We start from the raw sequence: 1,153,433 nt of genomic DNA on the forward strand, positions 1-1,153,433 counted from the left end.
GGTAAATAGGTGGCATCCATTGCTGTTCTATCAGCTGCATCATTACCCAGCGCTATTTGGTCATTCAGGTTAGTGTGAGTGGTACATTTGATAATGGCTACCTCTGCCGGCATTGTTAGCACTCTAATTAATCTGGACAGCAATGCAGCATGCTGGACAGGGGTCCCATCCAATCTTCTAAACCCTCTCCTATGCCATCTCAACAACCCTGAATGCACAGTGGAGCTGTCATATGCAGAGTCAGAGTGAGTGGTGACTGCCGTCCCCTTACTCAACTCTAGCGCCTCTTTGAGAGCTACCAATTCCGCTGCCTGTGCAGGATCATACAAAAGCAATTGCATCCTCATCCTGTGTTGGTATTCACCATCCACGAGGCCCACAACTGCCACACCCATATGCCTTTCTCCAGTGTCTTGATCAATTGTCGAGGAACCTTCAACAAAGAGTACCTCTCCCCCCTCTCCAGTAGTCTTCAAACTTTTTTTGCCCCCCCCCCTGAGCAATGTTTGGGCAGGCCGGGCCCCCCCAAAAGTGCCAGATGGACAGTATGTAGAAATCGCTATGAACTTTTGCGTGTCGTCACTGCACCCTACTCCCAGTACAGACCCTGGCCTCTCCCCACCCTACTCCCACCACTATCCCAGTGCTGCCGCCAATCCTGCTCCCACCACAGTCCCATAACACAAGCATACACACATCCATACACATTTGAATAAAAAATAAATTGCCATAAACGTACCTTCTGCAGGGACATGCGCGAGGTTGCTAAAATGCCCCGCTCCAGGTTTGCTCTGCCCGTATGTGCGAGGAGGCGCAGGAGCACCCCCTCACGCATTTCCAATGAGCTATGCAAAGCTGGTGAAGCAAAACACCCCCAGTGTTGCATGGGTCAGTGATCATGTGCGGCTGGGGAAATAAACTGTCAAAGGCAAACAGTGTTTCCCTTTGACAGTTCAGCCAGCCGAGGAGCACTCCTTCAGCTGGAAAAAGCAGCTGAGGGAGTGCTCAGTGTTTCACTGGGCTGGCTCCTCGGCTCCTACATAATGGGTGAGGTGGCCAGTGGGTGGACGCCCCCTCACCCATTATGGATGAGCCGGCAGGCTTGGACTGGCCTATAGGGCAATAGGGCGATGACCGTACCAAAAATGCAAAATGCTAGTGTAGGCCAGTCAAAATGGGCCACTTTTTTGGCCAATGTGGGCCAGTTTGAGGAGTTACTTCAATATGCAGCTAGTAGTTTTGACCATTGTTGCTGAATAAATATTCTTTAAATATCACAATTTGTTTACACTTGAACAAAAAACAACCCCTTGGGTACTATTCAAACAGTCTGTGACAAAAGGACTGAATATCCATTTGCAACTGCTGGCCATTTTTTCATTGATGCCTAAGACCGTTGCATGGTCCAGTCTGACCTTGTGAGCTGCCCCTTCCCATTTCCTCCAATCTCATGCTGGGCTCTGGCACCCCCCACCCCTGTGATACGGCTGCGCCCCCCTGATCCATCATAGGTCGCACAATCATGTACGACATCATCAGGTTTCACCGGCTCAACTACAAATGTTGCTGTATTGACTATGTGACACCTCACTGAATAAATAGATGCATTTGATAAAAATGACCTCATATCCAGGACTTTTCCAAAATTGCAAAAAACTTCATATTCGACATACAATGTCATGAGGCAGCTCATAGTAATAGACAAAGACCTTTGAATAGTAAAAGCCTTTGCCCAAGAGCTTCTTTGCATGGGAAATAACCCTGCATGACTGGATCTCAAAGTCCGCTATAATAAGCAAGAGGTTTATGGTCCAACAATGTTCTCTGGGTGAGTACTGCTGTAAACACCTGCCCATTTAAATGGGTAAACAAATAAAATGCCTTCTTGTAGTCTGGAGTCACCAGGACTGGAGCAGTACTGATTGCAGCCTGAAGCTGCAGGAAACAAGTTGCCATCTCTTCCAGCCACTAAATCAGACTGTTTACTTTCTGTGCTTCCTTGAGTCCTTGCAATAGGGGCCTTGCGTAATTAGAGTAGTCAAAAATCTGTGAGTGATAGCACTTTCCCCACATACACTACACTCTATTTGGCAATACTGTAATTTCTCCTTGTCCACCTTATACCACTTCTCTGCGAGCAGGGTGAGAAGCAATATTGAATCTCCTTGACACTGTTCCTCTGAAGTGCTGCAGACTAGCAAATCGTCCACATACTGAATCACTGTACTATGCACATGTAAATTCCCCAAATCCATCTGAACTACCCAATTAAAAATACTCTGGGATTCACAATAACATTGGTTCGCTCATATCATGCCCATGTCTACCTACCCACTTAAGAATCTTTGGGGAATTCACTATGGATTGTACTGCATTTGGTAACATAATAATATTCGCCCTATTATTAGACTGCTAAATTGCCCATCGTTATTGTTCTGAATTGATAACATAACAATACATGCCTGATTGCTTAACTGTTTATCGCCAATCGCACGAGTGAACACGCCTACTGTAACGTGACAGCACTGCCTCTGGATACAGCTTTTACTGCTTTTATTTTATTGTTCTCACTATGCTGCAAACTACTTGTCTGTTTTTGATGAGCGTTGTGATCATGTAACCAGGGGTACACCATTGCCAACAAAAGTAAATCTAGTAGCAGACTATGGACCTACCTGTTCCGCTACTAATACTCAGATTAACCAACCTGCCTCACCTATCTAAAACTAGTCATGCACCAACTTATCGAACTCAGCCTGGCAGTATCAATTATATGCAATAACGCAGCTCCGGTACCACAGCTTCTGGCAAAGATAATGACTCAGATTACAATGAGACAACCACTTTAAAGCATCATAGCTTCACCTTATCCATGGCCACACTACTACCCCACTCTAACAAAGTTAAGACTACAACCTTCCTACTGCAACTAAACCGAACAATCACCAATCCTAAGAATTCTACCTTACACGCGCATATGAATGTCCAATTACCCACTCCTGAGCAATGGATACAATTATTTGCATCTAGACCTATACCAAACCAACCATATCCCACTACTATTAGAAACCTCAGACTAGGATACAGATTCACCTCAGACAGGCACTCACCTACCAAAGGGTCTCACAAAAACTATAGAGCAGAAACCAGTTTACACAACTAACAAGCCATTAGACAAAATGGCTCACCCACACAAGAACACTCAGATGAATAAACTAGCCCTAGAGAGCAAAACCTCCTTCATCAAAGGGGGATTAATCAATGCCAGATCATTAACAGCCCATGCCTTAGAAAATAATTACCTCATAACCATCAACGACCTAGATGTCTTAGCCATATCGGAGACGTGGCTCCAAAGCACATCCGGACCACTGCTCTCACTAGCTATCCCAGATACATACACCATTATCAGACAGGATAGAACATCTACAAAAGGTGGAGGTGTTGCCTTCATTGATAAAATGTTGCTAGGTCTTAGGCTGGGCCCTACCCAAACCGTCCCTTCTGGAGAACTCTTAACAATGAAACTACCTATGTCTCCTACGTGAACTATAACGGTACACCTTATGTACAGACCACCAGGCCCTCTATCCTCCTTCGAGGAAGATATTACATTTCTCCTCACAGCTAACTCTAAGCCAGGCTCTCAAGTTATGCTCCTAGAAGACCTTAACTTAGGACTACATGACCCCAAAGACGCCAATGCAGCGGCTGTCGCTAATAGTATTGCACAGAAATGGGCTTCTCACAATGAGTTTCCCACCGTACCCATAATAAAGGTAGAGTATTAGATTGGATAACCGACATTAATTGTGATGTTAATATCCTATCCAACTAGCTTTGTGCATGGTCTGACCATCACATTATTCTCTTCAAAGTACAGGACGCCAATCAATCCAACCTGGACAAACTGGTGGCTCCTCCTAGACTCTCCAGAAATATGCATAATGTAACAGTGCAAAAGATACTCCCGTTACTCCAACCCATTATCAACTCTTGTACCTCAAATGATGACCCAACCTCTCTAGTTGTCCTGTACAATACAATGATACTCAACGCAATCAATAAAATTGCCCCCCAAAAAATGTGAAAATCTAAACCTCGATCACACCTAGTTTACCCCTCTTCTAAGAACCCTGCACAAGAATAAAAGAGCTACTGAAACCATATGGAAAAACCTCCCATCAACAGCCAATAAAAATAATTTCACAATAGCCTCAGCCACCTATAAAACAGCAATAATCCAAGCTAAATATTAATCCTACAATAACAGGATCTCCAAAGCCAAATCGAATAAGAACAAATTATTCAGCATACTCAAAGAGCTAGAATCCTTGACTGCACCAGCTGTCTCTTGCATAAAAGACATCTCTTGGTGCACTAATATTCAAAAAGCTCTCTCTGACAAAATAGAACTCCTTCAAACTAAAATAGAGATAATAAAAACAAGTTTAGCAAATAATACACCCCAGGGTGCAATTCAATCACCCCTATCAGACCAATACGACCTGTACAAATTCTCCCCCCTCACAACCAAGGTTGTCGAGGACATAATTCTGAGCTTGAAACCTTCTAGATGCCTGGGTGATGTTTGCCCAGCAACAATCATAAAAGAGACTGCAAAGGAATTGTCTCCCTTTGTCACGTCCTTAATAAATGCTTCCTTTGCAATCAACACAGTACCTAACAACCTGAAGGACGCCTGGGTATTACCTCTCTTAAAGAAACCCACCCTTGAACCAAATACCCCAACAAACTACAGACCTATCACCACTGTACCTTTCCTCTTAGAGTTCTGGACAGGGCTGCCTACATACAGATCGAGCAACACCTGGAAAATAAAAACCTACTAGGACTTCGCCAATCTGGTTTCCGGCCTAGACATGGCACAGAAACAGCTCTGATAGATCTAGTAACACAAATGAAGACCATAAAAGATAAAGGTAACACAGCCCTCCTGCTGTTATTAGATCTATCAGCAGCCTTTGTGGATCATAAAACGCTTTGTAACCACCTTTCATCTGCGGCTCATTTCTCCAAGGATGCCACCTTGTGGATTCAGTCCTTCCTCTACAATAGACCTACAAGAATGTTTGCTTCTGCAGCATCGGCCACACCTGTACCAGTCACTTACGGGATCCCTTAAGGCTTGTGTGTCCCTCCGACCCATTATAACATATTTACTAAGCCCCTCTTTGATGAACTAGATCATTTGGGTGTCTCCTACACTAATTACGCAGATGACACCCAAATCCTGAACCCCATCACAGGAGATTATAACATAGACTCTAAACATTTAAATGACATCTACCTAATCATCCAAGCATGGATGGCTAAACACGGACTCTGTCTTAACGACGATAAGACGGAGTTGCTTCTGGTAGGAACCCAAGCCAGACTCAACAGACTGGACGCTCAATTCAATGTCTTCAATATCGACAGCAATAACATCAAGGTTTCCAAAGTTGTAAAAACCCTAAGTATCTAGATCAACTCCTCACTTTCATTGTCGAGACAAATCACTGCTACCGCTGCCACAACGGCATATGCCTGTAAGTTTATTCATGCCTGCAGACCATTTTTGACAACAGACAAATGCATTACTCTATCTAGGGCATTAGTGCTATCCAATCTAGACTATTGTAATGCCATATACTTAGGTACCAACCAACGCAACCTAAAAAAGTTACAAATGTTCCAGAATAATGTGCTCAGGTCAGCAACTAACTTACCAAGAACACTTCACATCTCAGAAATGAGACGCAGTGTACACTGGTTATCTATCAATCATACAATTAGACTTAAAACTCTATCACTCACTTTAAAAAGTATAAACAAGCTAGCACCAGAGTACCTATGCAACAAATTCAAACGCAACTCCTCTGATCGACCAACCAGATCCCTCCAAGCTAACTGCCTCACTGTCCCTAGGTTTAAGCTCCAAAGGGCAGGAGGCAGCAGCTTTCCGGGTTTAGCAGCCAAAATATGGAACTCATTACCTACAATCATCAGAGCTGAGCCTTCCTTCCACAAATTTAGAAACAACGTAAAAACATGGCTCATTCAGAATGAATGTTAACAATGTACCACCAATTATTTCACAGATTTCTAATGTAATTAATGATTTGATGCTACCGTATAGCTTATTGTATATCTGCTGCAAAGTCTAAGTATATACTGTAAAATTCTGTTCGATGCCCATTGTAATAATGACTTGATGGAACTGTAAATATATTGCCTGTTTAAATGTAAATACTTTTGTCATGCAACTGTAAGAAATGTGCCCAGATGCCTCAGGGCTTGGCGCGCTATAGAAATAAAATACTATACAATACAATACAATAACCCTGTGGTAATCTTGTGTGCTGAAATCTTTGGCCACAATATGTAAACGCACTAAGGTACTGAGAATCAGGGTGCATGGGAACCGAGTAAAATACATTCTTCAGATCAATTACATTAAAATGGGTAGAATCAGTGGAGTTGTTACAGAGAATGGTAGCAGGATTCTGAACCACTGGAAACTCAACCTCAACAAAATTTGTCAAAGGATGCAAATCCTGCATCATTCTCCAACTGGACCCTTTCACCTTCTTCACAGTATAGATAGCCATGTCGCATAGGGTCACGGAAGGCTGTATTATACTTTGCTTCCACAATGCCATAATGGTCTCATAGATCCCCTCATCTGACTCCCTAGACATGGGGTACTGTCTTACATGTGGCAATATTGCACCAGGTCTACAACTTTATCCGTACTGCTCCTATGTTTATCAGCAACCCCACATCATGAGGATTACTAGTCCACAAGTGCCTAGGGACCTTCTACAAATCTTCCTTCCAAAATGGCAATGTAGTTCTGACAATAGACATAATCTGAGGTATCTCTCTATGCTCTATCATCATCTGGCAAGGTATACCAATCTCAAAAACCATCTCTACTGTGTCCTCAGCATCGTCGAACAAGTGTTCATCAGACACCCCCTCCCTTAGCAATAGTGTCAGATCGATGCACAGAACTGTACGCCACTCCTCTTCTTCCTCACCAGTGCCTGTGAGAACCACTTTATCCTTTTTGATGACTGCCACTTCTAGAAGTATGGTAACTATGGTGCCTGGTGCAACCACTTGTGGAACTGTGGGACAAAAAGAAAACTGAGCTGATACCCATGCTCTGTTTCAAATCCCAGCACCACCATCCATCCGTAGAGGGACAAATCTGAATGTACGGGCACCCCCTTGTCGCTCTGTCACTATAAAATGCTCTCAAAAACACAATTGTCCTGGCTAGATACAAACCTGGAGTTAAGCATACAATACCTTCTTCTGTGAATGGGATTGTCATATTCAGCTTGCTCGAAAAATCACTGCCCAAGAGATTCACTGGGGTATCTGTACAATACATCAAATGAGCTGATAAATCCTGTGTACCTACCTTCATAGGTAAATCCTCCATGTAGGGAACCAACAGGGTAGCCCCCAAGAATCCCTCTGTTTCCATCATTTTTCCTGAACGGACAAACTTACCTTCATTGATGCAAGATTTAGTTGCCTCTGTATTGACCATGAATGAAAACGTTTGGTCACCTATCATCACACCTACCTGGGGTTCCTCTTCCAGATTGGTGCTAACAGACAGGACTGGACATGTCAGCACTCTCTGGGGGCTGTCCTAGTCAGGATATGTGCTTGTACCCGGGAGCAGGAAAGGGCTTACTCCTAAAATGCATGCTGCAGTATAATGTGTGACTGTATCCTGTAGGCAAAGGATTCCTATAACTGTGCTGCCACAACTGACTGTGGCACATAGTTCTGTGCAGCCTCAGACTCCGGGTTCTGTCCTACCTGTGCTTGATGTAGCTGGACAGAACCTCTGCATTTGGCATGCTCGGAGTTTGCATCTGTTGCAAGGGATACCCCGCAAACCTACTTGCTGGTCCATTGGGATTGACACATGAGTCATAATAATATGATGGACTAACTCTACAATCTTGTGACAAATGTCCCATCCTCCCACAGGATCAACACTGGACTCCATATGGTCCCCCAATCTGGATCCCCATCTGCATGCGAAACATAGGCCTCATTCCCCCAAATCCACCAAATGCACCTCATCCCCCTCTTGGGAAGCCTTCTCTGCCCCTCAGAAAACCTCCCATTTCCCTCAGATCAGGAGTATACCACTCCACCCATCCTGGTGCAAAACTTGAATCAAATGGTCCCTGTTGGCCCTGCTGTCCTTCGGTGGGGCATGTGATTATTGCCCCTTATAAACTTTTTTAGCCACTTTCATTTGAACCAGCTTTGCTTTGTCTCTCTGCTCCTGCTCTGGTGCCTACTTTTCCTTCTTCTCCCTCCTTCTACAATGATGCACTATATGTGCTTGAATTTCAGGCAAACCCTTTGCTCCAATCCCCATGACTTTGTCCAAATCATGTTTTACCTCCTTGGGGAGTCCCTTCTTTAGCATATGTTAAAATATGGCCACATTTTTATCCTATACCTCCCCCGTCTCCACTCTCCACATCTCCTGATAAAGTTGTATTTATGTGGCAGGATCATCATCCGCCTTCATGGTTTTAGCCATAATTGAATTAATATCTGGCGTATTGGGATACATGACTCCCAAAGCTGCCCACACGTTTGCACTGCAATTATTTAAAGATGATCCATCATGATTATTAGTGTCTAGCTGTACCCCTCGATACCCTTCTTTTTTCTAAATTTCATCTGCTCTTATTCCCCAACAAGAGCAGTAAACACATTTTTCATATCTCTGATGGCCACCATAAAATCTGCTGTTTGTTTTTCTAATGCATAAATCCACTTGCCTGCCACTGCAGTGAACAAGGGTAGTGATTTCATTAGAATATTCCAGCCCATATGTGACCATGGGACATGATGTCCTCTCCTCAACCCCTTCTGAACTAACGGGAATTACATCCCTTTTACCCTTGTCGGGATCTTTCCCCTTTTCCCCTTACACTTTAGTTACTGCTGCATGACCACCATGGCGCATCCTAAGACCCCATGGTGTGATTTCCCTAATGGCTGGTTCTGGCATTACTCCCTGTTCTCCATCCGTTTCTCATTCTTCCTCGTCTTCTACATCTACTACATCCCTTACCCTTTCTGAACATACTGAATTATTGCCTACGTTACCATGGAGCACCAGTTCTCTTGCTGGTTGTTCAAGTTCTGCTTTCAAGGCAACACCCCCCTCTGCAAGGTCCACCTTGATATCTTTGCACTATGTACTTTAAAACTAAACTGTCCCGACTTCCAATGTTCCAACCTTGTCTCTGCTACTTGTTCGTTACCTTATTCCTGCTCCTCTCTTCTTTGCTGCCTTACTTGTGCCAATACTTCCTCAGCTTTCTGAAGTGCTTCCTCTAAACTTCTACGAGCTTCGTATTCTACCTTCATTCTCAACCGTTCCTCTAACCTGGTCCGTTGGAGGCATTATTCTATCTTCTGCTTACATTATTAACTGTTATGCTAGCCTATCAATCGGGGTTGTTGTTCTTTTCCTACTCACAACTGCAGAGGTGGAGGATTGAGAATATGGAGACTCATACTGGGGATTAGTTTATTCAGCAGTGGGTGATAAAGGAAAACACCCATAAGGTGACAGGTGGTAGGGGTCTCCAAACCTCCCTGCTTCTACCCTACTTCCCCACCCTTATCGTAAGGGGCCTTCCATGCCTCCTTGGACATCCTTCACAGCTCTATGATGCCCTGCCTTTTATCCAAAATATTTCCCTTGTACCTTGTTGATAAAAAGGTATACATACTGTCCAACACCCCTTTAACATACATCCCCACTTTGGCCAAAATCTGAACATCCTACCTTTAGTCTCTTGTACCCACTGTTTGTGGTACTTCAGAATCTCTTCCTTGTACTTCGGAAGCATATGATCCAGTGGAGTCTCCATACTCGAAAACAACCTTTATCTAACAATACCAAAAAAAAAACATTAACAGAAAGAGATCCTGCTGCCCCCCAAAAAATACTAGAATTACAGAACAAAGGTCAATGCTTTCCCTCAATAATGACTCAGCTCATTCTCACTCACACCACAATCACCTTACTGAAAACGAATCTTTATAAACACTTTTACACATAAGACAGCCGCTTAATATCAATAAAACACCATTCCATTGTTCCTTATTAATATATCTCCTTCACTCAAGCACAAAGGAGTGTGATGTTTTCCACTACAACACCACTCCCTCTCTCTCTCTTCTTTATCACTAGTACAGCACTTTTTATTACAACACTGCCTTTTCACAACTACAGGAAAATCTCCTCTCACTACTTTGACTACCAAAAATAATAAATAAAGTAAAACATTGCATTGAAAAAAGGACAAATCTCATATAAGACTTCACCATAGCATCACAATCATAAGTCAAATCTCTCACTTTCATTCGAGTTCAATTAACCTCCTGACTCCAAACAAAACTCAACAACCTCTCTGAATCCATATACCTCTTGCACAATCACAGAAATGAAATAGGAACGTTTTCTCTCTACCCCCCTTGGATTTCTCTACAAAGTGCAAAGTGCACTTACATAATGTATGCATCCTCTGAAGCTCTCCGAAGATGTGTCCCTTCAAATGACCTGCACAACTGGGCCACGGCATCTTGCTTCATTGAACAGTAAGGTCTTTACTAAACCTGGTGCCTGCATGCCATTCTTGATGTGCACGGAAACTGATTACTGCAGACAGGCGCCGCAGCCAAGCGTGCGGTAAGGAAACCTCCCAGCTCAGAGAGTCTGGAAATCACATTGTGGGTCACCAAATGTAGGAATGTGACTCCAAAATCCAATGCAAAAATACAGCTCCAATAGAGAGCAAACACACTTTGTCAGAAGAGCAAATGTATTGCATGCTGTCCCCGGAAGGGGTCAGTCAGCCCCGTGAAGCTGAAAACTAACAGTTCCTTCCAGTGCTCAACAAAGTTGCAGCTGTTATACACTTTTGAACAATTTGCATAATCACACACATTTTGTTCCAAAGTCATCCCTTAAAATCCCATTGGCTAACTGGGAACAATGAAATCTAATCCCCCTACGTGCTCAAACCCTTTGAACACATTGACAAAACACAATCCCCTTACCCACATGCTTTCTTTTCGTAATCAGTCATGACATTCTAAACATAGACTCCCTATTATCTAATAACAATTCAGTTTATGACTTGTCCCATTTGGTAGGAAATCTACCCAGTATGTGATGTGCAAGACTTTTACAAGAACACTTCAAACAAGAGGAGGGGGAGAAACAAACATCCAGGTTTTTGATAAATCAATAAACATTTCATTGTCCCAGATGTACTGGCGTCCCATGTTTACTCCTTCTGCATTCCTGCACATTACCTTATTTGCAACTACCATCTCGGATCATACAGCCTCCTGCACACATCCTGCTTATCTTCCTAAGATCTCAAACGAAACCCATAAAATACAGGCAAAATCTGCCCTCCAGCAACCCTTCCATGTGTTTTATTAATTAACTCCCATTTGACTCACTATTTGGCCAGACTTAATAACAATAATGTGTGCTCCCAGAAAGATCTGTTCCCCATATCCACAAACCCATCTAATGGTAAACCCACAACCTGATGGCACTTGATTTAATCTTCGCCTCAACTAACCATTTGATGCTATCACCAGATGCTGAAATGTGGTTTGCTTCATTCCTCCTTCCTTGACCTGGTCATTCAGCCCTTCAGACCATGCAAAGTTCACCTCTGCAAACCAAACTCTCTGCAGCCTCTACAAAACCCAGATATGGGGGAACAGTGCTCTGCAACATTTTCATGTACTCGCAATGAACCCCATATTCCCCTAATTTTCCAGAACACGTGGCAGTTGCATTCTTCAACCCATAGGGCATTATCGTGAACTGGTAAAGTCCCTCAGGGGTTGGGAATGCTGTCTTTTCCTTGGCATTTCTTGTCAGATATTTGCCAATACCGTGCAGTGATGTCAAAGGCGATAAGGTCCTTGGCAGAACATAGCGTGTCCACCAACTCTGGGGATGAACCTTTGTCTTGGTGACAACATTAAGAGCTCTGTAGGCAACACACAGAATCTCAGATCAGACTGAAGTGGGAGAATGGAACAAAAGGCTCCCACCAATCCCCTCTCACCCCTGGCCTAGAGGATCACGGCCCAGGCACCCGCCACGAGAGGAGTTTGCCCATCTACCAGACGACCAAATACCCTGGTACAGGAACATACGGACGTGCCCACCCGCGTGCCCACCAGCCCGCTCTGCCCATGCCGAAACCTGCGGCATGGATGGACTCGACTGAACCATCCAGCACTAAATCAACACACTAAATCAACACATCGTTAGAGATGCCATGACGACCTAGCCAACGATCAGCACACCCGCGCAAACATGCACACCGGACACTCCCACACCAACCCACACGAAGAACATACTCAGTGCTATGACGTAGGTGACGGACACACCCACGGACATGCATCTTTATTATTTTCATATAGGCTTTTTAAAATGCAGAAACGCATGACGCACAATGAACTCATCTAAAAAGCTTGCTCAAGCTTCTCCTAAACCCATGCGCCATAATGAGAAATATACCGAAGACACGATACTGGGGATAAAACAATATGATACCATAACCTAAAGCGCCTGTGTATCAAACGGCTCCACCTATGCACCAGACCCAAGTAGGCCGCAAGCAAGAGCTTCCATGAACATTGAATGAGCAAGAGTTCGGTTGCTGACCCTGCAGAATGAGCCCGGCGAAAGCAGACAGCCAAGGGCACAATGTTGCAAACTCGCATTCCGAAAGCAGACAGCCAAGGGCACAATGTTGCAATCTCGCATGCCGCAAGCCGACGTCAAGGTCACACCTGCAAATTAAGCCAGGCACACAGTGGAAAATGCAATATTAATTGTGCAGAATTCTGCCTCAACCACGGTCCCACCTCACGTGACCAAGCCGAACCTGACAGGGTGCCAAGCCCAGGAGGAGGGAGGCGCCTGGATCCCCCGGTTCAAGACACAGGCAGATACAATTAAGCGACTTAATGGACATCTGCGGCGGTGGGAGTAGTCGGCCTTCCAGCATATGAATAAATCCTCACATTGTCTGCACATACCCATAGTGAAACATTGTTGCAAATGACAGGTGCACCGCGAGCTGGGAACGGCGATGGTCCCAGACTGGGGGGCTCGCGAGTGGACCAATCAGAACATGGGGCTTTTATCACTGACGCCATTAACATTGACCAATCCTCAGGGGTCTTCATGTAACAATTTTCATGTATCAAATTGAAGGGACAACCCAAGTATACCACCTGACTAACCCTTGACCACTAATAGTGCTATCTATACGTATGCTATACTAACCCTACCACTCGAGGAACCAATCCAGAGTGGCAATAGGTTTTTTGCTAACTTTCCCAAGTGACGCAAGTAGCGCGTCATACTGAGGTAAAAAGGGCCTGCGAGCCCCACGATTGAGAGAGAGTGTCAGGACGGACGCGTACGATCCTTGACCCATCCCTGCCGTTTTGTTTAATAACCACCTTGCTTCTTGCGTGTGTCCCATACTCTGTTTTTTTGGGATATACGGGAGGAGTTGGGGCCTCCCTGCCCGGAGGTCCGCGGACGGCCCAGCCGACCCCGGGAGAATTTCCCCCCGACAAGTTGGAGGCACTGCTGAGATCTGTTTAAGGTCTGCTTTTATTTTATTTTTCCGAGTACTCCCGTTGCGAGGAGGCCCGGCGGCACGGCCCCCTCTGCCGCTGCCCCCTTTTGAGGACTACAGGACCATCGCAGAACTGCGAGACGACCGGACAGCGCAATCCGGATATTGGCCTTCGGGAGCCGGTTGAGAAGTATCCCGCCCGCGGTTGGCGAGTGTCCAGACGTGATCCAGACGAGGGGAGGTGGCGAGCCGCTTGGAGGGGTGCACGCAGTCGAGCGGCCCCGCATCAAGAGAACTTGGTGAGTATGCCACGCCCAACAAGCAATGTGAAATTGTGAGGGAGGGGGGAGGAATTGAATACGGGAGGTGGGAGGTGTTGCACAGGTGCGCGGCGAAGGTTTGATAATTTAGTGTTGGCCATGGAATGAATGGTAGCCGGACGAGTGCGTGAGCAGTCCGCTACGTTACGGGAAAGAAGGGGGCGGAGCACGAAAACATCACGTGTGGCCGCTCGTATACACTGATTGACCTAGGTCGCGACCACGTGTAAGGGTGTGTGTGTGTGCGGTTTCCTACGATTTGGTAATTATTGATCAATGAGTAGATGAGGATCCCTATTGATCGAGCAGGAAACTCGATAGATAGATGACGTTTCCCTGTAGGCGGTAGCTAGCTGGTTGCCCAATACGGAAGATAATTGGCTGGTTAAGCCCTCCTGTCGAGGGGCGTATCACACGCGAGGCGACGCAGCGTGCGCAGTCCGATTATATTATTGATTACCTTGTTCCAGGCGTGACAGGAAGACAGCTGTGGGGTTAACGGGGGTAGATTGCAAGTGTATTTTGAACTTTAAAAACATATGAAGAACTTACAAGTAGTTTGAAGAGATCGGTGACGTCACCAGTAGGGCTTTCATAGGATATCTCGAGCACAAGGCATCTTTATTTTTTTTTGAGTGTGGTGGGGAGGAGAGCTGTGTTAAGGGAGTGGAAACGGAGGTAAACGGTAATGAGTTGATCGGGGGGAAGGCGAAAAGGGGGACGTGGCTGCGCACGGAGAACGCCGGCCACGGCAAGTGTAGAAGTGGGAGGAGGAGCAAGTGAAAGTAGGACGGCTGTATAAGAACGTCACAAGGGGCACGCAGCCGCAGGGGGCTACGTGCGCCTCGGCCGCAGGGGGCCGTAAGGGTGATATGTAAAGGAAGAAAAGAAAGAAAAGAATATACAAATGTAAATACTATATTTTACTAATTTTCCTTAAGCGGACTATCGCAAGTCCCCAAACTTACGGGGCCAGGTAAAAGTATAAGGCTGTATATTGTAAACTGTAGTAAGATAACCGCTACCAAATAGGGGAAGGATAACAAGTGGAGCGCTACTATGTCATACGGGGCAGGATCGGGAGGGTGGGGGAACACCCTCACTACCCCGCTACAACACATATGTAAAACACTGTCACCCCATAGGGAGAAACTGATCAAGTATAGCATAGAATGGACACAGGGGACGGACAACAAAATGACGACACCATGGCCGCCTAATGGTAGCTTCGATCCATATACCCAACATTCACTATTAAACCATCTGCATAACACATACAAGGGGAAGAAGTTGACACACCACGTGGAGGTGTTTAACTTATGGAGGATGTTCCAAGGGTCCCGACCAGGACCAAACGGAATGTTCATTGTGGGGGAAACAACGGAAGAAAAGGAGATTAAGGAGGAAGGAGAGAATGGGGAAAAAGAGAGTGAAGGCACACAGAACACGGGGAACGGACAAGAGGGAGGAGAAAGTAACAACTCAAAAGAAAATGAAATAAAAAAGGAACAGAGCGACGATATACCCCTAGCGAAGGTAGTGAAAACAGAGGGAGGGGGGTTGTATCCTTTGAGAGAACTAGGAGAAATAGCAAGAGAACAATTAAGGGCGGCTGAGGGGTACTCGAACCCGGCATACAGCCCGCCACCATATACAGCTACAGGTGACCACAGGGGAGGGGAGCGGACTAGTACGACGGGACCAGCTCATGGGAAGATGCCAGTAGGGGAGGGGAGGACTGGAGAAGAGCAGACTGCGGAAATAGGACATGATGAGTGGGTGGCTGCGCAGGTACTATTAAAACTACGAGGTTCATTAACAGGAGAAGAGAAGGAGGTAGTAAGGAAAAGGGACGAGGATAATAGCAGGGAGAGTGAAATGAAAGGGGAAGAGGGGATGAGGGGAAAAGAAAAGGGGATGAGCTGTTACGACAAAAGGAAGAGATTTTGGAGGAACGATTAGCAGAACTAAGGGATGAGCAGAATGCACTGATCAAGCAGCTCGAGAGGGAGGAAAGAGGGAGAGCCCGGGAAAGGAAAGAAAGTAAGAATGAGTTGGAAAAAATGAGGGAACGAACTGAGGAGCAAAAGAGAGAAGCCGAAAGGGTAAAGGCAGTAGCAGAAAGGGTATCAAGAGCAGCACTGCGTGAGAGGAAAAGGGAGGAAGAAGAGAAAGAAAAAGAAATGGCAATATGGAAGAGGAGATTACTATCAGAATCGACAAGGAAATACGAAGAAGGGAGGATGATAGAGAGTATATTAGAGCGGGAGAGGGCGAGATGGGAAAGGAAGAAAGAAGATGAAAGGATACTGGAAAAGATGAGTAGTGAAGTAATGGAGGAATTAAAAAAGAAAAGAGAGGAAATTGGTAGAGAAATAGCGGAGAGAACTGAAGGGGAAAGAGAAGATAGGAGAGGGGAGAGTGAAGTAAGGAGGTATGTATATAGAGACACAGAAGTAGCAACAACATCAGCACAAAGGGGAGCGATTGGTAAAGGAGAAAAGGGAGAAACGGACCTAATAGATTTAAAAACAGTAACGATTAGGGGGAAAAAGACAGATTGGGGGTTGCCATTTACGAATGACTTTTGTAGTGAGGAAGAAGAAGGAATGGAGAAGGAAGGAAGAAATAGTGAAAGGGAAAGCCTAGATAAATTATACACCAGCCGGACAAATAGAGACTCACCATGGATCTGCAGGAGAAAGGAAGAACTGGAGAGAAGTGAGGAGGAAGAGCAAGGAATAGCGGAAAGGCAGACACGTGAAGCCACACCATCACCATCCAGTCCTACATGCTCCACCACCCCACGCTCATTAGGTACAACATGCCCACCTAAACTCGCGCCCTTCCCAAACGAACTGACACCCTATGCAGGTAGGCTTAGAGACCTCCCTGGACGCAGGCAGGGAGAACGAATACACACGCCCACATTAAATAAAGGAAATGATGAAAGAAGGGGAAGAGATAGAGGAGAAAGAATTAAGAGCAGGGGAAATATGGACGAAATTGACGATGTAGTAGACACGGAAGAAGAGGAGGGGTGCGCGGACTCAATTTTGTGGAACCCAAGGGGTCAAACGGGCCACAACTTAATGCCACTTCTGGAGAGGGGAGGGGTTAGACCACAATACGTCCCTTGGAAGCATAGAGACAAAGAAAATATAAAGTGCAGGCTCCCATCATTAAGTGGAGGTGCGGGTAAATGGATATATGAAATGGAAAAACACACCGCAGGACAGAAATTGGCAGTAGGGGATGTAAAAGGCCTTCTAATATCAATATTAGGGGATGCAGCGGATGACATTTGGAAGAGAGCGGGCTTCCCCGGGGTCACAATAACAAACACATCACACGATGGGGCACCGTTCGCAAACTGCAGACATGCATTATGGCAGGCACTGAGGGTACAGTATCCAGACACATCAGACATAGGAGCAATTACCTCGCGCAAGATGCGTGAGAACGAAGATCCTGTTGATTATATCCAGGAAATTCAAGAGAAGTGGCGCATGGAAACTAGAGAACAATGGGACAAGACACCAGCAATATTCTACCATATACTAGTACAAGGGCTCCCAGAAGCAGTTCAGAAACAACTGAAGAAAGTAGTGGGGATGGAAGCAAAAGCATGGCCAGAAATACAACTGACAATAGTGCATCATTGTAGGACATGGCAAGAAAAAATGAAAAAAAAGGAAGAGGATAGGAAAACGGAAGAGGCTAAACTAGTACAGAAAAAACTTACTAAATACACGATGGAAGGCGCACTAATAACTACACCTACAACAATGACTCAAAGCCCCACACAAGTAGTGGCTGCTCAAGATCCCTCCCAAATACAATCCTCGCAGACTGTAACACAACAGATGCCGCCACTCCAACCATACACGACTAACATGGGAGGAGGATACTCAACGTCAGGAGCTGGGTATTATAATTACAACAGGGGAAGGGGAGGAATAATGAGAGGGAGAGGATACGGATATAACACACAACAGTAGGTGGGAGGACTTAGAAATTCCTACCCCACCGGGCAACCAGTATACCAGGACAACACAGGAAGCTTTCCATGGCAGAACAGGGAACCACCGGTGTGTTGGATTTGTGGATTAGTAGGGCACATGTCACGCACGTGTAGAGTGAGACCAGGCACACCATCATGGAATGAACAGGGACAACAAAGACCCACACAGGAACAGCAGGGCATCCAGCAACAGCAGACGTTGCAACAGGGAAATGAACAGCGACAACTAGTAACACAACAACAGCCACAGACATATTCACTGCCACAACAACAGGTAGCGATAACACAACAACACCAAACACAGCAAGTACAGCAACCTGCCCAAATTCAAGAACATAACATAACCTCTACCAATACACAACTACAGCAAACACAACTGGGTAGGGTGACGGTCCTGGGACACAACCCTTACACAGGAAGTGGTCAATCATTATACCCTCAATAGGACAGCCCACAGACGGCCTTGGTGTGTCCCATCCTGTCGGTAACACCTAATAGTGCGGAGGAACCACGCATAGAGGTAACGATAGGTGACAAAAAATTATCATTCCTTGTTGATACCGGGGCAACCCGGTCTTGCATAAGGGAAGGTAAATTTAAGATGTCAGGTGAAGCCATGAACACCCAAGGATTCTCTGGGGCTAGGGGGTTGGTTCCCTTTACTGATAACATTCCCTTATCAATAGGGGATTATGACATGTCAGCCCCACTTTTATATTCTAGGGCCTCACCAGTAAATATACTGGGGAGAGACATAATGAGCAGGTTGAATATGACGATCTCCTTTACGGAGGACGGCATAATTTGCTCCACTCCAGGAATTAACATGCTCACTGCACGACAAATTATGCAAGCATACTATGGACAGACAGTGATTAGGGCTGAGCCAGTAGATGGTGAACTGTTCCAGTATGGGACAGACATGGCATTTGCATGGATGCCAGGGATAGAAGGAAAGATGTGGAGGAGGCCAACAGCCTATTTGTTTAGACCAGAAACACCAGCCAATGAACCAGAAGGAAAGGTGATTTCAGTGAACATAGAGAGCATTATAGCAACCGCTGATTACATTGCAGTACATGCCCAAGACAGAGAAGGAAGAGCATGGAGGGCAGTGATAGCACTAGCAGAGGGATGTAGACTCACCCAGGTGTCAGATGAGGAGCTCTTCTCAGAAGAAAAGGAAGAAGGTGAAATGGTGTTTATGATGAGTGTGGAAATATGGCTAAGAGTGACGTACAAACAAGTGGCACAGAAAATTGCTATGGCACTTGAGGCACCTACATCCACCCCGGTTCCCTTCTTTGAGGAGGATATGGCAAAAGTACCCACATCATTATGGACTACTAGCCCCTATGACGTGGGGTGCATAAAAAGCATAGGGGGAGTAAGAATAAAATTGAAAAAGGTGCAATACTCCCCAGAGTGAAACAGTACCCACTATCAAAAGAGGCAGATGAGGGCATATATGAAACAATAACGGCCCTTATAAATAATGGCATATTGGTCCCATAAGAATCACCATGCAACACTGCTGTATACCCAGTGCGCAAGGCTAAAGGGGGGTCTTGGCGCTTCATACAGGACCTCAGGCCTTTGAACAACATAATGGAAGCAGAATACCCCATAGCAGCAAACCCGGCCACAATATTGTGCGGCATTCCAGCAGAGGCATCACGATTTACAGTGATCGACCTTAAAAATGCTTTTTTCTCAATACCACTGCACCCAGACTCACAAGATCTGACAAGCTTCACTTACAGAAACACAAAGTGGAAACACACCAGATTGCCACAAGGGTACTGCGAGTCACCCTCAATCTTCAACAGAGTAATTCAGATGGATTTGGGTAACATTGAAGTGGAAAGCACAGTGTTGCAGTATGTTGATGACATAATAATTTGCAGCACAAACAAAAGAAGATGCAGAAAGGACTCATTAAAGATGCTGACAATATTGGCTGAAAAAGGTTACAAGGTAGACAAGGAAAAGTTACAGTACTGTCAGGAACAGGTACTTTACATTGGTCAGCTCATATCCCAATATGGAAGAAAGATTGCACCACAAAGAGCACAGGCCATTTCAAAAACGCCATTGCCACAAACAGTGAGGGAACTGCAGCAGTTCCTGGGTCTGTGCAACTACTGCAGGGCGTGGGTATTTGATTACAGCTCATACATAGGACCCCTACTTGAGGCGTTAAAAGAAGCTAACAAAGGGGAGAAAAAGTTGGGGTGGACAATGGAAATGAAAGAGGCTTTTGATGAACTGAAAGATGCAATATCAACTGCTCCGGTGCTGGCCACCCCAGATTATGAACGACAATTCTTTATATTTTCACATTGCGACTCAGCAGTAATGAAAGCAGTGTTGGCTCAAAAAACAAGCATGGGCTACAAACCAGTAGCGTTTTACAGCGGCCACTTGGATCCTGTGATGTTAGGCCATTTCCCTTGCGAACAAGGTCTCGCCGCAGCTGCCTTTGCGGTAGAGAAAGCATCGGCAATCACCATGGGGTGTCCAACCACACTATTTGTGGAACATGCACTATTTGCAATATTGAATAAGCCTAAGTCCACACTAACCACGCAGAGGGCGTCAGGTTATGAGATCATCTTATCTAGAGCTGAACTATCAATTGTTAGATGCAGCACGGTCAACCCTGCAAGGTTTATAGCAGAATTAATTGAGGAAGGAGAGTATTCACACGATTGTACGCAGACTACTGAAATGTACTCATGTACTAGAAAGGTTGAAGAGAACGCACTAGATGGAGGTGAGCTCCTGTTCATTGATGGGTCATCAACAATAGACCAAAGTGATGGGATGAGGAGAACTGGGGCAGCAGTGGTAAAAATGACGGAGGTACCGGTGTGTGTGGCGATGAAATGCGTACAATTACCACAGCATTACTCTGCTCAGGCAGCCGAATTGGTTGCACTGATCTTGGCGTTGAAGGAAAGCTTTGACAAACGAGTGACCATATATTCTGACAGCGCATATGTCACGTCTACTGTCCACTCAGGGTTGTCCAAATGGAGGAGAAGAGGGTTTAGGAGAGCTGACGGCACTCCAGTGCAACATGCTCTCTTATTGGCTGAACTAATTGAAGTAATAAATGACCCCCAAGAATTAGCATTGGTCAAATGTACCGCACACACTAATGGAGAAGATCATATCTCAAGAGGGAATGCAGCAGCAGACGCACACGCGAAGTATGCTGCATACTTTGGTGAGATATGGAACCCCCCAGAGTCAGAGAGAGGGAGAGGGAGGGGAATAGCTAAGGAGATGTTGATAAGAGAAGGGTACACCCATCTCCCAGCCACACAGATAATGGAGCTACAAGCGGCTGCACCAATGGCAGAAAAAGATATATGGGTAAAAAGAGGATGTACAATGTCACCAACTGACGCACTATGGCGCCAGGGTAACACTGGAAAGATGGTAATGCCATTGGCACTATTGAACACCGCCCTGAGCCAACTACACCACCCAGCCCACACAGGCAAGGAAGTTATTGCAGCACGAATTAGGGAAGATTGGTTCTGTCCCGAGTTAAATTCCCATGTGACAAATTTTATCAGCAATTGTCTCACATGTCAACAGTTCACGGCCGGTCACACGCTGAAGGTGATAAAAGGTACCATACCCCGGCCAGAGGGACCCTTCCGACACATCCATATTGACTATGTTGACATGATCAACGTGTGTCAAGGAAATAGGTATATGATTGTAGTAGTATGCCCATTCTCGAGGTGGATTGAGGCAGGGCCCTGCTCACACCCAGATGCATTCAGAGCAGCTAAATTCCTAGTGAGGGAGGTCTTCCCCAGGTGAGGAGTGTGCGAGGTACTGCGGTCAGATAATGGCCCGCATTTCACCAATGAAATGTTCCAGCACATCACATCCTTACTGAACATCAAGCATAAATTTGCATGTGCATATCACCCACAGGCCAACGGTATATGCGAACGCCTGAATGGCCTACTGAAGGAGGCAATTGCAAAAATACAGCAAACAACTAAGAAGAGTTGGTTGTATTGCCTTCCGCTAGCCCTATTTGAGCTAAGGAATAGACCAGGCTCCGACCACCACCTCACCCCTCACGAGGTGGTGACCGGACGTCAAATGCGCCTTCCTCTGACGCCAACATCAAGAGCATTCACTGATTATCAAAACACTGCAACTGTTCTTGGTGATGAAATGTACCAATATGTGTCTTCTTTGATTACTAGTGTAATATTTGTGTCTCAACAGCTCGAGCGCACGCGGGGCGGGTCTAAGAGTGATCAACAAGAAGACGCGGATAAAGAATTGGAAAAGGAAAAACTGTACAAAATTGCTAAAGGTGACCACGTACTACTCCGCAATTTCAACAGAAAGTGGAACAGCCCACGCTTCACTGGCCCCCACCTGGTAGAGGAAGTATCAACGAGAGCAGTAAAGCTACAGGACAAACGTGCCTGGAATCACCTACACGACGTAAAGATCTGCAAACTCCAGACCCGCCCTAGCGTCACCGACAGGGCCATTGGAAGAACAGCAACAGTGTCACCAACGGAGGAAGAGGCCTCTACCACAGCTAACGGCCTAAGTGTCTCCATACCCTGCCACCCCCCAGATTCCCCAGAGACAACTACTGAAATAGAAAGGGGTAACTCCCATACCGCCCACCCCATGGTCACACGATCAAAGAGTAAAGAGACTTCCGCCAGTTGAGCCCCAAACCCTCTGCCCATCGACCCCCTACCCACTACAGTAACCACCCAATTGAAGGACATTGTCTTGCACATATACACATGTAAACACTTGAATGTTCTCTTTTTTCTTTCTCGCACATGCAGGTACCGTGTATTATTGTGTTGCTAAGAAAACAGATAACTAACAAAGTTCACTGCCCAGGAGCAGATGGTGCCCTCAGACGATAACTACCCTGAAGAATTATCACACCAATTTGTCTATCACATAAAAAGGCCAAAGTACCTGAAAAGAAGGAGGGTACGTGTCTACTACATAGCATTTCTCTTGGCCATAGAACAATCAATGCCCCACCTCCACCCATACTTGCCTGTCCTAAGAGACAGATCGCTTAGATTGGCGTGGGAACAGCTCTTCGCCTGGGCACTGAACGACTACTTGATAGGGAGAGCTTGAAAACAACAACTAACACTAATAACAAGCATATTGAGAATTTTCAGGCGGGCAACTTTAACGTCGCAAGAATTAGCTGCCGGACTGCAGCAAGGTAAGAGCAAAATGCCGGTGAGATTAGCCTCTGTAATCAAGATGATAGGGATTTTGATGATCACCGGGTTCTTGGCTGCCTCTGTATGGCAGAACAGCTATGCTATCAATATTTTTGCTGTACCCAAACCTAATATACCTCCACCCCCGGCTGCAACAGGTGTTACGTCAGGTGGTACTAGCAAAATTCCACACAAGGGAAATAGAGTTAAACGCAGCACATACTCTGACAATAAAGGTATTGACAACTACATACAAGATTCAGCACACGTCTCGAACAACATGTGGTACCAACACATGACCCAAATAGGTAAGCAGACAACAGAAGACAGCTGCTACGTTTGCTCATTGATCCCGTACGCCATGAGCGCTTCTCGAACATTCGTTGCCACGGAAATAGATGAAAAGACAGCACGATGTATAATATACCTGGCACTGTTCCAAACGAAAGGGAGATTTCAAAGGACGGTGGTGAAACTGGTGTGGAAAACACGAGACACATATCCATACGAAAACAACTTCCTCAAGACTTATTTGAGTTACCACAAGAGCTTTTTGCATGATGAGGCATTCAGATACATGACAAGTGGTCCTGAAAAGGGAGAAACAAAGAAAGTAACACTACAATACCTACCATGTGACTGGTACGCCACTGAAGTTCCTGGTAAACAAGGATGTTGGGAAAGACCACTGGTAACAATAACAGGGAAGGTGTACATGGACAACAAATGGGACATAGGAGTGGTTGGCAGCAACATGGTAACACGAGAAAATACTACAACTATTGCTGAACACAACAACAGATGTTGGACGATTTGGGTCAAGTACGTACCCATGCTAACGTGGATAGAGAAGGATGAAGACCCAATAACAATACTGCCGCTGACTGCGCCTAAGGTATGCTACCAACATAAAGGAGAGGTGGACGTGGGATACAACACCAACTGTGCAAGCGTGACGGAGTTACCTGAGGGGGGAGCAGGAACAGCAGTGGTAATGGACCATTACTGGGCCTGCGGAGACAAGGCATACCACACACTGCCCCCTCTATGGAATGGTATATGCACAATGGTACACGTTAATGTACCATCTCTAGTAGTGCCCCAGAAACACGTGAATGTGGCGAACTTCCCCAAAATGGATGAAGGAAACAAGAGGAAGAAGAGATCTGTACAACTTCAGAAGGGGCCAGAGAACAAAAACAACGGCAACAACACTGTCCTGAATAGAAGGAAAAGACAAGGAGAACCTCTGACAGGAAATTACCTGTGGGGAAGGTCGGAAACAGCACTCACTTCAATTCCGCCAGAACACAGACTATTCAGCAGAGCAGCAATGTTCTTCTCCTCAATAATACATCCGGGACTACAGGCTTACGCAAACGCAAAATGGCTCCAGATAACTAGATGGGAACTAATGATGACAATTAATTCTACAGTAAATGGATTCAACGCAATAAAAGAAGAACTGCGAGCAGTGAGGATGGTAGCACTACAGAACAGATATGTACTGGACCTCCTCACAGCAATGGAAGGAGGAGTTTGCGCAAAGATAGGACAATCATGCTGCACATTCATCCCTGCTAACGATGCTGACAATGGTACACTGACAGAAGCAGTGTCACAATTGGCCCAGATGCACTCCAAAATGATGGATGAAAGTAAAGCTGTGAAAAAGGATGAGAGCTGGTTTTCAATATTATGGTCATGGATGCCATCTTGGCTGTCAGATGGACTGAAGATTATAGTTGGATGCACTATTTTGGCTGGAGCTGCACTGATCATAATAAGATTTTGGAAGGCCCGGAAGGCACGCACCACAGATGAGATGATCGAAATGGTTGGTATGCACCCTTTGATGCCAGAAGATGACGGCCAACACACAGGCACAATAATAAAAGAGAGAGAGAAGTTGCGCAACCAGATCATCACCAACCACATGGACCCACCATCTGTGAAGCTCGAAAACCCAAGAAACCCGAGGAGCTACATAGGGAAATGGGTATACTGCACACCTGGAGGAACCTGTGTATATATGTATTGGTCATTTGAAGACCATGTTAACCACTATGGACATTTGGGAGGAGTAACTAAAATATGGAGAGTGAGAGGAGATAAGGAAAAGGATATGTTTGTGGTCGACAAGTCGACCAGAGGGGGGACTGAAGTGGGAGAATGGAACAAAAGGCTCCCACCAATCCCCTCTCACCCCTGGCCTAGAGGATCACGGCCCAGGCACCCGCCACGAGAGGAGTTTGCCCATCTACCAGACGACCAAATACCCTGGTACAGGAACATACGGATGTGCCCACCCGCCTGCCCACCAGCCCGCTCTGCCCATGCCGACACCTGCGGCATGGATGGACTCGACTGAACCATCCAGCACTAAATCAACACACTAAATCAACACATCGTTAGAGATGCCATGACGACCTAGCCAACGATCAGCACACCCGCGCAAACATGCACACTGGACACTCCCACACCAACCCACACGAAGAACATACTCAGTGCTATGACGTAGGTGACGGACACACCCACGGACGTGCATCTTTATTATTTTCACATAGGCTTTTTAAAATGCAGAAACGCAAGACGCACAATGAACTCATCTAAAAAGCTTGCTCACGCTTCTCCTAAACCCATGCGCCATAATGAGAAATATACCGAAGACACGATACTGGGGATAAAACAATATGATACCATAACCTAAAGCGCCTGTGTATCAAACGGCTCCACCTATGCACCAGACCCAAGTAGGCCGCAAGCAAGAGCTACCATGAACATTGAATGAGCAAGAGTTCGGTTGCTGACCCTGCAGAATGAGCCCGGCGAAAGCAGACAGCCAAGGGCACAATGTTGCAAACTCGCATTCCGAAAGCAGACAGCCAAGGGCACAATGTTGCAATCTCGCATGCCGCAAGCCGACGTCAAGGTCACACCTGCAAATTAAGCCAGGCACACAGTGGAAAATGCAATATTAATTGTGCAGAATTCTGCCTCAACCACGGTCCCACCTCACGTGACCAAGCCGAACCTGACAGGGTGCCAAGCCCAGGAGGAGGGAGGCGCCTGGATCCCCCGGTTCAAGACACAGGCAGATACAATTAAGCGACTTAATGGACATCTGCGGTGGTGGGAGTAGTCGGCCTTCCAGCATATGAATAAATCCTCACATTGTCTGCACATACCCATAGTGAAACATTGTTGCAAATGACAGGTGCACCGCAAGCTGGGAACGGCGATGGTCCCAGACTGGGGGGCTCGCGAGTGGACCAATCAGAACATGGGGCTTTTATCACTGACGCCATTAACATTGACCAATCCTCAGGGGTCTTCATGTAACAATTTTCATGTATCAAATTGAAGGGACAACCCAAGTATACCACCTGACTAACCCTTGACCACTAATAGTGCTATCTATACGTATGCTATACTAACCCTACCACTCGAGAAACCAATCCAGAGTGGCAAACTACTTTTTGCTAACTTTCCCAAGTGACGCAAGTAGCGCGTCATACTGAGGTAAAAAGGGCCTGCGAGCCCCACGATTGAGAGAGAGTGTCAGGACGGACGCGTACGATCCTTGACCCATCCCTGCCGTTTTGTTTAATAAACAGCAGAACCACCTTGCTTCTTGCGTGTGTCTCATACTCTGTTTTTTTGGGATATATGGGAGGAGTTGGGGCCTCCCTGCCCGGAGGTCCGCGGACGGCCCAGCCGACCCCGGGAGAATTTCCCCCCGACAAGTCATACCTACTTTTGGCAACAGAACCGCAGGGCCAAGGACTACCATATGGCTCTATTACTCCTCGATCCAACGTTTTGTTGACTTCAATCATAATGTAAGACCGTACTTGGTCTGAACAACTGCACCTCCTAAACCTGGTAGGCCCACCAACTCCAATGAAAAAGTCCTGCTCACAATAAGGTGTTAAGTTTATAATTAGTGACAACAAGGGGGAATATTGCCTCAGCAAAGTTTTCACCACACCTTGCTGTAGTAGAGTCAGTTGAGGGGACGCTAGGCCACCCTCAATGAGGCCATACAAAGGGCTGCCCTGTAACAGGTCAGGGAGATTCTCAGATCTATCTGTCTTCCTTTCTGAAACCTAGAGCAGGGGTCCCATTTCAGCCCTCAGGACAAAATCCTCCAACCTATTCATAGAAAACTCAATGTTAGCCTTTCTAGGTCTTCCAAGGTTCACTGAATAGTTTACCTTATTGAGTCTTTCAACTTTGTAATGCCCATACCATGAACGCATGATCAGGGTTTTCAAAAACATGTATGATAGAAGAAGGTCCCACTGCCTTCTTTGGGACTTCCTAAGGGCTCCAATCATACTTTTGAGCGTTCCGGAAAATCTCTCTCTCAGACCAACTGATTGTGGGGAGATAGGGATGACAAATGATAAGTCCCCTCATCTAGATTCCACAAGGCCTGGCTATACCTGGACGTGAAGCTGCTGCTTGAGTCGGCACAACGTCTTCAGGGAAGCTACCCCTCATAAAAATATCCAGTAAATCTATAATGACTGGCTTGGCAGTCATTGTCTGTTGTGGGTTGGCATCAGGATATCTGGTGGTCTGATCAGCAACCATCAAGTTAAACCTGTTGCCTGATGATGTAAACAGATTCAGAGGTCTAACAAAGTTAGGTTGTGTCTCTTCAAAAGCTGCACCCACTACTGGTAGTGGAGCTTGTGGATTTTGAATCCCTGTTACACTTTTTGTCAGATTGCTGACAGAAAGTGTAAAATGTGTGCATTGGTTTTCTACTGGGACCCCCATCATGGGCAGCAGGATTGAATGGGTAACCACACTTGAGTTTTCCTTATGATAGGAGTAACTGCCAGGGGACCTTCGTGCACCAACTGCAGGAGGAAGGGTCACACATCCTGAGGAACCATCAGTCTCTTATAGTCTCTTGTGGTGGGCTCGGTGGGCTTCTATAGTAGTAACCCACCTTCCTCTTGTATTATTTGCTTCACAGGAGGCTCATCCTCCAATTGAAAGCAGACCTTTTTCCATAGACTGTTAGTTATGGACTTTCTGTTGGCCTTTACTAATTCCATCCTTAGGGTGCTCCTCTTCTGCAAGTAAGCTTGGCAGTGCAAGAAGCCCATTGGGAATTAAGAAATTCTGGCAAACCCTCTTCCTCTTCGGGTTCAGGGATTTGGCCAATTACCTCAACCTCAGTTGTAGGTAGTGCAGGGGAAATATTATCCTTCCGTCTTCCTTTCTGTTTTTTCTCTCCTTAAGCGTAAGGTTTCCCCTTTGACTAAGGCTTTCCCTTAGACTTGGCTAAGGCAGCTGGATTTTGACACCTAATGCTTGAAGGGTCTGCAGAGTGTCTCTCAGGACCTAAGTCTTGGAGCCTTATCTCTGGCAGAACTCTTCTAGGATCTCTTCTACTCACAATGATAGATGACATAGCCACTTCACTAGCCACAGCTACAATGAGAGGCATTACTGGGAAGTTGAGAGAGGGCACTACAGTCAGCTGAGTAGTCTCTAGAGGAGCTCTGCCAAGAGCCTCTGGGTTGACCAATGTGGAATCTACCACAATTGGACTGGGCCCAGTGTTCCTAATAGTAGAGACACCTACACCTTCTACCAGTACACTATGCCCAGAAAAGGTAATTTTGGGGATGATCAGGTATGGGAGCAGAGGCTCGAGCAATGCTAGGTTGGAAGGAAACTAACTCTACTTCAGATCCTTCACTATTGGGCAATGTATCTAAAGAGAAGGTTAGCCCTGTGATTATCTCATCTTCTTCATGAGAAAATGCCAGATTCACAGAGTGGGCCCCAATTTCTTACCCTTACATTTGGGCCCCCCTTCATGTGCCCACTTGCTCCACAGGTTACACAAGATCCATTGGATCTGTGTATGTAGAAGGGGCTTAAAGTGTACATTAACATGCTTGGAATAGTTAGTCCCACTACCCTGTCCATGCTCCTGTGACTTATTCTCCCTATGAAACATTGTGTGGGCTTTATGGGAAGATGTTTTATAAGTAGACCCACCCTCTTTCTCTTTTTGGTTTTTTTCCCCCTCCTCATGCTCACCTGAAGCATGCTTGTCCTTATGAGACACTCTATGGGAAACGCAAATATCAGCACCAATGGCAGCTTCTTTGGAACTAATGCCTTCAAATCTGCCAAATGCTACTCAGATGAACAAGAGGCGAGAATGTGCTCCAGAATAACCAGGTTGATAAGGCCTTCAGAAGTGGTTACTTTATGTGCTTTTACCCAGCCATCCAAGTTTTTCAAGAAATCTGTAACAAAAGACACGCTAGTATTATTATATTTTGTGCTGTACTCTCTGAACCTCTTTAAGTATTGGGCAGGAGTTTTCCAAAACTTCAACAGGAGAGCCTGCTTCAATTTGTCAAAGTCCTTTCTGTCCACTGTTGACAAATCCATAATAGCACTGCAGCCAGAATGGGGTAGTTTGCTAAGCAACTAAACGATCTTGTCACGCTCACCTACTTCTTGCACCTTACAAGCATGCTCAAACATTGTAAGCCAATCTATGATTTAGTTATTTTCATCATACATACTGGGCAGATCCTTGGGAAATCTATGATGTGAAGAGGATCCAGAATCACTCCCAGAACCTCTGGAGGAGCCTTGAGACCCTCATAGTCTGGCCAGCTCCAACGGGTGATCCCTATCATTTTGTTTCTCAATTCTGTCAAACTCCAGCTTAACCATGTTAAAATCCAACTCTTTCTGGCTGCGCCTCGGCTTCTCTTTCTGAAGCTCCCACATGATCTCAGTGTCTGAAGTTGACAGTGAAACAATCAATGACTCCTCTTCATGTGCACTCTCAATAATGGCAGTTACCATAAGTCCATTGCTACAGCTGAGTCCTGCCCCAGCATACACTGCATCACCATTAACTAGCTAAGGAGCAATCCTAGACTCCTGGTCATCTAACAATGTCTGTATTAAATCAACTTTGTTCTCAGAGGATGGCAATCCTCTGTCTACACACAATTTGTGTAAGATCTCTGCTTTAAGTGCAGCAAGAGTAGACATAGTGAATGTTTCCATATTTTAAAAAGGAGTAGACAACTGTTATACGACTAAGTTCAAATCACAGTGTTCTGTGTAAATAGAATTATGATACCACACCAGTGGCCAACACTGGGGTACCCAAGACCTTATCCTCACTGCTGTAACACTAACTGGTTAATATGGATTTCTAGAATCTGGCCTGGTGGACAGATTTTAGGAGGCCACCTTAGTTATCCCATGTTCCTATCAACCCTTGCAGCCAAGGGTTGTGTTACAATCATGGGTGTTAGAAACTAGAGATACATGCATGCCCCTAGTCTGACATCTATCCTCATGCATCCACTAAACGCCTTCCACCTTGGGACTTAATATCCCACAGGCCTATTATCTCCACTACTAGTGCCCACAGCCACACAACTGAGGAGCCCAACCACGGGCAAAACAATTCCAGTGGCGCAGTGTAGGCATATATAGGCACGCAGACAGCACCATTTACGATCCTTGGCCAACACCACAGCTCCCACGATCCCAAACAGGGTAGATCGTCTGCCGTTGATGCCGATGCCACGTAAGGTGGTTACGGTCTATACACATAATGATAATACCACCTAATAATTATTCAGATAATCGAATGACCCTACAACAACAAATAAACTGGACCCAGTTAACACACACCTTGCCAGTGTCATCTGACAATAACTCAGATAGCTGGACGACCTTACCCTCCGGGGGCCTTCGTCCACTGTGGAACTTTGATAACACAACATTAGCACGACACCATGCCGCCATGGCACACAGTGTCATGCACAAACGGCAGTACCATGCCGCATGCGTGTTCACCATGGTTACCACACATAAACAGTCCACTACGACATGCGCATCTCCCTCAATCCTTTCCAGCATGGATGGAATGCCGGCTGCTGCAGACACACGCAACTGAGACGTGGTCAGGTAAGGGCTATCTGCGTGCAGCAGGACTTGGGATACATCCCCAGGGCAGCCCCATAGTCTGCATGCCTCGGCCCATACACGGCTCAAATGGCAGTGCTCCCTCACATAGCCTTAGTTATCCAGACAAACAGAAACGCATCTGATGGATGCAGGTGGTTCCCACAACTGGCAGATGATACATAAAGTTACTGACGTCCACGGTGCCCCTGGAGCCCACATAGACAAGCTCGCACTCACTGCCCATATCTGATTGCCTGAACATATACGTCGGACATGACCTGACTTGAATATAGCACAGAAACGTTTTGCCCCCACGATGGAGGCAGCCAAGGCTTCCCACTAACTATGGCGCCTGGTTTTGCTTTCCCCTACAGGAGAAGGGAGATGCGTAGTCCTCGGAGCAGGAATTGCCCCCCCTTAAGACACACCGGAGAATGTCCATGCCCGGAGTGAAGATCTGCAGGTAATGTGGATCTATGCCCCCAATATGATGTATGAGGTTGCCAATATGTGCGGTACTCTGCCGCAACACCTGGTGGTTTTGTCCAACCAAGTTCCTGTTGACTGTTATACTTCACCTTGATCCCTTTATGTATGTGCCCATATTTATCCACAGGATTGAATACAGATATTATCTCCCCTTCCAGACGCCTTGACAAACTGCATCTACAGGCCCCTTACCAGTGACCATTTGGTAGTCCACACCTAACCACTCAACACAGCTACCACCACAGTCCACTGTGATGCGTTCTATCGATGATCAGACTCGAGAATTGGGATTCAAGCCCCGGTAGGTAAGTCTACAAACGGTGCCCTGAAAATTACTAAACCGGTTTTTGTGCCTAGTATTTACAGGCATTCCATGAAACATCCCACTCATAATCCACATTTGTCCTTCACCACAGGGTCCTCAACTTGGAGCCCTGATCAAAGCAGCATCTGCATAGTTTGTGCCCGCCGAAAAGTGAAGAACATGAAGAACATAGGGAACCACTCTATAGGACAGGCCCCCTGTCTTGAGATTTTGCCAAACAAATTCTTTCGACATAGGCAAAGATATCTTTAACCATAAGACCCTGAAATAATATTCTGTTTTTTTTTAAATCTTGTTCTTATTAAGGGTACCATTGAGACCCCCATTGTCCCAGTGCTAAACTGATATATTGACCATCAGCCTGCATCTGAGTTAGAAAAATTTCATAAGAAATAAATAACATGCTTCTGGGACGAAATGATTGTCCAAAGAAGAAAAAAATATTTTCTTTAATCTGCACTGTCTATCATTCATAGTATGAAGTTTATGGATTCGTTACAGTTCACACTGTACAATGTACATCACCATTTTTAGTTTGTTTCAAATGATATAAATCAATTGATGATTATTAATGAACTGTAATTGATATTTTCATGTTTTTCCCTTATGCTGCTATTCTCTGAAATTGTTTATTGGTTTCGTTTACACAGAGTAAAACAAATGTATTGACTAATTTTTCATTTTTTTTTATGTTTCTTTGATGGATTTTTGGAATGTTTGCTGAAACTGTGGATGGGTATTCATAGATTCAACTGCATGGATCTCCAACTATGGAGACCTGACAACACACAATTAGGATAGCCCAAATAATTGAATCTATCCATGAAACTTATCGCCTTCTCTTTTAGAGAACACAGGGGTACACGTACTTGTTGACACCTTAGTTATAGTGAACAGGGGAAGTCTGAGAGGTTAGCCAAACCATGCAGCATAAGCATGGAGATTGGTCAAGGCATAGTCTCGGGAGAAAGTGAGTGGGGTAAGGGGTACACAATGTGTCCACACAGTGAAGCACACAATAATTCAATTTAGGCAGGTAAATACAAAAATACTCTATTTATTATAGGCCCAAAAACACAGACGAGAAAAATGAACCAAACATATATATCCATTCACCTTTAGGTTTGTAGGAATGCATACAATAACTTAGACTATAAAGAATGTAAGTAGTAATGCAGTAGAAAGAAACCAGTTCACAAGAATAATGCCCTAACTTTATAAGTCCAATCCCTATGATGTATGGGGCTTTGTGCCCAAAAGTCACACAGCTTCTTCTTAGGAGAGGGGATAGATGCAGGAAGATTTCTTGTGGTGGCGAAAATGTTCCAGATGATACTTCAACAATGTTACAGGTCAGTATAATTATTTTCCTATCTTTGGGTATAGCTTTTAGATCAAACAGCGATGGAATGGAATAAACAAAGTTTATTCTAACATTTCTTATAGGGGACACAGGGCGGCTGAATGCTTTGTGATTAATCACCCACCTGACTGATTTTCCCAGTTGACTTGGTGGGTTGAATGGGGGTCTCTGGTTGTCAGTTTTCCCGATGTTTGTTCCAGTTCAGGATGTCCACGGGATGTGGGTCCGAGGATTTCTCTGGTCGGCTGCTGGCACAGGATGCAACCCCTGGCAAAGCAGGCAAGCAGCATTCACCACTGCAGGACTCTTCTGGACACCTCACAGGACACAGGGAAGCAGCTTCTACCAACGGTCACCTCACAGCGACGATAGCAGGCGTCCCTCCAGTCACGGTTGAAGAAGACCTTGCAGAGCAGAATGCCTTGATGCTAGGAAACTGAAAGTCACAGGATGGTCACTTGTGGCATGAGCTGATGACTACCGAAGTCCCAGACAAAAATGCAGAACTGCGATGATTCTACTGAGGTAGCCCACTGGAGAGCTGGTCAGTCCACTGGGTGGTCCGGGGACACTTCCAAAGGCACAGGACAGCTGGATCCTTGAAAATGCGTTGGGACTGGTTGGTCCCACTAGTCCATGGTAGAAGCACCACAGAGGGCCTTCATAGATCAGGTAGTCCAGCAGGGCTTCACCGGGCCAAACGCAGGAAGGGATACCATTCCTCTTCAGGAGTTGTCCACGGATCTTCAGTTGGCTACTCTTCTACACAGAATACTTGGCTCCAAAGCTAATCTGAAGAAATGGCTGCAGGAGCCCTCTTATCCTAAATCCTGGCTGGAAGCAAGTCCAAGCCCACCAGTGGTAAGGATCTGCACCATTCAAACAGCCAGCAGTGGTCCAATCAGGGACCACTTTGAGTTTCACTCATGTGCCACACCTAAACTTTCAGGTGTCTCAGATGTGGACTGGGGCCAGACAGTCCCACCCACTTCCTGGGTTCACACACAAATGGCATACAGTATCCTGCAAAAGTAGCGGCTTTCCTGGGAAAATGCATGGCAATATATGGGATTTCCTGACCTGACAAGGCAGGAAGAAGGCCAAAAAATAATATGGTCAAAGGACAAGTGAAAAATCTTTTGGCACGGCCATTTTAAGGCACTAGCCATGTTTAGTAGCCATGTGTGGTAAACATGAATTGCACACTAAAAATAACACAAAAATTGTAAAGATATATCTGCTACCACCAGCTTGTCTTTAGGCAAATATAAAAGTAACCATAAATCCCAAGTATAAAAGACTAGGGTGATACAAAAGTATCCCTGCGGCACTGCAAGATGCTCTAAGCACTGTTAAAAAGTTACCCAAACTGGTAAAAAGTAAAAAGACAAAAGGGAAACATAGTTTGCCATTACTGATAGTCTGAAGGACTGATCAGTTTCCCTGTGAAGAAATCAGCAAACGGCCAGGTTGGTGCTTCACAGAATATAAAGGGAAAGTTGTAAAAAGAGAAATCTTTCCTAACAATATTGATGTATATTATAATATAATAGAGAATTCTTAACCATCTTCTTATGGTATGGTTTAACCTGAAGAACACCATTGTGATGATACACAGTGATGTCCAATAAATTCACTTCCAGGTTGCTCAATGTGTGTGTAAATCTGAGGTATCTATTCTGATGATTAATCTAATCAAAAAAACTCAGTACTTCTTCCTGGGAGCCTTGCCAGATAACAAATATATTGTCAATGTTGAAATATGTTGTTTAAAGGGATTTGTCTCCATGTCAATCACCTATTTTTAGAACATATTGACATATAGATTGGCCAAAGTAGGCGCCATTGCTGAGCCCTTGGTGGTACCTTCAGTCTGCAAATGAAATTGACCCTGGAATTGAAAAATAAAATTGTAAGAGCTATCTCAATGCACCACAAAATAAAGCCATTGGTCACAGGATGATCGTCTGTACTTTGGAGCAAAATGTCTTATTTGACCTCAAGGGTAGCCCTTTGTGAATGTGTGTGTAAAAGGATTTAATATCTGAGCATAACAATACATGAGTGTCTGAATCAAATGCCAAGCCTTTGATTTTATTAATGGTGTAACAGTTTATTGAGAGCCCACCCACCCTCAACACAGGGAGTTCCTTCCCTCTCCACACAAGGTGGCATACAACAAACTGTTTAATGGATTCTTTTATTCAGCCCTATCTCCAATTGATCTAATACCCCCTGGATCCCTCCACCTGAGCTATAAATGAGCCAAGAACCAATCCAGTGTACAGGAAATATATGTATGTTTATTTGAATTAGATGTTAACAAAAATCACACAAACTACACCCGCCACCGTCTTTGTGGCTCACAATCAACTTCTTGTTACATAAATAAATCACACAAATTGATTGGGGAAACACACAAATCACAGTACTTTGTCTCAATTTAAATTCAGGAAATAATTAGCGCTGGTCAGTGAACACAAATAATTACAAATCTAGTGCAATGGAATTTTGATTTTCCTGCGCGCTTAAAAAGCTAGCAGTTAGTTTTACAAATTTGGGCAAATGCATATGGCAATGATTTCACCCAGACTTTCACTTTAAAATAAACATGGGGTGATTTAGCTGTTTGTTTTTCAGAGCTCCCCCCTACCTTGGTCTGGGTTGGGGAAGGCTGACAGAAATATTCAGATGATTTAAGAATTTTGGATTTTAGACCCCCCTCCACTGAAAGGCCTGTGTTGGGGAAGCTGGATAGCAAAGTTGGGATGATTGGAAAATTTTGGATTTCAGAACCCCCTCCACTGAAAGGCCTGTGTTGGGGACAGTTGAACAAAACAATTGGACTGATTTAAGAACAAAGACACCCCTCTTCCTTAAAGAAGTCGGGGTCAACAGGACAAAAAGGATTAACCAATTAAATTATAGGCTATAGTTTTTCAGCGCACACTGGGAAGTGAGCTTTGTTCATTTCGAATTTTAACAAAAATCACCTGAAGTGTTCTGCCAAAGGGAATTAATGAAATAATATTTTTAGTTAAATAGGCTAAGGATCTACATGGTTTTGTCCCGCCCCCACCTGCTTTAAAGGGAAAGGATTTAAGGGCAGCAGATTCCATCACCTTTTGGTTGCAAAGGGTTCACTTCTACTTACATAGAAAACCTCTGTTTAAAATTCAGGAGAGCCAGCTGCTTTTCAGGACCTTCTGGAAAGTTAGGCAGGGGTCTGTTCACTTCACTTTCAAGAGGGCCCGCAGCACTCCACCATAGGACCCAGTCAGTTTAGGCCTACCCAGAAATAGACAGCTCTACCCAGATGCGCTCTCACCAATCTCCTGTGGCGTTTCCTTGCAGCTGTCAGATGGTAAGTTTCAGCAGCTCTCTTGATGGTAATTTTAGCAGCTCTCTCTCTAATTGTTCAGCAGCTCTCCTCCTTCCTCATAGTGCATCCCCTTAATATAGCAGTGATGACACTGCCAAGTGTACAATCCTGTAGAGTACCCTGGAAGAGGTCTCATCAATAGGATTGGACAGTCACCTTTCTCTCTCCTCCCAACTACCACCTCTCTCTACAGATTGGTTTAAGAGTATGAAAAATACATATGGCAACTTCCATTTGCAATCCCCTTTGTTTTCATGTCAAATTTTGGCAAACATCTAGTTATGTGTCTAAGCTTTGTGATTTACTACTAACTGCCATAATATATATATATTTTCAGATTCAGCTAATCATGGGGAATTAAAATGACAGTCAGGTCAGCACCATTTTGCATGACCATTTTTGCAGTTTTCCACCATTTTCACAGAAAGCATAACAGTTATGAACATGTAATTTACTCTCCACATTCATAATTCCACCCTTCACCACTTTGCCAACTCTTAAATTCGGGACATTTTCAGATCAGCCAGGAAACTAGTTTAACTACCCATTACAGTTCCCTAAGTCGCAGGTGGATGAATTTTATATCACCAAAATTGCCTGGAAATTATCTAGAATAATGACACATAAATAAAGAAAAAACAACTTATGGTTGCTGAGAAAAATGCCTAAATGATAATAGGCCTTTAAACAAAGGGAATCTTCATCTGTGGAAATATGAGCTTCCCTTCCTCCGCGCCATTTGCCTCTCTGGGCCAGCCTGTAACCAGAGTTTTTATTAGTCTCTTTGTGTTTGGAGTTTGCTGTTTGAAGTTGGAGTTTTAGGCAACATTTATTGTAGCCCCTGTTTTCACACCTCCTTCTTACTTTCTGGTCATGGATCAGCCAAAAGAGTTGGCCTGCATATAACTGCCTTTAGAGACAGCAGGTCTAAAAGACACTTGGTTTCCACACCTTTCAGGCAGGCCAGAGACTTTTCTATATGGGGTAAGCATTATACTGACATGGCTACCTGACCTGGTAGGAAATATTGTGAGGATATCTGATGAGTTTTTATTTAGACCACAAATACCTATGGCTGACGAAGGTGGACTATTCGCATAGAGCTGGAGGCAGCTATAGTACGAAAAGAAATGGCAATGCTCGAAGGGGTAGATGATTAGGGTAGACCATGGAGAACAGTGATAGCTCCTGAGGGGGGTTCAGATTGACTGACATAACTGATGATGATATGTTCGGAAAGGACCGAAGTGATGATGAAGTAGTGTTCTTCATGAGCATTATGTACTGGATAAGGATAGAGAAAAGGGAAGTTCCACAAAGAATGGTGATAATGCAGCAACGACCAGCATTCTTACAGGAGGATCTTGAAAAGGTGCCAAGTGCCCTATGGACCACAGGCCCTTATGACATAGGTTTATTGAAGGGGATAGGGGAGGTTAAAATAAAGATTAAGCCAGGAGCACTTTTACCTCGAGCGAAACAAAAAGCTGATGAGGGTATATTTCAGACTATCTCAGGACTAATGAATCAGGGGATTCAGGTGCCATCAGAGTCATTGTGTAATACCACAGTGTATCCGATTAAAAAATCTAAAGGAGGGTCGTGGCGAGTTATCAAGGATTTGAGCCCTCTTAACCAGATTGTAGATGCTGAGTTTCCTTTAGTTCCTAATCCGGTGACAATATTGTGTAGTATCCCAATAGAAGCTCGATACTTTACAGTGATCATTTTGAAAAATGTGTTTTTCTCAATCCTGTTGCATAAAGACTCCCAAGACTTGTCCTCATTTACGTTTCACCAAAAGAGACTAAAACATACTAGGATGCCTCAAGGGTACTGGGAGTCTCCATCGATCTTTAACAGAGTCCTAAATAGGGAAATAGGCAATATCGATCTCGAAAGTGCTGTGATACAATACGTAGATTACCTGCTGATTTGCAGTAAAACGGACGATGAGTGTAGACGGGACTCTATCCGATTAATGACTATTCTAGCAGACAAGGGATATAAGGTGGACAAAGAAAAGTTACAATAATACCAAGAGGAAGTGTTATACATAGGTCAGTTGATTTCGCATGAAGGAAAGAAAGTGACACCTGAAAGAGCTGAGGCAATCATGAAAACATCAAAACCAAACACAGTTTTTTAAAAATGTATTTATTTGTATTTAGAGGGCTCACACAGCCCGGGGGCATCGAGGCGCTGTTACAGGAATATGTTTTAGTTGCATATTTATAACGCGCTTAATACCCAGAGCTTTCTAAGCACGGACCTCGGGATCGAACCTGTGTTGCTTTGTGTCGTCTTGTTTCCAAGGCAAGCACGTTGCTGCTGACCTATCCTCCCGGGATAAGTGAGACAGATGCAACAATTTTTGGGTTTGTGCAATTATGTTAGAGCCTGGGTGTTTGATTATAGTATGTACACAAAGCCACTTCTGCAAGCATTTAAAAAAGCACAAGTTGGTAAAATAAAACTAGAATGGACCAAACAAATGGAGGAAGGATTTGAAGAATTGAAAAAAGAAATTTGTAGAGCCCCAGTTTTAGGAATAGGGCCACATTTTGTTAATGAGCTATTCGAACAAATAGGGCTTTCCATTAAGTATGAAGCACAAGTAAGGTATATCAAAGGCAATATCCCGCAACCAACAAAGGACGGGAACCCATTACCCAGAGCAAGCACATGAAGACATGCAGCGAATGTGATAGCACTCCGGAACTCATGGATACATAAGTTAACGGGTGCGGCGGCCCAATGGGCGGTCTGGTTGGCACGGGAAATAGGACAGAACAACCGTGCAGTGCTGCCTAAATGTTCAAAGGTTGAAAGTTCACAGGGGATCTACACTGTCCAGTTGGGGGGATGGTGAGGGTGGAGGAGGGGAGGGAGTTGGGCCAGTTGCCCTTTGGTTGGAAGGGGAGAGCCACTGTACGAAAAGAGGCTCCAAAACAGACGGGATGGAACGGGATATGAACCTACACGGAAGAGGGGAAAGAATGACATAAATAAAAACACTGACGGACATGATGCACATGGAAAGGGGAGAACAGAGCACGAAATACACCTGCGACAACATCAATATGGCCACCAAAAATGCAAGACATTAAACTGCTTACATGGAATATACAGGGAATGGTACACCCGATAAAAGCTAGGGAGGTAATTTCATATGCAAATCGTCACAAGATAGACGTACTTCTATTGCAAGAGGCTCATGCCACGAAGAAAGTCACTGAGGCATTCGCACACAATTGGGGACCCATAAAAATAGCCACAAATTACTCCTCGATGGCCAGGGGGGTGATAACGGTGTTACACAAGCGGGTCAACTTCCAAATGTTCAAATCACTGGTAGACGAGGATGGCCACTTTGCAATTATCTGGGGGCAACTGTACAATAGGGAAGTCATTCTGTTTAACACATATGGCCCAAATATAGACAGTCCAGAATTTTATTTACGCATAGTGGAACTCTTTGACCCCTGGGGACGGCAGTGATAATATGGGGAGGTGACCTCAATCTGATATTAGACCCAGAACTGGACCGATCACGGGAGGCTGCAGGCAAAGTACCAGAGCAGCACTGGTACTGAAACAGGCAATGGTTACCCTATCCCTGAAAGACGTGTGTAGAGAACTACATTCCCGCAGGAGGGAATACACATTCTACTCGGGGGTTCACGGGTCCAGCTCCTGTATAGACTACTGGCTATGTTCCCCCGGATTGATGGCAGAAGCTGAACAATGTTTAATCCACCCGTGTACGCTGTCGGATCACTCCCCTGTCCTCCTGAAGCTGCTCCTTAAAGATATGGAGCGCACCACTCGTACATGGCGTATGCCACCAAAACTACTGAAAGATGAATCGGTGCCTGAGCCACTAAGAATTGAAATAGAGGAATTCTTTGAGCGGAATACAGGAACAGTGCCGACTCAGAGAACACTTTGGGAAACTTTCAAAGTATGGCTGCGAGGCCAACTGATGGGGACAACATATGGGGCCCTGAGAGATATCAGAAGAGACCTATGCCAGACTGAACGAGAGCCCAGGGACCTTGAGACCCAACAGCCCGTGGCCACAGAGAAGGCACACTTACAAAGGATACAAGTACAATTGGGAAAATTCCTGACCTTGGCGGAAAAAGAGCTGTACTATATAACCCAACCAATGAAGGCGAGGAAATATGGGGAGGGAAACAAAGCGAGTAAGGCAATGACGACGCTAATCAAGGCAGAACAGGGATTGAGACATATTACTAGTGTCCACGGTTCAGACAGAACAGTGCAGATGACCCCAAAGGCAATCAATGAGATGTTTAAGCAGTTCTATGCTAGACACTACACCATTGTAGACACAGTGACCCTGGGAGAACTACAAACTTACATGGATTCATTTCCTGTGCCTATTCTGGGGGAAACCAAAAGGTCCCTGCTTGAGCTCCTATTGACAACAGAAGAAATTGAACAAGCAATCTCGGACCTACACGCAGGTAAAACCCCTGGATCAGACGGTGTCCCGCTCGATTTTTACAAAACATTCAAAGCGGAGACAGCCCCGAAACTACTGGAGGTGTGGGAAGAGGTACTTGAAAGGGGTGAGTTACCTAGCACTATGAGAGAGGCGATAATAACAGTCCTGCTAAAGCCCCACAAACCGCCTCAGGACCATGCACCCATACCGCCCACTGTCACTGATCAACTCAGATGCCAAAATCTATGCCAAAGCAATGGCGAACCATCTGATCCCACACATGAATAAATTAATCCACAAAGACCAAATGGGATTTATCCCTGCCAGATCAACTGCACTGAACTTGAGGAGATTTTTCGCGATCACATCGCAAATGGACCCAAATGCTAAGGTGGCGGCAATTACTCTAGACGCTGAAAAAGCATTTGACTCTGTCTCATGGAACTATATGTTCGCAATGCTGAGTAAATTGAGGTTTGGCCCAATGTTTCTTGGGTACATCCGGCTGCTATATTCGAGCCCAGTAGCAATGCTAAGGACCAAAAATACCCTATCATCACCCTTCAAGTTAGGAAGGGGCACCCGACAAGGCTGCCCTCTATCCCCACTTATTTTTGCACTCACGATAGAAGGCCTGGCTGCTAAGGTCAGACACAAACACATGTGGTGGGGAATTTTCATCAGAGCGGCTCCCCAACTCCTCTCACTATATGCAGACGACACTATGTTTTATGTAAGAAGTCCAGAAACTCACTCACCCCCAATAATGCAGGAAATAATACCTTCTCTAAGTACTCTAGATATAAAATTAACCAGTCCAAGTCAGAAATAATCCCACTGACACTGTCCACAGTACAGTCACGGGCTAACGCAGAGTTCAGATGGTCCCCAGTGACTGCGCGATATCTGGGAATACTAATGGCCACTGATAGGCAGACCCTATCCACAAATAACTATGAACCCTACCTGCAACTCCTGGAGCATAAATTAGCTGTGTGGGGAAAACTCCCAATATCCATGTACAGGCGTGTGGCCTTGCTTAAAATGGTGGTGTGCCCAAGTTGTTATATATGCTTTGTGGTATTCCTATATGACATGGCAGGGAATTCTTTCAGAGATTACAAGAGCTAGCAGTAACTTTTGTATGCTATGGGAAAATGGTTCAACTTAAGTGGTCCAAGATGTGCGAAAGATATGAAACAGGCAGATTGGCAGCCCCAGACTTCGTGCTATATTACCATGCAGCTCAAGCACACTTTTCAAAATACTGGGGAGACACAGCAGAAAAACACATGCACGTGCGGGCAGAGAAATGTGCAGTGGCCCCAGCTAATATTCAAGCGATGCCATTTGCCAAAAGTAAAGTGCCAATCAGAGAGGTAGACCCTGTGAATTCAACAGTATGTGCCTGGGCAGCATTATTTGCAAGGGTGGGTTGTACAAACCCATATTGGCTGAATACCCCCTTATGGCACTATCCCGATCTGGAACCTACATTTGACACGGCCTTACAATGCAAATGGGACCCGGACAAGGAAATGGGAATAGGAGATTTATACCAGATGGTAAATTTGCATCACTTGCAATTGTGCACGATAAAGTAGGACCGGGCCTAATCACTACACTGCAGTACCACCGTATGAAAGCAGCCTGTAAGAAGAAGTGGCCATCATTCCCCGCGGCCCCCGCAATACACAAATTCATGTCCGAGGATATGACACAGGAGGGTTTCACGGGGTCGATATCAAGTCTGTATAGGGCAGCTCAGAAACACACCCCATCTGGGAATACTATGAAAATTAAATGGGAACGGGACCAGGGTCGCACCATAGAGGATGCCCAACGGGCTAGATACTGTCAGCACTCTAAGTCCATCTTGATGAACTCTAACTTTAGACTAATGCAGTTTAAAATCCTAAATCATCTGCACATGACCCCGAAGACGATCTCTAACTTCAAATCCACCAACCAGGTAACCTGTCCCAAATGCAACGCCCATAATGCAAACTCGATGCATATGTACTGGGAATGTCCCCCAATTAACGCCTATTGGGGGGAAGTGGCCAGGAGTATAAGTGACATTACAGGACAGCAAATCCTGGCTATCCCACGTAAATACCTTTTGGGAAACATAGGGAAGGCATCAGTTAAAACTCGTAGATTTGTGGCAATTGCAGGTGCAGTGGCCAAAAGAAATATATTACAGTTATGTAAATCCCAAAAAGCCCCCACTCACAAAGCATGGCTACAGGATTTAATATATGTCCAGGAGTGCGAGGAACAATATGTTAACCGTGTCAAGTCCACCAACAGACCAAAAGACATTTGGGCTCCCTTGCGATCTTACCACAGAGACAATGATGAAGGTAGCTCAGTTGACTCCCCGTGAAAAAGTGCAAAGACTACTGTGAGCACTGGTAGATGTGCAACTAAGTAAAGAAAACTGTTTTTTTTTCTGCCTGTATAACTGTAAAATTCAATCCCAAAATCTATAGGGTTGTATTATGTCTGTCAGAATAAAATAAAGGTTTTTTTAAAAAAAGTATGAAGCACAAGTTCCCTTCTGCATATCACCAGCAAGCAAACAGACCATGTGAGACTCTCAACGGCCTCCACAAGGAAATGATTGCCAAGATTAAATTGACTATGAAGAAGGGATGGCTGTATTGCCAACCCCTGGTCTTATATGCCTTCGGAATCAGCCAGGATCAGACCACCACCTCACCCTGCATGTGCTAGTAACAGGGCATTGAATGAGAATGCCCCTTACAGCTCTGTCTAGAATTAGGAGTGATGCCCAGAGTGTAGCCAAAACTTTAGGTGATGAGATGCATGATTATTTGACATGTATGACTACCAGTATTTCTTTCTTTTCAAGTCAAGCGTTAGGTTGGTCGGTCTAAGAACACAGAAGAAGATAATTCGGCAACCAATCAAAGTGAACTATTACTACCACCTAAGTTATATGTTGGCGACCTAGTATTGATTAAGAATTTCACCAGTAAGTGGCATGAGCCACGTTTCCATGGGCCATTTTTCCAATAAGGTACAAAGAAGAAGAGCTTGGTTGCATCTAAGCAACGTGAAAGTTTATAAAGGCGAGACCTTCCCTCCCACTGTTGCTGATACAGAAGCAAGACAAGAAGAAGAATTTCCACATGTGCAGACCCGATCGCTGACTAAGAAGAAGGACAACAAAGCCACAAGTGATTAACACATACTTTATTTGGACTGGAATTCAATAGACACTACTTATATATATTTTAGAAGAGAGTGCAAGGACTTGCAGAGAATTCCAGGAATTTTTTTAATTAACTTTTAGAAATATATATATATTTTTTTTTTCCTATGTAAACCCTAATAAAATGTTTATTTGAAAAAATATATATATTGAAGCAGAGAATAATGCATCAGAGTTATGCCTAAATGTCAGTTCTTGATCAGAAATTGGAAATGAGATCAGTACCCAGATTCATTTCATGGAGAATATTTGTTTTAAATGATAAAAACACATGGTACCTGCTGACAGTGACGTTCATTGGCTTGTGGTTGTTTTCTATCTGTTCATACTACAGTCATACCCTACTCTTGTTAGAAGAGACATTTATATTCACACTTTCTTACAGGATCCTAAAAAGGGTGCAGTGATAAGAAGACTCCTTATTGCTATAATTGAACAAATTATACGGTTGCAGACATAAAAGAAATGTGATGATTTGATGATTGTATTAAAAATGATTAATGAAGAAGGTGGCATGATCATAGAAGGTGAACAAGTTCAGCAAGTAGTAAGATGGCGCGAGAAATGGTTGCCCAGATTTTTATGCATGATATATATTTGCATGATTGTTCTCGTTGTCTTTCTGTTCCTCCTTTTTCACAGTCTCCATCATTTTCATGTTTCTACCAAAGAAGGAGCTCTTATGGCTCTCCACACTATGAAAGCAAATAATGATAAATTCCTTGACCTCTATAAGTTTATTGGGAGACATAAAAGAGATGCAGATGAAGATAATGAAGGGGTAAATGCATATCTAGATAATGCAGCTCATCTGGGGACTAACATGTGGTATCAACACATGAAAAAGGTAGGGGAAAGAGCATCTGATGAGAGTTGCTATGTCTACTCTCTCATCCCCTATGCCATGAATACAGTAAGGACTTTCATTTCGAAGGAGGTATCAGAACACGATGCAAAGTGCCTCAGCCATCTTGCAGCATGTACTACTCGAGGACAGTTCAAGGAAGTTGGGCGACCTTGCAATGGAGATCAAAATGGTTGTTTCCATACCAGAATGACTATATCAAGACCACACAAATGGAGAAGGATGGAAAAGCAAGATGCTTGTATATCCTGCTGCAGGACAGGATGGGGTGATCATTGAAGAAATTAAGAGAATTAATTGTCCTGATGTGACAGAAATAGCAGGATGTTGGGATCAAACTCAAATGTTGATATATGGACGAGTGCAGAAAGTGAATGATCGCTGAGAGAAATCAAGCCATTGATTTTCGTTGTAACTGCCTGTTTTAGATAATTGTCAATAAAACAGTACTCTGCCATCTTCCTGAATTCATTCAGTGATTTGGGCTTGGAGTTATTCTGTGTGAACCCATCCATTGCATGCACGTTCCCAAAGGGCCCTAAACTCAGTCTAAGATGTATACATTAAGTACAGTATGACTAAGGATTAGTCCAAAGATTGTTGACTAGATGAGATTGTATGAATCAATTTATATTCTAATTTGTGTGATGTTAATCTCCTACACATATATATATATATATATATATATGTATATGTGGTAGTAAGTGGTTGTCAGGTTTATCCTGTCAAATTAATGTTTTTGTGAATTTTGTGTTTTGCAGTTACTCTGTGCTTTCCATGTATTCACATCATTTGTATTTCTTGTAAATTGTTATATTTATGTACGTTTTTATAAACAAGGTTTTGGGAAAAATAAGAAGGTATATTTTGCAAATAGCAATTGAGCAGTAATGACATTAGATTCTCTCTATTCATCCCTTCCTCTGGTACTTGTTTTTGTTTATCACAAAGATTAAATCAATCGACCGTGATCTTTAATTGAACACATCCCAAGGATCCAAGGATTCAAATAAATCTAAAGTGAAAAGTAGATTTGTTCCATGTGGAAAAATACTCAACACAAAGCAAGAGAATTAAGCAAATAATATTGAAACATTGGAACATTTTTGAATCACACTCAAAGTTACACACATTATTAAAATATCCTTTGACCTTTGCATTTAAGAGCCATATGAATTTGAGACAAATGTGTGTTCCCAGAAGTAGAAATCTTAACAGAGCCCAGGGGTGTTGCTAAATCTGGAAGAGATCCGGGGCTATGCTAATATCAGGGCTGTTGGGACTCGGGGTTAGCTAGCCTTTTGGCTGTAGCCCCTGAGCTCCTATCCGGGGCTACAACCAAAAGACCAGGGGCTATAGCCCCCTCAGCCCCCACCCTAGCAACGCCTCTGACAGAGCCCAACAAACGTTATGTCCTACAAAAAAAGATACTTAGTCATATACACACAATTCAGTACTTCTATTAACATCATAAAGGTGTTGCTGGAAAGAACGTGTAATTGCAGGACTTGCCAACACGTGACAATAAAAGTGTGATATTTAAAATCAAGTTTCTGAGTCACAAGTATTATGTAGGGCAGACCATGTGATGAGCGAAGGATCGATGGAATGAGCATAAACCCAAAGAAAGATTAAATAATACCAGATGCACTGTAGCTACGTATTTTAATGAAGCAAAACACCAGATAAACCTAATGAGATTGCAAATTGTGGAGGTTGTGAAAAAACCCAATCGAGGAAGAGATTTACAAAATATATTACTTCGAGGAGAAGCCTTGTGGGTAGATTTCTTTTACAATCGGTTATACCTCATGCAATGAATGAAGAAATAACTTGCAATGCCACATATGGTTCCATTAAAACTAGCATATCTTCCTTAGAGGATTCTTAAACCTCTACTGATACCACTCTGGCGTTATACAAAGTAGCATAAAAGGTACTCTAACATGTGTTTCCGACCATATTAGCCAAATGGGCAGCGTGGAAATGTGTAATTAAGATTGGAATAATTATTAATCACATGAATAACATTGTGTGCAGATGGTGGAACAAATACACATTGGCTAATTTGCAAAACTGATGTGGATTGAACGTTTAGAAGACGGACAATCCAGGCCGAATAAATAAGTGTGTAACCACAATGGTAAATGAAAAAAAGAGACTTTGCAAAATAACAATTGTGTAAGTACCTGACATTGACCATAAAGTCTCATGATAAGAGCTGAAATGTCGAGCTATTTGCATGTGTTATGTAGTAGTGGTAAGCACAAAACGAACTCTGCGCATTGAATGCCTATTCATATTTGGGGGGGTGAGAGACACTAAGGGCAAGCTGGGTATTTCAGAATGAAATACAATGTATTTATTAGGTTTTGATAATAGCTTCTTGTTATGTTTCTGTTTAGATTCTACTATTATTGTCCTGTTGAAGATGGTCCATATCGAGACTGAACCGCATTTAGGAAAAGAGTGCCCTCAATGTAACAACACTCAAATTAAGGACATTTTAATATTCCTTTGAAATTAAATTAGCATGGTGGATCAGTTACATCCGATTACATTTGGAAATTAACTGTAGGGAATAAGATCATTTCCGATGCAGAGGGCAAGTTTGTAGCTTATATAGATGCTGGCATTGTGGAAAATTGTGCCCAGATACATGTCTGCATGCCACAGTAAAGTACACATTCATAATGCCTCTGTCCTCAGCATTTGTAAAACACTTGCCTATGCTGGCTGTGGACCGTGAACTTGGCGGGCTTTTCAGCGTTTCATTTAAACATGTCTTTCTTGGGTTACCAGAGCGTAAAGGTAAAGTGGTTGAGTTTTTTGTTTACTTACTTTACGACAAAACATGGGGCCTGATTTACCAAAGAGTTTTACAATGGTGCAATCCCACTGAAAAATGCTTTGTAAATCAGGCTGATAGTGTGTGGAAATAAGTACTAGCATTGTTTCCGGTGTTAGCTCCAGTTATAACATCATTAAGGGAGTATTGAAAGTGTTAAAATGTTACATAGAAAGTTCATTTTAAGATGAGATGAATACTGATTGGTCAATATGTTTTTAACAGAACAAATCATAATTATATGGTGTTCGTATTGACGGTGATATAAGAATTTGTTCAAACAGGTGACAGAATAAAATAAAAATGCGCATCCTGCATATTCATGGAATGTTCTGTGCAATGTAACCGTGTACGCAAATTGCGGCCGGAACGCCCCCGTCATGCGCCCATGCAAAGCAAAAAAAGCCAGAACAGCTACCTTTGCCCCTTGGGTGTGAATACATGCACCCTTCAAACAGTACGTGGGGTCCCCAGCTGGGGTCCCCCTTAACTGGTACCGGCACCCCGACAACATGCGTACGATTTACTGTAACTCAGGTAAAACTCCAAAATGTGCATGCAAACGCTGTAATCCATTCCTGCACCACACTACACTGTGTACATGCAACCCAAGTCCAATCGGATCCCTGCCTGCCTACATGCACCCCTAAATCTGTCATGCAACCCCACCTCCGCGCTGTGATTCCTATGCGCAAGTGTCTTTACACCTGCCTTCGGGTGGCGGAGAGTTCGAGGGATTTGCAGGGCATTTCGCAGGCGAAAGGTTGCGCGATCATATCTATGAATACGCTTTGTCATGCGCATTTGTGGGCGTGCTATGGACTGCCTGCGGCCCGTCCCTCGAAACGCACACTTTTCCCCTTGTTCTTCCGCATTTTCCTTGTTCCACCCACTACTCCACCATCTGCGCAGGCCACTGCCACGCTCTATCTGGTGGCTCGCGGCGCTCGTCCACTCGCAGAGACATGCCAGGCCTGCGCGGAATCATTGCAACTCCTGGAAAAGTCGTGCGCATTCGGTTCCATGAATCGCTGAACGGGGATTTGCACGCCGATTGGCATGCAAATCCCTCATTTTCCATGCAAATATTTCCATGAATCGGACACAGAATGTTCAGAATGCAGTAAATATCAGTAGTTATTGACTGCAGTGCAAATATTCTGATTGCCTGAGAGGAGGTCAGCAACGATCTCCGTGTGCTAATATTTAGTGTTAATAGTTTTGGCATAAACAAAAGTGGTCAAAGTGTTAGCAACAATGGTAGTAATAATCATAGTATAAGTACCAATATTAACAGTAGCCATTTAGATAACACTAGTTGAACAAACTTTGAAGTATTGGTAGTAGCAATAATAGTGGTAGCAGGGTCATTAGTAGTGGTGGCAGTAGCAGCAACATTATTAGTATCAGTGGTAGTATAAGAAGAAGTACTTGTAGTGGAAGCAGTCATGTGTGCAGCTGTAGTACTATAGTTTTACTAATGGTAGTAATACTGCTGATGCTACAAAGACCAAAAGAAATAGTACTAATAGATACTAAAGTAAAAGTGTTGCTTGTCATGGTAGTGGCGGGATTCGTACTGCGTGGTTGAGTTCATACATCATTGTTTAAAGGATTAAATGAACAGGTAATGAAATGGAATGTTTAATTACAATCAACCATGCAAAGTGATGACGGAGCGTGACCTAAAATATATTGCTTTGCTACAAACTGCCACCAAGAGCATCCATCGGTACTCGAGCTGACCAGGACCCTTCTTCCTGTGCACATTATTAGAGCGAGAGCCCGAGTGCTACCGATAAAGCATTTTAAATTAAACAATGCGATGAGGAAGGTGCTAGGCAGGGATCTCTGGTCCCTGTCATTAAGTTGGGGTTGGACTGCTCCCACAGGTGGCAGGACCGCGATTGATTTGCAAATGGCTGGTCCTCCCCCGCCGCCTGTAATGACGCAGGTGGGTTAGAATAATGAAATGGCCGGTGACTACAGCAATGCCTGTGGTTATGATTAATGTAGATGGATCTATGATGCGGCACTCTTGTGTATCTATAGTGGAAGTATATTGGCGCAATACTGATGGGGCTCGATTGCTGGCGCAACATCTGCCTGAATGATCCATAATCACTAGCCCACCGGCTATTAGATGGGGAATAACATCTGGCCAGGAGCTGTCCCAAGAAGTACACGATTACTGATACACTAATCGCCGTGCCGAGCACGAGGACTGCCACATTACACTAAGAGCACGACCACCCACTCTGCGACCCTGGAATAGGCCCTTCTGGGCGCGACGTGGACAGTCAGTCTTTGTGGAGGTATGACACCCCCAGTGATGAATTGGGCTATCACGTCAATGGCTGTCCAGGACAGGTGTTTCTCTTGCCCACCTTTGTTGAATGTCGACAAATGTACAAGTGCAACTGCACAACTCATTATTTCATGTATGCCGAACAAAGAATACAAAGTGACGTCGGTCCTTTGACAGGAGCACAGCAGGTTTTTAAAATAGCATGACAGAAGAGGTTTGTGAAACGAACGTGATAGTGTGTAAATGCAGAAGCGAGAGATGTGTGCTGCTTATGTGTGGGCTCAGCAGCCCTGCCGCCGATGCGGTCATCTCGGTAAGGCGTGGACTGGCAGGGGCCGCTGCTATGAAATGAGCAGTGGGCTAGCCTTTATTAACGCGCTCACTATTGATGGGAATTTAGCCATGCATTGGGATGAAGCGACCCCGCCCCCAGGGTCACACAACGAACCCAGGAATGGAGCTCTAGTTTTGGGTTCAACAGTGATCAACTCTATACCCCCACCGCAGGGACGTCATTTCACCAAAATGCCAGGGGTAGCGGAAGTGACATCACACAACCCTTGGCCTCTGATGATATCACAGGAAGTGATGTCATTCGACCTGGCCCGAAGTGAGATCAAAGGAAGTGTTGGCACATGACCTTTATCCCTTGACAAAGCAGGAAGTGCTATCACAGAACATCATGGTTATAATATACATTTCCTACTAGAATGGATGTATCGCTAATATCAGTGTGTATAGCCCCATATTACCAAATTACTGTGAATGGAAGCCGACCTCCATCATAGGAACCTGGACTATCGTACATCACTCAGGCTGAACTGTAACCAGACAGAGCATCTTGAAGAGGCCTAAACTCCAAAGCACAGACATCCAGTGCTTGCCAAGTGTCGGGCTACAGACTGGAAACAGCACCTGACCAACACAAGTCCAAATAGAAAAACAATGGTCTGGAGGGTTGCCCAGACGTGGGCTAGTGGTTATGAATGATTTGAAACATTCCAGCCATTACCTTTCTGTTTTGCTTATTTGGTAAGTAACCCACTGTTTTTTTTTGTTAGATGGGAAATAGAGGGGAAGGATGTGTTGCAGGTCACAGTAATTATAGGGTTTTTTTTAAATGTTAAATGTTAACAGCAGCAGCAGCTCCATGACATCACCCCCAAAAAGGCCCATTTTATTATTTTCTTTGGTCCTTTATATCTTACTAAATGCCAGCCTCCTCCAGCCTCTAAGCTCTAGAACATAAACTGAACCCATGTTGCACTGCATTCTCTTGTTCTCAAGGGGAGTTGCCCCTGAGCTATCCTTCCAAATATATGTATGTTTTGCTTGAGGAAGCAACAGATGGTTTACTTCAAAGGCAGAGGGAAACTTCATGTAAATACATGATCTCACCTTGTGCCTATCTACAGTGTGTCTGGTATGCAGGTCTGGCATATCTGGGTCAGGTCACACAGTGTCCAAGCAGGATTGGTGGCAGAAGCCACTGGAGCACACCCCTCTCATCACAGGCCCAGTGGCTCACTGGATGTGCAAAGCAGATAACGAGAAACACTGATGAGATTTGCGTTCATGCTGTGCTGTTACTGAGCACTGCAGGCTGCTCTTACCCGTTCCCAGCTAGCTAGACCTTGCCCCCATATGCTTCCTGTTGCTACAGTACTGAGTATGAGCTGTACAGACAACCCCAACTTTGAACCAAACCATTCAGGCATTCTTCCCTAATAGACTGCCAACCTGTTAGTGATGGCGGCTTCATGGTTTTTCCTGCATCCCTGTTATTTCTCCAGCTAACGAGATCTAGATTCCAGGTGAAAAAAGCTGTGGCACATTTAGCTACATTTATAACTGCCTTTTTCAGATGAAACACAGATATCTGCTCTTGGCACTGCCTCTTTGCCCAGTGTCCTAGGGGTCGCAAGGACAGGTCTAGGGGTAGCAGAGTGGGAGCCAGGGGTAGCAGCTGCTACCCCTGGCAACCCCCACATGACATCCCTGCCCGACCGCATCTCTGTCCGTGACCTCGGCAGGCTGCAGCCCTCTCTTCCAGCACTCAGAGTCCGAACCTTGCCAGAGGACCTTGGTAGCCCCAGCCCCGCTGTGCTGGACTTTCATGCGGTTAGCACTTCTCGTGTTTCTTGGGACATGTGCTTCTAGCGTGGTCCTGAGTTGGGTCGGGTCCGGCTGCGCACCTTTTTCTGGAGTAAACTGTATCTGATCTTCTGTTACACTGCTGAATACTGCATTTGTTACTGTGTTATGTTTAAAAACAGAGGATGGTAGGCTCCAGGTCGTGAAACTGTTGAGTGGAATAGCCGGAAATAATCTAGATGTTGGAATGGCTTGGAAAGCATAGGCAATGATCCATTTTAACAGGTTATTGTGCTCTGTGAGCCCAATAAAAGCCATCAAGGCATTGAGTACTCGCATAACCTCATGATCCTGTGCCCCTTTAGCACCAAGGGACATATCGACTGGGCTGTGGACGATTTTACGACTGTGGTCAGGAGGCAATTGAACACAGTGTCCCAAAGCAGAAACCGTAACGCTGCTCGATCTGCGACTTACCAAGAGGCATCAAGCAACCAATTGGTGAGAAGAACCGGGCTCTGCGGACATGGCAGAAACACTGCAAACCTGATCTGCTACAGAAGTACAACACGCTCCCAAGGCTTCTACGAGAGCAAATCAGAGAGCACCGGGTGATAAATGGGAAGCCGCAACAGCCAACTTGAAAGACTCTAGCAACTCTATTTGGAGGATGAATTGTCGCTTGACCTGGAAGAAGGAACCAAGCCCACCTATCCAGGTCCGGACCCACCTTCTATGCAGCAACAAAGATGCAGCAGAGTTGCTGGCGGATACACTCGGTGCTTTGTTTATGCAAAACAAAGCCAGTAGGCTAACGCTCCAAGTGCAAACAGAAGTCAACAAATATTTCTCTGAATGCCCAGCTGAGATGGGAGTTGAGAGCATTGAGGGATGCACATGCTCTGAAGTAACAGGAACAGGACTTGCTGAGAAGTTTGCAAAGCACCAGGGAGCGACAGAATAACCAACTTGACCATCAACATGCTCCTGCCTGCAGAAACATAATGCCTTGTGGAAATCTTCAATGCATGTGACTTCAACACTTCCCTAAATCCTGGAAAGAAGCCATTGGGGCTAATTTCACGTTTGGTGGTATCTAGGCGGTAAATCTGCAGAGATACCACCAAACTGTATTACTGTTACTGCCTCTTGGTCTTGTGGCATTAACGCTAGATTACAAGTGGAGGTAGGGGGTGTTAGTCCCCAGAAAATGGAGTCCATTGGACGCCATGGGGGATTGTTGGTGGAATTACTGCAGCAGTAATGCTGCCACGGTAATTCTGCAGGAATTTGGCAGAAAGCTGGAAGATTTACCTCCAGCTCATAGCAGGAGGTGAATCCTCCAACTTTTTTGGCAAAGTTATAGTTGGACGATGCAGTAATGCGGCAGTATACAGTAATACTGCTACATTTTTCCTGTATCCCCAACTTATAATGAGCCCCATTGTGGTCCCAAAGCCTGGGAAATCAATGAGAGATCCCGAAAACTGCCGCCCTATCAGCCTGCTCTCCGGACTGTCTAAGCTTTTGGGAAGGGCCCTTCTCGCCCGCCTCAGCCACTTTGCCTCTGAAAGGATTCTTTTCCTCCACTAACAATTTGGATTTCGTAAAGAGCATGCGATGAACCATCAGCTACTGCGAGTGGTGGCCAAAATTACCCATCGATTCAACATCCACAAATGTACCGGAATTGTCTTCTTGGACATGGACAAAACCTTTGATCGTGTATGGCCAAAGGACTCCTGCACAAGATTATAAACCTAGGATTTCCAAACTATTTGGTGAACTTAATCGCAAGTTACTTTGGCAACCGCTCTTTCCACGTGACCATGTGGGCAGAGCTCTCAACAACATGCGTTATCCAAGCAGGCGTGCCACAGGGATCAATCCATGAACCGTTCCAGTTCAACAAATTCATCAACGACATCCGTATGGATCTTCACAAAGCAGACCTGGCACTGTATGCAGATGATGTCACAGTCATCTCACAGTCTTTCAGGCAAAAGGAAGTGGCAAAGAACCTACCAAAATCCTTGGACAGGATGCCGACATGATGCAGCGAGTGGCAGACTGCACTAAACACCAGCAAGACTACTGCTTTGCTGCTCCCGAAAAAGAGCCCCACTTTTTACTAGAACAGGGAGTTGGGCATTGAGATGTTGGACGACCATCTAGCGAAGCTAAACAAGAATTTCTGCCAAGGATTGGATCAGGTTTAACAGAAGGGAAATCCCTCTATATTAGGACCTAGGGTAACGGCGGGCGAACGCGCCAGGAAAGCTGGCATGGCGGGCGCCGCCCCTTAGTGGGGGCGGTCCAGGCCGCACTTCCCCCTCCCCCCCACGCCCGTAAGAGATAACGCGCCGGGGGGGCGGGAGGATGACGTAATACAAGGTCCATCCCCCCCTGAAGGGCGCGAAAGCGGAGGCGCAGGGCGGGAAATCGGGGAGAAGCCGGCCATAAAAGCCCGGATTTGTATGAGCAATCACACATCCTCCATCGGTTTCCCGTCTCGCCGGAGCAGCGTTCGTTTTAGGGGGCTTGGGAGACAATTCCAAGACCCAAATTGCGGGGGGGGGAGGGAACGAACAACAAACTAAAAAAGGGCAGCAAGTGAAGCTGGTTGGGGGGGAACAAGAGGAGAATACGGGGGGTTATGCTACCGGGACAAAAATACAGCAGGGGGAAGTCGTCACGAAGGGGGGGGGCAAGAGGGGGCAGCTGGAGGAGGGAGTAAGAAAGGTAGGAACATCGGGGGGGGGGAGCTCGGACAAGGAGGGCCAGCAAGGACAGGAAAGAGGGGGCCTGGCGGGGCGCAGCATAAGGGGACCGAGGGGAATGGGGGAGACAGTTGGGAAAGGAAGATAGTACGAGGGACAGGGAATCCGGAAGAGATATGACACCAGCTAAGGGGGGGTGACACCTGCTAAGGCTGCATTTGGAGGGGGGGGGGGCCTTTAGTGAGTGGGACCTGCGAAGTTTCTGGGGGCTCGGGGACACAGGAGGGAGACCTGGGGGGGGGTTTGCATAGTGGGGGTAGGACTGGGATGCCAATAACCGGAACAACGCGAAGGCGTAGGGGGGGCTGAGTAAAGTTTGGTAAGAAAAGGTTAGATGGACGTCGCAAGCGACGACCAACTAGGCAGGCAGAAAGTGGGGGACGGCATCGGAGGGCGGTGCCGGCCCAAATACGGATACGTAAATAAATTGTAAGGGCACTTGTGGTGGTGCCGGTATAGGAAATTGTAAGGGCACTTGTGGTGGTGCCGGTATAGGAACCTGAACATTAGTGAGGCACCGCGTGGCTGCCGGTTTTAGCTAGAGCCCGATTAGGACACGGGGTAAGTGTGCGGGGGGGTCGGGCATCCGCAACAAAGACCTAGAAAAATGGGGGGCAGGGGGAAATGGGGGCAAAATTGACATCACCAACGGCCGGGGTAGAGAGTGGTGGATAGCCAGGGCTGGGCTCAATCCGAGGCGTCCACCGGACGAGGACGATGGGGAGGGGGAGGGGGGGGGGATAAGCCCTAGGTAGCCGCACTTGAAATAGTATATCAGTGACGGTGAATTACGGATCGCCTGTAAGATAACTCCAAGACTTTATGCAAATAAAGCTGCTGAGGCATGTTAACCTTCCAATCATAAACTGGTGTTGTGTCAATTTTTTGCTTCCGCCTGCATGGGATGACTGATGCAGAGAGGGGGGGTGAGGGGGGTAGTAGGGATGGGGGGGGGGGGCAGAAGGGCCGGATAAAGCGGGGGGGGAAGGCAAGGCACTGAGTGCCCACGCTAAAATACTATGGACATAGATGGGCAGGCTGACAATGGATGGAGGGATGGATGGATGTCTTCACCATGGATCATTGTATGGAGCGCATCCCAAAGCCACAATCCCTACACTTTAAAGGGCGCTCTCCCCCTTTCCAGCTTCACGGGCTGGGGGTGGGCAGTGGGCTAAGGAGAAGAGTTTTTGGGATGATCTCGGAGACCTTCCAGAGACGCAACTTGAAAGCACACACAGCAACTTTTTAGAGCTGCAGGGAGGGTCGTGTATTGCTCAAACACAGTCTAAGGCGTGATATTCCCTAGACATGGAATAGTACTCGCAATAAATGAATACATATTTTAAGCGGGTCACAGAAGAAAAGCCGTCTATTTGTGTATCATTGGCTGGGCGATGCTGGACTCGTGCCCCGCATTCTTGTACCCGCGGATATTGATATTCGGATAACGTACGTCAGCGGATCTCCCGATCTGACCCGTATGTTAAATCCTGCTGCCAGAGCGAGCCTGCTGCCCTTGAACACAGGATGGCACCCGCCCGATCACGGGGGGTGAGTGGCACTGAAGCAGAGAGGAGGACATCAGTCGGTCGTCCTGCCGTTCCCGGATCGGATGCTCCTCGCCTCCCAGGGATGCTGGACCCGCCCCTGTCTAAGGGCGCCGCCTCCCCTCCCCCTCCTATCAAAGGGGATCTCTGAACACGGGCGGCTTGCAAAGTGCAGGAGGAGAGGAGCCGGGGCAGCCGCGAACAAGCTGCTCTCTGCACGGAGATACAGGAAGCGGGACCCTGACCTAGAGAGAGCCTGGGAGAGCGAAGGAGAGAGCCTGGGAGAGAGAAAGCGGGACCTGGAGCAAGAGACGCAGGCTTCAAAGAGGGAAGCCCGGAGACTGGCAGGGAGACACCGAGAGCCAGGCACCGGCAGTTAGAGACAGCCTGCAAAGAGACGCACAACAAACGGTCACAGTGAAGAGACGCGGGCAGCCTACCCTGCGTTCACAGAGAGACTGGAACACGCAAGGAGCCTGGCAGTGCGGCACGGGCTCCCGCAAGCCCCGTGCGGGCTGGCACTGCCAGGTTAAGAGCGGAGTTGCGCTCACTCGGGGGCACGCCGCCTGGCAAGAGGTGCGGGTTCGGGCACGCGGCACCCCTCTGAGGCAGAAAGGACCAGGAGGACGCTGCGCGGAGCGTCTGCTCTACACGCGACCTACACCACCGAATTCTAGAATAAGACCAACCCCCGTCAGGGAGCCAGATGGAAACGTTTCTAGTGGGTGCCCTCCCCCCGGCAGAGTGACCCTCCTTCGCCCTACCCAGGGCCCAGAGCTGGAGTGATGTTTGCACTCATGGTAATGTCGGCGTTGCGCCCAGGCGGCCCGTGCCCACGCCCTGCCAGGTACTGACTGCGCGCAGGAGGAGGATTGTGTGTGGAATGACCGTTTAGCAACAAGGGTCGAGGAGTACAAGCCCATCCAACAGACCGAAAAAACCGTGCACGTCTGGGTCGGGGGAGACTTGAACATGCCGTCGCCCTACGTCCGGCTGGTCCAGTGGCTGCTGCCCGCCCTCATCCTGCACGGTAAGTCTGCTCGGGCTTTCTCCGTTTGCTGTGCCCCCTTAATGACCTACCCCGACTCCCGGGGATGCGGGGTGTCATTCCGTCTTCAAAATGACTCCCTTTCAACCTTTTGTGTTTAAAAGTATGTACATATTGAATTTTAAAATGAAATGCCCCATCACCAACGAGGAAAACATGCAATTAAAATAAATGCCGGTATAGTGGGTGCGTTTGAGGTTCAGGTGGTAGTGTCGCGGACAGCCTCGGAGTTACCAAGACCCCGACCGCGGTGCATGGTTCAAAGTCCAAATTAAGCTTTCCTTGTACAATCGCGCACCCCGACCCTGGCGGGTGACGTCGCACCCCCACCATGGGTGGGTACAGATACCCTCGAACAGGACGGACTGGCACCAGTCAGACCCGGTACTCAGTCTATAGACACTCCCGGTATCAAACCTACATATTGACATTAGGTCGCTGAAGCGGGTGCATGAACGGACTGAGCTATCCCATATGTTTGCCGTGGTGTGAACCAGAGGACAATCCAATACAGCCAAAAGCGCCATAGACCAGACTTTAAAGTTTAATTTGAATGCCCCAAAGCCTTTTCGTTGGGGGAGGATGAGGCATTTGGGGGGGGGGGGCGGGGGGGTGTATGTGGATGACTATGTATTGAGCTGCTGCCTGTCTCCTCAGCCGGGGTGTTGGTAACTTGACCATGCACTGTGCGCTGATGTGGGTCCCCTGCACATAGCGCCTTGGTCCTGGTACGAACATGCCCGGCGCTGTGTTGTCGTCACTGGGTACCATTGCAGCAGCTAACTCTCTGTACAGAGGCAGCGGTATGACCCCGGGTACGAGGGTGACACTCGAAGCCTAGGAATGCCACGACCAGCCCGCTTCCCGCAGCACCGAGGCGCCCTACCCCGGCAGGACTTTCAGAAGTGACACTCATTCTCAAGTGTCTTTTCTCGGGTGCAGGAATGTGCTTTGAACATTTCAAAGGAAAAACACCATTTCACTCTGCGCAAGTAAGCGCCCAGCGGTGATTAGGCCAAGTTTGCGAAATCTCCACAACAACAAGTAAATATGCGCACAATGCGCACTCCCGTCGCTGCCTACAGAGATGCGGCCGCGATGGCGGGGCGCTGGTTCTTTGATCAGCGCCCTGAAGCGTCTGGCGGCGAAAACCGACGCCCTGCAACACACCAGAGACAAACATACTGATAAAAACAAACTGCCCTAGGATATTTCGTAGTCAATGAACTGGGGGTGGGGGGGCGGTGGATGCCCGATTTAGTAGCCAATGCGCAGAACCTACCAAACATGAAATAATGCTGGCGGGTGAGAAACATGCCAACACTTTCGCTTCGTGGAGTAAACTATGTCGAAGAAAGCACCAGTCGGCATTTTACTCCCACATCTTGGCATAGGAAAATACTGGGCAGGTGCTTATTTCGCCCCACGCACCTGCACGAGCCTGGGAAGACGGCTGTAGTGCCAGTTTACTATATTTTGCCCTGTTACGAACTGCTTGCTTGAATACTGGACCTGGCACTGCAACGCAAAGCACGTGCAGGCCTGTAAGGAGTAGCTCAGCGAGTTAATCCCACTGATGCAGAAATGGAGATGTTCATTTGTTATTTGTACTTTAACGGTCTCGCCAGTTATGCATGTGGTTTTACCAACTGGTGGGCGCAGGATCACACACAGTGGGATTGGGTGGAGAACCCGCGATTCGCATTTAATCATCCCACAGCAATTAACCAGAGTGGTGCATCTTTGTTCGTAGCAAAAAGAGCAGCGTGGAGATGTTATCTTGGTACCTGCTGTTTGCAATGGCGAGAAGCCGCCTGTAGCAGGCGCCATATAGCTAGCACGTGTATTGTACTAATATTAATTCAAAGCGGGTCTCTGTTGTGCAGACTTGCAAAACGCTGGTTTATCCTTTAATACCCACCAGCAAAAAAAGCCTGAAACTAACGACGAGCATCCCCCCTCCTCCGCCCCCACCCTGCTCCAGGAAGCCTCGCGAAAAGCAAATCCCCAGACACAACCAATTTTCAAGCAGCCGTGCGGGCCCTTGAACCTGAGCGCATTCGCGACAGGAAGTCCCTCCCACTGACCCCTAGGCACCCAGCTGAAAAAGACACGCCAGGCCGCCCGCCAGAATGAAAGAAGCCACCCTCGGGGGTCACACCTCCCCCGTGGTCTTCTTTCATCGGAGAGAGTCAGGCTCACAGGGAACGGCTTCGGTGCACAACAACACAAAACGTGCGCAGGTTCCGTGCCCCCCCACCCACGCCATCTGAACTCCAGGCGTCCAGTGTAAAAGACCCCCCCTCCCCCGTTGAATGTGGGCGGGCTCCTGAGCCATCGCATTCCCAATTGTAATGTCACCCATACATCAACGTCTCTGTAAAGTGCCTACCTTACTCCACACCCTATGGCGCCCGCTGCCAACCAAGACTGGGTAGCAGCCATGTGCCCACCCCACAGCTGGCACTTCTTGGTAGTTTTGGGGAAACAGCAATGTTTTGCTCGTAGCATATCGCTTTAGGCACCGATTTCCGAAATCATGCAGTCGGCCTGCACGCCTCGGGTGGGACTTGTAACACTGCATCGATAAATTTGTACGCAGAACTAAGTGGGCAAGGGGGGATCTGGAGAGCCCGTGAGCAGAGTGTAGGTTGATGCATTCAGTGGTTTATGGGACACAACTGTGTCTCATTTATGGCATTTTTAGCGCAGTACAAAGGGACTTTGCACTGCAAAAATTCACTTTGCACCGCTCTGTGCATCAGGGTGTTGGCTAAAAATTCCACGAATCAGGCCCATTCTTTTTGGCTTACTGCACAAAAACCCAGACTCATTCAAAAGTGGAAAAGGTTGCTTTAATGTGACAGGCCAATGCTTACAATCAAAACGCTTAACTGGCTCCATAGCCTAACAAACTAAAGAAATATTTTAACAACCAATTAAATAAATTAAACATTTTCATTTTCCCCCAACAATTAAATAATTAAATAACCCATTTCCTCCCTAATTATCCCTTGGACCCTACCGTCTCCTTGCCCCTTTTCCAGGCGTCCCGCTTTCTCCCAGGGGCCATGCCCCTCCAGGCTCAATACCTGTTCCCCTGGGGTGACCTGCTTGTGCAAACAGCGCCACCCCATCCTTTCCAGTGTCATTCCCCCATTGTGCTTCCCTCCCCCCACATCAAAAGGGGCCATGCCCCCGGCGCCCGACCCAGTTCAACACCCTTCAAACTCCCCTCTACACCAAACTCCCCCTTCCTATGACCTGCAGCCAGCCTGACCTGCCACATCAGCAATATATATTACACACAAACTTTCACAATGCCCTGACCTGTCACACAAAACTACCAACCCCTACCATCCTAACAGACCCCAAAACTCATAAAAAACTCGCCATGTCATCTAAAACCCCCCGCACAATCCCATGAACAATGGACCCCCCATATTCCATAACCAGACACCAGCCTAAAACCAAAATGACGGGGTGGGAGGGCGGGTCAATCACCAAGTCCTAACCTTCGCCTGCCTCCCGAAACCTTCCCTGAGCCCTTAAATACCCCCGGGAGGGCTCTGCCCCCCACGGCCACTCGCTGGCGGTGTGCAGCACCAAAAACTCCCCGGGGGGAAACGCTTCGCGTTCCCCCCGGGGCCCCCCTTTTGGCTTACTGCACAAAAACCCAGACTCATTTAAAAGTGGAAAAGGTTGCTTTAATGTGACAGGCCAAAGCTTACAATCAAAACGCTTAACTGGCTCCATAGCCTAACAAACTAAAGAAATATTTTAACAACCAATTAAATAAATTAAACATTTTCATTTTCCCCCAACAATTAAATAATTAAATAACCCATTTCCTCCCTAATTATCCCTTGGACCCTACCGTCTCCTTGCCCCTTTTCCAGGCGTCCCGCTTTCTCCCAGGGGCCATGCCCCTCCAGGCTCAATACCTGTTCCCCCGGGGTGACCTGCTTGTGCAAACAGCGCCACCCCATCCTTTCCTGTGTCATTCCCCCATTGTGCTTCCCTCCCCCCACATCAAAAGGGGCCATGCCCCCGGCACCAGAAAAACCCTCCCCCGAGGAGTTCTTTCTGCCCCACCCCCCCAACTTTTTATCTCCAACTTTTTACCCAGTCTCCCAGCCAAGAACCCAAGTCCGCCAGGTAGTTATTATTCCCATACACGGACAAGTGTACCCCCTCCTCTCTAAAGATAAGGAGACCCTCATATGCTATTTCCTTATGGTCCATGACCTGCACTGCCAACGAGGCACAAAATTTTACCATTTCTCTGTTTATCCCCTTCCTGGCCCGCTCTATTGCTCCCCCACTTCTCACTCCCCTCCACACTCATTGCAGCAACAACTTAGTCCATACCACCACTGCTTGAGGCCACATTTCCCGCACCCACACTAAGTCCCTCTTCATTTTCCTTAGCAGAGCCAACCCCGTATCTCTCACCAGGTCATTCTCCCCTGCATGCATAATCACCACCTCAGGAACCCCAAGCGTTCCCTCCTCCCTGCCAATATAGGAAGCAGCTGATCCCACCGCAGGCCCCCCAACCCGTGCCATCTCACCACCACTTCCTTGTAACTGCACCCCCGTTACCTTCCAAACACCCTTTTCTCCACCTCTTTCCCAGCCCACTTAACAATTGAATGGCCAACAAATCAAAACTTGCGCCAACTCCCCCTTCTTTCGCGCAGCATCTGAAAAAGAAATTATAAAATCACTGACAAGTCAAAAATATTTCAACAACAGTTGGCCCACAAAGTCCTACTCCACCTTTTCAACAGTCCCCATTATCAAACTCCCTGCCGTACCCCTTGTATTTCCCAGACCTCCAACGCCCCAATCTTTTCACCTTGTCTTCTGAAAAAACCCACCTGTTACACTCAGATGCTGCGCCCATCCAAAAGGAATGAGTCCCAAAATCCTCTGCCTTTTCTCCCACTGCCACCAGCGCCTTCCGCAATACCCTTAGCACCTGGAACTGGGCATAAGACCTTGCTCCCTCGACCCGGCCGAACCCAAGAGCCCCTTCCCTTCTGATCCGTCTTAGACCTTTTAATCTTGATGTCTAAACCTTCTTCTGTAATTTGAAGATCTTCCCATTGCAGTCCCCCTACCCCCCCTTTTCCCCCGACCAACTCAGAAACCCTAAAAGCCCCCAAACAATAACCACGTAAAACAAGTCGCAAACAGCTCCCCTACAAGCAAAAACCATTTGTTCCACTTGTTGTGCCCAGTTTATTGCTTTACAGTCCTGCGTTGTCCCCCCTGCACCGGGGGCCCACGTGCACCCCCGTCCATGCAGGCCCTTTACTTTATTACTCCTCTCGCCACTGCACCAGGGGCCAAACCTGCGCCCCCGTCCATGCAGTCCCTTCCATATCACAATGTTCAAGCTCCTTGCGTCCATTACCACCCGTTTCCCCCCTGCACCAGGGGCCCTAGTGCACCCCCATCCATGCAGGCCCCTTTTCTTCCTTACTCCACTCCACCGCTGCACCAGGGGCCAAACATGCGCCCCCGTCCATGCAGATCCTTCCATATCACCATCTTCAAGCTACTTGCGTCCATTACCACCTGTTTCCCACCTGCACCAGGGGGCCTAGTGCACCCCCGTCCATGCAGGCCCTTTAGTTTATTACTCCTCTTGCCACTGCACCAGGGGCCAAACCTGAACCCCCGTCCATGCAGTCCCTTCCATATAACTAATCCTCAAGCTCCTTGCATCCATTACCACCTGTTTCCCACCTGCACCAGGGGCCCTAGTGCACCCCCGTCCATGCAGGCCCCTTTTCTGCCTTACTCCTCTCCACCGCTGCACCAGGGGCCAAACCTGTGCCCCGTCCATGCAGTCCATTCCACATAAATTCCTCTTCCAGCACCTTGCTTCGCTGCTCCACTTTTTTCCCCCAGCTGCACCAGGGGCCCTAGTGCACCCCCCGTCCATGCAGACCCATCTCATCACTTCCCCTTGCTGCACCAGAGGCGCTCCCGTACCTCCGTCCATGCAGCCTGAAACCTACTCACCTTGTCGTGCGGCAAGCGTGAGGGCTTCACCACCGTCGTCCATGCCCTCCAAATGACAGCTACCACCCCTTAACAATTTCCACCGTTACATCCCCCCTGCGCCCCTCCCCTACCTACGCGTCTTCCTCCTCACCCTTCTCCTACCCCCTTTAAGTTGCCCCCAAAAACCTTTCATCAAACCTTGCGTCCCCCCCTCCTTTTACGATAAACTGAGCCCGACCTACCAGCACACCCCAATTTACCTGGCATGCAGTCCTTCCCCCCCACCTACTTGCCCCCCTCCTCGCCGTGACCCACTGTCCCCTGCCTGAAAACAATCTGTAACCGGATGCCGACCCGCACACCTGCTGCACTCGTGTTTAAATTTGCACACCCATCTCGTGCAGCCTTCTTTATTGAACGCCCAACATGCTGTCTAGGGCTGCCGTCTACCTCCTCCCCCCGCGTTCCCCCCGGGGCCCCCCATCTGGGAATGGGTTCAGTGTGGGTTGCTCACCTGGCATGGGGATGTCGATTCGGCATAGGCATCCGGCCCTCAACTCTTAATGGCAGGAAAGAGAAGGGGGGGGTCTACCACCCGGATGTGCAGAGCCAACCCACCCAACTGTCAGCAGTTAATTTACCACCTAACTCACAGACTCTCGCTTTCTTCCCCAAAAACCAGCCCCCTCTAAAGGGGCACCCATTCCCCTTTTTGTACGGCGGGCTTGGCACTTGCAACGTTATTATAAGATCAGGGTTTTATGTAGCACTTTGTGCCACATTCCTCCCGGTGGCAAGCACTGAGATATTCGCTATTCTTATTAACCAACTTGAGCTTGTAGTGCAGCTACCATCAGGCAATTACATCAGCTGCACACATAACTGGTGCACCCACAAACCCTACGACACTTACTCTCTCCACTGACCTGGACTGCAGTCTCTAAGGGCGTTCAACCTACCAGCGCTTTGAGGTCATACCAATGATATATAGAGCGCTATATAAATGCCAAATAACATAACATAACCTGTGTTGGATGCACCATTGTCAATTGTTGACTTAGGGCGAGGGGGATTTTCACAGAAATGACTCACAATAGCGCATGTACAGAGGGTGGAGGCATGCCCACAAAGAGTGCCTGTGCAATAGCACTCAGAAGAGAACACGTGGCAAGCCAGTTGATGAGAGTGTAAAGAAGTGGGATATATAAAAGGGACAAAACAAATATGAGAAAACAGGTGATTTACAAAGGTGACATTAATCTTAGGGGCCAAGTGCTTCAAAATGAACAGGAGTACTATATAGTTATACAAAGGTGCATTATAATGCGTCCTTGGAGGCAGTGGTGTGGTTGGGTGAGGATGATGAGGCACCGGGTAAGGGGAGCTCACTGTTTAGCAAGTAAGTGAACTTTAAGCAGAGCTCTGAAGAGGTCCATAGTGGGGCTGTCAATGATTGTGATGGACAGTGCACTCCAGTGGAGCAGGCCGACTAGGGAGAACTAGCAGAAGCGAGAGGAGGCACAGGGCGGGAATGGGACAGTGAGGTTGAGTGCAGAGGAGGATTGGAGGGAACGAAGTACAACCGAACAGGTACTGCCGAGCAAAGCCATTGATACCTCTGTATAATAGGAGAAGGAACTTGAAAAGCGAGCGGCTGTGCATGCCGAGCCAAATTGCATGTGGTCGTAGAAGTGGGGCAGGCTGTGAGTAGGTTGTAGACAGTACGTGCAGCAAAGTTGAGGACTTTGTCTAGAGGGAGGAAAGAGTAGAGAGGAAGGCCAAGGAGTAGGCTTGAGCAGTAGTCTAGTTTGATGAGCACAAGAGCGGAGATTATGGTTTTTGTAGAGTGGTTAGTAAGAAAAGGACTTTTTCAGAATGTCAAGGAGGTTAATACTGCAATGCAGAGTGTGAAGATCTTCTGTGGTCAGGGATCCATCAATGATGCCCATCCAGGTGTTCAGACTATCCATAACAAGTATTTGTCATGCATTTCACAGAGACGACGAGCACTCCAGGTGCTGTCACTAACAGCCCTTATTATGATGGTGTGTTGTTGTGGGACCTTGTACAGCTGGTGCAGTGAACTGAACCACCGCTAGGCCCTCTTTAAGAGGTGAAAGGCGGTCTTGGTAGTGTTGCCCTCAAACGAATGAGACTCTGCCTCAAACCCCTGACCAGAAGGTTCCACACCTAAATCAGAATTAGGCGCTAAACCCACTGAGCTATCTTTACTGTCTGTGGCTTCATGGGTGCCAACTTTTGATTGTCGTTCCAGGGACAACAATTCCCACACTACGAGAAGCGACCTAGCGTAACAAGTCGAAACAACGCATTTTAGAGTACATTTTGCAGCAAGGAATAGAGAAACCCCTAGCGCCTAATCCACAAAGCTTTTTTATTGGGATTTTCCCTTTGAAAAACACTTTTGTAAATTAGGCCCAAAGGCATTGAAGGTAGGTCTAAACATATAACATCTCAGCATCCGTCGCCTAACCTGCTGAGCTGCCTGCAGCATTTTGCTTTAGGATACACCTGTACCCACCAACCACCTTTGGCCAGTTTCTCCCCCCTCCAATCAAGGATCAGCGGGTACATTGACGAGGCAGGCTTCCCACTTTGAAGTGAGCAGCTCGTGCTAATTTTGCAAGATGCATGCCATCACTTCACCAATCCTGAGCCCAGCAGGAGGGGGTCCAGAAGCCCTGCCTCTGCCAGTACTATAGATGAGCCCAGCACGCAATACATATGTTTTTGTGTGTTCCTTTTTAGTCGCCCATTCAAATACGTGCAGAATCTCCACGGTGGTAAACTCAGATTCTTGCTCTGTAGAATGACGCTTCTGCCCTTTGGTTAAAGGAGAATGGGGGAAACTGCCCCCTCTGCCCCGTGCACTCTGTATGTGTGGTATTTATTTATTTATTTGAATTTATATGGCGCCTTTGCAGCCCTTAGGCATCGAGGCGTTACTACCACAATGATAAGCCATCCTTGTAGTAGCCCTGGAAGGATGGAGCAAAGAAGTCTTTGAACGTGTGGACTCCAGATAGCACAGCCCTCTGGTTAAGCACACGGGGCGACACAACTGCTGTTAATGGTGGGTGAGTGAGGAATTCCTAAAGATGGGGGGTACATTGAGTAAATTGGGTGCATGTCAGGAGCACAATTGCATTTTGGTTCTTACGTGGATTTCCCCAGTCAGAGAAAAGGAAGTGACCCCTTAAAACGGATCTCAAATGAGAGGGTGTCTGACTGCTTGTCTTCCATAGGAGCTGAGCCTTCCAGAGTTCCACTCTTTCCTGTGACCCCCAGAAAGCAGTCTAGTAGCAACGCCATTTCTTCCTCCTTTTGCAGCCCTCTTTATTCAGTACCCTCGGCTAAATGTGCAGCTTCTACTCGTGGGGTAGTTTGTCCACGTGCTCCCACGTTCTGCAAATATGAGAACTGATGTGATTTGCACAGGATCACACAGTTAGGTTAAGCAGAGTAGCTGAGATCACGCCCAGTCTTCCACTTTTGACAATAAAGTAGAGGGCAACTGAGCTACATCTGCTTCAATCAACCCCTGGTCAATTTGGGAGACATTTCTGATTTCCTGGGGCACCCATTCGGTAGAGACGATTTGGGGGCTTTTGATAAAAGCAGCGATACGTGGTAAGTCTGGCAAGCGCAGTAATGGAAGCATGGCGAGTTGGTAAGTGGGCGTGCACAGGTGTGGAAGCAAAGACTCTGGGGAGAGCAGGCGTGCGTTCAGTCCCCTGCAAGGAGCATAAGTTGCCCTCTGGTGCAGAAGGCAAGTGGGAGACAGACTACTGTGCTGTTAGGTCATGTATGGCCTGGGAAAACCTGCACAAAGAATCCTGTTTATGCCAAACCTTCTAATCTTGCAAGGCGCGTGTGCCTCCGACGGGTGGACATTTTAAACGGTCAAAGGCTACATACGCCTTCTTGTTATTTATTGTCATTAGCGTTTAAAACAGCCTGGTAACATATGTTCAGGCACTGCAAAGCATACATGCCAACATTATCCATTCCTTTCAGTTAACTCAAGTCCAGCCTAGTTTTAACTTTGCCTTCTGGGACTTGTAGTTCTGTATTTACAATGAGGCAATCCAGGATTAAATGTGACATTTCACCTTTAGTTCGTCATTTTTTGCCAGGTTTTATGGTGTAGTGGTGAAGTGCCTGACCTGTGAACCACTTTCGAAAATCACCATGTCTTGCTTAAAATCCGAATTTAAAAAAAGGCAGTCAAAGTCTCTTCTTTTACACATGGCCTCTAAAACACCCTAGGGGACAGTATCCGCCTCTGAAAAAAGTGTGTGGGGGGGGGGTTTGGGGGGTGCGCTGTCCACCCGGGTGTACCCTCGACTTGAGCCCTGATGCCCCTCCTCCCCTCCCACCAACATTATTCAGAGGGGCTGGGCTTGCTCCCTACATTGCACGAACAGTAACATTTGGGACCACTTTGAAAACGCTTCCCATGGTCACTTGTGGTTCCCAGTCACCCGCGTGTGCAAGTTAGCCCTCCATGTAAATGCATACCGTCTGGGCCTGATTTGCGAAAACCCTTTTGAATGGGAAAACCCCATTGAAAAAGGCTTGTTAAATCAGCCCCTTTGTGTGCTAACAGACAGTGGACTAGGTAGCAGGCCTCTCGACTTGAGGAAGTGGCAAAACCTTGTTGAGTGGTTTTAATCAGTGATCGAAGTGAGCGGGAACGGTCGGGAGCGTTTTTATTTTGTTCTGTTTACCATTCCTCTACTTTTTATGACCTTATTCACCATTCTATATAGAGGATTTGTCCATTCATGTCCCTGTTCAAGTGTAAAGTTGTAATAGGAGCCTCGGTTACTAGTCACTTAGACTATTGCAATGGCCGGCCGCAACACCTTGTCACATGTTGCACTATGCTAACGCCTACCCTCTCCACAGTTCCACTACTTTTTTTGGTACACTTCTACCACTGGTTTTAATCAACTTTGCACACAGGCCTGCCTGTTGTATTAGTACATCCTACCAACAGAAATATACTGTGGAGTGGGAAAGTGTCACTGCATTAACATTTAACCGGTATCGGTTTAACTGTTGCTTTTAAAAGTAATATTTACACGCTAAAAGTGTCTGAAAAGACTGCGCGGGTTCCATAGACACCGTGACTGATTTACACAGCCATTTTATATGGCACAATCCCATTGAAAAATGCTTTGCAAATCAAATCTAGTCCTACTCATAGCCCCGAGCTTGGGTGATCGAGCAAGCCCAGAAAGGGCACCATCTCGCCACCTTCTCCCCCAAACCTTCACAACCTGCACCCAAAGGGAATGTGAAGAGTGTTGGCCTGCTGGGCCCAAGAAATGCAGAGGCCGAGCCCCGGGGCGAAGGCCTGAAGCAGGGGCCAGCTGACAAGGGAGGCAAAGGGGAAACTGCCCCCCAGACTGGCTGTGTTGTTACCCCATGGGCCAGAGCTCCTAATGTAAACAAAATAATTGAAAAAGTCGAAATCCTTCAGAATCTAGCCTGCCACGGAACAACAGAGTGTTGCAAAGGCTGCTCAGATTTTGTGTGAATGGGGTGAGGCGCTGCTTTGGATTTCAGCAATGTTGTAGATGTCCCTGGGGGACCCCCCAGACATGGACCTCCCCAGTGAGTGCACGGGAGAGGCGTCTAGGCTGCAGTGACAGGTTCACACAGACCAGTGCCGATGTATGCATTTAAATAACAGATCCTGTGACCGTGGATGGTAATGTTGGCATGACTGCTCCCAATACACGATTGGTCTGTTACAATCCACAGCATCTTATCACGACTCCTACTTGCCATGGAAGTAAGGGTCCGTATCTTATTGGAGTTTGTCCCCATTGTGATTCTGTACAAATGCTTCCCCTATGCTCTGGTGATTGTCTTGATCACCAGTCTGTTGATTCTAGAAGAGTTTAATAGCACCCTTAATGGAACCCATGGATGTTACTCCTATCGTGGTTATAGAAATTGCTGCTAGACTGTGGTACTTCCCTTTGGACACAGTTGAAAAACGCACATAGAAAGATGTAATATTCAGGTATTAATTATTAGAAGAGTACTAACTGAGGGGGCCATTCAGTGTTGGACGTTCAAGAAAGTTACCAGCTCCGCCCGTGGTATTTCTGAAAACCCACCCTTCTCAAAGTTTACCACCAGTAGAGATAGTATTTCTAGGATACCTCCAGTGCTATTTCAGAAATACCACCTCTGATGACGATAAGCCATTTTCAGCATCAACGTGAAGGGAGGATAGCTCGGGGCCATGTGCTCGCCTTCGAAGCAAGACGAAATGGAACAACACAGGTTCGGTCCCCGGGTCCGTGCTTAGAAACCTCTGGGTATTAAGCGCGTTATAAATAACCTATCATATCAAGGGAGAAATGGAGCATGTACAGTATGTACAGTAGAGGCTCATATCACTACTTTTGATTTTCTTTATCCACAAAAGGGTCAATCAATTCTGGTACTTGTCTGCATTATATGGGTAATGTAGTGCAAGGAGACAGAGATGCCCATCTAATGAAGGGAAGCGCCTGTGCTTCTGTCTGTACAGTAAAAAGAAAGATTTAAAAAATATTGGGCAAGTTTAGATTTTTTTCCTCCACCTTACGGGCCCATATCTTATTGCAGTTTGTCCTCGGTGTGATTCTGTACGGTGTGAAATATTACCACCCAACTCTGAATGAGCCCCTAAATCTGTGATTGATTTTTAATTATTGTCATTTCAGAACACTCTTCTCTTAAGTGACCAACAAAATACACACATGCAAATCACGAGATTCAGTTATACAGATACATATATGATATGATATTATGGTCTATTTATATAGCGCCTACACACAATGTGTTTCAAAGTGCTTCAAGGCAAGGGAGGGAACAAGGGAAAATACAATGACATTCTAACAGGCCAGTAAAGATGTGAGATTAACTATTGTACTCGGCCTGACGACAATTGTACAGATTACATAGTCACATGAACACAGCTATATGCTTCCACCCATACTTAACACTGTCACAAATACAGTCAACGCATTACCTCATTCACAGAAACTTGAACACACTCACACACACACAACGCCACCTTATTCAAAAGCACACAATATGGTAAGCCACTCTTGCTCACTCTCCACCCCCAGGTCAGGGTGTATTCCCCTTGCAGTTCTCTCTGCTTCAGTGAGTTGAAATAGCCAGCCGACATTCCAAGAAAGTGTAACTGGGGAGCACAAAAAAAGACACACGCCCCTTTGCTGTCTTTCACGTCTTTCCAAGTGCAGACCCCAAAGCCACAATTACCAGCAAGATCGCAATCACGGTTTCTAGTCGTGTCTGGCAGAGGCTGACTGGCAAATTAAGGTGGTCTACTGTCTAACTGTAAGCCAGGGCAACAGAAGGTGCTGAGGGGCAAGGAATGGGCTTGGTGTGATGGGCAATTAAATGGCGTGAATGGCAAGGACCTGGTGACTGAGCAATGTGGGCAAGGGACGTAGGTGCGTGCAACATAAGGGAGGGGGATTGAGTTCATGGGTGAAGGATGGAGCACAAAGGGAGCAGAGGTCTAAAAGGTAACTGTAAGAAACAGGGTGCATTGAGAATGTGGTGCAAGGAAAGAACATCAGAGGATGATGGGTAAGGAAATAGGGTAAAAGAGAGGGAGGTACACATCTGGAGCAGTAGGTCAGCAGGTTGACTGTTGTTGAGATATATGTTGGACCTGCATAACACTGCACCCGATTGTGAGACTGGCTTGACCCCGTTTCTTTTTTCTGACTAAGTAATGCATACTTTATGAACATATGTTTCAATTACTACTTTTCTTATATTGTGTGAGGTTGTGTTATCATGTGACTTGGTACTTTGAAAATTCACACACTGGTACATATTAGATTATTATAGTAGGTTGTAGGTACGTCACTCCCCAAGTGACAGCAAAAGGCTATCGACACAACATGTATGTAGCCACAGACCAGAGATAGTAGAACAACATATGTTAATGGTATGCATATTCATACTGAAAACATTTTTTTTTTAAATCAAATAAAAACCGTTTGCAGAAGATGTTATTGGTTGCATTTATAGAACAAAGTAATATGTAAACATATAATATGAGTACACAGACATTCAACTGTTCATTCAGTTGTGTGTGATGTTAGTAACACAAGTGACTCTTTTAACCCACGTATAGATTTCCATTAAACATGGAGCGTCAAATGACAAACTGTAAGCCATTGGAAACTGGGTCCAAAGCCAAGCTTTCCCATTTCACCATTTATATTATCATGGTGAAATCATTTTACTAAGTTTGGTAAGTGGGAGGATTTCTAGAGGTCTGAGTCTCTAAGAAACCAGAAACATAACTAAAAAATATGTAACATAAAAGGAAAGTAATGTCAATAATATCTACCATATATACTTGAGAACGTATAGGAAGGGTACAGGTTGGTATTTTTTGGGTATACTTGTTCTGGAAGTTGGGGCAGCTGCACTGTGGGCTTGGCTTGGGCCATCTCACTAGGGGCCAAAAAAGTAAACTTGCCCCCCAGGCCAAATGTTGCCAGTCCTCCCCTGGCCTGAAGTTTAAGGGCGCAGAGGAGCTGGGGGAGAGAGAGAGAGGGAGAAGGTGTAATTATAGTGGCTCGCCCGGGCACATCTGCTCCGGATTACAGGGCGACCGGGCTGCCTTCATCACGGCGCAGACAATAAACTCAACTGCCAGGGGGGACAGAAACAAATGTGCCAGGGCGGACAGAAACAAATGGGTAACGCTCCCACCTTGGACGCGTGACTGTGTCACGAGGGACACGAGATGAAAACGGCTGTGTAAGAGGACTTGTCTGCACACGGCCCGCGCATCCTGACTCTGCAGACAACCGATGCGCCTTCACTACCTCTGTAAACATCTCCACCGCCAGCCACATCGCCAGCCAAGAATGAAACCCGTTCAATGTTTGCAGCTGGAAATGGTCCATTATCCGCGCCGCTTTCTGTTCTCGACAAGAAAGACACGTGATATGGATCTCAAAGGTCAAATGTCACCATAGGGATCGGCTCAACCATGGAACACAGGCTTCGCATGTGCGCACAAAACGTGAGTGGGTATACAGATAGCCAGACAACTGTCCAGGGGCAGGGGTGTAATTGGCAACCCTTCAGCCCCTGCGGTGCAAGCCCCTCCTGACCACCACCAATATTCATGGCCCAAGGCCCAGGGCTATTCATTATGTGGCACTCCAGATATTTTGGACTGCACGTCCCATGGTGCTTCACCGTTGACTTTGCTGGCTAGGAATCATGGGAGTGGAAGTCGAAAACATCTGGGAGGCAACATAACGAGTACCCATGCTCTCTCTAGGCGGTGGGAATTTCAGGGAGTCATCAGCACAGCTTGCAGAGGGGCCCTCTGCATGTGGCAAGCTGCTACCCATTACTATTTCGACCACTAGTTTTACAAAACCAAATTCAGTGAAAATATTTCATGGAATCTTTCCATGCCGTAAAAGAGACTTGAACTGTTAGAGGGGTCTGCAACCTTTGGCTGTCCAGATGCTTTAAACTAGAATGCCCCACCTCCCCGCTCTTGAAAGCATAGTCAATGGTGAGGGATCATGGGTGTAGTAGTCCAAAACGTCTGGATACTAGAGCGTGGGTTAAATTGCACCACTGGAGAAAAATGGAAATGCCTTTGTGTTGTTTGGCTGGTCGATAACTCGTTGGATATATGGGCTGGTCATTACTCTGATGGACGCTTAGCAAAGATTGTTTGCTAGCCAGTTGCCAGTCAAATGTCACTTCCTCTTTCTTAAAGCTTGTGATGTGCAAGGTAGGGTGGTACATATGTCCCTATGCTGGTGAATTTGCGTGATTCACACAGCCCTGGAGAGTAGCAGAGGACTGAGCAAGCCCCTACCCCAGGCTTCAGACAGGCCTACCTTACAGATGGCAAAGGGGTACGATCAGTTGAGGGGGGCAAACCAACTGCAGAGTGGGGGCAGATTGGGTGAGGCTTGGCAAGAGCAGGGCCTCCAGTTCATTTGTGAAGTGCACCGGAGAGGATAGTTTGGGATGGGTTTGGTTGGTGTCCAAAGCTGGAAATCTTGCAATATACACATAACAGATAAATGTCCACCTTTGGGATGTGACTTTTTTTACTTGACACTTTTGCTTATATCCCTTTCTATGGAACTCAGTGGAAAACGCTGGTGTGTGCAGGGAGGGCAGGCCTTTAATTAGGCAATAAGCCCTAAGCCGAGGGGGTGGGGGCATTACTGCATCAGGGAATGCCCCTGGGGCCCATAGTTACAGGCCTGAGTGTAGCGCCATTAGTACCCTGGACCATTAGAGCGGGGGGAGGGGGGGTACTAATGGTGTACTCCCTTTCCGTGGCAGCCATGGTAAACAAAAAAATGGCCACCATGGAACGGGAGAAGGAACTACGTGTAGTTTGCAGCATGAAACCAAGGGGCTTCATGCTGCTTGATGACTTAACTCGAAAACAAAAGAAGAGCTGGGCAGTCCAGCTCTCCTCCTGTTTCTGAGTACAGAGGCATCAGCAGTAGGGTGACCTTTCATTCATGGAGCCGGTGGTTAAAGTGTTGCCTACCACTGGCTCCTTGGATGAAAGGACTGCCTGCTGTGTGTGAGCTGGGGCCCACTGGTGTCACAACTTCGGTGCGCCCAGCCTCTTCTTTTGTTTGTGGTGGCTCTCTCCCTAGGGGGCGTGGCCTAGGTGCCCCTACTTAAGGAGAGACCCCCCTCGGTTTCTAATCCCACTGAAAGCACTGTGTGTCTCTCTGTTTTGCAATGTGGACGTGCATCACTAATGCCATAACTACGTCCACATTTCTAGATTATTGCAGGGGTTTATCTAAAAATATACTCCAAAGTATCTTGGTGCGCAAAGTTTCCCCAGGAGATATATTACATGAAGATTATTAACTCCACTACACTTCTCTGGAGTATTATTACTCCATGTGAAGCAGAGAAACTCCATCACTACTCCCTCTGAGGCAAACCCATCTTTCATGCCACAGAATTTGGTTGACAGCACTTGGTACTGACTTATTATGTCCTGAGGGCATAGTACCATAGTGTCCTCTTTGATCTTCCAAGCACAGTGTGTACTTCAGAATATTGAGCCCGAACCACCCAATGAGTCTGATGTGCATGGCCAAAAGCCCTACCTAGATGAGCCGGCTTTAGGCATGGGGGACCGGGGAGGTCGCCCGGGGCGCCACAATATACCCCTGCCGGGCCAGCTTGGGAAGTCTTTCAAGGGCTCTCCCAGCCTGGTGTGGTGAAGGCGCCCTATTAAAATGAAAAGCAGCATGCTCTCTCCTGCACAAGAACGGGACGCTTTCCATTTCAATAGAGCACGGCTGCTACACCAGTAGGGGGCAGGCTTCTGCCCCTGCTGGTGTGGCAGCGGCACCAGCGCAGCACTAAATTTGCCCCCGCAGCCCACCCGGCTGCCTTGACCTGTGGGAGGTGCCAAATTTAGTTTTGCTCTGGGCGCTGCTAGGGCTAAGGCCGGCCCTGCCACCTTTGGAGGTGTGGCCCTGGCCTCTGAACTTGGCCAAGGATGGATGACCTAGGCACCAAAGGTAGCCACTGGCCATGGCCGCCACTGGTGAGATATTGAAAGTGTCCACTTCCAAGACGGGGTTGAATTAAAAGTCAGGGAGGGATAATGCACAAACAGGAGGATACTAGGCAGATAGTAGGCAAGCAGCCAGACGCTTTCCCACACAGAGACTGCAAAGCAGCCAGCACTAACTGCAAGCAAGGGTTACAGACAGCAACTACCAACAGCCGCTCACGAAGAAAAGAACTTGCCAGTAACTGGCGAAACATGAAAAGTCAGCTGCTTACTCTGGCCTCAGGTATACTGAAATGGTTGACCCGCTAAATCCAGCGGCCCCCATGCTTTGGGTGCGTAGTGCTTTGCACGTCATTAAACATGGCCGTGGCGCCAAGTCACAGGCCTTGGTCTCTCTCCGTGCGCCGCAGGGGCCTCAACTTTGTGATAGCAGCACTCGTTCCTTTGAAGACGGCTTTGGCTTATTCTAGTACAATTACCCTGACAGTAAAACGCCATTTTGCTTTGAGGCATTTTAGGAAGTAAAGAGGGTGGGATTTTATGGCCATGTAGCGTTCCCTTTCCTCAGCCTCCAGCGTTCTTTCCCCTTGTGTGTAGTGGGGGAGAGGAAGGGGGGGGGGGGGGGGTGGAATAGGAAACGCGGTTCAAGGGCGGGGGAGATCTATACCTGGGCTCTAATTGCAAACCCCGCCAACATTAATTTATAGGTTTTTTAATATCAAAATGTTAAAAAAAAGTCAAACTGTGATTATTTTTTCTTCGAAAATGAACGTTTGAAATATGTATTGTCTGTAGGCTTCACTATATACAGGTAAACATACACGTTTGAAAACTTTGTTTTTCTGGGTGCATTTCGTTTGGTAATGTTACGCTTGAACACCCCTTTTTAACACACCCCTCTTAATTTCTAACTCATGTTTCCTACCCTGTTGTCATGCATTTTTGTCTAACAGTATAACGTGTGGGGCACCCCTTTGCCGTCCTTTGACCCCCCTCTGCCTCCTTTCCCTGAAACCATCAGCCACTTCGTCATTTTAAATAACGTGTTTCTTTTAATATTAAAATGAGGGCAGAGTCTCTTTACTCTTTAGGGGTTCTATTTGATTTTGTCAAACCGATTTAATCGAATTCAATCTCATTTTTTTGTGGTAGGTTTTGCCACAAATATGGGCGGGGTAGGTGCCCCTGGCCTGCTCCCCACAAGCCCATTATGTCATTTGTTCACCTAAACCTACCCCCACATATATTTCAGCAAAATTCGTAAAAATAAATTCGATTAAATCTGCCACTTAAGAGTTCCCAACCGACCCCCCACACCCTTCCCCTTCCCTCCATGCAACCACCTGGCTGGTTGCTTTTGGTTACATTTAGAGTTTTCTTCTATTTTGAGAAACTTATAGTCACCTTTTTTCACTTTTGGGCTTTGAGGCTTTAGTGCTGACCATTCTTTTTTTATTCAAACTTAAACCTTACAATCTTTTCAAGAATTTAAAACATGATGCTGATCATCAAAGTCTAGTCTACTTTTCAAATGATCCACAAGCGATATGCATGAGAACATTAATGTGAAATGAATTTCAGCAGAGGTTATTTGACGCAACTTTAGCTTGCCATTAGTTGGGTCAATGTCCCCAGTCTTGCATTAATGGGCTTCATTACAAGTCTGCGGGTCTGGAAATAAGGCTGTCAGTAGCAACGTACGGGCACCCTGTCCGGACCAGCAAACTACAACTGTGCTTTCCTGAGCATGTGTGCCCGGCAGGTTTGGCCTGCTGGGCGCAACGGCCCTGGAAAGCAGAGTTGTCACTGAAGAACTGGCACCGTTAGCAACAGTGCAGGTGCTTCCATGTTTCCACTCACATGGAGACCTATGGGGCTCCATGGGAATGGCGACTAAAATGTTCCTCCAGCTGATATCCCGGGCCACCGGGACTTGTAATGTCCGGGATCTCAGGCTGCGGAAACGGTGTTACCTCGTAATGAGGCCCAATGTTGTGTTTTCCAAGAAGGCAGGTGGTAGAGGCATGCATTAGCTGCAGAACAAGAGTTAATTTCCTAAACACACAGAGCTTCTGGACACAGGGTTTCTGCCTTCTGCCTCCATTGCCTGGTCTGATGCACTTTGCTTTTCCCCTGCAGGGCTAGGAGAGGGCTCTGCGCTCCTGCATCCAGACAGCAGGGCCCACCAGCGGTCCATGGAGAAGAGCGCCTGGAGGGCTTTCAAAGAGTCGCAGTGCCACCACATGCTCAAGCACCTTCACAACGGAGCCAGGATCACTGTGCAGATGCCGCCCAACATCGCGGGCCACTGGGTGTCCACGGGGTAAGAGTCATCAGCCTTCACTGGCCAGTGCAGGGGTGGAAAATGCGGTTCTACATTGAAATGCTGAAAAAAAACAAAGAGGACCAAAACACTACATTTTTTTTGGTCGAATTTCTAAAATGTTTTTTCAGGTTTTTGCCCCCTTTTTCTCTTCAACCCCCCAGCCCCCGCGCCCCCACCTTTTTTTATATACACTATCCCATCCCCACATCTATTGTTTTAAAAAGTTGCTCAAAAATCGAAAAATTCGACCAAAAAGAAAAACCGCTATTTTCGTCCTGGTTGTTTTGGTATTTATTTCTGAGGAGGATTACCAAAAATGCCTACTCTAGGGGCTGTGTCTATCCGTGGTCTTCAGACTGTGGGGCTGGCACCCATAGGGGGGCATGGAGGATGGCCAAGGGGGCCCAAATCTCTTCAAAAAGGGATTTTGGTAACTTCTTTCAATAGAAAATATAAGCAGAAACGACATTTTGGGGGGGGCCCGGCAACACTATTTTTGCTGAAACGGGGACGAGGGGGGGGCTCAACAACAATATGTTTACTGAAAGTGGACTCGGCATAAAAAAGTTTGAATAACACTGGATCCTCAAGGGACCTGTGGCTCTCCCGATGTGTTGGACTCTAATTCCCATGATCCTCCTCTTTTGACTACATTGGCTAAGGCTGCAGGGAGTTGTAGCCCAAAGCACCAGGAGAGTTAATGACTGAGGACCTTGTGCGATTTAGTGCATTCTCTTAAAATCGCTTTGAAAACAAAGCCTCTTTTCTACGCATGCCCTACAATACCAATACGATGTTGCAATGCCCCACTACATCCAAAACACCAATACATCCTTTAGGCAGTTCAACACCCAGAAAAGGCCAAATAACTTTTTAATATATGAGGCCGAAAGTCAAATATATCGCCAAATAGCAGTGTGTTAAAAATGTGACCTCCAGTTGCAGACCCTTAGAAGTATTCAACGCCTGATTCTGGCAGTGGCTGGTGGCCAGTTCCTTTCCTTGATTATCTCCCAGGGTTCCTCTTCTTACTCCATGTGCCCAGACTGACTGAAAGCCAGAAGGCAGGAGGATTGTGAGAGATCCATCATCTAATGCAGTGGTCTGCAACCTATGGGTCTCTATATGTTGTGGACTGCAACTCCCATGATTCCTCACCATTCACTATACTGGCTAAAGCTGATGGAAGTTGTAGTCCAATATATCTGGCGATCCAAAGGTTGCAGACCCATGATCTAATGCATAGATGTGGTCTGTTTCGTGGTCCTATTGTTGTCATCATTCAAAGGTCCCAATTTCCGCAAATCATTGCGAAACTGCTGCAAAACCGCAGCTACGATTTCTCATTTTGCAAGACCTGAAACCCAACTTTTCCCTCTTTTTTTATGAAAGGTGAAGGTGGTGGGATGTTTTCGAACGAAAATAGGTCAGGGGCAACCTCCCAAAAACTGCTATTCTCTGGAAAAGGACCGTTCATATAAAGACATTAGGCAAAGTTCCTATCAATTTATTTTGCTACAAATTGACATATGGAATGATTTGATTGGTTATTTATAACGTGCTTAATACCCAGAGGTTTCCAAGCGCGTTCCCGGGGATTGAACCTGTGTTGCTCCGTGTCGTCTTGTTTCCAAAGCGAGCACGTTGCCGCTGAGCTATCCTCCCGAGACATTCCATATTCAAATTCAGCAAAACAATGTAGGCATACAAACTTCATCATGCAAGAATATAAGCATTATGGCATGCACTCAGAGTATCAAGCAGGCTCTCTTCCCCAATAGCAGGATTGCAAGTGCTGTATATCATTCCTTCTTTCTACCCTTCCCTGGCCACGAGCCTTTGCCAGCGGGAGAACCCCGTCCTTCATCCTTTTACTGATGTACTAGCTGTGTGAACCTAGCCCTGATGAACTAACATAGGATCCTCGTGCATGCCAACACTATGCATTCCACTCGGGAGACACATGTCCAGTCCTCGGTTTCAATTTGCATTCTGGGACTTGTAGTTCTGGATTTGTAATGGGGAAATCCAGGACAACTTATCCCGCAATGCAACGTTTAAACCAGGACTAGATTACTGTCTCCCAAATGGAATGGATAATGTTGGCATGTATGGATCCTGCCTTTGATCTCCTCCACTGACAAGTCTCTAATGGCTTACTGCATTTCCAAACAACGGTTTTCATAGTGGGAGGAGGGTCAGCGTTTGAAGTATGCTGAGGGGAATTCCCAGAGAGGCTGTATCGCCCTACCCCGGTCACTGAGTTTTAGGTTGCAATGCTTTGCCAGACTTTGGAACACAATTCCCGCCAAACTCTGGTCCGAAGATTCCTTTTGGACCTTCCATAAACAGCTGAAATCCTAGCTCTTCACTCATGAAACACGCTGGTAATTCATAGCATACCGAACTGCATGTATATAACTATGCATCTATGTATCAATATATATCGCGCACTTGTGCTAACATGTAACCAACTGTACTAACCATTGTCAAGAACAGCGCCCAGATGCCTCAGGGTTCGGCGCGTTATAGACATTGCAAAAGAATGAATAAATAAATGCTCGTGTCTAACTTCCTTCTCCTTGATAATAGTACTCCTGCTTACAAACTAACACTAGTTATTGACAAGGTCCATCGGGTCACACCGCCACAACTCTGCACAGCAGCCTTGGCATCAATAATGTGCCCAATGCAGGCAGCTGCAACCCCTCCCTGGGTGGAGGCAGATCTACCCCTGCCCAGAATACCACCTTCAGACATGATTGTTGCAATACCTGTCCTGCTCTGAACTGTGCCAAATATTCGTATGTACCGCCCCCCACCCCTCACGTATGGGGGTGCCCATATTCAAGAACTCTTCAATGTGGAACTAATTGGCAAAGACCCAGAAGGGATGAATTCTCTAAGAAATACATTTGTGTGTGCAAATTGCGTCAGGGACAAAATGCCAATGCAACCACCCGCCCGTTGCACGGGCAGGGGGATTCTAGAAGAATCGCATTCGTAGACATCATGTGCAATTTGCGCCTGCCACACATGATATGAAATGGCATTCATAACGCGCCTATACACAAGTGTTTCAAGGCGCGGCGAGGCAGGGGAAACAGAGGGAAGACAGAGACAACGATCTTACTAGGCCAGGTGACATTGAGATCGCGATCCCTCGGGCAAATGGACTTGAGTCACAATGAAGGAGCACATTAACAGGCGCAAGTCCCTAGAAAAGGGGTCTGCAACCTTTAGAGCTCCAGATCTTTTGGACCGCACCTACCATCAGCCCTAGCCAGCACAGTCAATGGGGATGGATCATGGAAGTCAATGTCCAAAACATCTTCAGAGCCACAGGTGGCAGACCCCTGCCCGCAAAGCACAAATGAACATTGGAACACAAAAAGTGATGCAAAACTGTGGGTGAAGGGATCCATTTTCAGTGAGAAAGGTTCATACAAAAGTGACATTTGTTGCTAGTGTTTGTTTGAGCCACGACAAGAGCCATAACAAAGGTCTTGCCCGGCGCCCCCTCCCAAGCAAGCTTCCTTCATCGCGCTTCCTTGCAGGCTATTTACAGCTTTGCATTGTTCCGGGTGGAAAAATTGAGCAGAATCCAGATTTTCCATGAGGAATTTTCTGGCTGCTTCCAAATGCAATTTTCCGCCCAGTGCTAATCCTTAGCTCTTCTTGTCAATGAACCTTGGAATGCACCAATCACTTGCCATGTGGCTTTTATCTGAGTGGTTACACAATAGCAACTGTAATCTTTGCACAAAGGCATCACAGAGCAAGTAGCTGTCAAACTGTGTACAGCAGCAGTGAAGGGCGCGGGCAGCTGCTTTGAAACACAATATTTGGTGGCGCCTGGGGGCCCTCGCCTGTGGCTCTTGGCCTTGTGTGGTCGCATGCATCTCAGAGCGGTCCTTCGACCCGCGAAATCTGTGCGACATCACACGGAATCTATCCTGAATGAACATCTGAAACCTATTCATGTATCCGCTCTTGATGTCAGACTTTGTGGTCTTTCTTCTGCTTTGCAAAGTATGCATTTTTTCACAGTCTTTGATGGTGAAATGGGAAAAAACGTAGTGATGGGGCCGCGCCCTGGTCCAATGATGCGATGCTATGGTGCAGTAACACACAGAGCTATTGAATGCCTCCTTGTTTCTTGAGTTATGTGGTGTGTAGAAGTTACATGGAGCATTTCATTTGCAAGGCAAATTAGAGGGCTTTGTTTCACCCACCGATTGAGTACAACTGGTGGCCTGTACCCACCACGCCGACGTCGATCGGAATTCGTGACCAGATCGTATCATGTTTGCGTGCTGGATACTGATCAGTTGCTACATCTTTAGTAGGATGCATATTCCTCTGCCTTTAATGGAATGCCTTTTTCCCTTAAGCGCAGAATCCATTGAAGTGGGGGAACGATGCGTTAGCATAATGGTCCATTGCGTCATTGGATCTTCAGAGTTTTCCGAAGGATCTGCAGGCCGAAACACCCATTTTAGGTGCAGAGAATAATTATATACATTTGTCCGTTCAAAGAGCATGCACCAAACATAATATGTAGATGCCGATAGCAGCAGTTGTCAATATCTCATCATCATTTGTATAGCGCCTTTCACCATCGGTATGGTCCCAATGCACTGTAGGTTCAACTCCCTCGGAGGACCGGAGTCCGGGTATGGAAAAGTTCACCAAAGGAGTTTAGAATGCGTGTGTGCATTTTAGCCAAAGCGAAGTTGGGTGGTGTCGGCCAGGTCCCTACTGGCTACACATATTAAGCAGGCTCGTGGATGGGTGCTTTGAAAGTGATACAAGGGTCTGCGAGAGTAGTAGAAGTCAAGATGCATTATGTGTCCAGTTATACCAAATTTTTGTTGTGGGAGATAGCTTCATTCTAATGTTGTGCAGTGTGTTGTTGGGTAAAGGCGAACTGATGCATATGTGTGCGGGTGAGTAACCTTGCCTTTGGCTAAGTTCAATAAGTATGGAGTGCAATACGTACCCGTCTGCTGTTGCTGGCTTCTTGGCTTGTATCTGCGGCTTGGATTCCCTCCTGTTTTCTACTGGGTATGGTTAATCGGGTTAGTTACCGCACAAAACAATATACCTTTCAGTCGACTGTTTACTTGATTGTTAAATTCTCACTACCAATGGGCCTCATTACGAGTTGGCGCAAAGGGATACCGGGCCCCGGTAAGGACACTGGTGCCGGTAATCCCTTTGCACCCTATTCCGAGTTCCCTTAGCAGGTCCCTTCCTTAACGCCCTGGCTTTACCAGGCATTAAGGACGGGACCTGTTAAGGGACTTCAGAGCTAATAACGGTACCGCAATTTGCGGTATCGTTATTAACGCCTTCCCCCTTCCCATTGAGCCCTATGGGGGCTCAAATGGGAATGGGGAATGGGTTTTTCAATGGGGACTTACCGATCCCGCAAAGGTTGGAATAGACCGGTAAGTCCCCATTGAACGAGGGCGGACTCGGTACCGGTATTGGAGGTAGTCATGGCGTTGATAGCGCCATGGTTACCTCCAAACCCGGAATGAGGGCCAATGTTTTGATCTACAATCTGTACCGCGCTCCATTACTCCTGACCTAGGTTTGTACTGTTAATATATATAATAATAATAATAATAATAATAATAATAATAAAAAGTGTTCTTGGTCGCGCCAGGATTCTAGACGATCCTCTGCAGGTCACGTGCAGATCTCTGAAATGGGTGCACCACGTATTTCACTTTCACTGGCTCAGTCTAGGGCAGATTCTAGTTTATTTTACACATACTCAAGGTTGGGGTTTCTGAACTTTAAATATAGCATGTACATGCACACATTAAACAGTGTTCCAAATAGCAGTGTCAGCATCAAAACAAGCGAAGTGCACAGGTGGCACCAATTGTTGTAAATGACTTCACCAAGTTGTTCCCGACTTCTCTGACTATGTTTTGATTTCTTCTTCAGCTGCGAAGTTCGATCGGGCCCAGAGTTCATCACCAGGTCATATCAGTTTTACCACAACAACACGTTCAAAGCCTACCAGTTCTACTATGGCAGCAACCACTGCACCCATCCCACCTACACCTTGGTGATCCGTGGCAAGGTCCGCCTCCGCCAAGCATCGTGGATCATTCGAGGGGGCACCGAGGCAGACTATCAGCTCCACTACGTGAAAGTAATTTTCCACAGCGAGGGTGTTGCGGACAAAATGATGCATCTCGTCAACCGCACATGCCCTGGTTTTGTGCCGGCTGGAAGCCTGTGGGAGCCCGATACGGCCTATGACTTGTGGAGGGAAGAAAACGGCTGTGAGTGTGCCAGGGCTGTGAATTTTGCCATGCACGAACTTCAACTCTTCCGGTTGGAGAAGCAGTATCTGCACCATAACTTGGATCATCTGGTGGAGGAACTCTTCCTCGGAGACATACACACCGAAGCCGCACAGAGGATGTACTATCGGCCATCAAGTTACCAGCCTCCACTGCAGAATGCTAAGGTACGGTGCTGCTGTTGGGTGCATGTGAAAATATAATAGGTTGGGGGGCTTGCATGGTGCACTGTGGTGAATCAACCCCTCTCTATGCACTTCCTGTCTACAAAGGGCAAGAAGATGGAGAATTGAGCGGATATCAATAGGTTTTTATGCACGTGCGTGGGCTCTCACTATATAGTAGAAATAGGGTGTTCTCAGTCTGAGGACCAGAAGCAATATGTTTCATAGAGCCCACATTCATGTATAATTGAACAAGAATGGCACTGTTAGTGTATTATACCGGGGAATTTCATATTGATAGCAAAATGTCCCATCTGGCCAATGAGGCTAAGCTCAAATTAGATTGAACATGGTTTGGACACCGCACTGCACGTGCGTCTGATCTTCAGAGAGGTGGAGCTATAAGACCAGAGGGCTCTATCATGAAGGTATTTAGGGCGAAAGAGTTGGATGTAGCGCGGACCCAGGCCCCAGAAAGCCTTGTGGGTGATGCATAGGGTCTTGAACTTGATAAGATATTATTGCAATACATCAATCATGGTTTTTGCAGCGGTAGTAGAGTAGAGGTCACGATACACATTTTTTGATGTCTCCGCTTGCAATTCAGATTACTAACTGGCTCTTACTGGTGCTCACCAACATATTTGACACCTAGGTTAATGACAGAAACGTGTGAGTTTGTATTCTTTTAATGCAAGGCAAAAAAAAGTTGCCCATTTGGCAGCCATATGGTCACAAGACACCACTGCGTCTTCCCACAGGCACGTCGGCCAATGAGGGCTTTGTGTGGCCAATAAATCCAATAACTCCATGTGTGTCACAGAGAGAACTTGCCACGTGTGCGTGCTGATGTCGAGACACGCTTTGTGCTTGGAGGTTGTTGCATATGCTTTGGGTAAGTGAAAGACCAATCCGACACACTAGCCCGTTACTGGCCGTAGAGCTGTATCAAGTGTGTTAGGGTGGTTTGCGTAGCTTGCGTGGTGGTTGGTTTGGGTCGACTGCTACAAAGTCATTTGTGCACAGAGGCAGTGCATGCCAGTGGCAGCGCTGTAATTTCCACTGCGGCGGGGTGGGCCCACCGCGGTGTTGAGCCGCCGTGTAGAGTAGCCGTAGAAAACCATGACCAGTGGTCTTCAATGATTTGGGAGTCATGTACTTGACTGATGGCACATGGTTCAGGGTATCAAGTATAGACGTAGATAGAGATCTGACAGATCAAATATACATACAGTAATTAGAAAAAATAACCCTAAGAAAAAGTCAATAAGCTGCAGTATAAAAAGAAATGCGGTTTTGTTTGGTGTCAACCTGTACCAAAATAACAGCCCTGTTGTCCAGACACATAGTAGAATGTATAGACACATTTAATAGTGACTTGTTCGAAAGAGTGCAGTAAACAATCTACTTAGTTCCAAAGAGGGGGGCCACATCTGCTAGCTTCAAGGCATAGGATATCAGTATATGCCGGGTTCAGTTATTTTGCACCTGTTCTGTGCTGCAGAAATACCGATTTCTGTTATCTCTCTGGTTTAAAGCAGTGGTATTCAGATCAGGGGCCAGCCCCCCTAATAAAAATAATAATTTTGCATTTATATAGCGCTACAAACCCTCAGGTATCTGAGCACTGCTTATTATTACCCACGGTGTGTGGTGCTCATTTATCGACCTCTGAAGTATGAAAGACTGAGTTTGGCCCTGCCGGGATTCGAACCTGTGTCAGCAGACTCTGCACTTGCTGTGCTATCGGACTGGCTAATGGCCCCTGGAGGCTATCGAGTCCAAGGGGGATGCAAGGCTCTTTCAAATGACAAGGCACATAATGGGTTTAATAGAAAATATAATTAGTTCTGACTTTTGGGGGTGGGGTGGTGACAACAGTACTTTTGTTAAAGCAGGGCTCAGCATAAAAGGTTTGAAAACCACTGGTTTAAAGTTATGTTAATTTGAAGTAATTATAATGTTCCTTTTATAATGCACTTAATACCAGTGAGTTGCTTCTAAGCATATGATCGGGATTCGAACCCGTGTTGCGCTGCGTTGTCTTGTTTCCAAGACAAACATGTTGACCCTGAGCTATCCTTCCTCCCCACGCATTGCATACGAAATATAGGAATATAGCATATTGAATCACATTGTTATGTTAGGATTCTTATTGCATATCGCCATCTTGTCCACAACCTGAGAAGACGAATGGGCATTATGTGAAAACGTTTATTTTTGGTTAGACGATACTGTGAGCCCCTGCGTTAGGTTCTAATAAATATGGGATACTGCAGGGGTCACGTGATTTGAACTACAACTTCCATCAGCCCTATCCAGAATAGTGAATGGTGAGGCCTCATGGAAGACGTACTCCCTAACATCTGGACCGCCACAGGTGTGCCCCTGGGGTGGTGGCTCTGTTGCAGGCTTTGCAAGCTGGAGACCCTGGAAGAGGTTCTAACCCTGGCTTTGCTAACTCAGCAGATGTTGCAATCAGGAGGATATGTCTGGGGCTGTGCCGGAAACGGGGGCTGGAATTCCAGCTGTATAAAAACATTGGAGTGAGCATAATATCTATCTTTTTGTAAACACACATTGCCTCTCTTAATTGTGAATGACAGCGGAGTGCTGTATAAATCCTGACAACATAACATAGTTGAGTGCGTGTCTTAGAAGCCATAAGCTTAGGGCCAACATAGGTTACTGAACAGCATTGCACAGTGGCTTTACGGCACGCACAATGTCGTTATCTGAAGCCTGCATGCAGGGTATGCAATGGGCCGGAACAAGATGGGGCAGAGCCTCGGAAAAGTTTGTCTTGTTGGGGCGCTGCTAGAACTATCCTGGGGCAGAGGGCTTGGCTAGGAAACTCCCAGGTATGGCTTCCAGCCAACGCCTCACATGCAACTGTCCAAACTGGTATTTATGGCTGGCAATTTGCTGATTATTTTTTTTTTTAGGGTGGGTATTGTGACTAATGAAAGGAGCAGAGACCAACTTCCATTACTCTGTGGGGTACGACTAACCAAACCCACTAAAAAACTCATCCCTCTGCTTACACCTCTCAAACTCTAGACTAAAAACAGCCATACCTCTACAGCACAACAAACCGCAAGCACTGCACTGCAGCGCAACAAGAAAACAAACCACACATAACCGCACAACAGCATATGACAACTACTGACCGAAAATGTACACCTGCGCTCAGCAAATGCTTTAAATCGAACTGAAGCTGCCAACAGCACATCCCAGCTCTCTTGGGCTTGTTTCCTGCTCAGTCCTTCTAACTTAGCCCCCATACCTAACCCTCTTGCTTTTGGGATCCGCCAGAGGACCACTCAGTCGGTGACAGTGCGCTGTAAAAATAACCTTCAACAGAACATAACTCTCTCGAAAGTGTTTCTTACTGAATCCTCTCTCAGTCGTGTTTCAAATTTGAAATTGTGCCCATTCTTATGTTCCCATAATGCTCTTTGCTTTTATGCAAACGGCCAAGCATGGGTTCTATGAAGAGATACCCCTCAGCCCCAACCCCCAAGGAGGAGAGGGTTCCCCAATAGCCTTTTTCTTTTTCCAGCACTGGCTGCCTGCATGGACACTCTGGTGTATTCCGGGTTTCTATACTCTCCACCACATAAATTCTGGGGTGCAATGATCCATCAATACCATTTATGGGGACCAATCACAATTCAAGGAAAGAGGCCGTGAGCCAATGAACGATCAGTTGGGCTCTTGCCGCTAGATCTGCTGCCAAGATCAAAAATTAGGGAGTTAGGGGCTGCAATAACTTTGTTTTGAACGATTGGCAAAATATATATGTTCTTTTTAAATTTGTCAAACTCGAAGTCTAGTATCAAACATGGAGCTTAATCTTCTTGCATGTCAAATAACCCGAGTGTTGTCTGTTGAAAGCTTTTCTTCAGGTAGTTCTGATACAGTTACAGATCACCTGATTGTAAGGCTGCAGTGTCCTGATTCTGCCCCTTTATTGGATGGCATGAATGGCAATAGCAACATGGCAGAATAAAGCAGTGGTTGAGAAAACCAGGCACACAAATAGAGCCCAGGTGGAAAAGGTGCACGAGCGAGGCCTGACATCAGGGAGCAAATACAGCAAAAGTGAACCATTGAAGCAACATTTCTGGTTTTCACCGAAATCTAGTCCCATCGTCAACGAGGAAGAACATTAATTACTTGCGCTACTTTTCACTCTGCCTGCAACAAGAGCCTGGCAAAGTCACTGGCCTGCATGTCTTCCCAGGTGCAACGTTTTAAGGCAAATGGTCCCCGGCGTTTGTACCTTTAAAAAGTTGTAACAACTTGCAGAATGACTATGACAACACCACTGGGTAGTCATTCCATTAATTGACCATTTAAGAAATAATGGTCAGTGCTGACTTTTTAGTTAGGGGGATGAGTGATTTAGCACCCCTTTGCGCGTGTCCAGCAGCATTACTGCCCAATCAAAAGGGCTAACTTTGGAACAAGGGACGTGGGAGGCAGGCGCCTTCAACCTCCCATACAGGATGGCGCTAGAAAGGAAAGGGTATGCATTGCTTTAACTGATCCCTCTGGCCGATGCCTACAGAGCAAAGCGTTGGTCTCTGACAGAGGCGCGCACTTCACAAGTTCAAATCACACAGCAGGGCCGAAGTAGCCTTTCATCCTCTGAAGTCGATAAATCAAGTACGATTAAATGGGGCGATAATAACACATTTATATATAGTGCTTAGAAGCTGACAGTCTGGCATGAAGTGCTATATAAGAAATTCTTATTATGCGTGTATGTACTACAGTAGATGCACTAAGCTAACACTATGTGCCCACATTTAAGTGAGTAGTGTCAGGAGGCACAGAACACACATTCATTCCACACGTGTCTATTTGGCCAGATACTGTGAAGGAGGGAGTTGAAACTCTATCCACACTATGTGTGCAGGAATAATGACAAAGCCATCCTTTTCAGATGAATGCTATTATTTTAAAATGCTATTGGTTTGCAGTGATTACTTCCACTGTTTTCCATTAATTTATGTCATCGTTATGCCATAATCGCGAAAGAAGGCAGCCATTTTGTCAAGATGAACTGGTGCCCATCTGTTGATAATGAAGTAATCAATTAAGAGTCTGTTTGCGGAAACCTACCACCCCTCTGCACCCCCTAAAAAGCGAACCCATTATTAAGGCTGCCCAATTCCATTAGGTGGGAAGAATGTGTGCAGGAGAGGCTCTTCCATGGAGCGCTCGCGGCCCTTTCGCTTTCACCGCCCTGACTTGCCTAATTGCCGGCCCCTGTGGGATCCGCTGGAAATTAGTTGAAATACCAAATGAAGACTGAAACCCCTAGTTGTGGACTTCTTGGGAAACTTGACACCATGCATAAACAGCAACATTAAATAAGCGTGCTTCCCTAAGCTCCCAGCGCTCACACCGGGTGGATAGGTGGTGGGATGGGTAGCAGGTCCGACAGGGGGCGTTAGGTGCACACCGTGCAATCTTTCTTTCGTATTTATTGAGACAAGACTAGACAAGTGGTCTCTAGTAAGAGACTAAGGCATGATTGCTGGGTTGAATTTAAAATTAAGCCATGATAAATATGTTACTTTCCTCTTCACCTATCCCTCGCCCCTCCCCGACCTCCCCTCGCCCCCCCGCCGCACCCAAGAGCACATACTGTACTCTATCCGAAAATCTGGATGTGTTGGCCGTATTCATTCCGCGCAAGATATAATTGAACTGTAATTAAAAGCAAATGATAGCTGGATGGCTGAGCGAAGCCAAAGCCGCAGAACCAGACTTAAAAGAAAATGGAGTTGGTCTGCTTCCAAACTGCTGCCGTGATGTGGCCACGAGATTGCAAATCACATGTGGTGTCTACAAATAATCCCCACGCACGTTGTGCTGAGCCGCGATACAAGTCTGAATGTTTGTGCAGACTCTGCCTGCCTCTGAAATGTGTGGGAGATCAAAGCATTGCCATTTTATTTTTGAAGCATCATAATTACACTCGAAGAATTACAGGAATACCCCACGATCGACCGATTCAGAGAACAGATATTCCCAATTGAGAAATGAATTGAGAAATACGACCATGCCTATGACCTGGGCCCATCACGCCTTCCCTCCAATGTGTCGGGGAGGTGGCGGGGGACGGCGGTGGCCATTGGCAACATATTTGAATTGGGCCGGCGGCATGAAATGAATCACGCCACTCCGCCTCTCTAGATGGGACTCGTGCCCTGTCCTGTTTCATCTCAAACCTCCTCGCCCAAGCGTTCTACAGACTTTGAAGACTCGCACTCCCTTAAGAGCTTTCCGGCTACTATCATGGGACAAATCAAATTGCGTTTCTAGCACCGTATTGGTCGAACCATGAGAGCGGAGTCCCCCGAGTGTTACTGTCCGCAGTGCTAATCAAGCTTTCTACATCCAGTCCGAGGGCTGTATTGAATATTTTGGGCCCTGAACACAGAGTTAAAGGCAAGTTAACATTTAACGAGGCATGAGGGACCAACCCCCCTCCCCCGTACGGCCTGATATATTATTATCCCCACTGCTCTTTCACAAGGAAGAAAAAAGCATCAAAGGGGCATGGCTTTGTGGTGCAAGTAATGCCTTGATATGCCTGCATAGCAGGCATGCTAGCATTCTCTACTTGTGGCTAAACCCTCCCCGCTTCTGGTAATAACTTTCTTTAGCATGCACAGGCCTGTTGGTAGTATATGTTAATGTTAATGTTAAAGGATATTTGTACCACGCACTATCACCACCGGAGTGGTCTCCTGGCGCACTGGCAGCTCTGAAAAAGAGAGGGGGAGTGAGTTAGTAGGAATGAGCTTGAAAAGTGCAAGATAGCAGTGATGTGCTGTTGGCAGCCTCAGCCCGGTGGGTTCGTTGGCTGGGCTTGGGGTGTTTTACGGTCGGTAGTTGTTGTGTGCTGTTGTGCAAGACTATGCGACTCATTACAACTCCGGCAGCAGCCGCGCCCTTATTAAGGGCACGGCCGCCGCCGGAGTCGCATTTTTTCCGGCACCCGCGAATGGGCAAAAACCGGGTCACGCGAAGCTCGCGGACCTGGTAATTGCACATCCACGGGCGCCGGAATCAAGGGCCTCCCGATCCCCATTCCGCCTGGTCGGATGCACCAGCACATACAGAGTATATATATCCCCCTGGACAATTGTGTGGAATTGGCTCCACGTACACTCCACGTCGCGGGTACACCATGAATGTGGTGCATGCTGAACAATCCTTGTGCCATACTGGTTCGTATTGCACACAGATTGTCCAATGGGAACCCTTTACGAATGTTCCAAGGGTTATAATTAAGCTTTAGTACCCGGCGACAGTCAAGCAGAATGCAACACGCATTCTGATTGGCTCTCGCCGGGTCGTTACCCAGCCGAGAATCCCTCAATTCTCGGCTGGGATTCCAGCCTCCTTGTCCATGGCAGGGGGTGTGGCAGCCCCTCAGCCAATGAGGAAGCTTGAAGCAGGGCCATCCCCGCTCCGAGCCTCCCCACGGCTAAGAGGCTACCTTCGCCCCCCGCCGGGGACACAGGTAAGGTTTTTTTTTTCCCCTCCCCTTTCCTCCCTCCTCCCTGCCCTCCCCACCCCACTTACCTTCTTGCTCCTTTGCCCCCGGTGGGGGACGATGGCAGCCTCCAGCCGTGTGGAGACTCGGAGCGAGGCCATCCCAGCTCCGTGCCTCCACGCGGCTGGAGGCTTCCATCGTCACCCTGCCGGGGACGGAGGTACGTTTTTTTTGTTTCTTTCCCCTTCCACCCTCCGAACCCCACTTACCTTCTTCTATTTTTTTCGGGAGTGGACACGCTGGAAACACTTCTGTTCCCAGCGCGTCCGCTCCCGATGTCCGCCATGGAAAGGGAAAACGGACTCCGTTTTCCCTTTCCGGGCGGCCATTTTCTTGGTCTTTTTTTTTTCTTTCTGTCCCGAAACTTTTCAGGACAGAAAAAAATGCTTTTAGTGCCCCGGTCACGCAAATCTTGCGGGCCGGTACTAAAAGCAATATGACCTGAGCGGCGGGGGCTTAATTAAATGCTCGCTCCAAGGACCGTATCGGCCTGTATGGGCCATTAAGAGTCATACGCAGTTAAGTTAAAGACTTGAGCGCATCAATGGTCTTTAACAAAGCTTATGGGCCCAAAACACCATTTACGGCCTGAGGGTACTGTCTAGAAAACTACTATAATCCCCTTAACTCTTTCATGAGAAAGAAACATGTGTCAAAAGGGTGCAAATGGTGCATACAAGTAATGCCTTGAGATTCAGGCAGGACAGCGTTCACTACTTCCTGGGGGCATTGCCCACTCCCCTTTTAGTATTTACAATAAAATGGGTATGAAGGAGCCTGTTAATAATATAGAAATCTGCCATGGCAGCCACTGTGAATTTCCTGCAGCTACGCTCCTCACTGCCGATAGGCTAGGAAAGTAGCCTGAAAAATCTGCAGGCTACATTCGTGCATATGTTATGTTGTTTCATATTTGTATAGCACCTACTGCCATTGTTATGGCTTGGAAGCGCTGTGGGGTGGAAGGCCCTTCAGAAGACTATAGTCTGTGCAAATATGGAAATAAAAGAGAATTACATTGCATGCAAATAATAATTAGAATTAGGTGACTATTCAATCGCTAGCAGAGATGACTATTTTAAACATTATAAAAATCATGCAGGGTATTGTGTTCATCCACAGAGATGACTGCTATGTCAGTGAATATGGGACAGCTGGACCGAATTTTTCGGGGCACTCAGATGTATTCTATGGTTTGAAGTGCAACTGGGGGAATGGGTATTATACATTGGTTATAAACCCCTAGGGCAACTGTTACAGTTGAAGACTATGCTATACTTTACATGAAGAACGCATGCACACTGAACAGCATGCAGTCAAGGCAAAAAACCTGCAAACCTGCTTTGCCGCCACTTGTTTCTTGCATACAGGCCCCATTTCAGTAGCTCACACTGCCCTTCTAATCCCTCTCTCTTTCTGTTTATCTCTCTCGTTACATAGCCCACAGATTGTCAAATGATAAAATTAAATAAGGATTATAATAAAGCGTCAACCCCCATTCCAAGGGCAGGAACTGGGGCGTAACAGGCCGGCAGCCCAAGTTATCGGCCCAGTCACAGCTGCAGTGGTCTGATTAGCAGGGAAGGGAAAGTGGGAAAGAGGTAGAGAAGAGCAGAGTTTTGAGCAGTTTCCAGAACTTAAGGAGGTCCGGCTCATGTCTGAAACGGGCAGGGAGACTGTTCCAAAGGGAGGCGCCAGCTGAGCCGAGAGACATGCCCCCCACGCTCTACTTGGAGAAGCGTTTGATAGTCAGAGAGTTGGAGTTAGAGGAGCATATGCTCTAGCAGGGGAGGATTTGGGGAGGGAATGTTGGAGATAGCGGGGTCCCAGGCCTCACAAGACCTTGCGGATCATGCAGAGGGTCTTGAATTTGATCCTTGGAACCAGTGGGGGGGGATTTTAGGGCTGGGGAGATACAGTCCCTGGGCTTGAGGCCATCAATGATAACTACATAATATATAACCAAGTGCTTGAGCCAGTAGACAGAATGCCCCATGGACTTGGACCAGCTAAACAGAGCACAGACAAAATGAGCGCCTTTGTGTAACAGCACTGAAACTCTGGTAGACATTCTGTGAAATCTGGGTCTATGGTCATCCTGGACTCCTGGTACTGGAAGGGCCAATGCCCTCCAGCCCTACTTAACTTCAGATCTCCATCCCTATGAATACGAAGCCTTGCAATTATGGGCCAGGTAGGCTGTCCAAGGTTCCAGGAAGTCAAAGGGATCTTTGAGCTCTCTCAGTAAGATGTTACAGTGAAAAAGGATGGTCACAGAGTATCCCCCCATAGAAGGTTCTTGACTCCTATCACTAATATGGAAAATAATGCCAATTCGGCAATCCCCAGTATCCTGATATCATTGTTACGTGATTTGACTCCAAGGTCTTCATTCTTTCCTTAGAATCCTATCACATGATGAATCTGGATCTTCCATCGAGACCTCCTTGCTCCCCACTATATTCAAGTGCACAGGTTCTCCTCTCCACCACCGTGATCCACCCACTCTCTTTATCTATTTTGGTCTGCATGTTATTGAGCTTGAACATCAGGATACCAAGTTTAAGGTTCACCCAATCGCACACAGAATTCTTCTCAGAAAGTAGCATAGGCAAGATCGAAGTTGGTGCAAAACCACTATCATGGTGCAGAGCGGGGGAATCTCTGAGATAACTCACCTGCTGACACTCAGTGGCCATTTTCTTTGGAAGGTCAAGGCAAGCCTGCCTCTCACCATTCAGTATAAGGAGTTTGGGAGCTGGAGCAAAGATGTGTCTCAAACAAGCCTCTTTACACTCCTGCCGACCAGTATGAAAGCAGGGCCAAGCGTGTACTGGGTGGGGGAGAAAGACCAGGACATAGGAGATGTACAGGGCACCCAACATGCAACCAGAAAACAACAAAAAGGAGGTGAGCTCGGCCTGCCTAGGCTCAGGCTGCGGGCCATTAGCGGCCATCTACCCCCTCTCCACCCTCAACGCTGGGTTGATAGCTATAATATAAGCATGCATTGCAGGATAGCTGATTGCTCCACATCCACGCACCAGGCTCTGGTATGCTATCATCCACCTACACCCCTCCATTAGCCTGCCTGCTCCTCCTCCAAACCCCACACTCCTTACTCCCTCAATTTACCTGCTGCCCATTAGTTTACATTCATTTCCAGCCTTAAGCAGTACTGGCGCTCTCCAGGTTTTAGTATTTGTAACGGAAGGTGAGCCTTCCATTACCTGCTGCCCCAGTCCAATCCTCGCAAAGTGAGTGGGGATTCACTCCCAAGCCACACTCACTTGCTATGGCAGCCATCTTTGAATGGGCTTCTCTTCCCTGTGATGAATGAGCGCTGCACCGCACCTGCGCATTCATCAACAGGAACCTTTTTTATACCAAGCTTTTATCACCTTGAAGTTATAGCACACTCTGGGCCAGAGCAACCTAGGCTCAGGCTAGCAGGCCGTTACCGCCTAAACTTGCCCCAAAAGTGTGGCTTAACACTATGATATAAAGAGATTAAAACAGAGAAATTATGGCAGTACTATGTTAGCACTGACATTACAACACCCATTATTCCGGCCGCAGAATCAATGTAGCTGGAACTAAACTAACTAGTAACTAGCTACTATTCTTACGGCTAGACTGTGTCCAAAGTGTGTTTTCTGATTTTCTCTCAATTTATTTTTCTTCAAAAAGGATCATTAAAGGAGCTGGAAATAAATCACCCCCAATGTCTTACCCTTGCCCCCACTGCCCTTCCCTAATCATTAAGTATGTTATCAATTCCTCATATGTTTTTCTTGGAGCCTGCAGACATTACAAGACAGGATACTGATCACTGTAGCCTACAGCTCATCCGTTAAATACTATGATATGATACGATTAGTCATTTATAAAGCGCCTGTAGACAAGTATTTCTAGGCGCGAGAGGAATCTACTCTTCTACTGATATGATATGTTATGATATAATCTGAGACTCTTCTACTGGAAGTCAGTTGCACGGGGGCCATACGTGAAAAGTTAGTCATTTGGGTTTTTGGCAGGGGATGCTCTTTTGTTCTGATGGCCATGGCCTGCAATTTCTACCAGCGTTTTGCAGCGTCAAAGCAAACAGATAAAAGGAGTGGATTAACGCCCCAACCAGTGGGTGCTGCTTGTATGACCCTGAGAAGAATTTAAAGGCTTAGCAGGCGTTTCAGATTATACAGAGCTCACAGGAGCAGTTCACTTCCCAACTGAGCTACCTTTGTAAGGCCATTTTAGGAAGGTTCAAAAGAAGGAAAAAACGGAGGCCCACACCTTTGTCCCAGTGTCAAAACAATGTATTCAAATCCCTGCTTTTCGGTTTTTCTCTTCTTCTTACGGGATCTTTTGTACAGAAAGTGCTAAGTGCTGAAGTAGAGCTTCAGAAAGCAGCCTATGGCTCAACATTTCCCAAAGTGACAATGTGCTCGTAAACAATGTTAAAGTGCAACAATAGAAAGGATTGTTGCTGTGCAATTTGGCAAAATACCTGGTCCATAAATTACTACATTAACTTAATTTCGCTTGATGGAGCTTCCATCAGATTTGAAGTTTCAAAATAGATCCCTTTTTAGGCAAGCGGGCAATGAAAACCCACAAAATGTGGATAATTATCCCAATAACTCGAACAAGTAATGTAAACACTTCGCTTATCGGGTACCAGCCCTTTGTCAGGTAACCAGCCAACAAAAAATCCAAAGTTGTAGTGGTTAATCCTGAAAGAACTTTATTAGAAAGGTGCCAAGGGAAGCTCAATCCCCATCAGCCGTCACAAAATATGAGGTATCCGGGTATTACCATTTCCGCGTCACCTCACCCACATCTACATATATGTGTGGTGGAAGTGCACATCCAACACAATTTAGCTCTTTTACTTTTTCTTGTTTCAGGGTTGTCCAACTCCAGGCCTCGAAGGCCTGGTCCATGTAGGATTTTAAGAATACCCCTTAATAATATTTATGAGATAAATTTGCATACAATGATTCTAAATGTATGCAAATGTATTCTCATGAATATTAATGAGGGATATCCTCAAGGCCTGGAGTTGGACAATCCTGCCTGTCCAGATGTGGGTGAGGAAGGCATTGGTATTACGGTTGCCTTAAACGCTGTTAAAAGCCCATGGCCTTTTCTCCCGGCCTTCCTCTTGCGGGACACACTGACTTAAGTATTAACAAGATTTTAAATCCCCCATAGGGGAGGAGGAGGAGCATGCTTGAAAAGTCACTGAGAAACACAGGCAGCAAATTGCTATCTTGTATCCGCCCCCACGCCTATAGTAGACGGCCACTTAAAGGGGCAGGAGGACCAGACGGAAAGAAGATGTCAGCCGGCTTAAAAGCTTTGCCAGCCATAAATATGGTATATATATCTCAGCCTTTTCCACTATTGCACAAACTTCTAAAAACTTTTTGTGGGTAGCGTGCTACAGTCGGGGAAGAGGGAGAGGGTGCGATCGGGGCATTCGACATTTTAAGCAATCTGTCCTCTTTAACTGTATTTTGCTTAAAGCAGATATACTCTCTCTCTTTCTGAAAGATAAGTTAGATATTCACATTTTGCCAGTTTGTGGTGCTGTTCTTCAGAGCGCCTTGGGAGTGAAATGGAAGAACACCCAAGAAGTGCAGACCACACCAACAGGCTGATTTCATGGCTGCTCTGGAATGAAGCGCTCTTTGGCCCAGGACCAACATGAGGAAAGGCGCACAACTGTCACTTCTAAAAGAAAACAGAGAAAGCAATCAGAATAATTTGGCACTGGTGCAAGGGTAGATGAAATTTCATTACGTTTTGGAGTAATGTATGTCCTCTGTTGTTGTATTTATTGCAGATAGCTGCAAGAAGTTTCACCGGTGACGCATCTAAGTCTGTCAGAGGGCAGGATAATACTTTTTATTTATTTTTTAGAAAAAGCATCAAACACAGAATAAGGGTATAAACTAAAAGCATGCCCCAGTCGTTTTCCTTTGAAGATTGTGACTCAGTTGTGCACATGCCAGTCTTTAATTTCGTGCTTTCTTCACCTTAAACAAGGGCCTCATCACAAGGTTGGCAGTCCGTAAAGGAAGGTGGCGCTAGCAACATACCGGCACCCTTTCTGGACGCCAAACTATAAGGATGCTGGTAGGGGGCACTGAACTACCAGCGGGCCTGACCTGCCAGGAGTTCAGGCCGCTGCCGGCATGTTTTTTCAGTGAAGCACTGGCACTGTTAACAGGTTTGCCATTCCCATGGAGGGAATGGGTAATAACCATACTGCCGCCGCCTGTGATATCCCGGTAGCATCGGGATGTCAGGCGGTGGTAACAGTGTTACATGGTTGCCGGTAACCCGTCCTCTACCCGCAGGTTTTACCGTCAACCTCGTAATGAGGCCCCTTGTTTGAAGGTCCAGATTGATTTTGAATTTTCTTGTCAGTCCAAACTAATTTGCGCTTGCTTGAACTGTGCCAGTTGCGTTCTCCACATTATGACGTACACCTGACTACATCGAAAAGTTGAAACATGCTGCTCCAACACACTTTTTTTTTATTTAAATGGGGAAGCAATAACATAGGACTAAATATTAGTTACTGTTTTACTGCTATATAATTGCCCTACTGTGAAATGTGTTTACTCTGCAATGGATTTTAAAACATCAGGTAAACCTGACATTTAAATAAATAAATGTCCAATTGCTTGCCTCTATAGGGCGTTCTGGAAAAAATACTGGTAAAAATTGCCGATAATTCTGGCACCAAATTTTTGTCCGAACGGGGAAACACAAGTTTGCCGGTGGGGGCCACAGATCTACATCCAGGTCTGACCTGCCGGTGGATCAGGCTCCCCCAAAAAAATGCTCCAATTACCAGTAATTGAGGCATTCCCGTCAATGGGGAGTTAACGGTATTCCCGCCGCCTGTCACATCCCGGTAATACCGGGACATCAGGCGGCGGGAATGCTAATTCCGTTTTGGTGGCATTTGTGTCCACTATGTGAGTACATTTTTAACACATACACATAAAACACAATAAAATCACGAGAAATTGAATTTGTTGCAGTATTTTTCCCACACAACAGACTTTTCCAATCCCATAAGGCTTCATCTAGCTAGTGTGGTCCCATTGTACACAGACAGGGACATGTTGTTGTGCTCCTTTTCACACATACTTTGTGTTTATAAAATACTGTATTTTCCCTTGAAGACCAAAGTAGTCAGGAAAGGTCTTTGGAGGGGAGGTGCCAAAGGACCAGGCTTGGTGCGTGAACAGGGTGGGTATTCCCTTAATGCCACGCGTTGTTAGTGCGGCAAAAATAGATATAAAAACCCAGTACCTGAGAAGGGGAGAATGTTGTAAATGTGGGATAAGGATTCCCTTCTTCTTTTCCTAAGGGGATGGGACCTGGGGCATGTTGGCAAAGCAGAGAGCGGGAAGCTACTGCTGCCTTGGCTCTCCCTCAAAAGTGGGATTGGTCGTGTAAACTCACATATAATTCTCACACACCATTTTGGTTTTGACCATTTGGCATCATGAGGGTATCTTATGGAATCTATTTTTCCCTCGAAGTGAAGTTGGTTAATTTCAACCAAATTGCACATTTCGGTTGACACATTAACACCAACACGTTTGCCCTTTTCACTCACAAAGTTTCAGAAATGAATCAATATGAGCTACCTTTTAATATTATCTGCTCAATATCCCCCTTCTGCAGACCACCGTCCAGAGAACATTATCGATTATCAGAGGATGAGATGGCAAAATTACACATCGACTCAGGATCGAAGGCGACTTTCATAGGTGTGCGGTCATATGCTGTGGGTCTCACTGACGCTGAGAAAACACTCTAGTATTATTGGGGAAAGGATTAAACCTATTCCAAGCAGACTAACTACTGTTTCATGAAAGACCCCTCCACCGTATATAAATTCTGTGCATGCAACGAAAAACACAGTTTGGGAGCATGCTATGGGGAAGCATGCCGTGGAGTCACTTCAGTAGATAGCGGAGGCCATTCTGGGTGGGGACGTGCTATGGGGAAGCATGCCATGGAGTCACTTGAGTACATAGCGGAGGCCATTCCTGGTGGGAGCGTGCTATGGGGAGGCATGCTGTGGAGTCACTTGAGTAGATAGCGGAGGCCATTCCTGTGGGAGCGTGCTATGGGGAGGCATGCCGTGGAGTCACCTGAGTAGATAGCGGAGGCCATTGCTGGTGGGAGCGTGCTATGGGGAAGCATGCCGCGGAGTCACTTGAGTAGATAGCAGGAGCCTTTCTGGGTGGGAGCGTGCTATGGAGAGGCATGCAGTGGGGTCACTTGAGTAGATAGCGGAGGCCATTCCTGGTGGGAGCGTGCTATGGGGTGTCATGCCGTGGAGTCACTTGAGTACATAGCGGAGGCCATTCCTGGTGTCATGCCGTGGAGTCACTTGAGTACATAGCGGAGGCCATTCCTGTTGGGAGCGTGCTATGTGGTCCTGTACATTTAAGAGAAAAATAATAAAAAGTGGGCCCGCATTTCCAAACCCGGTGTGAAAATAACAAGGGGCCAAAAGGCTAGATTATTAGGAGAAAAAATTATTTTGCCAGTTTTTTTCTTATACCGTTTTGCTTATACCAACCAGGTTGGATCTGCAACCTAACACTTGCTAGAGGCGTCGAACTACGACTCCAATACCATTGACTAAGTTGGCTTTGGCTGATGGGAGCTGTAGTCCAAAACATCTGGAGACACAATGGCTGCATACTCCAGAACTATTATTTCTCTCTGAATGCAGGCCTCATGGAGCCAATCCTATGCCACATTTCTTTTGATAGCCAAACAAAATACATTTATATATGAGTGAATCTAAATTGTGAGTCATTAACATAACATACGCCCTGAAAAGCTGGTGTATTTGTGGGCTGTAAAGAAACGGACATGATGACCCAAAATGTAATGCATTACTGTGCAGTGTGTCACAGGCTCCAGATCAGTGGCGTGCCCAAGAAGTGTCCTGGGATGCCACGTGATACCCCTGGAATCTGATTGGCCACCCCAGGTGCCACCCAATTATCCTAAACTATGATTATTATGTGTGAGTGCACTTGTACTTCATGCCACCCCTGCTTAAGTTAGTCGGTCACCCCAGTCAAAAGAGTCTGGACACGCCACTGCTTCAGATAGGCTCAATGATCTTTGGACAGTAATCATCAAAGTTTGAGGAATTGAACATGTTACTGGGACGATAATCATACCTTTACAAAAGTGTGGGATAGAAAAATACTGACCTTTTTAACACAATGATGAAAAATAAAAAAGTTATTCAAATATAAATGCTTGCGTTACTGAATTCACTGAAAAACGGAAGACATACCTCTCACCTCACACGCTTTAGGCGGGTATCTCCGACCTTGGAATACATTAATTCATTCACCGCCCAAGCCCCCTGCCCATTCATTCATTTCAATGGGCTGTCACCTGCCCAAAACAAAATGTCTCCCCTTTTCACCCGCCCTGGGAAGAGAGAACTGCACTGGTCATCACAATGCAACTGTAACCACCACAAAGTGGGGGAAGAAGTGGGAGAAATAGACACACACATCTCACAAAACACATCAATGAGATAGCTACAATCGCTCGTTTCACGTGCCTTTACCCCTAACGAGTTTTTACGTTTAAAGTGCATCACATAAGAGCACAATATTTTCAAGATATACAAACTTCTCACAGTCCAACGTGTTTATTGCAGAACTTCATCCGCTTCTTAATGAGTTTCAGTGACACTAACAGACAACAGCTAGACACAGACACAGACCTGCGCGTTGTCGGGGCTTTTCCCGTTCTCAGATATCGCGAGGTTACAACCAATGCCGGATTATTCGCAACCGCCGTAAATCCTCCTGAGGTCATCAGCGTGGGCTCTCTTCTCAAAACTCCTTCCCAGTGAAAGGGGGCGAACATTAAGCAGGCCAGCGCCATGAATCCCGCCCTGGGGAGTGCTGATGAAACCAAGCTGTGCATGCCAGGGTGGGAAAGCGAGCACAGCCTGCCGGATTTGCAGCAGCGCTGCAGAGGGAGAGCTGCCATAAGTACTACATATTGTCTTTGTTCTACTATATGCCAGTCTATAGGCCTAACTATCTCCAAATGTTTAGCCGCACTTCAAGCCAAGAGTTGCAAAATGCCGGCGAGCTCTTCATTACAACTTACAAAGAGTTACATTACAACATAGCTCTCAACCATTTGTGCTGCAAAGGCGGGTGAAATCACCCGATTTTGTTTTTGGCGGGTGAGAAGCCCATTGGAATCAATGGGCGTGCAGGAGGCTTGGCGGGTGAGTCAGCCCTTTACAAGGCGGGTGACACCCGCCAAAAGCGTGTGAGTTGAGAGCTATGTTACAAAGAGTTCCTGGTTCTGATGTGTTCCCACTATTAGTGAGCCTGTGCGTAGGGCCAAGGGCCTGTTCTGTGAAGCTTCAGAGGCCGTTAGCTGGGGAGGCACGCATGGGTTTAAAAAGCATTGCATACTTACAGTCAGGACTCGAGTCCTAAATAAAAAGTGGGAGACTGTGACGCACGCATTGGGAAGTGAGGTCACAGAAAGTGAACATAAGGGACATTGGGCCTCATTCCGAGTCGGGTGGTAGGGGATACCGGGCACCTTACGGGTCCCGTTAGGGGACCAGGGCGCAAATAACGGGCTTGCCATTCGCGAGCCCGTTATTTGCACCCTCCCCATTCCCCCATGACTGTGCGAGGCCGACGCAAGGAGACTGAATGATAACAAGCTCAAGGGATTTACCCGGGACTTATGGAAAAAGACGGAATATGATGTGTACCCTGTCAATGCCCTATTTTATTTGAGAAAGGCTCTTGAGTAGCCGTAACACGTGTAAACAAGTAATAAAGGGCTTTCTTTTGAGGTTTGTACCAGACAAGTGTGGTGCAATTCTTGAGTGGTTACTCATCTCATTCTTGTGACCAACCAAGGAGGTAGGGGATTGGTTCCTCCAACAAGTGCCACACAGGATGCGACACGGCTGAACAGCCAACAAAAGTTAATCTAGATCGCCAACAGAAGAGGTTGTACCGACAAATATCCCGAAATGACAATCTGTACTTACAGTCAGGACTCGAGTCCTAAATAAAAAGTGGGAGACTGTGACGCACGCATTGGGAAGTGAGGTCACAGAAAGTGAACATAAGAGACATTGGGCCTCATTCCGAGTCGGGCGGTAGGGGATAGCGGGCACCTTACGGGTCCCGTTAGGGGACCAGGGCGCAAATAACGGGCTTGCCATTCGCGAGCCTGTTATTTGTACCCTCCCCATTCCCATTGAGCCCTACGGGGGCTCAAATGGGAACGGGGAATGGTTTGATCAACAGGGACTTACCGGTCCCTCCAAGGTCGGAATGGACCGGTAAGTCCCCATTGACAAACGCAGGTGCCGGACCCGTTATTGGTGGCAGTCATGGCGCAAATAGCGCCATGACTACCATCATTCTCGTAATGACCCCCATTGTATTCGATTGTGATACAGACTTCATCTTGTCTTGTGGCTAAGTGTGTTGCCTTTGAACCCCCCGACTGTGGGGTTCGAGTCCCGACTGTGGAACTAGTGTGTGAATGAACTGTTTATGTATTTTTTAAATTCCTTAAAAACACAAGAAGGGGCAACGTCTGAACTCTCAAAAAAGAGGGCGGACGCCGTCAACCCGCGACGTTGACTTGTGCCTGCTTACAATGCCTTCAGTGGAATAAGAAAGAGAGGTCGAGTTTAAGTCGTTTTTGGTCTGGCCTAGAAATCACAAGTAGCTAAGGAACCTTTAAAAAGTGTGCATAAGTAACTAACGGAGTGGCCTAACAGATGCAGTGACGTTTTTGTACCTGGCATGGAAAAATGTAACATCAATTTTAAAGGCTGTGTTAAATATAACATTATTTAGTAGTCAAAAAATCGACTAACATGATAATATTCAAATATACAAAACCCAATAAAAATAGGACAATGCAGGTTCCAACCACTCATCTCTCTTGAAGAAAACCCAGGACGGTTATGTATTCATTTTATTAAATCATTCTAATGACAACACTTCAATATGATGACATGTTGCACAAAAGCAAACAATTTATTTTTTGTATGGCATTTTCTCTTTAGAGCATTACAAATCAAATCATGTAACTTCCAATGTCTGAATCAGGTGTCGTTTTTAAGCATTGGTAATAGCGGCATCTACTGGGGAAAAGCAGTACTGTCATGCTTCACCTTTTCATTGACTTTTAGCGGAGGCTAATAAGGTCAGGGAGCCTCGGCTCAAAAGTAGTTTTTGGACCCCTATCTGGGCTTACATCCTGTCCTACTTAAAGATAGCTCAGTGGCAATGTGCTCGCCTTGGAAGCAAGACGACACGGAGCAACACAGGTTTGATCCCCGGGTCTGCGCTTAGAAACCTCTGGGTATTAAATGTGTTATAAATAACCTATCATATCTTATCTACATATTTAACAGTTGCATTATGCAGCGTATACAATCTGCCCATTATCAGCTACAAAAATTAGTAAAATTAGATGATTCATGTAAGTAATGGCTGTGTCCGTATTTCTTTTGAGGAGTTGATCTTGTCCCTTTGGCTGTTTAGGTTTCAATTTCCTCACCTTTGAAGATCGCTTTAGTCTGGACCGTCTAGTGACTCTCTCTTCACTGTTCTCTTAGAGCAAACCCTAGTGTGCCAAGCTCTTTCTATGTCTGTTGTGAGCTGTCGTCAGATGCAAGGCTTGTAAACATGACATTCCTACGTGTCCTTTGCTCGCCGTGCCTCCACTTCTCTGCCTTTACTTTACCTCCTTTTCTCGATGAACTCTTCTTTGCAAGTCCAATTCTTGGCACCGACACACCCGTCGGCTTGCTTGACAAAACCAGTTCTCTTCCTGGATACAGGGAGAGTCTTATTACAAACGAATATCGTGAACGCCTCCACACCACAAGGGCACAGTTGAGCACATCTCAATCCCCCGCCGCACGCCAACTGCATCTAGTAACATGCATTGGGGGGATGAGCTCTTGCCATCAAAGTCAATCCCTCACTCAGAGCAGAAACTAACACTGCTGAAACGATCACATGCTTACTTACTAATCACAGATAAACACGCATCCCTACAACCAGAACCATATTACCCCCCTCAGCCTGTGTGTTTGCTCCCTTTACTGAATTGATCCGTCCATTGGTTAATCCACCCCTTTCTATTTCCCACCCTCCCCAACCATCTTCCCGTCTACACACAGACTTGGCGGGGTTACAGCACGCCATCTTCCCAGGCTAGGTCAGGTGCCGTCAGACTACTACGGTGGTGATGGGAGAGGTAGAAATAGTGATAACATAACAGTTAAAAGTATATCAAAAGCCCTCTAGCATATAGAAGGAATGCCAGATTACAACAGAGGAACTTCAAAAGTAGCAAATAAATCAAGGATAAACAAGATAAAGATTCCTTTCAGTGGATTGCGGCTACTACTCTCCTATCGTAGATAAAGTTCTGTTACCAGAAACCTCTGCTGATGCACAGAAAGCTCAGATCCAGGTCCACTTGCCACCTGCTCCACTCCACCCTTCTCTCATCTCAGCCGTCACCTGCCTCAGTCTTTCTTTTGGGAGGTTAGCCCAAACCCTCAGTCTAGCCTTCATGTCACCCATTTCCCAACTCCCAACCCTCCCCTGAGCTCACCCCCCTTCCCAATATCTTGCACACCAGTCCCTGGACCATCGATGTACATGTAGAGGCCGCGGGAGAAGGTTGGCACGCACAATGCCGGAGAAATCTTACGTGACGTTCTTCTCCCAGCAGCCCGTGCATGGCTGACCCTGCACATCAGTCCCTGGACCATCGATGTACATGTAGAGGCCGCGGGAGAAGGTTGGCACGCACAATGCCGGAGAAATCTTATGTGACGTTCTTCTCCCAGCAGCCCGTGCATGGCTGACCCTGCACATCAGTCCCTGGACCATCGATGTACATGTAAAGGCCGCGGGAGAAGGTTGGCATGCACAATGCCGGAGAAATCTTACGTGACGTTCTTCTCCCATCAGCCCGTGCATGGCTGACCCTGCACATCAGTCCCTGGACCATCGATGTACATGTAGAGGCCGTGGGAGAAGGTTGGCATGCACAATGCCGGAGAAATCTTACGTGACGTTCTTCTCCCAGCAGCCCGTGCATGGCTGACCCTGCACATCAGTCCCTGGACCATCGATGTACATGTAAAGGCCGCGGGAGAAGGTTGGCATGCACAATGCCGGAGAAATCTTACGTGACGTTCTTCTCCCATCAGCCCGTGCATGGCTGACCCTGCACATCAGTCCCTGGACCATCGATGTACATGTAGAGGCCGTGGGAGAAGGTTGGCATGCACAATGCCGGAGAAATCTTACGTGACGTTCTTCTCCCAGCAGCCCGTGCATGCTTGACCCTGCACATCAGTCCCTGGACCATCGATGTACATGTAAAGGCCGCGGGAGAAGGTTGGCATGCACAATGCCGGAGAAATCTTACGTGACGTTCTTCTCCCAGCAGCCTGTGCATGGCTGACCCTGCACACCAGTCCCTGGACCATCAATGTAAATGAAGAGGCCGCGGGAGAAGGTTGGCCCGCACAATGCCGGAGAAATCTTACGTGACGTTCTTCTCCCAGCAGCCCGTGCATGGCTGACCCTGCACACCAGTCCTTGGACCATCAATGTAAATGAAGAGGCCGCGGGAGAAGGTTGGCCCGCACAATGCCAGAGAAATCTTACGTGGCGTTCTTCTCCCAGCAGCCCGTGCATGGCTGACCCTGCACACCAGTCCCTGGATCATCAATGTAAATGTAGAGGCCGTGGGTGAAGGTTGGCCCGCACAATGCCAGAGAAATCTTACGTGACGTTCTTCTCCCAGCAGCCTCGGCATGGTTATTAAAATGCTCCTCTAGCCAAATTAAAATGACCCATTGTGGATAACACTTCCCCATCATAGATAAAGCTCCTTGCAAAATCGTCCTTGTCACAGATGAATCTCCCTTGCTATAGATAAAGGTCCCCAATGTAAATGTCTGCTAACGTGGATGCAGCCCTCCTATCCTAGCTAAAGATTCCCTATTGTAGATGACATTCCCATGTCATGAGTAGAGCTCCGCTATCATACATCTCTGCTAACGAAGATAAGACCCTCCTATCCAAGCTAAAGATTCCCTATTGTAGATGATGTTCCCCTGTCACGGAGAGAGCTCTGCTATCATACATCTCTGCTAACGAAGATAAGACCCTCTTACCCAAGCTAAAGATTCCCTATTGTAGAGGGCATTACCCTATCACGGAGAGAGCTCTGCTTTCATACATTTCTGCTAACGTAGATGCAGCCCTCCTATCCTAACTAAAGTTTCCCTAGTGTAGATGACATTCCCATGTCACGAGTAGAGCTCTATCATACATCTCTGCTAACGAAGATAAGACCCTCCTATCCAAGCTAAAGATTCCCTATTGTAGATGGCATTCCTTTCTGCTAACGTAGCTAAAGCCCTCCTATCCAAGCTAAAGATTCCCTATTGTAGATAGCATTCCTTTCTGCTAACGTAGCTAAGGCCCTCCTATCCAAGCTAAAGATTCCCTATTGTTATTGTTATTGTTATTTTGCATTTGTATAGCGCCTTATATACCATTGGTATGGTCTGAAGGCGCTGGTAGGTTGAACGCCCTTGGGAACCGAGGTTCGAGTCAGTAGAGAGGGTGAGGAGAGTCAAAAGGTGCGTGTGCGCACAGGTATGTGTGCAGCTGGTGCGGGTTGATGTGGTAGCTGCTTCTTAGCGGTAGGTGTGGTGGTTGAGAGTCAGGAGAATGTGTACGCTCTGGCAGAATTTTCCCGCTCTAGAGTGGCTGCGTTAGGCCTGAGGAGAAGCGCCAGGCTGGGGGTGTTAAACCAGCGGTGGTTAATTAGAGTGCTGGGGAGTGAGCGGTGGATGTTGATATGAGAACAGTTATACCGAATGGTGTCATAGTATCCCTGTGTTCTATTTGAGTGGTGGTGTAAAGAGGAGAGTAGGCGTGGGGTGGGTATGATATATGTTCATTCAAATTTACGCATATCAATCCATATTATGTACGTCATGCAATTTAAGCAGTCAGGAACACATTCGCGCGTGCATAGTTCGTCTTGCGTGCTCTAGTCAATCCCTCATTTTCAGTGTGCTTCGTGCATGCTCTCATGTATTCCAAATGCATGCACTCCCGTCGTCCCCGCGAATGCACTCCAGTCTGTCTATGCGTTCATCAGGTCTGCACGCTCGTCCGGTCTGCACTACACAGGCGTCGGCTTCACGCAGGCATCTGCTCTACACAGGCATCCGCTCTACACAGGCATCCGCACCACACAGGCATCCGCATCACACTGCTATCTGCTCCACACCGGCATCCGCATCAGTTGGTTGGGTTTTAGGGAAAGAGCCAGGTTTTCAGTAGTTTGCGGAAGGCCGTTAAGTCCTGAGTTAGGCGGATGTGGGGTGGGAGCGAGTTCCACAGGGTTGGGGCCAGGGCTGAGAAAGATGCTCCGCCTAACCTGACTGAGTTTGTTTTAGGAATTACTAGGAGGCCGGCTGAGCTTGATCTGAGGGTGCGGGTAGGGTGATAGGGTATTAGCTTTTTTTGAAGATAATGGGGTCCAGTTTTATGTAGAGCTCGATGGGTGAGGCATAGGGTTTTGAAAGCCACCCTGCGGGCTACCGGAAGCCAGTGCAGTGTCTTAAGGGCTGGGGATACGTGGTCCTTTGGACCGAGCGCAAGAAGCACTTTGGCTGCTGCGTTTTGTGCTCTTTGTAGTTTATTCAGTTGGTAGGCATGAATTCCGAGGTACAGGGGGTTACCATAGTCCAGTCGTGATATGACGATTGATTGGACCGCGGAGACTCTGTTAGGGAATGAGAGATATGGAAAGATGCGCCTAAGGTTTTTGAGGTGGTAGTGGCAGGACTTTGAGACATTGTTGACTTGGCGCGAGAGTGTTAGGTCGGAGTCCAGGGTGCACCCAAGATTTTTTACTGTGTTAGAGGGGGTCGGTGAGTTGCCCATGGTGGGTGGCCAGGGTAGTGGGTGCGGAAGAAAATCTGAGTTGCCGCAGACCATGATTTCTGTTTTGGAGGGGTTTAACAGGAGGTGGCTTTGGGTCATCCAGCGTTCGATGTTAAGGAGGCAAGAGGTCAGGTCGGGTTGGGAGTTGGGTTTCGCGTTCAGGAACTTTAGAATTAGTTGAGTGTCATCTGCGTAATTGTAACACAGGATGTTGTGAGCACGAATTATTGGTGGGAGGGTGATCAGGTAGAGATTGAAGAGGAGGGCGGATAGACATGCTCCTTGTGGGACTCCTGTGTCAACTGGTCGGGCTTGTGATGTAAAGTTGGAGAGTGTCGTTATTTGGTGCCTGTCTTTGAGGAATGAGGCTATCCATTTATGGGCGGTTCCACGGATTCCTAGGGAGTGGAGGCGGTCAAGGAGTATTGAGTGATTGATCGTGTCAAAGGCGGCTGATAGATCGAGAAGGATTAGTGCGGCGCATCCTGCAGAGTCGGCAGTCATTTTTAGGTCATCCCAGATCGAGGTTAGGGTGGTTTCAGTTCCGTGGCAAGACCTGAATCCTGATTGGGCGGGGTCTAGGAGGTTGTTGGCTTCTACAAAGGCATTTAGTTGGGAGTAGGCTGTTCGGTCAATGAGTTTGGCGAGGAGCCTGGTGTTAGAGATGGGGCGGTAGTTTTTTGGCTCGAGAGGGTCGAGTGAGGGTTTTTTAATCAGAGGTTTGACGTGCACCAATTTGAATGCATCTGGAAAGATACCGGAGGAAAGGGAGGTGTTTATGATAGATCTTGCGTGTTCTCCTGCGCAGGTGGAGGCAAAGATTTCTTTAAGGATTGTGGCTGGGCAAAGGTCCAGTGGTGATCCAGATGGTTTGCGGTCGGATAGGAGTTTGAGAAATTGTTCTGGTGATATTGGACTGAAGGACTCGAAAATTGGTTGTGTAGTGGTTGCAGTTGGTGGGCTGGCTGGTACTGGCTGAGGTTTGCCTGGTGGTTGTAAGAGAGCCTGTTTGGTGGTCAGAGTTTTTGTCCTTTCAATGGCCGTGGCGTAGAAGTGGAGGGAGAGCGAGTCACATAGTGATTGTGACGCGGTCGGGATGGTTGTGTTACATGCCGGTTTGGTGAATTCGGAGATAATTTTGTGAAGTTCTTTGCATGGGTTTTTGCAGTTTAGGATTCGTGAGTTGTAATGGGCTTTTTTCGCTTTCCGGATTTCGGCTTTGTACCGGTACAGGTGTCGTGCTAAGGTGGTCCTGCTGTCGTGGGTTTTCTCTTTATGCCATTTGCGTTCTAGGTATTTGTAATGTCGTTTAGTGTTCTTTAACTCAGGAGTGAACCATCTGGGGAAGGGGCCAAGTCGGGTTGATGGTTTGCACGTGGGGGTCAGGCGCATAAGGGATGGGTTGAGCCATGAGTCAAAGGCCTCGGGGGTTAGTTGATTGTTGTGATGGTAGGTAGGTTGTGGAGACTGGAGGAGTGCTTCGGCTAGGTCCGGGGAGATTATTAGTTTCTTCCAGCTTTTGCGAATGTTCGGAGGTTCAGAGACGAGTATGGGAAGGGGTTCAGGTGAGTGGATGGTGAACGAGAGAATGAAGTGGTCGGACCAGATGATAGGTGTGGGCTGCATTAGATGAATCAGGGTGTTGGAGCTGAAGATGGCATCAAGAGTGTGTCCTTTATGATGGGTCGGGCCGTTTATGTGGGGTTGGAGATTAATTGCATCTAAACCGTCGATCAGGGAGTATGTCATGGGGTTGGTGGGGATGTCAAGCCATATGTTGAAGTCTCCAAGAAGGGTGAGGTTAGGATGGTTTAGTTGGAGGGTGGAGATGGAGTCGCAAAGGTTGTTTGCGAAGTGTCTATCATAGCCAGGGGGTCTGTATATTATTAGGAAGCTGTACGAGAGTGAAGGGGGGAGGGATAGTTTAACAAGGAGCGATTCGCAGGATGGAATGGAGGGTTGGTTGTCGATGATTGAGGCGCGGAAGATGGATTTGAAGACGAATGCTACCCCTCCCCCTCTGGATGTGCGGTTCAGTGGGATGAGGGGGTAGTCCGGAGGAAAAGCTTCATTAGCGATTGGGCCGAAGTCTTCAGAGAACCAGGTTTCAGTGATGAAAACTAGGTCTGGTGTGGTAGAGGTGAGGAGGTCAAAGATGGAATGTCTGTTTTTTGCTACTGACCGGGCGTTAAATAGGATGCAGTTCACATCGGCAGCTAAGGATAGTCTCGGTGCTTGTGCGGGACGGGGCGGTGGTGGGGGGTGTGGACGGATAGGGGTAGGGAGGGTGATGGTAGATGGGAACAGTGGGCGAGCGGTGAGATTGGCAGGGTTCTGGTGGGGTTGGGAGGCTGTGTGTGATAGGATGGACGGGTTTTGGTTAGGGGGTTTGAAAGAGGGATGTTGGGGGTTAGGAGTTTCAGTAGGAGTTGGTGAGAAATCGAGGGAGAGGGGTTTCAGGCAGGGAGAAGCGACGGGGGAAGGAGGGGATTGCGGGATAGAGGAGATGGGTCGAGACAGGGGAGGCGAGGAGTGCTGGGAGATTGAGGGGGACCAGGAACGTTTCCTCTTTAGTTTCTTTGCTGCGACTGGTGTGTGGGAGAGAGTAGGAGGGTCAGAGGGTGAGCAGGAGGCAGCTTCGGTTCTTGCTAGGGCTAGGCGTGCAGTTTTTAGGGAGGGGAAAGGGTGTGGTCGGGGGGAGGGTGGCAGGGGTATGAGGGGAGGGCGGGAGGTGGGTGGTTGCAGGGTGGGGTGTGCTAGGTATGATAGTGAGGGGAGCGGGTATGGGAAATGCTGGAGGGTCGGGGGTGGGGTTCAGGGGAAGAGTGGTTTTAGGGTTGGTGGTTGGAGGGTGGGGTGTGCTAGGTATGATAGTGAGGGGAGCGGGTATGGGAAGTGGTGGAGGGTCGGGGGTGGGGTTCAAGGGAAGAGCGGTTTTGGGGTGGGTGGTTCGCCATCGTGCTCCCCTGGCTTGGTGTTTGGAGAGGGGAAAGGCAGGGATTGAGGGAGAGGGTGTGTGGGTTTGGGGGGGGCGGGATGGGAAGGAAGGCTGACCGGAGGAAGGGGCTGGTTCATGGGAGATGTTTCTGACTGATTCTGGTGGAGTGGGTGCGCTCATGATTGGTGTAAGCTTAAAGGATGGTTTAGGGGGGTTTTCTGATTGTAGTTCTATGATCGGTGATGACACGCTTTTAGGTACACTTTAAGGTTCAACTGCTCAAAGATGGTAATTAGGTTTAATTGGTGCTTTTCTAGTTACAGTTGTAGATAGATAGTAGGTCGGCCTCTAGATTCTGTTTGCTTAGAGGGGTGTTAGATTATTAGTCATGGTTTTAGCTTCTATAATATACAGTGGTACTGTTGGTTATACTTATAGGATTGAGTAGGTCCAATTCGCCTTTGTACAGGGACGGTGTTTTGCGTGGAACTAAATCAACTTTGTGGTCACCATTTAGATTCTACATTGTGCAGTTATACTGTTAGTTATTTCTAGGTTAGATTTGCGTAGAAGGTTGTTTGGCGCACTACTAGATTCACAGTTTAGCCTGTTGTTAGTGATTCACAATTTTAGGCTGTTGGGTACACTTCTAGATGCAGATTTTAAATGCGTTTGTAGATGGCATTCCTTTCTGCTAACGTAGCTAAGGCCCTCCTATCCAAGCTAAAGATTCCCTATTGTAGATGGCATTCCCCTATCACGAATAGAGCTCTGCTATCATAAATCTCTGCTAATGTAGCTAAAGATTCCCTGTTGTCGATCACGTGCCGATGTCACGAGTAGAGCTCCGCTATCATACATTTCTGCTAACGTAGATAAAACCCTCCTATCCTAGCTAAAGACTCCCTATTGTAGATGACGGTCCTATATCACGGATAGAGCTCTGCTATCTTAAATCTTTACTAGTGTGGACAAGCTCTCCTTACAGAGACGTAGCTTTGCTAACGGATAACATAGCTAAAGTTCCTCTATCCTAGATAAGGCTCCCATTAATACTTCCCTATGATCAAGTTCCACTGTCAAAGATAAAGCTCTTTGCTAACTTAGCTAAAGCTAGTTAAGGCTACCCCATAGTGGAGCACACTCCCTTCTGATAGACCCTCACCCAAAGGTTCTAATGCTAAAAGAGGAGGCTGCACTTGGCCTATTATGGCAGTACCTGGGCATGTGAGGCTGAGTTGGGCAAATTATGAAACGTAATGTAGTGGTGTTTAGCACAACGTCTGCCCTTTTGGCAGCCTCTCAGTGCTAAATGCAGCCTATACATGGCGCGTCAGATAGAGCGCCGCAGCTTGATCTGTAGCGATGCCGTGCTACAGATCAAGGTCAACTTCCACAAATAAAGAGTCTTGATCTTGGCTAAGAATTCACTCTTTAGATGGAGAGTCCACCCCGTAGATGATGATTCACCCTTAACCCCCCCTCCCCCCATAAACAACAGTGCACCCTCTCTTGTGCATCTAGATTACCTCCCATAGGGTGTAGCGACTCGGCATTTTGGATACTTATAAACATGGACGGGAAATCCATGATATTTTCACATGCAGCAAAGGGGTCTGAGACCCGCTTGGCCACTGGAGATTCTTTGGCCCTGATTCACAGAGCGTTTTCCAATGGGATTTTGCCATTATAAAACACTTCTGTGAATAAGGCCCTTTGTGTGGTATACAGTAATAAAATTGCGGCAAAAATGTCACCTGTACAAAAAATCGTGGCAAAAATGCTGTGGTTTGAACCGGTAAAGGTGTACCCCATTATACCATTTGAGGGGAGTGGGCAGTTGCAGGGGTGTCCCACGCTCCCATTAAATGGTATAATGGGTGGGCGTTGCAGGGGTGTCCTTTACATGGATTACGGCGGTAAAACCACAGCCTTTTGCCGCGTTTTTTCGTGTAAACAGCCATTTATGCCGTGATTTTAACACTTGGAACCCCTTGTGTGCACTCAATGATATGGTGCACTGCAATGCAACGTGACATGGTCCAGTATAGCGCAACCTCTGGCATGTTGATGTCTCTTAGTGCTGCATGGCTATCGAGCTTCCGTAGGGTACACAAGGGAGCCAAGATGAGGGGGTACGGCAAGACGAGGTGCCTGCCTTCTTGAAAACTTCCTGGAGGTCCACTGCACTATGGGAGGCTATCATTTATTGGTGTCAATACATCCAAAAACCTGAACACTCTACATTTTGGACGACGCGTAAGACACATCTGTTCATGTAACCAGTCATCTATACAGTTCCACACATAGACATTGGCAGCTTTCAAGCGCTTGGAATGATTAACGTGCATTACAAACTTCTCATTCATCCTTCTCGCTCAGACATCACCTTAAGTGCACCTCTTTCCCATGCAAATATAGGGGCCTGTGAACTCTCGGCTTCTACCAGCACCACTACCAGCATGTGGGGCTTGTATTTACCCCTTTCCCCAGTAGGATGTCAGCAAACCCTTAGGGAGAGAATAAGGGAGATACATGGAAAACAGACTAAAAAGTATACATTCTTCGCTTTGGTCTCACGGGCCATGTAATCCTTTCATGTGCAAGACGGCCTTTTATGGCAACCACACAACGCAAAAATACAATTGTGCCAATCCAGGGCGCCAAGTACACAGGTGCTCCGGGACCCCCACCGCCTAGGAAAGGCCATCTGCATACCGGGAAGGGCCATCTGCGTAAGAGTCCCTATGCTCTCAATGAAACATTTTGTTTTGGGGGGGGGCTAAGTCGGCGCTCCCGGTGCCAATAAAGTGAACCCTGAAGGAAAGAGCTAGACACTTCGGTTTCGACCGAAACTAGCCACAGGTGGCTGCACAGGTGGCAAGTTCACCCAAGTGCTCCCTCTTGCCTCACCCAAAAAAGCCCAGCCTGCGCTCTAGCGACACCAAGATTCAGCAGGAGGAGCGAGTTTCACCGTCATCACCCCCACTCTCTGGAATGCGCTCCCGCCTTGTATCTCACAAGATGCCTCCTACCCGATCTTTCGTTAAAAAAAAGTTAAAACTATTATTTAACATTTATTTAACAAATACACCTAAATAACTGCTGCGGTGCTGCCTTGTCTTGCGTGTAATGTAACCTATTCTAATCACAATGTAACCCTTCCATTGACAATGTATTCACCATAGCGTAACCCACTCTAGCGCCACGCTACTTACTGGTCTCAGCGCTATCAACAAATGAAATGAGTAAGTGCTTGGCTCCTGTTGTTTCTGCTATGGTGGCAATCACTACAGGGAGTCGAGCAGTTCTTGGTGCCGGAAAGATGAGCGCCCTGCCCGTATTGGCTGGCTTTTCATTTGCAGGCAACGGTGAACCACTTCTGCAGCCAATGTGACCAACATCCCCGGTGTGCGACACTTGCAGACACAGAGCTCTCAATTGCCCCGTTCCTTTCTCTCCAGTTCTAAGTGTGTTGGGACTCGGGGGGGTGCACAGGGGCGCGCCTCGCCCCCGTCTGAATACAGTATCGCTTTCATGTTGCAGATGAGTGTAGGCAAACAGCGCTCCGCAGTGAATAGCAAACACAGAGCAGGCTTTCGTATTGTGGCGCAGGGCTCTGCTTTCATCCCACCCGGCCACGTTCATGCCGTTTGATCCCATTGTGGGCAGCGGCGCACGCGAGGGGCACTGAATACATTAGCGCTCCACAATCAGGCGCCTGACAACAGTGGTGACAATTGAGGGACACTTGCTTTTTCCCCCCGACTGGGCCGGTGTTTGGTGTTTCCTAATATGCCAACAGCTCCTTTGTCCAATCATAAACTAGAGCGCGCTACCGGATCAGAGTGAATTCCTTCCGGTTAGGAGAGAGTTGTGTGGCACTTGTGTCAGTCACGGCGATTGTGGCAACACATTACTGGATGAGATTCTTGCCTGATGGGCGTAATGGGGTGAGAGGGCTAGCGCACTAAGCTGGATTTTAGTGCTAAGTATGTTATCTCTCATATATAGATTAATATATTTCACAGACCGACCAGATGGCAAAGAAGTCTATAGCAGGTCATGTATGGAATGGAAGGATCGAAATAACTGGGGGATATTTGGCTTCTGGTTGTAGTTTTCAAGAGCCTGGTTACCTTATTTATTTAGCTTTGCATGTATTAAGCGTGCAACACCCAAAGGCAAAGAGGCACTGCTACAACCAGGTTCTCATGTCTTGGCAGGATAGCTCAGTGGCAACGTGCTCGCCTTGGAAGCAATATGACACGGAGCAACACAGGTTTCGATCCCTGTGTCCGCGCTTAGAAACCTCTGGGTATTAAGCACGTTATAAATTACCTATCATATCACATCACAGTCACGTGCAGGTGAAGACGGCACCAAAGTACGCATTAGGTGTTTTCAAGGCTTTTCTGAAGGCCCTATACTATTTTTCGGCACTTACGTAAGATGGGAGCGCATTCCATTGAAGAGCGGCAACTGTGGGAGACTGGCGCCTCCACTTTTGGCTCGCTTATATCTGGGTATGATAAGTTTGTGTAAGTCGGCTCTCCTGGTGGGTCTAGTTGCCTTGGTTCTGACACAGCTTTGCAATAGATAAGGAGGTGCCGCGTTGGAGAGGCATCGGTGCGTGATAGAGAGTGTTTTGAATATAATCCTCTGCATGATAGGTAGCCAGTGGGTATTCCTTCATGCCTCGGTTATGTGGTCCATTTTAGGGATGTTGAGGGCTGCTTGGTTGGCATTTTTCTGAATGACTTGTAGTTTGTGGATGTTTTGAGCAGAGGTGCCGACGAAGAGGACATTGCAATAATCCTATTGTGAGGCCGTTGTCGGGGGCATGGAAAGGTCTTGCAATGTTGATCAACTTTGTGGTTTAAGCGGCTGATGAAGCCATGACATTGATCTGTCGTGTCATAGAGAATGAGGAGTCAAGGTAGACCCTGAGGGTCTTTATTGAGGTGGCGACTGATATCATGAGGTTGTCAATGTTAAAGATTCTATATTGGGGGGCAAGGTTGTTTAGAACCGAGTGGGGTCTGACCATGAGGATCTCTGACTTTTCGTCGTTGAGGTATAGGCCGTTAAATGCCATCCAGGCCTGGATAACTGAGTAGATTGAGATGAGGGCGAGCAAGTCTTCCAAGTAGTTGCCAGAAAGGGGTACTACTATGTGTGTATCATCGGCATAGTTCGTGTAGGAGATGCCGATGGAGTCCAGGAGATTGAAGAGGGGTTTGGTAAAGCCTTAGCACAGACTTCTAACTGGAGCTCCTTTTAACTCGGTATAGGCCGTTAAATGCCATCCAGGCCTGGATAACTGAGTAGATTGAGTTGAGGGCGAGCAAGTCTTCCAAGTAGTTGCCAGAAAGGGGTACTACTATGTGTGTATCATCGGCATAGTTCGTGTAGGAGATGCCGATGGAGTCCAGGAGATTGAAGAGGGGTTTGGTAAAGCCTTAGCACAGACTTCTAACTGGAGCTCCTTTTAACTCCACGACAACTGGTGCCTACAAATGTAACCATGTGACATTCCACCTGCATTAGCCATTTAGGATTCCCACATACATTATTTATTTTATTGTATTTATTTTTGGGATATTTGTAATGCGCCTATACAACAAATGAAGTTTCAAGGCACCACAAGACAAATAAAGAGGGTGGGGGACAAGGGAGAAACATAACAATGACAGTCCTACTAGGACTTGTGACATACGGATCGTGCAAGTACAGTAACAAGAAGTGTGAGCAGGGGGAGGGGGTGCCAGTCAGCGCAAAATGTGAAGTGCTAGGGTGGGAAAGGAAGTGCAGAATAAAGAGGAGATAATGCAAGTGAAATGGGGGGCGGGAGGATGCCGTCAGCGAAACATTCCCATAGCCAATTCTCTGCAATTACCCAGGCAGATTTGTATACTAAAGGCCCGTGCACAGATGCCCTCAGCCAATTCCCCATGATTGCCCCCGCAGACTTAGCTATTATGAACTGGCCCCTGCTCGTTATATTACTGTAAATACCAAAAGCCCCGTGGGCATTATCCTTAGGAAGTAGAGAATGCTAAATTTCTGGTCATACATACATATAAAAGCATTACTTGTATCCGCCAAGTCCTTATGACACTTTCTTTCACTTGAAAGAGCAACACTGCTTATAATAGGCCCGGCCCTTGGGCTGTATTGGGTGCTATGGGCCTATACGCCTTGATAAATGTCCTTGCTGGCCTCAGTCTTCAACTCCATCTTAATGGCCCATAACAGAGCCCCTGCTTACGAGCAGCCTATTTCAATACCACGGATGCCATGCCTCTATCACTACACACACACCTGGAACGATTTGACAGAGGCTGGACTTGTCAATCCAGCAGAGGGACAAATCCATCCGGGTTCTCTGAATGAACAAGTATGCAAATGCCTCTCATGCATAGTCTTTGTGGATACCCTGAAACCATGACTGGATTGTACTATTTGTTGGATAGATGATTCCCTCGCTCATTGTGAATTGTTTGTCCAACACCCTGCAAAGCGTTTCCCCATTGCAACGCAACACAGCAAATTTGGCTTTGTGCAACCAAAACACATTGCACAGACTGTCTATATGTTCACCCTACACAATAATGCATATGTTGGGTGTGAAACAGTTCAGCATTGTGTGAGCTGTTTTTTTACCATGATTTCCTGCAGACCTGATGGTTCATTTGCAAAAGTAAGTCCCAGCCTTCCGCAAAGCCTGGCTAGCAACCTAGGTACTTTACTTCGAGCCCATCCAACGCACACGTATACCAGTTTTAAGGCACAGATATGAAACGGAGAGATGCAGAAGCAATTACTCTCGGGTCTTTAAATTAAATTAAGCCCTCTGGTGTCACCATTAGTACTGTCTGAGTGGTTGGAGGGAAGGGGAAAATGCTGTAACTCCTGACACCACAGAGTCCTTAGTGTTCTATATTGGTGCTAAATTTGATGATCAGAGTTAATTACAAGTATCCCTCCAAATCAGGATGCCCAGAGTGGGCTGAGGAAAGGGACTGCACATACTTTCTTTTAAGGAGGTTTCCCTTCCGGTGCTTGGTCAGCTCGAGGCAAAGGAGCCAACTATAGTTTCCTGTTGACAACCGGATGCCCACTGAGAAACCTTCTATTCACAATGTATGCATACAGCACCGAACACAGCACTCTAGAGACTTATAAGTGGCAGATTAGAGTGGATAGCATGATTAGAGGTCAAAGGACAAAAACAGCCTTGCACATGTCAGGGACATGGAAACAGCAGACCGCCAGATGTTTTGTACTACATCCTCCCATGATCTTTCCCCATTGATTGTGCTGGCTAGGGCTGGAGGGAATTCTAGTCCAGACATTTGGCGAGCCAAGGCTTGAAGGTATCTGGGTTGAAAGGAAGACCAGGTCTGCACTTGCCTGCACTAAGGAAATTGATCAGTCAGGAGTCATAGCTCAGAGTGCAGAGTTGCAAGGATGTCAACAAAGAATCGAATAAGATCTTCAAAACGCGAGTCTTGGGCTGTTGCGGACGGGCTTAGCGCCTCAATACTGGGAGGCATTGGAATGTAGAAGGAGGCGAGTCAATAAATGAATACTTTAGGTGCCTGTGTAGTCCCTGACGGGTTAACACATCCGGTTGGTTCCTCGTGCATTTTCCAGGTATTGAAGGACATGCCAGGGCGGCATGGGGAAACCTGCGGGTGTTTATGTGCCCTAGTGCGACACTGCATCAAGCCACCCAAGATTAAACCCTGCATGGGGTCCATTTCTGCCCAATTAAAGCTCTAGTTGTATACTTGATCGGAACAAATTTACAAAGCTGCAATGACACAATCGTGTGTAGGCATAGGAAGACTCTGGAAACAATCTCCAATATAATCAAAGAAACATCTATACTAGCTCTGCAGTGCATTGCAACTCTCTGCGGGGTGATATGTACCTAGCAGGGTCACAATGTGACCGATTCTGCAGAGCCAAAAATAAAGAAAATATGCCCATAAAGTTATCGGTACAACAAGTTGACCCCTTACATTGTCATCGCCCCAAACCACCTGTACAGCCGAACATAAGAAAGGCACCAACACCGTTCTGACCACGGCAACGGCCATGCAGATAGCAATGAGACCCACCTCTACGTCACTGAAATCAAAGCAGAACATCCGCCCTATACAAGACGAGCAAACATGGGAGTAGTAATGTTAACCGTAGAACCTCAATCATCATGGCCAGCACAAAAGCCCACATCAGGTGAACAGGCAGGAATATCCCAAGCAACAAACATCCTGCAAAAGGCTGTGCAGCTTTCTATGATGATTGCCACTAAAGTACACAGAACCCACTCCCAACACCAACACTGTGGCCCACTCATCGCAGCAACTTACCCAATCAGACAGCATGGCACATGTCCGTTCTCTGTGATTCGACCGAATCATACCTAATCGAATCACCAACCCTCCATTACCCACCCACCAAACCCCTCTCCGGCGCTTCCAACGGCTTAATCCCTTAACCTCGAAACCCCTATCCTCCCGCGTGGTGTTCTCGGCAGAGGGGGGTTTCTAATACCTCCATCCCCTACCTCCTCCCTTACAGGGAGCCCCTGTGCAATTCCAGTCCAATGGCTGCACATCTTCTGAAGCGGCCATATGTGGCGTTGCTCTCTTGCCATGACCAGCCAAGTCGCGAGCTTTGAACTCTGTGTTTGCCAACATACCTTGCTTGGCTCGGTCACCACAGCTCTGACCTAGATGATGAAGAGGCGAGAGCTCAGTCACTGAGATGTCTTGTCACTGGCAGATTCTATGGCCTGCAGTTAAACACCCCTGAACCAGGTGACAGCGGCCAAAGACACCAGGATATGCCCCCTCATCTCCTCTGCAACAGCCAACATGGAGGACACCTGTTCCACTGCTGTGGTGCCTACACTCTGCTGACTGCATCCGGTTCAGCTCTGTTGTCACTTCCTGCACTGTATCCAATGCATAGAAAGGACTTCATCACATCCTGACAAGGGCAAACACTTGCCTCTGACTCTGTCCCCACATCAACTCCAGAAATTCCTGTTGCCAGTGGAACCAAAGCTCTGTGCCACAAGTCTGCCATCCCTGCATGGGCATCTCTCAAGTGGCGCATGACCAGCCCCTGGAGAACACTCATGTTGTGAAGAGCATGCCACAACTGCTAGGGGAGACATGTTGAAACCAGATAATTTACCTTTAACTTGCACCAACGCGTTTCATAATACCTCTGTGCACATTTCTTTATTCAAGTGAATACTCCTTCACCGCGCATTCTTGTCTTGTTGTCCACCTTTTCCCCTCCCGCGAGGCCACCTTAACTGCTTTACCTCTGCTACTACTAGATGAGCCACAAAAAACTTGCAGAACTTTTTGGCCGAGTTTAGAAAGGTGCCCCCAAAGCCCTAAATCACAGTTGGCAGAATTTGCCCCCATGCCCAGGAAGCCTTTTTTAAGAAAAGTATCGTTAGAGCCTAAAAAAGGCTTCATGGTGTCGGGCATTTAAAAGCAGGGTAGGAATTATCAGTCTTCATCAGGGCATACCAGTGGCATCGATGACCTCCTTCGGGCTATGCACTTTCTATGCAAATCCGTGTAGGATATGTATTGAAGTAGGAGAGACTGGAAACGCCTAGAGTACACCGTGAGTGGACGAGATGACCATATGGGAGGGGTTCCACACAGAACTCCCAACTATCAAGCGAATGTTCTGAAATGTGACTGTTATTGCACCCTGGGCCCTTGTTACCAAGTGGTGTTTCACCGTGCTACTACGGTAGCAAGAATGAGCTGACCCCGGCACCCCAAACACCATTATTGATGGAAGTGCAAACAACCAAAAATGACTGTTTTGGACACAAAGATACATCCAACTGGCCATGTAATATAACTGAGACTGTCCGTCAAAGTGCTGAATTTACAGTCCCATGCCTCGGATTTCTTGATGCCACACACACTCTGCTTATTTCTCTCCTTCAATAGACATTGTAGAAAGACTCATCTCTGACCTGGTATACTGACTCTGGGTATGTTTGATTTTGACATTATTCTGAGATTTTGGGGTTTTACCTGAAATCATTATTTTTTAAAAAGAAAAGTGATTATTTGTTGAAAATGTGTACACCCACAGCTTGCTTTGAATCCAGGGTGAATTGAAGAGTTGTGGTGAGGGCCTAGGTGGCTGTGTTATTTGTAGGTCTCTGTGGAGAATGTGTCTTCTGTTAAATACTTTACAGTTGTTTTTTTGTTCCTCATGTTCATTGACATTGTTGTTTTTTTCCCCCTAGAATCACGACCACAGCTGCATTGCCTGCAGGATAATCTACCGCTCTGATGAGCATCACCCGCCAATCCTGCCGCCGAAAGCCGACCTGACCATAGGGCTGCACGGCGAGTGGGTGAGCCAGCGCTGTGAAGTCCGCCCCGAGGTGCTCTTCCTGACCCGGCATTTCATCTTCCATGACAATAACAACACCTGGGAGGGTCACTATTATCACTATTCGGACCCCATCTGCAAGCATCCCACCTTTACCATCTACGCCAAGGGCCGCTACAGCAGAGGCGTGCACTCGTCCAAAGTGATGGGCGGTACTGAATTTGTTTTCAAAGGTGAGAAAAGTACTCTTTACAACTCGAATCAAACCAAACTATTTAGCTTTTTTGTATATGGAAAGGGCCAACAGTTAATTTAAATACATTCCTTTGTTTGTGTGCATTCAATCACTAATTTACATGTATTTAATTTTTCTGACCTGTTCTTCCTGCTTGTACAATTCTGTAAATTGAGTAGTGCTACATAACTGGAGAAATAATGACACTTGCCCACTGCATGCAGGCCTTAATTATTGCGAAGTGCCCACAAGCCCGTTACCTCGTATGTCTCAATTCTGCTGCTTCAACATTTTGGAGTTGGAGGCTACTGCGCCTATGTCTGTGAGCGTGGAGCCACATAGACGACCACTAGTCACCACACTATTGCGCCTGTGTCTGGGAGCGTGCAGCCACATAGACTACCACTAGGTAACATGCTATTGCACCTATGTCTGTGAACGTGGACGTGGAGCCACATAGACTGTCATTAAGTACCACGCTATTGCACCGATGTCTGTAAGGATGGGGCCACATGGACTACAACTGGGCACCACACCATTGCGCCTATGCCTGTGAGCGTGCAGCCACATAGACTACCACTAGGCACCACACTATTGCGCCTGTGTCTGGGAGCGTGCAGCCACATAGACTACCACTAGGTACTATGCTATTGCACCTATGTCTGTGAACGTGGACGTGGAGCCACATAGACTGTCATTAGGTACCACGCTATTGCACCGATGTCTGTAAGGATGGAGCCACATGGACTACAACTGGGCACCACACCATTGCGCCTATGCCTGTGGAGCCACATAGACTACCACTAGGCACTACGCTAGTGTGCCTATGTCTGTGAGCACAGGGCCACAAAGACTACCACTTGGCACCACACTATTGCGCCTATGTCTATGAGCGCAGAGCCAATTAGACTACCAATAGACGCCACGCTATTACACCTATGTCTGTGAGCACCGAGCCACATAGACTACCACTGGGCACCACGCTATTGCGCGTATGTCTATGAGTGCGGAGCCACATAGACTACCACTGGGCACCACGCTATTGCGCGTATGTCTATGAGTGCGGAGCCACATAGACTACCACTAGGCAACACGCTATTGCGCCTATGTCTGTGAGTGCAGAACCACATAGACTAACACTAGGCACCACGCTATTGCACCTATGTCTGTGAGGACGGACCCACATAGACTACAACTAGGCACCACACTATTGCGCCTATGTCTGTGAGCATGGAGCCACATAGACTACCACTAGGCACCACACTATTGCGCATATGTCTTTGAGCGTCGAGCCACATAGACTACCACTAGACACCACGCTATTGCGCCTATGTGTGTGAGTGCGTAGCCACACAGACTACCACTAGGCTCCACGCTATTGCCCCTATGTCTGTCAGCACAGAACCACATAGACTTCCACTAGGCACCACGCTATTGCTCCTATGTAGAAATCATGCTCCCCCTGTACGCTTCTATGTGATTTGGTTGAAAAGATGACATCAATTTTTCTGTGATAGATTTTGCCACAAATATATGTGGGGGGAGACCCCCTGTTGCTATCCCTTAACCCCCACACATTAGTTATTGGACTATACCCAACCCCACATATACTTGGTCCAAAAGTCGTTTAAAATGTTTTCTGATGAATTTCGAATTCAATGTAATCTCCTATTTCAAAACCGCCCTATCGCCCCTGTACGCAAGCTGCACCTTAGAAATGTATTTGTAGTGGTCAGGGAACACTTTGCTTTAAAAAAAAAATGATTTCTTTTCTATAAACTTTATTTAACTTTTCTGCAATTACAATATGTCATCAAAGGAAGCGTACAGCAAATTAATAATCAGAGCACCAATAGAGCATAACAGTACAGTATAAACAAAACTCAGATGAAAATATAACAAAGTGATTAAAGTATTACCAACAACAGTCTGATTATCAAACCGTGTACATTATGTCAATGTTAGTATATACATTACATACAAATACAAAAGACACTAGACAGTACTAACATCCCTCCCCCGACCAAACCTCCCATCCCAAATTGAAACATAAAATGCAATTAAAACCTGCCCTGTCAAAGTGCAAGCATAAACCTAATTAAAAACACTGCATTGTTCTTTATAAGATTCTTCTCTATGCAATGTATAAAATTAAATTTTTTTCAAAACGTGAAAGAAGCTGCACCTTCACTAGCCATTCTTCTACACATGGCTTTTGTCTCCTTTTCCAGAGACGCAGAATTTGTCAGGTCGCCACCAAAAGGACTTTATTAACCCAACATAACGTTGCATAGCTTAAGTGGCGAGTACCGCTCGGAGATTTCAATAGCACAGCTAAAGGTGTTCTTGGGAAAGTCGTATTCCAGACTATATCAACCCTATGTAGAATGTCACTCCAAAAACCCTTAACACTTATACAATCCCACGGCATATGTAGCATAGTGCCCTTTTCCTTGGCACTTCCCCAGCTTTTATCATCAACACTTAATCCGAGTCTACAAATCTTATCAGGAGTCCAAAACAAACGCCCCAAGATCCTTTGCTGAATATAGCGCAGATTCCCAATCCTTCATTGAAATTACCATTCCTAATTCTTCGGACCAAGCAATTCTCAATTTATCCCAAGACACTTTTGCGCTATTCTCAGCCAGGAAGAGCTTCATAAAACCTGACACCACAGATGGAGCAACCTTAAGAAAGTCATATCTCTCAGGCCTCTCCAGTAGAGGTATATCAAGCATTTGTCGTCTCTCAGACATCAGGCTCTTTAACAAATTATATCTCCTTCGCTCCCGTCTATGTAATGCAAATTTTCTCTGTAAAAATTCAAAGGAAAACATTTCTTCCTCGCACCAAATATCTCTCATTAGCAATAGCCCTTTGTTGATCCAACTTCTCCAACACAGCATCCTAGTGTCAATCTGTAATCCGGGATTTTGCCGGAAGGAGGCCTCCTTATACATATAAAGGCCTTCCCCACCCCCAAAGTCATTGAGGTGATAGCGTCTTTAGTAGCAAGCACTGTTTGTAGTTTAGTCACTGATCGTGGTTGTTTGCTTTTAAGTTTTTGAGTCTCTAATCTTGGAAAATGTGATTGTTCTGGAGGAATTCAGATCACATGTGGCTCTGGAATTCTTGCTAGCAGGTTGGTCTGGGCAACTAAAAAGCAGGAATGGCTTCTCTGTCACTGCTAACCGAGTCATTAAATAAGCTGGCAACACCGGCCTCTGGCCCTTCTCGCTTTCTGCTTTCAGAAGTCTTTGATGAAAACAGCCCCTATGTTCCACCTTTCCCTACAGTTGTTCTTCCGGTCTCATTAGCGTCAGGGATTGTATGGTAAACGTGCCATTCTTTCAGAAAGAAGTTAAAATTAAAGGAATGCCTAGGACTTTCTAAAAGGGTTGCCTGGCTTCAACCCCACGGCGAGATCATGTTGCCTGATTCTAAGGCGACCTCAATGTGGGCACCGGGGCCACCACATATGTCCCACAGTCAGCGCATGCAGTTCAGCCTGTTGCACTAGGCACTGGGGGCACTGCATATGTCCCACAGTCGGCGCATAAAGTTCTGCCTGTTGCACTAGGCACTGGGGGCACCACATATGTTCCACAGTCGGCGCATGCAGTTCAGCCTGTTGCACCGGGGGCACCACATATGTCCCACAGTCGGCGCATGCAGTTCAGCCTGTTGCACCAGGCACCGGGGGCACCGCATATGTCCCAAAGTCGGCGCATGCAGTTCAGCCTGTTGCACCGGGGGCACCACATATGTCCCACAGTCGGCGCATGCAGTTCAGCCTGTTGCACCAGGCACCGGGGGCACCGCATATGTCCCAAAGTCAGCGCATGCAGTTCAGCCTGTTGCACCAGGCACCGGGGGCACTGGTATGCTTGAACGCGTCTTATGTGCGTGTTGTCCAACAACAAAGCATATACACTGATTTCGTGTTGTTTTGCCAAATCTTCAAAGTAAAAATCTAAAAAGATGTTTAGCCTTGTGTGTGAATTTTTTAGAAGGCCATCCTCGGGGAATGCTTTTTGCTTTTCACAAAAAATAATTAAATTTTTGTTGTAAATTCTGCAGATAAAAATGCTCTTCTACATTTACACCGTACATTTCCATTCAGCGTTCATTCATACCCCATTTCTCCTGCCTTTAAGCGCTGTAATTAGGTGTTAATATTCCCCCCTTATGGGTATTCACTTTATCATCTTTGGAAGGATGGAAGCCTAAATTGGCTCTGCCGGGATTCGAACTTGTGAAGAGGAGGCTGCTGCGCTGTCATAGGAGCGCGCGTAACTCGTGATCTAATCCATCAAGTTGTCAGAAAGGTAATGACACGCTTTGAAGTGATTTTTCAGAGGCCAAAAACACTTCCACAGAAACATAGCAGACATGTTTTTATCCAGCGCGGTCATAAGGCAAGTCTCGGCTTGAACTGGGCTCCAGACTTATACCTGGAAACTGCGGAAGTGGAATGTCACATAAGGAACATGCAATTCTCCTTGGAAACTGTGGGTAGAAGAGCAGCAGAAAATGCTTCAACAAAGAGCATAATGTCAAGAGATGGGCGCTCCATTCGGAAAACCTGGGGACAGTGATACAACGGATAGGAAAGAGGTTCATGGGTGACATGTTTGCATCAGGCAGACTGTGAATGTAGCCTTTGTCTCCAAAGGAACATTTCAACTATGAGAAATATTAATACACGTCTTTCTCAAGCTTCAGGTTCTGCATTGGAAACCATCTGAGAATACATTCGCAGTCGGATGGCAGAAACATAGACTGCTATCTACTTTCTCTGGCATTGGGAGAGGTTTTTTGCACGGGTCTGAAAAGCATTTGTTCTGCCTATTGCTATTAGCCCCAGCCAGGCTTTCAGTATAACTGCGCAGTGATTGTGCATGAGGAAACATTTTACATAATGAATTTCAGTGGTGCTTACACATTTCTGACGTGACAATTTCACTTTTCAATTGGTCGGCAATTCCACCCCTGTTTTATAATACGCTAGCAAAAAAAAGTACCCAGAATCAGTACAGGTTCTGTAGAGAGACATGGTAAGACTCTAATCAATTGTTGAAATTCAATGATCCTGTAGGTCGCTGTTCCGAGTCGCTTGTCGCTTGATGTGATATGCACTCTGCAGTAAAGTGCACTGGGAATGGGCGTGTGTGGCGGACTGACATACCCTGGAGGAGACGTGGAGGGGAGGCGAGATTTGGCGTGCAGCAGCATACTGGGACCTTCTGTGAGCTCTCCCCACCTGTCGCCTCACCCTGGCAAATATCTCAGAAACGGTGCATCCTAGGGCCTTCAAATTTGGTTTTCGAGGCCTTCGGGTCTTGTTCCTCATGTCAAGATGCTTAAGATGAGCTTTGTCCGGTCCTTCTAAGACCACATTGCTGTGTTGCCGATTTCAGGTAACCGTCTCATGTGTAAAGCGACTGAAATCCAGGGAAAGGAGTGGGTTGTTTAGAACCGAGGGGGATCCAAATGTCATGTAGCCAGTAATGTCCGGAGGGCCCCTTACAGGTAGCTATATATATATTTATAGAGAGAGAGATAGATATAACAAAAGATGGCATTAATAGGGAGTTTATACGATAAAAACAATTACAATGTTGTCATGCAAATCATTGATTGAATTGTGTAACAGGATTTTACACTTTTGGTGATATGGCCAACGACAATCCTCTATATTAGAAATAATGTTCCACTTGATTGCTAGCAGTGAGATGGGCAGAGTCATCTAAAAAAAACTTTGTGTTTATTTATCCAGGAATAGCAGATCCGCACTGCATTTAGCACAGTTGGATACTGTACTAAATGTGGCCACTCTTTCCTTGTTGGGAAGGTTATGGCTATATTTTCCTTTACACAAACATCCTGCAGATGCATCAGGGTTCCAAGGCCCTGGTGCTTCTTCTTTCATCACTGCTCAATCAGGCTTCCTCTCTGCTGCTGCTGGAGAGAGGACTAGCAGCACAATAAAACAACCAATCCCAAAACACAATTGTCTCAAAACATGCTGTTCTGTGGCGCTGGCGGCGCAACAACAGAGTGACGTTGAACTCATTCCAAGAAACGCATTTCAAATTATACTGTGATAAAAAATATGCAAACCAATAAAAATAGCCGGGGCGACATCAACGGTAATGATTGGTGTGAAAAGATGGCTTGGCATGGTGCTTGACTTAAATAATATCCCTAACAGGTGGGAGGATTTAGGCTTTTAAGTACCTACACTATTTTTATATGAGTACCAGCACTTAACAGCAGGCTTTGAAATACTTTTGCTGGAAGATCATCAGTATTTCTCAGCAGACTTAGCAATACTGGAAGAATACCAGCATTCCTCAACAGGCTTTCCAATACTTTTACTGTGTGAGTACCAGAATGTCTCAGTAGGCTTTGCAATACTTTAATTACTGGAAGAGTACCAGAACGCCTCAGAAGGCTCATCAATACTTTTACTGCAAGAGTACCAGAACTTTGCATTCCTTTTACTCAAAAAGTACCAGCATTTCTCAGCAGGCTGTGCAGTACTTCAATTACTGGACGAGTACAAGAACTTCTCAGCAATTACTGGACGAGTACAAGAACTTCTCAGCAGGATCTGCAATACCTTTACTGGCTGCATACCAGAATTTCTCAGTAGGCTTTGCAATACTTCGCTTACTGCAAGAGTACAAGGACTTCTCAGTAGGATTTGCAATACTTTTACGGGCTGCGTACCAGAACTTCTCAGTAGGCTTTGCAATACTTCAATTACTGGAAGAGTTCGAGAACTTCTCTGTAGGATTTGCAATACTTTTACTGGCTGCCTACCAGAAATTCTCAGTAGGCTTTTCAATACTTCAATTACTGGAAGCATAGGAGAACTTCTCAGTAGGATTTGCAATACTTTACTGGTGATGTACCAGAACCTTTCTGCAGGCTTTACACTATATTTACTGGCAGAGTACCAACACTCCTTAGCTAAAAGCAGTTAATATGGGATAGTGAATACCTGCAAACTCATTTGACGGACGAGAATGAGGCTTTGTCAAAAAAAGCATGCACACGCTTCTTTTTTTGTTTACAGAATGTTCGTGACGGTCCATCCTGGGGGTCAAAAGTTAGAGGAGTCCAAAAAGTTGCCTTCGCCATTCAAACTGTGGAAGTTTTTCTCGCATCTATGAAAAATGCACTGAGCAGATTTCCACCAAATGTTTATGACTTGCTGGCATGTATGAGCCAACTGGAGTGTTTTGCTCAGTTTGGTGGAGATCTGTCCACCAGTTTTTGGAGAAAAAAACACACAAATTCTTCAGTATTTTTACTCATGTATATTTTGACACATTAATTTGCAGATCAACAGTTTTGATCTGAAAAGCTCTGATATAATTGGCCGAAGACAAAATAATGCAGTTAGGATCCGTTTCTAAAGCAACTACAACTGTGCCACCTCCATCATAAAACAATCATAACTTGGTCAGCACCATGCACTGATTATGTACTGATTAAGATTCTGCATTTGCAAACACATATGAAATGTACATAATCAAACTGTGAACCTGATTTCAAAAACAAATTGGACACAATTTAAAAAGGCGAATGGTTTGATTATGTTTCATGTGATGCCAAGAAGAAAATAACTTTTATGGTTTCTCACGATTGCGGGACAACACAAAAAGCAGCAACTGTGAAAAAGTAAATAGAAGACTCAATTTCCCACGGGACCTATCATATGGGCAGATGGCTCCAGTGCATGGTGGTAACCGCGTAAAATTTTGGGTATATATACAGGTCTGTTGTTTGCTATATGTACACAAAAAAAACTATAAAGTTATGGAGGGTTTGAACAGGCTTGAAAAAAAAAATCTTTCACCTGAACTGTGAAAGAAGGATAATCCATGTGTGCCAAGTCACACATTCCACAACACCACCTAGTAGCCATCGCTGGAAGTTCACCTCCATTCAGAGCCACATAGGCAAGGCATTGTGGGTATGAACATTACCTCAAATGCAAGCCTTTTTTCTCCAGGAAATTGTTTTTATCTTAGAGGGCAGTGCTACTTTATACATAGCTTAAATAACCCAAGACATTTTGCAAGACAACTACATAGCTGGTTTCACACTTATTAGTGATCATCAGTGCAGTATAGTCTGGACAGCCTTGTGGTTGGATCATTGGGGCATGTATACAAAACGCCATTAAAGTTATGGGGAGTTGAAAAAGCTTGAAAAAAGTCTCTTTCACCTGAAATGTGAAAGTAGAAAAATGCTTGTATTTGAGCTAATTTGCATGCCCACAATGCCTTGCTGATGTGGCTCTGAACTGGAGGTGAATTTAAAGAAGCTGCACACTTTCTTTGTAAGAAAGGACAGGTCTCTGGTTTGCTGGTCATGTGATTCTTTGGTTCTGGCTTTTTAATTAGTGCCTGCACTGCCAGCCATGAATGTAATAGTCATGTGCCTATGCATCTGCGGCCTTTCTATTCCCTTAATTGGGCACAATAGATTACCATCCTCTTGCTCTCCAAAGCTATGAGAAATATGTGAAGGGGAAAATGGCATTAGACCAAAGGGATATAGGACTCCATATCTGAGGTCTGTATGCAGACCCCTTGACCGTAAACAGCTTGGTCATGACTTCTGTTTCCAGCTACTCGCTCACACACATAGTCAAGGAGATTACCATTTGCATGTTACTCGACCTTGCTGGCGAGTATCGGGTTGTTTGGAACTTTTATTTGATATTTACTGCAAACAAATTCTGCATTTGTGTCAACATGTCTGTGGATTGCGTTTGCTAGCCTTTCCTATTCATTTGAAACCACATTTGTCTGAGAACATGCTGGTTATGTGGCAGAGTTGCTGATCTCTACCCACGATGATGATGGCAACCCTCCCAAGATGAGCTTGCAATGGTCCTCTACCCGCCCGCCACATGCAAGCCGTTCACTCGCCTTAGGCTCGAGTTCAGGGGAATGTTGCTGTACAAATCAGCAGAAGAAAACGGATGTTTCTTCACATGTGCACTGGGGCACCCTTACACACCCCTAAAAATGAAATGAGATCTCATCGGCTCCACTTGCAAGTTGAAATCATAATTTGCATCATAAGCAATTCCATTTACATCTTAATTACCACTGAAATAGCTGAGTGTATGCAGCAGATATTTTTAATCTCGACAGGGCTGACTCAACCTTTTATCAATCCAAAGTCAATAAATGGGTGTGAGTTGACCAATAACAGAACCTATTATTTTAACCGCAGTGTATAATTCAGTTTGTGGCGTTCATTGGGTACATTTTTATTCGGACCATGAATTGTAAAATGTATATTCGCACCCGGGAAAGGCAGATTGACCAATTACAATCCGCCTATTCCCAGGCACGATTGTGCCTTCATCGCCTGCTACAGGTGAAGAAAAAAAACTGTAAACAAAAATGTCTGCCGCCATAAAAACAGGAAAGGGACTAGGTCCCTTTTCGGATAACAGCAACCATTTTTTAACATGTTTTCTATGGCTGCCGACATCCGAAAGGGGGCCTAGTCCCCTTTTCTATGTTTATTGCAGCAGCCATTTTTTTACAACTTTTTTATTTTCATTCCGACAGGAGATCTGCTTGCACTGAGCAAATATCCTGTAGGAATAAAAAAAAAAGAAAAGTATCCGCAGTCCAGGAAATCCCAGGGTGCGAATAACTTTCACACACCACCGCCTGGGAGGACATGTTGTTTAATGGCCCGCAGCCCACACTGAAGCCCTAGCTTCACTCAGGCCTACCAAAGCTTGGGCTGGCCATTAAACACCATGTCCGCCCCGGCGGCGGGGCTTGAAAGTTATATTAAACGCTGTCCTCACTGGCTGTAAGACTGAATTTGGTGATTCCTGGAGTTGAAATAACACGTGGTTACAGGTTTTTCTGTCTTTCTTTCCTTTCTAGTCAACCACATGAAGGTCACGCCTATGGATCTGGCTACTGCTTCTCTGCTGAACGTCTTCAACGGGAATGAGTGTGGGGAAGAGGGCTCGTGGCAGGTGGGAGTGGAGCAGGACGTCACCCACACCAACGGCTGTGTGGCGCTGGGCATCCGGCTGCCTCACATGGAATATGAGCTCTTCAAGATGGAGCAGGATGCCAGGGGCCGATATCTGCTGTACAACGGCCAGCGGCCCAGCGATGGCTCCAGCCCTGACCGGCCTGAGAAAAGGGCCACATCTTATCAAATGGCCCTCGTACAGTGCGCTTCGTCAGCGCCGAGAGTCGCAGAGTCCCTGGAAGAGCACCAGAGAGGCTCCAACAGGAGCAGCGCGTCCTACAGCCCATGCAGTTTCCTCTTCCTTAGCGCCATGACAGTGTTTATTTGCTCTTTTTCACATTGGAACATTCTCAGCTAAAAGAAGAGAAGGAAGAAAAAAAATAAGACTGGTCGTGACTTGACTATACAAATGGGACTCCGCCTGATGGACTGATGGAGGCTTCTCTCTCTGCGAGGAAAGAGGGTTTATTTACTTGATGCACTTGGACGCCTGGAAGCTGTGGCCTCTTTTGGCATTCCTCCCTACCATCTGCACCCCCTACCCGCCCCCAATTTGAGGTGTCTGCTTTGAACTTCGCCCGCTCGATCGCAGCCTGACATGACTGCACAGCAGTAATTGCACTTTACGACTGCAGACAGAACTTTTTGTGTATTATTGTTAATGTTATATTTTTAGGGTAACACATTTCTAAAGAAAATGCCCGCATGAACTTCACCGTTTTGTTCCCACAATCCCCTCTCAATATTGTTTACCCTCCCCTAACCCCGCCCAGTAGTACTCTTTGGATCTGGGTCGACTGATCAGTCATTGTTTTGTAAAATTGCATTCCTTACACAGGACTGTGCTGTATATATGTATATATCAAAGACAGAAGGATTTATCGAGATATGGCCTTCGGGTATGAAACCAAAGAGAGAAAAAAACAAAATATACCTTCTTTGCTATGGAAATGCTCAGCGGGAAATATCTAAATTAAAAATGTAAATTAATTTAAAACTTTTTTTAAACAATTTGTTTTATAAGCTTGTTAAAATGTAAAGATTTAGTGGAGCTAGCTGCCCATTAAAAAAAAAATAATAAGCTGTGTCTGTTGCTTTAATTTTGAAACGCCTCTATGGCTTTTTTGTATGTCTGTCAAAGAGGAACAATTATCCACGTGACTTCATGAGCATAGAAGATGTGCTAATTAACACTTCAGGGCACCTGTGTGGGGAAATCATGGGTTGTCCTCTACAGCAGTTTTTTGAATTGGTCTTAAAACATGCCTTAACTCGGTAGTCTTCCCCATGGACTGTTGCTCCTTCTCGGAAAGGTGTATTCATTTCTGTGTGTGCCGTATGGTGGCATAGCTGGAGGGGCGGAGGGGTGACCCCCAGTTCTTTGCACCCCTATCCGGGATCCTGGTGCCCCCTTTCAAGCTCGTGGAATATGACACAGTGCCCAACGAGGAACCGTTCGCCCCCCTCTCTAGCACTAAGCCTGCCACTGCCATTGGCTTACAGTCCCAAGGTCAGGGGTCTTAATGCCAGAGTCCAGCATGCTTTGCAGCAGTTCATCCAGGTATGCTGGTACTACAGGTTCACACCTGTTGCCTATTCCTGAGAGCACAAGAATGGGCCTGCGTGTAAAGCGCCTATGCTGATTGGCTTCTAAGCACTTGCCGGGCCATTGAACAGAGTGAAAGTATCAGATGAGACAGTAGAAGAACCCAAAACCCGCAAATGACAAGAAAATAAATGGGACGCTCTTTTGAGACACGTGTTTAGGAATAGTCTATGGCGCGTATGGTGGCGTTAAATGTGAGCACCTCTGTCCTCCTGCTGACACGTTTTGTGATCTTATGCAATAATTGGGAACACCTTAATGGAAGGTCTGTGGCCCCAGCTCTCTGTGTTATCCACGCAGCTCAAATGAATCGCCCCCGTGCGCAGCTCTCTGTGTTATCCACACAGCTCAAATGAATCTCCCCAGAAGTGTTTGGCGGTAAAGACCCATATTGGGATCCTGTGTTTCTCTCTCATCACTGCCAATGTTAATAAGTTATTTCAGTCTGCCGTGCTTTTCTTTCCTCCACAACGCCCTCATACTCTCTCAGCATGGCCTCTGCCCATTCACCAGAGCAGAGATGAGCCCTGACTCAGCTGCTCTATAAACCCTCGTTAACTGCTCTCATCCAGTCATGGGTTCTCATGTCGCAGTTTTCATGTCCAGAAGGTAGTGTTGCTAGTTACAAAGTCCGGACTGCACATGGGTGTTCATAGTGCCATGGAACCAGTTGACAACTGTGTAATTGTGCAGGGAAAAGGAGGGGGATCTAATTGCATAATATGACCACATTGCATTTAAATTTGTAATTTTTCTGAATCCAAATTCATATTTTCTTTAGTTAGATTACCGTAGACGGATGTTTTAGGTCTTGGACTACATCTCCCATGATCCTTTACCATTTACTATGCTGGTCAGGGCTGATGGGAGTTTTAGCCTACAACATCCGGCGATCCCAAGGTTGCAGACCCCTGTCTTAAACAGATGCCACTGGTTAAAGCGATTGGTGTCCTCACAGACAATCCTGAAATATAATTCGCCTGCAGCAACTTGGAAATGTCCCTGAATCCCGCTGTATGTGGGTGCCCGACAAAGTCAAAAAGTGGCTTGCACCTACGGTACTACCCATAGGGCGCAACATATTTCCAAGCTTCCCAATGTAATAGTAGTTGCCTTCACCAAAAATATGCATGCTGGGACTTGTAATGCTTATAGTGTTGGAAAAGGTGAACCTACAAGTACCAGAATGCAGAGTTGTTTGCTTATACAGTCAGAAATGGATAAAGGTGTAAAGATGGATTTTGGCATTGGCACTGCGCGGCAGTGCTCAGCAGTACTTATTGACAGCACTGTGTGTGCCGTTTCAAATGAAAAAAGAGGAACTTAGTTTCGCTGGTAAAACAAGCACGTTCCCATTAAGAATTGTACTTTTTTCTGGTATAGTTCCAAATAAAATAAACAGTCATTTCCATGACTATTGTATCACACAGATTTCATGATATTTCACTGAATGTATAGGACAGAAACGGTGCACTCATTCGCACTCTTTTCCATGCGGTCTTCTTTAAAAATGTAATATTGTTGGGGAAGATCGAAATGCTGTGCAAATGCAAATGACGTGAGTCGCGGCATCCCGCTACTGTGTGTGCCAGCCTAACATGTCAGCCAAACTGCAGAGAGCCTCTCAGAATTTCCCTCCAAGCACATTCGCCACACTTTGCTTTGGCAGATACTCCCGCCACTGCCGTCGAGCCTGGGAATTAGGAAGTTACATTACCCTTCTGAAAGGCCCAGAAGGCCGAGAGATTAGTGGGGGGGGGGGGGGGGGGGTTGGGTCGTATATTTCCCCCTGGCAGGGGTGGACTGGCCCATAGGGAACTCTGGAGATTTCCCAGTGGGCCTCTGCACCCTGGGCCTCTTTTGTGTGGCATTTCCAAATGTTCTCATAGGAAAAGCATTGGGCTTGCTGAAAATGTGTCATCTGGGGCCACTTTGAACATTATTTCCAGGGCCTCTTTTGGTCCCCAGTAATTATTTCCAGGGCCTCTTTTAGTTCCCAGTCCACCCCTGCCCCCTGGCCGTGGACTTTGGCATATGTTTCCTGTTTCAGTGGTGCAGCACCCTGGGGCTAGTGGGAGGGTCCACCGTCACATTCCTTTTTAGCGGCGGTGTACATTGCACCTGCGGGGCTCTGGTGCAGAAAGGGAAAAAACAGGTGCCTTCGGTTGGGGAGGCTGTGCTCTCAGGTCACGCGCGCCAACGTATAATGAAAATATGCTGCCCCAGAAGCAATAACAAGGCCGCGAAAGCAACGCCTCCATGAACTATGCGTCCAGTGATCCCCTTCCTGTGTTTCCCAACTCGCCAGCGCGCGCCACTGGGGGTTAGACCAACAGGGCCAGGATTAGGGAAACATACATTCCATACGGTCATTGCTGGATTATACCTGTCTGAAGCCAAGAATTCCTTTTCGTATATGTTATTTTTATACTAAAGGGAAACAACCCTTCCCAAGTTGTTGTCTTAAAGTTAAATCACCTGAGACGTCCGAGCGACTCATAAGCAATGTTTTAAATAAAGCACTAAATCTCCTTTGTAACCTGTGGCTTTTGATCGTCTTTTCTTGACCGCTTGCACCGAGGAGTGAATAAACTACAAAGAACGAGATCATGTGATTTGTTCTAGACTGTTCTGGCAGGTTGGCCTGCCCTGTGCTCTTTCCCCAATCCTTTGCAAAGAGTTGATGTCCAGACGGCCCAGCCATGATATGTTGTGCTGCAGGGGTGTTGCTAGGTCTGGAAAAGATCCGGGGCTACGCTAATGTCGGGACTGTCAGGACTCAGGGCTAGCTAGCATTTTGGTTGTAATCCCTGGGCTTCTATCTGGGGCTACAACCAAAATACTATAGCTCCCTCAGCCCCCCACCCCCTTGCTGCTGTGCTGCAAAGATCCAGGTCTTCCTCTAAAGTCTGTCTACATCGAAGCACGTGTTATTTTTGCTCCTCATAACGAGAGATTTTGCCAAATTACAGATCAGGAGAGGGGGGCTGCAACAGGTTTCATTGGCCCTCACCAGAGTTTTGGCCCCGAGATGAAGGCCATGGGAGTATAACGATGGAAAGCGACATAAAACGCGTTGCAGACCTCCACAGCACTCCACTGAGCTGGAATGTTATGTTATGTTATTGGTACTTGTATAGCGCACTGTCACCAACGGAATTGGTCCCCAGGCGCTCTGACGGATCTGTAAACAGGAAGGGTGGGGGTAGGGTTAGTTGGGAGGAGGGGAGAAGGAGAGTGGGAGATATGGTGTACTGTTGGTATACACCAAGTGCTGGGCTTTGGTGCTAGTATCGTATCGGATGAAGGCCTCGAGTGCTATGTGGGTGAAGTTTATGTGTTGTTGATGCAGTGTGGTAAAGTGTGTGTGGATTGCAGGGAGAGAGATGATTGTGTGCTTATGTGTGGGTTTAACTAAGCAGAAGATTGAGGGTTGGGTTAGTGGGGTCTGTATCTAGGTTCAGGTACTTACGATTCCGTTAGAGTTGTATACCTGTGGGTTCGGATGTTGCTGTGGGTTCAGATGTTGCTGGTTCCTGGTGGCTGACTCGATTTGGTGGTGTTCCGCTGGTCCAACTGTATCCTATTGAGTATATTATGGATTGGTGGGTGCGTCTGAACCTAATCTTCAGGTGTGGGACTGGGTGGGTGATATCTATTCTTAGGTGATCTAGTGTGACCTTGGTCGGTTAAGGCTTTGAGTGGTTCAGGGTTGCGGTCATGTTGATGTGTTGTCCTAGTGGATCCGTCTTGGTGAGCGTGTGTATTCAGACGTTCGTATCCTTCTGTCGTGACTGATTCTTTGATTTCCGTGGGGTGAACATCCTTGAGACTGTTGTTTAGTTGTAGTTTGTGTGGTGGGGCATTGTGCTTCCTGCTTTGTATTGGTGGGCCGTGTGTAGTGATGAAACATTCTGTTTCTCACCCATTGCCTTGGGCCCGTGATGTACTGCTTCCTTTCCCTCTCTATGATTTGTTCTAAGGGCTGATGGGGAAGGTCATAGTTAGGTCCATGTCCTCTTGATGATTCGTTCTAATTTTTCTGTCTTAGTTTGCTATGTTTATTGTCTTTGGTCATATTGCAACTGTCTCCCGTTTGGTCCTTTAGTATGGCGTGGGATATTTACCTCAGCTTTTCCCATTGATTGATCGGTGCGTATCGCGGTCGCTCTACATTCGTTGTTTTTTTGTTTGGTATGTCCGTGCACCTCTGGCCAGTCTTTCTAGTTATGACGTGAAGAGCCAGGTTTTGAGTAATTTCCTGAATAATAGGTGGTTTCTAGTGTCACGTATGTACTTTGGAAGGTCGTTCCAGGTTTTCGGGGCTTGGTGAGAGAAGGAGGATCCTCCAAGTTTTCTTTTGTTGTAGGGCTTCGGTTCCAGGCGGATGTCCATGCTTGATCTGAGCTTTCTTGTTGGTCGATGTATGTGTAGTTTGTCTCTTAGGAACTCAGCGCCTTCGTTGTGTACTGCTCTGTGCGTAATGCACATTGTTTTGAATTTTATTCGTTGTTTTATTGGTAGCCAGTGTAGTGTTTTCAGCGCTGGTGCAGTGTGTTCTCTTCGGGGTAGTTTCAGAAGTAGTCTGGCTGCCGCGTTTTGAATGCGTTGTAGTTTTTTAGGAGTCGTTCAGGCATGCCTAGGTATAGGCTATTGGTCTAGTCTACTTTGGACATGATGAGGGCGATGATGGTGGTCGTTTTGTTGGCGAACGATAGGAACGGTAAGATTCTCTTTGTCGCTCACAGGAGGAAGAAGCGTTTCTTGAGGAGAGCGTTTACTTGTGGCTCTAGCTTGAGATTATTGTCCATCAGAACCCCCAGGTTTTTTACAATCGCTGAGGGTGCTGGGGTAGTCCCGAGTTCCCTTGGCCAAGGGATGAATTGGTTTTCTCCTCCATTTTTTGTGACAATCATTATTTCAGTTTTGCCTGGGTTGATTTTGAGGGAATTGGAGTTCATCCAGAAGAATACTTCGCGGAGGCAGTTTTGTAGCGTTGAGTTTCTTTCCGGGTTGTCTTGTATTTTGAAGATTATTTGTGTATCGTCAGCGTAGTTGTAGCAGGTGAGGCCGTGGCTTTTGATGATTCTGATAAGTAGATACAGGTAGATGTTGAATAATAGCGAGGAGAAGGATGATCCTTGTGGTACTCCACAGGTGGAATCTCTTGGGCTGAATTTGAAGGGTTTCATCCATACAGTTTCCATTCTGTTTGTTAGGAAAGATTTGATCCATAGTAGGGCGGTGTCTGTTATTCCAAGTGCTTCTAATCTCGTTATGAGGGTGTCATTGTCGACTGTGTCAAATGCTGCTGATAGGTCTAGGAGTATCAAAAGCAGTGCTGTTGTCCGAGTCTGCGTTGGTTTTTAGATTGTTCCATATTGAGAGTAGAGCTGATTTCGTTCCTCTCAGTGGTCTGAAGCCAACTTGTGCCTGGTCTAGTAGGCCGTGCTCTTCTATAAACTCTTGGGTCATTTTGTATATGTATGTTTCGAGCAGCTTGGCTGTATACGGGATGTTGGAGATAGGTCTGTAGTTGGAGAGGTCCTCTACGTTTCCCGCTGTATCTGTGAGTAGTGGCCTGATGTATGCAGTTTTGAAGGCTTGTGGCAGTTTCCCAGTTGCGATAGAATGGTTGAGGACGTTCCTGTGATATTCCATGGGCGTTCCTTGTTTAAGAATTGATTTGTATATGTCTGGTGGGCATGGGTCATCGGGGGACCCTGAGTTGTTGCTTTCATTCACCAGTTTGACGAATATCTCCACTGATATTTCTGGAAAGCTTTGTAGTTTGTTTGGGTGCTCCTCCCAGGTGTAGGTTGGGTTTGTGGTCAGATCAGACGGTCTGCTTTGAATGGTTTGTTGGATGTTAGTGATTTTGTTTTTGAAGTGGTCCGCGAGGTCCTTGCAGAGTTTCGTGGATGGAGTTGGTGTGTTGTTACATCCTGGAGGGTTTTTGATTTCGTTTATGATTTTGAAGAGCTCTTTTTGGGTGTTTGGTGCTTCGAAGATTCGGTTGTCGTAGTGTTTCCTCTTTGCTTTTTGTATTTCCTTTTTGTAAGCCCGGTTGTGTTGTAGGAATTTCAGTTTGTTCGCTGCATCGTTTTGTTTTCTCCAATCAAGTTCTAGTCTTCGTTTTTTTCTTTTCATGGTGCACAGTAGTGGGGTGAACCATTTTGCCACAGACCGTTTATTAGAAGAAGCGAAGGGTTTTTCTTTGGTGATGTTGTCTATAGTAGTTATAATCCAGGAATGCAGCAGGGTTACCATTTTGTCCAGGTCATCTTCTTCCATGAATGTTGGGTGTGGTTTGTTTAGCTCCAGGAGTTCATGCAGGTTGACGTTTTTGATGGTTCTCCAATTTCTTCTCATGGTTTTTGTTGTTTTGTCCAGTTGATTGTTTGTTGGCCTGGTCATTTTGATTACGAAGCGGATGATGAGGTGGTCGCTCCAGGGTATTTGAATTGGGGGTGCCGTAGTGAGGAGTAGTTTGTTGGCGAAGATTGCGTCAAGTGTATGCCCTGCCGAGTGGGTTGCTCCTTTGACTAGTTGTTGTAGGTTCATTGCTGCTAGTTGGCGGGTTAGCAATTTTTGTATGGTTGTGCTTTCTCCTTCAAACCAGATGTTGAAATCTCCTAGGACTATGAGGTGATTGTGTTTGATGGCTAGGACGGTGATTGCTTCTGTGAAGGAGTCTATGAAGGTTGCATCGTCGGTTGGTGGTCTATATATTAGTACGAATTTCAAGTTTGTACGTGGATATTACAGCTAGACGTATGATTAGGGATTTCCATTTATCGATGATTAGTGGGTCTTCCAGTTTGATATCCAGGTGTTCTTTGTGAAAGATTTCCAGCCCTTCCCCCTCTTTTGGTTTTTCTGTTTGATTGGACGCATTTGAAGTATTCAGGTAAGCAGTTGTTTAGTGTGATCTTGTAATTGTCGTCTAGCCAGGTTTCTGTTACAAATAGGATGTCGATCCCTCCGTCGCAGAGCAGATCGTATATCTCAGTGGCATGTTTCGACATTGATCTTGCATTGATGAGGTTGCAGTGGATCTTGTTGGTGTGGTTTTGCTTGTTGGTTGTACCTTGTTTTGGTTTGTGGGTGTTTGGTTGCGGTGCATCATTGTTGGCGTTGATTGGGGTGGATGAGGATCAGCAAAGGTTGTATCATCAATGTAGGAGGGCGTATGAGGATCAGCGGAGGCTGCATCTTCATTGAGGCGGTCTGCTAGATTGAAAGCTTGGCTGTTCAGTGGTGTTGCTTCTACGTTTGTGCTGGTTTGGTGAAGGTCCATGAAGGCTTCTTCTTCGTTGAATTGGTCAGTTAGGTTCATGTTTGGGTTGTTGGTTATAAGATCTTCGTCGTCGTTATGTCCAGTATGGCGCGGGTTTTGGGGTGTCCTTCTGTTCTTGTGATGTATGGGGTGATGGGGTCGAACTCTGGCCACCTTCTTCCTGGGTGTTCCCGTCTTTTTTCCAGTTGTCTCAGGATTTTCTTTGTCTTGATGTCTCTGTGTCTTTGGGGTATCCTGGTTCTGGGGTTGTTGCAAGGTATGGTGTGAGATATAGGGAGTTTTCCCTTTGGAGTTTTGCCACTGTAATCTCGCAAAATCACAAAAACAGGGTGAAAACAAGAATCACTTGAAAAGGTGCTTGGAACCTTGAAAGGTGACTGCTGGCAAAGGAGACCTAGCATTGATGCAGAAATTTGAGCGAGAAACAGTAGGCTACGTTACAGTGGTCAAGACCCTCTGGACACCCGTTGTTCAAACTTGCATGCCAACATGCCAATATTACAATTCATGGTCTACAGTAATATTGGTGCTTTCTAAAGAGCTGGGTGGACCAGCTCCACAGAAGAAGTTAGTACATGGCCTTTCAGTGCTGAATGTGAGTAATTTCCAGGCATGCAGATGTTATATTTGTTGCGTCGACCCAAACAATTTAACATTGAGAAAGACCCCATGCAGCACGCAGCTCTCTCACTCAACCTTCCTTACAGATTTGATGTCATCTCAGACCAGACCTATTGTCAGCATGTGAAAAGCTACCCACACATTGAGGGTCCCTTTCGCCACTCGTACCTTAGCAATAATATCCTGTGCCTCCCACACATGTTGATCGTCTCTGCACACCCACCACTATGCCAGATCCCCATCCTGCATCCAAATCACACAGGGCCTTTCTTCATGGGAATCCCAGGTTACTTCACCTCCCGGCATGTGTAGTGCTCGCTACTCTGTGCCTCTCACAAGACATTTCAATTTCACAGTCATCCTGCTCCCTTTGCTCCACAATGTTATTCGATTTGCAATTTTGGATAGCGCTGTGAAAGTTTCGGACAACTCCAAGTCTTCTGACCAGCCACTGTGTGCATGCCACAGTCTCCTTGGATGCATCCCGCCTCTGGTACATGCCTACACCTTGGATGGGTTACTTCCAGTTGCCTGATCATTTGGATATCTTCTCTCAGGAGTCACCTTTACTTAAAAATTGACTCTCCTTGGTTTCCCGTAGCATCCATTGAGGCCAATGGCCCACCCAACCATTGACAATCCTCCAGGCACTGGCATAACACAACACCACATAGTGGATAAAACTCACAAAAACGTCCCTTTACCTGTTTAATCATTTTTAATCAAAGGAAACAAATTATTACTATGCAAAATTATTCAACAAGAACATAAACCGCATGAAGTAACAGCCAAGCAACATCAACTTGAAATAGCGAAAGGGGAGGGAAAGGAAAATAAAAAAGAGAAAAAAGGCAGACAGGGGAGAACACATCAAACATACAAATTGTTAAACTGCCCCAAATGTCATCATATCTAAGTTGTTTGGCTGCATCGTTTGACGCTTCTACCCAATAGAAGGTCATTCCGATTCAATCATCCATGATGGTGGTTACTCAGTTTACACTGCAAAGTGCAACAGGAACGTGTACAGACAATTTTGACTGCTTTTGACACCTACCCATTGCACTTTGTAGCGCATATGACAAAAATTGCACCAAGAGAACCGATTTGCCCTGGGCATGCATTGCAGGTGCAGGCATAAGCTTCTGCGTGTGCTAGTCGGCATAGCCCAGGTAACTCTTGAGCGGTTAAGGTGTGATCTATTGATCACTTTCAGAGAGGTTGCAAGACTTGGAAGCCCATCATGTGGTATGAGTGGTCCCATATTGAGGACAATCATTTGTCCGTCTCCTGGCATGTTAAGCACTTACAATAAATGATAAGCATGTTGTGAATTCATTAGATCAAGATAATCCAATTTATGAATGAATTAATAAATAAATAGGGCTATCCTTTCCCCTGTGAAGCAGAATGGACAACCCGCTAATGGAAAAATTACCTTTGGGGGAAATGTTTATATTATCAGATATGGTGTTTTGTAGCGCACTATCTCTCGGCACAGCTGCCGACTAAAGGAGAATGTGAAAGGGGAGGCAGCAATAGCCACATAAGGAGTTACGGTAAAAACACATCTTCAGAGCCTTGCCATATGATACGAAGAAACTAAAGACGTGTAAGGAGATAAGTGGCACACCTCAAGAACAATACCAAGAAGGAACTGCCTCCCCTTCACTAGAGGTACAAGTGGAAACTGTTCAGGAGTTTTGGTGATGGATAGCAACCTTTCCCAGAAGGAGAACAGGGTAGCCGTTTCTCGGGGATGGAGGGAGGTCCATGGCCCAATGGACCATAGGGGCATAATTCCTATCGTTGATATGGACTGAAAGCCAAGGGGAAAGTAGTCACTCTTGCAGACATGAAGGTGAATGCCCCACACAGTATTTTAAGGGACTAGTGCCAGGTGCAAAAACTGCCATGCTACAATCTTTTATGTCACCTTGAAAATCTTCCTACCCACCTCCGATGCGGTTGTAAAGTAGAATTGTCCTGTGAAAAATGGAAGCACAAGCACTTCTCTTTAATTAAGCAAGAGGTCAAGAAATGGCCCGAGTTACAGGATCGAGTGAAGTGACTGCTGTTTCTCAACTTAAAAAAAACTACAAAACAAAATGTCTGCCAATGACATAGGAACATGTAGTCCCTTCTCCTGTTCCATGGCAGCCATTGCCTCTGATGGGAAGGAGGGGGCGAGGGACTGCAAGCATTTGTGCAGCTGACAAGGGGTGAGGCAGCCAAAAGTAAGTGGGGAAAGGGTCGGGGTGGTAGGAGGTGGAGGTGAGGGTGGTGTAAATGGTGGGGAGAAGGGGTGCCCGGGGCCGTGAGGGCTTACTTGCCCGGGAGGGAAGATGGCTGTCTCTGCTTTGGAGGTGGCTTGAAAGACAGGTAATATACCATGAGGTATCGCCCGCCATTCGAGCTTCTGATTGTCTGAAAGGCTCCATGGCCCTCCCTCTGGGGTGCTAATGCAGGTGAACACGTTTTAAATGGAGACAATCAAAAACAGTGTTTTTTCTGGAATACCACTGGCAGTATTCAAGAAATGATTGTACAGAGTGAGAGCCCAATGTTAAGGGAGATGTCATAGTCCAGATGGGAAGGGTTAGGGGCAGAAACGACCTTGGGTGAAGTTTGGCAGGAGGATATTCGCTTGAGATGGGAAAGGCAGGAGCCTGCCTCCCTGCCAATCATTGGGGCAATAGTTGGACTTGCTAACAGAACCATGGGAATAGCATGGGTGCCCATGCTGTAACGCCAGAAGGCAGGGTTCAACATCTCTGGCCTCCAGCCACTTCCAGCACCCCAGTGCGACCCATGTTCATTTTGAGCCAGTGTCCATTCATCCAGTTACCAATGGCTTGCATGCAGTCTGGAAACAGAAAGATGAGCATCCTGACCCGCGTCCAGCTGAAGCAGAATCTGCTTATTGCCTACATAGGAGAAGTGCAAGGAAAAATGTACGTATTTGGGACTTTTCAAACCACTATTCTACACTATCAATTTTATCCCAGAGTGACATACCGCTGCCACTGTTACAATGCTAAAGCTATAATAGGGCATATTTTCAGGAATCCCCCCAGCAATAATGTAAAGTGCTCTTGTATAAGGCAGCCCAGCCACTTCGTTGGCTTTACTGAGCATAGTTTTGCAAGAAAGGGAAGGGAGGTGAGGTTGTTAGTGGAACAGAGGGAAAGTCAGGTGTGAATCTTTTGGCGTTGATGCTAGCATGCCAGAAGTACCTGCATGCCGAGGGTCGGGGTCCCCCTACGTGTGTGATGGCCTGGACAAAGACCTTCTGTGGGTGTTTCATGTAGAAGGTTGAGCCCAAGACTGATATGTCAATTAGTGCTGAGAAGACCTGCGTAAGATAGGGCTAGAGGTTTGAGTGGTGTTGTGGCTCCATTAGTGTGGTGTGGCTTGCTGCTGCTTGTGCGGGTGGTTGTGTGAGTAGTTTAAAGGTAAATATGCAAGTAGGCTGTAAGGGGTTTGGGTGGTTGGAAGGTAGGAAAGTGGTGCTAGTTTTTCCAGTATGTGAGTATTTACCTGTGCCCTACACAGGCAATGCATCTCTCTGTTCTTGTTTTAGTTAAAGGGTGCAGTGCAGACCCTGACCTCCCATGCTCCACTGACAGAATTCCATCCAAAATGTATGTAGCATCCTTGTATTGCAGTTTTATGCATTTTGGTTGCCCTGTGGAAGAAGAGGCAGGTGAGCGCTATCCGGGGGATAGAGGGAGAGGGAGGCGAGATGCCTGTGGTGTTGATTTGTGCAGGCCAGAAGTACGTGGATGCCACTCTGATTGTATGGTTTTTGTGGTGACACTTCATTTTTTGTTTACTGTGACGATTCAGAAGTCGCTACCCAATAGTCCACCTAGTGGTGGTTTAATGCTGGAGTACCTTATGCGGAAGGACTCTGGCTCTGGGGATAAGGATGATCACCTGGGGTAGAGCCCAATGAATGTTGCCACTCGCCAACATTCCGTAGCCCTCCCTAATGTCCAAAGCCACTACATTGAGAACAAGCCTATGTATTGTTGCAACATAGGGCCGAAGACCAAAAGTACTAGGACGAGGAAGAACACAGGAGACATAAAGATCATGAACTGTGCTGATTGCCCAGTCCAAATAGGTGGGGGAGTAGCCATCCTGTTCCATAAACAGCTTAACCTACATGTTATACCCATGAATCTTCTGAAGGCTGTGAAAGCCTTCAGGCTAAAATAAAAATGAATGAAAAATATTTCTAACCATCCTTGTGATCTATTGACCCCCACAAGAGATATGCCCTTCGTTGAGGAACAATTCCTCAGTCTGCTTAATAACAGCACAAAAGCAAACTACCCTGTGATTGTTCTGGAAGACTTCAATCTCTGGGCCAATGATCCACAGGGTAAGCAAGCTGTGTCCCTTCTCACCACTCTGGGCACCATCGAATTCTCAAAAAGGGTTAGTCACCCCACCCACATAGGGGGGCATACAATCAACTGGGTGCTGACACACCATCTTTCGGTCATAAATACCACTGTCTCGCAATGTCTGTGGTCCGATCACCCGGTAGTAAACACTGTTGTACTTCCCCCAGCACCCCCTGAGACAGGATGCTGTGCCAAGAGAGTTCAAAATGACCAGAAACATCAAAAACATTATGTCACAGAAACTGTCCGCTGCACTTTTGGCTAGGTTATCTCCACTTGAATCCCTTAGTAATTCCGACGATCTTGTCCTACATCTTACTATGACCATAAACTGTACCATTGAGGCTCTCGCCCCAGGAAAATCTAAACTGGAGAAACCCGAATCGAATAGAAACTCCTGATTCAATGAAAACGTTCTGCTACTCAGACAGGCAAATAGGACCGCAGAGGGGGTCTGGCCGAAACACCCCTGCCCTCATACCCTTTTCCTATATAAAAAAAAGTTAATAAAATTCAATTTGGCAATTGTTGAGGCAAAATCAACCAGCTTTAACAGCAGGATTGCTCTTGCTAAATCCAGCTCTAGGGAGCGGTTTTCAATCTTGAAGGAATTTGAGGGCAAATCCATAAGTAAATCAGCACCCAACAAAGATTCTGTGTGGTGCCAGATGGTCCATGACACATTTTCCACCAAAACTACTGGCCATCAACAAACAATCCTTGCCCAGAAAGGGACACTTCTTAATACTGGGAACTGCCTTCACCCCCTCTTGGCTCCAGAGGTATCCAAAATAATAAATCCTGTGTAACATTTTAATTTAAACACTGCACTGAAGCAAACATGTGCAAGATCGTAGCTGGAATGAAACCAGCCTCTTGGCTGAGGGACAGTTTCCCCTCCAGCATTTTCAAGGATTGTATGGGTAGTCTGGCCTCTTGGGTAACCAAATTGATCAACCTTTCCTTCACTGAAGGTAATGTCCCCCACCTACTAAAGGACGCTTGGATTACCCCACTACTGAAGTAGAACAATCTTGATCCCTCAATAGCCAAACATTACTGCCCAATAAAAAACGTTCCCTTTCTACTGAAGATCATGGACCGCGTGGTATACATCCAACTACAGAAGTTCATTGAAAGCAATGATATCCTCGGTCCTCTGCATTCAGGCTTTAAAACAAGACATGACACTGAGACTGCCATGTTGAACCTCAAATCCAATCTCGCCAGTATTGTGGACAAACGTCAGCCAGCCCTCCTTATGCTATTGTACCTCTCAGCGGCCTATGGCCTGGCCGACCACTCTTTGTTGGTGACCAGGGTAAAAGAGCAGACACATTGTACCGGCATGGCCACACAATATCATCTTTCCTGGAACTCTGGAATGCTACAGTGGCTATGGAAGGCACCAGCTGACATTACCTGTGGGGTCCCGCAGGGGTCATGCATTTCTACTGTGCTGTTTAACATTTACGTCACGCTCCTCCTCTCTCTCCTGGATGACCTGGGTGTTCGGTATACCAACTATGCTGACGACACTCAGGTCATATTTGAGTTGTCAGGCATCTATGCCCAGGACGCCCTGGCCATTTACTTAATCTACGAGTCAATCCAGGCATGGATGTTAAGCAATTCTCTTGCCCCCAATACGGACAAAATGGAGTTACTTATCATTGCCACAGGGCAAAGACTCAAAAAACTCCACCGTGTCTATGAGAGTTTCACCTTCTCGGGCAGCAGAATTATAGTGGCTAGAAGTGTTAAGACACTGGTTGTCATCCTTAACGCCAAGCTCACAATCAGACCACAGGTCGCTCATATTCGGCCTACCTGTGGGTACACCACAAAACTCCTAAACTACATTTGCCCCTACATCTTTTTCAGCAAAAGATCTTTGCTTGCTATGGTCTTGGCAAATTCTCACCTAGACTGCTACAATAGCTTGCTGCTAGGCACATCGCAAGTCAACATGAAGACACTTCAAGTCACCCAAAATGGTGCCATTCGGGCGGTCCATGGACTATCTCTGGGAGTCCACATTACCAATGCCAGGAGGGAGCTTCACTGGCTCCCCATAACATATTTAATCACCCACAAACTCCTCTCCCTGACTTACAAGTGTCAGAATAACAAGGCACCTCAATACCTTACAGATGGCCGCAAAGTTTCCCAATCTATGGTCTCAAGAACCACATAAATTGGTGCAACCCAGGTTTAAGCTGGCTAGATTTGGTGGCACCATCTTTGATGTCCAGGCTCCCTCAGCCTGGAATGATCTTCTACCGGAGTTGAGATCTGCAAACACCCTAAACGAATGTAAGAAGATGACCAAGTCCCACCTGTTCAATCTCAAACAAGGCTCAAAACTCCATCACTTGAGCCTCCTGTTTTCTCCTGACAACCTCCCTTCTCTGTGTCGTCAGTCTTGTCCCTGTTTTTTGTGCGCCCTGAGGCCCATGGGCAAGTGGAGCATTATAACAATTAAAATAAATAAATAAACAATGGCACGAGGTGGCCGCAGGGAGGCATGAATATTAAGCGGACAAAGAAGAAGGGCTTGTGTAATTTGCATGGGAAGAATGGGATACAAAGTATAAAAATGAACAAAAGACTGTTAGATCAGAAAAGCCTGGCTGCGGAGCCAAACACAGCCATAACAAAAATCACAGTGGTGGCAGGACCAACAGTAAACAGTCCTGTTGGGGAAAGCTGCCAGCACCCAAAGTCACCAGCACAAGAGATTCAAATGCCGACCGACAGCTGTGCAGAAGTGGAGAGCGGCAAGAGGATGCCAAGGAAGTTCTCCACCTGCTGATTGAACACAGACCGCATCCTGAAACCAGGAATATGCAGTGAAGCTACAAGTGCAGAGGTGAGAAGCCCACAGAGCCAGGGGAGTATGCCCTGGCCACAGGAAGTCTGAACAAGGTACCAAAGCCCGTTGAGAGGTAAGGGCAGGTACATGCAAACCATAGGGGATCCAGGGGTTGACACAGAGGCTGAGGGTTTTTTTTCCCAGCCCAGTATTAGCAAGGACGTTAATGTGCATAATGAAAGCAGTGAGAGGGCTAGCATCCGAGACAATCTTCTTCGGAGCAGTGGTAATGAGGAAACCACTGACCACCAGAGAAGGGTCTAGGCCCCGGAGAGTAAGAAGAAAACCATCAGAAGAAGTCTTCCTCGGCACAGTGGTAGTCAGGAAACCACTGACCACCAGACAAGGGTCTGGTACCCCAAGAGTGAGAAGGCGAACATTCAAGGAAATCTTCCTTGGAACAGTGGTAATGAGGAAACCACTGACCACCAGAGAAGGGTGTGGGACCCCAACAATAAGGAGAAAAGCATCAGAGGAAATGTTTCCCTGCACAGTGGGAACAAAGAAACCACTGGCCTCTATTCAAGGGTTTGGAACCCCAACAGTGAGAAACAAGTGTATCTAACAATACCAGGAGAAGGGAGTCATTCTCCTGTTATCGGACAAAGAGCTGTGATACAGACACCAGGGGAAGGGAGTCATTCCTGCTGGCCATATTGTGAATCGAATAAAACACAAGGAGAAGGGAGCTATTCTCCTAGTGCAGGCCCAGAATTTGTGTTAAAGACTCCAGAGGAAGGGAATCATTCCCCCTGTCCTTGTGATGAACTGTATAAAGTAACGCCAGGATAATGGAGGTAGTCTCTTGGCACTGGGCTGAGAGTGCTATTGGAGACACCAGGGAAAGGGCATCATTCCCCCTGGTTCTATTGGGAACTTCAAATGCTTATATCAGGACAAGGGAGTCATTCTCCTGGACATTGGCTAAAGACTAGGTGAAGCCAGTGCTTTAAGTGGGCTGGGGCCTGCCGGGGCCGGGCCCCGGCAATCTCCAGAAAGTGGGGCTGAGCCGGGGCCCCCCGTCCCACACAACATTGGCGGGACTCATTATCCCGCCGCAACCACGACGGGAGAGGCGCCCGCCATTATGTCAGGCAAGCTGACAGAAGTGTCAGCCAGCCACAGCGACGCTGAGGCTGGCTGGCACTTCTGTCAGTCAGTGTAACTTCCTCTGATGACCCTCATGAGGGTCATCAGAGGAAGTTACTGTCCCTTTGTTTGCCCTGCCCAGCAGGTCACTGACCCTTAGGAACCTGCAGGCTCCAGGATCTAATATGCAGATAAGATCACGGAGCCCGCGGGTTCGCAGAGGCTGAAAGGCACCTCGGGCTCAGTGATCTTTGCTCAGCGCAGATAGATCACAAAGCCCGAGGCGTCTATCTCCGTTGGCAAAGCTTTATAAAAGATGCCTTAACTTGTGTACCTTTCAATCCATCTTTTATAAACATAGAAATATTTATATGTTTATAAAAGACGGCTTGAAACGTATACAATTGAAGGCATCTTTCATAAAGCATTGTCGACGGACAAAGCCACCATGGGTTTTGTCCGTCATCAACTCTTTAAAAAAGATGCCTTGAATTGTTTACGTGTCAAAACATCTTTTAGAAACATAGAAACATGTTACAAATATCTATGTTTTATAAAAGGTGGCTTGAAAAGTACACAAACCACTTGTGCATAACTTACTATGGTTTGTGCACTTTTCAAGCCACCTTTTTATAAACATAGAAATATGTAACATTGCTACGTTTATAAAAGATGGCTTGAAAAGTACACAAACCATAGTAGTACGCATACAAACATATAAATGCTCACATACATTTCTATATTTGTTTGCACACCTTACTATGATTTGTGCACTTTTAGGCCACGCCCACAATGAAAGCCACACCCCCAAACAAGGGCCCCCCCCCCTCAATTTCTTACCCCACTTAAAGCACTGGGTGAAGCCTGTAAGCAAGGGGAAGAGAGTCATTCCCCCTGGTATTTTCTGTTGAAAGAGAACATTTGTTGGACACTGTTCAAGAAGCAAGAGAAGGGAGCCATTCCCCTGAAGGAGGAACATTCTGTTTGTTTATTCTTTAGTTATATAGTGTGAGAGTTGGGGCAGGATTTGAACAGGGCGGTGGAACTTTGATTTGACGGCCATTCTGCCAATTCCTTTAGTTTTAGTTCAAGGCAGGGAAACCCCTCTTAGAGATAGGGACAGTGAGGTATTTTTTGACAAATAAAGGTTTATAACCAAAACCATGACTCCTTTGTGTCAGCATCCTTCTTCAACGCCCTTACATTACGCAGATGACAAACAGCAAGATCTGATAAAAAAAAGCTCTTTAGGTCTGGGTTAGCTGCTGATGTCTGGTTAGTGATAGAGCTAAAGAGGCGAGCTTTGTCATAGCCCCATTCATCTTGGGGTGGTAACAGTTGAGTCTTTTAATCAGGGAGACAATAGGAGTAGGAAAATGAGTGTGCATGTAGTGGGAAGCATGAATGCATTTGGTGCCATCTGGTGGCCTATAGTTGGGCACCACCCAGAGACATAATCAAAGTGGTCTGTTATATGTTTGCTAGAGTATTGTTTCATTAGGTTTGGTGGAGCCCAGCCCAAATGAGTCAATTTTCCAGTAGTCACTTGCCAGCGAGTCATTATGGAGGTCTGTGGTATGTTCGTAAAACATTTTACATTGATTCCATTATGGTTGCGTGGAGCCTGCCCAGAATGTTTCTATTCTCCAATAGTCCTTTGCTGACGAGTTGTGTGCGGGTTTGAGGGATTTGTTTTGTAATTTAGGAAAGGAGGCTTCTCTTAGGGGAAGTTATCGCAAGTGGGTGTGTGTTGGTCGAAGCTGTAGTGCTGGTTTCCCGCTGCTGTAAGTTTCAAAGCCAGGCTGTTAGCTGTTTTGTGAAGGCCAAGGGGTTTCCTGTCTGGAGTTCTTTTGGGCAGAGAGTTCTTTAGTTTGTTTGAAAGGAAGTGGAAGGAAGATCCTCAGTGGCATTTCTGGTTGAATCTTGGCACTGTTGCTACACCATTGTTGCTGGATCAAAGTGCTTGTGATGATTGGTATCAGATGACTTTCCTTGTGATGGATTCTGGTCCCCTGCCAAGGAAGGCATGGTGTACCATTTATGGTCATTGCATCGAATTCCTTGCTTCTAAATGGATTTGCATCGAATTTAATGCATTTTTTAATTCTTTTTTTTGGGGGGGTGGAGACCCCCATTAACCCCTGTTTTCTACCCTTTAAAATCATCCTGAACAAAAAAATTAACCCTTTACCCCCCAAAAATATGCATTCGATGCACATTTTTTAGATGGAAGAAATTTGATGGAATGGCATTTGATGGAATGGCATTAGATGCAAGGACCAGATACCATGGTGCACGATCCACAGAGTTCTGAAGTTAATCGACCTTTTGATCAGGAGCCAGTGGAGTGTTTGGAGGCCTGAGGTGATGTGTTTAAATCTTTGAAATGAAAGAAGGAGTTTGGCTGCCATGGTCTGGACTCGTTGTAGGTTCTTGAGAAGGTCTCCGGGAGCCCACCATGAAAGACGTTAGAGTAATCTAGTCTTGAAAGAACAAGTGCAATGGCTGCCATGGTTCTGCGCATGACGCTCATGTAGGGCATGATGATTCCTATGGCCTGGAGCTGGAAGAAAGAAACACCTCACAATGTCTTCAACCAGTGAATACAGTGTAAGTTTGTTTTCCATTACAGGTCCAAGATTTCTAACAGTTGCTAAAGCCAGTGGGCATAGTGCCATATTTCCGGATTAGAGGATTGGTGTGGGATTTGGTGGTGTGGTACCACAAATAAGCACGGTTTTATATGGGTTGAATTTCAGTCTGCTTTTATTCATGCAAGAGACCATGTGTGTGAATCACATTATGAGAACCAATGTGTTTGTTGAAGTCATTTGGGAGCTTGTAGAGGATTTGGGTGTCAGACTTCAACTATGCAAATGACAGCCCCAAGTTGTTAATATGTTCCAGGAGCTGGATCCTTGGTATACACCTTATGTCATCTTGTGGGGACACAACCTGAAAGGGGCCAAATGTGTTTTTCCAGTTCCCTCAGTCAGGAATGACGTGAAGCAGCACAGAGTGTTTCCTTTTAAACTACTGTCCTCCAGATGTTTTAATGTTGAAAGTAGTGGAGATGTTCAGCATTAAAAGTGCACCAAGGCAAGTTGGCACCTGTGCTGTTTTTTCCCCGAATGTGCCATATTGAGCATAGTGTGGATTCTGTTCCTCTCGCTGTTCTGAACTTATGTTGGGACTCACAAGGAGGCTGCTAAAACAAATTCTCATAGCTGTTGGTAGATACATCTCTCAAGGAGTTTGGCGATGAACAGTGTGTTGGAGATTGGTGGGTAGTTTGCTGGGTCATTGGGGTCAGCTGTGAGTTGAGAAGAGGCTTGATGAAAGCTGTTATGATGTCATGAGGGATGACTGGCTTGCTTTGTGGAAGAATTGAGGAGGACTAGAAATGCAGGTGGTAGGTGGGGGTTGCTTAGTTATTACATTGCAGACATTGGAAGGAAGGGTCCTCTGGTGAGCCTGCTGGGTTGGTCACATTCACTGCGGTGAGGAAGTCCTGGTTGGAGGAGGGAGAGAAATCTCAGTGTTGGGATATGATGGGTTCACTGGTACTGTTTTACCTGTTAATGGTGGAGTTGTTGCTTTCCTGTGCAGTTGGTATTGGATTCAAAGAATTTTGTTGCTAAAGTGTATTACAGGCTGGAGGGTTCTTTCGATTTGTGGATTATTGTTAAAGACGTCCTTCTAGCTGTGTTGTGTGGACGCAATTGTGTGTGTGTATTCGGCCTGTTTGGATGACATGGTTTCTAACCAAAGAGCTTCATTTAATAGGGAACAGGCCAAGGAGGGGCGGGTTAGAGACAGTGTGGAAACAAGCAGGGGAAGCACAGATGCCCGCAGCATTAACTGCAGCACTTGTTCCCGGGGAAGGAAGATGGAGAGAAGGGGAAAACATATATTCGCACGTGGGAAAGGCGGTCTAACCAATCCCAATCCACCTTTCCCGGGTGCGATTCTGCATTCATGGCTGGGAAAAAAAAACATCAACAAAAATCAAAAAAGGACTGTGCTCCTTTTTTCGGATGACAGAGGCAATTTCTTAGGCCATTTTTTTAGCATGTTTTTAATGGCCGCTGTCATCTGAAAAAGGAACGAGTTTATGGTGGCCATTTTTTAAAACTTTTTTTTAAATTCCGACAGTACATGTGCTTGCGTAATCTCCCAATGGAATAAAAAAAGAAAATTATCCGCACCACAGGATTTCCTGGGGTGCAAATCGCTTTCACGCCCGGCCACCGGGGCGGACATGGCGTTTAACGGGCCGCGGCCCGAGCGGAGACTCGAGCTTTGCTATAAAGCTCCCCCTCTCTATCTGTTCCATTCACTCCAACCCAACTTTCCGCACCTCTCTAAAATCTTATCTCTTCCACTCACCTCCCTAACCCTTCCACTCTACTCCCTCCTACCCTACTTCCAGCATCCCTAATTCTTATCTCCTCCATTCTTCACCCTTTCACTCTTTGCTTCCTCTTTTACTTCTGCTTTTACCACTACTCCTACCTCTTATTCCCTCTCACACCTTGATCCCTCTTCTCTCTCACCAATCCTCGTCTATAATGTAAATTGCTTCTTGTACTGTTTTCTGGTTTGATTCAATTTGGTATCTCATGCTTGTTGTATATAATGTTTGTTGTATCTTGCTTGTTCCTTTTTATTTTTTTTAAAGCTAAGACCAGGCACCCCTTTTCCAAAAAGCACTTCAAGGAACAGATAGCAGAAGAAATAAAGTAAATGAAAAAAAAAAGGCAAAATGAGAATAAGCTTCAAGACTGAGCAATGCAGGCCAGGCAACCCAAAATGAGAAGTTACTAAATACAAGAAATTAAATAGTTAAAAGTGATGCGTCAAGGAATCACTCAAGCTTTCCATCCATCTTTTGTCAGCACAATGTTGGACGGCTCATGCGGCCTGCTCACACAGGACAAGCATGACTTTACTTAATGTAAGCGGCAAGCAAGACAGCATTATATCGTAACCACCACAGGAAGTGGTGTACCGTTGCTCCAAGAGCAAAATAAAATCTAAGCCAAATAAAATCATTTTTTAAAAGCTGAAGCCAGACAACTTTGTGGAGACAGCAGGCACAGCAAGGAACAGAAAGCAGTTGAAATAAAGTAAATGATTCTAAAATGAAAGCAAGATTAAAATAACAAGTTAAAGAAATGTAAAAATTGCAAGGCAGGCAACCCAAAAATAATTACAAGGAATCAAATAAAATTTTAAAAAAGAATTACAAATGTATCTATGAGCCGCTGTCAATTATCAGCAGGATGCTGGGTCTTAAAACCCTGAAAAATCCTACGTAATAAGGAAACAATTGGTTTCAATTGTCCAGGTCAACTTAGACTAATGCAGTCTAAGGGGGTTGGGCTCAGGGCACTGTGCCTAAATTCATTTAGTACGTGGCCGAACAAAAACACAAAATCCTGGTGTGGGGCAGTTTTTTGGTCAAAGTGGGCCACTTTCTTGGACAATGTGGACCAATTTCATGAGTTACTTCACTATGTGGCTAATAGTTTTGACCAGTGTGGCTGACTAAATATTCTTTAAAATGCACAATTTGCATCACATTTCATCAAAAAACTCCCCCTTAGCTGCTACTCAAACTGTCTGTCACAAAAGGAATGAATTGCCATTTAAAACTGTGGCCCGCTTTTTCATTGGTGCCCGAAACAATTGTATGGCCCGGTCCGACCCTGAGTGTAAGGAAAATGAAACACAATCTGCCACGGCAACAGACTTTTGAGGGGAGCATAAAGGTCATTTTAAATACTGACAGGAGTATATTTAGGCAAGTAAACATAAATATGAATTTTAAAAAACGTTACCTGTACGTCATACTTTCTCTGTAGCTTGCAATCCATGCTAGCCATTTTCATACAAAGCTACTGGGGCACGCTAATACTGATACCCTCGATTTGAACATATCTGAACTATTGTTCAGGTGAAAGCGGGGCAGTTACAACTCAAACTGTTTCCCTTTTCCCAACCCCGGTCCCATGTCCTGCCCCCTCCCTATCCCAATGTCACTTCCTCCATGTCCCGGCCCAAACGTGGGCCATCCCACATGACGATGCAGGAGGGTGCTGAGCCCTCCACAGTCCACAACATGACATCTATCCCCTTTTTAACATGTCAGATCACTTACGGTTTCACCCCATTTCTTTGATCAGTCTCTGGGGCTTTATGCAACATCGTTGAGGTCTCATGGGGAAGTGGAGTGTCTGTAGGGGTGACCGTCCTCCGTAGCTGACTTCCTCTTCAGATTGCTTGCCATCCACTTGTTAGGAGTCGTCCGAGAGTGGGTCATTTTGACTGACGCATGATTGTCCCCACAGCGGGGGCATGGTGCCCGCAAGCTTCTTTAAGTGGGAGGAATTCCTCATTATGGATTGCTGCTGTTCTCCGCTTGCTGTTATTATGGTACCCTTTTTGCTGGTTACGACCGGCCGCCCTGGTGCAAATGTGGGGTCCTCCTTTCTTACTTTCGGTTGACGTATCAACACATGGTCTCCCGGTTCTATGTCGCATTCCTTTGCTCCTCGTCAGGAGTCTGCTCTGTCTTTCATGTTTTCCTTCCCTTCCTGGTCTTGAGTCCTAGCCTGTTGTTCTAGTTGTGCTGTCTGTGCTTGCGTGTGGCCTTCGGGCAATCTTGTTCTTATGGTTCAGCGAAACATGAGGTCCGATGGGCAGACTCCTGTTGTGCTATGCGGAGTGTGGCAATATTCGCGCAGGATTTGATATAGAGCCTGCTCAAATGGCTTGTTGACTATGTTGGCTATCTGTAGGGTTCTTTTGATTTTTGCCATGAATCATTCGATGATGCCATTGGCTTGGGGCCAATGCAGGGATATCTTTTTGTGCTGGAACCCCATGTAGTGTGCAAAATTCTCAAAGTTGGGGATGGTGAATGGCAGACTGTTGTCAGATTTTATTATCTTTGGTGCCGTGGCAAGCGTGTTGTAGGCCTCTCTGCTAATTATGTTGACTGTCACCCCGATGTCTATAAGGAATTGTCGTTGATGTAGAGCGTGAGAACCGGACTGTGTTGAGTCACTGTGCTGTTGTTTAGGGCCCACACGTATCCCTTTTTGCGCCAACCTTCACCCGACAAGGCTGAGTCACTGCTTGAGGGTGATCTCATTTTGATGTTTCGGATGTAGCAACTGCGTCCACTGCATCTGGAGCTTTCCAGAGGTCGGTATTCTTCCCGAGTGTATTCGTGCTCGTTGTGCCGCAGCCACCTTGATTCACTGTCTGGTCCACCTTCGTGTTGGCTTGACAGTGTCGTCTTCCGTCGTTCCCAGTGTGCTCTCCCTGACTGGTTGGGTGTGTGGGTGCATTTTTGCAGATGGCTCAGAAGTGATCATCGCTGCCACATGCAGCACATGTTTGGCCCAGGGTTGGGCATTCACCTGTATGAGGGTATTCGTATCTGCACCTGAAACATGTGGCCTCCGTGCATCTACTTGGCTGGTTTGGTATGGTGTATAGTTTGTCAACAGCGTCAAGGTTCAGGGGCCCTGGGTTGTATAGTGACCTTGCCCAGGTTATCTAGCTGGGATTCTACAGCCGATTCTATGCAAGCTAGGGCTAGGACCTCTTCCAGTGACCTCTGCTTCTGCCGAGTTTCTTACGGAAGGCTTGAGAGTCACAGCCCGCTATCACCTGGGATCTTAGGGCCTCGTCGTTTGTGTATCAATGGAATTCACAGTGCTTCAATCTTATTCTTAGTGTCGTAACAAAATTATCGAGAGTTTCTCCTTTGTCTTGGCGTGTCGTATGAAAGATATTTCTTTCATAGTCGACGTTGGTGTGGGGGCAAAGTATTCTGATAGTTTGGTGTGCAGGTACTGGTAAGACGCTGTTTTGAGGTTGAGTAATTCAACAGCAATATCGCTAACCGCCGGTCCCCCTGCCATGGACAGCGTGTTTTTGAGTCTTTCATCGTCATTGAGCCCTATGGCTCCTACGTAAAATTTAAAGTCTTGTTGCCCGGTTGTCCATCGTGGTCCCAGGTTGTTGGTGTCACGTAGGTCGAATGCGTGGGGTAGGTGCAGTACTTGAGATCCTCCACCTGAAGGGAGGATGTGCCCTGAGGCTCCACTGCTTGATGTGGATGACGTGGTGTGTGTGTTCTGTGGCTCTCTGGGTGTTGGTTACTGTTCAGAGGAGGGGTGTGGTAGCCCTGTCTTTATCCAGTGGGTCCTTCCTGGGTTCCTGGGCTGTGTCCCTCTTGGCTCCTCTTGTCCTAGTGGTGTGAGCTTTTGGTGGCCCCTCTTGGCCTTTCCTGCCCCTTTGGTGTGTGCCTTTGCTGGCTGGGGGTGCACATGTAGACTTGGAGGTTTGCGTGCTCTATGCGCTCCTGTTGGTTGTGCAGGGACGCTGACAGTTTCTCCCTCCCCCTCTGTACCTCAGAGTGGCGACGTTGACTTTGCTGTTCTGCTGCTGGAGGCACGCCGATGCGCATGGCTCATGCCCAATGGCACCCTCCGGTGGTGCGCAGTTGCATACAGCGTTGCACAGTTACAGGCACCCCCGCCCGCTCACTAGGACCATGTGCGTGCTGTGTGTGTGCTCACAATGTATGATGCGATGAGTTATGTGGGCATGGGTTCCAACCTGACCTTCGTTGCCAGTGTGAAGTCGAACGGTCCTCGCTCGACTAGGGGGCCGCCCTTCCGGGGAGGCCTGCAGTAAATAATATGGACAAGTCACGGGCAGTAGAATATCAAGGTCTTTATTCTACGCTGTTACAACTCAAACTGTTTCCCCTTTCCTAACCCCAGTCCCATGACCCTCCCCCTCCCTATCCCAATGTCACTTCTTCCATGTCCTAGCCCAAACGTGGGCCATCCCACATAACAATGGGGGAGAGTGCTGATCCCCCACAGTCCATAACATAACAGGGCCCTTAATCATAAGGTTGCATTGTTTTACTTTTTTGGGGAGGGCCTCTTTACAAGTTGGGCGGTATCCTGGCAGTAAATCCACTGGAATACCGCCCAACTGAATTCAGCATTATTTCAGAGTCCATTGGACTCAATGGGGATTTTTTGGCAGAATTAGCACTGCGGTAATTCCGCCAATTCTGCTGATTTTTTTTCGGCTTTGAGTGGGAAGATTTACCTACAGGGTTTTGCTGTAGGTAAGTCCTCCACTCAAAACCAAAAATCCTAATTTGACCTAGTGGTATAGTTGGCGGTAACTCAGTTACCGCCAATCTTACCACTTACTGCCTAACGCCCAAGATCTTGAATTCAATCTGTTTTTTCCTCAATGTGGGTTTTTCATGGCTAGTCTGTTGTATTGCCCTGCTTTTTCAGGCCTAGGATGAGGTAGGAAGCATGATTTTGTGCCCTGTGGAAATTCTGTTGCATTTTAGTACTGCCCCAGTGTAGATACCATTACGGTAAGCAAAATGGCACATGATCTCTGCTGGACAAGTGAGATTCTCTGTGGAGCATAAAAGAAGGGGAGGATATCATGTAGGAGTCTCAGGTGGTAGATGGAGGAATTGCTAAGAGCATTTATTAGAGGTACAAAGCACAGTCCAGAATCTAGAATTGCTCGCAGTTTGTGGACTTCAGCCTTTTGTCTCGGGGATGGGCCCACAGAAGGAGCGCCAAGACACTGGCAGTACATTAGGGTCTACTAGCCCTCAATGCATTCATTTAGCCTTGCAGCAATTTAGGAATAGGTGGTTGTAGTCCATCCAGGCATGTATACGCATCAGGAAATCCAATACTGTTTAACAGATTCTACGTGTTTCCATAGCCTTCTTTTTTAAAGTCTGCAATTTGTTTGTGCTGTTTGGTCCCCACATACCTCTCCCGCCCACCAACCATTCAATCATCCACTCCCTACTCCCATACCCCACATACACATATACGTGTATATGTAATTGGTCGCATTCGACCGAAACTGCACGAATGAAGAAGTCTAAGTATTGCGGCCTAACGGCTTCCAGAATTCAGTTGCATTCTGTGATGCAGCTGAATATCATCTGCTTACACCTAGCAACAAGCCCTGTCCAATGACATTGCCAGATGCAGATGGCTTTCATATAAAAACACAGTTCCAAATATTTGAAGTTACGTTTTTGGTGGACATGTGGTATGTCCCTAAAAAAAAGATCCCCACATATCCGTCATCTCACTCATCCATGTATTTACCAACAAGCTCCTCTATTGATTTTCTAAATAAGACATTGGGGGTCATTCTGAGTTTGGAGGTAGCCATGGTCCTAGTAGCACCATGGCTGCCTCCAAACCCGGGTCTGGGTTCGGTGTCTCTGAATGGTGACTTACCGGGTCATTCCAACCTTGGAGGACACATTAAGTCCCCATTCAGGAAACCATTCCCCATTCCCATTGAACCCGTACAGGGCTCAAAGGGAATGGGGAAGGAGCTAATAACGGGCCCGCAAATTGCGGGCCCGTTATTAGCTCCATGGTCCCTTAACGGGTCCCGCTAAGGACGGCTGGTCAAACCAGCCGTTCCTGGTGGGACCCGCTAAGGGACCTCGGAATGTGGCGGTAGGGTTTAACGGTACAGACATCCTTACCGGTGCCGTTAACCCCCTACCGCCAGGGTCGGAATGACCCCCATTGACTTATCTATAGTAAAAATAGTATTTATTTTAGGCATTTGAACCAATTTCGCAACTCATTAAAATACATCATGTACATCGTAATATTCTCGACGCAACATATATACTTTATCTCTTCGCAGTAATCACAATCCTATTGTTTGTGCACTTCTACACATGCCAGGTCCCAGTCATAGCACCCTTGGTTTGTCATAAATCCTAGACAAGGCAAACAAATTGTCATCACAGTCATGGTTTCAGTTTGTTTTTTGTTCAAAAGGTTAGCTCAGCCCTTTTGGCGGCAGAGGATTTTTTTCTGAGTTTGAAGAATAAATTACTCAAGCAATAGGTATATCACTGGATGATAATTTATTAATTTAAAATCGCCTCCACAAACCTCATACTTACCAAAAAATCATCATTATATGTTCAGAATTATTACCATGGTCAGAAGTTCAGATCAGTAAACTGCTGAATGGTCATTCATTTTTTTGGGTACTCGTACACCAGTTAGATTTTTCTAGTTTACAAAATGTATGGGAAACCCTAAGGTAATTTATGAAAACAATTAGAAATGATAAAATGTATGTTATGACACCGAAAAGCAGGAACTACTCCAGAGTTCTTCGAGTGATAATTACAAATTCAGAGAGGGATGGAGCTTTATATAAAACAAATGCTTCACAGATTGGATTGTGTGGAACATTGATATTGGATACATTTGTAAAATGTATCTGAAAGAGCTAAACGAATAGGATGCAGTCTTTTCAGACAGTACCATCAAACATGCTAAAAGGAGTTTGTAAGTAGGTGACAACGAATTTGAGTAATTCAAAAAGTACACTTTATAAAAGAAAATTTACAAATTCACAAAAGACTTACAAAATGATGATGAGGAAAAAGTTTATGTTTACCACAAACCGTTTAGTATTGATATAATCAAGATCGTGGAGATATCCAGTCAAGAGGAGTGTACAACAGCTATCAAAGAGGCCAAAGGAGAGACTGAGGATATAGAAAACAAGCAACATACTTTGTAATGTTCTCAGGGAGCTTTGGAAACATGAGCTATGATAGCAGGGATCCACGTGCAAGCCTCTCTACAAATGCGCATGTCAATGGCTATACTACATGAGGCCAATATACACCATGCTTTTCCCACAGAGGAGTCTGACGAGCCTGCAATAATGGTCCAAGGCATTTGTGATAGATCAGACTCAGGAGACGGACAGGGTGGAATTTTGGCTGAATGTTTCTTTATTATCAATCATACAACCTAAGCTTTCTCTAAGTCTACATTTCTCTACCCTACTCTATACAGGAAAACATGAAAGGGTGTTTGTCAGGATGTCTTACAAAACAAGAAAAGTCTTCTGTCCAGAATCATATGCTAACCTGGGTTCTGCCCCTACCACTACTATGCAGCCATGGATCACATTTAGATGGAATTGTTAAGATTAACCATGTGTCACATTTAGATAGATTTGTGCAGATTAGCCATGCATCACATTTGAACAGATTTGTGAAGATTAACCTTGCCTCACATTTACATAGATTTGTGAAGATTAGCCATGCATCACATTTAGATAGATGTGTGAAGATTAGCTGTGTGTCACATTTAGATAGAATTGTGAGCATTAGCCATGCGTCACATTTTGATAGATTTGTGAAGATCAGCCACCAAGAAGAACTTTGAGAGTACCCAATATACTAACCACCCCGCTCCTGCTCCCCTCCTACACACATCACTTGTACTACACATGCCCATTGGCTAGCCAAACTAAACACACCCAGCATAACTAACACTTGCATACAACAACAATCCCAGGCACTAGACCATACCCCTACGGACACAACACGCCAGTGCGCTGAACCACAACCTTACAAACTATCCAATTTACACATGAAAAACACAAACACCCCTAATATAACAAACATCCACCTACAACAAACAACCCAGGCATTGGGCCTCACCCTTACAGATACAACAAGCCAGTGCATGCAATCAACCCATCTGCAATCCAACACACACAGATGTCAGTTTCTCCAGGTTCTGGACCTATCCTATCCCTCTACCCTCACTAAACAACCCTGTCCTCTTTCTCGCAGAGCCACGTGAACGCCTGGAGACTGCCCCTGGGTGGTAGCGGTGCGCGGTATAAGTGAACTTAACATAACTACAAAAGAAAAACATAAATTCAACAAAGGTACGCTTAGGGTCCTGGCTCAAGCAAAAGAATAGTGGATGGTTTCTGACCCCTGCCCTGGTGTATCTGAATCAAGGCACAGTCCAAGCAAGGACACTGAATGTCTCTTCAATCTTTCTCTCCTCGGCACAGTTCAAGCAAGCTTAAAACAGGTCTCTTGTTCTCCCTCACTTGGGGACCCCTATCTTATGTCCCCACTGTTCTTCTTGTGTTCCTTACCAAGAAGACCCCTGGCATTCTCTCCACCTGGGCACTTCCTGGTACTCACCCCACCTTGGGGTTTCGTTCCTCGCACCCCACCTTGGAGTCTGGTTTTTCTCACCCTGCCTTTGGGTCTAGTTTTTATCACCATGCCTTGGGGTCTTGTTTTTTCTAATTTTTCTCATCCTGCCTTGGGGTCTGGTCTCTCTCACCCTGCCGTGGAGTGTCAATTTTATCACTCCAGCCCCCCCTAATTGGGGTCTCACATCTCTCACCCTGCCTTGGGGTCTGGTTTCTCTCACTCCACCTTGGGTTCTGATGTCTCGCACCTAGCTTTGGAGCCTGGTTTCTCTCATCCCACCTTGGGGTCTGGTTTCTCTCACCCTCCCTTGGGGTCTTGTTTTCCTCACCCCGCCTTGGGTTCCATTTTCTCTCACCCCGCTTTGGGGTCAAGTTTCTCTCAGCCCTCCTTGGAGTCTTGTTGGGCCTCGCCGCCCTCCACCTGGTTCCCCAGAGCCATTGCATACCGCCAGGCGGTGTTCTTCAGGAGATTCAGTGAGTTTGGCCAAAGCAGCACCACTTCCTACGCTTCCTCACTGTGTTCCGCGTCGGGCGGAGCTTGCTCTTTCCTCCAGCTGGCTTCCAGCGCCGGCTTCTCGGGACAACAGTTGTCTGCTTCTTGGGTGGCGTTCACTCCTTGAAACTCCTCTGGGCTGGTTGCGTCTGGGTCCTGGCCTGGAAGAAGCTGTCAGGTGTTCTGTGGGCTCAGCCGTAGCTGGGTTCACCACACCTGGTGTACGCTCTCTTCTCCCTGCCACGCCACCCAGGTGTAGATCTCCGGCCTTCTCCACCTGCACAGATTATTTTCAGTTCTGATTGGCAATTTATCTCTCGCACGGCTAGGGGGTAGGATTATCCACTGCTCTCTCATTCCAGGCGAGAAAGGTGAGTACAAAGTGAGTTCAGAAAACATGGCATCCATTGACACATGAAGTATCAAGTTATCATACAGTTTAACTTCAATATATCCAACAGAAATATTGGGATCTTGTGATACAGGAGGATAACACATCCCTGTCTGGTGATTTCCTGTCCTCGAAGGTGGGGTCAGCCCCAGTGGGATCCCAGTTGCCCTGGCCCCTAGGGATGTTAAGCTTGGCGAGCTCACATCCCTAGTCCCAAAGGAGGTGGCTTCCCCCTGGTGAGTGGGGATGAATTTACTGGACACATTATAACCAGCATACCATCCAATCCAGGAGGGAGAGCGTGCGGAACTAGACCTACGGCAAGGAATTCACAAACACAAAGTTAGGGTAGGGAATGGTAATTCCAGATACCTAATTCATTGTGTGTCCTTAGTAGGACTTTGTAAATCCTTCCTTAAGGGTGTTATGGAAGCAAGTTAGTTCTCTAAAGGTTTGAGGCATATCCCTACGAACAATGTAAGATCATTTTTAGATAAGAATTGAATTAATTACATTTTTCTGGTCTTTCAGAAAAAATGAGTTCTTTCAAGATAAACCCATAAAAACACAATAAGATGGAACAGGATCTAATTCTTGGCATAGTAATTCAATACTAGGTTTGCAGATATAAACCTTTGAAAAAAGTATACTGCAAGACCTTGCCAACATGGAAGAGTCACATTGAATACACAACCTCAACATGACAAGGATGGATAATAGGGCGTTGAAAACCTTGGCTGATGACCCAGATATAATAATAAAGCCTGCAGACAAGGTGGAGGTATAGTGACTTTAGATCAAGTGCAATAGGATGCTGGAGTTACCCATCAGTTGAGCAATACAGAACATTACGTACAACAGAGTAGTGATACCAAATTAACTATTGCTAAACTGATGAAGGAGAAGATAGAAGGTTTTGAAGCAGGGTGGCTGACAAATAAGTTCGTATTTTTGAAAAAAAAATATTGATGAATTGGCTGAACACTGTTAGACTTCCATAAAAAAATGAATGTATCAAATATTATTTAAATATTTCATTTGAAATCATCATAATCAATTACAAAAGATACTTATATTCATGAGACAATCTCTAAAAACAGTTTAGAAAAAATAATGTTCATATCATCTATGTACAATCTGTAAAAATAAACTATTCTCTTCAAAGGGTTTAATTTCTCTTAGATTTGAATCAGTCCTGCAACGCTGAAAAGTTTTAATAAAGTGATTGACAAAGACTTTATGTGACCACTTACAGCTCTATCCCAAAACGTGTTGGTTGCTAGCCATGATCATGTACATATTGGGAGAACAACTTAATCCTAGCACTCTGAAGTGCTAGACATTCGGATGCTATATGTTCTCTGGACTGAATAGTGTCATACACTTGGCACAAAGCACATTCTTTAACAGCCAAAGATTTATCCGAGCGAACATGAGCAATTTCTCACGTTTGCATCAAATTCATCCTAAACCCGAGTAACTGCATCCTGCAATATGTATTGGGAAATTTCATCAAATATTTGGGCAACGTTCTCAGGGGTTTATCCCAGTCAGTCACGCTCCTATATAACACATGAGATCTCATTTTAAAGATTGTGGACATCTAATTTGCTTCAAATAAGGTTCTTTTGGCCTTAACCGGGTGTAAGACCAGGATTTCAGAATTTAAGTTACTGGCTGCCAAGATGGATTCAACATATATACAAAGGCGACTGATAGGGTTCATAACCTCTTTTTGTGAGTCGGCAAAAGGGGACCCTGTTGCAGGAGATAAGAAATTTCTATACAATGATAATATCTTCCAATTACACCATCCCTTTATGGATGCAAGACCAAGTTCAAAATGCAGAGCTGCTATAGGAATACAGTTCAGCAATTTTAATGTTTTCTTCCAAACAATTGACTCCAGGATATCCTAATCTAGTTCTGGGCAAGGTGGTTCACTTCCTGGCCATACAATAAGAAGGAACGACGTTAAGCTTATAATATTTTATTAATGGATTAATAGTGAATCGACAGTATCTTATCTATTACTCAGCCATTTCAACTGTGCCGCACCTTGAGTTGCTTTGTCTTTCAATCAATTTAGTAATGCTAGCTTAGTAGGCAGAGAATCAATAATAAGACCTACATATCTAATTTCATTTGTTGGAATAACTAGAGTTGCAAGTAGTGACCAAGTTAATGTGTACGGCTTTCTATTGTTCCTACACAGTCAAATGATATTGGTCTATTTTCTTATTAGCACCAGTGGAGAGGCACTGACCAATCAGGCGTCTCAGAATAAGGGTGGAATCTCGCAGTTTCTGCCTACATGTCTTGTTGGCCTCATGCGCCTCTGCCCTGGCCACCATTTGTGTCCCCTCTCACCAGTGCCACTGGCTGCATTTCTCACCTCTACATCCCCCAACTGGAGTACTTCACGATGCACCCCTACGGACATCAGCCCTCTCTCTGCTTTCACCCCACTTCCCTCTATGTATCCCACCATGTCCAAGCTGCCCCCACAAGTCCCAGTCTTGGAAAGACTAAAGGGGCAACACCCCTTTACTATGTCAGGCTTGAGTGATGCAAAACTTGCTTCCCCCCAAAACAAATGAAACAAAATGTAAATAACAAAAACCATAAACACCCTGGATGAAACCTTCAGGCTGTTATAGCAATGCTGATAACCCCCTCATTAGGGGACAGACATCAAGGTCGCTAACTGCTCTTTGATCGAGGGGGGTAGTCACTATAAGCACAGAAATCCAAATATACTATCTATGTTCTGCTGAAAGTACATAACTCACTGGGATGAGTCATAGTGATGGGGATAAGATCGAATTTGGAGCCTGCTCCTATTCATGGCAACATATTCTTAAAACCACATGTACTAAAGCAAGATCATAGTGTGAAGATTCTATAAGATCAATCAAATGACTAACAAGGATTCATGACCTTCTCTTGCAAAGGATTCCCTAGATCCTGTAAATAAAATGTGAAAGTTTATTAAACAGAAGAACATTTAGGAGGGGTGTAAGACTGTGCAATGCTTCAAACAACTAGGGTACAGAAGAACCTTCATTCCAACAAAGGGTATCCTTTCTTTAACAGGCACGCAGTGAGAAAAGCCATTGGATTGTTGCTGCGTGAAATATGGAGAATATTTCAGAGCATAGGCTAGCTATGTTGACATGTAATTTGACAATCCCAGACGAAATAGCCCTTGGATGATTTTATTTAACAAGAGAGACAGCGGAGCAGACTACTCAGCACGAACAGAACATCTTTGAAAGCAAAAAATATGAGGAATAAATAGGAAAGTTGGTAAAGAGCAGAGACATTGGCCCTCATCCGGAGGTTGGAGGTAACCATGCCGCTTTTAGCGGCATGGTTGCCTCCTTACCACAATCCGGGCCGGGTCCCTCGAATGAGGACTTACCGGGCAATCGCAACCTTGGGGGACCCGGTAATTCCCCGTCCAATGAACCTGGACCCGGTCCATCCCCATTCCCATTCGAGCCCCCATATGGCTCAATGGGGATGGAGCTAACAACAGGCCCGTTAATAACGGGCCCGTTTGTTAGCTCCCTGGTGTCCTCGCGGGACCCGGTATGGACGCCTAGTTTTTCCAGGCGCCCATTGCGGGTCCTGCGAGGAGACGTCGTGGTAGGGCGGAATGGGTTTACCGCTAGCGGCACCTTTACCAGTGCCGCTAAACCCATTCTGCCAACCTTATGATGAGGGCCATTGCCTCTTTTGCATGATTACGAACCTAATGCACTAGGCTCAAGTCCATTAGTCCACAATAAATCTAAGGGAAAATATTGTGGCAAGGTCTTTAATAGATCTTAACTATTGCAAGCCTCTAATATTATTAATAACCTCTCTTGACACACTGTATGAATCCTTCAATCCAACAAGAGGTCAATTGCCATGCGACCATGACCGCACAGAAAAAAGGTACTATCCAAAAGTAGTATTCTGTTGGGTCATATCATATCCTGTCAAATATATAGTTTGCTTATTTACTACCAGGACACGTACAAGGAACAAGAAATCGAGGCATTCGATGAAAAGAGAAAGCTGGCAGCCCATATCCCACTGCAACAACGAAACCAAAGAGGCATAATGAAACAAAAACACAAAGGGGGGAGGTGATCGGTAGAAAGGGAAGATTTGGTTAAGATCTTTAAAGCAGACTGTTCTTAGGTCGACGGCTTCCATTACCTTTGGATAGAACATCAACTGAGTTCATAGTACTCTATATAGGGCATAAAAAACTGGGTATGGTTCAGTAAAAGGCAAGAATGACACCTTTAGCGCAGGCCGCACACAACAAGAGATAATTGCTACAGTCCAATGACTGGTAGGTTCAGCCTTCTTGAGAGGTCGCTCATGTTACAAAGGTAAATTACAACTGCAAGAAAGGATTTTTCACTGTTAGAAGAGACTTTGAAAATTAGGATTTATTGTTGTATTAATCATTCAAGATAAATTAATTAGAAAATAATTCTATCAATGGCACATGAGTATTACTTGTATACATTGCCTTAAAACTCTGAGTACTACATGAAGTAAATGACACTGCCCACAGCGACAGTGAACATCCCTTTCTTGATTCTATCGTTGGAGCCTGAAGGTTGTTACCAGTTATAGGCTGACAATGTCTATATGGCTTACTGAACAGATGCTACTATTGCCCTCATTCATGATACCCATTCTATCAGCCCAGTAAGGCTCAGACAATCACAGCAGGATTGCACATGACAATGATGCTTGGAGTGAGGGAATCAATCTGCTGAACTACATTGGCCACAATGGTGTATGCTATGCACTTGCATGTCAATTATTTAGGTACCAGACGACTACCAAATGTAAGCTCAGTTGGGGGGTACACAATATCCTTCCTTACTCCTGCGACAGAAGATCTGATCCATGGGAAGGACAGGGTTGGTGCAGGAGCAGAAAAGCTAAGAACCACAACTGGTAAACCCAGGGAGAGATCAGAGTGCAATCTTTACCCTTGACAAACTCCTAATTACCCTGTGAACAATGATGTGCAGGGGAAGGCACATGTCTTTCTCTTGACCAGTTGAGGGAGGGGGATCCCCCAGTGGGTGCTTTACTTTTCTAATACAGAAAGCACACACAGTTGGTTATTCAGGTTTATTGTAACAATTATGATGTAAGGGAAGTGGGCTACTACTGTAGATTAGGTTCAGACTAAATTGCTCAGTGATCTCTGAAATACATACCTGATGTCAATGACACTAATTCCAAGCAGCCAAGGTATGATTGAAAGCAAATTTTTATATTTTCCATGAATGAACCAATACATTGCAATTAATAAATACATGCATTGCATAGCATACAACAAGCTACCACACAACACCAGATACTCAAACTACTGTCATTCACTAGATTATACAAGGAGCCCTTAATTCTAAAATGCACCAGAAAAAGATTCCTAGTATCTTATAAATTCAGTACAAATTAAGTGCTATATACCTATGGAGGGATCAATTTAGCAGAATAATGCCTGCCCCCAAGTTAATGTCCGTTGGATGTGAGCCCCATACAACATGACACTTATGCTGAGTGATAATGAAGCCCACCTCCCCCATTGTTTTTAAGGATATTAGCACTTAACTTGTGTAGGACAAACGATGGTCAAAGAGTGAATCTCTCCCAGGCCAAAATAGCTGCAATCAGCATCTGGGAAGGGACAACAAAAACCTTTTTCACTTTTTGTTATTGAAGTGAAAAAAAAACTCTCAGCAGATGTAAATGGCCGCTAATGAAAAGGAACAAGCTGCAGTGTGAAGTGGATCTGAAGGACAGTGAGTGGCACAAGGAGTTGCAAGGTACATTGCAGCATGCACTTAGGCTGGGATAGGCAGATCCACAGTGAGGAGAGTGACGTTGGAAAGGAAGTTAAGGCAAACAAGGGAGACGGTGGCAAGTAGATAAGGCAAGCTGAGTCAAAAGGCTCAGAAAGCTGTGGGTGATAACGAATGTTGTACGCTAAAGGTGTTTATACTAATATTACACTACACTAGGATCCCCTTCTCCTTAAACACACTAATATCCAAGGTCCTGGATGGACCATGCCAACATCTGTGGCTACACAAAGTTGGACCCTTCATAATTTCAGAATCTGACCCCTTGGCTTCATCTAGTCAACCAAAACAGGAAACTTAAGTAGCTATTTTTTTCAAAAATAAATTCCTGTTTCTTTTCAGTGACATGTATTTTCAGTAAAAACCATACATTCGTGGAAATCCCCAAACAATAAAATCCAAATAAACTCAATTTAAAGAGATATTACAAGTAAATATTTATACAACTAGACTGTGTGAACCCATCAAGCTATTAGGGGCCTGATTCATGGACGTGTTTTCTAATGGTGCAATCCCATAGGAAAGCGTTCCATGAATCAGGCCCTAAATATCTAAAGAAATCCAACTGCGCTCAACAATTTACACAATTAGATCATTTCCCATAAAGGAACTTTACAGTAAGGAAAATAACCTGGTGAGATAATGGGGCTCTGTGTTATATCACTGCAGTTCAAATATCCCATCCTTAGTAATCGTTTCTCCAATCTCTTAAAAAGTCAAAGCTTGATGCGGATTGGACCGACCCAATTTGTAGCCTATGTTACATCGACCACAACCAACTCAGTAAATCTCATGGCTAGACAGCCATGCATCATTCTTCCAGACAGCCACTACCTTGCAACTTAGCATGACATCTGGGCTCAGTGGAGTGTGCCATTCATGAGCAGAAATATTAGAAGCCGTACCTATTAATGGTACAAGAGTACACACAAAATCGGGTATTGCGAAGAATGTCTGCAGTGGGGCGGTTGTATTTCTAGCCTGTGCCTCCTAGGTTCTCAAAAGTGCATATATTACCCCGAGGAAGAAGGCTTAGGAGGACACAGATAGTGGCTGCATATAAGCACTGATTTACAGAAACTATTGCATATCATTAATGGGAAATAGCGGTTCAGAAATGATGCAATATTATCTTCATGTTTACCTAGACTCTTTTAATCCTTGCTTGTTCTTTCACTAGATGGATGAAATGCTTGCTTCAAGCAGGCCAGACCAGGTATCTACTGTTAATTTAAAACAAACTCTTGGACCTATAGAAAACGTCTGTGTGCTACGCCCGGCTTACTGCCTAACCATAGCATTGCCAACCATCACTTCGATTGGTACACCAAATCAAATGAGAACCAATTTATCCCAGTGTGGAAGGAGGGAGAACAAGTACTAAAAGAACCAGATTCTCCAGAAATATTTCGCTACACTATCATCTGCTCCTACCCAAACTAGTCGGGCGGATTTTGCAGACGAATCCATTGGGAGTTGAAAACACTGTATTCAGAAGCAAGGGACATAAGAGCGGAAAGAAACATGTCCACTGGAGGAAACACATGGAGGTAATGTGTACAAAAAGCATGATGGGTTGTCCAGGTGGCAGGCGTGCAAACATAGTAAATGGGCACATGCTTCAAGAAGTCAGCCATGTTGCCTTAACTCTGGTGGAATGAGTTGGAGGTAGCTCCGAAATCGCAATCCTTTTACAACTGCAACAAATGCAGAAAACGGTTCAATGAGTTAAGTTTGCTATGGATACTTTGATGCCAGAGGTCAAACAAAACAATGTTCAGATTTACCAGAAAGTTCCTTTCGCTCAATATAGAACTTAATGTCACTTTCAACATTTAGCTATGCAAACCTACCCAGCTGAAGAAGAAAGAGGACTTGGTTGAAAAAGGGGAATGCAAGTTTATAGTTTTAAATGAAAGTTAGGTATGACTTTTGGCATGCAGAAGGCATGGTGTTAAGAACACCTTTATTCTTAAGAAAAAAAGCATATGGTTTCTTAGAAGATAAAGCCTGTAGTTCCTTAGTTATACTGATAGGTATGATGAACGCTAAAATGGCTGACTTAAAAGACAATGGGCAGCTCAACATACTCCATAGTATTAATGGGATTGCAAATGGTGGCCCAAGACCAAGTTCGAATCCCACTGAGAAGAGGTATTGGTTATGGGAGGTTATAGATGCAATGAGACATCAAAATATATTTTCTTGCTATATTTTAAGAAAACTATGCTGCTTGGCCTGTTGACAGGCGCTGCTATGACGGACAAATAATTCTTGCCAGAGTCTATCTTAATGAAAGTACTGTTAAAATGCAAGCTGAAGTGGTACATGTAAAGTCTCTGCTGGTTGCCCACGAATTCTGATGTTGTCTTCATGAAGGTTCATGGATATAAATGTCTTCAGGTGGCATGTTTTTAAGCGTGTTGATGAGAGGGAAAGTGGCGAACTAATATGTTTTGTTTACAGAGAAGCTCATGACTCTTGAGAAGATCTCTAACCAAGCTCGAGCAAACCATGATATCTTAGAACCAGAACTGGTGATGTCACTTTGGAAACCATAATTAGGGTTACAGCAGAACTCTTCTGCCAGGTTTGTATTGCTTAGTGTGCCATCAGAATGGAGAGGAAGGCATAGACTCCTTGACCAGTGTATCAAAAAAGCATCTCCAAAGAGAATGTGTACCCTTCCCACCCAAGTGGGTAACTGGGGGTAACGTTCTGTGATGGCCCACGGGTATATCTGGGAAAATCCCCAACTTTTTCAAATGAGCTATCGAGTTAAAAGGTGAGCTCCCAGGGGACTCAAAGGCACATGACTGAATCGATTTCTTTTATGTTGTTTATTCGTTGCAGGTAAAGGGCAAATAAAAACATGTTATAGGACAGGGTATTGCCAACCAGCTACAAGTGATGAGTGACAACCGTCCAGTTTGAAGAGGTGAAGCATTAATGTTGCATTGTTGTGTTCATAGCCCGGAACAACTCTACTGTTTATCGACAAAAATGTTGTGAGCACGAAATAATTGACTTCAGTTCTAGGAGATTTATGGTCAACTTGCTTTACCCAACATATCATTGAGCGATTAAGTGCTCACTCTCTAACTCTCGCTCACTCTTACTCTCTCTGTGCTCTCTTTCTCTCTGTCCCACTTTATGGGCCTCATTACGAGTTTTGTGGATTGGTAAAAACCGGTGGTAATGCAGTGGACACCAGGTTACCAGTGCATTACCGTCTCAGTTCCCCACAGCGCCTAACTACAGGTTTGGAGATAGGGCAGAGGAAAGCAGAAGAAATTCCTCTGCCTTACCACCCAACAAAAGCCAAATTGGTGGTATTAGTGCGAGTGGTAATTCTGCAGGTGGTAATACTGCTGAAATTGTCATGAACACACAGTCTAGGAAGAGGTCCCTGTGGTCTAGATAGAGGCTTCCCTCTCTTCGCATTACTGCAGCACTCCATTCCAAGATGGCGCTACCTTTTAGCACAAATCTTAATGATATTTCAGGACCAACCTGGCACTGTGCTGTGAGCACTGGACCTGTGTAGTTTCCAAAGCCAATATCTGATCGCTGCAGCGACAGCTCGGCGCATCTCACTGCTAAGGTAACTCTGCCCTAACTCCTTGTGTTGTTCTGTTATTTTTTCTGGCTCCTCCTGGCCATTTGTGCCTCCAACTTCTCACCCCCTTTGCCTTCTCTTGCCTTCCTCTTTCCAGCCAGTCTTGGTTTTGCTCTGGTTCCTGCAATCTGTCCTTTGGATATCTAATTGTTGCCTGTGGTTCAACACTGTTACTGAACACCTGTGCTTCCATACTTACCTGGATTAGGTTTTTCCCCTTTCCAAGGGTATTTCCTAATTTGCGGCTGGCTCGGGCTGCCCCCCTGTCCAGTGTCGCATTCATCAGGTATGGTGGCGTCTAGGGAAAGCCACCTCTTTCTCCACAACTCCCCCTCTAATCAAAGGAAACGCTGCAACAAGAGTTCCGTCACCACCTCAGACAACAAGGCACAGGTGAGACCTTAACCTTTAACCTGGCCTCCCGATTGCTCATCCTGTCACACACCTACCACTAAATCAAATCCTGACAGAACTCCCCGTAGAGTCCTGACTCCAATTAATGGGGACTAACATTGCCTACCACCACTTCTAATCCGGTGGTAATACCGCTGGACCAGGTGGTGCTAATGGTAATACCGTTTAGTGGTATCTCAGTGGTATTATCGTGGAGATACCACCAAACTCGTAATGAGGCTGTATGTCTACGCCTCTTTTTATGTGACTTAGAGTCGCATTGTCAGGCGTGCGTTTGCTAAAGCCACTGCAAACATTGCTGACAGCTGCACCACCAGAGGAAAATAAAAAGATATTTTTTTTTTATTTATTGAACCAGTGTGTTACAGTTACTCAGTACATTTTCCACACTGTGTGGTTATATACCACATAGAAAATTAGTAGCACAATACAACATTATCAACGTGATATTTCATGAATTTGTTCCATAACATGATTCCACAATAAGAACAGTGCATTTGGTAAAACTCAAGACCTGCCAGACAAACAGAATCCCCGGAATTCATTTCGGGTCACATTCTGGATAAAATGTATAAAGTTACTCAGGCATTTGTTGTATATGGATATTAATGCAGGGCATTGAGTAGGTAGGTGACCCGTTGTCTCTAAATTGGATGATCCACATAATCTGCAAAATCTCTCCTGCCTGAGGAAATGAATTCTGGGTCCAGCCACCATTAGCGCAGGGAGTTGAACAGGCTGATAAAGTGACGCAAACTGCAAATGCTGGTCAAGAAGGTCTGTGGGCGCGTACAAGGGACATCTTGTATTGCAAATTCTACCCGAGTGGTTTTAGTAGTTACGTAGTGTTGGGAGGATAGCTCAGGGGCAACGTGCTCATCTTGGAAGCAAGACGACATGGAGCAACAAAAGTTAGATTCCCCAGCTCCGTGCTTAGAAACCTCTGGGTATTAAGCGCGTTATAAATATCATATCATATCTGAATTAGAGCTGCAATCTGAATTTAACGCCTTTTTTAATCATTACAGGTTTCATTAATGGCAGCTGTTCCAAAGGATCAATTTGGAGCCCTATTTCAGTGTGAAAATCTGAACGAAGTTTACCAGATAAGTTGAGAGCCTTATTTTTGCAAATAGATTAATATTCGTTAAAAACCCATCAGAAAAATCTGTTGATGAAATTACAAAGAACCATTAGAACTATTAACATGTACAAGACGTTGCCCTTTAATATACCAACTTTGAGATGTGTTATCTGTAGATTTCCCAAAGGACATAACATTTTTTTGAAAGTTGATAGGTAAATGGTGGTTAGCTACAGAGTAAATTGAGAGAGCATCTAAGGAGAATTACAAACCAATCGCTGTATGGTCGATCAAAACAATATCGCCTGCATATCCTATCTATCCAATATGGGTTTCTCCCAATTTGTAGCCAAAGCGTCTTTTTGTAAATCTGTGCCATATAAGTTAAACAACAGGGGTGCGAGTGCACACCCCTGCTTCAAGCCTTTGTTAGCAGTTATTGGGCTCAACAGAGCCTTATCCCAACAGTAGTGTCAGAATAGAGTTGGCACAATAGATCCAATATTCCTTAGGGTGTGCACCATTCATGTCGTTTAGCCGAAAGCAAACCACGGCCTACCAAATCTAAGGCAGCTGAGTAGTCCACAAAGGCAAGATGCAGAGTATTGTCTGGAGGTAACCTCCTACGGTATTAATAATGGCAATGTAAAACTATTGGAAATCTCATGGCCAGCGCAAACAGCTGTGTCAAACATGTGCAATAAAAGAACGATGTGTCCACCCACAAACTGAGTTACTTGAGGACAATTTTGCAAAGGCATCTAACATGGCCAAAAGTCGACCATTTCCTGGTTCGGAACGAGAGCCTTTTTTAAACACAGGGATAATAATGTACTTTTCCCATGAGGGCGGGATCTGCATAGAAGCAGTTTCTTTCTGGGCGAGAGTTTTCAATAGTGGGACCCACCACCAGGGATCCCTTGTAAACTCTGTTTGCAAATCCGCCTGGTCCCGCAGCACGAGACGCATTGCTTTGCATAATCGGATAGAGTTTATCTTCAAGGAGCAGTAAAATTAGTTTTGATGAATCCAATCCAGCAGTCTTCAGGGATTATCTTGAGAGGCCGGGGGTTGTGCTGTTTTTTTTTGCAAAATCAGCTATTAATAAAGGACATTATTTAATTGGACTAACGTTTGTAACATGTCTCTTTAAAAAAAAAGTCAATGTTCATTTGTAATGTTCACTTCCTATGTAATGTAACACTCATTTTAGCCTAGCACATTACCGAAAACGAGATTAACCATATGGATTATTTTCTGGCAGAAGGTTATCATTCCGGGATGGTCAGTCTAGACTCATTTGAAATAACACTATGAAAGGGGCGAATGGGGTGGATAACACCAGTGAGGATTCCCGCCTTCCTTGCATGCAACCGAAGAGCATTTTGGGAACATAAAATGACCCCATACCTTTATATTTGACAAATATATCTGTGATGAAAGGGTTATATGCATAAATGACTGAGTGCATACTGAGCTTAGTGCTCATATCATTTTTCACAACACTTGACATAATATTAAAATGTCTGCAACACTGAACCATATATCTTTCATTTACAAAAAAAACATGTATAGGTGTTTACATAGTGCTTTTAACCTAAGCACTTTAGAATGAAATACATAAAGTACACACATGTTTGGGTGCACATGCCAAACCCACAATGATTTAATACAAACGCATTCAGTTAATTAGGCTAGAAAAGTAATACATGCTGTTTTAAGCATTTCTTAAACACATGTTACCTTCAGCACACTGGAACCTGATCACACAGCTTATTCAAACAAATATAGGCTATGTCAAGTCTAATAAATGACATGTATCCAACATTTAAAATATCATATTTTAATTCATTTGCTAAACAGCACAAGTATCAAAAACATTTTTCTAAAAAATGCGTTTACACCACATAAAAAATTATACAATGTTTTAAAAGTGGTGGTTTCACCACACACTCAAGTTATACAAATATTTGAAAACACTCCACAGTAGCTAACTCAATTTTTCTTATTTCCTACTGTGTACAACAACTTAGCCCAACTTATATGAGTTTCTGTCCTGGATGTTACTATTAACTGGACATTCTTCAGGGGCAGAAAATTGTCTTGTGCTTCCTGTAGACTACCACATTGTGGTTGCATATACCTGATTTGGGTTCGAGGAAATCCTATGTACCTTGCCTACAAGAGAGAGTAAGCAGTATTGGAACTGAGCTATAGAAACCGGAACCATAGAGAGAAGTCTACAGGAAGCACAAGACAATTTTCTGCCCCTGAAGAATGTCCAGTTAATAGTAACATCCAGGACAGAAATTTATATAAGTCGGGCTAAGTTGTTGTACACAGTAGGAAATAAGAAAAATTGAGTTAGCTACTGTGGAGTGTTTTCAAGTATTTGTATAACTTGAGTCTGCGGTGAAATCACCACTTTTAAAACATTGTATAATTTTTTATGTGGTGTAAATGCATTTTTTTAGAAAAATGTTTTTTGATACTTGTGCTGTTTTGCAAATGAATTAAAATATGATATTTTAAATGTTGGATACATGTCATTTATTAGACTTTGCATAGCCTATATTTGTTCCAGTGTGCTGAGGGTAACATGTTGTGTTAAAGAAATATGTATATGTCCCTTCTTTTGATTAAACAGATAGTATATCCCCACTTGGTAGGAGGGATTATCACCGCAGTGTGGGGCAACTCGCAAATGAATTAATGCTTAAGCATTTCTTAAACATGAGCAGTGTAGGAGAGAGACACATGTCTAAAGTAAGAGCATAACATCATTTGGGGGCCAAAAGTTGGAGGAATGAAAACGGGAAGGCACACAAGGCAGGAAAGGAGTGTTAAAGAGAACTTGAGAAGCAGAACGAAGAGAAAGTGAAGTTTGATACAGAGAAATAAGGGGCCTGATTCATGGATTATTTGCACCAAAAAAAACGGTATTTGTGTGCCATTCTGCCCGCAAATCCCCATTAGTTAAACAGGGATTTGCAGGCAGAATGGCGCACAAATCCCGTTTTTTTGGCGCAAATAATCCATGAATTAGGAGCAAGATCGGAAAGATAATTAGGAGCAAGAGCATGAAGACATTTAAAGACAAGACATAGAAAATGAAACTGAAAACAAGCAGCAATCGGAATCTAATGAGGTTGAGCTAAATAAGAAGAAATATTAACAAAATAGCTCAAGTTAAATACGATAACAACACATTCTACATAATGTAGAATAGAATGACAAGGCATACGAGCATAGTTTGGTAGCCCAACATAGAGTGAACAGCAGTAATTCAAATAGGAAAGAACAAACGTTTAAAGTAAGAGTTTAGTAGAAAAAAGGTCTGAAAAGCTGAAAACGACAGGTGCGTACAACAGAACAAATGCTCTCAGCATACGAGAGAGCAGAATGAATAATACAACCGAGATAACGTGCACAGGAAGTGAAGTAAAAGACTAGATACAGCAGGATACACCAAGGTGGAAATGGAAAACCAAATTCTATGCAGAAGAGAACTGAATCAGTTCAAAGGCCTGCAAGGTAGATTGAATGGGAAAGGGGTATGGCACCTGGCTCTGTGCACCGCAACCGGCAGCCTTCCACACCAAAGTCTCAGAGCAGGAGCAGGTCAAGGGAAGAGTTTATCGATTTTCTTTGATAACTTCCTTTTTTCTGACGTAATCATGTTTAAAATTGCTGAGCCAGAGAAAGAAATGCATCCTTCCCATCGGGTTGGAGAGACGCAGCAGTTCCAGCTCTGGACTGATTCAGTGCTGAGAATCAACTCTACTACCGAGTGCTCGCCTCTAAGAAAGCAGCCAGCAGCAGGGCTGCTCAGTAATGCTTTCATCTAAGATTCGGAACCATTTCTGCAAACGCCAAAAATGTACCTCATGCGTGCAGTGAAAGGGCACCCACGGCATCCACTCACCAGCACACCCATGACTTGACAGCACCATTATTGCCAGGGGTTTGGGCCCAGCAAAACGGCCTCCTTGAAAAGGCTTGCTGGTCAGCCCACATCAACTCGTGTATGCTCGGCGAGAGTGGAGAATGCTGAAGTGCTGATTACAATTCCCGAAAGCCCTCAGTATTACATTGCCTGGGGACTGCCTACATCCTCTCGGGACAACCAGTGACACTCCTCTTTGCGTGTGCGTTCGACCTACTTCCTTGTTGTTCAATGTGCTTCATGTACCAAGTTTGCCTTTGTGGAGGAAACATGTACTTTAAAATAAAGTTGGGAATGTAATTGCAAGTCAATACAATGTAATTAACAAGTGTGTTTCGTTTAAAAACGAGGCCACGAATCAGTCGAGAAATGCAAAACATCTTGAATGATATGTAGTCAAGCATAACAGACATGAAAAGTTTTGAAAATAATGATGCATTTACTCACACATTTGCATTTGCTGTAACAGCACCCTTATTTAAAGGGACACTTGCTCTGCCAATATTATATTAAGGAACATTGATAAGCTGCTCTCATGCAACCACAATGTGCAATGCTTAGTTGCAGTCATTGCTAGCAGATGCAGAGTTAACTTGCTTAGATGCCCTGGGGTTTCTGGGATGGCCTGGCTTCACAGAAAAAGGCATTGTGCTTATTTAGACCAGCCATTCCCACTGACATCATACTACTAGTATGCTTTCTGTATTCAATCTAATAGAGCACCAATGGTATACATGGGGGCTCTTATAGGTAAGGCAGGGCATGATTTAAAATTGTGTAGAGATTTGTGGTCACTGTTCAGTTTTCCAGCCTATATTCAGCAAATCTATAATCAATCAATCCCAGCATTTTGTTTTTCACCACAATATGGTGCTGTGGGGGCATTTGGCAAGGAAGTCACCCCGGAAAGATTGTAGTCAAGCTCTTCAGTACCATCCCAAAGGGTCCATGAGAAAAGGTAAGACAACTTTGTCTTAATTAGGAACTCACTGAGGAGAGCGTCTCTGGTCTCCTTGGTCCATTGGAGGATGAGCCATTTCATGTGTGTCATTTTCTTTGGGCCAGGACTTTCCATTTACTGAGTCAGGTTATGCTACCTATTATCGTACCTACTCTGTATGTGGAAGCCCAGTTTACATCTGGCTTCCTTTGATTTAGGAGGGTACCTGCTATATGGGCTATTTAGTACCCGGCGAGAGTCAAGCAGAATGCGACACGCACGCATTCTCATTGGCTCTCGCTGGGTTGTTACCTGGCCAAGCATCCCTCGATTCTCAGCTGGGATTCCAGCCTCCTTCTCCACAGGGAGTGGGGGGGTGGCAGCCCCTCAGCCAATGATGAGGCTCGAAGCGGGGCCATCCCCGCTCCGACCCTCCCCATGGCTGAGAGGCTGACTTCGCCCCCGCCGGGGACTCAGGTAAGGTTTTTTTTTCTTTCCCTCCCCTTTCCTCCCTCCTCCCCACCCCACTTACCTTCTTGCTCCTTTGTCCCCAGTGGGGGACGATGGCAGCCTCCAGGAGATATGTTATTTTTTTTAAAAAAAATTCTCTCCCTCCCTCCCTTATACTCTCCCTTCCTCCCAACCCCACTTACCTTCTTCTCCTTTTTTTCGGGAGCGGACGCCCTGGGAACACTTCTGTTTCCAGCGCGTCCGCTCCCGATGGCCGCCATGAAAGGGAAAACAGACTCCATTTTCCCTTTCCCGGCAGCCATTTTCTTGGTCGTTTTATTTTTTTCTGTCCCGAATCGTTTCTGGACAGAAAAAAATGCTTTTAGTGCCCCGGTCATACAAATCTTGCGGGCCGGGGTACTAAAAGCAATATGACCCTCATGGCGGGGGCATTACCTGAGTCGGTAATGCCCCACCGCGCGGGTCATATTGCTTAATTACTACCTGCTTTTAGGAACTTTACCAATTTACCATCTCCTCCTAGATAAATAAGAAAATCAGGCTGGGAGAAATGTGCAGAGGACAAGTGTTAGCAGATACTTGGAGTAGGCATTCAAACTGAATTGTAATAACATTCTTAAATTCACACTGTTGTTGGTGAAAGTAGTTAAGGGCACATCAGATTCTCTATCACTGATAACCCATGAACCGGTGGCTTTGCACACTATGGTATTGCAGAACCGTATGGCCATGGGCATGACAGGCTTCAAATGGAGGAGTGTGCGCTTCGGTGGGATCCAAATGCTGCACATTTATTCATAGTTATGCTAGCAATATCAATGATATAATCATACTTAGTAGTAAATCGGCTGCTATTCTACATAAACATAATTTCTACACTGTATAGTCACTGTGGTCATGGTTTACTGAGTCAATCATATCATTGGGAGATTTCATAATCCATGGAATTCTACTATTGGTTACTATATTCGTAGGGGTGTATGGTGTGTATTCACTGATCAAATGTACTCCCAATTGCATTGGTAAAAACACTGTGAACACTCAGAGGATTCAGGAATGGTTGATGAAAGTATCAGAGAACCTTTTTGATAAGGGCAATTGTTTTGATAAGGGCAATTATTACTTAGAATTAACGCTTCAGAATATGTTCATTAGAAGAGAACATGAGACTAGTTGAAGACAACCTCACAGGGTGTAATTGTGTGCAAGAAAATGTACATTAAAATGTCGATAGGAATATAATTGTACGTCAACATCATGTAAGGAGTGTGATGTTTGTTTAAAATCTAGGCATCCAATCAGTTGCGAAACTGCAACCATCTTAGATAATGGGCCTCGTTACGACCCAGGCGGTAAGTTACCGCCTGGGTCGTACCTTTACCACCATGGCGTAAACTATGTTTACGCCATGGTGGTTGGCGGACTTACCGCCCCATTCCGAGGTTGGCGGGGCGGTAAGTCCCCAATCCCCATTTACCCTTCCCCATTCCCATTTTTGCCCCATAGGGCATGATGGGAGTGGGGAAGGCGTTAATTACGCCGATAGGAAAGCATGCCGGCACCGTAGTTCCCAGACCGCCATACTATGAGCTCTGCTCACGGGTGCCGTCTCACCCGCCAGGTTTTTCCTGGCGGGTGTAATGGCACCCGCAAGCAGAGCACGTCAGATGCACCGACACAACTCTGAATGTGCCGCTGCATCCGACGTCCCCATCCCCATTCAGCCCTATGGGGAAGAATGGGGATCGGGAGGCCCTTGATTCCAGGTCCCGCAAATGGGCAATTACTGGGTCCGCCGAGCTCGGCATGACACGGTTTTTGCCCATTGACGGGTGCCAGAAAAAATGCAACTCCGGCGGCAGCCGTATTACTGAACCTTTTAGCGATAAGGTTCAGTAATATGTACATTATGTATTAGCACCCTTGACTGGAGAGCCAGTCAATCAGCAGGGTAGGAACGCAGGCTGAATCTCCCGATGCTAGCCAGCGTTCCAAGTCACATGATGGCCACTTCCCCCGCCATACATCTTCCTACCTGACCCTTTTTTAAATTATCCCCCCTCCTCACTTACCTCATTGCGGCGGAGGCACTCACCACCGCCTCAACTGCTTCCTTCTTCCTCTTTCCATAGGCATGAGGCCCTCATGTAAAGGTAAGTAGGGTTCCATGTGGAGCCCCACTTCCCTTTCCATGGGGCCCCCTTTGAACAGTCTTTTTGCTCCATGACGACGGAAGGCGATCCATTCACTGAATGAAAATTCTTTAAATTAGCCCCATCCCAGCCCATGGGACGGGTGCTAATGGCGTTAAGCACCCGTTCCAAGGGCTGGAACGGCTGGTAACGTCCCTGTGTCCTCGTTAAATGCCCTTGCTTCTCTCAGGCCTTTAACTTCGGCCGCTGGGCCATTACCACCTATTCCAGCCCTTGGAGCGGATGCTTAACACCATATTGTGTGATGTTTTTAAGTCTCTAATGAACAAAATATATGTCACAAATCAAATACGTAAAAATAGACTTTAATTGCTACCAAAACGAAAAGAGTTTAGAAACACATATATATGGTTTTGTTGTTCTTCTGTCCAACAGGGCATCATTTGGAGTCTCGCGTGATTCCACAGAGTGAAGAGACACACGAACAAAGAAGGGACACTGTTAGATTACATATTGTACCACTTATAATAACTTGCACCACAACTTCCTGGCTAAAATGTAAGTCCAGTCCAGCTTTCTTTCAGAAATACTATTTATAAAGGGACATAATCACAGTATACATTGCATGAAAATCACCCTTCATTGAACAAAAATAATCATAAGGACGGGCTAAGAAAAATAAAACATATAATCCCACAGTCCCAAGCAGAACAAATGTGCAACTTTAAATCTAACTACACACTATTTCCATCCAATACAATGGGCCTCATTACGACCCTGGCGGTAAGTTACCGCCAGGGCCGTGACTTTACCGCCATGGTGCTAACTACGTTAACGCCATGGCGGTAAGGGGATTTACCGCCCCATTCCGACCTTGGCGGGGCGGTAAATCCCCAATCCCCATTTACCCTTCCCCATTCCCATTTTTGCCCCATAGGGCATAATGGGAGTGGGGAAGGCGTTAATTACGCCACCGTAAATTACGGTGGCGTAATTAACACCAAGTTCCCTTACCGCCATGGTTTTTTACACCCGCTAAAAGCAGGTGTAAAAACCGCCATGGCGGAAAGGGAACTCGTAATTGGCGGTAAGGGGTCGGCGCAGCTAACGCTGGCGCTAACCCCTTACCGCCAGGGTCGTAATGAGGCCCAATATTGGTACACAAATAAAATTCCAATGTGTCTTTAGTGCAAACACCAATAGCTGCTCTGAGATTCCCAATTCATCATGTACATTAAATATGGGGATCAGGAGCTTCTTTCTTATCTTTCTAGGCCAAGTGCAGAATATAACATAAACAATGGCCCCAGGAAAAGTCAAACTGCATTCACACGTGCCAAATGTGGAAGGCCCTTATTCCCACCTTCTTGGACGTAGCTTTGTAGTTAACATCCTGTCTGCTTGGGAGGGAACCGTGTCTAGCAATGACTCTGCATGGTCCGATGAAACAAACAGCAAATATGCTTTCCTTGCCTTTCAAAAACTCTCTTTCACTCGGAATCCTGCATGGGAAGGAAATCTATCAGCTCTGCGCAATCAGTTGCAATAAGTTGCAATAGCTGAAAGTCCCCAGTTGGCGACTGATGTAGCGAGCCCTCGGGACTGCATACCACAGGGTGACCACATTTTCAAAATAAAAAAATGGACGGCCACAAACATAAAAGAAGGACTGCCATGGCAGACCCCCCTTCTTCCCGTATGTTCATGCAATATTTCCAGGACTGAACTGCTATCCTGTGCGGTTTTGATTTTTAATGTAACCATGTCATTAACAAAAGAGCTTTTGCTCTGATCCCATGCTTTCCTATCTATGTATTACTTCCCTGCCAGTCTGTGTGGCTCAAACGGGTAATGCTATGGTGGGCAAGTGAAAGGTTGGGGGTTCAAACCCAACCTGGGAATTCAGAAGGGCTCAATGTAAAAGGTTATTCCGATGTTTGCTTGGTTTATAATTGTTGGCCACCATCAATATCCAACCATTTCATACTGGTAACCGTCCCTTTCCCGAAAACCGGGACGTGGTTATTATATTAAAAACACCCTTGTGACAGGGGATAGAAGGCCTCATTCCAGGACTGTCCTGGCAAAACTGGGACATCTGGTCACACTAGCAAACCATCCACAGGTGCTCACCACACCTTCTATCAGTGTATCAGTTGGTGGTTAGCTACGGTAGCAACAAGTCCCTCAGGCTCGGCCTGCCCTCACAGGTTCTTTATTTTCTTTGCTTGCAGGCACATCAGGTCTTTTTTCGCTGCTTAGCATTTCGAGTGAACCAATTGGCTGGTTCTAAGGCTTATTGACTTCCATTGAAAGACCCTGCTATCCTGAAGCCGTACGGTGGCTTTTTAGCCTTTTTATCCTTTATTTCATTTAATTATACTTGAGTTTCTGTTTATTTAATGTCCTTTTACAGGTCTTGGCTTCCCACTGCCTGGGTATTTGACTGGACGCCCGTTTTTCATTGTATTAAACACAGCTTACGTGTTTCTTTTCTTTAGTATTTTAGTTTTCCTGATTTAATTCTTTTATTTCCTTGTAAGCCATCCTGATTTGGCCGAGGTTGCCTGGCCTTAGTTACACCCCTCAGGGTCTCGTGCCGGCTAGCCTGCCCTCACAGTTTCTTTATGTTCTTGGCTTACATACAGAGTGAGTCTTTTCTCGCTGCTTAGCCTTTCGAGTGAGCTGATTGGCTCCTGCTAATATTATGTGCGGCTTTAAGCATGGTGCTAGCCATCAGAGCAGTGAACGAGCACAGCAGAAGCGCCTCCTACGCACAGACGTTGCGCCAAAGTCCAGCCCATCTGCGTCCATCCGCACTCCAAACAGGCTTTGGACTTTGGGCTGCCTCTCTAATCTGTTAACATACTCAAATGACACTTTACTTCATTTTGCACCTTGGGCTACAGCCACGCCCCCTCGCTTGTCTAGTATGCTGACGCCCCCGATTGAAGCCCCCACGGGGTCGTTTGCTCAGGTGAAGTGCTTATTGCTCAATGCTCGTTCACTGAGGGCACATGCTTTGGCTTTCTATGAATTGTTGCAGTAGCACTCGCCTGACCTGGTGTTCATCACTGAGACATGGTTAAATGAAGCTTCTGGGACTTGTCTGGCGCTTGTGCTCCCAACAGACTATAGTATTTTGAGTTTGGATAGACACCCCTCCAAGTTGGTAGGGGAGTGGCATTGAATTACTACTCTCACTTTTCCTGCTCTGCTCTTCCTTTTACTCATGATCTTAAAATGGAGGCCCTTTTCTTGCAGATTGCCATCTCCTCCGCTAGAGTAATACATTTCTATTTGGTATACCGCCCCTCTTCTTTTGTTTCTATATTCTCGATGGCCCTTGTAGAGTCTATGATGCATATTAACTTGCGCATTTCTGACCTGATAATTCTTGGTGACTTTAACATGAATCCCAATTACCCTTGGGATTTTCAGGCAGGGCAGTAGATTTCTGCCCTATTTGATGTTGATCTGACTCAATTTTTGGATGGTCCTACCCTCGAGCAGGGTAACACCCTGGGCCTGCTGTTTGCCTCACCTGGTTTGGTGACTGTCTTTCCTATCTGCCCAGTCCTTTGGACTGATCATTATGTCACACCTTTTGCTATTAATACTTCTCCCACTTCGGTTGTTCCTACTCTTTGTCGCCCACCCTACTGCAAATGGGGGTCTGTTGGCTCCTCAGCTGATACAGTTGATCTGGCTTCTCTTGCCACAGCTTTCTCTTCGACAGCTGATCTGCTAGCCCCTTTGAAGAAAGCTAAACCTCGCAGGCTCCCTTCTGAGCCTTGTTTTTTTGGTCGAATTAGCTGGCCTTCGGCTCCTATGTAGGCAGGTGGAACACAAATGGCGTTCCTCTTATAGCCTTGCAAACCACCTGGAGCTACATAAGGCAGCAGCTGCATTGCAGGCTGCTGTATTTGAGGCTAAACATTCTTTCTTCTCCTCACGCCTGGTGTGGGCTGTCAACCAGCCTAGGGAGACGTTTAGGCTCGTTCAGTCTCTATCATCATGCAACTCGACTAATTCCATTGTGCCTTCTCAAGTCTTGTGTGAATCCCTTTCTGAGTTTTTTTCTGGATAAGATTGCCACCATTCGCCAGAAAATTGATGACACAAATGGCTTTAAATCAGCTTCTCCTTCTGATCCTATAGAGTTGTCCCTCTTGCAAAGGATCCTTCCTCTGATTGGCCCTTGGGTGTCATCTGCAGTCTTTTTCTGATTGCTTTATTCCTTCTGTTGTTAAACACGCTATGGAGACCCTCACTTAAAAAAGCCTTCTTTGGATTCTTCTTTTCTTTCTAATTTCTCTTTTTCCTTTTTTAATGAAATTGTTTGAATCTTTGGTGATGCCTTTATTTCGTTCTTTCTTGGAAGATTCTGCATTTCTAGACCCATTTCAATCAGGCTTTCTGCCCAGGCGAGGTACAGAGTTGGTGTTGGTGTCTGCTGTGGACGACCTGGCCCATCTTGTAGATCAGGGTGGTGTCGGGGCACTGATTTTGTTAGATCTTCTAGCTGCTTTCAACACCATCGATCATTCCATTCTGACGGACAGGCTGTCCTCAGCGGGCATCACCAGTTCGGTCCTCACAAGCTTCTGCTCTTTTCTGTCTGGTCATTCACAATCACTTTTTCTTTCCCCTTTTCTCTTGGCTCCCGCTTCTATTTCTTGCAGGGTCCCACAAGGCTTTGTCCTTTCTCCTCTTCTTTTCAATATCTATATTCAACCTTTGGTCAAACATTTTCACTCTTTCGGGTTTAGGTGTTATTCTTATGCAGATGACACCCAAATACTAGTTCACCTGGATCTTACGCCGCAGGTGACAGCCTTGCGCTGTCAGGCTTATCTTCTCTCGATTATCGCCTGGATGAGTGATAACTGCCTTCTTCTTAATGGCAATAAGACAAGGGGCCTCATTACGAGGTAGGAGGTAGCCATGGTGCTATTAGCACCATGGCTACCCCCTTACCGCATTCAGGGTCTGGGTTCTCGAAATAGGGACTTTCCGGGTCATTCCAACCTTGGAGGACCCGGTAAGTCCCCATTCCGAGAACCATTCCCCATTCCCATTCGAGCCCCCATAGGGCTCAATGGGAATGGGGATGGAGATAATAACGGGCTTATAGCGGGTCCGTTATTAGCTCCCTGGACCCTTAGCGGCTCCTGCTAAGGGCGCCTGGTAAAACCAGGCGCCCATAGCGGGACCCACTAAGGGACCTACGAATAGGGCGGTAAGGGTTTACCGGCACCGGTCTCCTTACTGGTGCACGTTAACCCTTAGCGCCCACCTCGTAATGAAGGCCAAGATTTTGGTGGTAAACCCACCATCGGCTCTGATCTATGGACTTCAAACTTCTGGTCTCCTGCCCTCGGCCCTTTGCCAAAGCCAATTCAGGTAGTGAAGAATCTGGGCATCAAATTATCCTCCACATTGCCCCTTGAGCCTCAGGTTAGCCGTGTTTGTCAGTCAGGCTATTTCCCCATTCTTGCTTCATTGCACTAGCTCACTGCTTCCAAGAGTATTGAATTCAAAGCATTATTCATCGTGCACTGGGGCGGCCCTGAGTTCTTGCAAGAAAAATGTCTTCCCTATATACCTTATTTTCCAGCCCATTAGTCTTCCCTGCCCGTTATTCAGATTCCTAGCTTTAGTCATTCCAGAACCAGGGGCCGCTCCTCTTCAGTGGCGGCAGCCCAGATATGAAACTCCCTTACGTTGGCCTTGCACTCCCACGCAGGATCATCTTCTCTTTCGCCACGCATTGAAGAACTTTCTATTTTTGGGCTCTGGTTACGTATTTCTTTCTGTCACCTTATTTCCCTCAGTTAGCACCATGATGCCCTTGTTGGTGAAGGTGTGCTTAAAAAAACAAATAAATAAAATAAACTTAACCTCCTTCCATGCACTTTCCCCTTTTCCCATGCACTTGCACGTTCTCAATGTCACTGGGCCTAGTAAGATCGCTGTTTTTGTTTCTCCCTTGGTCCCCTCCCTTTGCCTGGTCGCGCTCTGAAATACTTGTGTACAAGCGTGATATAAATGAAATATTTCATTTAATTTCATTTAACCCAATACAGTAATGGCCTTTAATGGAGTCCTCAATTGGAATAATACCTAGTTTCTAATTGGTTTCATTAGGAGTTTGGTGGTATCTCGGTGGTAATACCACCAGGATACCACCAAACGGTGGTACTGTTACCACCACTTGGTCTGGTGGTATTACCAACAGCAGTATTACCACTGGATTGCAAGTGGAGGTTTAATTTCCCATTAATTAGAGTCCATACGACTCCATGGGGATTTCAGCAGTATTCCCACTGGCAGTATTACCACTGGCAGTAATACTGCCGATTTGGCCATTTTTGGGCGGCAGGGTGGAGGAATTCTGCCTTATGTCCAAACCTGTGGTTTGGCGGTGGGGTAATGTGGCGGTAATGCAGTGGTAACTCAACTGAATTAGCAACATTTTTAACCACACCACCAAACTCGTAATGAGGCCCAATGTAGGCGCTCTCCTGTTCTGTCCTGTGGCACACCCGGTAAGGGAAGAAACATAATTTCTAATATAGAGAGCCTTACCAACAGCAATATAAAATCACAGCGCTGGATTTTGATTTATAAGAAATTAGTTACATGAAATTCTATGATCATTGACTTTCATAAAATTCTCTGGCTAATAACGTTTGACTTGTTGAACACATCAGCGTGACACTTCCCACAAAGCTTTTTGGGTCAGGGGCAAAAAACCTGGAAAGTGGGGTGCAAATTCGTCCATGGTTTACAAGTTACAAAGGATCAAAAAAGTTGTTTTTTATTTTTAGTTTTGGTTTTCTCATAAAGAAAACATATTTTAACAGCCAAAACTGCTGGATGTATTTTCACCAAATTTGTTTTTAAAGTGCCATGAAGCACAGGAAAGCATTCTTTTGTTGGTTTGGCACAAAAATGTCCAGCAGTTTCTTTTTTTAAATAGGTACTGAGTTGGGTTCTCCTGCCCCGACAATATGTTATATGTCACCCATCATGCATTGGAGTAGAAGTTTAGCATTTTAATAATTCGCCCTTTAGTATTGCTATATTATTCCTCTTTGCAAGATAAAAAAAACACTGCAATGTTTTTTTTAAAAAAAACATGCTTAAAACTACAGGGGTTTCCGCTGCTATGTTTGAAGTTAGCGTCGACATGGAGACTTCTAGTGAAGATCCAGACTTTATGAATGCCCGAGAAACCCTATTTTATCTGAGCGTTTTTATGACATTGCAGTGTCTTCTAAAAGAAAAGCATTAAAATAGAGAAAAAATGAAATTTGAGGAGTGGTAATAAAGGAAGCGCCCAGTGGGTGGGAAATAAATATTGTAAAAACATTTAGAAATGGTTCCCACGTTTGGAAACAAAATGAGAGATTGATTTCCATATAGAAATAAAAAATAATGTGCTTCGGTTTTGCCAAGGATTGAGGTCACCAAAAAAGGAAAACTGGAGGTAACTGAAATCACACTTTGCCACAAGACAGAATCACATTCAGAGTGTCATTTTGCAATGTGCTGGAGCGTAAAAATAAAGTTTAAAATGCTATTATACTTCACTTTTATGCTCCAGGACATTTTGCTGCGGTTCCAAGACGCAGAGGGGCAGCAAAGGAGAGCTAGCATCTCTGCTTTGCTTTCCTCCTCAGTCTCAAAGAGATTTTCATGCAGGAGTGAAACGAATGGTTTCCAGAGGAATACGCCTCTCATTAGCACCTGCTAATGTGCAGGCGAATTCCATTGGAGTCCATTAAAAAGTGCCACCTGCAAAGCGTATTTCCAGGCAGTGTTTTATTTCTCTCAAAGTGGAGAACAAGAGTGAAGAGTAAAGGTGATTTCGCCTTCATTTAGCTTTGGGAGCGTTTGAAACTGCATGCAGGCGACCAGCAACAAGTAAGTGTAAGCATTGGAGGTCCCCAGCATGCAATCACCATATGTTGCTAAAGGACCCTGTCAGTGTCTGTATTCATTATACGTAATTTGCAATGTTACATTACCTCCATGTCCACTTTTCCTCGTCCCAGTACTTACCACACGAGGCACCCGCCTCCGACACAGGACCTTCTTCTATTTCTTCTTATTTCTATAACTCCTCCCCCACACCCACGTCACTTGGTTTAATTTTTCCTGCCTCTGGCAGGTTGGGCTTGTTTTTTTCTTCCCGGCGCGGGGCGCTGGGGAGCTCCGAATGCTGGCCCCTTGGTGGGGCTGTGTGGCGGGGCCTTCGGCTCCTTCAGGTGTGGCAAGACTCCTGGGTTCCCTGCGGGGCTTGCGACCCGGTTGAGTCAGGCTGCCTTGCCTGGCTTCTGCTGGGCTTTGGCCAGCGCAGGGCATCGTGGCCCGGGTTCTGGGAGAACGGACCCGGGTTAAGGTAAGGAGAAGGGGGGGCATGTTTTTCCTGTTGCATGGCCATGCTGCATGGGCGGCCGTGCACGGATTGGCGGCTCCTTTTTCTTGTTTGAGCCACGTGCTCCGGAGGAGGGTGGGCTCCTCCTCTGGTGCTGCAGGCATGTTGCCATTGATGTTGTTCCTATTGGTTGTTGTTCTTTCTGGCCTCTATTTGAATGTGGGAGAGGCACGTTAGCAATTGTTTGTATGTGGAGCCTTGATTCGGTGTACAGGGGTCTTTGGTGAAGCAGGCTTCCTTGGTCACTGTTTTTGAGCTTACTCAACATGGGAAAACATTCTGCAAAGAGCAGGCATCTGGTCCTGTCTTCTTCTTCTTCGTCTTCCTCTTCTGATTTACAAAGAAACAGAAAGAAGAAGGCTAAGCATTTTTCCCTGGCCAGAAAGGAGTTGAAGAAACTGCTTAAGCATCGTAGAGGGAGTTGCACACGTGCTCATGGACACAAGCGCAGGCGTCTGGCTTACTCATCCTCCTCTTCTTCTGGCGCTGAGTCATCAGCCTCTTCTTGTTCCTCTTCGGCTGATGCTGAAGGGAAGTATCTGGACAGAGAGGGAGTGGAGGAGGTGCTGGCTCAAGTTGAGGATTGCATGGGATTTTCAGAGCCCTTGCTGCCAGTGGAGGGGGCCGACCCTTCTATTCGCCAGTATAGGCATAAACCTAGGAAGGGGTTGCCATTGGTTTCCGATATCCGGGAAAAAAATCCTCCGGGAATGGCATGACCCGGAGAAGATTGCAATGCCCCGCTTCATGTCCAAACTTTACCCTTTGAAGGGCGAGACATTGCTGTCTGATCCAGTTGAGGTCGACGATATCCTCGCCAGCCTGGTGGGTCGCTCCTCTATGTCGGCCAAGGAGGCGGCCGTCCGGGATCCAGTGGACCGCCAAGTTAATTCCGGCCTTAAGAAGGTTCATGCAGGGGCGCATCTGGCCCTTCGAGCAAATATCTATGGTTCCTACACAGCTGAAACAGTGTTGAATGGTTTCAGGGAGTTGAAAAAGGCTGTCAATGAAGGCTCTGATTGTGCCCCTTTACTTGCAGACATGCAGAGACAGGTTATGTTTTTGGCCGATCTGGCTTTTGATGGGGTGCGTGGTTCAGCCATGGCCATGGGGGCTGGTATATCTGCCCGGAGGCATTTGCACCTAAGGGACTGGAAGACTGATGGGTCTCAGAAGGCGGCTGCCCTGAAACTTCCTTTCACTGGGTCCAGGCTTTTTGGTGATTGCCTTGAGGATAAGGTGCACAAAGTTTTTAGGGCGGACAAACATGCTGACAAACTTCGACGCAAGCCTCCCTCAACGGCCAAGAAATCTTCCTCTGGGGCTGGTCCAGTGACCAGCAGGTCTTTTCCTGGCTCCTCATCACATTCTTTTCGGAGAGCTAGGGGGGCTCGGGGTCCTCCACGCTCTTCACGTCCTGGGCCGGCACCTAAGTCCTGACGGTTTGGAATTGCCGGTGGGCGGGCGGCTCTGGCAGTTTTTTCCAGTATGGGAAAGGTGGTGTTCCGACTCATGGGTTCTGGACACAGTACAATGGGGGTATCGAGTGCATTTCCTGTCTCCTCCTGTCCAGCATTGCATGGTTCGGACTGTGGTTCCCAGGTCTCGGCTCAAGAGGTTGGCCATGGACGCCACGCTCTCCGAATTAGTGTTGAAGGCGGCCATCATGCCCGTTCCTCTCCCTGTGCAGAGTCAGGGGTTCTACTCACGGGTGTTCCTGGTCCCCAAACCTTCGGGGAAGTACCGTCTAATTCTGGTCCTCAAAGCCTTGAACTGCTTCGTCCAAAAGGAACACTTCAAGATGGAGACTTTACAGAACATTCTTCCGATGTTATTAAAGGGGGATTGGATGACATCTCTGGATCTCCAGGACGCTTATTACCATGTGGCTCTCCGTCCCTGGCACATGCAGTTCTTCCGCTTTTCAGTGGGATCCCGACATTTTCAGTTCAGGGTGCTCCCGTTCGGACTGCGATCTCCCCCCAGAGTTTTCACCAAGCTGGTGGCTCCCCTGGTGGCGCACTTACATCTGCGGGGCATTCAGATATTTCCCTACCTGGACGATTGGTTGATCAAAGCGTCCTGCCGGCAGGCTGTCATTTCTCATCTCCGATTGGTCTGCCAGGCATTGCAGGACTGGGGTTTCCTGGTGAACTGGCAGAAGTCCCAACTGGAGGCTTCTCAGGGTCTAGTTTTCATTGGTGCACAGGTTTGAACCAGGATGGGGAAGGTGTTCCTGTCCCTGGAGAGGGTCCGTCGCTTGCTGACTGTTCTGGGCAGGGTTCTCGGGAGGCAGTATGTCCCGGCCCGCCTATTGCTGAAATTGCAGGGGCACATGGCTTCTTGCGTGTTTATAGTTCCCTGGGCCCGTCTTCACCTACGCCCTCTGGTGTCCTACCTTCTCTCCCACTGGCTCCCTTCATCTCAAGCTTTCGAGGCTTTGATTCCGGTGTCTCTGGCACTGCAGGTCTCCCTGCAGTGGTGGTTGAGGGTTCTGAAACTACAGGCTGGGGTGTCCCTGATCATTCCTCCTGTGACCACACTTACTACCGACGCCAGTGGAAGGGGCTGGGGAGCTACGTTGGGAGTCCTCTCTGCTCAGGGGTTGTGGGATCCGGAAGAGAGCCATCGGACATCCAATTGGCAAGAGTTGTGTGCCATTCTCCAGGCTCTGGTGTACTTCAGGAGGTTGCTGATGGGCCGGGCAGTTTTGGTCTGGACGGACAATACGACAGCTTTGGCTTACGTCAACCGCCAAGGGGGTTCCGGCCGCTCCTTGAATGCCCTGGCAGCTCAGATAGGTGCTTGGGGGGAATCACATCTGGTGTCCCTGGTGGCTTCACATATCAGGGGGGTGGACAATGTCTGGGCGGATCTACTCAGCCGCCGGTTTCCCTCCTCAGTGGAACTGGTCCTCTCGACCCAGGTTTTTGCAGAGATCTCTGTCAGGTTCGGGACCCCTATTCTGGACCTGTTTGCGTCTCCAGCCTCAGCAAAAGTTCCCCTCTTCTGCTCTCGTTTTCAGACAGAGGGTGGTGGGGGGTGGACGCCCTCTCTGTGCAGTGGCCTCAGGGTCTCCTTTATGCTTTTCCACCTATTCCTCTTCTGCCTCGGGTGGTTCAGCGCATCAGTATATCCAGGGTGACTGTATTGTTGTTCGCTCCGTACTGGCCCCGCTGGAGTTGGTTCCCCTCTCTGTTGGAGCTTCGGTGCCAGGAGCCTTGGCTGGTTCCGAAGTGGCCTTGTCCCCTTCTGGGGGAGCTACGGTTGGGGGTCTGCCAGATACAATGGGCAGTGTGGATATTGCACGGGCTAGGCTATCTCAGGGGTTTTCTGGTCCCGTGGTGGATTCCATAATGAATGCTCTTAGACCCTCCACTCTGAAGGCTTACGGCAGACATTGGATCCATTTCCGGGACTGGTGTGGGCGGTCTGGGATTCCCCCCCTGCGTTCTGGCCTCCCCGCTATCCTTCAATTCCTCCGGGATGGGTTTGACAAGGGCCTGGCGGTTTCCACGCTTCGCTCTCAGTGGGCCTCCATAAAATTCCTTTTGGGGGACTTTGATGGGCACTTGGATGGGGAGGTGTTGGTGGGGAAGTTGCTCAGGGGTTTTTCTTCTTCCCGTCCTTGTACTTATAAGGGGCTTCCTCCTTGGGATCTCCTCTTGTCTTAAAGTTTCTTCAAGGGCCTCCCTTTGAGCCGTTTCCGAAATTGATATGAAACATCTGATGCTGAAGACTGCCTTTCTGATTGCCATAACTTCTACCCGTAGGCTTGGGGAGATTGGGGCTCTGTTATGTCACCCCCCTTTCTTGAGGGTTCTGCCACACTCGGTGGTGCTGAGGTGTGATCCGAAGTTTCTCCCTAAAGTTGTTTCTCGTTTTCACACCTCTCAGGAGCTTGTTCTCCCTGCCTTTTTTCAAAATCCGCAAACGCCAGAGGAAGTGGCTTGGCATAACATTGATGTGCGGCGGGCGGTGTTGGAGTACTTGGCTAGAACTGCCCCTTTCCGCCGCTCTGACAGTCTTCTGATTACTTTTGGCCCGGATGGGGCTGGGCGTAAGGCATCTGTAGTGTCCATTAGCCGATGGATCCGTCTTGTGGTCTCCATGGCCTATGTGGCTTCGGGCCTGCCTGTGCCTGCGCACGTTCAGGGGCGGTCCACCAGAGGTTTGGCGGCCTCATGGGCCAATGCTAGGGGGGTTTCTCTACAGGAGATATGTAGAGCTGCCACTTGGGCTGATCAGAGCACCTTCATCAACCACTATAGGTTGAATGTCTCCCACTCGGGGGTTGGTTCCTTCGGGGTTGGAGTTTTGTCTGTGGGGATGTAAAATTGGAGTTATTAAAGGTGTGTGTTTCTGCACTGTTTTGACTTTGTGTCTCATTGGAACCTTTTTCCCCGTTTGTTGCTTTGGTATACCTCATGAGGTAAGTACTGGGACGAGGAAGAGTTGACGTGGAGGTAATGTTCTGATTACTTACCGGTAATCTTCATTACTCCTAGTCCTACCCTTCCTCGTCACAGTACTGACGACCCTCCTCACCCTCCCTGCGGGGAAGGTCCCATGCTACGGCTTGGTAATATGAAACTAAGTGACGTGGGTGTGGGGGAGGAGTTATAGAAATAAGAAGAAATAGAAGAAGGTCCTGTGTCGGAAGCGGGTGCCTCATGAGGTAAGTACTGTGACGAGGAAGAGTAGGACTAGGAGTAATGAAGATTACCGGTAAGTAATCAGAACATCAGCAGGCATGAGGAAAAAAAAAGTGATGTCCTCCAGGGTGTAAACATAACGATGTGACTTTGCAATATTTACAAATATGACATGTGTGAAAACACATCTACAAAGGGCTAGTTTAGACTTAATTGGGTTGAAGGGAGGAGTGAGGCGGGACAAAGGATCTTAACTGAGAAGGTTTGGTATATATAGTGTCGGCACAGCGATAATTTCAGACTATTTGAGCGAACATCCCAATGTTTCAGCAGAGAATTGAGGTGGTTTGCCTATAATGTGCACATAAAGAAGGCAACTAATGAGTGCCTGGAAACTGCCCCCAGGTGCTAGCGGTGCACAGTATGAATCAACATAACATAGAACATTATGGAGCTTTTCAGAGATTTGGGGTAGAAAGGGGAGGTGTGAGAAGCATGTGGTACAACAGAAGTATGCTAAGTTTTTTGTGGATTGTGGACCATTTTCCTAAACAACGTGGTGTAGGAAAACACTGCAATTTTTTCTTCCAAGTATGTTTTTTAAAATGGGTGTATGTGTTAAATGGCATTGGTAGGTACCTTTGTTTGCTACAGAAGTGTTCAGCATGAAAGAGAATGTTAATAAGAACGTTTTTTTACAAAAGTGATATAGCTCTCTGAGACTTGACAGAACATTCGTTGCATTGCTCTGTATTACATTTCAAACTGCTATACTGGCAAGTTTGCATTATAAAGTTAAGATTTGTAGGTGCAGAAGAGCAAACAGCATTGATATGGGTAGAGGGAGAAAAGAAATGTGAATGTGTAGTGTGATGAATCCGATGGAGTCATCACTTCTCTTCCTGTGGTAGCCTCTCCCCATTTTGCCAGGGGACGGCAGTCGCTACCTGATCCTGACCATGGGGGTGGCTATGTTCATATGGGGGTAGGCACCCCTTGGGAGGGTGCCATGACTTAATCGGATGATGCATCTCTGACGTCTCTAAAACGTCACACTACCAGCTGCACCTCCTCAGAGGTATTCTTCCTTTCCTCTCCTTCCCCCAATAGCTCATTGTCTCCAGAGCTCTGGTTCTCTCTAGGCTGGACTACTGCAACAGCCTCTTTCTAAATCTGCCTGCCTCCACTCACCGACATCTACAACTCATCCAGAACTGGACTGGAAGACTTGTCCTCGGCCTTAAGCCCAGGGATCATATCTCTCCAGGACTGAAATCTCTGCACTGGCTCCCAGTGGCTGCGAGGATTAAGTTCAAAACCCTCTGCATTGTCCACAAGGCCTTCTGGGGCCTGGGTCCTCAATACCTTCCACTCTCTCTGACTAAATATCTTCCTTCTCGAGCTCTTCACTCATCCGCCTCCAACTCCCTCGGGGTCAGTCGTTTCTCTAAGCAACAAATTGGTGGTAGATCTCTTTCTTCGGCTGGGACCTCCCTCTGGAACAGCCTCCCTGCCTCTCAGAAAATTGAGAACCATCTTTGGTTCCAGAAGCACCTCAAGACCTTCCTCTTTGCCTCTGCTTTCTCTCCCCTGCTGAACTCCTGGCTGAAACTGAAACTGCACTAGTTACCTGGCTACCCTCTGTTCTTGGGCCCAGGTCCCCTTCCTGCCAGTTGCACACTCACCTGCACTGCCCCCCTGGCAACCCTTGCACTCTGGGGCTGTTCTGTATCCCACAGTCCCTACTAGCACTTGACACGTGATGTCTGCACTTACCCTTGCACCTGCCACCAGCTGGCCGCACTTCTTATTATCGTTCCCATTTATTGTTCTAGTTATTACTGTTATCCTATGTTCTGCACTTCCCCTCCCTCTACCCCCTCGCACTTCTCCCCTTCCCCACCTCCCCTGCACTTGCGCAATCTCAATGTCACCTGGCCTAGTAAGATCGTTGTCTCGGTCTTCCCTCTGTTCCCCTCCTTTGCCTCGTCGCGCCTTGAAACACTTGTGTCAAGGTGCGTTATAAATGCCATATCATATCATACATGTTATCCCCCAGTTCCTTTGGAGTAGACCTAAGCCATTTCCCATACAGTCATGACTTGTTGTCATATCTCCCCTCACCCTCCTAGAAAAGACATTGAGGACATTCTCCTTGACTCTGTACATTCATCAATTGTGCATGGACCTTTTAACACCATTAAAACCACTCGGCCAAACTTTAATTCCAATTTGTCAAGACCAAACTACCAGTAAGTACAGAGTAATGAGAATTACGGAGAACCCAAAGCACATGCTGTGTTCTAGTGTTTGGGAAAGTCAATCCGCAGCTGGGAGATTTAAACCGGCAAAACAGCTGAGAAGGGGTCAACCTCGCTGGTTGGAGAACGCAACCTCTTTCGATTTGAAGCGAGAGACTGGAGGATGGCAACGGTATCCGTGAAGCGAAGAGTCTTTCCAGGAAGAAGAAGGAAAGCAGACCGCAGGCAGACACACAAAGCGAGGACGCCAGAAGCAGATGAAGAGCTTTGAGGTGTAGGCCAGTGTTTCAAAGCAGACTCCACTGAACCGAAGCCTGGAGAACCATTAAACCACAAGGCGGGAGCCGCAGGAAGCCATGAACCAGTGCAGAGGTGGCAAGAGAAGGCAGGGAACCGCACAACACCCACAGGCTTATGGCAGGAGAACCGACATGCGCCAGCCTAAGCCGGTGAGTACACCCAAGGGACACAGGCACCCCGAGCATGGGGGAAAGCATGACAAAGTACAACCAACATAATTAAAGCAATTGAGAAAGAACGAATAAGGGAAATACTCATAAAGAGGCATAACAAAGTATGCAGAAGAAGTTATCACGTTTGTGAATGTATGCATTACTTATGAGTGAGAGGTCCTGGCAAAATAGTACACCAGGCAAGTTAAGGGAAACAAGTATAAGAGACTGACTCGTTTACAAATGTGCACAGAGTACACATGAGCGAAAGCCCTGGCAGGAGAGTATACCAGGCAAATTAAGAGACACTTTAGTATACAGGAGCAAAAGTCCTGGCAGGAGAGTATACCAGGTGAATGCAAATTGCAAGTGGGTTCTAATCAGAAAGCCCTGGTCTGAAAGTATACCAGGCAGTGTTAAGTTGAACAGTATATATTACACAAACAGCCAAGCAGGTCCTGAGAAGGATATATATATATATATATATATATTCACTCAAAAAAAACTTTGTTAAGGGGACGTTATGGTTAAGTTGCATTACTAAAAACCTATGCAATTCACAAAAAACACTTTACAAACGTGCCACTATGGTTCAAAGTAAAACCGAAAAACTCCTGAAATTTGCCAGTTATGTTAGGCTAAGCAACCATAACTCGCGCCACCACCTTGCACTGCTAAGACTAACACCCAGGACATCAAAGATGACATCACAAATATCATTGATATTTTCTGCAGCTCATCCTCTTTTTAGTTTGGTGAACAGACCCTTGGGATACACTTATGGCACCCATGGGTGGGGGTACAACCCTGTACCCCTAGGGTATGTTTTGGGCACCTGTGTGTGGCCCACAGAGCAGGGTATGGGCTGGTGGCAGCTCCATACTGAATTTGACAGGTTCTCTGAGTATCCTCCATTTTGGGATACCCAGGCCCTGTCATTGGAATCAGTTGATTCCCGATAGGAGACAAGTTGGCCCTTGTGGCCTCTTGCTTACTATTGCCTGTTACCTTGTTTTCCCAAAGTCCTGGGAAGCCCTTACTCTGTCCCTTCCACTGATTGGCTGTTGGGTGGAAGTTCCATATATGGTATTGTGGGGAAGGCCAGGCCAAACTGACTGGAGCCTTCCCAATGACTGTATGTTGTGGGTACACCCTTGGGGTGGGACCTGGGTGAATGGAGTGTGTGTCCGATATACATTTCATGTTATGGGTGTCTGGTGTCTGGTGTGTGACACAATGACTGAGACAGCCCTGCCCGAAACTGGCATAAATGCAGTTTGGAGTGCTGAATGGATGAGTGTGTGTCCCAATACACATTCCTTGTTGTGAGTGTCTGCATGGAGAGGAATGGTCTGAATGCACTGTGAGGCTGATTGGCTGCCTGCCTGCATGAATGCCCTTCTGAATGATTAGCTGTCTGAGCCTGGCTCAGCAGTGTGAATGAGAGACAGAAGAGTATATCTGGGGACCTCTCACTTACTGGAATTGTTCAGAAGCTGAAGTCGAAACTTGATGCTTACTCTTGAAGCCGAGCCGGAAGAAGAAGAATTGCTGCTGCTTTCCTTCAACCCAATCTGAAAGCTGTTGTCGCTTCGAGTACTGATCCAAGAGAGGACCTGGCTAGGAGACCTCTTCCCGAGCTACAAGAGAACGTCATGACCAGCTAACCCCCACCAAGGCTCCCTGGAAGTCAGTCATCGAAAGGCTGCCGACCGGAGACGGGGACAGCTGAGGAATTTGAAGTGAAGCGCCCAGACATTGAAGTCCTTCGCCATCAACGACCATCATCGTCGACCGGAGCCGCAACGCTCCATTGCCTAAGATATTTGAATCAAAGACTCCCTTGCTCATCTCCATCAACTGCTTTGGCCTCCCCGGAGAAAGTCAAGGTCGCTGCCGAACCGAGCAGAATCCACTTGTGGGTTTCCCACCACCCGAAGTCCACAAAGACGCAGCTAAAGGTCTGAAAGCCAGCCGTGGTCGAGTCCTGATCGCCAACGCCAACCGCCAACGACCCGACGCCTGACGCCCTTGCTGGGCCTACGTTCTTCATTGAATCTTTGCGGCAACTAAATATTGTCGTCCAAGTGGACTGCGTGCCTCATCTTCGCTTCACGTCCACAACCAATCACCGACGAGCACTGCAAGGACTGAAGCTGCCACCTCAACAACATTGTTCACCCCTTTCTTTGAGGAATCTCAAAGATCTGTGGCTCCTGACTTAAGGGGAGTGCACTCAAGAAGGATCCGTCGACGACCCATCTTTGAACTCTGCTAAACAAGGTACATTGGGGTAGTAGAACATTTGTAGAAGGAACCAAGACTATATTAAACAATATATGGACTGGGCTTGTCAATATACTTTAATTTTCATGTTGCCTAGGTGGGGGGATCCTCACACAGAACTGTGTCTAGGTAACGGTGCCCAGTATTCTGCCAATTGTCTAACCAACTTGTTTTCCTCCCAAGTCCATTGTTGATACCTTTTGCTATTGATTTGTATGCCATTTGAAACTGTCAGCAGTTGGTGCATTTTAATGGAATCAAGAGTAATTGTGGTACCACATAGAGACTGTATGTATTTATCATTATAGTATTTATAGTATTGCCTGAGCACAGAGTGTGTTATTGTGATTGTGTATATAACCTGAACCTTATTTATTTAAAGAAGCTGTGCTATCATATAACATAGTGTGTGGACATTCCTTTGTGAGGGCATGGGGACTACACTGTACTTAAGAATCAGCCTGCATCACCTCCTGAGAGCATAAGCCTTGATTGCTTGTCTATCGCTACCCTATAGAGAATCTTGGCTGGGGTGCCCTGTGCTTCTACTCAGCCATATAGAGGGCATGAGTACAGAAACCCCTCCAGTCTTCACGGCAATGGCTATAGAGACAGCCCAAAACCATGCAAAAGCCAATATGCATTTAAAAATCCTACACCGGAGTGAAGAACCCAGGAATGATCAAAAGGGAGTTTCCTGTTCCCCTTTCCCTGCAAAAGACAGGAGCCAAGATAGTTTCCATAAACCAATATTCAAAGACCTAGGAAGAGGAGAAAGAAAATCCATGGCAGTCCAAGGCAGAGGGGGACAAAAATCAGAGTAGGGGCGGTTCCTTAAACCAATCTTCATTGTATGTTTTTCTTGTGGACAGTCAGGACATTTGGCAAGGCACCGTCCATCAAATAAAAAAGAAGAACCCATGGAGACTGGATATATGACAGGAAGGGAATGGGAGGAATGTAGCCTTCATGAAGAGAAATGTATTGAAACAGCCAGAAGTTTTTTCTGTGGGCTCATGCCATTTAAGACACATGATTCCGCAATCTCGGGAGGATAGCTCAAGGGCAATGCGCTCGCCTTGGAAGCAAGACGACACGGAGAAACACAGGTTTGATACCCGGGTCCGCACTTAGAAACTTCTGGGTATTAAGCATGTTATAAATAACCTATCATATCAATAGTAAATGGGATACCAGTCAAAGCCTGAATTGATACAGGCAGTAAACAAACAGAGGTGAGAGCTGGTCAAAATCACCTGTGTCCATGGGGATGAAGTGGTATATCATAAAACCCCATTTACCGTCCAAGTCCAGGGGAAATTAACGCAAATAATTGCCGCCATTATTCCGGGATTGCCGGAAGTAACTATAATTGGCACTGACTTTCCAAGTTTTGAAACCCTGCAGAAAAATGATAACCAGTCCTACCTTTCATATTCCCCATTTGATTCCTGGGAAGAATATGGGTTTGTACCTGAACGCCTTGTCTGCAGATGGGATAGCAAGGGTGAAAACAAAAATCTTTACCCGGGGCAAATCACACGCCAACCCAGAAAGGGTAGCCCTTGGGAGGGAAGATGATACATGGTATCCCCCAGTTCCTTTGGAGTATACCCAAGCCATTCCCCATAGAGTGATGGCTTGTTGTCATATCTCCCCTCACCTTCCTAGGAAAGACATTGAGGACATTCTCTTTGACTCTGTAAATTCATCAAATGTGGATGGGCCTTTTAACACCCTTAGAAACACTCTGTCAAACTTTAATTACAATTTTACAAGAGTACCAGTACCATATACCCAAAAGTACTGGGACTAAAAAGATGCACTGAGTAATTAGGATTACTGAGTACCCAAAGAACACGCTTCGCTCTAGTGTTTGGGAAAGTCAACCTGAAGCTGGGAGATTTAAACCGACGAAACAGCTGAGAAGGGGTCAACCCCGTTGGCTGGAGAACACAAACCCTCTCTATGCGGAGCGATAGACCGCAGGACGGTAACGTTGTCCATGCAGCCAAGAGGCTTTCCTGGAAGGAGAAGGAAGGCAGACTGCAGGCAGATGCATGTGGCCAGGACGAGAAGCTGTGAAGCAGTGCAGAGGCAGCGAGAGAAGGCAGAGAGCCGCACAACCGCCCCATGCTTATGGCAGGAGAACCGACATACACCTGCCAAAGCTGGTGAGTCCACCAAGGGGCATGTCGCAAAGCACAACCAACATAATTAAAGCAATTGGGAAAGAATGAACGGGGGAAACACTCAAAGAAGGCATAACGAAGTATGCAAAAGAAGCTAAAGTATAAAAAATAAATATACCTTTGTCTAATTGTGGGTTTTTTGTAGGAATTACTGTGCGAAGCAGGAATACAACTGCTAATATATGTATAATTTGGATCAGGAACACTTTTAAGAAGGGCTTTTTATCCACGATAATAGCACCCTTTGGAGTGCCAGCACACATGTATTAGCAATACAAGCCGTGCAACATTCATGGCGGTGGCGCTCAAAATTGATTGACATTTTGTAGATCATACACTACAAATGAATAAGTGCACTGTCATGACTTCATCACCCTGAGCAGGCAAGGCAGTATTGTAGGGAACATCTACGAACTAAGGTTTGAAAGGGCAATGGTTCCACGCATTCTGCTCTTGCTGGACTTCTACGGTCAGAGTTGTAATAACTTCATTTTGCAGCAGAAGGAGCACATCCCCATCTAGTGGAAACAAGAAGTAGCACTGGACTTCGTTTTAAATTCTAACCTGGCTTGAGTTGTCCAGCCTATCGTTGTTGTTTAGCCCATTACATACATCTTAGCGCTGGGACAACATACCGGAGCGCCACACTGTTGTGACAGGACCACACTACATAACGATTTAGAGCAGGGCAAAAAACGGACCCAACCTTTACTCCCGCCTTTAACATTTAAAAGGAGAAACGCATGTTTGCAGTGGTGTAAATAGAAACTGTGTAAAGGCGGATACCACAAGGGCCGCGGTGGGGGTGGAGTTTGGAGGTAGGGACGGAGTGCCGAGGGGGCAGAGGTCCGAGGAGGCAGAGCTGGCAATCGGACTCCACACAAAGGAAATGTTCAAAATAATAGTAAAACATTGTGCAATTTCTTTCATGCTGCTTCTTTCCAAAATCCACACTGTACATCAATTCCACTTTAAATCACTTCCATGCCAGTTGTGCACCCAAAATAATGTTGGTAATGCAATGCTTTTTAGCACATTAAGGGGTCCATAGACACGCTCTACAGTAGAAGGGTACCAGGGTAGCTCAGCAGGTTGAGAGACCATTGCTGGGATGTTATATATTTAAAACTGGTTGTTTATTTCAATTCCTTATAATAAAAATAAACCTGTGCTATAAAATGTGTTTGGCCAGGGGATGGATTGGGCTGGTCACTTGCTTATATTGAGAGCAGAGGTGGGGGTATGTCTGCCCCTGTAGTGAAAATCAAAAGTTGGTACCCATGAACCCACAGTTTAATTTCTTAAAAACTGCTGTCAGCACAACAAAAGCAATTTGTGATTAACGAGTTTGACAAGCATATAACATCTTTATAGGCTGCATGACTGAGCATCATTGCCCAGCTGTTGCCAAACACCGCCAGACAGAGGTCCTGACTCGGTGGCAGACCTCTGCCATATAAAGGTGCTCATGTGGTGGACCTGCCGAAAGGAGGACGCCCACAGTGGAGTCGCGGAGGAGGCCACAGACGTAAAAGTGCAGGGACCTGTGGACACATCCATGACCGTAAGTGGACACAATGTGGGACAACGCCTCAGCAGAGGTGGAGGACGGGCTGTCTTCCTCTGATGCAGATGACAGATCAAGGGTTCTGGTGCATGAGCCAGGGACAGCTGTTAGCCAGCAAGAACAAGTCAATTCCACAGCTGACGGTACCTGAATTTGAGATGGCGGGCCCTGGTGCGTCCCTGGGCTGCGGTGGCTACTATGGAAGGAGCGATGGAGATGTTCTTCAACGCTGCAGACATTGAAGATGGCGACAAGGAGAAATTGATGATGTTCTTCTACGCAGGGAGTGAGGTGCACAAGTTGAAAAAAAAACCTCCAGCGAATGAATGGGTCATACCACAATGGATTATGAGAAATGTCAGATGTGCCAGGCGACGAAGGACCCAAAGAGTCACTGGATGGCTTTTACACGTGGCTTAGACATGGGCATTCCCAGATGAGGAGGGTGAGCAGAGGGGCCACATCATCCAGAAGTGTTCATATAACCAGCTCAGCCAACAAATTCTGCAGGAACCATGGATCCCGCTTATTTGCATACTGGAACTAGCAAGGGCGCAGGAATTGGCCATGACACGAGTCACACATATGTAGGATGCCATGAAAGGTCTGAAGCTGGAAATTGCGCAGGCGGTAAGCTCAGTCCCTCACAACACCAATCATGAAGGGGCAGAGGGAGAGGCACAGGAATGCCAAGAGGATATGCTGGGGACATAGTACACGGCCCGTGCAAGCTTTGTGGCAGAGCATTGCCTCCTGCACAAGAGTGTCCTGCAGTCCTGGAGGACTCATGGGCAATACCAATGTTCACCACCTGCACTGGCTCATTCGGGTACAAAGGTTGAACTGCGGGGTGCCATCGGCGGTGAGGTATTCCAGAACACGGTGCAGGGAGTGCTGGCTGGACTGAAATGGGTGATAAACGTCAGCGACGACGTCAGAATCTGCTCCAAGGTCGAGCAGGAACATATAGCGCTGGTGGAAGCAGTGTTTCGGCATTTGCAGGAAAAAGGTATGATGCTGCACAAAGACAAGTGCCAATTCCTAAAGGCCAGAGTCCACCTTTTTGGATTTGTCTTACAAGGTGAAAGCATCTCAGAAGACCCCCAAACGGTGGTGCCAATAAAGCACTTTCTACCCTCTGGCAATCCATCAGAGATATGTAGTTTCTTAGGTATGATCTATCTCTCCGGCAGGTTCAAACCCAATCTGGCCACCACCACAGAACCTCTGCGAGCGCTCATCAAACGGGATGCTGACCGGGTGTGGAGACCAGAGGCGCAGAAGGCGTTTGCTCATGCCAAAGCCACCACCATGGTGGAAGCTACCATGGCGTTCTTCGATCTGGGGATTTAGTTGGACATCCTGGTGGATGCCAGCCCGGTGTGCTTAGAGGCTGTACTGATCAAATCAGACAAGCATGGGTTGAAGACACCTATCAATTTAGGGAGCAAAGCTCTGACGGCGACAGAGGGAAGATATTCCCAAATTGAGCAGGAGGCATTGGCGGTGCTGTGGGGGTGCAAGCATTTCCATCTGTACACATTTGGTTATCCCCTGATGGTGGTAACAAACCACAAGCCGCTGCTGCCCATCCTGCAAGGCTCTGCGTTACAAACTCCCCTGAAGTTGGAAAGGTGGATGCTACAATTGCAAGACTATGGGGTTACGCTTCAGTTCAGGGCGGGTGCAGGGAATCCAGCTGATTATCTGTCCCAACATTCGTTGGAAATGGCACAAGGTATGCAAGGGCGGGAGTGTGATGCAGAGGAGGTGGTGAACATGATCACTCATCTGGCAGTCCCCAGGTCCATGCCTCTATGTGAGGTAGCTGAAGCAATTGTTAGCCACAGTGAGCTACAGTGGGTCATGGATCAGCTGCACGGTGGAAGTCATTCCTGGCCGAGCAGGCGCAATACATGGCGGATACGAAGTCTTTTCTTCAGAGGCTCTACAGAGTTAGGGAAGAGCTATTGGCAGGAGTGGAAGGGGTGATCTTAAGAGGCTCCAGAATTGTGATACCTCCAGAGCTGAGTGAGTGGGTGAGTGGGACAGCCCATACCGGACCCCAAGGGGCTATGAAAACAAAAACCCGGCTGCGGGAAAAAGTATGGCTCCCTGACTTGGAGAGAAGGGTGTAGATGTTGCTGTAAAGCTGCAGGTAGTGCCTGGCGTCCGGAAGTATTGTACTCCCATATCTTCCAAGAATCATTTGCAGGCATTTGGTAGGTTATAACGACAACCTTTATTTTCTCATTATGATACAGGTGTTACAGTTACATCCTCCTCCTCTCCCAACAATCTCCTTTCTCCCAGTCCATTCCATTCTAGAAAAGAATGTCCTGAGGGACCATCCCAAATCCATGACAACAAGGTTATAACACATCCTCCCCCTTATATATCTCAGCTTAATCTTGCACATTTTGCAACCCTATTCAGGTTCCACCAACGCCCGTCCAGTGTCCTAACACTAGTCCTTGTCACTTTATCCACTCTTATGGGTGATCCATATCCAGATCACCCACTTGCACACCAATATACCCCACACCATTCCTCCTATAGTATTGATCCTTCATTCTACTCCCTATTACCATATACTCATCCACATTTTGTATCAACTACCCTTCTGTTCCACTTCAAAATGTCTTCAAACCAACCTGGACATCTTGCATTCATGTGACATCTACCTCTCATTAGTTCAAAAGGTCATCTGTTATTTGATGCATGCTTTTTCACCGTGTAGGTATATACATGCAAGTAATCCTTTCCTCCAACTCCAATCCTGCAGCCCTACTCAATTGTACAGTCTCTTTAATCATCTGATTAAAACGTTTGACAAGCCAGTAACCTTTTGGTGTTACAACAGTGTGGTGATGTGCTTAATACCAGTCTCCCTCACAAATGTAGTCATCTACTCTGACACAAATTGTGTTCCATTGTCTAACTATTTAGCGAGGTACACCCTCGCTACTGAATATGGCCACTAGAAATGTTTATAACTACATCTGTTGTGACCTCCCTGACAAACTGGACTTCCAACCAATGCGTATATTAATCTATCACTACCAAATCATACTTCTTTCCAGACCTGCTTCCATGAATTTGCCCTATAATGTTAATCACTACTTTATTCCATGGTTCCTTTTGTATTTCCACCACTGTCAAAGGTGGTGTCCTGGTAATTAATATGTTGTAACTCATACTGCATTTCACACACTCTCTAACATATCTGTCAATCTCTCTATCCATTCCTGGCCACCAGAAATTCTCTCTAACCATAACCTTTATGCAGTCATGCCTGAATGTCTAATATGTGCATTATACATTATTTGCACCCGAACATCCTTAGGATGTATCACCTTTTCTCCCCTTCTCAATATTCCTACCTCTAACGGTAGCTCTTCTACTATACCAAATGGTTTTATGTATCCTGGTTAATTTCTAGGAAGTGGGCCTCCTTCAACTAGGTATTTACATATTTCCTGTAGCTCCATATCATCATTCTGTGCCATCGCCCAGATTTCTTTGGTTATAGCACTTCCAGCCAACACGCACATTCTGCCATTGCCAATTCTGCATTGTTCATCATGCTATGCTTATCACTTGGTTTCACTTGTACTGGTATTCTGGATAGACACTCTGCCACTTTATTATGTTGTCCCTCCCTGAATTATTATGTTGTCCCTCCCTGAATTATTATGTTGTCCCTCCCTGAATTCAATTTTGTAGTTATAGACTACTAGTCTTGACACTATTCTAAACAACCATGGCAATGCTTTCCACCCTCCCGCCACACTCAGTATACAGAGTAGAGTCTTGTGGTCAGCTCTCACAATAAAAGGTGCACCCCATATAAATTCCCTATAATGTTGCACACCCATGGCACATGCTAATGCCTCTCTTGCTTTAGGACAGAATACATCTGTACAGTTCTTGACAATGTTCTGAAAGCAAATCTGACTCTTACTTCTCCCAATTTTTCATCTTTCTATGTGAGTACGGCCCCCAATGCGTTGTTGTTGGCATCGACTGTAATTCAAGTTTCATTTCTCGTATCAAATGGTTTGAGTGTGGGCACCTTCAATATGCAGTTCTTTGCCCTCTCAAATGCAGTCTGTTGGTCCTCCTTCCATTCAAACCTAGCTCCTTTCCTTAATAGCTCTCTGAGTGGCCCAACACTTTCTACATTTTCATGAATTTGGTGTAAAACTCACACATTCCTAAGAATTACATCAGTTCAGTTTTATCTTTAAGCGCTGGTGCAGCTATAATGCTCTTTACTAGTGATTCCTTTGGTCGGGTGCCGCCATCCTTCGATAATGTCTATCCCACATACTCTACCTTTGTTTGATACAGCTTGCACTTTTATTTTACCATCATACCCCATTCCTTATTACTTCCTTGAGTTTCTTTGTATGATCCGCCTGTTCTTTACTGTATATCAGTATGTCATCATAGAAGTAAATTATTTTGGGAGTATCTTTAAACAATTTCCCTTTACATTTTTGAATACAGAGGCTGCACAGGCTAGCCTAAATGGCATCCTGTTGAAATGAAACAAACCACATTGTGTGATGAACGTTTTTAGATGCTTACTCTCCTTCTTTAATTGAACTTGATGGTAGGCACTTCTCAAGTATAAGGCTGAAAAGATGATGGCATCCTGTACACTATGTATCATCTCAGTTATATTTGGTAGCCGATGAGTTTCTACCAAAATGTTGTCATTGAGCCCTCTGAGATCTATGCCTAACTTTATACTGCCATTTGGCTTCATTACTAGTATGATGGGTGCCACCTATTATGCACCTTCAGCCTCCTTGACAATCCCTTGTCTTTCCATATCTTGGAGCAATACTTGTAGGGGTCCTAATAGTCTCATGGGCACTTTCCTGACCCTACCTTGAAATGGTTGTGCTCCCTCCTTTAGTCTAATATGGTGTTGATATCCATTCAAGGTCCCCATTTTCTCTGAACAGACTTCAGGGAATTGTGAAACAATGTCCTGCTCCATACAGTTTTGTTCTGTGACCAATATTTGGTGTATCTGCACCTGGCTTCAACTCCATACTGAACTCTGCCTGGTGTCAACAGCTCAGAATGGTTGCCCCCTTATCCACCACATTTATCTTGCTGACAATCTCCCTATCTTTGAATTTGAGTTTCTCCACAAACCAACCAAGCATACCTATTAGGTGCCCTGGGTACACGCACAGCAGCTTAGTAATAAGGTTCTGTGTTTTCACTCACCCATGTCATTCTTCTTTATACATACTGTGTGGGATAATAGTATGTAATGTCCCGAATATGTCATCAATTCCATTGCCACCCCTCCAATCTCAATTGTGCAGGTGGGCTGTCATGACCGCAGCCTCCAAGGAGTCAGGTTTAGCCCAACTGCCTCGGAAGCTGGGTCACAACTTCATTTCCAGGCACCCATCGGCTCCCATAGGGGCCTTATGGACCTTGTCCTGGCGCCAGTGGCGCCAGGCTCATAAGGGGACCCAGTCCCGGCACAGGACGTGCCGGGTTCATGATGTAAGGAATGGTGCTTGGGTGGACCTACCTGCTGCAGACCATGCTGCTCACTCACCTGCAGGATGAAATCCTCATCCATCCATGGCTGGAACTACTTTACCTTCTGGGTGTGGCCAGCACACTCCAGTAAGCTATTTAAACCACGCCCGATCAGAGCAACGTGCTTCGCGTTATTCTGCAATAGAAGCAGGACGCTCACCGTGTCAGCTCCAGAGAATCTTCAACTTCTGCATCTGGGGAAGAGAAATCCGCAATCTTACCTTCTGAAATACCATCTTCGTCTTCAGCAGCATCTGAAAAGGGAAAAGAACACCAGGTTAGCACGAGATAAAAACCAGCGCAGCACTTACCCAGTCCATCGGTGCATCTCAAGCCACGGGCTGCAGCTTTCCATTTTTCCGGCACCCTGTGGAAGCAAAGACATTGGTTAGTAAACCTCCGTGAAACTTTCTTTACCTGCGCTGCATTCTTCTCGCCTCCACCGACGCTGCTACTCGCATCTGCAAAACAAAAGGACATCATTAAGAAATACAAAACTCCATCTATACGCACGTGTTTTGGGCAGCGCTCATCTTTCTCACTCCTCGGCGCATTCCTCGACATCCATTTTTCTACCCAGCTGCTTCTGCGACCTGAAAAAGGAAAAGAGACATTAAGAAGTGCTTTTAACTTCGAATTGACATTTTCTACTTACTTGCCTGCAATACCTTCGCCATTCCATCGCTCTCCGGACCTCCATATTCAAGCAACCGCCGTTTGTGCTGCTAACAACGGCCTAGCTCCAAATCTTCATCCTCTGCAACCAAGAGGCTGGACAATTAACCAGTGAAGTAACTGGCTTCGGCGCCCCTGCACAGACGCAGGATGGAGAGCTCCGCTTTCACCTACATATGGTGAGCACATTTAGCCTACAAACTACTTGGGAGTACCAGGAAGGGGAGGCAGCTTACCCAGTCAGGCTTATATATCCATATTAACCCCTTGCTCTCAAAACTGCAGACACCTCACCCTTCAGATCAAGATCTCAGTGAGGAAAGGGCCTTTCCAGGGTGGCATTCGAGGCCTGCGCGTGACCCTAGAAGACTCCGAGATCCCCCAGCCCAGACCTGCGCCTCCGAGGGATTCAGGTGAGCGTTACATGGGCTTAACAATGTTGGAGAATCCTCTGGTTTCTTCAGCTGGACCCCACAACATTAACACATCCTTTTAATGTGTAATTAATACTTTCTCCTTTCTATCCCCCCTCGATCATGTTTCATGAGGGGTTCACTTATGAGTGCTACCCCTTTTCTGTCTCTTATGGATAGATTTCTGAAGTTCCAATTTCTGCATGCTTTCCCGATGTGTCCCATTCTTCCACATACAATGCAGATCTTTCCTAAAATGGGACAATGTTTTGAAGTTGCAAGTTTGGCTAGTGCCTTCCTGCACCCCCCAAGCGCTTTACAAATGAGTCAAGACTTCTAAGCACTCTAGCACTGGGAAAGATTTTTTCATGCAAACATAATCAGACACAGTCATGGCCAGTCATTAAATATAGATAGGTAGTATTTAAAATATAATGTACAAATAAATTAGTTGAAAAATGTGTAAATGTTATTCTGTGTAGTTTTAAAAATCAAATGTCAAAGCACACGGTAAAGTCAAGCTGTGCTAAATATAAACTAGGCAGGCAGGGGAGCACAAAGTGGTTGGGCAACTGTTCCTGTCAATCACAGGCCAATGGAGACTAAGATTCAACACGACATAGGGCCTCATTACACGGAAGGCGGTGAGCCATGGCGCTATTAGCGCCATGGCTCATGCCGGTAAAATACCGGCACCGCCTTGGCGGAAAGGGGATTTACCGCCCCATTCCAAGGTTGGTGGGGCGGTAAATCCCCCTTCCGCCATTGCCCTTCCCCATTCCCATTTCTGCCCCATAGGGCTCTATGGGAATGGGGAAGGCGCTAATTACGCCACCGCAATTTTGCGGTGCCCTAATTAGCTCCGAGGTCCCTTAGCGGGTTGGTTTTTAATGCCTGCAAAAAGCAGGCGTTGAAGCACCAACCCGCTAAGGGACCTCGTAGTAAGGCGGTAGGGATTTACCGGTACCGGTATTTTACCGGTACCGGTAAATCCCTACCGCCATCCGTGTAATGAGGCCCTATAGTATTAGAAAAGTGTTTTTCTGTAGAAGTTATTGGACCATATCAAATATAGTTTAATGGAGTTAATGTTGAGAAAATGGCGGGAAGATGTGTTTATGTATGAATGTTTATAACATAGTAAATAACGCTAAACAAGAGCGACAACGTTTTCCTGCTAATACAGCATTAATGGTAAGTAGGGAACATGACCATGCAACACTGGAGCCTCCGCAGCATCCCTTGTATGGCAAGAAAGACAAGTTTGGAGGAGCTCTGCTGGTATCCAGTGACCAAGTCAAGAGTATTTAAGCACCAGGCACAGCACCAGTATTCAGGACCTGGGAGTCAGCGAAGGATGACGACAGAATGCTGTCTGAAATGGCAGAGCCCTCTGTCATTTCCCAATCCTGATGATCTGTAAAGATTAAAGTCTCGTCATCACCTGCAAGACAGAATCATGGCTTTTATTTCCCTATAGGGTTGCATTTTACTCTGGTTTATGGTGATTATGGGTCCCCTGAATTTAAGGGGTGCTGCTGTAAATTGGGGTTCGCTTTCACTTGTCCCTCCTGGTATTCACAGAACAGTTCTGTATGTGATCATTGGTTTTCTCTTTAGCAATCTTTTAACAAGCCTCAGAAAACCTTTCTATGCTCTTGGCTATTTTATATCACCTCACCAAGAGACATTTCTAATTCTTCCCATATCCTTTCCCTAATCTGGTCATTAGTAGTGTGCACCATCCATTGATCCATCAGTACTTCATTTAAGAATTGCCCGGAATTACACCTTGTTGCAATAACTATGAGCTCAGGTAAGAATTAATCAATGGATTCTCCAGGGAGTTGATTCCTAGCATATAATGTGCGTCCTTCCAGAATTATGCTACGCTTTTTTTGTACTGTTTTTCCATTATGACAACAACCTACTCATATACTTTCAAATACTCACCTTCATGGGCTTCCAACACTAGAGGAGGTGTTCTGCATACGTCTTGACCTTCCTGACCCAAGTTGTGCATAAGAATTGCTTTCTTCCCACAAGCAGACAAGCTGTTCCCATTGATAGATTCCAAATAAATGTAAAATTCAGCCTTCCGTCGACACCACGGTATTGGAGGCTTGCCAGGGTTTAGTAAAAATGTTGGGGTAGGTCGAGATGTTGCATCGCCATGAGTCGTACTATACAATATTATCGTGATGCTTTACGGTTACCTTGTCTGTAAATGTTTTATGGTCGAGTGTTATTCATGCACACAGTTGACAACAAATGTGGCTCATTATTGCCACGTTGTACTGCCGTTATGGCCATGCCTTGAGTAAGCAGCAGCACTCCTTTAAATGAAACATCCAGCACTGCTGCACAGCCCTCACACGATGTTGGCAATGGGCTTGTAGGCCGTGTTGCTAAGGATGCCAGAAGAAAGCCTTGGACGTTCTTAGGTCCTTTTTTCAAATAGAGCTCACGCTCTGGCTTCAGGCGCGTATGTAATGTTTAACTGCTGCACAGTATAAGAGACAAAATACTTTCTTTGACCACCTTAGCATACACCTCTATGATAAGGTTTGGGAAGCCTTAACAAGAACTGACATCTTGTCCTCACATCCGCACGTATGGGTCCATTGGAGGACCGGTTCGGCACCAAACCTCTGCTCAGCTGGTGGCAGACCAGGATGTCGCTGTAGGAGTCAGTGGAGCTTGTCGCCACTTATTGTAGTCACGTATTGGCCAGGAATCATTTGCAGTCAATTGGTAGGTTGTAACGACAACCTTTATTTTCTTGTTATGACAGGAGCTGCAGCCTCCTCCTCTCCCAATCAACTCCTTTCTCCCAGTCCACTTCTCTCTAGAATAGAATGTCCCGAGGATTCATCCCCACTCTATGACAACAAGATCACAACAGGAATGCTGCAGAAACATACCCAATAGAGTCACTGGAGAGAGCGCGAGCCCAGTTGCATCAGTCCATGCTAGCCTAGGGCCAATGGGGATGTGGAGCACTTCATGCACACTTTAAATAAGGAGTTTCAGATATCACTGGAGCAGGGCACTCGTAACGTTCCTGACAGCATACCACACCACCCCGCACATGGTAACAGGAGGTGCCCTGGCAATGGTACTAATGATAAGGAAGATTCAGTTGTTGGTGCCGCAGCATGAGGTGGGTGAACATTGATGCCGACAAATTTCAAGAGAAACAACAGCTGCATTATGAGCAGGAATCTGTTAGGAGAGGCACTGAGCTGTCACTGATTCAAGTAGGAGACATGGCATTGATCCAGAACCACAAGCCTACGCATAAGCTGTGCCTTCCATACAAGCCGGAGGCCTGGATGATGATGCACCAAAAGGGATCCATGATCACGGCCAGGAGAGGTAACGCATAACTGTTGCTGGTTTAGGAATATTTCCACTAATGAAGGTTAGGAGGACCAGCCTAAATGGAGGTCAGCACAAGAGGGTGGAAGTGAACAGGATCAGCAGATGGACTTCTCAGATGGATAGGTGGCCGTGAGCTCCCAACTACTCCTATCGATGACAGTGGAGTGCAGGGTTTGGACACAGGGGATATGGGGGACTCCACTAAGATACCCACACAGGAAACAGAAACAAAGACCGGCTAAGTTGCAGGAATATGTGCTTGATTCTCCGGATGGGTGAGATGGATATCCAGAGATCGTATGAAGGTGCGAGCCAAGAGACAGGAGAGTTTGGGTTGGAGGCTGCTATGGGGTTACCCTGCGGGGGTATGTTATGTTGCTTGTCTAAAGGTGGTTATAAAAGTGATGTGGTGACGTGTGTCCGGCGACGGCAGTGTGCCTGGACACTTCACACGACGAAGTAAATGAAGGAAGGAACTCTTCCATGCAGAAAGCAGATCCTCACCTACCACGACTGTGTCTGGGTGGTTTATTGGTGCCCAGTGAGGCCCCCACTTCACATCGCGGTTCCCCACCGGGACCACATAATACCTTTCATTGCTGAATATGCTGCAACCACATGCATGTGCATAGATTGCACACAAGGTTTCACTGTCGGTGGAACGCATTCCATTTCCATCACTGACATGCAAACAGTTGTGTGCTGCCAGCTAAAACCAGATGAAATCTGATGCTATTCATCGGTGAGGGGAGAAGAGTAAAAAAACAGTCTGCCATTGCACACCTGTGCCATTCACATGCTTAGGGTATTATGAGGCACACAGAGGTAATGAGGATTTGCAATGGGTCTCACCAAAAGCCTCTGAGATATTCTGGCCAGCTTTTTGTTCTTTAGGGATATAATGCTGAGCTCACTTCCAGGGACATGGGGGCCACTTCCTTCAGGGGAAGACATCTGCCAAGTGTTCAGCTAATTTGGAAGCAGTCTCAGGGTTCCTAGCGTCTCAGCTTTCTCAGGCCTGGGTGTTTCTCTAACGAACGCCCATTAAGTCCTTCAGGTAGGCCTGGGGGAATGCACACCGTGGCTAAGTCTCCTGGTTCATGCATTCTCTGCCCTACTCTTCCCATTTCCTCTGGGTAACTGCCATCCTTGGGCTGAGTTCCACATGCCTTTTGTAGACCTTTCTCCCAGTTGTCCTGTTTCAAATAGCCTGTGTTTGGGTAGTTTCTTCTATCTTGTTTACAACATCGAATAGACGGGAACATTAGTTCACCTTATTCCTCTCACCTGCTGTCCCTCAGTAGTCCATCAAAGATTCAAAAGCCCTTGTGGCCATCTTGAGATCAGACAGGACCAACCTTCCACTCTGGTTTGAGTGCAAGCTCCTTGTGATGTGGTCTTCTCTGCTCAGGAGCTTCAACAACTCGGACGCTTGCGGAAACATCTCTAGTAAGGTACCACTTTGAGTACAGGATCTTGGATTTATTTATGTTTGGCAAAGATCAGTTCAGCGAATCCATCTTCACCGAACCCACAACCACCAACTGTCCTGCACAGCGAACACAAGACCAGCAACATTGCCCACTTGCTATGTCCAGTGTTGGCTGCGCAGAGCCAGGATGTGGAGCACTGTGCAGCGAGGATGAACATGTAAGGAGACCATGAGGGAGTGGGAAGAGGGTCCATGTACGGTGGGCAGGATCTCAGGGCAGTGTGGTTGCGGTGAAACCACCCATTAGCAAAGAGTTGGGGTTCAACGAACTGATTCAGCAGGGACCACAGGGAGGGCTCCAGGAGGCAGGATTTTTGATGGGTGGGGAGGCGCTCTTCAGTGGAAGCACAAAGATCTGGGATCCCAATGAAGGCCAGCAAACCCCCCCTCCTGACCTTCCCAAAGAACTCATTGGCTTTGAGCAAGTCTCTGCATGATTCCAATCGGGCATAGGACCACTCTGTGAGGGGTGACAGGCTGTATTAGTTCTTGTAAACATTTAGATCTCTTGCTCTACATGTTTGAATTCCCACAAGGGTTCCTGCTGCCATAGGAGGCCCCATTGCACAGGGTGATATTTGGTATTGTATTTGTGACTGGCCTTTGTGCTAGTAGAACAGGCCCAGTCCCTGTGCTACACGTGTACCAATGGCATACACCTAGAGTCTACTTTCCTTGACACAGGATCCCTGTCACTCACTTCATACACATCAGGGGTATTGGATGTAAGGAGAAGGGATAACGATCACTATTATAGCCAGTATCTTCCTGGGTAGTTTTTCCTAACTTGGAGAGGGGGCATGGACTAAGAGGAGCATCCAGTGAATCACACTTTTGACTGCATCCAGGTGGTGCTCGACTGTAGCACAAAGGCCCTGGTAGGCCAGTGTCCCTGGTCCACAGAACACTCTCCATGCCTCATGCGTACGTACTCTGACTACATAGGACAGAGCAATATAAGTGGCAGTGAACCCCAAACTATAAGCAGGGATTGTCAAACAAACTAAATCACCAGGAAACCTATGTAGCTCGAACAGTACAGACGCACGTATGATGTAAGAGGTAACAAACTGGGTCCATTTAAAAGAGGAAAGGGGTGGGGTTACAAATGTCTCTGTATAATAGGAAGGTGGCAAGGGGGGGTGGATGTAGTAAGAAAAGTAACTTGGTGTTGAAAGGAATCAGTGTGAAATAGGCAGGCAAGGATATTTTCCAATGTTTCATATATTTTCTTACACGTGGACAGGGTTACAGAGGATGTGTGGGTGGAGTGGAATAAAGAAGCAGTTTGAGTTGTATGGGACGACGGATTCTTCTAGGTTCTGGGAGCATTGGTTGGGCGAGAAGAGGGCCCAGAAGTTATAGTCTACAAAGATTTGGGAACAACTTTTAGATGTTGCAGTTTTGATAGGGGAAACGGTTCCCATTATTGTTGATATGCTCACTAGAATGGAGGGCAGAGGTCCTAGAATACGTGTGTTGGAAAGTGACTGGGCTGAGGGAAAAAATAAAGTTGGGTCGTTCTTCCAATTCATATGAGACCCCCATCGACAATTCGTGCTTCTGCAGGAGACACCCAACAGACACCACATGTAGGCTCCTGGAAAGGGTCCTGAACGGCAAAGCTATGGATGGACGGTTTACGAGGGGTTCTAGAGGGATGACCATCTCTTATTAAAACATCCCCTCAAATACTCAGTAGGAACACTGATGAAAAAGGGGGGAAAGCCAATGGTAGGAGCAGCTTTGAGTGTTCAGTGTGCATGCGCTACATTCACACTAGAGCACCATACTGGAATCTAGTCACCGAGTCTGGGGGCACATCACTGAGATTAATGCAAGCAGGACAACAACTGGAAGGTGGACCATGCTCTACAAGGGCTAATGTTTGGCACCAGAGAGACTGGAAATCCATCAAGATGGCAGCATTTGTAGATGCCATGGACTGGTGGATGTGTGATAAGGTGGGTCTCGGGTGAAAGTAATTTTTTCTCAGTGCATATGCATTCATTTTTGGTGTAGATTATTTCCTCGTCCACAGAAATGACTTTAGCAGTTTAAGGAGAGTGCATGTCCTGGCAACAGGATGCACCATTCATGCACTCTGGATATCTGTTCAGAGAGGGAGTCCCAGGGTATTAGAAATGTGGAGACGTAATGCTTCTCGCTCACTGAGCAAGGTTGTAGGGCCATCAGTGGAATTGTACAAAGGAATACTTTAGCATACGTCTCCCTCACTTTCAAAGCGGCAAGTGGAGTAAACAACTACTTGTCAGTGTGGTGGTACAGTTTGAACCCAAACAAAACAGATTAGCAATATCTTTATCTCCACAACTTCAAATATAAAAACCACTTCAAGGGAAACAAGAACCACACTGATGCGGTTGTTTACACTCCTGTGGTTGCCACATTCTTTGCAAATTATGCTCCACCCCCTCTGAACGTCTTCCCTCAGAAGGGGAGCCATCCTGCCACTCTGGTCTAACCAACTGCTGATAAGGTTTCTGCTTCAATTTCACACTTCTTTGGCTTTGCCAATGTTGGTTTAAGTCCTTCTCTCTTAGGACCTCCTTCGCATATGGACAATAATTATTATCAACATTGAAAACACCAACTGTCTCCTTTTGGCTTTGGCAATTATGGTTCTTTGTTAATTGCTTTGCTATATTTCTCTTTTGGCTTTGCCAATGAGTGTTTATCTTTTCTAGCATAGATATTGCACCTTTTTCGTTGCTGACTCTTTTTATGCCCCACAATGTCACAATCACACGCGTCTGTTATGGCAATCAGATTCTTATGCTGCCATCTGTGCCCTTTTAAATCAGTTTGGTTGTTAAAATTGGTTTGGTATTCAAAACGATTCTTTTTGCACTTGTTTTACTTCGCTTATAACTTTACTATGGTTGAAGCCCCTGGACTTGACCAGCAGGTAGATACAGAGTGCTCCGGGGTCACTAACAGTGAACTCACCGGTCTGGAGTACGCGTCCATTCGCCTTGCTGCCTCCAGGTCCTCGGCTTCACTTCCCCCACGCGGTCCAGAAAATCTCTTCTCCACGGTCCTGCGTGGCTCACGTCTATGACCAGAAGCACTTTCCTGGATCCCACAACACATTGGTACTCACCTACCAATGGTGCTTGTAACACAAGGAGTAAAGTTATCAATAGGTGCGCTTTCCGCTGCACAACCTCTGCAGTTGCGTGCCTCAAAGGGAAAGTCATTTCTCCCAGCACTTCCCGCTAAGCTAGCTCTGCAATTACAGTCTAGAGCAATCAAGACCCTCTCAGGACCGGCATTGACCTTACATGCTAATGTTGTCCCGGCATCTGTGCTCCCACACAACCTCTGCTTCTGCTGCTGCCACATGGAGGTAGGAAAACTACCCCACCTTCTACTGCTGCTCTTTCCTATGGCCTGCACCTGAGAGGGCTTTTTATTCCTCCAAGTTCTCAGGTGTGGGTAAAAGTTCCTAATTGACTGCGACCTGCCGTCCAGTGCCTCTGCAGTCGTCTGCTTAGTCGTCCTAGTACTTAGGGATTCATGGGACGTTTTGTACATCACATCAACATTGACTAGGCTATTAACAGGTTGGGATCTTGGGGAAAATTATACAAGGCGGTATTCGATTCTTCCTGGCCTGAATCCCCCCGCTCCCCTATGTGATCCTCTTGCAGAACACCAACCCCAGGGTTAGGATCAGAAAGTGTGTGCCTTTCCCTGGCCTCATGAGACGGGTCCCAGGTGAGGTTTGCTGGGTGAATCATCTCTGATTCAGCACAGTTTGCTTGACGAGAAATGATGTGCCAGATTGATATTCAAGATGACGCAAAGACAGCCCAATATTTTTCATTGAAGTATAATGCATACAGAACAGAGGCAGCCCGCACCGTAACGGGCCACATGTACCTGAGGAGGCACTTTTGGACTCACCACAGAGGTGCCGAGGCCCCCCTGGCAGAAGAGGCCATTCAGCAGCAAGAGGCGTGGGTGCAGGGCCCCCTCGTACATCACGCAGGAGTGGGGGTGCAGTCCATCACACCCCTCCTCCCCCTCGGTGACAGCCCCAGAGACCTGAAAATTTGAAACCCCAGACTTCAACAAGGGCAGGGATAAGGGCCCTCAGTTGAGTGATGAAGACCTGCTGGGGCACAAAAGCCAAGCCAGACAACCGGAGGACAAGGCCTGACGACCATGACTATCCAGGAGGGTGCTCCGATGGTCGCAATATTTACCAAAAAACCATGGGCCATCCCCTTTGAACTGCCCAATGCATGCCAGGGGGCAAGAACAGGAACACCTTCTCCAAACGGATCCCGTCAAACAAGCCTCAGGAAGGCACACTACAGCAGTGTTGGTCCAAGGAACCAACATCTACTTCCCTAGCTCCCCCCCCGGATCAGGCGGGGGACACAATGCAGGCCAACAGTCGAGCTCCAGCCATGACCATGAGTAAACAAGATCTTGAAGCTTGCTTCAATGAATTTCAGCACAAATTGACATCCTTATTTCAAACTCAGTTCTTCCTATTATCAACAGAGCTAAAACAGACAATTCAGGACTTGGGGAGGGGGGGACATGTGGCAACATTGGCAGAACGGACCACAGAGAGAGCTCTCCAGGAGCTGGCCGAAGATTACAGAAAAGCAGAAGAAACGCTCAAGGACATCGCTAGGATCTCCCACAACCTGCAGTCACAATGGAAAGACCTCGAAAATAGGCCCTGGAGATCCAATATTCGCATACGGAACATGCCGGCGGAAGTAGTGGGCAGGGACGTTGGAGAATCAGCCCAACAGGTCTTTGCAAGCTTGCTAGGGGTTGAGAAAGAGGAAGAGATCGCATTGACATGATTCACAGGACTGGCCCAAAAAGAACAAAACCAGGTGCACGCCCAAAGACATTGTGGCAGCGATAACATATTACCACCAAAAGGAACTTATCCTCTGAGAAGCTTACTGTGCAGGCCCCATCACTTTCAATGGGTCCGAAATACAACTGTTCCAAGACCTGGCCTATTCCACCTTAAAGAAATGCAGGGAGATGGGGCCAGTGGTAAGTGCATTGACTGCTAAACGGATCAGATATAAGTGGACCTTCCCTTTCGGCCTATTGTTTTCATGGGATGGGCGGCAACATAGAGTTACCACCTGCAATGAAGGAGCACAGATATTACAACTCAGCGATGAAGAAGCAAGGGCTAACACAGCTAGAAGGGATAACATTCCATCTAGAGAGAAATCATGGGATGGGTCACGAGTGTCCAGAGGGAAAAGGGGAAGCCGGTGCCCAACCACAAGCCACATAGATAAAGAGGTGGGCAGAAGACCATCACCTATGTCGAAGTGACAGAGGGAATACATTTATATAATGAACAGTGTAGTACAATGGGCGCCACAAAGTGGGGGTGCCTAATAAGGGAAGGCACGCTCTCCGGGCACCATTTGGAATCACAGGTTGGGTTTGAGGATACCCCACCAGTTGTCTCTGGAACCAGTCGCGGGATAATTCCGAGGGTACGTGTCCCAAGGGCTCCATAGGAATTTTGGCTCGCCCCAGGGAGTTGAGGGTGGGGGGGGAGGATGAATCAAACCATTTCTACAAAACACAAAACCAGATATCATTGCCCTGCAAGAAAGTCACATTCGGAGACAAGACATACTTGGATTCAAACTAAAATAATATACCCACATTTGCCAAGCAAACGCTTCCAGGAAAGTGGCTTGGGTTCTTACTGCACTTCGTCTGAAACCGACTATTCGAATCCTGGGCTTGCTGGTGGATTAAGAAGGGAGCTATTTGTTCTTCACACTCCAGGTGGGGGTCTCTAAATTTGCAGTCTCTACCATTTATGCCCCCCAACACGGGACAAGATGGGTTTATTAGGGCAACTCTTACAAGAAAGGGGAGCTCATTCTACTGGGAGACTTTAATTTAGCCTGGGACCCACAGAGGGACAGAAGTGCTAAGACCTACCATGGGCAGGTTTCCCCTTCACAGGCTCTCATAATGAAAATGGACCACTTGACCCTGAAGGTCATCTCGACAGTTGTTAGGGGCGGCAGAGAAAGGCTACACTTTCTACTCATATGCACATCAATCTTTCTCCTGAATCGACTATGTCCGGACCTCAGGTTCTATCATAGACAAAATAAATAAGGTGGATATAGGTACAATATGCTTATCTGACCACATCCGCTGTCGATTCTACCGAATCTACCTAAAGAAAAATGCGGGCTATGGAACTGGTCCTTCCCTCTAGAACTTTTAAAAGATAAAGTGCTCTTAGGTGATATTGAGGACAAAATTAGGGACTTGTATGTACTTAATAAATCTTCAGAAGTGACGGAGCGGTGCCTAAGGGACACCTTCAAAGCAGTGCTCCGGGAGGTACTAATAGTTATGAAGGCCACTAAAGAGAAGCAGAAAGCACAGCTCGAAGCACATCTAGAACAGGAACTCAAAGAGGTAATGCATCAGATGGAAACCGACTCAGGGGCAAAAATGTGCAAGATCTGTAGGAAAATCAAGGACAAACTAGAGCTGTTCCAAATTAAAAGAGCAGAAAAGGGGCTTATATATATGCGACAGAAGTATTGAATAAAAGAGAATAAGGCAAATAGACTCCTAGCTAGGCAACTAAAACAAAAGGCCACGGCACAAACTATTTTGGGGATTAAATTCCCACAGGGGAACATGGTGACTAAGACACAGGACATACTCGAAGAATTTTCAGAATCTTACTGTATTGTATCGTATTGTATTTATTTATATAGCTCGCCGAGCACTGAGGCAACAAAGCACATTTCTTAGTACACATTTACTGTTACAGGCACAGTAATTCACATAATCAACAGACACACGATCACATAATATACAATCAAGGGAATGGTCAATTTAAGTTACACAGAGCACAGAGTATATACAGTATGTATAGTTAGGGTTGAGCAAATTCACAGAGGGACAGATGTGAGAGGATCGGCATAGATGTGGGTTAGTTTTCATTCAGGGAGAGCCAGGATTTGGCCTCATTGCGGAATTTGTGGATGGATGGTTCTAGCCTGATGTTAGGCGGTAGTACATTGCAGGTTTTAGCAGCGAGGACTGGGAAGCATTCCAAGGTACAAATTCCAATTTGTACCTTGGAATGATGAGGTAATTAGAGTGGGAAGACCTGGTTTGTCTTGGTGAGGTGTGGAGTTTGAATTTGTCACAGAGGTATTTAGGTGCCTGATTGTGTATGCATTTGTGTATGAGGGAGAAAGTCTTGAATTTGATTATTTGGTTAATAGAGAGCCAGTGAACGCTGCATCTCAACTCAGAGATGTGCAGTTTTCTAGGGATGGTGGCAGCTGCTCTTAATGCATTGTTTTGATAGATCTGTAGTTTGGCTACTGCCTAGGTAAAGTGCATTGCAATAGTCTAGCTTGGTTTGTGCAAGCGCCCTGCCCAGGGTTATGCAATTTTCATTTGTCAGGAAAGGTCTGCAAGCATTGATGAGCTTGCATGTATAATCAGTGGTGGAAGCTGTAGTATTTATTTGTTTATCTAGCGAGATGATGGAGTCAATGTACATGCCTAGTGTTTTGACGCCTTTTGATACTTTGATGTTGTTGCCGTCAATGTTGAAAGTGGTGAATTTGTCATCCAATTTGTTAAGTCTGGCTTGGGTTCCCACTAGGAGAAGCTCAGTCTTGTCGTCGTTGAGGCAGAGCCCGTGTTGGGCCATCCATGCTTGGATGATGAGGTAAATGTTGTTGAGTCGTTGTGAGTCTGTATCCTGGTTGCCTGTGAGGTGTATGAGAATTTGTGTGTCATCTGCGTAGTTGGTGTGTGAGATGCCCAGATGGTCAAGTTTGTCAAAGAGAGGTTTTGTGAATATATTGTTTAGTGTGGGGGGGACACAGGAGCCTTGGGGGACCCCGCATGTGACCGTCTCTGGTGGTGCAGATACTGAAGGTGAAAATACTCTAGTTGTTCTGTTGTTTAGAAATGTCTGGATCCAAGAGGTGGCGTCATTGGAAAAGTGGGCTGCTGAGGTGAGGTGGTTGCAGAGGGTTTTGTGGTCGACCAAGTCAAATGCAGCTGATAAATCTAGTAAGAGAAGGATGGCAAGGTTGCCTGAGTCCTTGATATTCTCAATTTGGGTTACTAGATCAATCAGGGCTGTGTTGGTGCCGTGTCTGGGTCAGAATCCGGATTGGCATAGCCCTAAGAGGTTCTTGCTTTCCAGGTGGTGCTGGATCTGCAGATAGGCTGCTCTATCGATGATCTTCAGGAGGAAAGGTACGGTGGTGATAGGTCTGTAGTTAGAAAGGTTATTGGGATTAAAGGATGGTTTCTTGAGAAGTGGCATAACCCATGCTTCCTTGAGGTTTGTAGGGATGGTATTGGACTTGAAGGAAGCGTTCATTCTGAAGGCGATAAACGGGGTGATTTCCTTTGCTGTTTCTTTTATGATAGGTGCAGGGCAGATGTCACCTATGCATCTGGAGGTTTTTAGGCTGAGTATTATTTCTCCTACATCTTTGCCACTGAGTGAGGTGAATTTGAATAGGTCGCGTTCATCAGGGAGTGGTATGCTTATTGTAGGTGCAGGAAGGTTGTTTGATAAGTTTGCTTTTTTAATTTCAATTTTCTTTTGTAGGAGCTTAATTTTGTCTGGATGTTCTGACACCAGGTGGTGTCCTTAGAGCAGGTAGATGGGGGAGGTGTGGGTGATTCTAATTCTCTGAGAATATTGAAAAATTCTTTGATATTCAATTTTGCATTTTGAATACGGTCTTTGTAGGAATTAGATTTGGCTAGGAAAATTGCAGATTTATAGGTCACAGAGGCTGCTAGAAAGTTCTCTTTAATAGGGGCTGATGGGGTATTTTTCCAACTGGTTTCAGCTGTTCTTTTATTTTTGCGCAGTGTTTTTAGTTGTGGGGTGAACCAAGTATTTAGGTGGGCAGTGGGTTTGGCTTTACGAAGCTTCAGAGGTGCTATTTTGTTAATAGCGTTCAGTAGGGTGGTATTATAGAGGTTAACCAGATGACTAGGGTCCTCGTTAGGCTCGAGGGTAATGTCCGCCTGCAGGAGTGGTTGTAGAAGTGGCAGTAGGTTGATGGATGTTATATTTCATGTATTTCTTGCTAGTCCGGTGGGGGGGCTAGGGTTTTCTCCTGGTTGGGATTGATTCTGGGAATGGAGAAGAGAATAGCATGATGGTCAGTCCGGGCGAGAGGGTGGTTAGACGTGATAGGAGTGTTGCAGTTACAATCAGTGATCCAGTCTAGGCGTCGCCCTTTGGAGTGCGCAGATTGTACAAGTCATTGGGTGAAGCCAAGATTGGATATGCTGTTGGTGATCTCAATTTCGTTCTTGTCTTTGATGTCATGAAGCCCAAGGTATAAGTCTCTGAGGAGGAGGAGGGTTTGTGTGCTGGGTTTGGCCTTATTGGATAAAAGTGATAAATCTTCTTTGAAGGAGCAGAGGGGTCCGGGGGGGTCTGTAAATCAATTGGGCTGTGATGGTTTGTGAGGGTGAGGGGGGCAGTTTGAAGGACAGGTTTTCGGTGGATAGGAGTGTTTGGCTTGGGATCTGTCTGATGCCGATGGCGGATTTCACGATGATAGCGACACCGCTGCCTTTGGAGAAGTTCTATCTTGCCTAATAATTGTGTATTGATCTGGGATGGCTAGTGATAGGAGGGGACCTGAGGCGGGGCGGAGACACGTCTCCATGATGGCTAGGATGTCTAGGTCATTGGATATTATGAGGTCATTGATATCAAGCGCGTGGGCTGTTAGTGACCTAGCGTTGATGAAACATCCTTTCAGTGTGGATGCAGGATTGGTCTGTGAGGGCTGACGGTTAGTATTTTTGGTTGGAGTATTAGGGATGGGGTGTATGTTATTTGAAGTACTGGGTTTGTTCGGGTCCGCTTTGTGGAGATTTGATGGTGAGAGGTTGGGCGTAGATTTGAGATGTTTTTCAGTAAATCTGTAACCTAGTCTGGCGTTTCTAGTGGAGGTAGGGCATGGTATATTAGGTGTAGGTTTCCGTGCAAATATGTTTATCCATTGTTCAGGTGTGAAGTTTTGTCTTTGGCAGAAGGTGTTAGTTCTCAGTTTTGTATTGGGTTGTTCGATGGCTGGTAGGAGGACAGTGGGTTTAATGTAGGTCAGGCAAGGCAAAGTAGAGGCCATAGTGAGGGTCAGGTTGCCTTCTGTTTCCTTCAATAGGCTGCTGTCTTTGTCATAATCCCTTACACTTTACACGTCAGATTGCCCTCTGCATGCCCTACAGGAAAATGATCTAACTCTAAGCCACGCCATTGGAACGGGAACGTCTCAAGGCTGATATCACCATTGACGAAGTACTGGGGGTGATCTCCCGTTTAATAAATCTCCAGGCCCGGGCAGCTACCTGGTCATATTCTATAAAACCTTCTGAGTGCTGCTTCCCCCCAAGCTAACTAAACATTTTAACTCAATCGGCAATCTTGACCCGATTACTCCCACAACGGAGGAAACCAAACCAGCCAAAGATCCGTCCCAGTATGGGTCTTTCAGACCCATTGCCCTCAAAAACAGACACAAATATTTTCACAAAAATATTGGCAAATAGAATAGAAGATATCTTTCATAAACTGATCAACCCGAACCAGTCGGGGTACATCAAGCAGACACACATTTGATAACATCCACAGGGGCTGTCACCTGATAGAAAAACATTTACCAAAAATGTCCCCCCAGCAATACTTCTTTGCTTGATGCTGAGAAAGAATTTAACTGCAATTCAGCACATCCTTCTTACAGAAAGACCAGGCCAATTACAGCAACCCAACAGTCAGATTACTGATACAGAGTCAGCTCTCCCAGACGATTCCATAGCGGAAAGGTACCAAACAAGGGTGTCCTTTAGCTCCTATTTTATACACAATTTACCAGAAACCCTTCCTCAGCCGAGTTAGGTCTTGGAGGTGCAATTAAGGGTGTCCAATTTGGGGCGTGGGGGGAGATCAAAAAGTGATGGCATTCGCCAACGACCTGCTTCTTTCACTTACGGATCCTGTGCACTATTTGCCAGAGGTCATACGAGAAATAGGGTTGTTTGTCACCATTGCAGGTTTTTTTTTTTTAATTAAAAGTTGTTTATAGTTTACATTTTATAATAAACTTTTCACAACAAAATTCTCACGACTATAGTTTTTTAAAAATTGAAAGACAGAAAGAAAAATTTACATTTACATAAAGACTAACAAAAGTGAATAGCATATACCATAAGATATACAAATCATGTTTCGTAACATTATTTACATTTGAGAACATCTTAGTTACTTACATACAATCGTCATTTGCATGTGTGCCTTGTTTTCAATATAGAAATATATTAATTTCATTCCCAAACAAAGCCATAGATACAGACAATAAAATTCATTAATACCATAAAATTCATACCATATAGAAACAACACTTAAAGATATTTACAAAAGAATCCAGATAATATCATAGCTGCATAGTTTAGTCACAAATTAGGATTTTAATTTCCAGTTGTTCGTTTATTTTGTATAAAAGTCTGGTTAAGGCAAGGGTCATACGCATGCTATCACCCTGCATGCAGCGTTCCCAAAAAGACACCCTTGCAATTAGAGTAAGATTAGGAGCATATTCGCCCAACGTGGAATATCTAAGTTGTTCAAAATATTGACACTAGACCAAGATATGTTTAATAGTCTCCCTCTGAGTTATATTTTTGCAGTAACGACAATTTAAGGTTAAATATCGATGCCTTATATAGTCCCATTTCTGCATGCGTTCGAGAGTCGACAACTGATTTAATCTAAATCTTAAGTAAATGTTTCTGGCTTTGTTACAGGGACATAACTTAAGATAATGAGGGCAATTGCCCAACTTTCGAGGTCTTGAAGCATATTCAGTATAGAGGGTGTATTGTTTATTTTGATCTAAGGTTAGCATCCAATCCCACTCATATAACTTGCGTTTGTTTTTTGGCAAGCCTAATATAAGTTCTTCATTAGTAACATCAATGGCTTCTAATATCAAGTTCACTTCACTTTTAAATGATTCTAAGGAAGGAACAAGTCCTTTCATTAATAGAGTGTTTAGGTCCTGATAGAGTGTATTTTTTGGGGGCAGTAACATTTTTGTATAACAAGAGAGTTTACGCCATTTCCATTTTGTCGCTAAAGACGAAAGACCTAGTTCCTGTCGAATAATGGAATTCAGTAAGGCCAATGATAGACCTAGTGTTTTTTTCCAAAGAATACCTGAATTTTATTTAGAATCACATCAACATTCATCAAGCATATATCGAGACCATATAGCATGATGGGTTCAACTTTTAGTAGATAAAATTCGATGAGAGGTAGTAATGAAAACATACAGTATCTTCTAAATATAATCTTCATCATCGATTGAAGCAAACGTGCTTTTGAGGATAAGAGCTCTTGCCAAGATTTAAGCGAGTAATTATTGGCTAAGGAGTATCCTAGATACTTTAGGGAATTGACCGTTTTCAGTCTACCTCGATTTAATGTCCAGAAATATGCTTTTCTTTTTTTTCCCCGTTATAGAAAATAATAATGTGTGATTTGTTTGTGTTTGCAACAAGATTATTTTTCTGCGCATACTGTTGGAAGGAATCTAGCTTCAGTTGAAGACCAGAAGGTGTCTTATCAAGTAAGACAATGTCGTCAGCAAAACATAGATAGTTTATTTTTAAACTATCTAGTCTAGGTGGAAACATACCCTCATCAAACCAGAGTGTATCCATATCACTCAGGTACAAGTTAAACAGGGTTGCAGCCAAGTTGCACCCCTGTTTAACACCATCTCAGTAGGAATACGGGGGGTTAAGAAGCCTGCCCTGTGTATTCTAATCTGGAAAGAGGTGTTAGTATGTAACATAGCTATGAGATGAATACGTTTTTTAGGAAAGCCCAACGTAAGTAGTTTGGTCCATAATAGTTTGCGTATCACACAATCAAAAGCATTTGTTAAGTCCAAGGAGGCAATATATATTGATCCAGTGTCTGGTATTTTTGATTTAGCAAACACATGTGCAAGTATAGTTGCGTTAAGAGAAGTTCCGATATTTTGTCTGAACCCAATTTGGTATTTCGAATAAATGTGATTATCATCAATAAAGGTATGCAGTTTCTTTGCCAGTAAAATAGCAAAAACTTTTGTGGAGGCGTCCATAAGGGCGATCGGCCGAAAATTAGCCGGGTCGTTGAAATCGCCTTTTTTATAAATTGGTATGATAATCGCATTTCGCCAAGAGGGAGGAATTGAATTGGTATCAATAATCGTCTTAAATTTAGTGTGAAGGGTTGTTGCCCAGAAGATCGGATCATCTTTTAAAACGCATGGAGGTACTCCATCGGGCCCTGCCGCTTTTGATGGTTTCAAGGTTTTAATAGCGTCCACTATTTCCTCCATAGTAAAGCACAACTTATCGGAAATTGTTTCATTAAGAATACCCAATGTAACTTCACGAAATTTTAAAGGTAGTTTAATCTTGTTTGAGATGTATGAGATCCAAGCGTCTGCAGACACAGATGTATTTAATTCGCCTTGGTCCATTTTCTTTGTATTATTAATTATAGACCATAGTCGGCGTGTGTCTTTAACAAATAATGCTTTTAATATCCTTTGATTATCACTTAGTTTCAATTTGTATCTTATATATTTTATCATGTTTTTATATTTCTGTGAGATCTTATTTTTACATTGCAAGTAACTCTCACAATTTACAGAAGTTTTTCTCAATTTTCTCAAACAAGCGTTTTTTTCTTGCTTTAACCTAGTTATTTCACGATCAAACAAGTGCGAGTGTTGAGATTGAGCAGATTGTACAGTGTTAATTACAGTCGTGAGATGATTATTTATTATCAAGGTGTTCCAGGCTTCCCGTAATTGTGCATTGTAGGAGGAATCACCACCCACAGGAATTTTTCAGGTTTGAAGCTAATATAACCAAATCTGAAATCCTCAATTTATCAGTGTAGGCGGAGTTATTAGCACTGGCAAGACAATGCACTCCCTTCCGATGGGCTCAAGGGACCATAAGACTACTATGGGTGACTATTACAAAAACACTAGCAGAGATATATGGGGAAAATTACTAACCACTACTAGACACCATCAAAGCTCAACTGTGCAAGTGAGGAATGCTATCTCGTGGCCAGAGAGAATAAATATTGTCAAAATGGTAGTTCTGCCTAAAATATTGTACTATTTTCAAGAGCACCCAGTGGTAGTTCCTCAGACATTCTTCAAATCACTCAACAAATTACTTGCAGCGTTCATCTGGAATAACAAAACCATGTGGGTAGCGATGATACCACTAATGGCCCCGGTACACAAAGGGGGGCTGGTCCTCCCAAATGTTCAATTTTACTATGGGGCGATCCAATTGAGGATAATTAAGGAATGGCTTACAGGGCAATCTGAGAAAATCTGGACAAGAAAGGACTGGGCAGTGAAAGGGGCACCTTTGGAAGAGGTCTGCTAGCTAAACAAAGCTGAAAGACCCCAAAATATGCATCACAATAACTGAACTGGTAGAATACCCTTGGGGCCACTGGGTGGACTCACACGGGATCACCTCCTTCACCTCCTTCCCCTCCCAATTTACTCCCCTGTTCTATAATCCACAATTTGCCCCAGGTATGGGGAAAGGGGGCTTTGCATGTTGGAAAATGGCAGGGTGCCTGAAACTTAGAGTTACGTTCATTGGGCAGGAGATAAAAACGTTTGAATTGTGTACAGCCGAAATGGGACTTAATGAAAGAGACAGTCTGCAATATCTTCAGCTCAGGCTTTGGTTAGCGGAACCTACAAACAAAGAGGCGGCCACTCGAACCCTTACACAGTTCAAAAAATACCTGGTCACTAACTCGAGGGATGGGAATCCCATCTCTGCGATCTACAAATGCACCACAGACAGCACCCCTCAGATAAAGAAGGCTTACATGAATGGATGGAAAACCACAATAAGGGGGGGACATTTTGCAGGAAGACTGGGATAGGCTTAGGGGACATATATGGTGGAGTTGTCTGATTCTAACTGGGTTCTGGTGAATGGTGAACAACAAAATGAAGCAGATATTTGGCACTCGGATTAAAAGAGACACCACGGAATGCTTTTTGGTATTGTATGTTAAGTTTGATATATTACTGTTCCAAAAAATCAATAAACATATTTTTAAAAAAATGCATGCCCTATCCATTGGGCCAATAAAATTCCTAAAATAACTTCCCCTTTAAGTGCTCATAATAGACATGGGGTCATGCTTGCACATAGTAAGTTTGATTCCTGCTGCAGAGCCAACTAAGCCCTCCATCCTTCTAACGTCAATAGACTACTGTTAATCTGGGAAATAGTAACACCTATTTCAGTGGATAGAAGAAAGAGGAATGTTGTATGAACTGCTATATGTGAACATAAATTATTTCAAAGTTTACCAAGCCCTAAGGCCCTTAAAACTGGGCTCTGGGGCAGCTCACACAACCTCTTACTCCCTCAGGTACTTTTAACTCATTTAAACAATGTCATTTTAGTACCTCTTCAACAATCTTCTTCTTTCTGCCCTCATAGCTCTTAAAGAGGTTCATCAGATGATGTAAGCCTCCATGATGGTGTTAAGGGAACATGATGAGGGTAGGATCTCACTTGTCTCAATGTATTATAGAGTCTGGGGCTGCAAGGAACAAGTGGAAAACAAAAATCGGCATCTCAGAAACACACTGAGACACAAATAGGTGCACTCTAAACACAATAAATATTGCTAAATAATTCCTAAACTCCTTACTCATAAACTAATTTCACACTCGTAACGCAAAAAGTTCAAAATAAAACTTTTATGTTATTTTAACAAGTCAGTAATAATTCATAACATAGTCTACCAATTCATTTGGTCATTACAAGTCCATATCATCACAATATTGTTTCAAAAAACAAATTCACAAAACAATAATGAAATTCACATAATGTAATTTATTTGCAATAGCAATTCACTGCATACATTCACAGAATCAAAATCCACTGAATTTCTTTTCGTTAACTAAACTCTATGTTCATGATACGATATTTTGACCAAGGGTCCGATGCCGGTGTTATATTTGACCACCTCCACTCAATCTAATACTACGCGTTTCGGGCAAGGTGCCCTTCTTCAGGTATAATATCATGTCAATTTCCTAAAAATAAATAAAATCAAGATCTATTTATTAAGTTGATAACATTAATTGATTTACTTAAAAATATGCTAAGGATTTACACAGATACTGAGAGATTTACCAAAGGGAATATGCTAACAGACACAGGCTCAACACAGATTCTTCTATGAGAGGTGACTGAATTACACTGGTAATTTGGGGCTTTCAATGGGGTTTCATGCTACATAATGGAAGGGCTCATGCAATTTAGGCCTGGGGTATTTGTTTGCTTACAAAGTATGCCTTGTTTTGGGATTCTGGAAAGTCAGCTGGTTCTCAGGACACTCTGGACACCTAGGCAAGGGGTTGGGTCACTGCGCTCTTACTTGGTTTGGTCAAGCCCCCTTTTCTCCATCCTCCTTCTCCTGTCTCCCCAGATTTTTTTTTGTGTCTTGACCTGGTACAGTCCCCCTTTTACAGCACAAATGACATCACTCACTTTACAATTTAGGGGGAGCAATCTGTAATCACCCCTATGGCTCGGAGAGGACAGTTTACCATTTCTCTCTCTGCCCTCTGGTTTAATAGGTTCAAGGGAAGAGCGCGCCATCTGTCCATCTGTCTGTTTGCATTTATTATTATCCTTTGTCCTCCTTGCCACTTTTTGACAATAACCAGTTATGTCTCCTAACTTCATAATTCTACTAGCCCCTGACATATGAACTAGATATGTGGTTTAGTGGGTCATAAGGAAGTAGGTAAGCCAATCACCAACTCTGCAGGATGTAGCATGGCCTGGTGGCACCTTGTTGTCCTTTTCACAAAATATATAACAGTTATAACTCTGCAAATGATCAAGCATGTTCATAATTTAATGTTCCATCTTTCCACCAATTGTCATATTTGTCCCATTTTTAGATCAGTCAGAAAACTACCAAAGTCCTAGGAAAAATCACTTTATCTCTTAAAAACCACCTGGAAATTACATAACAACATAACATAAAATGAAATTATTTCTCATTCTGATTGCTGTGAAAATGCCTAAAAACGAAATCAGTCATTTAATGTCAATTGAGAGGATCTGTACCCCTCTGTGGGAGGGGCGCTTCCTCCCCCACAGCCAACTGTCTTTCCCTGGCTCAGCCGTTGACCAGAGACTTTTATGATCCCCCTTTGAAGTTGTCAATTTGCTCTTTGTAGTGGGTGCAGGAAGGAGTCACACCCCCTAGTCAACCTTTAGCCACACTTGCTTTCTTTGAAATCCCTGAGCCCCTGCCTTCAAGTCTGGCAGAGCAGGGAATTATGACGCCCTCAGTAACCTCACATTTGACTGCAGAATGGTTCACTGGTAGGTGTGACGTCCGGTGGAAGCGGGGCTTTTAATTGTGAAATGTCCTGCCTTAGCCCCAAACTGGTTTTTCCGGTATTGTGGGCCTCTTCAAAGGTGACTGAAGTCATGTGGGTGGAAATATAATGTACATTACTTTAGTCAACCCCCACAGCATATTTCCCTGACATAGGATTAGATACAGAAGATGTCATCAGTGCGCAGATACCAAAATTCCAATTGTAGAGTCCATAAAACTTAATACAGAAATAGGTTCAAAATCCAATGTATTGTTCACTGAACAGCCGACACGTGTTTCGACCTATTCAGGTCGTTCCCAAGGCTGTACATTTGTACACAAAATAAAAGTAAGCATGTATAAAGATAATCAAACCATGAAGATTCAAACATGATGACACAAATAGAAAAAGAAATTCACATACCAGTATTTCAATGTATGGATGTAGCCAATGTAAACAAAAGAATGCCCCAAGGTAAAATAAAATGAAATAAAAATTAGGGCCTGCTAATTTAGCATGAGAAAAAAGCATAAATCATTGCAGTACACAATATGTATTTGGGAAGTTGCAACATACCGTGATACCAAAGAAATATTGATCAGGGTAATGTGTTGAACAGCACAATTGCTACCTATAATAATGATAAAGTAACCAATTAAGAGATAAGTCTCTACTGTCTGTAAACTAATGATGAGCAAATATACAAATTAATCAATAAAGAAAGGTAACTTACCATCAATGGGTATATGACTCAGTGCAAGAAACGATATGTCTACAATATAAGGAAATTGTGTAAAATCTCTGCAGAGTGTTTGGAAACAATTAGTAACAAACCAATATCCAAAGAGATGCCTATAACTATACCTGATGCTGGTAGTTCAATGTAGTAACGGGGTCAAATCCCCCTCTCCAAATCTTTAATAGAAGTATTCGCACTGGCACCGTGCGGCAAGCTCAGTGTAAGTAGATCTAGCAAAGTGAAAATGAGGCTGCGTGCGCAATGTCACGCGCACGTTTTGCGAGTGACGTCACGCGCGCATGCACCGCAGTGACGTTATCCCGCGTAATTATTGCGGTTCAAAGAGTAAACTGTACCTGATACCGAAAGCTAACAGTAATAACAGGGTCAAAACCCTATCAAGTATATTAACATTGGCAACGAGCGCCAGACTCAGTCTGAAATGGCAATCCAAAGTAAGAGTAAGGCCATGCGCGTGTCGTCATGCGCCCGTTTTGCGTGCGACGTAATACGCGTGCATGCCGCAAAAACATCAATCCGCCTCATTGATGCAGTTCAGATGCGGCTGATTATAGTGTTGGTATGTTGCTGTGATTGAAAATATAAGTAATGAAGTTGAATGTAAGCTTTCCGAAAGGCAGTGTGCAAGTTCCCATAACATATCGCATCTGTGCCCACAAAGACAATATTTAGAGTTGATTACCCGCAGGGTAAGCAGGGATAAGCAAGTAGTAAAATATACAATTGAGCATTTACGCAATTCAAAATGGTCACAGTTCAATCACATACCTTATATGTGGCTTAAAGCCAAATGTGCCATGGTACATTGAAGCAGCAACAAGATGACAAAGTGTGGGACAATAGTAAGGATATTAGATCGCCAAAAATTAGTGGCAATTAGAGTAAAGGCATCCATTGGCAAGGCAAGCATAATGTAAATAGAGAAAATAAAACATTATAGGAAAACATGCATTTCATGGTCTGAGTTGAGTCCAAGTGAAGTACATCTAAAATGACAAATGAGTTTACATTCTAGTCTCCTTAATTTCACACAAAGATCACCACCACGTTTACCAGTAGATGCCCTGGCCAGACCCAAAAACCGTATGTCTGATTTATTGGCTAACTGGTGTTCTGTTTGCCAATGTAAGGCTAAAGGCAGGTTAGCACTGGTTTTGTTAAGACTTGACAGATGTTCCCTTATGCGTATTCTCAATTGCCTGATCGTGCTTCCTATATATAATTTATTGCAAACACACATGATTGCATAGACTACAAATCTGGTTTTACAGTTGATAAAATCCCTAATTGTAATTTGAATATCATTGCAATCTACAAATGTCTGACAACTTTGGTATGCATATTGACACTGATTACAATTGCTGCATTTGTAAAAACCTTTTTTGTTCTGCAACCAGGTTGTTTGTCTTTCAGTATCAGGTAAATCCAGAAATGAAGGACTAAGTTTACTGCGGAAAGTATTAGCCTTAGTGAAAATAAAATTGGGTCTGTCTGAGACATATTGTGTAAGATCTGTGTCCAGTTTAAGCAAATGCCAATGCTTGGAAGCTAGCTTGTATAAAGTTGAAGAATCACTAGTGTACTGCGTGATTAAAGAAACAGGTCTCTGTTGACTATCTGAATAGGTTTTAGTGCTTAACATGTCCATCTGTTTCACAGATTGATATTTATGTGATGCTTTAGATATTACTGAAGGAGGATAACCTTGTTGCTTGAAGCGATTGTTAAGCTGTGTACATTCTGTTTGAAAATCTATATCTTTAGAACAGTCTCTTCTCGCCCTATAGAACTCACCACAGGGAATATTATGTATGGTAGTTCTCTGATGATAGCTATTAGCATGCAATATGGCATTAACAGAGGTAGGTTTACGAAAGGTTCTAGTATGCACTGTGTTGTTTTCAATAAAGATTTCTAAGTCAAGAAAAGTAATGTTGGTGGGACTTGAGTGACCAGACAAAGTAATTCCAAAATTCTTGGCATTAACATGAGTAACAAAATCATCAAAATAATCAGTGGTGCCTTGCCAAATTATAAAAACACCATCTATGTACCTTTTCCAACACACCAGTACATTGTCATATTCTAGTTTGTTCAGAACATGGGTTTCTTCACAGAAGGACATAAACAAATTAGCCAGAGATGGTGCAAATTTGGCGCCCATGGCAACTCCTTTTGACTGTAAATAGTACACATTGTTAAAAATACACACATTATTGGTAAGCGCAAATTACAAGAATGCTATAACCATTTGTATATGACCATAGTAGGATGCAGATGAATTGCGAAAAATGTATTTAATTGACTGAACAGCTAAGTCATGTTTGATATTGGAATATAAAGCTGAAACATCAAGGGTGGCCAGATGAAAGGTGGGTTGCCATTTGACAGTTTGCAAATATTGTAACATTTGAGTGCTGTCCCTAATGTAGGTACTCATTTTCACAACAAAAGGGTGAAATATTTCATCTAGATACTGTGAAATGGCTTCCGTAACCCACCCTATGCCGCTCATAATTGGCCTCACTTCTGGCAGAGTATCAAAGTGCTTGTGTATTTTGGGCAAAAAATACAGAGTTGGCATAGTTGGGTCAGTAATGGTAAGAAATTTCTTTTCGTCATCAGTCAGGAATCCTAATGTATACCATTGTTCGATCAAGGTTCGGAGATCTGATACAATTTGATTAATAGGATTTTTGCTGAGTTTGATGTAACAGCCTGGTGTTTGTAAGTGCTTTAATCCCATCTGAATATAGTCATGTGTGTTAAGTAACACAATGTTGCCACCTTTATCGGCTTCCTTGATGATAATAGCGGGATTGTCCTCTAGTTGTTTTAGGGCTGATAGCGCCAGTATATCCAAATTATGATATTCGTTCTTTTTTGATGGTTTGTCCAGAAGGAAATTTATATCTTTAATCATAGCTTTATGAAAAGTATCAATGATGTTATCACTTGTAAAGGTTGGTGTAAATTTGGATGCTGGTTTCAACTCCATAATGTTTAAGTGCCTAGTTTGAACATGCAAGTCTGACATGATTTGATCTTTTGTAGGTGGTGTGTCTGTAGTAAGAGATACCAATGTCACGATATGATCAATGTCTGTCAACGTATGGTCACTGAGTGGAGGTACTGGTGGTTTGGGATGATACATTTTGACCTGAGTGGCAAAGAATTTCTTTAATTTCAATTTCCTGGTAAATTTAAACAGATCAATCTGAAATTGAACAAAATCCGTGGGTTTGGAAGGAGCAAAAGAGAGTCCCTTGTTAAGGACCCTTGTTTGATCTGTTGTCAGAATATGGTCAGACAAATTGACAACCAAATTAACTTGAGTCACCTGTTCATTTGTTTCCTGGCATTGGCTCTTGTGAGAATTCCTGTTCGTCCGGATTCTAGGTTTGCGTTTGCCTCCCCTGCTGCCCCTGGCATGGAAATAGGTGTTGGCATATTTTGCACTGGGGGATTTCGGAATCTTACTTGTTTGTAGCTGGTAGTAGACTGGCTGCCCTTTTTGTAGCATCTTATTTGTTCTAAAAAACCCTGTTCTGTTGGTATCAGTATCAGATTTAGCAGTATCTGTTTTGGGTGTTTCAGAGGTAGATGCCAAAGCCTCTGTGTCGGAATCAGGATCAGAAATGGTAGGACCAGTATTAGCTGTGCTCCCTCGTGATCTTAATGGGACTATATCGTATTTGGTTTGGAATGTATAAACACGATCTTGTCTGTAATCTTGGTCATCTCTAAAGTATTTACAAAATTTTCTAAGTTTAATCTCATCTTGGTAGTCTCTTAAAATTTCGTTCATAATGTCAATTTCTTTTGTTTTAGTAGCCTCAGGATTAGGCATAGCTTTAATCTCTTCTTTAAGAGCATCTATTGCTGCAATAACTCGAGTGTGCTCCCTTTGGGCATGCATGATAAGTATTTCAATCATAGTTTGTGAACTTTGAGTGATATTTGCTTCCCATTTGTCCGCCAGGTCGGCGTCTTCATCATTGGTGAAGTTGGGAAAAATAAGAATACGTAGACCTCTTGGTGTTTTATCATTTTTTAAGTAATTGGCTAGGGAAGCTTGCTCCCAATATTTATTAATTTCTTTTTTTGATAGTCGTTCCAATTTGATAAATTTCTGCCTGAGGGTTTCTATTGAGCTAAGATTGCTCCTGAATGAGTTTGCAGTACTTCCTCTAGGCGCAAAAAGAGCAGCCTGATCATGTTCCCTATTGAGTAAATAATCAACCAGTGTTTCAAAACAAAACTAGTATGGTTAATATGGTTATCAGCAGCACCAGCATAAAACGAAAAGTTACAGATACTTACGACCCCCAGTCTGTCTCATATCTATTTCCCTGACACGTTTCTTGTGCGAGCAGTGCTATCTTTTCACTATGGCTTTTTAAAGTAATTTCTTCTTTTTCACACATGTACAAGACGTTTTTGCATTTAATGTTTGAAATCTTGTCTTGTAGTTCATGGGATTCTTTAATTTCTCCTTGAGTGAGTTTGCATTTGCTGTTAGTCCATTGACAATGAGGGGTAAACTCCCTTCCACATGGTTCTTTGATTTGACTTGAACAGGAAAAAAAGCTTTTCGTTTGCAGTGTGTGAAAAGTTGCTGTTCAAGTGAAAGGGAAAGCAAAATAAGTTTCCATTTGTAGTGTTGAAATTATTGCCCCTCATGTGAATTAAAAGTAAAACAAGACTGTTTTTGAATGCAATGCAGAACTCTTGTCATTCAGGTGAAGTAAAGCACAGCAGGGCTGTTTTTGGGTTGCAGTGTTGAAATGCTTGTCACTCATGTAAAATACTTGCAAAGCAGGTCGCTTTTGGATGCAGTGTATAACTTCTTGTCATTCAGGTGAAATGAAAGCAAAGCAGGGCAGTTTTTGGATGCAGTGTTCAAATGCTTGCCACTCATGTGACAGGGAAAGCAAAGCACAGCCGTTTTTGGTGGCAATGTTTAAATGCAGTTTTTCAGGTGGAAGGGATTTCTGTTTAGGGCCTTTAAATACACCCCACAAACCCCTCTAAGCAAAGAGTGGGAGGCCTACCAAGGAGAGAGTCAGTCCTACCCCAGGACTTGGACAGTGGCAGCGGAGACAATTCCAATTTCTGCCCCCCCCTTGTGTGCTAATCTGTATCAGTGCATAACCATGCTTCCAGCCTTGCCTCCAAGTGTGTATACTCGCCGGTGTTCTCTTTCACTTGCATATGCAGACACAGAAGCAAGAAGAGAATCCAGTAAACCCAAGAAGAGACAACCACAAGAACAGAGCTCCAGTGGCGCAGACAATCGATCACTGCTGTGGGGCAGCTGGAAAGAGATACTGACTGCAGCCACGCAGTGAGTAGGGCCACCAAAGCTCACAGGTAATCCTCCAAGTTAGGACAATATGCTAGACCATTAAGGATTCAAAAGGGCAAGGTTCCTCATACTTGCCCAACAGGACCCAAAATACAAAATACAAATTCAATGCAGTTTTTGCAGCGCTGCCAAATCTCCCAGGTCACAAGCCTGTCCAGAGGAAGTAGGCGGGGCTAAAACCTTTTAAAAATAAATGTATTTTTTTTACTCCCGATGTCAATCTCAAAAGTAGAATAGGTTATATTTCAACAAGGTATAACCGCTACCATAACTTCTTACATTTGTAATCAACCCTCTTTCAGACCTGGTGTACTTTGTGAAAGAGATTATTTTGCAAAGAAAGTTAATAGGGGATGTGTTTACTATTCCGTTGGGCCACACTGTTCCCCTGTTTGTGGAATTACCAGGTGATGTGTAACATTTAGACCAACTTCTCAAGCCACCTAATGCTGATCACCACGTGTAGAGCAGAACCAAAACCATCCCCATATCCTTTGTGTCCTCATGTGACCAAAATGTCAACTTTTCCATCAAATAAAGTTGTTTTGGCCTTTCTCAGCCATTCAGTTTTGGATGGGTGGATTGCTTTTTTCCAAAACTGGGCCAGACATTAACTAACCGCTAAAAGTAAATGTGCCATGTATGTGAATTCCTGACAGTATCTCCCTCCTTGTGGAGACAGAATAACATGGGATCACTATGTCTTTCAGTTCCTCACACCCCTGGAAGTCAGAAGAGCAGCTCAGTCCAATACACTTGGTTGTCTTTATAGGACCACCACATATGAAAAAAGGTGCCCCTCTCCCCACACTCCCTACAACAATCATCTCTAGTCCTTGGGTACATTTTAGAAAGCGTATCTGGAAGTAACGGCCATGTTTGTAGCAGTTTAATGCTGTGTGTTTAAATTGCTTAGACTGCAAAACCCTACATGACTTAGTGCAAATTCTCATCCATAAATTATTTGAAATGTGAGTTTCCAGGTCCCTCTCCCATTTTTCTTTGAGGTCTCCAGATTCTGGCGCTATTAGTTCTTGGTTAGATTTACACAGCACCAAGATGAAGCATGTATTACTGTGATAGGTGTCAAGAACATTTTCAATCACCGTCAGGGATCTAGACACCAAGATTTTACATTTGCTCTGAGTTAGTAGGCCTCAAACTTGTAAATCATTTGAGTTTCGTAATTTACCTATATTTAAACCCCACCCAAGAGATGCTATGTCTGCAAATCTCCACTCTGACCACAGTTGCCACACCCTTTCTTGGCACGCTTCCAACCACATTTTACGTCATTGGAGTTGGGTAAAACCTCTATAAAGAGAGGAGCTCAGAGGGGATATCCATGTAGTGAGGTACAATGCCCTAACTTTCTTTCACCATATTTCCCTGTATGTCGTGTTTTCACTGCCGGCTGATTCCACGTTTGCCTTTTAAACAGGAAATATATGTCTTGTGTGTTTGGGGGAGGGGTTGGGGGTGGCAGGGTGAGGATGGGATGGATGGGGGATTCGGAGGAACCCCCCCCCCAAACAAAAAAAAAACAAAAAAAAAATCAAAGAAATTGACAGGGGGAAACCCCACATTTAAAAGGCAAACAGCGGCAAGAATATATGGACCCGTATTTCCAGTCTGGCCTTTAGAACTGGGTATTCCCTGACTTTCCTTGGGATGGAAAGGGCCTGGACCTACAACCGTATTACGTCTTAAGCAGTCATTTCCTAAACAGACCCATTGTTTCTCATTCTTAGGTCTTAAGTGGTCATACAAGACACAGAGTTAAATATCCCTCTATATCTCGAAATCCCACTCCCGAGCACTCCACCCATCCCCAAACTCTGGTGGTAAAATCAATCTCCTGTATGGGATCCTCATTGGAATCAGAGCAGGGTTAATCTTACTTCTGCCAGGAACTGTTTGGGGATATCTACCAGGAGCATGGTAAGCAAAACAAGATACACAGTAGAATATTCTTTTAAAATGCATTCAACCTTCCAAGCCAACCCAAATTCAGCCCCTTCCATCTTTCAAGATCTAACCATAGTTTGCCCCAGCGAGGGAAAATTAATCTGGAAGAGATCCCCTGAAATCAAACCCCTACATATTTCAATTTAGAAACACAAATCTGAAAAGGGGAGATCAGCAACATGCTGCGCCAAGTTCTGGGGTCTTGGTCCCATCAGGAGTATCTCAGATGTATCTGCATTCACCTTATTTCCTGATAATGTTATGTAATCTTGTAACACATTGAAAATTACCTTTGATGATTGCTTGGGGTGCATAAGGAAGAGGTCATCAGCAAGCAAACCTCACTTTCACTCCCCATCTTCTAGCTGAATGACCCTTATCCCTTCACTCCATTGAATAATTTCCACCAAAGGTTAAATGACCACAGCACATAGCAAAGGGGACAAGGGGCATCCCTGTTGAGTGCTACTTTGTAGTGTAAAAGCCTCGGAGGAGGTCCCATAAACTCTATAGCTCTGTGCTGCAGAGGTCACAGAGTAGATTTCCTTCCTCCATCGTAGCCAATGCAGGGCTAAATCCAAATTTCTTTAGTATCCCCATCTTCTAACTCCTTTAGGTCTGAAGCCCCATAATTTTCTTGGTCTACAGTGCACCCACTACTTGCTGTTCTCTTAACTGGGTTTCTAGCTTATATAATTCATCTCAAAATTTAGATTCCCTTAGTAACTGGTCTTATTTCCTCCTAGCTCCCTCCCTAATCAATAAACCATGAAATGTTGCCTTGGCCCCATCCCAAGCCATCCCTGGCTTTACTCCTTTACCTTCATTTTCTTCAAAGATTAGCTCCATCTCAGTCTCTAATTCCTCCCTAAATTTGTGATCTTTCACTAATGTCTCTTTACACTGACATTTTCCAGTTCATTCCAGGCTCCTTCCCTGGGAGGTCAAGCTCTGCTAGCAACATTTCATGATCTGACCATACTGGTGGCACAACCATCAGCTTACGAAATCCCTGCTCTTGGTGTTGCTCAACCAATTTGTAGTCCAATCTAGAGTAACTCATGTGCACCCGGGAAATGAAAGTATATGCCCGGAGCTGCAGATTAGCCCATCTCCGCAACGTAAAAAGCCAAGACCATCTGGATTTCTCCAATTATCACCTTGCGCAATAAGAGTCTACCATCTAATAATCTCAAACTTTCGATTTTTAGAATTCCATGAAAGCAATAGGTGCAATCCAATTTTTTTATTTTCATGCATTAATTCAGGCACGAAACAACTGCCCTATACACCCAAACTTGAACTCTTCTCCTTTGCTGTAGTGCTCTCCTGTACCACCAAGTCTTTTTTTAAAACTATTTACCCAACAAAGAGCGTTTATAAGGCAAGTTCAGCCCTTTAATGTGCAACGTGGCCACCCTCCATCGCTTTCCTTCATGTCTTCGTACTGTCATTCCACGTTTGCTTCCCATTCATAGAGCACTTTGTTTACTTATATTGCGCGCCAGACCATAGGGTATCAGGGCGCATAGGAAACAGGAAGTCTTTCAGCTTAAGTTACACATTGGCAAATGAAGTACAAATCAATAAAATACAAATACATTATGTATTAATGAAGGTAGATACAAGCAATCAATAAAAGGACTATACAGACAGGAGCATAATTAACAGAACATTCTGAAATCTATTTACAGTACAGTGGTGTGTGGGACAGAGGCATTACTGGTCATTATCTTTAAGCCAGTTGATGAAATTCTGTCTGAAGTTTATGTATGTTTGATCCACTCACAAGGAGGGAGGCAGGGAATTCCAGAGCTGCGCTGCCTTGACTGGAAAGCTGCAACCCCCGACCTTAGAGAGTTTAAATCTTGGGACAGTGAGGCAGTTAGTATTTGCTGTTCTAGTGGGCCTAGTTAAAGATGTTCTAGTGAATCTCCCAGTGAGGTAGTAAGGCGCAGCATTGTTCAGTCATTTGTAAGTGAGTGAGGCAGTTTTCAGCCGGATTTTATTGCAGGTAGATAGCCAATTGCTTTATCTCCTAATCTCAGAGATGTGCTCTCTCCTTGCTATTCAGAGGGCAGCTCACAGGGCATTGTTCTGGAGAGTTTGAATTCTCTTGATAATGTGCTTATTGGCCCCATTGTAGAGAGAGTTACCGTAGTCCAGTTTGGACAAAATGAGAGCTCTGACGGGGATAATACAAGAATGGTTTACCAGCTCTGATTAATTTGCAAGTATATGCAGTGGCGGAAGCCATGGAATTTACTTGTTTGGTAAATGAGAGGGTCGAATCGAGGTAGAAGCCAAGAGTTTTTACCTCTTTGGCTACTTTGATAGGGTTATCGTCGATAATGAAGGTGATATATTTAGGGCCACGTTTTTTGAGGTTCGAGGTGGTGCCCAGGATGATGAACTCAGTTTTGTCATCATTAAGGCATAGACCGTGTGCAGCCATCCATGCCTGGATGATGAGATATACCCTATTCACCAAGGACAAATCCTTTTCGTAATACCCAGTGAGTGGTAGGAGAATCTGGGTATCATCTGCATAGTTAGTGTAGGTGATACCAAGATTGTCCAGATCATCGACAAAAGGGGCTTGGTAAATCTATTGTATAATGTAGGTGAGACACATGATCCCTGGGGCACTCCACAAGTGATAGGGATGGGATCTGTGGCTGCCGAGGTTGAGAAGACTCTCATAGTCTTGTTACTTAACCTTAGTACCTCGAATACTTAAGAATGATTGTATCCAGACTATAGCCTCCTTAGAGAAGTGCACTGCTGAGTTCAGATGGCTGCATAACACCTTGTGGTCGACAAGGTCAAATGCAGCTGAAAGATCAAGGAGGAGATGTAGGGCTGATTTTGCTTTGTCCCTGAGCTCGTCGATTTGGGCCTTAAGGTCAATTAATGCCGATTCCGTACCATGTTGTGGCCGAAAACCTGATTGGCGAGCTCCTAGTAGTTGGTTGGTCACCAAATACTTCTGTATTTGTAGATAAGCCACCTAATCTATAATTTTAAGAAGAAAGGGCACTGTTGTGATGGACCAGTAGTTATTGGTTATTAACGGGTCTAATGTCTGTTTTTTAAAGGAGAGGGAGTACCAAGGATTGTTTAAGGTTACTTGGGGTGGTGCCCGAAGAGAATGAGGCATTAACTATCTTCGATATAAAAGGTGCAAGATCTCTCGCTGCATCCTTAATGAGTTGGGCTGGACATTGATCACCCTGGCAAGTCGAAGGTTTGAGAGAGAGTATAACTTTTTCAGCCTTGAGAATAGAGATTTTAGAGAAGCTAAAGCGGAGTGGAGAATTGTGATAGGCGCAGGGGAGTTGTTCAATGAAGTTATGGTAGTTAAAGAGACTTTATTTTTGCGATTTTATCTTGAAGGGTGGTAACTTTATTGGCTAGTACTTACTGAATATTGGAACACCAGGATTTGTCCTTCATGCAGTTTTCTTGCACTGTGATAGGTGCTTCTAATTCATTGAAAATTACAAATAGTTCCTTCTTGCTTGAGTTGGATTGCGAGATTCTAGTGTTATATGTTTCTCGTTTGGCCAGAAGTATTTCTCTCTTGTAAAGAGATGATATATTGCAGAGGTTGGTTTTGTTTTCAGTAGATGGTAGTAACCTCCATGAGGCCTTGCATCGTCTTTTTTCAGTTTGCAGTGTTTTCAAATGTGGGTGAACCAGGAGTTAAGGTGGACTTTGGGCTTGCTTTGTCTCATTTTTAGGGGGGCAATGGAATCAAGTGTTACGGTCATAATTTTGTTGTACTCGTCTACTAACATATTAGCCTCCATACTCTCCGGTAGAGAATTGAGGGTAGGAAGTAAATGAGGGGTAGTAGTTTATCGGCTGTGGTATTCTTTTTGTTCCTTGTTACAGTGGGAGGAGCGGAAGGAGTGTATTTGGAAGTGGGCCTTTTGGTTGCTAATGTGAATGACAGAAGATGGTGGTCTGTCCAGACTTGGGGGGTTATAGATGAAATCGATGCATTGCAGTTGTAGTCTGCCACCCAATCGAGTTTTCTCCCTTTGTTGTGTGTGGGTAGGTTCACTCTCTGGGTGAGGCCAAGTTCAGTTGGAGTGTTAGCAACGCTGGTTGCATGCATGTTGGTCTTTAGGGTCATTGAAACCCAAGTTAAGATCCCCTAACAGTAGAACTTGCAAGGTGCTTTTCAAGTTGTCTGAAAGAATGGTGGAGATGTCCTCCTCAAATGAACCAATGGGACCTCGAGGTCTATATATGAGGTGGATGGCGAGTGTCTGGGAGTTAGCAATAGGTACATTTGACAGTGAGGGTTTCACAGGATTGAATGTCAAGGGACGGGGCTAGTCTCAGAGATAAGTTAGATTTGGCAATGATAGCTATACCTCCTCTACGTGCCTCGAATCTGTCTGCTCTCAGAATGGTGTAGTCATTAGGAATAGCTAACATAAGGGCAGGACCTGATGCGGCGTGTAGCCAGGATTCTGTGATGGCCAGAAAGTTGTAGTTTTCTGCCAAGATAAGGTTAGATATCTCTGTTGCATGTGCAACTAGAGATCTGGTGTTTATTAAGGCTCCCTTAAGGTCTGGGGTGGAGCTGTCTGGTATTGGGGGGGAGTAAGGGACTAGTAATAGTTCCAGTGGGGTGTAAGGCGATGTGAGGTTAGTCAGGGTTTTGTAGGAGAGGGGTTATGCAAAGTATGAGAGGGCAGGGAGATAAGCAGGAGTTTTTCTCTGATAGTGGCGTGTGTGTTATGTAGGCTTTTTCTCAAAAAGTCTGGGTTAGTCGTGGAGCTGGCCAGTGGTTCAAATAATTTGGCTATCCTAGCGCGGAGCCTTATGTTACTTAACAATTGTCCATAGGCTAAGTTGTTGGGGTGGGATAATGTGGACGTAGTAACCAAAATCGTTGCCATGTTCATTATGAACTTACAATTAGGTACTAGTAAAATAGAAAGTCTCATGGAGCAAGCTGATGAACCTAGTGCTAGTAGGGGGACGAGGGAGACTAGGATTAACACAGTAGTGTACATATTGCTCTGATGTCCGATACAGCACAGTATTGCGCTATCGCTAGATAGAGTCACAGTAAGTTGTACAATATGATAGCAACTGAATGAGAACAGGTTCAGGTTGCAGGGTCTAGGCGAGTGTACTTGTTATGGGAGCGCTAGACAATCATCATTACATTGGAACATGCCTACAGCAATTGCATTGGGATACTGACATGGAATACAATCAATTTCGAGTGTCACAGATAAGGCAATACATCATCTTATGTAGCTTTCACAGTATTCGAGGTACTAAGGTTATAGCAGATCAAGTCGAATCACGATAAATACAATAATCGGGCCACTGCTACCTGGTGTAGTAGGTCAGGATGTGGGCAGACTCAAGTGCTAGCAGTAAAGGTAGGTGCAGATTTGTAGCAACTGCTATAATAAGCTCGTTCAAATTACATTCATTTGTGCAGGCCGATGCGCGATACTGCTAAATATGCCAACAACAGCGGTCGTTGTGACACAGTTAATTTAGCTTCGTAATATGAACATGATTATGGTATCGACACTGGTGATAGGCAGAGTTTGAGGTTGGCTGAACAGCCAGATCAACTAATATGTGCAGAAGCCTATTCGCGGAATCGGAAGGGGAAGCCAGTACTAGTTAGCTTACCTCGGCATTTGTAATAATGGTCAATGTCAATAATTTCAATAATGTTCAGCTGTTGCGTATTACCTGCATGCTGAAGCGATGTCAGACAGCCGGTGAGTGTCTCGGCGCAGAGTATGGTGAAAGGCTCCTGGCGCTCTGTGGCGAACAGGGGCAAGCAGGGCTTTGCCTATCACAGGCCTTTCCACGAGAGGGCCAGCTTCCACCTGCCGGCGGATGTTATCTACACAAGTAGAGCACGTTGCTAGGCAACGTATCAACAAAATAACGATGCAGCCATTTTGGGGAGGCTGCTGCTTGTAGGCAGTGCGGCTTGACAACGGAGGGACCAGATGAGGCTAGTAGAGCCTCATACGGCAATATCTAGTCAGTAGAGAAGGCACAGGCATGTATTGCACGAGATACGTGCTCACCTGCAGCACGATGAATCCGCGCAGTGTAGAAGGGTTCTGCTGGGTGGGAAATGCTGCTGCGTGTCTCGTAGTTGCTGGATAGGAGGGAGAAGGGCTCCTGCCCTCTTCTGAGGTCCGGGTTATGTAGTGGCCACAGGGGCAAACAGGGCCTTGCCTCTCGCGGACCTTCCCACGAGAAGGCCGGCTTCTGCCTGCCCGCGGATGTTCTCTACACAAGAAGAGCACGTTGCTAGGCAACGTATTAACAAAATAACGATGCAGCCATTTTGGGGAGGCTGCCGCTTGTAGGCAGTGCGGCTCAACAACAGAGGGCCTAGACGAGGCTAGTAGAGCCTTGTACAGAGATCTCTAGGCAGTGAAGGCACAGGCATATACTGCACGAGATTCGTGCTAACCTGCAGAACAATGAAGCGGTGCAGCATAGATGGGTTCTGCAGGGCAGGAAATGCTGCTGCGTGTCTCGTAGTTGCTGAATATGAGGGAGAAGGGCTCCTGCCCTCTCCTGAGGTCCGGGTGACTTCAACTCTGAGTTTAGCATCCCCAATTCTACTTGTGACTAATGGATCTGCATATAATGATGTGTCTCTCAAAACAAATTATTTGATAACTTTCCTTCTTTCAGGTCTGAATTTGCTTTAATCGTCCACCCTCCTCCCCGTCTCCTTTGATAAGCATTTGTGAGTATACATGGCAAAAGACAGCCTTGCATCCTGTGATATCATAAAATCAATATCACCCTATTCTAGTCCCTCATCTCAAAAAACTAGCTGTAAATCAGTCACTTCTTGAGCCACCATTGTGTTGAAACACCACACTGGTCACCAGTATTTTATCCCCACCCTCCTCCTCATTGACTCCGTGCAACAATGCTCTACTTGCCCCCCATTCTCAAATTCTTCTCACGTTCCAAAACGTTTACTCACTCCCATAGCAGATTATCTGTTTGTCACAAATGCACAGCTCTTGTTACTCTCTCTGAGGATCTCTGTCCTCTACATAAACCAGCAACCTTCACAGTTGCACTTAAGTGACTGGGCGTTCAATCTTCAAAAATTGTCTGGATCCATGGATCTTTTCTCTGTGCCACTCTCCCATCTCCCTTCCTTTTGGCACGATTAATTCATCTTCTTTAGCTCTTGTGTCCACTTATTCTGTTCGCACTAGCTCCCAAATGACTTGTTGGATATCTACTATTTGAGAAAGTGTATCAGACGTCCCATTGAGCTCCAAAACCAGTGTAAAAGCATAGGTCCAAATTCCTTTTTGGACAGCATTCCTTCCTTTTTGTTATGGTCAACACTGATAGTTCCTGAAATTTCTCTAGATGCATGTTCTATGGGGTGACTAGTTCGGAAGTGCGCTGAGACTCTGATAATGTGGTAATATTTAGTTATCAACTAACCCAAAGTTTTTCCTAAACAGAGGACAGCTGCAAGTAACATGGAACTGAGAGCATACCCCATTCTCAAACTATTTGAACAACAAGGCAATTGTTCCACAAGTACGCGCTGTACATTGAAAGTAATAGTTCAAACAATAACAGACTCCAATATAAAACACTTTTAATGTGTTCTAGCCAAAAGGATTAGCATTAATGATGCATATAATGCTGGGCATTTCTCCAATCAGAGCACAAACAAGTTATAGAAGGTGCCAAAATAAAAATAAAATGTTTGCCAGTGAAGTGCCAACACGTGTTTCGACCTGGTAAGTCTTCTTCAGGGAACCAAAAAATGTTCTTAATTAAACCTCAACAGAAACATTACATTTGTAAAGCTCTATTTAATATAGCAACTGAAAATGATAAATAAGGGGAGACAAGGCATATTCAAAGGAAAGTAGAAGAAGAAAAAGGGAGAGAGAAGAAACAAAAGTTATCATTAGTAAATATCCATTGACAGTTATTGTGTTCACAAAATACAAATTTGGTATCAATTCCAACACTACAGGTTCTACCTAGTTAGTGTAAACAACACTCATTGGTGCTCAAAGTTAATCTTCTTGGTATGTATTTTTAAACTTATTGTCTCTAAGATATTAAAATGTCTCATGAAACAATACATACAGGGGCTTCAAATATAAATGAAGATTCTGCCGGCTTGGGGAATGCAGGGCACCATGTTAGCCTCCGATAGTAGTAAAATTAGTCAATTATAAATAAACTGGTTTCCCAAACCATTAGAACCAAGCTATATTAGTAGCTAGACAGCAAAAACCAAATTGTGACCATTATTTCAGGCAAGCCTCAGATTATCTCAATGTTCGTAGTTCACAGAGCCAAAATACCTTATTAGTATAATTTGCTGAAACTGGTCCGATTTGTTGAAGGTAGCACGGGTCCATGCAATCACGTCAGGACCCAAAATTGATTGAGAGGGAACCTGGCATTACTGATGTAGACTTATGATTAGTCACTGCTCCAATTAGGTTATACGTAGTGTTTTCTGAAAAAGAGTATTAAAAGCACAGAATGTCCGTATGTGAATATTCCTAAGAACTAATACACATATAATAGCATTTATTTTAAACACATTTACATCCTTACCACTATTTGGTGAGGGAGTTTGTTATAACAGGTCCAATTATTAATTGAGTTCTGGCAAAGCGCGACCGACGTCTGCGTCTCTTGGGATCTAATTATTAACCTGTAGCTAAATTGAAATGTTCAAGGTGTTTTTTTTTTCATGGTGCGCTTCCTCCATTGGCTGTAATGGGAAAGATAAGAGTTTGGTCTTCTTCGTTTCGCAAACTGGTCCCGTGAACCCACACGCCCCCAACATTCTCGGTGCATGTAAACTATAAACTTAAAATATAATCTTACCATTGTTTGTAAACAAGAAGATATGAGAATTCCGATTACTAGGGAGTTGTACATCCTTACAAGTCATATCTCACGTCTATGTCTCTTTAAGGAAAAATGTCATACTGTTGTTATAGCGATGTGTTCAACACAACGGTTTGATATTGCGATCAATGGTTATCTGAAATGGAAACCATAAAATGTTGTATGTGTCAAGATGTACGTTTTCGGAAACTAAATCGATAGTCCCATGCATCCCTAGTGTTACAAATGCACAGTTCTTACCCGTATTATTCGAATCCCAGAGTCAAAATATGCCATAGGAAGCTGGCAATGTCCCGGTGTAAATCCCTGAAGTACTGCTTCCCCGGCCACAGTGGCACATTGAAAAACATGTACAGTAGTTTGGGAACAAAGACAATTTTGACCATCGCCAGTCGCCCAGCCAGAGACATCAGCAGTTTGGACCATAGCTCAATTTTCACATGTGTACACCTAGCCCCAGCCACAAAATTGTTAGTTATCATTGTGTCTTTGTTTCTGGATATAATAACGCCTATGTATTTGAACCTGTCAAGCGACCACTGTAAGAGCCCCTCGAGGATGGGGGTGTACTGTCAGTTAGACGGAACACCTCCGACTTCCCATAATTCACTGTGAATCCAGAGTATTGACCAACCCGGGTGACATCCTCCATTCTGGGGTCTAAGTTGACGCGAGGATCCCATACATATAAAATCACATCGTCTGCATATAAAGAGATGATCGCAGGTCAGCCCACTAAGCGAACCCCCAGTTCCCATAGCGATACCGTATCTGGTTTGCCATTGGCTCAATTGCCAAGGCAAAAAGTATAGTCGACAGTGGGCAGCCTTGGCATGCCTCTCTGCCCAGTGTGAGTAGCCTAGAGTATCCCGTTAACGCATATGGTGGCTGTCGGAGACGTGTCAAGCAGCTGGATACAGTGAATAAGGTATTCGCCAAGATTACACTTGTGTAGCACCTCAAACAAGAACAACCAGGACACCATATCAACACTTTTTGGGCATCTAAAGCGACCCCCACTACTTACGAGACATGACATTAAATAGCCGCCTGAGATTCAAAGATGTGGATCTACCTGGGGAAAACCCGGCCTGGCCAGGATGCATCAGTGCCGGCATCAGGGGTAGATGCCTATTCACAATTATTTTAGCAGAGATTTTAGTATCCACGTTGATGAGTTAGCAGCCTATATGAGCTGCACTCCTCCCTAGGTTTGCCAGGTTTCAATTATACTATAATTGTGGCCTCCTGGAGAGACTTTTTGTGGCACCCAGTCAGCAGCGATTCCTCCCACACTTTCAGCAGGTAGGGGGCTAGAAGGGCCTTGTATTCCATATAGAATTCAGCAGTCAAACCGTCCAGGCCAGGGGATTTATTTCTCAGCAAGTCCTGCACTACTTGTAAAATGTCCTCCTCTGTGAAGGGAGTGTTTATCTGCCCTTTGGCACCATGTGAGAAGAGTGACATTGGAATGGAATCCAGCAGGGTCTGTAGGCCCTAGTCATCTTCCTGGCATCGTGCCCTGTACAGTGATTCATAGAACTGCAGAAACACATAATTGACACACAGTCTGAATAAAGCATCTGTCCAGACTCATCCCAAACACCCAGTATGTGATTTGGCCCCCTCTTCACCCTGATCGCATTGGTCAACAGCCTGCCTGGCAGTTACCACCTTCATTTCCTGGCCGCGGTGGGTATGACAAAGTATTTGACCTCGCAGTCCACATGTCGCTTTAACTCCTCAAACTGGGATTGTTTATCGGCCAAAGAGGCTTGATTGGGTGTTACCACATATTGTCCCTCCAGGGCTTTAAGCTTCCTCTCGCTATTGGCTATATCCCTACGGATAGTTTTGAGCATGCCAAATTCCTTAGACATGGCCATGCCCCTTACGTATACTTTAAATGCCTGCCAGACCGCGCATTGTGCCACAGCATTGTCGTCATTTGTTTGTAAAAAGGTGTCGATATCGTCCTCTATAATGCTCCTAAAGTCCAGAGCTGCTAGAGCCAGGACTTAAATTACCATGTAGTGCCATCCCAAAGGGCTACCCCCCCAGTTCAAGGAAAGCACTATAGGGTAGTGATCTGATTATGTGTGCGGGAGTGTGTTGGCCATCACCATCTGTCTTACCAGGCAGTCAAAGACTAAAAAGAGATCTATCCTGGAAAACATGTCATGCAGAGGAGAGTAATAGGTGTACCCCGGGTAGCCGGGTTTAGGGTGCGCCATATGTCACACAGATTAAGTTCTGTTGTTCGCTGCAGAATGCATTGGGCTGCCTTTGCCAGGGCGATCCAGGTCCACGTTCATGATGGAATTCATCCCCCCCCCAGATAATTGGTGAGAATGGGTAAGTCATGAGAACTTCCGTCAATCCCCTGAAGAAAGCAGGGTCATCTATGTTGGGTCCATAGGAGTTCACCAAGAGCACTTTCTTACCCGTCAATTTAGAATGCACTATTACGTAGCAACCCTCCGGGTCTATATGTGTGTAGGCATTCAGACTTTACCCCCTTGTGTATCAGGGTCCGCACTCCTCTGGATTACGTTGAGTAGTCAGTGTGGAATCGACTGGTCCCCCATCCCTTGGCGTAGGTAATGTTCCCTCTGCCCCAAGCATGTGTTTCTTGCAAAATCATAACCTGGACCCCATGTCAGGCAATGTAGGATGTTAAGCATCCCCGGGTCTAGGGTGAGTTGAATGGTACTGCTACACTATGTTTACTGTGTTGCAACCAAGTAGGAAAAATATGAACACTGATGATCTGCACTGCGTGCTTGCCAAAACATGTTTTAACCCTTTTCACCCAACGGCCTCCCCCCTCTCATCGCCCGCCCCCCAATTAGGGTCAATTCAAACCTCCCCTTACCTCCTCCCTAGTCCCAACCACAACACCGGCATACCAGCAAACTTGCAAAGGGGGATAACAGCTTCTACTTTTACCAACCACCATTACTATCCTGCCATATTAAGGATATGTATTCAGTGAAAAGGCACACCTGCATTAACCACTAACGAGTAAACACAGCCATAGCCAAATAAGATCTGCACCGCCAGGTCCCAAGTCATATTGAAGAGGACGCCATTTCAGTCTCATCGTTGGATGTTTTCTGAGTATGTATCAGTATATTGGCCTCGATAAAGGCGACCACCTCTTACAGGATTGTGAAGAATAAAGTCATACAGAATAAAGTCTTACAGAATAAAGTCTTACCCCGGTGGTGCATATACAGGCTTGCCGGGAAGAGCATGGCATAGGGGGTGGCCCTCTTTCGCAGCGTGCACTTGACACCCAGAAACAACTTCCGCTTCAGCTGGATGGCAGTGGAAAAATCACAGTATATATGTACTTTAGCATTCTCATAGTGTAGTGGGCCCCTCTCTCGGACTAGGCGTAGAACAGTGTCTCAGTAAAGGAGGATCTTTGCTATGACCGCTCTGGTGGGAGCTCCCGGGTTTGGCCTCATTGTTGGCGTTCTGTGAGCTCGTTCAATTGCAAACGTGGAGGAGAAGTCCTGTTCACCAAGCAATTCCTGGAGTAGGTTCTCAACCGCCACTTCCATTGGGCTGCGCCGAAACCCCTCTGGGAGGCCAACTATGCGTATATTGCTCCTCCTTGACTGCGACTTCAAATCGTCAGACTTTGATAGGGCTCTCTTTGGATCCTTAGCCATGTCTGCCACTTGGGCCTTGAGAGCGTGGACATCATCTTCAGTTGTCCTGATCCGAGTCTCAGTCTCAGTCACCCGTGCACATACCCATTTTATCTTGCCATTAAGGGTGTTGATGTTGGTCGTGATTCCGTCCAGTTTATCCATCATTTTGGAGAAGCCCGCCTGCATGCTCTCCATCAGGCCTGAGGCTTGGGCCTCAGGAATCATCTCTTCAGGGCTTGGTGCTACCTGGTCATCAGAAGCTGTCTCAGCACGGGCCTGTTAGACTGCCGTGCAAATGCTTCAATTGTGTTTTGCTTCCTCTGCCCACCCACACCTATGGTCATGTCAGCCGGTCCAAGTAATCTGTCCCCCAAACTCAGTCACGTAGTGGGGTCACAGGTCAACCAGGGAGGCCTCCGTTGCAATGTGTCAGGGGGTTGCACAGATCTGGTCCCCTGCCTTGTTTATACGCTCCATTGCAGACCAAGTATTGCACCCCTCGCATTGATAGCATCGTGGGGAACCATGATGTGGAGCTGGTGTTTATGCTGTGGTGTGATTCAGTCCTTCCTCCCAGTGGGTTGTGGGTAATACAATGCTGTGTTTCCCAGATGCATCATTATGGGTTAAATGACAACTCTGTTTTTTTGATGAACAAGAGTTGGTCTTATAAAGACTCTCCGCTTCCTTTATTGCAGGAGATCACTATGTTCGTGTATTCGCTGATGCTTGCATCTCAAAAGACCGACTCAATGTTCATTAGCAGTAATACTGGGTGATGAAACATCTCTTGTCCTATGTCGTGTCCCATCTCTTGTCAATGCTATTTGTCTTCTATGTTTCCTTTGCAGACCTGTCGTGCTGGGGCGAACAAGACTTTTAGATGGTCCCCATCTGACAAGCTGGGGAACCTATTAAGGTTCGCTGTAGTGTGAAGAGCCCGTTATCCCACGGGGCTAAGCACAGGCCGGTAATGCAAAACACAGCTGTGCAGGAGTCCGTTCAGCCTCATTAGTGGCGTGGGCTGGTGGCAGGATCCTTCCCTTAAGGAGTTCTCAGTACGGGCTTTGGAGGGAAGGTGGCTGTAGGTGTGGTCGGTCTGTAGAGTTCAGTAACTGCATGGGCTTAGGGACTGCCGGTACAAGCACAGCTTTAAGCGGCGTCCCTCACCGGGCTGTGTCAGGTCAAGCGTTCCAGCACCTGCCTGCCTTCCTTCCAGCCCGGTATCCAAAGCCCATGGGGCTGATACCTTGCACTTGTTGCAAGTCTTCTAGTACGTTCGCTGCATCTGCCAGGATCAGCGGGTGTCACTCACCCAGCGGGACTTCCACTCTCCGCCGCAGGGGACCCGGCCAGCTCCGTAATGGCACACACATCGGTTGGCGCTCCAGAGCCATCCGCTCAGCGCCCACCACCAAGGAGGAGCCGTTGGACCATTGCACACCACTGTTGGCGGCCTGTCCCGCTTCCAAGCTCCTAGCCTACCAGGCCATGCCACACCGGCACCAGGGCACGAGGCAGCAGCAGACTTGCTTGTGGACATAAAACATTGACGTTGTGTTGTCAGTGTAGATTCGTACCACCTTTCCCCTTAGGAGGGGACGAAAGACTTTAGGGCCCAAAAGATTGCTCGTAGCTCCAGCAGGTTCATGTGCTGGCTCTTTCTTTTCCTCCTCTGACCAAAGGCCCTGGGTGTGTTGGTCTTGACCCAGCCCTCCAGGGAGGCATCCATCATGACAGTGACCTGATGGTATAGCAACTTGAAGGGGGCGCCCTGCACCAGGTGTTCCATCACTGACCACCAGCGAAGGCTCAGTTTGAAAACCGGTGTTAGAGCAATGCGGTTGTCCCAGGACCCTGAGGCTTGGATCCAGCGGGCATCCAGGAATTCTTGCACCAGTCTCAAGTGCAACTGGCAGTTGGCGATCAACAGGATACATGATAACATCCCCAGCAGGGATTTGTAGTTGCGAACTGGAGTTATCCGGGTGATGCTGAGACAGCGCACCTAGTTTAGAAGAGCTGCCATGCTTTCATCAGAGGGTCTGGCAGCGCAGGTATGGGTGTCCAGCCTTTCTTGGAGATAGAGTGCCTGTTGAGATGGAACCAGGCACGACTTTGGGACATTGGAGAAACCCAGTCGCTGTAGACAGAGTATGGTGGTGGCAGTGTTGGTTTCTGCCAGCTGAAAAGAGGGGGCTCTTACCAACCAGGTGTCCAGATACGGGTAGACGTGAACATTCCCCCGCTGCAGGTGAGCAGCCACTGACGCCAGGCACTTGGTGAACACTCGCGCAGACCGCAGGCCAAATGGAAGGGCATTGAACTGATAATGTACTCCTGATACCACAAAGCAGGTGGTGCGGGTGTAAGAGGTGAATAGGGATGTGAATGTAGGCATCCTCAAGGTTGAGGGTCGCCAAGAAATCTCCTTGTTGCAGCTGGGACAACACCTGCTGTAGCGTGACCATGCAAAACATTTGCGCCTTTGGGAAATTGTTGAGCACCCTCAGATCTAATAAGGGCCTCCAACCCCCTGACTTGTTGTGCAGTGACTTTTTCCTTACCAGAAAGTAGCGGGAGTATACTCCTGGGCCCAGCTTGTCCTTGTGGACCTCTTCCACTGCGCCCTTCACCTGCAGAGCTTACACTTCCTGAAGCAAGAGGTGTTGTAACTTCTCTGTTTTGTGAGTTGGCAGAACGTATGGTGGATCGTCCACAAACTCCAGCGAGCTTCCCTGCTGGAGGAGGGATAGTACCCATTCGTCGGTCGTGATGTGTGTCCATTCTTCGACAAACCTTGACAGTCGTCCACCCACCGGGGTGCTGAAGTGGGAGGACCTGGCCCTGGGCTGGTCATGCTTGTTTGCCAGACTGGGAGGAGCCACAGCATTGTTGCAAGCCCCGATAGGACTGGGACATTTTCATGTACTGGTCCCCTGAAGATTACAGGGTTTTGTAAGAGGAGGAAGACTGGTACGTGTTGCGGTTATCCCGCAAAGTCCTGCCATCTTTATTTATATAGCGCTTCACACCCTTAGATATATGGGCGCATTTCTTACAGTTACACATTTTACGCATTTACATAAAGTTGAGACAATACAAGGATTTATTAAAGTGCATCACATCTAGGTACAGAGATGAGCAAGGAAGTAGGCCATACAACATTATTGTGTCTCATGCAGGAGAAGCCACATTTTTACATTTTTCCTGAAGTTGAAGTAAGAAGCTTCTGCTCTTAAGGTTAACGACTGCGTGTTCCACAGTTTTGTTGCAAAAACCGGGAAACTGCTGACCCCTGCCTTCTGAAGCTTAAACCTAGGGATTGTGTTGTGAGGACCTTGTTGGTCGGTCTGAGATGTTTCGTGAAAATTTGTCAATCATGTATTTAGGCGGTAGATTAGAGACATTTGTGAGTGAGTGACAAGGTTTTGAACGCAATTCTATTATTGACTGATAGCCAGTGCGCACTGCGTCTCAACTCCAATATATGGTGAGATCTGGGGATATTCATCGAAGATCTAAGCGCATTGTTTTGGAGTATTTGCAACTTTTTTAGGTTGCGCTGGTTAGTTCCTAATTACATGGCATTGAATAGTCTAATTTGGATAGAATGTGCGCCCTAGTTATAGCGGTGCATTTAGCTGTGAACAAAAAAGGTCTACATGCATTAATTAGTTTACAGGTGACGTCTGTGGCAGAGGCTGTCGCATTGACTTGTCTTCTCAGTGTCAATGAAGGGTTGTGGTAAATGGCTAGCGTTTTCACATCCTTGGAGACATTTATGTTGTTGCTGTCAATATTAAAAGAGTTAAACTGTCTATCTAATCTATTAAGTCTCGTCTGGGATCCTTTGAGGAGTAGCTCTGTCTTATCGTCATTAAGACAGAGTCCATGTTTTGCCATCCAAGCTTGTCTGATTAGGTATATATTGTTTAATAGTTTTGAGTCAGTGTTATAGTCGCCAGTGATGGGGATGAGAATTTGTGTGTCATCCGCATAGTTAGATCATTTGGGTGTCACCTACACTAAGTCATCGAAGAAAGGCTTCGTGAACATATTGCAGAGCGTTAGAGAGGGGGGAACTCCACATGTGACTGGTGCTGGCTCAGCAGACGCAGTAGGTGCAAACACTCTCATGGTTCTTTTATCCAGGAATGACTGGATCCCAGCGGTAGCTTTGTCGGAGAAGTGGGCTGCAGTCAAGGGGTGGTTCCATAAGACTTTACGATTTACTAAATCAAAGGCAACCGATAAGTCTAGTAGCAGTAGGAGGGCTAGATTACCTTTATTGTTTATGTCATCCATTTGTGTTTTTAAAACTATCAGAGCTGTTTCGGTGCCTTGTCTAGGTCTAAAGCCTGAATGTCAAACGCCAAGGAGGTTATTACTTTCAAGATGTTCCTGAATATGAAGGAAAGCTGCCCTGTCAAAAATTTTCAAGACGAACGGTACTGTGGTGATCGGTCTATAATTTGCGAGGATGTTAGGATCGAGGGTGGGTTGCTTTAGTAAAGGGAGGAGCCAGGCATCTTTCAGATTGGTAGGGACTATGCTAGTTTCAAATTAGGCGTTAATTATTGTAGCAATGAAAGGTGCAAGATCCCTTGTTGCCTCTTTAATGATAGCTCCTGGGCAGACGTCCCCCTGGCATCTTGATGGTTTCAGAATCATTATTATGCCAACGTCCTTAGTGAAGAGAGGTGAGAACTTGAATAGATTGTGTGGATTGGGTGAAGATGCGGAAGGCAAGAGTCGGGATGTATCAGAGGTGAGGCTGAGTTTTTTAAATTCAATTTTGGCTTGTAGAAGCTCTATCTTGTCCATTAGCGCTTTCTGTATGTTGGTACAGAACATACCTGTACTAGATTCTTTAGTACAAGTGTCTGGTAGAGGTGTAGGAGATTCCAACTCTCTAAGGATGCTGAATAATTCTTTAGTACTTGATTTAGCTTTAATGATTCTATCATTATAGGTGTCACACTTTTGGTCTGGTGAATGGCAGCTTTGTAGTTGAAGGAGGCTTTTAAGAATTTGTCTTTGTTGGGTGCTGAGGGAAGACTCTTCAATAATGTTTCAGGATTTCTTTTGTTTTTGCTTAAGGTTCTAAGGTGAGGGGTGAACCATGTATTTATGTGAGCACAGGGTTTGGCTTTATGCATTTTCAAAGGTGCTACTGTATTAATGATGTTGAGTAGTGTACAGTTGTACAAATCCACTAAAGAGGAGGGGGTCAGTGTTGGGTATAGGGTGGTTGATAATAGGTTGTAACAAGGGGAGTAGTTTCTCTACTGTTATGTTACGGTTGGTCCTAGTATGTGTAGGTGGTGCTGGTGGATTGCAATGGTTGGACAGCTGCTGTCCTGTATGGTGAATGAGATGATATGGTGGTCAGACCAGGCACATGGTGTGTTAGAGAGGATATTAATCTTGCAGTGGAGGTCTGCGATTCACTCTAGTGTTCTCCCTTTGTTGTGGGTAGGCTTAGTAATACAATGTGTGAAGTATAGCTCTGATATGGTGTTAGTGAGAGCTAGAGCATTGTCGTCTTTGGAGTCATGAAGGCCTAAATTGAGGTCTCTGAACAACATGATTTGAGATCCTGGTTTAGTGTTTGCTGTAGGAAGTAGTATGATGTCTTCCTCGAAGGAGGATAGAGGTCCTGGTGGGCTATACATAAGGTGCATGGTTATTGTTTGAGATGCCGTGAAAGGTAACTTGATGGACACTAGTTCTCCTGAAGGGAATGTTTGGTTCGGTATGGACCTAAGGCCTAGTAGGGTTTATAAAGGCAACGCAGCCGCCTTTAGAGGATTCTCTATCTTGCCTAATGATAGTGTACTCGTCCAGTGTGGCAAATGAGAGTGAAGACCCTGTCACAGCATGAAGCCTAGTCTCAGTTATGGCTAAGAAGTCAAGGTCATTCATGGTTATACGGTCAGCAATATCTAGTGCAGGAGCTGTCAGGGATATAGCGTTTATGAGCACTCCCTTAATAAGCGTGGTAGTACTGTCCAAATTATTGTTTGTAGTGGTAGTGTTTTCTCGGTAGGAGGGAGCATTATTTACTTTGATGTTGAGGGGATTGGCTACCTTTAATCTTGTAGTTGAGAACTTAGTTTTACTTCTACCGTTGATTAACAGAGGAATGGCTGTCATGAATGTAGAACCTAGTCTAGAATTCCTGATTTTCGTTGTGCAAGGTTGGTTAGGAGTAGGTCTTGTGGCGAAGAGCTTGATTGATTGGGCTGGTGCGAGTGGCTGAGAATTACTTAGAGCTGTCTGGGCAGTAAGGTTGAGTTTGGTTACCTCTTGGTGGAAGGAGGGTAGAAATTTCCTTGGTCTGACACTGTCAGACGGTGGTAGTCTCGAGGACATAGATAAGGAGATGCTAAGTGTCCTAGGCGAAGCGTAATGGGCTATAGTTAGTGCCTGAAAGTCATTACTTTTGCCATTTGCAATGGTGACTAATGTGTATGATGCCATTGTGGGCAATAGCAAAGGGGTAAATGTAATTAGAATGCACGCTATAATTAGAGTGAGCATGTACATGACTAAGCGAACTAGGATAGGTTAGGTGTCACGTATCAGGATCTGTAGCTAGTAGTGATGTATGTGAGGAGCAATAGTTAGCATAGTGCATATAGCATAAATGGTTAGTATGCTATATAATGCGCAGATAAAGGCTAACAGAGAATTTGACATAAATCAATGACTAGCAAGCAGTGATGGGCTCTGATGAGATGCTAAAAATGAAGCAGTTTATTAGAAGTGTGGTGACAAGGAGGCTAGCGGTCGGTACATGTAGGCAATAACTATGCTAAGGGTGAGGCCGCTTATCAAGATTTGCTAATTATAAGAGGCTACAGTAGGAGCATGTAATGCTATGCGCTATATAGGCTGAAACAAAGCACTTTGTCTGGCTATAATTACTAGCAGGCTACAGTATACATAAGAACGGTTGTACGTAAGAATCAAAATGCGGCATTGAGGCGCGAAGTCGGGATCAAATCAGTTAGCATCAGGCACTTAGAGTGGGATCAGAGAATGTATGTTAGTGAGATATTCGCATTAGAGAATATCGGCAAGCATAAATCAGATACGAATTGACATACAATTGGATATTCGCATAGGAGGATATAGGCGAGCATAAATCAGATACACAATGATACACGGGTGCGCAGTGAGAATGTGGATGTAATGGTTAAGAGTCTAACATGAGAATGTTACACTTCAGCAAAGGAGCACACAGGTGGGGAGCATTATCACTTTAGATGGGAAGTAACGCTCGGCCAAGGCAGCTACCTGCTTTCGAGTGGGTCAGTACTTACAGTGACGTTTTTGTTCAAGATAAGATGACACTTAGAACTGAGAACATTAGCCTGCGCCGCATCTAGATAGGATTGTGAATGTTAGCATGTGCCACACTTAGAATTTAGAACATTAGCCTGCGGCGTATCTAGACAGGATTGTGAATGATACCAGGCGCTACACTTAGATGGAAGTACGAAGCCTAGTCAATGACACACTTAGATTAGATGGAATTCTCAATCTTAGCATGTGGCACACTTAAATGAAATTGTGAACATTAGCCTGCGCCGTATCTAGATAATATTGTGAAGGTTAGCGCGTGCCACACTTAGACAGAACTATGGCGGTCAGCAAGTGCTACATTTAGACAGAACTGTGAATGTCAGCATGTTAAATGTCATATAACCCACTAACCAATATAAGCTCAAACTCTCTGCATACTTATCTCACTCAAAAAACTCACACAACCATCTCTCACACAACAAGCCACACGCACTTCACCACACCAACACATAAGCCACACCATCAGCACACGCGGACTGACACCGATCCAATACTCGCACAAAACCTCAGCACCCAGTGTCTACCAAGTTGAAGCTGCCAACAGTATACCACTCCTTTCAGTATTCTACTCCCTCTTCACCTTACTAACCCATCCCACATTCTCGTTTACAGATCCGCCAGAGCGCCTGGGGACCAATTCTGTTGGTGACAGTGAGCTATATAAATACCATTAACATAACATGAGTAAATGTAGACTGGATACAAGTCACAATTGTACGTCATGGCAATATGTGGCTAGCAGGCATTCAAGGCGCCTGTGATATTAGCCAGTCTCGGGTCTCGTCTTGCAATGATGCGAGTATAAAAAGGCCTTATGCATCTAGTGTAACTGAGGAAAGGCACAGATTATGTAGCATCGGGATGCGCTTTAGCAGAATGCAGTATTCAGGGTTTTGGCTGCTAGGCAATCAGTTTTGTATCAGGGCCAATGCAGACAAGGTTTTGTTATCGCGATACCGGATGTGGTGAGCGAAGGCATAGTCTGGCGTCTGGCTGGAGATCGCTATGGTGTCGTAGTTTGGCAAGCATTGGTGGGGTGGATGAGACAAAAGAGTGACAAAAGGTAGAGGAGAAAAGGGCCGGGCAGCGTAACCTGCCACGAGACCCGGCCAGGCACAGACAGGCCTTGTAACACAGGCCTTAGAACATGGGCCGGCTCCCGCCTACTGGGCAAACTAGTTGGCTGATAACTGAGATATAGCCTATCCAATCAGTGGATACAGCCGTGTATCCCTGAAGCTACTCGATGCTTGATAAGAATGTGGTGGCCATGTTCAAGGGAGAAATGCACACAGGAAATGTGCAGATTGATTATGAAAAAATGCTGCTTCGAGGCTTCAGGATCCTTGTGGTGGGTTTATATTTCACAAATATCTCTAATTCTGACAGTAAATGATATTTGTATTTGCATTGACAAAATTAGTGCATGTCGAGTCAAGCGCTCCTCGGACTCACCAGAAATGATGCCGGTGATCGGGGTTGTGTTGCTGGTGCTGCTGTGGGCACAGTCCTGGTGGAGAGGACTGTGTGGGGCATCGCGTCCTTTTCCTGAACAAAAGGACTGGCGCCTGTGCTGTAGCGTGCCCAAGGTGCAAGTGGTTTCCGTGTCCATTTTCATGTACTAAGGACTCATCCACCTTCTTCCCAAAAAGGGCAGATCCTTCAAAGGGCATATCCACAGCCCTGAACTGGACCTCAGGTCAGATTTATGATGCCTCAAGCCAACCCTGCCTTTGTAGGAATGCTCCACTCCGTAGCTGGAGAAAACCAGTGTCCGAAATGTCCACAGAGACCGTAATGGCATGGTCTGACACCAACTCGCCTTCATGGAAGACATCCAAGGCCACATGCTTTTTGTCATCTGGTAGGAACCCCACAAATAACCCAACTTGTACCACAGCTTGCGATCATAAAGTGCGAGTACGGCCATTACATTAGCCGCCTTATTGGTCATGGCTGCAATAGTAATGATCTTCTTACCTAAGGCATTTCCCTTCTTCGTCATCTTGCTCTGTTACCCCAGACAAAGGATTAGCTGGCAGCTGCCGAAACGACTGAGTCTGATGTGGGGGGTGGGAGGGGAGTGTGGAGGCAGGCGGCAGCGCTCTCTGGAGCTCTATATTTATTGTCGAACTGGTCTTTTTTACCTGGGGAAGCTGCGGATTGCGCCAAGGTGATGAAGCCCTCCTCCCTGAAGTCTTCCAACAGCAAGACAGACATGACAGATTTCCTGCACAGCTCTCTGCGCTGGTACAGCGCGCTCCTTTTGCTGCTCCTCTGGTGCAAGGCCGAACAGCGTGGCCGCCATGAACATGAGCGCATGGAAGGCCTCTACTTCATTGGGGCGAGTGTCTGAGTGGAATGTCACCTATCTCCCCATCAGCTGTGATGAAATCATCAAATTCATCCATTTTGGTAGCCTGTGTGCAGACCCTCTAGTCGGGATCTGTGTTTGTTCCAGTATCCAACAACCCTTGTGGTACGGACCAATGCTTACTCCTTCTGGGGGGACAAGGGATGTTATCCCTTTCGTTGGAAGATCCGGGGGCATCCAAGCAAGGTCGCCTGCTAGATTTAGAAACTGGGCTGGAGCGGGCAGCCTCTGTTGCAAGGTTGCCACCAGAGAGGCTAGAGTAGATAATATATCTAGTGACCTGTCTCTTGCAGAGGCAGTAATGGTGGCAGATCAGTGGCTGGAGGTGAATGTAGAGGGGGTAAATGTGGTAGCCTGATTAGGCTTGCCTCACACCATGCAGAACTTCTCTGAGGCGATGTCCTGCATGCTGGTGACAACGACAGTGACATAATGGCCCCCTCCTCTACTTCCTCCGCATCTGATTGTGATAGACTTGGCTCTGACACCACAATACCACCAGGGAGCAAGTCCACTGCAAGGTTTGGGAATGATGTCTGTGGACAGCCAGACACTGTGCTGGTGTGGGTGTCTTGAGACGCCAGTGACAAAGGCAGTGGCAACAATCGCATAGGTAGAGCCACTTTTGGTCATCAATGGTGCCGTCAATGAGGGTTTCACAGCTGTGGACGTTGATGACGTTGACTAGATTATTGTGGTCACGGTCATTGATGTTTTCGTCGATGGTGCTGTAGCGTGGTCGGTGACGAGGTAGTCATGGTCATTGATAATGTGGTAGTCGTGGCCATAGACAGCTTCCTCAACGTGTGCTGTCGATAGCATTGGTGTAGACCTGGAGTGATGCTTGGACTTCAATGTTACCGATTTCAACGATGAGCCTGTTTTCGACCTTTAAGGAGAAGAGTGGCCACTAAACCTCTATGTGGACTTAGACGACGTCGCCTCCCTGGGATGATGGAAAAGGCCTTGGCCCTCTTCCTCCATCGACACCCCTTGGGCATTACCTTTGGTGAAGACCAGTCCTTGTGAAAAGATATGGGCTCGTCGCCAGGGGTATATTTATGCCTCCTTGCTGTAGGCCTGGACTTCATGCAACCCAGACCTCTTACTAGAGGTGGATCGCTGGGCCATCCTGCCCACCCTAACGAGGCATGACTCTGTACAGAAGCAGAGTCAGAGGCCCTGCCGGCGACCTGGAGCCACGCAAAGAGATGACAGTGGCGACCCCTCAGCATCTTGTTGGAGAATGACTGGCAGATTTTGCAGTCCTGGATGACGGACATGATTTGGACAAAGGCAGTAGAGGCAGTCGTCGTGGTGATCCTCCATTTAGATATTCTTCCACCCACAGCGGGAACAGTCCCTGAACAGGCTTTTCTTGTGGATTCTGCCATGACGTAGGCCCAACTGCGCAGACAAAGGTTCAAAGATTAGTGGTGGCGGGAATGGTCCACAGGGGTATTGTTATTGCTGCTAACACTGGTTGTCGAGTAGACGTCGAAAAATATATTTTTCATCAAAAAGTTGTTCAATTCCAATTTTATTCATACACATGTTGAAGAGATGATTTTTGAGGACCCCCTACATTAACGTGTCGTAAAGGATCTGACGATGGCTGACAGGGGAGGCGCTAAGAGAGGTGTCCTAAAGGCTGAGTATAAAAGAGACTGAAAGATTAAGTTTAAGATGCTCTATGTTGCCGAGGATTCCCAGCCTGACAACAGGGAATATTCACAGCATGTGAATCTATGAAAGATCCAATGCTGGAGAAGAATGGCAATACGTGTGTTAGTATTTGTTAGGGTGTATTATTAAGGAAGGGAAAGACCTCTGAATAGTGAGTGGCATAATCACCACAATGTAGCGATTGCCAAGCTTGGATGTTTGTAATGGACCCACTATATCAATCGCTATCCTTGAAAATGGGACTTCAATGATGGACAAAGGATGTAATGGAACAGGTGGTATAGGAGTGGTTGCTGTTTTCTGAAAGATCTCATACGTCAGAACAAAGTTTTTAATATCAGGCTAATAATATTTTGGAATTATTTGGCTTTGAGTTTTTCCTTTTCACTGGTGTCTGGCTGCTAAATGGGAGTGTACAGGTTCGAGAACTATTTGCCCATGACTCGATGGGAAAACAAACTGCTTAAGCCATACATCCTCATGGTAATGTCCCCTCGATAAAGCAACTTTTAAAACAAATTTATAATTTTTTTAGAATTAAAGGATTAGATGGACTTCGTCCCTTCTCTCCGGTAATGGCCTAACTAAAAGACTCTGTGAAAATTGGGGGCATTTCTTTGAGCAAAGGCTAGGTCAGATAAGGGAGGGGGTCGGGGGGGTCTGTCTCCCTCTCCAAGAATGTTCTCTACTCAAAGTCTGCCTCCCCAAACCGTTTTGTTCCCTGCTCTGTTTGGGTTTGTTCTATTACCCCCTGGGGTACCAGGAATAAGGTCTTCTCAAGAACCCCATGGCCACCAGCTCTCCCTCTTTTATAGTATACACCTTATTGCTGTGGTTATAGAAGAGGATTTCGACATTTCCATGTAAGTCTGGATCAATGACTCTCACAATGACATCTAACCCACATTTCCATGCTAAGCCGGACTCAGAGGCTAGTCCAATATAGGTTCCATTTTTAGGGTTTAAGGTCAATCCCGTGGGGATTAGTTGTCTTTCGCCTGGTAGTATGCGCTCCGCAGTAATATATAAATCAAATCTATGTTTTCAGCTGTGGATACAGTAGGGGCTTTGGGACACAAACTGGCAAACAATATGGGTACCCCAACTTTTATCAATTGGAAAACAACCCACTTCTGACACCAAATGTGGAGAATCAGATCAGAAAGCAGACACTGGCAAGACATTTTTACCATATAGTTCAAAGTAAAATAAGGCTTACCTTTCCCTATGCCTATGGGGTGTTGCCTACATATTTTACTACGGTGCTCGTCAGAGTGAATGTCCAAACCAAGTCTGTCCAAATCTAACTTGATACTACCAATGGTATAACTAAGGACAGAAGGACTCCCTTCCCCTGGGTGCTGTGTTTCTTCACTGGGGTTTTCGTGATTATATTGCTGTACTCAATAGACCATATGTAAATACTTTATGCTTATCCTTTGGACTAAATTCTGCAGTTCTTTTAGGGGACTGGTAGTTTCTTTGTCTTCCTCCTTCGAGATTAGCTATGTTCTGCTCAAGCTTCTGCTCCCTCTTGTAGGACTCCAGACAGCCTCAGACAGCCTTGTGTATGGTTCGTCTTTTGGGAATTTTGGTTGCTCTACTCCAAAATTACAGTTCACCTCTTCCTAGGGTGCTTTTTCATATATCATATTCATCTTCCCGACCTCACGGGTCTTAACCCGAAATGTCTCTTTGGTTTCTGTCCTAATTGTCAGGATATAGGTTGACCTTTCCCTTTTCCCAAGGCAATACATTTCCAACTCTACTTCTCTCCCCCCTCTGTCATTTGTGTGTTTCTCTTTATCTTATTGATTTTTCAAATTCATGTGCTTACTTCCAATTATTTTCCCCATTAGTACTGGGACAAGTTGTGTTTAACTTATACTCAGTCCCTTTTAACTTTCCAGGATTCCCTTTCCCCTCATTACCTGCTGTCTTTAGGGGAAACGTTGCCGGTACCTTTAGGACTTTTGACTCACGGCTTCTTGGTAGCTATGCGGTTCCCTTTCTGCAACGTCTGTTTTATATGCGTCCTGCTCTCGCCTTATGGCTACACCTGTTGCAGGGGCTCACTTGGGGAGTTTTCCTCTGCTGGTGGTGTCGTTGTGCAGGCCAGCTGCCCACCACAATTGCTGTGTGGTCACGCCACCACCAAACTCTCATTTCCAACTTGTTTGGATTTCCTATGTTCTCACACACCAGTCTCCAAGCATTTCTCATTCCATGCTGGTGCTCTATGGCATTCACAGTCTCCACATTCTGCCACAGCTCTGCCTCCTTCTGCTCTGTTACATACAGGGGGCTTTCCTGTGATATTCACAGCTATCCGCTTCTTCTTGCCGGCTCTTTGGATTGTCATCCCTTTTCAGCATCCGCAGTACAGTGCACTGGAGACGGATTTATAAGGGATATCCCTCAGTTTCTTGTTCATAATATAGGTTCACTTTACCTTCATGAAAAGGATAACATTCTGATGGATTAGGTAAGTCCATACATATAAGCCATCACTTGGAGGCCATCAGGGAGTACCTTATGGAAATGGGAGTTGTCCCAAATGGGGAGTCTCTCCCGGTGACGTTCCACTTGCCTAAATCCCTAGGGAGGGTGTTGCAGAGAGGGATCACCCCCCCCCTAGCCTTACAGCGACATGGGGGATTCACTGTTGGGGTTAGGGGACAAATATCCTCAATTCATAACACTGTCTAACCACTCCATTGAATAGTTCTCGATCCTTTGCCAACTGAGTGTCAGAGCGGTCCTTCTTTAGGGCCCTGCTGCACTGACACTAAATCCATCCTTTGTTCATATCAACAGTGTGTCCTCAACCAAACGTTCATGCAACATGGACCGTGGGAATGGATTCCCACTGTTACCATCCAGCTTATCCATCTGTCTTTGTCAGTCCCCTCTTACAAGTTCTTCTATAGCTCCTCCCCACTAACCAGAACAGCTACCTCACATCACTCTGCAGTCCCCATTCTCACTCATTAGTTGAACATCTGGAATCTATGGGTCTGCTCTAGCGGATATCCCAGCCCTCCGTCACTCTGCTGCCTTGTTTGTTTCCAGGTATCGCAGCCATCTCCCCGACACCATTGGTGGACTTCGCTGATTGGGAAAATTCAAACACCCACTGCAGACCCATAGTTTCTTTAGGCCTGTTCACAGCCAAGCTTTTGATCTTGGTCCGCTGCCTCTTTACTCCAGAATGCCAAACGGTGCAGACTGCCCACTTGTCACCCCTCGTCCCTTCTATCAGGACCAGGGAAGGTCCAAAGCAGCTGTATTTTATTGCCACTACCCGCATAGAAAGCCAGGAATACCCCATATCCTAGTTGGGACTGCAGAGAAGGAGCTAAGTACTCCCACCTCTATCATCTCACCCACAACACCTGTATGTTGGATGCTGGAGCGTGAACCAAGTGCAGTACCAGTGAAAATATTGATACCTGGGAGAATGTGGGAGGCAAGGTTCCCATTGAAGAAACCATACTTGCATACAAGATAATATGATGGTCGTCTGAATGAAATTCCAGAAGAAACAGGACTGTTGAATGACGAAGATGAATGGTGATGTCATCACTGTCATGTAGAGCAAGGTTGACGCATAAGGGAAGAGATGCAGAGACTAGAGAATGTAGATAATTCTATAAGGCATCAAGAAAGTATCAAGATAAATGACATCTTGGGATCAAGATGAAGGATCTTATGCTGCAGACATAATGAAGAGATCAAACTATTTTACACGTATGTACATGCAAAGAAACGCAAGCAGATGAAGTATTCTTAAAGGCTGGCTTTTAGTGAATAGATTGCAGCATGTGCCAACATGAACACACACACATATATATATATATATATATAGATATATATATATATATATTACACGGCCCACGGTAGTGGGCGTGTAGTTATGGTTAAATTGCTAATCCCATAGGAAGAGCACTTTTGGGTGGTTTATAACTTCGCTCTCCCTGGACGAATGCAGCGTGTTCGCCGATTGGCTGGGTTGAAGCGTGAGGTGCGTTGTATTGTTTTGATGCATCCGCCATCTTGGATCCGCGGACATCCACGGACAGCGCAGCGACGAACAGGGGAAAAATACAACTTTGGGGAGTGTGTTGGTGTGTAAGAGTGCTTGGGGAGGGTGGGGGAGTTATAGATGGGTCAAATGCTGGATTTGTTTAGGTAGCAGGTGCCCCTGATATGTTCGCCATGTCTGCGGTCACCGTGGCTGTCCGCAGACTTATAAAATGCTCTTCTGGCTATTTTACTTTTGTATGATATTGGTTTTGGGTTTTTAGTAAGTGTTGATTGCATTTAATATTCTGTATAAGTAGCCAATATAGAACAGTTAAAATGTTTGATTCTATTGGTGTGTTATGCTGCAGTGGTTGTGGCCAGGGCCTAGAGGTAGCCAACATAGAACAGTTAAAATGTTTGATTCTATGGGTGTGTTATGCTGCGGTGGTTGTAGCCAGGTCCTAGAGTCTTAGGTGCATGGCCGAAGGCCATAAGCGATGCACCCAAGCCTCTAGGCCCTGGCCACAACCACTGCAGCATAACACACCCATAGAATCAAACATCCATCAAATATCCACAAATCTACAGTTTGTGTACTGTTTGATTTGTATACTTTGTATGTGAAGTTTTGGCTACGTCATGCAATTAAGATTGTAGAGCTTGGTAACAAGCACTGCAGTATAACATATCCATGGAAGTAAACATTTTGGATTGTGGTGTATGGTTAGAATTTTTGCTTCAATGGTTGTGTTATGGAGCAGTATTTGTGAGTTGAATTATTATATACTTACTGTTTGATTTTTTGTGATTGCATATATTTTTTTCATGACTTGGGTAACTGGAGCAGATATTCTTTTTCAATTTCTGTGATAAAAGAAAAGATCATGTTGGTGTAGGTAGTTCATAATGAGTTATTGCATTGCATAATAGACATTTCTGCATTATTTCAACCCTCATATTTAGTAGTTTACAAACCAGTGTACTGTGCAATTTGCTCAGTTTCTGCGTTTGTTTAATAAATCATTGGATCTGTGGAAAGAAAATCCATGCTGGAATTTTAAAAAAATATATTTGTTTTGTTATGGTACAATATATTTCTTTCTTTGTTTTCAGTGTTTATTTGTTGTTTCTGGCTAATGTTCTATCTGATGGCTTGTTGCAGATTGTTTGGGGGCAGTTAGATACCTGTTGGCGTATTCTGACTTGTTATAGTTTTTTTTGTTTATATTTTCAAGTTACTCATCCATCTGTTGGGTTGTTGCAGATTTCTGGTGCAGTTAGATATCTGTTGGTGTATTCTAACTGTTTATAGTTTTCTAATTGAAGTTTTGTTAATGTTTATACACAGTTTAGTTATCAAATTTTGGTTTTAAGAATATTAAATAAGCTTTTATAAGATTTGCTGGTAATCCCTGCTTTAGAGTAATGGTACTATCATTACATTCGAACCATCCACAATTATTTATTATATATGCAATGTAGTGACCTGCATTGGTTATGGCTCCTGCGTGGTAGATTATACCTATTGTTGTGAAGGTTTTCTTCCAAAGTGATACTTGACCATGTGTGAATCCAGTCAGCCGGCAGTTGTTTTTGGTACCATCTGCATTGTAACGTAAAAGCATTAGAATTACGTATTTACTATGTGTTTGTATTTGTAAGGTGGAGCTATTATCTGAATTGCAGGTAGTAAATAATCTGCCATGGTTTGCATTTTGCACAAGTTGCTGAAATGGAATGTATTCACAGTTAGGTATTGATACATACACAGAGCATTCCTTAGGGATCTGTTCCTGTGCCACATGGTTGCAGAGAGTGCATGTATGTTTCCACATGTATGATATCTGGAAGATTTCATTTATAGGTATGTTTTTGTTTTCCAGTACTTGTAGTAAGTACATTAGAAATTCTTGTGGATCTTCTTGTGAGTTTATAGTGAATCTCACCATTCCAGCACAGTAGTCCAATTCTTGTCTTATTCAATGAACACTGTATGTGTTGCCAGGATTGTTGGTTGCATTTCTATGAAGGACTAACATTTTCAAACACAATTGGTCTGTATTGGGTAAGTAAATGATGTCAATACTTGGGGGCAACTGGAATAAAATATTTATTGCTACATTTGCGTAGCAATTTACACCAGTTATATTTGAAAATGTGAATGGACCTGATAGTTCTGTGTCCAAGTCATTTCTTCGGAGTGTGTGTTGCTTCTTTGAAGAAGTACCTGAGTTACTTTGAGTAGTAGATTCTTCATTGGGTGTAGTAATTGATGAGGTATTAGCTTCTTTTACTCTCTTTGGAGGATTTGCAGTGAGATCCCTTTGCATTTCTGTTTGAAGTAGTTTTCTTTTACAACGTTTTGCTTTTTGTGAAACAGGATAAGTTTTTAGATGGGGTGTACAGTGAACGTAGTCTATTGTATTTTAAAATTCAAGGAATATCAGCATTTACTTTACTTGCATCAAAGTTGATTAGAAATAGACCGTCCAGTGTACGTAAGCGTGATAGTGCTACGTAGTTCATGCCTTCTTTAAAGACTGTGTTCCCAATATCTATCAATGCTTTATCTAGGAAAAGACCTTGTGATTTGTGAATGGTGACTGCGTATGCTAGAGTTAGAGAAAATTGTTCTCTGCGTACATACATGTTTTTGAAAAGAAGGAATCGGGCTGTTGAGCGTCCTATCCTTTTAACTTCTGATAGTTTGTCAATGAGAATATTGACAAACTGAATGTTGTCATGTGGGTATGTCTGAAAGCCAACAACTTCACCAAGTGCTCCATTAACTACTCCTTGCTCCACGTCAAGGTTACGTTTAAGCATTACTCTACAGTTTAAAGATAATTTTAATATTTTCTCCAAACCAGCTGTGTTGGAAATAGAGTTTCCTAAGGTATTTAGTCTTGTTGAGGCTCGCTGACACATGGGTAGTGTCATACCATGTACTTCCAGTTTGTCTGTGGAGCAAATTTCAATTATTGGTTGCATTTCTTTTTTCAACATTATTTCATTGAATTTTGAACAGCTTGCAAGTGTTGGCATCAAGGGCATACAATTGACATTTTTGTGTGCTAATTTTTCCATGACATCAGTAGCACATGAGTTATGGCCATAGAGTGCATGGATGTGGCTGGTTTTTAATATTGATTGTGCTTCTTGAGATAGTACACCAACTCTAATAGTTTTTAAAATGTTGGCGTATGTGAGGTCTGCAGACTGCCGCATGTTTTCTGTTAATTCTCTGTATTGGAAATGTTGCCAAAGGTTGACATTTCCTATGCTGCCAACAGTTATACGGCAGAGTTTGTGCCCTAAGGTTTTAAAAATAGGTTCACCTTTCACTGGCATCAATTGAAGAAGATCTCCGAAAACAATAATGTGTTTTCCTCCAAAGAGCTCTTCGTAGTTTGTTTTGAGTACTTCTTGTAATCTGAGGTGAATCAAAGCCAACATTAGGTTGGAGACCATGCTCACTTCATCTATTAGTAGCCTTTGTCATTTGTTTCAAAACTCTGCGTAGTTCCATTGCAGCTTCTGTAGAAAGTTTGTAATAATCTAATTTGTTTTGGTGTTCTACTGGAAGGAGTTGTAATCAGTGTAAAGTGACACCGCCTATGTTGTAGGCAGCTAAACCTGTGGGGCATTTACAACAGCTGACAGCTTGTTGTTTGGTATTTGTTGAAGGAACTTGCAGATGATTTTGATTAAGAATGTTTTTCCTGAACCAGCTTGACCACTGACGTATAGTAGTATAGGTTTGTAACTTTGGCAGGTACACTTTTTATTTTCATGTTGTACAATATGTGCAGTTTCTTTTGTTACTTCTTGAAAATGCTACGCTGCTCATTGTTCAGTTTTGATTTCAGTACAGTTAAGACTTCTGTATCTTCTTCAAAGTGACACATGGTGTTCTCTACTTCTGTCATAGCTAATTCTGCCTCATTTGCTATTAGCGGTTGTCCCAGTGGTTTTTGGCTTCCTGTTACAGAAGGTTGACTACTGTCGGGAGTGTCCTTATCTAGATGAGCCTGGAGTTCTTTGTGTTGCTGTTCATTGTGCAACATTGTTTTGTAGTGTGTAAAGTTTACATCTGTTATAGTGCTTTCATTTGCTTTGAAAGCATCTTCATAGGAGTCATAGATATCTAGTAACTTTTCTTCTTTTCTCCATGATTTATAAAGTTGTAGTAGGGACATGTAATATAGTTATTTATGTTGAAGAGTTTTTAATGACAATTTGATATGATTAATTAAGCTTCGTTTGGTAAGTTTCACTAAGCTGCCTTCACAATTTGTCACTCTTCATCTACCTTTATTTTCATCTTGTTTTATATTATTTTTGTATGTGAAGTTTTGGGTTATGTGGTATAGACACATAGTTTCCAAAGTGGTACTCCTGTTTGAGTCCTATGTGTCTAGTAAATTGTTTTTCAAAATGTCTTGGCTGTTGGGATCATTTTTGGCTATTGTTTCTATGTCCTCATATGAGTTGAGAACTCTTTTTCTAGATTTAACAGGACCAAGACTTAACCATATTATATTTTCAGATTTTCCATACAAAGCAGTACCAGTTGAATGGTCTGCAGCTTCATAGCAGCCGCATTCGCTATGAGAAAGCATGTTTATGCCTAAGCTGTACAATTTCTGAGACAGTGTTTTGTCCGATGATAGGTCATTGCAGAGCTCTTGAAGCTCTGTTTTTTTCTGCTTTGGTTAAGTAGACCTTAACATATCGTGCAACTGCAGTGGAATTGTCTGCAATGTACTGCACATCTATGTTTGCATTCCATAAGAGGGCAATGATTGCATTGTAATCATTGATATATTTTGCTTCTTCTGTTCTCTTTCTGTAATATGTGTTCTTAGGTGATTTACCTTTAACACTATGTCTAACTGAATACATGAAGTTGTTTACTTGACCTTTTGCTGTAACTGGTCTAGGGAAACCAAAGCGGCATTTGGTGTAGTATTTCCCTTTGTTTTTGTATTTGCAATGACAATATTTCCCACATGTGTGTCTTTGAAATTGTAAAATGTGTACATGAAGATCACTATTTGTTGTTTGTGAAGGAAATTCCCAAGTGACATATTTTTGTACTTTAAAATGTTAGTATTTCTTTTTTGTATGTGTGTAGTAGAAGGTTGCCATTTGTAGAAATGTTCCTAGTCTGTTGTAAAGCTATTGCATTTTGTAAGTGGCTTTCAGTTCCAAAATATTTTCTCTGGATATGCTCTATTTCTTCTAGTAGGTCTTTGGCTGTACCATGTAGAATATTGTTATTTAAATTACCTAATGCTAAAGCTGGACTTTTAGCATAGTACAGTTTATTGACTAGATTTCTTATAGTTGAATGATGTGTTGATATCACTTTGATATGATGGAAGCTGCTTTTGCAAATAGGTCCTGAAATGCAGGCTAATTAATGTCCTTTTAGTCCTGTGTATTTGCGCACTGGACAGATATCCATATTTTGTAATAGTTTCATTTTGATTTTGTCTTTGCCTTTCACCTACTGATTAAGGAACTGGCATGAAGATGTGAAAGATTTTTGGCAATGTTACACATTGACGTGCTCGGCCATTTGTACACTGGACTTTCTGGTTCAGTCGAATGGAGAGGTGATACTGAGTTTTCTGGGGATATTTTTGTAAGCAGTATTTCTTGTTCCATTATGGTATTATTAAGTTTTTCATACCGTAGTCCATTGCTATGTATGGCAACTGTGTTTGTTTGTTTTTGTTTGTATGCTTCTTCATTAAAATATGGTTGTGTGCTCATGGTGTGACTCCATTCACCTCCACAGATATTTAAGAAGTTATTTTTGTTGACATTCTGTTTATTGAGAAGACATTTTTGAAGTTTAGTAGTTAGTTCTGTTAGTGGTTTCATTCTGTTTAACACTAAAATAAATAACTTCCTTTGGAGAAGGATTGCACTGTCTATGAGAGCTTCTAAGATTAATTTTCTATGGTAGGTTTTAAGGGTTGTGCATGATTTCTCTCCTGTTTTTATAAAATTCTGAAGAACTCTGTGGCAGAACATTTCTTGTAAAATACTTATTTTGGTATGGTTACTTGCCACTACATCAAGATTCATAGGAGCAGTGTTAGCAGTAGTGGTAGTCGAATTCGTGTTAATTACTTTCTGTATCATTTTACATTTTGAAAGAGGAGGCAGTTTTTGTACTGGAAGCTTGTTTTGTTTCGCTTAATGACTCTAGTAGATCTTTTGTTTGAACTTTTTGTACGAATTCTGCTAGAGATGGATGCTTATTTTGGACATTTTTATTTTCATTTGCTCTACTTCTGCGATGCTTTCTACAGACTTGCTTTTTGGTAGGCATTATTTGGGGTCTGTTGAAAAAAAAAGAAGGTATGGGTTGGGCTGTTCTGCAATGTATGTGTGCTGTGTACATGAGTGTCTGAGTATGATGGTAATGATGTATGTGGAGGTGTGTGATTGTGTAATGGGCAGCTACAACTAGTTGGGAAGGCTATACTTGTATTTGTGTGTTACTATACTGGCAGTATTGTGTGTTCAGATGACAGTACAAAGTAAGCTAGTGGCGAGGAGAAGCACCAATACTAAATCTAATGGTATAAAATTAAAACAGTTCTTTGTTCTGCAATACTAACATTCTAGGGGCTGATTTATGGAATTTGTGTGCCGAAAAACAGGGATGTGTGTGCCATTCTGCCCGCAAATCCCTGTTTAACAAATGGGGATTTGTGGGCAGAATGGCGCACAAATCCCCGTTTTTCGGCGCACAAATTCCATGAATCAACCCCACAGTGTGTTTGAGTAACAGGACATTATGGTAGTATTGTACTTACTTTTTTTGTCTGGAATGAGCAGGTTTCTTCTGAGTTGTTGTTTGTACTTCAGATGCTGCTGCTTATCAGGAGAGTGGTCTTTACTGCAATTGTAAAAGAGAGAAGTTAGTCATTTTGTGTGTTTATAGCACTGTTGTTAATTTAGACGTTGATTTTTATGTTTTTAGTAGTAGTATTGTTGTTTGATAACTGAACGTAGTGTGTGCATGCAGTTTCCTTTGACTATGTGCAGCCTTTATATTTTACTTACAATCTGTTAGTTAACATGCTTTGCAAATGAGTATAATACTAAGCGTATGAAACTCACTTGGTTTCTTAAGGCTGTGTTATTAGATGTTAGGAGATAGAAGAAATAATGATATACTTATTTTGCTATTTTTATAGGGTAAATGGCAGAAACTGTATAGAAAAGCATGGAATGTATGCATTTTTGAAGGTGTGGGTAATAAAGCAGAAGGATGTGATGTACAGGCAGTGGTGTTATTTCAGCTGGAAGCTTTTCAATGATAGTGTCTATCTGTGTGAGTGTATAAAGATGCATGAACTTATCCTGGCTCTGTGTAATTCTATAATACACTACTGTTTTTCTACAATTATACTGTTATTTCTCCCATCGTTTAATATTAAATTAGACTTTTTTAGATAGCTCTGTGTGTAAAAAAAGAATTTAGATAAGAGACAGGTTTGGAAGTGACAGTTGTTTATAGCAGATGGGAAAATAATAGCAAGTTCATTTTATAGGTTATACAGGTTAAGTGGCAGTTACTCTGTTTATATGCACTGTGCATAAAATATGCATACTGTCATGATGCCTACCCCTGGGCATCCGGATCGAGTCCATCAGCCCCGGGAGCAGGCATCCAGATACTCATTAAAACCCCAACTGCCCCGGCTGGGGGCTGTTTGGATTCAGTCCTGGCGCCGTAGGTGCCAGGCTCATCATAGAAATCAGTCCTGGCGCCATAGGCGCCAGGCTCATAGACTTTACTTACCTTATGCAGACCATGCTGCAAATGAGTCCAAGCCATCGTGAGGCCTGGATGGGACTATTTTATTACAGGGACTATTTTTCACTCGGGTGTGGTTCTGGGGAACTTCTTACCTGGGACTACTTTGCAGGCTATTTAAACCACGCCCGAACAGCAGCCCATGCTTTGCGTTATTCTGCATCCAGCAGCATGACGCTCACTGTGTCTGCAAGTCAGCATCGAGTCTACTGTCACGCCCGCCTCGAATCCTGAGCTCCTAGACAAAAGGCAAAGAACGGAGAAGAGGTTAGATCACAGACATTATTTGATTCCTTACCTGATTCCGGACCCAGCACATCTCCGAGCCTGGAAAGGACATTATTTCAGCATGCGTTGCTTCGCCAGCAGCAGCGCCGCGTTATACTCACCAGTCCACCGCATCTTTCGACTCAGCGCTGCCTCCATCATTTTCTTCGTCGAAACCCAGCACCTGGGGGGAAAACAAAAGGAATAACAAGGTGAGCCGAGAAAACCAACAAGGACAATCTCTTTGCCAATATAGACTTACCTCCTTTACCACCAGAGGTATTATTCTTTAATTCGCTGCATCTTCCTATGCCGCACCTATAAAGGGAGAGAAAATAGCAAGTTAAACTCATGCAACATTTACCGGACAGTGTTTGGTAATACAGACTCTTACCTGAACGCCATCAGCTGCCTCCAGGCAATATTCTTTTGGACCCAGCTGCAACCTAACGAGGGAATGGAACAAGAGTGAACATCGGACATATTGAACTCTTTGAACTTTATAGACACTGGAGTCAATATTCCTCCGGAACGCCTCCAGTACCTTCAACCCAGTGAAGTAACTGGTATCTACGCGCCCCTGCATGCCATGCAGGATGGAGAGCTCATCATTTAAAAACATAAGGTGAGGTTACCAAAAGTAAATATTGGAGGTGATTAGTGGGGAGAACGAGAACTGTTGGGGGGCCATCACTAAAGTCCACGGGTGGCTAAAACCCTTTCTCCACTTGCAGGAGAATACTTCTACGAGTCCAGCAGACAAGATTAGGCGGGCCAGTCCAGACTGTCATCTCTTCACCACGCATCACGTTGGTGGAGACCGCAGCTGTCCAGGTCCGATCGACGCCCCTGTGGGAACCAGGTGAGCGTAACAGAACGCAAAGCCTATCTACAAATCCCCACCCGGGCATAATGGAGACCTCAGAAACCGACCAACTATCCCAATTGTTAGGAGAACTTAGGGCAGAAGTGCACTCAGCGCACCAAGAAACTAATGCCCTCAGGAGAGAACTGATTGTTTCAAAGGAGCGCACTGATGATCTTGCCAGACAACTGCTGCAAAACCCAGCCGGGCAAACACCACTACCTGGACTTGGGGGGAATTCAACCCCTGTTTCATCAAGCAGCCCTGTACAAGTGGTTCTACCAGGGAGCATTCCTTTAGCTCCATCTGAACGCTTTGCTGGGGACCCGAAAAGGTTCGCCGTGTTCATGAACCAATGCCACTTTCACTTTTTATGCAGACCAGGAGCTTTTCCAAACGACCAAGCCAAAGTAGCCTTTGTACTGTCATACCTTAGTGGCAGCGCAGCGGATTGGTCAATTCCATTAGTCAACCAGGATGACCCTCTTCTTCGGGATTTTCAGGGTTTTCAATTGAGCATGGAAAGATTATTCGCCAGACATCCACAGGGACAGGCCCTGGATAACTAACTTCTATCCCTACGACAAGGAAACCAGGACCTGCTAACTTATATCGCAACCTTCAATGGGTTGGTGGTGGAAACCGGATGGCCAGAGGTAAAGCGAATTACATTATTTCATCGTGGACTTCGGGGTGAACTCAAAGATGTTTTGGCCCAAGTTGTGAACCCACCTCAGGATTGCGCAGAATATATAGACTTAGTGGTTCAGCTAGACCACCGACTTCAGAATAGAAAAGCTGATCAAGCTAAGTTCGAGAATCGGGTATTGGTTAAACCCAATGTTACTCCCAAAGGAACAGATGCATCAGAACCAATGCAGATCGGGGGGGGGTTAAGGGACCCTTAACTCAAAAAGAAAGAGAAAGGAGACGACAGATGCAGTTGTGTCTGTACTGTGGGGCCTCATGACATTTTCTACGGGATTGCCCTATAAAACCATCCAGGAAAGTAGTCGGAGTTGCTGATAGAAATCAAACAGAGCCTGATTTGGGAAACGACCACGCCCGACAAGCGTAGAGGTCAGCTTGCCGAGCTTAAAGAAGGACACTCAGACCTCGCACCTAATCATACCAATGGTCCTTATCGATCCAAGGCAGCCATCACGTGTGCACGCAGTTAGGGCATACATTGATAGCGGGCCGTAGGAAACTATGTGGACCACAAATTGGCTTCTAGGATGAATCTACCTCTCTCCAAAAAGACCACTTCGGATGTTATCACCACAGTCGATGGAACTGAAATTGCCTCTGGGCCTGTAACTCATTCCACCACAGAGATGACACTGTTGGGTCAAGATGGGCATCGAGAGACTATTGTGTTTGACTTAATCAAAGCCCCGCAGTTCCAAATAATACTGGGGATACCTTGGTTGGAAACACATAATCCTTGTATTGATTGGCGAGAGAAGAGGGTAACCTTCCCGGAGTGTGCACACACCTGTTACCCGGAAAAAACCTTGAACAAAAGCCTGGCCACAGTCGCTAATCCAGTCATGCAGTTACCTCAGGAATATCAAGAATTCCAGGATGTTTTCCAAAAACAACAGGCAAACACCTTACCACCTCATAGATCATACGATTGTCAAATTGACCTCATAACCGGTGCACAACCTTCATGCAGTAGAATCTACGCCCTTACGGAACCCGAAAACCGTCACCTACGACAATACTCGGACCAATACCTTGCTAATGGCTTCATTCGTCCATCTAAGTCCCCTGCATCTTCAGCTTTATTCTTCGTGCCCAAAAAGGAAGGTGACCTCAGAATGTGCATAGACTACCGCGCATTAAACCAGATCACGGTGAAGAACCGATATCCATTGCCTCTGATCCCCAAACTACTAGACCAAGTAAAGGATGCTTGCATCTACACTAAATTAGATCTCCGAGGGGCATATCATCTGGTACGTGTAAAGAAGGGCGACAAATGGAAGACTGCTTTTCGCACCAAGTACGGATTATTCGAATATCAGGTGATGCCCTTCGGGTTGTGCAATGCACCAGCAGCCTTCCAGTATTTTATGAACAATGTCCTTCGTGAACTCATTGACGTCTGTGTTGTCGTATACATAGACGATATTCTAGTGTACTCCTCCTCAGAATCAGACCATGTTAAGCACGTTCGTGCAGTCCTTGAGAAACTACGCCAGTACAAGTTATATGCAAAATTGGAAAAATGTGTTTTTCATGCTACAGAAGTTGAATTCCTTGGATTTATCCTGACTCCAAAAGGAGTCCGAATGGACTCTCGAAAGGTGGACGCAATTCTCAAGTGGCCATCACCCAGTTCAGTTAAAGGGGTGCAAAGCATGCTTGGATTTGCTAATTTCTACCGCACATTTATTCCTGACTTCTCATATGTTGTACACCCCATCACAGCACTTTTGCGAAAAAACAAACGCTTCTTGTAGACCGAAGAGGCTGAAAAAGCCTTCCAAGAACTGAAATTGAAATTCACGTCGGCACCTGTCTTAAAGCATCCACGCCCGAGCTCCCATACATAGTTGAAACCGATGCATCCAGTTTAGCCACGGGGGCTGTCCTGTCCCAGAAGGATCCAGAAACCGGTCAACTTCATCCAGTAGCATTTTGGTCCAGAAAATTCTCGGCCCCCGAATTACACTATGCGGTTACCGATAAAAAGTTGTTAGCCATCAAATCCACCTTCAAGGCTTGGCGGCATTATCTTCTCGGTGCCAGGCATACCATTACTGTAATCACCGATCACAGAAACTTGCAGTATTTAAAAACAGCCAAGGCCCAATCATCGCGTCAACTTCGATGGGCCTTATTCCTTGCCGAATTCAATTTTGTGACCACTTACCGACCAGGTTGTAAGAATGGTAAGGCAGACGCTTTATCCCGAATCGGGATGGGAGAAGCATATTCGAACCCGGAACCGGTGCCTATAATTCCTGAACAAAGAATTCTTGGGATAACTACTCTACAGACCTTAGAAGATATTCATTTAAAGATCCAACAACTTTTCGATTCAGCAGCCCTGCAGGACTGGGTTAAAAAGGGCCAAGATTATTCAGTTGTCAATGACCTACCTTACTGTCAAGGGCGTCTATTTCTACCACACAAGGAACTACAAGAGCAAGTCATCTCCAATTACCATGAAGCTCTGATGGAAGGGCACCCAGGTATTGCAAAAACTTAAGCTAAAATTAAAAGACAATTCTGGTGGCCCACCTGGCAAAAAGATGTAAAGTCATTTGTACTGTCTTGTGGCATCTGCGCCCAGAACAAAAGCCAAAAGAAGAAACCAGCTGGTCTTTTACAACCTTTAGATATTCCACCCACATCAGGAGATATTCCACCCACACCATGGCACACTTTGTCTTTAGACTTCATTACAGATCTACCGCCATGTAATGGATTCAACACCATTCTAGTTATTGTGGATCTTTTTTCCAAGATGGCCCACTTTATTCCTTTAAAAGGATTACCTTTTGCTTCAATCTTGGCCAAGGAATTTCTCAAAAATATTGTTTGAATACATGGATTTCCTTCCGTATTGATTTCTGACCGAGGTAGTCAGTTCATTTCACAATTTTGGCAGAAGTGTTGTCAATTGGCACAAATCGACGTAAGGTTATCAACCAGTCACCATCCCCAAACCGATGGTCAGACTGAGAGAACCAACCAGACTCTTGAACAATACCTATGTTGTATGCTCCACTAAACCGAACGTAATTGGAAGGACATTTTATGGATTTCTGAATACGCATACAATAACTCTGTACATTCAGGAACCGGACAAAGCCCCTTTTATACCATATATGGACATCATCCTCAAACCTCAGAACTCGATTCGCCCCAGCATTTAGAAATGCCGGCAGTAACTCATCTGCATTCTACTATTACACAAGCCTTTAAAGAGGCAACAAAACATTTGAAACAAGCAAAAGAGAAATACAAGAAAAATGCTGATCAACATAGAAGTGAGACCCCACTATATCGAATCGGAGACCAAGTTTGGCTGGCTATAAGACATATTCCTCTGAAAGGAACTCAGACTTTTAATCCTAGATATTTGGGACCTTACACCATTAAAGCCATTATCAACCCGGTGGCTGTCAAATTAGAATTACCCTCTAATATGCGGATTCATCCTGTCTTTCATGTTTCACTTCCAAAACCAGTTCAACCCGGGACAAGATTAACCAAACCACCTGACCCCATCCTAATAGATGGAGCGATTGGTGAAAAAATTCCATCGGGACTTCCCAGACAAGCCAGAGCCAAGGGGAAGAACAACTTTAGGAGGGGCCTTGGGGGGGGGAGTGCTGTCATGATGCCTACCCCCGGGCATCCGGATCGAATCCATCAGCCCCGGGAGCAGGCAGCCAGATAATCATTAAAACCCCAACAGCCCCGGATGGGGGCTGTTTCGATTCAGTCCTGGCGCCTTAGGCGCCAGGCTCATCATAGAAATCCGTCCTGGCGCCATAGGCGCCAGGCTCATAGACTTTACTTACCTTATGCAGACCATGCTGCAAATGAGTCCAAGCCAACGTGAGGCCTGGATGGGACTTTTTTATTACAGGGACTATTTTTCACTCGGGTGTGGTTCTGCGGAACTTCTTGCCTGGGACTATTTTGCAGGCTATTTAAACCACGCACGAACAGCAGCCCATGCTTTGCGTTATTCTGCATCCACCAGCGTGACGCTCGCCGTGTCTGCAAGTTAGCATCCAGTCTTCTGCCACGCCCACCTCAAATCCGGAGCTCCTAGACAAAAGGCAAAGAAAGGAGAAGAGGTTAGATCACAGACATTATTTGATTCCTTACCTGATTCCGGACCCAGCACATCTCTGAGCCTGGAAAGGACATTATTTCAGCACGCGTCGCTTCACCAGCAGCAGCGCCGCGTTATACTCACCAGTCCACCGCATCTTTCGACTCGCCGCTGCCTCCATCATTTTCTTCGTCGAAACCCTGCACCTGGGGGGAAAACAAAAGGAATAACAGGGTGAGTCAAGAAAACCAACTAGGACAATCTCTTTGCCCCCATAGGCTTACCTGCTTTACCACCGGAGGTATTATTCTTTAATTCACAGCATCTTCCTATGCCGCACCTATAAAGGGAGAGAAAACAGCAAGTTAAGCTCATGCAACTTTTACCGGACAGTGTTTGGTAATACAGACTCTTACCTGGACGCCATCAGCTGCCTCCAGGCAATATTCTTTTGGACCCACCTGCAAACTAACGAGGGAATGGAACAAGAGTGAGCATCGAACATATTTAACTCTTTGAACTTTATAGACACTGGAGTCAATATTCCTCCGGAACTCCTCCAGTACCTTCAACCCAGTGAAGTAACTGGTATCTACACGCCCCTGCATGCCATGCAGGATGGAGAGCTCATCATTTAAAAACATAAGGTGAGGTTACCAAAAGGGAATATCGGAGGTGATTAGTGGGGAGAACGAGAACTGTTGGGGGGCCATCACTAAAGTCCACGGGTGGCTAAATCCCTTTCTCCACTTGCAGGAGAATACTTCTACGAGTCCAGCAGACAAGATTAGGCGGGCCAGTCCAGACTGTCATCTCTTCACTATGCATCACGTTGGTGGAGACCGCAGCTGTCCAGGTCCGATCGACGCCCCTGTGGGAACCAGGTGAGCGTAACACATACATGTAGTTTGTATTCATGCATGTAGATATGCATGCAGCTGCAAGTAGAAATCTTGGAGACTTGTACAGTAGATTTTGTAGTAGGTGCTTTCCAATGATATGAGACTTGTACTCAGAGTGATCAATAGTACATTTGAAGTGCTGAACTATGAGGATGGAGTTAGATGTAGAGGTCTTGCATGTGATTGGTGGATGGTTGTGTGACTGCTTAGCTGTATCGAATGAGGGAATGGCACAGAGAGTGAAGTGAAATGGTAGAAGGGCTGTCTAAGAGTTACGGACTCTGCGGACACCACTGCTTTCCGCGGACAGGGCATGCCACATGTGGGGTTTTCCAGAAAATCCAGCATGGAAAGAGGACTGTAGGGATTAGCCAATCAGGTGTTGATGTTATGGATTTGTGTTGAAAGAGGCTGAGGTGGAGAAAGTCAGGGTGTTGGTGGTTGGAGATATGTTTGTGCATGGTTTACAGCAGTATGCTCAATGCAGGAATGTGGCAAACCATTTTGATGTTTAAGGAGTGGAGGTGGTGTGGAGCACTGTGCCTGATTGCAATGTACAGTGAATTGTACAAGTTTGTGAAGATATGGGCAGGATGAACAGTCCCCATGTGGTAGTTTTGCACTGTGGTGCTTTGCATTTGGGCTATGTCAGTGCCCCTACTTTGTGGGCAGATTTGGAACACTTGGTTCAAGCAGTAATGAATGTCCTTCCAAATGCCAAAGTTATTTTTTCGGGTTTAGTACCTAGGTCAATATGGGACAATAGTTCTGTTTTTTGTCCTCAGCAAAACATTGCTAGGTGTGCAATAAACCGAGGCATGTTTGCTTTCATGCTTAGAGCTGGTATGTTCTTCTGTAATAATGAGAATATTGATTCCAGTAATGCTGTTGATTTTAAAGAAGATGGCATTTCTTTATCTTTTATGGGAAATGCCATGCTGTTTTGGAACGTAAGGGTTGCTTTGGAGAAGCTTATGAGAAGATTTTAGGAGTAAAGTAAGAAAAGAAAAGAAAAATACAAAATAACAGGTGTCTGCCAAGCATCTGCAAAAAAAAAACAAAAAAACGACTCGTTTCAGAGCCAACCTCATAGGGGAAATGTGGTACATTATTTCAATTTAAATTCATCACGCTCAGATTTTCGATATGTCCGCGGACATGGCGGTTGTCCGCGGACACCGCCTATTACATACAGGCATTTTGGGGTGGAGAGGCATGCAAATGAGAATGAGTAGAGCAAGGGATTGGTCAATAAAGTTTACTGGGTGTGTTGTGCAAGGCGAGAGTTTGTCAGAAAGTCTTTTTCCTGAGAGAAGAACTGATAGCTATGGCTGTGTGTTTCAGAAAACAGATTATCTGGATTTTGGGAGACGAACAAGTTACTTTCTTATCTGGTAACGTTCTTTTGATGGTATGTTCCGACGACGTATTCCACATCTATGACAGGTAATCACCACAGCTGTGCTGCTTTGGAACATTTTCGGCATCTTTGTTGATGACGTCGATACGCTGTCCTCGAGGGCCTCTGTCGAGCCAACGTCACTGGATGTTATAAGTAGGACGCATGACGCCCGTAGCCTCCGTTGTAGTTTTTTACCAGAACGTGTGGCACCAATCTTCTGCCAGAATGACTACAGAAAGCCTTGCTGACACATAAGCTGCAATCGCATAAGAAATTCTGTAGAAGGGCAGACTGGGAAGGTTCGATGTGGAATACGCCATCAGAACATCCCATCGAAAGAACGTTACCAGGTAAGAAAGTAATTTGTTCTTCGAGGGGATTGGTTCCTCTGACGTATTCCACATCTATGACAGACTCCCAAAGCAGTACCAACGCATGGAGGTGGGAAAAGAATTTAGATTTTTAGAATGCCCAATCAAATTGCAGAATAGAGGACCACCTTACCAAAGTCTAAGTCTTGCCCAGGGATAGAATCCAGAGAGTAGTGTTTTACAAAAGTATGGACAGAGACCCATGTGGCTGCTTCACAAATGTTACGAATGGGAACACCCCTCTGCAAAGCAGTGGAGGCAACCACACCCCTTGTAGAATGGGCCCGCAAGCCTAGGTCCTTACCCGCCAGACGGTAGCATTCCGAGATTGTCAAGATAATCCATCTGGACAAGGTCTGCTTAGTAACAGCTTGACCCAAATGCCTTCAAGCGTATCCTACAAAGAGCTGATCGTCCACTCTGACCCGGGACATGCGCGAGATGTAGAAGCTTAACGCTCTCCTAGGATCCAACCTATGGAGCCTCTCCTCTTCCTTTCCAGGATGTGGAGTAGGATAGAACGCTGGAAGAATTACCTTCTGGCTCAGATGAGATTCCGACACAACCTTCGGAAGAAAAGAAGGACGAACCCTAAGGACAACCCTGTCCTTATGGAACACTGTGAAGGGTGGCTTGGTGGATAGTGCCTGCAACTCACTCACTCTTCAAGTCGAAGTAACCGCAACTAAAAATACAGTTTTAAAGGTCAGTGTCAAAGGACAAGAATGTAAAGGCTCAAAGGGAGCAGCCATTAGGGATTTTAGAACCAGGTTCAACCTGGAAAGGTGACGGTGGGAACACATTAGTGAGCCCTTTCAGAAACTGAGAAATCAAAGGAATCTTAAAATAAGAAAACTCCTCAGACGAGCGCTTAAATATGGACAGCACCGCTAGGTAACCTTTAATGGTACCCACTTGCAAGCCCATGCCGGAGCAAGGAGTATCATTCGGGAACCGAACCTCCGTAACCTCCGCAGCACTTGCAGAATGATGGGGACTGGAGGAAATGCGTACAGCAGTGGGAAGGACCACTCCACTATGAACGCGTCCCGTAAGGTTCCTCTTGGAGGAAATTCCTGTGAGCAGAATCTTTTTCACTTCTGGTTGACTCTGGTGGCGAAGAGATCCACTTGTGGGGTCCCCCAAAGGGCGAAGATCTCCAGGAGAATCTCCTTAGCCAGCTCCCACTCGTGAGAGACCGTGCTCTGCCTGCTCAGAGCATCTGCCGCCTCGTTTTCGTCTCCGGCCAGATGAACTGCTGAGATTGAAATTTCCTGCTGGATGGCCCAGAACCAGAGCTGCATCGCCTCCCTACACAGAGGGAGAGACCCTGCCCACCCTGCCCGGAGCCTCGAGAGAGTCCCTCGACGGACATGGCGCTGATGGCATCGACGTCTTCTTAGAAGAACTCACAGGCTCCAACGATCTCGAGGGCATCGAGGACCGGGACCTGGAGCGGGCATAGCTATAGTGATCTACCTTGTCCGATCGGGACCTCGACGGCTCCCAATGATCACGCCGACCGCCCGATCCCGAAGGCATGCCAACGGTGGCCCTTGCGCATTCCTTGCTGGCTTCTCTCGAAGGCATGGACGCAACGGAGCCCTGCGATTCGAAAATCGCCATAATTTCCTTACGAAATGCGTCCCATTCCGCAAGAGAGGAATGCTTGGTAGGACAAGCTACCTGCCGTCTAGCGGAGTCCTCGGACGAGGACGGGGAAAGCGACCAGTGACGGCGCTTTCGGGAGTGCCTAGAAGAGGTAGAGGAATGGCAGGAACCACTCCGGGACCGAGACCCCTGGACTTACGCCGACGCGGAGAGTCGCCCCTCGAATCATCGGTCAAAAGCCCCGCGGATTTCGACTTTTGGGGTTTGGAAACCATACCTACAGATAGCTTCTTCTTCCGCAAGGCCTTTGACGTCAAAGACTGGCTATCATTACAGTCATCAGTGGCGTGGTCCTCGCTGAGGCACCAGAGGCAGACATTGTGCGGGTCCGTAAGCGACATCTTGGAACCACAGCCCGACACTTCTTTTTAAAAAAAATATGTTCATTTTAAACCAAGGCAAGGTAACAAGTTTACAGCAAATGCAACGCATAGCATAACATGTATTTCTTCCCTATAATGTCCCCCCTCCCGAAACCTTCCCCTGCCCAAAATACTGTTGAGTTTCCCACACTTGTGCTTCAGACTGTCCGCCTCGTTTTGTGTCTCTCCTTTCAAGTGGGGTTGTGGTCCCCCAGGACTCGCCGGGTGCCAGTGGGCTTAAAAGGTCAGAGCAGGGAATCTCTGGTCATATTCCAGCATTGGGGCCCAGATTCTGAAAGCGATGGAGGATTCCGGCTTTTGCCGCTGTCACCTTTTCGGCAAGCAGGATGTCCCATAATTTTCCCCACCATTGGATCATCGAGGGGCCCTCCAGAAGCGGGTGATCACTATTTTCCCTGCCAGGAGACATTGGGTTAGTAGTTTAGCTTTGTTTCCCGAGCACGGGTATATTCCTGGCCTCGGGGTCCCCAGGAGAGCTAGTTGTGCTGCTGCCCTATAGGCCTGCAGGTCGGGGACCCCCAGGCCCCCAAGTCTTGCGTCCCCGGATAGTGTCTTTCGGGGGATTCTGGCTTTTTTGCCTTTCCAGATGAACCGGAGCATCTTCTTCTGCAGCTTATTTAGGTCAGATGTTGGGATTGCCACCGGGAGGGATGAACAGGCGTAGAGGAATCTTGGTAAGAGGTTCATTTTGCAGGCCGAGATTTCCTGGGATGCCCAGCGTTTCAAGTCGTCCTCAAAATCATTGAAAAGCTTGGGGAAATTGGCTTGAAATGTATCCTTCGGGTTTGCTGGAATCTGGACCCCTAGGTAGGGGATGGACTTTCTCTTCCATGTAATCGGGCACATTGGAGTCAGGGCTTCCCGCTCCTCCATGGGAGACCTATGCTTAGGGCCATTGATTTGGAGAAGTTAATGGCGAAGCCAGTGACCTTGCCATGGCTAGCTTTTTCAGCTAGGGCATGTTGTAATGATGTGCCAGGTTCCGAGATTGTGAGCAGCACATCATCTGCATATAGGGCGATTTTGTGCTACGACCGACTGGATTGAAGGCCCTTGATATGGGTGTTCTGTCTGATCCTTTGGGCGAATGGCTCCATAATGAGCGCAAACAATAATGGGAATAGGGGGCAGCCCTGTCTGGTCCCGCAGGTCAGGGAGATCGGAGCAGAGAAGGAACCATTGATCCTAAGGAGGGTTTTTGGTGCTTTGTAGTTAGCCAGGACCATTGTCTGAAATGTCAGGCTAAATCCAAAGGCCTCCAATGTAAGCTGCATGAAGGACCAGTCCACCTTGTCAAAGGCTTTGGTGGCGTCAAGAGCCATCAGCGCCAGCCCTTGGGAGTTGCGCGTGGCTAGGTCAACCAGGTTCAAGGTTCTGCGCACATTGTCGCCTGCAGATTTAGTCAGGATAAAACCTTTTTGGTCTGTGTGAATCAGCTCAGGTAGTACGCGGGCAAGGTGGTTAGCCAGGATTTTGGAATTTAGATTGCCATCGATATTTAGGAGGGCTATCGGCCCATAGGAGGCCGGGTCTCTCGGGTCTTTCCCTGGCTTAGGCAGAAGGATCGTGGTGGATTCTTGCATTGAAGAGGTGACTGTCCCCGTTTCCCTGAAAGAATTGAAGAGTGCTACCAAGGGGGGATCAGTTGGGGTTTAAAGATTTTGTAAAATCTTGTGGAGAGGCCGTCGGGGCCTGGGGCCTGGGATCTGGGATTTGAGGGACTTAATAGCTTCATCAACCTCCTCATCTGTAATCGGGGCCTCCAGGCTTTCTCTAGGCGAGTCGTGCAGGTGAGGGAGGGCCACCTTCCGTAAGCACTCCCTTTGTTTGCTCCGGCTCCGGGGGGGGGGGTGCCGCCATTACCTGGGACAGGTGTTCTGCTGCCACGCATAGTTTTTCGGTTCCGCATATTGAATTGTCCCCTGTGTGTCTCGGAGGCCAACAATGGTGCTGGTACATTTTGCTTTAGCTAGTTTGGCTACCAACAGCTTGTTAGCCTTGTTGTTCTTGGTGTAGTAAAATTGTTTAGCTTTGGCCATAAGGTGGGCTGTATGCTCGGCGTAGTGAGCCTCTAGTTTTTTCCTGGCAATGCGGATGGCTCGCTGTGTCCTGGGGGACCAGCCTTTCTCCTTATGAGTCTCTTCCGCTAATCTGAGTTCTTCTTCCAAAGCTAGGCGGGCCTGACGTCTATTGCGATGAAATGCCACCCCTTGTGCAATTAGTTCACCCTTGGTCACCGCCTTTAGGGCGTCCCAGATGTTCGCGAGGGAGGTGTCTTCAACCGGGTTCTCCTTAAGAAAGTTTGATTGCTTTAGCGATCGTGTCCCTGAGCGGCATTTCGTTAAGTATTGGGTCATATAATGCCCATTTGGGGGGAGAATTGAGCTTTGGAATGTGTGCTCGGATTTCCATGGTTACTGGGGCGTGGTCTGCCAGGATCCGGGGGCCGATGGATACCTCTACGGTGAAGGTGAGTACCTGAGCAGAGGTCAAGAGGAGGTCTATCCTCGAGAAGGTCCGATGGACATAGGAATAGAAGGAGTAATCTTTTTCAGAGGGATGGAGGACCCACCATGAGTCCACCACTTCGAGTATTCTAAACAGGCGCAGGAGGCTGAAAGTCTCCAGGAGTAGGGGGATGTGATCTGTCCCTCGTGGGGTCCGGCACTCCGTTGAAGTCTCCCCCGATTATAGTTTGGCCTTCTATGAAGGGAGATAAGGTGGCGCCCACCGTGTCGTAGAAAGCCGCTTGTCTGGTGTTGGGGGCGTATATTGAGACAAAGGAGCAGACATCTCCCAGAAGTTGACACTTGACTGCCATGAATCGGGCATGACTTGGTATCCAGGATTTGAGGGTTCCGTCCCTTTCTGAAAAGAATTGCCGTGCCACTTTTCTTGGAGTTCCCTGAAGCGAAGAACTGTAGGGGGAACCACCCAGAGCGGAGCCGTCCCCAGTCTTCAGGAAGTAAGTGGGTCTCTTGTATCAGAGCTACTGCTGCGTCCTCGTCCTGGAGCTTTTTTCAGGATAGATTTCCGCTTAGCGGGAGAGTTCAATCCATTAACGTTTAGCGTAAGGAATTTTAGGGTCTGGTGTCCTTGTGCTTGGTCCGCCCCTGCTGTTATGTTTGGGGGGGTAGGGCTGGGGAGGGATTGATTAGCCAACATCCCGGAGGAATGTAAACCCCAAGTCACCTTGCTCTTGGGGTTTTAACACGTGCCCCCAACGGAGGAGCATAACTTTAACTGGTGGAGGGGCCAATTTTGTGAATGTGGTCATTCTCCTGGCCAACAGGGCCAATTGTTGAGATACAAAAGTTCTGGGGTTCCAAGGACTCAGGAGATGGAATGTACCTTGGAACTCAGCATGGGCCGTAGGCAGGGCCCGCTGAGTCGATCGAGATCATCTGCAGCTGTGTCAAGGACGGCGAGGCATCTCTGCAACAGTGTTTGGTGGACAGCCCCGGGGAGGGGAGTGGCGACCCTCCAGCCGTGATTCCATCTCCACTCTATTTTCTCCTGCTGGTTCGCAGGGTTTTGGACCAAGAGGAAAGTCTAGGCTTTGGGAGAGCCTCCATTTCCTGGCCTCCCGGGTCCCTCGATCCCGGTGAAGAGTTCTCCGCAGGTGCGGAGGGTCATTTGATCTTGCTGGCGTCTTCAAGCTGGCTGATTTTGCATAGCATGCCGTTGAATAAGAATTGCAGGGTGGTTGGGAACAGCCATCTGTACCGAATCTTCTGCTCCTGAAGGAAGAGCACCAGGAGCCGGAGGGCCCTCCTCTTCTGGAGGGTGAGTAGGGAGAGGTCTTGGTATATTTGGAGGGGTGACCGCTGAAAGGAGAGTTGGTCTTGGGTACGGCTGATGGCTGAGATTGCCTACATGGTAAAGAAATGTACCCTTGTTATTACATCTGGAGGAAGGTCCGAGTCCACCCCTCGCCGTGGGTGCGGTCCAAGAGGAGTTGTGGTTTATCAAGGTGCGGAAACAGAGCTTGGAAGAAGTCTCCCATGTACTGAGCTAGGTCTTTGTCTGGTACAGAGGATGGAACCCCCGGATTCGGAGGGTGTTGTGCCGGGCTCTGTTTTCCAAATTCTATTGATGAACTTGAGGATTTCGTACTTGTCCTGTAGGGATCGTATCAAACCTTGGATTTCCCCCAGCGCGACTGCCTGGTCCTGAGAGCAGTCGTCGAACTCTCCCAGCCTTTGCTCCAACTCGTTCACCCATTGATCCATATGTTCTAGCTTGGTGGTAAGCTCCGTCATGCAGGATCTGATTTCGGATTTAATGTCGGCCATGAAGGGCAGTATGTCCCCTTTAGTAGCTAGGGATCCTCGGTCTGCCTGAGCTTTTGTTGGGGTGGCTTTCAGGGGGTCGGGCTTCTTCCCTTTGCCCGATGTCGAGAACATGGCTACGATGTCTGAGTTCTTGCCCGTCTTCGATTGTTTCGACATCGTTACAGGTCTGGATCCTCAAGTGGACTCGAGGACCCTCCGAAGCATGGGCGGGGGTGTCGAGGCGGGTAGAGCGGGACTGCCGCTGATGTTTGGCAGACTCACTGGTTCCGTAGATTGTGGTCCGCTGCCTTGGAACACCGATTCCTGTGGTTATGTTGTGGCGATGATAGGGGCAGCAGGGTGGGCCGCGGTACCCCAGGAGGAGGGGGCCGCAGAGTGGGACGAGCTGGGGGGGCACTGGTGACCCTCAGCATTCAGTTTGGGTGCAAAGGCTGTCCGTGGTTTAATCTAGGTAGGAGGATATGGGCCCCTTGATCTAGTTGGCTTCGCTTAATGTGTGAGGGATATTGCTGCCTCCCCGTAGTCAATCCTCGCCAGGGCGGGGTGGTCCATGAGCCGAGGGCCCCAACGCTCAGTAGCGGCAGTGAGGGGAGGCAGAGTGGGCAGGGCGCCCCTGGAGGGAAATAGCCACCAACAGGGGGGCAGGGCCGCTTCTGAAGGTCCCAGCTCCCAGCGGGGGTGATCCGGTAGGGCCAGCCAAGTCTGAAGTTTGACAGGCAGAGTCCGGCTCCTGGGGGAGGAGCACTGCCCTCCACGGAGTGAATCCTTATGGTGGTGGCCAGTTGTAAGCCCCTCTATATTATAGTAGAGGGGTTCCAGGGTGATATTAGGAGGGGGGCACACCTGCCACGCTGAGGGGCCCCTCCCAGGGTCTGAGGTGGCCGGTTCGAGAGGCCTAGTCCCTCAGGCTCATAGCCCGCTGTGAGGGCACAGTGCCCGCCTCAGAACTCTGCAGAGTACGCACCCGGGAGCAAGCCTCCAAGCATCCGGGAGGCCGCCGAGGACAAAGGGACTCCCCTCTGCAAACGCTGTCATCTGCCCACGGGGCCCGCACTGGCAGGCACACTCAGGAGTCCTCTCGGAGCTCATGGAGCGGGGGTGGAGCTGCTGACAGGCACCGGAGCGAGTGCGGGTGCCGCGTCAGGATCAGTGGGCCTCAGGAAGGTGCCATGCTGTCAAGCCTGCATGTGGGGGCCCCCCGGCCAGGTCCGACTGCCCCTATCGCTGGTTAGACGATCGCCGAGGGCTGTATCCCCCACCCGCCAGGCCTTCGCGCTCCGCCCGCCATTTTGGATTCAGGCGGCGGAGGGGCTGCTGCTCTCAGAGCTCCGGGGGCCGGCTTCCCAGACTCGAGCAGCTCCGGAATTGAGGTTGCCGTGGGCAGCAGGGGTTCAGACACCCCCAGGTGAAATTTGGGGGTTTGTCTCGCCGTCAGAACATATGGAATCATCAACACCGCGGGCCTGTCACGGCGGGCTCTTAAAGGAGCATCCGAATCGTCGGCGCTCCAGGCCACACCCCCGCCCCGACACTTCTTGAAACCCGACCGCGGGGTAGAAGAAGACAAAGACATGATATCTTCACAAGCAACCAAGTTTGAAGAACCGATAGAAATCAGAAGAACCGAGGCGCATCGAGATCCCCAATGCGAACAAGTTTGCGGAAAAAACGGAACTGAGGCTACGGGCGTCGTGCATCCTACTTATAACATCCGGTGACGTCAGCTCAACGGAGGCCCTCGAGGACAGCGTATCGACGTCATTGACGCAGGACGCAGAACATTTTCCAAAGCAGCACAGCTGTGGTGATTACCTGTCATAGATGTGGAATACGTCGGAGGAACCAATCCCCTTGAATCATGGATACATTGGTTGGAGGTGCATGCAGAACGCTGTGGAGTAGCTGCACATCTTGGATTCCCTCATGTGGAAGTGCACTGGCATGTTGTGCGTGGAATGAAGTGGCTGGACTTGGTACCTCTCTGTGCTACTTTGGAGACACAGCATCATCCAGACATCTCGAGAGACTATGGCTCAAAACTCCCTCCCTTTCTAACAAAACCTCCTACTTCTCTTACCACTCCATCTACGACTCTTGTTTGACCTCTGCTAAATCCTCCTACTACTCCAATCTACTCCAATCTCAAACCACTCATCCCCGCCGTATCTTCCAAACTCTCTATCGACTCCTCTCTCCCCCTACTCCTAATCCCTTCTCCAATTCCTCTCTCTCCCTCTGACTTCGCTAACTTCTTCTCTTCTAAGATTGTTTCCCTTCTGCAAAAAATACACACCCCTCCCTCTAATTTCCCTTCTTCTCCAGACCCCCACCCTCCTTCCTGCTTGACCATCTTCTCTCCCGTCTCCCCATCTGAAGTTTCCACCCTCTTATCTAAAGCCCACCCCACGTCTGACCCTACTGACCCTCTCCCTTCCCTTCTCATCCCTAAGATTTACCCTCTTCTTATCCCCTACCTCACCTCCTTCTTCAACATCTGTCTCTCTTCAGCTACCTTTCCCACTGCCTTTAAACATGCCACTATCATCCCCATTCTAAAGAAACCTTCTGCTGACCCACGTCTCACCTCCAATTTCAGACCTATCTCTCTTCTCCCATTCCTCTCCAAGCTTCTCGAACGCCTTGCCTACTCTCAACTTTCATCCTTTGTCACTAATTCCTCTCTCTTACCACCCTTCCAATCAGGCTTTCGTCCCAAACACTCAACTGAAACTGCTCTCACCTCTATTCTTAACTCCCTTCTTACTGCTCGCCATGCCAAACAATCCTCTATCCTCATTCTCCTTGATATCTCTGCAGCCTTTGACACTGTTGATCACCCCCTTCTCCTTCATACTCTATCCTCCTTTGGCTTCAAAGGCTCCGTTCTCAACTGGTTATCCTCCTACCTCTCTTCCCGCTCCTTTACAGTCTCCTGGGGTGGCTGGTCCTCTCCCAACTATCCTCTTGAATATGGCGTACCCCAAGGCTCTGTACTAGGCCCTTTCCTCTTCTCTCTCTACACCTCCCTCATTGCTCCTGTTATCTCCTCGTTTGGCATCTCCCACCGCTTCTACGCCGACGACACTCAACACTTCCTCTCTTTCTCCTCCTTCTCTACTGACCTCCACCTACAACTCTCTTCCAGCCTTACTGCCATTAAGAACTGGAAGTCTTCCCGCTTTCTCTCTCTCAATACAGACAAGACAGAAGTGCTATTCTTTCCCTCTAACTCTCTTCCCCCTCCTTTCATTCACTTCCCTCCCTCCAACCTTCCTATCTCTCTTCAAGCTCGTAACTTAGGCGTCCTCTTCGACTCCTCCCTCTCCTTCTCCCAGCACATCTCCCTCACTTCTCGCACCTGTCATTTCCACCTCTTCAACATTCGCAAAATCCGTCCCACTCTCACTTTCCACGCCACTAAACTCTTAATCGCCTCCCTTATCTTCTCCCGCCTTTTCTACTGCTCTTCCTTACTCTTTGGATTTCCCTCTTCTCACCTTGCCCCTCTTAAATCCATCTACCACTCTGCTGTTCGCACCCTCTGTCTCCTCACCCCCCGTGACTCCATCTCTACCTCTCTCTCCTACCTTGGCTGGCTTCCCTTTCACTCCCAACTTAAATTCCAATTCCTATGCCTTGTCTTCCAATCTCTCCATGGTCTTGCCCCCCTTATCTCTCCTCCCTTCTCTCCTTCTACTCCCCCTCCCGTTCCCTTCGTTCCGCTGACCATTTCCTCCTCACTTCACCCCCAACCCCCTGTGCCTCCTCCCGTTTTCGCTCCTTCCAGCTCTTAGCACCCCTACATTGGAACTGCCTTCCTCTTGATATCCGTTCTTCCCCCACCTTCACCTCATTCCGCACTTCCCTTAAATCTCTCCTTCTCCATTTCCCGCCTTGAAATCCCTCCCCCTTCCACCTCCCCCCTTTCCCACTCTTATCCCCAACTTTACCCCCTCCCTTCTCCTACCTCCCTCCTCCACCCTTCCCCTTCCTCCTCCTTCCCTCTTCTTCCACTCCCCCCTACCCTGTCCCTCTCCCCGTCCTCCCTATCCCACTCAGTTAATTGCCCTTCACACTGTTTTATTGCTTGATCGATTCATATTGTAATTGCTTCACTGTTATATCGTTCATGTTTTATGTATTGTTGTTCCATGTACAGCGCTTCGGCGTAAGGCGCTTTATAAATAAACACATACAAATACAAATAATTATAATTCATTGTGGAGGGAACAGTTTAGGACATGTGTCTGGAATTCCTTTGCAATTTGCAATGAAAGAAGGACTTGGGAAGGTTATGGACATGTTTCCAAATTCCCAAGTAATTTTTTCTCGTATTGCGCAGAGACAAATGTGGCTGTGTTCTTCTTCATTTGGTCCACAAATGGAGAAAGCGAGGCGCAATGTCAATAAGGCTGTTTGTGCCTTTTTAAGAGATGTTGGCATGTCCTCTTTTCACAATGAAAATATGTTTCGTAGCACATACATTTTTCGCAGAGATGGAATCCATCTTACTTATGCTGGCAATCAGATTTTTATGAAAAATGTACAAAATGCATTGCGACCTTTTCTGGAATTACAGCAATCCATTTTGCAGTAGGTGTTGACCATTTGAATTATGAAACAAAAACAAAAAAACACCACCAAAGGGCTCTTTACAGAGTCACCACTTCCTCCTAGAGAAAAGTGCAATGATTTTGATAGGGCAGCACCCCAAAATGTTATATGTCTGCGAACTGTCCGCGGACTTCTAAAAATGCACAGGGCCCTGCTCCATTTATTTGCCCCTTCTATTTTTAAACTGTGAAAGGCGCTCTGAAAAGAGCCTTTTTTTTTTTGGTTTTTGTTTTATATATATTTTTTTTTTTTTAACACGACACACAAGGAAAGGAAGATGTAGGGTGGGCCTTATTTAAGTAGGTAGCAGACCTTCTCATGCTCCGTGACAACAGTCTCAAAAGCACTCTTTTGTAGTGTAGGTGATCCTGTGTATCACCTACACTCTACAATGTATTCACTAAGCCCCTCTTCGATGAAATTGATCATTTGGGTATCGCCTAGACTAACTATGCAGACGATACCCAAATCCTCCTTCCGCTTTCAGGAGATTACGCCTTGGATCTGGCTCTGGTGAATAGAATTTACAGTATCGTTCAGGCATGGATGGCCACCCATGGACTATGTTTGAACAACGACAAAACTGAGCTTATTATCCTAGTGTCACAACAAAACCTCTGCGATGTCTATGGGTACCTCCGTCCCCAAGTACCAGCGAAGGAAAGAATAATATACTCCTTCACCAGTTATTGAGGCCACAGGTGCAAATGGTCAGGAACACGGGTACCAGGTGATGTAAGGGAAGAGCAGGTAAGTGTGAGTATAAAGCAATAACCTGGGGATGACCAATAATCAAGAAAATGGAGTGGGACCTACCTAGCATGGGAGAGGAACCAGGATGGGGAGGTATCCGGGGGCGCTGGGGCCAGACCCCCTTTACTTGGGGCTTGACGTGGTGCTTAGCCGAAGTCCAAAACAACCTTGAGCCAAACGGGAGTTCCAGAAGCAGTTCCAAAATGTCCAAAGCAAAAAGTGTCCAAGATCCGAGGAAGACAAAATTCTAAAGTTCCAGAAGCCAAGTCTGAAATCCGTAGGAAGCAGGTCCAATGGTGCAAGCCAGAAAGTCCAAAATCCACAAGGCAAAATCCGGGCAACCAAATCCAAGGAGCAGGCAAGACAGTCCACAATCACCAGAAACCAGGGTCCAAAAAGCCGGAAGGTCAAGATCCAGGAAAAACACAACGCCACTCGAAATGCTGAAAACAGCTGAGAAGCGCAGAAGCTCGGCTTCAGTGTGCCTTTGAGCCGGTGCTTGGGTCACGTGATCGCTTCCCCATTGCGTATCACGTGACCCTTGCAACCGGGAAGCGGCAACAGGATTGGCTGGGCGGGCCGCCCCCCCTTCAGCATCACGTGAGCGTTGCCGAGGTGGTGAAGACCGATCCCCCCCAGCGCCATCGCGGCCACAGTTTCCATGACGCCGCGCGCCGCCTCCCCCATGCGGGGACCCCAGCGCTACAGCTTCTGAAAGGGTGCGCCCTGGAAGGACCACCGCTGCAAGTAGGGTGTCGCTGGGAGGCGGGCGGTGTTATGCGCTGGGAGGTGGGCGGTGTTGTGCGACTCGTGACAGAACCCCCACTCAAAGGCCCACATCCACGTGGGCAGGACGGATGCTCCTGATGGAATCGTGACACTAAAAGGGGGGCATGAACATTAGATGCAGGCTCCCATGACCTCTCTTCCGGGCCAAAGCCGGCCCAATCGATCAGGTAATACAAGACCCCATTACGAAGACGCGATCCCAATATGTCCCTCACCTCATACTCATCTGAGGACCCTTGCACAAGAGGAGCCGGCGGCAGAAGTGGCCCCGTGAGGGGCCGACAAGGTTTTAACAGGGAAGTATGGAACACTGGGTGTATGCGCCATGAGGAGGGTATGGTTAGACGGAAGGCCACTTGGTTAATGACCCTCGAAATTCGGTACGGGCCAACAAAACGGGGAAGGAGCTTACGGCAGCCTGGTATCCATAGGTGGCGAGTGGATAACCAGACCTTATCCCCAACCGAGTAGCAAGGGGCCGGGGCACGATGTCTATTGGCCGCACGGCACATGGCGGTCTGGGCTTCCTTCAAATGCACCACGGTCTGAGCATGTATGCCCTTCAGATCCCTAATGCAGCCGGCTGCTGCAGGAGTTAATGCAGTGGAGAAGTCAGGGATGGGAAAGACTCTGGGATGTTGTCCATACATGGAATAAAATGGAGAGAACCTGGTGGCAGAATGAGGTGCGTTGTTATATGCGAATTCTGCAAGGTGCAGTACTCGGAACCAGGTATATTGGTGTTGAAGAGAGAGACAGCCAAGATACTGTTCTAGTGTCTGGTTGACACGTTCGGTCTGGCCATCAGTCTCGGGGTGATATGAAGACGAGAAACGAGCACCTATGCCCAGGAGACGAGTGAGGAAGCGCCAAAATCTAGAGGTGAACTGGGAACCCCTATCGGATATAGCCACCAAAGGTAATCCGAAAAGACAGAATACAGACTGGAAAAACAATCTGGCTAGTGTCGGTGCTGAGGGAATGCCGATGCATGGGACGAAGCGTGCCACCTTGGTGAATGCGTCCACCACGACACATATGGTATCATAACCCTGGACCTTCGGCAAATCGGTTATAAAGTCCATTGTTACCGTGTGCCAGGGACGGGGGGGAATCGGTAGCGGTTGAAGCAGACCCAACGGACGCCCCTTAGTATTTTTACATTGAGCACAGATGGGGCAGTTTGAAATATAGTTAGTTACATCTCTGCGCATGGACGGCCACCAACACCATGGGCCTCATTACGAGTCCGGCGGTAACCGAGGTGGTAAAACCACCTGGTTACCGCCGGACTCGTATTACCATTCCGCCTCCGTGATTCCCGGAATTATGGGGCATTACAACCCCGGTTTTCCAGGAATCACGGAGGCGGAATGGTGTTAATCCCCATTCCCATTGAGTCCTATCGGACTCAATGGGAATGGGGATCATGGAAACACCGGCAGCATCTCGTAATGCTGCCAGTGTTTCCTCGTCCGCCTGCAGGCGGGCGGTGTTAAACCTGCCAGGTCAGACCTGGCGGGAACATCACCTCCCGCATGCAGGAGTTGTGATCGCCCGGCATGGAAACAACAGTGACGGCGGGTTTACCGCCACCGTTGTTTCCATACCGGGCAATTTGTAATGAGGCCCCATCTCTTTAATAATGAAAGGGTTTTTTGTTGCCCCGGATGCCCGTTAATTGGAGCGTCATGAGACCACTCGAGAGCCTGAATGCGCGTGTCCGTGGTGGGGAGGAACAGTAGGCCCTGCATAAAGGGTAATCCCTCGTGATACACTAAATCCCATTCGCTCATGTCATTGGAATGTGTAGAAGCCCAACTGCGGACAGAACTGACCAGGTCGGTTGAAGGAGTGCATAGACAAATAATATGATTTTTGCCCAGGTGGTGTTCAGGGAACACAGGAAGGGATTCTCCTCCCTGTAAACTTGAAAGAGCATCTGCTTTGCCATGACCGGTGCCAGGACAATGTCGTATGACAAAGTCATAGGTGGAGAAGAACAGGTGCCAACGGACTTGTCGACTGTTTATGCATTTCAGGTTCGCCAGGTCTTATAGGTTACAGTGGTCAGAATAAACGACGATTTGATTCTTTGCTCCCAACAAGTGGTGTCTCCAAACCTGAAATGCGTCCTTAACAGCGAGCAACTCCTTTTCGGTTACAGTATAGTGTTGTTCTGCAGTGGTGAACTTGCGGGAATGATAGGCGACGGGGTGTAGCATCCCTGAGGCAGGACAATGTTGCGATAATACTGCCCCTAATGCAAATGATGAGGCATCTGCTTCCACTATAAAAGGCAAATCAGGGTTTGGGTGTTGCAGAATAGGAGCAGAAGTGAAGGCCGCCTTTAATATCTCGAAACCCAGATCCTGTGCTTTCGTCCAAACATATGGTTCTCGGGGCTGGTCAGGCGAGTAAGCGGTGCAGCTATAGAGGAAAAACCTGCAATAAACCTTCTATAGAAATTTGCAAACCTGAGAAATGATTGCAAAGCCTTAACTGTCATGGGTACTGGCCAGTTCAGAACAACATCAACCTTGGCCGCATTCATGGACAGACCTTTAGGAGTGATGTGAAACCCCAAGAAATCCACCTTTGTAACATGAAAGAGGCATTTTTCAGGCTTGGCAAACAGGGCGTTGGTCCTAAGCCTGTGGAGCACCTCTTTAACATGGGTTACGTGTGACGAGAATGAAGGGGAATATATCAGAATATCATCTAGACGAATATATCTAGGATATCATGGAAGATGTCATTCATGAATCTCTGAAATGTTGCTGGGGCATTGCAGAGTCCGAAGGGCATGACGGTGTATTCAAAAAGTCCATGTCGGGTACAGAAGGCGGTCTTCCACTCATCCCCTTGTCTTATTCGAATAAGATTGTAGGCCCCCCTGAGGTCAAGTTTAGTAAAAAAGTACAGCATGAGTAAGATTGTCTAGAAGGGGATTTATTAAGGGAATCGGGTATCGGTTCTTTATGGTGATTTGGTTGAGACGGCGGTAGTCTACACAGGGACGTAAGTCTCCTTCCCTTTTGGGGACGAAAAAGATGGGAGTGGCAGCAGGGGACTGTGATGGGCGAATGTGGCCTATTCCTAAGGCGGTCTGAAGGTAGTCCTTGAGGGCCTGATCTTCCGTGGGAGACAAGGAATATATCTGACCACAAGGGATTACGGCGTCAGGGACAAGGTCGATAGGGCAGTCATAAGGTCTGTGTGGTGGGAGATCTTCAGCCTTTCTATTGTCAAAAACATCCAGGTAATCCCTGTATTCTGCAGGTATGCCAGAAGCGGTGACTCCCACGACGTGGTTAGGAGGGTCAGACTCCATATCATGCTCATCTGTGAGCTGCAAATGGGCCAAAGCGCCCAACACTTGAGAAGGGGAGGTCACCGGCTCAGGGTATACCAGGCAATGATTTTGACAATAGGGGGATTCAAATAACACCTTACTCTGGGCCCAATCAACAACTGGATTGTGGTGTCGTGATAAGATCAAATGAAAGGGTTTCTTTGGGCCTCATTACACGTTGTGCGGTAAAAACCGCAAATTAGCGGCATGGCGCTATTAACGTGTATGCCCTCGCAAGAAGGCGCTAATAGCGCACAAGTACGCGGACACGAGCATAGCACCATGCCGTTAATGACCCTACCGCCATGCCGGTAAAGTCCCCTAAAAGTCCCTTACCGGCTTCCACGATAGTGCAGATAGCACTTCCGCCCTCGCGCTACATGCAAACAGCGGCCACCGCTATTAGCGGTGACCGTTAAATTGCAGAACCGGAAATAGTGTCATCGCACAGGAACGGGAAAGAGCACGGCGGCCATCTCTAAAAACACAATCCATTGCCATCCTCTGCCGCCAGGACCTGTTTCGAGTTGTGAGCAGTGCAAAATCATCTGGGACACCTGCATCATGCCCAAGGCACTAAAGAAAACCTCCGACAGGCAGCGCAATGAGAAATATACGCCAGAGGAACTGAACATGCTAACACAGACCCTGGCTGAGAATGCCGAGGTAGTGTTTGCTAATGACATGCGCCGGCCAACCTTATTGAAAAAAAAGCCATCTGGGAGGAGGTAGCTGTCAAAGTCAGTGCTGTGGGCACCAGCACGCGCACTGTGCGCGAATGCAGGAAGAGGTGGGACGACCTCAGACTGCGGGTGAGGGGCATCCTGGCTGAAAACCATTGCATTGCAAGTGCCGGTGGAGATGGTTCACCTATCCGAATGAAGGAATGGGAGGAGACATGTTCCAACCTGATTGCCGTTGAATCCATTGAAGGAGTGGGCAGCATGGAGTTCGGCGTGGGTACCACTTCAGATGGAGGTGAGTGTACACATGACAGGATGCAATGTGAATGTACTGTCCCCCCCATATGTGAGCACAGACTCCTCTCATGCATGGACACACTTCCACACATGCATCCATCCCTCACCAGGTCAGTGTCAGACCCAAACACACACACATGCACACATCACCAGAGACAAGTTCCAAACACAACCATGCATGGATGAGGCACTGAACTGGCACATCACCTGCATCCACAACTACTAAGTCCCAATGGCCACAACTGCATTATTTACGTAATCTGCATTAAGTATATTGAAACGCAACCAATGCCATCCCCCTTCTCGTCCCTAACAAGCTCACATACAGATGGTGAGGATGCCACTGATGCATCCCAGGCACCAGCTACGTGCAAGAGGCCAAGGGCACAGGAGCCGGAGGACACCCCAACAACATCCAGGGGCAAGGGGGGAAGGCCACACCTGACGAGCAGAAAACATCGCCACAGTGCCACTGCCAGGGCAGTAGTAGCTGCACCAGAAACTGCAGCCCCACCACCGGTGGAGAACCCACTTGCACCAATGCCTGCCACCGAGGGCCCAACATCAGCTGCGGCTAGCCCCGCTGGTGAGGCAGCCGCCACTGCCCCCTATCCGATCCGGAGGACACCCTAGTGGAGCCTATGGTGATGCACACCCCAAGCCCCCCTAGAACCCCAGAGCCAGCCCCAACCCAGACCCCTGGGTCTGATGTGACTGTTGAGGACAACTACCCAGCAATTATGTCCCCCATGTTACCTTCACCTGCTGCAGTGGGTGCATCAGAGGGCACAGCATCCAGTGCACGGTCACCCAGCACTGCCCCCCAACTGACCACCATCCTGGAGCGACAACATGAGCTGACTGTGCTGGTTGGCCAGCATGTCGAGGAGGCTGCCCGTCACCGGGAGAACATTGTGGAGACGGTGAGGCACTCCACTGAGAGAATGGATGCTAACACCGACAGGCTATGCAACAAGATAGCGATGCTCAGGGAGGTCCTTGTTCACAAGGCCGACACCATGGACCGCCACTTTTCACAGCCAGCCCAGTCTGCCCCATCATCATCTTCGGGGTCGAGACAGACAAGCCCCCTCCGGCGTTCTACACGCACCACCAGGCGCACGACTGACCGTCCCCAAGATGCTGCCAAAGACAATGGCAAATAGGGTGCCAATGGAGATTCATCTGTGTGCATTGGCCAGGGCAAACATGCCAGTCACATGAGAGACTGTTGGTGGGGTGTGGGGGGTAGGGTGTTATGGGTCTGTTCTGGGGGGTGGGGGGTAGGGTGTTATGGGCCTGTTGTGAGGGGTGGGGGGTATGGTGTTATGGGTCTGTTGTGGGGGGTGGGGTGTTATGGGCCTGTTGTGAGGGGTGGGGGGTAGGGTGTTATGGGCCTGTTGTGAGGGGTGGGGGGTAGGGTGATATGGGTCTGTTCGGGGGGGGTGGGGGTAGGGTGTTATGAGTCTGTTGTGGGGGTGGGGGGTAGGGTGTTATGAGTCTGTTGTGGGGGTGGGCGGTAGGGTGGTGGGATGTTTTGTTACTTGCACTTCTACACCTTTCTGTTTCTCAATACACTGGTTTATGATCAAAACACAGGCTTAGATATCTTCATTGTGTATGTGTACTTTATCGGCGACAGGGTCCATTGCGTGCTCCCAAACATACAGTGCATTGATACCCATATCCATGTGACAGTACGTAAACATGTCCCTCAGAATATTTGGTTGATCAGATGCTGTCTCACAGCACGTCCCTCCTGCCCATCCCCTCTTGCAAGACCTGCATTTCCTTCACCTCCATCCTCATCACCATCATCATCCTCATCAGGTGCTTCCATTTCAACCTCAGGGGGCAGTGGCACATTCCGTCTGATACACATATTGTGCAGCATGACACATACCGTGGTGATCTTGCCCACCTTCTCATGTCCATACAGGAGAGCACCGCCAGACCTGCTAATGCACCTAAACCGTGACTTCAAAAGGCCAAATGTCTGCTCGATCACGATGCGGGTACGGGTACGTGCACGATTGTATTCGTGCCTGTTATGTGGGTTCCGTACAGGTGTGAGGAGCCAGGTCTTCAGGGGATAGCCCGCATCACCTGTGTGGGGGAAGGAACAGGGTCCTGTTCCTGTTCACCTCAAGAGCGGCCTGTTCATATCACACAAATTGATATTGCATTGTGATTCAAGTACACAATTGACAGCATACATGCAGATGTTCTGGGTGACAGCAACGTGCAAGGGGGAGGTTGACCCTGCAAGTAGACATGCCACATTGGCGCCTCAAACAGTAATTGACATGTCCTGGGTGATGCGAGGTCTTCGGTGTCCCTGGGCCCAGGCAGTTATGTTTCCACACTGCTGGTGTACTGCCATTCCAACATTGATGTTGCCATGCAGAGAGGCATCTCTTCAGTGGTGGAATAGGTGCGTGGGGAAATGCTATGGCTAGTGGCGATCCCTTTGCATGCATCATAGGGCACATTGCATTATTGATGTTGTGCTGGACTAATTCAGGATGCAATCTTGATGGCATGTGTGGAATTTTTGTATTTTGTGGCGTGGAATGTTGTGCAATTTGTATGTGGATGGATGTTTAATGTTACTAGACCTGGAATGTCATCTGTGTTGTGTAGCCTATACTTGCATGTCGGTTCATCTCAAGTACGTTGCCACCTTCCCAGATGGACATTGCCGTACATCTGTATGTGCATTTTGCCAACATACGACAGGCTACACCCAGTTGGAGTACGTATTTCTCCCCCCTTCACACCCAGTTGGAGTACGTATCTCTCCCCCCCTTCACACCCAGTTGGAGTACGTATCTCTCCCCCCCTTCACACCCAGTTGGAGTATGTATCACCCCCCCTTGACACCCAGTTGGAGTACGTATCTCTACCCCCCCCTTCACACCCAGTTGGAGTACGTATCTCCCCCCCAGTCACATTGCCATGTACTTGCCCTGCTACTCACCAAGTAGCCACGAACGTGAAATTGTGCACAGCAATGTGTGATTATCTTGTTGGCGTCACATACCATTTGGACATTGATAGAGTGGAATTGCTTCCTGTTTCGGTAGACTACTTCATTGTGATGTGGGACCACCAATTCCACATGGGTACAGTCGATGGCCCCGATGCAACCTGGGATGCATGCCAGTGAATAGAAGCCAACTTTTGTGTTTGCAATCTCCTGGGCAGTCCGTGGTATGGATATGTGTTCAGGTGCATGCTTCAGGAGGGCATCGAGTACCTGGTTCAGCGTGTGGGAGAATACTGGTTGTGAGATGCCATGCATCTGTCCCACTTTATGCTGGTAGGTGCCTGTGGCCAGGAAGTGCAGCACACTCACCATCTTCAGTAGCGGGGGGATGGAAGTTCTGATGTCTATGAGGCTCACAATGTCGTCGTGGTTCATGTCCACGATGCTGGTGATGGTAGCCCTGTCCAGATGGTACAGGGTGTGTATCTGCTCAGGGGTTAGGTTAAATGGACTGGCTCTGATCCTGGGGATTGGTGGGTGCCTCTGTGGTATGATTGGGTGCCGTGGTGGTGCTTGCTGTGCCTGTCTTGCCGTCCTCCTCCTCCTCCTCCTCCTCCTGTGTCTCCTTTGTGCTGCCTGTTGTTGTTGCAGCTGCACTGCAATGTGGTCCTCCAGGCCATGTAATGCTGCCAATATTGGAACCATCTTGGTGTGGGAAGGGGTGTGGTGTGCTCCTTTTGAGCTGCCACAGTCTCCATTGCCTCCACCTGTGCTGATTTTCTCCACCTGTGGCAGGTGGGAACACTGCTCAGTTCTCTTAACGGGTCGTTCGCGATGGCGGTATTAGCACCATGGCGGTAAGGGGTTTTAGGTGCTTTACCATGCCGCTATTAGCATGGCCGCTTGACTCGTGATAGTGTGCTATTGGCGGCATGGTGCTATTTACGGGATGGTGGGTCGCGCTCACGCGGACTGCCCGCTATTAGTGGCAGCCTACTTAGCGGTGCCGCTAGTAGCGGTGAGCCGGGTCGTGATCTGCATGGGGATTTAACGTTACTGGTATTCCATTACCGGTAACGTTAAATCCCTACCGCCTACCGTGTAATGAGGCCCTTTGTGTTTTTCGTGGATGACAAGGGTCAATGGTGTTGTCTGCTGCTTGATTGGGCCTGAGACGAGCAATGAACCGTCAACAGCTTGCACAGGTTCCGGTCATCGTTTGTTCAAAACGGGTACGTTAAGTGAGGTGGCTAACGCTATGTCGACATATTTCCCCGTGGCCCCTAAATCAATCGCTAAGTGAACCTAATGTAGAGTGTTGTCGGGGGAAACTAGAAGGGCCTGAATGTGCATGGGTCCCGATAATGTTGAAGGTGAGGAGGAAGAAAAGGGAGGACCCGTCCGAACCCCCTCACTTAGGGACGGGCTTTCCGAAAAACCTCCGCTTTAGGTTTAAGGCGTCGAGGACATTCCCGGACGTAATGGCCGTTCAACCCGCAGTAAAAGAATGCGTTGGAGGTTCTACGGCATTCCCTTTCGGTAGCTGTAATAGGGCTACGGACCCTGCCGATTTGCATAGGCTCGCTAGTGGAGTCGTTGATGCTTGGGTTCGAAAAAGGAACAGATTTCTTAGCCTCAACTCTTCTCTCAGCCCTTCGGGCATCGACCTGTAGTGACAGATCTACAAGTTCGGGATATTGTGCCGGCAGCGAAGGTACAACTGCCAGTGCATCTTTCATAGCTTCATTAAGACCACGATAAAACACCACAGCCTTTTTATTCTCCGGCCATGCTGTCTCCACTGACAATTGGTTAAAGCGAGTAATGTAATCGACCAGTGGACTCTTACCTTGAGCCAATTCTAACAACTCTAGATCCCGTGTCTGTGATTTGTGTCTGGTATCAAACACTCTCGTCATTTCCACGATTAGCAAATCGAAATCGTATAGAACGGAGCTGTTTGTTTCTAGCAATGGGTTGGCCCAGGTGGCTACTATGCCTCCCAGGTGTGAAAGTGTGAATGACGCCTTCGTTGTAGAATCAGGAAAAGCTAGGGGGCGGCATAAAAAATGAAGTTTGCACTGATTAATGAAAGTGCGAAATTTGCTAGGATCTCCCTGAAACTTTTCGGGAGGGGCCAGAGGGAACAGCGTGGGAACGTAGACCGGGGCAGGAGTCGGAACAGGAGCCAGTGTGTTCATCTGGGGAGAGCTATCCCTGAACTCAGGAAGGAGTGCGTGGCGTTCGCTCTGTATAGTGTCAAGTCGCTGATGGATAGCGGCCGTGGCAGCAGACATATCAGCTCTGAGAACCGTAATGGCCTGGACTAAAGCAGCCACCTGGTCCCCGGCGGTGGCATCCATAGCCAAGGCAGAGAAGGCTTCTCAGTCTGTCACAACGAAACCTCTGCGATGTCTATGGGTACCTCCGTCCCCAAGCACCAGCGAAGGAAAGAATGATATACTCCTTCACCAGTTATTGAGGCCACAGGTGCAAAGGGTCAGGAACACGGGTACCAGGTGCTGTAAGGAAAGAGCAGGTAAGTGTGAGTATAAAGCAATAACCTGGGGATGACCAATAATCAAGAAATTGTAGTGGGACCTACCTAGCATGGGAGAGGAACCAGGATGGGGAGGTATCCGGGGGCACTGGGTCCGGACCCCCTTTACTTGGGGCTTGACGTGGTGCTTAGCCGAAGTCCAAAACAACCTTGAGCCAAAGGGGAGTTCCAGAAGCAGTTCCAAAATGTCCAAAGCAAGAAGTGTCCAAGATCCGAGGAAGACAAAATTCTAAAGTTCCAGAAGCCAAGTCCGAAATCCGTAGGAAGCAGGTCCAATGGTGCAAGCCAGAAAATCCAAAATCCACAAGGCAAAGACCGGGCAACCAAATCCAAGGAGCAGGCAAGACAGTCCACAATCACCAGAAACCAGGGTCCAAAAAGCCAGAAGGTCAAGATCCAGGAAAAACACAACGCCACTCGAAATGCTGAAAACAGCTGAGAAGCGCGGAAGCTCGGCTTCAGTGTGCCTTTGAGCCGGTGCTTGGGTCACGTGATCGCTTCCTCATTGGGTTGCGTGAGTGGCGTTGCGTATCACGTGACCCTTGCAACCGGTAAGCGGCAACAGGATTGGCTGGGCGGGCCGCCCCTTCAGCATCACATGAGCATTGCCCACGTGATCAGGAAGCCGGGGTGGTGAAGACCGATCCCCCCAGCGCCATCGCGGCCACAGTTTCCATGACGCCGCGCGCCGCCTCCCCCATGACCCCGGCGCTACGGCTTCTGAAGGGGTGCGCCCGGGAAGGACCACCGCCACAGGTAGGGTGTCGCTGGGAGGCGGGCGGTGTTATGCGCTGGGAGGTGGGCGGTGTTGTGCGACTCATGACACCTAGGCACCCCGACCCACATATCCAAACTTAGCTCAGATTATGTCAACTTCACCATTGATGGCAACAATATAAAAGTAGCAAAGGAAGTGAAGACCCTAGGCTTTTACCTAGATGCCACCCTGAACTTCTCTAAACACGTCAACTCCCTAGTCTCTGCTAGCGCATCACATGCAAACTTATTAGAGCCAGTAAACAATTCCTCTCTACTGACAGCTGCCTCACGTTCGCCAGAGCCCTCATACTTTCCAAATTGGATTACTGTAACGCGCTTTACATTGGAGCGAAATAAACAGACTATCCATAAAATACAGGTTCTCCAGAACAATGCCCTGAGAGCTGCACTCAAGATCAATAGAAATGAGCATATTTCCTCTACAAGAAGAGAGCACAAATGGCTATCCACCTTTGATAAAATCAAACTCAAGATTGCCTCCCTCACCCACAAGTGCCTTAACAATAATGCACCTCCTTACCTTATGGACAGAATCTGTAAAAAATATCGTCCAGACCGACGAGAACAGCCAATTCAAACTGCCTCCATGTACCACAATTCAAACTCTCTACTATTGGAGGACACAGCTTCCCAGTTAAGGCGGCACAACTATGGAACTCCCTACCTCCTGGCATCAGAGAACCCCAGCCCTTCTCCAAATGTATACAGAATCTGACCATCTGGCTCAAAGATAATGATTAATAATCAGTCTGACTAACCCTCTCTTGACGACCCTCACCCACGTCCTTCCTCTGTTTGCAGACACGCTTACTATGCACTAGACCACTTGAACACCCTTCCCGTCGTACTGCGTTCATTCTGAACCTGCTATACAACCACGTACTGTATTTACTGATGTGCTATTGTATACTTCGTCCTGCACCTCAGTCCTTTGCTATATAACCATGTAAGCTACTCGGCATATACTTTTATGCTATTGTATATTTCGTCCTGCACTCCAGGTACCCATGTAATCTCACTGTAACCTATGTGATCATGTAATTTACACTGTATATATTGTTGTGATACTGTACATTTCGTCCTGCATTTCATGTACCTATGTACCTTGTAACCAAGCTGAACATAACCTTATCTTCTGCGCCCTAATGCCCCTGGGTCTGGTGCGCATTATAAATAAACCAAACTAAACTCCGAAGATTATCCACCCTGCAGACTACTGCGTCGCAGTACATACACATTATTGTGACCCTCGAAAGGTAAGGGCCAACAGCATCATGAATGGCCTGTGAGGCAGCTGGAGGGATGTGCTGTCCCACAGGAGTTTCTCTTGTGGTGACAGGAGCAGAAACTGAGGATGTTGTAGAGGAACTCCATCTACGTTTATCAGAAAATACAACCTTGCGAATAGCCCCACTGTGGAACGACCTTAAGTGTCGCTTCATTGATGTCGTACCAAAGCTGTATGAACCAGGCCTTCCACGACTCAGCACCATGTGGCACTGATTGCAGGTGACCTTATTCGCACATGCTTTTGGAACTCCACCAAGAGTGTTAAACAACCGCCACACCCAAGACTCACGGCAAGTGCTGGTAGTAGGGACTTCCACTACCTCATCCTCTTCATCCGACTCCTCTACATCCTCACGCCTGTTCCCCTCTACAGGCCCTTGGGGAGGTGGTGGTGGTGGAGGGGTCGGGGGTGGTGCTGAGACAGAAGTAGCACCAACAGGAGCAGCAGCAGCCATGGATGCCATCAGGTTTGATGAGGCAATCGCAGCAAGAGCAGCAAAGGCAGCCAAAGCAGGTAAATCTTCAATAGTAGAAAGACAAAAAAAGCTCTGGGGTGTGTCCTTTTATAGGGGTGCTGGTGCATGCTTCGCGGACAGCCATGATGTCTGTGGACACATCGAACACCCAAAAAAGGCTCAAAAAGGTCAAAAAAGTATGTAGATCCCCGGGGACATTGTCTGGGACATGTGCAATGGTGACCCTTTACTGTAAAATACTTTGGATTGTCCAAAAAAGTCCTTTTAAAATGTTCGGGGACCCGGACAGTGTCCACAAATCAGGACACACGCTCAGCGTGGGTGCAGTCACATGATGACATTGCGGACACATTCGCGAATGGGACGGCTGTCCGCAGGACACCAATGTGCAGGAACGGTTGTGCAAATGCGCGCGAGTGTTCTACGGACAGTGTTCGGGTCCTCAAACTAATTAAAAGTGCAACACACGTGCGACGGACAGTTACGGACACGCGCGATGTTCGTAGGACCTATGGGTGTGGTGCGCATGTGCGTAGATGTTCTACGGACAGTACGCACACTCCCATTTTAATTACGAACAGTACAAACAGGTATTGTGTCCTTAGGACACCTCCATTTTGGTTAATTACAGACATCCCGGACGTCGAGTGTGTTCTAAGAACAGTTCCATTTTGCTTGCAGACAGTACGGACAGGTATAGTGTCCATAGAACACATCCATTTGGGTTAATTGCGGACATTCCGGACACGGAGTGTGTTCTAACAACAGTTTCATCTTGATTGCGCACAGTACGAACAGGTATAGTGTCCTTAGGACACCTCCATTTTGGTTACTTGTGGACATCCCAGACACCGGATGTGTTCTAAGAACAGTTCCATTTTGATTACAGACAGTACGGACAGGAATAGTGTTCTTAGCACACCCCTATTTTGGTTAATTGCAGAGATTCCAGACACCCGCGCTGTCCGCGGACACCTCATCTGCCTTTTTAAAAAAAATAAGACACAAAGGACTGAATTAAAACACACATAATAATTTTTTTTATATACAAATATAACATTTATGAAAGAGAGGGGGAAGCAGAAACTGACACAAATACAGGGAAATTTGGGGTTTGGAGAGGATGGATGGGAGGTGATGAAGGGATGGAATTCTCAACATAACATTTTTCTAGGTACTGAGGGTTTGGGGATAGTTGACTGGGACATGGAGAGGGGGAACAGGTGCATGTGGGACAATGATATTTAATTTTTTCTTTTATGTGGTCCTCCGCAAAATGTTTTAAAAGATTGAAATTTTCCATAAGCATATCCATTTTCTGTTCCATGTGCTGCAGAGCATTTTCTAATGTATCTTTTGCTGTATTATTTTCACTGTTTGTATGGTCTGTTAAAAAAAAATGTGTTAAGTACACATAAAGTATTTGCTTATATAGAGAAGTGTCCACCATTAGTATCATTGTCTTCACTCATTTCATCACGTGGGGAAATTGTCTTCAAGCCATTCCAAAGTACTGGACATTTCTGTGTTAAAAAATATATATTACTTTTAGTGTACCTAATACAGAAAGTTTAGAAACATATAAGAAAAATGAAGTTTACTTACTAGTTTCTGGTAAATTTTGTTGTTACTGTTGTTGTTACGCTCACCTGGCTCCCACAGGGGCGTCGGTCGGATCCGGACGGCTGCGGTATCCACCAACATGATGCGTAGTGCAGAGATGACTGACTGAACTGGCCCTCCTAATCTTGTCTACTTGACCCGTAGAAGTATTCTCCTGCAAGTGGAGGGATGGATTTAGCCACCCGTGGATTTAAGTGATGGCACCCCCCACAGTCCTCCCAACTAATCACCTCCGAAGTGCCCTCTCAGCAATCTCACCTTATATTCTTGGACTGCATGGGTGCGTTGATGCCAGTTACTTAACTGGTTTGAAGGCGTGGGAGAGTTCCGGAGAGTATTGACTCTGAGGTTCCTGGCAAGGTCCAGTAAGTATCAAGTTCATAGAGTTCAATATGTCCGCTGTTTCACTCTTGTCCCCCCTTCCTTCCTTGTCTTGCAGCTGAGATCGTGAGAAGATGCTCTCGTGGCAGCTGGTGGCACTCAGGTAGGAGTCTGTATTACCCGACGCTGTCCGGTAAATGTTGCACGTGTTTAACATTTTATTTTCTCTCTCTTTGCAGGTGCAGCACATGAGGATGTGGAGAGTTATAGAATAATGCCTCCGGTGGTAAATCAGGTAAGTCTATGGTGATCAGAATTATATTTGTTGGTTTTCTCGGCTCACCTTGTTGTTTTCTTTTGTCCCCCAGGTGCCGGAGTTCGGCGAAGAAATGATGGAGGCAGCGCCGAATCGAAAGATGCTGCGAGGACTGGTGAGTATGGCGTGGCGCTGCAGCTGGAGATGCGATGTGTACAGAAAAGATGTTCTTTCCAGGTCCGGAGGCAAGATTTTTGTTTTAGGAGCTCCAGATTCGAGGCGGGCGTGGCAGAAGACTGGATGCAGACTGCAGGCACGGTGAGCGTTACGCTGCTGGATGCAGAATAACGCGAAGCGTGTGCTGTTGTTCGGGCGTGGTTTAAATAGCCTCCAAAGTAGTTCCAGGTAAGAAGTTCCCTAGAACCACGCCCGAGTAAAAAATAGTCCCTGTAATAAAATAGTCCCATCCAGGCATCACGTTGGCTTGGACTCACTAGCAGCATGGTCTGCATCAGGTAAGTAAAGTCTATGAGCCTGGCGCCTATGGCGCCAGGACTGATTTCTATGATGAGCCTGGCACCTAAGGCGCCAGGACTGAACCCAAACAGTCCCCAGCCAGGGCTGTTGGGGTTTTAATAACTATTTGGATGCCTGCTCCCGGAGCTGATGGGCTTGGTCCTGATGCCCGGGGGTAGGCATCATGACAGTTGTGTAGGTCTGCTGTTGCTTCTTGCTGTGCAGTTTCTGTGAGGTAATTATGTTGGAGGCATATCTTTTTTGTTTTGGTATATTCCATTTTAGTACATATGCTATTTAAATGGACGGTTGATGTGTTACATATATAGGTTATGTTATGTTAGCGGTACTTGTATAGCGCACCGTCACCAACGGAATTGGTCCCCAGGCGCTCTGGTGGATATGTAAACAGGAAGGGTGGGTAGCGTTAGTCGGGAGGAGGGGAGAAGGAGAGTGGGAGAAGTGGTGTGCTGTTGGCAGCTTCAGCTCGGTATACACCGAGTGCTGGGTTTTGGTGCTAGTATCGGATGGGATGAAGGCCTCGAGTGCTGTGGGTGAAGTTTATGTGTTGTTGATGCGGTGTGGTAAAGTGTGTGCGGATTGCTGGGAGAGAGATGGTTGTGTGGTTTTGTGTAGGTTTAAGTATGCAGAAGATTGAGGGTTGGGTTAGTGGGGTCTGTCTCCTGGTTCATCTACTTATGAGTCCGTTAGAGTTGCAAATCTGTGGGTTCAGATGTTGCTGGTTCTTCATGGTCCGACTTGTTTTGGTGGTGATGCGCTGATCCACCTGTATCCTATTGAGTATAGTTTGGATTGGTGGGTGCGTCTGAACCTAATCTTCAGGTGTGGGGGTGGGTGGGTGATATTTGTTCTCAGGTGATCTAGTGTGACCCTGGTCGGTTAAGGCTATGAATGGTTCAGGGTCGGGGTCGTGTTGCAGTGTTGTCCTTCTGTCCTGACCGGTTCTTTGATTTTCGTGGGGCGAACATCCTTGGGACTATTGTTTAGTTGTAGTTTTGTGTGGTGGGGCATTATGCTTCCGGCTTTGTATTGGTGGGCAGTGTGTAGTGATGAAACATTCTGTTTCTCACCCATTGTTATGGGGCCCGTGATGCAGAGCTTCCTTTCTCTCTCTATGTTTTGTTCTTATGACTGTTGGGTAAGGTCATAGTTAAGGTCATGGTCCTCTTGATGATTCGTTCTAGTCTTTCTGTCTTAGTTTGCTATGTTTACTGTCTTTGGTCGTATTGCGACTGTATCCCATTTGGTCCTTTAGTATGTCTTGGGATATTTACCTCAGTTTTTCCGATTGATCGGTGTGTATCGCGGTCGCTTTACGTTCATTGAAATAGGAAAAGAAGGCTCCACTTCTTATTTATTATTACATATAATGTGTTCATTTGCTGCTTTTTGAACGTGTTCAGTGTTTATATGACATGATAGAACAATCTAAGATACCCCCTGAGTTTTTGAGTAGTGTTGATGTTGTCCACGTCCGTCCGCGGACATACGCACAGTCCGCGGACATCAACATCACTAGCAGGGGGTTCAGTGTATTCTATGTTACATGTATATTAAGTAAGGGAATCCTAGTAAACATCTATCAAATTCACACTATGTATATGTATATTCTGTAAAAAAAAAGACTTTGATAAAGGGAGGTCATGGTTAAGTTGTGCTATTAAAAACCTATGAAAGTCAGTAATAAAAACATTGTTAAAGGGACGTTATGGTTCCAAGTAAAACCGAAACCCCCCTGAAATACGCTAGTTATGGTAAGCAACCATAACTCGCGCCACCACTGTGCATTGCTAAGACTAACACCCAGGACATCAAAGATGACATCACAATTGTCATTGATGACATCACTGATGACATCCCATGTGCATTTACTTTTCATGAAAAGTCTGTACAAGAGATTATTATAATGTTGACAAAAAAAAAGTCAAAGATCATTGGAATAGATGTCATGAGCTATGTAGTGCATTAAACAATGCATTGATATAAATAGCATTGTATTATGAAGTTATTTACAGTATTATAAGCTACTAATGTATAAACATAAGTATTGTGTGCAGCATATATGATGGCGGTGCAATATTCATAATCTTCCCATGTTGAATAGTGAAATGATAAATGCTTTCTTATTAGAGTTTTGTGTACTGTGCAACATGTAATAAGTAGCTAATAAAACCCACTTACTATATAATTTCATTATTACATACAAAACACAAAGACACAACAACACATACAAATATGAGTATATACAGGGAAAGTGAAGCACGCAAAAAAGCAGTAGTAGAACCAGAAAGTGTTCATAACCTAACTGATTATCTTTATGCACAGAAATTATTGTTCTGCTTCAAACCTACTACTTCCCTATGTGTAACTATCACATGATGTGACTGCACTCTAAAGAAAGTAATGCGAATACAAATATGAGCATATCCAGAGAAAGTACAGTAATAAAAAAACAGCAGAACAATAAGAAAGTGTTGATAAACATATTGATTGTCTTCATACACAGAAAGCATTGCTATCTTTCAAGTGTGTATTCTCTCTATGTATATGTTTCATATGCTGTGAGTGAACCCCAAATGAATTACTGTAAGAACGTATTTGAAGTATAAGTCTATAAATATAGTACTTTTTGATTTTTATGTTCTTAAGTATTACTGGCCAAGATATATCATTAAAGGAAAAAAGAGGAAGCCAGACATGTGATGTCAGCATTGATGTCACAATGACATTTGTGATGTCATCTTTGATGTCCTGGGTGTTAGTCTTAGCAATGCACGGTGGTGGCGTGAGTTATGGTTGCTTAGCTTACCATAACTAGTGAATTTCAGGGGGTTTTCGGTTTTACTTAGAACCATAACGTCCCTTTAACAAAGTTTTTTTACTGAATATATATATGCATTTTCTGCTACCCTCCTGTCCATGGATATATGATGGATTTATGAAAAATAAAAGGACTGTTTTGCAGCAGATTTTCCCATCTGGGATTTGCCTTGGTGTCATCTTTCATTGCCTGAGTGCTGCTGCTATTTTTGGACTGTCAGTCAGTCCGCCCTGCTTATCAATATATATATGCATATATATAAATATATATATGTACATATATGAGGCAGATAGGGAAAGTAATTACTTTCTCTCCCAGAGGGGATGGCACACAATAGAATCCAGTTGAATGCCAGCAGATGGCTCCTTTTTAAAGAATCAACAAAAACACAGATGTATAGTCTTTAAAGTGTCCAGTTTATTCAGCATGTTTAAGATAAAAAAAACATGGTACAATGCATTTCACAGCACCCTTGCTGCTTGATCACATACAAAAAAGTGCATTAGAGGATTCAAACATATATACAGACAATCACAGTCTCTATGGTAGTAGTTTCAGCATATTGTCCTTTTTTGCTTTTTTGCTTTTGGTCCACGGAATTCACAGTGCATCAGCGCAGTGCAAAGGCTGTGGCCATTTTGGGGTGTAGTTGAACCAACACATATTCCTAAGCATTCAATTGTGACACTTATCTTGCAACTCATGCCTTTCACTTAATGTGAATGAATATTTCATGAAAAAAGTGCGATGTGCTTACATCTTTGCGTTAATCTCGAGCCATGCGTTGCATCAGGGAAAGAGTATTATTTATCAACATTTTAATAAAGTGCATAGTGCATACTTTTATATTATAAACAATCAGATAGTGCATGTTTCTAACTGCAAACAATAAGGTCACACAAGACCTATTTTTAAGGTGCATAGTGCAGCTAACACATTTAAAATTTCCTTGGCTATAAGACTTGGAATTTTGACATCCATTTTAACCCCTGACTTTTAAAGCTTGAGATACTTTGGCACTTCATAGGACATTTATAACATTAATGACTATTAAAGAATTAAAAGCAATATGCTGAAATAACAATAAAAGATAGAGACTGTGCAAACATTCTAAAATAGTGAGTGTAAACACTATATACTGAGAGACAAGTACTACACATTGACGATCAGACATATCATCTTAGGTTGAACCAACAATTTTAAAGATGTTCATATATTGATAAACTTGTAAAGTCAAAAAAAGAGCAAAGAGAGAGCAAAAGGAGAGACATCAGATTAAATTAGAAAAGGGAGATCAGACTAGATTATTCAGGTACCTATAAATGTGTATAACTCTTCATCAAGGTTATGTCCCTTTGGTTTTTTAGTTTAAAAAAACGTGTCTCCATTTGGCCCAGTTCAAGTTCACAATTGCCCCCACGAGGATTGGCTTTAATGTGGTGTAACCCAAAAAAGTTAAAGCTTGCAAGTTTGCTCTGATGTACATCCTTCAAATGAACCGCCATAGGATAGACGATTGAAGTTTTTTATAGCTCTCATGTGTTGTAAAATTCTCAGTTTGAGCTTCCCTGTGGTGCTACCAATGTACCAGAGGTTGCAAGAACACAAGAGAGCATATACGACAAACTCAGTGTTGCATGTAATTTGACTTTTTAGTTCTACTTAGAGGCCTAATACAGGATGTATATGGCTGGTTCTATTCAGGGCATATTTGCATGCTTTGCATTTTGTATATTTGGTAAAACCACTAGTTTTGTCATGAAGCCAATTAATCTTGTTCACGGTTTTAATTTCAGGGGGCAAGAAACTGCTAACCAATGAGTCTTTCAGGGAGACAGATTTCCCAAAAGTAATGTTGACACGTTCAAGGAATGAAGATTCATCGGACTGTAGTACATGCCAATGACGCTGCAGTATTCTTCTTACAATGTTAGCATGTGTGCCATATGTGACAATGAGTCTGATTTTGTCATTTTCTCTTATATCCTATTAGTTGAGATTAGACCAGTTCGATTTAAGTCACAAGCTTTCAAATATGCTCTCTCCAAAAGCTATAGGATATCTTTGTTGGACGAATTTTGTAGCTGTATATTTACACTCTTGATCAAAGCGTTCTAGTTTGCTACAATTACGTCTTATTCTCACAAATTCTCCATATGGTATGCTCCACTTCAGTGATGTAGGATGATTGCTGCTAGCGAAAAGTGGCATGTCAGAGCTGGCTGGCTTAGGATATAGTTCAGTAATGATTTCCCCTTTGTCTATTTTTACTGAGACGTCTAAAAAGATTATTTGTTCCCGACTGTGCGTAAATTTCAAGTTGAGGTCATTAACATTCAGTATTTTCACAAAGTTCAGCCAATCCTGTGCTTTAACATTCCAAAGAACAAATACATCATCAATACACCTCAACCATAGGACAACCTGATTAGTGTATTGGCTATTGCTTTCTGTCCATACAACAAACTTCTCCCACCACCACATTGTTAAGTTTGCATAAGAGTGAGCGAAGCTTGTGCCCACTGCAGTACTTCTTACTTGGTTATAATAATCATTTTCGAACAAGAAAATATTATTAGTGAGAGACATATCTATCATCTCGATGATCATCTGCCTACGAGTTAAATAATTGAGCGATCTGCTGTCGAGAGTACATTTGCAGGCTCTCTTCCCATTACGATGTTGAATGGAGGTATAAAGAGAGACTACATCTAGGGTAGCAAACATAGTCCTTCTCCCAAGCAATTCCTTCAATCTTGCTAAAAAGAATCTTTAGTGTCGCGCAAGTATGAGGGTAGAGTAAAGACCAAAGGTAAAAGAGTTTGATCTACATGCTTAGACATGCTTTCCAACAAGGCTCCATTGAGTAACAATGGGACGGCCTGGCAGGTGGGTTGAGTTTTTATAGAATTTGGGAAGAAAATAAATGGTAGGTATAGTGGGAAATGTGTTAGATAGGAACTTATCATCAAGAATACCCAGATCAAGCCATTTCTTCACAAAACACTCCACCTTTTGTTTAATTAATTTTGTTGGATTGTTCTCCAATTTTTCATAACAGCTTGTGTCCAATAATTGCCTATTGGCCTCCATCACATAGTCAGTCCTATTCTGGATAACAACATTAGTACCCTTATCCGAGGCTTTTATGACGATGTTGTTGAATTCTTGCAGTTCTTTTAATATTGGCCTCTCTTTAAATTCGATTTTATTTAATTCTTCTGGGATCTTACTTTTTAGAGATCGTGGATAACTAGATCCTGAAATGCTTCTATTTTGCCACCTGGTTGAAACAGGTGATTAAATTTAGACTTAGCCTTCAATATGCTGGTTATATACCAATCAGTGTCGATATTGAGAGTGTCAAGGGAAATCATTTCCTCAGAATCTCCACCTGATTCTAGTTCTGCTAGATCTAGTAATGCATCCAGATCTCCAATAGTTACCGCTGTTTTACCTGGTGGAGCCAGTTTGATCTTTTCTTTCGGTGGATTAAGAATGAAGAATGTTTTTAAATCAGATTTTTCACATGTATTTGTGGAAGTCAACTCTTGTTTCGGCATAGTCATATGAGAAAGTTGGGCAGAAGTTGAATCCATACTGCAGAACTTTAATCTGTTCATCCTTTAATATATAATCTGAAAGGTTGATAATGCTGTGTTCAATACTGTGATGGCTTACTTCACTGTCTTCTTCCCAGAGCGAGTTCTTGAATTTCCGTCTAACTCTGAGCTGCTTGTTCCTTTGTCTCCCCCTTGTTTTCTTTTTCCTCATTGTCCTTGAGTTTTGCCACGTCCTCTGCCTGCATATTTTTTTTTATTGTTTCAACCATCTAGCCCCAGCATCATCATTTTGTCTAGAAAATTGGTCTTTTTGGGGGTTTCTCGCTTTCACTATTCGCTGTATCAGAATCTGATGTTGCTACCTCACTCGAGGTGGGTGTGGCTTCTTTGCTCTGGACATTTTTGTTTAAGATATCTTTCCTCAAGTGATCGAAGCGACATGAGAAGGTATAGACTCTGCCTTTTTCGTAGTCATCTTTGTCTTGAGGAAATTTTCTTTGCGTAATTTGATATCCTCGTCATATAGCTTTAAGCTTTCTTCAATACTTGTTCTTAGCATCTTTCCTTCCTCACTTACTGGTATTAGGGAGAGTTGATTTCTTCCATTTTATATATATGTATATTCAAGTCAGTAAAGGATGGATGTTGCCACTATGTATGATAGCAGTGCTGAGCAAAAGCAGGAAGGCTGCTTTTCCCAGTTTCCAAGTATGGCGCAGTTAGAAAAACAAGTGAATTAACAAGGGTGAAACTCAGAAAGACCAGGTTGATGAGCCAAGAAGCCAAGGCCATATCAGACTGGGGTGAGCTGCAATCGGATACAAAATCTTGAGAATGAACAAAGCTCCTGTTCAGAAGGCATGACAAAAGCAAGAAGACGTCAGAGGTCTATTAAAGTGTTTTAATACACTGAAAGCTCATTTTTGTGGTCTCTAATCACGGGGGAAAAAGTTGGACGAGCATGATGGTCACACCTATGCACGAGGGTAGAGCGTGCCTTCACTCCCCTGAATTCCCCCCGAGCAAAGAACATGTTCAAGGCCGAGTTCAAAGACCTAATTGACAGTGGACCACTGAGGTGATGATGGATGGATATGCTAATTGGTGGGAAGCTAGGATTAAGGCGAGCTCATCTGCACTTGGACTTTCAGCCTGCATACCGCCAACGTAGGTTGGGAGGATACTGACAGAGGTTAGAAAGTAACCAATGAAAGAGGACCGCATGATCAAGGGTGCTATAGTTGTATAGCCAATTAGACGTTGTATATTTAGTGACGTTTATAGCGACATATTTTTAGGGAAGGGCTTAGTTGCCCCACCTGCTGTTAAGAAGCCTATCATTTTTTTCCACTGCCCTAAAGGAGTATGGATCATATACCTAGACGATCCTTGTAGAACCTATTACACTCACCATTAGGTTTTTTTAGTTTTCCACGTAGGATGACGTTAGTAATACACAGGTTAAACGTCACCTATGATGATTTTTTACTATAAGAATGTAATATTTTATGAACTGCTTTGAGAAGTCTCGAGAGAGATCATGATGAGGGATTTCTGTTGATATCCTTAGTACTCCCTGTTTTAGATAATTGACATTAAAACCTATATTTTGTCAACTAACTGAGTTGTTTCTATTATTGATGTTTGAGTAAACTCTTCGTACATCTCTAAGGTATTGCTAACCCATCTTAAAGGGCTGAGAAGAAACCTCAGTTCAGGACAGCTGGAGCTCTAATGGGCAGCTTCAATGCAACCCTTAGGTATCTCTCCCTATGCCCTATTTTTAAGCCTTTAGCTACACATACATGCCTGGGGAGAGAAAGGAGAGGAACAACTGGCCAACCCTCACCAAGAGAAGGTTATAGAAAAGGTAGGAAACAGGAAGTATGGCTATATCTAGTGAGGTCAGAGAAGGTTGATGACAACCAAGAAACCAGCAGGAGGGAGTGGCAGCTTGGGGAGAAGAGTTTTCGAATTGGCAAAGGAGTGATAATGTATGGTGTGAATGTGCAAAGACTGGTACATTGTAACGCTCACCTGGTTCCCACGGAGGCGCAGATCCTGGCTGGACAGTTACTGTGTCTTCAATTGAGAAGCGCAGGACTCGGATGGTTCTCTGGACCGGACCTCCTCTTATGGAATGTCTGACTTGTAGAGTAAGGTGTCTGCAGGCGGAAGAAAAAGGGATTAATGGCCGGTTGTTGGTTGGGCTTCTCCTCCTTATTCGTTTCTTCCCTGAGGCCGCCCAAACTCTGAATGAGCTCTCACCTTAGATATGTAAATGCTGGGCTCTCCATCCTGCGACTGATGCAGGGGCGCTGGGTTCCAGTTACTTCACTGGGATTGCTTTAAGTCTCTTGTAGCCTCAGAGGGTTTAAAGCTGCTGAAGAAGCGATGCCGTCGTTTTCTGCACGAGCGGATGCTGGTCGGTTTGTAAAGTTCGAGAGCACCTTTTAATGAAGTCTTTACCTTTGTTTCTTAGGTGCCGAAATGCTATATGCTGAGCATACGGATGCACGTAAGTATGAAGGTCCGTGCACGTGGAGGAGCACGTAAGTAATATGCTTGCTGACAGGTTTATTCGCACCTCTTAATGTCTTTTTCTTGATTTGCAGGTGCGGAGATGCAGCAGAAGAGGAGATGGCGAGGAGCGCACAGCTCCTGTAAGTGAAAATATAATTGCGTCCAATTTCCCCCTTTTTTGCACTAACCGGAGTTCTTTGTCTTGCAGGTAGAGGCCGCGGGATTCGGAAGATGCCGTGGGTTCAGGTAAGTAAGCGCGGCTGCTAAAACGTTGACCAGAGTTCTTTGTCTTGCAGGTAAAGGCCGCGGGATTCGGAAAATGCCGTGGTTTCAGGTAAGTAAGCGCGGCTGCTAAAGCGTTGCCTTTTGCTAACCTGATGTTCCTTTGCTGGCAGGTGCAGCCGGAGACTGGATCCCTGGATGGTAAGTGAAGATCTGACTTGTTTTCACAGGCTGGAGCAGAAGATATCACTAGAAGACTGGAGCTGACTCGGTGAGCGTCCTGCTGCAGATGCAGAATAACGCGAAGCACATTCTTCCAATCGGGTGTGGTTTAAATAGTGTTGAGGTGATTAGGTGTCTTCCTCCTCAGCCTCGCCCAAGAGAAAAAGAGTTCCTGTGTTCCAGAGTCAAGGAGTGATGCCAGCCCCACCCAGGTAAGAAAGTAGTTCCAGATTCGGAAAAATAGTCCCACCCAGCAGAAGGCTGGGGCTTCATTTTGCCAGGACTTGTGAAGGTGAGTATGCAGCATGGTCTGCTACAGGTAAGTCCACCCAAGCACCTTTATCCAAAGTATGAGCCCGGCACCTCTGGCGCCGGGACTGGTGATTCTTATGAGCCTGGCGCCAACGGCGCCAGGACATGGTCCAGAGGGCCCCGATAGGGGTCGGTTGGGACCAGGGGTGGGGGTTGTGAGCCTGCTTCCGGGGATGTTGGGCTTGTCCTGACTCCTTGGAAACAGTGCTCATGACATACATGGCACAAGGTGGGTGATTGCGGGCGATGGGAGAGGAAGGTGGCCAGAGGCCAAAGAGGAAGAGGAAGGTGGCCAGAGGCCAAAGAGGAAGAGGAAGGTGGTCAGAGGCCAGAGAAAAAGGAGGCAGCCGAGGCCCAACAACAAGGAGGAGGCCGAGGCCAGAGAACAAGGAGGAGGCAGAGGCCAGAGAACAAAGGAGGCGGCTGACGCCAGAGAACAAGGAGGCGGCCGAGGCCGGAGAACAAGGAGGTGGGTCAGAAGAGGAGTGGAGTAGAGAACATCAAATGATGGAGGCAGGAGAGAGGAAGAGTGAAACATCTGGGGGAAAGAGGATCGGCAGGGAGGAGCCCAGGGAGAAGCATGCAGAATAGAAGAGTAAGGTAAAGGTGGTTGTGAATGTAGGAAGCCTTATGCAGGAGTCCCGTTCTCATTATGCCAAACTTTACTAAAGAATTGATCTTGCAAACTAATGCCTCAAGTAGCAGATAGAGGAGGGGGGCTGGAGGGAGAGTATTGTCCCAGGCGTACAATAGAGAGGACAAGCCAGTCATTTATATCAGGTAGCCGTTACAATCCAGAGAAATTAAGGTTTTCAGTATTATGGTATTAATTGAGCACAGACCAAGCTTTGATTGTAAAGTGATCTGTTGTTTACCATAGACCAATGTCGAACTAAAGTCTCAAGTGATCAAGTGGGCCTTACACAGCCTTGGTTACTATTTAACCAGACGGAAATTCAAACAAACTAGTCACGGACCACTCACTATTGGTCTGGATGGCCAGGATCAGACAAACCTAGAGTCTGAAAGTTAGTTCCTGGCCTTACATTTCTCATTCACAGTGGGACACAGATCTGGTAGTAAACAAATCAAGGTATATTTCTGATCATGTTACCCAAAGCAAGACAGCTCGCAGGGAGAACAACGAGAAGAGGAATACTCAGAAGAAAAGGTGGCAGTGTGGCACAAGACCAATAACTGGGTATTAAGAAAGAGGGGGTCAGAAACCCCTATCAGCCGAGGGTGAACAGCCTACCAGGGAGGGATCCAGAGCCAATACTACACCTGAGGTGGACAGTGGCTGCGAGCCCAGATTCCTGTCCCACCCACCCCATTTTGTGCCAACCTGTATCAGCGCAGAACCAGGTCTCCAGCCTTGCCTCTAAATGTGTATACTTGCCAGTTTTCTCTACCCCAGCAGAAACAGACTGAAGAGAAGCCGGGAAACCCAAGAAAAGTCAACTATACAAACAGGACTGCAGTACTCATCACCGCTACACAGCAGCTGCTAAGAGAGAGAGTTGCATCGACTGCAGCCATGCAGAAGCACAGAGTAGTCGTATGCCGAGTCAGACCAGCAAAGATTGTTGATAATCCTGCAACCAAGGACAATCCACTGGAACACCATGGACTCAAAAGATTAAAGTTCCCTCATACTTACACAAGGGGTACCTGCCAATAGGACACAGAAAACCACCTGCAGTGCAGTTTTTTCAACACCCCCAAATCTCACTGGTGGAAAGCTCATGCGGCAGAAGTGGGGTGGGCCAAGCCCCATTTGAAAGCCTTTTGCTATACATAAACTCCCGGGGAGGGAAAGGAAGATAAGAGACAGCTGGTTTACCCTCAACAATGGAGATATATATAACAGACAGAAAGTGGGGGTGTATCAGGTGAGGTCATGGGAGGAGGTGGACAGCAACAAGAGACTAGCAAGAGGGAGGAGCAGCTTGTGAAGAAGTGCTTTGGATCAAGTGAGGCATTGGCTTAGGTGTGATACCGGTTCTACAGTGCAGGAGACGTGTACATTGAGAGGGTAGTGTAAGGTGTGAATGAAGACTGATACAGGATTCAAGCAGGGTGATTGAGTGTGGGAAGAAAATTGGTGTGTTTCATTCTGTATTTCAGGGTGTAGCATGGAATAACTATCTAGAGCAGATTTGAATAGCGGCAGATCAAGAAGTGAAGGACTTCTATACATGGAGACGGTAGGGTGCGGGTGGGAGGGGAGAAAAGGACATGGATTGATCACTTTTTTTGTCTCTGAAGATCTGGGACATCTCTGTGATCCAAGATCAAAAAAAGGACAGACACAGTAATGATCATCTCCTCCTAAGTCTGCCGATCAGACCTCCATTGACAATCACATACAACATGAAACTGCCTTCATTTCACTGGACAGAAGGGGGTGGACGGTGAAGTGGAATGCAAGTTCATACAGGACTTTTAGTACTTTGTGCAAAAAAGATGTTAAAAATGGAGTTGGGAAGGCAGTGTCTGAGAGTTAATAGCTACTCATTATCCTGTTGAACTGCCTAAAGTCTCTAACCAACAGGCAACTGGCAAAACAGGCAAAGAAGGCAGCTATCAGAACCTTTTCTAAAACAGCTTTTGATAATTCAGCCTTAAGGGTAGAAAAGAAAAGTGGGTCTTCATAAAATTGCGCTCAGACGAATAGGCAGGGAAAGATGGATTGATCATAACCAAAACCTGTTCAAGACTCTTATCCAGAAAGATACGTTCACCTTCTGGAAAACCTTGGGAGGTGTAACGAAAGGTGCGTACAACTCCTTGGCTTGTAACATCAGTGCACAGGCATGGGAAGCTTACATCACTAAGAAATATGATAAGCCCCCTGAAGAGGAGATTCTTTCTAACATCATCTGATGAACTCAGCACAGGGAGCCTTGCAGTGGCAGAGTGAGGATATCCTGTGGGCAATTTATAGGGCTAAGTCTTCAAGGGCCCCTGGCCCTGATAATATACCGCCAGCATTTATCAAATCAAATCCAGAATTATGGGCCACCCCTTGAGAGACTTGTTCAATTGTGTGAGCAAAACCCCCATAGTCTCTGCCACATGTAAAATTATTTCCATACACAAATAGGGGGATAGGGCAAATCTGAGTAATTTTAGACCGATAGCTTTGCTGGATTGTTCCAGTAAGATCTGGGGAACGCTTTTATTAAGAGAGCTCAAGCGACACACAACATCTAAGGGCTTGTATTCTTGGTACCAGATTAGCTTTCGCTCTGGTATGGGAACCTCCTTGAATACCTTTGCTATTTCTCATCTTCTAGCAGCGGTCAAAAAATCTAAGATAGGGACAGTCTATATGGCATCGATAGACCCGTCTAGCGCCTTCGACATAGTTTGCAGAGCTAGACGCTGGAAGAAACTACTGGACATCAATCTCCCTTTAACATTGGTGCGGTTGCTGGCTCTGCTGCACACTGACATGATGGTCAGAGTGAGGTTGACGGGGGAGGGAACCACGACAGACCCCATTTCTATGCACTTTGATTTGCGGCAGTGGTGCGTGGTGGCCCCCTCCCTATTCAACCTCTACCTTGCTGACTTACCCTGTGTCTGGGAGGGAGGGAACAACCAACCATGTGAAGCTGGACTCAGTGTCATTAGACTCCATTATCTTTGCTGATGTAGTCTTGTTCAATCTGACCCCGATTGGGCGTCAGAGGAAACTCACATTGTTCTTTGAATATGCGGTAGAGAACAACCTCAGAGTAAATGGCGAGAAATCAAAGGTAATTTTCTTTATGAACAAGAGATCCCCGAAAACCATGACATGGAGAGTGGGGAGGTAATTCCCTAATCAGAGTGGAATCCATTAGTTATCTCAGGTACCATGTTACCAACACTAATGTTAAGTAGAGCTGGAAACTCCTGGTCAGGGGCAAAACCATGCCATTGTTGGCAAAAATGTAGAGGGTTTACAGACAATCGTGTCACTTCTCTTTAAGTCCTCTTTTGCAATACTATCTTCCCACCATGGAGCCTACTTTACTCTGTTTGGATTGGTGTCTTTTGAACTGGGGGGGGGGGATTTCCTTAACACCATTCAGGGAACGTTGTTTAAGAAAACCCTAGGCTTGTCTATTGCCATTCCTAATGTCATCATAAGGCAAGAATTCGGGTTGATCTCATTGGGGATGAGAGCATAATGGAGACAGTTGGCGAAATACGCAAAATTACTAAATCCACTTGCTATGTCTCTTTATCAGAGCTGGGGGGCAGAGCAAACCAGAGCATCTGGCACCACTAACACAAAATTCAAGGAGGAAATGGTCGAACTTCTTACCTTGATAGGATCATCCAAAGGAGCTCTTTGTTATAGCCTGGGCACTGTTAAGAACAAGCTGCCCAAAGATGACTGGGCGATCTCTTCCGAACAGGTGGGGAATAACAGTCTGTATGCTGAATATAGCAAATTCCTCACTAAAAGAGAGGTGCTTCCGAAGTAAGTCTACATCTTCCCTTGTCCTAAACGTAGGACAACTTACCTACGCTTTAGGTTAAATAAAATTCCGACTTTGGAAAGGACGTGCAAATAGGAGCCGGCTACGACTGAGCAGAGCTGTAGATTTTTTAAGAACTCAGCTACTAGGGAAACCATTAAAGGAATGGTTTGGTTAAAATATATTATTGTCCCTATGGGTCGGCTATGTGCTTTTAACCATAATTCGATCGATCGTACAAACATTTCCTATGCACCTTATCCGAGTTTTCTTCTCTTGAACACAAGCAAAATCAGGCAGCAGGGCGCTGCCATTTTGTGATAATCCTATCACTTGCCGCATCGCGCTGGGTGACTTGCGTTTGCGGCACTAAATCATATCCCCCGCCCCTGAGCCTGACATCACTAGACGCGTATCGCCCATTTCACAACACCAAAACACGTCTTGTGTCAACATTCTCTGTGCCTCAGCTAATGACGTGTCGCCATGGAAACGGCAGGAAGCCTCTTTCCTCGACAAGTATAAACAGAGCGTTTCACAACACACAACAGCAGATTTTCTTTTAAATTCCTCTCGCTGTATTCTGTGACTCGTTTCTGTGCTCTGATCAGCTACCTTCGTTGCTTGTAGCCCGTGTGAACAGATAACAGTACAACCGCTATAAATTATTTTTGTTTCTTTACCACACAATGGCAACAATAATGCCCTACCTGTAAGAGCCTGAGTATGCCAAGGAGGAATTACTGGAAAGAGCAAGCTCTGTAGACAATGGGGATTTGGACAACAGTTGGGCGGATGTTTCAACAGATGAAGAGCCTGGGCTTAGTCGCATGGACGGTGTTTCCACCTGGTGTACCTGCAATCGGTGCACGCTAATGCCAACCGAGGTGGAGAACTGCTGCTGCCGAGAAAACTCTGGATGCTTGTCCTACATATCGCAAGGCGATCCACAGCCGCAATGCGTTACCGAGCTGCCAGACTTCACGGCAGTCTGTCTCACACTGTCCGTGTTGAGGATTTTGATGGTACTTATGCACAAACTTCACGCAACAGTTCACCCTCGTAATCCAAGTAACCAGTAAGTGTAGTCTGGTTGTGATGTCAGTTAGTCCACTACTATTTCTTGGTTGTCCCCCATATTCTCGTAACTTCAAGATATCCGTTTAGTCTTGCAATTCTCTAGTAATAGTCGCATAAAAGTCGTTCAATATTGTGCAGTGTGTAGTTAGCATTTTTCATGGCAAAAATGCCATTGCATACAAGAATTGTGATTGACAACTAAGGTTTAATAACACTTATCTTGGTAATTTAAAAACAGATTTTATCTTTCTCTTTCATAGGTGGTACCGGCTGGTGGCCTATCGTTCATACACACGGTGGCTTCTTGGGAGGCTTGGACACCGCGTTGGATGAGTAATACCCGCCTGTGTCGTTGGCGCCATTAGACAAACTTTCCCCAGCTGTAACAAGGGGGTTGTCCTCCCCTCTGTGAGTCTAAGGGGTGTACGTAACTAGTTAAAAGTACACTCATTTTTATTAACCCAAATGGGAGCACATGTCATTCTAGGCGACCATTTAAGCAAAATAACATGATAGCTGGTACTAAACACAAAACTTTAACAGTATATACAACAAACATTTTTTTTTTTTTTTTTTTTTAATTTTTCAATTTTTCATTTAGCTTGTTATTATAAACTGTTTGTTTACTTTTTTTATGCAGTAGTTAAAAGGTTACATTGCATAATTTTTACATTACAAACCTACAAACCATAATGTCCGAAAATCATGTACATAATTAGACATTCACTGGCCAATAGTATTTGTGACCTGGGATGTGGGTTAGTAATTTGTGCACGTGAACACTATCTAAAAAGTACAATGCCCCATGTCAATGAAAAGAAAAAGAACAAACACACTGTGAAAGTGTGAGTAAAAGAGACAGTATATCTTGGTCTCTTATGCCCGGCTGTAGTCTGACCTTATATTCGGTCTACGTCTAGGAATAATGTTAGCAATTCAAAGGGCAACACAACATGACAACTACCCATAACAACTCTGGGTTTAGTGTGTTGCGGACGTTTCGGCAGTATAGTAAGTAGCCTTCTTCTTGGGCCAGAAAAAGTCAGAGGACTCTGTAAGGAGAGAGAAAAAAATCAAAAAAGAATCATATATGAAAAGAGAGAACTGAAAAAGCGTGTTAGAAATCAGCAACATGGTGCTGGAGTGGGTCGATACATGGTATCCAATGCTAAAAGCACAACTCCTCAGAAAGGTTCCTAAATGAGGGATCCACTCACCACTGTTCGTGCTTCCAGTGAGGAGGGATGGGTGTGTGGGCATCCAGAACTGTGCAAGTGGAGGCGCAGAATGGTGTTGCCAGGTCAAGGTCGGGGGCCGAGTTGGTGGTAGGCACCTCTGGTATGGAATGGATCCAGAGCCCCTGGGTCAATTGTACGGGGTCCGTGGAGGTTCACTGGGAGCGTCACATTAGGGTGACTGGGAAGTGAAAAGGAAGGAAAAGGGGGGGGGGGGGAGGGGAAGAGAGATAGGGAGGCGCAAGCATCAGTTTGCGGGGCTGTATTTGATGTAAAGCCCACTGGCAATTTTGAAAAATTGTAGAGACCAATGTTAAAGCAAAAGACGGAAATTATATTACCTGTGCCTGGATATTAAAGCACATAGTGCACTGGCTGGAGGGTCCACGTTGGAAAGCAGCCTGGAGCTCGAGTCTTCAAGGCTGAGGAATTGAGGAGGACACGTGAGCCTACTTAAACACTATATGTAAAAGTACATAGTTGGGTAAAAACGAAGCGAGGGGGAAAAATGAGGAATGGAGGCGAGCCCGACTATAGGCACGGACTGAGCACTAAGTGAAGGGAAGGAGGGAACAACTAGAGGCGGAGTGCACAGTGCTCCGGGGGGGAAAAGAAGAGACCCGGTGGGCGCTAACCTGATGAGCAACTTGACGTGCAGTCTCAAGGAGTAGGCGTCGCGAAATGGTGCCTGTGATATCACTGAGGAGAGGGGAGTATAAATAGCGCGGCAGCGCATGTGTTGGAGATTAGTGTCTCACATTGTGGTGGAAATATAGAGAAAAGCGCATGCGTACGAGAAAAGTGTCTCGGAGCGCAGAGCCGACATTATATGCGCAATGAGGTTACCGGGGAAGGCGCATGTGTGGGAGATAAGTGTCTCCATGAGCAGTGCTAAATGAGTATGCACATTGGAAAAAGCCTAACTAGGGTAAAGATCGGCCAAATGAAAGAGAACGAAAGATATATGCGCCGTGAGGTGGCCTAGGGCGGCGCATGCATTCGGAGTTAGTGTCACAGGACGCAATATCAAATAGATCTGCGCAGTGAGGATGTCTGACTGGATCATGAAGATGAAGCACACAGTAGCTGTAGAGGAGTTATAGGGAGTGAAGTAAATTGGAGAAAAGGGCAAGGTGTATTGCTGGTGAGTCTGCTGAATGGATGTTCAGGGAAAGGACACCTGTGCTGGAACAGTGCATCGTGCTGCATATGTGTGTGAGGGCAACAATCAATAAGGCATCTCAAACACGCAAAGCTACTAATCAAAAAGGGTCGAATACAAGACAACATATTTGGAAAACGGGAGAATCTCATGCAAGCAAAACATATTTCCCACCGAGATTGGGCTTACACAAATGTGCAGTCGGCATTGTACATATCTGCACATGGTTAGTCATTAGCAGTGCAATAAACATTGGGGGCAAACTTAGAATAAATGAGTCATGTACAGCCTGGTGGTGTCGGCAGGGTCTTTCTAGGTTTCAGTAAGGATAAAGGTAAGATCGATCTGTCTTGGGTCAATGTATTACATGAAAAGTAGTCCTGGTGGGGCTTCGTTGAGGCCAGTGGTAGTGGATTTCAGTTTATGCATCCACCAACTTTCTTTAAAGTTCAAGGAGTTGGCAATGTTGTTCCTATCAAGGACTTTATCCACAACCCACGATACAAAAGACTCTGGACTGTGGTGTGATTCCGTAAAATGATGGACCAGCGGGGCAGTTAGAGTTTTACAACGTATCCTTGATCTGTGTTCGCTAATGCGCTTGTGCACTGGTCTTGAAGTCTGACCTACATATCTGAGGCCACATGGGCATTGGATCACGTAAATCACGTTGGTAGATTTACAATTGGAAAAGTGTCTAAGTTTCCACTCTTTACCGTCGATCATGAAGGAGTTAAGTTTCTTAGTTTGCCTACATCCCGTGCATTGGCCACACGGATGATGTCCCACGATTTCTCTCATGGCCCACAATGTAGACCGGCCCGTATTTTTGTTGGTTTTAGCACTGGTGAGAAATTCTTTAAGATTTTTGGACCTTTTGAGTGCCATTCGTGGTCTTGGTTCATCTGGAAGGTTGAGTTGCACCAGGGGCCAGAATTTCTTAATGAGGCTTTTGAGTTTGGTAGTAGTAGGGCTAAATGTGGTGACGCAAGTCAGAATATCCTTGGGGGGAATGGTTTTGTCTTTGGGTGTTAGGAGGGTCTCCCTTGGCGTGAATCTTGCTCTTTTCTGAGTGTTTTTAATCAGTTTTTTGGGGTATCCTCTGGCCGTCAGTTTCACCTGTAACTCACTAGAGTATTTCTGAAAGTCATCCATTTGGGTGCAGTTGCGGCGGATCCTCAAAAATTGACCATAGGGGAGGTTGTCTCGTAGGCTCTTTGGATGATGGCTGTTGTAATGCAGGACCGTGTTGCGGTCAGTGATTTTTTAAAAAATTGAACATTCGAGTTTGTTGTTCCTGGGTGTGATCGTGAGATCCAGGAAGTTCATTTTTTGTTTACTCTTATTCATGGTGAATTGGATTTCTGTGGTACATGAATTGAGCCATTGAAAAAATTCCATCAAGGTATTATCTTCTCCTTTCCAAAGGAAGATGATGTCGTCGATATATCGAAACCATAGGGTCACGGAGTTCAGGTATGGGTTGGATATGTTGAGAATATAGCCCAGTTCGAATTCAGACATGAAAATAATGGCCATACTTGGAGCAAACACGGCTCCCATTGCAGTGCCGCAGATCTGTAAATAAAAGGTGTTGTTGTACTCGAAAAAATTGTTGGTGAGTGCTATCTCCAGAAGTTCGATAATGAAGTTGATGGGCACTCGTTTTTGTGTCATATGATGAGTTAAGTGGTGTCTAATGCACTCCAGTGCTTGTTGTTGTGGAATGGAAGTGTAGAGACTTTTGATGTCCAATGTCACAAGAACATCTTCGGACGAGTGGAATGGTTCATTTTCAAATTTTGTAATGGTGTCCATGGTGTCCCTGAGGTAAGTCGGGGTCTGTTGACTCAAAGGTTTCAGGAAATGATCGATGAAGGTTCCCACCGGCTCCAGAATGGAGCCACACCCTGAGACAATGGGTCTGCCGGGAGGAGTCTGGCTGTCTTTGTGTATTTTGGGGAGGGCATAGAGGACTGGGGTCCTGCCTTCTGATGTATTGAGGAAGGTTTCTTCCTTATCAGTGATCCAGTTGTGTTCCAATGCATATCTTGTTACTTCTTGGATCTTGATTTTTATATCTGTTGTTGGATCCTTTTTCAGTTTCTTGTAATTGCCCTCCTCTTCGAGGAGGGACATCACCATAGTGTCATATTGAATGGTATTTTGTATCACGATTCCCCCTCCTTTATCCGCTGGTTTGATGACAAGCGATTTGTTTGTACTGAGTGCGGTTAAGGCTTTCCTTTCTCCGGAGGTAAGGTTCTGTCTATGATGGTCGGAGATGGAATGCAATTTGCCAATTTCTTGTCGTATACATTTTTCGAACGAAAGGATGGAGGCAGGTACCTCCGAATCTCTCGGTTGAAACGCAGATCTTGTTCTCAGACCAGTGTCCTCTGGTTCTGTAGGAATATCTTTATCACGGAAATAGACTTTTCTTCTGATACTGCAGAAAAAATTGGAAAGTTCAAGATCCAACTTGAACCAATCTGTATGATTAGTAGGCACAAAGGATAGTCCCTTGGCTAATAGTGAGTTCTCTTCTTTGGATAATGGCAAGCCTGATAGATTAAAGATCGGAGTGATCGTTAGCGGTTCCGGTTGTTCCTGCGGCGTCTGCTGGGGTACCCCCATTGGGGGAAGTTGTAGAGGGGAAACTGGGGAGGATAATGCGGGCCCCAGAATCCTCCTCTGGGACCCCCTTGGCCTAAAAAAGGCAAGCTGGGTGGTTGTGAAAATGGATGGTTGTGGCCCAAGTTTGTGGGGCGTCCTCTGGGCTGTTGTTGATCGTCGTTCGAGGCGCCTGAACTTGAAGTGTCGGAGAAAGACACCCCCCTACGTCTGTTTCTGAAAGCTCCGCCTTGTTTCGCTAAGCGTTCTTTATCCTTGGTATCCTTATAGTCTGCTGACAAATAAGGATACATGTGTTCTATCTTAAAGTTCTTGATGTCCTTTGTCAGTTTCTTGTGCTTTTTTTCTAGGGTGGCTGCCATGAAAATGTCCAGTTGTTTATCGATCTCTTTCAGTTTTTCACGAGCATTGTTTAGAGTTTCATCGTTAAGAAATTTTTCTTCTTCTGTTTTTACGTCGTCGAGAATATGAGCATGGATTCTCTGAGCAGTGGTGATAGTGAGAGCCATGAGGTCTCGACTGCATTTGGTTGCTACTTTACTAAATGATTGTAAGTATTCTTGGTCATCCAGGAATAATGCTGGTTCATTCCGCACTAGGAGACCAAGGGGGATCATGTTGACACGGAGGTATTCCCGTAGAAAGTGTCCGTGCACCTCAGTGCGGAAGCAACGTTTCTTAAGGTTCAGAAGATCGTCACCAGTGGCCGTAGAGGCTAAGTGTTGTTGTGCCCCCTCCATGTTGAACATGGAAGGGCCCTGTATAATGTCATTGATCTCAGTTTCCGAAAAGCTGAAGGTCTGTTCCATATTAGTCAAGAAAAAGAGGGGGAAAGGAAGAAGGGGAGCACGAGGAGTGGAGGGCCGGAACGCCCAAACCAGGAGCCTAAAGGAAAGGAGATGTGCACGCCCAATCTGAATGGGGGGCCCGTCTAGGGGACCTTTTGCACAAAGAGGTAATTTTTAAGGCCTCTATTATAGCTAGTGCTATATCAAAACAAAATATAACGAAAAGAGACTGCCCTGAGGCGGGAAGGACTGGCGGGCTGGCAAAGCTGTAACAAGGGGGTTGTCCTCCCCTCTGTGAGTCTAAGGGGTGTACGTAACTAGTTAAAAGTACACTAATTTTTATTAACCCAAATGGGAGCACATGTCATTCTAGGCGACCATTTAAGCAAAATAACATGATAGCTGGTACTAAACACAAAACTCTAACAGTATATACAACAAACATTTTTTTTTTTTTTTTTTTTTAATTTTTCAATTTTTCATTTAGCTTGTTATTATAAGCTGTTTGTTTACTTTTTTTATGCAGTAGTTAAAAGGTTACATTGCATAATTTTTACATTACAAACCTACAAACCATAATGTCCGAAAATCATGTACATAATTAGACATTCACTGGCCAATAGTATTTGTGACCTGGGATGTGGGTTAGTAATTTGTGCACGTGAACACTATCTAAAAAGTACAATGCCCCATGTCAATGAAAAGAAAAAGAACAAACACACTGTGAAAGTGTGAGTAAAAGAGACAGTATATCTTGGTCTCTTATGCCCGGCTGTAGTCTGACCTTATATTCGGTCTACGTCTAGGAATAATGTTAGCAATTCAAAGGGCAACACAACATGACAACTACCCATAACAACTCTGGGTTTAGTGTGTTGCGGACGTTTCGGCAGTATAGTAAGTAGCCTTCTTCTTGGGCCAGAAAAAGTCAGAGGACTCTGTAAGGAGAGAGAAAAAAATCAAAAAAGAATCATATATGAAAAGAGAGAACTGAAAAAGCGTGTTAGAAATCAGCAACATGGTGCTGGAGTGGGTCGATACATGGTATCCAATGCTAAAAGCACAACTCCTCAGAAAGGTTCCTAAATGAGGGATCCACTCACCACTGTTCGTGCTTCCAGTGAGGAGATATGGGTGTGTGGGCATCCAGAACTGTGCAAGTGGAGGCGCAGAATGGTGTTGCCAGGTCAAGGTCGGGGGCCGAGTTGGTGGTAGGCACCTCTGGTATGGAATGGATCCAGAGCCCCTGGGTCAATTGTACGGGGTCCGTGGAGGTTCACTGGGAGCGTCACATTAGGGTGACTGGGAAGTGAAAAGGAAGGAAAGGGGGGGGGGAAGGGGAAGAGAGATAGGGAGGCGCAAGCATCAGTTTGCGGGGCTGTATTTGATGTAAAGCCCACTGGCAATTTTGAAAAATTGTAGAGACCAATGTTAAAGCAAAAGACGGAAATTATATTACCTGTGCCTGGATATTAAAGCACATAGTGCACTGGCTGGAGGGTCCACGTTGGAAAGCAGCCTGGAGCTCGAGTCTTCAAGGCTGAGGAATTGAGGAGGACACGTGAGCCTACTTAAACACTATATGTAAAAGTACATAGTTGGGTAAAAACGAAGCGAGGGGGAAAAATGAGGAATGGAGGCGAGCCCGACTATAGGCACGGACTGAGCACTAAGTGAAGGGAAGGAGGGAACAACTAGAGGCGGAGTGCACAGTGCTCCGGGGGGGGAAAAGAAGAGACCCGGTGGGCGCTAACCTGATGAGCAACTTGACGTGCAGTCTCAAGGAGTAGGCGTCGCGAAATGGTGCCTGTGATATCACTGAGGAGAGGGGAGTATAAATAGCGCGGCAGCGCATGTGTTGGAGATTAGTGTCTCACATTGTGGTGGAAATATAGAGAAAAGCGCATGCGTACGAGAAAAGTGTCTCGGAGCGCAGAGCCGACATTATATGCGCAATGAGGTTACCGGGGAAGGCGCATGTGTGGGAGATAAGTGTCTCCATGAGCAGTGCTAAATGAGTATGCACATTGGAAAAAGCCTAACTAGGGTAAAGATCGGCCAAATGAAAGAGAACGAAAGATATATGCGCCGTGAGGTGGCCTAGGGCGGCGCATGCATTCGGAGTTAGTGTCACAGGACGCAATATCAAATAGATCTGCGCAGTGAGGATGTCTGACTGGATCATGAAGATGAAGCACACAGTAGCTGTAGAGGAGTTATAGGGAGTGAAGTAAATTGGAGAAAAGGGCAAGGTGTATTGCTGGTGAGTCTGCTGAATGGATGTTCAGGGAAAGGACACCTGTGCTTGAACAGTGCATCGTGCTGCATATGTGTGTGAGGGCAACAATCAATAAGGCATCTCAAGCACGCAAAGCTACTAATCAAAAAGGGTCGAATACAAGACAACATATTTGGAAAACGGGAGAATCTCATGCAAGCAAAACATATTTCCCACCGAGATTGGGCTTACACAAATGTGCAGTCGGCATTGTACATATCTGCACATGGTTAGTCATTAGCAGTGCAATAAACATTGGGGGCAAACTTAGAATAAATGAGTCATGTACAGCCTGGTGGTGTCGGCAGGGTCTTTCTAGGTTTCAGTAAGGATAAAGGTAAGATCGATCTGTCTTGGGTCAATGTATTACATGAAAAGTAGTCCTGGTGGGGCTTCGTTGAGGCCAGTGGTAGTGGATTTCAGTTTATGCATCCACCAACTTTCTTTAAAGTTCAAGGAGTTGGCAATGTTGTTCCTATCAAGGACTTTATCCACAACCCACCATACAAAAGACTCTGGACTGTGGTGTGATTCCGTAAAATGATGGACCAGCGGGGCAGTTAGAGTTTTACAACGTATCCTTGATCTGTGTTCGCTAATGCGCTTGTGCACTGGTCTTCAAGTCTGACCTACATATCTGAGGCCACATGGGCATTGGATCACGTAAATCACGTTGGTAGATTTACAATTGGAAAAGTGTCTAAGTTTCCACTCTTTCCCCAGCGACAGTGGTCAGTACAGGAGATTTTCCCTCGCTGAGCTGCAACCAGACCTTTACAATATCTAGTATTATTGTGCCATCAAAATAAGAAACCAAATAAAACGCAACATATTTTTTATCAAAGGTTGAATCAGTTTTTAAGTGAATCAAGTGTGTCTCCATTCAGCGGTGTTCCGGTGCCTTGTCTGCACGCCTCCCGGTCCATCCATCCCACCCCTCACTATCAAAAGGCAGTTCGCACCAGTGGATGTGCGCTGCCATGGGGTGCAGTCAGGGGCGCGAACGGCCAAGGTTCCAAACAACATGTACACTTCAAAAGGTATCCTACGCCCAGGGGCCATTGTTAACATGGCCTCCTCAGACCCCGTGTCTCCAGGCAGGCCTTCCCTGAAGCAGACCGTGCCCCTGCAATCCACATAGTACCACGACATATACATGTCATTCATTAACAAACACACCCCTTTTTGTTATTCTTTATAAACCACTGGATATTTACCATGAGAACATCTTTGAGCACTGCAAGTCCACTCGTGAACGTGCTACTCTGTGACCGCTTCGAGTGAACTCGTGAATTTCTCCCTGTTCCCTGCCACTAATTACTCTGCTTGCTGAATCCAACTGTTTGTTGGTCAAGGCAAGGGTATGTATCGTAATCATATCTCCTTCATTTGTAAATTTATATCTGTTCCGAAGTATCTAACTCCGTACTGCTATGTTAATTTGTATCATTGCTATTGAATTGAGTTTCTTTTGTTATGTTATCGATATATCAATTTTTATCAGTGTCAATTGGCATCGTATTGCATCCTTTGCAGACGGTGTCTATAGTATAAGTATGTTTCCTTTTCATGCATGATGGAACATTCAAGGGACGAGTAACATGTTCTGATTTTCAACACATCAATGAATCTTTTGTGATATTTATCCTATAATACAGCCGCACACGCTGCACTGGTTTTGCTGTGATGCCCAAAAGAAAGCATGCAATGAACATTGTATGGTCCAATTCTATGCAAAATATATTTTTAATAATGTTGACCTTTATTTTGCAGAATTTACAACAATGCATGTTCTATTTTCAGTTGCCCTTTGAAGACCCCATGACAAATCCGAAGGCATTACAATGCATGTATTCCCTAAGACTGTTGATCGAATAAGAGAATGGGTCAGACGTTGCGGATATCCACCGGAAGAGCTTGAAAGTAGAGTCAAACAAGTCTTTGAGGACAAGAGGGGTGCTCAATACTGCATCTGCAGCCTGCACTTCTCCCCGGATATGTACAACACATCCTTGTACACAAAGAGGAATCAACTGAGAACAACTCGGAAATTGCTCCCAAACGCTATTCCGACTTTACTCGTGAAAATGCCACCACAGGTGAGTCACGCTTCCGGATTTAGCTTTACGCCTGTATTTTCGGGGTAAATGCCACTTATAGTACTTTCCATATTTATGTGATTGAATAGCTGTTGGAATAATGACTTTTTTGCTAAACATCAGTCCTTGTTTTGTAGAACCCACATAGAAAAATGATTTACGGGGACAGATAACTATGCTATATTATACATTTCAATAAGTGTAATTTTCTCGTATTCAGTCTCCTTACATGCCATTTTGTAATGTTGGAATTTCTAAATCGAATAATACTTATTATCTTTACCACTCCATGACTATCCACTGAATATGAAGGAACAAGATTCAACATCCATGTCTTGCCTGGAGTCATCAACCACTTTGAGCGCGTATCAGGTAATGTTACCTAGCTATTCTGTTCCAGACTGGTTTTATGCACGGAATTCTAGATAATGTGATCCTATTTTTGCAACGTATCATTGCATTGCACAATGTTTCTTTACTACTTTACTGTTGATATGTACCTTTGTCGTCTTTCCAAATTGTGTGTCCCGTTTCCAATCTTTTCGACCTTACTAATGCAAGTACTGTGTTTCAGGGAGATGCTGAAGCGTCCACTACATTCCGAACACCCCTCGTAGTAGATCCGGTGTCAGAGGTATGGGTCTTCATAGCTCAATAGGACGAGATAATCTGATCATATTTTCATGTCGTGTAACAGTTTTACACAATGTTTCATTCCTTCCTTTGTCGTCTTTCCAAATTGTGTGTCCCGTTTACAATCTTTTCGTCCTTACTAATGCAAGTACTGTGTTTCAAGGAGATGCTGCAGCGTCCTCTACAATTACATTATCCATTGTGGTTGTTCCGGAACCAGACCTTACAGTTGATCTGGACCCAGAGGTATGCGCACTGACAGTACCATTGAATGAAAGAAAGTCTAATTAGATGTGTAATGCCAATGACTTATTTTAAATGGATACTATTTTTTGTAGGGATGTATATAAGATCTGTATATTGAACCGGAGGAACGTGTATCTGAGTCGGTGCGCCAGTTTGCTGATTTTAGTGTAAAGAAGGTTTTAAAGAAAAGAAATAAAATTAAGGTTAGTTATAAACACTTTTTATTGTTGGCAATAGTTTTGTGCTAAGGCTTTCATTATATGCTTTTTTAAATGTCAATTGTACAACACTGTATGTTGGATTTACACTGAACATCCCTTTTCCTATCTGTCCTGTAGTTGCCCGATGGAGTACGGACTATGCAGACACAGACAGCGATACAAATGACAGATGCTGCTTGCCAAACTGTTTTCACCATGGAAGAACTATTCATTGAGGCGCATCGTGTTCACACTTGAGATGCCTATGTCCAATGGCCAGAAAATGAATTTAATAAGACCGGTGATTCCAGCAAAGTGTTCTTGGACCATTGCTACAATGCGCCTGCTCGGCCAGAGGAAGGTGACATTGAATTTATAGATGATAGTTTAACATTACTAGATGAGCACTTGACACAATCGGCACCCGCCCAAAAAATGCCCCCAAAAAACAGTCCACATTGATCTTTTCTCCTATCCATCGTCAAGTAACAGATGTTGAAATGACAGAAACTGAAGCATCAACACTACTGACCGACGAAACAGACAAAGATATCGACTATAGTATGTCTGGTTTGGCTGATATGTCCACAACGGTTCAGTCCGAAACCACAGTGTTGCCAGATGACAGTATAATAAAAGAGGCCAAATACATAGTATTCGACAGCAGCTTGATGGAGATTATACAGATGCTGAAATGTGTGCATTCAGTGGGAGGGGAAGTATGTGGAAAGCCATTGGTGAGTGTGACTCGTCTAACACAAGGCAGTAACCTCAAAATACATGCCAACTGTGAAAAGTCACATAAAGCATTTTCATGGTCCTCTCAACCGATGCTGGGGAAACTGCCAGCTGGAAATCTACTGTGTGCAGCAGCTTTACTTTTCAGTGGCTGTAGTTTCATGAAGTTATCCAGTTTCTTTCAGTTTGTGGGACTCCATTTCATTTCTAAAACGCAATACTACAAATACCAACGTGATTATCTATTCCCTGCCATTAGTGATGCTTGGAGAATTGAACAATTGGCTATTCAAAGTACATTCCCCGACAAACGATTCAGGCTAGCCGGCGATTGACAGTGTGACAGCCGTGGATTTTCTGATAAGTACTGCACCTACCATCTTCAGGACATGGAAAGTAAGAAAATTGTGAGTTCGGTGGTCGTGCAGGTGTCCCAATGTAAATCCTCGGTAGCCATGGAGAAACTTGGTTTTATAAAATCACTGGAAGATCTACAATCGAGGGGAATGCAAAGCGACCTCATAGCCACGGACAGACACGTTTCAATAGCCAAGACAATGAGAGAGCAGTATCCAAATATTAAACATCAATTTGATGTATGACATGTTGCCAAATCAATCAATAAAAAAATCTCAGCTGCAGGGAAAAAAAAAAAAAGGTTTGGAAGGTATTTCAGCAACCATCTTTGGTGGAGCTCAAAAACATGTGATGGGTCTGTGGAAATTCTACTGGAAAAATGGCGGTCACTAATGCATCACTGTTCCAACGTTCACCGCTGGACAGAAAACCAACATTTCCACCAATGTGAACATGGCCCTTTGTCCCCAGAGCAGGCACGGAAGAAGAAGTGGTTGATCCCATCTTCACCTCCACACAAAGCCCTTGAGAAGATTATGTTTGATAAAACTCTATCAAGAGATCTTAAGGGATTCACAAAATTCTGTCACACAGGAGATTTGGAGGTGTTCCACAATATGTGCCTAAAGTACAGGCCAAAGAGATTGCATTTTGGCATCCAGGGGATGAAATGTCGGACTTTACTTGCAGTATTAGCGCATAACGAGAATGTGGGCCGGGAACAATCTAGGACTGCAGGAAACTTAGGGATGCTTCGCTACACTATGGCCTTTACGAAAAGAAGCAAAAAATGGGTTGTCAAACCAATATATGAGAAAATGGAACTTGATTTTGTGAAAGATCTTATTGTTAATGTCGTCAAGATGCATACTCATGGAATCGCGCACAAATCTGTTCAGAGCACACATACATTGCCACAAAACATTGCCAGCGTGCCATGACCACCCAAAGCAAATGTTTCTATAAACTGTACAAATAAAGTATGCATTTTGTCTTTTGAAATCATCCCCTCAGTCTTTTTCTTAAAAATATATTACAATTATTACGATTGCTTTCACATTTCACAGTTTAGTTGAGATACTGTGGGACCTTCATTTTTCATGTTAATGACCAATGGGTAATAGTGTGTAAGAATATTTGGGTTTTGGTAGTTGACTTGCAATAAAGTTCCGCAAAAAGCTGAATAACTGCTGGACCTACAAAAGGGATTAGACCTAGGCCACAAAACATTATAGGCACGCAAGAAGTACTGACTGTGAAAACATGCCATGGGGTAGGAGGCCATGAGATAAGCAGAGGTGGCCCTATTATTAGACACATTTTGACTCAGTTTTAGCGTTACACCGACTATAATTTGGGAATAGGGGGCATTCTGTCATTGGCAAATTTCACCTACAGCTGAGCAGCGCCACAAACAACAAGCAGTGATAGCCCCCAATTTCCTGTGCCCATGCTTCAAAATTCATGTTCTCATGGATGCATTGACACAGGATGTTGCAAAGTAAGAATGTATGTTCATTTTGAGTAAAGGTCACCAGCTTTGAATTTTTGCTTGGGAGCTGGGAGGCCCACGCGTCTCGCGCACAGTATAAGTTTCTATTGTTTTTTGACCTTGAGAGGCAGGGACCATTCCGAAAGGGATTGAATTGAAGGTGGGTGTAATAACGTATGATATGATAAGGTTGCCCATTACGAAACTGCACCTAGTTACATATATGTTCAGTTTATGAGAAAACGTCGACACGAACGGAGGAGTCTGCATTACACCTAGAGAATGGAAATGCTGAATATAATTTAAGTTTCTCTTTAGACGATTTCATGCCAGAACTAATCGAAATACGAATAGCTGACCGTTACTGCTGGGTCACATTGTACTTGTTCGTTCTGTTTGGCATATTGCAATGAAGTGCTAGTACAACCTTTGTGTGCAGGGATATCTACTGGGCACATGGGCAGGCCAGCATTGAGACGCATGTAGACCACCACTCGTTTCTCCCTGGCTCTACGCTAATAAATCATTACATTGGTTTTGCACCTCAAATACTTGCCCCATTTTACGCATTATATTTAGAGCTCAACATTCTCATTCGCACTATCCTCGGAAGCAAATAGCAGAGTACTTTGACATTCCACGTAGTATTCTCTCGGTTCAGATATTGTCACCTCTGCGCTAATAAAGGAAATAATTAATTGTAATAAAGATCGGCTACTGAGGCACTTTTTGGCTACTGATTTTTATCTTTTGCACACAGGTACATCGTGCCGTTCTGCGATTGTCATCTATTCCAGACCCCGACCGATGGCTTCTTCAACCACCAGCTGCAGCTACATGTCAATCACTGGATCTACTTGACCGTATTTTGGGACAACAGACAAGGGCCAATATGTCCGTATCCGGTACCGGCGATTAGGAGCAACATAACCTTTACGGTGGTCTAGTGCCAAGTTGAAGCACCAGCCTTGCAATTCACTGTGTGACCGAAGTGCTTCGTTTACCCAAAACGAACACCCTGTGTACCCAAAAAGAAAAGCGTGTGACTTACGATAAACATTTGCGGATTTATGAAACAAGAGCAAAGAAAAAAAGTTCCATTTTAATTGATTTGGTCACACGCCGAATGTTATCGAAACATTTAATGTGAAATAAATGTACTTTACCAATTGTACAGTCTTGTTTCCTTATAAAGTACAGTTTCATATTCCTAATTGTGACGTGCCGCGCTGTGAGACGATGTGTGTTGTTTTACGGGTTCCACATCTAGCCACGTAGGTGACGACTGGGTGCGTTTGGCCACGGTGCCCAGCAACATCACGGAGAGAGGCAGAGAATATAAATGATTTGGTGATGTCAGGCTCAGGGGCGGGGGATATGATTTAGTGCCGCTAACGCAGGTCACCCAGGGCGATGCGGCAAGTGATAAGATTATCATAAGATGGCTGCGCCGTGCTGCCTGATTTTGCTTGTGTTCATGAGACAAAAACTCGGGTAAGGTGCATATGAAATGTTTGTACGATCGATCGAATTATGGTTAAAAGCAGATGGCCGAAACATAGGGACAATAATATTTCTGACCAAACCATTCCTTTAAGCATCTGGTGGCCGACTGCCTGGCTGTACAAATCGAAAGGGATACACACTTGGGGATGAAAACATAGTACGTGAATTTGTGTGGTCCAGCCTGCTGGTTGGACAGGGACAGACCAGGATATTGTCTTTAACTGGTTTTCTTGATCAGATATAAAAAAAAAAAATAGAGTTATGATGAAGCACACTGGCCGACTTTCCTGATTTTCCTGAAGTGACGTTTGAAGTCAATTGTTTTATGTAATTTGTTTGAATATTTAATATTTGCTTTGCTAACTTGTTTTTTTTTGTTGTCATGTTTTTGTATCAAGTGAAAGTTTTATACTTTTGTCTGAACCACAACACTTAAATAAAAAAATAAAAACAATTGTGTGAGAGAAGTAGCAGCAGTGTGGGAGGAGTATTAGTGTGGGAATAGAAGTAGTGCGAGAGGAGGAGTAGTTATGGTGGATCGAAGGAGCAGTAGCAGTGGAGTCAGAGGAATGTTGACTTCAAATGATGGCAGTAGGAGAGAGGACATCAGATGGAGAGAATAGCAGCAGGAAGGAGCCAGGGCAGAAGCAGCAAGAATAGAAGCATAAGGTAAAGGCGGCCATGAGTGAAGCCACGTCATTCCTTGAGCAACTGCAAAGCAAAACGCTGAGCGAGTCCATGAGCCTTCTTTTGGGAAAATATCCCTCTAAGCTAGACCTTCGACGGTAAGGAGCAACTATCGGGAGCACCAACTGTGGTTACGGGTGCCTGGGTTAAGGAGGTGGTTGTGTGAGATACAGTGCTGAAAACAAACATTGTGGGATAAACAAGATTTGTTTTCAGCCACTAAACACCCATCCCAACGTATTATATGACTGGTGCAATTATATAAAACTCCAGCACTAGAATATGTGGGGAATGTGTTGGATAGTGCCTGGAAAACAAAATAACAAAGTTACTCACCGTAGTGACTACCTTACTCCTAGTCCATAGTCCCCTTTCCTCTATACTTTTGGGACATTCCATCCTGTGGGTCGGGACCAGAGCACTTTTTGTAAAAAAAAGCATCAAAATGAAAAATGTGTCTCTCTATTTGTGAGCTAGAGGTCGGCTCAATCTAAAGGGGCCCAGAGAGGGGGGCCGTGAAAGAAGGTATAATTCATGCCTTTAGCTGTCTATTTCTACAGTTTCTGCCGTTTCAGCGAGACCTACTGGCACTTGCTTGGTGATTAAATGCCTTTCTGTTTACTTTCAAGGACTTGTGAAAGAGGGAAACAGTGTATTTCTGTCTGGGCTAGTCTCTCAACATGTAACTTGTGGCCTCGCTCTGTGCAGGGGCAGAATGAAATAGAATCCATTTTAGCAAAGCGTTTGAACAGAAAAGCAAGAGAAAACAAAACTGGCAAAAATGGCGAATTCTGTTGGTACAAAATGGACGCTCTATGGTTATGCCGACGGTTCTGTACTGGTGATGCTGAGCATATGATGCGGTTGGTTTTCGGCCAACATAATATACCATCCATGCTATGGTAGGGTATTTTTCTAGACTAACAGCTCTGGTGAAGCAGGTCGGGAATCAGCGGAAGCCTGATCGGTGAGCCGACTGACAGATGCTGAAGTTATGAAAACCAGAATCTGGCTGGCCACCATGGGGCTATGAACAGGAGAGTACAATTCGTTGTGTACCTGAGCTTGCATAGCGCCCAGTGAATCAGAGGAAGAGGCGGGAAGGCGTAGGCCCTCATGTTGTGCCACAGAATCTTGAGAGCATCCCCCAGGGAAGAAGCCCCAAGCCCATTCCTGGGAGCATAAAGAGGATGTTTCCTGTTTGATGACGTCGCAAAGAGGTACACTTCTGGAGTACCCCAATGGTGAAAAAGTTCGGAGAGGATCTCCGTGTTCAGTTCCCACTCGCAGCTGACCGAAGCTGGTCGGCTGAGAGAGTCTGCATTCACATTCAGCTGGCCCGGAATGTGCTCAGCCAGCAGCCAAACCCTGTGCTGAATGGCCTATTCCCAAATCTGAATAGCTAGATCTACAAGGGTAGGTGACCTGGTACCCCCCTGCTTGTTGATGTAAAACATGGATACTGCATTGTCTGTGCGGATGCGGACCACTTTGTTCACAATCCCCGGCTTGAAAGCTTTGAGCACCAGGAAAATCACCAGAAGCTCCAGATAATTTATGTGAACTTTTCTGTCCTGTGGCGACTATAGGTTGAAAACCTGAAGATGATCCATCGTCGCGCTCCACCCAATAAGAGAGGAGTCCATCGTAATGGTTGTTTGAGGGGAGGGCTCCTGAACAGGAGCACCCACTGACAGATTGCTGGAAGATGACCATCATAGGAGATCTGGCATCATGCAGACTGGAACCGGGATCATTTTGGTGTCTGGGTCCACTGCCTGAAGCCAGGAACTCTGAAGAGTCATCTGCGTAAGTCGCATCTTGAGACTTGCAAGGGGAAGAGCAAGCACGCACAAGGCCATGAGGCCTAGAAGCCTCTGGAACCACCAGGCCAACATGCTCTGACTTAATGAAAACTTGATACGTGGTTAACAGATCCACCATCCTGTCCAGTCAGGTACACTCTGTAGTCGTAGTGTTCCAACGGAAACCCAGGAATATCAGATCCTGAGAGATCATCATGGAGGATTTCTGCCAGTTCACCGACAGCGCAAGCCCGAACAGGAGCCGAAGGAGAGACTGAAGATTGCTCGAGGCTTTCACTGGACAAGGACTGCGCAGAAACCAGTCGTCCAAATATATAAACATGAATACCCTGTAGCTGAAGAAAAGCCGCGATGACCGACATCTTCGTGAAGACACGCGGCGCTAAGCTAAGGTCAAAAGGGAGCACTCGGAATTGGAAGTGCTTCTCTCCAAGGGAGAACAGCAGATATTTACGATGCGGGCTCCAGATCAGGATAAGCATATACGCATCCTGAAGGCCCACAATGCTGAGCCAGTCGCCCTTCTGAAGAGAGGACTTTATTTGGCAGGGCGTGAATATCTTTAGTTCCTCTTGGGGAAGAGAAAAGTTAAACTGGGAAAGGTCTAGAATGGTGCACAGGCCAGCCTGGTTGGGTTTTGGGCACCGTAAACTAACAAGAGTAGAAGCCCTCCCCTCATTCCACTAGGGGAACGGGTTCCACTGCCTTGAGGTCTAGAAGCTTCTGGACCTCGGCTCTGAGGGAGGGCATCCCCGACTGCTGAAAGGGAGGATTGAAGGGTAGGGTAGGGTAGGGGTGAGGGGAAGCGGAAGCCCACCCGAGCGATGGACAAAACCACTGGTCTTCATTGATGGTTTGCCACGCCTCCAGATGAGATAAGCTTCGTCCTCCCACTAGAGTCTCGTGCGAGCGCCAAAATAATATCATTTTGCAGACTTTTCGGCGGAGGGACTACTGATGTCCCTGATGAGGAGGCTGAAGACCGAGAGAAAAATCGACCCCGTCGCTGTTTCCAATGGGAGCTACCTGCCGGGTCAGTTCTGCGTGACCTGTGGTCCTGGAACCCTCTGAGCCTGAGGAGGACAGAGACTGAGCTTTGACTGGGGGCTTCACCAGCACCGACAGAGACTTGGCAGTTTGCGTGCTTGCCTTAGTTTGTGTAAGCCCGTCATCCGTTGAAGAATGAAACAACTCTTTGCCGTCAAAAGGCAGGTCCAGAACTTTATCTTGGCCTCCTTCGAAGATTTTGTTGCATGAAGCCAAGCTTGATGAGGGGTTCACCCCCGAACTGTCATGAATCGGCGATGTCGACCCTTCTGGTCTGCCTCGTCCCTCAGTCAATAACCACATACTCCGTTCACTTTCAACATAGCTGACGCCAGGATTCGGCACGGTCTAGTCTTCCGTATTGATGTACATGTTTCCTTGAAAACAGACACGCCCTGCGCTTCCGCACGTCTCAACGCTTCGCTTGCCTGCACCTCGCCCGGCAAGTTGTGTTCTAAGTTTTCAGCCCTTTCCCTTTTCCTTTGTGAATCCTGCTGCCCAGCCTCCTTTCCTTCCCAGTCTCCCTTCCACTTCCCCATATTCGGAGCCTCGTTACCTTGTTCCTTCCAGTCCTGGTTCCATCCCGAACCCTTCCTGGAACATTGAACATCTTCCTAGCCCCGGAGCCGCGGCGACCGGAAGTCAGTGACCAGCGTGCTTACCGTAGCCCAGCAGACTGGATGCAGAGGATTCTAGACCTTACCTCTACAAGGCACGCTCGTCCAGGAAAAAGAAACCCGTGAACTCCAAGAAGAGATCCACAAGAAACAAACAGGTGAGTCACGAATCCATAGACTTGGATTCTGACACCAACATGAGGCCTTGAGCTGAGGTGTCGACATGGTGCGCAGCAGCCTCCAACATATCCTGCGCCAATACTCTGGCGTCTGACAAACCGCCCTTAAAGTATTCCAGCCTGTCCACAGGAATGAACTCCTGGAAGTCCGCCAAATCCCTCCACAATTTCATATTGGCCGCCGCCAAAATGAGATCTGCATTAGCCTGACGCAATTGCAGCGCTGAGTTGGCAAAGACTTTCTTGGCCAAGGAGTCGAGCAACTTGTCTTCCTTGGCCAGAACTTGAGCTGTGGCAGCAGAGGTCTGATTGGATTGCAGAGTGGCGGCCGCAACCACCGTTGAGGAAGGGAGCGGACATGACGCTAAGGCTACTTCCTCGGAGGTGTGAAGCCTGTAAAGGGCATCAATTCTCTTATTTATATGTAGCCCAGTGTGGGGTTTATCCCAGACTTTGCAGGCCTTGGCCAGAACGTCCTTCTGAAGGAACAGGCCGGTGCGCTCATGTGGAGACAAGGTGAGCGCCCCCAAAAGCACCCCTTCCTGCGGAGCGGGTGCCTCAGGTACTGGTATGTCAAGGAGTGACATGTCCAGAACCCGTTCGTGGAATGCTCCTACAGAGCTTGGCTGATCCTCACTATCCTGGTCTGCATGAGGGTCGTCCAGAACGTCAGGATCTGCCGGTTTCGATTCAACCAGTGTCAAATTGACATCTCGCTCTGCTGGAGTCTTGTCAACTGGAGACAATGGAGGCAGAGGCGGAAGAGGTGGGCTGGGAGGTAGAGGTGGTACTGCTGCCGGAGCGACACGTGGCATGACTGGAACTGCCAGGAGAGGATGTGGCACCAGAGGGCAGATCTCCCTAAAAAGGCCTCTAAAGTACTCCCTCATGGGATCAGTGTTCATAAGACTCTGAAACTTCCCAAAAAAGGCATCCTCTGCCGAGACTTTAGGAACCGAGATGGGCAGAGGCCGCCCACGAACGTAGTGAGGAAGGCCGCCAAGAGGGCCCGCCACCAACAGGGTCTACATAGACCAGTGGGGCAGAAGCAGGAGGAAGCGAGACTGTATGCGGTAGTGTCAGCCGAGCGTGCCAGTCATAGGAAGGGCGGAACGGATTTCCACTGTCAAGTGGACAAGGTGGTCCACCAAAAAAAGGCTCCCAGCACCCGTCGTCGATAGCTTGGGTGTGAGGGAAGAATCCAAAATGGCCATCGTAGACCATGCGGGATAGCCCGCCATTTTGTGAGCATCTGAGGAGAACTGCATCACATGTGTGGATGAGGCAGGTGACTCCACAGACTGGTCAGGGGACTTGATCGAAATTTTAGCCTTAACACAAGGATCCTCGGTAGAGCCGGTACTATGGGGCCTGGGATGTTTGCTGGAAATCGTGTCGTGACCCTTTGAGTTAGCCTCCAAGAGAGGAACCTCGGCTAAGCCGGTAAAAGAGGAGAAACGGTCAGGGGCCTTTCCCTGTGCCCTCTCAACAGAACCGGTAACACCTCAAGCGTGGGAAAGTTGAGGAATCCACCTTACAGACACAACCTTAACAGGTCTCTCAGTTCTGTCGGTACGCACCTTAGCCTAGACAAGAGGAACCTCGGAATGGAGTCCGGTCTTTATAACTCCCCCGAGAGGGGCCTCGAACTGTGGTTCGGTACAGAAAGCCTCAACGTGTCTGTGTGGGAAGCTCCAGACAAGGAGACCTCGGAGCGAACTCCGGTACCCAATGCCTCAGCATGACTAGGCTGGCTGTTACCACCTGATTGGTGAACCTTGCATCGTGATCCGGTATCGGCAGGCTCCTTGCGGGAACCCTTGGAGAAAGCCCTGGTAGCCTGCGAGGCACCTCAGCAGAAACCCTGGTAGCAGAGCTTTTGAAGCCCGTCCCGGACCTGGATGACCCCGGGAAGGAGTACCCTGGTCGGGATGCCCTGAAAAGTAAGGAACTTACCGGGCTTCTCTTCTTTCCGTCAAAGAGTTGAAAATGCGGTAGAGGATCTCTCTGGAAAATCTCCTCCCACCAACAAAGACGCCGCTGAAGTGCTCGGACCGAAAGGGAGTCACAGAAGAAACACGAGTCCCAACGGTGATCCGGTCCCAGACACTACAAACAGAGAGAATGGGGATCCGTCCTAGCGAAGTGACGTTCAAGAGGAACAAGCAACAAATCCCAAACGATCCGGCATAGACGAGGACTACGTGACAGCAGAACCGGAGCAGGAGAGAAAGACAACGGGAAAAGAAAAAAATCTTCCCAGTGATGCAAATGTGTCCAGCCCCAACCGCACAGAGAAAAGGATTGAAGGGCGATGCGCAGGACGGAGTTAAGGAGGGCGGGGTTACGGCCGCGTGCAGAACCCCACATAAAAAGAGAAGAACAGATTTTTCAATTTGATGCTTTTTTACAAAAAGTGCTCCGTTTCCGTCCCACAGGACAGAATGTCCCAAAAGTATGGAGGAAAGGGGACGGGACGTAGGAGTATATTGTTTACCCAACAATGCTTGTTTTCAGCACTGAAATCACTGGATACTGGAGGTGGTTGGTAGGGATGGGAGAAAGGGATAGCCATAATCCCCACAAAGAATTCAATGAAGACCCTTGAACTTTTCTTTGAGCAGTTTGTGCCATCTGTGACAATGGGCCCTCCAGATCCCATGGTACTGCCCCAATGTATGCCTTTGTACTCTGCTTGAATACAAAAATTGAATATGTGAGGGAAAATGCAGCTCCGATAATGGCCTAAAATAAAGTGACCAGACAAAAGCTTCTCTGAATGAGCAAGAGGTGCTATTTACAACAGTATACTTCCTGTTGGATTGCACATCTTACTTGCTGTCGTGGTAAAAAGGATGTCTGTTCAAAGTGTGAGGTGTGAACAAATGCACGTCCCCAACAACATTTTAATAGTGTTAAAGTGACTTTTGGGTTGCAATAATTTACGAGGCCTGAATTCATACTTTAAAGACAACTGGAAATTGCATTCCCCAACTATTGCCAGAATCAATATTACAAACATGTGGAAAAGAAAAGGGCCAGACATTTACATCCCAAAATAATGCAGTAGGCCTAACTGCACATGTTTAGGGATTAAAACCTCAATAGGAATTAATTTGGGTTACCAAACATGTCACATTTTACAAATGATCATATTTTCAAGTTTCTTTTTAACTAAAATGTAAAAAGTCATACAGAAGAAGCAGCATTTAAATGCCCTATTGTATTGTGCGTTGTATGCATTTCACTTGGAATCACAAAAATTCCTCACAACAGAAACCCCAGTTGAGAAATGCAGTATCACAACATATGAGCACACACAGAACCACTGATCTATTGGCCTGAAAGCGATTTCTAAGGACACCCCACTCCAATAAATCCAGATGCTGGCTAATGGGATTGGGGCTTCCGAGAGACTCGTCACCATTTGTCAACACACAGGCTTCATAAAAATCTGTTTGCTGAATCCACGTGGTTGAGTCTACGATCTTCAGTTGAGGCCAAAGAAATACTGTCTGAAAAGGAGTATGCAGGAGATGTAGCAATGGCGCCCTATTTAGGATGAAGCCAACATTTCTTCACTTCTAAACTGGATAGCAAAATACAGGTAACCTGTTAAACTCAAAAACGTATTTTATAGAAAATGAACTCATTTCTGAGGCAAGGCCTGAGCAAAATAAATTGCATCTTGTATCTAGAAATGATACCTACAAAATCACGTAAAAGGATTAGGAGATATTTAAAGGGATGGTCTAGTAAAAATTTTTATTTAAAAAATAGATAGGCAACATAAAAAAAAAATACTAGCATTCTCCGTTTTAAAACTTCCTATGTAAAATTTTGAGCTATTCAAGCTCAAAATTTGCAAAAGCAAGCACATGGGTGCATCCATTTTGTTAAATGGAGGCCCTCCTGTGCTGGCTTTTGCTTTTGCGGCACTAGTGAAGGAAAAGCCAGCCAGCTGTAGTAAACAAAGGCTACCGCTGGGAGGCTTTCCCTTTATTAGTGCTGTAGGCAGAGGACGGGGACCGGAGACCAGAGCAGGAAAGCTGCAGCTGAATCTCGGTAAGTGCTATTTATTTTTTTTAAAAAAATAAGCACCAGCTGCGGTTTTTTTTCTAAGTTTTCCGGGCTTAGAAATAAGCTTTTGAAGCGACCGCAAACATAAATGCAACGTTATTTTGTTGGAAAACGCTGCGGTTTTTCTTTCCAAGTTTCTCAGGCTCCTCCGGCCCGGAGGAGCCTGAGAAACTCGGAAAGAAAAACCGCAGCGTTTTCCAACACAACCGCGTTGTTTCTGCCTGAATCTGCTTTACCATTTGGGGCTCTCGGGCTCCCCACAGGCTCCCCACGGGGAGCCCGAGAGCCCCAAATGGTAAAGCAGATTCAGGCAGAAACAACGCGGCATTGCGGAAAACAACCGTGGGGAGCCCGAGAGCCCCAAATGGGAAAGCAGATTTAGGCAGACAACGCAGCATTTAGCATTTCCCATTTGGGTCTCTCGGGCTCCCCACGGGGAGCCCGAGAGCCCCAAATGGGAAATCAGCTGCAGGTAGAAACACTACGCGGCATGTAAACATAAAGCCACCCAGCGGTAGCCTTTGTTTACTACAGCTGGATGGCTTTTCCTTCATTAGTGCCGCAAAAGCAAAAGCCAGCACAGGAGGGCCTCCATTTCACAAAATGTATGCGCCCATGTGCTTGCTTTTGCGAATTTTGAGCTTGAATAGCTCAAAATTTTACATAGGAAGTTTTAAAACGGAGAATGCTAGTATTTTTTTTTTTATGTTGCCTATCTATTTTTTAAATAAAAATGTTTACTAGACCATCCCTTTAAGAAAAATTATCATCTCCTCCAGTGTTTACAAACGCAAGGCAAAAACTGTCCCTAAACCCAAGTGTGTCTGCCCTAAACTATAAAAGAAAAATGGTGCCGGTCAGGATAGCTTACAAACAAGGAATGTCCTCGGCCCAGAATCACATGCTAACTCGAGTTCTGTCTCTACCACTACAAAAGAAAGAAAAACTGAAATCCAACTAAGGTATACATAGGACCCATGCCCAAAGGAACAGTGGCTGGTTTCTAACCCTCACACTGGTATCTCTCCATCCCAAGGGGACTCCCTAGCCAGATGCACAGTTTCACCAAATCCACTGAATGACTCTTCAATCTTTCACTCCTCTGGTTATAGTCAATGGGCCTCATTACAACCCTGGCGTTAAGGGGTTAACGGCGCCGCAAAAGGTGGCGGCGCCGTTAACCCCTTAACGCCCGATTATGAGGTCCCTTTGCGGGTTGGCGATTTTAATGCCTGCTTTTTGCAGGCGTTAAAATCCAACGCGCAAAGGGACCTTGGTGCTAAGTACGGTGCCGCAATTTGCGGCACCGTACTTGGCGCCTTCCCCATTCCCATTGAGCCCTCTGGGGCAAAAATGGGAATGGGGAAGGGCCCATGGTGAATGGGGAATTACCGCCCCGCCAACCTTGGAATGGGGCGGTAATTCCGCCATTCACCATGGCGGACCCCGGCATGGACCATGGTACTAATAGCACCATGGTTTAGCGCCGGGGTCGTAATGAGGCCCAATGTATGGTTAACCTCCCTTTGCTCTGGTCTACCAGGGTTTAATTTTAGTCTCTTGGCCCTTTTCCCACTTTGGAATCCCAGTGGTCATGTCCCCAATCTGGGCTTTCTCCTCGTATACCCATCAAGGGCATTCCTGGTGCTCTCTCCAGTTGGGTTCTTTGGAGGGTTTAGCCCACCTTCGGCGTGGTCTACTCTCACCCCACCAAGGGGGGGAATCTCATGGTTCTCGCCCCACATCAGAGTCTCTTTGGGTCACCACACTCCTCCCAGTTGCCCAGAGCCACCATGTACATCTGGTTTCCAGGTGGTGCTCCTCACAAAGGCCGGTGTGTTGGTTCAACATGGCGCTGCTTCTACCACTTCTAGGTGGTGTTTCATGTCAGGCGCAGCTTGCGCTCTCCTCCTGCTAGCTTCCAGCAGTACTTCAGCAACAGCTTCCCTGTATGCCAGTTATCCACTTTTCAGGAGGCATTTGTTCCTCTGTACTCTTTGGGCCAGGCACTCCAGACTCCTGGCCCAACAGTGTTTGCGAGCATTCCACAGGATCACTTGCTCCAGGGTCCACCACACTTGGCATACGCTCCCCTCTGTTCTGTCACACCTCCCAGGGGAAGAAGTCTCTGCGCTCTTCCAGCTCTTTGGAGCTCCTGCTTTGCAGTCACAAGTAGCTCTTTATCTCCCACCTACCCAGGGGTGGGATTATGCACTGTTCCCTAGACTCAAAGGCAGTGGCTCCCCGCTGGGGAGAGTGGGTGAATTCCCTGGATTTCCAAACCACACACTTGTGTTCAGAACCGAGTTAATAAATCCCCAAGAATATTACTTTCCTAATTCAAACCTGCAGGAGCCAGATGCAAGCTGACCACTGTCTACATTTAAATGACCTGACCTGCATTAAGGCTATACATTCACTACCTCAATGTACATGTGTTGATAAATAGATGTTCAAATAATGTTTTGCCAATACCATACTTGTTTTTATACTAGCGAAAACTACATTATGAAGAGGTTAAAATATGCAAACACACTAGCCAAAAAGCCACAATGTTATCATTGAAATAGAGTTTGTTTATATGCAAGCAATACCAATGTTTAGAATGTCTAGTATCCTTTAGAAATATATATATATATATATATATATATATATATATATATATATATATACATATATATATATATATATATATACAGTGTTATGACGTTGCTTCATATTTTGTATTTTGTTCATGCGCCACAATGGCACATGAACAAAATATGAAGCAACATAATACCACTATTCTTTGTTAAAATGAGTAGAGGGACCTATTTCTCTGTTTTTGCCTTTCATACTCATGCGACACTATTTGCTTTGAACCGGATTTAACTTTAGGGCGCTGAGGTCCACCTGTTAGTATCCCCAACAAAAGGTTCCTCACAAGATTCCAGTATATGTATATGAAGTTGCTTTGAATGCTTGTGCAAGAGCCAGTAGCAAGATTCTTACAGGCAGGTAACATTTGTTTGAATGACAAAATGTAATTGAGCCAGTAACATTGTGGCGATCTGCAGGCTGCAAAGCTGGCGACCACCTTAGTTGAAGTTCTTTAGTCTTTTAAATACAATTCGAATTTGGAGATACACAGTGTTCTTTCATGTGCAGAATTGTGGGCTGGGATTGTACATCAATACAATTAAGCTTCGACATTTCTTTTCCAAAGATAGCAAGGAGAGAAACTATCCGTGTATACTTAATATAATTCGGCTTTGATGGCATTTTCTAAACTAATTGTGCTGGCACAGCAGAACTCAATTACTATTTGTCTTCACATTCTTTTTTCCATGTTAAATGAGCACCAGCCAAGATAATTTTCATGCTTACTTCTAATGATATCACATTACATTTCAAGTTACTTTTTTAGTTCTACTTCGAGTTACAATTCTTCTCTAACAATAATTATAGGCATGACAGCCTTTCAAGGGCAGAAAGACTACGGTATCCCCCATTAAATACCATGCTATAGTTTCAGATTCACGAGAAATAGATGTGGAAGCTCTGCCCCCATGTCCCGTCCCCCTCTACAAGGTTTGAGGCTATCTTAACTGGTGTGGGACTGAAAAACCTCTGCTTAATGTTTCTAAACTAACCCACAAAATACAATTAATCTTCCTATGCTAAACAAACACATGAACTATGCAGCTTTCCTAAATTCCTAAAGATTTTACTAGAATATAATTTCTATAGTCTTTTCTAAATCCACAATGCTTAAAGCAAACACTGTGCTAAGATTCAGGGCCTGATTCACAGAGCATTTTCCAATGGGGGTGCACCATTATAAATTACTTCTGTTAATCAGCCCCTAAGAGTGTATGATGAAAATAGAGCAAACGGTACCAACTCGCCCTAGCTATAACAAACTAAGGGGGTAATTCATAGAATCCAGCGCACAAGTGGCGCACGCGGCTGGCGCACCGTGTGCGCGTGCGAATCCCTGCGCCAGCCGCGTGCGCTAAAATCCATTTCCGCACACAGCGTATTCATGGATTCTAGCCACCAAAACCAGCCGTGGCGCACAGTGGCGCAGCGACCCCGCAGCAGCGCCAGTTACGCCCCCAAGAACCCTCTCGCGCAGGGAAAAGCCATCAATATACCCAATCCAGCGCAAAGGGCTGCGCTAACCCTGTACCAGCACAGCAAGCGGGCTACGTGTATCACTGGGGTGCGCGGGAAGTACCTCACGCGATTGGCCCCATGCAAGCAGGGTACGCGTATTTCAGGGGTGCGCGGGAAGTTCCACACGCGATTTCATCATGGTACGTGTATTTCAGGGGTGCGCGGGAATTACCACACGCGAATGGGCCCATGCGAGCAGGGTACGCATATCTCAGGGGTGCGCGGGAAGTTCCACACGCGATTCCATCAGAGTACGTGTATGTCGAGGTGCGCGTGAAGTTCCATACGCGATATCAGCAGGGTACGTGTATTTCAGGGTGCAGGGGAAGTTACACACGCGATTTCCGCAGGGTACGTGTATATCAGGGGTGCGAGTGAAGTTCCACATGCGATATCAGCAGGGCACGTGTATTTCAGGTTGCAGGGGAAGTTACACACACGATTTCTGCAGGGTACGTGTATTTCAGGGGTGCGCGGGAATTTCCACACGCGATTGGGCCCGTGCGAGCAGGGTACGCGTATCTCAGGGGTGCGCAGGAAGTTCCACACGCGATTCCATCAGGGTACGTGTATTTCGGGGTGTGGGGGAAGTTCCACACGCGAAATCATCAGGGTACGTGTATTCCAGGGGTGCGCGGGAAGTCCCGCACGCGATTCCATCAGGGTACGTGTATTACAGGGGTGCGCAGGAATTTCCACACGCGACTGGGCCTGTGCGAGCAGGGTACGCGTATCTCAGGGGTGCGCGGGAAGTTCCACACGCGATTCCATCAGGGTACGTGTATTTCGGGGTGCGTGTGAAGTTCCACACGCGATATCAGCAGGGTACGTGTATTTCAGGGTGCAGGGGAAGTTACACACGCGATTTCCGCAGGGTACGTGTATTTCAGGGGTGCACGTGAAGTTCCACACGCGATATCAGCAGGGTATGTGTATTTCAGGGTGCAGGGGAAGTTACACACGCGATTACAGCAGGGTATGTGTATTTCAGGGGTGCGCGGGAATTTCCACACGCGATTGGGCCCGTGCGAGCAGGGTACGCGTATCTCAGGGGTGCGCGGGAAGTTCCACAAGCGATTCCATCAGGGTACGTGTATTTCGGGGTGCGCGGCAAGTCCCACACGCGATTCCATCAGGGTACGTGTATTCCAGGGGTGCGCGGGGAGCACCACACGTGAATTGCACGTGTGGGTCCTCCCAGGTGTTCCCTCTACACCCTCCACGGCCCCTGCAGGTGGCTCACACCACAGGGGCCTACCCTGCACATGTCCTGCAGGCACACCATCCACCATGGCCATGACCCCCAGCCAACCCACATGTCAACTTGCACTACTGCCCACCAACGCATGGCCCCCTGCACCCCCAGCCACCAGGGGCACCCTTCACCAGGCCCCACCCATGTCTCCCACCACCCCCACCCCCCAGCAGTGCAGGGGCACCCACCACGAGGCCCCCACCCATGTCTCCCACCACCCCCACCCCCCAGCCACCAGGAGCAGCCTCCACCAGGCCCCCACCCTTGTCTCCCACCACCCCCACCCCCCCAGTCACCAGGGGCAGCCTCCACCAGGCCCCCACCCATGTCTCCCACCACCCCCACCCCCCAGCAGTGCAGGGGCACCCACCACCAGGCCCCCACCCATGTCTCCCACCAGCCCCAGCCCGCAGCAGTGCAGGGGCAGCCTCCACCAGGCCCCCACCCATGTCTCCCACCACCCCAACCCCCCGTCACCAGGGGCACCTGCCAGCAGGCCCCCACCCATGTCCAACTCATGTTCCCCACCACCCCCACCCCCCAGCCACCAGGGGCAGCCTCCACCAGGCCCCCACCCATGTCTCCCACCACCCCCACCCCCCCAGTCACCAGGGGCAGCCTCCACCAGGCCCCCACCCATGTCTCCCACCACCCCCACCCCCCAGCAGTGCAGGGGCACCCACCACCAGGCACCCACCCATGTCTCCCACCACCCCCACCCCCCAGCACTGTGGGGCACCTGCCAGCAGGCCCCCACCCATGTGCAACTCATGTTCCCCAGCCAACATGTCATCACAATCTAGATCCCTGGTCCCTATGGTCAGCCTCCAAATGCAAAACACCCACCCGAGTATTGCATCCACCCACTCATAATTTGCAATTACATCACAGAACACCAATTGCAAGTTCCGAAACAAACACATTTCCCTCACATACACCGAATGGGTGTCAGTGAATCTCAAAACACATATCATGAAATGCATGAAACCAATGAGATACCACACATTGAAGTTCACCAAAAATAATATGTATTAAAGGAAACATCAATAGAATAAAAAATGAAGAAACAGAAACGTGAATGTACAAAAATGAAAAGAAGCATGTCCGTCAAAAAAAGCAAAACCAAAAATAAAAATCCAAAGTAATGTCCAAAGTCAATGTCCACAAAACAAAATCCAATGGGAAATAAAAAAGAAAGACATTGCTCCATGGTTAAAAATAGAAAAAAAAATACAATCCAACTGTCAACTATGTACATGGGAACAATCCAGGGTCCATTATCCCAACAAAATAAAGGAAACCTATCTAACTACACTAACTAATAAAATAAACTATATACAAAAATGTGGCCAATGTCCGAAAGGTCCAAATAAAATAAAAACAAAAATGAAACCTAACACTACCTAGAAACTATGTACAAGGGCAGCGGGCTAGTTTCACGGCTCACTCGTGGATGTTCCGGGCCAGGGCATCATCGAACTCCTCCTCAATGTCCCGGAGGCGGTCCTCCTCCATGGCCCCGAGGGTCCGCAGGGCCGTCGACGTCTCCACCTCCAAACCCCTGCGGATTGCCTCCAGGCACTCGGCCCGCCTCAGGGCCCTCTGCATGGAGTTCTCCGCCCTGACCATTGTGAGCCGTGCTTCTTCCGCCCGCTGCCGCTCCGCATCTATGGCGTGGCCCAACCGCTGCCACACGGAAGACACTCTCTGTCCTGGGTCCTCCTGCCCTCCGGCCGATGCCTGCCCCTCCGATGTCGAAGGCCCCGAGCCTTCATGGCTCCCACCACGTTGCTGCTGCTGCTGTGCCTCTGCCCGTGCACTGCCTCCTGCTGCCTGCACATCCTCCGCCGGCTGGGGTGCAGTCGTAGATGTGGCCACCCCTGCTGTACGTCCGACTCCCGACTGTGGCAGGGATGCCTCCTCCACCAGCCTGGCCGCACCGTCAGAGGCAGCTCCACAGGGCACCCAGGTGACTGATGGGTGGGAAGATGGCACAGAGGACGACTGGCGCGTAGGGGGTCCAGTTGAGGAGGGGGTCGGAGCAAGCCCCATCAGATGGAGGAATCCGGCCTGGGTGACCTGTCCCAGCAGGCTGACGTGGTCAACGAGCCATTCGAGATGACGTGCAGTCTCTCCATGAAAAGACTGCAGGTCACCTCGCATGGCCCGTTGACGCAACGCCACACCAGCCAGGACAGGCTCAACCCGGACCTGGATAGCCACGTCCGCAGGCAGAGGAAGGCCAGTTGACGTGAGCTCATCCCCTGCCTGAAAACGGGTCTGGACGTAGGCATCCCTGCTGGTGCAAGATGATGCAGGGACAGGATCGGGGACAGGTTTGCACACAGGCACCTCCGCGGCGGCCTGTGCTGCCTCCTGTCCCTGGTCCTGCACTGCACCACTAGCACCAGTGGGATCCCCACCTCCAGACCCCGTCTCTGGTGCTTTCACGGCCTCCTCCTCCACCAAACCCCCCACCAACCTGGATGACTCCGTGCCATCTTCCCCTTTTGGGCCCTGTGGGGTCCCAACTGCCCCTTCTGCTGCCGGGGAGTCCAACTCCAACCTCTGCCTCTTGGACCTTCCCCCGGCAGCCGCGGCCTGGGACGCGGCACCGGACTCCTCACTCCCCGACGAGATGACAACCTGGGAGGGGAGCCGGGCCTTGCGTCTCCGGCTGGCGGTCGGATCCCCGCCGCTGTGCTCCACAGCACCTTCTCCGCCCTCTTCATCAGTTGACTCTGCAGACAGGGAGAAACAAAACACAGGCATTAGGGCACTGTACAATGGACACATACACACATGACAGTTGTACATGAGTGGCATTGGCAAACCTCAGACATGTCATCACAATCCCCAACACACATGTCATTACAACTCGCACACATGAGCCATACCACAGCCATATCGCAACTGCCACCACCATTCATACACATACAACAGCATGAGCAGCCAAAGGTGAGCCAGACATCACATGCAACGCAGGAAGTGCACCACACATGTACACACACCACCACACTTGCATGCATGTGTACACCTCTGCCAAGTGTCGCACTGTTCAGACGGGCATCCATGTCACATCTGCCAATCAGGCTTCCACATACCGCTGTCACATGCATCCATGTTGCATCACTGTTGCACCCTTGTCAAATACACACACATGCACATGTACACAGTGCTGATACATGCAGCCAAAAACAACATACATGCGTGATATCACGGACATGTCTACTTACATACACATTCATCCAAACATGTGTGCCCACACAACTGCATTTGGCATGCAAGCCTACACACACAAGCACCATCCACATCTCACACATTACAGCCCTCGCATGTGTCAGCCCCACGGCCCTGTACACCCCCACCCATACTCGACCCCATACAAACAGATGTGCAACCTGCACACTACTGAATAATCACCACACGCACTGCTCACAATCAGGATGCATGTACACTCACTGCTCGACTCCAGACGGGTCTGCTCCTCAAGGACCTGGACGTGGAGTGCTGGGGATATGCGTTCCAGGACCCTCATCTGTTCTTCCGACAAGTGGCCCCGGCGCCCCTTGGCATCCGCTGCCTTCAAGAGGCGCCGGGCCTTGTTCAGGGTCTTGGACCTGAAGTCCTCCCAGCGCTTCCTGACATGTTGTAAGTCGCGGATTGCCACCCCCTCCGCGTTGATGGCAGTCACGATGTCAGTCCAGATCCGAGTCCGTCCTTCCTTGTCGGCGCGGGAACTTCCGAAGAGGGCATCATACTGCCCCAGGACTTGCTCCACCAGAACACCAACTTCGGTGGCACTGAAGCTGGTGCCCCTCTGGCCGGGGGTTGTCAGTGGTCACAGATGGTGTTTGCCCCGACATGACAACCCCAGAGGCAGGAGTGGGTGGGCAACTGGGTCCTGGGGCTGGGCTGTGGAGCGATGGAATCCCAGTCGGGAGTCTTCGGTTCCAGCAGGGGTGGTCACAGCAACAGCACCCCTGGCTGATGTGCAGGCAGCAAATGGCAGGGCACGTGGGCAGCAGGCAGTCAGGCAGCAGCAGATGGTAGGTGGGAGCGTGCTCGGGGCTCTGGGGGGCAGTAGTTCGGCCTTCTGGGCAGGAGCGTGGTCTTCCGTGTGCTTACGCGTGGCCAGCTTGATACGGAGTGATTTGGCACGTGAAAAATCTGCACGTCAGCGTGTAATTCGAGGAAAGGCCCTTAGCGCGTAAGCGCATCTGCACGCATACGCATTTTCATTGGACAGAAGGCCCCTCAAGCGCAAGCGCCCCTGTGACGTGACGCGTACAGACGTGCATGGGCATTTCAGCGCGCGTGAAAAACTGCACGTCAGCGTGTAATACGAGGAAAGGGCCATGCGCGTAAGCGCGCGTGGAAAACTGCACATCCGCGTGTAATACGAGGAAAGGGCCATGCGCGTAAGCGCACGTGGAAACTGCACATCCGCGTGTAATACGAGGAAAGGGCCCATGCGCGTAAGCACGCGTGAAAAACTGCACGTCCGCATGTAATACAAGGAAAGGGCCCATGCGCGTAAGTGACGTGACGCGCGTGTGCGTTTCCCTCAGCACGGGTTAAAGGTGAGCGGGCCCAGCAGTTCGCTGTACGTGCCTTTCATGGAGACCGACGTGTGTTGCTGCTTCCTGTTGTTTCGCGCGCCATCACAACTTCACAGCTATCAAGGACGTATCTCTTCTTTTGGCAGGGGTATTGGCTACGCGTGTTTTTCTGCATCGCGCTAGTCAGACGGTGAGTCGCACATGCTCTTTTTCCCACTGCGGGTGCCCCTGTGTATCGCACCCATTTTCGATGTCATAGTAGCCTGCGTGTCCCACGCATACGCGTTATTCGTGTTACTGGGTGCCACCGCGTACTGCAGGAGGTTGAATCCACGCACGTAGGCTGCAGGGTTGCGTGCACGGTTTTACTGCAGTTTTGGGGTGCCTGAGCGTTGCGTGACCCGTCACCACATCACCGGGGTCACATACAGCCTTGCAGGTGCAGGGGGGCTGTTAACATCTTGCTTCCCACCCCCTTCACCCCAATTGCCCAGGTCAATTGTGGTGTACACCTCCCATTGGCACCACTCCATCTGTGCCGGCACTACTACATCTGTGCCATGGTTGGGAGGCCACCAAAGGTGAGGGGCGCCTCAGCTGGGCGTACTCCTCGTGGCGGGCGTGGTCGGGTACGTGGCTGTGGTGACCAGGGAGTAGGGGGACTCCAGTGTGTCCAGGGCAGTCACAGAGGGGGAAGAGGCAGGGGTGCGCCACTTGAGCACAATGTTGTGCCATGTGTCGGTGCAGCCAGGCCACCACCCCCTGTGGTTCCGGGGTATGCAGCTCCTGCATCTGGCACTGGCACCCATATGACCCGGGAGTCCGTTCCATCGACTGCCATGGGCCCAAGGGTAGTGGTAGCTGCAGGTGCAGCTGTGGACACCGCCACCCAGGTTCAGGGTCTGCCAGCGCAGGCTGCGTTGGCACTTGAAGAGCCCTTGGTAGATCTCCAACAGGCCAGGGGGGGAAACCATAGGGGCAGGCCGGGCTGCTCAGACCAAGACACGTGTCCCTGGGGCAGTCATGTCATCTGCTGCCCCGAACAGCCGGGTGTTGGCAAGTGCAGGGGCAGATGCACCCAACAGCACCCCGGTTGTGAGTCTGCCAACCAGGACTGTTGCGGCCAACGACCCTGCCACAGCTGATGTTGCTGCGCAGGGTCCATTAGTGGGCACCCAGCTGCCACTGACACAAGTCAGGCCTTTGGTCATCCCTCCACCTGCCACTCCCTTGGCTCAATCCACCGAACCCACTGGCCATACTGGTCAGGGCGGCATTAGCCAGCCAGGGTCTGCGCCACAGTCCAAGAGGAGGAAGGTTGCAACTGCAGCACAGGCTGGGACCCCACACACAGCCATGAGCTCCTGCACGTCGAGGAAGAAGCCTTTCTATAAGCAGGAACTGGACTTCCTCGTGGACTACGTGTGGGGCCACAGCCGTGACATGCTAGTGGGTGCCAATAGTCAGACCAGGGCTGCCCAACGTGACACCCACTGGAAGCATGTTGCGGAACATGTCAGTTCATTCGGCCATGAGGTGCGCACGGCGCAGGAGTGCAAAAAGCGTTGGAATGACATCAAGCGCAGCACTAAGGCCAAGCGTGCCTCAAATTACAACTTGATTCTGGTGACTGGCGGTGGGCCTGCACCAGAGGAGGAAGAACTCACTCCGCATGAGGCTCTTGTTGCGGAGTTCATACCACCTGAATTGGTCGAAGGAGTGGGAGAGAAGCTGGACTTTGATGCCCAGTCCAGTGAGTGTTGATTCGTGTTTGTTGAGGACGTGTGTGTTTCACTTGTGGGATGTGTTGTGCATGATTGCTGCTACATGTGACGTGTACATGGTTCTGATGTGTAAGTAATGCAATGCTACCGTCATGCATGTCTCCTCTGCCTGCATGCGGGACTCCATGTAGGCATGCTCCCTTGCCCCTCCTCCGCCACTCTGCACCCCAGTTCCACCTTTGCACTGGTCTGCTTCAATCTTGCCAATGTGTACTTTCTTGTTCATGTGTCCTGTGTAGATGCTAACTTCCAGCGTAGAATCTGCCAGACATATGCCGTGTGGTACAGCCTTAGTACTCGATGCAGGGTATCTCACTTGTACTGTGTATGGGTCAGATGTCCCGCAGGGACATGAGTGCCCATTCATGCTCCATGTGCATTGCACGCATGCCCCTATGTGTCCTTGACTGGATGATCACTGTAATATAAGTCCTTGGTTACATACATTGCCTGCCATCTCATCAGCCTTCCCATGTCAACTGTGGCTCAGTCCTGCGTTGCACACATGTTTAGGCTCTGACAATCTGAGTGGCTCACAGGCCTCAGTCTGTTCAATGGCCAATGACTCTGTCCAACTCTTGTGTCTTCTTCACACGTGGGCGGCCTACGGAGTTTCCATCATGTGTCCTGCCCACTGTCCCAGCATCATTTGCAGTGTTGTAATTTGAATCACATTAAGCTGTTGATGCCAGTCAACACTGCCTGTCAATACACAGGTGTATGGTCAGCCTTTTGATACCATGCTAGGCATCCCTGCTTTGGTACTGGGGTGGAGGGGTGCTTGGCTTCTAGACATGGTACACATTGAATGCACAATGCACGTGATGTCTGAATTTGACATTGCACTGCCTTCACATTTCCTGGCACACACCATGTAGTGCCTGTACATGTAGGTAGTGAGTGGCGTACACATTTTCTGCACTGCATAGACACACTTCCATGGAAACTGCCACCTTTCAACAGGTCTGATCACAGAAGCTATTCAAAGTATACCCAGCATGCATGCCAGGTCATATGTTGTGTGTCACATGTCTGCCGGATGCCTTTGCTGTCAGTGTGTGTGTGTGTCGCGTGCTTCTGACATGTGTATTGACCTTTTTCTCTCTATTTTTCAGGTGATGACGCAATGGAGGCAGAGGATGGTGTTGTCATGCCAGACACAGGGTTGGTAACGCCACATCAACCCGGCACTAGTGGGGGTCGTGGGGTGGTAGGCCACGAAAACCCCCAAGTGCTGCAGTCCATCTTGTCTCTGGCTGCCTATGAGTCCAGCCTTGATGACGACTCTGACGTCCATGTTGAGTTGGATGAGCATCAAGTCCATGTGTCAGGGGTGAGTGATTCTGATGTGGACACTCCTCTGTCTGCGACACCTGCACTGAGGGATCAGACAGTCTTGGTTCCTCCGCCCGTGGTGGATCGGGACGCAGGGTCACCCTCCACACCAGTCACAGATGTGCCTGGGACATCACGTCGATGGGGGCATGTAGTCGTGCAGCCGCAGGCGGTGCCAACACAGCGAGGACCCCCGGTCCTTGGGTCCCGCAGGGGTCAAGCCCGGCAGCGCGGTCGCCGCGCGCAACCGCTGTATACTGAGTGGGAGCAAGACATGACTGCCAATTCTGAACGGCAGGGGGCAGCAATGGAGAACATCGCTGAGAGCATGGAGGGTGTGGCCCGATCTGTGCTCCCCACTGCTAGGCAGGTGCTTCTCCAGCAGCAGGCGGCACGGTCCACGGCCCGCTCGCTCAGGCTGGGCATGGCGGCCTCAGACAGGGCACGCCAGGCTGAAATGTCATCTCTGCGTCAAGCAATTGCTGCTCACGCAGAGGCGCACATGGATACCTTGAGGGAGGAGTATGCTTCCCTCAGATCCACTCTGGGTGACCTTATGATGTCCCAGAGGCAGCAGGCAGAGGAGAGGTTTGCACAGCTTGAGCGTACCATCTCGGCTGAGCTACAGGCTTGCCGGGAGGTGCAGCAGTTGTCCAGCCAGGCCTTGCAGGAGGAACTCCGTGTTACAGGTGCTACCTTGCAAGAGGAAGCACGTGTATCACGGGAGGTTCTGCATGCAGACCTACGTCACATCGCCACACAGAACCAGGCTCACCCGTCCGGCAGACTTGCTGCCGACGAGGGGCAAGCTGCGGCTAGGCGTGGCCAGGCTACTGTACCACGTCCTCCTTTCCAGGATGAGCCAGACTCGGACGACCATCTATCTCCCACATAGGTCGTGCTGTGCAGGCGTTGAGCCCATGGAGGATTTTTTTTTGGCTCAGCATCATCGCATGTGGATGTTGAGCAGCACCCTGTACCTCCCCCCTCCTGGGTGCCTCCCCTCCCCCCCGGGTCGTATGTGGCCATTTTTGATTTTTCTTTTAGTTTAGTTAGTTAAGTTTCTGTTTGATAGTTAGTTTAAATAGGTAATGTAGGTTTTCCATAGTTAGTGTAATTAGTTAATAGTTGATTTAGTTTAAAATTGCTAGTCTATTGTGCTTTCATGTGACGGTGCGGTGCTTTGTGGCTTTTGAAGGCATCCACTGTCTGTTCCAGCTGGGCCCTTCATGGTTGTCTTGTGTATGTGTTTGCTGCTTGGGTTCCTTGACTCACATATGCCACTCCTGCCTCCCTTATCCATGGGCTCGCAAGGATGGTTCGGTGTTACAGCATTTTACACAAGGGCTTTGGACTGACATATCTGTGGCATGTCTGGTGCTGTGTGACTTGTGTTGACACCCCTAGTGGGGATGATTTAGGTGTCATTGTCCACTGTTCAGCTTTTGCTAGATGGGGTGTGTCATGATTAATGTGGACATTGATTGCTATGCATTGTGTAGTATGTTTCATATCTTTCCTGTACATGTGCTTGTTGCAATTCATGCTGTAGATAGTGTTCCACACTTTGGAGGTGAAAAACGGACTGATGGTGTGATTTGTGATGTGACTCTCTGACATGGTCAAGTAATGAGATGCCTGATGAGACACACACAGATGACTTTGAAGCATTAATCATGTGTTTCATGCCCTTTCTGCAGGGGGATGAGCCTCCAGAGCACCTTTGCCAGCAGACATGGCCCATTGGACGACGGAATTCTGGACCCGTTTGTTGGTGCCCACATGCACATGTGTGCAGAGGCACAGTGATTGCAGAACCACATCCTAGAACTGCTGACATGTTCCAAGGAACTCCAGGCAAGGTGAGCATCACAGGAGTTCACAGCAACTTGCACCAGGCGAGTTGCACATGCAGGCTTAGTCACAGCACTGAGGGTGAGCTTAGACGAATATTGGTGTTGAAGCACACAATGCAGCTCAGATGTGTTTGTGGACTGATGGCTGCTGATAGTAGGGTTGTCTGGGACACATGCAGGGGCAGTGGCACATACCCTCCGGTACACCAAGGTCCATTGAGCCACTTGTATCAACCATGTAGCCTTCCGAGACATGGAAAGGGGCAGCTCACAGGGACATACAGCCAGGGACATACTTGGGTGCAGTGCATGTCTATTCCACGTACTTCATGATAAATGCACTGCCAACTTTGTTTCGGTCATGGTGGTACGCAACTTGCTCTGTAGTCATGGCTTGCTATATGGGTCTGTCTGCTTACCCAGGGAACATTGCATGTTGTGTGAATTGTGACACATTGGTGTTCCATTTGCCACGCACCCAGCAGCGGCTGCCTTACTGCATTGTCTGTGTATGACCCGTCACAGGGGTGATGTTATATATGGGTACGAAGCATCAACCACAGATTGTCTGTTTGTAGAGTAGTCTGTTGCTATGGGGCATGTTTGGTGTTGTGTTTTTGTGCAATTGGCACGTACAGGTTGTTGACTGTGTCTCTCTTTGCAGCATTGCAGTGCTCCTGTAACCGGACCTCAGAGTGCGCAGGCAGGAGGCCAGCACTCAAAACCAGAGCTAAGTGTCTTGTTGTTTTTCTTACGAACTGCTCTGCATAGGCTTGCTGGGGAGTGTACTGATGCATGGATGGATGTGTGGTTCAATTTGGTATGTTTTTTTCTCCCTAATCACCCGTGATCCTATGCAATTTTGAAACCTGTACCCTCTACCCGGTGTTCCTGCTTCCTGTGCCTATCCAAGCAACGTTCCCTGACCCTCTTTCCCCACTGGGGTTGCGGATGCCTGTGTAAGCCCCGAACTTGCAGGCGCCAAAACCCTAGAGGGGGTGGTTGGTTTGTACCACTCCTGAGCCTGGACTACAGAAGGCCATGACAATGATGTCCAAGTTTGTTTGGATTGTGTATGTGTTCATGCAGGTTGTACATTTTCGTGCATTCCCGAGTTTCATGCGTCATTCCTCCTCCCCTCTCCTGCCGCTCATTCCAGTCATCCAGTGTGTCAACACCTGTCCCGACTGCATATCCCTGAAACTCATTCCCCACCAGGGTCTCAGGGGCCTGTCTGAGTTTGACCTTGCAGGCACCCAGGACCTGGTGGGGGTGGTTGTTTTGTGACACTCCCGCGCCTGTACAGGGGACCTGTGACAGTACACATCCATTCATGGTGCATCATCCTATGTCATGTACCACACATGTCTCACATCCTGTCGTGACATTGTTTTGCTGTGCTACCTTGGTTGTTGCATCATTGTGGTAGTACTTGGCCTTTGTGAGGTACTGCTACGTCAAGTCATCTACTGAAGGGTGTTCGGGTTCGTTTTTATGCCTTCGATTTTGTGATTTTGGAAATGAGTGTGGATTCTGAGGGTTCAGGCATCTTTTTACACACAAGGTGGGAGATGGTGACGAAGGGTAAGGGAGTAGTTTCTTACCTGTAACTCCATTTCTCCAGCGTTGGTATCTTTCATGGATTCACATGCTTAGAATATTCCCCGTCGTCAGACTGGGAACCCTCGGTACACATATATAGTCGTTTCCTATAGGAAAAAACTTCCGACACTTGTGTGTCCTATCCACATCTACGTCCTCTCTGGGGCCGTTCACGCATGCCCCGTAGGACGTAGCGGTATAAAAGCCCCGCCCCCACGGGTCCCGTCAGATTTCGGCCCCTCCAAAGTAGAAAGGGGGGACCTGCTTATGCACATATCTTGCACATTGCATTTCGGGGAGGCTGGTGGGCGCATGTGAATCCATGAAAGATACCAACGCTGGAGAAATGGAGTTACAGGTAAGAAACTACTCCCTTCTACAGCATTGGATCTTTCATGGATTCACATGCTTAGAATAGATTGTATAGCAGTATCCTAAAAGAAGGAGGTGAGAATGCAATGTAACATACACCACAAAAAACACCCCAAAACCTAATATATATAGGCACGTAGGCAGCAACATATTTTCCGATATATACATATTCATAATACATACAAATATATACCTATATTGCTGAAAACAGACACACTAACGAACCAGAATAGGCAAGGCAAAAGACAAAAGCCTAACCGTTTTTGGCTTACCTCATTGAAACAGATGGTGCAGAACCGCCCTTCCCATCTGTACCTCATCCGGGTGCTGCCTTTCCAGGCAGTAATGGCGTGTAAACGTGTGTGGGACAGACCATGCCGCCGCCTGGCAGATGTCTGTCAGAGGAATTCCTGCCCATAGAGCCGCGGAGGAGGCTGTCGATCTTGTGGAATGGGCTCTAGGGCGTCCTTGTAGGGGTCTCCCAGCCTTGGAGTGACTAAAAGTAATTGTCGAAGAGACCCAACGAGCCAGGCCTTGCTTGGAGATTGCCCTTCCTCTCGCCGACGGACCGTAGGCAATGAACAACTGTCTGGTAGTTCGGATATCTTGCGTCCTTTGCAGGTAAAATTTTAACACCCTTTTGACGTCCAGAATATGAAGGGCTTTTTCCGCCGCCGACGACAGGGACGCAAAGAAAGTAGGAAGGACCAGGGTCGAGTGCTTGTGATAGACTGTCGGTACTTTCGGGATGAAAGTAGGGTTAGTTGATAAAATTACTTTGTCCTTAAAGAATCTCATATATGGAGGATCTATGACCAATGCCTGTAATTCCGACATTCTTCTAGCCGATGTAAAGGCAATTAAGAAAGCCAGTTTCCAAGATAGGAACTGCATGGATGAAGAGGACATTGGCTCAAATGGAGGCTTCATTAAGGCAGCCAACACCACATTTAAACTCCACGACGGTGGGAACCATTTCGTAGGGGGGAAAGTTCTAAAGAGACCCCTCATGAAATGTTTCACCAGTCTGTTACTGAATAATGGTGAAGACTGTCTCCTCCTCGTAAACCTTGAAATGGCCGCCAAGTGCACTTTGATGGACGACGATGACAGCCCACTCTCAGCTAGGTGAAGAAGATATGGAAGAATTTGCTCAGGGGTTACTTCTAAAGGCTGAATTTCGTGCTGTGTTTGACACCACGTACAGAACCTTCGCCATTTGCATATGTATTATTTGTTAGTCGAAGGGGCCCTAGCCGCCTGCAGAATTCTCCGGCAATCCGACGAGACTTTCAAGCTGCCGAACTCTGAAAAGTCAGGAGCCATGCTATTAAGTTGAGGCTGTCCGGATTGTGGTGCCACACCGTTCCCTTGTCCCTGGACAGTAGGTTCGGCACTTTCTGGAGAGTTATAGGCTGTTCCAACGACAGATGTAGGAGGTCGGAAAACCATGGTTGTCTCGGCCAATACGGTGCCACTAGAATGACCCGGCATTTGTACCTGCGAATCCCCTGGATTGTCCTCCGTATAAGGGGGAGCGGAGGGAAAGCGTACAGGAATTTGTCCGTCCAAGGAAACGAGAACGCTTCCCCCAGGGATCCTTTTTGAGGCCATCTGCTCGCGAACTGTTCGCATTTCCTGTTTTCTTTCGTTGTGAATAGGTCGATTGGTGGGGTCCCCCACCTTTCGAAGATTATTTGTAGCTGACCGGTGTCCAGCTCCCACTTGTGTATTTGAGCCATTGTCCTGCTCAGGGAATCCGCTTGCACATTCTTCACACCCGGGAGATGGTAAGCCACTAAGGATATGTCGTGTTTCAACGCCCAGTGCCAGATCTTTTGAGCTTCCGCTGAAAGGGTCCTGGATCTGGTGCCGCCTTGCTTTATCAAGTAGAACATGGCTGTCGTGTTGTCTGTCAGCACTCTTACTTTTGATCCTTTGATATGTGGAAGGAATGATTTCAAGGCCCATCTCAATGCCCTCAGTTCCAGCATGTTGATGTGTAGGTGCGATTCGGTCGAAGACCACCTGCCCTGGGTTTGATGATCGTTCATGTGTGCTCCCCAGCCCGTCAGGGAGGCGTCCGTGATGATGGTGTTCTGAAATTCCGGCTCTTGTAGAGGAACCCCTCTGTCCAGGTTGTGAAAGATTTTCCACCATTGGAGGGATCTGATGACACCCTCGTCGTCGACGGTTATCCTGTCTGACCACCGGCCCGTGGCCTGCTTACATCTGACCGACAGGAACTCCTGTAGAGGCCTCATGAACAATCGGCAGTTTGCTACTAGGTGGATGCACGAAGCCATGGAACCCAGGATTGCCACATATTTTCTCACGGAAAATGTGCTCTGTAGGCGAAGTCGACTCGTCAGTTGTTCGATCTTCAATATTCTGTCTACGGACGGTTTCACTATTCCCGAGTGGGTTTCGAATTGAGCTCCCAAGAACTGCAAGCTCCTTGAGGGCTTTAGAGAAGACTTTTTGAAGTTCACTGCGAACCCCAGTCGTTGCAGAAGATGTAAGGTGGCTTGTACGCTGTCGTTGGTCGACGCTGGGGAGGATCCCCTCACAAGCCAGTCGTCGAGGTACGGGTATACATGATGCCCTCCCTTTCGCAGCCAGGCTGCCACAGGTGCCAAACATTTTGTAAACGTTCTTGGGGAGGACTTTAGACCAAATGGGAGCACTGCAAATTGGTAGTGTGTCTGACCTACCATGAACCTCAGAAGCCTCCTGTGTTTTTGACACACCGGGATGTGGAAGTACGTGTCCTGTAGATCTAGTGACGCCAAAAAATCGTCCCTTTGGACGGATCTGATCACCTCCTGCAGTGTAAGCATTTTGAATTTTTGACTCTGTCGGGTCTTGTTGAGGTCTCGCAGGTCGAGAATAGGGCGCCATTTTCCGTTTGGTTTCTTTACCACAAAACACCGTGAGTATACCCCTAGGCCTTTCTGCGATGCAGGGACTAATTCGATGGCACCTTTTTGTAACATGAGTGTTACTTCCTGCCGCAAGATGTTTAGATGTGGCTGGGATAGGTGTATTGGTGGACATTTTGGAGGTTTGCATTTGAACAGTAGGGAATGTCCGTACCTCACAGTGTCCAAAACCCGCTGATCTGTTGTGATGGTCTCCCATTCCTTGATGCAGCTTGACACTCTTCCTCCCAGAACGGTACGCTTCCCGTCATTGTTGGTCTTTCGGTTTGCTCGTCGACGATGAATAAGTTGGTTGTCTCTTGGAAGACTGGAAGTTTCTGCGCCGGCTTGAGGTCTGAGAGGCGCGTCTATATCCTTGGGAAGGATACGCTGATCTACCAAAAGATCTATCCCTGGTTGCTGAGAATCTTGAGTTTCCAGATGCTCCTCTAAAGGGACGAAAAGAACGAAAGGGCTTACCACTCTGGAGAGCACCCAACAAGCGTGCTGTATCTGAGTCCTCCTTCTTACCCTTCAAGGCCTCGTCCACCTTTTCTCCGAAAAGAAGATCACCTTTGAAGGGCATGTCCAAAACTTTATACTGTACTTCGGGTCTGAAGTTGGTGCACTTAAGCCAAGCCTGGCGTCTTAGAACAACTCCGTTATTTATTTGTTTAAAACCCGAATCTGCCAGGTCCACCGCTATGTTAATAGCATGATTAGATGCTTCTTCGCCTTCTCGAACCAGGGACATCGCCGTTCTTCTATGTTCTTCCGGGAGGTGGTCCAGAATAGGTGCCAGTCTGTGCCACATCTCCCTGTCATATCTGGCCACAATCGCCAGGGAGTTAGCTGCTTTCACCGTTGAGGCCCCCACAGAAAGAACCTTCTTACCAAACATGTCTTGGCGCCTCGCCTCATTATCTGGAGGGGTAGAGCATTTATGTTGGGCCTTTGCTTTTCTCGTCGCCGACGACGACACCACCGAGTCCGGTGTAGGCTGAGCCAAAAGACACTTCGGTGTAGAGTCTGGTACTTTAAATTTCTTTTCAATGCGGCCTTTGACAGCAGGCTCAGAAAATGGGTGACGCATGGTTTGAACACCTTCTTTCCAGACATGGTCTAAAATGGGTATTGAGAATATTGAGCGTCTACTCTTGCCCATATGGTCAAAAAGAAAACAGTCCTTTTTCTCCTCCTGTTGGACCAGGCCAAACTCCTTGCACGCTTTTTCCATCATGGAATGAAAGGCACCTATTTCGTCCAGCGATTTCAGCAGCGAGTGTAAGGAGGACAGTACCTCCCTGGACAGGGTCGCCTGAGAGCTTGGAGGTTGGGTAAACACCGGAGAGCAGGTTGCTCCTGATGGAAACCTGGCTCGTAGACCGAGGTCCTCCAGGCTCACAATTCTGAAGCCGTCGTCTTCTTTCGAGGCAATTGACGCTGCCTGTTCCTGTAGCAATGTGTCAGGCAACCCCATATCGAATACTTCTGGTCTCCAGGCCAGAACTTCCGTCGACAAGGACATCGTCGCCGAGGTCGTCGCTGGGTTGATGACTGGTGAAATCGACTGCGTCAGAGGCAGTGAGGACACCGACTGGTTCGTCGTCGTCGACGTTGGGCCTGCAGGTGGTTTAGGCGGTCCCGCCTTCACAGCGCTCTCCCTGCGTTTATCCGAATCTCTACTCGTGGCTGATCTGAGTTGATCGCCCGAGGAGGATTTAGGCCTTTCCTTTCCTTTCTTCGACGAAGTTGACGAAGATGTCTTTCTTGCAGAGTCTTTAGAAGAGTCCTTAGAAGAGTGACTTCGTGGAACGTCTTTTTCCACAGGTCGCGACTTCTTAGCCGGAGGTTCCGACGAAGCTGGGCGTCGAGGGGCTCCTGATGTTTTCGCAGAGGCCACGCTGCGCACAGAGCCCACCTCTGACTGAGGGTACGCTCCCGCACCGTCATTTAACCAGGATACCAGCCTTCGATTTCGATCCTTCAGGGTTTTCTGGGAAAAACCTTTACATATTTCACACTGGTCTGCCGAGTGGTGAGGGTGGAGGCAATAAATACAGTCTAAATGGCCGTCCCCCTCGTAAACCTTCTTCAATCCACACATGGCACACGGGCGAAATAGAGGTTTTCCCGACATTCTGAAAAAATTAACAAACTCACAGGAGTTCGACAATTCGAAAAATCTAGCAGTAGAGACTACGCGAGGAGATCCCACTATCTTTGGAGGCGGTTGAAATCTGACGGGGCCCGCGGGGGCGGGGCTTTTATACCGCTACGTCCTACGGGGCATGCGTGAACTGCCCCAGAGAGGACGTAGATGTGGATAGGACACACAAGTGTCGGAAGTTTTTTCCTATAGGAAACGACTATATATGTGTACCGAGGGTTCCCAGTCTGACGACGGGGAATATTCTAAGCATGTGAATCCATGAAAGATCCAATGCTGGAGAAAGGTGATCCTGTGGCCAGGTGGAATTGAGGTTTGGAGGCTCCATGACCCAGGTGCAGTTGTTCAGTGGGTCATGGTCATTTGTGAGGGAGGGGGGGGGTTGTTGTTGATAGTTGCCTTGCCTTGCAGTGTGATGGGAACTCTGACATAGTAATAGTGGTATCCTATGTACATGTTGTGTTCTGCTGATCAATGTCTGTTCATGTGTTGTGTTTTCCTTTCAGGTGCGAGGGGATAGTTGTGGTTTGACATGCTGGGGTGTACACATGGTGGATGTTCACATGTGATGTGTAGGGAACACTGATGGTCACTTGAGTGCACATGCATATGTGGAGTGCATGTCCTTGCAGAACCACACACTTGCACTCTGATGCACTACATGTACTCCCACCGTTGCATATCCACGTGTACACTGTTTGCCTTCTGGTGCCCACTGTGTTCCGGCAGCACATGTTCTGTGACCGATCATGGATCCAGTACATGCCTAATTTGATGTTTGACGTGGTCTGTCACTTAGATGTAATGCTCAGGGTGTGCATCACACACAATGGCTGTTCACTGTGCTGTGCGCTGAGCAGTGTGATGCAGGAGTAGGACACTGCACACATGAGCTGCAGTGTTGATTTTGCAATGCATAATGTGCATGTAGACAGGCATTCATTGTGATGTTACGTCTACGACTGTTGTAATGCATTTGGAAATGACTTATTTTGGGTGGGAGGTTGTTGGTCTGTCATTTCATCTGATTCCGGGTCAGGCAGCAGTGTCCGATGCCACTGTGCATTTAGGACATGGCAATGTGTACCTTATCGTTACTGCATTGGTGTATGGGTATTGCGTGCCATGTCATGTTGATGTTTGGGAGGGTTTGAGTGACATGACAGTGATGGCCATGGCCTGGTTTGCAGGTGTGTGTGTGATGCACACCTTGCATGTCCGTGTCATCTGCTTCTCAGAGCAACTAGCTGGGGGTAGATTTCTCTCCGCAGCAGGGCCCTCCCCCTGGAACAGACTTCAGGCCTGACTTGAACTTGAGGGGAATCATCTCCAGTTCTGGAAGCACCTCAAGACCTTCCTCTTTGCTTCTGCTTACTGTCTGCCTCTCCCTTGCAGAATTCTCCACTGGAACTGCACAGGAGCTGCAACTGGGCCACTCTCACCGACCTCGGTCCCTGGCCCAGCCACTCTCCACTTGCACTGCCTCCCTGGCAACCCATGCACTGCAGTACTGTCTCTCTATCCCTACAGCCCTCCCTTCCCAGCACTTGTCTGCACTTACCTTTGTAGTTGCCACCAGGCGACCTATGTATTATTTTTTTGGGCTACTTCCCCTGTACTGGACTCCCCCCCACCCTTCCCCTTGCACTTTTCCCATTCCCCCTACCCCTGCACTTGCACGATCCCAATGACACCTGGCCTAGTAGTACCGTTCTCTGTGTTCCCTTGTTCCCCCCTCCCTGCCTCATTGCGCCTTGGAATACTTGTGTATGGCCCATATCATGTCATATGTGTGCCTTTTGGTCACACAGGATAGCTTGTGTTTAAGTAGCTAGGGATGCAGACGATGTGGCACTTCCATGGCAACTTTCTCAGGATGGTAGGGTTGTGACAGTTAACTGTCTCTTTGTCATCATCGATTGTCACCTGGTATGTGCCAGGCCTGTGTGCACTCTGCAGGGGTGGGAGTTTAGGTGAAAAATGTGGCCACAAACTGGGTCCGGGCTTCCTCGCCACGTGCCCTGTCCCCTCCCATGGGCAGCGCCTGTGCCTGTGGTTGGGGATGTGGGGGCACCACCATGTCCACCGGGACGCCCTGCCGTGTTGCAACATTGTGCAGGACACATGCTGCCACAATGATCCTGCACACTACTGGTGGTGCATAGAGTAGTTGCCCACCAGAGCGGTCAAGGGAGCAGAAACGTGACTTGAGCACTCCGAATGTGCGCTCCACTATGCCCCTGGTTGCAATATGGGCGGCGTTGTATCTTACCTGGGGTGGTGTGGTGGGGTTCCGGATTGGCGTCATCATGTGGTTGCTCAGAGGGTAGGCACTGTCCCCTGGGGAGGTGATAATAGTTGAGATTATTAGGGTTTGGATATTTGTCTGTGTGTGACTTGCATGCATGTGCAAGGGAATTTGTACCGACCTAGGAGCCATGTGTCGCTATGCTGCCCAGCTTCTAGGGCCCGGCTCAGGGCGGACATTCTGTATATGAAACTGTCATGGGTGGAGCCAGGGTAGTTTGCATAGACAGAGGTGATGATTCCCTTTGCATCACATACCACCTGTACATTGATGGAATGCCAGTGCTTGCGGTTTCGGTAGATGTGCTCAATGGCCCTAGGTGGACGTAGGGCCACATGGGTGCAATCTATGGCACCGAGCACTTTGGGGAAGTGTGCCACCCTGAAAAAATCCAGGACAACGGCCTGCCTTTCTGCGGGTGTTCTGGGCATGTATATGTGCCTGCGGACTGAGGGGCGCGCTGTCATGATTGCCAGTACCTGGTGTAGGCAGCGTGACTGCATGGCCTGTGAGACCCCCCCCCACTATGGCAGTGGTCCGCTGAAATGACCCAGTGGCCAAAAAATGCAGGACATTGAGCAGCTTCCCCAAGGGGCTCAATGCTTGGGAGCAAAGGGTGGGGGATGTGAGGTCATCTTCCCACTCCCTGACCAGGTCTAGGATGATATGGGGTGGAAACCTATACCTGCCATAGACCTGGTCGTCAGGCATCCCAAAAAGGCTTGTCCGTGGTGCGAAAATGCGTGCCCTGGTTATTCTCCTCCTCCTGCGGTGTCCCACGATCAGTGCAGCGACAAATGGGGCATTCATCGTAGCTGTATATACGCGTTTGTTGTTTGCGCGCACTTTTATGCTGTGCGCGGGGACGCTTCCGCCTGCCTTCTTGTGGCAGACGCGTTGACGCCTGTGCACGTCTTTTGCCGTGCGCGGGTTTCCCGTATTCGGATACGGTCCGAGTGTCATCGCGTGTGATCGGAGGGGAGTGAGCGTACACGCAACTGGCCTGGGTACGTGTGTTTCGGGGTGCGCGGGAAGTTCCACACGCGATTAGCCTGGGTACGTGTGTTCCGGGGTGCCGGGAACTTTCACACGCGATTGGTGGAAATCCACGTGTGTTCTGTCATCACGTGCAATGAGGGAAACACCTGCGCGCGTCACGTCACAGACGCGCTCACGCGCTAAGGGCCTTTGGTCCAATGAAATCGCATATGCGTGCTGCCGTGCATACGCGGTAAGGGCCTTTCCTCGCATTACACGCGGACGTGCAGTTTTTCACGCGCGCTGAAATGCCCATGCACGTCTGTACGCGTCACGTCACAGGGGCGCTTGCGCTTGAGGGGCCTTCTGTCCAATGAAAATGCATGCCGACGCGCTTACGCGCTAAGGGCCTTTCCTCGAATTACACGCTGACGTGCAGATTTTTCATGTGCCAAATCACTCCGTATCAAGCTGGCCACGCGTAAGCACACGGAAGACCACGCTCCTGCCCAGAAGGCCGAACTACTGCCCCCCAGAGCCCCGAGCACGCTCCCACCTGCCATCTGCTGCTGCCTGACTGCCTGCTGCCCACGTGCACTGCCATTTGCTGCCTGCACATCAGCCAAGGGTGCTGTTGCTGTGACCACCCCTGCTGGAACCGAAGACTCCCGACTGGGATTCCATCGCTCCACAGCCCAGCCCCAGGACCCAGTTGCCCACCCACTCCTGCCTCTGGGGTTGTCATGTCGGGGCAAACACCATCTGTGACCACTGACAACCCCCGGCCAGAGAGGCAGAGGGGCACCAGCTTCAGTGCCACTGAAGTTGGTGTCCTGGTGGAGCAAGTCCTGGGGCAGTCTGATGCCCTCTTCGGAAGTTCCCGCGCCGACGAGGAAGGACGGACTCGGATCTGGACTGACATCGTGACTGCCATCAACGCGGAGGGGGTGGCAGTCCGCGACTTATAACATGTCAGGAAGCGCTGGGAGGACTTCAGGTCCAGGACCCAGAACAAGGCCCGGCGCCTCTTGAAGGCAGCGGATGCCAAGGGGCGCCAGGGCCACTTGTCGGAAGAACAGATGAGGGTCCTGGAACGCATATCCCCAGCGCTCCACGTCCAGATCCTTGAGAAGCAGACCCGTCTGGAGTTGAGCGGTGAGTGTACATGCATCCTGATTGTGAGCAGTGCGTGTGGTGATTATTCAGTAGTGTGCAGGTTGCACATCTGTTTGTATGGGGTCGAGTATGGGTGGGGGTTTACAGGGCCGTGGGGCTGACACATGCGAGGGCTGTAATGTGTGAGACATGGATGGTGCTTGTGTGTGTAGGCTTGCATGCCAAATGCAGTTGTGTGGGCACACATGTTTGGATGAATGTGTATGTAAGTAGACATGTCCGTGATATCACGCATGTATGTTGTTTTTGGCTGCATGTATCAGCACTGTGTACATGTGCAGGTGTGTGTATTTGACAAGGGTGCAACAGTGATGCAACATGGATGCATGTGACAGCGGTATGTGGAAGCCTGATTGGCAGATGTGACATGGATGCCCGTCTGAACAGTGCGACACTTGGCAGAGGTGTACACATGCATGCAAGTGTGGTGGTGTGTGTACATGTGTGGTGCACTTCCTGTGTTGCATGTGATGTCTGGCTCACCTTTGGCTGCTCATGCTGTTGTATGTGTATGGATGGTGGTGGCAGTTGCGATATGGCTGTGGTATGGCTCATGTGTGCGAGTTATAATGACATGTGTGTTGGGGATTGTGATGACATGTCTGAGGTTTGCCAATGCCACTCATGTACAACTGTCATGTGTGTATGTGTCCATTGTACAGTGCCCTGATGCCTGTGTTTTGTTTCTCCCTGTCTGCAGCGTCAACTGATGAAGAGTGCGGAGAAGGTGCTGTGGAGCATAGCGGCGGGGATCCGACCGCCAGCCGGAGACGCAAGGCCCGGCTCCCCTCCCAGGTTGTCATCTCGTCGGGGAGTGAGGAGTCCGGTGCCGCGTCCCAGGCCGCAGCTGCCGGGGGGAGGTCCAAGAGGCGGAGGTTGGAGTTGGACTCCTCGGCAGCAGAAGGGGCAGCTGGGACCCCACAGGGCCCAACAGGGGAAGATCCAGGTTGGTGGGGGGTTTGGTGGAGGAGGAGGCCGTGCAAGCACCAGAGACTGGAGGTGGGGATCCCACTGGTGCTAGTGGTGCAGTGCAGGACCAGGGACAGGAGGCAGCACAGGCCACCGCGGAGGTGCCTGTGTGCAATCCTGTCCCCGATCCTGTCCCTGCATCATCTTGCACCAGCAGGGATACCTACGTCCAGACCCGTTTTCAGGCAGGGGATGAGCTCACGTCAACTGGCCTTCCTCTGCCTGCGGACGTGGCTATCCAGGTCCGGGTTGAGCCTGTCCTGGCTGGTGTGGCGTTGCGTCAACGGGCCATGCGAGGTGACCTGCAGTCTTTTCATGGAGAGACTCCACGTCATCTCGAATGGCTCGTTGACCACGTCAGCCTGCTGGAACAGGTCACCCAGGCCGGATTCCTCCGTCTGATGGGGCTTGCTCCGACCCCTTCCTCAACTGGACCCCCTACGCGCCAGTCGTCCTCTGTGCCATCTTCCCACCCATCAGGCACCCAGGTTGCCCTGTGGAGCTGCCTCCGACGGTGCGGCCAGGCTGGTGGAGGAGGCATCCCTGCCACAGTCGGGAGTCGGATGTCGGATTTTTTTCTATTTTTAACCATGGAGCAATGGCTTTCTTTTTTATTTCCCATTGGATTTTGTTTTGTGGACATTGACTGTGGACATTACTTGGATTTTTATTTTTGGTTTTGCTTTTTTTGACGGACATGCTTCTTTTCATTTTTGTACATTCACATTTCTGTTTCTTCATTTTTTATTCTATTGAGGTTTCCTTTAATACATATTATTTTTGGTGAACTTCAATGTGTGGTATCTCATTGGTTTCATGCATTTCATGATATGTGTTTTGAGATTCACTGACACCCATTGGGTGTATTTGAGGGAAATGTGTTTGTTTCTGAACTTGCAATTGGTGTTCTGTGATGTAATTGCAAATTATGAGTGGGTGGATGCAATACTCGGGTGGGTGTTTTGCATTTGGAGGCTGACCATAGGGACCAGGGATCTAGATTGTGATGACATGTTGGCTGGGGAACATGAGTTGCACATGGGTGGGGGCCTGCTGGCAGGTGCCCCACAGTGCTGGGGGGGGTGGGGGTGGTGGGAGATATGGGTGGGGCCTGGTGGAGGCTGCCCCTGCACTGCTGGGGGGTGGGAAACATGAGTTGGACATGGGTGGGGGCTGCTGGCAGGTGCCCCACAGTGCTGGGGGGTGGTGTGAGACATGGGTGGGGGCCTGGTGGAGGCTGCCCCTGCACTGCTGGGGGGTGGGGGTGGTGGGAGACATGGGTGGGGGCCTGGTGGAGGCTGCCCCTGGTGACTGGGGGGGTGGGAGACATGGGTGGGGGCCTGGTGGAGGCTGCCCCTGGTGGCTGGGGGGTGGGGGTGGTGGCGAACATGAGTTGGACATGGGTGGGGGCCTGCTGGCAGGTGCCCCACAGTGCTGGGGGGTGGGGGTGGTGGGGAACATGAGTTGGACATGGGTGGGGGCCTGCTGGCAGGTGCCCCTGGAGACGTGGGGGTGGTGGGAGACATGGGTGGGGGCCTGGTAGAGGCTGCCCCTGCACTGCTGGGGGGTGGGGGTGGTGGTCGACATGGGTGGGGGCCTGGTGGTGGGTGCCCCTGCACTGCTGGGGGGTGGGGGTGCTGGGAGACATGGGTGGGGGCCTGGTGGAGGCTGCCCCTGGTGGCTGGGGGGTGGGGGTGGTGGCGAACATGAGTTGGACATGGGTGGGGGCCTGCTGGCAGGTGCCCCACAGTGCTGGGGGGTGGGGGTGGTGGGGAACATGAGTTGGACATGGGTGGGGGCCTGCTGGCAGGTGCCCCTGGAGACTGGGGGGTGGGGGTGGTGGGAGACATGGGTGGGGGCCTGGTGGAGGCTGCCCCTGCACTGGTGGGGGTGGTGGGAGACATGGGTGGGGGCCTGGTGGAGGCTGCACCTGGTGGCTGGGGGGTGGGGGAGACATGGGTGGGGGCCTGGTGGAGGCTGCCCCTGCACTGCTGGGGGGTGGGGTGCTGGGAGACATGGGTGGGGGCCTGGTGGTGGGTGCCCCTGCACTGCTGGGGGGTGGGGGCCTGGTGGAGGCTGCCCCTGGTGACTGGGGGGGTGGGGTGGTGGGAGACATGGGTGGGGGCCTGCTGGCACGTGCCCCTGGTGACTGGGGGGTGGGGGTGGTGGGAGACATGGGTGGGGGCCTGGTGGAGGCTGCCCCTGCACTGCTGGGGGGTGGGGGTGGTGGGAGACATGGGTGGGGGCCTGGTGGAGGCTGCCCCTGTTTTTGACATGGGTGGGGGCCTGGTGGAGGCTGCCCCTGGTGACTGGGGGGTGGGGGTGGTGGGAGACATGGGTGGGGGCCTGGTGGAGGCTGCCCCTGGTGGCTGGGGGGTGGGGGTGGTGGGAGACATGGGTGGGGGCCTGGTGGAGGCTGCCCCTGCACTGCTGGGGGGTGGGGGTGCTGGGAGACATGGGTGGGGGCCTGGTGGTGGGTGCCCCTGCACTGCTGGGGGGTGGGGGTGGTGGGAGACATGGGTGGGGGCCTGGTGGAGGCTGCCCCTGGTGACTGGGGGGTGGGGGTGGTGGGAGACATGGGTGGGGGCCTGGTGGAGGCTGCCCCTGCACTGCTGGGGGGTGGGGGTGGTGGGAGACATGGGTGGGGGCCTGGTGGAGGCTGCCCCTGTTGGGTGGGGGTGGTGGGAGACATGGGTGGGGGCCTGGTGGAGGCTGCCCCTGGTGACTGGTGACTGGGGGGTGGGGGGAGACATGGGTGGGGGCCTGGTGGCAGGTGCCCCACAGTGCTGGGGGGTGGGGGTGGTGGGAGACATGGGTGGGGGCCTGGTGGAGGCTGCCCCTGCACTGCTGGGGGGTGGAGGTGGTGGGAGACATGGGTGGGGGCCTGGTGGAGGCTGCCCCTGGTGACTGGGGGGTGGGGGTGGTGGGAGACATGGGTGGGGGCCTGGTGGAGGCTGCCCCTGCACTGCTGGGGGGTGGGGGTGGTGGGAGACATGGGTGGGGGCCTGGTGGTGGGTGCCCCTGCACTGCTGGGGGGGTGGGAGACATGGGTGGGGGCCTGGTGGTGGGTGCCCCTGCACTGCTGGGGGGTGGGGGTGGTGGGAGACATGGGTGGGGGCCTGGTGGAGGCTGCCCCTGGTGACTGGGGGGTGGGGGTGGTGGGAGACATGGGTGGGGGCCTGGTGGAGGCTGCCCCTGGTGACTGGGGGGGTGGGGTGAGACATGGGTGGGGGCCTGGCGGAGGCTGCCCCTGCACTGCTGGGGGTGGGGGTGGTGGGAGACATGGGTGGGGGCCTGGTGGAGGCTGCCCCTGCACTGCTGGGGGGGTGGTGGGAGACATGGGTGAGGCCTGCTGGCAGGTGCCCCACAGTGCTGGGGGATGGGGGTGGTGGGGAACATGAGTTGGACATGGGTGGGGCCTGCTGGCAGGTGCCCCACAGTGCTGGGGGGGTGGGGGTGGTGGGGAACATGGTTGGACATGGGTGGGGGCCTGCTGGCAGGTGACCCACAGTGCTGGGGGGTGGGGGTGGTGGGAGACATGGGTGGGGGCCTGGTGGAGACTGCCCCTGGTGGCTGGGGGGGTGGTGTGAGACATGGGTGGGGGCCTGGTGGAGGCTGCCCCTGCACTGCTGGGGGGTGGGGGTGGTGTGAGACATGGGTGGGGGCCTGGTGGAGGCTGCCCCTGCACTGCTGGGGGGTGGGGTGGTGGGAGACATGGGTGTGGCCTGCTGGCAGGTGCCCCACAGTGCTGGGGGGTGGGGGTGGTGGGGAACATGAGTTGGACATGGGTGGGGGCCTGCTGGCAGGTGCCCCACAGTGCTGGGGGTGGGGGTGGTGGGGAACATGGTTGGACATGGGTGGGGGCCTGCTGGCAGGTGACCCACAGTGCTGGGGGGTGGGGGTGGTGGGAGACATGGGTGGGGGCCTGGTGGAGGCTGCCCCTGCACTGCTGGGGGGTGGGGGTGGTGGGGAACATGAGTTGGACATGGGTGGGGGCCTGCTGGCAGGTGCCCCACAGTGCTGGGGGGTGGGGGGTGGTGGGAGACATGGGTGGGGGCCTGGTGGTGGGTGCCCCTGCACTGCTGGGGGGTGGGGTGGTGGGAGGCATGGGTAGGGGCCTGGTGGAGGCTGCCCCTGGTGACTGGGGAGGTGTGGGTGGTGGGAGACATGGGTGGGGGCCTGGTGGAGGCTGCCCCTGGTGACTGGGGGGGTGGGGTGGTGGGAGACATGGGTGGGGGCCTGGTGTAGACTGCCCCTGCACTCCTGGGGGGTGGGGGTGGTGGGAGACATGGGTGGGGGCCTGGTGGAGGCTGCCCCTGCACTGCTGGGGGGTGGGGGTGGTGGGAGACATGAGTGGGGGCCTGGTGGAGGCTGCCCCTGGTGACTGGGGGGGTGGTGGGAGACATGGGTGGGGGCCTGGTGGAGGGTGCCCCTGGCGGCTGCGGGTGCAGGGGGACATGCGTTGGTGGGCAGTAGTGCAAGTTGACATGTGGGTTGGCTGGTGGGCATGGCCATGGTGGATGGGGTGCCTGCATGACATGTGCTGGGTAGGCCCCTGTGGTGTGAGCCACCTGCAGGGGCCGTGGAGGGTGTAGAGGGAACACCTGGGAGGACCCACACGTGCAATTCACGTGTGCTGCTCCCCGCGCACCCCTGTAATACACGTACCCTGATGGAATTGCGTGTGGAACTTCCCGCGCACCCCTGGAATACACGTACCCTGCTGATGTTGCGTGGGATACTTCCCCCGCACCCTGAAAATACACATACCCTGATGAGATCGCGTGTGTGACTTCCCGCGCACCCCAGAAATACACGTACCCCGCTCAATCGCGTGTGTAACTTCCCGCGCACCCCCGAAATACACGTACCCCGCTCAATCGCGTGTGTAACTTCCCGCGTGCCCCTGAAATACACGTACCCCGCTCGATCGCGTGTGTCGCTTCCCGTGTGCCCCCGAAATACACGTACCCCGCTCGATCGCGTGTGTCGCTTCCCGCGTGCCCCCGAAATACACGTACCCCGCTCGATCGCGTGTAACTTCCCACGCACCCCCGAAATACACGTACCCCGCTCAATTGCGTGTGTAACTACCCGCGCACCCCCGATATACACGTACCCCACTCAATCGCGTGTGTAACTTCCCACGCACCCCCGAAATACATGTACCCCGCTCAATCGCGTGTGTCACTTCCCGCGCGCCCCTGAAATACACGTACCCCGCTCGATCGCGTGTCACTTCCCGCGCGCCCCCGAAATACACGTACCCCGCTCGATCACATGTGTTGCTTCCTGTGCACCCCCGAAATACACGTACCCCGCTCAATCGCGTGTCTAACTTCCCGTGCACCCCCGAAATACACGTATCCTGCTCAATCGCGTGTGTAACTACCCGCGCACCCCCGATATACACGTACCCCGCTCAATCGCGTGTGTAACTTCCCGCGCACCCGCGAAATACACGTACCCCGCTCAATCGCGTGTGTCAGTTCCCGCGCGCCCCCGAAATACACGTACCCCGCTCAATCGCGTGTGTCACTTCACGCGCACCCCCGAAATACATGTACCCCGCTCAATCGCGTGTTGCTTCCCGCGCACCCCCGCAATACACGTGCCCCGCTCGCACAGGCCCAATTGCTGTATGTTGCCACTTTTGTGATGCGCTGGGACTCTACCGCCTGCCTTCGTGTGGCGGACGTGTTTCAGCTTGTGCGTGTCTTTGGCTGTGCGTGGCTTTGCCCTATTCGATTCCATGAATACGTGTGGTTAGAGTGCGTGTGGGCGTTCCGTCTGCTTCCCTGCAGTACATCCCCAGTTACGCCCTTATTTTCGCGCGTTGTTCCCCATTCCGCGTGTTACGCCCCGTGTCCCGCCCACTTTCTGGTGTATGCGCCGAGGTTGTGCGCTTTCACTGTGCGCGTCGCGCACGCCTTTCGGGATGTTGCAGTGACTTGTGCGCCATGCACGGGTTTGGCGCACATCCCGAGGTGAACACGCGCAGGGACTTCCATGAATCGCATGCGTGCGCGTGCGCCTGTTTCTTTGCGCTTGCGCAACGATTTTCGGCGCACGTTTGTTCCATGAATCGGCCCCTAAATCTAAAGTGGCACCCCAAACCCTTTGGAGTTTACTTTGAGAGGATTGGTAATACAGTTCAGGATTTCTTTTTTATCTGCCCAGGATACATTTTCCCCTCATGCGCCCAACAAGGTATGCACACTAACATCCGTGCAACTTATCTTTGGTTCATCACATCACATGAAGATGTGCAGGAGAGGATCCTTTGATGAACTTTCCATTCCAGGATCAACACAAGTATATGAGGCAGCCCATTAGCTGACAAAGCACAGTCTGGAGGCAAGCACGGAAAGGCGTTTAATAGCACACTTGGAAACTGCTCATTAGTTCACCTGCTTGAAAGCATCATCATCATGCTGCTTGTGAGGAGTCAGGAATGAAACTCAGACACAAGTTTGCCATGTTTGTGGTTAAATACTTATATTAATAATAGAGCAGGGTCATAGAGGCCTTTTCCCTAGCCCTTCTAAGAGGAATTTCCCTACCAAAGCCAACGATCCGTCTATCAGGATGTCAAAAACAAAAATGTCCTGTGTCCAAAGTTCTATTCTGACACTCACACTATAAACTGAACTCTAAGGTGAAATGTCTAACCTTGTAAGGTTCTTGAAAAGTGTTCATAAAGGAAGAATAAATGGTTCAAACAAAAAGTTCATCAAGTAAGAAAGCCTTGGCTCCAGAGGGTAGTTCCCTTCCCCTGGAATCTTTACAACTTGAGAATGTTATACACAACAGTTATTTGGGTGTCTCTTGGCCAACTAGCACAATTGCACACAAAAGCTGTCTGGCTTTACAATCTCGGTTTTCTCTCAAGACACCTGGTATTCCTCCCTCTCACGTGGTGTAGCTTTCTTCTTGTTTAGCAAAATACATTTTAATTGCCTGGTATACTCTCCTACCAGGGCTTCTGGTTTTCGCACACTTGTGACTGCCCGCTATACTCTCCTGCCAGGATTTCTGTTCTTTCAGGATCTTTACTCATTCCAAAAGCTGCGATATATGATGCTGGATAATTTCTCTCTTTGATTTGTTATTCTCTCTCTGCTATTCCAGTATTTGCACTGTGTACGTTCACACTTTAGAACATGAGTGGTTTCTGATTTAAACTCCTTCCCCTTCCCCCTTTCCCCCCCAAGGTTGCCACATGTTCGCACCCGGTGTGCTTGCTGATATGCCCAAGTGTCCTCACTGCTTCTGGGTGAAATCACCAGTCTTCCTTGGGGTTGGTCAGTTCGCTCGCAGTCTGCAGAAGGAGGATTCCCATCTGCCTCCTCCTCGTGGCTGCCTTTGCTTCGTCTGCTTCCAGTGGACATGCCTGCTTTCTTCTTGGCTTTGGTAAGTGGGACACTGCTTTCGTTAGTATGTAAATGCCAAGGGGTCCCTCACCAAGTCCTGGCGTTCCCACAGCTTCTTTCTGCTCAACAGCTTCTTGCTTCTACTTCAGTGAGCCACCTGGCTCCACCACACCGGTTATTTGCTCTTCATAGAGGGATGCAGTTCTTTCGCCAGTCGCCACAACAGCTGTCCTTGATTCTTGGTTTGGGCTGCTTACATTTCCCAGGCACAGGTGTGTGCCAGGAAACACTAGAGCACTTGCTGAGCTTGCATGCTCTTTCGCTCCACATTGCTCAATCGCTCTTCCTCGTCCCAGTATTTCAGGGATTCTGGGAACCGAAGTTTTGTGACAATTGACTTGTGGAAATGAAATAAGCATTTTTAAAAAGGTTTTAATGGCAAGTTAGTTCTGATTGATGGACAAGTGGAACTGAAAAAGGCGATTCCATCAGATTGGTTCATAGATATGGTGAAAGGGGTTTCCCTGTTCTTCATAGGAAAAGTAGTAGTTGCATGACAATAGGCCATGAGGGTTTCAGAAGGGAAAATGGGAGATACCTTGTCTCACCGGATGAAGCCATGAAGTGTCCCCAGAGGCTGTCTCCTCCCATGTCATCATTACTCATATAGCCGCCCGCAGGGACAGGATTAGGTAGCATGGGAGATGGTTATCGCCAGGGCATTGGTGAGGACGCCACTGGACTCATCACATCCTCTTTTCACCAAACAGCACACAGTCATCTTTTAATTGTAACCATGAAAGTTCCAATGCTGGAGAAGAGGCCATTCAATGTCCTTCCGACAATCTAAATGATTACAGAATAATCCAAAAAAAAACCATCTTCATCTGGCCCGCTTTACTCTTCCCGACTCATCATGTGTTTTTACACAAGTCATTGCTGGGAATCTGCTTGCACACAGTGAGCAGCCTTATGCATTTCAAGGCAAAGTCCTAGTATGCTTCTGCAAGGCATAAGCAATGTCGCATAGCAATTTGCCATGTAATTGTGTAGGTTTGCTAAATTGACACTTGTGTAGCACAGCTGGAGATTTGAATTAGCCTGATCAATGAAAATACAACTCACCCTGCATTCCTCTCATGCCTACAGAGCTCTCCCCATCCTCTTTTCTCTGTTAACTGCAAAGTCAAAGTAACTTAAGACAAGAATGCAACAGTAATCCTCTCCTCCACTTGAAAGGCCTGTGCGCTAGCCAGAAAATGTTATTTTGTTTTTTCAAATAATTGCAAACCAGAATAAATTCAGGACAATTATTAAGGCAACTATACTGTTTGGCAAATGCCAGTATGTGTTAACTGTTCCTTTTTTTTAAAGCCAGCCCCGCAATTCCATTTAAGTTGTTACTTAATCCATGACATCATTTTTACTGTAAAACACTATTGTCACTATGTTTTTCAGTAAAGTTTAGGTTAGTGTATCAATCTCTGGGTCAACTATATTTCATTTTGTTGGGAAGGAAGAATCATATTGAGAAATAAACGCTTATAATATAGATGATCACACAAACCTAGTTCTGTGATCTGCTGCCTGTACACATCTGTTCAACTGGTTCTCAACCAATGAGATGATCCCAAACTCCTTGACATTCTATCTAACCAACCTGCTGCTTCATACCAGTTACTCTGAAAGTGAAAAGTCTGCAAATTACAATATTCCAGTTTGCCCAGTTTTCTGCCTGCTATGCCATCCACTATGCTTTGTCTCCTACGTACTTTCCTCTTACATAAGGAATACGCAAAGCTAACTAGATGTTTATAAAAAGAAGACCTGATCAATAGTTCCATCCAGTCTAACTACAGTATATGGTATTGCAGTAGGTCTGTAAATGTAGTCTCCAGAGCTCGCTTTGCTCTAGGATTAGGACTGCATTATATGTTAGCACCTGGGGGGGGGGAAGACCTTGCCAACAAGTAGACCGGGAACGCAAGCAGAACCGGCAATTAGCTGCCCACTTTTCATGCCAGCTTGCTGCACCTCTACTCATCCTTGTCGGCAGTGTCCCAGGCACACACTCCACTCTAGAGCCTCACCTCTATCTGTTTGCCCCACCCGAGACCCCAAGCTAGCCGCCCTGCCCACTCAACTCTTGGTCCACCTCCAGGTCTTGGCAATAGTCCTTTCCATTTATGGACATCTAGGTTATTTCATTTTAAGGTAAGCATGAATTGTGCAAAGCCTGGTTCCCTTAACAACAAACAAAAGTATCAGCACCCTGGATGACAGCTCAGAGTGCTAATAAGGAAAAGCATCACTTTCATGGGCACAGAGCTGGAATACTGCACTTTGGCCTACTTCGCCCAGTCTTGAGGTCAGTTACTGGCCATGACGTACCCCAAAAGTGGTATTTAACACCACATTGAACACGGTTGGTACATTACAGGCAAAGGCCATTGTGTTGCCCTGAAGTTGACCGATCGGTTTGGTAATATAAAGGGGTTTTGGGGGGGTTTTGCGTTGGGTGGAGGGTTGCGGGGGTGGGGGGTTTCCCCCCGCATATATGTTACAATTGACCTTCACAATTCGGTCAATTGTGAAAAGGTCAATTGTAATTCGAGCAATTGTAACTCGAACCATTTGTATACAACCTTCCCTACACAGCAAATGATGGGACAAGCATACACTATACAGGACACGGACCTCTGCAACACTGACTGCACCGAGTGATGCAGTGAAAACTGTTTTGAGAGCCTTTTAATCATATCTATTTATGCGTCCATTCATGCAGCTAACCTTTACATTTCACAGAAACTCATCTCACTAATCTCTTCAGTAGTAAACAAAAATGCTGTATTGTTTTTCATTTTTTGTCAAGGGTACAAATAACTGCTGGTGACATTAGAAATATTAGTGCAAAATTGCTAATCAAAAAATTTCCGGTTGCCAACATATCGGTAGAATAGAGGGCGGCGGAAAATCCGGTAGAGGTACTTGGCTCCTCCTCTACCAGACATTCCACCCCAATTCTGCCGATATGTTGGCAACTGGAAATTGCGACATGCGCAAAGCCAATAAATGGTGCCTATATGGCGAAAAACCCTTGAAACAAGGCATCCTTTGAGAAAACCCCATATGCATTCGGTGAGAAGTGACGATCTTCTGAAGGAAATTCCCAGAAGTGTGAAAACAAATGAAAGAAAGGACTGATCACGTCACGTGAAGTAGAGGTGACGCACCCAGAAGAGATGCAAATGAAGAATATAGATCTTATAGAAGCTGATGACGAAGTAGTGAAGTAAGCAACATTTCGAGAGCAAAATGAAGATTGCACATGCAGAGAAGCACTGAAGAAAATGCAAAACCATTTTACAATTGTACAGACGCAGTAGCGCAAGTAGACAAAGTAATCATAAAGCTGGCTAAGTAGTGAATAGATTGCAGCGATGCGCCAATGTATATCTATAAAAAAATGTACAGAATGTAGATGTTCCATGACACACTTTAGCAAACTTGAACCCCGTGAATGGAAGTGTGGCGCAGCAGAATAGGATAGCTGACAGCGAAGGAAGATTCTAGAAAGGCTTTCCTGGCCCATTGTCAAGAGTTGGGGCCGCCGAGAGCCTTTCCATGTACTCAAGAAGATACAATAAACATGAGAAGCAAGCCGAGTTCCTGTTTGAGGTGGAACACAAATCACTGAGGGTGGCAAGATTTCTTCATTTAATAGTATTTAACAAACAAATGGCTCAAAAGAACGGTCTCCATTGAGATGAAAATAGACTTCAGGCGAGCTACACCGAGACCAGAAGATAAGGCCATGCCAAACTCGCTTTTTTTCTCAGGCGTAGTGAGCATCTGCAAGGCTGAGTTCAAATGAGTTAATTGAATGGCAGACCACATGAGCTATGAAGGATGTTGGGCTAATTGGGTGGGGAGGCATGACCAGGCCAAACCCCAGGCACCTAGGGTACCAGCTTGCGTGCTGCAAGCAAGTGGAATATTCCAGAAGGGTACACACATGCCAACCAATCAGAGCACCACGTATTAAGGAACCCTAAAGTTTGAGAAGCCAATAGGCTGTCGAGTAGTAGACAGACAAGGACGATGACTTGCACTTGGGATGGGCTCAATTGTCCACCTGATTTTAGAGACCCAATCACGTCCCTGTATCCCATAGAAAGTATATGTAGATGTTCCCTGTTGCCCAACCACAATCTCCCTTAGGTTTTCTTATTTGCCACATAGTGTGACATCACGTATGATGAACTTTTAGTATAAAGGCACTGTTTTTTATTAAATATGTTGAGATAATTCTGTGTTGTGTCCGTTGATCTCCCTGTTTTAAAGGCTTGTTATTAATACAGCTTTGACTTTTGCCAAACTTCCTGAGTCAGTCTGATTATTGATGAATGAGTAAGATCTGCATCACCATCCATCTCAGATACTGTTACCGCGTCTTAAAGGACCCGGTCCACTTGGTAGCAGAGAGAGGATGGTTATCGAGGCCCATCGACCAGTAAGCTCTTCGAGATTGCAGAAGATCGGGCGTCCTCCGCCATCTAGCTGGAAGAACACAAGGTTTCCTGTGGAGAGCGGACGAGATAGAATATTTGCAAGTAAAGACGATACATGTGGGGCAGCCCACTCTTTCACAAAATCCCTCCTGGTTTCCACAGGCGCTCAGTGGACCGAAGGCAGAAGTGGCCAGTTGGCGGAGACGACGTTCCCAAGTGTCAAGAGCAGAAAGGCAAATGGTAAGTGGATTGGGGAGAGTGACAAATAAAGTGGGGACAGGGGATTGTGGTAATAGTAAACCGTACCAGGGGGTTGATGGAGTACATTTATGACAAGGAGCGTCTAGATAAGCCCAGTGTGTCCTAGACTCATGGAGCATCTAGAAGTAGTCGTCTCAAACCCCAAGTGGGTAAACTAGGCTGCGCACAGATAAGATCTGTGAGAGGAGACCATTCAAACTCCTATCAGAGTAGTTAGGGGCAAGTAATAGCAGCAATGAGCGCTGAGGAAGTATATTTTGAAAAGTCGACTAGTTTGTCTGTTTATGTATTTTTACGTATTAGAGAAAGTGAAGTGTCAAAGACGGACAAGGATAGGTTGTTGGGTAGAGACTGAAAAGTTATCTATTTGTTTTAATCATTGTCTGCGCCAACCAAAATAAGTAGATTGGACTAAAATTGTAAACTAGAGGCTTTGAGCAGCGACTATTGGTGCCTTCTCATATTTATTGTTTTTCTGAAACGTATTGTGTAAAGCAATGGTAAGTATCGACAGTCAATTGAGACTTGGCAAAATGGGGGATGTTACTCCACTGATGCATTTGTGCAAGCAACTGCCAAAAACACACACCCAAGCTTAACCGGTACAGTGCAGAATGGGTTATGGGTACCGCAATTAAAATGGTCATGCCATGGCCACGAGGGGGAATCGCTGTCAAAAGCTGTTTTGCAGCACATGACCACATACTTGCACGCTGCGTACATAGGGAAGAAATTGGAAAAAAGGTTAGCCAGGTTACAGCTTTGGAAGATGTACCAGGAGGAAGAAGATCCGCCTTCTGAGGATTGGATGCTTAATCAGTGCAGGGAGGAAGGTGTTGAGCCTTCTGCTCCCCCTACCGTGCCTGAAGTAAATGGCGATAGTGCAAAAGATGAAGGATTGTATCCATTAAGGGAATTAAAAGCTGCGATAGGATATAGTAATCCAATGCATGAACTGCCTGCTTATAGCATTGACAAGAGTCCAGAAAGAGAAAGGGCTAAAGGAAAGGAGGAGACCTTTAAGGTCCTACAAGATAAAGAGGAGAAAAGTGAAAGACCTAATGTATTCGTAGATCTAGAACAAGAGATTAAGAGATGGAACAGAGAAAGGGAAGAAGCTGACGAGGTTACGCTCGAACAGAACAAACGGATGGGTGGACAGATATTGCTCAAGCTTGATGGGAAGAGCATCATGGAAGTAAAACAAGGGGAAGATCGAGATGAACACGATAGAAAAGACAGGGAACGAAACGATATAAAGAGCATGAGCATAAAAGGAAGAGTAGATAAAGGCAAGAGAAAATGTATTATGAGGAACAACTCAGAAAGGAAGAAAGGGCAGGCGAGCAGAGAAAGTATGACAACAGGGCAATCGAAGGAGAGGCTAGAAAAGAAGAGAAAATGAAGAACAAAATTACGAGAAAAAAAGAATGCAAAGACGTAAAGGTGCGTAGAGCAAACGAAAGAAGGGAAGGGAAAAGACAGGAGGAGGACAGAGTTAGATGGGAAGCGAAGAAGCAAAGGGAATAGGACGAAGAAATGGAATGAAAAAGGAGAGACAGGGCACACGACATGGATCACATTGAGAAAGAGCTGATGGAACCGAGTCCTCCAGTAATATCATGGGGCGACATAGGAGGAGTTCCTCCTGTCGCAAGGAGCAATCCCAGGACCTTTTAGTGTAAACCTAAATGAGAATTTCGAGATGGGAAGCATCGGCAATGGGATCAATAAAGCTCATCAGGAATAGAGGACAAAAAGTGAATCGAGAAATAAGGGAAAAGAAGATCGATCCATAGGTGTCCAGTCACGAGGCAAAGAAGGGAGCAGGTTTAGTCTCGAGCATAGAGCCTTTTCTTTGGACAGGCTGACTTTAAACCGAGATGAGAAAGATGAAAGTGACACTAGTTGGGGACTAGATATGTCAGACGAAGACAGAGCAACCTTCCATGAGGAAGAGGGAGAAAGTGCATGCGGTCCCAAAGGATGTCTGCAGACAGACAAGGAAGTAAGGTGGTCAGATTTAGACCAATCCAAAGATCGGACGCCATACCCGTTGGTGTACCCAGAGCAACCTAAAGGACGATCACATAGTGAGAGGGGGGAATCGCCACCATACGTGAGCAGGTTGAGGTCTTTGCAGGTAGAAGGCAATCCAGAAACATTGTCCCCTCTACGAGTAGGCAGACAATTGGAGTGGATTGCAGATTTGGGTCCACACAATTCCCCTTATTGGAGAAAGGAGGGAACAGACCGCAATATATCCCTTGCCCCCAAATGGACAAGGATAATTTAAGATGCCAACTCCCTAGTTTAACAGCGGGTGCAAGAAAATTGATTCATGAGCTAGAAAAGATGACAGGAGGAAATATGTTAGTCATACAGGACATTAAGGGTCTCCTAGCAGCCGTTCTGGGGGGAAGAGCCAATGCTATTTGGATGAGAGCAGGTTATTAGACCGTTACAGCACAAAACACAGCGCATGACAGAGCGCCATTTAATAATTGCAGGGTGGCTGTTTGGAAAGCGCTTAGGATACAGTATCCTGATATGTCAGATAAGGGTGCAATTATGGCATGTAAAATGAGCGATGACAAGGATCCGCTTGCTTACATTCAACATTTTCAGGAATGGTGGGCCTTGGACACTCGAGAGCCTTGGGGGGGAAAATCAATGCCAGTATTTTACCACATTTTGTGTCAGGGGTTGCCAGAACAGGTACAGAGACAGCTTAAGACGCTAGTTTGAATGGAAGCAGAGACATGGGCAGAAATACAGTTGACTATTGTGCATCATTGCCAACTGCTGCAAGAGAAAAATAAGAAGAAAGATGATGCCAGGAAACTTGAGGAAGCTAAGTTAGTCCAGATGAAATGATCAAAGTACACCATTGAAGGAGCAGTACTGAAGCGTAGAAGGGAAGGGAACACAGCAAGCAATGGGTATGTCACAGGCGAGTAATCAGTGCCAACTGGATCAAGGAGGGAATGGATTTGTGTCGAGAGTCTGAGGTACGAGGTTCAGAGGAAGAGGTGGATTCCAGAATAATCAGGGTGGCTTTCAAAATAACCAAGGCTGGTTTCAGAATATGCAGAATGATAACTAGAGTATGCAAGGAGGGCAATTGACAAAGATTCCCTCCTATATGTTGGACATGTGGCATGATAGAGCACATTGTGCGAACATGCGGGAGCCAAGTGTATATACAGAACGGGAAATTCACAAGAGGGGTGGAGAGGGGGCAACTTATCCTCCAGCATATAGCTCACAAAACAAAATAGGGACGTGTTTGCCCAAGATCAGACAGTGAATCAAGCACAAGCACCAAAAAATTGAAAAAGGCTTTGCAACCACAGCAAGCACCATTGAATCCGCTGCAAGGGCAGTCACAGTACGCATCCATGCAGATACAGCAGAGTGCAAACACAGGGCAATTACTGACTCCTGGAGTAGAGGGTGTAACTATCGGCAGAGGAAGTCCTTTTATATGCCTAGGAATAAGTATGTATCCACAATAGGACAGCTCACAGGGTGACTTGATGTGTTCAGTACTATCAGTGACACCAAATCCTCAAGAGGAACCAAGGGTTGATGTTACCATAGGAGGCAAAACGTTCTTTTTTAGTAGACACTGGGGCAACTCGCTCATGTATACGAGAGGGAACATTTTTGTTAACCGGAAACGCCATGAATGTGCAAGGCCTCTCTGGAGCTACAAGTAGAGTTCCTTTTACTGATGAATTACCAGTCTCTATAGAAGACACCAGTTAATATTCTGGGTCGAGACTTAATGACAAAGCGAAATTTCATCTCGAGCAAGACAGAATCCACTATCTCGAGAGGCACATGAAGGTATTTTTAAGACCATCAGTTTTAATGGAACAGGGCAACTTGGTGATGTCAGAGTCACTGTGTAATACTGCGGTGTACCCTGTGAAAAAGATCAAAGGTGGCGGGTTCGGGGGGGACGGGTCATGGCATTTAATTCAGGACATAAGATAACCAGATCGTAGAGGTAGAGTTTCCTCTAGTTCCAAATCCTCCAACGATTTTATGTAGTATCCCTACAGAGGCACTATATTTCATGTTGATTGACTTTAAAAATGTGTTTTTTTTCAATCCCGTTGCATAAGAATTCTCAAGATTTGACGTTATTTACATTCCGCCAGACTAAGGTGAAAAGCACTTGTTTACCTCAAGGGTATTATGAGTCGCCATCGATCTTTAATAGATAAAATGCAGCAGTTTTTGGGATTGTGTAACTAGGTTAGAGCATGAGCATTTGATTATAGTTCCTACACGAGACACCTTTCACAGGCTTTAAAGAAAGCCCAAGTGTATAATGAGAAAATAGAATGACTGAGGAAATGGAGGAAGGGTTTGAGAAGTTTAAAAAAGCAATTTGCACAGCTCCAGTTTTAGGAATTCCCAATTCTGAGGAGTTCTTCCTGTTGTCACACACAAATGGAACAGTTATGACAGCAGTGCCTACACATAGAATCACACTTGGATATAAACCTTTGGCATTTTATAGTGCGATTCTAGGTCCGGTTATGAGGACACTATGTGCGAACAATCGCTGGCTGCAGCTGCGTTTGCCATTGAGAAGTCTATAAGTCTTGTGATGGGGTGTTCCATGACTATTTGTTGAGCATGCTTTGTTTGCGGTTTTAGAGAAACCTAAGGGCACACTGACATCTCAGAGGGCTTCAGCAATACAACGTAGTTATATCAAATCCAGCAATCAAAATATCCAAGTGTAAAATAATGAACCCTGCCACGTTTGTAGCTGGACCTGTGACAGAGGACGAGCAAGTGCATGATTGCCCGAATTAAGACAAGTTCTATGACGTGACCCCAAGGGTAAAGGAGAATGCTCTAGTAAGGGGGCAGGTTCTCTTTATTAATGGGTCGTCAAAAATGTATCAAACTGATGGAGAAAGGCATTCAGGTTCAGCTGTGCTAAGGTACAGAGGTAATGGGGAATTTGAAGTGGTAGCAAGTGAAAGACTACCGTCTCACTTTTCAGCACAGGCTGCAGAATTAGTGGCGCTTATTGTCGCACTCGAGAATTACGCAGGGCAGGAAGTGACTGTGTACAGTGACTCTGCCTATGTGACGTCAACCGTGCACGCAGGGCTAGAATGCTAGAAAAAGGGGGGCCTACCTCCGAGCGGACGGCACTCCAGTGCAACACGCTGCTTTATTGGACAGGCTTATTAAAGCACTACAACTCCCAGTAGCCATTGCAATAGTTAAATGCGCAGCACATACTAAGGAAACCGACTATCTCACGTGGGAACGAACCCGCAGACAAAGAGCCCAAAAGGGTTGCATATTAGCCTGATGTTTTTAGTTTTGATACTCCTAATGTGAAGGAATAAATGGTCACAATTAGGATTGTAAACAAAGGATTTAATCATTTGTCTAGAACGCAGTTGATGGAAGTTCACGGAGAGGGTGTTCTTTGTCCCTCTGTGAAGCATTGTGGTGTCAGGACAGCACTGGTAAACCGGCAATGCCTGTAGTCTTATTGAGGGTAGCGTTAGAACAGCTACACTACCCTGTGCATGTAACTAGGGAAAGCCAAGCAGCAGCTACTGCAGAGGATTGGTTTGTACCAAATTTGTTAGAAAACATTGCTTTTTATGTAATAAATTACATCGGATGTCAACATTTCACTGCTGGGCCAACATTGCAAACAATCAGAGGAGTAATTCCTCGACCAAATGGGCCTTTTCAGCATTCCCATATTGATTATGTTGACATGCTGCGATTATGTAGAGGATACAGGTATATCATAGTGGTGGTGTGCCCTTTTTCGAGATGGATTGAAGCAGGTCCATGTACACACCCTGATGTCACTTGAGCTGTGAAGTTTTTAGTCTGAGGAGTATTTCCTAGATGGAGAGTATGTGAGGTGCGAAGATCCGACAAAGGGCCCAATTTTATGAATGAAGTATTTGAACAAATCAGTCTATTGCCCAGTATTAAACATACATTTTTTTCTGCTCATCACCTGCAAGCGAACAGGATATGTGAGAGATTCAATGGTCTTCTCAAGGAAAGAATCACCAAACAAATTGACACTAAAGAAGGGGTGGCTGTACAGTCTGCCCCTAGCATAATCAGCCCGGGTCGGACCACCACCTCACACCCCATAAGCTAGTTACAGGAAGGCGAATGAGAATGTCTGGTCACCTCCAACGAGGAGTAGAAGTGATGCCCAGACAATTGCAGAATTGTTAGGAAATTAGCTACATGAATATTTAACACGTATGACCGCTAGTATCTGTCATTTCAGATCAACTCAGCCATAAGGGGTGTCAGTCTCATGACATAGATGACCATTCAGCAACCGAATCGGAAAAACCTTTATCAGTACCAAAACTCTTTATTGGTGAACACATATTAATCCACAATTTCACTAGGAAGTGGCATGAGCCCCGATTTAGTGGTCCTTTCATTGTGCAGAATATCACTCTCTTAGCAGTAAATGTTCAAGAACAACACACATTGTTTCACCTTGGTGACGTCAAATCGTATGCTGGTGAGACCGGAACACCCCCTTTCCGATTCAGAAGCAAGTCAAGAAGAAGCAGTTCAGCATGTGCAGACTATCGATGATGAGGAAGGACGCAAAGATTACTGTTTAAATAAATTCAAGTGTGCATTTGGATTGTGGCTTCCACAGACACTCTTTATAGATATTTTTAGCAACAGTGAGAAAATAACTGCTCTTGTGTCACAGGAACTCGTTGAAATTGGACCTTAGAAAGTGCTGATGTAAATGAAAAATGCCCAATCTTGATTTCCTTTTTGACGGCTGGAAAAGGGAGCGGTTCACCAATTCGTTTCTCACCGAGTTTCTTTTTAGACATACACATGGTCCCATCTGATGTCGATAACCATAGAACCCTTCTCGCTGTCTATGTTTTTATACTCCGAGCTTATCCTGCTCTTGTTGGGCACAGCACAGACATTTGTACCTTTGGGTAGGATCATAAAAATGGCCCTGCAATTATAGGATTATTGGCAGCAATAAGTGAGCAAATTCCGCAGCTCTGAGAATTTAACGATGCTTGGCTGATTAAAAAGGTTTTTGCCTTCCTTAAAAAAATAAGTACACATGCAAAATGATGTTTATTGAGAATAATGCAGTTCCAGAAAGTGAGCAAGTGCAACGACGTGTGGAGACACATCAATGGTGGGGCTTCAAGTATTGGTACATAATTTATGTGTGCACAGCATCCGTTATTGTTTTTCTATTTTTGCTAATTCACGCTTACTTTGATGGTTGCAAGAAGATAGAAGTCTCTCTGATTCTCGACACTCCAGTGACCTATGCAGAGTTAGTGGTTGGAAGAAGGCCATATGAGATTGTCCCTACACCAGTGACACGTGAAGTCACACATTTCTCTGACAAGTGTTCCTACAATTCATCCTGTAAGAAAGATGATGTCTAATGTACTGCATGAGCATATTGCATGTATTCTTTTGGAAAGAAAGAGACCCAAGAGAAGTTGATTAGGAGTTAAATGATTATTTAGAGAGTACAGCACATTTGGGGAACATGTGGGATCAACACATGAATGATGTAGGAAAGAACCTCTGAGGAGTATTGTTAGGTTTGTGCTCTCCTACCTTATGCTATGGGAATGTCTAAGACATTCCCAGCTATAGAGACAGACGTCCAAATGGCTCATTGCCTGACTCACCTTGCACTCTGCCATACAAGAGGTCAATTTCAGGGTCAAACAGCATCTTTGGTATGGGCAACTCCGGAAGATGACAATTATGTGCAAGATTTAAAGACAAGATTGACCACACACCAGAGATCATGAAGCTACGAACAGCTTGGCACGAAGGGAGCAGGAATCCAATGGGAAATCAATAAAAAGCTCGATTGCCAAGGAAAGACTGATGAAATGCGAAGATTGAAGGAGAGAGAGGCCAGATGCAGATCTGTGGAACAGTATTTCTGCAGATGGTTGGGAAAAAGGCTTAGTCATATGCAGAGCTGTGGCAGTAACTGGATATCATAAACCAGTTATAAAACTAGTAGAAAAAGCATGCAAACCTCTCTGGCAGAGGCTTGCAAAGTTGCTGACATGGGTCAAAGATAAAGGAAGCCTGTTGCATATAGTGCCTTTGGCTAGTGCAGAAATGTACTTCAGAAATAATGGCACAAGAAAAGCTGGAGAAAATCAACAGTGTGGGCGAATCTTCGATGTACCAGGAATGAAGGATGGGACAGTAGTGTTAATGGACTACTCCTGGCCTGCCTAGCCAACGCATACATGAAGCTGCCCAGAGACTGGGGAGGACTATGTTCTATGGAGATTGTTCATGTTCCAGGACAAGTGATCCCAAAAAGTGACCTGAACATTGATGAGTTCCAAAAAGCAGATGCTCACCTGAGAAAGAAGAGATCCGTTGGTCTCCTTGATCGAATAAAGAGGGAGAATTACTTCTCAGCTAAATCAATAGCAGCCTTTGATGATATTCCGTATGAACAGATTGTTCAGCAAAACTGCCTCAGTCTTCACAGTTATCTTTATGCCTGGGATCCAAACGATAGCAAATGCCAAGTGGTTACAGATAACCAGATGGGAGCTCCTGCAGACAATAAACACTACCATAAAGGGATTCAATGCTATCAAGGAAGAGCTGAGAGCCATAAGACTGATGACACTCCAGAATAGATGCGTCTTAGACATGATTACAGCTATGGAGATGGAGATGGAGGAGAGAGAGACATTCTCGTCATCTCATGATGACGAGAATGGCACCTTGACAGAGGCCATAACGATGTTGACAAACTTGCACATCAAGATGGAAGATGAAGTGAAAGACATTGCTGATGACAACTGGTTTCCGTCAATCTTCTCATGGGTTCCACAATGGATGGTGAATATCTTCAAGTTCCTTGGAGCCCTGGTAGTGATTATCATGTTTGGATGCTGTGTGGTCATAATAATCACACAATGCAAGAAGACTGCAAAAAAAAAAATGACAGGAATGAAAATTATGATGGATGTTAAGTCTGGGTTCAAACCCAAAGAGCTGACAGATGTAGAAATTAGAGACTATATCAACACCAGTATTCATGGACCTGAGAGAATGAAATTCCTGTATCAGAGATATCAGTAGTATGTGTGAAGATGCATCTACTGCAGTCAAAATGGACAGTGCAGTCTAATGAACTGCAGTATTGATGAGCAAGTGAAATAAGCAGGATCTTTGAAGGGAGTAATAAAGATATGGACTCTAAAGAGACAGTTCTTCAGACGATGATGTCTGGATGTGAAGACTGGTGGTAGAGTGGTTAATGAATCACCCAAAGGGAGGAGTGCAGAGGAGGAGCCAAGTAACTCTACCGGAAGTACCGCCCTTATTCAGCCTATATGTTGGCAACCGGAAATTGCAACATGAGCAAAGCCAATAATGGTCCTATATCGCGAAGAGTCCTTGAAACAAGGTATCCATTGAGAAAACCCTCTATGTATCTGCTGAGAAATTACGATCTTCTGAAGGAAATCCCAAAAGAAGTGTGAAAACAAATGAAAGAAAAGACTGGTGCTGTCACATGAAGTAGAGGTGACGCACACAGAAGAGATGCAAATGAAGTAAGAATATAGATCTAATAGAAACAGATGATGAAGTAGTGAAGTAAGCAACATTTCGGGAGCAAAATGAAGATTGCACGTGCGGAGAAGCACTGAAGAAAATGAAAAACTATTTTACAATTGTACAGACTCAGTAACGCAAGAGTGGGCCATATACTTTTTCTGCAAAGTTTGCTGAGGATTCCTCCTGGGGAGCGAAGTTATAAGCCACCCAAAAAGTGCTCTTGCTATGGGATTAGCAACCCAACCATAACTACACAGCCACTACCGTGGGCTGTGTGAGATTATATATATATATATATATATATATATATATATATATATATATATATATATATATATATATTACATGGCCTGCGATAGCAGCCATGTAGTTATGGTTAAGTTGCTAATCCCATAGGAAGAGCACTTTTTGGGCAGGTTATAACTTCGCTCCCCCTGGACGAAGCCTCACCAAACTTTGCAAAAAAAAAAAAGTATATGGCCCACTCTGAATTTTCTTGCAAAGATTGGTGAGGTTTGGTCAGAGGGAGCAGGGGGGGGGGGGGTGTTCGGGGAACAAAAATTTGTTTTTTCCCCATTTTCCCCATCGACACCAAATTTGCAGCAGGAGCGGCGGCTTGGTCCCAAAGAGTGTGCTTTTGTTAATTTGGTGTAAATACGTCCAGTAGTTTTCTTTTAAATGACCAAAACGTAAGGCAAAAAAATGAGTGATATCTATGACACACTTCCCCCGTTTGCTCCGCAGACAGGACACTGATTGGCTAATAGACTTGCGTCATGTCCACGGACACACAACTTGTTCGCCGATTGGTTGGCATGAAGCGTGAGGCGCGTCAGATTTTTAGAAACCTCCACCATCTTGGTTTTGCGGACATTGGTCGGTGCTCGTGGACATCGCAGTAAAAACAGATTAAAAAAACACAACATTGCACTTGTCAAACTTGACAAAATCTCTGGGGAGGTGAGATGAGGATGGAATGGAGTATGGCTGCAAGAAGCAAAAAAAACAGGTGGTTTTTGCTGTGAAAGTCCGCTAACAGTTCGGATGTACGTGAACAGTCCTGAGTAATTCAGAGACACTTCAGATGTTTGGGGCCAGTTTTTGGATGGCTTATAACTTTGGCGCTACTTAGTGGAAATGCGTTACATTTTGCAATTATATTCCTGACCTGATCCCGAATGAGTTTGCAAAATTTGGTGGGATTCTGTCAAGAGGGGGCAAAACTAGAGGCGGGGGGTCCCAAAATATTGTAAAGGCTTATAATTGTGGTGCCATATGACAAATCTATAAAGGTTTGCAAAAAGATTATAGATCTAGATATTAATGTTTTCGTAAAGTCTGAATGGATTTTGTTAAGTGGGGGCTAGGTTATATGACAATTGTATGTGCATATATTTGACACTTTTGAAAAAATAAAACATGGGTGGATTTCCAGCAAACCTGTTTAAGGCGCATTGGCAAGGACCTGAAAGCATGATTTTGCAAACGCGCCTGTGTTTTATTTTTTGACAAGTGTCATAATGTAGGTACAAATAAATAATGATATATCTTTGGCGATTGAGGTGTGGCCAGATTGTCCAGGTCATGATCCGGACAATCTGGCTATTGGCCATGACCACGAGGGACAACATATGGGATTAAAGTGGACATGTCCACCTGGGACTGGCTTTGTGGTGAAGTTAATCAAAATTGGGATACATTTGAAAGGGAAGAAAAATGTGCTCGTGATAATAAGGTAATAGGGTTCTCTTTTCGCCATCTACGGTCTTCCATGGGAAGCGAAGAGGGGTCCTGTATGGAACCCTCCTTCCTACACTGGGATGCCCCAGGTGTCTCGATGTAGAAAGAACAATCCTTTTTTCCAACACCCCAGGTTCCCGCTTTGGGAACCTAGGGTGCTAAAGGCCTTCATCCCCCATTACAGGGGCTGCAATGGGGGCATGGTCCAGAGACCTCATTATCCACCCTTGCTTCGATTGGGCTGCCAGCCGGTATCCACCGTTCCAGCCCTGGAACAGAGGATGAACGCCACAATATTCCCATTAGCATAACACAAAATGCAAATGGAAATGTTGGACAATCGTATTGAGTCCATGTACTTTACTGAGTAATATAAAGTAGATTGAGTCTATGTTATATTTTAGTTCAATTTTTTAACTGTGAAAGGTGGTTCTGAAAGGAACAGGTCTTTTGTTGTTTTTGGATGTATTTTTGTTTGGCAGGAGAGCTAAGAACAAAACGTGGGGAGGGAAGGAGGCACCAAACACTAATATGGAGGGGTAGGTGGACAGGGGAAAATGTTCAGCGTGTGTTATTAGGTAGGGGGCAGTAATTCTCATGCTCCTTGATTAAAGCAGTGGTGGTGGCTCTTGGGGAGGAGGGGTGGCAACAGCTGATGCCATTTTAAGATAAATAGCAGTTTTGCTAAAAGTATGTACCGAGTACCAGATTGTCAATGGATAATGAGTAGGAATAGGTGTTGGAGTTGTGCAAGGGAAATTTTGAAGTTGAAAATTCCTAGATCAGTAGAAAATGCAGTTCCGAAATACCCGCGAAGCACAGACCTTATGGTGAAGTCCGGACGGGTTCTCGGACACGTCATCATGCTGCGCGCCAGCGTATGGTCATGTGGCACTGTCCGGAAGGTCCGCAATTAAGTCAGATGTTCGTAGACATCCACGGATGAAAAACTAGTTGAAATATATACGCGTTTTGCAACTAAGTGTTAAAAATGATTCTAGAGGGTGGGAAATGGCAGAGTTTTAAAGGTGCACTTTGTAAATTGGAAACAAATATTGCTATATTGGGCAAGTATGAAATTAGTAAAATATAGGACAATAGCATGCACTGGTAAAAACCCATGAAAACTTTGTTAAGGGGACATTATGGTTAAGTTGCAGTTATAAAAACCTATGAAAATCAATGAAAAAAAATGTTAAAAGGACGTTATGGTTACAAGTAAAATCGAAAAAAACCCTTATGTTAAGCTAAGCAACCATAACTCGCGCCACCACCGTGCACTGCTAAGACTAACACCCAGGGCATCAAAGATGACATCACAAATATCACTTGATGACATCACATATGCATTTACTTTTCATACAAGGGTTTGTGAATGTAGTGTTGGCAAAAAAGTATCAGGGATTATCAGGAGATGTGTAATAAACTACATACTTCATTACGCAATGTAGTGTTCTAAAGAACATTCCATTGCAGTGTTCCTTCTAGTACAGGAACCTACTCATACAGAAATGTAGGTATTGGCTGCAGCATACACCATAGAGGTGCAATATTTGTAATTTTCCAAAGCTATATAATAAAACGGTGAATGTTTTTGTATCAGACTTTTCCATACTGTGAAACATGTACTAAGTAGCTAATAATGCATCACTTACTACATATTTCTACTAATACACACAAAACATAAATAGACTACAATGCATACACATATGGGGCTTATATAGGGAGAGTAAAGTAAGTAAAAAAGGAGGCAGTATCATTAGCAACTGTGTATAATCTACATGATTGTATTCATGCACAAAAATGATTGCTGTGTTCAAGGCCTGCTTCTTCCCCTACATATGTACATCATAAGATGTGAATAAATTCTAAGGAAAGTAGTGTAAGAACATGTGAGAATAGCAACATCTATAAATGTAATACCTTTTCAAAGTTAAGTTTGAGCGTCAGTAAATAAAACCACCTGGCCTAGATATAGCAGTGAACAAGAAAAGAAGGGGATAGACATGTGATGTCATCAATTATATTTGTGATGTCATCTTTGATGCCCTGGGTGTTGGTCTTAGCAGTGCACGGTGGTGGCGCGAATTATGGTTGCTTAATTTACCACAACTGGCGAATTTCAGGGGTTTTTCGATTTTACTTGTAACCATAACGTCCCTTTAATGTTTTTTACTGAATTTCATAGGTTTTTAGTAGCGCAAATTAACCATAACATCCATTTAACAAAGTTTTTTCATTGAGGAAAATATATATATATATATATATATATATATATATACACACACATACACACACACTCCCCCCCCCCTCCCCCCTGCGGTAGCGGGCATGTAGTTATGGTTAATTTGCTAATCCCATGGGAAAAGAACACTTTTTGGGCGGCTTATAACTTTGCTCCCCCTGGGCGAATCCTCACCAAAGTTTGCAGAAAAAGTATATGACCCACTCTGAATGTATTTACAAAGTTTAGTGAGGTTTGGTCCAGGGGGAACAAAGTTATAGGGGGGGTCCCAAATTTTTTTTTTCCCATAGACATAATGGGAAAAAACTTTGCGCACACCTACAGCTCAAACCGCTGGACAGATTTCTACCAAATTTGCGGCGGGAGCAGCGGCTTAGTCCTGTTAATTTGGTGTAAATCCGTCCAGTATTTTTCTTTAAATGACCAAAACATAAGGCAAAATAAATTAGTGATATCTAAGTCCGCTCTGCGGACAGGACACCGATTGGTTAATCGGCTTGCGTCATGTCCGCAGACACGCAACTTGTTCACTGATTGGTTGGTGTGAGGTGCATCACATGCCATCTTGGATCCACGGCGGAGAAAAGAGGCAAAATGCAATTTTGGGGAGTATGTTGGTCTGCAGGAGTGCTTGGGGAGGGTTGGTGAGTAAGAGATGGCTCAAATACTGTATTTGTTTAGGTGGCAGATACCCCCAATATGTTCGCCATGACCGCGGTCTTCGCGGCTGTCCGCGGACATAATAAATGTCCTACTAGCTATTTTACTTTAGTATGATGTTGGTTTTGGGTTGTTAATAGAGCACTGATTGTAATTAATATCCCCTATAAGCAGCCCACATACAAGTCAAAATGTTTGGTAGCATAGGTTCGTTATGCTGCAGTGGTTGTGGCCAGGGCCTAGAGTCTTGGGTGCATGGCCAAAGGCCGTAGGCCATGCACCCAAGACTCTAGGCCCTGGCCACAACCACTGCAGCATAACACACCCATAGAATCAAACGCCCATCAAATTTCCACAACCAAAATGTTTGTGTAGTGTTTCATTTGTAGAGTTTGTATAGGACCTTTTGGCTAGGCAATGCAGTTAAGATGGTAGAGTTTGTAACAAGGACTGCGTCATAACATACCCATGGAAGTAAACATTTTGGATTGTGGTGTATGGTTAGAGGTTTGTTTGAATGGGTGTGTTATGCAGCTCTGTTTGTGAGTCCATTTATTTTATACTTACTGGTTGAGTTTTTTGTGGTTGTATGCAGTTTAATGAAATGGGTAATTGGATCAGACATACTTTTTCGATCTCTGTGATAAAAGAAAAGATCATATGTTAGAGTAGGTAGTTGATAATGAGTTATTGCATTGCATAATATGTGTTTCTGTATTTTTTTGACCTTCATATTTAGTACTTTACAAGTAGTTCAAACCAGTGTACTGCGCAATTTGCACAGTTTCTGTGTTTGTTTTCTAAATCATTGGGTCTGTGGGGAAAAAAATCCACGCTGGATTTAAAATAAAAAAAACCTATGTTGTGGTACAATATATTTCTTTCATTGTTTTACTGTTTATTTCTTGCTAATCTTGTATCTGTTGGCTTGTTGCAGATTTTTGGGTCAATTAGATACCTGTTGGCATATTTTAACTGTACATTTCTTGTTTGACTGTAATGGTATTTGTCAGTTTGCTTGTTGCAGACTCTTGGGGCAGTTAGATACATGTTGGCGTACTCTAATTGTGCACAGTTTTGAAGTTGAAGTTTTGCTTATGTTCATACATAGATCACGTATTCAATTTTGGTTTTAAGAATATTAAGTAAGCGTTTACAAGATTTGCTGGTAATCTCTGCTTTAGAGTAACGGTACAATCATTAAATTGGAACCATCCACAATTCTTATTTATATATGCAGTGTAGTGACATGCATTGGTTGTGGCACCTGCATGGTAGATTATACCTATGGTTGTGAAGGTTTTCTTACCAAGTGATACTTCACCATATGTGAATTCAGTCAGCTTACAGTTGTTTTTGGTACCATCTGCATTGTAACATAAAAGCATTACTATTATGTATTTACTATGTGTCTGTATTTGTAAGGTGGAGTGATTATTTTAATTGCAGGTAGTACATAATCTGCCATGGTTTGCATTTTGTACAAGTTGCTGAAATGGAATGGATTCACAGTTAGGTCTGGATACATACACGAAGCATTCATTAGGGACTTGTTCCTGTGCCACATGGCTGCAGAGAGTGTATGTATGTTTCCACATGTATGAAATATGGAAGATTTCATTTATAGGTATGTTTTTGTTTTCCAGTACTTGTAGTAAGTACATTAGAAATTCTTTTGGATCTTCTTGCGAGTTCATAGTGAATTTGACCATTGCAGCACAGTAGTCCAATTCTTGTCTTATTCCATGAACACTAAGTGTTGTCAGGATTGTTGGTTGCATTTCTATGAAGGACTAACATTTGCAAACACAATTGGTCTGTACTGTGTAAGTAAATGTCAATAATTGCTGGCAATTGTAATAGAATATTTATTTTATTGCATTTGCGTAGCAATTCACACCAGTTGTATTTGAATGGACCCGACAGTTCTGTGTCGAAGCCGTTTGTTCGGAGTGTGTGTTGCTTCTTTGAAGAAGTAGTTGAGTTACTTTGACCAGTAGATTCTTCTTTGGTTGTGGTACTTGATGAAGTATTAGTTTATTTTTTTTTCTTTGGAGGAATTGCAGTGAGATCCTGTATCGTTTCTGTTTGAAGTAGTTTTCTTTTACAACGTTTTGCTTTTTGTGGAACAGGATAGGTTTTTAGATAGGGGTGTAGTGAATGCAGTCTATTGTATTTTAGAATGCAAGGAATATCAGCATTTACTTTACTTGCATTAAAGTTGATTAGAAATAGCCCATCAAGTGTACGTAAGCGTGATAGTGATACACAGCTCATGCCTTCTTTAAAGACTGTGCTACCAATATCTATCAATGCTTTATCTAGGGTAAGACCTTGTGATTTGTGAATGGTAACTGCGTATTCTAGAGTTAGTGAACATTGTTCTCTGCATACATACTTGTCTTGGAAAAGAAGGAAGCAGGCTGCTGAGCATCCTATCCTTTTAACTTCTGATAGTTTGTCAAAGAGAATATTGACACATTGAATGTTGTTGCTCCATTAACTAGTCCTTGCTCCACGTCAAAGTTACGTTTAAGCATTACTCTGCAGTTTAAACATAATGTTAATATTTTCTCCAAACCAGCTGAGTTTTCTAAAGGTATTTAGTCTTGTTGTGGCTTGTTGACACATGGGTAGTGTCATACCATGTACGTCCAGTTTGTGGAGCAAATTTCAATTATTGGTTGCATTTCTTTTTTCAACATCGTTTCATTGAATTTTGAACAGCTTGCAAGAGTTGGCATCAAGGACATACAATTGACATTTTTGTGTGCTCATTGTCGCATGACATCAGTAGCACATGAGTTATGGCCATAGAGTGCATGGATGTGCCTGGATTTTAATATTGATTGTGCTTCTTGAGATAGTACACCAACTCTAATACTTTTTAAAATGTTGGCGTATGTGAAGTCTGCAGACTGGCGCATGTTTTCTGTTAATTCTCTGTATTGGAAATGTTGCCAACGGTTGACATTTCCTATGCTGCCAAGAGTTTTACAGCACAGTTTGTGCCCTAAGGTTTTAAAAATAGGTTCACCTTTCACTGGTGTCAATTGAGGAAGAACTCCGAAAACAATGCGTTTTCCTCCAAACAGCTCTTGGTAGTCTGTTTTGAGGACCTCTTGTAATCTGAGGTGAATCAAAGCCAACATAAGGTTGGAGACCATGCACACCTCATCCATTAGCAGCATTTTCATTTGTTTGAAAACTCTTTGTGGTTCCATTGCAGCTCCTGTGGAAAGTTTATAGTAGTCTAATTTGTTCTGGTGTACTAATGGAAGGAGTAGTAATCGGTGTAAAGTGACACCACCTATGTTGCAGGCAGTTAAAGCTGTGGGGGCAGTTACTACAGCTGACAGTTTGTTGTTTGTCAATTGTGGGAGGAACCTGCTGATGATTTTGATTAATGTTTTGCCTAAACCAGCTTCACCACTCATGTACAGCAGTATAGGTTTGTAGTCTTGGCAGGTACAGTTTATTTTCATGTTGCACACCAGGTTACATTTTTTGTTATTTCTTGGAAAATGCTACGCCCCTCATTTTTCAGTTGTGATTTCAATACAGCAAAGTCTTTTGTAGCTTGTTCATACTGACACATGGCATTTTCTACTTCTGTCATGGCTAATTCTGCCTCATTTGCTATTAGTGGCTGTCCAAGTGGTTCTTGGCTTCCTGTTACAGAAGGTTGACTACTGTCAGGAGTGTCCACTTCTAGTTGGGCCTGGAGTTCTTCTCCGTGTTGCTGTTCACTGTGCAACATTGTTTGGTACTGTGTAAAGTTTACGTCTGTTATAGTCCTTTCATTTGCTTTGAAAGCGTCTTCATAGGAGTCATATGTATCCAGTAACTCTTCTTTTCTCCATGGTTTAAAAAGTTGCAGCATGGGCATGTAATACAGTTCTTTATGTTGAGGAGGTTTTAATGGCAATTTGATACGATTAATTAAGCTGCATTTTGTAAGTTTCACTAAGCTGCCTTCACAATTTACAATTCTGCATCTACCTTTCTTTTCATCTGGTTTAATATTTTTGTATGTGAGGTTTTGTGCTATGTGGTAAAGACACATGGTTTCCAAAGAGGTACTCCTGTTCGGGTTGTATGTGTCTAGTAAATTGTTTTTCAAAATGTCTTGGCTGTTGGTATCATTTTTGGCTTTTTTCTAGATTTAGCAGGACCAAGACTTAGCCATACTATATTGTCAGATTTTCCATACAAGGCAGTACCGTTTAAACGGTCTGCAGCTTCATAGCAGCCACATTCTCTATAAGAGAACATTTTTATGTCTATGCTGTACAATTTCTGTGATAGTGTTTTGTCAGATATGTCATCCCAGAAGTCCTGAAGTCGTGTTTTCTCTCCTTTGGTTAAGTAGGCTGTGACATATCGTGCAACTGCAGTGGAATTGTCTGCAATGTACTGCAGATCTATGTTTGCATTCCATAGGAGGGCAATGATTGCATCGTAATCATTGATGTATATTGATTCTTCTGTTCTTTTTATGTAATGTGTTCTTAGGTGATTTACCTTTGACACTGGCTGAAGACATTAAGTTGTTTACTTGACCTGTTGCTGAAACTGGTCTAGGGAAACCAAAGCGGCATTTGGTGTAGTATTTCCCCCATTTATATTTGCAACAACACTATTTCCCACATTTGTGTCTTTGAAATTGTAAAATTTATGCATGAAGGTCACTATGTGTTGTTTGTGAAGGGATTTCACAAGGGACATATTTTTGGATGAACTGCAAAACAGTGGCATCACTGTCTTGACCAAATTTAGGAGCATCTTTAATCCATAATAGCATGTGGATGTGTGGTGCTCCTCTGGCTTGGTATTCTTTTCTCCAAAAGAAGTGTTGAATTTCTCTGAGGGGAGGAACAGTCTTACTACAAATAAAGTGTAGCATAGCGATGATGGAAATATCTTGATACATTTACAGGATCTAGAATTACCAGGTTACTCACCGTAGTGACCACCTTACTCCTAGTCCATAGTCCCCTTTCCTCCATACTTGTGGGACATCTCTCCGTCCTGTGGGACAGGACCAGAGTACTTTGTAAAAAGCATTCACATTTTTTTCAAAAATGTGCCCCTCCTCTCTTTCCTGCGCGGGGCCCGGCACACGGCCGTAACCCCACCCACCTTGGCTCCGCCCATCAGTCCTTTTCTATCGCCAGGTCAAAGACCCATTAGCAATAACAGAGGAACCTTAGAGGGGACGGCGGGCGTATGGAGGAAAGGGGACTATGGACTACGTGTTAAGTGGTCACTACGGAGAGTAACCCGGTAATACTCCTATGTCCCGTCCCCTTTCCTCCATACTTGTGGGAGATTCCCAAGCACTCCTTACTGGAACTACGGGTGGATGGAAATACCCCTTACTGAAACAGGTTCTTCAGCACAGCCTGACCAAACTGAGCATCATCTCTTCAGCTCATGTCGAGACAGTAAGGTTTACAGAAAGCAGACAGGGAGGCCCAAGTAGCTGCCCTAGCGATGGACTCCCAGCGGACATATTTCTGAAAAGCAACCGCGGCTGCCTTGCCCCGCACCAGGTGCCCATGGATACCCTTAGGAGGTTTCAGCCCTTGGACGGTGAAAGACTCCGTGATGCAGACGGCAATCCACCTAGAAATAGTTGCCTTAGACGCCGGCTTGCCCTGATGGTTACCGAAGGTCACAAAAAGTTGAGAAGAACTCCTAAGCTCGGAAGTCCTGTCCAGGTAGAACTTAAGAGCTCTTCCGACATCAAGACAGTGTAAAACCCTTTCCGCCTCTGAGGCAGGGTTCGGAAAAAAGACCGGAAGGGAGATCGACTGATTCAGATGGAATTCGGTCACAACCTTTGCTAGAAAATCCAGGTTTGCCCGAAGGACTACCTTGTCCTTGTGAAAGACCAAGAAAGGATGCTCCTCCGACAATGCCTGGAGCTCGCTCACTCTCCTTGCTGACGTAACGGCGACCAGAAGGAACAAGTTACTTACCTGTAACTGTTGTTCTCCAGCATGGGTCTGGCATGGATTCACATGCTCATGAATATTCCCCGTCGTCAGGCTGGGAATCCTCGGTAAAGAAAAAACCAGTATCAGTTTCGTTTCTGATCTGTCTTTCGTAGTAGTAACCAATCACTGATCTCTGCGTCATACTGACCACAGCCAATGACTGCCCTCTACCTAAGCCCTGCCTCTGGCAGCCATCTTCAGATTTGGAAGCACGTGAAGTGGCAGTATGACCAAGTGAAGAGCCGCAGAGGGGTAGGCGGGAGGGTTCGCATGTGAATCCATGCCAGACCCATGCTGGAGAACAACAGTTACAGGTAAGTAACTTGTTCCTTCTCCAGCATGGGGTCTGGCATGGATTCACATGCTCATGAATAAAGAATACATAGCAGTACACACATGCACAACCACGGGAGGTGGCAAAGGCTCAACATTAAGCATCACATCAAACTCAACATTAAGCATCTTACCTCCTCACCAGGCTCACCTTAGGCGAACAGGTTGCGCAGCACTGCTTGGCCGACCCTGGACTCCTCCCTGGAATCCCGATCGACGCAGTAGAATTTCGTGAAGGTGTGCGTCGACCTCCACGTAGCAGCCCTACATATGTCCAGCAGGGGCACACCAGAAAGGAACGCCGTGGTATCTGCGATCGCTCTGGTGGAATGGGCTCTCGGACGGCCAGGCAGCGGTCGGTTTGCCAACCGATGACAGTACATGATACAGCCGGAGAGCCATCTGGAAATGGAAGCCTTCGAGAGAGCCTTCCCCTGATTGACAGGTCCAAAGTTCACAAAGAGTTGTGACGTCTTCCGAAAACACTTCGTGCGGTCCACGTAGAACTTCAGCGGTCTAGCCACATCCAGCGAGTGCAAAGTCCTCTCAGCCGGCGATGAAGGCGACGGGAAGAACACAGGCAACACCAAGGGTTCGTTGAGATGGAAGTCCGACGGCACCTTGGGCATGAAGGAGGGGTGCGTCCTGAGCACTACCCTGGTGTCGTGAAAAGTCAAGTACGGGGCCTTGCAGGAAAGGGCCTGGATCTCTCCCACCTGTCGTGCGGAGGTGATGGCCACAAGAAACGCTGTTTTCCACGACAGAAACGTCAACGGGGCCGAGTGCAGAGGCTCGAACGGAGGTCCCATGAGCTTGGTCAGCACCACGTTGAGCTCCCACGCCGGGGCCGGAGCCTTCACCGGCGGGAACGATCTGAACAGTCCCTTCATGAACTCTTTCACCAGACGATGAGACCACAAGGACGTCCGCCCCGTGGTTCTGGTGTATCGGGAGATCGCAGCAAGATGAATCTTGATGGACGCGTGTGCCAGACCAGCTTTGGCCAGCGTCAGCAGGTACGGCAGTACCTGAGGAGCCGTAATCCGTAGAGGGTTAATCTTCTGTGCGTGGCACCAGACAGAGAACCTCTTCCATTTGTGTCCGTAGCATTTAAGAGTCGAGGACGCCCTGGCCTTTGCAAGAACCTCTCTGCAGTCGGCCGGTATGTCGTATCCTCCAAACTCTAGCGCTGCAGGAGCCAGGTCTGCAAGTTCAGCGATTTCGGGTTGTGGTGGAGGATGGCGCCTACTTCCCTGGAGAGTAGATCCGCGTCCACCGGCAGCTTGATTGGCGGGGACGCTAACAAGTCCAGAAGGTCCGGGAACCATATCTGCCTCGGCCACGCAGGTGCGACGAGGATCATCCTGCACCGTGACCTCTTGAGCTGGTTGACGAGCCGGATTAGCAGTGGCAAAAGAGGGAACGCGTAGAGGAACAGGCCCTCCCAGGGGAACGAGAAAGCATCGCCCATGCTCCTCGCCTGGGGAAACCTGCTGGCGAGCCTCCGGCACTTGGAGTTTGTCGCCGTCGCGAACAGGTCGATCTGGGGTGTGCCCCACCGTCGGAAGAGGCGATCCACTAGATCCTGCCTTAGTTCCCACTCGTGGCACGAGCGCAGCTCCCTGCTGAGTGAGTCGGCGATGGTGTTTTTTATCCCTGCCAGATGAAACGGCACCAGAAACATCCTTTGGGCGACGGCCCAATGCCACAGGTCCTGCGCCTCCTTGGACAGTGCTGGGGACCTGGTTCCGCCCTGTTTCCTGATGTAAAACATGGTGGTGGTGTTGTCGGTGAAGATCCTCACCACCTTGCCCTTGAGGGACGGAAGGAAGGACCTGAGGGCCCAGAACACTGCACGGAGCTCCAGGACGTTGATATGGAGGGACTTCTCCGTCGGGAGCCAAAGGCCTCTCGCGTGCAGATTTTCGGTGTGCGCTCCCCACCCTTCCAGGGAGGCATCCATGGTCACTGTCTCCTGGTGGTCTGGGATCTGGAAGTCCATGCCCGCCGTCAGATGCGCGCGGGTGCCCCACCACCGGACCGCTCGGCAGAAACTCTCGTCGAGTGTGATCCTCTCCTCGAAGCCGCCCGTCGTTTGGATCCAGCGCGCGTCCAGGAACTCCTGCAACGGGCGCATCCGGAGCCTGCACATGGGAATGAGGTAGATGCAGGAAGACATCATTCCGAGGAGGGACTTGATGGACCTCACCTTGGCCGCGTCGGAAGCCAACATCCGCTGTACCTTGCTCAGGATGGACCTGGTCCTTTCCTCCGACGGGGAGGCCAGAAGGGACACTGTGTCGAGCTTCGCTCCCAGAAACAGTGCGTTTTGCGCGGGTACCAGGTGGGACTTGGCGTAGTTCACGGAGAATCCCAGGTCCGTGAGAAGTTGGGCGGTCCTTGCCGTGTGCTCCACGGCAAGCTCCCTCGTCTTGGCTCGGATGAGCCTGTCGTCCAGGTAGGGGTAGACGTGGATCCCCTCGCGGCGCAGCTGCGCCGCCACCGGTGCAAGGCACTTGGTGAATTACCTGGGTGCCGACCGTAGTCCGAAGGGGAGGGCTTTGAACTGGTAGTGACGCCCTTGGACCACAAACCTGAGGAATTTTCGGTGCCCCTTTAGGATGGGAATATGGAAGTAGGCATCCTCCAAATCCAACGACGACAGGAAGTCTCCTTCCTCCAGCTGACCCAGGACGTGCTGGAGGGTGACCATCCGGAACTTCTGCGCCTTGATGAATTTGTTCAGACGTCGCAGGTCTAGGATGGGGCGCCATCCTCCCGTCTTCTTCTTCACGAGGAAGTATCTCGAGTAAACTCAGGAGCCCCGAAGCCTCTTTGGGACGAGTTCGATGGCGCCCTTCCTGAGCATCGCCCTTACCTCCAGGAGAAGCTGAGGGACGTGAAGCTCTTTCCTGGCCACGGGGGGACGCGCGGGCACCTTCTTTGAAACTCGAGCGCGTGGCCCCGGGCTAAGGCGTCCAGCACCCAACGGTCGGTGGAGATGGACTCCCACACGCTGACGAAGCTCGCCAGCCGGCCTCCCACCGGGGTGCATCGGTGGGGGCCCGACCCCACGGTCGGTTCAATCCTGTTTCGACGAGGCTTTGCCGCCTTGACCTCCTTGGCGACGACGGCGGGGTACGCCAGACTTGCCTCGTCCTCTGTAGGCCTCCTGAGACGACGAGCGGGCCGCTTGACGGTAGGTGGAGAAACCGCCGCCGGAACCTTTGGAGGTGCCCTTGCCTCCGCTGCTCCGAAAGGGCGTCCGTCGTTGCTGCAGAACCCCAAGGGCCCGGGCCGTCTCAGTGTCCGCTTTAATGGCCTGAAGGGAATCGTCCACTGTTTTCCCAAACAGGTTGTTCCCATCGAACGGCATGTCCAGGACTCTGGTCTGTACGTCTTGACGGAAGTCCGTAGCCTTGAGCCATCCATGCCGCCTAAGGCACACGCCGTTGCCCAACTGGCGAAACCCAGTGTCGGCGATGTCCGTCGCAATAGTGATGGCGTGGTCCGACACCACCTCACCTTCCTGTAGGATCTCCAGGGCCTCCGCCCTCTTGTCGTCCGGTAGGAAGTCCAGCAGGGGAGCCAGTTTGTACCATAGCTCCCTGTCGTAGCGGGCTACGATAGCCAAGGCGTTGGCCGCTTTAATCGTCGTCGCTGCAGACGAGATGACCCTGCGTCCCATAGAGTCCAATTTCTTTCCCTCGCCGTCCGGTGGGGAAGTCGATGTGGAGGCCGCACCCCCCCCCTGCTTTCTTCCTGGCCGCCGCAGAGACGACGGAGTCCGGGGTAGGCTGTGCCCGGAGGCACAGGGGGGCTGCGTCCGGGACCCGGTACTTCTTCTCGTACCGGTCTCTTCTAGCTGGCGTAGTGGAAGGGTTCTTGAGGAGGGCGAGGCCCTCATCCCAAATGTGGGCCGTGGCTTAAGACCTCGATCAGCTCTTCCTCCGAGGTTGAAGCCGAATCTACGACGACGCCCTGCCCCCCCTTTTTCTTCCCCGCCGGGGATTTCACGGGGGTCCTATCGATGGGCACAAAAGAGGACTCCCTCCGAGGTGGCAGGGAGACTCTGAGCCCCGAGGTCGCCACCACTGGTGTAGCCTCCACAGGCTGAGCCAGGACCGCCGCGACAGTATCGATAGAGGGCTTGGCCGGATGGATTAAGGCCTTCACCACCTTAGGTGCGCTCACCGCCTTATCCTTGAGGGGGGGGGGGGGGAAAACTGCCTCGCTCCCCCTCGGATGGGGCCTTCGAGCTCGACCGGGGCCTCTCCAGGAGCTTCGCCGGGTGCTCGCCCTTCCTCTTACCCGACCCAGAGCGTTGGCTCGTGGCTGAAGGTGCCGGGGAGGGTGCGCCCTGCCTGGCGCCCGTAGAGCCCGACCGTTCGACGCTCCCGGTGCCAGCGGACTCGCGGTGCTTGGCCTTGTGTTGGACCCCCGTCGCCGGGGCGTCCTCAAAGGTCTTAGAAGACCGCTCGGATTTCTTCCTCTTCTTCTCGCCTGACGGGCTCTTCCCTTCCAGCCAGTTGGCGAGACGTTGATGGCGGTCGTTCATGGTCCGCTCCGACATACTGTCGCAAAACGCACAGTCCTTCTCCACGTGCGTCTTGTCCTCATGTAAGCAGTAGAGACAAAAGGAGTGTTCGTCCTCCTTAAAGACGTTTTGCAGCTGGCATCCAGGGCAGACCCTGAACAGTTTTGCGGGCGTCGAGCTTCCCTTCTCCTGGGCCATGTCCGGGCCTGAGAAGCTTCTGGAGTCCTCCAAAGCGTAGCTCGACGAAATCTTCACCCGTGAGGGGCGCAGACAAATCCGACACGGGTCCCCGTTGATCGGATGGAGAGTCGGTGGAGCTTGAGGCTCTTTTGACCGAAAAAACTAAGTTTTTGAGCAAAAAACGTGAAAAAAATAGCACTAACGCTCGAGAGCAATAGCACGAGGATCCCAACACATGAACGTGCGGTAAAAATCTGAAGATGGCTGCCAGAGGCGGGGCTTAGGTAGAGGGCAGTCATTGGCTGTGGTCAGTATGACGCAGAGATCAGTGATTGGTTACTACTACAAAAGACAGATCAGAAACGAAACTGATACTGGTTTTTTCTTTACCGAGGATTCCCAGCCTGACGGGGAATATTCATGAGCATGTGAATCCATGCCAGACCCCATGCTGGAGAAAGGACACTTTCCAAGACAAGTACTTGAGGTCCACCATAGCCATTGGTTCAAAGGGTTTATGGCACAGTGCCGTCAGGACTACATTTAGGTCCCATGGCGGGTGCGGATTACAAACCAAGCAAAATGCCTCTTCACCCCTGGGTTAGTTAGAGAATAAGAACACAGGTCTGTAGAAAGGTAAGCAGAAACCTCTGAGAGATAGGTCCTGCATGACAGGACATGAACCCCTGACTCTGCTAGGGAGGACACGAAGGACAACACTGTCCATCGTGGCCACCTTCGGATCCAACTTCTTCTCCAAACACCAATGACAGAACCTGAGCCATTTACTCTTGTATTGCGATCTGGTCGAGGGTTTCCTGGCTGCCTGGATAATGCGCATGTTATCCCCAAACAAACTCAGATGCTGTAAAGACTTGAACTCAGGCACCATGCCGCCAAGCTGAGAAATTGTGGGGAGGGGTGCCACATCTGTTCCCCTTGGTGAAGAAGATCGGGAGTTACTGGTAACCTGATCGGCGGATACACCAACAGGTGTTGAAGTTCTGAGAACCAAAACCTGGCCGGCCACCACGGGGCTATGAGTAGAAGGGAACAGTTCGCCTAGTTCTTCAGCTTCCAAATTGCACGGTAAACTAGAGGCAGAGGCTGGAAGGCGTAAGCTCTCATGTTGTGGCATGGAATCTCGAGAGCATCCCCAAGAGAGGAGGCTCCCAGCCCCCCTCTGGAGGCATACTGAGGAAGCTTCTTGTTCGCCGTGGTAGCAAAGAGGTCCACCTCTGGTGTGCCCCAGCGCGAGAAAATCCATGAGAGGACCTCCGCCTTCCATTACCACTCGTAGCTGACCACTGTCCGCCAGCTGAGGACATCCGCTGTGACATTCAGCTGGCCCAGGATGTGCACTGCAAGCAGCCAGACACAATGAAGCATGGCCCACTCCCAAATCTGGATGTACAGGTCCACGAGGGGTTGGGGGGTAAGACTTTGTTCCCCTTGTTTGTTTATGTAATACATTGACACAACATTGTCAGTTCTTATGCAGACCACCTTGTTGACGATGAGCGGTCTGAACGCCGTGAGCGCTAGGAAGATCTCCAGAAGCTCCAAATGATTCATGTGCAGGAGCTTGTCCTGAGGCGACCAGAGGTCCGAAACCTGAAGATCTAACGTCACACCCCACCCTAGAAGGGAAGAGTGCGTTGTGATCATCACCATGGGGACCGGGTCCTGAAACACTGCGCCCCCAGACAGATTGCTGAGAGATGACCACCAATCCAGGTCCACTCTCATGGAATCCGGAATCATTATCCGCATGGAATCTGGATCCACTGCCTGACGCCATGAACTCCGAAGAGCCATCTGGGTCCGTCTCATCTTGAGACGAGGAAGAGGAAGAGCCAGCACGCACAAGGCCATGAGGCCCAGAAGCCTCTGGAATCACCAGGCCGACATGCTCTCCGACTGTGCAAACATCTGACACGTGGCTAACAGATCTGCCATTCTGTCCCCGGTCAGGTACACTCTGCAGTCGATCGTGTTCCAGCGGAAACCCAGGAAAATCAGGTCCTGCGAGACCGTCATGGAAGATTTCCGCCAGTTCACCGACAGCCAAGATTGAACAGGAGCTGAAGGAGAGACTGGAGATTGCCCGCTGCTGCTAGCGGACAAGGGCCGCGTAAGAGCCAGTCGTCCAAATACAGATAAACATGGATACCCTGGAGACGAAGATAGGCCGTAGTCAGCGACATCTTCGTAAAGATACGCGGCGTCGAGCTGAGGCCAAAAGGAAGCACTCGAAACTGGAAGTGCTCCTCTCCCAAAGAGAAGCGGAGATATCTCCTGTGTGGGTTCCAAATCAGGATATGCATGTACGCGTCCTGAAGATACACAACGCTGAGCCAATCGCCCATCTATAAGGAGGAGCGTATCTGGCTGGGCGTGATCATCTTGAATTTCTCTTGGGGTAGGAAAAGATTAAACTGGGAAAGGTCTAGGATGGTGCGCAGGCCAGCTTGATTGGGTTTGGGCACCGTAAAGAGCCGGGAGTAGAAACCCTCCCCTCGCTCCCCAAGGGGAACTGGTTCCACAGCTCTGTGGTCCAGAAGTTTCTGAACTTCACTCTTGAGGGAGGGGGGGGGGGGGGTGAGCCCGACAGCTGAAAAGGAGGGTTGAGGGTGGGGTAGGGTAGGGGGTAAAGGTAAGCGGAAGCCCGCTCGAGCGACTGACAAGTCCCATCTGTCTTCTGTGATGGTCTGCCATGCCTCCCAAAGAGACGCAATACGTCCTCCAACCGGGGTTTCGTGCGAGCGCTGAAAACCCTCATTTGGCAGGTTTATCAGTGGCGGTGCCACCTGAACCTGATGAGGAGGCTGAGGAGCGGGAGAAAAACCGCGTGCGTTGTTGTCTATGGCGGTTATTCCCTGCAGGAGTATCCACTCTGAGATTTGCGCTCGAGGAAGCCCCTAAAACCAGAGGAGGGTCGACTTTGCGACAACGTTCTCTGGGATTTAAAAGGAGCTTTGACCAGAACAGAGAATGATTTAGCCGTCTGAATGATGTCCTTGGTCTTGGTGAGCTCTACATCAGTAGTATATTGAAAAAGCTCCTTACCATCGAATGGAAAGTCCAACACCTTGTCTTGCACTTCCTTCGAAAATTTAGAAGCATGCAGCCACGCCTGCTGTGAGGTATCAACCCCAAGTATTAGGCCCCGAGCCGAGGTGTCTACGTGGTGAGCCGCAGCCTCCAGGAGATCCTGGGCCAAGACACTGGCATCGGAAAGGCCTCCTTTGAAGTCTTCCAACTTCTCGACCGGGATGTGCTCCTCAAACTCTGACAGACCTTTCCACAGCCGCATGTTAGCTCCCGCTAATACCAACTCAGCGTTGGCCTGCCATTTTCCTCCCGAGGGAGTCCAGGAGCTTGTCCTCCTTTCCCAAGAGCTGAGTAGCCATGATGGAAGAGGATGCTGCATGTCTGGATTGCAACGTAGCCGCAGCCACCACTGTGGAGGAGGGAGGCGGACAAGACGACAGAGGCACCTCTTCCGAAGAATGCAGCCTGTACCTCGCGTCAATCTTTTTATTGACAAAAAGTTCCGAGTGTGGCTTTTCCCAGCCTCTTCGGACCTCAGCCAGAACGTCCTTCTGCAGGAACAGGCCGATACGCTCCAAAGGAGACAGGGTGAACGCCCCAGAAAGCACACGCTCCTGCGGAGCAGGTGCCTCGGGCACCAGAAGAAACTCATCATGTCCAGTACCCGGCCATGAAAGGCTCTGAGAGCGTGGAAAGTCCTCGTTGTCCTGATCGCCTTGAGGGTCATCTGACAGGTCCTGATCCTGCTGAGCTGCGTCAGGCACTGCCTTGTCCACTGGGGACAATGGAGGCACAGACAGAAGAGCCAGGGGAGGCACCACAGGCAAGGGCGGAACCACCGGAGGGACGGGGGGGGAGCCAGAGGCGCAGGTGGACATATCTCCTCGAAAAGCCCTTTGAAATATTCCCTCATGGGGTCGGTGCGCATAAGCGCTTGAAAAGTACTGAAAAAAGCATCCTCAGGAGATTGCTTCAGAACCTGAGGAGGCCTCTCATGAGGTGAGCAAATCCAGGGACGTAACAGGGAAGGGTGCCACACCGGCCCCTCCACCGACGTATCCACATAAATCAAAGGAGCCGCCCCTGCGGGCAACAAAACATTGTGCGGAAGAGGCATCTGGGCGTTCCAATCATAAACCGGCCGGTCAGGATGCGCACAAGGGACCTTAGGTTCACCCAAGGGACTGCGCCCTACACCAGAGGCTGATGGCGTAGTTGTAGGGGTAGCACCTAAAATGGCCGACGTGGTCGTGGCGGGAACAGGTGCCATTTTGTCATCATCTGAGGGGAACTGCAACATTTGAGGAAGTGAGGCAGGGGTCCCCGTCGATGGATCAGGGGTCTTAATCTTAGCCTTAACATAAGGAACCTCGGCCGAGCCGGTACTATGAGGCCTGGAATGTTTTTGTGACATATCAACCGCCAAATTAGCCTTCGAAGGAAGGACCTCGGCACTGCCGGTAAAAGAAGAACTTCGCTTATTTGCCCCCTCAACAAATCTGGTATCACCACAAGGGCGGGAACGGTGAGCAACCACTTTCACTGACAAAGCCTTGTCCGGCCTCTCAGAACTGTTGGTAGCTTTAGCCTCTGAACGAGGGACCTCGGACCCAGGCACGGTAATAGCCTCATCTGCACGGTAACAACCAGCCCAGCCAAGGCCTCGGGGCGCACCCCGGTCTTGTTTTTGAGGGTAGCCGATAGAGAGGCCTCAGAGCGAGCTCCGGTACCCCACGATTCAGTAGAACTGGGTCTACAAACAGCCCCCACAGGAGGGGCCTCGGAGCGTACTCTAGTGTTCACAGGCCCCTTACGGAGACCCTCAGAGAAAACTCTGGTAGAATTATTAGGCCCAACGGGCACCTCAGGGCGAACCCCGGTGACGGAGCGATCAATGCCCCTCCTGGACCAAGAGGAACCCGGAAAGGTATCCCCGGCCGGGGTGCTCTGAAAAGTAAGGAACTTACCGGGAGTTTCTTCTTCTCGTCGATGAACGCCTGAAAATGCGAAGGAGTTCGTCGGAACACCTCCTCCCACCGCTGCAACCGACATTGAAGTGCCTGGACCGAAAAGGAGTCACAGTAAAAACAGGAGTCCCAACGGTGTTCCGGACCCAAAGGGAAGAAACTCTTCCGAGGATGCAAGTGCGTCCGGCCCCGATCGAGCGGAGAAAAGGACTGATGGGCAATGCGTGGGGCGGAGCCAAGGTGGGTGGGGTTACGGCCATGTGCCGGGCTGCGCGCAGGAAAGAGGAGTGACACATTTTTGAAAAAAATGTGGATGCTTTTTACAAAGTGCTCCGGTCCCGTCCCACAGGACGGAGAGATGTCCCACAAGTATGGAGGAAAGGGGACGGGACATAGGAGTAAGCAGAGTTCTCCTGGTGTTTTTATATCTATGTTTGTTTTCCTATGTAGGAAATCGTGAAAATCTTCCCATGCATATTCTACACAACTTAATGTAACAAATCAAGTGGGTGGGCCAAGGTTTCTTCTCATACAGCGTACATCTCCCCGATGTCAGAACCAGTATTCTTTTGTACTGCGCATGTTTGCTAAAAGATTTGTATACTGGACTGTAAAACCTCATCTTTTTCCTGCACTTTTTGTAATAATTGCATAACTGAGATATTTGGAAAATGGGTACCCGATTTTAATGTGTGTGCAACTCCGTAGCATAGAGTTACTAGTTCACTTTCAAAGAGGTGGAATATGTATTCCACCTTTTGTCTGAATCTGGGGTCGTCAGAATACATTTGTAAAGAGCGATATTCTGATGCTGTTATCTGTGTGTGTCTATCATCGTACATTCCTCCTTTTCTAGTAGGAAAGAGTAGAGGAAAGGCCTGTGCTTCTATACTTTCCCATATGCTGATTGGAGATCCTTTGGCTTGTCGCATTTGGTACGTTTCCAGTGCATCATCTATAGTGTCTTTAGAGTGTAAAGGATGAATTGTATAATGGTCTAAAATATTGGATTCTATATTGGTGTACGTGGGCATGGTGTGCCACATCCAGGGCTTCTCAGCAAATCCAGCATGGAAAGGGGACTATAGGGATCAGCCAATCAGATGTTGAGGTTGTGGTTTGTGTTGAACGAGGCTAGTGTAGTGAAGATGGCTGGTGTGGAGAAAGTCAGGGTCTTGGTGGTTGGAGATATGTTTGTGCATGGTTTGGAGTAGTATGCTAAATGCAGGAATGTCGCAAACAATTCTGATGTTAAAGGAGTGGAGGTGGTGTACTGTGCCTGGTTTCAATGTGCAGGGAATAGCACAAGTTTGTGGAGATATGGGCAGGGTGAACAGTCCACATGTAGTTTTGCACTCTGGTGCTTTGCATTTGGGCTATGTCAGTGCCTCTACTTTGTTGGCAGATTTGGAACACTTGGTTCAAGCAGTAATGAAAATACTTCCAAATGCCAAGGTTATTTTTTCTGGTTTAGTACCTAGGGCAATATGGGACAATAGTTTTGTTTTCTGTCCTCAGCAAAATATTGCTAGGTATGCAATCAACCGAGGCATGTTTGCTTTCATGCTTGGAGCTGGCATGTTCTTTTGTTTTAATGAGAACATTGATTCTGGTAATGTTTATTTTAAATAAGATGGCATTTCTTTATCTTTTATGGGAAATGCCATGTTGTTTTGGAACATAAGGGTTGCTTTGGAGAAGCTAATGTGAAGATTTTTGGAGGAAAATAAGAAAAGAAAAAATAAATACAAAATAAAAAGGTGTTTCTGAAGCATCTGCAAAAAAATAAAAAATCTTTTCAGAGCCAACCCCAAAGGGGAAATGGGGCACACTATTTAAATTGTGATCACCCACGTTCAGATTTTTCGATTTGTCCGCAGACATCGCGGTTCTTCCCGGACAGCGCGTATTACATAAGGGAATTTTGGGGTTCAGCAAGGGATTAGTTGTTGTGTAAGAGTTTGTCAGTAGGTCTTTTTCCTGAGAGAAGAGCACATAGCTGTGGCTGTGTGTTTCAGAAAGCTGATTGTTTGGATTTTGTGAGATTCGTGGATAAATTGGTTGGAGGTGCATGCAGATCGCTGTGGAGTGGCTGCACATCTTGGATTCTCTCATGTGGAAGTGGCTGGATTTGGTACCTCTCTGTGCTACTTTGGTGACAGCGTCATCCAGACATCATTATTATTCATTGTGGAAGGAACAGTTTAGGTCATGTGTCTGGAATCTCTGCAATTTGCAATGAAAGAAGGACTTGGGAAAGACATGGACATGTATCTAAACTCCAGAGTAATTTTTTCCCGTATTGCGCAGAGACAAATCTGGCTGTGTTCTTTTTCATTTGGTCCACAAATGGAGAAAGCAAGGCGCAATGTTAACCAGGCTGTTTGTAGCCTTTGAGAGATGTTGGTTTGTCCGCTTTTCAGAATGAAAACATTGTTTTGTAGCACACACATTTTTCGCAGAGATGAAGTACATCTTAGTTATGCCGAAATATTCAAATTACATTGCAACCTTTTTTGGAATTACTACCTTTTTTGGAATTACAGTAATCCATTTTGTAGTAGGTGTTGACCATTTGAAGTTTTTCAAAACACAAAAAAACACCACAAAAAGGTTCTTTTCAGAGCCACCACTTCCTCCCATAGAAAAGTGCAATGGTTCTGATAGGGCAGCACCCCCCAAAAAATAAAGTGTCTGCGGACTTCTACAAAATGCACTGCACTATTTGTCACTTGTATTTTAAAACTGTGAAAGGCAGCTCTGAAAAGAGCCTTTTTTTGATATATATATATATATATATATATATATATATAGTCAACCCTGTACGCGAGTGCAGGGAAAACAGAAGGCACTCCAGGAAGCGAGTTCTGCTGGTACCAATTATGGCAAAACACTGAGGCAGCAATCCATTAAGTTCAGTCAAAAAATTGTACTTTATTTGGACATATGTCCAGGACAGAAAAAGAAAACACATGGTAAATGACGCGTTTCGCGGCAACTGGCCGCTTGCTGACGTTCAGGGCAATGAACACTAAGAAAGGACAATTTATCCACATTGAAACTCTATGATTGCAGTGTAGAAAGTCACGCTCATTCTCGATTCGTTCGTTTCACATATCCACCATTTTACGTTGGGTTCAAAGGGTAAAAAGTTAAAAAACTTGCACATATTTTAGTAGATTCAAATAAAACATGTGTTCAAAACGACCATTTCTAAAACATAAATGGAAACATTCAAGTCACATCAATATTAAATCTTTTGATTTTTAAGTTTTTAACGTAATTGAATCAATGCAGTTATTTTACCCATTTGATAAAAATAAGAAAGGATTAAAGTGCATAGTGCACACGAACTCTTCATTTTAAGACACAAGTATGTTTAAATTACAAATTCTAATACAGTAGTACCTTATTGGAATTGTTGTGCAAAATATGCTCTGTACAGCTTAATGCTGTTAAAGTGCTATGTGCTAGCAGCCTCCACGGAGTGTGACGCCGGATAGTAAAGTGCTTAGTGCATCTAATGACCTTCATTAAAATTCTCCATTTCAATATGGAATAAAGTGCTTAGTGCATAAAAGGCTTCCCTTTGGTACATTAAAGATTACATGTGTCATGATTTACTGCATGAATATAGAGTTCTAATTTACCCTTCTAGAAAGAGAAATGAGCGTATAAGTGGTAAAGTTCCTGTGTCCATGCATATTTAAGCAAAAAATAAAATGCTAGCCCTGCCAAAAAAAGAGAAAGAGTGATGTAAAAATAAAGGTTAAAATACTTTAAAATAAAGGGCATCCAGGCCTCACTGGAGTTTCATTATGCATGAAATTATCAAATGTTATAAAAAATAATCTGTTGAGACCATTGCACCCTTAAACTTGTGAACAGCATAGTTACCAGATAAGCTGCAAGCAACCCAATATATTCTGCATTTACGATATCATGAGGCTATTAGTTAAATTAAACATTAGATTAGTACTGAAAACCATTCACTATTTGAGGAGGTAAGGACTAAATCAACCATGAAGTCAGGGGTTTCTTAAAATCTTATCATGCATCAAACTAGTTTCAAATGTCATTTCATCAATCAGGTGCCAAGGAATGTATATAATTCTTCATCCAGATTATGGCCACATGGTTTGTTTCATAATCCAAAATGTATCTAGTTTCTGTTGGTCTCAATAGGAGTTCCCGATTTCCACCTCTTACAGGATTACTGATGGCATGTATTCCAAAATATCCGAAACCTTCCAATTTCCCTCCGTGTTTCTCTTGAAAATGTAAAGCCATGGGGTATGTTGGATCGATATTTTTAATTGCTCGTATATGTTGTAAAATACGCAATTTTAGCTTACAAATCGTACTTCCGACATACCATTGGTTACATGGGCAGGTAAGGACATATACAACAAACTCTGTCGCAAGTAATTCTAGATTTTATGCTCACATTGTTTTTCAATATTGGATGTTGATAGTTCTTAATATTTTTAGCAAACTTGCATGCCTTACACTTTGTGCATTTATAGAAACCTTCCGGATTTGCTCCCAGCCAACCTGGCAACACTGATGTACTTTTGGGACTCATAACTTGAGACTAAGCTATCTTTCAAAGAGGTAGATCGTCTATAAGTAATGTTGATGTTAGCCCCCAAGGTAGACCCCAAATGCTCATCTTGCTTAAGTACATGCCAATGTTTCTGCATTGTGTCGAATGTACTTAGAGGCTTTGCTGAATGTCAAGATGAGTCGCGTTTCCGTCTCTTCTATGTCTTTTGCTATTTGTACCTTAGGCATCAACAATGTTGAACGATCTTTCTGTCGTGCCTTAGAATAGGCACGGTCCAACACTTTTTTTCGGATAACCCCTTTGTTGGAACCTCTGTGCCATAAACTTACATTCCTTGTCAAAGGTTTCCAATTGTGAACAGTTGCGTCTAATTCGAATGAATTCGCCATAAGGGATGCTCCATTTTAACGATGTTGGATGGTTGCTTTTGGCATGGAGAGGTGTGTTGGAACTTGTGGGTTTGAGATACAATTCAGTCACTAAACTATCTTGGGCCACAGTTACAGTTATGTCTAAATAGACAATAGTGGTCTTGCTGTGACACTCAGTAAACTGTAAGTTGTATTCGTTTGAGTTTAGTGACTTAACAAAGTCCACCCATTCTTCTGTGGGTCCATCCCAAATGACAAATAAATCGTCTATATAACGAAGCCATAGAACAATTTTGTCCGTAAAGTCTTTATTAGAAGGGACCCATACTACGAATTTCTCCCACCAGCCCATCGTTAAATTTGCATATACAGGAGCAAATGTTGTTCCCATGGCTGTGCCTTGCAACGGTGTATAAAACGTATTGTCAAAAAGGAAACTATTGTTCGTTAGACAGAGGTTGATCATTTCCAAAATCATTTTACCATGCTCGAGGTAGTTCAAAGATCTTGTCTTTAAGAAGTACTCAAAGGACTGTAGTCCATCTTTGTGATTAATGGAAGTGTACAGGGAGATTACATCTAATGTGGCTAACTGGTATATATATATATTTTTTTTAACACAACACAAGGAAAGGAGGGAAAAGGAAGGTAAGGCAGGGACACCAAACACGGGGATAAGAAAGGGCAGGTGGAGTGAGGAAGATGTAGGGTGGGCCTTATTTAGGTAGGTCGCAGACCTTCTCATGCTCCTTGACCGCAGTCTCGAACACACTACGAAGTTCCTCCCCCTGCAGAGTACTGCTTCGCAGTACATGCACAATATTGCGACCCTCGAAAGGTAAGAGTCAACAGCATCATGAATGGCCTGCGAGGTAGCTGGAGGGATGCACCGTCCCACAGGAGTGTTTTTTGTGGTGACAGGAGGGGGAAACAGAGGACACTGCAGAGGAACTCAACCTACTACGTTTATGGCAAGGTACAACCTTAAGAAAAGCCCCACCGTGGAACGACTTTAGGTGTCGCTTCATTGATGTATTACCATAGCTATACGAACCAGGCTTGCCACGACTCAGCACCATGTGGCACTGGGTGAAGATCACCTTGTTCGCACAAGATTTTGGCTTTCCATCAGGAGTGGTAAATAACCGCCACACCCAAGACTCACGATGAGTGCTAGTAGTAGGGACTTCCACTACCTCATGCTCCTCTGCATCCTCACACCTGTTCCCCCTCTGCAGGCCCTTGGGGAGGTGGAGGGGCTGGAGGTGGGGCTGAGGCAGATGCCACTGCAGCAGCAACAGTCATGGATGGCATCTTCAAAGTTATGAACCAGCAAGAACTCAGGACTTGAGGAACACAAAAGAGCAGTCCAGCAATGTGGAGTAGTGTATCTCCTGGAAGTCCAAAAACAGGATGAGGAGCAGCTCTGGGGTGTGGCCTTTTATAGGGGTGCAGATGGGTGCAGATGTGCGCCTCAGACACCCGCACTGTCAGCGGACATGTCGAACACCAAAAAAAGGGTTCAAAAAGTTCAAAAAAATATGTAGATCGTCAGGGACATTGTCTGGGACAAGTACAATGGTGAACTTTTATTGTAAAATACCTTGGATTGCTAAAAAAAAAGCACCTTTTAAATGTCTGGGTGCCCGGAAAGTGTCCGCAAATAAGGACACATTCTCAGCGTGGGTGCGGTCACAGGATGACGTCAAAGATAAGTTTGAGAATGGGACAGCTCTCCGCAGGACACCAAATGCGCGGGGACGGTTGTGCGCATGCGTTCTACGGACAGTGTTTGGGTCTCCGAACTAATTAAGTGTGTCACGTTCAGCAGACCGTTGCGGACAGGCGCGATGTTCATAGGACCCGAGTGTGTGATACGCATGTGCACGGGTGTTCAACGAACAGTGTTGAAGTCCTCGAATAAAATAAATGTGCGTCAAAACTTTACAGGCAGGATATGTGTTCTACGGATATATTTATTCTGGTTGCGGACATTACGAACAGGGTGGGTGTTCTTAGGATACCCCCATTTTGGAAGATTGCAGACAGGCAGACATCTTGTGTGTTCTAAGGACACCTCCATTTTAATTACAGACAGTAGGGACAGGTATAGTGTCCTTAGGACAGCCCCATTTTGGTTAATTGCGGACATAACGGACACCGGCGCTGTCTGCGGACACCCTAACTGGCTTTAAAAAAATAAATAAGATACAGGCATATATTAAGAACACACTTAACATGTTGTTATTGTTTAACAGTATAAAAATTACAAGAGGGGGGAAGCAGAAACTGAAACAAATACAGGGGAATTAGGGGTTTGGACATGATGTATGGGAGGGGAGGAAGGCAGGAAGTCTCATCATAACGTTTGTCTTCCTGTGGAGGGTATAGGTATAGTTGGCTGGGACATGGAGAGGAGGGACATGGAGAGGAGGAACAGGTACATGTGGGGCAGTGATATTTATTTTTTTCTTTTATGTGATCCTCAAACTTTTAGAAGATTGACATTTTTCATTAACATATCCATTTTTAGTTCCATTCGTTTCAGAGGATCTTCTAATGTCTCTCTTGGTACATTATATTTATTGCCTGTCTGGTCTAAGAAAAATGTGTTAAGTACACAAAGTAATGGTTATTAATTGGCTTATATAGAGAAATGTTGCGTCTACCATTAGTATCACTCTCTTCACTCATTTCATCTCGTAGGAAATTTTCTTCCAGCCATTCCTAAGTACTGGACATTTCTGTGTAAAAAAAAAAAAAATAGTTTTAGTGTACCCAATACAGAAAATGTATAAATATATGAAATAAATATAGCGTTATTACTAGTTTCTTACAAACGTTTGGTATTACTGCTGTGTGGGCCTGCTCTTGCTTTTTGCTGCACAGTTTCTGTGAGGTAATTCTGTTGGAGGCATATATTCCATTATCTTGGAAACGCTATTTCAGTGGATGGTTGGTGTCTTACATACAAAATTTCCACTTCTTATTTATTATTAAATGTAATGTATTTATGTGGTGCTTTTTGAACATGTTTGGTGTTTTTATTGTATGATACAATAATGTAAGATATCCCTGAGTTTTTAGATAGTGTTCATTGTGACCGCGTCCGTCCGCGGACATCTAAATCACTAGCAGGGTTAGGGGTCAGTATTTTCTATGTTAAATGTATGTAAGCTAAGGAAGTCTTAGTAAACATCACTTTTACATTATCTATATTCAGTGAAAAAAAACTTTGTTAAAGGGACTTCATGGTTATGTTGCGCTACTAAAAACCTATGAAATTCAGTAAAAAAAAAAACTTTGTTGAAGGGATGTTATGGTTTGAAGTAAAATCCGAAAACCCCTGAAATTCGCCAGTTATGGTAAGCTAAGCAACCATAACTCACGCCGCCACCACCACCTTTCTCTTTCGCAGTTCATTAGGTGCCAATGTTTGTTTTAGGGTTTATGAGGATCTCCATACTGAGACAGCTGTTTCACTAATTTCTATTTGAATGTCCCTCTGCCCTTCAAATAGTATTTATTACAACAAAGAACTCAAAACCATGGTCTCCAGTCACATGGTCAGATGAAATAGACTTCAGGCGAGCTAAACCGAGACCAGAAGATAAGGCCATGTGACACTCCTTTATTCACAGGCATAGTGAGTCTCTGCAAGGCCGAGTTCAAAGGAGCTAGTGTAATGGATGTTGGGCTATTGGGTGGGGAGGCATGACCAGGCCAAATCCCTGGCACCTGGGGTACCAGCTTGTGTGCTGCTAGCAAGTGGAATATTTTAAAAAGGGTACCAACATGCCAACTAATCATAGATGGTCACGTATTAAGGAGCCCTATATTTTGAGACGCCAATATTCTGTAGAGTAGTAGACTAACTCGGAAGATGACTTGCACTCGGGATGGACTTAATCGTCCACCAGATCTTAGAGACCCAATCACCTCCCTGTATCCAATAGAAAGTATATGTAGATGTTCCCTTTTGCCCAACCACAATCTCTTGCAGGTTTTCTTATTGGCCACGTAGTGCGATATCAGGTATGACAAATATTTAGTATAAAGGAACGGTTTATGAAATATGTTGAGTTAATTCTGTGCGATGTCCATTGTACTCCCCTTTTTAAAGACTTGTTATTAAAACAGCTTTGACTTTTGCTAAGCTTCCCGAGTCTGTCCGATTGATGTACGAGTATGATCTGCATCCCAATCCATCTCAGATACTGTTACCTCATCTTAAAGGACCCAGTCCACGGGTTCAGTTTATTTGCTAATCACTAATATTTTAATTAGCAAACTTTGCAAATCAATTTTTGGAAGCTAATTTATTCCTTGCTTCTGGAAAGTCTAACTCGTGGGAAACATCCACACCAATGGCTTTTTATAAAACATAAGGCCAAACCATCCACCTTAGAATCAGTGGTCAAATGTGCGCATGGGCACAACAACCCCATAATCGACCACAGTACCATGAAGGAGGTAAGACGCGATCCCTTTGCAAAATCATTAAAAATATTTTCAAACTGAACCATATTCGGCAGCCTTGGTAGCGATTCACTAAATTGGATGTGGCATCAGTCTGACAATAGATTGCATCAGCCTCAGAGCAAGTAAGCTTCAAGAGGAGTCTGCACTTGAGTTCCAACATCCTACTTACCGAAGTGCTGGGTCCCAAAGAATAAGATGTTGGAAAAAAGTCAGCTTTGAGCTATGAAGTGAAGCAGGCTATACAATGGACAACTAAAAGCCCCAAGGAGGTATTAAAAAGGAGGGGTACCTTCAAGGGCAGGAATGAGTTCTCTCTTCGACTAGGTAAATACAAATAAATCATGCACTTTGCAGTCCAATCTCTTTCCTGATTCCAAAACTGAATTTTGGTCCACGTGCGGCTTGTCTGGCAACTTGTGCAGGGCATGGTAAAAGCAATACACTTTATAAACCAAACCATACAGTTTCTAATTCAGACTTTCCCAGTTGACCAAAACGGTTGATCATGGGGCAAATCGCTTCTCTGCCATGTTTCTTACTTATGGTTAAAATTAAGAGTACTGGTATATGAAGAACTAGTACACCAAAAATGATTGTGAGAAGTGAGTTCTTGTAGGAACAAGTTACTTACCTGTAACTGTTGTTCTCCAGCATGGGTCTGGCATGGATTCACATGCTCATGAATATTCCCCGTCGTCAGGCCGGGAATCCTCGGTATAGAAAAAAAATCAGTAGTTTCGTTTCTGATCTGTCTTTCTTAGTAGTAACCAATCACTGGTCTCTGGGTCATACTGCCCCCAGCCAATGGCATCCCTCTCCCTAAGCCCCGCCTCCGGCAGCCATCCTCAGATTTGGTAGCACGTAAAGTGGCAGTATGACCAAGTGAAGAGCCGCAGAGGGGTAGGCGGGAGGGTTTGCATGTGAATCCATGCCAGACCCATGCTGGAGAACAACAGTTACAGGTAAGTAACTTGTTCCTTCTCCAGAATGGGGTCTGGCATGGATTCACATGCTCATGAATAAGAGAATACATAGCAGAACACACATGCACAACCACAGGAGGTGGCAACAGGCTCAACATTAAGCAACACAACAACTCAACATTAAGCAACTCTTACCTCCTCACCAGGCTCACCTTAGGCGAACAGGTTGCGCAGCACTGCTTGGCCGACCCTGGAGTCCCGATCGACGCAGTAGAATCTTGTGAAGGTGTGCGTCGACCTCCACGTCGCAGCCCTGCAGGGGCACACCAGACAGGAACGCCGTGGTAGCAGCGATCGCTCTGGTCGAATGGGCTCTCGGATGGCCGGGCAGCTGTCTGTTTGCCAACCGTTGACAGTGCATGATGCAGCCAGAGAGCCATCTGGAAATGGAAGTCTTCGAGAGAGCCTTCCCTTGATTCACAGTCCCAAAGTTCACAAACAGTTGTGACGTCTTCTGAAAACTCTTCGTGCGGTCCACGTAGAACTTCAGCGCTCTAGCTACATCCAGCGAGTGCAAAGTCCTCTCGGCCGGCGACGAAGGCGACGGGAAGAAAACTGGCAACACCAAGGGCTTGTTGAGGTGGAAGTCCGACGGCACCTTGGGCATAAAGGATGGGTGCGTCCTGAGCACTACCCTCGTGTCGTGAAAAATCAAGTATGGAGGCTTGCAAGATAGGGCCTGGATCTCTACCATTTGTCGTGCAGAGGTGATGGCCACGAGGAAAGCTGTCTTCCACGACAGGAACTTCAAAGGCGCCGAATGCATAGGCTCGAATGGGGCCCCCCATGAGCTTGGTCAGCACCACATTAAGCTCCCACGCCGGGGCAGGAGCCTTCACCGGCGGGAATGATCCGAATAGTCCCTTCATGAATTCTTTCACCAGGCGATGAGACCACAAGGACGCCCGTCCCGTCGTCCTGGTATATCGGGAGATTGCAGCCAGATGTATTTTGATGGAGGCGTGAGCCAGTCCAGCTTTGGCCAGCGACAGTAGGTACGGCAGTACTTGAGGGGCTGTAATCTGCAGAGGGTTAATCTTCTGTGCATGGCACCAGACAGAGAACCTCTTCCATTTATGTCCGTAGCACTTGAGAGTTGAGGACGCCCTGGCCTTTGCAAGAACCTCTCTGCAGTCGGCCGGGATGTCGTACCCTCCAAACTCTAATGCTGCAGGAGCCAGGCCTGCAAGTTCAGCGACTCCGGGTTGTGGTGAAGAATGGCGCCTCCTTCTCTGGAGAGAAGGTCTGTGTCAGTCGGCAGCTTGACTGGTGGGGACGTTGACAAGTCCAGAAGGTCCGGGAACCAGATCTGCCTCGGCCACGCCGGTGCGACGAGGATCATCCTGCACCGGGACCTCTTGAGCTGGTTGATGAGCCAGAGCAGCAACGGCAGCGGAGGGAACGCATAAAGAAATAGGCTGTCCCAGGGGAACGAGAAAGCATCGCCCATGCTCCTCGGCTGGGGCAACCTGCTGGCGAACCTCCGGCACTTGGAATTTGTCGCCGTCGCGAAGAGATCGATTTGGGGTTCGCCCCATCGTCGGAAGAGTCGATCCACTTGATCCTGACGTAGTTCCCACTCGTGGCACGAACGCAGCTCCCTGCTGAGTGAGTCGGTGATGGTGTTTTTTATTCCTGCCAGATCAAGAGGCACCAGAAATATCCCTTGGGCGACGGCACCATCTGACTTGCCGCGTCCCCTGTAGGCTTCCTGGGACGAAGATCTTGCCGCTTGGCGGTAAGTGGAGGAGCCACTGCCGGATCCCTTGGAGGCACCTTGTCTGCCTCCGGAGCTCCGAAAGGACGGCCGTCGTTGTTGGAGCACTCCCAGTGCCCGGGCAGTCTCTGCGTCTGTCTTGATGGCCTGAAGGGACTCATCAACTGCCTTCCCAAACAGGTTATTCCCGTCGAAGGGCATGTCCAAAACCTTGGTTTGTACGTCCTGGCGGAAATCCGTGACCTTGAGCCATCCTCGTCGTCTCAAGCAAACGCTGTTGCCCAACTGACGGAAACCCGTGTCGGCGATGTCCGTAGCCACCGTGATGGCGTGGTCCGAAGCAATCTCCCCCTCCTGTAGGATTTCAAGGGCCTCAGCCCTTTTGAGGAAGTCTAACAGAGGGGCGATTTTGACCCACAACTCCCTGTCGTAGCGGGCTACGATAGCCAGGGCGTTGGCCGCCTTGATAGTCGTCGCTGCGGATGACATGATCCGTCGTCCCATTGTGTCCAACTTCCTGCCCTCGCCGTCCAGCGGGGAAGTTGATGTCGAGGCCGATGCCCCCCTAGCATTCTTCTTTGCCGCTGCCGGGACGACCGAATCCGGGGTAGGTTGTGCCCGAAGGCACAAGGGGGCAGCGTCGGGGACCCGGTACTTCTTCTCGTACCGGTCCCTCATTGCCGGCGCCGTGGCAGGGTTCTTGAGGAGGGCGAGCCCCTCATCCCAGATGTCATCAAGAAGCGGTACGGCGAGGACCATCTTCCTTCTAGCCTCGCGCCGTTGGTAAAGGAACCCTTCTTTCTTCTTTTCTTCTGGGCAGAGCTGGAAAAGCTCAGATGCCCTGGAAATCATGGCATGAAAGGATCCAATCTCGTCGGGCGGGGACACCCGAGCAGGGAGCGACGTGGGACACGTCCCGTCGTCATCTGTACCTGTCGTAGCCATGTCCGTGCCTGTATCATCCCCGTGGGTAGTAGACCGGGGGAAGGCAGAGCAGGCCGCAGAGGTGGGAGAGGTGGCGTAGTATGTGTTGTCCTCCTCTTATGCGGGAGACTCTCCGATGGTCCTGGCTCCGGTTCCCCCGTCGGGTCTGGCTCAGGTACCTCCGTCGGGGGTGAAGGGGCAACCTTGTCCTTATCTCCGAGCATAAGGACTGAATTGCTGACAAAATGGCCGCTGAGGTGTCCTGCGGCGCCGGAAACGACAGGCGCGAGGGCTCTTGAGGAGCCTTGTCAGAGACACCGTTGCTCTCATCGTCGCCCTCGTCGGGATCCCTCCCGATGGGCTGGGCCTCTTCCACGACTTCGATGAGCTCTTCTTCAGAGGTCGTGTCTGTATCCACGTGGCCACCAGCCCCTCCCCCACCTTTTCAAACGAGGACTTTGTGGGGGTCTTCTCAATGGGCCTGAAAGAAGACTCCCTCCGTGGTGGCAGGGAGACTCTGGGTCCTGAGGGCGCCTCCACAAGCTGAGCCAGGGCCACGGTGACATCCTCAATCGAGGTTTTAGCTGGGTGAATTAAGGCCATCATCACCTTCTGGATGCCTGGGGCCTTCACCTTGGGGAGAGGGTCCGAGCCTCGCTCCCCCTCTGCCGGAATCTTCAAGATCGACCGGGGCCTCTCCAGAAGCTTCGCCGGATTCTCGGACTTCCTCTTACCCGAGCCAGAGCGTTGGCTCGTGGTTGATGGCGCCAGGGAGGATGCGCCCTGCTTGGCAGCCAAGGAGCCCGACCGTTCGGCGCTCCCGGTGCCCGCAGACTTGCGGTGCTTAACCTTTTGTTGGGCCCCCGTCGCCGGGGCACCCTCACAGGACTTAGAAGACCGCTCGGACTTATTTTTCTTCTTCTCGCCTGACGGGCTCTTCCCTTCCAGCCAGTTGGCGAGACGGAGGTGGCGATCCTTCATGGTCTGCTCAGACATGTTACCACAAAACGCACAGTCCTTCTCCTTGTGCGTCTTGTGCTCATGGAGACAGTAGAGACATAACAAATGCTCGTCCTCCTTGAAAACATTCTGACGCTGGCATACAGGGCAGGTCCTGAACAGCTTACCGGGCGTCGAGCTTCCTTTCTCCTGGGCCAGGCCCGGGGTAGGCCTCGGAACTTCTGGAATCCTCCAAAAGCGTAACTCGACGAAATCTTCACCCTTGAGGGGCGTAGAAAACTCCGAAACGGATCCCCTTTGATCGGCTGTAGAAACGGTGGAGCTTGAGGCTCTATTTAACCGAAAAATGAGAGAAATCTCCTGAAAAAGCGTGAAAACACAGCAAAAGCTCGAGAGCTACAGCATGAGGACTCCCAACACTTGAACGTGCGGTAAAAATCTGAGGATGGCTGCCGGAGGCGGGGCTTAGGGAGAGGGCAGTCATTGGCTGGGGGCAGTATGACCCAGAGACCAGTGATTGGTTACTACTAAGAAAGACAGATCAGAAACGAAACTGATACTGATTTTTTTTCTATACTGAGGATTCCCAGCCTGACGTCAGGGAATATTCAGGAGCATGTGAATCCATGCCAGACCCCATGCTGGAGAAGCTTAATTACAAACTTTGGAAAGGGAATGACAGAAATCGCTACTTCCATGTTTCAGCTTGCAACCATCTCATGTATCCAATTTGAGTACTTAACTGCTAAAGGCCTGAACACCTTTAACCTTTTGGTAGTATAACTAGCTTGGTGTTTATGCCCACATTTAATCACTATTTGTTCATTAGTTCTGAGGTCTTAAATAACAGATCAACTTTGTTAACAATTTAAAACACGAACATAAGTGGAGTCAAAGAACATTAGAAACCCATTCCTGGTATTTGAGGTGTCAAGGATGGCCTGATATATGTGTATTCTATGATTTTAGTAAAATGCCAAGAATTCTATTCTCCCAGGTTCTCTGCGTGTTGGAACCTGTGAGTTCTTGGGCAGATATCCCCCCCAGGTCGCCCAAACACCTCCACTCAGTGCTCCAAATAAGTATTGTACTCCTAATTTATTTTTAGAAGGGAAAAAAGTATATCCCATTTCTAATGCGTTTATTTTATAAGCGAGTAAAAATGTTTTAACTGGAAAAACAAACATTTTTTCATCTTCAGAAGAGGCAGCAATAATAGTTTGTGTCCATTTTCAATTATTGAGTATTTTTACTCATTTTTTCTTTTTCGGGAGTATTTGCCTATTTGTAGGGAGTCAAACGTTTAGAAGGCTGCAATGTTTATATAGCGCTTTACGCCAAAGCGCTTTACATTATAATAACAAGGATACAACAACAGTAGAAGCAATTACAAAATATGAATCAAACCAGTAATACAGTAAGTAGAACAATTTTCCAGTGAATATAAACGAGGGAGGAGGGGGCGGAGAAGGGGGAGGAAGTGGGAAACAGGAAAAGGAATGAGCTGAGAACGAGAGGAGGAGAGGGGACTTAAAAGCAACGGAGCAGGGAGAGAGAGTTAAGAAGAGGGTAAAAGGGAGGAGAGGGGAAGGTGGAAGGGGGGAATAAGAGTGTCAGGGAGGTGAGTGGAGAAGAAGAGATTTCAAGGAGACACGAAAGGAGGAATAGGTGGGGATGGAATGGATAGAGAGGAAGGGAGTTCCAGTGGAGGGGGGGGCAAGGAGCTGAAAGGAGCAAAAACGAGGAGGCACATGGGCATGGAGGCACATTGTAAACTGAACAACATACAGTTTGGCATTACATATTTAAAAAAGGGAGGTGGGTTAAGCAAAGTGTCAATTTGGAGCCAAAAGAACATGAGCCTAATGTCAGCTACTTTACCCGACCAAAATGGTTTGACTAGGCCAATCACTTTTTCTACCTCAAACTCCCTTGTAAAATCCAGTGTCGAAAGTGGATTTTAATGGGCAACTGAAAACTTTGTTTTAACGTCAGGTGGTCATCTGTCATGGTCACTGAGCGGTGGAGTACACAAAGGGAGCCGTAAAAGTGTGCTGGTTAGGCTACCTGTCATTTGTTTGATTAAATTAATGTGAATAATAAATTGCTTACCTCCAGGTAATGTTCATGTTGATGGACATTCCTCCCACAGTTTACTCATCCATTATATCTATCTCAGCTGAGGTGGGAGGGTAGCAAGGACACCACCTAAAACAAAACATAATGAAGGACAGCTCTGCTGAAAAAAAGTGTCCTGACAAGATGAAGCATCCAAGCAGACATGCCAAGCAAACATGTGCCGGAAAGCCCACATAGCTGTTTGGCAAATATCCAGAACAGATACTCTGCGTTGCAGAGCCTAGGACGAAGCCAACCCTCTGGTGGATTGAGCCCAGAGACCTTTTTGCCAGACCGATCGCAACACTCCAAGATGCAGAGAAAGATCCATCAAGACATGGTCTGTTTCGTAACGGCCCTACCAGCTCGAGCACTCAGACATCAATGAAAAGTTGGTAATCAGTCCTGTTCTCCCTTGTCAGAGATATAGAACTGGAGGGGCCACACCAAATCAAGAAAATGGAAACGCTCCTCTGCCTTGGAAAGTTTAGGCGGATGAAAGAAGACTTGTAGATGGATCTTTTGAGAAAGAAATCGCAGAGCGTCCTCACTTTCGAAGGTGTTCACTATTAATGTTGCCTTCTCCTTGGAGAAAACCAAGTAGTGAGGAGTAACAGACAGAGCCTGGAGCTCACTCACCCATCTACCGGAAGTAATGGCAACCAGGAAAACCACTTGAAGGGCCAAAGAACAAGAATAAAAAGGCTAACACGGAACACCCATTAAAATGCACACTAAATTTAAATCCCACACAGGAACAAACTGGCGTGGGGGAAACATATTGGAAATAGCCCCAGGAATGTAATGTGTGGGGATCATAAAAAAAAGGAGCCTTGCACCGGGGTCCTCTTAAAGACTGAAATGGCCTCAAGATACACCCTTCACTGTACTAAATCCCTAGGCCCATCCAGCCAAGAACAGAATCCATTGTAAAACATAGCGGAGCAAGCAAAAGGGTCCAGATTGCTCTCCCTGGCAGGAAGTTAAAAACTTTGCCCACTGGCAGAAATAAATGGACTTGGTGGGCGGTCTTCTAGCAGATGAGAGTACATCCAGAACTTCCGACAAATACCACTCCCTATACCTCAGTCTTGCAGCAGCCAAGCATGAAGGTTCAGGCTGCAGAGGTTCTGGTGCAGAAGCCTCCCCTCAGAGTTGAAGAGAACCATCCTCACGGAAGACGCTAGGGCGGGCAAATGGCCATGTCCAGCAACTTCAGATACCATGTTCTCCGGGCCCAGTCGGGAGCGATCACGATTATCGTGGTCCCGAAACAGACTCAGTCTGAGAACCAGTGGAATGACAGGGATCTGCAGGAACACAGAGCAGGTCGAAGTCCCATTCCACTGCCAAGGCATCCCCAAGAGCTCACCAATAAGGAAATTCCCTGGAGCAGAACCACCTGAACTTCCCGTTTACACTGGAAGCTAAGAGGTCCACCTGGAGAGCACTCCAGAGGGCGAAATCTCTAGTATTTTCCGGCAGAGCTCCAGCGTGTGGGAGGTTGAGGACTGCATTGCTCAGTGTATCTGCTAAAGTGTTCTCCTTGCCAGCCAGATGGGTCCCAGAAAGACACCGTTCCTCCAGAGGCCAGACTACAATCGCATTGCTTCACTGCACAGCGGCAAGGCGCCCACGCCACCCCTATTGTTCAGATAATGCATTGCTGTCAGGACCAGTACAGTCTTGCCTTTCACAGAGGGGAGGAAAGCGACCAGGGACAGTCTTGATGGCCCTTATCTCCAGCAAAATGATGGGCCCCCGGCATTCCGATGGGGGCAACAGTCCGTTCACCCTCAGATCTTGAATGCCCTCCCTACTGAAGCGAGCCACCACAACTGCTAGCAGCTTGGTGAAAACCGTGTGTGCAAAAGAGGCCACAAGGGATGACTTTGAAAAGGAAATAGCTGTTCCATACTTTGAATGTCAGGTACTTCCTCCGATTCTTGTGAATAGCCACATGGAAGTAGGCATCCTTGAGATGTAGGAACACTAGACAGTCGCTCTTCGAGCAGGCGAGGTTCCGGGGGTAAGGGTTGGTGGCAATGGGGATGTTCTGGAGGGCGAGAGGCAAATTGAAGAACGTATTCCTGCTGGGCGACCTGCAAAGCCTGGTGTCCGAGGTGAATTTTTTCTATTCCTCACCAAACAGATATCCTGCCGCTCACAGGGGACAAACAGCGGAAGTATGCTCTGCTTTGTACCGGGTTGTGGAGAACACAGGAAGGTGGAAGCACCTCCTCTGGGTGCACTGCACACCAAACCCTGTAGGGCAGTGTTGTCTTTGCCTGCCCAAGGGAGCCTGACCTCTACCCCTCAGACCATATGTGGCAAAGCAGCAAAACCCCCTGGCCGCCGGGAACACAGGCTGCTGTTGCTGCATCGCTAGCCTTAACGACTTGAAACTTCTAGAGCATTTCATCAGCATTGGTGCCGAACAAGTTCATGCCCTGTCCAGGATCTTGCTCGACATACTTAAGGGTCTCAAAGATATCGCACATCTCCCCTTTGGGGATGTGCACCACCACCTCAGCCATCACTGACCGCAGGGCAAAAGAGAAACTGGCCAAGTCAAAAGAGGCATTGATACCCCAGAGTCCCAGGCTATAAGAGCCACAAATCTTCCTGCTCCACAGATCTAACCTTTTCCAGACATTAGGTGGTTTTGAGGTTCGCCGTAGCGGCCTGTACCACCAAACTATGGAGAAGTGTGGGCAGAGAGAAATACAGGGTCCTCGGGGGACAGCCTGTGCTTCTTAGCAAGGTTGCGGTCCACTGAGGACGGATGTCGATTTGGTCCATGTTTGCATAACCAGCCCCTCCACTGCTTGATGGACAGGCAGCAGTCTCCTTTTTAGAACCTGTGTCCAAGACGTCTGTCCGGTCATACTGCACCAAAGGCCGCGAGGAGCAGACAGTTGTCAAACCACCTTCACCATTACGTGCTGGAAAACTGGCAGTGGCTTCCCCTTGACAGCAGCAGGAATGTCGACCTCTGACAAGATGCTCTGGTCACCTGCCTACTCCAAGTCAGCTGTCAGGTCCACCAAGTCACCTTGTTCCCCCATAAAACTCTGCCGGGAAGTTATCCTACTCTGAAAGGGACAGGATCCCCTTCCTCATCATAAATGTCCTCAAATTGTGACAGATATCCCCTGCTTGGAAGCGGAAGGAACTCTTTCGCAACTTCAGCATTGTCAGCACTGCTGCTCCTGGACGACATATGAGGGGACTGATGTCTGAAGAGGGAACGGTGTGCCCCTTCTTCACAAGCGTGTCGCGTTTCACTGAGAACTCTCTGCCAGCTGTTCCAAGCATGGTGGGATTCATCGGCTTGGCAGGGCTGAAGAAGTCGGTGGAAGGGCCAAAGCAGGCTGTGCCAATGCCGCTGGCATCATAGCCATGGCAAAGATGTCCAATAGCGGGACATGGCCAAGATGGCAGAGCGGCCAGTCTTTCTGCAAGCCGCTCTGTTATCCATTCCAGCCTGCTGTTATGAAGGCGATCCTGCACCCAACAAAAGCACTGACTGCTGCGGAGTAGGCAGTGGAGGCTGAGAGAGATCCCTGGGCCACTATAATAGCATCTTCAGTGCCTAAGAAGAATTCCTGACAAAGGCACCTGACCTCTCAAAATGGCGGCTGCTGGGAGGGACCCCGGCAGAGAGGAGTGATCCCGGGCCTGTGCAGTGACTTGCCAGATGTTGGCAGGGGCCCGGCTACCTAGCGGGGAGCATAGGGCATCAACTTGCGGCACTTGAAGGCAAGCAGCCACCAGAGCAGAAATCTGAGGGAGGAAGGGGGCCCGGTGTCCAGTAGTAGGAACAGGGCAGCCGTGAGCCGCAGAGTAGAGCAGGTTCCTGTTAAAGAGGAACGACTCCAACGGCACAGTGGATGAACTTGGATCGTGCTCCTGGCACCAGCGTGATGCAAAACACAGCCAGAAGGGGCTCCAGTGGAATCTGTGCTTGGTGCTGGGAGGCAGTTGAGGTGCGTAGGATAGGGAAATTTACGGTAGTTAACATTTCATGCAGGTATGGGGGCAACCATTCTCAGAGACGCAGGCATGAAGAAGGGGCACTTGTAGCACTACAGGATTTCAGGACGATAAATGGGACTTGCAGGGGGAAGGAGGCAATTCAAGCAGCAAAAGAACCTGAGGGGGCTAAGCTGGAGAACGCCAACTGGGACGGAGGTGATTAGGGTGGCCATCTTAAACACCTGAGGTCTTAATACCCTGGGCAAACGCAACCAACTATTTCGAAAACTCCAGCACCTACAGCTACATATAGTGGGTCTGCAAGAAATGCATCTTCACCTTAAGGCTCAAATTAGGCTCAAGAATAGGCACTACACACCAATTCCTTTCTTCTGTGATGATTAAGAGGGCAGGGGTCGCAATTCTATTCCATAAAGTCTTTGGGTTCAAGCATACAGACACCAAAAGGGACATCGATGGGAGTTGAGTTTTGATTGTGGGTGAGATTCGGGGGTTCCCGATAACAATAGTCTCTATGCACCCAACACAGGGCCAGAGTTCTTTATGCATCAGATGATTGATAAGGTAAAGCTTAAGACACGGGGTGACCTGATAGTGGTGGGGGGCATGAACCGGGTCATGGATGGGGACAAGGACAGATCGGGGAACTCAACATACTGGCGCTGCCTCTAAGGTGCTGTGGTCCCATATAGCAGAGTGTGACCTCATTTATCTATGGTGCACCCTCCATCTCAACGATACTGTCTTTACATAAATGTCTCATGTTCACACATCAGCATAACAAATAGATAAAATGTCCATATCCACTGGGCTGGCCATCGCCTCAAATCTAGAACCCATGACATTGACAGACCACAGCATGGTATAATACCTTAAGGGATTGGGGGGTGGTGGGGGCCTCCACAGCTGCATCATAGGAGGATGCCACCGGATATCGTACGGGACCCGGTTTGTTTGGAACTGAAGGGGGGCCCTATGGGACTACCCAAGACATAACCCTAGGGGTGGATTCCAATGACGGCACATGGTGCGACATCCTAAAGGCGGTGGGTAGGGGGAATATTTTAGTGAGTGCAGTGACATTGAAGGAAACCAGAGGAATAGTGGAAAGGGACTTGATAGAGGAGTTTTGAAAGGCAGATGAAATGAATGCTATGGAACAGATCCATCTTTAGGCAACTGAATGCAGCTAAACAGCAACTGAAATTGAGGGCTCAGAAGACAACAGGTAATGCCGAGGCTAAGTGGTATTTTCAACAGGGGAACGTTCCAGGGAAGCTATTGGCACATCTTCTCAGGCAGCAAACAAGCTGTGCATTCATCCATACAGTGAGGGATGAGGGAGGCAGGGAACGGTGGGAGGAGGACCAGAAAAGTGAAATATTTAGTGCATTCTATGAATCCATCTACCCGTCAAGCTCCCTGGCTCGGGAGGACCAGATAGCCTACCTAGATGGGGTGGAGCTAAATAAATTGTCTAGTAATGCTAGGGAACTCCTGGACGCACCCATAGACCCACAAGTAGTCTTCCAAGCTATCAGAATGCCGAGGCCCACAAAGTCCCAAGCCCTAATGGCCTGGTGGCTAAATTTCATTGCTCGCTAAGTCTGGTATTGGCTAAACCCCTCACCAATCTTTTCAACTCAATATGTAAATGGAGGTATTGCAAAAAGGGGTGGGGGGGGGGGGGGACTACCACAGTCTAAGAGGGAAGCTCAGGTGACAAGAATACCCACGGCAGCGAAGGACCCCCCCCCCCCCCCAACTCTTTGTGCCTCGTATAGACCTGTTGCTTTATTAAAGCTGGACACCAAGATCTTTACCAACATTTTGGCTACCAGACTGGAAAAGCTCCTCCCTAGCTTGATTAACCAGGACCAATCGGGATTTGTGTGGGGGCAGGGACACCGTAAATAGACCAGTGCTTCACAAATCCGGTCATAATGCAGCACACTATTAGATGCCGAAAAAGCCTTTGACCGGGTTGAATGGGGCTTTATACAGAAGGTACTTTATAAATTAAATCTGGATCCTACGATGTGCCACATGATTATGGCAAACTACGTGTCACCATCCGCACACTTGCCGATTAATGCGGCATTAATAAAACCTACAAAACTGGGTAGAGGTACTAGGCAGGGGTGTCCCTTGTTTTGCAATGGTAACCCTTTGCAGCCTGGATCCGGTCAAATGCCAGTTTATCGGGTATCACATTTGGAAAGATCCAGCATAAGATTAATCTCTTTGCTGCTTTTATACTGTCTGTCACAGATCCCCTGACCACCTTGCAAGGGATAGCTGAAGAAATCCACAAGTATGGCTCGGTAACCAGGTTTGAAATTAACACATCCAATTTGGAGATTCTGGGGCTCAACATTCCACCATCTCTCCAGAATAAAGTAGAACAATCTTTTACGTACTCGTTGGCCACTAATATTTGGGGGTTAACATACTGGCTAAGTTAGGAGAGCTCTTTGTAGCCAACTACCCAGCACAAGTCATTAAGAGGGATTTGGATCGATGGGCTGGTCTCAGCCTATCCTGGTTCAATAAAATTGCAATTCTAAAAATGAATATCTTATTTAGATAATTGTACTTTTTCAGATTCTCCCCATTCCGGACTCCAAGGAGACGGTGCAAACATGAGAATCTCTCCTACTGCGCTTCCTGTGAAAGGGGACTGGGGGGGGGGCTCAGAGTTAATAAGCCTACGCTATATGCCAGCAAGGGTAAAGGGGATGGTCGGATGTTCCCCAAACTATGGGATTACTATTGAGCATCGTAAATTAGGCATATCATGGACAGGGTTCAAAGAGACTCTCAAAGTATGGGTTAATATGGAGCAGGTGGTAGCGCAATGTCACTTGTCCCGTGAACCTATTACACGAAGGTCCCTTGAGGAATGGAACAGTGTCGGAAGAATGCAGGGGTCCATTACATTTCCCAAACTGTTTGCCCCACCCCTTATTCATAACGTGGTATTCACGCCGGTGCAAATTGACAAGGGATTCACCAAGCGGATGGATAAGGGTGTAGGGATGATTGGAGATTATGTTTGTAATGGAAGATCCAGACCTTCGATTAATGCAAGGCCACAATGGGCCTGGCAGAGAAGGACAGGTTTAGGTACTTAGAGGACAGGTATTGGGCTCTTGATCCATATAATGAAGCGGGGGCTACTAGGCAGCTGACAGAGATTGAACTAGTCTTGCAGTCAGTGGCAGATACTAAGGCACATCTGTCGACTTCATAAATTTATTAATTCAATTTCTGTCCTGGACCGTAGATTGTACTGCGACGGTTGGGAAAGAGTTGGGACATCCAATAACTATAGAGAGGGGCAACAACGTCACTGGGCCCTTGGCTAGCTGAAACAGGTCAAGATATGAACAAGGTGGTACAAAACCCCATCTGGTCTACACCACAGTCACCCAAGAAACACTAAATTGGGCTGTAGGGGTTGCAAGAGGGAGGGAACGCTATTACACATGCTTTGGGGCTGTTGAGGGATCCATGACTATTGGTTAGATGAGATGTAAAATAAAGGATATGCTTAATTCAATGTACCAGATGATCAAGCGTTTTGTATCCTGGGTCTTTCTCGACCAGGGTCGCAGGTGGGTACTCATTCGGTGAGGAAATTATTGACTCGCGTACTTTTGGCAACAAAACTGGCAATACTTCAGCTCTGGAGACACACGGATGCCCCTTCCACACATCTATGGATTGACAAGGTTTAGACCATCCTGGGGATGGCAAAACTCAGTGAACATTAGAAACTCAACTGCCCGTTATGTTGCTGTGGTCACCCATTTTGTCCTATATGCAAAAATATTTTAATGCCCTCGTGTCCAAAGACGACTAAGGGCTCTGATCCCGATAGAAATCCCTGAGCAGTACTTGGTATAACAATACCTGTAGAGCCCAACTTATTTTATTGGTCATTGGTCTGAAATGCTCCTGGAAGGAGAGAGTTGGGGGAAGGACTATTAATGTTTTTGGCTTTCTGGTGGTCAGCCAAACAACAGATGGTCCAAAAAAAATAAAAAACAAGGAAACTTTACTTAAAAAAAATTAAAAAAAATGTCAAACATCTTTAATCTGAAACCCTCCCCTTCCTTAGGTGAAGAGGATTAGGTTGGAAAAGGTACCTGCGGGGGATAGGTGGTGCAGAGGCTTCCCCTGGCCCTCCTGGAGTGAAGTCTAAGATTAGTGAAGCTGTGAAGAACCACTGGATGATCTTTACCTCTTGCAGCAGCAATTTATCTTTTTGTCCTTTCAGACAGGGGACCACTCCTCACTGCTGAGGTCATCGCCTGGCAACCTCGAGCAGGTACACTCGTCACCTTTCTACTTGTGGAGGAAGGTCAACAGTTTTGCTTTACGTTCTCTGAGCGCCTTCAGATGCATCGACTGACAGGACATGCAGTCCCGCGCGTCGTAGACCTCAACGTAGTAAAGGCATAAACAGTCCCGGTCAGATACAGACATCTGATGCCCGCAATCCAGGCAGGGTTTTAACTCTGAAGACCTTGTTGGATTCAGCATCGTAAGGAACTCCGGAGACAAAGTTATAATTCAACAAATGAATAAAGCCATGAGTGGTGTTCCAGTAGCGAGCAGAGTGCGCAGATAAAAAGAACTGAGGTCACAGGGCACAGCGCCTCTATAAATACCGGCAAGGTTTGACAAGAAACAAATAATTTACACAACATGTGAAATGTCCCACCAACTGATAATGGCATATGCTGCACATGTTTGAAAAGAAGGGCAAGTTGAGCATCACAGTTTGATTTTTCCAATGCTGCTTCTCTTACAATCACTATTTGTGGAATGGGGGATACTGCCTTACACACAAACATTCCAGTAGACTTGTGATAGATGCCAGTTGAAACAGAATACTTCCCCTATTCAAAGGCACAGGTTGCATCAGAAACAAGGAAACCACTTTAAACATTTAAAGAACAAAGACAAACTTGAGTTTAATCCATATTCCATAATTTGTAGAGTACAGTTTCTCATCCAAAATCACGCCTGATAGCAAAATATTTTGAGCATTACATTTTATATACAACAATGATGGGGTCACTGAAATACAAGGAACAATCTTTATAGAAGAGTACCTCAGGAGATGGATAAGAGTTAAGATACCTAAAAGCAACTCAAACATTTTGCAGTTCTTCAAATCACATCCTAATTTTTCCAATCGTTCAATGCCTATTGTGCCAAACATTTGGTACACAGTAAGCATTTGTTTCAAAAGATTGTTTAGCCTTTTGAATCCCTTCAGTAACATACTCCTTCACAATTTGCGCTAAACATCAACAGCTCTGGGATTGATGACGCACTGCAGACTGCTGAACAGCTCTTCTAGTGTGGTCATATACTAGAAGAGACTTATAACCATCTTGCTCAATTTTCTGATGGAGGAAATTGGATCCTTCCACACAATGACCCATTTTGAACACACTGCCATTCATTTTGCATACTGTAAACTGTGTGCTAAATGAGCACTCCACCAATGGGAAGGGCAAGGCAAAAACAGTTTACAACAAATCAGTGACAACAATTTGAGAAATCATGTTTTAAAGATGAGAAGGATAGCCTCCAGACTCTTGGAACAATACAAAAACATTTTAACCAATTAGACTTTAGCATACAAATGCAATCAATGAATGGTGGGTGGGACTTTGATGCAAACAATGGAATCTACAGCAATGAAAAAAACATCTCCATCTTGTGCTTGCATGCCAAGAAGTCATAAAGTAAGCATAATTGTCATGTTTTGTTACACACGAGATGTTTTAAAGCTTACCATAGACATCAATAATTGTGACAGTACACACTGTATTTATACTCTTCATTAAACAAAACAAGAAACTTAAGTGCAACTAGCAAACAACTGGCTTTCTTCAGAACATAGATTTCAGCTGCATCCTGTGTACAAACCATGTCAAAAACATGTACCACATCAAGAAATGCTGCTTTACCGGACAACGTACAATTAGAATTACAGTAGTTGGTCATTTTACAGAACCTTTGGATTTTCAGTAATCGGTAGAGGTTATTAATGCTTGTACTATGGTTGTTTGTTCACTTAGTCCCCTAGATGTCACATACTGACAAAAGCCTACAAGAACAAAAGACGAGACTGGGGATAAGCACAGACATGTAATCAAAACCAATATACTTTTACAGTGTCAACCATGTATGTTTTACATGTATTACAAATGTAAGCTGATTCAGAAACCGTTTAAACTATTATCATTTTAAAGAAAATAAATATTTGAGCCCAGTAGCGGATCTTCTGTATTCAGAGCATTCACTTTTATGTACCATGAACTGAAGTAGAAATAATGCAATTTTTAACTGTTACAAATTGTTACTAGAAAAAGTAACACAAAAGTAGAAATATCCTCCCCAAATTAATCCAAGAAAACTATGGCGCCCATGGAAGACCTAAACCTACAGTAATTCTTATGTGTTAGCATGCCGACTAGAAAATTGACAATTGTCGAAAATCATCTGCAGAATGTATGAAAAATGGGCCTATATGGTGGAAAAAACACCTCTGCCTTTTCATACGGCTTTGCGCACACTGAAAAGATTTCTGCGTGCACATATATAATTTATTTCCGCTGAAGCTGCTTGACCCTTACTCAATGTAAATAGTTGCAATTATCTGTAAATTTCCATTGTTGATAGTCATGCTCACTAATTTAAAGTCCTACTTTTGCTTTTAGCAAAATGAAAACTTCCTCAGCTAATATAACTGTTAATAGGCAGATTTACCAAGTAAGCAACTTCTTATGGATGCCTCAATTTCAAAACAAACACAAAAGGGCTAACCAGATGAATCTGTTACGAGGTTTATTTTTTTTTTGTTTAATACCACTGGAGAAGACTTAAAAAAGGAAAGCTCAATCGAGAACCACCTCACAGACAATGTGAGGTAAGAAAATTCTGCAATGATGTTAGCGAAGTAAAATAGAAGAAAATGTACACTTCGGCACAGTGATCCCTAGAATACCTCTTGTCATGTTCCTAAATTAGTATAATTTTCAATTTAGACAATTTCTTTTTTGGAGGCCACAGCAACAGATTTAACTAAAAAGGATTAAAATAACATTTACAAGACTAACATTTCTTTAAACTCTTATTAAAACCACAGAAAGAACAATTCTTTATTTAATGAATTTCCAGTAACTGCTGACTGAAAGTGCACCAGACATCCACTATTGATGATTTCATGTACACTTTTGTCCAACAGCCAAACAGTTTGTTTTACTGTGTTTTTTTTTTTTAACAGTGTGATCATTGAAGGCAACGCCTGCAGGACATTGTGCACCAAACAGTCACTGTGGGCCATCACTACCACGAAGGGGTAGGTCAACAAATCTTTATGGCCAGGGAAAAAAAAAAATCAATATAGAAATATGACATGTCGTCTATAAGATGAACTTCCCTAGAAAGAATCCAATGAAAATGGCTGCAATTACAACAAGGAGCGAGGGAAGCGGGTGAGCGACGTTTGAGTTTACTTTCACTCCTCCATGTACAAACCTTGATCTTTCATCCTGCAATAAAAAAAAGAATTAGAAGGGTTAACTCAAAGTTTTACATTTAATTGCATATTTTATTGTATTACATAACTTTATTAAAGATGGTAAACTTCATTAGGCAAGTTCAACTTCTACAGCCTACTGCATCTGATACAGTTCATGTAAAAGAGGACTTTAATCCATTTCCAGCTGAGGGACAGTAAACATGCTTAATGGTTATTCGAATCAGTGCTTCATGCTAGATTTCTCCTCACCGTAAACCCTGTAAGAAAAAGAATTAGCCAATTGTATGGTACTGTTAACCTCGGAAGGACGAAGGGCAGGGTTGGCCTTGCAGCTTATCAACACTATGTCATGTAGGTTTCAGAGCCATCTGAGGCTAGCCCTAAACTCAACTTACCCTTACCAGTCAGTCTTACTGAATTGACTATTAAGAATTGGAAACCAACACATTTAGCTGTGAAAGGAAACGTTTGAAACTAGTGAAGAGCAGGCAAGCACCTTAGATTTGCGATGCAGCTCTGGCAGCATTTTATGCTTAAAGTGGATTCATAGGGTTATCAATGATTCTCAAATTCTATGTCAAGACAGAATACGCCTATTGGGCTTCCCTTTATCAACACACAGAGCAGCAAGAAAAAGCAACAAAGACTACTTCTCCAAACAACCCCGAGTATTCCACTAAAGCAACATTTATTCCACCAATCAGAATCCATTTCCTCTTAAGTCATATCCGAACTGAGCAGTCCTCTTCATTTGCTGCTCATAGCCAAGATAAGTCACTTGTGTTTTGTGATCTCAGGGTGGGCAGTTTATTCCACTTATTGTAAAGAATGTGTGTTTAAAAAAGGGAGGCAGGCCCTCTGAGAGGTCCAGTGCCTTTTGGAGAAGTGAGAGGATCACGCAGGTGAGGAATTCGACCATCCGCACGGTGGGTGTGTACTCGCCTGGGCTTTTTTGAAATATTTAATTAACAGAATGATGGTAGACCAGCCTCATGAAAATGTGTGCGGCTAATCCACACACATTTTCCTATGCTCGCAGCACAATAAACGCACAGACCTGTGTACTCTGGGTGGACACAAACTACATGCACGGTCCACCATGTCATATTTAGTTGGAATATTACAGCGGGAGTACACACTGAATCTCCAGAAGGTGGAGGAACAGACCTTCCCCCTGCCATGGCCAGCTTGATTAACAACGGCTCCATAGATCTATCCTGCTCTTTTGTTGGGCACTGCAGCCGGGCAGCGATTAGCATATACATTGAAGTGTACTTCAAACATGGCCACTGGGCCTGGCTGCAGAAGTTAAAGTAGATGGGAAATCCCAACAACCTTTCATATGCAACTGTCAACCTGAAGCCAGCTCCCGTCCTCAGTGTCTGGGACTGCATGTTTTCAATAGTCCACCCCACATGGGGGCCCCATTCATAAGGTACAAGAATGTGGTTTTCAGGAGCCAGAGAGTCTGGTCTCACTGCAGCTTCAAGGGAGACCTGCCCTCTTTAATCAGGAACCAGAGAGCTCCATTAACCAGAGACCCTTTGATCAACAACAGACAGGAAGTTGGGTGGGACTTGGTATCACATGTTTTCACTCCTTTACCTTTTTTGTTGCAAAGAACTTTGGTTATGACCTCGTGCATACAGGAGATTGTTGGTGGGGACCCCAGGATTGGTTCATTAAGGTAGGCTTAGCCTTCACCAATCACTGTGGCCCATTTGGCTTTTAAAAAGAGAGAACTAAACCCCTCTTTCAGCATATCTGAAGACTTTGCAAGGAGTAGCAAGAAGACCTCTTCATTGGACCCTCGCTGAAGATAGTCTGCCTTACATCTTCCGCCAGTGAAGGAAGAGCAGGATTTCCAAAGTGGGAAGCAAGATTTCTCCCCTAAATTTCTGCCAGGGAACAGAGGGAGAGGAGAAATCCAGAGGGCCCTCAAGCCGCTCCAGAACCGGTACCCAGTCAGCACACAGCATGCCCTGCTAGGATCTGCAGCAAGCATCGTAGGTAGGAAGTGCCAGAAGGTCTCTGAATCTACAACAAAGTACAATGCAGCTGCCTGCAATACACTCCACAACTTGGGCAGTCCACCTTAAAGGACGGCACAAGGAAATTGAAGTAGCTGGGATAAGTGCCTTTATGAGCATCTACAGCCATCTTCCTTAAAGGACATTTTCGAGCCAGCTTAGTTAGCCGTTGTCAAGCTGCAGTCGCTCAAAGACATGCAAGATGTCTCGACCAGTGCTTCTGAACCACCGATCAGCACGGAGACAACCATTCCTGACCACAAGCCGCCATGCAGGCCAACCTGCAGTCGTTTGTCCAGCTACACTCGCCGAACTGTCTTGCAGTCTTATACCCGAAACTGACTCCCGTCTTGAACTGTCACAGAAGCCTGCAAAGCATACTGAAGCAGATTTGACACTGTCGAGCACCAAGGACATCTACAGCACAGGTTACATTCTGTTTATGTCCCCCTAATGCTTCCCAGAAGTCCCCTAGAGACATTCTAAGACCCGTTGCTCCCTTTGTGCTAAAGCCAAGAAACCTTGATCCACAACCTTTCGGAGATGAGCCTGCCGTTTCATCCACGTTACCCAAATTGGACAAGCAGGTTTATAATTTGTTATTGAAATCTGTTTGGATCTCTCCTTGTGTACTAGAGGGGTGGGGCTGATTGATGGTTTAGAAACAGATATTTACCCCTGGACCACTGGTGCCCCGGAAGTTGATTTGTCACAACATATGTGGAATCCAGAGGCGTGGCTTGCCATGGTGCCATGAGTACCACCAGAAGCGAGCGCCCAAGGCCGATCCGGTAATTGGTGCTTAAGGTCTGCACTCGAGAATGATCAAGAACAGTATCAGGCGTCGGAGGGTCTGAGGAGCGGCTGCACGAAATTTGGCTTGCATTGATTGCCGTAGAATGCCGCCACTTGACTAAGTTCATGCCTGGCCGAGCGGCAAGATGGCGGCCTATGTTGTATAAATGAGCCCTTGATGCAGTAAAGGGCGAACGGAGTAGGAGCGGAGTGCTACTGCCCTGTGTTGCAGCGATTGTAGCCCAATGACCGCCGGACTCGTCATAGTTGCGGCGCAGGGGCCCCAGAGTACTGAACGGTGGCCGGTGCGGTAAAGACTGAAGCACTGGATTAAAAACAGGAATGGTGGCCGAGTTCCCGACGCTGCGATGTGCAGGCAGCAGAACCCTCAAGTGAAGGGGGACAGCTCCGGTTAGGCTCCAGTGAAGAAATGTAGAAGCAGCCTAAGGGTAGAGGCGGGAAGAGGCAGGGTGGATCTTGCAGCTGTGGACCGCAGCTAGGACAAACGTTGCGGTGTGCAGCCCTGTCCGAAGGGGCTCGGAGGAAGATCCAAGCTGCCGGCATTATTAGCCCCACAAAACAGCGCTTTGGGTGTTACTGGTGCCCCGCCTCGCTGCCCATGTCGCGTGTGACTTGTATGGGTTACACATGAGCAGAGACCAAGAAGTGCGGCAGACCTTGCACGGGTCTCATTGGTGCAGATCCTCAACCCGGCGCATAGCGGGCAGACATCGTGCTGGCCTGGGGCCAGAGAGCCTGAGGAGTCCCCCTGATTTAAGCCACCAACAAGGCGCAACAGGTCATATAAGTGAAGTGGGCAAATACTTTGTGGTATAGTGCTTGATCCAGCCATAGAAGATCTGGCCGGCACCAGAACCCAACTGGCCCGGGCAGCGATGGTATAGATGGGAGTGACACCTTGAGTGCCCCCAGTTTGAGCAGGGAGGTTAGCGTGTGCCACTTTAGCTGGGGTTGAAGTGAGGACCCCGAGGCAAGTGATATCACACAGATCCGGGAAGCTAGTGACTTTCCTCAGCCTCTGGAGAGGCTCCACCTACAGTATTACCCTTTCGGGGTACTTGCCATACACTGGTACCAGCCCTGGCCCAGTGTCACACGCTCAGAATTCCGACTGTCCTCAGTTGCAGGACACAGACCTCACAGCAGCGGGAACCAAGCGTATCAAAGAAAGGGCCTGGACACTGCTGCCAGCTCTCTGGTGGGTTGAGGGCCTGGCACCAAGTCCATAAGGGAAGCACAACTCACGTATGATCTGGAACGGCACGATATTGAAACCCCAGTGGGACGGGTGGCAGTAAGATGGATCCACAGAAACTGCCCTTATTACACCACAGAGCCCCAACATACAGGATATGGGCTTCCAAGCCGGTACGCTACTAGGGTTCCATCTTGATGAGCGTCAAGACACACCTGGGGTGCACACAGACAACATTTGCAGAGTATTACAGGAGCGCCCCCGACTAACTGGATGCCCCCAAAAGCAGCCAAGCTGAGGGCTAACCAAAAGACACTCGACAGTTACGCCAAAAGCCCTCAGCAAACACTGGGGGGGGCAGAGTCAAGGGAGGGGGAACATGGCATCAGCACCAGTGAAAGAAGGGGACCCCATAGAAATGCACAATCAAGTGATGCAGGCAATTGTGGACTTGAAGGCCACATTAGGCACGCAAATTGAAGCCATCAAGATGGACATGGAACTCTTACATCAGGACGCCAGGAAGCTGGCTGAGCGAACTACAAACTTGGAAACCAAAATGAAAGAAAACACTGGAGCTTCAAGAAACACATACCAAGGTGCATATACTACAGCAGAAAGTGAATCGACTGGAAAATAGAGTGGAAGACGCAGAAGGAAGAGCATGCAGAAACAATGTTCACATTGTTGGCCTGCCAGAGGGGGAAGAAGGCAAAGATACCACGGCATACGAAAATATGTTCCTACAAGAGATCGGACTGGTGAACATCTCACAGGGCTTTACAATTGAAAGAGCACACAGAGCCCTCACTAGACGGCCGCCGCCAGGTGCCCTCCCAAGACTATAAGGATAGGGAAAAAATGATTTCCTATTCTAGACAAGGCGGCGCACTGCGAAGAGCTTCAGCAGACCTAGCGGTCTACCCGACTACACCTTTCAGGTGCAGAAGAGCAGGGCACAATTTTCAGTGGCCAAAGCAAGGCTAAGGTCAGCTGGCCTGAAATATATGCTCGTTTACCTGGCGCGTTTAACGTTCCTGTATAAGAACCGAGCCCTGTTCTTCGACCTCCCACAAGAGGTGCAGGAGTGGCTGGACAGAGAAAATACATCCAGCCACAGGGGAAGAAGGCACCCTGGACAAGCTTCAAGGAGGCAACGGAGAACAAATGACAACCGCTGACACTGTAGCAAACCCCCTGTACTGGTCTGCCGGGACTCATGCCTCAATCGGGACCCCCAAGACAAGCGGGTCACTAACTGGGGCACCTGCACATACGATTTATGGCCCCCATCTCTGGGGTCTCTTGATCCCACCTCATACGAGACCCTCCTCAGGGGGAAACTACTGTTTTCATAGAGAGAGACTAGGCATGTAGCTGCCACGATCATGCCCTCGGGTTGTCTCCCTTTTTCTCTTTGAGGGTATTTGTTTTGGTGCCCACCTGCTGCGTAGAAGCCTCGGGCGTATGCACCGGAGGTGGACATGAGAAGCTGACATTCCTGAGCAAGGGTAACAATGCTGGGCAATTTGCGGAGGGGGGGTTTGCAGAATTATTATAAGTTACTCACTGTAGTGACTAACATACTCTTAGTCCATAGTCCCCTTTCCTCCATACTGTATGGGCGTCCCTTCCAAGGAATGGGAGACAGCCTTTTTCACCAGGAAAAAACCTTCCCCTTTAAATTTAGAGGCGTGCGGGGGTGCAGTCCAGGCAGAATGTGCTGCCCTGACTCCGCCCTCCAGCGTCACACCTCAGTCCCCATTGACGCGCCAATAATGGATTTAACATTGCCTAATGACACCAGTATTAGGGGGGAGGTTGGTGGAACTTATTGAGCAAAGGGGACTATGGACTAAGAGTATGTTAGTCACTGCGGTGAGTAACATAATTACTCCTGTCCCATTTCCTCCATACTGTATGGGCGATTACAACTGATTGTAGCCCCAGGGTGGAGAGGAGACCCTCAAGCAAATAGGTTCCCGAGAACCGCCTGTCCGAAACCGCATCAGATCTAGAGGCAGCATCCAAACAGTAATGCTTGCAGAAAGCCGTGGGAGAGGCCCAAGTGGCCACAATGCTTATGACTTGCCAAGGGACATGGTGCTGGAATGCGATGGCCGTTGCCTTGGCCGACTGCGTGGGCATGCATGCTGGCCGTGAGCGGCTCCATCCAGCGGGATATGGAAGCCTTAGAGGCCCGATAGCCTGGCCTTGAGCCTCTGAACGTGACAAACAGGGCGTCCGATTTGTGGAAGCCCTTGGTCCTGTTAAAGTAGAATTTCAGAACATGCCTGACATCCAGGCAATGCAGCAATCTTGGTGCTTCGTCCTTGGGATCAGGAAAAAATGTAGGAAGGACCATTTCCTTTTTCAAGTGGAAAGCAGACTGAACCTTCGGCAGAAATGTCGGGTGTCCCCGCAGGACTACCTTGTCCTTGTGAAAGCTAGTATATGGTTCTGAGGTGACCAGCGCCTTGATTTCGCTGAATCTACGAGCCGAGGCCGACAAGTAATGCCGTCTCGATGGTGACCAGCATGATGTCCACAGACGCCATTGGCTCGAGCGGTTTGAGGTGTGTGTGTGGCAGGTGCCACCTGCATGCCTGAGTGGGCGAGGTGCGCCAAAAAGGAGAGCATGTCGTCCAAGGTGCACGGCAGGGGGGGTGGCGATTCCCTTGGAGTCTGCATAGTGGCAGAATCTGGTCCATTTTCTTTTGTACTGGGCCCCGATAGCTTTGCTCCTGGCACCTTGCAGGATCTCCAGATTGGCCTGCGAGAGGCTAAGGTGCCAAAGCGTTACCTGCTCAGGTACTATGCTCTGAGGGCTAGTTTCCCTGGTGCAGGGTGGATGACTGCCCCCCCCCGGCTGTGCCAGAAGATGTGCTTGGCCCATCGGGAGGTGAATCGGGGACACTTCGAGACTGAGCAGCTCCGAAAACCATGGCCTGGCCGGCTACCATGGAATAGAGCTATTAGAATGAGGAGTTGGCGAGACTCCTTGATTTAGCAAATTACCCTGTGAATCATGGGAGTGGGCGGAAAGGCGTAGGTTTTCATGCCGGTCCACTAGAGTTGAAATGCGTTGCCCAGAGAGCTGGGGCCCTGACCTTGTCCGGATGCTAACAGGGGACACTTATTGTTGTACCAGGTGGCAAAGATCCACCTGGGGGTGACCCCATGAAAATCTCCTGAATAACGAGGCCGCTTAGCTGCTACTCGGAATTGTCCGCTCCCAGCCTGCTGAGCCTGTCCGCTTCCAGGATGGATTCCCCCGGGAGGTGGACTGCCGTGAGGTAAATGTTTTCCAGGGCCACTTCCACATGCTGATCGCCAGTCTGCACACAGGAGGTGATCTGGTGCCTCCCTGCTTGTTGACGTAGTACATGCTGGTCGAGTTGTCCGTCTGGATGAGGACAATCTTGCCACTGAAAAGTGGTAGGAATGCCCTGAGCACTATCCAGATGGCGTTCAGCTCTAGCCAATTGATGTGGTATTCCTGCTCCTGTCGCGTCCAGATGCCGTGGACCGAGAGATCGTCCAGGGTGACTACCCAGCCCTCGAGCGAGGAATCCGTTCGGGTTGGGGTAGGCCCAGATACTACGCCAGGCCAGCAAGGTGTTTGTGGAAGGCCCCTGTCTGAGGATGACGTGTCCGGATCCTCCTCCTCATCCATATACTGCTGATCTGGGGGGGTCCTGTGGTGGAGAAGGAGTAGTAGTTGGCGCCAGAGTTTGGGTTGCAGGGACAGCAGCCTGAGGCTGAGGAGTCGGCTGGGGAGCCGGAGGAGGCGGCTGTGCTGCTGCTAGCATTGCAGGAATGACTTCCCTGATGGTGTCTGAGGATAATGCCCATCCGAGGTGACTTCATGAGGCCGAGGAACCTCTCGAAGAAAACCTCCTCACTGACTTAAGAGGTGGCAGGGGGTGCTGACGGGGTAGCAAGAGGCTGCTGCATACCCTGTCCATATGGATGCAAAGGAAAGCTGCCCTGAGTAAATGAGGGGTAGACTGTAGGCCACGTACCTGGTTGAGGCCAGTCCCACCTGGACACTCTTTCTTCACCTAATGCCTTTTTCTGGCACAGCAGCCATTTTGTCGGGCTGCCTGCCACATGCATGTGACGTGTTCGGCCCGCTGGGCCCGTCGTCCTCCAAGACTCTTGCGTGTGGATCACAAAGCCTACCCTGCTCCTTGGGCCTAGGCCCGGTAGGTGCGACACCCTCGACCCGGGGGTAGGTGTAGAGCTGCGCTTAGGTGCCCCCTCAGACGTATTGCCAGTATTAGGGCGTAGCCCCTCGCCATGGTGCCGGTATAAGGGTTAAGACCCGGTAAAAACCTTTCGGTCCCTCAACACTGGCACCGGGAAAATCCAAGGATCCCTCAGCCTGCGGGCTGGTAGCTGCAGCAGCCTCAGTGCATGTGCTGGTAGAAGCACCAGAGCGGTCCCTCCTGCACAGGAGAGTCCCTGGAAAGGAGTCTTCCCTTGCGAGGTGCGATGGAGAATATCAGCCTTACCTTGGGCCTGTTTCGATGTTTCACGAAGTTCTTGAAGTCCTCTGGAGGTGACTTCTGGAAGAGCTCCCTCCACCTGGCTAGTCTGTTCTTCAGCACTTTTGAGGACAGCGAGACACACGCTGAACAAGATTGTCAACCGTGGTCTGGGCCAAGGCAACGTAGACAGAGGGCGGGGGGGGGTCTGAAGTAGGGAAGAGCCCGTTGCAGGATGGACACCTGCTGAACCCTGTAGAAGTCTACATGTGCCGGGGAGGAGTGCGACGCCTTCGGACAGAGTACCTGAATGATAAAAACACAAAAAAGAAGACAGAAGTATCAGTGCGTGGAATAACATGGCTGAAGCTAAACCCAAAAGTGCTGGTAAATTCAGCCCATTCCCGTCGACGCAGAAAAGGGGACAGAGTTGTGGCGCCGGAGGGTGGAGTCAGGGCAGCGCATGCTCCCTGGGCCGCACGCCTCTAAAAGGGGAAGAAGATTTTTTTCTGGTGAAAAAGGTTCAGTTTCCCTTCCCTTGGAAGGGACGCCCATACAGTATGGGGGAAAGGTGACAAAACTTGAGTAAAAGGGGGTTACTTTTTGCTTATACTTGAGCTGGTTGGGGAAGTTGGGTTAGTTAACAAGGGTTATGTTTTGCCTGTAAAGAACCTCAGTGAAGTTACTGATCAGCAATTGTCGTCCATAATGAATATAGGACACTTGTCTGGTCTGTGGTGGGGGGGCTTTATTTACTATACGTAAACACTCAGGGCTAGCGCCGTAAATAAACTTACCTGGAATGTCAGGGGCTTGAACAACTATGTGAAACGAAACTGGGTCTACTCCTACCTGGAGAGAAGTAGAATTGATATTGCCTTGCTACAGGAGACGCACTTAACGGCTGATAAAACAAGCTTTGCGCTCCACGAAAATGAAGTGGGCGAGTGTTTGGGTCCCCATACTCTGCTTACGCCAGAGCAGTCTTGATTTGGATAGCGCCTTCTGTGCCATTGGGGGTCAGCCAGGTCAAAATGGACAACAATGTGTATAGGCGCGTTACAAATACCATATCATATCATATAACAAAGGCAGAATGGTGCTGGTACAAGGGCTCTTAGAACACAGACACATGCTTGATAAACACTCCCAACTACAATAAGTCGGGGTTCTTCCAGATTCCAGATGCTATACCCAAGACGTAGCACCTACAGAAACAGCAACATCATACGAGGGGAGACTTAAATTGTACTCTGAATCCAGTATTAGACAGATCTGAAACCAGGTTTAGCAGACCTGCCCCACCTGCCAGGTCTCTACAGAAGCGAAAACCAGCAGTGTTCAGACTTTGATAAGCAGGGAACTAGCTTCTGCGGAGGAACAGCTTCAGATGTTCTGCATGGGCCAGAATGGTACAGTGGTAGATGCTACCACGTTAAAGAAGTGTGTAGAATGCTGGGAAAGACTGGGCAAGTATAATTACTCTAAATACGTCGAGAGACAACAAAGAGGGTGACAAGTCGGGTAGGTTACTAACCTGGTTATATAAACAAGGGAAGTCCACCGAAGTCCCATCTACTTGATACACATGGGGAATGGTGACCTATGTCATACCCAGGTGAGAATTAACGCGGCCTTTAAAGAATGTTATCATACCCTCTATCAGGAGGCACCCCAAGTCCCAGATGCACATATACAAGAAGTACTAGACGAGATAGAGCTCCCTTGTTTAAGCCAACCCGCGATAGACAATTTGGAAGGATCTATCACATTGGAAGAAATAAAGTGTACGATTAGATCATTGCCTATGGCCAAAACCCCAGGTTCGGATGGTCTGACCAGGGAGCTCTATAAAGAATATGCAGAAGAACTGGCCCCTAAGCTCCTGATCGCATTTAATGACTCCTATGAAGTAGGAGTGGTCCCTCAGAGTCTGAAGGAGTCTAACATTGTTCCCCTTCTCAAGCCCTGCAAACCATCGGTCGAGTGTGGCTCATACAGGCCCCTATCCATGCTCACTTCAAGACAAGGTATTGATGGCTAAACTAGCGAATAGCCTGAAAAGGTTGATCCACACGATTATACATTCCGACCAGACTGGTTACGTGCCAGGCAGAAGTATGACCTGGAATCTGCAGCAGTTGGACCATGTTATCGATAGCACTGTGTCCTGGCAGACACCTTTGTCCTATAGCAATGCTAGACGCTGTGAAGGCGTTTGATTCAGTGAGATGGTAATGGCTCAATGCAACGCTGCGCAGGTTTAGCTTTGGACAGTCTTCTATAAGATGGGTGCGGCTGATCTATACTTAACCAGTAGCCAGAGTTAAGACAGGCAAACACATTTCGAACTCGTGGGAGCTGGAGAAAGGTAATAGGCAGGGGTTCCCTCTGTCCCAAGTGCTTTACATCTTCGCCATGGAACAGATATTGCAGTATTTAAGGACAGAATATATTGCAGCGTTCTTATTCAGTGACGGCGTTAGCCACCCGATATCAATGTATGCCGACAATACCTTACTATATATGCAAAACCCAGACGACAACCTAGAGTTGATCATGGAAGCCAGTGTTTGTAGAATTATCAGGGATTACGATTAGCATAGATAAGTAATCCCTGTTCCCGATTGGAGGCCTATGCAAAAAATTTCGGAACATGCTCCCAATCTTGGCATTGCAGTAGACGGTTGATATGTTTAGATACCTGGGAGTCAATATTTACCGTGACTCAGGGTCAGAACATGTTAACACCTTGACCACCCTGAAAGGTATCAAAAACTGAGATTTTGGAATAAGTTGCGCCTCTCAGTAATGGGTAGGGTGGCTCTGTTGAAAATGGTGATCTTGCCTAGATTATTGCACTGTTTTGTAAATGTCCCGTTCTATATACCTAAACCCTTCCTTAAGATGTTACTCTGTATGGGTGGGGTTTTTATGGCAGAATGGTAGGTGCAGAATAGCATTGTCCTCCTTACGAGTAAGGCAGAATTAGGGTTCCACACTTCGAGCTCTATTACATAGCAGGACAGCTGCAATTTGTGGTAGACTGGCTAGCAGATGACCGCTCCCCAGAAACGCAGATGCTTCTGCTCACGGAACAACACTTTTACCTGAGGGAGTTGCTGTGGAATAAGAGGCTTCGAGCCCACCACAGTTCACACTTGGCATCTCTGGGGGTGCAAATGTGGGACAGGGCACAAACAGATAGGACTTAAGGACCCGATCTCAGTACAGATTCCCTTGATATTGGGGCTGTTGACTTCTACATAAGCGCGGCTGGGGAGTTGGGAAATCCAGTGGTATTGCCACGATAGGCGATCTACTGCATGACACATCCTTCAAGCCCTTTGGCGAGTTAATTGCACACAGGTCTGCATCGTGGCCAAGATTTTCTACATTGCACCATTTAAAGGGAGATAATACACCGCTGGTCCACATTTGGCAAATTGATGGAAAATCTCTCAATTGTAGACATTCTGTATGACATCTGAGGGAGGACATACCATATCAGGGTATATGACTTACTTCTGATGGGAGGACCCCCCCCTCAACATTAGTGGTTAGACGCAAATGGGAGGAAGACTTTGGTGCCCCCTTTCAGACACATTGGAGGGAAATCCTGGGATATCACAAGTGTGTGTCCCGGAATGCTAGATTACAAATGATCCAGCAATTGTTAACACACAGGGCATATATGACCCCCTTGAGAATTTTGTGCTTCCCTGGTGCGGGCACACAACACTGCTCTAGGTACAATTCCAAAGACGTGGGTATGCTACACATGTTCTGGGCTTGCCCCACGGTGTGGATATACTGGCAGGAGGTAGCAGCCAGAACGAATAGGGGAAAGTTCGTATTGGATGTACTTTCCAGCAGGGCATGCCTGTTGGGTCGATTCTCAGGCCCCAAACGAGTGAAGTACATACATAAGATCAAATCTTATGTAAACACAGAATCATTATGGCATGGAAAGCCCAGAGGGGCCCTAACAGAAGACTAGTGGCGGGACCTGGAGAAGTGGGTGCAGGCCGAGACTGAGGTTTGGAAGGGGGCAACCCACTTTGGCCACTCTGGAGGATGTTGTAGCATGAGACGCCCTGATGCAAGATCTGTACGCTCCGGCAGTCACAGAAGCAGTTCAGGAGGACATATCCCGATAGACATTGTTGAGATGGATTTCTGAACTCTGACCTGGAGGGGCAGAGTTTCAGAAGGGCCGCCTAGAGTTTCTTGGAACAGGGTAACCTCTGTACAAGCCAGACCAATCAGGGTAGCGATGGCGGCTGTCAAGACTAAGTCTCAAGAGGGGTGAGGGTGACTGAAAGACCTCAATGAGCACACAAAGCAAGGACACTTACAAATTACTTCAGACAGGTGTTATATTACAAATATAGACACATTTATTACAAGGCCTTTGCAACATCGACAATAGCAAGGATTCACAATAATACTAAAGCAAATCAACACATCACAATCAATACAATATATATACAAGACCAAGGGGTCTAAGGAGTTATGAGCATGTAATATGTAGACCACCGAGATGGGGAGGAAAACAGGCAGTACAAGTAATCATTAGACCCAGTTCAACATCAGAAATACACCCAACTAGGAGGAAGTCCAAGCCCTACGAAGAGAGGAGCCTTATGCTCAAAAGTACCTGCACGCGCTTGTGCCAATGGACAAAATAGGGTCTCTTCAAGGGTCTCAGGCAGTTCAGGAAGGTGAGTGAAGCGATGAAGAACAAGTCCCCCCTCCTAATGCAAGGCCTCCACTTGTGGGCAGAGGCAGGGTGAGAGTGCGGGATAGAGTCGCTATATCGCAACAGCGGTAGAAAAGAAACTGGCTCCTGCGCGAGGGGCCACTGGTTGGGGTATGGACTACTCACCGGTCCCCGACGCAGGTAGACCCAGACTTCTCCAGTTCAGTTCACACTGCTTCAGTTGCAATAATAAGGACGTCTTGATACTGTGTAGATTCCGTGTAGCAGGATGCAGGGTCGAGGGTGTCCCAAATGCAGCGAACATGCACAAGTTTTTACCACAGCAGGGCAACACGGCAACCGCGTTTACTCTGGTCTGGGTACACTCGTCACACTTCAGACCTGGGAATGCCAAGTGTACAAAATTCGGTGCGAGGGTGCCGTGGACGCAGAGCAAGCAGTAGACCAAGTTTCAAGGGCTTCCCCGAAACGGTGGCGGTGACAGAGCAAAACGTCCTGCGTAAACTGGTCAGCCCACTGGTTGGCCCAGGGACATTTCCGAAGAGGCTTACTTGCAGGGTTTGATGAAGGTGCTGGGAATAGTTCCAATATTCCAATGGGTCGAAGCACCTTTGCAGACCTTCTAGGACGATCGGATGCAGAGGGGTCTCGCAGGACGACAGCGGTTCAGGGTGCCAAACCTTCAGAGGGTCACCAGCGGTTCCTCGACTCAGCTTTTTGTTGCAGGATACTTGGCTCCTTATCCCTCGTTCGGTGTGAACTCAGGAGATCGACATGGTAGTGGTGTTTCCAGCCTCCTCTTATCCAAAGTTCCCTTTGCGCCAAAACGGAGAGGACCCAATGGGAGATCTGCTCACCAACTCTCACACCATACGTGGACCTATCACAGACCACGGTGGTCCCAGGCCTTCAGGACACTGCAGACTCTCTAGCACCCAGGATGTGTATTGGAACAGACAACCCAACCCACATCCTGGAGGCATACAAACAGGGCATGCAGAAGCCTGCGCGAAAGCTTTGGGTTTTGCGGGAAAGTGCATGACCAAATACGGACTGACCCGGGTCGGCTCGATCTGGGGAAGGTGAAGGTGCAAGATGGCTAAAGGACAGGACAAAGAACCTCGTGGCATGGCCATTTTGGAGCCAGGCCAGTTATTCGTGCCAAACGCGGTAAGCCAGATAACATGGCAAAAAAAGGTTCAAAACACAAGAGAAACGATAGCTGCCACCAGTCCTGTCTGTGACCCACCTGCACATTTCATAATAAGTCCAGCAAGAGTTTCTAGGACCTTTGGAATGACTAGAGACCCAAGAGCGCGGTAAAGTAAGTTACAGTGCACTCTTGTTTCATGTTCCACAAAAGCTGCAACATGAGGAAAGGACTAAGGGAAACAAAGTCTCCCAGTACTGACCGTCTTAAGGGCATGTCCGTTTCCCCATAAGAATTGAGCGAAAGCCCAGAGGAGTGCGGCGGAAGGCTGCGCTTCTCTGGCAAAGTCTAGATCAGGGTGTAAAACAGCAGCAAAAAGTTTGGGGGTTGACACATGGAGGGAAAATTACATACAATCATGAAATCTTTCCTAACAGACACCACGCACGAATATTATAAAGATGGCAACCTGTGCTTAGTGGAATGATAAGGAAAGCCACGGGCTGGCACTGCAGGCGAATTACGGTGAGGAAACCGGGGGTAAGGGGGCTTACAGTTGGGGAAAAAGGTTTATGATGAGACTATACTGGATCACTGCTGTTCACTGTATAAAAATGTATAATTAAATGTTGGTTTTATATGTAAGGAAAAATCAATAAAAACGGTTTAAAAAAAAAACCGAACATGTGGAATCCATCCTGGCTAGCCTCCACTGAGTTGGGACCAGACAGAGCTCTGCCATAGAAACCGATCACTGATTGCTTCCTCCATGCAGGTGCAAAGAGTGTTGTGCATTGTCGCCTCGCAGCATTCTAGGGGACAACTCGAAATACCAGCACGTGGCTCATTGCACTTGGACCTAGACAGCAGGGCTGCATCAGCACGAAGTCTGAGTTGGGATCGGATTCCAGAAAAGGCGAGGAAGTGCTGCTTCCTCCCTATGCACTGACCACACTCTGCACCTATCAGTATTTCTAGCAATGTAGGGGCCAATTGAAATATTGAGGCGGGAGTGCCAAAAGAAAAACAAATTAACTAGTGAGAAGAGCAGGCTCAGCGCAAAAATCCAGCCCATGTACAAACCTATTCGTTTGACAGGTGATGTGCAAGGGAAGATACAATGTACATGCCTTATGCCTCATAACCATTACAGAATGCCCAATTCTGCGAACTAACAAGAGGTTCTCACAGCCTTTTACCACCTATGCAAGGTAAGAAAGTAGCTCACAGAGACCTGAATAGACATCTAGGAGCAAGGCACCAAGCTGACAAAAAGGTTTAAAAGGTTTAAAAGGTTTAAAAGTTTAAAAGCTCAGTTGGCTATACGATACCCAGAGCAGTTTGTCAGCTTGTATGCAGTCCATAAAAGGTTAGCATTGATGGAGGCATGGCTATCCAACACTCCCCAACCCCCTTTGCACTCCAAAGAAATACGCGGGCTAGAAGGAGCCAAGCTGCCTCTGCCCCCCCACACGCCAGTCGTAGAACAGCATCTATACAAGAGCCTCTCAAAAGGTGCAAGAATCCAGACCTGAAAGAAGACACTCTGATCCCCACCAGGCAGAAATAAGATTAAAGTTCTGAATCTTGCAGAGGTACAAACTCCTTTCGTAAACTGGTCAATGGCTACATTTCAGATGATGGGTAATAAGGCCTTAGACCCTCTGGTTCTTAAGAACAACATGGGCACAAAGAGGAGGAGGAGGAGGAATTCTCCAACTCTGGCACAGCCACACCGCCATGGAACTCCAGAATACTTGCTGCCCCGAGTGATCGCTAAGGTGGTCCAGAAAGGGAAATCGCAGCTGCAGTCTAGGCTGAAAGTCTATGAAAGTAACCCACATTTTAAGGGATGACAACTTAGAACCTGAAGATATTGTACACCCATGTCTCTTGGTGTGAACCCCCTCAGCAAGGGTTGCAGAGTATGTGGAGCCGCAAATGAGGAAGGGACCGAATAAGGAAGCAAGAATACACTTGGAGAGCTGGCCTAACAAAAAGTGTCTCCTCTATGATCCAATATGTGGAGTACCTGAAGGGTCACAGCAGATTCTGGGGGTGAGGAGGAGAGGGGTGGGTGGGGGCCGGAAGCTGCTACAAAAGGTTGTTTGATCCAGTGGGCCCACTGACAGTTCCTAAACAGACATTGAGGCTATCGAGGCAGTTGCCACTGTGGATTCCAAACTTCTAACCGTAAGTGATATGCATTCTGAGGAATGCAAATGTACGCACCTTCTGCAGAGAGGGGTGGAACGTATTGATACAAATGGACTTCAAGCTAGTGGATGTGGCCACATGAGTCAAAACCCAAGGCAGATGAGATTCTCTTTGAAGATTCACTCATCTGACAGCTGAGCAAATTCATGACCACTTAGGCTGCCCTTAAGTCCAATTTTCAACAAGGGTTTTCCTTTGAGACATATTTACTCCAATGCCAGGCTGAGTGTGGGAGGCTGTCCAGTCACAGCCAGGGTGCAAACAAACCGGTTCCCCGAGCATTTATTCAGTGGCAAGATTTAAACAGTAAAGCCCTTTCTTCACTTCAAGAGGTCACGATAGAGGAAAGGGGAGAGGAGGCCAGAGACAACTGCTACTACAGCAGGTGAGTGACAAGCACCAGCACCACACCAGCAGTGGTAGGAAGAGTGACTTTGCTTGTAAGGGAATGGGAGACGCTTTGAGGACCCACTGGCACTAAAGACAGTTTGAGGCTTCCACAAACAATCTTTCAAGGAAAACCTGTTTGACTTTACGCCCACCCACTCCTCCACATTTCCTTTTCAATCAATGAATATGACCTACGTCCAATTAAAGCCAAGAACTGTTTCATCAGCAATATTATTTCATCAAAAGGAATGAAAAACTTTGCACTGTGATAAATCTCAGGGATTTCAAAAATTGGGCAATGTACAAACACTTCTGAATAGAGGGGATAGATATCTTGGCAGATGTTTCACATGAGAAAGATTGTTTGGCAAGTCTCGATTTTAAAGATGTATCTCTCACCATTTGGATAGTTCCTTTTCCTCCAATTGGGGACGAGGGTTGCGGGTCAAAAGAGATGGGAGAATTCTCCTGCCTTCCCCCCTTTGGACACTCGTCCACCTCCTTGGTGGACAAAAATCATGAACCACGTGGTGATGGTCTTGAAAGCCAGAGGAATCCATATTATGTGGGAGCTCTTTATTCCCCAGGACAGATCTGAGCTTTGCAAAGAAATTTGAATTGCAGAGAGCCTAGACTTCATTGTGAACTGGACGTAATCTCAACTAGAACCAGCCCAGAATAGCATGGACTGTTCACATTTCGGTCGTCAGTAGACTGATCCGCTCCTCCTATTTTGAAGTATATTGAAGGAACTGTAATTCCTCTTTTTCAGGCAAGTGAGATAGTTGATTTCCTGATGGGCTGGCTGGGCTGCTAGCCTCTTCTAAAGACAAAACAGAGGCCTCTAGATATTAAAAATCCATCATCTGATCAGGGGCCCATTTTATGCTCACCACATTCCCTAGAAAGGAAGAAACCAGGACAGACATGGCTTGATGGCTGGATCATGTGAAAGCATGGAACAGTACAAAGATTTTAGGTTGCTCGTTGGATCCATTGATCCAGTCAGATGCCAGCAAGTTGGTCTGGGGTACATGTTGCAGGATCAAGACTACAGGCGACCGATCTGGCATTTAAGAAATTAGGTCGCCAAGTAAACTTACTGGAACCTTTGGCAGGTTCCTTTGTAGTAAAGTGTCAGGCACCAGAAAGGGTGCAGTATTCTGCTTTGCATGCAAAATATGTCTGCAGTGAGGTATGTGTATCACCTGGAAAAAAAACACCAACTGTGACGATCCTTTATATAGTGTCACTTCTCCCCAGGGGAGGGCTGCGGGGGGGCTTTCTATGTGACTAGGGAGGTGAGGCCACCAACTAATTGTCCCCCTAGGGGTGGTAGCATGCGGGAGGATCTCATGGAGAGGGACTCCTCTCCATAAGGACAGAAAGGTGTTGGCCTGACCTGTAGTGGGTGAACTGTCAGGTCCGACAACTGTGCAGAGACTGCCTACTGAAGCCTATAACAGAGCAGGGTAGACGAATGTGTGGAGAATGCAAGAGAATGTGGCAGTGGGACCTGTCGTGGATGGACTAAGGCGGTCTGACAACTACGTTGAGGGCACCAGCACAAACTGGCCGTGGCGGGAAGCAAGCCAAAACAAAAGCGTGAAAGTAGAGAGTGGACCTGCGACCCCTGGCAAAACCAATGAAGAGTTCCCTGGGATGAAGGTCAGTGTAACATGTATAAGTCTGGTAGGCGGTCAGGAAGATGTGCGAGTAAGCCCCGAAGAGACAGAAAGTAGTAGTGAATCACTTTGTGGCACAATTCCCTGGGCAGTTCCAAAGGAGTGTGGTGCTGGAGAGTTGAGAGGGATATAGGGACATCTGTTGTCCCAGCGGGGGCAGAAGAAACAATATAAAGAAAGTCAAGTCTGAAAACTTCTAAAGAAATTACAAGTTTTGCTGAAAACTATATGGAACATTCAAGAACCAGCTAGGAGAAGGGAGAACTGTTTTGTTTGCTGGAACTTTATTTTGAGGCAACACAAAGTCTTTGGGACACTTTACATCCAGGAGAAGGAAGTCATTCTCATGGGTCCCGGGCAGAACCAGAACATTGTTTGTTGTAGTGACATGGACAGATTAGGAGCCTTTTGATTTGGGCTTACACAGACCTGACAAGCACCCACGTTTTAGTTTAGATAGAGAAATCCATTAGAGTTCAGGACAGATAGGTTTATCTATCTTTTGAATAAAAGTTTACAGCAATCCTCATGGCACCACTTTATCAGTCTCTTAATTCCTTGTCGCCACACAACTACTAGCAGAGGTGAACAAGGATTTTTGGCACTTCTGGCTCCGATGGAACATCTGTGTTGAAGCAGAATCTCTCTGGGGTATGTCGAAAAACAGTGGTGGAATGGTACTCCAGTTAACTTTTAGATGAGTGATTAGGGTCTTGATTGAAACAGTGTTCCTGGCCTTGATGAGAAAATAGGACACTTAAATATGTGTGTGTAGACAATCACCAGACAGCAATGTTTTCAGCTGGAGGCCAGAAGCGGCTGATGCCTTCCTTCTAAAGTGGGTGCTCAGTTGGAATATGCTTATCCTCCATTTGTCATGATTCGCAGAAGAGTAGGATAGTTGGAGAGGTTAGTATGGAGTACCCTGTTCTGGACAACTCAAGGTTGAAATTCCCTGGATTCACAGCTTCTACCCAGAGATCTTGGGCTACATGTAGTGCCAAAAATATTTTAAACCAATTGACAAAGTGGCTTTGTTGAAGGCAAGTTTTAGAAACTAGCATAATAGGGGCCTCTGGTCTTGACCTAGAATTCGGATATTGCAAACCAGCATTCAAGAAAGCCATGTTTCTATTAAAAGACACGCAGGGGAGCTTTTTCACACCCATGTAAAACAGACACGTGTTTAGTCTGATCTGAGTAATAACGGGCCAGTTGTCAGTAAGCTATGGTTACTGGGAACTTTCTCTCGGGTGGGGAGGGGGAAAAAGAGGGTTGTTCAATAATGGTTTGTTGACATTTGATTGCTTGTATCGAGTGACTTTACTCCCTTCCCTAATGGTGCTTTATGTTTGGTTTCATCACTGAATCCCCCAAGGAGGATTGGAACACCCCCATGGATGTCTTGCAAGCTCCCAGGATGAACATGTGTTTGACTGTGGGGTTTCTTCTCTAGAATCTCTTTTGCAGCAACAAAAGAGGACTGATCAGAGTGAGGCTATGACTCAAGAGGCCATCTATTAAGATTGGTGGAATAAATGTGGTTACTTTGTTCAATAGACTATGCTTTTCCTCCGGGATGTGTAGGGAGAAATAGTCCTATTTTTCTTGCTATCAGTTCTGATGAAGAAAGAAGCAGATTACTTGCCTGTGTCTAAACTTAAATTGAATCAAGACATTCCAACACAATGTACACAAATGTGAATTCATTGCAAATTAACACTTAACATTTCTGAGCACCAACATTCTAAAACCCATCACAAAGCATTTGCGGCAGCTTGCATTCCGTACCAGCCCGAGTGGTGCTCATCAGTACTCTGCCACTAGGCATGCCATCCTGGGAAAGGTGCAGTGAGAAGCAAGCTAAGGTGATTGGTAGAATGGAAGAGTGGCATGATGAATCTAGCAGAATGTTATCCTCAAGGTCACTGGGACCAGGTAACAAGTGGGATAAGGGCACACAACACTGAAAGCAAGCTCAATCTCCTCACCAAAAGGCAATTAACAAAAGGTATGCAATTGTTCATAACCATGGACATTGCTCTTAGCCAACCTCAAAAGTATTGGTTTTAGCCGGTTTTTGAAATCACAAGGAAACTAGCAATACGGGTCTGCCATCAGTGGGACTTCGGTCTTGTTGGGACTCATTAACAAGGCGCAGCTTTGTTACACATGTTCAAGTAGACACGTCTCAGCATATCTCCACTCACTTAGGGAGACAAGCTAACACCAAAAATAGATGGAAAGTTTTGCGTTAATCCCTGGGATGCTTTTAGGTCATGCATAAGACTCTTAAGCCTATGGTTTGTGCCCTTAAGATGCATGTGTCCTACATTTTTTGTTAAAGCTAAGCCGCGCGCACTCCGATGCTATATTATTTTAACTCTGCGTTCTTGGCCTATGGGGGCTGGGGGGATGCACTGAAAAGGTTAATCATAACCTTCATTACTCTGAGATGAACCACCATTTCTGGGCTGGGAATACAACCCATTGTATATGGGGGACCAAAGTTGGATCATCACTCTAGAAAGCATAACACTGCAAAAGGCTGCACGGAAGGAAGGCTGACCCAGCAAAGCTGCTCTTTCTTTCCCTCCAACCCCCATATTTTTGCAACCCCTGTCCCCACACAATCGCTTACCCGCCACTCTTCCCCTGGCATACCCCCGCTCTATCGCCTTACCTTCGCGCATCACCCCGTTGACTGTTGTGGCCCCTGCTCAGTCCTGCATAATTCAGCGTCATAGTTATTACATGAAGTGAACCCTCCAAGCAGACTGTGCCTAAAATCCCAAGCCACACTATCATGCCCGAGGATGGAACATGTCTGGGGCTGCTTGCTGCAGGAGGTATGTGATCTAACAGTTCAAACAGAATTGCCACTTCAGAGGCAGGACAAAGGCAGATGTTTCACCTTCAACAGTACAGCAGGCTGAAAATAAAATGGTTTAAAATGCTACCTAGATTAATTGGCAATAGTTAGGCTTTCCAGTCACATGCCACCAAGCTATTTTCAGAGCTCCTTTGGGGGGTGAAACTGGTATTCACCTGCTTTCAGGGCTAGATAGGGCATTAGACAAACTGACATAGCAGGTAAAGTAGTGATTGAATACAACATAATTAATACAAGTTGCTTAGCAGCCCACAAAGGTCTTCAAAGTGGTTACTGACCCTTCTGGTATTGCCCACCGACCAATGTAGCCCCTTTTGTACTTCACCCAATAGTTCCTAAACCACCTATAACATGTGAAAAATGTCTTTATAAATTACAAATGTTTGTGAAAAATGTACATGTAATTTAGCTACAGAAACTAACATGGCATTATGCAAACATGATAAAGTCCTAAAGCAAGATAAATCAAACTTTCAAAATTATTAGCAACTGGTAGTGCCTAAAATGGTGAAATTATTAGCAATATCCATCTCAAACACGAAAGGGCCTAAAAGTTGTAAAGTAATAGTTTAAAAAATATATACATTTTTTAATAATTCTAAAAAACATACGGTAAATGGAGAAAAAGTCCCAAGGACAAAACGCCAAGAAAACATCCATACAAGTAAAATGTAAAGTTATTTTAACGAGGACCAAAGAACAAATCACTTAACCCTTTTAAAAATGGTCTTTCTACTGAATGTTCCTCCCATGGATTCCTCATCTGAGCTACCGATACCCTTCTTGCAGCTTTGGAAAATCTTCAACAGAGGGCGCCACATGTAGTCGAGGTCCCTCATCGGCTTCCATCCCCGCATTCAAAAGGAGGTTGGTATAAATAGCATTCACGGCGCCCGTTGACCAGTTCAAGTCTCCCCCTGCCCCAGTCTTGCATAGTCACTTTGAGGATTCAAAAACCCTTAAGTGTTGAGAGGAAGATCTATTTCAGCAAAATTCACCTGCAATCAGAGGTGCAGGCTGGGGGGGGGGCGATGAGGAATCCGTGGGAGGAACATCCAGTAGAAAGAACATTATGGGTAGGGTGGCTCTGTTGAAAATGGTGATCTTGCCTAGATTATTGCACTTTTTTGTAAATGTCCCGTACTATATACCTAAACCCTTCCTTAAGATGTTACTCTGTATGGGTGGGGTTTTTATGGCAGAATGGTAGGTGCAGAATAGCATTGTCCTCCTTACGAGTAAGGCAGAATTAGGGTTCCACACTTCGAGCTCTATTACATAGCAGGACAGCTGCAATTTGTGGTAGACTGGCTAGCAGATGACCGCTCCCCAGAAACGCAGATGCTTCTGCTCACGGAACAACACTTTTACCTGCGGGAGTTGCTGTGGAATAAGAGGCTTCGAGCCCACCACAGTTCACACTTGGCATCTCTGGGGGTGCAAATGTGGGACAGGGCACAAACAGATAGGACTTAAGGACCCGATCTCAGTACAGATTCCCTTGATATTGGGGCTGTTGACTTCTACATAAGCGCGGCTGGGGAGTTGGGAAATCCAGTGGTATTGCCACGATAGGCGATCTACTGCATGACACATCCTTCAAGCCCTTTGGCGAGTTAATTGCAAACAGGTCTGCATCGTGGCCAAGATTTTCTACATTGCACCATTTAAAGGGAGATAATACACCGCTGGTCCACATTTGGCAAATTGATGGAAAATCTCTCAATTGTAGACATTCTGTATGACATCTGAGGGAGGACATACCATATCAGGGTATATGACTTACTTCTGATGGGAGGACCCCCCCCTCAACATTAGTGGTTAGACGCAAATGGGAGGAAGACTTTGGTGCCCCCTTTCAGACACATTGGAGGGAAATCCTGGGATATCACAAGTGTGTGTCCCGGAATGCTAGATTACAAATGATCCAGCAATTGTTAACACACAGGGCATATATGACCCCCTTGAGAATTTTGTGCTTCCCTGGTGCGGGCACACAACACTGCTCTAGGTACAATTCCAAAGACGTGGGTATGCTACACATGTTCTGGGCTTGCCCCACGGTGTGGATATACTGGCAGGAGGTAGCAGCCAGAACGAATAGGGGAAAGTTCGTATTGGATGTACTTTCCAGCAGGGCATGCCTGTTGGGTCGATTCTCAGGCCCCAAACGAGTGAAGTACATACATAAGATCAAATCTTATGTAAACACAGAATCATTATGGCATGGAAAGCCCAGAGGGGCCCTAACAGAAGACTAGTGGCGGGACCTGGAGAAGTGGGTGCAGGCCGAGACTGAGGTTTGGAAGGGGGCAACCCACTTTGGCCACTCTGGAGGATGTTGTAGCATGAGACGCCCTGATGCAAGATCTGTACGCTCCGGCAGTCACAGAAGCAGTTCAGGAGGACATATCCCGATAGACATTGTTGAGATGGATTTCTGAACTCTGACCTGGAGGGGCAGAGTTTCAGAAGGGCCGCCTAGAGTTTCTTGGAACAGGGTAACCTCTGTACAAGCCAGACCAATCAGGGTAGCGATGGCGGCTGTCAAGACTAAGTCTCAAGAGGGGTGAGGGTGACTGAAAGACCTCAATGAGCACACAAAGCAAGGACACTTACAAATTACTTCAGACAGGTGTTATATTACAAATATAGACACATTTATTACAAGGCCTTTGCAACATCGACAATAGCAAGGATTCACAATAATACTAAAGCAAATCAACACATCACAATCAATACAATATATATACAAGACCAAGGGGTCTAAGGAGTTATGAGCATGTAATATGTAGACCACCGAGATGGGGAGGAAAACAGGCAGTACAAGTAATCATTAGACCCAGTTCAACATCAGAAATACACCCAACTAGGAGGAAGTCCAAGCCCTACGAAGAGAGGAGCCTTATGCTCAAAAGTACCTGCACGCGCTTGTGCCAATGGACAAAATAGGGTCTCTTCAAGGGTCTCAGGCAGTTCAGGAAGGTGAGTGAAGCGATGAAGAACAAGTCCCCCCTCCTAATGCAAGGCCTCCACTTGTGGGCAGAGGCAGGGTGAGAGTGCGGGATAGAGTCTCTATATCGCAACAGCGGTAGAAAAGAAACTGGCTCCTGCGCGAGGGGCCACTGGTTGGGGTATGGACTACTCACCGGTCCCCGACGCAGGTAGACCCAGACTTCTCCAGTTCAGTTCACACTGCTTCAGTTGCAATAATAAGGACGTCTTGATACTGTGTAGATTCCGTGTAGCAGGATGCAGGGTCGAGGGTGTCCCAAATGCAGCGAACATGCACAAGTTTTTACCACAGCAGGGCAACACGGCAACCGCGTTTACTCTGGTCCGGGTACACTCGTCACACTTCAGACCTGGGAATGCCAAGTGTACAAAATTCGGTGCGAGGGTGCCGTGGACGCAGAGCAAGCAGTAGACCAAGTTTCAAGGGCTTCCCCGAAACGGTGGCGGTGACAGAGCAAAACGTCATGCGTAAACTGGTCAGCCCACTGGTTGGCCCAGGGACATTTCCGAAGAGGCTTACTTGCAGGGTTTGATGAAGGTGCTGGGAATAGTTCCAATATTCCAATGGGTCGAAGCACCTTTGCAGACCTTCTAGGACGATCGGATGCAGAGGGGTCTCGCAGGACGACAGCGGTTCAGGGTGCCAAACCTTCAGAGGGTCACCAGCGGTTCCTCGACTCAGCTTTTTGTTGCAGGATACTTGGCTCCTTATCCCTCGTTCGGTGTGAACTCAGGAGATCGACATGGTAGTGGTGTTTCCAGCCTCCTCTTATCCAAAGTTCCCTTTGCGCCAAAACGGAGAGGACCGAATGGGAGATCTGCTCACTAACTCACACACCATACGTGGACCTATCACAGACCACGGTGGTCCCAGGCCTTCAGGACACTGCAGACTCTCTAGCACCCAGGATGTGTATTGGAACAGACAACCCAACCCACATCCTGGAGGCATACAAACGGGGCATGCAGAAGCCTGCGCGAAAGCTTTGGGTTTTGCGGGAAAGTGCATGACCAAATACGGACTGACCCGGGTCGGCTCGATCTGGGGAAGGTGAAGGTGCAAGATGGCTAAAGGACAGGACAAAGAACCTCGTGGCATGGCCATTTTGGAGCCAGGCCAGTTATTCGTGCCAAACGCGGTAAGCCAGATAACATGGCAAAAAAAGGTTCAAAACACAAGAGAAACGATAGCTGCCACCAGTCCTGTCTGTGACCCACCTGCACATTTCATAATAAGTCCAGCAAGAGTTTCTAGGACCTTTGGAATGACTAGAGACCCAAGAGCGCGGTAAAGTAAGTTACAGTGCACTCTTGTTTCATGTTCCACAAAAGCTGCAACATGAGGAAAGGACTAAGGGAAACAAAGTCTCCCAGTACTGACCGTCTTAAGGGCATGTCCGTTTCCCCATAAGAATTGAGCGAAAGCCCAGAGGAGTGCGGCGGAAGGCTGCGCTTCTCTGGCAAAGTCTAGATCAGGGTGTAAAACAGCAGCAAAAAGTTTGGGGGTTGACACATGGAGGGAAAATTACATACAATCATGAAATCTTTCCTAACAGACACCACGCACGAATATTATAAAGATGGCAACCTGTGCTTAGTGGAATGATAAGGAAAGCCACGGGCTGGCACTGCAGGCGAATTACGGTGAGGAAACCGGGGGTAAGGGGGCTTACAGTTGGGGAAAAAGGTTTATGATGAGACTATACTGGATCACTGCTGTTCACTGTATAAAAATGTATAATTAAATGTTGGTTTTATATGTAAGGAAAAATCAATAAAAACGGTTTAAAAAAAAAACCGAACATGTGGAATCCATCCTGGCTAGCCTCCACTGAGTTGGGACCAGACAGAGCTCTGCCATAGAAACCGATCACTGATTGCTTCCTCCATGCAGGTGCAAAGAGTGTTGTGCATTGTCGCCTCGCAGCATTCTAGGGGACAACTCGAAATACCAGCACGTGGCTCATTGCACTTGGACCTAGACAGCAGGGCTGCATCAGCACGAAGTCTGAGTTGGGATCGGATTCCAGAAAAGGCGAGGAAGTGCTGCTTCCTCCCTATGCACTGACCACACTCTGCACCTATCAGTATTTCTAGCAATGTAGGGGCCAATTGAAATATTGAGGCGGGAGTGCCAAAAGAAAAACAAATTAACTAGTGAGAAGAGCAGGCTCAGCGCAAAAATCCAGCCCATGTACAAACCTATTCGTTTGACAGGTGATGTGCAAGGGAAGATACAATGTACATGCCTTATGCCTCATAACCATTACAGAATGCCCAATTCTGCGAACAAGAGGTTCTCACAGCCTTTTACCACCTATGCAAGGTAAGAAAGTAGCTCACAGAGACCTGAATAGACATCTAGGAGCAAGGCACCAAGCTGACAAAAAGGTTTAAAAGGTTTAAAAGTTTAAAAGCTCAGTTGGCTATACGATACCCAGAGCAGTTTGTCAGCTTGTATGCAGTCCATAAAAGGTTAGCATTGATGGAGGCATGGCTATCCAACACTCCCCAACCCCCTTTGCACTCCAAAGAAATACGCGGGCTAGAAGGAGCCAAGCTGCCTCTGCCCCCCCACACGCCAGTCGTAGAACAGCATCTATACAAGAGCCTCTCAAAAGGTGCAAGAATCCAGACCTGAAAGAAGACACTCTGATCCCCACCAGGCAGAAATAAGATTAAAGTTCTGAATCTTGCAGAGGTACAAACTCCTTTCGTAAACTGGTCAATGGCTACATTTCAGATGATGGGTAATAAGGCCTTAGACCCTCTGGTTCTTAAGAACAACATGGGCACAAAGAGGAGGAGGAGGAGGAATTCTCCAACTCTGGCACAGCCACACCGCCATGGAACTCCAGAATACTTGCTGCCCCGAGTGATCGCTAAGGTGGTCCAGAAAGGGAAATCGCAGCTGCAGTCTAGGCTGAAAGTCTATGAAAGTAACCCACATTTTAAGGGATGACAACTTAGAACCTGAAGATATTGTACACCCATGTCTCTTGGTGTGAACCCCCTCAGCAAGGGTTGCAGAGTATGTGGAGCCGCAAATGAGGAAGGGACCGAATAAGGAAGCAAGAATACACTTGGAGAGCTGGCCTAACAAAAAGTGTCTCCTCTATGATCCAATATGTGGAGTACCTGAAGGGTCACAGCAGATTCTGGGGGTGAGGAGGAGAGGGGTGGGTGGGGGCCGGAAGCTGCTACAAAAGGTTGTTTGATCCAGTGGGCCCACTGACAGTTCCTAAACAGACATTGAGGCTATCGAGGCAGTTGCCACTGTGGATTCCAAACTTCTAACCGTAAGTGATATGCATTCTGAGGAATGCAAATGTACGCACCTTCTGCAGAGAGGGGTGGAACGTATTGATACAAATGGACTTCAAGCTAGTGGATGTGGCCACTTGAGTCAAAACCCAAGGCAGATGAGATTCTCTTTGAAGATTCACTCATCTGACAGCTGAGCAAATTCATGACCACTTAGGCTGCCCTTAAGTCCAATTTTCAACAAGGGTTTTCCTTTGAGACATATTTACTCCAATGCCAGGCTGAGTGTGGGAGGCTGTCCAGTCACAGCCAGGGTGCAAACAAACCGGTTCCCCGAGCATTTATTCAGTGGCAAGATTTAAACAGTAAAGCCCTTTCTTCACTTCAAGAGGTCACGATAGAGGAAAGGGGAGAGGAGGCCCGAGACAACTGCTACTACAGCAGGTGAGTGACAAGCACCAGCACCACACCAGCAGTGGTAGGAAGAGTGACTTTGCTTGTAAGGGAATGGGAGACGCTTTGAGGACCCACTGGCACTAAAGACAGTTTGAGGCTTCCACAAACAATCTTTCAAGGAAAACCTGTTTGACTTTACGCCCACCCACTCCTCCACATTTCCTTTTCAATCAATGAATATGACCTACGTCCAATTAAAGCCAAGAACTGTTTCATCAGCAATATTATTTCATCAAAAGGAATGAAAAACTTTGCACTGTGATAAATCTCAGGGATTTCAAAAATTGGGCAATGTACAAACACTTCTGAATAGAGGGGATAGATATCTTGGCAGATGTTTCACATGAGAAAGATTGTTTGGCAAGTCTCGATTTTAAAGATGCATCTCTCACCATTTGGATAGTTCCTTTTCCTCCAATTGGGGACGAGGGTTGCGGGTCAAAAGAGATGGGAGAATTCTCCTGCCTTCCCCCCTTTGGACACTCGTCCACCTCCTTGGTGGACAAAAATCATGAACCACGTGGTGATGGTCTTGAAAGCCAGAGGAATCCATATTATGTGGGAGCTCTTTATTCCCCAGGACAGATCTGAGCTTTGCAAAGAAATTTGAATTGCAGAGAGCCTAGACTTCATTGTGAACTGGACGTAATCTCAACTAGAACCAGCCCAGAATAGCATGGACTGTTCACATTTCGGTCGTCAGTAGACTGATCCGCTCCTCCTATTTTGAAGTATATTGAAGGAACTGTAATTCCTCTTTTTCAGGCAAGTGAGATAGTTGATTTCCTGATGGGCTGGCTGGGCTGCTAGCCTCTTCTAAAGACAAAACAGAGGCCTCTAGATATTAAAAATCCATCATCTGATCAGGGGCCCATTTTATGCTCACCACATTCCCTAGAAAGGAAGAAACCAGGACAGACATGGCTTGATGGCTGGATCATGTGAAAGCATGGAACAGTACAAAGATTTTAGGTTGCTCGTTGGATCCATTGATCCAGTCAGATGCCAGCAAGTTGGTCTGGGGTACATGTTGCAGGATCAAGACTACAGGCGACCGATCTGGCATTTAAGAAATTAGGTCGCCAAGTAAACTTACTGGAACCTTTGGCAGGTTCCTTTGTAGTAAAGTGTCAGGCACCAGAAAGGGTGCAGTATTCTGCTTTGCATGCAAAATATGTCTGCAGTGAGGTATGTGTATCACCTGGAAAAAAAACACCAACTGTGACGATCCTTTATATAGTGTCACTTCTCCCCAGGGGAGGGCTGCGGGGGGGCTTTCTATGTGACTAGGGAGGTGAGGCCACCAACTAATTGTCCCCCTAGGGGTGGTAGCATGCGGGAGGATCTCATGGAGAGGGACTCCTCTCCATAGGGACAGAAAGGTGTTGGCCTGACCTGTAGTGGGTGAACTGTCAGGTCCGACAACTGTGCAGAGACTGCCTACTGAAGCCTATAACAGAGCAGGGTAGACGAATGTGTGGAGAATGCAAGAGAATGTGGCAGTGGGACCTGTCGTGGATGGACTAAGGCGGTCTGACAACTACGTTGAGGGCACCAGCACAAACTGGCCGTGGCGGGAAGCAAGCCAAAACAAAAGCGTGAAAGTAGAGAGTGGACCTGCGACCCCTGGCAAAACCAATGAAGAGTTCCCTGGGATGAAGGTCAGTGTAACATGTATAAGTCTGGTAGGCGGTCAGGAAGATGTGCGAGTAAGCCCCGAAGAGACAGAAAGTAGTAGTGAATCACTTTGTGGCACAATTCCCTGGGCAGTTCCAAAGGAGTGTGGTGCTGGAGAGTTGAGAGGGATATAGGGACATCTGTTGTCCCAGCGGGGGCAGAAGAAACAATATAAAGAAAGTCAAGTCTGAAAACTTCTAAAGAAATTACAAGTTTTGCTGAAAACTATATGGAACATTCAAGAACCAGCTAGGAGAAGGGAGAACTGTTTTGTTTGCTGGAACTTTATTTTGAGGCAACACAAAGTCTTTGGGACACTTTACATCCAGGAGAAGGAAGTCATTCTCATGGGTCCCGGGCAGAACCAGAACATTGTTTGTTGTAGTGACATGGACAGATTAGGAGCCTTTTGATTTGGGCTTACACAGACCTGACAAGCACCCACGTTTTAGTTTAGATAGAGAAATCCATTAGAGTTCAGGACAGATAGGTTTATCTATCTTTTGAATAAAAGTTTACAGCAATCCTCATGGCACCACTTTATCAGTCTCTTAATTCCTTGTCGCCACACAACTACTAGCAGAGGTGAACAAGGATTTTTGGCACTTCTGGCTCCGATGGAACATCTGTGTTGAAGCAGAATCTCTCTGGGGTATGTCGAAAAACAGTGGTGGAATGGTACTCCAGTTAACTTTTAGATGAGTGATTAGGGTCTTGATTGAAACAGTGTTCCTGGCCTTGATGAGAAAATAGGACACTTAAATATGTGTGTGTAGACAATCACCAGACAGCAATGTTTTCAGCTGGAGGCCAGAAGCGGCTGATGCCTTCCTTCTAAAGTGGGTGCTCAGTTGGAATATGCTTATCCTCCATTTGTCATGATTCGCAGAAGAGTAGGATAGTTGGAGAGGTTAGTATGGAGTACCCTGTTCTGGACAACTCAAGGTTGAAATTCCCTGGATTCACAGCTTCTACCCAGAGATCTTGGGCTACATGTAGTGCCAAAAATATTTTAAACCAATTGACAAAGTGGCTTTGTTGAAGGCAAGTTTTAGAAACTAGCATAATAGGGGCCTCTGGTCTTGACCTAGAATTCGGATATTGCAAACCAGCATTCAAGAAAGCCATGTTTCTATTAAAAGACACGCAGGGGAGCTTTTTCACACCCATGTAAAACAGACACGTGTTTAGTCTGATCTGAGTAATAACGGGCCAGTTGTCAGTAAGCTATGGTTACTGGGAACTTTCTCTCGGGTGGGGAGGGGGAAAAAGAGGGTTGTTCAATAATGGTTTGTTGACATTTGATTGCTTGTATCGAGTGACTTTACTCCCTTCCCTAATGGTGCTTTATGTTTGGTTTCATCACTGAATCCCCCAAGGAGGATTGGAACACCCCCATGGATGTCTTGCAAGCTCCCAGGATGAACATGTGTTTGACTGTGGGGTTTCTTCTCTAGAATCTCTTTTGCAGCAACAAAAGAGGACTGATCAGAGTGAGGCTATGACTCAAGAGGCCATCTATTAAGATTGGTGGAATAAATGTGGTTACTTTGTTCAATAGACTATGCTTTTCCTCCGGGATGTGTAGGGAGAAATAGTCCTATTTTTCTTGCTATCAGTTCTGATGAAGAAAGAAGCAGATTACTTGCCTGTGTCTAAACTTAAATTGAATCAAGACATTCCAACACAATGTACACAAATGTGAATTCATTGCAAATTAACACTTAACATTTCTGAGCACCAACATTCTAAAACCCATCACAAAGCATTTGCGGCAGCTTGCATTCCGTACCAGCCCGAGTGGTGCTCATCAGTACTCTGCCACTAGGCATGCCATCCTGGGAAAGGTGCAGTGAGAAGCAAGCTAAGGTGATTGGTAGAATGGAAGAGTGGCATGATGAATCTAGCAGAATGTTATCCTCAAGGTCACTGGGACCAGGTAACAAGTGGGATAAGGGCACACAACACTGAAAGCAAGCTCAATCTCCTCACCAAAAGGCAATTAACAAAAGGTATGCAATTGTTCATAACCATGGACATTGCTCTTAGCCAACCTCAAAAGTATTGGTTTTAGCCGGTTTTTGAAATCACAAGGAAACTAGCAATACGGGTCTGCCATCAGTGGGACTTCGGTCTTGTTGGGACTCATTAACAAGGCGCAGCTTTGTTACACATGTTCAAGTAGACACGTCTCAGCATATCTCCACTCACTTAGGGAGACAAGCTAACACCAAAAATAGATGGAAAGTTTTGCGTTAATCCCTGGGATGCTTTTAGGTCATGCATAAGACTCTTAAGCCTATGGTTTGTGCCCTTAAGATGCATGTGTCCTACATTTTTTGTTAAAGCTAAGCCGCGCGCACTCCGATGCTATATTATTTTAACTCTGCGTTCTTGGCCTATGGGGGCTGGGGGGATGCACTGAAAAGGTTAATCATAACCTTCATTACTCTGAGATGAACCACCATTTCTGGGCTGGGAATACAACCCATTGTATATGGGGGACCAAAGTTGGATCATCACTCTAGAAAGCATAACACTGCAAAAGGCTGCACGGAAGGAAGGCTGACCCAGCAAAGCTGCTCTTTCTTTCCCTCCAACCCCCATATTTTTGCAACCCCTGTCCCCACACAATCGCTTACCCGCCACTCTTCCCCTGGCATACCCCCGCTCTATCGCCTTACCTTCGCGCATCACCCCGTTGACTGTTGTGGCCCCTGCTCAGTCCTGCATAATTCAGCGTCATAGTTATTACATGAAGTGAACCCTCCAAGCAGACTGTGCCTAAAATCCCAAGCCACACTATCATGCCCGAGGATGGAACATGTCTGGGGCTGCTTGCTGCAGGAGGTATGTGATCTAACAGTTCAAACAGAATTGCCACTTCAGAGGCAGGACAAAGGCAGATGTTTCACCTTCAACAGTACAGCAGGCTGAAAATAAAATGGTTTAAAATGCTACCTAGATTAATTGGCAATAGTTAGGCTTTCCAGTCACATGCCACCAAGCTATTTTCAGAGCTCCTTTGGGGGGTGAAACTGGTATTCACCTGCTTTCAGGGCTAGATAGGGCATTAGACAAACTGACATAGCAGGTAAAGTAGTGATTGAATACAACATAATTAATACAAGTTGCTTAGCAGCCCACAAAGGTCTTCAAAGTGGTTACTGACCCTTCTGGTATTGCCCACCGACCAATGTAGCCCCTTTTGTACTTCACCCAATAGTTCCTAAACCACCTATAACATGTGAAAAATGTCTTTATAAATTACAAATGTTTGTGAAAAATGTACATGTAATTTAGCTACAGAAACTAACATGGCATTATGCAAACATGATAAAGTCCTAAAGCAAGATAAATCAAACTTTCAAAATTATTAGCAACTGGTAGTGCCTAAAATGGTGAAATTATTAGCAATATCCATCTCAAACACGAAAGGGCCTAAAAGTTGTAAAGTAATAGTTTAAAAAATATATACATTTTTTAATAATTCTAAAAAACATACGGTAAATGGAGAAAAAGTCCCAAGGACAAAACGCCAAGAAAACATCCATACAAGTAAAATGTAAAGTTATTTTAACGAGGACCAAAGAACAAATCACTTAACCCTTTTAAAAATGGTCTTTCTACTGAATGTTCCTCCCATGGATTCCTCATCTGAGCTACCGATACCCTTCTTGCAGCTTTGGAAAATCTTCAACAGAGGGCGCCACATGTAGTCGAGGTCCCTCATCGGCTTCCATCCCCGCATTCAAAAGGAGGTTGGTATAAATAGCATTCACGGCGCCCGTTGACCAGTTCAAGTCTCCCCCTGCCCCAGTCTTGCATAGTCACTTTGAGGATTCAAAAACCCTTAAGTGTTGAGAGGAAGATCTATTTCAGCAAAATTCACCTGCAATCAGAGGTGCAGGCTGGGGGGGGGGGGCGATGAGGAATCCGTGGGAGGAACATCCAGTAGAAAGAACATTATCAGGTGTAAGTAATTTGTTCTTCTAATGGATTGTGTCCTCCCACTGATTCCTCATCTTTGATAGACTCCCATAGCAGTTTGTAAATTGAGGTGGGACTTAATGATTTTTATTATTGGTTTATAATGTGAATAACAGCTTTCCCAAATCTAGCATCCCGACAAGGAATCTAGGCAGTAATGCTTTGAGAAGGTGTTTAACGAGGACCAGAGTGTGGCATTACAGATATGGTGCACCTCTTAGGGCTGAAGTGGTTGCCCACCCCCCCCCCTGATAGAACGTGCCCTTAAATTATCAAGGCATCCTCACATGCCAAGGAATAGCATTCAGAGATGCACAGAATTATCCATTTTGTCCAAGTCAGTTCAGTCACAGCCTGCCCTAATCCATGTCCAGTATAACCAACAAAAAGTAGGTTGCCTTGTCTAATGTTAGCTAGTCCGCTTACTTAGAAGCTTAGAGCTTTTTTAGGATCCAATCGATGTAACCTCTTTTCAACCTTGTAAGGATGTGGAGGTAGGTAAAAGGCTACTACAACTATTTTTTGTCTGAAGTGAAATTCCGACACCACCTTCGGAAGGAAGGAGGGGCAAACCCTCAAAACCACCTTCTCCTTGGAAAAGAATGTTGAAGGGAGGTTTGCACAATAAAGTCTGAAGCTCACTCACGCTGTGGGCAGAAGTGATGGCCACTAGAAAAATAGTTTTGAGAGTCAATAACCTAAGCGGTAAGGAATGCAAAGGCTCAAATGGGAATCCCGTTAAGAGGTGTAAAACCAAGTTATGATCCCAAGCGAGAACTATGAAAGGAATCGGTGAAAAGATTTGCAAGTCCATTGAGGAACTGTAAAACAACGGGAACCTTAAAGTAAGAGCCTTGTTCTGTCGTGCACTTGAAAAATCGATGGAGCTGCCAGGTAACCTTTGGCAGTAGACACCTGAGCCCCTGGTGGGCCGATGTAACAGGAATGATAACAGTAGGAGTGTCACAAGTGAAAGGGTCAATGTCTTTAGCTCTACACCAGCTGCAAAATGTATTCCAACAGCAGCAGTAAAGAGCTTTTGCTGCTGGCCTCCTGCCCGAAAGCAATACCTCCACCACGTCTTCCGGGAGATCCCAGTCTTTGCATCTTCAGATTTCTGGGTGAATAAGACGGCCTGTCTCTTGGGAGACTAGGTCTGCTCTCTGGGGAACATGAATCAGAGGGCAGATGGACATTTCCAGAAGTTCCAGATAACATGTCCTCCTGGCCCAATCTGAAGCAATCAGAATCAGACTTCGTGAACTTCCGCACCCTCCTGATGACATGAATGACAGGGACTGGAGGGAATGCGTATAGGAATGCAAAATCCCAGTCCACCCCAAACACATCCCCTAGTGCTCCTTTGAGGAAATGTCGTGGAGCAGAACATGTTGCACTTCCTGTTGATACTGGCCGCAAACAGACCATTAGCCAAGGGGCAAAGATCTCTAAAAGGACTTCCTGCACCAACACCCACTTGTGGAAGACTGTGCGCTGCCTGCTCAGAGTCCGTCGTATTCGTTCTCCAGCTTGCAGCTAAAAAAAACACAACCTCCTTGAAGTGCACAAAACCAGAGCTGCATTGCCTCTCTGCACAGTGGTAGCAAAGCATAAATTAGTTTTGCAAAATTGATTAGCAGAAATTGGTAAATAAAAAAAAATGTTTAGCAATCGAACCAAAATGGTTAGCAATTTTGATATCTTTATTTTTAAAGGGACGAGTAGTTAATTGCAACAAGGCAATTGCCCAAATAAGGCACAGGTGCGGCTAAAAATCCAATGTATTACAGCAGTAATCTCCAGGCCTTTTTAACCAGGCAGAGCAGGCACCATCCATTTATTATGTTGACACTGAAACAACACTTAGAAGGCTTCATGGCTGCAGGCTATCAGTGCAGGCACAACTGCTAGCAAATGGCTAGGAATAATATATCTCCAGCCAATCATCAAGCAGGAGAAATATTCCCAGACACTAGATGCCACACAGCCTGTGGGTATATGCATGCCTACTAAATGCTCTTTGACGCGAGGGCAGCAGCAAATCATTGCATTCCAGGGGTGGCATCATGGCCTTTCAAACTTTTTAAGTTGAAAGGGGCCCGAGTCTCAGGGGGTTCTCCAGCAGCTGCTTGCATGTTAGCAGTCATGAATCGTATGGCATGGCAACAAACATCTTATATTCCATTCTTTAAATATGCACTTTGCAGTGCACACAAGCTGCACTAGCTAGAGTCCTTCAGGCCATCACCTTCCTTGGGCCTCTCTGGTATCTAAAAGTGTTCTTATCGCAGAACAGTTTGGCCGTGCAATCCAAGTAACGAGTAAGTATGTGATGTAATTTTTACTACCTAGACCATTTGAATTTCATGTTTTTCTCTTAACTTCTCCGAATTGTGATCAATCTCTCTGTAGAAATGAAGCGCTACCTTCCCCAGTGCCTCGCATAGCAAGTCCACACACACACCATCGCCTCCCCATCAGCTCCACGTGAGCACTGTTCTTAGGAAAGTCCTGCCATGCCAGTTACAATTCTGTAGTATCATTACCGAATGAATGTGCTCGGCGGAGAGCGCGAGACCGTGGTAAGCCATATCCCAAGTGTATATTCATCTCCTTTAAACTGCCTGTGCCCTCTCAAACCCAACCCTTCCAGTCCATGGTCCCACCAGCCCAGTCCCCCCAGTTGATTTCATGCTGATACTCATCTGACCCCCTTGCACTGACCATTCCAGAACACCCACCACAGCCCTAATGCCGTGCATCAGTATACTCTCCCAAAAGCAACACATCACCTTCATCACTAGGATCCAAGCAAGATAGATGGTAGATCAAACCTCTGTGGTGTGTTATAAATATTTCTTTTACCATATAGTGGGGGACTTCTGCTGTAAGGGTTCCGCCTTCATTTTTCTAAGGGCAACTATGCCATCGAATTTCGGATGCACTTTTTATTAGTTGGCTGGTACACTTATCAGGTTCATTCAATTAAAATAGGTATGTTTCTCTTTCTCAGGTGGTACAGGCTGGTGGCCTATCGTTCGTTTACATGGTGGCTTTATGGAAGGCTTGGATACCGCAATCGATAAGTAATACCTGCCTGTGTCGTTCGAGCCATTTGCGACAAATTCCCCAGTGACAGCGGACAGTACAGGGGATTTTCTCATACTGTACTTCAATTTATAGTTTGTTGTTGCCATCAACATCACCCAATTAAATAAAATACAACTGAGTAATAAAGGATATTTCTTGAGTTTTTCAGTGAGTCAACAACACATGCAATCGTCTACGAGTGTCATGCTAGAATGGTTGTTGCCCTGGTGGACTGAACGAATGGAGGCACTGGAAATAATTTGCAAAGTGATCCCATATAACAAATTTTGATCTAGCTCCACCCTTTTCATATGACAATGTGAAAATAAAATACAAAATAGGCACAGAGTGCAGAGGCACACATGGAAATCTCCACAGTACACAGTAGCCCAGTCCAGCCCTGGTTGGTGCACATTTGCGCTCACCTTATCCCCATCCATCCGCCTTCGAGTATCAATGGCATTTTGCACCTATGACCGTGCGCTTCCAAGTTGTCAAACACCATGTACACTTCAAAGGCATCTGCGTCACGTTCACCATTGTCCACATGGCCTCCCCAGACCCTGTGTCTCCAGACTCCCCTCTTCAAACCCCAGCCCCTGCAGTCAAACGTTTGTGTGCCTTCAGCATTGTTCTAGCTTTTTCGCACTCGCCTCATGCCCATCCACCCACCCTTCCAGTATTAATGGCATTTCGCACCTATGACTGCACTCCCACGGGGGGGCGGGGATGGTGTGACCGCTCAACTTGTCAAACATTGATGACAACCTGATTTGCATTTGTGTTACAGGCCTGGCCCTATTGCCCTTCATTCTGTACGAGTAGGCCTATGCCTGTGCACTGGAAAAACAGCAAGGTGGGTTCATATGGCAGATGGGAACCATTGGCATGGAGGCAGAGTGGGTGTCTATGAACACGTCATCCATTCACATACACACCCAGTTGTGTAAGCCTTTTTAAACACCTTGAGGACATCTGAAAGACCTACTAGGTATATCGTCATCAAGCTACCTGTTCACCGGATACTTGTCCCTCTGCTTGCTGAATCTGCTCATCTGATCGCCAAAATTAAGGGTAAGTCAACTAATTAATTATCTATGTTCATCGAACGTTAATGTCAATTTCCACCAAATGTACCCAGGATTTTAAAGTTCATGTATCTCAAAGACTTATGCATTAGCGATTAGTTCAGGTATTTTCTTCTTGATAACTACCACAATTCATCATTGTGCGTTGTAGTAGAAGGTGCAGTATAACAATTTCATAATAAAGTTGTCACATAGGTCACTGGGCTAGGTCACACAGCTTTTCTGTCTTTATTCTAATTAAACTTTAAAGACACATCTCTGGTGCAAATTGCTTTATTCACATTCATCCTGTGTTATTCGTGCTAATAGCTCATATTTCTTTATACAGATCTCACGCACTTTTCAAGAATGCCATCATGTGTGGTTGTCATTTGCACTCTGCAAGTCACGTCAAAGATCGGGGTATATGTATTCCCAAAGGATATTGATTTAATAAGAAGATGGCTTAGAAATTGCAGTTGTAAAGTGGCAAGATTGAAATTAAGGCCAAGGAAATCTTGGCCGACGCGAGGGCCAATCGATTCCGTGTCTGCAGCCGGCACTTGAGCCAGGATACGTACGACCTGTCAAGGTACACTAAAAACGTCAACTGCGAGTTCTTCCTAAATTGCTTCCAAATGCCATGCCAAATCAATTTACGCATGTGAAAGGTGAAGTGACTAGTGAAAGTTGACTTTATGTTTGTTGGTATGTAGGACGATGGACTACATTAATAAATATTATCTTCCATCTGTATCTATATAACTTACATTACTCAATTTTCCATAGCCACTGGATTCAACACAAGTGTCAAATATTTCATCTTAGTACACTTCAGCTTTCCCCGTTTTCTGGAGCCAGTAAATGTGATCCTTGATGAAAACTTCCACAGTGCCCCTTAGAAATTATGTTTGGGAAATGTGTTGGTTGACATATCCGTCTTCACTTAGAGCACATTGATGGAAGACCAGACCCTCGCAAGCGACAAAAACGACATCCCAATGGTGAGCCCTGACGACCTGCACAAAGTGAAATTTTATTGCGTCGCTTAAGTCCACTTTTCAAGTACTAATTTCCCTTTTCCATTGTACTATTTTTAGACATTGGGCTGAAAATGAAAGAGCAAGATTCTGCATCAATTTCTTTTCCGGAGTCAACATCAACCTCATAAAGATACCAAGTAATTATATTACACTACTCTTTGTATGCGATTTAACTACTTGCATGTGGTATGCTTTCAATCTAAACTTATCAAAATGTATTATGTGCAGTACTGGCTATTTGTACAAAGTGGCAGGTATGGGTTTGTGTACGTGTGTACCATTGTCTGCATTTCAGTATCTACCTTCTTCTGCATTGCATTTTTTTGTGTTTCATTTTGCTTTCTAATCAGAGTTAAAACAAGTGCTGTATCATAGGTGGATGGTGGAACTTCGACTACTATCTCGTCCACCTTTGTAACAGGTCCACAGCTTGAGGTATTTCTATTCACATTTAACTTTCACCAAAATAGGATATACTTTGAGACATAAATGTATGTGACTGTACACTGTTTGACACTTTCCTGATTTTGGTAGTAACGTTCCAGACAATGAATGTAATGTCACATGCAACCCTTACAAAGTCAGCGTGGACCATTACTACTTTGTGCCATGTCAAACAAATGAAAATGAAGAAAGTGATGATGTATTGCAACTGCTTGCCGACCCCTTCACACATTCAAAGTTAGCGGTTTCTCCAATTCATGTTGAATTATCACATCATGAAATGACAGAGGTTGAAGCTTCACCGAAATTGACCGATCTTGCACAAGATCTCGACTTCAGTTTTCAAAGTCTTAAAGATTTTTCCAACACTGTTGACTCATATAAAATCAGTATTGCAGGACGATTGGCTACTAAAGGAGCAAAAATACATTGTATTCGATAGCTGCCTGGTAGAGATTGTACACATGCTCAAACGGGAACATACATTCGAGGCCAAGAAATGCGCGGAGCCATTGGTGAATGTGTCTCGCGTATTACAAAGCACCAACCTGAAAATCCAAGCAACCTGCGTCAACCTCCATCATACATTTACATGGTCTGCTCAACAGATGCTCAGCAAAGTGCCAGCTAGGAATCTACTTTGTTCAGCAGCTTTACTATTCAGCGGACTTTCAGCAAGATTTCCAGTTTGTTTGTTTGTCTTGAGTTCCTTGCTAAAACTCAGTACTACAAATACCAAAGGGACTTCTTATTCCCTCTATTAGTCATGATTGGAATGTTGAACAGATGTCAATGGACAGTACATTCTCTGGCAAACTTTTCTGGCTAGCTGGAGACGGACAGTGATAGTCCAGGATTTTCCACAAAGTACTGCACTTACCACTTTCAAGACACTGAAAATAAAATAAATTGTGAGTTCTGTCGTGGTGCAGGTGTCTGAATGTTTGTCTGTTGCCATGGAGAAACATGGTTTCATCAAATCCATTCAACTTCTGCAATCCAGGGGAATGGAAATAGAAGTGATAGCCATCGACAGACACTTTGATAGAGAAGGCCATGCGAGAGCAGTTTCCACACATTCGGCATCGATTTGATGTATGGCACGTTGCTAAAGCAATCAATACAAAAATTACAGCTGCTGGGAAAAAGAAGGGTTTGGAAAACCATATGATGATATGATTATTTATATAGAGCCTACACACAATGCGTTTCAAAGCGCTTCAAGGCAAGGGAGGGAACAAGGGAAAATACAACATTCTTCCAGGCCATGAACAGTAAGGATGTGAAATGAACTATCGTACTCGGCTTGACGACATTTCTGATAGTGCAAGAGCTAAGACAGATAAGGAAGGGAGAGTGGGAAGGAAATGGAAACAGACAGGCGACTACCATACTAGGCCTGACAACATTTCTGGAAGAGCCGGAGAACAACAAAAGGTGAGGGAGAGGGCGCAGAAAGGGTGGGGAGGAACAAAACAAGCGACTAGTACTAGGCTGGACGACATTTCAGATAGTGTTGCGGGGGGGGGGGCCAAGTAAGCAGAGGAGGCAGGAGACAGACGAGGTTGCTATCATACTAGCCCCAGGGACAATTCTGATAGAGTAAGTGCATAGAAGACAGTAAGGTGGGGGGGATAGGAAAAGGGAGAGGAGGAGAGAACAGAGTAATCAGTCAAAAGAGTGGAGCAGCAAGAGGGGAGAGCAAATACAATTACAGAAGTCAGAAGTAACACAATGCTGCAAGCCAGGATACAGGATGAAGATGGGAACAGCATGATTCAGCGCCACCATGAGTACAAGATACAAAGGAAGTCCAGCATAAGAGTTGAGAAAGGGTGAGGCACCGTGAATCAATGAAGCCCTTAAAAGTGAAATCCAGCATTGGCCACAAGACGGTGATGGTGAAACCAGATAGTATCAGTACAGACGCCTGCAGAAGTAGGCTGGAGGGGGTGGGGGAACAGGGTAGAAGAATCAAGTAAAACGGGCATATAAAATGGTGTCAGTTCATCAGCAACCATCTTTGGTGGAGCGCCAAAACTTGTGATGGATCTGTGGAAATTCTACTTGAGAAATGGCGTTCATTAATGCACCATTGTACCAACCTACACGCATGGACGGTTGTCGAGGGAGGAGGAACGGAAGAAGTGGTTGGTGCCGTGTTCAATGCCATACAAAGCACTTGAAAAGATGTGTGATAAAAAGCTTTTGAGACCTGAAGGGACTCACCGATTTCTGTCACACTGGAGATTTGGAGGTGTTCCATAATATGTGCCTAAAGTACAGGCCCAAAAGGCGTAGACGGTATGGAGGCGAGAACAAGACTAGCTGTACTTGCCCATAACAATATCGTCGGTAAGAATCATGCGAGAACTTCAGGAAAATTGGGGGGTTCCACATTACTACAAAGCCTTTACAAAATGAAGCGAACAATGGGTGGCCAAGCCAATATACAAGGAAATGGATTTTGAATTTGTCCAAGATCTGACAATTATGTTGGCCATGCCTAGTCATGGACTAGAAGCTGATTTTGTTCCCAGGAGCCGTACAATGCCACAAAACGTGGCAAACAAGCCTTGTCCTCCAAAATCCGAACTTATCATAATGCGTAGTTCTAGATTCAAATGATTTGTAGCTTTCTATAAAATGGGTTCACATACACATCTGAAGGTATTATAAATGCCAAATCAAATGGCAAAAATGAAAATTTCAATTCAAAAGAATCTGTAATTGAATATTACACCCCTTGGTTTAACTCCCCTATATTAAATATGATATCCTGCATCAGAGTTACTGGTTTATACTGTGCCTAGTATCTGAGTTTCACTAGATCATACAAATATATTGTCCAGTTCATTCTAGTATGTGATTTCTTACAGAAAAAGAAAGAAAAAACATGAAAGTTCTCTCAGTACAGAGTGAATGTTGCTGCCTTTGGAAAGGCCTCGACAGAACCAGTGCTCTCTACACAGTGAGCATCTGGATGAAGGTGATATAATTGGAGGCACACCGCTCCAGGATAGCAGACAGAAAGACATTTGATGTTGGCTTTGTTATCCTGTGCCACCCAGGTGCGCTCTGCATTCTGAAAACTGATCCGACTCCAGGGGCATACCATACTCTAATAGTGGGAACCAATTCTTCAACGCCTCATGCCCCTTCCTGACTTGACGGACCTCCCAAGAAGAACCGTTTTTCCATTCAGCGGCACGATCATGCACTTTCACCAGCTACTGCCATTTTAAAAACATGCTGACACACTGCTCAAGGATGTGCTATGTCACCTGTCCTGCATGGCTACAGAGGGCTGACCCAGGCGCCTTTCGGAAGGCCACAGCGCCAGTAATGAGATCACACAGTGTCTGAACATGCACCGTTCATTGGTAAAACAGTGTACATAACAGTATTACATAGGGCTGGAAGGCTACAATTGCTTTTTTGCTCATCAGTCTATTGATTACAGCTTGTGTAAGCTAGGATCATCTCTCCATGTAGCTAATGCTAAGGTCTAACTCACACAAGTTACATTGCGAAAGACACAATGCAGGATAAAGGATGCAGCCAGGGACTTCGCCCCCTTTATAACCAAACTGATCAACGCATCCTTCTCCTCCAACACCATACCAAGTAATCTCAAAGAATCCTGGGTTCTGCCGCTCCTCAAGAAGCAAACCCTAGACCCTGCTATACCCATGGTGCCTTTCCTGCTAAAAATAAGAGGGTAGCATACCTGCAAATCCAGCAATATCTAGAAACTCACGAACCCTTAGGCACCCGCCAATCTGGATTCAGACCACCGCACAGAGACGGCCTTATCGATCTTAAAACCCAGATCAATGAGATTCATGACAAAGGAAACACTGCCATGCTGCTACTCCTCGATCTGTCGGCGGCCTTCGACCTGGTAGATCACACAATCCTGTGTGAACACCTGGCCTCAGCTGCCCACTTCTCCAAAGAAGCCATAGCCTGGATTCAATAATTCTTGGGTAATCGAACCAGGAGAGTCTTCTCATTAGCCTCAGCAGACCCTATCAAAATAACCTGCGGTGTACCCCAGGGCTCCTGCGTCTCCCCTACCCTCTATAACATCTTCACCAAGCCCTTATTTGACAAGTTGAATAGACTGGGTGTCACAAACTAATTATGCAGATGACACCCAGATCCTCATACCCCTTTTGGGCAACTGACTCAGATACGGCCTTGGTAAACAAAATATACCTCATCATTCAGGCATGGATGGCCACACATGGCCTTTGATGAGAAAACTGAAATCCTGCTCCTCGGCTCCAACGCCAACCTAAAAAAACTCAGCTCCAACTACAAGGCATTTAACATTGATGGCAACGCTATCACAGTTGCTAAATAAGTGAAATACCTAGGCTTCCACCTTGACTCAACCTTGTCACTAAAAAAACAAGTTAATTCACTAGCATCCTCTACCGCCTATACATGCAAGCTCATCAGGGCAGGCAGAGCATTCCTCTCCCAAGCAAGCTGCATCATCATCGCCAATGCTCTATTATCCAGACTCGACTATTGTAATGCTATGTACCTAGGAGCCAACAAACACATCACCAGCAAACTACAAACACTGCAGAACAACACACTCAGAACACCCCTTAACCTACCATACAAGGAACACGTATCCAACAAAAGAAGAGAACACAAATGGCTCAAAATCTGCGACTGCATCTCATTTAAACGGCATCACTCAAATTCAAATGCCTAAACGCAGGCCGCCCCCAATACCTCGCAACCAGAATAGTAAAAAGAACATCCATCCGACCCACCAGAACAACCAACTCTTATTACCTACAGGTACCCAAATTCAGACAAAAGAAAACGGGCGGCAGCAGCTTCCCTGTCATGGCAGCCCAACACTAGAATGCTCTCCCACTCATCAGAACCGACCAATCCTACTACAGCTTTAGGCGAAACACTCTTACCTAGTTACGATCCAACGACCCCTTTGACTGAACCATGTCACCGCATACTAACAGTCCTTAACCAATCTGACTGTATATATGTACATAAAATGACCTACTGAAATGTAAATTCCTATATGTATATTTGTATATATGTAATCTAATGAGCTGCTCTCTCCTCAATTGTGCCTTACCTTGTAACTACGTTTTTTTGTAATCTTATCTTCCTGTTCTCTGTTATGCCCTGTTACCTCTGGGTTTTGCACGCCATATTAAATAAACACGATAATATGCTAGAGCTGGCTACTCCATCAACAGGTAATCCGCTTGTTTAAATGAAAGTTCTGGAGGAGGGTGCGGTTAGCTTTATTTGGAATTTCCTTTGAGGGCTGATAAACACTTGTGTGTTGCACTAACACACAATTTGTGAATGTTGACACGTTAATGTGGCGTAACATCTTTAAATGGATGTTTCAAGCCGTTCTTCCTATCCTGAAACACTGTACCGCCTCAATGCCTTTCTTTCCCCCCTGCATCCTTTTTGCCAAAATCGAAAGCTAAATGTCTATGCCTTTGAATAGGACAAGTGACTTATTGTAATGTGGTCTTGAACACTATACAGCAATTGCTCGAAGGACATATGTTGTGGGGAATAGAAAAAAAAAAGATAAATTAAACTATAGAGTGGACATGTACCGCCAAGTTATTGTGAAAGTGTGTGATACATCGCACAGAGCGTTTGATCATCGCCAGAAACTAACCATGGAATTTCCAGAAATTACATAAATTTAAATAACATTTTTATTGGGATTAAAAACAAATAGGTTGCAGTGCTTTATGCATAATAAATAATTGACGGTGGGATAAACGTTGTCCGTGTGCACTGTCATCGCTTTAAGAACAGTAATCTTGCAAGCTTCGTTATGATGACACATGTCCGGGGTTCAAGCTGAATGGTTGCCATGTATGTTCTTTGTCGTCTCCATGTTGTTTTCCATTCCATTGGGAGTTATACCTTCTTCACAGTGCTCAAGTTGTACGCAAATCGTGGTCTCAAGTTTACACCTTGTTTTCATTTGAGAGTTAAATATTGGTTGTGTTGTGCTTATGATTAGGTTTCAAACAGTTATAAAGTAACTTGTTATATTAAAATGAAGAACGGCTACTGAAAAGTATGTGTTTTGTTGCAGATACTTTGTACCGTACTGCCCGTGCCTTAGCTTCCAGGTGCCAGCAGATGGCTTCTTCAATCAACACTTCAGGATTACCATAAGCAGTGTTTTTTCGATAAGCGTTATGTGGAACGCTCGATATGGCCCTATATGTCCATTGGCGTGTCAGGCAATAGGGAGCAACATGTCAGCATTGATGTAAGAACGCGGAGAAGCAAGAGCGTTGGGCTTTGAAAGTGCAAAAAAGAAATGTCTCCTCCCACACAGAGCACTATGGGTGGTCATTGAATTGTTTTGCTGTTGTGCCATATGGCAAGACAAGGACAAAGAATATTGAGCGTTCATCGTAATCTGCGTAGCTAGAGAGTCATGCGATGGTCGTCAGCTTGAACTTATCTGCAAAATTAAAGAATCGTTCGTTTCCTGGAGTTTATAATTTCTTGGGAACATTCTTTGAAAAATAAGAGCATTGCAACATTGCACACTATTTTTGGTGTATTGAAATATTGTATACGCAAATGCTATTTAGGACAAGACAGAAGGTATGCGCTGTGTGAGGAGGTCAGTGATTATCTTGTGTTTATATTTCTGTTTCTGCGGGCGTGGGTGATGACGTGGCATGTTGGGCTACGCTAGCCACGAACGTAATGACTATAGGTGGAACACATCTATTTGGACAAATGATGTCAGCTTCAGGGGCGGGTGTTGTGATTTATTGCCGCGAGCGCACTTGAACTAAGGGCGATCGATCCATGGATAAGATTAGCACAAAATGGCTGCTCCCAACACTTTGTTTTCGCATGTATAAAAGTGAGGAAAACTAAGGTAAGATGCATCGGATTTTTTTTTTACGATCGATCACTGCTTGCTTATAACAAATTGCCTTAAACGATCGGGACAATAAATGTTTTGAGCGCACTATTCCTTTAACTTTGGCGTATCTCACCTACCCTGCTGCCCCCCTCAGTTTTAGTCAACTGGTGTGCTCTATTCGATCTAAATTCTACCAATTGCTAGTCATGAACCAACACATTTGTACATATCCCCCAGAACCACCCATCAATAAGACTAGTCTATGATGTTTGGTAGAGTTGCCATCTGACTAATATTCATTTAACTCATTTTAAAACATTTTATGCTTAACCCATTTATTATTTTATATGTGTTGCATTATGTGGTCATGGTTGCATGAACTGAAATAGTGATTATGAATTCAATGGATTTAGGCTTCTGCACATCTTACAGAGCCTCCCAAATAAGATCCCGGGGAGTTCCCTTCACACGTTACAACAGAAGGTTCTTGAGTTTATTTGGGCTGGGAGACCTCAGAGCGTCTTCCAGTGTGTTAATTAGGTGCACTGCGCTCGGTGGGTTCAGTGTACTGAACATAAAACACCATTTAATGGGATCACACATATCCCATATCAGAGTGGGTTCATCATAGGTTGCGAGGTTGGTAGGTGGAAAAGTAGGAATCAACTACTCCCTTATCAAAGCATCCATTAAAAAAAATATTTTTACTAAGATTCAAAGGAGCAGTTTATTAACTTCTTCACAAACTTCACTACACTACTGGGACAAGGTGATGAGGCTATGGGGGATTGAGCTAGAGCCATATACACCCATCCCTGACAACCCAGATTGTACACTTGGAGGGGAGACTTCTGACCTTGCTATCCTAGAAGGACTTAAAATAATAGACCTTAGGCAAAGATCACCCCTTACATTCAAAGAAGTCAAGTTTATGGTCAGTAATAGGAGAAGTTCTACAACACTCAATTGTGGCACTCAAACTCTAATTCCCAAGTCCCAAGAGGCGAATCCAGAGAGGTGTTACCTCCAGAGCTCACTTTAGAGATCCACTTTGGCAGTGCCTCCAACTTAAGTGTAGAGCCCGGCTCTTGGATGGAGGGAACACTGACAAGGATATCTCTATATGCAGGAATAGGATCTTGCCATGGAGATGAATCCTGAATATTAGAAGCCTTTTGCATCCTAGCCCAAAGAGGCAAACTAACTGTACTACCGCCAAGGAACAAGTCTATATGGTTTGCTTTAGGTGACTTCTTTCTCCAGTCACACAGGCCCAAGCGGGCAAGAAGTCACACCAGGCCCAGGACCAAGTGGGCAAGAGGTCACACCAGGCCCAGCCCCAAGCGAGCAAGCAGTCACACCAGGCCCAGCCCCAAGCGAGCAAGCAGTCACACCAGGCCCAGCCCCAAGCGAGCAAGCAGTCACACCAGGCCCAGCCCCAAGCGAGCAAGCAGTCACACCAGGCCCAGCCCCAAGCGAGCAAGCAGTCACACCAGGCCCAGCCCCAAGCGAGCAAGCAGTCACACTAGGCCCAGCCCCAAGCGAGCAAGCAGTCAAACCAGGCCCAGCCCCAAGCGAGCAAGCAGTCACACCTGGCCCAGCCCCAAGCGAGCAAGCAGTCACACCTGGCCCAGCCCCAAGCGAGCAAGCAGTCACACCAGGCCCAGCCTCAAGCGGGCAAGCAGTCACACCAGGCCCAGGTGGGCAAGCAGTCGGCACAGCCCCAGGCAGGCCTTCAGTCGGCGCAGCCCCAGTCAGTCGCAGTCCCAGTCAGTCGCAGCCCCAGTCCCAGTCAGTCGCAGCCCTAGTCCCAGTCAGTCGCAGCCCCAGTCAGTCGCAGCCCCAGACCCAGTCAGTCGCAGCCCCAGACCCAGTCAGTCGCAGCCCCAGACCCAGTCAGTCGCAGCCCCAGACCCAGTCAGTCGCAGCCCCAGACCCAGTCAGTCGCAGCCCCAGACCCAGACCCAGTCAGTCGCAGCCCCAGTCAGTCACAGCCCCACCAGCCAGTGGGCGGCAGCACAGCCTATCAGTCAGCCTCAGCCCAGTCCCTCGTGATAACCTTTGCAACAGCACCAGCATATCGCAGCTCCCAACCACAACAGGCAAGGCTGAGTAGAGCAGCTTCTTCAATTGCCCTGGAAGTAACTGTTAAGGTATGAATGTAGTTCAAATGTTTATCAGATGGAAACGGGGATAAAGCTTTCACACTACAGTATCAGTTATAACTAGCATGTTTCCATTAATGATTTTGCCCTTGTTGCACGGCACAGCCAAGACCTGGTCTTGTGTTGCTAAAGCACAATTGTCTCATTTTACAGCAAACAAAAGTAATCAGTACATGATTTCTTAGTCAGGTTGTGTAGAACATGTAGGTCTAATCAATTTAAGAGGGATACGGCCTTGTAGTAATCTGATCGTTAGTGAATACTCCATTCTTTTAAACACTTTTTACGGCCTTGGGTAACAGGGACTTGAATTTGTGTTTCAACATTACTGATGATACCAGGTCAGATGTTAGGGTTCAAATGTATGTTCTGGGTTCCATGGCAGGTTCTGTAAACTGCAGGCTTCGAGTCTCTGCTGTCAACGCAAAATGTTGGCAATGCATTGTTAGCCAGCAAAGGTTGCCACTCCTGTAATAGTCACACGTACAATGTTAATACATGAAGGACACCTTATACTTGAAAGCATTTTTTAATCCGAAAAGCCTGAAATTGGCATTAATTGGGACAGTTATTAAAATTGGCACATTTCAAGTGCTTAACGAAATTGTTCAAATTAATACCCATTTTAAACGGATTAATTGGACATTTGATGAACGTGAAGATATTGCTGTTCTTATAAAGCAAATTAAGAGAACAAGACAGGGAATGGGATTGGCAAGATAATGCTTGTTATTTAGCTAAATTAGAACTATATAATAACACAGAATTGATGGGCTGTACAGTCTTCTATCCCCAACCGTATTTACTTACTTTCCCAGAGTGGAAAATAGAGAAGACTATGTATACGAGATTAAATTCAACTCCCTGTTTAAATGTAATTGGTCCTAGATTAGGATTGGCGTCTGATAAATATATTGCAGACTGCAAAAAAAGATAAAATAAAAAATGCACAAAATGGAATTGGTAGACTTTAGTCGGTTATTTCAAAGTAAATGTGTGCATCATGTTAAACATAATTGATACAAATTAATTTTGGCAAAGATGTATTTTATGAAGGATTATTTCTCCCACTCTTGCTTTGACAAAGTTGTGGCAATACATTGTGGGAGAAAGTGGTGATTTTTTTTTTTTTTTTTTAATACGAGCTCTGAATTAAATTGGGGGATTATAATATTTTAGTGAAATGTAGGACTTGATATTTTTAGATTAGGGAGAAAGGTTTTTCATAAACAAATGCACTATATTTTAAAATACACTGTTGACAGTGCCAATAACTGTTAAATAAATAAAAATGATAAGTCACATGACCATGCCTTCAGCTTGCACGTTTTCTGAGCTGGGCGAGTTCTTTGTGGGGCGAATTCGTGCCGAGAAAAATTAAATGTAAGGAACTACCAACAAAACCTCTGGCTTTGCTAGAGCTTATTTAAATGTGCTATTAAAAGTTCACTAGCTCTTGTCCATTGCTCAGTACAATTGTCATATGCAAAACACTTTTCAGACAGTCATGTAAGAAAATAGTCCATTGCTATTCTTTTCCCTACGACATGGATTTCTTCACTTAGTTCCTTAGGTGGTCCTCCAATCACTTAATACCAGCTTTTTTATCTTTAAGGGAAGAGTAAATAATTAATCCCTCTGCCCCTTGAGAGTTTACCATTGAGCAAAAAGGTAATCTAATCTTCAGCTTTACATGCAAGTTTACAGTTCAGCCACCATGCGTTTCAAAAAGCGTTAACACTTTTGCTACTGTTTGGGTCAAGGTAGAGCTGTGACTCGGTTGCTAATCTGAGAAATATTGACTGGGCTCCAAATGCAAGGTGTTTATGCCCCTAATTAGATGTGTGCTGAGCAGCTGTGGGAATGTAGGATTGAACAGCAACCTGTAGGAAAACATGAGAACTGGGCCAACACCTTACCGCGCAACAGCGCTTCTTCTGATTCCTGGGCATGGGGAGTGGGATAGAGAAAACCCCAAACACTGGGGCGTCTTGCTGGCAAATAAGTGCCTCCACTGGGCAGGTGATAATGGGGCGAGCTCCTAGAACCCACACTACCTGTAAAGAAAGGAACAAGTTACTTACCTGTAACTGTTGTTCTCCAGCATGGGTCTGGCATGGATTCACATGCTCATGAATATTCCCCGTCGTCAGGCTGGGAATCCTCGGTAAAGAAAAAACCAGTATCAGTTTCGTTTCTGATCTGTCTTTCGTAGTAATAACCAATCACTGGTCTCTGCGTCATACTGACCACAGCCAATGACTGCCCTCTACCTAAGCACCGCCTCTGGCAGCCATCTTCAGATTTGGAAGCACGTGAAGTGGCAGTATGACCAAGTGAAGAGCCGCAGAGGGGTAGGCGGGAGGGTTCGCAAGTGAATCCATGCCAGACCCATGCTGGAGAACAACAGTTACAGGTAAGTAACTTGTTCCTTCTCCAGCATGGGGTCTGGCATGGATTCACATGCTCATGAATAAAGAATACATAGCAGTACACACATGCACAACCACGGGAGGTGGCAAAGGCTCAACATTAAGCATCACATCAACTCAACATTAAGCATCTTACCTCCTCACCAGGCTAACCTCAGGCGAACAGGTTGCGCAGCACTGCTTGGCCGACCCTGGACTCCTCCCTGGAATCCCGGTCGACGCAGTAGAATTTCGTGAAGGTGTGCGTCGACCTCCACGTAGCAGCCCTGCATATGTCCAGCAGGGGCACACCAGATAGGAACGCCGTGGTAGCTGCGATCGCTCTGGTGGAATGGGCTCTCGGACGGCCAGGCAGCGGTCGGTTTGCCAACCGGTGACAGCACATGATACAGCCGGAGAGCCATCTGGAGATGGAAGCCTTCGAGAGAGCCTTCCCCTGATTGACAGGACCAAAGTTCACAAAGAGTTGTGACGTCTTCCGAAAACCCTTCGTGCGGTCCACGTAGAACTTCAGCGCTCTAGCTACATCCAGCGAGTGCAAAGTCCTCTCAGCCGGCGACGAAGGCGACGGGAAGAACACAGGTAACACCAAGGGTTCGTTGAGATGGAAGTCCGACGGTACCTTGGGCATGAAGGAGGGGTGCGTCCTGAGCACTACCCTCGTGTCGTGGAAAGTCAAGTACGGGGCCTTGCAGGAAAGGGCCTGGATCTCTCCCACTCGTCGTGCGGAGGTGATGGCCACAAGAAAAGCTGTTTTCCACGATAGAAACTTCAACGGGGCCGAGTGCAGAGGCTCGAACGGAGGTCCCATGAGCTTGGTCAGCACCACGTTGAGCTCCCACGCCGGGGCCGGAGCCTTCACCGGCGGGAACGATCTGAACAGTCCCTTCATGAACTCTTTCACCAGACGATGAGACCACAAGGACGTCCGGCCCGTGGTTCTGGTGTATCGGGAGATCGCAGCAAGATGAATCTTGATGGACGCATGTGCCAGACCAGCTTTGGCCAGCGTCAGCAGGTACGGCAGTACTTGGGGAGCCGTAATCCGTAGAGGGTTAATCTTCTGTGCGTGGCACCAGACAGAGAACCTCTTCCATTTGTGTCCGTAGCATTTAAGAGTCGAGGACGCCCTGGCCTTTGCAAGAACCTCTCTGCAATCGGCCGGTATGTCGTATCCTCCAAACTCTAGTGCTGCAGGAGCCAGGCCTGCAAGTTCAGCGACTTCGGGTCGCAGACGTCGCAGGTCCAGGATGGGGCGCCATCCTCCCGTCTTCTTCTTCACGAGGAAGTATCTCGAGTAGACTCCGGAGCCCCGAAGCCTCTTTGGGACGAGTTCGATGGCGCCCTTTCTGAGCATCGCCTTTACCTCCAGGAGAAGTTGAGGGACGTGAAGTTCTTTCCTGGCCACGGGGGGGACGCGCGGGCACCTTCTTTGAAACTCGAGCGCGTGGCCCCGGGCCAGGGCGTCCAGCACCCAACGGTCGGTGGAGATGGACTCCCACACGCTGACGAAGCCCGCCAGCCGGCCTCCCACCGGGGTGCTTCGGTGGGGGCCCGACCCCACGGCCGGTTCAATCCTGCTTGGACGCGGCCTTGCCGCCTTGACCTCCTTGGCGACGACGGCGGGGTCCGCTAGACTTGCCTCGTCCTCTGTAGGCCTCTTGCGACGACGAGCGGACCGCTTGACGGTAGGAAGCGAAACCGCCGCCGGAACCTTTGGAGGCGCCCTTGCCTCCGCCGCTCCGAAAGGGCGTCCGTCGTTGCAGGACTCCAAGGGCCCGGGCCGTCTCAGTATCCGCCTTGATGGCCTGAAGGGAATCGTCCACTGTCTTCCCAAACAGGTTGTTCCCGTCGAAGGGCATGTCCAGGACTCTGGTCTGGACGTCCTGCCGGAAGTCCGTAGCTTTGAGCCATCCACGACGTCGAAGGCAAACACCGTTGCCCAGCTGGCGGAATCCAGTGTCGGCGATGTCCGTCGCCACGGTGATGGCGTGGTCCGAGGCCACCTCACCTTCCTGTAGGATCTCAAGGGCCTCCGCCCTCTTGTCGTCCGGCAGAAAATCCAGCAGGGGAGCCATCTTGTACCAGAGCTCCCTGTCGTAGCGGGCCACGATAGCCAAGGCGTTGGCCGGTTTAATCGTCGTCGCTGCCGACGAGATGACTCTACGCCCCATAGTATCCAATTTCTTTCCCTCGCCGTCCGGCGGGGAAGTCGATGTGGAGGCCGCACCCCCCCCCCCCGCTTTCTTCCTGGCTGCCGCGGAGACGACGGAGTCCGGGGTAGGCTGCGCCCGGAGGCATAGGGGGGCCGTGTCCGGGACCCGGTACTTTTTCTCGTACCGGTCTCTTCTAGCTGGCGTCGTGGAAGGGTTCTTGAGGAGGGAAAGGCCCTCATCCCAAATGTCGTCCAACAGAGGCACTGCGAGGACCGTCTTCCTCTTGGCCTCGCGCCGCTGATAAAGGAAGCCTTCCTTTTTCTTCTCCTCAGGGCAGAGTTGGAAAAGCTCGGAAGCCCTGGAGATCATGGAGTGGAAAGATCCGATCTCGTCGGGCGGAGAGGCCCTGGTGGGAGGCGACGACGGAAAATCCTCGTCGTATGCCTCGTCGTCCGTACCCGTCGCTGCCGTGTCAGTCCCCGTATCATCCCCTCGGGTGGACGGGGAGGAGGGCTGGAAGGGGCGCGACGGTTGAAAAGGAGGTGGTGGATGGATCCTTCTTTTCTTGGTAGGGGGAACACCAGAAGGTCCCGGTTCTGGATCCCCCGACGGGAGAGGTTCCTCCGTCGGTAACGGTAGCCTCGTCCTTATCTCGGAGCATAAGGACTGTATGGCCAACAAAATGGCCGCCGAGTTGTCTTGCGGCGCTGGCCGAGGGGAATCCGACGGGCGAGCAGGGGCCAAGTCGGTATCCTCGACGATGTCGTCGTCGTCACCTGCGTCGGGGTCCATTCCGACGGGCTGGCCTTCTTCCACGCCTAGGCCGTGGCTTAAGACCTCGATCAGCTCCTCTTCTGAGGTTGAGGCCGACTCTACGACGACGCCGTGCCCCCCCTTCTTCTTCCCCACGGAGGGTTTCACGGGGGTCCTATCGATGGGCACAAAGGAAGACTCCCTCCGAGGAGGCAGGGAGATTCTGGGCCCTGAGGTCGCCACCACTGGTGCAGCCACCACAGGCTGAGCCAGGGCCGCCGCGACCGTTTCGATAGAGGGCTTGGTCGGATGGATCAGCTCGACCGGGGCCTCTCCAGGAGCTTCGCCGGGGGCTCGTGGTTGATGGTGCCGGGGAGGGTGCGCCCTGCCTGGCGCCCGTAGAGCCCGACCGTTCAGCGCTCCCGGTGCCAGCGGACTCGCGGTGCTTGGCCTTATGTTGGGCCCCCGTCGCCGGGGCGCCCTCAAAGGTCTTAGAAGACCGCTCGGATTTCTTCTTCTTCTCGCCAGACGGGCTCTTACCCTCCAGCCAGTTGGCGAGACGTTGATGGCGGTCCTTCATGGTCCGTTCCGACATGTTGCCGCAAAACGCACAGTCCTTCTCCACGTGCGTTTTGTCCTCATGAAGGCAGTAAAGGCAGAAAGAGTGTTCGTCCTCCTTGAAGACGTTCTGCAGCTGGCATCCAGGGCAGACCCTGAACAGCTTTCCGGGCGTCGAGCTTCCCTTCTCCTGGGCCATCTCCGAGACAGGGCCTGAGAAGCTTCTGGAGTCCTCCGAAGTGTAGCTCGACGAAATCTTCACCCTTGAGGGGCACAGATGAATCCGACACGGGTCCCCGTTGATCGGATGTAGGATCGGTGGAGCTTGAGGCTCTTTTGACCGAAAGAATCGAAGTTTTTTGTAAAAAGCACGAAAAAATAGCACTAACGCTCGAGAGCAATAGCACGAGGATCCCAACACATGAACGTGCGGTAAAAATCTGAAGATGGCTGCCAGAGGCGGTGCTTAGGTAGAGGGCAGTCATTGGCTGTGGTCAGTATGACGCAGAGACCAGTGATTGGTTATTACTACGAAAGACAGATCAGAAACGAAACTGATACTGGTTTTTTCTTTACCGAGGATTCCCAGCCTGACGACGGGGAATATTCATGAGCATGTGAATCCATGCCAGACCCCATGCTGGAGAAACAATGTCCTTTCTCAATGGACAGGTTAAACATTCATGTTGTCTAATGTAGAAATAATGCCCATGCCACAAATGAATTTATCACTCTTGGGACAGGGTGTCTTAAAATATAAATACTGCAACCATAGATAAATAACCATATGAACAATGGCTGGATCATAGTACATACCACGACACAGTATAAACCGTTGCAGACTTGAAATCAATGACCAATAAAACTCGAAATCAATGTAAACATTCACTGCATATAAATATCAAATCATCTTAACTATAACCGCACCTATTGGCAGTGAGGCTGAAGAATTAATGTATAAATAGAATGCCTCGTCGTCTTAGTTAATGCATAGTTGGACATCACTAAATGGCATGGTACCCCCTCTGAATCATAAAAGGTACATGGCATAAGACATCACATATCATTAAGTGATAGCCCTGTGGTGACTGAGCCACGCCTATGATGGTATAAAATACAATACCTCAATTTTATATAAACCTATACATGCCTATGAATACCAAAGTGTGAGAACACTTAATGATCAATGACCAACTGGTCGCTGCAGTCTACCACAAAAACAAAACCAATACGTAAATATTTTAGAGACATAAAAGAACGAAGAAAAAACAGACATTTAACCTTAACGCCCAATATCTACTAGGTTCAGGAGGTTAATATATTGACATAGAATGTGCGACAGAGAACCCTTTGCGTCATAGCACAGCGGAGAACAGCCAACAAACACTGTACGAAATGGATTAAGCCGTCTTTCAATGCACAATTTTGTCAGTAAGTAAAACTGTAAATCCGGTAGCAACGGCTAGGTACCACATGACTGTGTGGCCTGTATGTTTTCACCGATTATCCTGCTGAAACGCCACTGCCCTACCAAAACAAAAAAAAACAAAAAAACAATCCTCCTTGATTTGCGTAATCTCGTCTCGTGCTGAGTAACCTGAAACACATGTGCCAACCAGCAGCTCCCACCTCCCAGTTCATTTTAGCCAAACAAACTTTCAAGCTCTACGGTGATTTAACCCTTTGATTGGCCATAATGCTCTTCTGTATTCTGTAAAGAGCTGTCTGATCTATTTTCCATTTTGACGACTACCCAAACAGAGAGGAAAAAAACACAGCCACAGCAGACCTTGACAGAGTTCAACACCATAGGCAGTTATTACATTACAGTAGCCTTGAACACCCTACGCTGGTTTTCACCCAAACAAGCCAAAGTGAATGACTATGCCTATACATGAACTGTGGGCTGTTTTGCAGCATGGAATCCGCTTTATTTATTTCATAGGTGATGCGGCCCTGAAGGGAAAAAGGGAGGGGAACGAACAGCTATGACGGCGTCGCATATGCAGAGTGTAGCACATGGGTAGTGAACCCCCGTCCTCCGGCTATCAGCCAGTTTGCTACCCCTCGGATTTGCCTCACTCTCCTCCTGCATCTCCTTGGTAGGGAGACATCTCTTCACAGGCCAGAAATGCCAGCTATAGGGCTGACTGGATTGTTGGAGGATAGGAGGAAACTTGCCCTCAGCTGCTCCCTTCAGTTTTCTCCTTCGTTCGCTTTCGGCCCTGAGGGGGGGGTAACAAAAAAAAATATATAAATATTATTTTACAGGGCCCTGTAGTTATGGTTAAGTTGCTCAACTCCTAGGAAGAGGACTTCTTTGGTGGCTTATAACTTCGCTCCCCCCTCCTTCTTGATCAATCCTCAGGAAACTTGGCAAAAAAAAGTATATGCCCCCCCCTGTCAGATTGATCTGTGATGTTTGGTGAAGTTTCGTTAAGGGGGGAAATATTATTGGGGTGATCCCAAAATGCATTTTATTTCCATAGACTCAAAGTAAAAAAAAGTTGCAAGCGCCTACAACCCAAAACGCTGGATGGATTTTCAGCACATCTGCGGGGCTCCATGTAATAATGACCCTAAAAAATATCACCATGCAAAAAAAAAAAGCTGTTTTTTGAGGGGACATTATTACATGGAACATGCAGGGGACACCCCCGCAAACCCTCCTCGCCCTGTCCCTATATATATGGTCACCTATACAATGTCACCACAACCTTTTCCTGGCAACATTATATACGGCATCTATACAGATACCATTTGCGGCAGTTTGGTCCCAAAAGCATGCTTTTGTAAATTTGGTGTAAATCAGTCCAGTAGTTTTTTTTTAAAAAAAAAACAACCAAAAACTGGGTAAAAAGAAAGTGATATCTGGGTTAGGTTCGCGGACAGACCTCCAATTGGCCCAAAGAGGCACGTCATGTTTTTCAAAGTCCCCGCCATGTTGGATCAACGTTCTTAGGCAAAGTAGCACTGCGGCTCCCGTCGACAACGGTGATGGACTTCAATGTCTGGGCGTTTCTCTTCATGGTTCTGCGGCGGTCCCAGACTCTGGTCGGCAGCCTTTCGTAGGTCTGTCTACCAGGGAGCTTTGGCAAAGATCAGCTGGTGCACGATGGTACCTCGTAGCTTGGGAAGAGGTCTCCAAGCCAGGTCCTCTCTTGGATCAGTTTCTTGAAGGCAGAGCAGCTTTCAGATTAGCAAAGGACCGCAGCAGTAGTTCTTCTAGTGGGCTTCAAAGTTGAGCATCAGTTTCAACTTCAGCTTCTGAACGATGTCTAGCAGTGAGAGATCCCCATATATACTGTTGATCTCCCATTCACTCTGCTGGGCCACACTAAGGCAACCAATCACTCACAAGGGCAGTCAGGCAGCCAATAAGGCGCACAGTGCATTCATGCCGTTCTTCCCCATCCAGACACTCAACACAGAATGTGGATTCGGACAAGCACTCTGCCATTCAGCACTACACACTGCATTCATACCAGTTTCGGCAGGGCTGTCTCAGTCATTGTGTCAAACACCAGATACTAGGCACCCATAACACAGAATGCGTATTCGTCACACTCCTTTCACCCAGGTCCCACCCCAAGGGCTTACCCGCAACATAGTCATTGGGAAGGCTCGAGCCAGTCTGGCCTTCCCCACAACACCATATATGGAACTTCCACCCAACCGCCAGTCAGGGGTAGGGACAGTCAGGGCTTCCCAGGACTTTGGGAAAAACAAGGTAACAGGAAACAGAAAGCAGGAGGCCATCTTGTTTCCTATCAGGAATCCAATGATTCCAATGACAGGGTCTGGGCATCCCAAAATGGACGCTCAGGGCACCTGTCAATTCAGCACTGAGCTAGCACCAGCCCGTAACCTGCTCTGTGGGCCACACACAGGTGTTCAAAAACACTGGGAGTACAGGGTCGTACTCCCACCCATGGGTGCCATAAGGGTATCTCAAGGGTCTGTTCACTAAACCAAATACAGGAAGAGCCACACCGCCAGGAGTCCCACGTGAACTCCTGCGCGGAAAACAAGACAGAACACATGATAAAAAACAATTAAGGACAAGGATTCAGAGGCTCTGTTCCTCTGATGTATTTCCAGCATCACAATCCCATATCTGGTCCACTAGATTTTGTTCACCGACATATCTAGGCCAGGTGGTTTTGTTCACTAACAGTCTGAACATTAAAATTCTAAATGTGCTATATATCTAGATGTTAACCTTGACATATGTTGTTAAAGTACTTTCCTTAAGGTTTGGTCTCAGCTCATGGTGCGCATACCTGGGGCAATAAGCAGGCCTCAAACACAAATTATTTGTATAGATGAAGATAAACTTAACATGTTCTGGTGATGCTGTTTATTTCTTCCTTACTTTAGTGTCCCTGTATGTGCCTCTGATTTGTATGCATTGCGAGTCTTCATATGTATTGTTTGTACTAGCACAAGCGTGCAGTAAGTCTTGAATTGTTATCTCATTATTACATGTTTAACATTACTTAAAACTCTGATAAGGTAGCATTCATTATTTTACTATTCAAAATTACAAGTCTATAAATATTGTACTTCTATGGTGCATCCAATATACTGTTTTGTTGAGATTAGTACATTCCTTAATAGATTAAGTAGTTAATGATGGGTCTACCGTTTATCCCTGGCATCTTGTTACCAACATTATAAACACAACCCTTTGCAGGGACGTTTCATCAAAATTAATTTCATATGTGATGTCAATGACATTTGCGTTATCTTTGATGCCCTGGGTGTTAGTCTTAGCAGTGCACAGTGGTGACACGAGTTATGGTTGCTTAGCTTACCATAACATGCACATTTCAGAGGTTTTTTGGTTTTACTTGGAACCATAACATCCCTTTACCAAAGTTGTGTCCTTGAATATGAAAATTGTATATATGATACATTACACACCGTAATCGTATTTCTGATGCTTGTATCTGCTTAGATTCGCATGCTATTTATCGGTCGACATTTAGTAATAGCAGCAGAGTATTGCATTTTTTTTTTTTTTTGAAACTCGAAAAGGGACGTCGACTGGGCATGCCCGCTCTTTTCCTTGTGGCGGTCACCACAAAAGAGATTGGGTTTAGCTGCCCCCTGATGTACAATGGGTCTGACGGGGCTGGTCTAAACATGTTCTCAATGCGAGTGTTGACTGCCCTCGTCAGGTTGTGGGCAAGTAAAGAAGGCTGAATGTGACTTTGGATAGATTGGAACAGTGGAATGAACTGTGCTGCAGATCTTATTCCAGAGAATGTCCTCTACAAAGTCTTTGCCGACATGTGCCTCCTGTGTGTCGATTTTAAAAAGTTCTGCAGCTTTTAGAACATGATACTGCAGCTGGTTATCCAAAGGGGAATCAGCCACAGGTTGGTCCATATGGTCTGGCGATTGAATGATTTATACATCATCATAATATTGGTCTGTATCCTCTATGTCCCCTTGTCCTCCTTGGTCTGCTATTGAGCCAGGGTTCTGCAAACCTGAAGTTTCAAAACAGTACAAGTCAGATATGTTTTAATTATTTTTCAATAACGTGCCACATAGCTCACCTGAGTTTCGGTTTCAAAGCGCAGATCCAGGATTCAAACCTCTGTTCCTCTGCGTGGACTTGCTTTCAACACCAGAGCATTGCCCCTGTGTTAGGCCCCTGCACTAGGTTGTGCTGTGTCTAGGCAGGGTCTTTTGGCGTTGGGCTGTTTATTAGCTGCTTTGCCTTTAGAGGGCCCCTGGAGGTTGAAAAGTTGATCAGAGTGTTGATCAGAAAAGTTAACAAATCTAGACATTCACCTCATTATTCTGTCAAATTGTTCCAGGTTCCATTGATTGGAGCTTGGTAAAACCGTGGGAAGAGGGGTAGGGAAAGGATCCAGTGTTGAGGGCTGTTTGTGGTACATTGCCCAGAGAGGGTGTCACTAGGGGCAGAGTTCTTTATCCTTCAAACCCAGTATTTTTGAGGCTAGGGCATCGAAGATTTGGAGTTTTTCGATGTTTTGGATTCGAGGAGCGTCTGGGACATGTTTTTTTTAATGAGTTCTCATTTTTGAGTGATTAGCATCAAGGATTTGTCCGATTTGTTCCCGGTGTTGGAAAACCACTCTGTTTTGTTGGCTTGTCATGGGGCAAACACGGTGGCCATGAGGACAGGGACTTTTTGGACCTTCCCTTTGACACTGCGTGTGGCTTATCGGTCGACGACGCAGTCGACTGACGTCCATGGGGGTGTGTGTTTCGTGTTGTGTGCAGTGTGGGTGCTTGAGCCAATGGGTGTTGTCTATGTAGCAGAACCGTTGGCCTGCCTGTTGAGTCGGGGACTTGCACGCGGGAAACCATTGGGTCCTGATCGCCCTTTGCATCACTTAGGCCTATGCTGCCGTCGCTGGAGGCTCCCCTCAACATCCATTCCAGCGTCGGTCTGCATGGCGTGGTGGGCCCATCGTTTTGTCTTCCGGTCCTTCAGTGTCTTGGGCCGAAACAGTTTCCAGGACTTGCACTGTTTTTCAGAATAGTCCATAGGAAGGCAGAGATTACACACACTGTGCAAGTCCTTCCAGGGAAACTTCCTGTTACAGGAAGGACAATATTTAAACAATGTTTTCCATAGTATGGAAAGATGGCAGCTCAGCGATGGTAAATAGGCATTCTCTAAATGAGATGAATTATGACCTCACCGCACTCTCACAACTGTGCAGGGTCTAGGTAAACTGCAGACAAAGTTTGTTGAGACGGGTGAGTAGCTTTCGTCTACGAATGGTCTTGTCCTCAAAACCTGTTGCCGGAGATTTTGTGGTGTATGGCCATCGAAAGGATAGAAAGTCTAAATTTAAACTTTGTATAGGTAAAGGCGTTACCCAGAAGAAGGAACTCAGCAACTTGCGTCTGACTATGATGGCGGAAAAAAAAATCTGAGGGACCTCGACGCGTGAAGACCATGGGTTCAGGAGATGTTGCACTAGAGATAATATGACTGGGTTCTACGTTATTTCGCCGAATGATTTTACATCGTGGGACTTTTCATCGCCACCCTTTCATCGCCAAAAACTCCTTTTTTGTTATTTATGGGGGGAGGGCTTCTCCCCCCCCAAACTCCCCCATACTTAAATAATCATACCCCAAACCGCACCAAACACCGCCCCATAAAAAAGTTTTAAAAAAAACGTTTTTGGCGATGAAAGGGTTGGCGATGAAAAGTCCTAGGATGTAAAATCATTCGACGAAATGCGCGTATACCATATTACTGGCACACCCTGTCGACGTCCCTTTAAGTTTCGAAAACTAATACTCTGCAGCTTCCACTGGATGTTGGCCTATGCACAGCATGTGAATTGTATTTCTGATGCTTATATCTGCTTAGATTCATATGCTTTGCATAGGCCAACATCTAGTGGAAGCTGTAGAGTATTACAGTTGTTTTTGAAACTCAAAAAGGGACGTCGACAGGGCGTGCCAGTAATACTATCCCTAGTGTGACTTCCAATGTATCCATGGTCCTTCACGTGTCGAGGTCCCTCACATTGTTATTTTTCTGACATCAGGTACATGAAGACTAGCACAAGTACAGTTGTATCCAAGCACATACATATCAGACAAGCTCATAAGCATCTGTGCCCCTGCAGATACAAGCATCAGAAATACGATTACAGTGAGTAATGTATCCCTTCTGAGGCTTGTGGCATCTGCTTAGATCACATGCTGTGTATATATTAGCGAGCAGTGTTAGGAGAAGGTGGTGGGATGTGAGAAGGTTCATGGGCGAAGAGATGTCTTAGAACCGCTTGTCCCACCTGTGTATCTGTCTTGGAATGAGTGTCAATGTAGGAATGCTGAGTGAGTGTGTACTGAGCTCCATGTAGCTGCTTTGCAAATGCGGTCTAGAGGGACATTTGCAATGAAGGCCAGAGTGGCTTCTGTGCTCCTTGTGGAGTGAGCTTTGGGCGTGAAAGGCAGTGTCTTGTTTGATAGGGAATAGCACAATTGTATACATCTGACTATCCACCTGGAGATGTCATTTTTTGAAATGCGGTCTCCTTCTCTGCCTGCTGCTTTGGAGACAAACAGTTGGTCTGTTTTTCAGAGCGGTCTGGTTTTTTTACATAGTAAAGGACCACCCTCCTCACATCTAGTGTGTGGAGTTTTACCTCAGCTGAGCTGGTGGGGTTCTGAAAGAAAGCGGTAGCTCAATAGACTGGTTTACGTGAAATTTAGAGATGAACTAGGGGAGAACCCAGGGTTGAGTACGTAAAACCAGCTCGTCCTCGTGTATGATAAAGAAAGGATCCTGCACTGACAATGCTTGTATTTCACCAACTCTTCTTATGGAAGTAATAGCCATTAAGAAGGCAGTTTTCTAAGTCAGGTGTTTAAGACTAGACTTATGCATCGGCTCGAAAGGAGGTCCCATGAGCTTAGCGAGTACAACATTGAGATCCCATCCTGGCGGCGGGTTTGAAATTGGAGGGAGGAGTCTCTTTACTCCCTCCATGAATGCTTTGATGACAGGTACCTACCACCATGAGACCTTATTGTGCGAGGTGGTATGGGCTGACAAGGCTGCCAGGTGGACCTTTAAAGAGTTGAATACTAACCCCAAATCTAGCAAGTGGAGCATAAAAGTAAGAATGTGGGAAGGAGTACATTCTATGGGATTAATTTGTTGAGACTGGCACCAAATTACAAATCTCCACTTGTCGAAATAACAGTGCCTAGTGTTAGGCTTTCTTGCTTCCTTCAAGATGTCCATACACCTTTGTGGTAGGTTAAGATGTCCAAACTATGACTTCAGGAGCCATGCTGCCCAGTTCATTGAGTGAGGTTGAGGATGCACTGTTAGTGCCCCGTGCTGAATGAGCAGATTGTACGGGCACGGGCGCTTAATGGGAATCGCACATCCATCACCAGTTTACGCAGATGTGGATACCAAGGTTGCCTTGCCCAGATAGGAGCAACCAGGATGAGTGTCACTTGTTCCTTGTGGATCTCGTGCACCACCTTCTTCATGAGAGGTGTTGGGGGGGAAAAAGCGTAAGCAAATTTCCCTGACCAGTTCATCCATAGAGTGTTCCCCTTTGAGCCTGGCTGGGGGAACCTGGACGCGAAGTCTGGGCATTGACTATTTTCGCTTGTAGCAAACAGGTCTATTGTGGGGAAACCCCATTTAGAGAAGAGGTGCTCTATGACCCCTGCGTGTAGTTGCCATTCGTGTTTCTCTGGTAGAGTATCTCTGCTCAGAGTCTACCAGAGAGTTGAGTTCCCCTGGAACATGTTGTGATGACAGGAACATTTACAGTTTGAGTGCCCATCTCCCAATTTGTTGCACAAGCCAGGACAGATTTGGAGAATGTGTGCCCCCTTGCTTGTTGATGTAAAACATTGCCGTAGTGCTGTCAGGACTTGCACAGATTGATTCGCTAGGTGAAACTAAAATGCCTGTAGGGCTTTCAATACTAAACAAAAACAAAGCGGTGATGGCTGGAAGGTTTAGAATGAATCTTAACCACTGGCATTGCTCTGGGCACCCTTCAGACCATCGTTCTTCGCCTGCCAAGCCATTACAGAAGGGGAAAGACCATATGAAAATCAAGCTTGGTCCCACTCCAAAAGGGGCAGTCCAGCCCGAACTGCTAGGTCACATCCCTTCTGCACGAGACCACAAGCATCCCCAAACATGTTTTGGCCTAGTTGGGCCTCATCAGTGAGGAGTAGCTTGGGTCTCTAGGCCCAGCAGGCACGGGACCCACGTCTGGGCATACCCGTCCCACTCGGGGTGACAAAGCAATACTGCCAGTAGTTCTCGCAGATTGATGTGGTTCTATGCAGCTGCCCGAGACCACAGACCCTGAGCTGTGTGGTGAAGGTAATGAGCCCCTAAACCGGCGAGTGAGGCGTCTGTCGCGACAATTGCTTATACTTCCGGATCGTGGAAGTGTTTCCCCTTCAGCAGATTCTCTCTAGTCCACCAGTGAAGATTTTGTACTAGTGTTGGCGAAACGACCTCTAGATCGTCCCACTGACCACTTGCCTGAGACCACTGTTTCGCCAACCACTCCTGCATGGGTCACATGCCACAGAGGCGCATGTGGTACCAGGTAAATGGAAGATGCCATCATGCCTAGCAAACGCAAAGCTCTGCGCATCCTCATCTGGCGGCCGGCCAGATAATGCGGTATTTGCAGTAACATGTTGTGGACTCTTTCCTCTGACGGAAAGACCAACCCCTCTTCTGTGTTTATAACGGCTCCTAGGAAGTGTTTGGTTGTGCTTGGCACTAGGCTTGATTTTTTCTCATTGATGGATGTTAGGAAAGATTTCTTAATTGTGGGTAATTTTCCTTCCATGTGGCAACCCCTAAACTTTTTGCTGCTGTTTTCACCATGATCTAGACTTTGCCAGAGAAGTGCAGCCTTCTGCCACACTCCTCTGGGCTTTCGCTCCATTCTTACGGGGAAACTGGCATGCCCTTCAGACAATCAGTACCGGGAAACGCTGTTTTCCGTAGTTCTTTTATCATGTTGCAGCTTTCGCGCAACATGGCGTAAGAGGGCACTGTAAGCTAAGTTACTGCTCTCTTGGATCTCTAGTCTTCTACAGGCCCTAGACACTCTTTGGCTTGTTAACAAACGGTGCAAGTGAATCACGGACGGGACTGGTGGCAGCGATCGTCTGTGTTTTGAGCTCCTTTTGGCTGTTTAATCGCGTTTCTTGTGCTTGGCCCAAAATGGTGGCCTGGCTTCCAAAATGGCCAGACCACGAGGCTCTTTGTCCTACCCGCTGACCGTCTTGTCCCCTTCACCTTCGCCAGGTCGAGCCGACCCGGGTCCTTCCTTATTTGGGCATGTACTTTCCCACGAAACACAGATGCTTTCGCGGGCTTCTACAGGCCTTGTGTGTGCCTCCAGGATGTGGGCTGGGATGTCTGGTCCCAATACACATCCTGGGTGCCAGAGAGTCTAGTGTTTCGTGAATGCCTGGGACCACTGTGGTCCGTGATAGGTCCACGTATGGTGTGAGTGTTTTATGAGCAGATCTCCTATTGGGTCCCCTCCGTTTTGGTGCGAAGGGAACCGTGGATAAGAGGAGGCTGGAAACACCACTATCATGTCGATCTCCTGAGTTCTCACGAACAAAGGAATGCAGGAGCCAAGTATCCTGCAACTACGAGGCTGAACCAAGGAATCGCTGGTGACCCGCTGAAGGACTGCTCCTTTGCACAGCTGTCGCTTTGTGAAACCCTTTCTACCTCTGATCGAACGAGAAGGCGTGTACTGGTACTTCGACCCTGGAATAGTGGGAACAACTATTCTCAGCATCTTCACCATCTCCTGCACGTAAGCCTTCGGAAGTGTCTCTGGGCCATCCAGTGGACTGACCAGCCTACCCAGGATTCTTGCTCTGTAGCCGCCATCAGGTTGCTGCTGTATTACGAGTCCTTGCCACTCTCACACGATTCGTATACTTGGCATTCCCAGGTCTGAGGTGAGAAGTGTACATTGGGCTGAAATACACGCGGCCGCTCCGTTGCCCTGCTGTGGTAACAAACTGTGCGGGTTCACTGCGTTTGGGACATCCTCAACTATTACTTCTGCTGCTGCGGAATCTACACGACACCGAGACGTTCCCTGCTCGTATCGGAACCTGCCAGCACTGAAACTGACACGGAGAAGCCTGGGTCGGCCTGCATCGGGGACCGGTGAGTAACACCTCTTGGAACTGGTCACCCTCCTGTAGTAGCCCATATCTTTTCCCCGCTGTGTCAAACAGCACGCCTTTCCATACTCACGCTCTGTTTCTGCCCACAGTGGAGGCTGCGCTTGAGTCGCAGAGCTCGGTTCATCCTCATTTGTTCACCAAACTGAACTGCCCGATTCCCTCGAGGAGACTCCCCTTTGCCCGTTGGCACCCGCGTGTGCAGGTACTTTTGAGCAGAAGGCTCCACTCTTCGTAGGGCTCGGACTTCCTACTAGTTAGGTGCCTCTGAAGGCGGACTGGGTCTAACTATTATTCGCACAGCCTGATTTCCTCCCCATCTACGTGGTCTGCACATTTTGTGCGTCTAACTCGTTACACTCGTTGGTAATTGTATATATATTGTATTTGATTGTGATGTGTTGGTTTGAGTTTTATTGTGATTTCTCACTACGGTCAATGTTACAAAGGCCTTGTAATAAATGTGTCTATATTTTTAATATAACACCTGCTTGGAGTAATTTGTAAGTGTCCTTGCTTTGTGTGCTCATTGCGGGCTTTCAGTCACCCTCACCCCTCTTGAGACCTAGTCTTGACCACCGCGATCGCTACCTTGATTGGCCTGGCTTGTCCAGAGGTTACCCTGTTTCAAGAAACTAGGCTGGCCTTCTGAACCTCTGCCCTCCAGGACAGAGTTCAGAAATCCAGGTTAACAATGGAGAAGCCCAATTGAAAGAAGCTTGATAGTTCTTTGAATGTTTAGCCTGCAAATTAGGGGACACTCCACCGCCAGTACCTTCGGAATAGTATCTGCTCCAAGGGTATTCACGAAGGGCAGCCCCTTAAATTGGTAGTGCTGGTTCACCATCTTGAAACACAAGAATCTTCTGTGCGCTGGGAAAATTGAAATATGAAAAAAGGCATCTTTCATATCGAGTGTTGCCATGGAATACTCCTTTTACCTCTTGTAGCGTAGTCATGCAGAACTTTTGTGGCTTGACATTTGTTTGCAAGGCATAAATCTAATACTGGGCACATTGTTAGATCTTTCTTTGACAAAAGGAAGTAAGCGGAATAAAACCCCTTGTTTACCTATTTGGCCGGAACGATTTCTATGGCGTCCTTTTGGAGCAGTGTGGCAATTTGCTCGAGGAGGATGCGCTGGTCTTCTTTGGAGTGGTTTTTCTGGCATGGGGGGTGGTTCCGGGGGTCACGCGAGAATCTCTATAAAATATCCACCTGCTACGGTGGACAGCACACATCTGTCTGAGGTGATTCCCTCCCATGATTGGGTGAAGTTGGAAATGCGCCCTACTACTGGAGAGGCATGGGTGGGGACCTGAAGCAGGATGTCACTGTTTCTGAGGTGGGGTACCACCTCTGGAGGAGGGATCCCTTCCCTGACTGCGTGATCTACGCGGCCCTCTCTGGTAATTGAGAGGCTTGGCCTTGATTGTTCCCCCATGTGCTTCCCCGATTTTGGTTATAGGTGGAACCCATCTGGGAAAATTGTCCGCATGAGCAACGAAATTTGCCGTTTGCCCTCTGGCCAGGAGGTTTATTGGTCAATTGGCCCAATGATTTCAGTGTACCATATTCTTCTTTGGCGTCTTACAAGCGTTCGACGGCCTTGCCAAAGAGTACATTAGGCTTGAGTGGTCTGAGTCTCTGGCTAAAACCCGGATTGGCGTAAACAAGCGTGCTGCTTAATAATGGTTCCCTACACTAGGATTCTGCCTGCGTTGTCTACGGCATCAAGACTGCTCTTTAGCAAGCAGCACAAAACTGCCCTTCCTTCTGAAGCCACCAGTGCTAATCGAGTCTTCAGGAGTTCCGGGGCTGAGAAGAGTAAGGCCGAGAACTCATCCCATTTATGGCAGTTGAAACTGGCTAATAAAGTAGAGCTATTAGCTATTCTGGTCTGGAATGCAGCGGAAGAGGCAACCTTCCTGCCCATTGTGTATAGCTTTTTACTTTCCTGGTTTGGAGGAGCCTCAGAAGAGGCTAGGGGAGTGCCTGTTCTTTTCCTTGTAGTAATAACAACGAGCGAGTCAGGCTTCAGCTGCTCCCTGATGTACAGCGGGTCTGATGGAGCATGTCTGAAAAGTTTTTCTATGCAGTGGTTCACCGCAAGTGTCTGTTTAGGTGTTTCCAGCGAGGGTTGTACCTTTCGATGGACAGACTTTAGTAGGAGAATAAATTGAGATACAGCCTTTTTATCTCCTAAGATCCCTTCAACAAAAGCTTTGTCCTGTGGATCCTCTTGGGTAGATATAGAGAAATGCTTAGTCGCTTTGATGAGTACTTCGTTCAGAAGAGGCTGATTATCTATGGGTGAGTCTACAACAGGGAGGTCCTGATCAACTGGGGAGTCGATGTTGTACATGTCTGTATCCGAATCACCCTCATTGTCCTCATTATCCCCATAAGGCTCTGTGGCTTCTTGGCTATAGAGGTCTTCATGATCAGTGTCCGGGTCATATAGGTCAATGACAGTGGGCTCTTGTTCTAGCTCAATGGGGCGAGACCTCTTAGCAGGAGGTTGAACAGGTTTCTGAGACCCAGAGGCCGCTGTTGAGGGGAGGGGGGCGGAGGGTGGCGTGAAAACATGTGAAGTAGCTAGGGTCTTTTTCATATAAATTTGCCATGAAGGACATTCGTCTCGTGACCCCATCTATGTTTTCATCTAACCATTGGGCAGAACTAGGAATGCCCATAGGTTGAGGATTGAGACCTAAATCTTCTGTTGGTCGAGCTAGAGTAGAAGGCGTAGCCTTTTTAAGGCTGAAGACAGGGAAGCCTGCACCTGAGGTTCTTTACTCTTGTGAGGGGACCTATCTTTCTGTGATTTATCCCTATCGGGGGTCATGGAAGAGCTATTCTTTGACTCCCTTGACTTAACAAGGCCTTCTGGGATGTGCTTTTTAACTAAATGGGCCAGTCCGGCCTGTATGGGTTTTTTGACCGCTATCAATGCAGAACGTCGAATCTCGGCTATGGTCAGGTCCGAAGTGTCGGCTGACTCACGACCTTCGGGAATGCTTTTATCCACGTCAGTTCTGTCTTTCGACAGTTGGGGCCCGTCATGTGGCGATCTCGATTTTACAGAGGACAGTGATTCAACTGACCTCTCCCTAGACGTCGTGCGTTGCCGTTTACTAGACACGTGTGTCGAGTCTCTGCCGTGAGTTGTGGGTTTGGTGGAGGGGCAGTGATCGCTTTCGCTGCCGGGTGTCGTCCCCGTAACAAGGCCGCCGGCCTGTCTGTTGGGGCCGGGAGCCTGCGCTTGGGAAACCGGAGTAACCCTGTCGCCTTGCCATCGGATACCGCAGCGTTGCTGCTGTCGCTGAAGGCACCCTCCACTTCCATGGCCTAGAGCTGCCTTGCGTGGTGGGTCCAGCGCTTAGTTAAGCGGTCCTTCGATGTCTTGGGTTTGAAGAGTCTACACACGCTCCACAGGAACCCTCAACGTGGTCCTGAGGGAGACACAGGTTACACACCAGATGTTTGTCGACCCACAAGAACCTTTTGTTGCACTTTGGGCACAATTTAAAGGGAGTCCTATCCATAACGGAATGACAGCAGCTAGGCAAATGTAGTGTACAAAAGGAACAAGTTACTTACCTGTAACTGTTGTTCTCCAGCATGGGTCTGGCATGGATTCACATGCTCATGAATATTCCCCGTCGTCAGGCTGGGAATCCTCGGTAAAGAAAAAACCAGTATCAGTTTCGTTTCTGATCTGTCTTTCGTAGTAATAACCAATCACTAGTCTCTGCGTCATACTGACCACAGCCAATGACTGCCCTCTACCTAAGCACTGCCTCTGGCAGCCATCTTCAGATTTGGAAGCACGTGAAGTGGCAGTATGACCAAGTGAAGAGCCGCAGAGGGGTAGGCGGGAGGGTTCGCATGTGAATCCATGCCAGACCCATGCTGGAGAACAACAGTTACAGGTAAGCAACTTGTTCCTTCTCCAGCATGGGGTCTGGCATGGATTCACATGCTCATGAATAAAGAATACATAGCAGTACACACATGCACAACCACGGGAGGTGGCAAAGGCTCAACATTAAGCATTACATCAAACTCAACATTAAGCATCTTACCTCCTCACCAGGCTCACCTCAGGCGAACAGGTTGCGCAGCACTGCTTAGCCGACCCTGGACTCCTCCCTGGAATCCCGATCGACGCAGTAAAACTTCGTGAAGGTGTGCGTCGACCTCCACGTAGCAGCCCTGCATATGTCCAGCAGGGGCACACCAGAAAGGAACGCCGTGGTAGCTGCGATCGCTCTGGTGGAATGGGCTCTCGGACGGCCGGGCAGCGGTCGGTTTGCCAACCGATGACAGTACATGATACAGCCGGAGAGCCATCTGGAAATGGAAGCCTTCGAGAGAGCCTTCCCCTGATTGACAGGTCCAAAGTTCACAAAGAGTTGTGACGTCTTCCGAAAACACTTCGTGCGGTCCACGTAGAACTTCAGCGCTCTAGCCACATCCAGCGAGTGCAAAATCCTCTCAGCCGGCGACGAAGGCGACGGGAAGAACACAGGCAACACCAAGGGTTCGTTGAGATGGAAGTCCGACGGTACCTTGGGCATGAAGGAGGGGTGCGTTCTGAGAACTACCCTTGTGTCGTGAAAAGTCAAGTACGGGGCCTTGCAGGAAAGGGCCTAGATCTCTCCCACCCGTCGTGCGGAGGTGATGGCCACAAGAAACTCTGTTTTCCACGACAGAAACTTCAATGGGGCCGAGTGCAGAGGCTCGAACGGAGGTCCCATGAGCTTGGTCAGCACCACGTTGAGCTCCCACGCCGGGGCCGGAGCCTTCACCGGCGGGAACGATCTGAACAGTCCCTTCATGAACTCTTTCACCAGACGATGAGACCACAAGGACGTCCGTCCCGTGGTTCTGGTGTATCGGGAGATCGCAGCAAGATGAATCTTGATGGACGCGTGTGCCAGTCCAGCTTTGGCCAGCGTCAGCAGGTACGGCAGAACTTGGGGAGCCGTAATCCGTAGAGGGTTAATCTTCTGTGCGTGGCACCAGACAGAGAACCTCTTCCATTTGTGTCCGTAGCATTTAAGAGTCGAGGACGCCCTGGCCTTTGCAAGAACCTCTCTGCAGTCGGCCGGTATGTCGTATCCTCCAAACTCTAGCGCTGCAGGAGCCAGGCCTGCAAGTTCAGCGATTTCGGGTCGTGGTGGAGGATGGCGCCTCCTTCCCTGGAGAGCAGATCCGCGTTCACCGGCAGCTTGATTGGCGGGGACGCTGACAAGTCCAGAAGGTCCGGGAACCATATCTGCCTCGGCCACGCAGGTGCGACGAGGATCATCCTGCACCGTGACCTCTTGAGCTGGTTGACGAGCCGGATTAGCAGTGGCAAAGGAGGGAACGCGTAGAGGAACAGGCCCTCCCAGGGGAGCGAGAAAGCATCGCCCATGCTCCTCGCCTGGGGGAACCTGCTGGCGAACCTCCGGCACTTGGAGTTCGTCGCTGTCACGAACAGGTCGATCTGGGGTGTGCCCCACCGTCGGAAGAGGCGATCCACCAGATCCTGCCGTAGTTCCCACTCGTGGCACGAGCGCAGCTCCCTGCTGAGTGAGTCGGCGATGGTGTTTCTTATCCCTGCCAGATGAAACGGCACCAGAAACATCCCTTGGGCGACTGCCCAATGCCACAGGTCCTGCGCCTCCTTGGACAGTGCTGGGGACCTGGTTCCGCCCTGTTTTCTGATGTAAAACATGGTGGTGGTGTTGTCGGTGAAGATCCTCACCACCTTGCCCTTGAGGGACGGAAGGAAGGACCTGAGGGCCCAAAACACTGCACGGAGCTCCAGGACGTTGATATGTAAGGATTTCTCCGTCGGGAGCCAAAGGCCCCTTGCGTGCAGATTTTCGGTGTGCGCTCCCCACCCTTCCAGGGAGGCATCCGTGGTCACTGTCTCCTGGTGGGCTGGGGTCTGGAAGGCCATGCCCGCCGTAAGATGCGCGCGGGTGCCCCACCACCGGATCGCTCGTCGGAAAATCTCGTCAAGTGTGATCCTTTCCTCGAAGTTGCCCGTCGTTTGGATCCAGCGCGCGTCCAGGAACTCCTGCAATGGGCGCATCCGGAGCCTGCACATGGGAATGAGGTAGATGCAGGAAGACATCATTCCGAGGAGGGACTTGATGGACCTCACCTTGGCCGCGTCGGCCACCAACATCCGCTGTACCTTGCCCAGGATGGTCCTGGTCCTCTCCTCCGACGGGGAGGCCCGAAGGGACACTGTGTTGAGCCTCGCTCCCAGAAACAGAGTGTCTTGCGCGGGTACCAGGTGGGATTTGGCGTAGTTCACGGAGAATCCCAGGTCCTGAGAAGTTGGACGGTCCTTGCCGTGTGGACCACGGCGAGCTCCCTTGTCTTGGCTCGGATGAGCCAGTCGTCCAGGTAGGGGTAGACGTGGATCCCTTCGCGGCGCAGCTGAGCCGCCACCGGTGCGAGGCACTTGGTGAACACCCTGGGTGCCGACCGTAGACCGAAGGGGAGGGGTTTGAACTGGTAATGCCGCCCTTGGACCACAAACCTGAGGAATTTTCGGTGCCCCTTCAAGATGGGAATATGGAAGTAGGCATCTTCCAAATCCAACGACGACAGGAAGTCTCCTTCCTCCAGCTGACCCAGGACGTGCTGGAGGGTGACCATCCGGAACTTTTGCGCCTTGATGAACTTGTTCAGACGTCGCAGGTCCAGGATGGGGCGCCATCCCCCCCGTCTTCTTCTTCAAGAGGAAGTATCTCGAATAGACTCCGGAGCCCCGCAGCCTCTTTGGGACGAGTTCGATGGCGCCCTTCTTGAGCATCGCTTTCGCCTCCAGGAGGAGTTGAGGGACGTGAAGTTCTTTCCTGGCCACGGGGGGGACGCGCGGACACTTTCCTTGAAACTCGAGCGCGTGCCCCCGGGCCAAGGCGTCCAGCACCCAACGGTCGGTGGAGATGGACTCCCACACGCTGACGAAGCTCGCCAGCCGGCCTCCCACCGGGGTGCTTCAGTGGGGGCCCGACCCCCCGGCCGGTTCAATCCTGCTTCGACGAGGCTTTAGCGCCTTGTCCTTGGCGACGACGGCGGGGTCCGCCAGGGTTGCCTCGTCCTCTGTAGGCCTCCTGAGATGACGAGCGGGCCGCTTGACGGTAGGAGGAGAAACCGCCGCCGGAACCTTTGGAGGCGCCCTTGCCTCCGCTGCTCCGAAAGGGCGTCCGTCGTTGTTGCAGAACTCCAAGGGCCCGGGCCGTCTCAGTGTCCGCTTTAATGGCCTGAAGGGAATCGTCCACCGTTTTCCCAAACAGGTTGTTCCCGTCGAAGGGCATGTCCAGGACTCTGGTCTGAACGTCTTGACGGAAGTCCGTAGCCTTGAGCCATCCACGCCGCCTAAGGCAAACGCCGTTGCCTAACTGGCGGAACCCAGTGTCGGTGATGTCCGTTGCAACGGTAATGGCGTGGTCCGAAGCCATCTCACCTTCCTGCAGGATCTCCAGGGCCTCCGCCCTCTTGTCGTCCGGCAAGAAGTCCAGCAGGGGAGCCAGTTTGTACCAGAGCTCCCTGTCGTATCGGGCCACGATAGCCAAGGCTTTGGCAGCTTTAATCTTCGTCGCTGCAGACGAGATGACTCTGCGTCCCATAGCGTCCAATTTCTTTCCCTCGCCGTCCGGTGGGGAAGTCGAAGTGGAGGCCGCACCCCCCCCCCGCTTTCTTCCTGGCCGCCGCGGAGACGACGGAGTCCGGGGTAGGCTGCGCCCGGAGGCACAGGGGGGCCGTGTCCGGGACCCGGTACTTTTTCTCGTACCAGTCTCTTCTAGCTGGAGTCGTGGACGGGTTCTTGAGGAGGGTGAGGCCCTCATCCCAAATGTCCAAAAGAGGCACCGCGAGGACCGTCTTCCTCTTGGCCTCGCGCCGCTGATAAAGGAAACCTTCCTTCTTCTCCTCAGGGCAGAGTTGGAAAAGCTCGGATGCCCTGGCGATCATTGAGTGGAACGATCCAATCTCGTCGGGCGGAGAAGCCCTGGTGGGAGGCGACGACGGTACATCCTCGTCGTATACCTCGTCGTCCGTACCCGTCGCTGCCGTGTCAGTCCCCGTATCATCCCCTCGGGTGGACGGGGAGGAGGGCTGGAAGGGGCGCGACGGCTGAAAAGGAGGTGGAGGGTGGATCCTTCTTTTCTTGGTAGGGGGAACACCAGAAGGTCCCGGTTCTGGGTCCCCCGACAGGAGAGGTTCCATCGGCAACGGTAGTCTCGTCCTTATCTCAGAGCATAAGGACTGTATAGCCAACAAAATGGCCGCCGAGTTGTCTCGCGGCGCTGGCCGAGGGGAATCCGACGGGCGATCAGGGGCCCCGTCGGTACCCTCGACGATGTCGTCGTCACCTGCGTCGGGATCCATCCCGACGGGCCGGTCTTCTTCCACGCCGAAGCCGTGGCTTAAGACCTCGACCAGTTCCTCCTCCGAGGTTTAGGCCGAATCTACGACGACGCCCTGCCCCCCCCTTTTTCTTCCCCACGGGGGATTTCACGGGGGTCCTATCGATGGGCACAAAAGAGGACTCCCTCCGAGGTGGCAGGGAGACTGAGCCCCGAGGTCGCCACCACTGGTGTAGCCTCCACAGGCTGAGCCAGGGCCGCCGCGACAGTTTCGATAGAGGGCTTGGCCGGATGGATTAAGGCCTTCACCACCTTAGGTGCGCTCACCGCCTTATCCTTGAGGGGGGGGGACACTGCCTCGCTCCCCCTCCGCCTTCGAGCTCGACCGGGGCCTCTCCAGGAGCTTCGCCGGGTGCTCGGCCTTCCTCTTACCCGACCCAGAGCGTTGGCTCGTGGTTGATGGTGCCGGGGAGGGTGCGCCCTGCCTGGCGCCCGTAGAGCCCGACCGTTCGGCGCTCCCGGTGCCAGCGGACTCGCGGTGCTTGGCCTTGTGTTGGACCCCCGTCGCCGGGGCGTCCTCAAAGGTCTTAGAAGACCGCTCGGATTTCTTCCTCTTCTTCTCGCCGGACGGGCTCTTCCCTTCTAGCCAGTTGGCGAGACGTTGATGGCGGTCCTTCATGGTCCGCTCCGACATGTTGCCGCAAAACGCACAGTCCTTCTCCACGTGCGTCTTGTCCTCATGTAGGCAGTAAAGACAAAAAGAGTGTTCGTCCTCCTTGAAGACGTTCTGCAGCTGGCATCCAGGGCAGACCCTGAACAGCTTTCCGGGCGTCGAGCCTCCCTTCTCCTGGGCCATAGCCGGGCCTGAGAAACTTCTGGAGTCCTCCAAAAGCGTAGCTCGACGAAATCTTCACCCTTGAGGGGCGCAGACAAATCCGAAACGGGTCCCCGTTGATCGGAAGGAAAGTCGGTGGAGCTTGAGGCTCTTTTGACCGAAAAAAAACGAAGTTTTTGAGAAAAAACGTGAAAAAATAGCACTAACGCTCGAGAGCAAAAGCACGAGGATCCCAACACATGAACGTGCGGTAAAAATCTGAAGATGGCTGCCAGAGGCGGTGCTTAGGTAGAGGGCAGTCATTGGCTGTGGTCAGTATGACGCAGAGACCAGTGATTGGTTATTACGAAAGACAGATCAGAAACAAAACTGATACTGGTTTTTTCTTTACCGAGGATTCCCAGCCTGACGACGGGGAATATTCATGAGCATGTGAATCCATGCCAGACCCCATGCTGGAGAAAGGGGTTATATACATTCTAAAATCTCCTGCCCCTCTATCCCTATTGTGTGGGTCGAAGCCCGGAGCGGCCTTCCAATGCCAGAACGGATCTGTCGACAGTGGTCTTTTGTTCTTCACTGGCGTCAGATGGTCTTGATAGTTGGTGAATATAAAGGATAGTAAGAGAAACTATCCTATCAGTAAATGGTAATGATGAATGGCGAGCCGAAAGGAGAACTCCACTTTAGCGCCCGTCTATGATGGCGGAAAAAAACAATCTAAGGGACCTAGACACGTGAAGGACCATGGGTACAGTGGACATCACACTAGAGATAGTATCATTGGCACGCCCTGTCGACGTCCCTTTGAGTTTCAAAAACAACAACTGGATTACTCGCAGATTCCACTAGATGCCGGCCTATGCACAGCATGAGATCTAAGTAGATTCCACAAGCCTCAGAAATATTTATATACACACCCTGGACAGGCCAGTCAGAAAATCCACACCAAGCCCAAGCAAGGCTTTGTTTCGGATGAGGGAGACAGTGTCACTCAAATGACAGGCCTAAAGCAGGTGTACCTCTCCGTGGCAGTGGGGGACACTGGGCTGGCGTCCTCCTTCCCATCTTGTGCAAATATTTTTTACTGTGAGGGAAAAGGGAATAGTTTCTTACCTGTAACTCCATTTCTCCAGCATTGGTATCTTTCATGGATTCACATGCTTAGAATATTCCCCGTCGTCAGACTGGGACCCCTCGGTACACATATATAGCCTTTTCCAATAGGAAAACTTCCGACACTTTTGTGTCCTATCTACGTCCTTTTAGGACCCGCCTATGCATGCTCCGTAGGCCGTCCCGGTATAAGAGGCCCGCCCCGCGGTTCCCCTTCAGATTTCGGCCCCTCCAAAGTAGGAAGGGTGAATTTTATCCATTAAATACATTACATTCCGGGGAGGTTGGCGGGCACATGTGAATCCATGAAAGATACCAATGCTGGAGAAATGGAGTTACAGATAAGAAACTATTCCCTTCTCCAGCATCGGATCTTTCATGGATTCACATGCTTAGAATAGATTGTATAGCAGTAACACTTGAGACGGTGGTGAGAATGTAATGTAATATACCCTCAACATACTACACAATGCATATGTACAGTAGGAATAAGTTACCTCATATAACCTTACCCACATAAAATGAACTGTCATTAAAAAGGTAGACAACAGATTCTCCACAGCATGGAGCTTACCTTACTGAAACAGATGGCGCAGGACAGCTCTTCCCATCTGCACCTCGTCCGCATGCTGCCCAGCAAGGCAGTAGTGGCGGGTAAACATGTGGGGCACTGACCATGCCGCAGCTTGGCATATGTCATTCAACGGAATTCCTGCCCACAAAGCGGTTGAGGAGGACATCCATCTTGTAGAATGGGCTCTAGGATGTCCTTGCAGTGGCCTTCCGGCCTTAGAGTGACAAAACGCAATCGTCGATGAGACCCATCGATCCAATCCTTGTTTAGAGATTGCTTTTCCTCTCATCGACGGACCATACGCGACGAACAGTTGTCTAGTAGACCTGAATTCCTGTGTACGATGTAGGTAAAATTTCAGAGCCCTCTTAACGTCCAGGGTATGAAGAGCTTTTTCTGCTGCCGATGAAGGTGTGGCGAAGAAAGTAGGGAGAACAATGGACGAGTGTTTGTGATACACTGTCGGAACTTTTGGGACAAACATAGGATTAGTTGCCACGACTACTGTCCTTAAAGAATCTTAGGTATGGCGGGTCTACGACCAGCGCTTGCAGTTCCGAGATTCTTCTAGCTGATGTGATAGCAATCAAGAATGCCAACTTCCACGAAATGAATTTTATGTCGGACGTGGCCATAGGCTCAAAAGACGGTTTCATTAAGCCTGCCAACACTGTGTTGAGACTCCAAGTCGGGGGGAAACGTTTTTCCGGGGGAAAAGCTCGAAATAAACCCCTCATGAAGTGTTTTACAAGTCTGTCGCTAAATAGAGGAGACTACTGCCTTTTCCTTGTGAACCTCGAGATGGCCGCCAGGTGCACCTTTATCGATGTGAAGGATAATCCCCTCTCCGCTAAGAGGAGCAGGTAAGGTAGAACTTGTTCCGGCGTCACCGACAACGGTTGTAGGCCCTGTTGCCCCTTAAACCATTCACAGAACCTCCGCCACTTATAGGAGTAGGATGTGTTTGTAGAAGGGGCTCTAGCCGCCTGTAGAATTTTTTGGCAATCCTCTGAAATGTCTAAGGCGCCGAACTCCGAGAAGTCAGGAGCCAGGACGTAAGGTTGAGACTGTCCGGGTCATGATGCCACACCGTGCCTCTGTCCCGGGATAGAAGGTACGGGCCTTTCGGAAACGCTGTGGGATGTTCCAGCGACAGATGGAGGAGGTCTGAGAACCACGGTTGCCTCGGGCAGTATGGTGTCACTAGAATCACCCAGAAATTGTATCTGCGTATCCACTGTATTGTTTTCCGTATGAGGGGAAACGGGGGGGAAAGCATAGAGGAACATGTCCGTCCATGGGAAGGAGAACGCCTCGCCCACCGACCCCTCTTGGGGCAATCTGCTTGCAAATTGCTCGCATTTCTTGTTGTCTTTGGTCGCGAAGGCGTCCAGAGGGGGTTGACCCCATTTCTCGAACACTTTCCTCAAGTGACCCGTGTCCACTTCCCACTCGTGTATCTGGGCCATGCTTCTGCTGAGGGAGTCGGCTTGGCCGTTCCTCACTCCTGGAAGGTGATGAGCCACGAGGGAAATTCCGTGCTTCGCTGCCCAATGCTATGTTTTCTGGGCTTCTATGGAAAGAGTCCTTGATCGTGTCCCTCCTTGTTTCCTCAGATAAAACATGGCTGTTGTATTGTCGGTCAGTATTCGCACTCGCGAACTCGATGTGTGGTAGGAACGCCTTCAAAGCCCATCGTACCGCTCTGAGTTCCAGTACGTTTATGTGTAGGAGTGACTCCGTTGGAGACCAGCGACCTTGCGTTTGGAGAGCACCCATGTGCACTCCCCATCCGGTTAGGGACGAATCCGTAACTATGGTGCTCTGAAACTCCGGCTCCTGTCGGGGCACACCGCTGTTCAGATTGTGGGAACTCTGCCACCACTGAAGGGTCCGACGTAGCTTGTCGTCGTCAACGGTTATCCTGTCCGACCACGATCCCTGAGCCTGTGTCCATCGGTCCGCGAGGAATTCTTGGACTGGCCTCATGAATAGTCGACAGTTTCTCACCAGATGGATGCAGGATGCCATGGCCCCTAGGACCGAAACATACTTTCTCACTGAGATCCTGGTGTTTCGCCATAGTCGGGCCGCTTGTTGAATGAGTCTTGAGGTCCTGTCGAGGGAAGGTTTCACCAGCCCTAACTGAGTCTCGAACTGTGCCCCCAAGAATACCAGCGTTCTCGATGGCCGCAGAGAGGATTTCTCGAAGTTTATGGCGAATCCTAGCCGTTGTAGAAGCTGCATGGTGGCTTGCAGACTTGTGTTGGTCGACGCTGGGGAGGATCCCCTTACCAGCCAGTCGTCGAGGTATGGGTATACGTGGTGGCTTTGCTTCCTTAGCCAGGCAGCCACTGGAGCCAGGCATTTTGTGAACATTCTGGGGGAGGTCTTGAGCCCGAAAGGAAGAACCGTGAATTGGTAGTGAGTTCGCCCTATTACAAAGCGTAGGAATTTCCTGTGTTTCCGACACATTGGAATATGGAAATACGCGTCCTGTAAATCCAGGGACGCCAGGAAATCTCCCGTTTGAACTGCGCGGATCACCTCCTGCAGAGTGAGCATCTTGAATTTCAGGCTCTTTAAGGACTTGTTGAGATCGCGTAAGTCTAGAATGGGACGCCATTTGCCGTTCAGCTTTTTTACGACGAAGTATCTTGAGTAGACTCCTTGACCTCTCTGTGATGTTGGAACTAATTCTATCACGCCCTTCGCTAACATGAGTGTAACCTCTTGTTGCAGTACCTTCATATGGGACTGAGCGGTGAACGCAGGTGGAATTTGCGGAGGGTTGTGTTTGAATTGCAGAGAGTGTCCGTTTCTTATGGTGTCTAGCACCCATTGGTCCGTCGTTATCCTTTCCCATTCGTCGACATATGCTGAAACTCTTCCCCCCAGAACGGTGTGTGGTATGTCACTGCTGACCTTTATTCTGCTTGTCTCTTGACGACGACCGGTATGATGGTCGTTTTCTGGAAGACTGGAAGTTACGTCGACGGTTAGCCGATTGTGAGGCACGTCGGTATCCCTGGGAGGGGTCAGCCGATCTGGCAAAGGATCTGTCTCCAGAAGAGAATCTTGAATTACCTGAAGCCCCTCTAAAGGGACGAAAAGACTTGTAACTTCTGCCACTCGGGAGGGCACCCAATGAACGTGCCGTGTCCGAATCTTCTTTCATCCCTTTTAGGGCCTCGTCCACCTTTTCACCGAAAAGAAGGTCTCCCTCAAAGGGCATATCTAAGACCCTGTATTGCACTTCTGGCCTGAAGTAGGTGCACTTAAGCCATGACTGTCGACGCAATACCACCCCATTGTTGACTTGCTTGAAGCCTGACTCAGCGAGATCCACCGCAATGTTTATTGCATGATTTGAGGCTTCCTCACCCTCTCGGACCAGTAGCATCGCCGCCTTTCTCTGTTCTTCTGGAAGATGGTCAAGCAGCAGAGCTAGTATGTGCCACATCTCCCTATCGTATCTGGCCACAATTGCCAGAGAGTTTGCGGCCTTTACTGTGGTCGCTCCCACGGAGAGCACTTTCTTGCCAAAGGCATCTTGGCGTCTCGCCTCGTTCTCAGGAGGAGTTGTGCACTTGTGCTGTGCCTTTGCCTTCCTCGCTGCTGCCGCCGACACCACCAAGTCCAATTTGGTTGGGAGGATAAACACTTGGGGGTCGACTCTGGAGCCTTAAACTTCTTTTCTAGGCGTCCTTTCACTGCTGGTTCTGAGAATGGGTGTCTCATTGTCTGCAACCCCCCCTTTCCATACATGGTCTAGTATTGGTATCGAGAACACCGACCTTCTCTTGCCCATGTGGTCGAACAAAAACAATCCTTTTTCTGTTCTTCTTGGGACAGACCAAATTCTTTGCATGCCTTCTCCATCATAGAATGGAATGACGCAATGTCGGAGGGGACGGGTGAGCTGGGCTTCTGGGGTTTTCCAACTCCGCTTCTGACTCCCAGGTAGGATCCCTGGAGGGGGATAATGAGATGGCTCCCCTGTCAGACTCCGAATCTGGAGAGTTCACCTTCCTCCTGTGCCAGTGTTGAGATTGGCGTGCGTGGGTGCGTCGGTTGACGGGACAGGCCCGGCTCGTCGACGAGTGACTGTGGCAGGCTTGCCTGGGGTAGTCGCTGGTCCAACGACTGCAACAAGGACTGAAGCGTGGACAGAATATCCAACGACAGAACCGATTGAGGATTGAGGAGAGGGGCAGATACCGGTGTAACGGATGCCCTCGTCGACGACTTGTCAGCCGCTCGTAGTCCTAGGTCTGCTGGGCCGGCAACTCTCTCGTTCTCGTCCTCCGAGGACAGCAACATAGCTTGTTCTTGAAGCAAAGGCTCCGGGGGGGTCGGGTCAAAGACTTCAGGCCTCCAGGCCTCCTGGAGGAACCCCGTCGACGCCATTGTCGACGGGACGGTGGATGCCCCCTGTGCCAGTGGCAGGGAGGCGGCCGATGACTGGACCGCCGTTGACGAAGACTTCGCAGGTGGTTTTGGCGGTCCCGCCTTCTCCACACTTTGCCCGCTTTTACTGGACTCTCGACTCGTGGTCGATCTGTGATGATCGCCAGAGGAGGGTTTCTTTTCCTTCTCATGCTTTTTTGAAGAGTATGATTTCTTTGCCGAGGAGTCTCTAGTGGAGTGACTTCCAGACAACTCTTTTTCCGACGGTCTAGATTTCTTCGGCGGTGGTTCCGACGAGGCCGCGCGGCGTGATGTTTTCACCAACTGTGTGGAGCCCACCTCCGAGGGGGGGTATGCCCCCGCTCCATCATTCAGCCATGCCACCAAGCGTCGGTTCCGGTCTTTGAGGGTTTTTTGAGAAAACCCCTTGCATATGTCGCAGGTATCCGCCGAATGTTGAGGGTGGAGGCAATATATGCAGTCCATATGTCCGTCCCCCTCGTAAACCTTTTTTAAGCCGCATGTCGCGCATGGACGGAACAGCGCTTTACCTGGCACAGAGGACATTATTACTCGAAATCCAATGACGCAACCTAGTACAAAACAGTAGGACCACACGAGGAGATCCCACTACTTTGGAGACGGTTGAAATCTGAAGGGGAACCGCGGGGGCGGGCCTCTTATACGGGGACGGCCTACATAGCATGCGTAGGCGGGTCCTAAAAGGACGTAGATAGGACACAAAAGTGTCGGAAGTTTTCCTATTGGAAAAGGCTATATGTGTACCGAGGGGTCCCAGTCTGACGACGGGGAATATTCTAAGCATGTGAATCCATGAAAGATCCAATGCTGGAGAATGATACAAATATGGGATGGACTGACCTGTCAGGAACACTACCAGCGTTAGAGAAAGCCTTCACCTCCGGCTTACCTCAGGCTCTGGCAGGGAAGCACTAAAGATAGAAACTAAAACTAAACCAATAAAGAGTGTGACTAACTTTTTGCAACAATGCTCCGTGTCCTCTCCACCCCCAATGAATACAAGCCTTTATTATGAAAATAAAATTAGCACTGCCAAATTTAAACAGTTTGGCTTCTGCGTAGGCATGGGATTCACATTATGCAGACACTGCCATAATAGTACTAATTGGGCAGAAGACTGCATCATCTGGCAAATGGTGCTAGTACCTGGGCATATTAATGGCGTCCCTATCTAATGCCTACACAACAGCCAAAACGGCAGGCTTTGCCAAAGCTTGTTTAGCAGGAATTCAGTGCAAGGGAAAAATGCAAGGACAGACATACTGCTTATAAAGTGGCAGATGGCACACTTGGTTAAGGAAAGTTCATCACATCTGGAGCGGTTTTGCCGGTTTATAGCTGCAATTAGGCATTTAGGTTTCAGAAGCCTGCTCAAAAAGTACAGAGCTAGACTCATCCCAGAGGGATGCATTTTGGGTGGAGAGGTAGCGGGTCGGAATGACCATGGGGACTAGCAAGCCATGGGAGTTCAATGGGCAATTGAATAACCAAATAACACCCACAGACTGTGTTACTCCTCACAGCACAACTAGTATCCGGCTTTTCCTTTCCCATGACAATAGTTGTGGTTTAACAGCACTTTCTGTGCGACGTAATAAGACAACGAAATCTGTCCCGTTTGGGGACACCAAGCATATATGTTGCCTAACAAGATGAATGTACCACCTAACACCAATTCTGTGTATTTTGTGGGTCTTGCATTGTGTACACACTAAAGTAAAAAATAAACTAATAACATTGATGTATCCGTTTAACAACTGTGTTTAAAAGTAGCAGGTAATTGCTCTTGTGCGGGAGAGTGGGAGGGGGGAGCATTGCTGCAGTAAGCTTAAAGACGTATTCACTTCACAATAAATCCAGGATATCAGCAGTAAATTAAAAGGGAAAATTTAGTATGAATATTTGTTGCTCTTTATATATTATTATGCATCAGATGAATAATCATGTCAAACAGCCCGAGGTGCCTGCCTAGGGTGTGATCACATCTGCAATCATTCATGATTCATGCAGAAGGGAATAGTTTCTTACCTATAACTCCATTTCTCCAGCATTGGTATCTTTCATGGATTCACATGCTTAGAATATTCCCCGTCGTCAGGCTGGGAATCCCCGGTACATTATATAGACCCTTTCCCGTAGGAAAACCTTTTCGACGCTTATGCGTCCTATCCACCTCGTTTTGTATCATGCGTGCCCGCGCCGTCAGGGCGTCATGATATAAATACAGGCCCCGCCCCCGCGCTCCCTCAGATTTCGGCCCCCAAAGTAGTGGGGGAACCGGTTTGCATGTTCAGGGGAGGCAGGTGGGCGCATGTGAATCCATGAAAGATACCAATGCTGGAGAAATGGAGTTACAGGTAAGAAACTATTCCCTTCTCCAGCATTGGATCTTTCATGGATTCACATGCTTAGAATAGATTACATAGCAGTACCACCCCCAAAGAGGAGGCGTGCATGCAAACCCATATACTTTGTTCGCAAAGCCCGTTCCCTATGATCATGTATACATCAGTAATCGTTAACATAGGAAAACGAACCACAGTCATAAATTCCATAGGATGCAACCCCTCAGCCGGGGCTTACCTTACTGGAATAGGTGTCGAAGCACCGCCTGTCCCATCCGGGTATCTTCGGCATGTTGCTGCGACAGGCAGTAATGGCGGGTAAAGGTGTGTGTAGCCGCCGAGGTAGCCGCCATGCAAATGTCCCCCAGAGGGACTCCGGCCCACAGTGCCGTCGACGATGCCGCTGCTCTAGTTGAGTGAGCTCTTGGCCGTCGTAGAAGAGGCTTCCCTGCCCTAGAATGGCAGTACGAAATGGTAGATACCCATCTTGACAGTCCTTGCTTCGAAATGGCTTTTCCTTTAGCACCCAAACCATAGGCCACGAACAGCTGTCTCGTTTCTCTGAACGGTTGCGTACGATGGAGATAAAACTTAAGAGCCCTTTTTACATCCAATGTGTGTAGCATGCGCTCCGCTCCCGAGCATGGCTCCGGAAAAAACGTAGGCAACACAATAGAGGAGTGTTTATGGAACACCGAAGGAGCTTTTGGTATAAACTGCGCGTTAGTGGCTAGGACTACCTTGTTCTTGGAAAATCGTAAGTATGGTGGGTCTACCATTAGAGCCTGAACTTCTGAAATACGTCGTGCTGAAGTGATGGCCACCAGGAAGGCCAATTTCCACGACAGAAACTTTAGAGACGATGATGACATTGGCTCAAAAGGAGGCTTCATAAGAGATGTTAAGACCAGATTGAGGCTCCACTCCGGCGGAAATTTCTTCTCTGGAGGGAAACTCCGAAAGAGGCCTTAAGGAAGTGCTTAATCAGGCGGTCGCTGAACAAAGGTGCCGAGTGCCGTCGACGAGTAAACCTGGAAATGGCTGCTAGGTGTACTTTTATTGAAGATACCGACAGGCCCTTTTGAGCTAAGAGCAGCAAGTATGGAAGGAGCTGTTCTGGCTTAATCGATTGCGGGGCCAAGCCTGGTTGATCCTCACACCATTGACAGAAACATTTCCATTTGTACGCGTATGAGGCGTTTGTGGAAGGTGCTCTTGCCGCTTGTAGGATACGCCGACAGTCCTCCGGAATCATTAGCTGACCAAATTCGGCGAAGTCAGGAGCCAGGCCGTCAACTGGAGGCTGTCCGGGTCGTGATGCCAAACAACACCGTCCTGTCGAGACAGAAGGTCGGGGGTCTTCGTGAATCTCATCGGTTCTGCCGCCGCTAAGTGTAGCAGGTCTGAAAACCACAGCTGTCTGGCCCAGTATGGGGCCACCAGAATTACACGACATGGGTACCTGAGGATCCATTGCAATGTCCTCCGGACCAGGGGAAATGGAGGGAATGCGTACATGAATTTGTTCGTCCATGGGAAGGAGAACGCATCCCCCAGAGAGCCCTGCTGAGGCCATCTGCTTGCGTACTGATGGCATTTTTTGTTGTTCTTCGTTGCAAACAGGTCTATGGACGGGTGTCCCCATTTCTTGAATACTTGTTGTAGTTGTTGGTCGTTCAGTACCCACTCGTGAACTTCGTTCATTTCTCTGCTGAGGGCATCGGCTTCCACGTTTCTCACGCCTGGTAGGTGGAACGCTAAGATTTGCATGTTGTGTTGTAGGGCCCAATGCCAGATTTTTTGTGCCTCCGTCGATAGGGACCTGGAACGTGTCCCTCCTTGTTTTCTCAAGTAGAACATCGTAGTGGTGTTGTCCGTCATGACACGCACCACCGAGTCCCTCAGTTGCGGAAGAAAAGATTTTAGAGCCCATCGCACTGCTCTCAGTTCTAGTAGGTTGATATGCAGGGAGGACTCCTGCAAGGACCACTGGCCTTGTACCTGTAACATATCCAGATGAGCTCCCCATCCGCTCAGCGATGCATCCGTCACCACCGTCTTTTGGAACTCTGGTTCCAGTAGAGGCATCCCTTTCGTTAGATGAGTAGACACTCTCCACAAGCCGAGTGCTTGAACTAGTTGTTCGTCGACGACCAGTCTGTCGGACCAGCGACCTCGGCTCTGCGCCCAACGGTCCGGTAGAAATTCCTGGCAAGGTCTCAAACAGACGGCAGTTGTTTATCAGCGGAATGCAGGACGACATGGTCCCTAGCAGGGACATGTACTTGCGCACCGAGACCTTGGTACCGCCTCTCCATTCCGACGCCTTGTTTTGAAGTTTCTGAATTCTTTCGCTGGATGGTCTCACCAGGCTTGTGTGCGTTTGAAACTCCGCTCCTAGGAAGACCAAGGTCCACGAAGGCTCTATGGAGGACTTGTTGAAGTTTATTGCGAAGCCCAGTTCCTGTAAGAGGGACATTGTGGCTCGTAGACTGTCTCGTGTTTGTTCCTTGGATGAACCTCTGACCAGCCAGTCGTCTAGATATGGATAGACATGATGACCATCCTTCCTTAAATGGGCCGCTATAGGGGCCAAGCACTTGGTGAACGTCCTGGGGGAGGACTTGAGCCCGAACGGGAGGACCTTGAACTGAAAATGCTTTCTCCCGACGACGAATCTTAAATATCTCCTGTGTCGTGGGCGTATTGGAATGTGAAAATAAGCATCTTGAAGGTCTAGTGATGATAGATAATCCATGGGTTGCACCGACCTGATAACCTCTTGGAGCTTTAGCATTTTGAATTTTAGGCTCTTTAGCCACTTGTTGAGTACCCTCAGGTCGAGAATGGGCCTCCATTTGCCGTTTGGCTTTTTTACAACAAAGAACCTGGAATAAACTCCTTGTCCTTCCTGTGCTACAGGAACTCTCTCTACCGCCCCTTTTTGCAACATAAGCGCCGCCTCTTGTCGTAGGATTCGGAGGTGGGGCTGTGTCGAGAATAAAGGGGGAAGACGCGGCGGCTTGTCTTTGAATTGCAGCGCATGACCCATGCGAATCGTGTCTAGGACCCATCGATCTGTGGTGATGCATTTCCATCGGTCGAAGTGATGAGAGACTCGACCCCCCAGGACGTTCCGAAGGCCGTCATTGGTTGCTGGTTTGCTTGGTCTTCGTTGACGACGGACCTGAGCCTCGCCGTCTGGAGGCTTGATAATCCCTGCTTCTACGTGCCGACTGGGACGCTCCTCTGAACCCTTGTGAAGAGTAAGAGGGCCTGTTGAATCCACGGTCCCTCGAGGCTCCAAAGCGGGAGTTTCCAGAAGCACCCCTGAAGGGGCGAAAAGAACGAAAATTTCTACCCGTTTGAAGGGCGCCGAGGGACCTAGCAGTATCCATGTCTTCTTTCATCCCTTTCAGCGCTTCATCAACCTTTTCGCCAAACAGGTGTTCCCCTTCGCATGGCATGTCAAGGACTTTGTACTGTACTTCAGGACGGAAAGTAGTACATTTGAGCCACGCCTGCCGACCAAGCACTACTCCATGGTTGATTTGTTTGAACCCAGATTCTGCTAGGTCAACTGCGATATTGATAGCGTGGTTCGAGGCCTCTTCGCCATCCCGCACCAGTAACATAGCTGCTTTCCGGTGTTCGTCTGGCAGGTGTTCTAGGATAGGGGCTAGTTTGTGCCACATTTCCCTATCATATCGTGACACGATCGCTAAGGAATTGGCTGCTCTTACTGTCGTCGCTCCGACCGAGAGCACCTTCTTTCCAAAGGCGTCCTGTCTCCTAGCCTCGCTTTCAGGTGGCGTTGAACATTTTTGCTGGACCCTGGCCTTCCTAGCCGCTGCCGCCGACACCACCGAGTCAGACAGAGGCTGTGATGTTAGACATTTTGGAGTGGACTCCGGAGCTTTAAACTTTTTCTCGATCCGTCCCTTTATGGCGGGCTCCGAGAACGGATGGCGCATCGTCTTGAGACCTTGCCACACGTGGTCCAGGATTGGGATGGCAAATACCGATTTTCTCCTTTGACCCATATGGTCAAAAAGGAAACAGTCTTTCTTCTGCTCCTCCGGAATCAAGCCGAATTCGGAACAAGCTTTCCCCATCATTGCATGGAAGGCTCCCACATCATCCGGGGGAGATGGCCGTGACTGGCTCCTCGTAGACTCTACCTCTACGTCCGAATTCCATGTTGGATCCCTCGAAGGTGACAGGGAGATGTCTGACCCTGAGTCACCCAGTATAGAATCGGACTCCGACAACTCACCCTCCTCCTGTGCTCGAGGACGATCTTTTACTGCCTGGGGAGCCGATGGGTGTTTCGTCGTCGATCGAGCCGTACAAGTTTGCTCGTCGACGGAAGGTACAGACAAAAGTGACGATGACGTCCCGGGCTGAGGGAACTGCGTATCCAGCCACTGCAGGAGCTTCTGAAGAGTATTAAGCACATCCAGAGACAAAACCGTCTGGGGGGTCAATAACGTGGACGATATCGGTACCATACCCCTGCTCGCACTCGTCGCCGTCGTCGTCGACGTGGAAGGCCGTAAGCCTAAATCCGATGGCTGCAGAACCAGATCACCTTCTCCTTCCGCCGAGCCGGCCGTGTCTGGATGCAGTAAGACCTCCGGGGGGATCGGGTCATAGACCTCGGGCAGCCAAGCCATGGACTGAGTCTCCGTCGACGGGGGAATCCCCACCGCTGCTGCTTGAACGGTAATAGGCATCGTCAATGACACCGGGGTCGACGAGCAAGTCGTTGTCATCGAGCCCTTCGACTTCGTCGTCGATTTGGATGCCGACTTCCCGGCTGAGGCTTCCCGACTCATGGAAGACCTGGGACGGTCCCCTGAGGAGGATTTTGACAGCGCTAGCCTCTCCGTTTTAGATGAGGAGGAGGAGGACTTTTTATGTGATGAGGAAGATCCATCCTGTTTCCTCTTATGCTTGTCCTCAGAGCGCATTTCAGCTGGCCGTACCTTCTTTGATGGAGGTTCCGACTTACCCCTGGAGGCCGTGGAGCCAACTTCCGAAGCCGGGTAGGCCCCTGCTCCGTCATTAAGCCAGTCGACCAGCCTTCTTTTTCGGTCCTTAAGGGTTTTTTGGGAGAAACCCTGACAAATTTCACATGTGTCCGCCGAGTGGTGCGGGTGGAGACAGTAGATACAGTCCATGTGGCCATCTCCTTCATAAACCTTTTTGAGGCCACAGGTTGCACACGGGCGAAATAACGCTTTTCCAGACATAATTCTCCAGAATTTGAACTTCGCCGAAGCGAAACAGACAAAACAACCTAGTTTTCACTAGTAGTAAAACACGAGGATCCCACTACTTTGAAAGACGGTTGAAATCTGAGGGAGCGCGGGGGCGGGGCCTGTATTTATATCATGACGCCCTGACGGCGCGGGCACGCATGATACAAAACGAGGTGGATAGGACGCATAAGCGTCGAAAAAGTTTTCCTACGGGAAAGGGTCTATATAATGTACCGGGGATTCCCAGCCTGACGACGGGGAATATTCTAAGCATGTGAATCCATGAAAGATCCAATGCTGGAGAAAGGTACCATACCCCCGCTCGCACTCATCGTCGTCGCCGACGTGGAAGGCCGTAAGCCTAAATCCGATGGCTGCAGAACCGTGTCGCCTTCTCCTTCCGCCGAGCATGCCGTGTCTGGCTGCAGTAAGACCTCAGGGGGGGATCGGGTCATAGACCTCTGGCAGCCAAGCCATAGACTGAGTCTCCGTCGACGAAGGAATCCCAACCGCTGCTGCCTGAACGGTAATAGGCATCGTCAATGACACCGAGGTCGACGAGCACGTCGTCGTCGAGCCCTTAGACTTCGTCGTCGATTTCGATGCCGACTTCCCGGCTGAAGCATCTCGACTCATGGAAGACCTGGGCCGGTCCCCTGAGGAGGATTTTGACAGCGCTAGCCTCTCCGTCTTAGATGAGGAGGAGGAGGGCTTTTTATGTGATGAGGAAGATCCAGCATGTTTCCCCTTATGCTTGTCCGCAGTGCGAATTTCCGCTGGCCGTACCTTTTTCGATGGAGGCTCCGACTTGCTCCTGGAGGCCGTGGAGCCAACTTCCGAAGCCGGGTAGGCACCCGCTCCGTCATTAAGCCAGTCGACCAGCCTTCTTTTACGGTCCTTAAGGGTTTTTTGAGAGAAACCCTGGCATATCTCACATGTATCCGCCGTGTGGTGCGGGTGGAGACAGATACAGTCCATGTGGCCGTCTCCTTCATAAACTTTTTTGAGGCCACATGTTGCACACGGGCGAAATAACGCTTTACCAGACATAATTCTCCAGAATTTGAACTTCGCCGAAGCGAAACAGAAAAAACAACCTAGTTTTCACTAGTAGTAAACACGAGGATCCCACTACTTTGAAAGACGGTTGAAATCTGAGGGAGCGCGGGGGCGGGGCCTGTATTTATATCATGACGTCCTGACGGTGCGGGCACGCATGATACAAAACGAGGTGGATAGGACGCATAAGCGTCGAAAAAGTTTTCCTACGGGAAAGGGTCTATATAATGTACCGGGGATTCCCAGCCTGACGACGGGGAATATTCCAAGCATGTGAATCCATGAAAGATCCAATGCTGGAGAAAGCCAGATACCAATTCATTGTGAAGCTAGTTAGTGCTGCCCACATCAAGTATAATACAATACAAGGTGTTAACAATAGATAGGCCTGCAAATTTGAATGGTGATGGAGCACATTTAGAAATCTAAACAAGAATCAGAGAGCCAAACGGTATCGTACTCCATACAATTCCCCTTTGGCCTTGCATCTCAGCAAATGTGCTCCCCTCACCATGTTAAATGAGAGAAGTTTGCATACTTACAACAGGTCTGAAGCATCAGGTCGATCATGTTGAAAAAAAAATACTATGCGTATGTTTAATGAGAAACCAGTTTTTACAGACATTGAAATCTTGCATTGTGAGAGAAAGCAAAAAAGTTAGAGAGGAGTGAAAGAGTAACTGCTGTACAGTGATCCCATCAACGAAATCGGTTTTCCATTCAGCTTTAGACACTATCCATGCCATTGTACTGTTAACGTTAGGGTGACCAGATGTCTCGGCTTTTGCCGGGACTTGAGGCCAATGTCCAGAGAGTTTTTTTTTCAATTTAAAAACCTTGTCTTTGGGGAAATGTAGGGCGACGGTCCCAGTTTTTTTTAATGGGGAACAATTATAAACTAATAAAACATTATTAGATGTTCAGAATGTTGCCTTCTGAAGATGGACTCAAACTCCCAACATTCCAGGTACCAGGCGTATGCATTAACTGTTTGTGCCACAGACAGAGGCTGAGACGTAAGTAATTAGCAAAGCATGTAATGTTAAACAGGTCAACATCTCCTTTGTTATTTAATTTTTTTTAATTAAGCTTATATTTGAGATGCTCAATTTTTCACACTAAATTACAAAGAAAAAATAAACGTATACATAACATTAAAATACATCAGTATTACTTAAAAGCACGCAAACAAGTACGATTTATTTTATCAACATTCAAAACCACATACTTTTTATGCAGATGCTGTAGGATATTTTTGGGTGGGGGGAGAAAAATTGAGGGGTAGGGAGGTTAGTCTTTCTTTTATGTTGTTGGCCGCCCCTGTTTTTTAATCTTGAAAATCTGGTCACCATAGAAGTAGTGGTATCTTCAAAAGGTGAGCTGGGAGATGACCTTTTAACTTCAATAACATTTTCATCAGTGTCAATCAGAATTACTTCTAGCCAGCCATTGCCATTAAACAATTAACAGCCTTTTACACTGTGCAAATTAAACATGGGGGACACTTTGCAATGAGCAGGTTACGTTATGTAGTGTGTACAGCATTGGGACACGCGGAATGCCACTAGAGCATGGCGGGATGTAATTGCATCCAACTATTCTGGGGGTGGTGAGAGCACTTGGACCTTCTGGTGACTGCGCCCAACTACGCAGCCGGTTGTCGGAACCAAAGGGCCTGTGCTCTAGTGCCCCTGGTCTGGATAAGGAAGGATTTTGTTGGGTTCCTGCGTAGATGGCGCTTGCACACAACTATGGACGTTTGTTTCGTTTACTATTCAACATAGCACAGTGTATAGTCCACACGTGCATCTAGATCAAGGCTTGGGATAAGGTGTTTCCAACGTAGTGATTTGGGGGGGCATGCTGCCCGGGATAGGTTAATTCACCAAGTTTGGTGTATCTCTCTAATGGTATGCTGGTGAGCACTTTGGTGTAGTCTGCCGGTCAACTGGACCAGACTAACCTCACTTTTTTTTTTTAAGGCAATACATACAACGGACATAGGACAAAACTAGCTGAATCAGCACACTTCCCTTTTAAGACATACTTCTGGGCAACAGAACTTGCAGAAACTAAATTACATTCAGATGGTGAGAAAATGTATCCACACAGTTCCCATGAACTTTTAATTTAGCTGCGCGCGGGCCCTGGAGCATGTGCTCCCCTGACTACGGCACCACACCTCAGTCCCCTTTTGACACGTCGGCTAGATTAAACTGGAATTTACCATATAGCCACGTTGGACCCCGTGGGAACTGCTGCCTAAGCGCACCACATACTGCAATTCGTACAAGAGGATATTAGAACACTGCTGAGCAGTACTGCCTGAACCCCGCTGCTGTTCCTCCTAACACCGGACAGATACAGAGTCTCGATTTGTGAACGTGGTTCCCCCCTGCCATGCTGTGGTTCGGACACAGAGGTTACAACTTCCTTTGTTGAACTGTACTGAGGCTGTGGCCATTGGTAGAAACACACCCTGAATACACTGAACCCAGGATACTACAGTGAGCAATTCAAATTGTGTAACCATGCAAGAATAGCCCCTCTTGCATGCAGCAGTCGGCTCTTGGACATTCTCCCATCACTAGCATAGTGTGGTATCTCATCACACGATCCGTAGAGCAGCTGATACCCAACAACTCATCGATAAGGACAAAGGGCTCCGGTGATAGGAAGAAGGACCCAATGGATTTGTTTACAAGCTCCCAGATCCCGGCAGCAGCAACAATGAAGACTACTGGAGACACCCCAACTGCGTCCAGCTAACCCTAGAGATGATCATCTACTCGCCACCATGCAAAATGAATTTCTATCCATAAATGTTAAACTGGACGATATTGTGGCCACCATCGGATCACTCAAGGCGAGATTGGATAAAGAGTGCCCGAGTAACAGAAACAGAGGACAGGATAAGTACAGACGAAGATACCATTGGCCAGCAAGGCAGCGACATAGCACAACTGCAAGGAGAAATTGCTAAAATGCAAGGCAAGTGCGAGGATTTGGAGTCCAGATCCAGGAGAAATAATATCAGGATTGTTGGAGTCGCAAAATCCTTATGCAAAGGTCCCATAGGAGGTGCAAACTGAAGCTCTTAAAATCCCTTTTCGAAACGACTTTGTTCTCAGATCATTTTCTAGTGGAGAGAGCACATCGCACTTTGGCCCGATGCCTAAACCCGGGGCTCCGCCTTGCACCATAATTGCCAGGCTGCTCAATTATAGGGACTGGGACTCCATCCTCAGGATGGCCAGAGAGATGGTAACGCTACAATGAGGGAAACAGCATACACATTTACCCTGACTTCGCTGCAGGAGTACAGAACAAGTGAAAAGGCAACTCGGATTGCGTCGAACCCCACAGGTCTTAATATTTCCGGCTAAAATGCGGATACAGCACAGAGGCAGAGTGCACTTCTTTGAGAACCCTACGGCGGCGATGGACTAGATCGAAGCTTTCGATTCTACTACCACCCCGCGACCATTGTGCGGACCAGAAGATGAGCCCACGACCCAATGATGAGAGGAGAGATCCATCAGACTGAATGGTGCAGACTGTAATATCCTTTCGATATGTTGGGGAAAGATGTCAATGGGTGGCACCGATCTAAAATGTGAGTTAAAGCCGGATCGGCAGCGTACAGGTGTTGCAGTCATGAAACTGCAGCATCGCACCCCTAGAAGGTTCCACAAGTTCAGGGGGAAACATCTTATTGAGGCTGATCGTGGGGGGGGGGCAAAGGGGGGAGTGAGCAGGTGGGGTGTGCAATGGTTATTCCCTGATGCACCTGAAGGGAGGCAGAGAGGGGTAAGGGGAGCTGGACGAGTTGGGGGGAGTTAAAAGTTTTTAAATCAATGGTCCTGTTGCTATGAACAGTACTGGACTGAGGATTGCCAGTAAAGATGATGATAAACATGATAGTCACGGATGGCACACAACACTTAAGGGCAAGGGCTGAAAATCAAGCTGTTAACTTGGAATGTGGCCTCAATAACCCGGGTAAGGCCAGGAAAGTGGGTGCGAACGTGACGAGACAACCCACAGATATTAATGCTCCAAGAAACCCACGCATTACAGAAAGCTAATGCTGACTTCATTACCAATTGGGGCACACTCCGATACTGTACTGAATACTCCACACAGGCCAGGGGAGTCCTAGGCTTTCAATACACAGACAGCAAAATTGATCCATTGGGACGATACATGCTGGTGTGGGGGGAAATGGCTGGACATTCAGTGGTTCTGGTGAATACCTACGGGTCCAATATAGACAAACGGGAATTCTACCAGGCCGTGGTAGATATGCTCATCCCATTAGATGAGACATGGGTGCTTTGGGGAGGGGATTTCCATATGATTCTCGATACAGCACTGGACAGGTCTTCTGATACTCCCCAGATGCTCACAAAAGCTGCTAACACCCTCCATCAGATATTGTTTACAGTTACCTCTGATAGATGCTTGGAGAACACTCCACCCATTAGACAAACAATACTCATTACTCTATGGTTCATGACTGAGTCTCGGATCGACTATTGGCTCCTGACCGCCTCACTCTCGAATGTGGTGTTGAGTTGTGATATACATCCGCACAAACTCTCGGATCACTCCCCGGTCTCCCTTTGCCTCGAACTATGATGTCCCCCCACACACTAAGCGCTGGAAGATGCCGTCTGCTATCCTTACAGATCCCAATGTGTCTGAATCCCTACACACAGAGATTGAAGAGTTCTTTGACATTAACAAATGCTCCGTTAATACCCACTCAACACTCTGGCAAACCTTCAAGATCTGGGTTTGGGGTTACTTAAAATCGGCTAGGAAGGAATTGAGCCAGGTAGAATCACGGCTACGAGGCCATGGGAAGAGCTATAGTAAAACACATAACAAGGACAGCCTAGCAGACAAACTGTTAAATGACTTCCACAAATTGGCTGATATGGAAGTGCAATATATGGCCGCCCCAGCAAGAACACGCAGGTACGGGGAGGGTGACAAAGCTTGAAGATCCCCGACTAACATGCTGAAGGCTGACAACTACTACAACCCTATCGCTAGTATCCACACAGCAAATGGTGCGATGGTAACTCAAGGGGAAGCAATAAACTATGCATTCACATGATTCTACATGGAATTGTACTCCAATCGAGATGAGAAGGCAACAGGGGAGACGTCTGAATATCTACGCAGACTAGGGCTCCCTGTGCTCCCACCCAAGGCTAAATCCTTGTTGGATTTACCAATTACCCAAGAGAAGATAATAGACTATTAAGGGATCTGACGGCCTGGGTATCTAATTGTATGAGTAGAGCCACGGAGAGCTACAGCCTATTTTGTTGAATGTGTGGGAGGAAGCCATGGACCAGGGCACACTCCTGAAATCAATGCGAAAAGTCACAATAACTATTACTGAAGCCACGCCGCCCCCCTCATGACATGTCCACAAATAGACCCCTCTCCTTGATCAACACAGATGCAAAAATATTCGCCAAAATCCTTGAGACTAGGCTTCTCCCCAATATGCCCAGGTTGGTACACTCGAACCAATCTGATTTTATTCCAATGCGGTCCACAGCCCTCAATCTTTGTAGGCTATTAAGGGTAATGGCACAGATATGCCCGAAGGCCAAGGCAGCGGTAGCTGCGTTAGACACCGAAAAGGCATTCGACTCTGTATCCTGGGAATATCTACTGTTGGTGCTTCAGTGCTTCGGGTTGGGTGCATACTGCATAAGATGTGTTGGGGAGCGAGAGCCCTCACAAACCATACCTTACCTGCGCTATTTCTTTTGGGTAAGGACACCCGGCAAGCCCGTCCCTTCTCTCCCATACTTTCTACCCTAACAATTGAACCAATGGCTGCGTTTATGCATAAACACCATGGACACAGGGGCATCCGAATGACTTCCCTACCACAAATAATATCACTGTACACGGACGACTTTCCTTTATATCCGTGATCCTGAAGCAAATTTAGAACCTATCATGAGACATACATGAGTTTGCACGATATGCCGGATATAAAATCAATAATTCTAAATCAGAATTTTTCCCGCTCACACCTACTACCGAACGCCCATCTAATATCAGTGGATTCAAATGGACGCTGGTCCGGGTTCGCTATTTCGGCATAATTGTGTCCAGGGAAAGAAACATATGCAGATAACCATGACACTTTCCTGCAACTGCTAACTGTGAAACTCCAAATGTGGGCAAAACTCCCCATCTCTTTATATGGTCGGGTAGCACTGCTGAAAATGGTGGTCCATCAAAAATGTGTATACTACTCTAGCAATATTCCCCTTTGGCCAGGCAGAGTATATTTTACAAAACTTCAATCCTTGGCTATCTCGTTTTTATGGGATGGGGGAGCCGCAAGGATGAAATGGGACAACATGATGGAACCATAGGAGAGCGCTGGCATCGCTGCACCAGATTTCGAGCTGCATTACTTAACGGCACAAGCCCAGTTCACCAAACACTGGCATAATCAAGAGGATAACGCCACCCATATCCCGATAGAAAGATATGCTGCATCCCCCACCGATCTCCCCTCATGTTCAGTACAACTCAAAGACTCCTATAGATTTGACCCAGTTAGTGTCACTGTCCACGCTTCGTCTATGATATACGAAAGAATCAACATAGAGGCACCTCACGATCCTGAAGCTCTGCTCTGGCGCTTCCCCGGAATCTCCCCTACATTCGATGAAGCTTTACAGAGAACCTGGGACCCAGATAAACAGTTAAAAATGCGGGACATGTACCCGCACAGCAAATGCGTAAGTCTAGATGACTTTATGAACACTATCGGGGGAGGGCAGCTGAAATTGCTCCAATATAATCGTATGAGGGCCCCTTTTGGTGCTAGATGACCGATGTTCCCAGAAGAACCTATCACACACACACACACACACACACACACACACACACACACACACACGAGCTATAACGTCCGGGGATGGTGCGAGGGCGGGGGGTTTCCAAACTGTATGCCCCATTACAAACACATTCCCCATCCCTGAACACCATCAAAACATGGGAATTAGACCTGGGTACGACATTGGGCAAAGAACAATGGCGCAAATACTGCCAGCCGAATAAAAATAAACACCAATTCAGTTCAAAATCCTCAACCAACTACATTAAACCCCCGTTAAGATGGCCAAATTTATGGAGAACTGTTTGGGGGAATGCTTGAAATGTGGGGAGCCACATGCAAATGCTTTTCATATGCACTGGGCGTGCCTTCTGATTGCTGTGTTTTGAGGCAATGTTGCTGAGATTCAGAATAGAATACAAATCCTGGTCCCTCTCACTCCCCTGAAATATCTGTTTGGAGACATTGGTAAGTGGCTGAAACCATGAGAAGGCTTTTTAATGTGAAATGCGCTGTGGCTAAAAGATGTATACTGCAATGCTGGAAGGCCACATATGCACCCCACATGGACAATTTCCTCTGAGAGTTGACATTTGTAAACAAATAAAGAACCCTGGTAATTCCAGAAGGTTGATGTGCTGGTTTGTTAACGCTTGTGTCTATATGCTGTGTGCTGGAGAAAGTGAGCTCCCACACTTAAATTGATGGGTCTGTTAGAGAGGCCTCGACTGTGGGGGTGGTGAGTGATAGGACCTTCGAAAGGTTTTCTTTTGTCCACCACCGCACTGATTGAAAGAGTGGATGCAAAACCACGACTAGATCATCACACAGACCGCTTGACTGGGATCACTGTTTCGCTAGCCACTCTTGTATTGCACACATGCGCAATTGAGTGTGTGGCACTATGTAAATGCAGGAAGCCATAATTCGCAGAACGCGCATTGCCTTTTGCACGGTTATCTGACGATCAGCTACATATTATGGAACTTGAAAGAGCATGTTTTGGACCCTCTCGTTGGAGAAGACTAGGACTTCTTCTGTTCGAATTAGTGCTCCAAGAAACCGTTTCACTTGACTTGGATCAAGGCTTGATCTTTCTCGTTGATCGAGACTCCCAACTGAAATAGAAGGTTGTTCAAATGTTCCTTTGACACATTTAGGTGTGTCCCTCGTTATTAGCCAATCGTATAGATAATGGTACAGTGGAATGGACTGTCTGCGCAGATGGGCTGCCACCACTGCAAGCACCATTGTAAATACCCTTGGCGAGGAGGGTATGCTGAAGGGAAGCACTTTGCACTAGTAGTGGGTATATCCCATCTTCAACTTCTGTTATTTTCTGTGTGCTGGCAACATTGAAAGACTGCATCTTTCATGTCCAATGTTGCCTTGTAATACCTTTGCTTCAGAAGTGGAATTACTTCCTGTAGGGTGGTCATCCTGAATTTTTGCAGATTGACATATGTGTTTGCATGTCATAGGTCTAAGACAGGGCGCATGCTTAAAACCTTTTTGGAGACAAGGAAGTAGATTGAATAAATACCTTTTGTTTACCTCTAGAAGTGGAACCAGTTCGGTCGCTCCCTTATGTAGCAGTGTTGGTATTTCTGCTTGAACACTCAAATGATGCTTATGCGTCATTCTTGTTGATCTCGGCGGATGGAGAGGAGTTTCCAGTAATTCGACAGAATATCCTTTGGCCACTGTTGATAACACCTACTGGTATGAAGTTATGCCCTCCCATGCGTGGGTGAAATGAGTCATGCGACCCCCTACTGGAGAAGCATGGGCGGGGACTTGTACTGGTATATCGTTTGTTGGAGGGGTCAGTGGAGCATCTAGTGGCTGCACTTCTGACCCGACCTTTGCCTCGCCCAAGACCTCTTTGTTGTGCGGTTTGAAAAGATGTAGTGCCATGAGAAGTGTACAACCGTGAGGTTGCTGACCCAAACCCTGACTGCGCAGGCCTTGTAAACCCTTGCTTAGAAAATAACGCTTAGTATTAAACACCCCTTGTTGAATGTATGGTTTATTAGTAATCTGACCTAAAGTCTTCAAGGTCTTTTTTATAGCTGTTTCTAAAGCGTCATCTACTGCCTTGCCAAATGAGAAAGTGTCTTGTAGAGGCATGTTGATGAGGGTAGCTTGTGTCCTATGCATGAAATTGCAAAGCTAGGAATGGCATTTCAGCAAGGACCCTCAGCTGTAATTTTGCCTGCAGTTTCAGCGGAATCAAGTGCGTTTTTAAGGATGTTCTTGGCAACCTGTTTGCCCTCTTTACCAATATTAAGTATGACTTAATTGGCTGAGGGACCGACTCTAAATTATTTTGTACTGAGTCCCATTGTGCACTGTTGTAACTGGCAATGAACATGGTGTTCGCTATGCGAGTAGAGAAAGCTGCAGATGTAGCTACTTTCTTCCCAAGGGCGTAAAGTCATAGAAGGTAGGATCACTAGGAGCATTATACCATGTCCCTTGGTCTTCAACACCCTGATCCTGGTCATCATGATCATCCAGACGATCTGAGTGGGTGATGTGTGTAATGTCTGTAACCTAGGAGACTTTGAAGTCTTTACAAGCAGGAGAACCACCTGCAGTTTTACAATATTGCATTCCATAAAGGTTACAAAGGAAGAAACCTTGTCCACTGTCGCCTCAAAACGCTCCGTGGACGGTGAACCTGTTCTGGGAGTTTCTGGAAGAGAAAAAAACAATAGCTTCTCAATCAACACTCTGCTTTTTCAGTAGAGACTGTGATATAGGAGGCTTTAGTATACTCCGGTATCTCTTGTGTAGAGGGTGTTATTGAAGCACTTGTAGCAGGTATTGAGGCAAGCGTGTCTCTGGAGGGTTCCTGAGAAGTTCCTGTGCATTTTCTTGTGCTGATAGCAGGTTTGCGTGTTTGACGGTTGTATCGACGGACACTAAACATGTTCCGTCGAGGGATTTCGCACAGACATCAGCACCTGTATTTCTTTACTGCCATGCACTGGATGTGACAGTAGAAGCACAGCAAGCTTAGGACGCGTGGAGTCAGAAGGCCTTGACGTGCCTTCTGTTGCAGTGTGGCCTTTTTTCAATGGATCTTTCGAAAAAGGGCTAGTGGATGTGAGTTTATGATGTTTGTGCCTCCGTGAAAAGTGTGCTTATCTGTCTTTGTCACCACATGTTGTCCCCATAAAAGTGTGCTGGGCCTGCTTAACTGGGCTGTTGACTCCTCTTGAATGTCTTTGGCGTCCGAAACAGAGCCTTAGCTACCATGGTCTTCCTCATCCGATGTGAAAGTGCCGGTGGGGGTTCCTAACCCGGCCTGCATGGCGTAGTCTGACGACACACCTTTCTTTGAGCATCTTGGGCCCAAAGAGCTTAAACGACATTCAATTCCTCACTGGATGATCATGGAGAAGACAGTGGTAATGCACAATGTGTACCTTTCCACGGGAATTCCCTATTGCACGACGGCCAGAACTTAAAAGTTCTTTCCATAATTGTGTGTAAAAGTAAAGGCAGTCAGAGAAATTTAGTAGTAGAAAGAGGAAGTGAGAAATGAATGATGTTCAGTCCCTCCACTCTCCCTACTGTAATGACGAAGCCTGGTGAAGGCTGAAGCCAGTCGTCGAGACGTGGACGAACTCGTTCAAGTCCTCAGTCCATGCGTCGAGGATGTGTTCATCGAACGGTTCGAGAATGTTGACAGTTAACTTACCAAAGCATCAACAGCTACGGACTACAACCACGATGGCGATTCATAGCGCAAACACTGGCTTTCTTGAGAAATCAAGAGTTACAGCAGATAACAGAAGGGGAAGGACGCTGAGACTATACACAAAACCCGGCAGTCAGCAAAATTGTTACAGGCACTACGGAAAGTCAGACAATTGGAGGCCCATACGGCAGACCGCTCTGCACAGCTGTTGCTTAACACAATGCAGAGTTATTATATCCATTGGGGGGTGGGAGGGCAGGCCAATCGTTTCTTGGCAGCAAAGCTCAGGACAAAACGTGGAATTACATAATACAAATGAGGGATGGGGCCAGTGTGCTGAAAACTAAAGGAGGACAAATTGAAGATCGTGGAACAGTTTCATGCAGAACTTTTGTCACTGGAGAGTAAAAATACAAACCAAAAGCCTGCATTTTTTAATGGGTTTCAGCTCCCACAATTGTCACACAAAGACGGCACATATCTGGAAGCACCTATAACCTCAGAGGAAGTGGCTGAAGCCATAATCTCCCTACCAGCCAACAAAACACCCGGTCGGGATAGGTTTGGGAATGGGCATTATAGAACATTTAGGGAGTGGTTGATAAAGCCTTTAACCAGACTTTTCAATGAGATCAGGGATGGTGGAATAGTAACAGAGCATATGGGGATATCCAGAAACATCACTTCTGAAACCCGGGAAGGATGCAACAGATTGTAAAAATCACCGCCCCATATCTCTCGTGAACGAGGACGCAAACATTTACGCCAAAATCCTAGCGACCAGGCTGGCAGAGATATTGGCCAAATTAATCCAAATGGAACAGGCTGGGTTGATCTTTGGAAGACACTCAGGATAATATAAGGTGGGGGATTCATGTGATGGAGCTCGGGACTACATCCGGGCAGCACTTCTCTGTTGCAGCTCTAGATTCAAGGCTTGTGGGATGTTTTAACCACTAGTCTATGCCCTGCAACATCACTGTGCGCTGCTTGCATCAGAAACACAGTGGCCGCCAAAAAGATCTTTGCGCTAAAAATCTCTGAAAGTGCGCAGGGACACCGGAAAAATAGGCCCCCAATCCATTTTGCCTATGTCAGTGGTAACACAGGAGACCACTGCCAAAACCTATCATTTGGCTGCCCACTGAGGAAAATGAAACTACTTGAAAAAGCAGTGCTGCATTGCAAAGGAAAACCCAGAATTGCTTTCAAAATCCGGTTTTCCTTGGCTGTGGAAAGTTCAAAAATCATGGTTCCCAAACATCACAAAAGATCCGACATCCTTGTTGGGTGTTAAACATCACTTTATTTAAAGAATTCAACTAAGCACAATGTCAACAGAAACATTTTATCAGAAGAAAATCCACATTCAAAGATGCTTGCTTGGAAAAATCTGTTTAAAATGGGCGCAGTACTGGCGCTCGCCTGTGTCAGAAGCTAGCATTTACTTGTACTGTCATTTAAACTTGTGCCTTAAAATCAAAGTATGGAAAAGAAGAGACTTCCCATCAAAAAAAATATAGGGTGGCAATTCAATCTGTTTTTTTTTTTAAAAAAGGCTGGAATTAAGAGATTTGTGGCTATATTTGTAAAAATGTAAATTGTATTTTAGAGAAAGACTATTTTAAACATTGTTTTATGAGCTTCAAAGACATTCCACAGTTTCTCCCAAACAATGGAATCTTCCCCCCTGCCCTCTGCTGAAGAACTGGCAAGGAGGTGTGAAAGGAAATGGGAGGGGACTTTGGCCTGTTGCTCTGACAAGAAAGAAAAGACTCCCTTGAATGAAAGGAAATGCAAATTTGGGTGTGACAGAAAACTGCTGCTGGCAGGAAGCAGCCTGGGACTGCTCTGGCCCAGCCAAAACCTTGGGGGCGGAGACAGTTTTGTTTATTCGGAGTGCACAGATAATATCTTTTTGAAAAAAAGACTCCTAGAAAACTGAACAAAATTGGTAAAAATCTGTAAATATAGTGTTAAAATTAAATTTTTGCTCACGTTTTAAAACCACTCTGGAATTTGTGCGACATTCAGAGGCTGAACCACGAAAATGTTGACTTTGTAGCAGTTGTGATAATGCTAAAAATATGAAACTTCACAGGAGTATGCCCAGATGTTATGTGCATGTATCTGGAAATATTGGTACAGATCCGATACTGGGTAACCAAAAATAAAAGCGCAAAAAAACTGTCATTTGTGAATGGAAACTCTTAAAAAGATGGGACTTTGATGAATACATGCCTTATTTAATCTGTAATGTAAATATGTATTATTATTAGCAAGTTGGTGATATTGGAAATATGTTTTATATGAAAAATAGATTTTCTGGGTAGGAACAAAGGGGAGGTTTTTCCCTGCATTGTAAATTGCAGCATCACTATGACATATCATGACACTCTGGTTGCTTCTCAAATCAGGCGAGAGGGAATACTTAACAAATAGGCTTCTTAGAGGGTTGGGTATAGTATAATCAGCCTACCCACCCCTTTGGGAAATACATAAACAGGGACCGTTGAGGACCTAGAAAGGCACACACATTCACCCATCAACTGATTTACTGGCGAAGCGCTCTGCAGGAAGAACCTAGATCAAGACTCCAGAACGCTAAAAGCAGAAGGCCCAATCCAAAGCTGAACCCTTCTCAGATGGCCTTTAAAATCTTGCAACCTGATTTTACCCCCAGACTTCCAAGGGGCACATCACAACCAATTCAACAGCCGGGCTGTGCTGGGTTTCTGCTTCTTGACAAGAACCCAGAGATCCAAACCAGTAGAGAAGAGCTGTAACCCAGAACCAACACATCAGATCCAGTCCAGGAGGCTGTGCAGAGACAGAGTGCCGTGCTGAGAGCAGAACTAGGTGCCCTGAATCCTGTCCGGTGGCGAGCAGATTCCAGTCCAAAACCCTTGACCAGATCCTGACGGGCCTATTCCAGAACCATAGTTGTGAGTATTTAGCATATGATTGTCCAGAGCCAATCTCTTGTCCTTAAGTAATCCCAATCCAACCCATTCTATCATATCCAGACTGCATTATAGAATCTCTTTTGTTTGTCCTGAATCCTTCTTTCATCCATATAATCCTGTGATAATTGTAGTGATGATCATCTTTGCGGCAATATATATTTGCTGAAGAAAGGCAAGTGTCGCAGCGGGCAAAGATCAGACAGAGGTGCCTCTGGACTGGTGGCTGTACCGTTAGGATCTCGCATCTTCATAGCCTCCCTTAGTGTTAAGAAATTCTTGTGGTAATCTTCAAAAGTGCACATCTCATTTGAAATCTTGACTTTGAGAAAAATCTACCTTTACTAAAACTGTCATGATGCCTACCCCCAGGCATCCGTACCAAGCCCATCAGTCCCGGGAGCAGGCATCTAGACATTTAGTATAACCCCAGCAGCCCCGGCTAGGGGCTATCTGGGTTCAGTCCTGGCACCTTAGGCGCCAGGCTCATAGTCATTACTTACCTCAGGCAGACCATGCTGCAAATGACTCCAATCCAACATGAAGCCTGAAAGGGACTATTTTTCTACAGGGACTATTTTTTACGCAGGTGTGGTTCTAGGGACTTCTTACCTGGGACTACCTTTGAGGCTATTTAAACCACGCCCGACCAGCAACACACGCTTCATGTTATTCTGCATCCAGCAGCGTAACACTCACCGTGCCTGCAGCCTGCATCAAGTCTTCTGCCACGCCCGCCTCGAATCCGGAGCTCCTAAAACAGAGGAAAGAAAGGGACAAGGTTAGAAAACGAACTCATTTCTATTCCACACCCGATTCTGGATCCATCTTGTCTCCTGACCTGTAAAGAACATCATTTCTGCACGCGCCGCGCCATACTCACCAGTCTTCACAGCATCCTTCGGGTCGGCGCTGCCTCCATCATTTCTTCGCCGAACTTCGGCACCTAGTAGACAAAAGAAAACCACAAGGTGAGCCGAGGGAACCAACAAATATAATTCTTACCACCATAGACTTACCCGATTTACCACCGGAGGCATCCTTTTGTGACTCTCCATATTTTCACATGCCGCATCTGTAAAGAGAGACGAAACACGTTTTCCTTGTGCAACATTTACCGGACAGCGCCGGGTAATACAGACTCTTACCTGAGCGCCACCAGCTGCCACAAGAGCATCTTTTCACGAGCCAGCTGCAAGCAAGAAAGGAAGGGGGGAACAAGAGTGAATATTGGACATATTGAACTCTATGACCTTAATACTTACTGGTCCTCACCAGGAATCTCACAGTCAATACTCTCCGGAACTCTCCCGAGCCTTCAAACCAGTGAAGTAACTGGAATCGACGCGCACCTGCAAATCCACGCAGGATGAAGAGCTCATCTTTCAAGAATATAAGGTGAGATTGCTGTGAGGGCATTTCGTAGGTGATCAGTTGGGGTGCCATCACTTGAATCTACAAGTGGCTAAATCCATCTCTCCACTTGCAGGAGAATATTTCTACGGGTTAAGCAGACAACATTAGGAGGGCAGATCCAGTCAGTCATCGCTGCACTAGGCATCACGTGGGTGGAGATCACAGCTGTCCGGGTCCGACCGACGCGCCTGTGGGAGCCAGGTGAGCGTAACAAAAACCTTCATAACTTCTGAATCGTACTTGAACCGTAAACGAACCCAGAACCGCACTCGAACTCCTTATAGTTTTGCCACAATCGCGTTGACCGCACACGGAAAAGTTTGCAGCGATTCTGCATTTGGCTCAATTTCACCACCTATAAAATAGCTATTTCTTGCATTCAACCTCTGAATTCAGTTTTCTATCTACCAGTTATTCAACCATCATTGCTAGTGTTTACCTGAACCTATCCAAAGCGGCTTCCACTAGTTCTGAATCCTATTTAGCGAATTAAGTCATTTTCAGTATTTTTCCCGTTCATTACCAAACCACATTCAAAAGCAATTGACCGGTTTAAAAAACATTCCCGCTTCTCTCTTGCTGGGGGAACTGGGATTGAAACTGCATTGGTTAAGATTGTTTATTCCTGAAACCTGATTTCTCTCCTTCCATCTCTATATTGCATATTAGGGGGGGATTGAGTAGTATCAGGGGGAAAGGTTGATTACATTGCATTTGATTGAACACACAAAAGTATTATTTCTGTGTTGCATTAATTTCCTATCATTGCACCCACACTATGTTTTATCCTATTCTACATTATTCTTTTCATCGGACTCCTATTGATTAAAGAGATTGTTGATTGTGATATCGCCCATTGCTGATCTTGTATAAATATTAATAGGGTGATATCTAGATATTGTTCAAATCCATAAAAGTGTGATATATATATTGTTCAAATCCATCAAATAAATCTTTTAACTTTGCAAAACAACCTACTTCTTGGTTCAGTGAGACCGGAGTTGGGGGGGGGGGGGGGGGAATTTAAAGAGAGGGGCGTGATATAAGGGTACATTGTTCAGAAATAAAAGAACTTTAGACATAAAAATATATAATTCAGGGTTCCAGCTGGGCATTGATTTAGGTGTAGTGCTGGGTTGAAACCACTTACAGATGAGCCTTCAATAGTCTACAGTGGGGGTTCCTGGAGCATACACTGAAGGCCTTTGGACGTGGACCAACTTTTACACACATGGTTTTGGAAAACTTTAAAATCCCCTCCACACAATTTGTAGTTAATGACAAGCTTACAGCACAGGTCCAGATTGCACGTGGCACTAGTCAGGGCTGTCCCTGGTCTCCTCTGATTTTTGCCATGGCAATGGAACCTTTGGCATAGACGATTAGGCAGGATCCGGGGAAAGACAGCAAAATAGGCACTCACAAAATGGCGCTGTATGCGGACGACATACTTCTATTCATGAGCGACACACTGACGACACTGCCCAAAGTAATGCCCTCGCTCCAGGACCTCAAGGAAGTATTGGGTTTGCTATCAATTACTGCTAAATCTAAAGACTTAAACATCACAGACGAGCCAGGAGATATTGTAATTCTACAAGGGGAATTCCCATTGGTCTGGGAAGAGAGGGAGCTGGAATACCTGAGTTGATAATCCTGACAAGGGAATATAAAAACCTGTATGGGGCAAATACCCCCCCATCCCCATTGTGGTAAAGGCTACGAGAAGATCTGAAGCTTTGGGACTCGCAAGAACTCTTGTGGCTTACTCGAATAGCCGCAATTAAAATTACACTATTACCCCGTCTCCTATTTGTTACAAGTACGCTCTCAGTTGGAATCCCAGCCCATATGTCCAGGACTTTACAGTCTGAAATTCTATTCTTCATCTGGCATATGAAACGCCCAAGGGTGCCAAGATCGGTTATGTTTTGACCACCAAGGGTAGGAGGGTTGGGAGTGCCAGAAGTCAAGCGATATGTACTGGCGTCTCAGGTGGCTCCGATGCTGTATTGGTCCGGAATTGAGCAGGGGAAAGGGGGGTGTAGCCTGAGCAGGAAATCATGAATATCCCACTCGAGGTGTTACAATTCTTGAAGGGTGCGGCCCGAGGGGAAGGTGGCCCACTATTGGGAGGCCACCAAGGCCCCCTTGGGTTACTGGGACCAATCGTGATGGGAAAAGATACCCAAGGGACCCGGCTATACAGTCCGATGGGTTACAATGAAATCCTCGGCCCGGGATAAACTACACCTTTTGGGACCACTGGGGGGTGGGTGGCTCTCATTCTACAAGACCTCTTCCAGAACGGGTAACCTCTGAGGACTGCAAGGGGAAATTTAACATCAGTGAGAATGAAAGGTTTCGCTATATACAGAGGAGGCACTGGATCTCACAGACTGAGGTAAGGGAAGCAGGCGCTCTGGCACCATCAAGCCCAAAATTGACGATCCGAAAAGGGTCCAAGTCAGGAGAAATCTCAAGGTTATACCGGGTGCTAGATAAAGCTGCAGCAGATTATGGGTTTTCATATATGGGTAAATGGGAAGATGATTTGGGAATATTAAGTGAAAAGGAGGACTGGAGCCAAATATGGGAAAGGGCACATAAAGCGTCTAGGTGTACTGCAATCAAAATGTCTGCATATAATATCTGTTATAGGTGTTATTTGACCCCCACAGCTAATACAAAAAATGAATGTTCAATTCTCACCCTTGTGCTGGCGGCAGTGTGGGGAGGTAGGAAGTTCTGGGGCACATGTGGTGGTCCTGCTTGACGGCACAGTTTTTTTGGAAGTAGATCTTGGGACATATTAAGGACATAGTGGGGCTCCAACTCCCAGAAGACCATAAGGTGATACTGTTGGGTGTTGCAGTGGAAGACACATCTGGCAAGCGGTACCAGGGCAACCTTGATTACACACTTGCTGACAGCAGCCAGAATGGCATTAGCACAGGGTTGGAAAACAAAAGAAGGTCCGGTGGTGGCTCAAGATCAGGGGAGTGTTGGCCATGGGAAAGATATGCACTCTGGCACGGGGTACTTACCAGAAGTTTCTCAACATATGGTCCCCTTTTCACAATCATATTAAAGAAAGGGAGCAACAATTCTTCAGACCCTGGGTGCTTAATAGTTTCTCCATAGTGTGAACAGGTAAAGAAAGAAACTATGGACTAAGTGTGCAAGTAGTTAACCGACACTAGGAGCCAAGCCTAGTTATTTTTTGGGGATTAGGTGTGGGAGCTGGGGGGGGGTAGTTATTTTGAACTAACTGAAAACTGTGGTGATCACTTAAGAGCCAAGGGACTTTTCAAAAGATGATTATTCACTTGTCTATTGCTGAACGAATGTCATGAAAGGACTTGAATTTGAAAATACAGCTCATTTGAACAAAACTTGGTATTGCTCTGGTGGCAGCACTTGAATAAAGAAATAAGAAAGGGCTGTGCGAGGATTACGTAACAGCCGTTTCCAGTCTTCTTTCACTTAAGCTACTGAAGCAAAAGTATAGAAACTGGGCTACGGCCAATATGGCGGCTAAAACTTCTGCATGATGCTGAAAGAATGTTAACTATAGTTCAGCGACATAATGGCCCAAACATTTGGTCTTTAATTAAAGCTCCACTAACTCAGGTCTCCCTAAAACTGCACCCATGTGTGTGAGATTTGGGAAGATCGCTTTTTTAAGCTGTATGCTAGTAGAAATGTTGGTGTGGAGGCCTCAGATACAAGTTTCCTTGAGCAGAACCAATTGTGCTGGAAATGTTTATCTATTAATGTGCAAGTTAGTGTTCGGGCAATTGGGAAATGTAAGACTTCTAATGCCCCCGACCTGATGGCCTTTCGAATGCGACCCTTAAATCTGCACCTTATCGGTGGGCTGAAATTTTAAATTATCTTTTCAGTAACATTATGCACTTTATTCCTGTATCTAGGCTTGATGCCACAGTTATTTTAATCTATAAGAAGGGAAATCGATTTCATCCAAATAATTACAGGCCCATTTGCCTTCTAGATTGCGCGTATAACATTTTTAGTGGTTTTCTGCTTGAGAAATTGCATGATTGGGCCAAATTGACCAACAATGGATGCACAGAATTCAGGTTTCAAAAAAGGGAGTCAATACTTTGCTGAATTGTTTTGTTTTACAATTGTTGGCAAACTAAATGGCTGATTCTAATAGACCCCTTTATGTTGCATTCCTTGACATCTCCAAAGCTTTTGATTGCGTTAATAGATCCCTGCTATGATAGAAAGTGGCCTTGTGGTGCTGTCCAGGGCTTTATTGAATATCCACATTGCCCTCCATTCAAATAGGCTGAGAGCGCCTGGATCAGAAGGGTTCCTACACAAAGTGGATTCCTGTTAATAGGGGATTACACCAAGGTTGTGTTCTGGCTCTGTTTTTACTTTGCTTGCATATTTTGGATTTTAATTTGGCCCTGGACAACATTAGAACCAATCCTCCTAAACTTGGCTCAGTCTCTTTAAATTACTTGTTTGCGGACAACAGTTTTATTTGATCTTACACCAGTTGGATTGCAGCAGGCTTGATCAGCTGTAAATGACTACAGCAATGGCTTGGACCTAAATCACTGCTGAGAAATCCCAGGTTTTGGTAATTAATCCAAAAAGAACTCTTCGGTCTAACCCTAAGAGAAAAGGCTTGCAATGGCATCTTGTAGGGAGGGTTCTTGAAAATGTGGACCAGTTTAAATACTTGGGAGTGATTATTTCCACTAAGAGGAAAACAGGCCCCATTAAGGTCTACAATTCAGATGGCCTCTCCAGTAATTTCCCAGTTGCGCCGATTAGAGTCAAGGTTTGGCAAATTCTCAATAGCACCGGTTTTATGTTATTACCATCAGAAATTAGTTCCCAAACTAATTCATGGTGCTGAGATTGTTTGGGATAAAAGACTGGGCTAAGGCAGAAGCAAGAATTGGAAATCATGTTCATTTGCCCGAAGGCGTTCCATTGCCTGCTATTCGTCACTTGTTCGGTATTCTTTGCCTAGATTCACAAACACCTTGGGGGCGTTTACACTTATACCAAAATGTCATGCTTCCTCCTGTAAGTTTGTGGTTTACCCTCTTCAACAATGTCATGAGCACCAATTCATGTCCAGTTTTAGCATCTTGGCGTTTGGAGTGTGAAATATTACTACATGACTTTCCCTCATCTAGTAAAGAATTGCTTAAATATTCACTTTGGGTAAAAACAAAATCTCTTATATGATTGGGCTCTAAATAGGGAATTAAGTACGTATATATTGTTCAATCATTTTTTGTATGATCTTAAATCTTAATGTTTTACAATTTTAACCAATATTGAAATTTAATGGTAAGGGTAAAATTGGACTGAAGATATTATTGGCGCTAAGCTAAAAACATACACGGTTATGTCCCCTGGTCAAAAGAAGTGGAGACTTTAGAACATTTGTTTGTTTGATGCAAGGAATTGATTCAGTTACGCAATCAATTGTTTGCTAGATTCGGCCCAACTGAAGATTAATTTTGGTCCTATACTTTATGGCAAAATTTGTTATGTGAAGCCTCTGCAATAAATTTTTTATTCTTACTATTTTTAGGTGAACATTTTATTCTGAAATAGGGTGCACTATGAATTAAGCGATTTTTATAATGTATTACTCCAAATTTGTTTTCTTTGCTGTTCTGCTAGTTGAATTGTATGTACTCTTGATTTTACCATTGTATTTTTTCTGCAAGTTGTATTTGTGTGTGAAAAGCTTGATTAAGCTAGATACCACTGCTCTCCTAACATCTAGTGTATGGAGGCTTATTTCAGTTTAATTAGTGGGATACTGAAACAAAGTTGGAAGTTCGATGGATTGGTTCACATGAAACTTAGAAATGAAATTAGGCGGAAAGCGTGGGTGTGTGTGCAGTACCACTTTGTCCCTATGTATGCTTACAAATGGGTCTTGCACTGAGAGAGCCTGCAGTTCAATACCTCTCCTGATAGAGGTAGTAGCCACTAGAAAAGCAGTCTTATAGGTGAGAGCCTTAAGAATAGCCTTGTGCATCGGCTCAAAATTAGGTCTCATTCATTTTTCAAGAACAAAATTAAAGTCCCTGCCGGGAATGGAGTTAAAAATGGAACCGTGAAGTCTTTTTTTTACCCCTTCCATGAATGCTTTAATCACTGGGATTTTCCACCAGGAACATTTGCTCTGAGACATGGTATACGCAGAGAGAACATCAAGGTTTGATTTAAGCGAGTTGAAAACAAGTCCTGATTCTAATAGGTGCGTTCGGTAAAGGACTATAACTTTAGCTGAACAGTCAATTGAGTTGATGTTACCAAACAACAAACTGTTTCCACTTATTGGAGTAACAATTTCTGGTGTTAGGTTTCTGTGCTTCTCCAAGAATGTCCATACATCTTTGAGGTAGTTGTAGGTGCCAAAACTGACGTCAGGAGCCAAGGTGCTAAGTTTAGTGTTTGGTGGCACGCATACAGTGTTTTCCCTAGGTCTTGTGACAGCAAAATGTATGGGCAAGGCAGTTTCCCAGACCATGTTATCCTCAGACAGCTTCCTTTGGACCGTTTGAGGGTAACCTGGAGGTGTAATCTGGGCATTGGGCGTTCTCCAGAGTTGCAAACAAATCGATATCTGATGACCCGATTCTGCAAAGACTTTAGAATAGATTCTTGCAAGCGCCACACATGCTCCATGGGTAGGTGCAAGTCTCTGCTCAACACGTCTACCAGAAGATAGTGTTCCCCTGGACCTTTGTTCAGATAGTACATGGCAGTGGAGCGTTCTGTAAGGACAAGAACTGTCTTGCCACATAGGTGTTTGGAAGGCTTTTAGGACTTTGAACACTGCAAGTAGTTCCAACCGATTGATGCGTTTGGATTCTACTAATGGAGACCACATGCTGTGCGCTGTGTTGTAGGAGGTGTGCTCCCCTCCCAGACAGGGATGCACCAGAGACAAGTGGCTTCTACTGCAGGGGTGGTGAAGGATTTTCTCTGCAGTTGTGGTCAAAGGAAAACCTTCAGAAGAGACCGAACGAGGGCGATCTAGCCAACCACTAGATTGTCCCAGTGAACGCATGCTTAACATTGGCTTGAGAGCCACCCCTGCATGGGGTGCATAAGCAGGTGGGCATGTGGTACCAGGAAGATGCAGGAGGCCATCACCCCGAGTAGTCACAAGGCTTTTCATACGGTTATCCAGTGACTCGCTACACACTGAGGGATCTGGAGCAACACATTTTGGACCACGTCGTCAACGCTGGAGGGGAAAACCAGCCCTCTGTCTGAATTAGTGCTCCTTAAAACTGTTTGGTGTGACTGGGGACCAGACTACTTTCTAGTTTATTGAGAAACCCCGGTTGAAAGGGTGATCTACTGTCTGAGTTTTCTCCAGGCACGTTTTGTATGAGTCTCTAGTTATAAGGAAGTTGTCAAGATAAGGTTACACTGGAATGGACTGGCTGTGCAGGTGAGCTGCCGCCACTGCTAGTAGCTTTGTAAATACCCTCCGAGCTGAGGCAATGCCTTTGGGGAGTACCTTGAACTGATAGTGTTTTCTATCTTGAACCCGAGGTACTTTGTGTGCTGGCAAAATTGAAATATGAAAGTATGCATCTTTCAAAAGGTGGCCATGTAATCCCCCCCTACTTTTTGTATAGTTGTCATTCTGAACTTTTGAGGTTTGACATACTGGTTTGCAGGATGCAGATCTGAAATAGGGCCCATGGTTAGATCCTTTTTGGGTACAAGGAAAAATATTGAATAAACACCCTTGTTTACCTGAAGATCTGAGACGACCTTAATCGTTCCCTTTTGCAGTAGGATGTGAACTTCTAGCAGGAGGAGTAGATGTTCCGGCGACAGACTGTTCTTCGGTGGGTGGTTGCGGGAATTCTATGCAATAACTACAGCTGACTGTTTTGAGTACCCACTGATCCGAGGTGATGCCCTCCCATGCATGGGTAAAAGGTTAATCATCCCCCTATCGGGGGGACATGGGAGGTGAGATGTATCCGCAAGTTATTTGTTTGCTGGTATTGGGGAGCCAATGGCTGAAGAGTTTCTCCCCCTACCCTTTCAATGCCTGCTGTTGAGGGATCTGGAAACTGCTGGAAGTGCCTTTTCCAGAATACCAAGGAGACCTTCATGTTCTGTAGTTCCCTTGGGAAGAGCGGGAAAAGGATTGCCCGCGAAAGGACCAGTGGATGTTAAAGACTCCAATATGTAGAGAAAAAGAGGGAGGGTGAGGCGCGCACTCTAGTCCCCAGTGTTGAATACCTGCTGCATTTCAAGTTGCTGTTCTCCTCCAAGCACTTTCATGTCTCTAACAATCTTCAGGGAGGCTGTTAAAGACTCCCCTCCCCGCCCCCCCTGTTGGACAAAAGGCTTGACTGAGATCAGTGACTTTGGCATTTCATGCTTTTTTTAAGCAGGATCAAGGGCCTCATCGACCGCCTTACCAAAGCGGGCAGTCTTCCACAGGTTTATGAAAGAATCCTGTGTTTCTGGTTTAAAGCCCCCGTTTTTGAGCCATGCATGGCACTTTAATAGGGTTTCGTATGCAACAACACAGCCTGCCATCTCAGCTGAATCCAGGTTATTCTTGAGAATGTTCAGCAACACAACTCCCTTCAGTCACCACCACTAACAGTGGTGTACAAATAGGCTCTGGGATGTTTTGTAGGCCTTCTAGAACAAGCCCAAGCATGGTATTATTAGTGATATGAGAGCTGAACACAGTCGAAGTGGTGATCCATTTACAAGAGCATAAAGCTTTTAACAGTCCTTGTCTGGAGGTGACTAGGACAGTGGTACCCCTGCACGTTTCCGGGTAGTTGTTAAAACCAGGGAGTCCAGAACAGCATGTCCTCTGATATAATTAAAGGATCAGAGGGCACTTGACAGAAAATCGTTTAAACTCTAGGGGTGACTGCCTGAGCGAGCGTCTAAGTAAAAAGGGGGCAAAGAGTTTCTTCACTGAGTTCAGAAGAGGAATTGCCTGACTGACGGGGACATTTTCTTTGAGGATATCCTCAACGAATTCCGTGACTGGCGTCCTGTGTTACGATCCCCTCCTTGAGGAGGGTGTTGAATAACATCTGATCCAAGAGTCCTGGGGCTGTGAGATGGGGGAAGCATCCAACAAAATATTGTGCAGGTCAGGTTTGTGGGCAGGGGTAGTGGGCCAAGTACCTTGGTCATCAGCAGGGGCCCAGTTATCTGGTTATCGAGAGATAGGGTACAGTGAGAATTGAAACGGTTCTGGGACATCATAGAAGTCCTCTGGTTCATCCTAGTCTTCCTGGAAGATATCCAGAGGAATCATGTTTAGAAGTGGTCTAGGCAGGATGAAAATTGCACCTTGAGAGTGGTGCCTTGGGGACTTGGAAAAGTGTTCATAGGCTTATGCCTCTTAATGTCAAACTGGTCTGAAAAGTATATAAATTCAGACATTCTCTCAATAACATGCCTAAAGTTTCTCCCTAGACCACACAGAGGAAGAAGATTCATTAGGGGGAGCAAAGGAGGGAGGAGCTGGAACAGGACCCTGCTGCAGGTTCTGAGATAAAGGGGGAAGAGGCTGGAGAATACCCCTCAGGTAAAGGGGAGGCCTTTTTAGGGCCAGAGCTGTCAGAATGGTCCTTCAAAAGCTTTTCACAAAGCTTTGGAAACGTTTTGGAAAGGGGAGCCTGTTTCAGCATGTTTACGCTACCGCACTGAGGTCTGATAATGTATGGGAGGCGTCCGCTAAGTTAGTAGTCTTAAAGCCTTGCACAGGCCTCAATGGTGGGTGCACAGCGGGCTCAGAACCATGAGGTTCATTAGGCCCTGTTACGGTTTGACAAGCCTACACTTTGATTGCTTCCTCAACAGGTCCGTCAAGCATAGCCTAGGGGTTGTGTGCTTAGGTTTAGGGATATGGTGTGTTCTTGTCGCCAGGGTGTAGACTCCCCACTGCACTGTCAGTGGCATGCTTATCCGGGCTAGGGACAGACACGCGGGAATCAGCAGACTGCATATGAGAGTCTACAGCTTCCAAAACGGAGCCACAGCTGCCAAGAGACTTCATCCGAGGCAACGGCGGGAGAGTGACTCTCAGCCTGCATGGCATAGGCCACCCACTGCTTGGTGGGTCAATCTTTCAGGGTTTTGAGACGAACGAGTTTACAGGCCTTGCAATGCCATTCATCGTGGTGACGAGGGAGGCACCGATTGCACTCTTTATGAGCGTCCTTACAAGGGATTTTGTCATTACCCGACAGGCAAAACTTAAAGGTGTTCACTCCATACTGGAGGGAAAAGGCAGCCAGGCAGAAGGAAAAAGAGGAGGCGGGGCAAAAAAAAAAAACAAAAGGCATTCTAGAGAATAGTGAGTAGAAACTTGTCCCAACTCTCCCTACTGTGAGGCCAGCCTGAGGGCAAAGGCCGAGAAGAAACAGCTGTCGAGTTGCTCTAGGTGTAGCATCTGCGACAACATGACCACCCGTCAAGAGAATGTCAAGCAGTCATCGAAACAGGGGAATTGTCACTTTAAAAAACTAATAGAAACTAAGGATGGCAATAAATCTAATGTTGAGATGCTCTTTTGCCAATCCTATATTGTGGCACCTTTTCGTGGCATATAGTGCACATGATAAATCGGGTGCCGGTAGAATGCCAGCAGGTTAATGTGAGGTCCCATGAGGTGAAGATGTGAATTCAATATTGGTTGGAGGTGTTGCGATGGTGGATGCAGGGGCGGATGGAGGAGGTGCAGTTACACAGCGACGTAATGAACGAGATCCAGATCGCCTCATGCCGATGAGTCTTCCTGTACACGTCATCGTCATCACGCCAGTGGACCCGTACTAGATGGTTGATGAGCACTGATGCCGAAAGCTTTGTGAAGGAACATTGAAGGGCCTGTTGTAGCGTTTTCCGGCACAAGGTGCATTGCACCTCATTAGCCTTTTTTCTGCAACTGTGTGCCTTTACTCAAAAGTACTTCCAACTGTCTGATGTTGTCTTCATTCCTGTAGCCCTTTTACGTGGTGGCAACTACATCGCCTTCAATGCTGCAAGTTGGGTCAGACATGTTAAAAGGCTGACAGGGGAGGAAAATATATAAAAAAAGACAACTCAAAAAGGGCAAGGTCACGAAAATAAAAGCATTAGAAAAAAAAAACTAAAGATTAGTCGAATAGAACAAATAATTCAAGGGAAAGGAGGATTAGCTACAAAGTGGTAAAAAGGATAGAGAAGGTTTAAGTTACTTACCTGTAACTATTGTTCCTACAGCAGGGGTCTGACATGCTCATGAATATTTCCCAGTCGTCGAGCTGGTAATCCTCGGTAAAAGAAAAAGTTTCAGTTTCACTTTAAAACTGCATTTCTCCTCTAAACCAATCACTGTTCTATGGGTCATACTGCCCCCAACCATTGACAGTCCTCTCTAAGCTCCACCCCTGGGAGCCATCTTGAGATTGGATAAGCATTTAAAGTGGCAGTAGGAACCAGCCACAGAGGGGAAGGAGGGAGGGTTCACACATGAATCCATGCCAGACCCATGCTGGAGAAAAATAGTTACAGGTAAGTAACAAATATTCAAGCATGTGGTCTTGCATGGACTACCATGTTCATGAATAAAGATTACACAGCAGTACATACACACAACCACAGGAAGTGATTGAATGGGCTCTCAGCCGCCTACAAGGGGTATGTTAGCCAGCCGATGACAGTGCATGATGCAGCTTGAGCACCACCTGGAGATGAAGCCATAAAGAAGGCTTTTCTGTGATCTACAGGACCAAAATTGACAAACAGCTGAGAAGTCTTCTGAAAGCCCTTTGTGTGTGCCAAAAAGGGATAAGAAACCTGGCCCGGCGAATGGCCCAGTTCCACAGACCCTGGACCTCTTTGGAGAAGGCCAAAGAGTGCATCCCGCAATGCTTCCGGATGTAGAACATGGTAGTGGTGTTGTCCGTGAAAATCCTCATCACCTTGCCTCTCATTGACGGCAGCAAAGACTTTAGGGCGCAGAAGATGGCTCGAAGCTCCAGGACTTTGATGTGCAGGGTCTTTTCCTCTGGCAGCCAGAGGCCTGTGGCCGGTCGGAGCTCCCCAACCCTTCAGAGAAGCATTCGTGGTGACGGTCTCCTTGAAATGGGGCCCCTTGCGTGAGGTGGGAGCGCACACCCAGCATCGTATTTCTCACTGTAAATTCTCTTTGAGGGGAATCTTGTCCGTCCAGGACCCCGAGACATGTAGCCATCTCGCACCCAGAAACTCGGAGAGGTCTCATCTGTAGTCTGTAAAGGGAGACTAGGTTGATTCAGAAGGACATCATCCCCACCAAGGACTTCACGGCCAGTACAGAAGCTGACCGCACCAAAGGCGCTGCACCTTCTCTAGGATGGCTACCACACTATCCTCGGAGAGAGGCGCCAGGCAAGTCACTGTTTCCAAGCAGGACTGCAGAATTTATTGAGAATCCCAGATCCAGCCGCAGAGCACAGTCCTTGTGTGTTGACTCGCCAGGGCATGGGAGTGGGAGTGGGATCAAACCAGCCAATCATCCAGGGAAGGGTAGATGTGGATGTCCTCGAGATAAAGATGTGCCCCCACCAGGGGACAAACACTTTGTAAAGACCCTCGGGACTGATTTCAGGCCTAACAAGTTACTTACCTTTAACTGTTCTCCAGCATGGGTCTGGCATGGATTCACATGCTCATGAATATTCCTCGTCGTCAGGCTGGGAATCCTCGGTAAAGAAAAATCCGTATCAGTTTTGTTTCTGATCTGTCTTTCTTAGTAGTAACCAATCACTGGTCTCTGGGTCATACTGCCCCCAGCCAATGGCTGCCCTCTCCCTAAGCCCCTCCCCTGGCAGCCATCCTCAGATTTGGTAGCACGTGAAGTGGCAGTAGGACCAAGTGAAGAGCCGCAGAAGGGGGAGAGAGGGAGGGTTTGCATGCGAATCCATGCCAGACCGATGCTGGAGTTCAAAAGTTACAGGTAAGTAACTTGTTCCTTCTCCAGCATGGTGTCTGGCATGGATTCACATGCTCATGAATATAAGAATACATAGCAGTACACACATGCACAACCACGGGAGGCGGCAAGACACAACATTAAGCATTACATCAACTCAGCATTAAGCATCTCTTACCTCCTCACCAGACCCACCTTCAAGCGAACAGGTTGCGCAGCACTGCTTGGCCGACCCTGGACTCCTCCCTGGAATCCCGGTCAACGCAGTAGAATCTGGTAAAGGTGTGTGTCGACCTCCACGTAGCAGCCCTGCAGATGTCCAGAGGGGCACACCAGATAGGAACGCCGTGGTAGCAGCGATCGCTCTGGTCGAATGGGCTCTCGGATGGCCGGGCAACAGTCGGTTTGCCTACCGGTGACAGTGCATGATGGAGCCAGAGAGCCATCTGGAAATGGAAGCCTTCGAGAGGGCCTTCCCTTGGTTCACAGGTCCAAAGTTCACAAACAGCTGTGATGTCTTCTGAAAACTCTTTGTGCGGTCCACGTAGAACTTCAGAGCTCTAGCTTCATCCAGCGAGTGCAAAGTCCTCTAGGCCGGCGACAAAGGCGACAGGAAGAAGACTGGTAACACCAAGGGCTTGTTGAGGTGGAAGTCCGACGGCACCTTGGGAATGAAGGAGGTGTGCGTCCTTAGCACCACCCTCGTCTCGCGGAAAGTCAAGTATGGAGGCTTGCAGGAGAGGGCCTGGATCGCTCCCACTTGTCGTGCGGAGGTGATGGCCACAAGAAACTGTCTTCCACGAGAACTACTTCAACTGGGCCGAATGCAGAGGCACGCATGGCGGCCCCATGAACCTGCCCAGCACCACGTTGAGCTCCCACCCCGGGGCCGGGGCCTTCACCGGCGGGAATGAACGGAACAGTCCTTTCATAAACTCCTTCACCAGGCGATGGGACCACAGAGATGATCGTCCAGGAGTTCTGGTGTAGCGGGAAATCGCTGCTAGATGCATCTTGATGGAGGCATGAGCTAGCCCTGCCTTGGCCAGCGATAGCAGGTACGGCAGCACTCTCGGGGCCGTAATCCGTAGGGGGTTAATCTTCTGTGTGCTGCACCAGACAGAGAACCTCTTCCATTTGTGTCCATAGCACTTGAGAGTTGAGGACGCCCTGGCCTTTTCAAGCACCTCCTTGCAGTCCGCCGGGATATCGTACCCTCCAAACTCTAGTGCTGCAGGAGCCAGGCCTGCAAGTTCAGCGACCCCGGGTCGTGATGGAGGATGGCGCCTCCTTCTCTGGAGAAAAGGACAAGTTACTTACCAACTGTAACGTTCTTTCGACTGGATGTTCCTCCCACGTATTCCTCATCTTGTGATAATTCGTTATCTCCAGCTTCGCTGCTTCGGAAAAAGAAATTTCTCGGCAGAAGGCGCTGTGCTCGAGGTTGTGGCGTCGATTGTCCCTGCACAGACTCCATACTCTGTCGACGTTACCGAAGGTATAAATAGCTCAAGCCTCGCCCGTTGCTTCAGTTCTGTTTTTTCGATGAAACATATAGGAGGAACACCCAGGCGTGCCCCATGACCGATACATTCTTCGTGAGAGGAAAGTGTAAGAAAACATAAAACTGTACTGTTGGGTAGGATGGGAGGGTCGATGAGGAATACTTGGGAGGAACATCCAGTCGAAAGAACGTTACAGTTGGTAAGTAACTTGTTCTTCGAATGGATTGTGTCCTCCCACGTATTCCTCATCTTGTGATAGGCTCCCATAGCAGTAGCAATTATGGAGGCAGGAGTACTAATTTCAGTTTTCATGGACAGAATGCAGAACTGCCTTGGCAAAAACCCTCATTAGAGGAGGCAGTATCCAAACAATGTTTAACAAAAGTATGCATTGTTTTCCAGGTTGCAGCTGCACAAATATCTGCTGGTGGGACTCCCCTCTTTAGAGCTGCAGAAGTAGCCATTCCCCTTGTAGAATGGGCACGAAGCCCATCTGGTGATTCTTTTCCCGCTAATCTGTAGCATTCAACTATGGTTAATATGATCCAGCGGGAAATGGTCTGTTTTGTTACAGATAAGCCTAATTTATGACCAGTATAACCCACGAATAGTTGGTCATCTTATCTCAATTTAGCCATCCCTGAGATGTAAAAACTAAGAGCCGTCTTGGAATCTAGTCTGTGTAATCTCTCCTCTTCCTTGCCCAGATGAGGAGCATTAAAAGTTAGTAGTACTATTTTTTGTGACAAATGGAAGTCCGAGACTACTTTTAGCAAGAATGAAGGCTTAACTTTATCCTTATAATAAATTGTATATGGTGGTTTGCAGGAGAGCCTGAAGTTCGCTAACCCTGCGGGCTGATGATAGGGCCACAAGAAGGACAGTTTTTAGAGTTAAAAGCCTCAATGGACATGAATGCAGAGGCTCAAAAGGCATGCAAGTCAAGAATTTTAGTACTAAATTTAAATCCCAAATTGGTACATGAAAAGGTACTGGAGGGTATACATTAGTAAGCCCTTTTAAGAATTGAATGATTAACGGTATTTTGAAATATGAAACCTCTTCCGAAGAGCGCTTGAAAATGGACAGCGCAGCAAGGTATCCTTTGATTGTTCCTATCTGGAGCCCCAAATTAGCTAGATGTAGCAGAAAAGAAAGCACCATTGGGGTGCCACACTGAAAATGGTCCACATCCTTGTCTTTGCACCAGTTACTAAACCTGTTCCAGCGACATCGGTACAAAGATTTTGTCACTGGTCTTCTGGCCGAAAGCAAGATTTCCATTACGTCACCCGGAAGATCCCAACCCTTGTATCTCAACCTCTCAGAAACCATGCGTGAAGGTTGAGTGTCTTGACCTCTGGATGGAGAACCCAACCTTCCTCTTGTGAGAGAAGATCCTCTCTTTGCGGAAGACGTATTGAAGGGCAGATGGACATGTCCAGAAGGTCCGGGTACCACGTCCTCCAGGCCCAATCCGGGGCAATTAGGATCATGGTTTTCCTCAACTTTCTCAACCTCCCGATTACCTGAGGAATCACAGGGACTGGGGGGAAACGCGTACAGCAGTGGAAATTTCCACTCCACTACAAATGCGTCGCCCAGAGCTCCTCTTTGAGGAAATTCCCTTGAGCAGTACTGATCGCACTTCCGGTTGATCGCGGTGGCGAACAGATCCACTTGGGGGGTTCCCCAAAGGGCGAAGATCTCCAGGAGGACTTCCTGAACTATCTCCCACTCGTGAGAGACCGTGCTCTGCCTGCTCAGAGCATCCGCCGTCGTGTTCTTCTCTCCGGCTAGGTGAATTGCTGATAGAGAGATTCTTTCTTGTATTGCCCAGAACCATAGCTGCATTGCCTCTCTGCACAGTGGAAGTGACCCTACTCTTTTGTTGAGGTAGTACATGGCCACCGTGTTGTCCGTCATTATCAGGACATTCTTTTCCTGTACAGAGGGCAGAAAGGGCTTCAGAGCTAGTCTGATTGCCCTCAGCTCCAACAGGTTGATGGAGACCAACGACCACTGATTGTCAGATCGTTGGTGTGTGCTCCCCACCCCGTGAGTGAGGTGTCCGTCACTACAAGCCTCTCCCTTGAGAATGTTGTTGTTGCAAGCCCACCATAGAAGATCCTGAGCAACTGCGCTCGGGACTTGCAGAAGATCCGACATATTCCCTGAGAACTGGGACCACCGAGTTCTGATTTCCTTGAAGCCCATTGAAGGGATCTCATTCTCAACCTGGCCCCCTGGTACTAGGAAAATGCAGGATGCCATGAGGCCGAGCAACCTGTGAAAATCGAAGGCCAGTAGACGTTGGGCATTCTGGAACTTCGTTACCATCTGCTGGATGTGGAGAGCTCTCACTTCGGGAGGCAAGGCTTTTCCCCGAGGAAATGTCCAAGACTGCTCCGATAAACTGGAGCTTCTGGCATGGTATCATGTGGGACTTCTTGAAATTGAGGGAGAAGCCCAATTTGTGGAGGAAGTGGCAGGTGATAGAAAGTTGTTCCTGAGCTTGTTCTGGAGAACTTGCTCTGATCAACCAGTCGTCCAGGTAGGGATATATGTGAATACCTCCTCTCATGAGACTTGCTGCCACAACTGCCAACAGTTTGGTGAAAACCCTTGGGGCGGAGGTCAACCCGAATGGCAGAACTGGAAACTGATAATGAGAATTGCCAATCGCGAACCTCAGGTACTTTGTGATTTGGATGGATTGGCACATGAAATTAAGCATCCCGAAGGTCCAATGATACCAACCAATCTTGGAGTTGGAGAGCCTGAAAGATCTGAGAAAGTCACCATCTTGAACTTGTCCTTCCTGAGGAACTTGTTCAAGTTTCTCAAGTCCAAGATCGGTCTCAGTCCTCCGTCCTTTTTTGGGATGAGAAAATATGGGGAGTACCAACCCTGTTCCTCTCCGCTACAGGTACTAGTTCTATGGCACCTTTCTCTAGCAGGGTAAGATTTCCTGCAACAGGAGTGGATCCGGAATTTTGGCGGCGTTGGCTCCCGGTGGATGACTCAGGCCTTTTTAGAAAGGGGAGACAGTAACCTTGGGCTACTGTTTCCAGTGCCCAAGTATCTGAGGTAATGCCCCGCCATTCCTTCAGATGTTGAGATCCTGCCTCCCACTGGGGTTTTGTGTAACAAGGTCTCAGAGGGATTTGGAGGCGGCTGCAGGAGTGGCTGAGGGTACAGATCCCGCTCCTGAGGCAGATTTTGCACCTCTTCCTCGTGCTCCACGAGGGAAGTTTCTTTTGCCCCTTTGAGAAGCCTGTCCTCTTCCTCTGCCAAAAGAGGAGTAGTATCGAAAAGAACGCCCCCTCCAGGAAAAGGAGCCGGAATAGGGTTTTAGAGGCTGGCGCAAAGAGGTGCTAAGTGATTTAGCTGTCGCTTTCGAGGTCTGAAGTTTTCAGAGGCTTTCATCAGCCTTTCTGCCAAAGAGGCTCGAGCCATCAAAGGGCATGTTGAGGAGTCTTGCTTGCACGCCTGGTGCAAACCCCGACTTCTTCAACCACGCAAATCTGCGTAACACAACGCTTGCAGCCATGGATCTGCTGATACCATCAGCAGTATCCAGTCTGGAGACATTCCCCCATTGCCTCCTTCCCGTCTTTGACTATATTCAGGAAGCCTTCCCTTTCCTCGCCTTTCGGAATATGATCAGTCGCCGACGAAATACAGTCCCACAGGGTATGGGTGAACCTGGCTAGGGTACAGGTGACATTTGCCGACTTAAGTGCCATACTGCCTGACGTGAAGACTTTATGTGCCCAGGCATCAACTTTTCTATCCTCTCTAGCTGGAGGGATAGTTGGATAAGCAGTTTGTTTTGAAATAGATGCTGCCTGAATGACTAAACTCTCTGGAGTTGGATGTTCATTCAACTATTCAGGATCCGTTCCAGCTGGTCTATATTTGTTTGGAAAAGTACTATCTGCAGCAGCAATAGTCTCTGGTTTCTCCCAGTTTTTCTCCACCGTCCTTTGAAGGGCCCTGTGGAAAGGGAGAAAAGGATCTCTGAGGTCCCTTGACGATTATATCGGTCATGTCATCTTGTTCAAAAATGGGTGAAGTATTACCCCAACCCATATATTTAACTACCATGGTCATAAAACCCCTGTACCCAGCATCTGCATGCTCTGCAGGATCAGGTTTGGCAAACTCCAATTCTGGGGACGTGTCAATTCCACTGGCAGAATGTAGAGTATCACTCAGGTCTCTCATTCTAGATTCCTGATCAAAAAGTTCCTCAGGAACTTGTCTTTTACCATAAGTAACTCCCGAAGGAGAAACCTTGTCTTCTTCTGAAGCAGACTCTTCATAAATTGCCAACATAGATTTGAAAAAGTCTGACCTGGGCAAAGGAGTGAATCTCCTTTCTCCTCTTCCATCTGCTTCGAAGGAATTGGCAAATCCTTCGAAGTTGTCGAAGGGGTCTTCAAAGTCTTCGAAGATGACTTTGATAATGGCGTCAAGGATGTTTTTGGCTTTGGAGTCGAAATGTATCGACGCCGAGGGCATCGACGAAGTCGAAGGCTTCAACGACTTGTGTTTCTTGCATGGCACCGAAGAAGTGCTCGACTCTCGAAAGAGTCTTCTACGGTTTTACGTCGACTTCAGTTTTTTTGGATTCCTCGACGCTACCGGTCTTTGCCATGGTAGTCTTGGACGTCCCTTTGTCGTCCAATGGAGCGACTTTAGGGGAATGGCTTTTTCGAGGGTCTTTCTAGGGGGGTCGAGGCCGCGTTCTCGAAAACCTCCATCTTTTTGCAGAATTCTTCCCACTTACTGGGAGAATCCGATTTAGTCGGACAACAAATTTCTGCGGTCGACTCTGAAGAAGATGAGGGAGATCTATGTCTCCTCTTCATTTTTTTCGATGATGGCGAAGAGTGTCTCGATCTACTCCTAGATGGAGATCTCTTTGAGTGCCTATGGCGATCCCATTCCTTAGAATCAGTCGCTTTGTGTCTTTTTGACGTAACCTTTTTTGAGGCCTCCCTCCCCACCGACAGTTTACCTCTCCTCTCACGAAGAGCTTTCTCGGTCATTGATTGGCAGGACCCGCAGTCGTCGGTTCGGTGACTGGAACCGAGACACCAGAGACAAATCTGGTGGGGATCGGTGATCGACATCTTAGATCCACAATATGCACACTTCTTGAACCCAGTCCTGGGTGTCGAAGGCATTGAAGATGACATTTTCTTCACAGAAAATAGAAGTGCGCCGTTCTCGATAGCGAAGAGATCGGAAAAACAGAACTGAAGCAACGGGCGCGGCTCAAGCTATTTATACCATCGGTGATGTCGACAGAGTACGGAGTCCATCGAGGGACAATCGACGCCACGACCTCAAGCACAGCGCCCTCTGCTGAGAATTTTTTTTCCCAAAGCTGGAGATAACGAATTATCACAAGATGAATACGTGGGAGGACACAATCCATTCAAAGGTCTGCGCCCGTCGACAGTTTGACTGGGGGGGATGCTGATAAGTCCAGAAGGTCCCGGAACCAGATCTGCCTCGGCCACGCTGGTGCAACAAGGATCATCCTGCACTGGGACCTCTTGAGTTGGTTGATGAGTCGCAGCAGCAACAGCAACAGGGGGAACGCCTACAGGAACAGGCCGTCGCAGGGGACCAAGAAAGCATCGCCCATGGCTCCTCGGCTGGGGAAACCTACTGGCGAACCTCTGGTACTTGGAGTTCCTCGCCATCACGAACAGGTCGATCTGGAGTTTGCCCCATCGTTGGAAGAGTTGATCCGCTTGATCCTGACGCAGCTCCCACTCGTGGCACGATCGCTGCTGTGTGAGTCAGCGATGGTGTTCTTTATTCCTGCAAGATGGAAGGATACCAGAAACATCCCGTGTGCGACGGCCCAGTGCCACAGATCCTGGGCCTCCTTCGATAGGGCTGGGGATCTAGCGCCTCCCTGCTTCCGGATGTAGAACATCGTGGTGGTGTTGTCGGTGAAGACCCTCACCACCTTGCCCTTGAGGAACGGAAAGAACGACCAGAGGGCCCAGAACACGGCACAGAGCTCCAGGATGTTGATGTGGAGTGACCTCTCCTCCGGGAGCCAAAGGCCTCTTGCGTGGAGATCTCCGGTGTGCGCTCCCCATCCTTCCAGGGAGGCGTCCGTCATCACAGTCTCCTGATGTGCCAGGGTCTGAAAGTCCGTGCCCGCCGAGAGAAGCGCACGGGAGCCCCACCACCGAATCGCTTGGCGGAAGGCCTCGTTGAGCGGGAACCTGTCTTCGAAGCTGCCCGCCGCTTGTATCCGACGGGCATCGTGGAACTCTTGTAGAGTACACATCCGCAGCCTGCATAGGCGCACCAGGTAGATACAGGAGGACATCATGCCGATCAGGGACTTGATGGACCTCACCCTGGCCACGTCTGTGGCCAGCAGGCGCTGCACCTTGCCCAAGATGGCCTTCGTCCTCTCCTCCGACGGAGAAGCTAATCGCACCACTGTGTCGAGCTTGGCTCCCAGAAACAGTGCGACCTGCGACGGAACCAGGCGGGATATCGAGTAGTTGATGGAGAATCCCAGATCCGTGAGCAGCTGGACGGTCTTCGCTGTGTGTTCGACGGCGAGTTCTCTTGTCCTTGCATGGATGGAACAAGGAGGTGCCAAAAAAGGGCACTGAGAATTAATTACCCCTCACTACTCTTACTCTAGTGAGGGTAGAGATTGAGAAATTATAGTCACAAGCAGCTTAACATAGCACAAAAATTGTTCCCTGAACACAGACATGAGGTTGAATAGACAGACATAAACATACTCAACATCAGCAAATTCATAAAAATGTAATTTTAATCATATAAATGTTAAAACAAGATGAATTCATACATCAATGTATCCAAAAGATACAGCAAAATGAAAGACATGAAAAAAGAAGAATCGAGAAAAATGAGTCATTCAATAGCCCTATTTTCAGAAGACAAATTCATATAACTATACTGCCTATCTTTAGACATTAGCTGAGACAAAGTGTCGACATGTTTCAGCCAACGGGCAAATTGGACATTTCCTCAAATGTCCATTTGGAGATGAATATGGTGGCCATCTTCAGGACATATGATTTCTTCACAATTGGTCTTTTCTATGATGTAAATGAAACATCGCGAATCTAAACATCTAAAAGAGTTTTTAATATTAATAGACAGGTGAGGCAAAAGCTGCAACATATTTCGTAGTTGGTCGATGCTTCAAAAATGAAACGGGTGAGACACAAGCTGTGACATATTTCATGGTTGGTCTATGCAAACATAGAACTATTAGTCATGTCAGGTATTTCTTGCACTATAATGTTCAGTATAACCTTCCATTGCTTGTATTCATCTTTAGCCTTATTAATTATACACTAGAATATACACAAATGCATATTTGCCAAAAACACAGCGGAAAGAGGAGACAAATTACCTACATAACATTGTGTGACATAATACATACTCAATCTCTTACTTGATTGCTCTAGGGAGAGTGTGACCAAGTCGGTGAACGAATTTCATCCGTCTTTCACAAAAATTCTTTTAAGTCCATAAAAATGTTGGCTGATCGTCAGTTCAATGGCAAGGATCACCTTGTCCTATGTTTATAGGGAAACCTGTATGAATCAGTTATCATGGAGCCTGTTCCACTGTTAGGCTATTTGTTAATGTAAGGCAGGGACAAGTTCAAAACAAGTATACTCCCCTTATTCTCAAAAAGACACAGATTGGAAACAAATTCGCCAATGCTGCAAAAGTTTAAAATACCAGTATTGCTAAGAAAGCATATCAAGCAATGCATCAGAAGAAAACTTACTATTAATGGTACATTATTAGCACCATTACATGTGCTTGTGTTTTTCTGTCTGTAGTTATCGACCCCGGGATGTCAAGAAACTTAGAGAAAAAACTTAGAGCGTGCCTGGTGTGGATGATTAGAAAGCACGGGATAGAGGAATTTCGAAAGTATTTGCAATCATACACACACCCAGATTCAGTCGGTTGACAAAGAGAAACAAATTGTAGACTGCCTGCTTGGCGGAGGTATTTAAAAGAAACAAAAGTGTGTTTAAGACCAAAAAGAACAGCACGGTGTCAAACTTACCGCTTACACCAAAACGAGGACCACCGATGTCAACCGCATTAGCAGAGATCACTCGCTATGCAAGAAAGAATGGAGAAAGCCGTCGGCTTAAATACGTGTATGCACGTATATGCGGGCCATACATATTAGAGATTCCGAGTCACGTGACTGTGGATGATTGTCATGCGACAATTGTGATGACTGGGACAAGGTAAACCAATGCTATATGTAAAGGGCATTGTGAAAAACAGTGCGTTACGTCCATAAATCGCCATGTCAAACCTACTAAAAGCACAAGAAAAAGCACACCTGCAATAGAGAAAGGTTGAAAACGGGATGTGTGATGTATCAAAATGGATGAAACAAACCTCTACTTAGGGGTTATATCCAAAACCAATGAGATGGACTCTAAGTGTAACCTATTTTTAGTCATTAGAGATGATCAAAAAGGTCTGTGCAACATAATTTATCCACAAAAACACGTTAGGAATTATAAAGGCTTACACGCAGGAGCCTATGAAATAAATGACCAACAAAGATTTCAGATGAAGGCGATTTATGTAAACTATCCAACTGCGTGAACAGAGGGACAAAAAGAAAAAGAAAATGCATCAAAATATGAGCATGGAGGCCAGACCAGTATACCTGTCTCCACATGTGGATATAGAATATCGAAGGTGCCGGGTGATATTGAACCCTCAAGTTGAAAAATTACTGATGACGGGGAGGAACACATCAGGGGGAGTCCTGGTATGTAGTAAAAAAAATGAAGCGAAGTGGAATATTTGATATGGGTTAGGTTATCAAATTATTCCACTCTACAGATACATTCAAACCCTGAGTAACCGTGTCTAAATTATATATCCATCTTTGTTCCATTACAGTCAATGCCAATGTCACAATGCCTGCCCCCAGATATCCGGAACAGGTCCATCTGTCCAGGGAACAGGCACCCACGAAAACACAGGAATTCCCAAAACCCAGCCTACGGGCTATATGGGTTCAGTCCTGGCGCCAGGCTCATATTGCCAACTTTAAACTATGCAGGTCATCCTGCAAAGAACTCATGTACAGGCCATCATGAGGCCATGAAGGGACTAATTTCCTTTAGGAACTATTTTGCTGCTTGGGTGTGGCACTGGAACTTCTTATCTGGGAACTACTTTTTTGATGCTATTTAAACCACGCCCGAAGAGCAGCACACGCTTCGCGTTATTCTGCATCTTAGCAGCGTAACGCTCACAGTGTCTGCCGTCCAACATCCAGTCTACAGCCACACCCGTCTTGTGTCTGGAGCTGATCCTAGAGAAAAGGAAAGAAGAGAAGTTTAGAACAAGGAGATTTCGATTTGGTCATCATCTTTCCTGGAGCAGCCGCACCTGTGACTAAAGGAAAGAGACATTAAAATAAACTGCGTCGCATCGCCAGCTGCAGTGCCGCGCCATACTCTCCTGTTTTTGGAGCACCTCCACGACCCGGCGCACCACCTGTTGCATCGCCGCCCGAAACATCAGCATCTGAAAAGACAAGAACAAACAAAAGGTGAGCGGGGTTCCGCCAAAGACATTACTTACCGCAAGATACTTACTCGGAATTTTACCGCTCGAGGCAGCGCTGTTCACCATCCTACGTTAAACATTTTCGGCAAGGCGCCGCACCTGCAAAGAAGATAGAGAACTATTGGTTAATTACATTTGGAACAATATTACTTGCTAGACAGTGCTTGGTACAAACTGACTCTTACGTAAGCGCTACCTTCATCCATCGAGCCAAACTCACTCCTTGGATCACGCTGCAAGGGAAAAGGTATGAAAGGAGCAAGAGTGAATTAACAGACATTTGAACTCTAAAAGAAATATACATTCGGTTTACACACTACTTACCTTGGAGTCATTGTTGTCTGGAACTCTGCCAAATACCTTTGGATCAGTGAAGTAACTGAACTCCTACGCGCCCCTGCACTCCACGCAGGATGAAGAGTTCATCCTTCCAAACAATAAGGTGAGACTTTATGAAGGGGAATACTGGAAGTTTTCAGGGAAAACAGTGTTAGTGTAACCTCTCTACCACAGATGGCTAATCCCCTTTACAGCTTTTAGGAAAATATTTTGCTGGCCAGGCAGCCGAAACTGAGTGGTCAAGTGCAGTCGTTCATCACTTCGCTACAAGTCACACTGGTGGAGACCGCAGCAGTCCAGGTTCGTTCAAAGCCCATGTGGAATCCAGGTGAGCATAAAAGCCAAATCTCTACTGCCACCTCTAGGTGAAGGAGATATTTTGTGAATGACAAACCACTGTAGTTCTGTGTAGTTGTGTTTTGCTGATATATAATGGGCCACCAGCGGTTTTTTATCCGTTTTATTTTTGAGACACGATCTATGCTCACATACTCTTTGCCTTATGGGTCTACTAGTTTTTCCAATATATAGCAGATTGCAGGGACATTTAATACCATAGATAAGCAAATCCGAACCGCAATTAGAGAAGAACTTAAGGTTCCAAATCATCCCCTTAAGTTCCAACGTTTTACAGTTGGTGGTTAGGGAGCAGACTGAACATTGGCCACACTTATAATGACCAAGAACCGGAGGCAAGTTCCAGAGGGTAGATTGTGTAAAGAGTGCGCTGTTCTGGGTAAGTGTGGACCAAAATATCCCTGAAATTCTTCTGGCGTTTGAACGCAAATCTAGGTTGGGCTGGACAGCAGTCATCAGTAGCTAAAATGTGCCATTGTATTTTGATGGTTCTTCGCAAGGCATTGCTAATCGGGCTAAAGTTACTCACACATGTGACCCTTTGCTCTGAAGTTTTTGGTTCTGGGTGGAGGCATCTGTTCCTGTTGGCATATTTAGCCCTCTTGTAGGCTCGATTGATACCCTAAAAAATTGAACCTCGGGTGATTAACCACCGTTTAAGGTCCTTACACTCTTCAACAAAATCACAAACCTCAGAACAGTTTCTTCTCACTCTGAGAAATTGCCCAACCGGTAGATTCTCTCGTAGACTCAAAGGATGGAAAATATTGAATATTAGAGTGTTTTTATCGGTCGGTTTTCAGAAAAACTTTGTTTTCAACAAACCCGACTCAGTTTTATAAATGGAAAGATCAAGAGAAGGTATGGTATGCAGGTCATACGTCATGTTAAAAGTTGTGTTGGTGGTGATTATTTAGCCACTCTAGAAAAGATTGAGTAGAGTCGTCTTTCCAAATAGGAAAGACGTCGTCAATATAGCGAAACCACTTAATGATATTGCTCTTGAAAGGATTTTGAGGATGGAAGTAGATTCAAAATGATCCATAAATAAGTTTGCTAGATCGGGGGCAAACGTTTCCCCCATACTTGTGCCATGTATTTGTTTATAGAACGTGCCCTCATACAAAAATACATTTTCCGTGAGGGCAATCTTGATACATACCATGATAAATGAAGTAGGAACTTTTCTGAGGGTGTCGGTACATTTAATGAGATATGATTCCATGACAGTCAGGCACTCTCCCTGAGGGATACTCTTATAGAGTGAGGTAACATCTAGTCACCAGCAGGTCTGTGGCTTCTAATTGAATCGAATCAGATTAATCATGCTGGTAGTGTCTTTTAAAAAAGACTTCATAGATCTTACGAAAGGACGAAGAAACCAATCAGCGTAAATAGACAGGCCCTCAAGAATGGAATTGATGGCCGAGACAATCAGTCTGCCGGGGGATTAACGGAATTTTTATGCACCTTCGGTAATAGGTAGAATGCAGGAATAGTAGGTGTAACTTTTATCAAGAATTGATGTTCATTTTGATCAATCCACTCCTGCAATAAATCGTGGTCCATCAAACTTTTAATGTCCCCTCGTAAAAGTTCAGTAGGATCTCGATTCAGCTTTCGGTAGACCATAGGGTTGTCCAACTGAATATGGGCCTCTGCTTTATATAGTGCAGTGTCCCACAGAACAATTCCTACGCCCTTGTCAGCTGGTTTAATCAAAAAAGCTTGGTTGTTTTGTAGGGTGGGGAGGGCCGCTCTTTCTGCCCTAGTTAGATTATCTTTATGATGATTCTTGTCCCCAGGTAGGTGCTTTGTTTTTTCTAAGATCTTATTTTCAAAGGCCAAAATAGCCGGGCTGACCATGGAGTTTGATCGAGTAAAGTTAGAAGGTATTTTTAAACCTGTCGTGCTGGGTTCTTTTGTAGATGCATGTCCGTCTTTAAAAAAATATTTAAGACGGATTAAACGGAAAAATGTGTAGCTACATCTGTGTGTCAAAATCTTCAGCTTTTGTAGTTGGAACAAAGCTCAGTCCATTTTTCAGGACTTGTGTTTCTGAATCTGTCAGGAGGTGCATTGAGCCTTGTTGCCAGTGGCGTGTTTTCTTGCATCGTCCCCAAAAAAACTGGGGTTGGTTGTTCGGGTTCATCCCATCAGAGGCATTATCGGAGTCACTGCTGGTCGTGGTATTCGATGTGTTAGAGAAACTTACATGTTTCTCTGGCGGCCTGTGTTTTTGTTTCTGCTCTGAGATAACTTGTTTTGATCAGAATAGAAAGTTTCTACTAGATAAGGGTAAGATGTTTTCCTTGTAATTTTCAGTATCTTTTTTAAATTTCCAGATATTTTTGTATAAGGTAACTTTTTAAACTTAATTTCCTCTTCCATTTTAGTCAGTTTTTCTTTGATGTCTTTAATTAAATTATCCCCTTTCATCTTGTTTTCTAACGTTTCAATTTCCAACTTTGGTTTTGTAGCCTCTTCTACCGAGGTATCAATGATCAAAATCAGGTAGTCTCTTGAGCATTTGTTTCCTACCGCACTGAATTGTCCTTTAAATTTTGGGTTATCTATGAAAACCCTGGGCACATTTTTTGACCTGCAGACCCTCCGGAATAATGCCTGCCTTTAGATACGCCAGCATCATCTGGCCATGAGACTCCGTATGAATCAATTTTTTTCTACTTTTGTAACAGTAGATCTAAGTCATCACTGTTAGCCACAGGAGTTCCATTAGTTGGATCTGCTGCTACTATAGATGGTAAATTCATTAGTCTCTGATAACATTCGTCAGAGAAAGTCAAGATGTTAATGCTATCCATCTTGATCTGGGCAATTTATCTGATGGTGTTCCTTGCTAGGGAAAAAGGGAAAGCAAAATCAGTCTACCAAATGTAGCCTACCAGCCAAGGGCTGTCCAAAATGCAATAATATAAGGTTGGCAAAATGCCAGATGTTTTGTTGAAGGGGGAGTAATTCTCAAATGGGACAAAATTGTAGAAAATTGTAGGTTTTGTGATTTTGAACAGCGGTTAATCACCCGAGGTTACCCTAGAAAATGTATCAAACGAGCCTACAAGAGGGCTAAACATGCCAACAGGAACAGATGCCTCCACCCAGAACCAATAACTTCAGAGGAAAGGGTCACTTGTGCGAGTACCTTTAGCCCGATTAGCAAGGCCTTGCGAAGAACCATCAAAAAACAATGGCACATTTTAGCTACCGACGACTTCTGATTCGCGTTCAAACGCCAGAAGAATTTCAGGGATATTTTGGTCCACACTTGCCCAGAACAACGCACTCTACACAATCTACCCTCTGGAACTTACCTACGGTTCTTGGTCATTATAAGTGTGGCCAATGTTCAGTCTGCTCCCTAACCACCAACTGTAAAACGTTGGAACTTAAGGGGATGATTTGGAACCTTAAGTTCTTCTCTAATTGCGGTTCAGATTGGCTTATCTGTGATATTAAGTGTCCCTGCAATCTACTATATATTGGAAAAACTAGTAGACCCATAAGGCAAAGAATATGTGAGCATAGATCGTGTTTCAAAAATAAAACGGATAAAAAACCGCTGGTGGCCCATTATATATCAGCAAAACACAAATACACAGAACTACAGTGTTTTGTCATTCACAAAATATCTCCTTCACCTAAAGGTGGCAATAGAGATCTGGCATTGACTGTAGCGCAACAAAGATGGATATATAATTTAGACACGGTTAATCAGGGTTTGAATGCATCTGTAGAGTGGAATAATTTGATAACTTAACACTCCATCAAATATTCCACTTCGCTTCATTTTTTTGACTACATACCAGGTCACCCCCTGATGTGTTCCTCCCTGTCATCAGTAATTTTTCAACTTGAGGGTTCAATCTCACCCGGCACCTTTGATATCCTATATCCACATGTGGAGACAGGTATACTGGTCTGGTCTCCATGCTCATATTTTGATACATTTTCTTTTTGTCCCTCTGTTCACCCAGATGGATAGTTTACATACATCGCCTTCATCTGAAATCTTTGTTGGTCATTTATTTCATAGGCTCCCGCGTGTAAGCCTTTATAATTCCTAACGTGTTTTGTTTGTTTGTGGATCAATTATGTTGCACAGATCTTTTTGATCATCTCTAATAATGACTAAAAATAGTTTACACTTCGAGTCCATCTCATTGGTTTTGGATATATCCCCTAATTAGAGGTTTGTTTCATCCATTTTGCTACATCACACATCCCGTTTTCAACCGTTCTCTATCGCAGGTGCACTTTTTCTCATGCTTTTAGTAGGTTTGACACAGCGATTTATGGACGTAATGCGCTGTTTTTCACAATGCCTTTTACCTGTAGCATTGGTTTACCTTGTCCTACACCTTTAAAACTCAGTCATCACACTTGTCACATAACAATCATCCACAGACACGTGACTTGGGATCTCTAATATGTATGGCCCGCATATACGTGCCTACACGTATTTAACCCAACGGCTTTCTCCATTCTTTCTTGCATAGCGAGTGATCTCTGCTAATGCGGTTGAAGTCGGTGGTAGTCGTTTTGGTGTAAGCGGTACGTTGGACACGGTGTGGTTCTTTTTGGTCTTAAACACACTTTTGGTTGTTTCAAATACCTCCGCCAAGTAAGCAGTCTACAATTTTTTTTTTCTTTGTCAACGACTGCATCTAGGTGTGTGTATTTTCTCTACATGATCGCGAATACTTTCGAAACTCCTCTGCTATCCCGTGCTTTCTAATCATCCACACCAGGCACGCTCTAAGGTTTCATCCACTTACTTAGAGAATCAAGGTATTGCCTTTGCCCACTTTGCTCACTATTTGCCGTTCAGCTCACCCTCTTGATAAATAGCGGGTATTTTTCCGGTTTTGGATTTTAAAATCTGTTTTCTCTGCCTTTGCATTTCTATGCAGCTCACGACTTGTACATCTCTACAACCTACGTTAGGTGTCATGCTACACCCCCCGTGACTTCGCGTGGTCGATAACTACAGACAGAAAAACACAACCACATGTAATGGTGCTAATAATCTACCATTAATAGTACGTTTTCTTCCGATGCATTGCTCGATATGCTTTCTTAGCAATACTGGTATTTTAAACTTTTGCAGCATTGGGGAATTTGTTTCCGTTCTGCGTCTTTCTGAGAATAAGGGGAGTATACTTGTTTTGAACTTATGCCCGCCTTAAATTAACAAATAGCCTAACAGTGGAACAGGCTCCATGATAACTGATTCATACAGGTTTCCCTAGAAATATAGGACAAGGGGATCCTTGCCATTGAACTGAAAATAGCCAACATTTTTGTGGACTTAAAAGAATTTTTGTGAAAGACGGATGAAATTCATTCACCGACTTCGTCACACTCCCCCTAGAGCAATCAAGTAAGAGATTGAGTATGTATTATATGTCACTCAATGTTATGTAGGTCATTTGTTTCTCTCCTCTTTCCGCTGTGTTTTTGGCAAATATGTATGTGTGTATATTCTTGTGTATAATTAATAAGGCTAAAGATGAATACAAGCAATGGAAGGATATACTGAACATTATAGTGCAAGAAATCCCTGACATGACATAGTTCTATGCTTGCGTAGACCAACCATGAAATATGTCACAGCTTGTGTGTCTCACCAGTGTCATTTTTGAAGCAGAGACCAACTACGAAATATGTTGCAGCTTTTGCCTCACCTGTGTAATATTAAAAACTTTTAGATTTGCGATGTTTCATCTACATCATAGAAAAGACCAATTGTGAAGAAATCATATGTCCTGAAGATGGCCACCATATTCATCTCCGAATGGACACTTGAGCAAATGTCCAATTCACCCGTGGGCCGAAGCATGTCACACTGTCTCAGATAAGGTCTAAAGATAGGCAGTATAGTTATATGAATTTGTCTTCTGAAAATAGGGCTATTGAATGACTCATTTTTCTCGATTCTTTTTTCATGCCTTTCATTTTGCTGTATCCTTTGGATACATTGATGTATGAATTCATCTTGTTTTAACATTTATATGATTAAAATTACATTTTTATGAATTTTCTGATGTTGAGTAGGTTTCTGTCTGTCTATTCAACCTCATGTCTGTGTGTTCAGGGAACAAATGTTTTGCTATGTTAAGCTGCGTGTGACTATAATTTCTCAATCTCTACCCTCTCTAGAGTAAGAGTAGTGAGGGGTAATTAATTCTCAGTGCCTTTTTTGGCACCTCCTTGTTTCTACAATTGTGTCCCATTTGAGAATTACTTGCACGGAGGAGCCAATCGTCCAGGTAGGGGTAAACGTGGATCCCCCGCAGTCGCGCCGCCACTGGTGCTAGGCACTTGGTGATACCTTGGGCGCCGACTTCAAACCGAATGGAAGGGCCTTGAACTGGTAGTGCCGTCCCTGGACCACGAATCAGAAACTTTCGGTATCCTTTTAGAATGGGGATGTGAAAGTAAGCATCCTCCAAATCCAATGACGACAGGAAGTCGCCCTCCTCCAGCTGTCCCAGCACGTGCTGGAGGGTGACCCTCCGGAACTTTTGGGCCTTGATTTACTTGTTTAGCCGACACAGGTCCAGGATGGGTCGCCAACCGTCTGTCTTCTTTCTGACGAGGCAGTATCGCGAATACACTCCGGAGCCCCAGAGCCTCTTTGGGACGAGCTCAATGGCTCCTTTCTTCAGCATCACCCTTACTTTCAACAGCAGTTGAGGGACGTGGTTCTCCTTCCTGGCCATGGGAGAAAAGCAGGGGCACTTCTTTCGAAATTCGAGAATGTGCCCTTGGGCCAGGGCATCCAGCATTACGAAAAAGCTTGGAGAGCACCAAGAGGACTCCCAACACTGAAGCATGCAGTAAAAATCTGAAGATTGTCACCAGGGGTGGACCTTCGGGAGAGGACTGTCATTGGTTGGGAGCAGTATGACCCAGAGGGCAGAAATTGGTTTAGAGGAGAAATACAGTTTTAAAGTGAAACTTTGCTTTAACAAGGATTCCCAGCCCGACAACTGGGAATTATTAAATACTTTGTGATATAATCCAAAAATAGGATTTTACACAACATACATTTCTCAAACACATCAAGCATAAATGAACAAGTTACTTTCTTACCTGGTAACGTTCTTTCGATGGGATGGTCCGACAACATATTCCACATCTATGACAGGTAATCACCACAGCTGTGCTGCTTCAAAAACATTTATTCAGCGTCTGCGTCGATACGCTGTCGTCGAGGGCCTCCGTCGAGCCGACATCACTGGATGTTATAAGTAGGACGCGCAACACCCGTAGCCTCAGTTGTAGTTTTTTCCCCAGAATGTGTGGCACCAATCCTCTACCAGAATGACTACAGAAAGCCTTGCGGAAACGCATAAGAAATTCTGTAGCTGGGCAGGGAGGGAGCGATGTGGACTACATCGTCTGAACCTCCCATCGAAAGAACGTTAACAGGTAATAAAGTAACTTGTTCTTCAAAAGAATTGGTTCCTCCGGCGTATTCCACATCTATGACAGACTCCCAAAGCAGTACCAACGTAAGGAGGTGGGAAAGAATTTAGAATTTGAGAATGCTCAATTATATTGCAGAATAGAGGACCGCCTTGCCAAAGGCCAGATCTTGCCTATGGATAGAATCCAAGGAGTAGATTTTGACAAAAGTATGGACAGAGACCCTTGTGGCTGCTTCACAAATGTTACGAATGGGAACACCTCTCTGCAGGGCAGTAGAGGCAGCCACATCCTAGTAGAATGGGTCTGTAAGCCTACCAGAGAGTCCTTACCCGCCAAGCGGTAACATTCAGGAATTGTCAAGATAATCCATTTAGACAAAGTCTGTTTAGTAACAGCTTGTCCCAAACGCCTTCCAGCGTATCCTATAAAGAGCTGATCGTCCACTCTGACCCGGGAAATGCACGAGATGTAGAAACTTAAAGCTCTTCTCTTCCTTACCAGGATGCAGAGGAGGACAAAACGCAGAAAGAACTTCTGGCTTAAATGAAATTCTGACAACTTTGGGAAGAAAAGAAGGACGAACCCTAAGGACAACCCTGTCCTTATGGAACACTGTGAAGGGTGGCTTAACGGAAAGCGCCTGCAACTCACTCACTCTGCGAGCGGAAGTGACCGCAACTAAAAATACAGTTTTCAAGGTCACCAGTCTCAAAGGGCAAGAATGTACCGGCTCAAACGGAGCTCCCATGAGGAATTTTAGAACCAGGTTCAAATCCCAACCGGGCACCTGGAAAGGTGACTGTGGGAACACATTAGTGAGCCCTTTGAGAAACTGGGAAATCAAAAGAATCTTAAAATAAGAACACTCCTTAGACGAGAGCTTAAATATTGACAGCGCCGCCTGTAACCTTTAATGGTACCCACTTGCAGGCCCTTGTGGGCTAATGAAAGCAAAAAAGACAGAACCACAGGAATGGCACATTAAAAAGGATCCACATTCTTAACCCTGCACCAGTCGCAGAACTTTCTCCAACAGCAACGGTACAGGCACTTTGTTGCAGGCCTTATGGCCGAAAGAAACACCTCCATCGCGTCTTCAGGAAGGTCCAATCCTTACACCTCAACCTTTCAGAAGCCAAGCATAATGGTTGAGGGAGAAGACCTCTGGATGGAGAACCTGACCCACCCCTCTCCCGAGAAAGCAGATCGTCTCGATAGGGAAGACGGCGTGGAGGGCAGATGGACATGTCGAGAAGGTCCGTGTACCACGTTGTACGGGCCCATGCCGGAGCAACGAGGATCATTCGGGAACCGAACCTCCGTAACCTCTGCAGCACTTGCGGAATGACGGGGACTGGATGAAACGCGTATAGCAATGGGAAGGACCACTCCACTACGAACGCATCCCCTAAGGCTCCTCTTGGAGGAAATTCCCGCAAGCAGAATCTTTTGCACTTCCGGTTGGCACTGGGGGCGAAGAGATCCACTTGTGGGGTCCCCCAAAGGGCGAAGATCTCCAGGAGAATCTCCTGAGCCAGCTCCCACTCTGCCTGCTCAGAGCGTCCGCCGCCACGTTTTCGCCTACAGCCAGATGAACTGCTGAGATCGAAATTTCCTGCTGGATGGCCCAGAACCAGAGCTGCATCGCCCCTCTGCACAGAGGGAGAGACCCTGCCCCCACCCCTTTTTGTTGAGGGAGTGCATGGCCACTGTGTTGTCAGTCAGAATCAGAACATTCTTCCCCTGCAAAGACGGCAGAAAAGCCTTGAGGGCTAACCTGATGGTCCTCAGCTCCAACAGATTGATATGGGGTCTGGACCAACGACCGCTGATTGTCAACTCATTGGCATGAACTCCCCATCCCGTGAGGGACCCTTCCGTCACAATCGTTACCTCCGGCCAGGGTAGCCAAAATGGAGCCCCCTTCATCAGATTGCCTTAGACGGCCCACCACAGCAGATCCTGGGCGACCAAGGGCGGAACCTGAACGGGGTCCGACATCCAGCCGGAAGACTGCGATCACTGGAGCTTGAGAGCCCACTGCAAAGATCTCACCCGCAGGCGAGCCTCTGGCACCAGAAGAATGCAGGATGCCATGAGGCCGAGCAGCCTCAAGAACTCGAACGCTGGGAGCGTCTGGGCATGCTGAAACTTGTGCACCATCTGCTGAATGTGAAGAGCCCTCACCTGGGGAGGAAAACACTGCCCCGGGGAAGTGTCGAGCACTGCTCCGATGTACTGGAGCCGCTGTGTTGGCGTCAAATGGGATTTCTTTAAATTGAGGGAGAAGCCCAGCCTGTGAAGGGAGTGGCAGGCGACGGACAGATGATCCAGGACTTGCTCGGGAGAGCTCCCCCTGATCAACCAATCGTCCAGGTAGGGGTAGACGTGAATCCCCCCCCCCCCCTTGCCTGAGATGCGCTGCCACCACCACCATGAGCTTGGTGAAAACCCTCGGGGCGGAGGTCAATCCGAACGGCAGGACCCGAAACTGAAAGTGCGAGTCGCCAACCGCGAACCTCAGGTACTTCCTGTGCTTGGGATGGATCGGCACATGGAAGTAAGCATCCTTGAGGTCGAGTGACACCAACCAGTCCTGAAGCTGAAGGGCCTGGAGGACTTGAGAGAGAGTAACCATCTTGAACTTGTCCTTCCTGAGGAGTTTGTTCAAACCGCGCAAGTCCATGATGGGTCTCAATCCCCCGTCTTTCTTCGAAACCAAAAAATAAGGGGAATACCATCCCATGTTCCTCTCCCCTACAGGCACCAGTTCTATGGCGCCTTTCTCGAGCAGGGCTTGAATTTCCTGCGCAAGGAGCGGATCCGGACTCTGCAAAGAGGTTCCCCGGTGGATTGTCGCGAGGCCTGTGCCGAAAAGGAAGACAGTAGCCGTGGGTTATGATCTCCAGAACCCACACATTTGAAGTAATGGCTTGCCACTCTACAAGATGCTGCGCCAGCCTTCCCCCAACCGGCGAACCATGGGACATGGCCTCATAACTGAGTGGGAGCGGCCGCGGCGTTACCTGAGGGCAAAGAGGCAACTGCCCGAGCGGCCTTAGCACCACGGGTACCCTGTCGTCCACCTCTGGTACCCCTGCGTTGGCCTCTGACTGCCAGCTCCTCTCGCTTTACTGAAGGACGAGTAATAGCGAAAGGAACCACCCCTCCACTGCTGTCCCCTAGGACGAAAAGGCGGAGGTTGGCGAACTGCAGCGCCCAACGACTTCGCTGCAGCTTTCGAGGTCTGCAACCTCTCAAGGCTCTCGTCAGCCTTGCGGCCAAAAAGGTGTTCACCGTCAAAGGGAATGTTGAGGAGCCGAGACTGCACATCAGGAGCAAACCCCGACTTCCGCAACCACGCAAACCTGCGTATCACGGTGCTCGCCGCCATGGACCTACTGACGCATTCAGCTAAGTCCAAACCCGACTGAACGGACTCACATGGCATCCTTACCATCCTGGACCATAGCAAGGAAATCATCCCGTACGTCCCCTTCGGGAATATGTTCAGCCGCTAACGCAACACAGTTCCACAGAGTGTGTGTGAAACGAGACAAGGCACAAATGGAGTTGGCCGCCTGAAGCGCCATACCACCAGAAGAAAACACTTTCTTCGCCCAGCCATCAACACGTTTGTTGTCCCTATCAAGAGGGATGGTAGGGTACGACGCCGGCTTTGCCGGGGCCGTGGCCACCTGCACCACCAAACTCTCCGGAGTAGGGTGCCTGGTCAAGTAGCAGGGGTCGCTACTGGCTGGACGGTATTTTCGCGACAAGGATCTGCCCACCGCCGGGAGACTCTCCGGAGCAGTCCAAGCCGCCGCCACCCTTCTCTGTAAAGCCATATGGAACGGCAGTACCGGATCAGTTGGGGGACCAACATCAAGGATGTCCGTCAGATCATCCTGCACAAACTCCCCTTGGGGACCAGACCATCCCAAGTACTCAGAAACCCTAGCCATAAGGCGCCGGTACGAGGAATCGGCAAGAGAGCCAAGCTCAGGCCTACAAAACTCCACCCGGAGAGGTGTCCAGTCCACTGGCATCATGCAGTGACTGTCTCAAATCGTCAAACTGACTATGGCCCGAGACAATTTCATCTGGAACCTGACTAGGAACCAGGCCATCAGAATCCTCATCCGCCTCTGAAATATAGTCCAGGTGGCGAAAAGAAGGCACCCGAGAGTGCTTGCTCTTAACCAGAGCCTTCCTAGGGGGTTCTCCCATGCCACGGGGTACCTCCGACACGAAAGGCGTCGAGCGAATCGGTGCCGGCGTCGAGAGAACCGGCATCGGTGCCGAGGGGATTGGCGTCGAGGAAATCGGCGTCGACGTCAGATGCAGCGCCTCCAGCAACGGCGGCGTCGACACAGCCCTCGAAGCCGGAGCCTCGAGCGTGTCCCTCGACGACCTGAGCGTCGACGGCTTCGACGACGTCCTCGGAACCGGAGCCTCGAGAAAGCCTGTCGACGCCCTCGTCTTCCTCGAAGACCTCACAGGTGCACGCGGTCTCGAACGCGTCGAGGACCGGGACCTGGAACGGGTACGTCGAGAACGAGTCTCCTTGTCCGAACGGGACCTCTCCCGTGACCCGTGCCGACCACTCTTGCGAGCAGTGTCTCTCGACCTCTCACGACCGACCCCACTCGGGGGCGCGGACGGCATAGTACCCTGCGACTCAAGAATCGCCAGCATTTTCTTCCTGAAGGAAGCCCATACCTCCGGCGTCGCACGGCTGGTGGGGTAAGCGACGTGCCGTGCAGAGTCCTCCGAAGAGGACCTGGAAGACGACCGGTGTCGGCGCTTCCGAGAATGCCTCGAAGAGGCTGAGGAGTGGCGAGACCGACTCCTAGAAGGAGACCCACGAGACTTCCGACGATGACGCGGAGAGTCACCCTCGAATCATCCGTCGAAATCCCCGCAGACTTCGACTTCCTGGGCTTGGACACCCGACCTACCGACAACTTCTTACGTTCGCATAAGGCTTTGGACGTGAGCGACTGGCAGTCGATAGTCATCCGTGTCGTGGGCCTCCCTGAGGCACCAGAGGCAGGCGTCGTGCGAGTCCGTCACCGACATCTTGGACCCACACTCCCTGCACTTCTTGAAACCCGGACGCGGGGTCGAAGACGAAGTAGAAGACATCTTCACACGAAGGATTTCCACAAAACGAACAGGTTCGAAGAACCGAGAAGAACAGAACTCCAAAGAGTCGAGGCGTGAACCAAGAATCACGAAGCAACACGTTTGCAGAAAAAACAGAACTGAGGCTACGGGCGTCATGCGTCCTACTTATCACATCGGATGACGTCAGACATCGGAGGAGGTCCTCGACGACGGCGCATCGACGCAGGACGCAGAAAAAAGTTTCTGAAGCAGCACAGCTGTGGTGATTACATGTCATAGATATGGAATACGCCGGAGGACCCAATCCCCTCTAAACCTCTGGGCCAGGCGTGAAATATAAATAAAATACAAATGGCATCACAGATGACATCACTAATTACATTGTACATAACAGACGACAATAATATTGTTACACGTTACATCATTTATAAGCTCTCAATAAAACATTGATTATCTTCACAATTTAGGCTGTGTACCTGGCCAAGACGAAGGCTGCGGTTACTGGTGAACACTCCCCACGGGGAGCCCGAGAGCCCCAAATGGGAAATCAGCTGCAGGTAGAAACACTACGCGGCATGTAAACATAACCGCGTGTGTTTCTGCCTGCTGTGGCTTTCACTTTGGGTCTCCGGTGCTCCCCTGGGTGCACCGGAGACCCAAAGTGATAGCCAAAGCAGGCAGAAACACACGCGGTTGTGTTGGAAAACGCTGCGGTTTTCTTTCCAAGTTTCTCAGGCTCCTCCGAGCCGGAGGAGCCTGAGAAACTTGGAAAGAAAAACCACAGCGTTTTCCAACACAATAACGTTGTATTTATCTTTGCGGTCGCTTCAAAAGCGACCGCAAACATAAATACAACGTTTTTAAAGCTGCGGTTTTATTTCTAAGTTTTCCGGGCTCCTCCAGCCCGGAAAACTTAGAAAAAAAACCGCAGCTAGTTTTTTTTTTTTTTTTTTAAATAGCACTTACCGAGATTCAGCTGCAGCTTTCCTGCTCTGGTCTCCGGTCCCCGTCCTCCGCCTACAGCACTAATGAAGGGAAAGCCACTCAGCGGTAGCCTTTGTTTACTACCACTGGCTGGCTTTTCCTTCATTAGTGCCGCAAAAGCCAGCACAGGAGGGCCTCCATTTCACAAAATGGATGCGCCCATGTGCTTGCTTTTGCGAATTTTGAGCTTGAATAGCTCAAAATTTTACATAGGAAGTTTTAAAAAACGGAGAATGCTAGTATTTTTTTTTATGTTGCCCATCTATTTTTTAAATAAAATTTTTTACTAGACCATCCCTTTAATCACTTTGGTTCTAAAAACGGTCTCCTGTGCAAATAAGACATTTGCATAGTACAATCATGCCTTTGCACCAGACCACCAAAGAATACAACATTTACAAGAAGGAACAATTTCCCAAATCATTGCATCTTCATATATCAGACTATTTACTGTCAGTATAACAAATCGAAAGGTAAGCCATGTCAATGGGGAAGGTTAGGGAATGTGGCCTACAAAGATAAATCACTATTTCCAACAATTTCCCACAGAATCAATGTGTTCCCTAACGCTATCCCTGACCAGAAGAACACCCTATTGCTGTGGAGTGTGCTATCCCTAGGCTTGAGGGGTGCACCGCCTGTCTAATAGGATAGTAGAAGGGAGAAACTATCCCCGCTACTACAATGAGCATGGAAAACTACTAAAACTAAGCAGGGATCCTGTCCCATAACTCAGCGCACAGCTGAACAGTTCATGTGGGAATATTCAGTGGATTGCGAAACACCAGTTTATTCAGCCTCCGTGAGGTGTGTTCAACCTGTGCACAAGGAATTATTCCTCTAAAAAGGAGATAAGACCCTAGATTACCTTTTTATTCTCTTAATCTCATAATATGATTTTTATACAGTCTTCCTCATAATAAAATTGTAAACATTGCATTTCTACAACAAATGACAGCATAACCAATCACTTGTCATCTAAACACTAGGTGTTTCACAAGAACTTTGTATTCTTTGTGTCCCAAAAGGTAGCTGAGCGATCAATAAAATGAATGGTTGTGCGGTATACGCGTGAAATACCTTTTTGGAGCCTCGCTGCATTATACGCGTTCCCCGGAACAGCTAAAAGCCAAAAAAGATGGAACAACAAAAAGGGACCGCCCATGACCATCGGCACTAAATGCCTGCAAAACATGCAGGACAAGACCGAAGGCTGAGCTGGATGCCCCAACTTGTCTGATGGGTAGATGACGGACTGCATTTTGGAAAAGAAATTGCACCTGAAGAAGATGATTACAATAAATATGTCATTGTAACCGGTCAAGGGTGAATAAACTATTGTATTTCACCACCCATTGAATATTCCCATGTGAACTGTTCAGCTGTGCGCCGAGTTATGGGACAGGATCTCTGCTTAGTTGTAGTAGTTTTCCAAGCTCATTGTAGTAGTAGGGATAGTTTCTCCCTTCTCATATTCTATAAGACAGGCGGTGCACCACCTCGAGCCTAGGGATAGCACACTCCACAGGGATAGGGTGTTCTTCTGTTCAGGGATAGCGTTAGGGAACACATTGATTGTGTGGGAATTTGTAGGAAATAGTGATATGTACCCGTCTATGTATGTGATACCCCAGTGTATAATTAACAGGAAGGTCTGTTCCCCCATAAGAGGTATACATTTGAAGGAATTCACCTGAGTGATTTCTGGCCTACAAAGGTAACCTATGCTGAAAAACAGACTATACTAGAGTAACTAATGTACTGAATGGAAGAAAGTTGTAATTGTTTTAGAACCAGGGTTTGAAACCTGAATTTCGCTAAATTGTTTTGACTAGGACTTCCATGATCCCTCACCATGGACTATGCTGGGTGGGATTAGTGGAGGTTTGAATGTATAACCTGTGGAGATCCAAAAGGTTGAAGACTCACTATATTGCATCTGAAATTGTAGATTGCTATGTTATCCTACCAGTATTTTCAATGCTTGACAAATGTTTTTAGATCATAAAAATATGACATATTGCATTAGCTCTACAATGGAATATATATCTTTAAATACAGCCAAAAAGGTTTCCTTATAGCTTGTACGTACCATTCAGGTCATTGAGGAGGTCATATGTGCTGTCCCAAGTGATTGCTCATATGATGTCATCACTGCCGGCATCTGACATGTTCAAAGTGATGTCAAATGGGATATCAGTGTGCCTAGGGGCTACTCAATGAAGGTCCCAGCGTTAAGGTGGCATAGTTTCCAACACCTGCTGAATTCGAGGGGTTTAATTGCATTAAATCGGCACCTTCAACTAAAGTATTTTAACAGAATTTCAAGGCTTTTGTTCCACTGAACTTATTCACCTTAACTAAATACTGAATACAAACATGTACATAGTTTTTTCTGTTTATTTTGTCCCCGTTATGCCACTTTTGCTACACCCTCATACTGCTCACCCCACTTGTTCCCATCCTTCCGCTATTGTACAGGAATTCTTTGTGGGAATACCGCCGCATCTGTTAAATCATGTTGCTGCAAGGCATTTCTGACCGAAATGGTCAGCCCTGTTCTTCAAATAAACACAAACACCTCGTTGCTGCTGGCAAATCGTTCACCACAACCTTTGAGAGAATCTAAAGGAAAAACTAAGCAGCCTCGGCTATTTCATGGACTCCTATACAACGCTCCATGGTATTCGCTGGTTCTCACTGTGCAAGCCTATTTATAGCTAATAACAAAGTATTGCAGAAGTCTTACTAGTATTGGGAACACGTCATTGCAGTGCTACCTCTAGCAACCAGAATACAATTTAAATTCCTGATAATCATATGGCAATCATTTGGGACTGTGCCATTAAAAACAAATACAACCTTAAAGTAGGGGGTCAACAATCATTCAAGTTGGAAGCTACTAATCAGCCTTAAAGAAGTCACTCCTCACCTCAATTCTATGCATACACACAGCACACCATTGCATACGTGCCAGGAGTCCAATATCCCTAGCTAGTGGAGAGTACACATTTTTCACCCTACTGAAAAGATAGCTATAATAAATGATTGTCACTATTCACCAATAGACTGAAATTCTTAACCAATTTAACATTGCAAACATTTGGCTTTCAGATTAAATCAAAGGACTTATTTGACCTTCAACTGAACCCGGTGAGCCACCAGCCATTTATGATCGCTATTATTAATCAGCATGTACACATCTAAACAAGGAGCCAAATTGCCCTATCAGGGAGAGACCTATCAGCATACTGCAAGCTGCAGGGTATTTCACAGGAAAGGAGTAATTCCTAGGAATATGTTCACCATCACTGAAGGCCTACATTCTCAAATTAAATCCCTATAGGTTTTCATTTTATAAAAAGACTGAGAAAGTGTTTAGCAAAAGCTATTAGTAGGAGCAGGCTCTACTGTACACACGAGGAAGCGTATCAACTACATTATAAAGATACTAGGAGCCAGGAGGTTTGAGAGCATATAGTGGCAATCCATTAATGTGGAAGAGCTGCAGCTATTTGAGGAAATCCATTATGCTCTGGATTCAGTACTGAAGATATGAAAGGCAACCTGTGAATCAAACTGATAAATAGACCGGATGAAACGCAATGTCGCGATTAAAGATCAACAACTGCAGTCCTATTATTCTTTGAAATCAGGTTTCCGTATCCAGTTAAAAGTCGGAACTGCTTTGATGAACGCACGCCACAAATAAGCAAAAACACAATGTGGCAAAAAATGGGACAGCATAATGCAGAGCATTCTGATGAGATGGAAAAACGGAGCCGACGGATAAAGTTCATAACGGATGCTTTGGGGCACTGTCAGTGCATAGAAGGGCTGCATATATTGCACAGAAGGGCTGCAAATATTCCCTGGGCATCAGCACATTACATTATATAACACGTTACTGACCGTGCTGAAAATCGAGATATCCCACACACGTGAAATGAGTAGCGATGAATGTGGTTGAACCGTGAATTATAATTGTAAGGAACCTTCAAAACACACCACCATAAAATCGGCACAACTGAGGGTTTTCTCAAACTAACATTTAATCCTGGATTAGTACACCAAAGCCTTGTAAAATGACGATTTACTACAAAGAAATGTAGAGATGCTAAGGCTGGCAAATTACCTGGGAGAATCACGTGGGTAAAGCTCGGCCCTCAGTCACAATTGACCGGTGGTTCATTTGAAACTGATAAATCAGTCCTCGGACAAAAACCACTCGAGGCAAGTGTAGCAATACTTACAAGCAATAGTTTATTTTTATCAGACAGTTTCACCACTTCACCCTGAAGTCTTTTACACTCTTCCATTAGTTTCTTCGTTTCCGTGTCATCCAGCGCAGCCGGATGTTTCACGTGGACATGATGCGTTTTAATTGCTTCTTCTTTGTGATGTGAATGCTAGAAAGAGTAAAAAAAATGTTTTAGTACATTCAAAGGTTGCATTACCTACAAAAACATTATCTATAAAAAGCATTAGTAATTCAAACAGCTACCCTGACGCATCCGATTCACTCCACAATCATCTTGCCGTGGGTTTCATAACACCCTGGATGACCGAGAAATTGTTTTTTTTTTTTAGTTGAAGTTTCTATGTCCAAGTGGTACAGGTGTATCTCAGGCCCCTGGAAACCAACATAAATACTTCATTCATTCTCATTAAATGTAAAGAGTTGAGACGGCATGTGAACCAAGAGCGTGCACGGACTGAGTAATACTACCCTATGTCAATCACCTTTCATTATTCTATTGCCCCCACACACACACACACACACACACACACACACACACACACACACACACACACACTTCTACCCAACTATTTGATGTATATCCAAAAGGAGCCTACATCTGGGGACGGTGATCACACTCATGACCCAGAACAAGCTTACAAATCACAAAAAACGTTCTTGCCAAACGAAGCCTCAAGCCTATATGCACATGCCAACTAAAAAGGGTAAAGATATCGTCGTTAATCTATTTCCAGCAAAGGATCACCACATATCATAAAAACAAGAAAACATTATCCAGCAATCTCCTAAGCATAGAGACCATCAAACATAATATAATTAACTGAGCCCTTCATAGAACTAATTCTTTTTAGGGCCCTTCATACTCCTAAATCATGCAAAACCTAATATGCAGTAGGTCAACCCTATTATGGTTACTCAGAAGAAACGTCTCCCAAGATAAATTAGAAACTGATCAGCTAAAAGTCATTTGGTGGAGATTGTGATGCAAGAAAACAGCATATGAGCGAGGACACTACTTGTGAGTCCCGTATACATTTCGGTTCACTGGGCTGCCCTTAATTTGTTTATTTGAACAAACTTCACTGCGTTTTCTACAAGTCGAGCAGGTGCTCATTGAATCCCTGCCTATTCTGCACACCTGGATCGGAGGGCTTCAGTTTTTTTCTGCATCAACTTTGATCAGGCCCTGTAAGGTAAAATAACCAAGTATGAGAGGTTTAGAAAAATAGACGTTTAGCAACGATGCAGGGAGAAGTGGACGGACGTCAAAGCGCAGAACTTTGGGGTGGCCAATTTCTTGGATACTGTGGCTGATAAATTGAACATGTTGTCTGGCATCCGCATCCTTTTAGGAGGCACGTTTAATTGCACCTGGGATCCATTCTGTGACGAGAAAGGTTGCGGTTTATGACCAAAAGTCATCCAACTAGGTACTGCAACTTTGAATTTGGTGACCCATGGAGAATTAATAAATCATCTAAGGGCTGCACTTTCTAGCCTTGCCCTGTGGTACTCACTCACTGATGGATTACTTTCTGATTTCAAACAACCACCTGGACATGGTGTCGGATACAAAAATAAGTGCGTTGTCTCAGATCATGCCCACGTATAGCTAACTTGAGATTCAATATACATTTACTGGCAGATGTTGGTTTTGTGCATCAATAAAGGAAGCTATCCAGCTTGATGTTAATGAAAATACAGGACTATTTTTTGGGGAATACCCTCAAAGCAACAGCTCGCGGATCTATTAGTTACATAACAAAAACACCAGAGGAAAGACATGCAAAAGAAGAGCGCTCCTAAAAGCCATAGATGTGTGGTGTAACCAACCCTACGAAGTCCAACCTAGTATCGCTCCAGCTGGCTAGACGGAAGCAGAATTTTCTGTTGGTCCAGGATGCAGACAGCAGCATCTTCGATACTAGAAAAGCATACTGAGAATTTGGGGAAAAGGCATTGCTGCAGAAGCTTTATTATTCAACCTTATTCTCTGCACACACCGACTCTGATAATCAGGCACTGGTGGACTTCTTTTCCAGTTTGCATGTTCCTAGCTTGCGTCCTGAGAATACATTTTTAGACTGTGGATTATTATTGGAGGAAATCTGTGCAACCTCCATGCTGATAAATATCAATAGTGTTAACAGTATAAATGAGGCACCAATAAATTCTACATTACATTTGGCCAGATTCTTGTCGTTCATGGGGTTTTACAATGAAATATGTTTGCAAGGTGAACTCACATGCAATCACTAAATCAGCTATTACAGTTATGCCTAAACCTAATAAACAATTGACATATTGCTTTCACTTTTGCCCAACATCAATAACTCCATGTGAACATGAAACTCTTATCCAAAGAGTTTACTGAAAGAGTAAAAGGGCCTGACGCAGTCTCATGTTCTAAGTCGCCACGGATATGATAAGGCATGACCTTAATCACCATGGAAATTACCCAAAGCTGTGCTCTTTGGTTAACCATTGACACAGAAGGCGCTCAATTGAGTCAGTTGGAAATACCGAACATTTAATTATATAGATTTAGTTTTAGACCACCCATTTCCTTGTTTAGAGCCCTGTAGGCTGGTCGCTTTGCACAGATTACTGTCAATGGCTGGTTTTGCTCCAAAAGCTTTTCCAAAAAAACGCTTGACAAGGCTGCTTCTATTCTTATTCAACCTTGCTGTGGAACCGTTTGTCTATAGTGATTTGAGGGAATTGGGGTATCACTATAGTGAAGGACAAAGATTATATACTTCAGGTGTTATATGCAGATGATATTTGTCCAGCTCTTAACACCCGTCACAAAAGCAGCAGTGCTGTTCAAGCTTTTTGATGAGTTTCATATTTTAAGGCTAACCTGAACAAGACATACGTTTTCCCGATCTCCCTAAAAGATCCACGTGGCTTTATTTGAAGATTTAAATATTAAATGGGAGCCACGTGCATAGGTATGAAGATACGAAAACAATACCAAGAGTATCAAGAGGGAAACCTAAACTAAGGTATGGAAAAATATTAATTCAACTGAAAAACGAGTAAGCTGTTCCTTAATTTTGGGGCAGGAGGCACACAAAAGTGTCAATCCTCCCAAGGGTACTCACCGTTTTAACATTTTCCTTAACCAAAAAAAATGCCTGGCACAGCATCGGCAGTGTTTAAGAGGTTTTGAGGGATGAGCAAAACCAAGGGTGGTGTGCAAAGACATATTCTTCAAAAGAGGGTTAACACTGTTGTGGCTACCTTTTGTTGCGACTACCTCAAAGCATTTACCTTGAGTTGCCTTGTGGACTGACTGGGCGAGCCTGGAGATAGGGCTCATTGGTGGCTCCACAAAGAAAGTAGCTTTGCTGTCCCAAATAGATTAAGCACATTTTATTCTATGATTAAATGCAACACTACTCTAATCCCTTTGCCTACTGTAACCCATGCAAGCTATCAAAAGAGTACATTGTTTGACATGGGCGACAGCTATTTGCTTCAGAGTGAGGCCTCACTGTGGGGTAACCCACCTTTGTAGTCACAAAATAAGAAACTTAGCTGGCATTGCTGGATATGGCGGGCATTTATGCATTCCGAAACGTCTGGGTAGGTGGTTCCTTGCTTTCCTTGGACTTTCTGCATTTTAAATAGAAGCTTAATGCATGAAATAGTGTTAACAGGCTGCTGCGTTTGATTTGCTAGTCAGTGTCCCGCAAGCCAAAATACATGAAGTGCCGACGTTGTGTGCTCGTAGCGACACCTACTCTTTGATGCACTGCCCTTCATGAGATGCTGCAAAAGAGTTAATTCTCATCACTGAGTGAGCATAAAGGAAAAACTGGGAAGGGGTGGGTGAGCCAATCAATAAAATGAAGCCGATTGTTTTATGAAATGCAGGAAAGTAGACTTGAGTTTGAGAATGTGCTAGCAGAAGATTGTTCCCAGGCTATACTGGACTAGTAATAATGCTGTTGTGCAAACCGAGTTCATCATAGGTTTGTTCGGCATGAAAACCGATTGTAGTCTCCGATAACCATATGTTCTACGAGTATCAGCGAATGCCTGACTTTTGGAAAGATGTCCTTTACCAGATTGATTTGGTTCTGGATCGTCGGATTCTCCAAAAACCAAACGCGGATGCTGCTGGTTGTAACATCGCATACTCTGAACCTTCCTTGAAGGGGGATACAATGGACGTACCAAGCTTTGATTAGGGCCAAAAGGGGATCCTTGGGGTATGCAAGTCTCCTAGGAGACACACCTGCAAGTTATGGTTAGCTGGAAGGTACTCTGCCAGGGAGAAGACTTCCCACTTGAAGACTCACTTGAGACATACGCTGCAATATGGGCTTGATTTAATTACTTATATGTAATTACTTATATGTGTAAAGTTTGCCAACCACTCTTGCCCATTCTGTTTCCTAGTTGTGAATGAACACTTCACTTCTGTATTCCTCCTTTCTCTCTTGCATGTTAGCATCGTTTATTCATGGAGTGCCACAGACCTATGCACTGTTCGGTTCAAAGATATGCGTTCAAGAGTCTTCTCTGAATTGGTTCACAACCTTTCACTTTGTGCTAAGTTTCATATTCATATTGATGATTTATATTCACATAACTGATTGTACTCTTTTGTTCGCACTGGTGGGAGGAGGCAGGGGGTTGTCACCAATAACCTATACACATTTATGCAACACTCCTCATTATGCCATCGATAAAAAATGATTTTAGAAAATAATTGTGCATGTAGAGAATATGCATTCATGCCAGGGTGTAAGTAATTTAAACAGTAATCTGACCAGTAGCTTGCAACTAGAAATGTGTACCCCTGAACAAGAGCATTACACTAGTTTAGTAAGATATTAAAATGCGATTGCAGTCATCCTGTCAATTTAATTGTCCAAAAATATGTTGTAGTAGGAATGCATCGAAACTAGCACTTGCCTATATAGCCATTGACGAGTAAGAAATGGCGTTCTGCCTGCTTAAGAACTAGCATTCATGCTATTCTATGGGCAAAGGACAAATCCTAGCAAATGGCTTACAACTTGAAAAGATGATCCTGGATAAATGATTATGGGCGCCAGGGGGAGGGGGCTGAACACACCATTTGGTTTAAATTAATTCTATTTTCTGCTTTTTAGCATTTACGAGTTCCAAACAGCAGTTAGACATATATAAATAATTGTATCAAATACATTCTTTAATGAATGGTTTCGAGTTATGATTTAGATAATGCAAAACGTGCTTGGGGAGCCATAACAGGAACAAAAAACTGCTGAACCGGCAGTGGATGTCCCTCTTCTTTACACACCTAAAACATATCCTGTAAATTGTATTCTCGTCCTTTGTGGTCCAGATGTGTCCATGCATCTTAATTGGTAATAGAAGGGAAAGGATACCTCTTAAGGATTTTTAAAAAATGAGTGCAAATTGTACTACATTTATCAAGAAACTGCAATGAATCATTTATTTAATTTGGTCAATTCTGAGAGAGAAAGGAAGCTGCTTCAAACGTACAGTGTGGCTTTCATTTCCTGCATGGTGCTGAATAAATATGAATAACCTGTCGCAATGGGAGCAACTAAGTCGACATGAAATCTTAATCCCTTGACAAGGCCTCAATATCCACTTACAACTCGGAGACTAGAATACTGTAGCTATTTACATTCTGGTGGATGACCACTTAATTTAGGATAAGTAGGGATCCCCATCCCCATCTTTGCCCCACCCACTACACAAGTGTAGGAAAAAACCTTGGAGAGAGGGTGTTCACTGAAGTCCAGTTTTGGCTCAATAGAAAAGCAAAGTCACTGATCTAAACCCCGATCTAAAAAGGTGTACGAGTTGAATTCTCCTCTAAAATACAGAGTCTCTTGTGTAAAATAATAAAGGGCACCAACGGGCAGATTAAAAATCAGACCTGACAGATGAAAGGCCACTGATGCGCACAGAGAAAATCAAAACCTTGGTTGTCTCCATTTCTTCTCCGACGTTTTAATGTCCATCTTTGCAAATGGGTTGGGCTTGTAGATATCATCCATGTACCGATCAACCCATCATTATTTTAAAACATGTACTTCTTGAAAGGGCAAGCAGCCTTTGAGGAATAGGGACGTTTGCGCTCTATCGGTACAAAACAGTTCATGCCACGTGCAATCGCATATGTCCAAGTAGTATATTGATGTGCCGCTATATGATGTGTGCAGCCTTGTTTGACCTGTTGCAAGCCAAACACATTCATTTTCCAGCCAGGCTAGACTTCAGTGGCAAGTATAGCTATCATATGAAAAGGTATCTCTCATATGCCAAATACAGCCTAGGTAGAGCATCCCAAGTTTACTTATTTGCATATTGCACACCACAAAGTGAATAGTTACTAGTGTCAGCATCGACCATGGAGTGCCCACAAGACAGAGGCGGGGGCGCAGGGTCAGAGAAAAGGGAAAAGTTGCATGCAGAGATGAAAGACAACCAGGCAAGTTAATCTTAGTTGAATATCCAGGTCCTTTGAGAATGTCCCGGATTGTAGCAGTAAGGTGGCTTGCCCAACGTAGCTGGGAGGTTCATTCCATAAGGTAAGGATTGTGACAGTACATGCTGTCTTCCACAGTCAATCTCTCTCAGCTGGGATCCTTCACTAGTGTATCAGCACAGATTCTCATAACATGTTATATTTCTCCATCATAAGCCTATACATACCATACGCATGCCAGATTAATTGACATGTCGCAGAATGTAGCCCGCTCACTCGGTGCAGATGTTTGATCTTGACCTCTGCCTCACTTAGTACTCGGAGCATGAATACATGTCCCACTCAATGTCACTGCAGGCATACATACTGCCTCACTCAGCATAGGTTCCTGCACGTGACTTTCCCATATCTTATTTACCACAACCTAAGCACATTTTACTACTTGGCTGCATACCCTAGAATGCATTCTCTCGCTTAGAATAGAAGTCAATACAATTGATTTTAGGTACTAGAATGCAGGAATACATTCCACCTTGGTTCAGCTATCTCCAGAGAGCCATAGTTCCGTAAATGCACGTTCTATCTCGTAGTACTACTAAACTGCTTTTTTTCGAAATGCACCAATTCTCGCTTAATAAATAGGCCTCCACGAGACTGTCAAATGACAGTGTGCCACATCAGCCAGCAACCCATAAGACCGCTGCCTCAACAGAGAAACTACAAGAGGCACTGGTTCCCACAGTTCAGATGCCCCACCCATACACACAAAAGACATGTCAACCAAAGCACATTAATCCACTCAGTAAGTGCCCACGTTATTACATTTCTATGAATGCACTCACACTTACAAAAATGCTCCCCAGCAACGACAACCTCAGAATGCACTCTGCACCAGATTTCCAATGCCATCCCCATAGGACAACCTGTCCAACAATACAGTGCCTCAGGTGAGAGCACTCCATAAAAGTGCAAAAGGTTCGAGAAAGCACACACGGCCACTCAATAGAAAGTTCATGGCGTCCTGCAGATTAAAATGTGCTGCCTCACTCAGGGTAGAGAACTACTAACAGAACTACTTTTCACAGAATGCCCACGTCCCCTACTACAGAGAAGCTACGCAGACAACAATGCATTTTGCTTAACAGTTTGGAGGAGATCACACAGCACGTCATATTCAACAGTAAACAGTACCTCAGTATGCAAGACTAATAGCATCCCATGTCGCATATCTCACTCAAATATCCTACAAATTGGGCATATATTTTCTCCCAGGTTGCCCTAGTACCCACAAAATTCCCTGCCGACCTCCCCACCATTCCCTCCGAATGTCACTGAGGTGCGCGTTTGTTCTCTCGTGCTCGCTCTCTAGCGCTCCCCCACTTTCTCACCATCCTCCACTCCCTCCTTTATTGAGCTAACTTACCTCCTTAATGCTCCCTGCAAATCTCCGACTGTCCTTCGAAATCTTCTGGGTGTGTGGATATTTGCACATACAGCCTTAATGCTCTATATCAGAGGATGGGGTGGAAAATCTTGCTGAGTGTTGCAGGGATGGTAAGTGAGCAGAGGAGTGAGCTGATGGGGTTCCTCAACACTGACTGCCGGTGCCTTATACATGCAAGCAGCTGGGGAAAGGCTGGGCAATGGAAAATAATTCAAGACAGGTTATGTTACAAATCTTTATACTGTGCCAAATGACCACTGTAGCGGTTTCAAAGCACCCAAGCTTGCTGAAAAAGTTGTTATATTGAACCCTTGCCCAGCGTATCCAGACTGAAGTCTTTGGAGGAAAGGGAAGTGAGTAGTTTCTTACCTGTAACTCCATTTCTCCAGCGTTGGTATCTTTCATGGATTCACATGCTTAGAATATTCCCCGTCGTCAGACTGGGAACCCTCGGTACACATATATAGTCGTTTCCTATAGGAAAAAACTCTGACACTTGTGTGTCCTATCCACATCTGCGTCCTCTCTGGGGCCGTTCACGCATGCCCCGTAGGATGTAGCGGTATAAAAGCCCCGCCCCCGCGGGTCCCGTCAGATTTCGGCCCCTCCAAAGTAGAAAGGGGGGACCTGCTTATGCACATATCTTGCACATTGCATTCCGGGGAGGCTGGTGGGCGCATGTGAATCCATGAAAGATACCAACGCTGGAGAAATGGAGTTACAGGTAAGAAACTACTCCCTTCTCCAGCATTGGATCTTTCATGGATTCACATGCTTAGAATAGATTGTATAGCAGTATCCTAAAAGAAGGAGGTGAGAATGCAATGTAACATACACCACAAAAAACACCCCAAAACCTAATATATATAGGCACGTAGGCAGCAACATATTTTCCGATATATACATATTCATAATACATCCAAATATATACCTATATTGCTGAAAACATACACTAACGAACCAGAATAGGCAAGGCAGAAGACAAAAGCCTAACCGTTTTTGGCTTACCTCATTGAAACAGATGGCGCAGAACTGCCCTTCCCATCTGTACCTCATCCGCGTGCTGCCTTTCCAGGCAGTAATGGCATGTAAACGTGTGTGGGACAGACCATGCCGCCGCCTGGCAGATGTCGGTCAGAGGAATTCCTGCCCATAGAGCCGCGGAGGAGGCTGTCGATCTCGTGGAATGGGCTCTAGGGCGTCCTTGTAGGGGTCTCCCAGCCTTGGAGTGACTAAAAGTAATTGTCGAAGAGACCCAACGAACCAGGTCTTGCTTGGAGATTGCCCTTCCTCTCGCCGACGGACCGTAGGCAATGAACAGCTGTCTGGTAGTTCGGATATCTTGCGTCCTTTGCAGGTAAAATTTTAACGCTCTTTTGACGTCCAGAGTATGAAGGGCTTTTTCCGCCGCCGACGACGGGGACGCAAAGAAAGTAGGAAGGACCAGGGTCGAGTGCTTGTGATAGACTGTCGGTACTTTCGGGATGAAAGAAGGGTTAGTTGATAAAATTACTTTGTCCTTAAAGAATCTCATATATGGAGGATCTATGACCAATGCCTGTAATTCCGACATTCTTCTAGCCGATGTAAAGGCAATTAAGAAAGCCAGTTTCCAAGATAGGAACTGCATGGATGAAGAGGACATTGGCTCAAATGGAGGCTTCATTAAGGCAGCCAACACCACATTTAAACTCCACGACGGTGGGAACCATTTCGTAGGGGGGAAGTTCTAAAGAGACCCCTCATGAAATGTTTCACCAGTCTGTCATTGAATAATGGTGAAGACTGTCTCCTCCTCGTAAACCTTGAAATGGCCGCCAAGTGCACTTTGATGGACGACGATGACAGCCCACTCTCAGCTAGGTGAAGAAGATACGGAAGAATTTGCTCAGGGGTTACTTCTAAAGGCTGAATTTCGTGCTGTGTTCGACACCACGTACAGAACCTTTGCCATTTGCATATGTATGATTTGTTAGTCGAAGGGGCCCTAGCCGCCTGCAGAAATCTCCGGCAATCCGACGAGACGTTCAAGCTGCCGAACTCTGAAAAGTCAGGAGCCATGCTGTTAAGTTGAGGCTGTCCGGATTGTGGTGCCACACCGTTCCCTTGTCCCTGGACAGTAGGTTCGGCACTTTCTGGAGAGTTATAGGCTGTTCCAACGACAGATGTAGGAGGTCGGAAAACCATGGTTGTCTCGGCCAATACGGTGCCACTAGAATGACCCGGCATTTGTACCTGCAAATCCCCTGGATTGTCCTCCGTATAAGGGGGAGCGGAGGGAAAGCATACAGGAATTTGTCCGTCCAAGGAAACGAGAACGCTTCCCCCAGGGATCCTTTTTGAGGCCATCTGCTCGCGAACTGTTCGCATTTCCTGTTTTCTTTCGTTGCGAAGAGGTCGATTGGTGGGGTCCCCCACCTTTCGAAGATATATTGTAGCTGACCGGTGTCCAGCTCCCACTCGTGTATTTGAGCCATTGTCCTGCTCAGGGAATCCGCTTGCACATTCTTCACACCCGGGAGATGGTAAGCCACTAAGGATATGTCGTGTTTCAACGCCCAGTGCCAGATCTTTTGAGCTTCCACCGAAAGGGTCCTGGATCTGGTGCCGCCTTGCCAGTGGTTTAAGTGGGGTAAGAAATTGAGGGGGGCCCTCGTTTGGGGGCGTGGCATCCGCTGTGGGCGTGGCCTAAAAGTGCACAAATAGTAGGGTGCGCAAACAAATATATAAATGTAGTAGAGCATTTATATATTTGTATGCGTACTAATATGGTTTGTGTATTTTTCAAGCCTTCTTTTATAAACATAGCAATGTTACATATTTCTATGTTTATAAAAGGTGGCTTGAAAGTGTACAAACCATAGTAAGTTACGCACACTTGTGTGCGTACCTTACTATGGTTTGTGTACTTTTCAAGCCACCTTTTATGAACATAGACATTTGTAACATATTTCTATGTTCATAAAAGACGGCTTGAAACGTACAAGCTCATCTTTTATAAAGCGTTGAGGACAGACAAAACCCAAGGTGGTTTTATCCGTCCACAAAGCTTTATAAAAAATGCCTTGAATTGTGTCCGTTTCAAGCCGTCTGTTATAAACGTAGAAATATTTCTAAGTTTATAAAAGATGGCTTGAAATGTACACATTTCAAGGCATCTTTTATAAAGATTTGCCAAAGGAGACAGGCACCTCAGGCTCAGTGATTGCTGCTCTGAGCAGAGATCACAGAGCCCGAGGCGTCTTTCACCCTCTGGGAACCCGCGGGCTCCGTGGTATAATCTACATATTAGATCATGGAGCCTGCAGGTTCACGGAGGGTCAGTGACCTGGCGAGGGCAAGCAAAGGAACTGTAACTTCCCTGATGACCCCTCAGATGGGGGGTCATCAGGGAAGTTACAGTGACTGACAGAAGTGCCAGCCAGCCTCAGCGACGCTGTGGCTGGCTGGCACTTCTGTCCACTTGCCTAACGTTACACTGGCGGGCACATCTCCCGTCGCGGCTGCGGCCGTGACGGGATAATGCGTCCTGCCATGGCGTGGTGGGACGGGGGGCCCCGGCAGGGCCCCGGCTCAGCCCCACTTTTTGGAGACTGGCGGGGCCTGGCCCCTGCAGGCCCCGGCCCACTTAAAGCACTGCGCCTTGCTTTATCAAGTAGAACATGGCTGTCGTGTCTGTCAGCACTCTTACTTTTGATCCTTTGATATGTGGAAGGAATGATTTCAAGGCCCATCTCACTGCCCTCAGTTCCAGCACGTTGATGTGTAGGTGCGATTCGGTCGAAGACCACCTGCCCTGGGTTTGATGATCGTTCATGTGTGCTCCCCAGCCCGTCAGGGAGGCGTCCGTGATGGTGTTCTGAAATTCCGGCTCTTGTAGAGGAACCCCTCTGTCCAGGTTGTGAAAGATTTTCCACCATTGAGGGATCTGATGACACCCTCGTCGTCGACGGTTATCCTGTCTGACCACCGGCCCGTGGCCTGCTTCCATCTGTCCGACAGGAACTCCTGTAGAGGCCTCATGAACAATCGGCAGTTTGCTACTAGGTGGATGCACGAAGCCATGGAACCCAGGATTGCCACATATTTTCTCACGGAAAATGTGCTCTGTAAGCGAAGTCGACTCGTCAGTTGTTCGATCTTCAATATTCTGTCTACGGACGGTTTCACTATTCCCGAGTGGGTTTCGAATTGAGCTCCCAAGAACTTCAAGCTCCTTGAGGGCTTTAGAGAAGACTTTTCGAAGTTCACTGCGAACCCCAGTCGTTGCAGAAGCTGTAAGGTGGCTTGTACGCTGTCGTTGGTCGACGCTGGGGAGGATCCCCTCACAAGCCAGTCGTCGAGGTACGGGTATACATGATGCCCTCCCTTTCGCAGCCAGGCTGCCACAGGTGCCAAACATTTTGTAAACGTTCTTGGGGAGGACTTTAGACCAAATGGGAGCACTGCAAATTGGTAGTGTGTCTGACCTACCATGAACCTCAGAAACCTCCTGTGTTTGACACACCGGGATGTGGAAGTACGCGTCCTGTAGATCTAGTGACGCCAAAAAATCGTCCCTTTGGATGGATCTGATCACCTCCTGCAGTGTAAGCATTTTGAATTTTTGACTCTGTCGGGTCTTGTTGAGGTCTCGCAGGTCGAGAATAGGGCGCCATTTTCCGTTTGGTTTCTTTACCACAAAACACCGTGAGTATACCCCTAGGCCTTTCTGCGATGCAGGGACTAATTCGATGGCGCCTTTTTGTAACATGAGTGTTACTTCCTGCCGCAAGATGTTTAGATGTGGCTGGGATAGGTGTATTGGTGGACATTTTGGAGGTTTGCATTTCAACAGTAGGGAATGTCCGTACCTCACAGTGTCCAAAACCCACTGGTCTCCCATTCCTCGATGCAGCTTGACACTCTTCCTCCCAGAACGGTACGCTTCCCGTCATTGTTGGTCTTTCTGTTTGGTCGTCGACGACGAGTAAGTTGGTCGTCTCTTGGAATACTGGAAGTTTCTGCGCCGGCTTGAGGTCTGAGAGGCGCGTCTATATCCTTGGGAAGGATACGCTGATCTACTAAAAGATCTATCCCTGGTTGCTGAGAATCTTGAGTTTCCAGATGCTCCTCTAAAGGGACGAAAAGAACGAAAGGGCTTACCACTCTGGAGAGCACCCAACGAGCGTGCTGTATCTGAGTCCTCCTTCATGCCCTTCAAGGCTTCGTCCACCTTTTCTCCGAAAAGAAGATCACCTTCGAAGAGCATGTCCAAAACTTTATACTGTACTTCGGGTCTGAAGTTGGTGCACTTAAGCCAAGCGTGGCGTCTTAGAACAACTCCGTTATTGATTTGTTTAAAACCCGAATCTGCCAGGTCCACCGCTATGTTAATAGCATGATTAGATGCTTCTTCGCCTTCTCGAACCAGGGACATCGCCGTTCTTCTATGTTCTTCCGGGAGGTGGTCCAGAATAGGTGCCAGTCTGTGCCACAACTCCCTGTCATATCTGGCCACAATCGCCAGGGTGTTAGCTGCTTTCACCGTTGAGGCCCCCACAGAAAGAACCTTCTTACCAAACACGTCTTGGCGCCTCGCCTCATTATCTGGAGGGGTAGAGCATTTATGTTGGGCCTTTGCTTTTCTCGTCGCCGCCGACACCACAGAGTCCGGTGTAGGCGGAGCCGAAAGACACTTCGGTGTAGAGACTGGTAATTTTAATTTCTTTTCAATGCGGCCTTTGACAGCAGGCTCAGAAAATGGGTGACGCATGGTTTGAACACCTTTCCAGACATGGTCTAAAATGGGTATTGAGAATATTGAGCGTCTAACTCTTGCCCATATGGTCGAAAAGAAAACAGTCCTTTTTCTCCTCCTGTTGGACAAGGCCAAACTCCTTGCACGCTTTTTCCATCATGGAATGAACGGCACCTATATCGTCCGGTGGTGACGGGTGAGTGGGACTCTTTGGTGTTTCCATTTCCACATCCGACACCCAGGATGGATCCCTAGATGGTGAGAGGGATATATCTGACGCTGACTCGTGGTCAGATAGGGAGTCCGAAAGCTCACCTTCCTCCTGGACTGCTGGAATAGTTGGAACCCCGATCGATCTGGTCGGGCGGTGAGAAGGGCCGGGCTCGTCGACAGGGGGTGTCGACGGTACAGGTGGAAGCCTTTCGTCCAGCGATTTCAGCAGCGAGTGTAAGGAGGACAGTACCTCCATGGACAGGGTCGCCTGAGAGCGTGGAGGTTGGGTAAACACCTGAGAGCAGGTTGCTCCTGATGGAAACCTGGCTCGTAGACCGAGGTCCTCCGGGCTCAATTCTGAAGCCGTCTTCTTTCGAGGCAATTGACGCTGCCTGTTCCTGTAGCAATGTGTCAGGCAACCCCATATTGAATACTTCTGGTCTCCAGGCCAGAACTTCCGTCGACAAGGACATCGTCGCCGGGTTGATGACCGGTGAAATCGACTGCGTCAGAGGCAGTGAGGACACTGACTGGTTCGTCGACGTTGGGCCTGCAGGTGATTTAGGCGGTCCGCCTTCACAGCGCTCTCCCTGCGTTTATCCGAATCTCTACTCGTGGCTGATCCGAGTTGATCGCCCGAGGAGGATTTAGGCCTTTCCTTTCCTCGACGAAGTTGACGAAGATGTCTTTCTTGCAGAGTCTTTAGAAGAGTCCTTAGAAGAGTGACTTCGTGGAACGTCTTTTTCCACAGGTCGTGACTTCTTAGCCGGAAGGTTCCGACGAAGTTGGGCGTCGAGGGGCTCCTGATGTTTTCGCAGAGGCCACGCTGCGCACAGAGCCCACCTCTGACTGAGGTTACGCTCCCGCACCGTCATTTAACCAGGATACCAGCCGTCGATTTCGATCCTCCAGGGTTTTCTGGGAAAAACCTTTACATATTTCACACTGGTCTGCCGAGTGGTGAGGGTGGAGGCAATAAATACAATCTAAATGGCCGTCCCCCTCGTAAACCTTCTTCAATCCGCACGTGGCACACGGGCGAAATAGAGGTTTTCCCGACATTCCGAAAAAATTAACAAACTCACAGGAGTTCGACAATTCGAAAAATCTAGCAGTAGAGACTACGCGAGGAGATCCCACTATCTTTGGAGACGGTTGAAATCTGACGGGACCCGCGGGGGCGGGGCTTTTATACCGCTACGTCCTACGGGGCATGCGTGAACGGCCCCAGAGAGGACGAGATGTGGATAGGACACACAAGTGTCAGAAGTTTTTTCCTATAGGAAACGACTATATATGTGTACCGAGGGTTCCCAGTCTGACGACGGGGAATATTCTAAGCATGTGAATCCATGAAAGATCCAATGCTGGAGAAGTGCTGAATCGATGGGGGATAGAGGGTACAAATAAAAGGAGTAGTGTTCAAATGGGGATGGGGCTGGTAACACGGTAGGCTAGGGTTTGTGATAGCGTGGGTGCTTATTATTCTAACCAAATTAGACCTGATCAGGATTCCAGAAATGAAGGATACATTGTGAGTTGTCTGAAGAAGGGAATAATTACAGGCGGGCCGTGTCAGAGCGATAAATAAGTAGCATGTGGCTCTGATTGGCTCGAGATGAGGACCCATGAAGTGGTTCAGCATTTATTGACCAAAGGTACATTTAAATTCTCACACAAACTCCACGATTGTAATTCTGGGACTGCCAAGCCTAGTTGCCAAGTCGAGAATAGACCGTGGGAGGCGAATTTGTACATAGACAAACAAATGGGGGCTGTGAGGGGGGCAGATGGTTTGCCACATCTGTGTGAAATGATCTAGTGGTGCAAGTATGTCTTTTGCTCAGTGGTTGTCAGGCTTCGAGACCTTGCGCATTTGCGTGGGTGTCCTCGTTAGCACTTGTGGTCAAACAGTGCACAAGGAACACGAGAGCATTCTTAATCCCTCCACCCTGATTGGCTATAAAATAGCCATGCTCTATAGACGGGCAACACGGGAGGAACTACAGGTATTCTTATCTTAAAGTGGGTTTTGAACTGTAGCTTCACTGGGAGCAGTGCCCTGTACCAGGCGGCCTGAAGGTTCTTGAGGCCTTCTAGGAGCTTTGGTTATAGCGGTGTGTCGCATATAAAACCCTGCTCCCTCCCTTCTCGTGTTACGGGGGGAATCAGTGTACACCCTAACATACATGCCAACTTGCCACATGTCATTCAGGGAATTATCCAGCTCCTGCCCATGTAGTCTTGAAGTCTGAGATACATAATGGGAAAGCAAAACTACAAGTCGCAGGGTGCAAAGAAAAAAACAGGACCGGGACAGCATCACCAAGTGTCACTGGGCATCAACACAATAATAGAGCCCTTGGGAATAGGGGGCAGGGTCTTCAACCTGAACAGGAACAAAGTGTCTCCTCTGACCATCTGGGGGTCCCTTTCTTGCCCCTTTGTCTTAAAACTCTTGCTCTCCAAAGTTTGTGTATGCTCCACCTTCAATGGTTGGCTGGATAAGGGCAGAATCCTTAGAACATGCTGTTGTGTGTCCTTCACAGGGAGGTTTCTGCCATGTGGCCCCTTTGGGATGTAGGGAGGATGCTTCCCTGGGGCCTCTGTAGGATACAGGGGTCCTGTGACCCCCCGGAAAGGTGGCTGCCATAGGGTCTGTGTAAGATGCAGGGAGTATGCTGGATTGAGATCCCTGCAGGCTGGACCGAGTGTGATGCACTCAGAACCTGGGAAAGGTGGAGGGAGGATGCACTCTTTGGCCCTGCAGGAAGCTCCCCCTAGAGCATCCGCATGAAGGTTTAAGCCCCAATCACCTGCAGGGAGTGCTACCCTGGTGCCTCTGCAGGTAAAATGCAGCCCTGTGGCTCCTGCAGGGAAGATACTGCCCCTCGGGCCCAGCAGAATCATCCCCAATGGCCCCTGCACCTCTATCCAGGAAGTGTTAATGTGGGTGGAATAAATGCTTTTACCAGTGCTGCGATCCTTGCAGCAATAACCCTGCAGAAGCTGGACCCGAGCTTTGCGCAGCTGTGCAGGGTATGATTTTGTAATGCAAGATCCTGGCTTTGTCTTGCTTTACCCAGACTCAAGTGAAGGAAAGCAGAAGAAACAGCGTGGATGAGCCCATCACAAATATGCAGGACCCTCCACAATATAACATACCAAATTCTCTTCAGAAGAAGGCCGCTAAAAACTTCAGATTCCAAGCATTTGGGTGCAACAGTAAAGACCATCGTGGGAGGTTTTTGCTGTATGGTACACAGCAGCACTGTCTCATGAAGAATCAAAGAGCATATTCCGGTTCCATATCTCAACATTGGAGCAGCACTGTGAATTGAAGGGAATGTAGTGCTGACAGGTGTATATGCCTGCTCCAATACAATTGCACATGGTTTTGAATGCAGTACTGAAGTGCAAATTCCAGTGTAGTGTACTCCTTTAGACAAGCAGGAGCATTGCAGTGGTTGTAATGAGACCAGCGTGTTGGTTAAAGGTCCTATAGAAGTCTAGTGCCGTAAACAGAATTTGAGCATGACAAATATTTTTGATGAAGTCTTCTTGGACGACATTATTTGGAATTTATAGCTCTGTACTACCAAACTAAAGACCCTCTGCTGGCCATAAACAAAGATCCTAAGCCATCCCCAATTGACCCAGAATTTACTCTGCCGCCACAGTAGAACTATCCCCAACGACATGTCTCATATTGCACCTGACTAAAGGTAGGATAGTTAAGCACCGACAAAACGCTGGCCTCTGCAGCGCTCACTCCTTCCCATTATTCCCACCTAGGCAGACTTGTTGCTTGAAGTATTTGAGGTAGCTTAGAGGAAAAGGATAGAAGGCTGTCGAATAGTGTCCTGCAACTGGATAGGGGAATGATTGGATCCCACATCCTTCCGCCTTGTCACAGGAACTTTTGAATTGACGATACAGCGAGCAATCAACAAAAAGTTCACCTTCTGCAAACCTAATGGACTGGTTTTTGGCATGCCAGAGCCCTTCCTAGTCTTTTCTTTGTTAATGAACTTCAGCCATTCCTAAAAAGTAGCTAATTTCGCAATGTTGAAATGTTTGGCAAAGGGACCAAATGGATATTAGACTTTACGATAATAACATGTAAAAATGAAATCCAAAACTAAGATCTAATGCTTGAAAAATATTTTATTAAGTAACCAATACTTGGAGCTTGTGTTTTAAAACATCTTGATTCAAAGGAACATGTTATTTATATTAGACAAAATTTGATCCAAAATAGTTAAATCATAGCTGTAGAGATTCATGAAGACAAGTTTCACATACACATTCTGTGCACCCAATACTGCCTGGCAAAGTAGAACCGATTCATGTTAGCCCACCGATTTATAAAGCCATTTTTTCAAGCATTCACATTCGATCCATACATCTTCTCTTAGCAAAGTGTATTTAATTTAACACATTAAACTTACGTCAAGACGTGTTTCGAACAGAGGCTACGTTTTCAAGATGCCATACAATTATTCGGGCCAAATAAGTTTTAACATACATTTTTCTTACCAACTTTCCCAACGATTATGCTCATTGGTGGGAATCAAACTTTTCTTCAGGGACACCACATACGATTACAAAGAGTGCAGAACATCGACCAAAGATCTAACCTGGCTGACCACTACTGAGTTATTGAGGCTCCTTTGCTAAACTCAAACACTCAGCGGTAGAGAAGAGCTGCAGTACCCCAGGACCCACAGCTTGCTTGAGCCATTTTCCCCAAAGGATTTACTTGTATGACAGTGCTGCAGCAGAGCTCTTTCAGCGTGTGTTTAGAGGTTCTCATAGTGGGGTACCATGCTACACATCACCAAAAAGCTCAGAAGACAATAGCGTACTGGCACAGATTTTATCCATGCAGCAATGCTCTGGGGACACGCACATGGGGTTCCAGAACAGGGCTGGATGTGCACATCTGAGCTGTAGCGGTTAAGGTTTGCTTCGCAGGACTGTGGGCATCGAAGATATGGCTTATCCTCACAAAAATGCATTTCGATTTAAGTGTCATGCAGAGGCAAGTAAACATTAAAACATCCCCAAAAAATAAAGATTTTCAGTCCAAGAAAGGATAAGTCCTAATACAGAAAACCCAAAATATCTAAGGTTGTGCACTTTTTCCCCATGGGAAATTAAATACATCCAGAGCAGATTAAAACAAGCACTGGGATAGCCAACAGTCCTGGTTTGGGAAATTTATAACCATGAACGTTAAAAAAATGTTTAAAAAATAAAAATACAAAAAAGGCCACCTCAAAGAACATGCATGCTCAAGGACTGGTCCTTGCGAGCCTTTAGCCTCTCCTCACTGAGTAACCATTTTACATGGTAGGTGAGGAAAGGAGCCTGCAACTTGCAGTCTGCTAGAGGCCCACACAATGCCTTTGAGCGACCCAGAGCATTAAACGATTTTCAACCGAACAGTAATTCCCTACAGTTTACAATAGGGCACACAAACTAGGAGCGCATCACTCCAATATGGAGCAGAGACATAAATGATCTATAAGAATGTGTAGGAGAGAATGTACTGCATCATAGTGATGGTTTGCAGCAAGACGAGATTGTGTTGCAGCAAGACCCGGCACCAGTTTACCAGCCATCCAAAGAGGGAATCAACATTAATTTAAACATGCTAGTTATAACTGACGTAAGGAAGATATGAAAGTGTGATGGCCAGATTTGCCCAGCATTCATGACTACCATTTACCTCCAGGAAAACTGAAGCACCTCCTCTATTCACAGCTTGCCTACAAGTAATATGCTTAAGAACAGACCTTAAGTTTCATGCATAAGGAACTCTCCAACCTAGCGAGCCCTACCACTTGCAAAATATAGAAATACTACACGCAGATCATTTAAGTCTTTTGGGGGGAGGGGGTTTATTTCATAATAAAGCATTACACTTCTCCGAGATAACATCCCATTTTATGCTTTCAGCATCCTTCCCCCTTCGAAACTACAAGCAGCCTTCAATTCTTACTTCACCTTCCCCAGGCCCATTCCACCCCAGCACAAGTGAAAAGATGATAAGAGGGACAAAGGGGAGAACGCAGAGCAGGCCGGGGAGAGGGCCAAACGAGGGGGTGGAGGGGGCAGAGCAGGCCCGGGGAGAGGGCCAAAGGAGGGGGAGCGCAGAGCAGGCCCGGGGAGAGGGCCAAAGGAGGGGGAGCGCAGAGCAGGCCCGGGGAGAGGGCCAAAGGAGGGGGAGCGCAGAGCAGGCCCGGGGAGAGGGCCAAAGGAGTGGGAGCGCAGAGCAGGCCAAAGGAGGGGGAGCGCAGAGCAGGCCCGGGGAGAGGGCCAAAGGAGGGGGAGCGCAGAGCAGGCCGGGGAGAGGGCCAAAGGAGTGGGAGCGCAGAGCAGGCCGGGGAGAGGAGCACAGAGCAGGCCCGGGGAGAGGGCCAAAGGAGGGGGAGCGCAGAGCAGGCCCGGGGAGAGGGCCAAAGGAGGGGGAGCGCAGAGCAGGCTCGGGGAGAGGGCCAAAGGAGGGGGAGCGCAGAGCAGGCCCGGGGAGAGGGCCAAAGGAGGGGGAGCGCAGAGCAGGCCCGGGGAGAGGGCCAAAGGAGGGGGAGCGCAGAGCAGGCCGGGGAGAGGGCCAAAGGAGAGAGCGCAGAGCAGGCTGGGGAGAGGGCCAAAGGAGAGAGCGCAGAGCAGGCTGGGGAGAGGGCCAAAGGAGGGGGAGCGCAGAGCAGGCCGGGGAGAGGGCCAAAGGAGGGGGAGCGCAGAGCAGGCCGGGGAGAGGGCCAAAGGAGGGGGAGCGCAGAGCAGGCCGGGGAGAGGGCCAAAGGAGGGGGAGCGCAGAGCAGGCCAGGGAGGGGGCCAAAGGGGGAGGAGCAGAGCAGGCCAGGGAGGGGGCCAAAGGGGGAGGAGCAGAGCAGGCCACGGAAGGGGCCAAAGGGGGAGGAGCAGAGCAGGCCAGGGGGGGAGCAGAGCAGGCCAGGGAGGGGGCCAAAGGGGGTGGGGAGCAGAGCAGGCCAGGGAGAACCAACCTTTAGCTCTCCAGATATTTTAGATTTACTCCCCTAATCCCTGAAAATTGGATATTTTTGCCTGAGCTGATGGGAGTTGTAGTCCAAAATATCTGGTGAGAGAAAGGTTGCAGACCACTGAACTTAAGGAAAGAATGGTGAGAAGAAGGACCCAATAAATAATCTGGCCACAACCAAAACCGCTGTTTCATATTCACTGTATATAGGAGAGCCTTGAGCACTCCGTGTACCATAAAACAAAAAACAACAACCTATTAAACAGTTTCTAGTCTTAATGCATACATTCATAGAACAACTTTTATACATACTCAAATACTGAGAGTTGATAATGCCTTAATAGTAGGACTATGAAGTGCTGCACGCATTGTCCCAGATAAAAACAGGTTTGTCCTCTTGGAGGACTGATAAGGAGAAGCATATACAAAACCGCACTGACCAATTAAAAGTACATCTACGTGAAAGTGATCTTTCTGCAATCTTACTTTTGAACCATTTGGAAGCGAGGAACAGCATTGCAGTAGCAGGTTGAAGACTAGGAATTTTAGCAGTCAATGAAAAACATTTATGACGGGGCCCAGCAATCTGCGGACCTACAAATATTTTGTTATACAGCACTCATGAAGCTCCACCATTGTACTATTGTAAGGCATAAAATAAGCAGTGTAGGATACCAAATTGCCATCGAATTAAGTAGATTTGCTATTTAAATTGACACTTGTGTAGCACGCAAGTTAAATTACCATGTTCAATGAAAACAGCTCACCCAGCATTCCATTCCTTTCCTTGGGGCGCTCTCCACCCTCTTTTCTCTGTTCACAGCCGGTACAAAGGGATAATGGAGAGAAAGTGCAGCAGTAATCTCCTCCACTCATAAGACCTTTGTGGCAGCACAAGCCAAGAACATTTATTTTTTTCAAATAATTGCAAACCACAAGTAATTAGGATGATGCTTCTTCATAACTAGATCCGGTTTGGGATAGTCTAGTTTTTTTTTTTTTTTTTTTAAAAAGGCAGTGCTGAAATTCCATCCCTAAAAATGTAAATTGTTACATAATGCATTTTTACAGTATTGCTACTGTAAAACACTGCACTGTATCCATGTTTCTTTCAGTAAAGTTTAGGTTAGTGAATCGAAATCTCACTTCTTACCTGGTAACTTTCTTTCGATGGGATGTTCCTCCGACGTATTCCTCATCTTGATAGATTTACTTCCAGCTTGCTGGCCTCTGAATTTTTTTTCAGTAGAGGGCGCTGCGTGTCGACGTCCCTTGCGTTTGTGTCCCTCAACAGCCTCTGTATCGTCGCCGCGTCATCATGCGTATGAATAGACTCGCGCAGCGTCTGTTGCTCAGATCCGTTTTGAAGCTTAAGAGTAACTGTGCATGAATTGGTTATTGACCTTGAAGGAGCGTTACTGCAACCACAAGGGAAGTTTTACTGAGGTGATGGATCGGAGGGGGCGATGAGGAATACGTCGGAGGAACATCCCATCGAAAGAATGTTACCAGGTAAGAAGTAACTTGTTCTTCTAAGGGATTGTGTCCTCCGACCTATTCCTTATCTTGATAGACTCCCACAGCAGTGGAGTGTAAATGGAGTTGGGAGTAAAAAAGTCATTCCCCTTTAAGAGTGAACAGAGTTTAACACAGCTTTGCCAAATCTAGTCTCTTGGCTAGAGGAGGAATCCAGATTGTAGAATTTTGTAAAAGATATGTGCGGATGACCATGTGGCAGCCGCACATGTGTCTCGAATCGGTACCCCTCTTTGGAGGGCCGAAGATGCTGCAATACCCCTGGTTGAATGAGCCCTAAGATTTTGAGGGGGCTCTTTCCCTGCCAGTTTGTAACATCCTAGAATGGCTAAAATAATCCATCTGGAAATGGTCCGTTTTGTGATTGGCAATCCTAATTTGTGCCCTGTGTAACCTATGAACAGTTGGTCTGCTTGCCTAATCCTAGCAAGTCTGCGGATATAAAAACTCAAGGCTCGCCTTGGATCCACCCTATGTAGCCTATCTTCCTCTTTCCCTGGATGGGGGAGGAGGATAGAATGAGGGTAAGGTTATCTTCTGAGTGATGTGGAATTCAGAAACCACCTTTGGGAGGAAATTAGGCTTCACTTGCAGGACAACTTTGTCTTTGTGAAAAATTGTATGAGGGGGTTTACAAGATAGGGCTTGTAATTCGCTCACCCTCCTGGCAGATGTCAAAGACACTAATAAGACAGTTTTAAGGGTGAGAAATCTTAACAAACAAGAGTGGAGTGGTTCAAAAGGAGTACCCATCAGGAAATTTAAGACTAAATTTAAGTCGCAAAAGGGAACTTGGAACAGTCTCGGGGTATAGACATTAGTTAACCCCTTCAGAAATTGTCTTACTAAGGGTAATTTGAAATATGATGGCTCCTCTGCAGTGCGCTTGAAGATAGATAGTGCTGTGAGGTAGCCCTTGATCGTACCAACTTGAAGACCTGAATTCGCCAAATAGAGTAGAAAGGATAACACCATTGGTGTACCACATGAAAAAGGGTTCAATATACTTCTCTACACCAGCTGCAAAATTTGTTCCAACGGCAGCAGTATAAAGTCTTTGTTGCTGGCCTTCTGGCTGAAAGCAACACCTCCATGATATCATCTGGGAGGTGCCAATCCTTGTATCTCAACCTTTCAGAAACCAAGCGTGAAGGTTGAGGGTTCTGATGTCTGGATGGAGAACCTGACCTCCCTTCTGTGAGAGAAGATCCTCCCTGTGTGGAAGACGAATCGGAGGGCAGATGGACATGTCCAGAAGGTCCGGGTACCGCGTTCTCCAAGCCCAGTCTGGGGCAATTAGGATCATAGTCTTCCGGAATCTTCTCAACCTCCTGATCATCTGAGGAATGACAGGGACTGAAGGAAACGCGTACAGAAGTGGAAACTCCCAGTCTACCACGAACGCGTCCCCTAGAGCTCCTCTCGGGGGAAATTCCCTTGAACAAAACTGATCGCACTTCCTGTTGATATTGGTGGCGAATAGATCCACTTGAGGGGTTCCCCAAAGGGCGATGATCTCTTGAAGGACTTCCTGTGCTATCTCCCACTCGTGAGAGACTGTGCTCTGCCTGCTCAGAGCGTCTGCTGTTAAGTTCTTCTCTCCGGCTAAGTGAACTGCCGATAGAGGGATTCCTGCTTTAATTTCCCAAAACCATAGCTGCATCGCCTCTCTGCACAGTCGCAGTGATCCTACGCCTCCTCTTTTGTTGAGGTAGTGCATGGCCACTGTATTGTCCGTCATTATTAGGACATTTTTCCCTTATACAGATGGCAGAAAAGCCTTCAGCGCTAGTCTGATAGCTCTCAGCTCCAATAGGTTGTTATGTAGCCTGGACTCCGATGGAGACCAACGACCGCTGATGGTCACGTCGTTGGCATGGGCTCCCCACCCTGTGAGTGAGGCATCCTTGACTACTGTCATCTCCGGCCATGGTTGCCAAAACAGTTCTCCTTTCAAAATGTTCTCCCGAGCCACTTTGTCCGGAACCTGAAGGAGATCTGTCATTTTTCCTGAGAATTGCGACCACTGAGTTCTGAGTGCCCACTGGAGAGATCTCATTCTCAGGCGAGCCTCTGGCACAAGGAAGATGCAGGATGCCATGAGGCCTAGCAACCTCAAAATGTCGAAGGCTGGGAGACGTTGGGCATTTTGAAACTTGGTGACCATCTGCAGAATATCTTGAGCCCTCACCTCTGGTGGCGATGCTTTCCCCAGGGAAGTGTCCAGGACCGCTCCGATGAACTGGAGTCTCTGTGATGGTATCATCTGTGACTTCTTTAAATTGAGGGAGAAGCCCAGTTTGTGAAGGAAGTGGCAAACATAATCTAGTTGGATCTGAGCTTGTTCCGAAGATACTGCTCTGATCAACCAATCTTCTAGGTAGGGGTAGATGTGGATCCCTTCCCTCCTTAGACTTGCAGCCACTACCGACATTAGCTTGGCGAAGACCCTCGGGGCGGAGCTCAGCCCAAATGGCAGAACTCGAAATTGATAGTGAGAGTTGCCAATTGCAAACCTCATGTATTTCCTGTGTTTGAGATGGATTGGCACATGGACATAAGCATCCTGAAGGTCTAGAGATACCAGCCAGTCCTGAAGCTGAAGGGCCTGAAGGATCTGAGAGAGATACCATCTTGAACTTATCCTTCCTGAGGAATTTGTTCAATTCTCGCAAGTCCAAGATGGGTCTCGGTCCTCTGTCCTTCGGTATCAAGAAGTAGGGGGAATACCGACCCGTTTCCTCTCTGCTACAGGTACCGGTTCTATGGCACCTTTCTCCAGCAGGTCTGGAATCTCCTGCAAAAGGAGCGGATCTAGAAACCTCAAAGAGTTGTTCCCCGGTGGATGACTGAGGGGTGCATAGAAAAGGCAGGCAGTAACCTTGGGCAACTGTCTCCAATGCCCAAGCATCTGACGTAATAGCCTGCCATTCCGTCAGATGTTGAGTTAACCTGCCCCCTACTGGTGTCTTGTGAGGAGAGTCCTCAGAGTGGTTTAGAGGCAGCTGATGCAGATGCCGAGGGTAAAGAGGCACCTGCTGCGGCTTTTGTACTTTTAACCCGTCCACCTCTGGTGAATTTCTTTTGGCCTCTTTGAACCGGCTGTCCTCTGCCTTTTCCGAATGTAGAATAAAAACGAAAGGACCTACCTCTCCAAGAGGTTCCCGAGGGGCGATAGGGAGTTTGACGGATTGCAGCTCCAAGGGATTTTGCTGCTGCCTTGGATGTTTTAACTTCTCTAGGCTGTCATCAGCCTTCTTACCAAATAAAGAAGAGCCGTCAAAGGGCATATTCCAAAGTCTGGCCTGTAAATCTGGAGCAAAACCAGACTTTCCCAACCACGCAAATCTGCGGATTGTAGTACTTGCCGCCATGGCCCTGCTGATAATGTCAGTAGAATCAATGCCAATTTGAAGGGAATCGCACATGCGGCTTTACCATCTTTAATGATGTTCAGAAAAGCTTCCCTTTCTTCTCCTTCCGGGAGGCAGTCAGCCGCTGATGAAGCACACTCCCAAAGTGTATGGCTGAATCTTGCGAGCGTACAAGTAGCATTCATGGATTTAAGTGCCATGCTACACGCAGAAAAGACCTTCTTTGACATAGCATCAAATCTCTCATCATCCCTGTCTTGTGGAACAGTAGGGTATGCAGATCTACTGTTCGATGAAGTTGCTGCTTGAACAACCATACTCTCTGGAGTTGGACGTTTGGACAAATATTCAGGGTCAGAAGCAGATACCCTATATTTGGCAGATAGTTTTTTGTTAACTGCCGGGTTAACCTCAGGAGTTTCCCAGTTGGCTGATATTTTCCTCTGTAATGCAGTATGAAATGGAACCACCGGATCTTCCTGAGGGCCTTTAATTAAGATGTCTGTAAGATCATTTTGTTGAAAAGCAGGTGAAGGTGTAGACCAACCCATGAATTCTATTATTCTGGCCATTAAAGTTCTATAAGGGGTCTCAGCATGTTCCCCTGGGTCTGGTTTGGCAAATTCTACTCCTGGGAAAGTATCTAACCCACTTGAATCATGCAAGGACTCTTGAAGGTCCTTCAACCTATTTTCTTGAGAGATAAATTCCTCTGGTACAGGTGTTGTAGTTCTCTGCAACCCAAAAGGTATTTCCTGATCAGAATCCTCACCTTCTTCATAAATAGAGGACAAGGCTCTGAAATAATCTGACCTTGGAAAAAGCTTAAAACCCATTTCTAAAGCAGAAGGGGCAAAGCTTGTAGTAACCGGTTGAGAAAACGTAGACGTTGTTGACGCAGAAGTCAAAGGCTTTGAAGAAACAAAAAAAAAGGTGTCGAAAAAGTATGAAGCAACCTCGAAGAACTCGAGAGGATCGGAATCCTACTCGGAGTCGTCAAGGTTATCGATGACATCCTCGAGGTCATGATGGAAGTCCTCGGTAGGACTACTGACTGCGAAGTAGCTACAGCCGTAGGTTTATCCTTTATCTACGTCGACATCGAGGACGGCGTCGATTCGACCGATCTGTGCGTCGATCGGCCCTTCGATAATGGTGTCGATTACGCAGTCTTCCTGCCTTTGCTCGAGGGTTCATGACGCTCTCGGGCAGTTTCTTTCGCCGGGTGCAACGACTCGCAGTGTTTCGATTTTTTGGGTCTTTCACCCTGGGTATCACCTTTAGCCGTCTCAGAGGGGGTCGAGGCTGCATTCTCGAAGAAGCTAAGCATCTTTTTACCGAATTCCTCCCACTTATCTGGAGAGCTGCGTTTTGTGGGGCAGGTGACCCTTTCCGGGGAAACAGAAGACGAAGAAGAGGGAGATCTTCGACGCCTCTCTTTCGAATGTTTGGATCTCGAAGAGTGATGGGAACTGCTTCGAGACCTTGAACGAGAATGTTTCCTGTGACGGCAAGGAGACAAAGGTCTTGACTCTGCCGAGGAAACTTTCGAAGGAGTAGAAGTTTTAACAGTCTTACCTCTTTCGAGCTTCCCCTTACGCTCCTTCAAGGCTTTCGACGTCATGGACATGCAGTCCTCGCATTCTGAACAATGGTGCTCTGATCCCAGGCACCACAAACAGATCCTGTGAGGATCCGTCAACAACATTTTCTTTCCACAATCTCGCCACTTTTTGAAGCCGGACCGTGGGGTCGACGGTTCAGATGAGGAAGCCATCGAAAAGAGTAAGATATACTCGAGGAATAAGTAGAATCTACTTGAATAACGAACTGAGCAACACGATTCCGAGGCCCACGAAGAGCGGAAAAACAGAACTGAGCAACGGACGCTGCGCGAGTCTATTTATACGCATGATGACGCACCAACTCGAGGGACGTCGACGCGCAGCGCCCTCTACTGAAATAATTTTCCAGGGCCAGCAAGCTGGAAGTAAATCTATCAAGGTAAGGAATACATCGGAGGACACAATCCCTTCGAATTACATTTTTGTAGGTGGAGGTGCAACTTATTGACAAGGGAACATTTTCGAAAATATATTTCACACCACTAAATGGCTTTGATGGAAAACCTAGATCTGCGACCTGCGTAAAGCAGCCATTGTTTACAACATCCAGCGCATGAAATTAGAACTAAAGTGTTTTAGATATCCATCCGGTGCCAATTGGCTGAACCCTGTACACAAAGGTAACTGAAGGAGCATGTGGTAGCCTTCTGGACATTTACAGGGAGTTGGCAAAGCAGGAAGAAGTTTGATTGATGCAGGGCATTGCAAAAGGAGGTGTGCAATTGCTGGTGAAAAGATTTTTCTTTAAACATATACAAGTAAAGGAAAGGGAAGTAGACAAAGGCTGAGAAGGAGCAGTGGAGGAGCTGGCAAAGCGATGAAAGGAGGAAGAGGCGAGAAATAAATTGGAGTGCTGGATGCTGGCTGTCTGTGCTGAACTGACTGCAGCGTTGTCAGTGGAGGAAGGAGGGGCTGCTCCAGTGGCTGTCGCAGACCGAATGAGTGAGCGGCAGCTAGGGTTATTGAAGACTTCTCATATAAGCAGTTTCCTCGCTGAATTAGGTGAGAATGCCCCGTCAAAGCAATTATAATGTATACAGTAATTGATTTAGCAGGATCCCTATCGTGGCTAAGGTGGTGTAATTTTGGGTTAAAATAAACAAGGTGACACAAGCACAGATATTTTCTACGTGCAAAGGGCAGATATTTTAAGTCCAAACAGAGCAACCTAAGCCTGCCAAGATTTCAACTACATTTCAAGGTTACAGATAGCTATGTGTTTCCAGCCAAACAGTGAAGTCTAAACAGAATTACTAAGAGAAGAACAAGTTACTCTCTTACCTGGTAACGTTCTTTCGATGGGATGGTCCGACGACGTATTCTATATCAATGACAGTAATCACCACAGCTGTGCTGCTTCGGAAAATCTTTCGGCGTCTGCGTAGATACGCTGCCCTCGAGGGCCTCTGTCGAGCCGACGTCACCGGATGTTATAAGTAGGACGCACGACACCCGTAGCCTCAGTTGTAGTTTTTCCCCAGGACGTGTGGCACCAATCTTCTGCCATTATAACCACAGAAAGCCTTGCGGAAACTTAAGCTGCAATCGCATAAGAAATTCTGTAGCGGAGTAGGCCGGGTGGGAGCGATATGGAATAAGTCGTCGGACCATCCCATCGAAAGAATGTTACCAGGTAAGAGTAACATGTTCTTCGAGGGGATTGGGTCCTCCGACGTATTCCATATCTATGACAGACTCCCAAAGCAGTACCAACGTATGGAGGAGGGAAAAAGAATTTAGAATATAGAAATTTAGAATGCCCAATCAAATTGCAAAGTAAAGGACCGCATTGCCAAAGGCCAGATCCTGCCCATGGATAGAACCTAGGGAGTAGTGTCGTACAAAAGTATGGACTGAAGCCCAAGTGGCTGCTTCACAGATGTTGCGAATAGGAACACCCCTCTGCAGGACAGCAGAGGCAGCCATACCCCTAGTAGAATGGGCCCGTAAGCCTACCGGAGGGTCCTTACCAGCCAAGCGGTAACATTCAGAAATTGCCAAGATAATCCATCTAGACAAAGTCTGCTTAGTAACAACTTGTCCCAAACGCCTTCCAGCGTAACCTATAAAGAGCTGATCATGCATTCTGACCCTGGACATGCGTGAAATGTAGAAAATTAAAGCTCTCCTAGGATCCAACCTATGGAACCTCCTCTTCCTTACAGGATGCGGAGGAGGATAAAATGCCGCCGCAAGAATGACCTTCTGGCTTAAATGAAATTCCGACACCACTTTCGGAAGAAAGGAAGGACGAACTCTGACAACCCTGTCCTTATGAAACACAGTGAAGCGTGGCTTAACTGAAAGTGCCTATAACTCACTCTGCGAGCGGAAATGACCAACTAAAAATACAGTTTTAAGGGATAGTAGTCTCAAAGGACAAGAATGTAAAGGCTCAAATGCACCCATTAGGAACTTTATAACAAGGCTCAAATCCCAACCGGGCACCTGGAAAGGTGACAGTGGGAACACATTAGTGAGCCCTTTCAAAAACTGAGAAATTAAAGGAATTTTGAAATAAGAACACTCCTCAGACGAGCACTTAAATATGGACAGCGCCGCCAGGTAACCTTTAATGGTACCCACTTGTAGGCCCTTGTGGGCTAAAGAAAGCAACAAAGACAGAACCACAGGAATGTCACATGCAAAAGGATCCACATTCTTAACCCTGCACCACTCGCAGAACTTTCTCTAACGGCAACGGTACAGGGACTGTATAGCCGGCCGTCTGGCCGAAAGCAACACCTCCATCACGTCTTCAGGGAGGTCCTAATCCTTATACCTCAACCTTTCAGAAGCCAAGCGTGAAGGTTGAGGGATCTGACCTCTGGATGGAGAACCTGACCCCCGTCCCGTGATAGCAGATCGTCTCGGTACAGAAGACGACGTGGAGGGCAAATGGATAAGTCGAGCGGGTCTGGGCGTCCCGTGATAGCAGATCGTCTCGGTACAGAAGACGACGTGGAGGGCAGATGGATAAGTCGAGCGGGTCTGGGTACCACGTCCTTGGGGCCCATGCCGGAGAAATGAGGATCATCCGGGAACACTTGCGGGATGACGGGGACTGGAGGAAACGCGTACAGCAGTGGGAAGGACCACTACCACAAACACGTCTAAGGCTCCACTTGGAGGAAATTCCAGCGAGCAGAACCTTTCGCACTTCCGGTTGACACTGGAGGCGAAGAGATCCACTTGAGGGGTCCCCCAAAGAGCGAAGATCTCTAGGAGAATCTCCTGAGCCAACTCCCACTCGTGAGAGATTACGCTCTGCCTGTTCAGAGCGTCTGCAGTCTCGTTTTCGTCTCCGGCCAGATGAACTGCCGAGATCGAAATTCCCTGCTGGATGGCCCAGAACCAGAGCTGCATCGCCTCCCTGCACAGAGGAAGTGACCCTGCCGCCCCCACTTTTTGTTGAGATAGTGCATGGCCACCATGTTGTCCGTCAGAATCAGGACATTCTTTCCTCGCAGAGTCGGCAGAAAAGCCTTCAGGGCAAGCCCGACGGCCCTCAGCTCCAACAGATTGATATGGAGTCTGGACTCCGACGGAGACCAACAACCGCTGACTGTCAACTGGTTGGCATGAGCTCCCCAACCCGTGAGGGATGCGTCAGTCACGATCGTCACCTCTGGCCAGGGTAGCCAAAACGGTGCCCCCCTCATCAGAGTGCCTTCGTCGGCCCACCACAGAAGGTCCTGAGCAACCGAGGGCGGCACCTGAACGGGGTCCGACATCCTGCCGGAGGACTGAACACTGGAGCTTGAGTGCCCATTGCAAAGATCTCATCCGCAACCTGGCCTCTGGCACCAGAAGAATGCAGGATGCCATGAGGCCGAGCAACCTCAAGAACTTGAACGCCGGGAGACTCTGGGCACATTGAAACTTGTGTACCATCTGCTGAATGTGAAGAGCCCTCACTTGGGGAGGAAAACACTGCCCCAGGGATGTGTCAAGCACTGCTCCGATGTACTGGAGCCCCTGAGTTAGCGTCAAGTGGGACTTCTTTAAGTTGAGGGAGAAGCCCAGCTTGTGATGGGAGTGGCAGGTGACGGACAGATGATCCAGGACTTGCTCGGGAGAGCGCGCCCTGTTCAACCAATCGTCCAGGTAGGGGTAGACGTGAATCCGCACTTTCCTGAGATACGCTGCCACCACCACCATGAGCTTGGTGAAAAACCTCGGGCGGAGGTCAATCCGAACGGCAGGACCCGAAACTGAAAGTGCAAGTCGGCAATCGCCAACCTCAGGTACTTCTTGTGCTTGGGATGGATCGGCACATGAAAATAAGCGTTGTTGAGGTCGAGAGACACTAACCAGTCCTGAAGTTGAAGGGCCTGGAGGACTTGAGGGTAACCATCTTGAACTTGTCCTTCCTGAGGAGTTTGTTCAAACGGCTCAAGTCCATGATGGGTCTCAATCCCCCATCTTTCTTCGAACTCAAAAAATAAGGGGAATACCATCCCTTGTTCCTCTCCGCTACAGGCACCAGTTCTATGGCGCCTTTTTCCAGCAGGGACAGAATTTCCTGCGCAAGGAGCTGATCCAGACTCTTCAAAGAGAGATTCCCTGGTGAATTGTCGTGAGGCCTCTGCCAGAAAGGAAGACAGTAGCCGTGGGCTATGATCTCCAGAACCCAAGCATCTGAAGTAATGGTACGCCATTCTACAAGATGCTGTGCCAGCCTTCCGCCAACCGGCGAACCATGGGACATGGCCTCATGACTTAGCTGAAGCGGCAGTGCCTGAGGGCAAAGAGGCAACAGCCCAAGCGGCCTTGGCACCTCGAGTACTCTGTTTTCCACCTATGGCACTCCTACGGTGGCCCGTTGGCTTGCAGCTCCTCTCAATTTACTAAAGGATGAGTAATATCGAAAGGAACCTCCCCTCCATTGCTGTCCCCTAGGACGAAAAGGCAGAGGTTGGCGAACTGCAGCGCTCAACGACTTCGCTGCAGCTTTGGAGGTCTGCAACCTCAAGGCTCTCGTCAGCCTTGCTGCCAAAAAGATGTTCACCATCAAAGGGCATGTTGAGGAGCTGGGCTTACACATCAGGAGCAAACCCCAACTTCCGCAACCACGCAGACATGCATATTACGGTGCTCGCCGCCATGGACCGTTTGACACAATCTGCCATGTCCAGACCCGACAGAACGGACTCACACATGGCATCCTTGCCATCCTGTACCATGGCAAGAAAACCATCCCGTTCCTCTTCGGGAATATGATCAGCCGCTAACGAAATACAGTTCCACAGAGTGTGCGTGAAACGTGACAAGGCACACAGAGTTGGCTGCCTGGAAAGCCATGTCCCCCTGAAGAAAACACTTTCTTTGCCCAGCAATCAAAACGCTTGTCCCTATGAGGAGGGATGGTAGGGTACGCCGCCTGCTTTGCTGTGGCCGTAGCTGCCTGCATCACCAAACTCTCTGGAGTGGGGTGCGTGGTCAAGTAGCAGGGGTTGCTACTGGCTGGACGGTATTTTTACGGCAAAGACTTGCTCACTGCCGGGAGACTCTCCGGAGCAGTCCAAGCCGCTGCCACCCTTCTTTGCAAGACCATATGGAATGGCAGTACAGGGTCATTTGGTGGACCTTGGTCGAGGATATGCGTCAGGTTATCCGGCAGAAAATCCACTGGTGGTGCAGACCACCCCAAGTATTCCGTTACCCTCGACATAAGGCGCCGGTACGAGGACTCGGCATGGGTGCCAGGCTCAGGCCTACAGAACTCCACCTCCGGAGAGGTGTCCAGACCACTTGCGTCGTGCAATGACTGCCGCAGGTCTTCAATCTGGCTATGCCCCGACAAAATCTCGTCACGTACCTCCTCAGGAACCATACCTTCCTCAGACCCGTCATCCATCTCAGAAATATAATCGAGGTTGGAATGAGGGCACAGAAAAAAAGGGCCAAAGACATTTTTTACCTTGGCCAGAGCCTTTCTGGGGGTTCCACCATGCCACAGGGTACCTCCGACAAAGCAGCCTCGAAAGGCGTCGATGGAATCGGCGTCAAGCGTGGACGCCGTCGAAGTTGTCGGCACGACATAGTCCTCGAGGGCGGAGCCCCGAGCGTGTCCTTCGACAGCCTGGGCGCCGATGGCTTTCTCGGAGGCTCGATAGAGTCCCTCGATGACCTCAGCGCCGGAGGCGTCGACGTCTTCCTCGAAGACTTCACAGGCTCCGACGGTGTCGAGGGCGTCGAGGACCGGGACCTGGAACAGGCATGCCTAGAGCGACCAGCCTTGTCCGACCGGGACCTCAAAGGCGCCCAGTGGTCGCGACAACCGCTCCAGCCCGAGGGCGTACGAGCAGCGTCTTTAGCATGCTCAAGGCCGGCATCTTTCAACGACGCGGACAGAACGGAGACCTGCGACTGAAATCGCCATCATCTCCTGCCGGAACGAATCCCATTCTGCAGGAGTGGAATGCTTGTTGGGACAAGCAACCCGCCGACGGGCGGAGTCCTTGGATGAGGACGGGGAAGGCGACCTGTGACGGCGCTTCGTGAGTGCCACGAAGAGGCAGACGAATGGCGAGGCCGACTGCTGGAAAGAGACCCCCCCTGGACTCACGACTATGCAGAGAGTCACCCCTTGAATCGTCCGTCGAAAGTCCAGTAGATCGCGACTTCCGGGGCTTGGCCACCTTACCCACCGACAGCTTCTTCTTACGCTCCCGCAAGGCCTTCGATGTAAGCGAATGGCAGTCGACACAGTCATCCGTATCGTGGTCCTCCCCCAGGCACCAGAGGCAAGTGTTGTGCGTGTCCGTCAACGACATCTTGGACACGCAAACCCGACACTTCTTAAAACCCGACCGCGGGGTGGAAGAAGCCGAATACTTCATTGTTATACACAAACAGGTTTGAAGAACTGAAAACATGATTCATTAGAACCGAGGCGTGCTGAGATCTCTGAAGCGAACATGTTCGTGGAAAAAACGGAACGGAGGCTACAGGCGTCGTGTGTCCTATTCATAAAATTCGGTGACATCGGCTCGACGGAGGCCCTCGAGGACAGCGTATCGACGTCATCAACGCAGGGCGCAGACGCCGAAAACTTTCCGAAGCAGCACAGCTGTGGTGATTACTGTCAGATATGGAATACGTCGGAGGACTCAATCCCCTCGAACTACCTTTACATTCTAACTATTACGCAAATAGACTACTTGGGTTTTTTATTTAATTTGCGCACCAAAGCAAACATTGATTTCCAAACCATTCTACCCACAAATACCATTTATTAAATAAATAATAATAGGCAGAATGGCTGACAAATACTTGTGTGTTTGGAACGCAAATAACATACAAAATCCTTATTATGTTAGTAATAGAAAACAAATAGCTGTTTCAATGTTATGCCATTACGTTTACCGTTAATGCTTCTCATCACCACTAGCCCACTTTGTACTCTCATCTGAAGCACATTGTAGTAGTATACAAACAGAAAAATAGCCTTCCCAAATCATTGTAAGAGGCCAATGCACATTGACACTACCACAAAGTTTCCTGATCAAACGCATGCACACATACATTGTACAACAGACCAAACCATACCTTCTTTTTTCAAGAGACCCCAAAGAATGCCTACCAAAAAGCAAGTCAGTAGAAAGGAACGCAGAAGTAGATCAAATAAAAATAAAAGTGTCCAACCTAGGCATTCCATCTGTAGCAGAGTTTGTAGAGAACGTTGGAACAAAAAAGCAGTCGTTTAGTAAAACAAAGGAAGCTTCAACGACCGAAACTTTACCTCCTCCATCAAAATGTAGCATGAAACACAAAACTCCTCACAAAAAAGAAATCTGCTACTACTACTGCTAAAATGCTCCTATTAATCCTGATATAGTAACAAGAACCATTGTAAAAAAAAAAATATATATATATTTTAGTAAAAATGTTTCGCCACAGAGTCCTTCAGAATCTAATAAGAAGAGGACCGAAATCATCCTCAACCCCTAAAACCTACCATAGAAAATGAATCCTACAAGCTCTCGTGGACAGTGCAATCCTTCTCAAAAGGAAGTTGTTTATATTAGTGTTAAATAGGATGAAACTACTAACAAAATTAAGTACCAAACCACAAAAGAAACTTAAACGGAATGTGAACAAAAATAACTTTTTACATATTTGTGAAGGTGAATGGAGTCACACGACAACCACAGAACCATATTTTAATGAAGAAGCATACAAACAAAATCAAACAAACAATTGCCATCCATAGCAGTGGACGAGGGTATGAAAATATCAATACCACCATCATGGAACAAGAAACACCGCTTAGAAAAGTATCCCCTGAAAACTCAGAATTACCTCTCGATTCGACTGAAGCAGACCGTCCAGTATACAAATGGCCGTGCACATCAATGTGTGCCATTCCTAACAAATCTTTCAAATCTTTACATCAGTTCCTCAATCAGTATGTAAAAGGTAAAGACAAAATTAAAATGAAAGTGCTGCAAAATATGGATATCTGTCCAGTGCGCAAATACACAGGACTACAAGGACATTCATTAGCCTGCATTTCTGCACCTGTTTGCAAAAGCACCTTCCATGATATCAAAAGGATATCAATACATCATTCAAATGTAAGAAATCTAGTGTATAAAATATACTATGCTAAAAGTCCTGCTTCAGAACTAGCCAATTTCAATAACACTCTTCTGCATGGTACACCCAAATACCTACAAGAAGAAATTGACCGTATCCAGAGAAAATATTTTGGAAGTGAAAGCCACTTATAGAATGCAATAGTTTTAGAACAGAGTAGCAACAATTCTGCACATAGCAACCTTCTATTACACACATACAAAAAAGAAATACTAAAATTTAAAAGTGCATCGGCTGAAGTACCAAACCGTGTGTGTGTGTGTTGCCGCAGAACGTTTTACAAAAGGAACACAAAAAATGTAGACATAGCATACAAAATAGAAGACAATGAAGATTCCAAATGGTTTGAATTAGTTCTTTACCTTTTAGCAGAAAACAAATATGAAATAAGTGAACACCTAATATGTTGCAGTTACTGCACTACAAAACTAGACAACAACCAAACTCCTGCACGTGCCATCACAAATAATTTGGAATTATTCCCACTACCAAAAACACCAACAACTCAATTTGTATGAGAGCATCATATTTCAAACAGTTCACCCATTTCAAGTAATTATACGCCTTCACACAAAAACAGCTAAATTACCTCCCTCTGAATTGCTGAAAGGCATTCGTGGCAAAGTAGTTTATTTGCCATTAGATCTAACCGAAAATGTAAACACTCTAGGGGTGCAACATTCAATAGAGCATTCTTTAATTGTCTTGGTAAATGGTGTACCAACAAAAGAAAAAAAATTGGCAACAACTGGTGGATTTACATAAAGTTAGACAAGCCTTGCAATATCTGAAAGACAATAACTAGTACTACAGGAAATAAATATTGAAGAAAGCCTAAGGGAAACAACTGAAATAATTCAAGAGCCATCAGAAACTGGACAATTTGAACTTCTGGATCCTGCTGCAGTATGGACTCTATTGGACCAGTACACAATGCATCCATTGCATTCCAATGAAAGCATAGATGATGCACTAGAAACCTACCAAATGCGACAAACCAAAGGTTCACCAATGAGTATATCGGAAAAAAGTAAAGAAGCACATGCTTTTCCACTGCTATTTCCTACTGGCAAAGGCGGAAGATACGATGATAGGCCCACTCATATTACGGCATCAGAATACCGCTCATTACGAATTTATTCGCAAGATCCCAGATTTAGACAAAATGTGGAGTACATATTCCACCTACTCTTTGAAAGTGAACTAGCAACGCTATGTTAGGAGTTGCACACATTTTGAAATCGGGAACCCATTTTCAAAATATGTCAGCTATGCAATTAATACAAAAAGTACATGAAAAAGATGAGGTTTTACAATCAAGTAAAACAAATTTGTTTGCAAACATGCGTGGTACAAAAGAATACTGGTTCCGACGGCACAGAGACGTAAGTTGTATGACCAGAAACCTTGGACCACCGACTCGGTTTGTGACACTAAGTTGTGCAGAATCTGCATGGGAAGATTTAGATGAGTTCCTAAGCATAGCAAACAACAAACCCAACAGATCTATTCACACCTGAAGAACTTTGCTCTCTAGATCCAGTTAATGTGTCAAGATATTTCCATCATCATTTCATTGCTATGCTACAATTTATTTGCAATAAAACTGTTCCTCCACTCGGAGAAGTGCAACACTTTTGGAGAAAAGAATATCAAGCGAGAGGAGCACCACATATTCACATGCTTTTATGGATCAAAGGTGCACCTAAATTTGGTCACGACAGTGATGCCACTGTTTTGCAGTTCATCCAAAAATATGTCACTTGTGAAATCCCATCACAACGGACACATAGTGACCTGCATGGGCAGATTTTACAATTTCAAAGACACAAATGTGGCAAATATTGTCGTCGCAAATACAAAAACAAAAGGTAAATACTATACCAAATGACGCTTTGGTTTCCCTAGACCAGTTACAGAAACAGGTGAAGTGAACAATATATATCAATGATTACAATTCAATCATTGCCCTCTTATGGAATGCAAACATAGATGTGCAGTACATTGCAGACAGTTCTACTGCTGTTGCACGATATGTTACAGCCTACATAACAAAAGCAGAAAAAACAGAGCTTCAAGACCTCTGGGATGACCTAGCATCAGACAAAACACTATCGCAGAAATTGTACAGCCTAGGCATAAAAATGCTCTCTCAGAGAATGTGGCGCCTATGAAGCAGCAGATCGTTTAACCGGTACTGCTTTGTATGGAAAATCAGACAACATAGTATGGCTAAGTCTTGGTCCTGCTAAATCTAGAAAAAGGGTTCTGAAATCATATGAGGACACAGAAACAATTGCCAGAAATGATCCTAACAGCCAAGACATTTTAAAAAACAATTTACTGGACACATACTATCCGAACAGGAGTAGCACTCTGGAAAGCTTGCGTCTTTACCACATAGCTCAAAACATTGCATACAAAAATTGTGTAAAACCCGATGAAAGCAAAGGTAGATACGGAGTGACCGATTGTGAAGGCAGCTTAGTGAAACTTACCAAACGAAGCTTAATCATGTTAAATTGTCCTTAAACACTCTTCAACAGAAAGAACTATATTACATGTCTCTGCTACAACTTTTCAAACCGTGGAGAAAAGAGGAAGAGATACTAGATAACTGACGGATATGAAAATGCTTTCAAAGCAAATTAAAGCGCTATCACAGATGTGAACCTTCTGTAACAGGAAGCCAAGAACCACTAGGACAGCCACTAATAGCAAAATAGCAAATGAGGCAGAATTAGCTATGAAGAAGTGGAAAACACCATGTGTCACTATCAAGAAGATATAGAAGACTTAACTGTACAACAAGCAAAACTTGAAGATCAGCGCACCATTTTCGAAGACTTAACAACAAATTGTACATGGTGTGCAACACAAAAATAAAGATTGCACCTGCCAAAATTACAAACCTATACTGCTGTACATCAGTGGTGAAGCTGGGTCAGGAAAGACATTCTTAATCAAAATCATCAGCAAGTTTCTTCAACAATTGACAAACAACAAACTGTCAGCTGTTGTAACGGCCCCCACACGTTTAGCCGCCTGCAACAGAGGCGGTGTCACGTTACACTGATTACTACTCCTTCCAGTAGAGCACCAAAACAAATTAGACTATTACAAACTTTCTGCAGAAGCTGCTATGGAACTACGCAGAGTATTAAAACAAATGAAAATGCTACTAATAGATGAAGTGAGCATGGTCTCCAACCTAATGTTGGCGTTGATTCACCTCAGATTGCAAGAAGTACTTAAAACAAACTACGAAGAACTCTTTGCAGGAAAACACATTATCGTTTTCGGAGATCTTCTACAATTGACACCAGTAAAGGTGAAACTATTTTTAAAACCTTAGGACACAAACTCTGCCGTCAAACTGTTGAAAGCATCGGAAATGTCAACCTTTGCCAACATTTCCAATACAGAGAATTAACAGAAAACATGCGGCAAAATTGCTAAAGGAGCACGCTCTGTGGGATTGTTGGAGGTTGCAACATCCCAGGCTAGGGAGTACAGTTTCTATTCCAGTGCGCATTCGGTTTATTGTAGGTTGGACACATTATTGACAGCTGGACTAATGACAAAGAATTTTAAATTTGGCGAAATAGGCACAATCCTGTTGACAGATCATGCACATGTGATGGTGTGTATTGACTTGGGAGGTCCTGTTCAGAGACAATACACGTGGAGAATGTATAATACATATTTGAAAATAGAAAAGGAAGTGGATAAGTTGAAGGCAGAAATTGATCTTTGTTTCTGTAAATCACAATGGCGATTCGCGACCGGAAGTAGTGTGGGAGGCTTTGAAATGCACTATGAGGGGTTACTTGATTAATTTGACGTGTGGTTTGAGGAAGAAAAATGCTGATAGACAGAAGGAACTTGAAATGAGGATTGATGTTTTATCCAACATGGTCATGGCTGACCCGATTAACAGAGATGCTTTAACTGAATTGAGGAAATTAAAGAAAACTTAATGACTTAATTGATGAAAAGATGGAGAAAAAAATACTATAACCTAAAATGTGAGTATTTTGAGAAAGGTGAGAAGTGTGATAAGTGGTTGGCATATAGGTTGAAAATGAGGGAATCTGAACGGTCAATTGCATCTATTCGGGATATGGCGGGCCGTCTTACTTTTATGCCGCATAAAATTAATACTGTTTTTTGGGATTATAACATGCATTTGCATAGGAGTGATTTTGATGTGCCAGTAGGGAGTGCTAGAATTTCAAATTATGATTTGCAGGTGCTGGAGGAGGATCGGACTCTGGATGAGATTAAGATGGCAATCAGCAAATTGAATGTTGGGAAATCACCTGGGCCGGATGGCTTTCCAGTAGAATTCTACAAGATATTGCCAGATTCGGCCTTGAATCTACTTAAAGATATGTATGTGTCCTCTTTGGCTAGTGGATTATTGCCGGCTTCGACCAGACATGCCATGATATCGGTCTTTCCGAAGAAAGGTAAAGATGAGACACTCCCTGGGAGTTATCGCCCGATTAGTCTTATTAATACGGACAACAACATTTTGGCTAAGATCTTGGCTGTTCGGTTGGAGGGGCTTCTGCTGAAGTTGATTGATGAAAATCAGTGGGGCTTTGCAAAAGGGAGAAAGACATCCAGCAACATCAGGCGTTTGTTACATACTATTGATAGGGCTGCGGCTGATTGAGGATGCAGCCGTTTTTTCATTGGATGCGGAGAAAGCTTTTGATGGGGTGGAATGGAATTTCTTGTTCCATGTCCTCGAGAAATTGGAATTTGGATTGAATTTTAGATCGTGGATTAAACTCTTATATTCGGGTCCGACTGCTGATGTTAGTACCAATGGAATTCGCTCTAGTCCTTTTAGTCTGGAGAGGGGAACGCAACAGGGTTGCCCTCTTTCGCCTTTGTTATTTGTTCTGGTGATTGAACCTCTGGCGGCGGCCATAAGGAACAATTTGGATATAAGTGGAGTCTCTTGTTGGGGTTTGCAACAGAAAATGTGGTTGTTTGCAGATGACATACTTTTGGTCCTGCAGGACCTGCATTTGTCTTTACCAATGTTAATGGATGTCTTAACTTCATTCCAGGAGTTATCTGGTTACAGAGTGAATTGGAGTATGTGAGGTGATGCCGCTGGCTTCTGGGTGTAACAAAAAATGTTTCTGATCTCGTTTTTCGGTGGTGTCCAGACAAGATGTTGTATTTGGGGATTTGGATCACTCTGAAGATTTGCGATTTGGTCAGAGAGAACATGAATGTGCTAACTGTGGCTTTTAAAAATGATCTGGCACGGTGGGGATGGTCAATGCATTAAAAATGATGTCGGCTCCTAGGATTAACTATGTTTTAAGTATGATCCCATTGCATATCGAGGCTTCTTATTGGAAAGAATTGGACAGGCCTGTACAAGGTTTCTTGTGGGATGGAAAACCGGCGAGATTGAGTCTGTCGAAACTACAATTACCTTTGGAGAAGGGCGGGTTAGGTGTACCGAATTTCAGGTCCTATCATTTAGCCTTCAGTTGTGCTTTCATGGTAGATTTTGTGGAGACAATTCCGAGTGTATGGGCTGTGGCCGAGGCTGGTGCTAACGGTGCTCTGTCACCTAGGGCGTTATTAACCACAGTCTCAAAAGGTGTGAAAAATGTGTTGACTACTTCATTGAGAAATTCCTGGAAAAATTTGAATGTCTTGTTGGGTGTGGATACGTGGAGGGATCCGAATGCATCGATATGGATGAATCCATCTATTAAATTGAATGCCAAATCGTTTTTCTGGCCTGAATGGTTTTTGGGTGGTATCAACTGGATTGGTGATCTTTTCACTGAGGGTGAATGGAAGAGTGCTAGAGATTTGCAAAGGGAATTTTGCATTGAAGGTTTTAGAGTCTTCGGATTACAGGAAACAAGCAGGCTGTTGGTGAAATTGATTTTCAGAATAGTCTGAATTTGGAATTTCTCACAAGGAATTCATTAGTGAATGAGGGCGGCTTGGCGAGCCGGATTTATAGGCAGGTTCTACTTGAGTATAAAGGCAATGATGTGCTGAGGATTGTATGGGGTAGGAGAATTGGGGCGGACATTACTGTTGAGTTGGACTAGGATGTGTGAGAATGTCAAATTGTGTTCGTTGGGTTTGACAAAACGGACAGACAAATTAAAATTCTAAATAGGGTCTATTGGAGCCCGGAAAAATCGTGGAGGAGAGGTTTGAAGGATGGTCCGGAATCCTGGGCATGTGTTCAGGAGGATGGTACAATGGAACATATGATGTGGGATTGTGTGAAGGTCCGAGGGTTTTGGAGTGATGTTGGTGAAGTTTGTGATGAAATACTTGATGTGACAATTGATTTTAATTTTGAGACAATAATTTGGGGAATGATTCCCTCTTGGATGATCTCTCTCAATGCCCAAAAAAAGGTTATTTAGAGGGGCTGAAATGGGTAAGAAAATGATTCTTCCAAATTGGAAATCTGTTGCTACGATAAGTAAAGAAATGTGGCTGAGTGAGATGCGAGATTTGGCAGCTATGGAGGATCGTTTGTATAGGAAGCAAGGCAAGGAAGGTTTACGAAGATTTGGGGAAAATTTGTAGAGATTTATTGACTTTGATTTTGTGGGTGGTGAGATGTGAACAAGGGGTGGGTGGGTTTCTAAGGCTTTGTATATACATTTGATTCATATGTTCTTGTATTATATGTTGTCTTGTACTTCTGCAATGAAAATACATTTTCAAAAAAAAAAGAAAGAAAACATGCGGCAATCTGCAGATCTCACATATGCCAACATCTTAAAAGTATTAGAGTTGGTGTACTATCGCAAGAAGCACAGGCAATATTGAAAAACCGGCACATTCATGCACTTTATGGCGATAATGCATGTGCTACTGATGTTATGGAACAATTAGCGCACAAAATGTCAATTGTATGGCCTTAATGCCAACTATTGCAAGCTGTTTCAAATTCAATTAAACAATGTTAAATAAAGAAATGCAACCAATAATAGAAATTAGCGCCACAGACAAACTAGGCGTACATGGTATGACAATACCCATGTGTGAGCAAGCCACAACAAAACTAAATAGCTGTAGAGTAATGCTTAAACATAACCTTGACGTGGAGCATGGGCTAGTTAATGGGGCACTGGGTACAGTTGTTGTCACGTGGGTATGATTGAAAGCCAACAACATTCAGTTTGTCAATATTCGCTTCGACAAACTTTCAGAAGTGAAAAGGATAGGGAGCTCAACTGCTCGATTCCTTCTCTTCAAAGATATGTATGCACGTAGAGAACAATTTTCTCTAACTCTTGCATATGCAGTCACCATTCATAAATTCCAAGGTCTTACCCTTGACAAAGCATTGATATAGGAAAGTCTTTAAAGAAGGCATGAGCTACGTAGCACTATCACGCTTATGTACACTTGACGGTCTATTTATAATGAACTTTAATGCAAGTAAAGTGAACGCTGATATTCCTTGCATTTTAGAATACAATAGACTGCGTTCACTGTACACCCCACATCTGAAAATATCCTGTTCCCGAAAAAGTAAAACTTTTTAAAAGAAAACAAAATCAAACAGAAATGCGACAGAATCTGACAGCAAATCCTTCAAAGAAAACAAAAGAAACTAAAGCTTCATCAATTACCACAAGCAAAGAAGAACCTGTTAGGGAAAGTAAACCAGGTATTACTTCAAAGAAGGAACAGAAAGACCGAAAAATGCATTCTGTTACAGAACTAGCTGGTCCATTCAAATTTTCAAATGAAACTGCTGTAAGTTGCAATGCAAATGTAGCAATGAATATTCTATTTCAATTGCCACCAATTGTTAACAATATTTACTTACACAGTACAGACCAATTGTGTTTGCAAATGTTAGTCCTGCATAGAAAAGCAACAAACAATCCTGACAACGCGTACAGTGTTCACGGAATAAGACAAGAATTGGACTACTGTGCTGGAATGGTGAGATTCACTATAAACACACAAGAAGATCCACAAGAATTTCTAATGTACTTACTACAAGTACTGGAAAACAAAAGCACACCTATAAATGAAATCTTCCAGCTTTCATACATATGGAAACCTACATGCACTCTCTGTAGTAATGTGATACAGGAACAAATCCCAAATGAGCGATTTGTGTACGTATCCATACCCAATTGTGAATTCATTCCATTTAAGCAACTTGTACAGAATGCAAAACATGGCAGATTATGTACTATGTTCAATTCAGACAATCGCTCCACCTTACTGATACAAACACATAGTAAATACATAATACTTGTGCTTCTACATTATAATGCAGATGGTATCAAAAACAACTGCAAGCTGACTGGATTCACACACGTCAAGTGTCACTTGGAAAGAAAACCTTTACAACAATAGGTATAATCTACCATGCAGGAGCTACAACCAATGCAGGTAACTACACTGCATACATTAAAAAGAAATGTGGATGGTTGGAATGTAATGATGGCACCATTACTCTAAAGCAGAGATTGCCAGCTAATCTTACAAATGAGTATTTAATCTTCTTAAAGCCAAAATTTAATAACTAATGTGTACTTCAACATTACCCAAAAAATTAAGAAAGGCTACAAACAGTTAGAATACGCCAAAAGGTATCTAACTGCCCAAGAGTGTATAACGACACAGATAAATGAATATTACAGATCCGTAACCACAAATGCAGTTAGAATACGCCAACAGGTATCTAACTGTTGTTAAAAATCAGCAGCAAGGCAACATACATAACATTAATCAGAAAGAAGAAGGAAACACTCAAAGAAAACAAAGAAATAGTGTGTAGCATAAAATAAAGGTTTTTTTTAATCCGACAAGGATTTTTTCCCCCAGACCCAAGGATTTAAAAAACACACAGAAACTGAGCAAAATGCACAGTACACTAGGTTTTTTTTTACCCTCATATTTAGCTTACAAACCAAACTGTCTATTATACAATGTAATAAGTCTTCATAAAATGCAAACACTAACATGCTTTTTTCTTTCATCACAGAAATTAAAAATGGATAGTTCCGCCAAGTACTAAAGTCATGTAAGACATATATGGATTCTGAATAAAGTAAACAGCAAGTATATTACAGTCATCTCATACATATGCAAATCTACCCGTGTAATCTATGGCACTAATATGCTGCAGCGGTTGTAGCCTGGCCCTAGCATCTTTGTTGTATAACCTACCACCTACATCCTACGGCCAAGCAACCAAGACTATAGGTCCTACCCACAACCAATTCTGCATATCAAAAACATGGTGCTTGTAATTTGACTATTTATAAGTTTACTCTTGGGTGCATGGTCTGCAGCCATGCACATAAAACGCTAGGACGTGCACACAACTACCGCACCACACCCATGTTCACTTATAACCTCACTGCTTATGACTTCAGTCTTGGGTGCATGGGCTTTGGCCATGCACCCAAGACTCTGGGTCCTGGCCAGAACCACCACAGCATATGGCACCCACCGTGGCTTTCAATTTCACTATGGTTTTGGGAGCATGGCCTTAGCCCTTCGGCCATGCTCCCAAAACGCTACGCCCTCCCCACAACCACCTGAATGATGTTTCATAGTACGAGTGTACCTATACCTGTGATATGCTGCAGTAGTTGTGACCACAGGCTACAGACTTGGGTGTGAGGCCATAGATTTTTCAATGTATGGGTATGCAGTATATAAAATCCATAGTGGTTTACAAGGCATACATTAGTTTTGCAAAATTGATTAGCAGAAATTGCTAAATAAAAAAAAAAATTTTAGCAATCCAACCAAAATGGTTAGCAATTTTGATATCTTTATTTTTAAAGGGACGAGTAGTTAATTGCAACAAGGCAATTGCCCAAATAAGGCACAGGTGCGGCTAACAATTCAATGTATTACAGTAATAATCTTCAGGCACCATCTATTTATTATGTTGACACTGAAAACATTTAGAAGGCTTCATGGCTGCAGGCTATCAGTGCAGGCACAACTGCTAGCAAATGGCTAGGAATAATATATCTCCAGCCAATCATCAAGCAGGAGAAATATAATTCCCCGACACTTGATGCCACACAGCCTGTGGGTATATGCATGCCTACTAAATGCTCTTTGACGTGAGGGCAGCAGCAAATCATTGCATTCCAGGGGCGGCATCATGGCCTTTCAAACCTTTTAGTTGAAAGGGGCCCGAGTCTCAGGGGGTTCCCCAGCAGCTGCCTGCATGTTAGCAGTCATGAATCGTATGGCATGGCAACAAACATCTTATACTCCATTCTTTAAATGTGGACTTTGCAGTGCACACATAAGCTACATTAGCTGGAGTCCTTCAGGCCATCACCTTCCTTGGGCCTCTCTGGTATCCAAAAGTGTTCTTATCGCCTTGTTGCATTTTTAGTCCAGTGGCTCCACAATAGCCCCTTGCTACTAAAGTAGGATTTCAGTGGAAGTTTAGTGTTTCATTTTTCTGCTGTTTGGCAGTCTTGCGATAATCTGCAGCTATTAACCCCTTGGCTGTATTTTATGGTCTTCATTAGAATGTACGCACAGGTGCCTCAGACTTTCTCAGCTCCAAAAAAGGACCCTGCAAAGATCATATTGAAATGGGCCGCCGAGCCATGACTCAGCAGGCCGTGCTGTAATCCAGCGCATCAGACATTTAGAAGTCCTCCTGCCTACAGGTTGTATCATCAGTGCTAGGTTGAGCATTAGCAAATGGCTGGGAATAATATACCTCCCGCCAATCATGGCGGGATAAATATTTCCAGACACTTGACAGCACACAACCTGCACTGATAACGCAGCCATACCTGCCTAACTTCTGGTATTGTTCTGTATCCCATGTGTATTTCATGCTCTTCTCTGGGTCTCCAGGGAAGAGCATAACGCCTCTGGGATTGTCAGGGCCTGCAATAAAAGCAGTGCCTTTCGTCCCTCAGCAGTGATCAGAGGATGCCTGTGATGGAAAGAGTGCACACTGCTGCTTAGTCTGCAAAGTGTACAGGGCTCCCATCGAGGCATTTAAAGAACTAACACCTCTTTGTTATTAGTCAGTGATCAGAAAGGAGGCGGCATTGGATATTTTGAACAAGAAAGCACAAATAAAGGTCCCGCTAAATTACGTTATCTTGCCTATGTATAGCGTCTCCTGCCAAAGTTATGACCGTATGTGTTTGTCATGTGGCTTTAGGTATTGAGAGATCTATTGCACCGTAAGGTTATTTTTGTAAGCATGTGCCCCCCTTTTCAATATAGGACAGACAAGGAGAGAATTTATAGTAATTAGAGGTGCAGCGAAGCACGGACCGCAGAAATCTCAGGGGTTTTGATTTTCAAACTCCCTGCAGGCACAAGGCTTTCTAAATGTTCTCTGAAGAGCGAGACCGCATCAAACCACTGCAGTACTGCGCTTCAAAGAGCCTTAAGAAGGCAACGTGCCTGCAGGCTGTTACAGTGCCCCAGCACCTACGAAAAATAAAATTTGCATGAACTTACCAGCGACAACCACGATGGTTGGAGAAACTGTCGAGCTGCCTCTTGCGTGCTCGGCCTCGGCACATGGGCTGCTCTGCGCATGTGTTTACACGGCGCCCGGGCTGCGCACATAAAAAAAAAATGCATCAGCTTCAGCCAAGCCCGGGAGCCGCTGCCTTCGCCTGTGTGCGCTCTGCACCCCAGGCACAGGCGATGCTGACAAAGCCTTCAATCCTCGCTCTAGAAATCATGTCGCAGTTAGTGCAACATGATTATTGCAATAAAAAGCAAATAAGCAGTATTGTATTGCAAAATGCGATGCGATACCGCTTATTTTATGCCTTGGGCTTACAACTGCAGTGCTTATAAACTTTGTACTTCGGTGCATGGCCTTTGGCCATGCACCAAAAACTCTACGTCCTGGCCACAACTACCAAACCATATGACACCCATTGGGGCGTGTAACTACACAACGTATAAATTTGCTGTTGGGTGCATGGCCTTTGGCCATGCATTCACGACTGCAGGCCCTCCCCACAGCCACCTGAGTGATGGGCGATACTACAGGTGTATGTGTAGTTGTGGTATGTTGCAGTGGATGAGGCCATAGTATAGACTCTTATTTGTTTGTCCGTAGATATTGCAATGTGTGGGTGTGTAGTAGCTTATAGCTCTAGTGCTTAGAAATGTGTTGTTGGGTGCGCACCCAAGTCTCTACACACTCTCCACAACCACCTGATCCATAAGCAATACTACAGGTGTATCCATTGCTGTGACATGCAGCGGTGGTTGTGGCCAGGGCCTAGGGTCTTGGAAGTATGGCCTACGGCCATGCATCCAAGACTCTAGGCCCTGGCCATAACCAGCACAGCATATTACACCCATGGTCGTTTATACATCATTGACACACCCATACAATGAAACATTGTAACTGGACCATGTACTCAATTCGTATTCAGGACTCCAGGGCCTGGCCACACCTACCAGATACATAATTGAATTTATGTCTGCGATGTATGAATGATGTCCTGCAGTGCTTGTAGGCAGGGTCAAGACTCTTCGGTGTGTGGCCTACAGCCTTCGACCATGCACCCAAAAGGTTACGTCCTGCCCACAACCACTGTACTATGTAAAATCCATGTTAGCTTATACATTTAGAGTTTATAAGTTTGTTCTTGGCATGCACCGAAGACTGCAGGTCCTCCACAGATCCATAAGCAATACTACAGGTGTATCCATTGCTGTGACATGCAGCAGTGTTTGTGGCCAGGGCCTAGAGTCTTGGAAGTATGGCCTTCGGCCATGCACCGAAGACTGCAGGTCCTCCACACAACCACCTCAGTGATGTGCCGTAGTACGGGTGTATCTATAGGTGTGGTATGCTTCAGTGCTTCTGGTCAGAGGCTGGACTCCTAGCTGTTTGTCCATAGATATTAGAAGTTATGGGTGTGCAGTCGCTTAGACCTCCAGTGCTTATAACTTTGTTCTTGGGTGCATGGCCTTTGACCTTGCACCAAAAACTGTACACACTCCCACAAATACCTAATCGATAATCAACACTACAGGTGTATCCATGGGTGTGACATGCTGCGGTGGTTGTGGCCAGGGCCTACAGTCTCGGAAGTATGGCCGTCGGACTACGGCCATGCATCCAAGACTCTATGCCCTGGCCACAACCAACACAGCATGTCGCACCCATGGCGGGGTAGGAATGAATGGCATACCCATAGGGAAATTTAATGTAAATACGGCATGTACTCATTTTCAATGTTCTCTAACAGCATGCGTATCCTTAGAACAATTTTAAGTTCCCTGTGCACAGCACGGACTGAAATACTACCCTTATTAGAAACCTCATTTTCTGTACGTACAAACATCCCGAACAAGGCGGCCATAGAAAATACATCATGAACACCTACGGCCACAACAAATGCAGTTTTTCATCCATGTCTTACTGTTTGAACCTCCCCAAGCACTTTGACACAGCAAACTAGTTTGCAAAATTGCTTGTTGCCGCTGGTACCCGCTCCGCTGTCGGCGGATCCAAGATGTTGAGCGCATCCAAACAATCTGACGCAGAACACGTCTCGCGGCAGCCAATCGGCGGAGACGTTGCGTGTCCGCGGTCATGACGCCAGCCCCTTAGCCAATCGGTGTCTTGTCCGTGGAGCGAACAGGGAAGTGTGACTGCGGAGCGGACAGATATCACTAATATTTTGAGACCTACCTTTTGGTTGTTTTAAAGAAAAGTACTACACGGAAGGTCACCAAATTTACAAAAGCACACTTTCGGGACCAAGCCCCTGCCCCAATTTCGTGAAAATCCATCCAGCGGTTTGACCTCTAATCGTGCGCAAACTTTTCCCCCATTCAGTCTATGGGAAAAACAGAAGTTTTGGGACCCTCCCTATAACTTCGCCCCCCCCCCTGGCCCAAACCTCACCAAAACTTTGCCTAAAAATTCAGAGTGGCCCATATACGTTTCTTCTGCAAAGTTTGGTGAGGATTCGTCCAGGGGGAGCGAAGTTATAAGCCGCCCAAAAAGTGCTCTTCCTAAAGAAACAGCAATATAACCATAACTACACGGCCACTACCATGGCCATGATATAGAGAGAGAGATATATATATATATACACACACACAAGAGTACGATCAACTGAATATCAGAGGTAATTTAGATTCAACTTTTAGGGCTAGTTTATTTGGAAAAATGGGTCACTTTTTGGCAGTAACAGAATTGCTGATTTTAATCGCACTGCTGAACTCTCAAGCATTTAACCTTTAAGTGTGGGCTTTTGCTCCAGCAGTACGCTGGAGGCAAATCCTCGACTTGAAGGCCAAAAATAAGCAAATTTACTGTGAGGAATTACTGCTTGCTGTAAATCCACTAAAAATCCAATAGACTCCAAAAATGGGTATTATACAACCATACAACCACGCAAAAACTAGTGGTAACACCACAGGAATGAGTGGCACTAAACTACTTTGTTGCTAAATCGGCAGCTTTACCACTGCTTTACCTCCAGAACCATAATGAGGCCCAATATACTTGCACGCAGTCAGAAAATGGTTTATCCCATCTGCTCCAGTGTAGTAAATTCAAACATCAGCTGGGAGTTGCAGTCATAGTTAAAAGTACTAAAAACCAAATTTCGATATCAGCCTAATTAGCAAGCGGATATGCAGATTAAAAAAAGTGAGGAAAGACAATAGCTCTATGGGACCTCATACTCCAATGGCCATGACTTTGATGTGCATGTGGAATGACCGAAAAGACTAGATACATTGGATACCCATTCAGAATCCTTTAATCGGTCGATCATCAGCACCTTGATGGCCCAGGGTTTAGGCCCCTTCAAATATAAAAATTAATTCTATGGGTAGCAACAATATCAAAGGTTGCAGCTAAATCTAGGAGCAGCAGCACCATGGAGCCTCCCAGAACTGCTGGAAGTCATCCTGTATAGCTACAATGACATACTCAACCCCATGCGGTGGTCTAAATCTAGCCAGTTTGAGTCCATGATATTTTTCATCTCATGAATGGCCTGAAAATGCCACACAGGGCAAATACTAAATTGGTTGAAAGTTAGAGATTGTATAGGGTTAAGTTAAACATGTGGCTTCTAACTGCCAATCTTAAGGCAAGATTGGGATACGGTAACACATTCTAATCACATTGCCAAAGGAGAAAAAAAAAGAGCTAGGTTGTTAGCATTGTAGGTGGACAAGATCAATTTGAGAACCTGCGATTTCACTCAATTTCACCACGGGCAAGCAGCAAAGTCTAAAACTTCCATCAGGCTCAGTAGATTTAATAGGCTGTGCCAGGTTTTGCGTACTGACCTCAGGTTGAATTTGTTGAGCAAGAACTGAATTTTGACTCAAAATAAGTGGCAACATCATCCCAAATCAGCTCGGAGTATTAACATTCTGCTTTGACATGGAGACATAGCCAGCAAAGCACCCCAGACATGCCCATTTCAAGCGCAATCCTCAGAGGCATAAATATGGAAGATATGAGATTTGCACCATTATTAATCTGCTACGCAGGCTTCATATTTATCAATGTATTTCAGTTACCGCCCCCTCCCCCTATGGAATATGTTCATATTTATAATGCATTTTGAAAGAAGGTAAAATTAAGGTTTCCACAACCGATTGTAATGAAGAATGTTTAGATAACATGACCCTGCGCAGCCAGCTTTGTCAGCCGAAGCCACCAACTGACAAACACAACGCAAAGGAAGCCTGGCCCCCAGTCACAATCTAGAATTAGAACATTGTTAATATTGATTGATTTATTTATAGAGCGCTTTACACCAAGGCGCCGGCTGTGGCATTCCTTCCATGGGCAGTGGTTAAATCATACTTCACAATTACACTAAGGCCATTGAACAAATCCAACACAGTGGATACGTGGGTGTCACACCTAATGCCCTTAAATAAGGAGGAAGTATAAAATGGCACCCGTCATTTGTTACCACGTACTTCATAATATTGCATCCTGATAGGCACACTATGTCCGCAATGCAATATTCAGTATGCAAAATAGGCCACTCAAGCATCAGTGGCCATCTTGCCCCAAGAGAATCATTTTTCCATGCATGGTTTCCCCCAGCTCTCCAACATCATTCCATTGCTCAACTTTCTTTCCTTAACGTGCTCTTTAACTTGACCCCACCTCACAACTCCATTGAAGTTTCATACAATGCCTCCATCTACCCTTAATGCATTGGAGAAGAGGTATATCACATACAATGGCAACAAAAACCTTTAAACCATTTTAATGAGCACACTTATGTAGGGCCTCCCTTCGTATACTTTTAACAAATATTTGGCCTACTTGCTGACACTCATCATTGCTCAATGTTATGCTCTAGCAATCACTCTAGCTCTAGTTTCACCTCTTCACTATGTGAAGAGGCCTTCACAGAATCGGGGTTCAAACTCGAATTCACATTCCACACCACATTCTGTCACCACACTGGAAGCTGTCCTGCAACATCTCCTTAAGGGCACTGATTGTGAAAGAAAGCTATCTGGTGAGGGTGTGATGGCCTGAGCTTGACTTTTATTAATACACAAAGCCTGTTAAACAGATCTCCCTTTTATCATGCTCTATGGCAAAATTATAGTGCACTCATGTGCCTTTGGTGAGAGGATATCCCAGCACTAACCTCACAGTGGCAGCTGGACAGGTTCCATGGTCACATGTGCATTCCTGACAGGTACTGGACACAGAGACAAGCAAAGATGGCTTTTATATTGCCTGCACCTCTATTTTAAAACATAAGTTTGTCCTGGTTAGCCTGGTGACAAGTTGAACTGCAACAATAAGCAGAGTCTGGTTATGGCACAGTGGCTACTGTAGGATATTGTGGGCGTCACAGAATTAAACAGCCACAGCATTGGATATGGAATTAGCATCAGCCTGGTGTGGTGTAGTGCTCAGTTATGACAAGGCCGATGTGCATTAGTGGTCTGGCCTAGATGTCTCCACAACAGCCATTTAGGACAATACCCAGAAGAAGCTGCTACTTTGTTCCCCCAAAGGACGGCAACACTTTCCTCCAAGGTAAAAGGAATGCTCCTACAGAGGGTCTTCTGGGAATCATTGCTTCAAATTGTGTCCTCATTAAACCGAGGGTGCTGATCATTGGAGTCCTTTTGATGTAGGTAAAAATGTGAAGGGGTGGAGCTAGAGTAGGCCAGAGCAGAAAGGTAGGCCTGGAGAGGGGTTCCACCATATTGGTGTCTGCTAGGTGCTTTAAAAGTTTCTGCTTTTTCCACATCTTCCCAACAAAACATTCTGCGTATGAGGTTAGAAGGCATGTTACGCAAGCCGGGATTGGACACCTGGTAAAAGGCTTGCTTTGCACCAAAGCCTTGTAAAAGTCCGTATTTGTAAATGAGAGGAAGCCCTCCTTTCTGGATTCACCTTTTGACTCGTAAATGAAAGATTCACTGGAACGCTGTTGGGTATACAGTGCATGGACTTAACGCCAAAGAGGCAAACTGTCACCAAAACATCCCTAGGGAACTTAAGGGGTGACAATTGTTGACCAAGGCCTCCGCTGCTTGTGCAATGGATCAGGAATCCTGTCCACTGGAAGAGAAGGACCCCAATGAAGGTGCCAGACAACTTCCTTGAGTGGCCGTCCGGAAGGAAGCACTCACCTGGTCCCTGAAGACTGTGGATTTGGCCTCTCAACAACCCAGGAGCCCAGAAGCATTTGAAATCCTGTTTTATTACCCCAGGACATCTTTCAGATGGTTTGGCCACTCTTGACGCACTAGAGCTACTAAAAGACACATGGTGGTGCTTTTGGTGTTCTACACTTTTCAAACCACTTACCTACATCTTTGAGCCAACAAGACGTTGGCTGGACCAAATGAAGCAGACCTCAACCAGAGCGTTGGCTCAATTCCATAGAATCAACAACCGTGACCTGCTGAAAGCTACCGACTCGCCCCAGTAGAGCATAGCTTTTCAGAAGACATGACTGGCAACTCCATGTGTTGGAAGCCATCGACTCAGTCTTGAATGCTGACTCGATGCAGAGGCACCATTGGGAACCGCTTGACAGCAGCTCCTAGGAGCCCTGCTCAATGCTGTTGTGCCCCACAGACAAGACGAAAGGTACTTCATTCCACCTTAAAGGACCATAGTGACGTAGCCTCCCTTCTTTCCTTGTAAAGCCATATTCTAGAACGTGGACATTGCTGCTGCAATCTGTCGCCTGAATGATCCTGCTCATCAACCCAGAGTACTTTTTCTTTTCAAAATCTGTAATATCCGTGTTGCCTATACAGGGTTGGGTCTTAAATGTTTTTAATTGGTTGTGTTCATTAAAGTTCCCATTTAATAGGAACTTAATTGGAAATGTTTTTTGGCACCACCTATTATATTTTGATGCTTACTATTATTGCTTGTATTGCATGTGTATCAGCTCACAACCCTCCTGAAGATACAGCCAGTCTTCAGCTCATGCTATCCAAAGAGGTGAAGGGGGTAAACTAGCCAGGCTGCGCCAGTTTCATATTTATGATTAGGATTCTGCTGGTTTAGATGTACTGTGGGGTAGATTAGGCAGTTTTGTCACTACTCATCCCTCTACTCCTGCAGAGCTGTAGAAATTTCATTGACTTTGCCAAGGAATCCCAGAATAAAATTCTTGTGTAAACCTCGATACATCTGCACGTCAGAATTGTGCAGTGTCACTTATGATCTCCTCGAGCAACCATTCCCTTCTAAAGTGATCTTTCAAAAAGCTTGCAATTTGCCCTCTTCACAAGTTTTACCTCAGGCTATTTGCAGTACAGACTCAACATGACCACAGGACCCCTCCCCCTGCCCCTCCACTCCCACAACTTCCATACCTGGTACTGTGGTAGTAAAACTAACCCCAGGCAGTTCCATGTACTATCCAGAATGGACATGCAACATAGCGGTTGCCTATGTATTCACCTGTAAAGTTATTAATCAAAATGTTGGTATGTGTTCTAAATGAAGCATCAACATGTACCATTTTATTGGTAGTGTTTAAATTACAAAACAATTCTTATTCAGGATATGCCGAATACAAAAAAGTGCATGAAAAGCCCAAGAATGGCTTACACTCAATACAACAGAAGTGAATTACATTTTTCATCCATACAAATTAATATGCAGTCTTCAGATGGCTAAGCCAATGCTGGTTTTGTTTCTCTTGATGACTTGACCACAATAAACTCAAATCAAGCCCTGCTTACAAGTTCCAATTGGGGGCAGCGGGGATATGGAATAAGAATCATTTTGCATCCCCAAGAGCAGATTATCTCCCCACATTTTAATATCAGAATTATGATCAGCCTTTGAAGACTGGAGAGGTGGGTCAATTCTCAGGAAATGTTACTTAAGCAAGCCAACTGAAGGACTTGACCAATCAAAAAAGTGGAATTGTGGGAATAATTCCAATTATGAAAGAGAAACAAAGAGGGAATGGGAGCGCAGTCTAATTAAAAGCTGCAGGGATGAGAACACCTGTTCCAAATGGATGAGGAGTGCGTTTGAGGTGACAACCAATCTGATATTCAGGGAGTAAAATACATAGGAGGGGTACAGCTATACAGGGTGCCAGAGGGGCAGACAGTCTAGTGAGTCGGTGGTGCAAGCGCGATGGCCTATGTGTTGAGGAAGAAACACTCCTCGAAGAGTTGGGTCTTGAGTTCTGTACTGAACTGTAGGAGCGTGACGGCGAGAATGCTGCTGACAGGGAGTAGGTTCCATAGTCTTGGGGCTTCGGCAGAGGCGGCTTTTTCTCTAGTCCTTTCCTTATTGCAGTGGCAGTATGCACATGTCCTGGTGGTATGCTGTCCGCCGTAGATGCAGAGTTTCTCCGTGAAGTAGCTGGGTGACTTGATTGCGACTGCCTTATAGATGATGAGCAAGACTAAAAGGTTATTTGTGGGAGCCAGTCAAGGTTGATGAGGGCCAGGATCATGTGGTTGTATCGGCTAGACCTGTGATGAGGCGTGCAGCTGCGTGTAGGACACTTCTCTGGGGCACAAGGGAGGACGGCAGGAGGCCTTTGAGGAGGGACTTGCCACCATCCAGGTGGGATAGGACCAGTGCTTGAACGGTGGATCTAAAGCTGTCCGGAGGGAAGAAGGAAGGGCTTGACTTTTTGCAGAGAGCGGATACCAAGCTGTGCCAGTATTCTTAGCTAGGTGTCTCTTGGAGGAGAGGTGTTTGTTCATGTAGATCCCGAGGGACGTGCACCCTGCATTATTCACATGTGTAATCAAACACTTTGAGCTGTGGTCATGCTTCATAGCTGTAATAAAGAATTGCTTGATTATTTGTGACCCGTGAAAGCCATAGATATTGAAAAAGTTAATTGGGAGATGACAGGAAGACTAGTCATTCTACTTGAATTTCCATTCAAAATGATATCAATACAAATAAATCCTCTCCTCTAACATGGCAAGGTACAGTAGGGGGAAGGCTTTGCACCGGTGGGACCACATTTGTGGGAGCGGTGCTCACCCTTGTATTAGGAAATCATAAAACGATACCATATTGGATTGGTGAACCATTATGCGGTGCAATCTAAATTGATAACACTGCTTTTCCCATCCAAACCTGCAGATTTAGATCCAACTCATAGCCGGCTTTCATTCTCGGTCTACAGGGCTAATGTTAAAACCCTAGTTTTGTGGCTTATTAGGTTGGTGCTTTCTTTAAAAGTTATTTGGGTTGAAACTCTCGCTCTTTTGTTTCCCAATCATCTTTCTAAAGGGAGCATGTTAAGTTCCCAGGGCTACCCTTCTATCTGGTTCTTTGCTGTTGGAGTGCAGATTCACCACTAAAGCTGCATGGTCTCCACCCATACCTTTTTTGTTTTTCTTTTTTTATTAACCTTCTAGTTTGCATGCAAACTCATATTTCATGGCATCAATTACTACATATGTATAGTTTCCCCCTCAAGATTTACGTATAATTGAGGGTTTTAAATTATGTCCGCATTAGCAGTTTTCTTTGTTCATAATGAAAGTCCAAAATTGGATGACCATGATGATCAGCCTTTTATTTATGCCGGAGATTATCTGGAGCCACATTTCATCATCTCCTTGGCTTGTTCTTTGATATTTCGTCGTACTGGCAATTAAAGTCCTGCGCTCATTTAAGATGGGACATTCCATTAGAATGTGGTAGATCGTCTTCCTGGTTGGTTTGTCTGCAGAATCTACAGATGTTTTCCTTGTCTGTTATTTGTTTGGTGACTGCTAAATATTCTCTGGTTGGTAGCGAATTAAGGCAAAGCCTTAAATAAAAGTCTCAAATAATTGTTGAAGGGAATCTTTCTAGATATGGGGGCAATTCGCCAAGGGCCCTGGTTTCTGTCTCAGAGATTACATTCATTGTGTATGAAGCCTTGTCTTGGATAGTTTTAATCCAATTGCTGTCTTCAATTCTCTTTTTTACCGTTCGGGGTCTGCTGATAGTGCTTCAGCCGAGATATCGTTATGTATAAGCAGAACCTGGCAGGCTTCGTTCCCTATATTCAGAGTGGGAGGGGTCAGGTTTCCACTTGTGTATAGGTGCTTATAAATGCCATATATCATTTGTTTGCGTCAGATCTTAATCAATAACAATGGCACACCATCTTGCGATATACGTCTAGTTGGTTACAGCTCCTAATAGATTCAAGGGACTGGAGTGCCAGCTCATCTAATTCTGGTCATCGGGACGGATGGAGCCAGAGAAAGTACCTTGCACCTGAATAGACCTTCTAGTAAAGTGCAGATGTTGCTGGAGATGTTGATCAGTGTTTCACTCCCGTATAGGAGTATTGCAGCAACTTTTTGCCTGTAAATGGCTATGACTGGTCTCTTCGTATAAGCGCTGTATTTCTTGTGAATCAACAAAACCTGCATGGCTAGGGTAAGCGCTCTGTTCTTTAGATAAATGGACCAGTTGAGTTCCACATGGGACTGGTTAAGCCAGATGCCGAGATATTTGATCTCCTTCACTACCTCAAGTTTTTCTCCATCTAGATACATCCTTAAAGAGGCAGTTTGCTTGCTGGTGCTGTGGCCGAGGGACATTACTTGAGTTTTGTGAGAGTTAATCTTCATGTCGTTTCCTTTTATGAAGTTATCGAGGTGGATCAGTCTTTTTTGAAAACAGACTTGGGCCTTATCCATGATCACGATATCGTCCGCATATAAGATCTACGGGACAGGCATCGCGTTCATCCTCTGAGGATTAGTGGAGGGAATTTGATAATTTCCGCTTATATGAAGAAGGTAAAAGTTAGAGAGTAGCGGCCAGTGGACACCCTTGTTTAAGGCCGTTAGTCGTGTTGATCACTGACAAGAGCACTTCATTGTTGGTCAGCGGAGTCGGATGGTGGTGTCACTATATAGTGCTTTGGTGGGCTCCAGCAGCTAGCTAGGGCAATTGTCTTGTTGAAGTTTTTTTCCACAGCTTGCTTCTATTAATGCTGTGGAACGCCATTTGCAGGTCGACAAAAATGGCGTGTACATTAGTCATTGATTCTTGTTTTATTATATTGAGGATCAGCAAATGTATGTTTGCGCCGACATTGCTGGTGTATCCAGTATGTCGGGGATCTTGCTTGTTGTTTGTTTTGGCCCATTCATTAAATCTTTCGACCAAGATAGAGGCAAATGTCTTGCCTATAGGATCAAGCATCGCAAGTGGGCGGGAGTTTGCAGGGAGATTTATACCACCTTTTTTGAAAACCGGGACTATGTTCGCCGTTTTCCAGGTGTTAGGTATAGGTTTGTTTTTGGAGATTAAAGTGAAACTTTGGATACAGAGTTTGGCCCAGGCATCCAGTTGCCTTTTGATGGTATTGCTGAGGCAGTCAGACCCCGGAGCTCTAGAGACGTTTAATCTTCTGATATGTGAAAGTATTTAGTTATAATCCCATTGATTATACCAGGCATTGTCGTCAGGATTTGGGTGATTATAGGTCGCTGTTGTGATCATGAGTGGATATCACTCGAAAATGATCAATCCAGTCACTCTCAGGCACGTCCATAATCAGTCGATATCGGAGAACATGATTTTGATTAAGCATAGCCCATAATTCCCTGGCATTTCTCTTGCTCTGTGCGATCGTGGCTCTGATGTTTTTTAGCCAGTTTCTGCATTTTTGTTTGATGATTTTCATTTCTTTGGTACAGCCTGTAGGGTCCGTTTTCTTGGCTGTTCTAAGTGATTGTCTTAATTCTTTCTTGGCAAGGGCAATTGCCTTGTAGTAGGCGTGTGTGTGGTTGGATTGATTGATTATTCCCGGTTTATGTTTTTGAAGGTAAGGGATGAATAGCCATTCATAATTGATCTTCTCTTATTCGCTTTTTTTTTCAATGTTTTGAATGCATCTTCCAGTCCTTCCATCTTGGCATCGGGTATGCAGAGTCTATTCAGCCGGGAGTTCTATATGGGAATTTTTCATTTTGTCCATGCTTAAGTGAGGCGCATTCCATGTCGTTAAGAAGTTTGCCAAGCTCACTGTGGGTGTCGATCCTGTTGTCTAAATTTATGATATTGGGAAGTAGATTAGAATAAATGTAGATGTAATCGAGATGGCCACTGGAGTTGCCTGTGTGCCAGGTGGCCTGGCTAGTTTGTCGCCTTTGGTGCTCCCGTCGAAGAGCAGCCGTCCAAAGTTTTGCTTTGGAACTCAATTTGGAGTCAGGAGTTTTGCTACCAGCTTCTTGAAACAGATGGAGATTTAGATTGCTGCAAATGATTAAATGCAGCTGTTTATGTTTCGTGTAGAAATTGTCGATGGAGGTCAAGATCTCACCTAGGAATTTGTTTGAAGGACTTGAAGGACTCCAGTAGATGTTTATTATATAGTCATGTGTGGTTTTTTTGTTGTAGAATTTCCAAGCTTCTCCAAATGATTGTGTTGAAGAATGGTTATTTGAAACCAAGTGTTCGGCGATAGGGCTTCAATAAGGTCAAAATCGGCTTAGACTTTCCAAAGCACCAGGAGGCCAGACTCGGGCAACCTTTTAGCCAGTTTTAGCAGGAGTCATGTGCAGGTGAGTTTGTTGTTTGGTCGCAAGTTGTTTGATCAGCGTGGTGGTGATTTGTTCCTTTTCCATGCAATCATGTCTGGCAATGTCGAAAAGATGATTCTGCCAGATGTTGCTGGTCTCAGCCTCAGTGTCTAGTCTGCTTTGAATTTTGTTGGCCAATGTCTCCATATAAATTTGTTTTGTATGGATCATAGCAATTAGAGTTGCTTGGTCGTGCATGGCCTCATTTATGGATTCATAGAGTTTGATAAATGGGATGAGGGCCAAGTTAGAAGCTGTTGTCATGATGACAAGCTGCTGTGACTGCACCTTAATACTGCGCCAGAAAAAATAAGGCTGAATCCAAATAGGGTTATGTGATAGGAACGTTTAATTAAATTGCCCTATAGATTAGACGTGTTTCGGCAAGGTGCCTTTCTCAAATCAGGGCATACCTGGGGGCAATAAATCATGAGTGAAAATAGTACATATGCATTCAAAACACCATATTCCAGGTCACACTGCAGAGATCAAAATGAGAAAGTCAAGAGAAAAGTTCAGTCAATCATAACATAGAAAAGAAAAGATCAGCAATTGACATATTACCCCAATACATTACCATTAGAGTTAAAAAATGACAGCGAGAAGGGGTGGGGGATAGGGGAGGATGAATGAGGGTAGAGAAAATCAGAGAAACACAAAAAATGAAAAATCCGTGAGTGGTTGTGATGAATCAATTTTGTGCTTAATGTGCAGTAAGGTAAAGGGGTGCTTCTTACCCAACATTGTTTCTTGTAACCATTACTGAAGATGTAATAACTTATGATGCTTTGCAGTTAGGCCATCGTTGTTTGTAGATTCATGCTTTCATCTTTTGAAGAGTAGCATTGACATTTAGAGTTTTAGAGGTCATCTCTTTTTTGCAACTCGTTTCTGGTGGATTTTGAGATTCCTGTGTAATTTTCGATTGTTTGTGATGTGTGTTATTGTTCCTAATTTGCGTGTCTAGAGCAGTATTAATTTGAGGGTTGAAATCTGCCAATGTTTTGTCGTGTCACGAGTGGAAGTCTTTTCCAATTCTCTGAGGTTGGAATTTGTGAGTGGGCGACTTCTGAAGACTTCCCTTCTCTTTTCCTGGTCATTCATAATCTGCTCAATCTGTGATGTCTAGAGAGCCTGGCTGCACGTCGTTCGTCATTTGCCAGGGTGTAGCCGTAGTTGGTGCTCTCCAAATGAGATCAGTTTTGTACGAATTTTTTTACTTTAAGCGCCCTTCTTTTCTATTCAGTCATTGGTGCAGACATGGGTTATTTTGTGTTGGATACTATTGGGTTCGTCCTCCGCGTTTGTGTTCTCACTTAGCCCTTCATGTTTCGCCTTGTTTTTCTGATTGGTACGTGGTGAGGAGGTTGTCACATCGAAATGTTGTATGTTCTCTGTGAGGGATTGCGGCTATGTTGGAATCTCCATTGTTTTTTTGCAAGCATTCTTTTTTTACAAGGCAAGTTTTGTTGTTCCAATTTCGGACGGAGCAATGGATTGGAGTATCGAAAACTGTCTGTTTGGGTGCATCTGATGAAATGTTGCATCGGTTTACATATTCATGTAGCAAGCTTGTGTTAGGACTCAGGAAGGAGCCAGCGTTCAGAGAAAGATTTTTCTGATTGTTTCCGGTGTCTTGCGGGGGTCGCAGGTCTCAGCATAATTATGCTATTGTTGGTTGTTTTTTCATCTGGGCGGCAGCCGACAGATATTCAGTAATGGAGTTCCTTTGGCTTTGTCAAATTGAGTGCCATTCGATGGTCTCTGTTGTCTGTGGCGCATGGATGTCGTTTGAAGGGGCAGCCCGGGGTAGGGGCTTAAAGGTAGTCACTGCAGTTTCGTTTTTAAAAGATTTCAATAGCGCAAAAAGCCTCTCTAATTTCTGGGTATGGGGGCCAGTAGAAGTGAAGGTAGAAGACATTGAGCGACAGGTAGTGCGTGGAGCGGCACGGAGGTAAAGCGGGAGAAGAGCAGAATATTAGGAAGCAGAAGGGATTGAGGGGAGTGATTTTTAAATATCAGCCCCAAGAATAAATGTCCTTACCTAAATATGGGCCATAGCCTGTGCCCAATCCAAATGCAGCGTGGCCGGTGTCTTCTTATCAAGACTACCTTTATCTTTGATTGTCTCATCGAAGACTACAATCAAACTCTGCGCGGCTGAAAAACAGTGTCTCCACCCATACACACTCAGCACTTAGTTGCATACATTTCTCACCAGCGCCATGCTGAATTTAAGCTGGGTCAGTGATGGCAACATCAGATCTCCTATTTAAAAACCTTCAAATCTCATAGGAGTTTCGAGGTAGGATATTTTAATGGACTTTAAGCCTTTGCGTCACAGTTCTTCCCAGTTGCACTAAATTATTACCTTGAACAGTGAACTGGTCAACCACCACGCTAACTGAAAGTCCACCTAGTAGTTTTATACAACTTGATCATTTAATAGAGACCTGTGCTCTTTCACACTCTGAGTCTGAGCTGTGAACGGTCCTCATCTTGTAAATTTGTGTGCATTTCTATGAAGAAAAGGAGAGATGTCAATTTCAAGCAGAAATGACTAACACATTTACAGATTGGAGGCAGTTCCCATAAGAGTGACTGTACAACACAGACGAGAACAAGTGGTGAGCCAGTTTATAAGGGTATGAACCAAGTCAGAAACAGAACACGGACAAACAAAAATATATACATATTATTGGGCAGCAACAAGAAAATCAATTCGCAATGACCTTGCCCAAAGTTCTATTGCCAGTAACTTTTGACGCACTGAATACATTTTTTTTATATGTTCCCAAGAAAAGAATGTGCTCCTGTAAAATGGGAGAATTTTAGGAAAATGTGTTAAACTGGTCAAAAGTTACTAAGAACAATTTAAAAAGCTATTTTCAGCCTACTCGCATTACTTCCAATTAACCGTAATTACTGGATGGATTTGCACTAAACAAGATGGCACAAGCGCCCCAGCAATTCCCTTTCTGGTTTGGTGTAAATTAATCCAATAGTTTCCTGATAAAATTGTCAGAGAAGGGATGCCGCACGTCCAAAAACATGTTATATCTTCCCTGGTGCATTGCAATACAGGCTTTTCAGAAACGAAAACTGCAATTTATTGCTCTATGCAAGCGATTCCCGCAGCAACCCAAAGAAGCTGAAAAAGAAAAAGGGCTCAACACCATATTTGAAGGAGGGAAAGGGGCAGTTACACAAATAAGGATAGAGGTGTACAGGGGGAAAGACGATCACATGGTGAGTGAGTTTTGGGAGGGCTGGAGAGCCCGTTTGGAGGTAGATAATATTCGTTTTAATGCAGGAATCGCATATTAATGTCATATGACACTTGGGGTGTGGGATGGGGGCCATCATGTGAGCTATCCAGGGAAAATAGATGATAGGAGAGGACATGGTGTGATGGGAGGGGCGAGAGGAAGGTGTTGGGACCTAGGAGGGGGGGGGGTTGTACATGGAGTGGCAGGGTGGATAGGGTAGACGCATTTGAGCATTTTCCCATTACTGCAGTAATTAGCAAACTTCACATTCACTACGGGTAGTATTACTGCAGAAATACAAGGAGGCGTTGAGATGAGCGCTATGCTCCTGCAAGAATTTCGCCAAAGGCGACTATCTGGAATTGAAAGGGAATGGGGAGAAGAGGACATGGGACACCGGCCATGGCCTGCGGCCCATGCTCATAGTTGTAATGGTGCAACAAGGTCAATGGCCACGCAAAATGGCCTTGGCCAGTGGACCCTGTAGAAGTTGTAGCATAAACAAACCTTTACATTCAATGATAAAAACATGAGTTTAAATCAGATTTCTAGAAAACAAATGAAAATGTATCAGGTGTGGGGAGGAGGGACAATCTTAACTGAGTGCCCCTGTTGAGCACATACATGAGATCACAAACGAGATTAAACAAGGGGACCAAAAGGGACATCATGGTGGACGCCTATGCAGGGGTGCCGGGGAGGGGGGTAGGGGGGGTGAGGCGGGGCTGGGGGGCGATGAGGGGGCAGCTGAGAACAATTTAAGACTGTGATGAATCCGATCTTTTCTTTTTCAACTGCTTTTTTTCACTGTATACATTGTTGATCCAAAACACCACAAGTCAAAGCCTTAATTAGGATAACAGTCACTTCAGAGCTTTTGTGGTCCTGGCCACTTCCTCAGGCAGAGATGAGAAAATATTTTGGTTAAGACCATGAAAGCTTGCAAATAAATGACCTTTAGACTAATTTAGTTATCAACTTGCGCTTTTGGATCAAAATTTTATTTTACCCTTGGCTTACAGGGTAAAAGCAAACTGAAAATACATAGAGAGGACTATACCAGGTGAAAAATAACTAGTGGGGCAAGTGCTTCAAACTATGGAGGAGTACTGAAAAAATATACAAAACGACATTATGTTGCACTCGAGGGATTGGTGGGGTCAGAGGGGGGTAGGTAAGAGCTCCCCTTTGGTAATTTGAAGTTTAGGACTAATTTTGAGGAGCTCTACTGCTGGACTGGCATGATTGTAAGGGGTTCTCAATTGAGTGGGACGAGTAAGGAGAACGAATGGAAGTGTAATGAGGCACGCAGGGGTAAGGGACAGTAAGGTTGAGTGCAGAGGTTGAGCAGATGGAATAAAATGGTAAATAGAGAGAGAAAGGCAGGTACGGAGGAGCAAGACCATTGAAAGCTTTGTAGGAGAAAGAATTTTAAAAAGGGAGTGGTTGTGCATGGAGAACCAACCAGCATGGTGTGGATGGTAGCAGTGAGGGAGGATCTGAGTACAGTAGGCTCAAACAGGTGTTGAGTGAGCCGAGTAGGAGGGCAGACGTCAGAGCTTTCATAATGGTGGCGAGAAAAATAATGGCCACATTTTCCATATGTTGAGTGGGTTAATAGGAACATCACCGGAGGTAGTGATGAATTCTTGCAGATGGAGCTTGCTATCAAAGCGGTTATGAGCCTTAGGCGAGGATCAAGGTCAGGCGGAAAGGAGCTAGGAGAGCATATAGTAGGGATGGCATTGGAAGCCACGAGAAAGAGGACTATGGTTTTTGAAGAATTCATAGTAAGGAGAAGAGCGCCATCCAGTGACTTATAGTCAAGCAGTTGATCGTCTGCTCAGAAATGGCTGGGTTGAAGGAGGGAAAGGAAAAAAATTATTGTGTTTTATCACAAAGAGGCAGGGTTAGAAATTGAGGGGGGCTGGGATCCATTTAGCTCCTGCATGTAGTCTAGAAGAGCCGGGTTAGCCTGACACCAACTAGGGGCTACGTTTGGCTCCCAAGGCCAACTGATGCTGAACAACCATACCTATGTCATTAACGCTGTGCGTTTGAGATGCTGCAGGAGCATTAGGGTACATCTATGACATTTAAAGCATAAAGGGTCAAATAATGGATAAAATGCTAGGTTTGCATCTTATGTGGAAATTGATTTGCAGAATGCTATGTACTAGCTCCTCAGGCCCCAGTGGTAGCTTGTCATTGGTTAATGCTGGGCAGCTAAGAGCTGCTTATCCGATCTTAATTTCAAGAGGTGATAATGAAAGCCAAAGCTGGAGACAAGTCCTCCTGTGGTAGTGATATACAGGGGTAAGAGCAGATGTCCAAGGTCCGATCCTTTGGGAAAGCTTAAAGGGTCCCCCTAATTGGTGAAGTCTGAGGTTTGAGGGTTCCATGAGATTTGAAAGGAGCGATCTTTCAGGTAGGAGGCAATCTATTTGAGAGCAGATTTGCTAAACCCAAAGTCCAAGAGAGTGGGCATGAGAAGGGCGTGGTTACCAATGTCAAAACTGACAGAGGTCTAAAAGGATAAGTAAAGAGGAGAGTCTGGAATGGTGAGCATTACAGAGAACATTGCAGACATGCAAGAGTGCAGTCTCAGTCGAGTGTTTACTAAGGAAGCCAGATTGAAGTGGATCTCCAAGGCCATTACGCTCAAGGTAGGTAATTAGTGATTTGGTTGAAGACCACTCACTCAAGGCACTTTGAATAAGGGTGAAGGGGGGGGGGCAACACAGAGATAATTTGATGCCAATGTACATATGTCACAGAGAGAAGAAAAGCAGGCCCTAGTTTGTGAACACTCCTGCGCTAAGCTCTAGTTATTGGTAGTACCATTATTATATATGCAAGGTCACAGGTCATGGATGTGAAGGCCACACCTCTTGCTATAGCTGGAGTGAAAGTCCTGGCTACCTTACAATGGCATGTTTGGAAAAGATGATTGCTACGCCAAGTGTGGTTGGTACAGTGCAAGTTTATTTCAGTGTAGATTCATGGTCTTAGTGGTGGTCAGACGACACGTGTTTAGACCTTGTGGGTCTTTATCAAGGCTAAAGTCCGAATGGGGGTTTGTGGCCCCGTTTGGACTCCCCTTTGAGGTTAAACAGGTCCTGTGTGGTCAAAGTCAGGTTCCTCGATGGGCCTGTGGCTGTATATAGAGTCCCGGCGGAGATAATGCTGTCTAGATGCGTCTCAGGACACATCTAGACAGCATTCGCTCAGCCGGGACTCTATACACAGCCACAGGCCCATCGAGGTAACAGACTGACCACACAGGACATACATATGCCACAGTTTTCTTTTGCCAACACATTGCTGACGGATGCCCTCCCGTGCACAGTTTGAACATGTGCAGTCCATCACGGGGCACAAATGAACATGGGGAAAGTGAATATTTGCCACACTGATTACATTTAATTGTATTCAGTTCTGCCAATGCCCACCTTTTCTTTGTTTCCCTGCTTTTTCCTGACCCCCACTTTCCCTTCTTGCCATCATCCACATCTCAATTTTTCTTCGACTGCTTTAGCACATAGTTCGGTGTGAAATTTTTTGGGTGACAAGTATGCTTTCCTCTAGTGATAGGTCTCCGAACATCCACAACTGAACCGTACAGTTGCTGGGTGTGAATTATAATCCCATCCCTGATCAGTATGCCCGGGCACATCCCAGCTCTAAACTTACAGTGATGCATAATCCTCTACCCTACATCTGGCTTTAACTTCCTTGAATAAAAGTAACTGTTAATCACAACGTTGGTCTTTGACAAACAATGGTCTAGTTACTTAAAAGTTGCTTTGCATGCATTCAAAACTCTTAATTCCAAAACACTCAAGAGCGCAATCTCCATTTTCTTTGACCTACTGGTCCAAGGCCATGCAAGTAAAATTACCTTTTTTATCCTGTGCCCGTCTTCATTATCCACTGCATTAAGGTAGATCATGCAATAACCCCTCCCCGGAAGGTCTTTAAGGCTGGCAACCTTCTTCATCTTGCCACCCTAAACTCTCGCTCTGCTGTCAAATACTCCTCTGACATCTACCACTTCCTAGAAGAACTTGACCTTGATGTCCTCTGTCTCACCAAGACATTGTTCATGGCCAGCTCTGTGACGGCTACAAGATTCTCTCTGCCCCCAGATCCACCCGGTCCGGAGGGGGGAGTAGCCCTGATCTTCCCCGAGTGGATTCCTGCCTCCATCACCCCCACTCAGACTTGCTCCTCTTTTGACTGCCTTGTCTGTAGGTTCTATCTCCCTCCTAGCCACGCTCTTACTGTTGCTACTCTGTACCGGCCCCCTGGTCAAATCACCTCTTTTCTCTCAGAGTGGTCAGACCTCTCCTTCCTCCTGGCCTCTACCACTCAACTGCTCCTCCTTGGTGACCTCAACATCCATCTTGATTCTCCCTGTTCCACATCTGCACTCTTTTGTGACCTATGCGATTCACTCTCTATCCTCCCCTCCGGCCCGACTCACGCGGTTGGTCACACACTTGATGTCTTGATCTCCTCTGGCCTCCCCCACCCCTTCTACTCCCCTCACCACTCCTCATCTCATCTTTCCATCTCCTCCGCTCAAGCCAAGCCTACCCCAAGACTGCCACCTACCTTCTCGGACATCCATCCCATGAAGCGTATGTCAGTCGAGGCTTTCGCTGCCACCTCTTCTGCCCACCTCCTACACCCCAGGCTGACTCGCAACTTGACATTCCTCTCGTCCCTGCTCTACTCCTATTTCTGCTACTCTTGATGGTCTTGCCACCGTCATGAGGATCCATTAGAAGTCTAAAGTCGAGTACAATTCTTGGTATGACTGTGACCTAGCTACACACACACACAAGTGTAGGGCGGCCTAGAGGAAATGGGGGGCTTCTTGCACATCCTATGACAAACTGGCATGCTGCCTGCTCCAAAGGCAATACCAGCTCTCTGTATGCATCAAGAAGCAAATCCACATTAAAGCCAGTGTCGCTGCGGCATCTAATAACTCGGCTGAACTCTAAAATCTGCAAGGAGCTGGCCAACCCTGCAGCAGTCTCCACCACTCTTCTCGCCTCCCAGGCTCTTTGCAATGCCCTTGCCTCACACTATCTCTAAAACCCAGGACATCTTGTCCACCCTCTCCACCACTCCCCCTCCTCTCACCCCCTCTGCTTGCTGACCCACCTTCAGATACCCCTCCCCTCCCTTTCTCCTCTTTTCTCCCCTGATAAGGTTGCTAGAATAGTCAGATCTATGAAGGCCTCATCAAAACAGGTCCATCCCTGCTCCTCTAAAACCATTCAGGACCACATGGATACCCTCGCTCCGGCCCTTACCAATTTCTGCAACCTCTCCTTTGCCTCTGGATCCTCCCCCCTCTGAAGCACTCCCTTGTGCATCATCTCAAGAAGCCCACAGCTGACCCTTCTTGTCCCGCTAACTATAAGCCAATTTCCATTACTCCCTTTTTGGGTAAGCTCCTGGAAAAGCTTGCCATCTCTCAGCTTAACCTTCATTCCGATTCAGTTGGCTCTCTCCATGACCACCAATCTGGCTTCAGAGCTGCCAGAAGCACGGAAACTGCTCTCCTGAACATCCGTGAAGCTTGGCTCTCCAACCTTGACTCAACATTCCCTCGGTCCTCATCATACTTGATCTCTCCTTTGCTTGCGACACAGTCAACCATACCACCCTGCTTGCTCAATCGTTTCCGTGACAACCTGGGTATCGCAGATCAGACTCTGGACTGGCTGACCTCTTTCCTCTCTGATCGACCCTCCCAGGTACAACTTGGGTCCTTCCTATCTTCTATCTCCCTCTCTACCTGTGGTGTTCCACAGGCTCTAACCTGTCGCCTTGGCTTTTCAACCAATACCAAGCAACTCTCACCTACTGCATTTTCATTTTCTGCTCAAATTTCCAGTGCTATGCTGATGACAGCCAACTCATTTTCAGGCTTCCTTCAGCCACCTCCTCTCCTTCCCTCATCTCAGACTGCATAATCGTCATTCAAAATTGGTGTGCCGCCAATGATCTTGGTCTAAATGCCAGCAAGAATGAGATCTTCCTCACTGGTACACCTTCACCATCCTTTCCCCACTCTCTGGCCGGCCTCCCTTGGTCCTCCTTGGGGTAATCTTTGACTCCACACTTTTTCTCCGCACACATCTCTGAAGTCTCTAAAAAGTCAAACTTCTTACTTCACCTCCTTAGAGGTAGTCTGCCTTTCCTCTCCTTCCCTCAGAAGCTCACTGTCTCCCAAGCTCTGTATCTCCATAGGTTGGACTATTGTAACACCCTCTTTCTAAATCAACCTGCTTCCACTCTCCGCCCTTTACAACTAATCCAGAACAGGACTGCGAGACTAGTCCTTAGCCTCAAGCCCTGGGATCCTAACTCTCCAGCTCTGAAATCCCTTCACTGGCTCCCAGTGTATACGAGGATTACATTTAAAACCCTATGCATTGTCCACAAGGCATTCTAGGGCCTGGGTCCAAAATACCTTCAACTATCCCTCCGTAAATACCTCCCCTCGCGAGCCCTTCGCTCCTCTACCTCCAACTCTCTCAGGGTCAGTTGTTTTTCAAAGAAACGAGCTGGGGGTAGATCTCAGTCTTCGGCTGGGGTCACCCTCTGGAACAGCCTCCCTACCACCTTGAAACTTTATGAGAACCATCTACGGTTCCGGAAGCACCTCAAGACCTTCCTCTTCGCTTCTGCCTTTGCCCCTCTTCTCCCCTGCTGATTTGCTCTTTCTCCCTCTCTCAGCACTGTGCACCTGGCCACCCTCTGTCCTTAAGGCCCAGGTACCTGCTCACCCTGCCACTCACTCCTGCACTGCCTCTGGGCCACCCCTTGCACTGGGGCCTGCATCTGTACCCATACAGTCGCCCACCCACTCTTCTTCTGCACTTCTAAGTTACACCCTAGCTAACTAACCTAGCACTTTGCCACTTGTCAGCTGCACTACCACCGTTTATCACCTTTATTTTACTTATTTATTTTGTTCTCTTCCATTTCCTCCTCCCTTCCATGCACTTACCCCATTTTCCCTTTCAAATGCACTTGCACGTTCTCAATGTCACTGGGCCTAGTAAGATCGTATTTGTTTCTCCCCGTTAACCCCCCCCCCACCCCTTCGCCTGGTCGCGTTCTGAAACATCAGAGTACGAGCGCAATATAAATAAAATATATCATAATCCCTCCAATCCCCACTTGTGGCTCCAACTGGGCCAGAAGCTCTGGTAGAGGTGCTGCAATTTCTGTGTAGAGTCAGATTTAAAAACAGATCCAGTTGGATAACCACACAAATTGGTCATCGAGTTGGACTAAGCAAATGAACACCAAGTAGAGCCCTCATTTCCAGGTTGTACAGCAGACAAGTATGTATGGCAACACTTGCTGAGATGTAGAAGTACCTATTGTACACGCGTTGTGTATCCTTGAAATGTATTTGCAAAGTGGATGCAATGCTGTGCGGCCCGTCAATAGATGTTAATGCAATTCTTCCCCTGTCTGACAAAGGATACAGAAAATATTGCCACATCACAATGAGTGGGACAGAAAAGTCCAGTGACCTCCGATAGGCCCACATCACAATGTATTCAATATCTCAATGCCCTATTGGCACGGGCTAAATGAGGCCACGTCACATGCCTATTCCATCAGAGCACTGCTTCACAAGCATTATCTCGTGGCAAACACTGCTGAACAATGCCACAAGAGCCTGTTCTTCAAATGATGTACTTTTGTGCGAGGCAGGGGCTCCGTTGAGGGTATATTTGTGGGCTCCTGTGCATCATGCATGCCAGAATCAAATAAAGCCACTGGCCCGCTATTCGGATACAATTCAGTACAGCACAAAATATACCAAAACTTGCACCTCGGGAGAGAGCTCCCCTTTTAATGTCCTGCTTGGGGTTGTGTTATTTAGCAAATGGGATCGGGATTCATTGGCTCAACTTTGATTTCCACATACAAGTTACTTGCTCGCCAGTCTCCACTGCCCCAGTGAACTGGAGGGCTGCATAAACTCACTTCTACTCCTGATGCTCAGCCCAGCAATTTGACCATGCCTCGCTGCTCAGCAGCCATCACTTCGGCAGGGAGTAATACATTTGTGGTTGTTACAGGGTCATCACAAGCGTGGTTTGCATCCCACTCGTCGCAACATTTAACAAACATCTTGGGCACCCCTTGTAGAACAGATCCAAAGTTTATTGGGCAACGCAACCCTGCACAGTCTGCTAGGACAGCCGAATCCACCAACTAACTCAGACTACTCTAGAAAATTGTGGCTCTGCCACATCAAGTCAAAACATGCTTAACATTCCATGAGATACAGTAGCAAGGCTTAATCAGACATAGAAATTACACAAAGAGCACTGAACGAATCATATGCCACACCTACAATTCGTGAAACAGATTGTACAAGATACCATATCAAGCCATTTCCCAAATGCACAGCACTTGGCACAATTCTAATCTCGCTACTATAAAATACCAATTGAGGTCCGTTGCCTACGTGCAAGAACCTACCTAATCAATCAGACAGATCATTTCAGGGATGAAATCCTAATTAAACAGAAAAAACGACCCCAGATTAATCTATTGTCCAATCACATTTGCATCACAGCAGATTACTTTTAACTAAACAGAACACCATTATAAATGTTGTACTCTACCTGCAAGATCTACAACATTTCAAAAATAGGCCAAGACTTTCTCATGCTGAAGAAGCTTAATAATTCTAAACTCTGTCTGTATACCAAGTACTACACATGCTAATCCCCTCTTGAGAACTTGATACAGGTTAGATGCCCCTATGTCATTAACAGGCTATTGGCAAGGCATTTTTGGCAAGTTAAATGTGAGAATGTTGTGGTCATCAATCTTGAACAGCAGATACTAACCTATTTGTTTCACAAAGCATTTCCCATAAACCAGATGCCTCTTAAACACCTACACCTGTGGAAGATTATTACCAACCTATGCACAGAAATCCTCTCCAGCAACATATTTAGTCTCAGGAACTATTAGAAAATAGTTTCAAACTGATTAAATACAGAAAGTAAGTGACTTGGTCCAATCTCCAAGTGGCGTGGAATATGTATTGTGACAATTAGAGCTACTCAAATACATCACTGGTTAGCAACATGGGAACAAAAATATCCTATAATTCAGATTAACTTTTAAAAATACATACAAACTTCTTTGTCTCAGGCTCCAATTACAGAAGGTCTGAACTGCAGGTAAAATTTGGCCAATTAGATGGGTTTATTCAACTTGGTGAGAATAAATGTATTCAAGCATACTATTGAGTAAGTGCGATTCAACAATTGAAGCGTAAACTGTACTTTAATCAGAAACGCCTTTAGACCCTTTTAACCATTGAGCCAATCCTTGAAATTCCATTGCTGCAGCAATTCAGCCATAACCTACACAAGCAATCCACTAACCTTGTGTATTATTTAAATAATGTAAGCTTCATTAAAACGCATACAAGCAAATGAAGCTGAACACAAATTGCATACACATCAACTCAAAATCCGTGAGTGCATTACAGAATTGAAGATGGACATTTTCAACATGTTACAGGATTTACTTTTTTAAAGTACGCATTAAGCAACGTTTTGAATGGCATACTTACATGTTCAACTGGCATGTCAAATACACATCTTAACTTGGAGTCCATAAGTTCATCGTGTGCTGCATCTTTATACTGAGGAGATAAAAAGACAGCAGGTTTTAGAATTATATCAGAACAGAGCAGGATTTGCATTCACATTATACTCTAAAGTAAACATTAATTTCAGTCTTCAAAAGAGAAGAATAAATTGACCAGACTTCACTTACACGGATGTAAACTACCGAAAACATCACATGTTGGATTCTCTAAGAAAATAAAGCCAGCTGACATCACTATGGAAAGAATAGGATTTACCAATATAAAAGCTAAAGCTGTCTCTAATTGTTGGTTTAAGAGCAGTGCAATGAAAAACAAATAATTGCTAAGAAGCACAATTCACTAAGCCAAAATATTTGTTGACTTACTTATATGTTCTACAGGGAAAAAATCACCTCAGAGCCCTAAAAAAACACTCCACAGACTCAGAGGTTGAAGTCTAGGAGAGATTCTATCATTCATCGTCTTCACGCAAAATATCGAAGAAGAGACGCCATTGTTCAACTTCGGACTCCTTGTACAACAAGAGCCAGGTATGTTTCGCAGATAAGTCTTCCTCGCCAGCTGATTGGGAAAAGTTCTGCCAGAAAACTATGGCCGCCTTTTCAAAAGGCAGCACCTCCTTGTCCCTCGAAAGAGCTGATAAAAGCTAGTGAATCATCAAAGGCTTCAACCCGCATGCCTAAAGCCTTCATTATCGAAGGACTCAATGTCAAAGCCATCAACGCCCTTGGGTCCAATTTCAGCATTAAGCCAGAGGAGTTTTACAAGTCTTTTGACTCCAATTTCGAGGACAAGTGGGGGAAGATGATGGTGTGACCTTCGGGTACAAACGTTTTGGCGCACACAATGTCTCTGAAGAGTTAATATCTGATGAATCAAGTTTGGAGTACTTGGCTACTTACATTAAAGAAACCATTGGCTTGGACGCTTCTGCTGAAGTGCAATTTGTTTAACCCCATTTAAATAAAGTGGTTGAATTCATGGTGACCAAAGTGCAAAAACTGTTGACTTTCTAAATGTCAGTCTATGAAAACAAAGTAGAACCATAGGTTTGTCACAGTTGTCATAACAGGCAGCATTTTATTTCTGAGTAGGGTCCTAGACGTACATTAGCCATGGACCAAGCTGAGCTGCAGCGATGATTAGGGATGTGGCGCAAACAAAGGATTGTTTGGCATACACACAATGGCCCATAAGGCAGTGCATTTTGGACATCAAGCTCTGTGCAAGGCACAGATGCGTCCTGTTACCGACTCTACATCATTGAAAGTTGGTTTTACTGCCTGGGAACCAGAATAGAGAATCGCAAAGGCTCTGCTTGCTGTGTCAGGTACAATTACGAGTTGTGGAAAGAGCTGCAAGAGGCAGTGGTCTATATCACACTGGTAGACCAAGCAAAAACTGTGCAGGCCCCGAATGATGCCATGTCCGGCAAGGTCAAACAATGTACCTTTACGAAGGGAATGGCAATAGTAAACTGATTAATGTGTTTGCACAAAGCAAGCCTTTAACAGCGTCTTAATTGACACAGCCATCATAATTATGGAAACAAATATGAGTTAGGAACTCCCCATATGCATTTATTTACTGTAAATTCACATTGAGTAAACCACACCTGGCTCCTGCACTATGAGGGTCACCTGAAGGCTGCAGCACAAACAGCCCTTGCTCACTCCTGGGGCACCAGTCATTGCAGCAGACCTTGTTAATCTACTGTTATCCCCGTCTGTGCACTCTGCCTCAAAGGTTCAGATGTCACCTCCAAGAGTGGCAGTCACTGCCCTCCACAGGTTCTATAGCTGATCAGTGGGAGGGGGGAGGCGGGGGTACCATCTTGTATTCATGGTGTGAAGATACTCCACTCACCAAAAGGCACAAATAGGGCAGCAATACGTTTTCTTTGGCAGACCAGCTTCTAGCAGTACTCATTTCCTGAAAATGTCACTGCCTGGTTCACATTGCACCTGGGCATGGCAAAAGCCTTGAATGAAAGCTGGAGACCACCAACGATGGAAAGAAGCAGCCATTCTCGAAATCCATAAAATCTTCCCCTTTGTTGGAATAGTTTTACTGATTACTTTGGCAGTATTTACCTGTTTTTACGAGTAGAAGTTGCTTTGCTGGTAAATTGCTAATCTGTAGGCTGGAGAGTGGTCAGAAAACTGCATTGAATCCTGCACCCTTTCACCAAATGGAAAACCTGACATCAAAAGGTAGAGCCTAGATCCATTTCCATAAAGCTGCGCAGAAATTGGTCAGGAGACTAGCAAAGTATCCCGGTCTCAAAATTGTTGCGCACAAGCACAGAAGCCTCGGGGGTACAGAACTTAACTATCATTTTAGTGGCATACGTTCCCTTCCTAAAAGTACCACTGTCAGTGCGTTCCAGTACTCCTCCAGAGGGTATCCTGGAGGACACCATTTATACCAAGAAGGGGTGTTTTCTGAGGACGAGGAGTTAGCTGGACTCCAGCTCAGGCCTGCCGTCTGCCAGTTCTACTGACACCAGGACCACTTCCGATGGACCTGCCAGGCCTCACAAAAACAACTTGATTACCTTAGCCATGGTCATTTTATCCACCCTTCAAACTCTAAACTGTCAGAGCTTCAGATGAGAGTCCCCGCCATTATTCCTACACTGGATCCAAAACCTACTAGGACCTTCCAGACTTAGCCTCCACCAGTGCCTGCCACCATCAGAGCAACAGCCACCTCAAGCGGTCTCCTTAGACACAGATCCCTATAAGGATATACACATGGATACAGCATCTACTCAATACTAATGTAAAGACAGGTTTTAGGATCTTGTGCCTGCTTTTGCAGAGAGAGGAGCTTCGGCCAAGAGATTAATCTCTGAATGAGATCAGAGCTTTTCATTCTACCATCACTGCAGCAGCTAAAATTCTCAACGGTGTTAGTTTGCCTTTGCACTTAACATTCTGAGCACTGCCGTGCTAATACTTGGTGCAGATAGTTAGCCGGTCTGCTGTTATATTCTTTTCAACTGTTATATTTGTATTTCCTTTCATGGTCTATGACCGCAGCGCTTGACTGGGCGCCATTTTCCACTTCCAGTATTTCATTACGGATTGAATTATTTTTATTTTTTCTGGCCTCACATTTAATCTAATGTTGTGTTCCTTGTAAGCCGCGACTGTGGCAGGTGTTTGCATGTCCTTTTCTTCACCCCGGGGCTCGGTCCGGCAGTTAGTCTCTTACTTCTTCCAAGAACGCACCAGGCAGCAGTCATTTAGTGGCTGCTAGCCTGGGCTTTGGGGGATTGGCCTTTGCGATAGGATGTGTTTTTAGAACCCGCCTTTGGGTAGAAGACACCGTGGACTAGCACAGCAGGCTTGTGCACCAAAGTTAAGCCCGTCTGTGTCCATCCATGGCACGGCCGCCAGCAGGGGGCACCATTCCCTGGGTTCCTTCAACGGATTGCATCGCATTAGTATACTCACTGCATCAGTTGCTGAAGCTTGTACCACATTCTATGGTGCTACCACTGGGATGTATGATGCAAGATAAGACATCCACTGCTGGGGGCTCTCAATCGGTCTCACTTAGTAGTTTAATTCTGAATGCCCATTCGGTGGTGGTGCACTGTGCGCATTATGATCTTTTAGATTATTTCCTGTCCGATTTTACATGCATCACTGAGGTATGGCTCGATGAAACATCGAGCTCTGTTATCACACAGTTACCGCCCACTTAAAACATACTACATTCTGACCGCCTACTCCCTAAAAAGGGGGGCAGCATTGCTATTATCTTTAACTCTCGTTATGAAGGCTCCTTGCTTATTATCAGTCATGTTAAAATGGAGGCCATAATAGCACAGTTGTTTACCACCCTCCTCGGCACGACCCTGTTTCTAGACTCCTTTCTTGATTTTGCTGCCGATATTCAGCAGAGGCATGTGCACCTCATTATTTCGGACGATTTACCCTTAAGGTTAATGACATGAATGACCTCAAAGTTCAAAGCTTTTTGTCGTCTATGAAAGAGCTTTCTTTGGCTCAGCAGGTCACTGATCAGACTCATATTTTACCTAACAATTTGGAACTTATTTTCTTGTTATTCCCCAAGGTCACAGTCTATCCTGAGTTTTAAGTCTCTTGGTCGGATCACTGTTCCTTTTACTTGGGACATTAAAGTACCAAAAACTAATTTTCAGGCCAAATGAGTCCTGCGGCACGGCTGCCGCTTAGTTCCATAAGCGGATAGTTACCCTTATTCGTGCCCTTCATTCAGGGCCCTTGCCTGTGGATCGGAGTTCATTATCTGAAACTTTTGTTGTGGTAGCTTACTGCATGGCTCCTCTTTAGTACAGGGTGTCCACCCTGCCTTCTCAAAGGTGGTTCACTGACGAGTTGCGCGGGCTCTGCGCCTACAGCGCAGGCAGATGGAGCGTAAATGGAGGCTCTCACATGCCCCTGCAGGAAAACTTGCACTGTCGCAGGTCACCTCACAGTACCATCTTGCTATCATTAGCACCAAACAAATTAATTTTGCGTCGCTTATTGAGACCTCGGTTAACTATCCCAAAGAGTTATTTAAAGTTGTTTGCAACCCTTTCAATCACTGGTTCAGTCTTCACAGGCTCTTTGTGATTCCTTGTCTTAAGTTCTATTCGATGCAATATTGCTGCTGTTCCTACGCTCTCCGGTGCTGGTCCTTTGCCCTCCGAGTACCTATTCACCTTCTCTTGGTCTATGTTTCCCACTTTTTCTGTATCTGAGGTGGCCGCAGCTGTTAAACTCAAATCCTCATCCCCTCTGTATCCCATCCAGCTCAGTGTAATTAAGGACATTCACCCTTATTTTATACACTTGTTGACAGAAGCAGCCAACAGCTCCCTCACCACCGGGGTGATTCCTGCTTCTCTTAAACCTTTGAGTAGGACAAGGTATCCCAACCTCTGCACTACGTTTCCAGTACGGGAGACGAGATACCTTGTCCTCTGCACTACTTACCTTTGGGGGGCGATCGCCCCCATGCTGCTCCTTCGATCCACCCGAGTCCTAGGCAGTGAAGGGGAGTACTTCCCCCCCCCCTTCCATGCCTGGGGGTTCCGTGATGACGTTGGCAACGTAAACAGGAAATTAAATTTACATGCTGATGCCAAATGGATTCAGCATGTAAATTTAGCAGAGATGCATCTGCATCCTACAAGGGCATTTTATGCCTGATTTGGTCAAGTGAGGCCTCGTTAGACAGGGGAGTCGATCCCCTTACCAAAGAGCCCGCCCACAAGCAGGCTGCTGGTCGAGGATCGTTTGATCCTCGACCAGTAATCCCCAGTGCACCACCAGGGAATTCATTTTGGGGGTGCCCCCCAGCCAAAAAGGCCCCAACCCCCACCAAAATAATAGAACAAAGAGGGGACAATGTTTTTCCTTCTTTGGGTGCATATGGGTGCTGTTCTGCATGCATTTGCCCCCAAGGAAGGCAAACATTTTTATTGAAACATTGTTTCAGAACATATATCAACATTTTCAATCAAAGTAATAATCATAACAGAACAATTTGCGATTTACAGATGACAATAAAATACATATCACATGAGCAGAGGTCTGTTAGTTTCGCTGTTGATGACAAACTAGAAAGGCTCGCCAAATGCAAGGCCTTGATCACAGTACATACAGACAGAAGCTAGGTTTGTCAGGCTACTTTAAAGTTATCGTAAATTCTTCATCTAACAATTGCATTTGCTTTTTTCCAGAGATAGACTCAGTGTCTATTGGTTATGTGTTTTCTTTGCAGGATCTAATGGTTTATGCATTACAATCATTCTTGCATCTGTCTTAAAGTGCTGTAGTGCAGATAATTTACCAAAGATTTAGGCTAACCAACAAGGCATGTTAAAACAGTAGCAAAATGTCTCAGTATATAAAATCAATTGGTCATCCTAAACATTATTTGAAATTCTTTTACTATTTTAAAGTGCTATGGTGCATATACATAAGCTGGATAGTTTGACTACCTAAAAATAACAGGGATAAAAATAATATTTAGTCAATAACAAATTTTGTCACTTCATAAAATCTATCAATTCTCATAAAACTCTGGTTGTGCTTGATAATTAAAACATTTAGTTAACGTCCATTACTGCCCCATATTAAAACTTTTAAACTGTATTTCTATGAGGTTCATACACTTTTGTAGGAGGGCCTTGCTAGTTGATTGCTGAGTCAAGGTTTAGGGGTTTTATAAAATTGTACCCTGGCACTGCTCAGTGATGTTTTGGTGGCGTTAAACACTGCCTCCCATAACTGTTCTTTTGTCAGATGGGTCATGTGTTGAAAATATCTATGGAAATGGTTCCTCAGCTCCACAAGGGCAGGGCACTGTTATTAAATGTTCCATTATCACACTGGAAATTGATTTCACAAAATCGGCAAACTGTATTGAAGTTCAGTGTGGTGCTGTAGGTTGCTATTTTGACCTTGGTCAAGCAAAGATTGAAGCAGAAACATTGTATTGTGTCCACGTATATCCGATCAGGGAATTTGATGATAGGGTTGGATTTCGACCATACATTTTGTTATAAAAGCTCCTACTTTGAAAACTAGATACGGTTTACATTTTTCCCAATTAATTATCCAATCCCAGCGCCTGAGTATCGTTTTAGCTTTTTATGGATTTTCAAGCAATAATTCTAACGTGAGGTCGGCATTTTGAAGTGATTCGAGACACAACTTCTTCCATGAGTTCAAGGGGCACGGGAGTGAAGATTCAAGCATGGTTTTGAGAACTGGGTACAGGTTGCAATCTGCACTAGAGGCTAGGAGGCAGTTTCTGAATGTTTCAAGCATTAGCCACTTAACAGTTGTTGAGAGCGAGGGGAGATCTAGCTTGAATCTGATAATCGGGATATTCTGAGGGACTGGGAGAATGGTTTTCCAGAAGATGCCTTCTAAAATGTCCCATCGTATTGATTCGGAGTTCGATTTGGTCTGACTTCCGTAGGTGATTATCAGTACCACTTTGTGCTTATAGAAAAGTATTATTGCTGATAATGAGAATTGCCTGTATTTTCAGTGCAACGCTTTTATTTCGAGGAGTTTCATTCTGGTTACAAGTTCGGATTTGTAGGGTTGATCATTAGGGTGAGTTGGTGTTGGCCCCCAAATATTTGTAGAGGTGAATTTGTTGTAGTCAAGTTTTTGAAAGAAGCCAGTTAAATTTGAAACCTGATTTAGGTGGATGATGGTGAAAATAAGTACAATTGATTTGTTTATATTGATTGTGAGGTTAAGTTTGGTAGAGTTAGAGAGGGCTGTTAGTTTCCTTTGGATGCCAATGGGGATTCTGTCTAAGATTACAAGGTCATCTGCGTAGAGTAGGTATGGTACGGTATAACGACCATCTTTAAAAATGTCATGGATCTCGTTCATAAAAAAGTTAAGAGTTGACTCAAGTGGACAAACTTGCTTGAGCCCTGTGTTTGTTATAACGGGGCCTGATAGGAGTCCATCGTTAGGAAGTTTCATTTTAATGGAGGTGTTAGAATAAATTAGATAAATAAAAAGTAAGATGTGGGGTGGGCAACTTGCGTTAAATGGTTTTCTCCATAACATTTCGCGAGGGACTGCATCAAAGGCCTGTTTAAAATCCATTAGGGCTAAAAAAAAAAAAAAAAACAAGTTGCTTTTTTAGGATTGCTTGGTTTTTGATGGTTGAAATTATTATTAAATTAAGAGCCGTGCCAATACCCGCGACAAAACCTGACTGGTGTAGGTCTAGTTGGTTGGTCACAGTCTGCCATTGTTCAAAATTGCAAAGTACCAAACGTGCTAAGATTTTACCTGGAACGTCTAGAAGCGCGACGGGCCTGTAGTTGCTTGGCTCATTCCCATCTCCTTTCTTGAATATAAGAATAATAATTGCTTCTTGCCTAGTCGGCGGGAGTCTGCCAGTGCATATAACTTTTTTTAAATATTAGCTCAAGTATTTTGGAACATGCTTCAGGGTGCGCTTTCATAATGGCATTGGTGAGGTTGTCAAGTCCTGGGGCTCTGGACATATTTAGCTTTTTTTATAATGATTAAAATGGCCAATGTGCAAATTCTAAACTGGTGACAACCGGAATACTCAAAAAGATAGGTGGGGGTGGTGTACATGTTTTGTTTAGCAAGTTTTGGAAATGCTCCTTCCATTTGGTTTCGCTTACTATATTCAGTAGAAGGGGTTTGTTAGCATTATTGGGTGCATTATTTATTTGCCAAATGTCACCCGCCGATTTATTCAAATAAATAAGCTCTGCTAATCTTTTCCTACTCTCTCCTCCTCCACCCTGCGCCCCTTCCTGCTTCTGCTCCTTCCAACTCCTTGCTCCTTTCCACTGCAACCACCTCCCCCTTCACATCCGCTCTTCTCCCTTCTACCCTTCCTTTCGCTCTTCTCTAAAATATTACCTCTTCCACTCACCTCGCTAACACCCCACCTTCCCGACCTCCTCCCTTCCCCTTTACCCTTACCTCTTACTACTACTCTTCCTTACCTTCTCCATCCCTCCAATCCCCTTCCTCCCTTCCCCCTGCTTGATTCTTGTCTCACCTTCTCTACTCTTCTTCACTCACATTCCTGCTCTTTCCCCTGTCCTTACCTCCTCTAACACCTACCACTCCCTTGCTCACCTCCCACACTCTCCTCTCCGCTGCAATATTGTAAGTTGTTCTTTATTCTGTTATCAGGTTGTGGTTCAATTGTCATCTTATGCTTGCTGTATGTTTACCTGTTCTCATGTAAAGCACTTTGGAGTAAAGGGCTATATAAATTCAACAAAATACAAAATACAAATTCATAAGAGCCATGAGCATTTTTTTTCAGCTTCATCTTTTTGTACAATTAGAATTTGTTTAATCTTATTCATGATTTTATTTCTTACTAAAAGTCTTTGTGCTGGGTTGTCGAAGAGAGGGCACGTGTTGCTAGTTGTAATTCCTTCTTGAGGGTGTCAATCGGAGCTTGGAATTATGTGTTTAAATGTAGGTCGGAAGGTGTGTTGAGTTAGTTGGGTAATTAGTTGTATGTGATCAGTATAGAATAGTTGGTCAGAGTCTTCAGGGTGCAACTTAATCCCAATCATTCTTTGATTTAAATTAGCCATCAATCGTGGATTCAAGCAAAGTCGATTTCTACTATTGCTTAGTTCCAATGTGGAGGTGAAGTGCCGAGTATCTGTCACTACATGCCTAGTCAAATGGGTTTTGAGGATGTTATGATCGCTGGCAACATTCAGTTCAACATGGAATGAAGCTATGTTTTTGTTTGCCTTTGCCGAGATGTACACAATCTAAAACAGAGTTGCTCAGACCTCTAGACCATGTGTGAGCAGGAGGACAGTCTTCAGCACATGAGCCATTCAGCATAACGACATTTCTAATTTCCATTAGTGACGTCCATTTCTCAGTTTGGCTGTTGCATTTCTAATTAGCGGTTTGAAGAGAGTTCATATTGAAATCTCCTGCAATTACTCGCTCAATCAAGCAAGGTAAGGTCTAGTATTGTTTCTATATGGACAAAGAAGTGTAATTCATTGGGTGATCGGGAGTTCCACTAGATCTTTATCATAACTGTTGCGGGATGTAGCGTGTGATGGTGATTTGAGGTTACTTTGACTGGTTGGATACCTGTATTTGACGAGTGCCATGGTTCAAGGTGTAATTGGGAGTCATTCCTGGCGGCTATTAGACCTGCCGCCGGGCCGCCTCTAGCAGCCTAGGTTGCGGGAATAGCGGCAATCTGGTGATTGGGCCATACTGGTGCCGTCATCATCAGGGTCCCTTGGCGGAGTACTAGGTCACACACCTGGAGGGTCGGAGGCATTTTCGATAGTAAGTGGGATAAGCCCCTTGTGTTCCAGCAGCCCATGCAACAGGTGTGCTTTGTGGGTGGGGGTCTGAGTGCAATCTGTCAAGCATAGTGATTAGTATTGTTTGTGTCTAGCTGGGATAAATCTGTGGGTTGTGATTCAGGTTGAGGGTATTTTGGTGGTGGTAAGGGGCATCTTTGCTGGGCCAAACTGGGTTGGGAACTGCAGTTATCCGGTTCGGTGGAACATCGGGGCACAGTTTATCCTTAGGTTGAGCAGCAATCAATAGGGAGTTGGTGCGTTTTTGGGCAAGCGTTGGGAACGTCGCCAGGTCGACATTCTGGGTAACATGAAAAGTTGTTTATGTGTTAGCGGATCTGCGAAGTGGTCATGAAGGCTGTGATGCCCCGTCTCGGTTATTGAGATTGCATTATTGGAATACACCGAAAGGTTCATGAGATCATCAATCATTTGATTGCCATTTGCAATAGGGTTGATGGGTGGAAATGCATTAACATATGGAACATTGGGGGGCGCTGTTGCGCACGAAGCGAAATGGCTGCTTTTGTGTAAGCTCCGGCCGTGTCCTGGGCCTCAAAGCTTGCTTGCAGCATTAATCCATTCCGGTTCGGCAAGATATTAAGCGGACATATTCATCAATAAAGCTTGACGACTCACGCAAAATTTCAGCCAAAAAGTAGCAGCGGCTGCCAAGATATCTCCCAGGTGCCTGCACGGTGCAATGCGAAGCGTACTCGCCCGGGACTGAGGGGAGGAGCTCGGCGTTGAGGCTGCCGGAGGAGAGACGGTGACCGTGGGACTGGATCCTCTCAGCACGGGAGGGGTGTCGCGGAGCTCCGGCACTCGTAGAGCGCCTTGCTGACCCCCCCCCCACCACCGACACAGCAGCGACATCCCGTCGCGGGGAGGGGGCATTAAGGCGCCGCCTGGCCTCAGGGGAAAAGGTAGGCCTCGCGGCTGTCGCTGCGCACCCCTGCGGGTTCCACTGGGGTCTCGGGCGGAGCGGGGCGACCGGAGGGCAGGGGCCGGCGATAGCGGCTCTTCCGGTGCTCGCTCTGAGGATCGGTGCGAGGGGGCCGGCGCTGGGCGGGACTTGCGGTCTTTCTCCCCCCCCCCCCCCCGATACTGCTTGCATCAAAACCGCGGCGCAGACCTGGGCCAACAACCAATATAAATAAATGTGGTGTAAGCTAAACACCCCCCCCCCCCTCGGTCCAATAAATACAAGAACTGCGGAAAGTACACAAGCAAACATATGAGGGGGGAAAACACGGACACAGCAACACAGTCTGCAATAATCACCTATGCAGCGAGGGCACAGAAAGCTACACGTGAGGAAAACATTCAATCTGAGCCATAAAGAGTGCTACCTGCCCTACACTGAACTGCATAGATCCCAACTACTGCCAATCCAAAAGAAGAGCTAAGGACAACAAAATAGTGCTTCCCACTACGAGGTGCAGGCAAGGACTTGTACACTGAATTGGGATCCGCCTTTAAATTCCCTGACTCTAGTGGAAACTCCACTTGAAGTACCGAGATGTGGACAAGTCCCATACTAAATGGTCATAGCGATATGGTGGGATGAAGCGACGCACCCCGAGCGCATAGTACTAGTGCTCCTTCGGCAGGAGGCACCGACATACTTCCCAGACCAGTAACGATGCCCAAAAACTTTGGCCAGAAAAAGAACAAAGGGATCATCGAGAAATACACAACCACAATGCAGAAAGGCTCAGAGCCAGAGAGAGAGGAGGTAATGCTAACACAGGCAGAACAGACCCCCACAGCCTCCATGATGGACCCACAAGCAGTGTTCCAGGCCATGCAACAAGGATTTACGGCATTGACAGACAAGCTGGACGGCATCACAGCAAGTGTTACAAGTATCAAAACGAAGCTTGACAAAACGACTAGCATGACGGAGGCAGAAACCAGAATATCAGGAGTGCAGGACAATATGGAAACACTGAAGAGTACGGTATCTACGATGGCCATTGAACTAGGGACGGTGAAAACAAAGTGCGAAGACTTGGAAGCGAGATCACGGAGAAACAATGTCGGTATAATAGGTGTTCCAGAAGAGGCAATCAAAAGGGACGATGGAGAAAGCAGTGGAGGATCTTCTCCGAACCCTGCTGGGAGAACCGGGATGGTCGCCGGTCTTCATGGTGGAAAGGGCGCACAGATCATTGGCCCCGAAGCCGAAACCTGGAGCATACCCCAGGCCCATTGTAGCTCGTATACTCAATTACAGAGACAGAGACTTGATCCTAAAAACTGCAAGAGAGGAACAAGAGCTGAAATGGGAAACCAACACGATACGCATTTTTCCAGACTTCACCCTAGCAGTCCAGCAGGAAAGAAAGCTCTTCACCGGAATTAAAAAGATGCTACGCGATCGACGGGTACAATATGCAATGCTTTACCCTGCCAGACTCAAGATCCAACATCAAAATAAAACGTACTTCTTTACATTCCCTGAAGAAGCTGCAAGCTTCATAGAGACACACATACCTCTGAATAAAGGACAATCCTGAAATGAGAGTAATGCTATTAAGTGAAACCAGAGACAGCTTCACAGACACTATGTTAAAGATGCAAATGGGACTTGCAATGAAACAACCACTTCGACGGGAACCACAGATTACAATTGTCAAGAAACCACCCTTAAAGGGGGGGGGGGGGGACGCAACGCAAATGCTGAATCGAAGATGTCATAATAAAGGACAGCAACAAGCCAGAACCGGAGACAACACACATCATTAAGAAAGGCTTGAGCACAGGAGACGCCACAGCCCCCCCAGTAGCAGGTGCTCGAGAAGATGTTGGGAGGGGGGATGGGAGAGAACCACAGCACGGTTGAAGTTCGGGGAACTGTGAGGGAGGGGGGAGGGACAAGTTTGGGGAAGTTTAGTTACTGTTTTAAATTTGGAGTTGTAAACACAAAAAGCTCACAGGTAGTGGACACTAATTCATAGACAAACAATGCAGATGTGTCCTGATACACCACTATGGCGAATACCGCATAGATGATGGATAAACCTAACACTGAAAATATCAATATACTAAGCTGGAATGTTAGAGGGTTAGGCTCTAAGATCCAGACAAGAAAAATCATGGCCTACCTTAATAGGCAAAAAGCTGGGATAGCATTTCTCCAAGAGACACATGTAGGCCCCCGACAGGGTGTGCAATTGATTGCAAACTGGGGCACCCATCAATACTTCAGAACTTACTCCACTAGAGCAAGAGGGGCAGCGATACTTATACACAAAAAGCTCCCATTTGTTTACAAAGAGACAGAATGCGACTCCAGTGGGAGATATGTTATAGTACATGGTATGCTCTACGATTAAGAGTTTGTTTTTTTGAACATATATGGCCCAAATATCGACCAACCAGAGTTTTACTCCACAGTATTTGAAAAGCTGGCGAAATATCCCACTGCTCGGGTGTTTTGTGGAGGAGATTTTAACACAATACTGGATGTGCAGTTAGACCGTACATTGACACAGGCCAGAACACTAACCAAAGCAGCACAGACAATGCTCACACAAATGTCAGATCTACAATTAAGGGATGCCTGGAGAACATTAAATCCTGGTGGGAGGGAATACACATTACTCCACGGTACATGATATGCACTCCAGGATTGATTTATGGTTCATAGACACGGATAGTATGGCCTGGGTAGCGAAATCTCACATATACCCCAGAACTTATTCCGACCACTCCCCGATACATCTCTCAATGCAAATCCCAGACAAGATCAGCACGAGACCACCATGGAGGTTTAAACCAGCAGCCTTAAAGGGATGGTCTAGTAAAAATGTTTATTTAAAAAATAGATAGGCAACATAAAAAAAAAAAAATACTAGCATTCTCCGTTTTAAAACTTCCTATGTAAAATTTTGAGCTATTCAAGCTCAAAATTCGCAAAAGCAAGCACATGGGCGCGTCCATTTTGTGAAATGGAGGCCCTCCTGTGCTGGCTTTTGCTTTTGCAGCACTAATGATGAAAAAGCCAGCCAGCTGTACTAAACAAAGGCTACCGCTGGGTGGCTTTCCCTTCATTAGTGCTGCAGGCGGAGGACGGGGACCGGAGACCAGAGCAGGAAAGCTGCAGCTGAATCTCGGTAAGTGCTATTTATTGTCTTTTAAAAAATAAGCACTAGCTGCGTTTTTTTTTCTAAGTTTTCCGGCTGGAGGAGCCCGGAAAACTTAGAAATAAAACTGCAGCTTTAAAAACGTTGTATTTATGTTTGCGGTCGCTTTTGAAGCGACCGCAAACATAAATACAACATTGTGTTGAAAAACGCTGCGGTTTTTCTTTCCAAGTTTCTCAGGCTCCTCCGGCTCGGAGGAGCCTGAGAAACTCGGAAAGAAAAACCGCAGCGTTTTCCAACACAACTGCATTGTTTCTGCCTGAATCTGCTTTACCATTTGGGGATCTCGGGCTCCCAGATCCCCAAATGGTAAAGCAGATTCAGGCAGAAACAATGCGGCATTGCGGAAACTGAGCCGGAGGAGCCTGAGAAACTTGGAAAGAAAAACCGCAGCGTTTTCCAACACAATAAAGTTGTATTTATGTTTGCGGTCGCTTCAAAAGCGACCGCAAACATAAATACGTTTTTAAAGCTGCGGTTTTATTTCTAAGTTTTCCGGGCTCCTCCAGCCCGGAAAACTTAGGAAAAAAAACGCAGCTAGTGCTTATTTTTTAAAAAAAAATAAATAGCACTTACCGAGATTCAGCTGCAGCTTTCCTGCTCTGGTCTCCGGTCCCCGTCCTCCGCCTACAGCACTAATGAAGGGAAAGCCACCCAGCGGTAGCCTTTGTTTACTACAGCTGGCTGGCTTTTCCTTCATTAGTGCCGCAAAAGCAAAAGCCAGCACAGGAGGGCCTCCATTTCACAAAATGGATGCGCCCATGTGCTTGCTTTTGCGAATTTTGAGCTTGAATAGCTCAAAAGTTTACATAGGAAGTTTTAAAACGGAGAATGCTAGTTTTTTTTATGTTGCCTATCTATTTTTTAAATAAAAAATTTGACTAGACCATCCCTTTAAGAGACATAGTATATAAAAACTCGATGGCGCAATATGCACAAGACTACTTTGAGATCAATGAACATTCGGTCTCCACCCAGTCTACACTGTGGCAAGCATTTAAAGTATGCATAAGGGGCTAATCGATATCCATCGAAGGGGGAATCCTCAAAGATATTAGGTCTAGACTAGAGAGGCTTGAAACCCAATTGACATCCCACCAAACAATATGCCATGACCCCAACCCCCCCAATTAGGCACTGAAATTAAGTCCAAGCTTGAACAGTACAGAGAAGCAGCTGACCAGGAGATAAGATATTTTGATAGGCCCATAGCAGCGCGTAGATATGGAGAGGGGGAGTGACCTGGGAGACTATTGGCCAGAGCAGTACGTGGGGAGAGGGGAACCACTAATATACCCTGTATACAAATAGAAGACGGTAAGATGTCCACAAACCAAAATGAAGTGAAAGACACATTTTATAAGTTCTATAAAGAATTATACTCCCCCAGGGCAAAGACACAGAGATAGAACAATACCTCTCCAAGATACCGACAACGCTTATTGCAGAATCAACTAGAGAATTATTAGAGGCACCCATCACTGAAGCAGAAATAGATGAAGCAATAAAAGCTCTCCCCAATGGAAAAGCTACCGGCACTGATGGGCTAGGAGCTGAATTCTATAAAGAGTTTAGTCAAATACTAACACCCAGGCTACACGCTGTTTGGAGCGAAGCATTCGATTTAGGTGATCTCCCCGAAACTACTACGGAAGCAATAATCACACTACTACTTAAGCCAGGTAAACCCCCAGGGGAATGTGGATCATACCGCCCATTATCATTAATAAACACTGATGCCAAGATCCTGGCGAAAATATTAGCAACGAGACTCGCACCATATATTTCATATATGGTACACGAAGATCAGGCCGGGTTTATAATGGGTAGATCTACAGCCACAAATATTAGACGATGTCATCAGATAATAAACTCTATACCTGCTACAACTCAGGGACTAGCGGTGTCCCTAGATATGAGAAAAGCGTTAGACAGTCTTGTGGCCCTTTCTATTTGGAGTGCTACGAAACAACGGGTTTGGCCCAAAATTCATAAAGTGGATTCAGATACTTTATACACAACCACACGCGAGGGTCAGAGTAAATGGAACCCTCACAGATATACTGGAAATGCTGGGAGGTACCAGACAGAGCTGCCAGCTTCCCCCCTTACTTTTTGCCTTGGTCATAGAACCTTTAGCGGATATTCTTAGATCTAGGTACAGCTCATTCGGGATATCGCTCGAGGGCAAGTTGCAAATCATAACACTATATGCAGAAGACATACTTTTATATCTCAAGAACCCAGACAGTACGCTCGGCAAGATTCTGGCGGAGGTGGGAAAATTCGGTGAATACTCCGGATTGCGCCTCAATCCCCACAAATCAGAAATATTCCCACTCACAGACGCCACACCACAGCCCCGGAACCTTCACAGACTTATATGGAGTCCGACACATAGTGTATCTAGGTGCCCATATAGCCAGAACGGCCCATTTATCCCAGGCATTGAACTACACAACATTGGGGATACGCTGTGTGCTAAAATGAAACAATGGAGTGCACTCCCGATATAAATGGCGGGCGGATAGCCTTAATTAAAATGGTGATATTACCAAAACTTTTCTATCTATTTAGCACAGTCCCAGCATGGCCCGGCCGCAATCTGTTCTCCAAAATTAATAGCGCCTGTATAGCATTTGTCTGGGGCGGACATCCTAGATTAAACTGGAGAGTACTGACAGACACATACCTAAGGGGAGGACTGATGGCACCAGACATAGAACTTTATTATCTGGCGGCACAGGCCCATCAAGGAGCCAGATGGGCCACAAACTTTCTTAACCCTACTGACACACCCCTATCAACGCAAGAAAGAGGCGATAGGGGCGCTACATCGTATGACTAGACCCACCCCGAAACATTACAACACGACCAATCCCTCTCAAGTCACCATCACGGCATGGTCCAAAATTACCGACATATATGGTGCCAGTAAGCTATATCACCCGAGTATGCCAATATGGGGAGACTCATGCACACCACCCAACATTGAGGGTGAGATAGCAAGGCAGTGGTGTGCTAAAGGCATTACACAGTGGGGTCAGTTGTTCCCAGACAAACACTTCATACAATGGAAGGATATTAAGGATACATTGGGAAACACACACGCATAAACAGCAATATCATAGGGTTGCAGCCCTTGCACAACGAATCCACCCAACATACCCGGAGGAACCGGAAATAAATATGCCACTAGGCTATGTATTCGCAGGAGGTACCCAGAAGATCACTGCCTCTATGTTATACACAACTATACTACAAACACGCCCAGCGGTAACCCACACAGCTAAAGGAAGATGGGAACAAGATCTGGGGCAACTGATAGATGACCAAGAATGGTCACGGATCTGTGCACTGACTAAAGGGATATCTTGCAACTCAAGATTTAAATTGATACACTATAAAATAGTGCACAGAACGCATTACACACCACTAAGGCTTAAGCAAATATATCCCACATCTAATGGGGCTTGTCCGAGATGTAATGCAGAGAATGCTAATATATTCCATATGCTACGGGACTGCACTAAATTAAGACACTATTGGCTAGAGGTCTGCGAGGCTCTCAACAAGATGGCAGATCAACCGGTGGTATGGACACCACGGATTTGCATGTTGGGGCACTGAACCCGACGTGGCAAAAACTGCTGAACCCGAGTCTGCTCATAGCCAAAAGGGTCATTAATGAGATGGAAGACTGCACTACCCCCCACGATAGAAGACTGGAATAGAGATATGGTGTGGATTAATGATACAGAAGAACTATACATTGATTCGGTCACACCGCAAAGTAGACCCAGAAACATATGGTTGCGATATAAGCAATATTTGGCCGATCTAAGCAAACCTGAAACCCTGAATTCAGAAGGGGATTAAACTGTATTTGTAGCACGTTTGTATAACTGAAAAGGTGTCAATGTATATGCATAACCTGTGAGCAAACAAATAAAATTGTTAAAAAAAAAAAACATATGGAACATTGTTAGGTACATTGTGTGTCTTGCCTTTGGGTGGAGCCACATTCGCCTCAGGAGGGAGTGCAGTTGTTGGACAGGGGGGGACAGCGGGGTGGACACCAAACCCATTAGTCGTCGGAAGATTGCTTCCCATGATAGGTGCCTCCTGGGAGCCCGCAGGCAGTATTAGAATGGAAATATTTGCTATCAACGATTTCCTTTTGGATCTATTTTTTTTTTTGATGGTGTGGGCAGGTTTTGGGATTTTTTTCTTTTTACAAGATCTCAGTGCTGATCATAGAAGTGTGCTTCCTATTCCTTTTTCGTCTTTTGCCTTGAGCACTGGGACAGAAGACCTTGTACAATGGGGGCTCTGAACTGGCCAGGTCCATCAGGTCCCCCTGTATAGAGCTGTCAGCCGGTGGTCTATGTGAAATTGAGCTGGGGCGATTTATAATGATTATAGAGCCCGAGGCAGGAGCTGAGGTGTTGGTCGAACCCTCCGGGTGGGCTGTGGCATCACCCAAGGTGACATTGGAACGGTCTCTGTATCAGGTCTAGTTGTTTGGGGCTTAATATGGGCAGCTTCCAGAAGACTGGGTAGATTCCAAACTAGCCAGTCTATTTTGGGTTCCATGTAATAATGTTGCCACAAAAATCTCGCCATGCAAAATTATCACCGAAAAATGGCAGTTTTTTGTGGCGACATTATTGCATGGAACATCCCCGCAACCCCCAAACTGTTTCTTCCTTTTTTTTAATTTTTTTTGTTTTGCCCCTGTCCCCATATATATTGTCACCCATATAATATCGCCACGACCCTTTCCCGGCGACCATATATATGGGGATAATATGACCTGATACCTTATTTTGTTGGTGAAGACTGCGATGCTGGAAATGCATCAGAGGGACAGGGGCTCTGAATCCTTGTCCTTTATTGCTTTTTATCATGTGTTCTGACTTGTTTCCACACAGTTCACGTGGGATTCCTGGCGGTGCGGCTCTTCCTGTATTTGGTTTGGTGAACAGACCCTTAGGATACCCTTATGGCACCCATGGGTGGGAGTATGACCCCTGTACTCCTAGTGTATGTTTTTGGGCACCTGTGTGTGGCCCACAGAGCAGGGTACGGGTTGGTGGCAGCTCCATGCTGAATTGAGAGGTGCCGTGAGCATCCTCCATTTTGGGATGCCCAGTCATTGGAATCAGTAGATTTCTGATAGTAAACAAGATGGCCCCTGTGGACTCTTGCTTTCTATTGCCTGTTAACTTTTCTCGAAGTCCTGGGAAACTCTGACTCTGTCCCTTCCCCCTGACTGGCTGTTGGGTGGAAGTTCCATATATTGTGTTGTGGGGAAGTCCAGGCCAGACTGGCTGGAGCCTTCCCAATGACTATGTTGTGGGTACGCACGTGGGGTGGGACCTGGTTGAATGGAGTGTGTGACGAATACGCATTCTGTGTTGTGGGTGTCTAGTATCTGGTGGTTGACACTGACTGAGACAGCCTTGCCCGAAACTGGTATGAATGCAGTGTGTAGTGCTGAATGGCAGAGTATTTGTCTGAATCCACATTTTGTGTTGGGAGTGTCTGGATGGAGAAGAATGGCCTGAATGCACTGTGTGCCCGATTGGCTGACTGCCTGAAAGCCCTTTTGAGTGACTGGTTGCCTGAGTCTGACCCAGCAGAGTGAATGAGAGATCAACCCTAAATCTGGGGACCTCTCACTGCTAGAAATCGTTCAGAAGCTGAAGTTGATACTTGATGCTTACTCTCAAAGCCAAGCAGGAAAAAGGTGAACCGCTGTTCCCTTCCTTGTAATCTGAAAGCTGCTGTGTCTTCAAGAACTGATCCAAGAGAGGGCCTGGCTAGGAGACCCCTTCATGAGCTATGAGGGACCATTGAGCACCAGTTGATCTTTGCCAAAGCTCCCTGATAGACAGACCTACAAAAGGCTGCCGACCGGAGAAGGGGACCACCAAGCAGAACAAAGCAGTACCAGACAGCCATCCACCGTCGACGACCGCCGTCACCAAACAGAGCTGCCGTGCTCTCTTTGCCTACTAACATTTGATCCAAGCACTCCCTTGTTAATCATCGAATGCTTGCATCCTGCCGGAGAGAGTCAAAGCAGTCAACAACCGAGGGGAATCCGCCGGTGGGTGTCATGCGGCAACCCTGGAAACTTTGGCAGAGATGGAGAAGTCAACACAGTATTACGTGCCCTCAGATACACACAAGAAGCGGCACGACCCTTATCAAAGATGGCCACCACTGCAGTGCTCAGTCACCTACAGGACGCGTTCCAGTCCTCCTCTAAGATGGCCGCCACTACTATAACGCACTGTACCATAGGAACGGTGCTTTGTATCCGTCCTCTTGGAGCTACTCTGTCTCGCACAGTAAACCCATATTTTGCTGGTTTTTTGCTACTGCCGGTCTCAACCAGTGCTCGTCTGTCTTTCCCCTTGTACCTTAACGCTTGTAGTACTTGTCTGCTTCTCCAAGCGAACCTTTCTTCTGGCGGTCTCACTACTGTCAGCTTTCCCTTCCACGAGGTGCACCACACGTCTCAGCTTACAGGAAGTTTTCAGCCGATCATCAACAAGCACCACAAGAACCAAAGCTGCTGCCGCAACGACAGTGCTCACCCTTTTTCCTCGTGGGTTCTCGATGATCCGTGGCTCCTGCCTTAAAGGGAGCCGCTCAAGAAGGGTCCGTCAACGATCCGACGTCAAACTCTGCTATTCCAGGTACATTGGTGTTGTAGAACTATTTAGAAGGAAATAAGACTCTTGTGAACATTATATGGACTGGGCTTGAACAATATCTTTATTTACAGGTTGCCCAGGTGGGGGATCCTCATACAGACTGTGCCTGGGGTTAGGGGTTCAGTATTCTGCCAATTGTTCTACACAACTACTTTTCTCCTATGTCTATTGTTGGTTCTCCATTACTTGATTTGTGTGACATTTTAACTAAGTCCAGTTGATGCACTTTAATGAAATCTGATAGTAATTGTATATATTTCCCATTGTAGATTAACTGAGCACAAAGTGAGTTATTGTGATTGTGTATATAACCTTGAACCTTAATTATATAAAGACTGTTTTCGTTAATAGTGTGTGGACATTCCTTTGTGGGGGCTTGGGGACTACACTGCATTTAAGAACCAGCCCGCATCACCTCCTGAGAAGCTGGGCCTCAATTGCTCACCACGTTTACCAATATAGAGAATCTTGGCTGGGGTCCGCTGTGCCTCTCCTCTACCGTATAGAGAGCAGGCGTACAGACACAGCCCTCCGGTCTTTACAAGGACATCTAAAGAGTTGAACTGTGAAGCAGCTTTCTGGTCTAGGACTTCAAACAGTCTTGTCAGCGTGAATATGCTTGCATTGATGGCAGTGAGAGCTGCGTCCAATGCAGAGTTTGCTGTCGAGGGGTAGCCAAAGGACGGTCATGGGGTCGGCTTGGTAAATGAGGCCACCATGGAGGATGCCAGGTCAGCCGAAGAAATATTGTGGCTTGGGTGTTCATTGGAAAATAGGACCGAAGAAGGGGAGAGTCTGGAGGGGGGCTTTTAGTGGAGGGGAGCGCTGGTGAGCATTTAAGAGCATCTGCTCAGGTCGAGTCAATTGTGTAGAGTGTATTGGGAGGTGTGGTAGAGAGACTGCAAGGGGGCATGCGGTTGAGTTGTTGCGAGTGGTGCAGTCGTTTGGGGGCAGGTGCTGTTGTACCACTTTGGAGTAGAAGTGTGGTATTGCTGAGGAATATATTGTGTGGATGGTAACAGCAATGTGCAGTGGTAGTGTTGGGTCTGCCATGTAGTTCGGCGTATGAAAGGATTCCATGTCACTGTGCAGGGCCATGGGTGACGGAACTATTCTGTCAGATAATGTGGTTTGCACCGCTATCAGCGTGGTGGAGAGAACTTGCCGAGGTTAGTTGTTTGATTTGATAAAGCCCTGAGTATACGTGGGCATGAGTGCTGTATTGGGTGTGTCAGAGCTTGTAAGGACATTTCTGATGTCTGTTTTTTGTGGGGACATTTCGTGCCACATTTGGTGCTCGAGCCGGGGCATGCTGCGCAAGGATTTTCCTTGGGGGGAGCGCAGTCTGATGAGGCTTACCCGAAGTCAGTCGGTATGCTGCCATACTGGGCTCAAAGCACTGCATGTTGAGTTAGCGTTTTTGGCGGGAACAATGGCACAAAAGGGAAAGCTGGGCTATGTTGAGGGTTTCACAGCGGGTGGAAAATGACTCGCCAAGCTAAGGTCAGAGTGCAGAAGAAAGCAGGTGGGCATGCAAGGGGAACACAAGAGTTACAATGGAACTCAGTCAAGATGGAGGTTCTGGTGCCAAGGGGCCCAGATCGCCCGTTGCCGGGTCGTGGAGAAGGCAGTGCAGGAGATAGAGTAAGTAACGCTTGCGGAATCGAGCATCAGGGGCTGCAATGGTTTGTCAGAAGTAACGCGGCAAAGGGGGAGAAGGAGAGAGCCAGATTCCGAGTACTGCACTGCGGTACAGCTGTCAGAGGTCAGTACTCAGCTGGTACTCTCGATAGGTGCACGTGCCGGCTCAATTTGTAGGAGTCACTTTACTTTTTACTTTACTTTAACGCATTTATATAGCGCAGCCATAGGCGTGAGGGCGCTACATGAAATATACAAATAGTAACAAAAAGAGTAGAGGAACCGGTATGCATCGCCACAAAAAGTGACATTCCAGAGGCAGCTCAGAATAATTTAGTTGAAAAGATGGGTCTTCAGTCTTTTCTTGAATATTTCTAATGAATCGATAGATCTCATATACAGTGGTAGAGCATTCCAAGCCCTTGGTCCAATGGAGAAGAAGGCTGAGTAGGCTACTCTGGCAGTATGGCACTTTGGTTCAGACAGGAGGTAGTAATTATTCAACCTTAGTGTTCTCATATTATTTCTCGTAGTAAGGAGCTGTTGCAAATATCCAGGCATATTGCCAGATCTACATTTGTGTACAACAGTCAGGGCTCTAAAGAGAAATCTAGACGCTATGGGCAGCCAGTGGAGCTCTCGTCTTGCTGTCGTAACATGATCTGTGTGTTTAAGTCTCATGACAGCTCTATTAGTCCCATTTTGACATATTTGCAACCTATTACAGTCACGAGGTAGTGAGCATGGCAAAGTGTTCGGAAAAAAGGATTTGTTGAAGGAGATTAAGGTTGCAATCCATAGTGCGACGATGCAGCGTGCTGAGCAGGCAAGCAGTCAGTACTCAGCGGGTACTCTCGCTAGGTGTGCCTATATATTTTTGGCAGACTTGGGGGGGGGGGGGGGGCGGGTGGTCTCATGCCTGTGGGCCAGGTCTCTTCAGCCCCCCACCCCTCCAGCTCCTTCTGCTTCCCTGGGCGGGAGCGGGGGTCTGGCCACATTTTGCCACCTCTGGGAAGCAGAAAGGAGCACTAGACCACCAGGGAATTGATTTAGGGGGTGCCAAACCCCCCAGGTCAAACTACCTGCCCACCCTGATGGGTGCTGTTTTGCACCCATTTGCCCCCAAGGAAGGAAGCCAAAACATTCCACTATATTATTAGTGGCACACTCAGGGGCATCAGTGGGCTAACAGTCCCTGGGGGCCAACCCTCTCAGGAATCCCCCCCCCCTCAACAGAGGGGCACATTCCTTTCTGCTTCCCTGGCAGGGGAGGGGGGCGGGAATTGAGGGTTTGGCCCCAATGTGTCCACTCCTGGGAAGCAGAAAGGAGCACTGGGGCCACCAGGAAAAGGATTTTAGGGGGGGGGGGTGTTTGGCCCGTTGCAGCAGAGCCGGCCATCCTAGATCTCTGGCCGAGCCACGTTAAAGCTTTTCCCTCCAGGGAGGGGCGGGGACCCCGCCCAATCGCTCCATGACTGCCGGTGGGGCAGTCGACATGTGCAAGGCAGAGACCCAAGGCCGGGGGCAGTACCTTTGGCCGGGCTGCATTACAGCTCTTCCCTCCAAGGAAAGATTGGGACCCTGCTGGGCCGCCCTGGGACTGTTGCTGGACTTTGGGACGGTTAACCTACATGGGGAAACAGACACCCAAGCTGAGCAGCAGCCCACGCAACCATCCTGCAGCTCAGACTGTGCCGCGTTACAGCTTTCCCCCTGTGGGGAGGGACGGGGACCCTGCCTGGTCGTCCGATGACTGCTGCTGAGCTGGGGCAGCCTACCCACGTGCAAGGCAGACTCCCAAGGATGGGGACATCACCACCGACCGTTATGGGGTTGTGGCTGGGCTGTGTTACAGCTTTTCTATCTGGGGAGGGATTAACACTGCCGGGGGGGACTCCCTGGTGGGGGAAAGCTGTAACGCAGGCCAGCCAGAGCTCCAGGATGGTCCCCAGCCTTGGGCACCTGTCTCCCATGTGGGTCAGCCATCCCAAAGTGCAGTGGCGGTCCAAGGTAGCCCCGGCAGGACCCCAACTCCTCCCCAGAAGGAAAAGCTCTTTATTCTTTATTGTGCATTTGGTTAACATTTAAAACAACATTTTTCATACAAATGAAGCGTATTTATACCAATTTTTACACATAATGTATACATTTCATTTTACTAAAATACATTGCAAACAGGTTAAAAGTTGATTTTTGATTCATCAGTCTGGGGAGAAAACATTTTTAATCTATAAAAAAAAAAAATCAATGTTGCAACTAAGAGACTCATTTCATTCAGATTTAAAAATCGAATCCATAAGTGGTCCTCAGATGTAACCCCAATGTTACAGATACATCCACCCAGCTTCTCGTGTCGGAGTTATGCAATGTTAGGGCACGCCACACAGTATTGATTCCTGCCCATTAAAGAAAAAGCGACAATCTCAAAAATTGGGATCCAGCCCCTCTTGAACTTTGAACCTTTGTCAAATATAAATTAAATCTTAGTCGCATAGCCTTCATCCGAAAGTCCCTCGACGGGTGCTTTCTCAGGTAAGAAGACAAGTTGTTAAAGCTTATTATATTATGCTCAACGTGGTCATTAAAACAGCCCCCGGGGGGCAGTTGACACCTCAAAGGCAGATGCCCAAGGCCGGGGGCAGCACCCCTGGCCTTTCTAGACGTCTGTCTCTGGGGAAGGATTGGGCCCAGCCGGAGGGAAGAGCTGTAACACAGCCTAGCCGGAGCTCCAGGACGGTCGGTAGTCATGTCACCAGACTTTGGCAGTAGTCTTCCATGTTGGGCTGCCATCCCCATGTTCAGCAATGGTCCCAGGGAGCCCCAGGGCGTCCCCATCCCTCCCTGGAGGGAAACCTGTAACGCAGGCAGCCAGAACTCTGGGATGGTCGGGGGTGATGGCCGACAGGCACCCAAGGCCAGGGGCAGCAGCCCCAGCCGTCCCGGATCTCTGGCTGGGCTCAGTTACAGCTTTTTCCTCCAGTGAGGAATATGGACACTGCCGGGGCTACCACGGACCGCGGCTGGGCTTGGGGACAGTATAACCTTTTTCTTTTCCACCCAGGTAAGCACACCCACACATGTGAGGTACCGTTTTCATCGGGACACCAGTGGGAAGGTAGGACTTGTGTTGTTGCCAGCGTGTTTCAGTGGTTTCCTGGTGGCATAGGTCTGAAGATTGTTTCCCCCCCCCCCCCTACCTTTTGGACTTTGCCGGGCCTTGTGGACAATACATTCTGGGGCGATTCCTGCAAGTCAGACCTCTTGTGATTTTCCACCTGTCTCTTTTCAGAAATGCATGGGGTTGCCTGTTTTCCTTGGTGGCTGCGACACCCCAAGCCCAAATCGGTGGTTGTCCACAAAGCCAAATCCAGTCTTCCCCAGGGTGTTTCATTTATCAGTGGGTTAGCGTTTTCCCTTTGCGCCCCGCTAGGTGCACCCTCACTTGAGGTACCATTTTTATCACGACCCCTGTGGGAATGTGCGACGGTAGGACATTTGTTGTTTTCTATAGATTATGACGCTTGCATGCATTTCCTACTACACTTTGTTACACAACCCTCTGTTTCCAAACGTAACCTACATTTAGACGCTGCTTTAGGCACTGTACGCTTTTGTAACCTGCAAAAGTCACCTATCCTTCAAAAGGTCTGCTTTCAAAAAAATGTATGCTTGCCATTCATCACCACATTGGTTTTCCTTATTTTCAAATGCTCAGTACGTAGGTTTAGGCTGTCAGCATAAAATTCCTGTGTACCCTTACTCCGTTTTTGGCTTGTGGTATTGCTGGTTTTGTGAAACATTATGAAATGTGTGATTTCCTAACTAAAAGAGTCGGGTTAATGTAGCGGTGCAATCCTTTTCTCAATATTCACAGAAGCCATTACCTTACAGGTCCAAACATGTCCAGCACATAACTATTTTTTCTGTCATTTTTCCAACTCTTTCTCAAACTATGATAATTTTACCTACATTGTTGCTGCCTGGCCTGCGGAAATGACCCCTTCCTGAACTCGTAATTCGGTCTACTTTTCAGAAATGTATGCCTTTCTCTTCAGCTTCCCTACTCTCCTCTTCCATTCCGTCAAAGCATGTCCTATTGAAAAAAAAAGGGAAACATTGCCGACCTCGCAAAACGGATGGTAACCACATCTTTTTATAAGATTTTGTTTCCACTCAACCTGTTCTTGAAAGCTTGGAAAATTGTGAATTCAGAACAGCAAACCATTTGTTCCTAGCTCTTACAAGGAAAATAACCACAGGCTTCTTTATACCTCATTTTATTGTCATTTTCTGAAAAAACTAAAAATTTAGTAACCTTTTTGTTATTTTCTCACACCCCCAAACAGCAAACTAGGAATCTTTGATGGGGTTATGGCCATCTACATGTAGGAAGAAAAGAGTGCACATTTGGTTGGCTATCACTTGTAACAAACATGTTACAAGGGATTGAATGCGACATACTCAAATGTACAAAGAAGGGCTCAGCACTGGGAGCGAAAACCCTCAGCATTTAAGGTGTTAAGCTGGCCACTGTTAACACACTTCTTAAAAAAAAGCCTTCCCTGGACTCATTGCTCCCTGTCAATTTCCGCCCTATTTCTCTACTTCCTTTTCCTATGAAACTTTTTGACTCTTTGGTCTGTTCTCTATTCACTGCTTTTCTTGAGGAATCTTTTTTTCACTACTCTCAATCGGGTTTTCGTCCAGGGCGTGGGACCGAGTGTCCTGCTCTCAATCATGGACCAAATGGCTTAGACCCATGACGGGGGCGGCGTCAGTGTCCTGATTCTGCTGGTCCTTTCTGCCGCTTTTACACCATCGATCATAGAGTCCTGCTGCATTGTCTGGCTGGGGGCGCCCTCTCAGGTACCGTCCTCGCCTGGTTTTCCTCTTTGACCATTGTGAAACCCTTTCTCTTCCCCCTTTTTTCTCTTCAGCGGAAGACCTCACATGTGGTGTCCCTTGAGGGTCCGCCATCTCCCCGATCTTTAACACCTACGTTAAACCGGTGACCAAACATTCTCCCACGGCTTCCTTTGTTACTCTTATGCCGACGACACTCAAATCCTGGTAAATCTTCACGTTTCCACTCCCGAGTCAGAGGCCAGGTTTCGTGCCGGTCCTATGGGGGAGGCTATGGAGGAATGGATGTGTAACAACTGGATCAGGTTGAACGGCAAAAAGACAGGTTTTGGTGGCGGCCCCACACCTTCCTCGGCTACTTTTCTCTGGATGGATTATTTTGGGCTTCCCTTTCCCTCTACCGGTCTCTACAATTAAAGACTTAAGGGTGAAACTCACTTCATCCTTGTCCATGGAGACGCAGGTGAGTACACTCTGCCTGCGGGGCTACTTTCATCTCTAGCTCCTTCGTCGGGTTATCCCTTATATCCCTGAACGTCTTTGTGCCTCAGTTACATCTGTTTTGGTTAAGTCCTTGCTGGACTACTGCAACTCTTTATACTTGGCCCTACCTGCTTATGTTCATTGTCTGCAAGTTCTTCAGAACTCTGCTGACCGACTGGCGACTTCTACTCCTCGCTGCAGTCATGTTTCTCCTGTTCTTCGTAAGCTTCATTGGCTCCCTGTGGCTAAACGTATTCATTTCAAAACTCTTCTCGTTTCATCATGCCTTTTATGGGCTGGGAGCTGAATACCTTTTAGCCAAATTTCAACCATATGTCCCTGGCCGGACCCTGCACTCGGCCAACACCCATTTACTTAATGTCCCTCAGGTCAAGTATAGACGCATTGGGGGCCGCTCTTTCAGTGACTGCGTCAGTTATTTGGAACTCCCTTCCACTGTCATTTAGGGCAACAACTGCTCACCTGGCTTTTTTCGTAAAGCTTTGAAAAAGTTCCTTTAAAGGGATGGTCTAGTAAAAAATGTTATTTAAAAAAAAGATAGGCAACATAAAAAAATAAAAAAATACTAGCATTCTCCATTTTAAAACTTCCTATGTAAAATTTTGAGCTATTCAAGCTCAGAATTCGCAAAAGCAAGCACATGGGCGCATCCATTTTGTGAAATGGAGGCCCTCCTGTGCTGGCTTTTGCGGCACTAATGAAGGAAAAGCCAGCCAGCTGTAGTAAACAAAGGCTACCGCTGGGTGGCTTTCCCTTCATTAGTGCTGTAGGCGGAGGACAGGGACCGGAGACCAGAGCAGGAAAGCTGCAGCTGAATCTCGGTAAGTGCTATTTATTTATTTTATTTTTTAAAATAAGCACTAGCTGCGGTTTTTTTCCTAAGTTTTCCGGGCTGGAGGAGCCCGGAAAACTTAGAAATAAAACCACAGCTTTAAAAACGTTGTATTTATGTTTGCGGTCGCATTTGAAGCGACCGCAAATATAAATGCAACGTTATTGTGTTGGAAAACGCTGCGGTTTTTCTTTCCAAGTTTTCTCAGGCTCCTCCGGCTCGGAGGAGCCTGAGAAGCTTGGAAAGAAAAACCGCAGCGTTTTCCAACACAACCGCATTGTTTCTGCCTGAATCTGCTTTACCATTTGAGGCTCTCTGGCTCCCCTGGGAGCACCGGAGACCCAAGGTGATAGCCACAGCAGGCAGAAACACACGCGGTTGTGTTGGAAAACGCTGCGGTTTTTCTTTCCAAGCTTCTCAGGCTCCTCCGAGCCGGAGGAGCCTGAGAAAACTTGGAAAGAAAAACCGCAGCGTTTTCCAACACAATAACGTTGCATTTATATTTGCGGTCGCTTCAAAAGCGACCGCAAACATAAATACAACATTTTTAAAGTTGCGGTTTTATTTCTAAGTTTTCCGGGCTCCTCCAGCCCGGAAAACTTAGAAAAAAAACCGCAGCTAGTGCTTATTTTTTTAAAAAATAAATAAATAGCACTTACAGAGATTCAGCTGCAGCTTTCCTGCTCTGGTCTCCAGTCCCCGTCCTCCGCCTACAGCACTAATGAAGGGAAAGCCACCCAGGGGTAGCCTTTGTTTACTACAGCTGGTTGGCTTTTCCTTCATTAGTGTCGCAAAAGCCAGCACAGGAGGGCCTCCATTTCACAAAATGGATGCGCCCATGGGCTTGCTTTTGCGAATTTTGAGCTTGAACAGCTCAAAATTTTACATAGGAAGTTTTAAAACGGAGAATGCTAGTATTTTTTTTTATGTTGCCTATCTATTTTTTAAATAAACATTTTTACTAGACCATCCCTTTAATATCCTTTCCCTCCCTGTCCTGCAAGGAGCACCAAGATTTTTCGGCCAAAGGGTGTGCTTAATAAATGCCCTACAATAAAATGCAACCTCCTCCCGACTGAACAAAAGAAGGAAGGGTTCCCATTACCAGTGAAAGGGGAAAACACTAAATCCACAGAAAACAGTAGGGCCCATTCCAATCCGGGATGACATCTGGGGAAATTGGCTCGTTGCCATGAAAAATCCTTTGACAGCTCTGTCAAAGCAGCACAGATTTGATCAAAAGTATATGTTTCCAGGGGAGTCCCTGAAAATGTTCAGCACTCAATCTAGCCCAGACTCGGTTGTCTCTGCAGCAGCCATAAATATATTGGCTAACCACTCATCACCATGTGCAATCCCTCCAGACAAGGACGGCAGGAAGTTTCAGCAAGAAAATAATTGGTTTCTTGCCATGGATGCAACCACTATCAAGGCTGCCAACCCGCTCGCCATCTGAGCTAGATATAACCTAGACCGCCCCATTGTGGAGTTTCCCCTTGACAACAAATTAGATGCCTTTGCGCCGCTTGGGGTGGGAAATCCACCTCTAGCCATGCCATCTCAGTGGCATTTGATATGGTCAACACTGGATTCTGTCTGCCAAATGGACAACAGCGCAGTCGTGCAAGGTTAGGTTGGCTGATGGCCACACATTTTAGAGTCAATGTCATAGACAGGTCCTTTGTAGCGGGGGGAGGCAGTTGGGAGCGTACCTTTGGCAAATAGGTGGATGATACTCTGCAAGTCATTAAGACCGGGCCAGACAGCCCAGTCACTATACCCTCTGCAACAGATAGTCCTTTTGATCAAAGCAGCACTGCTTCCACAGATCCGGCATAGACAATCTCTCAATGGTAATGCATTGGTAATGTTGGACCTCTCTGTGGCCTTTGACATGGTTGACCATTCGATATTGCTTAGTCGTCCGAGAGAAATTGGTAATGTCTCTTAATACACCATGAAATGGTTTGGCTCTTTTCTTTCAGATTGATGCAAACCGGGGCGGGTGGGGGGGGGGGGTTCTCGCTCATCTGGGCTGTGGAGTTCCACAGGGATCTTGTCCCCGTTTCTCTTCCATCTTTATTTGCGGCCATTGATGGGCATTCTGAGGGGTCATCGAATTTTCGTTCTGCTGCCCATGACATCCAGGGTTCATCAAAATAGGGAATGTTGATGAAACATTCCTTAGGATCACCAAGTCAATCTCTGGATGTGGGAAAATCAGTGGCAACTAAATCAAATCGAGACCGAGGTTGCCAGGTTTGGCCAGAAACATCTTGCCGCAGGAAAAGCTTCTGCAAAATCTACGCTTCCTCCGGGCTGTTCACCCCTAAAATTATAAACCTTGCCTGTATATGGCAGGACAACCTTGGCAGTGTAAGTCAGGTCAGTGCCAAGCTCCAGGCAGTCTTACTCTGCTACGACAGGTTTTGCCTTTTATTCCAAGCAATTATCATGCTGTTGCATTGGGTTCCATAGTAAGCTCACATCTGGACTACTGCAACAGCCACCTTGCTGGAATTCCTGCGAAGAAGTCAGATTACAAAGGGCACAGAATGCAGCCGTTAAACTGGTTTGTCGACTGAGTTGGTTCGTCCATGTCTCTGCTGCCTGCCGGACCCTCCACCGGTGGGCAGTGGATGATGGAATCAACTAAGGTGGCTTGCCTGATCTCGAGTCTAAAAGGGCTCTGCTACATTATATTTAGCAGACAAACTTAGTCTGTACCAAAGGTGTTCAGCTCAGGGATCAATTGCTGTTGAGAATTTCTCAATCCTGTTTATGGCCCAAAGTTGTGGAATAGCATCCCCTGAGAAATTCGAGCCTCTAACCTGTTTCCAAGAGCCCTTAAAACGTTTACTTTTTTAAAAAATGTTTTTAAATAAAAGGCCATTACAGGCCCTTTTGGTTCATTTCCATTAATAAATTTTAGTTGACAATCTGGCCCTTTTGATTGTTATTTGCTCTGTTCGGTTTATTTTAATATACCACCTGTGTCTCTATACGATTTAGTTTGTTCTTCTTGCACATTATAAATCCGTCAAATCAAAATCATACAGCTCCAGCCATATCGAGGGCCATTGTATGTCTCAGGCGAGCAGTACAAGGCTCGATCACAACCTTACAGAGGTGTTGTGGTTCCTCAAACTAGAGGCTAGACCAACAAGCAGGCTATATTTCTGCACAGTGCCACTCCTCCGTTCCAGCACCCTAAGGGGTGGGGGGTGGGTGATTATTTTCATTACAGCATCAATGGAAGCCAATAACAGACAAATGGATGCTTTTGTTAGTGGACCAGGTTCACGCCCTCCGATTCATTCGAAGGCTGCCTACAGCCTCCTCCCACCCAGCAACCTGGAAAACATCTTCTTGCCCTTCAGCTAGAAATACTATCGCTATTGACCAAAGTAGGTAGAGTCCCTCGCTCCCAGTGGAATAAGGGAGTCTAATTTCCTAATGCGGAAAAAGTCAGGTAGGTCAAGACCAGACCCATCCTTGACCTAGGATCCCTCAACAAAACCTTCTACTCCGTTTTAGATGGTTACGCTATAGGAAATTGTCAGCCAACTCGCCAAAGGAGATTTTCAGTCCTGGAAATAGAGGATGCCTATTTCACATCCCCATTCACCAGTGTTCACAAATTCCTGTGGTATGTAGGGAGAGGTTGCCACTTTCAATTCAAGGTCCTCCCGTCTGCCCCAATGGTGTTCACTAACATAATTCCTTGCCGCAGAGCACACCAGGAAGTCAGGCAGTACAAGCCTCCCTTATTTGGATGACTGGTTCATCAGAGCACCATCCCTCGAAACAGGCTCACAACTGACACCGAAGCTTGTCTGACATCGTTGGGCTTCTTTCTCAATTATGAGAAGTCCTCTATGACTCAGTCACAGCAAATGCTATTTCTAGGGGGACATCTATACACCACAACTTCATATGCCACCCTGTCAGCCAACAAGGTCACGTCAATCCCATCAATGGTGAATGCATTGCCTGAGCAACTGGTTTCATCAGTCCAAATGCTCAATTCCCTTTTAGCCATGATGTCCTCCGACATACCACTCATCAAAAATTTGAGGCTCCACATGCAACTCCTGCATGGAATCCTGAATGCCAGCTTTGGTCAGATCTCCAGCCCTTGGGACGACAAATTATGCCCCACCAGTCTCTTTCACAACGTGCTGTGTTGGTAAAAGGATGTCAGCAATCTTATCACAGCAGCTCCTTTCATGGTTCCAAACAATCAAGCCACTGTGACCACAGAGGCATCCAAACTTCACACCAGTGACCTCTGGTCAACAGAAGAAGTCTTGCCACATTAACGTTGTAGGGCCCAGAGCAGTGTACTGGGCCTCAAGTCTTTCCTGCCACATCAGCAAGAGAAGGTAGTGCGGGTTTTCACAGACAATAACAACCACAATGTTCAAAACCCAGAAGCAAGGCAGCAAATTTTTTTTTTTTTTTTTTTAAATAATCTGATCCTTTCGTCTGCAGTCTCTGTGGCAATGAGCTCTTCCCTAGGGAATGTCCCTGTCTCCTTTTCACCTTCCAGACCTGCACAGCACTGTGGCCAATTCAATCAGCACGGAACTCTGCTCCTGCCATGAATGGCAGCTCCTCCGAGACACGTGCAAGTCCTCTTCCGAAGGTGGGGGAAGCTGGATGTGGACCTCTTCACCACAAAGCACACATTCAAATGTGACTTGTTGCCCTCCAGCATGACCCTTTCTCGGTCAACCTCATAGCCTGCCTCTGACGCTCCTAGAATTCTGCATGCCGAGGAATGCAAACATTTTCTTTCCAAGAAATGAGCTTCATGCACCATCTCCTGTTACAACAAGAAATGGAAATGGATTACGGTTTACTGTTTCACTGAAAGGGTGGATGCCCTTAAATTTGATCACCAACACATCCAGCCATTCTTGCCCTCTATGGCTACCAGTAGCCTTGTTCACTCTTCCAACAAAATTAATTTAGCTGCCATTTCCCACTTCACATGAACATCGGTGACACCTTTGTTGTGGTCCCCATACCCAAACCTGCCCCTTCTTGGGAACTGAGCACCGTTCTTTCCAGGTTGATGGGTACCCATTAGAGTCAATGCATAAGGCCAGTATCATGTTTCTCTCAAGGAAGAGGGCGTTTCTGTTGGATATCACTTCAACCCGAAGAATGGGCAAAATGCATGTTTTCTCCTTGCAACCGCCTTACCTCGTTTTCCACAAAGACAAGGCCCTACTTGGACCAGTTCTACATGTAAGCCCAAAGAAATGTCCTCTTTTCAACTCAACAAGCCCTTGGTCCCGACCGTTTTCTTCACTTCTCCCACTTCCTACATTCGCTTGATGTCTTGAAGTCATTCAAGAATTATGTTAAAGGTAATCGTCAAAGCTGTTCATTGCATCTGGGCCTGCTGCTACTGAAAGGGCATTTCAAAAGCTTTCTTTCCAGATGGCTTTCTGCTTGTATCTTTCTGCCATTCACTTGCTAATAAGCGGCTTCCAGGTCTGTCCCGGGTACATTCTACCACTGCTTTCGAATGGAGTCCGATATCTGCAGAGTGGCTACATGGAGGTCTACTCGCACATTAACCATTCTACTGCAGTTAAAGAAATTCTGTGAAGGCGTCTGGGGTTGGACAAGTTGTTTGCCTAAAGTGAGCCATCATTCTCATCCCGGCTAGCGTGTAGGTGCTGTGATGAAAACAAGCCTTTTGTCTAATGCTGACCCCTAAGCTCTACTGAAATCCTGTAAACAAGAGACCATTGTCTCATTTCAGAAACCCCTATAAAGACCTTTCAATTCTCACTGGGAGAGATCAGCTGACATAGGGCTGACACAGCAGTTGTCACAGATACCATGCAGAATCAGTGCTGCATAGAGGCGGGACCAAAGAGCGAATGTGGTGGGCGAGCAGCCCAAAGAACACTGCCAAGCCCAGGAGCGCCGACCAAACATGGTTCTCCACTTGCATCCTGCCTGACACAGAGGAAGAAGAGTTACCAGCAAGCCCATCAGAAGATTGCTAGTATTTTTCTCCGTTTTACTCTGGAGGCAAGCACCAGAGAAGGTTGTGCCAGAAGAAATCCGAGAAAGATACTGGCAAATACACAAGAAGGTTGCCGCCAGAAGAAACCACAGAAAGCACCAGTGAGCCCACAAGGTCACTGCCGGAAAGACCCAGAGAAAGAACAAGCAAGGCCACAAGAAGGGCAATGCTGGAGAAGGCCAATGGAAGTACCGGAAATCCAACGAGATGGCACTCACTGGAGGAAACCACAGGAAGAGGTATTAATGAGCCACATAGAAGGCTGCCACTGGAGAACGGCAGGAAGAGGCACATACCGGAAAGCCAACGGGATGGCACTCGCTGGAGGAAGCCACAGGAAGAGATACTGATGAACCACAGAGAAGGCTGCTGCTAGAGAACGGCAGGAAGAGGCCCGACGCAAAGTAATCCACCACCAGAGCCATCGACCAGCCTTGGAGTGAGTCATGGTGGGCAGTAAAGCTACACAATAGGGATTATAAGTAACATTGGGAGGTTTCCTTTCAGAGTTACTATGGTTAAGTTGTGGAGTCGCACTCTCGCCAATGATTTTTAATTTATGTATTTTCCCATTATTTGATATATTGAGAAAACATGGACTTAGATTCCATTCTTATGCTAATGACACCCGGATCTATGTGGAAACAGAGAATTTAGCAGAGGCATTTGAGAAGATTGACCAGTGTATGCAAGAGATCAAAAGATGGATGGCATATAACAAGTTGCAGTTTAATGTAACCAAAACTAAGGTAATACTATTTGGATCAGGCAATAAGATGAGAGCTGAAAAACAAAAAGATAATCCTGCAGATTCTTGGTGAAGAACTACTGTTTCCAAAGAAAGTAAGAAATCTGGGATGTATATGGTAGGAAAACTTGGGCAGTGAAGCCCAGATAGGCATTAAAGTGAAGGCTGTATACTATTCCCTACGCATGCTTAGGAACGTCCACCCTTTTGTGACAACTGAAGATCAACCAGTAGTCGTAGGAGCATTAACCAACTCTCATCTAGGCTATTGTAATAGTCTGCTGGTAGGAATTCCAGCAAAACAGATGAGACTTCAGAGGGCCCAGATTGCGGCGGTTAGGTTAATTGCCCATCTGGGGAAAAGGGATCATGTCTCGGACTCCCGTAGATCGCTTCATTGGTTGATGGTAGAGGATCAGGTTAAGTTTAAGGTGGCATGCCTCATGTTCAAATGCTTTTATGACCTTGCACCAAAATTTCTAAGCGCCAGGATTTACTATCACCAATCGACTAGAGATATCCATTCGGGAGACCAATTGCTGATGAATATTCCCAAGTCTAAACAGACCTCGAAGGGTGCTAGAAGGTTCTTGGTGTTTGGGCCAAAGTTATGGAATCAGCTACCAATTACCATCCAGTCATGTTCATCGCTGGAAGGCTTTAGAAAAGCATTAAAAAACCTATTTAAGTGAACAAAAAGTGATATAAACCACAGCAGACTTCTCAAATTAAAGTGCGAATTATAGTTGACATCTGCGCCCGAATGCAGTGGAGTCTGCTTGGTGCGCGTTAGAAATATACAAAAATCAACAATGAGCACATGGAAATGCATGACCCAGTGATATGCAAGGGATGTAAAGCTTATGAGAATGCTAGCCACCGAGCCCATAAGAACAAAGACGGTTCCATGTCTTTATATCAAAAACATTAGAGAATCACACATTGAGTATTTTATAACGAATACCTGTATGACGAATACATTTTCTTTTTTGGGGGGACAAAGGGGAGTCGCCCCAAAACCCATTTACCGCCCTTAAAACCCACCCCAAACATTATTACCCCACCCAAAAATACATTTGGTATACAGATTTTCCTTAAAGTATTCGATATAAGTGGGTTTCACTAACATTTTCGATATACACACACTGCATACCAACAAAGACAGACATGCAGTTGAGTAAACTTAAGGAAACACCCGAGCAGAGTAAGAAGGGACCGGAGGGCCCAATGAAGGTCTAAAGCGACCAAACCAAGATATGGATAACACGGTGAGCCAGGAGGTCCATGAAAGAAAGTCAACTTAAACACAGAGACTCATCACAATCCTGAGATGAGGTGTAGTAGCCCTGGAAAAAGGGCTGGTAAAATATAGGCCAAGTATCTGGAAGGAAATGAGAAACATGAACTTTTGACTTCTTCAGTGGAACTTTTAAGTGTGTAGGACTGAAACTAAAACCAATTTATTTGAAAAAGACTTTAAAGTTAATCATTTTTTCATCAAACCGAGTGACTTCTGTACCAGAACTGTTGGCAATGGCCAAATACAGAGAACTGCAATGAACATTTATTTTCGATGAAGATTTCTTTGCAAGAACTGTTAAGCGAGGGGGAGGGAGAGCATCATCTACAAGAGCACAAGCCTAACAGGCATTTACTTTAGGTTTTATAATTTGTATACAGTGGTAGCGCCAGTTAATTAGATTAACTTTCGCTCAGAGGACAAACTTTTTGTTGACTAAAGATCCTGACGAGCACCTTAGGTTATTCAGTTGTAGATGGGAACACCATCATAGCAATAATGTCAAGTAAGGTAGCTTTTTCATTTTAGTAAATAAGCATCTTCTGTATAAACCATGTCCAGTGGTACGACTCCTACTTCTGGCTCACCACATAGATTGTATTTGTAATCCTTTGCAATCTACTCTAATCATATGAATCTAAAAAGATAAATGAGAAGAACAAGTTACTTTCTTACCTGGTAACGTTCTTTCGATGGGATGGTCCGACGACGTATTCCATATCTATGACATGTAATCACCACAGCTGTGCTGCTTCGGGAACTTTTTTCAGCGTCTGCGTCCTGCGTCGATGACGTCGATGTGCCGTCGTCGAGGGCCTCCTCCGACGTCCGACGTCATCCGATGTGATAAGTAGGACGCACGAAGCCCGTAGCCTCAGTTGTAGTTTTTTCCCCCAGAACGTGTGACACTAGTCAACTGCCAGTCAGACGCAAAGCCTTGCGGAACGTAAGCTGCAATCGCAAAAGAAATTCTGCAGCGGGGAAGGCAGGGCGGGAGCGATATGGAATACGTCGTCAGACCATCCCATCGAAAGAACGTTACCAGGTAAGAAAGTAACTTGTTCTTCGAGGGGATTGGGTCCTCCGACGTATTCCATATCTATGACAGACTCCCAAAGCAGTACCAGAGCAAGGAGGAGGGAAAGAATTTAGAATCAAAATTTAGAATAGCCAATCAAATAGCAGAGCAAAGGACCGCCTTGCCAAAGGCCAGATCCTGTGCTCGGATGAAATCGAGGGAATAGTGACGTACAAATGTATGTACTGAAGCCCAGGTGGCTGCATCACAGATGTTGCGAATAGGAACACCCCTCTGCAGGGCAGTAGACGCATCCATACCCCTGGTAGAATGGGCCCGCAAGCCAGCCGGTGGGTCCTTACCCGCCAAGCGGTAGCACTCCGAGATGGCCAAAATAATCCAGCGAGACAAAGGTCTGTTTCGTCACAGCTTGCCCCAAACGCTTTCCAGCGTAACCAATAAAGAGTTGATCGTCCACTCTGACCCGGGACATGCGTGAAACATAAAAGCTTAAAGCTCTCCTAGGATCAAGCCTATGGAGCCTCTCCTCTTCCTTACCAGGATGCGGAGGAGGATAGAATGCCGGAAGAACAACCTTCTGGGCCAAATGAAATTCCGTCACTACCTTCGGAAGAAAAGAAGGACGAACTCTAAGGACAACCCTGTCCTTGTGAAATACAGTGAAGGGTGGCTTAACTGAAAGTGCCTGTAACTCACTCACTCTGCGAGTGGAAGTAACCGCAACCAAAAACACAGTTTTCAGAGTTAACAGCCTCAAAGGGCAAGAATGTAAAGGCTCAAACGGAGCACCCATAAGAAACTTAAGAACAAGGTTTAAATCCCAACTGGGCACCAGGAAAGGTGACGGAGGGAACACATTAGTGAGCCCTTTCAGAAACTGTGAAATTCAAGGGATTTTAAAGTAAGAACACTCTTCAGACGAGCGCTTAAAGATGGACAGCACCGCCAGGTAACCTTTAATGGTAACCACTTGCAAGCCCCTGTGGGCCAAAGAAAGTAAAAAGGACAGAACCATGGGGATGTCACATGCAAAAGGATCCACATTCTGAACTCTGCACCAGTCGCAGAACTTACGGCAACGGTACAGAGACTTTGTTGCTGGCCTTCGGGCCGAAAGCAACACCTCCATCACGTCTTCAGGGAGGTCCCAATCCCTATACCTCAACCTTTCAGAAGCCAAGCGTGAAGGTTGAGGGATCTGACCTCTGGATGGAGAACCTGACCCCCCTCCCGTGAGAGCAGATCGTCTCGGTAGGGAAGACGACGCGGAGGGCAGATGGACAAGTCGAGAAGGTCCGGGTACCACGTCCTCCGAGCCCACGCCGGAGCAATGAGGATTATCCGGGAACCGAACTTCCGTAACCTCCGCAGCACTTGCGGGATGACGGGGACTGGAGGAAACGCGTACAGCAGCGGGAACGACCACTCCACCACGAACGCGTCTCCTAAGGCTCCTTTTGGAGGAAATTCCCGTGAGAAAAACCTTTCGCACTTCCGGTTGACACTGGAGGCGAAGAGATCCACTTGAGGGGTCCCCCAAAGGGCGAAGATCTCCAGGAGAATCTCCTGAGCCAACTCCCACTCGTGAGAGATCGTGCTCTGCCTGCTCAGAGAGTCCGCCGTCACGTTTTCGTCCCCGGCCAGATGAACTGCTGAGATCGAAACTTCCTGCTGGATGGCCCAGAACTCGAGCTGCATCGCCTCCCTGCACAGAGGAAGTGACCCTGCGCCCCCCCCCCCCTTTTCTGTTGAAGTAGTGCATGGCCACTGTGTTGTCCGTCAGGATCAGGACACTCTTTCCTCGCACAGTCGGCAGAAAAGCCTTCAGGGCTAGCCTGACGGCCCTCAGCTCCAACAGATTGATATGGAGTCTGGACTCCGACGGAGACCAACGACCGCTGACTTGTCAGCCCGTTGGCATGAGCTCCCCAACCCGTGAGGGATGCATCCGTCACGATCGTCACCTCCGTCCAGGGAAGCCAAAATGGAGCCCCCTTCATCAAGTTGCCTTCGACGGCCCACCACAGAAGGTCCCGGGCGACCGAGGGCGGCACATCCTGCCGGAGGACTGCGACCATTGCGTCTTGAGCGCCCACTGCAAAGATCTCATCCGCAGGCGAGCCTCTGGCACCAGAAGAATGCAGGATGCCATGAGGCCGAGCAACCTCAAGAACTCGAACGCTGGGAGCGTCTGGGCATGCTGAAACTTGTGAACCATCTGCTGAATGTGAAGAGCCCTCACCTGGGGAGGAAAACACTGCCCCAGGGAAGTGTCGAGCACTGCTCCGATGTACTGGAGCCGCTGTGTTGGCGTCAAATGGGACTTCTTTAAATTGAGGGAGAAGCCCAGCCTGTGAAGGGAGTGGCAGGTGACAGACAGATGATCCAGGACTTGCTCGGGAGAGCTCCCCCTGATCAACCAATCGTCCAGGTAGGGGTAGACGTGAATCCCCCCTTGCCTGAGATGCGCTGCCACCACCACCATGAACTTGGTGAAACCCTCGGGCGGAGGTCAATCCGAACGGCAGGACCCGAAACTGAAAGTGCGAGTCGCCAACCGCGAACCTCAGGTACTTCTTGTGCTTGGGATGGATCGGCACATGGAAGTAAGCATCCTTGAGGTCGAGAGACACCAACCAGTCCTGAAGCTGACGGGCCTGGAGGACTTGAGAGAGAGTAACCATCTTGAACTTGTCCTTCCTGAGGAGTTTGTTCAAACCGCGCAAGTCCATGATGAGTCTCAATCCCCCGTCTTTCTTCGAAATCAAAAAATAAGGGGAATACCATCCCTTGTTCCTCTCCGCTACAGGCACCAGTTCTATGGCGCCTTTCTCCAGCAGGGCTTGAATTTCCTGCGCAAGGAGCAGATCCGGACTCTGCAAAGAGGTTCCCCGGTGGAATGTCGCGAGGCCTGTGCCGAAAGGGAAGACAGTAGCCGTGGGTTATGATCTCCAGAACCCACACATCTGAAGTAATGGCGTGCCACTCTACAAGATGCTGCGGCAGCCTTCCCCCAACCGGCGAACCATGGGACATGGCCTCATAACTGAGTGGGAGCGGCCGCGGCGTTACCTGAGGACAAAGAGGCAACTGCCCGAGCGGCCTTGGCACCACGGGTACCCTGCCGTCCACCTCTGGTACCCCTGCGTTGGCCTCTTTGACTGCCAGCTCCTCTCGCTTTACTGAAGGACGAGTAATAGCGAAAGGAACCACCCCTCCACTGCTGTCCCCTAGGACGAAAAGGCGGAGGTTGGCGGTCTGCAACCTCTCAAGGCTCTCGTCAGCCTTGCTGCCAAAAAGGTGTTCACCGTCAAAGGGCATGTTGAGGAGCCGAGAAAGCACATCAGGAGCAAACTCCGACTTCCGCAACCACGCAAACCTGCTTATCACGGTGCTCGCCGCCATGGACCTACTGACGCATTCAGCTAAGTCCAAACCCGACTGAACGGACTCACACATGGCATCCTTACCATCCTGGACCATAGCAAGGAAACCATCCCGTTCGTCCCCTTCGGGAATATGTTCAGCCACTAACGCAACACAGTTCCACAGAGTGTGTGTGAAACGAGACAAGGCACAAATGGAGTTGGCCGCCTGAAGCGCCATACCACCAGAAGAAAACACTTTCTTCGCCCAGCCATCAACACGTTTGTCGTCCCTATCAAGAGGGATGGTAGGGTACGACGCCTGCTTTGCCGGGGCCGTGCCCGCCTGCACCACCAAACTCTCTGGAGTGGGGTGCCTGGTCAAGTAGCAGGGGTCGCTACTGGCTGGACGGTATTTTCGCGACAAGGATCTGCCCACCGCCGGGAGACTCTCCGGAGCAGTCCAAGCCGCCGCCACCCTTCTCTGTAAAGCCATATGGAACGGCAGTACCGGATCAGTTGGGGGACCAACATAAAGGATGTCCGTCAGATCATCCTGCACAAACTCCCCTGGGGGAGCAGACCATCCCAGGTACTCAGAAACCCTAGCCATAAGGCCCCGATACGAGGAATCGGCATGAGAGCCAGGCTCAGGCCTACAAAACTCCACCTCCGGAGAGGTGTCCAGTCCGCTGGCATCATGCAGTGACTGTCTCAAATCGTCAAACTGACTATGGCCCGAGACAATTTCATCTGGAACCTGACTAGGAACCAGGCCATCAGAATCCTCATCCGCCTCTGAAATATAGTCCAGGTGGCGAAAAGAAGGCACCCTAGAGTGCTTGCTCTTAACCAGAGCCTTCCTAGGGGGTTCACCCGTGCCACGGGGTACCTCCGACACAAAAGGCGTCGAGCGAATCGGCGCCAGCGTCGAGAGAACCGGCATCGGCGCCGATTTCCTCGACGTCGACGTCAGATGCAGCGCCTCCAGCATCGGCGGCGACACAGCCCTCGAGGCCGGAGCCCCGAGCGTGTCCCTCGACGACTTGAGCGTCGACGGCTTTGACGACTTCCTCAGAGCCGGAGCCTCGAGAAAGCCTGTCGACGCCCTCGACGCCTCAGACGTCGATGTCTTCCTCGAGGACCTCACAGGTGCACACGGTCTCGAACGCGTCGAGGACCGGGACCTGGAACGGGTACGTCGAGAACGAGTCTCCTTGTCCGAACGGGACCTCTCCCGTGACTCGTGCCGACCACTCTTGCGAGCGGTGTCTCTCGCCCTCTCACGACCGACCCCACTCGGGGGCGCGGACGGCTTAGTACCCTGCGACTCATCGCCAGCATTTTCTTCCCGAAGGAAGCCCATTCCTCCGGCGTCGCATGGCTGGTGGGGTAAGCGACGTGCCGTGCAGAGTCCTCCGAAGAGGACCTGGAAGACGACCGGTGTCGGCGCTTCCGAGAATGCCTCGAAGAGGCTGATGAGTGGCGAGACCGACTCCTAGAAGGAGACCCACAAGACTTCCGACGATGACGCGGAGAGTCACCCCTCGAATCATCCGTCGAAAGCCCCGCAGATTTCGACTTCCGGGGCTTGGACACCCGACCTACCGACAACTTCTTACGTTCGCGTAAGGCTTTGGACGTGAGCGACTGGCAGTCGATACAGTCATCCGTGTCGTGGGCCTCTCCGAGGCACCAGAGGCAGGCATTATGCGAGTCAGTCACCGACATCTTGGACCCACACTCCCCGCACTTCTTGAAACCCGGACGCGGGGTCGAAGACGAAGTAGAAGGCATCTACACACGAAGGAATGTCACAAAACGAACAGGTTCGAAGAACCGAGAAGAACAGAACTCTAAAGAGTCGAGGCGTGAACCGAGAATCATAAAGCAACACGTTCGTGGAAAAAACGGAACTGAGGCTACGGGCGTCGTGCGTCCTACTTATCACATCGGATGACGTCAGACATCGGAGGAGGCCCTCGACGACGGCGCATCAACGTCATCGACGCAGGCGCCGAAAAAAGTTTCCGAAGCAGCACAGCTGTGGTGATTATATGTCATAGATATGGAATACGTCGGAGCACCCAATCCCCTCGAAAAGAAGTTACCCACCTGTAACTCCAGTTCTCCAGCTTTGGTATCTTTCAGAGACTCCTGCAACTCACGGTTGGCTCATATTTGCACTTTATGTGTGCTATTGAATTCTGAAAGGGTCCCCTAGGGGTGGAGTTAAAGGGGACACTGCCTAATGGCTGAAGGGGAAACTACTTAATGTTACAAAGGATTACCAGCCTGACTGGGAATAATCCCAACAGCATGTGAATCTATAAAAGATCCAATATTGGGGAAGGGAGTAGTTTCTCATCTGTAACTCCATTTCTCCAGCGTTGGTATCTTACATGGACTTGCATGCTGTGACTATTCCCTGTCAGGCTGGGAAACCCGGGGATGCTATAACTAATGGCTCACAACAAGCACATCCCATGAGGGTTGCTATACTTGTAATGGCTCATACCACACATCTCATCTGGGCTCTTATACTTTTAAGAGCATACAGTGCTGATAAAGCATCTGCATTCAAAGAAGTACTGCATCTGGTGAGACACACCTCTACCTCGAATTTCCATCCTAAGGGCTAAAAAGAAGGTTTGCACACATCCAAAAAGGAGCCCCCCCCCAATGGTAAAGCTGCACTGGATTAGTAAAATGGAACAGGCATTTCCGCTTTTTAAATATTTATTAGTGCTATGTCAAAGACAAAAAGGAGAGAGCGCAACTCTGAACCTAAGCAATACAGGAGAACAAAGTGAGGGGTGATGGGAGAGGCCGCCAGAACAAAGAACATATTAGACAATGCAAACCTAGGCCTTTTCTCCCTCATTGGGATTCTCAAATTTAGGTGGTTTCCCATTGGTTTTAATTTGTTTGTACCTGCACCACTAAAATTGTACTGTGAAACATAGGCCTTTTCTCCCTCTTTAGGATTCTCAAATTTAGGTATGTCTTCTCTCCCGTCTTAGAATGTCCTGTGCTTTTCTGCGCCTACATCCTGAGTGCCGACGTCTTGTCCCTACTCTATGGTGCTCTCTGTCTCCCCTATCTTTTCTAACTGCTTCTCGATTGACTATCTTGCTCTCCTCATTAAGTCTGGTAGGAAGAAGTTTAGAAAGGACATCTTGGTCTCCAACCCAGGCCTCCCTATCGCCCGACACTTACATCAGTGCCTCCTCCAAGGAAACCCACCGACATCCTTTATTGTTCCTTCACCAGATCAATGGACCCCTCATATGGTCTCTGTCTTCTCTCTCCTCTTCTCCCATTAATGGTGGCACCTGTTGGGACGCCCTCCTGGCCTCCTTCCTATCCTCCAAGGTCATCATTAATGTCTACGCTAACGGGACCGCCTTGGTCCAAGGCCAACCTCCATCTCTTTCAAAAGACGCTTCCCACGCCTCATCAACATCCTTTCTTCTCGTGCTGTCCCCTCTCCCCTTTCCTTGGCTACCTGAGTGGATTGCTGCCTCTGTCACTCCTACGCAGGCCTCCTCCTCTTTTGAATGCCTCGTCTGCAGGCTTGCGCTCTATACTAGCCATTCCATTACTGTGGCTACTATCCATCGGCTACCTGTCAGATTTCTTCCTTCCTCTCCGAGTGGGCAGACCTCTCCTCCTCACTCCTGGCCTCAACCACTCAACTCCTCCTTCTTGGAGACCTCAACATCCAACTGGCGCCTCCTGTCCCCCCCCCCCTGGACTCTTTTGGGACCTCTGCGACTCCCCCCCCCCCCCCCCCCTCTGGCCCGACTCATTCTGCAGGGCACACTCTCGATGTTCTGATCTCTTCAGACCTTCCACTCTGTCCCTCTCTCCTGGAGTGATCACTTCTCCTATCCTCCCACCTCACCCTTCCTACCCCGCAGGCCAAGCCACCTCCTTCACTGCCACCCACCTTTTCGGTCATCCGGCCCATAAAGCGCGTGTCAGTTGAGGCTTTCGCTACCACCTTCTCACCCACTCCTCCCCCTCTGGCTGACTCTCACCCTGACACAGCCCTCTCCACGCTCAACTCTTCTATATCTGATACTCTTGATATCCTTGCCCCCGTCATAAGAATCCGCCTGAAGCCCAAAGTCAAGTGTAACTCCTGGTATAACTCAGACCTCGTCACCCTAAAACACAAGTGTAAGGTGGCCGAGAGGAAATGGCGTGCTTCAGGCTCATCCTCGGACAAACTGGTCTGCCGCCTACTGCAAAGGCAATACCGGCTCTCCAAGAAGAGAGCTCATATGCAAGCCCGGGTCTCTGCGGCATCCAACAACTCAGCTGAACTCTTTAAAATCTGCAAGGAACTGGCCAATCCTGCCGCAGTCTCTACCTCTCCAGTCCCATCCCAGACCCTCGGCACAGCACTGGCTTCTCATTTCATTTCTAAAACTAAGGACATCTGCTCTTCCTCTGGCCCTTCTACAGCCATCCCTCCTCCCTCCCTTCTCTGCATTTCCCCTTTTCTCTGCAGACGAGGTTTCTAGACAAGTCCGATCTATGAAAGTCTTGTCGAAACAGGTTCACCCCTGTTCCTCCAAAACTATCAAGGACCACATTGACTCCCTGGCTCCTGTCCTGGCTGATTTCTGCAATCACTCCTTTGCCACTGGAGTCTTCCCTTCCCCCCTGAAGCACTCCCTTGTGCAACCTCCTCTTAAACCCTCTGCCAACCCCTCCTGCCCGGCTAACTATCACCCAATCTCCATCACTCCCTTCCTGGGCAAGCTCCTGGAGAAACTGCCCATCTCCAAGCTCAATCTCCACACTGAATCTGTTGGTTTTCTTAATGACCATCAGTCTGGCTTCAGAGCTGCCAGAAGCATGGAAACTGCTCTCCTGAACATCCGTGAAGACCTGCTCACCAACCTGGACTCAAACACCCCTTGAGTTCTCATCTTGCTTGATCTCTTGTCTGCGTTTGACACCGTCAACCATGCCATCATGCTCAACCATCTCCGTGATAACCTGGGTATCACTGGTCAGGCTCTGGCGTGGCTGACCTCTTTCCTCTCCAACCGACCCTCCCAGGTCCAACTTGGTTCCTTCCTCTCTGACATCTTTTTCTCTACCTGTGGTGTCCCCCCAGGGATCTAACCTCTCTCCCTGGCTTTTCAACCAATACCTGGCACTCCTTGCCCACCGTATCACTGCTCTGTCCCAACTTTCAGTGCTATGCGGATGATACCCAGCTCATTTTCAGGATATCCTCAGCCTCCTCCTCTCCTTCCCTCATCTCTGTCAGCCATCCAGGAGTGGTGCGCTGCCAGCAACCTCTGCCTTAATGCCAGCAAGACTGAGATTCTACTCATCGGCACACCCACTCCCTCCTTCCCTGCAGCTCTCTGGCCGGCCCCTCTTGGCCCTCTTCCTACTCCCACCTGCAAGGCTAAAAACCTGTGGGTCATCTTCGACTCTGCACTCTCCTTCTCCCCCCACATCTGACGTCTCTAAGAAGTCACACTACCAGCTGCACCTCCTCAGAGGTATTATTCCTTTCCTCTCCTTCCCCCAGAAGCTCACTTTCTCCAGAGCCCTGGTCCTCTCTAGGCTGGACTACTGTAACAGCCTCTATCTAAATCTGCCTGCCTCTACTCTCCGCCCTCTGCAACTTATCCAGAACAGGACTGCAAGACTTGTCCTTGGCCTCAAACCCAGGGATCGTATCTCTCCAGGACTGAAATCTCTGCACTGGCTCCAAGTGGCTGCGAGGATTGAGTTCAAAACCCTCTGCATTGTACACAGGGCCTTCTGGGGTCTGGGGCCGCAATACCTTCAACTCTCTTCCTAAATATCTTCTTCCTAAATATCTTCCTCCTCAAGCTCATCGCTCATCTGCCTCCAACTCCCTCAGGGTCAGTTCCTTCTCCAAGCAACGATTTGGTGGCAGGTCACTCTTCGACAGGAGCCTCTCTCTGGAACAGCCTTCCTGCCTCCCTGAAACTCGAGGAGAACCATCTCAGGTTTACGGAAGCACCTCAAAACCTTCCTCTTTGCTTCTGCTTTCTCTCCCCCTCTCCCCTGCTGAACTCCCGACTGAAACTGCACTGGTTACCAGGCCACCGTTTCTGATCTCTGGCCAGGCCCCGTCAATTGCCCACCTGCACTGCCCCCCTGGCAACCCCTGCACAGGGGGACTGTTTTTCTAGACCCCTTCAGTCCCCATACCAGCACTTACGCCTGCACTTACTTGCACTTGCCACCAGCTGGCCGTTTATTAATCTTATTTATTCCACTTTTCCATGTACTGCACTTTTCCCTCTCCCTTCCCCCTCGCACTTTTCCTTCCTCCTTCCCCCCCCCTTCCCATGCACTTGTGCAATCTGAATGACACCTGGCCTAGTAGGATCGCTGTCTGTCCTCCCCTGGCTTCCCCCCCCTTGCCTCATCGCGCCTTGAAACACTTGTGTATAGGCGCGTTATAAATGCCATATCATATCAAAACAGGAATTTGTGCAACAGGAAGAGAGACCAATGAGCTACATAAGAGGGCAACAAAGAAAGTGAGAAGGGAAACAGATAAATGGCACACACAATAGGAGTGAAGGATAGAATGAGAGCAAAACACACAGTAAAATAAGAACAAACAGATCAACAGCGGACAGGGAGATCCGGAAATAGAAAATCCAGATTAGAGAAAGGCAGGCCAATAGCAAATGGCAGTGCAAGAAAGATAATCAACAGGAGTAGCAACCACAACAGAGAAATTGAAAAACCAGAAGTAATGACATGAGAAGGAGTTATATCAACCGATACAGAACAATGTAGGAGGGAAAAAGCAATAGAATGTCGAGATGGGAGCGGAAGAGTGACAGAGCAACAGACCTCAAAACGTGGCATAGCAAGAGTGAAGCAGAATATCAGAAAGTGAGAGACCAGGAAAACAGTAGCAATGGGAAGGAGGGATGGAGCAGAAACATGGAGTGGCTATCAAGCAGGTATTGCCAGGCAGCAACAGTAGGCCCGGGAGGCAGAGAAGTGATGCTGGTAGAGTTAGGGACTTGATTTATGATGTAACCAGCTGGCATCTGTAGTCATTCTTAACAGGGTTTTGGTGTCAAGTATAACGAAGATGAAGCTGGGTAGTACGAATCGACAATTTCTTTGTCACTGTTTTCGAACACAGTTTTAATTTTACGCACAAATTGGATAGTTGTCAGACACCTTTACACTCTTGAAATTGGATTTACTCTCCAATTCTAGTAAAATACTCACGCCAAAATCCTATCTGGAACACTGATTGCCATTAATAAACTAAAACTCTCTAAACAAGCAGGAGTAAAATTCCCTAATTTTCATCTATATCATGAAGCATTTATATTAAAACAAATGAGTACATTCATTGTTAATGAAAATCATCCTCACAATGCCCCTACTTGGATAAAAGTAGAAGCAAATATTATTGCTCCTCTCTCTCACCATTTGATATATACCTCATCCTAGCTCAATATTACTTCCTACCCAGCTCTACATTTTCTTAAATCCACATGAAATAAACTTCCAGCTAATGCTTTCTCCTTGGTTGATATTCAAGATATTTTCTTTTGGTTTAGTAAATTTGCCCCAATCAAATCTGACCTAAAATACATTAATAGACTGTATTCTGCGGGCATCATGCTTAGCAAACATTTATTTCATAACTTCACAGAAATCCCTTTTGCACAACTCTCACAAGTGCATATTCCAGAATCTGTATCTTTCATAAATCCCTCAAATTCATTAATCAAATCCTTACCTTCACTAACCCAAACATCACGCTCACCCCTTCTAGCCTCCTTAATGTATAAACCTTCAATCAAGGCTGCTAAATGGCATACATATCTAATAATTACAATGGAATTTACAACCTTCCCCTGGATCCTTGGCCAAAAATATAGAACATTTTCTATTCCACATCTATAACAGCTAATTTAACCCAAGCGTACTACTTTATTTTATACCGCGCATATCTCACTCCTTCAAGAATTACAAAAAACAACAATAATTCATCCAATACATGTTGGTCATGGCATAATCCCAAAGCAGACTTTTTTCATTTCATTTATAATTGTGAATGTGTACAATCATTCTGGCTAAAAATCTGGATGTGCATGCAAACGATTTCCAATTGTAAGGAATCATTATCACTTTGTAATATTATAATTGGACCAATTGTTAATCCATACCTCAAAATAATTGACTCACTATACTGGTTCAATTTGTTTATATGTATTGCTTTTCACATTATTACCACGAATTGGAAGGACTCCTCTAAACTATAATTTTCTTCTTAGTGGAACTTCATATTCTCTATCCAGCGTATTGAAAAATGCCATGCCTTTTCCTCTAGTTCCATACACAAGTTTGATAAGAAATGGAACCCCTTTTTTGCATTCTTCAACAAAGCTGAGTAACTATTATGATTATGACTTTATTGCTTACCCCTTCTTTCAGTAGCCTATTGTGTCTGTCTAGTTTGTCACTCGTTTGTCCAACTTATGATACATAACCTCATTATATTGACCTATACATTAGAAATTAATAGTTCAATATTGATTCTTCTGTATAGATAAAACTATATGTTATGCATTTTCTTGTTACACATACATTGTTCTTAAAATATAATGGATAATAATTTAACAAAAAAAAGTAATGAATTAATGTGCAAGATTCACCCGGATAATTCCTCCGAAATAAAGCAGACTGTAAATCAGTCATACGGGCACTTTGAGTGTGTTTGCAACTACAGACCCAATACCGTGACAATTTGCAGCTTTTTCAGGGAGGGAACTGAAAAAGGAATTTTCGAATCCCTTCAAGCCTCAAGCCAGTGGAATCGCTGAGAGCGCGAACCACTCTATAAAGTGAGCATGACTAAACACATACATTCAATGTTGCGATAACTGGGTGGGCCATGTGTTGCTGGTAATTAGGAGTTTAAATTATTTACTACACCAAACTATGCAGTGGTAAAATGCCATTTCAAATGGTATTTGGAGGAAAAAGGGTCATGCCGTATTTGCACACTAGTACCCTCTAGACAAGATTAGCTGCTTGCAACAACACTGCTAAAAGACTTGCTGCAGGTGGGAGCTGCAGAGGCCACTTCTAAAGCCAAGCTCAAGGCAGGAGACTGGGTCCTGGAGATAATCTATGACAAGAATATTTAGCCCTTCCTACAGACGAGCAGTTTGTGAATCTGTCAGATTATTTGAACAGCGGTCATGTCCACATTACTACGTATGAGGCACAAGACCGGTTTCTGTGGACAATCTCAAGCCTGCTCCCGATAGTCGCCTCAATGTGTGAGCCCAACCCCTTCCAATTGAGGTGATAAAACAGGTGATGGTAGATTTGACAAATCCTGGTTAAAGACGACCCAGAAGAGAGGGCGCTAGAGAGCCGTCCAAGATGGCGGCGTCCCTGTGAGCTCCGCAGAGCTCCCCTAAAATCCTGACTAATCGAAGCATCTGTGGTGTGCAAATTGTCCGCAGTCGCCTCCGGTTTGTAGCCAAGGCGAATCCGAGCAGAATGTGGTATTTCATCCGACCACCATCGAGGAATCGGGACTCGGCGTCCGAGGGTGAAGAGCCCCCCCCCCACGCATCCCTGTGCGACCGAGGCACAGTCACAGGTCAAGCGCAGAGGAGCCCGCGTGAGGAGGACTGCTGGTAGCGGAGCGGGCCTGAGACTCGAGGGTGTCGATCGGGCAGCGCCGGCTGAGCCCCGTCGGTGCATTGGCCCCCCGAGGAGTCGGCGGGCGCGGAGCTGCCGATACGAAGGAAAATCCTGCAGAGTCCTGGAAGAACCAACACCGACGAGCGGGCTGCGCCGGAGGATTCTCCGAACACCGCCGAGGAACAGGTACGCGCGCCCCGTGCACCCTCGCACGCGTGAAAGGTCCCAGGTGGATCCCCGGCTCTCCCAAGAAAGCGCAAGAGCGCGGGGGTCCACAAGTCTAGGCCCACATGAACAGTAAACAACATAACGGAAAGACATTTAGGATGACGTGACCCAGGGCCTCCTACGCGCCCCCCGCCTTCACAAGCACTAATTCGCAAAGGAGACCCCATGTGAGTCCCCGCCAGAACTCGAGGAAGCATAATATACAGCACAGACTCTGGCCAAACGGCCCGAACCAGCCCAGCGGCAAGACCTACAGAAAGTCACACCGCTGGAAAAACGACAAGCCGGGCGCCCCCGGACCCATGACCTGCCTCCCTCTGCCCCCTGGCTCCCGCAACGCAGGCACCAATGGCGACCTTGAGGAAAACGAACAGATCTAAAAAAAGCTGAACTTCGAGGGTAGCTTCACGACCAAAGCAACCTCCTCGAACAGCAGAGCGCAGTCTCCCATCCAGGATGAAGAGGAGGCCCACGGGTTCGACATCAGGGAAATCCTCCTTGAACGTAAGGTCGGGATTGGGGGTTTAGGAAGCAAACTCGACACACTCTCCTCCAAAGTCGACCTACTCCAGCACCGGCTGGACAAACACGCTGACAGACTGGACACAGTCGAGCAGAGAGTGTCTGACCTCGACGATGGTGCAGCGGCCCTAACATCCAGAGTGGCCTCCCTAGAAGTGCAAATGAAAGCAGTAAACGCGAATAACGAGGACTTGGAAGGCCGCTCTCGGCGCAACATCAGGATCGTGGGAGTTAGGGAACAACAACTCACCGCGAAAATGGAAGACTACGTTGAAAAGTTATGTATGGACCTCTTTGGTACAGAGATCCTGTCCAAACTGTTTGTCGTGGAGAGAGCTCATCGAGTTCCCAACGCCAGACCGATCCCGGGGGCAAATCCCCGCCCAATCATAGCGGGATTGCTCAACTATAAGGATCGAGACGCTATTCTACGGGCGGCTAGGGAAAAAGGGGATCTCCAATACGATGGCGACAAGATCCAGTTTTTCCCGGACTTCTTCCAAGCTGTCCAAGTGCAAAGAAGATCGTTTACAGCAGTGAAGCGCAGGTTACAAGAGAACCAGATCCAATATTCCATGCTCTTCCCGGCCAAACTCTGTATTCAACACAAGGGCAGGACTCCGTTTTTTAACACCCCAGAGGAGACAAGCGACTACCTAGATCGCTCCGGCTGTAGACCCGCCACTCTCAACGGAAGACCACAAAGCGGCGACAGACCAAGAAGAAACCCGCTGTAAAATTTACCCATAGGATACCCAAAGCGGCGGCACGAGACTTCATGGTTGACTAGAAACAACCACCACAGATCAATATTGCATCCGAAGAAGGGAGCCAGCATCCTCTTGGAGGGCCACCTGCGCCCCAAACGAATGCACAGGAATGCTAGTTGTACTGTTAACATGGGATTGTTCATCACGGCCTGTTGGGGGTTGCCCGTGCAGGGGAGGGAAGTTAGTTCAGCAAAACCGCCACAACCCGCATACCCCCGTTCCGCGACAGTCACACGAACAACTATGTACCTAACAACTGTCAAGTCCTCCCTGTTCCTCTATGGAAAGCGACTCCAGTCAATCCCGCAAGTCCCGGATCGACATGATTACATTGACCCCTCTAGATGGCGTCGGCAACGTTGAAAATCGCCACCTGGAACATACGTGGCGGCAACCAGCCTACGAAAATGAGGAGAATTCTTCAATATCTTCGAAGACACAAAATTAACATAGCGATACTCCAAGAGACTCATCTGCTGCCCTCGTCGGAACAACATTGGGCCAGATCATGGGGATGCCATCGGTACTTCTCATCCTACTCCTCATTCGCCAGAGGTGTCGCTATCCTGATCGACAAGAACTAATTTCAGCTTTATTGAGTCAAAGAAAGACACTGAGGGGAGGACCCTAATGGTGAAAGGAATAATCGCCGGGAAAGAGGTGGTGATTGTGAACTCATACGCACCAAACACAGATGGACCTGATAATTTCAACTGGATAATGTCCCATCTAGACGCGACCAACGCGACGACTGTGGTGTGGGGTGCGGACCTCAATACTACCCTCGATCCCAGGCTCGACAAATCCCATAATACATCGGGAAACCCATCCAAGGCCAGTGCTCAGGTTCGAGAGATTTGTCAGACCTTCAATCTATCTGACATGTGGAGAAGACACAACCGAGACAGCAGGGACTACACCTTCCGATCAGCCGTGCACAACACCAGTTCCAGAATCGATTATATCCTGGCATCCTCCCATAGCCCATTCAAATGGGGAGCGTGCCATATCCTACCAAGGTCTTACTCCGACCATTCGATGGTTGTACGAGGTTACCCTGGCGGGCGTCGCAGTACCTGGCCTCAATTGGCGGTTCAAACCCGGTTCACTCACAGACGCCGTATTTGCAGCAGAACTGCGACAAGAGATAGTCTCCTTCCTGGACATCAACCAAGACTCAGTCGACTCGGCGTGTACCATCTGGGAAACGCTCAAGTGCTATGTACGAGGAATTTGCCTGGCTAAAGAAAATAGCTTATTGAAATTGATCCGTGGGGAATTATTCAGTAAAGCGCTTTGTCTGAAGGAACTAGAGCACAAACTCTCCAATGCCCCAGATCCACGCACTCAAGACGAGCACAAAGAAGAACTTTTGGGGTTCAGGGAGACAGCGGACCGAGAATTGAAATTCCTGGGTCGCAGGCAACAGATCAGACAGTACGGAGAGGGGCAAAAACCAGGTGCACTGCTGGCCCGGCTACTAACGATAGATTAAGTCCCATCCCGCATTGAATATATCGCAGATGCGCAAGGTCAGAAGGTTTACACAGAAGAGGAGATCTCCAACGTATTCCGAGAATTCTATCAAAACCTGTATAGTTCAAAAGGAGCTTCAGATCCCAACGCGATACAAGAGTACCTCAATGACACAGAACTATATTGGGTGAGCCAAGACCTGCACGAACCCTTGAATGCGCCCATATCACTCGAAGAAATTCAGGCAGCAATCAAATCTTTGCCTAACACCAAAGCCCCCGGACCTGATGGACTCAATGGTGAGTTCTATAAAGCACACTTGGAAATGGTGGCCCCCCTTCTTCAAGTCTATGAAGAGGCGGTGGAGCGAGGGAAACTCCCTCCCACGATGCGTGAGGCTAACGTAATGATGTTGCAAAAAGCTGGCAAACCTACAGAAAATTGCGCTTCGTACAGGCCGATTTCACTAATTAACTTAGACAACAAAATCCTAGCTAAAAATCTGGCGACCAGATTACTTCCCTTGATGCCGGCACTGGTGCTGGGCGACCAAGCCGGGTTCATCCCGGGGCGTAGTACAACTTACGGCATCAGGAGACTATTTGGCGTCATTGAGGCCCTGGACCCGACGCAACAGGCAATAGCAGTTCTGTTAGATGCCGAGAAGGCGTTTGATTCAGTAGAGTGGCCCTTCATGTTCGCAACACTAAGGCAGATGGGTCTGGGTAACTTCTTCCTGAAACTAGTAGCTCTGTTATACAACGAACCACGCTCATACATCACAATAGGGAACACCAGATCCACAGGGATCACACTGGAGCGCGGAACGAGACAGGGTTGCCCACTCTCGGCCCTTATCTTTGCCCTGGTGATGGAACCCCTGGCCTCAAGGCTGAGAGCCGAGCAGCTATGTCGAGGGTTAAAGCTGGGTCCTCACAGACTAATCGTCTCTTTATTTGCTGACAACGTCATGCTGTTCGTCAGTGACCCCCAAACCAATCTCAACCCTGTAATGCAAGAGATGATAAAATTCGGGTTAATGTCAGGCCTCAAAACCAACCACTCCAAATCGATAGTGTTCCCCCTGACCCCTTGCACTTCAGAGTTTGCAGATGACCACGGGTTTTAATGGGAAAACTCGAAGGTGCGCTATTTGGGGATCAATATGTCACGAAGCCATCACGAGATATTTAGAGACAATTATGTAACTACACTGCAGTTTTTACAAGAACGTATCCAGAGATGGAAATCTCTACCACTAACGCTGTGGGGAAGGACCTCACTAACAAAAATGGTTATTCTCCCTAAACTTCTGTATCTCTTTACGAATATCCCGCTACTCCTCCCCAAATCCTTCTTATCAAAAAACAAGAGCTTGATCCTAGATTTACTATGGGCGGGGAAACCAGCACGGGTAGCGTACAACACACTTACATTACCAATATCAAGCGGAGGCTTGGCTCTCCCCGATATAGAGAAATACTACTGGGCGGCCCAAGCCCAATTCCTAAGCCACTGGTACTCCACCCACTACATCAGACCACATGTGCAAGTGGAACGGGCCCTAGCTTCCCCCGATCTGTTAGCTGCAGTCATAATAAGCCACATTCCCGTGCCGCATAAAATGCTGAACACAGTCCTATCCACATATGCGATATGGAAGAAGATCGCTAGCGAATAAGGAGTGGCTATACGATTTTCCCCCCCTGCTACCGATAAAATTCATCCCCGGCATCCCCCTCACGAAAGAAAGAGTATTCCTGATATGGATAGATAAAATAGGGATAAAATCGCTGGGAGAGCTCTTCCCAGAGGGCACCTTTCTAACCCCTCAAATGGCTAAAGACAGAGGGAGGAAACACATCCTTGGATGTCTTTCTCTATTTTAGACTCTGCCACACCCTTTAGGGGTTATTTCCCACATTCCCTAAGCAAACCCCTACGTGGGATCTGTTACATAGCACAATTTTAGCACAAGGTGAAGGTAGACTGGTGTCAACTCTGTACAAAACTTTGTTAAGGGACACCCGGAAACTTCAACCTAAAGTGCAACGAAAGTGGGAATTGGCTATCCAAGAACCGATTAATGAGGAAGACTGGGCCTATATTCTTCGACAGACTCGAAAGGTAGCGCTAAATTCTCGATATAAGCTAATACACTTTAACTTTGTGCACCAAACATACTACACCCCAGTCAGGAAACAGACTCCACCCGGAAGGGTCAGCCCATTGCGAGAGATGCGCATTTGCCAACGCTGATTTTCTTCATCTGGCATGGGGCTGTCCTGGCATCCAGCGCTTCTGGACTTCCGTTATACAAATAACATCCGACATTATAGGTGAGCAAATGACCCCCTTACCGCTGGGACCGCTCCGCGGCCTCACTAAATATCTACAGCCAGCGTCACGCAAGTTGGCGGCACTCCTCATGGTGCTAGCACGAAGAAGAATTGCTATGTCGTGGGGTCGCGGCCCACTCCCCAAGATTGTAGACTGGGAAAGGGATATAACATACTGCCAAGATATGGACACCAAATTTATTCGAACGCTGCCTTTGCATGCGCGCCCTCCCGACATCTGGGGGCCATACATCACTTACCTGATGAACAACGCTGAAGCTTCAAGCTCGGACAATCCGAGCCCCTAGAGTGAGAGGCCATGGGATAAAGGAACACAAGGGCAACGTGGAAAGCTTTCCTTCCAACTCAGACAAAGGATGGAGGCAACCAAAGTTACAGTGGACATGAGGGGTTGGGGGGCGGAAGGGCGGGGGAACTTGTTGAGAATTGTATTATGCGGCTCCCTGTTGGAGCACTGTTTATTTGATGCAGTAAAAAGTTAAAAATAAATATTTTTTAAAAAAAAGAAGACCCAGAATATGCTACACTTGACCGCATAAGACGACCCAGAATATGCTACACTTGACCGCATAATCAGAAACGGGGGACTCCTGTTGCAATAACCATGCATCCTCCATCCTTGGGGCAAGAATGGATGCCAAAGATATTTACTGGCCCCAGCCAAAGTTCCAGATTCGAAATTTCTTCTGTAATTCTTGAATCCAGACTGTTTGCACCCAGTGACCCTATATCCAGAACATAAAGAGAAAAGTTGAGAACCAGGCTCCGGTTGTTTGCGCAAAATGCTTTGGTTGGTCCTTCTGATGTTGAAATCCTCTGACATGCAGTCAAATAGGTAAGGTACTACAACGCTTTCCTGTTAAACAGAATTGAGTCTATTCAGTGGCCCAAACATACCTTCTGGGAACATTGTCTGTCCCGTTCAGCCAGGGTAGTCCTGAATTAAGAGAAATTCACATACATCTCTCCAAAATCTTAGAGATTACCAGTTTGAGAATCAGTAAACCATTCCTGCAACAGGCAGTGACCAGCACATGTAAGCTGCTAATTCAGTTGTCCTTGACATAGGATTCTTTGCAAACATTATTGCACAAATGTGGTAAGAGGATATCTCTATGGTCTACATGAGGTAAACCAAAAGGGCAAATCACAAGTATCCACACTTAAGATATGGCTTGCCCCCACTTAATGGATTTCTTTTCCAATTACACACACTTCGACTACCTGTAGCAAAAGAGCCATATCCTTTTAGCCTGACTGGGAAACTAAGGTGGGTTGGTTCTGGAGTGCACCTTATAGATGAGAACAAACGCAATGGCACTGAGCCTTTGCGTCAGGCAATCCTGTGCTATGGGCCATCCAAGGGAGCAAATGCTGCAAGATAAGAGCAGGGACCAGCTTAGGCCTCCAAAGTGCTTAGAATTAACAGACTCAACCAGATCCATATGTAAAATGTGCCAAAGCATGCTTACACAATCTCACCGGGTTATTTTCAGAGGTGAAACAAGATTCATTCCCGATTCTCTAAGACAATTCAAAATTTGTGTTGGTTCTTGTGGGACCTACTGCTATCTCACTCATCTTGGTTTGTACCTCCTCCCTAACCCAGGCGTTCTTGATGCCCCACCCCGCACCCACCAGGTTATTAGCTACAGTGCGACTGCTACGGTATAATCCTCCCTTCAACTAGATGCAAGGACCTAATGGCAGACAGTCTTTTCTTGCTAAACATCCTCGGGTTCTTCAAATCTATCCCTACTGTGTCCAGTTGTTTGTGCTCTACTGGGATTTGGTAAATGTGCCTAACAGACGCCCTGATGGATCCAATCCTCCCGCTACAACACTCTCTCATACATCTCCCTTCTACTTTCTCACTTCTCCCTCTAATCGTCTGTCCCTCGAATATAAGTCTCTCCATCGAGGTCTCACCTCCACCGTTTGATATACTACTCTTCAACAAATACACACACCTCTTCAAACACAAATACACCCATCCCTCCACACAAGATCTTGCTACACTAGTACTCCCTCCACTACACTAGTACTCCCTCTACCATTTCACCTACACCTCACAATCAGTCCTTACACCAACACTCACACTGCAGTACCCATTTCACCTTCTCCGGAAATCGCTTCCATACACTCCTGCTCCCTTCCTCCTGCTAGTCTTTTTGTTCTCCACCCCCCCTCTGACCTCACCTGGATAACACACTTCTTGCTTCCTGTAGTCTCCTGCATCTCCCTCACTTTCTCTACATTGGTTCTTTGTATGGCCAATCTGGCATGGTCTTCTCCACCTGGGACGTGTTGAAAAAATAAAAAGCTACAAGTAGTGGGCTAAGCCCGACGCACTTCAACATTGACATGCTGCAGAACAGTGGCTTGGTTAAGTCCAATGTTTAAGAGGTTTGTTTTCCCAAAGATCAGTCGCTAGTGCTCTAGGTCGCTCCCGAACAGCTGGTATGTGCTTGCCACTGTCACTAGTCAGTCAAAACTGCACTGTTCCTCTGCCTACCATGTAAAAACACAGCTGCAGCTCCTCTCTCTACACTCTGGGTCTTCCGCTTCGCTTTGGAACGTGGAAAACTGGGGTTTTGAACGCTGGTGGTTGGGTCTCCCTTCTTCTGCAGCTGATGTAGGGCTCTTGAGAACTGCTCTCACTTTACTGCTTCCAGGTGAGTTGCAAGCCCTTAACCAGATATAAAATGTTACTCGCCACCTCCATTATATACAGACAGCACACCATTTCTTACTCACCAAGAGTCAATTATCAGTATCCAATTGCTAGTGGCGAGTGTACATTTTGCCTTGTGTTGGTGTGTATGGACATTTGTTTACTACTGTTTTTTGCTTGTCCAAGATAAGCTCCAACTGCATGTCAAAGGGGTTTCTGAAACCCTTAAATCCATAGTACTGTTAAATCATAATTGTGGGTGTCCCTAAAATAAACAGCAACTGGATAGAATATCTTGTTGGGAGAATGGCATGCATGCGTTCCAGTATGCAAAGTTTAAGAAGTCATGTGATTAATGCCACAGGGGATAATACACAAAATACAGGAGTTAAACCGTAATGATATCTGTTCACTGGTTGCATTACAACATCCGCAATCTTACATGCTGGATAGTGGCTGCACATGTGTGTCTCCCCTTGATTTCTAAGATAACCAACTGAAGCCCTAACTGGCATGCTTGCAATTTATGAACAACACTGGTACTAACCAGATTTACAATGTGTTTATGTGAAAGCTACCAAATCAAGGTATTATTTTGTTCTTTCATTGTTTATAGATAATAACCTGTGGATTGGGTCACTGTGCTTTGTGATAAATGATGGCTGGGCCGGTCTGGATTGATTCACTTGTGCTTGGCAGTATTCAAGACGTTATTTAACAAGCAAACTATCAAACAAACTATACTTAAAGAGTCAAGTACATTATCTGGATATCCTCTCTGAAAGACTGAATGGCAGAAAGAATTACTATATTTCCCATCCACTGAACAATCTCTTGTAAGGCTAAGCAATTCACCATAAGGCATGCATCCAACTAGTGAGAGCAGATGAGAACTTGACTGCAGAGTTAAACTGAAGGAAATGGGTTTTCCAACAAGAATATATAGTTGCAGAGGAATTTAAGTGAAAAAAGTCAAGCATTCAGTCTGTGCTCCTGGCAGGAGGAACTGAAGATTACAACAGCATCAATAGTCACCTAGTTGGGGGGAACCTGTAGACCTTCTTGCAACATTAAAAACCATTACATCCAATTGCAAATCGTAGAATAAGTTTGATAATGAAAGGTTGGCATTTATCATCGACACTATCTTCACTAGACAGGGAGTGGTGGTAGTACCAACAAGGGCAGGCTGCAAAATGTACAGTGGCCACTCATTGGCAAATAAATATTTAATTGGGGCGAGAAAGTGATTCTATGCATGTGGAGAGCTGACAAGATTCACGATTGCAATCTCCCTTTGTGTTTGCTGCTTGTTTTTACATTGAATGTTCCCTTTTTACTGTGTCAGAAGTGAAGTGAACCTTTAAGATACACATATGCAGCCCCCTCCATGCAGCGCCTACTACCCCAATCACCTGCTGTCTCTTGACAAGAGTTTTAACCACTTTAAGAGAAAAACAAAGGGCAACTACTACCTGTAAAGAAAAAGAAAAATTGATTTGGCACCTGGGGCACATTCGGCGTAATAGTATTTGGTGTTATATTAAATTCCTTCACATACCTTTCACACTTTGTAAAACATTCTTCTGACCTGAAACGCAACCACTCTGCCCACCCAGAATGAAGAAAATACATTTCTAAATTTTTAGTGCCATCAGCCCATTGGTGGTTGGCCCTGGAACTGGGATCGGCAACATCTAAGTGGCTTCATGTGCTGTAACCTATGCCCCATGGTAAGAGCATAGGATTTGTATTTGTATTATGACTGAAAGGGAAGTGGTCGCACGTTGTAAATCACATCTTCAAAATGGATGGGAGCTGGTAGCTATTTGGCTCCAGCATGTAGTCTACAAGGGCCTGGTTTGTAGCTTGATATCAACTGCTAACAGGAGATCCGTTTGGCTCCCTAGATCATCTTGTGCCATACAAGCACACGTGACATCAATTATGTTTGGGAACATGTAAAAATGTACATTAGGGCATCCCCAAAAGACATTTATAGCATTATTGCTCGTACATAATGACAAAAGGTTATAAATGTCATCTCATTTGGAAATTAGATTTGTGGTACAATGCGATGTGCAGTAGCTCCTCATCCTCCAGGAGGAGGCTACAGGATACCCAGAAGCTGCCTTTAGCTCCTGCTCTTCAAATCTTCATTTTTATCCCGGATACAGACACTGCACAACACACGCTTTCATATATTCACATGCTGGGAATCTTCAATTAATTTTGTATTCCCCTTGCCCCAAGTAAGAAGAAATACATTTTATAGCGTAATACCCTTGTTATGCATACCTTTAGCCGGAGGTCAAAGGGGTACAAGGTATTCCCCACCCCTCCCCGCAATGGGCTGAAAGGAGGGCGCATGTTAATCTATGAAAGATAACACTACTGGAGAACAGGATTTACAGGTAAGAAACTATTCCTTCTCCAGCATTGGATCTTTCATAGATTCACGTGCTGTGAATAGATTACGTAGCAGTACACAAATATAGGTGGTGCCTGATGGGGGTGAGGGGTGGGGGGGAATAAATCCCTTTTTCACCCAATCTTACCACTTATCTGAGGATCATACCTTACTGAACAGGCGTATAACTGCTCTTCCTGTTCACACTTCCTCAGCATGTTGTTTCTGCAGGCAGAAGTGCCTTATGAATGTATGCGGCACCGCCCCGGTGGCTGCTTGGCAAATATCAGCGATCGGTACACCAGACCACCATGCTGCCGAGAGCACCGTTGCTCTTGTGGCAGACAACAATGGCTGACAATATCCATCTTGCTATGCTTTGTTTAGAGATAGCGTTGCCTTTCCTTGCCTGCCCATATGCCACGAACAGTTGTGTCGTATTCCAGAACGACTGCATTCTGTCTACATAGTACTTTAACAACTGCTTAAGATCGGGCGAGAGTAGCGCCACCTCTGCCGGTGATGAAGGCTTGCTGAAGAATGCTGGCAGGAATATGACTGAATTTTTATTGAATTCCGAGGGGTACCTTGGGGAAGTACCGCAAGTTAGTCATAAAAAGCACCCAGTCTTTTTGGAACCTCAAGTATGGGTGGTTGATAGCAAGGGCCTGTAGTTTGGACACTCTCCTAGTGTATGTAATAGCCACTAGGAATGTGACTTTCCAGGACAGGAAACTTAATGGTGCCGAGGCCAAAGGCTCAAACGATTTTCGCATTAAACCCGAGAGTACGGTGTTGAGGCTCCACTCTGCCGAGAACTGTTTTAGTGGCGGGAACTTTCTGAAGAAGTCCTTGAGGAACTGTTTCAGGAGCCTTTTCCCACAAAGGGGCATGCCCTTGTCCTTTCTGGTTCTTGAGATGGCAGCCAAGTGCACCTTAATGGAGCCCTGTTTGGCTATCCCTAGCAGATATCGGAGGACTTGCTCTGGGCATCATCTGAAATGGGTTTAGGATACCTTGCTGGTATTGGTCCAATGCTTCGCACCAGTTGCAGATACGCTTCCACTTTAGGCTTTACGACTAGTTGGTAGAGGGTGCCCTAGCTGCCTCCAACACCTCTCTACAGTCCTTGGGAACGTTTACGCCTCCGAACTCCGCGAAGTCAGGAGCCACGCTGTGAGGCATAGAGATTGCAGGTTGTGGTGTAGGACCTTCCCCTTTGCCTGTGTTATCAAGTCTGATTGACTGCCGAGTCAGATGGGATTGTCCGCAGCCAATTGAATTACCTCAGAGAACCAGGTCTGGTGAGACCAGTATGGCGTGAACTGAATCACTTTGCAGGAGTATCTCTTGATTGTCATCAACGTTCTGCCTATGATCGGGAACAGAGGGAACGCGTATACGAAGATGGCATCCCATGGAAAAGCGAACAAGTTTCCAATGGATCCCTCCTGCAGTGTCCTGGCTGGCTTACCTGGCGCATTTCTTGTTCTGGGCCGTGGCAAAATCGATTGTCGGCCGGCTCCAGTGGCAAAGAACGACTGATGTTTGATTGAGCTCCCATTCTAATTGAATTCTAACAGGTGCCCATAGCGGACCATTGAGCACCCACTAGTCAGTTATTGCATCACAGACCCCGGTGAACCTGGAGATTCACCCAGCCCCCCAGTGCGCTGTATGTAGAATTGTCATTGTTGAGGTTTACACCCTGCCGCCCTCCTTCGAATCCGGATGGTTGCTTGCGGCTCTGCCAGAAGTCCTTTGACTTTTGATACCCCATGTAAGCCCTTTTGTAGCCCTGTGAGTAATAAGTTGAGCCCTTATTGAACTGCCGCCCCTTGTAGGAGGAGGCTGTTGACGTTCTGCCAGATGCTCCCCCCATAAGTGACAAAAATTGTGTCGGTTCTTTAGGGATGTTAGAGACGTGACGCTGTCTTTATTGTCTGGAGGGCATAGACTATTTTAGGACCCGAATAGCTCCTCCCCCTCGAATGGCATTTCTACCACCTTGTGTTGGATGTCTGGCCGGAAATCCATAGCTGAGCAAAGCCTGGTCTACTGCCATGTGATCCCTATGTTGGCAGCGTCTTCACCTTCCTTCAGCATTGCCTTTGCCTCCTTCTGCTTTTCCTCTAGGAGATGGTCCATGACGGTGCAAGATTATACCACATTTCTGTCATACCTAGCTATAATGGCTAAGGCGTTACCCGATTTCCCTGTTGTGGTGCCCACTGCTAGTATCTTCTTCCCAAAGGCATCTTTTTTAAGAGCATCATTGTCTGGAGGGACAGCACATTTTTGCTTGCCCGACTGCTTTCCGGCCTGCTGCCGCCGAAACCACCGATTCGGGTGAAGGTTGAGAGGAGAGGCACTTATTGTCCGGAGGGTTATACTTTCATATAGGTGGCATTTGACAGCCGGGATTGTGAATGGTCGCCTCATTGCTTTTACACCCTCCTGCCAGACGTGGTCAAGGATTGGGATTGAAACCACAGTCTCTCTCGTTTGGCCCATGTGGTCGGAAAAAAAGCACCCGCTCTTCCTCCAAGGGGAGGAGACCAAACTGCTTGCAAACCTTAATGACCGTGGAGTGGAACCCCCATGTCATCCGAGGGAAGACAGGTTGGCCAATTCCTCTTCCTGGTGAAATTCCTGTGGGGAATCCTTTTCCCAGTCATCATCCCGTCTTGGTGTGGTTGAGGAGGACAGTGTCCTGGGGCTGGTCTGTATCCGTACCAGTTTGTTCTCCCTCCTCAACACCGATTGGGTTGGTTTAGGAGTCCTCTTGCTTGACAAAGAAAACGGCGCTGGAGAATTGCTTCTGTTTCTACGGATAGGTCAAAGCCTGAGACGGTGGCAGTGATTCAGAGAATGACTGGCTGTGAATGTCCTGTGGCGGAGTGCATTGACCTTGTCCCTGAAGTGGACCCACCCCTGGGAAGCGAGGACCTTGCCAACCTTTCCCTTCATGACAACCTGTCTGGAAGGAGACTCCTGTGGAAGGGAGATTTGGGGTGGCTGGGCTGGAGCTCCTGGTCTTGTCAGTCCCGCGCCCAGCTGTGTGATGACCTTTTGTATCGATGAAAGGACCTGGATTGACAATAGGGACTGCGGATTAGCGACCATCACCCTTATGTCCCCTTGTTGGAATGTGTTGGTGATGGTGTCCCCGGGATGGACCCGGGACCCCCTCCTGCTGTGGTTGGTGCAGTGTCAAAATTCCTCTTTTTTGGGGTCACCTTGCTGAATATACCTCCCTAGCGTAGATGGTTTGGCTGAAATTTCGGCCTGCCATATGACCAACTGTTCAATTGTTGGTGCTGTACCTGAAATTCAGGATCCACCTGATGTTTCAAGATGGCCTGCATGATCTCAGTTTATTGAATTGGAGACACTGTGGTTGAGCTTTTCTCCAGGCCCATCGGTTGCCCCTTTTGTGGCAGTTGCTGCTGTTGCTCCTTTGTCGACGGGGCTGCCGCAGGCGAGGCCATTGGCTGGGCTGTTGTCAAGGGCGTCGTTGACAGAGTATCCTTGCTCAGTTTATGGGCTGGGGGTGTGTGCCTCATGAGTGCCCTTTATCAACGACGTATGTTTTTGCGTCGCCTAGCTTGATTTCTCTGTCGACCAGCCTGATCTTTGCGAGCAGGACTTATGTATTTTAGTAGTGGATGAGCCAACTTGCGATGACGTCGGTGAGGTGGTCTTGTGCGTTTTGGAAGGAGTATGATGCATCGCTGTTGATTGGCTAGATTTTTGAGAGGTCATCGACGAGGCAGCTTTATGCTTCGAGGACTGGTCCGTCGCAGATTGGCTCGATTTTTGAGCTGTCGACGAGATGGTTTTGGTCTTCTGCGATGTTGCTGATGGGGCCGTTTTAGTTGACGAGGCAGATTTTGTAGTGGGTTTAGTGGACGGGTGTGGCATCTGGTGTTTTGCCGACCTCTGCTCCTGTTCTGTGGACGGTGGTCGCTTACGTGGCCCCTTTGCTCCTCGCTAGCCTTTTTTGAGTCGTATCTATGCAACTTCAAAGCAGCTGTCGACGTGACCGAAGTCCGAGGAATGTGTTTCGCCCTCCCTCACTGTTCCTGAGCTATGGCCTTGATGCTTTGGTCCCACCAACAACTGTCAAGTCTGTACTTCGTGGGCAATGCCAGGCCACCTACACCTCCCAGTCTCTCCTCCCCCCCCCCCGCCCACGGCACATAGCCATGTGATCTTTTATGCTTCCCCGACTGCTCCTCCGACCAGACCCTCTCCTTCGACTGCAGGCGCTTTTCGGCAGGAATGGCCCTGCTTTTGGTCAATTCAACATCGGAGGGGTATTCGGGATAATTCCCCTTGTTTAACCAGCATACCTACTGTTTGTGTCTATCCTCGAGAGTCTTGGGCTAAGACCACTGCAGCCCTCCATGGTGTGATGTGGGTAGACAAACAAGTTACTTACCAACTGGTAACATTCTTTCAACTGGATGTTCCTACAACATATTGCACACATTTGACGTGAAATGTTCACAGCTGTGCACTTCGGAAACTTTTTCGGCACAGGGCGTCCTGCGTCAATGACATCGGGTCGATGTCCCTCAAAGGCCTCGGTCGAGGGCGACGTCACCGGATGTTATAAATAGGACGCACGGCGCCCGTAGCCTCAGTTTATGTTTTTTTTCCCCCAGAACGTGTGGCACCAATCCAATGCCTGCTTGGCTGCACATAGCCTTGCTGAAACGTAAGCTGCAATCGCATAGGAAATTTTCCAGAGGGGCAGGCTGGGAGGGCAATGTGGAATACGTTGGAGGAACATCCAGTAGAAAGAACGTTACCAGTTGGTAAGTAACTTCTTATTCGAACGGATTGTGTCCTCCAACTTATTCCACATTTTTGACAGACTCCCAAAGCAGTACCAGAAAATTTAGGGAAAAGAATTTAAAGTACCCAATCAGATGGCGGAATAAAGAACCGCCTTACCAAAGGCCATATCCTGACCATGGATCGTATCCAGGGAGTAATGTTTAACAAAGATGTGGATAGAAGCCCATGTGGCTGCATCACAAATATTCCTAATAGGAACTCTGTGGAAGTAGCCACGCCCCTAGTGGAATGAGCTCTCAATCCATCTGGACAGGGTCTGTTTGGTAACAGCCTGGCCCAATCGGTGTCCAGCATATCCCACAAAGCATTGATCGTCCACTCTGACTCTGGACATCCTAGAAATATAAAAGCTCATAGCTCTCCTAGGATCCAACCCATGAGTCGCTCCTCTTCCTTACAAGGATGAGGAGGATAAAAAGAAGGAAGAATCACTTTCTGGCTGAAATGAAATTCAGATCCTACCTTAGGTAGAAGGAAGGACGTACCCTTAGTACAACCGTGTCCTTGAACACAGTAAAGGGCGGTTTAGAGGAACGTGAATGCAATTCACTCACTCTGTGAGCTGAAGTAACCGCAACCAAGAACACTGTCTTGAAGGACAATAATCTCAAGGGACAAGAGTGCAAAGTTTCAAACGGAGCACTCATTAGCAACTTCAAAATCAAATTCAAATCCCAAACCGGCACCAGGAAAGGGGACGGCAGGAACACATTAGTCAGTCCCTTAAGAAATTGAGAAATCAAAGGAATCTTAAAGAGCATTCTTCAGACAAGCGCTTATAGACAGCTCTGCCAGGTAACCTTTAATGGTACCTACTTGAAGGCCCCTGTGGGCCAAAGAAAATAGGAAAGACAAAACCATAGGAATGGAACACTGAAAACGATCAACATTTTGTCCTCTGCACCAGTCGCAAAACTTACGCCAACGGTACACAGATTTTGTTGCTGGCCTCCTGGTCGAAAGCAATACCTCCATCACATCATCCGGGATGTCCCAATCCTTATATCTCAACCTTTCAGATACCAAGCGTGAAGGTTGAGAGTTCTGACCTCTGGATGGAGAACCTGATGTTCCCTTCCCCCCCCTCCCCCCCCCCCCCATCTCCCCTCACGAGAGCAGATCCTCTCGGTAGGGAAGACTGCATGAAGGGCAGAGGGACAAACACACTCTACTGGCCCAATCCGGAGCAATGAGGGTCATGTGGGAACCGAACCTCCGTAAAACTTTAGGAATGACTGGGACTGGAGGAAACATGTACAGCAGTGGGAATGACCAATCCACTACGAATGCGTCTAAGGCCCCTCTCGGAGGAAATTCCCTTGAGCAGAAGCTCTCACACTTCCGGTTGGCACTGGTGGCGAAGAGATCCACTTGTGGGGTTCCCCAAAGGGCTAAGATCTCCAGGAGGACTACCGGAGTAACTCCCACTTCTGAGAGCGCATCCGCCACTGCATTTTTGTCTCTGGCCAGATGAACTGCCGAGATCGAAATTCCCTGCTGGATGCCCAGAACCAGAGCTGCATTGCCTCAATGCACAACAGGGATGACCATACCCCACCCCCCCTTTTTTATTGAGGTAATGCATGGCCACTGTGTTGTCCGTCATGATCAGGACACTCTTCCCTCCCGCACAGACGGCAGAAAAGCCTTCATGGCAAGCTTGATGGCCCTCAGCTCTAACAGAATGATGTGGAGTTTGGACTCCGGCAGACCAACAGCCGCTGGTGGTCAATTCAATGGCATGAGCGCCCCATCCTGTGAGGGAAGCATCCGTCACTACAGTCACCTCTGGCCACGGTTGCCAAAACGGCACCCCCTTCATCAGATTCCCTTCGTTGGCCCACCACAGAAGATCCTGGGAGACAGATTGGAATCAGAACGAGATCCAACATCTTGCCTGAGAACTGTGACTACTGCATCTTGAGGGCCCATTGCAGGGATTCTCATCCTCAGCCTGGCCTCTGGCACCAGAAAAATGCAGGATGCCATGAGGTCAAGCAACCTTAAGAATTCGAAAGCCGGGAGACTCAGGGCATGTTGAAACGTGTCCACCATCTGCACAATGTGATGAGCCTTCACCTTGGGAGCCCTTCCAAGGACGTGTCCAACACAGTCCTGATGTACTGGAGTTTTGAGAAGGTGTCAGATGCAACTTCTTGAAATTGAGGGAGAAGCCCAGCCTGTGAAGGGAGCAGCAGGTGAGACCAAGGTGATCCAATGCTTGCTCAGGAGAATGCACACGGATCAGCCAGTCGTCCAGGTAGGGGTAGACGTGAATCCCCCCACCCCCCCCCGCTTGATACACGCTGCCACCACCACCATTAACTTGGTGAAGACCCTCGGGCAGAGGTCAATCCGAAGGGCAGGACCCAAAACTGAAAGTGCGAGTCGCCAGCCGCAAACTTCAGGTATTGTGTGCTTGGGATGAATCGGCACATGAAAGTAAGCATCCTGTAGGTCTAGAGACACCAACCAATCCTGAAGTTGAAGGACTTGAGAAAGAGTGACCATCTTGAAATTGTCCTTCCTGAGAAGTTTGTTCAACCAATGCAAGTCCAGGATGGGTCTCAATCCCCAGTCTTTCTATGGGATAAAAATAAATAAGGGGAATACCATCCCTTGTTCCTCTCCGCTACAGGCACCAGTTCTATAGCGGCTTTCTCTAGCAAGGTCAAGATTTCCTGCACAAGGAGCGGATCCAGAAGCTTCAAAGGGATTCCCCAATAGATTGTCGTGAGGACACTTTAGGAAGGGAAGACAGTAGCCGTGGGCGATAGTATCCAGAACCCACGCATCCAAAGTAATGGCTCGCCACTCTTCGAGATGTGGAGACAGACTGCCCCCAACCGGCGAACCATGAGACATGGCCTCATGACTCTTTTGGAGCGGCTGCGGCAGTGCCTGAAGGTAAAGAGGCAGCTGCTTGAGTGGCTTTGGCACCTCCATTTCCCCCCCCCCCCGACCACCACAGGTACTTTTTCGTAAGCCTTGCTGCCAAACAAATGCGTGCCATCAAAGGGCATGTTCAAAAGACGGTCTTGCACATCCGGGACAAAACCAGACTTCCGCAACCACACAAATCTGTGTATAACGGTGCTGGCAGCGTCCAAACCCAACTGAAGGGATTCACACATGGCATCCTTGCCATCTTGCACAAGAGCAAGGAACCCATCCCTTTCATCCCCTTTCATCCCCTTCGGGAATATGCTCTGCCGCTGGAGAAACAGTTTCACAGAGTGTGTGAAAACCTTGCTAAGGCACAAGTGGAGTTGGCCGATGCTCCCTGCAGAAAATACCTTGCGAGCCCAACCGTCTAAGCGTTTGGAGGACTGGACCAGACCATATACTCTCGTGACCCTAGCCATGAGCCTCCTGTATGACGACTCAGCATGAGCCCCAGGCTCAGGCCTGCCAAATTTCACTTCCGGAGAAGTGTCCATCCCACTGGCATCATGAAGGGTTTGCCTCAACTCCTCCAATTGACTGTCTCCAGAAAAGACAGGAGCCAAATCAGGATCAGGGTCCTCAAAGTCAGACCTTTCCTCCTCCTCATATGTCGTCCAGAGGGAGGTAAAAACCTTGCCTCGGGACAGAAGAGGGACTGGAGTCCACCACTGGCCTCACAGAGTTGGCAGTAGCCTTCCTTGGAGGATCCACCGTATCAGGAAACTCCAATGGTAAATCTCGGTCAAAAATCCCTGAAGGCGTCGAGGGCACCGAAGACTTCGACGCTGAGAGCGTCGACTGCTTCGGCATCGAGAGCGACAGAGGCTTTGGCGTCGACAATGGTGCTGACGGTGCCAAGGGCTGATAAGAAGGCAAAGCCTCGATATCCGAATCCGACGGACACGCGGCAGAGACGGTGCAGGCTTTGAGCCCTTAGCAGGTTTCTCTGGTCTCGCTGGGGATGACGACAGAGACCTGGAAGCACGTCTCTTGTAACTATCCTCAGCCTCGTCTGAACAGGACCTCCAAGGTTCCCGATGAGTTGCGTCGAGGACCCGAACCCAAACGTGCAAGCCACGTTGAGACCGTTGCTTGCCGGCTTCATCAGAAGGCCCAGCTGGAACCGTGCCTTGCGATTGAAAAATCGCCCACATCTGCTCCTTGGCGGGAACCACTCGGGACAGATCCCCAAGCCTCCAGATGCCAGAGAATCGCCTCTCGAGTAGTCGGTGGATACCCCCCCCCTTGGACAATTAAGATTTTCGGGACTTACTGGGTTTAGAACCCCTACCTGAAGCTTCCCCTTACGCTCTTGCAAGGCCTTGGCAATCAGCAACTGGCATTTTGAACAGTTGTCCGTGTCGTGCCTCTCGCCCAAAAACCACAAACAAATGCGATGCGGGTTGGTGATCGGCATTTTAGACGCAGTGCCAGCAACTCTTGAAGCCAGAGGGGTCAAAGAAGAAAACATCTCTACAATGAAACACACGAGGCGCGCTGAGTTCTCGAAGCAAACACGTTTGCAAAAAAAATTTAAATAAATAAAAGGCTACTGGCACTGTGCGTCCTATTTATAACATCCGGTGACGTTGCCCTCGACAGAGGCCTTCAAGGGACATCGACCCGACGGCATCGACGCAGCACGCCCCCGAAGTGCACAGCTGTGAACATTACATGGCAAAGATGTGTAATACGTTGGACATAAACCATTCGAAAGAGTAAATACAGTGAGTGTTTGTCCCCTTCATCAACGTTCTTAAGGCCACAAGTAGCACAGGGTCTGAAGGTCTCCTTTTGCCATCCATCCCATTAGAATGGAACTCCTCACCTCTGAAATCTTTCCCCTCCTGGGGAAAAAGGTTTTTCCTTGGAAAGAAAGTTTATTTAGAAGAAATAGCTTGCTTTTACTAACAGTGTTGAACCAGAGGACTCTCAGCTGAACATGCAGTTAGAATGCGAAGGGAATAGGAGGAGGCAGTCCAGTCTAGTTACTCTAGGTCCAATGGTGGAGACCAAAAGCACCCATAACCAGGGTGTTGGGCTAGAACATTTAGTTCTTCTTGCCTAGGGCAAGGGGAATCAAAATTAACTGAGATTCCCAGTTTGACGACGGGGAATATTCACAGAATGTGAATCTATGAAAGATACAATGCTACAGAAGTATGGAAATGCAATGTAATGTTCGTTTAGTGGTGCATGCTAATGGAAGGATGCGGAATAGACCGACTGGGTTGTTTTTAGTACACTAGGCTCAAGTAAGATGCCTCTGAATGAGCCAGATGCAGGTTTCTCTTATTGTTGCCTCTCTTCATCCCTTATACAATGAAGCATACCAATAACTTGTATCCAAGGATATTTTTGTTTTGCTTGAACTTTCCTAATCCAGTCTAAGTTTGGGGTGTACTTTATTCCATACAATGCTCCAGGGGCCTTCGCAAACAGTGAATCGCTTCATATACCCTCTACGCAGACCCACCACACAATCCAGCCGCTGCTTGCTTCATTGCTTCTCATAAAAGTCTATGGTATCAAATCAAAATCAGTTTATGCCATCTACTGCAATAACAAAGTTACTCACCGTAGTGACTACCCAGTGAATAGTCCCCTTTCTTCCATACTTGTGGGACATTCTGTCCTTCAGGACGGGACCACTTGTCAAAAAGCATCCAAAATTTAATTTTTCTTTTTTTCTACACGTGGTACCACACAAGGCCGTAACCCCGCCCTCCTGAGCTCCGCCCGCACATCGCCCTTCAGTCCTTTTCTATCGCCAGGTCTGAGACCATATAAGCAATAATAGAGGATACTTATTAGAGGGGCGGGCGTATGGAGGAAAAGGGAATATGGACTAAGAGAAGGTAGTCATACGGCAAGTAACTGTTCTACTCCTACGTCCCGTGGCCTTTCCTCCATACTTGTGGGAAATTCCCAAGCGCACACATAGGTAGTACAGGTGGATGAAAAAAAACCCTTTACAGGAATACGTTCTTAAAAAACAGCCTGGCCAAATTGGGCATCAGCCTTGGAGCTCAGGCAAAAGCCAATGGGGAGGCCTATGAAGCCGCCTTGACGATGGACTGTCAAGGGACATACTTTGGAAAGCAACAGCAGTCGCTTTGCCATACACTAGATGTGCATGGATACTCTTCAGTGGATGAAGGTCTCAAATGCTTTAGGCTACTGAAAACATGAGGCAATCCTGTGACAGGAGAGGAGACAGATTGGTTCAAATGAAAATCAGCAACCGCCTTAGGCAGGAAGAAAGTATGAGAGTGAAGCACAACCTCATCCCTGTCGAAAGTGAGGAACGGATGCTTCATGGAAAGAGCTTGAAGCTCACTTACTCACTTTGCCGATGTTATTGTGATCAGAAGGCAACTTTCCAAGAAAGGTACTCAAGATCGATAGTGGCCATGGGTTCAAATGGCTCTTAGCATAACGCCTCGGCAGGGAGAGATTAAGAGACCCGCAAAATGCCTTTGATGACTGATTAGTCAATGAAAAGGAACAGCTGTCAGTGAACAGCTAGGTCGCAATAGCGGATAAGTACGTTCTACAGAACAGAACACGGATGCCAGAAACGGCCAGATGAGACACAAACGACAGAACAGTGTCGACCGAAGTTTGCCAGGTATGGAGCCGTTTAGCTAAACGCCAATGGCAAAACCGGAATCATTTGCTCCTGTACTAAGCTTTAGTAGATGGCTCCCTAGCCGCCTGGACAATGCGCACATTGTCCTCAGACAGATCGAACTGTGTTAACGATCTGAACTCGGGTCCCAGGCCCCCAAGTTGAACGATTGTGGGGAGGGGTGCCACATCTGGCGTATGCTCTGGTGAAGGAAGTCAGGAATCAGCAGCAATCTGATGGGGAGGTACGGACAGATGCTGTAGCTGCGAAAACCAGAATGTGACTGGCCATCAAGGAGCCTTGAAAAGGAGAGTGCATTTCGATGTGCTCCTGAGCTTAAAGAGCAACCGATACATAAGAGGCAATGAAGGGTAAGCATAAGCTTTCATGCTGTCCCATGAGATCGAGGGCGTCATCCCGGGAGACACGCTCCAAGCCCATTCCTGGACGAATAAAGAGGCAGTTTGTGTGAAGAAGTTGCAAAGAGGTCCACCTCTGGAGTGTCCCATTGATGGAAAATGTTGAAGAGGACATTGCTGTTCATCTCCCACACGTAACAGATGCCTACTGGCGACTGAGTGAATCTGCGCCCACATTGAGGTGATCCAGGATGTGTACAGCCTGTAGCCAAACAATGTCCCAGTCCAAAGTTGTATGGAAAGATCTACAAGCAGAGGAGACTTGGTGCCACCCTGCTTGTTGATGTAAAACATTGCCACCGAATTGTCTGTGCGAACACTTAACTACATTGTTGCTGTAAGGGAGATATTCAAAATGGCTGCCGTGGTCTGGGGAGGTTGGGTCACCATTATGACAAAACCTGGTGTGAGCTGCGTCACAGGAGCAAGTGAGGCAATAGTCTCCTCAGGGAAGTCCGGGGCTTTGCGTGCCATCTTAGCCTTGAAACAAGGAACCCCGACAGAGCCGGTACTGGCAGATCTACGGTGTCTACTCAACACGTTAGAGACTGCCCAAGAATTAGCCTCTAGTGGAGAATCCTCGGCAGAGCCGGTACTGGAAGGCCTGTGGTGCGTGACCGCCTTCCTTTCCCCCCCTCAACAGAACTGGTATCACCACAGCCGTGCACATGGGAAGGCTGAGGGATATACCTTACAGCCAAGACCCTCGATGAAAAGCCCTCAATTCTGTTGGTCTCCGATTTAGCCCCAAGAAGGGGAACCTCAGGTTTAAGCCCGGTCCATATAGCCACCTTGAGAGGGGCCTCGAGCCAAGTCTCGGTACAGCTGGCTCCAGATGCAGAAGCCTCAGGGCGAACCCTGGTATCCAGAGCCACATCAGAACTGGGCTCAACCTTCGCCCCAAACGGGGAACCTCGGAAGAAGAACAAGTTACTTACCAACTGTAACGTTATTTCGACTGGATGTTCCTCCCATGTTTTCCTCATTTTATGATATTCGTATCTGCCAGATTTGCAGCTTCAGAAAAAATGTTCTCGCCAGAGGGCGGTATGCACGGTTGTAGCGTTGATGTCCCTCAACAGGCTCCGTACCGTGTTGACGTCACCATCAGTATAAGTAGCTTGTGCCGCGCCCATTGCCTTCAGTTGTTTTTTCAAGGAAATATTCGAGGAACACCCAGGCGTGCCTCATGACTGACAGACCCTTCGTGTGCGAGAAGTCTAACGTAAACTGTACTGCGGGGTAGGATGGGAGGGACAATGGGGAATAAGTGGGCGGAACATCCAGTCGAAATAACGTCACAGTTGGTAAGTAACTTGTTCTTCGAATGGATTGTGTCCTCCCACGTATTCCTCATCTTATGATAGACTCCCATAGCAGTGGTAACTTTGGAGGAGGGAGTACTCATTTTTTGTCATGGACGGAATGGAGTACCGCTTTGGCAGATAAACCTTCATTGGAAGAAGTATCATCTAAGCAATAATGCTTGATGAAGGTATGCATTGATGCCCATGTTGCAGCTGAACAAATATCTGCTGCAGGGACTCCCATCTTCAGAGCCGCAGAAGTAGCCACCCACCTAGTAGAATGGGCTCGAAGCCCATCCGGTGGGTCCTTTCCTGCCAATCTGTAGCACTCCATTATAGCCAAAATGATCCAGCAGGATATGGTCCGTTTTGTCACTGCTAATCCCAATTTGTGGCCAGTATAACCTACACAAAGTTGGTCATCCTGACGCAATTGTGACATTCTTGAAATGTAAAAACTGAGTGCCCTTTTAGGGTCCAGTCTATGCCATCTCTCCTCTTTGCCCAAATGAGGAGGGTAGAACGTTGGTAATATCTTTTGTGACAAGTGAAAGTCAGAAACTAATTTTGATAAGAACGAGGGTCAACCTCAAGAACTACTTCCTTGTAAAAAGTAGTATACAGAAGTTTGCATGAGAGCCTGTAACTCACTAACCCTGCGGGCTGATGTTAAGGCCACAAGAAGGACAGTTGTTAATGTTAGAAGCCTCAAGGGACAGGAGTGTAGAGGCTCAAAAAGTATACAAGTTAGAAACTTAAGTACCACATTTAAATCCCACTGGGACATGAAAAGGGACTGGAGGGTACACATTAGTAAGCCCTTTCAAGAATTGAATGATTAATGGAATTTTGAAGTAGGAAACCTCTTCCGAGGAGGGCTTGAAAATGAACAGTGCAGCCAGATATCCTTTAATTGTCCCAATCTGGATCCCCAGATTGGCTAGATGCAATAGGAAAGAAAGCACCATTGGGGTGCCACATTGCAAAGGGTCCACATTCTTATCCCTGCACCAAATACTGAATTTATTCCAACAACATCGGTACAGGGATTTAGTTGCTGGCCTTCTGGCCGAAAGCAAATTCTCCATTACGTCATCCGGAAGATCCCAATCCTTGCATCCCGACCTCTCAGAAAACATGCGTGAAGGTTGAGTGTTTTGAACTCTGGATGGAGTACCCGACCTTCCTCTTGCGAGAGAAGATCCTCTCTTTGCGGAAAACAATTGGAGGGCAGATGACATGTCAGAAGGTCCGGGTACCACGTCCTCCTGGCCAAATACAGGGAAATTAGGATCACGGTTTTCCCGAACTTTCAGAACCTCCCGATTACATGAGGAATCACGGGGACTGGAGGAAACACATACAGAAGTGGAAACTTCCAGTCCACCACGAACGCGTCTCCTAGAGCTCCTCTGAGGAAATTCCCTTGAGTAGTACTGTTCGCACTTCCGGTTGACCATGGTCACGAACAGATCCACTTGAGGGGGTCCCCAAAGTGCCAACATCTCCAGAAGGACTTCCTGAGCTAGCTCCCACTCGTGGGAGACTGCTCTGCCTGCTCAGAGCATCTGTCGCCGTGTTCTGCTCTCCGGCTAGGTGAGCTGCCAATAGAGAGATTCCTTCTCTTATTGCCCAGAACCAGAGCTGCATTGCCTCTCTGCACAGTGGTAGTGATCCTATGCCTCCTCTCTTGTTGAGGTAGTACATGGCCACCGTGTTGTCTGTCATTATCAGGACATTCCTTTCCTGTAGAGAGGGCAGAAAGGCCTTCAGCACTAGTCCGATTGCCCTTAGCTCCAATAGGTTGATGTGTAGTTTGGACTCCGATGGAGACGAACGACAGCGGATCGTCAGATCGTTGGTGTGGGCTCCCCACTTCGCGAGTGAGGCGCCCGTCACTACAGTTATCTCCGGCCTTGGTTGCCAAAAAGATTCTCCCTTGAGGATGTTGTCGTTGCAGGCCCACCATAGTAGAACCTGAGCGACTGTGCTCGGCACTTGCAGAAGATCCGACATACTCCCAGAGAATTGGGACCACCAAGTTCTGAGGGCCCATTGAAGAGATTTCATCCTCAGTCGAGCCTGTGTCACCAGAAAAATGCAGGATACCATGAGGCCGAGCAACCTCAGAAAATCGAAGGCCGGGAGTTGCTGGCATTCTGGAACTTTGTTACCATCTGCAGAATGTGGAGAGCTCTCACCTTGGGAGGCGAGGCTTTGCCCGAGGAAGTATCCAAGACTGCTTAAAAAAACTGGAGATTTTGGGATGGTATCATGTAGGACTTCTTGAAATTGAGGGAGAAGCCCAGTTTTCATCCGCTTTACTGCCAAACAGCCACAAGCCATCAAAAGGCATGTTGTGTAGTCAGGCCTGTAAGTCTGGCGCAAACCCGCAAATCTACATAGCACAGTGCTTGCAGCCATGGATCTGCTGATACCATCAGCAGTATCCAGTCCAGACTGGAGACATTCCCCCATTGCCTCCTTTCCGTCTTTGAGAATATTCAGGAAGCCTTCCCTTTCCTCGACTTCCGGAATATGATCAGCCACTGAAATGTAGTCCCACAGGGTATGGGTGAACCTGGCCAGGGTACAGGCGACATTTGTAGACTTAAGAGCCATGCTATCCGAGGTAAAGACCTTACGGGCCCAAGCATCCACCTTCTTATCCTCTCTATCCGGGGGGGATAGATGGATAGGCTGTTTGTCTTGACGAAGTTGCTGCCTGAATAACCAGACTTTCTGGAGTGGGATGCCTCCTAAAGTAATCGGGGTCAGAACTCGCAGTTCTGTACTTCTTTGGAAACCTACTGAAGCAATATCAGGAACCTCCCAGCTTTTTTTCCACTGTCCTCTGAAGTGCCCTATGGAAGGGAGAACTGGGTCCTTCTGGGGGCCCTGGTCAAGTATATCAGCCATATCATCCTGATCAAATGTGGGTGAGATCTACCCCAGCCCATGTATTCCACAACCCCATCAAACTCCTGTACCCTGAATCTGCCTGTTCTGCAGGGTCAGGTTTTGCAAACTCTAGCTCTGGTGACATATCAATGCCACTATCAGAGTGAAGGGTGTCACACGGGTCTCATTTTCGATTCTGGATCGATTAATTCTTCTGGTACCATATTGCACTCCAAAAGGAGAAACTACTTCTGAGGCACTTTCTTCAAATATAGAAGACATAGACAAAGAAGTTTGACTTGGGTAAAGGAGTGAATCTCCTTTCTTGTGCTCGAGTCGAAGGAATCTTCGATAGTATCAAAGGAATCTTCAAAGGCACCGATGACATCTTCAACAAAGGTGTCGAAAACACCTGTGGCTTTGATTTCGAAGCCCTCGACGACTTCGTCGACGCCTTCGATTTATGTTTTTTTGTCGGTGTCGGGGAAACACTGGATTCTCGATGAGTCTTCGACGATTTGACATCAACTCGAGATTTGATGTTCTCCTTTACTACTGGATGTTTCTACAGTAGTTCCGACTTCCCTGTCGTCCAACAGAGCGACCGGGGTATGGCTCTTTTTTGAAGTTTCTTTGAGAGGGTTGAGGCCTCATTCTAAAAGACCATCATCTTCCTTCTAAATTCATCCCATTTTCTTGGGGAATCAGACTAGTCGGATATCTTACCAATTCGGTAGAATTATCAGTGGAAGAGGAGGGAGATCTATGTATCCTTTTAACATTTGATGAACAACGTCTCAATCTACTGCGTGATCAAGACCCATTATAATGTTTACGGCGATCCAATTCCATCGAATAGCTCTACTTTATATTTTTTTGACGAGGCCTTCGAAGAGGCCTTGGAAGCTTCTCGCCCCACCGCCAGTTTACCTTCTCTCACAAAGGACCTTCTCCGTCATCGACTGACAGGAGCCACAGTTGCTGGTTCGATGGTCTGAACCTAGGCACCAAAGACAAATGCGGTGAGGGTCTGTAATTGACATTTTCGATCCGCAGTCTATTCATTTTTTGAACCGCGTCTTGGGAGTAGAAGGGGTGGAAGATGACATTTTCTTGAAGAAAATTTCAAAGCGCGCCGTTCACGAGAGTGAAGCAATCGGAAAAACAGAACTGAAGCCAACGGGTGCGGCACAAGCTACTTATGCTGATGGTTACATCGACGCAGTACAGAGCCCGTCGAGGGACAGACGCCACAACCTCGTGCACAGCGCCCTCTACCTAGAAATCGTTTTCCGAAGCAGCGAAGCTGGTGGATACGAATATCATAAGATGAGGAATATGTGGGAGGACACAATCCATTCGAAGATCCGGTTTTGGCAGACCCGCTGCTGGGGTGCTCTGAGGAGCCTCCTGTGCTTCTCGCTGAGCCGAGACCAAAAAGGAGTATTCAAATCTGAAAGTGTTTTGCTCCCACGGGGGTCCAAAGCAGAATGCATTTATGCATCCTTGAAGTCCACCCCACTGAGCCAATCACCCTTCCGAAGAGAGGACTTTATTTGGCAGGGCGTGATCACCTTGAATTTCTCATGGGGAAGAGAGATTGAACTGGGAGAGAGAGTATAGTGCGCAGGCCAGCCTAGTTGGTCTTGGGCACTGAAACAGACTGGAGTAATACCCCCCCACCCCTTGCTCCCTGAGGGGAACAGGTTCCCCGCTCAGAGGACTAGAAGTTCCTGTACCTCGGCTCTGCGGGAGGGCGTCCCCATCTGTTGGAAAGGAGGTTTGAAGGGTGGGGTAGGGGAAAAAGGGCAAGCAAAAGCCCGCCTGAGTGATGGACAAAACCCACCGGTCTTCGGTGATGGTCTGCCAAGCCTCCAGATGAGACGAGATTCGTCCTCCCGCCGGAGTCTCGTACAACCGACAAAAATGTTATTTGGATAATTTGTCGGCAGGGAGACTACCTGTCCCTGTAGAAGAGGCTGATGCCCGAGAGAAAAACCAGCCACCAACCGGCGCTTCAGACCTGCGTGCACTGCGACCCTGAAACCCCCCGAATCCAGAGAAGGGGCGAGTCTGGGAATGTGACCACTGTGTATAAGGGTCCTTAGCTGAAGCTTTCGCCAGGACCGATAAACAGGTTTTTGTTGTCCACATAGCGTGGAAAGGCTTCTCAGCCCCAAAAGAAAAGCTCCCAGCACCAGACGACGTGAACGTTGGTGTAAGGGAGGTATCCAAAATGGCAGCCGTGGACCAAGAATGTTGGGCCACCATTTTGTCAACACATGAGGAAAACTGTCATTGGAGAAAGTGAGGCAACTGTCTCCTCAGAGGAAGTAATACTTTAGCCTTGAAACAAGGATCCTCAATTGAGCCGGTGCTGGCAGATCTAGGATGTTTACTCGACATCTTAGAAACTATCCCAGAATTAGCCTCCAGTGGAGGAACCTCGGCAGAGCCGGTACTGGAATGCCTCTAGTGATTGATCCCCTTTGCCCCCTCGACAGAACCGGTAACAACACGACCCTGAGCATGGGACGGTTGAGGAACGTACCCTACCAACAGGCCCCTCAGAAGATCCCTCGACTGTCAGTACTGGATTTATCCCCAAGAAGAGGAACCTCAGGTTTTAACTTGAGACAAATAGCTCCCTCAAGAGGGAGCTCGAGCCGTGGCTCGGTGTCAAAAGCTCCAGAAACTGAGACCTCTGGGCATACCCCAGTATCAGTGTGGCAAGCTCCAGAATTGGAGCCCTCAGGGTGAACCGCAGTATCCAGAGCCACAGATGAACTGGGCTGAACCTTAGCACCCAAATGCTGAACCTCGGGACAATGCCCGATTTTGGCAGGTCCTCTGGAGGAACCCTCTGAGAACACTCCGGTGCGCGTATTAGGCCCGCGGGGCACCTCAGGGGAATCGCTGGTAACAAAGCTACACATGCCCCTCACGGTCACGGAATTCTCTCAACGAGCAGGGCTGCTCATTGCTGTCCTGATTGGGTTGAAGCTCATCCAACGAGGTGGAAACAGAAGACTGGTCCCCCATGCCTACCCTAAGTATTGTACCAGTCCACCGCTGTCTTCTCTATAAGAGACAACAGGGCGGAGGAGGAAGAGATGGAGGAGGTCCAGAAGAAAGCGGCAGGAGTGGCACCACCAGTACCTGAATCAGAACAGCCAGTGCCAGGATGTGGAATAGGAGGCTTGGGGTACATTTCCCTTAACAGACGCTTGAAATACATCCTCATATGGACAGAATGCATGAGCATCTGAAACTTCCCAACAGAAACTCATCCTAAGCCGAGGGCTTAGGCGTTTGAAGAGGCTGCTCGTAAGGGGCACACCCCGAACGCAAAGAGGATGGTTGCCAGGAGGTTCCACCACTGGCCGGCTCGACAGATTAGTTGAGCGGAACCAGGGGGGAGCGAGACAGTATCAGGAAGTGGATGCCCACGCACGCTAGTCGAAAGAAGGGCGGAACAGGTTTTTGTTGTCCACGTGGCACGGAAAAGGCTGCTGAGCACAAAAGGAATACTCCCAGCACCAGACGTTGTGAACGTAGGTGTAAGGGAGGTATCCAAAATGGCCACCGTGGACCACAGAGGTCGGGTCGCCATTTTGTCCACACCTGAAGAGAACTGCGTCACATGTGGAGATGGAAGACCCTGGGAAGGAATCCCCTGGCTGGGGCGCCCTAACAAGTAAAGAACTTACCGGGCATTTCTTCCTTTCGATGAAAAGCTGGAAATGAGGTGGAAGACGTTGGCGTGCCCGGACGAAGAGGGAGTCGCAGTAAAAGCACGAATCTCAGCGATGCTCCGGGCCTAGACACTACACAAAGAGTGGGGAATCGCCCTTGCGAAACTACGTTCGCATGAAGAACAGGATGCAAATCCCAGACGTTCCGGCATAGACGGAGGACTAGATGATGAGGAACCGGAGCAGAAAGGAAGGACAAAAAGGGAATACAAATAAGTTCCCAGTGCTGCTAGTGCATCCAGCCCAGACCGTGCAGAGAAAAGGACTGAAGGGCAATGCGGGGTGGAGCTCAGGGTTACAGCCACGTCCGGTACCACGCATACAAATAAAAGGACAAAAATTATTTTTTATGCTTTTTGAGATAAAGTGTTCCAGTCCCGTCCGGAAGGATGCAATGTCTGACAAGTATGGAGGAAAGGGGACGGGACGTATTACCAGATTACTCACCGTAGTGACCACCTTACTCCTAGTCCATAGTCCCCTTTCCTCCATACTTGTGGGACATCTCTCCGTCCTGTGGGACGGGACCGGAGCACTTTGTAAAAAGCATCCACATTTTTCCAAAAATATGTCCTTCCTCTTTCCTGCGCGGGGCCCGGCACGCAGCCGTAACCCCGCCCCACCTTGGCTCCACCCCACGCATCGCCCCTCAGTCCTTTTCTTTGCCAGGTCAGAGACCCATTACCAATAACAGAGGAACCTTATTAGAGAGGATGGCGGACAGGCGTATGGAGGAAAGGGGACTATGGACTAGGAGTAAGGTGGTCACTACGGTGAGTAACCTGGTAATACTCCTACGTCCCGTCCCCTTTCCTCCATACTTGTGGGAGATTACCAAGCACTCCTTACAGGAACTACGGGTGGATGGAAATACCCCTTACTGAAAAAGGTTCTTCAGCACAGCCTGACCAAACTGAGCATCAGCTCTAGAACTCATATCGAGGCAGTAATGCTTACAGAAAGCAGATGGAGAGGCCCAAGTAGCTGCCCTAGCGATAGACTCCCAGGGAACATACTTCTGAAAAGCAACTGCAGATGCCTTGCCCCGCACCAGGTGTGCATGAATACCTTTAGGAGGTTTCAGCTTTTGGACAGTGAAAGACTCCATGATGCAGGCGGCAATCCACCTAGAAATAGTTGCCTTAGATGCCTGCTTGCCTTGAAGGTTGCCGAAAGTCACAAAAAGTTAAGAACTTCTAAGCTCGGAAGTCCTATCCAGGTAGAATTTAAGAGCTCTTCAGACATCAAGACAGTGTAGAACCCTCTCCGCCTCAGAGGCCGGGTTCGGAAAAAAGACCGGTAGGGAGAGCGATTGATTTAAATGGAATTCGGTCACTACCTTTGGCAGAAAAGCCGAATTAGTTCGAAGGACTACCTTGTCCTTGTGAAAGACCAAGAAAGGATGCTCCACCGACAATGCCTGGAGCTCACTCACTCTCCTTGCCGATGTGACGGCGACCAAAAAGGACACTTTCCAAGACAAGTACTTGAGGTCCACAGTAGCCATTGGTTTATGGCACAGCGCCGTCAGGACAACATCAAGTCCTATGGCGGGTGCGGGTTACGAACTGGAGGGTAAAGACGTGTTAAACCAGCGAAATGCCTCTTTACCACTGGGTTAGTCAGAATACGAACACTGATCCGTAGAAAGATAAGCGGAGACCGCTGAAAGGTAAGTCCTGCATTACAGAACATGAACACCTGACTCTGTTAGGGAGGACACAAAGGACAAGGATTTCTTCTCTAGACACCAATGACAGAACCTGAGCCATTTACTCTTGTACTGAGATCTGGTCGAGGGTTTCCTGGCTGCCTGGATAATACGCATGTTATCCGCAGACAAATTCAGATGCTCTAAAGACCTGAACTCAGGTACCATGCCGCCAAGCTGAGCGATTGTGGGGAGGGGTGCCACAGCTGCTGCTCCCCCTGGTGGAGAAGATCAGGAGTTACCGGTAACCTGATCGGCGGATAAACCGACAGTTGTTGGAGTTCTGAGAACCAAAACCTGGCCGGCCACCACGGGGCTATCAGTAGAAGATAACAGTTCACCGAGTTCTTCAACTTCCAAATTGCCCGGTGAACTAGAAGCAGAGGCGGGAAGGCGTAAGCTCTCATGTTGTGCCATGGAATCTCTAGAGCATCCCGCAGAGAGGAGGCTCCCAGCCCCCCTCTGGAGGCATACAGAGGAAGCTTCTTGTTCGCCGCCGTCGCGAAGAGGTCCACCTCCGGTTTGCCCCAGCGCGAGAAAATCCCTGAGAGGACCTCCGCCTTCAACTCCCACTCATAGCTGACCACTGTCTGCCGGCTGAGGGCATCTGCTGTGACATTCAGCTGGCCCCGGATGTGCACTGTAATAGGGATGTAACGGTATACCGTTAAAGATACCGTGAACCACTCAATTGAACAATAATAACCGTCACATTGTTTATACCGGTATACCGTGTATACCGTTAAGTGTGCTTTTCAATCTGATTTGGAAAGCTGCAGTAAGCAAGTGCTGTGCAGTTTTGGTCTTGCATTGTTGGATGTGCCATCTGCCAAGTAATTTCAGTTGGAGCAATTTTTAATGCCATTCCATAAACTATACCTGCCTGGCACAAAATCAATATGTTAGCAATAGGAAGAATAAATACAGTGCCAAGAAGGAAAGGCGTTTACTTTGGGTTGGCGGCTTTGGGGTTATATATACATTTATAATGTATAATGTTTGCTAAACATATGACAATGGGGGATGTCCCTGGTTCTATCATTGAACTAACATACGTCACACTGCGAAATCTCTGTGGGTATTCCCTGCTGCCATACCAAAGGGTAATGTCTGATTACTGAACACCTTTTGGCCCGCAAGTAAACTAAAGGCTAGAACGTAAAGAGAGTGTGCGTGTGCGGGTATGCGCACCAGCTTATACTACCATCAGCCTCCACTGATCTGGGGCATGCAGGTTATAAATAAGGCAACATGTTCATCTTCACCAGTAGACAGTGGAGGAGCTAAAAGCCTAAATGACCACTTAAGAAAAGCTATTCAGTTTGCTTTGCCAGTCGCAGCAGGGCTCTCCCCCTCCTCCTCTCCACACGTGTTTGTGTTTGGTGGAAGCAAGGGGTGGAATTTCAGTGGAAAGTATGTTGAAAAGCCCAATTCTGGCCCTGGGTTCCTGGTTTTGTTTGCGATGATAAATCGGACAATTTATGACCTTTTAGAAAATATTTGTTAATCATACCATCATAAAACTAATACTGTGACACCCCTACACTGCAAGCAGCCAGACACCATGAAGCACGGCCCACTCCCAAATCTGGATGGAGGTCCACGAGAGGGGGATACTTCGTTCCCCCCTGCTTGTTGATGTAATACATTGACACCACATTGTCCGTTCTTATGCGGACCACTTTGTTGACAATGACCGGTCTGAACGCCCTAAGCGCCAAGAAAATCGCCAGAAGCTCCAAATGATTTATGTGCAGGAGCTTGTCCTGAGGTGACCAGAGGTCCGAGACCTGAAGGAGATCTAACGTTGCACCCCACCCGAGGAGGGAGGAGTCCGTCGTGATCGTCACCATAGGGACCGGGTCCTGAAACCCTGCGCCCCCAGACATATTGCTGAGAGATGACCACCAGTCCAGGTCCACTCTCATGGAATCCGGAATCATTATCCGCATGGAGTCTGGGTCCACTGCCTGACGCCATGAATTCCGAAGGGCCATCTGGGTCCGTCTCATTTTGAGACGAGCAAGAGGAAGAGCCAGCACACATGAGGCCATGAGGCCCAGAAGCCTCTGGAACCACCAGGCCGACATACTCTCCGACTGCGCAAACATCTGACACGTGGCCAACAGATCCGCCATTCTGTCCCCGGTCAGGTATACTCTGCAGTCGATCATGTTCCAACGAAAACCCAGAAAAATCAGGTCCTGAGAGACCGTCGTGGACGATTTCCGCCAGTTCACCGAAAGCCCAAGATGGAACAGGAGCTGAAGGAGAGACTGGAGGTTGCCCGCTGCCGCCAGCGGACAAGGGCTGCGTAAAAGCCAATCGTCCAAATAAGGATACACATGGATACCCTGAAGACGAAGATAGGCCGCAATCACCGACATCATCTTCGTGAAGACACGCAGCGCCGAGCTGAAGCCAAAAGGAAGCACCCGAAACTGGAAGTGCTCCTCTCCCAAAGAGAAACGGAGGTACCTCCTGTGTGGAGCCCAAATCAGGATATGCATGTACGCGTCCTAAAGATCCACTACGCTGAGCCAGTCGCCCATCTGCAAAGAGGAGAGTATATGGCTGGGCGTGATCATCTTGAATTTCTCTTGGGGTAGAAAGAGGTTGAACTGGGAAAGGTCTAGCATGGTGCGCAGGCCAGCCTGGTTGGGTTTGGGCACCGTAAACAGCCGGGCGTAGAAGCCCTCCCCTCGCTCCCCAAAGGGAACGGGTTCCACAGCCTTGAGGTCCAGGAGTTTCTGAACCTCGGCGTTGAGGGAGGGCGAGCCAACGGCTGAAAAGGAGGGTTGAGGGGTGGGGTAGGGGATAAAGGTAAGCGGCAGCCCGCCCGAGCGACTGACAAGACCCATCTGTCTTCTGTGATGGTCTGCCACGCCTCCCAATGAGACGCAATGCGCCCTCCCACCGGGGTCTCGTGCGAGCGCAGAAAACCCTCATTTGGCAGGTTTATCGGTGGCGGTGCCACCTGAACCTGATAAGGAGGCCGAGGAGCGGGAGAAATACAGCGTACGCTGTTGTCTACAGCGGTTATTCCCCGCAGGAGTATCCACTCTGCGATTTTTGCGGTCGAAGAATCCCTTAAAACCAGAGGAAGGTCGACCTTGTGACAACGGCCTTTGAGTCTTGAAGGGAGGTTTAACCAGGACAGACAATGATTTAGCCGTCTGAGTGCTATCCTTGGTTTTGGTGAGCTCTACATCAGTAGAAGAATGAAAAAGCTCCTTACCATTGAATGGAAGGTCCAATACTTTGTCTTGCACTTCCTTCGAAAACTTAGGAGCATGCAACCACGCTTGCCTTGAGGTATCAACCCCGAGCATCATGCCGGAGCCGAGGTGTCTACGTGATGAGCCGCAGCCTCCAGGAGATCCTGGGCCAAGACCCTGGCATCGGAAAGGCCACCTCTGAAGTCTTCCAACCTCGACTGGAATGTGCTCCTCAAACTCCGACAGACCTTTCCACATCCGCATGTTAGCTCCCGCCAAAATCAATTCAGCATTGGCCTGCCTGAGCTGGAAGGCCGAATTGGCAAAGATTTTCCTCCCTAGGGAGTCCAGGAGCTTGTTCTCCTTTCCCAAGACCTGAGTAGCCGTCGCGGAAGAGGATGCTGCAGGTCTGGACTGCAACGTGGCCGCAGCCACCACCGTGGAGGAGGGAGGCGGACAAGACAAGGCCACTTCCTCCGAAGAGTGCAGCCTGTACCTCGCGTAAATCTTTTTATTGACAAAAAGTCCTGAGTGTGGCTTCTCCCAGACTCTTCGGACCTCGGCCAAAACATCCTTCTGCAGGAAAAGGCTGGTACGCTCCAGAGAAGACAGGGTCAATGCCCCAGAAAGCACGCCCTCCTGTGGAGCAGGTGCCTCAGGAACCTGAACATCTAAGAAATTCATCATGTCCAGTACCCGGTCATGAAAAGCTCTAACAGAGCGGGGAAGGTCCTCGTTGTCCTGCTCGCCTTGAGTCATCTGACGTCAGGCACTGCCTTGTCCACTGGGACAAGGCAGTGGCAAAGGCGGAAGAGCAGGGGCAGGCGCCACGGGCAAAGGAGGTGCCGGCGGAACCACCAGAGGAACGGGTGGAGCCGGGGGCGCTGGTGGACAAATTTCCTTAAAAAGCCCTTTCAAATACTCCCTCATGGGGTCGGTGTGCATAAGCGCTTGAAATTTACCGAAAAAAGCGTCCTCAGGAGATTGCTTCGGAACCTGGGGAGGCCTCTCATGAGGTGGACAAATCCAGGGACGTAACGAGACGGGTGCCACGCCGGGCCCTCTGCCGACGTATCCACATAAATCAAAGGGGCCGCCCCTGCAGGCAACGAAACATTGTGGGGAAGAGGCATCCGGGCGTTCCAATCATAAACGGGCCGGTAAGGATACGCACAAGTGACCTTAGGTTCACCCAAAGGACCGAACCCTACACCAGGGGCCGATGGCGTAATTGTAGGGGTAGTACCTAAAATGGTCGCCGTGGTCGTGGCGGGAACGGCCGCCATTTTGTCTTCATCTGAGGGGAACTGCGGCACGTGAGGTGGTGAGGCAGGGGTCCGCGTCGATGGATCAGGGGTCTTAATTTTAGTCTTAACATAAGGAACCTCGGCAGAGCCGGTACTATGAGGCCTGGAATGTTTCTGCGACATACCAACCGCCAACTGAGCCTTCGAAGGAAGGACCTCGGCACTGCCGGTAAAAGAAGAACCTTGCTTCTTTGCCCCCTCAACAGATCTGGTATCACCTCAAGTGCGGGAAGGGTGAGAAACCGCTTTCACCGACAGGGCCCTGCCCAGCCCCTCAGAACTGTTGGTAGCCTTAGCCTCTTTATGAGGGACCTCGAGCCTAGGCCCGGTAATAGCCTTATCGGCACGGGCCTCGAACATCCGTTCGGTAAACACAAGCCCAGCCAAGGCCTCGGGGCGCACCCCGGTCTTGTTTTTGAGGGAAGCCGAAAGAGAGGCCGCAAAGCAAGCTCCGGTACCCTGTGACTCAGCAGAATTGGGTCTACACACAGCCCCCACAGGAGGGGTCTCGGAAGTTGCTCCGGTGTACACAGGCCCCTTACAGAGACCCTCGGAGAAAACTCCGATAGAATTATTAGGCCCGACAGGCACCTCAGGGCGAGCCCCGGTGACAGAGCGATCAACGCCCCTCCCGGCTCGAGAGGAACCCGGCAAGGTATCCCCGGCCGGGGTGCTCTGAAAAGTAAAGAACTTACGGGGCGTTTCTTCTTCTCGTCGATGAACGCAGGAAAATGAGATGGGGGGAGTGCGTCGGAACACCTCCTCCCACCGTTCCAACTGACGTTGAAGAGCCCAGACCGAAAGGGAGTCACAGTAAAAACAGGAGTCCCAACGGTGTTCCGGACCCAAACACTCTAAACAAAGAGGATGGGGATCCGCCCTCGCGAAGCGACGATGACACGAAGAACAGTCTGGAAAGTCTAATTTAAAAGACATACAGACTAGAAGACGAACGCTAGCGAGAGCCAGAGAGGGAAACGGGGAAGAAAATCTTCGAGGATGCAAGTGCGTCCGGCCCCGATCGAGCGGAGAAAAGGACTGAGGGGAGATGCGCGGGGCGGAGCCAAGGTGGGCGGGGTTACGGCCACGTGCCGGGCCCCGCGCAGGAAAGAGAGAAAGGACACATTTTTGGAAAAATGTGGAGGCTTTTTACAAAGTGCTCCGGTCCCGTCCCACAGGACGGCGAGATGTCCCACAAGTATGGAGGAAAGGGGACGGGACGTAGGAGTAGTAGCATTACTAGTACTTTTGTGATGCATTTAAATGTCAATAAAAAGAACTGTGCGCACACGCACAGGTTAACGGACCATACCACTGAATGACTAATGTCTGGCAAGTGGTAGGACAACTAATGCTAATGAAGGAAAACCAAAGCACTTATTTCGGTGCTTCGTCCGGACATTAGCAGCAGCCACTATTATTACAATGGGCTAACATCCAATGGCACCAATGTAAGCCAAAACCAACAAAAGAGGTGTCCCAGATATCCCCAAAAATATCAAAAGAACACTGGGAACCTTTTGCAATTTTAGGGGTATCTAACCGGAAATGCATGGTCAAAGGAGAGCTGTCCATTAGGTAGTCCCAGTAATGCACACCTGTATTTGGGAACTGGGGTGTCCATAAACAGGTGTGCTAGGAAGCACATTAAAATTATAAACCACTTCAATTGCTGCACTCATTCAATTGCCTTTCCAACGTTAAATGAAATATGTGCTGTACACTATACCAATAAAGCACAATGAAAATCATATGGCCAGAAAGTGGGACACAAGATTGACTTGCTCTACCACTACGTAAAAAAAAAAAAAAGGAAAAAAAAGGAAAAAAGCTTAAGAACTGTTATTGTGTATTGCTCATTAAATCTGCTACTACATATTACCCATGATTCATATTTTCAAGAACCTTTGATTAAGTGGAGTGGGAATCCTGTGTGGACCAGCTTAGGGTCTAGCATCAACCATTGAATTTGCCAGTATTTCAATAAGCAGGACTCTTCCTGCAAGTGTGCAAAGCAATCTTAAGCAAAGAGCAGACATCCCCTCTCACAACACAAGTCAGGCATTTTTTTATGCAGGGGATCCTGAAGTGGTGCCTATTGGCAGGCAGGCTGGGGGACAGCTGCTGGATGGAGGATGGGAAGGTACCAGGGAGATTAATTGAAATTACCCAACTTGTAGAGTCCCCCCTTATACGGTGTGCTTGTGTTTAATTTCAGTGTCAATAGGAGATCTCCAGACTATATCAACTGCATGGACACTTGACCTACATCACCAGAAATGGGGTAATTTTGATTCATGCAATTCAAGAATGAGGGGGTGAGAGTGGCAGATATGCAGGGAATTCAAAATAAGTGGGTTGGTAGAAGAGATTGGACGACAACAGTCTTTAAAAAGGGAGAATTGCACTTATTGGGAAGGACCCAAGCGGGGCAGTTATTTGGCTAACGCATCTTCAAATTATTTTTGCAGACCCCTCAGCATCAAAAGATAGTTTTCCGGCAGACTACAGCTAGTATGAAAAATTCCCCAGAAGACAAAAGATTTTGTTTATAAAGACAAGAAATTAAGAAGCTCTGGACCAAAGAATCCAATTTAATTATGATAAATACAACCAAGTGGTACACCTTCAGGGCTCCATATTTTGCTCTCAACCACCAACATTATCATGGAGACAGAAGAGCAGACTACAGATCAACAAGCCTTTTTTACACTATGATTGGAATGAAAAAATAATGAATAATTGTCTGCATGCAGGTGATTTTAGACTTCAATTAAAATGGTACTTACCACAGCTTCCAAATCTGTCAAATGTGAAGGCGCATAAACTGTTTGTACCATAAACTTGTGTTTACTCTTCTCATTCGGGTCGTACTCGAATGGCTGCAACATTACTGTACAAGAAAGTAAGAATTATTTTGCAATACAAATGGAACTTCAACATGTAACCTATCGATATGTCAGGAAGGGTATCTATGGGCTGGTGTGGCAAAGGCGAGTTACGTTTTTTTATAAATGGGATTATATAAACTCAGTGCAGTCGAAAAATAGGATAACATTCTCAGTCAAATAACACTATCCTATCAACTTTTTCACATTGGCATACAATTTGCTCTAAGATCTTGTTTGCCAATGTAAAGATGGCTGTTGATGCAAAATCGCAATGAGTCAAAGGAGTGCATTTAGGCCCCACATCCCATTAGAACTCTGCTGGTGTCATGACAAATTACCACCCATATAGAGGATAACAGTAACTGGACTAGATGGTTGGAGGAGGGCGAAGTGTGGGACGGGAGTGAAGTAAGCACTGCACAACAAAAAGATTACAGCAGCTGGCGTTTTTGCCACCAGCTAAAATGAACCGTCCCATTGAGCCCAACCACCCTGGAAACCATCCATAATGTAGACAATTTTCAGACTAGGAATACAGGACAAAGGCCACAGCTCTAACATTGAAGCTAAAATAGGACACCGTTTTAGAGTTTCTACTTTTTGCATGCAGCTTTACTTTAGTTTTACATTTGCCTCATTTTAAATATTGTGTCAAACATACAAACGGAAGCACTCAGGAAACTAAGGCTCATCTAGAATAAGCTAGTTCTTTGAAAAGAAGGCTATCAAAACTGTACAAGTGAAGTGCTACAGATTAGGAAATACAGTGTGTGTGAAGCCCCTGTGAAAGCTTTACACATTACATGTAGAGTGTCCTACATATCAAATTATCAAAAGCCGTACACGGACAACCGCTCTAATGCTTTGCTCAGACCCATAAACCAACCCATCAGTCCATAAAATATAATTTAGCCAAAATGTCACATTTCTAATTAAATTTAGATTTAAAATGAGCTTGCAAATTTAAGGAGAATAAAGAATTCAAATTTAAGGAGTGAAAATATGGAACAAAAATATAAGTATAGGGGTGGAAAAAAAGTAGCTTGTACAGAGTCCTACGTGCTACCTCACCATAACAGTTCTCATGGTTTGCACCTGAAAGCAAAGGACTACATATGATTTAGACATAACTTGATCTTTGGAATTACGCCTCGTAACATACCAGTCTAACAGACTACTGCACTACTCGCTTTGTCCTCCCTGATACTGCAGTAGTTCCCCAATCCAATTAACTCCACACTGATTAAACACATTTCAGGGGATTAAACGCCGCTGGCGCACTTTGACACCATCCTTAGAACACTTGCATTGGCATCAAAATGCCATTTTATCGATTTCCACAGACATTTTTGACATGCCCTCATTCTGAGATCCGTCATCAAATGGGTGATCACAACGCAATAAATGACTGAAATCTGGCCATAGAAAACCAGCACCATTCTTGCTATACCTACTATAACAGGATGCTAGTCAGCACGAAATATGCATTTTAGAACAAAGCATATTACATTCACATATGCAGTTCTCGCAGTGCTCACTCAACACTTTCAGGATGGCAAAGCAGAAAAGAGCAACCAAAGGCAGGTAAATTAGATCTACATTTGAAGGTAAACTGGTTATGCCTGGCAAAACCACCCGTCTTCTGGATACCTTGAAACTCTAATATCCCAGAAACTAGTCCAGCCCATTCAAAACCGGGCATAGACGGCAATCTCCCATTTCATAACATATCCCATTTGTATAGGGTTACATCCTCCACATGCTGTAAATGACACCGCTTTCCAACTTTCGATGTAAATTAGGCACACCTAGCACTCGTCCTTTCTAGCTATTTAGCATTGCAAAAGGGACTCCAGTAGAAAATAATCACCCTGCAGGGAATTTACAAGATCCTGTTCCCCACCCCCCACCCCTCCAGCAACCCAAACCCACTACGACCCCTTATCCCAGCCTTCTGCCTCTTCACCTGTCCCTGTCCCGTTTGCTCACATCACATCAAATTCACTGATCAGGACAACCCCATCAAGAACAAGGCCAGGAGAAGGTAAACCACAGATGTGATAGGTGGACATGTTTGGCTGTGGGTGAACTGTCGCAGTGCGATGTATCTTATTAAAAACTAGGCATTGTGCTCTCAGACTACATGTGTGCACCGCTTCAGTATCACGATATGTTCAGACAATGTATGCATGTTAAAACTACTTACTTTGCATTTTCCACTGCTTTTCCATTAGTCCTTCAGGCAAAAGTGTCCAGCCCAGAAACTCTCTCCAATTGCTGCCTTAATATACAGAGACCAGTGACAAATCCTGGAATGGACAGCAGATCTCTGCCCTCTCTTGGCATAGACTTAGACCAGCCAAGACCACTGGCACTTCAAAGATACACACACACACACACACACAATTCGTGTTTTCAGAATGCGGATGAGGAAGCCCACGTAAACTTTATGAACATTCTAAGAGACATGCTTTTTGAAAGCCACAGAGGCAGTGCTGGCTCTTAATGAATATGTTGCGCTTTAGGAGAACAAGGTTTCCGCAAGGAGTTGATTTCTACAATGCAAGACATTACTCAGCAGGCTTTGGTAGTATTTGAAGACATTGCACTGGAAAAGGCCTCAGTACATCACTACAAGCCTGCCCGATTACCCTATCTTTGATTTGTCCAGGCAGAATTTTGGGACTCTCCCAACGTCGAGACCTCTCAACTGCCTAGGTCTAGGTCTAGTTCAGAAAGAATGCAAGGACAGACATCTCCTGATTAAGTTGGCAATTTGACATGAAAGAGGGGGTGGGTTCACAGAACTACTTTGCCTTTGAAAAGACTGAATGGCTCAGAGGATCACAGGTCCTCAAGTACACTTGCCTTGTTGAGTGGCATGGCCAGAATCAAGAAAGCTGCCCATCAGGATTCAGATATGCCACGACCTAGTTTGGCTTGACAGTTAAAATACAAAAAGGGCACGGTTTAGTTCCCTGGAAGGCTGCAGCGATTCGAAAGGTTGGCCCCATCCTTAGTCCACATTTAAAGTGCCATTTCACTATCAGATTTAACAGGGGAACAAAATGTTTATTGTGTTCAATAATGTCTAGATTGGCATTGGAAAGCTCCAGATGGTCCAGTCTGCGCTGTTCAAGAACATGGCTGTCAATCCAAAGTCAGTACCAAATGATCTGGAGCCAACCTCGAATGCCTTGACACTGGTTTTACTCTTCAATGCAGAAGGACAAATAGAGATTCAAGAGCCAAGGATATCACTGGCAAACTACAAACTAATCAGGATCATGGAGCAGAAGACTGAGCATTAGAACTTTAGGAAATGGGATGTAGGAGAAGCCCACAGATCTTGCCTCTGTCAGATTGACTTTTGGAGATTGACTTTTGAAGGTAGTTGGTGGGATTAGAGCCACAAGTCCAAAAGATTAAGTTTCACGCACACCATCAGAGGAAAATACTACCCTCTCCAATTTTCTCAATAGAACATTAGTGACATTACCATAACCATGCAAGATAATTTCAGCATCTGACCAAAATTTACAAATTATCTGTGGTTGTAACCAATCTAACAAAATTAGCCCAGCCTCAAAATGTCTCCCAGGTTTCCTGTAATCCACTATTTTCACTTAGAAAACCTAGCCTACATTCACATAGCACAAGACATTCTACACTTATAAATGACTCCAGTATTTCACAAGTAATCCTCTTAATGTAACCATACACAAACTTGGGCACCACACACTGGAAAAAAGGAGCTATTCACCATAGTGACAACTCTCCTAATCTATAATCTTTTCCACCGCATGTTTGGGATGGCGTCCATGAGAAGTCAGTGGGACCAGAGTGCTCCACTGTACAGCAAGGAGTTAAAGAACGCTGAGACATGGCACAGTCACTGCAACATTCAGAATAAAGTTTACAGTTGTCTAATTTTACAAACACTAAAAGAGTGTAAGAGCAAACTAAAGATGTTGCATTTTCAACAAAATGAAATTGATCAATATCAGCTTGCTCAAAGAGTATCCAGTCAGTCCCATCCAGTACCTTTTGTTTTCCGAATTAAGGTCACTCTTAGTGCTTGGGGTTTAAGTGCCCAAACGCTTGTTTTATGGCGTGGCAGAGTGCACTCATTTGCGGTTATCCCAAGGATATCTTTGCATGGTGGCAAGCACCACCAATTAAGGCATGAGGGGCCTTCAGACAATATTACACATCTGTAATCCGTGGCGTAAAACCTTCCTATTCCTGGAAATGGCAAGGCATGGACTCCAGGGTGATGTTGGCAGACTTTGCCAGAGACTCCACCAGCAATGGATTGAAGACCCCCCAACCATGGTGGCGGTGTCTGGACTTTAAAACTCCTTTTCGCCTCCTGGGTTCCGCCCCTTTCCTCCAACGCAATGTCCTCGACACCACACACTGCACTGGTTCCCTACACCTTTCTCATATCTCTGTGCCCTCTCTGGCCCTGCTTCTCCATTTGTTTCCTTGCATTTGTGGATCCTCCATCTGGTCCTTCCCCCATTACTTGGTCTTTCCTCCTTTAACCTTGCTCTTCCAATTCTGCCCCATGCAGTCAATTTTGCCAATGTCATTTCCTCTGGTCTCCTCTGCTCTGGTTAATAGCCTCTCCTTGCCTTGTCACTGTCCCCCTTTATGTTCTTTCACTCCACAACTGCTGCTCCTCTTGTTCACCACCAACTCCACTATAAATGTATATTTCCCCTCCTTTCAGATCTATTCCACCTACTCTACAGTTTATTTTCCTTTTGTCCCTCTGCTTCCTGCTTTACTACTACTCTTGCTCAGTGTATGCTCTACACCTCTCCTTCCAGCTCCTCTGCATTCACAGTCACCATCTCCATCTCACACAGACTCCCATTAACCCTCTCATACGCCCGGCCTTTGTGACTGTTCAGCACCACCCCCAAAAAACACCTTTACTTGGTTCCATACAGCAGTGTCCCAAATTAGCTGAGATGGGGCAGCTTAGCTCTTCCAGATGGACTACGCTGTCCCCTTGCTGCTTATGGTTGTATGCAGGATCAAGGACTGAACTCCTATAAGAGCAATCTGGCAACTTGACCCAAATATGTGCCGAAATATCTGCCCTGTGGCTCTGCATATTTTACTGGCACCATTCTATTGTACCTCCACAAACATTTGTTCTTGGGGTTGCCAGAGAAGGCTGCGATGCCGTCTGTCGCAGGCAGTCGCCAAATCAAGAACTTCTCTTATGAGAATCGTTGGCAAATGTCCCGATATCAAAGAGGTGAGAAGCCGTACAAGTTCCTTGCAGTTCAAATCTTAATAGTTAACTCGTAAGTCAGACATGAGCTTTACATTTTCTGTTGCAAAGTCCTAATGAGGATTCATTGTTGGGAAACCTCATAACCTGCAGATGGCTGCAGTGGAGAGCAGGCAGGTTATTGTGTGCTTTGCACAGGCGATGGACGTTGCCCCTCTGTTACTTTTATGAGTGGCTTGCAGCGGGGGTAACAGGTAAGGTGTAAGTCAGCTAAGCGCCTATGGGTTGGTTTACCAGGTGTTTATACAGGATTCATCTGTCTACTGTTCCAGTGCTCCCATGCTTGTGGGGTCCCATCAATGCCGCCTCGCAGGATACCTTAAGGTAGAACATGGGGTTAAGTCCCCTTAGGCTGGTTATAGGCTTTCCTCCTTTGGGCACCACATCGCAGAGCAGGTGCTGGCTCCTGGCGTCCATGGTCACACTGGCTCCATCAGAACAAACTGCCTTTCCTTTGATACATTAAAAAGGATGATGCTTAATAGTGGGATGTATGGCGTGACACATGGAGTACAGTGGTCGTCGCACAATATGATTCAGGTAATCCTGGTTCTCAATTTTCCAGGAAACCATTATTTAGGTGCATTCTTTTGCCCTTTTATCATATATCAAGACTGTCTTCCAAGTCAAACATTTTCAGCTTTATTCAGTTTCATTGGAGGACAGATATTCTTAAAAATCCCACAGGTCCCTGGTTGGTACCACGACGTTTGAACCGTGAGACCATGGTGTGTGTGTGTGTGTGTAGCTGCATATAAAAATTTAAAATAGGTGTACCGGAGTTTAAATATGAATTCCGGTCTGTCCTCATGCGTGAAGTATCCTTCGCTTCTCCTGAACCTCAAACGTGAGAATGTCAAAAAGATCTTGGACTATCCTTTTATTTTATGGAAAGATCAAACTGTAGTCTAGCACAGGGTCTTCAATTTTTAATCCATTTTGTGCACGGTCACAGTGTAAAAATGAGCTCATCTTGTCATGGTACCAACCAGGGACCTGCGGGATCTTTAAGAATATCGTTCCTCCATAGAAACTGAATAAAGCTGGTAAAAAAAAAATCACTTGGAAGACAGTCTTGATATATGATAAAAGGGCAACAGAAAATGCAACCAAATCATGGTCTCCTGGAAAATTATCTAGAAACAAGATTACCTGAATCATATTGTGTGACTACTACGATTAAGGGAAGATTCGGGTAATAGACTACCCTAGCACGTGGATACGAGTACAGTAGTCCGCATGAGTAAGCCTTACTTAATTCCATGCCCTCAGACCCTTCTGTTCCATACATTTGACAGATTTTAAAGCATCCAGTTTGAAAGGGTGGGGCGGCAGCAGACAAAGGAATCTTGACAAACAGATTTTTCAATACAGACAGGTTGGACTCCAGTTGGACTCCAGCCAGAGCAGATTTCCCAATTCAACCACTTATGTTTGCAAAATGCACGAGACGCTCTTAAGCTTGAGTGCATGCCTCAATGGCACGCAGCGTATAACAAAAACAGAACCTTGATAAATAGCAGCCCAGGTTGCTTCTTTCCCAATATGTCATTAGGCAAGATGCCCCAGTTTTGGCAAACATAGGACATATGGGAAGGGGACCGATTGCGCCCGGTTGGTCGCTCTCAATTATTGAGATCGACAGACCAGTGACTCATCCTCCAGCCATGGTAATTGGTACCTTACCCAAGGATGGGTACCACCCTCTAGTATAAGACAATTGGAGGACTTGCGATGAGGCAAGGCGCCTTGAAAGGATGCACTCTTAAGTTATCATGTATAACATGCCCAGATTGACACAGGGAGCATATGAGGTTCTGGACTCCATAATTAACAAACGCATCCTTCTTTTTCGATAAGTCAAAAGGGTGTGCATCCATTATAGGGAGGACATTGCTGGATGCGTCTTAGGGTGCCAAATCGCACCAGGAATTGCATCCAAATCCTCTTTTTCAGCGTGGATATAGTGGAAGGGCTATTATCCAGCGATCTTAGAACTTATCCCCCTGAAGGATCTGAAAGTTCTAAGAGCTTATCCACCTTGCCAAGAAGTTTAACCAACTGCTAATGGCTGGCAGCAGGGGTCTATCCGGAGGTTTAAATGTCAGGGAGCATTACAATTCAGGCCTGTGTATAGAGTCAAGCAGGGTGATACGTGGAGCCCATCCAACTTCCCAAACAGGCTTCTAATGTAGGTCCCAGGACCGGAGGTGCCCCAAGGTAGGAAATAGCAACTTGCTTGAGAAAGTAGATCGACTACTCTGTTGCAAGTTGTGTTGAATTTTACATGTGTTGTAAAATGCTGTCACAGAAAATTGCAGGCCCAATGAAAAACCTGGAAGAACCAGGTTTGTGTTAATTCATTAGGAAACACAAGGTTCTCTTGTTGCAAGAAACATGGGCAACTGCCCTGGTTGAATTTCAGGGCGATCACGCCGGTCAGATGATGGCACAGAAGGGCCCTAGAGGTAGACCTAGGGGAGGGTTGTTAACCTTGATTGATTCATCCCTTAATTGACGTTTTGCCAACCGATCAACTGAATCACCTGATCTGCAATATCTGGAGATCCATACCATCGATGGTCACTTCATGATGCTATTTAATGTTTATAATAGACCATACGCTTTCTGCTCCCTGGCCACAATAAATAAAATCCACGAACATTTCCACAAAGCGTCCAACCTGACGAAGAATCACCTCCTCATAGGTGGGGATTTTAAACTACAAACTGAGCCGTTGAAAGAATTTGAGGGGCTGTGGGAGATTCAAGATGAGGCTTTCAATATCCCACCCTTGGTGGCATGTTGCCCAAGGAAGACCTACCTCTATGCAATAGACAGCACGCGAGAGCCTACAATGGCCACCATCTTAACCATCAACCGGCAATGCATCTACTGGACCAAATAATTCTAGCTTTATCAATTACATCTTGGTATCTGCATGTGACTAGCATGCTGTCACCGATTTTGGGGTCTTAAAAGCATCACAAAAGAGACCATAATGCATCTGTCTTTGTCCTTCCTTAGCCCTGGAATACCTCCCCCAGGTGGGATGTTAATAAAGCTCCCAGTGCTATCACAGTGACTGGGTATGCCCGTAGAACGGTAAAATGGGCAGAATGTATGGAGCTGGACAAAACAGAATCTATATTTATGTGGCCACATTCCAGAGTATTGAGAACATCTGTGAGGAGGGGATCCCTGATTTAGAGATCATGAAAGAATTCGACAAATTGGTTAATGTTATTAATCAAACGTTACCCTCCCTATATCGATTGTGAAAAAACAGGCTCTTGGTAAAAACTGTTAGTACGATATGGAATGTAGATTAGCTAAACAGCGGTTTTCTGCCTCATTAGATTCTGGACCCCCAGTAGACAAACTGCTTGTCTGTTCTACCAGACTATAATAGTCAGGTGTGAAGAACGGATCCTATGTTAAAGCCAAATGGGACAGCCTCATGGAAGCATATGCACGGAAGGACTGTGCATCCTTCTGGAAATTGGTCACTGATGCAGTTGAGGGGTGGCGTGGCTCTGCAGAACACCATTATGCCTGCAGCCTGGCATGGACACTTTTCTGAGCTGTATGGGGGAAGGCCCGAACATCTTGAATATGGATAGCTTGCCGTCAAATGGTGGGGCGCGGGCTGTGTTTATTGCTCTGCCGCCAAGAAGCAGGCCATAGTATCCCAATAAAGTGGTAAGGTGCAGGGCCCTGATCGACTGGCGATTGATTAATTCATGGATGAACCGCTAGTGTGGGCACTAGTCCTTTTGAAGTTCTTAAATGTCTGCATTAACACAAGTACGGTCCAGAGTCCTGCTGATCAGCCAAAATAAATAAAGGGGGGGGGGAATAGTATGGCGAACTATCGCCCAATTTCCATGCTTGACAGCACCAGGAAAACATTAGTTCAAGTTATTTTCAATCATGTACAGACTTGGACCGACGATAACGAGATTATCCACTCACTGCAAGCAGGGTTCCAACGTGGTAAACCAACAAATTATCAGTGTTTTTCGTTTGTACCTGCTCGTGCAGAAATATACTGCACTGATTAAGGTTAAAATTATATGTTCTATGCGTAGATCTTGAAACTGTGTTTGATGAGGTGCCAAGGGACCTGCATTGGCAGGTCCTGAATAACAGAGAAATGCCCCCATTAGCTTATAACCATAGTGCATTCTCGTTATTCCTCCAATAAGGCAGTGGTGAGATCTGGGCTAGGAGGCGAGAATACAGAGCCATTTAGTGTCTATGGGTGTGAGGCAGGGCTGCGTCCTTTCCCCACTTTTGTTCAGCATTTATGTGGAGGAGGCGAGATCAGCCCTTATCGTTTGTTTGGATCCACTCAAGATGGGCCATGACTGATAGCCTGCATTTTGCTGTCCTTTTGTCATCCTCCCCCCAGGGACGGAGGGTTACACTATCCCTATTTTTGAAGAAGTGTGAAGAACTAGGATTGTCACTAAATGTTGCTAAAACCTAATCTATGGTCCAAGCCCAAATTTGCAAAACAGTAAACTCTAGAGGTCCAGGTAGGGGGAATCAGACTGGAGCAGGTCTCTTTGTACGATTACTTGGGGATTAGATTCAACGAGACCGGCCAGTGGACTGCCCAATTTAATAAATCCTGTGACACTGGAAAAGTATAGTGGGGGCGTGAAGGCCTTTTTCAATAGGCACGGAAGGGGTGCTGTTGCTCCTGCCCTTGAAATATTTTAAAAAATCATGTACTAACAATGTTTGGGGTGGAGATCTGGGGCCTTTCAAGTACCAAAGTAATTAGTAAGGTGAAAAACAACTTCCTTAAAAGCCTTCTCATGCTACCAGAGTACCTCGTTACATTCGGAGACTGATATTTCTCCCATTCCTGATGCAGCCATGTTTCGTCCTGTTGTACTAGCTTTGCTTGCCTCCATAATAATGAAGGCCTTGTGAAGTATAGGGAAACATTTTACCATGTTAAGAGCATGCCCATGTAGATCAGAATCTTTCGTGGTGGGTGCTGGGATTAAGGCACTTTGGTTAACTGTTCTGAGGGCAAAGTATAAGCTGGATACAGGGTTGTTAGCTGACCTGTATAGCACCTCCACTAAATGTCAGAGTTTAATGTGATGAGTTGTTTCTAGCCTTTTCTGTATGTCGTCAGAATTAAGAGATTCGTTAGATCTGTGCCAGACACCTCCAATCTTCACACCTCCCAGATGAGCCCAGCTGACCCACATGCTGCAAGAAGCGACAGCTCTGCACCGGCCAATCAAGCTGCACCATCCCAGTATGGCCCATACTGCAACTTTATAATGAACCAATAACCATGTAGTATTCATCACCTATACTGTTTGTCACCGAGGACGAAAGTTGTACATAAAATGTACCTTTTCTGTATAGTTGGCAGAGGGCTCTCAGAGCAGCAGCGTCCTCTGCGTGCATCTTTTACCGGATATAAAATTTGTTCAACTTGGAATCTATCCCCTGGTCTCATTCCCTGCTGGGGTGTGTCCATTTACTCTGAGTTTGGGATCTAGGTTTGGGGAATGACCACCGTCAAGGGCCATACAAGCTGAAATGGGTTGATGAATTAGGACCTTGTTCTTTTCACACTATTTTATTGTACGAGTTATAGCTTTATTCAAAGATGAAAGTTGTAAAATTGTTGCAGTACGTTTTCTGCAAGGTATCTCTACCCTTGGGTGTTTGAAACTACTATATAGTCAACCCCCCCTCCCCAAGCAATTTTATATTTGTATTTGAATGCATTTATCTTCTACATATAATTCTTTTTATTAATTAATGATGAATTTATATGCATTGTATAATGTTTGTGACTTTAAATAATGCAGAATAAAGTATGAGGTTTGGCAATACATTCCAGTGGGTCAGATGTCTGAAAAGCAGCCTGAAGCAAGTTAACTCATACAGTGTGCATGAACACCATCCCTCTGACTTTCAACCACCAAATGTGACATATCCCACACCAGAAAATATGCACCCACCACTAGCTACAGACTAGTGATAATTCATTCCAAGTGAGTAGACAATGATTTGAGGTGTGCATTAGTGTAATCAGCCGTCCCTGTTTTGCCAGGATTGTCCCGAATTAGGCCCTCTGTCAGCCATTTTTTAAATTTAAAAACCAGGTCCTGTTTTGAGAACAGGCAGGGCGATTATTGGTAGACTCACGAGGGTGACTGTACAAGTATAACCCAATGTATCATTCTTAAACTTTAGAAATGTTACAATAAACTGTTCAGATGGCCTTGAACTCCAACCTTTTGGTTAGCAGCTACGTGCATTGAATGATCATTCCACAGAGACTGCATATGTAAGGGCTTCACATTCAAAGGCATGAAATAGCAAATCAGAGCAAATGTTTGTTTGTTTTGAACATGCTTACACAGTTGCAACCAAATCTACACTGTTATCCAGTGGAATGACTGGACCCAAAACCCCATGCCCCACACTCCCTCATCATCCTACTAGTGATGTACATTCATGGCAGCCACTTTCCAATTGAAATCCTAATTTTATGCGAGTGGCCTGCCGTTTGTTTTACATTTTTTGTTTATAAATCTGGTCACCCTAGTGTGCATGGTTAGAACTAGCATTCTTGCCAGAACTAGCTCTACATATAAAACATATAATTTAACCTTCACCAAAACAGTATATTTCTGCATGTGCAGGTACAAACTAAAAACGCTGATCAATCGTGGATTTACCACGTTGAAACCCGGCTTATAGGGAGTGGATAATCTCGTAATCGTCGGTCCAAGTCTGTACAGGATTTAAAATGACTATCGCAAATGTTTTCATGATGCTGTCAAGCAGGGACATCGGGAAATCTGGCAAAAGTTCACCGGACTATACCTTACCCCTTTTTAAAATCTCTGTATTTCGGCTGATCGGGAGGACGCGGGACCATATTTGTGCTAATGAAGGCATTAAAGAGCTTCAAAAGGACTGGTGCCCACACTAGCGGTTCGTCCATGAATTAATCAAATCGCCAGTCAATCTGGGCCCTGCACTTAACCACTTTTGGGATACTATGGCCTCTACTACTACTTGGAGGCAGAGAAATAAGCCCTCAACCCCTCTCGCCCCCTTAATGCCATTCAACGGCCAGCTAGCCAAGTTCGGGCCTCCCTCATACAGCTCAGAAAAGGGTCCATGCCAGGCTGAAGGCGTAATACTGTTCTGCAGAGCCATGTTACCCCTCAACTCTGCATCAGTAACCAATTCCCAGAAGGATGCACAGCCCTTCCTTACATATGCTAGAATCCGTGCCAGAACTAGCATTCATGCCAGAGGCAAGTGTGACTAGTAACTTGCAATATGAAATGTTTGCCCCAAACTAGCCAGCCAGTTGTTCCAAACCAATGCCTTGAATGATCAAAGCCACAATACGTATATCGAAGTTAGGTGGTGGGACTAAAGTATGAGAGTAGAAAATTAGAAAGAACATTTCCTGTACAACAAGCAACACAAGATTCAGCATCCCTACCAAGAGTTTTAACAGGGTTCCAATTTACAGTTCTAAACAAAACCTGCAGATCAATAATTCTTCAAATGAATATAACTGACACAAAGAAAGCAGTTTCCCAAGAAATAAACCACATATCAACAAAAGCCATTGTTTCAGATGGTTGGTGAGCAAAGGTTACAACAACTATGTAAAACCCAAACAGGATTACAAGACTTCTCTGGATCAAACATGAAACACTATCAAAATGTGTTTATGCTACTGGATCTTTAAGAGAAAACAAGGGAAATCACAGTTACTATAAGGATCAATAAATAGTAATGCATTTTAATCAATTGTACCCCCGTTTACCCGAATCAGATGGACAAGTGAAAAAAGTATCTTCAGCCCACAGTTTCTGCAGGCAAGGAAACCAAAGCATAGTTTGCACCCCAAAGCAGACTGACAGAACCTCCCCCCCCAGCAACATACCAAAGCACTCCACTAAACTCTTCTCTACCCCAGCTGATTTAAGCAATTGTTATGACAATCAGGGCAGATTAAAAGTCCACCTTAACAAGCACTTTGAAGCCGCCAGAAGCTGACATGAGCTCCACAAAAACAAAGAAATAAATTTACAGATTGCCACTCGGTCCATCAAAAGGGCCTTAATGCCCAAACTAAACCTGCAGAACTTAAACCAATCAGTTGACTTCACGACTCTGTTGGGCCCAAGATCACCCTGCCCTAACTGCACCCCAGGTCAGGAAGGGTAGAAAAGGCTTGATTATGAAAATAAGTTCACAACCTCACACACCACTTCAGTTATCCAAATAAAGAAGCTCCTGGCAGGTTTCAAAGACCTCCAGGCTAGCTTGCTCATGGCAATCCTCAGAGGACCCACAATTTAAAGCCCTCCCTCATTTAAGAGTGCTCTTAGTTCCATACAGCTTTCCTGTCAGTATAACCTAGCCATTCGTGCCATAGGGAGTGATGAAGAAAATGTACTCTATTTCTTGAGCGCTGTTACAACATACGCATGCTCACAACCAAGGTTCCAAAGACAGACCACCCCTGAATAGGGTGTCTGGACCAGTAGTCTCAGGGTTAGTCTAGGGTTGCAAGCAGCCATGTAAATGGTCAACGTTTAACTAGACAATTATTTGCAAAGAATAAAAAAAGCCAGCTAAATAAATAAACCAGGGGGAGGGCTGTTCTAGAGTTTCAACACTCCAGTGCTGAGCTCCTATGTATAGTTTTGATTAGATCAAATTTTGCTCTTGCAGGGTCACAGGTTGGAAGAGGTAAATCCAATGCCTCTTATCGAAATTATGGAAAATAAAAGTCCTGGTTACCTTGCAATAGAAGTAGACAGATTTTTGACCCTTTTTAGTAAAGGATCTTAACACATGTTGCTAGGTTTTTTCAAAGTGTGGTTTTATTGGTCAGTGTAGACCATTGGTCTGTGGAAGGTGGTCAGCAAACACGCGTTTCAACCACTCAGGGTGTTTCTCGAGGCAGGTTTGGTTTAGTCTAAAGGGACGGGTGTCCCAAGTGGTCTCAGATGCTAGTGGCGGGTTAGTCTTGCAGATTGCAGTAGTTGTCCTTCAAGCTGTTGCTTCTAGTTTTTGGATTGTACGAAGTGATAGTGATGAATTGCTACAGTCTGAGGTCACAGTCATAGAGGACCCCAATACTGCAAGACTTGTGCCGGGGAGCAAGAAGGTCAGAGGAAATTAGGTAGCAAAGTAGCAAAGGGGAGGGTAGGACTGTTGCTAGAAGCCAGGGGAAGGCAGCAGAGCAATCCAAGAAAGAATTGCAGTGAGATAGTTTGTTATCCGTTCCGAGATTGTTGGTTGAAGGAGAAAAATATTTGAGGGTCATCACCAAAAAGGTGATAGTAAAAGCCAAAGGATAAGTCTTCCTATGTAGAGGTATAGAGGTTGAATAGCAGAGGTCCAAGGATTGATCCTTGGGAAATGAGTGGGTTCAGGGGTTCTCAAGTTCCAAGACATTTTAAAGTATCGACCTTCTAGGTAGGAGGCGATCCAGGAAAGAGCAGATTTGTGAAACCCAAGGTCCTGGAGAGGGAGGAAGAGTTGTGTACAATGTCGAAAGAGACAGAGCTCCAAAAGGATGAATACAGAACAGCATTTGGAGTGGTGAACATCAGAGAGAAAGATGGAGGCATCCATGAGTGCAGTCTCGGAGTTTTTTTATTAAGGAAGCCAGTTTGAAGTGAATCACCAACGCAATTATTCAAGGTACTTGGTGATTCAATTGAAAACCAACCACTCAAGCACCTTTGAATAAAAGGAGAGGAAGTGGGTGACTGTTTGCTCGGACGCTTTGGTCACAAGAGGGTTTCTTCAACAGGAGTAAGACAGTTGCAGATTTGAAGCATTGTAGAGTCCAGTCCAGCAGAGACACAAAGGTAAAAAGCTACAAGAGATGGCAACAAGTGATCTTTGACCATTTGGGGAGAAAAAAAAAGGTCGATAGGAGTGTAAGATGGGCTGGCGCTGCAAAATGATGGGCACCAATTCATTAGTGGAGCTAGGGGAAAAGTAACAGAGTGCAGAAGACATAGGGGAGGTTGAGAGAAGGGGCATAGAGGAGTAAGTGAGAAACCCTGTGTTCGCCCATCTATTTCCCCAGGATCCTCTATTTCAAGTGGCCAGGGTAGGGCCATCGCTTTCGGATCCTGACCCTGGGAGTGGACAAGCAAGAGGGAGGGTCACCAGAGATTGGGAGGAGAATACCCCCCCATTCCCAATAATACCCCAGCCCATTCTCCCTCAGCCTTCGTGGGGTATTTTCAATCACACCCCATCTCCCCTCCCCATTTCCAACAAACACAAAGAAGGAAGATCAATGAGGATTACCCATAGGAAAAGCATTGGGAAACAAGACACGGCCTACTACTACAACCTACCACTAGGATGTCCCACTAAAAGAGCTAGGAAGGGTCAGGCACTTTATCCCAACTGTGCACACCTGACTCCACTTGACTTCCCTACACTATAAAAAGGTGGCGTTCTGCCAGAAGCAGTAAGCGAGCTGCAGAAGCAGTCTGGACCAGAGAAGCCAAGGAGCAGAGAGCAGCAGGAGCTGAAGCCTGGAGTAGAGGCGTGCCAAATGCTGGCCCGGTGTTCGTGAGGGGCTGCAGCGCAGCTAGGGAGCTGTGTCACTAAGGAGCCGGAGTGAGGGAGCCTGCATCCTGCTGGCGGCATTTGGCGAAGTGCTTGTTTTCTTGGTACCTCTGCCGGTCCCAAGGGTGCCGGAGGGGTAGGTGGTGAGACCCTGATCTCAACCAAGCACATCCAGAGGGAGACTGCCCGTCAACGCGACTCTACCCGGTGAGTTTCATGAAAGTCAGAGAAACTCTGGAGCGTGCGTTTGACTGTAGCGGGAGAAAGGCACAGTTTGAAAAGCAGCACGGAACAGAAAGAGAAAGCATAAGTATAGAAAGTGTAAGAAATAACGGAAATAGGGAAACAGAAAGAAGAAAAGGCACTAGCAGCGCTAAAGGAAAGTAAAGCAGAGTAAAGGCATGTGAAGTGTACAAGATGCATGAGAAACAAGCAGAGAGGTGCAACTGTGCATGACAAAGAAAGGAAAGTTTGCCAGGCACGATTACAAGGTAACCAAAAGGAAGGTGCAAGTGTGCACGGTGAACAAAAGCATGCAAGTGTGCACGGTGAACTAAAGCATGCAAGTGTGCACAGTGAAATAAAGTAAGCAAAAGAAAGCAAGAAAGGGGTGCAGGAAGCACCTGAAGGTGAAAGATTCAAAAGGAAGAGTAAGGAATAAAGAGGGTTAAAAGTCAGAGTGGTCACGCTTGGGAGGAGTAAAGTGCCCAACGTTCTCAAAACTCTGATGCTACCCCATATAAGAACTGTACAGTGAAAGGTCCATCCTGATTAGGAGAACTTTGTATAAAGATTAAATGGGCCCAAGTTTAGGGAAGGGAACCCTGAGCGGCCTGACCAAAACTATTTTTTTGTTTGGAACTGGAAGAGTCCGAGCTTGGGGGGAAGGTAACCCCAAGGGACCCAAGGATATTGAGAACTTTGTTGATTTGCTGCAAGAGCCCTGCGTTGAAGGTTCCAAGGGCTCCCCATTTTGAATTGAACTAGCTTGCACTGGCAGAACTACACCCACTGGTAAGACGATCTGAAACCAGCTATGGTTTGCATTTCCTTTTCTTTAAACCACTATTTTTCACTTATTTAAGACTTCTTAACACATTTTTGTAAAGAGTGAGGGCAAGCATAGATTTAGATACATTATTTTGGGCTTTCAGACAGACAGCCCTTTGAAAAATGAGTTAAGGGAACCATCCCTTTAGATTTCGGGCCAGTTAAGCATTATACCAACCCAGGAGCCTTAGTAAATAAAGGTTTTGAAACTAACATCTGTCTCCTGATAACATGCCTGTCTCACAAAACGCATTGTGAAAATGTATTAGCATTAGGAGGCGATGAATATGGACTTGAGGTGTGAGCAAAGATTGGAGGGTAGATGAAAGTTTGCGGGGGTTACTGCGAAGGAACGACATTAGGTTTGTGGAGAAGGATTTGGCAGAGGGCAGTAAAAAGATGAGGGCAACAAGGACATTTCTGTAGGCTAGGAGTAAGATAGGGGTCAATAATTTGTGTTAGCGTTGTATATCGCAGTGCATGTTTTTGTGAGGGTCTGAATTTCAAAGGTGATCCAACACAGAGGATGGGACGGTGGTATGAATGTGCGAGCAGGATAGTGGCGGCCAAATTGAGTAATTTGTCCATAGTGAAAAGTCCTAAAGTGCACGTTCAATGGAAGAGGTATGAATAGGGGAGTGAGACAGGAGAGAGGCCCTCACATCAGAAAGCTAAATGGCAAGAGTCCGGCTTGAACTCCCTCTTTGTCATTGAAGAGGGGAGAGAGGGAGTAGAAGGTGGAGGCACTGAATGTAAAAGTGAACAAAGGAGTGATCAGAGGGAGAGGGGTGAATGGAGGTATCGGAGTAGGAGAGTGAATAAATAGGGTTGCTCACTGTAGTGACTGAAATACTCCTAATCCATAGTTCTTCTATTCCATACTTTGTAGCACCAGACGCGAGACAGTTAAGGCTGAGAGCTTTTTACATTGGGGATGGATGGTGAGATGTACGTAGAAAAGGACTATAGACAAGGAGTACTCAAGTGAGTAACTAACACTCCTACGTCCTGTCTCCATTCCTCCATACTGCATGGAAAACTTCAGTGCACCAAATCTATGGGAGGAGGGCCACTTGAATTAAAGTATTCTTTTTGTTTAAAAACTGCCTGCCCGAAAGCAGCCTCTGACCTAGCACTAGTGTCAAGGCAGTGAAGTTTGCAGTAAACCCAAGTCACTGCCTTGCTTACGACATCCCACATCGCTCGTCTCTGGAAGACTACCGCTGTGGATTTGGCCCAGACGGCATGCATGCCTTTCAGTGGAGGTTTTCGCAGCAGTTTGCTAAATTCTGAAATGGCTGCTACAACCCACCTAGCTATTGAAGGTTTGGAAGCCTCTGTACTCAAAAGAGCCCCCACAGTAGTGGTAAAGGGAGCATCCGATTTCCTAATTAAGTACCTTTGCGTCCATTAACCAGACAGACTTCCGCTTGATGGTCTAAGGGCAAGCCTGGCAGAAAATCTCAAATTTCTCTCCTGAGTTTGATTGGCAGCAGCGAATATTGCATCCACAATGGCCTGCCCGAGATGCAACCCAGCTTTCAAATGCAACTTTTCCCCCAAACGACTAAAAGTTTGTCCTCTCTACACAAACAATAGGCTGAAGATTATGTAGAGGCCAATCCTGAGGAAAACCGTATAAAGAGGGTTTTTAAGTTACTTACCTGTAACTATTGTTCTCTAGCATGGATCTGGCATGGATTCCCATGCTCATGAATATTGGTTGTCATCAGGATGGGAATCCTCTGTTAAAAATGCTTCACTTTCACTTAAAAAATGCATTTCTCCTTCGAACCAATCACTGTCCTCTGGGTTCTACTGCCCCCATCCAATGACGGTCCTCTCCATAAGCCCCTCCTCTGGCAGCCATTTTCAGATTTGGTAAGCATGCAAAGAGACAGTATGACCAAGAGGATCAGCAGAGGGGCTGCCAGAGGGAGGGGTCACATGTGACCATGCCAGACCCGGTTTATAGTCATAATTTCGAAACCAATAATGTCGAAAGTCATTTTTTCGGAAAAAAAAAAAATATGTCTAATTTTTTTTTTAACGCATTTTTTTTTCGAAATGGGGTTTCCCCCCCACCCAACCCCCCCCCCTTTTACATTTTTTTTTGTTTTACCCATTTTTTTTATCCCGAACCCCAAAATAAATATATAATTTAAAAAAACAGAATGACTTTTTTTCCGACATTTTTTCGAAAAAATGACCGACCACCGCCAGACCCATGCTGGAGAACAATAGTTACAGGTAAGTAACTTAAACCTTCTGCAGCTTGCGGTCTGGCATGGATTCACATGCTCATGAATAACGAATACATAGCAGTACAACATTACACAACCATGGGAGGTGGCAAGGCTCAACAGAAGCATGAATTGTTACCTGCAGAACAGTCTCGCCTCTCGGTTGCGTAGCACTGCTTGGCAGACTCTGGACTCCTCCCGGTAATCCCCATCGATGCAGTAGCACTTCGTGAAGGTGTGTGCAGACCTACACGTAGCAGCCCTGCAGATTTCCAGCAGGGGCACACCATACAGGAATGCAGTTGTTGCAGCGATAGCTCTGGTGGAGTGGGCTGGTTCACCAACCGATGAGCGCGTGATGCAGCCAGAGAACCACCTTGAAAATGAAGCCTTGGACAAGGCCTTCCCATGGTTCACAGGACCAAAGTTCACAAACAGTTGTGAGGTCTTCCGGAAACTCTCGTGCGTGTCACATAGAACTTCAGGGGACGAGCAAAGTCCAGTGAATGCAAGGCCCTTTCAGCCGTTGACAAAGGTTTTGGGAATAACACCAAAGGCTTGTTGAGGTGGAATTCAGACGGGACCCTTAGCATGAAAGAGGGGTACATACGCAGCACCACCTTCAATTCGTGGAAAGTCATGTACGGTTGCTTGCAGGATAGGGCCTGGATCTCACCTACCCTCCTGGCAGAGGTGATGGCCACAAGGAAAGCTGTTTTTTACAAGAGGAGCCTGAGAGAGGACCGACGCATAGGCTCGAAAGGCGCCCCCCCCAGGAACCTCGTCAGAACCACGTTGAGTTCCCATGTCGTGGCAGGAGCAGGAAAGATCAAAAAGGTCCTTTGAGAAATTCTTTGACGAGTCGGTGGGACCAAAGTGAAGATCTTCCGGGAGACCCAGTGCAGCGGGAGATGGCTGCCAGATGTACCTTGCTAGAGGCGTGTGCCAATCCGGCCTTGGACAAGGATACCAAGTATGGAAGGATCTGTGGGGCAGTGACGCTCAGCGGGGTAATCTTCTGAGACCGGCACCACATAGCGAAACGCTCCCACTTGTGACCGTAGCACTCCAAAGTAGGCAACGCCCTGGTCTTGGTGAAGATGTCCCTGCAGTCCGCAAGAAACTCAAATCCGCCGACTCCACGTTGCAGGAGCCAAGCCCTCAGGTTCAACAACCCTGGGCCGTAATGTAAGATTGCATCTCCTTCTCTGGTAAGAATATCTGGGACCACCAGCAGGTTGACTGGCGGTGGTGCTGACAGGCTGAAACGTTCTACATACCAAATGTGCCTCAGCCACGCCTGGGCGATGAGAATCATTGTGCATGGACACCGAGTGTGTTGATGACTCGTAGCAGGGGAGGGAACGCATACAGGAACAGTCATTCCCATTCCCACAGGAACGAGAACAGGTGCCCCAGGCTCCTCGGTTGGAGGAATCGGCTGGCAAACATCTGGCACTTGAAGTTTGCCGCTGTCGCAAACAGATCGATCTGGGGCATGCCCCATCGGACGAATAGGTGGTTCACATAGCCGTGACGAAGCTCCCACTGGTGGTAAGAGGGCAGGTCCCTACTGTGGGAGTCTGCAATGGTGTTCTTGACTCCCGCAAGGTCTAGAGGGACGAGGAACATCCCCTGTCCAACAGCCCAGCGCCACAAGTCCTGTGCTTCTTTGGAGAGAGCCGGGGATTCAGTGCCCCCCTGCTTCCTGATTTAGAACATGGTGATGTTGTGCCTGAATACCCTCACCACCTTGCCCTTCAGAGACGATAAAAACTACTTGAGGGCCCAGAACACTGCCCGTAGCTCCAGGATGTTGATATGAAGATACTTCATCAGCCGCATGCCTCTGGCATGCAGACGTCCGGTGTGCGCTACCCAGTCTTCCAGGGAGGCTTCCGTGGTGACCGCCTCCCGGTATGGGGTGTTGAGAAATCCTGTGCCCTGAGCGATGTTGGAGCAGACGCCCCACAATCCTGTAACCCTACGGAACTCGTTGAGAGATCTTGTTCGCAAAGCTTAGGACACCTGCAACCAGCGGGCGTCCAGGAATTCCTGTAGGGGAATCGCATTTGCAACCAGCAGAACTAGACGAAGTAGATGCAGGATGATATCATATGCCCAGCAACGACTGGATGGCCCACACCATGGCAGTCTTCATCGACAGTCGTTGCGTACCCTTCCTTGAATGGCTGCTATTCCCTCCTCCAAAGGCGAAGCCAGGCAAGACACTGTATTGAGTCTGGCGCCTAATACAGCACGATCTGCAATGGCGCTAAGCAGGACTTTGGATAGTAACTGAGAATCCCAGATAGGTCAGTAGCCGGATGGTCGCGTCTGTCCGTCCACCAGCCTGCGAGCGGGTGCGAATCAGCCAGTCGTCTAGGTACAGTTATATGTGTATGCCCTGTAGACTTAGATGGGCCGCCACTGGTGCCAGGAATTTGGTGAACACTCTGGGTGCCGACTTCAAGGCAAAAGGTAGTGCATTGAACTGCTAGTGATGTCCCTGCACCACGAAACGTAGAAACCTCCGATGTTTCTTGTGAATGGGGAAGTATTAGTAGGCGTCCTCCAGGTCCAACATCATTAAGAAGTCTCCTTTTCCAGTTGGCCGAGCACATGCTGTGATGGGACCATCCTGAATTTTTAGGACTTTAGGTATTTGTCAGCCCCCAGCCCAGTGTCTTCCTTCTGACCATAAAGCATCTGGAATAGACTCCGGAGCCCCCGTAGCCGTTGGAGAACTAGCTCTATCGCCTCTTTTTGCAGCATAGCACGTACCTCTTCCAGGAGCTGTGGGATTTGCTGCTCCTGAGAGGTAACTGGAGGGATCTGCGGACACCTGCGTTGAAACTCCTGTGTGTACTTGGGCGCGTGCATCCAGCACCCATTTTCAGGTTCCCAGGTTACAGGAGAGTATAGTCTTGGAATACTGCTATCGGAGTTGAGTTGGCTTTGACTGCACTTTTCCTTAACTATGCCGTCAGCCTGCAACAGTTGTCACCATTCAAGATGGAGAGTTCACTGCACAGTAGTTATTGGTCGAGAGAATATTGAGAGGTAGTTTGGCACCTCTGGAGAGGTTCTAAACTGCCTTTCATTCAGGATCTGCTCAAGAGAGGTCACAGTCTTTAGAAGCTCCAGAGGAAACATTGAGAAACTAAAGTGATAAACAAAATCTATGAAGATAGTAACTACCAGGGAGTGCCAGAGAACCAAGATTCCGATAAGTGACTGAAAAAGAAAACCTTTTTCCAAAGAAAAATGTCCTTTTAAAATAACAAGCAATGGAACGGACATGTACAGTTATTTAAAAGAACTGAATGTATTCAGCATTAGTGAAGAATTGGACTTCTTGTTAAAAGTTAAAAAAGGATTTATTCAAAGTAACAACATAGTGGATGTGCGTTAGCGCGCGCTCCATTAACGGCTGTGAAACACGTACGTATTCTCAAGGCCTTGTGTTTATGTAGAAGCATTAACATTTACGGGTTTTCGCTGCGAGCTTGTTGCAAGCTTGGGCATTTGAGTCACGTTTGCGGAGAGGACCCAATAGTGTGGACCGGCGTGACGTAGGAAGTCAAGAGGAGCCGTATTGAGTGTTGTTTTCAGCCTGAGAACTGCACAGAAGGAAAAAAAAACAGGCAAGCGTTTGAAGCGGTCCCGGATTACTGAGGAAGCAGAAGTCAGTTCAATCCAAGCGAAGCAGTGCAACACGGTGAGTTTCCAGCACAAAGTATCAGATGTCAGTTTAAAATGATGCGCGACACTGCAACGTTGTGAATTTTTAGGTGCAAGACTTTTGGATTTCTCTAGCTCTCGCATCTTAAGACAGAGTGTAGCTGAAGCACAAAAAGTAAAAAGCATTAAAAGGAACTCTTGTTAGGAGAGAAATAGAATTGGTATTTTTAATCTGATGAAGCTATTTCTCAAGTTAAGCAACCAAGATCATAAAAGTCAAATATAAGCATCAGAGAGTAGGAATAGCAGCAGAGTACAGTTACACAAAGATACTTTATCATTTTCCCCCGAGTTGCCTCCAGGCTTTGGGCTGAGGCAGTCAGGTAATCTGAGGGTTAAGGGGGTAAAATGTAATGAGTTTAAGTAAAGATGTTTAACCTTGGATGTATTTATTGCAGGTTCCCAGAATTCTGACAAATTGTGAATTTAGAGGGTATTGGAGGAATCCTGACCTTTTGTTATTTTATCCACTTCCCCTTTGCCCCGGTGTGGTCTGCTCAGTAGTTGTGTAATTTAGATTGCTGGGGGAACCAGTTTAGGAGTCTGGAGGACTATTTGTCTGCTCCTGCAATATTTTGGCACTGGGACCAGATAACCATCTGTCGGTGGTGATCTTTCTCCACTCGCTGACTAACCTCTTTAGCCAGCCTCCCACCCCCGTGTACGGGTGGGGGGCCTGACGGCTCGGTCGGTTCAGGCTTACTTAAGTGCCGGCGTCCTGCCCTGCGGGCGACGCTGTCCCACGCTACCGTAGGCCTGGGAACGCCCCCAGTAGGCTTCCTGCAATGAGGATCTGGAAGGCTGCCGGTACTATGTGGAAAAACCTTTTGAAGGCCATTTGGCAGAACCCCATGTCGGTGACGTCCAATACCACAGTGATGCAATGCCACTTTCCCTTCTTGGAAGAGAGCGATTGCCTCCATCTTATCATCGGCAGGGAGGAACACCAGAATCTGGCCCAGCTTGTACCACAACTCCCACTCGTACCTGGCCAGGATCGCCAGTGCGTTGGCTGCCTTGATAGTGGAAGCAGCGGTATAAATCACCTTTCCCATGGCGCCCACCCCAACCCCTCGCTGCGTTTACTCACGGCCACCGATACCACCGAATCCAGCGATGGCTGCGACCTCGGGCACTTGGGTGTGGAGTCCGGCACCCTACATTTCTTCTCCAGCCTATTCCGCTTGGCTGAAGCCATGCAAGGGTTCTTCATCTTCCCAAACATCGTCCAGAAAGAGCAGCGTCATGATAGTCTTCCTCTTGGCCTCACGCCTTTGATACAAGAAACCCTCTTCCTTGGTTTCCTCAGGCAACAGCTGGAATAGCTCAGAGTCCCTGGCGAACATGAAGTGGAACGATCCCACCTCATCCAGTGGGGGCACTGTGTGGAGCATACAAATGTGGTGATTCTTTGTCTGCTGCGACAATGACTTCGTCGTCATCCGTCGTTCCAGTGTCCGAGTTATGGTCTGCCGTGGGCGAATGGAACGGGCGTGGCAGAGGAGCTTGTAATAGGGTGTCAGATGACACTTCCTCTTCTTCGCTGGAGACTGATCAGGGATCTGGAGTACCACATCTGGATCTCCAACACCAAGGATCGTAGAGTCAACAGAATATCCAAGGAAATGTCCCTCGGCTGAGAAGGCAGAGCAGGAAAACTGTCGCTGTCATTCTCTACAACGGCCTCATGGACCGTATGTAAGGACTCCTGATCGTCGTTTGTGGACGAGACCTCCATGGTTTGGGCAACGGCCTGGGAGGGCTGCTTCGGGGCCTCCTTGCCTCCTACTTTCATCCCATCTGGGGGGTCTTGAATCTGGGCCAAATCCGGTTTCACCCCTTCCGGCATGCTTGCAGACTTTCCCCAAAGTCACTGCGGCTGTATTGCACCTTGGGGTTACAGACACTATGAGCCGTGGGAGCTACCAGTGGAGGATCAGCGTCCTTAGCTGTCGTGGCAGTAACAGTCATCGGCGGAGTCACCAACGAGGTCTTAGCCTGTGCCGGTTCAGCTTGCTTGGGATGTTCGGCCGCCTCATCTGTCCGCGGCCTCAGATTTTTCACGTAGTTTAGCCGGGTAGATGACTTCCTCTTTGAAGATGAACTCGACTATCGGCTGGCAATGGAGGAGGAAGGTGAAGCTGATCGCGCCCCATCTACATTGGGACCAGCTTGGGCAGTGAACCCAGTGGAGTTGGACCTGCAGCTCTTGCACTTGTCTTAGGCCCCCATGGATGAGGTGTGCTCAAAGGAGAAAACCGCTCCTCGGACCAGCCTATCCAGGGTGAGCCATGACACTGCGCGGCGCACAGGTCAGAGGCCTCGGCGTTAAGCCATGCTGCCAGCCTACTACGCCTGTCCTTCGTTGTCTTCTTGGAGAAACTGCAGCATATCTCGTACTCTACCCTCTTGTGGACCAGGGTTAGGTAGCAGATGCATTGCAGGTGCTTGTCCTCCACAAACAAATTCCATAGTCCGCATTTGTTGCAGGGCCTGAAGAGGGACCTTCCCTCCTCCAACATGGTCGCAAGGTGCGAAGTAGGCCCAAAGGCCTTGTAGAATCGATGATCTTCGCCCTTGAGCACAGAACATCACAGACAACGGATCTCTGCCGTCGGCAGATGAAAAGAGCACACAGGGTTCTTGGAAAAAAAAAAAATAGAACTATTTCAGTCAAAAACACGAAAAAAACATACAAATAGCATGAGAGCAAACTCAGACCCCGAAACTGCAGCGTGCAGTAAAATTCTGAAGATGGATGCCAGAGAAGGGACTTGGGGAGAGGACTGATTGGAGGCATGGGCTCATTAGGCTGAGTCAACGCAGCCGGGGGCAGAATATGAGCAGCCTGAACTGGCTGTACAAGCAGCTGCATTGAAGGAGGCTCCATTGGCTGTGGTACCAGAGGTGGTACATGTAGAGGAACTGGAGGCAAAATTTGCCACACTGCTTTTTTGATTAGGTTCTTCAGAAAACCAGTCAGGTGCAGCGATTTCAGCTGCATGAATTAGTCAAAGTCTTTCCTCACATGCTGCCTGTGGAGTGTGTGGTGTGGACAGCTGAGCCCTACCATTAGTGTGCATGCAGCCGAAGGCTGTTCGCAGGAATGTCATAACTGGTAACCACATTCCTCTCCTAATATACCAGTGACAGTGAGTTAAGTGCAGCACGGTGCTGGCGCTCACCTCTAGGAAAAGATTCTCTGTAAGTAGGCTGGGAAACCTGTCTTCAAAGCCCAATTGACTGGGTAGCCCACTCTGAAGGAGAGCACCTTCTCATCTGATGGAAGCACCGGGGTGCCCGACTGTTTGGAAGTCATATCTGTGGAACTACCCAGAGGCCGAGTGCTCCTGTGTGGAGCCCTATATGTTTAGTCCTTGAGAGCACTCCAGATTTCTCTGTAATATGACAGACCAGAGAAATCTCAGAGAAGCTTGTTGTTCCCAGGCTCTTTACTCAGAGTCTGGTCACGTGTAGGAGCACCCCTGCATGGTACTAGAGCAGTGAAGCCCCTGAAACCGAAGTCTGGTCCCTTGACGCCTGGCCTGGTACAGTCCAAAGATCACTCAGTGCAAGCACCAATAGCCCTAGGGGCCTCATACAGAGCACTGGTACGAGGATCTCAAGGACCTCTCTCAGTGGACAAACTGTGGAAAGGAGTCCCCTGCTGAGATGCAGAAGAAAATGGACTTGCCCGTTTGGCATTGGGATGGGCAAAGCCCTGGTTGATCCTGTGGCGAATGTGAGAAAATCTCCCTACACCGACAAACTGTTCTTCAATGACCTCAGAGCAGGTGCGTTGCATGCTGCGCAGAAAGCCCACCGGTGATCTGCCCCCAAGCACTCCAGGCAAACTGAATGAGGGTATGAAGCCATAAAGGATCCCTCAAGGGATGCACGCAAACACCCACTTGCAACAGACATATGCTGGGATGCGAGGTGCCATACTCCAGATGAATACATTTTTTTTTTAAAAGTCCAGGTATGCAGGGAAAAAGTAGCTACTGAGCAAGGAAATTGTGCACTGGCGCAAGGCAAGTCTATTCCCGTCCATCTGGAAAACAGGACTGTGGTAACAGGTTAGGCGCCAGTTAGCAGGGACAGCTGGGTGTGATTACACCTGCAGCTGGCCTCTGCGCTCCAAATTTAAAAGGGGGAACGCACATTTTTGCGAGGCAAAATGGCTCTTGTCCAGTCCCTATGCAACATCCATACAGTATGGAGGAAAGGAGATGGGACGTAGGAGAACAGAGAAAGACATGGTCACAAAAGTTCCAACCAAATATGGTAGGTTATAGAGGGCATGGTCAGATAGGAGGGAGTTAAGCAGCTCAATGCAGGTAGCAGCAGAGGGCTTAAATAGGTTAACGTCGCCAGTATAATGGGTTTGTCGGTAGGCAGTGACTCAAGGAGAAGGTGCAGATCAGGGAAGGAGGAGTTGAGGATACAAGGGGGCAGGGAGGTGTTAAAGAGCCAAAACAGTGAGGAGTAGGAGGAAAGAGCTGAATAGTGGCATATTCAAAAGAGGACAAGGTGATGTCAGACAAGGTTAGAAGAGCATTGCTTAGTTCCTTATTGATATGATATGGCATTCATAACACACCTATACACAGGTGTTTCAAGGCGTGACTAGACAAGGGAGAGGAACAGAGGGAAGACCAAGGCAATTTTCTTAATAGGCCAGGTGACATTGAGATCACGCGCAAGTGCAGGGGAGGAGGAGAAGGGGTAGTGCAATACATAGGATAAACAGTAAAATAAATTGATTTAAAAATAATAAAAAGAACAAAAAGGTAACAGTGCGGCCAGATAGGGGTAAGTGCAGAGATCAAGTGTCAAGAGCTGGTAGGGACTGTAGGGATAGAGAAACAGCCCCCCCACCCCCAAGTGCAGGTGTTGCCCGGGAGGCAGTGCAGATGTGCAACTGGTGGGGGAAGGGACCTGGGCCCCGAGATCAGAGGGTAGACAAGTGATCAGTGTGGTTTCAGTCAGGAGTTCAGCAGGGCAGAGGAGAGAAAGCATAAGCAAAGAGGAAGGTCTTGAGGTGCTTCCAGAACCGGAGATGGTTCTCCTCAATTTTCAAAGAGGCAGGGAGGCTGTTCCAGAGGGATGCCCCAGCTGAGGATATAGATATACCAACAACCCGTTGCTTGGAGAAGCGACTGACCCCGAGGGAGTTGGAGACGGATGAGCAAAGAGCTCAAGAAGGAAGATATTTAGGAAGAGAGTTGAATATTGATAAAGAAGCTCACACCGACACCCTTCCCAAAAGGTTGGGAGAGTGGGAAAAGTTAACTAGAGTGTGTTGAGAGATGTGGGGAGATCAAGGTTTCTGTAATAGTAAGAAGTGAAAGTTGAGGTTGGTAAGAGCCGAAGTGGTCAGTGATATAGGACGCCTTGTTACGTAGGGATTCCAGAGGCCAAATTGAAGATGTATAGGCGGTGGGGGAGTGGAGCGTGCATGCTGTAGCTGAGGGACAATGAGAAGGTTGGAGATACTGGAAGCCCAGGAATATCTTATTTGAGGGGTGCAGTGCGGAAGGATAGGGAGGCCAGGGAGTGATGCAGAAGATAAACCAAATTGAGGCTGAAGGCTAGGAGAGAAGGGAAGGAGAAGAGCGAGCAGAAAGAGCAATGGACCAAAGTCCAGGTGCATGAAGTCGCATAGAAGAAACAGACAATTAATGACAATGGAAAGGGGGCAGCTGGCAGGTTGCGAAGAAGCATGTTTAAGTTCTGAATTGGAATTAAATGGGGCTGGCAGAAGCCAAAAGGAAGTTAACAGACCCACAAAACAGGAATGCTCCTTGATCCTCTGAGTTAACAGAAGCTCAGCATTGAATGGGAAGTCAATGGGTGGTAGACTCCCTATACGTGAAATCTAGAGTCCAGTAACGGGTGAGCTCAGCAAAATGACTTGACCAAGGGGGTTCTGGCCCAAGGGCCTTTCCAGGCCAAAACACAGTTGCTATTTGCTTCTTTTGGCCTTTTGTTGCAGACACACCAGCTAATTGCCCAGGGGAGACAGTAAGGGTTGCAATGTGTCGCATGACTCTGGGAACGAATCACAGTGCTGCAGATGGCTTCCAGACTTGCAGGCAGGGTCTTTGTTGTTGTAGGTCCAGGGAACCTTAGTCTTGCATGTGGTTTTTTCAGAGTGTACACAGGGCATGCCAGGGGTAACAGCACCAACTTCACATGCAAAAACCCTCCTAAAACTGCTCACAGGTCATTTGCGGAATCCTTACGGGCTTTGCAACATAGGAGGTAACAGATTGCACCCAAAGGAGAGATTAAATTGTTGCATTTGTGGCAGGGGGGCTTGGGGTAATATGCCTCACCATATCAAAAAGGCAGGTCACAAGGAATTAATTATTCACAGTGGGGTACCGCCTCAAACGTTCTAAAGATTTGCACCCTGTTCCGCTTTGATTCAATGTCACTGCCTTATCTCCACCTCCCACCTTCCGTCTATCCTCTAACCCTCCATTTGGGACTCTTCCAGGTTTTCCTTTCATGGTTCCCTCTCCCTCTCCCCCAGGGTTGGACCAGTGAGTGAGGATCACCTGGGCAGGGAGTCCTCGAGTACAGTTGGAGGAATGCCCCCAGGAGCGATGCAGTATGCCCCCCCAGCCCCTTTCTGATAAACCCCTACCAAACACTGCCTCCACCTTTATAGGTTGTTAGGAATCTGTCCCGTTACCCCCCCTCCCCAATTCCAACAGGTACTAACATTAAAGGGAGGTGTAGAAGAAATATATCCCTATCCGACATCCCCAGTGTCACTATGGGACGACATCATCTAAAGCCCATTCACCTACAACCACACTACCCCCTTCACCCTGACAAACACTTACAGAAGGTTCCCTCCATCATTAGGGAAATCTACAACTCCCATACCTCCTCCCCATTGCCTTCTTTCAAAGCCACTGGGACGAAGGAGGAGCAGAGCTATGAAGATTGCCCATGGGAACCAATGTACCATGGATTCCTATGGGCAGTCTCCATCTTGTCCCACTGACGAGGACAAGCAGGGTCAGGCCTCCCTTTTCAACCACCAAAACCTGACTCCAATTAACACTCCCTGTCAGTATAAAGGGTGGAGCACTGAGACACTTTGAGCGAGCTGGGGATGCACTATGGACCAGAGGAGAGTGCAGAAAGAACCCTGAAGAGTCTGGAAGGGAGCCGAGGGCCAAGACGCTGATCCTGCCTTGTTGAAGGGTTCAGGAGCTGTGCCTTCCAAGAGCCATATGAAGGGAAGCCCAGGTACCTGAGGGGCAGGTGGGAAGACGGACCTCGACCCAGAGAGCCCCAGAGAAGTTGCGGACCAGAGCCGTGCTAACCCTGCGAGTCTCATGGCAAGAGGGGAAATCCTGGTGAGCGTGCGTGTGGCTGGAGGTGGAACCGGAGCATGGAATTTGAGAAAGAAAGTGGGAAATAAAAAGGCCCATGAAAGGCATTATGGGACTTGAAGTTCTTTTTGAAATTAAGTGAAATTGAACTGTAAAATAAAGCAACAGAGTAGTCAGGCGGAAAGTGAAAGTACGCCCATTCGAAAGACTGCACTAGAAAGGGCTCTGAGGAAGACCCTGAAATTGTGTTTTAAAAAAGACATTGTTTTGTTAAAGCGAAGGCTAAGAAGAGCAAAGGCTAAGAAGAGCCCAAGAAGATTGTGTGAACTGTTGAATCTTGTCAAATATTTGAACTGTGTAAACGTCTCTGAGTACCATAAGGCATAGCAAAAGCTGAAGAACAAAGCTAGGGGAAGGGGAACCCCCATAAAGTAAAGTGAAATGGTTTGAGCCTGAATGAGGGAAACCAGTTGAGTGGCCTATAGAGACTTAAAGTTTGGACCTTTTGTGATTGTGCTGAAAAGCTTGGAACTTGTGTTGGTGCTGCAAAACGCAGGGGCTTGACCTGAACTTGGGGGGAACAGGGGGGTGGGGGGGGGGGGGCTGGGACACCCGTGAGGTCAAAACCCTGAACTTTGAGACTGAGTATGTGAATACCAAGCAGGCTCTGGAGGGCTGAGCCAACAACCCCAGGTGTACTCACATAGCAGAGTGTGCCCATAAATCAAGCGCTCCACCCCACCTCAGTGTTGGACAACGTGGAAAGAATCTTTCAATGCCATTCGGTCATCCTTGCGTTTCCCACTGATTTTCTGTTTGCATTACATTTCACGAATTCACTTGTATGGTATTAGAGTGAGGGCAGGCAATACGTTTTCTAGTTGGTTATTCTTTTGGACCAACGACAGAGTAGGTTTTCTTCTTATTTAGATGGTAGAGTGTGTTCCCATCTTTAGTGTTAGAGCAAGACAGGAGTTCTTCCAACCCCCTTTTGAAGTAAATAAAACTGAGATTTGCATCTTTTGTGTCCGTCTTTTGTGATACCAGGTCTGCCTCACACTCCCCTCATTCTCTTGGCTTTTCTTACTCTGGTCCTCAGTCCTTCCAGTTCGTACTCTCACTTCAGACTTTGGTCTACACGTTGGTCTTCTCTTCAGCTCACTCTTAACTCGTATCATATGCAGCTTCCCCCTTTGCCCATTTCCGTTATATACTTCTCTCCATTCCTCCCATTCAGACTTTCATTCCAGCCGACTAGAGGTGGCAGATGTGGACTTGCCTCGAGATTTGGGGGTCAGGCTGCCTGCCCGAGCTGCAGCTATGGTGGGTGGCATGGAAAAGCCAAATGGGGAAGACAAGGATATGCAGTTAAGGCCAAATCTGCAGTAATCCATCACTTATCCAGCAACATGTAGTGAGTGAAGGATTGGTCCAAACATAGGAAGGCGTTGTGCTCATTCTGATGCAGATATTGGCATAACCTTATAAATACAGAAAAAATAAAAATAGGACTTGGAAGTGTCCTCCAACCATCCCATGCTATGGGCCTGATGCAAGCTTGCCCTAAAATGGATGCCTTGGCACAGTGATGATAGTGTGCAACAACAAGGAGCATAAGCAAGCGGCAAGGACTGAGGGGTACCCCAAACAGCAGAGGCCTTCTATTCCAATTGCTGCAAGCAAGAGATCGCCATCCAGAAGAGTTAACTGGTGACTTTGGAATAGCCTGCCCATGCCGGAGAACTGTACTGAGTGAGCACTTAACTCCCCCGGCCCGTAGACAACTGAGTGGCAGAGTGTGCATAACAGACACTGAAAAATGAGCCAATGGTGCCGGCCGAGTCCCACAAGAGCGTTGGTAACTTGAGCAAGGATGTTGGAGCCAGCAGCAATCTATCTCCATGACTGGGTGCAGCGCAATCTGGGTATGCTGCATGCCGCAGTGGCCCTCTCTGGACTCCTCCAGGGGTGTGCTATGAGTGAAGCTGGAACAGGTAGGGCATGGGGATGCATGCTTAGCCACTCCCTCCCCACCCTCTCCCCCCCCCCCCCCATCTGCTGAAGGAGCCTACTAGGACGATCCACAGGGAGTTAAACTCAGACTGCAGCTTTGATCTCAAAGTCTTGACAGCGTGGTGGGGGGCACAGGACTTTCAGAAAGATGTTCGTCATTCAACCGGTAAGGATTCAGAGGGGCAGATTATGACGAGAGGGCAGCAAAGAGCACATGACTATAGGATTCACCAGAAAAGGCAATTTAGAGATACACTGGTGAACTAAAGCGACAACCATCAGGAGGGAAGGGGGGGGGGCTAGTGCCGCCAGATCGATGTGCGAGTATTGGTGATACACAGGTCAAGGTCGCAACAGTTAAAACTTGCTGACTGAAACTGCAGTGAACCCTGGATGCAGCTGGGGAAACAAAGTGACTGGTGTGGCTCTACTGCAAGCAATACAGGACTCAAGATCAGTACTTAAATCCAGCATATGATCAGTGGCTGCTGAGGTACAATTGGCGAGACAAGACATGAGAAAGGTATTTGGAAAGGGTCAGTGATGCTGAGAAAAGCTTGAACACACAGAAGGTGCCATTATGAACAAAAGCAAGTGTAATACTTGGTGAATTAGACTACATCACTAGAAGCAAGAGTAGAGGATGCAGATGAAAACTTGCTGCAGCATAACTTGCCGCTAGTTGGCTTTCCTCAAGGTTTGGAGGGCCGCAGCAGAGTTTTGTGGAGAAAATGCTAAGGAACGTGGTCAGGCCCGAAAGACTGTCCTCGTGCCTTGTAGATGAGGGCACAAAGAGACCGGATTCAGTATGCCCAGTATCATGTCAATTTTGCAAGAGTCCTAAATGAAGTCAGTGACTCAATCCTGCAGGAAGCCAGACTCAAAGGGACCAACCGTTAACAAAACATTGGGACACATCTTCACGAATTACACAGTGGAGGTTTAGAAGTCCAGAAGGTCTTTTGCACCATCCAAAGTGGCAGAATTACTTCTTTTATTTTCCCTGCGCATAGCATATTCACCCAGATAGACTTTGTCCTGGCCAACCACAAAGCATTATTTCTAATAAATGGTCGAGTACTGGGGTGGTTGCGTTCCAATCAATCACCACGTGCTTTTGCGGTGGATACTCCATGAAGGCAGAAAAATGGCCAAGGATACAGTATCTGGTGGGGGGTGTTTAGGTATGCATGGTGATGTCTGGGTTGAGAGAAACATTGTTGGCCAAGGTAAAATGTTATGAGCAAAAAAAGTGAAGCAAGGTAGTAAGCTCACAGAGTTGACGGAGGCAGAGGTGCAGACCCTCCCCTAAAGAGTACACACCCTCATATACATATTACACAAGGTGTCGGGGAAACATGCACAGGTACAACCAGATGTAAAAATGTCAAGTTGCATGCTACTAGCCAGTCATAAAAAGTCGGTCGCCACCTCAATTCTACACATATACACAGAGCACGCCATTTTCTACCCGCCAAGAGTCTATTATCACTAGACAATGGCTAGTGCACATTTTGCACCCTGTAAAAACTACACCCAATATGTTGTGTACCAACATGAGGGAGGGTATAAGCCAGCATGTTTGCTGAGGAAGGAAAGGGGAATTTGAGCCACTGAACCTCTGAAGGTAGCCGATCGGATAACCCAGTAGAGTCGGAAGGGAATCAAGTGTATATTTATTGATTTTTATAGCACATTTTAAGGAGCGACAGTGGAACCTAAGCACATTGAAGATTACTGATCAGAAGCACACCAATCAGTCCTAGAGTTTGGGGTGGTGGAGGCAATAGATCAACCAATTGCAGCAACAGAAATTGAACAGGCAATCAAGCATATGGATTTAGATACGAGCACAGGAAATGATGGACTGCCACCAGAGTTCTCTAAAGCTTATAGGAGCTATTTAGTGCAGAGGCTACTGAGGGTGTTCCAGTGCACTGAATAGGACAGCTACCAACCATAAGATGGGTTGTAATGGTGGTATTGCTAAAGCTGGGCAAGGATCAGATTACCAGCATCTTGTAGACTTTTGTGATCAATGACGACTGATGCTAAAATATTCAGTGATGTGGTGGCGCAGCGCTTCCCAGGGGTGATCACATCAGACTTGCACTGAACAGTGTGGCTTTATGCTGAATAGCAATACCACCATGTACCTCTGCAGACTGCTTCCAGTCTTAGAGCAGAACCTAATGGCCGAAGAACCTGTGGCCAAGGTGCAAAATCAGCACTCCCCACTAGCCATTGGCTAGTGATATTTGACTCTTGAAGAGTAAGAAATGGTGGTTCCATGTGAATATACCCGCAAAAATATTGCGATACAAAAATAGCCATATTTATTTCTGGCGATATTGAGCCATGGACCCTGTGGGGGACACCCCCGCCACCCCCACAAATTATCCCCCCCAAAATATTGCCTATGGCGAGACAAACTACCATATGTACAGCGATATGTTTGGTGGGGATAATATGTAGGGATACCGAAATGGTGTGCTGTGTTTATGTATAGACTGGAGGTGGTGCTTGACTATTTTATGGCTGGCTAACAGTTTGCAACTTGAATTATTCTTGCCCTGCTATGTCGGTGGTGAGTCTAGATGCAGAGAATGTGCTTGCGTTCTGAGTTGCAAGCAAATTCTCCAGGTGATGCATAGGTTTAGGCTTTTATGAGTGGATGGGTTAAAACTATTCTAGTGCAAACCACTGTGCGGATTGGGCAGCTTACTCCTAAAAGTGGAAATTGCAGCAGCAGGGAACACTACACAGGTGCCCCGCTCCTCTTTGCGTTAACAGCAAAGCCAATGGCAGACAGAATCAGTGAACATTTTAGGACCTCCGAATGCCGATGGCAGAGGTACCCTCAGGTGATATCGCTGTCAGACATGCACTCCGCTACATGCAAAGATCTGAAAGGGTATTCGTAGTGACGCTGGACAAAGGGGAGAATTCTGGAATTAAAGGACTAGAATGCACTGGGTCAAATCATGTATATTACAGGTGGGACAGCGTCTGACTGCATCTACAGATTCTATGGGCCTCACAGGGGTTTAGGTAACAAGAAATTCAAGTCTGTCATTCAAAGGAAGGGAGACCTGCTTCAACATAACCCACATTGGAAGATGGTAGGAATAGAGAGCATGATAAAGTAATAATTATGGTGGGAAGGTTACCACTGGCAAAGACGGTATTGCTACTTAGTATGCAATGTATCAATCCATCCTAGTTCTGAAGAATTTAAGAAATCCATAAAATTGCTTTGGGAAGGTAAACCTTTGAGGGCGAGTCTTAAGAGTCTGCAGTTGCTATATTTTAGAGAATTGTGGTTCCTAGACTTCAAAAACTACAAAGCTGTACAAACTACAGTATGCAATTGAATGGGTACAGGGACAAGCATAATAAGAGCATGAGATGTTAAGCACTGTGCAAGGTGCACGCCACACAAGTGCTTCTTTAAGGCTGCACTAAAGTGCAAGAGAACAATTCCTAGAATAGATTGAAACCACTTTCCAGATATTGGATAGGAAAGACAAATTAAGCTTGGGCTGCCATATGATCCAGATGGAATTCCAACCAACAAGGTGGAATGCATAGCACTATCAGCATGAGAAATACGTATCTGGAAAGCAAAGGGTTGTAACTGCCTGGAAACAAGCACATTTATGCTGTTCATAAACATCTGGTAAAATGGCTGCATTCCAGCCAGTCAGTTACTGACATTCTCAAAGCTACAAGCCGCCACAGAAACATTTGGTTGGATTATCCCACCGAGCAACCAGCATCTGTCCTGAAACACACAATGTCAGTGTTGTCTGATGGGCACAGACAAGTTACGGTATTTCACCAAAATGTAACCATGCTAGCATCTCATGACTCAACGTGAGCAAAATGGGATAAGTACATAGCCTCCGATTTTGGGGAAGGATGTTTGCATGATAAAATGTTTTCTCCAAATGTATGTTTCAAGCTCCTACAGTTAACAATTTTACCCAGGACCTATTTCAGCTAACACATATTAATCCAAACTGAGACTTCCCAGAAGATTCCTGTTTCGAGAGAGCCGATTGTGTATTTTGTGATCATTTGTGCCATAAAGGAAAAGTAAGACTCTCGAACCTCGACCACCACCACAGCGAGTGAACGAGGGCTGGCGAGACAACCATTAGATCGTCCCATTGTCCGCTGGCCTGACACCACTGGCTGTTGAGCCACTCCTGCATTGGACGCAAGCGCGCGTGAGGAACCAAATAAATGCATGGCACCATCATTCAAAACAGTCGCATAGCCTTGCGTACCGTCACCTCTCCACTGGCTACATATTGAGGGATCAGAAAAAGCATGTTTTAAACCCGCGGAGGGGAAGACGAGGCTGTCCTTTGTTCAAATTAGAGCCCCTAGGAACTGCTTGACTTGACTGGGGTCTAGGCTGGATTTCTTCTCGTTGAGGGAGAATCCCAGGCTGAACCAAAGGTCTATTGGTTTTTGGGAATTTGATAGATATGCCTCATAGGAGTCCCCTGTTATGAGCCAGTCATCGAGGTAAGAATAAACTGGGATGGATTGCCTGCACAGGTGTGCTGCTGCCAGTACCTTTCTAAATACCCCTGTGCAGAGGTTATGCCGAAGGGTAGTAGTTTGAACTGATAGTGCTGTCTTGTATCATGAACCTGAGGTATTTTCTGTGCGCTGGCAACATTGAAATATGAAAGTATGCATCTTTCATGTCCAATGTTGCCATGTAATCCCCCTGTGTGAGCAGGGGAATTACCTCTAGCAGGGTGACCATACGAAATTTTTGGGGTTTGACACATATGTTCGCTGGGCGCAAATCTAGTACAGGGCGCATGGTGAGATCCAAGGAAGTACACTGAATAAATACCCTTGTTTACCTGTAGAAGAGGTACGACTTCTATAGCACCCTTTTCCTGCTGGGTCTCTACTTCTTTTAGCAGGATGTGCAGATGTTCTGGCGTCTTTATCTTGACGGTCTGAACTGGGGGGTCCAGCAGAATTCTATACAGTACCCGTGGGCAACGGTCTTGAATACCCACTGGTCTGTATTTATTCCCTCCCATGCTTGAAGAAATTATGTTAGCCGGCCCACAACCGAGGATGCATAAGAGGGGACCTGGATCTGCGGGTCATTTTTGTCCCGAGGCCGGGGAATGTCGAGGGGTAGAATTCCGGCCCCTTACTGGGCCAAATCATTGCCCCTTTGTGGGATATGGGGTGGTGTAGCTGCTGGTTCCTTCGTGAGAGGACCAGTTATTTCCCGAGCCGTATTGGTTTTGAGGGAAACGTTGGCCACGAAAGGAACATCTATTCCCGCTCCCCCTTCTTTGTGAAGGTCTCTGGGCGATTTGATCGAGTCCTAAGTTTCGAAGGCTTCATCCACTGCCTTTCCGAATAAATTAGCTTCTTCCACTGGCTTATTTATAAGTAAAGCCTGGGTCTCAGGTTTGAAACCAGAGTTCCTTAACCATGCGTGCCTCTTCAGGAGGGTACCCTGAGCCAATGACCTGCAAGCTGTCTCTGCTACATCCAAAGTATTCTTTAGTATACTCTGGTTAACTTGCATGCCTTCTGTTACTGTGGAGAGCAAACTGCTCTCAGCGGTTCAGGGACTTCTTGAAGGCCCTCCTCTAGCATGGCCCATTCTGCATCAGTATAGCTGGCCAACAAGGTTGTATGTGATGCGGGTGGAATAAGCCGCAGCAACCCTTTTCCCCAGAGCGTAAAATCTTACACTCCTCGTCAGGGAGTGCCTCCCCAGTAGATAGGTGAACCCCTGCTCTCTTCCTGTTAGTTGTCACTACCAGCGAATCTGGAGTAGAATGACCCCTTGATGTAAAGGGGATAAGAGGGGGAGGGTCGAAAAAGTTTCTACCCTAGGATCTACTGCTCTGGTAAGAGCAGGCGTTAATAAAGAAGTGGCCAACTGCTTCTTACTCAAATTTAGCTTGGCTGGCTGGTGGTTTTTCATTAAAATGTCCTCCACAAAATCAGATTCAGGTACAGCCTCTGGGTAGCAATATTGAAATGTTCAGCTGCTTTTCTCCAAACGGCGGTGAACGCTATTTGATCGTTGACCGGGGGGGGGGGGGGGGGGCCTGTCGAGTGGGGGGTGGTTGGAGGTGAGTCCAAGCACAAGGCATCAGGTTCCGGTGTTGGAGTAGGTGACTGCCAAGGGCAAGGATCAATGGGGTCGAGGTCTACTCCCCATCCCTCAATGCGGTCCAAATGAACCTCAGAGTTGGCAAAGGGATCTTCATCTTGAGCCTCCTCCTCAGTGAGGTCAAATATATTCCTCTTCTCCTTCATCTTGAGTAGGGTCAAAGACTCTCTGAAGCTTAGCCACAGGGAGAGGGGGATTTCCCTCCCTAGATCTTTTGGGTGTGGATTTCTCAGAGTTCTACAAAATTCTCCTGCCTGTCCATGCATCCCTCAAATGTTTCTCTGATCCAAACAGATGAACCAGAGTGATCCAGGGACGGAAAGAGCTCTTGTAGTGGATCTTCTGTCGTCAAACGTCGAGAGTTCTCCTTTAACGTTGAAGAAATCCCTCCAGTGCCTTTCAAAAAGTCTTTTTGGGGGACCATGGTTGACGTGTGTCCTTTTGTCTGTGGGTTCCGATGAATCCTTCGGCCCATCTTTGGATTTCGATAATTCCTTGGGTTTCAATTAATCCTTGGACCGTTGCTTCTGAGAATCTGCCGAAATGATCCTAGCGATGCTTTCGGGAATCACTTCAGAATCGAGAAGCTTTAAAGTTTGGGCCTCTAGTTGCGCAGTTACATTCAGCAGAATCAGGGTCTTATCGGCAATGGATGCTTTCTTCCGATGTGCCTCGACAGATTCCTGAATATTGGGGCAGCGCCTTTCGATTTAGGGGGCCCAGTCGCAAGACGCACCAGCGGTTTTGGGGAAGGCTGCCGATCAGTGTGCCCGTTGGTGCTATGCACCGCTTCAACTGTTTCATCAAAGACATCCCCGGGGTTGTGTTTTTAGTATGTGAAACGTGTGTGTCTGTCGCCGGGGTGTACAGTCCCCATAGCAGGACCAGAGTCTTGCCTAGCAGGACCGGGGACAGACGACACAGAGTGCTCTGCCGAGAGGTCAATCACCTCCGAATCAGAGGCTTGTTCGTCACTCAGACCGTCACAATCGGCGGTTGTGGCAGCGGGAGAACTAGAATCGGCCTGCGACATTCCGTAGGCCACCCACGGCTTAACAGCGCTCTTTCAGAGTTTTCGGCGCAGAAGCATGCAAGCTGCACAAAACGCCTCATCTTGATTAAGGGGCAAACCCCGATTACATTTACAGTGTTTATCCTTCCAAGGGAATTTGGCCTTACAAGAAGGACAAAACCTAAACGGAGCCCTCTCCATAGCTGAGGAAATGAACAGTGATGAAAAGACCCAGGGAACAAAGTGGAAAGGGAAAGGCATTCTCAGAAAAGGAAATGTCCACCCTAACACCACTCTCCCTTCTGTGTAGGCTGGCCAGAAGACCCGGCCACATGATCGGCAGCGCCGACCGGAACACTGTCCGTCAAAGCGGCAGAGACCTGGAAACAGCCGTCGATGAAAGGGACGGTAGAATATTAAAAAACTAACAATATATGACCAAAGGTCGAGGATAACACTAGCAATGTCTCCGGACGAACTCTGCATAAGGCGACCAGTATGCTGGGTGGAAAAACACCATCTGAGGGACTTCGACTCGGGAGGGATTTTGGGTACGGTACACTACACGTCACATAGGGATAGTGTTACAGGCACGCCCATGTCGACGCACCCTTTGAATTCTCAAAAGACAAGATGTAATACTCCATGGTGACCCCTGGATGTCAGACTATATGCACAGCATATGATTCTAAGCATATTAACAAGCATCAGAAAAAAAGACAAGACCTGCACAGTTTTCCTTTTCCACACAGAAAAGGTTCGTCTCCCTCTATGGCCCTTATGTTCAGTCAATTTTTTAAATCCAATCCTCCCGATTTGAGAAACAGGGTTGAGGCAGTGGGGTGAAGACGCAGGTAATGGGGAAAGCAGTAACTGGTACAAAGAAGTTATAATTTAAAGGTATTCATTCATCAGTGGCTATTTACTCCCAGGAAAAACATAGCAATGCCCCCCCCCCCCACAACAACCCCACCCCATAACATACTGGACATTTTATTTTATTTTTTAAACTTTATTTTATTACGCTTCACAACACACGTCAAGGCAAGCAGTAGGTTACAAATAGTAACATAAGTGATAGGCATTATACAGACCATGAACTTGCAACAACAGGTAGGGTTGTGGCACAAACACATTGGTGGTTAATGGCCGATACATAGCATGACAAGAATTGAGCAGACATTCAAGTATGATCATTTGGCAGTGGGGATCGTGGAGGGGAGGAGGTATCCGATTCCAAGGATATAGCTGCCAGGTAAGAGCGGAATCTGGGGCATACATCTCTGGGTCTGGCTGCTGGTGGCGGTTGGAATGACCAGGCCTCCTCTATGTCAGAGGCCCTGGTGACAGCTGATCGCCACTGTGCATGCGTGGGTGCTCAATGCCGAAGCCAGCACAGTAAGATACAGCGTGTTGCTAAGAGAATGCATATCCCTGCGAGTTTCCGGGAATCACGATGTAGGCCCGTGAAGTCATGGAAAAGACATATCCTGAGGTGAACTCGTGGACAGGATGGATGAGGTTGTGGAGGATACATCAGACCAGAATTGAGGGAGGGGCAGGATCAAGTCATGTGGATATAGGTAGCTTCATTGGATTTACACCTGGGACAGGAGGGTGAGTGATCTGGAAACATATGGCGAAGTCGCTATGGGGTATAGTGGTATCTGTGTAGAATTTTGAACTGTATCAGCTTGAAACGGGAGTTGAACAAGACTTCGTGGGTGCGTGATTGTGCCCAGGCAAAGACCATGAGGTCAGCAGGGGCAGATGTAGCGTCAGATCAAGGAAATAGTGTTGATTTGCTACAATTAACCTTAAGCCCAGAGAGCTCCCCAAAACGCAGCACGTCCCCATGGATCGGGGCTAGATTATTTTCAGGGTACACAAGGTTTGTGGACTCGCAACACGGTACCTGTGCGCCATTTATCACTTATTGGAGTCTAAAAAAAGAAAGAAATCTAAGGGGCGGTGTGAGCAGCAGTCCAATCCCGGTCAACCTGGTCACACAGATGGATACTATAATAACAATTTGTGGGATGTGGGGGGTGGAATTGCGCTAAACACCATTAGGCTAAGAGACAACAATCAAAATACAGTATTTTAATGGTTTGGAATGAAGAACAGCCGACACGTGTTTCGACACTTGCGTCGTCTTCAAGGCTGGATGGTTAAACCACATTCACGTATCATGTACAATAGACGATAACATAATACATCAGCATATATGGCAATAAAAGGTATAAAATTAAATAACAGATATGTGATACAATCACAAAAAAGGACATATCCAACATGAAAAATGAATGAATAAATGAGGGACATACCATATCCGGTAAGAAGGGTAGGACAGAAGAAACGGATCAATATAGGCACATCGCAAAAGGAACAACGATATGGAGAATGTACATGAGCATAATTGTAATCAATACAGTATCATCTTCAAGTGTAGTTGGTGCAACACACACCCTCGCAAGGACCCCATGAAAATAACGCACCAGCACAGTGCCATAAGTACGAAGAAGTAGTGTCAAGCCACAAAAGTAGTCCGATAGGTAGTGGTGCCGATAGTCAAAGGAAAAAATAATAAATATATGGATGGCACCCTTGACAGAAGTTGCAGGATCAATACAAAAGGTACTAAGGAAAATGGCTAGATCCAGGCACAGCGTCCATTGAAGAGTCGCCAAATCCAGTGAAGTGACCAATACAAAGCAACCCAAAACCAAAGTGTCAAATGTACCATGGAGGTCAGTATAAAATGGTGTAACGTTAGAGTTACTCATTGTTCATGCTACTAGAGAGCATAAAAGAGTACTTGCTCAAATCCGGGAACTCAAAGAAGAAATCTCCAAAATGCCCAATGCTGAAGAAACTAAACAAAAGAATTTTGAAAAGATGCACGAAATTCTAGTAGAGTATCAAGATGAGATTAAAATGCAAAAATGCAGAAAGTTTTTCCGGGATGATAAAGATTAGCGTCAGGATAGAGTTTACACATTTCAATCCAAATATGATATCAACATTGGTTCTAAACCTACTTCTGCTAATACTTCAGCTAATACCACTCCCACTAGTTCAGATCCTGATTCTGAAACAGAACCCAGTGAATCACTGACAAACGAATCACCAATTACTGAAACAACCAACCAAAAAGGAAAACATTTTTTAGGAGAAATTAGACATGACAAGAAGGGAAATGTCAGATTTGCCAATACCAAACAAGTTCGTTTCACCAAAACTCCCACAGTATTTACTCCAACTTTACCAAACATATCGGGGGTTTGGAGGGGCGGTGGGGGGTTCGGGGGGCAAGCGGCAGCGGAAGCGGCAGTTCGGACAAAGACCAGGCCCGTCCGGGTATCTTAACTCGCTCCAAAAAACATTTGGGACAATAACTGATGCTGATCTAGTAATTAACCTTTCCAAACGTACCCTATCTGCTCAGGAAATGACTGCCCTGAATAAAGGTTTATCATTTTTACCCAGTGTTTGTACCAATTTTGTTAACTTCCAGGTAGATCTGTACACATTTCTGAGAAAACTCAAGCTAAAAAAGTTCTTTGCTACACAGGTGACTATGTATACTCCCAAGCCCAAACTGGATCCCCCGAGCACTCTCAGTATTGGAGATCTGAGAGCCATTGAAACCTTGGATCAAGAGGCCAGCAGTGACCCTTCAAATGTCTTTCATGATTTGGAAATCAATCCACTTAATTTGGAACTTAGGGAACTAAAATCGAAATCTAAATTCACTCCACAATTTACTGGTGACAACGTCAATGAGACTTTCAGTCAAGCAATAACTCGAGACATTCATCAATATCTAGACAGGCGCTCCAAACCCTATTGGAAATCCAATCTTACTAACAATCAAAAAACTGCTCTAAGAGAATTAGCCAATGACACCAACATTGTGATTAAAGAGGCGGATAAGGGGGGCAATATTGTCATACTTAATACTTGTGACTATTACTATGGGCCTCAAACACCTCAATACCCCCGGGTGTTAACTGGTACTTAAATCCAATCCTAGCAAACGGGTTGTATCAGATCTAACTGAGCTAATTGATTGCTGGTACACCAAAGGTTATCTGACTGATGAGGAAAAGGAATTTTTACTGATCAAAGATCCCACCTTACCTACAATGTATTTTTTGCCCAAGATCCATAAATCTTTTGAGGTCTTGCCTGAAGTCGGCAGATAATGAGCGGAATTAACTGGGCTACAGAAGGCATATCAAAATATTTGGATTAGGCACTCAAACCGCTTGTAGTCCAAATGAATTCTTACATCAGAGACAGTACCCATATTCTCCAAGACATTCTTGCCATCACATGGCAATCAGACTACTTGTTAGTCACCATTAACGTTGTTGCCTTGTATACCAACATTAATCATGATTTAGCTTTGCACACACTCGACTATGTCTTTAGAAATAGCTCGGCATCATATCTTGAACATGTCCTTATGCTAAAGTAATTTCTACAATTTGTTCTAGCTAACAATGTCTTCATTTTCAATTATCAATTTTATCTCCAATTGAAAGGGGTGGCCATGGGGGTCAAATTTGCTCCCTCACTGGCCAATCTCTTTATGGCATACTATGAAGAAACCCATATCTTGAACCAAACCAAGTTTGCTGTCAATATCATCACTTGGCGACACTTCATAGATGACAACTTTCTGATTTTAGAAAGGCACTGAAGATGCTTTTAATGACTCTCACTTTTGCTAACACCAACTCATTTGGGATCAGCTTAACTAGTACATGTGATTCCAAACAAATTGACTTTTTGGACTTGCAGATCTTTGTAGAAGGTCAACAACGTCTGACCAGTACCTACAGGAAGCCTACTGAGGTCAATTCTATGTTAGCAGCACAAAGCAATCACCAGCGTACGACTATTAACAATATTCCAACAGGAGAATTTCATAGAGCAAGGCGCAACTGCACGCGTCCTATAGATTATGACATGGAATGTAATATTAACCAGCGCTTTTTGAACAGAGGCTACAAAAATGCAGTCATTGATGAAGCATACGCCAAATTCACTAATGTCACTCAGCTTGACCTCCTGAACAAGGTGCCAAAATCTAAAGATTCCCTACAATACATCTCTCTGGTTACCCCATTTATGACAGACTCCTCAATTCTGTACAAAATGGTTGCTAAACATTAGCACATCCTGAGACTCGACAAAGACCTTGAACCTTTTTTGACACCCAAACCTAAATTTACTTTTTCGATATCACCTATCAAATCACAGGTTAGTCCGTCATTTATTTTAGAATAAAGTGGCCAACCCCTTATGGCTACGACAACCGGCTGGTTTTCACAAGTGTGGAAACTGCAGTCAGTGTCCTTGGGCCCATCCCAAATGTCAAACTTTTACAGATAAGTTTGGATCTCAAGTGGCTATACGGGATTTCATCAACTGTAAAACCACCCACATGGTGTATGCCATCATATGTGTTTGTGGCAAACTTTACGTGGGAAGTACCATACGTCAACTCAGAATCTGTATTAGAGAACACTTGACCAGTCTCCGGATGTGTGAACCAAAATCCCCTCTAGCAGTTAACCGGCAGGCTGAACATCAATTGGATTTAACCTCTGATTTGCGCTTCATTGGATTAATGAGCGCATAAGGGGAAAAGGGGCGGGAATCTTCAATTGAAATTGCAGCAGATGGAAGCTAAACTCATCTGTCTACTGCGTTGTAGCACTCGTGGACTAAATTCTGACCACAAGATGCATGTTTTTCTATGAATCCGGCCTGTATTGGAATAAATTTGAATGTACTGTTGTTTAAGTGTATCAATTTGCTTATCAATCTGCTAGTAATTATGTTGGTGCGGTCAGATATCACTGTTGCAATTCCCCCATGCTTTTTCACTCACCAGCACTCATCTGCAATTAGTGCTAACTCACATGGTTTGATTCCGTTACGTACGCGGCGGTTATCAGTATTTTAGAGCAACCCTGGTAAGCATTAGCTGGATTTGTCTCATTTAATTTGCTCCATACTCGATTTACCGAGTGAGTTTATATTCCTTTTCTTTCCTGCTCGTGGCCGTCAACTGATGGTTCTGTGTTCCCATCTCTCATTTATTATGCTACTTTTTGCAGGCAATATATTCGTCCCAGCCAATTGGCTTTTCATATTGAATCAAGATATACATTCTTTAACGGGTACTTACCCACCAATTTCCAGTGTGGTAAGTTTCGACAGTTATCGTTCTCTCTTTTTCAGTTGATTCCAGGTATGTCCTGGCATCCATTACTAATTCACTCTCGGTCATGTTCCAACAGGTTTCCCATATTCATTGGCCATTTCTAAATCCTTATGGTAAGCGTATCTTTATTGGTTACACCATTTTATACTGACCTATATGGTACATTTGACACTTTGGTTTTGGGTTGCTTTGTATTGATCACTTCACTGGATTTGGCGACTCTTCAATGGACGCTGTGCCTGGATCTAGCCATTTTCCTCAGTACCTTTTGTATTGATCGTGCAACTTCTTTCAAGGGTGCCATCCATATATTTATTATTTTTTCCTTTGATGACTATCGGCACCAGTACCGATCGGACTACTTTTTTGGCTTGACACTACTTCGTACTTATGGTACTGTGCTGGTGCGTGATTTGTATGGAGTCCTTGCAAGGGTGTGTGTGGCACCAACTACACTTGATGATACTGTATTGATTACAATTATGCTCATGTACATTCTCCATATCGTTGTTCCTTTTGCGATGTGCCTATATTGATCCATTACTGCTGTCCTACCCTTCTTACCGGATATGGTATGTTCCTCATTTATTCATTCATTTTTTCATGTTGGATATGTCTTTTTTGTGATTGTACCACAAATCTGTTATTTAATTTTGTACCTTTTATTGCCATATATGCTGATGTATTATGTTATCGTCTATTGTACATGATACTTGAATGTGGTTTAACCATCCAGCCTTGAAGACGACGCAAGTGTCGAAACACGTGTCGGCTGTTCTTCATTCCAAACCATTAAAATACTGTATTTCGATAGTTGTCTCTTAGCCTAATTGTGTTTAGCGCAATTCCATCCCCCACATCCCACAAATGGTCTATATTATTTTCAGGTGAGCGAATGAAAACTAGGGAGTCGTCCGCGTACAGGGAAATGTCAGAAGTGCCCAGGAGTCGCAGACCTCAGTGCGAGTGCGCCTGACGTATTCTATCCGCAAGGGGCTCCATGGCAATGGCAAAGATTAACGGGGGTAAGGGGCATCCCTGCCTCGTGCCTAGAGATATGCAAAATGGGGGCGAGCACATACCCTCTGTGCGAACCCTAGCCACTGGGTGTGAATAGAGTAGTTTATCCCACGAGAGAAATCGGGGTCCAAAGTTACATTTTACAAGTACTCTCCACAGATCGCTCCAAGACACAGAGTTGAAGGCCTTCTGCATAGAGCAGCCGCAACGGTCAGAGTGTGTGGATCGATCCTGCTGAGGATGTTGAAGGGGCGACGCAGGTTTAGAGAAGTGGAGCAGCCAGGAATGAACCCAGACTGGTCTAGGTGCATTATGTGAGGCATGTAGGGAGTAATCGCATGGCTAGCACCTTAGCATATATCTTGACATCGCAATTTATGAGTGAGAGAGAAAGGTACAACCCGCATTGGGTGGGAGATTTGCCGGGATGAAGTAATATGGTTATAATGGCCTCACGGAGGGTGGGCGACAGCGTGCCTGATGTACAGGATTCTTCCCATAGCGCTAATAGATGGGGACCAACCGAGATTTGTATTGTTTGTAAAACTCTATAGGGAAACCGTTGGATCTGGGGCTTTTGCCCGATCCCATTGAGTCGATGGCTTCAGATAGTTCTTCTAGTGTGATAGAGGAATCTAAGGTGGTGCTAGTGTCTTTAGAGAGAACAGAGCGAGGGAGGGTATTGAGATATGAATCTATGTCCGACTCTGATAGGGTGTCGGCATTTGTGTATAAAGCGGAGTAGAACGACGGAACTTGTCGTTGATTTCCAGTAAGAGTAGCCAGAGAGCAGTCTGGCTTCTCAATAGCCGGGATGTGTGGCGAGCCCATTTCCTGACAAAGTAAGCCGGCCAGGACACGGCAAGGGCGCTTGCCCTCTCCATATTATCTCACCAACCCAGGAGTGTCTACAATGTCTTCTCCCTTTCAGTGTGAGAGCGATAGGTATCCAGTTCCGTCCTGATGCTTGCTAGAGTGGTCAGTGAATGGTGTAGAGCATATTGGGCCTCTAGGGAAGAGAGTAGATTTGCTTATTGAGAGGTCCCTGTGGATGGCCCTGAGAATCCCAGACTCCTTGGAAATGGCCACTCCCCTGATATAAGCTTTAAATGACTCCCAGAGGGTGGCTTGTGTAGGGACAGACCCAGAGTTTACTGTACAGTATTAGTCTATTGCCTCCTCGATGTCAGTCCGAAAGGCCCTGTCCAACAGTGCCTGAGGTTTTAGTTTCAGGAACGGGCTGTAGTATGTGTCACACCCCAGGATTTGCCTAAGAACATTTGAATCAAAGGACTCCCTTGTCTGCAACGTCGACCGCTTTGTCCCGCCGGAGAAAGTTGAGGACAACCAACGCGCTGAGGAGAATCCGCCGGTGGTTTTCACGCCACCTGAAGGCCAAAGACTTCAACGACTCAACGCCCTTGCTGGGCCACAGTTCTTCTGAAACTCTTTGCAGCCCTGAACAATCAATCGCCAAGGGTGCCCCGCACAAATCATCCTCGCAGGACGTCGCTGACTAGCACCGCCTGGATCGACGTCGTGGTCTCGGCACCTTCGAACTTCTCGTCGACGCCAAGTTCACCTTCTTCGAAGCCTTTCGACGATCCGTGGCTCGTGCTTTAAAGGGAGTCACTCAAGAAGGATCCGTCGACGCTTCTTCGAAGAACTCTACTCCACCAGGTACATTTTGGGGGGTGGGGGGGGGGGTAAAAACATAGGCGAGAACAAGACTATTGAGCAATATTTGGACTGGGCTTGTGTTATATATCTTTGTTTTACAGGTTGCCCAGGTGTGGGGTGGGGTGGGGTGGGGTGGGGTGGGGTTGGGGGGGGCGGGGGGGGGGAGAGATCTCCACACAGAACTGTCTAGTGGTAGGGGCCAGAAATCTGCCTATTGTTTCAACCATCTTGTGTTCTTTCCTATCTCTATTGCTGGTGTTCTTGTTATTGATCTGTGTGACATTCTAACAGTATAGTTGATGCACTTGAATGATATCTGATAATATTGGTGGTACCACTTTATAATTGTATATATTTACCATTGTTGATTTCCAAGTACAAAGTGCGTTATTGTGATCGTGTACATACCTTTGAATATTAATTATATAAAGACTGTTTTCAGTAATACAGTGTGTGGACATTCCTTTGTGGGGGTTTGGGGACTACACTGTACTTAAGAACCAGCCTGCATCACCTCCTGAGAAGCTAGGCCTAGATTGCTCGTCCATTGCTACCTTATAGAGAATCTTGGCTGGGGTCCTCTGTGCCCCTCCTCTACCATATAGAGAGCAGAAGTACAGACCCCCCCCACCGGTATCTTTACAGTGGGTTTTAAAAAAAAAAATAATCCTTCCCAAATGATTTAACGTGTTTAAGGCCTGTCACAGAGATTGCTAAGGAATTTGTCTACAGATTGAAAACAGATTACATTGCTTGGGAGCGGGAAGCAGGAAAGAGGGCAATCAGAAGTGTTTATCAGACCTAGTCACAGGGGATTGGAGGGATGGGAGAGAAAAGAGAAGTAGGGAGTTTCCAGTGTCACATATGTTGTGGTGCTGAATCAGTATTTTGCTTTTGGTTCACAATCTGGTCATCACCACCAGCTGTCACAATGTAAAGCTATCAGGGGACTGACCCCAATGTCCTGAATAGAAGGCTTGTTGGGATGGCCTTGATAGTGCACTACCAAGCAGACCACCAGTGGAATCCACTTACTGAGCATGGAAGTGAATACCCAGATCCTTAAGGAGACATGTGTTTTCTGTGGATATGGTATGTGAAAGAATCCTGGTTCGATTTACTTGAAGCGGAGAAAGCAAGTACTGGATAACGTGGGCATGACTTTTTCACAAGGGAAGTTTTCCAGAACAGAGGGGAGGGAGGGGTGCCCCTTGCAGGTACTGCTGAAACAAAAATGTTAAATGTAACATATGGTGAAAAAGCTCTGGAAGGAGTTACCCAAGCCACCGGCATGCACCAGTCTCCATAATCTGCCTAGTAGCCTAGCCCTCCCAATTTATCCTGGTTTGTTTTCCATATGGTGTATCTGCCCTCCAAAAACAGTTTTCCATTTTAAAAAACCCCATAATGCCGTTTTAAATACTGGGAAGGTCCTGGAGGTTGTTCTATATGTAGAAACCTCATTAGATCCCACAAGATATCTAGAATGTAGGCTGCACACGAAAAAAAGCCTTCAGTTGCTTTCAAAGCCAAGGAACAGGGTGGAATATGCCCTGACTGACACTATCATCTTTAAGAAGAACAAGTTACTCCTTACCTTGTAACGTTCTTTCAATGGGATGTTCCTCCGACGTATTCATGATCTTTGATGTTATCCATTCCAGCTTGCTGGCCTCAGAATTTTTCTCAGTAGAGGGCGCTGCGCGTCGACGTCCCTCGAGTTGGTGTCCCTAGACAGCCTCCATATCAGCGACAACGTCATTGTGTATAAATAGACTCACGCAGCATCCGTTGCTCAGTTCCGTTTTGAAGCTTAAAATTAGCTGTGCATCAATTGGTTATTGACCTTCAAGGAGCGTAAGCTGCAACTACAAGGGAAGTTTTACTGCAGGGATGGATGAGAGGGGCGATAAGGAATACATCGGAGGAACATCCCATCGAAAGAACGTTACAATGTAAGAAGTAACTTGTTTTTCGGAGGGATTGTGTCCTCCGACGTATTCCTTATCTTTGATAGACTCCCAAAGCAGTGATGTAAAGAGGAGGTGGGAGTTAAATTGGAATATTTCCTTTTAAGAATGTACAGAATGTAACACAGCTTTCCCAAATCTTGTCTCCTGGCTAGAGGAGGAACCCAGGCTGTAAAATCTTGTAAAGGTATGTGCGGATGACCATGTGGCAGCCGCACAAATGTCTCGAATCAGAACCCCTCTTTGGAGAGCCGACGAGGCTGCGATACCTCTGGTTGAATGAGCCCTACGATGTTGAAGGGGTTCTTTCTCTGCCAATTTGTAGCATTCTAGAATGGTTAAAATAATCCATCTTGAAATGGTTTGTTTCGTGATTGGCAATCCTAATTTGAGTGCTGCATAACCTACAAACAGTTGGTCTGCTTGCCTTATCCTAGCAAGTCTGCTGATATAAAAATTCAAAGCACGCCTTGGATCCAGCCTATGTAACCTCTCTTCCTCTTTCCCTGGGTGGGGAGGAGGATAGAATGAAGGTAAAGTTATTTTCTGCATAATGTGGAATTCAGAAACTACCTTTGGGAGATAATTAGGCTTCACTTGTAAAACAACCTTGTCTTTATGAAAGGTTGTATGAGGATGTTTGCAATATAGAGCTTGTAATTCGCTAACTCTTCTGGCAGATGTTAAAGCCACTAAGAATACTGTTTTAAGAGTGAGAAACAGTACTGAACAAGAATCGAGTGGTTCAAAAGGAGTACCCATCAGAAAATGTAAGACTAAATGTAGGTCCCACAATGGAACTTGAAAAGGCTTTGGGGGAAAAACATTAGTTAACCCTTTCAGGAATTGGATTACCTGGGGTAATTTGAAATATGAAGGCTCCTCCGCAGTGCGCTTAAAGATTGACAGCGCTGGGAGGTAACCCTTGATCGTAGCAACTTGAAGATCTGAAGTAGAGTAAAAAAGATAACACCATTGGTGTACTGTATGAGAAGGGTTCGATAGTCTTTTCTCTACACCAGCTGTAGTATTTGTTCCAACAGCAGCGGTATAAAGTCTTTGTTGCTGGCCTTCTAGCTGAAAGTGTGAAGGTTGAGGGTTCTGATGTCTGGATGGAGAACCTGACCTCCCTTCTGCGAGAGAAGATCCTCCCTTTGCGGAAGATGAATTGGAGGGCAGGTGGACATGTCCAGAAGGTCCGGGTACCATGTTCTCCTGGCCCAATCCAGGGCAATTAGGATCATAGTTTTCCGGAATCTTCTCAACCTCCTGATCATTTGAGGAATGACAGGGACTGGAGGAAACGCGTACAGAAGTGGAAACTCCCAGTCTACTACGAACGCGTGCCCTAGAGCTCCTCTCGGGGGAAATTCGCACTTCCTGTTGATGCTGGTGGCGAACAAATCCACTTGAGGGATTCCCCAAAGGGCGAAGATCTCTTGAAGGACTTCCTGAGCTAGCTCCCACTCGTGGGAGACTGTGCTCTGCCTGCTATGAGTCAGCTGTCAAGTTCTTCTCTCCGGGTAGGTGAGCTGCTGATGGAGAGATTCCTTCTTGAATTGCCCAAAACCAGAGCTGCATTGCCTCTCTGCACAGTGGCAGTGACCCTACGCCGCCTCTTTTGTTGAGGTAGTGCATGGCCACGGTGTTGTCCGTCATTATTAGGACATTTTTCCCCTGTACTGAAGGCAAAAAAGCTTTCAGCACTAGTCTGATTGCTCTCAGCTCCAACAGGTCGATATGTAGTCTGGACTCCGATGGAGACCAACAACCGCTGATGGTCGTCGCTGGCATGGGATTCCCCCGTCCCCAGTGAGTGAGGCATCCGAGACTACTGTTATCTCCGGCCATGGTTGCCAAAACTGTTCGCCTTTCAAAATGTTCTCCAGACAGGCCCACCACTGAAGGTCTTCAGCCACTCTGTCCGGGACTTGAAGGAGATCCGACATTCTTCCTGAGAATTGCGACCATTGGGTTCTTAGTGCCCACTGGAAGAATCTCATTCTCAGGCGAGCCTCTGGCACCAGGAAGATGCAGGATGCCATGAGGCCTAGCTACCTCAAAAAGTCGAAGGCTGGAAGACGTTGGGCATTTTGAAACTTGTTGACCATCTGCAGAATATCTTGAGCCCTCACCTCTAGTGGCGAGGCTTTCCCCAGGGAAGCGTCCAGGACCGCTCCAATGAACTGGAGTCTCTGTGATGGTATCATCTGTGACTTCTTTAAGTTGAGGGAGAAGCCCAGCTTGTGAAGGAAGTGGCAGACATAATCTAGCTGGATCTGAGCTTTTTCCGAAGATACTGTTCTGATCACCCAATCGTCCAGGTAGGGGTAGACATGGATCCCTTCCCTCAGACTTGCCGCCACTACCGACATTAGCTTGGTGAAGACCCTCGGGGGCAGAGGTCAGCCCAAATGGCAGAACTCAAAATTGATAGTGTGAGTTGCCAATTGCGAACCTCAGATATTTCCTGTGTTTGAGATGGATTGGCACATGGAAATAAGCATCCTGAAAGTCTAGAGATACCAACCAGTCCTGAAGCTGGAGGACCTGAAGGATCTGAGAAAGTTACCATCTTGAACTTGTCTTTCCTGAGGAATTTGGTCAATTCTCACAAGTCCAAGATGGGTCTCAGTCCTCCGTCCTTCTTTGGTACTAGGAAGTAGGGGGAATACCAACCCTTGTTCCTCTGCGCTACGGGTACCGGCTCTATGGCACCCTTCTCTAGCAGGTCTAATCTCCTGCATAAGGAGCGTATCTGGAAACTTCAAAGAGTTGTTCCCCGGTGGATGACTGAGGGGTGTGTAGGAAGGGCAGGCAGTAGCCTTGGGCAACTGTCTCCAATGCCCAAGCATCTGATGTAATAGCTTGCCATTCTCCCAGATGTTGAGTTAACCTGCCCCCCCACTGGTGTCTTGTGAGGGGAGACCTCAGAGGGGTTTTGAAGTGGCTGACACAGATGCCGAGGCTAAAGTGGCACCTGCTGCTGCAGCTTTTGTACCTTTTCTCCGTCCACCACGGGTGAATCGTTTCTGGCCCCTTTGAGCCGACTGTCCTCTGCCTTTTCCAAATGCAGAGTAAAAGCGAAAGGAACTACCCCTCCAGGAAACTCCTGAGGGGCGATTCAGAGTCTGCCGGATTGCAGCCCCAAGAGATTTTGCTGCTTCCTTGGATGTTTGTAATCTCTCCAGGCTGTCAGCCATTTTACCAAATAAAAAGTGCCGCAAAGCGCATGTTCAAGAGTCTAGCTTGTACATCTGGAGCAAAACTAGACTTCCGCAACCACGCAAATCTGCAGATTGTGGTACTTGCCGCCATGGCCCTGCTGATACGGTCAGCAGAATCAATGCATGTTTGAAGGGATTCGCACATTGCATCCTTTCCATCCCTGATTAGGTTTAAGAATGCTTCCCTTTCCTCTCCTTCCGGGAGGCAGTCAGCAGCAGATGAAGCACACTACCAAAGTGTATGGCTGAATCTTTCTAGCATGCAAGTGCCGTTAATAGATTTAAGCGCCATGCTACATGCCGAAAAGACCTTCTTTGACATGGCATCAAATCTTTCATCATCCCTGTCCTGTGGAATAGTATGGTAAGCAGACCTATTTGATGAAGTTGCTGCCTGTACAACTAAACTCTCTGGAGTTGGATGCTTGCTCAAATATTCTGGATCTGAAGCAGATCCCCTATATTTAGCAGAAAGTTTCTTGTTCACTGCAGGGATAACTTCAGGAATTTCCCAATTTGCAGAAATTTCTCTTTGCAGGGCAGTATGAAAGGGAACTACAGGATCCTCCTGAGGACATTTATCTAAAATATCAGTAAGGTCATCCTGTTGAAAAGAAGGTATAGGTGTAGACCACCCCATGAATTCAACTATCCTATAAGGGGTCTCAGCATGCTCCCCAAGGTCTGGTTTAGCAAACTACTTCTGGAGAAGTATCTAAACCACTTGCCTCATGTAGAGAGTCCTGAAGGTCGTTTATCCTGTTCTATTCATAGATTAATTCCTCTGGCATGGGTGCTGTAGTCCTTTGTAAACCAAAGTGTGTCTCATAGTCGGAATCCTCCCCTTCCTCATATATAGAGGACAAGGCTCTAAAATAGTCAGACCTAGGATATGGTTTAAAACCCATTTCTAAAGCAGAAGGAGCCAAACTGGTTGTCACTGGCTGAGAAAACGTCAAGGTTGTCGACGTGGAAGTCAAAGGCTTTGACAATCCCAAAAAGGGCATCAAAAAAGTTTGAAAAGACCTCGATGTACCCGAGAGGATCGGGATCCTACTCTGTGTCTTCGAAATTGTCAACGGCATCCTCGATGTAATGGTCGAAATCCTTGACACCTTTGTCTGAGATGTAGTGACAGTTGTAGGTCTGTCTTTTATCGGAGTCGACAGTGGTGTCGAAGACTGCGTCGATGTAACCGATTTATGCGTCGAAGGGCCCTTCGACGACAGCGTCTATGACGCGGTCTTAGTGCCTTTACTCGAGGGTTCATGACGCCCTTGTGCAATTTCTCTTGCCGGGTTCAACGACTAGCAGTGTTTTGACTTTTCGGGCTTTTCACCCAGGGTATCACCTTTAGACCTCTCCGAGGGTGTCGAGGCCGCTTTCTCGAAGACGCTAAGCATTTCTTATGGAATTCCTCCCACTTAGCTGGAGAGCTGTGTTTCGTGGGGCAGGTGACCCTTTCTGGGGAGGTAGATTGCTCTTAAGAGTGTATTGATCTCGAAGACTGATGGGAACCGCTTCGAGACCTTGAACAGGAATGTTTCTTGTGACGAGGAGACGAATGTCTCGACTCTGCTGAAGAAACTTTTGAGGGAGTAGAAGTTTTAAGAGTCTTACCTCTTTCTAGCTTCCCCTTAAGCTCCTTCAAGGCTTTCGCCGTCATGGACATACAGTCCTCGCATTCCGAACAGTGATGCTCCGATCCTAGGCACCACAAACAGATCCTGTGAGGATCCGTCAACATTTTCTTCCCACAGTCACAACCCATTTTGAAACCGAACTGTGGGGTTGATGGTTCGGATGAAGAAGCCATCGAATTTAGATTGATATCTTAGAAGAATAAATAGAATCTTCCTGAGGAAAAGAACTGATTGACACGTTTCAGAGGCCCACGAACACGGAAAAACTGAACTGAACAACAGACGCTGCGTGAGTATTTATACACACAATGACGTCGGCGCCGATACGGAGGCTGTTGAGGGACACCAACTCGAGGGACGTTGACGTGCAGCGCCCTCTACTGAAAAAAATTCCGAGGCCAGCCTGCTGGAATGGATAACATCAAAGATAAGGAATACGTCGGAGGACACAATCCCTTCAAAATATTTAAATGAGCTTAAAATATGAACCATACGCTACAAATTAGTTCAAAGTGTAGAGGACAATGCTATGTTGAAATCTTCTAGGACTAATGTTTGTGAAGTGGTGTTCCTCCTTTGTGAAAAGATGTACGAAAAAGTTAAGGTTTCTAGTTGTGGAGCTTTACACATACATTAAAGGTACACTAGCATTCCTGGGGTAACTGGATCCAGACCAGCCATCTACATGCAGGAGATGTGCCCTGAATCAAGCAGCGTTTACTCATCTGGCATGGCACGGCAGAGAGGCGTAGAGGTTCCAGGCAAATCTGTCCAACTACTCAAAGGTGATAAGCCATCACCTTACTCAGTGCTTCAGATAGGATTTGGAAGTGGAGTATTTTACTCCCTATTTTTTGAAGTTGGGCTTAAAACATTCTGTAGGGAGTAAAAATGTAAGTCGAATATCCAATGAGATAAGTGGAAAGGAATAGGTTTTAACTAGAAAATAGATTTGTTTTTGTAATCATTTCTTTGCACCTAGTTATTCATGCACATTAAAAATACAGGATTACTTCTGATCATGCAGTTATAACAGTTTCTTCCCGCGGTACTATGCGCATTACTGGTCCAAACATAATCATGGACCTGTGTGGATAAAAGCAGGGCGGGCACAAGGTCTGTTTCTTATTTTTTGTTGGGAGTATTTGTACTCCCTATTTTTATATTTAGGTAGTGTTTGCCTATTTTTTAGACAGTTAAAGTGGCTGATAGGGCTCACTTTGCAAGGTCAGGTGAGCATATTTGAACTGATAAAATGGTACATTAAAATATGTGTTTAAAGCAGCAACACTCACCAGACGAACTGCCTCCATGGCAGATGAAACAGGCTGGATCTAAACACGATGAGTGGTTTCAAGTATACGACTGCACACAAAGTTTCTATTGCAAATTGTTTCACTAAATCCTGACCGACATTTGGGAATGCAAGACTGTTGCGTACACCCACAAACCCCTGTACATAAGAGGTGTAAGTCAAAGCAGGACTACCATGTGTGCATGAAACAAAGTGGGGTAGCTGCAAAATTGTACTAGGCATGGTTTCATCTGTGTAGTAATTACCACAATCAGTGTGCAAAATAATGATTTGCACAAGTAAAATCCATCAATGACACCTGGAAATCTAAATCTCTCTCATTGTCCTCCTTTGTGAATAAAAAATAAAAAAATAAAAACACAACTTACCTGAAACATTTACAGTTGCTCCTGGGTCTATGATCCCACTGTTTGGTCGGACACAATATCTACGAGGTGCTGTAGTCTTAACTTTGAAGCATACTTTTCTATCTGTTGGATTCCGCAAAGTAAGGTTTGTAGTGACTACATCTGTGAAAGGACCTACAATAGTAAAGAGTGATATTAAAGTTAGTTTTACAACACTTTCACAACACACACCTCTCAGAGAGAACAACGTTTAGGCAAGTTGACATCCTGTGTCCATGTCAGATATATGGACAATGAGTGACAGGTTGCACGCCAAGGAGAGCAGAATTGGACAAAACCGGTCAGTACAATGCACAAAGAAACTGCAAAAAGGACGAGTTACTCACCATAGGGACTACTGTACTCCTAAAAACAAAGCAGTCATTTGAACCGCATACCAGCTTCTCCAAGCCCCACCCACAGAGGTGTACTTCAGTCCCTTCCCATCTGCCTAGTCACTCTGGCAGACAGTCACATTTAGAGAGGAAGGAGGGTAGGCAAATGGATTATGGGGACTATGAGGAAAGTAGTGACTACATTGAGTTACTCCTATGTCCCTTCCCCTTTTCTTCAATACTTTTGAGAGATTACCAAGCACAGAAAAAGGACAGAAGACTGAAAACCAGCTGACCTAGCAAAACATTTTCCAGAAGAAAATGACCAAACTGTGCACTTAACCTGGAACTTGTAGCTGGGCAGTAATGCTTACAGAAAGCAGAGGGAGAGGGCCACAGGGCCAATTTTACAAACATGTAACTCCGAAACGAGATGCAGGTTTCATGTGCAAGACATTAGATTTCTAGCATTTTTTATCCACAATCTTGAGCAGAATACCTTTCAAGAATGCAGGATATGTCCCATGAGGCAGTGGATACTTTAGAAGCTTGACCTTCCTTCCTAGGGCCCCCAAAAGCAATTAGGAGCCTTTCTGATGTTCTCACTCAAGTCTTAGACAAAACTTCAGGGCCCTGCGAATATCCCCGACAGAAAAAGCACCCTTTCCTGGTCAGAAGATGGATTTTTAAAAAAAAAGGAATGCTGTGAAAGACACTCCCTGATTCGAATTAAAGGATAGTTCCGGGACACTATTTTTTATTGTCCCTACGGTTCGGCCATGTGTTTTTAAGCATAACTCGGTAGATCGTAGAAAACTTTCCTATGGACCTTACCCGACTTTTCGTCCATTAACGCACTCGAAATCAGCCGCCATTTTCTGATAATCCTATCATTTCCCCCCATCGCCCTGGCTCACCTGCTTTTGCGGCACTAAATCAAATCCCCCGCCCCTGAAACAGACTTTATCAAAACATTCATATTCCCCGCCTCTATCCGTGACGTGACTGAGCTGCGTAGGCAAACGCGCCCAGGCGTCTTCTACGCGACTCCACACAGAACCCGGAAATCAACACAGATGAGCTCACACAACACAGCGCGCCACAATTGGGAATATGAAACTGTACTTTTAAATTAAACCGCAAGATTGTAAATTTGGTAAAGTACATTTATTTGACATCAAATGTTTTGAGAATATTCAGCGATTTTCATTTTTATTTGCTCACGTTCCAAAAAGTTTGTTTTGAGGCACGCGATGTTCCTTTGCTGTACACAGGGTCTTAGATCATCTCACAATACAGCGCCACAATTCGGAATATGAAACTGTGGTTTAAAAGCAAACGGCAAGATTGTACATTTGGCAAAGTACATTTATTGGACATCAAATGTTTAGAGAATATTCAGCGATTTTCATTTATCTTTGCTCTCGATCCAAAATAGTTTGTCTTGAGGCAAGCGATGTTCGTGTGCAGTACACAGGGTGTTGGTTTACGATAAAATAAGCTCTTCGGTCGCACTGATAATCGCATGGCTGTTCCAACAACGAGGCACTAGGCCACCACAACGGTCTGTATGTTGCATCTAGCCGTTAGTACCGCGTAAGGGCATACTTGTACTTGGCGATCGTCCCATAAAATGGTCAGGGTGGTAACGTTGTTCACGCGGAGAAACAGCTGGCGGTTAGAAAAGCCATCCGCCGTTGTCTGGTTCTCGTGACACATACAATAATGAAGGATGTACCTGTTTTAAAAACATAAAAAATGAAATTAGTCTCACCATTAGATCTTTATTAAAATTATTCATTTTATATATTAGGTCGGGAAATTATTTCATAGCTAGGACAGTGCAACTGGGTATTATACGTTAAGGGGGGGCTGTAGGATACTGAGACAGTCCCCCAGTGCAGGGGTTTACAGGGATGCAGTGCAGGTGGAGAGTGGAAGGGCCCAGGACCGAGGTCGCAGACAGTGGACCAGTTGTAGCAGGGGAGAGGGAGAGAGAAAGCAGAAGCAAAGGAGGAAGGTTTTGAGGTGCTTCCGTAAAAGGAGATGGTTCTCCTCAAGATAGTGCGCGGTACAAAACAATATGCCACATAGAACGAACAAGTACAACTTAACCCGTCTTTAAAGCTACTGTATAGTAATTAAATTGCGGTATAAACTCATCTAAAGAGTTACTTACATTATATTTGCATTTTCCATTGTGTCTGTGCGTAGGGCAGCCCCGAAATACCACTCCTTCTATGCCGACGTTATTTCTTCTAATGAACGAACATTAAATGGCTTTCGTTTCTGAAATTATATTCATTATCGTTTCTTACGTTATTGCCCCACACCCCCAAAAAGAAGTCTTTCGGGATGGTCCCGGCCTGTCAAGGTCAAATAACAATAGAACCTTATACTGAGTCGTGGGCCATTCCGGCACCCGAGCAAAAAATCAAAGCAGCTGACCTTCACTTTGAACGAGCACACATTCCTAGTTAGCTACATTCAGTGTAAGGCCATCTCACAGGACTTGAAATTTACACTCCATCTTTGCATTTTGTCTTCGTGCATTTGCAGCCCCAGAGAACCATAAATACGGAGACATTCTATATTTTTTGAAAAATGATTTATATTACTGTTTGGTTTAATTTAATGCGCAAATGAACAAGATTGGATAGACACATTGCATGTACATTGATCAATCACTTTTATTTACACAATACATAGTTACACATTCAATGGGCCTGCAACATGAGGAGACTCCAGAGCAAAGTCACAGGTGACACCCGGGTGGTTCGCACAACTGCACGGTGAAGGGAGGGGCAACGGTGGAGAGACACATTGCATGTACACTGAGCAATCACTTTTATTTACACATTACATAGATACACATATTCAATGGGCCTGCGACATGAGGAGACTCGAGAGAACAGACAATCAAATTACAATCATTTAAACCGTGATGTGTATTTCTCAATGAGCTCTTCTTTAGGTGGACATGGAACAGAGGCAATGTTGGGTGGCAATGCAGTTGTCCCCTGCACAGGTTCGTTCACAACTCCATGTATGTGCCTATCTAGGACATCAACAATAAGTCTCTCAATAAAGTCATATTGCATATCCTCAAACACTGGTTTGATAATCCATTGTTTACTACTTTTAGTGAAGGCCTTATTGTAGCGAAGCGTCCCTAAAGTTCCGGTCGTCCTACTTTGTTGACGGCCAACATTATGGTTATGTGCCAAGACCGCTAGAAGAGTCCGATTTATCATGCCCTCCATGCCAAAATGCAATCGTTTTGGCCTGTACTTTAGGCACATATTGTGGAACACCTCCAAATCTCCTGTGTGGCAGAATTCCGTGAGTCCCCTCAAATCTCTTGTTATAGTTTTATCAAATACAATCTTTTCAATGGCTTTGTGAGTGGGTGATGAAGGAATCAACCACTTCTTCTTCCGTGCCTCCTCTGTGGACAAATGGCCATGTTCACAATTGTGGAAATGTTGGTTTGTGGTGCAGCGGTGAACGTTGGTACAGTGTAGCATTACTGACCGCCATTTTTCCAGTAGAATTTCCAACGACCCTCCACATGTTTTTGAGCTCCACCAAAGATGGTTGCCGATTGACTTGGACCACTGTGAAATACCTTGCATATCTTTTTTTTTACCTGCAGCCGACATTTTTTTATTGATTGTTTTTGCAAGATGCCAAACGTCAAATTGGTGATTTATATTTTTGTACTCTTCTCTCATTGTCTTGGCAATTGAAACATGTCTGTCCGTGGCTATCAGGTCGATCACCATTCCCCGCGATTGTAGTTCTTGCAATGCTGCTACAAAGCCAACTTTCTCCATGGCCACTGAGGATGTACTTTGTGACACCTGCACGACCACCGAACTCACAATTTTCTTACTTTCCATGTCCTGAAAGTGGTAGGTGCAGTACTTGGCTGAAAATCCTGGGCTGTCGCACTGTCCATCACCGGCTAGCCTGAACAGTTTGCCCGCGAATGTACTATCAATAGACATTTTTTCCATTCTCCAAGCTTCGCTAATGGCTGGAAATAGATAATCGGTTTGGTATTTGTAGAACTGAGTTTTCGCAATGAAATGGATTCCCACAAACTGAAAGAAAGACTCTAACTTTTTAAAACTTGAACCACTAAAAAGTGCAGCCGCTGCACAAAGTAGATTGCCTGCTGGCAGTTGCCCCAGCATGGGTTGTGCAGACCATGAGAAATGATATTTTGTACAGGTGGCATGTATTTTAAGGTTAGTGCCTCGAATTGCACGAGTCACATTAATCAATGGCTCCCCACATACCTCCCCACCAACCGAATGCCCACATTTCATCCGAATAATAATATCAATCAAACAACTATCGAATACAATGAATTTGGCCTCTTTCCTTATACTGTCACTCTGCATCCCAGCTGGTTCTGCCTGTAACGTTGAGGACATGTCACTCACATGAAAGGTAGAATCTCTGATATCGTCTTCCGCTATGTTCAGTGATGTTGATGGTGTTTCATTGTCGTCCACTTCATTCTCTTCAATTGCAACATCTGTTCCTTCTCCGGCGATGGGTGAATAAAACAATTTCTTCAACTTTCTCGCGGTCTTAGTTTTTGCGGGTGTGGATTCTGTGAATTGATCTCCGACTGCATCCGAACTACCAGGAGGACATTCACTATCAATGGCTGGTGGTGGTATAGCTCCGTTGTCAATCATTTCATATTCTTCCCATTGGCACGATGCATCTCCAGTCTCAAGTCCCTGCCAAAAGGTTTGACAAGCAACATCTCTCGTTCGCTTCACTGTCTGTGTAGATCTAGTTCGTACACCCACTCGCAACTAGAGGACAGATTGGAAAAGGGATGTTCAGTTTAAACACAACTTACAGTATTGAACTATTAACAGTGAAAAACAACATAATATAGTGACCAGGACACTAACCTTCTTTTGCTTTCTTTTCTTTGAAACTTTCTTGCCTCCAACTTCAACATCAGGACGCTGTTGCTCCGACTCGTGTGTGCATGTCTCCACTTCCTCTTGCGCTGCAACGACTATATTTTCATGATAAGCACATCCATCACGCACTGACGCTCCATCGACTCCCTGAAACATAGAACTTTCATTAGTATGTATAATAATAATAATAATATCGAAAACACAAAATGTACTTGGGGACCAATACCCACGTACATCTCAATAGCAAAACACGAATGAACGCTTTGTGTAGAACATTCAAACGACAATTATTCACGCATTGTTGATCTAGTTAGATGGAACTGTCAAGATCCATACCTCGGGCTCCTCATAGACTTCCATTGATGATATTATTGAAGATGATGCTTCAGTAACTCCCTGAAACACAGTAATTGCATTAGTATGGTTTTCTATTTTGTTAAAAAGAACATACACTTTGTGCAGGCGTCAACGGCTCATCTAAATAGACCTGCACAAATGATCAGTTGTCTAAAATAAATAATGGATATGTAAATATGATTCGATTTGCTTGATCGTTGGAAGTGTCACCACCCAGAGATCTGCATCAACTACTAGGGGTGATGTTCTTGTAGAAGAAGCTCCGTCATCTCCCTGAAACATAGTACTTGCATTAATAAAGAAGGAAGTATAGCGGATGTAATCACGTCATATGATTTCGCTTGATCGAACTGTCAGTATCCATACCTCGAAATGCATAAGAACATCAAGGGACGATGTAACTGCGGTGCACACTTCTGCAAGCTGTTGCGCCGACCCGTAACTGCATGCTCCCCCTTCTTGGATTAATGCTCCATCGACTCCCTGAAACATAGGACTTTCATTAGTAATGAACACAATATTGAAAAAAGAAGACACATAGGAGGGCGACGACAGAAGGACATATCAATGGCTAAAAACGAAAGAAACATTGTGTGTAACAATCACGCTACAAGAATGCAAGATCTGATGATCTCCATCGATGGAACTGTCCGGAAACGTACCTCGAGCATCTGAGTGACATCAACGGTTGTCGTCAATACGTTGGACTCCTCAGCATCTCCCTGAAAGACAGTACTTGCATTATTTTGGATAACAATAATTATAACTGAAAACAAAGACTAGAGGACAAGTACAAGGGTGTACCATTAGGTAAAATAATTACACGATAAATTAAAACTATTGATTTACATGCCTAAAACAAGTCAGTGGCTGAATAGCCAAGTAAGATTACCCGATAGGCGCTTGAAGTGGCTGATGACTGCAATAACGACACAGATGGAGAATCTTCCGCCTTCATATTGAGTGGATACATAAATGGGGAAATTATTGTTAGCTAATGCTACACACTACCGCAAGGCCGAGAGATAAATACGTAAACTTGACTCACCAGTGGAGGGATGTGGACGAATAGAGTGGGAATAGCGGTTGAGAGCAATTTTCGCCTCGCTCGCGGTGTGTTCTTCTTTATTAGCAATGATGTGGAGTACATGTCAGAGCTAAAGTGCCTGCTGCAGAGGCGGTATCGATCACCCCTCTTGTCCGCAAAGACTTCTAGGACTCTACTTTCAAGCTCAGACGGTGGATATCCGCAATATCGGACCCATTCTCTTATTTGATCTATTGTCTTAGGGAAAACATGCATTATAGTACCTTCAGATTTATTATGGGTCTTTGAAGGGCAACCGCCAATGGAACAGGCAGGCATTGTGGAAAGTTCTGAAAAGTAAAGATCAACAATTCTCTATGAATACCAATGTAAACTCAGAACATGTGACTAGTTCCTTGCATGTACTGTCTTGAACGAAAAGAAATTGGACGCAAAATGATTATGGTACATGGCCTTACCTTGACGAACAAACAGTTAGATGCAGGGATCAGAGTAGTTTCTTGTCGTAGAACAGGGAGCAGTTCACAGGTTGCAAACTGACGAGTTTCCTCGAAGTGGTCACGGAAGTTCACAGAGACGAAGAGCAGATAACCAGCACCTTCACGGGTTGACTAGCAAAGCGCAAAGAAGTTCTCATTACAAATATGAAGTGGGTTATAAAGAATTCGAAAAAGGGGTGTGTTTGTGAATGAAGGACGTGTATATGTCGTGGCATTATGCGGTTTGCAGGGGACCGTCCAGCGTGAGGGGGGATGCTTGGCAGGAGACACGGGGTCTGGAGGTAGACATGGGAACAACAACCCATGCTCTATAGACCACTTTGAAGTGTACATGGTCTTTGGCACCTCTTGGCCTTTATCGCTCCCTGACTGCTCCACTTGGCAGCGCAAGTACCCCGGTGCGAACTGCCTTTGATAGGGCGGGGGGTGTGGATTAGGGCGCTGGTCGTGCAGACAAGACTCGTTTGCCGCAGGGCCTCACCAAGGAGAGGCCATCTAACTGCATGTAAGAGGCAGGCTGAAGGATCTAGTACATGGAAGGCAGGGGGGTGAGTTTATAAATACCTCAGCCTCCCAGGAGAATATATGGGTGCAGTTCACCCTGGAGACCCTGGATGCCTAGGCAGTTAGTCAGCAGCAGGCTGGCCTGTGGTGGCAAGGCGGCACGGGCCAGAGGGGGTCATCTCTGTACCCGGTGCCCAAAAGGATGATTTATTTTGATCAACCATATTGATTATTTACCTATAACCATGTTTTGTATCAATAAAATCCAACGGCCTTCCTTTTATTGCCAACGCTTGAACAAAGTGGTGTGGTAAGTATTTTTGGGGGAGGAGGCAAGGCCGGGAGGCTTGATGCCAACCCGCAAAATAACATATGTATGTCTGCTGCATATGGGTTCAACGGTTATGTGGATTGAAGGTGGGCGGCCAGCGTGAGGGAGGATGCTGGCCGGAGACATGTGGTGTGACAAGACAAGGCACAGGAAGACTATTCAATGGAGACACACTAGATTCATTTAAAAAATCAAAACAACCATTGTTAAAATATATGTTGGGTTTTATTTTAGATCTTAATTTCAATTGAACATAAATAATAAACATTACACATTGTAAAGTTCCGGTTGCAGCACATCCAGGGAAAATCCGCGGTATTGTCCACTGTCGCTGGGGAAATGTTGTCTAATGGCAAGTACCGCACAGGCAGGTATTACTCTCCGAAAGCGGTGTCCGAGCCTCCCGTGAAGCCACCAAGTGAAGCAACGATAGGCCACCAGCCTGTACCACCTGTGAAAATGAAAGATGCAAACTGTATTGAAATGACAAAACTTTATCACTGTCGATTCAGGTAAAAAATGTCATTCTGCTTTGAAAAAAATTCTATCTAGAAAATGCACAATATGGAACCAATTTACATGCATTCGAATGATATGTAGATGTAATTTTATATGTGGGAGACGACCATGACATAGTAGTGGCATCACTGACATCAAAACCAGAGTATACTTACTCGTTACTCGGATTACGCGGACGAACAGTGCCGCGAAGTTCGTGCATAAGCACCATCATCATCCTCAACACGGTCCGTGAGAGGCAGGCTTCCCTGAACTCTGGCAGCTCGGTGATGCATTGCGTACTTGGCTCGCCTTCCGAAATGTAGGCCAAGCACCCGGAATTTTCACGGCAGCAGCAGTTCTCCTCAGTTGGCATTAGCTCACACCGATTGCACGTGCACCAGGTGGAGACGCCGTCCATGCGACATGGTCCAGGCTCTTCATCCGTTGACTGGTCCTCCCAACTGCCGTCCGAATCCCCATCGTTTTCGCGTGCTTGCCTTTCCAGTAGTTCTTCCTCGGTGTACTCGGGCTCGTACATATACGGCATTATTGTAGCCATTGTGTGGTAAACAAAGTAAAATAATTTACAGAGATGGTACAGGTGTTCACAAGGCCTAGAAGCGGCAAAGGTAGCTGACCAGAGCACAGAAATGAGTCACAGAATACTCAAAGTAACACAGAGAGTAATGGAATCGAAAATCTGCTGCTGTGTGTTGTGAAACGGTGTGTTTATACTTATTGAGGAAAGAGGCGTCCTGCCATTTCCATGGCAACACTTCATTAGCTGAGGCGCAGCGATTGTTGACACGAAACGTGTTTGGCGTTGGGAAATGGGCAGTACGCGTCTGCTGATGTCAGGCTCAGGGGCGGGGGATTTGATTTAGTGCCGCAAAAGCAGGTGAGCCAGGGCGATGGGGGGAAATGATAGGATTATCAGAAAATGGCGGCTGATTTCGAGTGCGTTAATGGACGAAAAGTCGGGAAAGGTCCATAGGAAAGTTTTCTACGATCTACCGAGTTATGCTTAAAAACACATGGCTGAACCGTAGGGACAATAAAAAAAAAGTCCCAGAACTATCCTTTAAAATACAATAATACTTTGAAGAGAACTAGGAGTGCATCTGCAGCACCATCTTGTCCATCAAAATCAGTAAATGTTTAGACAGTGTAGCAAGTCTAGTTCGCAGACAGTTGAAGTAACAAAGGCAGTCTACCAGGTCACTAAATTAATATCAACAGTCACCATTGTTTCAAATTGTTAATGACTGCAGGTCACTGGCACCAGGTGCCGTCGTTTCCTTGGAGGGAATATATGACAAACTACCTTAAAATGACATTTGACCACCAGGTTTGCAATACAGGAAACTGATTTATGGAGCAACACTTCAGCAGTCAATCAATATTCTGCACGAGTATTTGCAAGGCTGTTGGATTCAAATTGAACACAAGGTGATCTCTGCTGACCAGAAGAACAATTAGCCTTTAGTTCAAAGCCATCAAGTCTGAAAACCTGGCTGGCCATCACAGAGCCACCCGAATGATGCTGCAGCAACTCATGATGGAACTTCTGAATTAGCAGAGGAATCAGCAAGAGCAGGAATCGCATAAACTGACAATTATTTCCAATACCTCCAGTGGGTCCTTCAGAGACTACTTGCAGCCTGCATCACAAGGAGTAGAGGGACCATTGTCTGTAGGTCTGAGAAACAAAATGTTCTGTTTGAACCTTTTCACGAGTGGGGGTTTCCTCTAGCACTAGATTGTGGTGGTGTTGCCATTTGTGATTCACCATGGAATTGTTTTTGAAGTCAGCCTATCGTTAACCATTACTGGAAGGTGTACATTCTGAACATGGATCCATGACTCACCACCCTCTCCTACAATTCTACACTTGAGGAGAGGGGTAGACTTTGTCCCACCTGGTTTATGGATCTAAAACATTGTTTGAATTTTATGTTCAATGTCAAACTGTCCTGTTCGTTAGATTTGGTAGAAGAGTTTTGAGCGCCAGGAAAACTGCATGCAATTACATCACATTTCCATGCTCCTTGAGCTCTGAATAGAAAAATCGTGAACCTGGAGGAACCCCAATATAACGCCCATTTCAACAGGGAAGAATCAGTTTTGATCACTTCTGTAGGCACTAGGTTCTCAAAGGGAACTCATGCTATCAAATAATCACGAACACCACCACCTGAGGTCCCAGTGGATCTGCTGGGGAATCTGCAACATCTTAGATTGAGTTTGTTGATTGAGAACAAAATGTCCCAAAGAAGAGCTACATATACAATATCTTCATCCAGGCCAAGTGAATTGCCAAAACACAAGAAACCATGAGGCCTAGGAGCCTGTAGAACTACCTTTCTGAAAGCAGCACAAAGGATGTTGCATTCAAGATATAAGTGATCCTTTCTTCTGTAAGGAAAAACCCTTGTCGCAGTGAACGGAAGCTCTATGAGCTTCTGTAAATGAGTCAAAGATGACTTCTGAAATTTCACGTGCAAGCCTAGCTTGAAGAAATCTGGAGCAAGTTGCACTGACTCCTGTGCCACTAAAGAGGCTCCACCCAGACCAGCCAGGCATGCAGGAGGCATACACAGACTTCCTGCGTTGCAGATGCCACTCTAGAGCAGCCACAAATTGTGATTATTCTTAGATAAGGTGGCACCTTGTTTTGAAAGTGGCAGCTTCCACTGAAAGAGCCATCGTTGATTGGGTCAAATAGGGATGTGTAGGTACACATCCTTCCGATCCAACATACAGATCCAACCTTGCTGGCGAAGGATAGACTTTATTTGAGCACATTTTCTCATCTTAAGTTTGTAATGGGGAAGTAATAGATTGAGCCCTGAAAGATAGAAAATGGCCACCTGGTTTGTTTCAGCATTGTGTAGAGACTGGAGTAAAAGCCTGAACCCCTGTCCAAAAGGGAAACACATTTCCATCTCCAAAAGCTTAATCCCCTCATGCCCCCAAAAGTGAGGGAAGTCCCATTGACGCCACGAGAGGATAGGAGTAAGGAAGCGAAGTATTAGAACATCCAAAACCTCATCTCACAGATTGGCCCAGACATCCTTGGTCATATTCCTCCAGGTCTCAATGTGAAAACCTGGACCCAACCTCCTGCACAACACACCTCTGAGAACCCCCAGCACAATGTGCATCACACCTTCTACACACCTTGGACAATTACTCCACCCAAACTCATTCATGCGCCTTCACAGCGCCAACCCATATGACCTCACCTACAGCCCACATGCAACCCTTCAAGTTAAACCATTTAAACACTCATCATGCTGCTATCACCATGCAAAACCTTGATTAACACAACAGAAACATGGCTTACTCCCACATCTTGGACATCCTTTTGACTGACAGCTACAGCATCCATCATGTCAATCCTACAAAGTAATCTGTTGGAGTCCTCACACTTCTCCACAAGACTTCATGGACATATACACTCCAAGCCCATGGAGCTCCTGACAGGTCATGTTCCCCTCCCAAACCATAACTGCTACTTTTCAACCGCACTGATTCACCCGTCAGCCATTCCATCAACATCTTCCTTGGAGACATCAATCTACCAGGAACACAAGCTACTAAGAAAACTAAAGAAGCTCTCCTCCATCTCCGGTTCACACTCCACAACTCATCACTGAACATACCCACACCAAAGGCAGCACTCTCGACATGGTATTTACCCATTTACTAGACAAGAAACTCCTTCCCACCTACATTACTTACCTGGAATAACCATGCACCCATACCTATCAAGCGCCAGCACTGAAAGCCTTCCCCATCAAAAGGCTTTCAAAACAAAGACAACACTCAAACATCCCCCTTGAAGTCATAGAAGAAAACCTCACCAATGTGGCTTTGCCACTCACTGCAGACATCTACATCCTTCTTAAGCCGATCAACTGCACTCCGCCAACAGCCATGCAGCATTGAAACTAAGGACCAACAAAATGAAGCCAGCCGCCTGCAGGTACACACAAGAATGCATGGACAGTAAAATGTGTCCTCTACAAACAAGAAACGATTTCGAGGCAAACGCCTGTAGGAAATTCTCACCACCTTGAAAAACATCCACTTAGCCCGCTGTAGCCGCATCACATTACAACACACATTACTACACAGCATCCATTGCAGAAGCCTCCAACAAGAGCAGAGCCCTTTCAGAGCCTTCAAGAAGAGCATCACCGCCCACCACATTGACGGCACCTACTCGGCTTAAACAGCCCTGCCATGCCACCACGCCATGTCTCAAGATAGTCCAAATAAGATCTCACAAACCAAGGCCAACTATGAGGACAGTCATTCCAGCCTCTAGCCTGATAATCACAGGACATGCTCACTCCTTTCCTCCACACAGCCAATGCTTCACTCATGCAAAGAATCTTCTCAGATGCTTTGAAAAGTGCCCAAATCCTATTCCTACGAAAGACCAACCTTGATCCAGACGAAGTAGAAAAGTACCTCCCCCATCACAAATCTACCCTTCCTTGACAAGACTGTCAAAAGCCAACTACACGAATAGAGAAGACACTCCTGGACAAAGACATGCCTGCAGTGTCCTACTTTACCTATCTGCTGCATTAGACAGTCCACAGAGTGCTACTAAACACAGTATTCCCGCACTGGATCCGATGCCAAAGTGCTTTCATCAGGGGGCCAGTGATATTTAACCCCTGTCAAGTAAGACATTTTGAGTTGTGTGTATGTATTCAATGAAGTTACTTTTTATTACTGGCTTCTAGCTTGCAACTTGAATTTTTGCACCCTGCTTTAATGGCTCGACTCATACCTTGGTGTAAAAAATAAAAAGATAGATGGATATTCTCAAAGAATCTCTCATATCTGGTGATTGGCTCTTCTCTTATCCCAATGTAAATCCTGAAATAATGGACCCAGTAGACCTTAAAATAAAAAAAAATCTATTTTTTGTCAATATGACAAACCATAAAAACACCCAACATACCACAAAGAAAATCATACCCGCACACTAAAATCACACATCAATAACAATACATAAACATTGAACAATTAGACAATTTCACAGAAATTATGACTCGATCCAAATAATGTGTCACAATTTCATAGTCCCAATATGTTTGTTCATCGCACCACGTTGTTAGAACATTCATCAGGGGATGTCCTTTACAAATTAGTTACTTTGCTCCCAAATCTTTGTGCTGTGGGTGAATCTCACAAAACACTAATTGCTGTGTAGAAAACACAGCTGAAAACGCATGATACTTCTGCCAAATTGTAGCATTAATTCCAGGATTCCAATTCATTAAGAATCCAGTAACAATTGTTTCCAAGTAGCACACAAGCTTCACTTGTGATAACTTCTCAATAGGCCAAGCTAATCATATCTTGTTCAAGGTTTAATGTTCCTTTACAGCGTTTCTTTTCTTTTGAGTCTAGGGTTTGGTTTCTCTGGTTCTTCATAAAGGGCCAACAATACGGTTATGTTATCAAGCACACTGGCTTTTTCAAGATACCTCCTAAATTGCTCCCTCTTCGAGTCAGCAGCTTTACAATGTGCCATGTCGCCTCCTAACCGCCCGTGCCTCTGCTCCCGCTGACTCCTACCTCACCACTCTATACTCGCACGTCCAGCTGGGCACTTGCAGAACCCAACATTATCCAGTGTCCTGTGGAATCCAAGAAGACAACCTTCTCTCTCATCTTCAACCTCTACACGTAGTAACTGGGGGCACTCTCTGCCAACATCAAATTCAACCAGCATGCTAATAACAGCTATACCTGAAAGTCAACTGCATTGACACCATTGAAACACTGAGTCGCCATCATTCAAGCCTGGATATCAACCTGAAACTCAACCCCACCAAAGAAAACTTAACCGTGGCAACGTTTTTTCGACTGGATGTTCCTCCCACGTATTCCTCATTTTAGGATACCTCCATATACAGCTTTAGCTGCTTTGGAATTTTTTCTAGCGGGGGGGGGGGGGGGGGGGGGTTTGCGTGTCGATGCCGGTCGACTGGATGTCCCTCGAGGGCCTCCGTTGCGGTGTCAATGTCATTGATGGTGTATATAGCACGTGCAGCAACCGTTTGCTTCAGTTCCGATTTGTACATGTATTGTATTATCATACGCCTGACTGTTACTCACTGTGAAAGAGCGTAAACTGTAATAACATGGAAATTCAACTGCGGGGTAGGCTGGGAGAGGCGATGAAGAATACGTGGGAGGAACATTGAATCGAAAGAACGTTGCCATGGGTAAGTAACTTGTTCTTCGACTGGATTGCGTCATCCCACTGGAGGAGGGACTCAGAATTTTCAGTTTTAAATTAGAATGTGGGAGTTCCTATTGGCCTGTGTATACGGAATGTAACACCACCTTCCTGCCCCGAGGAAGTGTCCAGACTATAGTGCCTGGTGAATGTGTGGACTGAGGGCTGTGTGGCCGTCGCACAAATATCCTGCATTGCGACTCCTCTGTAAGGCAGAGTAAGAAGCCATGCCCCTGGTCGAATGTGCTCAGAGACCCCCAGCAGGATCTTTTCCTGCTAACCTGTAGCATTCAGAGATTGCAAGGATGATCCACCTAGACAAGGTTTGTTTTGAAACCGGCATACCCAACCTATGCCCAGTATATGTAGTAAAAGGTTTATTGTCCCATCTTAATTTAGACATTCTTGAAATATATTAGCTAAGTACACATTTTGGGTCAAGCCTGTGTAGCCTCTCCTCTTACTTTCCAGGATGAGGTGGGGGACAGAAAGAAGGTAGAATGAAAAATGTGGGTTTAACCTTAAGGGCCACTGCGGCAAGAACATCTGCTGAATACACAGTTTGTCCTACCCACTTGAGATTAGATAAGAATTGGTTGAATTGTGTATGTAGTTTAAACATTTGTGTTACCTTTTGCAAATTAATAACAAATGACCTATGCTGATGCAGGCTCAGTTTTGTATAAAAAACGACACCAAGACCCATTCAGGTACTTCACTTCTCCGCTCATCAAGAAATACTGGTCGTGGTTGAACCTGAAGTCTGCTACAGTGCATTGCATGTGTACATTAAAATGTTCCTTGCAATCATGAAACTGTCTCACTCGCTCCATTTTGTTTGAATTATAGCGCTTTGAAGTCTCAATACCACGCACAGTGCCAGTTTGCTTCAGTTTTTACACCACCCATATGCAGAATTACCGCCCTTAAGTGCCCTTAATTTATCAGACTCTAAAAGAGCATACAGTTTACTGTCTGGAAATTCTACAGCGGGGTAGGGTTTATTAGGAATACGTGGGAGGAACATCCGCTCAAAAGAACGTTACCAGGGTTAAGTAACTTGTCCTTGGAATGGATGTGTCCTCCCACATATTCCTCATCTTAAAATAGACTCGCAGGGACCAGGCAGGGTTGCCCTATCACCGCTGGTATTTGCGCTTGCAATGGAACCGCTGGCCCAACATATCCGCCTGCACACTGAAATCCAAGGGTTCAAATTAAAAGATCAGACTCATAAAGTTGCCTTATATGCAGACAATGTGCTCTGCTTCCTGCATGAAGCCCAGACCTCGGTCCCTCCGCTCATGGCCCTGCTAGATAGATTTAGGCAGATCTCGGGCTTCTCAATAAACGCAGCCAAATCAAAGGGGCTGAACTTGTCCGAAACCCCCCCCGAGGTGCTAAATGCCCTGCAGAACAAATTCTCCCTCAGCTGGGTAACCTCCAAAATAACATACCTGGGAGTGCACTTAACAGCAAGCTACTCTGGGCTGGTAAAGGCCAATATTCCCCCGCTATTTAAAGAAGCTAAGGAATACTAAAATGGGGTCCCCAGGAGATTTCATGGCTGGGGCGAATGACAGCTGTTAAAATGACTACTACCCCGCCTCCTTTACGTATTTCAGGCGCTCCTAGTTTATATTTCAGAGCGAGATCTACAAGACCTGCAGAAAGCGATATGCCACTTTATCTGGCAGCATAAAACACCCAGAATCCAGCACAAGATCCTTATCAAAAGTAGGCAGCTTGGAGGCCTAGGGCTCCCCTCTATTGTAAAATACTATCGAGCATCTCAGCTTGCCCCCATCCTGGTCTGGGCTGTCCAAGAGGACTCCCCCAAATGGCAGGACATAGAGCAGTCACTCGCCGGGGCCCCCCTCTCTCACCTTCCTTTCCTGCCGCGGGAAACGCGAGCCTCACAACTACAACTTCTCCCAACCACGAGCGCCTCACTCAGATGCTGGGAGAGACAGCTCACCGTTAGAGGATTGACTCTGGGTCTGGGCCCTATGACTCCGATCACACAAAACCCTGTCTTCACCCCGGGGCTTCATCCTGGATCTTACCATAACTGGTCGGGAACCAAAACCTTGAGGCTGCACAAGACATACGATGACGGTGTCCCCTTAACATGTGTTCAATGCAAGGAGAAATTTAATCTCCCAGAATCTGAAAGGTTTAAATACATCCAACTAATACACTAGATCACCAACCCGTTAGTTAAAAAAGCAGCCATCAGGCCCCCTATATGCTTAGAACTAGCTGCGGTAGAAGGTCAACACTCCCATAATGTAGCTACGTGCTACCGTCTCACAGAAATAGCCAGAGAGGAGGAGGAATTGCCGTACATGGTAGCTTGGGGGAAAGAGCTGGGGAAGGAGACTGCTCCTGAGTCATGGCAGAGAATCTGGGCCAGAGCACACAAGTCCTCCAGATGCACGACGGTGAGGGAATGTGCACTTAAAATATGCTATAGATGGTATTTCACACCGCAGAGACTACACGCTATGAATGTAGACTACCCCGACACTTGTTGGCACAGTTGCGGGGCAAAGGGGGACTTAGGACACATGTGGTGGCACTGCCCGACTATTCAATCTTTCTGGTTGGAGGTCCGCTCCAAAATCAAATGACATCTGTGGATCCCTCCTTCCCATGGACCCGATAGTGAAGGTGTTAGGCGACCCCCCTGAGGACAGTTTATACCCACAATCTGGCCCCAGAGCGCAGCTCATCACTCAACTACTTACGGCAGTCCGCCTTGCGCACGCGCGCGCTTCTGGAAAGACCCTGAGGGCCCCCATATAACACAATGGTGGGTCAAGGTCTGGGAACTCTTGGGAATGGAGAAGCTAACAGCCACATTACTGAACCGTACGGACAAATTCCAACAAATTTGGGGCCCATTTCTAGACCATGCAGAAGAAAAGGAACCTATGTTCTTTCAACCAAGACTGATCAAATGGCTTCTCCAGCCCTGAGAGATTCAGTGTACATAAGGGACATAGCTGGGCTGGCACCAGAACGGCAGGAGGGTACCGGACACTAAGGGTAATACCCAGACTATGGGGGCAGCAGGTGAAAAATGAGTTTTGTTCCTCCCTTTTTTTTTTTTTCTTTTCTCTTTCTTCCTTTACATACAATTGCAACAATACATCCCCGAGAGTAACTGATGTCACAAATGAAACTATAATGGTTAAAATGAAATGTCAACCCACTCTTAAATTAATTGGTCTCAGCGGCACTTGTTGAGGTTCTAAGCTGGCGAATTTTGATGAATTGTTGAACTGTATTCAAATATCCTTGCCACTGTTTATATTGTTAAGATCTCAATGTGAATTGATGTTTCAATAAAAAGATTTTGACAAAAAGATACTCGCAAAGCAGTATTACATTTTTTGGAGGAGGGTGTATGCATTTTATTACTTGGCAAGGATAGAGCATAGAACTGCCCTCCCGAACCTTCCCTCATGGTTAGAGGTATCTAAACAATAATGTTTTGTAAATGTATGAATTGTAGACATATCGGAACTTCCCTCTGAAGGGCAGAGGAAGTTGCCATGCCCCTAGTGGAATGAGCCCTTAAGCTTCTAGGGAATAGTTTCCAGCTAGCCAGTAACATTCTGAAATAGGCAGTATCATCCATCTCAATAGAGTTTGTTTGGTAACCGATAAACCTATTTTATGTCTTGTGTATCCAATTAACAATTGATGTCGTCACAATTTTGACACTAGAAATATAGAAACTTAAAGCTCTTAGGATCGAGCCTATGAAATCCTCCCTCTTCCTTGCTAGGGTGCAAAGTTGGAAGCAAAATCTGTGCTAAATTGTTATCAAACTATTTTTGGTAGGAATGATGGTTTGACCTTTAGAACAACCATATTCTTATAATAAATGGTAAACAGAGGTTTACAGGGTAAGGCCTACAACTCACTCAACCTGCGTGTTGAAGTTATAGCCAACAAAATAGTAGTGTTACTAACCTTAATTGACAGGAATGCAGGGCCTCGAAAAGAGCACACATCAGAACCGTTAAGACTAAATTAAGGTCCCAGGTTTGGGACTTGGAAAGGAGTTGGTGGAAACACGTTAGTGAGTCGCTTTAGAAACAGAATTATTAAGGGTATTTTTAAATATGAATCCTCCGAGGTGTGCTTGAATATAGAAAGCGCTGCGAGGTAACCTTTAATTGTTCCAATATGCCCCAGATTTGCCAAATATTAAAAAAAGCTAACACCTTAGGTCTATCACATTTAAAAAGGATCTACATTTTTCTTACACCAGCTGCAGAACTTGTTCCAACGGCAGCAGTATAAGGATTTTGTTACTGGCGTTGTGGCCGAAAGCAAAATCTCCATTGCGTCATCCGGGTGGTCCCAATCCTTACATCGCAACCTTTCAGAAACTAAGCATGAAGGTTGAGTGTCTTGACCTCTGGATGGAGAACCCGACCCCCTCTCACGAGAGAAGGTCCTTTCTTCGTAGAAGATATATTGGAGGGCAGATGTACATGTCCAGAAAGTGTGGGTACCACGTCCTGCTTGCCCAATATGGAGCCATTAGGGTCATGGATTTACTGAACTTTCTCACCCTCCTGATAATTTAAGGAATGACTCGGACTGGCGGAAATGCATACAGGAGTGGAAACTCCCAGTCCACTACGAACGTTTCTCAGAGCTCCTCTTGGGGAAAATTCCCTGGAGCAGTACAGTTTGCACTTCCAGTTAACACTGGTCGTGAACAGATCCACTCGAGGGGTTCCCCAAAGCGTGAACTCTGGACGAACTTCATGAGCTAGTTCCCACTTGTGGGAGACCATGCTCTGCCTGCTCAGAGCATCCGCCGCCGTGTTCTCCTCTTCGTCTAGGTGAACGGCCGTTAGGGAGATTCCTTCTTGAATTGCCCAGAACCAGAGCGGCATTGCCTCTCTGCACAGTGGTAGTGACCCTACACCACTCCTGTTGAGGTAGTACATGGCCAATGTGTTGTCTGTCATTATCAGGACATTCTTTCCCCATACAGAGGGTAGAAAGGCCTTCAGCGCCAGTCTGATTGCCCGTAGCTCCAAAAGGTTGATGTGTAGTTTGGACTCCGATTGAGGCCAACGACCGCCGATTGGCAAATCGTTGCCATGTGCTCCCCAACCCGTGAGTGAGGCGTCCATTACAACGGTTATCTCCGGCCATGGTTGCCAAAAAGGTTCTCCCTTCAGAATGTTGTCCTTGCAGGCCCACCACAAGAGATCCAGTGTGTTGAGCCATCACCTCTGGTGGCGAGGTTTTCTCAGGGATGGATCCAGGAGTGCTTCAATGAACTGGAGTCTATTATGTGGGACTGCTTGTGGGTGAAGCCCAGTCTGAAGGGAGTGGCCGGTTACACAGATGTTCCAGGTCTTGTTGGAGTGAAGGACATCATCCAGGTAGGGGGGAGACTGGAATCCCTCTCCTCCAGACACTTGCTGCCACCACCGCCATTTGCTTGGTGAAAACTCTCAGGGCAGAGCTACTTCCCCGTGCTTGTGATGGATAGGCACATTAAAGTAAGCATCCTGAAGGTCCAATATTACCATCCAATCATGGAGCTGGAGGGCCTGAAGGATCTGAGAAAGTGTGAGCAGCTTGAATGTGTCCTTCCTGAGGAACTTGTTCAAGTAGCCCAAGTCCAAGATGGGTCTCAGTCCTCTGTTCTTCTTGGGGATTAGGAAATAGGGAGAATATAATTCTTTGTTGCTCTCCATCCCAGGTACTGGTTCTATAGCACCTTCCCCTAGCAGGGTCAAAATATGTCCTGCAACAACAAAGTGTCAAACATTTAGCGAATGGCTTCCCGGTGAATGATCCAGAGGTCTTTGTTTAAAGGGGAGGCAGTAACCTGCGGCTACGGTTTCCTGTGCCCATGCATCCTAAGTAATACCTTGCAATTCTTTCAGATGCTGTGACGGTCTGCCTCCCACCGGGGTGTCTTGAGTCAAGACCGCAGAGGTTTTGAGGTGCCTGAAGCAGCGGCTGATGGTAAAGACGCTGCTGCTTGGGCGCGCTTTGCGTCTCTACCTCATCCACCATGAGGGAATCTTTGACCCTTTTGACCAGCCTGTCTGTTCACTCTTCCAACTGAGTAGTAGCTGGGGTGAAAAGGCTGTGGCTGCCTGATAGCAGCACCTAGGGAGTTGGCTGGCGCCTTTGAGGTCTGCAGCTTCTCAAGGCTTTTGTCAGCTGTTACGCTCACCTGGTTCCCACAGGGGCGTAGATCGAACCCGGACAGCTGCGGCCTCCACCAGCGTGAAGCATAGGGTAAAGATGACCATCTGGACTGACCACCTCCGTCTTGTAAGCTTGACTCGTAGAAATATTCTCCTGTAGATGGAGAAAGGTATTTAGCCCCGTGGGTGTGAATGCAGACCCCCCCCCCCCACCCTCCCTGCTCTCGTTCTCCCCGCTTGCCACCTCCGATATTCCTGGTCAGTGTTCTCACCTTATATTTTCGATTGGTGAGCTCTCCATCCTGTGTGGCATGCAGGGGCGCGTAGATACCAGTTACTTCACTGGTTTTAGGTGTTGGGGTTCTGGACAATTATTGAGTCCTGAGTTTGCCAAGTTTTTAAAGAGTTCAAAATGTCCAAAGTTAACTCTTGCACTCCCTGTTGGATTTGCGGTGGCAAATTCTGTCTGGAAGTTGCTGGCGGCGTTCAGGTAAGAGTGTGTATTACCCAAACTGACCTGTAAAAGTGCGTGAGAATTGCTCAATGTCTTTTCTTTTTTTCCTAGATGCGGCGTATTGAAGGATCAAGCCTCCGGTGATAATCAGGTAAGTCTTGTAATATAAGTGATTGTCTTTTTAGTCTCTTTAGGCTCGCCTTGCTTTTTTGTGTTTTTTCCCCAGGTGTTGAAGATCACCGAAAAAGTGACGGAGGCAGCGCCGAGTCGGAGATGCTGGGGGCTGATGAAAATGGAGCGGCGCTGTAGCTGGGATGCGACGCATGCCGGAAGAATGTCCCTTCAGGCTCGGAGTGATGCAGGATCCGAAATCAGGTGAGGAATCAGATTACAGTCTGTAATCTAACCTCTTCTTCTATTTTCCTTTCTCTCCTAGGGGCTCCATGTTTGAGGCGGGCGTGGCAGAAGGCTGGAAGCAGGTTTGCTGACACGGTGAGCGTCACGCTGCTAAATGCAGAATAACGCGAAGCGTGTGTTGAAGATCGGGCGTGGTTTAAATAGCTTTGAAAGTAGTCCCAGGTAAGAAGTCCCTAGAACCACACCCAAGTGAAAAGTAGTCCTTGAGGAAAAAAATAGTCCCTCCAGGTCTCACGTTGGCCTGGATGCATGTGCAGCATGGTCTGCCTGAGGTAAGTGATGACTATGAGCCTGGCGCCTAAGGCGCCAGGACTGAACCCAGATAGCCCCTAGCCGGGGTTCTGAGGTTTAAACAGATGTCCGGATGCCTGCCTCCGGGGCGAATGGGCTTGGTCCAGCTGCCTGGGGGTAGGCATCATGACATCAGCCTTATTACCAAATAAGTTTGAGCCATCAAAGGGCATGCTAGGATTCTAGATTGTACATCAGGTGTAAACCAAAACTTCCTCAAGCACACAAATCTGCGTATGACAGTGCTTGCCACCATGGCGCTGCTGATGCAGTCAGCAATGTCCAGACCCGATTGCAGAGACTCACAGATGGTCCCCTTACCATTCCTCATCAGGTGGTTCAAGGAGCTGTCTCTTTCCTCACCTTCAGGGATGGGATCAGCCGCCATCGCTATGCAGTCCTACAGGGCGAATGTACATTTTGCCAATGCACAATTATAGTTAGCAGATTTGAAGGCCATGCTACCTGCAGAAAATACATTTTGCACAGCTATCAACCCATTTATCATCCCTATCTGGAGGTGGATGTATGCCAGAGCCACTAAGCTTTTAGGTGTTGGATGTTTAGACGGGTAGCTCGGGGTGGCTACTGGATGGCCTGTATATTCTGGTGTGAATTAGAATTATTGCAGGGCTAAACTCTGGAAACTCCCAGTTAGTCATTACCCTTCCCTGTAGTTCTACATAATTTTGTGAACCCTTGTCCATTATATTGGTGAGATCAAACAGCTCAAATGGTAGAGAAGGTCTAGTCCAACCAAAAAAGTCTATAACCTTAGTCATCAGACTTCTGTATGATGCATCAGCATGTTCAGCTGGATCTGGTTTCGCAAAATCTAATTCAGGAGAGGTTTCGACCCCACTAGCGGTTTGTAAAGAATCATGCAGTTCCCTGATCCTGGTTTCACCTAGGATAAAAGTTAGGGCTATTCCCCTGTGAATTAAGAGGATCTTTAAGAAGGCCAAAAGGTGCAGTCTCATCTGAGCTTTCATGTCCCTCATAAATAGAGGGTAGAGACGAAAAGTCCTTTGTTGTTTAGGGTTTATAGATATTTTCCCTTTCCAGAGGTTTTTGAGGTAAAGTCCTCGACACCTCGCCTGCTGGCGTCTTGTTTTTGACTTGGCTACCATGGACGACTTTGGCGTCTATGGAATCAACGATTTAGTCTTCGACGTGTGCTTCAAGGGACTCGACCCTACACAAAGTTTTAGACTATTTGTTGAGTACTCCAAGTGTCTCATGGTGCTTGAGGCTTATGAACCGGACTCTAGGGCGTACAGGTTTTTGCCTTCGCTTTATGCTGGTCTTCAACTGGAGCATGGCCACTTCCTTCATGCTTAGAGGACAGGGCCCTCATTCTGGAAGATGTTTAGCATTTGTTTACAATACTGTTCCCACTCATCCTTCGTCGAGGATTTAGTCGGGCAGGTTATGCCTCTTTCCCTGAGAAGAGTGAGAAAGAAGAAGAGTGATCTACAACCCCTTCTCTTCGACTTTTTAGTGGATGAGGAGGAGTGCCTAGAGTGAGATTGCGACTCGTGGGAAGACAATTTGAAGGTGTGGAAGGAGATTTTGAAAAAGTCTACCCACTGACAATTTAGCTGTACTCTATTTTAGGGGCTTACCTGTCAACGACTGACAAGATAGACAGTCTGAGGTGTCATGTTCAACACCCAGGCACCAAATACATATTTTATGCGGGTCCGTAATAGACATCTTGGCGCTGCATTTTAGGCACTTTTTGAAGCCAGTCTTCAGAGTAGCAGGAGTCGAAGACTAGGCCATTTTCTAATCTGTTTCTTAAGAAAACTGAAGCGTGCCGTAATTCTCAAAGCTATCGCATTCCCGGAAGAATTTAACTGACGCCAGCAGGCGCTACGCGTGGTATATTTACTAGGTGATGACGTCAACCGAGACAGACGCCATCGAAGGACAGCGGGTCAACAGAGTCGATGCACAGCGTCCTCTGCCAAGAAGAAAACCAATTTTATTTGAAGCGGCAGAAGCTGGATACGAATATCATTAGATGAGGAATGCATGGGGGGGGTTTGAGGAACTATCCATTCGAAAAGGGGGGAGGTTAACATTGCTTCTTGAACAGAAAGGCAGCAGCGGCCAGTTTCCTGTTTTAAGGTAGTTCGCAGACCACAGGTGTTTAGTTCATTGGATGAGTCATACAAATTTTATTTTTTTACTGCTGTGGTCAGCTACTACACCAAGGCAGAAGATTTACTAAACACAACATTTGAAATTGCAACCTTATCGATATACTAGGGCGTCCCCAGACTGCACAAAGCGCCACCCAATTATTTAAAGTTACATATATCGCACCGCTGATAGCGAAAGGAACACGTCACCTAATGAGCGATTTAAGCGCAGAAATCAAAAATACTCCAACATTATGGGTAGCCAGTTTTCGGAGGGAAAAAAATACACATTGGGGCTGTGGAGAGCCAGAGCCAAGTCAAGTCAAAGGTAGCAGGAGGCAACTGACCAGAGCGCACAGGCTAGGAAAACGCCTGTGCAGCTCAGAGGAAGCCGGTTACTTAAATGCCATTTTTTCTCCAGACATGAGTAGAATGGATCCTCTGCTGTGAAAGTGACATCAAGCGTGTAGTGTAAAGCATATGATACGATAGGTTATTTATAACGCACTTAATACCCAGAGGTTTCGAAGCACAGACCCCGGGGATCAAGCCTGTGTCAATCTGTGTCTTGCTTTCAAGGAGAGCGCGTTGCCCCCGAGCTATTCCCCCCGAGTCAAGGAGGAGAGAAATTAAATTTTCCATGCGTTTGAACTAACATTACTTATAGATATGATTATTTATATTGCGTGTATACACAATGTGTTTCAAAGCGCTTCAAGGCAAGGGAGGGAACAAGGGAAAATACAATGACATTCTTACAGGCCATGAACAGTAAGGATGTGAAATTAACTATCGTACTCGGCCTGGCAACTGGTAGAAACGGAGAAAACAAAAAGTTGAGTGAGAGGGGTGCAGAAAGGGACGGGGAGGACCAAAACAAGAAACTATCGTACTCGGCCGGATGACATTTCAGATACTGCCAGAGATGGTGGGGAAGGGGGAGGGGGGACAACTAAGGGGAGGTGGGTGGGAGGAGACATAGTTGCTATCATACTAGGTCCAGGGACAATTCTGATAGAGCAAGTGCACAGAAGAAAGGGGAGGAGTAGAGGAGATAAGAAAAGGGAAAGAAGGAGAGAACAGAGTAAGCAGTCAAAAAGCGAATACAATTGCAGAAGTCAGTAGTAACACATAATTGCATGCCTGGATGCAAGATGAAGATGGAAACAGCATGATTCAGGGCCACCATGAGAAAGGGTGAGGCACTGTGAAACAATGAAGTCCATAAAAGTCAAATCCAGCATTGGCCACAAGATTGTGGTGAAACCAGAATTTATCAGGACAGACTCCTGCAGAAGTAGGTTGGAAGGGGTGAGGGGGAGCAGGGTAGAAGAATCAAGCAAAACAGGAAACACCTTTGTGTGAGAAAGGAGGGGTGGAGGAGGGGGGGGGCAAGGGACCAGGAGTGGGGATGGCCTCTGGGGACAGAGGGAGTAAACACATGTTGGTGCGTGAGTACCTGCTGTGTGACCATGACTTCGGGCCCTGGATCCTCCTGGTCCGAACAGGAATTTACCTTTTCTTCAACGGCCCTTTGCTCCAGGCGAGAGACGCCTTTGATTTAAGAGCAGGAAGGAAGAGGCAGGGCTAAGAAGGTGGATGGTGCTTAGGCCAGGTGACCTAGATCACTTGCACCTGCTCCCCACCTGCTTCCATTTTTTAAATACTTATGTTTTTAGCTTACTTGATACTTTCACTGATAGGATGTAATGCTACAGTTGCTAAAGTTGCTTTCATATGCATTTGTCTAATAAAGATCCACGCCGTTAGGAAATGAGATTAAACTGCATTAAAAAACATCTCATTGTCATGGTCAATGTCATTTATTTAATGAGTCAGAAGCAGTCATCTATGAGTGGGTTATGAACTCTAATTTCCCGACCATACTGGTTTGATCATGCTGGCATCGCAGAACTAAATCTAAACATGAATAGCACTTGCATGTGGGCTTAGTGTGGTTTCAGACTTTCATGACTGATGACCAGAAACCCTTGTTGACAGCCTCACAAGGAGGTGATCAAGGACTCCTGATAACGCCTAATGGTAGGCAATCAACACACTTTCAAGTAATGTTTTTTGTATGCTGTAAACACTGATGGAGAAGCTACATGGCATTTTCTGGCCGTTGGTCCTCACTATTTAGTATTTCACTAAACATTACTGTACTCTCACCAACCCAACTGTTTGTTCTGTTCACTGTAACAATCTTTTACGTTACTTACCCATTAATTCCTACACATGTCAATCTACATCCATCACTCTGACTGTAAGAGGCATCTTAAATTAATATGTATTGTCGTCAAGGACTCTTTATTTAGAAAAGTTATTTGTGCATCAACAGAGATTGGGGAATTTAAATCTGATCAGCCAACAGTGGCCCCCACTCCCAAATGTCAATTCATTGCTCTTAAAAAGACTGCTGGGTAGTACCTAGTATGAATATGTGGGTTTAAAAAAAAAAAAAAGTCTTCCTAATTTTGTAATTGAAATTCTCTTAGTTTGTTAAAAGTTGAATCGGAGGACTGGCCACCAGGGGGCGCACTGATGAGCATCCTCACTGTGTGAGCTCCAAAACGCAGTCCCAAGGAAGAGGACTGAGCCCCAATCACGGGACCCCCCCCCCCCCACCAACCACCCTCACCGCCCTCATCAATGTGAATTGATCCGTGTGCCTCAAGGTGTCCACAACATCAGAGGAAAAAATCTGACACAAATCAGCCAAGATTGCAACGAAATATCTAGAGGAGAACTTATGCTGAACATAGCTGTGTAATGGGCCTGGGGCACGTGCCGATGCCAGTGAGCCTCTCACTGAATAGCACCCTGTGAAGCGAAAGTTTGTTTTGCCTCAGAAAACTCAGCGGCGGCACTCATATCCTTGTCAGAGGGCCTGCCTACAACATTTGTGGATGTTCGGCCCCTCTGGGCCCTGAAGTTACGTACGGCGGAAATCAGCACAACTTGGACCCACAGAGGGTGAGCCCGCAAGCACTCCTTGGCCGCTCCACATCAGAGAGTAGTGTGTCCTCCCTGCCGCCAGCTGCAGCGATCAGCGTCTCCTGATCACGATACTTCACTAAGGAAGACTGGGTGCCTCATGAATTGTGTCTCCCACAGTTAACAGACTGCTGGAGACGGTAGCCACAGTCTACCCCCTTCACTAAGGACAACGGAGCAGCTTTGCCCTCCCCCACCGACGGCGTAACTCTCGATACCCCAGAGATTCTCCTCTTCTATGCACTCACGACACACACCTGGCCGGAAATCCATTGAGGTGTGACGGTTGCTGCTTTCAGATGGCCTGACTGATGCAACACATTAATTCTGAAAGGAACATCAGTGCAACATTCCGAGGCCTGATATACAGCACGCAGTGACCCGGAACTTGCCCGACCCGGGACAGATGAAGCTGAGAACCAAACATTGAGGTCAGACCTACGAGTACTCTCCGCATTCTCCAACACGACTAATGTACGAGCCCACCACCCATACGATCCGTGTAAACGATCCCCAATAGCCTCCACAAATACTCATTACGTGGGGCCTGTCTCAATGCACGTTCTGGCTCGGCCTCCCTGGACAAACGGGAGTAGACCGTGACAGCCACTGCAGCCCCTTCTACCACGCGATTGCCTAATCTCACCAGCAATAGCTGACCGGCACCTCATCCACTGACAAGTGCCAGCGCAACATAGGAAAAGTGTCACCAGCACTCGAACGACGAGGTGAGGAGAGCCGTATATGTGTAGTAAGTCATAAGAAGTGGGTTGTCTCATTGCACGCAATACATGTCCTCTAGTAAGACCCTTACCCCTGGAACCATTCAGAAAACATCAGAATCCATAGAGGATTTGGCGGAACGGATCCCCGATCCTACAAAACCGTCCATATTACGAAGAAGGAACCAGCAGCAAAGGGACCCAGACAACCCAAGACCAATGTGCGGACTAGTGGCATCAGAGTTTACAACAGCAAGCAATCTCCTGACACCACTGGGGGACTCAAACTATTCCAATAGTACCTGGTCACAAATGCTTTCCCCCCGCCCCGTAGAGGACACACCCCCAATCAAATACCAATAGACCCACACGACTGACAGCCATCAATGAGGTCACAATGCTGTTTTTTTTATAGTGACACTACATTTGGAGACCAGAGGTTGATCCTTAATACTAATAGACCCACTTTGATCTCAGTCACGACCCATAACTAGAGGGTTAGGCCCCTGCCACACAGGGCATGTGCCCTCCTCAGACTTGAGCTTGTACACCAGCTGGAACCAGGCTCTTCCAGAAATACATTCCAAAGATCATTAGACGGCACACTCAGCTAACACCCCACAGGGCATCACTGAGAGGAGAGAAATTGGGCCCTCACAGAGTGAAGCGTGTCCCCGCCTTGGGACTCCACTCTGAGAAGCGATCTCCATCTACCCCCTCGAAGGAATGTGCAACCAGAGTTTCAAGGCGACGGACAACTAGACAAAGCTGTCTAGAAAACCTCAAGCCCCTGAGAAAGCACCAATAAAGGAATAGACACCTTTCAATTCACTGAACTCAACACGAACGGCACATGGACACGCACCGAAAGCTAGCCAAGTACTCCTACACTCCACAGAACTCTAAAGTAACCTCGCATTCGGAATCAAAGATGGCGGCATCCGGGACAGAAGCAGCCGCGACAAAAGCTGATGTGGCAGCTCTCCTTAGCGAGATGAAAAGCATTAGGGGCGGGTATTGGGGGTAAGATTGATAGGTTAACGAATAGAATTGACAAACTTGAACAACTTGACAAACTTCCCTCGATACGTTGGAGTCTCAAACGGACCAGAGGCTAGCGGACATGGAAGCCCGGGAAGAGGAATTTCGTATGAAAATTGATTTGGAGAATCGTGCAAAGCGTAATCTGCGGATCTTGAAGCATACCTAATCGAGAAGGAGAAACAGAGCAGGATTTAAAAAGAGCTCTTCACGCATGTCTGAAAATCCTGTTCGAGGACGATGCCGTGGATGAACCCAAGGTTGACCGGATACACAGTGCCAAAGTCAGTTCTGGTGAGACTACATAACTATGCCGACAGAGCCAGAACCCTTGATAAAGGCTAAGACGACCCCCCCCCCCCCCACTCCTTGATACAGCGAGAATTATGCTCCATCAAGAATTGAACTCACTCACCCTGGCCATGCAGCGAATGTGCATGCCCCCTAAAAGAAAAAAGGTGCCCGGTATCGATGGGGATACCTGTTCTCCCTCACGTCTGAATGGGAGGGACATGCCGTGCGACTGAACTGAAAAAGACAAAGACCTGCACAGCGTATTTGATGGGCAACCAGACCAATGAACAAAACCCGGAGGACGGTCGACGAGAGGACAGACAATGGCGTATCCAAGGACCAAGACGACAGAAAATCCGGGGATTCAGAAAATACAGGAGGATGAATGCCTCCCCGAATGCAGAACATTAAAGCGGGGTGATGTCAAATAGCGGTATGCTATAGAAACAATGGCGCTGAGGGCGGCCCGCGTCCTGAATGGGGAAGCCTGCTGGGGATCCAAGAGACTTAAGAATGGCACGAAAAGTTTGATACCCGCCAATGAAGGTAACATGCAGAAGCGGCTGGATCAGGCAGTAGGCACCCCGTATTGTGAACATGCTGAGATCAGGCATGGCCCAGATGTTTAAGTTCAGACTTTTTAGCGTGGGAAGGCCACCTCGGAAACAATGTGCAAGGTTAAATTGTTCTTGTATAGTGGGAGGAGGGGGCTCAAGGTTTGTTGTGGTGTTTAAGGATGGGACTGTGGGTTGCACTATCCACACTGGTGATAACCCAGCTAGGTCAGACACTGCGGGTGGCGGGGGGGTGGGAGGGTAGAAGGGGTTTGGGGAAGGGGGCTGGGCGGAGTTCATAATTTGTCGAATAGTGTTTAAGGTAATGGAGTTATCATTAAGCGAGAGCAGTATATGGCCTCCGTACAGACGGAGAAGTTATTATGACCGCGTTTTCCTCGGTTAGTATACCCAGGCTGCTCAAGGTTGGCACACAATGTGAAAGGATTAAATTCCCCCAATAAGAGATCCCTAGTGTGTAGGGAATTTAGGAGCACGCACCTAGATGTGCTCTTCCACCAGGAAACCAAGTATAAAAAGGGGGGGGGGGAGAACGCAAAGTCTTGTACTCCAGGGTGGGCTCTGAATATTGGAGCGCTGGTCCATTGAGAAAGGCGGTTGTAAGCATGCTCATTAGGAAAGGACGCAACCTCGACATCATTAAGACTTCGGCAGATGTCGAAGGGAGAGCCATAGTAGTAGTAGGCAAAACGCACACCACCACTTTCACCCTCGCTACATTCTATGCCCCCAATGCTGCCCAATCCCGCTTCCTGAAGCGCATAGTTCCCCAAGATAATGCTGGTGGCTGCAGGTCATGTTATTCTAGGAGGGGACTTCAATTTGTGGGTGGACCCCGTTATGGACAGACGGGCTGGTAACCCGGAAGCAGGCCCCCTGTCTGATGGTGGCCGCGCGGATGCAATGGGAATGATGCAAGTGTATGGTTTGCAAGATGCTTGGTGAAGCTCCCACCCCAATGAGAAAGGGTTCACGTTTTATTCCGCCCCACATTCGACATTTACTAGGATAGACTACCTGTACCTCTCGAAAGACATAGGTGAGGTTGTACATACCTCTCTCTTGGTCTACCCACGATATGGTCACAGTCGATATCCGACTAAGCGCCCTACCACAAAAAGAACTGAAGTGATGTTGTAATGAATCCCTGTAGAGAAACGCGGTCATTGGCGCAGAGCTGGCACAAGAAATAGAATACTTTAGGGCCAATGATACGGGAAAAGTATCCAAAAGGACGGCGCTACGAAAAAGAGTGTAGAGCCTTAATAGAAAATAGATTGAGGAAGGAGATTGCCCAACTAGAAGCTGCGGGGTGGAATACCAATGGGGGCAGGGCAGAAAGAGTTGCGGAAGCAAGGCAGAAAAGAGAGGAGCTTAGACGCGTATAAGAGGGACTGGTGATACGTAAACTCCAGTTCCTCAAACAGAAGCAGTATGAAAAAGGCGATAAGGCTGACGCGTTGTTGGCAGCTAGATTGCGGGGACAACGGGCAGAGAGATGGGTTGCTGCCATTGAAGAGAATGGAGGCACCCAATCAACAGATCCGAGGGGTATCCCAGAGGCATTCGCAATATTTTATGAATACCTATATAAATTGGAAAGGGGACAGAGGAAACCGAGTTAAACCAATATATGCGGGAAATGAACATGCCGAAACTCCCGAGACGCAGCAGAGGGGATAGAGTCGCCCATTACCGTGGACGAGGTGGAAAGAACAATTAAAAGGCTTCCATTGGGGAAAGCACCTGGGAATTAGGGTTACACTGCAGGATTTTATAAGACCTTTATGTCCTCCCTCCTCCCCTTCATGGTCGACCTATTTAACAACATTTTGCAAACGGAGTGGCCCGCGATTCATTCGCATAGGCGCTAATCTCGGTGATCCCCAAAGAAGGCAAAGACCCCAAACAACACGCATCTTACCGCCCCATCTCCCTTCTTAACATAGACGCAAAGATATATACCCGAGTGCTAGCAGCCAGACTGGAGACCCACAAGCTGCTACTAATCCACCCTGACCAGGTCGGCTTCATTTTGGGAAGGCAGGGCACAGACACGATGCGCAAAACCCTCCACCTGATTTACAAGTCCAAGACAAGGACAGCCAACCCGGCGCTCTTGTCTATTGACGCTGAGCAAGCGTTAGATAGGGTGGAACGGTCCTTTCTGGTGACGGTACTGGCAAAGGTGGGACTGGGCCCCGTTTTCCACAGGGGGGGAAAAGGCAGTTTACACGTCCCCTAAGGCAGCTGCCATAGTGAACTCAGAATATTCTAGGTGGTTTAACTTGAGCAGAGGCACAAGGCAAGGGTGCCCCCTGCGGGCAATACTGTTCGCTCTGTTGGTAGAGCCTCTTGCCCAAACGCTTAGAGCTAACCCCCAGGTAGAGGGCCTATGGGGTAGCTGGAACAGAATACAAGGTAGCTCTCTATGCCGACTATATCCTACTTCACATTCAGAACCCCATGACGTCCATACCTAGAGCTATACATTCAACTGAAAAATATGGTTCACGTTCGGGCTTCAAAATTAATAGGTCTAAATCAATACTGTTTCCACTACAAGAACTTACCCCCGATTATGCCACCACTCTCTCATCGCTTGGCATCCTGATGTTAGCAGACAGCACTCTTTGCTATTTAGGAATAAACCTGACCTGAAAGTTAGAAAACATGTACAAAGCAGATTTCCTCCACCTGCTCACTTGCTTCCACAGAGACCTGGAGAAATGGCAAAAGCTCACGATCTCGTGGATGGGGAGACTTCACGCCATCAAAATGGTCTGCCTACCGAGGTTCTTGTACTAGTTCCAGATGCTCCCTCTGAAACTCCCAGAAACATTCTTCAAAGAAGTGAAGAGAGCGATCAAAAATCTGTCAGCAAGGGAAAAGGCTAAGAATAGCGTGACACTCATTTTACCCAAAGAAAAAGGAGTTGTAGGCCTTCCTGATCTCAAGCTGTACTATCGCGCTGTACAATTGAGGGTACTGATTCCTCACTTCAGAGGGAAGAGGGATTTGCAATGGGTGCAATTGGACAATCACAATCTAACTCCTGCCACAGTATCGGAGTGGCTATGGGTCCCTCACAAACTGTTGAGCAGACTTCGGAAACCACCCCATACTCTGTACAATATGGGAAATCTGGAAAGAGGGAGCGGACATGAAAGAAGTCATCGCATGGCCTTCTCCATTGAGCCACATATGGGCACCAGGCATACGCGAAGAAATCCCAGACCATGCGAGATTTCAATCATGGTACGATGCAGGTCTAGAGAGAGCCGGACAGCTGCGGAGAGGGGTGTCTTCCTCACAATTACTGAACTAGAGGAAGCACTGGGAATTCACCCGCTGCTGGTATTCCCTTTCTAGCAGCTGAAGGGCACTCTTACACAAAAAGAATGGCGGGATAAACTGCAGAGGGACCTAACTCCCTTTGAAAAACTATTGGATACAACCTCTGCGACCAGAGGTATAATCTCGAATATGTAAAGGGTGCTCTTGGATGCGGGGAAGGGATCAACCGACAGCTTAAAACAAAGGTGGGAGCAGAATCTCGACTAAGGTCTAGACACAGAAGTGTGGGCAAGGATTTGTAAGGGAGCTTCACAGGTATCTATTGCTTCACAATATAAGCTACATGCCATCAAACCGCTCCATATATGGCAGTACGATCCCTATAGACCGTTTAAAATGTTCCAGACAAGGAGCCCATTGTGCTGGCGTCAGTGTGGGGAGTGGGCAGGCTATTGGCATATGTGGTGGAGCGGTCCCCGGGTCCAGATATACTGGCGTGAGGTCCTTGGTTGGCTCAAACAGCTAGATGGGATCTCCCGGGAGGCTACACCCGTCCTAATACTGTTTAACCTTTAGGAATGTGAAGGCGAAGTGAACAGGGTGAATGGAATTGTGGTCCCTCTGCTCCTGGCAGCAATATCCGGTTTGGTGATTAATTTGAAAGCCGACCAGGTACCGAGCCAGAAAGACTGGATTGGGGTTGCAACTAATATCTATACAATGGAGCAGATTACCGCTGTCCTACATGGGAGAGCAGCCCAGAATGAACATTTGTGGATTGACTTTGTAAATTAATATTTGCCTACTCCCGCAAAGAATGTTGTACAATAGAAATAATGGTCAGAAGGATGACTGTTCTAAAGTACATGTTCAAGATATTCTATGCGCCTGAGCAGCCTGGGGTCTGGAATTAATCATCCCACTATTATCCGATTCTGACAATGGACTAAAATAACTTGAAAGGAATGCCGTATACAATGCTCATGCGTACTGAAAACAGGTGGGTAACTCAGATGAAACTCTGCCCTGGGAGGTGGAAGGGGAGGGGGGGGAAGGAAAAAGAGTTGGAAATGTAAGTGAATGTATTGAGTTATATCCTGTTGGTTGATGAAAAGGATGATCGATATGCAACCATACGCTAATATGCGTATATCATACCTGTAATTTACTTACCTTGTTTGACAAAACTCAATAGATGACATAGTATGGGCTATTGGAAAGCCATCGTCTTCAAGGGCAGCAGGTCCCGATGGTATCCCTCCTTGCGTGTACAAGGTAGATCCGTTGCTATGGGCAGGTTTGTTGAAAATAAAATTTGATGTACTATTTAAGACAATGAATATCACCTGTTCTTAGGTTACTTCAATAGTCATTCCCATACTGAAAAAAGGGGATCCAAAGAGTCCCGAAAATTGCAGACCAATATCTTTGATGGATACATCTGCTAAGATCTTTGCCTTACTATCGCTACATGAAATCGAAAAGTATATTGATGCATATGATATCTACTCAAAGTGTGAAATAGGCTTCAGAACGGGGATGAGCACTACTCTCAATGGCACTACTATAGGGCATATTCTAACGCGATCAAAAACAAAAAGGTGCAAGTCCAGTATATATGGCATGTATAGATCTATCTAATGCCTTTGACACAGTAGTGTGTCAACTGTTATGGTCAAAGCTTGCTACTCTTCGTATACCATATACACTAAGTTATTGGCTTATTGATCTTCATACGAACACATCGTACAAGATAAGACTCACATTGGAAGGGGCAATGTCAAAAGCAATTAATACACAGCTTGGTTTGAAACAAGGGTGCAATCTGGCCGCCCTATTTAATCTTTATTAATGTGATCTTGAGAAAATATGGGTTGATATGTGAGTATTTGCTGTAAGACTTGGGACATTCAAACTACACTGGCTTGCTTTTGAGGATGACCTATTGTTTGACCGTACTCCATCTGGGCTTCAATTGAAACTGCAGTTGTTTGAAAAGTTTGCCTACATACATAATCTAAAACCGAATACGAACAACAAATATGGTTTTCCAAGGTGGAAAAAAAAATTGAAAAAATATAACTGGAAACTCAATGACGTGCACATATCACCATCAACTGAAATCACTTACCTTGGTGTATCGGATGAAATGTCTATTAAAATCTGGATATAAAGACTTACTCTGAAAACTAGACCTCTATTAAGTCAAATGAAGTTGATATTCTTGAAATACTGTACATTTTCATTGCATCCATTGCTGGAATTTTTTTATTTAAAAGTCTAATCAGTCCTCCTTTATACATTGGATATATGCTTACATAATCGTGGAAAGCAATTTGATATACTGCAAGGTCGCTTGATGAAAGCAGCCCTCAGTCTTCCCCTAGCAGTACCTAACTGCATAATTCGCCATGAGTTCTGTTTAGTATCACTCATGTAGAGCACAGTGGCGAGCGCTCTCGAATTATGCAAGGATGCTTGATCCACCTAAAAACTCCTTGTATTAGGACTATCAAGCAACTATTGAAAGTAAAAGTACCAAATCAATCACACTGTTCCATAGGGTAATGCTTAATCTAATTAATGAATTAGAAGTCACATCTGGTTATCTAACTTTCAGACCAGTATATGTAAAGAAAAAACGTTTTAAAGACCGGATCTGCACATTGGAGGCCATTGCAAAATAACTAGCCACTTGGAATATGCGAAATATTTACATCAAAAGGGATCTAAGTGGGTCTTACATAGAGATGTTCCCATGTAATTGGACACAAATGTATTTTATGCAGTTTAAAATGAATTTATTTCTAACCAGGGAAAGGATCAAGCATTGGGGAAACAGCACCGTGGAGACTAAATGTTTTCCAGGATTCTTGGCACCTTTTGAGACTTTAAAACATTTGGTGTTGGGATGTACTCACTTTAAAGGAATCACAACTTTGGCGTTAACAACATTTGTAAATGTGGAGTTTGAAGATGCCATTGAATATTTATGGAATAGACTGATGTCAGGGAGATATAACCCACAAATATTCGCACGTTAGCTTATTAAAACATATTGATTCTGAATTGGTCATTTATTATAGCCAAGTAATGCACATGGAAATGTTCAAATTAGAAATGTTTGTAATGCACTCAATGTAATCTTACGATGGACAAAGTATGTACAGAAAAAGATTGTAAATCAATGAGAATAATTGATTGCCTTTTTATTCTTTTATAGGTTTACATTTTTTGTAAAGGTTTTTTGTGAACAAGTACAAATAAAAAACTCACTTTTTTTTTATAAAGTTCAATCTGCACAGTGAAGTAACTCATCCAAATGTCATACTATGCTCAACGCGGGGGTGGGGGAGGTGGAAAAGCACACATCCACACTACCATGTTCGACCTACACTTTGTGAATTGCCTTATTACGCTCTCACGATGCCTCCGAGCTGATGTGCGCTCAATAAATGCAAATAAATCAATAGGCAGTCATGCAATGCCACTGACCGGTCTCAAAGCTGATACTTTTAAAAACGTTCTACTAGCTTCATCTGCAGGTACTGCAGACTGGCGTTGATCAAGAAAATGTTATTTTTAATTGGGAAACGCACCATGCTCCGATGGTTTCATCTGCAGGTAAACTCCTTAAATCTACAATGCAGGTTTATTTAAAAAAGAAGTTATCTGCTCATCGTGCATTAAGGGAACATTTCTCTCCTTCCAAATAATGCTTAAGATGGTTGCTTGTGAAGCAGCCCATTGATGGTATTAAGGGTTTCCCAAAAAATTGAAATTAAGAACATTATCAGATGCAATATTAGCGATCATATATATTGATATATTTATAACCAAAAAACTGGATTCCAATTGCATGTTCCTCAATTTGACCAAATTGTGTGACCCTGGGCAAGTCGCATTCTCTCCTTGTGCTTTATTTCCCATGCCTGTAAAAACATTGGAACTCTTAGAAAATAGATAAATTCCCAAATATAATACTACATAAATACTTTGACCAGGGTAAACATTTCAGGCTGTAAATGACTAGTAAGGCATAAAAAGATAACTCACTTCCTCAATTATCCACATACACAGCACACCATTCCTTTCTCGGCAAGCAACCACCAGCTTTGGCCGAATACTTACTAGAAGCTGACGTCAGTCCACTTTTTATGATTAGCTATTCCCTCAGTGTTGGAGTGAGATAGCCAATGATAGAAAGCAGGTAGAGGCTGGAGATGTTGAGTTACCGGGAACCTCCAACGTGAAACGAAATTAACAAGTAAGCTTTGTATTTAATACATACGGTAAGGTCAGGGTACAAAATGTGCACTCGCCACTTGCCATTTACTAGTGATATTTGACTCCTGGCGAGTAAGAAATGGTATGCCTGGTTTATTGTGGGATACATTGACCCACTCAGAATTTCCCGCCATCACCAAGCTGCACTTCTGCAGTTACCAGCAAAATGGCTACGCTGGCTCCTTTGAACACCATTGCCTTGCATCAAAACTGTCTTTTGCAGCTACAAAATGATGGCTGCACTGTCTTGCCAAAAGCACCTATTGAGCAAGATGAAACAGGGAGCACACAGAAAGGCTGCCGGTGTATGTTCTTAGGTGCACCAAAGAAGAGAATTGAAAAGCAGCGCTGCTTTGCTGCTGGCTCAAAAATCTTCCCATTGAAAAAGAAATATTTTACATTTAATATGATGCTGCCCTGATGCTCTTTTCATCTGTTCAACATTTCACAGCTTTTATCATTAAGACCCAACTATACCCAGCCCTATTCAGATTGTGCTCCAAAGACAGCATTATCACTGAACGACAGGCTGTGTCAGGAGAAATATGTAAAATCAAACTATTTTACTCTCAGCCGTACGGAAAAACGCTCAACTTGTATGCTAAAAAAATGTCACGCTTCAAAAGAAACCCTAGCTCTGTGCATATGCCAATTTCAGTGGACCTGTGCCTTGGACAGATTGCTGTATAGGAAACTGACTAGGGCTGCAAACAGTGTTTGGAATTCAGATGGAAGAGAAAACCGAATTTAAAAAAAAGGGACATCCCGCTGTTATGCTCACCTGATCCCCACAGGGGCGCCGAACAGAGCTGGACGATCCAGCGATGAGTGGCGTTTTGTGCTCCCCTCGGACTTCGTCATGAAAGCAGGCTTGCCTAGAATGTTAAATCACATGTTACCCAACCATATGGATGGGGGCAACTCCCGCCTCCCGTAGCGTCCTCTTGCACCCCCACTGCTATATCTCACCTTTGTGTTATGAATAGCGGGCTCTCCGTCCTGCCACTGTTTGCAGGGGTGCATAGTAGTTCAAGGATCTAGTTACTTCACTGATCCTATTAAGTTCCAGACAACTGTTACTCAATGGTAAGTCTTATTCCAATGGTATGGATATCTTAAGAGTTCAAGTTGTTAAAGTTCACTCCTGTACCCTTCCTTACAGGTTTCTTCTTCGTGCTTAAGATGGAGCGAGGTCCTTTGATAGCTGGCTTCCCAAGGTAAGATTTGCGCCAGTGCTTTGCGAAAGTCTTCCCACACGGTATAGTTTTCTGCACAACTAACCTGTTGCTTTTATATTCTGCAGGGACGGAACCTCCTGGACAAAGGTTGCGTGATGAAGTATTGCGAGTCCGTGAGGATATGCTGCCTTCAGGTAAGAGCGGCCTTGCGCAAGATTATAAGTCTAAATGAGGCCTTCCCCACTGCACCACTAACCTGATGTCTTCTTTTGTGTTCTACAGATGCAGCAGCTCCGGAGCGGCGATCGGATGATGGAGCGGCGATCGTGTGATGGTGCTCCGGTGGATCGCTGGTAAGTATTAGCATTGCGCTGATCTGCGATGAAGATCGCGTGGTCTGCACGGCTAATCTAGGGTCCTTTCCTTTTCAGCTCTGAAGTGAAGACTTTAACGGCCGCCATGAAGAGTCAGGTAAGTATCTTGTTCTGCTCTATTTTCTCACTCTTCCTTGCAGGTAGTTCGAGACAACTGGACGGGCGTGGCTGATGGCTGGCCTGGAGCTGCAGACACAGTGAGCGTTATGCTGCAGGAGTGCAGAATAACACGAAGCGTGTTCTGTACCAAGGGAGTGGCTTATATAGTCTTCTGTAAGTAGTCCCCAGGTAAAGTAGTTCCAGAAACCACACCCAAGCAAATAGTCCCACGGCAAGTAATCCCTTCAACCGGCTTCAGATTGGTTTACACGTGCTTCATTGGGTTTGAAACGTGCCATGTTGGTGATGGCAGTATGAGCCTGGCGCCAATGGTGCCAGAACCAAGTCCAGGAAGCCCCTATGAGATCCGTTGGGGCCTTTAAGGCCCCCATGGGACCCAAAGCCTTTGGCAGGTTGGTCTGTACCGGATGTTTGGAGGTATGGACCATGACACCCGCAGAATTCACCATGCGTCAAAATGTGCTGTTACAAACAAGAAAAATGCCTGTTTTAAAAGTGTAATGTTGAGTAAGGCACTGTCTTTGCCTAAAAATGTAAGGGGGGGGGGTTGTTTAAACTATAATAATGTATTCTAACAGCCTTGCCTTTTGGGCTCAGGAAAACTCAAAAAATATGTAAATATAATGCATTGGCTGGGCAAGTCACAGAACAGGTTTTTCTGCTGGCTCCCAAGGACAGATGTGTGCTGGCAACAGGAGCCACAATAGATTTCATGGACACATGTGTTAATTTTTGCCCTTGGAAACTATGGATGGTCCAGGCGGATGCATCTGACAATCGTCAGACTTGTGTCTTTGCTCCAGCTTGACAATAGATTCTGGGACACCTACGTGTTGTGGAAATAAAACCTAACCACAACTTCAACTGGGGGGCTTCAAAGCCAACTCCAATGCAGCATTGTAAGGTATGCCCTTATTTGGAAGACAATGCTGGCCATCTGGCTCAAAAGACTAGTTTATTGATAAAACTTTTGAGACTTATCTCCGCAATTGGACAACGCAGAAATGCTAAAGTTTCACAGTTTAGATGCAATTTTGGTCACTTTAAATTAAGACTTGGTAGCCTTCACTGGCGTATTGGGGATGGAAATGGCAGAGAAAAACAAGTTACTTTCTTACCTGGTAACGTTCTTTTGATGGGATGGTCCGACGACGTATTCCATATCTATGACAGGTAATGTCCACAGCTGTGCTGCTTCGGAAAATCTTTGGCATCTGCGTCCTGCGTCAATGACGTCGATGCGTCGTCCCCGAGGACCTCCTCCGACGGCCGACGTCACCCAATGTGATAAGTAGGACGCACGACGCCCATAGCCTCAGTTATAGTTTTTTCCCAGAACGTGTGCCACCAGTTTACTGCCAGTCAGACACACCAGGCCTTGCGGCACGCAAGCTGCAATCGCAAAAGAAATTCTGCAGCGGGGAAGGCAGGGAGGGAGCGATATGGAATAGGTCGTTAGACCATCCCATCGAAAGAACATTACCAGGTAAGAAAGTAACTTGTTCTTCGAGGGGATTGGGTCCTCCGACGTATTCCATATCTATGACAGACTCCCAAAGCAGTACCAAGCAAGGAGGTGGGAAAGAATTTAGAATACAAATTTAGCATGAACAATCAAATTGCGGAATAGAGAACTGCCTTGCCAAAGGCCAGATCTTGCCCCATGATGGAATCGAGGGAATAGTGACGTACAAAAGTATGTACTGAAGCCCAGGTGGCTGCATCACAGATGTGACAAACAGGAACTCCCCTCTGCAGGGCAGTAGACACAGCCACTCCTCTGGTTGAATGGGCCCGCAAGCCAGCCAGAGGGTCCTTACCCGCCAAGCGGTAACACTCGAAGATAGCTAAAATAATCCAACGAGACAGTCTGTTTCGTCACAGTTTGTCCCAAGCGCTTTCCAGCGTAACCAATGAAAAGTTGATCGTCCACTCTGACCCGGGACATGCGCGAGATATAAAAGCTCAACGCTCTCCTAGGATCAAGCCTATGGAGCCTCTCCTCTTCCTAACCAGGATGTGGAGGAGGATAGAACGCCGGAAGAACAACCTTCTGTCTCAAATGAAATTCCGAAACCACCTTCGGAAGAAAAGAAGGACGAACTCTAAGGACAACCCTGTCCTTGTGAAATACAGTGAAGGGTGGCTTAACTGAAAGTGCCTGTAACTCACTCACTCTGCGAGCGGAAGTAACCGCAACTAAAAACAGTTTTCAGAGTTAACAGCCTCAAAGGGCAAGAATGTAAAGGCTCAAATGGAGCACCCATAAGAAACTTAAGAACAAGGTTCAAATCCCAACCTGGCACCAAAAAAAAAAGTTGACGGAGGGAACACATTAGTGAGCCCTTTCAAAAACTGAGAAATTAAAGGAATCTTAAAATAGGAACACTCTTCAGACGAGCGCTTAAATATGGACAGCGTCGCCAGGTAACCCTTAATGGTCCCCACTTGCAAGCCCCTGTGGGCCTAAGAAAGCAAAAAAGACAAAACCATGGGAATGTTGCATTCAAAAGGATCCACATTCTGAACTCTGCACCAGTCGCAGAACTTTCTCCAACGGCACAGACACTTAGTTGCCGGCCGCCTGGCCGAGAGCAACACCTCCATCACGTCTTCAGGGAGGTCCCAATACTTATACCTCAACCTTTCAGAAGCCAAGCGTGAAGATTGAGGGATCTGACCTCTGGATGGAGAACCCGACCCCCTCTCCCGTGAGAGCAGATCGTCTCGGTAGGGAAGACGACGTGGAGGGCAGATGGACAAGTCTAGAAGGTCCGGGTACCACGTCCTCCGGGCCCACGCCGGAGCAATGAGGATCATCAGGGAACAGAACCTCCGCAACACTTGCGGGATGACGGGGACTGGAGGAAACACGTATAGCAGTGGGAATGACCACTCCGCCACAAACGCGTCTCCTAAGGCTCCTTTTGGAGGAAATTCCCGTGAGCAAAACCTTTCGCACTTCCGGTTGACACTGGAGGCGAAGAGATCCACTTGAGGGGGTCCCCCAAAGGGCGAAGATCTCCAGGAGAATCTCCTGAGCCAGCTCCCACTCGTGAGAGATCGTGCTCTGCCTGCTCAGAGCATCCGCTGCCTCGTTGTCGTCTCCGGCCAGATGAACTGCCGAGATCGAAACTTCCTGCTGGATGGCCCAGAACTTGAGCTTCATCGCCTCCCTGCATAGCGGAAGTGACCCTGCCCCCCCCACCCCCTTTTTGTTGAGGTAGTGCATGGCCACTGTGTTGTCCGTCAGAATCAGGACACTCTTCCCGCGCACAGTCAGCAGAAAAGCCTTCAGGGCTAGCCTGACAGCCCTCAGCTCCAACAGATTGATATGGAGTCTGGACTACGACGGAGACCAACGACCGCTGACTGTCAGCTCGTTGGCATGAGCTCCCCATCCCGTGAGGGATGCATCCGTCACGATCGTCACCTCCGGCCAGGGCAGCCAAAATGGGGCACCCTTCATCAGATTGCCCTCGACGGCCCACCACAGAAGGTCCCGGGCTACCGAGGGCGGTACCTGAACAGGGTCCGACAGCCTGCCGGAGGACTGAGACCACTGGAGCTTGAGTGCCCACTGCAAAGATCTCATCCGCAGACAAGCCTCTGGCACCAGAAAAATGCAGGATGCCATGAGGCCGAGCAATCTCAAGAACTCGGACGCTGGGAAAGTCTGGGCAAACTGAAACCATCTGCTGAATGTGAAGAGCCCTCACCTGAGGAGGAAAACACTGCCCCAGGGACGTGTCGAGCACTGCTCCGATGTACTGGAGCAGCTGCGATGGTGTCAGATGGGACTTCTTTAAATTGAGGGAGAAGCCCAACCTGTGAAGGGAGTGGCAGGTGACGGACAGATGATCCAGGACTTGCTCGGGAGAGCTCCCCCTGATTAACCAATTGTCCAGGTAGGGGTAGACGTGAATCCCCCTTTCCTGAGATGCGCTGCCACCACCACCATGAGCTTGGTGAAAACCCTCAGGGCGGAGGTCAATCCGAACGGCAGGACCCGAAACTGAAAGTGCGAGTCGCCAACCGCGAACCTCAGGTACTTGTGCTTGGGATGGATCGGCACATGGAAGTAAGCATCCTTGAGGTCGAGAGACACCAACCAATCCTGAAGTTGAAGGGCCCGGAGGACTTGAGAAAGAGTCACCATCCTGAACTTGTCCTTCCTGAGGAGTTTATGCAAACCGCGTAAGTCCATGATGGGTCTCAAACCCCCGTCTTTCTTTGAAATCAAAAAATAAGGGGACTACCATCCCTTGTTCCTCTCCGCTACAGGCACCAGTTCTATGGCGCCTTTCTCCAGCAGGGCTCGAATTTCCTGCGCAAGGAGAGGATCCGGACTCTTCAAAGAGAGGTTCCCTGGTGGATTGTCGTGAGGCCTCTGCCGAAAAGGAAGACAGTAGCCGTGGGTTATGATCTCCAGAACCCACACATCTGAAGTAATGGCTTGCCACTCTACAAGATGCTGCGCCAGCCTTCCCCCAACCGGCGAACCATGGGACCTGGCCTCATGACTGAGTGGTAGCGGCTGCGGCGTTGCCTGAGGGCAAAGAGGCAACTGCCCGAGCGGCCTTGGCACCTCGAGTACCTTTGTTTCCACCTCTGGCACTCTTACGATGGCCTCTTTGACTGCTAGATCCTCTCGCTTTACTGAAGGACGAGTAATAGCGAAAGGAACCTCCCCTCCATTGCTGTCCCCTAGGAAGAAAAGGTGGAGGTTGGCGAACTGCAGCGCCCAACGACTTTGATGCAGCTTTGGAGGTCTGCAACCTCTCAAGGCTCTCGTCAGCCTTGCTGCCAAAAAGGTGTTCACCGTCAAAGGGCATGTTGAGGAGCCGGGACTGCACATCAGGAGCGAACCCAGACTTCCTCAACAACGCAAACCTGCGCATTATGGTGCTCGCTGCCATGGACCGGCTGACACAATCCGCCAAGTCCAAACCCGACTGAAAGGCCTCACACATGGCATCCTTGCCATCCTGAACCATAGCAAGGAAACCATCCCGTTCGTCCCCTTCGGGAATATGATCAGCCGCTAATGCAACACAGTTCCACAGAGTGTGTGTGAAACGAGACAAGGCACATATGGAGTTGACCGCCTGAAGCGCCATATCCTCAGAAGAAAACACTTTCTTCGACCAGCCATCAAAACGTTTGTCGTCCCTATCCGGAGGGATGGTAGGATACGACGCCTGCTTTGCCGGGGCCGTAGCCGCCTGCACCACCAAACTCTCCGGGGTGGGGTGCCTAGACAAGTAGCAGGGGTCGCTACTGGCTGGACGGTAATTTCGCAACAAAGCCTTGCCCACTGCCGGGAGACTCTCCGGAGCAGTCCAAGCCGCTGCCACCCTTCTCTGCAAAGCCATATGAAAAGGCAAAACCGCGTCAGTGGGTGGACCGAGATCAAGGGTGTCCGTGAGATTATCCTGAACGAACTCCCTGGGGGAGCCGACCAACCCAAGTACTCGGTAACCCGAGACATAAGGTGCCGATATGACGAATCGGCATGAGTGCCAGGCTCCGGCTGACAAAACTCCACCTCCGGAGAGGTGCCAATCCACTGGCATCATGCAGTGACTGCCTCAGGTCATCAAACTGACTATGGCCCGAGTTAAGTTCATCCAGAACCGGAACCAGACCGCCATCAGAGCCTTCATCACCCTCTGATATGTACTCCAGGCAGGGAGAGGCAGACCTCTGCGGACCAAAGCAGTGCCGGACCTTAGCCATAGCCTTTTTAGGGGCAAACCCTGTGCCACGGGGCTCCTCCGACACAACCGCCTGGAAAGGCGTCGAGGACGCCGAGCGAGTCGGCGCCGACAGAAAAGGCGTCGACGTCGAGCGAATCGGCATCAACGTCAGCTGCAACACCTCCAGCATTGGCAGCGTCGACACAGTCCTCGAAGCCGGAGCTCCGAGCGTGTCTCTCGACAGCCTGTGCCGACGGCATCGACGACCCCCTCGAAGACGGAACCTCGAGAGTAATTGTTGACGACCTCGGCGCCACAGGCGTCGACGTCTTCTTCGAAGACGGCACAGGATCACGCGGTCTCGAGCGCGTCGAGGACCGGGACCTGGAACGGGCATGGCGAGAACGGCTACCCTTGTCCGAGCGGGACCTCTCCCGCGAGCAGTGCCGACCACCCGAGCCCGAAGGCGTACAGGCGGTGTCTCTCGACCGGTGCCGACCGACCCCACTCGGAGGCGCAGACGGACCGGTGCCCTGCGATTCCAGAATCACTAGCATCTGCTTCCCGAAGGAAGCCCATTCCTCTGATGTCGTTTGCATGGAGGGATAAGCGACCCGCCGACGGGCGGAGTCCTCGGAAGAGGACAGGGAAGGCGACCTATGCCGGCGCTTCCTGGAATTCCTAGAAGAGGAGAAGGAGTTGCGAGACCGACTCCTGCAAGGAGACCCAACGGATTTCTGACGACGAGGCGGAGAGTCACCCCTCGAGTCATCTCGCAAGGCCTTCGCAGTGAGCGACTGGCAGTCGACAGTCGTCCATATCGTGGGCCTCCCCGAGGCACCAGAGGCATGCGTCGTGCGAGTCCATGACCGACATCTTGGACCCACAGTCCCCGCAGTTCTTGAAGCCCGGACGCGGGGATGAAGATGAGAAAGACATTGCCACAAACAAACCAAACAGGTTCAACGAACTGAGAAAGAAAACAGTAACTCCAACGAGTCGAGGCGTACCGAGATTCACGAAGCGAACACGTTCGCGGAAAAAACGGAACTGAGGCTATGGGCGTCGTGCGTCCTACTCATCACATCGGGTGACGTCGGCCGTTGGCGGAGGTCCTCGGGGACGGCGCATCGACGCAGGACACAGATGCCAAAGATTTTCCGAAGCAGCACAGCTGTGGACATTACCTGTCATAGATATGGAATACGTCGGAGGACCCAATCCCCTCGAATTGGATATTCGGAGGAAAGTGTATATGGTGCCACTTTGAAATTCAATACCAACATGCCTTATGATAATATGTACACATGTATAAAGTTAAAGAATTTTAGGTATCATATTTTTCACTGAAAATGACAAACTTATTTTACGGCCTCTTATTTTGTTAGGGAAGGTCGGATTTTAATTCTGTTTGCTGCCCGATATCCCTGACCCCTTGCTGCTCCTTTCTATCAATTCGATTAATTGGGGTTTGAGGGAGCATTGCAGGGGCAAATCTTAACTCGGTTGCCATCTAGCCGATTAGAAAATAAGTGCTCCTATTCATTTGTGCTTTGGATTTGTACTTGTAGAAGGTCAAACAAGTGTATATCATTAGTTTACATTGTAATTATCACCCTATTGGTGATTGCTGCCCTGTGTGATCTCATTTGAATTTTAAAATAAATATTGTATTCCCACCTAGCAGCCTGGTTCATGGTCCATTGCGGTATTTGTGAAAAGGGGGTGTGAGACTGGTTGGGTGCCAGCTCAATTTGAATTTGTAGAAAATAAACAAAAACTATTCTAATTGAGCGCTACATCAGAGGATAAAGTCAAGAGTCCTGTCCAGTGTGTGTCACCCAATTGGAATTCTTTACATTAAGTATAGCTGCTCACATAATGTCCATCCTGTTTCACATACTTTGCATAACTAGAGCGCAGATATCCCCAATGATAAAATTTGGTCTAGCTGCTCACATGTGTCGCCTGTCTCACATAATTTGCACTACATCTCTGCAACTGAACGCAGCCATCCCCACGAAAGAAATTCAGCCCAGCTGCACACGATGTCTCCCTCACATACTCTCTGGGTTACCTCCCCGCACCCACCCATGTGCCCGCCGACTCAACATAGGCCACTAGCAGGGACTTTGCCACCCCTACCAACCTTCATACTGGCTAAGTGCACACATGCACGCCATTCCTCTGACGAATTTCCCATAACTGGAGTTCGGTCCCCCAGTGGTGTCCAACCTACAACGTGTTAAAACCATACCAATAGTGAAAGGCACTATACAAATGCCCATTACATATAGCATTGAAGCGAAGAGTGATTTCTTTTAAACGACTGGCTAGCAGCTTGCAACTTAAATTTTTACTCCCTGCATACGGAAACAGATCTGTCCAGTGGGATATGCAGCACACTGAAAAGTGGGTTTTGATTTGTTAGGTAATGATGCATAGCTTTAAGATCATTTGATGTTAGAAAATAATATATTTGTCCTGATGAAGGCCCGATTATAAAAAAATAATAAATAAAAATAAAAAAAAAAGAAGAAGATTATGGGACTGAATTTTGCGGACGCATTTCCTGTGGCTGAAATACAGAGCCAAGATTGATAGATAAAAGGGTATTGATCATCACAGAGAGCAAGCAATAAGACCCCAGCGCCAACATTGCGATTCTGTAGCTTTGTAAACTGGTTGACGCAATGAAATCAATTACATTGATCAAGCAACTTTGTTTTGAGGGATTAAGTTGCGGGGCACACTAGTCTCAAGCATTTTATTTTTTTAATTTCAATGGTTGTGAATAGCAGATTGGACTGTTGCATTCAATATCCCTGCGTCGTCCTCCCCAGCACTCTATGAAAAAAGTAGGCTATTAGTGTGTTGACATATTGACATATTTACATCAACCAAAATATTTTTGTGTAATACAGCGTAATGGAGGGGAGCTGGGAGCTACCGAGATCCTGCTTGTTGCCCAGAAGAGCCTGGTAAGCTTAATAAAATCTACCAGGAGCTACTTTTTGCTCCCCAGGCCAACTGATGACGAACGAACACTTTTGTGAATTTAACTCTGCATTTGGGATAATATATAAATCCTAGGACACATCTATACAACATTTAAAAGCATATGTGGTCATAAAAATTGGACAAGATGATGTTTGCATCTTATGTGAAGTTAGACTTGCGGAATGCTAGGCCATAGCTCCTCATTCCCCATAGGTAGCTCCTGGCCAATGGTTAATGCTGGATACTGTGGTGAACCAGAAGGAGTCAGCATTAAATACTGAGATGTTCAAAGGATGGTTATACAAAATAAATTCAAAACTCGTGCCTCGCCCTACCGCTATGAGGGGAATACCCTACGTAAAACTAAAGTAAGCGTGCTCGCCAGAAAATCCAAAGAAATAGTCCTTAGTCCAATTTCTAACAGCTAACTGGTCGTAAACAAAAAGGAGGCCAGAGCAATAACCTCTGTCTTTGGCTTCAGCCTGGCTCAACACGTGGATCCTTTTTCCAAGGTTTTTGTCCTCAGCCTCTCTGCAGATTCTGTATGCCAAGTTATAAGTCTTATAAATTCCATACAGCTCCCTTTTCTCAAGAAAGACAAGGCTTTAACACAATTGCAGCATTTCTCAAGCGGTGCTGGACAGTAGTGTCCTTGACTTGATTGCCTGTGGACATGGAGTCAGAAGTCATGTTTTAAATTAAGACCTAGCGCTTGGGACAGCCTTCCTGAGTGTTTGCGCCCATTATCATAATCTAACCAATGCAGCCAGGATAGGTGTGGAATTCTTTGGACACCATTCTAATGCATTACTCAGAAACATGCAATTGACAATGAGGGTAGTAGGTTCATATATTTTTAATATCACATCTACCTTCGAAAAGCTCCAATTTGCATTGCACATGCTATAACAAAGGGAACTACGAAATACCACATTACCATACACATGAAGCGCTACGTGAGTGAATACCATGGTTTAAATTTATCTAGAAAAGCACAAGTGATCATTTTAGTTTAGCAGCTTCAGTGACCTGAGACTTATACTACGTTCAGCTATGCTATGGAGTGGTGTAAAATAACAAACGCCTGTAGTCTCAAAATGCACACAGCAAGACTTCCACATTTAACTTGCACTTTAGGACAAGATGTGCTGCACACTGACCACCCACGACTTCCTGGGGGGCGGGGGTGGTGTCTCTCTCTCTCTCCCGCTCTACTGGGCTCTGTGACAGATCTCTCCCCAACCCCATTGCTGTGCGAACCTCTTCCTTTTCCCCCAGTGCGCTTGCGCTTTATATCTAAGACAGGACTTTGTCGAACATGTGTGTGTTATTTCCGCTACCTGGAAGGTTAAGGCCTAACGCTTAAGAGGGTTTCTTTGCTTGAACATACAGCATTCCTATGTACAAACAAGAGACAGGTGTTGTCTGTATCCACTGGTTATCAAATAACTGGGCTTTCGTTCAGTGAATGAGTAAAGAGTGTTACTTGCTTCCACAAAACTTCAAACTCCACCATATTAACTGGGCTTCTGAAGGTGTAAAGCATGTCTATTGGTGCGTCCATTCCTTTGACTGCTTATCAGATCTAAAGGGTGTAAAACGCAGGTCTTGACCTTGCTACTTCAAGAAAGGAAGTTGTGACTTGCGGTTAGGTTTCTCTGCTGGAGGGGGAAGCTACGATTCCCTGGCCTCTTTTCTACAGCAACTAAAATATTGCTCGAGCCATCACAGTCAATGACCTAGCAATCCTCTGTGCTCCTGAACATTCTACATTGCATGGCTATAACAATGTCTTCAAACTAGTCATGTCTGCTAGTAATTGAACAGTCATCTAAATTTCAAAAATTCACATGCAATGTAATGCTCTTTCATTTTCATGTTTGTTCACACTACGGTCCTGCCAAATGGCCATTTTCACCCCACATCACTGAGGTAATAATGGCGGTAAGCATATACAAATATTAAGTAACATTGCATAGGTCTTCAACCAAATCAATGAAAATTTCATATCACCTCAACCGAACATAGCCGTCCTTGGCATACGGCACATATCAAGGCATAAATTAGTTTAAAAAAATTGATTAGCAGAATATGCTAATTAAAATGGACTTAATTAGCAAACCTATTTCATTAGCAATTTCAGCTCGGTTGAAGCAGCTCCTGAAGAGTTGAGCTTAGTCTTAGCCCCCAGATGGGGAACCTCAGAGGAAAATCTGGTGTTTGTGGTCCCATTTCATCATCCAATTGTCTGCCATGCCTCCACATGAGAAGATATACGTCCCCGCACCAGAGTCTAATGGCTTATTGGGCATGACCAGCTTCTGCTGCAGAGGAGGTTGATGACAGAGAAAAACCGGCCACTCTGCCTTTGCTGCTTGCGCAGAGGTGCACCAACGGCACTGCCTGCCTGTCGTGCTGGACTCTCCTTGAAGCCTCTGAAACCGGAGAAGGACCTTGTCTGGGTCCCCCGACCTCTGCACATAGGCTGCTTTAGATGGGGTTTTGGCAAGGACCGACTATTTCGCTGTTTGCGTGCTTGCATTTAATTGAGTTCCTCATTGGTGGAGGAGTGAAACAGCTCTTTACCCTCAAAGGGAAGATCGAATATCTTCAGACGCGTGAAGCTTGTAGCAAGTGTCAGTTTCCAGTCAGGTGCTGCCGGGAATGTTTTCCCCAAACCTTACAGGCCTCAGCCAGGACATCCTTCTGAAGGAACCAGCCGGTGCGCTCCCGAACCTACTTCGAGAATCATGTAGCACGCAACCGCACTTGGCGGGAGATGTCCGCTCCAACCAAAAGGCCCAGGGCAGAAGTGTCTACATGATGGGCCACAGCCTGTAGCAGGTCCTGAGCCAGAACACTGGCAGCAGACAGGCCCTCTAAAAATAATAAAAAAATAAAATAAAAAAAATCTTGCATAAATTTAGGAGCTCCAACCACAGCTTGAGGTTTGCCGCTGTAAGGATGACAGGCAGGAGGGAGCACGACTGCGTGGCACTGGAAACCAGGGAGCACGACTGCGTGGCACTGGAAACCGAGCACGCCAAACCATTGGAGGGCGTAAGGATTCCTATTGTCCACATTCTGTGGAAAATGTTGATCCACCTCAAATATAGACCCCTCTGCACCAGCCATTGAGAACATTGGTGCGAAAGAGCTCATCAAAATGGCCGCCTCAGACCACGTGGGTTGAAGTGCCATTTTGTCACTGCCTGAGGTGAACTGCGTCACAGGTATCACTGAGGCCATTGTCACCACAGGGGTTTCAGGGGCTTTTTTAAAAATCAATTTTAGCCCTATGACGGGAACCTCGGCAGAGCTGGGACTTGATGACTTGGTGCCTTTGCCCTCCTTCTGTGCCCCCTTCAGCAGGATTGGTTCGACCACAAGGCTGTCTGAGGGAAGACTCATGGTCACCACCCCCATAGCCATAGCCCTCGGAGGAGGCCCCTCGATCTTGCTGGTTTTAAATATAGCCCCCAATTGGGGATCCTCGGGATAACCACAGTGCCTTTAGTCACTGTACAGAAAACCTAGAGACTAGGCTTGATACGTTTTTAGTTCCAGACTTGGAAACCTCAGGATTAACCCGGGTTAAAAAAAAAAAAAAAAAAAAAAAAACAGAAAAATTGGGCTTACCCTTCGCCCCCAGATGGGAAACCTCAGATGAATATCCGTTCTCGACAGCCCCTTCACAGGGGCCTCGGAGCGAACTCCAGAATACAGGTTAGATCCCTTGCGGGACACCTCAGGGAGAACCCTGGTACCAGAGCCACTTGGGCCCCTCCCGGAACCAGAAGACCCCGGGAAGGAGTCCCTTGGCCGGGGTACCCTAAAAAGGAAGGAACTTGTTTCAGGGGCTTTTTTATCCATTTTATCATTGTGACAGGGACCCTCGGCAGAGCCGGTACTGGCAGATCTTGAGCACTTTTGAGCTCCTTTAACTTCTGCAGAATTAGCCCTCAGTGAGGGAACCTCGGCAGCCTTTGCCCCCACAGCAGGATCGGTTTGTGCACAAGACTTTGTAGGAAAGTTTAGGGTCACCCCCGTAGCCAGAGCCCTCGGAGAAGGCCCATCGATCATGCCGGTTTTAAACATATGCGATAGTTGGGTTTGCGGGGGGCACTGTTGCACAAGTAGAAATAGGCCGCCTAAACCCGCTGCTCCTTCATCACCACAAGATCCTGCGCTTGAAGATCCGTTCATAGGCCGTCTAGAGGGCTGAAACCTACGGTAGCGGTTACCGGTGAACTCATCCACAACTTGTGAAAATCTGAGCTTGCTGCGATACCGGACTGCTGAGATCTGGCTGTCAACAGACCCGCCGGCGCGAGCATCGGAGTCGTGCCGACGTGCGGCACCAGGAGAATCTACCTGGCGGCCGTGGTTGCTGGGTGCTGCAGGCCGTGAGTGGGTGGAGTCTATGCTGGCGGCTCTCGCCCGCCGCTGCTATCCGGCCCGCGCTCTTCACGAGGTGGCGGTTGGAGGTGCCTGTCGCTCCTGTGGAAGCCCCGGCTCTAATCTGGCCCTCGGCACTGACCTGCTTGATACTCGACCGCCTCCTCCACCTGACCGCAGAGTATTGAGGCTCCCACCCACGCATAGACCTGCAGGCAGCGGAGCTAGACAATCAAGTAAGCGGCCAGCGAGAGTTGGGAGGGGGGGGACGCGGTGTGCCAGTCCTGCCGCGAAGGCTGCTCTCGACGGCTCCCTGCCGTGTTTCAACACATGAAGCGCTTCCATATGCTGGATGCCCCCGCAGACATTTCATCGAGATCTGCTAATTTGGGGCTGTGGTCTTCCTGATCCCTGACCACCTCTTTAGGCCTGTAAACACTCTGTGAAGCCGATTGGGACGCACCGGGCAGCTCAGCTCTCTTTTGATTGAAGTGGTGCCTCGCCGCCGCCATACCGCTGCTAGGCGGCCTTTCTTTATACGTCCTGCAAGCTTGGCCGCACCTCGTGGTGCTGCTATACTGGTCATGGCGCCTGGAAGTGCGGCTGGCCCTCACCCGCAGTCCGAGGTTTGGACCCTCCTGAGCCAAACCCAAAATACACACGTGACTCGGTGTAAGCATGGGGAGCCAAGCAAGTCAAACAGGGCATCCAAAACCCCCCCCTGGCAGGAAGAAGGGCCGTATGGACACGTTTACCAACACGGCTAGCCATGCTGTGACGGTGGACACACATCCGGATGAGGGTGCTCAGGGCGAGCAAGATGGAATGGATGGAGAGGATAAATTGACCGCACTAGTACAGAACGGATTCCTTGCAGTGAACACTAAGCTGGACAAAATAGTTGCCTCCATCGGCTCCTTGAGAGCCATAATAGACAAGGAGAGTGCACGTGTCACGGAGACCGAGAGCAGGATAAGCGTGAACGAAGATACTATTGTCCACCACAGTCGAGATATCCTACATCAAAGACACAAACAAACTACAGAGCAAATGTGAGGACCTCGAATCCAGGTCAAGGAGAAACAATGCCTGCTTGGTCGGAGTGGCGGAATCCTTCGGCAGGGGCCAAATGGAGAAACATGTGGAAGAACTTTTCAAAACCTTATTCGGGCCCAAATCGCTCTGAGCATTTCCTTGTGGAGAGGGCGCATCGTACTCTAGCACCGGTACCCAAACCAGGAGCCCCGCCACGTACAATAATTGCCCGCCTCCTGAATTACAGAGACAGGGATACAATCCTTTGGTTGGCACGGGAGGCCGTTACATTGCAATATGAGGGGAACTGTATACATATATACCCAGATTTCTCCGCCTCTGTCCAGGCAAACAGACGCTCTTATGAACCGGTTCAGAAACTCCTTAGAGCACGGCAGATCACATACGCCTTGATGCTCCCGGCCAAAATGAGAATTCAGCATGCAGGAAGGGCACACTTTTTTGAAAGCCCATCTGAAGCCCTGTCTTATATTGAGTCCTCTCTACCCCTTCCTCCAAGGCCCGGGGGAGTGGGGGAGACCCGCACCGAACAATAGACCCCAGCCAGCGGACTAAGATGTGCGTACTGATCTGGTTGCAGCTGGTATGGGCCTTACTCCAGGGTCCCTGGTAAACTGATACAAAAGATGGCCATCTTCTGTGTTTGGTGGTGAATGGGAGCCGGGGAAGGCGGTCATGTGAGGCAACATGACTACCCCGGGAATATTCCACAAGTTGAGGGACAGACATAGTCAAGTTGGGGGCGACGATGAGGGTGGTGGGCGGGATGGGGAGTTTGGATTGGGTTGTTGACCATACAATATCCCATGGTTTGAATTGGGGGGGAAGGCCCCCTTTATGGCACCTTGCCCTGGGAGGGTTATCGGGGGAACTGGTTATAGGTTATTGGTTAAACAAGTCGTCTGTGAGATTCTGACACGATCCATGTTATTTGAAAGATACATCCAAGAGGTTGGAGATGCTATTCGAACATTTCTACCTAAGACTTAGACCACACATTGAGGGTTAAACTATTGTCATGGAATGTAAGGGGACTGAATAATCGGTTGGAAATTATATTGTCAGGCATAGCGCTCAAATTGTTATGCTGCAAGAAACGCATACTGTTGATACTATTAATGAGTGCATACTTCCCTGCTGGGCAAATCCAGGTTCTGTACAAACTACTCATCTCAGTCCAGGGGTGTCGCCACGCTCATACATCCAAATCTGGGATTTCGCCCCGATGGCCATAAGTTAGATCCCCTTGGTAGATATGCTCTGGTGTGGGGCTCGATTGCAGGACAGCGGATGCTACTGGTAAACACATGGCCCGAACATTGATGACCCCGCCTTTTATACTAATAATTACCAATTGCTATCTGCCATTGATATTCCTACTATAGTCTGGGGTGGGGACTTCAACATCGCTATGGACCCTAAACTGGACAGATCCAGCACGATCGTTAGAGCACCAAGTAGGGCTATTCTAACTTTGCGATATGTCCTTTCCCAGCTCTCCCTCGATGACGCCTGGCGAGTGATGCATCCGAAAGGAAAGGCCTACACATACTACTCTTCGGTTCACGATTCCGAGTCCAGAATTGATTATTGGTTTCCCCCGTTATACTTGCTGTAACAAAGTCGTGTGAGATACTGCCCCGTACACTGTCTGACTATTCCCCGATAACACTTGAGGTTACAATTCAAAACTGCCCTAGATCTCCCAGAAGATGGAGGCTGCCTGGGGGGTTGCTGAGTGACCCTGGGGTGGTGGAGAGGCTACACACCGAAATTGCGGAGTTCCTCGAAATTAAAATGGGTTCAGTTGGTAGATGTTCCACGGTATGGGAATCCTTTAAAGTCTGGGCTAGGGGGACGCTGCTATCCAAATCTGTGGGTCTCCTGAAAGGGGTTAGAGCTGACCTGACCCAAACTGAGGACGAACTGGGGAAACTTGAGGAAGAGTACGCTCGTACACATAAGGCCATACTAGCTGTAATACAACAACATCTCCAGGAATTTGGAAGACTAGCTGCTAGGGAAGTACAGTACATGGTGGCCCCGGTCCAAACCCGTAAATATGGTGAAGGTAACAAAGCGGGAAGGGCACTGTCTAAATTACTGAAACAGGACAGGCACCCTAATCGAATTACTAGTATACAAACGTCTGTCGGAGAGGTTTTACTGAATGAGAGTGAGATCAGCCTACCAGTTAACGTGCGTATCTTGCCCTTTTACGCATGTAAATATGGCAAATACAAATCATTTAATTTTGTACTGCGTACCATGTACGCTTTGATTTATTCATTAAAAAGAAACATACTTTCAACCACTAGATGGCACTGTAGAATTTCTTTTGTCAGCAGCATAGCCTTCTTATACATGATGGTGAATTTCCAACTGAAAGACCAAATCTGTGACAGCTAAGCGAGCAACACAATAAAGCATGCACCCTTTTAAAATGTGTTCATACCCATAACGTATGTGTTGGATATTTTTACTCTTGAAATTGCATGTACGCTCCAATTTAAAAAATCATGCGTAAAATACTCCCACCTCAAAATCTTATCAAGATCACTGAGTGAGATCAATATTGAGTTTGCTAAATTTTATCAACAGCTGTATAGCAATAGAGACACTAAGACGATCACAGAAATCGGGGCATACTTGGAGACGCTGACAATGCCGAAACTCCCTGAAGAGACCTGCCTTGCAATGGACCAACCTCTCACTACTGACGAGCTTGCTGAGGCAATAAGGACTTGGCATCCAATAAAGCTCCAGGGCTAGACGGCCTGGGAGCTGAGTTTTACAAGGAGTTTAGTGCGGAACTCGTTCCATTGTTATTGCGGGTTTGGGAGGAATAACTTCAATGTAAAATACTGCCCCCGTCCATGAGAGAGGCCCCGATAACTGTTCTCCCTAAACCGCGCCGCCCGCCCCAGGACATGTCGTCATATAGGCCACCATCTCTTATTAACACAGATGCTAAGATATTTGCCAAAGTACTGGCCAGTAGGCTTCTGCCGGCAATTCCTACACTTGTACACCCTGACCAGAATGGGTTTATCCCCACTAGATCCATGGCTCTTAACCTTCGTAGGCTCCTTGGTATTATGGCCCAAATAGACCTGGGCAGAAATGCTGTAGCCGTATCATTAGACGCGGAAAAGGCCTTCGATTCTCTGTCGTGGGCCTACTTGCTGGCAGTGCTGGAGGCATTTGGTGTTGGCCCCAACTTCATTAGATACGTGGAATTACTCTACACGGAACCTGGGGCGCGGGTATTGACCAACCAGTCAATTTCGGATCTGTTTTTATTGGGAAGGGGCACTAGGCAAGGCTGCCCATTCTCGCCCATACTATTTGCCTTGACAATACAGCCAATGGCTATAGCGGTCCGACTGCGACACTCCAACAGGGGCATCAACCTTAAAGGGGTTACTCAGCTAATCTCTCTATACGCAGACGACACGCTTTTGTATATCCGTGAACCAGAAAACAACTTAGCACCTATTATGGCAGAGATTCAAGAGTTCACCGCACACTCGGTGTACTCCATAAACAGAGTCAGAGGTTTTCCCCCTCACACCGTTAGCCGGCTGCCCCGGCTCCGTGTCTGGTCTGAAGTGGTCTGGGGAGTCCATCCAATATCTGGGGATACTTGTATCACAAGGGAAACACACGCTGTACACAGACAACTACAATGCCACACTACAGGCCTTGAAGACTAAATTGCTGTTATGGGACCGCCTGTGGATGTCATTGCATGGTAGGATAGCAGTCCTAAAAATGACAGTCCTGCCCAATCCATTATACCTATTCGTGAACATCCTGATATGGCCGGGAAGACCCTTCTTTAATAAACCTAGGTCTATGGCAACAACCTTTCTTTGGAATGGGAAGACTCCAAGAATAGGGTGGGAAAAACTAACTGAACCATACTCCGCAGGCGGCTTAGCAGCACCTAACTTTGAACAGTATTATGTTTCCAAGGCCCAGTTCCCGAAATATTGGTATTCCAAAGACGAGGGTCCCCCCATGTGGAGGTAGAGGAGGTCACCACTTCTCCCATGAACATACAGTCCGTAATCTTTGATGCACACTACAGGGACTCATGCGACTTTAACCCGGTGAGCTGCACAATTGGCGCATGGAAAGCTATATTTAAAAGACTGGGAGTACTGGTCCCATATAATCCCGAGGATTCCCTCTGGAATTACCCTAACATGCCACCAACACACGACGCCAGCCTACGTGAGGCCTGGGATCCCAGTGGAGAGATGAGACTGGGGGATATGTTTATTGATGGGAAGTTTGCGACCCTTCAGCTGATTATGGGGCGCTTGGCAGGGGCCCACTTAGTAGTACTATCGTATGAGATCGGCCTTCCAGAGGTGCTGGGCGTCTTTCCCCGATGAACCCCCTACATGCAGATGATAACGGCTGCCGACCGATTGGGGGTGTCCAGTCTGTACACTGTAATACAGGCACACTCACCCTCGACTAACATGATCAAAGGTAAATGGGAAAATGATCTCCAAATCCCTACAGACGACAAGACCTGGGAAAGGTACTGTTCCCTTACCAAGAGGATTTCCCTGAACGCTGGGCTACGCCTAATACAGTTTAAAATTATAAACAGATTGCACTACACCCCGGCCAAAATAGCCAGGTTTGTTCCAGATAGTCCAGGCAAATGTCCCAAATGCAAGGCGGATCAGGCTGGTTCGTTCCACATGTACTGGGGTTGTCCAATGGTGGCTGGCTTCTGGAGGGAGGTGGCGGATATCCTTGAGGAAATTACACAAATCCCCCCGGCATTGACCCCACAGAAATATTTATTCGGAGATATAGGCAAGTGCTCTGAAAAAAATAAGAAGACTGTTTAATGTCTCGTGCGCAGTTGCCAAAAAAGGTATTCTACAACAATGGAAGAATGCTGCGCCACCCACTGTAAAGCAGTTCCTCCGGGAATTGACATATGTGAATGAGGCTGAAGAACAGTTTGTCCTCACCCGCCCATCGGCGAGCAGACCTAAAGATATTTGGGGGCCCTTCAGAATGTTTTTGTGCGATATGATCTCCGATGAAGATGAAGCTATGTAAACTTACCACCTTGAGGAGATGTATGATATCTGTACCGATTTTCTATTTTGTCATGTTTATTTCTAGCTGTAAGGTAAAGCTGTAACTGTGTTATGCATCTTCTGGACCACTAATAAATAAAAAAAAAAAGTGTTAAAAAAAAACATATCCGATAGTTATGCCTGGCGGGAGAAGTCTACTCCGACCATAAGGCCTCAAGCGGAGGTGTGTACATGATGGGCCGCAGCATCCGGTAGATACTGCAGCAGAATTCTGGCATCAGATAACCCGCCCTTAAAGTCTTCGAGACTATCAGGAGGAATACATTTCTGGAATTCGGTGAGCACCTTCCACAGCTTGACATTAGTAGCAAGCAGGATAAGCACAGTATTAGCCTGACGCAGCTGAAGATCCGAATTGGAAAACACCTTTGCTTCTCCCCCTGCCCCCAATGGAGTCAAGAAGCTTATCCTTATTGGAAAGGATCCGAAATGCTGCAATGGAGGATGTAGAGGCCGGCGTCGACTGGAGCGTAGTTGCCACTGTACAGGAGGGCGGAGTGACCTCCGACGGGCCCATAGGATCGGAGCGCACCCTTGAGTACTTTAAGACGAGATAGCCACACCTTGAGGTCGGTGGGGTGCGGGATTCTCTTACTCCAACACCAATCAATAAGGACAACTCAATGTTTGGCAAAGGGAAGTCGGTTTAAAGACCAGTACAAAAAACGGGGAAACCTGGAAACCAACAGTGATGCGATTGCCCGTCTCGCTTCAACTCCCAACAATCTTCATTCAACAGCAATAGTTATAGCAAAAATTTGTCATTGACGTGTTACACTCATAGGTTTTCATGCAATTCTATTGGTTGGAAAAGGTTAACTTGAGTATAGGTGCTATATCTGTATATGGTAACGGAGTGCGAGGACTGGATAACTCTTATCGGGTGGGCGTCTACTCCCCCCCTCTACATCACTCATGCATGACTTCACTATAAGTACGACGTCTCATTGGTTCTACTAGCTATAGGACCCTAGATTATTTGGTCCATTCTGATTGGGCTGGCTATAACCCTAAGCATAAATCTCCACTTTAATTAGCAGCATGCAGAATGTTCACCCAGATGCAGTGTGCCCCACGATTCAACCTGCCTTGCTTCCATCAAACAGCACTTTAGGGCTAGGTGTCAATTAGTTGGCTGAGGATGCCTCGAAACTGTAGCTCCTGGTCAGGAAAAGTTATGGTATCTTCTGCTTTTGGGCAACATCAGACGTTGGTACCTCTTCGCGCTCGGCTGGTCACGTGTTGGCAAACCGTGAATTTGCTTCTTTTTCCTTCGATTTGTGCATTTAATTCTCTTTCAGGCCTGCCACCTGCATGGGTCTCCTTATAACGACCTTCACGGTGGAGGCTGCTGTTCTCTAGTTTCGTTTCTCCGAGGTTACTGTCCGCCTCCCTCACTTGGTGTGACCTAGACTTCCCAGGCACGAGCTGCCACTTGCTGAGTTTCGATTCCACCCTTTCGTCTGGCTTTGTGGTAGTATATGATTCCTGGCCTGTTTTACCCCTAGCAACCTGGGCTTAAGTCTGCTTTTGTATAAAGTGGATTTGCACTTATATAATGTGCTTTGTTGAGGTAGATATATAGTTGGCGCTTGCCGCTCTATTCTTCTACTAAGCATAGCAAGCTGCACTGTTTTTATTAGCTTCTTGCTTTCCAAGCATATGTACAGGCGTTAGCTACTTGCATATTTTCATCCTGCTTTATAGTTACAGTTCCTTATTATTTCGACATTGTCTCTTCTTCTAGGTCCATTACGTCGTCATTCGTAACATTTTGTCTTATCACCTTTTTGGTTTTCGTCCTTTTCTTCTGCGAGTCTGTCCGGGCCCTTTTGTCGTCAACATTCGCCTTCAATTAAGGCCCTTTGGGTCTCTTCTGGGACAGTTTGCAAGTAGTCTTCATTTCGTGTCAGCTGCTGGTATGGTTGTCTCAATGGATACCGTACTGCCCATGTTTGTCTGGTTATTGGCACTTCAATAGGCATTGCTCTTCTGATGGGCACTGGGCAGAGCCCTAGTGCGGCTCTCTACTGGTTTATTTGCTCATCATACGTCACATCTCGGTGTGTACGTTCCTGGTACTTAAAAATGGGTGGCTGGAGCGCAGGCCATATCTGGGACCTCCTCTACACCACCATCGAAGAGTGTCAAAAGGGCCACTTTGAGCAGGCATGCTGACAAGGATATGCTCTTGTGGAGCTGGGTGCTCTGGTATTGGGATGTCTAGCAGAGCCATATCCAGCACTCAGTCGTGAAAAGCTCTAATAGAGCAGCGCGGGTCATCGCCTTCCTGGTCCACCCCACCCTCATCCACTGAGGTAGGAGCAGAAGTCTGACCCGCTGCACATGGTGTCTCAGGCCCCAAAGGCGTGGTTGACAGAGCAACCAGAGTCTTTTCCACAGGAGAAAGTGGAGGCAGAGACGGCAGTGGGGAGGTGGAGGAGGTGGCACTACAGAAACCGGTCTAGGGATTGGCAGAGCAGGGGCCGGTTCAGGCGGCTTAGGATACATTTACTTAAAGGGATGGTCTAGTAAAAAAATTTAAAAAATAGATAGGCAACATAAAAAAAAATACTAGCATTCTCCGTTTTAAAACTTCCTATGTAAAATTTTGAGCTATTCAAGCTCAAAATTCGCAAAAGCAAGCACATGGGCGCATCCATTTTGTGAAATGGAGGCCCTCCTGTGCTGGCTTTTGCGGCACTAATGAAGGAAAAGCCAGCCAGCTGTAGTAAACAAAGGCTACAGCTGGGTGGCTTTCCCTTTATTAGTGCTGTAGGCGGAGGACGGGGACCGGAGACCAGAGCAGGAAAGCTGCAGCTGAATCTCGGTAAGTGCTATTTATTTATTTTTTAAAATAAGCACTAGCTGCGGTTTTTTTTCTAAGTTTTCCGGGCTGGAGGAGCCCGGAAAACTTAGAAATAAAACCGCAGCTTTAAAAACGTATTTATGTTTGCGGTCGCTTTTGAAGCGACCGCAAACATAAATGCAACGTTATTGTGTTGGAAAACGCTGCGGTTTTTCTTTCCAAGTTTCTCAGGCTCCTCCTTTTCCTTCATTAGTGCCGCAAAAGCAAAAGCCAGCACAGGAGGGCCTCCATTTCACAAAATGGATGTGCCCATGTGCTTGCTTTTGCAAATTTTGAGCTTGAATAGCTCAAAATTTTGCATAGGAAGTTTTAAAACGGAGAATGCTAGTATTTTTTTTTTATGTTGCCTATCTATTTTTTAAATAAAATGTTTTACTAGACCATCCCTTTAAATAAATCCTTTGAGTAAGCCTTTGTCGGATAAGAATGAATACGCGTTTGAAGCTTGCCAGAAAACGCATCCTCTGGCGAAGGACTAGGCGCTGTAGTGAGCAGAGGCCGCTCGGAAGTGGCATTACCCCCCCCAGGAACAGGACGGTTGCCAGGATGGTCCCTCACCAACTGGATCCACGTAGCTCAAAGGAGTGGACTCAGGAGGGAGCGAGACTGCATGCAGCTGCGGAATCAGAGCATGCCAATCCATTGGAGGGCGGAACAGCTTCTCGTTATCTGCAAAGTGCCAAAAGGGCTGCTCTGCCCCAAAAACAGGCCCCTCAGCACTAGTCGTGGTTAACGTTGGTGTAAGAGGTAGTCAAAATGGCCAACATCGACTGCAGGGGTTGGACTGCCATTTTGTCAACGCCCGAGGCGAAATGCGTTACAGGTGTGAGTGAGGCTATGGTCACCACAGGGGAATAGTTCCATTTAGCCTTATCACAAGGACTCTCAGCAGAGCCGGTGCTAGCAGATTTAGAGTGTTTATGAAACACCTTATCGACTGCTGACTAATTAGCCCTAAGAAGGGGAACCTCAGCAGAGCCGGTACTGGAAGACTTATAGTGTTTAGCCGTCCTCTTTGCCCCATCAGCAGGATTGGTTCTACCACAGGTCCGAGTGGGGGAGAAAGTCTTAGAGACCTACCTGAAGCCAGAACTCCCAAAGGGGCTCCTCAATCCTGCTGGTCTTAGATATAGCCCCAAGAAAAAGAACCTCAGGAACAATCCCGGTACGTTTAGTCACCTTGAAAGGGACCTCAAGACGAGGCTCGGTACACTTAGTTCCAGATGTGGAAACCTCATGGCTGACCCCGGTGAGAAGGGCGCCAGAAGAACTGGGCCTAATCTTAGCCCCCTAAGGGGGAACCTCGGATGAAGATCTAGTCTTGGCAGCCCATTTACAGGGGTCCTCGGAGGATACTCTGGTGCGCCCGTTAGAACCCTTACGGGACACCTCAGGGCTATCCCTGGTAATAGAGCCCTTTGAGCCCCTCCCGGACGACCCCGGAAAGAATTCCCCTGGCCGGGGTGCCCTGAAAAGGAACAAACTTATTATATTACTGATAAGCGAGAGCAAAGACGTTTCAGAAGATAGCTTGTTGGGTAAAGCACTTTGAGGCGATCTGTGTTCATGTGCAAGTCCAATGGTGTATCCTGGATGTCTTAACAGGGTGGGTTAGAAACATATGAAGGTGTGGCCTGAGGACTGTGACAGCTTCATGAAAGGGCAAAAGGAAACTGATGCAAAGCAGTTTGTGCCAGTTTTTTTTTATTTTACATAACTAAGGACAAATGTCACAATATAGTATTGAGGAGGCGCCAAGCCTGCTGCCTGGCTGCTGTTGACAACCAAGATCAGTTCAATTATTCTGTTGAGTTCTATGCTCCTTGTAGTACATACAGTTTGTGCATTAACTACAGTACAAAGCATGCAGCATTGCCCGCTTTCTGTGTGGCATGTACTGACCGTACCAAAACCTAAGGTGAAATCCATTTGCTAAGTTTGAAGGCCACGACAGCTCCGAAGATAGCTCTTTGACATTACTATATTTAAAAAATAAGTTGGGGAATTATGCGATTTGTGAACTTTATAAATGGTGTCTACAAAACAGTATTTAGATTATGTAGGGGGTATGGCCAGCAGCGGTGGAAATTCCCCCCTCGATAAAGGAGCTCAGGGACTGCAGACAGAGAAGCCCAACAAGTAGCTGGGATGCTGAAGGCGTTATTCTAGGGGGGCAGGCGACACTCTAAGGTGAGCCAGCAGCAACATACCTTAGCGAGCATGGCCAAGAAGAGAGCAGATGGAGAAAGGCTCGGCAGCAGGAAGATAAACAGAAGACTGGCAGGCCATGCCATCTGCAGAAGGCAGACTGCATAGATCTGAGCCCCTTCTTTAGCTGAAGAGCCCATGATGAAGCTGTGGAGCAGTGTACTGGCAGAGAATGGGCAAAAGAGGGGTATTTTGAAGTACCCAAAAGAGAAAAGGGGTCGGTGGTTGGGGAGACACAGCGAGGCTGGGATGAATCACTCGGTGACCACTGAAGTAGCCACCTAACGCAGAGGAAATATTGATGCCTTGCCACCAGCATGATCTAGACTGGGTAGTTCAGAGGATCTATGTGATTACTACGATCCCCAGAATTCCGACGGCTGAAAATGCCGACTTTTTCTGAAAATGCCGACTTTTTTTAACCCTCTTCACACCACATACATATGTGGGAATGGGGGGAAACCCCCTACAGAATGAGCTGCACTCCTGTAAGAAGATTCAATTCAACACTACAGCTAAGTCAATGCCTAGTCTGGGATACTGAATGGAAACCATGAGTTCTGGATGACTACCCCTATATAACACCCCTCGCTTGGAATCCCCCTGACCCCACTGAGCCAAGAAGTAGTTCTGTTTTGCAAGTTTAAAAGGTTTATTTGAGAATTTAAACAATATATATATATATATCACACTTTATAATAAATTAATATCTGATAGTACACTTAGACATATGATGTTGATCAACAATGGGTAATCTGGCAATAGCACACGTCTTTACAATCAATGAGGAGTTAGTATAGGTTGGATCAAGTAGCAAACATACTTTTATGATTTCAAATAGATGCAATGTGGAATGAAAATGCAGTACAGAAAATAACTTGATAGGATTTCAGCAAAAGACAATGTAATCACTTTCTTGGACAATTCACCTCCCTCCCCCTTTATGCAATGTAAGGAGATGAAGAGGGGAGCACACAGTTCTTAGGAATGCAATCAAATAGAATTCAGTTCAATCCCCCCCCAGCAACTTAGAGAAATCAGGTATGAGTTTTAAAACACCGGCCCAAGTGCTTTGAATGTGGTGGCAAGGAAGTGAAAAATATGTTGAAAATGCTTTTAATTCCCTTTAGGAGGTTCAGGGTGAGTGAGAGATACTAGGGATGAGTTCAGGCTCACTTTAGCAATGATTCAGAGATGGTGATTAAGAGGCAAATGAATTTTAGCAGTTCAGGCAAAAGCAGCTATCTTTACAAGTAAAGAAATCGGGCCAAATCGCAAATCGCGGCAAAATTCGCGAGTGCGTGAATCGTGATTACGGCAAATGTCAAAGGAGTAGCAAGTCGGTTCTAAGCCTGTTAGAAGGTTGAGATTCTAAGCTTTCAGAGGAAAGTTAAACCAAGTTCCTAGCCCAAACGGTTCCAGAGATACGGAGGATTAAATAAAGGTAGTTTTTCGGATTTAAAGTAACCTTAAAATGACAGGTGACAGCTTGCAGCTTCAGAATTGACAAGTGACAGTGGTGCAGCTTTACAAAATAACAAGTGACAACTTCTAGGAGGCAGTTCTGGTTAGATTAAAATAGTTTGGATTAGATTATTTTAACTAAGATCGTTCTGCACAGTTCTGCTAGGTACTCACAATATATTTTTGAAATAGGCCTCGCCACAGATCTGATCAGGTTTTGGACTGGACTCCGGTTCTGGTCTCGGCACTTCACAGTGATCTGGGTCAGCTCTCTGGTTCTGCCAACAGCGGTCTGGGTCACTCTGGATCACTGGCCTCTACTTCTGGATACTGCTCTGCTTTCTCTGGGTACAGCACTGCTTCTGGATCTTTCTGGCGCAGGGTTTCAGGCCAGAATCAACAGCTCAGCCCGGCTGTGAATAGTCTGCAAATGATTTTGGGCCTGCTGACAAATACTTTTGCTTGCAATGGGCCTTCTTGGTTTAAAGTTCTGTAGTCTCTGTTTAGCTTGGAAGTCTAAGTGTAGGATCTCTGGATGTGAAGTCGTCGGTCAGCATGCTCCGCAGCAAATGGAATTGAATGTCTCTACCTGTCCCAGCAGTCTCTTTTTATGTGTTTTGAAAATGGGTGTGTGCCTGGGCCTAGCTAAGCCTGCCCCTCTCTACTTGTCATTGGCCCAATTCTCCCCTCTCCAATGATTGGGGGAAGGAAATGTGAGTCAGAGTGATGCTGTAGGTTTTATGGGTCAGAGGATCCTCCCCTGGTCAGTTTGCCCACAAATCTATATTTGATTCAAATACATATTGCACAGATACACAGTTGTTTGAAATTACATGCACCCATCACATATCACATGAGGTATACTCTGTTCAAACTCTGCTCTTCCTGGGGGCTTGCATTCAGAAATGGCAACATTTTGCACTTTTTAACTGGTTTTGCAATATCGGACATTTACCCAAATTTACACACATGTGCGCAAGGAGTGTGGACATTAATTGATGAAGTGTCAGATTTTTAACATGCAGACATTTGGAGTGAAACCCTATTTTCCGCTAGCAACCCCCCAGATCATACCACCGGGTCCTAAAAGCTCTTAAAATGTGGGCAGGAAAATCACAAGAATTATGGTATCATTTAGCTAATTTTGACAAGTCTGCACCATGAGTTATACATCTTTCTTAAAATCATATTCTGGCCAACAGGGGTGTGTCTTCCCAGGTCACATGGTGGAGAAACCAGTCTATCCACTTTCTTTAAGCTCAGCCTGTCCTCATAGGGGCTGCCCCTCCCCGTTTCTGCCAAGAGGAAGCCACTTTTACGACGCCCCCAATATAACTTCTGCCTGAGTCAAGGAAGGGCTTTGTTCAAAAGGAAGCCATTTACGACCCCCCCCCCCAATAAACCATCTGCGTGGGGCCAGGACAGGCCTTTGTTCAACTCCCTGTAGCTGCTCCACCCCTGATCTAATCAGAGAGGTGACAACTCCTTTTGGCAAGGGGAAGAGTGGGTGAGCAGATTTTAACTCCTGTGGGGGTAGATGTCAGGCAGAATTCAGTTTCATTAAGCCAGGTTTCAGCTAAATGTCGCTTTTTGTCCCCCAGTATAAGTCAATACAATTTTTACATACACATTAAATAATTACTTCCTTCAAGTCATTTCAGAGTATAGTTTTACATTGTATCCACCTCTTAGCAAGTCTTTCCTTGGTCTGGTTTTGTTTCATTTGTCCAGTTTTACACAAAAGTGTGGTGGTTTTAAAACGCCGGCTTTCTGATAGTGGTGAGTACTGGTAATGCAACCATTTTTGGGATTTAAGAAAATTAATTCCCCACAGTTCTAGGTTGCTTTTGGCAATCAGCATTGCCATTCCCAATGGTTCCAGGCTACTGTGTGGGTAGCCCAATGGTGGTTTTAGGCAGTGCCCTCCTGTGCTCACAACCTAGGCAAAAAATGGGTGGCAGCCTATTCTTCATGCATTTCCCTGTGTATTTTCTGGGAAGTTCTGGCCATCATGATGTTTTCCATGCCAGTACTGCACAGTTTTCCTATTCTGGCGTACATGTGGGCTTTTTGGCCAGCTTGGATTTTCTAAGCCCACAGCACCAAATGTTGCAGCATGATAGCTCAAACGTGGGTCAGGACACCCAACACTCCCTTCAATATGGATTCCAACTGATTCACGGCAAAATACACACAAAAAATCTGTTGAAAAACCAACTCAAACTGCAAAACAATCATGGAAAATGTCAGCTTTATTGCAATACATGTAGTTTAAAAAAGCTCCCCAAAAACAATAATGGGTGGCAGAGAGCTGAATAACGCATTTCGCACACTCCTGTGGCTTGCTCACAGTGACTCCTCCCTATGCATGGAGCCTATTTCAACACATGAATACATTCATCAACAGTGAAAAGGTGACTCTTACTGGCAGCTTGTTTTTCCGTCTGCCATGTTTAGAGGCTAAAGAACCACATAAAATAAGCACTGTGCTTGCAAAACCAAACCTTGTTGGTCCGATATATACTAATGTGATCTAATGATTACTGCTCCATATTCCTAGCATATTTCTGACAAGGCTTTTTAAGGTTAAATTGGCAATTTGTCAAGTACATATTTCCCAACCAAAAATTGGTTTAACATTACTAATCAATGCATTACAATGAAAAGTGCCAATTGCATAGCATGAAATAAACATGTATACTTTGGCATAGGCTTCAATAGGTTTGCTGCAAAACTGGATTACCACATTACAAATACTATGCTGATGTTCATACAATATCTCATTTGCACCAAATTAGAAATGCATTGTATATAGTTCGACCAGAAATTTGCTCATAAACCTTGCCTAGCATTTGTGAGGGATCATTTTGGTTATCGATAATAATTGCATAGTGCTCTTAATGGATATTAGGACCATATGTGGTGATCACTTATATCAGACCTTGCTATCTGAATCTGCATGAATACACATAGCATTTTAAATGTACCAGTATGCCATTCCCCCGTAAAATCAATCTCAGAATCTCCTACGATGAATTGCAAATGCAACGTATAAACATGCAGATACTAACATCCTAATGCTAAGATCTTAATACTGTTAATTACCCCTATCCAATCTTTAACAAAAATAAGATTGTTATTTATAGAAAGTGCAAAGTGATCCTTAAGTAAGCAGCAACAAGGATAAATATATCCCACTTTCATGGTTATAAACATAATCATAAATAAAGTGCAAATGCCTTACTCAAATATACTAAAGTGTAGCGCAAAAATAGGGCACATTTTCATTCAACAGTAAAAATATACCTCCATCATATAATAAAGTGCAAATACATTTTGCTGAGACATTAGATATTCATCTGATGTCTCCACTGTAAACAGAGCCAATAATACAGTGCATATTCAACCATGAAAAATAAAATGTTTCTGCTTCATACCAAATGTAAAACCTTCTTTTCAATTATAAACGCCAGTGGTTCAATAAGGGGGATCAAACGCAATAAAAATATATGTTGTATTATAATACAAGTATTGACAAGAATCAAGAAAATATATATGTCAATATGTGTCAAAGAAATTACAGAAAATAGTGACAGCGAGAAAGAAAAGGGGTGGAAAAAGGGAAAAATCAAAGGAAGGAAAAGAGAAGAAAAGCAAAACCCTATTGAATACTGGGTCTCAAAACTATCATCAGCTGTTATTATATACTAGACCCCCAGAAATGTTTACAATTCTTCATCAACATTATGGCCTGTAGGATTATTACTTTCAAAATCAATAATATATTTAGTTTCCTCCTGTTTTAATAGTTTTTCACCATCACCTCCTCTCAGGCAAATTGCAACTTTATAAATGCCCAAAAAAGTCTTGGGGTCACTGTTGTGAAATTCTAAGAAATGTTTGGCCATGGGAGACGTACAATCCTTATTGACGATGGCTCTAATATGCTGAAGAATTCGTACTTTGTTTGCACTTGGTGCTGCCCACATACCATTTCATGCTTGGGCATGTCAAGACAAACTACAAACTCTGACTCACATGAAATGTTACCCTTGATCTGCATTGGTACTTTTAAAAGTGGAATATAACTACTACAATTAAAGGCATATTTGCAAATTTTACATTTGCTACACTTAAAAAAGCCATCCCATCCACTTGAAAGGCAATTTTTCCCCTTATTGTTGTTATCTGGGACTATGTAGCTTTGCACGGATGGACATGCTTATCCGAAAAGTTCACAGGACGTTCTTTTAGCAAGCTGCCCAAGTCTTTGTCCACCTTCAAAACTTTCCAGTATTTATTGATGATATTTTTTATAGTTCGCGAATGGCTTCCGAAGGTTAAAATCAGTCTTGTAGTATTCTATTCTGTTATATTCTTGAGTCAGATTTGGATGTTGTCAACAAATCATGTCTATCCATGTCTCGGACTTTAAGGTACGATCTTTCGATGACTTTCTTCGGGTACTGTTGTGGGCTGTAATTTGGCTAGCTAAGTCAAAATCTTGGATATCACTACAGTTTCTTCTGATGCGAATGAATTCGCCGTATGGGATACTCCACAGGATAAACTCTTTTGGTGGGCGCTGTTAACATGTAGAGGAACATTTGCACCTGTAATTTTTCTATGCAACTCACACTGAATGTTTTGTCCCAGAATTTTGACTTTTACATCTGAAAATACAATGGAATGTGCACTATGTTCTGTGAATTTCAAATTGTTAATATTCAATAGTTTCACAAATTCACGTCAAGATTGTGCTGTGCCATTCCAAATACTAGATTGTCTAAATAGCGTAGCCATAATATTATTTTCTATGTGAAAATCTCATTTTCTTCTGCCCACACAATTTTTCCAATTGCCCATCATTAAGTTCGCGTATGATGGCGCGAATGTAGCACGTACACGCCCGTGCCTTGGATTTGATGGAATATCTCATCGTTAAAGAGAAAAACATTCTTTTTTCACCTTTGAGAATATTTGAATGTTCAAGGTAATTGAGAGACTGTATTTAAAAAGGTTTGACATGCCTTTATACCGTCCTCATGTTGGATTGATGTATAAAGTGACACCACGTCCATGGTGGCTAGTAGCAAGTATGTCGGTTCCCACGGAAGATCATTGATGATTTTTTTTTTTAAATGTAAAAAAAGTCTGTGGTGTCTCTAACATATGATGGTAAATTGAAACAAAGGTACAAAGCACTTTGTCCACAAATGTTGACATATTTTCGAGGCGTGAACAACGAAGAGTCACAATCTGTCTCCCCGGTGGTCTAATGGGGTTCTTATGAACTTTCGGAAGAAAGTATATCGTAGGGGTCACAGAGTGCTTTGTAAATAGAAATTACCATTTCTTCCTCCAAAATACCTGCGCTCTGCCATTTTAATCCCCAATTTAATTCTCCAATTGTTGAATGGGATTCCTGGCGAGTCTTTTATAACATTTCACATAGTTGAGCTGTCTATATGCTTCTTTTACATAGTCCTGTTTATTCATTAGGACTATGTTGCATCCTTTATCCGCTGGTTTTATTATATATTTGTCCATTTTACATATATCTGATGAAGCCTTTTGTTGTTTCTTAGATAGATTGCTTTTAATGTGTCTTATTTCTTCTTTCAAGTCATCAATCACCACATTGGAAAATGCTTTGATATGGATATTTTGGGCACTCAATGGATTAAACTTTGATTTACATTTTAATTTACTCTTAGATGGCCAATCAGTGCATATGTCCAATGTTTCTAAATCTGTAGGCACTACACCCAAGATATTTTATCTTTCTTGTTGTAGAGTGACTAATGTAGTAAGAGTATCCATATCTGCAATGGTGATGTCTGTATGTCCTTCCAATATCCGTTTAGGTTTCTTTTTGTGTATGGTAGTGGCAAAAAAAAAAAAAAAACAATTTGTGCATAAAACTGTCCAAGTCCAGTCTCGTTTGCACATAATCGAATACTGCCAGGGGACAAAAATTCAGACCCAACTTGAAAACTTTGATTTCTTCTGGTAGGACATGATCGGATAAATTGACAAATGTATTGCTCATTCAAACTTTGTGCGAGGTCTTCATTTATTTGCCAGAGCACAGTAATCGTAGCATAAGACTGCCGCTTGAACCTGTTGCCCCTCTGCCACCTCATTTTTCTTCCCCCTCTTCCTCGTCCTCTTGTCGCTGTAGTAGGTCCTCGAGTTTTTTTGTTTGAACGGCCGTCTTGACATAAGAGACTGATTTCCTCAAAAAAAATGTAGGCACGCTGTTTGTTCATCTTCTTCATTCTCTGTAATATCTGATTCGGAAGTAGAGGCTGTCAACTCTCGGTTTTCTTCATGCTGCCTGTTCTTTTCTTGCAGCCTCTATACTTGCTTGGGAAGCCACTTATTAGTAATTAGGTTTTGGTTGGAAATTCCTCTAGCCTTCATATGCTGATTAGTGTTGTAATCCATAAACTCACGCAAATGTGTGGTCACTTAATAGCAGATCACAATCTGTGTGCTGCGAGGCGAAATTCAGAATGCCACATGGGAACACCCAAAAGCGTTTTTTCCATGAAACCAGAGCAATGTTGGACACTTACCTGCACATTGTTTCCCGGCCGCGTCCTCCGACGCCGTCAAGTCTCTCAGGCGGCAGGCTCCTCCCTGCTCTTTATATATATATATATATATATATATATATATATATATATATATATATATATATATATATATATATATATATATATATATATATATATATATATACACACACACACACACACACACACACACACACACACACACACCCTCCAGTTTATAGCGATTTTGCGATCCCGCAAAAAATGCTGTTTTTTGCAACAAAAAAGCAACTACAACAAAAAAAAATCCTCAGAGTGCTAGATTCTCAAAACTTATCAATGCAAGAAATGAAATGCGCAAACACATCTCATCACTTGTATCCCCAAAAAAAAAAAAAAAGAGCAGCCCAATCCACAACACTTGAATGTGCACATTTTATTAAAAAGGGCCCACTCGGGTGGATTTTATATGCGCACCCATTCAGATGTCCTTTTTCGCCTTCTGAGTAAATCAGGGGGCGTTTCTGCCAATTTAAAAGCACATCCTAAATTTCCACGCAAGATGCACTTTTAAATGTGCAGAAATTGTAAGCAACCCTACGCGCACAGGAGGTGGGTGTGCCACTGCATCACAGGGGGCCTCATTTCAAGTCGGACGGTAGCCATGCCAGTAAAAACGGTACAGCAGCCGCCGGAGTCATTTTTTTTTTTCGGCCAGGGCTGGAAAAAAGAAAATTTCTATTTCCATCAAGTCCCATTGGACTCAATGGGAATGGGGAGGACGGATGTGCCCGCACCGTGTGCAACAGTGCCGGTGCATCTGTCAAGGTCTGCAAGCGGGTGTCGTTCCGCCCGCCAGGTCAGACCTGGCAGGCAGAAAGGCACCCGCTAGTAGAACTCGTAGTTTACAAGCAAGCTTACCGGTACCATTTCCGGAACTGGAACCTCATAATGACCCCCAGGGTCTTTCTTGACCCTGTTATAGCAGCGTTTCATACCTTAAAAAAATGCATGTTGCTTGCATTTGTTCCTCAAACATGATAGAAATGCGTTTTCTGGATCGCATTTTACAGTGGACGCGCTGGGAGCTTGCAGAACACTGTCGGGAGAGCGCTTCTATTCAAGGTAGTACAATTTGACCTATTTCGCCAGTACCATTCGATCAATTTTTGTAAGTACCGAACATGTGGAGCTGGGGTTGCAGGTGTGTCACCCACTCCCTATGTTCAGTATTTTGGCCTTGGGGGCTGCTGGGGTGTCCCCCGCTTCCTCAAAATTGGAGGTGGGGGTCTGAAAACAAAAACTAAAAAAACTAAAGTGACCCTGTAGCGTCGGATCCGTCCTGCGTTAGAGGGACTGATCTGACACTGCAGGGTTAGAGGGGAAGCGGCAGCGACCAAGCAATTAAATAGAGGAGGGGGAGGGGTGGTTTGGGGGTAAAAGGTACATTTTGGGTTGTTTGGCTGAAGTTCCAATCTATTTGTGGCAAAATTGACTACGGTCAATTCCACCGCAAATTACATTTCGGTCAAACCCAGAACCCTATTCAAGGCAGCTGGCCAGTGCACAATTTGCACTACAGCTCAGCCCATTGGAAATACGCAGGTCACCTTTGAGAATAAGGTGACCTGCTCATTTCCAAAAATGAGTCATCTAAAAATAGCATATCCTCGGTTTAAATGTCCCATTTTTTGAGGATAATGGTAAAAATCTACATTTTTAAAAAATTGTCACCCTATGAAGCGGTGCACAAGAGCAGAGGAAGCAGTGATGAGGTGGGCCAGAAATCAGAGCGAGCTGAGGTACAGAAAGTAGTGGGAGCGTGTGGTCAGGGGGAGCAGTGAGCCAGAAAGCAGAGAGGAAGCGGTTGGCCGGAAAGAGGCAGTGAGCTGTAGATTGGGAAAAAAGGTGAGTGAAGAGTGCGATAGAATGGGCGAAAGGATGCAAGATGCAGAAGCAGCACAAAAGAATGAAGGACTGTATATTGCAGGAGGCATTGTAGAGTGTAGGTTGTGAGTTGGGAGTATAATGGAGCTTTGGAGATGGGCAGGGGAGTGCAAATTGTGACTTGACAGTGTGACATAGCACGTTAGTATTTGTATGACATAGTGAGAGGTTCAGGAATGCAAGTTGTAATGGGGCGTTGGGTAGCTGTGTGATGTGTATTGGTGAGAGTTATGTGGGTGCTTGGGGGATTGGAGAACATAGAAGGGGAAATGTTTCAGCATTACAACTGATAATGATCAATTTAGTTAATATTAATAGGCATGCCCATTAAAACAAAAATGTAGCCAAAACAAAAACTGTTCTGTCAAGCCAGAGACATCCAGGATTCTTCTTATTAAATTAATACAAAGGATACAGAATAACGACACCCTGACTCTTGTAGCCTTGCATTCTGCCTCTTTCCTACAATGTGGCAATTTTACACCCTCCAGATAAAACATGTCCCACAAAAATGCAGCAATAAATAAAGGTTTGTGCCGCAAAATTTGCCATTTCATGCTGGAAGGTCCGATATATATATATTGTGAGCAAACCACAGGAGTGTGGCGAAATGCGTCAGTTTGCCTTCTTTGCTACTGGGAAGCCCCTTTTTACTGCCATTTACTTAATAAAGTTTCACTTTTGAATTCAACTTATGCTATGCAGTTTTTTGCTGTTGGTCCCCACGACCAAATTCCTCGTTGGGCAATTTATGCAGGATTCAAAAGGATTCCAAAATCAGATGGGAGTGCAGCTTGAGAGAAATTAAGACTTTGCATATATATTTATTTTTTCCCTCCACTAACAAAAAACCTTGTTAAAAGTGACGTAATGGTTACGTTGCACCACTACAAAACCTAGGACATTCAATTAAACATGGCTACAGGGGCGTTATGGTTACAGGTAAAACCTAAAAAAATAAAATAATGTGTCAGATAAGGTAAGCTAAGCAACCATAACTCGCGCCACCAGTGTGCACCGCAAGGACTAACACCGATGACATCAAAGATACCATCACAAATCTCATTCATGACATCACTGATATCACATGTGCATGTAGTTTTAATAGGAAGCCTCCACAACAGATTGTTATTGTAATGGTGTCCGAAAACTGTTAGATTATTGGAAGAACTATCATGACATAAGTAGGTAAGGGAGGAATGCATTGCTATACACACCATTGTATTACAAACTTCACTGTACATGAAGGAACTTGTGTGCAAACATAGCCATTGTCTGCACCATGCCTCATGGAAGTGTTGCCTTCAAAATCTTTCCATGTTACATAGTGAAATCATGAATGCATTCGTTTGAGTGTCGGGTACTGTGAAACATGTAAGTAGCTACCATTGCCTTTATAACTACATAATTGCACTACTGCACAGAAACCATAAAGACACTGCAATGCATACAAGACCATATACAAGGGTATTAAAGTAAGCTAAAAAAAGGAGCAGTATTACCAGAAACTGTTCATAACTGATCATCTTCATGCACAGAAACCAGTGCTGTGTTTTATGCTTTCCTCTTCCCCTACATGTGTATGTATCTTATGATGTGAGTGAACCATAAGGAAAGTAGTGTAAGAACATATGAGAAGGGTGCCGTACACAAATGTAGAACCTTTTGAATTGTTTGTTCCTTACTGTTAGCTAAGAAAAGCACCTGGCCTACTTATGGCTGTGAACAAAACAGAAAGCCACACATGTGATGTCATTAGTGATATCATGTAATAAGAGATTTGTAATGGCATCTTTGATGTCATGGGTGTTAGCCCTTGCAGTGCACACTGGTGGCACGAGTTCTGGTTGCTTAGCTTACCATAATTGTTGATTTTCAGGTTTTACCTGTAACCATAACGTCACTGTAACAACGTTTTTCCAATGAATTTCATAGGTTTTGTAGTGGTGCAACTTCACCATAACGCCCCTTTAACCATGTTCTTTGTTAGTGAATTTCATAGGTTTTTAGTAGGGCACTTTAAGCATAACGTTGCTTTAGGGTAGTTTTATCAGTAAAGGGAAAAGGTTTTTAGTAACATATGTAGAGTTCACCTGGTTGGCGTATGTGCAATTATACAGCATTTATCCATAGGACACCATTAGTGTCTGCATGTCCGCATCTTCAAATGCACTTTTAAGTAGTTGTGGAAGCGCACAGGTTTACGTTCCACACCTAGATCCATTCATAGGTCATGCACTGCATGCTGATTAACACCGCCCCTGTCCCCAGCCCTACGTATTCATGGAGTAGGCTACCGCATTTAAAGTATTGCTGTTCACTTCGCGGGAGGCTCTGCAAACTTAGCAATGTTTGGCTAAAATATGTAACAGCCACTGGTAAACAAAGAACAGCAAACTGCACTGTGACGTGGGCGTGTTAAATGTGGCATTACTTTGATGTATCTGCTGCTTCCCTTATCATAACCCGTGAAACCGATACATTGTGTGTGCACTCAGCAGTGTGACGGAAAGTATGAACAGGTCGCATGCCAGTTATACAGTTGAAGAAAACATGTAAGTGCAAGTGGGACAGTTTGTAGTAAGGCTGCAAAATTGCAAAGCTGGTGCACCTTCCGCACGTACATATTAGTTCTTGTAATGGCAAGTAAGGAAACAGAATATGCAGAGTACTTTCATGTACAACATTTGCCACATCTGCTGCAGGTACTTGAAGTGCATTGCAACGGTCGTTACAGGAGCATTACAATGAGTGCCACCAAAATAAAATATATATCACCCAATAAGCACTGGAGAACGAAAAAAGGTAAAAAAAGAAACCACCTTTCACAGATGAACATGCAGGGCGGGAGGCGTTGCATTGCGGAGAACACTGTAGTTCAATCGGTTAGAAAGGAGTGCGCTGTTCAAAGAGGTTTCTTTACGTGTTGCAGAGGGTTTTCAAGAGAGTCACGGCACAACACTTACAAGAAAATATCACTACTTGCAAGAAAGGCACCAAGCCAATTTAGATGAGGTGTGCAGAAATCGAGCTCGCTGGCACAGTAAGATGAACATTGTAGGTAGGAAAAAATATTTGTGCTGTGTAATGTCATAATGCCATGGGCGAAGTATGCCAATGGCACAAAGAAATGCACAAATACATTTCTTTGCAATGTACACCGCTGTCTCCATTGACGGACCAAATAGAAAATGATGCTGCTACATCGGTAGCTGCATACTGTGTTAGAAAGTTATGCAAGAGATCGGAAAGGAACTCATCTACTGGGCAAGTGCCTCCTTCATCTAAAACGGCACTGAAACTCGGGTAACCTGCTGTGTAATGTTCACTGCACAATGAACAATAATGTCGTCATGACTGCGTATCACACACACAAACCAATATCAGGCACTTCATTGTACCTAGTCCATAGCACTACACATGCACATCATAGATGGGTGAATGAGTAGCGAGTGAACAGTGTTTTGCATTCACTTTCACTGAATGTATGTCAGCATACCCTAAAATCTGCACGCTGCGCCTCGTAAAATACACCCATAACGGCACCCTCTGCATTTCTGTGAACAAATCCACAGTTTAGCACTGTGGGTCCACACCACACCGACAAACTGTATGCCCAAACCCATAGCCTCAGCAGGCCCATTTGTATGGGCGTCATCGGCAAAAGGGATGCATGTACCACATGCCACCCTGCAACTATCGCGATGTTCGCTGACTTTTCATGCTGCACATGCACGGGAGTGGGGGAATAACCTTTGTTTTTTTTGTATTTTTAAAAGGTGCTTCCCTAGAAACACTCTTTGCAGGTTTCATACGTAAATGCGTTTTCAACTTCAGCTCACATTCTTACAGTAGGGTCTTCAGTGCAGTCTGTAGATTGTGCACAAACATTTCATTGCCACTGGCCGACAAAGACATACCATTTCCCTTGAAAAGGTGTATGTATCGGGAACCAATGTTCTCATTCTCACAGGAGAACATCCCGGCAGCACTCACAAAGTCACACATGCTTCTGTTGACGAGACCCCCTTCCGACCTCTGGCTGGCGACAGGAAGCATTGGAATAATGCCACGCTATTCTCGGCAGTATACATGAGAAAAACACCTTGCCAGTAGGAAAAATGCACTGCTTTCATCAAAATCTTCAGTTGACTGAACAGACGGGAACAAGGCATGGAACCCAAAAAGCAGCCTCCAAAGTGCACGATCACAAGTAGTACAGTTGCCAAAGAGGCCACGCGTCGACATTCTAGAAGCAGTCCGCCGAAACAGCACGATTCCATACCACTCCACAAAACATCCACTCCCTCCACTCCCTCCAAACCTAAATTGCTAGACAAGTCTTCTTGGAGGGCATACACGCACAGATCTTCCACAAAGTAATCACCAACGACAAAAACTGTGCGTCTTGCCATGTTTGCCAGCCTCAGTACACAAAGGTCTGGAAAAGTCAATGCCTCCCATTCCTGTGACGCACACCCAGAGCACACCCAGAGCACCAGATTGGTCAAAGGGCATAGTCCCATTTCTATTGGCCAACATGGTGAGAAGGGCAAAATGTGGCACATGCCTTTCTCCAATCACAGCGAGGGAGGCACCCCAGGGAAGCAGGACTACCCCCCCCCGCTCCCTATTGGTGCTCTTTTCTGTAACGTACACCCTAACCAACCGATCGACCAAAGGGCATAGTCCCATGTTTATTGGCCAGCATGCTCACAAACGCAGAATGTGGCACGTGCCTTTCTTCAAGTACTGCCAGGGCCGTGCCCCAGTAAAGCCAGAGGAGTCCTTCCTATTGGCCGCTTTACTCCGTGACACACCCTGAGCAGCACATGATAGGACAATCGCTACAGTCCCATTTCCATAGGCCAGCATGGTTAGGAGCGTTGAATGTGGCACGCGCGGGTCCAACTACGTCGAAGGCCAGTCCCAGGTGCAGCAGCAGTCCATTTTCCTATTGCCGCACATCCTAAGCAACTCATTGGACAATCCCCACAGTTCCATTTTCGTGGCAACCACCCGCAAAATCCATGCATGTGACTTTTGTGCTGCGTGAGGGAATAACATGCAACCAGGGCAGGGGGAGTTCGTACTAAGGGGCTACTCTTAAAGAGTGTTTTTTTGTGTAGTTCCTTCTACAAAAAACACCTTTTTTGTCTGTTTTCAGTAGCTTAACTCTTCACTGCATCCTGTAGACGAACAAACTAAACTGCTTTGCCAATGGATGACAACAAAATGCCATTTTCTTGGAAACACTCTGCATGTCCACAAGTAATAAGGTCATTGTTGCAGAAGAACATTACAAAAGCGGACAAAAAAATAAAAGTGTACATGCTTCTGTTGATGAGACACCTTCGCCTTGCTTGAACATCCATGAGCAGTAGGTCATACTCTTCGCTGTATTATAGATGAGAAAAGCACCTTGGTGGTGGGAAAAAGCATCCTCACGACATCCAGCAACCTCCTCAGTCTATGGGACAAATGTAAGCAAGGCAGATAACCCATATACATGCCGCCGTAATGAATTAAGATAACATCTACTACTGGAAACGTGGCGAGGTCTTTGTAAAGTGCATGCATATCGACGAAATGGCACTCATGCACAGCGTTCCACAATGCATCCAGTCTTTCCAAACCAAAACTTGCAAAGTTTCTTTGCAGAATATAGTTGGGCACATCTATTACAAAGGGATCACCTACAAGCAACACAATGCGTTTCGCCATGTCAGCCAACCTCAGTACGCAAAGTATAATGTGCAACCGTTTCATCTCCCTTTTCTGTTAACCACACCCACAGTACCTGATTGTCTAATCTCCACACTGCCATGGCAATTGGGCAAGGTGGTGTAAAGGGCAGATTTTGACACGTGTGCCTCCCAAAGTAGCACGTGGGCCGCACCCCTGTAAAACTGTTACAGTCCTTCCCTTTCCACTATCTTCTCTGCAGCTCTACTTCATTAGGTTAATGGTAAATAGGCACACATGCATCTACCAATCGCATTAAAGCCACCATCATCGAACACTGTCACTGCTGTACAACACTTGAAATGTACCGTTACACATTTACAGTACAAATGTCGTGCCATTCCAAAGCATGTCCACTACAAAGTGGAATGAAAGTATGCACGATTTCTCCATCCGCATACATCCACATAGCCACCCAGGATGTGGCACGTGCCATCCGGAAAGTACTGCGTGATCCACTACCTTTTCGTGATAGTGAAGACCGGTGAGGTGGGTGGTAAACAATATGAAATAATAGCAGGGGATTCAGTCTTCCATTTTTTTTGTATTTTCTCTTTATTTACATTTGTTTGCCTGTCCTGACATTGTTACAACATTCTGGTCAATGCTTCTTGCGAATCATACCGCAGAAACTCGGGCCCAGAAAGTGTCCACTCCTTCCAACCCGAAATTACCAGCAACGCCTCTTTGCATGCAACACCTGTGCAGATGGCGCACAAAGGTATCAAAGACGATAAGCACTGTGCGTCTCTCGATGTCCACCAGCCTCACGACACAGTATTGTGACGAAATGGTAACGCCCCTTCTTATGAACCACGCCCTAAACTCCTAATTGTCTATTTCCCAAAATTCAATTTCCAGTTCCACGCTGCTCATAATGGGAGGATGTGCACGTGCGCTTCTCCCCCCGCCCTATTGCAGCATCCACAAACATCCTAACACACCCCCAGCACACCTTTAGGTATGCATACAACATTGCAACCCTTTCCACACCCACCGCAACACTACACATCCAAGCAAGCAACCATGTGGTTGCTAACATTATGCACAAACGTTACATACGTAGCAGTAGTACTACCCATCTCCCGCAAACCATAAAAGACCTATTCACAAAAGCGTGTGACACTTAGCAGAAGCCACAAACATAGCGCAGGCTGCACCACCCCTACGCACTACCATTCATACGCTATTGTGTCACTGCCAACCTATGCACACCACGTTCACAACATTGGGCCTACTTCAATAAATCTGCACACAGCAGAGTAACCAACCACATATAAACTGCACTTCAAACATACCCAAATTACGTACGCACTGCACCCTGTGGCCACACCACCCAACTTCTCACTGCACCAGCTCCTGCCGCACACCAAATACTGTAGCATGTTCCAATTATCACCACAACCATTAAATGCACAATACACGCTTTGCAACTCACTTGTGCTGCTGTAGCACGTCAACAATGTGCTCCACACGCATTCTCCAAAGATCACCACCCTGTGCCTCATACACTGCCAAACCTGCATTGTTCCAGTGGGTCTGCTCCTTACACACATTTCCCCCCACCGTAATTCAACAATACATGTCCGCATATCACCAACTACCACTATGCACATATACACCACTGGTGCCAACACTGCAATGGACATACACATTACGTACAACTGTTACCATAATGTATAAACATTAAACCGTCTCTGGCACCCCTACGCCCTTTCATTCACATACTATTCTCTTACCCACTTCCACTCAGAAAGGATTGTTTCACTGGCAACGTAAACACGTTTTGAACATTGCCCATACTGCAAGCATTGTGCACACAGCACACTATCAGAGCACATATAAGCTACCCTGCAACCATACCCTGTAACATACAGACAGTATACAAGCATTGCACCAGTACCCACACAGAGCGACTTTTCTCTGCTGCAACTCCAACCACAGAGAGCACCGCCATGAAGGTATGCAGTAACAAATTGCAACAGTTCCCATAATGTACAAACAAGACATTCACTCCTGCATCCCTGTGCACTTTCAATCACATACTATGGGCGTACCCACTACCATTAAAGTATTGTGCCACTGCCAACCTACCCACAATCTATTTGCAACAGTGGCGTATAACTGCTTAAATGGGCTCCACACCCATTCCCTACATGTCACCACCCTCTAACTAAGGCACATTGAAAAATGCATTACTGGCCTGCGTGTCCTCAAGGCCTCCAATAATCAAGGCCTTGAACACACTCGCGGCAACGTAATGCCACCATGCATGTCTCCATATCAGCATCTGCGACAATCCACATAGACACCACTGCCACCAACACTCCTACTCAACCTGTACACCGCCATGGCGCTATGCAGCAACAAATGGCAACAATGAACTTAATGACCATGTGGGCAGCGACCATTTTGCACAAACATGCCACACCTAGGTAGCAGCACTTCACCCCAACTCCCCACACCATAAAACGCCCAATCACGAACACAGGTTGCACTTACCAGAATGCACAAACATACCACATCCTCCACCACCTCTACCCACAGCCATTCACAAAGTATTGTGTCACTAACCACAACATGTTTGCAGCATTCGGCCTACTTCAACAATTCTGCACACAGCATAGGCCTTAACACACCTACAGCAACGTAATGCCACCATGCATTTCACCAACTACGACCATCGACATACACACCACTACCACCAGCAGTCCTACCCAACCTGCCCATTACCATGTAGCTAAGCAGCAACAAATTGCAACTGTTAACACAATGTGGAAAGAAAACACTCTCCTGCACACCTATACTTTTCACCTACTATAGGCGTACCCACTCCCAAAGTAGTGTCACTGCCAACCTACCCACATTGTTTGCAGCACTAACGCTACTGCAACCAACTGGCGCACATTGCACTATGCAAGCACCAGCCTGTACCAGATGCAGACTGAAACATGCCTTCCTGCGGTGTGCATGTTGCAGCCCTACACTCCTCCGTGCATGCCCTACAGCTTACGTACTTCGGCCATGCACCCAATAGTGTAATCCTTCCACAGACCCACCGCACCTTCATTCACCCATGCATACCTCCATGTGCCCAACTACTACATTCCATCTGCAGCGCACCGCCACCTGGGCTCCCACCTAACCTATGTCATGTGCAATTCACTCCCCATCTGCAAATGACCTATCACCATGGAACGAGTTCACCACAAGCAGGTCGCAGCAGAAGCTAAGGGACCATTACGACGGCTGCCTCCAATCACTACAGAAAATACTAGCCTACATACGTCACATATAAACCACTTCTCACTCCTCCAGACATTCCTTCCTTTATGGCCAACACCACAATGCGTACGGTACATTTTCCAGACCCTTCCGCCATCGCACTGTCCTCCAATACAGCACAACGGCTTTCCCAAAAATGCGCACAGCACGCTTCCCTCCATCCAACCACCGACCACGTGCAAACTACTCAAACACCACGTCATACCACAATCCATTGACACTTCTATCCACAGAGCGAACAGGAAATGGGTCAGCGTAGCGGACCCACATATCACTAATTTTTTGAGACGTACATTTCAGTTTTTAACAAATATCCCGGTCTGATTTCCACCGAACACACTACCGCAAACTTTCTGGCCTAAGCCCCCGCTCCAGGCGCAATTTCGTGAAAATCCATCCAGCCCTTTAACCTGTAACCGTGCGCATAGTTTTTCCCCATTCAGTCTATGGGGAAAAAAATAATGTTGGCACCCCCTATAACAATACACGAAACCTTGCATAATTTGGTGAAAATAATTCGGAGCCGCCCATATAATGCAAAGTTTGGTGAGAATTCGTCCAAGGGGAGCAAAGTTACAAGCCGCAGAGCCATTACCATTGAATCACTGCACGCAAAGTTGCACACATGCAGCAAATGGGGGCATTGATTATTTTCTGAATACCCTATTTAGCGACTCCTCGCTGGCAACAGAAAGAGGAGGGCCGGAGCAGCACACCCATTTATTAAGGACGACACTTACACATGAAGTAACAATTTTAAAAGATGACTTGGGCAAAACATTGTGGAACTAAGACAGGAGGTATCTGCTTTGGGTGACAGAGCGAGTATGGCGCAGTAGACTAGAACTTCAAAGACATGCTCAACCTCGCAGAGAACCAGACAAGTCAAACGTTTTTTGAGGACCTCAAGAAGAGATTTTGTCGAGGGAACATCCAAAAGAAATTCCTGAAGGATGGATGTGAGAAAAATTACTTCAAATCACTATTATGGCTTCTTTTCAAAGCCCTACTCCACAATGAACCCAAAAGTAATATGGAGCTCCTTGTGTGAACAAACTAAAAAGTGAGAGTGAGGACAGAACGAGAGACCTCCGTTTTAAACCACAGACGTTCAAGGAGCGACACCTGAAAGCTGCCAGAGAGCGGACACCACTAAACTTCGTAGGGTCTCATCAAGATTTTTAACGGCGTCTATTTGACAAATTACTCAAACTGAGATTAACAGAGATTCAATCAATTTCTGCTGTCTGTATCCACCAGGCCTACTGTTCGAATACAAAAAGGGACCCAGCATTGTGCGACTACCTTGGAGAAGAGCAGTGAAGTGTTGCCCATTCCCTCGGATCAAACAGGAACCTTTGCAAGTCGCCCAAGAGCCAACAAGCTCAGACTCGGAATCAGAGAGGTCTAAGGTAGAGGAACAGAGGTCTCAGGCATGAAGGGACACAGTGTGCCGGTCTAACCCATTGCCAAGGAATAACAGCCAAATAAGGTAGTATGAGACCGTAATTACACCGGAAAATGTAGCTGTGAATTCAGTATGAAAAGATTTCTAAACTGTTGGAGATACGTGCATCGTAGGCTATATGTGGATGGATTTAAAATTTGTGGACATGTGTTTGTTCTTTATTTATTTTTGGGCAAGGAATGGAGGGTCGTCCGGGAGACTCAAGGGTAAGGTAGTACACCCAAGAATGGTGTTAAGTGTTCACTGCTGGCTGATGATTAGAGGGGTGGTTTAGGTCTGCACAGCGACAAGTGACTTGGGAATGCATTACAAACCTGGTACGCCAGAGGGAAGCATAGCTAGACAGTGGAATGAAGAGTGGAATGGTTAAAATACTTAACCTCAACATAAGAGGCTTTAACACAGCAAATAAAAGATCATGCCTTATACTCTTAGACCAGGGAAATGCAGACATGTATCTCACACAGGAAACACATCTATTAATCTAGGCTAAGCTGCAAGACATATCCACCGCAAATATTTGCATCAGGGACGAGTGGCACTTTTGATCAGGTGGGGTGCCCTATTCAAAGTGCTGCAAATAAGGTGAGAAAGGAAAGCAATGTCCATTTGTCACGAGGATCCTTTTAGAATATGAAGTGATGCTGGGATATATATATGCTCTAAACATACACCAGGAGTTTCTTGGTCTTAAATTAGTCATAGCCCAGTACGCAGACAGTCGCGTTAAGCATTACTCTGAAATGGAATCACTCTATAAGGAATAAGGTCACAAATTAAGGCAGCACCTCTGAAGTTAAGTATCTTGGTAGCTGGGGGTTGAAGACATGGGGCAGGTTTTTCATGAATAGGCTTCCCTTTCAACTTGCATGCAGTATAGGCCAGAATTGACCATCTGGCATTTCAATTTTGACAAACGTGAACAGAGGGCAGGGGGTGGATACAATGTCTGCTTACTGTTTAAGACAGCAGTGCTGGAACACCTGACAAACGCACAAAAGGGTTGAAAGAAACCTTTTGGACACTACCAGTGCATATTTTGGGAGCCCTGTTGTAGTTCAGAGTAGGAGGGAACACAAGACTACTTTAGACTCAATCCAGAAGAGAGCACATCAACCAACATGAACTGAGATGCATTTAAAGCGGTTATGCAGGGCAACTCAATTTCAGCAGAGTGGCATTGGCCAAGCTTTGTTTAGCAAGTAAAGTTTTTTTTTCAAGTTGAAAGAATGAAAACAGCATAAAGTCATAGGTTTGGAGTTGACGGACATTGATCAGCGGGCAAATAAACACTAAAAGGAACAAAAAGATTGTTGCCTTTAAACAGATATTCTACAAAAACAGTAACAAAAAAGATGGGTTGTTGGCTCACTACCAGAAGGTAAACAATAATAAAGGCATGAAATGAAATCTATATCGGCTGCCTTGTTTATAGTAGCAGAGAGCGAGAGAAACTAGCAGCTTTCCAGGCATTCTATAAAAGGCTCTACAGAGCAGAGACAAGCACTGCAGTGAGAACCTAAGGCAATATGTTTGTGAAGCAAATACATATGTACTAACAGGAGAGAAGGAAGGGCTTAAGGAAATATCTAAAGCCACATAAGCCCTATGGACCCAGCGATTACACTGCTCGTTTTATAAGACATTCTTAGAACCACTGTTAACATTGCGCCTCATTTGTAGAATCCAGGGGAGAGCACAGATACCATGTCACAAGAGATAATTACTATGGCAATAACTGCCTCATCAGTGGGCCATTACCACCTAATGTAATGCCCCTGGGGCCACCAAGTTACTTCATGGTGGCCCCAGGGGCATTACCTTAAGGCGGTAATGGCTCGTGGGCAAGGCGGTTATTGCTGCAAGTATTCCAGGGTCTGCAGTTTCAGGATACTAGTTTTCCTGAGTTTGCAGCCCCGGAATACTAACACGCTGATGAAACCTTGTCAAGCGGCATTTTGTTTGCAGTTTGAAAAGGTGTCGCTGCAATATGCGTTAGTTCAAGGAACACTAGAACGTGCGTAGTGCTTCATTAGTACGGAGTAACAGGGCACCATTTTGGTGCAACTTGCTCCGTACTAATGAATGGGAGGAAACTGGCCACCTTGGAAAAGTGAGAAGGGACTACATGTGGACTTTTCTCCCTTTCCATGGTCGCCAGAAACGATTAAAAAAAATAAGTGTACCCGGGGCGCGATGCACGTAAGTGCGTCAACAGGATTACACTGTGGTATGACTTAGAAACCAGCCAATCCACGTTAAGTGTATCCAGAGGAATGTCAACGCCAGGTACTAATAATTAATAAGCAAGTGAAGAGCCCATAACAGTGCAGTCATATAGACCTAAAGCATTATTGAATTTGGAGTTTGAGATAGTTATGAATCCAGCGTGGTTGCCAGTTTTTTTTAGTAAAGATTAGGCAGACATTCGATAATGTGAGGAGGCTGGCACACCAGAGTGAGAGTGCCAATTCAGGAGGGTCCAGTCCATCCGGTCCTCTTTACAAGCACAGAAAGCATTTCGTAGGTTGGACTGGGGCTTCTTGGATGTGGTTCTAGGCCTTGTGAGTGGGTGAGGTTTTTAGAAAATATATAACAGTGTATGCCTACCCCACCTCAAGAAAAAGCATAATATGTCCAATGGCTAGACTGGGAGGCCTGCTCTGGTCCCTTCTGTTTGCCATACCAATGGAGTCATTTGCAAGAAGGGTCAGGACTGCGCTATGCATTCAGGGGACACAATTTGGGAACAAAGAACACAAACTTGCTGCGTTCGCTCATCCACACCTAGAAGGTGTGAGGTACAAAAAGGTGTTTGGGTTCAAGATGAGGATTCAGGGAGCGGACCCACTTCAGGTGGTCCAGACAGCACATTAGGTGCACCTCACCCCGGACCTTTATTCATTATACAAGGTCAATTACCGGCAGCTTTACGCCTCAATAAAGGGAGGAAGTTCCCAGATGCAACAAATTGTCTGTCTGGGTTGAGTAGGATTAATACAAATCAAAATGATGGTCCTGCTTTACCTTTCTCACCATTGGTAAACTGACTTCTAAACGAGACTGGATGAAGTTAAAGAAGGTACCGATGGCCTTTGAGTGGAAGGTGTGAAAACTGCAATAGCAATGCCGCTTGCCCCTGGACACATCAGGGGGAATGAGGTTCACTAGCCTCCTTAAATATTAGCTGGCTGTGCTGATGCAAATATTAGAAAAGTGGTGAGAGATAGAGTCAAAGAGTGGTGGGAAAGGGACTTGGCAGTTGCTGGGAAAGAGTTGTGGTAGAGTTTATGGGTGCCAACATAGGGTAGTGGACTCACTAAATGTAACTAACACAGTGACCAGATATGTTCTAGAACTTTGCGATTAGGAGTTTACATCTATTCATCGCAATGATAAATTCACCCCGACAATGGAGGAAAAAGGCTTTGTGTTTGAGGGGATATTAGGGGGTGGTGCCTAAGGGACATTTTCAAGGGAGTGAATACAAACTTTTTCACTGACTGCAAGAAGGCATTTGGAGTGCAGGAGAAGGATAGATTCCAATACCTGCAGCTCTGTGACTGGGTAATGCAACCACAGATGAAAGAAAGAAGCAACAAGACACTCCCTCATTCAAGAAGTTGTTGGTTGAGAGTTTCCCGCAAAGAGCTTACATCTAACAACTAGCTGCCGGAGCAACTCCAGTTCGGACCTATATGAAGAAATGGGAAGATTTGGCTAGGGTAATATTGCTGCAGGAATATTAGAGAGCCTGGGAGACAACTAGAAAGATTACAAATAGCGAAACTAAAAACAAGATTTTGAATAGAAGCCATGTGACCCCACTGCAAATGTAACACATCACTCCAACCTAATATATGCTGGAGGACCTGCAGAGGGTGCGATCTGTGATGCACGTTTGGTGGACTGACTGAATGTACAATAATTTTGTTTGGAGATTACCAGACCGATATCAGAAATCGTTGGGCTGACATCCAGAAGGATTGTAAAGTTGGACCTTGCTCCGCAATGATAATTCTTCAAAAGAGACCAGTATTTGGTTGCATTTTGTTGCCTTCATATCATATAGTGACTGTCTTCCAAGTGAACATTTTTTTCAACTTTATTTGGTTTCTATGGAAGGCAGGTATTTAAAAAACCTGCAGGTCCGTGGTGGGTGCCATTCCGTTCGTACCATGAGACCGTGGTGTGTGGAGTTTTGAAATATATTCTCCTCAACTTCAAACACAGGGTGTTCAGAAATCTAGATCTTTCCTTTTATTTGATGGAGAGATTGGACTGTAGTCTGTGCACCGGATCTTTCTTCTCCTAGTCTCTTTCCTGTACAGAGACAGTATCAAGATGAGCCGACCCGTTTCAGTGGTAATCGGGTGTTCGTACGACTTTCATCAGGGCTGGTACAGCTGATATTATATAGTCTGCGGTTTAGATTTGTAGGTACAGCATCTGCTGGCTGTTAGTTTATTTTAGGGCCCGCCCGCCTGTTAGGGTTACATAAGCGGGTGGGGAGAGAGGTAGAGTACAATGAGTTTTATAAGTTCTAAGTGGATGCCTTTAATACTCTTTTAGATACTCTTATTTGGCCGCAAGGGCGGTGTCTCGTCTTACCCTCAGGAAGTAAGGTTCTCCCTTTCCTGGGTGGTCCTTTGTTGTAGACTGAGTATTTTCAGTCTTGTTGCAGGGGCTTGAAGCCGTCAGCCTACTGCAATGTTACCTAAACACAAATAATATGTGGTTCTTGAGTCTAGGTCACCTAATATGTGGCTATGAAACAAGATTTGTACCTTTACTATGTTCTAGTAACCACTAGATATTTAGAAAGAACAGGCCGGGCCTGTCTTCTTGATTTATTTTGTGAAGGCAGAGGATGTGTTGCCTAATCTTTGGCAATCACAGAGTAAATCTGCATGTCGGTATAGATTATTACAATCTCAAACACAAAGTTGAAGATACAGACGATACATAAAAAGTGTTTTACTGTTTTGTAAAGTAAATATCAAAAGAAAGTGAATGCAGAGAAAACACAGTAACATGTAACTTTTCTGGATAGTTATTTTGTAGTTATCCAGAGACAATAGACAGGTTTGTGAGTACAGTTTTTGGAACAATACCTATGTACAAAACATTGAAACAATTGAAATATATACATTCGGTAGGTATAGAATATTTCAAGTCCAGTACTTCTGGGCGAGAGAAATTAGAAATTTCAAGAGTCTTTTCATATTAGATATCTGGTCGTTAGCCACAAAACATTGAAACAATTGAAATATATACATTCAGGTAGGTATAGATTATTTCAAGTCCAGTACTTCTGGGCGAGAGAAATTACAAATTTCAAGGGTCTTTTCATATTAGATATCTGGTTGTTAGCCAACGTGATCCCAAGTTGGTTGATAACAAAGGTTGGTTTCAACTTGGTTTGGTACAGGTATGTTCTTAATTCCTGTATTTGTCACGTTTCGGCGGTAAAGGTTTGAGGTTCGATCCGCCTTCATCAGGGCTGAGAATCAGAGACCCTGTGGGGGGGGTGACAGAGATGGTAATGAGATTGGTTATAATACCCTAGGGGTCCCTGTTAATGGGACCGGGGTTGCATTAGAATTTAATCTCATGGCGACCGGATTTCAAACTTACATGCCGGTACGCCTTGCTCAAGCGTTTGGTGTGATCACGTGTCGTGGATAGGAGAAGGGAGGACCGTCTAGTCCTGGGACCCGAAATCTAGTTGCCTGGATCAGGTTTGCAGGTTTCCCAATGTGTCAAAGTTTTCATGGACGGTCTTCAAACTGTTAAATATGAATAGGAATTGCCATCAGGTCATGTTCGATCCTGAGTGTTCAGTAAATCATATGCTGCAGAGTACAGCATTTAGGAATTCTAACATGCAAAAAATAAGTGGTGGTATATTTATTTATTGTTGTATTTTTTATGTTGAGTTCATTAGTTTGTGATCTGGCTAAGTGAGAGTGCAGCTGTTAAAGCTCCTGGTTTGAGAGGAGTATATATCTTTTTCTCTCTCGTGGCTCTTGGGGTAATTTGTATGTGCACAAAGACATGTTAGGTAAACCTTTCCGCCATGATGCATTTTCTATTTAGTGGCAGATGCAGTGAGTAGCGTGAAAGCCCATGTGTCGGCATTCGTGCGTGGATATAAATGCTCGCGGGCTTATGCCTGCATCTCGATTTATTAGCAGCAAGTGAAAGCTCAAATATTCCCGTGAAACAGGGTGGTTGTTAAGCAATACTCATGCGTTTGTGAGATTAGTCAGAGGAGCACAGAGGGGAAAAAGGGGGGGGCGAGGGGGCCCGCGGAGTAGTTCATTGTAATACTGAGTTGCATTGCTCACATTTGTTGGGAGAGTGCTCACTGCCATATGTATTTGGACATGCTATTAATTTTCTTTTATATGTTAGGCGTGTTTCGCCATAGGATTGTGGTGTTGCGTTAGGGGATTGGTGAAAGGATTGGCTTAATGGTCTTCCAGCCCGGAGTCGCGCAAACCATGTTTGGAGATTGCATGTATATAGTGGCGCATTGAGAGAGTATGCGATCAGCATCATTTGTTGTTAGATGATCGGTTGGAAGACTTCGTTGAGGCCATGGTGATAGGTATCCAACCTATGGATCCATAGGGCTTCCTTTTTATTGAGGCTATGGTTGATGTCTGGTCCGCCTTTTACTTTTTCAATTACCCACCACAGAATGTCATTGGGGGTGTGATTGAAGTTTAGAAAGGGTTCAACCAATGGTGCAGTGATGGTTTTGCACCTAATTTTGGATCTATGTTCAGATATTCTTGTGTTGACAGCTCGTGAAGTTTGGCCGATATAGCGTAGGCCACATGGGCACTCTATGCAGTAAACTACATTCTGACTTTTGCAGTTTGTCAGGTCCCGGAGTGTCCAAGTACGGCATCCAATTTGAAATTAACTCATTTTTTTGGTGAATTTGCAAGCTACACAGTTTCCACACGGGTGGTGTCCTTGCAGTGGTCGAAGGGTACGAGTGGTTTGGGAAACAGGTTGAAAAAGTGAATGCACGAGGTACTCCTGCAGGTTTTTTCCTCGTTTGTATGCAAATCTTGGGGCAGGGTCCTCGGGCATATTCAGGCGCGCAATATGCCAATGTTTATTGATTATCTGTTTGATTTTTGATGTGTGTGCTCCAAATGTGACGACCTAATATGTGGCAACATTTTAATCACAAATTTACTAATAGTTAAGAATGTCAGAGTTCGGACATATACTAGCTCAATGGTTCAAAAACACATGGGGGCAGCTCAATAGTGAGTGTGCCTCCGTGCACATACACAATAGTGCTCTCGGAGCATGGGGTCAGATAGCCCAGAAGGCGGTTAGGTACAGGCAAGGTTAATGAGGTTCATTTGATTGTAGACCAAACTATAAATCTAAGAACAAAGGGTAGACGACTATCATTCCCGCAGCAATTAAGCAAAAACCCATGCAGGTCAGGGGGTATGGGGTAAGGGTGAAGGGGGAGGAGAGACTGACTTGGTAAACAATTGCCTGCTCCCACATAGTTTATCGGACTTAATAAATAAAGTATTACAATCTAAAGCTATCCGTTTACGACGGGAATCAATCCCAACATAAGCCGACTAAATCACACCTAGAACAAACAATCCAGTTGGCTTGAAGATCAAGAACCGACACCACCCAGTTTTAACCCTACAGAGTTGTGTGAGGCTTACGAAACAGCATTTACGGAAACCCTCAGAAGTTCTAATACTGATTTTCCATACTAGATTTCCAGAAAGGTAAGATTCTATTAAAGACATGGAGGCAAAGGATTATGCTTTTCTCCCTTTATTGAAAACTCGAGCAGCAGTAAATCAATAGTTAAAAAAATACTCACAAATCATTTCCCAAGAAATTGCCCTTTTTTGTAGTCCATTTTTGATATGTTAAATTGAAAACACATGACATGTACAGCCAATCCTCTCATTGCCAGTCCCATAACCTTCTCTCAAAATCCTTGTCCTTCCTCTTTCTTTGTCTCAACCTTTAACTAATGCGCCCCAACCGGTAAACGAAGTAACACAACATTGCTCCTTCTTCTTAGGATCCTGCTGCCTTAGCCAACATTCAGGTCAATCAATAATATAACAAAGTTGAGGCAAGCTACTATAGGGTGGATAATTGTCAAATATATCTCACAACAGTGTTATTTTCAATAAATTACATCCGAAATATATCAGCATTTGCATCGATTAACTGCGTGGGATAATCCTTCACCTCTGTGTCTTTAATAGAATTATGACTTTCTAGAACGTTAGTATGCAAAATCAATATTCTATGTCAAGACCGGAGGCACGGATTATGCTAGTTCAAAGCTTAGATGGCAACTCTATCAAGGTAGCCAAGGAAGTTAAAACTCTAGGACTATCGACTCCACCCTATCCTCAGGTTAGTTCCATGGCCTCCTCCACAGCCCACACATGTAAATAAAAGCAGCTAAACCCTTCCTTTCAACCCAGAGCTGTACCACCTTAGCCAGAGCCCTAATCATATCAAAACTGGATTATTGTAACGCCCTATATGTAGGAGCAAACAAATATGTTACAAACAAAATCCAGATTTTGCAAAACAGTGCTCTCAGAGCAGCGCTGAGTATCCCCAAAAAAGAACACATCTCCAACATTAAGAGAGCCCACAATTGGCTCACTACCACCGACACAATTATGCTCAAGGTAGCCTCCTTAACACAAAAATGCCTTAACAATGCAGTCCCCCGCTACCTAGTCGACAGAATCAAAAGAAACACCCCCAACCGATCGACCAGAACTGCCAATGCTAATTTCCTTAAAGTCCCCAGGTTCAAACAAACCAAAACGGGTGGCAACAGATTCCAGGTGAAAGCAGCCCACACTGGAACTCCCTGCTTCCAACCTTAAGGACACCTCAAACCTACCCCCACTTTAGGCGTAACTACATTCAGTGGATAAAGGCAAATGACCACTAACCTCACCCTGTCTGCCTCTATGTATATTTGCAAATTGCTCGTCATTGCTTCTGCTTTCATGCAACTGCGTTAACCTATGTACCCACTGTAATTGTTGTACAGCACTGTAACCAAGCTAAGAATAACCTTGCTGATTCTGCGCCCAGATACCCTTGGGTCTGGCGCGCAATATAAATGAATGAACAAACACCAACGTAGATATCCAATTTATCGGTTCAAAATAAAATTCTTTAAACGTTGATTCTCTAGAACAGTCTGCTCTCTTCAAAATGTCTCCTAACCTAGCGCCTGCATTAAATGCTTTTGATGCCATCGCTCCTATGATTGAATGAGCCCCATAACTCCCAAAATTGATATCCGCTTGTGTCATGCACCATTTGACCCATCTAGCTAGAGTTGCTGCTGTCACTTAGACCGAACTGTGAACATGTTAAATGTCATATAACCCACTAACCAATATAAGCTCCAACTCTCTGCATACTTATCTCACTCAAAAACTCACAACCATCTCTTGCACAACAAGCTGCACAAACTTTACCACACTGCAACAACACAAACCACACCTACAACACATGTGGACGGACACCGATCCAATACTCACACCAAAGCTCAGCACCAAATTGTCTACCAAGTTGACGGTGCCAACAGTACACCACTCCTCTCACTATCCTACTCCCTCTTCACCTTACTAACCCATCCTACCTTCTAGTTTACAGATCCGCCCGAGCGCCTGGGCACCGATACCGTTGGTAACGGTGCGCTATACAAGTACCTTTAACATAACAGTCCCAAGCGCTCAGACAAAGACAACAAACTGGACAAAATCCTGGTTGGTCAGGGAACACTGCGTCAGCGACTGTCTTGATAATTGGCTTTGTCCTTTTGTGAATAGAAAACATGACCCCTGATGGGCCAAATGACTTCCGGTCAAGTGATTTAACATCCAACACGATAAGAGACAAAGCAGCATAGGAAGCTTTGCTGACAATTACTTCGACAACTGTTTTTTTTTTTCCTTCCCTCTCTCCCCTTCCCCCGTCTCCCCTCTGTCCCCTCCTCCCTCTCCCTCTATCATTATGGCATGCACCTGGGAGGCTCATGGACTGGCACCAGGGGGAAAGGAAGAAATACAATCATGCTGACCCACACATTGTGCGCTCTCTCTCTCTATTGCACCCCTCGCACCCAAGGCCTCCATCTTCGTTTTGATCTATAATTTATCCCTCACTGTACCTCATACTACAAAAGGTGTATTTATGGGCAGAGGTGACAGTCATGAATGTTTGAGTTCTTTATGACCAATGGGTTTATCGTGGGCGAGCTGGGGTTACTCCCTTACCAGGGAATGCAGGGTATCTTGGCGGGGTCAGAGAGGGGCAATGTGCGTCCTGGTGGGATGGATGGGGGTTGGATGTCTGCTGTGGGCCTAGTTGTGTTGAATGGGCATGGCGAGGAGTCTGGTGCAGTCTCACGGCCTTGTAGGGCACATTCTTCATGTGACACTAAATAATTACAACAGTCAGGAAACATGGGGAAGTTGCTGCAGGAATTAGCAGCGCAGGTTCCTCAATACTCACTGGGCCTGTTCATGCATCTCCGCCGGGCCTACGCTTACCGCGCAGACATGTAGGCAGAAGTCTTCCATAACTAATGCATAGACAGATGGCCGTGCACCCAGCATGATAATAACGGGAGGGGCGTTCTGCCATTCATTAGGTAAGTCACAACTGCTGCTCTCGCAGTTCTATCCCCTCGGGAATGGCTTACAAAGCCCTCGGGCTGTATTCAGTGTTGTGCAGTCCCTTTTGGTACCGCTTCTATAAGCACAAGCATTGAGTAGTCCCCATTTGTAATAATAAATTGTTTCTGCTGCAATAGAAGGCTTGTTACAATTACAATCGTGCAATGCGCTTCTTAATCCACTGCCATCCTCCTCCTCATACGCCCTCTACCTTATATTAGACTTTACCACTTCTTTACAGGGAATCAAATTATAGCCAGCCAATGTTGCCACTCCTTGATATTTACAAGGCCGAGTGGTAAGTGTACTTTAACAACAAACTTACTTAAGAGCAACCCCGCTTCTTATATCTAATCAGGATACTTGACCACTCTTCCCAGTTCTCTAATCAGAACCGCACTGTGTCTGCAAAGCCAACTACTGTTAAAAATCGGACTTTTACCTGAGACCATTAGGGTAAGTGCCCAGTTGCAACACTTTAACGATTTAGTACTATCCTTTCGGGCTGCTCACTTTCTGAGCATATGATACAGATTAACTGAAGAGTTTGCATTAGTGAGCTTCAGCCACATTACTCTACCCTTCCTGCACACACCGTAGTTTTCCTTCTCATATGCATTCTTTTGGGTGCTTCTTCCACCGCATATAGAACAGGTGATCTCTCATGGCACTAGACCACAATAACCCATGTTCATTTTAGAACAGAATAGTAATTTTTGAAAAGTATGGAATTTATTGTATGTTGAACCTGAAGGGTTTTAAATTATTTTTACTCCCCATGTCCCCTTGTTGCCTTTCCTGTCCTCACCCTCCCCAAACCCTGACAAATGGTATGTATTGATCATTTCTGCTTACTCAATTTGATTGTTTCTTATGATTCTACATGAGGTCTACTGATCAGCCTTGACAAAGTGTCGAAACACGTGTTGGCTTAAGACAGAAACAGACAAGATTAAACCTTTATGTTGACTACATATATGATTAACGAACTTATGATTTTTTTTAAGGCTAGCACGACTAACTAGAACCACCCTGCCATTTCTCATTACATCTTGAGGTTGGAAGTTGAACCTCAGGGTTCTGGTTGCACAGCTAGACCCATTATTAGCGAGGACGAAGAGGGCACTAGTAGTCAGTTCTACTCACCTTTTGTTGTGATAAAGTGAAGTTATTGTGTTTTCTGTTTATTGTGAAGGGCAAGAGACGAACACGTAAATATTGAAGTAGTGGTGTAGTACGCGCAGGGGGCACGGTTGACCGGAGGGAGGAGCAACCGCACCCTAGGCACATTAACATATGGCATATCTGTTAAGGTGTAGGCCTGTGGAGAGGGTCATTTTGGTATTAACTAAAGTTAACAGGGCGGTCCTGTGGAGAGGGAAATTGTGTGCAAGTAGTGTGAAAGGGCAGGGCCTGAAGAAAAGGCCAGTGTGAACGAAATAGGGTGAACAAGTAAGACAGTAAGTAGAAGAGTGAGCGTGAGTGAGGAAGGGGTAAATGTGTTTAAGATAAGGGGGGCGGAAAAGAATAGAAGGGTAGAAAGAGTACTATAATGTCATCCTATTATATGGACTCACCCCTTGATCATATGTGCAAAAGATTACCTTAATATTGTGATGAAATATTAAAATATTAATTATAGTGGATTAATAACAGTGGGAACGTGTCATCAGGAATGGCCTGGAGAGGGAACATTTCAAAAGGATATAAAACAACAGTATGTATTCCTATTTATTAGCAACATATAAAAGGTACAAAGCTTAAATAGACGCAGGACATTTTAGGTCTCTGGAAACTTTAAGAAGAAACTAAAGAAGAGAGAAAGAGGGGAGAAGAGGAAGAGAAGAAGACTAGTGCTCCGCCCCCTCCCTATACATTGTTTCCACTATTAAAACCAGCTGCAGGATATACAAATCCTAGGCAGCATCTCCAGAGAGGGAGAAAACAAAGAAAAATAAGGCAGAGTCAGAACCTCATTTGGAGGATAAGAAATAGAAAGGGAAGCAATACTTACCAGACATTAAGAAAAACACCTGACAGCAACTGGACTCAATGTTTACAGAAGCAGAAAAGGCAATGGGGAGGGAGATCGAGAAATGGAAGGAACAGGGAAAGGGAGAGGACCAGCAAGGGTGGACAGCAGGACGCATAACATTTAAAATGTCTAACTGGGGACAGGACATGGAAGAGGAACGAGCCAGACATGACAGAAGGTGATAACACTGCATCGGACTGGGAGGACCGCAGTGACAATGACAGAAGGATGACGAATTTGACCCTTGCTATTTAACAAGTGTTAGTAGAGGAAGGAGGAGGAAAGAAAGGGAAGAAGATGAAAGAGGAGTAAACGGAACTGTGGAAATAGGTTTCAAAACAGAAAAGCGAGGATGGCAGTAGCAAAAAGCCAACGACAGGGGGTTAAACACCGAGCACAGACCCAGTTGCTGATTCTACAGAAGGCAAAAAGGGGAAGAACATTACTTACCCTGGCAGACGATGGATAGGGATAATTTGATCTACAGTTTACCTTCACTAATGGCAGGGACCAGCAAGTGGATATATGTATTCGAGAAAGACAGCAGGGATCCCATTGGCCAGGGTCTATTGACAGTTTTGGTAGGGTAACAAAGTGGCATGAAGCAGGGTATGCAGGAGTAAAATGAAGCACCAACACGCATGACAGAGCACCTTTTAACAATTACCAAGCACACATGTGGAAAGCTCAGAGCGCTGCATCCAGGTACGTGATCAATATTAGCATGTAAAATGAAGCCAGTTAAGGACCCTGTAGAATACATTACGATCAAAACAGGAAATGCGGACGCAAGAGAACAAACAATCGTGAGACGATAAATTACCATTATTCTATCACATTCTAGTGAGGGGGCACCCCCACAGATATGCAAGCTTCCCTAGAAAAGATAGCGATAGAAGCAAAAGGATAGCCCCGAGATACAGGAGACTATCGTACATTATTGTAAAAGAAAACAGGAAAAGGACAAGGAGGCAGTAAATAAACCGCTAAAAGCAGAAAAAACCTTGTGCAGATGAATTGGCCAAAATGAGCATGGAAGGGGTGGTGCTCACGGGACCAGTTTGCGCTTCCCCCTCGCACCAACAGGCGGCAGGGGCTTGCAGTAAGAGCGGTAGTGCAGCAAGGGGGATATACACAAGCACCATATAACCCACCGTGCGGAGTACAACAGATACAACAGCAGCCTGGATTTCCACATGTAAGGGGTGTAAACTCGTACATGGGAAAATATCAGACAGTAAGGGTATATTATCGAAGGGGAAGGGGATTTGGATATAGGGGTATGGGGCCCCAGTTTGGAGGACAGTGTTTTGTTTGTGGATATTTTGGCGACTATGCCCAAACATGCCCACTTATTCAAGAAACAGGATAGCAATGAGGAGTGCTGCCACAGCAGCAATATATGCAGACATACACACAACCTCAGAAACAAATGATGCCGCAGCAACAGATACAAATGCAACCTATACAGGCAGGTTGTACCAACACAGATACAAGAATCAGCCCAAGGGGGAATGAACGCTGGATCGCAGAGTACTGCAAGCTTACTACGGTTCCTCGAACAAAAGATTTACCGCTGACAATAGGGACTCAAAATACTGTAGCGCCATTATTGTTCTCAAAAGGACACACCCATTAACATATTAGGAGGAGATTTGTTGAGCAAATGAAATGCCACAATTTAATTTTCAGCAAAAGGGATTTGTGCACTACAACTGGGATGTACCCAGCCTGTGTGGCAGTATTGATACAAGCGGACTATGCACACAGCACATTGAGAGGGATACCCACGCACACAGATGTTCTTGTATGGAGTGCAGGTATTGCTGGGATGGGTTCAAGGGATACAGGACAGGTTGTTCGACTGGCAAATGAATTTGTATTCAGACCACGGTGCTCCGCAACCATCACATCAGGCATGCTCATTGCTATACCTAGAGGAAGAAGTAGTGAGAAAAGATATAGTTATACTGGTTGCTACAGATGATGATAGTAGTGATCAATACTATGCATCAGTCCCATGGTTTGAAATTAAGATTCGAAGGAGCAGGTGCTAAAACTAGCTCCTAGGTGTCGGGCATCACCCAGTAGTTAACGCAGGTGAGCAAGAAGTGAGTACCCAGCACACTGCAAATCTCACTTCCACATGAGATGTACACTCTAACTTTGCCCATTTTGTATTATTCATAATGTATAAATGTATACTAGATGTGCCCCAAGTTCTTTATAAGCATTATCAAATACTACGCCACACATGCATGTTTGTAAGGCACCAACTGGCCTAGGGAGCCAAAAGTAGCACCTGGTAGTTTTAAGCTAACCAGGTTTTCCTAGGCTAGTAGTAGGAACTAAATAGCACACCTCAATTTCAAACCCTGCGATCCCACACTGACAAGAGTAACAGAGTTGTTTGCTACAAAAGATGAAAAAGGGGGGTCGGGGGTGGGATGGTGTTCCAGTCGAGTATACCCTGTCCGGTACAGAAAAAGGAAAGAGCAGTGCCCCATATGACAATTGGTGAAAAAAGAAATACACGCAGGAGGATTTGGAAAAAAGTTCCAAAGAATGTATGGACAAAAGGCCCTCATGACATGAGAATATTAAAAGTGAGAATATAGAAAGGGGCGGAAGCAGTACGCATTAAGATAAAGGAAGGAGCACTGCTGCCGCGAGTGAAGCAATACCCCCTCACGAGAAGCAGATGAGGGTATATAGGATACACAGCATGCTCTATGGCAGTAAGGTATAATACAGGAATCTACATCGCCATGCAATACGCCGATCAGATTTAAAAAATAATTAAATAAAATCAAAGGGTGGGGCGTGAAGATTCATACAATATCTCTACCCGCTTAACCGAAGCTGAATTTCCACTAGTTCTAAACTCTGCGACAATTTTCTGCAGCATCCCAGCAGAGGCAAGCTACTTGACAGTAGTGGTTTTTAAGAATGCTTTCTTCTCCATTGCCCTGCATCTGGACTGAAGGGATCTCACAGAGTTTTATTGCAGGACCAGATTTGAACACACAAGAATGCCACAAGGGTACTGTGAGGGACCCAGAATTTAACAGAGTAATACAAATGGATTTGAGCAACTAGCAAGTAGCTAGTGCAGTGATACAATAGATAGATGACCTTTTAGTGTGTAGATGGGTACAGGAAGAATTCTGTTTCAATACTAACGTTGCTGGCTGACAAGGGGTACAACAGGGACAAAGAAAAATTGCAGTATGGTCAAACAGAAGTGGTTTACTTGTAGAAGATTGCATGAGCATATGGAAGAAAAACACCAGAAAGGGTTGAAGCAATACATAAAACACCCCGACCTAAAACATTGAAAGAAATGCAACAGTTCCTAGGTCTATGCAATTACTGCAGAGCACAGGTCTTTGATTACTCCACATACACCAGGCTGCTCCTCCTGGCAAGGAAGCTCGGAAAAACATAAAATGGACAGCTGAGATGAATGAACGAGCTCAGAAATGAGCTTGCACATGCACCAGCATTGGCCACACCCAATTAGAAAGAAGTTTCATTTGTTTTCTCACTCAAACGGTAAAGTAATGAAAGCCGTACTGACACAAAAGGAGGGCCAGGGATATAAAGACACTGGTATATTACAGTGGATCACTAGACCCAGTTATACAGGGACACTTTCCTTGTGAGCAGGCACTTGCTGCCGCTGCATTCGCAATTGAAAAAGCATCAAGAATAATAATGGGATACCCAGTAATTCTGTACGTGGTATATGCATTATTTGCAGTACTAAAGTTCCAAATCAACCTTTGGCAACTCAGAGAGCATCAGGTTATGAAATTATACCAACAAACCCTGCAATAGAAGTGGTAAGATGCAGGACAGCGAGCCCAGCAGTATCATGCAAAACCCATAGAGGAGGGAGACTATACCCATGATTGTGTGGTGTGCATGGACAGGAACGAAGGAAATTACCTGGTAAAAGAGGAATTAATTGCAGGATGGGACATGATCTTTATTGATGGGTCCTCAGTATCGACCCATATTCGGGACAGAGGCATTCTGGTTGAGCAGTAGGACGACAAACATGGAATACATAAGGAAGGGGAATTCACAGTTCTCTCAAACACGACTGCCAGCACACTACTCCGCACAAGCAACATTAATTGGTGGCACTAAGTATGTCAGAAGGATATGCAATAAATATTTCTTTCAGATTCTGCATACGCAAATCTACAGTACATTCAGGACTAGCGAGATGAGAAAGGAGAGAGAGTTCAAGAGAAGCGATTGCACAAAAGGTACAAAATGCAGCACTTTTTAGCAAATCATTGGAAATGCTACCACCAGTAGAAATGGCAATAATAAAGCGCAAAGCCCATATGGGGTTGGGGGAGGCAACATTTTTTTCAATGGGTAACGAAAGAGCAGCAGCATATTTGCCAGAAGGGACACATGCGCTGTTCCCTGGCGAGAACGTGAAAATAACACATAACATTGATAAAGGTAACTTAAGACTAAAGAACAAAATGCACTGACAGAGGGCTTCAATGCAACACTGATGGTGCGGATAATAGAATTACAGGGACAAGCACCAAATGGTGAAAAAGAGCTTTGGAAGAATAGAGGGTGCTCGCTGTCTCCAAAAGACTTGATTTAGCAGCAAAACAGCACCGGCAAGGTGGGAATGCCAAGAAAGTTGTTAAATCTGGCCCTGGAATAGCTTCACTACCCTGCCCACGTATCGAAATAGCATGTGGCTGGAGAGATAAGGGAGGATTGGTTTGTGCCGAATTTAAAAGGAATGCATGTCTGAATTTGTGAACTGCATAATCTGTCCGAAAAATATCTAGTCACACTTTTAGAGTGATACAAGGAACATTACCGTGACCGGAAGGGCCCTTCCGGCACTTGCATATAGACTATGTTGATATGCAAGACAGATGTATCTCTTGTAAATACATGCTTACTGGAGGGGCGTGGCTAGAAGCCATGTAAGGAGGACGTGCTCTCTGAGCTCCTGGCGATCCGTTTATTGATATGCGAAGAACAAATGCGTATAACAACTAAAAATATCCTGAAAACAGTGAAAAGCAGCCTGAAGGTTCAGCAAACCTCTGAGTGGCATTCTCCAAAAGGACTGAATTTGGGGCGAACCACCGAGAAGACTAAAGACTACGGCACGGGTCGGGAAAATGGCGGCCGAAACCTAGGGGACAACTGAGACACTGGAGAATTTGCAAGGCGCCCTGAGAAGGGAATATAGCTGTGCCAGCCGAGACCTGGCCGGGGCGCCCTGCTTTTTCAGACCGCTTAGAGATTCAACTGCAGTGGAGGAAGCAACAGAACCTTCCCACCTGGTGTGGGAAGGTCTGGACCGATTGCACAACATCAGGAACAAAGGGAGCCCAGCAACCATTGGTGCGAGGCATCAGGGGAACTGTAATAACAAGATCTGCGAGGCCATGGCACAGTGCTAATCATACAAGCAAGGACACGGCCCAACTGGCGAACGAGTGCGTGGACCGGAGGACATTGGCTACTGGCAGACATGAGTGTGACCAGCTGAATCCCTGTGCGGGCTGCAGCAAAGATATGTCAGAGGACCCCTCGCCACAGAACAGCCGTGCAAGAAGCAGATGGTGCGTCGGAAGAGTGGAGGACAGAGGGGATCCGGCCGGGCACCACTTCAGCAGTAAAGAGTTGGGGGATGAGTGGGGGTCTGAAGAGACCGCAATATTATTTAACTATGCAGCACCCCCACCACTTAGCACCCTGAGGTGCGGCCGCGCCAGACTAAACGCAGCATAATAAATAAGGCGCCCATGGCCAAATCACCCCCCCTCTCTCAAGAGGCGAGCCCAAGCTAAACCACCCCTACTATGCACAACGGGAGAGGGCAGTGTGCAACACCTTGGAGCAGCACCTTCCACATTGCCCAGTCGCAGGTGACAACACCAGCCAACGAGGCAAATTTTAGCCATTCCCAATAAGGGTTTGCCTGGGGGTCGGATGAACCACCCACACTCGCAGCGTGGTTGAGTTACTAGAGTACCACGAGGAGACCAGAGAACATAAGGAGCAACAGAAGATATCTTTGGGTGCCACTTTTCGGTTGTAGGACATCGCAGTGACAACTAGAAATTGGATCAATACCACTAAGAAGCGAAACACGGCATGGTGACCACTACATAGCCACACTTGCAGGGCAACGCAGCGTAGCGCGGCCGCAAGCGGACCAGGTGAAGCCACATCAACACCATCCCAGCTGTACCATCAATGCTTCCGTAATAACCACAACTGCCAGAGAACAGACGCATTTGTGGCCGCTGGAGTGAACCCAAAAACGCTAAGGTACCGCAGGAGCCACTATTGGTAGCAGTGCAGCAGGCTACCCGCACACCAGCCCTTGGCCCCCACACTAGCCTTGACACAGAGCTACCATCTAATCTGCGGGGGTTATAGACTGGACTGTGCCTGTAAATACTGGCTCCATCACAACACAGCCATCCCCATGCGTTTGCAGTTGGCTGCGCATACCAGATGCACTAGAGGGAAAAGGACAAACAGAGGAGGTCCAGGAACCTCAGGCACAACGCACAAGTGAGACAGCCATCCGGAGGACACAGGTTGCGCAAGAACCCCATTGATTAGGATGCAGCATGGCTGGGGGCAGGTGGGAAGCAAGGGTCATGCAAAAGCGATGGTCCTTACCCGCCAGGGTGCTGGAAGACCAAGTACCGAAGACCACTGGGCCATGAATAAGCAGACCACGTTGGAAACCTTCACATCAGGTCCGCCATAACGACAAGAGACAGGTAATGGGGACAGAGTGAAATACCAGACGTTGCCCCCTGGTAACAAGGCGGAACTTGGGAACCAGCAGATTCTGGAGGCCATTGTGGCGCTTCAAGCAACACTGGAGAAGATAAACGCTGTTCCATCGATCTGGCACTGCTAAGTCAATGCATCCGAGCCATAGCGGAGCAAACAGATAAACTAGAGGAACAAGTCCAGGAAAACACCAAGGTAAGAATACAGACAAAAGATATGGACATCCTCATGCAGAAAGTGAAGTTATTGGAAGACAGAGCCAAGGATGCAGAAGGTCAGGCAAGTAGGAATAACCATACAAATTGTGGGCCTGCCAGAGGGAATCGAAGGATCGGACCCCACCAACTATGTGGAAATATTTAGCGCAAGACCTTACGCAAGGATTCACAATCGAAAGAGCTCATCGTTCCCTCGTCAGGAGGCCACTGCCTGGGGCTCCCACCCAGACCAATGACAGCCAAGGTGTTGAATTATAAAGACAGAAAAAATCCTGGCCTTTGGGAATCGGCGAAGATTGCCGTGTACCCGGACTATACCTTTGAGGTCCAAAAGAGGGCACAATTTATCTCTACGAAAGCCAGGCTAAATAAAGAAAGCTGGTTTAAAATACGTGGTAATATATCCAGCGAACCTAAAAAGTGATTTACAATAGCAAAGCCTTTTTTTTCAAGTCGGCAGCAGATGCACAAGAATGGATGGATGGACAATCCACAGATATCGCACTCAGAGGAGTAGAGTGAGAGGACAGGACGGATGCAGAGGCCACTGAATGGACTGCAACAAAAGACCAGACACTAATGAAGATAATGTGGAGTAGCGAAACGCTCAGGCTGCACAATGGGAATATTTTATTAATGGTATGGTAGCGACATGATCCAATAGAGGAATAGCAGAAGCAATGAGGGGAAGTCACAAATTCCTGGTAGTGACAACGCTAAGGCAGGCGACTACCCACTCTGGAAGTAGTTTCGGGCACTATATATAGCCTGCCCATAGAACACCATGAGACTAGTCGGGGAGCGGGTCAAATGGAGCGGAAATGGGGGAAGTCCTAGCAGGGGGTTGCTCTGCTCGACAGTTTATGTACGAGTTTGGTGTGCAGTTGGGAAGGGGACGGGGGTAGTTTGTTGAGGGGAGATGTGGTAGGGATAAGGGTGGGAGCCCGGATACACCCGGGAATATGCAAAGCACAAGGATTTCTAAAGACTAGACCAGATTAATTGCTCACATGACAACTTCAGTCTCGAGATACAATGGCTGAAACTGTCAAAATCATGACATGGAATGTCAGTGGTTTAAACAGTTATGTTAAACGCCAAATAATAAGTATGTACATTAAGAGGAATAGAGTTGGGATAGCACTATTGCAAGATGCACACCTAGATGCAGAAACTTAACCTGGCCAGGGCATGGGGCTCCACATACTCAATTTATGCAAGAGGGGTCTTGATTTGGATTGACCCGGCCATCCCATTTAAAGCCTTTACTACTAAAACAGATGATGAGGGTAGGATGGCCCTAATACACAGCATACTAGAGAACCGCGAAGTTTGCATAGTAAACACGTAAGCACCAAAACATGACGCCACAGTCTTCTTCCAATCACTGTATACAAGGCTAGGCCATTATAGGGAAGGGCTACTGCTATGGGGCGGGGACTGTACCATACACCCTACTAAGGATCGATCTGACACTAAGCATAACAGACTGTCCCCTCCAACCCCCCAAAGCGATAGCTTCACTGCTGCAGCATTTCCAGCTAAAGGACTTGTGGAGAGAACAACATGGGGAGGGTAGGGAATACTCGTATTACTCGGCCCCACATAGAGTTCATACAAGAATAGATTATATGTTCGCGGGGGTTGAGCATGGGCCGGCGTTTTCTGAGGTGAAATATTTAACAAAGGTCCTGTCAGACCATTCCCCACTCTCCGCGACTTGGACAGCGTCTGGCCCAAGACCACCCATATCCACGTGGCGATTACAAAGAGAAGCGTTGCTACATGTTGCATTTCGCGACCAAATAAGGAAAAGTACTACAGATTTTAGAACGACAAACGAGGGAAGCGTGCAAAAAGTGAGCACAATGTGGGAGGCTTACAAAGTAGGTACTAGGGGAAAAATGATGGCAGCCTCCATAGGAGCCCAAAAGTCCATAGTGAACACCCTCAAGGATAGCGAGGATAAATTGCGAGTATTGGAGAAAGAGGCAAGAACAGACTCGGAACATATAAAAAAGGAGGAGATCGAGCTGTGGAAGGCATGCCTAGTACAGTGGGACAGACTGGGGAAATTCAATTACGCTCAACACTTAGAAAGGAGCCATGCGCAAGGTGACAAACCTGGCAGAATGCTTGCCCGACTGTACAAACGTGAAGTTACTAGGACCCCCGATATGCTCCATCCACACCCCAGACCAAACAGTGGTAAATACTCAAGGGGGCATGTCTTCTCTGAGTACTATCAGACACTATACGCCGACCCACTGCCTGCGGCCGAAAGTGACATACTGGATGTCTTAGACACAATACTACTGCCAAAACTGGAGGCACAACAGTCAGAAATACTAGAGTGGGTCATGACCCCAGAGGAGGTCCTGGTCACAATCAGAAAAGTTGCCCTCTGGAAAAGCCCCGGGTTCAGGTGGACTAACTAGGGAGTTCTTCGAGGACGCCCTGGCGCCGCTCCTTGCCAGGGTGTTTAACGAGGCTCATGAAGGGGGGATTCTCCCAGACACCATGAGGGAAGCCGTGATAATCCCACTATTGAAGCCTAATAAAGAGTATGGACTGCGGATCGTATAGACCACTGTCCATGTTAAACCAAGATAGCAAGATCCTAACCTTGCTGCTAGCAAACAGACTCTGGAAGGTGATCCCCCTGATGATCCACCGAAATCAGACAGGATATATGCCGGGCAGCAACATCTCTGAAAACTGTGCAGACTGCATCATGTCATCTATAGCATGAGGAACAGAGAGGCGCAATGCGCGGTGGCATCACTAGATGCAGCTAAGGTATTCGACTCTATCCACTGGAACTGGCTGTACGCCACCAAGGTAAAAATGGCAATAGGGCCAAACTACATGAAGTGAGTAAGTACAATATACACAGCACCGATGGCCAGGGTCAGAACTGGGAATATGTACTCCGATAAGTGGCAGCTGTACAGTGGCACGAGGCAGGGATGCCCCCTGTCTCCAATGCTATACATCATTGCAGCTGAACCTATAGCTGCATACCTGAGATAGGAATACAGCGACGCAGGAATTGAAATAAATGGCGTACAACATAGTGTCCATGTACGCCGGTATGTTATTGTATCTGAATGACCCGGAGACCATCCTGCCATATGTGCTGGAGGTGCTTGACGGGTTCATTGCACTAACAGGGAAACAAATAAATAAAAATAAGCCATGCCTCTGATGGCGACGGAAGAGAATAAGTTACCAGCCCTGCCCTTCCCGTGGTGCACCAACTCCTTCAGATACCTAGGGGTGAATATACACCATGACCCCAAAATAGAACACGCCCTAAACACTGCACAAGCCAAAGAAAGGTTGGAGAAATCGATGGAGTTCTGGGGTAGGCTACCCCTCTCCATGACAGGGAGAGCTGCACTCCTGAAATGGTGGCAATACCAAGACTTATGTACTGCTTTAGCAACATCCCATTTAACATCCCGAGGCAATTCTTCCGAGACCTTTAGAAGCTTTGCAGACAGTTCTTATGGCGGGGGGGGAGAGAACAGGGCGGCGCTAAACGTATTTCAGAGGCCCTATGAGCGAGGGGGACGGAAAATACCAAACTTCGAGTTATACTTCTTGGCATGCCAGTAGCGACACGTGGTACAATAGATGGCAGATGAGACCACGATAGAAACTACTCTCCTTCAACGTGCAATCAAAAACACGTACCTCAGGGACCGGCTTTGGACCCCCAAAAGAGAGCAAATGGGCCACCCATATCTATTGAGATTGGGTATCCAAATCTGGAAGAGAACCTGTAAAATTATGGAATAGGAAGATCCGATGTCGCCGCAGTCCCCTATAGCAGCAACTATGGCAGACATGCCAGGGAGTGGTGCAATGGTGCAGACCAAGTGGGAGCCCTGCGATATCGCCACACTGGGGGGGGGAATCTAGGCAACAAGAAAGGGTTGCCGACGTTTCTCGAACTACAGGAGATCTCAGGCATACACACAGGGCAATTTTTATTGCACAGTGCGGTGCTGAGAGTAGTCAAAGGGAGGTGGCCTTGCATCAATGACGAGGCGATAAAATGAGGAACTAGAGAACCTGCTCAGTTTAACAGAGGGTGGACACGAAATTTCAAGAATGTATGAAGTACTAATAGGGAGAGACTCGAGGGTCGAGCTAAAGTGTAAAGTAAGATGGGAAGTTGAATTGGGCAAAGGATTTGAGGATAAGGAATAAACGCCATAGCTCTATACCATATACCATAAAAAGGTCTCCAGCAGATTGCAACTGATACAACTCAATATCACGCACAGAGCATATCTCACGCCAGCAGCAATTTCAAGGGCGCAGGTAAACAAGAATGCCCAAATGCAGGGAAGAGGAAGCAGAGATGAGACACAGGTTCTGGGGATGCCCAGTGATACAGGGGTGGCGCAAACAGCTGCCCAAGGCGGTATAGGCTTGGATATACAACCTCCAGAGGCATGCATGCTGGGTTAAGTCTCGGGAGGATAGCTCAGGGGCAACGTGCTGGTCTTGAAAGCAAGACGATGCTGACACAGGTTCGATCCCCAGGTCCGCGTAGAAACCGCTGGGTATTAAATGCGTTATAAATAACCAATAATAACAAGAACGTCCTGGCGGTCGAAAAGAGTGGACGAGATGGAAATGACGCTCTCTGAACAGGGTCATGATCAATATGAACTGGTGCAGAGGATAAACTCAGGAACAGCAATTGCAGACGGTTCTGGGAAAGCAGGAGATGGAAAACAGATCGAGGCGGGGAAATAGCATTCGCGGGATTCCTAAAATCAGTGTTAGATGTGGACCTGCAGGACTAACTCAAAGATCTGGTTCAACACCTCCTGAAGGAATCCTCAGAGCGGGAAAGCGTCTTGGATCGCACCCATCGGGTGTACTCCTCTTTTCGAATGAGCAAAAGCCTGACTCCGGATGTTCTAACGAGGGTCCACCCATTTCAACTGAAGGAGGAAGTGATGAAGGCAGCCAGGAAACAGGAGTTGGGGGCCTCAATAGTCTGGTTACAGGAAACACTTGGTCCCACGGGATGAGATCCAATTTAGACACAGGATCGATTGGGGTTAAAAAGAAGGGAGTGGCGATACTAATAGCCAGGGACATAGAATTCCACAAACATTTTCTGTATAAGGACCCTGAGGGATGCTATTGGGCGGGCAAATGCAGGTTCAGCATGTCACACTGGTAGCGGTATATGCGCCTAATGAAAGGAAGGATCATTTCTTGATGACCTTGCAGGATAAATTGGCTAACTGGGGGGTGGGGGGATTCAATTGTGTAATGGATCCAACTATGGATACTACTCTACCTCCCACATCCACCGATGGTAGGCACAGGTTGGCATGCTTCCTCAGGGAATTACATCTAATCGAGACGTAGAGATTCTTTTACCCTCAAGATCAGAGTACACATTACTCTGCGATGCACGTAGGATTTGCACGTATAGACAAAATATTGGTCTGTGACTCCTTTATCCCTTAAGTGACAGGTGTGGAGATAGGGACGATATATTGTCAGATCATGCCCCAGTGATGCTGCATGGTGGATATCTTCTCTCATGTAGGTTCTCTCAATGTCTTGGCTCCTTCTCTGTAATCCATTCTGTTTGTACTGTTTCTTTTTAGCTGTAAAAATTGTCCGAAGGGCAAGTTGCCACGTATGTGTGTCGAATCTCAGTTGGATTTAACATCCTACCCTCAACCTTTTATTATTTGTATGTTGTATTTGACGAATGAGGACATGCTCCTCACCATAGGTTGCATGAAAAAAAAAATAATCGGCTAATTTTGATAATGGCTCTAGAACAAAGTCACATCCCGAGACAATAGGTCTCCCTGGTGGTCTAGTCAAGGATTTGTGGATCTTTTGGAGGATATAAAATTGGGGTATCCTAGGTTTTTCAATCTGTAGGAAATCTGCTTCTCTCTTCGTAATCCACCCTCTCTCCAAAGCTTTTGATACTTTCTGGTGAATCATTCTTTCCAATTTTTGTGTAGGGTTCTCTACCAACTGTTAATAATTATTTCCATAATTTAACTTTTTCATACATTCCTCAATATAGTCTTTTCTATTGAGGATCACCGTCGCACCTCCTTTGTCCACTTTTCGAATGACTATAGATTTGTTCTCTAAAAGTTATTTTAATGTTTTCTCTTCACGTTTTAGATTTTGACATGTCTTTTCTTTCTGTTTTTTTTCTCCAGCAGAGCCAATTCTTGCAACACCCTGCTTTCAAACATGCGCGCTTCGGCGCTCTGAATGTATTGGAGGGACAAGATCAGATGCAGAGCACTGTCTTGTTCGCTGAGCTCAATTTTGTCTTCAAAATATTGTTTTAAATGAATTTTCCTCATGAATTCTGCAAATTCTTCCCTAAACGTGAATCGATTAGGTCTGTTCATTGTCACAAAGCCTAAACTCTTTTCTAGGGTCAGGGTCTCATTTTGATTGAGGTTATAATTTGACAAATTCACCACACTGTCTTCATTCTGCGGGTGAGACTGATCTGGGTCCCATTCTTGCTGGTACCGCTCTAAAAAAATGCTGTCCATTTGGGTTTCCTCTATTACTATTCCCCCTATTGTCACCTTGTCTTCCTCTGAAAGTGCTTCGTCCTGCATTGAATTCAAAGTTTCTCCCTCTTCTCCCCGCGTTACTCCCTTCTCCTCTACTGTCCTCCCTTGAGCTACATGATGTTCCTCTGAACCGGACCATCCTCTTACCATGACTTTGTTTCTGGTTCAGTCCAGAGTTATATTGATCTTTCGAGAAGTAATTCTCCAAATGCTTTCTCGTGAGTGAATTGTTAGATATCTTTTTTTAACCTTCTAATTCGCTACTTTGTTAGATCTTCTTTAAATGACTTCATTTCACACATGAGTTCATCTATTCTCTTCTTATATTGCTCAATGGGGACTATTTTCTTGATCTCTTCTAATTGCTGCAGGTCGATGGCTATTTTTTCTGTGGTCTCTTCGGCAGTATCTATTATTAAAATTACCCAAACTCTCCCGCATTTGTTACCAAAGTAGCTCCGCTGTATTGGAAAGTTTTTATCGTCTAGGAAAATCCTCGGCTCATTTCTCACTACCAACCCATGGGGTAGGATCCCATTCCTCAAATATTCTAGCATTATGCTGCCGTGTAGTTCCGACCTAATCAGCCGTTTCTTGCCCTGGGTAAGTTCATCCCAACTAGTCAAGTTGGATGTGTCTCCCAACTAACAGGTACGAAATGTGCGTCAATTTGAGGTGTTGTCAGAGATGTAAAGACACAGCAAGGCAGCAAAAGAAAACTAGCTCCTTTTCATTAATTACCTTGACAGTAGAACATGCAGCACTAATCGGCATGAAAAAGAAAAAATCTGAATGACAGTAAATCGATTAAAAAATAAAACTACAATTTTTTTTTACTGTATTCATTGAATTTAATCAACCTTTCAACAATTTTACGAAAACTTAATTTTTCAAATAAAAACAAATGTTAATAAAATAAAACTTAATACCAATTAAAATCATTAAAAAATCCAAATATACAATCAAAAGTAAAGTATCGCAACTTCATTAAATCAATCCTGCCTCTTGACATCCGATGTTATCGTTTACAAAACATTATTCCCTTTTTTCTAACCATGCTAATACAACACTAAATGCGCTGGCTCTACCGATTGTCGATATGCCATAAGGTTTTCCTTTGTCCACCTTAGTCTTATCCTTGACCCATTGATCAAAAGGCCCCGATTATAGTAAAACTTTCTGGGTGAGCATGTATCCCAAGCTATGACTAGTGATAATAACTTATGATCACTGCGTGTGGTTGTGGGCATATTTCAAGCCTTTGCACATGATGGAAAAGATCTACATAGATGTAATCAATGGTGCTGGCAATGGTATTTCTATGCCACTGGGTCTGGGCTGGTATATCTCCGGGGTACCACACCGTTAACCATCTAAAACTGGCTTTCGGACATGAAAGTGCTCCAAGTGCACGATTCCTTTGTCTCACGAGTTATGTTGCAGCAGTCCAAATTCAGGTCCCCCATAACAATAATTTGTGTGATGTTTGCAGATGTAGATATTAAGATCTCTCATCCAACATCACTTCTTCATCATTCACATTTATTTAAAAAAATATGCAGAACAAGTGGTGTCCTGTACACAGTGGATGTTAAAGCATGTCATTTAAAATGTCTGCACGGTCCTTCTAAGTCACCAAGAGCAATCGGGGGGGGGGGGGAATTTGCCCTGTGGCCTAGGTCGATACTGTACCACATGCCACACCTCACAGATGAGTCCCCAAGAAGAAAGGAACGTGTTTGGGGTTACAGGTGGTACATGACAATTACCTAACATTTTGGTGCTCTAATACCCTTGTGGGTGGGACCAGACCAAGGTGCAAACAGACTTTTCCCCTGGTAAGATAAGGTAGCTAAAATGGGAGCGTGGTAACCGCCCTAACTAACTAGTTATTTGGAAGTGTATGTTCTCGTAGGGGTGACCACATTTGTTTGTCATAATTAAGTGTTTGAGACATCCGTAAACGCCATACTAATTTAAAGAAAAAGCACACTCAAAAGTAGCTGCCAACAATCTTCATGGAATCAATTAACAGTTACAAGAAATACTTAATCTGCTTGATATATTGAGAAGGAAAAACTATAACAAAGTTATTTTAAAAAAATATTATTAAAAAGCATTTTTGAAAGGCTTTTGAACAGCTGTAAAAGCAAATATATTCAAAGATTATACTGGTGCATATAAGTACACATAGTATACACAGAAAAAAAAATCTAAACTCATCCAATAAATAGGCTGTACAATACGCTAAATTAGCCTCAAAGACGTATTCTCGCTCTATCGTATGTTACAAAGACTTTGAATAAATCTGGTCTTCACTATTTCTTTGACGCCGACACTCTTAAATGAAAATGCAGTTCAAAAGATTAGATATGCACGCGAGTCAAACAAGCAGTCGTGTGGAAAGGAAAGCGCAGCTTTGAACACCGTATTCTGCATTCACTGTACTTTCTTGAGCAGACAAGTACGGTCTGGTTTGCGGTGGGTAGTGCAGGCTGCGAGTTGGAGTTATTATCGCAGCTCAAAAACAGGTACAGATTTTAACAATTGCAGACAAACAGCCACGCTTACTCGGCTCTTCTACAGATGCTCACATTTAAATGGGATACAATGCTGTACACCCAATAAAGGGAGCTGCTCTTAAGGGGGACAGAGTCCCCTGTGTACAAAATAGTGGGGTGGGTCATCCGATAGCATTTGCTCTACACGTTAATGCGTTTAAAGACAGTACACCAAAAAAGACCGGACCAATTTTGGTGACAGAGCCATCTATATATAAAGTAGCAATAAGTAAGGACTTAACTTGACAGTGGGCTATTTTTACTCTACGATAGGCCTTGTGGTCTTTCAGCAATGTATACAAGAGCAACGATGCAGGAACTGGATGAGAAAAGTGGATAAACATGAACGTGATTTGCTACCTAAACTCAGAAAGCATAACACAGCAAAGCATAATAATGAAGGACAGTAAAATATGCATTTTAAATTAGATTAAACAAAGCTACAAAAATATTCTATTTCGTTGCCTACGCGTGCATGGCACAATCCGTTATCCAACAGTAAATATTGATTTGAAGGACGTACATTTTAATACCACGTACATCTGCGGATGCAATTTAGGTTGGTCATGTATTTATAATCCCGATTTACCTCGCCCAGGATCCATGCGTAACAAAATACACACATTTCGAGTTGAAAGCTCCTAGCCAGCTAAAATGTCACTAGCACCCCAGTTCTCCACATGTACATAGCACACCATATCTTACTCTGCATGAGTCCATTATCACTTGTCAACGTTTAGTGCAAACTTTGAGGCCTGAGATACGCTATTCCCCCAACAAAACTGTTAAAATACCTTTCAGATAAAGTTCAATCAGTTAGGTCCGACACTACGTAAGATCCCGCAATGCTAACACAAACTACCCCTATGCGTTTGCCCTTTAGCTTACTGCCAAATGTCCAGGGGAGCAATCGAGACACTGCTTTCTCTACCTGCAAAAGTCTATCATAAAAATGTCACCAGAGACTTATTTATGGGTCTCTCTCATAGCCAACACGGCACTTGCATCACTTGTACTGTTCCCAAATTCTGAGCTAGGTAAGACTCCTGCAGAAAATAGCATAATCACTGTACAGTAATGCATCCAGAAGAAAGGAAAACTGGCCAAGACGCTACAGCACCCATCATTAATATTCCTACCAGGTCAACGGTCATGAAAAACATGGCAGCATCGTCAAATTCAACATCTGGATCAAAGCAACTGCTTGGCTCCACACCAATGTGGAGTTCGACTAAGATTCAAGAAGGCTTCTGGGATGATGCTTTGCTATCAGTAGATGATGGGCAAGGTGTACGACTGGTTATGGACATCTCTTCAGCATCCAACACTAAGGACTACCTTACTCTTTTGTACAGGGTGTCGAGTGTCCATGCCACCACAAAGATGGCCAGGTTCTCCTTGGAGATCAGAACCCAATATATTAACTTAGCCCTTTTGTCTCCCAAAAAGTAGCCTTGTCATGCATGATCTTTCACACCTTCCGTCTTTTTTTAATATACATTTCTCACCTTTTTACTCTGACAAAAATTCCCAGGTTTCGGTGGCAACAATACATAGACCTATTATAAAATTACATTTCAGCTTCTCAAATACAGACATGTATGCAAGAGACCTACCTACAACTTAATGATTCTCAAAGTGAAATAATTTTTTAGACCTCAAATTCAAAGCTTTGTTGAGAACCATGCCCTTCAATACTCTAAGAAACCACCCACAAAGTGAAAAACATGAGCATCTGTTCTAATGGCGAGGAGACAATGGATCTTAATCAATACAGTAGACAACTGCTTCCACTAGCCCCAAATTGGATCCATTTTACTCTATGGTACACATAGGACGCTAGTTATAGGAGCAAGAATACAGCAGTGCAGCATATTTTTGGTCTCAGAACAACTGATATGTGACTGAACAAAGGAAATCATTACTCTAACAGAACATTAATTGTAAATGCGATTGGCCTAAAACACCAGCTATGCAGATTTATTTTGCGCTAAAAGTCAATTCACCATCTCTGCGCGTTGACGTCAAGAAAACATTGTTAACCATTCACTTTAAACTTGATTATAGGGAAAGACAGTTACATGTCCACACTGAATGTATTACCTTTACACTTTGCTCGTCTAAAGCCCTTCCTCCATTAGACTTCTACTGAAAACAAGATTGGCTGAAATGTAGAGTTGGGTCATCCAGTTCCAAAAGACCCCGTCATGTGCACTATCAAAAAGCCACCCAGTCAATCATTCCACCCAGACCAGAGAAAATGAAGACTGAAAAAAAGAATAAGAGGAAGGTGACCAGTTCAAAAGGCTACTGACCATCACAATCCTTAACTAGAAACAAACCCTTATAGAAGGGCACTTCACATACTTTATTTAGATTAAGGGTAAGCACTCTGCGTATAGTGGTGCTGAACGACGACTTCCATGATCCCCCCCACCATTTACTATGCTACTGGCTACTACAACACTGTAAAAGCATACTTACTCTTCTACATCCCTATTTAACGTTGGTTTAAAAGAAGAATCATTAAGTAGTTCCCATATAAAAAATGCATGATTCTTTATGTCAGGTCTGGGGTCTGATAAACATGACAAAGTTGTGTGGCAAGGCGATTAAGTCAAAACAAAATTCTAGAATAATTCACCTCATTTTTAACATAATAAAAAGGGAATGGTATTTTGAGTTTGCCACAAGAATACCCTAAAAGCGAGGAATAGCGTCCACAGTTTTCCTTTCGAAGGCTAAAAATGGTGCAGCAGCTCTTCATAGCAAAGTTGGTAGTGGGAGTAATTTACACCCCATTTTCTTAAGTTTTGAGTAAAACGATAGTCAAAAAGTAATTGCCATTATGAATGTGTTTGATAAATGTCTTTTAAGACACTACACCTTACAAAGTCATGCACATTAAAAAATGCATTTCTACCTAAAAGGTCTCTTGGTAATAGGAAAGTTCAGCCCTGTGGCACAGTCCTGCTGCTACCACTAAAACTGACAAAACCAGCAAATCCGTTTGTCCACTGTTTACCATTTTTTTTGTATTTGGAGTATTGTTACTCCCGATTTTCTATGAAAGTATTTGACGCGTTTTAAACGAGCAGTGGGTGTTGAACAGCTTACTTGTATGGCTGTGTACACCATCGAATATGGTAATACTATATTAAGTGTTTGGTATAAAGGCTGTTTTACTTAAATTGTATTTCGAGAACCCCAAAACACGTGGAGATCATAAAACAAGGTAATTGGCAAATGAACAGATCTAAAGATTGACACATGGCCTTCTAGATCCGTTTGGATGGAAACCATGCTGAGTAGGCCGGTAACGCTGAAACTAAAGATGGGCCATCGAAAGAGTATCCCGGGTCAGCTGCACTCGCCATCGCTTGTCAGACATGAATCTGTCACTTCCTGGAGAAGCAATGAGCCCGCTTTCCTAAGGGTGCAGGCATCGCCTGCAGGAGAAGTCACACGACATGTTCCCGACAGAGAAACACGCTTCCGCGAGCTGAGAGATCCAATAACAGGCTGTATCATACAGCCGTCAACTATACTGGAGAGAATGTGCCTCCAAAGGACATTAACGAAAAAGTTGTGTGGCCTGAAGAATGCAGTTGGACGGGTGTCAGACGAGCCACCATCCGCACTTCGAGAGATTGCAACTATCATCCAAGAAAACGGAGTGGGAGTCCAATTTCAACCTGCAGGTTGTGCTGCAGCCTCACCCCTTCGCGGGGGACAGGGACGTGGAAGGGGAGGAGATGCAAACTGCTGACAGGAGCTGCTGTCAGACACGGGGTTAAAGAAAAGCACACGCGCCTCATTCCCGGGTCTGAGCAGGATACCCGCAGTGCGCACCGCCCATGCCGACAGCCCTCAAACCCAGAGGTGGAGCTCGCGTGACACACTGCCACCTACTATGCACACCCCAAGAGTCAGGTAGAGCACCCCCACCGGGATTTTAAAATGGCGGCAGATGGGGGTCTGAGGGGGGGGGGGCAGAATGCCACCGACAGCTTGGGGGAGCGTCAGTTCCTGGTGCACAGATCCAGAGTGGAGTGCAACCTCTTGCAGCAAAGAGTCCTGAACCCCCAGATCATTCACACCGTGCTTACCTGTGAATTTAAGGTCGTTGGGTGGGTCCAGCACCAGGACCTGCTCGTGCTTACCCCCCATTGCTCAAGTCAGATGTCCCTAGAGAGGGGGAGGGGCGGTGTTGGGGGGGATTCGCGGCGTCGGTGGCGCTGTCACTGGGCGCAGGCTGCTTTCACTCCCCCCCCCTTGGTCCCAGCTCGCCCCTCCGCTCCTCGCTCACAAACTGACTCAACAGAGCACACACAGACGCAGCGCATTCACGCACGGCACCTGACGCGGGACGTGCTGCGACGTCACCGTTCCCAATCCCTCCACTCTACTGCGCGCGCGCGTATGGCTCTGGGCGCGCGCTCATGACTTTCTTAGACATTTTTGACAGGTCTTAGCCGTAACGAGTAGGTGGCAAGCTGAGCAGTGACGTCATATTTAATCAATTTGTTTTCAAACATTATTCTAAGAAGTATCGCACATACGTACTGGTCAAATGAGGTATTTCACAAACATGTAAAAGTCTGAAACATGTATTTCAGGGAACATGCTATATGATACAAGAATACATTTTAGCTAATTGTTGCAAAGTAAATATCTGGACACGTTTATAGTTTCTAAGGAGATTTATTATCAAGTCTCCGGCAGGCTACCGCAGTCTGGCCTCAGCGCTGCCTCCGCTCACGTTCTCCCCTCTGCATTCCGAGAACGGGAGAATGCAGGGAAGCGAAACGTTCGCAGACCCAACACGACATGTGATGTAATGATTACACTGTAATATCTCCCTTCCTAATACATAACTGAAGAAATTAAAGAAAGAGGAAAGAAAGAAAGAAACCTAAGCTTTAAAATCACACATTAATCAAAACATGTACCTGAAGATAAATAACGAACCATTTCTAAAGCAGAAACTGTACATAGTGATGTACTCATCCCTTCTAATATTCATAAAAACCACTGCTGAAATAAAGGATACACCCTGGCTGTTTGTGGCAACAGCGTAGCGTCCCAGTTCACATAGATGTCCTTGAATGTGAACAACAGTCAATAATAAATGAACCCTTCCTTATAATTGGGTACAACTCTTCTGGATCTTGAACACCTTTCGCCATTACCGCTGGAAACTCCACAGTTCTCTCCTTTTAGTTCTTTTCCACATCTTCTTTCCCTTCCTCTCTCATCCACGCTTTGTCTGCATTTGATAGAGTTATTACCAGTGTATTTTACTTCATTTTTTCCAGCTACTGTGATGTCATCACACGACCACTTGTCTCCGTTTTCCAAAACTACAGATTTTTTTAGACGCTTGACAACTTTCTGAGGAGCCCGAAACTTAGACTCTCCCTTCAAAACCTTTCTCGGTTCCTTTATTCTAATCCAATCCCCAGCTTTGGTATCACTTTCCTTCACACAGTTACGCTGGTCATAGTACTTCTTGTATTGATCTTGTCTTTTCTTAACCCTCTCCATGATCTCATCCATGTTAATGTCAACATTCTTCCCTGTCGACATCCAAGCTGGTTTGAGTCTATTGTTAGCCGTTCTACCCCTCATCAAGGTGAACGGTTCTATTCCAGTGACTGAGTGAGGTGTAACTTTATATGTATCTAATGCTTCTTTAAGAGTATCTTTCCATGGTAGATCATTTGCTATTGCCAGTTGAATCGTTCCTTTTATAAAGCGATTCATCCTTTCTACAAGACCATTGCTCATTGGATGGTACAAAGCTGTGGTAGTATGCTTGATGGCTCTATCATTTAAAAACTTTTGCATCTCTTGCGACACGAACTGGGTGCCATTATCTGAAACTAACTCTTGTGGATCACCCTCTCTACTAAAGATTTCTTCCAAAAATCTTGTAATTTTGTATGTCGACACAGATTCTTCCAAGATTCCACATTCGATCCACTTTGATGTGTAGTCAACTACAACTACCAAATATATCTTCATGGGTTCTAACACTTCATATGGGCCAGCAATATCAATAGCTAGTTTAGACCATACTGCATTAGGCACATTTACAGGTTGAAGAGGTGTGGTTCTTATTAGTCTGCTTTTGTCACTGGCCGCACAAGCAGAACATTCCTTAACCAGTGACTCCACATCACCCCACATACTGGGCCACCAATACGTTCCTCTAACTCTCCTTTTCGTCAAATCTCTGCCAATATGTCCTTCATGGGCAATGTCCATGATTTTTCTCCTCAAAGTAACTGGTGGCACAATACGGTCACCACGATATACATATAAGTCATCATATGATATTTCGTCTTTGATCTTTTCCCATAGCTTAACATTATCTTGTACATTTTTCCATCCATCCGCTACAGCCTTTTTTAGCATCTCTTGTTCAGGATCTGAATTGGCGGCTGCCACCCATTCTCCTTTATCGAAACCAGGATGAATCTGTGCAATAATGGAATCCGTATTCTGACCCTCACTTAAACTCTCATCATTTGGCACTTCAAGATATTCATCAGTACAAGGCAACCGGGAAAAACAGTCAGCGACTTTGTTAAACCTGCCTGGGGTATATTTTATTACCACATTGTACTGCATAATGATCAAAGTCCATCTTCTAATGCGAGGTGATGTTAAGTGAGAGTTCTTGGGATTGAGCACATGGATGAGAGGTTTGTGATCTGTTTTCAATTCAATGGGAACTCCCCAAATTAGTCCTTTGAAGTGTTCTAAGATCCATTTGACACCTAGTGCTTCTTTTTCAATAGTAGAATAATTTTTCTCTGCTCCCTTTAAAGTTCTCGAAGCAAAAGCTATCGGGACAAGTAAACCATCATGAAATTGTTCCAGAGCTCCACCCAAACCAACATTACTTGCATCAACCGACAACACAGTTCTGGCACCAGGGTTGAACATCTTGAGTGTGGGTGCCTTATTAATCAAATTCTTTATATTGTCTAATTCCTTCTTACATTCCACTGACCAATCAAATTTTGTGCCTTTGGTCATCATATTCCTCATGTGAACAGTTTTTTCTGCATAATGGTCAACGAATTTGGAGTAATATTCAGTGAGACCAAGCAGACTTCTAAGCTGATCTTTATTCGTAGGATCAGGGATCTTCAGGATAGTGTTTATCAGAGCTTCCTTGGGACTTATGCCTTCTTCACTGATACAGTGGCCTAAATACGTAACCTCTTTCCTTTTGATTTTGCATTTCTCTATTTTTAGAGTCAGACCCCTTTGTTGAATTATTTGCAGGACTCCTAACAGTTTGGCATCATGGTCTTCTTCACTCATGGCTGATATTAATATGTCATCCTGAAAATAATGTACACCTTTTAGACCCTCAAACAGGTGCTGCATCAGTCTCTGGAATACGGCAGCTGCCGATGCTAAACCAAATGGCATCCTTTTATATCAATAAGCCCCCAACGGTGTTATAAATGATGTGAGGTGCCTAGATTCATCATCTAGTACAATCTGGTGATATGCTGATGACAGGTCTAAAGTCGAGAAGAATTTTGCAGGTTCCATCGTTGTTAACATCTCTCCAATGTTGGGTAACGGATGTCGGTCAACCCATATGTTGTTGTTGAGGTCTCTTAAGTCTACACACATCCTGATTGTCCCATCAGGCTTTCTCACGATGACAATTGGAGAAAGCCACTCTGAGCTTTCAATCGGCTCAATAATATTATGGGAGCATAATTTATCCAACTCCTTCTGAAGGGCCTCCCTTGTACCAATGGGGATATTTCGTACTCTATGCACAACTGGTTTAGCTCCTCTCTTCAATATTATACGATGCTTAAATCCTTTCAAAGCTCCTATGTTGTCATTGAAAACTTTAGGAAAGCTTTTCACTAAAGCTTCAGCAGAGTCACAAGTAGTACTCACTACACTCATTATTGGTTCTTCTTCTCCGGGATGTATTCTTATCCCTAGTGACGCTTGCTCCCACCAGCCAACTATTGAGTAACCCTCTTTGGCAACATAAAGTTTACAAAAGGTCTTCCTCCCTTTGAAACACAACTTCACCCAGGCGTATCCAATTATGTCTATGGGTGTTTTCCCATAGCCTGTGGCTCTGACGGTAGGCGCATGAAGCTTTCTCATGTCCATATTCAGCACATTTCTAAAAGTGTCTGCATCAACCATGGTATAAGGTGATCCTGTGTCAACCATCACTTGCAACATAGTATCATCTATTGTCATCGACACCCATGAGCCCATAGTATTCCCAATTGTGGCAATAGTAAGTATATGCACTCTATCTTCTAGACAACTGGTAATCGCGACCAGATCATTTGACGTAGAGGCTTCTTCTATTCTCCCCACTGATGCCATAGATCCTCTGTTCCATTGGCCATTGCTTCGCATATTATTATAGCGTGAATTGAATCTGCCTCTGCCTCTCACATTGCGGCAAACTTTACCAAAATGGCCCACATATCCACATTTGTAACACTCCACGGAATGAGCCGGGCATTCTTTCTCAATGTTTACATGTTTCGCCCAACCACATTTAAAGCATTTGTTCTGTGATCTTTGAAATGACTCTCTGTTTTGTCTCCAATTTGAGGTAAAATCTGACTTTACTATCTTTTTCACCGCGGCAACAAGTGTTGCTTCATCACCTTCGTATTTCCCTTCACTGTTGACATGTACAGATTTGATATCAACACTGTCGTTCTTGTTCTGAATCTCCTTCATACACTTTTCTCCCAGTTCGAAAGTCCGCGCAATTTCAATGGCTTGTTCTAAAGATGGGTTCTTAGCTTGCCAAAGACGTTGCTGTATACGGTTGTCGGCCACATGTAGTACCAATTGGTCCCTCATATACTCATCAGCCACACCCGTGAATTCACATGTCGAAATGAGTCCTCTAAGGGCTGCGATATAATCGTCAACAGATTCATTTTTTCCTTGTTTCCTGGATAGAAATCTATATCTTTCTAGAACAATGTTTGTTTTGTTGCCGAAATGTTTGTTCAATTTTAACAAAGCAATCTCGTATTTCCTTGAAGTGGAGGCAGAGTCCCCAGCCCCAAGTTCATTATAACTCGGTTCTGGCAAAGTCCTGAAAATTCTTAAGGCCTCTGACCCTATGCAATTCAACAGAGTAGCTTCTTTTACGTCGTCATTGTATTTTGCACCACCTACTGCTCTTAGGTAAACTTGGAAGCTGTCTAGCCATTGTTCCCAGGAACTCGTCGGATTTCCAGGCAAGGGTAGGAATTTCATTGGGGCCACCACACTCTGCATGGCTGCTGTTGTTATATATCTACAGGTTTCCTTTCTGGTCTGTCTTTTTTTTTTTTTTTTTTTTTTTTTTTTTTTTTAAACATTTTCAAATTCGTTGTGCAGTCTCCATTACTCTTTTATAACCATTACTGCAAACTCCTAGAGCCAGGACAATAAAACTCACTCCAGCTTTGTAGCAAATGTCTAATTATGATTCTTTCCTTGCTGCTAATGTCTTTAGCAATGTCACTCTTGCTGAAACCACCTTATGCACAACCATCAACCATTACATTTTCACGGAGGTGCTTGTATCCACTTGTTTGTATGGTTGCCATGGTGTTTCTACCGAAAATACTCAATATGGAGGCACGTCCACTCACGTCGTTAGGTCCTTTCCTCTAATAAACCAAGCACAGCTTGCTCAGATATCCGTTGGCAGCCCGCGCGCACACTTAAAAAATGCCACTCTGAATTATAGGGTACCGGGACAACTATATATACTTCCTTCAGTCACCCGTACCTCTTCCCATCACTATCGCCATCTCGAGGTGTCCGATGTCAAACTTCTCATATGGATTCTCAGGAAACCACCGTAATCATAGAATAATGTGCGCATCCAGTCGGAGACTTGTTCCTTCCACACACACTAGGGAACGATCCTCGTCGCCATTGTTGCAAAGTAAATATCTGGACACGTTTATAGTTTCTAAGGAGATTTATTATCAAGTCTCCGGCAGGCTACCGCAGTCTGGCCTCAGCGCTGCCTCCGCTCACGTTCTCCCCTCTGCATTCCGAGAACGGGAGAATGCAGGGAAGCGAAACGTTCGCAGACCCAACACGACATGCAATGTGATGTAATGATTACACTGTAATAGAGCAGTGACGTCATATTTAATCAATTTGTTTTCAAACATTATTCTAAGAAGTATCGCACATACGTACTGGTCAAATGAGGTATTTCACAAACATGTAAAAGTCTGAAACATGTATTTCAGGGAACATGCTATATGATACAAGAATACATTTTAGCTAATTTGCTTATTCATCCACATACATGCCAACATTTAATTCACCCAAGCGGGACATTTTGGGATGGAAAGTGGGGGAAATTCAATTTGCCCATTGACGTACATCAGGGTAAGGGACATTTTATGAGGGAGAAAGTAAACATCTATGAAAAAGAGTGCTATTCAAATCTATTTTAAAAAAATCCTAAGTCTTCCTCCTCTACTACCACAACCCTCCTTACACTACCACTACTACTCTGCTACTACTCTCACTGTTACTACTCTCCCCTCGACACACTTCCCTGGGTTTACTTGCACACTTCCAGTCCTCACCTCAACCCTTTGATGTTACTCTTCCATCTGTCCTATTACTATTACTCCCTCTGCACCACTATTGCTCTCTTCTCCCCCAAACTCAGGGCTATGGTGCCCTGCTCACCCTTCTGCTACACTCACTCCCACTCCCCACTTCCCTAGTACTGCACCAGTATCCTCACACCCTGCTCCTGTTTACTAACCTCACTCCCTTTCACAGTAACTACTACTACCCCAATCCCCTACTCCTATCTCGCACACTATCTCCCGCTCTTTCACACCTTCTATACACCCCCTCCCACTTTTATACTACACTACACATAACTGGTGGAACTCTCTATAACAAAGACTTCACCTTTACTAAACTGTGCCACCAACTCTCCAACACCCTGCTCCCCCGTTCGTCCTCCGCCTAGTCTCTTGGCCCACCTTCATCTCCTCTTGTGACCTCACCGAACAACTCACACTCTGGGCCTCATTAAAAGTTTGGCGTTGTAGGAAAGGGACAGTAGTTCTGGTACTGCCACTTTTCCGGCACTACCAAATGATTATTTTTGGTGGATTTACTGCTAGAGGAATTGCTGTGCTGTAAATCTGCTGATTTTCAGAGATTCACCCCCAGCTTGTTGCTGGAGGTAAATTCTCTGCTTTACCCCCAAAAATCTGCAGATTTACCATGCAGTAATTCCACCAGCAGTAAATGTGCCAAAAATTCCCATGGAGTCCTTTGGACTCCACAAGTGGGGAATTACTATCACTGGTAATACCATGGTAACTCCACGGGACCAAGTGTCAGTAACTGTAATTGATTTTGGCAGTATTTTGGCAGATTTACTGCCAGAATACTGCCAAATTCATAATGAGGCCCTCTGTCCCACCTGTCTGTTTTTATAATATGGGGCTGTAGATTCTGTGCCTCCCTCTTCTTCTGATTGGCTGCAGTACTCACATGCTACTCTGCTTCAGTCAATGCCTGTCTTTCTCCCAAGACCCATGTGAGAGGCTTTAAAAAACCCTCTAAGACCTTCTCCCCTTTTCAACACTATTTTCCTGACTGTCTATGATGTTGTTGCTGCTGGTTTTCTGTCATGCTGTGTGGCTGGACATTGGTTTTCCTAGTGTAGAGGAGCAGCCAACTGCCCCTGCAGGAAGTCCCGCCCCCCCCCACTACCTGTATGCTGGCAGCCTGAAATTGGCCATGCTTAACACCAGCAGTTGTGACTATTATGTGTCGAATCTTCGAGAAAAGGTATCCACTAAGAAAACCCTATCAGATGTATTCCCAAAGAGATGACAATCTCTTGGAGGAGATCCCAGAAGGAATATGAAAAAGAGAGAAAGAGAAGTTGGTGACGCCACAAGAAACGAGAGTGACGCACTGAGAAGACTGGCTGAAGAAGAGAATGTATGGACCTTATAGAAACCGATGACGAAGTAAAGAATCAAGTAAACTTTCATGTGCGAAACGAAGATTGCACGTGTGTGACACACTGTAGAAAATAGAAATCGTTCAATAACTGTACAAAGGCAGCAACGCAAGTAGATCAAGTAATCTTAGAAGCTGGCTATAAGTAGTAAATATATTGCAGGCAAAGGCGCCATTATATAGAAGCTGGACATCAGTGTCACAAATTTAAGTAAGTTCAAACCATGAAGAGAAGGGCTGAAAGCTGTGTTGCAGCAGAGAATTGATATGATATATGATGTGGCATTCATAACGCGCCTATACACAAGCGTTTCAAAGCGCGATGAGGCAAGGGAGGGGGAACAGAGGGAAGACAGACAACAATCTTACTAGGCCAAGTGTCATTCAGATCGCGCAAGTGCAAAGGAAGGGGGAGGAAGACAAGTGCAGGGGGGGGAAGTGCAGTGGATGGGATAATAGAATAACAAGATAAATAAACGGCCAGCAGGTGGCAAGTGCAGGGTGAGTGCAGAACATAAGTGCTAGTGGGGGGACTGTAGGGATACAGAAAACAGTCCACAGGTGTAGAGGTTGCCAGGGAGGCAGTGCAGGCATGCATCCGGCTGGGCTAGGGCCCAAGATAAGATGGGTGGCCAGGTAACCAGTGTAGTTTCAGTAACAGCCAGGACTTTAGTAGGGGAGAGGGGGAGAGAAAGCAGAAGCAAAGAGGAGGGTTTTCGGGTGCTTCCGGAACCGCAAGTGATTCTCCTCAAGTTTCAGGGAGGCGGGGAGGCTGTTCCAGAGGGAGGCCCCAGCCGAAGAGAGAGATCTGCCACCAACTTGTTTGTTTGGAGAAGCGACTGACCCTGAGGGAGTTGGAGGGGGATGAGCGAAGAGCTCGAGAGGGAAGATATCTAGGAAGAGAGAGTTGAAGGTATTGAGGCCCCAGACCCCAGAAGGCCTTGTGGACGATGCAGAGGGTTTTGAACATAATCCCCGCAGCCACTGGGAGCCAGTGCAGAGATTTCAGTCCTGGAGAGATACTATCCCTGGGCTTGAGGCCAAGGACAAGTCTTGCAGTCCTGTTCTGGATGAGTTGCAGAGGACGTAGAGTGGAAGCAGGGAGATTTAGAAAGAGGCTGTTGCAATAGTCCAGCTTAGAGAGAACCAGAGCTCTAGAGACAGTGACCTTCTGGGAGAAGGAGAGGAAAGGAAGAATACCTCTAAGGAGGTGCAGCTGGTAGTGTGACATCTTAGAGATGTCAGAGATGTGAGGCGAGAAAGAGAGTGTGGAGTCAAAGATGATCCCAAGGTTTTTAGCCTTGCAGGTGGGAGCGGGGAGTGGGCCAAGAGAGGCCGGCCAGAGAGCTACACGGAAGGAGGGAGTGGGTGTGCCGATGAGGAGAATCTCAGTCTTACTGGCATTAAGGCAGAGGTCATTGGCGGCGTACCACTCCTGGATAGAAGACAGACAGTCAGAGATGAGGGATGGAGAAGAGGTGGACGAAGGTTGCCTAAAAATGAGCTGAGTGTCATCCGCCTAGCACTGAAAGTTGGGGCAGAGAGCGGCAATGCCGTGGGCAAGGAGTGCCAGGTATTGGTTGAACAGCCAGGGAGAGAGGTTAGACCCCTGGGGGACACCACAGGTAGAGAAGAAGATAGCAGAGAGGAAGGATCCAAGTTGGACCTGGGAGGGTCAGTCAGAGATGAAGGAAGTCAGCCACTCCAGGGCCTGACTGGTGATCCCTAGGTTAACACGGAGACAATTAAGCAGGATGGCATGGTTGACGGTGTCAAAGGAAGAAGAGAGATCAAGCAAGATGAGGACACAGGGGATGTTAGAGTCAAGGTTGAAGAGCAGGTCTTCACGGATGTTCAGGAGAGCAGTTTCCATGCTTCTGGCAGCTCTGAAGCCAGACCGATGGTTATTGAAGACAACCAACAGATTCAGTGTGGAGATTTAGCTGGGAGATGGCCAGTTTCTCCAGGAGCTTGCCCAGGAAGGGAGTGATGGAGAATGGGCGATTGTTAGCCGGGCAAGAGGGATCGGCAGAGGGTTTATTAAGAAGAGGGTGCACCAGGGAGTGCTTCAGGGCGGAAGGGAAGACTCCAGTGGCGAAGGAGTGGTTGCAGAATTCAGCCAGGGCAGGGGCAAGGGTGTCAGTGTGGTCCTTGATGGTTTTGGAGGAACAGGGGTGAATGTGTTTTGACAAGACTTTCATAGATCAGACTTGTCTAGAAACCTCGTCAGCGGAGAACGGGGTAAAGGCGGAAAAGGAGGGAGGAGAGGTGGCTGCAGAAGGGCCAGAGGAAGAACAGGGAGTATAGGGAGGGAGGGGAGAGGAGGCGAGTGAGGACAGGATGTCCTGAGTTTTAGAGATGAAGTGAGACACCAGTGCCGTGCAGAGGGCCTGGGAAGGGACAGGAGAGGTAGAGACTGCAGCAGGATTGGCCAGTTCCTTGCAGATTTTAAAGAGTCCAGCCGAGTTGTTAGATGCCGCAGAGATGCGGGCTTGGATATGAGCTCTCTTCTTGGTGAGGACAGAGAGCCGATATTGCCTTTGGAGCAGGCGACAGGCCAGTTTGTCAGAGGATGAACAAGAAGCACGCCATGTCCTCTCAGCCACCCTGCACTTGCGTTTAAGGGCGACGAGGTCTGAGTCGCACTTGGCCTTGGGCTTCAGACGGATCCTCATGACAGGGGCAAGGATATCAAGAGTATCAGAGATAGCAGAGTGGAGTGTGGAGGGGGCTGTGTCAGGGTGAGAGTCAGCCAAAGAGTATGGGGGGTGAGAAAGTGGCAGCAAAGCCTCAACTGATACGCGCTTCATGGGTCGGATGACCGAGAAGGTGGGTGGCAGTGATGGAAGTGGCTTGGCCTGAGAGGTAGAGAGGGTGAGATGGGAGGAAAGGAGAAACTGATCACTCCAGGAGAGGGGAGTGGTGAGGGGGACAGAAAGGGGAAGGTCTGAGGGGATCAGAACATCCAAAGTGTGCCCTGCAGAGTGAGTCGGGCCAGAGGGGAGGATAGTGAGTGAGAGAGAGTCGCAAAGGTCACGAAAGAGTCCAGAGGAAGGACAGGAAACATCCAGGTGGATGTTGAAGTCTCCAAGAAGGAGGAGTTGAGTGGTCGAGGCCAGGAGTGAGGAGGAGAGGTCCGCCCACTCAGAGAGGAAGGAGGAGATTTGACCAGGTGGCCGATAGATAGTGGCCACAGTAAGGGAATGGCAAGGGGAGAGAGAAAGCCTGCAGGCGAGGCATTCAAAAGAGGCGTAGGCCTGCGTAGGAATAACAGAGGCAGGAATCCACTCGGGGAAGATCAGGGCTACACCCCCTCCGGAGCAGATAGACCTGGGGGCGGAGAGGATCTTGTAGCCGTCAGGGAGGAGTGTGTCAAAGCTGGTGACAGAGCTGGCGGTGAACCATGTCTGAGTGAGACCGAGGATATCGAGGTCAAGTTCTTACAGAAGGCGGCAGATGTCAGAGGAGTGTTTGAACGAGAGTTGAGAGTGGCAATGTGGAGTAGGTTGCCATCCTTGAAGGACTTCCAGGGAGGGGTACAGATCAGGGGTACGCCCTGCGGAAGTGTAGAAGGAGCCCGAGAGGGGGCAGATAGGGAGGGGGAAGGCAAGGTAGCCGAGGAAAGGGGAGGGGGACAGTAGGAGAAGAAAGGAAGTTGATGAGGCATGGGAAGCGTCTATCAAAGAGGTGAAGGTTGGCCTGAGGGCCTTGGACCAAGATGGTCCCATTAGAATAAACCTTAGTGATGACCTTAGAGGAGTGGAAGGAGGCCAAGAGGACATCCCAATGGGTGCCACCATTAATGGGAGAAGAGGCGAAAGGAGCGAGCACACAGACCATATGAAGGGTCCATAGGTCAGGTGAAGGCACGACAAAGAGGATGTCGGTGAGAGTTTCCTTGGAGGAGGCACTGGTGTAGGTGTCAGCGATACCGAGGCCTGGATTGGAGACCAGGATATCCTTTTTAAGCTTTTTCCTACCAGTTTTAGTGAGGAGAGCAGGATAGTCAATAGAGAAGCAATTAGAGAAGATAGGAGAGATAGAGAGCACCATAGAGTAGGTAGGGAGAGGACAACATGTGGAATGGCACAGCCGTGTTAATGAGTCAGAGGAGGGGTAGGCAAGGACGCAAGTGGGACAATTTAAATGGATACACGGATACACACACAGGAGCCGCCCTTAGCCGTGGGAGCTGCCGGGCAAGGGGCTTCCCAGCAGGGTCAGGTAAGACAAGATGAGATGTGCACCCAAGGGGGGGGTTGGTGGGCAGGCGGGTCGGCGGGACGGGAAGGAGGAGGGGAACAGGAAGTGGCTGCAAGAGATGGGGGAGGGTGAAAAACAACACGCTCGGAGCGCAGTCACAAATTTAAAGAATTAAAACAAAATAGCAGTCACAGGACCCCGAGGACCGACTGGGGTCAAATCTGCAGCTGGACTGCTGGCGAGCTGCTCTCACCCTCTAAGTTCTGAGAAAGAGGCGAGCAGGGAGAGCAGCCGTCGGGCAATCAAGAGGGACAACCAGTGGCACCAATCAGAAGGGGGGTGGGTGGGCAGGGAGGCGGGAGGGAGGAGGGGACCAGGAAGTGGCTGCAAGGGGTGGGGGGGAGGGTGAAAAACAACGTGCTCGGAGCGCAGTCACAAATTTAAACAATTAAAACAAAAAAGCACTCACAGGACCCCGAGGGCCAGCTGGGGTCAAATCTGCAGCTGGACTGCCGGAAAGCTGTTCTCACCCGCTACGTTCTGAGAAAGAGGCGAGCGGGGAGAGCAGCCATCGGGCAGTCAAGAGGGATAACCAGTGGCACCAATCAGGCGGGGGTGGGCGGGCAGGGAGGCGGGAGGGAGGAGGGGACCAGGAAGTGGCTGCAAGGGGTGGGGGGTGGGTGAAAAACAATGCGCTCGGAGTGCAGTCACAAATTTAAACAATTAAAACAAAATAGCACTCACAGGACCCCGAGGACCGGCTTGGGACAAATCTGCAGCTGGACTGCCGGTGAGCTGCTCTCACCCGCTACGTTCTGAGGAACTGTAATCATGGAAGGATCGCAAAGGGCTATCTGGCCTGGTGTCAAGACTGAAGGTAGCCAAGACTGGTTATCTATTCTTGAGGGCAGAGAACGTGAGAAGCTGAAGCCTCTCTTGTTAAGGTGCAAAGAAAGAACACCATGAATGTCAAGGTTTATTAATTCAAGACAATTAAATGCTGCAAAATGGGGCAAATTGCGGTCTTCTGTCACATGAGCCCAGGATGAAAAAAGGGTTGGGCACGCAGTTCCAGAACTATGATAAGCGTGTGCTCACACTGCCTTATATTCCCAGAGAAGAGAATATATTGCAAGGCCAAGTTCAAAGACAATCTTCATGGCAGAAGGCATGGGTGATAACAGATGTTGGGATAATTGGGTCAGGAGGTACAGTCCAGTCCACCCCCTGACACCTGGGGTATGAGTTTACATGCTGCTAAGTGAACCGAATGTTCCAGAAGGGCACGAGCATGCCAACCAATTGTAGAGGGCCATATAACAAAGGGCCTTATAGTTTGAGAGCCAATGATGTGCTGTGTTTCTAATAACTTTTGAAGATGACTTGCACTAGGGGTGGGCATGAGTTGTCCACCTGACTGTAGAGACCCCATCATAACTTATAGAAAGTATAATTAGATGTTCCCCTTGAGCCCACCACAAGCCCCCGTAGGTTTTTCTTATTTGCCACATAGTATGACATCACGTATGATGAGTTTTTACTATAAAAGTGTTGTTTTTTTATGAAATACTTTGCGAGAACGCTGTGCAACGTTGGTTGACCGACATTGTAACTCCCTGATTTAGACAATTGATAAGAAAACAGTAAAAGGACTTTGCCATCTTGCTGAGTTGGTTTGATTATTTGCTGTTAAGAGTTATTCTGCTTCCCATCCAACTGCATGACACGCTACCCGCCAAGTGCCCTAAGTTCACGTGGTAGCAGTGTCAGATGGCTCAAGACCCATTGATCAGTTAGCTCCCGAGCTTCAGACGATCTGACATCCTCCGCCATCTAGCCGGAAGATCGCAGGTTTTTCTGTGGAGTGCATCCGAATAGAAATCTTGCAAGAAAAAAACGAGACGGTGGGCAGGGTCCCTCTTTGACGAAATCCCTACCTGGTTTTCACAGGCTCTCTGCGGACTGAAGGCAAAAGTGGTTGGTCAGAGGAGGAGACAATACCGAAGGCCTTGAGTCAAAACGACCAAATGGTGAGTAGACTGGGGGAATGGCAAATTAAGGGGACGGGGATGTGGTAATTTAAAGGATAGTTCCGGGACTTTTTTTTTATTGTCCCTACGGTTCGGCCATGTGTTTTTAAGCATAAATCGGTAGATCGTAGAAAACTTCCCTATGGACCTTACCCGACTTTTTGTCCATTAACGCACTCGAAATCAGCCGCCATTTTCTGATAATCCTATCATTTCCCCCCATCATCCTGGCTCACCTGCTTTTGCGGCACTAAATCAAACCCCCCGCCCCTGAGCCTGACATCAGCAGACGCGTACCGCCCATTTCCCAACGCCAAAGCACGTGTCGTGTCAACAATCGCTGCGCCTCAGCTAATGAAGTGTCGCCATGGAAATGGCAGGACGCCTCTTTCCTCAATAAGTATAAACACACCGTTTCACAACACACAGCAGCAGATTTTCGATTCCATTACTCTCTCTGTGTTACTTTGAGTATTCTGTGACTCGTTTCTGTGCTCTGGTCAGCTACCTTCGCCGCTTCTAGGCCTTGTGAACACCTGTACCATCTCTGTAAATTATTTTACTTTCTTTACCACACAATGGCTACAATAATGCCGTATATGTACGAGCCCGAGTACACCGAGGAAGAACTACTGGAAAGGCAAGCACGCGAAAACGATGGGGATTCGGACGGCAGTTGGGAGGACCAGTCAACGGATGAAGAGCCTGGACCATGTCGCATGGACGGCGTCTCCACCTGGTGCACGTGCAATCGGTGCGAGCTAATGCCAACTGAGGAGGAGAACTGCTGCTGCTGTGAAAATTCCGGGTGCTTGGCCTACATTTCGGAAAAGTCCGCAATGCATCACCGAGCTGCCAGAGTTCAGGGAAGCCTGCCTCTCACGGACCGTGTTGAGGATGATGATGGTGCTTATGCACGAACTTCGCGGCACTGTTCGTCCGCGTAATCCGAGTAACGAGTAAGTATACTCTGGTTGTGATGTCAGTGATGCCACTACTATTTCATGGTCGTCTCCCACATATAAAATTACATCTACATATCATTCGAATGCATGTAAATTGGTTCCATATTGTGCATTTTCTAGATAGAATTTTTTTCAAAGCAGAATGACATTTTTTACCTGAATCGACAGTGATAAGAAAGTTTTGTCATTTTAATACAGTTTGCATCTTTCATTTTCACAGGTGGTACAGGCTGGTGGCCTATCGTTGCTTCACTTGGTGGCTTCACGGGAGGCTCGGACACCGCGTTCGGAGAGTAATACCTGCCTGTGCGGTACTTGCCATTAGACAACATTTCCCCAGCGACAGTGGACAATACCGCGGATTTTCCCTGGATGTGCTGCAACCGGAACTTTACAATGTGTAATGTTTATTATTTATGTTCAATTGAAATTAAGATCTAAAATAAAACCCAACATATATTTTAACAATGGTTGTTTTGCTTTTTTAAATGAATCTAGTGTGTCTCCATTGAATAGTCTTCCTGTGCCTTGTCTTATCACACCACATGTCTCCGGCCAGCATCCTCCCTCACGCTGGCCGCCCACCTTCAATCCACATAACCGTTGAACCCATATGCAGCAGACATACATATGTTATTTTGCGGGTTGGCATCAAGCCTCCCGGCCTTGCCTCCTCCCCCAAAAATACTTACCACACCTCTTTGTTCAAGCGTTGGCAATAAAAGGCCGTTGGATTTTATTGATACAAAACATGGTTATAGGTAAATAATCAATATGGTTGATCATAATAAATCATCCTTTTGGGCACCGGGTACAGAGATGACCCCCTCTGGCCCGTGCCGCCTTGCCACCACAGGCCAGCCTGCTGCTGACTAACTGCCTAGGCATCCAGGGTCTCCAGGGTGAACTGCACCCATATATTCTCCTCGGAGGGTGAGGTATTTATAAACTCACCCCCCTGCCTTCCATGTACTAGATCCTGCAGCCTGCCTCTTACATGCAGTTAGATGGCCTCTCCTTGGTGAGGCCCTGCGGCAAACGAGTCTTGTCTGCACGACCACCGCCCCAATCCACCCCCCCCCGCCCTATCAAAGGCAGTTCGCACCGGGGTACTTGTGCTGGCAAGTGGAGCTGTCAGGGAGCGATAAAGGCCAAGAGGTGCCAAAGACCATGTACACTTCAAAGTGGTCTATAGAGCATGGGTTGTTGTTCCCATGTCTACCTCCAGACCCCGTGTCTCCTGCCAAGCATCCCCCCTCACGCTGGACGCCCCCCTGCAATCCATATAAGTGTGTCTCCATTCACGAGTCTTCCTGTGTCTTGTCTGCACGACCACCGCCCCAATCCACCCCCCGCCCTATCAAAGGCAGTTCGCACCAGGGTACTTGTGCTGACAAGTGGAGCTGTCAGGGAGCGATAAAGGCCAAGAGGTGCCAAAGACCATGTACACTTCAAAGTGGTCTATAGAGCATGGGTTGTTGTTCCCATGTCTACCTCCAGACCCCGTGTCTCCTGCCAAGCATCCCCCCTCACGCTGGACGCCCCCCTGCAATCCACATAAGTGTGTCTCCATTCACGAGTCTTCCTGTGTCTTGTCTGCACGACCAACGTCCCAATCCACCCCCCGCCCTATCAAAGGCAGTTCGCACCGGGGTACTTGTGCTGGCAAGTGGAGCTGTCAGGGAGCGCTAAAGGCCAAGAGGTGCCAAAGACCATGTACACTTCAAAGTGGTCTATAGAGCATGGGTTGTTGTTCCCATGTCTACCTCCAGACCCCGTGTCTCCTGCCAAGCATCCCCCCTCACGCTGGACGCCCCCTGCAATACACATAAGTGTGTCTCCATTCACGAGTCTTCCTGTGTCTTGGCTGCACGACCACCGCCCCAATCCACCCCCCGCCCTATCAAAGGCAGTTCGCACCGGGGTACTTGTGCGGGCAAGTGGAGCTGTCAGGGAGCGATAAAGGCCAAGAGGTGCCAAAGACCATGTACACTTCAAAGTGGTCTATAGAGCATGGGTTGTTGTTCCCATGTCTACCTCCAGACCCCGTGTCTCCTGCCAAGCATCCCCCCTCACGCTGGACGCCCCCCTGCAATCCACATAATGCCACGACATATACACGTCATTCACAAACACACCCCTGTTTCGAATTCTTTATAACCTACTTCATATTTGTAATGAGAACTTCTTTGCGCTTTGCTAGTCAACCCGTGAAGGTGCTGGTTATCTGCTCTTCGTCTCTGTGAACTTCCGTGACCACTTCGAGGAAACTCGTCAGTTTGCAACCTGTGAACTGCTCCATGTTCTACGACAAGAAACTACTCTGATCTCTGCATCTAACTGTTTGTTCGTCAAGGTAAGGCCATGTACCATAATCATTTTGCGTCCAATTTCTTTTCGTTCAAGACAGTACATGCAAGGAACAAGTCACATGTTCTGAGTTTAGTCAAATTATTTTTCTATTTTTTTTAAAGTTCTTCAAATACTTATCCGCATGTGAATAACGTGTATAGTTCCAAGAACCAAAACGAACCTTGCATTGAACCTTTTATGTGTGTGTAATTTTTTAACACATTGATATTCATAGAGAATTGTTGATCTTTACTTTTCAGAACTTTCCACAATGCCTGCCTGTTCCATTGGCGGTTGCCCTTCGAAGACCCATAATAAATCTGAAGGTACTATAATGCATGTTTTCCCTAAGACAATAGATCAGATAAGAGAATGGGTCCGATATTGCGGATATCCACCGTCTGAGCTTGAAAGTAGAGTCCTAGAAGTCTTTGCGGACAAGAGGGGTGATCAATACCGCATCTGCAGCAGGCACTTTAGCTCAGACAGGTACTCCACATCATTGCTAATAAAGAAGAACACACCACGAGCGAAGCGAAAATTGCTCTCAACCGCTATTCCCACTCTATTCGTCCATATCCCTCCACTGGTGAGTCAAGTTTACGTATTTATCTCTCGGCCTTGCGGTAGTGTGTAGCATTAGCTAACAATAATTTCCCCATTTATGTATCCACTCAATATGAAGGCGGAAGATTCTCCATCCGTGTCGTTATTGCAGTCATCAGCCACTTCAAGCGCCTATCGGGTAATCTTACTTAGCTATTCTGCCACTGACTTGTTTTAGGCATGTAAATCAATAGTTTTAATTTATCGTGTGATTATTTTACCTAATGGTACACCCTTGTACTCGTCCTATAGTCTTTGTTTTCAGTTTTAATTATTGTTATCCAAAATAATGCAAGTACTGTCTTTCAGGGAGATGCTGAGGAGTCCAACGCATTGCTGACAACCATTGATGTCACTCAGATGCTCAAGGTACGTTTCCGGACAGTTCCATCGATGGAGATCATCAGATCTTGCATTCTTGTAGCGTGATTGTTACACACAATGTTTCTTTCGTTTTTAGCCATTGATATGTCCTTCTGTCGTCGCCCTCCTATGTGTCTTCTTTTTTCAATATTGTGTTCATTACTAATGAAAGTCCTATGTTTCAGGGAGTCGATGGAGCATTAGTCCAAGAAGAAGGGGGAGCATGCAGTTACGGGTCGGCGCAACAGCTTGCAGAAGTGTGCACCGCAGTTACATCGTCCCTTGATGTTCTTATGCATTTCGAGGTATGGATACTGACAGTTCGATCAAGCGAAATCATATTACGTGATTACATCCGCTATACTTCCTTCTTTATTAACGCAAGTACTATGTTTCAGGGAGATGACGGAGCTTCTTCTACAAGAACATCACCCCTAGTAGTTGATGCAGATCTCTGGGTGGTGACACTTCCAACGATCAAGCAAATCGAATCATATTTAGATATCCATTATTTATTTTAGACAACTGATCATTTGTGCAGGTCTATTTAGATGAGCCGTTGACGCCTGCACAAAGTTTATGTTCTTTTTAACAAAATAGAAAACCATACTAATGCAATTACTGTGTTTCAGGGAGTCACTGAAGCATCATCTTCAATAATATCATCAATGGAAGTCTATGAGGAGCCCGAGGTATGGATCTTGACAGTTCCATCTAACTAGAACAACAATGCGTGAATAATTGTCGTTTGAATGTTCTACACAAAGCGTTCATTCGTGTTTTGCTATTGAGATGTACGTGGGTATTGGTCCCCAAGTACATTTTGTGTTTTCAATATTATTATACATACTAATGAAAGTTATATGTTTCAGGGAGTCGATGGAGCGTCAGTGCGTGATGGATGTGCTTATCATGAAAATATAGTCGTTGCAGCGCAAGAGGAAGTGGAGACATGCACACACGAGTCGGAGCAACAGCGTCCCGATGTTGAAGTTCGAGGCAAGAAAGTTTCAAAGAAAAGAAAGCAAAAGAAGGTTAGTGTCCTGGTCACTATATTATGTTGTTTTTCACTGTTAATAGTTCAATACTGTAAGTTGTGTTTAAACTGAACATCCCTTTTCCAATCTGTCCTCTAGTTGCGAGTGGGTGTACGAACTAGATATACACAGACAGTGAAGCGAACGAGAGATGTTGCTTGTCAAACCTTTTGGCAGGGACTTGAGACTGGAGATGCATCGTGCCAATGGGAAGAATATGAAGTGATTGACAACGGAGCTATACCACATCCAGCCATTGATAGTGAATGTCCTCCTGGTAGTTCGGATGCAGTCGGAGATCAATTCACAGAATCCACACCCGCAAAAACTAAGACCGCGAGAAAGTTGAATAAATTGTTTTATTCACCCATCGCCGGAGAAGGAACAGATGTTGCAATGGAAGAGAATGAAGTGGACGACAATGAAACACCATCGATATCACTGAACATAGCGGAAGACGATATCAGAGATTCTACCTTTCATGTGAGTGACATGTCCTCAACGTTACAGGCCGAACCAGCTGGGATGCAGAGTGACAGTATAAGGAAAGAGGCCAAATTCATTGTATTCGATAGTTGTTTGATTGATATTATTATTCGGATGAAATGTGGGCATTCGGTTGGTGGGGAAGTATGTGGGGAGCCATTGATTAATGTGACTCGTGCAATTCGAGGCACTAACCTTAAAATACATGCCACCTGTACAAAATATCATCCTTTCTCATGGTCTGCACAACCCATGCTGGGGCAACTGCCAGCAGGCAATCTACTTTGTGCAGCGGCTGCACTTTTTAGTGGTTCAAGTTTTAAAAAGTTAGAGTCTTTCTTTCAGTTTGTGGGAATCCATTTCATTGCGAAAACTCAGTTCTACAAATACCAAACCGATTATCTATTTCCAGCCATTAGCGAAGCTTGGAGAATGGAAAAAATGTCTATTGATAGTACATTCGCGGGCAAACGGTTCAGGCTAGCCGGTGATGAACAGTGCGACAGCCCAGGATTTTCAGCCAAGTACTGCACCTACCACTTTCAGGACATGGAAAGTAAGAAAATTGTGAGTTCGGTGGTCGTGCAGGTGTCACAAAGTACATCCTCAGTGGCCATGGAGAAAGTTGGCTTTGTAGCATCATTGCAAGAACTACAATCGCGGGGAATGGTGATCGACCTGATAGCCACGGACAGACACGTTTCAATTGCCAAGACAATGAGAGAAGAGTACAAAAATATAAATCACCAATTTGAAGTTTGGCATCTTGCAAAAACAATCAATAAAAAAATGTCGGCTGCAGGTAAAAAAAAAGATATGCAAGGTATTTCACAGTGGTCCAAGTCAATCAGCAACCATCTTTGGTGGAGCTCAAAAACATGTGGGGGGTCGTTGGAAATTCTACTGGAAAAATGGCGGTCAGTAATGCTACACTGTAGCAACGTTCACCGCTGCACCACAAACCAACATTTCCACAATTGTGAACATGGCCATTTGTCCACAGAGGAGGCACGGAAGAAGAAGTGGTTGATTCCTTCATCACCCACTCACAAAGCCATTGAAAAGATTGTATTTGATAAAACTATAACAAGAGATTTGAGGGGACTCACGGAATTCTGCCGCACAGGAGATTTGGAGGTGTTCCACAATATGTGCCTAAAGTACAGGCCAAAACGATTGCATTTTGGCATGAAGGGCATGATAAATCGGACTCTTCTAGCGGTCTTGGCACATAACCATAATGTTGGCCGTCAACAAAGTAGGACGACCGGAACTTTAGGGACGCTTCGCTACAATAAGGCCTTCACTAAAAGAAGTAAACAATGGGTTATCAAACAAGTGTTTGAGGATATGCAATATGACTTTATTGAGAGACTTATTGTTGATGTCCTAGATAGGCACATACATGGAGTTGTGAACGAACCTGTGCAGGGGACAACTGCATTGCCACCCAACATTGCCTCTGTTCCATGTCCACCTAAAGAAGAGCTCATTGAGAAATACACATCACGGTTTAAATGATTGTAATTTGATTGTCTGTTCTCTCGAGTCTCCTCATGTCGCAGGCCCATTGAATATGTGTAGCTATGTATTGTGTAAATAAAAGTGATTGCTCTGTGAGTCCTGTGAGATGGCCTTACACTGAATGTAGCTAACTAGGAATGTGTGCTCGTTCAAAGTGAAGGTCAGCTGCTTTGATTTTTTTCTCGGGTGCCGGAATGGCCCAACCCTCAGTATAAGGTTCTATTGTTATTTGACCTTGACAGGCCGGGACCATCCTGAAAGACTTCTTTTTGGGGGTGTGGGGCAATAACGTAAGAAACGATAATGAATATAATTTCAGAAACGAAAGCCATTTAATGTTCGTTTATTAGAAGAAATAACGTCGGCATAGAAGGAGTGGTATTTCGGGGCTGCCCTACGCACAGACACAATGGAAAATGCAAATATAATGTAAGTAACTCTTTAGATGAGTTTATACCGCAATTTAATTACTATACAGTAGCTTTAAAGACGGGTTAAGTTGTACTTGTTCGTTCTATGTGGCATATTGTTTTGTACCGCGCACTATCTTGAGGAGAACCATCTCCTTTTACGGAAGCACCTCAAAACCTTCCTCTTTGCTTCTGCTTTCTCTCTCCCTCTCCCCTGCTACACCTGGTCCACTGTCTGCGACCTCGGTCCTGGGCCCTTCCACTCTCCACCTGCTCTGCCTCCCTGTCAACCCCTGCACTGGGGGACTGTCTCAGTATCCTGCAGCCCCCCCTTGACGTATAATACCCAGTTGCACTGTCCTAGCTATGAAATAATTTCTCGACCTAATATATAAAATGAATAGTTTTAATAAAGATCTGATGGTGAGACTAATTTCATTTTTTATGTTTTTAAAACAGGTACATCCTTCATTATTGCATGTGTCACGAGTACCAGACACCGGCGGATGGCTTTTACAACCGCAAGTTGCTTCTCCGCGTGAACAACATTACCACCCTGACCATTTTATGGGACGATCGCCAAGTACAAGTATGCCCTTACGCGGTACTAACGGCTAGATGCAACATACAGACCGTTGTGGTGGCCTAGTGCCTCGTTGTTGGAACAGCCATGCGATTATCAGTGCGACCGAAGAGCTTATTTTATCGTAAACCAACACCCTGTGTACTGCACACGAACATCGCTTGCCTCAAGGCGAACTATTTTGGATCGAGAGCAAAGAAAAATGCAAATCGCAGAATATTCTCTAAACATTTGATGTCCAATAAATGTACTTTGCCAAATGGACAATCTTGCCGTTTGCTTTTAAACCACAGTTTCATATTCCGAATTGTGGCGCTGTATTGTGAGATGATCTAAGACCCTGTGTACAGCAAAGGAACATCGCGTGCCTCAAAACGAACTTTTTGGAACGTGAGCAAATAAAAATGCAAATCGCTGAATATTCTCTAAACATTTGATGTCAAATAAATGTACTTTACCAAATTTACAATCTTGCGGTTTGATTTAAAAGTACAGTTTCATATTCCGAATTGTGGCGCGCTGTGTTGTGAGCTAATCTGTGTTGGTTTCCGGGTTCTGTGTGGAGTCGCGTAGAAGACGCCTGGGCGCGTTTGCCTACGCAGCACAGTCACGTCACGGATAGAGGCGTCACGGATAGATGAAGAGTTAGAACAAAGAAGGAGACAGCAGGATTTTGATATTAGCCTTGTTCGTAAGGAACCATTAGAGCATAGCCCAGAAATACTATGGGACAGAATAGAAGAGTTTCTTCCGTTAAAGGGAGCAACGTCAGGGGCATTAGACAAAGAAAACTTTGATATACGAAACATCGGAGACAGGATCGATAAAGCCTATCAAGAATTGAAGTAAGGTAGCAAATCTGGAAACCGAGGGAAGGGAGATCAGTCCCTAGTATTCCAATCGCGAAGCAAAGAAGAAAATCCATTTAGCCTGAAGCACAAAGCCTTATCCTTAAGCAGACTAAACATAGATAAGAGTGAAGAGGATGAGAGTCACACTAGTTGGGGGCAAGACATGTTAGATGAGGAAAGAGAATCCTTTGTTGGGGTAGAGGGAGGGAGCGTGTGTTCCCCCGAGGGAAGCCTGCCGACGGACAAAGAAGTAAGATGGTCCAATCTAGAGCAACCTAAGGATAGGACACCAGATCCAATAGCATATCCAGAGCATCCCAGAAGACGATCGTATAGTGAGAAGGGAGAATAACTTCCATATGTGAGCAGGTTAAGATCGCTACCAGTAAGGAGACAGGCAGGGACGATTGTCCCTGCCGTGGATAGACGGGCGATGGGAGCTGACTGCAGGTTAGGGTTTACGCAGTTTTCCTTATTGGAAAAAGGGGGAATGAGACCACAGTATATTCCATGGCCGCAGATGGATAAGAATTATTTAAGTTGTAAGCTCCCGAGTTTGACTTGGGGCATTGGAATATGGATATATGAGTTAGAAAAATGACAGGGGGAAAAACACTGGCCATATGGGACATTAAGGGTCTCTTGGAAGCTATTCTTGGGGAGACAGCTGATGACACATGGAGGAGAGTGGGCTATTCAAGTGTGACAGCACAAAACACAGCGCACGACGGAGCGCCATTCAATAATTGTAGAGCAGATGTTTGGAGGGCTCTTAGAGTGCAATATCCTGACACATCAGATATGGGTGCAATCATGACACGTAAGAAGCCGGAAGATGAAGACCCTATTGCTTACATTCAGAACATTCAAGAGCGTTGGCAACTTGAAAAGTGCGAGCCATGGCAAACAACGGTGGCATAATTTTACCACATTTTATGTCAGGGGTTGCATGAGCATGTACAGAGGCAAATGAGGAAACAAGTAGGAATGGAAGCGAAGCCGTGGGCTGACATACAATTGACGATAGTACATCACTGTCAGCTATTGCAGGAGAAAAAGAAAAAGAAAGCTGAGGCTAGGAAAATTGAGGCAGTCAAATTGGTCACTATTCACATGTGGGCATCCCACTATATGGTGTAAGACCTTCCTACTAAATATGCAAAATAAAACCAAAAAAAAGGTCTCAATCTACAGTTTAAAACATATGTACCCCTACTAAGACCTAAGGACTCCTGTTATCTATCTTCAACCAAATATAAGGACATAATAATGGAACAAAAATGATGTTTTATGCAAAAGCACATGTCAATTTTATTAATACGTCAGAGCGCAAGTGTAACCACCTGCTAAATCATAACAGATACATATTTTACTAAAAACCTATACGAAATCATTGTTTCTAAATACATCAATCTTCATACATTTACACATCCACACTGACAAGTCTCCATGACTTGACCATACACAGTGACGATTGTCTCAACCTAATTTCCCACCATGCCAATATGAGCCTGACGTATATACGTTTATAAGTTTCTGTCCTGTATGGCTGATAATTGCAGGACATTCCTCAAGGGCAGTAAATGTGTAGAAATGGTGTTTCTTGTAGGTGGCAAGGGATGGTTCCCTACATTTCCTCCATGTATTACTCCACAGGGTCCCTATATGGATGGGTACACAATTAAAAAAACATATATGAATATATGTGCTTGATCAGTGTTTTACCCAATCTCGCTTCAATCCTCAACACCACAAGGATATACGGGTAAACTATTAATGATCTATCTGAAGGTAATCTGTGTCGTTGTACCATCAGATGTGATTGCTACCCCAACTGTTGCTAATTGTAGCTCTTTCGATTCGCTGTTACCATTCAACCAGATGCCTGCAATAATTATACCCCTTAATAACATAGTCATTATCTTCTTTCGAAATTGCTCAAATCAACTCAAAACTCCACACGCCCTCCTTTTCTTCATCCCAAAATGCATCATAACCGTTGTGTGTCTTTCTGGGATGTCTATTCCTGAGTATATCTTGTTTAGTCTCGTAAGCCAAATAAAGTATGATCCCATCAGAAAACTATTAGCATTCCCGGTGCATTCTTTTCTACTCCAACAGATCTTAACCAAAAACCCTTCTGTCCAGCAGTTCTCCCAAATGAATACATTCCAAAATGGGGTGCTGTTCTCCCAGATGTGGCTTTGTGTGCCCTAAAATGCCAAATTCAGAAAAAAGTCAAGGTTCCAGTCTGAATCCATAAGAGCCCAAATTAGTTTGTTACAAACTGTAGGAAAAAGGGCTCTGCATTAAAAAAATTGCAATCTCTTACCTAAAATTAGTTTTGAAAGGAGTTCCCCTCGCTCACGGCCGTCACTCACCATTTATGTGGCCAAAAGTCATTTGTTTTCATAGTGACTCGCCGGCGTAATCGCTATGACGTCATCATGTCACACAGTGTCACGTGGCATGATGCGACCATGGCCGGGCGCGATTTAAACCGCCACTGGCGTCGGCTTGTCATCCCCAGTGTATTAAATATCTAGAAACGAGTGAGGGGCATAACCACTCACGTATTTGCTTAATGTGGGCTAAGGATCATTAGATCTTCATCAGCTCACAACAGCAACAGATGGAATGCCTTAATTGCCATAGTTGTAAATAACGCTGCAGTCTTTCCTTTATATTACAAAAGGGGCGGCATACCCAAACCACCTACTTGAAATCAACATGGTATCCATATATGAACACAACAAAAGTAAGTGGGCAATCAATGTCACTATTCAATGCAAATGCAATGTGAACAAACTTTTTTTCATGTATACAAAAAAACATCAACAGGGGAGGAAGGAGAGGGAGGTAGATTAAGCTGGAAGATGGCCAGCTTTTCCAAGAGTAAAAGGGAGAACGAGTATAACAGGCTGCCAAGAAGCAATCAGTATTTTAAGCATAAAACCTATCTCACTAGAAGTAATCAGATAAAGTTCACCTCTAAGGAAATTACTTTAAACTATCGGGATACAAAAGAAAATAATAGTACAAGAGAAAAGGATAATACACAGAGACCCAACTGGGCATAACAATACCCTGGGAAGTGGGGAGAGTGTCACAAGACAGTTTATACAAGAAGAAGAGAATATACAAAGTAGACATTACTGTGAATTTGATCAGGAAAGGAGTAATGGAGATCAGGCGACAGTTAGCCAGAGAGGAAGGATCGGCCGAAGGCTTCTTTAGAAAAGGGTGCATAGTAGAGTGCTTAAGGGGGAGGTAAATGTTCCAGTGGCAAAGGAGTGATTGCAGAAATTGGCCATGGCTGGAGCAAGGGTGTCAATGTGGTCCTTGATTGTTCTGGATGAGCAGGGGAGAACCTGCTTTGATGAGACTTTCATAGATCAGACTTGTCTAGAAACATTGGCAGGGGTGAACAGGGGAAAGAGGAGAAAAGAGGAGATACAGCCTCAGACGAGCCTGGAGTGGTATAAGAGGAGGAAGAGGAGGTAGAGGAAGAGAGGGTGGACAGTATGTCCTGAGATTTAGTAGTAAAATGAGAGGCCAAGGCCGGGCAGAGGGCCTGGGAGGGAACAGAGTTAGAGACTGTAGCAGGATGTTACGCTCACCTGGAATCCACGGGGACGCCACCCAGCCCTGGTTGGATGATTTGCACTCTCAAACCCTCTCTCGGTCCCTTGGTAAGGCCTCTGGTTAAAGATGGGTCTGCAATATAGGAGAGCTGGATTCAATACCAGATTGTCTTTATGTTTTCCCACAACTTGGCCTCAACTCCTTCCTCCCCCTTGGGCTCTCTCCTCACCTTAATATTGTAAAAGGTGGATTCTCTGTCCTCCTCCTCGTGGCAGGGGCGCATAGATGTTGGGGGCGAGCAGCGACCAAGTTTCTTCACTGGTGCAAGCCCCCCTGTGGGAATCCAGGCCTGCTGCGACTCCGTAGGTTTGCTGCTTTACAGTCTTTATCTGAAGTTCTTATGTTCCTCTTAGTTCGAATAATAATGTCTTGCTTCTTTCCTTTTAGGTATGGAAAGCTATTTTGGTGTTGTCATGCAGTTTGAAGATGAGCATGGGCCGGTAGGCAAAAGCGTGGTGTGCCCGATGCTATCTGGTGAGTAATGTGCGATGCGCGGCGCTGTTTCGCCTTTTATATTGCTAACCTGTGTCTTTTCTCTCCTTGCAGTTTGCGATGTTCCTCGCCGAGCGCCGTAATGTTCCAGCAATGATACTGACTAGGAGATGACTACCCAGGTAAGAATTGTATGGCTTTCTTCATTCGGTAGGCAACGTGAGTAAACACTTACTAATGCTGTCTTTCTTTCTCCTCTTTCCAGGTTATGGTATTCCAGGATGCATACAGTGCCGGATGATGGAGTTTGTACCTTCAGGTGAGCGGAACTGAAGATTTTGATGGATTGAAGACAGGATACTGTACCAGGTAAGTTTTGTAGTGTTCTTTCTCTCTCTGCAGGTCCTTGGTTTCAGGTAAGCTGGCATCACAGAACTGGACACGGTGAGCGTTACGCTGCCCACAGCAGAATAACGCAAAGCATGTTCTGCTGTTTGGATGTGGTTTAACTAGTGTCAGGTAAAGTAGTCCAGGAAAAATAGTCCCAGGCCTGCCACACCCAAAGTAGTCCAGGTAAAGTAGTGCCAGGCCTGCCACACCGAAAAGACTAGACCGCATAGCTCAGCTCCTTGTAACTGAGCTATGTGTGTGCCTTCATGTTGGCTGAACCCCCCCAAGTTAAATAGTCCCAAGTAAATAGTCCCATTCTAATGTTGGTCTTCATGATGGTAATGAGCCTGGCGCCAAAGGCGCCAGGACTGATTCCAAGAGAGTCTTGGATGAGGTTTTAAGGCCTTTGACCTGGCCCTAACTGGAAGGCTGACTTGCCAGTGAGGGCCAGGGGCAAGGGTCATGACAACACTCCCCCCAAGGCCCCTCTCACGGTGGCACTTCTGCCTGGTCCTGGTTTGGCTGGGTAATTCTGATGGAACTTTTTAATTAAGCAAGGTGCATGGATGTATTCACTAGGTTCCCATGATCTGTCTTGAGGGCCGAATCCCTTCCAATCAACTAAGTAGTATAGTTTGGATCTGGTGTATTTTGGGTCTAGGATATCCTTTACTTCAAACTCTGGTTCTCCGTCAACTAATACTGGTTTTGGTGGTGTTGTAACCCGAGTACCGGGTTGTACCGGTTTCAGGAGTGATACGTGAAACATAGGATGAATCTGCATAGTGGGTGGTAGGGCTAATTTAACTGCCACTGGATTGATTATGGATTCAATAGAATAAGGTCCCAGATATCGGGGATGAAAGGTCTGAGTCCCTTTTATGGGCACATATTTTGATGCTAACCAAACCCTGTCTCCAATTTGATAGTCGGTGGCTTTACTACGATGTTGTTCAGCAAATTTCTTTTGTCTGTTCTTGGCTTGGAGTAAATGTTCTCCTGCTTCTTTGAAGGCCTAGGAAATAGTCATATGTAGGGTTTTAACCGCTGGCATTTCCAAAGGGGTTGGGAGATCCAATTCTGAAGTACATGGATGTCTACCATAAATAGTGTAGAAAGGGGTTTGTCCAGTGTTGGTGTGTAATGAATTATTATAGGCATATTCAGCTATCCATAACAAGTCCTTCCAATTTCTTTCCACTTGATGTAACATGCAACTTAAGTATTGTTCGAGGGTTTGGTTTGTTCTTTCTGTTTGGCCATCTGTTTGAGGATGGTGACTTGTGGATAGTCGAAGGTCAATTTGGGCCATTGAACAGCATTTCCTCCAGAAGTTGGATACAAACTGACTACCTCGATCTGAGATCCAGACCGATGGAAAGCCATGTAGCCGTACGATTTCCTCCAGGAATATTTTTGCTAAATTGGATGCATTTGAAAGACCCTTAAAAGGAATAAAGTGTGCCATTTTTGAGAACACCTAAGAGGGTGTTGAATCCTTGACTGGGAGGTAGATCATTAATGAAATCAAGGGACAGTGTGTACCATGGTGCGGGAGGAATTTCCAATGGTTGGAGAAGACCAGCTTGTTTCTGCTTTTGGGACTTGTTTTGTGCACACACACCGCAAGATTGGGTAAATTGTATGATGTCTTTACGCCATGTGGGCCACCAATAGTTTCGTTTTACTTTAGCTAGAGTTTTGGCAATTCCAGGATGACCTTCAATCAGGGAGTCGTGATAACCCGAAATAACCTGCTCTTGTAAATCTTTACTTGGCAAGTATAGACGGTTCCTAAAATATGGTAGCTGGTCTTTAATGGTGTAATGTTCTTCTTGAGTACACCACTCTTGTGAGAAAACGGGATCCATTAAGAGTTGGATCTTGTTTTGGAGTTCACCCTGTGTCAATGTTATCGTAAGACCCAGGAGTTTGTCTTCTGGAATGATGGCTACTGGATCTGGAGTTATGGATACCTTTTCATCTACACCCATGCGGGACAAGGCGTCAGCCTTTCCGTTTCAGAATCCTGGCCGGTAGGTGATCACATAGTCATATTCAGCGAAGAAAAGAGCCCACCGAAGTTGATGGGATGACCGAGCCTTTGCTGTTTTTAGGTATTGCAGGTTTCGATGATCAGTTATGACCATGACAGTATGTCTAGCACCAAGGAGATAGTGTCGCCATGCCTTGAAAGCTGATTTTATAGCCAAGAGTTCTTTGTCTGTGTTACTCGCCACACCAAGGATCGGAAGATTGGAACCGGACCTCGAAGACAGAAGTGGTGGAACTCTTGGAGCAACCAGTCTCAAGCTGTCATGATGCCTACCCCCGGAGCACCAGGCCAGGCCCAGCACCCCCGGGAGCAGGCATCATGCCCCCGGGTAAAAGCCCAGCGGCCCCTTATAGGGGCTCTTTGGACTCTGTCCTGGCGCCGTTGGCGCCAGGCTCATGTTGGACATCAGTCCTGGCGCTATAGGCGCCAGGCTCATAAAGGAAGGTGTTTTGTGCACTTACCTGATGCAGACCATGCTGCAAGATTCAGGCCTCCCTGAGACCTGAAAGGGACTATTTTTTCATTGGGACTATTTTGCCACTCGGGCATGGACAGGGAAGGATACTTACCTGGAACTACTTTGGGGGCTATTTAAGCCACGCCCAGACAGTAGCTCACGCTTCGCGTTGTTCTGCATGCACGCAGCTGAACGCTCACCGTGTCTGCTCCTGCATCTAGTCTCCAGCCACACCCTCCTCGATCCTGGAACACCTGTAAGGAAAGAAGAGAAGAGAAAGGTGAAAACCAAGAATTTTATCAAGCTTCTTACCTGCATCCGGAACCTTCACGCCAGCGTTCCTGAGAAAAGACTTTCATTTAAAAGCACCGTGTTGCTCGCTGCAGCGCCGCGCTTCACTCACCTGTCCTCGGGAGTTCTTCTGGCTCCACCGCGACACCGGTCGCCACATCTCTGCGCCTAGGGGAGAGAATAAGAGACAAAAGGTGAGCAGAAGGAACATATGAGGAAAGCCTAATTTTCCGCCATAACACTTACCGGTCTTCTGTTGGTGGACCATTCCTCATTTTGGGTCGGTGCCGCTTCGTTGGCAGGTACCGCACCTCGGCCCCTATGGGGAAAGGACAAAGACATTACTGGGGGAATATAAAGACATTAAGAGGGATTGCCCCCATCGCTAACTCACCTGAGTTTACCATCGGCAATTCAATCCCTCAACGCATCGAAATAAAGGACCGATCACAGGTTAGGAAGGCAACAGAAAAGGAGGCTCAACACTTGAACTTTTTTAATCTTCATACTTACGGCGTTCCGCTCGGAATGTCAAGTGGATTTTGCCAGCGCCATTCTGAAAACCAGTGAAGTAACTGGACAAACACGCGCCCCTGCACCGGAAGCAGGATGGAGAGTTCATCCTTTCAAACCATAAGGTGAGCTTCAACTGGGGATTTCGGAGGAAGTTAGAGAAGAACGAAGGAGGGAAGGGAGGAGCAAGCACACTATTCTGCAGACTGTTAATCCCCTTTCTCATCTGCAGAAGGATATTCCTACTGGCCAGACAAACAAAATATGAGGGTCCTGTTCAGTCGGTGTTCCGAGTTCTGCGCATCACGCTCGAAGAGGCCACAGCAACCCAGACTAGACCAGCGCCTCCGTGGGAGTCAGGTGAGCGTTACAGAACCTCAGCTACCCTGATTTCAGTGAATCAGGTTTCCTCAAGAAGAGGGGCTCTTTTCTATGATGTATCCCTCTGCTGTGTTGATAAGACAGACAGAGTTATCAATCAAATAAAAGAGCAGGGTAGACACACACACACCGCTAGACCAACAGCTGAAAAGAAACCACAGAAAGGGTTATACGAGGTACAGATAAGAATAGCAATTGTAGGACAATCAAAAATTCATGAATACCTGAATAACAAGTCGGTTGGAGTAGCAGAGTATGTACAGAGCCTAAAAGGACAATGCAAAAGACAATAAGGAACTAGCTTAACTGACTTAAGGACTCCCCTTGAACCCTAGAGAATGCACAACTAACCTGGAAGGAAATGGTTGAGGAGCAAAAGGGAAATACTGTTGGAAAGGACACAACGACAGGAGAAAATAATAAACAGGGAAGTTAGTGAGGGAGGATACACCCGAACGGCACGAGGGACGCACTACGTACGGTTTGGTGCAAGTAACTGGAAAGCGTCCTGAACTGCACTTGTAAGATAAGAGTACAAATCCAGCACAATGTCCAAGATAACGTGTAGTTTTCTTCACAGCGAGGGTAGGCAGTGTTTATCCAAGAACAACAATCACAGGAAGAAATGAAAACAATTTGAAATGAAGGCACACTTACTGAAGGCAATTATTGCCAGGGGATGATCGCTCCGATACAGCCCTTGTGGAAGGAACCAAAAAGCTACAGAGCGTAGGAAAATGACTTCTGACAGCCGCCAACAATCCAGGAAACGTTCCAAGTCGTAACAGCGTGTAGAACCAAAGTCAACAGGGCAATCCGTAAGCAGTCCGAGTGGAAGGCAAAGTCGAAAACCAGGGAAAATACGTTGGAAGGTTTGAAGAAGGAAATTAGCTTGGGGGCTAAACACGTAAGGGTACGTGTAGACTACAATTAGCAGCACCGAGCCCCGAGAGGAACCGGGTTAAGAAGGCAAGGGGCGGAGCATCGGTGTACTCATTGTGCATAATGCGCATGTCAGCTGACACGGCCGATACCGATGCCGGCATCCATACAGTCTCCATGGAAACCGATAGCGCTGCCACACCGATGTCTTTCCCCGGACTGTGTGAGCCGGTGTAAATGCCGAGGGAGACTGGCGAGAGCAGCGCTGCCGCAGCGTAACAGTCTGTGATAGCATAGTTGTGTTCGGGAGGTGAGAATTTTCGTGACCAGAAGGCCACAGGGTGTAACTGGCCAGTTCCTGGGTCCCTTTGTGAGAGAACAGCTCCCATAACCATGCTAGAGGCATCTGTTTCAACTATATAAGGGAGGTCTAGGCAATGATGTCCCAGGCCTGCCACACCCAAAGTAGTCCAGGTAAAGTAGTCCCAGGCCTGCCGCACCCAAAAGACTAGACCGCATAGCTCAGTTCCTTGTAACTGAGCTATGTGTGTGCCTCCATGTTGGCTGAACCCCCCCCCCCCAAGTTAAATAGTCCCAAGTCAATAGTCCCATTCTAATGTTGGTCTTCATGATGGTTAGGGGCCTGGCGCCAAAAGCGCCAGGACTGATTCCAAGAGAGTCTTGGATGAGGTTTTAAGGCCTTTGACCTGGCCCTAACTGGAAGGCTGACTTGCCAGTGAGGGCCAGGGGCAAGGGTCATGACACAGGATTGGCCAGCTCCTTACAGATTTTGAAAAGTTTGGCTGAGTTGTTAGATGCTGCAGAGATGCAGGCTTGGATGTAGGCTCTCTTCTTAGAGAAAACAGAGAGTCTGTACTGCCTTTGCAGCAAGCGGCAGGCCAGTTTGTCAGACGGTGCACCTAAGGCCCTCCACTTCCTCTCACTTGTGTTTAAGGGCGGCAAGGTTGGAATCATACCAAGAGTTACACTTGGATATAGGCTTCAAGTGGATCCGCATGGCAAGGGCAAGGACATCCAGAGTGTTAGAGATAGAGAGATGAAGGTTAGAGATGGCTGTGTCAGAGTGTGAGTCAGCCAAAGGTGCAGTAGGAGGAGAGAAGGTAGCAGCAAAAGCCTCAACTGACACACGCTTTATGGGTCGGATGATCGAGAAGGTAGGTGGCAGTGCTGGAGTCGGCTTGACCTGCGGGGAAGAGAGAGAGAGGTGGGAAGAAAGGTGCAAGTGATCACTCCAAGAGAGAGGAGTGGTGAGAGAGTATAGAAAAAGGGGAGGTCTGAGGAGATCAGAACATCCAGGGTGTGCCCTGCAGAGTGAGTCGGGCCAGAGGGAAGAATAGAGAGAGAGAGAAACGCAGAGGTTACAAAAGATTCCTGAAGAAGAGCTGGTAGCATCCAGGTGGATGTTCAAGCCTCTGAGGAGGAGAAGTTAGGAGGTAGAGGCAAGGAGCGAGGAGGAGAGGTCAGCCCACTCAGAGAGGAAGAGGGCGGCCTGGCCAGGCGGCCTGTAGATAGTGCTCACAGTGAGAGAGAGGCCAGGAGAGATAGAGAGCCTGAAGAGGCATTCAAAGGAGGAGTAGAGCTGCATTGGAATGATAGAAGCGTGGATCCACTCTGGGAAAATCAAGCCTACGCCCCCACCAGGAAGGTTGGTTCTGGGTTGGGAGAGGATCTTGTAGCCATCAGGAAGGGGAGTGTCAAAACTCGTGACAGAGCTGGCCGCGAACCAAGTCTCATTGAGACCGAGTACATCCAAATCAAGCTCTTCCGGGAGATGGCAGAGGAGTGTTTGACAGCTGAACGAGAGTTGCAAGTAGCGATATGGAGCAGGTTGCCACATTTGAAGGACTTCCGGGGAGGGGTACATGCCAGAACTACACCCTGCTGAAGTGTTGGAGGTGCTCGAGGATGAACAGAGGAGAAAGGAAGAGAAGGCAAGTTAGTCAGAGAGGGAGATGAGAGTGCCAAATGGGTGGCAGAGGAGGGAGGCAACAGGGTGGCCAGAGAAGTTTCAGGGAGTGCCGAAGAGGTGGCAGAAGAAGGAGGTGGTAGAGGAGGCAGAGAGGGGAAAGAAGGGATAGCAGGAGAGGAAAGGAAGTTGATAAGGAACTGGAAGCAGGAGGAGATTGGACTGAGGGACCTGGAACAAGACGGTGCCCTTTAAGTAGACCTTAATGATGGTCTTAGAGGAGTGGAAGGGCACCAGGAGGGCCTCTCACCGGGTGCCACCATTAATGGTAAAAGAGGAAAAAGGGGAGAGAACAGAGACCACATGGGGGGTCTATAGGCCTTGAGAGGGAACGACAAAGAGTATGTCGGTAAGGGTCTGTCTAGAGGAAGCACGGGTATAGGTATCAGGTATAGGTATCAGCGATAGGGAGGTCTGGGTTGGAGACCAGGATGTCCCTTTTGAACTTCTTCCTGCCAGATTTAGTGAGAGGGATAGGATAGTCGATAGAAAAGCAGTTATAAAAGATAGGTGAGACAGAGAGCACCATAGGGCATACTGTATGTAGTAGAAGGTCAACAAATAAGTGATCCATAAGCCTTTGAAATACTGCAGGGGAATTTTCTAGGCCAAAAGGCATGGCTTGATACTGAAAATGTCCTAAAGGGATACGGAATGCAGTCTTTCATTCATCTGTATATATAACAACGAGGACCGTTTTGGGATTGCCTACTGTGGGTTACCCAGTTCAATGTTCACACTTAAGAAACACACAGTTTCTTTGTTAGAGTAAACGTTTTGAAAGAGCAACGTGTCTCTAAATAAACTTACAAGCGTATGTGAATGCACTGTGCCATGCTAAAAAACACATGTTGGACCACAATGGATCATGTGTTTGCCGCTTTCTGGATGAACAGAAAAAGAATTTTAATGGATTTTCTCTATTAAGCGGGTGCAGAATGTTAAAACAAGGAAGAAGAAGAATGGTGGAATATTCTTCAATCAATTTCTCAATTTTTCTCTCTCAATATTTTCGTTAAAAAACAGGGAATCCACAGAGTTGTTGTATTGGTGTTACACCATCCACTGGTCACCTTACGCACACGAACACCGATGCAGTCACTAAGCCCTCCATCTCAGGTCCTGATCTGCCTTCCATGCCTTCACTCCCTCAAGCAGCATGGCAGCGGCGCACACGAGGACATCTAACGCGCTATGGTCATATTCATCCATTGCAACGTTGGCAGTTGCCCTGGCGTCTTAGAGACAGTCGACGGAGACGCCGGCTTTTTCGTCCCGTCCTCAGGAAGACCTGGCAGCGTTTTGATAACTTGGGTTATGTGACAAGGAAACGTGCTACATCATCAGTCACATGATGGGTCATGTGACACTCCTAGGCCCCTTTAAAACCGGAGAGGGAACGCTCATTCAGTGCTTCACAGCTGACCCAACCAGGCACTGTTCGGCGTCTTCCTGTCTCCTCATCTTGAACTTGGACTACGGACTGTTCTTCTTGGATTCCCCTGTCAAGCCCTTGGATACTGTTTTGCTCTGCTGTCTCAGGACCTTGAAACTGTATTTTTGGACTCCTTTGGATTAGCCCCTGGTTACGACAAACTTGGCTGGCTTTTAACCTTGGAACTCTTAACGGACTGTTTTCGGATTTCCTCTTCTGTTACCTGCTGGAGTACCCTTTCCATACAGGTCTTGCAGTGCCTATTTCTACAACCATCTATGCCTATCCACTACTGCTTGCTACACTCTGCAGCCCCACGGAACACCTTCATTTTTCATCTTTGTTCTTCATGTCCCCAGACCCTTGGTAAGCGTCTTGATGCTTGTTACCTCGTTATTCAGTATATTGTTTGCCATTGTATTGACCCATTGCTTGCTTTACAGAGGGGTCACCAGTGTTCCTGGTTCCTGGCGTTCTTCGGCACTCAAAAAACCTGTGGCCTCAAGGATTGCTCAGAAAGTTATTTGTATCTTTCTGAGCGGAACTTGTGGACAGAGGCCCCATAATCTTCACGACCATCAAGTCATAACAGACTGTGAAGCCGACAGGTCGTTCAGATAATGGAGGCGTCGGCTGGGGACCCCGTGGCCGCTCTACTGCAAGCAGTTACTACCTTGAGAGCCGATATGGCTGCAGCCACCACGGCGTTACACCATCGCCTTGACTCTCTTCAGAGTGCTCGCCATCCCCTATCTTCTGATTCCGAATTTGGGGACTCCACACCTCCAACCCCTGGTCCTTCTGCCACCCCTTCCAACCCTTCCATCATCACACCAGTAATTGCCCCCACTCCTTTTCCTTTAGCACCCCCTAACAGATTCCAGGGAGACCCCAGGAAATTCCGTACATTTTTTAATCAATGTAAACTACATTTCCTTTGTAGACCTTCAGCGTTCCCTGATGCACCTGCCAAGGCTGCGTTTTTGCTTTCCTATTTATCTGGTGTCGCCGCCACATGGGCCAACCCATTACTTGAAAACAATCATCCATCCCTTTATGACTTTGATCTACTAGTGACTGAAATTTCTAAGGTTTTTGACACTAGACACAAAGCTCAATCCAGAGATTTGGAATGACTAGATCTCACTCAGGAGAAAAGCACCCTTATAGAATACATAACACGATTCAATCAGTTAGCGGCAGAAACATCCTGGCCCAAAAACAAGAAGACTGTAGTGTTTTACAGAGGTCTAAGTGGCTCCATTAAGGACGCTTTGTCAGTGGTGCCGTCGCTCCCAACTCAGTACTCTGATCTGGTTGATCTAACACTCCAGTTAGACGCTCTACGCACCGAGCGCAAGGCAGAAGTCAGATTTTCAGGTACACAGTTTCGTTTTCTCCTGATGTAGCCAGTGAACCCATGCAAGTGGGTGGAATACGTAGTCCTATAACTATGACAGAACGAGAAAGGCGGAGAACCGACAATGCTTGTTTTTATTGTGGACTTAATGGACATTATGTCAAGACTTGTCCACGCCGTCCAAAGCAAAAGAATCTGGGTTTTCCGACTGCTCGTCCCTGAATATGGGGGCCAGGACGAGTTCTCCACAGTCCCCCTCTTATTCTCCTCCAGCATTTGGGCCTATTAGACCAGTCACAGCCCTCGCCTTATTAAAGCCTACTCCTGACACAATGCACCCCGTTCAGATTATCATTGATTCCGGGGCCACTGGCTGCTTTATCGACATACAAATGGCTTATGCCTTGCACCTTCCATTAGTTACCAAGGAGTTTCCTGAGCCTGTACAAGCTGTGGACGGGACTTCCCTTGCTTCTGGACCTATTTGACAACGGACTGCTCCAATGGAAGTAGTCATTCAGGAAACACATAGGGAAACACTTGCCTTAGACCTCATAACCACCCCTCAGTTTGGTATCATTCTCGGCATCCCTTGGTTAAAAAACATAATCCTCTAATCAATTGGGGTACTGGCCAGGTCTGTTTTGAATCCGAAATCTGTCAACATTTTTGTCTTATCGAGAGAGAGGAGGTAATCAATACACCTGCTGCAGCGTTGGGTGCACTAGCACATCTGACCCTGTCCGAGACTGATGAACATCACTCTTCCACTTCACACATGGTTGGTGCTGTCCTTTCCAACATACCTCCAGTTTATCACAAATTTTTGTCAGTCTTCGACAAGGGCACCGCAGAGAGTTTACCTCCACACAGACCCTACGATTGCCCCATAGATCTGGTCCCTGACACTCAGATCCCCAAGGGCCGAATCTATTCCTTATCACCAGTAGAGGATAAAGCCTTGAAAGAATACTTGCAGGAGGCATTACGTTTAGGCCACATTCGGCCCTCCTCCTCGCCTGCTGCATGCCCTATCTTCTTTGTTCCAAAGAAAGAGGGGGATCTTCGCCCCTGTGTAGACTACAGACGTTTGAACACCATCACTATCAAAGATAGATACCCCATACCTCTCATCTCTCCACTCTTGGATAGACTAACACACACCTCTATCTATACCAAATTAGATCTGCGGGGAGCATACAATTTGATACGTGTCTGCAAAGGGGATGAGTGGAAGGCAGCGTTTTGCACCCGACAGGGTTTATTTGAATACCTAGTAATGCCCTTTGGTTTGTGCAACGCCCCTGCTACCTTCCAGCGGTTTATGAATGAGGTCTTTGGGGACATTCTGGACAATTATGTGGTGGTCTATTTGGACGACAATCTGATCTTTTCCTCCTCTTTAGATGAACACATTCTCCACGTCCAAGAAGTCCTATCCCGTTTGCGCAAGAATGCGCTATTTGCCAAACCTGAGAAGTGCCAGTTTCATACCAAAGAAGTAGAATTTCTGGGTTTTCACATTTCACCAGGTGGGTTGACTATGAATCAGTCTAAAGTACGAGCCGTTTTGGAATGGCCTGTCCCGGTAAACTTGAAGTCTTTACAGTCTTTCCTGAGCTTTGCCAATTTTTATAGACGGTTCATCCCTGGTTTTTCTACTATAGTGGCACCATTAACTAAATTGACCAGTCCACGTGTCCCATTTACCTGGACCCCGAACATCAAGCCGCTTTCGAGTCTTTGAAATGTGCGTTTACCTCAGCTCCGGTCCTACAACACCCGGATCCGGAGTTGCCATTCGTTGTCGAGGCAGACGCATCATCCTTTGCATTGGGAGCGGTATTGTCACAACCTTGCCCAACCTCTGGTCAATTACACCCTGTAGCTTATCATTCACGCAAGTTCACATCTACTGAGTCCCATTATACAGTTACCGAAAAGGAACTCCTGGCGATTAAAGACGCATTTCAGGTATGGAGACACCATTTGATGGGGGCCAAACACCAAGTCACAGTTTTCACTGATCATAGGAATTTGCAGGATCTCGCATCTCTCAAGTGCGTCAACAGTCGTCAGTTGCGTTGGCACTTATTCTTCGCAGCCTATGACTTTGTTGTGAAACATCGTCCTGGTCTGTCTCATGGTAAAGCAGATGCTCTATCCTGCTCTCCTGGAGGGGTGTCACTTCCCAGAAACGGTGCTTGATCACGGGCATGTAGTTTGTCTATGTACTCCTTCGCCTTCCCTGTTTTCAGCCATACGCTTATGGGTTTCCAAACATCCACAACCGTTAGCAGAATGGGATCCTGTTTATCATGATGGTCTACCTTTTGTCCACAACAGGTTGTTCCTTCCCTCTAGTGACACACGAAATCTAGCTATGGAATGGTCTCATGATGCTGGCATCCATGGCCACCCAGGACAACAGCGTACTCTGGATCTACTTAAACGCTGGTGCTGGTGGCCTTCGATGCGGTATGACGTTGAGAATTATGTCAACACCTGCTCAGTGTGTGCCCAGTGTAAGTCCCGTAGAGGCCGCCCTTTGGGTCTTTTACAGCCCTTGCCGATTTCCCCCAGACCCTGGCATACCCTTACAATGGATTTTGTTACTGATCTCCCTCGCTCACAGGGTTATGATACAGTATGGGTTGTAGTAAATGCCTACACAAAGATGGCTCGCTTTATTCCTTGTTCTGGTATACCCTCTGCACCTACATTGGCAAATCTGTTTTTCAAGTCCATTTTTTGTTTATTTGGGCTCCCCACGGTCTTGGTTTCTGACAGAGGTTCAAAATACACATCCCGTTTCTAGCGTGCGCTCACTAAATTATTGGGTATTGATGCACGATTTTCCTCTGCTTACCATCCGGTAACCGACGGCGAAACAGAAAGGGTAAAACAGGCCATGGAACAATATTTATGTTGTCTTTCACTACAACATCAGAAATCATGGGTACACCTGCTACAAATCGCTGAATTCGCCCATAACAACTCCTTGCACTCTTCTACTGGCTTTTCTCCGTTCTACTCACTTTATGGCCAACACCCCCATACATTGCCCATTCCTGATTATGCATCCTCTTGTGCTCCTGCTGCCTCATCTTGTGTTCGCGACGTGGCCATGGTTCATGCCCAGACTCTTGCCCATCTGCAGGAAGCTCAGTTGGCCATGAAAGCTTCAGCCGATAAGAAACGGGTTGCTGCTCCTGTTTATTGTGTGGGGGATCGAGTTTGGCTGTCGTCCCGTTATCTACACTTGCCTGGCTGTCTCAAATTGCTTCCCAAATTTGTTGGTCCTTTTCGGGTGTCTGGCATCCTGAGTCCTGTGGCTTATCGCCTATCCCTTCCTTTGACCTGGAAGGTCCATCCAGTTTTTCATACTTCCCTCCTGAAACCATGACCTGGTCCTTCGCGCCTGGTCTCTCGCGCTGCCCCGGTGTCATTGGATGACCCTGATGTTTATGAGGTTGAGGGTATTCTGGGCTCTCGTTTCTTCAGGGGGCAGCTCCAGTATCTCGTGGATTGGCTGGGTTACGGTCCTGAGGCACGCTCTTGGGTTCCTGCCCGGGATGTGCATGCCCCTCATTTGGTGGCTCAGTTTCATCGAGATTTCCCTGCTTGCCCACAGGGTCGTGGGCCTTTGGGGGGGGGCTCTGTTACACCATCCGATCCCCTGGTCACCTTACGCACACGAACACCCGTGCAGTCACTAAGCCCTCCATCTCAGGTCCTGATCTGCCTTCCATGCCCTCACTCCCTCAAGCAGCACGGCAGCGGCGCACACGAGGACATCTAACGCACTATGGTCATATTCATCCATTGCAACTTTGGCAGTTGCCCTGGCGTCTTAGAGATAGTTGACGGAGACGCCTGCTTTTTCGTCCCGTCCTCAGGAAGACCCGGCAGCGTTTTGATAACTTGGGTCATGTGACAAGGAAACATGCTACATCATCAGTCACGTGATGGATCATGTGACACTCCTAGGCCCCTTTAAAACCGGAGAGGGAACGCTCATTCAGTGCTTCACAGCTGACCCAACCAGGCACTGTTCGGCGTCTTCCTGTCTCCTCATCTTGAACCTGGACTACGGGCTGTTCTTCTTGGATTCCCCTGTCAAGCCCTTGGATACTGTTTTGCTCTGCTGTCTCAGGACCTTGGAACTGTATTTTTGGACTCCTTTGGATTACCCCCTGGTTAAGACGAACTTGGCTGGCTTTTGACCTTGGAACTCTTAACGGACTGTTTTCGGATTTCCTCTTCTGTTACCTGCTGGAGTACCCTTTCCATACAGGTCTTGCAGTGCCTATTTCTACAACCATCTACGCCTATCCACTGCTGCTTGCTACAGTCTGCAGCCCCACGGAACACCTTCATTTTTCATCTTTGTTCTTCATGTGCCCAGACCCTTGGTAAGCCCCTTGATACTTGTTACCTCGTTATTCAGTATATTGTTTGCCATTGTACTGACCCATTACTTGCTTTACAGCGGTCGAGGGGTCACCGGTGTTCCTGGTTCCTGGCGTTCTTCAGCACTCAAAAAACCTGTGGCCTCAAGGATTGCTCAGAAAGTTATTTGTATCTTTCTGAGCGGAACTTGTGGACAGAGGCCACATAATCTTCACAACCATCAAGTCATAACAATTGGGGATTCAAAAACCACATGCACTGACTCCAGGTAGTCTTGTTGTACTCTTGGGTAAGGTCATTTTATAGCGACCGGTTTCTGTGGTGAAGAGTGGTTGAACCACATTCATCAGGGCTTAAAATATGGGCCGGTGAGTAAAAGCCCTCTTCATTACTGTTGGAGCGTTGTCTGCATTAATAATGTTCCTCTACTCTATCCATGAGACAAGAAACCATTAAAATTCTGTTTCTGTTCATCTAGAAAGTGGCAAACACATGATCCATTGTGGTCCAACATGTGTTTTTTAGCATGGCACAGTGCATTCACATACATCTTTCATTCAGCCCCATCCCTTACCTGGACAAGATGATATGCTCCCCGCAAATCAAGTTTAGTAAAGATTTGAGCTGATCTGACTGCTTCAAGGATGTCTGGAATCAAGGGAAGGGGGGTATTTGTCCTTGATGGTGGTACGATTCAAACCACAGTAATCTATACAAGGTTTTAGTTCTGTGGTCTCTTTCTTTGGAATGAAAAATAATGAGGCACCTCCAGAGGACTTTTTTCCTTTTAAAAAAATTCTTCAAACTCTGAATACTTAGAAGGAATCAATTGATGAACATGAAGCACCTGTGTAGTGGGTTATTCTAATGAGGACATTGAAGTAAGAGTTCCTTCTGAGTTTGCCAAACAACTATGCACACAAGTTTCAGAACTCAAAAATAGCATGTACGCTTTCCAATTAATGTAGGGGTTGTGGTAGGTCAACCAGGGTATACCCAGAATAATCGAGAAATGGGCTGCAGTTATGAAATCAAAAGACAGAGTTTCTTTGCGTTGATGTATTGTAATCTGTATTGGAGGTGTATTTTCAGTGATTGGACCACAAGAAAGAGGCCTTCCGTCCCCCCCTTCCACAGGTAAGGCTTCTTTCTTTCATATTCCTGTAATTCCCATATTTCGGCTTTATTCTCGATCCATAAATATCCCTGCTGCTCCTGAGTCCACTAACGCTGCAGTCTCAATAGATACAGATAAATTGACAAACAAATCTACCTTAAGTACTGTAAGGAACTCATGGTAGCAACAGTAAAGACAGACACAAATGATCACAGATCAAAGGTGTTTATGAATCTGTAAATGCAGGGTGGAAAAACACCTAAACTAAACCTAAATCTAACATGGGAGCAAGCTTCGACTATCAAATGAAAAATAAGGCAGTCCTTGTGGTGGTGTGTCAAAAAAAAAAGGCCTATACTAAAAAAAGATTGCAAAATCCATACAACTAATTACAGAAAGAGTGTGCTATAGGGTTTTCATAAAGAAAGAAGTGTTCACAATAATACGTCAGGATGTGATTGCCAGGGGTCTTCCTTCACCATGCTTTGAGCACAGGATAAAGTGGATCTCCTGAACACAGCACACGCTCGAGCTATTCCAGCACGAGCCGACAGGTCTGTATCAGCTATCAGGTTCTTCGATGGCCAAGTTTCTTTTCAATAAAAAGTATCTTGCCTCCGAGGCCTGATGTATCCAACAAACAAACACAAAGTTCTGTTTCACCTTTACTTTGGGTGATGGATTCACCCCTGGGTCCCCCTCTTCCATGCATAGACCCTTCACAAATCGTATTCAATAATTCAACTAAACAGTTCCTTGTCCAATGAACTGGATCTGCGTCGGCCAAGCTCGGACAAGGGGGACAATTCACTTCCACTGGTCTTCCAACACTTTTTGGATTCACAAATCTTAATATCTTTTTAAACAGTTATTTGGGCTTTGCCCCTTTTGGTCAGCTTCACTCTGCCAGGTTCACTCTCGCCAACTTTTACAGACAGTTTACTGTGGACACCCCATGGTCGGGTTCACTTCGGTCAACACACTATTCATAGGGACATCAGGCTTCACCCGTTTTCGTTAGCATCCCTCCACCGGGTTCATTCTTGCCAATCTTTACAACACATGTTCATGTGGTTATTTCACCAATCGGGATTCATCACCCTTTCCTTCTCTGTCATACGTAGGTCAAAGACTTTTGACGGTACAGAGGATTTTACAAGACCCCAGTATGACCACTTTGACCTCTTTTTGCCTCTTCTCAAAGGCTTCTGGTTACGGTAGTTTCTACCATCGGGTAATCGCCCAAAGTTTCCTGCGTGAGGTTATTTCACCAATCAGGATTCATCACCCTTTCCTTCTCTGTCATACATAGGTCAAAGACTTTTGATGGTACAGAGGATTTTACAAGACCCCAGTATGACCACTTTGACCTCTTTTTGCCTCTTCTCAAGGGCTTCTGGTTACGGTAGTTTCTACCATCGGGTAATCGCCCAAAGTTTCCTGCGTGAGCACCCACGTGGTGCCAGACTGCTCTGTTGCTGGTTTCCCCCCTCTTTCATCAATTGTATCTTTAAGTTTCTAAAATTTTTCAAATTAGCCGTTGGATATTTATTGTTCAACACAGTTCGGTTTCTTATCGGCTCTTCCCTCAACCACCGGCTGGGATGAACCACTTGGCTGTCTTCTCCTTTGAGTCAAAGTTGGTACCACAGATACCTGCGTCCTTCCCTGGCGCAGTGGAGGGTCTCATGTACCGTAGACATCTGCAACATGCGCTGGCTATTGTTCGCAGGCTTATGTTTCCTTCTGGAGAGGTTTCACGGGCCTTGGTCAGAAAGGGCAAAGTCACTTCTCTCCTTGTCACCCTCTCGGCCTGCGCCATCTTTCTCCTCCTCTTGAACTGCTGTGCTGAGTTAGCTCTCACGTTGTGCAGTCTGCCTTGCTTGTCTTGTGCTCTTGTGCTCCACCTTCTATCCCTGTGTGGAAGGGAAAGGGCTGTCAGGTGTGTGTGATTTTGGTCAGCTGCCTGACTTTGCCTGGACCTTAAATTGGGACATGTCAGGTGAATAGCTCTAGAATTAGTCTGTTGTCTTTCGTGTTGTGCGAAGGTGTTCATGTCAGAAATGGGGGGGAGCATGAGTGTTCACATATCCTACGAGGTATAGAGAGGAAGAGGTGTTGTAAGGGATCATAGTTCTCGTGCTAGTGGTTTGGATACATTTAGAAGGGTGAGATTTGTAGGGTGTGTGGAAAAAACAGGAATGACCAAGATTTTTGTTGGAAAATAAACAGGGGGAATTGTGGGAGTTGTAGTGTTTTGTCAATAATATTTGAAAGTTCAGAAAATGACAATCAGAGGAATGGGATTGGTAATGTACTGTTAAGATGCATTGGGTGTTCAGGAAAGAATAATCATAGGGACGTGCAGCAGAATAATTGGGAGTATTCTGGCAGGGACCAGGAAAATAGATAGTCTGGGAGAGATAGTTTTTGGGTTCAACCGAGTTTGAAATCTTAGGGGGATTGGTCATTGGATTGGGGTGAGGGTGATTTTTTGGTGGAAGGGAAGTAGATGAGAAATAACCTAACAAGGCCTCAGGAACCTCGTTCTCCTCACCTTTGTCCCTGGGGTAACACCATGTCTCACCTGGGGCATTCCTCCAAGCATTACCCCGGGCTCCCCTACCCAGGTGATCCTCCCCCGCTTGTCCCCCGCTAGGGTTGGGATCTGAGAGCGCAAGCCCTTCCCTTGCCACCTGAATAAGGGATTCTTGAGGTCTACCTGGAAGAAAACCCTAAGGTTTCTTACAGTACAAAAAGAAGAGTGGACTTGGAGTCTGACATAGTTCCTAGTGAATTGATTGCCGAGGGACAACCAGTGTTGTCCCAGACATTTGTCCCTTCTATGTCCGGGAGCTGGCATTTCCCCCTATTCTGGGGGTGCAATAGGACAACATCCTTTGCCAGGGTCAGACAATTAACAGTAACAGACTACACCTCAAAACAATTGCCCCACCTAAGAAGCATGAAAGGCTGCAGCAGGATGGGAAAGGAAGAAGGAGCTGGGAATGGGCCTGGGAAAGGAGCTGGATCAGGAGCTGGAAGGCTGGCAGTAGTAGTAGAAGGAGAAGAGCACGATGCTGGCCGTTCATGAGGAAGTGTGATCACTTAATGGACACCAGGACATGGAGAGAGCAGATTTCACCTGTGTTCATAAACACTGCCTTGCTGTGGCTGTACTGAGGGAGACGTGCTGAGAGTGAAGGTCTTCCCAAGTGCGCCTAGTGGCTGTAATTGCAGAGCTGTAATTGCAGAGCTGTGCTGAAGCCCGAGGCCCGTAGCAAGAAGCAAGCCAAGGGACAGAGGAGTGCAGGAGGCTCCAAGTTGGCGTGGCTGGACTGGAGACACCTGTGCTGCAGAGGGATGTGAGTGCCAAGTGTGCCCAAAGCCGTAGAAGAAGAAGCGGAAGTTGGGAATTTGAAGCAGCCCGCAACCGCAGTGTTCCTTGAGCCGCTGAGTAAAGCTTGGCGTTCAGGTTCACTCTTAAACTCTTGCCGGTAACTGTTACCAGCTCTAAAGTGGCTCGCGTAAGTGTGAAAGTGAGCAGAAGTTGTTCGCCATTGTGAAAGCTGTTCTTTATAATGGAAATGTATCACGCGCACTTTGAGTAAAAGTTACAGTGCTCGCGTATGAAGAAAAGCCTTGCATTTCCCATTGGTGAAAGTTTAACTATTGCCAGAATGGTTGTGTGTCTCCAATTAAAAGGGGGGGAACGTTTTCGAAAGACTTCGAAAATTCTGAAACTAACTTTCACATTTGTTACAAGACCTTACAGCATCAAAGGAAGGTCGCGTGTGACCAATTACAATTCCTGACCGGAGTAGAAAGTGTCTCTGTGTTAATACATGGGAATACAAACTCTTACAGACAAATGAAGTTGAAAATCTACCTTAAAGAGTGGTTGCATACACCTAAAAGTGTTTTTCCTTTGACGACTGCACCTTGTAACTCTAAGAACGAATATTCTGTAAAAGCAGAAGTTGTTATATTAATAAGGAGAACCAGCATTACCCAAGCCAAGAGGCTAACCCTTTGTACAGTGAAGAAACCCCAGTTTAAAGCACTCCACTTAACTGGGGAAGTTGTGAAAGGTCCAGTGTCGGCTGATAAAAGTGGGATGTTGATATCTGAAGTTGGAAGTGTGGCAATACAGCTTCAAGGTAGCTACTGGAACCAATAAGTTGTATACAAATCTGGGGAAGGGAGCTGGGAGCTTGTAACAAGATTAAACAACTAACCTGTAATGCTGAGACTCTTGAAGTGGGGAGAAAGTCAGTCTGGAAGCAGAGGCAGGTTATCCTTATCCTTGTGGCAGTGAATCAGACTGAAGAGGCAAAAAGGCTGCCCTTTTCATGGATAATAGTAAAGTAGAGTACCTTGCCTACCTCTAGAGGTTGAAGTGTCTTGTCTTTAAAATGCCTAACCATTCTGATATATAAAGTTGAAGCAGAAGTACCAGAACTGTGGGTATCTATAAGACTGTCAGTAAATGTCACATTGAAGTTGGTTGAAGTAGTGGAACACTGTGGAACCAAGGAGACAATTTCTATAGTAACAGTAGTAGAAGGGCGGTTGTTAAGAGGAGAACAACAACCCAAGAAGAAGCATCCTGACAATTATACCAGCTGTACTACAGAGGTTATGAACGCTTGTAGAATTGTAGAAGTGGCTAATATATTTTCTGAGCTGTAGCGAAGCAATCCTGGAAGGAAGACATCCAGGATTACCATTGGTGCTATTTCCTTGGCTAAAATTGGAAAGGGATCCTTTTAACTGGATGCTGGAGTATTGTTACCAGTGGATTTTTGTTTGGTGAACTTTTGTTTCATATGGAACTTACAAGAACTGGTTCAAGACTTTATTCTTCTGTTGGAACATTTGGGGAAATTGACTTTGATCAATCCTGGGGAAGGGATTTACTCAGGACAGGTGAAGTTCATCCAAATTACTGGTTGATTATTATATTATTCATGCATTTATGTTGTTGTTAATGTACTTTATCTGTTTTGTTGATTAGTGTGAGGGCCAGTTTATTTTTGCTAGGAGTGAATCCCTTGCCTCTTAGACTAGGTAGGGAACTCCCTAATAGAGTAGGTTTAGCAAGGATTTATTTGCATCTTTTTTTAATGAATTAATAATAATAATAATAATAATACTAATAATCTTTATTGTGATTTAGTTCAAATTGAACTTTACACAAAATGTGTTTTACACAATACAACCAATTCATACAAGTACTATCATCTACAATTTCTCAAGCAGCATTGCTACATAAAGCCAAACTCATAAGACATGAGACATAGGACAAGACATGAAATACATTCATCTTAAACCAATTCCTTCTTAAAATATACTTAATATAAAATCTACCTTAATACTAAAATCTTTAAAAGGAACTTACCATAAATGTTCATACAATTCATCTAGTTGCCCAATGCTGACAATACTAACAATAACCGTTTCAGCGTTAGGCTCATGGGTCCCATATTTCTGCATTACCCGCAATCCTACAGTTCACTGAGAGGCCACTTCCGGGTCAACTGAAGCCAGACCCGGTATAAGACTATCTGCGATGAGATGGAGTCAGTATTTATGCAGTAGTTCCAGGTCTCTGTGGTAATAGCCTCATACCTATTGCCCAAACTCCCAAGTGCACACATATATGTGGGTCCCATATCTGTGCATTGCGTTAAGACATGTCTGGCTGTCTCCCTCTTTTCTGGATTTTTACAGATACGACAGAACTGTGCCTCAACAGCGAATTGTTTACGTGGACTATACACGTCCAGAACAGGAAGATGGTTTGTTCAAAGCTGTAGAGTAAACTGCCTTACTTCTCTATCTGTACATAGTAATAGATGGTGCTGAGTTTTCCTACACCTATGTACCACATTTACAACTGCCTCGTATCCCTTTCATTTAGAGAGGTGAATACAGTTATTGCACCAGTGCCATCTATTGAGACGCCTCACAAAGGCCTACTTCAGTGTCACATAGGGTGTTCCCATATCAGAGTTTGGAAGCTGTTTGATCTCATCATATGTATCCAGGTTTAAATTCATAAAGTTACTGCCCCTATAGACCACTTCTTTATTGCCACTGTCTCCCAGCCGAGCCAGCAAAGCGCAGCCCGTGTTAGCCTTAGACTTCATGTAAAAACAACCACGTGTCCTAAGCACCATGCCCCTGAGTGATGTGAGCCCTAATTCTAAGCACAGGTATTCCATAGGACAAGAGGGACTGAGACACAGGACTGTGCGCCAGAAGATGCACTCAATTTTATTTAACCAGTTGACATCCTGCACGGCCAGAGCTTCGAGTCCATAAAGGACTGTAGGACAAAGGCATTGTTTATGTACAAAGTTATGATGCCCTTAATAGAATATCCTGTATATTCATGGGCAAACGTTCGTACTTGATAGGTCAGATGTTTGACCCTCCTGACCTTGAACATAGTCTATCTCTCCCAGAGTAGTTTCCATCGTAACTCTGTAGACTTTGCTTCTAGATATTAACATGATCTTAGTCTTGTCCAAGTTAATAACCAGTTCATGCTTGTTGCCATATATTGCCAATTTGTTAAGCATATTCTTCATTCCCACTAAAGTACAGTCACAAATTACCAAATCATCAGCATATAACATGGCAATAGCAGCCGCTGAGCCGATCTTGGGGTGGGCGGTAGGGGGGGGGGGGCGGCAGTTAGCTTTTCCCAAGCAGGCACATAATGAGATCGGATATATACAAATTAAACAACAGGGGAGCCAACGCACAGCCTTGCTTGACGCCCCTGTAGACTTTGATGTCACTGTCCCTCCATTATCCAGCCTAACACAAGCCCAATTATAGCTGTGTAGCTGAGTTAATATTTGCAGCACCCCAATTTGCTGAGTTTGGCCCACAGAATCTCACTGTTTACTTGGTCGAAGGCGGATTTGAAATCCACAAAGGCCACGTACAGTGTCACTGAACTATTGCCACGGGTGGATTGAATAAGAGAGTCCAATGTTCTGTTGTTATGGGCTGTCCCTGACCCTGGGCGGAATCCTGTCTGAAACAGGTGGAGGATATTATTCGCCTCCACCCATTTCTGCAGTTCTTTTAGAACCAGTATAGCAAAGAGTTTGCCAGTAGCGTCCAACATGGACAGCAGCCTGTAGTTGTTTACATCCATTTGCTCACCCTTCTTATAAATTGGTACAAAAACAGACTGCTGCCATGAAATTGGTATTGCACGCTCTCTGCAGACTTGGGCAAACAAAATAAGCATAACATGTGCCCAATTCTCGGGGTCCCTTTAAAATCACATTCACTAGGTCATTAGGCCTGGGGCTACTGATTTCTTTAATGTATTCATTTCTATCACAAGGGTCTTCCTGTTAATTTCCAAAGACCAGGCCAAGTCAGCCTGAGGAAATACACATGGAACTGAGGGATCATAATATTTTGTGCTAATATGAGCACTATACATTAAGAGGAGATCCCAAAACCCATTCCTTGTACGGAATGGAGTCCTACCTCAATTTCGAGATTAGGTGAGCTTTAGATACAAGGGAAGGTAGGACTGAGGTAGTTGTCAACAGTTACTCTCTATCAAGAAGATTTCATACTTTCTTTACAAAATATATTTATTTTTAATAGTTACTGAATACAAATTTCATAAAAATAGAAACGGTTTTCATATTAAATGCATTCATCATAATACTCTAAAGATACTATCAAAAATGATAAAAGAAAAACACACAATCAATGTTTTAAAAAAAAAGATCATACACATTCATTAATGTGTAAAACAGCCTATAGAAAAAAAGTCCTATTAGGTCAGGATGTTAGATCAATCACGATCTCTAATTATTTTTTATCACCAGTCTAGGATAATTCCTGGACTGTGAACTCAACATGTTTCAGTCCTCTAGGTGTTGGCGGGACTTTCTTCAGGAGTGGTTATTAACAATATTAGAGTGATGAGAGTCTTCTTTTTTTGAAGTTATAATTCACTGTAAAAGGAGCAGCTGTTGACAAAAACCAGAATGAAAAAGAATCAGCATATCACTAATATTCTTTAGACACTATTAAGGTGTCAGGAACAATTCAAGGTTGCATATGTTACCTGAATTTCCAAGTGTAGTTGGTCCCTCTAAGGAGGAGAAATGTAGCCTTAATAAATAGGCAGTTTTATCTTCTAGGGCGAGCAGATCTTCCCCAAACTCCTATAATCAAATTAGAAAAATAGAGGGTGACCATTAGAAATGGCCTTTCAACCCAAGAATCATGAATCAGACTGTGCTGATAGGTGAGTTAGTTATAAATGGGACATTCGGAAATGGGTTTATCACTCATTTACAAAAACAACAGGATCAGATGTATATAACCATAATGAGCCTTTTCTTACCTCTATACTTTGAGGTGGAGTCCAGAGAGGTTGATTTCTGTAAATGATGTTGTCTTCAGCACGTTACAGTTAAATCCGGCTGGCCTGCCTGTTTATTTCCAGAGACTGTCTATAAATGGGGACAGAACCCCCCCCCCATGGGTTGAGTTTATTTAGTTCACTATATATATGGACAGGTAGTCTTAATACTTGTGGATCACAACTATCCTGAAAAATAACCAGCCTTTCCCATAATTGTATGGGTGGCTGAACAGTATTTATGTTTTTGTGCGGCATAGTTATACAGCTACATAGTTGTTGTGTTCAGTAATAAATGTCGTAATTTGGGCATGTTAACTATTCTCCCCTTTGGTGGCTCTTGATAGTCGAAGGATTCGCAGTACATGCGCTTACCTGAATCAGTATGGCAACCGCGTGTATCCTAACGAGCGTGATAGTTCTGCTTGTGCTGTTAAATGGGTCTGGATTCTGCCTACATTTGATATATTCTCTTTAGCTGTTCTACAGCGTCCTGAAAACGCTGAAAAACTCTGTGCTTTTGGGCGCCATCTTGAGTTGATAGAAACCGTGTAAGCTCTGTGTATTCCGTGCTGGTTCTTAGTCCTTTATTAGTGTTTACCCTTGTTTATGAGTGGTCTACACCATGTGTTACAATCGAACGTCCACAATTTTACTGTACTGGAAAGATGCTTTTCCTAACGTTTTAGAAAAATGATGTATAACTTGTAGTTAGAAAAAATTAGCAAAATTAAGGTTGTAACAATTACTTCAGCTACTGGCAGACTCTACTTGATCTAGTGCTATTGGGTATGGCCTGGCTCTAGTATAAATACATGATTTAAATTATACTTTGAGCCATTCAATAGACTCATTGAGACCCGTTTTGTCACTTTGTGTGAGGAAAATGAGTCTCTGCTCTTTCTCAAAAAGAACTTTGCTTTTGGTGTTATGGTTGTTACCTTGTAACATCATCAAGACTTTACAATTAAAATCTTCAAAGGAGTGTTTCATTTCCATAAAGTGTTTTACTAACGCAGCATTGAGTACTTTATTTTTGAGGCAACTTTTGTGTTCTTGCATTCTGACTTTTACTTTTTGATTAGTTTTCCCTATGTAGTGTTTATTACAAGGACAGGTAATCATGTATATTACATATTCAGAGTTGCAATTTGTCATTTGTTTTCATTGTCACGGTTTTGCTATCCCAATATTCACTTCTTTAGTGTTTTTGTGAGTTTACACATAGCGCAATTCCCGCATGGATAATGACCAGTTACTGGGGAGAGGCCCCAAGTTTGTGTTAGACTATTCATGGCAGGTGTTTTTTCTTTAAGCTTACTGCTGCTTACTCGATTTCCTATTGTTAAAGATTTTTTTTATAGGCAAACATTGGTGTGGGTATTTCGAAGTTAGAGTCTTTAAAGATTTTCCAATGTCGCTTTACAATTTGGCTGATTTTTAGACTGAGGTTTGAAAAAGTGTTTACACATACTAATCAATCTTCTTGCGTGTCATGCACTACAAAACAGTCTCGCCACAATGCACCTCTTTGATTGACACCCCAGCACACACTGTTACTTTCCCCGGGTTGCTGTCCACCTCCCGAGACATTTCCTCACCTAGGGTGCGAGGGAGTCGCCATCACCAGCGAGTGCGGGTTGTGCGTAGAGGCTGGCCCGGTTTGTTGCCTACTTTCCATTGGCAACTCCCATGGAGACTGCGTTCGGGCTGGAACACCCGATCGCGGTTACTTCCTGGTTCCGCAACGACTTCCCGATCACGTGTCCAAAGTTCCGCTCACGTGATCGGGAGTCGACGCACATAAAAGCCGGGAAGTTCGAGTTTCACAGCGCTTCACAGCTGTTTCACGACTCTGTTCGGCGCTTGCAGAATTCACGTTACTTTGTTACTTCGGATTTGGACTTTGGCTTATGAATCAAGGACTGGCCTGCTTACTCCTCGATCTTGTCGCTCGGAACTGCACGGATATCGGTACTCTGGACACTTTGCTTTGCTTAACGGATTGTTTACGGATTGCCCCTTTTTGACTCTACGACCTTCGGCCATTGGCTCTACGTGTTTAGTTTCAAGTGCCTTTCAAGTCACGGCAGGGCCACAGGTACAGCCGGTACCTACCATTTGGGACACGGCTGTCCGGATCTACGGCACTCCCTCGCACCAGACCCAAGTTACCCCAGTATCATCCCTGCTGGGTTTAGGTAAGAGATTATTGCACACTTCTTCATACCAAAGTACTGTGTTTGCCTGTGCTAATCTTAACTTCCTTTTAACAGCCTCTGGGGTCCTTGGCGTCATCAGATCCGGCGAACCATCAAACCACCTGTGGCCTCAAAGCTCGCACAGGGAGTTTATTTACTCTTCCCTGTGGGTGATTTGTGGACAGAGGCCCATTACTCTTCACTACGCGGCAGGTCACGACATTGCGGTTGTTTTATTTTGTCTTCTAAAAGGGCATCTCGATTGTTATTTGCCACTCTTTTTTCAGACTTTTTAATCAGTTTTTTTTGGTATCCCCTTTGTTTTAATTTAGATGTTAGATTCTTAGCTTCTATTTCAAAAGCTTCTTTTTGACTACTATTTCTCTTGAGACGCAAGAACTTGCCATAGGGCAACTTATCTCTCAGATGTTTCACATGATGACTTTCATAGTGTAAGAGTGAATTTCTCTCAGTTGTCTTATGGAATGGTTTGACTAGTAAACGACCTTCCTCATGGAAGATTGTTAAGTCTAAAAAGTCAATAGAATTTTTTTTATATTCATGGTGAATTATAGATGTCGATTACAATTGTTCAGCCATCTGAGGAATTCTTCTGCTTCTTCACTAGCACCTGACCATATCATGAGGACATCGTCGATGTATCTCGCCCAGGCTTGAATATTGGATGAAAATGGGTTTAGTGTGTAGATAAACTTTTTTTCAAAATATTCTACGAAAGGATTAGCTAGACTTGGGGCCATGGTGGCTCCCATGGTGGTTCCCTCTATTTGCTGGAAAAAGGTGCCACAGAATTCAAAATAGTTCCTGGTGAGGGCTAGATCTATACACTATAAAATGAATGAACTAGGGTCTGGGTCATTGTCAATGCGGTTTAGTAGAATTTCATCGATTGTTTCTAGAGTCGCCTGTTGCGGGATGTTTGTATAAAGGGAGACTATGTCTAGACCTATAAGGTATGAATTCTCTGGGATATATGGAAGGTGTTTATATTTTTTTTATCACTTCTTTAGTATCTTTGAGATAAGATTTCATGTTCATCACATATCCTTTTAGGTAGTGATCAGCGAATTTAGAAAGTGGCTCTAAAATAGAATTAATGCCTGAGACGATTGGTCTCCCTGGCGGTTTAGTGAGGGTTTTATGGATTTTTGGTAAGCAATAAAATTTAGGTATAACCGGTTCCTGATTGTTTAGAAATTGACATTCTTGTTTGCTAATCCACCCTCTTTCCTGGGCTTTTGTTGTTTTTAATTCTGTAAGTTTTCTTAGTTCATTTGTAGGGTCAGTTGTTAATTTCTTGTAGAATTCAGTATTGTTCTATTGTCTCAGGCATTCTTCTATATAGTCTTTTTTATTCTGCATCACTATAGCTCCGCCTTTATCGGCTCTTTTTATAACGATTTCTTGATTCGTTGTTAGAGATTCCATTGCTTCCCTTTCTACAGAGCTTAAATTCTGATACATTGGTATTGCTTGTTTTTCCAGTTTACTCACTTCAGTAAACACTCTTTTTTCGAACAGTGTTGACTCAGGCGAAAAACGCATACGAGGGGGGGTAAAAAGTCGAGGAATTCTTAAGACCTGAGTGGTTGACCATATTCGGGTTTAGGGATTTCTCTGTTGTGTTAGCGAAATATTCTTTAAGTCTAATTTTCCTCATGAATTTAAAGAAATCCGTGCGGAAAACAAAAGGGTCATGTTTGTTGGAAATTACATATCCTAAACCTTTCTCTAAAAGTTGTTTTTCAGTTGGGGTAGGTTCATAAGTAGAGAGATTTACTAGAAGTGATTGCCGTTCCATAGGTATCTTTGATCTCCGTTCCAGTTGCCCCTGTTGGGGCCTTTGTATAAAAAAGGTTGTCTACTTTGGTTGGGGTTTCCTCTTTTTTGTCTATAGTTTGGATTACCTCTGCCTCGATTGTTCGTGGGGGTCCCTCCACTTGAGTTGTCTGGGTCACTACTTGTGTTGCTTGAACTGAAAGAAGTAGCTCTAAACCTTACTCTTCTGTTATGGTGTATTTGTCCTTGTGTTTGTCCTGCCTGTGTATTATAACCTTCTTTTGTGTAGGGATAAGCTTTTTCGTGAGAATATCTACCTAAATCTTTCTTTAGTCTTTGTATTCTTTCTAGTGTGTTAGATTGTTTGAAATCTTTCATTTCTTTGTCGATTCCTTCTATTCTTTTCTTTAGGAGAGCCAGTGCAATTAGCTTTTTGATATCCTCTTCTACTTTTTTCAGATCAATCTCTATTTTTTAGTTGTTTCTTTCACTGTGTCGATTATCAATGTGAGCCAATCTCGCCCACATCGGTTGGCGATATAGCTCCATTGGAGTTTGAATTTGGTGTTATCTAAAAACAGTCGAGGTTCGTTTTCAACTGTTAGTCCTCGGGGGAGTGCTTTATTTTTTAGATATTCCAACATGATGGCACCATGTAACTCAGTTCTTATTAATCTTTTTCGTAGTTGGATTATTTCATCCCAATCGTCTGTTTTATCTGTATTTTCTCCCAGGTCACTATTGTTAATAATCGAAATGGCATTCATTAGTGCTATAGCGTAATCATCGCTATAAGCACAATATGAGCACACCAAGTGGCTCCCGAGATCGGGTTAACACAGTTTTTATCCGTTTCCCCCCTAGCTTTTGCAAGTAGTTTCCACATGGCTCCTGAATCCCATCTCGCATACAGCTGAACAAACTGTTCCCATTTCGACTTTTTGATCGTGTCTTTATGGCTTTTTAGCCATGAATAATATTCCTTTTTAATTTGCGCCGTTTCAAGTGCACAGTCACCGAATTGCCCACTCTGGATGATTCGCAACCTAAGGCGGCGGATGCCCCTAGGCATAATGCGCTTACGATTATGATCTATATATTAAAGACTTGGGAAGACTTGGTGTTACTCACCACCATAGCTGCTCTATAACAACACCCCTCTTCATGCGCAATAAGTGAAAGCCATGCCTCAATATCATTGGTCTTTTTGCCCTTAAGACCTTTCTCACCAAAATAGCCCTGTGTGAAAACCCTTGCACACAGTTTCCCAATTTTGAGATGAGTCCAGCAAAGTCGGTTCCCTGCATGATTTGCATGATTTGGTTCGACATTGCCACACTTAGGGGTCTTAATTTCTCTGGCATTCACATTTAAGTCAAGCATCAGCATAGCATGATCACTGCATGCATTACGAGCAGTTTTAAGAGTATTAACCAATTCCAAATGGCAATTGTTAGCTGTGAAATAGTCCAATATCGCCCTTTTCCCCCCTACAGACCAGGTTGTACAACCTGGGAAATCCCCTTTTGTGTGACCACTTGGGAAAAATAAATTCCAGTCCTTCAAGTAACTGAGCCACTGCCGCCCCTTGACGTTCGATGTTTTATGTGGCATAGTACTTGGTTTGGGCACATCCTTAAAAACCCACGCTTCAGATCTATCCAAACATCTAGCATTGCAGCATCCACACAGTATCAATGGGTTAAATGCTGCCACGTCTCCCCAATCAGCCCGGATAAGGTCTAAATTGTCAAGCACTTCCTCGTCAACATCCTCACCTGGCGCGTCATAAATAGGCACTCGTAACCAGGACTAATGTCTGGCAGAGAGACTCCCAGGATCCCCCTTGTTATTTCCATATTTTAAGTAACTTTGGGTCTCACCCTAAATTACTAGGGGAATCCAGACGTGGACCCCTTGCTCACTATTCTTAGAGAGGCACAGCTCCACCCTACTGATGAGGTCCAACCAGACCGAAACAGTTGTCTCGGGTTGCTGTTGGTACTCTTGTTCAGAGGAGAATTGCCTAGCATTTTGGTGCTGGACTGCCCCTGGGCAGGACAAAGACTGATATGTTTTGGATATTACTCCTCTGTGAAAGATAGTGAGCTAAAGGATCTGGGTAAGGCTCTTGTAACCATGACTAATGTCTGGCAGAGAGAGTCCCAGGAGCCCCCTTGTTATTTGCATATTTTAAGTAACTTTGGGTCTCACCCTAAGTTACTAAGGGAATCCAGACGTGGGGCCCTTGCTCACTATTCTTAGAGAGGCACAGCTCCACCCTACTGTTGAGGTCCAACCAGACTGAAACATGTTTCTGGGGTTGCTGTTGGTACTCTTGGTCAGAGGAGAATTGCCTAGCATTTCTGTGGTGGACTGCCCCAGGGCAGGACAAAAACTGATATGTTTTTGATATTTCTCCTCTGTGAAAGATAGTGAGCTAAAGAATCTGGGTAAGGCTCTCGTAACCAGGACCACTGTCTGGCAGAGAGACTCCCAGGACTCCCCTTGTTATTTGCATATTTTTAGTAACTTTGGGTCTCACCCTAAGTTACTAGGGGTATCCAGACCTGGACCCCTTGCTCACTATTCTTAGAGAGGCACAGCTCCACCCTACTGATGAGGTCCAACCAGACCGAAACACGTGACTGGTGTTGCTGTTGGTACTCTTGTTCAGAGGAGAATTGTCTAGCATTTCGATGCTGGACTGCCCCAGAGCAGGACAAAGACTGATATGTTTTGGATATTTCTCCTCTGTGAAATATAGTGAGCTAAAGACTCTGGTTAAGGCTCTTGTAACCAGGACTAATGTCTGGCAGAGAGACTCCCAGGACCCCCCTTGTTATTTGCATATTTTAAGTAACTTTGGGTGTCACCCTAAATTACTAAGGGAATCCAGACGTGGAGCCCTTGCTCACTATTCTTAGAGCGGTGCAACGCCACCCTACTGATGAGGTCCAACCAGAGCGAAACACGTGTCTGGGGTTGCTTTTGGTACTCTTGTTCAGAGGAGAATTGCCTAGCATTTCAGTGATGGACTGTCCCAGGGCAGGACAAAGACTAATATGTTTTGGATATTTCTCCTCTGTGAAAGATAGTGAGCTAAATACTCTGGGAAAGGCTCTCGTAACCAGGACTAATGTCTGGCAGAGAGACTCCCAGGACTCCCTTGTTATTTGCATATTTTAAGTAACTTTGGGTCTCACCCTAAGTTACTAGGGGAATCCAGACGTGGACCCCTTGCTCACTATTCTTAGAGTTGCACAGCTCCACCCTACTGATGAGATCAAACCAGATCTAAACACGTGTCTGGGGTTGCTGTTGGTACTCTTGCTCAGAGAATTGCCTAGCATTTCAGTGCTGGAATGCCCCAGGGCAGTACAAAGACTAATATGTTTTGGATATTTCTCCTCTGTGAAAGATAGTGAGCTAAAGACTCTGGGTAAGGCTCTCATAACCAGGACTAATGTCTGGCAGAGAGACTTCCAGCACCCCACTTGTTATTTGCATAACTCTCCCCAATCAGCCTGGATAAGGTCTAAATTGTCAAACACTTCCTCGTCAACATCCTCACCTAGTGGGTCATAGATATTTGTAATTATCATACGTTCCTGGCCATTCCCCACTTTCCTGCAGATATCGACCACCAGCAAGTTTCTCCCAGACACGTGGGGGCCAGCTACAGTAGGGATTAAATCATTGCTGGCCCCAATCAAACCCCGCCCCCCAGATGAACGTCCCACTTTTACTTTATCAGCCTTGCATTGGAATATGACAAAAACATCAATGTTGACATCAGATGTTAGCTAGGTCTCTTGTAGCGCAAAGATATCAAATTAAAGCAGGGTGTTTCGGGTCCCCCCTTTTGCATCCAGTGTGAGAAGCCACAAGTGTTCCAGCTCAAGATCTTGCAGCTTCAATGATTATGCCTGGCTTTAGGGAGGACTCTCTGCAGCCATTCCCAGCCCTTGATGTCATCAAACCTGACTCCCGAACCAGGTACTTCATTTAGGGTGGAGGTTTTTGCGACAGGTTGTGGGCCCTTGCACTGAGGGCAGCACACTGATGCAATGTCTATGTGCTCCTTTTTATCAAGCTCAAAGCCCACGTACTTCAAAGATGCCTGGTGCTGATGGATCATGAAGGTAGTTTTGGGCAGCCAAAAGTGAATTCTGGTGGCATTGCCTGTTATTGAAGTGAGGGGTTCAATAAAGTCGAAGTTACCAGAATTCAAAAGACTCAAAGAAGGGATTTTACAGAGAAAAGCGGCAAGGGTCGACCTATTCAGGTTCCGGCTACCCTTCATGACTGTCCCTGGCCCAATGGTAAGAACTTTAGGATTGAGTGCCCAATCCTGTTCTTCACCTGAGGGTGTACTTAATGTCTCAGAGTTCCGAGAAATGTCATCACCTTCTTCGATTACGGCTGGCATGGCCACCCTTGCCTGCTCTCCAATAGGCCGATTAATGGGCATAGGTCACTCTATGCTAATTGCCTTTTGTGGCCATCTTCCAACATCAGCCAACTGGCCAAGATGCCTACCCCTTGGGTGGATCTCCTTTTACGGCGGGCAGCACGTTTCCTTGACTTTTTTGTGTTTATAAGGCTATCTGATCACACAGTGGAGTTGAGGGGGTGGGATTCGATGGTAACCACCTATGCATGCTGACCCTTTTTTGCATTTGCTGCCAGCATCTGCTGGCGCCTTTTCCGCCGTCGCTGTTTATGGGTAGGTTGGCTTGTCTGTGATGCTTGGCACACTTCGTTTACATTTCTTGCACTTTTTGAATCAACTGGAGCAGAGTTAGAACATTGCTGAGATAGAACATTAAGGCTTCGGGCAGAGGTATAGGGTTACTGGGAGGCTGCCTATTTCAGCAGGCTGGATCTAAGAGACGAGTCATCATGGCCCCTTGAATTGTAAGGTCTTCATGAGTTGCCTCACATAGCTTCAACAAGATTTTGACTGCGAATTGCAGGACACCAAGACTCAGACCACTCTTGGCGTCATCCACCAATTTAGTGTCAGGTTTGGATAACACTTCCCTTAACTCCTCCTCACCTGCCTCCTTGAACACGCCTTTGTGTCTTTCCGAGTCCTTCTTCCTTATGGGTTTCTTTTCTTCCCAGAAAACCCCCTGTCCAAAGTACTCCTGAGGAGCACACTCCTTAAAACAGGGAAAAAGCAAAAGGCTGAAAAAACCCTGTAGTAGTGGTAAGGCGGTGTTCTTGTTATTAATGTTGAAATGATGTGGCTGAAAACGTACAGAGGAAAAGGTAATAGGAAGTACATAAATCACAAGCAATAGACACAAGAGAGTAGCATTTCAACTTAGGAAGAGAAATGCTACGGTGCGCGAAAGAAAAGTGAAAGTAATCCACAGAAGATGATCGCTCCAAGAGTGTGGCAAAACAGGAAAGTAGAGGCTAGAAATATAATATAGATTAAGGATCGAACGGAGTAACGCTAGTCTAATTGGAATGTAGAGAAGCAGCGGCAGACAGAAAGAACGATACAACGCACCGGATGAATGTTTCTGATCCCGTTAAATGAGTTCCGGTGGCCATGTTGAAAATAAACTAGACCGTCGACACGGAACTTGCTCCTCCATGTTAGGAGTATCTCCGCTTATGCCATATTTTCCAGGGTTGATGCGTGACAGTATGCCCCTTCCAATGCCGGTTCCCTCCTGGCTTTCCCAGATACAATCTATGAAATCGTTGTAACAGTCTGGGGGCATGTTGTCATGATGCATACCCCGAGCATCCAGACCATGTCCATCAGCCCCGGGAGCAGGCATCATGTTGCCTTGAGAAAACCCAGCAACCCCTGTTAGGGGCTGTCTGGGTTCAGTCCTGGCGCCTGTGGCGCCAGGCTCATATGGGACATCAGTCCTGGCGCCATAGGCGCCAGGCTCATAGGTGCACACTTACCTGATGCAGACCATGCTGCAAGAAGATCCAAACCCATGTGAGGCCTAGAAGGGACTACTTTACCTTACGGACTATTTTGTTACTCGGGTGTGGTCGGGGAGGAATACCTACCTGGGACTACTTTGGAGGCTATTTAAACCACAGCCGAAGAGCTGCACACGCTTTGCGTTATTCTGCATCCAGCAGCGTAACGTTCACCGTGCCAGCAGCAGCATCCAGCCTTCTGCCACGCCCTCCTCGAACCTGGAGCACCTAGAAAGAAGGAAAGAAGCAAAGGTTAGAACAAGAGTATTACCTGATTTCTTACCTGGATTCATCGCATCTTCAAACCAGAGGAAAGATTTTGTTTTAAACGCGTCGCAACGCAGCAGCAGCGCCGCGCCATACTCACCGTTCCACGCAGCATTTCTTCGATCCGGCGCTGTCTCCATCTTTACATCGTCGAATCCCGGCACCTAAGGGGGACAAGAAAAAGTGAATTCCAGACATTTTGAACTCTTACGATCTATATACTTACGGCTCTTCGCCAGGACCTTTTGGAATCAGGATTCGTCTACAACTCTTCCAATATCTTCAGGCCAGTGACCAACGTGCCCCTGCGTGCTTCGCAGGATGGAGGGCTCATCCTTCAAGAATATAAGGTGAGATTGCTGAGAGGGCACAGAGGTAATTAGTGGGGATGGACAGTGGGGTAGCTATAACATGAATCCACAAGTGGCTAAATCCATCTCTCCACTTGTAGGAGAATATTTCTACGGGTCAAGCAGACAAGATTAGGAGGGCAGATCCAGTCAGTCATCGCTGCACTATGCATCAGTCCGGGTCCGACCGACGCCCCTGTGGGAGCCAGGTGAGCGTAACAGAACGCGAAGCCTACCCAAAAAAAACCACCCAGGCGTTATGGAAACCTCTGAAACCGATCAACTAGCCCAACTGTTAGGGGAACATAGGGCAGAGGTGCACTCTGCACGCCAAGAGACTAATGCCCTAATGAGAGAACTTATTTTGTCAAAGGAACGCACTGATGATCTTGCTAGACAACTGCTGCAAAGCCAAGCCGGCCAAACACCACTACCTGGACTCGGAGGGAATCCAACTCCTGTCTCTTCGAGCAATGATGTGAAAGTCGTTCTACTAGGGAACATTCCTTTAGCTCCACCCGAACGTTTTGCTGGGGACCCGAAAACGTTCGCCGTGTTCATGAACCAGTTCCTCTTGCACTTTCTATGCAGACCAGGAGCTTTCCCAAACGACCAAGCCAAAGTAGCCTTTGTACTATCGTACCTTAGTGGTAGCGCAGCAGATTGGTCAATCCTGCTGGTCAACCAGGATGACCCTCTTCTTCGGGATTTTCAAGGTTTTCAATTGAGCATGGAAAAACTATTTGTCAGACATTCACATGGTCAGGCCCTGGATAACGAACTTTTATCCCTACGACAAGGCACTCAGGATCTGCTAACCTATAACGCGACCTTCAACAGGTTAGTGGTGGAAACCGGCTGGCCAGAGGAGAAAACCATTATTTTATTTCATCGTGGGCTTCGGGGTGAACTCAAAGATGTTTTGGCCCAAGTGGTGAACCCTCCCCAGGATTGCACAGAATATATAGACTTAGTAGTCCAGTTAGACCACCGACTCCAGAATCAAAAGGCTGATCGAGCTAAATTTGAGAATCGAGTACTGGTCAAACCACATGTTACCTCCAAAGGAACTAACACATCTGAACCCATGCAGATCGGGGGGGTTAAGGCACGCTTAACGCAAAAAGAGAGAGAAAGAAGATGACAAATGCAATTGTGCCTTTATTGTGGGGCTTCAGGACATTTTCTAAGGGATTGCCCTATTAAACCATCCAAGAAAGTATCTGGAGTAGCTGTTAGAAATCAAACAGAGCCTGAATCGGGAAACGACCATTCCCGACAAGCGTAGAGGTCCGCTTGCCGAGCTTGAAGAAGGACACTCAGACCTCGCATCTAATCATACCAATGATCCTCATTGATCCAAGACTCCCATCACGTATGCACGCAGCAAGGGCATATATCGATAGCGGGGCCGTAGGAAACTATATGGACCGTAAATTGGCTTCTAGGATGAACCTATCTCTCTGCAAAAAGACCGCTCCGGATGTCGTCACCACAGTCGATGGAACTGAAATTGCCTCTGGGCCTGTAACTCATTCCACTACAAAGATGACACTGCTGCGTCAGGACGGGCATCGAGAGACTATTGTGTTTGACTTAATCAAAGCCCCACAGTTCCAAATAATACTGGGGATACCTTGGTTAGAAACACATAATCCTTGTATTGATTGGCAAGAGAAGAGAATAACCTTCCCGGATTGTGCACAGACCTGCTACCCGGAAAAAACCTTGAACAAAGGCCTGGCCACAGTCACTACTCCAGTCGTGCAGTTACCTCAGGAATGCCAAGAATTCCAGGACGTTTTCCAAAAAGAACAGGCAAATACCTTACCGCCACACAGATCATACGATTGTCAAATCAACCTCATCCCCGGTGCACAACGCCCATGCAGCAGAATGTACGCCCTCACGGAACCCGAAAACCAGCACCTACGACAATATTTAGACCAATACCTTGCTAATGGTTTCATTCGTCCATCCAAGTCCCCTGTTTCCTCAGCTTTGTTCTTCATGCCAAAAAAGGAAGGTGACCTTAGAACGTGCATAGACTACCGCGCACTAAATCAGATTACGGTAAAAAAACGGTACCCATTGCCTCTGATCCCCGAATTACTAGACCAAGTAAAGGATGCTTGTATCTACACTAAGTTAGATCTCCGAGGGGCATATCAGTTGGTACATGTAAAGAAAGGCGACGAATGGAAGACGGCCTTTCGCACTAAGTATGGATTATTCGAGTATCAGGTGATGCCCTTCGGGTTGTGCAATGCACCAGCAGCCTTCCACAATGAACAATGTCTTTCGTGAACTCATTGACGTCTGTGTTGTTGTATACATAGACAATGTCATGATCTCTGCTTCCAAAAGGTCAGGGTTTTCCCAACTCCCTTGGAAGCAGATCCATAACCCAGGTTCCGAGTGCCAACCAGTCCCAATTGGGGCCTTTTGGACCCAGTCCTGGTGCCAGTGGCACCAGGCTCATAAATATGCCCAGTCCCAGCGCTGGAAGCGCCGGGCTCATAATGCTTGGGTGGACTTACCTGCAGCAGACCATGCTGCTTACTTGCCTGCCAGTTGAGCCTCTGATCCTCTTCTGTTTGGAACTACTTTTCCTGTTGGGTGGGGCTGGAGCCACTCCCTAGATTTAGAACACTGGAACTCTTCTGGAAGGCAGGAACTCTTTTCTTACCAGGAACTCTTTTCTTACTTAGGCGTGGCTGTGGAAGGAGACACCTAAGCACTACAGGAGGCTATTTAAACCACACCCGGTGGATGAATCTTGCTTTGCGTTATTCTGCACCCTCTGCAGCAGGACGCTCATCGTGTCTTCTGCACCCAGTCCTGGGCCTAAGGAAAAAGGCTTACCATCCTGAATCCAGTCTTCAGCAACACCTATAAAGACAAGAAAGAACAGGTTAGCATTCCGGCATCTGAAAGGCAAAGGCTTACCATCCTGAATCCAGTCTTCAGCAACACCTATAAAGACAAGAAAGAACAGGTTAGCATTCCGGCATCGGAAAGGCAAAGGCTTACCTACTCTTCGTGCGCTCCGGAGGTCTTCATACTGCATTCTGGCATCTGAAAGACAAAAGCTTACCAACTCTTCGCACGCTCCGGAGGCCTTCGGCGCTGCATCCGCATCTGAAAGACAAAACAAGGTGCGTTTAAAGACATTGGGGAACTTTAATACTCACGTGCCATTACTCCTTTCCACATCTAATCCAGTGGGTATTCCGGCACCCTGCAGCCGCTCTGAACTCGTACCTGCAAAATAAAAAGACAGTTAGAGCGCATCGTGAAGCAGGCAACAAGCGCTTACTCACGTGCTTCCAGGCGCTTCTATTCATCACACGGGCTCCATCTTCAACTCACTTCAGCCCGTCATCCGCCATCGCCGGAACCCTGCAAAACAAGAGACATCATTACTAAAGACTTTAAAAAGACATTTGAATGACTCGAAACTTACCGTTCGTGCAGTAAACGACGGACAGCAGTCCTCTGAAGTCAAGAGGCCTGCGCTACCTATCCAGTGAAGAAATTGGCTACAGCACCCTGCCCCGAGGCAGATGGAGAGCTCGGCATTCACTTACCTAAGGTGAGAGCGTTAACCTTTGGGGTCTACAGGAGAGGAGAAGAGGAAAGAGAAAGGGACACCCCAATAACCCCAGTTCATTAACCCCATATTTTCTATCTGCAGACATCTTACTCTACACGTCAGGCATACAGTGCACAGAGGTCCAGCCCAAAGAGCCAACCGGGTGCTACACATCACCTTTGAAGATACGGTAGTCGCCCAGTCAAGACCGGCGCCTCTGCGAGAATCAGGTGAGCGTTACAGAACGCAAAGCCTACCGCAAAACTCTCACCCAGGCGCTATGGAAACCTCGGATACTGACCCCCTAGCCCGGTTACTTGGGGAACTAAGGGCAGAAGTGCATGCAACTCGTCAGGAAACGAATGCTCTAAGAAGGCAACTAATTATTTCCAAGGAGAGAACAGACAATCTTGCTAGACAAGTGCTACAGTCACAAGCCGGACAGACCCCGTTACCCGCATCAGGGGCAAATCTTCCTTCAACATCCTCTATGAATCCAGTGCAGATCCACCTACCTGGGAATGTACCTCTGGCTCCGCCCGAGCGATTTTCTGGTGACCCAAAGAGGTTTGCAGTATTTATCAATCAGTGCCAGTTGCACTTCTTATGCCGGCCAGCAGCCTTTCCAACTGATCAAGCTAAAGTAGCTTTTGTACTTTCGTACCTTAGTGGCAATGCGGCAGACTGGTCGATCCCTCTAGTTCATCAAGATGATCCGGTTCTCCATGATTTTCAAGCCTTTCAGCTTAGTATGGAAAAACTGTTCGCAAGACATTCACAGGGACAGGCCTTGGACAATGAGCTTCTTTCGTTGCGACAGGGTAATCAAGACCTTTTGGCTTATATTGCATCTTTCAATAGACTAATAGTGGAAACTCAATGGCCTGAGGACAAAAGGATTACGCTGTTTTATAGAGGTCTACGTGGAGAGCTCAAAGACGTTTTAGCCCAAGTAGTGAATCCCCCACAAGACTGTTCGGATTACATAGACTTGGTCGTTCAAATAGATCACAGACTGCAGAACAGGAAGGCCGATCGTTCCAAGTTTGATGCTCGAGTATTTTCCAAACCGCCAACTCCTTCCAAAGGAGTAGACTCCGGGGAATCCATGCAAATAGGGGGTCTGAAAGGTCCTCTAACACAACGGGAGCGGAAAAGGAGGAAACAGTTGCAATTATGCCAATATTGCGGAAACTCAGGGCACTTTCTTCGAGACTGTCCGGTGAAACCTGCCAAGAAGGCAGTAGGAGCTGCAGTTACCAAAGTTACAAACTCTGAGCAGGGAAACGACCTCGCCCGACAAGAATAGAGGTCCTCTTGCCGAGCGTAAAAACCAGTTCCGTGACCTCGCATTTCGTGATACCTATGGTCCTCATTAGCCCTGATAATCCGGATCGATTACATGCAATTGAAGCTTACGTCGACAGCGGTGCCATCGGCAATTATGTGGATCATGAAATGGTTTTGAGGATGAATCTAACTCTTTGTCCCAAGGCTGTAAAGGACGTCATTACTACGGTGGATGGTACAGAGATAGCCTCCGGGCCAGTAACGCATACCACTCAAGAAGTGACGCTAGTAAGTCAAGATGGACACCATGAGAAGATCGTGTTCGATGTGATCAAGGCCCCTCAGTTTCAGATTATTCTAGGAATACCTTGGTTAGAGAAACACAATCCTCTGATCGATTGGCGGGCAAGAACGGACCAGTTTCCAGAATGTGTCTCTACTTGTCACCCTCCACCTGGTGTTGCACTGGCCGCAATTTCTTCAGAGACTCCCCAGTTACCTCCCGAATACCTAGAATACCAAGATGTTTTCCGGAAGGATCAGGCTAACTCTCTACCTCCTCATAGGTCTTATGACTGCCAGATAGACCTGATACCTGGATCTACTCCTCCTTGTAGTAGAATTTATGCCCTCACCGAGCCTGAGAACCTTCACCTTCGACAATACCTGGATCAATACCTGGCAAATGGGTTTATTCGTCCTTCCAAGTCCCCTGCTTCTTCAGCTTTGTTCTTCGTTCCAAAAAAGGAAGGAGACCTTAGAACTTGTATCGATTATCGCTCCCTGAACCAGATCACCGTTAAGAATAGATATCCGTTACCTTTGATCCCTGAACTCCTGGACCAAGTCAGAAAAGCATGCATATATACAAAGCTGGATCTTAGAGGAGCTTACCACTTGGTACGAGTAAAAGAGGGCGATGAATGGAAGACGGCCTTCCGCACCAAGTATGGGCTATTTGAATATCAGGTCATGCCCTTCGGACTTTGCAATGCCCCGGCCGCCTTTCAATATTTTATGAACGATGTCCTCAGAGAGCTCATAGATGTATGTGTTGTTGTTTACATTGACGACATCCTCGTTTATTCTTCATCGGAATCTGAACATCGGAAACACGTGAAAATGGTCCTCGAAAGATTGCGTCAACACAAACTTTTCGCTAAGTTGGAAAAATGTGTTTTCAACGTGACTGAAGTTGAATTCTTGGGATTCATATTATCACCTGGCGGGGTGCGTATGGATTCAAAGAAGGTCGATGCAGTTCTCAAATGGCCATCACCATCCTCCGTAAAAGGTGTGCAAAGCATGTTAGGCTTCGCTAACTTTTACCGCAGGTTTATCCCCGAGTTCTCTCGAATAGTCCAGCCCATCACTGCCTTGTTAAAGAAAAACAAACGTTTTGAATGGTCTACCGAGGCGGAACAAGCTTTCCAGGATTTGAAGACTAAATTTATCTCTGCACCAATCTTAAAACACCCTCGCCCCGAACTCCCCTACATCGTGGAAACTGATGCTTCAAGCCTTGCCATGGGGGCAGTTCTATCACAAAAGGACCCGGTAACCAATCAGTTGCATCCCGTGGCATTTTGGTCCCGCAAATTCTCGCCTCCTGAAGTCAATTACACGATTACTGACAAGGAACTTCTGGCTATCAAGTCTGCCTTTAAGGCTTGGCGGCATTATCTGCTGGGGGCCCGACACACCATTACTGTGATTACGGATCACCGAAACCTGCAATATTTGAAAACCGCAAAAGCCCAATCCTCTAGACAACTCCGTTGGGCATTATTCTTTGCCGAGTTTGACTTCATAATTACCTATCGACCAGGTACAAAGAACGGTAAAGCCGATGCCCTTTCTCGGATGGGAGTGGAAGAACACTTGATCAACCCTAAACCTGTACCAATCATTCCCGAACAAAGAATTCTGGGTGTAATCGCCACAGAATCCATAGAGGAAGTTAAGGATAAAGCCAGGCAACTTGTAACTCCAGCAGATATACAGAATTGGCATCTGCAGGGAAAGGACTTTGCAGTAAAGGACAACTTATTGTATTTCCAAGAACGATTATACCTACCCAGCACAGATTTACAGAAAAAAGTAATCTCTTGTTATCACGACTCTTTAATGGAAGGTCATCCCGGTATAGCCAAGACCTCAGAAAAGATCAAGCGCTACTTCTGGTGGCCGTCTTGGAAAAAGATATCAGAGACTTTATAATGTCCTGTGGAGTATGCGCCCAAAACAAGAGTCAAAAGGAAAGACCAGCAGGCCTCTTACGCCCTATTGACATCCCACCTCGCCCTTGGCATACGCTTTCTATGGACTTCATCACCGATCTACCTCCATGCTCCGGATACAATACGATTCTAGTAATCGTGGACTTATTCTCCAAGATGGCGCATTTCATTCCGCTCAAAGGCTTGCCAACAGCAGCAACTCTGGCCCGAGAATTTCTCGAAAACATCGTCCGACTGCACGGTTTTCCTTCGGTTCTAATTTCGGATCGAGGTAGTCAATTTATTTCTCATTTTTGGCGAAGTTGCTGTCGGTCGGCTCAAATTGATGTGAGACTATCGACCAGTCATCACCCTCAGACCGACGGACAAACCGAGAGGACCAATCAAACTCTGGAACAGTAGTTACGCTGCATGCTGCAACAAACTGAAAAAACTTGGAAAGATATCCTTTGGATAGCCGAGTATGCCTACAATAACTCTGTCCACTCTGGAACTGGGAAAACCCCGTTTTTTCTTTTGTACGGCAGTCACCCTCGAACCTCAGAGTTGGATCCCCTCCAAGATCTTGAAACACCAGCAGTAGACTACCTGCATTCTACAATCACCCAAGCCTTTAAGGAAACTGTTTCTCACCTTCAAAGGGCTAAAGAACAATACAAGAAAGGAGCAGATCAACATCGGAAGGAAGCCCCTCACTATCAAGTAGGGGATCAAGTCTGGTTATCCACCAAATATCTATCTCTAAAAGGGCCACGCACATTCAACCCAAGATACCTTGGTCCCTACTCCATCACTACCATAGTAAACCCAGTAGCGGTCAAGTTGGACTTGCCCCCGCACATGAAGATACATCCGGTCTTCCACGTCTCTCTATTAAAACCCGTGCAACCTCAAACCCGACTAACCAAATCTCCAAAACCTATCCTAGTGGATGGAGAACTCGAGTTTGAAGTCAAAAGCATTCTGGACTCCAAGATCTCCAAATCTAAACTATTCTTCCTAATTGACTGGAAAGGCTACGGCCCCCAAGAGAGATCCTGGGAACCTGCTGAATATGTCCACGCTCCTCGCCTAATCAAAAGATTTCACCGAACATTTCCTGACAAGCCAAAACCCCCGGAGAAGCCCGGTTTGGGAGGGGCCTTGAGGGGGGGTACTGTCATGATCTCTGCTTCCAAAAGGTCAGGGTTTTCCCAACTCCCTTGGAAGCAGATCCATAACCCAGGTTCCGAGTGCCAACCAGTCCCAATTGGGGCCTTTTGGACCCAGTCCTGGCGCCAGTGGCACCAGGCTCATAAATATGCCCAGTCCCAGCGCTGGAAGCGCCGGGCTCATAATGCTTGGGTGGACTTACCTGCAGCAGACCATGCTGCTTACTTGCCTGCCAGTTGAGCCTCTGATCCTCTTCTGTTTGGAACTACTTTTCCTGTTGGGTGGGGCTGGAGCCACTCCCTAGATTTAGAACACTGGAACTCTTCTGGATGGCAGGAACTCTTTTCTTACCAGGAACTCTTTTCTTACTTAGGCGTGGCTGTGGAAGGAGACACCTAAGCACTACAGGAGGCTATTTAAACCACACCCGGTGGATGAATCTTGCTTTGCGTTATTCTGCACCCTCTGCAGCAGGACGCTCATCGTGTCTTCTGCACCCAGTCCTGGGCCTAAGGAAAAAGGCTTACCATCCTGAATCCAGTCTTCAGCAACACCTATAAAGACAAGAAAGAACAGGTTAGCATTCCGGCATCTGAAAGGCAAAGGCTTACCATCCTGAATCCAGTCTTCAGCAACACCTATAAAGACAAGAAAGAACAGGTTAGCATTCCGGCATCGGAAAGGCAAAGGCTTACCTACTCTTTGTGCGCTCCGGAGGTCTTCATACTGCATTCTGGCATCTGAAAGACAAAAGCTTACCAACTCTTCGCACGCTCCGGAGGCCTTCGGCGCTGCATCCGCATCTGAAAGACAAAACAAGGTGCGTTTAAAGACATTGGGAACTTTAATACTCACGTGCCATTACTCCTTTCCACATCTAATCCAGTGGGTATTCCGGCACCCTGCAGCCGCTCCGAACTCGTACCTGCAAAATAAAAAGACAGTTAGAGCGCATCGTGAAGCAGGCAACAAGCGCTTACTCACGTGCTTCCAGGCGCTTCTATTCATCACACGGGCTCCATCTTCAACTCACTTCAGCCCGTCATCCGCCATCGCCGGAACCCTGCAAAACAAGAGACATCATTACTAAAGACTTTAAAAAGACATTTGAATGACTCGAAACTTACCGTTCGTGCAGTAAACGACGGACAGCAGTCCTCTGAAGTCAAGAGGCCTGCGCTACCTATCCAGTGAAGAAATTGGCTACAGCACCCTGCCCCGAGGCAGATGGAGAGCTCGGCATTCACTTACCTAAGGTGAGAGCGTTAACCTTTGGGGTCTACAGGAGAGGAGAAGAGGAAAGAGAAAGGGACACCCCAATAACCCCAGTTCATTAACCCCATATTTTCTATCTGCAGACATCTTACTCTACACGTCAGGCATACAGTGCACAGAGGTCCAGCCCAAAGAGCCAACCGGGTGCTACACATCACCTTTGAAGATACGGTAGTCGCCCAGTCAAGACCGGCGCCTCTGCGAGAATCAGGTGAGCGTTACAGACAATATCCTTGTGTACTCCTCCTCAGAATCAGACCATGTTAAGCATGTACGTGCAGTCCTTGAGAAACTACGCCAGCACAAGTTATATGCAAAATTGGAAAAATTAGTTTTTCATGTTACGGAAGTTGAATTCCTTGGATATATCTTGACTCCAAAAGGAGTCCGAATGGACTCACGAAAGGTGGACGCAATTCTCAAGTGGCCATCACCCAGTTCAGTTAAAGGGGTACAAAGCATGCTCAGATTTGCCAATATCTACCGCAGATTCATTCCGGACTTCTCACATGTTGTACATCCCATCACAGCACTTTTTTGCGAAAGAAAAAACGTTTCTTGTGGACCGAAGAGGCTGAAAAGGCCTTCCAAGAGCCGAAAGTGAAATTCACGTCTGCACCTGTCTTAAAGCATCCACGCCCAGAGCTTCCATACATAGTGGAAACTGATGCATCCAGTTTAGCCATGGCAGCTGTCTCTCCCAGAAGGATCCTGAAACTGGTCAACTTCACCCTGTGGCATTTTGGTCCAGAAAGTTCTCGGCACCCGAGTTAAACTATGCGGTTACCGATAAAGAGTTATTAGCCATCAAATCCGCCTTTAAGGCTTGGCGACACTATCTTCTCGGTGCCAGGCACACCATTAATGTAATCACCGATCACTGGAACTTGCAGTATCTAAAAACAGCCAAAGCCCAGTCATTGTGTCAACTTTGATGGACATTGTTCTTTGCCGAATTCAATTTTGTGATTACTTATCGACCAGGCTGTAAAAATGGCAAGGCAGATGCCTTATCCCGAATAGGAATGGAAGAAGCATATGCAAACCTGAACCAGGTGCCTATAATTTCTGAACAAAGAATTCTTGGCATAACTACTTTACAGACACTAGAAGAAATTCATTTAAAAATCCAACAACTCTTCGATCCAGCAGCCCTGCAGGACTGGGTAAAGAAAGGCCCAGATTACTCAGTCATCAATGATCTGCCCTACTATCAAGGACAACTATTTTTACCACACAAGGAATTACACGGACTTGTCATCTCCAATTATCATGATACCCTGATGGAAGGTCACCCAGGTATCGCAAAAACCGAAGCTAAAATTAAAAGACAATTCTGGTGGCCCACCTGGCGAAAAGATATAAAGTAATTTGTGATGTCTTGCGGCATTTGTGCCCAAAACAAAAGTCAGAAGAAAAAACCAGCTGGCCTTTTCCAACCTTTGGATATTCCACCTACACCAGGGCATACCTTATCTTTAGACTTTATTACTGATCTGCCTCCATGTAATGAATTTAACACCATTCTAGTTATCGTGGATCTTTTTTCCAAGATGGCCCGCTTTATTCCTTTGAAGGGATTACCTTCTGCTTCAATTCTGGCTGAATTCCTCGAAAACATTGTTCGAATACACAGGTTTCCTTCCGTAATGGTCTCTGACCGAGGTAGTCAATTCATTTCACATTTTTGGAAGAAATGTTGCCAATTGGCGCGAATCGACGTAAGGTTATCAACCAGTCACCATCCCCAGACCGATGGTCAGACGGAAAGGACCAACCAGACCCTTGAACAGTACCTACGTTGCATTCTTCACCATACCAAAAGTAATTGGAAAGATATTTTATGGATTTCCGAATATGCATACAATAACTCTGTACATTCTGGAACCGGACAAAGCCCCTTTTACACCATATATGGACACCACCCTAGAAGCTTAGAACTCGATTCGCCTCAGCACTTAGAAATGCCTGCAGTTAGTAATTTACATTCTACTATTACACAAGCCTTCAAGAAAGCAACAGAACATTTAAAGCAAGCAAAAGAGAAATACAAGAAAGATGCTGATCTACATAGAAGTGAAACTCCACACTACCAAATTGGAGATCAGGTTTGGCTAGCTACAAAACACATACCTCTGAAAGGAACTCGGACTTTTAATCCTAGATATTTGGGACCTTGCACCATTAAGGCCATTATCAACCCGGTGGCCGTCAAACTGGAATTACCCTCCAATATGCGAATTCATCCTGTCTTTCATGTTTCACTTTTAAAACCAGTTCAACCAGGAACAAGACTAACCAAACCACCAGATCCTATCTTGATAGATGGAGAACCTGAATTCGAGGTGAAAAACATCCTGGACTCCAAGCTGGTTAAATCAAAACTTTTTTACTTAATCGATTGGAAAGGTTACGGGCCACAGGAAAGGTCATGGGAGCCTAGTGACCACGTTCATGCACCACAATTAGTGAAGAGATTCCACCGGAACTTCCCAGACAAACCAGGACCAAGGGGAGGAGCGACTTTACGAGGGGCCTTGAGGGGGAGTGCTGTCATGATGCATACCCCCGAGCATCCAGACCACGTCCATCAGCCCTGGGAGCAGGCATCATGTTGCCTTGAGAAAACCCAGCAACCCCTGTTAGGGGCTGTCTGGGTTCAGTCCTGGCGCCTGTGGCGCCAGTCTCATATGGGACATCAGTCCTAGCGCCATAGGCGCCAGGCTCATAGGTGCACACTTACCTGATGCAGACCATGCTGCAAGAAGATCCAAACCCATGTGAGGCCTAGAAGGGACTACTTTACCTTAGGGACTATTTTGTTACTCGAGTGTTGTCGGGGAGGAATACCTACCTGGGACTACTTTGGAGGCTATTTAAACCACAGCCGAAGAGCTGGACACGCTTCGCGTTATTCTGCATCCAGCAGCGTAACGTTCACCGTGCCAGCAGCAGCATCCAGCCTTCTGCCATGCCCGCCTCGAACCTGGAGCACCTAGAAAGAAGGAAAGAAGCAAAGGTTAGAACAAGAGTATTACCTGATTTCTTACCTGATTCCGGATTCATCGCATCTTCAAACCAGAGGAAAGATTTTGTTTTAAACGCGTCGCAACGCAGCAGCGCCGCACCATACTCACCGTTCCATGCAGCATTTCTTCGATCCAGCGCTGTCTCCATCTTTACATCGCCGAATCCCGGCACCTAAGGGGGACAAGAAACAACAAGATGAGCAGAGAGAACAGACAGAGACAATCTCTTTAGCCGCCATATGCTTACCTGATTTTACCGCCGGAGGTATTATTCATCAGCACGCCACATCTTCTTATGCCGCACCTGTAAGAAAAGGAGAAAGCAGCAAGTTTAAACCTTGGCATTATTTACCGGACAGTGTTGGGTAACACAGACTTTTACCGAGAGCGCTTTCAGCAGTCACTCTTCTTATTGGGTCAAAGTTGCAAGATAAAAGAGGAATTGGGCAGGAGTGAATTCCAGACATTTTGAACTCTTACGAACTATATACTTACGGATCTTCGCCAGGACCTTTTGGAGTCAGGATTCGTCTACAACTCTTCCAATATCTTCAGGCCAGTGAAGTAACTGGTCGTCAACGCGCCCCTGCGTGCTTTGCAGGATGGAGGGCTCATCCTTCAAGAATATAAGGTGAGATTGCTGAGAGGGCCAGAGGTGATTAGTGGGGAGGACAGTGGGGGAGCTATCACTTGAATCCACAAGTGGCTAATCCATCTCTCCACTTGTAGGAGAATATTTCTACGAGTCAAGCAGACAAGATTAGGAGGGCAGATCCAGTCAGTCATTGCTGCACTACGCTTCACGTGGGTGGAGGCTGCAGCAGTACGGGTCCGACCGACGCCCCTGTGGGAGCCAGGTGAGCGTAACACATGTATGTGGGATCCTGGTTCCCACATTCTTTCTGTTTTGGGATAGACTTTCCAATGGGCCAAGTATTGTACTGTTCCTCTTCTGTAACGGGAGTCCAGTAATCTGGCAACCTCAGATTCCTCCGGATCCGAAGGTGGGGAAACCATGGTCTTCTTTAAAGAACTCTTGAAAGGATCTTCCTTGTGAGTCTTGAGAAGGGATGCATGGGACACTGGATGGATCCTTTTAAGACTGTGAGGTAGTTGTAGTTTAAAGGCCACTGAATTGATCCTTGATAGAATTCGATAAAGGCCTATGTAACAAGGTGCAAACTTGCCTACATGTGCCCAGCGAGGTAAGTGTCGAGTTGATAACCAGACGCGTGTTCCTGGTTCCCACTGTGGATTGGATCTCCTCTTGGTGTCTGCATACTTCTTGTAGGTCTTTCTGCTATCTTCCAGTGCTAACAAGGCCTCCTTATGGGCTTTTTCAAGTTCAGATAGTACCTTATCTACTGCTGGAGTCTTGGAAGACAGATGGTGTACTTCTGGTAGGTGATGGGGATGATAACCGTAGGTACACTTGAAAGGACTCATCTTTATGGCAGAGTGAAACGTGTTATTATATGCGAATTCCGCCATGGGGATTAAAGATGTCCTATTCTTTATTGCAAAATCAGCTGAGGTATTGCTCTAAATTAGCGTTGAGTCTCTCCGTTTGGCCGTTAGATTTTGGGTGGGAACCTGAAGAAAGTGCCCCCTGTATGCCCAGCTGGTCACAAAGAGAGGACCAGAATTTAGAGGTGAATTGTGAGCCTCTATCTGAGACTAGTGTACAGGGTAATCCATGGAGTCTCACAATGTCCTTAAGGAAAACAGCTGCAGTTTCCGAAGCCGATGGCACTCCGGGTAAGTTGGAGAAATGAGCCAATTTAGTGTAAGAATCCACTGTGACTAATATAGCTGTCTTCCCATGGGATAGAGGCAATTCAACCACAAAGTCTAGAGAAAGATGTTCCCAGGGTCTTGATGGTAATCCTGCCTGTTGTAAAAGACCCAGGGGGTTCTGTCGCGATATCTTGCTGGTGGCACATATAGGCCAAGAGGCCACATAGGATAAAACATCCTGTCTCACTTTAGGCCACCAAAAGCTTCTGGTTACTAGTTCATAAGTTGCCTTTTGGCCCTTGTGCCGTAAGACATATCAATATTGCATGGCCTTATTCTGTAATACCTTAGTTGGTAAGAATAGGGCAGCTTCGTGAAACCACAGTCCTCCACTCTCATGTAATTTATGTGATTCCATTTCCTTCAGTGTGCGCTTCTTTAAATCTTCCTGTACTTCCTGGAGAAAGATGTTGGCAATCATACAGAACGTATGATCAGGTAAGATCTTCTCCTTTCTCAACCACCTCTTGTTTTCATCTTCTGGCCAACTTCTTGATAGTGCGTCTGCTACACTGTTTTGTGTTCCAGGAATATACGTTATTTGAAAATCAAAATTGGAAAAATAGTATGCCCATCGGGCATGTATGGAATTTCTACATTCCATTTGTTGGAGTACTTTTAGATTACGATGGTCTATGCGTATACCCTTAGCAGACAAAATGAATCCGAGGTAGGTGACCTCGGATGCCTCAAAGGTGCATTTTCCGGGAATGGTGCTCCTCCAGGCTAGTAGAAAAGATTAATATATCATCTAAATATACAACCACTGATACATGTAGCATATCAGCAAACACTCTGTCTACAAATATTTGGAACACCGCTGGAGCATTGACCAATCCGAAGGGCATTACACAATATTCGAATAACCCCAGTGGTGTTCTAAAGGTGGTTTTCCATTCGTGACCGTCTTAATCCTCAATAAGTGATAGGTGCCTCTTAGATCGAGCTTCGTAAATGTCCTTGCATCTCTTACTGTTTCTAAGATATCCCGGATAAGAGGCATGTGATATCTATCCGTTATGGTGATACTGTTCAAGCCCCTGTAATCGATGCAAGGACGAAGCTTAGTATCCTTTTCAAATGAAAAACAATGAGACACCCCCTGAGGATTTGGAAGTTCTGATAAATCCATTCTGGAGGTTAGATTCCAGATAATCCTTCAGTGCATTAATCTCTAATACGGACAAAGGGTACATCCGACCAAACAGAAAAGAGTCTTCCTTGCGGTGAGGTGGGAGGAGTCCAGGGTTTATGTCTTCAAAAACATCTGTAAATGCTTGATACTGTACAGGATACTAGAAATAGAAATACATGGTTGACTTTGAGTACAATGGGTCTGGACTTCCACCTTGGAGTCCTTGATACAATGCTTGCTGCAATATTCGGAGTCAAAGCTTAATTTGTTGGATTCCCAATCAATCTGAGGGTTATGGTTTCTTAGACAAGAAATCCCCAGAATTAGTGGAAATTGAACAGCCCGGATAACATTATATGTAAGAGACTCACTATGATGACTCATATTGATCCTGACTGAGCTTGTTTCCATCGTTATCGGACCAGAGGACAAAGGACGTCCGTCCACTCCCTCTACGTGTCATGACCCGGCGAAACTGCCCCTTCTGGACCTCATGGTCATTGTCATGAAGGGCTTGTACTCCTTGTTCCTCCCAACATGGCCGTACCAAGCTCTGTGCTACGCACTAGCTTTCACGTCAAAGCACGTACTATAAATTGGTCACGCCCCTGCGGGTCCGCGCGTCTCAACGCTATCTTCGATAGTGACCCGATGTGTGTTTGCTCTCTACTTTTGCTTCCTTGATCCTCTTACTTCCTTCCTTGCCTTTTTTTCCTGTTCCTGGACTTCCCCCCCTACATTGCTTGTTATCGCTAATCCTGGTCACCCTGGAACCACGAACTTCCCGGAACTCTGAACGTGCTCTGCAACCTGACGAGGCTCTGGCGAGCCTATTCAAGACCCGAACCACCCACAGGAAGAGTCCTGCGGCCGAACAAGGGAGATCCTGATCACAGTTGAGACGGGGGAGATTTATGACACTACGTGTATTGACCTCTTCTTTTACTGGAGGGGAATAAGGTTCTCTTGTGCTCAGGAAATATCAATAAAGTTGCCAGCTGCTCCGCATTCCAACATGGCAAGAACAGATAATGAATGCTCTGATCCGGTCGACAAAGTAACCTGAAAAACTATAAATCGATTATATTCTACTCCTTCTGTGTTTGTTCTGGTGAGATTGCAAGGGTTTGAGATAGGGGTGTACCGAACTTCGGCTTCAAGTAAATATTCAGCCGAATTCTGGCTGAAATAAAGCTATTCGGCTCCGGCCGAATAGTTTCTTGCTATTCGGCTCTTGCCGAATACTTTGACATTCTCATTTGAATACAATGCAAAATTAACTCAAAAAAGGCAAATATAGACTTCAGTTTGCAAAACTGAATAGAATTAGACCAGACAAATTGCTATCACACAGCTGAAAAATATCTTATATTGTAATCTGCTCTTTAGGGCATGTTTTGTTACAGAGTCTTAGACATAAAAGGTGCTCATCTTTTATGCCTAGCCTGCAACAATACAGGAAAATATTTTCTTTTGGCGAATGTTTATATGCAACGTGCACTTTTGTCAGTTGGAAAAGACAAACTGAAAGAAATGTGCATAGATACTTTCAGTTCCTGTCATTTCACTTACCATTGCGTACGTCATAGTCCCCCCTTTTCTTTTTTTAACTACTTGAGTCCTGAGTTTAACATTATCTGATATTTTATCAGGAATGATAAGTTGCATATGTTTGTGCATTGGCGAGAAGGAGTGGCTAAGATAAGTGAAAAGTGAGCAGCATTTGTTTGGGTGGGGTGAATAGTTGTGAGATAGAGTTCACGCATTTCAGATTTCCTCTTGACTTGTGTCCTGCATGAGCCGACATGAACCATTTTATACATTTCTATGTGAGCTGCAAAGAAGTTTCGAAACTCAACCACATCGACTTTGCAACTGGTTAGAGAATGCAATGCATCTGATTCACAAAGCCAGTCCTTTTGCATTTGTGAAGCCTCCTACTTTAACTGGCATGGAATATGAAACAATCCTCTCTAAATTTGGTCCCTTCATTTTGGTTAAATATGCTTTATTTCTGGCTTTTATTCTTTAAATAAAGATGCTGCATTAATTACAATGAGGAGAAATAAAAATATAGAATGCATTTAAAATGGTGCTTTATTTGTTTTTTTAATAAGTGTGTTTTTTGAAGTTTGCAACATGATTTATTAAATAAAACAACTATTCGGCTTCATATTCGGCTTCGGCCGAATAGTTGACAAACTATTCGGTATTCGGCCGAATACTAAATATGCTATTCGGTACAGCCCTAGTTTGAGACACCTTCCCCGATAACTCCCTTGCGTAGTATCGAGGTTTGGCGTTTCCCGGACGTCGTGGAGGGATGTCTGGACAATCCCTCAATGTGTGTTTAGAGGAGCCATAATATATACAGAGGTTAATTCCTGTCTTCTTTTTCTTTCCTCAGGGGTTAACAGTCCTCTAGTAGCTCCAATCTGCATTGGTTCTTCAGAAGGTGGTTTCTCTCTTCTGATTGACGGTGGGCTGTACCTTTGTGTGAATCTCCGTCCTCTGTTCCGCTCAGTCCTTCTTTCCTGTAGATGGAAGTCTATCTGGAGTACAAGAGTAACTAGTTAATGGAATGTATTGGGTCTGGCTACTCGCACATGTTCATCTTTAATGTTCTCATGCAAGCCTCTTCTAAATACGGTCTGCTGGGCAGTGTCTGGCCATCCTGCTGAGACCGTTAATTTCTGGAACTGAGCAACATAAGACTGGATGTCCTGGTTACCTTGCTTAACATCAAGTAGAGCTTCATAATCTGAGTATTGAATGTCAGGAAGTTTCCAAACGGGCTTTGAAGTTCTGGACGAATAGGTCATAGTCCTTAACCGATGGGTCTTGAGTGGTAACCAGCGGAGTTCCCCAGGCCAGTGCACTCCCAGCAAGATGGGAGATCAGGAATCCAACCCGAGCTCTTCCCAATTCAAAGGATTTGGGTCTGAAGGAAAAGTATACTGCACATGCATCCAAGAATTCGTTCATCATCTTCGGTTGTCCTTCGTATTTGCCATATGCAAATGGCATGGGAGGAAGAGCATTTCTGCGTTCGTCTCTGGCTGTTACTTGTTGACAAAGGGTTTGGTTTTCAGCGTGTAGAGTTTGCATTTCCGCTCTAAGGCCTTGTCTGGCATTACAGAGCTCCTGAAACTGTTCCAAGAAAGCCATTGGTACCCTTTGGCGTTGTATACTGTCAAGTTTGGATAACACTTCCCTTAACTCCTCCTCACCTGTCTCCTTGAACACGCCTTTGTGTCTTTCCGAATCCTTCTTCTTTCTGGGTTTCTTTTCTTCCTTCGTCTTCTTTTCTTTTTTTTTACGTAAGTAGGGACGCACTCCCTAGGTTGCCACCTTGACCGGGAGAAAAAACCCTGTCCAAAGGACTCCCGAGGAGCACGCTCCTTAAGATAGGATAGGGAATAAGCAAAATGCTGAAAAAACCCTGTAGTAATGGTAAGGTGGTGTTCTTCTTATTAATTTTGAAATGATGTGGCTAAGAACGAGCTGCAGAATCCAGGTAAGGTTAAGAAGTAAAGTCCAATAAAGTCTGTAAGCACTACAAGTAGAAGGGATGAACAATCATTGCAGCTTCTTTAGAGGAGATCGGGATACCAGCTAGTTGGTTGCAGCTCCTCGTAATAGAATAACAGAAGAGGATCCGTAGTGGGGCTGTTTCTCTGGAGATGAGATAGAAATCACAGTATAAAGGCAGTGGGGAACTGTGACCGTGCCACGAGCGGCAGAGGAGAGAGGCAGGAAGGAAAATGACAGAATTACTAAGGAGCCAAGGAAAAGGGGGGTTGAGCCGAATGCCTGAAGGAAATGAGAACGAGAGAAAGATAGAAAGAAGATTAGAACAGAGGACAAAACATACAGATGAAAGGGGAATAGGAAGTACAGAAATCACAAGCGATAGACACAAGAGAGTAGCGTTTCAATTTAGGAAGCGAAATGCTATGGTGTGCGAGAGAAAAGTGAAAGTAATCCACAGATTAATACCTCAGAAGATGGTCGCTTCAAGAGTGCGGGAAAACAGGAACGTAGAGGCTAGAAATAATTTAGATTAAGGATCGAACAGAGTAACGCTAGTCTTATTGGAATGTAGACAAGCAGCGTCGGACAGAAAGAATGATACAACGCACCTGATGAATGTTTCTGATCCAGTTAAATGAGTTCCGGCGGCCATGATGAAAATAAACTAGACCGTCAACACGGAACTTGCTCCTCCATGTTAGGAGTATCTCAGCTTCTGCCATCATTTCCAGGGTTGATGCATAACAGTTAGCTTGCAGGTTTGAGATATTACTAACAGAGGATGGGACAAAATCTGTGTTGGTTTCATAGATCATTTTAGAGCTTTCAGATAGTCTCTCTTGAAGGGATTCAACATGGAAAGCATCTGTTCTATCATCGCGGCCAGCCGCACTCGCAACCTCATTACTCCTGGTGCTAGCTACATCCCTTTCTGCTGCAAGTGTATTTGAAGGGCCTGTGTAGCATTCTTTATGTGTGGAATATCGCACATAGAACTCAGAGTTAGAATGTGGAGCAAAGGTGATGAATTCTAGGTCAATTGGAAGAAGCCCAGCAAGAGACCGGTGGGGTGAACATATGATATGATCTATGATTGAAGATATGAAGAAGTTCATTAACTCTTACCAGTGTGGAGGATCTTTTCACTGGTGACGAGGAGCACTACAGCAACCCCACTGAGTAGCTGCAGTGCCGAATCCCAAGCACTGCTGATTGAGAGGGCTAGCAACTGAGCGTCAATACTAAGGTCAAAGTGTTCTTACCCACGACCCGTTGCCCCCCACATTGGAAGGCGAAGTCCTGCGCAAAAAAAAATTGAAATCCCAAAATAACCAGCGCACAAAACCCCTGCGCGAGGGTGACTAATGAAAGTAAAGAAGGAAAGGCGGCCCTGTGCTACCATCAGGACTTTAGAGGAATGTACCTAATAATGGCAGGGTGTGTAGCACCCTGGTGAGTTACTGCAAGGATAAACCTTTCCTTGAAAGAAGGTCCAGCGTTATCATCTATATTGGTTTTTGTATTGCGCAAAATCACATTGATCAGTGCTCTTGGCTACAACCGCATATAGCGGTACGCATCATCGTAACCTTAGAGGAAGGCACCCAATGACGCCAGCATGGATAGTGCCATTTTTGGTTGCAACGGCAACATAACAAAAATGGTTCTTCAGTCACAATCAGGATTGCAGGCAAACGCATTTCCATTGCGTACCGCTATATGCGGTTGAAGCCAAGAGCACTGATCAAAATACAAGACTGGGGCATTGCAAACAAACCATTATGTGTCGCTATATGCGACTGTAGCCAAGAAGTACTGAACAAGATAAAAGAAACAATGCAAATAAACTTCTCACGTTCATGTGGGACAACAAATTGCGCGCTGTATAATTCCCCAGCAGTGCATAATAAGCCAGTAATCAACAAGCTATATAATCCTGCAGCAGTGCATAATTGGCCAGTAAGCAGCACCACCAACGAATAACTACAAGAACTGTACACACTGCCTGACTGCCATACAACACAGTGCTTTGCCATCATTGCCATATAATACAGTGCAGTTTGGCAGAAAATAAACCCAAACATGTCAAATGACTAATGGGAAGTTATGTTGATACATTGCTTTTAAGACTTGTGCAAAAGGAAGATACAATACAAACACCAACGCATTCTAAAACCCCTACTATCATATTCACCTACATACACAAGCACAATAGCAAAAGCAAACTAATACAAGAACAACCAAATGGCCATGGAAGGGGTGACACCTCCCAGTTATTTCTTGGATTTCCAAGGGGAACCAAACATACCCTGGAAGAGGTGGAAGAAAAGATTCCCCCATCATGTATTAGCTATATTTGGAGTGAATCTTTCAGGGGGAGAGAAAGAAATGCTTGCTGATGCACTGCCTGGGCAATTACGGTCAGGAACAATTTGAAAACTTACCACCATTATCTGAAGAAGAATCTGCAAACCAATCGGAATATGAGAAATGCATAAAATGTTGGATAAACACTATGAAAAGTGCGTAAGCATTATTCTGGAAAGATAACACTTCGGTAAAAGAAAGCAAGCTAAGGATGAGTCTATAGAACAGTATATCACAGCTTTGAGAGGGATAGCAGCTTCATGCAATTTTGGATGCACATTAAATGAAAGACTATGGGATCAATTCATACTTGAGTGTAGCACTGAGAAATTAAGAGAAGCATAATGGGCCAGAAGCAATCCTACCATTGATGAAGTCATAAGAGTGGCAAAGGAAGTGGAACATACACACAAATGTCTAAAGGAATTCGAAAAAAGGACTGAACCAGATGAGTAGGACATTGATGAAGCACAAGTTATGGAAATATCAGTAGTAAAAATGAAGAAAATCTATAATAAAAAACAGACTATCAAGAGAGAGAGTGGGAAGAAGTATGTAAAATACAAGGGGGGGGCGTGGCTTGGAAGCCATGTGAAAAGACGTGCCTGTACGGGGGCTCCTGCTGATCCGTACATTATCCGACTGATACCGCGCAAGGACCGCTACGATTTGGCGAAGATTGGGATGACTGCGTACATGAAGGTCGGCTGCACGTGAGGATACATTTTTACATGGGTTCGCATTGCGTACGTGTACTTAGGAGCCGAGTGAAGCGCCGGTGGCGAGACCTCGACGAGCGGCAAAATGGCCGCCGCCGCTTGACGAGGGGACAAAGGAGCGGTGGATCGGGACCTCAGTGGCGGCTCCCACAGCATACTCTGGGCGCTACGAAGGAGGCAACGCGACCAAGTCCATCTAGGGGGAGCGCAGGACAACAGCGGTGGCCGAAATTGTTGGGCGAGCTGGGACTCTCAATCTGAGTTGTGGTGCATGGGCATAGTGCCTCCCTGCCTTGGACCTGAGCACGGCCAGAAGGACGCTCCTGACAGGAGATATGTCGAACAAGCTTCTGAGAGCGAAGAATAAACAGCCCACGCTCGACAACTACGCCAAGACGCCGCCCGGCCCGGAAGGAGCCAGGAGCAAGGAGAAGGCTCAGACCAAGGAGATGGCCGCCGGTGGTGCGAACCAGGAGGTCCTCGCTGCGATCGCGGACCTGAAGGCGACGTGGGAGACCAAGCTCCAACTTGCTGTGGCAGAATTGAAAACTGCAATGGAACTACAGGTTGGGGTGGTGCAGGAGGACGTGAACCTCCTGAGGCATGATGTGCGAGCCCTGGCTGAGCGCACGGAAACTTTGGAAAAGGAAATGGGCCCAACTGTGGCGGACTGTACCGCACATAAGCGTGATATCCATGCCCTGGTGCAGCGGGTGGGCAACTTGGAAAGCAGGGCTGAAGAGGCGGAAGGACGTGCCCGGAGAAACAACGTTCGCATCGTGGGCTTGCCGGAGGGGGCTGAAGGCCAGAATCCCACGGAGTTTATTGAGAACTTGCTGCTGCAGGAGATCACTGGGGGAGCCCTGTCGCAGGGGTTTGCGGTGGAGAGGGCGCACAGGGCCTTGATCAGGAGGCCACCGCCAGGGAATCCGCCCAGGCCAGTGATCGCGAAGATCCTCAACTATCGGGATCGGGAAAGGATCCTCGAACACTTTCGCAAGGGGGGCACCATACGGCGAGGAGAGGCGACCATTACTGCTTACCCCGATTACACCTTGCAAGTGCAGCGCAGTCGCATGAACTATGGGGCGGTTAAGAGGCGACTGAGGGCAGCTGGGTACAAGTATATGTTGCTCTACCCGGCCAGACTGAAGGTTTTCTTCAAGACCAAGATGCTGTTCTTTGACACTCCGGAGGAGGCCATGGAGTGGCTCGATGCACAAAACTGTCCTCAGGAACCGGAGGCGCGAACGGCGGATGAAACGGGAAGAGTTAAGTGACGCTGTGGGCCCGGTCGGGCTGTGAACATTGGGACTGGAATATAGTCTTTGGGACCTTGTTATGGAAGAGTATGCGTTGAGAGGTTGGAACAAGGTCAGTGCGCGGGGAGACGGATGCTAGGGTGAGGTGCCTCTAGGGGCTGTTCTTTGTACCCCAGTTGGAGTTTAGGTTAGTCACTGTGTGTGGGGTGACACCCTGTCGGGTTCTCTACTTGGGTTTCCAGAGAGGACCGAACACGGGGATGCCTGAGATCCAGGGATGGAGCTGGGCAGTTGGTTGGGGTAGGGGGGGTGGGGTGTGTTAGTTTTTATATGAGCCTGGGAGAGAAACTGGAAATGGGGGTCCTTGAGGTGGGGGGAGGCGAGCAGACCTGGGAGGGAGGAGGGAGCTACTGATAAAACATGGGGGACCTTAGGATATTAACGTGAAACGTTAGAGGGCTTAACAGCTACCTTAAGCGTAACAAGGTCATGTTGTACCTAAAAAGGCAAAAGATAGATGTCGCCTTGTTACAGGAGACGCATCTGACACGGGATAAACTAGAACTGGTGGGGAGGAAGTGGAGAGGGACAGTAGTTGGATCTACATATTCTGCCTATGCTAGAGGTGTGCTGGTTTGGGTTCACCACATGTCCCGTTTAAGCTACTTGGGGAGGTTGTGGAGTCTGATGGGAGGCTGGTCATGGTAAGGGGGCTTGTGGAAAATAAAGTAGTGTGTATTATAAATACTTTTGCTCCCAACCAGGACACGGCGACATACTTTAGGACGCTGATCACTAGACTTGGTGAAGGGATGGGGGGTCCGGTGATTTGGGGTGGGGACTTTAATTGTGTACTAAACCCCAGGGAGGACAGGTCGGATGACAGGGTGGTCAGGCCCAGCCCGGCGGCTAGGGTACTGCAGACGCTGCTGGTGGACCTTGGTCTGGCAGACGTGTGGAGGACGAGACACCCTGGTGTGAGGCAATATTCGCATTATTCGGCCCCGCACCAGCTACACACAAGGCTGGATTACTTTTTCGCCACTCCGGACGTTGTCGCGGAGTGCGACCAGATAGACTACAGGGCGAGAGTCCTTTCGGACCACTCGCCCCTGGTCATGCGATGGCAGCTTTGTCCCCCACGTGCGCGAATTCCAACATGGCGCCTTAGGGCGGAAGCGCTCAAGGATCCAGTCTTCAGGGAGGACATGAGGGAGGAGATAGTTGCTTACTTTGAGGCGAATACAGGTAGTGTCAAGTCGGCTGGTACTTTGTGGGAGGCCTTTAAGGTTGTAATGAGGGGGGTTGCCATTGCAAAGTCCAAGGGATTAATGGGTGGAGTCCTGGCTGATCTGCATAAGGCCGAGAATGAGTTGGAGGAAGAGCTGGGGGAGGGTGGGATTGATACGGAGGCGGTCACTAATCTGCAGCAGAGGTGCGCAGAGCACTGGGACAGGCTCTGTAATCTGAATTACAGGAAGTACATTGAGAGGTTGCATGCGGGGGGGACAAGACGGGCATGGTTCTTGCGTGGCTGTATAAGAGCGAGACCCCGAGATCCCCGATCCGATCAGTTATCACTGAAAAGGGCGTGGAGGAGGACACCCAGGAAGGGGTGAATGGGGCATTCGCGGAATATTATCAAGCATTATATGAGGATCGAGAAGGGGGAAGCCGGGAGGAGATAGAGGTAGTACTTGAAGACAAAGGCCTGCCCAGGATAAGTGACGAAGAGCGAGAGGAGATGGATGCTCCGATCACTCTGGAGGAGCTGCAGGAGATTGTGCGGCAGCTACCCACTTGCAAGGCCCCAGGAGCGGATGGGTTCCCCAGTGAATTTTATAAAGCGTATGGAGAGGAGGTGCTCCCGCCCATGCTGGAGATGCTTAATGAAGCGTTCGAGGTGGGGCGGCTGCCGGAATCGCTCAGGGAGGCGATTATAGTACCGCTCCCCAAACCCAATAAACCGGGACATGATTGTGGCTCCTACCGGCCCCTGTCGATGCTGAACCAGGACAGCAAGATCCTAACAGCTGTCCTGGCGGCCAGAATGCGGAGGGTGATAGGCAAGCTGATCCATCCTGACCAGACGGGCTATGTCCCGAATCGGAATATTACTCAGAATCATATACGCCGTCACAGGGTGGTTGCATGTCGGTGCAATGAGGACAGCGAAATGGCGATAGTGGCGTTGGACGCGGTTAAAGCGTTCGACTCTGTTCGATGGCCGTGGCTGCTGGCGGCTTTGGGGCGGTTTGGACTGGGACCAGGCTACATGAGGTGGGCCGAGGTATTATATAGTGCGCCTCTGGCTAGGGTCCGTACGGGCGCAGTGGTCTCAGATAGATGGCAGTTAGGCAGAGGCACTAGGCAGGGGTGTCCTTGGTCCCCAATGTTGTATATACTGGCCCTCGAACCTTTAGCAATTTACCTCCAGCAGCAGTATGATCCTGTGGGCATAGAGGTGAGAGGGGAGTGCCATCTTATATCCCTGTATGCAGACGATATGCTGTTATACCTGAAACATCCGGAAGAGAATTTGCAGTATATCTTAGAGGTATTGGAGAGGTACGTCTGGTTGTCCGGCATAGCGGTCAACCCTCAGAAATCCGCACGATTCCCGCTAGGCAGTTATGTGGGGATACCGGAGGAGAGGTTGCCAGTGCTGCGGATCCCGTGGGCGACGAGCTCCTTCCGGTACCTGGGCATTGACGTGTATCACACGACCGAGGAAGAACACAGGCATAATACCGAACTAGCTGTGGGAAAGATTGAGAAGTGCATGAGGTTCTGGGAAAGATTGCCTTTAGCGATGATGGGTCGGGGAGCTATGCTTAAAATGGTGGTGCTGCCCAGGCTCCTGCATTACTTTAATAACATCCCGTATATGATACCTAGGAAGTTTTTTGCTAGGTTACATAGTGTATGTAGGAATTTCCTATGGCACGGCACGCGCAACAGGGTCGCATTGTGGAAATTGCAGAACTCTTATGAGAAAGGTGGCGTGAAGCTGCCGAACTTTGAGGCCTATTATATGGCGGCGCAACTGCAATATGTGGCCAGGTGGCTCTCGGATGAAGAGACCTCCGAACACAGGCTGCTAGGGAAAGACTGTTCCCCCTTCTATCTGCGGGAGGTGATCTGGGTGACCGGTTCATGGATGAGGGAGCGTCCTAAGATGCTAGCCCTTGGCAGGAACATATGGCGGCGTGCCTGTCGGATGATGGGGGACCCCTTGCCGTGTATGCCGCAGTTACCTCTGGTCGCCCTGGCGAAGGAAGACGGGCAGCTGAGAGCTATTCTCCGGACATACTGGGAGTCAGTGGGGTTGATCACTATGGGCGACATCTGGCAGGATGGGACCCTGATGGAGTTCGAGGAACTGGAGGCAGGGTCGGGACTACACAGGGGTCAATATGTGACATATCATAGGGTGGTCCGGGAGGTCCGGAGCACGTGGCCCGAAGCTACTTTGGCCGATGAACCGGATGCCACGCTGGAAATAATGTATGACGCATCAGAGGGTGGGCACGAGGTCTCTAGGTTGTACGAGATGTTGATGACAAAGGTTGGGAAGGATTTGGGGCACCTGAGGCTGGAATGGGAAGCGGAGATGGGGGCCTCGATGGCGGATGGGATGTGGGAGCGCGCCCTGGGGTACCACAAAAAGGTATCGAGGAACGCCAGGTTTAAGCAGATACAGCTCTATATTACGCACAGGGCATATATGACCCCCCTGAGAATTTCCAAATTTCTGGATAATGGGCGCCAGGCGTGCCCCAAGTGTAACAAAGAGAATGCGGACATGATACACATGTTCTGGGCGTGCCCAGTGATTGCAACCTACTGGGGTGAAGTGGCGCGGAGGCTGGCAGGGAGGGGTATCACACTTAAGGTGGATTCGGCTTGGGCCTGTCTGGTGGGAGGGTATACCAGGGCGCGTAAGCTTCGACATGTTGAGAAACTTAAGGATCTGGCCTATGTGCTTGCCAAACGTAGGATAGCCATGGGGTGGAAGAAATGTCATAAGCCGCGAGTGGAGGTCTGGTGGCGAGATCTCCAGAAATGGGCTGATGCCGAAACGGCAGCGTGGCAGGATGGCAGTATGGCAGGGGAGGAGGAAGAAACAGGCTCTCTCATGGCATGGAAGTTATTGTTAGCTGAGCTGTTTGGTATGGGGCCGGCCTCGGCTGGACTTGAGAGCGATGAGGCCCCACCGCATGGAACGGACACTGATGGCGGACACTCTACAGGCTCATAGGGGGGAGGGATGGGGATTGCAGTGCCTTATTTTTTTGTTTGTTTGGTTTTTGTTGTTTGAGGTGTTTTATTTATGTTTCGTTGTAATGTTGTTTGGATGAGATAAAATAAAAATATATTTTTTTTAAAAAAAGTATGTAAAATACAAAAACAAAAGAGAAGAAAGTGATAAGAAAAGATGCTTTTGTTGCGACAGTCCTACTCATTTTGCGAGTTGTGATAAGTGCCCAGCAACCAAGGCCTTGTGCAAAAGATGCAATAGACGTGGGCATTTCACCTCTTGCTGCAGAACAAAGAGCGAAAATATAGATTGTTTCGATGAGTTATGCAAAGACATTGAAGACTGCACATGCCTTGTTGATCTTGATTCTGATGAAATTGTCACAGTTCAAGATGATGATGCAGACACTGAAAAACCCATGTCCACTATCGAGATTGAAGGAATGAAATTGGGCATGGTGATCGATTCAGGAGGAAAATATACTTTGTTACCCAAACATATTTTCGAAACCAAACTACAAAAGGCTGTTTCTCTCAATGTAGCTGATATAAGCCCTGTGGCATACACAGGACAAATGATCAACTTAGACGGGTGGTTTTGGGCTGTTATGAAATTCAAGGATAGATCAGCAAAGGGAAAGGTCTATGTCTCCAAGAAAGGCAGTAATCCCCTTTTAAGTTGGTAACACCAGAAAAGACTTTAAATAAAGCTAGACCCGAATGCCGAAGACAGTGTACACACAATTGAAAATATGAATGAGTTGTCACAACATGCTGCGTTTCGTGAAGAACTAGGTAGTCTCAAGGGATTTATGCACACAATTAGGATAAAACCTGAGTCAGCCCCCGGTTGTGCAAAAATTAAGAAGTGTACCTTTAGCAATTAGAGCCGCTGTAAAAGAAGAGTTGACAACAATGGAAAAGCAGGGAGTGAGTACAAGAATAGAAGCTGCTGAGTGGGTTTCCCTTTTAGTTGTGATACATAAACCAAATGGTAAACTGAGGTTGTGCATTGACTTAAGATCTGTCAATTGATGTGTAATACCAGACAGACATCCCTTGCCCAATATTACTGAGATCTTAGGTACCACCAAAGATGCCAACGTAATGAGTACATTAGATCTAAAATCTACGTATCACCAGATTGTTTTTCATCCCTCTTCTAGGAATATAACATCATTTATTACACCAGAAGGTTAATATCAGCTGCGGCTGTATTCCAACGTGTCATGTATCAACTATTTCATGAGATGGAATGTATCCTGTGTTTCCAGGACGATGTGTTAGTGTATGGGAAGAGTCATGAAGCTCATGACAGAAGATTGAGTGAAGTATTAGATGTTTTTATGCAGGCAGGGCTGACAATGAGTAGAGTTAAATGCAGATTCAATAAAACAACAATCCAATATTTGTGTCATGCCATTTCAGAACTAGGTATTGAGCCTAAAGCGGATTTAATAAAGAATATTGTGGGCTTTCCCAGTCCCTCAGACAAGGAAATAATAGGGTCCTTCCTTGGTATGGCTGAATACTATTCCAAATTTGTACCAGGTCTAGCAAGTAAATCCATTCACATGAGGAATCTAGTTAAGAAAGGAGTGGGATTTCATTGTAGTGAACAATGTGAGGAGGAGTCCCAAGAGATCAAATTGACTTTGACGAAGGCTCCCACTTTAACTACTTTTGACTCTGGCAGGAACAGTATAGTAAACACTTCTGCCAGCAACCATGGTTTAGGAGCCGTTCTCTCACAAAGAGGTGAAAGGGAGGAATATACCATTGCATGTGCCTCGAGAGTTTTAAGAACTGCCGAAAAGAACAATTCCACAAAAGAGAAAGAGTAATTGACCGTTAAATGGGCAATAGAAAAATGTTGACCTTTTCTTTGGGGTGTAAAGTTTACCATACAGTCTGACCATAAGCCTTAGAAAGAGATTCTCACTACAAAGGGGTTCGAAAAAGTGTCATCTAGGATTTGTAAGTGTGTAGCTAGCTTACATGGCTACACCTGGGAAATAGAATATCTGCCAGGCATTAAGAATAAATCAGCAGATTGTCCAGATTGACAAATGTAGTAGAGGGTGAAGATAATGAGCAAGACAAGAATGGACAGGTACTTAATGTCAGCCAAGAAGTGGTGACAGAGAATGAATGGCGTGGCGCTATGTTAGTGGATTCTGTACTTATTGATGTCAAAGAAAGGTTTGAGTGTCGGGTTAAGAGTACTGAGATTAGGAGCGGAACTATTCATGATGCCATCAAGAATGTCTTTGATGCACTTCTTGTAAGAGATGCTATCACATTGCGTGGAGACAAAATAATTTCCCCCATAGGAGTAAGAAAAGAAATGCTTGAAGTGGCGCATGAAGGTCATCAGGGAATGCCCAAAACAAATCAATTGATTAGGCAAGATTGTTGGTGCCAGGAATGGACTTGCAGGTAGAGAGAATCATCAGAGAGTGTGCCATATGTGAGAATGCTGCTAAACGGTGTGTCATGCAAATAGAGATGATGACACTTATAACTATTCCATCTGTGCCCACGGAAAGGGTAGGACTTGACATTGTTGGACCCGTGAGATCTCAAGGAATGTGTAGATATGGTTTAGTGTTGGTAGACATGCTTTCGCATTGGGTGGAAGTGTCATGGGTTGAAAATGTGTGTGCCAAAGATATAATTACATTTCTAGATATGTTTTTTTAGGAGGGAAGGTTATCCCACTACCATCATAACGGACTATGGTGTACAATTTGTTTCCGATGAGATGAAGGAATATTTTAGAGTATTGAGCATGTTTGAGAGTATTGAGCATAGGACCAGTTTGGTCTATCACCCAGAAACCAATGGGATAGTTGAAAGATTTAATAGAGTGATCAAAGACAGTATAAGGTTGCCATTTTAGAAGGAGGGGATTGGAAGAAAGTAGCAGAAAATACAGTAGTGGCATACAGATTCACTCCCCATGTGACCACTGGTGTTTCTCCATTTAAAATGTTATGGGGAGGAAACCAAACACTAGGATTTGCCCAGGATGCTTGGGTAGAGCAGGTCAGAAAAACAATGATATGGATGCCATCAACCAGAGAATTAGCAATAAACAGTTGGGCAACAAATTCAATTTTGACACAAGGAAAGCAACAAAACAATGCATAGTCAAAGAAGGAGATTGGGCACGTATAAAGTTTCGCAGCTATAGGGTGGAAGGAGGCTTAACGTTGTCAAAACCCATTAAAGTTATAAAAAGGCACCATAGCACCGTCAAAGTGACAGATAGATGAGTGTGGAATGTTAATAGAGCCTGTAGGTATTTGAGAAGGTCTGAAGGGTTGCAGTAGAGAAGAGAAGAGAATGATCGGAATGCATGCAAGGAGAGTTGTGGAATTCACAAAAGAGAACTCCCCACTAGGAGCTGTGGGAAACCATCTTATCTGAAAGATTACGTTGAATGACCTCACTGTCTCTGCATGTGTTTGGAATTATACTCAAGTTTTATTATTCCCATTGTGTAATGTCAATTACTCATTTAGTAAGGGTTATTTATAATAGTATTTCGTTGTTTTGTTTTATTCATGCCTCAGATGTTGTAAATTCATTTTCAGTTTCCCCGTTATATCCTCCTATCGTACCTTTCCTTCATTCAAAATATCCCATGTTTAATCAATTGATGTATATCTTGTTTTTATGATGTTCATTATTCAGTCTTCTTTTTTCTCCATGGTTATTTCATGTTGTGGAGAAAGGGAGATGTGTAGCATTCTTTATATGTGGAATATCGCACATAGAACTTAGAGTTAGAATGTGGAGCAACGGTGATAAGTTCTAGGTCAGTTGGTTGAAGCTCAACAAGAGACCGGCGGGGTGCACATATGATCTATGATTGAAAAAATAAAGAAGTTCCTTAATTCTTACCAATGTGGAGGATCATTTCAGCATGTTTCCTTGCTGGATGTGTTTTCTAAGCAGTGAGTTGTTGTCGATATCATGTAGTGAATTGCTCTGACTCTCCTGGTTGGGGTTCATAACCTTCTCCACGATGGAGAGATTAGGTGGCTTTTTTGACCCCCCCCAGGCTTAGAAGGGAAGTAAGCAATCATTGTACCGCTTGACCCTCCATGGCTCGCTGCTGCAAGGTCTAAATGGTCATTATTTCCCACCATAGTTTCACCCAATGAGGCGTTAACCTTTTCACCGTTTTGCATAAGGTGGGTGCCTTTCTAGATCTAAGGCCATGTACCTTGGAATTGCGTGTGAGGGAGGATTTCAAATGCAATTGGGCTTTCCCGGCATTTTTCAACAGTTTCCAATAGTTAATATCAAGGTTAGGGCTACGCTCTCCAGCCACAGACTCACAGTGATATATGTGATTTTGCAGCCGGGAGGCCTAAACAAGTTCGTCAAACGTCTCACCGTAATCCCAGGAGCGGTTGAACACTGCCTTGTTCTTACTTCTGCTTGGGGACCTTTTGCATCAGGGGGGGGGGGATAAGGAGGTCTACCTCCCCAACTGGCCCCCAAACGGACCACAAACAGATCACTTTCTCGAACCACTGCTGCACCCCGCTCCGGGCTATGCCGCAGGTTATGTGGAAACTACTTCATAAAAGGTAGCAGGCGCTCCTCTCCAGAAAGAACATGGCATGATACCCTGTTCTGAGATGAGAGTTTGCAGCACACGCTTTTTGCTCACTGTCCCTTTCAGAGAAAGGAAATATCCATTTGCATATCAGTCTTTGTGCCGCGCACATGGGCAGTCCAGCACCAAAATGCTATGGCAATTCCGCTCTAAACAAGAGTACCAACAGCAACCTATACACATGTTTGAGCCTTGTTGGGCCTCATCAGTGAGGTGAAGCTGTGCCTCTCTGAGCATAGTGAGCAGGGAGTCCAAGTCTGGTTGCCCCCAGGTAACTCAGGGTGACCAACCCCAAGTTCCTTGCAAATATTTCAAAAAAGGTAGCAGGCGCTCCTCTCCAGAAAGAACATGGCATGATAACCTGATCTGAGATGAGTTTCCAGCACACGCTTTTTGCTCACTGTACCTTTCACAGATAGGAAATATCCATTTGCATATCAGTCTTTTTCCCGCCCACATGGTCAGTCCAGCACCGAAATGCTATGGCAATTCCTCTCTGAACAAGAGTACCAACAGCAACCGCATACACGTGTTTCAGCCTTGTTGGGCCTCATCAGTGAGGTGAAGCTGTGCCTCTCTGAACACAGTGAGCAGGGAGTCCACGGCTGGTTGCCCCCAGGTAACTCAGGGTGACCAACCCCAAGTTCCTTCCAAATATTTCAAAAAAGGTAGCAGGCGCTCCTTTCCAGAAAGAACATGGCATGATAACCTGTTCTGAGATGAGAGTTTGCAGCACACACTTTTTTTGTAGAAACTGCTGCCTGTGGCGCCTCCTCATTATCAATGTAACTGCCAAAAGACTTGACGGGTCCGCTGGTCGCCACAAACAGACCACTTTCTCAAACCACTTCCGTGCCACACTTTGCGCTGTGCCGCTGGTTATGTGGAAACTGCTGCCTGTCACTCCTCCCCAGTATCAATGTAACTGCCAAAAGACTCACCGGGCCCGCTGGTCGCCACAAAAAGACCACTTTTTCGAACTACTTCCAATGTGCACATTCTCAAACCACTAAAATGTTTAATTCTGAGAAACATACAAGCAGGTGTCTGCCTCGCACTACTGACCCCTCACAATCTCCACTCAGTCAGGGTGTTTTTCATTCAAATGGCAGATGCCATTCAGACTAACCCAGTTGGCAGTTCCCTTTAGTTTGATCGGGCAGCGAGTTTGGGTTCAGAGGACCTATTTTACACAATCTATCAGAGGTGAAAGCCTCCAAAATAAATTGTTTCCCCGTAAAGCAGGAGTGATTTTGGGTGCCACTATCACCAGATGGGCAAGTCGATATTGCCCTATTTCTATTTCTATTTCAGCAACCCCATCCACTGGAATCTCATTTCCATCAAAGTGGTGCAATTCTTCAAGGAGAGGTTTCAGGATAATACAGTGACTTTTCACCGTTCCTTGGGTTAATGTACAGTGTTTTGTATTAGGGGTCCTCGTCTGGTAGGTAACGTCTAAAACATAAAACATCAAAAGTATTCCAAAAAGGAGCGTACATGAAGCAAGAAGTGACACTGTTTATTGTAGGTCCAGACGCAGCTCGGATTGCCCAATTCAATCAGCACAGTGGACCAGAACTAATAGAAGGAAGCTGTCAGCGCCGCCTACCACGTCTACACTTTTAAAACATTTAAGGATTATTAGCATGAGCAAGGTGTCACGATCCTACCCGCTGCCACCCAGCACCGCTGCATGTGTTTATTCAGAGACTCTGTTCATGGCATAATTACGCAGTTAAAACCTTCAAACTGCCTCTGCAATCATTTACTTGTTTTACCGCTGCAGTTTTGGACCAATCTAATTTCATGTTCCATTCCAGGTTTTGGGTTTAACCAGCAGAAGCTTTCTGGTACATGTATGCTGTCCAAGAGGCAGAGGGCTGGAGGAGGCATACTGAGTACATTTGTTTGCAGCAAGCTACTAAGAGCTGGAGAGGCCCTGATTGCATTCACCTGTTTCAAGCTACTGTAGGCTAGGCTACCAAGAAAGGGTGAGGCATTACTTGCAATCCACTGCTGCAGGCTACTGAAGCCTGGACTGGGCTTAATTGGACACAGCTGTCTCAGGCTGCAATCAGCTCCATCCTGTTGGGCTATTGGCTGGTAGGGACTTTATAAGCACACTTTGTTCAGTCAACTGCGTCCACTGGGAGTGTGTGAGTCTGTGACCACGTTCTGAACCTTTCCTGAATATTCAGATTTTTGGCTATTGAATCCTGTTTGTTACTGCTTTGCAACACCCTTTTCAGTCTGCATTTGCAGTCTGTCTATTTTTTTAACCTTTCCTTGATTTCCAGATTTTGACTTCTGAAACCCTTTCCTGTTTTCATGTTAAAGACATTGGGCCTCATTCCGAGTCGGGCGGTAAGGGTTAATGGTCACCGGTAACGAGACCGGTGCCGTTAAACCCTTACCGCCCCATTCCGAGTTCCCTTTGCGGGTTGAAACTTAACACCTGCTTTTTGCAGGCGTTAAAAAACCACCCCGCAAAGGGACCTTGGAGCTAATTACGGCACCGTAATTTACGGTGCCGTAATTAGCACCTTCCCCATTCCCATTGAGCCCTATGGGGCAAAAATGGGAATGGGGAAGGGCCCATGGTGAATGGGGAATTACCGACCCCGCCAACCTTGGAATGGGGCGGTAATTCCGCCATTCACCATGGCGGAGTCGGAATGATAACGGCGTCAACCAAGGCGCTAATAGCGCCTTGGTTAACGCCAGGGTCGGAATGAGGCCCATTCAGTGCTTTACTGATATCTTTTCTGCCTTTCTTACTTTCTCTAAAACCTTGTTGTCTGTAAGCATTTCTGCTTCAAAGACTTGTCCTGTTTCTGCGCAGCTTTTCTCTTGATTGTCACTTGCCTGTGATTTTACCAGACTTCAGTCCCTAGTTCTGTTGCCTGTTCTTAGAGCTCTGAGTTTCCTGAATCCCTCGTATTCGTTGTGTTGGCAACGACCTACCTTGTCTGAATCCTTTGCCTTGTGTATTCTAATATTCCAGTCTCTGCTTTGTACTTTTATGCCTCTACCTGCTTACTTCTTTCAACACTGCTTTCCGCCTGTATTACATCTTGGTCCACTGTTGTGCCTCGCTCTGCATCTGTTTACAATGTGACCCTGGGGTTGGTCTCCATTCAGATCAGGGAAAGACTTCTGTTGTCTTCGCCTGGTCCGTTGGCGTCTTACCTGCCTCAGTGTATGGTCTCCAGTTTAACCCTTACACTGAGTACAACAGTCTCATCAGCTTGCCTAACTCATGACGCTGCTGTATGACAGTTGTTAAGAGTAATCTTCTGGTACTGATACCAAGGGGTTTCCCTAATCCATGGAGACCCCTTATCATATTCCAGTGCACCCTTTATTCTGATCAATCCGTGTTGCCCCGTATATTTGCTTGTCTTTGTCTTCTCTCTGTCTCTTTGCTTACAGCCAGCTTCTGCCCTGCAGTTCACTTGATTACCTGTTTAAACTCAGATCAGCTTGGTATGTATCCTGTTTCTGTTATATGCTAGCATTGCCTCAGGAAGCTCCCCTAATCTACAGGGCATACTGTGAAATATAGCCTTCGCCATGTGCTCCACGGCCAGACTCCTGACACAAAGTTAGAAACACTGTTAAAATCATTCTACGAAGCTTATTGGCGGGACTACGTCAGTCCCTTATGGCTCACTATATGCTGCTAGTTCATGATAGGTGAAAGCAATCTTGACACCCTCTGCCCAACATCTCCCATGTGACCTTAAAGACCTCCCCACACCACCCCACAATGACAAACATTTCATGACATAATTATGCTGACCACCGGAACTTTATTCAACTGTCATTGGCCAGTTCTTCTGAGACTCAGAATCAAACCTGGGTTTGGCAATGGAGGAACTTTCACATGCCATCTAACCAATGAGGTGTCCTGCGGACATCAGCAAGGACACAAAATACTCTTGTACCCTTGTCACACTGAAACTTTCCATCTGATTGGTCTTTGACCGGCTCACCCCCTGGTACCACAGCCCTCTTCCCAGTCCTGGCTGCTAAAGAGCGATTTGAATCTGCTTAGCCCACCGTAAAGTTCCTTCTATTTACCAGTATTTATTTATTAAAAGACCTTCCGTTCCCTGCGAGTGCCCAGGAGCCTAGCTCACTGACCTCAAAAGTATCAGCTGGACCCCTTTCCCAGTGACTTGAATCTACTGGGAATGGTTGGTTTTCATTATCTCTCTAGCTCGCAGCTATGGCTGAATGCTCGAGAAATTCATGTCTGTCCCGAAATATGAGGTCCATCAGTATGAAAACCCAAGTGGCTTATTTGCCTGCGGCCTGTGTGTCCTGGTGGCTATTGCAAGGGTCATGCTATAGTGTACTACCCCTGCTACCCATTGCCCCTACTCCAGGGTCTCTATCCCCCCAGCTTTCCCCTAGGTCCCCCTACCCCTAACCCTACCTTATCCCGCATACTCCTCAAGCAGCACCTGCACACATGGCGCATAAATTGCATGGTTCAGCTATCAATGATGTTCCCCCCGCTAGGGATGCCGCCTCCCCTTTCCCATCATTCTGACAACTGATAAGTATGCTCCACTTGGCAGTGCTGTTTTTGCACCTTTGCATTCCCCCTTCGATTGATCTAGCGATCGACACAATTTTGCCCACCATGTTCTTACTTATCTTCTTGGGAACCCACAGCCTTGTTACCCTGCTCATGTCCCTCCCTTGTCCCCTGTCCCTCATATTCCCCTAGTGATGATTCCAGTACCATCCATTTTTGTCCACTTTCAGAACATTCTACCCAAGAAGCATCATATTCATCCACCACTTGTGTATTTCCCTCAGTTCCTTCAAACTGTGGGGCATTTGCTTTATTCATCTATGTTTTGCCCTCCTTCCCTTCGACCTTCATTGACATTATATACCTCCTTCTTCTGTGAAGCATCATGAAGCAAAGTACAGACAACAGATTAAATTTATGAACAAAAGGATTTGTTTTTATATGTCAGGATGGATTAAGGCCTATCTTGCCCTACGCTAATGTGGGATTTCCCTACCTAAAGAAACTAAGGATCGTCTGTGTCAGTGAGTTCAACTTAAAAATGTGTCTGTGTCCAAAGCCTATACTTGCCCACACACTTAGAAACATACTATGTGTAGGGATGGCAGCACCAAAAGAAACAGAGTTCAAAATAAAGTTCTGAGCTTCTTCCTGCTTTGTTCCTTATTGTTTGCAACACATTTCAACTCCTTGTAAAATAGCACATATTTGTTTTCTAGTTGTGCCACAATTTTACATGCTTTTCATATCTGTTGTGCATTTCGATATTCAAGATTAGCCATAGGATTTTCCTTAATACTTGGCACCTTTTTCATGCTTGATTCTAATTTCAAAATCACTTGGTAATTTATTCACAGTTCCTTGTCTTTTCCCTCGGGTTCCAACGCCTCTTGTTATGCACCTTTTTCCTGCACAGCAACACAAAATATCTCACATGTGCCCCAGAGCACTCCGGTACAAGTACTCTCTCTCTCGTACTCACCCAAACTGCTCTGCTTTGTTGTACAGCTTTGTACTGCTTTTCATTCACCTCTCTACTCCCGTGTAGGCATTGGGAATTGTAGCGAGCAGCACTTGCTACCCAAGAACATTCAGGCAGCGTCCCTGCAGCAGTGAGTATTCCTCTGTGTTCCCCAGCTCCAGCTTGGAACACATAACAACGGCAAATGTTAGGGTTTTGATCCTCTCGAGGCTCGCTAGGGTCATGGCACCTCCTTCCTCTCCTGGGAACACACAGCATCCTCTCTGCCCATCCTGCTCCAGCCTGTTCCTTGCCGCCCGTCTGCCACCTTCTCTCCAGTTAGGTTCTCCCGAAACTGGTGCTTGGGCCTGCCTTTAAGCACCTGTAGCCTCCCAATAGGTTGCAGGTGTGAGTAGTTGGCCTGACCCTCATTAGAGCAGTTAACAAGACATGCCTGACCCTTTCTGGGCATCTTCCTTGTCTCAGTCTTATAGTGGTAAAACTGACTACGATTGTGATTACTCCTAGTCGCCTCTTCCTTGTTCCAATCTTAAAGGAGCCTGCATGGGATACAGTTGGGCTATATGTCAGTGGGGAAGAGTCACAATAACCTATGAAAGTTGGCGAAGAGTGGGGTATATTTGGGCAAGGGAAAGGGGGATACCATGTCTCGCCTGTGGGCATCCTCTCCCCAATCCACGAGAACCCTCCACTCAGGTGATTCTCCCTTACATTTCAACCCCCAAGGGCAGGATCCAAAGGCGATGGCCTTTCGCTGGCCACCTGAGAAGAGAATCCAAGGGGAGTAGGTGTGAGGATACCCTCAGGTTTCTCACCGTTCCCTTTTATACATTTGCAATGTTGTAATATCAGCTGCCTGCACAGGAGGTGATGAGCACCAAGATGAGCAGTGGGTCAGTCACGTTAAATATGTTCACAACCAATTGGGGACCCAGGAGAATAGGGACTCAAACCATGTGTTTGGTGCCACAGTCTGTGTTTCCTTCACCATTTTCTCATGGAGAGTACACATTTCCTCTATTGCCTCAGTCAGTGTCGCATTGGTGGTGTCATTGGCTGGATTCACTGTGCAGCAGCTACTGCCAATCTTGTGGCAAATGCCACCTTCCATTGCTGTCAACATGTCTCAAACATATCTGTTCTGTAGTGTCACTAATCTTGCTGCACAGAGTTCTTTGGCATAGTCGATATGCAAGTGCCAGAAGATATTGTTCCTTTAACAGTTTTTAGCATGTATCCTGCCAAACATTGTTGCCACGTCATGCAATTTCCTGTAAATTCAGCTACAATTTCAGCCAACTTTGGCACAAATCATCCTTCATTTATTTCTGCAGCCACATTTTCCTTTGACACATGGGACGGGAAGTGCAGCTGCTCTAATGATACATGAATTTATGTTCTGGGCATCACTGGTTTCCTTGTGCTATTTTGTCTCCACATCAGGTTGGTGACCCCCTCTGTATTCACAGCTGTTTCTCTTCCTGTGGTGTTTCTCCATGGAGTTTGATTACCTGGACAATGGGCAGTGCATTGAACTCTTCTGTAGTGTCAGTGGTCTCAGCCTCTTTGCCTCTTGAGCCATCGTAGGTACTTTCCCTGCTGTACTTGGATATAACTCGATAGTTCCTTCCGGCTCGTAGACTGCTTTTTTTGCTGCTCTGTCAGCAGTATCATTCCCTTAGGAAATAAAGTCCTGGCTGCCTGTGTCGGTGGCACACTTTATTATTGCTATCTCCACGAGGACCGTCAATACCCTGATTAGCCTCTTCAGCACTTCAGCAGCTCTGCACACTGGACAGGAAACCCATCACTTCTTCTGAACCCTCTCCTTCCCCATCAATAAACATCATGTTCCCACCCTCTATTAGTTCCTCCTTCACCTGGGGATTCCCTTCTAATCTGTCCATGTAAGATGCGCAGTCGTGAATGTATTCTCCTTGCTCAGTGGGCTGTGCTATGACCTCAATAGCTGGGTTTGTCAGTATTATCTTGTATCCCGAGGTCCACTGCGTTGTCAATGTTGATTTTGACTTCTCTAGTATGGTGAGAAGTGAGTGCTCCACGTACAAAACTACGGGGCAACCCATTGTTATCACTGCTGCCTTCTCTATATCAAAGGCTGCAGCCGAAAGCACTTGTTTGCAGGGGAAGTGACCCTGAATCACTGGGTCTAGCAGTCCGCTATAGTACTCCAGGGGCTTGTGCCCCTGTGGTTTTCTCTGCGTGAGAACAGCCGTCATTACTGTGCTGACCACAATGGGAGAACAAGTAAAACATCTCTTTATAATTGGGTGTCACCAACACTGGTGCGTGCGCCAGTGCCTCTTTGAGTTTGGTGAAATTCTCATTCATTTCTAGTTTCCATTTAATGAGACCCTTTACCTTCTGGGCCTCCTCAAGTGCCTGCAGGAGGGGATTTGAATAGTCAAACACCCAGGACCTAAGTAGTTGCATAGTTCCAGGAATTGTTGCATCTCTTTCACTGTGCGAGGGAGTGGGGTCCCATGTATTGCTTCTACCATTTCTGGTGTTATCCTTCACCCCTCAGTGGATATTATCTGTTCCAAATACACAACCTCTTCCTGGCAGTACTGTAACTTCTCCTTATCTACCTTGTACCCCTCGTCAGCTAGCAGGGTCAAAAGAAGGATGGAATATGCCCTGCATTGCTCCTCTGTCACACTGCACACTAGGAGGTCATCCACTTACTATATAACTGGGCTGGGCACCTGTAAATTGCTTACGTTCATCATCTGAATCACCCTGTTGAACACACTGAGGGGCTCACAGTACCCGTGATGTAATCTTGTGTGTTCAAATTGGACCCCAGATAGGTGAAAGCAGTGAAATACCTGGAGTTGGGATGTGATGCGGTGGAAAAGAATGCGTTCTTTAGATCAATTACTGTGAAATACTTGCTGTTTTCTGGCATATTGTACAATATTGTTGTGGGGTTTGGTATGAGTGGAAATTCAGCCTCTACCAGGTTGTTCAGGGGACGGAGGTCCTGTATGGATCGCCAAGCCCCTTCCTTGGCTTTTCTGATCAGGTATTTGGCTATGTTGCATGGAGATTTGTATTATGTCCTGCTGCCATAACGCGGAAAACGTGTAATAAATTCCCTCATCTGGTTTGCATGGAGGGGTACTGTTTTACCAGGGGCAGAAGTGCTCCTTCTTTCAATTTTATGCTGACAGCCCCTGCTCCCTTGAACACTCCCACGTCGTGGGGTCCCTTGTCCACAATTTCTCGGGGACCCTTTTTAAGTCCTTTTGAGTGTAAGTCTTGTGAAGTTGAGGTAATATCTTTTATAACACTCATACAGGGGATCGGATGTCTAGTTGGAACACCACTTCTCCCTCCTCTTCCTCATGCCCATCTGCAAAAAGATCTACATCTACATCAGCTAACTCTGTCAATGTCAATGTGATGATCCCCAACAAGGGTGAAACACGTGTATGGGGTTGCTGGTGGTACTCTCGTTCAGGTTGGAATTACCATTGCATTTCGGTGCTGGACTGCCCCTGAGCAGGACAAATACTGATATGCAAATGGATATTTCCCATCTGTGAAAGGCACAGTGAGTAAAAGCAGTGGCTGCGAACTCTCAAGTGGTTAATAACCACTGAACAGGTTATCAGGCCTTGTTCTGTCGAGAGAGGGGCGCCCGCTACCTTTGCAAACTAAATTTCAAGGAACCTGGGATTGGTAACCCTAGGACTCCTGTGGGCAACCAGACGTGGTCTCCCTCTCAATGTGCTTAGAGAGGCATCAGCTTCACCTCACTGATGATCCCCAACAAGGGTGAAACACGTGTATGGGGTTGCTGGTGGTACTCTCGTTCAGGTTGGAATTGCCATTGCATTTCGGTGCTGGACTGCCCCTGGGCAGGACAAAGACTGATATGCAAATGGATATTTCCCATCTGTGAAAGGCACAGTGAGTAAAAGCAGTGGCTGCGAACTCTCAAGTGGTTAATAACCACTGAACAGGTTATCAGGCCTTGTTCTGTCGAGAAAGGGGCGCCCGCTACCTTTTCAAACTAAATTTCAAGGAACCTGGGATTGGTAACCCTCGGTCTCCTGGGGGCAACCAGACGTGGTCTCCCTCTCACTGTGTTTAGAGAGGCATCAGCTTCATCTCACTGATGATCCCCAACAAGGGTGAAACACGTGTATGGGGTTGCTGGTGGTACTCTCGTTCAGGTTGGAATTGCCATTGCATTTCGGTGCTGGACTGCCCCTGGGCAGGACAAAGACTGATATGCAAATGGATATTTCCCATCTGTGAAAGGCACAGTGAGTAAAAGCAGTGGCTGCGAACTCTCAAGTGGTTAATAACCACTGAACAGGTTATCAGGCCTTGTTCTGTCGAGAGAGGGGTGCCCGCTACCTTTGCAAACTCAATGTCAATGTGGGGTCGATACAGAGTACTGTAAGCTATTCCAGCAGAGTGCTGCTGTCACGTGAAGGCCTTCCTCCGTTGCTGGTGCACGCGTCTCGCATCACCAAAGCACCATGGCAGTCTCCAATGATGACGCAGGGGTGCCCACCGCCGTGCCGTCCCGGGGATAGGAGAAGAACCCATTTTAAGGAAGGCTTGGTTTCAACAGTAAGACAGACACAAGTGACCACAGTTCAAGGGTGTTTATTGAACTTCCACAAGGGTGAGATAAACGCCTATCTAAACCTAAATCTACAGATGGGAGCAAGCTACAACCATCAAATAATAATAATGCAGTCCTAGTGGAGTATTGTCAACTTACAAGAGCCTATAATAAAAAAAAAAATTGCCAAACCTTACTACTAATGTGCAAATATTGTGGGGGGATGTTCATGAAAAAGAAAGAAGTGTTCACAAAATGATAAGTCAGGAATTGCGGGCTGTTGGCCTCCCTTCCCCATGTATTCAGCACAGGACAAGACGGTTCACTCGAGCAAAGCGCACACTCTGGCTTCTGGGGCACAAGGATACAGTTCCATTTACAAAGTTCAAGAAGTTCTGGGTCCAAGTCTCTTAGCTTCTCACCATTCTCCTGACTCAGAGGGCCTGCCACACAAAACAACACGAAAAACGTTCTTTTCCATCTTCCGGTATTTTGGGTGTTCACCCTGGATCCTCCTCAGCCGGGCTCAGATCCCTTTACACAACAAAAGTTCAATGTTGGATCCCCCTCTTCCGGCCTCAGATCCCTTTACATAACAAAAGTTCAAAGTTGGATCCTCCTCTTCCGGGCTCGATACCTTTCAAACTAAGTTCAGATAATTCCTTCTCGGGTGACTCACGGTTCACCCCGGTTCCCCTTCAGCGGGCTCAGATCCCTTTCATTCACTTAATTAGTCTCCTTGAGCCGGGCCCGGACCAATTGTGATGTACTTTAAGCTATCAAAGACTTTTGAATGTGCACAGGGTCTAGCTTGACCCGTTGCATGACCACTTTTATCTCATTATTCCCTTTTACTCACACTCAGCATCAGTTGGATACCCAGGGGTTGACTCTGGTTTTATGGGTTCTTTACATCTTGTGGGAGGCTCATGGGAGTCTGTCTTTTCCCAGTCCCATATTGGAGAGTTTTGGGAATAGTAATTAGAGTACCAGGAGTCCTGGGGTAAAAACTCTCTATAGGGAGATGGGGTATCCTGAAAAAGAGTGGAAAATGTAGGGAAATCCCGACCCACAATGACTTCCTTGGGGAGCCCAGAAATGATGGCTGAAGATATTAAACATTACTTGCCCCTGATGTTAATATACACAGGTATTTTGGGGTATATTTCATTGTCCCCGTGTACACAGTTAACTCTAACTAGGGTAGCATTCTTGAGGTCATATTGTTGTGACCAAGTCAGCCCTTATGGCGGTTTGTTTACTATCTGAGCCAATTAACACCTTCACTTGCTTCCCATTCACTCAAGCTTTTTGATATAATATGATATGATAGGATATTTATAACATGCTATATACCCAGAGGTTTCTAAGCGCGGACCTAGGGATCGAACCTGTGGTGCTCTGTGTCGTCTTGCTTCCAAGGTGAGCACATGGCTCCTGAACTATTCTCCCGCCCATATGTCAAGTCAGCAGAAGACTGACAAAAACATATGCTGAAGGTCTCTAGATCCTCTTCGCGTTCTTCCCACTCTTCTCCGTTTAAACAGCCTATTTCCATTGGTTCCTCCTTTACATTTTTCGGAGAGTGTCTGGCCAAATGCCAAGTTTCTCTACATGAAAAGCATATAAGGGGGGGAGGTGGTGTGCTTTCTTTAGATTCCTCCCATTTAGTTTCTTCTCTACTGTTAGGGTCGGATCTTTTGGCTTCTATTCTTTCCTTCGGTATCCATTCCTTGATTTTATATGACCCTCCTTGTTTATCTACTCCCTGAGGTTGGGGTCGGTGGGTAGGTTTGTAATCTTTCCGTTCCTCACCTCGATGTACCAAATGGAAGTGCTTGGCTGCATCCGAGTCATTTTGCGCAGTTTCAATGGCCATAGCTATGGTAGGTTGATTTGATTGTAATACAGCCTTTTGTAGAAAAGGGGGTAAGGAATTGGTGAACTGTTCTAATGTAATCATGTCTGACAATTCTTCCAGGGATTTTTTATTGATCCAAAGGGCTACAGTATTTTTGATACATTCACCCATTTCAAGGGGGGTTTCTCCAGGATTTAAACTAATGGCCCTCAAATTTTGCTGATAGATGTTACAAGTTTGGCCCACTCTCTACAATAGCCCTCTTTTATGGATACAAAGGTGGCCCCCTGATCAATATTGAGTATTTGGTAGGCGGTCTGTAGTTCACCTTTCAGTAGGGGCCCAAAATAACATCCTGTAAAGTTTTCTTCCCATCCTAACTGTTTGGCTAACCGTTTGAAATTCAGAAAGAAGTTCCCCAGATCTTTGCCTTCTAGGTAGGGTTGAAATATCCCTTGTTGTAGTAGGGGTCTGGCTTGCAACTAGACCAATTTCATCAAGTTTTCTTGGAGCCTAGTTTCGGCCTGTATCTGATGGGATGCCAACTGCTCTATGACAGCTGCTAGGTCGGCCATTTCTTCCGGTGGTGTAAGGGTTCCTTCAGTGGTCTTTTCTGAATAAGAAAAAAAACAGGTTTAGACTCCTTCGGATAAAGTTTCAAAGTTGTCTGATTCTTCTGAGTCTGATTCCGCCAAAGGGAGTGATCTAGGTATGTTGGTCTCTAACCCTGATAGCCCAGCGACCAATGTTAATTGGGTACCAAAAAAAAAGGTTTGGGAACGGAGGGGTTTAGGGCACTATGTCTAATGAAGGTAAAGGCTGGTCGGATTATCAATAGTATTCGACCCCACTGTTGGATATTATAATGGGAGAGTATCTAACAGCTGTCATGCTTACCTGATCTCTGCGGGAGCGTTGGGAACCTCCACTCAGTGGGTACTGTGGTTGGCCTAGCCAAGGCTATATGCGGGCTTCTGTAAAGCAAGAGACAAGGGTCACTACCTCTTGGATCCCAAGGCCTATCCCTACTCCTGTGATCCAACCCCACTGAGCTTCCCAGGATTTAAACTAAGACCTTTGTACACCTGCGTATTATGAAAGATGAGCTCTCCATCCTGCTGTCTTGCAGGGGCGCTGTTTCCTGGTGAAGGCTGTTGCCAGTTACTTCACTAGTGCTCAAGCCCAGTACTGCTGCAACTTAAGGAACGGCCTTGTTGTGGCTCGCCACTTCAGTTCAACCTTTCGTAGCTATTAGAGTTTGGTCAGTCTTTTGTCTCTTTCCCTGCTGGTGCGAGGAAGGTAAGTTTGCCTTTGAAATACGTGCATTGGTTATGCATGTCTCGGGAGGATAGCTCAGCGTCAACGTGCTCGCCTTGGAAGCAAGACGACACGGCGTAACACAGGTTCGATCCCCTGGTCTGCTCTTAGAAACCTCTGGGTATTAAGCTCGTTATAAATAACCTATCATATCATATCATATCATGCACGAAATTCAGCCTTTGAAATGAGTGTGTTTTTATTTCCCCGTGTCTTCTCTTCCCCTTGTGCAAGCAAGAGTGGGAGTGATCGGCAGTGCCAGGAGTATTCGCCTTTGGAATGCGCTCGTACCTTTGCTTGAAAGGTAAGTTTTGCCTTTGGAATGCGTGCAGAGCTTTGCTTGAAGTTAAGTTTTGTCTTTGGAATGCGCGATTTACTGCCTCAAGTATCAATTCGTAAAGTATATGCTGCACTCGTCATTTAATTCCCTTTACCTTTCGTTCCTTCTTCGCAGGCGGGCGCGGGTGGCAGCTGAAGTTCCGGAGATGCGGCGAGCATCGGAAGCCAAGAAGCGAAGGACCAAGGAATTGTTGCAGTGCGGAAGGCCGATCCCAGCTGTGCGAAAATTGAGAGGGTCCTGCGACGAGACTGGTAAGTGTAGGTTCTGATGCCTTCTGCTTGCAATTCTATGACAAGACTGGAGGCGAGCATTATGCTTCAACTTCTTTATTTACTACCCTTCAGCAGTTTCAACAAAACTATTTCAAACCAACTAGGAATGTTCATATGTCCATATAACTTTCGTTTTCCTGAAACTACAAATCCCAAAGTCTCTGTAGTCCATCCTTCCAGCTCAGCTATGACCACATCCTGTCCCTGAGCTCCTCCTCTTCTTTTACTGCTCTTCACGCAGATAAGTCACGTTCTCTCTACTTTCCAGTTAACGTGTATATGCATAGCAATAACTGATGCCTAGATGCTATTATTTGTCTTTAAGTAGCATAACGACTGCAATATGCCATAGTTCAGTGAGTTTTATGAGGAAGCGCGAGCGTAGGACCTACTAGCGCATAGCGGTATTCCGGACGGTGTCGGTTCGAATTTCTCGAAGTACGGCGTACCACTCCGAGGACGCAATAGGAGCTCCGGCAGCCGCCTTGGCCCCGTGCCGTATTCCCGGCACCTCAAGGGGCGTCGGCGAGCCGCGGAGCTCACGGAACCCGCGCTGGCTCTCCCCGGAAGGTAGCGCAGTTTTCGAGGAGCGCAGGGGCGGGGCCGAGCGCCGAGCGCAGACAGCCGCCAAAGAGTGATACGAAGGGCAGCCCTCTTCCTTCGCGTGGGCGGAGCGTGCCGAGTGCCGAGCCGCGTCACATTTAGTCTGCGACGCGGACCGAGACACTGGCACCACTGTGGAAGCGCGCAACAGAAAGCTGAGACCCAGCCGAACGTCGAAGTGTTTGACTTCACTTGCGGGAGCAGCTCCCGGAGAGAGCTGAAAGAGGAAGCAGGCCGCTTCAGCTTCCGCGTGGATTGGGCTGGCGAACAGCACACGCACACGAGGCAGAAGCCTCTCGAAGACGGTCAATGTACCCAAGCCACCTCAGGCATACGATATATCGCATCACGAAGCAGTGACCTCAGAAAGACTGTCAGTGAACCAAAGCCGCCTCAGGCATAAGAAATATCTCAGTAGTCCGGTGCAGCCACGATAAAAAGAGAAAAAAAAAAAAAATTTACAGAAAGGGAATTTGGATCCCTGTTAAGCAGCTACTAGGAAGTGGACAGCGAAGACACCTTCTTACAGGTACCAAGGCACAAAGCACCCCTTGTCATGTCCGAATTCGAGTGGAGCGAGGAAGAGCAGCCGCTAGACCTGGCGGCCAGTTTCAAGGAGGTGCTAGGGAATTCCCTAGTAGATGCAGTGGCGCAAGGGGTAAGACCCTTACAGGAAAGGCTGGAGACCCTGGAAGCAATGCTTCATCAGCCTAAAGAAAGCACCATAAGGACTCGCAGCTGGTCCATTGAACCCTCAGGTACAGGGTATACGGGGAGTATCCAGGCCCGCAAGAGGAAAGCCTCTGCAGACCCCCAGGGCCCTTCAGATGGGGCGAATGATAAGGCCCCGGAGGTTGCCGACGCCTTCGCGAAGCTTAAGAAAGCATATTTGCAGCTTCAGGCCGTGCCGAACCTCGCGACCCCCTCTCCTGGGGAAGAAAAAGAAGGAGATGATGACCTAGGCTCGGAAGAAGAGTCAGAGGAGGGAGTACCGCCTCCTCAAGAGCCGGAGGACGCAGTCGAGGAAGATTGGGCTAAGCCCAGCGGGGGGAAGAAAGCCCGCAAAGAAAAGCACCTCGAGGAGGAGCAAGACGATATGTTCGATCCGGATGCCATTAGAAATCCGAGATCTTCCGACTGGCAGCCTTCTCCGAGAGTGGCTCAATATATGACGGCGAGGCTGAGGAAGGCCTTAGATAAGGAAGTGAGGCAGCGTCTACGAGCAGAATGCCCTCGACCTGAGCTGCCAGGGAAGGTGGCGTAAGCTCCCGAATTAGACCCTAAGATGCTCACCTTTGTCTCAAAGACCAATAAAGACCCCCGTAAAGGGATAGACAGATCCTGGAAGAGCTGCCAGGAGAAAGTTCTGGACTTAGCCGGTCCCCTCGCCAAGATCATGGACCTAGCAGAGAGGGCTAGGGACTCTGGCGAGGAGGTGGACCCAGAAGCCCTAGCAGGTTGGGCGCAGAGAGCGGTGTGCCTACTAGGTAACGCGAACTGTGCCATAGCCTCCGAGAGAAGAAGAGGACTGCTTCTAAAGATAGACTCGAAGCTTAGTGACCTGGCATCCTATGAGGCAGGAGAGGCCGCCCAAGGATTCCTGTTTGGGGAGACGTTTGGGAAAGAAATGGGCCGCTTTGTAGGCACTTACGCCTCACTGGAGAAAGCGCAAGCTTCCATACGAAAGATCTTCCCACAGAGAGTTTTTGCCGGGACTGGTCGACACAGGGGTCGCTCGACCGGTCGCCAACAAGGAGGTAGAAGACCCTCGAATTACAGAGCACAGTATTGGGAAAACAGACAGCAAGACACGTTCTTCCCATCCAGAAGTCGCAACACCAAAGGGCGACGAGGAAGAGGTTCCGGACGAGGCCAAGGGTTTACACCAGGTGAGAGCGAGAACTTATCCTCTGGTGGGAGGGAGGACATGTATGTTCTGGGGAAACTGGCGCGGGCTTTCCAGCGATGCCTGGATATTGCAAACCGTCAGAGGTCTGCAGCTAGAGTTTATTCAAGATCCTGTACAGACCTCTATTCCCCAGCGCCCGCTCTTAGCGAAAGCGGAGCAGGAGGCTCTCGATGCAGAACTAGTGCAGTTAGAGAAGAAAAGGGCCATAGAGAGGTGTCCCGGGGCCCCAAGCTTTATCAGCAATATGTTTCTCGTTCACAGGAAAGAGAAAGTACGCCCGGTGATCAATTTGAAAGAGTTGAATGGGTGGATAGTCTACCATCATTTCAAGATGGAAGGGATCCATCAGCTCAGAGACTCCCTGAGAGAGGGGGACTGGCTGACCAGGCTAGACCTGAAGGACGCATACCTTACAATCCCAGTTCAGGAGCAGTTCAGGGGATTCCTAGCTTTTCGCTGGAAGAAACAGTTCTGGCAATTCAGGACGATGCCATTCGGGCTATCGTCGGCGCCTTGGGCGTTCACGAAGCTGATAAAACCTGTCGCCGCAGCCATTCGGGAGAAAGGCATTCGGTTGATTATATACCTGGACGACCTGCTGCTTCTTGCAGAGGATCGTCAGGCGCTGGAATACCAGACGAAGTGGGTTCTAGACCTGCTGCAGTCCCTAGGATTCTTAGTGAACTCGGAGAAGTCGGATACAAAGCCAGCGCAGAGGTTAGATTTCCTCGGCTTCATCCTGGATACAAGGAAGGCCACCCTGGAGCTACCAGCGAGGAAAATACGAGACATCAAGAGAGAGATCAGAGCATGTCTAGCGAAGAAAGTGATTTCTCTAAGAATTCTGGCGAGAGTAGTGGGCCTCCTAGCAGCCTCTATCCAAGCCATTTTTCCGGGTCCCTTACACTACAGAGCTTTACAGAGGTTAAAGATAAGGCACCTGCAGCAAGGGTTGAGGTATCACCAATTGATTGCACTAGATCAGGAGTCTATAACGGAACTGGAATGGTGGTTGCAGAATATGGATGCCTGGAATGGGCGTGCCATATTCGGAGACAGGCCGGACCTCGTGATAGAATCGGACGCCAGTCGTCTAGGATGGGGTGCCCGGTGCGGAGAGTTGCAGACTGGAGGCAAATGGAGTGTAGAAGAGCTCAGCCTGCACATAAATTGCCTAGAGCTCCTAGCGGGCTCCTTCGCGATAAAGACGTTCACAAGAGGCAAAGTGAAGTCTTGCGTCCTGTTGAAGATGGACAACATTTCAGCGGTTCGCTACATAAACCACTTAGGAGGGACAAAGTCCAGGATGCTAGCCGAGCTAGCGAAGGACTTCTGGCATTATTGTCTGAGAACAGGGACATCAGTAACGGCAGAGTATCTGCCCGGAGAGCTGAATGTAGTAGCAGATTGGAACTCGCGATACCTCACGGACTCCAGCGATTGGAGGCTGGATCCAGCGGTGTTTCAGAAGCTGGTCCAGAGATGGGGGCCTTTACAGACAGACTTGTTTGCGTGGCGCCTGAATGCGCAGATACCCAGTTATTTCAGCTGGAGATTGGATCCAGACGCCAAGGGTACGGACGCGCTCCTACAGGAATGGGCAGGCGGCACGCACTACGCATTCCCTCCGTTCATGATGCTGAACAGAGTGCTGGCGAAGTGTCGGAGGGACAGAGCGGAGCTAGTACTAGTAGCACCGTTGTGGAAAGCGCAGGTGTGGTTCCCGACGCTGATAGAACAGCTGATAGATCTGCCGAGGGTCCTTCCGGAAGGAGAGCATTTGCTCACGGACCCAGCTGGGCAGTGTCATCCTCTGAGAGTGAAGGGGACACTCCCGCTCATCGCGTGCAGGATATCCGGAGACGATGGGAACTGCCGGGCATTTCGATGCAAGCGGCGGAACTTATTGCCGAATCCTGGGCTCCATCGACTAGGAGGAGCTACGACGCGGCTTGGGCCAGGTGGTCAGATTGGTGCAGAAGGAGAGGTTTTCATCCCGTTTCGGCACCTGTAGTAGCCATTATAAACTTCCTAGCACACCTGTTGCATAATGGGAAAGCTTTCCGTACTATCGGAGTATACAGATCAGCGATCTCAGCAGGTCACAGTCCGATTGAAGGGGTGCCAGCAGGCGAACACCCGGCGGTATGCAGGCTTATTAGAGGAGCTAAGTTCAGAGCGCCACCCGTGCCCAAATATACAGTTTTATGGGACGTGGCGAGAGTACTGAAATTATTGGAAAGCTGGCCGGGAGATAGATACTTGTCTCTCAAGCAGTTATCAGGTAAACTGGCGATGCTGTTATGTCTCATATCCTGTAAAAGGGTATCGGATGTTAGAGCATTAGAGATTAATAGAAGGACATTTGGACCAGAAGGGGTGACCTTTATAATAGTACAAAGGACTAAGTCGAACACAACCTCAGTGCACTATCCGTATTTTCCAAATAATAACAAGTGGTGTGTAGCTAGTTGCATAAAAGAATATGAAGCCAGGACGGCAGAAGTAAGAGCGACAAACGCGAATCAGTTGCTAATAGCGCGCAGGAGACCTTTTCAGGCGGTAAAGACAGCTACCATTGCGAGATGGGTAAAAGAGGTGATGCTGGTAGCAGGTATTGATCTGAAGCGGTATGGGGCGCACTCAGTGAGAGGGGCCATGGCTTCTAAAGCGTACAGGACGGGAGTTCCATTGCAGGATATTATGGCAGCTGCTGATTGGGCGAATGATCGAACTTTCAGAGTATTTTATCTTAAACCAGCGGAGAGTTTAGCGAGCACAGTGTTGGGACAGCTTTGAACAAGCATAATGTTCGCCTCCAGTCTTGTCATAGAATAAAGATTACCCCTGCTATCTGCGCAGGGAGTATTAATTCTATTAAAGACTAGGAGGCGAGCATTAGTTCCCACCCTCACAAGTTTGATAATCATATTGTATGGTGATAAGAGGTGGATATGATGACAAACTAACTGCCACCCTGATGTTATGTAGATAATAATATTGTATGGTGATAAGGTGTGGATATGATGACAGTCTAGCTGCCACCCTGATGTTATGTTTATGTTCTCTCTAGGGGAAGAGCAGAAGAATAATTGAGGGAGGACCGAGAAGGTTTAAGCCGGAGTTAAGTTAATTGTTGGAGTTCATGAAGTCCTTGCTCGGTTGGCGGGACGAGAAAGTTTGGTGACAAGCCATTCAGAGCACGTAAAAGAGAGGAGGAGCTCAGGGACAGGATGTGGTCATAGCTGAGCTGGAAGGATGGACTACAGAGACTTTGGGATTTGTAGTTTCAGGAAAACGAAAGTTATATGGACATATGAACATTCCTAGTTGGTTTGAAATAGTTTTGTTGAAACTGCTGAAGGGTAGTAAATAAAGAAGTTGAAGCATAATGCTCACCTCCTAGTCTTTAATAGAATTAATACTCCCTGCGCAGATAGCAGGGGTAATCTTTATTGTTCGTGTTGATCTAACATGTGCTTTTTCTCTTGCAGGTCTGATCGAGAGTGCCTGAGCGTTGTGCTGCAGTCTGCAGTTCAACGCAAAGCACGGGTGGAGCTTTGGGCATGGCTTAAATAGGCAGCCACACTCAGAGACTAGCACTCTCCTGGAAAAGGTCTATGGCCTGTTGAACGGGCATTTTAATGGAATGAGGAAGTCCTTACCCTCCTTTGTGCTTTAATGGTGTTGTGTGACTGTGAGAAGTGCCAAGAGCGCCAGGCAGAGACCCATATAGCCCCCATGTGGGTAATCTGGGAACCGCTAATGCAAGGGGTGCCCCTGCAGAGGTAGTTTCTTGGTGATCATGACCCCTCCCAAGGATGGAGTCTCGGACACAGGCTTGGTTGGATGGTTCTGATGGAATCGTTTGAGAAACCGGGGTGCGTGGATATTAGAGCTCGGTTCCCATATTCTGTCTTGTTGGACCATATCCCTTCCAATCTACCAGATAATGCCATTTCTTCCTGACTACCTTGGAGTCGAGTATGTCTTTAACTTCATATTCAGGTTCACTTTCTACTGTCTGCACACAAGTTCCTGGGTGAACAGGGTTCAGTAAGGAGACATGAAACTCTGGGTGTATCTGTATGTTGGATGGAGTCAGTTTAATTGTCACAGGGTTGATCACAGCTTCTTTGGTGAACGGGCTCAAGAACTTGGGGTGGAATTCTCTCAGCCCTTTCAATGAGACGTGTTTGGAGGCTAACCAAACTGTGTCACCCACTTGGTATATAGCGGCTTCTTGGTGGTGGCCATCTGCACATTTCTTTTGTGTTTCTTTTTCTGCTGCCAGGTGCGTCATGGCCTTCTTTACTGCTGAGAAATGCGGTCATGTAGAGTGTTTACTGCTGACATCTCCAAATATTCCGGTGGATTGTAAACAGAGATCCGTGGGTCCTGCCCGTATAGAGTGTAGAAGGGACTAAGTCCTGTGGATGCATGCACCGAGTTGTTACATGCGTACTCCGCAATCCAAAGTATATCCACCCAAGTACTATCTGTTTGATGGAGGAGACATCGGAGGTACTATTTCAGGGTCTGGTTGGTACGTTCTATCTGTCCATCAGTTTAGGGATGATGGCTTATAGATAGACGCACCTCTATCTTTGCCAGGTCACAGCTCTTCTTCCAAAATGTAGACACAAACTGACTACCCCTATCTGACACCACCGCAGATGGGAAACCATGGAGTTTCACAATGTGTTCCAAGAAGACTTTGGCCAGGGTTGACGCTTTTGGAATCCCTTTCAGAGCCATCTTAGAAAACTGGTCCACCACGACTAGTATAGTGTTAAATCTGGCACAGGGAGGTAAGTCTGTGATGAAATCCATGGAGATGATGTGCCATGGTGTCGGTGCAGGTTTCTGATTTTGAGCCTTGTTCTGGGCGCAGACCCCACATGATCGAATTAAGTGAGTGACGCCCTTGCACCATGTCAGCCACCAATATGACTGTTTAATCTTCTCCATAGTCTTAGTTACCCCTGGATGGCCCTCCACCAGTGCGTCATGGTAGTTCGCTATGACTTGGTCTTGTAAGGTTTGCGTTGGTAGGTACAGGCACCCTTGATAATATGGGAAGTTGTCTTGAATAGAATACCAGGGTTCTTTGGCCCCCCAAGCTTGCAATTCAACGGCCGACATACTGGGCCTCATTACGAGTATCCCAGTAAAAACGGGTTAATTACCGGCATGCCGGTAAGAGTGGGTCCGTGCTCGTATGAACCCGCTAATAATGGGTGATTATGAGTGTGCGAGCACGCGTGAACCCCCATGCCGGTAATGGTAATACCGGCATGCTGCTAAAGGCCCTCCAACACCCTGATAAGCATCATGGGACCCGCGATACCGGCACCGGCTCAGAGCAACCCCTAAATACCGACCCGGTAATACCACCATGCTAATACCGGGTTCGCAAAACCGGACCGGAAATTACGTCATCGCGCAGGAACGGGAAATGGGCCGGCGGCCATCTTTAAAAACACAATCCATTGCCATCCTCCCTAACCACCAGTCTTTTCGTGTCGTGCTGTGTTGGAAAACCCTGAGGATGTTCAAGGCCACCCAGAAGACGACCACTCGGCAGTGGAAGAAGTGTTTCTCAGACGCTGAGCTCAATATGCTTGCTGACACTGTGGCTGCAGCGAGAAGCCCAGATGAGGAGAAAGGAAATCTGGCAGGAGGTTGCCTGGAAGGTGTCGGCCGTGGGGACCACCCCACGCAGCATGCGTGACTGCCGCAAGAGGTGGGATGACCTCCGCTTGAGGGTGCAAAACATCCTATCAAGCAACAGGTGGGCGGCCATAGAGACAGGTGGGGGTCCACATTCACATGCTAAACTGATGCCCTGGGTGGAGACTGGCAGCACTTTTATTGATCCTCAGTCAATAGAGGGATTCGGAGAGATGGCGATGGGTGCGGCATCATCCACAGAAAGAGGTGAGTGACCCTGCACATCCCTGTAGGGGAAAACATGACTTAGCACTAGTGACGTGGATGTGAGACTAGGCAAGGCAATGCACGTCCCTACACCCACATCAACATATCCAAGTCAAGATTGCGTCCCAAACCCTGCCACACAGAAATGCATGCTGAGTGCCAATCCCATAACCTACACACGGGCAACATACCAGGACCGTGCCCATGTAACCCAACACACAAACCCCATATCAACGGCATGCCACCTGCCATGCGCCGTGCAGTGAATGCTAACATGCCCCCTCTGAATACCCTGCGTGACACACCTGTAAAACATGCATGCATGATCAAATGAATAATGAACAGCACCATCGTATGCCTCTGCCATGTCACACCATCACTGATGCCCTGTATCTCTTCTACCCCCCAGGCACCGATGAGGAAGAAGCAACCCAGGAGACCACCGCAAGGGCATCCACCTCACACCCTAAGAAGAGGGCTACCACAACCACCTCCGCTGGAGGCAAGCAGGCCACAGCCGCTGCCAGTGTGCCTGTGCGAGCTGGGACACAGCCAGCAACACCTGCTGCCAGTGTGCCTGACACACTACTGACCCAGCAGGCCACACCCACACCTGTCGAAGGGGAGTCCCTGGAAGCACCCACCTCCACTGGGGAAGAACTTGATGCCATTGTGCAGACTGAGGGAGACACCGAGGTGAAATGCCCAGCCACCCTGAACCCCGTGCCCACCCCCTCGCCCCAAAACCTGCAGTCACCCACCTGCAGTGAAGCTTATCCCTGCATCCATGACTGTGACCTACCCACCTCTGAGGAGTACAGTCCCGAAAATGCTGTTCCACGTGACTGCACAACCCACCACTCCAGCCCCCTCCAAAACCCTGGAGATACGATTGTCGACGGTGGAGGCCCGACCGGAGGCCATGTTAGACCTACTCCGCCAGTACATAGCGGATGGGGAGGAAACCAGGCAGGGTATTGCCACAGCAATTGCGGGGACCACAGCGGCCATCGAAGCCAACACAGCCGCTGTTAATGCATCGGCTCGGCTAATGACGGACTGCCTGGGGGCGGTGACACAGGTGCTGACTTCAATGCTGCTCCATATGCAGCGGCCACGGCTTGCAGGAGGTGTGGAACCTGCCAGCGACTCACCTACTACCTCCTCACCAGCTTCATCTGTACCCACCAGCCCAGCACGCCAGACACGTAGGAGTGCAAGGCACACTGAAATGCCACCTCTGAACAGGAAGAAGGCCCGGAAGTGATGTGGGCGGACAATGGGAGTGGGACACAAGGTTGGGGGTGAAGGGGTGCATCTTGTGGAGTCTATTGGGGTATTGGTGTTGGTTGGGGGGGTTTTGGAGTTTGTTGGCGGTTCTGAGAGTTTGTTGGGGGGGTCTGGGAGTTTGTTGGGGGGGTTGGGGAGGGGGCAGTGGGCACATTTTTGCTGTTGTAAATAATACACACGTTGTGATAAGAAAAATCCATGGCTGGACATTGTTATTTTCGTGTGCATCCATTTAATGTGTTACGTGTTCAGTGCCCAACTCCCAACATTCCTTCTGTGCATGTCCACATTGGCCCAGTGTCTGACTGACACATGTCTTTCATAGTCCCTGTGGGTCAGGAGTATTCGTGAATCTGTGCTTGGCGTACTCCATGGCCATCCCATGCATCATGTACTAGCAGGGGGCTACTTCACCTCCGTCTCCATCCTCCTCATCCTCACCTGGGGCATGCATGTCAATGTCAGGTGGCAGTGGTCCATTTCTCCGGACGCACATGTTGTGCAGCATGACAGAGGCCATGGTGATCCTTGCCACCTTCTCAGGCCTATATAGGAGTGCCCCACCAGACCTGCTTAGGCTGAGGAAACGCGCCTTTAACAGGCCAAAGGTCTGCTCTATCACAACATGGTTGCGGGTGTGCACACAAATGTACTCCTCTTCATGGCTGTTCTGCGGGTTCCGCACAGGGGTAAGTTGCCACGGCCTCAAGGGATATCCTCTGTCACCTGCAAGCAAATACAAATAGGTGTGTGTCACTCTGAGCTGGCACCTTCAGGAAGCACAGTCATGGCGTCAGCTATTTGGTGTGGACATGCACATGTCCCTGTACGTATACAAAATTGTCACCTAGATGATTCGAAACTGTTATGAGGTGTGGTAGTCTGGATGGCGTTCAATAGATTATGCAGGGTGTAATCATGCATGCTGAGGCGGATGTACTGTGGTAGTACGACAATGTTTAGCCTCCCATTCTGTCAGTCCAGAAAAACTAAGCACCCCTTGAGGGTCTGGAAATGAATGATAATTGGTTGGCCGAAGACCAACCGCCTCATTTATAGTGTAAGAACATATATATTCATTGGTCATTAGTCATTAGTTATTACGTAGCTATTAGTTTAACTAGAGTGAAGCCATTTTAAGATGACCAGAATCGCCATTTTGTTTTCTCTCTCTGCTCTCTCTAACGTTGCCACGTTGCCTCATGTAAAACTGCTTTGCTGTAGATATTATTTCGCTTCAATGGTCCAAGGCTAAGAAACATGTTGAAACATTACACTGGGGAGCCAGACAGAAATGCCTGATTCCCTCCCTCACATATCCTTGAAGGCAGGGAGCAAGGCATTTAATCAGTACACGAATGCCAGCGAGTCTCCTGAAAGAATAGCAATGTACAAAACTAGCATTTAAAGAGTTGAATTATGTTCTTCTTTACGGCCCCCCTTTCTGAGCCCAGTGAGGCCCCGGAGAGCGGGCTGACTTCTAGAGCGAGAATCGAAACTTAGAGATAGTGAGGCCTGGTATGTGCCAGTCTCCTATGCGCAGCTTGCCCATGAAAAACAGAAACGCTGTGTTCTCGCAAACAAAGAATGGTGTCTGTAAAATTGGAGATTGCAAACTGTTACTAAATATGGTGGTCTAAGGTGTCATATTTGTCACACTGGTCAATCATCGCCTCTAATTCAAAGGGAAATAAATTGGCGGCGGCATCAAATGTGTCATTACTGATTGTAAGATGCTCCGTTTGTATATATGTAACTGATGTACGTCTCGCACTCTCTTGCGTCCCCCGAGGTCTCTTAGACACACGTCACAGGGCGTGGGACCACTTGGCCAACTGGGACTATTTTGTATTGCAAAAAACCCTAGATTTTGGGAACAGAACCTCGTGTCTGGCGTATCCATTCGTGTGTGGTGACTGTGCCTTGTTTCCACATCCGAGGGTCCCTCAGGGGCCCCTTCAATTCAAGCAGTTAGTTCTATGCATGGTCACACTAGCCACATTTGCCCAGTTGCCATCCTGTACAGTCATGCATTGCTTGCCATCACCATGGTGGCCTGGTTGTGCCTCTTACTTTTTGTCATTGATATGCATTATTTGTTTAATTTGTGCCAGTGATGTGTCATGTTCCGTTTGTGAGGTTCAGGTCTGGAGTGTTTAGCTCTGCATGCATTCTCCAATCACCGACAATTGCCACTCAGGTGGGGTATGCATCCCCCCACCCCTTTCCCAACCAGGTGGAGTATGCATCCCTACACATCAGTACCCCAGAGCACTGCCATGGCCCAGTTGTGCAAGTCACCAAGCAGCCAGGCACGTGGTCCAGCATGTAGCTCCATGTGACGGGGTAGGGTGGAGTTGCGCAGTACCATGGCATCATGTGTTGATCCGGGATATCGGGCGCAGCAATGTGTGATGATCTTGGAGTCACATACCATCTGCACATTGATGGAGTGGTATTGCTTGCGATTGCGGTACACCGCCTCTATGGCATGGGGGGCTACCAATTCAACATGGGTGCAGTCCAGGGCACCAACACAATTGGGCATGCCTGCCAGTTCATGGAAGCCTACTTTGGTGTCGGCTATCTCCTGGCCAGTCCGTGGTAGGGATATGTGGGTGCTTGCGTGCTTCACAACGGCATCCAGCACTTGGTTCAACATGCGTGATAAAAGTGGTTGTGAAATGCCATGCAGCTGCCCCATTGTGTGTTGATGGGTGCCTGTGGCCAGGAAGTGGAGCACGGACACCACCTTTAGTAGCGGGGGGATGGCAGTGCGTATTTCTATTAGGCTGCCTCTGTCGTTGTGTATCATGTCCACTATGGTGGTGATGGTGTTCCAGTCCAACCGGTACAGGGTGTGGATCTGCTCAGGGGTTAGGTTGAATGGGCTGGGTCTGGTGCGAGGGATTGGTGGCTGCCCACGAAGCACTGTTGGCTGCGCTGGTGGTATTTGTTGGGCCTGTCTCACCCTCCTTCTCCTCCTGTGTCTCCTCTGTGCTGCCTGTTTTTGCTGCTATAGTTGTTGTTGGTGGTGTTGCTGAAGTTGTAGCAGTATTGGCATGTCCTCCAGCGCCATGATTGCAACAGCTAGAGGTGGAATTTTGGTGTTGGAAGGGGTTTGGTGTGTGGGTGTGCTCATTTTATACTGGCCCAGCCTCCATTGCCTCCATTGCCTCCACCTGTGGGGATTGTGTGCACCTGTGGCAGTTGGCTTGTTTCCTGATTGCTGTTTGCGGGTGGTCCGCGATGCCTGTATGGCCGGCATCGTGCAGCCTGTAATTGCCGGCTTTGCGATGCCGGTATTTGCATGTCTGCGTGGGTTGGGATGTCCCCCTATTACCGGCATGCCGGTATTTGCTCCCCGAAGGGGCGCGTGTACGCGCCCATGCCGCTATTAGCGGCACCGTTATTTAGGGTGCCGCTAATACCGGGTTGCCGGGTCAGAATACACCGGAGCGGTAAACGATGCCGGTATTACCATACCGGCATCGTTTTTGCCTTACCGCCAACATTGTAATGAGGCCCACTGTGTCTTACTTCTGCTCTTAGGTGTTCTAAGGGGGAGTTCGTGGTTCCCAGAATCCCAAGAAATTTCTCTCCCGGAATGATATCCACTGGGTCGGGAGTGACATAACCGTCGTCCCCTTTTCTAATGCGTGATAACGCATCCACCTTGACGTTGCGTACCCCTGGTTGGTAGGTGACAAAACCGTACTCTGTGAAGAACAGAGCTCGGCAGAGCTGCCGTGATGACTGTGCTTTTACAGAACATAGGTATTGCAAATTCTGATGGTCGGTGATGATTGTGATGGTGTGTCTGGCTCCTAATAGATAATGGCCCTCATTACGACCCTGGCGGAAAGCAACTGACCTGACCGCCATAGCGTAAATAGCGTTTCCGCCATTGCACGACGGAGTAAAGTGCGGCTAATTCTGACCCATCGGGCACGAGCACTACGCCTTGGCGGAAGTGCAAAGTCCGCGATGGCGGAAATGTCCCCAAAACGCCCCTCACCGCCGTCGTACGGCGACCTAGGTGCAATTCCGCCACCGGACATAGCGGTCACCGTAATGAGCGGCAATCGGAAAATACGGTGACCGTAAATATACGGAAACGGAAGCACAAACATGGTCCCGGAACGGGAAACAAAGCAGAATTTTCACACAACCATTAAAAATACTACCCTGAGAGACATCCCAACCCGTCATCCACCCTAGTGAAACCAAAACAATGGGAAAAGTAGCGAAAAAAGCGTGCGACCGCAAGCGGCAGGTCCACTTCTCACATGAGGAACTCACGGTGCTCACAGAGACCCTCCAGGAGAATGCTGCCGTCGTCTTCTCGACGCAAATGACCAGGACGGCACTTGCGAACAAGAAGGCCATATGGGCCCTGGTGGCACAGCGGGTAAGTGCGGTGGGGACCGCACCCCGCAACCCACAGCAATGCAGAAAGCGATGGGACGACTTGCGGATATGCGTACGGAGCATACTATCCGCCAACCGTAACATTGCCACAGCTACCGGGGGAGGATCGGAATCACCCATCAAGTTGACCCCCTGGGAAGAAATCTGTGCCTCCACCATTGGAATGGAGACCATAGAGGGAGTCGGAGGGATGGAGAAAGGAGTGCAGACATCCGAAGAATCAGGTAGGTGTCCCAAATAAAACTATGCTAAAACCACAATGTCCAATCATGTGAAGTACCATGTGTCCACATAGTGCAACAGAAACACATGTCCAGGAGAACGTCCACTTACATTGGCCTGATAGCGCACATCAAAAGTCAAATTAAATAAATAAATAATTAAAATTCCTAAAAACACCCTCTACACGTGCAGCAGGCACCCCCTAACTGCAGGCTGCAATACAACTGCACCCTCAATCCACACAAAAATGAAACCACCTCCAAGGCCCTGACCCAAATCACCCTCAGGTACCACCCCAATGCATGTGATACATTTCCATTCCAATTTCCACAGACCCATAAATAACGCTCGCCCTCCTTTACTCCACCACAGGGTCCGATTCCAACGACGAGCTCCAGGACACCCCTACCAGCACACCTGCAAAGAGGGCCACGACCAACGGCCAAAGACCCTCCACCTCAGCTGCACGGATCAAGACACGGCAGCAGCACAAATCAAGTGGCAGCACACAGGAGGGGACTTCAACAGGCACCCCAGCAGCCAGCATGGCCACAACACCACCACCACCACAGGCCCCCCCAATGGATGCCACAGAAGGCACTGCTTCTGGTGGCAGCAGCACCATAGGTGACACTGCATTAATGGCAGCATGCTCCGACACAGAAAACGGTGATGTCGATGTACGATCCATCCATGACCTGTCTCAATCCCCCTGTTTGTTTCATCCCGTACACCATGAGGATACCACGCAGGGGCACTCACAAGACGACGACTGGCCATCCCCCACAAGCCCTGTGTCAAGGCAACACGAGGTGATCAGCCCCTCTGTGACACCACAGCAAATGGCCATGGCCCAGCAGAGGCAACAGTCCCTCGACCAGGTGATCGTGCAACAGCAGCAACTGGCCACGCTCCTCAAGGACCATGCTGATGAATGTGGGGGTACCAAGGCAGCCATAGAAACATGTACAGAGACACTAAGGGCAGAAATGGAGAGAAGCACCGAGAGCCTGAGAGTACAAATGGAGAGAAACACCGAGAGCCTGAGAGTACAAATGGAGAGAAGCACCGAGAGCCTGAGAGTACAAATGGAGAGAAGCACCGAGAGCCTGAGGGGGGAACTGCATGCGACGTCCAAAGACGTATGTGCTGAACTTGCCGCTGTGCGCCGTGTGCTCACTGAGCTCTCAAAAACCCTTAGGGACATGCATGGACGTGAGCAGGCAGAGACATCATCCGTTGCAAGTTCCGTCCAGGGCAGCCCCCAACGTAGATCTGGGAGGAACCTGCGCTCCACAGGCAGGGGTGCCCCTGATACCCGGAGAGGGGGCTTGCAATAGCGTCTGCCCACTGACAATGAGCATCCTTGGACACTGGTGTTGGGGGGGGAGGTAGGAGGGTGGAGGGGGTGTGTTGGGCTTACTTGGGTGGCGGGTCGATGGGGTGTGTAACACAATTTCACATATGCTATAAACATTTCACAATCATCCAATGAGATGTGTGGACATTGATCTTTGTGTACGAGGCCATTATAGGCGTACAGTCCATATTGTGCATGTTCCAGACACACACAGTGCCACAAGTCCCGTGTCCATGTATCAGCCACCAGGCGTGAGTGCTAGAAGCATGAATCTATGATAATCTGACGAATTTCACGGCCCTCCTGTGCCTCGCGGACTCCTTGAGGTGCTGCCACATCCCCACCCACATCATGACCATATTCAGGTGCTTGCAGTTCTGCGTCAGGGGGCATGGGCACATTTCTACGTATGCACATGTTGTGTAGCATGACACATGCCATGACCATCTTTGCAACCTTCTCATGGCGGTACAGGAGTGCCCCGCCAGACCTGCTGAGGCAGCGGAAACGACCCTTCAGTAGGCCGAATGCCTGTTCTATGACTACACGGGTACGTGAGTGGGCATGGTTGTAGTCCTCCTCATGCTGGTACTGTGGGTTCCGGAGTGGTGTAAGGAGCCATCTCTTCAGTGGATACCCGGCATCACCTGTATGTGGACAATAAAGGATGTTTGAGGAATGACATTGCTACGTCAGCACCCCCCCCCCCTTCCTGCCAGGTCATTGCCGCATCACATACCCCACATTATCATGCATGAAATGAGACTCACCGAGTAGCCAGGATCTGTTCCCTGCATGTCGCTCCATGTAGCGTGGTATTGTAGAGTTCCGTAAGACCATGGAATCATGGGTTGATCCAGGAAATCGGGCACAACAATGTGTAATGATCCTGTTTGAGTCACACACCATTTGTACATTAAGAGAATGATATTGTTTTCGGTTGCGGTACTGGGCCTCCATGGCATGTCGGACTACCAATTCCACATGGGTGCAGTCGATGGCACCAATGCAACCCGGTATGCCGGCAAGTGCATGGAATCCCACTTTTGTGTTCGTAATTTCCTGCTCCGAGCGTGGTAGAGAGATGTAGTTGTCTGCGTGCTTCAGGAGGGCATCGAGCACTTGCAATAGTGTCCGTGACAACAGTGGCTGTGAAATGCCATGCAACTTTCCGACTGTGTGCTGGTAGGTGCCTGTGGCCAGGAAGTGGAGTACAGACACCACCTTCAGTAGGGGTGGGATGGCGGTTGGGCTATCTATCATGCTCACAAGGTCAGCGTGTGTCATGTCCACAATGGCGGTTATGGTGTCCCGGTCCAAACGGTAGAGGGTGTGGATCTGCTCATCAGTGAGGTTGAACGGATGTGCTCGGAGGCGTGGGATTGCGGGCTGCCTGCGTGGTGGCAGTGGCTGTGCTGGTGGGCCTTGCCCTCCTCCTCCTCCTGCGTCTCCTCTGTGCGGCCGGTTGTTGTAGTAGTTGGTGTTCGTCTTCTTCTTGAAGTTGGAGTACTTGCAGTGCTATCAGGTCCCCCAGGGCCAACATCGCTAGTCCTGCCGGTAGCATTTTGGAGTGGGTGTGGTTGTGGGAGGGGGTTGGGTGTGCAATTTATGTGTTTTCAGGCTGTATAGCCTCCACCTGTGGTGATTCATTCCACCTGTGCAAGCTGCAATCCCCTTTGGGCGAGCACGTCCCGCACACAACGCTGCAAATCGACGCATGGCATCTTGCTATTACAATCATGTATTTCATCCCGATGGCAGTGAGATATTGCTTCATATGTTAATTCTGCTATGGTCCCATTGTTTCACATACTATCATTTTCAGTCGGGAACAAACTTGTGAAGGGTCAGTGGAATGTAGTACTCGATTAACGGTGGACCCTCATGCAGCGCTGTACCGCGGTTCACCGACGGGCGGGGCGTCCCATTTGTGAGTGAAGCCAGTTGCCATTTTCACACACTGCCGCACTAAATGGATGGATTTGTGATTTCAAGCGGTCACAGATGCCTTTTCGACGTGATGTTGCAAATGAGGAATTCGAAGGACAGCGCTTTCGGTTTCCAGCTAGCGGCGAGGAGACGCCCACAGGTCTGACTGCAGATAGAAAGTTCTATTGTTTAATGTCTTTGGGACAGGGGCCATGCCGAGAATGCAATGATTGATATGAATAGTATGGGATGCGCAATAGCGTAGTGGAGGATTAGGCAGGACGTTCCCAAATACATGTTACTTCACAACACTAGAATTCCGGCCTGGAGCACAGTGGATTTTGCAGACTGCATTGAGCACAGACTCAATGGAAATTTCAAATGTTATGTGAGTAAATAATCAGGCGTTTTTATACCGGGATGAGGGAATGATGTATGGATGCATGGACAGATGATTTAATAGAGAGTCTGCCATGTACATGGCTTTTTGGAATCTATCAACTTCCTCTGCGCCATGTGATGCAGGGCTGCCATAGTGGGACCATCGTCTATCTGCCCTTGTTGAACCCTCCCTGTCTCGACGCGCCTTCAAACACTTGTGTCTATGCACGTTACTAATCCCATCTAATGGATTCTGTTTTAACAGACGCATGCACACAAACACTCGTTAGTAATAGTGTTTTCACCTCGATTTATATAGTTATGATTCGCAAGTGATTTTTGGGTGCGAATAATCCTTTTGAGTGGGCTAGCATGCATATGGCTGTGGATTTAGTGTGATCTTTGAAGTGAGTAATTCAAATGGAGTTCAGATGCCCATACTATTCTTTTTCGTTTCATTTGGGTGACAGGTATCTCCTCCCCTTTTGCCGCTGCCATCTGTATGCCACTCCTGCAGATGGCTTTTACTCCCGACACCTGCTGCTTCGTGTTAATCAGTGGAGCACCATTACGATCTTATGGGACGATCGCCAATGGCCCACATGCCCTTACGCAGTACTAGTGGCTAGGAGCAACATTTCGAGCTTTCAGCTGGACTAGTGCCTACCTAATGGGACGGCCCTGCGGTTCTAGGCGCTTCCATGTTGCCTTTTTGAACGTGAATGTAGCCCCTGTGTACCATGGAGGAACAGGGCGTCACACAAGAAGAAGCTGGTCATTTATTGCGGATGCAGCCCACAATTATGAGATATGATTTGGAGTTCATGACCTAATAGCTGTATGGCCCGGGTGATTTTGTTGTGCATTAAATTTTGATTATGCTATTGACCGTGTAGCGTTATTCTTTGCAAGTAATGTAGCATATTCCTATTTGTGGAGCGATGTATTGTGAGGAGATCTGCTTTGGGTTTGGCCTTCTGAGTATAGTTGCGTGGTACTGTACTGGGCGCGTTTGCCTACGAAGGCCAGTAAGGTCAGGGATAGGGGATGCAATTATGTCTGTTTTGATGATGTCATGCTCATGGGAGGGGGATTAGCTTTTGTGTAACAGATGCCGGTCAGCCAGGTGGATTGGTGGAATGATGTGATTTTCAGAATATGGCTGGTCAATGGTGACTGTGTTTGCGTGCGTTTCTTGGAGGGAGACTGAGGTCATGTCCATTGGAATAGCTTCTGTATTCGTGCCATCTGTGCCCTGCTGCTCCCATTGGCCCCTCTTGAGATGTGCCTGGCTGCTCAGTCACTCTGCCAACTTGTGTGGTACATGCTTATGCTGATGGTTGGTTTGTTTACTGGCAGGAGTACAGGGCTGGTGCAGTCTCACTCAGGATACTGCTTTGTATGTTGCCTTACACTGGTGTCAAGCGATGGGGGGCCTGTTTTTGTTTGTCTCAGTTTTCAGTTCATGTTGCTGTACTTGAAGCTTCACATGCCTGTGCTGCATCAGTACGGCAATGGTGCCATGGCAAATATGGATGGCCACTCACAAGGCACTTGGAGCCCCTACATTCATTTGTTCGTTGGCATGCATGGGTGACTTGTACATTTCACTGGTTGCATTGTGTGACTTCATTGCACCTACGAGGAGTTGTGCAATTTGGCAGGGAGTGGTGTACAGGCACTCAGTAGGGCCTTTTACGGTTGGTTTGCGATGCCGTACTTCTCACCATGGCGGAATGGTACTTTCCGCCATGCTTGATGGCGTTAGGTACATGTCCGCTAGGGTCAGAATTCCCGTACCGTTGCGCCATGGTGGTAATTACGGTTTCGCAGTGCGCGCGTACGCGTACTTGGTGCAGTTAGCGTTGGCGTTCACTACGGTGTCGCTAATGGCATCGTACTTTACGGTGACGGGTCATAATCGCACCCAGCGGTATTCGATGGCGGTATTGCATTTCCGCCATCGTTTTTCGATTTCCGCCAGGGTCGTAATGAGGGCCAATGTCTCCATTGCTTGAGGGCATTCTTGATAGCCAATAGTTCCTTGTCGGTTACTGCGTAATTCAACTTGGCAGCAAAGAACTTTTTTGACCAAAAGGCCACTGGGTGCAATTGACTGGTATAAGGGTTTCCATGCGACAATATTGCTCCCATAGCAACGCCAGATGCGTCAGTCTCGACCACATAAGAGAGGTTGGGTCATGGATGTTGTAGTACTGGAGCCATGGTGAACTTGCCCTTCAATGTTTGGAATGCCTTTTCCTCTTCTGCTGTCCATTCAAACTTTCTGTGTTTTCGAAGCAGAGATGTGATTAGGTGCACCAACTGAGAGAATCCGGGAACAAACCGACGATAGAAATTAGTGAAACCAAGAACGCTTTGGATCCCCTTCACAGACGTGGGGGAAGGCCAGGTGAGAATCGCATTCACCTTCCGATTGACCATTCTTTCTTTTTTTTTCAACATAGACATTTTTTGGGGTTTTTAAACATGGTAAACAACAGACATCAGCATTTGCAAGTCATAGTTCTGCACAACTCATTATCTGCATTGGCGCTCGGATTGTTCGGAAGCTGGGGGAGGGGGTCTCTTCCTCCCAGGGGGGATGCGATCCCTGTGTGGCAGCAGTTCCTAGCCATGCAGGTCAGTCCAACCAACGGGTAAGCGGGGGCCTATGTGTGAGCCAGGGAAATTGCTCTGCGTGGTCCATAAAGGGGGCCCATGTATTCTGGAAAAGGTGTATGTTACCCAGACCGAGTGCTGTAACCTTTTCCGCTGTAACAATGTCCCAGCACCTAGACACCATAGTGGTATGGAGGGTCCCTCAGGATGCTTCCAAAGTCTCACGAGGGCTATTTTAGCCGCTGTTAGCAGTTGAGTACATAGGGGGCCCATGTTGACCGACAGAGGCAAATCCCTGTCCCCCATGTCGCCCAGCAGAACAATCCCAGGGTCCCAGAGGATGGAGAGTCCGGTGATCAATTGGATATGGTTCAGCTCACCCCTCCAATAGCTTGCTGCTTTCAGGCATTCCCAGGGGAGGTGGAAGAGTGATCCCTCCAGGGGGCATCCTCTCCAGCAGTTCGGGGAGGGGCCGGAGCCAGATTTATGCAGCTGCACCGGTGTAATGTAGCACCTGTAGCACACTTTGTAGCCTCCTTTCCTGTTGGTGATGCTTTGGGTGCTTTTGTGAAGCCTTGTCCATGTTCTATTCCATGCAGATGGGTCCAGAGGGCGCCCCATGTCCCTTTCCCAGTTGGTCATATATCTCTCCTTCTCTTCCAGGTTTGACTTTTCTAGGAGTCAATACAAAGTGGAGACTTTTCCCCTAGGAGGGGCTGTTGCTAGTGTGAGCTCTAGGGGCATTAGATTTCTGAAGCCCCGTTCTTTGATAACTCGCTGGGAGATTTAGTGGCGGATCTGTGAATAATGGAACATTTCCTCCTCAGGGATCTTGAACTTTGCTTTACAGTCCTCAAACGTGAGGGGATGGCCTCCCTCGAGGAAGTCGGAAATCTTCCGAAGGTCTCCGGCCTTTCAGACAGGGAAGCTACGATTGCAGGGACATGGGGAGAATCCTGGTTTGTCCCACACTGGCATCAGTGGGCCCAGCAAGCTTGTGACTCCCCATTTTCTGGCGGCTGCTTTCCAGCTTTCCCCTTTATTGCATGTTGCTGGTAGTGGGTTTAGGGTAGGGGGGCTTTCCAGGTTTGTATGTGCGGTAGGTCAGATAGGGGTGGTTTACACCATACCTCTTTTATCTGCAGCCAGCAAGGACGATCTGTGGCTCGGAAACCAAGGGAAATTGTGCGATAATTGGGCCGCTCGCCTGTATCGGGATATGTCCGGAGCTCCCAGGCCACCCAAGCACCGGCTTTGGGTCATGATTTTCTTTGTGATGCAGGGCCTTTTCCCCCTCCATATAAATTTCATGATCTCCCACTGCAGGGAGTTGAGGTCCCCCTCTGGAATATGAGTTGGAGGCACTAGGCAATGATAGATTAGCCTGGGGAGCAGGTTCATCTTTACTGCCGCAACTTGGCCCAGCCAGGAGATCTCTTGGTTGTTCCAGCAATTCAAGTCCACCCGGAGGTCCTTGAAGAGCTGCGGAAAGTTGTGTTTGTAGATGTGGGCACTGGGTTTGGGAATGCGAACCCCTAAGTATTCAATCGTGGACCCGGCCCACGGGATGGGGAGTTCAGGGATGAGGGCGTCCCTTTGACACATCGTTAGGTTGATTGGTAGGGCTGAGGACATATCATAGTTTACCCTAAAGCCGGATACCGCCCCAAAGGCTTCGAACTCCTCCAGCAGGGATTGCAGGGAGGCGTCCGGGCTGGTGATAGTTAAGAGCACATCATCCGCATACACTGCTGCTTTATATTCTGTCCCTCCCACGGTGAGCCCTCTGATATTTGGATTTTGCCGTAATCTTTCAGCAAACGGCTCCATGGACAGAGCAAACCCCAGGGGAGACAGAGGGCAGCCCTGGCGTGTGCCTCTAGATATGGGAATGGCTGCCGATCTTATGCCATTGATGCTGAGCTGTATGGATGGGATTGCGTAATTTGCCACGGTCCATTTTATAAAGTTGTGGCCTAACCCCATGCGTGCGAGGGTGTTTTGGATGTAGTCCCAGTTCACCAGATCGAATGCTTTATGTGCGTCTAGGGAGATAATCAGTAGTTCTACCCCCATTCTATTGTCAGATTGGATGAGATTTAATGTTCTCCTGATGTTGTCGTGTGTGCCTCTTCCCGGTATGAAACCTGTCTAGTCTTTGGATATTAGTTTGGGGAGAACCCCTCCCAGTTTGGATGCTAACACCTTGGAGTACATTTTCCCATCTGTGTTCATAAGTGTTATAAGTCTGTATGATATCGCTTGCTCTGGGCCCTTCCCTGGATTTTGAATTAAGATGGTAATTGATTCAGCCATGGATTTTGTCACTCTCTCGGTGTTCAGGAAAGAGTTAAATAGGAGTGTTAGTTTGGGGGATAGGATATGTGCAAATGTTTTGTAGAATTTAGTCGTCAGCCCGCTAGGGCCTGGGGCGCTGCTCTTCAAGGATTTTATAGCCTCTAAGACCTCCTCTGAGGAGATCGGGCCTTCAGGGATTCAAGGGGGCTGGTGACGGAAAGGGAGCGGCCGGGCTGGAGATAGTGGCGCTGCTGGGCTAACTATTCCGGAGATTAGGGCGGACCTGCCATAATAGATCTGTGGTGGTCCACTAGAATCTCTGTTATGTCTAACTTTACTGTCCAACCCCTTGAGGCGAGCGATATTATTCCGACTGTGCGTCTTCTGCAATTTATATGCTAGTATACGGTTTGCCTTGTTACTTTTGTTGTAATAAAACAGTTTTGTGTAGGCGAGCGCCTTAGCGGTGCGATCGGCCCAGTGCATCTCCAGGGCTCTCCTGGCCTTTTTCAGCGGACCGATTGTCCATTCTTATACCCTGTTGTGACAGGGCAAAGCCAAGAAACTCGGCCTCCGGACATGAAAGGCGCACTTCTTCAATTTTGCGTACGGATGATGTTGCCGTAGTTTTGTGAGGATGGCACATACATGGGTTAAATGTTCCTGGAACGTAGCTGAGTAAATCAAGATGTCGTCAATGTACACCACTGCACATACATCCAACAACTCCCGTAGCACATAGTTCATGAAGTACTGAAATGCTGCAGGGGCATTACACAGCCCAAAGGGCATCACTTGATATTCGTAAAGGGGCCATTGGCTGTGGTACTGGTACTGGTGCTGGTGGAGCTCCACCTGGAAGAGGAGCCTGCCCGTCCTGCTTCTGTAGCAGTTGTCGGGCCAATTCCTCAGTCCGATCTCTGTTTATAGCCAATTCCCTGCGTAAGGCGTTTCTCTCAATCTGGGCTGCATGCTCCTCCGCACACAGCTCCACCAACAATTGGGACAGGTGATCAACCTCTGAGGTCTCCATAACGCTCAGGCAGAGTAATTTGTGGAAGGATTTGTGTTCTGTCACGCTAACCTGATCCCTGCGGGAGCGTTGGGAACCTCCACTCAATGGGTGCTGTGGCCGGCCTAGACGTGGCTAGGTGCGGGCTTCTGTAAAGCAAGAGACAAGGGTCAATACCTCATGGATCCCAAGGCCTATCCGTACTCCCGTGAACCCGGGATTTAAACTACGACCTTTGCTCACCTGCGTATTATGAAATATGAGCTCTCCATCCTGCTGTCTTGCAGGGGTCCTGTTTCCTGGTGAAGGCTGTTGTCAGTTACTTAACTGGAGCTCAAGCCCAGTCCTGTGGCGACTTGAGGAATGGCCTTGTTGTGGTGAGAACTTCGTAGCTATTAGAGTTCGGTCAGTCTTTTGGCTCTTTCCCTGCCGGTGCGACGAGCGCTTAGCAGTTGCTTTGAAGGTAAGTTTGCCTTTGAATTGCGTGCATTGGTTTGTTTTTATTTCCCTGTGTCTTCTCTTACCCTTGTGCAGGCACGAGTGGGAGTGATTGGCGGTGCCAGGAGTATTCGCCTTTAGAATGCGTGCGTAGCTTTGCTTTAAGGTAAGTTTTGCCTTTGGAATGCACGCGTAGCTTTGCTTGTAGGTACATTTTGTCTTTGGAATGTGCTCGTAGCTTTGCTTGACCTTTGGAATGGATGCCTTGGTTGTGTGCGATTTACTGCCTCAAGTATCAGTTCGTAAACTGTATGCTGCACTCGGTCATTTAAACCCCTTTACCTTTCTTTCCTTCTTCGCATGCGGGCGCAGGTGGCAGCTGAAGTTCCGGAGATGCAGCGAGCGTCGGAAGCCAAGAAGCCAAGGACCAAGGATTTGTTGCAGTGCCGAACGCTGAGCCCAGCTGTGTGAAAATGGAGGGGGTCCCGCGACAAGACTGGTAAGTGTAGGTTCTGATGCCTTCTGCTTGCAATTGTACGTGTTGATCTAACTTGTGCTTTTTCTCTTGCAGGTCTGATCGGGAGTGCCCGTAAGCATTGCACTGCGGTCTACAGTTCAAAGCGAAGCACGGGTGGAGCTTTGGCCGTGGTTTAAATAGGCAGCCACGCTCAGAGACTAGCACTCTCCTGGAAAAGGTCTATGGCATGTTGAACGGCCAACTTAAGGGAATGAGAAAGTCCTTACCCTCTCTTGCGCTTTAATGGTGTTGTGTGACTGTGACGGTGAGAAGTGCCAGGAGCGCCAGGCAGAGACCCATCTATCCCCCATGTGGGTAATCTGGGAACCGCTAATGCCAAAATGAGAGGGGTGCCCCGGCAGAGGTAGTTTCTTGGTGATCATGACAGCAGCACTTGAGTTCTAAAAAACAGGTCTTGTTGACTAGCTGGGATATGTAGTTGAGTGAGTAACTTAAGGGAATGAGAAAGTCCTTACCCTCTCTTGCGCTTTAATGGTGTTGTGTGACTGTGACGGTGAGAAGTGCCAGGAGCACCAGGCAGAGACCCATCTATCCCCCATGTGGGTAATCTGGGAACCGCTAATGCCAAAATGAGAGGGGTGCCCCTGCAGAGGTAGTTTCTTGGTGATCATGACAGCAGCACTTGAGTTCTAAAAAACAGGTCTTGTTGACTAGCTGGGATATGTAGTTGAGTGAGTAAAACCTCTTTAAGAGTGGATACACAATCAGAGTCAAGGAGCTCAACAATTCAATTTTCGCCTTCTGTTTGTATGATAATTATCAGCATGAATTCTCAATTTTTATCAATTGAATCAAATCCCAACACTGACACCATATGTAATGAAGGCATGGTATCAACAGTAAGACAGGCACAAGTGACCACAGTTCAAGGGTGTTTATTGAACTTTCACAAGGGTGAGATAAGCGCCTAGCTAAACCTAAATCTACATATGGGAGCAAACGACTACCATCAAATAATAATAATGCAGTCCTAGTGGAGTCTTGTCAACTTAAAAGGGTCTATACAAAAAGAAATGATTGCCAAACATTACTACTAATGTACAAATAATATGGGGTGGAGGGGTGTTCATGAAAAAGAAAGAAGTGTTCCTAAACTGATAAGTCAGGATGTGTGGGTGTTGAGGTGTCTATGTCTGTGAGGTGAGATGCAGGTTGTATGGCGTGTGTGCTTGTTTCAGTAAGGGGAGGAGGTGTTGTGTTTGGCCTTTCTTCCTGCCGGGATGATGTATGATGGTGTGATGTCACTTGTGGAATGTTTGCGGTGAGCATGGAATGTTTGGGTATGAATGGGTGCCACCCCAGGCAGTTGAGATGTGTGAGCCTGGGTGGTGGGAGCCAGTGGGTTTATGTCTTGTACTTCCTAATATCCTGATGAGCCTGATTACATCTAATGAACTTATGTACCTGAATAAAGCAACTAAAGACTACAATCAACTAAACAGTGTATCCTTTTAAGTATAAAAGCCTAACCACCTGTCATAACATTTTGGCAACAAGGTCTGGTCTTGAGGAGGACCTGGATGGACCCTGGAGTGAGCAGGTACCTGTGTTGTAGTTCAGGGAAAGGAGTGAGGAGATATCCTGATGCGGGAGGTTAAAGCTGGAGGAAGTTGAAGTGACACATTTACCTTGAAGGAGAGGGAACCCACTGCCCCCCATGGTCCATGAAGTGTCCCACCACTCAGGGCGGAGAAGTGAGGGTGCCCTGGTAGGCATCCAGGGAGCTAGCAAGAGTGGCACCTAGTGCGGAGTAGAGCAGGCTGGGCTAGCAGGTACCTGGGAGGCAGCAAAGCAATTGCCTTGTTAATCTCCCAGGGAGGGACAAAGATGTGATGTGGCCACCCATGCCTCGGGCGGCCCACACACATTCATGCAACCACACACTCACACAGAGAGGCGCAGGACGCGAGGCTGCCTGTTACGCGGCCCGGCGGCAACTGCCCGCACGGATGCTGTTTATTCAACTGCGCAAGCGCAGGCCCAACCGAGGCTCGCGAATGCGCCATGCTTAACTGGGACGTCACATCCCTTTTTTTTTAACAACAAAACAGCATAACATTATGGTGCAGCACCAAACATAGCTGGTAAAACATGAACAGGATCCCACCCGTCACTGTTGACGGTCCATTGCGATCTCGGCTCAGTCTCCTGAGTCCAGGACATAGTCCTTGAGATGAGCAGGCAGTCTCCGGCCACTGCTCACGGGATACCTTGAAGTGACTGGTGGTGCTCCATGGGCCCTGTCCCCAGAAAGGGCGACGGCACTAGTGGGATCATCAATTGGAACCTCGGGGACTGCCTCCTGGCGAGGCACATCCTCCTGACCCACGGTCTCTGTTGACGTGTCCACTTTTTTTAAAAAGAACCTGTTGCGGGTGACTGTGCCGCTTTCACAGGCCGCCGTCACCATGGTCCCTTTCACATGGGTGACCTTCCACGGGCGAGGTTCATATGGTAAAGATAGCTTGCCCGCAGGGTGTCGGTTCCGAACGAGCACTGAGTCCCCAACGCACACTTCTTTGCCTTGCAGACCTCGTCTCTCGCTTTCCTTCTGATTGCGCGTGGCGCGCTCTTCTCGAACATTTTCATTGTCTATGACACCTGGACTCCTCCCCTCGATTTCCGGTATCATTCCTGAGGGCAGCGCCCAAACAGCGCCTCCGCAGGGGCAACCCCCGTCGACTGGTGGGGCGTGGTCCGGTACGCTCGCAAAAATTCCACGAGCTTCTTCGGATGGTCGTCACCCCCATTGGCGGAAATCCTCAGTACTTTGTTTAAAGTACGCATCAGCCTTTCGGCCTCTCCGTTGGCGCGGGGCCATAGCGGGGATACCTTGCGGTGATGTATCCCCCTTTCCCGGAGATATTGGGCAAACTGGCTGCCGGTAAATGGCGGTCCATTATCAGAGCAAAGTACCTCTGGAAAGCCATGTGTCACGAACATTTTGTCCAGGGCTCTCGTGGTAAACTCAGTCGCCGTCGACTCCACCACATCCACCTCCGGGTACCTTGACCATTGATCCACTGCCACCAGGAAATACATGCCTCGACCAGTCGAGCCAAAGTCCACGTGGACAGTTCCCCACGGCTTCTCACTTCGCTCCATCGAAATTATCGGTGGGGCTCTGTCTCCTGGGGCCGCCGCCTGACATGCCAGGCACCATCTCACGAAACTCTCTACCATCCCCTCCAAATCCGGAAACCACACCTTGGGCCGTAGTCTCGCTTTGGTCTTGACAACCCCTTGATGCCCGATGTGCGCCAGCTCCAACACCCGCATCCTTAAAGCCTGTGGGATCACAATTTGCCCCCCTCTGAGGATCAGTCCATCATCAGAGATAGAGAGCTCATCCCTTACCCTCCAGAGTGCCTGAAGATCCCTTTGGGCATGCGGCTGACGTCGGGAGTTGTTACGCAGCACCTCTCTCCAATCTCCACTTCTTACTGCTGCTTTGATTATGCCGAAGACCTCATCCTTGGATGACTCAGTCGCAATAGCTAGCCTCGACAGCGCCAATGGTAACGCCCCATCTATCACATGACAGAGCAACCCTTGGCAGTCCGACACACCGCCGTCCTTGTCGGTGTTCTCTGAATTAGGGTGACGTGAGAGATAGTCCGCCGGGTTGTTGGTGCCCGGTCTGTATATCAGTCGAACCCCATACTCCATCAAGGCCAACATCCACCTCTCAATTCTGGGCGGTGGCTTCGAAGACACACCCGCCAGGATAGGCAGCAGCGGCTTGTGGTCTGTCACCACTACACGGGCTTGCCCAGGATGTAGAGGCGAAAATGGTGACAGCCCCACAGGATGGCCAGTGCCTCCCTCTCAATTTGTGAATATCGCCTCTCGGTGTTGGAGAGAGCCTTGCTCGCGTAAGCGATGGGCCGCATGTCCCCTCTTTCATCTGGCTGCAAGAGTACTGCCCCAACACCCACGGGACTGGCATCGACCACAATCTCCGATTCCACGGAAGGGTTAAAGTACGCCATAGTGTCCCCATCAGACAGGGCATTCTTGAGGGCCTGGAATGCCTCCTGTTCTCTGCTTTCCCACTTCCACATGGCATTATTCCTGGTCAATGCCCTTAGGGGCTCAGATGAGGAAGCCAAACCCTGGATGAAGCGCCCACAGTAATTTACCATCCCCAGGAAGCTCCTTACCTCCGTGGGGGACGATGGTGCCGCTGCTTCACGAATGTCTCTGGTCTTTGCCTGGTCAGGTGACACACCCGCTGCGTGAAAAATGAATCCGAAAATCCGAATCCGGTCTTTAAAGAATTCACACTTTTGACAGTGCAGGGTAAGACCCAGATCGTTCAACCTTTTCAGCGTGTTCTCGAGCCTCTTCATGTGCTCTGCTTCCGAGTCGGCGAATACCAAAATGTCATCACTCATGTTCAAAACGCCTTTTAGGCCTGCGAGCGCCCCCCTTATAGTGTTCTGGAATACTTTGGCAGCTGATGAAATGCCAAAACTCAGGCGCTTAAATTGGTAAAGACCTTCGTGGGTTGTGAAAGTCGTAATGAATCTAGAGTCTGGGTGGAGCTCAAGCTGGTGATAGCCCGCTCGTAGATCCAATTTCGAGAAGACTTTCGCCCCCTGCAACTCCCCTATGATATCATCAAGGGTCGGCGTTAGGTGTCTCTCCCTCTTAATTGCGGCATTGGGGACGCGCATGTCTACACAAATTCTCATCGCCCCTGGCTGTTTTGGCTTGGGTGGAACCACTATGGGTGAAACCCAGGGCGTCGGCCCTTCCACCCTCTCGATAATATCCACGTTGACAAGCGAGCGAAGCTCCTCCTCCACCTTTTCACGAGATGGAATGGGATCCGCCTATGCTTGAGGGCCGTTGGCCTGATCGTGTCGTCAATGTGTAGATGCACCGGGGGGGCCTTGAACTTCCCGACCCCTTCAAAATGCCTGCAAACCTGTCCAACAGCATTTCAAAATCCACTTGATAGACCTCCATTGCAAAGTGAACCAGGCTCAGGGCTTTGGATGCCGCACAGCTGAGTAGAGAGTGGGGACTCACATCTGTGACAAAGAATCGGGCCTTTATGGTTTTCCCACCCCTGGACACAGGCGCTACGAACACTCCCCTGATGGGAAGCGGAGTGTCCCCGCCAAACGTGAAGATCTTCGCAGTTGAAATGTCTAGCACAGGAGGCCCCGGGATCCGCTGGTAATGATCCGAGGCAAGCACACAGACTGAGGCCCCTGTGTCAATGAGTACTTGTGTCGGCACCCCCTGAATGTCCACAACACATTTGGGCTGTCTCTTACTCCTTGCCCCTGAGGCGATGCTCGAGATGAAGAAAACTTCTTCCTCCTCCTCCTCTTCCTCTTCAGCTAGCTGCAGTCTCTGCATTTCTTGCTCCAAGGCCGCAATGCTCCTCTGCCTCCTCGAACCACCACCACGTACCCTGGCCGGGCCCCTCTGCACAGACATAGGAGCAGGGGCGCGACACATCCGGGCGTAGTGTCCGGGTCCATTGCATCGGCCACATGACCTCGACTTGGCCGGACACTCCTCGGAGTGGGGCAAGTCATATCCGCAGTACTGGCAAATAGAGTCAGACCCCGTTGGAGGACGTGTCTCTTGCCTTCTCTGCCCCCACTTGTCTTTCGACGTAGTCCGTTACGCATCCTCAGATGTCCCCGGACGCACTGCTGCGTCCATTTTGGCGCCTATCGACTCCGCCAGTTCGTATGTTCTGCCACTGTCCAGGATTTGCTGCAGGGTCCAGCCCAGTTCCCTCAACACTTGCCTCCGTAACTTGCCAGATGTACACCCTTGGAGAACTTGATTCCTTATCATAGATTCTTCATTGTCCCATCGACAAGTGGTGGCCATCAATCGCAGTCGAGTACAAAACTGATCAAGTGACTCCTCTTCCCGCAGTTTTTCCCCACAGAAGAGAAATCTCTCGTAATCAACATTGGAGAGCGGTATAAAGTGGTTTTCCAAAGCAGTCTTGACTGCAGCATAAGTGACTACCTGCAGGTTAAGGGACTCATATATGCGTATGACCTCCAAACCCGCCGAGTACAAAAGGGTGGCCCTCTTCGCATTATCATCGGTTATCCCAGTCGCTGTAAAGTACATATCAAGTTTTTTTATCCATAGCAACCATCTTGGGCACAATTTCGAAGGGGGAGCTGACACATCAAACTCTTGCATCGGCAGTAAAGACCCCTGTTGTGTTTTTACCACCACTGCCGCAGCTTCCGCCTCTCCGTCGCTTCCTGCCATCTTTACAGGTCGCACAGGCACCTCCTTATGGCTTAGAGGCTGCAAACCTGACTTGGGTGGGCAGTGCACGTACCTCAAATTACTGTCCGGTGACAAACAGCGTGTCCTTGCTCCCTTTCTGGCGCTGAGTGTCTGTCAGAAATAGGCTGTCCTCTGGGTGTTGAGGACAGCCAAAAGTTCCAAAAATTGTTTATGAAGTCGAAAAAGCAGCGCACGAGCACCTTTTCAGGCCGCTACTGCTGTATACCAGCTGCTAGAACATCAATGGAATGCTCCCGCCAGGTCCGTGACTCACCACGTCGTAACGTTGCTGTTGTTCAACATACCGTGTGCATCGAGCGAACGCTCCGGTGGCGTCCCGCCTCGTCGCCAGTTGTTATGTGGCCACCCGTGCCTCGGGCGGCCCACACACATTCATGCACCCACACGCTCACACAGAGAGGCGCGGGACGCAAGGCTGCCTGTTACGCGGCCCGGCGGCAACTGCCCGCACGGACGCTGTTTATTGAACCGCGCATGTACGGGCCCAACCGAGGCTTGCGCATGCGCCATGCTTAACTGGGACGTCACAAAAGAGACTGCCATAGTAAGGACCCAGGAGTAAACTTGATTGTTCTGCTAAGCGCAATAAGCGCGCCCTGCATGGTGCCAAGGAGAAGCAGAGTGTGTCACGCAGCAATGTGACAGAGACTGTTTTGGTCTGTACCCAGGGGAATGTGAAGTCCCAGTAGGCATTCATGAAATGTAACGTGCCTGGGAGTTTAAAAATGCCAGAGACTCCTGCGCTGTTACATGAAGCAAAGATTACTAATGAGCGTCGTCTTTTTTTTTTGTGCATTAATTTTGTTTGACTGAGGGGGGCAGGACCTCAGCGTGTAGTTTGTAGCGCCTCTACACGTCAAGAGTGCGCGTAGGGAGTCAAAAGGTGGCGCTGGAAAGTTTCTTGATATTGCACGTTTTTTGAGTATGTCAAGTGCACAGTAAGTAGTTCAACAGCCGACCCTGCGTTCTGCGGGACATGAATAATGTGATAGGTGAACGGAACGAACTGCCAGTGGATGACGGTTAGGCCAGATCTGAGCTTTATCGTATTCATTCCCACAATGATGACGTCAGCAAGCGGTCTGTGGGGGGATCACGATTAGTAGAATATTGTGGCGGACGATGATCGGAGCGTCCATGGCTGGTTGTTGTGCTGCGCGCCGGCCAATGGCGTTGTTGGAGTAAAGCACCTAATGAGGTGCCAATGTGACCAAGAAGCATCCAATGCCTAAAGTGAACGTGACCCAATGTTGCCAGGGCGGAGATGTGTCTCGACAGGGTTAAGGGATGAGCTGTCAAGGACTTCATATAGTGAAGTGCTGGTCACGGAGCTTCAAATTTGCAGCACGTATGTTGATAACAAGGGAGGTCCTGGGAGACTCTCTGCCAGACATGAGTCCTGGTTTACAAAAGCCTTACCCAGAGTCTTTAGCTCACTATCTTTCACAGAGGAGAAATATTCTAAACATATCAGTCTCTGTCCTCCCCTGGGCAGTCCAGCACCGAAATGCTAGGCAATTCTCCTCTGAACAAGAGTACCAACAGCAACCCCAGACACGTGTTTCGGTCTGGTTGAACCTCATCAGTAGGGTGTAGCTGTGCCTCTCTAAGAATAGTGAGCAAGGGGTCCACGTCTGGATTCCCCTAGTAACTTAGGGTGAAACCCAAAGTTACTTGAAATATGCAAATAAAAAGGGGGGACCTGGGAGACTCTCTGCCAGACATGAGTCCTGGTTTACAAGAGCCTTACTCAGAGTCTTTAGCTCACTATCTTTCACAGAGGAGAAATATCCTAAACATATCAGTTTTTGTCCTGCCCTGGGGCAGTCCAGCACCGAAATGTTAGGCAATTCTTCTCTAAACAAGAGTACCAACAGCAACCCCAGACACGTGTTTCGGTCTGGTTGAACCTCATCAGAAGGGGGTAGCTGTGCCTCTCTAAGAATAGTGAGCAAGGGGTCCACATCTGGATTCCCCAGGGCAGGACAAAGACTGATATATTTGGGATATTTCTTCTCTGTGAAAGATAGTGAGCTAAAGACTCTGGGTAAATCTCTCGTAACCAGGACTAATGTCTGGCAGAGCGACTCCCAGGACCCCCCCTTGTTAATTAGCATGTACGTTGAGCCAGTGGTGATCATGAGACTGGTCACAGAGCTTCAAATATGCAGCACGTACATTGAGCCAGCGGTCATTGCGAGAGTCTTCTGAAGTGGTATGTCGAGTTCCGACGAGTAGTAGCAGCTGTTGTTTTTTTTTGTGTGTCGGCTTTGGGTCTTAAGTGTGGCGACGGAGAGTGCAGCATTGGGTAAAGAACTCTGCTGTATCCATAAAGTAAGTGGGGTGCAATGTATAACAAAGAAAATATTTTTCGTACGGCATTCACCACGTTGGCAATGACTTGACTGGAGCCAAGAATTAAGGCTTGTATTGGAAGCTATGCTGTTTCATAGCAGTACAGTTTTGTTTAGAGTTGGCATTTCTTGTTAACAAAGTTTTCTGCCAGTAAGTTTGTGGACATGAGCTTGTTGAGTGTGCCATTTGTCCGATAAGGATGCAATGCGTGGTAGTATGGTGTGTACTACAGCCCTGCAGGGATTATGGCGCTTAGTGTAACCTTTGAGGATTTCTAGGTGTTACGTTGCAAGAATGCAACAAAGACATTTAGCGGCTGAAAACATGTGATGAAAACTAGTGCTGTTACAGATTAGAGTGGTAAAGCAGATAGACGTTTAGTGGAAATGTTTATGGTGTCAAGGTGCGAGAAGTGCATGCAGAATGTTGTGAGCATGAGTGATGCATGCATGAACTTGAGTGTTGTATAGAGTTAATATCAGCTAACGTTTTGAGGCTTTTCAGATTTTAGTGTTGCGTCCTTGAAAGGCAACATGGACTCTTAGGTGTATCATTATTGATGTGATGAGAGTGACATCAAGGAACCATTTTGGAATTTCAACATCATTATGTTTGGTTTGCATGCATGAACTTGAGTGTTGTATAGAGTTAATATCATGTAACGTTTTTAGGATTTACAGGCTCTTAAGTGTATCATTACTGATGTGATGAGAGCGACATAAAAGAACCATTTTGAAAGTTCAACATCATTATGTTTGGTTTGTTATCTTCCTGCTCACACCTCAAGTTTCTGTTTGAGTGACTGTAGCGCTGTTTAGCAGAGTGAGAGATTCTGTTTAGGGGTTGTGTAGTTGGTGTGGATTTAGTGCAGGATCAGTATGCCTGGTCAGCAAACTCTGCAGAGTTTTGATGTGTTTTGTTTGACCAGAGGGAGTCTGGTCATGGGGCTCTGAGGAGTCGTGATGGTGACTAGAGGTAGACTAGTCAAGCAGCTCTGTGGAGTCATGATGTGTGTGACTGAGTTTTGCATGGGTGTGTTTCGACCAGTGGGAGCTTGGGTCAAAAGTTTTGGTGGAGTTTCTGGGGATGCAGGTGCGCCTGCATCTCATTCGTTTTGTTTGTTTTTTAATTTATGTGTGGCTTCTGAACCATCCTGGATTAGGTTCTTGGTTGGTTCTGGGAGTACAGCAATGCAATCCAACATCTTTGTGGCTGTAGCCACCTTGTTTAGTCAGAGTAGATATGAGGGCTCGAGTGTCTGGCCAACACTTTGAGGATGAGTTTGGTGGTTTGGTTGACCGGTGTGCCAGCTGGTTGCCTTTAGTGTGTGCGTGTTGGGAATGAGTGTTCACAGTGGGTCAGGTTTGTGGGTATGTTAGAGGTTTTATGTTTGCACCTGATTAATTAGTTGCCACAATGTTGTTGTCTGGTGTTGCCCCGTGGTTTGCCAGTGGCAGTGGTGGACGGGAGGTGTTTAGTTTTCCTCAGGTTGTGTATGGTTAGGTAGTAAGTGGCCCAGAGGGGCAGGTTTTGTGCTCCAGCGTGGCAGGCTGGTGACCCGTTAGTGCCGGTGGTGGGTGGAAGGCTGTTTAGTTTTTTGAGGGTAGAAGTTTGTTGTTTGTTGGTGGGGTGCCGTTACTGGATAGTTAGGTAAGCCTGTGAGCCCAGCTGTTCTCCTTCTTGGTCAGTTAAAGTGATCGTGGTGTGTCAGAGTTGTGCTAGTTAGTGTGTGTGTCTTGTATGATTGTGAAGGGTGTATAGTTTTGTGGTGTAAAGGAAGGAGGTGTTGAGGTGTCTATGTCTGTGAGGTGAGATGCAGGTTCTATGGTGTGGTGTGCTTGTTTTAATAAGGGAAGGAGGTGTTGTGATTGGCATTTCTTCCTGTGTATTCATCCTGCCTGGATGATGTCTGATGGTGTGATGTCACTTTTGGAATGTTTGCTGTGAGCTTGGAATGTTTGGGTCTGAATGGGTTCCACCCCAGGCAGTTGAGATATGTGAGCCTGGGTGGTGGGAGCCAGTGGGTCTATGTCTTGCACTCCCTAATCTCCTGATGAGCCTGATTACATCTGATGAACTTATGTACCTGAATAAAGCATCTAAAGACTACAATCAACTTGACAGTGTATCCTTTTAAGTATAAAAGCCTAACCACCTGTCATAACAGCGGGCCGTTGGCCTCCCTTTGTCATCCGCCAGGCTGGCCGCAGCTGAGATTGGCGGTTGCTTCCGCGTTGGAGCTGGAGACCCGGAGGTAGAGTTTAGTCCCCTCTTTGTTTCCTTGTCTCCAGCGATGCAGCGCAGCGCGGCCGGTCGTATTTAAGGCCCCGCCTTCCGGCACGACGCTGCGTTGCAACCCTCCTCTGGATTGTTTTCCTGCTTCCGGGTTAACACGCTGTGTTGTTTCTGTCCTCCGGCTTCGGCTTTCTTACGGAAACTTCCTACTTGTGCTGTTTCGATGCCTCTGCTTCCCTCTAGTCTCTCCTGTTCCTCGCAGTCGGCACCTTCCTTCTCCCGCTCGCGGAGCAGGGCTCTGCCGGTCTCTCTCTCTCTCTCTCTCTCTCTCTGCTGCGGCTCTCGCCGCTTGTTTCCTTTTTCTCCTTCCCTCTCCTTACCTGGCCTCTCTGCTTCCCTGAGGCCCTACCTCATTCCAGCGGTCCCATTTTCCAGGTCCAGCCTTCCTTCCTGCCTCACACTGGTCGCAGCTACCCGAATTCTGCTACTCCGGTACTCCTGGCATCTGGACTATCCCTTCGCTACAGACACTGTACTCTGCCTCGAATTCGACCATTGCCAACGGTCCATACTGACATCTGGATTGAAGAGCGTCACTAATCCACTTTAGGGTTTTTTCCCTGATTTCTGGCTTGGTTCCGGAAGGGAGTCGCGGGACAGCTGTTTTTACAGCAGTCACTGTGGCTTCCCTCCGTGACAAGCACCATCTTCCCAAAAAACAGAAGGACTACCTCGCGAGACGCCACCTGCAAGACCTTGACACTTCCAGCAGCTCAGGTGAGGAGAGTGTGTGTACTGGGGAGGCCGAGTTCGGGGTGCATACTAGATCACACCCTTCCCCATGTTTTCAGCACGGGACAAGTCGGTTCACTCGGGCAAAGCACACACTCTGGCTACTGGGGCACGAGCATACCATTCCATTTACACAGTTCAAGACCTTCTGGGTTCAAGTCTCTTCGCTTCTCGCTAGTCTCTTGTCTCAGAGGGCCTGCCACACAAAGCAACACGAAAAACATTATTTTCCTTCTTTCGGTATTCAGTTTTGGGTGTTCACCCTGGATCCCCCTCAGCCGGGGTCAGATCCCTTTACACAACAAAAGTTCAACGTTTGATCCCCCTCTTTCAGGCTCAGATTCCTTTACACAACAAAAGTTCAATGTTGGATTCCTGTCTTCTGGTTTCAGATCCCTTTACACGACAAAAGTTTGATGTTGGATCCCCCTCTTTCGGGCTCCGATCCCTTTCAAAATAATTTCATATAATTCCTTCTTGGGTGATTCACGGTTCACCCCGAATCCCTCTCAGCCGGGCTCATATCCCTTTCATTTACTTAATTAGTCTCCCTCAGCCAGGCTTGGACCAATTGTGATGTACGCTACACTATCAGAGACTTTTGAATGTGCACAGGTTTAGCTTGACCCGTTTCATGACCACTTCAATCTCATTATTCCCTATTACTCACACTCAGCCTCAGTTGGATACCTAACAGAAACTTTCGAATGAGCACCCACGTGGCGCCGGACCACTCTGTGTAAGGTATCTTTTCGGGGCCACCCAAAGTTGAATTTCAAAGTTCAAGTTATCTCTATGTCGCTTTTTGCCAACGCCTCACACACTGTTCTTTTTGTACAATGTTGCAGCTTGCAACCTTGATTCAAAACATGAGCAGGTTTGGTATCAGTCTAGCCCGACTCACCGGCTGTGCTGTCTTCTCTGACACAGCTTTGTCGTAGGAGCCAAGGACAGTACCACAGCGGCAATCCCTCCCCCCGCCTTGGTTATCGACGCCGTACCTCCAATACAATGTGCAGATTTGATCAGCCTTAGTTCCTGGTCTTCAGTTTCTTACTTTCCAAGGCTCATGAAAGTAAGGGTCTTTAGAGGTCACGGTACTTCCCACCTTGCGACTCTTTCTGGTCTCGCTGTCTTGTACTAAACTGCCATCTTGCAACTGCTGTTTCCTCGTGCAGTTTGCCACGCCCACAGTGTGCTTTCGTGCTCTGCGTTTTATCCGTGTGGGGAAGTGCGATGGAAGTCAGGTGTGTGTAATAATCCGTAATTGACTGACCTTGCCTGTCCATGGTGTTGGGACATGTCAGGTATACAGCTCTGGTGTTAGTCCATTGTCGCTCACGCTGAACTGTCCGTGAGAAAGTGTTTGTGTTGGAAAGAAGGTGGGGGGTTGAATTCATAGGTATCCTACCTGGTAGGATGGGGAAAAGAGGTTATTAGAAAGGGGATACTGCATCTCACCCTCCAGTGTCCCAATTTCACTCCCTGAGGACCCCTCATCCAGGTGATCCTTCCGCACTAGTCCCCCTCTAGGAACTGGATCCAAAAGCGATAGCTGTGTCCTGCCTGCCTGGATGACAAATCCCCGGGGACTAACGGGTGTGGCACCTTCAGGTACCTCACAGCATCCATGACCAGAACGCGACCCCCAGCAGCATGGAGGCGGTGCACTGCGACCAGCGCTCAGCAGGTGAGTTTGTGACAGAAAAGTTAGCACATTCATCAAGCGGTGCAGAATTTGCAGGGCACTCTGGAGAAACGCTCCGGAGGAACCACAAGGAAAAGAGTAGATACGCAGACTGGAGCCATGAGGAACCGTTATTGGAGCAGCCCCAAGTTGCTGGGGTGCACCATCACCAAATGTATCATATGGAGTTAGAGGACTCGGCAGCTGATCCAGGAATATGAAATCCTGCTGGGCGTTGTCAACAAATCCCATATAAGACAAACCTAACCCGAACGTCATGAAGGCGCAAGCTAGGTGGATGACAATATCCAGTTTCTTCAGTCTCACCAGAGTTCCAGATAATAAAGTCCCACCAAAATCCAATGTCATAAATTCTAAAATCCAGGGAAAATCCAAGAGAGTTCCAAAGGCACAGTTCCAGGGTCAAAAATCCAAATATTCCAATGTCCAGAAAATAGCCAGTACAGCAAAACCAATTGGGGAAAAACAGCAGCAATCCAAAAAATGCTAGAGCCAAAAATCCAGAAACCATTAAGTCAAAAAGCACATACAAAAACAAACACCAGCCACAAAAACAGCTGAGAAGCAAGGAGTTGCAAATGCCGGGCATTTGTATAGGTCAGGAAGGCATCTCCTGCTTGGTCATGTGATGCGCTGCTGTCACGTGACCACCTTCCGGCTTCCTCCATTGCTGGTGTGTGCATAACCAAGGTGCCATGGCAGTCTCCAAGGGTGATGTAGGTGTGCCCAACGCCACGCCATCCTGGGGAAATGAGAAGATCCCATCTGTGACCAGAGTGGGACCCTGGGCAGCATGGCGGAGGAGCGATGTGATCGCCACGAAAGGAGAGGCACCCCCAGCAACATGGAGGAAGTGCGCCGTGACTGGCACTCAGCAGGTGAGTTGGTGACAGTATGGGGGAGAAGAATGGGACTCCCTGGAAAATAATGAGGAGATAGAAGTCCAGAGTAATCTATTTTGCAGTACATCCGCTCAATCAACCTATAAACCAGCAATGGTTAATGGAATTTCAGTACAGGCCCTAGTGGATTCAGGTAGTAAACTGCAGTTAGAGCTGACCTAGTGCCCCCTTAAAGGTTGAAGGGAGCTTCCCTAGTGAAGATAAAATGTATACAGAGGTACCAGGAAATCTACCCTTAGTGAATGTCCCCATTCAAGTAAAAGGGATAACTGCCAACTTTCCGTCTGCCATTATCCCTGGGTTCCCGGAAGGGGCCATTATCGGATCCTACTTCCTGCATTTTTCACCATTATTACATGACCTCGATCCTTCTAAGACCTCCTTTTTCCCCTCTAAAAATTGGCAAAAATATCCTTTGGAAACAAATAACGTTATATGGGACTGGACTGTAACCCAGAAAAGATTACAACATGAACTACCACATCAGGACCCTACAACATCAGTCCCTTGTGGGTCAGGCCATTTTCATAGGGGGAAGGGTATGTGAGAAACCTGAGGGTATTCTCACTTTTACTCCCTTTGGCTCTTCTGTACAGCTGGCCAGGGAACGGCTATTGCTCTTGGATCCTGACCCTGGGGGTGGAGAAGTGAGGGAGGATCACCTGGGTGGAGGGACCCTGGGATTGGAAGTGAGATATGCTCAGATGAGACACAGTATTCCCCCCATCCCTTCCAAGAAGAACCCTCTATAACAAGGGCAGTAATGGAGTATTGTCATACATGTCATAATGACCAAGAAGAGGGTATGAGATGCCATCAACCCAAACATACCCGAAAGAGCAGAAAAAGGGTTGGATGAAGATTGGAAGAGACATGGTATCCCTCTTTCCCTACTGACAACTACCCTAACCCTCCACCAACCTTTATGCGCTATTATGAGCCAGTCCCCCTCAACTCTTCCTATACAACATGGATAGTACTGAGACTAAGATGATACAACAAAGAGAAATGAAGATTACCCCTTTACACCACTTTGGTACTGGGACAATGAAGAGGCCTGCAAGGAACTCTGAGGGTCAGGCATCTCCTTGTAAACGCGGTCAAGCTGAAGTAATTAGAGATCCACACCTGCAGCCTGTCAAGGGGCTACAGCTGTATAAAGGGAGACCGACCCAGCAGGGAGCAGCGCGATGGGTAGAGTGATGGACAGAGCGACTGGTGAAGCAACAGGTAGAGCAGCTGGAGACCCGTGGGAGGAGGCACACATCCAGGAGAAGAAACTAGGACACCGGGAGAAGTCCCACAGGACTTGCAAGACCTGATGTAAGTGGGCTGTGTATCCACCACAAGCCTGGGAGCCTCCGAACAGCAGCGTGTGTAGCAGGAGCTGCCGAGGTGCCCGGAATGAAATGGATGCTGTCCACGTCTGAAATCCAGCAGCAGAAGTGGCGGAGTAAAGCAGGCAGGACACAGCGAGCGAGCGGACCTCACTACGGTGGCTGGTCACGACTTCGGAAGGCGAAAGGAAGTCGCTGGAAACACAGGGTGAGAGCAGAGAAGGCAACCGAGTGTCGGAGAGCTGTGCAGCACAGGGGAGCTCCGAAAGGACCCCAAGTGAGCGACGGTCCATGTGAATGAATGAAAATTGGGCTTCATTACGAGTTTGCCGGTATGCTCACCGGCACCTTTGTTTCCGGATCAGCAAACTCCGAGTCTGCCTGCCGTGGCCGCTGTGCCCGACAGGTCTGATCCTGCCAGTCGCGGAAGTCACGGTAGGCAGACTGTTCACGGAAGCACCGGCGCTAACGGTGCCGGTGCTTCCGGGTCCCCACTCCCATAGGGAATGGGGACTTAAAATTTGCTGGCGCCTGACTTCCCAGGCTGCCGGACTCGTAATGTGCCGGTGGCACCGGGAAGTCAGGTTATGCTAAAATATTAGGGGTCTGGCGGCCAAACCCATAATGAGGCCCAATGTATATTAAAAAATGAACTAAATAGCGCACTTTGAAGTTCGAATTACAGCGCCATTTAACATTAAAGCAAACAGTCATACATTGAATGCTGACCTTAATTACACCACCTACAAGAGCATTGAACTCTGATTAAAAAGTGGACACTAAATAACACAGTGAAGGCTGTAGAAAGCCAAACTGAACTTTAAAGGCATGGTCTAGTAAAAAAATGTATTTAAAAAATAGATAGGCAACATTAAAAAAAAATACTAGCATTCTCTTTTTTAAAACTTCCTATGTAAAATTTTGAGCTATTCAAGCTCAAAATTCGCAAAAGCAAGCACATGGGCGCATCCATTTTGTGAAATGGATGCCCTCCTGTGCTCGCTTTGGCTTTTGCGGCACTAATGAAGGAAAAGCCAGCCAGCTGTAGTAAACAAAAGCTACCGCTGGGTGGCTTTCCCTTCATTAGTGCTGTACGCGGAGGACGGGGACCGGAGACCAGAGCAGGAAAGCTGGAGCTGAATCTCGGTAAGTGCTATTTATTTAAAAAAAAAATAAGCACTAGCTGCATTTTTTTTCTAAGTTTTCCGGGCTGGAGGAGCCCGGAAAACTTAGAAATAAAACCGCAGCTTTAAAAACGTTGTATTTATGTTTGCGGTCATTTTTGAAGCGCTGGAAAACGCTGCAGTTTTTCTTTCCGAGTTTCTCAGGCTCCTCCGAGCCGGATTGTCTTGTTCCACGTTGTGATCGATATACCTTAGGTGCCAAGTCATCCAGATATTTCATTTCACAAGGCTTGGTGTCATGTTTGGAAGCTTTGTCATGGCACAGTTCTTTGGAGAGCTTTAGTTCTATTTTTTTCTTTTTTCAGCTAGAGCAAGGAAGTCATTCCTAGGAAAGTCTTTATGGTTATTCTTTGTCACCAACCTGTGGCTCGGCCAGTCGTGGTGTTCAAGTTCTTCAAGATCTATTGGCTAATTTACGTCCGCTGCAATCGACACTTCTTGATCTTGCCGTTCTTCAATTTCAGGGTGCATATCATAATATATATATTGTAAGTCTTCAGATTCAGGATCCATGTCATAGGTTGTTAGGCTCAGCAAATTTGTCATGTCGTCAGACGAGTTATTCGTCGTGGTTGGAGATAATCCTTTCTTCTTTTGTGTGAGAAATTCCTGTTTGTTTGTACATTAATTTGCTATAGTTTTCTTCTTCGTGTCTGTGTTTTTTCCTTCTATTTCCGTGGAATATGACTTGAGGTTTTGTAGGAATTTCTGCAAGCCATTGGATTTGGGCTGCTTCCCTTTTGCTTGATTTTTTGCTTTCTTAGTCTGAACAGATTTAGCTACATTTATGTTCTGCTGTCAAGATTTGCAATGTTGAAAGATTGGGTAATTGCAACCAAGTGGATTTATTGTTGATTTTGTTAATGGACTTGGATCTCTCGGATTTCCTACTATGCCTTCAGCAGTTGATGGCCTAAGGGATGGCCCCTGTTCTTTCATTGCTGGAATTGTTTTTCAATTTTTGACATTTTGATCATTTCAGAAGGTTTTGATGGTTTTGCTTCCTCATTGTTGGTGGAATTGCCTGGAATCAGCAAGGATAGACTGAAGTTTCTCTGAGTATCCCGTTCCTCAATTGTTGAATACGATGAATCTGATTGGGTATCTGAGTTCTTCACCATAAGGAGTGCCTCGGGGTGCATGTTTGGCCTCAGACGCCGCTACGGATCTGCTTTCTCTTACTGGATCAATCGTGGATAATTGGACTTTTGCTGTACAGAGTATGTTTCCATGGACATTCCACTCACTTAATATAGTGCCCGAGACCTATGCAAACAGCAAGATAGTATATCTAATTATTTTTCTTCTTTTTTTCAGCTGCAAACTTTGCCACACCCATCAACTCCATATGTACCCGGGCACGCACGCCACTGCGTGCGCACCACAAGGATGCCTCGGATGTGCCTGTTTGGCCTGTTTGCCGGCTTGCAGGCGGCAGAGGCAAGTTCGCTAACATCTCGTGTTTAATTCTTGTATGTCTTTGGTTGTTTAAATTGTCACTTGTACGAGGCGAGATACCTTAATATAGGCCCCAAAAAGGCTTACCTGTATATGAAAGTTGAGCTTATATCAGTTAAATGCAGTCGGGCCCTCATACCCGGAGTTTGAAGCAGCAGGGGGCACGGATGTATGATGATATACTATCCGCGCCGCTAGTCTTCACTCCGGTGATGAACATGTATCGTATGGCCCTTGCATTTCTGCTCCCCCCCCGCCTGCCCCCAGCGACTCTGTGATGCTGGAGCAAGGGGAGGGGGAAAGCTCGCCCATCTTGATAGAGTCTGGTGCAGGCACGAGGAGGATCCGGTACACTGCACGCCCCCTTGGGGAGTCGATAAATCGGTACATCTGATTTTGCAACAGTCCTTTTTGGATACTCCACTGTTTTTTTCATCGGGGGAGGTCTCGCTCCTCACCCTGTCTCAGTATCCACTAGGGCAGGACGGGGTGGCAGAGTACTGTGTCCCTTCTACCCAGGTGCCGGTTGCTCAGACGGGGGGCAGGAATCACATTTGGGAATCACATTTGGATCACGATAAAGCAGGTCCAATATTGTTGGAACTTAAAACACACTCTTCATGCTTGTTGGAAATTAGAATCCTATTGGAAAGATTACTAGCAGTAGCAAATCATCCCCAGTCTGAAACCGCATTGACAAGTAATTTGGTAATGGGAGATCACATTGGGGATGGGTTGGATATGGTTATCCTGCAAAGAGAAGGGGTTTCTACTAGGCTATCACTTAAATCCCCCAATGCCAGAGAGGACCACCCGGTTGAAAAGGGGCCAGTGTTGTTGAAGAGCTCCTCCCCTGCTCTTCAAAAGAAAAGTAAGAAAAAACATGCACGGAACCAAAAATCTATCCTTAGTAAAGGAGCGAATAAACCATCTTGTAACTCTTGGCGAACCCTAATAAGGGAGGAAGTGGCAGACAGTGATGCTCTAGGCCTTGCCTTAGATATTGAGACCGAGGAGACCTCCATGATTGATATGGGAAAGGGATCTCCTGCCAAAAACACATTGTCCGCAGAAATGTCGCATAAAGGGACAAAAAGTAACAAAAATAAAAATAAAAAAGCTATTCAATTCCCCAATGATAAGAGAGGTAATTACCAAAGGAATTCACTGAAGCAAGAGCCGGTTATCAATTGTTTGAGAAGAAATCTAACGATCACGTTAAATCTCCATTCCCCAGGGATAAAAGTGGTAATGAAAACGTGCAATCTGAAATGGCACCTTTAACTCAAGGAGAAGATTCTCTTATCTCTTCTGATTTAGGAAATCTGTGCTCCCCCCCAAGGCAGACTCAGAATGATCCAATGTTGCCAGTTGTAGCCCGAGAGGCTGCTTCAGGGTGGGGAAACACGTCCCATGTCCGCATGAGAAGGACGACAGTGGCTTCCTCTGATGCATTACCAAATCTCTCGAATCCCATGAATCCACCTGGAGTGACAGTGGATAAATATCAATCGGAAAAGTCCATCATGGAGGCCTTTATTAGAACCACTGTTATGCAGACGATAAGCGATTGTTCAAACTCTTTGGCCTTGCCGCCTTCCACTGAGTCTCCGGAGGTGCACGTCCAGCACCAAGAGGGTCAGAGGAGAGGGGGGGTGGTGTGTGCAGGAGCGGCATCGCTGTTGCAGAATTCTTCTCAGAGTTTGGGACCGCCAAAACCCAGCCCACTGGAGGTGCTTGACCAGCAACAAGAGGGTCGGAGGAGTGAGGGGAGTGATGAGTGCAGGGGCAGCACCATGGTCGCGGAATTTCTCCCAGAATTTGGGATTTCCGAAACCCAAGGGAGACACAAACGATAGTAAATGCATTGGCACCAATCATAAGGAAAATTTGAAAGGTGCGCCAAAAACGATAGAGGTGCACCTGAAAGTCCAGAACTCCCTATTCCATAGTGACTTGAAATCAATCCCGTGTAGAGACAACCTTGGCACACTGATAATCCAAGTGTTATCTTTCATTATTTGTTTGACTATGGTGACCTCTCCTCCTTATATAGAGCAAGAGTGTTGGCCCTAATAAATGAGATTCCGTCCTTGAGACTGTTATCCTTGGCAGATATAAAGTTGGTGGATTTCATTCATCCAGAGCGGTATTATCACATACGTTTAGTATTCCATTCACGCTTCGTTTATGACGCTATTCTAGCAGTGTAATTGTAATTGTCTTGGATATGATATTCTGATTTTTTGTCCGGGTTTGAAGTTGCTTAACCAGGGAAGAGATGCCCGAGGAACCTTGAATGACATACACGAACAGAGAGGCATAATGCCTAGCTCTTATTGTGAACCAAAAGGAGAGGAAGAATCCAGTTGGAGATGGTTAGCCCTGTCATTGCGTGAATCAATCTCACAGCTGAATTCTATAAAGCAAAATCTTTAACCACAGCTTCGACTTTACGCTACTCTCCTGGAATTCGCGGGGACACGCCCACTTGACCTCCTCTCCTGAACTATGTGCTAGTTTAATGAATTCTAACATAGTGTGCATCCAGGAAACATGGATGACTTCTCTGTATTATTTGGATGGGTTTGATGTCCGGTATGAACTAGCAAAGAAAGGGATTAGGGGTTGCTCTTCGGACAGACTTTTAATTGCTATGAAGATCGGCGCGGGCTTACATATATTGGATAGTCTTTCTTTGACCTCCTTAGTGTTGGCAGTGGTGGTGTAAGTATCATCCCCCACCTCCCCCTGTTCATTTTAATCTTGAACATCTATTGGAACCTTGTGCTGAATCTGCAGGTCACAATTGAAAAGATTGATGGCTTCATCATGGAGGCCATGTTAAAATATAGAGGGCTTCAAATCGTGATAGCGGGAGATTTAACTTCTGATATCCCATTTGTACTCTCACTGGATATGCAACAAGAGCCTGTTCTGGGTCTTTTGTCCTCGATACAAGAGCGGGGGGGAATACGATAATAAGGGGTCCCCCGAGAAGCACTAGGAAGAGCCTACAGGGTCAGATTCGGCACACACATTTCTCAAACTGGGGCCTCTCATCGGTAAATTCCACTCTGTGACCAGATATGGATCCCCACACATGGACTGATGGTACGCGGGTATCCATAATAGATCACATATTTATGTCTCAAAGACGCTTTGAAGCTTGTCGCTCATTTTCTATTAAGGCTTCCCCTTGGAGTGACCACCGCATCTTGGAAGTTGCGATACGAGTGGAACTAGATAACCCTCCTTGCAATTTTTTGCCCTTAAATGCATAGGTGAATAGCCCTAAAAACAGAATTTCCTGGCACAACGGGAACGTGAGTAAACTTAATAAGGTATTTGTTTCTGATTTTCATTGCAACCCATTTGATTCGAGGAGGTCTAGCTTCATACACTACAACTTCTCGCTGTATTTGGACAACTTGATTGCTAAAACCATTAAAGGTGGAGGAAGGCCACCAAAATCCTGGCGGCCAGGCTCTCCCCACTGCTCCCCTCCTTAATCAACCCAGATCAATCGGGTTTCATTCCGGGAAGACAGACACATGACAACACCAGAAGACTAGTCCACCTTATAGAGAAAATAAAATTCTCCCGCACCCCAGCAGTACTACTTTCTCTAGATGCGGAAAAAGCGTTCGACCGTGTAGAATGGTCAATGCTCTTTAAAACTCTGGCGCACATGGGATTTGGGAATCAATATATTAACATGATCAAAGCCAATTACTCCTCCCCCTCAGTCAGGATAGCGGTAAACGGAGAAATTACAGAGAGGGTGGAAATATCCAGGGGAACGAAACAGGGCTGCCCACTTTCGCCACTCTTGTATGCGCTATTCCTAGAACCCCATCTCATTAATATTAGGGAAACAGATCAAATTAGAGGGATTGAGATGGCGGGGAAACAACACAAGGTTATAGCCTATGCGGATGACATGCTTTTGGCACTGGAGGACCCTACCCACTCAGCCCTAGCGGCGTTCCACCTGCTGGAGCTATTTGGGAGCATTTCTGGCTTAAGAATAAATAAAAAAAAAATCTGAAATGCTTATATTGGCAGGGTGCAGAGTAACACTGGGTAGAGAGGCAGACAACTTGGACATAAAGGTTGCGGAAGAGGGCATAAAATACTTGGGTATAACACTGACTCACAAGGTAGAGACTTTGTACACCAAGAACTATCCCCCACTCCTAGCCAAGATTCAAAGAGATCTAGAGAGGTGGAATCCCCTAAATATTTCCTGGTGGGGGAGAATACAGTCGATAAAAATGAACATTCTCCCTAAAGCACTGTACTACTTCCAGTCCCTACCGGTTGGGGTCCCAGACTCCTTTTTCAGAGCCCTAGCCAAGTCGGTCTCATCCTTCATTTGGAGCAGGAAACCCCCCAGAGTATCCAGAACAATCCTCACATCCAACTTCAGGGAAGGTGGCCTAGCACTCCCACACTTTAAGAACTACTACCAAGCGGCCCAGCTCAGGATTCTGAGAGAATGGCTAGGAGATAATCAACGAACGATATGGGTGACACAGGACCGGGCGGTCGCCAGAACGCCACTAGAAGACTTATTATGGACACCTAAGCAGCACAGGCACCCGAATCTTCGCATAAGTGAGATCATGAAACCACGCTGAATGCATGGGACGAGCAGACACAGAGAGAGATCATTACCACGACTACGGCCCCGTTCACCCCAATCTGTAGAAACCGGCAGTTCCCCCCGGGGACTGAGCAAGGGGCATATGGGAACTGGGAGGAAGCTGGTTGCAGGAAAATAGGGGAGATGTTCGTGGACGGGGAGCTGAGATCTTTTGCCAACTGCAAATCAATTTGGAACCTCACTAATGCGGACAGGTACAAATATGAGCAGCTTAGACACTGGCTGATCACGCCTGAGATCACCCATGCGGCGACAAGAGAACTTACCGCCTTTGAAAAGTTTCTCCTCACAAACTCAGGAGACAGAAAACTAGTCTCCAATCTCTATAGGTTCATGAATACCCGGGGAGAAGACATCAAGTGGGCATACATGAAAAGATGGGAAAAAACGCTGGGAATAGTCATCACCGCACAGCAATGGCAGTCGTTGTGGTCCGATATCCACAAATTGACCAGAGCAGTTCAAACCAAAGAAATGTGGATTAAGATCGTCACGAAATGGCACTACACCCCGCAGAGGCTAAATAGTATGTACCCTCTTACACCTAACCGCTGCTGGAGAGGCTGCACAGATGCAGGCTCGTGGAGACACATTTGGTGGGACTGCCCCAAGGTTAAACTCTTCTGGACAGTAGTAATAGCCGAACTGAAGAAGATCTTCCCAGAAGTGGACCGGTACACGGAGAAAACCTGGCTCTGTGGATTCACGGACCACAAAGTCAACACACTCACCAAGGCGCAGCGAAAAAGCTTCATGAGCCTACTCATTGCGGCCTGGGCAACAATCGCACAGGGATGGAAAAATAGAGACCCACCGATGCTGTTCACCTGGCTACACAAGGCCTGGTCCCAAATGACCATGGAAAAAATCACACACAATCTCCATGGAACACATGGCTCCTTCATAAAAGAATGGGGTGGAGTGCTAGAATATCTCCAGTCAGACTACATGGCACAGTGGTGCCCGCACTCTATAAAAATCTCTGACTTATTCACCTAGTAACTAGCCGCGAGTACTTTGGATCAATGACTATGCTTCCGGAAGAGGGTGGGTGGGGGAGGTGGGATGGGGAGTTGAGGGATTGTTTACCTTTTGTATCACCTACAAAATAATAAAAACATGTTTTAAAAAAAAAGGTGGAGGAAGGCAAAAACCGAGAGCACCCCACCTCCACGTCTATGACAAGCTGGTTAAGTTCAACAAAAATATTTGTAACAGGGAAGTGAGAAGGCTTTTAAATAGCAGCCTCCCGTGGGAGGACAAGAGGTTATGCATTCTAAAACAGAAACAAACACTGAAAAACTGGCGTAAGGGCCATAAGGCACGAATGCTTCAGGCAGACAATGAATCTATGTTGGTAGCAACCTGGTCCAAACAAATTGTATTTCCGAGGCATCTTGTGTAGGTCACTTTGGGAACTTATATGCCGCCTCTAGCCAGGCGGTGGCCATTAGTTATAACACCAAAAATCATAAATGGAATTGCACCTTTTCAGTCGAAGAGATAACCCACCAAATTCAGACCGAATGGTTTGGCAAACGCCATATTGAAGGCAATTCTTGAAATATGGGCGAAAGCGCTGCAATACTATTTCTTGATATTGTCAAAACTAGATCTATTCCATCTAAATGACACCTGTCATACATTGTGCCCATTTATTAAAAAAGGGGATAGGAACTTGCCTTTAAATTATCGGCCCATTGCCTTGCTCGATGTGGATTCAAAAATGTTTGCTGGGCTGGTGTTGAAACAATTATAGGAATGGTCCGCTCATAACTCTATTTTACCAGAAAATCAGTTTGGTTTTAGAAAAGGTGTAGGGACAGAGGCGGGTGGACTCATCGCCTCCCTACTACAACTGAAGGCATGGAAAAAAGCTGCTGTGCTAATATATATAGCAGGAATGGAGCTCTCTCTAGCGTTCGACCTCGTAGTTCAATCTTTTCTATGGTCCAAATTACTATCTTTAGGGATTCCTTCTGGAATTTTTGCACCTCTATTTCACATGCACGAAGGCTCACTAGTTCAGGTTTGCTTAAACAGCAAAGGCCTGTTATCCGCCCCGATTAAGACCATGAACAGACTACATCAGGGATGCATTTTTGCACCTGCACTTTTTAATTTATATGTGTCGGATGCTGGAGAAAAGTTAGATAACGCGTCATTTATCTCTCCCAAAATCGAGGGGTTTAAATTTTGTTGGTGTGGATACGCTGATGATTTTTTGCTCATACACTTCACACCCATTGGTCTTCAGCATCTTATAATGGCCTTCTCCAATTATATTATCTCCAAAGGCTTAGTCATTAACGCCAAAAAAACTGTGAATATGCGCTTAAGTAACAGGAAAAAACGATCTGGATTTAGTTGGTTTCTGAATAAGGAAAGGCTGGACTTAAGGACCTCAATACAATATTTGGAATTTCCAGTGTTTGATAGCCTTAAGAAAAGTTATTATCACCAGTACCTATTGCAGAAGACCGGTTATTTGATAGCTAAAATGAGGATAATTGAACGTAAATTTAGTACATTTTCTATCCCTCCCTTTTTCGCTTATATAAACTCAAAGTTATTCCTAAACTGTTATACAACCTGGCGTCACTCCCTGCTAGACTGAAGCTAGATTTATTTAAGATTGAGTCTAGAATTTGGCAATCCATATTGTTTTGTTTACCAAAGGGTATCCCACTAGCCGCTATAAGGTACAAATTGGGCCTCCAATCTTTTGTCAGATTAATTGAATGGAGGCACCTTTCCCTTTATAGGAAACTTATTATGGAGACGGGCAACAATTTATACTTTGAGTTGGCAACCAGGTTAAGAGCTTGGACGCAGGAATCCTTTTTCATGTGCCACCTGGGTATGGAGTGTCAAGTCTCTTTAGAAAATGTTGGCTCGACAAGGGATACCCTTTTGTATAATCCACAAAGAGTGAAACATTTATTACAATTTGTAGACTTTTCTGTTACCATGGACATTGCGTCCAAATCCAAACTTTATTTCCAACTTGTATCAAACTACAAATGTTTGGGTATGCCGGCGTCTTACTTGGTTTGCTTCCCAGATAGGTTATGGTGCACTGCCTATATGAGATTTAGATTTAACGTTTTACTCACAGGGGAAATCACTGAGATCCATGATCAAGCCTCTCGAGACTCTGTACTGTGCAGATTTTGTAAAAGTGAAAACGGTGTTGAATTCCGTAGGCATCTTCTTTTAGAATGTATTCCATTACGTTCAAGGCGCATTGCCAGCTTTAAAAAGTTTGTCTCTGACACCGAGAGAGTAAATCTGGACTCACTATGGTGGGATATGTTAACGTGGAACTCATGTGCCCCTTAAGATTGCTGGTGTTAGGTTCCTGTCAGATGTGTGTGGGCTAATACAATTGAAACCTCAAATCCATCTTGGAGCAAAATACTCTGTTTTTTAAAATCAACTTAGATGTTTTAATACGGTGAAACCCCGTTCTTAAGACTGGATGTTATCAGAGTTTGCACTGTTTTTATAGAGGATGTTACCTTTTAAATTACTAACGCTGCAATGCAGGTTGAATATTACCTTTTCCTTATTTCTTTACAGAGGTTTTGTATTTTTGTGCGAATTGTATTGAAAACTGTGTTTTTAATATTCGGTAAACATTTTGAATTTTTCTTTTAATAATTTTGTATATATTTTTTGAAGAAAGAAAAAAAAACAGATGAATAGAATTAAATAAAGTATCTGAGTTCTTCTTTTGTTGGCATGGATACTTTGCCTCTCGTTGGTTTCTTTTGCAGTTGTGTCCTGTTTCCAATATATCGTTGTCTCTGTTTTTATTCATTTTTAATGGTAAAAGTGCTTCTCGGGCCACCTCTGCCAATCATTTTTTATCCTCTCCATTAATTTTAAGTTGTTCTCGTAGTGACTTTTGAATCTGATCTGTTCGGTCTGAGTCCTCATTTGCTTTTGTTTTGCGCACAGCCATAGAAGTTTTGAGGTTTATAAGCTTTGAATGCATCATGGCAGTTAAGGTGCGTTGATCTTTGTCATTTTCATTTATCTGTTCATACATTTTTAAGAATGGAGCTAAAGATATTGTTAGTGCTGACATGTTGTTTGGGTTCAATTTGTGTATGACTTGCTATATGATCTTTCTTGGGCTTAGTCCTTCAGGTTTGATGTCAGATTTCCTGCTATGTATGGACTTTCTTGCAGATATGGTGCTGGAGGGTCAGCCTGACACGGCCATGGAAACAATCTATGACGTGTCGGATGGAGGCCACAAGGTCTCACAAATTTATGAGCTGCTCATTTCCAGGGTAGGTAAAGAGGTGCTCTAGTTGAGAAGGGACTGGGAAGAAGAAGCCGGGGAACTAATGGGAGATGGGTTGTGGGTGAGAGCCCAGAGGTATCACAAAAAAGTGTCCAGAAATGCTAGATTGCAGCAAATCCAGTTGTATATTACCCACAGAGCATATATGACCCCTCAGAGGTTTGGCGATTCAAGAATGCCGGAATACAAACTTGCCCTAAATGTGGAGAAGGGAATGCGGGAATGATACACATATTCTGGGCATGCCCTGGAATAAGGAGATTTTGGGGGGAGGTGGCCCACTGCTTGAACGAGAAGGGGATTGAACTGGAAGTGGAATCTTTGTGGGCGTGCATGGTGGGGGGGTTTCTTGAAACAAGTAAGTAAACTTCAGGACTTGGCCTACATACTAACCAAGTGCAGGATTACCATGGGCTGGAAAGCTAACAATAGACCGAGGGTGGAAGTGTGGTGGCGCAACCTTCAGAAATGGGTGGAGGCAGAGACAGTGGTGTGGAGCGAAGCAATTAACAGGGAAGGAGATGACCTAGGCGAGACATTGATGGCTTGGAGGCTCTTATGGATAGCTTAGGGGGTAAGGGGGGAAGTTGGGAAGCGCTGGTTATTATATTGTGGTTGCATCTATGACTATTGTTCATTGTTGGGTTTATTTGGTTGTTTGTGTTGTAAAAAGCAATAAAAACTATTTTAAAAAAAAGAAAAATATATCGACCTTCTCACTTTCGGGAAGTCTCTCTGGATAAATGAAGAGTCAGATGAGGATTCTTCCGATATTGATGAGGACTCTTTGCTCTCGCCCACTCTTTCAAGGTCAATTGTCTCGGTAACTGACACTCTTGGTTTTTTAAGACTGTTCTCACTTGGTTTAGTTTGTGAGTATCTAATGCCTGGCGGAGTCAACAAATCAACTCTCCTGCGTTTGTTTGACTTAATGTTTTAGCTGATTTCTTTGGGAGTAGATGTTTCACGTTGAGCAGAGGTTCTTTGTTTGTCTGCGCCTTTATTCTCCATTTGAGAGGTTATTTTGGTTATGTCCCATGACAACTTGTCGGCAACTGCTAGTGAATTTCGTCGGGGAGGTGTAACATCCTTGATGGATTCCGACTCATTAAGGCCCTCACCTGGTTTTGTGTGCGTAAGTGGGGGAAGATTGACGTTTTCTGGAGATTTGGCAGGGATGTTCTTCGTTTCACAGGTCCTCGGTGAGCCGTTTGTAGAGGTTATACTGTGCTTTAGGGACACAAAGCCCGATTTTTCAGCTAGGATATGTAATTGCACAGGTTCATGTGCGGCCATCCGTGCAGATGCATCTCTTGTTGCACCTAGCTCTTGACATCTGAACAGCAGGAAACGCGCTCTGATACCTTATTCCATTAATACCTGCCTGCGTTCATTGCACTATTAGGCAGTCGACCTAATACAAATTCCTTCGTCTTATTTGAGTTCTGAGGCTCAAAATGCTTATCACTGAAAAAGGGGGGAGTAAACATTTCCAAACTACTGGAATGAGGGCTAAAGATCCCCGGGATCTGCTCATGAAGTACATCCAAACGCAGGTGGAGTGGCCACTCCCACCGTGCAACCGTGTAAGTGAAGGTACCATTCTTTTCGGTGTGCACATTGATCCTCTAACGCATGCCTGGATATTGTTAGTCAGGGAAATGAAAGTAGAATTATTGCTAGCAATGCCCAGAGTGGCCACCTCAGCGCTAGCGCAAGCCCCACCTCTGATGGTCAATTTCTGTGTTAGTTTGCATAATGTTGTTATGTCCTGGCAGGCAGACCAAGGCTGGGGGCACCCAGCCGACATGCTGTGGGCACACAGCAGACACATAGACTGCGTTCACGCAGCAGGATTGCAGGCAAGAAGCACCCTCCTCATGTCGGGATCACCCGAATCAAGGCTTGGGGCACCCAACAGACAGATCAGGACCGGGGGCACCGGTCAGCCCCTGAGCACACAGGCTCATCAATGGCCTGGGGGCACCCAGGCCTATTCAAGCAGACCATGCTGGTGTTGCCCAGCAGGGGCACCAGCTCCCATGGGTAGAGTTGCCCAGCAGGGGTTCTACAGACATGGCAGACAGCAAGGAGGGACAGCGTTGCCCGGCAGGGGACCCTGTCATGGTGGAGGGCCCTGCAGGGCAGGCCCTCTGCCAGCTACGGAGCACCAGCATGCTGCTGCACAAAGACTAATGCGCGGGGGGAGGCTGCTCATTCTATTTTATTAGACATGTGGTTACTGCCCCGAGCCCCCGGGAGATACCAAGCTCCCCGGGAGGGGTGATACATTACACTCCTCCTTTTCCATAGGGAACAAACAAATAGCAGACTTCACTGGACATCTAAACACATTGCAAACCTCAACGCTTGGGACAGTTACACATGCAATCACATTTAGCATATACCCATATTCAGGGTTGGTGGCATGTTGGAGGTTTCACCACATTATCAAAGGACCCTTTATTAACATGGGTGAGCGAGGTCTACGGCCACTGAACGGCACCAATGAGAGCTCCTGGCACCACATAAAGCACTCCATTGACTGGGCCATTTTAAGCAAGTCCAGGTTTGCAGGCTCCCAGCCTTATGGGGACGTCTATGGTGTCCATCTTACACACTTGTGGAGTTGCGGAAGACCAGTTTTTGCTTTTCACCAATACCAGTTCAGGACAATCACACCACAGTTCAAGGGCCGGCAAAGCCGCACCTGGGGAGGCCCAGGGGCCACATCGGCCAAGTCCATATTCCTTGGGGGCCACCAGTGGTATGATGCTGGTGACAGGATGACAGCCACATGCGAGCGGCTGGCAGCGAGACACTGGTGGCAGGGTGTCCGGCCCGCTGGCATAGGAGGGCGCACAAGCACTCGTGAGAGCTCCACCCATCCCTTTCCAATCTTCCCTTTTTCTTTCTTCCTTTTGATGGTCCATGTCACTGGAATGGGACCAGCCTGCGTATCTTTGAAAGCGGGCAGCCACACACTTTCCTTCCGGTGTATTCCCTGTCTCTCTTTGCTAACAAATCACCACCATAGGCCCGGGTGTGTTGTAGGAAAACAAAAACCTTTCTCTATGATCTTTGCTCCGACATGGAGCTCGTTGTTTTGCCTCCACCTCTGGTTTCAGAGTACAGCAGCATTCACCGCCTTCATGGCCCCGGTCTTATCCTTGCTCCGACGTGGAGCTCATCAGCAGTTCCTCTTTTTTTTTCCTCACTCCGAGCCGGAGCACTGCCGTCGTCACCCAGGCTGGCCCGGGTTGTTTGGAGGGCCATTATACTTTCCTCCACGAGTCAGGAGCGGTCTGCTGCGCATCTCCTCAACACGCGGCTCATGCCATCTTCCCTGTGGCCATCTGATAAGGGGAAAATGCTGGGGTGCACCATTCCATGACGCGGCTCCTGCCGCCTTTCCTGCGACCATCGGATTGGGCCGCACACCCATTTTCTTCTTGGCTCTGGTCTGGAGCAACCAGCATCCACTGACCAGCAGCTCGAAATCTAGGAGTCTGCCGGCACAGCTGACACACATCTCGGTGTTGGTGGGGGGGCGGGAGGGGGGCATCTCACCTCTCCAGACGGATGCAACAGCCCCATTTCTTGAGGGGGGCAGGGGGCAGTGAAAATCTTCATCTTGCGGCGGATGCCGCAAGGTGCAGCCGCAACATATTCCTTGGCCAACACTGCTTGCTTCCCACCTTCACAGGGGCAGCGAAACAGCCCCTCGGCAGCCCGTGCCACTTGACAGTACGGGGCCCTTGACCATCTTCATCGCCAATGTGTTGTCCTGGTCTGGGGTCACGCAGGCCAGGCAGACCAAGGCTGAGGGCACCCATCCGACATGCTGGGGGCCCCCAGCGGACACATAGGCTGCGTTTACGCAGCAGGATTGCAGGCATGGAGCACCCTGCTTGTGGCACTGCCCCTTGAAGGGAGGTGCACGCGGCGGCATGACGTTGCACGCCGCCACGTGCAGCATAAATAAAGGGGGCGTTCCCGGCCGCATCAGTGTGACCGGGAAGCCTGAGACCGAAGGACGTGTGTGGTTTGAGTCCTTGGGTACTGGGGGCTTACGGCTACAGATGGGGGTCAGGACAAACCCCCAACAGTGGTGATGAGTGGGGGATGGTGCCTGGGCCCGAAATCTGCATTTTTTTCCCTGGAATGGAAACACTGCATTTCGTTTCGTGCCGTAGGCTGTGCATCACACACGCGGCTGGCGGCCATTTTGTATGTGGGGCCGTGGAACTTCACTGAGCTCTGGTTTGGGTGGTGAACGGCATCCAGGCCTAATTTTTGGACATACTGCTAACAGGCAGTCATACCTGCATACCAATGACATTTTTCTTCAAATCTTGGGTCGCCTACGTCGAGTGCAAGCAAGGAAAGGGCTACAATGGCTGGGCCTGCATAGCCCAGATCTCTTTCTTGGCTCAATTTTTGGAACATCTGTGCCCACAGGGTGCTGCTGCAACTGGGGTTCTGATCACCTCTTCATCCCCTTCATCATCAGACTGGAGAGCTTTCCTCTTCTTTATCCTCTTCATCATCAGTGAAGACTGCTGCAGTGGTGGACCCTCCATCTTCTTATTCTTGGTTCTTCTTCGTGTCCAGTTGCTGTGTTTGCACATGAGGCAGGCTGGAGAGAGAGGCACTACACCATCATCGTCTTCGCCCCCAGGTTGGACATTTCTTTTTGCCTGGGTGGGGCATCCGTACTTCGTGGTGGTGGTGGGAGTTGAGTTGCGGCCCCCAAGGTCTATGCTGGGGGTGTCTGTGCGCTCAAACCCATGAATGGGGCTGATGATCAAGGCGGTGGGCTGCCAACAGATCAACAGCCTCCCCAGGACGACGGACAAGTAGCAGCTCAACAGCAAGCCCCTCCAGCTCCAGCAGTGGATCAGGCTCCATTGCCTCAGGCACCACCACAGGCAGTAATTCCACAGCAACCCCCTCAAGCTCTAGTTGGAGGCCAAGTTCCTGTGCCTCAGGCGCCGCCGGCGGTGCAGCCGATTGCCCAGCAAGGACTTCCCGTCATGGCTCAAGCACGAGCCCATGCGGCCCTGCAACCCATCCCTGAGTTTGACGTGTCAGGCCCGCCATCCAGCATTGGGCCCTGATGGAAGAGGTGGGTTGATCGCATCGATATGTACTTTAGGGCCGCACAGGTGACGGATGATGACAGCAGGCTGGCGACTATGCTGTATTCGGCGGGGCCTTCGGTCCAGGAGATATTTGAATCGCTTCCACCAGGGGATGGCTCCTATGATGCGGCAAAGACTGCCCTCCAGGCTCATTTTCTGCCCTTTGCCAACTCGGACTATGAAAGATTTGTAATGCTCTCTGCAAAATAAAAGGAAGATGAGACGCTGGACACCTTTTATGGACGTCTCTGGGCCTCTCTCGTTGGCATGTGCGTGGGGCGACGCAGGGCAGACTCAGAAGACAGGTCCTGAGAGAGCCGGGCCTCGCACTGCCCCGCATCCTTGATGTCACGAGGTGACCTTGGTGTCACGAGGTGGCTGAAGCTCGAGCAGCCTGGATGGAGGCGGGGTCCCGCTTAGTCAAGTCTGAGGAGGTGTGTGCCATGTGGCGAGGTGGGACCCCGTGACAGAGCTGGAAGAGCGGGTGAATCTTGCCAGAAGTGTAGGTACGATCTTCCCCACCTGACTGAGTGTCCGGCGGCGGGAAGGACATGTGGTAGGTGCGGCCTGCCTGATCATTTTTCTCGTGTGTGCAAGACAGCCCTGCCCGTGATGGTGCCGAGAGGCCCGGCCCGGTCCGGGTTCCTGCGCCAGAACCGCCCGCCGAATGTTGCCCAGGTGGACCAGAGCAAGGAAGAGACCCAGGTGGAGGAGGCAGACGAAGAGGAGGAAGAAAACATTTTCTTTGTCTCCAGTGTGGGAGTCCTGAGGGGGAAGAACAGGAGACAGCTGAGATGTGTGGTGGAGGTCAACCACTCGCCAGTCCCAGTCCTTGTAGACACGGAAGCGTCAGTCAATGTGATGGCCCGAGGACATTATGATGCCATGGATGCGCCCCCCAAGCTAGTCACACCGAAAGCTCGCATTTTTGCTTTTGGGGGGCTGGAACAGATCCCACTTGATGGGGCATTTGTGGCGAAGGTGGAGCATGATGGCTCATAGATAACTGCCCGGTTCTACGTAACGCTAGTGAGCACAAACACTCTGTTGAGCTGCGCCGCAGCTGAGGCCCTCGGCATTGTCAGTTTCGCATACTCCGTGTACCTGGAGGACATTAACGACCTGCTCGATAAGTATGCCGCTCTCTTTAATGGAATCGGACAGATGGCTGCAGCCCATCGCCCTGAAACACTGCAGGGTTCCATTCCACCTTCGTGATCGGTGGACAGGAAACTGGACAACCTTGTCAACCTCGACATAATTGAGAAGGTGGAGGGACCGACCCCCTGGGTGTCCCCGATTGTCATGGCAAAGAAGCCCAAGCAACCTGACTCTGTCCGTATCTGTGTTGATATGAGGCTGCCGAACAAGGCCATTAAGAGGGAGAGGCACCTCACTCCAACTATTGATGACATCATTGCAGAGGTGCAAGGGGCTCGTTTCTTTTCCAAGCTGGACCTCCGGGCGGGCTATCATCAGGTGGTCCTCCACCCAGAACCTAGGTACATCACCACGTTCATCACCCACCGGGGATTCTACTGCTACAAAAGACTTAGCTTCGGAGTGTCCTCGGCAGCGGAGGTCTTTCAGAATATCATCCGAGGCGCCCTCGCAGACCTGGAGGGCGTTCTGAACATTAGTGATGATATTTTGGTGTTCGCGAGGACAGAGGTGGACCATCTACGGAGGCTGGCAAAGACATTCGAGAGACTGCAGTCACTTGGCCTCACCCTTCACAGGGAAAAATGTGAGTTCCTACGCCCCTCCATCGAATTCTTCGGCTTTGTTTTCAAAGAGGCTGGTGTGTCGCCGGATCCCAGGAAGGTCCAGGACATCAAGAAGGCACAGCCACCTGAGTCGGTGTCCGATGTGAGGAGCTTTCTCGGCATGGTCACTTACTGTGGGAGATTCATTCAAAATCTCACCTCCAGGTGTGAGCCTCTCTGGGCCCTGACGAAGAAGGAATCCACCTGGCAGTGGGGCCCGCTTGAGCAGGCGGCGTTCGAGGACATCAAGGGCGCGCTGATGGCTGAGGACACAATGGCGTTTTTCGACCTGGCCTTACCATCGGAGGTCATCGTGGATGCCAGCCCATTTGGCCTGGGCGCCGTGCTAACTCAGATAGATCGTGATGGGGGTGTCTGTCCAGTGGCCTACGCCAGCAAGGCGCTGTCTGAAACGGAGCAAAGATATTCGCAGATCGAGCGCTGGTGGTTCTCTGGGGCTGCAGGCACTTCAGGCTCTATGTCCTGGGGTGCCCGGTGACGGTCGTGACAGACCATGAGCCCCTGCTTCCCATCCTTGACACCACCGGCGAGGATCGAGCGGTGGATGCTCGCTCTTCTGGAGTACGGGGTCACCTTGGTGTATCGACCGCGGGCGAACAACGCAGCAGACTATCTCTCCCGGCACCCGGGGGCGCATGGGGGAGTAGAATATGACACATGTGCTGAGGAGGCCGATGATCATGTCCGAATGGTGGTGGAGGCGGCCACGCCCAACGCAATGCCCCCGGCCGAGCTGGAGGCTGCTGCTGCCGAAGATGAGTGCTTCCAAATCCTAAGGCACTCCATGCAGCAAGGCTCCTGGAAGTCGGTGCTGGAATCCTTGGCGGGGCGGACTCAAGAGGCCAAGACAGGAATGGAGCAGCTGTGGAAGGTCAGGGAGGAACTGTCATTCTCGGCGTCGGGCCTGCTGCTCAGAGGGGACCGGATAGTAGTCCCTCAGTCCAAGGTAAAGGAGGTGATCACCCTCGCCCACCATGGACACCAGGGCGCGGCAAAGACCAAGGCCAGGCTACAACTGGAGGTTTGGTTCCCTGAACTGGAGAGGAAGGTGGACGATTTTGTGGCGGCCTGTGTCTGGTGTCAAGCTGCATCTCTCCTACAGCGAGAACCCACCATTGAGGCAATGCCTCGGGGCACACGCCCCTGGGAAGTGGTCCATGCGGACTTCGGATCAACAGCCATGGGCACTCACTTCCTAGTGATCGTCGATGAATACTCAAGGTATCCGGATGTGGAGTTCGTGGACTCAGTGGCCTTCAAACATGTGGTGGTGGCCGTGGAGAAGGCCTTTGTGGCCCATGGGTTCCCCCACATGCTGTGCTCTGACAACGGGGCGCCATTCCAGAGTGAACGGTTCTCGGAGTTGTTGGAGAGCTGTGGGGTACAGCATCGGAAGATAACCCCCTTGTGGCAGAGGGCAAATGGTGAAGCCGAAAGGTTAATGAGGACACTGAACAAGACATTCAGGATCGCCCAAGGCCAGGGACAGTACCTCTAGAGAGCCCTCTATCAGTTTCTGTGGGTGTACCTTACCACCCCGCATGCATCCACGGGGGTGGCTCCGGCTGAGGCTTTGTTCAAGTGCTGCCCGAGGGTTCTGATACCCGAGGTTGGGGAGAAGGAGCCGGGGGTGATCAACAACCAACAGGTCAAGGTGGACCGACGGTTGAGGATAGAGCAGGAGAACGTGCGAAGAGGGCTCTGCCCGCAGTGGCTGGAGCCAGGTGACGAGGTCCTCATCCGCAACAGACACCCCCATGGAAAACTCTCCCTTCCTTACGAGCCGGAGCCGTTGGACGTTGTGGCCGTCAAGGGGTCTATGGTGACTGCCTCGGACGGAAGGGCCGCTGTTACCCGGAATGTCAGCTTCTTCAAGAAGCTGGGGGACCCAAGAATTGACCCAACCCCGGAAGCAGACTTAATGGAGATGCCTGACGACGGAGGAGGCCCCTCCAGCACACCTGAGTCCCCTGTCAGGGAACCGCCGGCGGAGAGACTACATGTGCCAGAGGTAAGCAGGAGGTACAACCAGAGGGCTGGGCGAGGGAAACCCGCTTACCTCAGCGATTACGTGCTGGGACATTTGTCTGATCGACCTAAGTCCGGGGATTGTTGAGTAAGGGGACCCGGGTGGTTGATAATAAAGGGGTGCGTGTGGGGAAACTGTTTGAAGTGTTCAGTTAAATAGAGTTGTTTGATTTGCAGTGTGTATTATTAAAGTGTTTCTTGTTGTTCCTCCCGAAAAAGGAGGAGTGTGGCGCTGCCCCTTGAAGGGATGCGCAAGCGGCGGCGTGACGTTGCACACCGCCGCGTGCAGCATAAATAAAGGGGGCGTTCCCGGCCGTGTCAGTGCGACCGGGAAGCCCAAGACCAAAGGACCTGTTTGGTGTGAGACCTTGGGTACTGGGGGGCTTACGGCTACAGATGGGGGTCAGGACAAACCCCCAACACGGCTCATGTTGGGATCACCCGACATGGACTCAAGGCTGGGGGCACCCTGCAGACAGATCAGGACCGGGGGCACCTGGTCAGCCTGTGGGCACACGGGCTCATCCATGGCCTGGGAGCACCCAGGCCTATTCAAGCAGACCATGCCGGCATTGCCCAGCAGGGGCACCGGCTGCCATGGGTAGAGTTGCCCAGCAGGGGTTCTACAGACATGGCAGACAGCCAGGAGGGACAGCGTTGCCCAGCAGGGGCACTGTCATGGTGCATGGCCCTGCAGGGCAGGCCCTCTGCCAGCTATGCAGCACCAGCATGGTGCTGCACAATGAGGACACAGCACGCCATGTTCCGTTGCTCTCAAGACTAATGCGCGGGAGGCTGCTCATTCTATTTTATTGGACACAGTCACATGGTTACTGCCACAAGCCCCTGTGAGATACCAGGCTCCCCAAGAGGGGTGACACATTACAGATGTCTCCCCTTGCTCTTTGCCACGAGAATGGCCATGTGGGGGGGCATAATTCACAGTGTGACTCACGCTTGCCTCTTCCTCGCCAGTGATGTGCTTTCTTCTCAGCATATGAGGAGGGTTTATTGTTGCAGGAGACAAAGGCGCCTCTGTCGTCTTGTTTGAAGCGTGGTCGAGTTGTACGCTTCGACCCAAGTTCCAATTCCACCATCCTGGTGGAGGGAAAGTTCTTTTCCAAATCCGGCATAGTACCCTGGCTGCCCGGCCAGCACAGGGAACACAGGAAACACTCCTGACACTGAGTGAGTATTTATGTGTTTGCCCCTCCTCCTTCACAGATTGTGGTAGCCAACAAAAAAAGACTTTGAATGCAACTGGACTCCGACAGTCTCCACACAGGAACACTCCTGACACTCTTTCTGTCCTATCTTCATTGCTACTGCAAGGACTGGACACACACGCAAGGACTGGATACACAAGCACTTTCTGTGGGAAGTCATATTGGCCCTCATTTCGACCCTGTCGGAAATCGAAAAACGATGGCGGAAATGCAATACCGCCATCGAATACTGCTCGGTGCGATTATGACCCGTCACCGTAAAGTACGATGCCATTAGCGACACCGTAGTGAACGCCAACGCTAACTGCACCAGGTACGCGCACGCGCGCACTGCAAAACCGTAATTACCACCATGGCGCAACGGTACGGGAATTCTGACCCTAGCGGACATGTACCTAACGCCATCAAGCATGGCGGAAAGTACCATTCCGCCATGGTGAGAAGTACGGCATCGCAAACCAACCGTAAAAGGCCCTACTGAGTGCCTGTACACCACTCCCTGCCAAATTGCACAACTCCTCGTAGGTCCAATGAAGTCACACAATGCAACCAGTGAAATGTACAAGTCACCCATGCATGCCAACGAACAAATGAATGTAGGGGCTCCAAGTGCCTTGTGAGTGGCCATCCATATTAGCCATGGCACCATTGCCGTACTGATGCAGCACAGGCATGTGAAGCTTCAAGTACAGCAACATGAACTGAAAACTGAGACAAACAAAAACAGGCCCCCCATCGCTTGACACCATTGTAAGGCAACATACAAAGCAGTATCCTGAGTGAGACTGCACCAGCCCTGCACTCCTGCCAGTAAACAAACCAACCATCAGCATAAGCATGTACCACACAAGTTGGCAGAGTGACTGAGCAGCCAGGCACATCTTAAGAGGGGCCAATGGGAGCAGCAGGGCACAGATGGCACGAATACAGAAGCTATTCCAATGGACATGACCTCAGTCTCCCTCCAAGAAACGCACGCAAACACAGGCACCTGTGACCAGCCATATTCTGAAAATCACATCATTCCACCAATCCACCTGGCTGACCGGCATCTGTTACACAAAAGCTAATCCCCCTCCCATGAGCATGACATCACCAAAACAGACATAATTGCATCCCCTATCCCTGACCTTACTGGCCTTCGTAGGCAAACGCGCCCAGTACAGTACCACGCAACTATACTCAGAAGGCCGAACCCAAAGCAGATCTCCTCACAATACATCGCTCCACAAATAGGAATATGCTACATTACTTGCAAAGAATAACGCTACACGGTCAATATCATAATCAAAATTTAATGCACAACAAAATCACCCGGGCCATACAGCTATTAGGTCATGAACTCCAAATCATATCTCATAATTGTGGGCTGCATCCGCAATAAATGACCAGCTTCTTCTTGTGTGACGCCCTGTTCCTCCATGGTACACAGGGGCTACATTCACATTCAAAAAGGCAACATGGAAGCGCCTAGAACCGCAGGGCCGTCCCATTAGGTAGGCACTAGTCCAGCTGAAAGCTCGAAATGTTGCTCCTAGCCACTAGTACTGCGTAAGGGCATGTGGGCCATTGGCGATCGTCCCATAAGATCGTAATGGTGCTCCACTGATTAACACGAAGCAGCAGGTGTCGGGAGTAAAAGCCATCTGCAGGAGTGGCATACAGATGGCAGCGGCAAAAGGGGAGGAGATACCTGTCACCCAAATGAAACGAAAAAGAATAGTATGGGCATCTGAACTCCATTTGAATTACTCACTTCAAAGATCACACTAAATCCACAGCCATATGCATGCTAGCCCACTCAAAAGGATTATTCCCACACAAAAATCACTTGCGAATCATAACTATATAAATCGAGGTGAAAACACTATTACAAACGAGTGTTTGTGTGCATGCGTCTGTTAAAACAGAATCCATTAGATGGGATTAGTAACGTGCATAGACACAAGTGTTTGAAGGCGCGTCGAGACAGGGAGGGTTCAACAAGGGCAGATAGACGATGGTCCCACTATGGCAGCCCTGCATCACATGGCGCAGAGGAAGTTGATAGATACCAAAAAGCCATGTACATGGCAGACTCTCTATTAAATCATCTGTCCATGCATCCATACATCATTCCCTCATCCCGGTATAAAAACGCCTGATTATTTACTCACATAACATTTGAAATTTCCATTGAGTCTGTGCTTAATGCAGTCTGCAAAATCCACTGTGCTCCAGGCCGGAATTCTAGTGTTGTGAAGTAACATGTATATGGGAACGTCCTGCCTTATCCTCCACTACGCTATTGCGCATCCCATACTATTCATATCCATCATTGCATTCTCGGCATGGCCCCTGTCCCAAGGACATTAAACAATAGAACTTTCTATCTGCAGTCAGACCTGTGGGCGTCTCCTCGCCGCTAGCTGGAAACCGAAAGCGCTGTCCTTCGAATTCCTCATTTGCAACATCACGTCGAAAAGGCATCTGTGACCGCTTGAAATCACAAATCCATCCATTTAGTGCGGCAGTGTGTGAAAATGGCAACTGGCTTCACTCACAAATGGGACGCCCTGCCCGTCGGTGAACCGCGGTACAGCGCTGCATGAGGGTCCACCGTTAATCGAGTACTACATTCCACTGACCCTTCACAAGTTTGTTCCCGACTGCAAAGATAGTATGTGAAACAATGGGACCATAGCAGAATTAACATATGAAGCAATATCTCACTGCCATCGGGATGAAATACATGATTGTAATAGCAAGATGCCATGCGTCGATTTGCAGCGTTGTGTGCGGGACGTGCTCGCCCAAAGGGGATTGCAGCTTGCACAGGTGGAATGAATCACCACAGGTGGAGGCTATACAGCTTGAAAACACATAAATTGCACACCCAACCCCCTCCCACAACCACACCCACTCCAAAATGCTACCGGCAGGACTAGCGATGTTGGCCCTGGGGGACTTGATAGCACTGCAAGTACTCCAACTTCAAGAAGAAGACGAACACCAACTACTACAACAACCGGCCGCACCGAGGAGACGCAGGAGGAGGAGGAGGGCAAGGCAGGGCCAGAAAGGCCCACCAGCACAGCCACTACCACCGCGCAGGCAGCCCGCAATCCCACGCCTCCGAGCACATCCGTTCAACCTCACTGATGAGCAGATCCACACCCTCTACCGTTTGGACCGGGACACCATAACCGCCATTGTGGACATGACACACGCTGACCTTGTGAGCATGATAGATAGCCCAACCGCCATCCCACCCCTACTGAAGGTGGTGTCTGTACTCCACTTCCTGGCCACAGGCACCTACCAGCACACAGTCGGACAGTTGCATGGCATTTCACAGCCACTGTTGTCACGGACACTATTGCAAGTGCTCGATGCCCTCCTGAAGCACGCAGACGACTACATCTCTCTTACACGCTTGGAGCAGGAAATCACGAACACAAAAGTGGGATTCCATGCACTTGCCGGCATACCGGGTTGCATTGGTGCCATCGACTGCACCCATGTGGAATTGGTAGTCCCACATGCCATGGAGGCCCAGTACCGCAACCGAAAACAATATCATTCTCTTAATGTACAAATGGTGTGTGACTCAAACAGGATCATTACACATTGTTGTGCCCGATTTCCTGGATCAACCCATGATTCCATGGTCTTACGGAACTCTACAATACCACGCTACATGGAGCGACATGCAGGGAACAGATCCTGGCTACTCGGTGAGTCTCATTTCATGCATGATAATGTGGGGTATGTGATGCGGCAATGACCTGGCAGGAAGGGGGGGGGGTGCTTACGTAGCAATGTCATTCCTCAAACATCCTTTATTGTCCACATACAGGTGATGCCGGGTATCCACTGAAGAGATGGCTCCTTACACCACTCCGGAACCCACAGAACCAGCATGAGGAGGACTACAACCATGCCCACTCACGTACCCGTGTAGTCATAGAACAGGCATTCGGCCTACTGAAGGGTCGTTTCCGCTGCCTCAGCAGGTCTGGCGGGGCACTCCTGTACCGCCATGAGAAGGTTGCAAAGATGGTCATGGCATGTGTCATGCTACACAACATGTGCATACGTAGAAATGTGCCCATGCCCCCTGACGCAGAACTGCAAGCACCTGAATATGGTCATGATGTGGGTGGGGATGTGGCAGCACCTCAAGGAGTCCGCGAGGCACAGGAGGGCCGTGAAATTCGTCAGATTATCATAGATTCATGCTTCTAGCACTCACGCCTGGTGGCTGATACATGGACACGGGACTTGTGGCACTGTGTGTGTCTGGAACATGCACAATATGGACTGTACGCCTATAATGGCCTCGTACACAAAGATCAATGTCCACACATCTCATTGCATGATTGTGAAATGTTTATAGCATATGTGAAATTGTGTTAACCACCCCATCGACCCGCCACCCAAGTAAGCCCAACACAGCCCCTCCACCCTCCTACCTCCCCCCCGAACACCAGTGTCCAAGGATGCTCATTGTCAGTGGGCAGACGCTATTGCAAGCCCCCTCTCCGGGTATCAGGGGCACCCCTGCCTGTGGAGCGCAGGTTCCTCCCAGATCTACGTTGGGGGCTGCCCTGGACGGAACTTGCAACGGATGATGTCTCTGCCTGCTCACATCCATGCATGTCCCTAAGGGTTTGTGAGAGCTCAGTGAGCACACGGCGCACAGCGGCAAGTTCAGCACATACGTCTTTGGACGTCGCATGCAGTTCCCCCCTCAGGCTCTCGGTGCTTCTCTCCATTTGTACTCTCAGGCTCTCGGTGCTTCTCTCCATTTGTACTCTCAGGCTCTCGGTGTTTCTCTCCATTTGTACTCTCAGGCTCTCGGTGCTTCTCTCCATTTCTGCCCTTAGTGTCTCTGTACATGTTTCTATGGCTGCCTTGGTACCCCCACATTCATCAGCATGGTCCTTGAGGAGCGTGGCCAGTTGCTGCTGTTGCACGATCACCTGGTCGAGGGACTGTTGCCTCTGCTGGGCCATGGCCATTTGCGGTGGTGTCACAGAGGGGCTGATCACCTCATGTTGCCTTGACACAGGGCTTGTGGGGGATGGCCAGTCGTCGTCTTGTGAGTGCCCCTGCGTCGTATCCTCATGGTGTACGGGATGAAAAAAACAGGGGGATTGAGACAGGTCATGGATGGATCGTACATCAACATCACCGTTTTCTGTGTCGGAGCATGCTGCCATTAATGCAGTGTCACCTATGGTGCTGCTGCCACCAGAAGCAGTGCCTTCTGTGGCATCCATTGGGGGGGCCTGTGGTGGTGGTGGTGTTGTGGCCATGCTGGCTGCTGGGGTGCCTGTTGAAGTCCCCTCCTGTGTGCTGCCACTTGATTTGTGCTGCTGCCGTGTCTTGATCCGTGCAGCTGAGGTGGAGGGTCTTTGGCCGTTGGTCTTGGCCCTCTTTGCAGGTGTGCTGGTAGGGGTGTCCTGGAGCTCGTCGTTTGAATCGGACCCTGTGGTGGAGTAAAGGAGGGCGAGCGTTATTTATGGGTCTGTGGAAATTGGAATGGCAATGTATCACATGCATTGGGGTGGTACCTGAGGGTGATTTGGGTCAGGGCCTTGGAAGTGGTTTCATTTTTGTGTGGATTGAGGGTGCAGTTGTATTGCAGCCTGCAGTTAGGGGGTGCCTGCTGCACGTGTAGAGGGTGTTTTTAGGAATTTTAATTATTTATTTATTTAATTTGACTTTTAATGTGCGCTATCAGGCCAATGTAAGTGGACGTTCTCCTGGACATGTGTTTCTGTTGCACTATGTGGACACATGGTACTTCACATGATTGGACATTGTGGTTTTAGCATAGTTTTATTTGGGACACCTACCTGATTCTTCGGATGTCTGCACTCCTTTCTCCATCCCTCCGACTCCCTCTATGGTCTCCATTCCAATGGTGGAGGCACAGATTTCTTCCCAGAGGGTCAACTTGATGGGTGATTCCGATCCTCCCCCGGTAGCTGTGGCAATGTTACGGTTGGCGGATAGTATGCTCCGTACGCATATCCGCAAGTCGTCCCATCGCTTTCTGCATTGCTGTGGGTTGCGGTCCCCACCGCACTTACCCGCTGTGCCACCAGGGCCCATATGGCCTTCTTGTTCGCAAGTGCCGTCCTGGTCATTTGCGTCGAGACGACGACGGCAGCATTCTCCTGGAGGGTCTCTGTGAGCACCGTGAGTTCCTCACGTGAGAAGTGGACCTGCCGCTTGCGGTCGCACGCTTTTTTCGCTACTTTTCCCATTATTTTGGTTTCACTAGGGTGGATGACGGGTTGGGATGTCTCTCAGGGTAGTATTTTTAATGGTTGTGTGAAAATTCTGATTTTATAGGTGTACGGCGTGCTGTTTCCCGTTCCGGAACCATGTTTTTGCTTCCGTTTCCGTATATTTACGGTCACCGTATTTTCCGATTGCCACTCATTACGGTGACCGCTATGTCCGGTGGCGGAATTGCACCTAGGTCGCCGTACGACGGCGGTGAGGGGCGTTTTGGGGACATTTCCGCCATCGCGGACTTTGCACTTCCGCCAAGGCGTAGTGCTCGTGCCCGATGGGTCAGAATTAGCCGCACTTTACTCCGTCGTGCAATGGCGGAAACGCTATTTACGCTATGGCGGTCAGGTCAGTTGCTTTCCGCCAGGGTCGTAATGAGGGCCATTGTGGCGTTGTGTTCATGCGGGAACAGGAAAGTGTTCCCTCCCAGGATCATCACTTCTGTGTAGTGGGGTACTACGTCCTGGCCCAACAGTACCCTCCCCTTGAGGATGTGTTTGTGCAGGTGCTTGCAAAGCCTGTGTGAGTGTCCCCGGAATCCCTACTGGTCCTGCTTGGACAAATGTCTGCGCTTGCTGAGGCAGGGGCTGCGCATTTGGGGTTATCATTTGCAGTTGGGTAGGAGCATGCTGCTGTGTCAGCTGGTTCCCTTGCTGCTGTGTCGACTGGTTCCCTAGCTGCAGACCCCCGGGATGGTAACATGCTTGCTGCACGAAAGGACACATTTGTGCAAAATGGCTCGGGTGGCCACAGATAAATCATGGCCCAATAAACCTGTTCCATGCCCCTTTGCATCTGCCCCCGTTCCCTCTGCTGGTATCCTCTTCCCTGTGGGTAGTATCCCATTTGCTGATATGTCCCCCCTTGTGGGTAGAACCCCGGCTGTTGCACCCCCCACTGTGGTGTACACTGTGACTGTGCGTATCCCCCTTGCTGTGGTCCATTCTCTTCTGAGATCCCCTTTCCCCCACCCCTCTTGGGTGGGAGCCACTTCTACAGGGCCTGTGGTGACTACCGCCCTTTCCATGGAGAGCGTTGCTAACTTCTTTTGCACTTGTTCTCTGCCTTGACGGCATTATCTGCAGATTCCCTTTCCCTTTCTTGCTTTCATTTGCAATAATGTTCTATAGTTGCCTGTATCTCGGGATACCCCTTTGCCTCTATCCCTACTTCCTTTTCCAAAGAGGTTTGTACATCTGGGGGGAGCCCTTTGCCAAATCTGCGATAGAAAAGGGATATGTATTCATCCCATTATTTCCGTGTCTCTAATGTCCATAGCTCCTGAATCTGTCATATATAAGCTGCAGGGTCTTCATCTAATTTCATCTTGCGTGCCATTACAGACCCAAAGATCCGACGTATCAGGATACATGGTTCTTAATACTTTCCACATATGTGTGCGGCAGTTATTAAAGGGTGCCCCATTGTGTATATTTGTATTCAGCTGTACTCCGTTGTATCCCACCTCTTCCCATATCTTGTCCCCTCGCTTCCCTATTATAATTGTTCTTTTATAACGTGTTTAATACCGGAGACCAGTTTCTAAGCACAAGACCAGGATTAGAACCTGTGTTGCTATGCGTTGTCTTGCTTCCAAGCCAAACGCGTGGCCCTTGAACTATTATCGCTGAAAACAAGCTTTTCATATCCCTGATCGCCAGGGTAACCCCGGCTGTCTCTTTTTCGAGAGCATATATCCATTTGCTCACCCCCGCCATGAGGTAGGGCATGCTGTATATCAAATTGTCTCTGTTCATAGTCTGCCAAGGCACATAGTGTGTGTTTTCCCTTCCTTTCTGTAACAGGGGCCTTTTGGGTGTCTGGGGCCTTATGTCCTGCCTCCTTCTTGCGACCTTTGCCATCCCTATCATCGCCTTTCTATGGCAGAGGATCGTTGACCACTCTCTACTTGTTTCTCCCATGTCCCCCATCTTTCTTTGCTTCCGTCCCCTCTCTTTCTCCTTATCCATCGCCAGGGATCCTCGCCCCTGTACTTATTTGGACCTCCTCCTCTGAATGCTTTTGGTCTATACATTTCGTTCTCCTCCTTTTTGGATTCCTCATTGTCCAGTTTTAACTTTATCCTTCCCGAGATATACAAATCAACACCCCTGGTGATCCCCTGCTCCTTCTCCTTTCTCTGCATCTTCTTTTCTATTACCCTCTCTGCCTCTTGGAATATAGTTTCCAACCAATGCTGCATGCTCTTTTCTCTTTCTGCCAGGTACTTTCGGTTATGCTTTGCCTTAGGTTCCCCAGCCCCACCTTCCTTATTACCCTTCTTCCCCTTCCGCAAGTCCCCCCCTACTCAGGTACCCGTGCCGTGGGTTGGTGTAACCTGCGGCAGGCTTTAATGTTGGATGCAACCCATAGAGAGGGGGAGGATGCGCTAAGTGGTTCAGGCATGCGGTTGTCTTGCCCACCCTTTTGCTCAGGCTCTTTCTTTGTCTCCTCATAGAGCTCCTAGAGTCCTAAAATACTTTGTCTGCTTTTGAGTGTAGATCGTTTGTATGTTGCTAGCAGGTAGGATAACATCTGTTCTATTATCCAGCTATCGAACGTTGGCTCCCCGGGCCATTCATGGAAGCACTCTGCTGCAGTGGCCCAAACCCACTGAAAGTGGTATTTTAATATTTTATTGTGATATTGGGGCAACTTATTACACATGTGATCATGGGCCGTATCCCTGAAAGCCATCCTTTCCCCGTGCACCCTACCCTTATTCTATCCTCTAAAAAATCCTCCTTTTCTTTTACATGTTCTTCAAATTTTCCTCTTGCACTCTTCTCATTCAGACTCCCCTTTTTCCCCCTCTCATACTTATATTTACGACTCCTTCAGCTCACACCCTAGCCACATTCAATGGCCCTCTCCACAGGCCTGCCCACTCACACCAATCACACACACACTTGCCTTCTTCTCAGGCCCTCCTACTCACTCAGTGTTAGTTCAATAACGGCCGTGTCCACAGGCCCACCTTCTTTAATGTTAGTATGCAAACCCTGGCCCACGCCCACCCCAGGGCCCACATCCACCGCTACTATGCCAAGCGCACATTAATACAAGTTATCTCTGGTGCTAACCCTTCCCCCTCGGCCGACTCTGCAGCAACCAACAGCTACTCTACCTGTTATGACAACCAAATGGAACATACAATATTCTGCTACGCGCACCCTTGTTCTACACCTCAACAAAGCGTTAACACCCTGTTCCCAGAAAATGATGAAAATATACAATCGTCTGCACTACGTGAAATTCCCATCTAATGGGGGTCCAACACTTTCTATGAACTCTTCTGCTGTAAGACAGATGTGCCCGCCACACATCCACTCCCTATCGGGTGGATGGAACTGAAATTTAAGGCTACTATGGCTAATCGTCCTACCCCCTGTGTAGGATGCATCCTAGACACCGTAAAAGGATACCCCCCTCTCTAGAGGCATGCAACTCCCATGTTGCGTGTTCATGAGAGAGTACACTCACATGTCTTAGAGATCCTCGAGACCTCCCGTCACTGAGCCTTCCTTGTGGCCAGCCCCTCCACCTGAGTGCGGGCATCAAACAGGACCAGACAGAACTTTCGCAACCTCAGCATCTGTGGGACCTCTTCGGAAGTGTACATGCGTCCCCTGGAGGGCGTCAGGAATATCCTCAGCTGGCCAAGAGAACTGAGGAGCTTGCTGGGGAGTCCAAATGTATTAGGGGTTCTCGTCTAGTAGTTAATGACTAATACATCAAAAGCAGTCCAAAAAGGAGTGGAACAGAACTGACAGAAGGGAGCTGTCTGAGCCAGCTACCGCAGCTAAACCTTTTACACGTTTAAGCATTATTAGCAAAAGCATAGTTAGCAACACCGTTAAAATCATTCTACAAAGCGTATTGGTGGGACTATAACAGACCCTTATGGCTCGCTATATGTTGCTAGTTCGTGATAGGGGAAAGCAATCTTGACCCCCTGGGTCCAACACCTCACATGTGACATCAGAGACCTTCCCACACCACCCCACAATAAGAAACATCTCATGACATAATTATGCTGACCACCGGGCCTTTATTTAACTGCCAGTGGCCAATTCACATGAAACTCAGAATCCAACCTGGGTTTGTCAATGGAGGAACTTTCACACAGCATTTAACCAGTGAGGTATCCTGTGGACATCGGCAAGGACACAAAACACTTGCACCGTTGGTACACCGAAACGCTCCATCTGATTGGCCCCTGACCGGCTCACCCCCTCGACCCACAGCACTTCCGAGGCCCGCCTGCCAAGAGGCGATTTGAAACCGCTTACCACACTGTAAAGTTCCTTCTATTTACCAGTGTTTATTTACTAAAAGTCCTTCCATTCCCCGTGAGTGCCCAGGAGCCTAGCTTGCTGACCTCGAGAGTATTGGCTGGACCCCTTTCCCAGTGACTTCAGTCTACTGGGAATGGTTGGTTTGGAACATCTGTCCAGGACGTGGCTATGGCTGAATGCTCGAGAAATTCATGTCTGCCCTGAAATATGGGGTCCGTCTGTGTGAAAACCCAAGTGGCTTACTTGTTGTTTCTCTCCCTTGTTCCCCTCCCTTTGCTTGGTCACGCTCTGAAACACTTGTGTATTGAGCGCAGTATAAATAAAATTACATATTATATCATACCTGCAGCCTATGTGTACGGGTGGCTATTGTATAGGTCCTTTTATGGTTCCATGTCTTAAAATCGCGGCAAAAATGGCAGTGTATACGAAATACAAAATATTGTGGCAAAAATGCTGTGGTTTTAACACCACAATCATGTAAGGGATGCAGGAGACACCCCCGCAACCCCCAGACCCATTATACCATTTAAGGGGAGCGGGGGACACCCCGCAATTCCTGCTCCCCTTAAATGGTATAATGGGGTACACTTTTACTGGGTAAACCACAGCAAATCTTTTTTACCAGCGACATTTTTGCCGCGATTTTATTACCTGATGCCCATTTTATACTGTACTGTACTATGCCTGCTACCCGTTGCCTATCCCTCCAGCTTCCCCATGGGTCTCCCTAGCCCTACGTTATCACACACAAACTCCTCAAGCTGCACCTATGCACACTGCCAATCGGTGCTGTGCGAGCTACATTTACTGGTGATGACGTCTAACGGAAGCCATCGAGTCGACGGGACCAGTGCTATCAATGATGTTCCGCCTCTAGAGATGCCCCCACCCCTTTCACATCATTCCTGCAACTGATAAATGTGCCCATCTTGGCACCGCTGTATTTGCACCTTTACCGCAGTTTCAAGCACTTCTTTGAATAACAATGTCACAGGAGACTTGCATAGGCACGAAAAACATTTCATCTTTCATCTCCAAATTACAGAGAAAGTGTGAGTTAGTGGTTTATTTGGACTGTATTCTATTGGTATTTAGGCCTTCATAAGCATGAACTTGGGCAGCCCACTGAAGGGCATTCTCTTCAGGGTCAAGTTCATGTGATTTAGTCAAAGACTCTGTAGGGATGAAAATATACTTGAAAGTGTCCGGTTTGACAGGGACTCTCCCCCCATCCCCCACTTTCTGCGGGTTCCAGGTCACTGCTACTTCTTGAACTGTGGTGCCTAGAAAAACCTGGAGAGGAAGACAAATCTTTTTTTTGGGATTTGTGTCAAAATTGTTGGGTTTTGTTCATCTTTCATCTCATGTCCAGGTATGTCTTTGTTACTTTCTTTATTTTCAAGGAATGAAGAGGGGTTACCACCGGCCATCACACAATTTTTTCGGATCAAACTCAGGGGTATTTTCAGGTTACGTAAAAGCTCCCTCTATGGATTGCAATATATTTTTTGACAAATCCTTCCTCTTCTCTTTGCGCATTTTAAACTGGAACTATTTTCTCTTGTCATTGTCCACTCAGACCTGTCGATTCATTCTGGCCAAGGTGTCTTTGAGTATTAGAATCAGGATTTCCCTGTTGGGATCTAATGATTTGGGTAATGCTTTCTGCCAATTGCTTGACATGTTTCTCAAGTTGTGAAAATCTTTCTCTACTCTCCGGACTATGGGGTCTTCTCTGGTCATATCTCTGTTCTTCTCCAGAAGGATGACTGTCTCTTCTAGGAGATGTGGGAAGTCAGGCATAGGAGACAGGGACATCATTTGGGTGTCCCAGGTGTCACAGCTGCGACCCCTGCGGTCTCCCTTGCTACCCCTGCAGTCTCACTTGCTACCCCAGTACTAAAATGAAATGTTACAAAAAATGTTTTAAAAAATAGAAGCTCCTGGAGTAGCGGGGGACTGTGTGTGAATGTTCTGGGTGGGTGGGTGCATGCCTGTGTGGTAAATGCAGTGTGAATGAATGTGAGAGGAGAAGTATGGGTGGGTGACCGGTGGGTGAAAGGGAATGCGTGCATGTGCACGCGTGCATGTGTGTGCATGTGTGTAAGGCCCTGGGAGACTTGGGATCACTAGAGTATTTTTGACACATCCTTTATTGGCTTTGCATGTTTTACTGGTATTTTCGTGGAACACCTAGTTCATGTGTGTCAGTACTTGGCTAGACTGGCATTTTGGTACAGCCAGTGTAGCCATTGCTTACTGGGACATGACATTGATAACTCTGCATCTTTGTTAAAGTAAGCATGATAATTAGCATTACCTTGCTAGACTGACGTTTTAGAATAGCGGCCTGTATATTTCTTATTGAAGCATGACTTTTTATTAAGTGAGCATCTATGATGAAGCATGGATTATAAGTGTTCTTATGGGTCTAGACTAGCTTACATTGGAACCTGTTTGAACATGTTTCCTTATTGTGACATGTCACTTTTAATGGTCAAACCAACGAGAGTATTTTCTTACTTAGGAGTACTGGTATATATTGGCAGAGCCAGATTTGGGCCTAGTGCCAGTAATGATACTATAAAAAAAATCTCAAAGCCAACATGAGTATGTTCCTATACGGGAATACTAGCATATGTTGCTGGAGCCAGCCTGGAAATGTATGGGCACAACCAGCATGAATATGTTTTTTATACTAGCATATATTGAAGAGACCGCATGACATTGCATTGGGAAATGTTCTTGTGCATCTATTGTACTTTTTTCATGAGTTCCTACACCCTACAAAATCGATTGCAAACTGTCTGGCTATCATGAATGTCAGGCTGATCACTCAATTCGTCGGAACCAGAATTGTCTTTATGCAGAACCCACTCCTCCTCACCTGATTCTTCAGTAGGCTCCTCGCGTCTTCGCCCCTTTTTTCTTGTGGATTTCTTTTTTGAGAAGAGATATGGTCTTCCGCGGTTAGAAGCCACCCTGTCCCCCCTAGTAAATCAAGGAAACAAGGGACACCCTTTCCGCAGAAGCCGTAGGAGAGGAAAAAAGCGTATGCTAAAAGAAACCTCTTGTATTTCGATCTTGATGTGGAGCAAGGTTCACCAGACAAGTTGTTTCTCCAGGTATCCGAAGCAGAGGATGTTCCGGGTTGAAGAGGATCGCAGAGACCGCAGAGGATCACGTGAATGCTTAGCTGGAAGGGGAAATGGTAAGAGAAGAATGCCGGAAGAGCGGCGGTAGGCCGGGGAGAGGAAGAATGGAAGCGGAGACCGAAAAGGAGAGAGAAAGTAAGAGGTCAGAACGGAGGAAGAATAATAGACCCGTAAAGAAAGGGAAAGGAAACAGGTAAGCACGGAAGAAGGTAAGCACAAAAAGAGGAGGACCGAGGCACCGGGAAAAGAAAGCAGGACGAGGAGAGAGGGAAACGGGAGAGGAGGCAAAGAGCAGATAGACGAAGGAAATAGCGAAGCTAAGAAAGAAGGCAGAAAGGGACTATAACCGGCAAAAACCCGGTCAAGCAGCGGGCAGGGAACTGGAGAGTGAGCGCTAGCGAAACTGAGCGAAAAAACTTCAGTTGCAACGCGCCGGGCAAAACAAAGAGGCGTGGTTAAGAGCGAAACCAGGAAGAGGCCGGAAAAAGACTAGAGCGTAGCAACAGGAAATGGGGAAAAAAGTGGAACAATCAATGGCGGCGGAGTTGCCATTGGCTTCTCAGACTCCAAGGGAATCTCCTTGCAAACGTCATGACACTGGCCTTTTACCCAAATTTTCCCAAAAGTGTGCTGTGTAATGCAACATCCCATTATTCAAAACATTTTCTCATGGGAGGGGGAAGAATTCCCCTGACCCTCCCAAACCCGTTTTCGTTAGTTTGGGCCCCCTCGTTATGCTCCATTGCAATACCATACTTTTGCCAAATATTTGCACCCTCCAATAAAACAATTCAGCAGCCACCACAGGCAGCTGCTATATTTGGGGACCAGGCACCGCCCCTTCTCTCTATGCTCAGTGAAACATTTAAGCTTTGATTAAAAAACATATTTACTTCTTTCGCTTGGAGTAGTGCATGCCCCTGCAGTGGCAGAATCTTCATGGACATTGCGAACACGTGGTGGTCAGGGCCGGGGTGTGGTGTGCCCTGTGCTTTGTTAAGGAGCTGGGGTTTGGGGAGCACTCAGCATGGCTCGTAGGAGGTGTTGGGGAGGTGTCACATTTTGTGCTATGCCACTGATTGGGTCTGCTCACCTTGAACACATTCAAATGTTATGTGAATGGTTGAGAGGAGCCGCAAACTCGACAAGGACCCTGCACTCGTGCAACACTGTTTAAGAAAATAAGCCTGTCAAACAGACATTTATTCAGTATTTAAAACCTTCAAGTTATACAATGATAAAACATCTTAATACAAATTTCATTATACAATTCATAAAATTACGATAAGCTAAATGTAAGCAAAAGAAATGGAACATTGTCATAAAAGGAACCAAAGCAGTGACTTTAAGGGAAAACCCAATTCATAGTAGGAACCTGAATTGATTACAGGAATACATTCGTCGAGAGTAAACTCGCAGCCCCTACCGTTACTTAAAACAATAGAAGAAATAGACGTCCGCATTCATCCCCATCTTTATGCAACCACTATCGATTTTCAAATCAAGTCAGAACAAGGTGTCCCTGTAAGATTCCAGATTATCCAGACAAGAGGAATAAAACAGTGCTTACAATGCTATACTGGTGCTATGCATTAGAACAGGAATATTATTGTTTCAGACTAAAGTACATTAAACTCCTTCAGATATGTTCTTTAAGATCTTGGATCTGTATAGTGACACTGTGTGTGTGTACCTAGCAGTTGCAAAAATAACATGGGGTTGTGCGGATTGTCTTAAGAACTTTGTTGCGTCACCTGTATGACGAATCCTCATATCCTTTAAAACTCACGTGTATAGGGACACAACAGAAGTTTATGAATTAACGTTTCAGTGGCAGATTTACTCATGGGGCATGTTCCAGAGGTGTTTTCATACCACGTTCTGGTAAAAGAAGCAGTCTGCAGAATCCTGAGTTTCACACTGACATATAGGGATCCTTCAAACAGGGGGCGAGGGGGTGATCAAATCAAGATAATTGTGGTCATCACCCAGGGCGTGGCTAAGCAGCCATGTGAAAGGATGCGTCTCCACTGTGGCTCCTGATGATCCTGTCAACATCCTGATATAGCCGTGTGAATAGGAACAAGCAAGATTAACAACTTGAAGTGCTGGCGTAGGACACCCTGAGGCACGCCATGAGGCATTGCCACGCTGATTCCTGGAGAAATCAGAAAGATTAAAGCCCGAGAACATCCCGTGGTGTACACAATACGAAAAAGAAGATGGCCGCCATCAGTCGGCCACACAGAACAAAGGACTTCGTGAAGCCGTGATGGATTCACGGGGTGCTGCACAGTGAAAGCAGGAGACGGTGTTCAGCAGCGGCCGGGGGCGCAGAGTTAAACGCACATGCTGATTACCCTGACTGGAGCCCAGCATTGGCACGGCTTGCGTAGGGCTCCGAATACTAACACGAATGCGCGGTGCTGACCCCTGATGCGACCGACGCGAGGGAAAGGGACATTTGGCAGCTGCCGGGAAACTGAAGGAGTACCGGTACTCGGTCGCAGAGCACCGGAGTTGACTACACGCGAGCCGGCTGCAGCTGACCTGCGCTGCTAAATCCAAGAACAATACCTGAAAAGGATACAAGTATCCAAGCCTCTCCTCTCGTGAGGCGGGATACAGTAACTGGCATAGAACGTCTTGTGCCCATGTGTAAGAGCCCCCAGAGACTGATGCGGGCACATGAAGATGGCACAGACCAGGAAGCTTGACTAGGCATAAGAGGGTGGGTGCTAGAGGTGGAGCGCGCTTCTGGAAAAGGGCAGCACCAAAGCACAAATTAATCCAATACACAAGACCCTCAGGAAGTGAGAGCTGCAAAACCCATCAGTAGGCGGACTGGAGCATTACACAAGCAAGTGCGAGACGGGCAGCGCTACAGAAACAGTGCATAAACCCTAAGGCGGGGTCTGGACTTAACAATGGAGTGAAAGAGAACTCCGCCTGGGCTAGAGCGGACGAGAACTGGAACAGCGCGAAGGTCTACGCCTTAGGAGGCTTTCGGCTACGGGGAGAAGTTGCGAGGGGGCAGAAGACCTGCACACTGCTGGTGAAACAGATCCCAGAATAAAAACAGGGCGGATATATCTGTAAGGGGAGGCAAAACCAAGGACAAGCAGCCCACAATGGACATCTTTGCTAAGTCGCAGCAGGCCCCCACCACCCCAACACAAGGTATAGCTACGACAACCGCAGTTGCGGCATCGGCAAGTGAGAACCATTTGATTTTAACAGCCATCACGGAACTGAAAACTTTGTGGGGACTAGCGATGGCAGATCTGAGGACTGTGCTAGAAACGAAGATAGATGCGGTGGGGATAGAGGTCAACTTGTTGAGGCAAGATGTGAGAGCGTTTGCGGAGAGAACTAGTGGTCTAGAGAGTGCGGTGAAAATCAACACGGATACCAGCACAAACAATGCCAAGGAAGTCCACATATTGAAGCAGCAGGTGGCCAACCTGGAGAACCGAGCGGAGGAGGCCAAAGGAAGAGCGAGACGCAATAATACACACGTGGTCGGCCTGCCGGAGGGGGAAGAAGGCCAAGACCCCACAGACTATGTGGAGAACATGATCATACAAGAAATAGGAGCAAGCAAGCTCTCCCAGGGGTTCGCAGTTGAACGTGCACATAGGGCCCTGATGAGGAAATCACAACCCGGGGTCCCTCCGAGGGCAATTATAGCAAAGATCCTTAATTACAGGGACAGAGAGAAGATTTTGGAATCCTTCCGGAAAGGAGGGACGGTAACAAGAGCGTCTGCGACCATCACTGCATACCCTGATTATACCATGCAGGTACAGAGACAGCGCTACAGCTATGTGGCGATCAAGAGAAGACTGCGCACAGCCGGATTTAAATATATGCTCTTGTATCCTGCAAAACTCAAGATTTTTCACAAAGGCAAGGCGTACTTTTTTGATACTGTGGAGGCTGCGGCGGCATGGCTGGATGCAAACAGCTGTCTGGAACAAGATGAGGAGCGAGGCCGAGATGAACACGATAAGTGATTATATAGACATGTATGATAAATGGTGGGTAAGTGGTGCCGGGAGTGGAGATGGCAGAAAAGATAACGATGGCCAGCAGTCATAGTGATGGGACATTGTAACATGAGACATTTGAATATGTGGGACTGGAATATAGACAGTGCAACGCAATACGGGTGGCTTTAGTCACGCTTGACTTGATTAGAAGAAAGGAGCAACAGGATGGAGATCCCTACCCCGAGATTTAGACTAGTATGTCCGCCACTAGGGCGATATCTCCCTGCTGAGTCATGAGTACGGCAATAGCCGAAAAGGGCTAGATGCGGGGGTGCCTGAGATCCAGGGATGGAGCTGGGCAACAATTGGGGAAGGGTAGAGGGGATAGGGAGTTGAAGGGTAAGTTGGGGCGGGGAGGGGCAGGGGACGGGGGAAGTTGGGGAAAAGTTGGGGAGTGTGATGGGTTGGGAAGGGACGAGGGCGGGGTTGGAACGGTTGGGGGAAGTTTAAATTGGGGTATGAGCCTACACCCTGAAAAGACGAGATATGGACTGCACTTATGGAGGGAAGAGCGGGAATCTAATATGTTATGGGAGACCTTAATGTAGTTACCTGGAATGTCAGGGGGCTCAATAGCTATTTAAAAAGAAATAAGGTTATGATGTACCTGCACAGGCAGACAATAGACATAGCTTTGCTGCAAGAGACTCACCTAACGCAGGAAAAGCTGGCAGTGGTCTGAAAGAGGTGGAAGGGGACAGTCGTGGGCGCATCATATTCAGCCTATGCCAGAGGGGTGATTACCTGGGTCGCACCGCATGTCCTGTTTCAGTTGCTGCACTCTACGGTTGAGCTAGATGGGAGAATGGTAATAATAAAGGGGTTAGTGGAAAATAAGGAAATATGTATCATAAATACATATGCCCCGAACGAGGATACAGCGGCATACTTTAGAACTCTATATGGTAAACTCAGCATGAGCCTCGGGGGTGCAGTGATTTGGGGAGGAGATTTTAATTGTGTATTGAATCCGAAAATAGACAGATCTGATACCAAAATAGATAGACCCACCCCAGCTGTCAGGACGTTGCAGTCCCTGTTAGCGGATGTCGGGTTAGAGGACGCATGGAGGTCGCACCATCTACAGGATAGACAATATTTGCACTATTCAGCCCCTCAGAACCTACACACTAGACTGGACTATGTGTTCGTCACACAAGAACTAACGATAGAAATAGCGCAGGCAGAATACAAAGCGAGGGTCCTCTCAGACCACTCGCCGCTGATACTAGTATGGCAATATCAACGCCCGAGAGCAAAGATACCGACATGGCACCTCCGAGCAGAAGCGTTGAAAGATAATATTTTTAGGGAGGACATGAGAGAGGAAATAGTAAGCTATTTCAAGATCAATACTGGTAGCGTGGAGACAGCAGGTTTGCTCTGGCAAGCTTTTAAAGTAGTAGTGAGAGGAATAGCTGTAACGCTCACCTGATTCCCGCAGAGGCGCCGGTCTTGACTGGGTGAATGCCGTATCTTCAAAGGTGATGTGTAACACACGGTTGGCTCTTTGGGCTGGACCTCTGTGCACTGTATGTCTGACTCGAAGAGTAAGATGTCTGCAGATAGAAAATATGGGATTAATGAACTGGGGTTATTGGGTGCCTCTCTCCTCTTCCCTTTCTCTTCTCCTGTAGAACCCCAAAGGTTAACACCCTCACCTTAGGTAAGTGAACGCCGGGCTCTCCATCTGCCTCGGGGCAGGGTGCCGTAACCAGTTTCTTCACTGGACAAGGGTGCAGGCCTCTTGACCTCAGAGGACTGCTGTCCGTCGTTAACTGCACGAACGGTAAGTTCTGGGCACTTCAAATGTCTTAAAAGTCTTTTGTAATGATATCTCTTGTTTTGCAGGGTTCCGGCGATGGCGGATGGTGGGCTGATGAGAGTTGAGGATCGAACCCGCGTGAGGAATAGAAGCGCCTGGAAGCATGTAAGTAAGCGCTTGTAGCCTGCTTCACGATGCGCACTTACTGTCCCTTTTATCTTGCAGGTACAAGTTCGGAGCTTTAGAGAAGCTGAAAGGTGCTGGAATACCCACTGGATTTGGCGTGGGAAGGAGTAATGGCACGTGAGTAATAAAGTTGCCCAATGTCCTTAAACGCACCTTCTTTTGTCTTTCAGATGCGGGATGCAGCGCCGAAGGCCTCCGGAGCGTGCGAAGAGCTGGTAAGCTTTTGTCTTTCAGATGCCGGAATGCAGTGCGAGGCGTTGGTGACAGCCGATGGACCAGGTAAGAGATGCGCTGCCACTGAAGACCGTAGTGCTAACCTGTTCTTTCTTTGTCTTTACAGGTGCTGCTGAAGACTGGATTCCAGGATGGTAAGCCTTTGTTCCCTTAGGCCCAGGATCAGAAGCAGAAGACACGATGAGCGTTCTGCTGCAGAGAATGCAGAATAACGCAAAGCAAGATTCATCCATCGGGTGTGGTTTAAATAGCCTCCTGTAGTGCTTAGGTGTCTCCTTCCACAGCCACGCCTAGGTAAGAAAAGAGTTCCTGCTTTCCAGAAGAGTTCCAGTGTTCTGAACCTAGGGAGTGGCTCCTGCCCCACCCAACAGGAAAAGTAGTCCCAAACAGAAGAGGATCAGGGGTTCAACTGGCAGGTAAGTAAGCAGCATGGTCTGCTGCAGGTAAGTCCAGCCAAGCATTATGAGCCCGGCGCTTCCAGCGCTGGGACTGGGCATCTTTATGAGCCTGGTGCCACTGGCGCCAGGACAGGGTCCAAAAGGTCCCAATTGGGACTGGCTGGCACTCGGAACCGGGGTTATGGGTCTGCTTCCAAGGGAGTCGGGCAAGTCCTGATCTTTTGGAAGCAGAGATCATGACATAGCCATAGCTAAGTCCAAGGGGCTACAAGGAGGGATTTTGGCCGACCTAAAAGAAGTAGAAACAGAGCTAGAAACAGCACTGAGAAGGGGAGGTAACACTAAAGAAGATAATGAAGAAATACTAAGGCTACAACAGAAAAGTGCAGGATACTGGGAAAGGTTGTGCAACCTCAACTTTAAAAAATATATAGAGAGGCAGCATGCAGGGGGGGACAAACCAGGGAGAGTCCTGGCATGGTTATACAAAAGCGAGACTCCCAGACCCACAATCAGAATGATAGCGAAAGATGATGGGTGTATAGTAGACACTCAAGAGGGAGTTAATCAGGAATTCGCAGATTATTACTGTATCCTGTACAGAGATGCAGAGGAAAGTGACAGCAAGGAAATAAGAGATACACTGGAGGATATTGGATTGCCGCAAATCAGCCCAGAAGAACGAGAGGAGCTAGATGCACCAATCACTCTAGAGGAATTAGAAGAATTAGTGAGGCAACTAACCACTAGTAAGACCCCGGGGTCTGACGGACTCCCCAGCGAATTTGATAAGATGTACAAAAATGAGGTACTCCCCCCGCTCCTATATATGCTAAATGAGGCATACAAAGTTGTAAGACTACCAGAGTCCCTAAAATAGGCGATTATCATACCACTCCCCAAACCCAATAAGCCAGGTTGTGAGTGTGGCTCCTACAGACCCCTGTCGATGTTGAACCAGGACAGTAAAATATTGGCGGCGGTCCTGGCTAACAGGATGAGGAGAGTCATTAATAAATGAATACACTACGACCAGACAGGCCCCAATAGGAACATATCCAACAATCTTAGGTGACTCCACCGAATCATTGAACATGCAAACGGGGATGCGGGCGAGATGGCAATAGTTTCGTTGGACGTAATAAAGGCCTTTGACTCGGTCAAATGGCCATGGCTGATTGCGGCCCTGACCAATTATGGAATAGGAACGGGGTATCTAAGGTGGGCCATGCTATTGTATAGCGAGCCGCTGGCAGGGGTTAAGACAGGAGCGGTGATATCAGAGAGGTGGCAGCTCGGCAGGGGCACTAGGCAGGGATGCCCGTGGTCTCCCATGCTGTACATCTTGGCCTTGGAGCCCCTGGCGATATATCTAAGGCAGCAATATCATAGAATAGGGATTAACATAAAAGGGGAACCACACCTAATCTCCTTGTACGCAGACGATATGCTGTTGTATTTACGATACCCTGAAGAAGACCGAGGCAGCAGTATGACATAATAGGCATCACCATAAAGGGGGAACCGCATTTAATTTCCTTGTACACTGATGATATGTTGTTGTATTTACGCTACCCTGAGGAAAATCTCCAGTATGTCCTGGAAGTGATGGAGCAATTTGCAAGGCTTTCAGGCATAGCTGCGAACCCCAAAAAATCTTGTGTATTTCCACTGGGCAGGTATAAAGGGATCCCGTTAGAGCAGCTACCCATCCTGCAGATACCATGGGAGGTCAGCAAATTCCGATATCTGGGAATAGATATATATCATACGGTGGAAGCAGAGCACCAACATAACACTGAGAAAGCTATTAAGAATATTGAAAACAGTATGAAGTTCTGGGTGAAGCGATGATGGGACGAGAGGCAATGCTTAAAATGGTGGTCCTGCGGAGACTGTTGCACTATTTTCGGAACATCCCATACTTGATACCTAGGCGATTCTTTGTCAGAATAAACAGCATATGCAGGGAATTCCTTTGGCATGGGATAAGGAACAGAGTAGGCCTTTGGAAGCTACAAAACTCACATGACAAGGGGGGTATAAAATTACCTAACTATGAGATTTATTATATAGCAAGTCAACTTCAATATATAGCTAAATGGCTCTCTGAAGTGCTGACCTCGGAATCCAGGCTGTTTCGCTTAGACTGTGCCCCATACTTCCTAAAAGAAATGATGTGGTTGCCCAGATCTGATATGGAAGGGCGCCCAAAGATGATGACAATTGAGTGGGAGATATGGCGGAGAACCTTTCAGATAATGGAGAATCCTTCCCCATGTTCCCTGCAGGTTCCATTAGTCGCTCTGGCAGGAAAAGACAAGCAACTAAGACTAATGATTAGGAAGCACTGGGAACCTGTGAGGATAGCAACAATGGGTGACATGTGGCAAGAGGGGAGTATAAAGGACTTTGAGGGGCTGGTGGCAAAAAAGGGGTTGCATATGGGGCAGTATATCACATACCATAGAATGGTGCAGCGAATTAAAGAGACATGGGGCCTCATTCCGAGTATGGCGGTAAGGGATAGCGGCCACCGGTAACGAGACCGGTGGCGGTAATCCCGTACCGCCATACTCCGAGTTCCCTCTGCGCCCTCGCCCTTAACGCCTGCTTTGAGCAGGTGTTAAAGTCAAGGGCGCAAAGGGGCCTCCAAGCCAATAACGGTGACCGTAATGAACGGTCACCGTTATTTGCATCTTCCCCATTCCCATTGAGCCCTATGGGGGCTCATTCGGGAATGGGGAAGAGCCTTGGTGAATGGGGAATTACCGCCCCGCCAACCTTGGAATGGGGCGGTGATTCCGCCATCCACCAAGGCGCTGCCGGTCCGGGTACGGCGTCAACCAAGGTGTTAATAGCGCCATTGGTTAGCGCCGTACTCGGAATGAGGCCCATGGTCCGAAGTAGTACTAGCAGATGAACAGGACACCACTATAGACATAATATATGACATAGCAGAGGGGGGACATGAAATATCTAGAATATATGAGCTGATGATGACCAAAGTAGGGAAGGAAGTGGTACAGCTTAGAGAGGACTGGGAAGAGGAAGTGGGTATCCCAATGAGTGACGGGATGTGGGAGCGTGCTCAAGGATACCACAAGAAAGTGTCAAGAAATGCAAGATTACAACAGATACAATTATACATAACTCACAGGGCGTATATGACACCCCAAAAGATAGCCAAATTTAAAAATGCAGGACGAAAGTCATGCCCCAAATGTGACGAAGAAAACACCGGAATGGTACACATGTTCTGGTCATGCCCAATAATAGAGAGATTTTGGGGAGAAATAGCACATAGGGTGGAGGAAAAAGGGATTAAAATGGTGGTGGACACAGTGTGGGCTTGCCTGTTAGGAGGGTTTCCTAGACCACATAACCTCAAGCATATGAGCAAATTGAAAGACCTGGTGTATGTATTAGCAAAGAGAAGAATCGCTATGGGGTGGAAGGCATGCCATAGACCGAGAATAGAAGTATGGTAGAGAGATCTCCAGAAATGGGCAGAGACTGCAGTATGGCAGGAAGCAAGCAATGTTTGGGGGTGGGGTGAAGAGGCTGGAACCTTGATAGCTTGGAAACAACTAATAGCTGAATTATTTGGGCTCACGCATGATGAAGCAGGTGACCGGGATCAAACAGAAAATATTGAAACGCAATCCCTACCGCAAGACGGAGAAACAGAACATGAGGGAGAGTAGGTTCGGGAGGGTAGGTTTAATGGGGGAAACAGTGGATATGGATAATGTGATGTGTAATCAAATATTATTATATGCACTGTAAGATTGGTTTGTGTTGGTCGTTGAAATAAAATCAATAAAAATTGTGGTCATCACCCGGTAACTGCAAAGATAAGTAGTCCAAGACCTAATTTAAGCATTGTTGCTTTACTTTCTAGTCTCTCCCTTGACTTTGTTTTTATCACCTCTTTCAGATTGAATGCCCTGCAACCAGGGCAAACTCTTGGATAATCTCTTGGGTCCCATACTCCCAATGCGCCAACTCTGTGTTTCAGGTATGTAATCCATTTAACACTAAATGTCCCGTTCAGTGATAACAGATGTTTTGCAGCTTCACGGTAGATGACCAATTTGTATGTGTTCCACAGCCGGCCCCAATATAAAGCAGGTTTGAACTCAATCGGGTCGCCTATAGGAACAACATTAAGTTCAACTTGAGCCAGTGAAGAGGGTGCACCACTTGGAAGAAGAATTAATTTTTTCAGAAATGTCTGTTCTATAACGGCCAATTTCCCAGTGTTAGCATATCCCCAGAGATTTAGGATCCATAGATAGCTGCAGGCAAACCCTGCTACTTGTACAGGTCCAAACCTGGGGATATTGCACCACTGCTGTGTCTGATGTGGAATGATTGAATTGCCCCACTATATTTCTCCAAGATTTTGTCCTTGTTTTAGGGATTTGTTGAGACCATAGACCAGAATATTGGAATTCGACACACAAATAATCAAAATGTTTAACCTGCTCCAATCTAACATTGTTTACTTTTATCAGCAGAGGGCAGTGTTTGGCAGACTGTGTTTTTTGCTTTTTTGCATTTAATTTAAGGTCCAGCTGTTTACATTTCGACAAAAATATGTTCAAGGACTTTTTCAAGCCCATCGCTGTAGTGGCCAAAATAACCATGTCATCTGCATAAAAAAGAGCACGGATCTCCAAGGATGCCATCTTCAGGTGGCCAAAGAAACCGCTACCGAGGGTGTCTATTGCCTCCTGAATATAAATGCAGAAAAGGAGGGGGCCAATACACATCCTTGTCTTCACCTTTGTTTACAATGAATGAGGTGGTCTGCTCCCCACATAAACCATAATGCACAGTCGCTCAGTTCTTTCCATAACGCAGCATTATAGAAGACAACAGTTGTTCAGGAATGTTGCGAACTCGTAAGATTTGCCACAAAGTGTCGGGAGATTGTGTCAAATGCTGTTTTCAAGTCGAGAAATATAACATAAAGTTTCCTCTTACGAAGTGCAATATTTTTCTGGATCACTATAAACAGCAAGAAGCAGTGATCTATTGTGTCCTTGTTGACATGAAAACCAGCTTTCAAGTTACTTAACACATTGTTATTGTCAAACCAGTCAATTCCAAAAAGTCTTTCCTGCGCAGTCTAGGAGGTAGGTCGGTCGATAGTTTCCCAGAGACTCCGTCCCCCCTTTTTTGTAGATTGGAACAATCACTATGCTCAGCCATGAATTGGGAATAGACCCTGATCTGAGAACTAGGTTAACATTTTCCGTTAAGACTGGCACCCAAATTGCTGCCTCATCTCTAAAGAGGTCCACTAGTATCAAATATGGGCCTTCTGCATGGCCACTTTTCTGTGCATTAAATGCCTTTTCTAGATCTTTGGTCCATTATCAATAAGCCCAGGGTTTCCACATTCACTGCGACATGGAACTTATCGTGATGGGTCATCGGTTCCTCCCCGCTTTTATATTAAAATGAAAAATGGGAGAACCAAAGATCATCTGATATCATGCAGGGTTGTGATTGATCCTAATTCTATTCCTTTGGAGTGACCAATTTCTAGACTGTAATGTGATCTCTATCGTTTAGTGCTTTTGTAAGTGCACACCAATGATTGCCCACAAATTTAGTCTTCTTCCAGGCTATCTGATTTTTATACTCCCATGAAGAGATTGTAACTCATTTTTGTCCACCCCCAGATCTGATTTTTCACATCTCACTAAATTCTTTTTAGCCTTGGCACAGGCATCGTCAGACCAGCCAATAGTTAGCAGGGCTTTCTTTTTTACAGCTGCTATATGCAGGGAAACATACAGCACCAGGTTTGCTCCTGACAACTCAAACTCCTTCACTATCTCAGAGTCTGTGACCTTACTGTTGCAAATGATCCCTAGATTTTCTAGAATTGCACTAAATAGTGAGGGTTTAGCGTCTTGCTCAAATATTCTTTCCCATTTTATTGATTTACGTGCACACTCTGCTAAAAGGATTGTTTTTTTGTCCTGTAGGAACGCAAACTGCCCCACTGGCCACACCTAATGGTGAAAAAATAATGATCAAAGGATGGTGATCGCTTTCTGATCTGGCTTTAACCTCAAAATCCGGAACCTTTTCCCATCTACTGCCTGAAATCATAATGTAGTCAATTAATGATGACCCACAACCCCCGTTAAATGTTAATTTGGCCGGCTGATCCTTAGGGAAGCGGCCATTACATGCCATCAGGTTGAGAGTTTGGAAAATACAAAGGGCCTCATTACAGGTATGGATGGAGCCATGTCCTTAATACGGGCATGGCTGCCTCCATACCGGGTTCCAGGTCCGGGTTCCTTCAATGAAGAATTACCGGGCCGTTCCAACCTTGGAGGACCCAGTAATTCCTCATTGAAGGACCCCCATCCCCATTCCCATTTCAGCCCCCATAGGGCTCAATGGGAATGGGGAGGGAGCTAATAACGGGCCTGTTAAAAACGGGCCCGTTATTAGCTCCCTGGTCCCCTCGCGGGACCCACAAAGGACATCTGGTCTGACCAGATACCCAGAGCGGGACCCGGAAGGGACCTCGTAATAGGGCATCCCGTAATGAACAGTGCCAGTCCCGTACCGGCACCGTTCATTACGGGAGAGACAGGGTCGTAATGAGGCCCATAGTGATTCCACCGCCAGTGGGTGAGTTCTATTTGGAGGACGAGAAATGAGGTCAGGCAGGTCCCATGCCTGATCTTGATCATCCCAAGGGCCCATTGTATCTTTCAAAGGATCAATTTGTAGGTTCAAGTCGCCTGTCACCAATGTTACCTGTCAGCAAAGGTGTAGCCAGGATTGTTTACCAAGTGGGGCATGAAACTAATGTACTTGGGCCCACCTCAGTGACATTAACATCTGTAAATGCCCACACAGCACTGCTGCTGAGTGGGCATTTATAGATTTTGGGTGGGCCTTGCTCGCTCAGGCCCTACGCTGCCTATGCCTCTGCCTGTCAGTGTGGAATAGTTCTTTGATTTTACCAGAGTTTGGAGATTATGGTATGATATGGCATTTATAACGCACCTATACACAAGTGTTTCAAGGAGCGACGAGGCAAGGGAGGGGAAACAGAGGGAAGGCAGAGACAACAATCCTACTAGGCCAGGTGACATTGAGATCGCGCAAGTGCTGGGGAGGGGAGAAGGGTATAAGTGCGGGGGGAAAGGTCTGGGGGCAGTGCAGTACATAGAATAATAGTTAGTTAAATAAAGACAATAAATAAAAGTGCGGCCAACTGGTGGCAAGTGCAAGGGTAAGTGCAGACATCATGCATAGCTCTCAACCATTTGTATTGCAAAGGCGGGTGAAAACACCCGATTTTATTTTTGATGGGTAAGAGGCCCATTGAAACGAATGTGCGTGCAGGGGGCTTGGCCAATAGCGTGTGAGTTGAGAGCTGTGCATCAGGTGTCAAGTGCTAGTAGGGGCTGTACGGATACAGAAACAGCCCCTGAGAGCAAGGGTTGCCAGAGGGACAGTGCAGGTGCAGGGAGGGGACCGGCCTGAGATAAGAGGGTAGCCGGGTAACCAGTGCAGTTTCAGGATCAGCAGGGGAGAGGAGGAGAGAAAGCAGAACCAAAGAGGAAGGTCTTGAGGTGCTTCTGGAACCGGAGATAGTTCTCCTCAAGTTTCAGAGAGGCAGAGAGGCTGTTCCAGAGGGAGGCCCCAGCAGAGGAAAGAGATCTACCGCCAACTCGCTGCTTGTAGAAGCGGCTGACCCTGAGGGAGTTGGAGGCGGATGAGCGAGGAGCTTGAGAAGGAAGATATTTAGGAAGAGAGAGTTGAAGGTATTGAGGTCCCAGGCCTCAGAAAGCCTTGTAGACAATGCAGAGGGTTTTGTACTTAATCCGATGCCACTGGAAGCCAGAGATTTCAGTCCTGGAGAGATACGATCCCTGGGCTTGAGACCAAGGACAAGTCTCGCAGTCCTGTTTTGGATGAGTTGCAAAGGGCGCAGGGTAGAGGCAGGCATATTTAGAAAGAGGCTGTTGCAGTAGTCCAGCCTAAGGAGAACCAGATCTCTGGAGAAAGTGAGCTTCTGGGAGAAGGAGAGGAAAGGAAGACTACCTCTGAGGAGGTGCAGCTGGTAGTGTGACTTCTTAGAGATGTCAGAGATGTGAGGAGAGAAGGAAAGTGTGGAGTCGAAGATGACCCCAAGGTTTTTAGCCTCACAGGTGGGAGCAGGAAGAGGGCCAAGAGAGGCCAGCCAGAGAGTGGCAGGAAAGGCGGGAGTATGTGTGCAGATGAGGAGAAGCTCAGTCTTACTGGCATTAAGACAGAGATCATTGGCGGCACACCACTCCTGGATGGCGGACAGACAGTGAGAGATGAAAGAAGAAGAAGAGGTGGCAGAAGGGAGCCTGAAAATGAGTTGAGTGTCATCCGCATAGCACTGAAAGTTGGGGCAGAGAGCAGCAATGCAGTGGGCAAGAAGTGCCAGGTATTGGTTGAACAGCCAGGGAGAGAGGTTAGAGCCCTGGGGAACACCACAGGTAGAGATAGAGATAAAGGAGAGGAAGGACCCGAGTTGGACCTGGGAGGGTCGATCAGAGAGGAAAGAGGTCAGCCAAGCAAGGGCTTGATCAGTGATACCCAGGTTATCACTGAGACGGTTGAGCAGGATGGCATGGTTGACTGTGTTAAAGGCAGAAGAAAGATCAAGTAAGATGAGAACACAGGGGGTGTTGGAATCGAGGTTGGAGAGCAGGTCTTCACAGATGTTCAGGAGAGCTGTTTCTGTGCTTCTGGCAGCTCTGAAGCTGGGAGATGGCCAGCTTTTCCAGGAGTTTGCCCAGGAAAGAAGTGATGGAGATTGGGCGATAGTTAGCCGGGCAGGAAGGGTCGGCAGAGGGTTTCTTAAGAAAAGGGTGCACAAGGGAGTGCTTCAGGGGGAAGGGGAAGACTCCAGTGACAAACGAGTGGTTGCAGAAGTCAGCCAAAGCAGGAGCCATGGAGTCAATGTGGTCCTTGATGGTTTTGGAGGAACGGGGGTGAACCTGTTTTGACGAGACTTTCATAGATCAGACTTGTCTAGAAACCTCGTCTGAGGAGAACAGGAGAAAGGCAGAGAAGGAGGGAGGAGAGGTGGCCGAAGAAGGGCCAGAGGAAGAGCAGGGAGTAGAGGGAAGAGGGGGAGAGGAAAAGAGAGAGGACAGGATGTCCTGAGTTTTAGAAATTAAATGAGAAGCCAGGGCTGTGCAGAGGGCCATGCAGAGGGCCTGAGAGGGGACAGGAGAGGTAGAGACTGCAACAGGATTGGCCAACTCCTTGAAGATTTTAAAGGGTTTGGGCGAGTTGTTAGATGCTGCGGAGATGCAAGAGTTTAGAGTGGCAATATGGAGAAGGTTACCATCCTTGAAAGACTTCCGGGAAGGGGTACAAATCAGAGGTACTCCCTGCGGAGATGTAGAAGCAGCCTGAGGGGGGGGCAGAAGAGGGAGGAGGAGAGGGCAAGGTAGCCAAGGATGCGACAGCAGGGGAGGCAAGGAAGCCGTGGAGGGGAGCAGGGGAGTTGCTAGGTCTGGAAAAGACCCGGGGCTAAGCTGATGTCGGAACTGTTGGGACTGGGGGCTAGCTAGTCTTTTGGCTGTAGCTCCTGAGATTCTATCCGGGGCTACAACCAAAAGATCAGGGGCTATAGCCCCCTTAGCCCCCCCCTAGCAACGCCCCTGGAGGGGAGAGAGGGGACAGCAGGAAAAGAAAGGAAATTGATGAGGCGCGGGAAGCGTCTATCAAAGTGGAGAAGGTTGGCTTGAGGGCCTTCGACCAAGACAGTACCATTTAAGTAAACATTAATGATGACCTTAGAGGAGTGGAAGGAGGCCAGGAGGGCCTCCCACCAGGTGCCACCATTAATGGGAGAGAAGGGAGAGCGCACAGACACCATATGTAGAGTCCATAGGTCTGGCGAGGGAACAACAAAAAGGATGTCTTGAAAGTTTGCCTGGAGGAGGCACTGGTATAGGTGTCAGCCGTAGGGAGGCCTGGGTTGAAGACCAGGATGTCCTTTTTAAACTTCCTCCTACCAGATTTAATGAGGAGGCAGGATAGTCGATAGAGAAGCAGTTAGAACAGATAGGAGAGACAGAGATCACCATAAACTGGTAATATATAATGTTGATATTCCTTGAAGGCCCTTCAGCCTATTGTACAGGTTACAAAGCAACATCTTTTCTCCAACATTAGTTTTGATAGAACACATTCGTAAGTTGGGAGAGTTTGTGCATATGTCAGTTATTTCCCACTTCAAATTAACATCCAGCCATATTTGTAGACCCCCTCCCACTGTGGCCTCCCTTTTTGACCCTTGGCAGCTGGGATGGTAAAAGTTATGTACCCTTGGAACATAATAGGTGCAACTTAACAAGTTTCTTGAAAAGAATCATCTGATGTTCTCGGATGAATTGACACCAATTTGGATCCTCAGTGTGACGGGAGATGCCTGCCACGTTCCAGGATAAGATTTTGTTGGCATTAGAGTTATCTGCAGTGAGGTTGCCACATTCCAGTCAATCTACATCTTTCAAGCCTGTGTGTTCCCTAGTGGCTCGGGAGGACTGAGAGGGCCTGGGTTGCATGTTGTTACTTTGCCTGGTACTTTCGTGGTGCATAATTCTTCCCCATCCGCCGTGACCCGGTTGTTTGAACCCCAGCTGTTGAAAAAGGATTCATGGGATTTCAAAACAATATTGACATTATTAGGTGGATAAGTACGCAGATCAATACCCAGGACCCCTTCTACCAAAGACCATGAGTTCAAAAACACCTGGATATGGTCAAACGGGGAGTTAGGGATTGGATTTCTATGGGATCCCAGAGTTTCTTCATTTTCATAAGCACCAGAGCAAAAACACAGGACATTAGTCATGAACACTGATGGGGTGCCTCGCCCTCCCCGCAAATGTGGCTCACTCCTACTTGTTGTGATCGGGAGAGGTCTCCCTAGGGGTGTAATGTTTAAGCCTGTGAGGGCGGGCATGGTTCCATTGGAAAGAGCTATGTTTGCTCAGGAGTGTATATTAGCAGTTTGTTTGATAAAAGAGCCCCGTGTGCGTTGCTGGATAAAGTATTGCTGTAAGGGATTTTGATCTGCACCTTCACTTTAGAATTAGTTCTTGACACTGGTAATTGTTGTTTTGATGTTACTTTCACACCTTTCCCAATAGCGACCCTTTTCCTAAACAGCCTCTTCCCAGCTGTTCTCGTCAGCCCACTATCAATGGCCTGAGTTAACTCAGCCAGACGTTCAAGTATATCGGCTATCGGGATATGGGGCACATCTTGTGTTCGGTTGTTACTTTTATTCGGGTCATCCAAGGGCCTGGAAGCAATTTCCTCTGATGGAGTTACCTTCGAAGTACCCGGGCCAGTTTCCAGTTCCCTCTCAAGGGCTTCTCCCTTCTCCGAGTAGATCTCCACAATGTTTGATGTTCGTATACCTCAGGCACATTCAGTGTCCTTAGCTAAAAATGTATGGTTCTTCCCCCTTTCCTGCCCCGGGTGGTAGCTAATCTCAAAAGGCACCAGGAGTACCTCTTTGGGTCCTCTCGGATTCATACTTTTACTGATTGGGGCTGCTGAAGTCCGAATGTAATTTGGTGCGGCTGAAATGTTGTCACTATTTAACACTGCACAGTTAGAGCGGCTGGTCATATGCGCCACCGGTCGCCAGTCTTGATTCGCTGTAATAGTTCCACTAGCCCCACTGCTAGTTTCACTGCCACTGGGCATTTAGGCTTTCAGTTTACCAAGACCATCTACATCTATGTCCAGTAACAGATCCTCTATTTCAGTTATTAAGATATTTACCTCATTGATGGGTCTTAATATCTAAGAAACATTGGGCCTCATTATGGGTTTGGCGGTAGCTGTGCCTGTAACAAAGGCACAGCTGCCACCGAACCCGTGATTTTCCCGGCACCCGCAAATGGGCAATTACCGGGTCATGCCGAGTTCGGCATGACCCGGTAATTGCCAATTCGCGGGTGCCGGCAATAAGGGACTCCCCATCCCCATTCGGCCCCATAGGGCTCAATGGGGACCCGGATGCACCGGCACCTTTCATAACGGTGCCGGTGCATACACGAGTTGTGCATGCGGGTGCCGCACTGCCGGACCTGGCGGGCAGAGTGAGACCCACAAGCACAACTCGTAGTTTGGCGGTACAGTAGCAACGGTGCCGGTAGTGATACCGGCGCCGTTGTTGCCTTACTGCCATACTTATAATGAGGCCCATTGTGATTTCTGACTCCCGGGGAAACGGCAAGACAGCCTTTCTTTTAACCATGGTTAAAATTTAAACAATGGGAAAACAAATCTTGCAATTATAGTGATGGTAAAACTTAAAGGTGACAATATAAATTCTACAGGTCATGCAGTATAAAATGCTACAAGTCGGACGATTAATTGGTGATATGGAGCAGGGCACGCCCGACTGGCTAAAGGGACTGGCAAAGTCCGACTCCCACCCTGCACCGTATTCCCTATGTTCACTTTGCTATAACCAGTTGCGTTGAGATTTTCACAAATATTGTTCCAATATTAAAAGAGTTCCATTAAAAATCCGCCAACAGTATTTGTATTTATTTATTTGTATTTATTTATTTGTAGCGCGCCGCCTTGCCCTGAGGCATATGGGCACGTAGTTACAAGAAGGTGGTTACAGGCAAGCATAACTTGATCCCTTAGTGGAACAGTCTTACAAGAAACAATATAGGAAACAATATACAATAAAGCTTATAAAGATACAGGTAGTGAAGTAGCGGAGTGGAGTGCTCTATTAAAGAAGATTATAGGGCATTATAGTTCAACAAAGTGTCAGGATTGATTCACCATCAGTAGTAGAATATAAACTGACATATGGTCTTGGTTCCAAGTGAAAAGCGGCTTTTTAATGCTGGAGCAAACAACTTGTTTACTGCTGTTTTCTGCTATGGGGCCAAGTTATCCAGTTGCCAACGTGCCGAGATGCACATGCAGCCATGCCCACACCTTCCAACAATAGTGTGCCTTTAATGTTTATGGGCCTCATCAAGAGTTGAGCTGTAGCCATTAAATGCGGCGGTAAACATATTACTGCCGCATTTAAGGGCTGGTCACGAGTTGGGCGCTAAATGGGCTGTTTTACTTCCAGGTTTTTTCTGCAGGTGAAAATCCCATTTAGTACCCTGTTTTCGGTGATATTACTGGTGGCGGTATTAGCACTGAAAATGCCCCATTGATCCAATGGACCCAATAGGGAATGGGGATTTACTGTTAAGGCTGAACCTGTGATCCGGTGGTAATACCGCCAAACCAGTGGGCGCTAATCCTACTAAAGTTGGGCAGTATTACTGCTGGGATACTGCCCAACTCGTGATGAGGCCCTATTAGAGGGGGGGAGGATAAGCAATCAGTTCGGCTAAGAGCATGTAAACCTGAAGCGATGAGCAAGTGAGAGTTGCTTGGCTCGCATGAGTTTCACGCAAATGCGACTGCGTGCTAGTCAACAATTAAACCAATTAAGCCAAAGCAGAGTGGTGTAGAAAGCTGCTGACGATAACCAACATAGGTGCATTTATGTGCTTTCTATACCTCTGGCATGAAGCCAAGACCGTCAGTAGAACAACTGTTATTTTTTTTTTCCCATGCAACAAATGCGGCAAATTGGGTTCAGCTTACCATTCCGTTCTAATTATCATTGCAGTGAGTCGCGCAGGCAGCAGTTCAATTTCAGCCAGTCAGCCCGCAGTCGTCCCACAAAAGACTAGAAAAGACCACTCTGCTCCCCGCAGTGCTGAACATGGAGTCTCAGAAGTGAGAGAGCCGTGGAGTGACCCACTCCTCCCCACTCAAACCCCTTCTTGGAAAGGGCTTTGTGGAAGCTTAATTCACAGGATAATCCTGGGGGTGGGGGGTCATTGAATAACGCACCAAGCACTTAGCACTCGGAAAATCGTAGATTCATTGAGGCCCACTCTTGAGGTAAATTCCAGACCCTCTCCCCACAATTCACTATGTTAAAAAAGATTTAAGAAGAGTCAAGTATCAAAGCCTAGGACATTCAAGTGTCATGTACGACTATGGGTTGTGAGGGACAACATGTGTTTGCTTGTCACATAACTTAAAGATAAATGCACACAGAGACAGGTGGCCTCAGCTTACACCCGTACAATAGGTTTCTTCTATCGTAGTGGTAGCTGACTCATAGATACATTTATAGCCAGGGAATTTGGTTGATACTAAATCCTGGTCAACAATGTAATTTTCAGGCCTTCCTTGTGCAGCATTTTGCTGCTTCATAAACAGACAGAGCATGCCTACCTAGGTCAGTACTTTTTTGGCTTGTTTAACACATCAATACCAGAGATAACAAGTACTTCTGTGTCCATTGATCTATAGATGTTTCATAGGGTTCCATGTCTTTATAACCACAACACAAATAACAAAAACCTTTTCAGTGAAATAAAAATAACGAAAACATTTTGATTTGTTTTTCTCTTTTTTTATTTGGGGGGATACCCCCAAGCACCCTGTTTCCACTGCTTTTTTACCCCTGCCCCAAGCTCCGCCCACCTTTTTTAATCCCTTACCCCACCCTTATATATACTTTAACTAAAAAATTTGACATTTATTTTGTTATTTAGGTTTCACTGAAAAAGCTTGCCGTTCTTTTTATTTCGTTATAAACACTGTATACCATTTCATATACCAGCTGTAGCCTGCATTAGAGATTTTGGTTACCCTGTTACAAATACTGCATTATGTATGTTTTACAATAAGGCCCCATGTCGAATCTTGAAAATGACATTCCCCAAATGTGTCACCATGGACAAATCATGCCTGCCTCTGTGTTAAGATGAGAATCACGGGAATGCTGCGTACCTGTATTTCTGGATGGTCTCGACGGGGCAGCCAGACTGACGAGAAGACTTGGTAACACAAGCAACCAGCCCTTCCTCCACCCTGAATGGGAACTGGGTGGAAGATGGACCGATTCCCAATGCCACAACCAGGTTCCAGAGATGGCAGTTCTGCACAGCGTTGACAGAAGAAGTGGTTGGAGGGAATCCTTGAAGAGGAGTTAAGAGTCCCAAGGTGTGGGAGGCCACACCCGTAGCTGGCAATGGGTGCTGAGGAGTTGAGAGTCCAAAGGTGTGGAAGGCCACACTTGTAGCAGGCAATGGGTGCTGAGGAGTAGAGAGTCCAAAGGTGTGGGAGGCCACACCCGTAGCTGGCAATGGGTGCTGAGAAGTAGGGAGTCCAAAGGTGTGGGAGGCCACCCCCGTAGCTGGCAATGGGTGCTGAGAAGTAGAATCAACGGTGTGGGAGGCCACACCCGTAGCAAGCAGTGGGTGCTGAGGAGTAGAGTCCAATGGTGTGGGAGGCCACACCCGTAGCAGGCAGTGGGTGTGGAGGAGTAGAGTCCAATGGTGTGGGAGGCCACACCCGTAGCAGGCAGTGGGTGTGGAGGAGTAGAGTCCAATGGTGTGGAAGGCCACACCCGTAGCAGGCAATGGAAGCTGAGAGGTTGTGAATCCAAAATGGCTCAGGAGAAACTTAGGAAGTTGGCCAGGCCAAAGGAGGGAGAAAGGATGCAGGCAGAGAACCAAGGCAGACAAGAAGGAGAACCAGGAGGAAAGAAGCAGGACCGGAGAATAATGCCAGGAAGGACCCAGGCAACAGGAGGGAAGACCGGCAACGGAGAAGGTAAGGTCTAGAGGAACAAGGGACAAGGTAAGCACTAACTAGTAGCGCGGGAGCAGGCGAGGACACGATCCGGAACAGAACGCGTTGAGACGCGATCTGCTCCCGACCGCGTCTCTCCCTTTATGGGCCGCCGGCGCCTGCGAGGCCTGGAGCGCAAGCCTGATGGTTGCCAGGCGCCGGCGGCCCCAGAATGAGGCTTGAGCAGCAAGCTGCTCCACGCCTCGGCTGCCGCCCCCACGGCGCATGCGCGGAACCGTAATCGCGGTTCCCGACGCAAGCGCCGCGGAGCTGGCGCCCCTGTCCCTGGAGCTCTTCCCCCGGCGCCTCCCCAAACGCGGAAACGCGGGTAGAGGCGCCAGGGAGGGGGAGCGCGAACAGTGAACCCTGGTCTCCTGGTAAGCGTGACACTATACCCCCTCCCAGGAAGATCCGGAGCCCCAGGTTTCCAGGGAAAACCGCCGATAGAACTCGCGCACAAGGCGCGGAGCGTGCACATGCCGAGAGGGTTCCCAAGTGCGATCACAGGCCGGGTACCCCTTCCAGTCAACCAGGAAATGGAGCACCCCCCTGCGATAGCGGGCATCACAGATCTCCTGAACCTCGAATTCCGGAACCCCCTGTACCAGGACTGGGGCCGGACAAACACTGGAACGACCATAAGGATCTGCCACATAGGGTTTCAGGAGGGAGACATGAAAAACAGGATGAATGTGCCATGAACGAGGCAGCTGGAGACGAAAAGCTACAGAGGATAGGCGTTTGACAATCCTAAATGGGCCAAAGTATCGGGGAGCCAATTTAACTGGTAGGTTGCGGAGAGGCAGATTCCTAGAGGACAGCCAAACCCTATCACCAACCTGGAAATCGGGTTCCAACCGCCTCCCACGGTCAGCCTGAACCTTCATGCGGTCACGAGCGGCCGCCAAAGAGGTACGTGCCAATTCATGCTGCTGTTGGATTATAGAGACCAAGGCGTCAGCGGAAGGAACCGTACTGGTTGGTACAGGGTGGAAAGGGATCAGCTTGGGATGTTGTCCCATAGAACAATGAAAGGGGCTGGTTCCAATGGAAGAATGAAAAGAATTATTGTAGGAGACCTCAGCTAGGTCTAAATAGGTACTCCAATTGGTTTGTGTGGCATTAGCAAAACTACGGAGATAGGTTTCCAAGGTCTGATTAGTCCTCTCCGTGAGACCATTGGTTTGTGGATGATAACCCGAGCTTAAAGCTCTATGAATGCCGAGATGACCACAAACCTTACCCCAAAAGGAAGAGAGAAACTGAGACCCTCGATCTGAAATGATCTTCTCAGGAAGACCATGTAAACGGTAGATTTCATGAAGAAAAGCAGTGGCCATCTGGACCGCAGTGGGTATCTTCTTAAAGGGAATGAAATGGGCATACTTTGTAAAACAGTCCACTACGACCATAATACAAGTATGTCCTGCAGAAGGGGGAAGATCGACAATAAAGTCGGTAGCAATGGAGTGCCAAGGGTATGGCGGCAATTCAGTAGGAGAAAGTAGCCCTAAAGGATGTTGTCTGGGAACCTTGGATTGGGCACAGATGGGACAGGCCTGTACATACTTCCGAACCTCCTCAGCCCAGCCAGGCCACCAAAACTGTCGTGATAGTAACTCTTGTGTTGCACGAATCCCACGATGCCCTCCAATGGGGGAATCATGAACTCCATGCAGGATGCCATCGCGAATATCCCCTTTAGGGATGTATAGTCTTTTCCGAAGGAATAAAAGGCCATGACTTTCAGATATAGAGGGTCGTTGAAGCAAGACCGACCTCCAAGGATCTGACCGGGTGGCATCAGATATCGACTTTAAGAGTGGCGATACAGTCGACAGAAAACGATGAGAAGGAATCAGAGATTGAATCCGACTGGGGCTGTCTTCGTTCTTCTCTCTCTCCAAAGACCGAGACAAGGCATCTGCTCTTACATTCGAGGATCCGGAGATGTAAGTAATATGGAACACAAACGGAGAAAAGAAGAAGGCCCACCGAGCCTGTCTGGGTGTCCGGCATTGTAAAGAGCGTAAATACTGTAGGTTACGGTGATCTGTACGGACCTCAACCGAAAAACGGGCTCCCAACAGATGGTGTCTCCATTCCTCGAAGGCTATCTTGATGGCCAATAGCTCCTTCTCAATTACTGCATAATTCCTCTCACTAGGATTCAGCTTGCGAGAGAAGTAAGCCACGGGATGTTCGACTGACGTAGCAGGATCCTCTTGCAACAATACAGCTCCAACAGCAAAGTCCGAAGCGTCTGCTTCCACGATGAAGGGCAAGTCATCCTGTGGGTGGCGTAAGATCGGGGCAGCCATAAAGGCTGACTTCAGGGCGTCAAAGGCTTGCGAAGCGGAATAATCCCACAGAAAAGTCATCTTGCTGCTTGTCAATCTCGTAAGAGGTGCTGAGATTTCAGAGAAGCGTGGAATAAATTGCCTGTAAAAATTGGCAAATCCCAGAAAGCGTTGCAGAGACCTTACGTCATGTGGCTGTTGCCATTCTTGAATTGCCTTTACCTTCTTGGAATCCATCTCAATACCGGACTGACTTATTACAAACCCTAGGAATTCGATCCTGGATTGATGGAAGGAACACTTCTCCACCTTGACAAACAGGTGATTATGGAGCAGCCGATCGAGGACCTCTCGTACATGACTTGCGTGTTCCTCCTTAGATCGGGAAAAGATCAAGATGTCATCCAGATAGATCCAGACAGAGATTCCAATTATGTCCCCAAAGATATGATCCATGAGCCGTTGGAAAATCGCAGGGGCATTGCACAGACCAAAAGGCATAACCCTATATTCGAAATGCCCAAAAGGAGTCTTGAATGCCGTCTTCCATTCGTCTCCACTCTTGATTCGAACCAGATGATATGCCCCTCGAAGATCTAGCTTAGTAAAAATCTGAGCCTGATGTAAGGTCTCTAGGATACTTCGAATCAGCGGTAGAGGGTACCGATCCTTGATGGTGATATCATTTAAGAGCCGGTAATCCACACAGGGTCTTAAGGAACCTTCCTTCTTTACAAAAAACAGAGGGAACCCAGCGGGAGACTTGGATGGTATGATGTACCCCTTACTCAAGCAGTCCAATAAGTACTCCTGTAATACTCGTCTCTCTTCCCGAGACAATGCGTACAGCCTGCCATGCGGAATCTCAACTCCCGGAGACAGTTCTATGGCACAATCAAATGATCGATGAGGTGGCAGGGGTATATTACTCGGTTCGGCAAACACTTGTTCGAAGTCAGCATACTCAGGAGGAATCAGCAATGCAGAACAAAGGTGAGTCCCCTTGTCTCGGAGTTCCAGATTAGTTGAAGAAGCCTGAGTCTGGACAGGCAAGCTGCATCCAGAAGTACAAGAGGTGGAGGAGAAGGTCAAGGTATGAGCCCTCCAATTAATGACTGGATTGTGATGCTGGAGCCAAGGTAACCCCAAGACCAACTTGTAGGTAGGTGACCTGATGACGTCCAAAGCAAGCCTCTCCACGTGATTGGCGATCCTGAGTCTTAGTCCGACAGTGTGCAGACGAACTGGTCCAGAGGATAAGGGAGTACCATCAATAACCTCCACAGGAAGGGCTGAGTGTCTGGGCAAAAGAGGGATCTTATGAGTGCTAGCAAACTCCTCATCAATGTAATTGCCCGATGCTCCACTATCCAATAACCCAAATACTTCAAGTGTCCGGCCGGGTAGTTGAATCTGAATCTTCAAGGTTAATAGAACAGCTGGTTGCATGGGAAGAAGAATCGAGCAAAAGGCGGAAAGGTCTGAAAAAGGGGTGAGACCTGTCGTTGCCTCTCCTCCACACGACAGGTCCTCTAGTTTCCCGACTTCTTCTTCTGTGGCCGTAAAGGACACATTCCCAAATAGTGTCCAGCGGCTCCACAATACAGACATAATCGTAATGTTCTTCTCCTCCTTCTTTCTTCCTCTGATAATGGCCCTCTCACGGCACCCAACTGCATGGGTTCTGGTCCAGATTCTGTCAAACCAAAGGCGCCGGCGGGAAGACTGGCCGTTCTGGGAGCGACTCTCTCTAGTCGACGTCTCTCGGTCTTTCGTTCGGTTAGTCTCTGGTCTATGCGAAGCACCTGGTTTATTAAGAGTTGGAGACTTTCAGGTTCAGGGATGTGAAGTAGTTCGTCCTTGTATTCCTCCCTCAACCCCCGGCGAAACAGGGTCTTCTGCGTAACTTCGGGCCATTGCGAATCTGTAGCCAACAGGCGGAAGCGACTGATATATGTTATTATGTCTGAGCTGCCCTGTTTGATGTCCATTAACTGATTCTGCGCTGCGGCAGCCAGGTTTGGTGTCTGAAAGACCTCCAGAAACGCCTTCTCGAAAGCAGCAAAATCGTTAAGAATGGGACTGTTGGTAGCCACAAAAGGTGTCGCCCAAGCTAGGGCGTTTCCAGTTAAGTTTCCCAAGATATAACCGATCTTGGCCTTATCATTATTGAAATAGGTTGACCTGAAAAGGAAATGGATACGACAGTGGTTGCAAAATTCCGCCACTCGACGCGGGTCTCCATCAAACCTGATTGAGGCAGTATGGGCCAATGAACTTTCGGCCTGTGGAACACCTCCTGTCCCCTGAGTTACCATCTGTCGTAGGACTTGATTTTCTTGATGAAGGGCAGACATCTCTGCCCTGAGGGCTTGCAACTCACTCCGCAGGTCCTGCGTGTCCTCCATATCCAAATCGGAAGGAAGGCGTCTCAATCTGTTAAGATGAGAATCACGGGAATGCTGCGTACCTGTATTTCTGGAGGGTCTCGACGGGGCAGCCAGACTGACGAGAAGACTTGGTAACACAAGCAACCAGCCCTTCCTCCACCCTGAATGGGAACTGGGTGGAAGATGGACCGATTCCCAATGCCACAACCAGGTTCCAGAGATGGCAGTTCTGCACAGCGTTGACAGAAGAAGTGGTTGGAGGGAATCCTTGAAGAGGAGTTAAGAGTCCCAAGGTGTGGGAGGCCACACCCGTAGCTGGCAATGGGTGCCGAGGAGTTGAGAGTCCAAAGGTGTGGAAGGCCACACTTGTAGCAGGCAATGGGTGCTGAGGAGTAGAGAGTCCAAAGGTATGGGAGGCCACACCCGTAGCTGGCAATGGGTGCTGAGAAGTAGGGAGTCCAAAGGTGTGGGAGGCCACCCCCGTAGCTGGCAATGGGTGCTGAGAAGTAGAATCAACGGTGTGGGAGGCCACACCCGTAGCAAGCAGTGGGTGCTGAGGAGTAGAGTCCAATGGTGTGGGAGGCCACACCCGTAGCAGGCAGTGGGTGTGGAGGAGTAGAGTCCAATGGTGTGGGAGGCCACACCCGTAGCAGGCAGTGGGTGTGGAGGAGTAGAGTCCAATGGTGTGGAAGGCCACACCCGTAGCAGGCAATGGAAGCTGAGAGGTTGTGAATCCAAAATGGCTCAGGAGAAACTTAGGAAGTTGGCCAGGCCAAAGGAGGGAGAAAGGATGCAGGCAGAGAACCAAGGCAGACAAGAAGGAGAACCAGGAGGAAAGAAGCAGGACCGGAGAATAATGCCAGGAAGGACCCAGGCAACAGGAGGGAAGACCGGCAACGGAGAAGGTAAGGTCTAGAGGAACAAGGGACAAGGTAAGCACTAACTAGTAGCGCGGGAGCAGGCGAGGACACGATCCGGAACAGAACACGTTGAGACGCGATCTGCTCCCGACCGCGTCTCTCCCTTTATGGGCCGCCGGCGCCTGCGAGGCTTGGAGCGCAAGCCTGATGGTTGCCAGGCGCCGGCGGCCCCAGAATGAGGCTTGAGCAGCAAGCTGCTCCACGCCTCGGCTGCCGCCCCCACGGCGCATGCGCGGAACCGTAATCGCGGTTCCCGACGCAAGCGCCGCGGAGCTGGCGCCCCTGTCCCTGGAGCTCTTCACCCGGCGCCTCCCCAAACGCAGAAACGCGGGTAGAGGCGCCAGGGAGGGGGAGCGCGAACAGTGAACCCCGGTCTCCTGGTAAGCGTGACACTCTGTTCCTTGGTTCTTATATCTGGCTGAAATGAGAGCGCCTGGAAACATGGGTGTCAGACGCCTCTGAAGGTTGTGTGCTATCACTTCCTGTGTTGTCGCTTGGGGGTGGGGTCAAACAACATCACTTCCTGTGATGTAACCCGAGGTCAAGGGTCATGTGATGTCACGTCCGCTACCCCTGGTCTTTTGGTGAAATTACATCCCTGATAGGAGACAGACCAATGACAATGGTTCAACTGAGTTTATTAACACAAAGGAAACCTCAACTAGCCCTGTAGCTATGATGAAAATATCAAACTGATGCTCGTCATGATGTCTCACACAAAGTTCTGTCTTCTGTCCAAAACCTATTCTATCCTATGTTCGCCCTACCACTACAACACAACAATATAACATAGCCTAATTAAGTTAACTCCCACTATACTTCGGCTTCTGACCCCCACCCAATGTGTATTTGGTTCTTTCTCTTTGTCTCAGGCTGTGGCTTGCTGGTATAGTTCAACAAAAATAATCCATGTTAGTCCTTCCTTCTCCTAGAGAGAGTCACTCAAGTTTAAAAATAAATGTCCTTGTAATCGCACCAAGTTCACAAAATTCCCACGGCTCAAAAAGAAAACAAAGTTCACAAAGTTTGTTAAGTTCCTACAGTTCACCGCCAGGTTCTTTGGATTAGTCCCTCATGGACTACTTGGCACCTAGGGCCATATCACTCCTTCATTGCTTACACCTCCTTCTGAGGTTTTGTCTTCACATCATGGCCTCCTTGGCTTCTCTAGCCATATGTCTTGTTGTTTGTGTTCGCAAAAACAAAGAGGTGATGGCTGGAAGGTTTAGACTTAATCTTAACCACTGGCAATGCTCTGGGCAACCCTCCAGACCACCGTTCTTCGCCTGCCAAGCCATTACAGAAGGGAAAGACCATATGCAAATCAGGCTTGGCCCCACCCCAAAAGGGGCAGTCCAGCCCGAACTGCTAGGCCACATCCCTTCTGCACGAGACCACAAGCATCCCCAAACATGTTTCGCCCTTGTTGGGGCTCATCAGTGAGGAGTAGCTTGGGTCTCTAGGCCCAGCAGGCACGGGACCCACGTCTGGGCATACCCGTCCCACTCGGGGTGACATAGCAAAAACAAAGAGGTGATGGCTGGAAGGTTTAGACTTAATCTTAACCACTGGCAATGCTCTGGGCAACCCTCCAGACCACCGTTCTTCGCCTGCCAAGCCATTACAGAAGGGAAAGACCATATGCAAATCAGGCTTGGCCCCACCCCAAAAGGGGCAGTCCAGCCCGAACTGCTAGGCCACATCCCTTCTGCACGAGACCACAAGCATCCCCAAACATGTTTCGCCCTTGTTGGGGCTCATCAGTGAGGAGTAGCTTGGGTCTCTAGGCCCAGCAGGCACGGGACCCACGTCTGGGCATACCCGTCCCACTCGGGGTGACATAGCAAAAACAAAGAGGTGATGGCTGGAAGGTTTACACTTAATCTTAACCACTGGCAATGCTCTGGGCAACCCTCCAGACCACCGTTCTTCGCCTGCCAAGCCATTACAGAAGGGAAAGACCATATGCAAATCAGGCTTGGCCCCACCCCAAAAGGGGCAGTCCAGCCCGAACTGCTAGGCCACATCCCTTCTGCACGAGACCACAAGCATCCCCAAACATGTTTCGCCCTTGTTGGGGCTCATCAGTGAGGAGTAGCTTGGGTCTCTAGGCCCAGCAGGCACGGGACCCACGTCTGGGCATACACGTCCCACTCGGGGTGACATAGCAAAAACAAAGAGGTGATGGCTGGAAGGTTTAGACTTAATCTTAACCACTGGCAATGCTCTGGGCAACCCTCCAGACCACCGTTCTTCGCCTGCCAAGCCATTACAGAAGGGAAAGACCATATGCAAATCAGGCTTGGCCCCACCCCAAAAGGGGCAGTCCAGCCCGAACTGCTAGGCCACATCCCTTCTGCACGAGACCACAAGCATCCCCAAACATGTTTCGCCCTTGTTGGGGCTCATCAGTGAGGAGTAGCTTGGGTCTCTAGGCCCAGCAGGCACGGGACCCACGTCTGGGCATACCCGTCCCACTCGGGGTGACATAGCAAAAACAAAGAGGTGATGGCTGGAAGGTTTAGACTTAATCTTAACCACTGGCAATGCTCTGGGCAACCCTCCAGACCACCGTTCTTCGCCTGCCAAGCCATTACAGAAGGGAAAGACCATATGCAAATCAGGCTTGGCCCCACCCCAAAAGGGGCAGTCCAGCCCGAACTGCTAGGCCACATCCCTTCTGCACGAGACCACAAGCATCCCCAAACATGTTTCGCCCTTGTTGGGGCTCATCAGTGAGGAGTAGCTTAGGTCTCTAGGCCCAGCAGGCACGGGACCCACGTCTGGGCATACCCGTCCCACTCGGGGTGACATAGCAAAAACAAAGAGGTGATGGCTGGAAGGTTTAGACTTAATCTTAACCACTGGCAATGCTCTGGGCAACCCTCCAGACCACCGTTCTTCGCCTGCCAAGCCATTACAGAAGGGAAAGACCATATGCAAATCAGGCTTGGCCCCACCCCAAAAAGGGGCAGTCCAGCCCGAACTGCTAGGCCACATCCCTTCTGCACGAGACCACAAGCATCCCCAAACATGTTTCGACCTTGTTGGGGCTCATCAGTGAGGAGTAGCTTGGGTCTCTAGGCCCAGCAGGCACGGGACCCACGTCTGGGCATACCCGTCCCACTATGTCTCGTTGCTTGCATTCATCTCCTCATAGGGTATTCTAAGTGCCAGCCCATCATGGGTTTCTCTGTGCCGCTCCACCCTCTATAAGCATGTATCTACCAGCCGTGTACCTGTTCTCCTGCGGTGTGGCTCGTCAGGGAAGGCAGCTTCTACAGTTGCTGGGGAACGGAGACTCCAACATCTCCACAGTTGGGCCGTATGTGTTGGTTCCTCCTGGCTGCAACTGGCAGGACTTTGGTGTCGTACTGAGGGACTCCGGTGCGCACTTGCGGTTGCGGCACACTTCTCCCTCAGTTTGGCAGCTCTTTAAATCCCAGACTCTCTGCCTTCCTGGTCTTGTGAGCGTTCCGCAGGCACTGGCTTTTCTCCACCAACCACGTTCTTGGCATGGTCCTGCCTTCAGGCGCCCCATTCCCTTCCGTGTGCTCCAACACAGGTTGCCGTTGCCTGTCCTCAGGCTGGCACTCTTTTTGTCTGCAGGGACCACAATCCTTTTACGTCCCTTCCTCTTTGGGTAAGGGTATTACAAAAACAGGGTCAGAAACCAAGCCAGACCTTTTTAAAGTGCCCTGTACATTAGGGTATTGCTTATTCCCCATATATCCCTTAAGCATTTGGCACTTTGAATTAAAGGGAGTTGTAATAGCAGCGTGTTTGGGGTTTCCTTGTCCCCTAAAGGGGGGGCACCACCAGTGAGATCCTGCTTGCCCAGTCCTCTAGAAAGTGTATTGCGTAACAGGCTCACCTCCCTAGTCCCAAAGGGAGTGGCTCCCCCACCCTCTTTTGGAGAAGGGACAGATTCCTGGGATTCGTCACTGAGAGCAGTTCTGGTAATTCTGAGAAATATTGTTGTATGTATTGCTGGGACTCCACTCACCCAGGTACTGGGATTGGTTATCTTGGAAACTATGGGAAGGATTAGGAAGAAGATAATTTTCTTGATAATAAGTCCTACCAGATGGGGATTGGCTTCTCTCCCTGGAAACATTCTGACTTGGATTTCCTTAGGAATATTTAGCATGCCACTTAGAAGACTAGTTGGATAGCTCTGAACAGAGGATCTCCTCTGTCTGTTAGGCTTGTTAACAGCAGAGTAATAAGTCTTCCGTTCCCCTATCTCTGAATCCAACTGAAGAGTACTCTTCACCTCAGCTACCTTAATGGAGGCAAGAGCAGGTGTTTGTTTAGGATTCCTTTAATTGTTTTGGGTAGTTGTTGGGTTCTCAACTTCATAGGTCCTCATACCCTGCATGTATATTCATTCCAAAGTTCTTGAATCTTTGGAGTCACAAAAAGAAACGGAGTTACTACGTATATTGAAAGGACATGGAAGAATGTAGTTTTGAAATCTTGAAACACTTTTACCGCTGCATTTAAGGGTCTGCCAAATCACGGGTTTGGCAGTATTTACCCCCAGCTCTGAGCTGGGGGGAAATCCGACGGGAATTTGATGATTTTCGGCGCTATTACCGTGCAGTAACTATGTGGGATAATGTTCACAAAAAGAAAGAAGTGTTCACAAAATGATAAGTCAGGATGTTTAGGCTCTTTCCCACATTTTTAGCAAGGAACAAGGCGGGTCACTTGAGCACAGCAGACTCTTGGGCTTCTCCGGCACGAGGTTACAGTCCCTGTCACCAACATCAAGGCCTTCTGTGCCCAAGTCTCTTTAGTGCAAAGTCTCTTGCCTCGGAGGACCTGATGTATCATAAACAATAAAGAAATGTTCCTTTCTCAGTATTCAGATAGGGGGATTTACTCGTCACCCTGGATCCCCCTCAGTTTTGCAATTCTGCAAGTTTAGATTCAAAGGTCAGTGTATTACCTTTGTGTTGCAGTATCGAGTACTAGCGATGTTAGCAATCCCAGCACAGAAGTCGATTCCCGTTAGTTCTCGAAAAATCTACACAAAAAATAACGTGTGTAAGTGTTTTGAATAATCTACTAAGTACCAGTCATTTTTAGATACTGATCCATCCACCTTCTTACCTCTGTCAGTGAATTCCCTCGCCTCAAAAGATATATCCTGCAGCCTTCTGGCAGGTAACACGGTTCACTAGCTACCTTTGGCTATTTAAAGTCATGT

The 1,153,433-nt window shown here is 46.8% G+C and overlaps 2 protein-coding genes across 2 annotated transcripts; one reads left to right on the forward strand and one right to left on the reverse strand.

The window, feature by feature from the left end:
* The first annotated feature begins 57,145 nt into the window (after nt 1-57,145).
* APCDD1 (APC down-regulated 1) lies at nt 57,146-133,808 on the forward strand. The gene is made up of 5 exons (XM_069613377.1): nt 57,146-58,013; nt 77,803-77,986; nt 83,951-84,482; nt 122,369-122,690; nt 132,631-133,808. Exons 1-5 carry the CDS (start codon nt 57,956-57,958, stop codon nt 133,083-133,085), a joined length of 1,551 nt encoding a protein of 516 aa, XP_069469478.1. The 5' UTR covers nt 57,146-57,955; the 3' UTR covers nt 133,086-133,808.
* A 314,542-nt stretch (nt 133,809-448,350) lies between these two features.
* Nucleotides 448,351-936,494, reverse strand: VAPA (VAMP associated protein A). Its single transcript, XM_069613378.1, has 6 exons — nt 936,194-936,494; nt 819,099-819,251; nt 762,022-762,125; nt 671,912-671,983; nt 598,930-599,085; nt 448,351-450,971 (listed from the first exon to the last, which is right to left on the reverse strand). The coding sequence occupies exons 1-6, from the start codon at nt 936,252-936,254 to the stop codon at nt 450,843-450,845; spliced, it is 675 nt and encodes a 224-aa protein (XP_069469479.1). The 5' UTR covers nt 936,255-936,494; the 3' UTR covers nt 448,351-450,842.
* Between the last annotated feature and the right edge of the window lie 216,939 nt (nt 936,495-1,153,433).

Source organism: Ambystoma mexicanum, chromosome 5p (assembly GCF_040938575.1).
Source record: "Ambystoma mexicanum isolate Mex_15411 chromosome 5p, UKY_AmexF1_1, whole genome shotgun sequence".
Lineage (NCBI taxonomy): Eukaryota > Metazoa > Chordata > Amphibia > Caudata > Ambystomatidae > Ambystoma > Ambystoma mexicanum.

Excerpts from the sequence above, each read along its gene's own strand:
- APCDD1 (XM_069613377.1), top strand. The coding sequence starts at position 57,956 with ATGCCGTCGCCCTACGTCCGGCTGGTCCAGTGGCTGCTGCCCGCCCTC. Across the intron at positions 58,014-77,802 it reads GCCCGCCCTCATCCTGCACG|GGCTAGGAGAGGGCTCTGCG; the intron begins GTAAGTCTGCTC and ends TTTCCCCTGCAG. Across the intron at positions 84,483-122,368 it reads CTCCACTGCAGAATGCTAAG|AATCACGACCACAGCTGCAT; the intron begins GTACGGTGCTGC and ends TTTTCCCCCTAG.
- VAPA (XM_069613378.1), bottom strand. The coding sequence starts at position 936,254 with ATGGGGGGTAAGCACGAGCAGGTCCTGGTGCTGGACCCACCCAACGAC. Across the intron at positions 762,126-819,098 it reads AGCAACTGTAAATGTTTCAG|TAATGTTGCAGCCATTCGAG; the intron begins GTAAGTTGTGTT and ends TTTCTTGTACAG. Across the intron at positions 450,972-598,929 it reads ATAAAAATAAACTATTGCTT|GATGAAAGATCAAGGTTTGT; the intron begins GTAAGTATTGCT and ends TTTTTATTGCAG.